This window comes from Mauremys mutica, chromosome 7, assembly GCF_020497125.1.
Source record: "Mauremys mutica isolate MM-2020 ecotype Southern chromosome 7, ASM2049712v1, whole genome shotgun sequence".
In the NCBI taxonomy this organism is placed as follows: Eukaryota; Metazoa; Chordata; order Testudines; family Geoemydidae; genus Mauremys; species Mauremys mutica.
Genome location: NC_059078.1, coordinates 25,414,452 through 26,528,820, shown reverse-complemented (window position 1 = coordinate 26,528,820; position 1,114,369 = coordinate 25,414,452). Strand labels below are relative to the sequence as shown.

Below are 1,114,369 nucleotides of genomic sequence, written 5' to 3'. Positions count from 1 at the left end.
CCAGGTCGACACCAAAAAGTTAGGTCTATCCAGCTATATCTCTCAAGGTGTGAAAAAGCCACACTCCTGAGCGATGTAGTTAAGCTGACCTAACCCTAGTGTAGACCGTACTAGGTCAGTGAAAGAATTCTTCCGTCAAACTAGCTCCTCTGGGGAAGGTGGATTAACTACAGTGATGAGAGAACCCTTCCTGTCACAAATATTAAATTTACTAGGAAGATAAACAATACAAAGGTGACTGTATTGACTGTGCTATTCCTTAACATATTTAATTAAAGACTCAATTTTTTTGCTTTAAATGACGGTGACTCAGAATTTCTGGTCTGTCACATGAGAGTACCGCAGAATTCAGGGCCCTTGATACGGAGGTTAAATCCAGTTTGCTTATAAGCCTTGGTTATCTGTTACTGAATTCTTTATCAAAGGGATATAAGGAGTTGACAGCTAGCATGGCTCTTTAAGATCAAACTCAAAAGCTGGATCTTTCCTTCCAGATGTGGTCTTGAACTGCACTTACGTATGCTAAAAGCAGCCATTTAAGAAGAGTTACACTTGACAATTTTGAGTCAGATTGAACCTTAGCACCAGGAGTTCAAGTGGCTAATGTGGGGTTTGTTTGACTATGTTTGGATTTAGTTTGCGGCTTTAAAATAATGGATATATCACTTAAATGAGAAAAGGAAGGTCAGGTTTCAGTGAACAGCAAGAAATGTTCTGAATTCAGCTATTTTAACCTCTTGTAGAGAGAGTTAACTGGTTAATAGAAAATAACTATTGGAATAGTTGAAGTAATGAAGACTGTTTTTGGCAAATATGCAGATGGCTCTTCTCTTTAGTGGTATATTGGCAATGGTCAGATTAGGTTTTACTGGAAAATTTAAAAAAAACACGTTATTTTTCATTTGCACAGTATGTCACAAGAAAAAATGGTAAAATAAAGTGATTTTACTATTTATAAGCAGACAGCTGGAGTTCTGGATCTTCTAACACTACCTCTGAGACATGAATGTGATCACTACTACAGTTGGGATAGGACCCCAAGTTCCTGTCAATATTTTATCATCGGTTGTAGTTAATGAAGCTGTTTTAGATGCATCTGTCTCCATGTCTGCAGATGTGAGTGAAATAAAAAACAAAAAACCCTGCTTACACTGTTTCCAAGCATCAACCTAGACAGAGGCACAATTAATTTGTAATTTTATTATCTATACCAGACTTTAAAAAGCAGTACACAAAGACTACTGATAACGACCCTAATGGAGACTTGTGAGTTCCCGTGGTAGGATCTTTGTGGTTTTCATAAAGATGTTTTATGTTAAATGATTCCTCTTCCTTTTGTTCTGGAATCTTTAAAAGTCCGAATCCAGAATTTTACAAGAACACCCAGGAAATCTACCCTCTGGCAAAGTGTTAAGAAAGAATATTCTGAGTTAAGCATAAAACCTGAAGCTAATGTAATACATTTAACTGTACATGAATATAGATACCTTAAGGCCTATTCAGTTAATATCTTCTAGGTCCATTAGTAGTGCTACAGCTAGAGATCTCTTTACCAAGATAAAAATTCTGTGAGATACAGAAAGGTCAAGAATCATTAGTTTCCACTGATAAAACCTTTTCTGGCAAGAAAAACCTCAGGAACTTATAAAAGTGTTTGTTTTATAGGAACTTAGAAAGCCATTGCTCAAGTCCATTTTTTAACCATTAAATCCTTCTGACATACGGCAATCATTATGTCTTTGCATCTGTCTATCTTGAAAGATTTTTTTTTTTTTTTTACAAAAGGAAAGTATTTAGGAGGCTTACATTTCACATATTTAGCAATAATCATTTAAGGACTACTTAACAGTAAAGAATGATCTTAAACAGCCTCACCAAGCATGTAAATGAGCTACAATTTCTAATGCACCAAAGACTGTCTCATAGTTTCAGCTCTGCATTTGGGACCTCTAGGCGATACTGTTTCAGATTAGGACAAAGCATGAATTGCTTAACTGTGTTTCACTTGAGAGAGGAAGGTTTTATCCTTCATGGCAGAAAAGTTGGAAATTTGTCCTGCCCATTCCTCTCCAAATATAGCAATCCTCTCTTTGTTAGGATCTGACAGATTTAAGATTAGTATAGACAGGATACCCTAAGGAAAGATTAAAGTGCTGTATGAGGAAAAGGAAAAGCACCCTCTCTCCAACTGACTTTAAATGTTATACGCAGGAAGTGGACTACTTTGTAACACAGCAGGATTGGAAAGGGAGGAACATGGCCTCTTGAAAGGGAAGAATGACACCACATTTTTCTTTTCCTTCTGTGGTAACAGTCAGTAGAAGTATCTGTGTCATATTCTTGGAACTATCCCCTCACCAGAGGTCTTTGATGTCAACCTCCCTGGAAAAACTCCTATGCCCATGCAGAGGAAATTAAAAGGCATACAATCCCATTTTTCTAGGTGATAGAAAGAGTGAGAGAAAAACATATTTTTGTCTGAATATCATTTTCATGATTTCTGTATAAAAACAACTTTCAAGATCAGGGATACAAATAAATATTACATATGCAGTATGATAGACTCACCTAGATGAAAAGAGAACTGGGAACACAGTTTAATTTACAACAAGGAACACATCTTGTGAGAGGAATCCATTACTGTCCTAGAATGGGTTCATTAGTATAGACATACATGCAACCAGCTGGGGAGTTGGGCAGGAGGGGAGTTGATAAAAAGGTACATTAAAAAAGAATAAGAAGGAAAGAAAGGAAAAAGTGACATGAGACTAACAAAAATGAGTAAACTGGCTGAATTAGGGTTGTTGCCTGTCCACCAGAGGAGCCCAACTGACAGAATTCCTCGGTGTTATCCTCTGCGGAAACAGAGGTACAGAGAAGTTAAGATGTCAGTCCTCTGAAGTACTGAGTACCCTCAACTCCCATTCAAATCAGAGGGAGTTGAGGGCATTCAAGACTTTGCAGAGTAGATCTCTAAATAAATTGCCCAAAGCTGCTAAATGGGTCCGTGGCAGAAATTACAACGCAATTACCTAGTCACCCCATCAGTTGTGCACAGGCAAATCACAATGAAGTTAATGAAAGTTGTGTACACAACTGATGTGATGATCTGGCCATGTGAATTGTTACCTCCAAGTCCTCTGCTCTGCCTACTGAGCTATTCTGCCATGCTGTATGGCAAACTGACGATGACAAACTGTGCATAAGATGTATATAAGACAAAGATGGGAATAGGATCTCCTGTCTGTCACAAATACAAGCCAGATCCATTTCCCATAGACGTCAAGGGGAATCTTTTCATGAATTCAGTGTGCTTCAGTTTGGGCTGTATAAGATGAAGTCTGTGTCCTTTATCTAGGATAATAGTTATTTTTGAAAAAAGAATGAGGAGTACTTGTGGCACCTTAGAGACTAACACATTTATTTGAGCATAAGTTTTCGTGGACTAATGCCCACTTCATCAGATGCGTGCAGTGGAAAATACAGTAGGAAGCGTTCTTACAACTACAATATCCACCTGCTGAAGTGAAGAAACAGATTGACAGAGCCAGAAGATACTCAGAAGTCACCTACCACAGGACAGACCCAACAAAGTAAAGAATGCCACTAGCCGTCACCTTCAGCCCCCCAACTAAAACCTCTCCAGCGCATCATCAAGGATCTACAGCCTATCCTGAAGGATGATCCCTCACTCTCTCAGATCTTGGGAGACAGACCAGTCCTTGCTTACAGACAGCCCCCCCAACCTGAAGCAAATACTCACCAGCAACCACACAACAAAAACACCATCCAGGAACCTATCCTTGAAACAAAGCCCATTGCCAACTCTGTCCACATATCTATTCAAGGGACACCATCATAGTGTGGCTGAGGCAATTAGGTCCTATCAGATGCTCATTCACCTGCACATCTACCAATGTGATATATGCCATCATGTGCCAGCAATGCCCCTTTGCCATGTACATTGGCCAAACCGGACAGTCTCTATGCGAAAGAATAAATAGACACAAATCAGAAATCAAGAATTGTAACATTCAAAAACCATTCGGAGAACACTTCAACCTCCCTGGTCACTCAATTACAGACCTAAAAGTTGCAATTATTCAACAAAAAACTTCAAAAACAGACTCCAACGAGAAACTGCAGAACTGGAATTAATTTGCAAATTGGACACCATTAAATTAGGCTTGAATAAAGACTGGGAGTGGATGAGTCATTACAGAAATTAAAAACTATTTCCCCATCCTAATTTTCCTCCTACTGTTACTCACACCTTCTTGTCAACTGTTTGAAATGGGCCATCCTGATTATCACTACAAAAGCTTTTTTTCTCTTGCTGATAATAGCCCACCTTAACCGATTAATCTCATTAGAGTTGGTATGGCAACCCCCATTTTTTCATGTTCTCTGAATGTGTGTGTGTGTGTGTGTAACACAATATCTTCCTATTGTATTTTCCACTGCATGCATCCGATGAAGTGGGCTTTAGCCCACGAAAGCTTATGCTCAAATAAATGTATTAGTCTCTAAGGTGCCACAAGTACTCCTGTTCTTTTTGCTGATATAGACTAACACCGCTGCCACTCTGAAACCAGTTATTTTTTAGATCAACTTTATGATAAAAGGCTGGTTGGAGTCCTGAAGTTTTAACATGTTGCATATGGGCCATGCGCACCAGACCCTGCAGTTTTTTGCCATGACTCCTGAAAAGTGACATCTTGAAAGTTACCTTGTAAGCCTTGAAGTACTAGCTGAAAAATTTGCTTCATAGACAAAGGGAACTTTAAAATGCATTACAAGCCTCAGTCGCAATATATTGTCCAATCTTCTTGGCATGTTTATCTCTGAGACGGGGAAACATGATAATTTCTATTGCCTACATTTTATTCTGTTAGAAATTTGCATCTCACACAAAAGACTAAATGGGTGCTCCTTGATGAGTCAATTCCTTTGAAATACCAAGAGACCAGTTCTTATCTTTTCTTTAAAATTATTTTTTGAAAGATTTAAGTATCTTCATGGGTATAACCCGCTTCTGTTTCTGATAGTATACAGACATTGAGGAAAATACACGCACAACACTAAAGAGGAGAAAGAGAGCAAGAAAATGGATGAAAAGATGACATATTCTTTTGTTCTGTTGCTCAGAGACTTCCATGGCCTACATCTGTTTCTCCTCCACAGTTTTATCGTGATGACTCTTTTCTGATATAGCTTATAGGACTCCATATCATTTTAAATTCCTCCATTTTGCTTTCTAGCTCTTTTTCCATAAATTTTCAAAAATTAACTAGCATCAAGGTCTAAGATAATAATGGCCTCAGTGAATCTTTTCATTGTCTTAACATTAGCTACCATTAGACCTAAAAAGATCAGTTTCACAGGTCTAGGGGTGTAATTTTTAATTCAGAAAAATTGAATTTTAGGGTTTTAGGGTTTGTCATTTAGTCATTCTGTTCGTGATAAGTGGAATGTCATCCTTCAACGTCCTTACTTTCTGGTTGTGTTTACAGCCTCTTGACCCTAGTCTAGATATATGCACTTTGGTTTAATAATTTATGAATATTATGGGCCATGTATATTACAAACTGGCCTCTCCAGTGGCAATATAACTCTTCCACAATCTCCTGGTCCAATCTTCAACTGAGAATGTAAATCCTAATCTCCTTTCCATCCCATGTGAATTTTAAATATAGGGCAGTTTTCCATACCCTTTAGGACAGGTTTTCCCACACTTTGTTACATCTGTCCTTCCTAAATAAATAGGCCTCCTCTAAAATGTTTAAAGAATGGTTTGGTGGGAGAGCGGGGGAGAGGAGTTAGCCGATGTAAGGGGAGACATTTTTTCAGTTATGTTTATTTTTAACTTAGATTTTCAAAGGAGTTGGGGCACCCAAAATACCATTGACATACAAAATAATTTGGGCCCCTAACACTCTTAGGCTCCTTTGGAAATTCCAGCCTTTATTCCCATGTATTTTAATTATATATTCTAATTATTGTACTGTTTGATATTGCAATTGACTGTGTCCCACTCGAAGTACCGTGGCAAGAACAGTATAAACAGTTTACTTTCCATGGTGCAGTTTAGAATTATGGTTTTAAATCCACTGAGAGGGATAGCTTCATGCTTTATCTTATCCTTGGGGTTCAGAACCGAAAAAGACCATCTACTAAGTAACTGTATTTAGTCTCTAGTAGGGCCTGGTTTTGTAAAGATTTGAACAAAACAGAAGCGTTCTTTTTTTCTCCTGTTTCCTCTGGCTTTGGTGTAGCCTGCCTTGAAAAGGATCAATGTCTCATAATTTGAGAAACTATAACATTTAGGAGGAAGGTATGAGCCTGATCGTGCATTCCATTGAAATTAGCAGGAGTATTTGGTGGCCACAGAATGCAGGGATGGGCCCTTAGTATTTTCAAGGTTGTGTGTAGTTTAGAGCTATGTTTTACTTAGAAACATCTCTTGAAAATCTGCTGCTTTTTAAAATTTGAATACATTGAGCCAATCTCCTCCATGTGCTAACTCCATGGACTTCAGTGATTTTAGCCTATTAGCTATAACAATAGTGCTAGGAATATTATTTATGCATCCCTGAATGCTGCTTATTTTTTTTCTTTCTTGCAACTACGCAAATCTAATAAAATTACCATTAGCACAAAGGTCTGAGAATCTGATTCTTCTTCTTTTTTTTTATCCAGTTGTCCCAAGATAATATTTGACCTTTTACCTTTACTAAGGAATTTCCCCATATGTCTGCTCCAAAAAATGTCCTTGGATGTTCCTCTGTGGACTTCATTCTGTGTTTTGTAGGAGTGAATTATGATTGGATTAGAAAGGCGTAAATCTTTCTGAGTTTTCAGGAGATGAGGTCCTGGATTTCCACTGTTAGCAATACGTCATTCTATCTTCACCCATACTCTAGGTTCTCTATCCTCATTCCATGTGGAACTGGTTTGTGCTTGGTGGAACACCATTTGCTTTAACTCTGAGTTCTTAAATTGTAACAATCAAAGTGAAGTGAAAGGGTGAAAATATCAGCAAAAGGTTTTGAACACAACTGTTGAAGCCTTTCAAACCAACCAACTGCAATGCTGACTAAACAAAGCTTGGGAAATCTTTCAGTATAGATCTCACCTATCAAGTGAGTTCTACTTGGTATGAGGGAATAAAGAGAAACATCAATAACTACAACTGAGTAAATAATTCACAGCAAATCACAAGATTAATTTCACGTTTTTCATTTTGCAAATTGTGACCAGCTTACAATGTTCTTGCTTGTATTTGTTATTCAATAAGTATTAGTTTTCACTCTTAGTTTAGTTGTGTTTACAGATGGCAGTTCTTCAAGAATCACTTAAAAATCAGTTACCATAAATATTCCTGACAGTAAATGTGTTCAGTATAATATCTGGGGGGAGGAGGAGGATGTAGAGAAGAATACAAAAAGGACCATCTAATAAATTAATTTAAAAATTCAGATGAATATTCGCTAAACATTTTTAATATTCAACCAGCTCTAAACAAGACCAAACTTGTATGTAGCTCTGTCACCAGTTACAAAAAAGTTAACTGTTTGAGTCTGTCTTCCAGTATAATCTACTTTTCTATATAGTGCCCTTTATGCAGTCATCAATATAAAAATCCCCCTAAAGCAACAAAACCAAAAATCATTTGAACTAGGATAGCCACAAGACAAAAACATCTAAAACCTTGCTTTAAAAATAGATGTATCATCTGTCAATTGGAGCAAACAAGGAAGAGATTTCTCTATGCCCAGGATCACAGCACTTAAAGGATCATATCAGCATGCATACAAAGAGAATGTGCTATTTCATTAACTTCAATAAAAATGAAAGAAACATCAACATCAGTGATGAAGTTACTCAGATCATTTTACTTCCTAAAATAACTAGCTTGTCATACCTCCTTGGCTTATATAAAAAGCTCTTGGTCCTAAACAAGCTCGGTTTGGTCAGTTATGAGATGAAGACCTCAATGAAAATATAGATGCTTCAAGAAACATTGCAGTTGAATGAGTAGATGGAACACTCCTCTTTGAGTCTCTATTACAAATAGAGAAATAATGTCCCCACTATGATCCCTGGAGATGTTATCATTTGGATAAGTAGTAATATTGAGTTCTTGATCACATGTGGTCATTGGGTGATGACACTTGTCACAAGCATAAGGGCCATTGTCAGCTTTGGTGTCTTGAAGCTAAATTCCAGCCCAGAAAGTTAGTTGCTGCTGGCATACCTAGATTTCCCATGTAATTTCAAGCAGATAATTTTTTCTTCACTCCCTGTCCTTTGCTGAGTACTCCCAGAGAGTTGTGTGGGATGATTGCTCCTTCTTCTCCCTAAAAACTCTGCTGTGTAGAATGCCACAGAGATTACCTTTGGTCTCCCATCCTGTTCAACATGTAGACAGGACTGCTAGGAAGGCTTGTCTACAGGGGAAAATCACCAGAATAGCCATAATTGTATAATTATATCATCTTAGCTATGCAAGTATAATTCCCGTGAGGACACTCTTATCCCAGAATGAGAGTGCCTTTTTCTGCTTTAGGCCATTGCTACACTATAGTGGCACTGCTGCAGTACCATAGTGTAAATGCTTTCTACATTGACAGAAGGCGGTTTTCCATCAATGTAGGTAATCCACCTCACCGAGTGGCGGTAGCTAGGTTGACAGAAAAATTCTTCCATGGTCCTAGCTGTGTCTACACTGGGGAGTTGTCAGCTTAAATACAATGCCCGGGAGTGTGAATTTTTCAACTCCTTGAGCAACTAGGTCAATTAAATTTTAAATGTAAACCTGGATTTAGTTTATACTGCTTTCAAAGTGACATAGGTTAAACCAGAAAAAAAACACTCATAAGTGTGTCCACATGGCGAGTTATACTGACACTTACAAAGCTATGCTAGTAAATTTCCCCACATAGACAGCCCTTAGTTTGGAGGTATGGACTGCAGGGTTTTCAGTATGCTGGTGTCATGCACCTCTAAATCACCATTTATCACCCAGTGCTGTTTCATGTCTAGCCCAGAGTCTGGGGGAGTTTAAAGTATGGATGAGAGCTTGCTGGCAGAAACTCAATCTAGTTATGACTAAAACAGTAGTAGTAGGTTGAGGGAAGCACCAAAAGATATGGCAAGGCTGATCTCTCTATCTTTGACTGAGAGTGTTTGCTCCCCATTTGTTACTTGTGTGCACAATCTGGGGTTTGTGTTGTATTGGATCCCCAAATGCTTGTGGATGTTTCTATATCATCCTGGAATCCTTTTACATCATCTGTGCCTGGAGACACGCTTTCTTTCAGATGCAGATCATGACCCTTTGTTACTTTGAGGCGAGACTGCTGCATTACACTCATCATTGGGTTACACCTTAAATCAGTCCAGAAGTTTAAAGTGGTGCAAGATGCTGCAGCCTGTTTAGTAAGTAACCCCAGTGTTCTATGGTCTGTGCGTATTGGTTTTGAGATGTTGGTTTTGACCTGTATAGCCCTAAAACAATTTCGGGCCTTCCAATTTTAGAGACTGTCTCTTCTGCACCATAATGTCACAGTTACACTCAAAAGGGTGCTCAAGGTGGATCCCCCTTTATTGAAAAGAAAGGAGGTTCAAGCTCCTCCATCCATGGTCCAAAATAGCCTTGATATGCTGATCTTCAGGATATGTTGCTAGGCGCATCTGGTTCCAGGCCTGCTGCAGATAATGGGGTTTGATGGGGGTTAGAGTTTCATGTGGGTTGGGAGTTTTGTGCTTGAAGTTCTGAAAAGTGTTTAGTTTGTTACCAGGAACTTGCTGTTTACATTTGCATTTTTGTTTGTTTGTAATTGGTGCTGTTGGATAGGTGCCCATTTTAGATGACTAGATGAGCTCTCAAAGTCCCTTCCAGTCCTATGATCCTATGATTATTGTAGACATTTATATAAATAGATAAACTGTTGTATACTGTAGGAGGCAGTGGCATAATTTTATTACAGAAGCAATTGTATTCCCCAGTTGTATATGAAATAGTCTAATAAAGTGTATACAGAGACTGCAATGCACTTGTGGGTCTGGCTGTTATGAGTAAAGGTTGTTATACTTTTTGAATTTTGAAAAAGTGTTTCATTATTACAACCAATCAATATTCAGGAATAAGTATTGTATGTGGAAAAGATGCTAGATGACATGTATATTTGTAAATCTCCACCTCTGCCTTTCTAATGTTAGTCTTCGGCACCTTAACAGTAGCGAAAAGAATAGTAACACCAACAAAACAAAGAGATGATTAATGGAGCTTTGCAATTCCCAGAAAAAACAACTGAAAGTAATGAACCTTAAAATCGTTAAACACCTTCGAAAGAGAAAGTTTTGTCATCAAATCTCAGCTGGCAGATTCAATAATTAATGAATTGAATGAATCAGATTAGCACAGTAATTAATAACGCTTGCTGACATTATATGGAGCTGATAAATCTAGGCTAGATCTTTAGCTGCTCTCCTTCAACTCAAAGAAGTGACAAACAGAGATCAGTCTTGTTGAATACAGAGATGGATGCTACTGTTTTAAATTCTCCCCCTTTTCTCTCCCTCTTTCTCTGTTTCTAACCTGAAAACCTCTATGACTTCTAGTTGATGACCACTTTTGAGCATAATTTCATTTATTTCACTACTGTTGCAACTATGCATAACCACACTGTTTTCATTAAGGTGGAAGCAATGCTGCTAATTAAGGCATTTATTCTAAAGCACCATTGTCAGTTACTTCAAATTTTGTCGCACTTTTATCTTTCTTTATGGGTATCTATGGCCTAATCCCTGCAGTCCTTACATCGGCAAAACTCCCATTGAAGATAACAGGAATTTTGCCTGAGTAAGGTCATAGCACATTCACTGCTATAGTTTGTAAAGTGTTTCAGGTTCCTTTGGGAAGAGAGGCGCTATATAAATTTCAATTATTATATTTAGAGCAGTTTAAAATATGCCTGCTCAAGCTTTTGACACGTCATTGAGACAGAACTTGTTGAACCAAAATTGAGGCATATGTGAAAGCAATAGCAAGTCGCTTTAATTAAGCTATCCCCAGGCTCTTGAGCCTGGAGAGCTTTTAGAGGACATGTGGATTGCCATGCGTTTTTTTCCCAAGCTCTTGCAGCTCTAGTAATAGGGCTTGAAGTGAAAGCAAAATACAGAAGCTTAGTTAATTTATGCCCACTTCCTTAGCTCTGTTTAGTACATTAACTGATTCCTGAATTTATTTGGTGATTCTGATGACTCGCCAATGGACTGTAATACACTGGATAGCTGAACTTTTTATTCCCTGTTTAATTCTGAAAAACAGTTACAGTACATCACGGAGAAGCTATTGTAGCCTTTTTTAAATGTCAGGGCTTATTCAATGTGTTGGCATTTTTTCAATTATCTTTGGGCCTTTCTTTTAAAATCTAGTTATTTGTGCATGTTGTAAATTTAAAAAATGACAACATGAAGTTTAATGGAAGTGGAGTGCTTAGAACACAAATAATATTGCATGACAGTTAACAGCATGGTAGAGGTGGTAGTTAGAGGTGGTCAAAATTGTCGTGCAGAAAGTTTTAACACAACTTTAGTTTAACCCATATGCAGCCCAGTGTCTCCCACAATTCTGCTGTGCCTGTGGCTGTTTTCCTCTCTGCAGCTTCCAGAGATTGTTCAGAGCTTGCAGCACTGCTCCTGTTGGCCATGCCCCTTCTCCCTCCATCCCTCCACGGCAGCATACAGTGGTGGCTTACTTCGCTCCCATCCATTTTGTGTTGGCCATTTTTCAGGTAGTTTGAGCATTTTGTTTTGCTTCAAGCATCCTGGTCTCCTCCTGGACCAGGGTGTGAGCATACTGTGGTAATAGCCACCCAGAACCGCTACTGCAGCACCTCCCCTCTGGACTCTTCTGCCCCTTCTCAGGCATGGCAGAGCAACTGCACCAGCACAGGGCAAAATCCAAAAGGTGCTCTACACATGAGGCAGCTTTCTCAGGCTCGGCAGAAGATGAATTATGATCAACCTGCTCCCAAACAGTTCATCCTAAATCTGCTAGGGCAGGAGGACGTTGAGTCAGATGGGTGTATTGGGTCTCCTACCCACCCAAAGAGCTACAACTCCACCAAAGAGAGACCTGACTAGGAGAGAGAGAACAGAACAAACAGAGGCTGGAAGGACAAGGAGGACTTCATCCAGCCTGCTCAAGGGGTAAGTCCTGGAGTAAAACTGCAAAGATAAGATACTAGTCCTCCCGCAAGTCTTGAACTGGGTCCTAGATTCCATGGGGAAAGATGTCAGGATCAAAAATGGCCCCCGCTTCCCTCCCAATCCAGATCAGAGCACTCCAGTAATGAGAACCCATCCCTGCACCATGGGTGAGTGGGACTCCAGTGAGGAAGACTCAGAGCGAGAACTCTGTAGAGTTCTTTAGGCTTTGCGTAAAGCAAGCCACAAGAGATGCTTTCTCAGTAGCCTTGCCCACAAAGTGTGCCAAAAAGTTAAAAAAGCCCAGAAAGAACAAAAAGGAAAAATGCAAAAAGAAAATCCAGAAGGCACTTGTGCTCTGACTCAGCCTCCTCCTCCTCCTCTGCTGAGGAAGGACAGCTCTGGGGCTCAGGCTGAGCAGGACTCTGGGAAAATGTACCAAAACAATTTCCCCCTTAGAAGTTTGAGGTCATGTGCAAAAAGGTTGTGTCCATGACTCAGATCTAACCTGAGCAGGCTCCTGAGGACAAGCTTCAGCATAAATATCTCCCCTCAAAATCCTGTCTGGAGGCTGTGATTCCCCTTCAATCCTCCTTTGAGGACTTGATTAGAGAGAAGTGGAAAATCCCACATATTAATAGACATGACCTTGGATTTTATCTAGTGCAAGAGTGAAAAAAATTCACTACTGAGGTTCCACATGTGGATGCTGCAGTAGCATCTTTAGCTGGATATTGTCATTCTGTCTGAATAGAATCATAGAATCATAGAATCTCAGGGTTGGAAGGGACCTCAGGAGGTCATCTAGTCCAACCCCCTGCTCAAAGCAGGACCAAACCCAACTAAATCATCCCAGCCAGGGCTTTGTCAAGCCTGACCTTAAAAACCTCTAAGGAAGGAGATTCCACTACCTCCCTAGGTAACCCATTCCAGTTCTTCACCACCCTACTAGTGAAAAAGTTTTTCCTAATATCCAGCCTAAACCTCCCCCTCTGCAACTTGAGACCATTACTCCTTGTTCTGTCATCTTCTACCACTGAGAACAGTCTAGATCCATCCTCTTTGGAACCCCCTTTCAGGTAGTTGAAAGCAGCTATCAAATCCCCCCTCATTCTTCTCTTCTGCAGACTATGATTCTATGATTCTATGATTCCACATCCCCATCTGCCCATTCCACTTCAAACGCCTGAGATTTCCTTATGGCACAGAGCACTACCAATGGCAAACCCTCCCATTCAGTCTCTCTTTGGCCCGAGGTGTCTTTGCGAAGAAGCTGGTGGTGGTCATAGCCAGGATCAGGTTACAGGGGATTCACCTATATCTCTTTCTAGATGAGGTTCTAAGCAGAGCTCCAACTCAGCCTGTGACACTCAATGACACAATGCAAACTCTGGACCTCCTGGAAGCCTCTGGCTTTGTGATAAATAATCAAGAAAAGTTCCGTAGAAGCAGCAAAGAATCCTGTGGCACCTTATAGACTAACAGACGTTTTGCAGCATGAGCTTTCGTGGGTGAATACCACTTCTTCGGATGCAAGTAGTGGAAATTTCCAAGGGCAGGTATATATAAGCAAGCAAGAAGCAAGCTAGAGATAACGAGGTTAGATCAGTCAGGGAGGATGAGGCCCTGTTCTAGCAGTTGAGGTGTGAAAACCAAGCCATCACAGAACCAGTTTCTCCTCCCTTGGTTTTCACACCTCAACTGCTAGAACAGGGCCTCATCCTCCCTGATTGATCTAACCTTGTTATCTCTAGCTTGCTTCTTGCTTGCTTATATATACCTGCCCCTGGAAATTTCCACTACTTGCATCCGAAGAAGTGAGTATTCACCCACGAAAGCTCATGCTGCAAAACGTCTGTTAGTCTATAAGGTGCCACAGGATTCTTTGCTGCTTCTACAGAACCAGACTAACACGGCTACCCCTCTGATATAAGAAAAGTTCCTTAATCTCATCTACAAGGCTACCCCACCTGGGAGTGGACATAGATACCTTGGTGGTGGTGAAGATTTACCTATCACTCAACAGGCTCCAGAAGATCCAGGATCTCATCTCCATCTTGTGCAAATGCACCAAATCAACCATAGCTCAGCGCCTTTAGCTATTTGGCCTCCTGGTGTCATACATAGGAGTCACCCCATGGGCAAAATCCCACATCAGGGGTCTCCAGGCTTTCCTTCTCAAAGTACGGGATCACAGAAAACATGAAAGATCAGGTGATGATCCCGAGTCAGGTACTTGTTTCTCTAGCATGGTGGAGAGTCCCTGGGAATGTCCACAATGGCCTTCCCATATACCTTCCAGACTCTCAGTTTTCACAGCTGAACAGTCAGTTGGGGAACACACCTGGGATCCAGAAGAGTGTGGGGTACCTGGAGCCTCAAGGAGAGGAAACACATCATCAGTTTCCTGGTACCGTCAAGCTGGATTTCGGGGGATCACAGAGCTATCTACAGGGCAATCATGGCCTGGTCTAGTTGGGCAATACAACCACAGTTGCATACATACACAAACAAGGAGGAACAAGGGTCATAGCTCTACATGTAGAAGCAATGGAGTTAATGAAATGGGTAGAAATGACCCTCCCTTTCCTAAAGATACACATAAAATAGGAGCTGACTCAGAAAGTAGACTGGTTTAGAAGATGCACTGTTAACAACCTGGAATGGTGTCTGAACCAGGAAGTCTTCAACCTGATCCCAAAGACGTAAAGTATCCTGTCACTCAATCTGTTTGCAAGGTGCAAAAATACCAAATGGGTGAAATAGTTCACCAGAGAAGTGGATTTCAAGTCTGTGAGAACAGATGTCCTATTGTACAGGTGGCTGCAAGGTCTGCTATGTGTTCCCACCTTTCCCTCTCATGGGGAAAGTAATCCAAAAGATAAAATGGAACAAGCAAAGGTGATTGTGATTACTCCATACTGGTCAAGGAGCTGAAACTGGAATCACCATTACAGCTGCCACACAGACCAGACATTCTTTCCCAAGGCCCTTTTCTCTATGTGTTTGACAGCCTGGTTATTGAAAGAGGAGTAGTAAGAGCACTATGCCTCTCATTTGAAGTGACCAGGAGAGTCTTTACAATAAAAGCCTATCCCTCCATCTGGACCAAGTTCAGCCTTTAGTGCCCGGAACACAATTCTAGTTCAAGAGATCATGGAAGTCTAGTTATCCTGGACTTCCTTCAAGAAGGTGTGGATAAGGGTCTTCAGCCCAGCACATAACACATGATGTATCTGCCATTAGTAGTGTTCTATTTGCAGGATGCTTGGGCTCTTTGGCACAAAATCCCCAAGTAGCCAATTTCTCAGAGCAGTCAGACTGGCAGCCAGACCAGTCTTCCCTAAAATGGGACCTACTACTGGTGCTGAAGACCCTAACCACTCATCTGACTTCTATGTCTGCATTTTATCTCTCTATCAAAACCTGTTTTCTGGTCACCATCATGTTTACTATGCAAATTTTAAAGCTTGCAGCCTTCTCTATGCAGGAACCTTACTGTGTGTTCTGTGATGATAAGGTGGTACTAAGAATTCTGGAGTAGTTTCTCGCCAAGGTGAATTCTCCTTTTATACTTTCCAGGAGATTTTCCTTCCTTCCTTTCTCCTCATAACCCCAGCACCCATCTAGAAGCTATAGAACTCAACCCTCACCAGGGGAAAAAATGGTTTTCTGACCAGCTCTACTGGTAATAAGAGATTGGTGTGTTTGAGCAAAGTGATGTAATTCACATATACCACAGAATTAAAAACAGAAAAATACAAAAGAATGACAGGTTGTCCCAGCAAATTTACTGAGCCAGATGCCTGTTATTTCATTAATTCAAAATAATCAGCTACCAGCATAAAGCCATCCCTTAGCACGGCAGGATCCTCATTAGCTTCCAAAAGTCAGTGTGGTTCAGGCCCTAATCCAACACACACTAAAGAACATGGTTAACTTTAAAAGTAAGTAGTCCTATTAATGTCAGTGAAACTACTAATATGCTAAAAGTTAAGCATTATATAAACTCATTGTTAGATCAGGGCCTAGCTTCCCAAGGGATTTTGTTCCCTATAAGCACAGTGCTTTACAAAGCAAGTTTTACAGGAATTATGTACACAGTGTGTTCTAGAGCTGTGCTCAGTGATGAATATCTTATTTGTTATGAAATGTGTGTTCATTTTGGGTTTTTTGTTCCAAAACGTGGATTTGAATTCAAATAAACATGAGTATGAGCCAAGTGAGAGACCCTCCTCCTACATTAAATCTATTAAAAGCCTGATCATCCTCAATTAAAAAATAAACAAAAGGGCATGACATAATAACTGGCCTGAGCCAGTAACAAGCATTTACTTATGTAGTTTTATTTATTTTTTCACGTGTGTAACTGAACACTATCTAGGCAGACCCACAATAAATTACATTAATACATCAGCTTTAAACATCTGCTCACCCCATGTTAGCCAGTGTAAGCAAACTAAGTCCCCCATCAAATGAAGAAGCCCTAGGACTTCTCCCTTAAATAATCCTCTCACCAAGTGTCTGGGGAAATGCATGAGCCATGCAGAAAACTTGGCCTCTGTTGGATCAAGTAGAGGATCAAATTCCAGAGTTGAGGACTGTCTGTTAAAAGCATGCTGTCTCCTCCCACAAGACAAACGTGTTATAGGGTCTGCTGCATCATATATCCCAGCTGATTTCAAATGACAGGTTAAAACAAAAAGGCACACCAGCAGCCTCAATGCACACAGGACCTAAACTATGAAGATAAAATGCCAACACCTGATGAACTGCACCTGTAAGTGAATCTGCAATAAAAGCTATGGCAGCATCATTGCAGTTTGGGTAAAAACCTCCTGTGCTTGAATTATGGCATCCACTATAGAGGCTGAGAATGGTTGCTCAGTTTTCATTTTTATTTTTTATGCAGGATCTGGAGGCTATAGTTAGAACACTGTGTAGTTGATTAATAATATACAAAAAGGGGGGCGTAAATGCTATTTGCTATAGCAGAGTGTCTCAACCTTTCTGATACCAGGGACTGGCTTGTTGCCTTCCTCAACTGTGTCAGGGAGATCGCAGGGTCTGGCGACAGTTCACGGACTGGTCATTGAGAAACACTGTGCTAGAGGACTAGAACTAATGAAAGAATACACCTTTGTGTCACAGGAATGAGACAGACATCAATGTAAAATAGTAAAAGCCTAGAGGCAGCAGCAATGAAGACATTTTGTTCAATGAAGAAATACACAAAGGGAGAAGTTCATCATCGTTCCCAGGCCCTATACAACACTTAAACTCTGTGTTAAGGGCCAAATTCTGGTCAAATATGAATCAATGGCAAAGAAACCATTAAAAAGGATTATGTGATAAATGTTTAGATGGTTCATAAGGCCACCATGGGCCCTTGGCAACTGAGTGAATTTCAACCAAAATGACTATTAAAATGGAGGACCTGGAAGAAAAAGAAGGAAGAACGGATAAAGCTAGAGGGCTGGATGAGGCATTAAAGTGTGTTAAACCGTAAACCATAAAAACCTAACATGACCCAGATTGCTCTTTGCTACACAGGATTATATCATGACAGTATGGTAGATTGTCATGAGCAGCTGAAAACTTTAGATAGAAAATTCTAGCCCATCTTGGATGAGGGCGAGGATATAATGCCAGCCCTCCCTTGTCTTCATAGGGGGATATTTGGTCATACCATGGGGAATAGATATCTTTTGGAGTCCTGGGGAAGGGCGGTCTCAGCTGTGCTGGAGCTTTCCCACTCCCACTCCTGGGTGGAGAAAGGGCAGGGGAGAAGGGAGAAGTTGCTCCCTCTCTTCTTGCTGCCATTGGCTAGGCTGAGGTGGGAACGGAGAGCGGAGTGGTGTTGCTGGGTATAAAGCACATGCAGCACCCATCCTGCTGCTGTTGCTACCCTGTTCTGTAATCTTCTATAATCCCCAAAAAGAGGGAGCGCTAAAATTGAGGAAGGTAACAAAAAGAAATGTAAATGTTAAATAAGGTGTTGCGATGGACTACCTGCCATTGTTAATAATTTGTGAGAACAGAGCAAACACCTCATTGGAAGCACCAGGGTTGTGTGCTTTCTAAAGTATAATGTGTAAAGACACTTATTGTAGCAATTGCTGCATAGTAATGACTGATTTAAACCGTGAAAACAGACAGGCTTTTTTTCTGGATGCGTTGTAATGGATAAATCTCAAGTGATTAATGAGTTACTGGTGAACATGTATAGACCCAACTGATTACTCTGTATGGCTTTCATTCACTGACTGAACACAGCAATTCAATTGGAAAAGCCTCAGAATGTAGACCTTTGAAAAGCTTAAACACACAAAAATGTTACACTTTTTTGTGCCTGCAGTAAACATACATTAAAGCAAGACATCCACCACATGTTTAAACCACATACAGATGGAGATACACACGCATATACCGTGAGAAATAAAAGAAAGTGAAAATAGTGTTCTGAAGCTATTCATTGCTATTCTGTTGCATCTTTTTAAAAGGATTGTGCTAGAAAGAGAGAGTGAGAGAAAGAGAGCGCTCACTCAATATTAACAAAAACAATGTAAGCAAATCAGATTTTCAGACATCACTCTGGTCACAGAAAACACAAATATTCTACAAAAATTAATGGGAGACCTAGACCATGAAAGCCAAGAAATAGGGTCTGAAAATAAGCTTGATTAAGAAGATAATGCTCAAGAAATACAAAGGAAGACTGATTAGCATAGATGGGAACAAGCAGAAGAATAAATCTAACATAGACAGCTGCTCAGATCAGATTGGAGCATATTTAAAAGATGAAAGACAACATGAGGAGCAATTTCTCATTTAGACTGCGGAGGAAGGCCTCCAACTGATGTATTCCTTCTAAGTGGCTTCTGGCCAAGACACAAAGCTCCATCCACAAGAAAATGTGGTAGTTGGTTTGCTTTTATCCTGAGAATCTTTAGAAACACTATGACAGGAATTCCATTAGGAGAAAGGAACTCAAACAGATGAATAAAACAAACTACATCAACAATTATGTTTAAAGGCAGAAAGGCTAAGTAAAATTTAAAAGGATAGATATGAGACTATGACAGGTAGTTCATGTATATGTCAGGTACGTATCTACTCTACCTCTCTGTGATTTTGGAGGGAAAGGCTTTATGTTGATTTTTAAGGGCAAACTCCTCAACTGGTATACACTGGCGTAGCACATTGAAGTCAGCTATACCAATTCACTATTATTGATATTAAATATTTATATTACGGTAGTGCCCAAAGGTTCCTGGTGCAATTGGGGCCCCATTGTACGGAGCACAGTACAAACACAGGAAAGAGAGAAATTCGCCCTGAAAGGCACACAGTCCAAAGACACAATAAACAATCAAACGAATATAGTGAAGAATTCTTACAGCTTTGTTAGTTACACGTATTGCAGGATTTGTTTTTGTTTTTTTAATTGGGTGAAGAGGCACTAGGAAGGAAGGGAGTAAAAAGAACGTGAAGGGGGATAATGGCAGCTTGCACCTGTGACTTACAGAAGATGAGGACTGGCCCCCTTTTTTTTGGTCCCCAGAAGAGTATCTGAAAAGGTGTTAGAAGACCTCATTTGGTGAACTCTCAAATGTGACTCCGATAAGCACTGGTTTCTGGTTACCCCGATTCCTGGACTGAAATTAAAATACAATGGCCTCAGCAAGTCTAAGAGCATTAGGGTGACCAGACAGCAAGTGTGAAAAATTGGGATGGGAGTGGGGAGTAATAGGAGCCTATATAAGAAAAAGACCCCAAAATCTAGACTGTCTCTAAAAAATCAGGACATTTGGTCACCCTAAAGAGCACTCAGTGGCTGGGTATTTTGTGTCAGGCACAGGCAGTCATGGGCTGATGCTATTTTTGTGCTGACTCCTCTCTAATCACGCAACACATTTTAAAATAAAAAATAATAATAGACTACATTGCCAGGAGAGAAAAATCAACAGAGTATCCAAGGGAATATGAAAAGAAATGAAAATTCAAAATATATCTGGAAGAGAAATATAACGGATCAAAAAAAAATCCAACCCCCAAATAAAACTTTTTGATATAGGTGAGTTCTAAAACCTTGGCAACATCTTTGCCCGTCTCCTTGTTTTGCTTTATGTTCATTTTGTATGTCCAAAATTAGAAAATACAAGGAAGTCTGTTCTCTTGACACGTTTAGCTAAGTTTCCAGGCCTAGTCAGATCTGAACATAATATCAGCTCAAACAGTTGGATACTCTTAGGAATTTTAGAATGGAGAAAGTTTTCCATTCAAGAATAAGACAACTTTCTGGAGATCACACATACTAGTTTCCATTAAAAAAACAGCATTTACCCGAAGTCCCCATGTTGCTGTATCTGCAATATTAAATAACTCCTGTATCTAAAATATTTCTGTGAAGTAGCTGTTCATTAATATTGACTTTTTATTGGGACCACTGTACAGGGTCTTGATTTAGCTCGCATGGAAGAAACTAGCTAATCCCTCCCCCCACCCCCATTAAGTTCAACAGTGCAGGATCCAAACTTAAAAAGCATAACATTTTTATTTAAAGACATAGGAAAAAAATGTTGTGCAGTCCCTCATAAGCAATAAAGATCCCAATCCAAAACGTGTTAACACCAGTGAAAAGACTCCTATTGAACTTTGGATGAGACCCAAAATTGTGACAAATAAACATAATCTACTTATTGCCCTCTCTTTCCTCAAATATAAACTCTGTTGTTTTTTTGTTTTGCTATTTTTTAATATCTAAAAATGCACTGGGGAAAATGTAGAACAAAAGTAATTTTTATTTTAATAGTACCTTAGAACTTCTAGAAACGCCAAGCTTCTGACTGGATCATATACTGTATTATCCAACAGTGCCGTATAAAGATCCCCATTACCTCTTGTGATGAGTGGGTTACTGTAAACAGATAACTGAGAGGTTAGCATTAATGCTTCAAAATGTAACGTGCTTATTACAGTATTATTCTTTTAGTTAGGCATATTGATAGAATTTTCTGAAGTCAAAACTTAATATAAAATATATGTGAGGATATTATCTGCCAGGGTTCTTTCCAAATTAATACAGTATCTATTTTTGAAATGGGGCTTCTTATTATTAATATACATTTCTATTTCAGAAGCATGGTTGGGTTACATTAAAAATACGTAAAAGGGAAAAAATGGTATGGCTTCACGAGCTGTGTAGGAGGTCCATATTAAATCAACATGAAAGCTTTTAAATTTTTTATACATGTTGACATTTTGTAAGCTTTTACAGCTAATAGATCAAATTGTTCTACATGACAAAAATCAGAATCCAAAGCATGTAATGATACTGCAGTTTTCAAATAATGGAGAAATTCTTCTCCAAACTCAGCAGATTTACAAATGCTGGCTGGAGCAGATTACCATAAATGATTATGTCTTTTTTTAGATTCTTTGAATGACCAAAGCTGCCATTGATTTCAGTGAGTGTTTTGGTGCTCAAGGAAAGCCTGCTCCAGTAACGATTTAACTATGCACTTACTTGTGATCATGTGACGACTCATCTTGACTTCTATGGGACTACTGACATGCTGAAAGTTAATTGTGTTCTTCAGAGCTTTGTTGGATCAGAGCTGAAATGCTTGAGTGATTCCCTGCATGTGTAACTTACTGGTACATACTGTATCATAAAGTACTATACCACAAGTCATTCTATGCATTTGAAAAGCATATGATTTTCAATCTCAGATAACCAGGTCTTCTTTTAAGTTCTGTGGCATGTCAGTGAAAGGCTTGAAAGCTCTTTGGTGTGTGTTTGTGTAGCACCTTGGTCTTTTACTTCTGCTCCTAGGTGGTATGGTAACACAAATAATAATAATAATAGATTTTAAAATGTATTAGACCTGAATCTTTATGTAGAACTACCCTTTTAAGCAAGCTTCAAGAGACTGCTTGCAGTAATTGCAAGAAAATGTTACATTTACATATTATATTGTAAATTAAATAGTAATACTTTGGTACCACAAACAATGCATTCTAATTCTATGGTTTGTTCTCATAACTTGCACTTACTTTTAAAAAACCACTTTAGGAGTAAATTCATACTCCATAACAATCCAAACAAATTGGGAAAGAGTTCCATAGATTAGCTGAGTAAACCAATCTATTCAATTTCCTAATTGTTAATAATATATGTATTGTAGAAATCATCAATCTTTTTTGTTTCAAACTACTTATTATAATTTCTAATGTATAGATATCTTGTCCAGTTAAAATATTTTCAACTTGGCTTTGAATATTTATTGAAATCCAACCTATTGTAAAATACAGGCTAAAATATCCTAGCAAAAGTCTAACAGAAATATACAATCAAATAATTAAAAGCAAAGTCCAGTTAAAAGTCCAATAAAATAATTTACTGAAACTGCACAGTAACAATATAGAGTGTTTTCCTGAAATTCAGCAAAGGCTTCTCCTATGATAAGTCACTGAAAACTGAAAAAGTTTTAAAGATGCTTATTTAAAAATAATAATATTCTGTCATATTGACTCATTTTAGGTCCATATAGTAATGGGCAAACATCACAAAGTTCAGAGGCCTGGTATGGATTCTAATCTAAATGTTATTTGCTGATTTATGAACATATTCATATCAAATCTTGAATCCATTTGAACAGGCTGTAATGGCTGTTGCTTTCATGAACCTCAGACTATGATCATGAAGTTCACAAACATATGCTTCCAGGAGGTCTCATAGTGAATGAATTCAGGGGCAGCATCACTATTGTGAAGGTTCAGGATTAGCTAATCTCTATTAGTAGCTAGGGCGCCTGTAGCAACTGTGTAGTTTGAACTATGGCCCATACATGCTAACACAGTGTTGCTAAGGAACTCATAATAGGTCCTAGCACAGTGTTACTAGGGAACCCTTCATAAAGTCTAGCACAGTGTAGCTATGGTTACAGAACATCTCTGCTCTCCACCCAGGTCTTTACCTAAATAGCTGCAGCAGGGAATGAGAATGCTTCTGTGCCCCCGTTTTCCAACTGAGTTTCTATTTGTGCTCTGCTTTCTCCCATCCCCACCTCCTTTATGAATTGAGGGGGAGAAATCCAGACCACGCAGCCTGGTAAAAAGCCTTTTAGAAGGAAAAATGGCTGCCTGGTATCTCCGAAAGTTTGAGGAGGGGGCCACCCAATATAAGCATAGAGCAAGGGGTAGGGCATGGAGCATCCCTGAAGATTTCAAAGGTAAGGCAGAGCAAAGAGCCCCGCTGCTTAAAGTTAAGCATATGCTTAAGTGCTTTGTTGAATAAGTGCATAATTTATATAAAGAGAGAGATGTATAGTATTCTAAATGTTTATTTTCCTTGTGTTCTCTTCCAGGTTCAAATTTATTTTAGATTATAAAGAATCTAATGAATGGAGCTATGCTCTCACTCTATCTAAACAGATTTTTTAAAATCTGACAAGTATAGGGGAAAATATTCAACACTATGGGATTATCATCCTGGTCTACGTAATATTCTGATGCCAAGAATGCATTAATATCTTGTTATGCAAAATTACCCTAAGGCACTACCTGGGCCCTAATAAAATAATAACAGTGAAGTCAAAAAGAAATAGAGTATATAAAATAGCAACTGCATATGATACCAACTATGTAACAGCCAAAAATAATAATTTTTGGCATGCTGTCCTCAAACTATGTACTCTTAGTGCTGCTTAGAAATAGGCCGTTTTCTATGTACACTTTGAAATATTTCTATTTAAGAACTATTAGGAAAATATTTTGGAAATACAGTGTTTGAGCATGTGGAATAAGTTACCTCCCACAATTATGTGAACTACTGTATTGCAGAACTATATTAGCTTCCCGGTAGCTAATGAACCATGTCATTAATTACAGACATTAAAAATAAAAATTACTCCAAGGCAAGCCAAATATTGACAATAAATAAAAGGGTCAAGAACGACAAAGTAGCCATTTGATTCTAAACCAATTGTGCTTAATTTTTACCCTCATTCTTCTCAAATTTAATTTGAAGCAGATTAACTTGATTTTATATGTCAAATCTGACAGCTATATATGTGACCCCAATGAAAATTCTCTCAAAGGCTACGTCGCTCAAAGACTTCCAACAAAAGTGTGAAGTACTTTAAAGGAGTGTTTATTACACTCCTGGCTTGCTCTCACTCTGTGATCTTATTGGATATAGTTAAGGAATTAAGTTTTGAAATGTTTCCCTTTGACTCATTGAGAAAATGACCTTAAATTATAAATGAAGCATTTTTAAATTGGTGAATAGTAGCCACAGTTGCCCAATATGTGAAGAGGCTCACCACCCCAAAAGAACTGAGTCTGTCTGAAATACAGTAATTTGCCAGAGCTCTAGGACCTGCAAAGGAACCATGGCTGCTACATAAACCTTGAAGATGGTGGAGTGTCTAATCCCTGCAGAAGGGAAAAATACCTGTTAGTCCAGTCCATCCCTCCTTGCTCTCTTTGTCAAGGCTAGAACTGAGAGAGGAGGGATAGCTCAGTGGTTTGAAAATTGGCTTTCTTAAACCCAGGGTTGAGAGTTCAATCCTTGAGAGGGCCATTTAGGGATCTAGGGCAAAAATCTGTCTGGGGCTTAGTCCTGCTTTGAGCAGGGGGTTGGACTAGATGAATTCCTGAGGTCCATTCCAAGCCTGATAATTTCTTTTTTAAAAAAAGACACAACTATCCCTGTAGTTATTGTGTAAGAACTGCCATCGTGTCCCCCTGACTTCAATGGGTGTTGTAAGCAGTGTACTCAGCATTTTGCACGATTAAGCCCCTATTATCCTGTTAAGCTCTGGCATATCACACGCCCAGATCCCAGAACATCAGAGAATGCTGAAGAAGTCCATCATTGTTAAGTTTGATTAGATTTGTTGGGATGGATGGTATCCAAGAAATGCCAGTAAGTGCATTAGACAAAGACTAAATGGATTCTGAATGAAGTCTTACTTTCCCCCAACATTAATGGCTGCTGCTGTTGAAGAGCCACAGCATCTGTTATTTCCACAGGAAAGTAAGCCTGTCCACTTCCTTTTGTAATGTTTCTCACAGGGGTGAAGGTAACTTAAAGGACTTACCGGTAGGTCAGAGTCCTGAGCAGGGGCATGGCCTCAACCAGAAGAGGTGGGGCATTTCAACATTTAAAGGCTCTGGGGCTCCAGCTCTGGCTGGGAGCCCCAGGGCCTTTAAATCACCCTGGAGCTACCAGCTGCAGAGGCTGCTGGGAACTCAGGAGAGAATTAAAGGGCCCGAGGCGGCAGGGCTCAGGTAGTGATTTAAAGGGCCTGGTGCTCCTGTCACTGCAGGGAGCCCTGGGCCCTTTAAATCGCCACCAGAGCCCAGCTGCCAGAGTCCCGAGGCTCTGGCAGCAATTTAAAGGGTCCGGGGTTCCCCGCAGGGGCCGGAGCTCCAGGCTTTTTAAATCCCAGCCCAAGCCCGGCTGCTGGAGCTCTGGCGGTGATTTAAAGGGCCCGGGGTTCCCCATAGTGGCCAGAGCCCCAGGCCCTTTAAATCACTGCCGTAGAAGCCGGTCTGGTCCGGCACTGGACTGTACCAGCTTACTTTCACCTCTGGTTTCACAGCATAAACATGAGAAGTTAGGTAAAAACAAAATACGGTTGCTGGAAGGTTGCAACATAACACTGTTATTTCCTAAAATTCAGAATGATAACACACAAGAAGCCAGAGACAGAGAGAGAATGGAAGCTGCTCCATAAAAGTAAAATTCACCCTACCTTACTCTAGCTCAGGGGTTCTCAAACTTCCTTACTCTAGCTCAGGGGTTCTCAAACTTTTGTACTGGTGACCCCTTTCACATAGCAAGCCTCTGAGTGCAAGCCCCACCCCATATAAATTAAAAGCACTTTTTAATATATTTAACACCATTATAAATGCTGGAGGCAAAGCAGGGGTTGGGGTGGAGAGTGACAGCTCGTGACCCCCCCATGTAATAACCTCACGACCCCCTGAGGGGTCCCGACCCCGAGTTTGCTCTAGCTGGCTGCCTGCTGACTATCTGCTGCTAGGCCTAGGTTACACGCTTCCCTACAGAACTCCCGGCAAGCAGGACCAGGAAAAAACCTTGAGCATTTAAAGTGACAGCTTACAATTTCAGTACACCACACTTCCTCAGTACAGGTGTAATGATGCTCCAGACTTCTCACTCAGTATGTTTTGGCCCTGTGTCACAGGAGGACAAGTGAGAATAATGGTCTTCATTTGAATATAAAATTACTTTTTTTCTTCTAGACAATTGAGGAAAATTCTCCCCTACCAAGCTTGCTGTGGATCTGGGTAGCTAAGAAATGGATGAACATGCTGTACTCCATGCTGAGTGTGCCACTGTTCATTCACTCGTCAGCTCTATTATTTGACTGTTTATACAGAAAGTGGGTTCAATAGAAAAGTCCACATCATTGATAAGAGGCATATGTTTTTTTCTTACTCCGCCCATGGTATAGCCCTTTTCATGCTATTGGGCTTTTTACTGAAGAACAGGCTATATGACACATTCTGTGTACGTTTCAGATGAGAACAGGTTACTTGATTCTTGTTTAAGGTAGCTGGCAGATTGCTTATTTCAACAGAGAGAGACTTTGCATTGACATCAACATGCTCTGGATCAGGCCCTTTGGAATAGATAAGGAACTGGTTAAAGGGGAGACTACAACGAGTCGTACTGAAGGGTGAACTGTCAGGCTGGAAGGAGGTTACTAGTGGAGTTCCTCAGGGATCAGTTTTGGGACCAATCTTATTTAACCTTTTTATTACTGACCTTGGCACAAAAAGCGGGAATGTGCTAATAAAGTTTGTGGATGACACAAAGCTGGGAGGTATTGCTAACACAGAGAAGGACCGGGATATCATACAGGAAGATCTGGATGACCTTGTAAACTGGAGTAATAGTAATAGATGAAATTCAATAGTGAAAAGTGCAAGGTCATGCATTTAGGGATTAATAATAAGAATTTTAGTTATAAATTGGGGACACATCAGTTGGAAGTAACAGAGGAGGAGAAGGACCTCGGAGTATTGGTTGATCCCAGGATGACTATGAGCCGCCAATGTGATATGGCCGTTAAAAAAGCTAATGCGGTTTTAGGATGCATCAGGCGAGGTATTTCCAGCAAAGATAAGGAGGTGTTAGTACCATTATATAAGGCACTGGTGAGACCTCTTCTGGAATACTGTGTGCAGTTTTGGTCTCCCATGTTTAAGAAGGATGAATTCAAACTGGAACAGGTTCAGAGACGGGCTACTAGGATGATCTGAGGAATGGAAAACCTGTCTTATGAAAGGAGACTCAAAGAGCTTGGCTTGTTTAGCCTAACCAAAAGAAGGTTGAGGGGGGATATGCTTGCTCTTTATAAATATATCAGAGGTATTAATATTAGGGAGGGAGAGGAATTATTTAAGCTTAGTACCAATGTGGACACAAGAACAAATGGGTATAAACTGGACATTAGGAAGTTTAGACTTGAAGTTAGACGAAGGTTTCTAACCATTAGAGGAGTGAAGTTCTGGAACAGCCTTCCAAGGGGAGTAGTGGGGGCAAAAGACATATCTGGCTTTAAGACTAAGCTTGATAAGTTTATGGAAGGGATGGTATGATGGGATAGCCTAATTTTGGCAATTAATTTTGGCAATTGATCTTTGATTATCAGCAGGTAAGTATGCCCACTGGTCTGTGATGGGATGTTAGATGGGATGGGATCTGAGTTACTACAGAGAATTCTTTCCTGGGTGCTGGCTGGTGAGTCTTGCCCACATGCTCAGGGTTTAACTGATTGCCATATTTGGGGTCGGGAAGGAATTTTCCTCTGGGGCAGATTGGCAGAGGCCCTGGAGGTTTTTCGCCTTCCTCTGCAGCATGGGGCATGGGTCACTTGTTGGAGGATTCTCTGCAGCTTGAGGTCTTCAAACCACAATTTGAAGACTTCAATAACTCAGACATAGGTTAGGGGATTGTTATAGAAGTGGATGGGTAAGATTCTGTGGCCTGCTTTGTGCAGGAGGTCAGACTAGATGATCATAATGGTCCCTTCTGACCTTAAAGTCTATGAGTCTATGAGTTACATTAGGCACTCAGGTTTGAAAATACTGACCTTTATGTTTATTTGTTTTTAAGTAATTATTTTTAAACAGTAGAATGGTGTGAACAAAATCTCACTACTGGTAACATTTGTGTTAAAAATATTGTTTGTGAAATATTTGGCATGTTTTTTTTTGTTTTGATTTGTTTCCAATTTACGTCAATTGAAGATCAAGCCCGAGAAATTTAAGAGATTTAGCTTCTCTTGACTCATCATGATGGATTGTCTTAATCATATGTTACATCACCTATGATTATTTAATAATTTATATATATAGTACAATTTGGCACTCCATCTTCCCTCTTTTTTTCCTTTGGAAACCACATTGCTACCTCTCCAAAAGCCAGACATAAAGTTAGACAGATATGCTGAACATATGGATACCAAGCAAGTAGTTTCCCCAATGAAAATAACCACATAAAAGCTCCTCAAACTTCCTCCTCTACAAATGTAACTTTTTAGTGGTTGGGATGATGGAGATAATAGAAGCTGATAAGCATCCAATCTAAATTTATTGCAGGGGATAAAAGCAGCCAAAATGATAAAATATTGCTGCTATCAAGAAAATGTCCTGGCCAGGGATCCAAATTATTTTCATTTAGTTTCTATTATATTCATGTCCATTTTATCGAAGTAAAAAGAAAAAGAAGAGGACTCAGTGAAAGGCAATTGCTTAAGTTGGCTTTGCTGGAATGTGAGAAAGTTGCTAAAATCCATATAAGAATCTACAACTGCTTTCAAAATATGTCATGGAGAAGAGGAGGCTGTGTTTAATTAAATATCACCCACAAATAAAAGTATGTGTAGTTTGAAAAAATTACAAATCTTTCATTCATTAATCTTGGGATTGATTACATGGTAACTTTAAAGTGACAACTTTTACACCTTTACTAAGCATTAGTGGTGAAATCCTGGCTCCACTGAAATCAATGGCAAAATACCCTTTGACTTTATTTGAGCCAGGATTTCACCATAGATCTCTGTCTTCTCTCCTTCTTACTTGATAACTGTACTGTGAAATAACTGGCCATTTTTTTCTGCATAAATCCAGATCAGAATTCCAATTTTCTACTCATATCTCAAGATTATTGTTCTATTTTCTGACACATTTAGTTTGGTTTTATTGTTGGGTTTTGGGGTTGGTTTTTTTCCAAGAGTTTGAAATTATTATCCATACCATGCCATGTTCTAGAGCCATATTGTCCATCCAATTCTGTTGATGGAGAGGATAAAAATCCAATAGATCTGGAAGGTTATCAGGGCCAGTAACTGAAAGGGAGAAGTGCAGCCTCTTTCACATGACCTAAAGAAAAACCCTTCTTTGGGCTCCACAGGTATCACATTCCATTGTTTTGGGAGGTGTGGGCTGGGAAAGAATGTGGGTGGGTCAATGGTGGTGTTCCCACCACCAACCACATGATATTTCAGTTGATATATTAATGGTTATACTTTGAGGATTGATCCCATGTTATTGAATTTGTACTGGCACCTGATCCTACAAGCTACTAACTGCCTTAATGCTTTGATTCACCAAAACATTTAAGCACATGCTCAATTTTTAAGGAAGTTCTTAAGTCCATGTTGACTTCTATGGGATTTAAGCATGTGTTTAAAGTTAAGCATCTGCTTTCCTGAATAGGGAGAGACTTAATATGTACTAAAATGCTTTGCTGAATTGAGGCCTAAATTCCCATTGAACTCAGTCCTGTGAGGTGAGATGTTCATTGGACTTTTTAACCCAGAGGTACATTTGGGGAACTCGTTACCTCAAAACAGGCCCTCTGCACAGTGCAGGATAAGATTGCTAATGTGTGGGGGAGAGGGATTTATGGTGCAAGTTAAGAGGCTCATAATACTCTCCTGATAGAAGATGAATATGGGAATGTATGCCTCTGAACATAAATGTTAATCTAGAAAAGTGCATGAGATTAATGAAAACTCAAATGAAGAGAAGGAAAATGTAGAACAGAAAATAATAGCTATATATTAAACTCTCACTTTGCATCATTTAATTCAAATGTATCTGCCAGTTGTATCATGTCAACTGCATAAATTAAAGATCATCCAGTGTTACACCCTCCAACCCATCTCATATTCTTAATGTCCAATATAAGAACATGATGAAAAGCAATGGTGATTGCATGCCCCCCTTCTCTTACACCAAACTTGAACCAGTTGCTTAATTTCCCACCAATTCATACATCATTGAACGAGTCTTTATACATAGCTTTTATAATCGCAATTATCTTATCACAATGCTTCCCTTAAAAACAAATCAAATGCCTTTGGAAGTCAATGAAAACACCAAACAGCTTTCATTGCCTTTCTTGCTTTTTTCCATCAGCTGTCGGAGGGTGAATATCTGATCAATGCAGCTTCAGCCTGTTCTAAAGCCACACTATTTCTCGACGACTACTTCCTCTAAAACCAGCCTTTATTTTTTAACAATTACTTTCATCAAGATTTTTTTCCTGGTACTGACAGTAATGTTTACCTCTACAGTTATTCAGATCAGTAGGATCTCCTTTTTTCAAGATGTGGTGCAACTATTGCAATTAGCCAGTCATCTGGTACCTTCTCTTCCTCTCAGACCTTCTTGTATATTTTTTCCCAGTGCTTTGATAACATTTGTCCCACCATCTTTTTGCAGCTTAGCTGTTATATTGGCTATTCCTGCAGCTTTCCCATTTTTTAACTGCTTCACTGCATTTTTCATTTCTTCTTCTGGTGGTGGTACAGTGCTGATATCCATTCTGCCTTGCAAAACTGCCCTATTTATTTAGCATGTCTAGAATACTTGCATCCGGATGAACCAAAGGGTCCAGCAGTACAGCACTTTGTCAAAATGCTCCTTCCAGCACCTCTTTGGCATTTGTTGTAAGTTCACTTGCATTGTTGACTTGATAGTGTTTCCATACAACTTACCTTTTTGTATATTGTTTTAGTATTTTGTTTTCTTGATGCCACCTCTAGTTGTTGAGCCTCCTCTTTTCAAAACTTTTGCTTGTCCAATCTTTGTGATTTCTTTGCTGTTTTGCACAGTGCGTTTACTACTTCAGTTTTCACAGCATTCTTAACTTGTTTACACTTTTCCTGTAATGTTCTTGTTTTGTTGCAGGTTCAGATTTTCCTTCTTTGCTTACATCTTCCAATAACTCCTCCCCCGCACTGTGTTTTGTATCACTTCCTTGAATATTTTACATCCAATCTGTAAGTGAGATTTCTTCATAATCGCAAATTAATGGCCTGAAATGCCCGATAAGTCCCACTTTGTAAGCCTCCTTCACAAAGCTATCCTTTAGTTTATCAAAATGGAAATTTGGTTTTTATTGCACCCATCTTTTATTTGGACTTTAACTTAATATTAATCTTCCCAATTAGTAATTCATGATCACTGCCACAGCTGGCACTTTTAATAATGCATATCCAACAGTGACTCTCATTGATGATAATGTGGCCAGTCTGGTTTTTGGTTTGACCATCTGGTGAATTCCACATAATTTTGAGTCTCATCTTCCGATCTGAGTGGGAAAAATAAGTTTTTACAAGTTCTGTTATCACAGCAGAGCCAACACAACTATGGGAGGATGAGGTAGATTATTCTCTGGCATATTTATTAATTAAATTCTGATCCCAGAAGCTTTTTTTTTAACTGGTAATGACAAAAGACCTATAAAAGCCACAGTTTGACTTTCAGATAAAGAGGGAGTTTGCACAGATAGCAGTTAGGATAAATATTGTATAACTTGTTGACTGATCATATTTGTTCTGGAAGATATTGAGAGAGAATAAACAGAACCCCACATTGCCATTTTTAGAGAGTCACTTTTCAGAGAACAGTATTACCACACTTTATTTGAGATTACATCAATAATCTATTTGTGATACTTCCATGAAATTCAAGATGGTGGGAACTAGCAAAACCCACCAAACATTGCCAGAAGGATTGTATATTGCTTCTTTACTGTTTCAATATGCCAGTTGTTTTTGCAGCTATGTGCAAACCCAGATCTGCCATGTGACTTCATGATGGGAGCTAAAGATGTGTGTCAAATGACAAAACCATGATACTCGCTAAGACTAAGGATTTAAGTAACAAGCAATGGTTGAGGAAATTAGGGTTGTTCTCACTAGGAAAGAGGAGACTTTGTGGTGATCTAATTGATGTTTTTCAGCATATGAAAAGGACTGATAAAATTGATCTAGACAAACTTTTCCCACTGGCAAAAACACAAAAACAAAATGACATAATGCACGGACTAGGAAATTAGGAGCAGATAGGAATTTAACACAAAACTACTGTATTCCACCCAAAGGGAAATACACATATTGAAAAGATTACAAGGAAGGACCAGGCGAGCCGGCAAAATCAATGTGTTCAAGAGATAGTTAAAGAAACTGCAGAGAGAGATGATTGAAGGGCATGGGGAGAAAACAGTACCCTGAAAATGAGGGAAAAGGCAAAGTGTTACTTTGGTTTTCATGCACCTACAATTTCTTAGGCTTTTGAAAAAACATAGACTGAGAAACACGGAAGCAGAAAATTGAGTACTGAGATATTCCAATTGGTTGGTTGAACTCTGAGATACCACCACTGAAATACATTTGTAACTATTTTCAGATGACAGGATTTCTTCCAGCTTCCTCTGAAATTCAAATATAAAACCATTAAGGTGATGCAAATCCTTTTAAAAGCAGTCTGGTTACAATTTCTGGCCCCATTTAAGTCAAAAGCAAAACTTTGGAGACACTAAGGGTATGTCTACACTGCAATTACAAATCCAATTACAATTACAAACGGTGAGTTGGGACCCAAAAGTGGGTCACAAGCCCATTTTAATGGGTCGCCAGGGCTGGTTTAGATTTTCTGGGGCCCAGAGCCAGAGCCAAAGCCAAAGCCTGAACCCCACCACCCAGGGCCCAAGCCCCACCGTCCAGATCCAAAGCTCCAAGGGCATCAGCCCCAGATGACAAGGCTCAGGTTACAGTTTTGGCCGTCCCACCCGCAACGGTGTGGCTCTGTTGGGATTGGTCCCCCCTCCTGGGGTCATGTAGTAATATTTGTCGTCAGAAGGAGTTTGCGGTGCTATGAAGTTTGAGAACCCCTGACCTAAGTTATACCTGTTGACTTCAGTTGTCTTTGGCTCACGTCAAAGACTCTCCTGTCTCCTTATTCAGGATATATATGTATGACCCAATCAGCGGTATCATTAGGCAAGAATGTCTTTCAGCAATTTGGCTTTTACTTGCATGAGAAAATACTGTCCCATAATAGAGACATTTGACTTGAGATCAAGGATGAGAAGTATTGCATTTTGTTTGTCCCCCAAACTCTTTCTTCAGGAAAATGAAGTATTTGCTTACACCCCTAATTTTCCCTTTAGAGATGGACCAAATTGTCAGTCACTACACCTATCTTTTGGTAGACATTTAAACTGTTGGGACTACAGTTTTCGCATCATTGCCAGAAAGGCTGCTTTCAGAAGGTAAAAGCTGGGAATAAGGTCTTGCTGTGTCATCTGAACACTGCTGTCTCTCTTTATTTTTTAGGAAGCAACCAACTGGGAATGGAAGCAAAATTAATATTATTGGCCTCTGAATTTAAATTGTGATTGTGATAAAGGATCTATTTTTCCATTTTACTTTTTTTCTAGCATTTTTTTTAAACTAAACTTGTTATAAACTAGGGGCTAGATTTAGAAAAGTCATTTAGATGCCTACAGATGCAGAGAGGCACCTATTAGGATTTACAAAAGCAGCTAAATCCCATTGACTCCAATGACACTTGTTTAAAGTTATGTGCACGCTTAAGTGTTTTGCTGGATCAGAACTTGGGGCCGAGATCCACAAAGGCACTTAGGGGCCTAATGCCCAGACTTAGGTACCTAAGTCCTGTTTGTAGGCACCACTGTGACCCGCAAAACTGCAGCTTGGCTGCCACCTACATTTATAGATTCCTAAACTCGCTTGGCACCTAAGCTTTTGCAGTAAAAAACTGCACTGGACTATAGCATCATTCTCACTCTTTCTCTGGCCCAATCAATATTTAATTATTCAATTATTTAATGTAAGTGGAATACCTTCAATAGGAGTGATTGAAGGAGAATATTCTGTAGTCCAGTGGTTAGGACATTCCTGTTCTAAACTCTTTTCTTCTCATCAAGCAACTTAAATATGGGGTTTAAGATTACAGGGTTTTGGCCCTCTCACTCTTTCCCATGTCTTTGCCTCTCATTCACCTTAACTGTCACAGAATGAGAAACACACACACATTTTTATAAACCAAAATACTGTCTTTTGAAAAAAGACTTCTCTGTGGATGACTTAAAACCTTATATAGATGTTAGTGGGCTTAAAACTGTCCTCTGATAGGTAATGTACTGAACGCTAACATAAGGATAATTGACCTTTGGAACAGATTACCCATGGATGTGGCATATTCTCCATCACTTTACATCAAAGTTGGATATCTTTCTAAAAGATATGCTCTAATTCCATCCCAAGATGTTGGGCTAGTTGCAGGAACCACTGAATGAAATCTGTGGCCTATGTTATGCAAGAGGACAGACTAAATTACCATAATGGTCCCTTCTGGTCTTAAAATTTATGAAGTTATACTATTTTTTGGCAGTGGAAAAAGATACCCTGGACAATATGAATAAAATATGGAGGCTGATGCAGCTTTTCCTTTACAGAAACAACAAAAAATGTATTTGGAATATTCAAGCTGATCAAGAAAAAAACTATCTGTGCCTCTTGAAAAGCATATTTTGCATCTATTGTTCCAATACAAACCCACCACACAAGTAGAAGTGTCAGCCTGTGGGCTGTTGGCTATAGGCTGTTGAGTACTGTGAATATTTCCAACATGTTCCAACTCATTTAAGGCTCAGGAGGCACTGTTATGGCACAGCAGACAATTAAAGTGGGCTATCAGATTTATAACAAGTGTAAAGAAAGTTTAGCAATTAATTATTTTCCCCTTATTCAATATCATGGTGATTTTTGTTAGGAGTATGATCAGCTGTTGTTTGTTTATGGTATATTGCATTATGGTCTAGAGTTTAGTTTACCATATTCACATTAGCTTTAGGACTTTTTTCTGCAACTGCTACAAAAGAGTATCATCCTATTTTCACTATAACCAGTAGGACTTTTGCCATTGCCTATAATGGGAGCAGGATTGAACCCTTGGCTTTCATTTCCTTCTCTTTGTATATTTTTTGATCAAAAGATGTTTTTGTTATCTAATCTGAAGTGCACTTCCCCATCCATTAGCTGAGGTATTTTAAAGATCTGAGGTTTTAGTTTTTGGGTTTTTTTAATCTCACCATGTTGTTCCTCATTATTTACTGCTCTTTGAGATTGAGTATTATTTGAAAGCTTGGAAATCTTGCTTTCAGTACCAACATCCAAGTAGTTTCTATAAATAAAAAAGCTGGAGTCACTTAAAATAGTTTCAAAGACTCCCCCACATGATGTTAAATTCAATGGTCTGTAGTTTTCTGGTATTAATCTATGATTTTATTTTAAATAGTAGTATTATGTTGCCACATTTTTTAGTGTTCTGGATCACTCCCGAGATGCATAAGGTTATACAAATAAATGATAAATCTTGAGAATGCTAAAGTTTCTCTAATTTCTGCTTACTTTCATTAGCTCTTTGGAATATATTGTCTTGTTTTCAGACCTTATCAACTTTAAAAACCTTTAACCCTTAAATAGCTAATATCACTGTTTCCTGAATATATCTTAATTCTTAAGAAAGGGCAGATTGTTCACAACTATACATTGTTCCAAGGAGTATAGATAGGAATAACTCTTCGAGGTAGGGGTTGCATCTAAACAGAACAAATTATAATAGCAATCTGCTCTTGGCAGGGAAATTAGCATGTAGTCAGACTCGATAAACTGATAGCAACAAACACATGTTGGGTGGCAGTTTGATATCACACTCAGTCCTGAATGGAGCAGCCAAGGTGAATACTGAATTCATGTAATATAAGATAATACAGATATTGCAGGACTGCTTATGCATCAACTTCCTTTCCTTGAATGACAGACTTGGCTGTCTTTTTTCCATCATAGTGGTTTCCTTGGATTAACAGAAATATTCTGAACTCTACAAAGAAAACCAAACCCTTTTCTGGGAACTGAATTTTTCGACATCCCATTTCTGCTCATCAGGGCACTTCCATTCCATCTGATGATGAACAATATATGCCACCCAAGAGTACAGGTACTTAGGAATAGATGACATTATTGTCTGAAGCAATGACATCCTTGCTATAAATATTGCCTTTATAGATACAGTGCCCATTGGTCCCTAATCCCATATACCCTTACTCACCCAAAGAGTCCTTTCTCATGTGAGAAATCCCATCAAAGCCAGTGCTACAGCTCATGTGAATAAGGACTAGTTTCATGAGTGTTTGCAGAACTGAGTCTTTGGTAAGATACAATAACATTGTAGTCCCTTGGTGTTTGGTGTACCTCCAGACACTGTACAATGAGGTTTTGAGGGATACCCACAAGCAGCTAGGCAGATTTTCCAGATGAAAGTTGAGTCTAAATATGTGATTCCTCTCAATCCACAATTTTCAATCTACCCTTTGAAATAATTATACTTTCCTCTAAACTGTTGTCATACCGAGACACACATCTCAGAACCAGCAATGATATTTCCATTAGACACAGAACCAGCTCAGATGCCAGAACAGAATCTGAAACAGCTCCTTCTCATTCCTGCTTGTTCATTACTCTGCATAAAAGGCATGAGCTCTTAGTATCCCCAGAATCATTTACTTTGCTGCATGCATTCCACAATCCTAGTCACTATCAGGTGAAAATGAAATTTTTCTTTTTTTTTCCCTTTATTTTCTTCTTTGTCTGAATATTTCCCATTCTGACGTCTCCGGCTCTTGTTTTACAATTACTCATCTGGCTATAGTCCATCTTTAGATCTCTCTTCTTTGTTAGTCTTCTGCCTCTATCCTTTTTTCTTTGGACAATTCTAGATCCATCCATCATATTCTTACCCTCTTTTTAATGAAGGTAATGCAGCAATTCATTTTCTAATCAATCTGGTATCAATTGTTTTGATCCCAGTAAATTTTTAGTTAAAATGCATATTTTAGTAGAGCTTGGTGAACAATGCACGAAAATATTCTTGAATAGCCATTGGAATAAAATCCAATTCATTTGAGTATTTGCAACCCTTTCATTTACTTTCTGCAAGCATTCAGACAAGTGAATTTTTGTATGCAGTCATATTTATGGAAAGAGTAAAAGTTGTGAGTATGTACTTGCACGACTATTTATGTTAGACGTCTTTATGTGGCCATCCTGGAAACCCATTGTGGGTTTGGGATAGTCCATCAGGGATAAGAATAATAGCTTGTGACTTAGGTGACCAATTAGAGCATTTCAAATAGTGAATTTGAAGTATATGTCATGACAAATTGTTTTTCAGCAATCCCTAGGCTGAAATACGTTCACAGTACAACACTGGTGAATAATTTCAAATAATGGGCACATTTCTAAAATCTTAGTATGATCACAGACAATTGGCTAACAAAAAGGGACTAACTTCATCACGTAAATTGTTTGCTGAGTGTAATTTGCCACATTCTATTTTTAATGTTCTGCAAATTTCTGATACTGTATATAATTCATTTGTACAGAAGGAATTTGCATTCACTTATCTTCCACTTTTCTTTATGTCTGTCTCCAAGGAAGGATCATCTGTTTGTATTGTTGGTTTAGTACTTTTCTTGTCATGCTTCTATTCTCCCACTGAGAATGTCTCTCTCCTAGTAAAGACCATCAAATAAGCAGAACACTTAACAAAACATGTAGTTGAGCAAATCAGATGCCTATGTAGGAATTTTGTTAAACTTAAATTTATACAAGAATGTATGAGAAAGTAAATATATGTATAGCAGAGTGTTCTCCCTTCTCTGGCCAACCCCATATTATACAACTTAAGAAATATTGTTCTTAATATGGTAATTAAAAAGAAATGCTATTTTTGAATAATGTTAAAGTTAAGCCATCAAACCACAGAAGCCAGGGCATTCAAATTTAAGCTTAACAACTCACATAGCTCATACCACTATGACTTCTTTTTTTCACAGTAGCAAGAGTTATGGGTGGTGTGTAAGGAGCTCTGTGGCTTTTGTTGGTTTGTGTAGTAATTTTAACATAACTGTAATTTTTAATACCCTTTTACTTGGAGGATTCATCATCATATTTTTATTTGAAATTTGACAGTATTGACTGAAATCCAAATATTGTAACAAAACAAAGGATCTGGTACTGCTATGTAACAATGTAATATGCCAATATATCTTTTATTCGTTAACTTTATATGGGACTTGTACAAACACTCACTCAAAGAGGATATATATATATATACACATATATATATACAGTCGAACCCATTTATCTCGACCTCGGTTAACTTGCCAATCCTATTAAGTCGACGTTTTAGAAGTGGAACCGCCAAACTCCCTCTTTGTCTTATCGGTTTCTCATCGGTTATGTCGATTCTTTAATCTCGCCGAACCCTAATATCTCGAGCACAGAAGAGCGCCGAATTTGCCACTAACCGAGGTCGAGATAAATGGGTTCGACTGTAACTCCGGCGGCGGCCCTGCCCGGCTCCTGCCGCATCCCTCCCCGGCCACGCGACTCCTGCCCTGGCCCCGGCTCCCCAGCCGCCCGGCTCCCCACGTCCCTGACCCACCGTGTCCCCAGCCGCCCGCTCCCCGGCTCCCCAGCCGCGCTGTTCCCCAGACGCCCGGCTCCCCGCGTCCCTGGCCGCCCGGCTCCCCACGTCCCCGGCCGCCCGCTCCCCGGCTCCCCAGCCCCGCGTCCCCAGCCCCGCGGTTCCCCGCGTACCCGCCCGCCCGGCCCCGCTTCCCCGGTCCCCGCTTCGCCGCCCGCCCGTCCGCCCGGCCCCGCTTCGCCGGTCCCCGCTTCCCCGGTCCCCGCCCGCCCGGCCCCGCTTCCCCGGTCCCCGCCCGGCCCCGCTTCCCCGGTCCCCGCCCGCCCGCCCGGCCCCGCATACCCGGTCCCCGCTTCGCCTGCCACCCGCCCGGCCCCGCTTACCCGGTCCCGCTTCGCCTGCCGTCCGGCCCGCTTACCGGGTCCCGCTTCTTTGGCTGCCCGGCTCCGGGTCCCCATCCACGGCCGCCCGGCCCCGCTTCCCCGTCCCGCTTCGCCGGATCCAGCCACGTGCAGGCACCGCGGTAAGGGGGCAGGGAGGGGGTGTTGGAGAGAGGGCAGGGGAGTTCAGGGGTGGGGGGGTGGATAGGGGTTTATCTCGATCATCGGTTATCTCGACGCTTTTTGGCAAACCCCTAGGCCGGCGACATAACAGGGTTCAACTGTATATATATAATCTGCTTTGCCCAATCCTCTTTATGGAGCCTAAATAAAGTCTACTTGGAATCTCAGCCCTTATGCTTGGGGGAATGAACAGGCTCTTATCAAGTTGTTCTCCCACCAGAAGCATCTTTCTGGGAAGGAGATTGGGGTTGGCAGAGGGTAGGCAGAGCCATCATTCATAAGGTCAATCAATTCGTTTTGAATTACTTTGCTACAGTAATGGTCCACAGCTTCTTTATGAACTACTCCAGTAGGTGCTCATGCATGACATCATCGTATTTCTCAAAGAGCTATACCACACTGAGGAAATTACCATTATGTTGCGTGAACAACTTATCTGATAAGCCCCGGAAAGCCAAATTATTCTTTGTAAGGAAGAAGGTTATTGAGATCAGATGGTCGAGCACGTTCCTCCGATGCTGGGTTTCTACATTAATAATGCACTGGTTTTCTGCGTCTGTGCATTTATTCAGATCGAGCCTGGACTCCATCTCCATCCATTTGGAGTAGGCCCTAAAATGGCCGGATGGCTTTTCATGTTGCTTCAGAGCATCAGCTAAGTTGTGCCAGTAATTGTATCCAGAAAGTGCAAATAATGATTTGGCATTCTTGTCAAATATTTTGCAACAAAACCAGAACATTTTGTCACTTGATTTCAAGTAAACTAGCTAATGCCAATTCAGTTTCTCACCATTCTCAAGCACTCTTTAGCAGTGTGACTTTGAGAAGTGTCGCTTCTGATCATTTACTGGAAACGTCATATCCTCGATTTTGCCCAGCCCGTTCTAAAATGTACAGTCAATATCAGCAGAGTTTAGGATTGCTGGCCATAAAGCAGGATTTGATGTGTCAATTTGTGATGTGCAGTTTTTCTCACTGATGTTTCTGTCCTGAAAAGCTGATTCTTCTTTATTGTTTCTCCGTTTTTCATGTAAACCAGATTTTTCTGTATAATTACTCTCCTTTTTCATGTGACCCACATTTTTCTTGATCAACACTCTCCTTTATGCCACCAGGAAAATTGAATGATTCTCCATCACTTTCCTCACATTTCCATTCCTCATCTTCAGGTAATTCAGCTAGTTCCTTAATAATAGGACTTCAATAATTTACGCTTCACTCCTCAATGTCTTCTGTTCTGGGATGATCGCTTCTGCCTAAAGTCTGGTCTAGGTTGTTCTGTTTCAGATTTTTCCATCAAATTTGCCCCTTTCTGCAAACTAGATTGCAATTGAGCTTTTCATTTTCTATACTGAGCCCCTGAAGTTTTCTTCAGGGGCATCTTTTATTTTTTATGGGGGAAAACAGACACTATTTGGAGAGCAAAACTATATGTTCTGCAGTCTTAGAAAGTCATCAAACATTACGTGTTAAGCACGGCAAAAGAAGTAACAGTATTTATTTTATATTGTTGCATAGGTAGGGGTTCAATAGATATCTCTGGCATCTCATTAAATATGTCCTTTACTAGTTGCTACTTACACTCTTCAAGTCTTAAAACACAAGTACACTTATATAATTACACAGTAAAACATGGTACACAATATCACAGCTGGGGCTCTCACTTCACTTCATTCCTATATCTCACTGACTGACTAGTGATGCCCCACCCTTTATATACTCATGAGGGCAAGGCTAACAACATTCTAGAAGGTTCAAGGAAAATGTAGTGCTCAGAAAGTGTGTAAGGTTCTACAAGATTTTACAAAGGTCCAGAACATTCTAGGAGATTAGTGAAAAATGAATATACATATGGAATACCTGAAACATTTTACTTCAGATCAGTGGCACCGCTATGGGCACCCGCATGGCCCCACAATATGCCAATATTTTTATGGCTGACCTGGAACAATGCTTCCTCAGCTCCCGTCCACTCACGCCCCTTCTCTACCTACGCTACATTGATGACATCTTCATCATCTGGACCCATGGGAAGGAGACTCTGGAAAAATTCCACCACGATTTCAACAGCTTCCACCCCACCATCAACCTCAGCCTGGACCAATCTACACGGGAGGTCCACTTCCTAGACACTACGGTGCAAATAATTGATGGTCACATTAACACCACCCTATACCAAAAACCTACCGACCGCTATGCCTACCTTCATGCCTCCAGCTTCCATCCCGGGCACACCACAAGATCCATTGTCTACAGCCAATCACTGAGGTACAACCGCATCTGCTCTAACCCCACAGACAGAGACCAACACCTACAAAATCTCCACCAAGCATTCTCAAAACTACAGTTCCCGCACGAGGAAATAAGGAGACAGATCAACAGAGCCAGACGTGTACCCAGAAGCCTCCTACTGCAAGACAAACCCAAGAAAGAAACCAACAGGACTCCACTGGCCATCACATACAGTCCCCAGCTAAAACCCCTCCAGCGCATCATCAGGGATCTACAACCCATCTTGGAGAATGATCCCACACTTTCACAGGCCTTGGGTGGCAGGCCAGTCCTCGCCCACAGACAACCTGCCAACCTGAAGCATATTCTCACCAGTAACTGCACCTTGCACCATAGTAACTCTAGCTCAGGAACCAATCCATGCAACAAACCTCGATGCCAACTCTGCCCACATATCTACACCAGCGACACCATCACATGGACCTAACCAGATCAGCCACACCATCACCGGTTCATTCACCTGCACGTCCACCAATGTAATATATGCCATCATATGCCAGCAATGCCCCTCTGCTATGTACATCGGCCAAACTGGACAGTCTCTAAGGAAAAGGATAAATGGACACAAATCAGATATTAGGAATGGCAATATACAAAAACCTGTAGGAGAACACTTCAACCTCCCTGGCCACACAATAGCAGATCTTAAGGTGGCCGTCCTGCAGCAAAAAAACTTCAGGACCAGACTTCAAAGAGAAACTGCTGAGCTCCAGTTCATCTGCAAATTTGACACCATCAGCTCAGGATTAAACAAAGACTGTGAATGGCTTGCCAACTACAGAACCAGTTTCTCCTCTCTTGGTTTTCACTCAACTGCTAGAACAGGGCCTCATCCTCCCTGATTGAACTAACCTCGTTATCTCTAGCTTGCTTCTTGCTTGCATATATAAACCTGCCCCTGGAAATTTCCACCACTTGCATCTGAAGAAGTGGGTATTCACCCACGAAAGCTCATGCTGCAAAACGTCTGTTAGTCTATAAGGTGCCACAGGATTCTTTGCTGCTTTTACAGATCCAGACTAACACGGCTATCCCTCTGATATTTTACTTCAGGCATTCTATTTTCCCCTTTGTTGCTAACAACAAAAACAGCACTCTGAGCCTGGTGACCCCCCAGTCCCAGCACTCCAGTCAGTCGCCTGGGTCACCTGCCCCTAAATCTGGCCCAGAGCAGAAGCTACAGTACACAGACTGTGTGGAGCAGTTGCAAAGATATCCTTTTGTGGACTACAATTCCCAGGAGCCCTCCAGACTACCTTTTGTGGAAGAGTCTCCATTTCATCCTGAGACACATCATTTGTTCTCCATTCCCGATACTAAGATTTGCTGGGTGGCTGGCAACAACATTCTTCTAAATCAACACTGGAAGGAGAGCAGCTTAATCACCTGACAGCAGCTAAGAGAAAGGCTATAATTCTCTAATTTGGAACTAGGTGCCAAAGATTTTCTCAAGCTGTGTAACTAATTCTTAGTTCTACAGGAGGTTAGAGGAGCTGCTGGAAGTTCCAGAAGAACCAAGAGAAGAAAGAGAAATGGCGTGTTTGATTCTGTGTATTCTTCCTCTCAGTCCATTTTAAACTGTCCACTAAGGCACTAGATTTAAAAAAATATATAAATTTTTAAGTGTCGCAGAACATGCTGGGCCCTTTAAGAATGGGTGGTGCTAACCCAGCCATTACTGAAGCTCAGCTCTGTTAAGAGATGGAATGCTGGGAGAGGTAGTCTGGAGGGCTCCTGGGAATTGTAGTCCCAAGGATCAGATGACTTGTACCACCCAAGCATTATAAGAAGCTCTTGAGCTATCCAACAGTTTATACTGGTAGCATTACAAAATTAGGGCCCAGTCTTGCAATTTGGCACACCTGGGCAAATATCCATTGACTTTGAGGGGGCTCTGTGTGGGCATAAGAGTCCACCTGCATGGAGTCCATTTTCTTAGCTTCTAATGTTCTTAAATTGTGGATCAAAACAAGAAATTGAGTTATTATGATAGCAAATTACAGTAGAATATGATAGGAAAATTCATGTTGGAAATTATACCATTGACATATTAGGTACATAAAAAATACAATGAATGCCAGTTTGACAGTGAAAGTCATTCTGTTCCTAGCCTTATCTTTGAATATGTGCATGTACAGTACTTTGTAATCATTAGTTTACTCAAACATGTATGAAAGAAAAAGTTTATCCTAGAAAACAATGTACAGAGGCGGCTCCAGGCACCGGGGGCGGCAAGCCACGGGGGGCGGCGTGCTAGTCACTGTGAGGGAGGCAGTGAGGCAGCCTTCAGCAGCGTTTCTGTGGGAGGTCCTCTGGTCCCGCAGCTTCGGCGTACCCGCCACTGAATTACTTCCGAAGCCGCGGCAGATCACCTGCAGAACTGCCACCGAATCCGCGTGACTAGCGGACCTCCCGCAGAAACGCCGCCGAAGGCTGCCTGACTGCTGTGCTTGGGGCGGCAAAAAACATAGAGCCGCCCTTGACAATATAGGCCCAATTATGCCCTCACTTACATCAGTTTTACATTGGCATAACTCCATTAATTTCAATGGAGTGTAAATAAGAGCCAAATTAAGCCCTCTGACTTACAATGGTGATACTGCAATGTTTTGAAGCTATATACTACCGTAAGTTTCTTTTTTGGGTTTACATGACTTTAGGAAAATAAAGCATTATGTAGGTTGCAATGTCCTGGAGATGGTATATTTTCTCTTGGTATCATAATGGTCATGGGTCATTTGAAGCCCCAAGTTGTGTACCAAAGAATACGTGAGGAAATCACAAGACACAGTTTCACCACTGGTGAGATAATCTCTAGGGAGACTGGATAATTGTAGAGGTACAGTGCTGTTCACTCTCTGTCTGACTTCACATTAAGTCTGATTTGCTTGCTTTGGCTTTCTTGACTGTTAAATTTATACTGGCAGTGTCACTTTGACTTAGTGAGACATCTGTTTCCTGAATCTGCTCCTTGCTGTCCTACTTCGAGAGTGATATTGCATTGTTTCTTCTTCCTATGTGTTTGCATATAGCGTTGTGCCAAGGTAAGTTAGAATCTTTCCATTGTTCACTATTTTATTATTAAGGTAGCAAATAGTTATGCAGCCAGCATCTGTTTCAAGTTGAGTGTTTTGCCTGAGTAAGGGCAGCAAGTTTTTTCTATTTTTTTTAATTGCTATCAGATGCATGTTATCTTTGAAATGGGTCACCCAGATCTCAACCCTACCTTTACTTCCCCATCGAAAGTCCACTGACATTAGACACTTTAGTCTTCTATTGCCATAGAGAAATCTCATATTTTAACTCTCTGTAGCACTTCTGTAGTTTTATATGTTCTCTGGTGTCCACTTTTCTAGTTTTATATGTCCTCCAGTGTCCAGGATGTCTTCCAGTGTCCAGAATTTGTTTTAGTTTAGCTATTTGTCATTTTTAGCAGGACTGGCACATTTTATCCCCTCTGCTTCCTCTGTCTCATATTTTCATTGCTTAGGTTTAAGGAGTCAGGTCATCCATTACACAGAAATAACCTGAGGGAGGGGTTTGTCTCCACAGGGCCCAGGATGATAATGATTCAGAGGCTGATGAGCCCCATCCCTTCCCAATAGAAATGAGATACATCCACAGATCTGTGGGTCAAGATGCCTCAGAGGGTATAGGGGATTGAATTACATTGAGTAATTTCTGCCACAAGTAGTACTTGTCATTGTTTAATGTTATTGTTAGCTAAAAAAAAAAGGTACTTTAAATGCATTACAATACTTGCAAATTATAACTGGTAATCCCAGATGATAATATTTTGGCAGGAGTAGCAGCTTCTCCCCTATGCCTTTGGAAACATATTTTTGTTGAACGACTTTCCTAAAACTTAAATGAACTTTTAAAAACATTAAGTGGTCTTTCCATATCCAAAATGGAAAATTATATATTTTCACTCTGTGTTACTTTTATATCAGATTGGCAGGAAACAACAAAATTAAAAAGAAAAGAAACAGAATTTTCATGAGAGAGTACAATAGGTGTCTTCCTATGTAACATGCTACATCAACTCTGCCTTACAAAATATTAAGTGACCCTGATGACAAGTAAGCCTCAGAAATGGGAAGGTGCAGTTCACAGATAATAAAGTCACAACAGTTGCATATGCCACAATGTGTTTGGTTTCAGTTTTGGTCCAAGGTTTAAACAGTTTGTATTTTGTTCCTGTTGGTTGGTTCATGTGGCATAAATACTCATATTGCAGCTAGTACATACATGTTAGAAGCAGCTCCCAGGGCTGAAGATCTTGAAAACATTGAAAGGCAAAAGGTACAAGTATATAATCTGTTTAATTTGTGGATCAAATTATTAATCCAGTATTTGATTTCATAACAAACCTGCAAACACAATGCCCAGTTTTTGGGATATAGCATTTGTACAACTGTTTCTGTGCATCCATAGCTCTGCAATTGAACTTGCAAATTACAGAAAATAAGAATTGATTAAATCTAAATGTTCTGCAAGTAGCACAGGACTAATATGCTTGGTGACTCCAATAACATTATTTGAATTTTATTTAATCTTTTTTCTCAATGCAGTATACAACAGTGGTCTTCTAGATGATATTTTCTCTTGATATATCTTATTAGGGAATGGATAATGTTTATATTGTGCCTTAGGGTTTTAAGGTGTAAATTTTAGTAGTTTCACCCATAATCTTATATATACTGTGGGATAGAAAGGAGTGTTTTAAGTTGTTCAGCACTAAGTAATTTTCTCCAAAATTACTAAAATTTTATAAACTAGAGAAATAAGAAATGGTAGTGGCCAAATCCTAATAATTGTCTCTTAATGCCAAATCTGGGATGTGGCTCCCACTATTTTAGTAGTAGCTCTTTCGTTTCATGAACATGCAATCTGCTTAATGAATATGCAGCAGAGTTGTAAATTGTTTTTGACATTGTGAGGAAAATTCTCAGACATCTTTAAAAATAGAATTTTAACTCTTTCTTCTATTCAGCTCATTTTCTGAAATATCCCATTAGTTCCATTATCAGCTGTTGAGATTCTGTTTCAAATGAGTCAAAGAACATGTATTTCCTATATAAACATCTTTCCACTCTTAAAATAGACTTTTTTAAACTTAAAAGACTCTTAAAGAGAGAGACTTTTGATTTAAATGGCCATCAAAGAAGGTATTGTCTTTTCTTTTTACCAATACTTGGAGAGGTTCTTCTTGATTTCCTAAGTTTGGTAAGGAATTGCGTAAGCATTGTCAGATAACTAATTAATTTCCCAAATAATAAAACTATTTTATACTGATAGCATCTTACCTTAGTAAACTTTTATAGCATCAAATGATCCTGCTATATTTGTACATAAAACATTTTACTATTACACAACAGTGGTATCAGGAAGTTTTTATATGAAGACTTGCATTTAAATTCAAAATATTTGCAAATATAGATCTTGAAAGAAGCATATACCACCTTAAACATTTGAGAAACAACAAAGGTTTTCACCTTTAAGTGGAAATACTAGTTGGAAATCTTCTGTAAAACATTTTCCAACCATAAATGTTCTCCTTAGAGTTTAAAGAATGAAGACTTTAGATTGTTTCCAAAAGAAATAAATAAGGATATTTCTAGAGTTCTTTGTGTGTGTTTAAAAACAGTGTTTTTCTTTTTGTGAAGAGGAGGGGTAACTTAAACTAGGGCCCACTTTTATGACTTTGTAGAACTGATAGAACAACCCTAAGCATCACCTCTTTTTGATCCTGGATAGAGCGCACCCTTACACAACCAGGTCTCTTTATCAAACATAAATATCCCAACAAGTGTGTTGCTTGTGATAAAGATCATACCTATACTAGAACTTGTCACAGCTTTGAATTTGTATTTCATGGGAAATATTAACATTTCAAAATTTGTTTTTATTCCAAATTGGAATTAAAACAAATATTTTCAAATTTTCCAACAAAATAAAAGTTGCAAAAACCAATCATTTTGAAACTTTTCAGTTTGGAAAAAATAAAAAATTTCATTTAGAAATTTATTTTATTTTCTGATTTTTTTTAATTATTTTAACATTATTTTTGTGAAGTTGGTAGTTGTACTACTTACAATGACATGCCATTATGCACTACTATGAGTGACATATCTAATAATAGTCCAAATAGTCTATTTTTAAATTGATTTTATTTTTTACAATCATTAAAGGCAGCTTCTACTTTGCACAGATTGAAACATATTATTTTCTAGATCAAAGTGTCTCTTGCTTGTCTGGTAAGGAAATAGTTTGACACTTTTGGTATGTCCACACCGTGAGGAAAAACTCATGGCACCGAGTCTCAGGCTTGCAGGGTTCAGGCTGCAGAGCTAAAAATAGCAATTGGGGCTTTGGCTCCAGCTTGAGCTCGAATGTCTGCACTGCAATTTTATAGCCCTCAGTCTCAGCCCCATAAGCACAAATCAACTGACCCGGGCCAGGTGCTGCCATACCACAGGCCTTTTATTCATAGAATCACAGAAGATTAGGTTGGAAGATACCTCAGGAGGTCATCTAGTCCAATCCTTGCTCAAAGCAGGGCCAACTAAATCATCCCAGCCAGGGTTTTGTCAGGCCAGGCCTTAAAAACCTCTGAGGATGGAGATTCCACCACCTCCCCCTAATATCCAACCTCGACCTCCCCCACTGCAACTTGAGACCATTGCTCCTTGTTCTGTCATCTGCCACCACTGAGAACAGCCTAACCCCATCTTCTTTGGAACCACCATTTGGGTTGTTGAAATCTGTATTCAAATCCCCCCTCGCTCTTCTCTTCTGCAAACTAAATAAGCCCACTTCCCTCAGCCTCTCCTCATATGTCATGTGCCCCAGACCCGTAATATTTTTTGTTGCCCTCCACTGAACTCTCTCCAATTTGTCCACATCCTTTCTGTAGTGGGGGGCCCAAAAATGGATGCAGTACTTGCAGTACTCCAGATGTGGCCTCACCAGTGCAGTGTAAATATACCCTTTCGCACTTTTAATAACAAAATAAGAGAAGCAGTCAATGTAGTAGTTACAGGAGCAGCTGTTCATAGTACTCTTGCATTAGCCTGGAATAATTTTTCTAAGATATTTTGTCAGAAGCTACTTGACTTGATTTAAAGAATTTTAAGCTTATTTTTGCCTTTTCATTAAAATATTTAGTAATATAAAAAGACTTCCCCACATGACAGTAGCCACTGATGTCATGTGACAGGGGTATTAATCTTTTTTTAACCATGTCAGCTTACTGTGGCCAGAAGACATAGTCTAGTGTCTTACTAAACTTCTGTGTGTCACAGTTTTATTACACATCACAATTTCAGTCTTCTGAAGAACTCAGTAAGAAAAGGGTATATAACCCAGTACGGAGACACGTTGTTACATAGCTAGGAGCTGTGTAGAGCTGACTACCAGATGTTTTATCAAAGCAGCATCCCTCTTCATCCTACGTGTATTATTGCTACTCTGTAAAATTTTGACGTCAAAGAAAGAGACTCGAGGTTCCATTGCATACTCTGTAAAGGTGATTTCTGGGCATTGCTTGTACAATAATTCAGTAGTTTCCTGTATATAATTTTGCTGACTACAAGAAGGCTGTCTCCTACCCATAGTACCATCTGAACAAAGCTGGCTTTGTTTTGAGTTGCTGATTGCTCATAAATATTTCAACAGCTATAATGAAAATATTAGTTCCAATAGGCTATAATGTTGCCTGTTGTTTACAAATGCTATATTCCCTTCCCAATGTGTTTGTGCATATTTCCCATCAGCAGTAATAATGGGGGTTACACTGGCAGTTTTAATCTCTGCAATATGAGGTGGTATCACATCATTTGATGAAGCCCCAAGATGCCGTTTCATCTGCACAATAACACTGCTATGCCATTAGTTTATAAATGTACAGAGATATACTCATTGCTTTTAGTAATCCAAACAGAAACCCTAAACCAGATTAACGTGACTCTCCTGTAAATGTGGGGTTCCTATAACGTTTAAGCTGTGGGCAGGTTATTGCCTTCGGCGCACTCAGATCTGATGGAGAGAGGGTGGCACATAGGGGCCTTATTGCAGCTGCAGCCACCCTTACCATGGAACAATCATGCACAGGTGGAAACTAGATGACCTCAGGAGCCTTTTCATTGGTAGCTGATTTTATCCTGTCAAATACAAATATCCCCTGTTTAAATGCACAGCAAATAACTTTGGGGTTTAGTTGAATTTCCTGATCCAAGTGGGACTCCACCATTGATTTTAAAGGGTCTGGAGATTTTGTGACCTTTAGTTGAACTTTTGTTCATTTTATGGTTAGGGACGATTTACTTGCAGACTAATCTGTTAACCTCAGACTTATCTGTTTTAGATGCAAATCTGTTTGGATTTTTTCAAGCACTTGACTATACACACCATGACATGAATGTTTTCCCTATTTTAGTATGATAATCAATTTTGCCCATGACAATAATGGCATTTCCCTGGTCTGCTTTATAATTTGAATGATTTTGGATTTTGTGGTAAATATAATTAAAACTCTAGAACATTTAGTTCTAACAACCTTTTGTGGAGCCACGGGTATGTATTTGGTAAATATAGCCACGCTATTGCTGCTATAGTCTTTTCTTTACACAGGAATAAGATTGTTTCATAACAAAATTGCCCATTTTAACTTGTGCCTATTGTTTCATAAAACACCTCTTTTGAAGAAGATCCGTTAGTCACTTATTATTCTTAATATTATGATAACTCACCTCCATTTTATGATTGCCACTGTCACAGGTCAGCCTATGGAACTTGTTTTAGGTGTGTCTCTTTGCAATTAATAAAGAGTATTGACTTGCAGTAGTAAAGTTTTGTTTTGTTTAAAATGCTGAAGCAACACGTCATGTTTTAAATTGCACAGGTTTTTTTTAAAAATATGCTAATATAGTGCTCATTCTCAAAGTTTAAAAGAGCATTTTGAAGTGTAATAAAGTCTTACAGGTCTTAAGATACATTACTAACTTTAAAACCACTAACTGTCCCTGAGAGCAATGAGTTTAACATTGCAAAATGTGTGGAAAGTTGACAAAATCTTTTGATATCTTATAGCAGAATATTTCAGCTAATAGTTCTTTATTTGAAAGTACCTTTTCATACCAATGGTTGCAAGTGCATTGCTCCATCTCTGCAAGTCTGATATCCATGAAAAGACAACCAAGATCTGTTTCTTATTGTGCATTAAAGAGGATTCTCTGGGAATTGTTGAATAACTCCACAGTATGCTCTAAATCAGTTTTATGGATGACAAGGGAGATGTCATCTCTGTTGCATCTGTACATAGTATCATCTTCTTGAATGACTTTGGTATACTGCAATCTACCTCTTTTTTTCAGATAGGAAGCACAGCTTTAAAAAGCCCTGTAAATTGGCAAACACCAGGATTTTCAATCCTGAGTTTGGGAATCAATGTAATGAGTCTGATTAAAGAAAAGAAGAACCTTCTTCTTCTTCAGAAGAGTAACAAGGTTCTGTTTTTTAATGCCGAATATGCTTTATTATTTAAACTCTTCAGGTCTCATTCTCAGAGTGAATAATATTCAAAGCTGCTACACATTGGTTTGTCCTCCAGTAAAGGTCAGAACAGCTGTCCAGGCAGTGGAGACAAACTTTTATTATATTTTGGTGTTTAGATTTACTTCATTCAGTGTTTATCTCTTTTGTACTTGTAACTAGAAATCGGCAAACCCTTTCAGATCAAGATCCAAACTCCCTCTCACTCTGAGAGAGGCCAACATGAGAGTCTCAGTTGGCTATAGTCTGCAAAACAAAAACAATAAAAATCAGAGCTAATAATGCAGTCTTTACACCGGTGGATTATGTAAGGACTAAAGAAGTTGGCCTTTCGACTTGGCAGCTGATGCCCTTACCTTGAGATTGAGTATCTAATGGTCCATCCCTACACATGTAGTCAGTTGCAGGATTGGAGCCACAGTTGTTATCCATGGGATGCACCAGACAAGAAAATTAGTCACAAGCCCAGTATTCACAAGCCATGGTTTAGGACAACCAGGTATGCCTTTGCAGAGTGTTATGCGGCAAACCTGTGACGGTTCTTTGGTTGATCAGGTGATTCTGCCTCTATCTGAGAAAAGATATTGGAAGTCCACGATGAATACTTTGTCTATTTGTGCTTGAGGCACTGTGTAAAACACATTACTACAGCCTTTTGTGCAGCTAGTACAGGAGGCCTAGCTGAGAAAGGAGGAGGTCATTGCTCCATAGAACAGAGTACAATAACTTTCAGCCTTTACTGGTTTACTGTAAACATTCTCCTTCTTTAAAAAAATAAGTCGAGCAGTCAAGCAGAGAAATAAAGGGAGAAAGAGAGGAAAAAAAAGAAGAGTCTTATATATATATATTGCTGTTACAGCTGGATATCATCACGGACAACCAGAGATCAGATCAGCTGCGTAACATTTTGACACGCATTTTTAAATACAGAAGGGACAATCATGTGACAAGCAATGGCAAGAAGTGATTGACCGTGACTGAAGAAACTTCTTTCACCAGTTCATTAAGTAATGGCAGTCAACTGTCACTGCTATATCATTAACCAGTAGCATTCAGTCAATCCAACTTTTTTTAAAATCTGAAAATGTTTGGAATAGTTATTAAGAGGATACTGCAGTGGAGCCCCTCCCTCAGATTCCTGATCTAAACCCAAAGAGACTGTCTCTGGTATATCCCATTTACACAAGAACAGAGTGTCCCTTCTGACAATAAAGTCACTACATGATGCCTGGGGGTGGGGGTTGGAGCCCAAGTCCCGCCATCCTGGGTGGAGGGGAAAGGAGGCCATAGCCAAAGCTCTGCTGCCCCTGGTGTGGGGAGAAGGGCCTGCAGCCTGAGCCCCACTGCCCCAGGTGAGGGTGGAGCTCGGGCTTCAGCTTCAGCCCTGGGTCCCAGCAAGTCTAATGCTGGTCCTGGCGACCCCATTAAAATGGGGTTGCGACCCAGTTTGAGAACTGCTGCACTAGAGATCGTTTTGGCCTAATGTTACCCCAACAGTAAGATTTAATAGTCATCTTTTTACCACAACAGTCCTACCACCAAACACGACATCGCATTTATCCTTGGTTGAATTTGTTCCCTGATATAACAGAAACAATGACAGTGAAATTCAGGTCAAAAGGATGATCCTATGTTTATGCAACAGACTGGGACTCAAATGATCTGCGTTCATTTCCCAGCTCTGCTGCAGACTTCCTATATGGCCTGGGGCAAGTTACTTAATCTCTCCGTGTATCAGTTCCTTATCTGTAAACTCCATCCTGTCGTGCAGGAGGATTTCCTCCTCTGTAGAGTTAATAGCATTGAATATCACTGAGTTCCTGTACAAAGGCATTTTCTTGTGGGAGGGGAGCTGGAATTGCAAGTGTCTAAGAAGACTGGCATATCAATTTGACAAAAGGGTTGTGTTTGTGGAGCTTTCATCTAAGTCCTTTCGTTCCACTCCTTTATATGTCTTTTCTATAGCATTGTCAGAGTAACAACCTCAATGTGGCAGGGAAAATTTCTTCTTGTGTTGTCTACCTGATATCTGCCTGCCAAATCTCATTACAGAAGGTGTCATCATATGGGAAATGTCTGATCCCATATGAGGAATCAGTATGTGTGTCTCATTCTCTTTGTTTGGCAGGATACAGAGAGTGTAAGGTTTTCTACTTAGAACTGGTCTATGCCATACTGAGAGACTAGAGAAATGACCGAGGAGTCTTCTCCAAAAAACAGGGCTACAATTAGCTACCAGTTTGTAGAACCGTGGAGGTTAGAGATGAGAGAGAATTACTTTTAAAGTCTATGTAATAGTCTGAGCAATAATAAAGCAGAAACAAAATGGCCAACAAGTTGGACTCAAGATCATATTGAAGATGACAGGTCAACACAAAAAAATTTCATTCCAAATTCTCCCCTCTGCATAAATCAGTAAAGCCCTCCATAGCATCAGCATCTTCAGTTTCGGCAGCAGCACTATGGAAACCCTTTCAGATTTATCTGCCTGGTTGCCTACTTTGTGACTTCTTTCCACACAGTGCAGCCATGCAAAGAAGTTAAAATGTAACAACCTTCCAACCACTTGATCCAAACTGGGATAAGCTAACAGCAGTGGCCCCAGTCGGGACTTGTTACATTGGTATCACTGAAGATTTGTAATGATTATATCCAGATCCATATTTCTCCAAAATCCAGTGTGTTCACATCTGGGATGTTGGGTCAGTTCATTATAGATGTAATTGATCATCCATGAAGTACAGAACTGAATCTGACCTTCCCTGAAGATTGAGATGTTCAGATGCAAGGTTTTGATCTGAGCTCATCTCTAATTGCTGCTGCATCTGACAAGTAATTAGCAAAAAATAATTGTAGAGTCCCACTGAAATGAGCAAAATTGATTAGTGGGGTAAGAGGATGCTCTTTTCCTGCAGCTGTTTCCACTGTTTGCTATGTGCCTGGTTCCTCAACCTCCCTCAGAAAGAAAATGTAACTTGCACAAGCTAAAAGACTATTAGTATTAGTTAACTAAAAAGAAGACAGAATGATCAAGTTATCAGTTTTACTCTACGTGCAAACTTTTTTCCCCTACAATTTTAGTTCTGATGATATATGAGTCAGATCAGAGTTACTCTGTGGTTTAAGATGTCATCAAAAATACTTGATGCATTTGGTGACAGCCAGTTCTTAGTTGCCTATCATATATGTCTGTATAAACAGCACATCTCTATACTTACATATACACAGATACACTGGTATATGGTATTAATATATTTTATGTTTGTATAAACACACTCCTAACACTGTGCTTCTCCCAACCAGCTCTCTATAAATCTCGACCTCCAGAGATACCTTATAATGACTTAAACATTATACCAAAAGAGGGATTCCAAGGGGACATGATCAGGATATAATAATGGGCTGATGTCAAAAAGAATTTATGATTATTATTCATATGACTCAACCATATGCTCCAGCTACTGCTGTAATCTTGCTAGTCTTGGTCTGACATCTGTAGTGATAATGAGTAAAATTGCATTACACCACACACACAAAAAAAATCAAGACACTTAAAAAATAACTAGAGGGCTGCCAGGAGAAACATTGACCTCCTCTATGAGGTCAAGAGATGGTTTTAAAAAATGCTGGATGCTCCTGACAAAGTTGAAGCAATCTGTGGGTCTGGCAACCAGCTGTTCTAATGTTATTAGGGAAGAAATGGCATATAATAGAGTTGCTAAACCATATGTATTTATCACCACAGTTAAATATCAAGCATGATCATATCACATTGATTCAAAAAAAAATCAAAGCTACCTGTTTTGTTTAGTAAGTTAGGAAAAGTAGTATATATATTGAATAATGCAGAGTAAGATTGTGAGCTGGGGTAAACTCTGTGAATGTGTCTGAAATAATTCAAGATGCTTCTTAGTTGTTGATATTGTGTATTGCATAGTCAAAAAACACTTACTCATAAGCTTTTAATTATCTAATGTTATATGTAAGCACAGAAGTTTCCAAGAAGCCAGAGAGAAAAGCAGCAGTTTCACCATTTTATTTCTCAGCAGTTCTGAAACTGCTCTCTCTGTTTGTTCATGAGTAGCGTTCAGCTCTTCTGCATAGTTCTGGCTACATAGTAGACATAGATGCAAGTTAGAACATAGGTTGCAATAACATATCAACATTTAGGGTTTACAGGCACCTCTAGCCAATAAAAACATAAGACACATGACTCCTGCAAATCAGATGTGCATATATTGAGAATTAATTAACCTGTAGTTATTGGACTAAAAATAGTTTGGAACAAGACTCATCTCTAACAGTATGGACTTCCCTGTTTTGTTTTCTTCTTTTTAACTCCACTAAGATTCCATTATCAATTACAGCACAAGAAACAGAGTTATAAGAGAGGAAGAGAACTTTTTGAATGCTTGCTAAGGAAGAGAAGGGAGTTGAGGGAACTTGATTGATAGCAGGTTTCCTAATCTTTTAGTGGTGTTTAGTGGAAGGGCAATGGAGAGAAAGCAAAGTGAGGTGGATGTATAACAGGGATAAAGACACAGTCACAAACTACCAGAGTTGCTACAAAATCAAAGCCAAACATAGCAGTGAAGGACAAATATTTTGGGCAGTGTCAGTCAGTCAACTAATGTGTGTATCAGCATATCAGTGAGGAAATCCCCCTAAGCTCCATGGGAGGTTTTGCTTTGATCCTAACCGCACCTGCCAGTCTGCTGACACTTTCAGCTGTAGGATTTACAGTCAGAAGACAGGAGACAGCGGTTCACCTGGGATTGTAACATGTCACTCTAAAGGCAAATATCTACTGCATTAATTCAAAAAGCAGGCTGGGCAACTGGCAGCAGGTGGGTGGTCATGAGGTGGTGAGCAAGAAGCAAGGGGGCAGAACAGAGGAGCGAATCAGACTTGTGTTGAGTGGGAAGTGAAGCTGTTCTGCCTGCCAGATGGAACTGTACATAAAATTGCTCTGAAGTACCCACTTCACCAATTATTAGTAGCAGTAAAAGTTTTCCAGCCCTCTCTCTCTGTAACCACCCCAGTGAAGAATTTGGTATTAATTTTGTATGTTCTCAGCTTTACTCACACTAAATTCAAACTCTTCTTGCCCTCTACAGTCCTTTAGCCAGCAGAAATGCTCAACATCTGCAGCAAAGCCTGCACTTTTGGTGGTTTGCACAATCCCGAGCCATGGTAGAGTCTGAGATGTTGTTTTAAGCACCTGGCATCCTCCATCTATTTTCTTTATTTTAATTATTTCTAGTCTATAGGGTGAGCTAATCAAATAGGCTCCTGTCTGATGTCAGGGTATTTTCTTTGCTTTAATCTATTCTCATTTCTATATAATTCTTTTTTTTCCTCTGGAGCTATCAAAGTATTTTATTTAACAAGCCCATCAACTAAAACAAAGTCTGCATTCTTGAATGCTAAGTCACACATAAACTTTAAAGATGCTGTTTGTTCAACGTTGACAGAAGCAGTCGTCTGTCCTAATTTACCTTCTTCGTATGTTTTTATTAGTGCTGTGAGAGCATGCAAAAACCCACTGGGGAGACAAGCTCACTAGATTGGGTTGTGTTTTTTCAAAAGCTCTGTCATCAGTCCAAGCTCAGAAGACTGAGATACTGTCTCTTGTACTGGGAAGGTAATGCAAATTGTTTCTTGTGACACTTCTGGTACCTGGACAGCTATCCCTGAGGCACCCCATACACATATAGCTGAAGCAACATGGGCAAGGTGGTCTTTAGGAATGGCCTTTGGGAAGTTTTGTCCTTCCCTCAACTCAGCTTTTCCTGCTTACTCATAGCAAGAAGATTAAGGGGGTTTGAACCCAGGGAAACTTAGGCTCTGATATCCTTTATTTTAGCACATGTAGGCATACAGACAGAGAACCGAGAACCATGAGCTGCAGCAGTACGTGCTTCTTCCCCATTCCTCACCGATGTGGGTCAACTCTGGCCTGCAGAAATCACTTCGAAAACAGAGATGTTAGTTAAGTCTCAATGATCATTCAGTCCTTGCTTCTCTGCTGAGACAGCCAAGTAGTTTGCCAAACTAGTACCAACTATAGAGTCACTATTGGGTGCACCATGCCCGGGAGGCTTCATGCAGTCTTGCTATCACAGGCCCCTGGCTCACATTAGATCAGTCTCAGTGCTTGTATTGGTAGAAAACAGCCCTCAATTGCTGGAGTGCATTACATTCCAGCCCTGCCCACAGGTGCCAGGAGGGGCTGATGTGGGGCTGGATATGCCAGACCCTTCTGACATGGAAGCGGGATACTGAGCTACTGCTTTAAGGCAGCCCTTACATTTCCTTTTTGCCACTAGTGGGTTTAGGATCTGGACTTAAATGACTAATACATATTCCAAAGCATTTAGATTGATATTGTTTTAAAAGCAAAAACATAAAACAGCCCCTACCCATAATGAGTTCAGGTAAGTATTTGGAAATGTAGAACTCGCTGTTAAAATCATGTAACCTGAACATGTGGCTTCCCATAAATCTGTAGACTGTAACACATTCTGTGCATTTTTGTTTTCTTCTTTTTTTAACCACACTGAATGCTGGCGGCTGAGTCTGTCCTGAGACTGAGCCCCAGCATAGCTCCAAGACTGAACGCATTCTCGCACATGATGTTCTAATCACTGATACTTTGTGATCTATTTCACTTACTGCTGCCTTGTTCTGTGTGTCTGTTCTCTATTTAGAAAGTTAGCCATGGAAAGGAGTTTGATTATTTTGCAGGATGTCATTTGCTCACGCCTTCCACATACTGTTTTCTCGCTTTTACCTGAAAGAGAAAATATCAAACATTGCAGACTCCCAGATGGACTGTCTGGAATTTAGCCTTTAAAAAAAAAAGCTCCGTCCTAGCAGCAGACCAGATTCCAGCAGCAATTTCTTGAAATGTGAGCACAAGGATATGGAGAAAACATTTTGGGGTGAGTGTGCATGGGGTGGGCTGGAAAAGAGAGCAAGGGGTTGTTTTGTTTTTATTTGCTTATATCTGTTGTCGTTTTCACTATAACAGTGATCATGGCAGCAATTGCCAATCGCATCAAGCAGACACTTTCTACTACAGTTTTGTTAAGGTCTTAAATGTGTGCTTAAACTTTTTAAACAACACTTAACATAGTGCTAGGTATTTGAGAGGACAACCAGAAAGACAAAGTCCATGAACTGAGCAGCTTACACTCTTGTTTTAGATGTGACATGTCAGCTGGGGTTAAGAAGGAGAGCAGGGGATGAGTGAGAAAGGACAAGGCATACATCAATAATACTCAGCTGAGACATGAGCACTTCTATACTTCAAAGTTTGTATTTGTATTTAATTAATAATAATAATGACTGCTGTACTTGTTGTGGCTATCCTGGAAACAGCGCATCTACTGGAGGAATTTGAATGAAGAGCGTTTCAGAGCTTTGCGGAACAGAATTAGGAAGGAATTCATATATAATGGGCAGCATGGTCGGAGGCACAGAGACAGTTGTAGGATATTTGGGTTGGCATTTGTTGTACAGCGAGCTGGAGTAACAACAGCTGCTGGAATCAGTGGAGAGTGAGTTCTGCTGGGTGACAGGAGTAGGACTTTTTGTAACCTTGATCCATGTCGTGTGATGGTGGCCAGGAAATAAAACAACACTCTCTTTCCAGCACGCCTATGAGTCACACAACAGCATTGGTACAATTATTAGTCTAGATCAACACCGCAGTATGCTGAATTATGTTGGCTCTTGAAGATAAAGACATGGCATTTAAACTCAGTGTGGTGAAGAATGGATGGCAGTGCAGAGATTCAAAGAGGGTGTGTAGGGTTGCCAACTTTCTAATCACACAAAACCGAACACCCCTGCCTCGCCCCTTCTCCGAGACCCTGCCTCTGCCCTGCCCCTTCTCTGAGGCACCGCCCCCCACTCGCTCCATTCCCTCTCTCTCCATTGCTCGCTCTCCCCCACCCTCACTCACTTTCACTGGGTTGAGGCAGGAGGTTGGAGAGTGTTTGTGTGGGGGCTCTGGGGTGAGGCCAGGTCTGAGGAGTTTGGGGTACAGGAGAAGGCTCCAGGCTGGGGCAGGGGTTGGGGTGCAGGGGGGGGTCCCTTTTCAACCGGGCATTCCAGCCAAAAACTGGATGCCTGGCAACCCTAAGGGCATGCCATGGATCAAGTAATTGATGAGGAAGATTATTTTATTAGCTGCATTTTGGCTAGTGCAGTTTATACTCACACTTAAGGAAAGTGAGTCAAATTCTCTTCTCCCTTACACTGGAACATGGTTTACAATAGGGCTATCCTAGGTTAATGGAGAGGAAAACTTGGCCTAACTAATCCAGCTATTTTTAAAAGATACTATTGTATACTTTGCCATTCAGAGAAAAATATCTAATGAATAATTTAGTCCAGACTGTCTCAGGAGGAAAAAAGAGATGCAACGGCATAGACAACATATTCTTATTCTGTACCCATTTGTCATCTTTCTTGGTATCAATACTCTTAGCTGACTGTGGAATTGGAAATGGGTCTTAATCAATGTACAAATAAATACTTAGTGCAAATGCTGGGCTGGCTATTAGTAAACAATTTCCTCTTTGTTTCTTCACTTTAGACAGCTTTGGCCAAATTCAGGGAGATACTGAACACCTTCTGCTCTCACTGAACTGGAAATGAAGACACTGACATTTGTTCTGGGTATAGTCTCTTGAAAATATCACATGGAACTATCCATGTGTTTGCTGTGAGGTGTAGCTAGGTGGGTTCTTGTCACAGATGACTGACAAAAGGAAGGTGGAGGAGGAGGGAGAGCATAATGACTTCCTTCCACCTCCAGTTCAATCACTGTGCATAACTGTAAATATGACCATTCAAAATGTCCTGGAACCAAATCCTCAGCTAGTGTAAACCAGCATAGCTCTATTGAAATCAATGGGGCTACATTGATTAACACTAGCAGAGGAGCTAGCTCCTTGACTTTTGCCAAAGCCTGTTTGAAAGAACATGTTATGATGTGCTGTATAAAAAGTTTTATCCTCCTGATGTTAGCCATTTGCAAACTACTTTGTTCATGCAGGTACCTGTGTAGAAATGCTTTAGTTTTGCCAAAGGTGATGAAAAAGTCCCATCTAAATATAAATAACTAAATAAACCCACTCACTGTGAAGAGGATCAGTTGGCAGATTGTAGCCTGTATCTGCTCATGACAGCACTGCTAATACTATAAAAATCTATAACCCAGTCATGTGGTATCTAAAACCAAACCAAAAGAAATTTCCTTCCCAATAGTCACAGCGTGAGAATAATCACTGCCACCTTTGTATCACAGGGATTTCAGATCTTTCAACAGACTTTTCTATCATCCTTGCAGTAGTGGTTTGTGTAACGAACTAGGTCCCATAAGTGAAAACATAAGTAGAGTAAGTGACCTTCGTACATACTGGTATAAAATAACAAATCAAGCATTGCATCAACCCAATAGCCGTGTGTGCACAGAGGGAGGCAGGCAAAATAAATTAAACCAATGTTGATATCTGCTATATTCCCCAGTATCTCAGAATCCCTGAAATGCTGTGTGCCTTTTTTAAAATTATTATTATGATGATTTCAATTGCTCTTTTCCAGATCTACAATAAAACAAACCAAAAAACCTAGGATCTGTGATTTTGAGCAATTTAGCTATAATTTGACTTAAATGCTGCCACAAATCCACTAATTAATTGGATTGGCATGTAAAGTAGAGATTTCTTATTTTCAATAATATTTTTCAAACTGTGGCGTCCCCCCCCCTTCCCAAGTATGCTCCTTGATATGGTCCTTCTGTCATTTTGGCATTGATATACACCGCCATCTTAAAAATTAGAACAGATCAAGGGGTTATACAAAGAAGTACTTGAATTATAGTTTAGGCTCTATTTATTAGGAATATTTTTCAATGAAACACACTGATGAAATAATATTCATGCAACCCAGTAATACATGTATATTCACTATAGAAGAAAATCAGAACTGGAAAGGGGTGGTTGCTGGTATTAGCACAGTCATATGCAATGTCAAGATTTGGAGTCAGACTCTGCTCATTGTTGTAACAGTGTAAACATGGAGTAATGACACTTACTTTGGTAGAGTTGCTCCTTATTTACTCCTATGGAACTGAAAATGCAGTTTCTCCATGTAAGTTCCAATAAAATGTGCATAGCCGTACCTGGCTTTAACTGCTAGTGGTTCTAGTCAACTGCAATAAGAAACTTACATGTGATTCTGAAAGTAAATTTGGCCCATTTAGATTGTTTTACCTTGAAAGCTATTTCATTGTTCAATACATTGGCATATTTTGTTAGAATATCTTTTAAATGTTATTCCCATAAGAATGGGACTGAACACACTGAATTCGATGGAGTTACACTGGGGAAGAAATTTGGCCCAGTGAACTTAGAACATAGTATATATGTAATTTGTATATGTTATTTACAATACTTTACAGTATTAGGATGATTATCTTCAGATCTTACACCTTTACCTGAGTTAAAAATTGAGTGCTAGATTATTGAGAGTTAAAAATGTCTAGTGGGTGGAGGTCCTGATGTACACACAAAATGTGTGTGCAATTTGTGTTTTCAGCAACCTCAGTCACATGTGAAAATGGGTATATAGATGTCTGCATATCCAATTACATGCAGAAGCACAGTGGCACAAGCATTTTTGGTCTCTGTATCTAGCTATATTACAGTGTTATACTTCCTTCCATCATTGCTGGTGACTAAAGTTAGAAAAAACACTCCAATTACTGCCTACACATGACACAAGTTTAAATTGGAGAGAGAGATCTGGGATTGGTCAGACAATTCAAAGGATTACAGTGTTTATTTTATTTGTGATTTCAAACATACCTACCCTATTATCATATCTAAAGAAATATTTTAATAGGTGCCTTTTTCCTAGAAGGATATGTAGCCCAAATATAAGAAAATACTGCTTTGTATTTTTTGTATTGAAGACTATCTACAGCCAGTCATTTACAAAATTTTGCATTGAGATAGATCTTGGTGTGAACTGGAGTACACGTGTTTCCACTTTATTAACCTTTGAGTTTATTTTTTATTAATATATCTTCGTTATTCTCAACATGTTTCTGTTGTTTTCCAGGAAAAATAAGAGTGCCCTCTGGTGGTCAATCTAACACCTGTACATTCTCATATTTTTTACCACATGAAAAGTGGGTAACCTATGTGTTAATAGGTTTCCCTTACAGTTCCAATTTGATGAGCAAAAATACTCGTATGGTTTTATCTTTATTTTGTAGAATCACATGTCCCTCTCAGCATCAGGTGGATCGTTATATTTTCATCACAGGCACTTTTATTCAAAATTATTTTTGTTATTGTCATTAATGAAAAATGTTCAAACGGGTCCATGTGAGTAGTGCTTATCCTTGTGAGAAGACACAGTGGGCCTGATTCTTATTTATACAAAAGTCCTTTCACACTGGCAGAAAATTACATTTAATCCATTTTAGGGCCCCTTTATACTTGTCGAGCAGTATAGTGAGTGTATTACTAGCATTATTGTACTTACACTACTTATTAGTAAACAGTAGTACAATAGCAAACTATAATCAGACCTATTGACTTCAGTAGTAGTATTCAGTGAGTAAGGACTACACATGTGAGGGACAGTTACAGGACTGGGACCCATAACATAACAAGGAATTAAACTTCTTGTGCCATGAGCTTCTCATCAGGGTAGGTTACATATATAAGGGTTCAGTATCAGACTTGTGTGCACTCACATTGCATATTACTGGGATAGCTGTTTTTGCCACTATAGCTAAGATTACAGTAGAGTTTCCATCCTAACCCCTGATTATTCTCTCTCACACACACATTTCCAAAACATACAGTTTGGGGAATAAGATTTTTACATGAGGCCTCTACCACAAGGCAATTTTTTAAAATGTTCAGCAAAATCAATGTAGCCAATTTTGAGTTATGAGAGGATGAAAATAAGGTTATTCCTATTGTTGAAAAAACTTCTGACCACCATTTATTTCAGCAAACAACAAACAAAACCAGACTGACTCCCACAATTCTAGAGTCTCTCCACAAATCTCTTCTTCTCTAATCATGCTGAGCTTCTCAATTCTTCCCTTTCAGCCTGCAATTTTTTTTTCTCACCAATTGCTAGAAGCTGGGAATGGGCGACAGAGGATGGATCACTTGATGATTACCTGTTCTGTTGACTCCCTCTGGGGCACCTGGCATTGGCCACTGTCGGAAGATAAGATACTGGCTAGATGGACCTTTGGTCTGACCCAGTATGGCCATTCTTATGTTAATTCTCATCAGATTTCTCAGGGCTCTCTTTCTTTCTCCTATCCTGTAATTTTTCTCCTCCCACAACATTTCCTCATTGTTTCTCTCTCTGCATCCCCCACACTCATCTCCACCCAGATTATCTCTTCTCTCATTCCCCAAATCCCCTCTGTGCCCCTCACTCTCCCCAAGTATATCTTCTTTCTGCCAAAGCATTATTTTTTCTCTCTCAATCTTAAATAATAATAATAATAATAATAATTAATAAATAGTCCCCTTTGTATCATTTCTTCCTCAAAATCCCTTTACCACTCAGAAATTCCTGCCTTTTCCCATCTTTCCCCAAACCTTTCCACTGTTCCTGCTCCTCTTCAGAGAGAGAGGAACGACTAGCAGGTGCCCATTCTTCCTGCCTTCTCCCCAGAGAGAAGAGCCAGCACATGCAATGTCATCAGATTGGCAGAGACTAGAAGACCACAGTGGTGAAATTCACTCTTTTGCAGAGGACTAGGGTAAGGCCCCCATGTTGAGAGTCTAAGGGGTGTTTAATCTCAGGCAAAGAGATAGATTAGCCAGGCAATGGAACACTAATTGGGGACCCTGTGGCCTGCTGCTTAAAACCCAGCTGCCTGGTTTCCATTACTAGTCAAGAGGGAGGAGTGTTTGACAACCTAGGGGACAGACGCCTGAGGAGAGCACTGCTTGGAAACCCCTGCACTGATTTTCATTCTCTTTAGTTTGTGTACTGTTCTAGTTAGACAAAGAGCACAAACCTCCTGAGCCCAGTTCAGTGGAGCTAGCCAGAGTGTAGGCTGGAGTATGATCTGGCCCCACTACGGTATGATGCCATTTCACTTTATATTAATTATGCTTTTCTGTACATCAGTTCAGCAGGAAACAGTGGCATCTGATGTTTTAAACTAATCTTGTTGCATTACCCTTTTCAATACAACACTTTGCATTGTTTGTTAGTTTGGTTAATCTTTATTGTCGACTACCAAGAAGTTACAAGTGCCACATCTTTTCAAGAAACAAACACAACAGACAACAATCATTATACAAAAAAACTGAAGCAAACCACATTTTCTGTTAAGATTCATAATAGCATGGAGTTAAAAAAGAGAAAATAGGTGCTTTGGAGCATAACATTATAAAATGCTAATGTCAGTGACACAGTGGTGGACTGAGTAAATATAGAAAGGATTTATTATAAAGTTCTTTAGTGTTGTTGGCACTAACAGCAAATTGCTGGGCAACATCATATCACCAAAATCCAGGAAACAGCACAAACATTGAGCCACGGTATTTTCAATGACAATAATGAGAGAAGCTTTGGTATTGGTTGGCATCACCACAAAAGGCATATGTTGGCATGTTCAAGAATGTAAATGATAGATCTGCTGCTTGAAGTTTATAATTATTTAATCAAACCCAGACTGCAGAACCTGGAGGGATAGTGTGTAGCCTTAAAAGAGAGAGAGAGAGAGAGAGAGAGAGAGAGAAAGGAAAAGAAAATAAATCCATATTTTGCAAATGATGGCATATATCAGTCCCCGGTGTGTGCCTAGCCACACACTTGTGATTGCTACAGTTTTTGTGGGTGATCTTTACTGCCTGCTACATCATAGTATGTGTAAGAGTTCCTGCAGAAAACAAATTACCGACAATCTCTTTTATGTGCTGATGGAAGTCAGATCAGCTATTTCCATTTCCTTTCAAAGAAGAAAATAAATGTACAGATCAGGTCAGGAAACCACTCATCTGATGAACTATTTCTACACTACATGCACATGCACACATGCTCACAAATGATTTTCATCTCACATTTCATATTTGGCTGATTATTACGGAATGTTTTAGAACTCATTTTCTTTTCACATGCTAAAAATATGATAATGAACATGCCGTTTTCAGAAATAAATCTCTCAACACTCTATGTTCTGGCTTGTAACAGACTGAGTAGCAGAAGTCGGGTATGTTTGCAGCCTGGGCTTTGCTCACCGACTCAACTTTCAATTTAGTCCAAGCCTGATGGAATAAGAAAAAAGTCTTTCAAAAGCAGTAATTGTGTGTTTCTGAGGGTGGGGGTGAGGGGGAAGAACAAATTACTAAATTAAATTAGCATTACATTTCATTCCTAGCCCCTAGGAGATTCAGAGATTTACAGAAGGTACTTTCTTAAATTCTTATGTTAATTTAAATGTTAAAATTCTGCATAAAAGCCCAGAGAAACCATGAATAGTTAGGTGATGTCATAATAAAAATTTATACTGAAGGAGGAAATGCTCTAGGTTGAGATACTAGCACATGGTTATAACATTTAAAAATGAGAGAAATGCATTATTTTAATATATTTTAGAGGATTTAATGTTATTAATCCTTTTGTTGTGACTTATGTCTTGTGACTTAAGAAATATTTGCATAATACTTTTTTCTGTAGTAGCCCTGGTCTGTTTTTTTTCTCTCTCTCATAAATACTTGCTGTAGGGTATTCCTGGACATACAGGTGAAATCAGTGGAAATTTTGCTATTGACTGTATTGGGGCCAAAAATTCATCAAGAACTTCTAAACAAGGTGAGTGACATAATATCTTTTATTGGACCAACTTCTGATGGTGAAAGAGACAAGTTTTTGCAGGACACAGACTTGAGGAAGAACTCTCTGTCGCTTGTCTCTTTCACCAACAGAAGTTGGTCCAATAAAAGATCTCTCTCTAATATCCTGTGACCAACATGGCTATAACAAACCAGCAAATTAGGAGTGCTGAGCTTTATTCTGCTTGTGACCCCAACAGGACAGACTTCTCTAGTGACTGCCTCTCATCCCAGTATCCTTTGTATTTCTATCTGAGAATACTAGCTATTTTTTCAGCCCCAAAGACTGCATAATATCATGAGAAATCCATGATACATGGGTACTCCTCTGCACCCACATAAAGCCACATTGACATCTATGGCAATGAATAGCAAGACTAGGGCCTAATTTTATTTAATTGTCTTTAGTTCATTAAGCTATGGCACAGTGAATAAAATAAAATCATGCAATGTGGCAGCGACATTCAGGGTACATACATGGGATAATTTCATATTTTAAAAAACCCAAAGAATAATTTAGACAATTGTGCAGTTCATGAACTTCAGGTTTCTAATATATTTTGAATTATAATATTTCACATTGCAAACTACAGCAGTCAAAATGGGACAAAATATTTTTGGACCTTAAGATATATACCTTACTGTATATGCAAGATTAAACATAGTTATTTAAATAGAACTATTTCTGTTTAATAATTCAAGACTGGAAAATTACAAGAAAATATCTGTTATATTTGATTTTCTTTAAATGATATGGAAAAAAAACCATAAAACATGGACAGTATTATAAAAGGTCAAACAAATCTATAAATGTGCAGAATTATTGTATGTATGTTTAGAAGTTGGACTAATTTATATTTATTCAACAAGTGCATTAACATTTGAGATATACATGCTACACACAAGTTTGTGAAATAATATGCAATATATTTAGGCTTGGCAAAATAAGATTTTTATTTTTTATAATTTTGAAGGATAATATCAATGTTTACTTTTAGCACTTTTTAATTTTTATTGATTTCCGTTTTCATAGTTGAGGGAAATTATAGGGGGCAGTCAGACAATAATAAATGATAGACTTTGAGATTAAAAAAACTAAAGCTTTATGACCATTAAAATACAAATTGTCAACATCAGATGTCAAAATATACAATGTAAATATTCTTAAATCAAACTCTAGTAAGTTCTCAAGCAGCATTTTTCTGACTTTATCCAGCCAAATTTTGATTATTATCAATAGAAATATTTTTTGGTTTGTGTGAGTATGGTGAAATCAGTGTTTACTGAAATTTACCAAGAAAAATCTAATCCTTTCAAGTCTAAATATATTCAGTAGAACTAATTACTAAAGCAATTTATATTTGGAAGGCTATCTTTACAAGCAGAGGGATAGAATATTTTTACAAATGAGAGTTTAGATCTCAAAGATAATTTCATATATATAATCTGTGTATGGAAACAAGAAAAATATTGGCGGAATAAATGCAACTGATGAGCTGCATTATAAAAAATAGGTTGATTGCAAAATAAAGAGCACAATGCTAAAGTTACAGGTATTTTTAAACACCTTTAAAATAATTGTGAAGCTAAAAGTTGAGCACATTTTATAATTTCTACTGAAAGGCATTCTGCTTTTGTGTAAATCCAGATAATGTGCATACAATAATGAAAGCTAATGCTGACCTTTTCCTCTAAACTCTATTTTCTTGTTTCTTTTCCTGACATGCAACATGAACTTTACACTTGAATTTCCTGGCTTTTGTCAGTTTTTCAGCACTCAAACCTCTTACATGATTTACATTTTTTTTCATTTAATGTTTTTTCTTAATCAGAATAACAATCTTTTTTTTACTTCTACTTTTAAAATGTAATGTAATGTTAACGTTTTATATAAGATTCATGAATAAAGAAAGATGTGCGTTTGTTTTACAAGTTTGAAGCAAGTTTCTTTCTTTCTTTCTTTCTTTCTTTCTTTCTTTCTTTCTTTCTTTCTTATATATAATGAATTAAAAACAGTCCCATTTGGTAAAGGCTAACTCATTGACTCATAAGTAATGATCAGAGTTGGGAAGGGAAGATCCATAAATTCTAATTTTAGTCAAATGAGATACATAACCATTGTTAATTTTTTTTCTGCCAGTGTTGCATGTAGTCTCATTTCCTGTTAGAGTGTTTCTTATAGTCTCCAGTGAATTCATTAGCTGCTTGCCTTTCTTAAGGACCTAATTTTCACCTGAGGCTAACCCATTATCCTAGTACTGTATATTGATCACACACACAAATTATAGGTCTGTAGGAGATCTTCCACTGATTTCAATGTGCACTGAATCAGGGCCTGAACTGGTGTATGTCAGCTTAGCTCGTGAAGCTACACTGATTTACACCAGCTGAGTCTTTTGAGAGCTGGCTCATTGTCAAAGCATGTAAATATTGCAATGCTAGGTATATTTCAAATATATATTGAAAACTGTAATAGATTCGTTCACAACAATTAAATAAGGGCCAAATTCTGCCCTCAGATATGGAGTGTAAACTCCAGTTGATTTTCCTGGGAGTCATACATGATTATTAGAGGATAGAATATAACTAATAATAAAAATATATTTGAAGGGATGCCCCAAGGTTGTCAAACCAATATTTTTCCACCCTAAATATTTTTTCTCCATATCCCTTAAATTCTATTAATTTTCTTTCCTCCCTTAACTGTCAAATAAAGGTCCCAATCCTTCGGCCCCTCCTGAAATCTTACCTGCATGCTGCAATACATTTTAAACTACAATTGCACACCCAGTGTAACCTTATAAAAACAAATTCACGGTTTCCACAATGAGAGGCACCCAGATAGCAGAAATCTTCTGTCAGTCCAGTATTGCCTGATCACAAGTACTTGGAAAAGAAACCCAGCAAGAGAAAAGGTGACATAGGTAGTGGATGTGATTATGCATGTGCATTTATGCCTGAGTTCCAAAATACATTTGTTATGTCAACTACGTATATACTGACCAGCAACTATGTCCAGTTTTGTGCTTTGCATGGTGTGTGGGTGTGGGTGTGAATATCATACTATCAAATCGGTTTACACACATACTTCTTACCTGACTTGTCTCACAAAAATTAATATATTGGAATTGCTACCTAGGAATCAGAAAGGCCACACATTTTCCTCCTGTTTTACCAAGGCAGCCGAATGCATTTGCAGCCTGCATTTTGGAAATGAGGAAAATTTAAGTTACATGCACAGATACTGCATATGCCTAAATTATCTGTGGATGGGGAGTCCTATTTGTAGCCATGTATTCTTGGTCTTATTCAGCACCTGGAAAGTTTTCATTCATTAGATGCTGCATAATCTGCCATTTCATCACATTCTCAGGTAAGTCAAAGAAGTAAAGAGCTAGCTGCCATACAACAGCTAATAGTTTCCACTTTGGACTAGGGTGACCAGACAGCAAATGTGAAAAATCGGGACAGAGGATGGGGGGTAATAGGAGCCTATACAAGAAAAAGACTCCAAAATCGGGACTGTCCCTATAAAATCGGGACATCTGGTCACCCTACTTTGGACAGTGTACAGGCTGTAATTGCTGAAGGTGAATCTGTTGCTTCATTTTGTGTTGCTACAACTGCAGTTAGCTCCTCTGTATATCTGTCTTCTACTTCTCACTTAGGAAACCTAAATTCATTCCTTGAAGAGTTATAATTGGCTGAGGAGTTCATGCACGAGGACCGAAAAAAATTGCCAATACATTTGTGCTACTGGATTCCATTTGTATCTATGAATATAGAATTCTGTATGTAATTAGTGAAGATGAATATGTACATGTATATCATATATCTTTGTATCTAATTTACATAATACACCTTTCCCAGGTTGCAGTTACGTTAAACAGTTAAAAACACATATATCTCTTTCACCCAATGTCAGCAATGCTATAGAATGCCCCCTTTCTTTCCCACAGCCCTCCCACAGAAACCTAAACCCATCACACACTGGGACTGATCCACTAACTACTGAAGTTAATTGGAATCCTTTCTGTTGACTTCATTAGGCACTGGCCTGGGCCCATACAACTAAATCACACCAAAAATAACCAAGGCAGTATTAAAAAGACAATATGAGTGCCAGTCAGAAGTCGAAAAAAGACAGCTTGGTGGAAATTTAAATGTTTGGTGGAAATGTGTTGATTTCAATTAAAACTTTTAATGGGAAATTTAAAAAAATAATTTTGATAAGGTAAAAATATTTCATTTTCAGTTTATCATTTTGAATCGCTTCATTTTGACTTCTATTAAATATTGATTTTGATGTAGTATATTTAAAGAGGAAATATTTAAGCTGAAGGATTGAATAAGGAAATGCACATTTCAACCACTCTGTGCCTCAGTTTCCCCAACTGTAAAATGGGGAGTAAGGACACTGACCTCCTTTGAAAGTGCTTTGAGACCTACTGACAAACTATGCACAAACAAACATCTATGACCAGCTCCTCAGCTGAACTGTGCCAGTAGCAAAAAGTTGCCCTCGAGCTGGCTTAGCTGGCTACTTGCGGATTCTCCTTGCCTAGGGAAATTTTAGATGGTATAGATCCTATACCACTTGTTCCATACACGCCCCAGCACAGTTACTGAGCTCAGGAAAAGGGGCTTTGTCAATAAATCCCTAAAAAGCTGCTGGAACAGCCCTTGGTTGCTGCTGGCAGCTAGCATAGTTTAGAGAAGCAGTGCCAGGAGACATGGGTGGGGCGCAGAAGGCAATTTTGCACTGCCTCTCTGAACTTGGCCATACCTCAAGGTCTGGGCCCTCATTTAGTTTTTAGTCTCTGATCTTTGCTTCCACTGAAGTCTATGGCAAAACTCCCTTTGACTTCAGTGATGCAGTATCAAGTCTATATAGAAGAACTAAGTAGTAGTAGAAGTTGATGGAGTGCTGCATGAGTATAAGGGCCTGTCCATGTGATTTTCTTTACATGAAGGGGGCTTAAGTTATGTAACCATATGAACTGTTCTTCATTGCCCTTGTCATCCCTTATAATGTTTGTTAGATCGTGTTTCATAGCAGATTGTAAGCTCTTTGGGGATTGTAAGCCATGTCTCCCTATGTGTCTGGGTAGCACCTTGTACAATGGGTCTGCTGCCCTGACTTGGTCCCTTTGCAGCTAACGGGCTGCAAATATCAATAATAGCTCCATATCAACCTTGGCACTGCTCTGTATTAGACAAGTGGACTGTTACGCTAACATGGAAAATTTATCCCAGGCAGAATATTGTTCAGGCTTATAAAATGCTAAATTGATATAGGAATAATACACTGTATAGACTACATGACATACACTAATCCTTCCGTATTAAATTAATTTAATACTCAATTAAGCTAATATGATACTGTGCTAATACAGTGGAGTGACTGCCTTCTGATATGCATATGAATTACTGTTAGTATCCAGTTAGACCAATGGAATGCCCTGGCAGATACTACATTGAATGAGCCTGGTTTTGCTGAACATTTGTCATTTATATCTATTATCCTATCCTGGGTTCTCGCAGCAAATACTGTATTTTCGTTATATTCTGCAAAGTAAAGTCTTCATACTATCGTCTTTAGTTAGGTGAATGAAATGTGCCTTCACATTTTCAGATTTGAAACTAAGCGCACATTATATTTGTGTTCACATGATTCAGCTCCTCCAACAGGTATAGCCACACTCTGCTCAGTCAGCGGGCAGTCTATATGGCTGAGTTTGCATCCTATGCCCAGTCCAGATGTTCTCCCCAGATAATATCCCAGGGTGTACAGCATAGTAAATAAGATCAGGATCGTGGTCTAGGATTTGAATCAAAACAGTTCTTCAATCTCCACAATTAGAGAGGTGCCTTTGATGATAAAAGCACATGCATCTTGAAGCACAAAGACACTAATTGTCATAAGCGTATCCTTATGATTCTCTCCCTTACATGTGTTACACTTTTGAATGCTTCAAAATGCACAAGTATCAGAGGGGTAGCCATCTTAGTCTGGATCTGTAAAAGCAGCAAAGCGTCCTGTGGCATCTTATAGACTAACAGACGTATTGGAGCATGAGCTTTTGTGGGTGAATACCCACTTCATTGGATAAAACCTTCCTATACAATATGAGAATCTGAAGATTATTGAATGATCTAAATGACACACTTAGAAAATACTGGAGATTGTGGAGATATTGGAGAGTCTGTTGTCCCAGACGAAAGTGCTGCTCATTATCATGCAAGAGGACAGGGTTTGGGAACCTCCAGATGAATCTTCTCATTGTAGTGTACAACCCTGAAAGAAACACGTTGCCTCTGAGCACTGTGGGTGGGAGGTAGAGCGGTCTGGCAAAATTGCCATGAAAATTGATAAGCTCCTGTTCAAATTCTACTCTCACACTGTTTACCTGGATGATGGAAAAGCTAATGAAATTTTACTCACTGGTCAAATAAATAATTCTGTCTATGAATTAGTGGGCAAGGTGGCTTTTACTGAGATGTTGAAAATTGCATTGTGGGTAGTCATAAAAGGATTAATCCTGCAATATCTGCATTCATGTGAGAAAGGAAGGCAGGATTGCGCCCTAACGTTGTGCCCTGTCAGGTTTCTGTTCTTTCCATTCATGGTGTGGTTGCTGAAAGAAAAGGGTCAAAAGGTGACCCTGAATAATGTGGACACTATAGCTTTGCTCTCATGTTAGAGACGAGGCAGGCCACTGTGTAGTTCCATTCTTTATTCAGCCTTCTGGGCAGAGTGAGTCCCTGCAGTTCTCCATGGCTCTTTAGATCTTAGGCTAACTAATAACTCCTGTGATGTGCAGTGTCCCCACATGGGGTTTCTCCCAGGCTACACTGTTGCACATATGCTCACATACATTCCCTATGCCCGCACCGAGGGTCCACGTATGCTGTGCTGAACATGGGTATAACACTGTGTACACATGATACCCATATATACACTGCCACAGTTATGTGACATTAGCACTACCATTTCGGTGGTGGTATCCCAGGGTTCTGTGCATCACAGGGAGATGCTCTAGGAACAGCGTTGCTATATGTCATTGGCACTCTCCCCGCCTTCACACATTTTCTGATGGCAGTTCCTTTTCATGTCCCTCCCACCAAACTGGATGGTTGACATGGAGCAATGGGATGATGATGTGGTTCTGCTGCGGCTGCTTATTGGGGGACAGTGGAGCAGGTGATTTGTGAGATGCTAGCAGAATTTGGGCAGAATTTTCTGACACATCAAAGATGGCTGAATGACAGTTCATTCAGTTACCATGGTACAGATAGAGTGAATGCTGGTATTGCCACGGTATGCCTGTGGGTGGACCATTGCTTCTGGTGCAGGAGAACAAGCACAGTTTGGTGGGATCACATCATTTTGGAAACCTGAATGACCAGCAGTGGCTTCAGAACTTTTGAATGCGGAAACAAACCTTCATGGAGCTGTGGGTGGAGTTTGCACCAAACCACAGCACCTGAACTTAATTCGGGGAAGCCATACTGGTGCAGAAGCATGTGGTTACTGCTCGGTGGCAGCTGGCAACCCCAGACAGCTATAGGTCCATTGCAAACCTCTTTGTGGTTGGAAAGTCCACCACTGGAATTGTGCAGGTTTGTGAGGCAATTAACATTGTGATCTACCCATGGGTTGTTGACATAAGAAAAGTTCCAGAAATAATAGCTGGATTTCAGAGGATGGGGTTTCCAAAGTGTCCAGAAGCCATTGATGGCACTCATATTCCAGTACTTTGCCCACTAAAAGGAGCGAGTAGGCGAACTGAAAAGGTCACTTTTCACTTGTTCTGCAATGCTTAGTGGGCCACAGAGGCAGATTTAAATGTTGGAAACACTGGAAAGGTTCATGATGACAGGGCAAAAAGTGCAAAAAGGGACTTTATTCCCCAGAAACTATATGGTTCTGGATGGTGTGTCTGTGCCAACTGTTATTTTGGGGGATACCTCATACCCTTTCCTAACTTGGTCCATGAAAACATACCTGAACATTAATGACCTTGGGAAAAGGGAAAGTTCAGTTACAAACTCAGCAGCTGCACGATGGTTGTGGAATGCAAACTGGGTAGGCTGAAATCTTGTTGGATGCCAGTGAGACCAACACTATTCATATAATCATCATTTGCGGCACACTTCAAAACGTTTGTGAGAGTAAAGGGGAGTCCTTCTGTCCCGAGTGGGAACAGGACAAGTCTGCAAACTCTGTAGAGGCAGCCAGATCACATGTACACTGTCCCAGCCCAACAGGCAAGGAGAATGAAGGATGCCATATGTGCACACATCTTGGCACAACAGGGAGGCAGAAGATGACATCTTGAAATGCAAATGAGGGAACATTGACACATACTTGTGGGGCTATGGAGCTTTATGAAGACTCCCTCCCTCCCCCCTGCCCCCAGCCAAAGGTCATTAGATGTTTGTTCCTGTGACAATTTAGACAAAACAGACAATTATAATATGGCACCTCCACTGGTTTAATACCTCTGGGTTGGCTCTGTGCTTTGGGGGGCGCGGCCGAGCTATAATGTGGTTGGAACTGGTCAAGGTTTGGGAAGGGGAAGGAGAGGCTGTTTAATCATTGGGCAGTGGCAGATGCTGTCTTTGCCTGTACTGTTACTTGAAATGTGTGTCGTATTTCTGCATGTCAACCAAACCATAAAGACATTTCTCTACCCATTTTCTATGTTGTGGGTTCTGCTGCATTTAGAACAGCAGTGATTTCTGTTAGCACGTATCACTAACTGCACTTTACCCATCCCACCAGTATGTCCTTGGGACTGCAGATTTTTTTAACCTGGGAGGGCAGGGCTTGTGGCTGTGGGACAGACGGAAAAGTAGTAGCATCATGATGGCGCCAGACAGTTACACCATACCGATTCTGGTGCTGTGAATTGTGGGGCCCAATCCTGAATCTGAAAACACCTTATATTCATTATATGTAGAAAGGAGGGTTCACACATAAGTCAAAGGAAGTCTAATATTTATTAGCAGTATTATATGGAACATGCAATTGAAATATGTTTAAAAACAAATGTAGATCCACAATGCATGAGACTGAATCTGTGAACAACAGCCCAATGTAAATGTCTCTGCACCCATCACCTTGTCCTCCCCTGACAAAGAGCAAATGATGGGGGAAAATTGTTCATGGGGACAAATGGGAGAGTCTTGTATGGGGGTTTGGCGTTTGGGGAGCAGGCACTTGGTAGGCTTCAGGTACTTCTGCAGACTCATCATTCCCCTCCTGGATGCTCAGGGGAGTCTCCCTGCAAGGAGTTTCAGATGCTGGTGTAGGGTATGGTCCTGCAGACTCTTCCAGGTCACTTGGGGTGGTTGGGTCCTCCACCTTAGCAGCACCCTGGGCAGCAGCTGGAGGGAGAGGTGGCAGTTCATGGAGAGGTGCAGCGGCCACAGCAGCAGGCAGACCCCAGAATTGTTCAGCTACCAGTTCTATCAGCCTCTCCATTCGGGAATGCTCCTGTTCCCTATGGTGTGCCTCCTGCTTCATGAACCACTTCAGCAGTGTCTCTTTCTGCTGAAGAGTCCTATGCTCCCATGCCCTTAGGAATTAAAACTGTTCCTGGTTTCTCCTGTCCATGCCAATGAGCAGTTTCTCCACAGCCCTCCTCTGTCTGCTGTCTCTGGGGTATTTCTCCTGGCGAATAGTTTCCATCTCAAGAGTCAAATGTCCAGCCCATTGAAAGAGAAGGGTAGCATTAATTTTTCCCTGTTGAAGAAGCTGATAAATCCCCCCACATAACATGATTTTGCCGTAGAAGGCCACAATTTTGATACTTTTCATCATTCCAGGAATGCAACTGCTAGACTATCCTTGGTTCAGACAACTGTTGTGGCCCATGAGGAAGGAGCAGAAGCTAATAATGGTAAGAAAAATGTACTAATGTTTTTAAAAATGTAAAATGTTCATAGCGTCTAGGGCTAGGATGCAGTGGCAGTTTCTTCCAGGGGCTATGTTACCATATTGCAATGTCTTCTTTAAAGCCTTGTCAACTTTTGGAGAACATAGCAGTTTTCAAAAAAACAGAATGGAAAGAAGAAGTGACTTTCCAGTCATGTGGAGGAGATCCAGGAATCTATGCCAGAGAGAGGTTTCTGCTAATGGTTACCCCTCTACATATTGTTGAATGTTGGGGTTTGGTCAGCTATGAAGGTGGACCAAGCTGGAGTTTCTGCTACACCAGAAATGTATTAAAATGTGCTTACAGGCATGGGAGGCAATTCGACTGGAAATTGACTGTATTCTCAGCTAGCATATGGAGTGTGCAAAGGGAGATGGAAGCTACGTAATCTGTTTGTAAGGGGATGGTAAGATTGGGGGGGGGCGTGAAGCACTGAAACAAGGGACAAAAGACAGCTGAAGTTAACTATAAGTTTTCCACAACTGTCCCATCCCAAACCAGGACCTTTCTAAACCTGCACTCTCCCTTCCTCTGGTCCATGCAGCCCTGGGACCATCACAGCCTACATGCTGATTGAGAAATGCACAGACACCAGGGCACAGTGATTGTTCCTTAATAATGTTTTATAGCTTCTGCCAAATGCATCATAGTAGTTCATCAGAAATCAATAAAATTGTTGATTTATAGCCATATCTTGCTTGGGGACCATTTAAAGGATTGAAGCTGAGCGGGAGCTGGGCTTAAAATCAGGAATGCAGCATCCGAGCAAGAGAGGACATTGGCAGGGAGGGTGGGGGTCCATTGTAACTTACCAGCCTTGGGTTTTGGTTCCTGACACAACTCTCAGTCCTCCTTAGGTTTGGCAGGGGGGCTCTGCTGGGGAGGAGTGCAGAATCACATACTTTTTGTCCTCCAGTAATGCCGAAGCATCTCATGCTGTCCCTGTTGTCACTGCGCTCTGGCCCTCATTGGCATCCTGTTGGACAATGAGCTCAGCGGGGTTGAGTGGCTTGTGAACCACTTCAGGCTCTGCACTGGGAACCCTTAACATCATCCTGCTATTTAGACTTACACAAATTTGATGAGAGCTAGTGTGAGTATGTGTACAGGAGCAGGGGAATCGTACCAGTAGCTCATAGTGTAGATATAGCCTGAGGGGCCTGATACAAAAAGGGTGTGTGTGTGAGAGAGAAACTATGTTAATTACAGCAACCCTCACTGAAAAGAGACAAATGAGTTAGCCTACTCTTCAGTTTCTTATTATTATTCAGGTAATACCAGAAGTTGTTTTTCTGTAACAATAAGATTTGACAGTTGTTTTTCAACTTTTGCTCATTGTGCAATAGCAGTGCACACAGTGCTGAATTTCCATTAGCACTTGTTACTGTTTTCACAGAAAAATGATGGATGGTGCCATTATTGGTACAGCTTTATGAAAGAAAAATGAAGCCTGTGCTTTTTAATTTTTGTAGTTACGGCAATTACCCCAATTACTTTCAAATTATAGTTTGCACAGGCCCTACACCACATTTGAACAACCGAGAACAATCATTCTTCAACTTTCTCTGATATCTGCATGCACAGCATCCAAACTCTGTGCCTTTTACTGCCCCTCCCATGAGTTTGTGGAAAGGTCCTCTGAGTTTAAGAATATAAAGTACTTACAGAAACAGTACAGGGTCATTTTCACAAGACTTAACTATTGTACATGCAGAAGGGCCTTACACCTTAATTTATATCACACAGGCAAGTTTGGATCAAGCCCTATAATAATAATGGCACATTCCTTGCCATCTAAATTCTATAGATAGATAAATAATCTATAATTTGCATGACTGTACATCTCTGTATAGCACTGCTCTAATTTGGCTATATGTATTTCTAATATTTGTACCAGGGAGTCTGTAGCTAGCAGAGCTGAAGGAAGCGAATCAAGGTCAGGTGGTCTGTTGCCCCTCAGTTAGAACAGTGAAGTACATAACTTCCATACTCCTAAGTATGTACCACACAGAGGTTCATAATTTTGTGTAAAATCCTGCTCCATTGTAATAGAGAAGCCCACAAGTATAAATCCCCTCTGTTTCTCTTAGTGGACCCTCACCCTTAACATCCAGGATAATTCAATGCACCTAATTAGACATGTAAAAAAACAGATGATATGTATTGAAATGGATATTCAAAGATTTAGGATTGCTACTAGCAGTACCTCTCACGTTTACAACGGCAGTAGTCATATCATTTTTTTATTACTATGTCATATAACTTTACATCCTTCATGCTTGCTTCTGATCTGTTGTGAGACCAGCAAAATGTACTGTTGTGATTTAGCCTGATACAAAGTTTTACTCACAGTATATTATATGAAACACAATCATTCTTACCAACACATTTATTTTCTGAGGAAAAGAGATTCCCCTATCTTGTTTCTTGTAACCAACCAGTTAGCCTCATCCTTACAACCCCCCCTTTTCATATCTTCCTGTTGACAGCATGATTTATTTTTTCTGGTAAAGTAGCAGCATGCTGATCAAAGGTTTATAGAGCCTTGCCTCTCCCTGAATCCACAAACAAAGGAGCAACAAAGACGAGATCTAAAAGTTTGCAAACCATTATCAAAGCAACAGAACTGGCAAACATCAAACGATCCTAAACAAGTAAAGAGATGAGAGCATCTGTGCTGTGATCCATATACACAAAATCCGTTGGGCTGTGGAATGAGTTGTGCAGTATGAGGTACAATGCAGTATGATTCAGACCTTATTTTGTAAAAATTTTAAGGAAGCAATCTAAATATTTTGCATCAAATCCCAAAAAATATTACATCTGTAATAGAGCTGAGCCTGTCTTAAACACCAGACTGAACACCCTCAGATTCTGAGGAAATCCTGAGCTGCATCAAATCATTGCTTAAGCCTGTATCTAGTAATACACAGTCTTTTTCCTTGAAGGCAAACTGCAAAATTTGTCTGGTTTCTGGTTTTGTTTTGTTTGTTGTTGTTGTTGCAAATCTGTGATGAAATCCTGGCCCTGTTGAAATCAGTGGGAGTTTTGCCATTGACTTCACTCAGGCCAGGGTTTCACTCCTGGTACACTAAGGCTTGCAATGGTTCTGGAAATGTTTGGAATTCAGGTGGAAACAATGAAAATCAATGACATTGTTCTGAGCCAGGCAAAAGATGACCACTATAGGATGAGTTTTGTTTTGAGTTTTTGGGAACTACAAATGTCACAAACACCTTAATGCAGCCAAGTTGTGCAATAGGCTGTGAGATGCGATGAAAAATGCATAGATTTTTAAGGCCAGAAGTGACCATTAGTTCATCTGGTCTATCCTGTATAACACATAGGTCATAGAACTCTACCCAGTTACCCATATACTGAGTCCAATAACTTGTGTCGGTTTATCTTCTAAAAAGGCAGCCAGCCTTGATTTGATGACATCGAGAGATGGTGAATCCTCCACTTCTCTTGGTAATTTGTTCTAATGGTTAATCACCCTTGCTGCTAAAAATATGTGCCTTATTTCTACTTTGAATTTGTCTGGCTTTAACTTCCAGCCATTACTTCTGGTGATGCCTTTCTCTGCTAAGTTAAAGAGCCCTTTAATACCTGGTATTTTCTCCCCACGAGGATAATTGTGCACTGTCATCAATTACTGTTTTTGCTAAGTCTCTTACTATAAGGCATTTTTCTCCAGCCCTCAACTAATTTTTATGGCTCTTTTCTGCACCCTCTCCAATTTTTCAATGTTCTTTTAAAAAATGTGGACAGCAGAACTGTCCAGTGGTGGAGGCACAAAAGGAAGGGCCCCAGTGCAGGTTTTTATTGTGGGCCCCCTCCCTTAAATTTAAATGTGTGTAACACTTATTTATACACATCAAACATGCCCATTCAACTGTTCTGTCACACACAGGATAGAAACTCCAAAATCTAGCCCCTTCTCTGAACTTCACATTCAGCCCTGCTCCCCCTCTGTGTCCCTGGGAAGGAGTTGCCACTGCAGCCTGGAGTGCACAGATCGCAATACCACTGAAATTTGGCCCAGCTGCCCTTCCATCTGGCACTACAGAGGGAGAAGCTGGGTCAAATTTCAGTGGTGTTGCAACCCTATGTATCAAATGCCTGAACACCACTTTGGCCTGGATTTCAGGTGCTGGGGGGATGCTATGTACTATTCTGGCAACAGTACTTTCTTGCCCTCTAAATTGTGTGTACCCCTGTGCAGATGCACCAGCTATTCCTCCACCCGTGGAATTGTACACAGTATTTTAGTATCAGTGTCACCAATGCCATATACAGAAGTAAAGTCACCTCCCTACTTCTACGCGCTACTTTTTGGTTGATATATCCAAGGAGTGCAATGGCCCTTTTAGCCGCAGCATCACATTGGGAGAACGTGTTGAGTTAATTGTCCACTATGACCCCTAAATCCTTTTCAGAATCACTGATTTTTCAGGATACAGTTCCCCCATTCTGTAGCTATGGGCTTCCTCTTGTTGCGTTTTTTTCTTTTTTAGACGTATGTCCTTTTGTTTGACTGTATTAAAATTTCATTTGAATGGGCCCAGCCCACCAAGCAATCCAGATCACTCTGTATGATGGCCCTGTCCTCATCACTCCACCAATCTTTGTCATCCACAAATTTTATCAGTGGTGATTTTGCATTTACTTCATGGATAAAAATACTGAATCGCATCAGGCCTCCACCAGTCCCTGCGGAATCCTACTAGAAACCTCCCCATTCAGTGATGATTCCGCACGGACGGCTAGTTTTGAGATCTGTCAGGCTGCTCCCTTCCCCACTGTCTCCCATGGACACTCCTTCCAAGACACAGGCTGCTTCTGCCTGCAGGCTTTCCCGAAAGGAACGCTGTGGTTCTTCACCCCACTTGAAACCGGATCACCAGGCTACAACCGTGGGCATAGTTGGGGATGCGCGCGTGGGGGGGGGGGCGCTGCCTTCCCAAACAGAGGCGAGATATGGGGGGGGGTTACGCGGGGTCATATGCGACTCGCCCTCGCCTGATTTCTGGGCGCACCGAGCTGCCCTGCTGCAGGCCTTGCTCGGCTCAGTCCACCTGGGGGGTGGAAGGGGGGGGGGTCTTTGCTTCCCACGCTGCACCCACTCCCCCGCCCAGCACATTTCGACTTGCGGGGAGTGGAGGGGGCGGGACGGAGCAGCTGTTCTCCTGCGCCCTGGGGCGCTGCCTCAGCAGCTGGACGCCGCCTCCTGGGTCTTAGTGCCCACTGGGTTCCTGCACAACGGTGCGTGCCTGCAAGGGGCGGGTGGGGCGGGGGGGAAGGAGAAAGGGATGGGGGCAGGAGACAGTGGGGAGGGGACGAGGAAGAAGAGAAGGGGATCTGGGAATGGGCGGGGGAAGCAGGAGCCCGGCATGTGTCATTCCCTCGGCGGCAGCAGCCGCAGCCCCAGCAGGGAGGCAGCAGCACCAGAGCAGTGATATCGCTGCAGCAGCTGATGCCGCAGTGCCCCCGCCCCCACAGCAGCTGCTGGGGTTCTCCTGTAGCCCAGGTATCACTCCAGACAGGGGGAGAGAGCCAGTGAGCCAAGGAACTGGCTTCAGTGTCTGTGCACATGTGTGCGTGCATGTGCCCGTCCCCCCCGCCCGCCCTCCGTATTGCGGTCAAACTACGCCTATGGCTACAACACACCCTATTCCCATTGTCCTGCCATGGCTGCAGCGCCCGGTGCCTTATACCCCCTGGCAGTTGTGCATGAGCGCACTCCTCAGGTGACAAGTTTTGCTACTTTCACCTCTGTCCATGTGGAGCCCTGCAGCTCTACCACACTCTGACTGACCCTATGTGGCAACCTCCCTCTCTCACACCGTATTACCACAAGCGGCCCAAATGTAACTGAGACCTGCAGGCCATTCTACTCTCGGTGCCTGTGACCGTTAATTGATTAAAGTGACTCAGAACAGCTCCTTCCAAACAGACATATCCTTCATTCCCCCAAAAGTATACCACAGTTCGGGGGAAAGGTTAAATCACAAAGAGGCCTGCATGCCTGGGGCTTGCTGCTGCTCATAGTCTCTCTCAAAGCTGCAGAGCCCCTGCCTTAGTTCCACGGCCCTGCCACAGGCTCTGCTCATATCAGTGTCTCTCCTCAAGAAGCTGCTGTCCATTTACTCTTCTTTCCCTCTAGGCCTGGCTTTTTACAGCTTAGTGTTCTTTTGAGTTTAGTCCCTGGCCTTGGAAATATAGGCCTCCTGGCACCAGGCAGGTAGGGAGTTCCCGACTAGCTTACCAATTGTTTCTCTTAAGGACCCTTGGTATTGTCCCTGGCGATATCTTACCTCGATCATTATTTCATTTCCTGCTTGCTCTTTCCTAACAGTCTTCTTTGATGTATCTCCATGCAGTCAGCCAGAATAATATCAAGTAAGTAAACTGAGGCACGTTTAATCATACGAAATAGTTCTCCACATGACATAACAAGGATAGGGCAAATCTTTTTAATCAGAATGTTGTGTAGTACTAAGTCAGACTTATATGTATTTTACATCTATGCACTTACCTTTATCAACCAAACTTGAAATCACAGGAGAAAATGAAATCAGGTTTGTTTGACAAGATGTATTTTTCAGAAATCCATGTTGACTGGCATCAATTATATTCTCATCCTTTAATTCTTTATTAATTGAATCCTATATCAGTTTTTCCATTATTTTGCTTGGTATTGATGTCAGGCTAACTGACCTACAGTTACCTAGAGCCTCCAGCTCGTCTGTTTTGAATAATGGCACAATATTAGGATATTTCCAGCTTTCTGGAATTTCCCCAGTATTCCAAGATTTATTAAAAATAACATCAGGAGGCCAGAGATCTCCTCAGCCAACTCTTTTAGGATTCCTGGGTACAAGTTATTCAGGCCCACTGATTTAAAAATGTTTAGCCCTAGTAGATGCTGTTTAACGTCCTCCTTAGTCACTAATGGATTGGAATATAGTTAATCATCCACATATGATATTTGTACATCTTCCTGCTTCTTTCCAAATATAGAACACAAGTATTTATTGACACTTCTGCCTTTTCTGCATTATTATTAAGAATTTTACCATATCCATCTAGTAACAGAGCTATACCATTGTTAGAGAGTTGTTTGTTCCTGATATTTGTAAAAAAAAAATAAAAAATCCAAAACCTTCTTATTGTAATTGTGCTAGTCATGGCTTTTCCCCTTATTTCTTTTGCTTTCTTTATCACTCTTCCATTCTTCATAACTTCTATTTTATATCAATTGCTGTCTGATTCCCCTTTCTTTCATTTCATGCACCAATATCCTAAAGAAATGTCTGTGCTCAAAAAGAAAACTCATTGCAAATACCATTCAAATTTAAACACATGAACAAATGTTGCAATTTACACTGAATCCATTCCACTTTAGAGGTCTTTTGACATACTGAATCACTTAATCTGTGCTCCAACAATTTATTCTTTCACCAGATGCCCTAATGCAATTTCTTCCATATATTACTTTTTGCTAGTCTCTGTTTTTCTGTTTAATTAATAGTGTGGGATTTTTAGTGAATCCTTTAAACTCATTTTAAATGCATCAAAATTCTTCTTCTTTCAATGTTCAAGAAAGTGTAGTTATGCCATTATGATCAGTACATATTGTCATAGCACATTGCAGATTAATAACATCTTCTTGACACACTGAAGCCTTCTTTCCCATTTGACTGGTCACTTAGTGAGCAGCAAGCTAGTGTGGTGCAGATTTATACCCAGCTCACCATACACTTAGCGTCTCCATGGGGTCAAAGCCTTAATCTAGAATAACTCCACTGATTTCAATACAATTTCACCAGTGTAAATAAGATCAGACTCTTGATCTCTTGTCTTTTTCTTTCTCCCATTATTTCATTTATCTTTAATCCTACATTTTGTTTTAGCCTATGTCCTTTTCTTTTCATCTGTCACTTCCCTTATCATATTCTAGTCTATTTCAATTTATCCTCTGTTCCTCTCCTCCTCCCCCATCCAATACAAATATGTAGACTTGTTTAAAATGAGGTAAACTGGTATTTCTCCTGGATTACACAGGAATACACCTGTGGGGAGCACAGCACTGCTTGTTTTGTTAATTCCAAAACAATATTAATGGTATAGATTAATGGAGAGAAAGGGACAATTATAACTGATCCTAAATTTAGAATTATGGGCCTGGATCCAAAGCCCACTGAAGACAATGAACGTCTTTCCATTGACTTCAGTGGGCTCGGGATCGGGCCCAAGATTACTTTGTAATTAACACTGCTTTATTTTGGAGCTATACTAAGAACCAGGGAAAACTGCCTTGAAAACTAAGCCCACCTTTATTTTGAAAAGGAAAGCTTGACAACTTTTGCCAGGCTCTGGAGCTTAATTAAAGTAGTGGAAAATTTCAAAGTGACAAGTAACTAAAGGCCTATTTTTATTCCTTTTCTTTTTTTCAGTTCTTGTGAGCGGAAGAGCAAATGCATGTGGATCAGGTGGAATGAAAGAAAAAGACTTTCTTACATGTTCTCAGAGCTTGTTCATTCATCCAGACACCCACCCAAACTGCCTTCAAAAAACAGAAAAATGACTCCTCTTGACCCCCTTTTATATTCTCCTATAGATTTTTCTCATGAATTAAGCTGTGTGGGATATCTCCAAGTTCCCATCTGTTTGCACTGGGATCACAGAGCTCTCACTTGTGATTTTAAAAATATGTTTTGTGCTGAACATTTCTGAAAATGAAAATACACTTTCCCCCCCAACTTTCATTGATACTGATCCTAATACCAATCTAGCTAGTGATCTCTCTACACCATAACTAAATTAATTAGTAGCTCATTGCATGTAGTACTTTGGATATCTATAAAGGACAATGCATACAAAATATGATTTTAAGCAAGTCTCTTTAAGAATTTTTGTCTCTGATCTGCAGTGCAGATTTCAGGCCAAAGCCATCTGTCATTTGCCACTGTCAGAAGACAGGACACTGGGCTAGATGGACCTTTGTTCTGACTCAATATGACTGTTTTTATGTTCTTATGTAATCCTGTTCCTATGAAAATCAATGAGAGCAAGATTGGGCTCCTCAATTGCAGATTTTATACTTATTCCATAGGTTGAACTCCCATGGCTATCAGTGGAAGTGCTGGACAGAGAACAAATGCAGAATATGCTATGGATCTGCAGTAGAGCTCAGATAAGATGCTTTTAAAAGCCCATGATGCTTATATGTCTGCATGTATACATATTCAAGCCTACCTGGAATCTTAGGTATGTACTTGAGCTGCTAGCTTCTGGTCCTACTTGAGCTGCCATAGCTTCAGTGTTATTGTTATTCAAACTAGCTAGATCAAAGCTAGCTCAGATATGTCTACATGTGGTTCAGTCACACCTCTGATTGAAGCGTAGACATTTCCAGAGAGGCATATGATATATATATTATATATATTAGCCTGTGATGGGTTGCTCTACTCACAGCTGGATGGCACAGCCTCCTGGCCATTCTGGAGGGTAGCTAGGTCAGGCCAATGCTCTCTTTATCTGCAGCCCCACTCTCGCTCCAGAAGCTGCTGCAGCCTCTTCATGACTCAGCCCTCCGGGGTGGAGGTTAGGTGGGATGGGGAATCTTTTCTCCCAAACAGGCTCAAACAGTCTTCCTATGCACTGCCCCACTGGTGCCACTTCCCCAGTAGCCGGTGAGCTTCTTTTAATAAATGCTTTCAGCCCTCAGCCTAACAGGTTAATTGGCCCAGTCTGGCCTCCATTAACTCTTTCTGGGTGAATGTGGGGTGGACACCTCATCACATAGCAATATTTTGTAAAGTTTGCAAAGGGAACATGCACTACACCTCCCTGCACCAACTAAGTCAACTATCCAGGGACAGAATTCCTCCCTTTCACGCTCCCCACCCTCTAAGAAGTCTTCTATGGGGAGTTATCACATCTATACAGCCCCTGACTACTCCGTCCCACTCAGTGCTGTACTCAGAGTTCACTGGTATAAGGTGGAGTATAGTTGCTTTATGCCACTACAACTTGGTTTCATGTTAGACGTTCTGCTAACAGGACATTTTGCTCATGCTGGAGTAAATCTGAATCAATATGTTTATGACTATGCAAAGTGTTTCTGAATATGCAGAGTGTTATTGGAATTTCGTGTTGAATATTTACCGTACAATACGTAAAACTGACCTACATGCTACAAAATGACTGGATGGCAATAGTATTCGCATATGTTCAGGTTTCTTTCCTAGGACTGATTGGAAAAATCCAAGCTCTTCATTGTTTAGACTCTCTATCTAACTGTTTTTAGATAACAAGTACAAAACCACTGTCTAATCCAAGTAGGAAAACAACAGAGCAAATTGAGAATGCTATTGTTCTCTTTTTGCAGTTTATAATGTACTGTACGATGCAGGTTTCTAACAGTCCCTTAGGGTAAGTCACAAACAAAAATTATCACATCATCAACTTAATTGCCTCTTCCCAGAATCCCTAGTGTGTCTGTTTAAAGTTTTATTTAACAATGGACTGTATCAAAGGAATATCACCCTTAAATGATTAAATCCATTCCAAATCCAGTGGAAAAGAAGAGTGGGCTGAGGTTTTTCAGGCAGCAGCCAGACCTTGGAAAGTTTAATTGTGGAGAGTCATAGCTAAAGCTGCATTTTTGTCTCATCAGTCATGGGTGGCATGGAGTCCATGATTTTCTTGTTTTTCAACTATATAGCCGTGATTTTTGGCATGTGGGGACTTTTTCCTGACGGGTGGATGGACGCTGTGGTAACTGTTCAGTTGATTTCACCAGGAATCTCGAGTACTGCCAAGTTAAACCCCAGACTGCATGGCTGGTTTATAAAGAGCTCCAGGAGCTCGGCAACAACAATACAGTGATGCAAAGGACCCAACCGGCGAACTCTGGGGATCACGAGGTTTCTTCCTCCCTCAAGGTAACATTCTGTAAGAATGGAGTTTGGTTGGGGTCATAGTAAGGAGAAAAAAATAATGGAACTATTTTCATGCACCACTTTCCATACCCACTCCTATTTGGGCACTTCTCCCTCTGCCTTTTCATGATGTCTTCCGCTGCTCTCTCCTGGAGATTGCTGTCCCACTCCATTTGAGGCTCATCGGTGCTTTCTTTTGCTGTCCGTTGGAGGCTGCTTGCCTCTTTTTCCTGTTTTCTGTGGAAGTAGCATCATCTCATTCCCTGTCATCTCCTTCCCTGGCATGAATGAAATTTGGGTTAGGTGGCAGAAAGAAGGTGGCATGCTGGACCTTCAGTTTTGCAGATTAGGGAACCAATTGATTGACTATGCAGAAGACCCCAAGTATGTGTCAACCAGACCTGGAAATTCTCACTGAAATCAATGAGAGCTACATACATGTATCTGAGAGCAGAACTCAGCTTTTAAGAATTAAAAATCTTGTTTTCAAACGTCATTCAGTTGAGAGAAGAGAAAAGCAGAGCATATGTTTATAAGCAAAATAATTTTTAAAGAGTGGGCCAGATTGTCAGCTTTTTGTCCAGCTATTTTGCCATTCTCAAGCAACAAGAAACAGCCCTTTAACTCCCCTAATAGCTTTGGGGTCTCCTGGCATAGGGCATTCCCCGTGGTACATAACCATAGCTTTGCCACTTGCTTTCCCTAGGTTAGGAGGATGTGGCTGGAGTGTGCAGTGTTCCAGAAATCTCCTGTCAGCAGAACAGTCCGTAGGGACTAAAAAGTGCCGAAAATCCTACAATTAGCATGATGCAAGAGTGAGTGATTAAACCGAGCTGTGTATATTAAGATCACACAGCAAGCTGTAGATCTCTGGATCTCTCCAGAAGGATTCTCAACTTGAAATAGCTGGAAGTGTCTTTGTGGTGTTCAAGTTTTCTGTATTTAGTGAACATTAAGGTTCTGATAGCTCAGCAGGAAATTATCAGTTTTTCAAGTTTCCAGATTTCTAGATTCCCCTCTACCTGTCTCAGATTCAAGACATCAAAGACTTGACTGCACTGGTGTATACCTTAAATTACCCAGTACAAAAATACAGTTATGTTAGATATGTCTTATTGATTCTACCTGAACAAAACAGTGGAGCAAATCACTGTTATCTATCCTATTATCAACAGCAGAGCTCAGGAGCAAATCTGCTTAAAAATGTGGCTATTTTGCACAATTGAGCACCTTTTCCGTAGGACAGGTGAACTCCTCCAGATAAAACAAAAACCAGTGACCTGAAACACCATTCACAACTTGGAATGAACTCTAATAGCAGGGTTTTGAAGTTCTTTTTTTTCCATGCTTTTTTATTTTCATGGCAGTCTCTTCTTTCTCGGTTCTCAGAGAAACCATACTTGCAATGTTTCTGACTTGGTGGTAGCAGAATGTATCTTTACACATCATATTCCTGAATCCCGCCACATTTCTAGCTCAGTTTTTCCACTTCTGAGAGTTTAGGTGTGAAATCTAGGGTTACCTGGACTGATCCTCTGAAAAAATTGAAATTTTTAACACCTGGGCATATGTGCCCTAGCTTTATCTCAGCAGATGAGAAGGGTTAGAACTTGTGGGGTAGGTTTTTGTAGCAGAAAAATGAGTTGATGCAGACTAAAGCTATTCTTTACTAGCCTTTTTTTATATATAATATGCATATAGTTCCTACCAATGCTGTAGCTGAAAGAGCAAAAATAGAAGCACAGCACAAGATTTCAAAAACTCAGCAAAGCAGCTCCGGTCAAAATGTTAGTCAGGCTATTTGCACACATAAGCTGTTCCCAAAAGCTAAGCAAAACTTGTGTGCCTTAATTCCACTCCAAACAGATTCAAATCCCTTGGTAACAAAATGTGTTTGGGGCTGTCCCTCAAAGAAAAGAAAAGAAAAAAAAGAAAAGAAAACCCACAGCCCACTGTATCCAGCTCCAGATAGGTACCAACATGTCTAGGGATTGTCTGGATTAGTACATTAAACTATTTTAAGATAACATACTTGCAGGAAGTTCAGCTTTTGAAATGTGATTCCTTCTTTAAAAGTCTTAAGCATTGATGGGTAAATTAAGCCAAGGAATAAGCAGGTGAAAATCCTGTTGCCTTCAATGAGGTTTGCACCGATTTATGCCACAAATTAAATCCAACCCATGTGATAACCCCCATGGAAACCTTTCAGGAAGTCTCCCTTCAGGTATTCATTCCAATAAAGATATTGATTGAATATCTTTATCGCTTTTCAAGTAAAGTTAGCGTGAATTTTCAGTTTGCAAATATTTTGAGGCAAAAATATTCATGAAATCAAACTATTCTTACCCCTTTTTTGACCCAAGTAGTTAGCTAACTTTCAGGGTTGTGTGGGTTGTTTCAGTTAGGAGGAGACATTAGTGATAGAGTCAAGTATTTCTTTGCTGCAATCCTGTTTGTTACAGAGAATATACATAACGTCCCGTTTCCCTGAACACAAGAAGACTCAAGCAACAAGAGACACTTCCTTTGCTCACAGTTCCAAGTCCCTTTCAAGCCAGCACGTAGCCCAAGAACTCTCTGTCTCTCTCACCTTTTTCTCAGGGTGTCCCTGCCAATGCTCTGTGACTGTGTCTGGTTCTTCCTTGCTGCCCTCTCTCTCTCTCCGCTTCATTGGTCGTCTGCTGCTTCTTTCATAGACAAACACACCTCCAACCAAACAATAGCCAGTGAAACCTCTCTGCCCACATGTGCCTGTGTTTTTAGGTGGAGGCTCCTATTGTTTCAGCCACTTACATCTATAAAAAGCTTAATTGTTTCTTACTGGGATCCCAAAAGGAGGGTCACTGCTACACTCACCAGTTTCAACAAGGTTTAATTCAATCCATAACACACAGTAATTTTGTGTACACGCAAACAGCCAAAGTAAAACAGGGCCCAAAATTCACTGACTTTCACAAAATCTGGCTTTTTTAAAAAAACAAAAGAAAAGGTGCAGGCATTTTGTGTGACTTTTATGTCCATCAGGAAGGACTATTCCTATTTTTAGCAGAGCACTGTGCCAACAGATGGTTGGACATGAGGAACTTATTCTTGGATCATGATGGAGGAAAACAGCCCCTCTTTCCTCCAAGTATTAACTAATAAGACACATATATGTATAATAATAATCAGAAATCTGACATTTATACAACATCTTTCATTCTGGAGAATCTTAAAATATTGTACAAACTACACATACGTTTTGGGATTTTAAAAGCAACATGAGGAAAGTTAGCCTCATATCTTCCACATTTGAAAACTTCGATTTAAATTCACAAGTAGTTTACAATAAACGCGTAACACCACTGAGCTGAGGGCAAATGGCACAGCCTATAGCTTAAAAGTGAGATGAGGCAATTTTTTGCCTGGAAGACCATAGTAACACGCTTAATCTTATGAAATATGCCATTGGGTTTTCAGTCCCCTTGGAGACAGACTTGACCTTGGTTTTTTAAGGTCCTATCTATGGCATCTTTGTTCATTCCCATTTGGCCGCAGCATAACATTACCACTATATGGGGTAAAATATACCTCCAGTACTGTCCCGTGAAGTTGGCACATCACTTTCAAGCACTGATGCTTCCAAAAAATGCCCCTCTGTTCCACAGCAGTGTCATGCCGTGAAGCCAAAGGGATTGGGACTCAAACAAATAAGTGTTGTAATCACTGAAATAAATGTGTATTATTTAGTAACCTTAATTAAAATCCTGGCAGATTCTGGAGCCCATACTTCTTGCTTTGTGTTGCTAATCATAAAGCCTGCTTTTTATGTGGTGTCACATTATCAATGCATTCTCTGCTGACTGACTTTTCCTTTATTTCCAGGCGTTAGTTCATGACTACCTATTTTCTCACTCTTCAGAAATGTCTATAGTTTGTCATGCTTCAGCTTTATGACTCTTGGCATGAGCCCCTAGAGGCAAATGGGCAACTGCTGCTCTCATGCTACCATGAACGTGCCTGATTCTTCTCCCAGTCACAAAATTCTGAGATTAGCCACTGACAGTTAAATTCATGCATAGTTGGTATGTGAAACAATCCAATCCTGGTCACAAATTCCTGGCATTTTTATATTATGTTTTCATCCTTATTTTGAAATTGTGAAATAGGTTTGTTACCATGAGTTAGAGTATTTCTTCAAGTACTAAAAGAAAAAAAATTAAAAACCGAAATTGTTTCCTTGTACTGTTTGTGCCTCTGTATCCACTTTTCTTGTCTTAGTCTTAGATTGTAAGCTTTTGGGGTAAAAAACCATGTTTTTGTTCTGTATTTGTAGAGTGCCTAGCACAATAGGGTCCTGGCCCATGACTGGGGATCTTAGGTATTACCACAATACAAGTAAATATATAATTATAGTAATAAAAATAATGATAATGCAGAAGCAGCAAACAATCCTTTGGCACCTTATAGACTAACAGACGTTTTGCAGCATGAGCTTTCGTGGGTGAATACCCACTTCTTCGGATGCAAGTAGTGGAAATTTCCAGGGGTAGGTTTATATAGGCAAGCAAGAAGCAAACTAGAGATAACGAGGTTAGTTCAATCAGGGAGGATGAGGCCCTGTTCTAGCAGTTGAGTGAAAACCAAGGGAGGAGAAACTGGTTCTGTAGTTGGCAAGCCATTCACAGTCTTTGTTTAATCCTGAGCTGATGGTGTCAAATTTGCAGATGAACTGGAGCTCAGCAGTTTCTCTTTGAAGTCTGGTCCTGAAGTTTTTTTGCTGCAGGATGGCCACCTTCAGATCTGCTATTGTGTGGCCAGGGAGGTTGAAGTGTTCTCCTACAGGTTTTTGTATATTACCATTCCTAATATCTGATTTGTGTCCATTCATCCTTTTCCTTAGAGACTGTCCAGTTTGGCCGATGTACATAGCAGAGGGGCATTGCTGGCATATGATGGCATATATTACACTGGTGGACGTGCAGGTGAATGAACCGGTGATGGTGTGGCTGATCTGGTTAGGTCCTGTGATGGTGTCGCTGGTGTAAATATGTGGGCAGAGTTGGCATCGAGGTTTGTTGCATGGATTGGTTCCTGAGCTAGAGTTACTATGGTGCGGTGTGCAGTTACTGGTGAGAATATGCTTCAGGTTGGCAGGTTGTCTGTGGGCGAGGACTGGCCTGCCACCCAAGGCCTGTGAAAGTGTGGGATCATTCTCCAAGATGGGTTGTAGATCCCTGATGATGCGCTGGAGGGGTTTTAGCTGGGGACTGTATGTGATGGCCAGTGGAGTCCTGTTGGTTTCTTTCTTGGGTTTGTCTTGCAGTAGGAGGCTTCTGGGTACACGTCTGGCTCTGTTGATCTGTTTCCTTATTTCCTCGTGCGGGTACTTAGTTTTGAGAATGCTTGGTGGAGATTTTGTAGGTGTTGGTCTCTGTCTGTGGGGTTAGAGCAGATGCGGTTGTACCTCAGTGCTTGGCTGTAGACAATGGATCTTGTGGTGTGCCCGGAATGGAAGCTGGAGGCATGAAGGTAGGCATAGCGGTCAGTAGGTTTTCGGTATAGGGTGGTGTTAATGTGACCATCAATTATTTGCACCGTAGTGTCTAGGAAGTGGACCTCCCGTGTAGATTGGTCCAGGCTGAGGATGATGGTGGGGTGGAAGCTGTTGAAATCGTGGTGGAATTTTTCCAGTCTCTTTCCCATGGGTCCAGATGATGAAGATGTCATCAATGTAGCGTAGGTAGAGAAGGGGCGTGAGTGGACGGGAGCTGAGGAAGCGTTGTTCCAGGTCAGCCATAAAAATATTGGCATATTGTGGGGCCATGCGGGTGCCCATAGCGGTGCCACTGATCTGGAGCTATATATTGTCATCAAATTTGAAATAGTTGTGTGTGAGGATAAAGGCACAGAGCTCAGCAACCAGTTGTGCTGTGGCATCATCAGGGATACTGTTCCTGACAGCTTGTATTCCATCAGCGTGTGGGATGTTTGTGTAGAGAGCCTCTACATCCATGGTGGCCAGGATGGTGTTTTCTGGAAGGTCACCAATGCATTGTAGTTTCCTCAGGAAATCAGTGGTGTCACGGAGATAGCTGGGAGTGCTGGTGGCATAGGGTCTGAGTAGAGAGTCCACATATCCAGACAGTCCTTCAGTGAGAGTTCCAATGCCCGAGATGATGGGGCGTCCAGGATTTCCAGGTTTGTGGATTTTGGTCAGTAGATAGAATAGCCCTGGTCGGGGCTCTAAGGGTATGTTGATTTGTTCCGGTGTTAGTGTAGGGAGTGTCCTGAGTAGATGGTGCAGTTTCTTAGGCCTGGTCTACACTAGGACTTTAATTCGAATTTATCAGCGTTAATTCGAACTAACCGCTCAACCGTCCACACCAGGAAGCCATTTAATTCGAACTAGAGGGCTCTTTAGTTCGAATTTGGTACTCCACCCCGGCAGGTGGAGTAACGCTAAATTCGACATGGCTAGCTCGAATTAGGCTAGGTGTGGATGCTAATCGAACTTAGCAGCTCCGGGAGCTATCCCACAGTGCACCACTCTGTTGACGCTCTGGACAGCAGTCCGAGCTTGGATTCTCTGGCCAGCCACACAGGAAATGACCCGCGAAAATTTGAATTCATTTTCCTGTCTGGGCGGTTTGAATCTGACGTTCTGGTTGCACATCGGGGCGAGCTCCGCAGCACCTGCAACGATGCAGAGCTCTCCAGCAGAGGAGTCCGGGCAATCCCAGAATAGAAAGAGGTCCCCAGCATGGAGTGACCGGGAAGTCCAGGATCTGATCGCTGTGTGGGGCGAGGAGTCTGTGCTCTCGGAGCTGCGCTCCAACAAGCGGAACGCGAAGACCTTCGAGAAGGTCTCTAAAGCCATGAAAGAGAAAGGATACAGCCGGGATGCGATGCAGTGCCGCGTGAAAGTGAAGGACCTAAGACAAGGGTATCAAAAAGTCAGAGCGGCAAACGGACGCTCCGGAGCCCAGCCCCAGACATGCCGCTTCTACGAGGCACTGCATGCCATTCTAGGTGGGTCTGCCACCAGTGCCCCACCAGTGACGGTGGACTCCGAGGACGGAATAGTGTACCGGGACAGTTCCTCCTGCCTGTTCGCCGATGGGGAAGATGAGGAAGGGTCTTTTGAGGACGGCGCAGGCGACATCGAACCCACTCCCGCTTTCCCTGACAGCCAGGATCTCTTCATCACCCTCACAGAGATCCCCTACCAACCGTCCCCGCCCGTTAACCCGGACTCGGAATCAGGGGAAGGATCAGGCGGTAAGTGCTACAAACAGGGAAACATTTATTTTTTTAAGAAACAGGGATATATATAAAAAATAGAAATACTATATAAAAAATAGAAAAAATAGAAATACTATACAAAAATTATACTATACTATACTATACAAAAATTTTTAAATATGAAACTATACAAACAGCAGGTCTACACATATAGGAGCTATACAAACAGCAGGTCTACACATACAGGAATGGAGCAATAGTCCTCTGGGGACAGTTCAAAAAAGCTCTCAGAGAGCAGCTGGAAAAGCCTCAGCAGGAGGTTCCTTGGTAGAGGTGCCTTGTTGGGTGCTCCGTTGAAGCACACTCTTCCGCGCCAGGCCATCCTCAGGTAAAGGGGGACCATCGCCTCGACGAGCATGGCAGCGTATGGTCCTGGTCTGTGCAGGGCTTCTGTTAGCATCCGCTCTCTCTCAGTCCGCCTGACACGCCTCAGGGTGATGTCGTTGTGGAAGTGCTGCATCTAATTAGTGGAATTAGTGTACTGTTACTATTGTGAATGGTAGACTTTTACTTTGCATAAGAATGACCCTCGCTTAACAGAGTTTTACTTTGCATAAGAATGACCCTCGCTTAACAGCCACGTGTTGGAGGCCACAGAGGAAAAGCATACAGTGATCTTTCCCGTGCACTGGCGGGAGGGGCCGCAAAACGGTCATCTTTTCTGCTTTGCACATTGCCTCCAGCAGGAGAGCACAGCTAAGCACTAACTGATAAGCACTCTGTACTGTAAGGCTTACCAGGACTTTGTGCAAGAGGGATGCAGCTGTCTTTCCTCGCTTGTGCGCTATCCAGTGCAATGGCGCCGCCAATGAGAGCGTATTCCGAAATCTCGGACTAGTTCTGAGATCTCATGAGACTTGGTTCCCTCTTTGGTCTTCTTAACTGAAACTGACTAGACTGTGTTTACTGTTGGCAAACATGTATTTGTTCAAGGAAATCACCTACTTTTTCGCATCACACAGCTTCGGCTCCTTCCCGGACTGCCCCGGCATCCCCCTCGCAGAGGCTGGCTCAGATTAGACGCCGAAAGAAAAAGACTAGGGACGACATGTTCCAGGAACTGATGGCCAGCTCCAGAGCGGAGGCGGCAGAGCAGAGACAGTGGAGGGAGAGCCTGTGTCAACGGGAGGATAGGTGGCGGCAGGAAGACCAGCAGGCGACTCAAACGCTGCTTGGTCTAATGAGGGAGCAAACGGACACGCTCCGGCGCCTTGTAGATGTTCTGCAAGACCGCAGGCAGGAGGAGAGAGCCCCCCTGCAGTGCATCTGCAACCGCCCTCCAACGCCAGGAAGTCCTGTCCCCCCCTCACCCAAAGTTACAAGAAGGAGGGGCGGTAGGGGCCGTGAGAACTGTCCCTGCACCGCAGCACACCGATAATGTTCGAGACAACTCTCGCGCTGTAAATTTGTACAAGCTCTTTCCTTACAGCATCAACCAGTCCCAACTCCAAGTTCAAACCCCCCACTGTGTACTACATTACTAAAAGCGGTTTGGTGTTACTGACTGTTTCCGTCACGTTTCTGGTGTCAGAAGACTTTCTGTTGTTGTGTGTGTCGGGGGGGGGGGGAATTGTAATTTCAGTGCATAGCCCACAGTGCCATGCTACAGACTTGGCTGCAGGGTCAACTGCAGGGCACACACAGACTGCAGTCACTAGGCACCAGGGACAGTCTGTGTGGTGTATGCTGCCCCGGGTCTTTCCTTGATGTGTATGCTTGTGCAGGGTCCTGGTGCCTGCCGTCCCCGAATGTAAAGGCAGGCTTCCCTTCACATGCACTTGGACCGTAGTCATGATCCTCCCCGGTGCCCTGAGCCCCAAAAAGAGACCTCATCCAGGGGCAGATACTCACCCTTCCCCCACACCCCTCACCCCTTCCAACGCCCAAACCCACAGCCGTCATGTTAACCCCTATCCAAAGACGGCACCCCTCGCCCCTTCCTGCAAACCCACCCATCAGTGCACACCTTACCCAGCACAGAATGCTTCCATGTTTCAACCAGGAAACAGAAATGCAAAGTCAACGAAAGATTTATTATTAATTACTAAAACATGTCCTTAGTTTTAAAACGTCCTTCGGAAGTGGGGGAAACTTGGTTTATGATCAGGCTCTCTTAAAATCAAGTTACCCTGCTCTGCGAGGAAACTCGCTTTCAAAGCCTCCCTGATGCATATCGCTTCCCGCTGGGATATTCTCTCAGCACGGGTGTCTGGCTGATCGTAAACAGCAGCCAGGCGATTTGCCTCAACCTCCCAAGCGGCCAAAAAGGTCTCGCCCTTGCTCTCACAGAGATTGTGGAGCACACAGCAAGCAGCAATAACTACGGGGATATTCTTTTCGCTGATGTCCGAGCGAGTGAGTAAGCTCCGCCATCTCCCCTTGAGACGTCCGAAAGCACACTCCACCACCATTCTGCACTTGCTCAGCCGGTAGTTGAAGAGTTCCTTCTCTCTGTCCAGGGCGCCTGTATAGGGCTTCATGAGCCAGGGCATTAGCGGGTAGGCTGGGTCCCCGAGGATCACTGTAGGCATCTGCACATCCCCAACCGTTATTTTGTGGTCCGGGAAGAAAGTTCCTGCCTGGAGGCGTCTAAAGAGACCAGAGCTCCTGAACACACGCGCGTCATGAACCTTGCCCGCCCACCCGACGTTGATGTTGGTAAAACGTCCCCTATGGTCCACCAGTCCTTGCAGCACCATGGAAAAGTAGCCCTTTCGGTTAATGTACTCGCTGGCCTGGTGGGCTGGTGCCAGGATAGGGATGTGAGTCCCATCTATAGCCCCACCGCAGTTTGGGAATCCCATCGCGGCGAAGCCATCTATGATGACCTGAACGTTTCCCAGGTTCACTACCTTTGAGAGTAGTTGCTCAACGATTGCGTGGGCTACTTGAATCACAGCAACCCCCACGGTAGATTTGCCCACGCCAAAGTGGTTCGCTACTGACCGGTAGCTGTCTGGCGTGGCAAGTTTCCAGAGGGCTATGGCCACTCGCTTCTGCACAGTCAGGGCTGCTCGCATCCGGGTGTCCTGGCGCTTCAGGGCAGGGGACAGCAAGTCACAGAGTTCAAGGAAAGTACGCTTACGCATCCTGAAGTTTCGCAGCCACTGTGATTCGTCCCAGACCTGCAGCACTATGCGGTCCCACCACTCCGTGCTTGTTTCCCGGGCCCAGAATCGCCGTTCCACACCATGAACTTGACCCATTGCCACCATGATCTCCACGGCGCGGCGTACCCTGCTTTGTGAGAGGCCTGCGCCACTCTCCTCACCGCGCTGCCGGAGCCTCCTCGCCCGATTTCTCAGCAGCTGTCTGTTGCAGAGGTGGACGATAAGGTGCGAGGAGTTGACAACGGCCATAAGTGCAGCGATGATCGCAGCGGGCTCCATGCTCGCAGTGCTGTGGCGTCCGCGCTGTAACTGACCAGAGAAGGGCGCGATCAGATTTCCCGCCGGCGCTTTCAGTGAGGGAGGGCTGTTGTGAGTGACGGTTGAATGATGACAGTTACCCAAAACCACCCTCGACACATTTTTTCACCCAGCAGGCATTGCGAGCTCTACCCAGCATTCCAATGGGCAGCGGGGACTGCAGGAACTGTGGGATAGCTTCCCACAGTGCACCGCTTCCAAAGTCGATGCTGGCCCCGTGAATGTGGACTCAGAAGTTCGAATTTGTGTATTTAGTATGGATACACAAATTCGACTTCATAAGGTCGAATCCACAAATTCGACTTAAGTAGATTCGAAATAGTCCTGTAGTGTAGACAAGGCCTCAGTGTATTCCTCAGTGGGATCTGAGGGAAGTGGCCTGTAGAATTTGGTGTTGGAGAGTTGTCTGGCGGCCTCCTTTTTGTAGTCAGACCTGTTCATGATGACAACAGCACGTCCTTTATCAGCCTCTTTGATTATAATGTCAGGATGGTTTCTGAGGCTGTGGATGGCATTGCGTTCTGCACGACTTAGGTTATGAGGCAAGCGATGTTGTTTTTCCACAATTTCTGCCTCTGCACGTCGGCGGAAGCATTCAATGTATAGGTCCAGACTGTCATTTCGACCCTCAGGAGGAGTCCATGTGGAGTTCTTCTTTTTGTGCTGTTGGTGGGAGGGTAACTGTGTATCAGTGCGCTGTTCAGTGTTGTCCTGAAAGTATTCTTTGAGTCGGAGACGGCGAAAGTAGGCTTCCAGATCGCCGCAGAACTGTATCATGTTGGTGGGGGTGGCAGGGCAGAAAGAGAGTCCCCGAGATAGGACAGACTGTTCTTCTGGGCTGAGTGTGTGGTTGGATAGATTGATGATATTGCTGGGTGGGTTAGGGGTACCACGGTTGTGGCCCCATGTAGCAGGTAGGAGTTTAGACAGCTTACAGTCCTTTTTCCTTTGTAGAGAGGTGAAGTGAGTAATGTAGATCTCCTGTCTTATTTTAGTGAAGTCCGTTTGTATGGAAGTTTGGTTATTGATGAGGGTCTCCAGGTTGGAGAGCTCTTTTTTGATGTTTTCCTGTTTGCTGTATAGGATGCTGATCAGGTGGTTCCTCAGTTTCTTTGATAGAGTAAGGCATAATCTCTCACTGTGGTCTGTGTAGTATGTAGATAGCAGTGGATTTTTTACCTTTAGTCCATTAGGTATGATGTCCATCCGTTTACATTTGGAAAGGAAGATGATATCTGTCTGTATTTGTGCAAGTTTCTTCATGAGGTTGATGGATTTCCACTCCATACAGCTAAATGCAGTGCCTTGCATGGTGTCAAGTATCAGAGGGGTAGCCGTGTTAGTCTGGTTCTGTAGAAGCAGCAAAGAATCCTGTGGCACCTTATAGACTAACAGACGTTTTGCAGCATGAGCTTTCGTGGGTGAATACCCACTTCTTTGGATGCAAGTAGTGGAAATTTCCAGGGGCAGGTTTATATAGGCAAGCAAGAAGCAAACTAGAGATAACGAGGTTAGTTCAATCAGGGAGGATGAGGCCCTGTTCGAGCAGTTGAGTGAAAACCAAGGGAGGAGAAACTGGTTCTGTAGTTGGCAAGCCATTCACAGTCTTTGTTTAATCCTGAGCTGATGGTGTCAAATTTGCAGATGAACTGGAGCTCAGCAGTTTCTCTTTGCAAGACAAACCCAAGAAAGAAACCAACAGGACTCCACTGGCCATCACATACAGTCCCCAGCTAAAACCCCTCCAGCGCATCATCAGGGATCTACAACCCATCCTGGACAATGACCCCACACTTTCACAGGCCTTGGGTGGCAGGCCAGTCCTCGCCCACAGACAACCTGCCAACCTGAAGCATATTCTCACCAGTAACTGCACACCGCACCATAGTAACTCTAGCTCAGGAACCAATCCATGCAACAAACCTCGATGCCAACTCTGCCCACATATCTACACCAGCGACACCATCACAGGACCTAACCAGATCAGCCACACCATCACCGGTTCATTCACCTGCACGTCCACCAATGTAATATATGCCATCATATGCCAGCAATGCCCCTCTGCTATGTACATCGGCCAAACTGGACAGTCTCTAAGGAAAAGGATAAATGGACACAAATCAGATATTAGGAATGGCAATATACAAAAACCTGTAGGAGAACACTTCAACCTCCCTGGCCACACAATAGCAGATCTGAAGGTGGCCATCCTGCAGCAAAAAAGCTTCAGGACCAGACTTCAAAGAGAAACTGCTGAGCTCCAGTTCATCTGCAAATTTGACACCATCAGCTCAGGATTAAACAAAGACTGTGAATGGCTTGCCAACTACAGAACCAGTTTCTCCTCCCTTGGTTTTCACTCAACTGCTCGAACAGGGCCTCATCCTCTCTGATTGAACTAACCTCGTTATCTCTAGCTTGCTTCTTGCTTGCATATATAAACCTGCCCCTGGAAATTTCCACTACTTGCATCCGAAGAAGTGGGTATTCACCCACGAAAGCTCATGCTGCAAAACGTCTGTTAGTCTATAAGGTGCCACAGGATTCTTTGCTGCTTCTACAGAACCAGACTAACACGGCTACCCCTCTGATAAATGATAATGCAGTAATTTGAGCTGATCTACCCTAAAGAAACACAAATCAGTGAAAAAATAATGATGGTGATAGTTTTACAATATATACTAGTTTTTCTTTTAATGAATTCAGTGCTTGCGAGAGGTAGATCGTCAGACTCAGATACTACAGTCCACTTATGCATAACAAAAGTTCAACATGAGCAGCAGTACTGCAGGCTTTCTTACAATATCTCACCAATCTGTTTCAACCCAGCTATGAAGGGAGGAAACGAGAAGGTAGCTTATTCTGGCCCATTCCATCCTTGGATTTCAGTTTTGATGGCAATACTTAGTCACCAGGAACCCTCACTGAGACACCAAGCCATTTCAAATCGTAAGCTACTGAAGAACTGTCATAAGGTAATGACTTTCCCTCACTAACAACTCTCCTGGCTTCAGTCCGATGAACTAGAATGAAAGGCTCTGAGATTTATCAGCACCAAGCTCTTGAGCCATTTGTGGGAGCAGCTGTTGTTATGTAAGGATGTGGGGGAGGTGGCAGAGACCAAAGGCCATCTTCCATCTGGAACGGCAGGGCTTTGAATTCTAGGGCGGGAGATAGGATGGTGGCAGGTAGCAGCTTACAGCAGGATCTCTTTTCTGGGTTATATAGTGCCTGAATTAAAATAACTGTTAAATAAAAGCTCTCTGTGCCTTAATAAGAACACTGCCACATCATTTAGTACCCTGCTCCACAATATGTCTCAGATTTATTGCCATAAAAGCACAGGGCAAACCTAGATCCTGTGTGAGCCATATCAAGACCCTGTCCGATACACATAGTGACCCTGGGTCTCCTGTCTGACTCCCAGCCTCCTGTGGTTCTCTCCTGACTCCATATCAGCATGGCTCCAGTAAAACCATGTGACAATGCTTCCACCAATCTCTGGAATCCCCCTTTAAAGGAGGCTGTGCAGGCAGAGGTGATGCATGAAAAAGTTACGGTTGCCTCAGGTTCTACTTACTTCTCCAAGGCTTGAAAAGGAGTGGGATGTTGTGCATCCCCCTTCGCCCTGCCCCGGCCCTCCTTCTATTCCTGTCCTGTACAGTCCCCACTCCCTCCATTTTACACTTTGAATTTATTGACTGTTTTCTAGATAACTTTATAACTTTAAACCTGCACTAAAAGGGCTTTTTTATTCATTTAATTTTCTTAGGATTTAAAAAAAGAAAAAGAAGAGAAAAGGAACTAATATATATATTTAATATGACACATATGTCAATGATATCTTAAGGGCCACAAATTAAGAGTTTCATATTACTTCATATGAAGCACTTTTCATATGACCTTACCACTACAGTCATACCATGTAATTAGAGGGAATGGGGCTGTGCTAAATGACCTTGGAAGTTACAGGTATGGGGCACTTCAGAGTTTAATACTTTGTTTATTATTTCCCATAATTATGTCACTGAATTACTGAGATTGCTGTGTGTTGTATAAACATTATTTAACATTCAGATTACTTAAAAAGTCTAAATGAAGCTTTGAAACAAATTCAGATTGATTCCTAGGGAATTGCTGAATAAGAGAACCAAACCTAGAAAATAAAACCTGAAAAGTTGTTCAGCAAATTGTTTACCTTAGTTTGTAACTTTGCAGGAAATGGATTCTAAGAAAACCCTGTTTCAACCCTACAACCAGAAAAGTATTTCAGGGACTGCCAGGGAGGACCCCTTCTGTCACTTCAGGTCAATGGCACCTGCCTATGTTTCCAGGTAGGTTATCACAGGCCAGTTTCATTCGTCTCTCTCAGACATGGACAGTGGTTGGAAGCTCCAGGATCAGTGATAATAAAGGAGGGTTGGGCAGAAGTAACCTCAGTTCTACTCCACCTGGAAATTTCACCCTCACAGCCATCAATCATAAAAGAGTTGATTACATTTACCACCTTAGAGAGATTGACATGCCTGCCACAAGCTTTTGTGAGGATGTCAGATTTATAGATTTAGTGTCTCCTGAGGGATTCCATTTACATTGTTCAGGTACCCCACAGTATGTTGTGTGGGTTTGGTGCAGCAGAGCACAATCCATGTTTTAACCTTTACCCATTTAATAAATAGGATCATAGCTTTTAGGCTGAGGATGAAGTGCCCTGGTAGTAAAGGTTAAAACAGTCTCCTCACTGATTGTGGAGGCAAGAAGTGGGTGATTGGCAGCCATCGTTTTCCCAAGGTTGGGAATTAAGGTATATAATATTGTTAATAAATCGTAAACACACTATCTGGAGTAGACATGGGATGTGTCAGCAGATATAGGCAGCCTATATGTGTGGAGTTTTGTGATCCAAGAACAGTAGCTAGTCATAAACAAGCCTTGTTACAAGCTACAGTATCCTTAGTTTATAGGTTAGAGGACAGCTTAGGGACATCATGCCCCCGCTAAGTGGTGAATGTGTTCTGAAAGGACTGAAGCCAGCGATGGGAAAAGGACTGTCCTTGCCTCTCTCCTTTCATCAGCTGCCAGCTCACTTAGCCTGTGGGTCTAGTTTGTTTTTGTTTGTATAGTAATCAAACTGTGGCCTCTTTAATCATCAGAACATAACTATTCTTTTCTTGTTCACATGTGGCTATGACACGCAGCTCCATCACAATTCCCTTCTACTGCATGTAACATGACCGTAACATAGCCTCGTAAAACATGCTCCACCAGCAGCTTGATAGCCTCAGTTCAAACTCCCATGTTGTATATACTCAAACCACCACATTTCTCAGTACAATTTGCCACTAGAGAGTAGCTCTCTAAAATGCAAAGCTTTAGGCTAGAGAGGCAATTGATTCTTGATTCTTATTTACTTATTGGGTATGAACATAATTAGACTTTCATCACAAAATATTATCATTAGCTGGTGCGAGTTTTGTTTGACAGGCCTGATAATCAATCATCAGATTTCACCACTTGTTTTGTGGCGTTGTATTTCATCACTTGGTACAGTATGTAACATTATAAAGCATAAGTTTGTTAACTGAGTATTTATTTGAATGAGTTTCACTATAAATAAAGGTTCTCTATATACTTTTTTTAAATAAAAAAGTTTATTTTTACACCAACTATTTGCTTTCCTGTGCTAAATCTGTGTCAAGGAGAAATCCAGGACTGAAGGAGCATGAAAACCGATTTGTTTCTCACCTAGAATGGGTGATCCTACCAGGTCAGGTAGGAGGCTTTTGGTGGGGTACTGGTTCAACAGAACTTGTATTTTTTTCCAGCACTGTAAGTCACTTATCCTTTGAGAAAGAAAAAGAAGGCTGGTATAGATTAGGAATGGTAATGTAAAGCTTCTACCCACTGCATAAAATTCTTTCAAATTAATACAAGCATTAAATTGTCAATGCTTTTTCCATACACTGCAGATATTAAACAGGACATGCCCGCTAGGGTTGGTATAAAGTTTTGTCAACATTTTTGGCATACAAGGTCTCAGCCTCGGGTCAATATTTTCTTACCAAATTTTGTTGTTTCAATTGCCTTTTTTACACTCAGATATAGTAACTCAAACATTTTTAAAAAAATGAAATTTGGCAGACCATTAGTCCATAATGTGGTCTAATGCCTTTGGGTATTTTTTTGAATGTAAATCACCAAGATATTTAAGTTTTGAGGTTTAAAAACTGCACATACTTTATCAACTTCTTTAAAAAATATTTAGTATGCATATTTACTGCACATGTATCTTATAGAGAGTGAAGATTAAACTGCAGATTACTTGCTAAAATATGCAAACTTTTATCCATGAATAAACAGTCTCATGCACTCCTATTGAATGTTTTTTATTGTTACAAAAGTTGTATTAAAATTACAATAAAAGCAAAGGAAAGTAAGACATGAAAAAGCAATGTTTAAGTAACCGTGATGGCTTAAGTTGGCCACACAAAATAAAGAAGTTCATTTATTCTCCTGGGATCTGATCCAAAGGCACCAAGGTCAGTGAGAGTTTTTTCATTGATTTCAATGTGCTTTGGATCAGGCCACTGCTCCATTGCTAACTTACCCTATTGTGCTGATCTATTGCACCATGTATACACAGCATAGTAGCACAATCATCTCAGTCACCTGCAGAATGTATTTTATACTTTGGGGCAAGTTACAGGTAGCACAGAAGCTTTAATTCTGAATTTCTTTGCTTCTGTAAGTTTGAGTCAAACAGTTTCATATTTGTGTTTAATAGTCTATATTCTTCATTTATTAAATAATAGCGGCTTCTACTGAAGTACACAATTAAACCCCTGTACAGTATTTAAGGGAAATATTACAGACTTTAACAAACATACTTAATACAATGTACATAGGCTAGGGAAATCTAACAGATATTACCTCATTTGACAGTAATTTTTAACAATTAGCTTAGAAAAGTATTTTGTAATTTTTGTTAGACTTACACAAACTACACTTTTCTTGTAATCAATTAAAAGTGGCAGTGTAACGTACAGCACTCATTAGGAAGTGATTCCTGAAGTTCATGTACAATTTGTTCCTTATAGTGATTTGTGGGAGCTTATAGACTCTTACTGAGATGCTGGCAACATCCACCAAACATCTCAGACACATTGTCTTTCTGAACCTGAACTTTTTTAAAGGTGGTTAAACATGTTGTCTGCTTTAGTTTCCTGTCTATCTTCATCATAACCCAGCACCTGTTTCCAATAAATTATACACAGTGCTGTATCAGCAACACCTTGGCAACAGCTGCCACCCCTAAAAGCAGAATGCCCTTGAGGACAATACACCTGTGAACACATACAGTGTTTATTTAGCTGAAAGCCAAAACTTTAAGTTACATAAAGCAATTATCTAAAGCCTAATGTATGCCATTATTAACACAAAATAACCTTGTTCTTAAAAACCAATAAAAATCTATTTAAAGGATTTTTCCAAATCCCAGTGAAACATGTACTAGTACTGCTGATCTGCTATTAGCCTCGGACTTAAAAGTCTAATGGTGGGAGGTTGTGTGTGTAGAGTTACAAAGTAATATTCATGGCATAGATTTGGATTTCATTTTACAGAGCAAGATGGGAGACACAGCCAAGTATTTCTGGAGACATTGTTGAACGCTCATTATTTTAGTTCTGTATCAAAAAGTAGCATTTTGTTGTTGAAGAATATAAGTATCATGTTAAAATAGAGTTTGATGTTTCCATTTGCATTAGGCAGTAAAAGCTATTATAGCAAGAAAAAGCTTTCATTGCTAATACAACTAATCTTTCACCTCTAACAGCATTATCCTTTGATGTAACAGAGAACCTCCTCTTAACAGCAGTAAGTGGTGTTTGGCTGCTTGTAGCAGATCACAGGATAATGCAACTGAAAAGCACTGTAATTAAAATAAAACAAAAGTATGAAATAAGCTCTCAAGATATGGTAGAACAAGGAGAAACATGAGGAACGCCGTAATTTATTTTAAATAAACTATAATACTATATACTTTCAGCCAAATATGCCTGGTTTTTATAATACTTTGTACTTAATGTCTCCAAAGTTAACATTAAATATCAAAAGTTATATATGTTCTGTATTAAAATGCTGTAAAACACTAACATTATTTTGCTCACAGTTTACAATGCTTTAATCCCTGGCTGATGCTTCCTGATGCCATTTACCGGATGAGCCCATATGCTCTTAGGTGACAATGTGTTTTAACACTTCTGTTTGGCCAGAACCAAAAGTTGGAAGGACCTGCTAATGAGCATTGCTGCTTCAAAATTTCGGAAGTATGACTCTTATCTACCCTCATCATATAGAGCAAAAAACAAGTGGAAAATATACATACAATATCAATGCCAATGTATAATTATTCTCATATTTTAATTTTAGAACTAGATTCAGTGGGCTTTGTTATACTTTATGAATTGGAGTATAAAATTCGGAGAGAATCACATTAGTGTGGTCTCACAATGCATGCCTTGTCTTTCAAGAACGAGTCCCAGTGTCACTAATAAATGTAATATTTTATTTAATATTTTATCAGCTAGTTGTAACTTTATTATCCACTACATTTTTTTCAGTTGACACTTTTTAAACTGCACACCAAATGATGCTAATGATTGATTCAGTTGCTGAAACTCCAAATGTCTGTACTTGTCAGACTGATTGTTCATGGTAATAACATGGAAATCTACATTTTTGCCAGCTTCCCTTAAGTAGAATGATTAGGAAAATGTATTTTATTCTTTTAATGAGCCTAAGATTATGATAATTTGATGTTCTCCATATACAGACAGGCTTCCTTCTTTGATTTCAGTCCTTGATTAGGAACCTCTCATATGATTGCATGAAAATGCTAAAAGCACCTATCTAAGAGTCCACACATGAAGGAAATTCAGCTTTGGCTGCAGAATAAAAACTATTTATTTCCCCCTGGATTGTTCAGCTTTTTTTAAAGGTCAACAAATTGAGAAACATACTTTCCTAATGGGAATGCTTTGTATGGGAAATAAATCACAAGCACAAGTTTGTGTAGATATGGTTTCTAGTTTTTAGATAAACAGGGTTCAGACTGCTGAAAATTTCTCAAAAGCATTAAAAAATATATTGGTTTCCCTGAATATTTCCCATTGTTAATCACAGAATGCCAAGTTGAGATTCTGAGTGATTAATGAAATGGGACCTACATTTATGGTTGTTCGATATTTACTGTGATAATTAGTTCATTTATTAATTTCTTTCCTGTTTATTTTCCCATGTAATATTAAACCAGGATGTTATGTTGTCAAATATGAAATCTGCAAAAGAAAAATTGTTGCTATACTGGCAACTCTCGCTTTCTGAATTCTACAATCAGAAAGAAATTCTGGAGTATCAGTATGACATGCACTGAAATCAGGTTAGTGCTGGAACAAATAATGAGACATATGTACCAAAATAAGGGGGCATGCCTCTCTGCTTCTAAGGGTCTGACCCTATACGCCTTATGCAGGCTAAACTCCCATTGACTTCAGTGCAGAATCCACAAGAGTTTTGCCTGCCTTGGGACTGCAGACTGGAAGTAGCAAAGAATCCTGTGGCACCTTATAGACTAACAGACGTTTTGCAGCATGAGCTTTCGTGGGTGAATACTCACTTCTTCGGATGCATCCGAAGAAGTGGGTATTCACCCACGAAAGCTCATGCTGCAAAAGTCTGTTAGTCTATAAGGTGCCACAGGATTCTTTGCTGCTTCTACAGAACCAGACTAACACGGCTACCCCTCTGATACTTGACAGACTGGAAGTGGAATCAGACTTGCATATAAGAGAGTGCAAACTAAAAGTGATGACTCAAAGAGAACCAGAAGGACAAACTATGCAGGAGCATGTTAACTTTGCAGCAGACTCCAGGCTACAATACAGTTTCCTGTCTATGGATTAGATCCCATTGCTGAGACACCTGAAGCTTAATATATGCACCAGGCAAATACAGACCTTGCTCCAAGCCTCCAGTCACATTACATCCACAGGAACAAATTTCACAAGATACCCACTGTGTTGCATCAGCAAACCACGTACAAGAAAATACAGCTTCAAAATGTGATTTGAAAGAACAACAATAAAAACAAACCAAAACCTGTATTTCAGACTAATTACAAACTATGATAAATAATTGTCTCTGTGTATCAGTCTTTCTTCTGCAAGGTCATTTCACCTCAGCCAAAATAAGGTGAGGAAAGATCCATTAGTAAGAAGGTTTCCTTTATTTAATCAATCCTTTTTTATGTGATTCTTTTTTATCATAATGTACAGAATAAAATGCTGAGGGTTTCTTTCTTTCTTTCTTTCTTTCTTTCTTTCTTTCTTTCTTTCTTTCTTTCTTTCAACTGTCCCAATTGGTAAAGGCTAACTCATTGACTCATCAGTAATGATCAGAGATGGGAAGGGAAGATCCATAAATTCAATAATAAAGGGAAGTAACATGAAAGCTCATGGTATGTAAGACTAATCTTGTTTTTGTAGGATTTGGTTTAAACACATTTTAAACTGACATTTCATTGTTTAAAAATGAACACCTGCACATTACTAGTTGTGGTAAGGAAGTTTATTAGCAAAGGAATGTCTGAATGCTTACTGGAAATCCCATATAAATGCAGTAATGTTTTCTGTTAAGATCCCCTTGTGGTACGAAACACTATCACACTGTCCAGCTCTTGAGACAAAAGAGGTAGATGATGTAACGACAGGCAGAAAAGATGCAGGTAAAGAGATTCACAGAGCTGCATCTGTAAATATTGTTTTAAAACAGGAAAAAATGAATGACTCTTAGCCATTTTGGCTGTGATTTTGTCACCCTACTAACCTAGAATGGTACCTTACTTCAGCCTAGTGAAATCAGTGGGACCCCTTTCAGAATAAAGTACTTCTCAACATGAGTAAAGGTGGCAGAATCAGGGCCTTTATGACAATCTGACAATCTCACATTTATGAAGCCAAATTCTCTTCTCTGACCCCAGTGCAGTCCCATTTAAATTGTGATATATAGATAATACAGTGATTGGTACCATCTAGATATACAGACACATGGACAATGATGTAACGGAGAAGTAAAGTATCAGAGAGGTAGCCGTGTTAGTCTGGATCTCACTGGAGAAGTAAGTTTCCCCATACTATTTTATTTGGAATGTGGACTGTTAGCCCTCTTTTTCTAATGGACTATAAAAATGTGCTCCAAAATTTGTAATAGGCATCTTTAAGAATGGATAATCTGTCATTATTTAAGACAAATAAAAATAGGAGACTATAGCCCTGCTATCTATGAAAAGATCAGTTTTGCTAAGTAACTCTTGCCATGTATTGGGTGATGAACATGCTCTTCCTCTTGCTGTAATATTTATCACTAGAACTTTATTTTGGCCATAGGGTGTCACTTCTTCCTTCTACTACAATCTCTGGCCTAAATCATTATTCAAGATTGAATGGCTATAGTCAATAATTCCATTATTTACTCTTAAAGAACTACAGCATATGACTTAATCAATACAAACAATATGCACTTTGCCTGAATAACTACCATGTTTCTCCTAATGAAGATTTTTACTATTTGATTGGCTGAGATTGAATACATTTCCATGTACTGAAGTGTGACTTTGTGATTTTCATTAAAATCTCATTTATTTTTTAATTAGTAGAAGGGGGTCAGTCCTTCATCTCTCAAATTATCTACCAAGTATGTACATAATTTTTAATATATGTTTTAATATGTATTTCCTGAGTTGGCACATAGCTCCAATAAGCAAATCTAAAATTTGAATTACTTCCAGGGTTCACCCAAGACACTTTGAAGATGAACTGTTTCTTTCATGTATGATTCTTTCTCTCAGTTTTGTATGGATTTAGATAGAAATCAGAAAGATTATCCTGCAGTCACTGAACATACTGAGATTCCATGGTACCTTACAAAAAGAGACCTAATGCTAATATACTACATGTACATTGCTGTGTATTCTGATAATAATCTTTTCTTATACACACATAATAAATGAGAGATTATAATCACACCTTGGGCAGGCTACAGCAATGTACTACATGGTCTTCCAACTCCTTGTGGGAGTAACTACAATATTACTCATTCTAAAAATACCAGGTGTTTTATTTGTTACTTTCATTTGAATATTCATCTTTAAAGAAGACAGGATTTCACATTAATTCTAGATATGTACAGCCAGCATATGACTATTCATCTGAAATTGTGGTAACTCTCAACAAGCCTCTATCTGCAGGGTATTTCCGTTGTTCAAATGCTTTGAAGGAGATGTTCATCAGTATGCCAAGTCAAAGGTACAGAGTCAAACTTGTGAAATCTCTAGATTCCATTAAATTTCAATTAATCAATCAGTTCTTTGATCAAATAAAATGAAAACCAACCTAAATTAAACCTTCACCAAAAAAAATTTTAAGGTTCAAAAAAGTTCAATTACATTTATTTTATGTTTATCTCCTTGCTCTACACTCAGGTTCAGTTAAGAACTATCACAAGAAGCTTTTTTGTGGTTTGACCAGAATAGGAATTACCCAAAATTTCATAAGTGCTATTCAGGTCTTATGAGATTTTCAAGTAACTGTAGAATGAAGAATTTTGAATAAACTTTATTAAGCCATCCACAATTAGGGTTGCTTATCTGAACCAAACCAAAGCTTTGAGGTAAAGTCTTCCCTAATAAGTATCCCTGTTACTAAATCTAGAATAATTTTCATTTCCAGGAGATGTTTATCAAAGTATGTGCAGATCTGGTCAGATTAGCTGCTGACTTCCAGTCTCACAAACTCCAGAGCTTCCCTAGGTTCAAAGGCATGGGATGCATCGTGGAGTACCTTCTTGCTGGGGTTGGAATGCACAGGAGAAGGAAGAGATTGTGGACATAGGGAGCAGATAGGATGTGGAAAAGAGGAAAGGAAATAATTTTTGATGTGCCCATCATGGTAGCATCCAGTCACCATATACAGAAGTTCAAAACATTAGTTGAATCCAAAAGGGGCTCATTCCGTATCTCCTAAGTAGTTTTGACATTTTGGTTTTCACAAAGAAAGATACTTCTAGACTTTCTGAAACTTTTGATATAGGGAAAAGCAAAGAAACACACCTTGGATTGTACTCTGAAGGTTCTAAAACTTGGCTGATCCTGATTTCCATTGGGAAGGATTTCTACATCAAAGGGCATGCAATTGAGAATACCCAGCTCCACAAAATTTTCAGTGTGGCCTCCACCAGCTGCTGCTGCCCTCCTGGTCACTGCTGTTACAGCAGCTTATTAAGTGAGACACAATATCTAATATAGCTATTTTCTAGCTAAGACTTGGAACTTGTGTTGAAAGTAAACAGTTCCTGCTGAATTGTTCTACCCCTACAACTTTTTCCCCGCCACCTGGTACTCTTCTCCCTCTGGGTATACCACTCAGTTGTCTGATCCTCCTCACTCTGTCATTCCTAGACATTCATCTCCAAATGGCAGGTCTGGTACCCATTGTCAGATCCTGGCTCCTCTCATTCCAGAAGCTTCAATCTCATGTCCCTGAAGGTAATTCTCTCCCTGGGGAGGCAGCCAGGTCTTCAGCATCTTCTGCACAATGAAAGGGGTGGATGCCTGTGGAAATGAGGTGCTGGAAATGAGGAGGAAGAGTCAGCAGCAAGTATTTGTCAACTCTATGGACCACCAGTCCCCATTTTGAGGACTACGGCCTGGAGACACTTTGGCCAATGTCAAGACTATAAGAGACAGTATCAGGAGGTAATAAGCTTTACCACAAAGGAGCTATGGTAACAGTTCAAAAACCAAAAGTTGTACAGGAGCCTTGAGATGTATTAGCCAAGTCAAATGCTGATAACGTGGCTGGTCAGCTGTGGTGGTACAATTGTTACCTCTCACATGGTGCTAACGCAAAAATAACACAAAATGTATCTGCATGAGAAGAATCCTGTTTGTATGGTGAATAGGTGAAGATCAAAGTGCAGAAAATCTATCACCTGGCTCTCATCCACATTCAGGATGTTAATATAAGTAAAATAACACTAGGAGCTTTGACTATCATGAACAAAAACCTAAAGATTACCTACCAATTTATAGTGTGTGTGTGGAGACTGAAGAGGCTGTCAGCTATCCTCACTGTTGCCTATGATGTAATTGTTTTCAGTGGTCAGAAAAATACGAAACAGAACCATTAAATTTTAAAATCAGGCTTGATGTCTCCAACATAGCCTAATACATGATATTGCCCTTTACTGGAACTGTGTACACACTGAAAGAGAATGATGGAACAAAGGAGTGGGCTTTATGCCATTGCATTAGATAAAAGGGACATTGGTGGATATTTGCCATGGAAACACTTGACTTTTAAGCACTTGATCTAATGTCTGTGAACTCATGGGAATGGAACTAGGGAACTCAAGAAACCTCAAGTAAGTCATTCCTATTATATATACAATGTAATCTGAAACAGAATCTGTCAATGAACAGTTGCTAACGGTGTTGGAGGAAGAAGCAAAGATTTTCAGAGATCCACACTAGGATAGATGTGTCCCTTTTTCTTCAATATCTGCTCTTTGATATCAACAAGATGGATAGTCTGGAGTTTGCAATTACTTCAAATAAACCAACAGCCAAATTGTGCGCTGTTGTTAGTAGTAAGAAAACTTTACTTCCTGCATCTTCAGGATAACACAGGAAACATTTTAGAAATAACCAGATACCAAGTTCTTGCATCAGATGAGTTTTTAGCTAAGTTCATCATTGCATGATGATCAAGCCATGCCGTATATAATTATGGACCAGATGGTCAACTCATTTAATATGATTTTTTAAACTAAAAATGTGAGAAGTCTCATTTAGTTTCTTCCACATTAGCATACTACCATTCTCTTGCAAAAATTGTCATCTAAACCAATCAATGTGCCTCTACAGAGGAAACTCTGTTTCAAATCCTTCCTTAGCCTAGAGCAGCTAACTTTGTTTTTATCAGTCATCTGCAGAGACCTCACATTAAACAATTTATGCATTTTTAGCTAGATTCCTAAAGGGGATTTTTTCCAGTACTTAATAGAAACCACCACACCATTTGAATCATCACGCGCAACTAACATATTGGCTTTAACAAGCCCAAGACAGAACAAGTGTGAGTCAGCCATCTAGAGTTATTATTCTCATTGAGAGACACTAGAGAGGAATTCAGAGTTATTATACAATTAGCCAACATATATAAATGCATGATTTATGAAATACCTGAGTTACTGTATATATTAGTATAGTGAAGGGACAGAAAATTTAAAGTAATCTCTGAATGCATTTCTTTAGAAGGTAGTATTCCAGATACCAGTGTAATAGCAGCCAACAGTGCTCTTCCCATGCTACAAAGAGTTAGTTGGTGCAAGTCTTCTTCTCTTCTCTTCCTGGCACCTGGAACAACTTTTCTGTATCTCCCTGCCTAACTGACCTGCTGCCTTGCTTCAAATCTTATCTAAAACCATATTTTCTTCCTTGCCTATGCCTCTGCCTCTTAATTTCCATTATTTTCTATAGCAAGTTAAAGAACATTAAAGTTGCAAATAAGCTTCTATTATTGCCAGATTTTTCCCCCTGATACTCCACTAAAATTGAGACACAGTTAGAACAGCTTCTCCAAAATCATCTCTCCAGAGATCCCCTTTCTCTGTCATTCCCAGCTACAGATATCCGAAGCAGGAGAGGAAGATCTCTTTCTATCTGAGCTATGAACTTCAGAAGGTGAGAAGCTGGAAGGAGGAAACTGCTCTCCAAAAGCTCAAGAACATAGAGAAAAATAGAGGAGAAGGTTCTAATCCCACTCTCCCAGTATGAGCTAGCCTAAACACCGTCTGTCCCAAATCCCCTCTATCAACCCCAGCCTGATCCACTGAAATCTTCCCATATGCAAAAACTACATGCATCAAAATCTTAGCACTTTAAGTATTGTTTATCTCTGAAAAGTGACTTCATCTGGATTCCATATCCTCTGTCAAGTGTTATGATTTTATTTTATATAAACCATTTGCTTCCAATATGCTTTCTTACAATCAGCTGAATCTCTGTTCTTTGATAATAAACTTAAACTTGTTTTCACTATAAATATATCTAAGCGCTGTGTGATAACCAGAGTAGTGATCCTGAGTTGAATCCAGTAAGCTGGCCTTTGCGAATCTGAGCATTCTGGGGGTGTTTAGTGGAGGGGCACTCCACAGAGATGCTCAGAGGACTTGGGGGTTAGTGTGTGCCTATTGCTAACTTATACAGAGAGTGCAAGGCGTGAAGAGGCCTGAAAGATAGTGCTTGTGTTGCCAGAGGCTGGTGGATTCAGGGAACTGATCCACAGCAGGCACAAACAAGACTTCCTCATAGTAAGGTCAGGTGGTAGCAAGATGCCTCACAACTCTGAGTGCTCCTGGGAACCATCACAGAGATGCTAATGAGAGAGGTATGTCCTAAGCCTAAGCCTTGTCCCTGTCACAGAATTTGGCACTAAGTCCAGGCTGCAGGGAGGTACCTACCTCTGCTTGTGATCCACAACCGGGAATGCCCACTTCTGGAATCAAGCAGCTTAGATACCTAACTTATTTCTGATGGAAATAAGGGAGGCAGGTTAACTCCACACACAATGGCTGTGGGTGGGGGGGAGCCTTTGTTATAACCTTCAGCGCACTAATTAGGGAGAGCGTGATTCAATTACTCCCCTCCGTCTGGTCAGAGGGGATCTGAACAGGGTTCCACACCACTGAGGTGAGTGTACTAACTACTGGAGTGTGGGTGTCTCAATCTCTTGAAGTTGTTTCATGTTAATTAAATTGTTCCTGGGCCAGTGAAAGACTCTATAGCCCAGTGGTCAAGGCACTCAGCTGAGAGGTGGGAAACCTCTATTTAAATCCCTTTCTCTCATCAGGCAGAGGGAGAAAATAAACTGGAGTCTCTCCCATCCCACGTAAATAATCTAACCACTGCATTATAAGGGAGGTTTCCATCTCTTGGCCATTTTGTGAGGAGCTAGGTGGCCTCTGAGCCCAGCTACCTGATCCAGCCCCACAACCAAGATAGGGGCTCCTCTCTGTCTAGCTTCCCCCAGGGGATTGCACCAGGGCTTAGGCATGAGGTAGGTGTCTGGACACCTAGAGAGAGGCAGTAGTGTGAATGATCAAAGGCAGAAACTTTTACTGCAAAAACTTAGGTACTGAATGAGTTTAGGTGCCTACAGCATTAGGCAGCAGCCAAGTGTGAGTTTTGTGGATTACAGTGGTGCCTAAAACTGTGACACATGCTACATCTACACTGAGCTAGTGGTCTGATTCCCAGCTTCCATACACATACTCACACTAGCTTGATGAGAGACAGCGTGAATATGAGTAGTAATGTGGCTGTGATACCATGGGCAGCAGTGGCAAAGTATGTACCCAAGGGGTTCAGGTGAGTTGTACTTGGCATGGCTAAGCCATTCTTCCGCTGCTGCTCTGCATGCTCTGGCAGCTACACTAACTACAATTTATGCTAGCATGAGCATGCACATGTGAGCTGGGAATCTCAACCCCCTAGCTCATAGTGTAAATGTAACCTGAGGTGCCTAACTCTGGCTTTTAGGCACCAAAGTCCCTTTGTTGTTCTGGGTCTAAATGTAAAGCTGAGGCAGGTTCTTTCCATCTGATGCATCAACACCAATAACAGAGGCTCTGAAGGCCAAATGAGGTCCTCAGGAACATTTGTGCACTACTACTCCCACTGTCTTCAGACTATGCCAACTGTGCATAATCTATGAGATTTCACACATGTAATTGAAGGCATGGTGGAGGCTGACAGTAGGAGGACTACTCAAATGCACTGAATTGTCACTCTATGTATGGGGAGAGCACTGACCGTAAGGGAAAGGAAAAAAAAAATCATGACCGTCTAAATTATGGGATTATTCACACGCTTAATGTTGGGCTTGAGTACCTGGCTAAACTGGGAATTGGGACCTGTATGATACCTTTGTATAGTGTATGTGGATTGCAGTCTGCATACATTGCTGCGTTCAAAAACTCACAGATGTGTGCACAATTTGGCATGAGCAATCAGGCTCTCATGCGTCATTTACCTGTTTTGAATGCAAAAGGGTCTCTGTCTCGGCTTCCAGGCTGTGGTGGCAGCTGTGATAATACAAGAAGTGGTAGCAGCAGCAAAAGGGGGAAGCCTGTTGGACACTGCAGGAGAGCCAAGTTCCCTTTGTGTCTGTGGTGTTGTTCTCTGCCCTCCCATAGCTTGCCTGGAGCACTGCTGATGGAGAATCCCTGGACGACTCCTCTGCTGAAGCTTCTCCTACTCCTGAACTTGTGTCCTTTGCTCCTGGGGCATGCCACAGGCTGCAGTGACTGTACAACTCTCTACCATTGCTCCAGCTGCCCCATGTAGACATGCTGGCACACTCTAAAAGTTTCCTCGAGCGAGGTAACATAGTCCTCTTTGAAAGGGGACTCTCTGTCAATGCAAACTAGATACCTTTTAGAGTGTGCCAGCACTGTTTACGTGGAACATTTAGAGTGTAACACATTTAGAGCGCTCTCCAGTCCGTGACTGGTGCAGTGAATCCACTGCCATAACCACAGCGCACACCTGAGTCAGACCTTGTAAATCATTACTGGGCATGTGCTACATAGGTGATGGAGAAAAGGTTTGGTGTGTTCACATCAGACTTGTGAGTGACATACACACATCAGTTAATATCCCCCCCCCCCGACACACACACACGCACACACAGCTCAAGGCACAGGTGAAACCTGTATCCCTTTCATTGTGATTTCTTTTTTTGCTCTCCATGTCTTGTGTTTCTCTTTTGTTTCCTTTCTATTATTTTCCCCCACTTTTCACTCCTGAACTGATTTAAATGTGGGTTTTCTTTTAAAAACACACATACAAATACAAACGTACACCCCCACGCAACCTTGCCCTCCCACTAGGTTTTTCTAAGCTCTCACAGCTCTAGTAAAAATACTATATATGTGGGTATTGCAAACCAACATTATTTTTGCTGTAAAAACACCATGTGCATGTTCTTACACATGAGTCCCCTGTACAAGATCTTTCACACATACAAAAGCAGCTGACATTTCATCACTTTCATGCAGAGAAAAATAAAAGAATAGTGGAAAAGAGCTGTTTCATGGTCCACCAACCCAGCTATCTACTTCTCTGGTTACACTTGCTGCTTCCACCAACATCAGTGCTGCTGCTGCTGCTGTTATTACTTGCAAAACTTGTTGTGTTATATATCGTCTGCTTCAATGGATGTTACTGCAGAGTTTTTAATTATTCCTTACAGCAGTGTGCCTTGTCAGCTGTCACAAACTCCTTGCAAAATAAGAAGAAACCCAGTTTCCCAGACCATTTTCCTGCTGAATAAAGTGCAAATACAAACCTAATGCGTTACTTGCAAGTATGTGAAAACATTTAAGCAGTGTTCTGAAATAGAACAGAGCCTATGTTCAAAAGCCCTTGGATGAAACAGGCAACACATGAAGTGCAACATGACTCGGGGGCACCTATCAGCAGAAGTGAAATAGAAGATGAGAAAGCAGTACAAGAAGCTGAGCAACTAAAAAAAATGTAACCTGCAGTAACTGGAGATTTGTGTTATAGTCCTTATAGCACACATAGCGACTCTATATAATATACATCCCATATAGTACAAGTGCTCAGTGTCTCTTCAGTCTAGCAAGGATAAATTCCTCTTTGGCCAGCCATTAATGGAAAAAAGGAAAATTAAGTAGCAGGGAGACGAATGAGAGTAGGAGGGCTTTGTATAGGATTAGGGGTAATCTGTCCATTTAAAATTTATGAATTCTGTTTGATATTGGGGAGTCTCTACATGTATCAGTGTCAGACTACAACCTCCGTTTTGATTGGAAGGCTGGTCTTTCACTTCCTGCTCTTTTTTTTACTTCCATATCTTGGACTAACATTCCAAAGTGGTGGCACAGAACTAACAATGGAGGGTTACTAGACTTTGATGCTCAACCATTTAAACATAGCACCCTTGCACAAAGAAATGGCTACCACCCAGGGCAAATCAGGTTTGCAAGTCTAACTTCTAGGGGGGGTGGTAATTAAGCAATGGATCACACGGTTGTGATCTATGATCACCTGATGAGGCTGATCAGGTGGTCACCTGACAAAGGCATTTGGAGGTTACAAAAGCAGAGTCTCTCAGCAGCCATTTTAGAGGGATGGGTGGCATGAATTGCAGCAGTGAGTGAATGGCAGCTCTGTGATTTGAAGGAGAGGACAGGGAAGAGAAGGATCCTGGATTCCTGAAAGGACTCTGACCTATGACCAAAGAATGCTCAGGTGTGGTAAAAAAACGGAGGTAGGGGAAAGTGTATAGGTGTTTTATTGTTTGTTTAGATCTGTATATTTTTCATGCTAGCTGAAGTAAAGATTAATTGGGTTTTGGAACCCTTCAAAGCCCATGTATCTGTTTGCCTTCATCCATCATGTGTCAATGAAGAGGTGAACTGAAAACCCACTGTGCCCACAAGGTTGGAGCTCTGGGAAAGTGTGTGCTTAAGCTACTGTGGAATCTGGGATGTCAGTGCTGGTCCATGATGTCTTGGGTAGTTGGACCATCTGATCCCATTTCCATGAAGGGATAACAGACAGAGTCTGTGCTGGCGAGGGGGAGAGGGAAGAGTGCTGCAGCATGCTCTGTCCAAAAGAAACTTAAAAGCACATGAGCCCAGTGTGTGAGGTCCAAACAGAGCAACCTGGTAAGTGTCCAACCAGGGGGAACTTTAGCAGGGCTGTGTGTCACCATATATGCATACACGTGTATATATTAAGTAATTTTACTGCCAGTGCAATGTAATCTGATGCAAAATGTTTAATATATTAAAAGTTACATTAGGAAAAGAGCAGCTCAGTAATAGATAGAGGTGTTGGGTGTGCGAAAAAGTCCGATTAGATTAACTATTTAAATGGTCAAATTAAACAAGACCGAATTAGTTAATTTTCACACCCTTAAATCCTATCTAGCCCAGGGAAGTTTTCCAACCCTCCCCTCCCCATTGCTAACAGCAGTTTTGCTTTCCCCACTCTTAACAGCACTGGCAATCTATTATGATTGTAGGACTAGCTGCCCTTTTGGCACCTTTCTGGTCTCTCTGGTTGCACTCCATTACAGGGCAGCTTGCCCCCTTAAGGGCTGGGGTGGAGTGGGAGGTGGAGAGTGAGCAGCCAGCCCTGTTCTGGAGAGGAGCCTGGCAGACAGGTGCTGGGAATCATCTGACACAGCTAGACAGCATCAGGTTTTTGAGGTGGCTGATTCCCACCTAGGTGGTATACATGAAGGCATCTGGGACCAGGAGAGGGCTGGGAGTACGCGCTTCTGTGGCTGCAGCAGAAGACTGTGAGTAGGCCTTGTGGCTCCTCCTGGAGTGGGGAAGGTCCTAACTATTGATTGGCTGGAGGCTAAAGGTCCCCATAATCTAGGCTGAGAACAGGACCATTACTTTGTTACTGTTCCAGATTTCCTTGTCTCTTGTTGAAGAATAAACCAGGTCCTGAGGTAAGAGCTACAAACTGAGCTAAGCATGGTCAATTGTTTTTTCTGGGGCCTTGTCTACACTTACCGGGGGATCGACGCGTGGCAATTGGTGCATTGGCGGTCGATTTAGTGGGTCTAGTGAAGACCCGTTAAATCAACCACAGATCGCTCTCCCGTCGACTCTTGTACTCTACCTGAACGAGAAGCACAAGAGGAGTCGATGGGAGAGCATCTCCTGTCGACATAGTGTAGTGTGGACTCCACGGTAAGTAGCTCCAAGTACGTCGACTTCAGCTACGTTATTCATGTAGCTGAAGTTGCGTAACTTAGATCGATCTCCCCCTGTAGTGTAGACAAGGCCTGAGGCTACTGATTGGTTCCACCAGCCTATACATTTCCTTGGGTGTTTGGCCTTGTGCCCTTACCAATACTAAAGTGGAGTTTTGAAGTTCTTTCCCACATGTTGTGAACATTCTCCATCTACAATACTTTCAACAGTAGAGCAATTTTAAGAGATGAATTTATTTTCTGTAAGAAAACAATGTTTCAGTTGGATTAAGTTTCAGGAACTAGTAAGAAACATCTGGGGCCAGAGTCTGGAGGGTGTTGCGCTGCTTTGCACTCACCTCCAAGGTAAATCTGGTCCAGGGAAGACCATTCCAGTGCAAGAGTGACCCTATGGAAATAGGGTTTCCAAGCATCTGTTTTTTACCAGAATGCCTAGTCGAAAAGGGATCCCAGTCTGGTTGGCGATGCAGTGAGACTAAGGCAAGCTCCCGGCCTGCCCTGGTTCCACACGGCTCCTGGAAGTGACCGGCACATCTCTGCAGCTCCTAGGTGCAGGGGCGGTCACAGGGACTCTGCACGCTACCCCTGCCCTGAGTGCTGGCTCTGCAGCTTCCACTGCCCAGGAATTGCAGCCAGTGGGAACTGTGGGGTGGTACCTGTGGGCACGGGCATCACACAGAGCCCCCTAGCCCCTCCACCTAGGAGCCGAACATGCTAGCCGCTTCTGGGAGCCACCTGAGGTAAGTGCGGACCGAGTGGAGCCCGAACACTTCACACCCTCCCACACCCCAACCCTCTGCCCCATCCATGATCCCCCTCCTGCACACCAAACCCCTTGGCCCCTGCCCAGAGCCCCCTCCTGAAACTCATCTCTGACCCCACCCCAGAGCCCACACCCCCAGCCAGAGCCCTCACCCCTTCCTGCACCCCAACTCCCTCCCCAAGCCTGGTGAAAGTGAGTGAGGGTGGGGGAAAGTGAGCGACAGAGGGAGGGGGGATGGAATGAGCAGGAGACAGAGCCTCAGGGAAGGGGCGGGGCAGGAGCGAGGCATGGGTGTGCGATTAGAAAGTTGGCTACCCTATATGGAAATACAGAACAACATGGGTTGTTAAGCCGTCCCTGTTGCCAGCATAGTAGGGGAAGTGTTGCTGGAGGAAAGGAGGTGTGCCTGGAATATCCTTTGCTGCACTGATCCCTGGTGGCATTTTTGGCCCCTGTGGCCATAAGTTAGAGCAGCCCTCGGGCTTTAAGGCACTGTTTCCCATGCACATCTGACCTGTGCTCTGTACTCTTTGACCAAACCCAAGAGCTTAGCCCAGGGGTGGCCAACCTGTGGCTCTGGAGCCACAGGCGGCTCTTCAGAAGTTAATATGCGTCTCCTTGTATAGGCACCGACTCCGGGGCCAGAGCTACAGGCACCAACTTTCCAATGTGCCGAAGGGTGCTCAACCCCTGGCTCTGTCACAGGCCCTGCCCCCTCCCCTAAGCCTGCAGTGCCCTTGCTCCTCCCCCCCCCAGATCCTCCTGCATGCCACAAAACAGCTGATCAGGAGGTGTGGGGAGGGAGGGGAAGGGGGTGATCCGCGAGGCTGCTGGTGGGCAGGAGGCGCTGGGAGCAGGGGTGGGAGAGCTCATGGGGGGCTGCTGACGTATTACTGTGGCTCTTTGGCAATGTATATTGGTAAATTCTGGCTCCTTCTCAGGCTCTGGCCACCCCTGGCTTAGCCCATGGGCTTAATCTGTGCTGTGGCTGTACTCTAGATAATTTACACGTTATCTATTTCCTGCTGTTGACCTATTTTAATAACTGAGAGCCAAACTCTGAGCTTGGAAGCCTGTAGTAAATCTGAAGAAATATTTTCTGTTCAATGCAGTTTTTCAGGATTTATACTAGTGAAAATGAGATTAGAGTTCGGTCTTGTGTGTGCTGAAACAATGTTCATTACTATCTCTGAGACATGCAGTATATGTTCTTCCTATTCCAATAGCTAGTGCCTAACAGCGTGGTCCCTATCTTTATTGATATCTGTGCATTTATAGATTTAGCCCTGAAGAACTCTATTTATGAGTAGTACAGGCCCGAGTGCTCAAAGCTGGCTATTTAAACTGTATGAAATTACATATTTGTGCATGCTCACATCTATTCACACATGCAAAAGCAGGATTTGGACACACAGTTTAGCTGACTCTTCTGAAAAAGTCATGTTGAAGCTGTAGCATCTAAAAGATTTGGATCTGCACCATGTGCCAGTTGACTGAAGTATTAACACTGTAAATTGCAAAAAGGTGTTCAGAAATGCTGAGTTCCTATCATCATCAGTAATGTATTATTTGTGCTACATTTCTGTCTTATGCTGTAGTGTCTGGCTGTTACTATGGAACTGACCATAAAAGGGTATGATCAGGGCCGCCCAGAGGGGGGACAAGAGGGGCAATTTGCCCCGGGCCCCACAGGGGCCCCCACGAGAGTTTTTCGGGGCCCCTGGAGCGGGGTCCTTCACTCGCTCCGGGGGGCCCGGAAAACTCTTGCGGGGCCGGGCCCAGGAGCTTCTTCCGCTCCTGGTCTTCGCCGGCGGGGGGTCCTTCTGCTCCGGGGCAGAAGGACCCCCCACTGGCGAATTACCGCCGAAACGGGACCCGCCGCCGAAGTTCAGCTCGGTCTTCGGCGGTAATTCGGTGGCAGGGGGCCCTTCCGTTCTGGGACCCACCGCCGAAGTGCCCCGAAGACCCGCGGCGGGGGCCCCCCGCCGCCGAATTACCGCCGAAGACCGAGCTGAACTTCGGCGGCAGGTCCCGCTTCGGCGGTAATTCGGCGGCGGGGGGGGGCCCCCGCCGCGGGTCTTCGGGGCACTTTAGCGGCGGGTCCCGGAACGGAAGGGCCCCCCGCTGCCGAAGACCCCAGGCTCCCAGAATCCTCTGGGCGGCCCTGGGTATGATTTCCTAATGTCATTATATAACTCCAAATACTATTTGTATTTTTCCTTCATAAACACAGTATTCAGTATACCTCTGTGCAGGTAACCTGTCTGGCATCATACATTCTGAATAATAGGTTTAATTTACAGGAATAATTCAATGGTAATACAGCCCCGTAGGAAAAAAGTTCTTTCCTATTGAGATAAAGCAGCAGCTCCATTAGCTCAAGCCAAGAGTGACTTCTTTTTTTTTTTTTTTTACTGTTACCCACAATTGCTTTGACCAAGATTTTTCTGAACATCTATGCATCTGAAAAAGACTAAAATATCTGAAGAGAACTATTAACATGCATGCTTTAGCTTAACATCTTTTTCATGTTTGGCTCTGGGGGGAGGGGAGGGATTACCATATTTTGATATAAACATCTGTTTTATGTTTTTCTAACTGTGATCTTAGTATGAACATTAACCCCTGAATTTTCAGTGTGTTGCGCAGGGTTTTAGCCATTTATGAAGTCAGGTTTGTCAAAGAGAGGTCCAGCACTGCTACAGAAGCAGTCAGCTCAGCCTTCTGGAAACATCTAGTCCACACTAGACCAGCTCAAAGGCTTAGGGCTGGTCAATACTGAAAAGGTACATTGGCATAGCTATGTCTCTCAGGGATGTGGAAAATCCACACCCAGTGAAGACATCACTAGGTTGATGAATGAATTCTTCTGTCGACCTAGCTATTGCCTCTCAGTGAGGTGGGTTACCTACAGCAATGGGAGAACCCCTCCCACTGCTGTAATAAGTATCTATACTGAAGCTCTCCGTTGCCTAGCTGCAGCGTGACAGTAGTGTTTTAAGTCACTACCATGCAACTGTCATCTCCTCTCCTTTGCTTAGGCATTGCAGTACCGGTAACCTGATACCTATTGTCTCATTATTGTGCATCCTGATGGTAGTCATGGTGTTTGAATCCCATCTGTTCTTTCTAGAAATGTGTTTAGTTACTAATAATCTTGTTTAGCAATGTTAAAAACACTGCAGAGTACAGGCATGAACTTACTCTCCTCAGTGAGGCCAAATTCCTATTGACTTCAATGACCATTTCGTCTCATTAAAGAACTTCAAGATCTGCCCTAATATTTTTCAGCTTCCATGATGAAAGCAATTTTGTGTCCTATTAAGGGACAGTATATGAGCTATAGGCAATGACAGGTGGAAAATCTCCATAAGTTGGGAAATTCACTTCAGTTCAGACAAGCACCCAAAATGTCAGATACTTTTCTGAAGTATCCATACTCTCTGAGCCAACAGAACTGGACTTTCTAGTACTTTCTGCTTCCGGCTGGGACAGGAATGACACCTCAGGTGAGAATTTGGCACTTCTCTTTCACAGTTTAAGGGGAAAGACAAAAGCACCATTTTTTTTTACAAATTAATAAAGAAGTGATCTGAAATGTTTTGAACTGCCAAATTGTTTGATTCATGGATTACATGAAATTCTGAGTCAAATACTATTTATCTATTGAGAAATATGTGATTTTTTGGGTAATTGGTGTGCCCTCCAACTTTTGGATATGGTGAGTATTTTGATATTCCTAAATCTATCCTTTACATGAGGGGAAACCGTTGCTTCCCTCACCACTGTGATAAACATTTGCATTGAGAAGCACTTAAAAAATTCCAGCCGTCCAGCTGTTCTGTCCCCCACAAAAGATGCTTAAATTCCATGGATGATGAGTAGCTGGCCTTTCATTACCTGTGCATAGTTGACAAATGCAGCATGTATTCCATTGTATTTCTGAGGCTGTCAGTGACATCCAGTGGCCAACTAGATTAAACCTAGATATAAGCCATATGCTTTATTTCCATCCCATTGGTGCTTATTTTAATCAATTAAACTTATAGCGTTAATTGCGCGATTGGGTTTTTTAGTCTAATCCCTTACTCAGGATTTCAATGAAAATTTTACCGTAGTAAGGATTGCCGGTTTTGGCTGTCTCACTATTGCCTCTCCTTTAAAATGTTCAGAGTCAAAACATTCCACAGGAGGCAGAATTATGCCATTTCTGTTCTATCATTTTTTTATTACAAGAGCATGGCAAAATTGAAAATATGCCCTTTTGCCTCTTTTGCTGTGAAGCTTTAACTAGAGTTGTCAGCCTGAGTTCAAATAGACATGAATATATTGCACAGTCTAAAAAAAATCTCAACATTATCCTATTTCTTGGTGTTTTATTCAGACAATTTTATTTGTATTGAATGAATAATTTTGAAAATAGTTAATTTGTTTACAGACTGCTAACATATAAACATCTAACAGAAAAAGCAAGTAGAACATATAAGCGTTTGCTATAAATGGCAATTTTGGTGAAAGAATAAACGAGAATGGGTGGAACATCCTGCCTTTGTACCAGCTGATAAGCATGACACATACATGACCATGGAATCATTATGACATCATGGACCATCTTCTTGTTTTGTGGGTGAACAGTGCCTACTACAAAGGGATCCTATCTTTGATTGGGACCTCCAAGTGCTACCACAATACGGATAAATATAATAATAATTCTATTTTGTGGTATGTCTTGTCTTATGACTTCTCATAATCTTAGCTGATAGATGGTGCAGGTGTCATGAAAATTTACTAAGGATTATATCCCTAGTTTTCAAAAATCAAACAACACACACTTCCATCTAAGGAATAAATACAGTACACTTAAAAAAAGGGCAATTCATGCCAGCCGCTACTATAGTCATATTTGTGATTTATTTTTTCCCATTATCCTTTTTCCATAGCTGGCACAAACTAAAGAAAAACTTACATAGGGCTGCACTTGAAAAATAGTTGTGGTCCTCAGAAATGAGAACAAAAAATAATAAACTCCAGAACTTGAATTTAGAATAACGTGTTTCATCAACAGGATATATACCATAAGCATGAAATAGCAACAAATGTAGATTAAATGTCTGTTCTTTGTTAGGCAAACAGATAATGAATTACAGTATTTTAATGATAATAGCATATAAGGTCACATTCTGCTATCAGTTATATCAGTGTAAAAACTGGAACAACTCCAGTTAAGTTAATAAAGTTATTCCATATTTACATTAATGTAACTGAGAGCAGAAACTGACTCAGTTTGTATGTACCATACTTTGTTTCTTTAAATACATAAATAGTATGAGGTTTTTATTGCTTAGAAGCATCCCTTTGTTTGAGAGGCCAAAACCAAAATCCTGGTTTCATGATCTTACATATTTTGAGTTCACTAACTACCCCTTAAACTCCAAGATAATGCACGTTTACTAAATATTCTTGATTCTTGCCAAGGACAGGCTGGCTCACAGAGATGCTAGACTACAAGAGCAAGCCACAGCAGATATGCCATCTCCTCACTGCTGAGAGACACCCTTCATCATCTCTTAGTGCAAATAGATACACATGTTCAGCCCCACCAGCTCCTTAGTAGCCAGGCAGTCATCTTAAATGGTGGTCCTATGTGCCGATGGGTGCAAGGGAGTGGTGCTGGGATTCAGAGACTGCTTTTTTTTCCCCCTGAGCTCTTATCTTAGTGGTCCTGGGTAGCACTGGTGCATTCTGAGTGGAAGGTGTCTTTGAATGTCATAATTCAAATTCAAACCTTGATATTTTGCATCTTTTCAATGTAAGAATAGCCATTTCCCCAAATTTCACAGCAAAAAAATGTGAAAGTTGCAAAATTATTCTCAATGAAAGTGAGAAAACAGTGTGTGCAACATTTCTCTAGTAAGTCCCCTTACAAGACAGCTATCCATTTAGGTACTGATGACCATACATGCTAGGTATTATTGACAATTAGCAAAAAAAAAAAAAAAAGTATTCCAATGGATGGAATACTACCATTTTGCTATGTTGTGCTGTTTCCTGTTTATTATTTATAGGTATTTTTATGGCACTCATCACTGTAGTTTGACTGTCTCTTTTCTATGGTACAGACAACTAAAGTCCAGTGTTGAAAACACCGAGAAATAAAGATAACAGCATAGTTACCTTATTATAGTGCAAGTATTCCTAGGACACTTACAAGAGAATTGGCCTAAGTGAGCCAAACATCACATTTTAATTGGATCTTTGAACCTTCAAGGTCTTAAAATCACCATGGGGTCCATTTTCAAAACATCGTTTGGGGCTTCAGACATATGACTCCCATTGCTTTTAATGACTGTCATAGCTAAAATCCCACCCAAAGCTTTGACAATATATGCCAGTGATTTTGAGTGTGAGCTTCTATTTCAAGGAGTCCATGGGAAGAAGTACCAGATGACATGTCATAAATTAAGAAGCACAGTTACTGGCAGATAAAAGATCTGTTCTTTGTAAATAAAGGATCTACAAGAGGGAACCAAGATTTTGAAATATGCACAATTTGAGTTTGCATCATGGAAGCAGAAAAGCCAGATGCAGCACAAGCTCTGAGTCACGGTTTGTCTATGTATAGAGTTAATCCAGATTAAGAGTTTCTCTATAGAATTATTCAGGAATAGCTGTTGTGCTTTAAATTCATACCTTACGTTAATCAGAATTAACTTTCAAGTACAGGCAAGCCCTCAGGTGTTGAAAGCGTAGTATTCTAAGCTGCACTGCGGGATTTTCACTGTGCTGTAGCAGATCTACAGGAGATGTTACTGGAGGGCAAACTAGTGTGCCGAAGATTCACGCCTTAGCTTGCTGCTCAGTAACTTGCTGTGTAGACAAGCCCTCAAGCTGCCACCTGCCCATCCACAGCGGAAGAGCACTGAGAGAGAATTCTCCCACATGGAGAATGGGACAAACATTTAAAATATGGCTCCTTCCTTTTACCTCCAAAATCCCTAGGAGACTTCTGCCTCAGGCTCCCCATTTTACCCTGAAGCCAATCAAGGAGTGAAGAGATCTATTTTCAGATCCTTAGAGTGAGTGGGGTGGGGTTCGAGACCTAGGATTTTGGGGCCAAAGATTTCATCTCATCCCTAGCAATGCTACCACTGAAACATGGTATTCCTGGGGCTGACTGCCATTTCCACAGCTGTAACAGAATTCTTGGGAGAGTTATCAATCCTTGGGGGCTCATTTGGATATACCATTTTATAAACTGGTCTCCCACTAGATATGTAGAAGTACTTGGGTTTTTTGTACCCCAGAAGTAGCTAAACCTTAAGCTCTCTAGCTCACAGACTCGGGACGCAGCAGCCTGTCACCACTGAGTCTTCCTAAACCTTGGTCTGGATTAAAGCCACTTTAGAATGTATTGTTGACTACACTGTAGCCCCACAAAACGAGATCCAGCTCAGTTTAGATAACCTTCCTTATGTAGAAAGGTGATGACTGGAATCCAAATGTATTGCACACCGAGAGGTGTAAAAGTTAAAATACCCCTTATATACCTGAACCTGTGGATTGCAAACTAGTGATGTACTTTTGGCATGTTGTCTGTCCTGCAACATTTGGCATAGGTATTTTGAATGTCATTTACATTGCCAAAGCTCAGACGGAAAAGAATATACAAAGTGAGAATGTTTTGATCTTTAAAAGAGGCCCAACACATGTTTATAATCCCCTAGATAGTTTACCAGTTTTACTAATGTTGAACTTTCCTCATCAGTCCTAAGGGATTTATTTTAGCCTACGTGTTGCCCTAATTTTCATCCTGTATGATACCATAGATTTCAGTGCAGTGGGCCATCATTGCTGTGTTTGGCCCATTTGCTTTTTAGATATAGATAATGGCTTGCTTGTATGCAGTATTATGGCTCTCTAAGTAAAAATACCAAAATACATAACATGCATGAGAACCTAGTGAAATTAATATTTTAGAGGCACAGAACTTTTCAAAATTATATTTATCTACTCATATGGTGTGCACCTGCAATAAGTGGCTAGTACATTTGGCTGCAGCATGAGACTATAAAGATATAGTTTCACTTGTGTTTTTCACATGTGAGTTTCTTTGATTTTATCCTCCCAAACACACACTTTAAACAATTGCAGCATAGGCATAGAAATGCTCCACCAAGTTATATGTAAACTCTTATTTTCAAATGCGCAAATATGCGTGCAGGAACAAAACCACAATGACAGGTTGTGCCCCTACATAGAAAAGATGGTGTATTGGAGAAAACCCCTAGACCCTGTGCATTGGGGGCAGGGTTTCTCCCCATCTCTTCCCTGCAGATGAGACCAGAATCCAACTCACAAATTCTGCTCAGACCCTAGATCCTTACAGATCTCAGGGATCTGCTTGGAACAGAGTTATCTCTGCAGAGGCCTGTGCCCCTGCACCAGCTCGTGTCCTTGTGAAGCTCTATGACTACCCTAGAGACCCCCTTTAAAGGTGTTTCTTAACATCAAAGGAATTCCATAATAAAGTTAATTATCCTCGTTAGTCTGATGGGGACAGGGATACATAATCTGCACACCCACCAAATCCTTCCCTAATCCATCAAATCCCAACACCCTTTCTACCCAGAGATTCCACAGCACACAGATGTCCTCTGTGGGGTTCAGAAGAAGAGGGAACACACTCCTAGAGGTGGCTATGCCATTCCATTTCAAAAGGGTGGTGGTGATCTATGTTCAAAGCATCCAGTCTGTGAGCAGATCCTTAGGAAATGACCTTGCCCACATTTAGCAGGCAACATATTATGTTATTAACTATACTTTGCTTTTATATAGAATATTTTCTCTGAAGAGTTCAGATAAATTGTCTTACAACCATCTTCCCCTGCCCCCAGTGAAGTAGGTACTATCATCACCATTGTTTCTGATGGGTAGGTGGAAGCATATGTATGTGTTAAGTGCCTTGCTCAAAGCAAGACAGTGGCTAAGAGTGAATTGATCAGAGGAATCCTGGCTCCCCAGCCCATGCACTAGAAAATACTTCCTTTCGGAGGAAGTTAGGGCTCTGACAACATTAGAAACCACTAAATATTTGTTTTTATTGTTCATGTTATCCTCTTTAGCCCTCAGTTGATTTAGGCGAATGTATAATCATTCCCTAACTTTTATTCTAATTGGTATAGTCAAGGGAAAGGTCAGAGAGAGAGCAGGATGGCTTCTTCAGATTTAAAATTATATAGTGCTTGGGTTATCCACAAATACAAAGTTTGTTTTTAAAAGTCATATGGTACATATAGCACTAACCCAGATTTAGGTGAATAAATTTAAGAATACAGTTTAGATATTAGCATCCAAGTGTTTGGGTACATCACTCATGAAAAGTTATACAGAGTTGGTTGTGGAAAGCAAATATAGCAATGAGTGAAGATTGTCCCTCAGTAATTGAGAATTAGGGTAGGTTGTCCATTTAGAAAATACAATCCATAAGGAAAGTATTTCAGTTACTTTCCTGACTGCACTTTTCACTGACACTCCAGCTCATCCCTCCTGGTATTGCCAATGTGTGGTGATGTATTCTATGTAGATGTTCCTCGACCACATGATGGCATCCGACACTATGAGAGTAGCGTTGACCGAGTCCTCATTCCTGCAACACTCGTTATTGGGGTCCTATGTGCCCAAGGCTCTGATGATCAGTGCGTGTGTCTGGACCTGGTAACCCCTAGCTCTCAAGGTGCCTGCCAGGGGGCATATTTCTCTACCTTTCGTGCTCGGGCATTGTGGAAGGCTGGGGGTCCTGTTCTCGAAAGGCACTGTGATGTCCACCATGACAATCTTCTTCTGGTCCTCGTTGGTGATGACAATGTCCGGTCGCAGTTGGTTGTCCGTTCCGGGGATGGTGGACTTCAGGGCAGGCGGTGGGATGGCTCTGACCAGTGATCGTGTATGGCATTATGTCACAGCTGTCAGGCTGTAAATCAGTCCAATTCTGTTATGGTGTTTCAACATAGTAACAAGCAACCTTATTAGGTGGGCAATTTATATTAAGTATAGGATCACAAACAAGAAAATAGTAATTATGCTATACTAATATGAACAGGATGAATTGTCTAGGGTCTTAAGGCTCCTAGTGTGCCCATAGCTCACTCAGGTGATCCTCCACAGAAGAGTATTGGTCCAATCACTGCTGCTTTCTGCAGTCACAAGGAAAAACCTGAATTTTGTTCAGCTTTAAACTCTCCTTTTGAGGTTTATAGTCAATAATTTTCTTAACTTACAGAATAATCTCCAAAGAGTATTTAAAAGACTTTCCTTGTCTTAAATATTTTCCTTCAATTCCCCTTTCTAATGCCTCACTTGCCTCTCGCAGCTGCTTATTCTTGGTGTCAGATCATTGGGCATCCTTCAGTACAAAGCTCAGTGATCGCAAATGCATAGTACAGTCAGCGTTCTATTAATAATACTAATAATCCCCGTGGACAGCACCAGGCAATCTTTCAGTAAGCACACTTGCCTCTTCTGACAATCCATCTCTTGCTCTAACATCTTATTTCTGCTTGTCCCTGAAAGGTCCATGTCTCCAGTAGCTTCTGATCTCACAGACCAGATTTTCTATTGTCCTTCTCTTGTCTGTGTCTGTCATCTCCCTAATAACATAGTGGAAAGGTAACTGTAAACTAGGCCACAGCAAGAAGAACTAAGTACTTAAGGAATAAGCAGAGTGATTACAATTGCCTCAAATTATTCTGAAACTGCAAATTTGTCTCATCTATACTATGGATACCTGGAAGTAAAAACAAAGATAGCTCACAAAAAATACTCTCTAATGGTGCTGCATCATTATTGTTATTATTTTGTATTATGAAAGTGTCTAGAGACAGGGCACCATTCATATATATAAAACGAGGGCTATGAATCTATGGCTATTCATCATTTCTAGATTTTCTTTGGACATTGTACTTTAACCAAAATTACCTACACAGATCAGATTGCTAGAATACCTTGTTCAGTTAGGGTACTACTCCCATTAAAATCTGTGTTTAAAATTTCCATTGACTTCAGCGGTGGGAGGCCAAGTCTTTAAAGAGGTCCAGAAGCTCAAAGGAGGGACAACAGAACAGAGTTGATATAAGAAATAAAGCAGCAGGCTGGTCTCATTTCTGTAGTTCACATGACCACCCCTTCCACACTTTGCTCCATTTCAGACCTTCATTGTGCTTCTACAGAACTTTTCCTGAACTCTGTCAGCCAAGTCTATCTATCCTAGGTATTTCTATGGCCCTGACAGTATTTGAGCAGCTCAAAAATCTTTATTGTATTTATCCTCACACCACCTGTGTGAGAAGTGCTATTATCCCTATTTAACAGATGGGGAACTGAGGCACAGAGATCCTAAATGACTTTCTCAGGGTTACATGAGAAGTCTGTGGCAGAGTTGGGAATTGAATACTTGTGGAAAAAGCAACTTTTAAGCATGACTCTTTGATTTTTTGCCCAAAGCAAATTTTGAATTATATAGTTTTTTGTAATATTTGTAATTTGAAATTGATGCTGTGCTGATTAGTTACATAAGTCATCCAATCAGGGACCAGAAACAATGCCATGTCTCCTATGTAACTAACAAAGAGTTTGGAAGTTTGACTATTGAATAGTTGCAATCAATTGATTTGTGAACTATTCAAATGGCAAAAACCATTTGGAAGAAGTTAGCAAATACTTATGAACAAATACACTGGCAGACTTCAAGATCTTTACAGAAAAAGTAATTATTCAGGGTAGATTATTAGCTCAGCTTTATTTTCAGACTGAGGCCATGTTCCTGCAAAGAGAGTCCTTGCACCCATGCTGTCCCCTTTGCAGGATCAATACCATGATAATATTTTGATATAGTACTACTACACAGTAGAAATAGATATATTTCTTGGTTTTGCTATAATCTTACTATAATTATCTGGAATAGCTCTACTAGAGAAGATGGCTAACAATGTTTTAGTTTTAGAAAAATCTTATGGACTTTTTGAGAAATATAAATGATTACAAAATAAATATATTTGTTGTTGTTTTCTCATTACAGCTATCATTGTCATCTTTAGATGAGGTCTGTTGTACTTTTGACTTCTCCTAAATTGTGTTTTCTTGTATATCACTTCTAGCTGATTTTTTCAATAAGTTGTCCAGTGGCTGCCTGCCAACCTGAAAATCCCTGTAAATGTGAAGCTAGCCTCAGCGGGTCTTTTTGGAAGCACGAACGCTTTTGGTTTCAGTAACAGACAAGGCAGAGTCCAAAAAGCATTTCGTGATATTTATTTATACAGCATGAATGAGCAAAACATTCCATATAGTGATGATGGGGCCCTAACTCTCAAATTGCAGCTTAGAAAATTCAGGGTTTTTTTCCACAATGAAGCCTGATTCTTGCAGGGTTGAAGAGAAGGAACTGAGATTTGTTGAAATGTTAAAAGTTACAGCTGAAGGGTCAAATTTTACCTGAGTTACACTAGTACAAATCTGGAATGATGCCATTGATTGTACACATAAAATCACTCCACTGAATTCAACATAAATGACAGTAGAATTTGGATCTATGCGACTTGATTCTGTTTCTTTTTAAACTCTGCGGGACCTGCCAAGCTTAGGCCCTGATACTACACACTCTTTACGCAGGTAGGGCTCAGTTCTGCAACTTCCTGAGCACTCAAGCTCCAGTGTAGCACAGTACAAGCCCACACTTAATTTTAAGCGGGTGAGCAATCCCATTGACTTAATTGGACCTGATCACAGTTGAGGCTGACATTTGACTTCAATGGGTTACTCAGATGCTTAATGTTAAGCCCATGCCCAAGTGCTTTCCTGGATCCAGGCCAGAGTGCTCACTAGGATTAAGATCATAGAATGTGATCAACAGGAGTTTTGCTATTGACTCAAGCAGGATCAGAAGTAGGCTCATGAGCAATCCTTCAATGGGATAACTTGCATGAGAAAGGGTTACTTGTGTGAGGAAGGGTTTCTGGATCAGACCACGGGCCGTAATTTTCTTGCCTTTCCATGAAATGAAGCAACTGCATAAAAGGCACTTGAACAGTAAACCTTTACATCGCACAGTAGAAGCTAGAAAAGCTGTAGTAGATCTAGTCTCTCTCTCTCTCTCTCTGCCGATTCAAGAAAAACAATGGTCACCGCCACCACCCTTTGCAGAGAAACCACAGTGGATTCCTAGTGAATTTCTTTAACTAATTCAGCTATAGTACAATTGGAACAGTAACCAACAGACTACAAGCAATGAATTACAGTTCATCTAAATTACATCTTAAAATACTAATATAATCAAATGTAGAATTCAGAAATTCTAAAAAAAATCCTGAAATCAAAAGAATGATTTTTATCCGACAAGACACAGCACCTGCATGATACTCACAATTAAGAAAGGCTGTTTGGAATTATGCAGCTATAAAATTGGACGGCCTTTAGGGTATAAACAGGACTGCTACTTTCAAACAGAAGTGGGGGGGGAGAGGTCTCCCAAGTAGCCATTCATTTGCAGTGCAAAACTGTAAAATACAGGGGTAATTTGTATTGTGCTTAGATCAACTACAGACAAATTAAAGGGAAGAATAAATAATAGTAATTATATGATGATGTGTGTCAATTAAAACAGGAAAGGCTTAGGTATGTATTTTAGAACTACCAAATTGCTTTTAGAGATTTGTGTTAGGAAACAGAAGACTCTTGGATTGAAATATAGTAATGGGAATTTATTTGGTTACTTATTACATGTCTAAAGTGCTCATCACTGTAGTATTCTTTGTTATATTACATAAAGGAAAAAAATTCCCCAAAGATTTGCTCGTTTAAAAAATACAATGGACTAGATCTTTGGCTAGTACAGATTGGCATAGCTTCATTGAAATCAATTAAAAGTTGGTCCAAAATTTTTATTTCTGAACAAAATATGAGAATTTTTAAAAACAGGCATTGTGCAGTAGTAAATATGTTTGATTTGTGTTGCAATAGTGCCTAGAGCTTCCTAGCACAGATTGTGCAAAGAACTGCACAAATACACAGGCACTCCTGTCCCAAAGATTATAAATAGTTGACAAATAGAAAACAAAAGGCAGGAAGGGAAATCAGAGGCACTAAGAAGTGAAGAGACAGATTTTTAAAGGTATTTAGGTGTCTAACTCACATTGATTTCCCATTGAAATCATTGGGAGTTAGGCACTTAAATACCTGGGCTGAAATGATCTGTGGTTACCCAGGTCAATGGCAGAGCCAGGAATGGAGCCCAGGTCTCCCAAATCCCATACAGTGCCCTATGCACTGAGGCACAATGTCTTTAACATTAAGTAAATATACCATATTAGTCTGTTCAAAAAGAATAACATCAACTGGAAGGTTCAGGCATCAGCTACAGGAGTCTCACAAATAGCTCTTTGTGCATGCAGAATTATTTTTTCTTTCAGGTAATGTATTAATACATGTTGAACAGGAAATGCTATAACGCACTATGCAAAAGCAAGAGTCTTTCAAATAAATTAGTTTTGTCTGTATAATAGAAATCTGGATAACAAAGCAATCAGAGGTAAGGTTCAATAATGATTAGCAAGGGAGAAAAATGACAATAACAGATGTAACTGCAACATGATTTTCTGTTACTTTCTTTTTTGCTATAACATTCATTTGTTTGGTAGGAGATCGGAAGCCTATGAAACTAGGAGAAATAGGGTTAAGCTCTGCTGATTGGAGAGGTAAGTGCACTAATGCTTATCATGCTATGAGTTATGTAGACTGAAATGAGCTAATAAAAGCATTTGTCAGTAACTCAGGCCCTGAAGAACAATGAAGTCAGCAAACAGAGGATACCAATCAAAGTAACTCCACAATTAAATGATTCAAATTTGCTGCAGTGTACACCCAGGGGTGATTCCCAAGGTGAGAACTTTAAACTAACCAATCAAGAGAGCTTGCAGAAGGTCACTTAACTGAAATATCTCCCAGAGACAGGAGGAGAGCTGTCAAGCTTTTGGGTCATCATCAAAATCAGAATTTAAAACATTAGAAACCCAGGCACTATGAATTGTGTGCACTGCATTTATTACAACACTATGCATGGTACACATAGCTCCTAGTGAAATGCCAGTTACGCTCTGAATGAAACTACTGGACCTAACTTCCTGGGCCAAAGTTAATGGGAACTGCAATGATGAACAAACCAAACAAATGTATAAGGATTGTTGGGAATTCAATAGGCGCATGATAGCACATGATGTTAGAACTCCACATGCTCTTCAAGTTAAAGTGTGGCTGCAGGGATTGAATGACAAGGAAAAGCTAAACTAAGTCAAAACTTTTAGTCATGAGAAAATAAGTTATGGATGGAAAGTTGTGTCCAAATGTGGATTGAGATTTATTTTATAAACTTAAGGGTAAAAAAGAGACAGTAGGTATTAAAAATGAAGTGTATCAGTATATAGATGAAAAGTAGTTTTGTCAAATATATACAGATGGGTCCAAAAAGGAGAGAGAGAGAGGGGAAAAAAAGGAAGAGTAGGGACAGCATATTGTATACCAAAATTGGGAATTAATTCAGCTAAACGAATATCTTATGATGTAGCTGTCATGACAGCTGAACTAGTAACAGTAATGCTAGCATTAAACTGGATCTGGGATGTACACCCAGCAGCAGCAGCCGTCATTTTTTTATTTAATCTCAGGCCTCATGGCAATAAAAAAAGGGTATCTCAGTATGTAGAAGTGATTTAATCGAAGAAATTATATTTCTAATAAAAGAGTAAGTACACTTGGGGATAGATATAGCATTAGCTTAGATCCCAGTGCATATTAAGACAACAGGGAACAACATGGCAGACAAAGCAATTAAAAATGATGTAAGAAATGAGTTGACCTAGAAATACCCTTGAGTAAACAGAAATTTTTAAGCTTAGTACAGAAAAATGTAAAAGAGGAATGGCAAAAAATTTGTATTAGGGATTTAATCTAGGGCACATAGTTCATGGCCTGGATCAGACTAATGACGTGCTTTTGTTCTAACTGGTCATTGTGACTTAAACAAAAATCTTTTTTGAATAAATAGACGCAAAGATATACTATATGCACTCTGTAAGGTGGAAAAAACAATTGATTGACTTTTATGGGTATGTAAGGGCTGTGATAAAGAACAGGAGAAGCTTTCTGAGGAATTCAAATGTATTCAAGTAAAAAGAAATACATCATGTTATTTAGTAAAAACATCAGGGAATGGAGTATTATTAAAAAGGTAACATTACCTGAAAGAAACAGGGCAGAGCGAGAGGATATAAACTACTAAGAATCAAGGAATTATAGCTGGTGGCATCTATTCAGTCAAGACTGCTTCCCCATAAAAAAGGAAGAAGGAAGGAATAGCTAAAGTAGATAGCCTGCATTGTTTGACCTATTTCCTCTTCTTCTCCCAGTTTCCAGATACTCTAGAGAGAAAGAGAGAGGTGCTGATATTAACTCCAGAATGGACTGTAAGTTTTAATAAGAATCTCTTTACCTGAGCTTTGTAACTACTTTTTCTACCTGCATTACTAAAAATTAGTTTTCAGGGATGTTTTTTTCTTTTGTATAATCCTTTCTGACTGGAGTGTTTCAAAAGAATTCCCACTCCCTCCACTTGAAGGCCTGTTAACAAATCATGTTCATATGTTAGTACTTGTTAACTGAGACAATAAGGAAAGAGTTGAATCACAGTCCCACTGCTTTAAAGGTTTTAAGCTTAAAAGAAGACAGTCTTAAATCAGAAAGGTACAGCCTTGGAAGTCCATTAAAGGCTGGAAGTCCAGTAAAGACGTTTTCCTCTATCATGTAAGTGTTCATTGAATGGAGATGAGATTGAACCGTCTGAGAGAGAAGTCTGTTGGTGTGATTCTATACAGGAACTAAGATAGCCCAAATTACCATTGTATTGGAGCACCTCATAAACACCTACTGAATTTTGCCTCATAACTCTCCAGTGAGATAAGGATTTATTATCCCTACTTCACACATGGAAAAGGAGAAACACGGGGAGATTTCATACCTTAAGGTCCAGATCCTGAAAGATATTTAATCAATGGGAGATAGGTGCCTAAATACCTTTTGAGGATTTGGGCCTAAGTCACATAGGAACTCCCTGGCAGAGCCACAAGTTAGGTCTATATTTCATTAGTCCTTGTTCGTCCTTTAACCAAGACAATCCTACCTCCCCTAATTTTAGAGCAGGTTGATTCTCTATGGTTTTGCACCTTGTGTAGTCAGTTACACCTGTGCATAGTGATTGCAAAATGGTGGTTAAATGCTACCAAATGACAATTCTTCATTTACATTGGTGATAGTTCTACCCACTGTGCAAAGACATAAATGACTACACAGACCCTGTGATTCTAATAAAACAGATATTAATTGTGGTTTCTTGGCATGCTGGTAATAAAGGCAATTTAGAGAACTAATTATTACAGCCTTTTTATTGGATATATAAAATTTAATAGCAATACAGCTGCAATGGAAAGCAAAGCATGATTTTAATTACCTTGCTAATTTTCTGGTGGCATGGGAAATAATGATTAGGCCCATATAATTATTCATTTTACACATCAAACTTTGTTAATAACAAAGTTAATAAAGCACTTTAAAGATGAAATGTACATTATAAATGTTAAGTATTAATTTGGAACAGAAAGCCATTAAAAGTGAGAGATAGATGATTCTGAGCCTTAGGTTGCAAAAGTAATATCCAGATCCACAGACACTGCCTTGGACTGAATCCTAAATCAAGACCTGGACATACAAAATGCAGGAATTAACCCCCATCCTGATCTGGTGGAAATAAAAACTAGAGTTGTTTAGACAATTGGTGGATTTGTGAATATTTTTGCCAAAACTATGGCCCTTCTTTAATTGAAAAACTTCGAAATTCATAATCTTTTAAGTTTAAAAAACTGATAATTTTGTGAAAAAATTGTCCATTTTTCACTGAAAATTCTTGAATTTGACTGTTTTCAACCAGCTCTAATACAAACACTTCCTGCTGAAAGGCAAGAAGAAACCATCACAGTGGTCTATTCCTGAAAACTCTTGCACCATGCCAAATTCCTGAACTTTACTAACTGAAAACTCTACTCAACCAAGAAGCTGGGGAGTGGCAGAATTACATAGCCACTGCAAGCCCTCCAGGATTCTGCTGTAGTCACTGAAGCACTCATTACCACCTCCACAGATTGCTTTTGTTCTCACATAACTGGAGTCAGAAGAGGCAGGAAATATAACTTCATACATATAGACTCAGATATAAAGAATTTCTACAAACCTATGCCATTGTCAAAAAGGAAGCAGAGTTCTTACAAGGCACATTCCCTCTGAGCCAGATAGTGGTGCTAGCAGTGTTAGCTAAGCTTTTCTGTTCTGATGCATGTAGCCAAATTATGGCTGTCTCCTGTACAGATGGGATGAATGGGAAATTGGTCTTCCATAGCACCCCACTGTAATGGCACTTAGCTATTCCTTTTAGGTTTTCTATCTAAGAACTGACCTACCCCTCCCTCCCCCCACTCCCAATCTATGAGAGAGCTGACAGGATCATAGCACAAGGTGCTGTGGCGGCAGGCAAGATTGAAAAAGATACAGTATCCGCTCATTTAGGGGAGATGGTCCTATTTGGCCATTAGAAATATTTAACATTCCATTAGAAGAACACTTCACACTAACAAGGTTTTTATTTAAAAAAAGGAAAACCCAGTCTGGTTTCGTTCATCATTCCCTCAACTATTGACTGCCACCTTTCATCTGAGAATGTCTATTATAACTGATCTTGGCTTATTTAGTAGGAAAGCAGTATGATATACAATTCTTCATGAAACAAATTCTTCCCTATGTTCATGGACAAACCTCACTGAATTTGGGGCAGAATCTCACCATATATATATATATTGTTCTGGATTGTAATAGTTAATAGGTGCTATTTCTGAATAGCAAAGCTCTATTTTTGAAGGGAAAAATAGTATGCTTCTATTTTTGGCAAGAAAGTCACTCTGAACCCTGGGGGTAGATTGAGTGTGTAAAAAGAACAAGCCATTATGAACTGAATAATTAAGAAAGAAAACTCTTCTCCTGTTTGCAAATAGAAAAGGTTCATTTGTGTATTCTATGTAAAGCTCACAATAAAGTCTTTTGTGTCATAAGCATAGAAAGAATCTTTTATACAGGCAGGAGATTAGGATGATCAGCAGGAATCCCTGCCACCAGAGATTCAAATCTGAATGGGCAAGTTCATGGGAAGTTGGGATTTTAGAGGGATTGTTCTGATGATGCCAGAACACAACAGTAACACGCCTTCCATGGGACCATCCAAAAGCCAAACCCCACTGGTGTCTCCCAGTGAATATATTCTGCGGGAGGAGGGTGCAGGGAATTAGTTATACTTTCTCATAACACTCCTCAGCAGAAAACAGCCATAAGGGTGCTGTTGGATGCCCTGAGCTCTAGGAGGATTCAAGTGTTTCTGGAAGTGACCAGCACTCCAGAGTGGATTTATCTGGGTGGGGTGGGACTAAGGTGCAAGCCCCCATACGCAGACTCACCTCTTCGCACCTGCTAGTTCTTAGAGAGGTCAGTGCCGGTAGTAGAACTTGAAAAGGGGTTTAGAAAAGGCCACTGATAAGCATTGATAACATCCCCCAACCCCCCACAATGCCATTTTCCTGTTCTGCTGCTGGGGCTTTAATCACATGCCTAATGTACATGAAAGTTGAATTTCTTGATCAAAACTTCCACATAAGGCACACAAAAGCCTACAGCTGCTGCCATGCTGAGGCTGCAATCAGAGTCACATAGGGAAGAAATGTGTGTGTGCAGGCCCACCAACAGCAATTCTGGGTGCCAGGGCAGAACAGTCGATGGGCCCCCTAGAAAGGGGTGTGGTCCGCTTGACATTTATGTGGTGCTGCTGGTGCCCAGCGAGCTGCTGCCGGTGGCGCTGCTGGGCGCGCTCTTCCGTCATGGCCAGGGCTTCCACATGTCTGCCCGGCTGCCTTTGCTGCCGATGGTACCACCCTGTGCACTAGAATGTGAATACAATGTAAATTGGCAGCATCAATTTAACTTGGCTCATCTCCCTCTTCCTATCTGCAACAGGGAGATACTAATACTTAATCATTTCCCATTCGAGGCAGCTCAGTAATCTTTAATATTTGTACACGGTTTGCAAATGTAAGGTGCTATATAAATGCTAAGCAGTGGCTGGCAGTGGATTCACTGGCTGGCTGCGCAGTAAGCAGGAAGAGGCTGCCATGCTCTGGCTGTTCGCAACCCTTGATCCCATGAGTGGTTTGCAAAGCCATGAGGTTTGGGGTTTTGAAGCAGCAGTATAACATTACTGGCCTTTGCTCTAATCTGCGGGGGGGGTTGTTCCAGAGCTGCCTGCAAGGCCTGGGACTGGGGGACCGGGCAGTGCAATGCGGTCTTCCCTTGGCTTGGGGGACGAACCCCGCGTGAACTCCCCATCCCCAGTTGATTGCCTGGATTCACAGCAATTCACAAGCAGATAAACCCGAGCAACCCAGTTCTCATTTCAAAGCGCCTCTTCAAAGGGGCAGCCAGCTCCTCACTGCTCCCCAGGGAAGTGGAGATTGACACAGTCTCAACACCTCTGAGAACTGCCTGAAATATTTTGTCTGACGCTATTGAAATGCAGGGGGGAGGATGTTAATGCAAACAGGGCCTGGCCAGGCATAAGGAGAGACCCCTCTGCGAGATCAGCCCCGTGCACTGTCGTGGCTCTGCAGGGCGGCACTAGGTGCAGGCACTGCTCCTGGCTCTGTTCTCGCTGACTCAGGATAGCTACAGGGCACGTGCCTAGGAGTCCCGCGGCCTGCCCAGGAAATTTAAAAAGGTCCAGGGATCCCGGCCGCCACCAATTCTGTGGCAGTGGCGGCCGGGATCCCAGGCCCTTTTAAATTGCCTGGGCCCCATGGCAATTGCTCCCTTTGCCCTCACACCGCCCCTGTATGTGTATGATGTAGGGTCTTATTGTGTTTTTTTCTTTTTAATGTACATGTGGCTCTGTGTTTCTATTAGCGAAAGAAAGGTCAAAGAAGTACACTTCAAAAATTTTGTCTTTTATAGGCCATTCCATTTTCTTCTCCTTTGCCAATATGCTGGCTTATTATTTAGCCTAGAACTGGCCAAAGTGAAACTCAAGGCCATTCTCAGCTTCATTACAAAGTTGCAGCTTAGAGAGGTACCAACATGCAGTGCTCTGCTCTGTTTGATAGAGAGTATGCCATACTCATTGTCATAGCACCTAAACGCCTTCCACTAGCAAATTAAGCAATGTGACTAACATCTGTCATGTTTGTTCTCTCATCCTCTCCCCAGAGTGTTTTGTTTGATTAGGGGGAGTGTGTGTGTGTGTGTGTTTGTGTACACGTGGCTACAGGTTTGCGTGTGTGTTTGTGTGCCACGCAGCTACCGGTTTGTGTTAGAGAAGACAAGGTCAAAGAAATGCGCCTTGCTTGGAGCAGAAGTTGGTGAGGCTTGTAATGGTGATTAATTTCAGTGGAAGTTTCTTGAGCTGGCCCCTGAGAAAGCTCTGTCTTCTGGACTGATGAGCTTTACCCTTGTGGTAGAAAGTTCCATTGTGCCAGCAGAGCAAAGTTGTTGACCATGGTCTTCATCCCTGAGCTTTAAGGGATCTTTTAGATAGCCTGGGCCCAGCCATTTGAGAGCCCTGATGATAAGGACTGAGACCTGGAACCTGATTTGATATTCTATGGGAAGCCAGTGTAGGGAGCAGAGGACAGCTGTGATGTGCTTGTGGTAGCCCATGTTGCTGAGGAGACCTGCAACCACATTCTGTACTAATTGGCATTCCATCTTGAATCCAGGGCCTGATTAATGCAAGGGCTTTAGGGGCTGCAGCCCAGGGCCCCGGCTAAGCAGGGCCCCAGCGCAGCAGGGCTCAGGCAGGCTGCCTGCATGCTGTGGCCCCACACTGATACTGGAAGTGGCCGGCTGCTGGTACGTCTCTGCGGACCCTGGTGTAGGGCCTCCACACACTGCCCCCTGCACCATCCCTGCAGCTCCCATCAGCCAGTTCCCATCCAATGGGAGCTGTGGGGGTGGCGCATGCAGGTGTGGAAAGCGCACGGAGACACGCTGTCCCCCTCGTCCCAGGGACATGCCAGCAGCCACCTGCTTCCGTGGCGCCACAGCATGCACACCGTGCCTGAGTCCTGTTGCACCGCCGACTGGGAGCTACCTGTGGTAAATGCCTCCCGGAGCCTGTACCTCACACCCCCTCCTGCACCCTAACCCCCTGCCCCAGGTCAGAATACCCTCCTGCACCCAAACTCCCTCCCAGACCCAACACCAGAGCCCCCTCCTGCACCCAAACTCCCTCCCAGAAAGAAACTAATATACCAGCTGTTCTAAGGTAAGAAGTAGGCTATTTTGAATTAACTTAACTATATTCTACATGTTTTAAAACTGAAATGTAACCACAGAACGCCTTTATGTTAATTCAAAGGCAAGTTTAGTATAGCATTAATAGCCTCGATGCCATAAGCATCATCATTTTGTTTTAAATTAGGAAAAAGACTTGTATACAGCGGCCGCACAAAATCTAATAGCCCCAGGCCCGCAGGAAAATTAATCTGGCCCTGCTTGAACCTAGTGGAAGATCACATTATATGTCTGGGACTGGTAGGCCAAGATTTTAAAAAATGACTAGAGATGGGCCTCAGCATTTGAGTGCCCTGTTTGAGAAGCCTTAAAAGGAGCCTGATTTAGGTGGCTGCAGTCTGTTCCACTTCTTAGCAAAGTGTGAGCACCCCTGTTTTCATTCACTGTGTAACCTTACGTAAAATGATCTAGAGGTGAAAGACTTTTTACTTTTTTAAGTTTTAAACCACACAGCTCTTCTGCCAAAAATATTTTTAAGACCATATGAGCTGACTTTCAAATAGATTCTGATCTTTGTTTGGAAACCATCTGGCTGAAGAAAAATAGCCAACTGTTTCATCTCTCTTTCCCCCCAAAATATGTTTTGAGATCAACATCCCTTTTTGAAAAATGTGATGGAGGACTTAAAAATTCAATGTGTGTATGCTATAAATAACAGTGTGCACACTATCATCTTGTAGCAGTAAACTACTGTACTTTTCCCCCTACAGATGGTGCTGTAATTATAACTTAGCTCTCTGACTCTAACTCAAGGTGTGGTAAAGATATATTAAGTTTGTACACATGCTAGTCCACACTTTTTCACAATTTCAAATTTAACCATCTTTTTTGTTTTGTTTAATGGTCATGTTGAAAATCTCCTTTTGCAACAGTTTGTTTTTTTGCATAAACACCTGGATTCAGAGTTTCCTAAAGGAGTCATCTGAAAATAGGTGCTTTCTGCCAAGATGTCACGAAGATTTATGTGTTTATATTTGTGGATTAAATGGAAGACAGGTGGGAGAACATTCAAGCATGAGGAGGAATGATAGAAAACTTATATGTAAAAAAGGTTAGTTGTTATGATGATTACTACTGGTTTAGCTAAAACGGACACAGGTCTTGTAAAAAGGAAGGTGTACCATGCTTGAAAAGCAATACTTCAACAGTCAAATAATTATCTAGAAGACCATGTTTCCTTTACAACAAAATAGAGGCATTCTGGAATTGAAAACACATACTGTATTGCATTTAGCCACAGCTCTAAATGCAACTTGCACGCCTTGTGACACATCTGAACAGATGGTTTAAAGAAGAGTGGACTACCAACGTTTCGAATCTCAGTGGGTATGATACAAACAGAGTAGTACTCCAGTTTGGCTTAGTTATATTGGATGAAATAATTTCCCTCAACCCACACTCTGCTTGGTATATAGAGGAAACGACTCCCACATATCTCCGTAGTCTCCACTTCTGTGGGGATGAGAGAGGGGCTCCACTGCTCCTGCAACACCTCTCTCCCATCCTAGGAAGGGTGGTCCATGAGTCTGGGATCCATACTGGGGTTGTGGGCCACAGAGCTCAAGCCAAAAGGTAATGCAGTCTAGGCTATACTTTTAGTTATATGTTTATTTTGTACATATAGCCCACAAAGGTTGTGGAAGCAGCCACAGCCAGGACTACCCCTGGGAGTGAGCTGGGAACCAGAGCTGGATGACCTAGCCTCTCATGATTCCTTTGTGATCAGGAAGAAGTTGTCACTGCCCTTTCTTCCCCTCCAAAATTAGGGTTCCTTGCCGAGATTTCCTTTTGTGGAACTTTCCGCAAGGGGAGATGTAATAGCTCATGAACATAGGAATTATAGTAGTGATTTTAAAATCATGATTTTCATCAATGAGAGAGGAGAATCAGACCCAATGAGTCTACTTTTTTATGGAGTCAATTATACAGTACATATGTTACTGCTCATTTTTAATGTGACTCCTATTTTAAACACCAACCAATCTAAAATATATCATCACTTGATGGGCTGCTCCCTTATGGCCTGAAGGAACAAGTGCTGTAGTCATCTGCCTACCTATATTGGAATTAAGTGGAGGCTGGGTGGATTTTGCATTAAAAATACTACTATGTACATTCTCTTACCAAAGAAACACTCAAACTGAATTTCATGCCGAAGAAAACTGCAATATAACTCAGTAGTCAGCCAGGGCAGCTGTATTATTACTCTGTAAAACACGACCAAATCCACCATCCTCTTCAGTTAAGATATTTTATAAATCAAGCTGGCTACTATATTCCTTTTAGATTAAAATTAAAGTTCAAGTTGTTCAAATCTATGTACCAAAGGTTTTCTGTGTACTATTGTTACTTTTAAAATGGTGGTACAATTAACATTAAAATATTCCCAGCTTTTAAATCACTACAGATGATTCCACCAGCACAAATGAAATCTGAAGCATATTGACAACTTCTGTTTCTTTTCCTCTGTAGGAAATTACTGTAGTTTTAGGCATGCTAGTGTTCCACAGAAGTGTACTGTTATGGAAAAAATAACTGCTAAATTGACTAACTATGTAGCTGGGAATGGTAATAAGAGTTAAAGGAAATCTACAGAGAAAGTACTCTGTAATTCCCAAACTTTTTCTGTAAGTTTGTTTAGTAGAAAGACTAGAGAAAAAAACACTTTTTAAAATTGGCTTTGCAAGGTGTTAATGATTTGATTAGATAAATGTTTGCTTCCAAAGGTCAGATGCCAGAAGAAATTTTAACATGGCTAAGAAGTGATACAAAATTCTTCCATCCAAGAAAAACATGTTGTTCTCCACACAAATGAAACTATCGAGTATTGTAGCCTAATGTTACTTTGGTGTATTATTGTATTTCATTTTCTAGACTTCAGGACAGCTCTGTATCATTGTGCTATATTAATCTCTATACATAAATTTATTTTTAAAATGCTTAGAAGGAAATTGCCAAACTATGTTTCATAATTTGAATTTTTTAACTCAGTATTGTTTGTAATAATTCCATGTAAGTTTGAAGCTGAAATCTGTTTCCTCCCTGAATTTATTTTGCTTGCACTGCACATGCATATTGGTTTATTAGTGTAGGGCATTCTCATGAATTCAGAGCTGCTGGAATAGATTTTCTTACCAGCACTGAATTAAATTAGTAACACTGCCTAACAACTGCAGGATCAGGCCCTAAATACAAAAATCAATATACCTTTTGCAAACAAGTGGGACCGAAAAGCAGATTGAAATTTAGCATCTACCAGCCTTAGCAACATCCCTTTGAATTGTAGCTCTATGCAACTTAAGAAACAGCATTTAGCTGAGTTGAGTAGACACTTGCCAAGGTCAATTTGACAGTCTAAAGACAAATGTTTCCCATTATTTGAGTTATTTTATATATAGGGCTTGATTCTTTCACCCTTGATTATGCTGAATAGTATTTTGTATTTAATAGTACTATGGACTTCTGTGTGGAGCAAAGTACTACTCAACTACATAAAGGTTTGGCCCATTGTTATTTTTTGAGATTTTTGGAAGATATTAATGGATTTTTTAAAAATTATTTTGATTAATTTTACCCAGACGGATACTATTGATACCTCTAAAACTTGATTATCCTATAAATTATACAGTATATTTCTTGTCAAGGGGCTACCAGTTTAACACAACCTGTGAAAATGTTTAAATTAAGTTAGACTAACATGTTATAGATGCATTGTTTGTAAAGGGTTTGTAAGCTAGTCACATTCAAAGCATTCCTCCTTCTCAGCAGGATATTATATTCTATAATCTGTTTACACATTGGGGTCAAATTCTGCCCTCCATTTGCATCTGCACAATTCCACTGAAATAAATGGGAAAGGCAGATGAAAAGGCAGGCAAAATTTAACCCTACATCCTTTTTACTTTTTTCCCACAGATGAGAAAACTTCACATAGCGTTGTTGTTCTCTGGAAAAACTATTAATTAAAGATCAAATGAATCACTAACACAACTTCATTGATTTAACAATTGCGTTACACCAGGGATGAAGCTAACCCCACTGCATTTTGTTGGTCTCCTTTTATAAGCCACATTATGTCACTCAGTTTGCATGCAAAAGTATCACTACTATTATTTAATTACTTTGTTTTTGTAACACAAACTACCAGATTCAGTTGCGTGTAACCAGCAAATTTGGCCGAATCAACGTTGTGCACTCCAATCCAAATATTTTTTACTTTGTTTCGGCACACATAATTGCATGTGATTTATAGTTGTGTACGGAATTTTATGATAAAACCTCATTAATCACAAATTCATCAATGCAGCAAAAATATAGCTAGGCAAACATGGTGTAACATTACAAACATAAGACATGTTTTAGGATGGAAAGAGGCCAGGATCCCCATCTTCATCTATCCTTTAACGTTTCATAAATGACTAAGTCATCATATCAGTGGTTTTCACATGGAAATATAAACACCACTGGAATTCCATACACTATAAATGACTATGACTCTAGTACATAGAATTACCAAGAGTACTGTGACTCCTGAGTGCTGTATTCAATATCAATTCAAGACAGAAAACCAACCCAGGCAGTTGTGTTAGCATGGTCTAATGGATAGGGCATTAGATTGGGATTCAGGAGACTTCAGTTCTGCACTCCTGACCTGCTGTATAACTTAACAGGCAAGTCACTTCTTGTTGCCTTTGTTTCCCCTTTTCTGTTTTGAAGTCTTTCAAGGTCTTAGGGGCAAGGACTGTCTCCTGTCCTAGTACATGTGTACAGTGTCTAGCACAATGGGGCTCTGATCATAATTGGGGCCTCTATGACCGACTGTAACAGAAATTAAAATAAATAATATAAGATGTGAGCCAAATTCTGTCTCCTTCACATGATTTTAAATCTGAGGTCAGTGGGTTTATTCTAGATTTTTAAATCTAATGGGGCATCTCAGGCTATTGATTTTAAGCCAAATTCTATTACAAATTGATGGCACAATGGGCTCAAAGAACCACGTCCATATTATTGTTTTTAATGGCTTGTGGTTAAGAATCAGACAAGCTATTTTGAAGGACCAAATTATATCCTGTGTGCACATTGTATGCTGAGAATAGTTTGCTGGTTTGACAAGTGATAAAAGACTGAAAAATCACGCAGTACACGTCCAAATCCTTACCCTGGCACACCTCACATTGGCTTCAACAGGGATTTTGTGTAAAGACTGACGGATTTGGCCCATTTTGAACAAGCTCGTGGTTAACATCAACCCAGGCCAGTCTGTCTAACATAGATACTTACGTGTTTCCCATCCCCACAGCATTATAGCACTGTAGACATACTTGCACTAGCCCTCATCAAGCTAGCATGCTAAAACGAGAGCAGAACCACAGCTGTGTGAGCGGTGGGATGGGCTAGCTGCCCTAAATACATGCCGAGAGCCTCCGATGGGTATGTACTCAGGGCTGCTAGCCCCTCCCACAGTTACCATCATCCTCCCTTCTTTCCAGTGCTTTGTTACATGCACTTCTTATGTCTTGTCTTTAATATTTCAAATCTGCTTTGGGCAAGGAGTGACTCTTACTATGTGTTGGTAAATAGCCTAGCACAATAGGGTCCCAATCCTGATTGTGGCCTCGGGCACCATTATAATACAAATAAAAAAAATTGGACTTCTGCAGTCATTTAATTAGAATTACCTCAAGCTTTGGAACAAATTTGGGAACAGACACATTTTTGATGGGATCTGGATACCACATTTCCATGTCCAAACCCTTTTGCCCTTTCTTTTTGAGGGTATATTGCTTCTGCAGCCATGCTATACCCTAATTAAGCATTTTTTAAAAGAAACTCATGAAGGTTTCTCTAGTACTCTGCTCTATTTGTATCAGGTGTTAATATTGATCTATACAGCAGATTACAGAATTTAAACCTGAGAATATGGCTGGGGTACGGGCTACACAGTATGTTAGCCTTCTATACTTAAAATGGACTCTTGATATGGGTGTTCACTGTAAGAAATTGGAATCTGCCTTCTTATGCAACTTGTAGAGCTGCTTGAGTCAGATCTTGTAAACTTCATCCCTCCTTCCAGTTTAACAAATAAACCTTGTGGTTGTGGAACTGGATATTGATCCAGTTTCCATCTGGAGTTTTGTGGTGACTACAGTCCTCACAAATCCTCATTCTACCATCAGATTTAGGAACAACACACAATCAGGGTAACTCATTCTCTAACTCAACAGGTGAAGTTATTTCTTGCTTCTATAGTTCTTCTGGGTGTCTTTTTTTGGATTCCTGCACAGTGTAAGGCACATGATCAACCTTAAATAATTTTGGCTTGGTATTTTTAATCAGGTATAATTTTTCTTGTATGTCTTATACTAAACCTATGCAGGAATCAAAAACTGATTCATATTTTCCATTTCACCACTGGTTCTTTCATGTGGTATAAAGTACACCAAACCAGCTTTGTCATTTTTAACCCAGTTTCTACCAATTAGTGAAGCAACCTTTCCTTCTTTAACAAATAATTAAACTTTAAACAAACACATTAGTACTTTGTATTGACTCAGAACATCCCAGTAACCATATTTCCATTTGACTATATTTTTGCATCATTTTTTACAGGTACAATATGCTTCCATTCCTCTGAATTTAACATTAGCAAATTTGTTAGTATTTTAATTTAAAGGTAACGAATGCTGGACCAGATGCTCGACTACTGTGAGTTGATATTGCCAATTTATATTTGTTGAGGATCTAGCTCACTGTTTCAATTTCTATCCTCATATTTACATCATTTACATTGGCCTAATAAGGAACATTTGAGTCCTTTTAGTCATGCGCCACAAACATCTGAGTATGATCACAAGTCATCTAATAATAGGCAGGTACGTTTTTGTGACAGGTTGCTCCCAATTTACATAGCTGGTAAGTATTTTCAGGCTGACAGGTGACAATTATTTCCTTTCATTGAATTTCTCTCTCTGCTATTGTGCATAAGAACAGGCTTTTCATTCAGCTTATTGACAGAACATTGCTCTGAATGATGTGATGTTACCAAGTAAGAGAAACTCAACTTCTTCCAGCTTCCTGGGTCTAGTGACTCCTCAGACTAGAAGAAAACAGGACTTGGGGTTCCCTTCCTTTACATGCTGTGTAGGCAGAGGTAATCTTATTGAACTGGCAGGTTGTGCTCACTGTAGCATCCAGGTGGTGACTCCTTGTCTGGTTTGCTGGAGGAAAAGGGGTTCTCACCCCCCTTTAAAGGGAGCACTCCCCCTTACAATAGGTAGTAGAGGAAGAAGGAGAGAAGTTTGCAGGAATGGAGCAGGGAAGGAGATACGAGCAGGAAGCAGCTGGAACACGTCAGGGGAAGGCACTGCCCTTTGACCTGACTGGAAAAGTATGTGTGGGTATTTATGGCCTGTGCAGTCCCAGAAAAGCCCTCTTTTACGAGGAGTGGGTGGCAGCACCCACTCACCCACTCTCCAAAAGGGCTAGGTTTCCTCATGACCCGTGGTGGGCATTATGCTAGTCATCCTTTTCTATGGGGGCTGTGAAGAAGGTTTTTTTATCTTACAGATTGGCTGAAGTGTTTTGGTTTTTTTTTCTTTCCCCACTGCAGGTCTAAGGGTCCAGTGAGGTAGAGTAGGGGGGTTAGGTTATAATGTTGAAACTTAGTATGTAAAACTTGTGGCAGATGTCCAGGGCAGGTACTCAGTATGGATAAAATAGATTGGAAAAGGATTTTAATGAAAACATCCCTTAAAGATGTGGAAGAAGGGGGGGAGGGGCTCCTGTGTCTCATACCGTGGGGAGTGACCTTCTCTTTTTTCTAGCTCCCTTTTAATGGAGCTGAGGAAGGGAGGTTCAGGGCTTCTACATCTAGTACAATGGGGAGCCCATCCTCCTCCTTTTATAGCCCCCTTTCACTTGTCACTAGAAGAGGAGGGCAGGGGGGCTGGGGATTGTGTGGAAATGATGACCTGCACTATACAATTTATTGCTGAGAACCCCCAGATATTTTAGGCTACTAAAGTTGTGGCCTAATTAAACCACATTCATTGCCACCTGTCTATTTTTTCAGTGTGGCTGGACAAGTTCCTGTTTGTAGACACAAACATCAGTGCAATATCCACTGCTCCTTCCAGGTTGGGTTCTTCACTCAGTCACATCTCTTTATAACTGGATGTCTGACTCCAAACACAAAGTGGTGCCTGAGGGCTTTTCACAGATGTTTCATGGCTGGGAAATATCCAGCTCTTCCGTTTCTTCAGTGAAACTTATATCTCTTAGGTAGGAAGCTTTTATGGGGAACATAGTGCTGAGCACTTCAATCAAGTTCTCAAAGTCTGTCTCAAGTGGTTCTTGATGAAAACAAAACTTTCAGGGCTGAAACTGTTTCTCTTTCAAACATAATTAGATTAAAATATGGATCTTTTCCTCAGTGCCTGTGGCATTAAAAAACTGCATTTTAGTACAACCTGCATCTAGGAATTTATGATCAAGTGATGATCATTGACATCCCTGCTTTTTGAGAGCATCTTCTTTGCTCACAAAAACATCCACACTCTCTGATCAGCTTATATATTAATTTTTGACAACTTTCAGAGCCTTTGGCATTTATATCACAATGATGAAAGTTCATAATGAGTTGAGAGAGACTAAACCTCTGCTTTCTCCCACTTCCACTGGCTTTCGGCTCTTAACAGTGGGATGTCTATTCCTCACTAATATCAGAACAAGCTTTCAATGTGAAAGGTTCCTTTCCTAATTCCTTCAGACTTTCTGTGAGCAAGGATGAAACTGGCTTTTGAAATATATAAGGATGTTATAGTTGATTCTTCTCAGGGGTCTGTCATATGATATTAGCAGTTATCTAGTCATATTAGTGTCAAAATGTGCTGGCAATACATTTAACTTTACTAGTACCATATGAGTGTCTATTCATGTTAACGTACAACCTGTGACTCAAATGGCTGAAAATGAGCAGGGTATAAGGGAAAAAAACTGCTAATGATTTTAGATTTTCATTGTTGCAGTTATGTTAGTAAAGGAATAATATCCTTCACCACATAACAACTTGTATGCACGCTATGTGGTGATGTGGTCATATGTGTGTTTTTAAAACATGCCTGCACCTCCTTTGTGTCCCCATTCTTTTATAATTCAGGTATTCTTGTCCCCCTCCCCAAATCCCCCTAGATCCATTCAAATCCCTCTCTCCATCTGATTTGTGGGCCAAGTTTTCATTGCAGCTCAGAAGTAAAACATGTCTGCTTACTCTACCTAATAACATTACATTTTTCATTTGTACTCACTTAAGCCTATTTTATTAATAGAGCCATATATGTTTAGTCATTGTAGGGGATTACTAGTAGATATTCCAATAAATAATTGTTCATTTTAAGGCTAAAGCAAGCAGAAATTTGCTTCCAAAGCTTTTTCATCAGGTATCAACTTACTGTTGATACCTTTTAATTACATAAGGCTTTCTTCTAGAGATTTATCCTTAAATCTCTTGATAATCCCAGCAAAATGTTGATGTCAAATAATGGACCACTCCCTCTACAACACAATAATATACCCCTGTCAAGGAAACTATCTAAATTATTCCAATCCCTTTTTGTTTGGGTTACATGCCTTTCTCCAAAGATGGAAAAGGCAAAATTCAACTAAAGCACTTTGCTCTGCAATTTCATCTTATAAATATCTTATTCGGACTCACAGCTGAACATGTTTTCTTACAAGGGGATAAATTTACCTACAAAAGCTCAAAATGGGGCACTTACAAAAAGATTTGAGATCTGTAGTCATTTAAAATTAATCAAAATATAATGTACATAAAGGGTTTTTTTAATGTAATTTTGGTCATAGGCAATTATCAATATTCTAGAGCTGCTCTGTGAAATTAAAAAGAAAAGAAAAGAAACTTGGGTGTGAACATTCAGTTGATCTGGGCATTAGGCAAAGTGCCATCCATTAAAGACCCACGGAGGTTTTGGCCACATTTTTCTGATTGAATACTATTCTCATAGTCAGTCAGAATGCAGTACAAGTTGCCAGAAACCATTCATCAGACCCTTGCAGAAAAGCCTGTCAGCTAAGGCTGTAGGCCTAGAGCCAGGCTGTCAAGTTTTGGGCTCGCAGCCAGTCTGTCATGGTCTGAGGCTGGTAGCCAAGCAGTAACTTTGATGTTTAAGGGGTTAGCCAACTGGTATGTGAGGGTGGCCTATCAGCTCAGAACTAATATACCACACTCAAAGGTCATGAGTTCTGAAACTAATCTGGCTGTTATAGTATCTCTAATAAAAACGGAGGTAGACATTTTATATTGTAAAAAATGTTCAAATTATTTCAGTATTTGTTTTGATTAAAATTTCCATTACACATGCTTTTCATTATGCAACTCAATTAGTATATAAAAGATTTTCTGTTTTAAAATGTTCAAATGAGCATAATTGTTCAACTTAGAAAGATTACAATGCTTTTATTTAATTAACACTGCAATAAATACTTCATTCTGTAATGAACCCCATCCTTTTAGGCCATTAACCATTCAATAAATGTACAGTATGGAAGGTTCTTTATGGGAAAGAAGATAAATAAAGCTATTTAAATCAATGTGCAACAGCTATGATGGTAAGCAGCAAATTATAGCTTTTTGCTTCTCATCCACTAGAGTTGTACCTCAATTACAAACATATGGGACTGCAATAAACACTAAACATTTCAATTGCAGTTTTGAACATAAGCTACACCATGCTCTTTCGAATTCTGCAAAACAGAAATGCACTCTGAAGTGATGGCATCTTACAAACAAAAGAAGAAATTAACAAACACCTATATATAGAGAGAGCAAGCGCTTCTTTGGTTATACAAACTGTTGTCCGAATTTTCAGATTTAGAGCTAGATCTTTTATTTTTAACTGGGGGGGGGGCGGAGGGGGAGGAAAGACTAATAAAACTCTATACTATTAAATAATTTACCACAGTAATAGGGCCGGAAAAAAAATCCCTTCACAATACTGAAGCATAGAGCATCCACATCAGAACAATCTACTGCATGTAGTACTGAAATGATACTTTGAACCTGCTACTGTAAATGGACCCCTATATAACATTAGGAATACTGCACATACTAATTCTCTTCAGTCCCTCTGCTCAAATTACATTAGCTATTGGTATGCTCTCCTCTTGAGCAATGTAATGCATGCCTTTAAGTATGTAAGTCAGAGGTAAAAATTGAACTATGCAAGATTTTAAATACTGCTGAGATTCAAATGTAAAGCAAAATCATGTAGTCCTGGCAGTTCAGTGGGAGATTTGACTGAATAAAGAGGGAAGGCCCTAACAGACAAGGTGTTAAATGCCTTCTAATTCCATCCAAGTCAATAGAACCTGAGGGCTCTCAGCACTTTGTAGGAGATTCTCAGCATTTTAAATTATCCAGCCTTGGCTAGACTCCAGGATTTGATCCTAAATTTGTAAGGCATAAAGGCATTAGTAAGATTTTAAGAGTCATTTAAGGGAAATTCCACTCTGTTGTATTTCGTGTCATTGCACTGTCATATACAACAACGTAAAATGTGGGGACAAAACTATTGGAGCTTAAAAATGGAGGCTCAGCCAAAAACCTCACTGACCTGAAGCTTGCCAAAAATGGCAGCATAACCACTAACGAAATCTAATTTGTGGACTTCACAGAAAGAAGGCCTCTTTGTCAAATTGTGATATCGTTTAAGAATATGGATACATCCAAGTTTTTGGGAGACAAAAGATTTTATTGTTTGATTAGCCAAACCATCCTTTTTGCTAATCCAGGTTCAACAATCTGGAGCCTTACATTAAAAAAAAAAAGACCCCATTACTGTTCTTTTAAAACACATTTTAAGTTTTTGAAAACTACTGGTTAGCAATCTTCTATGGCTCCCACTGAAGTCCCTTACTATGCTGCACTCTTGAATTATTAGAAAGTTAAATTAAGCCACACAAACATGTATTATATATTTAGATAGTCCTTGTTATCCGGAATCACCTAACAGACCTCTTGAGAAATGTTACACAACACTGTATTTCTCCACTAGTATTTGTTTCCAACCTGAAAAGAAGCTATTTACCTTATATGGAAATAAAATAAAATATTTCGTTGAATTTTATACCATCTTGTATAATTTGAAAACTGCTAAGTAAAGAAAAATCAATAATTAAATGTTAGAAAAGCTAAGACTACAGTTTAAAAACAGAAAGTACTGCAGCAACTTCTTTCATTGTAAAATGGTTTTAAGACCTTTTAACTACAGCTGAAAACAAGTAAACATTTAAAATTAATTTTCTCAGGAAGTTTAGCCACTTGTTTTTGTATATTTTGTGGAAAGGGGAAAAAAACTGTATTCCTGTTATGCAAAAATAAATTGTATAGTTTGCAGAGATTTTATTAAAAGAGTAACTTTTTAAATCCAACAGTGAGATTTCACACAAGGATACTCTTCTTCTTCTTCTTCTTCTTCTTCTTCTTCTTCGATGCTTTAAATAATGATATGCCTGTTTTTAAACTCCATTGGTTTACAATGAAAAAGGAGCAGAATACTTTGACATATTATAGTCTTGCAAATAGAAGTGTTAAAATCAGGTAAAAGCTCAGTATGTTACTTCTGGTCTGTTGCCTCACATAATTTTATTAGCTCATAGCACTTAAAACATAATGGATTAGACTGTAGTATCACACTCTTTTGATAGCCCCTGTATATCAATGAAGCTTGTCTCACAGTAAGATGCTTAGGTCTGGGCAACTAACCTAAGTCCCACTTTTTTGGCTCCACAAAACTCCTGCTGAGGAGCCTAAACTCTCTCTGGCCCAATGATTATTTAAGTATTTACCCACAGTGGAACAGTCTTTTAGAGATAACGGGCGAGAGAGCACATGCCTGACTCTGTAGTCCAGTGGTTAGCATGCTGACCTGGGATACGCAGGATCCAGTCCCCCTGCTCCAATCACTGTTTCATTATTTATCCAATGGCTGTTGTTCAAGCCACCGAAGACAGGTAAAAACAACGAGGCGTACTTGTGGCACATTAGAGACTAACAAATTTATCTGGGCATAAGCTTTCGTGGGCTAACACCCACTTCATCAGATGCATGGAGTGGAAAATACAGTAGGAAGATATATATACACACAGTACATGAAAAGATGGGTGTTGCCTTACCAAGTTGGGGGTCAGTTCTAATGCGACAATTCAGTTAAAGTGGATTGAATTGTCTCGTTAGAACTGACCCCTCACTTGGTAAGGCAACTGTCATCTTTTCATGTGCTGTGTATATATATCTTCCTACTGTATTTTCCACTCCATGCATCTGATGAAGTGGGTTTTATCCCATGAAAGCTTATTCCCAAATAAATTTGTTAGTCTCTAATGTGCCACAAGTACGCCTTGTTGTTTTTACCTGTCTTCGGTGGCTTGAACAACAGTCATTGGATAAATAATAAAACAGTGATTGGAGCAGGGGGACTGGATCCTGCGTATCCCAGGTCAGCACGCTAACCACTGGACTACAGAGTCAGGCATGTGCTCTCTCGCCCGTTATCTCTAAAAGACTGTTCCACTGTGGGTAAATACTTAAATAATCATTGGGCCAGAGAGAGTTTAGGCTCCTCAGCAGGAGTTTTGTGGAGCCAAAAAAGTGGGACTTAGGTTAGTTGCCCAGACCTAAGCATCTTACTGTGAGACAAGCTTCATTGATATACAGGGGACTATCAAAAGAGTGTGATACTACAGTCTAATCCATTATGTTTTAAGTGCTATGAGCTAATAAAATTATGTGAGGCAACAGACCAGAAGTAACATACTGAGCTTTTACCTGATTTTAACACTTCTATTGGCAAGACTATAATATGCCAAAGTATTCTGCTCCTTTTTCATTGTAAACCAATGGAGTTTAAAAACAGGCATATCATTATTTAAAGCATCGAAGAAGAAGAAGAAGAAGAAGAAGAAGAAGAAGAAGAAGAAGAAGGCATGTCTATACTACCCACCGGATCGGCAAGCAGTGATCGATCCAGCAGGGGTTGATTTATCGTGTAGTCTAGATGTGATAAATTGACCCCCGAGTACTCTCCCATCGATTCCTGTACTCCACCGCTGCGAGAGGTGCAGGCAGAGTCGACGGGGGAGCGGCAGCAGTCAACTCACTCCAGTGAAAACAGCACGGTAAGTAGATCTAAGTATGTCGACTTCAGCTATGTTATTCACATAGCTGAAGTTACGTAACTTAGATCGATTCCCCCCTGCCCCCAAGTGTAGACCAGGCCTTAGTCTCTAAGGTGCCACAAGTACGCCTCATTGTTTTTGCTGATACAGACTAACACGGCTACCACTCTGAAAACTGTCACCATGACGACAGGTAGTGAAACATTCTTCTGCTTGCATGTGTGGGATCTTCTTGGTGCTCTCCCCCTCCTTCTTGTCACCGTCACTGTTGCTGTCCGGTTCTGCTGTTTCTCATACCAATGCAATTATCTCACGATCACCAAAAAGAGGGGGTCCGTTCTCATATTTATCTGTTTAGATGTTCTTCTTGTTCTTCTGTGGTGATATCCAAAAACTTTGGCTCTTCAGAAAAATATTTGTTGATTCATTTCCATTTGATCATTGTTTTCTGAATTATCTCATTCAGTGTCATCAATACGTGGCTAAAGTGCATTCCACCAGCATCTCAAAGACTCAGAGCCAGTCTCACTCCAGGACTCGGCAACGCAGGTAGACAGCATCTTTTGATTGTTAACTGTTTACGAAAAATCTGTGTAAGAATCAAATTGCATTGATCACAGTAATAATCACCGGAAGAGGTTTCGCTTGTATTGATGTTTCATGTTTTCCAGAACACCTCGGCCCTTTGGCTGAGTGAGGTTTATGCTGGATGCTTCTGTCTTCTGTCAATAGATTTTAATGGCAGGGTGAGATGAAGCATTATCCATCAGTAGCATAGCTCAGACAGGAGAAGATTTTGACATAGTCTTTCACAAGTGGAACAAAGTGTTTCAAAAACCATTTGCAGAAAATGTCTCTATCCCTCCAAGCATGGCGCTGGCTGTAATAATGGATGGGTGGAGTTGACACAGTGATTGCAAAGCAGCAACGTTTTGCACTTTTGTAAATGAGCACCAATGGGAGACAGAAATCCCCACTTGCATTAGCAGTAGCCATCCATGTGACCCGATCTTCACTGGACTTGAAATTCTTTACCTGTTTTTCTGAACTGTCTGCCAGAGTCTTGTTTGGAAACGTGCCCGTACAGGCCTGTCTCGTCGTAGTTAAACATTTGGTACTGGGTAAGTTCGTGCTGTTCAATAAATGAAAGTGTTTTTAAATTCACCAGTGGCATTCGAGTCATCTGTCAGAGACTCTCCTTGCATCACCAAGTGCCATAGTGTACACTGACTTTTGAACTGACAGAGCCACCCTGTGCTTGCTTTTAAATGGTTCTTACCTTTGTCTGGTTACATTCCTCAGTAGAGTAACTTTGCCTTTTCTGTAACCCTCACACCCTTTATAGGAGTGTCTTTTGATCTCTGTTGTGCAAACCAAAGATGCACTGCCTTATCAAAATCAGCACCTTTGCATACAATACACCTGCTTTTACTGCTCTGCTGTCTTTGGCTTCTTTTGCAAATTGCTTTATTTTTTCCTGGCTTTTCCAAATATCAGTGAAGGTCGATTTCCAGGTACCATATTCTACTGCTATGTTGCTGAGGCTAAAACCATTGTTGAGGGTTTTTTTACATATTTCTAGCTTTGTGTCAATTGAAAGTGTGACACATTTGCCCTTCCCACTGCTTGCCATTTTGCTTAATCAGACAGTATTGGCTTTTTTTTTTTTTTTTGGTCTCTATTGCTGCTGCTGCCTGATTGTGTATTTTCAGTTCCAAATGAGGTGTACAGTTGACCGGTCAGTTCTTAACTCTGGTGTTCATATCTCCAGGGATCTACTGTACTACTAAAGAGGAAGTTGAGCTAGTAGCAGCCAATTTAAATAAGACTTTTTCCCGATGAGTGGGTGGAGGTTTTCTTGCCAGGTTTCTCATCTGGCCAAGATAATTCATTAAGGGCCAGATTCTGCTACCCTTAGTACAAATAAGGTACTACTGAACATAAGGGCATCAAAATCTGACAATATGGGGCATGAAATACCTATCTTTTCTCTATCTGAATAAAGAGTGTGGCATATAATTTGCCTGGTTTATTGGAAAAAGTTAGGATGGTCTTTGAGTATTATATTTGACCAGGCCAGAGTGCCTGCACCCAGTTTAGCTGAATGAACAGACAGTGGAAGATAAGAGCATGTCACCCTGCCTCCACATGAAGTGTTAATGAAGTGACAGCTAGACGAGAAATAGTTTACTTTTTATTATTTAATTATCTTGAATGTAATATCAAATGGAGAGAGGGAAACAAGATAACGGTCACAACATATCTAGAGTAGAAAAAATGTAAAGAAAGAACCAATTCTTATCCTAGATCAGAATCTGGCCCCAACTCTTAATCATTATAATCTACTACTAAGTGTGCAGCTAAGTAGCTCCCAATCTCTGGGGGACAGCTGTGTCGTATCACCAAACTATATGTACCTCTTCATGACCACTACTTCCCAGTGCAGTTGTGCAGTGAAGGTTTGGCTGATTCTAACCCCACTTCTGCAGCTGCAGCTGCCACTCCTGGTATAGTTAACATGAAGAAATAGGAGTAAAGCTAGAATGGGATAATTTAATAACTGAGAAATAATGAGCACAAATTGAGTTGGACACCAAATTGCTCAAGATTGAGCTATTTGAACAACAACAATGAAACAGAAGCTAAATTGTATAGACAAAAGTGGAAATGAAACAACAAAAACTGGGACTCAGGACTAATGTCAGAGGCTGCCATGAGCATGACTATGAAAAAAAAGTAACAGAAAGAGTGAAGGAGAAAATGATTACTTTGATTTAATCTTTCAATAAATCCTTTAAAGATAAAAAAAATTAGGCCAAATTATGCAGCCTTTCTGCTAGCACTGGTGAAAAAATTTCTATCAAAAGTGTTTTTCAACAGATTTTTTTTTGACAAAATGATTCTTTTCCTGAAAAGTGTTTGCTTTTCATTGAAAAAGAAATCTAAAAACTGGAAAGTCCTCTCTCTCTGGCTGAAAACCAACAACATTTGCTTTGGCAGTACACCACCATAGTGCCTTGTAGTGGTAGTTCAGCCTCATCTCCCCCTTCTCTTCTATGGGTCAGGGTCACGTTCAGACTACAGTTCCCATGATGCTTCAGTGCTAGGGGACCCATGATGCCCCACAGCTTCTCAACAAGAAGGGAGATTGTGCTCATAGGCTAGTATGGCCAGAGAACACAGCTCATAGTGGAGAATGGGATCATGAGATACCTGAATTACAACTCCCAGGAAGCACTGCAGTGACATTTCTGAAATATTTTTTTCAGGTTTTTAAACCCCCCAAACATTTTGGTTTTCATATTTAGATTTTTTTTCCCCAACAAGTAGATTTTTTCTTATTTTTTTCCCATTTTTGCTGGATTTCTCTGCATATAAAAAAATTCCAGCCAGTTCTACTCACCGCATATGGAACTCCCACTGGAATTCATGTTTTATTTCCCTGAGAATGCTGTGGTTGCAGAATCAGGCCCCTTACATGGAACAGAAGCCAGATTAACTGATAAGTATTGGAATGTTTCATAAGAGTAACATTGGACTTGCCAACAGGTGTGCCTGAAGAATGAGAAAATGTTTGGATTCAAAAAGTATCCACACACTTTCCAACAAACCTCTTCACCGTCTTGCATTTCATAACTCTGTTTGTCTTTATTCCACACAAGCCTGTATAATCTTTAGGGCTTCTGGTTTTAGGGGTTGATTAATTTCATTTTTGAGGATTTTGAGTTTCATGTAGATGTCCAATAATCAGGGTTTTGTATATATTTTAATGAGCAATGTATACATTAAGTAAGCTCTTTGTAATGTTCCCTAGTGCACTTTAACATAGTACTGTTTCAAACAGTTCAAACTATATTAAAATGCACTGGGGAACTCTTAGCACACGTCAGTAGGGTTTACAGGGCCCAATTAATGCTCAGCACATTGGTGCACTTTAAAAATCACACACACACCATACTCCACATTACTGCTCTGTGTAGACATGTCCTTGGATATAAGTAACCATTTACAGTGTTTATGAGATAAACACCGATTTCATACAGTGGGGTTTTGGTTTTTTGTATCCCAGTATTTTATTGGTGTTTCTCAGTTAAAACTGAAAACCAGAAGCCCTATTAATCTTGTATATCAGAAACACTAAATTATGAAATTGAGGTTACAGAAAATGTTACTTTTGATAAAGAATCCCACATCACTAAGCTTCCTGAAAGGTTATCTGGTCTGTGTCATTCAATTTGGCATTTGCTCCATGTTGTAGCCCATATTTAGACCTCAATTTGTTCATATGTAGCTTTATAGGTGTGGCTAAAGATAGCAGGATTTGTGTGTGTGTGTGTGTAAAAAGAACCAGAAACTCAAACTGACCGTACAATGGGTGTAGCAACAAATAATGTATTTATTTTCATGGATTCAAAATGCCAGTGTAATTTATGAGCAGTTGAGTGAAATGGAGCCATAAGTGAGTTCAAATAGGTGGTCATCCCAACTGAGTAAAAATAAGCAACCTTCCCCCAAATTTAACCACTGGAGATGTCTGTCATGTTGAACTGTATATGTTAACTGTGCCGAAAGGGATGGAGCTACTTAATGTTCTTCAAGGTTTCTAAGGTTTGGAGGCACTGGTAAGCAATAGTGATGCAGGAATTTGGGTTGCTGGCTGTCTTGTACTGATCTGGGAGTTGTATTCTCTCTGCAGCACATGACAATAACATGTTGGGATGCCACAAGTATGTGGGTACCACTTGTGTAACCTTCAGCCTTTGTGGGAAAATAAAAGCTTTTGTTATTTGGGTTTGACTCATGACCAGATGGTATAAATAAATGTATACAATGCCAGCGTTGCTCAGCTGAGCTGATTGATTCTGTCTTACCGTCAGAGGTAGAAAGTGCTTAAATAACTGATTCGGCATGTAGAAAATATTTCTCCTTTCCTGTTGCAATGGTTTTATTTACAAGCAATGCCATTCTGTCGTCCAGCTTCTCAGTTTGAGGTATGCCTGAAGTATGCAAATATTTTTCAACTTCATAGTGGAGTTCATATGGTAGTTCATCTCCAGACCTGCCACGCACTTTTAATTCCTAGTAATGCTCAACACACAGTTGTCACTGTTTTTGCCCATACTCTTCTTTTACTAGCTACAGTTCATGCAATATGAAATTATGAACCACGTCTACATTAAATCAATGGTGCAACTCCAGGCTGGCCTTATTAAGACAGAATTTTTGCACAAAATTCCTTAAGCTCTTTGGGACAGGAACCCTCTTTTGTGATGTGCGTGGGCTTACAATGCCATGTGCTATGAACCTTGATCTCTGACTGGGGCTTCTAGGTGCTAACACAGTACAAACAAGAAGCCAAAACATACAGGATCTGTTCCAAATTTCTTGTCTCCTCTTTTTCTATCCTGTGGAATCCAGGGTTGTGGGTGCAGCAGTCAGGACTTCCATGTGTAGAGACACTGCTGCCTCACTAGCCTTGTCTGTTGGTGCATTAAATCCCCCATGATTGATCATAGTTCCATCTAGTGTCTGAGCTCTGTTAAAGCTGTGCAACAGTTCTGAAATTTTGTTTTACAGAATTTCAGCTGAAAATTTATGTAAGTCATTTCATACATCATCATCATACCCCCCTACCCTCAAGTTTTGCTCAATGTGAATTTTTGCCAGAATGGCTATTTGTGCTTTGAAACCACATGGGAAAAGTGGTCTACATGGTTTGGATGCAAAAATTAACACATTTGCAGTTTTTTCAAATGCATTATCTTAGCAATATTTTGTACAGACTTATAATCATTTTGTCCGTCCAAGCTGAGAACTATTTTAACTTCTTTTCTCCATCTGAGATGCATTCTGTCACTTTGGGTGCTATGAGTCCTCATAATCTTTAAAGGGATTCCAAGTCTATCTATAAACCATCTGCAGCGCTTATCAGTTATACTCCTGCAAAGAATGCCTCACTTTTCTTAACATGCCACCTCAAGGCCTCTAGCGAATCTTTTTTTGTCTTGTGGTCTTTATGAATGTGAGGGATGCTCCAGGCTCTACAAAGCTATTACTACAAAAAAAGAAAACTCTGGGACAAATTCTACTGAAACCAATGGTGTTACTCTGTATTTACACTATTGTAATTCAGAGCAAAATTTGGCCCCTTGACTTTATAACAAATGCACTGAACTCCCAGGTTCAAAGCTAACCTTGTCTCTTTTTTGTTTTCTCCTATGAGACCTTTTTAAGCTTTTCTCCCCAATCTTTACATGGGTTATGTGTATTCTTAAAAAACTCCCCCCCCACACACACACGTTTTAAGAATACAAAATGCATTTTAAGTAAAAAGTATTCATCCACTGTAAGTAAAGAGGAACAGATATAAAAGGAAGGGATAAAAGTAGTCACTGAAGTGGTACTGAGCCCATGTCCTACTCTATATGCTCTGTAACTAAAGCTTAATGTTCAGACTAGACTAGCGGATCTCAATTGCACGTATGCTTTGGATAATGGTTGTGTTGGAAAGCACTTATAAAATTAAAAACTATACCTGGTTATTGGGCTATTTAACTATGTTAGCTCAGTGTTATGCATTTGCCTCTGCCATAATCCCCCAGGGCTCTCTGTGCTCTCTGCTCCTGCCTGCACCATACATAACAATTGTGATTAGTACAGTGAAGACTTGACTTGACTACCTCCTGTTCCATTTTCCATGTTCTAACTCACCATTCAGCTTGGGAGGCTTCGATCATAGTCTTCCAGATCATACAAAACTAATTTGGAGCAGGCCAAGCTCTATTGTGCTTTACAGGCATGCCCATTTGAATGAGAGTCTAGCAGGTCAACGAAGTTGGAAGATTAAAAGTTTGTCAGAAAGGTAAGGATGGAGGGAAGTTGTGATAATGAGTAAGGCAGTTGCCAGTGATAGGCTCTTGGTCTGCAGTCAGATATTATTTAAAATATTTCAGCTTTCTGATCTAGTTTTTCCACACGCAAATTGCAGATTCTCCAATAGCAGAGCCATAAACTTAATTATAAGCACTGGCTGGTGCAGCCAAGGATTTAGTCTGTAAAGTAGACTGAAAGGTCTGCATCAAAACACACCATCACTTTTTTAACAATACTTTTGAAAATTAGATTTTTGGCCCTGCTTAAGTCCCCTTTACACTGCTCGAGCAACCCAGAGTGTGCCCAATGTGCCTTAATCAGGTAGCCAAGGATTCCCCCAGCTCACCACCACCACCCTTTTGACGCACAGGGCATTCCTGGGTGGGGAAGAGGCATGCTGGAGGCAGGAGGCAACAGACCCAGAGCATACTGCATTCCATCAATCCTGGGCAAGTTAAGAGTAACACTGTTGCTGGTCTCAGTTGTGTTTTGGGATAGTTTGACCTCCTATCTGCCTCCAGGATCAAGGGAGGAGTAAAAGTGGCTTAAAGCCACCTTTTCTTCCTCTCCCTCAGCTGCACTAAGCATGAGTTTGGTGCAGCTGAGGCCAGCCCAATGAATTTTCAGCACACAGTGATTTAGCAGAGGAATTTCTACCATTGTGGTACAGTGACAGAAGTCCCACTATTCAATGACCCTCAGAATTACTTTTCCTTCAGCTTGATGTCATATAAAACATCTAATGTAGGAAAAACTAGCTGATGCAAGTCTTGCTTAAAGTTTTGCTCTACACTCTCTGACGTCCTTCTCAGTGTCTGCTTGTTCAGTTACTGCAACTTTCAATTTCTAAACCTATCACACTGTAAATAATCACAGAGTCATAGAACTGTAAGAGACATCAATAGGTAGTCCAGTTCCATGCATTCATGGCAGGACTAGATTATAATTAGACCATTCCTGACAGGTGTTTGTCTAACCTGTTCTTAAAAACCTCCAACGACAGAGATTCTACAACCTTCCTAGGCAATTTGTTCCAGTGCTTAACGACCCTGACAGTTAGGAAGCTTTTCTTAATGTCCAACCTAACCGCCTTTGCTACAATTTAAGCTAATTGCTTCTTGTCCTACCCTCAGAGGTTAATGAGAACAATTTTCACCCTCTTCCATGTAACCACCTTTTATGCACTTATGCATAAGACTGTTATCATGTCTCCCCTCAGTCTTCTCTTCTCCAAATTAAAGAAACCTCACTTTTTCAACATTCAAGGCAATGTTGTCCAGACCTTTAATATTTTTTGTTGCTCTCCTCTGGACTTTCTCCAGTTTGTCTATATCTTTCCTGAAATGTGGTCCCCAGAACTGGACACAATTCTCCTGCTGAGGCCTTATCAGCATGGAGTAGAGGGGAAGAATTACTTCTTGTGTCTTGCTTATAACACTCCTGCTAATACAGCCCAGAATGAGGTTTGCTTTTCTTGCAACAGTATTACATTGTTGACTTATATTTGGCTTGTTATCCACTGACTCCGGATGTGATCCCTTTCTTCAGTACTCCTTCCTATTTCTGATAGTAATTTCCCATTTTGTATGGGGCAACTGATTGTTCCTTCCTAAGTGGAATACTTTGCATTTGTCCTTACTGAATTCAATCCTATTTACATCAGACTATTTCTCCAGTTTGTCTAAATCATTTTGAATTTTAATCCTATCCTCCAAAGGCTGGGAACAAGGGGTTTGGAGGATGGGAGGGGGATCAGAGTTGGAGCCCAGGAGGGGGGGCTCAGGGATGCAGGCTCCAGCCGGTGCTTATCTCAAGCAGTTCCCAGAAGCAGTGGCATGTCCTTCTCCGGCTCCTACATGGAGGTGCGGCCAAGAGGCTCTGCATGCAGCCCCATCTGCAGGCACCACTCTTGCAGCTCCCATTGGCTGGTGCTTGGGGCAGAGGCAGCATGCAGAGCGGAGCTCCCTGGCAGTCCCTACATTTAGGAGTCGGAGTGGGACCATGCTGCTGCTTCAGGGAGCCATGTGGAGTGGCCCCCGACCCTGCTCCCCACCTGGAGCGCCGGAGCGGGGCCATGCCATTGCTTTCAGGAGTTGCATGGAGCGTCCCCTAATCCTGCTCCCTGGCTGGAGCAGAACAAGCCCCAGACCCCGCTTCCCAGTGGGAGCTCAAGGGCCGGATTAAAACAGCTGGTGGGCCACATCTAGCCCACAGGCCATAGTTTGCCTACCCCTGGTCTAATGGTTTCATGACAATGCTATGTCTATTATACATTCTGTCAAAACTACTTTAAAATTATATGCACAAAATAATAGTTTAAAAGTCTGTAGCCTTAACTATGGTAATTTTATCAACATTTCCAATCAGAAATATTAGCATGAGTGTGAAGAGCTTTTGTGACTGGTATTGACTTCATTGTGAATTGCAGGTTCTTAGCACCTCTCAGGATCAACCCTGTGTATCTTGTATTGTATTTAGCACCTCCAGGCTGTACAAACACACATGATGGCTTCTGCCTCATATCTAAAGAATTGTAGTTTGTGTAGCACTCAGATGATACAGCAAGAAGCACCAAAGTAATTCCTTGTATGTACAACAGGTTCTGCTCTGGGTTCATTGCTTATTGCAGCAGCTTATTGCCTGTGCAAATATTCAACTTCTGCTTCCTCAGAGAAACTTGCTTGTTGAATCTCATTTATATGTAATGAGTTTATATCCCAGAAATGGATTTGGCATATTTCACTGTCAACTCACTTGCATATGTTTTCATCTTCTTGAGCACTTCATATAGCTTATATAACTAAATGTAGTAGTCTTATTCTCTCTGAACTTACTGTGCATTTTGCTTCTTTAAAAAGTCTGATTAGTGTGGCAAGCACATAGGTTTAGGTATGACTGTTAATACTTTTCCTTATTATTTTTACTAAGCTTCCAATTACATTCAAGGAACAACATGCAGTTCTTCCTACAGCTAATATAACACTGGTACATTGGAAAGCTAGCTAAACAATGGCTGCGGTGTTAAAGGCACTGCCTTTTGTTTCAAAGGTTGAGAGTTTTATTCTCATTCAAATTGCTATTAACTTTTTTCATAGATTAACGTTTACCACTTTTCTAAAGGATAAAGATTTCTCACTAAGATATTTCACGTGTTAAAAAAGTCAGGGTTTAAACCAGTCACTCATGGAAAGGGACAGATCCTTAGGGGGTGTAAATTGGTATAGATACACTTCAATTTCTAGATCAATGGAACTACATTGATTTACACCACTTGAGGATCTGTTTCAAAATATCTCTAAAACAGCCACTTTGTTTGTATGGCTGACTGGTTTTATTTAGTCTTTTCTGCTCAGATGAGAAATGTTTTGGACTAGATTATGTGATTAATCCAGTGGAAATTTACTCTTGTAACTCATGACTTGTTTTTCAGCAGTTTGATTTAGATTAAGGGAGTGGAGAGATTATGTTTACTGATGGAGGAGGAAAAAAACTAACAGCAGTCATAAACTCCACACTTTGACATTGCTGATGCACAGGAATGCCTGCATACCATCCTGTCAGCATTGCACCATGTTTTCATACTTCTCATCTCTCACAGTTTACCTGAGAGATTCAAGATTCCTCCAATTCCCAATGTGCCTAACTCTTGTAATCTGAGGCAAAAATCAACCAGTCCTTATTAATTTCAATGGACAGTTTTAGCCTCCCCAATTTGTAGCTTTAGGATGCAAAAGATCATTTTTCACTGTTTGGAGCTGAGGAACGTACTCTTCGTAACTAGATATTATCATCTAATTAGAAAGATGTGTTTCTGGCTTAAAATCTATGACATGCAAGAAACAGATCAGCCTTCCTTTCTCATGTTCCCCAAACCAGATTCCTGTATGCTCCTGTGGCTCCCTCCTCTTTACAGGAAGACAGCAAGGGAAGGGGTGGTACGGCATTTAAAAGAATTTAGTGCATTTACAGTAATTCCTCACTTACCGTTGTAGTTATGTTCCTGAAAAATGCGACGTTAAGCAAAATGATGTTAAGCGAACCAATTTCCCCATAAGAATTAATGTAAATGTGGGGGTTAGGTTCCAGGGAATTTTTTTTCACCAGACAAAAGACTATATATATATATACACACACACATACATACACACACACACTATAAGTTTTAAACAAACAATTTAATACTGGTACACCGTGATGATGATTGTGAAGCTTGGTTGAGGTGGAGGAGTCAGAGGGTGGGATATTTCCCAGGGAATGCCTTACTGCTAAATGAACTAGCAATTGACTGAGCCCTCAAGGGTTAACTCTCACAACAGTCTACAAGGCAGCAGGAAAGGAGGGAGAGCAGACAGAGACACACACCCTGTGTGAGAGAGAAAAAATGCACATTTCCTCTTTAAGTAGCTGACCTCAGGCTTAAGGACACTGCCTTGTTAATTAAATCAGCTTGCTGAGACCTGAGACCCACAGCTAGAAGCTCCCTCCCTCCCCCCCTCCCTCCATGCGTCCCCCAGCTCTATGGAAGATGGGGTAAGTGGGGTGCAGGAGCAGGGGAGGAGGGGGAGACACCCTGACATTAGCCCCCATCTTCTCCCCTCCCCCCGTATAGCAAGCAGGAGTCTCTGGGAGCAGCTCCAAGGCAGAGGGCAGGAGCAGCACATGGCAGCAGGGGGAGGGACAGCTGCTGCACAGGGGACTTAGGGGAGTGGGGAGCTGATAGGGGGGCTGCTGGTCCACCCTGGTTCCTACCACCCACCTGCTAGCTGCAACGGGCTGCTCATCCTGCAAGCAGTGGACAAAATAGGCGACTGCCAAAGGACGTTAGAAGGGAGCATTTCACAACTTTAAACGAGCCTGTTCCCTAATTGATCAGCAACTTAACATCGAAACAACACTAACCGGGATGACTTTAAGTGAGGCGTTCCTGTATTAGGGTATCAGCCTTGACCACTTGGTGTTCTCCTTTCCTCTCTAGGTCATACATACTGCCAAGTTGGGGAGGCAGTCTGCTTTTGATTCACACCCAGACCAAGATCAGCAGCCTCCCCTTCTCCCTGCAAACTAGCCCCTGTTGTCCTCTCTTTGGCTCCCGTATGTGTCCACTCTATCTGTGGCCGTTTGCTTCAAGGGCATACAGAGTTCTCAATCCTGCCCAGCTCATAATGTGAACAGACATCTAATAATCCTACCTCCAAGCTAAATAATCCTACCTCCTAGATAAATCAATGAACAATTTTCCTAAATAAATCATAATTACAGCCCTCTCTCATGTCATATCAGAAAGTAACTCAACATTTTTTAATCAATTATGCCTGTGCTTACTTATTACAAATACATTGCATAAGCCACTTCTTTTTCATTGTAGCCGACAACTACAGTGCCGTAATATTGATACTGCAAATCATTAAGAAATATTTTGAGGACCTCTGCCTTATAGTGTGGACCACCTCATATCTCATTGCATAGTATCCCTAGCACAGCAATTGCTAACAAGGGAAAGTGTGTGATGCAGTTTTAGCTGTCTTTTAATGAGATGTAGCAGGTGGAAATAAGGAGAAGAGAGGTAGCCGCTCACCACAGACCACCAGTGTTCCACAGACCGCAGTCCAAGAACTGCTGTCATGAGGGATTAGCTCTACAATGTTGAATTAGGTTCCCAGCATTCAATACTCCTGGCTCCACACATTCAAAAATCATGAGTCAGACTCCCAAAATCATATGATTGGTTTAAAAATAATGAGATTTAAAAGTAATCCTTTTTTTTTTCAATTGCCTGCTGGTTATGAGCCTTTAGGGTTCACATTCTAAAGCTTTTCTCTGCAACCATGAGGGCTAGAAACTTACAGTTAAAAAAAAAAAAAAAGCAGACATCTCCAGTAATCACATGCCTATGGAACTGAGGCTTTTAGAAAATACCACATATTGCAAGAGGTGAGATTAAATTGTGATAGTGGGGAATGCTGCTAACAGCCAAGGACCTCATCCGGTAGAAAGGGAACTTGCACAGCTGCTGACAGCACAAATGCTAGTGGCCTCCCTGGCTATGCAGGCTAGTGTGCAGGAGACTGTGTCAGCACCCTGACAAGGTGGTGAGGTGAATGAGGTATGCCATCTGATACTTGCTGGGGAGCAATTTTAAAGGGCTCCCACAGGCAAAGATGCCTCCCTGACCAAGGGTGTTGGGGCCCATCAGCAAAGTAAGAGAGATTCCATCAGGCTGAAGGACTCCCACCAAAAATTTGTATGGAAAAGATAGAGCCCTCTGCCAATACCTGCCTCTCTTGAGAGATTTTGGGTGAGAGACACCTGACAACATGGTTTTATATACAGAGTGGCTTGTCCTGAATAGGAAATGTGGTCCTTTACAGGGTGAGCTGCCATATACCTATCTCATAGACCTGAAAGGTCATTGAGTCCAGCCCCCTGCCTTCACTAGCAGCCCAGGTACTGTTTTTGCCCCAGATTCCCTAAGTGGTCCCCTCAAGGATTGAGCTCACAACCCTGGATTTAGTAGGCCAATGTGCAAACCATTGAGCTATCCCTCTCCTCATACTTCTTTAGCTGAGTGCCCTCATTAGGTCAAGCGGTAAAGCAAACAGCGATGATGTTTATCTCATTTACAACCATGAAGTCCTGTACTTCCACAGACCCTCCTAGGTCATACAAGTCTTTATCTCTCTCCTACTCATGGAGTGATGCCAGGGAGTTATTACAATTTGACTGAATGGCACATCTCCAAAAGGGGAAGAAGGATTGGCTCAGTATAAGGAGTAGCGGAGCATGGGGCAGAAAAAGGAGCATTTACTAATCTTGAGCTCCTCTACAATTCTCTTGCACCCAGGATTATTTAGTGCTTTCTCTACAGTAATGTGACCAGAAGCCGTACTAGGCTGGTCAACTGGGAAGCCAGAACCAGAACCTTTCACAGCTTGTTTGGCTCAGAAAACTGCAGCTTCACTGTGCTGGATGGAAACTGTAGATATTAAATATTTTTGTAATAAGACCAAATTTCTAACATCTAATTTAGTTCTCTAGTACTTTAAGTTGAAGTCACATGCTGTTTTCCAGGCAGCATTTAATGAAGACTGATTTGGTAAAGAAACTATTTATTTGCTTAAAAGTTTTACATCCCCTAGCTCCCTAAAGGATCAAATGGAATTGAATGTTAGGTTTATAATTAATGTGGGGTTTTGTTTTGTTTAAATTTTTGACATAAAAGAACATTTCCATAAATCATGTCTATGATTGAAAAAATATGGTCAGAACAGATTCTACTGCTTCATTTTGCATCTGTTTCACACATATAAATGTATCAGGTTTATGTAAATCATACTGATAACAATGAAAAATAAGGGAAGAAAATGATAAAAAATAGCCTATGTTGTATCAGTAACACAACTTTTATAATAATACTCCATGAGACCAATCTCGTTACTTTTCTTGCCAGGTTTAGTTACTTTTTAATAACTTATCTTTAACAGAATTAAGTTCTTATTCCAACTCTGGAAAAAAACTGGCAAAAGCAATGTGTTTTTAGATTTTTGTAATGACAGTTTCAAAGGTAATGACCCCAAATGGTCTCATCCCAAAGCTTAATTCTATATCCACTTGCCAAATGAGGTCAGATTAATAGCTTTGATTTCATGGGCCAGATTCTCAACTGGCATAAACTGGTATAGCTCTATTGATGTCAGTGCAGCTACATCAATTTACACCAGCTCAAGAACTGGCCCAGGTTTCTACCAAATAGCAGCAGCAAAGGAAATAGGGTTGCCAACACAACCACTTATCACATGCAATGTCCTGCTCTTTATATTATTCCAGCAAAATAACATGGCTTCTGAATAAATAATTCTGCCAACAATCTGTTACTAATAAAAAAGAAAACTAATAAATTTCTGTCTGATATTTGTAATTAAAATATACTTTTTGACTCTACTTGACTTCTTTTACCACAGGACAGCAATTTGGCATGAGCTATTGAAGGGAAGAAGAATACACAGCAAAAATAAATTAAGCATTTAGCCTATCAACATTTTGGTGGGAAAATCATATGTAGTAAATTATTCAAACTGTGGTAATGATGTTTGTTACTTTCGTTTTTTTCTTAGTCGTTTGGTTTTTTGTAAAAAAATACAAAGGATGGCCATTCCTTTTTAAAGAAAAACTTGTAAACAATTTTTTAAAATTTTTTCTCATGACCTAGTTTCATTTATTCTGGAATCTAGCATGTTTACTTAGGAGTTAAATATTTACCTGTTGTTCCCTGTGTCTAGAAACATTACTCAGTTCTTATTTGATACTACATATTGTAGCAGCAGGATGGGTACCCTGGACATTTTTTGTGTGTGAAACCTGTTTATGGCTTAACTTCACTGTGTGTCATGCAAACAGTGCTTTTATTTTTATGAGATTTCATTTACATATTAATGATAGAAAATAACATTCTAAGTTAATGAGGTAGCAAATAAAACTATAACTTCCAAACTTATCAAAGTTGTATCATGCCTCTAAGCATTTAAGTTTAAGGGAGGCACTGACTACTCTTACCTACAGCTTCTTACAGCCTCCTCTTACTAGTTATTTTCTTCTGCTACACGGCTCGGCTTGACCTCCTCATTGTGCCAATTATATCAGCTTAAACCCACTTCCTGATGTGACAGCCCTTTGGACACTTTCTTGCAAACTCTAGCAGGTACAGGGCTTATTACCATATACAGTCCAATTGAATAGAGTCAGAACACCAAGCACTCCACCCGTGAGTTATGTGTGTACAGGGTTGTATCCTTCCACATCACACTGCAGCTGTCCTGTAGTGGCCAACCCAGTTCACTGGTGGAGAAGTATTGGACAGCAGATTCTGCTCCCTCTTCCAAGCTGAGAATGGTGAAAAGCAGAGTTAGGGTGATAAACGTTTTTAAACCTATTGTTCTGTTATCATTTGGGTATTTTTGTTTCTTGATCATTCATTTATGTATTGCTCTATCTTTGACTGGCATTTGTCAAAGTTTACACAAATAGTCCTGATCCCTGCCTCAAAGAATTTGCAACCTAAAGGCCACATTGAGGCTAGCCATTTTGTGGGTAAACTCGAAGGTGTTCCCACTTGCCCTGTACAGTCCATGTAAGAATCAACCAAAATTGCAGTCCCTGAATTCAGCGATGCATATGGACTGTTCCCTCTCTGGCTCTCTGAGGCTGCGATCCACCCCAAAGCAGGCTTGGCTAGGGTAGGGCCATGGCTCCCCCCCTACATACCCCCGGTGCTACGCCAGAAAATGAGACCGGCCCAGAAGATGTATGCTATGCCACCCTCCCCTTGTGTGCCAGGGAGCTTGCTGAGCCTCTCCTCCCACAGCAGTGATATAGCTCTGCCCCACTCCTTACCCTGGGCACTGTGCAGTCTGCACAATCCAGTCCCAAGTCCAACACACACAACATAAAACCAGGCAAAGGAAAGGGTTTTTAAAAAAAAAACAATAAAAATGACACAGTATAAACTCGAGGGCAGAGCTGACAATTAACTAGACTTGTGACATCTGGCCTAACGATGCAACATGCAGATTTCATGTGCACGGAGACCAGGCATATGACCGGAGAGTCCCAGGTGCAGCATCCTTACTCCAATCTCTCATAGCTTCACAAAGCAATGCTGCTTTCTTGCTTTTGGTTTTGCAAGGAAAAATTGCCACCAGCTAATGGGTGGATTTGAAGTGACAGAGGAAGTAACTTGGCAGCTTTGAATAAGGAATCAAGCAGCAGACCACATTTCGGTGTCACTTATTACAAAATGTTGACCACTGGCTGGAGAAATGAGTTTAGATGTACTGCTCACATGGCCCGCTCTTGAACACTTTACCAATGTGTATACAACATTTCCTTGACTGAATAAAGGTTGAAGGATTGGGCCATAGCCTACATAGTGAACTTTAAAATGAAATATTTCTGCTGTTGCTTTTATATTCCAACCTCATGCATTAGCCAGCCTACATCATTGCCAAATTAAGGCTCTGGCTTAAAAATGCCAAGCAAAAAAATCTTCTTCCACTCCGCTATCTCAAAATGTTCATGATATATTACTCACAAACTAAAAATTATACTTTTGCCAAAAATGCTTTATTAGGGAGAGGCCTGCTTAGACTGCTTACTTTCCAAATGTTTCTGCAAATTACAAATTCTCCTTAACTGTGAAAGCATGCCCAACACACCCTCCTAATACCTGTATTGTGTCATGGCACCATGCAAGACTGGAATCTGATATGAAAGGATTCATTGTGCTGCCAAAAGCCCAGCCATAGGACTGCGTGGTCCATACCAGTACATGGGGGCAAAAGAACTACCAGTAGTTCCTTAGGCAAAACATAGACAGGCAATGCCCTCAAGTGCCTCCTGGATTCTCAAACTTGGAGTGACTTCTGCGTTATTGTTTGGTCAGTGGAGGCATGCATCACTGTACATCTTACCCCCATTAACAAATGTATTCTCAGAACAGCCCTGGAAAGTGTAATTAGCCCCTGCCGATAGATGAGGACACTAAGGCATAAAGAGATTAAATGTCTTGCATAAGGTCACACAGGAAGTCAGGCGCCAAGGCAGAAAGAGACCGCAGCTATCCTGATGCCCAGTCTAACACTCTAATCACAAGCACATACTTCCTCTTTTCTCGCTGAAAATGACCAACAGGGAAACTAGTGCAACAGTTCTGGGAACTAAAGATGGGCCCATCCCAAAGTTTCATTCTGGAGGTTTTGATGCCAAATTTGGCGCTGTCAGGAAGCCAGGATTTTGGTTTGGCCCGTTATGGAAATGGTCAGCCATGACAGCTCAGATCCAGAGTGAAAACTTGCCCTGCCTGGGTGGGTTTCTGGTTTGAGTACAATGCCTCTGAAAACCTGCTGAATGAGAAAGGCCAGCTATAACATTGTTCAAGCCAGAGTAATCATTAACAACTAAAACAACAGCAACTGCTTTGCATTTCTATAGCACCTTTGAACAGGTGATGTCAAAACACTTTCAAAACCTAAAAGACTTTAGACTAACACAACTCCTATAAACTAGGTAAGTATTAACCCATTTCACATTGTACTTTTAAAAGTACATGGCAAGAACAGAGGCGGGCAAGCAGGAGGCAACCACTGAACTGGGACACGTTATTGACATAACTTTTCCCCCAAGGCAAACTAGAAAATCCCTGAGGATTACAGGTAAACTCAGATGTGTGACCAAACAGATTTTTGGGCACATGTGCAATGGAAAAAAAATGCACTGGCTGTAAACACAATTTGGCTGGCATTGCCTAAGCAAGGGTTAGTTCAGCCCTGGCTTCAAAGAAACCTTAAAAGGGGGACTGAGGGGCTCGGTCAAGTGTTTACAACTTTGTATCCTCTAAGGAGAAGGGTTTTTGTTTGCTTTTTTAAGGGCAATGAGGACAATGGCAGAAATCACTGAACCCCACAGATACTATGACATTCCAGGAAGGAAATCCTTATCATGGCCGTTCTACACAAGGAAATTTACTAGCATAACAATAGTGGTATAATTCTACTGCTACCGTTACACCAGTATAACTCCTCATGTGGCTACTCTCTTCCAGACTGAGTGTCTTTTTTTGCTTTGAAAACAGATTAATATAAACAAAACACCACCACCACCAAAAGGTACTCTGCTACGACATTAAGAATATCCACGAGGGGCATTATGCCGATGTAACTATAGCAGTATAAATATACCAGTATAATTGTTCTGGTACAGTTCCATATGTAGCCAAGCCCCCAGTAGCATGCATTTAGAGGAGACTATCTGGAAGTCTCTCTTTTGCTACCATTGCTTTCCTACTACCTGCTTCCCACTAGCATCACAATGCCTTCTGAGGCCAGGTCTCCACTTAAAACTCTTGCTAGTAGAGTAATGCTGGTTAGCAGTGTGATCTTTTTATACCATCAAAAGCTCCAGTGTACATGCATTTGTACCACCAACAAACTAGCAATTGCTCCCTTTTAGAATTTCCCATAAAATGACTGTCCATAGCTCTGCCTATAATACCATACGACATCAGTATAAAAAAAAATCATTCAAAATGTTGCAGAGAATCAACATTCCATGCCAGCATTATTACTTGTCTTTGCTGGGTTCTTTTCTTTTTTAAAATTAGAGGGTCCTAACAAAAAAAGAAGGCTCTGTGCATCAGAAAAATGCTGAAAATGTGCCTTTTGCTAAAATTGGCAAATTAAAACATGTTATTTCTTTAGCTGGGGCTCAAAGCAGCTGTTCGGCTTAGCTTCCACCAGGGTGTCGCAATAGGGATAAGGAAGGCGGCCATCCAGCAATGTAGTTTCTTGTATATAAAGTTAGGATTTTTTTTCTTTCTTTTGCACAAAAATCTTGGTCCACATCATAAAAATAATATGTTAAGTAGCTAGTCATCTAGGGACTAAGAAATGGCAGCATTGAAGCTAATCAAAATAAAGTCACTTTGGAAGATATTTTTGAGGCAATCTGTTCTGGCCATTAACAGTACTTGAATCCCTTTTATCATATTTAAGCAATTTACATTGCTCCACTATAAGTATAAATGATGTCCCTCAACCGTTTTCAATGCAACTCAGTCTTTCTCCATTTCAGGTTTGTGAGGTGTGTGTGTGTGTGTTATTTTATTTTTACTCATAAAAATCACTTGTATCCTCCTCAGGCTTATTAATGACACTTCTGAGGAAAGTGATGTGCTTGACATTTCCTGCACACCACAGGAGTCTTCAGTCACTTTGCAACTGATTGTACAACATTAAAGGTAAGATTACAATTTACTAAGCACTAAGGTACAGACCCGCTAATTCTTGCCAAAGCCTGTCAGTTAGTTGTTCACTTCCCAAATGGTTAAGTGATTTCCCTTTGGAACTGATCGGTACTGTAAGTACTCTTCTGTTAAAAATACAGACTGGCTCTGCCATTAACATTTTGCTGCTTTACCTGCTAGTGATAAAAGGATGAAATTACCCAGTTCCCCTGTTGGCTGCTCTAGCAAAAGGGGTTTCTATACCACTTCTGTGGGAAGGAGGGACATTAGATAGACTATGCCATAAGCTTATTAGGTAATTTGGCATTCTCATTCACCCTTTTTTCATCATCATCCTTTACCAATGACCACATACCAGTGTACTTTTTTTTTTAATTCCAGAAAAAATGATTTCAGTGTCTGTCTAAAAAGTTTTAGAAAAACCATTCTAATGTATTTTTTACATTGTACAATCATGCTCCCCACGGGCAAGAATCTGACACCTTTAATTACACTTGCATAGTGTCTTACTCCAGAAGTAGGTCCATTCCAATCAATAGGATTACACACAGAGTAAGGTACAATGTGAGTAAGGGGTCAGCATTTGCCGCTAAATGATTTGGCGTAATTATTTTACCATACATTGCATTATTTGTCATTATTGTCTCTTCCAGAGTGTTGTCTAATATGTCTGAGACAAAGTCATTGATTCATGTTCCCTCTTGCCAACCTCCTGGCCACGTCTCCTAGAAAGACCTTGGTCTAAATTGCACATGAGCTCTGGAAATGCGGGGGGGAAAAGGCTTCTGGGGCTTCTTGTACACAGTCATTAAAAGGAGAATCTTCTTTATTATACATTATATAATTCATTTTTCACAGGTTAGTAGATTTAGGCGGGTTTGTGTTACCCTTAAAGAAAGTGCTGACAAGCTACCAGAAGTGTAACCAGCTAGGTTGCACAAGAGGAAAACAGGGAAAGCAGTGCCAATGACTGTTTGTTAGAAGACTGCTGATATCTCTTAAAATAACAAGTTCCTGGTGCAGTTTAAACCAGTTTATCTCCTCAGTCAATCTTTATTTATCTAAGAATGCAAGGAATATTACAAATGAGACAACCAGTTTGGGTTATTCACCTTCACCCTCATCTCTTGCACTTTTATAAATGTATTAATTTACTCATTTCAAATTGTTAGAGCCACTACAGGTATGGCGACATTGCAGTAAAAGACCTTCAGCAAGCCCATGTCAGCTGATGTGGGCTTGCAGGGCTGTAAAACTGCAACACAGATATCGGGGGTCAGGCTGCCTCAGCTCTGGGACCCTGCAAGGGGGAATGGTCCCAGAGCCCACACTCCAGCCTGAGCCCGGACAAATACACTGCAGTTTTACAATCCTGCAGCTGAAGCCCCTGCATGGCCAAGTCAACTGACATGGGCCAGCCACAGGTGTTTTACTGCAGTGTAGATATACCCTAAATATCCTCACTCAGGACCTTTTCCTCTGAGGTGCTGAGTCACTGGGAGAAGAAGGTAATCAGCACCCTACCAAAGGCACTCAGCATCCTGCGGGATCAGGCCAAAACTCAAATACTTTGTTGTCAGTATTAGTATCCTGGCAATGCCTAAGAGTTGCAGTCATGGACCAGGACCCTGTTGTGCTAGGTACTGTACAAACCCGAAACAAAAAGATGATCCTTGCCCCAGGACCTGGGCGTATGAAACAGAGGGTACAATTTGCCCGTTCATGTGTTTATTTATTACAGATGTATTGGATTTTATCACTTGAAGCAGCTTACATTTCTTGACCTGCAAAGTATATAGCCAAAAAGCTCAAATGTTGATATTGAATCCTACGTCAGGGTAGCCTCATAGGTAAGCTCTGTAAGAAATAAATGAACCTTTCAGACAGTCCTAAAATAGTGGAACTCTATCCAAATCTACTGTATGTGGAAAACAAATGAAATGTTTTCTAGGTCCCAGGGTTAGTACTCAGTAGAATTTGTAGGATTCAGGCAAACAAGGGAAAAAATAGAAACCCAAAGCCTTAAAATTATAGCAGCGTTATACCTGAATTACCTAATGTAATGATATGTATGTTTTACTCTGTTTCTCAATTCAACATGTTATTAATACAAGATAAAGGCATATCCATTCTTCAACTCTATTTCTACTTCCTTTTAAAACTGTGCAGGCTTTATGTGTTCCTGCATGCAAAATTACCCACGCACAGTGCCTATAATGAGCATGAGAAGAAAGATCATACACACATTTTTTTAAAATTCTCATTACTTTTAAGCCAATCTCTTGATGTTTTTTGGTGAAGGGAGGAGGAAGAGGCAGGGAAAATTCACAGTTTTGGAATTCTTAGAGCTGTAATATTGATATTATATGAGCAGCATATGAACAATGTTTAATCCAATCTAACCCTAAAAAACAGCAGTAGTTGTTTTATGCCCCCTGAATCCAGCCATATCAATATTAGTGTAATTAAAAAGGAAGCGGTCAACTTTCAGACTGAAAATGTTCTTCTGCTGTCTGCGTCTGGGGCCTAAATTGGAATTTTCTCACCATATGGATTCCTCATTTAAAAAAATAAAAAACCTAAAGCATTGTAACAAATCTTACAGATTTTATTGGAATAAGTAACAGAGCTCCCCCTAATGGTTTTCTGTAGTTACAGCAGCACACAAGATAGTTATACACTGTCCCTCTGACTTTTTGTTAATAAAGTTACATCAAGACTGTCTCTATCTGGGTGCACACAAGTGCCTCTGTGCATATAGCTGCACACACACACACCTCACAAAAGCTACAACCCAAGAAACCCTAGAAGTTGACCTCATAGCCTTTTGGGAAAAATCCTATAGAATTTAGTGAGGCAGTAACCAATGATGAGGCATAAAAGAATAAATAAATCTAAAAACCTAGATAATTTAAAAGTTACTTCTTTACTTTCCATAGGACCCTTTACTTTTTGAACCACCCTATAAAACTCTATTCAAGTGATACAATTCTGTATTAAATTCGGCAGAATGATTTTTTAAAAAGGGTAAACAAAATTTATTCTTCTTTATTAAAATCTACAGGACTTTTCCAAAAGAAGAATGAAGGACTTGGTGCAGCCCATCTTGAATAGCTAAAGGATTTGGCAGCAAAAAAAAAAGTTTTTATAAGTGAAATAAACAAACAATAAAAGAAAGAGACCACATTAGCCTCTTGACAGGGTTTTATATGACTTTTTCCCTGCTTGTGGGTACTGCTTAGTTATTCCCTGTAGAAAGAGGGATTGGGACTGGTTGCATGATGCATTTTAAGGTTTTAAAGTATAAATTCCAGGGTCAAGCTGGTTTGGGCTTGCTTAATTGTTTTCTCAACCTCGTATCTTACCAAGGGAGAGGCTGCTGCTCTCCTGGGGATATTTCTAGCACTGCCATTGTTGATAAGTGTGATGAAGTGAATACAGGATGCACGGAGAGATGACAAAGAAAAAGTAAAACAATGTTAAAGACTTGGCGATGTAGAACAATAGTTCACTTGCCTCTCCTCTAGAAATTGGCCAAAGACAGAACCGTTTCACAGAACCTCTCCCTGCCCCACCCCTGATCTGTGGGAGTTCAGATGAAATGGGACCCAGATCCAAACCACTCCTGGTTTTGGTTTGGAAAAACAAAACTATGATCAAGTAGTTTTTTACAAAACCAAAACCATCCCAATTTTGCCCACCACAGCTCTTGATTCCATAGATCTATGTTCAAATAGGCTTAGGTCACAAATGAAAGTGTGTTTAGTGGTCTCATCCTGGTCCACATTTGTACACATCACAAAACCACCCTAGAGCCTGGTACATTTTAGCAAAACTGACAGCCTCTCATCTCAGTGGAAGTGCAGTAATGAAATGGAAGGGGTACTACCAGTCAAAGTTGAGGTACATTGACTCTGTGAAAAAGTCAGTGCTGTTAGTCCATCTCTAATATAAGTACAAAATTTACTCATATGTTTTAAAATTGAACAGGAATACTCATACATAATGCTGAAAGAAGAATGAAGCAAGGAACATCTTTCCAGCAAAAATTAAAAAGGAAAAAAATCATCAAGGCAAATCTTAACTTTGCACTGTGGTATTTATGTGTATTTTTGTATGTTATAAAAAATATGAGCACACAGCATGTTGGTTTAAGGGGGAAAAAAAGAAAAAAAGAACCAGAACTACTGAGAAAAGTAAAACACACCCTTGGCGAAGTATCCTAGTCTTTCTCCCCAGAGAGAGAAAGCATTCTATGGTAGTCAGACAAAGAGGAAAGAGAGGATTCATTATTATTGTTGTTGCTGAATTATATTCTGCATATAAAATATGAGGACAGGCAGAGGTCATTGATTTGAACTGTCTGATGCACTTAATTACTAGCACACCCGGTAAATAATTCAGTCTAGCTCTCTCTGCAGTACCTGACCATAAAAGAGTTTGCCAGTTATCTGGTCTTTATTAAGAACGTAATATATATATATATATATATGAAGGAGCTGGATTAAGACCAGATTTTTTACCATGCCAACTATCTATCTATGTATACACATACACTATTTTTTACTATATATATAGTTGGCATGGTAAAAAAAATCTGGTCTTAATCCAGGTCTTTCTTTCTAAGTATCATCTTAGTCACACAGCTCAAAAAAAACAGTTAATATGGGTTCCATTCCTTAGCTCTTGCTCTGCAGGTGTACGGGTTGAATCTCTTTTAGGTCACTGTATGTTGCAGTAGTGGGTGGCACTAACATTGGCTTATTTGATCCTAAGTAACCATCTTATTTTAGCAAGAAAAGCTGCCCATTTGTGGTTTTCAAATTATGGAATGAGCTTAATTAAACTGTAAAGCATTAAACAACAGTAGGCAAGATGATATCCCTGTGGGCAAGGAGAATAAATCAAGTGCTTTGCAGAAAATAAACAAACTGGTGGTAAAAATAAATCAACAGTTTCCAGTCCCACCCATTGCATTGCCAGTTGAGATAACAAGGTGAGTTTGCCTTTATAAAGCAAATCTTTCGCAAGGAAAAGAAAAAGAAGAACAAAAAAATTCCAAGAGGAAGTGAACGCATATAAATGTCTTCTGAAAAAAGAACTCTTACTCAAGTCTACAGAAGAAACGGGTAGCCCTACCCATGCTAAAAGTTACACACAAGGAACAGTCAAAATGCTTTCTGGAGATGAACATAAGGAAGCTAAACTATGAATGGCTATAACTTGCCACTGTAACTTTCCAAAGTTGAGGGAATTTTGAAATGTTACAGAGGGGCAAAGTTATAGTATTTCCTCCCACCCCTCCCCCCAATTTATTATGCTACAAATTTTACAGAGTTGGAGCAGTTTTGCGAAGTTTCAGAATAGAAAATGGGAAAAGGAAAAGAAAGAGGCGAAAGCAAAGAACAAAACCAAACCAAATACTATGCATGCTGTTGCAAAACAGTAAAAATAGGGTGGGGGAACGGGAGGGGCACACACAACTACAATGTTTTTAAAAATATTCCTTTTTCAAACATTGAATAAAAAATTTCACTTTGAATTGAAACAAATATTTCCTGTATAAAATGAAGGACTATACTTAAAATCATTCTGATACAAGAGACAAAGCATAAAAAGTGAAAGCCCTTGCTCTTTAGGCAAAACTTGGAACAACCAAGAAATGTGTTTCAGGAGAGCTCAGAGAACAACCAGGAATGTGAAGACTAAGACAATCAAAGATTAGATAGGCCATGACTATGTAACACCTTGCAAACAAGGAGTGCAATTTCAAAACCAGTATGGTATTTGACTGGCAGCCAATGCAACTTTTTCAAAATAAATTAAATGTGCTCCTGTCGTCTCCTTTTCATAAGAAACCTGGCAGCCACATTCTGTTCTAGCTGGAGTTTATGTAAAGTCCCTGTTTCCCTGAACATAGAGGAAATCCAGTCTCTGCTATAAGTATTTTCACTGTTCTTCTTCTGAAGTATTCTTGCATCCTCAAATACCACCGTGTGATTTTTTTTATCAGTCTACTGTAATGAAGAAGATTTAATGGGAAGAGCCAGTTAAATCAAACTGATGAAATATTAGAAACTAATTTATTTATCATTACATGCCTGTATGAATATGAGATACATTTTGCATTTGGCATTAGTATTGTTGAAAAATATTTATTATATTTATTTTAAAATATTTTATTTGTGGCCACTTCTGCTTTAGGAAAGGAATTTTAATGTGCTTTTACTATAAGAAAAAAAAATCATTTTCATGTGAGTGACTGAACTAGTAGCAAGTCAAGGAGAACCAGGAAGGTATCATAACATTAGGAAAAATTCAGTCTTTAAAAAGGGGGAAAATAGCAATCTTTGCAATTATGGCACATTAATTCTAACTTTAGTCCCTAGTAAATAATGGAACAACTATCAAGAGAGAAAAATCTAGGTAACTAGCGGATAATGGAACATGCACTAAACAATAGGGGCCAGATCTTGAGCTGGTGTAAATCAGCATCACTCCACAGCAATGCTGATTTACACCATCTGAGGATCTGGTCTGATATTTATCAAAAACAAATTATACCAGGTTAATCTGATTATTATAAAAGCAATTTACAAACTCAGGACCAAATTCTTATTCTTAGTTACTTGGATGTAACTCAGGAGAGTTTCCACTGCAGTTCATGGAGTTACTCCAGATTTATATCAATGTAAATGAGCAGAGAATCTTGCTCTAGTCGATGGAAAGAATGCAGTTGATGGAATGTGTTGAGACATCAGAAACATATTGTACAGTGTCGCGCAGTCTCACTTGAAAAAGTAATTCAGATTGGTGTGTGCATTTATACGTGGATGGGAAACTGACTGAGGACCATGACATAAGAGCAGTCTCCACAGGGTTGGGAAAAGGAATCCAGTGGAGTGCCAGACGGATCGGTGTTGGCCTCAGTTTTATTTGAGATCTGTATTAGTCATCTTGAAAAGGGGGGAAAACAGCATACAAATTAAATGTGCAGATTATATTAATTTAGGAGGCATTGCAAACCCAAGTAAGGACAAAGAATACAAAAGGACTTGAAGAGGTTAAAAACATGGATAGGAAATAAGAAATGGGATGCAATATAAAAAATGGTTGCTTATAGATCAGGAATATGTGTATACTATATATAGTATATTATACACCTAACTTGGCAGTCTTGTAGTAGACCATACAACTGTCTCCCAAGGTAAGTGAAAGACCTGATGCTTACTTCATTTAAACTAGACTAGACAGAACCCTCTAGAAAATGTTGAAGGGGACAGCCCTGCTTACATAATTGGTCTTTTCCATCTCTAATTTATATAGGCCATATTTTGCCATTGGTTTTTAAGCAGAGTTCGCCTTTAATTTCACGTAATTCTACTTAAAAATTGATGGCATGATAAGGCTGAATTATTCTAGCTTATTTAAGTTGTAAAATATCTTATGCTATGTATTGAGTTTTACATTTTACATGTCATTGTCTTTATTATGTGCCTTCCATACAAATAATTGCTCTTTATCATTCAGATCACTATGTCTAAAGATAGCTGTAAGTTAATTAGAAATTGTTCAGTGGTTAGGCAGTGCAGGCTTTGATCACTACTTGCTTTTAGAGTTTGTACCTGTGCCCATCCTGCATTCCCAAGATGTTTTCATTTACTGTCAGGGAAGCAGACAGAATTAGATCATGTCACAGGAGAGACGTGCTGAAAGCATGAGTAAAAGCAATGATTAAAAAAAACTGTTACAGTTTATCCCAGAAGTTAAAAACTCAAAGTATTTTGTCAAGATAATAGTGAAATAGGTATGACCTTTCCAAAATGCTCATGACTAAAACTGCAATGTGGTAGCCAAATATCCAGCACTTATTGCTTATCTTCATAGCTCCTTGTTAGTTCACTTTGCTGGAATATCGTAGCTATCATGTTGGGGAAACCCGACTCACCCACAGTATTACTTCTTCTTCAGCTAAGGATGATGTCTGCCAAGGGGGTTCGCTGGTGGGTTTTTAAGTGGCTGAGGAGCCCAATTTGTGCCCTGCAGATTTTCCCACAGAAGTGACAAATGTAATCTTGGAGGAGACACAGTCGTCGGCTGGAATGTTGTGCCCTTTCTTTCCTCCTTTGTTGCTTCTCTGTCTCATGAGTACTTCTGTTCTCCTCAGAATGAGCTGTGGCTTGGTGTATGGGTAGTGCCACTGTGTTCTGTTCTGCGCCAAGTCCTCCCAGTTTGTTGGGTTGAGGCCTCCCTTTTTAAGGTGTACTTTCAGAATGTCTTTGAAGCACAGAATGTCTTCTGCTGCCATTTGAGAGGCCTTCTTCCCTGACTTAACTGAGAGAAGAATACTTGCTCCAGGAGGCACGTGTCAGGCATATGTACACAGTGGCCAGCCCAGTGGAGTTGGTGATTCATGACCTCCGCTTCTATACTGCTGCTGTTGACTGCAGAGATAATGCTGATGTTAGTGTGTCGGTCTTCCCAGGTGATACGTGGTCAGATGACACAGTATAGCTCCCCTATTCTTTAGTATTTTAGATCTTCCTTCCAAAGCCTTGTCATGCCTTAAAGATGAAAGGCAGATTCAAAGTCAAACTAGTGCTGGGCTCTAGTTTTGATCCAGAAACCATGAGAAGGTTCTTGCCATGTGCAGGTGTGGACAAGGAGACTGTTTATGTATTATGGATTAAGCTCTTGTAGATACTACTGTATTCAGTATCACAGCCCTGGTCTAGCTTCCCTGGACCTTCACCAGGCTGCTAAGTTTGGATCCCACACTGATCACTTTAAAACTTTCCTGAGTCTGAGCAGGGTGCAGGCATTGCCTCTGGCTCGGGGTTTCTAGGCATACTCTCAGTTGCAGAGTCTCTTTCTAACATCCCCTTCTGAGGGCTGACCCCCACCCCCAAGGTCCAGCTACCTAGGCCCTATGACTATTGATGGCTCCCCAGACTCCCCAGTTGCTTAAGCACAGGCTTTCCCAGAGCTCCAACTTTATGGACACTCTGGTTTACAACCTACTTCTTCAGGGACATGTGATAATTGAAGTAAACAGACACAGGCTTTGCAGAGGACTTCTAAAACAATTACTCTTTACTTTAGATAGTACATGAGATTTACAAATCTAGGTGTAACTTTAGTGCCCTCGTAGCCAAGATGGAGTCGGCTCTGCAGGCAGCTCTGGCCAAGAGACAGCGTGTGCAGGAATGCAGCAGGAAAAATCCCTTCCACTCCAGGGGCACCTGTTCCAACCCCCCCCCCCCCCCGAGAGTGAACACACCCACCCACAGGAAAACTACAATGGATATAAGAAAGGGAAATATTTATTTACAGAGGGATGAGAGGAGAAAAACAACAAGGGGAAATACAGGGGGAGTGGTAAAACAGGGTTGCGTTCAAACCAAAACCCCATAGGCCCAGTGGTAGCACAGTCTGAAAGGGCAGGCACCGAGCAATGTGTCTGCACACAGAGTTCAGGAGTCCTGAGCAAAGTTCCAGTCCAGTGGTGAGTCTTGGGTGCTCCTGGTCATCTTCGGCGCCAGTGAACTTCCCCCAAGAAACCCCTCCGGTGCCCTCTTCTGCCGCTCTCTGCAAAGCCACACAGAGCGACCACCTCCCCACTTAACTATCTAGCAGCCTCCCTCCTTATTTCCGATGCAGAGTCACAAGCCCCAGTACTCACAGCCCCATGCAGCTCTGGGCAGCTGTGATACTGGGTCCAGCTCCGGCCTGTCCTTCTCGGGCGATTCCTCCCTGGCACAGTGCTGCTCCTGGCTCCTGTCCTGGGGTGTCCCCGATCGGCGCCCTGTCCTTCCCAGGCTTCAGGCAGGTTCTCTGTGTCTTCACTTTTGTGAGGGCCTGTGGGCTGCAGCCCTTCTTTCTCTCTGGAGTTCAAGAGCCACAACCTGGAGTTTCCCTCCTTTCTCTCACTGCTTCCCCTCCCCTCTTAGGAAAAAGATTTAAATGGGCCATGCTCTCTAAACCCCAAAGGGGTTACATAGGTAAAACAACAAACTGCCTATATATATCATTCCCTGCCCCGGTTTACTCACCACTGTTAAGTGTTTCTGAGATTTGGTCAGTGCCCTCTAGGATTTTCAGGATCCCCCTACTGCCACTCAGGGTGTCTCTTCCAACTGATGGAGCCTCTCTCTGACATCAGCAATCAGTTTCCTTCAGCTTTGGCTGGTTCCACTAAGAGTCCCCTCTCCTGCCAAAAGCCTGCCCCTTTGTTCCTCTCCTGCTCCAAGTTTACTTTGAGTTTTTAAATGCTAGTACTAACACTTGTGTTCTTCATTCCACTTTGGGGATGTTCCACTGCTCCAATACCCCTCTCCCTGCAGACCACCTTCAGTAACCAGTGTCTTCCAGCTTCTTAGCCTGCCCATAGTCCTGGCAGAGTAGAGTCATTAGAATGCTAACAACTTCTTTTGTTTGTTCTGTCGTTTTTTCTAGACGGTGTATTATACATGAGAGAGTCTTTGACAGCCCATGTCTACTTTACTACACATTGAGGGCTGAAGTTATACTTAGGGTTCATAAAATCAATCAAAATTCAAAAGATGAACGTAGGCAGAGTCCCAAAATTGTCACACAGGTATATGATGTGGGCTAGTAGACTGTTTATGTAGTACTGTCTTAAGCTCTTGGGGATATTCCTGTGTTCAATATCAAAGTAACTGAGGAAGATACCAGGACTATCTCAATATCCTGATGCATTTTATACTTAATTGGGTGGCTATCTTGCCACCAAGACTGCTAAATAAAAGTATCTCCAAAAAAAAAGTATCTCAAAAGACTCAACCGTCTCAGTATATGGAGCCCACCTCTGATTCCTTCACTATACGTCTAAGTGTCTTTGACCTCAAGCAGAAGATATTGATCCTATTTAATTCTGCAGAACATCTATTTCAAAGAATTTTCCTCATAAGTTCTGCACTACAAAGGGCAGCCTTGCTGACTGCACAGCACTTATAAATACCTGTCTCTCTCCAGTGACGACTAGCTACTTCAACAGAACCATGTTAAGGTGGGCACTTGGAAATGGAAACCCAAGTAACTACTAGGGGCTCAGGTAAAGTTGAAAATAAAATGCTCCCCAGCAATGGTGATCAAATTTTGTTGCACCCAGAGCTTTTCTGGCAACATGCCGAGGACCACACCCAGTGGTTGAAGTAGGCCTGGTGTACAGCTCTGCCTACTACTGAAAATGAGTAGTTAGTGTTTCTTCCTCATGTGCCCTCAGGAAGTACAGAATTTGTGATGGGTGTTACAATGCAAACATCATGAAAAAACTTACATTTTATGCTCCATATCCTTTTGAGATTTATTTAGACCTCTTTGTGAAGCTAATTAGCAGGACTTTCCTGATGTCATCTTCACCTCTCCAAATTCCCTGCAGCCTTTTGGGAGTGAGTGAACTGTCCACCATTTTGGCTACTGTGGGGAAGGGACATTTTCTCCTTCATACTGTAAAGGAGGAAATACGGAAACTAGGAGAACATGCAGAGTGTCAATCAACACTGAATTTGTGTGGTGAACAATGGTGCTTTTAGCCCATTAGATGTTCTGATTGCACACAATATGCACTGATATTAGGCCACCGCTGCTCCTCAGTATGGTTTACCTGAAGGGAATGTATAGGTGTAACTTCCAACAGGTTTTGCGTTTGTTTTATAGATACATCAAAGATCTGTTGTAGTTCATTGTCTCTGAAGATGGTAGCTAGTGGTTCTGCGTATTTCACTCACTGTGTATCGTGTACTCCCCTAGAGTGGCAGTTTCACATAAAAGGGTAATAGTCAACTGCAAATGCTAGTTGCTGCTTTAAGTCAAGCGGTCAAGGGTAATGCTTTTAGTGATGAAGATCCTAGGTTCAGTTCTTGCTGCCAGCCCATAGTGGAGAGATTGTTAAGTTTGCAGACACAGTTCTGTGATCTCATTTCTGTGTTGCTCTTTTGGAATTTTCTTGTGATTGCTAGAGCTGGCACTTGAGAAAAGGGTAAGTAAGCCTTCTGTTTCCATCCATGTCTAAAAATAAACTTCCAGCACCACCCAAGCAGTACAGCAGACTACACTGGGAACTGCATCCACTATTGTAAGTCCTTGTGTGGGAGACTGGTATATTAGATTTGAAACAAGTCATGTTGCAGAGCAGGATTTGATACATGAAAGACTAGACTTCTCACAGACTGTCTCTGCTATTGAAAATAAAGTAGAGTCTTTTTCTAAGAGATTAGTAGGTGCTGAAAACAGGTTTGCTGGTCTGCAAACTAGCTGTGCAGGATATGTTGGCATGTTTAATACATTGCTCAAGGAAAATAACGTGTTACAATACAAGATGGACAAAGTAGATATAAAGCCAGAAATTGGAAATCTAAGAAGAGCTGGTGCGCCTGAGAAAACTGAAACTGGGAAACTTGATGGGTTTTTTTGCACAATGGCTTAAGGATTTGCAGTGCTGCTAGGAGGAGGATTGGGCACCAATTACTTTGATCTCTGCCAGAACACTACCGTGGAAAAAGGCTACAGGACTCTTCACTCCTGTGGCACAATAGAATGTCCTACAATAAGGGTAAAACTCATCTGTGCAGGAGACAGTTTTCTCAGGGACCAGACGAAGCCTGTGGAATGAATTCCCCTCAAGAACTAAGGGCTACCACAAACCACATTCCTCTCCTAGGCAAGGTGCATTTTTTTTACCTTGACTTCTCTAATAAATATATCTCAAATCATTCTGCCAGATGTTGGCAGCAAAAAGGCCCAAGTTCATTTTCCTAGAGGTTCCTTCTGAAAACGTAAACAACGCTGTCTCAATGCCCCAACCAGAAACTTGGGGAAACTAAATTATCTCCCTTGGGCATCCTATATAGGCAATACTGCCCCACTCACAAGCACTGACTCCATGGGTTTAAAATAAAGGGAGCTTTGTGGGAGGGGGGACATAGAATAAATTTGGGAAAGCCAGCAACTAATACATCAGCAATATCAGGTAAGACGCCCACCCTCCAGAGTGTCCTGGCACCCAGCACAAAGCAGAACCCTCTCACCTGTCTCTAGTCTTCCCAGGCTGTTTTACCCAAACATGACAGACTGAAGTGATGGTCACACGCACATTCAGGCAGTTCACTGGCCTGTTAGTTTCCCAACAGGTTTAGTAAAGTTTCATCACCCCCCAAACTTCAAACTTAGCTGAACTTTTACCAAAATGCCTAGAGCTGTCACATACCAGAAAAGCAGACAGGGCCTGGCCCCTTCAGCCATTTCCCAGTGCTCACCAACAGACGCTGGCAGAGCGTTCCCTCTCTGTGGAATTTCTGTCCAACTGGAGTTCTCAAGCTGCTCTGAGCTGCTTTTGACCCTGTTCACCTACAGGTGTCAATAGCGAGCTCCCTACTCTTTAGGGCTTCAGGCCATAGGGTTTACATAGATATTATATACATAAATTACCAAAAGAAAACATTCCACTGCACACATTTTTCCCCCAGGGACAGTATGAGAAAGCAAACAGAATGTGACAGACATTAGTCATGTCACTTAATGCACCACTGAAAGGCACTCTGATATTACCGTGGTAAGTGTGGCATAAAGAACTTATACAGACTAGAACAGAAAAATGCAGCCAGCTTCACCCTGACAACTCTGCACATCCCTATTTATCCACTCTTATATCTTACCTCCAATTGCTTTGCCAATGATACCACCTGTTTGTGCCCTTCAGCTCAAATTTATTGTTGCTTTCTTCCATGCTGTTCTACACAACTGGAACACCCTCCCTGAATCAGACCATAAAGCCATTAACACTGTTTGCTTCCCAATCCTTCCTTAAGACCCTCTTCTGTCATAGCACCTATGAGACATTACCAGCTCATAACAACTAGGCTGATGGCCAGTAGGGATTGCCAAAATCTATTTCCTGGCTGAGCAAAGCATGGTCTTATGTGTGACTCGATGGCATTTCTCTGTTTGTCTGTAATGAAATATCTTTTGGATGCCACATCTGATCAATTCCAAGGAATATTCCAGCATCAATGGACAGTGATTTTGTTGTGAACATAGCACAATGAGTATCTGAGCTTGACTGGCACTACTGTCATATAAATAGGCAATACCTGCAGGTTGTTGAATCCAGAAACACAACTTTGGCACATGCCTTAACTACTCTGCATTAACTCTGCAAATTCAGCTGTTCTAGAAGATTTTGAGTTGCATGCAAAGGCAACAGATTCCTTTAGCCTGCCTGGTTCTGCCAGTCTTTCACTTCTGCACGCTATCATAGGGGAAGATAAACAATTTCCTACATGACAAAGTAAAAAATCATACAAGCTGTTTGGTCCAGAACCAGTCAAAGCTAGTCTGTTTCATTTTCTCTCCTGATGATGATATTATAGTGTAGGTATAAGATGTACAAGATAAGGACTAAGGAACCATTTTGCAAGCACCTATGCATATGAGTCACGTTTCCTTTGTGCGTAGTCCCAGTCCGATGGGACTGCACGCATGTATAGTTATCATGCATATCAGTGAGGGCAGGCTGGGGCCTAAGATGGGTGGATCTCATAGAGTCAGAAGTTTTGTGCACTTTGTGAATTATTTTCCAGAGTTCACAAGACAAATACTCTGACCTTGCAAGCCTTTTGCCTGCCATTCAAACACATGTTTTTTTGTTTAAGGATGATTAATATATTTTTAATGTTTTTTCTATCTTAAGGGAAGCCTGTGGTATATATTAGAGGCAGTAGAAACATCACCCCACGCCACCTCACCCAAGCTGAGCTGGAGCAAGTGGGCGGCCTGTATATGATTATTATTAATTGTTTTTTTTTTCCTTAGAACTTTGCTCTCTCTCCCCACTGTTTTCCTACAGTGTCTCTTTGTATTTGTCTCTCTGTCCTCTTTTGGCTTTATTTTTCACCTTTTGCTTTCACTGGAATATTTTCTCACACCTCCTCTTTGCTCCTCTTATTCCCCACAGTAAGTTCTAAGTAGAATTCGAACCAAATGACCTTTGAGTATGAGTCAAAGTTTCAAAATCATGATGTTCAAGTAAGTCTGAACCTGGCCAACAAGGCCCTAAACCTGAAAACACTAAAACACATGCTTAACTTTGCTCCCATGAGTAGTACCATTGAAATCAATAGGACTATACACAGCAGTAAAGTTAAGCATATGCATAAGTGTTTGCAGGATTAGGGCCTTGGTTTCTCCTCTCCCTAGTAGAGACACTTCTCAAAATGACAGACTGAACAAAAGGGGATGGCTGCAAGTGGACGTGGTCTGGAAAAAACAGAGGAAATGTCTACCAGCAAAAAATCCAATATGAAAAAAATATGTTTATCTGAATGCATAGTACTCAGTAAACATGCTTAGGCTAGTGAAGGTATTGGGTATAGTAGGAATGGCCAAATTATCATGAGGTTGAGGTCAGAGATCAAAGCCAAAAAAACCTCCTCTTCCATTGACACATGGTACAACCTTTAACTTCTAGTAAAAGAATCAAATAAATAGTATTCCAGGAGGAGTTGACATTCATACCATCACCATTTCCAAATTATAGCTAAGACATAGGAATAATTAACTGTATTTTACTTTACATTCTCTGCATTTGCTGCTCTGAAATGCACTAATACAGAAAGAGAGCCTCCAAGCACTGAGCCCCTGTTTAATGCTCATCTGACAGTGTAGAGCTTTTGTTTTCAATAAAAGTTTATTTTAGTAAATGTTCTGCTAGTCAAAAAGGAGGGGCCAAGTTTCAAGGCCGGATCATATAAAAAGAAGCACACTACCCCAACTGGGTAGAGGAAAGGCAGATTACCCCCTACCAGCACATTTTAGAGCAGCTCAGTGGGGGAAGGAGTCAAAGGAAGGATGTATTGAATTTCCAGATGGGAAGGTAAAGGGAAAAAATACATGTAATCAGAAGAATACATTCTAAATGAATCCAAATTTTAATACGGAGATATGTGTAAAGTAGTCTATAGAGAAAAAGAGATTCTGTATTATCCTTGTAAATATATACAGTAGTATAGAAATATGATTGAGGTAAGCACTCTGTATTACTTATTTCCATATATAAAATTTCTCTTTTATGCATCTGTATTACCTATTTCTATATCGCTATTATATGTTTTGAAAAGGATACAAGCACAAATATACAGAATATGAAACATATTGCCACATCTGAATTATATGCAAATTAATACATAGAAACATTTTTCTTCTGTTTGATATTAAAAACCTCTTCAGAAACAAAAATGGATGCTTGGGTCACATTTGATAAACATTCCAATTTATATTAATATCCAAGTGCCTTTGATGGCTCTGTTTAAAATATTGTTGCGTATATGTTACTTTTTAAAAATGCATTCAGGCATAAATAGTTCACAATAAAATGCAAATGAAATCTAACAGAATGAGAGGTAAAAGAATCAAGTCATGTTGACTGACACATAAAATGTAGGCTTTGTTAAAGTTATACTCATTACCTTAGCAAATATTTTACAGGAAGTGTAGTAAATCCACCACAGATGTGATAAAAATTAAAACCTCTTTTAAAGTAAGACTATCTATTTAAAATAACCAAAAAGCATGTGCAACATGGCACCATAATCTCTCTAATAGCTGATGAAACAATAGTTAACATTAAACTAAAGTGTTTTGTTAAGATTATTCAAATAAAATCTTTGTTAATCTAGAGGAAACATACAAAATCAACATTTTCTCTTCCTGTCTAAGGTATATAATAAAATTTAATTACCCGGTAGTTTTTTTTTAAATGGAGGTCCATTCACCATAGCGCCATGTCATCTACCACATTAACACACAAAACCACTTGCAGTAGAAGATATGAGAGCATGTAAGGTCTGGATTTCCCTTAGACATCAGCTTGAATTTAGAACAAAGTTCTTAATATTCAAAGTATCTGCACAAGAATTAAGATCACATTGGGTGGAATCCTGGCCCACTGAAGTCAATGGCAAAACTCCTATTGACCTCAGTAAGGGCAGGCTTTCACCCATTGTATTTTTTAAGCCTGGATTCTCTTTGCATGTAATACGATGAAATACTGATATTAGGAATACACATCGGTCATTCTGTTATGTGGCATATAACTCCTATGTACAGTATCAGAGGGGTAGCCGTGTTAGTCTAGATCTGTAAAAGCGGCAAAGAGTTCTGTGGCACTTTATAGACTAACAGACGTATTGGAGCATGAGCTTTCGTGGGTGAACTTTGTCGGATGCATGTAGTGGAAATTTCCAGAGGCAGATATATATATATATGCAGGCAAGAATCAGGCTAGAGATAATGAGGTTAGTTCAATCAGGGAGGATGAGGCCCTCTTCTAGCAGTTGAGGTGTGAACACCAAGGGAGGAGAAACTGCTTTTGTAGTTGGCTAGCCATTCACAGTCTTTGTTTAATCCTTTGCTGATGGTGTCAAATGTGCAGATGAACTGAAGCTCAGCAGTGTCTCTTCAAAGTCTGGTCCTGAAGTTTTTTTGCTGCAGGATGGCTACCTTTCAATCTGCTATTGTGTGTCCAGGAAGACTGAAGTGTACTCCTACAGGTTTTTGTATATTGCCTTTCCTAATATCTGATTTGTGTCCATTTATCCTTTTACGTAGGGACTGTCCAGTTTGGCCAATGTACATAACAGAGAGGCACTGCTGGCACATGATGGTGTATATTACGTTGGTGGACGTGCAGGTGAATGAACTGGTGATGGTGTGCTTGATCTGGTTAGGTCCTGTGATGGTGTCACTGATGTAGATGTGGGCAGAGTTGGCATCAAGATTTGTTGCATGGATTGGTTCCTGAGTTAGAGTTACTAAGGTGCGGTGTGTAGTTGCTGGTGAGAATATGCTTCAGGTTGGTGGGTTGTCTGTGAGCGATGACTGGCCTACCTCCCAAGGCCTGTGAAAGTGAGGGATCATTGTCCAGGATGAGTTGTAGATCACTGATGATAAGTTGGAAAGGTTTTAGCTGGGGACTGTAGGTGATGGCCAGTGGAGTTCTGTTGGTTTCTTTCTTGGGCTTGTTTTGCAGTAGGAGGCTTCTGGGTACACGTCTGGCTCTGTTGAAACTGCACCATCTACTCAGGACACTCCCTACACTAACACAGGAACAAATCAACATACCTTTAGAGCCCCGACCAGGGTTATTCTAACTACTACCCAAGATCCACAAACCCGGAAATCCTGGATGCCCCATCATCTCTGCCATTGGCACTGTCACTGAAGGACTGTCGGATATGTGGACTCTCTATTCAGACCTACACCACCAGCACTTCCAGGTATCTCCGTGAGCTCATGCTCCAATACATTTGTTAGTCTATAAGGTGCCACAGAACTCTTTGCCACTCCTATGTACAGATAAATATACACCCCACAACTGGCTGGCAAGTTTATAATAGCTATATGCATGTTAAATCAGTACTTACAGAATTTAGCTTGACAGTGTGTGATACAATCTGGTATATTTAAATGAGGGTTTAAAAATATGAATGAAAACTAAAACAACAAGGAGTCCAGTGGCACCTTAAAGACTAACCGATTTATTTGGGCATAAGCTTTCATGGTAAAAAACCTCACTTCTTTTACCCACGAAAGCATATGCCCAAATAAATCCGTTAGTCTTTAAGGTGCCACCGGACTCCTTGTTGTTTTTGTGGATACAGACTAACACGGCTACCCCCCGATGAATGAAAACTAAGGTGTTAGCATAATGATGTATTTTATATCAAACTATTCCAATGAGTCAGTTGGAAATATTCTACACATCTTTTCGCAATTATAATATACTATTTTACCATGCTATCAAATACTCTAGCCAGTGCTTTTAAGACAGCAAATGAAAAAAAATGTTTAGACTAGTGACAAACATCAAAAAGCACATGAAGAACTCAATTGACCAACAGAATCTCTTGTCCATGTCTTTTTGAGAACTAGTTACAACCTGCATATTACACACTAGTCATAAATGTGGCAAACACAGAGTATAGGAAAATAGGAGGCAATGGTAAGGCTTATGGGAAATATAGCCTTAGGCTCTTATCCAGCAGACATTTACACATGTATTTAACTGTACTACCATGAGTAGTCCCATTTAAATCACTGTGTCTACTCACAGCAATAAGTGTTTGCAGAATTGAGGCCTTTATGTGGTCATAGGCACTCCCTTCATATTGGAATGCTATCCCTTGTCTTCCCTATCCTCATCTGTGTGAGCGCTAAGAGTAGGGTTATCAGATAGCAACTGTGAAAAAACGGGACAGGGGGTAATAAGTGCCTAATAAGAAAAAGTCCAAAAAAACAGGTCTGTCCCTTTAAATACAGGACATCTGTTCTCCCTAGCTAAGAATAACAGGAAAGGCTTCCTCAGGAACAAGGCCAATCAGTAGATGGGACTGAGCAAATTGGCCTCTGCAACTGCCATATATGAGATATTAGCTCAGATCTTTTGTTTGAAGTTTTGACTTTTTTTAAAAAAAAGCTCTCATTCTCGCTCAACAAAAATTATGAAAATATTCAGAAAAGAACCAATGCATGTGAGTTACACAACATATCTATATAGAATATTAAGTATACTAACACATAACAATATACGTATATGTGTTAGTATAAAAATTTGATTGGCAAAAACTAATGTTGCTATTCATGAGTAATCTTGGCGTGCCAAATTTATGCCAAGAAAACTTATTTACTACCACACACCAGCATGTTTTTATCTCAGATACTATAAAATGTTCATGTGTACGTGTTTTAATAAATAATTGCAGTAAGTACATAAACATTACGACCTAAGAAAATTTCCCTGAGGATAGAATACAGAATTTGGTTTATTACATTTGTTTCCCATACATTTTATACCTGTTCCTATAACTGAATTACATTATGTCTGAAAGCACTGTATTTAAATGAGAACCTTAACTTCTGAGACAAATTCTGAACCTATTTACACCACTAATTCCAATAGTTTTGCACAGATGCAACCAAGAGAAAATTTGTCCCCAAGTAATTCAGAAAAACACTGGATCAAATTTTACCTTCATGTAAATATGCAGTTCCCATTGAAGTTAATTGTAGGTAAAGTTTCTAAGGATAAAATTTGACAAATAAAAAGAGCTGGAAACCTATTTGGAATCCATTTTGAGAACTGAAGGGTTTTAAATAAAGCTATATATTGAGAAATGAGTTCCAGCCAAAGACATTTCTCTTCCTGAGAAGCAGAAGATGCACGGGGTGGTCATGTTCAGCCCTAAACACAACAAGCATTAGAATTTGTATGTCAGGTATTTATCCAAACCTCAACAGCATCTCAGCTTCATCCTCAGCCCAGCATAGAAGAATGCTCTGTTTATGTAGGGCTGCCATAGCTTCTCCTCTCCAATCCCCCATCACTTGCCAGGACCTAATATACAAGGCATTCCAAAAGGAAAGGGGGCATAGCTGGAGCATCTCTATGCCTCAATAATTCCAGGCTGCTGGAATGGCCCCTCAGGTCAATGGGTGTAATTTAGAGCAGCCATAAGGCTGCTCTGGGTTATGCTGGATGTCCAGCCAGGCCAAAGCTGGCCCCAGGATCAGGCAAACACAAAGGTGGCTTGGAGCCGTCTTTGCCCCATTCCAACAGCATCAAACATATCTTGGCTGGTCTGCTCCTTAGAATTTAGCCTCATGATTGTAAATGCTGCCATGAGTCATACAACCTACATCTGCTAGTAAAACTGATATGATTCTTTTTACATATACTCTTCAGGATTGCACTAAATTTCTTATAGTCCAAAAAAACCACATCAGTTATAAAAATGAATTTAATCTACACTATAAAAAACATCAAAACACTCAGGTCAACACACAAATTTGCCATACAGAGCACTCTGAGGACTCCTAACTAGCATGATAGATAGAAATGTCTATAAAATGTGGACAGCTGGTAATAATATCACAGCATCAATGTCAAGGTCTCTGATTATTGTGCATTAAACTCCCCGCATTTCAATTTAAAAATGCTTAAACAAACCAGCATAAACTGAGAACAAACAGCATTTCAGCTATTTACCTATTCACCCTTGGGTAAGAAAAACAATTAAAAGTACTTATAAAAATAAGGTTTTAATGTTTGTTCATATAAAAAATACAGAGTACCGCTATTTATTAAAAAGTCCTTTTATTTTAAGATTATATTTTAGAATGTGTCTTTATAATCTGCCTTCATACGTCTCTATAAAATATTTCTTTATAAACTAAGTTATAGGCAGAAGTGGCGGGCCTGTTTTTCAGAGGCACTGAGAAAGCACAGCTCCCATTAACTTCAGCTGAATGGCTCAGCACCTCTGAAAATCAGGCCCTGGCAAAATAGAAAAGACAAGTGTGCAAGATGATGGTGGTTATATGCCAGACTATGGCCTAAGATACACACGTACAACTCCTGTTGTCTTTGTTGGCCTGATTTTCAGACATGCTGGGCTCTCTCAGCTCCCTTGACTATAGTTGGCCTCATGGGTGCTCAGTATTTCTGGCAGTCAGGGCCCAGGTGTGACTATCCAAAGGCAGAATGTTGCCCTAATTTTGTACCTGATTTGAGACTGAATGTCTAAACCGCTTTTTGTAAAAACAATGGCTCACACAAAGCTAAACACTGAGTCAAGGGAATTATAGCCTTCCTCTTGCCTTGCCAGGTGCAAGCCAACTACCATTTCGGCAGAAAAATGAACATCATTCACAGAATTCTCAGGGTTTATCTCAAGCCCGGGATGATAGCTACCAAAATATAAATAGGCAAAGTAACCATCAGCTGCTTCTATATTAGGCGCTTCAAAAAGCAGCATTTCAGTGCAAAAGCATTCATCCATTTAATCGAGGGTGTGTTTTTAACATAAAAGTAGTAGACCAGCTCCTGAGCTGTATTAGAGAGGCTTTGTGCTGCTCCCCGAATGCAAAACAGCCTTAAAGCTGGTTTAATTAGCCACAGGAGAAGAGCCATCCAATGCAGGGGTATCCTTGGATTCCAAAGCACTACAATAGCAGCTCCTATGCCATCTGGCAGCTGGTGGAGGGGTGTAGCCACAGAAAAGGGAGCATGGCCCTGCCCATTCTACCCCTGATCCCTGAGACTCATAGCCCCTTGGGGCCACTGGCACGTGATGCAGGTTTGACCAGTTTGTTCTAACCCATGTCGGGAGGCTGGCCCAATTCAGCGCAGGCCTTGGACTGAGGCTTGCAAAAGGCATCTTTGTAACCTTCTCTTCAGCTCTCTTGAGCGCTCCTGGACTGCAGCTGAGGATCTGGTGCAGGATGCCTGCAAAAATTACGACCTGTAGGTGATCCTTGGCTCCACTATTAGTAAATTTAAGACTGTTGAACCAATAAGATGAGCTGTCAGCATACTCCTCTAGCTCATGTATGTGTCTGTTAATGGGTCCTTCATCTTTTACATACAACATGCTTTGTAGCATTCGGGGATTTTACACCAAACAAAAGCTCATTTGGCAGCCAATAATCTCAATAATTTCTATAGTGAAAATTAACAAGATATGACTTTCTGTTTCCAACCGATGGCCCTATCAATCAAGACTTACAGTTTTAGAAATATAGGAACTGCCTTACTGGATTATTCCAATGGTCTATCTCTGGTAGTATCCTATCTCTGGTAGTAGCCTGTAGCAGATGCCTCAGAGGATGGTACAATAAATGCTGCAACTGGCAGTTATGGAATAACCTGCCTATAGAGAAAGATTCTGCTGAATCCCCCATCAGTAAGAGGTTGACTTATGCCCACAAGCATCAGTGTTTTACAGCTCTTCCAAACTTTTGATTTTATTTATGCTTAATATTGTAACCCCAGATATAATTTTGTATGATCTGTACAGTGTCTGAATACATTGTACTCAAGGTCCCAACCAGTTCTTCACAGCTAGGTGTTGGGAAGTATGTATATGAAATCAAAGATTCCATAGGTGAGTGTCAATAAAGGGATGCCCAGGCAGTAGTCTAAATCACTTCTGCTAATTTAGGAATTGGAGAGAGGGGGAAAGTCAGCCAAACCTGATTTCAAACTGATGATTGACGTATCTGAGTGGGCCATTAGAGTAAAAAAAACACCCTGACTTTCTGATTAAGTTGGGAGCTGTTTCCCGGAATAGCAACGGACACAATTATACACAAGGCTGAGTATATGAGCTGAACTAATTACAAAAAGACAATTTTAGAAAAGTAGCACAGAAAGCCTATATGATGAGCCAGTCTTTGAGCAGTGAGCCAACCCCACGTACATAGTATCCTCAGGGCCAGTATGAGATGCAGTTAATTGTTGAAATTTGATGGAACTTCTTTAACATATGATGCTCCATCCCAGCTGCTCCCAACGCCTAGAGTTTTGTTTGTTTTTAAACACTGCTACAGAACAGTGGGATGGAAAGGGCTGATACTGTGAAAAACATTGGCCTTTGAAGTCTTGCTTCAAACAAAAGGTATGCAGCCATCTGCTAAAATAAAGTGACCATTGTTTAAAACAGCAGGCCTGATTCTACATAGCCTTGCACTTGTGTAGTTAGACACATCTTGCCAAGTCGGTGTAAAACTATTGCCCAATCAGCACTATCCACTCACTTGCTCACACTGGGGTTAGCGTGTAACTATTCTGCACAAGTGTAAGTGATGACATAAGGAACAAGGAAGTGGAGAATCAGGCCCGATATTTTTTCCTAGACATGGTCACTGAGGCCCCTGACCTTTTTTCGTTCTTATTTTTGTTTCTAATTTTTAATTGGATGGCCTACTCCTATCTCACCCATCTACAGACACGTCAAGACCAATTTCCTCTCGGGGAAGGGGGGGGACATTTTGCTCAGACCAGTTTTCTGCCTGTCTGTTAAAGAACTTGCTGGAATCCTGACAATCCCAAATCATGCAATTAGCTTGAAGCTAGGAAAGTCTCCTCTCAGTGAAGCTGTCCCAGTTACCACAGGAATATAGACAAAAAAAATCGCAGACAGCTCAAAGATCAAATCCTTTCTAATAATGTAGTTTTAGAAGGGAGATATAACCAACAGCCACAACATGGCATGTGATTTGAATATCATCTGACCAGAAACATGTGATGCGAGATAATATTCAGAAAGACTCAACACTTTCAGACATCTCTGGCTTGGAAAACAAACATAAACCTCCCTACCCCTGCAATGCTATAAAAATGCTTCAGCGTGTGTTGGGATGTATTCCTATCTTTTCCCATGCTCAGGACGAAGGCTAAATAATCCTCAAATTCCTCATACCAGAGCAAGAGGTTCAATACAGTTTTAAAAAATATTTTATGACATCTTAAAATATCCCCTTTTATCATTTCTTCTCCCTCTATAGCATTTGTAGCTTATGAGCTGATTTTAAAAAACCCTTGGGTGCCACTTTCGGAGTCAAGAGGATGCATATGGTGTGCACATTTCCCACTGAGTGATGACTTCCATGAGAAGTAATACGTGTGGGTGGCAAGTATTATATTTGAATGCAAAAGTCAAATAAGAGCATGAATTTGCATCAGAAAGAAACTAATTTGATGGGACAAATTTATTCACTGCCTTCAAGAGAAGAGCTTGGTATTGTCCCAAGGCTGCACAAAATGGCAACATAGCAAATCTTTCTCCAACAAAATCTGCATGGAACTTTGTCATAGGACTTTGTCATGATCCAGTGTATTGTTCCATGGCAAACATGGAATTGGTTGTATTTTGCCACGTGAACTAAGAACAGACATATTCTCATGCTCAGTTCTAATTAATTCAAAATTAGGGCTCATGCACATCTTTCTCCATCAGCAGAAACACATTTAGATACAGGTGGTGTAAGTACCTACCCAGGTTAAGTTTTATGAGGCCTCTGCTTGCACATTCGGTTTCTTCCCTATAACTGTTTTACCATCACCCATGCCAGAATCCAAACATTCTATTGTTAAATTACCTCACTTATTTCAGTTCTCATTTTTAAATATGATATACCCCTTTTAAAATTGAATGAAAGTTAAATTGAACAAAAGCATTTTCTTTTCAGCACATAATTGGTATAGTGATGTTATGGCTTTAATTACCTATAGCAGTGGTGTTGAGTTACATTTTCTGGAAGGCCAGATAAGGCAGTGTGAAAATCTTGGGAAGCCAAAGGGCTCTTCAGGTGTTTGTTCTCGCATGAGCCTCTGAGACCGAAAACACCCTATAATCACATCCTACGTATTGAAATAATCTTTGTGCACAATATGCCTTGTGAGATATAATTTAAAAATGAGTAACATGCTATCATTAATATTCTTGTGTAATGTATGTACAACATGTATATTAAGAATTCTGAACATAAACTGCAATTAGGACTACAATGTGTTTAACCAGGCGAGTTGGAGAGGGGCCAAACCTGTTTCTCAAAGACAAAGGACAAACTGATGGGTCTAGCCAGGTGTCATCAAGGTTGATCGGCAATCACCTGTCATGTGGCCATTCTTTAACAAAGAAGCAGGGGCAGGAACAATCAATCAATTTTTATTTTAGGAAACACCATCATGAAACCTCTTTCACCATGAGACTCCATGGTTCTGGCCTCACAGTAGGAATGAACTTTATCAAGGGGTAACCCTGAGGAAAATGAATTTCAAAGGGTGACTGGACTATAAAACACCCCAAAGCCAGCTCTCTCTCGTCTAAGAAGACAAAAGAACAAGCCCTTTGACTTTGTGGGGAGCTCCAGACCTGAGAGCCCTGGGTCAGGTCCAGACCTGAGAGCCCTGAGAGCCCTGTTGCTGAGACCGTGTGGTAAGGATTTTACCATGTTAAGTTTTCCCTATCAGAAAGCGTGTTATCTTTATTTCTCTTGTAACCATTTTTGACTTTAATACCTTATATTTGCATTCACTTAAAACCTCTCTCTTTGTTGTTAAATAAACTTGTTTTATTTTTAATCTGAACCAATTCAGTGCAGGGTTTAAACTAAAATTGTTCTGTAGCTCCAGTTAAAGTAGCAAACTGTTGAATATTGACCCTTTACGGGGCAATGGACCTTTAATATCTGAACTGTTCAGAAGAGGGCTGGACAATGCACAACACATGTTCTGGGAAAATTTGGGACTGGGGGTATGTGTTGAGAGTGACCTTGCAAATAGTTAACAAGGTAAGTGGAAGCCAGAGTTTGACTGTAGTGTTGCTGACGGGCTTCTGGGGTCAGAGTTGCTGGACAAGGACTGCAATTATACACAGACACTCAGGGTGTGACCTGCATGCTGTTAGACTGTTTGTGAGAATCCCTAGTTGAAACTACAACAGCAAAGCACTATGAGGCACCCCAGGTGATAACACAGCCCATCACTGGGATGGATTGCACCCCAGAATGTGAGAGCCTGCCCTGGGACAGAGGTCGCTAGCTTTCAAGAGTGGTGTGCCAGATTGCATTTGTTAATCTCAAATGACAAGGTTAAGCATGCTGATAGAAACTAGTCCAATGAAATTGTGCAAACACATAATTATACAAATACACTGTAATGCTGTTAAAACACAATGCTATCAAGTCTATAAAAACTACACTATGAACTTAAAATTTGAAGTTACACACACAAGAAATGAATGGACATCTACTTTTCCTTTCTTATGGCCTGATATTTTGACATTCACTTGCACTGCCCAGCCTCCTCCATCAGATCTGCCTCTAACCCCTACCCATCTGCCCAGTTCCCCAGTTCTACTAGTCCTCTCACCTACCCCACCCACTCAGCTCCCAGCCCACCATCTGCTGTGGTGGGCTCCTCTCTGCTCCTTCTGGGGTTCTTTACCCCTCGCCTCCTTCCCAGGCTGGGTGTTAGAGGGAGGGAAGGGGGAGGAGCCATCCCTGCTCACAGGAGGGATGGGAAGAAAGAGGTAGTGAAGCCACCCTGAGATATAAGCCACCCTGCAAGACTAGACTAGGCTCCTGAAGTCAAAGGGAGAGAGAGCCCTGCTGCTTCCTGAGCAGTTCTGATTGGCTGTTGCTTCACATGAGGCATGAACAAAGAGCTGATGGCCCTCCTGGCTGTCTCTGGCCAAGTAGCTGAAGAATAATGCTGTACATTATGTCTGTTTTAGGGGGGGCTCAGAACCAAGACCCTAGGCTGTAGCTTCTAAAGCCTCTGCATTAATCCAGCCCCAGGACTCCTGATGATTCTGGGATGCCATGTTAGACAGCAGGCTCTTGAAGCTGGCCAGCCATCATTCATTAGTGCATTATATTACCATGCTGGGGTGCACAGAGCAGGCACTTACCCCAGCTTGTTTTAATTTTATTTTCGGTTTTTTTGGCCTAGGCCATGAGTACCCCTGATCATCAGCACTAGAGAAGCAGTTACATTATTTTGTAATATAGTGAGGACCATCAGTGTTCTCAACAGTGCACAGTACACTGATGAAACCTCTCCCTTTCTTTAAGGAGTTTAGGGCCCAATCATGGAGAAAAATGGACTGGGTTGGGGCGATCATGTTATAACATGGTAATTTCCCAAATATATTATAACATGGTTTGCTCCTGTCTGTGTACACCATGTTACTGAATAGTGTTACAGTCCTGTTCTTTAAAGTAAATGTCGACAGGCCCTTCACTGGACTGACAGCACCGTAAACAGTATAAGAAGTGACCACCGGAAAGTGGGAGGTCCAGTCTCAAACTGGAACAGATCTTTTTATAAAATGTTAATTTAGTTAGTGACTTAATAATGAAAACTTCCATGAAAGAAGTGTGTTTTAAGAAAGGATTTGAACACAGAGAAGGTGGTTGCCTGTTGCACAGGGGGTGACATGGTCGCATGCCCAAAAACAGAAGTGAGAGAAGGATACAAAGTTAAGTAGTCTTGGGTGGCAAGAAAAGAGCAAGAAGTTGTGTAGAAAAAAATGACACGTGCAGAGTGGAAACTACACACTGCACTATCCAGGGATCAAATCCCACTAGTATCTCATGCGATTAAGAAAATCATTTTTCCCCATCAGATCTAAGACATATAACATAGGGGGAAAATGGTTTTTCACTTGGCCTATTATCAAAGTATTCTCGGAAGTCAAGGAACTCCATACACCCCCGCACTAAACTGAGAATTTTGAGTAGAGGAAAAAATTACATTTTCTCCTAATTGGCTATTTCTACAGATTAAAATTAGAGTAGGTGGGAGGAGGTTTATATAGATGCCAGATCTTCCCATTCCATCTTACACTGGAATTGAGCCAGGACACTACCCTTATGAAAAATACCATGGGATCTTTTAGTGGTCTCATCCAAAAGATGGCACCTCATGAAGGTGAGCTCTGTGCTGAAGTATTCATTGAGTATTGACTCAGAGAAATCACCTACCTACTCGATCACACCTGAACGTTCTCTGGTAGTCTTCCAAGCAAGTACTGAATAGGCCCAACCCCACTTAGCTTATAAGAACTGATAGATTCTGACTCAGTGGGGGATGGTTGCAGACTTGAAAGACACACTGCTTAAAAGGCTGTCTCATGTTTCAGTTGACCATGTGTTTTCTCTTAGTAGCCTGAGAGTTCAAATACTCTGTATAACAAAAGTCAGATTGAAAAGGTATTGTGCATAAAATAATTCTTATCCAGGTTGGAACAAACTTTTTTCCTTTTTCAAAACAGTATAAAAATTGGTTGTGTGGTATTAATTCTAATTTGTTCCTATAATGGAGCTACTTTGTATTAAAATGTTGGCACTATTATGTACTGTTAATGCAATAAAGCTTGTAAAACATGTAGTCTTGGTTTAAAAAAAATATGATCTGCAACAGCACTTATCTTATAATGAACAATACCATTAAACTTTGGAAATAAGTTTTTTGAATCATCAAGCAAAATTTGAAAATATAAGATATTAAAAAGGAAACATCACTGAAAAGGTGGCTCCCACTTAAAATTAAATCCGAGCAAATCAGCAATTTGTACAATACATTCTAACTATAATACATTGCTATAGTAAACTGATGTGAAATGAAAGTCAACATGACCGTGAGTGAACATTAATAATTTCCCAGTGCCAAATGTTCAAAAATCATGAGTTGGGCCCCCAAAAATAACGAGATAGGGCTTAAAATAATAAGATAAAAATGGGAGGTTCTTTTTATTTGCCTCTCTTAAAGCACTTAAGGTTCATGTGTTCAAGCTTTTCTCCATAGTCATGAGGGCTAGAAACTTACTTTCATTTTAAATGAAAGCTGAGCTTCTCAGCCAGTAATCTGACTCCAGGAGCTCGTGATCTAAGAACAACAAATATCAGGAGGCTCACTATAAAACACTGAAGCTAGCATATTGGAGCATATTAATCTGTGTTGTAACTATTGATTTAAGCAGAGGGACAAAGTGAGTAAGATAATATATGTTATTTGACCAACTTCTGTTGATGAAAAGGACAAGCTTTCGAGCTTGGGTCTTCAACACAGCAACAACAAAATGCAAACAACAAAGGCAATTTCAATGGAGTTATTTAATGGACGAAAGTCATCTGTAGTGTATGTCAACTTCTTTTTTAATTTACTATTTTAGTAGTGTTAAGAGCTGCTCAGACAGAAAGTCATTAGCAGTGCAACAACAACTTTATTGAACCAACATATTTATGAACAATACTTATATACCAGTTGATGAAAAGCTTTCCATATACTAACTTTTTACATATACATATATATATATAGAAATACTTCTTTTAATACAGAATTCTAGATGTAACTATTTATGCCAGGTCTGAATTTAGCCCATAAACTTGTTTTCCAATCCTTATGCTATTTATATTTAACTGTCTTCTGAGAAAGAACACGCTATTTCTATGCCTGATCTTGCATTCTTTACATATACCTCATTCCTGTTGAAGTCAGTGCTATTATCTCTGTTTAAGAACTGCAGGATCAGGCTCATAACAACAACAGACAACTAAAAATAGCACCAGTACCAAACTCAAGAGAAAGGTCCATCTCTTAGTAAACAAATGTGTGAGCCAGCCCATCAGAGCCATCCCAAATCGCATAGCTCCATTGACTTTGCTACACCAATTTCAAGTCACTGAGTATATGACCCACAAGGCTCAATATAAATACTATCAGTAGAGACACATCATGTATTTGAGCCAGCAGCAGTCATAAAAAAAATCACCTCTTGCCATAATGTCTTCACTGCAGAGTTGACTTAGTTTCTTTCTTGGGTGTTACTGCTAAACGTCCTCCCATCCACACACAAAACCCTCTCACCCAAGTTTCATGATGCTTCACATCCAGGCTAGCTAACCCAGATGGGGTAGAAGCTAGAGCTCAGATGCCACTTTCACTTGAGCTGGTAACCTGCCCACTTTGTAGTGAGGACATAGGGTAAACCAGTTCAGTGCTGGTAGTCCTCCAGTGGCTAAATGTTCTCCCATAATCATGGGGGAGGGACATAAAGCAGCAGCTTACTGCAATACAAAGAACTATGGGATATGCCCTTAGAAGTCCTACCAAGACACAGTTAACATTGCAGTGAGGACATACCTTTAGAATAGTATACTCCTTGGGGGTGCCTGATACAAGAGACAAAGTGTGGACTATTCCTGACTGCATTTTTCTCTCTCCTACAGTAAATTTCCTTTCATGTAAGTAATAAAAGTGGCCATGAGATTGATTTCCCCTTATTAAAGTAGAAAGGTCTTTCTACTATATGTATGATGAACTTGGTATCTAAGTATAACATTATGTATACCTTCCAAACCACAAGGAATAGGCTTTAGAGGTCACCAGATTATCAAGTTTTTCTCCCTTTTAGGAACTCTGCCGGACTCATGTTTTAATTCTGATTTCTAAATTTCTTTAGAAAATTATGTATTCAGAGTTGCTATAATTAAACAAACATAGGTATTTTGTAATACCTTAAATTAAGTAAAATGAATACCTTAAGTCTCATAACCAACCACTGTATGTTTCATTGCTAACTATATAAACATTAAATTGATTACAGTGGCCTTGTGTCTATTGGCATAGAGCCAGGGTACTGGGAATCAGGACTCATTCTAATCTTGTTTCTGTCACTGACTCATTGTATGCGGATGGGCAAGACATTTAGGGTGAATCCTGGCCCCATTGAAGTCTGATTGATTTCAATATGGCCAGGTAATCTTTCTGCACATTTTATCCATCTATAAAATATGCATGATGATAATGATCTACCTACTAATTGCTTTGTGAAGCCTATTCAATGTTTGCAAAGTAGGTTGAGCTCCTCAGATAAATAACATTATAGAACTGCAAAATATAATCAAGATCTACAGTAGTTGCATAATCTAAATCTCACAACTTTTCATAACATGGGCAAAACTCTTCTGTTAGCAGCATTTCTATCCACCACTCTTATACCCTGATCCTGCAAACATTTACATACGTGCTTAACTTAACAAATATGAATAGTCTCATTAAACTCACGAGGCTACTTATGTGGTTAAGTGTGTGTAGGATTGGGGCCTAAATTATTACTGTTTGAAAATCTATAGAGAAGATGCCAGCAACGTCCCTCAGTCTCCTTTAATACTTTTTTATTAGCATCGCAGAACTCAGAGCAAAATATTTTATATTAGAAAATTGTGCTCCTAAACAAGACAGTAGCATCAAGATATCTAAGGCATTAAATAGCCCAAATCTGAAATATTTGTACCAGAGCATTCAAGACATAACCAAATGGTACAAGGGAAACCTCTATAAGACATAAAACCAATTCAACGTATTCCATTATTTTGCTAATTCACAAGTATCTCCAGTAGGACACTGTGACATCCCTACACTTCAGCGAAAAGCCAAAGGAGTTAGCTAATACATGCAGTCAATGGTCTATTAGCAGCGTTGCTTCCCAAGTCCTGCTGTGAGTGAAGAGGGTATCAAGGCAACAATAATGATAAAGTAAAATCATAAGCAATCACTGAAAATGACATATTGCTTTCTTCTTGCAGATCTATCCAATGTTATGTTTAGCATTGGGACAGTTTAGAATTCTCATAAGACCAAAAAAACCACACACAAACAACATTTGAACAGTGGTTATATTGCACTTGAGTAACCCAATAATCATGCTTCAAGGGAGAAAAATGATTTCCTGTCAGAACTGCAGACTGAAACTGCCAAGCCAGTCTCTCCAAAACTGCAAGCGTATTGCCATTCACCCATTAACATTGTGATGAAGAGAGAATCACAACTCACTAAGCCAGCACATAAGCCATGGCCAGGACATCACTAAAAGAGGGCGGGAAAGCAAACGGGACTAGTAGGGGAGGTGGATTGAATTCTGGTAAGCACTTGGGTTTCAAAAACTGAATTTATAGAAGGCTGTGGTGTAGATGGAAATATAACTACACTGTGGTTTACACTTTAACATTTCTTGTACAACACTGGCAGTGTTTCGTGTTATTCATCGGGCCATTTATTAACAACTTACCAGATATCGCTCTCCAACGTCACCAGTTCTGATGCTGTATGTTAGTGGAAATATCATGTGTAATGGTATGTCTGCATTAGAAGGTCATCTGTCTACTAATGGGCATGTGTTTGGGGGAAAAAGATCAGGCAGCAAGTGCATGAATCTCCTGTGGCTAACTGCACCCCCCCCCCTCCACAACCTCCCTCCCCAATTACAGTCTGTTAACTTTATTAAAGTCTGCCCCCTTTTAAAGATCACTACCTTTTAAAATTAAATAAAATCAAAGGTAAGTTTGCTTGACAGGTGAAATTTTTCCAAGCTCACTGAAATGGATTTCCCCATCTGTAGCAGGGACCATGCTCCCCGACATGGGGGAGTTATACGACTTTGCCTTTTTAGAAGACCAACAATAGGAGGAGACAAAAAATAAAACCCACACAATTGCATTTCCTGCTTGTGCTGACTTTAACCTTCTTGGTCTATTCTCATCCCCTTGTGTTATAGTTCCACTTGTTGAGCCTGAGGCAAGATCACTACCCAGAAATGGGTGACTGGTTCACAACATTATCGCATGCATATCTGAGATTCCCAAAATGGAATAACAGCAATAAATGTGTCCATTCTTTTCACATTCGAGGTCATAGCAGGATACAGCATCATCATTAATATCTTATCCAATGTATTATTTCAACGCCCCCAGTGAGAAATGGGCTGCAAATACACCTATCTATCTCTACAAGCAACATGTACTATGTAATGAAAACCAAATCTAAAGTAGATTGAATTATTTCATATGGTCCTAGAAGCCCAAAATTTATCAAGAAATAAGACCCACAGTAGGAGCTGAAGCTAATTGTGAATTCTGACACAACTTCCCTAACAATGATTAATGACCAAGGGGGGGGAAATGTGGCTACGTGAGTAAACCGACACTAAGACATAAAGCTATTTTAAATATTTTCCTTTCTAATTAAATGTTTCATTCTACTGTGTAAAACTCAATATAAAAATGGACCGGATCTATTGTCTATCATGAAAACAGCAGGCAAGGAAATTAGTTAAAAGCAGTTAATTTGAATGCCACAAGTAAAGAAACAGCAGTTTCTTCCCTTTCTAAGCCAGACATAGAAATAAAGGGCTTCACTCTCTTCTCACACCAGTGTAACTTGTGACTAACACACTGAAGCCAAGGGAGATACACTGAGTGTAAACAAGAGGCAGAATTAGAGCTCCCAGTTTTGCACCTGGAATTCACTGTGGGTGAAAGTAACGCTGGGCCAGCACCTGACATATGCATCACATAAGTCTGATTAATGAGCACTGCACGAGTGCTCTAGAAAAGAGAAATCTGTATAGATGAAGATAGTTAATAAGTAAGGTTACAATTATGTCACGGAGATCACAGAAGACATTTTCTGCCCTGGGACTGGTGCTCCCAGCCAGCGCAAACCCTCCCCCTGGCCCCGCAACGCCCTCCCCTGCAGCTCCCAGCCCCCACCAGCTGCGGCAGGGGGCTGGCAGACCCTGCAGCTGTCCAGCTGCTGCAGGGGACTCCCTGCAACTGTCCTGCCATGGCGGACGGACTCCCCACAGCAGCCCAGCTATGGCCAGCAGCTGGGGGACCCTGCAGCTTGCAGCTACGTTAGGGTCGAGGAGACCCCGCAACAGCCCAGCCTCAAGGGCAGGGGGACTCCGGAGCTCCTACACATCCCAGTGATGGGGGACCTGGGAGCCCCAGCAGCAGTAGGTGCTGAACCCGCCTACCCATTTTGTCAGGGATATTTTTGGTAAAAGTCAGGGACAGGTCACAGGCTTCCGTGAATTTTTGTTTGTTTCCTGTGACCAGAGCCACTGAGAGCGGGTTTGGACCCGGTGAAAAAAAAATTTTCGGGCCCCCCAGCAAGGGCGGACCGGCTAAACAGGGCCAACGAAGCCAGGGACTGGCTGGGCCAACGAAGCCCTTCTGACTGGGCCCCGATAATTTGTACCGGCTTCCCCACCCCTCATCGGCCCTGCCTGTGACCTGTCCCTGACTTTTACTATAAATATCCATGACAAAAATTAGCCTTATTAATAAGTAATGTGCCAGTAGATGGCACAGAAAAATATTTAGCATTGTTCATAGGTTTTCTAGACCACATTAAAGTGGTTCTTGTGCACTCCACATGGCTTCCAGCATGCAGCTCTTTAAATCATTGGTACATAGCCCCTGGCCTGCAGCCCAGAGATGCATTGCACAATCCAGGTGCAAAAAATTGGGTTAATTGTTAACACTTAGCCATCTAGCTATCTACTTCCCAGGTGTAAATAAGAGAGTTCATTTCCAAATGTTCATTTCTACCCAGAGGTGCAAAATTAGAAGCTGGTTTTATCAACGAGGTCTCATGCTGTTTATTACTTCTCAAAGTGGGACGATGTTTGATATTCAAATTACATTCCCAGTTCATGAACTGTGGAAAGCTATTGGGTGGTGAACATATGACAACACTGCAGGAAAGGGAGCCCCCAAATCGATGGTGGAAAGGCAACTATTCCATTGGCCGGAGAGGGTGGGAACTCCAATCTCTGCCCCACCCAACAGGGACCTCATTCTGGTTCCTCTTTATCCCTCCCTCCTTCCCCAGGAACTGAGAGTATCCCTCTTACCACACAGCGCATGAGCTGGTGCTGCCAGTAGAGTGCTTGGTTAACTCCCCTGCACACTGATATACGGGAGCAGATTCCCCATGCATGACAACTCCATTTGTCTCAGACACCTGTCCAGTTTGACAGGCAGCCAGGCCAAATTTCAGTGGTGTTGCAACCCCATGCACCAGGTTGCAATGCTACTCATTGAAATTTGGCCCAGCCAACCCTCCATATGTATGGAGAGATGGCTGGGTCACACTTCAGAGGTGGTGTGACAATGCAGTTGTACTGGCTATACAGATTTAGTACAGGACCACTTTGAGCAAGTGCAAAAACTTTTTGGGGGCGGGGGGATGGGGACGTTATTGGCACCACTACTCCAAATATGTCCATGATTGGTAACTTTTATTGGGCATTATAGCCAGATACCTCTTTGCAGTGGAGTGGTCACAGATAGTTGTCATCTGATGGAAATCCTTGCAGAAGTAGACATTTTAATACATATTGTGCAATTGTTTGGGAGAAGTAAATTTCACTCCCCCACAGTGCAGGTATTCTGTGATGGCCAGACTTGGAAAGTGCTGTGGACCCATAATTTCTATTGACACCAGTGGACGTTGAAGCGGGTTAGCCCTAAGCAGAATATATTCAGCAGCACCTTGTAGAATTAAGGCCTACAGGGGAATTCTTTAAACAAAGAAATATTCATCAAACTTGATGCAGAACAGTTAGGTTGGTTCTGGCCCATCAGCATAATGAGGAATCTCTCCTGAAAACTTTTCTAGCTACCTAGAGCATGTATAAAAGGCTCCCCTTAGTACCATGTTGTCAGATAATACAAATATCATGCTTTCCTCAGGGAATTGATGAAGACTATGCCAAAACTAATAGTCTTCAATGATGTTTAAAATAGCAGAGTATGCCCTCATAACAGCCCATGTCAAACAAAAGGAACGAGTAAAACAAATAAGCTTTTACCAAAGCCCTCTTACTACTGAACACAAATACAGTGTATAAAGTGATAAACACCATCAGCACGCTTTAGCCAGAACCCAGTGCAATGTTATAACCTCAGAAATCCTTCCTCCTCCACATACCTTCCACCGAAGGATTTTACGTTGAGTCATTCTCCCATCAGGCCATGCATGAACAGAGCCCTGCATGAACAGAGCCCTGCATGAACAGAGCCAGAAGTGGGCCTCAACTAGTCTAGTTGAGGCCCACTTCTGTAGTATCTTCTTGCTGGAAAGGTAATTCTGTCAATCCCTGACTTCTATAACGACCACACAGCACTTTCAAGCGGTGGGAGGAGGGGTATTTGGCTGGCTGGCCAAATGAAGGGAATAGTGCTTTATGGCTTGGATGGGGAAAGAAAACTGCTGCAAAAGGGTCAGCATGGTCACTGACTCATCCCCTGGGAATGCAGGGTTTAAAAGGGGCAGCTCTGCACCTGAAGCCTCCCTTTTACATGGAGCAGGCTGAGGCTCCCTTACCACCATATTGGCTTGGGTCCAGTTGGGTTTTTTCACCTTCCCCACAGCGGGTTTCAGGAAGGGCTCTGTTCATGCATGGCATGACGGTCAGTAGGCCGTATGTCGCAACTCATTATGTGAGTGTATGGAGGATGTCCACTTCAGGTACTTCATAGGAAAGGTATACAGTGACCATATAAATGACTTGGAAAAGGACTTAAAAAGAGGTGTTTGTTAAAGGAACGAATGGGGGGGGCAGTTGGATTGGTACAGCAGGGAGCCAACTCCCCGTTCTTATCATCCACATTAACCCTCCTATGAATGGGATGGATGGTAAAGTTCTGGCAATGGATTTGCTGGAGAGCTGATAAAAGCCCCCTGGGTAATTACAGAATAAACCTGGGGTTACCTGCACTGTACACTTTTATCTGCCAAGTAGTCCTGGACATCTAATAATAAAGTTGTGGCCTGATTAAACCCATGTCAAATGTCTCCTGTCCCTCTTTCGCTATAGCCAGACAAACCTTCACAACAGGGAAACTAGGGCTAGGGGTAGAGAGAGGGCGCCCATCACAGAGATGAAAATTTAAAAAGCTAAATAAAAATGATCATTCTGAAGCTTTTCACAAGGAAATCTCACCTTACTGTAGGGCAACAAAAACCCACTAGTTCTCCCTCCACTCTGGTTACCGGCAGGGATGGGGCGGGGAGGCACTTATAATATTTTAAAACATTTGCAGAGTTTGAGAAAAACGGTTTCTGTTTAACTGTAGCTGGTTTAGAACTGCCTTAGGCCTGGAGAAACACATTTTTGGACTGCTCTTAAAGAACAGCTTGAGTTTTGAAGTTTGGGTGTGGTTTTTCTTTCTTTTCCCCCCCCCCCTAAGATTAAATGTTAAATTAATAAACATCAATAATGACAAATCTGCATGAAGTCTGCACACATTTTTAACAACTTATTAGCTAAAAACTTATTAGCATTGACAAAATGTATAATTTTGTTTCTTATTCTAACATTGTGCTAGATTCTGCATTTCAAATCCTGTGAATTATTTTGCATGTTGTTTTTGTGGTAATGAAGCATGCTTGAGCAACATTACATACTTTCAGCTGTCCCCTGAAACTTCATAAAAATAAGATTGATGTGTGATAAGGTTATTGCAGGGTTATCTAATGAATCTTTACAAATGTCAGCCTCATATATTAGTATCAGAACAATATATTCACCTTTACTTTCCTCATTACATATTTGGAAGCAATAATATGTCTTGTTCTGCTTGTAGCTGATTGATTAAGTAGTTTTCAGTAAAAATGTAACAACAGTGAATGATCATTAGCTGTTGATAAAAAAAATTATAGTGCCTTGGAGCATCCTCTGAATTTTTGCCCATTCTTTCCAACTGAGGAGTTTTAACATTTTAGTAATCCACAGTTGCTATCGGTGGGTTGGACCTGATTCATCTTGCATTAGCTGGCTGAAATGAAATTACTATTGGTTTACACCAGATTAAATAGGCCCATTGTTCCAGCAGCTACAAAAGTTTAACATGATCCATCCTAATTGTACCGGAATATTCCTACAGTAAAATGGTATCTGAGGTAGGATTTTTGATGATTTTATCCTTGTATAATCCTATTTTGGAATCACTCACTCAAATTTGGCCCAGCTGTTCCCTCCATGACAGAGGCCAAGTCAAACCAGAGCAGTGCTGTGACCCCAAGGGTCAAGTTACAATGCTTAGAGTGAGGAGCTGAATCCCGCTAGCCCCTTTGGACTGGAGCCACTGTTATGGGTCAGTGCAGGGTGGGCTCGGTCTGCAACTTCTCCACTCTCTCCCCCTGCACAGCCCCCAACCCCAGGGGAGCAGGACCCACCCCAATTTAGCCACTGCAAATGTTGGGAGGTAGAAACTAGCAGCATCAATGTGCCAAATCCTGAAGATCTCATTCAGTTCCTACAGAAGCAAAACTCCTATTGAAATCCATTCAAGTTCTTCTGCCTACATAAGGATTAAGTAGGAAATGAGGGCCACATTCTGCTCTCACTTTATCATTGGCTTCAGTGGAGTTACTTTGGATTTAGCCTCATGTAACAGAGAATTCGATCTTGGCTCTAGACTGCATGATTTGACCCAGAAGTAGAATAATTTGCATAGGAGGAGAGGAGCATGCAAAGGTGACACTGCTGGATCAAAACATGAGTCTACCAAAGCACGGATCATGCTCACTAACTCCTAGGCCCCACTATGCCATTCCAAAGCTCCTGTCTCACAAGGAGCCCCCCCAAAATGGCCTGGTTACAGGAGCCAAAGAAGGAGTGAAAACTTTCACTTGACACTCTTCATGCCATACGCAGCGTTACTGGCTGCTACCCAGGCCAGAATTTTGCATGGAGTTTTTGTTGTAGATGGTCATTGAGACGGCCTCTTACATGTACCAGAGAGCTCAGGGCAAAGACTAAGACACCTTTTGTGATGCAAATCAAGATTAATAAAGAAAGAATTATCTTCACCCCATTTTTAGGTGTCAACATAGCATCATGAAGGCTGAGGTTTGTAGGAATTCATAAGTGACCATCTTTCTGCAAAATGCATATAACCATCCAGGAACCACTCAAAGCCTATCATCATTAGCATTTGTCTAGTCTTATGTATATAAATCAGGCAGCTCTGCAGATTATTAGGAATATATTGTCTTTGACAGAAGTAACCAGTTGTCTGTTTGAGAGCTACAGGAACACTAATTCTTAAGAAAAGTATATTTGTCTGCCACATCTTGCATTGTTTATCTTTTTTATAGTGGCTTTTATCAGGCCTGTTTTTTGGTTATGGTTATACTTCCAGTTCATTAACTTTTCAGACTTGATTTACTTTCAGACACTTTACCCATCAGTGTACGGTGTAAGAATATGAAAAGTAGTAATGGGGGAATTATTTTTTCCCTCTAAAAAGCAGAACTGCAGAACTATATGTCTTCTCTGTTTTCCATGAATTTATAGGCAATTTTGACTGAGACAGTTCCTTGCTTGGCATACTAAGTCACTATATTTGTGTAACATAATTTGGACTCTACTTACCCCCTGTCTTTATTCACTAGTTCTTATCTTCTCAAATCAGGGTCATCTCTCACTTGCTCAGTTTTATAGCCTGTAGCTTGGACAGTAAATTACTGTACTACTGAACTCTCGCTCCTTAGTCCCGAGTAGTGGTCAATTCAAATTTGCTCAAGCATTACTCTTTACTTTTGCAAGGCTGCCAATTTGCAAAGTAAAGAAACATTGGAGGATTCCTAAAAAATGTTTGCTTACCAAGCAGGATCTCTGCTGAGATCAGTAGTTATTGAAAGCAAACCCCACCTTACTTGGGAAAAGAAACTGTGAGAATGTGCCATTCTCTTTAGGAATAAGAAAGGAAAAACTTACCAGGAGGTCGGACTGTTTACCAGCTGGAAGAGAAGGAGACACAGGAAATGGCAACCAGTAGCAAAATAGTCACTTTTGAGGAGCAGCTGCTTGGCTCTGCCAACTTTAAAGGGATAGTCCACAAGAGTGTGCTGGGGGGAAAGGTTCTATAGGAGGGCAACTCTGCACAGAGGAGAATCATTAGGGACCAGGGAGACAAGAAGACAGGCTACTTTTGCACTGTGCATACCACAACTATATCACAGGAACAGTCGCCAGTCATCCACACTATTCCTCTCTCATGAAAAGACTGTGAAAAGTTACTCTAAATAAAAGAAGCCCTTTTGGAATGGGATGCATCTTGTCTGAAATGGTTGAGCTGTGCTATAAACTTTATGCTTCAGTTTGCATATTTTCAAGTCCTTGAAAGTGGATCTGGAATGAATCAGCAATGGGTCAAACTGGTTCAGAAAATGTTTGAGTAACTCTGTTTACAGGAGCCTTCAGGGGTTCTCGATCAGCTGAATATTTTGACTACTGCCGTTCAATCACTACTCAAGAAAGCAGAACTGCTGGGAAAGGCAACACATCATAGAGCAACATTGATTGTAAATGATCCAGCGCTCATTACCTCAGGTCCCAAGTTTTGGCAACAGCATTACCAGAAGCAACTTCACATCATCACACCACCCCACTTAGTCAAGCCCTAGCCAACATCACTCAAAACCAAAGTTAAGAGTTTTTAGAAGGGACACATTGCCTAGATAACCTAACCTATTTTTTTCTCAATACTGAAGAATCTGAACTTGCATGTGACAAATTACTATTTTAAAAGAGAGAGGCAGCATATAATCTTGCCCAACTTCCCCCTATGATAGGCAGGATCAGACATAACTAAGTAGGTCGTTTATGGTGAGGGAGAAATGTCACTATGAAAATACAACCATTCTGTATCATTGCTTCTCGGCTGCAGCCAAAGACTTTTTATAATTTAGTTACCTGTATGTGGTTTTTCTCACACACACACACTCTCTCTCTCTCTCTTTAGAGCAATATGGAAACCCTCCTGCTCCCAACACAGTTAGGATCATGCAGCACTACTGAAGTCAACAGCATGGGTCTCACTGAGCACAAAGTTTGGCTCAACAGCTATACAAACTATCAGCGTAGTATCAACAAATGCATACAACCCTCATGTAACAGAAATGTGGATTACGCGAAATAAATTAGTATTACAAGTTGAAGTCACAATTTTTTTAAACTACATCTACCAAGTCACATGCTACCCTCGAGTATGGTACTATATGGTTCTTCACTATATTTTCATTTATTAGATTTTTTCTTTTTTGTTTTTAAATGCTATTTTAATAGAATTAAAAGGAAGAGATTACAGAATGCTGGGACCGACCGCAGAGCTGGCTCAACAAAGTAAGTCAAAGTTTGCAGCTTTCAAAGGAGTTCATACATAAGTCATATGTCACTGCTGATACATAAGCCTTCCACTTTTTTCCCTGTGCCCAGAGATTGTTCGAATTTGCACACACAATATTTTGTTTTAATACAAATAGTACATGACAATGAACAAAAACAGATTTAATTTTGTAGCTGGATCCAGTTGTCATTGATTTGTTTTACTAAATCACAATCTAGAAGTCTTTTATTATTAAATATTAATAAAGTTTCCAGTCTAGTTTTAAATTCAGAGTGAAATTAATTTGGACTGTTGATAGAAGTGTTGAGAAAAAGAAAGATTGTATTAAATGGTGAAATGTTAGGATCATGTCTCTAAATTTGTTCAGAACTTTGGTTTTAATGCCAGCCTGTGTAACTTTTCCTATAGAAACAGCTTTGGGGTTTTTTGGTGTGTGTGTGTGTGTGTGTGTTTTCTCTTTAAAAAATAGACTATTTTTGTTTGTTTCACTGTTTCAGGCAAAACTGATCATTGAGAAATAATATGACCCACCCCCAATAAAAAGTTTTGTTTTATAGCGCACTTTGGCAATATTTTAGGCACTCTCTCTTAAGGAGTCTGTTCCAAAGTCCATTGAAGTCACTGGAAAGACTCTACACGCTTTGTACCAAACCCTTGTGTTACATGTGCATGACATCATAGAACTGAAAGCTTCTCTATGGAGATGGAACCCTTTTTGATTTCCATTTCCAAACACTGCCTGCCTCTGTTCCAGTTCACTTCTCTGAGTTTTCTCCCTGTTCCTGGTACACTTCTTGATAAAACCAATGGCTTGAATAACGTTTGGCAAAAGCAGATTGAAGATTGGTATTGGCAACATCACAACAATAAGAAAAAAGGTGTGCAAAGGTTTCTAAAACTATAGGGGTCCATCTAAAAGATAATAGCACTTTAAAGAATTGAAACTTAAAGCAATCTCCCTTGTGTCAGAGGCCATAACTATTTTGAACATGGCTGTTCGGTGCTGCCAATCAATTTTTTTTTTGTTAATTTTCCTGCTATTGGGAAGAGTTTGAACATAATCCAGTCCAAAAAATGCTGACTTTTCTAAATAGGGCCTGTGTTTTTGCAATAAAGAACACTGGTCAATATACAACTAAAGAAAAACTGAACCAGATGTGAGTAATAGGACCACAGAACTTTGCATTTGCCCAGAATCGCTATTTTAAAACACACAGATGTTGGTCTACTGTTTTTGTGGGATAATACATTCTTGGCAGCCAAGAAGGGGTTTCAGTATGTTAGAAGGTTATCCTGGAACAAAAAAAAGAAAAAAGAAAAAAAAAAGGAGGTGCTAATTTATCAAGCTCTCCGCTGTGTCAAAGATTTCAGAGGCACATTCAGGAAATCACTTCAGAGGATGCTGCTCTCAGGACAGCTTTGCTTTTTACTTTTGTTTTCCTTTGCTAGTTTACTTTCTTGCTTGTAAAATGTCATTCTGCTCTTTTAAAAAAAAGGACACTTGTTATGTTTATACATACTCCAAATTTCAGGACAAGAAGTCTGGGCAGAACTGTTGATTTTTAATTGAAACTATAGAAAATCGTCTTTTTAAATTAAAAATGTAGTCAGACAAAAAAAAATCCAGCTACAAGTCCCTAGGTCCTACAAACTCTTATTCTTGCATAAAGCCTTGATTCACACCAGCAGCTCAGTTGAAGCCAGTAGGGCTTCTCAGGTAAGAGCTATTCACAGGATTAAAAGGTTTACAGGATCAGGCCCCCATGACTCCAAAACTGCTCAAAACAAAACAAACCGCTAAAACACTGAAAGCTACATGCATAATTGTTCAATAATTCAATTCTTTTGGCCACTTGTCAGCTGGGCTCCTAACCATCTACAGAATATTTTGTGGTGCACACAGTCATAAGGGTTTTTTTTCCCAAAAAAGTTGTTACATCGGTAAGCGTTCTTAATATAGAAATAAAATTTCAAGCTGTACTTTGTGTGTTTGGCATAGGGTCGCTTCCTTGTTTTACCACGTAGTAAATTTTTAAAAAGTCAACCTTTTCATTGTTTTAACAAATCCTCCTCTGAAAGATCATTAAAACCACTTCCCAACATACAAAGTTTTATTTTTATAGTCTATCTTCCATTATGGCATAAAGCCTTTCAAAAAAAATTTTTAAACCAGTGAAATATACAAATCACGCAAGACAGAAATATGTACATTAAATGTACAGAACAAACAGAGGAAATGACATAGAAGATTTACATAATATCTGAATGACAAGTAAAATATTTTACATTAAATAGTATTTTAAAAGCTAGGATCGTTAGACTCAGCTCTGCTCACAGACAGGAGTCACTAAAAAAAAGGAACAAGATGCGATTCAGCAAATAAAAAATGACTATGGTTTTTGTATAATAAAAACCAAAAGTGACATATTCAATGAAGTAGTGCCTTTCTTAATTTTAAGATACTTGGTTTGCAAACATCTGGAAGAGAGGGGTAAATATGTTCTTAATAAATTAAGAGCAATAAAGCATCATTTAAAGAGCTGATAAATGATCAAGATGAACTTAATGCAACAGCTTATAGGCTTGTGAGAAGTTAAGGCTTTAGTATGACTAAGCTAAAGTGGAGGATTTTACTTGTTTGGTATTGAATGCCAATTTGTTTAATTTATGGGATGGGAATGATTTGGGGTGAGGTTTCTGAACCAATGACAAATGCTAACTGTGTTCTTGTAAATACGCTATATTGGGGGAAACACAAGAAGTTGCTGTAGTAGGTACTGATTTCCATCTCAAAAAATTAAAAAAACCCTTAAGACAAACGAAGGGCCAAATACAGTTTGTGCTAGGGAATTTTAAGGTTTCTGTTTCAATGATAATCAATAATGCCCTTGCAGGAAAGTGGAAGAGAGAAGCAGTCTCCAACCAAGTGTGAATTCAAGTGCATGGTATCTGTTCTACCTGTAGCTCAAGAAGCCCCCTTAGGTTAAGAAGAGGCTTAACTTCTTTGTGATTAAAGTATTCTTAAAACCTTTGTGTTATGACACCAAGAATGCTAGAATCAATATCAAAAAATCCTAAAAGTGATTTGTAAAAGGAAATGGGGGAATAATATGCTCCTAACTGATGAACTGCCTCTGTAACTTTAGCAGTTTTATAAAAATCACTGGCTGTATTGAAATATATATGTACAAAAAGCTCTGAAATATCAGACACCAGCAGACCACAGTTTTCCCGTATATATGTAACTGCTCAAGTACAGTCTGAACAGTTTTAGTGTATACCTGCAATATATTATCTAAAGCACGTGTTCTGAAGACATCAGATGATAAATTTGGCATCGCTGCAATATTTCATTGAACTAAAATAGCCACTTAACATCATTAAGACATGAAACTATTGTCTCCTCAAGTCAAAGCTTTCCCAAAATCCACAATAAATCAACCATCTCAAGAATGATTGATGGTTAATTATTGATTTCCTTGGATAAGAGGGGTTATTTACTAAGCTGTGTTTTGAAAGTTGGCCAGCTATCACACCACTTTGTTTTTTAAAAGGCACTTCAAATTAGGGGAATTCTGTTTCCTAAAGGGCTTTCCACAGAGTAGGACAGTGAAACAGCTGCAGTGGTGCAATTTCTATTGGGTCAGACCAGAGCACACTGTTCGGTGAGATTCAAAGGTCACTTGCTCCTGATATTCTTTATCAGTAAGGCATTGCTTGCTAAGATGGAATACTCACACTTCATACACAATTAGATGAAGAGCTGATAGGTCACATCCTGCTTTGATGTACACCTTTAGTGTTAATCAAGGCAGATTTTTTTCTTGGTCTTGCTAGCTACTGGCCCAAGACTTTAGGTCCTAAATACCATAGCTGAACCCTTTAGAAGTCTTATGCGCTCGTACCCTTTAATTATCTCACCTTTAAATTAGCACCTTGCAGTCATGTGATTGACATCATAGTAGCTTTGTGCTGAGCCCTCCTGGGGATATACCAGCCCTCCTTTTATGAACCCCTGGATGTATTGATCAGCTTTGTATGCACCTATCAGACTACTTTTGGTCACTGAAGCTAAAATCATGCACAGGTTTGTGGGTTAGTGTGTTCATAAGGATCATTCTCAGATCCCAAGCACCTAAGAATTCTTTGCTGGCTGCACATGTACTATGACTCATGGGACTAAGTTAGGCTATGTTGGATTTCCCTTCAAACTACGCTATTTTTTTAAAAAGTCTCTTTTTTTGGGTAAAATAAATATTTTCTTGGGTTCTCCCCCATTATTGCCAAAAATATAAACCACACACAGTCCTAGGATGGGTGCAGAAAAGGTTCCAGTCACTTCTTTTTGTAACCTTTATAAAAAAAAAGAAAAAAAATCATTGGACTCTATAAATAAAGTGGAGATTGTCCTGGGGGTAGCACCCTTGCTGGCAGGTAGGAGAAGCACCTCCCACCTCATCACCCCCTATTTGCACACGAACTGGTCCACGATCTCTGTGCACTTCTTGCATTTCACATAGCAGCACCAATGGAACTTGCAGTGGCAGCGCTCTGTCTGCACTGTCTTGAACTGGTCATAGCCCCGGCCACAGCACATGAGTTCGCAGCCATCCATGCCCTCTGAGGTCTTATTGCAGAGGCGGCCCTGGGTGCCCAGGGAGCCGGTGCTCTCATTGCGCACGCAATAGTCGGGGCTAGGGTCAATGTAGACCAGGTCATGGATGGTGGGCGTGTTGAAGCGGCTGTTCACTTGCACCAGCTTGCCCCGGCTGTTGAGTTTCATGGCAGCAGCGCTATCGTATTTCTCCTTCAGGGCATCGCCCACTTTGCGGAAATCGGCCAGCTGCAGCCAACAGGTCTTCAGGCTGCAGGAGCCAGACACCCCATGGCACTTACAGGCCACATCAGCCAAGTTATACACAGTCTAAGGGAGAGAAAAGAGGAGGAGGGAAAACAAAAGTGTCAATGTGGTTGTTACATAGCTTGAGCGCACCCCTCCCTTAACATCCCCATCACCCCTACACACACGGGAAGAGAGCCCCTGACTCACCCCTACTTTCCTCCCCCACCCACACCAAAGAGAGTGAGCTCTCAACCTCCCTCTCACACACCATGCACACCCCCTAAGTGTGCACACAAGTCCTCAGTAGAATCATTCATGATGCATTCAATTTTAGGAATTTGCCTATTACAGGAGAAAGGATTTTACTGTTTCATTGAGAAATTTCAACCAGCCCTTTATTTTATTTTTACTCTCTCAACTGATCTCAGTTTGAGGCTTGTACTAGAGAAAGAGTTAAGCTTTCTTCTATTACAGGCTATGCGGCAGCTGATTGTCTGCTCTTGGCTCAGCAGTACCCTCCCATCCAAAATACTGCTGTATAAGAGAGACTGCATCCAGAAGAAACCCCCAAACACCTTTGGGTGGGGGATTGACCTACGCAGCAATATCCGTTTTATAAAGCTTTGGCAGCAAGATCTCAGTCATTTACGCTTTATAAATAGAAATAAGAGTCAAGTGTTGACACTGCCCCAAAAATCCTGGGGTCTGACACATTAGGTGGATACTGTATGCAACTTCCACCCAACATTTAAAAAGAATCTCGATGCTGCCAAATGGCACTGCAAAGAGGAGGCTGGGAAGGGGGAAAAAAACTGCCGAACTATCTGTAGACAACTGTGAAAGTTATTTTTCTTCTTTCTAGTAGTAAACTGACCTGTCTGTTGCTTTCAGATACCCTCCTCTCACATTTAAATAATATTAATATTCAATTATCTTTCATCCAGCCTCACCTTCAAACACAAGAGTAAAGTCTCCAGCAGACTATTTCTGGCACCACAGGCTCTAGGAAAATAATGACTTTGGCTCTTTGAGTTCATAGTATTGTTAAAAAAAAGTTTACACTTATTCATTTAAGGCATTTTCAAGATAAAAAAGGCCATAAAAAAACATGTTTCACCACAGAGGAGGGTGTTTTCTAATCATAAGCTTTTCACATCCTCAAAAGGGGTGAGGGAAATTATGTTAACCCTGCAAGAATATTCAGCTCTGGGGAGTTTGGTGCTTCTCTTCTCCCTCCAAAGCAAACTGGATTGGTTGGAAATATAAACCAATAAAACTCTATTCTGCAGAAAACTCACAGTGAACTGTAGGGTTGTAACTAACAGAACATGGAAGAAGACAAGATATGCTGCTCTCCCACTGATCTTATGGGGTAGGGAATGGAAAACCCAATGGCAGTAGTGTTGTCACTCAGGAATACTCCTATACACACACCCTCTCTCCCCCTCCCCATACTTAAACCCAACTTCACATGCTTTCCCCCTTGCATTTGAAGAAGGCCAAATATTAAAGGTTTTGATTTTTGAGCTCCCCAGCAGATTTCATTGAGGACTAATAAGAAAGTCAAAGGAAATATTTCCTTGAAAAACCAACACGTGCACGAGCTAAGGACCTTCAGAGAAAGTTATCCGTGCCACCGTTCTTTATCTCTCTCTCATTAATTAGGTGTGTCCCTTCCCAGGCAGGCTGCTTTGGGGAAGGGGAAGGAGCCACTCAGCCACTTACTCGTCTTCCAGCCTCGTTGTTATGCAGGTTCATCAAAATCCTAGCACTCTCGTAAGAGCCTTTCTGGTAAATTCTCTCACGCTCCCGAGCGTCCACAAACTCCTTGGCGAAGCGGTAGCCATATTCGATGTTATCCCCACAGCCACCCCACAGCCAGTCCCGGGGTAAATCTTTGGGCCTGGCTGCCCTGCTGCAGCCACAGGAGGAGAGCTCCCCCTCTCGGCAGGCGCGACTCATTGCATTAACCACCCCGGCAGCGCTGACTGCGTAAGTAAAGGCAGTCTCCCTACTGCCTGCAAGGAAAGAGAAAGCAAGTGTTAAAGGCAAGTCTGCACATGTTCCATGACATTCAGTACAGGGCATGGGGAACTGCTATATATGAAGTTCATGGGGTTTTGAAGTGTGCTTTAGCCTAAGAGGTCTCCATGGAAACATTTTTATTCCTCACCCTCCCCCGCAAAAGCAAACAAATCAATGACAGAAAGTGGAGGTTCAGTTATGAAGAGCAGGTGCTGGATTCTCCTCTCACACTGGTTTTCACCAGGGAACACTGTGGTGCAACAATGAGAGGAGAATCAGGCCCTAGGAGTATGTTTAAGCAATGGGTTACAACAATAAATGTGTCCAGGGGTTAGAGAGCCTGGCTGCTTCCCATCTTCTCTTTTTAAAGATGTTAAATACAACTTTTGGAAGTCTGTTCCTTAAATTACTACTTCTTGAACATGATTTATCTACTTCACTCATTTATTCCAATTTATTTAAAGTTACAGCATTTCACAAAGCCCGCTGGTGTCAAAGAAAGAGCACACCAGAATGATACTTGTCAATACTCTACCCTGCCCTGGCCGGCTACTTTGAAGAGGGTTATTTAAAAATAAAGATATAATACCCCACTGCCCACTAGTATCTAATAACCCAACCAATAGGAAGATTTCATACAGCAAAAGAAGCCACTGCCAATCATTTCTATAAGTTGCAGGGAAGAGCGAGCCTGGGCCAGGAGTGTATTAAATGTTTTAGCCAAGGACTGATTCCCTTACATTCAAGTTTTTCCAACTTCCATTTTAAGATAAATAAGTTTCTTTCAAGGTGATGACAGAAAAAGCTCTTTGTTCCTATGTGCTTGTCCATAGGATATCCTCACTGGAAGATACATTCATTAACAGCTTCCTCAACAAGACATCACCCTGATCCATTTTTACCTAGAACCCAGCTACATCCACCTCCTTTCTCGGGAATGGCAAGAGTTCTATTTTACAACAAATGTCTTTCATGAAAACAAGGCTAACATTATAGACCCTTCTGGAAGTTTGCATTTCTTCTTATCAGGAGGTAGGGCCAAAACCGCTACTTTTCAACATACCGGGCTCAGCAAAGTCCTTCTCCAGGAAAGACTACCAAAATGACTGTTGGATCAGGCTGAAACAGAATTTGACGTTGAAAATCAAAGAGAGCTAGCTATTAGTTTAACTGTTAGTTTTCCTTAGAGGGAGGGATAGCTCAGTGGTTTGAGCATTAGCCTTGCTAAACCCAGGGTTGTGAGTTCAATCCTTGAGGGAGCCACTTAGGAATCTGGGGCAAAAATCAGTACTTGGTCCTGCAACTGAAGGCAGGGGGCTGGACTCCATGACCTTTCCAGTTCTAGGAGATAAATAATAATTGGAGATATACCTATTTATTTCTATTCTTTAGTCCAAAAATAGAGTTGGTCTAGGTAAACCTCAATTTTCCAAGCTTGCAGGAGGAACATTTTTGTAAAAATCAGGGTTTTGTCAGATACGATTTTTGGATAACAGTTCTTTGAGGCAGGGACTGTTTGTACAGGGCCTGCCACCAAAGGCTCACTTCTGATTTAGGCCTGTTGGCACCACCGTATATTATGAACAGTACTCACAATTAATCTGTATTTAACATAGATCTAACACTATGTTCAGAGCAGCTATGTTAATGTAACAACTGCTGCCTTTTCAAATAATTTATGTTCTTTAAATGAAAAGAATCAGAGGTCATATACTGGGGAAGACCATTTCTAAAAACAGTAGAATCAGAACCACCCTTCCCCTCAGTGCTAGGGTCCATTCCAGCAGATACTCACTCATGAGACTACTTGCAAGAGTTATGGGTTACTCCTGAGTATAAAGGTTCACAAGAGTAGTCTAAGGGGTCATAATAATGTTGGTGTTATATGTTTATTTTGAATTTACCATAAATTAACTGGAGTAACTGCTTGAACAGATTTTAAAGCTAAATTCTGGATTGTACTGTAATGAATGTTTTGGATTTATTCTGCAGTCCTTATTCAAGTTAATGGGATGTTCGCCTAGGTAAGGAATGCAGAATTTTTTCTTTTGTCTATGATCTTTTTTTGAAAAATGTATGGTTAGCTCAGGTTTACACATATTAATTATCTTGTGTACTCCATAAAGTTTTAAAACTCAGGTTTTTTAGCTAAGGTCTTGGTGCATTTTTAAGGAATCCTTAAGGAAGAAAGGATGTGACGGAAGGGTGTGAAAAGGGGAACATGAGTGAGAGAAAACTGTCCCTAAAAGAGCAAGTTGCATATATTCAACTCCATTTTGTAGTTAAAGCAAAATTTGGCTAATCCACTGAAACTGATCTCAGGGCAGGCAGTTTGAGATTGCACAACCACTATTAACCCAACACATCACCCTATGTCTCATTAACTTTGGCAACATTATAGGAGTCACATTTCCACATGGATAAATTGCTCTGGAATAGTTTTTCCAGAATATTTAGGCACAAACATGCTTTCCTCCAGCAACCAACATGTCTGTCTTTTTCCACACTTCTTCAACATCCATCTCTATTGTGGCCATTGCAAGAAAACACACCATCTAAACATGTTTGAGTTCCTCTATGTCCTTCATATGTAACATAAAAATAGGACATTGTTCTATTTACATATTACTGGTTAGAGAAGTGCCACAGAAAATATATATGTAAAGAAACAAAATCTATCTAAATCTGGGCATAAGATACAGGACAAACAGAATGTTTTGTATTTCAAGAGCATTCAAAACTATCAGCAGACGTGATTAGACTGGACCTCTCTCCCATGCAGTTGTTGAGAAGATCCATTTAGTTTGTTTTATGTTAATATTCCTTTCTTATGTTTTAAATGCAGTCCAAATATGCCTTAGTTCTAGGCCTACTAATAAACTAAAGGACAGCACAATATATTGCATATGGCAGGATTTTAATAGTCTAATTAAGAAATGATCAACTGAGAGGAAGCTATGGTAACAGTATAAAAGCCCTGTAAATTTAATGTTCAGTAAACTATATATTCAGTTTCTATACTCAATGCTTGGTTTATTGGTACAGCTTTAGATAACTTTGCCTGACAAATCCTGGAAGAAAAAAATATAAATGGACATAGTGTAATAAATACCACAGATAAACTATCAAGTCAGTGCTTTTCTAAGAAGATTCCTCAATGCAGAATTACTTATGTTTTAGTCATTAGCATAAATGACAAAATCCTACAAAACTATGCAGACTCAGGATCCAGTTATGATCATCTCACACTGAGGAGAATAAGGAGCAACTCTACTGACAATCAAATTATTATACCAATGGAACACTGGTTTAAGTATAATCAGACTCAGACTGCAGACTTTTTTCTCCTATTCAAGAGGAACAACAGCCTGCCATGTACGTCACATCAAAATGTAAAATAATACAACTATAAAACAACAACACTTATCTTGTTCTTAATACACTTTTTAGGATCTTTAAGTGTTGGATATACCCTCTTGTATCTGCAGTTACTAAAAGTGGCTTAATTACATGATACATTGCTACATAGATATTAATTAATACAGTCATATAGTAGTGAAGAGGGAAAAGTTTTTCAACTTGTAATAAACCCCTGGGACCAGATGTGTGACACTCTTGAAGGTGTGAACCTTTCATACTGGAAACACGAGCAATACAGATATGGGCCCGATCCTGCCATCTTAATTCACCACCACTGAATCAGCTGAACGTAATTGAGTAATAACAGTTGAAGTTTGGGGCCAGAAATTTCAACATTTTTTTTTTTACTGGTTTTAGTTGTAACCTCAAGAAGATTAAAACTGAAAAGTCTCGAGGTTGTTACATTTGTTTTTCATGCTTATCTTGCTTTGTGGATCTTGCTCAGCTTGAACAATGAGAAGTGAGTTTAGTTTTTAGGTTCTCAATGCTGGAGTTGCAAAAAAAGACCGGGGAATATCTATTTGTTTAGAAGACACTGTTCCTCGGATATTTTTAAACTCTGGCACTTTTCTATTCATTTCAGGTTTTATAAAAGCTTTATTTTTACAAAAAGTTAAGTTTAGGGCCAAACGTAATTGACAGTATTCCTTCAAGCTATGTGAGGGCTAAGCAATTTACAAATAAAGTTGTTTTAATGTAATTTAAACCATTATTTTTGAAACAGGATAGGAAAGCATTGGAAAAGGATTTAAATTTAGATCTCAAATTAAAAAGCTACCGTGCACAAGCTATGAGCTACAGCAATGCTGAGATTAAGTGCCAGTACAAATGCTGTATAAAACACAGAAGACGATAGAAAGTAGATTCCTCTGGCTAAGGATTCAGTAGATAGAGAAGACTGGAAAATTCAGAGGAACGTTCCATCTTTGGGCTTGATCCTGTACCATTGAAGTCAATGAGAATTTTGCAATAAACTTCAATGGGAACAGGATTGGGCCCCTAAATTATAAAGAATTATTTGTACTATGTGGGTTGCGTGGAACAACTGAATTTTGAAGATGGATTTAACAGGAAAGAGGTTGGGACCCCAGCTCACTGGGATAGGAAGATTCCTTCGCAACATCCTTTCCTAACAGCTATGTTATTATATGCAACATAAACTACAAGTGCACTTTGTCCTGATAAAACTGATTTTGTATGGATTATAGAGCGGTTTTCTGTTATAAAACCAACTTTCTTTAAACCATAGAAGGATTTTGCCACACCTGGCAGTAAATGAGAAGGCATTGTTTATAAACACTATGGAGAATGTCAGTTAACTGCTACATAAAATTAATTTATTAGACAGCCTGAGCAATTTTGGAACACAGATATTTTTGCCACACACTACTACTTTTTAGTTAGTTTTAAACATACCATTATTTTATTTCAGATTTTTACCTTAAAGTTAATGAGTATTTTAGTGCCACTTTTTCTTTACTACTGCATTCTTATATTCAGATTTTTTTTGCCGTCACCTTTTTGAGGGGTGGGAACAAGCGGAAAATCAACTCTGACTAAAAATAGGGTTTTTTTGTCAGCTATAATTACAAAGATTAAGAACTTGGCAACAGTGTCTAATACAGAACATTAAGTAAATATCACACACCTTCTTAGGCAACAGTTTGATCAGAAAGTTTTTGCTTCCTACCTATCTGCATGACTCTGCCAAAAACAGAGTTGTTGTCCACAGTGCTGCAATTCCATCTTCTGTGTCTGAACTGATACTGGCATTCCTTAATGCCTGTCTTTGCCCCCTCTCCAATATACTGCATGTGGTCCTGATACAAGTGGCAGAGTTTCTTCTGTCCTTGGGAAAGTCCTGCTAGTTGACTACATAGTGGCTGTGCTCCTATTATATATACCTCTGACATCTGAACAGGGTTCATAGGATTCATATGATTCATACCTAAAGACCTGCATAAAGAAAGAATTAGATTAACATTGGGAGGACAAATACAATATTAGAGTATAAAACTACCCACTCCTGTTCTTGTGACCAAGAGGAAAACTTTTGAACAACAGTGAAGATCAACCAACTCTTGTTTAAAGGCTGCACAGAAGACAGCTGGCCACATGTACAGAATGATGGCAGCAGCCTTTAATGACGGTCTTTGCCAACACTTCAATGTACCTGAGTGCCAGGATTCAAATTTCATCCCATCCCTACAAATTTCTGTGGGCATGGTAAAGTTACAAGAAGTCCCAAGCAACTGCCTGGTCGTAGAAGTGCATAAAATAATAACCAAACCACACGATTTAGAATTTTCAACCTCAACTTTCAGTCTACACAATTATTAGAAAATAAGGAAATGCTTAAGTACCAACAGCTTGATGCTGTTACAGACAACTACTAGTTCCTTCTAACTGATAGAAAAGATACAGAGGCACGTACAGACACTAAACAAAATTAATCATGTTTTCCCAATTCTTAAAAGGAGGTCCATATGTGCTTTCACATGATTAAAACAGGGCTGCTAGTCAGAAAGTGTTCAACTGAGTAGAGGTTTTGCTTTAAAAAAAAAATCTCCAAATAGAAACATTAAAAAAATCCAGATATTAACTAGAGTTTCCCCCCCCCCCAGCAGTTACAAGAAATAAACTCAGCTCCTGGGTCTATTTAGAAAGTTGTTTAAATAATAAATAAATAAATAAATAATCTCTGTGTTGAATTTTTTGTACATGGTATTCAGTGCTTTCCCTTACATTTGTTATTTCAGACCCTGAAGAATGAGATTTTAAGTGACCCATTTAGAAATTTAATTTTGCTACTTTAACGGTGGTGAAAATAAATTTCCTTTGGATTTACAGTTATCCCAGAAATTGAGTATTCCTAAAAATCTCCTATTCATACAGCACTTTCCCTAGGAAGAGATAAGATATATATACACATAAAAAACAAACAAAAATTCAAGATATTCTTTTAAATAAAGTCAGTATATTTTAAGATGCTTACCACCAAGAGCTGGCTTCTATTACAACTTGGGCAAAAGAGGAGAAAATGGCCAGAACCACTATGAGATACTTGGAAGCCATTGCACTGCCAACTGTCCCCAAAGCACCTCCTTGGACTAATATTCCAATGGATTTCTGGAGGAGAAATAAAAGGAACAGATTGTTTATTGTTTCTCAGATCATTTTCAAGCATACAAGTTTAAACAAGAGAGGTATCCTGGGTCCCTTTTAAGTTGACTCTTGACTGACTGCCCTTCTCTCAAGTGAGTTTTTGGTGGCAAAATGCAGGCAGTTTCTAGTCCAAATTAGTCCACCCACGCAACCTGACAAGGAAATTTTATTCACTGCGATTCTGCTTGTAGGGCTGCCCAGCGACTACAGACATGTCTCTGTGCCGTTGAATCAAAGCTCGGTGCCAAACCCAATCTCTTAGAAAAATCCCTTATTCTCCGTCGCACACTTTAACAGCAGCAAAAAACTTACTCCACCTTCATTCTTCTAGGAGCAGTCTACAGGGTGCCCGGACAGGGGAGAAGCAGCAAGTGGAGCAGTCACATCAAGGGCAAAGTGAAGATGATGCATCAAGTTGTGGGGGTGTTTTGGGAATGGGGAGGGCAGGGAGATTCAGCTGTTACATTAACTCCAAACTAACAATGGATGTTCCCCGGTCCCCAACCCCCCCTCCCCACACACACACACATAAATGACACCTTTATGGGCCATTCTGGGAGCTGCTTCCAGATGAGAACCATCGAGGCAGAGCTCGTCCGAGAAAGTATGTGCAAAGCTCATTCCGTTGTCAGGCGACGCGCGTTTCTCCTTCCCAGCTCAAAATGCCTCTCTAACCCGAAGGGAGGATTCCGATTCTCCTCATTTGGGAGACAGATATTTGGGCCCTCCAGGGATCCCCAATTTGATTGCGGCCGGAGCGCTCTGAAAGCCACCAAGGCAGCACGGGATAAGATGCCGGTGGGGGGGGGGGCTCTCCGGCTTGATTTCACCATCGGGGGGAACAGGATCGCGTTGCGCCGTCACTGCAAGTAGGACGCCTGGGAGCTGGAGGTCGGGTAGGGTTTGTCTCTTCTGCCAGGAGACGCAGCGCCCGTGGGTCGGGATTGTGTCGCCGGCTTCCCCGCGCACGGGGACTGACCACACGGTGCTGGGAGTCGAATCAAAACAGCCCCCTGCGGGAAGAGCCGGCAGCTCCGTCCCCGGGACAGAGGGAGCGCGGAGCTGGGACGCGGGTTTGCCCGGCAGCGGCCCGGGGACGGAGCGCTCTCAGAGCCAGTGACCGGGCGCCCCGCAAGCCCAGCTCCGGCCGGCTCTCAGGAAAGGAGCCAGCGAGCCACTGCGGGGGGAGAGGCCGCTAACGAGGCCCAGGGGAGCCCCCGTCCGTCAGCGCCGACACTAAGCGCCCGAGCTCCCGGGGGAGTTGGGCGCTGAGCTCCGCGGCCAGCGGAGCCTGGGAACGGTTTGGTTCAGGGACGGGTGGGTTAGCTGGGGGAGAGGCTGGGACTGCCCGGCGCGGAGCACCTGCAGTGCCAGGGGGCTGGCGGGGGCACACAGCCCGGGAAGGAGCCTTCCCGGCTCCCGGGGCACCCGCCGAAGCCCTTCTCCCCGGGGTGCAGCGGAGTGGCGCGCCAGAGGCTCCCTCGGGGCGCGGGTTGCAGGACACTGCGCGCACTTGGAGCCCGTCCTGTTCCCGGCCCAGGCGAGGAGAAGAAAGCGGGCCGCTTTCCGGAGCTACGCGCACTCCGATTTCCGATTGGAATCGCCGGCAGAGGCCCTGCTCCGGATGGGTATTATTAGCCCGGGGTCTAATTGCTATTAAACACTCCCAGCTGCCTAATGGGGGGGGGAGTTAAGGTTTTCAGACGGAGCTGAAGTGGAAATGAAGGGGCGAGCGCGAGCCTCATGCCCACAGATTAAGAGATTTTCTTTGTTACGGGAAAACCTTCAACGATTCCCAACAGTATGAAGGGAAGGAGAATCCGGATTGTCAGGCGCAGTCACGCACGGAGTTCGCTAGGGATCAGAATCCCCTCGACTGCTGCTTGCTCAGCATGACGGGGGAAAGCGAGGACTCCCCTGATGGCTTTAAACACTTTGTGCCGAAGGGTTTCCATTGGATTTATCCAGTTTTTCCTACCTCGCCTGAATAGGCTGAAATAATCCTGAGTTACAAAAGGGCATTGCTCTGAAATCCATAAATCCAGCCCTGTGTTTTTGTTTTGTGTTTAAATAAACTCCCCTTCCATGAGCGCAGCCAACTCTCTGCCTTTACAAGGTTTCAGGGGAGAGCGGCCAATGCGCGCAGCAGAAAAGCCAATGGTAAACGGAAATGTACAAGCAGAAAGTGGAGTGAGTTATTACATCCCAAGGTCTCTGCCCGCGCATAAAATATCGATGCCAATTAATAAGTTAAACACTTCCAGTAAATAGGTTACTCGATCGGGCTTTAGTTCATAACGCAGGACTTGTAAGGAGAGTAATTTAATTTTTTTTAAAAGGCAGTTCAACACTTGGGGGCTCCCTATTCATTCTCAAAACGTTAGTAGTGAATTAAAGGTGCTCTTAATTCTTCCTGAATTTTTTTTTGTTGGGGGGTGGGGCGGCGTTTGGAGAGAGAGAACAACTGTCATAGCAACACACAGGAAATTGATAACATGAAAGCTGCCCGGACACACACAGCATTCAAGGGCACAGAAAACTGGGATTAGCGTGCAGCCGCCTGCGTGTGATGAGCTTTGTTACAGCTACACTCTCCCTGTCACTTGGGGTGCAGGGCTGTAGCACTAGGGACTTTAGATCCGCTTACTCTCTCTTACTAGGTGTAGATGGTTCCCTCCTCCACCCACTTCGCGTTTCACACCAGGCAAATCACTTAGTGTGCTGAATACTGTACTAAGGTTTTAAAAATATGACAAAGAAAATATGTAAATTTAGAACTCGGATTGGCCCTCTCCTAAATTACAAGAATTAAATCTGGGGAAATTAATGTGTGTATAAGTGACAGTTTGCGGAGGGCGCCGTAATGATTAAATTCAAATGTACTTTTTAGCAGCAGCTTAGAAAATCGTAAAGAGATTTATGCACCATAAACTAACTTCGCAAGTTTGGCAGTAGCCTCAGACACCCGAAATAGGGGTTTGGACGAATTTGGATATTTCGGTGCCCAGAAAGGGATTCAAACTGAAACCTAATTCACTGATCGGCTCCTACTGACAGCAACTAATTAGACATTGCTCCAACTCAGTTACTAGTCACTTGTCTTCGCAAGCATCTGTAGCGCAGATGTGAAACGAGCGGGTGTGTATGTCATTTCGGGGTAGAAATGAACTTTGTGGGGACAATGCGGGCGGTTATAAGAGGATTCAGCCCGTGGGCAGCAGGTCACCCAGGCAACCGAAGTTGATTTCGGTTCCTAGGCGTCCTGCCAGTGACACCCTCCCGAGCGTTTCTGCAGTGGGGAGATTAAGCGTCACAACTGCAAATCACTGACAAGCCAACTGGTTCATGGAGTCAAGACCCCAGGCTCTCCATAGCCAGCAAAAGCAGCCAGTCCTCCAGCGTATAACAGCCCAGCCTCGCAGAGGGGAGCGCGCACCTCCAGGAGCACCACTGTGAGCAGAGCCAGGCCTTAGAGGGGCGCTCAGAAAGGAGTTACAATCAAAATCCCGCAGAGCCAGAAAAATCCCAAGGAGTAAACAGCTGGGGCAAGGTCAAGAAGGGAGTAGCAGCTCCCCCCTCCTGTAACAGTTCTCACTCCGAAGTGTCTCACGCACGAGAGCCCTAGTGCAACCAGCGCTGGCCCGTAGGTGTGGTTTTAAGGCATAAAAGAAAGGGAAGGTGTAAAAGGAAGGTTAGGACGCTGGAAACATTTTCTTCTGGCTCAAAACCCTCCGGCCTGTACTCCGACTGCACGGCTGGGGAGTCTTTGCATGGGGGTTATTACACTTCACACACAGCCCGGAACGTTGTCGGAAGAGGAGTCAGGCGGGTTTCGTTAAGTGGAGTGGAACGAAGCGGGCCTCGCCTGGACCGGGCGGCACCCGTTCGGGGAGTCATTCAGCCCTTCTCCCGACAGGGGGCAGCCTCAGCCGCCAGAACCCCCGCCAGGACTGACGCCTGGTTCGGCGAGGGGCTCCATCGCTAACCCTTTTTTTTTTTTTTTTTTTAATTTTAACCATTTATTGGGACTCCAGTCTGAGAAGTCAGCCCGAGAAAGAGAGGAGACACCTGCGGTCGGTGAAGTTACGGTCAGTCTCCGCTGCTGCAGCCACTTCAGTATCACGCAGCTAACAAATTGCCATCAGTAAACTCCTGGAGGTACCAGCTATCGGCCCCAAAGTCTTACACACCAGCTGAACTTCGTAAGGCGCTTTTTTGGGGCGGGTGGCGGGAGGGAGAGAAGGGGGGTAGGCTCTTCGGTAAGATGAAAATGGACTCTTACAGATTCAGCACAGCCCTGGAATCGCCTGTGATCCTGTTTTTACACAGGGTGTCTGGAAAGCCTGTTCAAGCATCTGGTTTTATGGTAGCTTTTATGTGAGCACTGCCTTTGGTAAGTAGGCACCCAGAGAGCCATTCGGCGCTGGTGGGTTGTAAAATGCAGAAACGATTGCTGTATACTGATTTGCTCTGTGGTTTCAAAGCAAACGATTTACAAAAGCGATGCCACCCCTTTTCCCTCCAGTGGTTTTCAATAAAAAGGGGTCCGCGTATTGCAAGATTGTAGGGTTCAAGTGTACAGAAAAAGCCACTTACTCTGTCTCAGACACCAATGTATACAGTTAATTCATGGAGAAAAGGGAGAGGGTTTTTTCCTAGATTTTTTTAAAGTACACTCCCGTACTTTACATTGACAGAGTTGAATGAACTTAGAAAAGATTCGTTTCTCCGAGAAACTGAACTTTCCGTGACCCTCCGAGTGTAACTAATTTAGCATGCAATTGACAATTAAAAACAAACAAACTAACAGACTTTCCAACATGGAGTCCCTTAGAGCATCAAAGGGGCACCGAAAAACCTCGTTTCTCCTTTGCAGAGCCCAGCAGCAGAATCCTTTACAGATGCCAAGTGACAATCTCCAACATTTAGAATAAAATTAAAAGGGGGAAGGGGAAAAAAAAGCCAGGTTCTAAACTGGCCTTAAGCCAGAGTTCCTTAAAGGTGCAGGCCTCCATTACTGCCTGCTCACTCCTCCATGGCTATTCTCCCCAGAAATGAAGTCCGGAAAGATGTCTTAAAAACTTCGGCTACTAGAGGCTGCGAAAAAGATGCACAGCGTTGGAGAGCTGAATTAAAACAAGCGTCTTAAAGCCTCTTCACTTACTTTAAAAGAAACTGGTTCACGATAGGCGGAGGGGGGGGGCAATTTGGCCGTAAGAAGTGGAGTATTTCAGCCCCCCCATCTCCAGCAGGAGTAGATGAGTGAAAAAGCTTAGAGTTTGGGAAGAGGGGGGAGACAGAGGGTCGCCAAGGCTGTTTGTGCGGGGGGAGGGGGGGAACCCCACACATCTCACTACCGAAATACTTGTAAATTCGCCACCCCCCGGACTCACACAAGCGAGCTCAGCGTCTTAACAAGCAGCCCCTCATCCCAGCCTAGGACTCACCTCCATTGCAGGGGGAATCGCCGAGAGCGAGCAGCCAAGTAATCCAAGGGGGGGAAAGGGCGAGGAGGCGACGAGAGTAAATCCGGGCTCGCAGGAGCTATGCGGTATCCTCCAGAGCAGCGAGCGGCGGCGGCGGCTGCCAGGGGCCAGGAAGGGAGCGAGCCCGGCGAGGGGGAGCGCTGGGGCCCGGCGAGCTGACCCCAGGCAGACGCAGACCTCTGTCCGGCGCGGGCGCTCCCAGCGCGGAGCAGGGCACCCGGGCAGGCTCCTTTCCAAGGTCCATCAGCGATCGCGGTAATTAGGGCTTTCCAGCGAAACACGCGCGCGCGCGGCGCCCCGTGGGCGTGATCGTGCGGGAACACTTGGGAAACCAATACAATCTTCGGGAGCGGCTGCCGCGAAAGCGCCCTGGGCTACGATCCTTTGCACCAGCCCAGCCCAGGTGGTGCCGCCGCCGCCGCCGCCGGAGCGGGGCTCGCCGCTCCCTCCCCAGCAGCCCCGCGAGGAGCTCGCTTCCTAGCGCGCTCTCGGCCCCCGCCGAAGCTCCGTGCGGGAGAGGGGCGTGAATGGACGCGCAGGAATCCCCCCCGCTCCCCTAGAGGCTGGGTGTCCGGGGCTGCCGAGCCATCCGCGGGCTGCGTCCCTCCATTTTAAACCGGGGGGAAGCCGGACTTGACTCTTCGGCGCAACTGGGGAGGGGGCTGCGCGTCTTAGAGGGGGCGGCTTCTCCTGCAGCCCAGACGGGGACTCGGGCAGGAGGCGCTGCGGGAAGGAGGCGGGGGGAAGGTCCCGGGCTCAGGGGCTGTAACTCTCCCAATCCATTGCCGGGCAAAGCCCCTCAGCGCCGGGCACCAGTTACACACAGGCGGGACCCGGAGCGGCGGCCAAGCGTTTCCTTCCTGCGCCTCTCGGCTGGGTCCCCGCGCGCCGCAGCCAGCCAGCCAGCCCGCTCCCCCCGGTCCCCTCCCCGAGGTCGCTATCGCTCGCGGCTCTCCTCGTCGCCCTGCCGCTGAACAGTGCACGGAAAAGTTATGCGGCCGAAAAACTTTAGGAGGTGCGCATGCGCCTTGCGCCGACCTATGGCAAACCAGGCTGGGTTTTAAAGCTGTACCACAGACAGGAGCCCAACGCAAACCTCTGCACTCCAGAGATGCTCCACAGGACCGTCCCCACCCACCGCCCTTCAAACTAGTCAGTTGCATCCTTCGTAGGAAGGAGCCGCATTCCTATAGATTACTTGCTGCCTGCTTTAGCTAGCGCCTCATTCATCAATGCTGCAAGCTACGCGGAAACGCCAATTGGACCAGCTTCCCCTAGGCTGGCTCGGAGAGGACCAGTCCTGTGATTAAAACCTGTCTCCATGCCCACCCCGTAAAAGGAAACCCACCATCCGTGAGACGTGATTATACGCGATAGTATAGACACAAATACGCGAACCATACCCTGGGTAGTGCAACTTTATATATAATTCACCATGTGTACGTTATCTCCATACATGAATACAGACACTATGTATCATACGAGAAAGCTTTGCGCGTGCGTACAAATATATATAATTCGTTTTTGTTGATGAATTTCTCATGTCACAAGTGATTCCTTGCACGCCCAAGGTTGTAGATGTGCTTCCACGTACGCTTGACAAATGCTGGGTTCCTAAGCAGGCTTGATTATGTGATTTCCCCTCTTCTTCAGTGTTTATTTCCGCTGTAAATTTGGCAGGTTGTTGTCAAAACAGTTTAAGTTAAATCACGCAGGACCTAATGAAAGCCAAAGTCGAGGACGGTTTCCTGAAACCTTTGTACTTCACAATGGTTTCTCCACTCCAATCCTCAGCCAAAGGTTTTATTGAGTGTCTCGCATCTCACATGCAAGTGAGGAAGTAGCAGCATTCCCTGAGCCATTTCATAATTCCGTATTATTTCCCTTTTATTCCTCTATAACTGCAGGTCCACTGGGGTGGGGTAGGGTGGGGTGGGGGCGAGGGGGAGTCCCATTATCAAAGCAGCGCTGGGAAATCCAAACAGTGCTGAGAAAGCAGCCTCAATATCAATAAATGCATTCACGCTTTCAAAGTCATTCCAGTGCAAATAAAATTCCTTCGGGAGTCCAACGGGGAAACAACACATCTCAGTTGGTCTGATTCCACTACTGCAGTACACACTCTTCCAGGGCCAGGCAGTCTCTCTCTCTCTCTCTCACACACACACACACAAATACCCCCCCATAAGTGTGTATGCACATATATACAGAGGTAAGTACAACTTTCCTTTGTGCGCACGCACACAGGTAAGTACAACTGCAGAGTTGAACAGCCTAATCAATGCAAACCACTCTCAATAAGACCAGAAAGTAGTGACTCTTCTGGGGGTAACTGTTTGTGCCAGGTCACAGTGTAAACGTCGCTTTTTTTTATTATTCCTTTCCTTCTCAGTTATTAACATTTCTGTAAACAACCCTTCCGTTTGTCCAGTCATTTCAAAACCTTTATGGCTCGTGTTGAGTTGTTTCTGTTGACAGCAGACATTCTATAGGATCAAAGTCGTTTGTAAAGCCCGTTTCTTTCATACTTACTTTGGAAGATAGTGGCAAGGGAGTAGGGAAGATTTGTTTTGTAAACTTGCTGAATCTCCCTGTCCAACTTTCAGAACCCAAATACGAGATTGCAAGTACTATGGGGCTGCAATTAAAATTTCAGGATGCGGTGAGACACATGTGTAATGTACATAAGAAGTGTACCAAAGCTCATTCTGAGAGATGAGAGGCCTTATTTGCACTTGCCCCTGATTGAATGATCAAACGGACACTGTGTAAAACAGGACTGTAAAAAAGCACAGATCCTTTATTCTGATAGATTTGGGTTTAAGGGACAATAAAGTACTTCAGATTACTGCTAACCACCTTGAATCTTATCTAAGCACCTGAAGCAGAGAGCGGTCTGTTATCAACACAATTTATTGTTCTTCTTGTTAGCTGTTCCTGTTATTTGGCAAACCTCGCCCTGGTTTTAGGCAGATCTTCAAAACCTTCAGTGGATGTGTAATCAGGTATTTGCAAGGATAGTCCGTGCTAATCAATATCTAACAGAAAAGTGAGGAGTTCAAAGAATGTATCTGTTCTCATCAGGCACAAGAGAACGGTCACTCCTCGCTTTTATCAACAGCAAAGGACTAAACCTCCACAAATGAAGTAAAAGAGCCCAGTCCCCAACTGGGGATATGCGCCTAAGTGGGCACAGTACACAATGTGTTTGGCCCCCGGCTTCCGACGCAATGAAATAGCAGCTTAAAAAAATAATTAAACTTTTGCTGAGGCATTTTGATCTCTCTTTCAAACACAAACACACACACCACTACAGGCATAGTACCTGTGTAACATGTTAATACGTTGATTTTATACTAGTGAGTGAAAATACTTCATATATATTCTGTGGTAAATAAATCACGCCTCACAACTTGAGATTTGGTTCCTTCACCAAAAACTGTGATATGGAATTTGTCTATTACATGGATCACCAAACTTCCAATTCCAGGCGGGGGAGAACATAAGGGGGTTTGGTTCGTTCCTTTTAGGAAGACCGACCTTAGGTTTATGCCTAGTAAATAATATTTTATTGCCTTTGGTTTACTGTGGCATTTCTATTATCCCCTCCAGGAGTCTGCAAACTGCTTGGGTTAAAGGTCATTTCTCAAATCACTAGAATTAGTGAAGAATAGCAGAAAACTGTAAAAGGGGGAGGGGATGCGCAGTCAAACAAGCAGGATCGCCCGAAATAAACTCATAAAGAGCCCCGAGCCCTCCCGTTTGCATTGCAGAGTGATGTTTATCATCGTGTAATTGAATAATGTTACCGGACAGAGGAAAACGCCTAGCGCAGGACGATCAACAGAGAAAGACAAGCACGCGGCCGTATTAGCAGCCGTTTGGCAATAATCAAAGCAAACACTGAATCAGTTTCGTTGCTGGGATTCTTGGGGGGGGGGAGAGGCCAAAATCATATTTCTGAGCAGGGAATTTATAAATCTCAGGCAAGTTTTCAAGCCATGGGGCACAGGAGTGGAAATAAGAGGCAGCAAGCCAACCATCCTGCAAGTCTTTAAGAATTTTAATTTCTTCTCGCTATTTAAAACAGCTGAGGAAGGCAAAGGGGCGGGAGAGAGAAGTATCAACAACATTATAGCCTCTCATGCTTCCCAAGCTTTTGTTTTCCAGTTTTAATGGCAACAGAGATCTTAAGTTACTAGAGCCTTCATTCCTGTATGTGTCTTCCTACTAACGATTAAAGTGTTTTCATCAGAAAAAAATGCTAATTATAATTTATATTAAGAGAAAGACTATGGCTAAATATCCCAGATAGGCGAGCCCGGACACAACAGTTACTGACTGCTTTTCTTCGGTGCTCTAGTTCTTTTTAGTGCTGCTATAGAGCCTGTAATATGATTAAATATTTTTAACATGGAAAACGCATTATATCTTATCTTACAGCTACACTTACATACTTAACTGCGCAGTGTAATTCATGTTAGCAGAATACTGGATACATTTGTGTGTTCATTTCAACATGAAACTCCATATGATTTATATTCTGACACCTTGGCCAGTGGCCATACACCAAAAGCAAGATCCATTCAGAGGTTGATAGAGATCTCTCTCCTTCATCTACAAACTGTTTGGGGGGGAACAGGCAGGTGTTTTCTAGAAGAGAAGGCAAGATTTTCTAAATTGTGCACACTTGAATATATATTATTAATGCATATTGAATATTATTTTAACTTGTGTGTATGTGTAATCACACAGGCCTCATCCTGCAAATACTTGCATATGCGCTTAACTTTTACTGTCCTGCATAGTTCCAGGAGTATATGTGTTTGCAGGATCAGGGCTATAACTGGCTGTAGGAATGGCCATGTGATAAAAAAGCATTTATCATATTACTTTGATCTCTTCACCTGCATTCTCAGGGAGGCAGTGTAGCCTAGTAGATAGGTCACTGAATTGCAATTCAGGAGTGGGCTGGGTTCTAATCCCAGTTTGGCCACTGACCTTGGGCAAGTCAATTTCCCACTCTCTGCCTCAGTTTCCCCATCTGCAAAATGGGGGTAATGATACTGCCCTTCTTTGAAAAGTGCTATGAAAGGTGTGATAAAATAGCTTCACCTGCACTCTGCTCACTAATTCATCTGCCCCAGGAACTGCTACTAACATTTCAAACTCCTAAGCACTTTCAAATAGCTGCAATTAAAAAAAAAGCAAACAAACAAAACTTGTCCAATAATATTTCCTTCCCATACCCCTATATGTGGAATTTCTCTCCTCTACCAATCATCCATCTCTACCCCACCCCCTAATAAAACTGCAAACTTGCCCTGAGGTAGAGAGGTTAGACTATGTTGCCAACTCTCATGATTTTATCTCAAGTTTTGCAATAATTGGAGTTTGTCCTAAAGTCCCAGCTGCATAAAAGTTCAGCTTTCATTTTTAAAAAAGTAACTTTCTAGTCCTCACAATTACAGACTGAACTTTGAAAAGGAAAAGCAAATGCATCCTAAAACTTCAGAAACTAGAAGGCAAAGGAAGAGAATCCAACAGATAAGACAATGTAATATATTTTAAGTCAATCTCCTGATTTTTAAGCCAATCTCATGATTTCTTTTTTGGTCAGGAAGGAGGCTTGATTCATGATTTTTGAACATCTAGGGTTGGCAATACTGGATACAGAAGGGGAAATATTGAGTCTTGGTGTAGAGAGACGTTTATATCTTATTTATATTTATTATTGTAATAAGGTCACACAACTACTCAGTTTTGGTATGTGCACATATTAATGGACCTGTTAAATGTATAACAATTTAAAAAAAAATTGTGTGTGTGTTGAATTATCTCATTTCTTGAATTGGGTCCCTCTGAGCTGTATAGACAGAATGCACAGGACCTGGTCCTCAGGGGTGGAGATGAACAGTTGAACTGCAATGAGTGCTGGTCAGTGAAAAGGTGTGCAGAAGTGGCTTAAAGCTCAATTTTTATTCCACAGGGGAAAGACACAACCCAGAATAGGGAAGGGATAAGAAAGAATATTTAGATAACTTAGATGTTTTCCAGTCTGCAGGGTCTGATGAAATTCATTCTAGAATACTTAAGGAACTAGCTGAAGCAATCTTGGAATCATTAGTAATTATCTTCGGGAATTCTTGGAGGATGAGTGAGGTCACAGGCAACTGGAAAAGGGAAAACGTAATATCTATCTTTAAAAAGAGGTACAAGGTGACCTGGGGAATTATACTCAGACCAGTCAGCCTAACTTCAATACCAGGAAAGATACTGGAACACATTATTAAGCAATCAGTTGGAAAGCACTTGGAGGATAATAGGGTTATCAGAAATAACCAGTATGGATTTGCCAAGAACAAATCATGCCAAACCAACCTAATTTCCTTCTTTGACAGGGTTACTGGCCTAGTGGATGAGGGGAAGCAGTAGACGTGATATATCTTGATTTTAGTAATGCTTTTGATACAATCCCACATGACAGTCTCATAAGCGAACTAGGGAAATGTGGTCTAGATAGAATTACTATAAACGGGGGGAGATGCATAACTGGCTGAAAGACCACACCCAAATAATAATTATCAATGGTTTGCTGTCAAACTGGGTCCCACAGGGGTCAGTCTTGGGTCCAGTACTACTAAATATTTTTATTAATGATTTGGATAATGGAGTAGAGAGTATGCATATAAAATATGCAGATGACACCAAGCTACAAGGGATCGCAAGCAGTTGGGGAACAGGATTAGAATTCAAAACAACCTTGACAAATAGGAGAATTGGTCTGAATTCAACAAGATGAAATTCGGTGATGACAAATACAAAGCACAGTACTATCCTTAGAAAGAAAAAATCAAATGCACAAATACAAAATGGGGAATAACTGTCTAGGTGGTAGTACTGCTGAAAAGAATCTGGAGGTTATAATGGATCACAAATGGAATATGAGCCAACAATGTGATGCGTTTATGAAAAAGCCTACTGTGTCATAGGTAAGAATTGGGAGATAACTGTCCCACTCTACTCTGCACTGGTGTGGCCTCAGCTGGAGTATTGTGTCCAGTTCTGGATACCACACTGTAGGAAAGATGAGGACAAACTGGAGAGAGGCCAGAGGAGAGCAACAAAAATGGTAAAAGGTTTAGAAACACTAACCTATGAGAAAGACTAAAGAACTGGTCATGTTTAGTCTTGAGAAAAGAACAACTGAGAGGGGACTCTGGTAAGTGTCTTCCATTATGCTAAGAACTGTTATAGAGAGGATGGTGATTAATTGTTCTTTATTTCTCCTGAAGGTAAGGCAAGAAGGAATGGGCTTAATTTGCAGCAAGTGAGATTTAGGTTCAATATTAGGAAAAAGTTTTTTTACTATAAGAATAGTTAAGCTCTGGAACAGGTTTCCAAGGGAGGTTGTGGAATCCCTGTCATTGGCGGTTTTTAAGAACAGATTAGACAAATACCATTCAGGATGGATAGGAATATTTGGGCCTGCCTCAGTGCAGGGGGTAGACTAGATGATCTCTTGAAGTCCCTTCCAACAGTGTATTTCTCTGATTCTCTGACTCTGTTGCAGGTGTCTGTAGGGTTGCTCTCCCTATGCTTCATCAGAGCAGCCTGAAGGTTTCTCTAACTTGTGCTAGGGGACAAAAATGCATCTGAGGATTGGCAGGGTGCGATGCCCATACCCTCTTTACTCCATCAGTGCTTTCTTTTCACGATTATAGCATCAGAAATGAGAGGGGCAGAGTGGGAGCCCCTGTGCTACTTGTATACCATTGGAGGATCAACCTTACATTGGGGATGGGGGGGAATCTCTCTGGTCTGGGTAAAGAGGCATTAAGGCCAAATTACACTGTCTGTGCTTTATAAACTGGCTGCCCCAACTTAGAGATTCTGACCCATAGTTTGGAAGTGTGATATTAGATTGCAAGCTCTTTGGAGAAGGGACTATCATTTTGTTCTGTGTTTGTATCCACTAAGCACAATGGGGTCCTGGTTATTGGCTGTGCAATACATATGCAATACAATAATTATAATAATAGTTGTAGTAGTAGTAGTATGAAAAATATTTTTGCTTCCAGGGCTGCTCTGTGATAAGATCTGCTTCTCAGTGCTGTTTAGATACAACAGGAGGTTACCGCTAATCTATGAAAAATATTTATCATATGGTATTTCACATCATGCTATCTGATTGGCTGGCCAAAGGGTGCAGCAGAAGCCCATTGGCTTCCACACACCAGAGAGGAGGGCATATAAGCCCTTTCCTCCTAGCTGTGCACACAAACTATATCAAACTAGTAAAGGAAGCAAATTCTGACTGCACTACAGATATAACTTTATTTGATACCCCCCTTCGTGTCCCAGTTAAGAAAGGTGTTAAACTCTTCTCAGCCTGCCTTGAAATGGTACTGAGGTGGATGAATTGGAAGGGTGGACTCAACATCAATGGAGAGCAGTGAAACCATCTCAGATTCATGGATGATATTGTGTTGATCGTCGAAAATACTATCGAACTACAGAAAATGCTGTGAGAACTCAACACAAAAAGCAGCCAAGTCAGACTGAAAATTAACCGCTCCAAAATGAAATTTATGTGGTCTGATACATTGCCAAATGCCCAAATAACAGTCAAGGGAGAATAAATAGAAGAAGTCAAGCAATATGTCTGTTTGGGCCAAGAAACTAACACGCACCATGGTCAGGAAGGTGAACTCTCGCGAATAAAGAAAGCAGGTTGGTGCACATTCAATTCTATCAAGGATGTCCTCCAAAGAAAACATCAACAAGGCAACATGCGTCAGCCTCTTCAACTCAACAGTACTGCCAGCAATGTTGTACTGGAGCAAAACATGGGCACTGACAAAGACAGAGGAGCAGCAACTGTCTGTCACGGAGAGAGCAATGGAAAGAAGAATTCTGGGAATTTCAATCTGCAACCGAGTCCCCAATAAGTGATCAGACAGTAGAGTGGAGTGCAGGACGTCATTGTTGAGAGCAGGCCTGGTAAAATGCGATGGGCTGGGCATATAGTGAGGCTCACTGACAATCGATGGACTGCAGCTGTCCCTGAGTGGTACCCACAGGAACTGAAATGACCACTCGGCCGACCTCAAAGAGATGGGAAGATTTTATCGTGAAAAGACATGGCCGCACATGGAGAAGGAAGGCCAGAATATGAGAGGAATGGAAGATGTGTTGTGGATCGGCACACTCTATAGGAGGGCTGAAGGACCAATCGATCAAGGTGTCCAACTTACACCTGGAGGAGTTTAGTTAACAAAGTTGCAGTCTAGTTAAAGCACATGCCTTCCATGTTGTGTGTCTTCTTGCATGTCTGGGACAATTCCAAGTCATTGTGAGCACCATTGTCAGATTGAAAATTTATCTTGATACTTCCAGATGGGGCTTGGTAACAAACTGTGAGGGCTATTGAGGTAAGACAACTGTCCAGTCAGCCACCCTGGTGTTTACTAGATATCAAAGTCCAGTTCCTGTGTGCAGGAGGGAGGAAAACCATCACACTGGGTTCTGGTGTGTAGCTATTGTAATCTCAGATCCATTAAGGTTAGACCTCCATTCTCCACTATACTCCAAAGCAATCCAGCTCATTCGTGAAGTAGCTTCTTTTTGTAGCAGCGACAGGCACTCACCTCTACCCAATGTGTGCCTTCAGATTATTGTTGTAACCACCCAAGCACAGACCACTGGTATAGATGATCTTTACAACCTTTCTTCCAGCTGAGCATTCTTCTGTAGCAACGCTTAGTTCAAAATCTAGTAGCCACAGTGTAGTCACTGTCAGCAAAACAGCCCAGCAAAGTAACAGCTACAATCACAGACACTCACCTGTCTGATAATAATTGCTCTGTTGTAGTTAATTATAACTGTCTTTATTGTGGGTTGCCAACTTAGCAACACTCATTAACTTAACCAGCTCTCCCTCTAGCTAGTTTTTGTCATCCTCACACAGCACTTCCTTTCTGAACTCCAAGGGGTCATATGGTAGCATGTTCAGATTACATTATGATTGCCAATAATACCTATGGAGTGAAATCTTAGCCTTGATAGAGTCAGTAGTGTCGCAATCCGATTCATAGTTATGGCTATGTATGGCCACTTGTCGGTCCACGGCCATCTTGAACCTGTTCAAAGGACAAGACAGCCTCCATGTTGGACCAAGTTCTTGTTAAAGGGCAGAGATGCTATCCTGCCCAGCAACACTGGTTGTGTATGCTTTTCTTTTTTTTTACTGGGTCATCTAAGGGTCAGGCTGGTGCCGTGTGCAGAGACCTGATCTTGCCCAGCAACTTGTAGTGTCGTGTGCAACATTTTGGTGCTGTGTGCATTTTTCCCGCTCTTTTTGGGCCCGGTCGTCTGGAGGTCAGGCTGGTTCTGCCCAGCAACTCCAGAGTACTGTATACAGAGACCTGATTCTGCCCAGATACTCCAGTGTGCCGTGTGCAAATCCTTCCGACGTGGGGTGGCAACAGCTCAAATCCTGAAGGGAGGAGGGACCAGGGAGCCAATCAGATGCTGACACGAGGGAGTGAGACCTTTCAATAAAACTAGGTTTCCCCCCAGAAAATCTTGTCTTGACCATTTTCTTTTTGGTGGAGTATCCGCGTGTTAGCCGAAGGACCTGATCAACCTTTTGGCCAGGGTCTCCTCCCGGTAATAGCTAGCTCGTGTTCGTGTGGAGTATCCGCGTGGCAGCTGAAGGACCGGATCAACCTTTCAGCCAGGGTCTCCTCCCGGTATTGCTAGCTCGTGTCGTGTCGTTTTGGATCCACTTCCGTCAGCTCGTCATGCTCCTGGTGTCTGTTCTGCTGGTCAGCTGCGCCTGGAGTGCGGTATTTGCTTTTTAATATCTGACAGTTAGCTTATTTAGCCTCTTATTTGTTCCTTTCCTTAACTTGGTACCAAATATCTACTCAGAATATCAGGATTGTATTAGTGAGCTCAGAATTGCACAATTGCTTAGCTAGCTCGTATAATTGTTCTATTTGTTATTGAATTGTTAATTGCAAACTGCTTTATGTGTTTGAATCACTGCTCTGTCTGTGTCCAGTGTGTGTGTGTTTAACTGGGGAGCTGCCTCTACTTAGAGGGTGGCTGACCAAGGGGGTCCAGTCCCCGCGGTCTGAGTGAGTGGAATCTGCCCAGCTGCAGCCGCACCACACTCTGGATTTATCCTCTGTGTGAAAGCAAGGGTGGCTGAGGCAGTGGCCCGTGGGTCTCTTTTCTGTGTTTGCACCGGGCACCGCCCTGACGAACCCGATTCCTATCTGTGTGATTGGTGTGTCTGCCTATTTGGTGTGGTGTGGTGAGCAGTATAAAGTGTATTATTACTGTGTTTTGGGGTGTGTTTGTACTTTTGATACCATCCCAGCCAAAGTTGCCTATTCCCCCAGCCCAAGTTGTAAAAATCCCTAAATAAACGCAGCCACTTGGCTTTTCAGTGTTACCCTGGTCCTGCCTGTCTTTTCCTCACGCAATACCAAGCTTGAACGAACCCCCAGCTAATTCAGACATGGCGTCACGAACAGGATTGCGTGAGGAAAACCGTTCCCTGTCATCTATACAGTCCACTTCCCTGTCATCTATACAGTCCACCTCCCTGTCAGCTATGCAGTCCACTCGCCCGTGCCCAGCGTGTCTCGGGACGGGGGAGGTCGGGTTTGGAATTGATCCAGCGCGTTTATGGGAAGGGGCTCAGACAATTTTGAAAGCAGCTGGGGGCACCTGCCTATCACCTGTCACTCCCCCAAGACTCCCAGCAGGGGGCCCTGCGCATGAGCTGGTAGTCCAGCTCCTGCAGGAGTTAGAGGAGGGAAAGAAGCGTAGAAGGATCCTTCCTAATAGGTACAAATCTAAAATTGTCGCTGGTACCTATCATAGGATTCTAGGGCTGGCTCTGGACCAGTTGACCGGTGTCATGAACACTCTGGCGTCCGTTACCCAGGAACTAAATGATATCCGCAAAGCCCCTGGTACGCCTCAATCCCCACCTGGGCCCCCACCTTCCCCCTCTCTGCTAGGTCCTGACATCCCCGAGCCTTTCCCTTCCTTAGCTTCTGTAGCCCCCAGCGTGTGTATGGCTCCTAGTCCTGCTGGGGCTATACCGAGGCAGCCCACTTGCGCTAAAGCGGACGCCACGGGGGCACAGGGGGCCCTGGGAGACTCAGAAGGGTTGGGGGTGCAGACGGCCTTGGGAAGCGCGAGGGCACAAAATGTAATATATGAGGGGTGCACTCGCAGTGAAGCAGAAATGGACATGCTTATTGATGCTACAGCGCGGAGGTCAAATGAATCTGTGTTCGCCTGGCTAGGACGGCTTGTCCTGGAGTATGGCCAGGAGCTGGTTAGTCAGGAGGAGGCAACCCTCATGTCACGCAGTGCTGCCTGGATATGGAGCACAGGCCGTGGGATACCTCTAAGAGCTCCGGTCTGGCCTATCTCCTTGCCAGCAGCTGCGTACCTGCAAATAGACCACAGCGCCGCAGTATTCCAGTTGCCCCCCAGTGGGATTTCTACCCCATGCGATTTGCTTTACACCATCGCAGGGGCATCCCTTATTTGGTGGGACCCTAAGCAGGCCCCCCTGGGTTTAACATTAGCACAGAAGCAGCTGCGGCCGTGCCAAGCTTACTGTTATGTTGCTAACCCAGCTGCTATCCCCGTACAGGAACAGGGGGTGAATATGGCACTAAATCACAGCCCCCTGGGAGACATTAACACGCTGCTGTGGATGCGGGGTTTCCAGGGGCAGCCAGTCACTTTTTTGTTTCAGGCCATGAATCGCCTAATGTGGCCTGGGCCCCAACCACCTGCGGTGGTTGTGGACACTGTACCCCACGGGGGCAAAGCCCGGGCTCCTAAGCGTTGTTATGCAGAGCGAGAAAGCTCCGGTTTGTACATCAATAGTGGGGAGCCTAACACAAACATTGTGGGCAGGGTAAGCTCTATATCACAGGGGAACCTGGCTGTAGCTTTGGGGTGGAATAAATATATTGATCCAGAGCCGCCTCCACTTTGAGAGCCAGCTGTTTTTTTCCCCCTTCTTTCTTTCTTCCTCCGGACGTGAGTGTGGGTATCCTTTGTCAGCGGTGTGACCTGTTTCATACTGAGCTTTTCCCAAGCTCCGCTTCAGCCCAGCTAGCTGAAGTTCTGAAACTAAACTTCCTTGGTTTGTTACTTATTGTCCTTCTCACTGGTCTGATAGCAGTTTATTGTATATTATCCTTGATTGATGCCTTCGTGCCTTTGAGGTTGAGACCTGTGATAGGCCTGAGGTATCTGTTGCCGCTCCTCCTGGTCCTCAGGATCCTTTCCTGACTTGGATGCATGAGGAGTGGGGGCATTTGCCTGGAAAGGCCCTTTACCGGGTTCTTAAGGTACGCGGGCACGGGAAACCGGAATTGACCCGTCAGCACTGCGTTAATGTCTTGCGCGCCTGCCAGCAGTGCCAGGCAACCCGTCTTACGTCCCGACCCTTTGTTTTCCACGGAGCTCTACAGCCCCAACTTTTCAGACCCGGACACCACTGGCTTAGCCAGAAATCATAACAGGACCTGCCCTAGGGCTCGTCCTATTCTCTCCCTTTTTCACTCCAGGTTTATTCACAGCGGCGCCATCCCCATCTGAACCCTCTGGTCAACCAAACTGTGGCTTACACTCATCAGACACTTCTGGCCACCAATTCGAGTGAGGTACCCTCCATGTCTCCAGACCGTCCTGGCTGGAACAACATCTCTGCCGTCACCCAGCAGCTGTCGTCCCTGGCTGTCCGTATCCGTGAGGACCGTGAATCCTGGGACTGGTGGCAAACTACCTTGTCAGGCTGGGGACTTGGACAATGGGCACAATCCTTAAAATATTGGTTAATTGCAGCAGCAGTAGTTATTGTTATTTTCTGCTTAAGTCACGTCAGCTGACGACCAGTCAGACTCTGAGCTTTCTGTTTGAATTCGGTTTTCCCTTATGTTCCCTAGGTTCGTTCCCTCCTAGGTGTAAGCTGACCCTCCCGTGATGGACCGCCAATCGGCCACGGGGGCATGTCGCAATCCGATTCATAGTTATGGCTATGTATGGCCACTTGTCGGTCCACGGCCATCTTGAACCTGTTCAAAGGACAAGACAGCCTCCATGTTGGACCAAGTTCTTGTTAAAGGGCAGAGATGCTATCCTGCCCAGCAACACTGGTTGTGTATGCTTTTCTTTTTTTTTACTGGGTCATCTAAGGGTCAGGCTGGTGCCGTGTGCAGAGACCTGATCTTGCCCAGCAACTTGTAGTGTCGTGTGCAACATTTTGGTGCTGTGTGCATTTTTCCCGCTCTTTTTGGGCCCGGTCGTCTGGAGGTCAGGCTGGTTCTGCCCAGCAACTCCAGAGTACTGTATACAGAGACCTGATTCTGCCCAGATACTCCAGTGTGCCGTGTGCAAATCCTTCCGACGTGGGGTGGCAACAGCTCAAATCCTGAAGGGAGGAGGGACCAGGGAGCCAATCAGATGCTGACACGAGGGAGTGAGACCTTTCAATAAAACTAGGTTTCCCCCCAGAAAATCTTGTCTTGACCATTTTCTTTTTGGTGGAGTATCCGCGTGTTAGCCGAAGGACCTGATCAACCTTTTGGCCAGGGTCTCCTCCCGGTAATAGCTAGCTCGTGTTCGTGTGGAGTATCCGCGTGGCAGCTGAAGGACCGGATCAACCTTTCAGCCAGGGTCTCCTCCCGGTATTGCTAGCTCGTGTCGTGTCGTTTTGGATCCACTTCCGTCAGCTCGTCATGCTCCTGGTGTCTGTTCTGCTGGTCAGCTGCGCCTGGAGTGCGGTATTTGCTTTTTAATATCTGACAGTTAGCTTATTTAGCCTCTTATTTGTTCCTTTCCTTAACTTGGTACCAAATATCTACTCAGAATATCAGGATTGTATTAGTGAGCTCAGAATTGCACAATTGCTTAGCTAGCTCGTATAATTGTTCTATTTGTTATTGAATTGTTAATTGCAAACTGCTTTATGTGTTTGAATCACTGCTCTGTCTGTGTCCAGTGTGTGTGTGTTTAACTGGGGAGCTGCCTCTACTTAGAGGGTGGCTGACCAAGGGGGTCCAGTCCCCGCGGTCTGAGTGAGTGGAATCTGCCCAGCTGCAGCCGCACCACACTCTGGATTTATCCTCTGTGTGAAAGCAAGGGTGGCTGAGGCAGTGGCCCGTGGGTCTCTTTTCTGTGTTTGCACCGGGCACCGCCCTGACGAACCCGATTCCTATCTGTGTGATTGGTGTGTCTGCCTATTTGGTGTGGTGTGGTGAGCAGTATAAAGTGTATTATTACTGTGTTTTGGGGTGTGTTTGTACTTTTGATACCATCCCAGCCAAAGTTGCCTATTCCCCCAGCCCAAGTTGTAAAAATCCCTAAATAAACGCAGCCACTTGGCTTTTCAGTGTTACCCTGGTCCTGCCTGTCTTTTCCTCACGCAATACCAAGCTTGAACGAACCCCCAGCTAATTCAGACAAGTAGCAAAACTCTCCTTGACTTAAATAGGGCCAGGGTTTCACCCATAATGAACATCAGTTTTTTCTGATGGGCTATATTTATAAATGAATTAAGATACTGCTGAATGCCAGCACCTAATGTGATATCTAGTTTTGAAGCCAACTGTTGCTTTCTTGAGTTGACCTGAGGAGGACAAAGAGAGATAGGAGGAAAATAGGGAAAGGTGAATAACAAAGGTTGGGTTATCTATTATCTCACAATCCTGCTACTCTACAAAAACTTCACAATCCCATCTGTAAATAGTAAGATGTTCACAGGGCAGCAGAAGAGGAAGAAGGGGAGAAAGAGGAGGAATAATAAAGAGAGGGAGAACAGAAGAGTAGGTGGAGAAGGAGTTCTGTCTCCATCAACCTGTCTATTTTTCCCATGTACAGAGAGTCTATACAATAGTGTGATGCAAAGGTTTCACTGACACAAGTTTGGGATGGTTGTGTTACTCATAAGCGGTCAAGGCATGAGTGAGTTCTCCAGGCAATCCCAAAGGAATGCCGGTAGAGCCTTTATCCCATACTACACAGTCAAGTCGAAAGGAAATTACCACCAAGAGTTAAAATACTTTATTTGCCTATTCTTTTTATCCTTCCTCTTGCTTAGACAGGTGCCTTGACTACTGTAAGTCCCACTGTACAGGTCACAATGGATGAAAAAAAGATTAGAATACATTACAAAATCTCTACAAATTACTTAACATAGCTTTTCTTTACATAAAATTGTAACCAACTTAATGTCTGATACTTCAGTACCTTCCACTGCTGTGAGTGCCACTGGACAGCTGGGACTCTCCCCTTTGAAATACTAGACCTTAAACTTGTCTTTGATGCAGGACTGAATATTGTCAGTCTTGCAACTGATACCAGAGTATTTTGGGGGGAGGGGAGAAATTCCACATTTAAAATATAATTTGAACATTGACTTGTGTATTATTTTGTCATGGCCTTGTGAGTGTGTAATCATTGTTGGAACTCCGCGGGGGATGGGGAGAATGACGTTGACTTCACAGATTAGGGTGCACAGAGCTGAATATGGCCCATGAGCTCTGTAAATGATCATATATTTTGGCTTTTGGATAAGAAATCACCTATCCATAAATGAATCATCTAAAAGATGCTGTCCAATCTAAGATTGCTTAAGCTTTACTCAGTTGAATTAATGAAGCATGTAATAATCTATCATTTTCACATATTGTACTACTTTTAAAAATCTATTTACATTTAAAATTCTTTGTTGCATTTGTCTGGATGGGATTTTTAAAACCAATCCAAAGTGAAATCAGATTTTTCAAAATATTTGTTTAAAAAAAATCAAACTTCCTATAAATATGGTATTCATTTTAACTAGATCTCCTGTATTTAATCATAAATGTTAACATTGTCTTTGTTATGTAATTGCACCATTGCACTATGAATCTGAACTGGAAAAAAGCAAATGTTCCTTGCATCTTAATTCTTGTGGTGCAAATAGGATATGCATAATATCAAATCTCTCTTTTCAACCATCATCTTTTTTGTAATATATGCGTTACGTAAGAGGCTTTCAAATGCTTTGGTTATGCAGAGAGGAAGAAAGTTACCAAAACATAAAGATCAGATTTTTAAAATGGAGAGACGTCCTAGTCTACACACGGTTGAACTGCATAAAAGCACTTGGCTAGCATACATCAAGACATCATGCATGATTGGTTTCATCTGTTTTACCCAAATTGAATAATTATTTACCTTATATTTCAGGCAACATCTTTGCCTTTAAATAAACTATGTTCTTATCAGAATAGGATAAAATGTCAAGATCTGATAGGTTATTATAAAAATGCCTTTTTAGTACAGTATATTTAGGCTTGGCAGAATTTGATTTTTTTAAATCATTTTGACACATCATAGATGCTTATTTTAAGCATTTTTTTATTTTTATAGCTTAACATTTTCACAGTTGCACAAAATTATGGGGTGGTCAGACAATTATTTAATGACAATAGAAGCTGAGATTCAAAAAGTTAATGTTTCATAATTAAGGCTGCTTGTCTGTCATGGAGGTCATGGAAAGTCTCGGATTCCGTGACTTTCCGTGACCACCGTGACTTCTGTAGCTGGAGCGGCTGGCTCAGGGGCTGCCTGAGCTGGGCAGCCCCTGGGCCAGCAACAGCAGCAGTTTGACAGTTTGGGTGTGGGAGGGGGCTCAGGGCTGGGGCCTGCGGTTCAGGGCGGTGCTAACCAGGGCGGGAGGGGGAAGAGCTCCCTGGCTCCCACTGGCATGTCCCTGCAGCTCCTAGGCAGAGGGGCCCACAAGTGCTTCCCCTGCAGATCCCATTAGGGTGACCAGATGTCCTGATTTTATAGGGACAGTCCCAATACTCAGGGTTTTTTCTTATATAGGTGCCTGTTACCCGCCCGCCCCCATCCCGATTTTTCACACTTGCTATCTGGTTGCCCTTGATCCCATTGGCTGCGGTTCCTGGCCAATGGGAGCTGCAGAACCAGTGCTTGTGGCAGGCGCAGCACGCAGAGCCCCCCTGGCCGCCCCTCCCCCTAGGAGCTTCAGGGACATGCCGGTCGGAGCTAGGTAGGGAGCCTGCCAGCTCCACCAACCCTCCCCCTCCAGCACCAGTGGGGGTCCTGGGCTGCGCATCGCCACCTCCTCCCCCCACTGCCAGCGGGAGTTCCAAGCCACGCACTGCCACCTGCCTCCCCCAGCACCAGTCCCAGGCCACCCCTGCCCAGCACCCATGGCCCTTGCGGCCAAATTTTATTTAGGGGTAGATAATAAAAGTCATGGACTGGTCACAGGCCATCATTAAAACATAAATCATCAACATCACATATAGAATAAACAAAGTTAATATCCTTAAATTGAACTCTAATAAGTTTTCAAACAGCGTTTTTCTAACTTTGCCTATCTGTAAATTTCAGTTATCACTGGAAATATTTTTTCATCAGTTTGTATGTGTGTACAGTGAAATCAATGTTTATCAACATTTACTGATCAAAATTTAATCCTTCTAGGCCCAGGAATACTTTTACACAATTTCTCCTTAGTAATATGAGTTTAATAAATATGCAAGGCCAAATGTGTCACAATTAGTATTTTTAAAAAGTAGAGAGCTGAGGGGGAAAAGTAATCTTCATACCTAAATGATTAGAAAATGGAGCCCTTTGAAGAATTGGTACTTCAGAATCACCTCTTTTCAAATTCCATGATACACTTGGTAGCTGGAACCCTAATAATGAGGACCTAATGATTCTGTCAGGAACAATGAACAGGGTTCCATATTAGAGCCCAGTCCTTCAAGGTACTGAGCATCCCCAATTCCCATTGCATTCAGTGGAAGTAGTGTGTTCACTAACCACTTCACAGGGTAGGGCTTCGAGATCTGTTTTGAAAGGTATGTTTAATTACAAAATCAGTCTTAATTTAGGTACCTCCTGGAGCCCACTGTCATATGCTGCAATAGACAGCTCCTCTGAGGAGCAATACAGAGGAGCCTAAAGGAGCAAAAGATCTTCATGGTTCTTCTGGAGAAAGCTTGTAAAGAACAGATATGGCATTTTCAAGTGAGGGAATTTTAAGTGAGAATTGGAAAATGGATGGAAAGTTATGAAAGGATGAAAAATGTCATTCCTTTATGCCCAAGTGGCTACAGTGTAAACCATCATGCTGACTGGTACCATGGCTTCTGTAATGCAATAGATTTTAAACTGGATCCTTCTATGTGGGGCACATGGTCTGAACAAATGGAGACAAGGATTATCATGAAAGTTATCAGTATCATCATGGGCACTCTTGTAATCCTACACAAGTTACAGTGAGGTTTTAGGCTACAATCCTGCAAACCGGTATATATGTGAGTAATTTTACCCATACAAGTAGTCCAATTGGGCCCTCAGTATGTAGTCAAAAATATGCTTTTTAAGGGCCAAATTCTCAGACCTATACTCATTTGAGAAGCACCTTAATTTTATAAATAGGGCCATTGCTTTCAGTAGGATTACCCATGGAGTTAAGATGCCACTCTCAGCAACTTAGAATCTGTCCCTAAAATTAATATAATTTATCTGAAGGGCACAGACCAGAATAACACCTCTTACAACCAATTGAACTGTAAACTAAATAAATTTTAGCATACTAAACTGTTTCAGAATAGGATAACATATATGTTAGAACTAGTTAAAATTTTTCAACAGAACAGTTTTCTGTCAGAAAATGTTTTCAAATCAACATGTTTCATGGGAACATGTTGATTTGACCAAATTTTTGACAGAAATTTCAGAACAATTTGAAATCAAAATAGAGTATCAACTTTCTTGTTTGTGTTGACTTTCTTATTTTGTTCTGGTTGTTTTGTTTTGACTTTTATTTTTTTATCTTTCTCCGATATTACAATACTATAATATTTAATATTTTAAATTATATTATAATGTTTTGACATTATCAACACAATATTTAATAAGGTTGCTTTGATGTTTCTGACTTGAAATATTTCAAAATTTCTGCTTTTCCTATGAGTTTGTGATTGGAAAAAAAATCTGAAATATTGGACTTTTCTATAGGACAGAAATTCCATTTTCAGACCAGCTCTTTAAGTATATTTTAGTTCCAGATGGAGGAAAGACAATAAAGAATCTCAATTAACTCCACCAGGAATCAGTGTTACCTATCTTTGAAGAATGATCAAGAATTCCTGTTCAATATTCAAGACCTTAGAAGAAACTTCCACTGAAGCCCTGTTTGTCACTTTGTTTTTCTAAGCAAGAACACATTTTTTATCATCGTGAGAGCTGGTCAGGTCTTTTCCTGTATTTTTCAAGCCCCAATGTTTTATTAACCAAACTCCTTGCTTTAGACTTGAGCTCATGTTCTCTGAGGAAGTACAAGTGGTAATTATGCAAGTCTTTCCTTCCCTGTCATAGGCAACATTCTCCGGGGAGATTTACAACCTTCACCTTTCAGATATGGGGACTAGTTGTTTAACTAGAGTAAGAATAATTCTGACATTGTAAATACTATCAGAATTGGAACAGCTCCTCCAGGAACTAGTCATTTGGAAGGACCTGGGACTTTATTCTTGTATTGTGGGGTTTTTTTGCTTTGTTTGTTTTTTGTATAACACATTGGTTCTACAGTGATTCCTGAGACAGGAATTAATTGGATGTTGTTTAGTTTCAGAAGCCAGACACTTTATATGTGATTTGTTTGATGTAACTGCATTAGTAAGAATCAAACTAACTTTCAGTCAGACCTAAGAAATACTATACAATAACCCTGCACTAATTCTTATAATTTGGAGAGATTTTAATAGGAGATTATATTCTTTCACAGCAATGGAGTACTGATCTCCAAAAATGCAGTCAGCAAACCTATAAACAGACATTCTGTAAGTTAACTTCCATATGAAGCCCTAATGTGGTGGTTTCATTTTCTAGCCAAAGAGTTCAACATTTGGGATACTCAGTCTGTCTCAATTCCATATGGGCCAAATTCTGACTAATTGCCCCCACCCCCATTCCTCTAAACATATATGAGCCAAAGGCACTAGCAGGGCCTGAAGACAAAGGGAGTCTTTCTATTGACAACAGTGTGCTCTGGATTAGGCCCCTAATGCATACGATTGACCACAGTCCTGTACACAACTCCTGGCTTCACATATTCTATTTGAGCCAAGAGTAGGCCTAAAATATGGGAGTAGGATGTGGGGGTGTGCACGGAGGCTATGCAAAAGGCTGGGTTCAGACAGGTATTGTTTATACAGGTATAATACTTCTAATAACCAGGTGCCTCTGTGCCATGCATCAACTTTGTCACTTTTCAGTGGGGTCATAATAAGGACCTTTTTTCATACCAGATACAGATTTGTTCAGTGCTTTTATGGCCTATGGTTATGCTCGCACCTAGACAGAATTTGGCCACCTGTGTTAAAAATACACAAATTCCCCTTATAAAAAATGTAATTAAATGTAAACTCCATAAATAAACTGCATATGGGGAGCCAAATATTCAGACGTCAGCACCTAAGTTAGAGCTAGTGATTCCTCCTTCATGTGCTTGCAACATCAATTTGGTGTCTGAAACGGAAAAACACCTAAGTACCCATAGCAAGTATTTCAATGGACAAGTGCAGAATTAAACTCAGAGTATTTTTCTACAATCTCAATCTTTTACTGTGTGTATGTGTGTGTGTGTGTGTATGTGCACATGTGGATTAAACCATATAAGTAGCATCATTTATAAAAAATAGAGTTATTAAAAAAGACAAACTTGCAAACATATGTCCCCTGTAAAATAGGTGATGACAGTATGATGTGCAATATTTTTATTGCCATATATTTGGCAAGACTTGGATAACTATATTTAGCCAAAATATATATAAATAAAAATTTGCTAGTACTCCACACTACCACATATTCTATATATATGTATATATATATATATATATACACACACTATATCATATGTATATTTCCTCTCATCATATATAGAGCAGTCAAACCCTTACCTGAATTCTGGTTAATCACAGATCAGCAGTAATGTCCCTCAGGTTGTACAGCCTTTTTAAAACTGGACAGGTAATCGTGAACTGTCATCTAGCATCACTTCATTGTTTTCTGGGGCCATCTAGTTTCTCTTCACTGCCTTCCACAGCCCTCTTAGCTGGCTGGTCCATCTGGAGTTTGCTGGCTGCTCTTCACTGAGCTCTGGGATGGACGACCCAGAGCAGTTTACAGCTGCCAGAACATCTGGAGTCCACTGGCTTCTCTTGGTTAGGGACCCAGAGCACACAGTCTTTTTACAGCTGTGCAGCTGGCTTCCCCCTTCATCTGAAACTGTGTTTATCCAAACTCAGACTTTGCCAGAGACCTTTGGATACATGGGTTATACTGTGCATGTATGTATGCTCTTCTATATTGCAAAACCAAGTGTACATTTCAATCATTATATACACTGACTTTATGCTGCATTTATAGATGTCACTAACTCTCCCTCATATGAGTAACAATCTTGTGCTGCAGTAGCTAATGTAGGCCAAAGAGGAAAGGCAGAGAGAGTATAAAAACAAACAAAAACAACAAGTCCTGATTCTACAATTGGATCCACATGGGTGGACATCTGTCTCTGTGGAGCTTCATTGTAACATCAGGGCCTATTTGGAATAAACAAAATACATGGTGGGGTGGCAGGCTACATCTAGTGGAGGGAGGGGTTTGCCCATTGTTTGAGAAGCCCTGCAAAACACACTCATTGCTCTGCTGCATGTGTAAAATGAGGTCACTCCAAGCTCCTCACAGTAAAATGCAGACAATACCCTAGATCATCAAACATCCTTTCTTATCTCTGGTCCGCGTTCTGCCCTGAGATGCGTGCAGGGCCCCCGCTAATTTCCATGGGAGCTGCACATGTGCTTTAGAGGGCAGAACCGGCTTTATTTACAGAGTGTGGGAAAGCAGCAGTATATCCCATGGATCAGCAATTAAAAGTTTTACTTTTTGGAGTAGAGAGGTGACCCCAAAATCTGAAAGTAACGGAAACAAATTCATGTAATTACAAAGCCTCATGTTTCATACTTCCTAACAGGTCTTAATGCCAGCCAGGATGCACTTGACATAGATTACCAGGTTTCTTTCAGGGCCACATCCTGCTCTCAGCGCATAGCACAAGCAACCAGCTATGAACTGGAATTTCTACAGTCGATCAATTGGCTTCTCCCAGGCTACAGGGTAGCATTGAGCCCCTCTGTACTATTACTCATCCTCAGAGCTGCAGCACTTTTCCGTCTTTGAGCCACTGGGCAGAAACACAGATCTGTCACCTCCTTCTGCACAGACAAGCCATAAATCACCTGATTTTGCTGTGTCCAAGATGGGAAAGAGGAAGGACCTGCCCCTAAAAGCGAGTAGTGATCTACTATGAAAGCAGAATTAAGAATGAACATTGATATGTTGCTGGCTGAATTCTAATGCACCATATGCGTTGTCCGAATAAAGAGCCAAGCAATCATGAATGATTACAGTTGGTTCAGAAAGAAGATGTTATGAGCAATCAATACTCAGTTTATAGTGTTCCAACTCCAGGCCAGATAGGCATAAGTAAAATATATAATAAATGTGCATTTAGATGTAGTTAATAGTGCAACTTAATATCCCATGTAAGTACAGTATTATATAGCCTTATATTGCTCTTACCATGAGGAATAATTTATAGGTAAAGAAACAGAGCTTAAAACTAAGAGACTGTGTTTTTAAATAACCTACCTGAAATGCATACTTACTTACCTTTTATTCTCCTGCTATGTGTGCACTGAGTTGGTCCAGGGAGTTCTATGAGGTAAGAAATTCCTGTGCAACAAAAGTTCCTTTTCTAAAAAAATGAACATAATGGAAAAGGCGAACAACTTACCAGGCAGCTGAAAAAGGAGCTGACTGTGTAGAGAATTTCACACCTAATGGCTTTTGGTTAGTAAAGAATATAAACAAAATGTAATTTTCTATGCAATTATAAAGGGTCACACAAAATATTATGTTTCAGAAAACCATGCAAAGAGTATATTGCTCACTACATCCTTAATTCTGAAAATACTTCCTAGCATGAGTAACTTTACTTCCCTTACATAAGTAAAGTTACTCTGGTGCGTAAGTATTTGTGGGATTGGGGCCTAAGAGACAGTTTCCTTTTTGAAACAGTTTGTGTAACAGTAACAAGAGGAAGATAAATTACTTTGAATGGTAGCAATTAGAGAAAAGAGGAGTGTGATGAATTTACCATGTGGAAAACATCTTATATTTGTTTATAGTCATTAAACTTAGCTTTAATGACACTACACTGATTTCAGAAAGAAACAGTTTATTTGATGAATAGAAACAAGCTGATCAACAGTAAGTACTTCCCATACACATGATAATAATGTTATGTTCTCTAAATACCTTGATACTTCACACTTTTACTAGACATTAAATTACAATGACTGTCTAATACATGCCCACTGGTAATTTCTAAGGATTCCTTAGTTTCATATCAATGTCCTTAACCACATATCAATATCACAATCCAGAACATGCCACTCACTTGAGGAAATTATTACATGAAGCACTATCAAATGAGGGGTTAAGGTAAATAGAGAATACTGACCCATTGTTGCAGAACATCACATTCAAACATCACTCTACACAAAAAAAACAAAAAACAACCCTCCCCCCACACACATTGCGGATATAGTTTGTGTCAACACATCTGAGGTCTTTTCATAAACACTGTTGAAAAAGGAAATTTAAACCCACTTTCAAATGAAAGTCAATGTGCAGTTACGTGCATACTAGATACACAAAATTCATTAAATACAAAATTCATACTGTACATTTAAATGAAAGAAAGAATGTGCAGTACAAGCCTGATTCCACACTAAAATAATAATAATTTATCTTAAATGTTAGCCAAAAGTTGGTTTAATTTCTTACATTTAGAAGGGGGGGAGGAACTACCAAACATTGCTGAAATAAAATATTTTCCCAACATCACAGTGTTTATTGTAAACCCCGAGAGTCTATTTCAGTATATGAAAAGATTTTTCTCCAAACATCATAGCTATCACATGAAATGAAAAAAACGAAATGTTAGACAATTTTTTTTCTTTAGGGGCTAACTCATAGCCCTGATAAAAGTTTAGATTAATACTCTTACAATATGAATGGAGCAAAAAGTGCTCCTAAAATAATGTCTGTGACAAAATTGGCACATACATATAAATATCTAACTATACAGTTTTGTTTTTATGACCCTATTTTCACCTAGTTTATTTCCTACTTCAAGTATTCAGTTGCAGAGTTAAGGTAAAGACCTGATTGTAAGAGACACAGACAGTTGTCCCTTACTATGACAACAAGTTCACCACAAGAAACAAGTTCTGTTGTCTGAGTTTGCAAGTGCAACATTTGTCATATGTGCTAAATAAACTCCCAAGAGCTTTGCTGTTTTGAAAACAAAGATCTAAAATTCCATTGATAGTTAAAGGACAAACTTTTTAAACATGAATGAATTTGGATCACGTATGCTATTCTAATTCTATACATTTTATTCTATTTACTGAGATGAAACATCAAGAAGGACTCCTGCTTGACTTAGTTGCTCTTTATTTGCACCAAAAATGATGGTACAATAAAATACTGTTTTCTACACAGCAATCATTTTAAAGGGGTTAATATAGGTATGGCTCACATAGGATGTTACTTTAGGGATAATTGCACCAATGATTTCAAAAAATAATATTTTTCTAAATTCAGTGCAAGACTTTCGGAATAACCACTTTAGAATACTTTTTTTTTTACAGCAGCAAAGAAAAACCACTAAGAATTAAGGCCACCCATGCTTAAATTCATTGTTTGTCCTTTAATAATGCAAATATTCAATTGCCACTCACGTCAGTATAGAAGTACTTCTTCCACTGACAAAAAGAGAGATGCATCAGTAAAACAGCTGAACATTTGCACATGTTTGCCAGACTGGCTGAAAATGGTTATGAAGTTGTAAGGATCCTCTCTCTGAGGAAGTGGTAGAGATTTAACTCTCATTTGTGTCTCATCACTACATTAGAATGACTTCAGATTTTTTCTTTTTTCCTGGCATGTGCTTTAAATTATTCATCTTTATTTGAAATTCGTTGTTGACACAGACAGCTTTTATTTTCTCCTCATTCATTAATATTTTCTTGTTTAACATCGAAAATTCATTGGGATCCATGATGGAGGCTGTTTGTTCACTACAGAAAACAACGACAAAATGGTCCATCATTTATAGGAGGCCTAATGCATATACTGTATTCACAGCATTCTTATCTTGATATATTTATGAGTCCCAGCTTTTATTAATACATACCTGTATGCATTTGGATGATAAAAGGTTGATCCACTCCTGTATACGTGTGCATGTATACACATATGTACATATACATACCTCAAGCTTTTACCATCCACTAATATATAAATTTGGTATGTAAATTATTGATGATCAATTTAGATGTCCCATGCATTGTCAGAGACACACACCATATTTTCATAAGGCTAATCCTTGCCAACAGCAAGTAGTACCAAAAATTGATTTCATTTCCAACCTGGCCCAGAGCTTAATACTCGTTACGCTATCAAAATATGATTATTTGAGTAACAGTAGATATAAGAAAACAGAGGAGGGTAAAGGCTTAGTTTTTACTTTTCTGAAAAGCCCACTTCTAACTGGGGGTAAGATTAATGCAGACTCCATTATATAAGTGTACTAATACCTCTTTGACAATCTAGTCCACTTTAGAAGTGTTACTGTAGAATACGCTAGGCAGAATCAGCAGATGAAGATACTGCACCTAATAGAACCTGAATTACACATTAAAAATCAATACCAATTTATCAAAATTGGTTAAAAGAATCCATTTAACTGAACTTCATTAAATAATAATATTCTGAACACAAGACCCATTAAAGGTGGAAATGAAGTTCTTGTAATTTCTGATTGAGTCCCCTTCATTATTTTCCAGAGTATCTGACTTCATAATGACTACAAGAAATAATGGAGTAGACACCAATTTATGCAGCATTTCATCTGGTAACAACCTCAGCATTCATCTTCTGTTTCTATGATCTGCTCCAGGATGTCATGGTTATGTTTGGAGATCCACTGCAATAGATTATCAGCTTAATTCTGCAGTGCTGCATTTTTCCCTCCTCTTTCTCCAGCTCCTCTGACAACTGTAACAACACAATAAACCATTCCAATTATTAAAATGCTTGACAGGTACAAATAGTGCCAGTTCTTACCCAATCAAAGCTCTCATGGAAGTAAGAAGAAATGTTGCCTATGTAGGGAAAGAGTCAGAACTTAAAGATTTCCAGATTTGAACCTATCTATTATATTTATAGAGTGCCAATCATCCTAGTACCTAGGCCCATGTTTATTTCTTCTACAGTTTACTTGTACAGCAAGATCTAAAAGAATGAGGCTGCTTTTAAATTCCAAAGATGTTAGATACCACTAGATATTGTGATTTTTTTCCATGTTAAACATATTTGCGTGTCTTACGCAAATAGACAGGATCTTAGGAGTGGAAATGCTGCAGTTGCTGACAAACCTTAAGGTCTTTATTTTGAAAGAAGGCATGCTCCTTTCATTTGTCTGCAAGTAGAAAAGCAATTACTATCTGAAATAAGAGCCTGGTGCTGCTGCCCCCTCCCAAGAGGTGCTGAGGGCTCTTAATTTCCAATGAATTCCATGGCAGATGAGAGTATTCAGTACCTCTCAGGACCTTCCAGGATTGAAAGTACTGAAAACAACAAAACATTTTACCAGTATATTTTAAGATAAGTCCATTTCAATTTTCTAGAAAGTAGATTGAGGTATTTTAGAAATGCAAATCTCAGATTTATAAAAGGTTAAAATACAAATGTTCACGATGACTATTTTTGTCTGTAGCCACTTACCCACAAGCATTGTACTTACTAGTATGAGTAGTGTTATTGAAGTCAATGGGATTTCTCAAAATAGTAAGCACTATGGGCCAGAGTCACAACCCTAGGAAGTTAGTAGAAAGACTCCCACTGCCTTCAATGGGCTTTGGACCAGGCACAAAATCTGGTAGTAAGTATACGCAGGGTCAGACCCAACTCACTATAATGGCAACAGAACTCAAGTAACAATAAAATGCCTAACAGCCTTGAATACAATGCAGTCAAACAGTCTTATTCAGTACATGTATATGTCAGATGGGGGGTGGGGGGAATTAAACACTTCCCTTGCAGTACATGTGCACATTAGTTTATTGAGTTTGTGAATAAAAAAGGACAAATGCATTTACCTGCTAGGATTCTCAGTTGTTGGTCCCACATTCATGTAACTGACAAGTTTCCAAAATGTTTGTTTAAAAATGGCATAAAATATATTATTGCATTAAACAAATCATCTTTCCTGCTCTTGGTACTGTTAAAAGACTATGATGAAGTTGTTTTGTAAATAGAATTATTTTGGCTAAAATGGCTTCTTATTTTTAAAAGTTAACACTTTCTCAGTGTGGTTATTCTGAAAGTGCAGCTCCACACTGTTTAAGTGCTGTGGACAAACAAACATGCAAAGAATTTGAAATCTGTATTTACAGGTACACGTCTGTGTGGTGGCTGCATATATTTATAGTCAGATGAACTATCAATCTTCCTACAAGAACTCGTTGCAATTCTTTTGGTTAAAACACTTAGGACCTGATCCAAAATCCATCTAAGTCAGAGGAAAGATTCCCACTGACTTAAATGGGCTTTGGATCAGGCCATTGAATAGGACAAAAATGACTTCTGCAGAGCTGGAAAGCAAGGGAGTTCCTAAAGTAGATCATGTTACTAGTTCTGGCACATAAAATCTTTGCAAACTTTTTATGAAAACTGTAAGTCAGAGCACGTGTTACATTTTGTGAACTGTGCATAGTTCCCATTCTTTTGGGTACTGAGGATTTTTTAATCATCCAAAGAGATATATAGATACAGGAAAAACCCCATGGAAATTAACGAGAAGTTAACATTCCTGCAAGTATTAGAACAAAAAATGTCTACTCCATTTTTTTAACAGGTTGGGAAATGAATAAAACAATCACAGTGATTGTTTTATCACAATCTTCTATGTAGCTTGATATTTTACAAGCTAAAGCACCTTTGTAATTAACACTCGTTTATGCTGTTAAAAGTAAAGAACTCAGATCAAACAATGCTAGTCTGAGGAAGAGCAATAACATGCAAAATACAATCTCTCTGAAGTCCATTTTCCTACTTTTCTTTTAGGGTTTGATGTACAATAAGAGAACTCCTGGATAAAACTCCACCCACTTAATCAACCAATCCATTCTTCAGGAAATTATATTATTGGAAGTACATGAAAAACCTGTTCACCACAAGTGGGAAATGCACAATATTTTTCAAATAAATCAAATATATATATATATATATATAAAAGGATATTGCTGTCAAACACCTACAAGGCCTGAGTAAATATAATATATATTTCTGTTTCTTCAGTGCAGTACACAGCATTAGTCACTGAAAAAAATACAAACCCAAGATTTGGCTAGATATATTGGACCCGATATTCAGAATTGCTGATCACCCACAACTCCAAGTGATGTCAATGGAAGCTACAGGTGCTCAGCACCTCTGAATGTCAATTAGATATCACTGAATGAAAATTTCACAGGGATCTGAAGATATAAAAAGTGTGATTGCTCATAATGTATTTTCAGATTATTTTTCTTTTGGATAAAGACACCGGCCTGATTACTAGTTTCTGCCTCCAGTCCTTTCCTTTCAGTGGTTATTTGCAGAAACAAGCTGGGGGAGAGAGAGGGTAAACACAAAGGGGTTAAAGGGGAAACTGTTTAATAACGGTAGTAAAATGCAGGCTATTTTTGACATCTGGGTTAATGTCCATTATGTTCCATATGCTTTCCAAATGTTTGCAACAAGCACCCACATACAAAAACAGATACTCATTCACCTAGCCTTAAATTGCCCTCTTCTAACCTATTACACATTGTACCAGCATAAAAGGCCAACAACTGATATGGTCATTAGTGAGAGAGAGAGAGAAAATAGCCAGTTACTGTTAGGAAATTGGTATCTCACCAAATGTTGGTACTACAAAGCTATCATTAATGAAAATCCAGTAGGGCCATTTCTGCTCCTTAACAATCTATTAGAAGACATCTGCATTATGACTTAACATCTTTAAAAGTGTTGTCAGAACGAATTCCTTGTATTCCTAGTGAAGATTTATTTATTATTATGATCAAAGTACTAACAAATTATGTTAAATAATTTCATTTGCTTGGTCTAAGCAACTAGCCAAAACAGTAATAATTAAAAAATAGGATTAGAGACCATTGATACTAGCAGTTTTAAAACTGTGCTATGGAATGCCACATTATAATCTGAATGCAATTGCAATCCAAATGCATTCTTAAGTATTTGTGGTCAACCCTAACTATGAAATATTGAAATGGGTAATGAAAAGTGGCATGGAATTCTATTCCTGATTCTGCCACTGACTCACCGTCTGACCTTGGGGCTTTCTATGCTTTCTATGCCTTAAACCCCTTAAATCGGAAGGTAAATAACACAGAACTACCTCACAAGGAGTTGTAAGGCTTAATATCTGAAATGTGCTTCGAGATTCTTGGATGGGTGTTAAATATTATTATTTTTCAGTCTCCGTATTTCATTAAAACTATACACCATAAAAAAAGATTACTTTCATATACTGAATTACAAGTAAAAAGGGAGCATGTGGTTTGTTCAGATACTTGTAACTGTCAGTATTAGCATGTATTATAAAATAGGTGATTGCCAAAAGTCTTCAGTGACAAGTACCATGTAGGCATAACAGAAAGATTGCAGTTGGATTCAGCTGCTGGATTCAGCTAAGAATCTGTTCATGACTTCAGTGCAATCCTGCAGCTTAGATCAATGAGAATCTTGTGGACTGTTTTTCCCCTTCCTCTTAAGTGCAGATGCAAACATGCTCAAAATTTAGAAACTTGAAATTCAACACTAGGGACAACACTGAGTGCTTTTTTTATGAAAATCTAATAGAAATGTGTTCCACTATAATTTTTATTATATTAATACATTATTGAACACAATAGGCAACCTACAATTTGAACTCTTCTGTCACTGCAACCTGAGGACTTGTATTGTTCCTGTAACTTTTTGACTGCCAAATTCTTGGGAGGGGACAGATCCACATAGAAGATTTTGAATGAATAAAGATCTGCCTGTTTCGAAATGAGTATAGCATTCTGTCAAATACTGCTATATGGATTTAAAAGTCTCTAGCAAAGAGGGCCAAACCCAGAGAAATAATTAAAATATAAATTTTTATCCAACCTGAAATAGAAAACTTGCAATACTGAGATGCCAAAGACACCTAAGACACTTGCTGAGTTAAGTGAAAAGGTAAAATCTAGTTTGAATTTATAGCATTCCTTCAGTGTCCCTCTAGGAGTTTGGCTTTATGCCAGTGTTCCTTGTTAAAAATTTGTTAAACGTGTTTGGCATTAATGCAAACACAAAGTACTCATTTGTTACAAATTCTATTGGAATGCATTCATTTAAGGCAATGAAGTAGTTACCAGAAAAGAAAAAATGTTCATTAAGTACATTTTAAAAATACAATGATGTATGCAGTGCATAACTATGGCGCCCCAGTGGCTATATAAATATCTGACAGAATAACCACAAGTTGTGTTTGGTTTGAAATTGGACTCTTAAACACAACCGATAGAACAAAAACAGGTTTTGTTTGTTGTCAAAACTGATGTTAGTTTTTCTTGTTTAGAACTAGTTACAATAACCAAAGTTTTGGCATACAATTTCTTACATCTCAAATCAATAAAACATACAGGTTAAAATAATGCAGAAGGAAGTCTCTCGCATCAAATTGTAAATTGAGCACTGCATATTCTATCCAGAAAACACTGAATCCAGAAAACAAAACACTCTGCTTTCAGGAGAGCAAATTTTAGTCATTCTTAAAAATTCCACTGAGAGGAAATTACACCTGTTAGTTTTGCAATTGTCTGACAACATTTGGGTACATGTAGGCAAAAAGTTACTACTTAATCATAGTACAGCAAGAATAAAATAAACATCCCAAACCCTGTTTAAACAATTTAAATCTTAATAACTTATCCTCTTCTTCATGGTAACATGAAATATTCCTGAATAATGATAATTTCGTAGAAGAGACCATTTTGAAGTTTGTTTCCTAGGCGTTAGAGACTATCATTAAATTGTTAAAACAGAATAATTCTTCCTCTTACTATACATTGCTTTACAGATTATTCACAGTAAATCTTAAAATAGTAAAAATATGAGATTAAACTATCCTTTTTTGAAGATTCCAAATAAAAGTAGATAGAGTGAAGTAAGACAATGCAGGTATAATTATTTAGTGATTCGCAATAATAATCTATAAAACAAATACTTTTAAAGAAAGGACTTTATTCATTTTCTGGAAGGGTAATTCAGAAATGATCACATTTTGTTATTTATGTTTTAAATTCTTTACACAATAAAGTTAATCTGCACAAAAAGATCTAGAGCTGGTTGACTTCCTGCATGGATCTGATGAATTTTGCAGATTTCTATAATGCCAGAATTGTCAAACTACCCTAATAGCTTTCTTTGACAGGGTTGTAGATGGAGGGAAGTGGTAGGTGTGGTATATCTTGACTTTAGTAAGGCTTTTGATACTGACCTTCTCACAAACAAATTAGGGACATACAACCTAGATGGAGCTACTATAAAGTGGTTGCATAACTGGTTGGAAAACAGTTTTGAGAAAATAGTTATCAGTGGTTAACAGTCAAGCTTGAAGGGCATATCTAGTGAGGTCCTGCAGGGACCAGTTGTGCTCAATATCTTCATCAATGATTTAGATAATGGCATAGAGAGTACACTTAGAAAGTTTGTGGACAATACCAAGCTGGGTGGGGTTGCAAGTGCTTTGGTAGATAGGATTAAAATTCAAAATGATCTGCACAAACTGGAGAAATGGTCTGAGGTAAATAGGATGAAATTCAATAAGGACAAATGCAAAGTGCTCCACTTCGGAAGGAACAATCAGTTCCACACATACAAAATGGGAAATGACTGCCTAGGAAGGAGTACTGCAGAAAGGGATCTGGGCGTCATAGTGGATCACAAGCTAAATATGAGTCAAATATGTTTAGTTTGGAGAAGAGAAGACTAAGGGGAGACATAACTGTTTTCAAGTACATAAAAGGTTGTTACAAGGAGGATGGAGAAACATTGTTCTCTTTAACCTCTGAGGGTAGGACAAGAAGCAATAGTCTTAAATTGCAGCAAGGGTGGTTTAGGTTGGACATTAAGAAAAACTTCCTGTCAAGGTAGTTAAGCACTGGAATAAATTGCCTAGGGAGGTTGCAGAATCTCCATCATTGGAAATTTTTAAGAGAAGGTTAGACAAACACCTGTCATGGATGGTCTAGATAATACTTAGTCTTGCTTTGATGCCGGGGACTGGACTAGAATTTCTCTCGAGGTCCCTGCCAATTTTATAATTCTATTCTATAAATTGCTAACCTGAGTTACGAATAACAGCAGATACCATAGGAATGAATAAAATCAAATTGTTCCAAATGATCTGGGCAATGACAGTCCTTGAAAACTACTGTACCATTATATGATAGAACTAGATGAAGATTGTGAGCCTTGAGACTATTTAGACAAGGATGCTTTCTCTACTAGGAATGTTTATAAATCAGAGTTAGGACATCAATGTTACTTGAAAAAAATTTTTAATAGATACTTTTTTATAAAAAATAAGTCTAGTGCAAAAACAATGCTAATCTGAACTATGCCAAAATTTAAAACATATTCTTCAGTGTGCAATTTCTACACTGAAATAAAAAGGAGATCAGAGGAGCTCCATTAAGAATCACTTCAAAATATTGTTCTCACAGGGCCTGAATCAAAGTCTACTAAAGTCAGTGGACAAACTGCCTTTGATGTCAATGGGCTTTGGATCAGGCTCAGAGAGGGCAGAAAGGAGCAGTCACTAGGGCACAAAGCTGTTTGTCAGGATGCTAATGTCTCCTCCAAGGTGCAGAGTTTGAAACAGGACATTTGCTAATATTTTAAATGAGCAGAAATACTGAATCATGAAGTGGCTCAAACGACAAGAGTTCCCAACATGATCCTAAAAACTGGCATTAGTAGAGATCACCTAATGAAATTGGAAGGAGCCTTTTTCATCCTTGCTGATGTGGAATGCTATTTATTCTCCTGCTAGGGACTAATTAGGGGCCTTGTCTGAAGATCAAGGTTTTGCAGTCTCTGCTTCTTAATAACATGGTTTGCCTATCCGCCACCTGGGACAAGGCAAGGTACTCTCTTTTACTCCAAACAGCAGGCACTGCCTTAGGCCTGTGCAGGCAGGAAACTGTTTCGGCACTTTCAGTAATTTAACCACTTCCCTATTGGCCTTCTATAACCATACTCAAAGTCCCGAATAAGCAGTGACCCATCCACCAGGAGTGCACCTATTTAATATAAATTACTATGTGATTGGATATCAGATAGTAAGGGAAAACTTATTATTATGATAATAAATGATATCAGAACTGTATGATCTGTTTATTTATAGATGAAGCGGAGGACACAAATCAACAAACCATTTGTTTTGTTTCAGAGTTAGAGACAATTCAAACTTTCAGTGGCTGACAAATGATGTGGTTAAATAAAAGCTGTGTCAAGCCCCCAATCTAATAAGTCATCTTATTAGGAAGTTGTGATGCCCTGCTTGCCCTGGCTTGTCTGCTTTACTGAAAGATCTCCTGCTGGGACCTTTGTGGCATTACACGAGGTAGAGAGGCTGCTGCAATATATGAGCCTTGATTCTGAGCAGCCAAAACAGCAGGAGAACTAAGCTGCAAAGAATTAAACATGTAACAACTCTACAGCACAGACAGTGATTGAGGTTGGCCCTTTTGCTGTTGACACATTCTGGCCCCTGTAGGTTGTGGTCACTAAGCCCATTAGAATTGCAGTGTGGCAACAGCTAGTTCAGCAAGTTCAATGTGTTTCTGTTTTATTTCTAAATGCAGGGCGCAAGCTCGCAGTGATAGCAGAACGAAGTAAGGCAACAGAACCATGCTATAAACACAGTCATCATTGTCAGGGATGTGAAACTTGTTTTCAAAAACTGTTTATTTTTGGCAGATGGAGCTTGGATGGATTTTTGCATTTTGTTAACTGTATTTTAATTTCAACTTACTGCATGCTTTAAAAAAAAAAAAGCCCCGAGTGATGTTGTTTCCTTTTAAAAGAGAAAATTGTCACTAGTTAGAGTGATCTCTTTGTTACTAGGAATTCATGGAAAAAATGAAAACAGATGGCATGAACCCACTAAAATCTCATTTGGGGTCAATCCCATTCATTGGCACTCACTATAATTAAATCCACGCTCCTCAGAAGTTTGGTAAAAAGATATGCAAAATACCTCTCATTCAGAAAAAAACCCAGAGAATGTGAAATGAGCTCTAAATGCTGAACGCACTTAAACAAATGAGAGATCTATATGATCAAGACAGATTTAGGGCAAGATTTAAAAGGAAAAAAAATCCTAGGCAAGTAATTTAAGTTAGGCGGTATGTATAACACACACATTTTAAAATGATGATTCCTCCCTCCACAGGATTAGGCTTTTCTGTGCACTCTGGGAATGGTGAAAGGTTGCCAGTTAGGGAGACCATGTGTTCCTGAATACTGGGAGGGTTCTCAAAAATGAGTCTTCGATCCCAGTTTTTCTAAACTCCTTCAGGCTTGTCACCTGAAGGAGCCATTGGCCAGTGCAGATGGTGCAAATGACAGCTGGCTGAGTGCATGTGTCCCTCAAAGACTTCCTTGCCCTCCAAACCTGTTGTAAATTGCCAGCCTGCTTTCGCCCCCACTGCAAGGCCTCTTGGAGACTGTCGACCCCCACTGCATGAGTCCTTGAGCCAAACACTCCCCATATTTAGACTTAAATCCACAGGGCAGCGGGGAAGGAGGAGAAGGGAGCTTCTTGGCTGAGCAGGAGTAGGCAATTTCTCTTGGTCTATGCATATTTCCCTGACACCCTCATCCCATCCCAGGACAGGTGAGGTGACAGGCCTTTCACTTTAAAATATGGTCACTTAACTGCCAATACATCATTTCGCTGCTGGTGAATATGCAACCCCATGCCAGCTACCTTTTCCAGACAGACACAAAGCTGCTGGCAAGACCAAATCACATTATTTGTCAGCCACCAGTGAAGGAGGAATAGCTTTCCCTCCCATCCCCCATTTTGTGTTCTTGGTAGTTGGCCTGATCTGAGTTAGGCAGTAGCTATGGAAATCCATTGGTTGATTGGCTCTGGAATCTCCAGTTTTGTGGGATTTATCTTTTCTGTCATGCCTAGATTTGCTGATAGTGAGTTTGGGATTAGAAGGGAATACTTCCATGTATATTGGCCTGGCACTGAGAAGTTTGTTTTAATTTTCCCCTGCAAGAGTTAGCTGATAGTTAACCGTGAAAACTGTTTGGAGTTGCATTTAGCTAACTCAGGTTACTGTTTCATTGTGCCTTGCTCCTGGAAGCATATAGGTCACTACATTTTTGTTGTGCTGGAGTGCCTTGTGCTAGTGGTTGGAGGTTCAATGCAAAAGGATCACAGGCACAGAGCAGGGATACAAGGGAGTTAGTTTTGTGGCTGGATCAAGTGTGTGGATAGGTGTTAAGATGGAACACAGATTTGAAGTACTTTATGCGTGGGCCCATTTCCTTCCCCTGAGGAAAAGGCTGGATTCTTGGCTTGAGAGGACATGTCTTCTTGGAAATGCTGGGCACAGAGTGGTGTTCTTGGAGCTGATGGCTCCCGTGAATTGGCAGAGAATTGCTGGGATTATCATTTTTGGTCCGGTAGCCATTTTGTTATTTAATTTAATACAAGTACATCTAGCCTGAGATGACATGCACATGCTTTTTCCAATCACATGGGGGGCGGGGAAGTAAAGTTTGTTTATTTTTAAATATTTGTGTAAGCTAACGAGTTTGACAGCCTTGTTCCTTGGACATGCATATTTATACTGACAGTTATGCCTCTAGTCACACAATGGGCTGGTCTATACAGCACCAGCTAAGCACACTAGAGAGGAGTTCTAACATGTTGCATGTCAACTACCCAATGCAGACCCTGCTGGCATGCTCTGAAAGGTAACTAGTTCACATTAAGATACAGGGCTACGTTAATGCAAAATAGATACCTTTTAAAACACACCAGCAAGGTCTGTATAGAGCAATTAGAGTGCATCACATTAGTGCACTTTACAAATCACACCCCTCTGGCACAGTATGCCACACAGTGTAGACAAGACCTTGTTGGGTTTTTTTGTGATTTAAACAAATTATTAGCACACTGTTTTACTAGTGCATTCCATTAGCTAATAGTCATGCACTGCTTAAATGGAAGTTATTAGAATCTGAAACCATCACCTGATTGTTGTAGTGTGTTGCAATTAGGGTTGTCAAGTGATTTAAAAAAAATCACGATTAATCGCATGATAAAAAACAATTAATTGTGATTAATCGCACTGTTAAACAATAATAGAATACCATTTAAATATTTTTAGATGTTTTCTACATTTTCAAATATACTGATTTCAATTACAACACAGAATACAAAGTGTACAGTGCTCACTTAATATTTATTTTTGATTACAAGTATTTGCACTGTAAAAAAAAACCAAAAGAAATAGTATTTTTCAATTCACCTAATAACAGTACTGTAGTGCAATCTCTATCATGAAAGTTGAACTTACAAATGTAGAATTATGTACAAAAAAACTTGCATTAAAAAATAAAACAATGTAAAATTTTACAGCCTGCAAGTCCACTCAGTCCTACTGCTTCTTCAACCAATTGCTCAGACGAATAAGTTTGTTTACATTTGCAGGAGCTAATCCTACCTGCTTCTTGTTTACAATGTCACCTGAAAGTGAGAACAGGCGTTCTCATGGCACTGTTGTAGATGGCATCGCAAGATATTTACGTGCCAGATGCTCTAAAGATTCATATGTCCCTTCATGCTTCAGCCACCATTCCAGAAGACATGCTCCCATGCTGATGCCAGGTTCTTCTCGATAACAATCCAAAGCAGTGAGGACCGACGCATGTTCATTTTCATTATCTGAGTCAGATGCCACCAGTAGAAGGTTGATTTTCTTTTTTGGTGGTTAGGTTCTGTAGTTTCCACACTGGAGTGTTGCTCTTTTAAGACTTCTGAAAGCAAGTTCCACACCTCTCCCCTCTCAGATTTTGGAAGACACTTCAGATTCTTAAACCTTGGGTCGAGTGCTGTAGCTATCTTTAGAAATCTCACAGTGGTACCTTCTTTGCGTCTTGTGAAATCTCCAGAGAAAGTGCTCTTAAAATGAACATGTGCTGGGTCATCATCCGAGACTGCTATAACAGGAAATATATGGCAGAATGCGGGTGAAACAGAGCAGGGGACATACAATTTTCTTCCAAGGCATTCAGTCAGAAATTTAATTAATGCTTATTTTTTAATGAGCGTCATCAGCATGGAAGCATGTCCTCTGGAATGGTGGTTGAAGCATGAAGAAGCATGTGAATGATTACCATCTCTGGCATGAAAATACTTTGCAATGCTGGCTACAAATGTGCCATGTGAATGCCTGTTCTCACTTTCAGATGACATTGTAAATAAGAAGAGGGCAGCATTATCTCCCTTAAATGTAAACAAACCTGTTTGTCTTAGCGATTGGCTGACCAAGAAGTAGGACTGAGTGGACTTGTAGGCTCTAAAGTTTTACATTGTTTTGTTTTTGAGGGCAGTCATGTAACAAAAAAAAATCTACATTTGTAAGTTGCACTTTCACCACAAAGATTGCACTACAGTCCTTGTATGAGGTGAATTGAAAAATACTATTTCTTTTGTTTATCATTTTTACAGTGCAAATATTTGTAAGCAAAAATAATATACACTTTGATTTCAATTACAACACAGAATACAATATACATGAAAATGTAGAAAAACATCCAAAATATTTAATTAATTTACATTGGTATTCTATTGTTTAACAGTGCTATTAAAACTGCGATTAATTGCGATTAATTTTTTTATTTGCGATTAATTTTTTTGAGTTAATTAACATAAGAACGGCCGTACTGGGTCAGATCAAAGGTCCATCTAGCCCAGTATCTGTCTACCGACAGTGGCCAATGCCAGGTGCCCCAGAGGGAGTGAACCTAACAGGCAATGATCAAGTGATCTCTCTCCTGCCATCCATCTCCATCCTCTGACGAACAGAGGCTAGGGACACAATTCTTACCCATCCTGGCTAATAGCCATTTATGGACTTAGCCACCATGAATTTATCCAGTTCCCTTTTAAACATTGTTATAGTCCTAGCCTTCACAACCTCCTCAGGTAAGGAGTTCCACAAGTTGACCGTGCGCTGTGTGAAGAAAAACTTCCTTTTATTTGTTTTAAACCTGCTGCCTATTAATTTCATTTGGTGACCCCTAGTTCTTGTATTATGGGAATAAGTAAATAACTTTTCCTTATTCACTTTCTCCACACCACTCATGATTTTATATACCTCTATCATATCCCCCCTTAGTCTCCTCTTTTCCAAGCTGAAGAGTCCTAGCCTCTTTAATTTTTCCTCGTATGGGACCCTCTCCAAACCCCCAATCATTTTATTTGCCCTTTCTGAACCTTTTCTAGTGCCAGTATATCTTTTTTGAAGTGAGGAGACCACATCTGTACACAGATTGCATGCACTAACTGTGATTAATCGACAGCCCTAGTTTCAATATATGCTTATTTTATTGCAGGATAAATAATTCTAATTATGAAGCAAATGAAGACGCCTTCGGAGTAATTTAGAGATGTATTACATACGGTAAGCCTGTTCTTGCATTTAACAAAATATAGTTTCACCTTCTTCTCCTTCAGACAATTCTTAAATAATATATTTTTTCACATGGTTCATCACAGGAACCTGTTTATATATGCCTAAAGCTTCTTAGTTAAAGTTATATCTTATTTTAATTTCTAGAGGAAAGATGCAATTCTTTGAAATGCTAACATAATTCATCTTTTTGAAGCTGGACCAGCTAGCTGTACTCGCTCTTAGAACTGATAGAACATTACCATGCCGCCTGAACATGACCTTGTAGGCATAGCTACTTCTTATTTTTCAAATACCGATCCAAACAGCATGCAACAATTTGAAATCTAACCCATCTTAACCCATGTGGGCCAATTATGCTCCACTCTTAGGGTCTGCCCATGCAGTTTTCAGTTCAGGATCAGGAAGACTTAAGGCCCAATTCAGGTGAACACTTATGAACACGCTTTAATGTTTTGACTTCAACAGGATTTAAACATGCACTTAAACAAAAAAATATGCTTACGTGCCCTTTCTGAATAGTGACGCTTTCCTGAATTGGGGCCGTAGAGACTATCATTCTATGATGGGGCACTTACAGAGCATGTGTAAAGCTACACCATGGAGTTACTGACAAGTCTTTACAATAAGCACTGATGCAATAAGGAAGGAAAAAATGAAAGAGAGAACCAATTTTTTTAACGAGACCTTAGGCCACGATCCTGCAAAGATTTACATGTGTTCTTAACTTAAAGCATGTGAATAGTCCTACTGAGGTTTACAGGACTATTCATTTACCGTGAATACTTAACGGTAAGCATCTGTGTAAGAGTATACAGGCTCAGGGCCTTAGACTACAAGTTCTCAAAGGCAGGTAACAAAGTTTGCTATGTGACTGCAAAGCACCATGTAAATTTACAGCACTATATCCATGAATTTCAATGTTTAAATAGTAATACAGTATAACAAAGGGCACTATTAAAAAGCAAACCAGTTCTACTTGGCATGTTACTGCACATTTGGTATATTACAAATGAAACTAATCTAAGAACTGCACTTACTTTGTGGTTTTGACCTTACAAATAACAAAAAATAACCAGAACAACCCATCACACAATTGCACTGATTAGTATTTTTATCCCACAACCCCTTCTCTCCCCTCTTACTCATTTTCTTTTTCCCCCGTTGTTCCCCCATTCCATCTGTGGCTGGAGCCTGGAGCTAACCACCCCGATTTTCCCTTTTGTTTCAGTTGTGCTCCTTTCCAAGCACCTTTCTTTTCTCCCCCCTACCCCTTAGTAGTGCTTTCACTGCTGTATCCGTCTTGGTTGCCAGCCTATGAAGAGCTCATTTTCTGAGTGGTGGCATTGTGACATAACTGGCAACTCGGAATTACCATCACCATCTACTTTACTTGCATACTACAGGCCTATTGATTGGAATGAGGAGAATCCCCATGGCAGTGGGTCAAAGGCATCTTTGAGGTCAGCAGAGTGTCAGTTTAAATAAAAGAGTAAGAAGAGAGAGACCTTTATTATGCATCCACAGGGCACTAAATTTTAAATGGCGAATCTTCAGTGGAAGTTAATTCCTGAAGACACACTTGTGAAATGATAATAGAGATAATACAGCCCACACTTTGATATTTCTTCTGCTAGCTTCATAGGGACTCCCAGGAAAGTCAATGGGACTTGCGCTCCTATTTCCCTTGGCTGCTTTTGAATCCCTTTCCCACAGAGACTAATTCTGACACAGGTTACATGAAAGGTTGGTTGACTCAACCAAAGTTCAATACCTTGTGCATGCTGGTCCCTTTGATTGGAAGAAGGGGCAACAAGATTTTAACATACTAGAATGTTTATCAGCCTTCTTCCCTTTCTCTGAATTGAGCCAGAAACTTAAATGCTGAGGACTAGTGTAGGTAAAAAGCCCTAACCTCTACCAGCACCCAGCTCTGACCTTCCAAGACTGTTTTTTTTTAGTACCTAGATGACTGGCTTGTTCCCCCAGCTCTCATATGCAGCAGCCTATCTTCTACACCAGGGAATAGCATAACTGAAAGAAAAGGGAGCAGGAATCAGAGAAATAGCTGGAGCATGCAATTAATTTCTGAGGTTATGAGGCGAGGTTATGTGGTCTAGAACATAAGGTGTGTGGAAGAAGGCTGCACTGCAGATGTGGATGGAAAGACATTTTTGGTGCAGATGCTTATCTGTTCCAAACCAAACAAACTCCAATCTTGCTGAGGTTCCCCAAAGCTATTTGTGATTTTGGAACCAGTAATCATTTGTACTTTACACCCCTAGCCACAGCTTATCCATTGCTTAATAGGCAGAAGCATTTGACTGAATCAGGAATAGTTTCTTAGCAGCAGCTCAACAACCAAAGATAGTGTAGGTAAGTAGCTGTATTTTCAACCCACAGAATCACAAAAATGAGAGATGGGAAAGAGGTAGCAATAGTCCAGCCCTCTCACTGCCTCTGCAGGATTGTTTCCCACAAAATGCTTTCTAATGGTTTGTACAGTTTTATTTTAAATACCTCACAGGATGGATCTTACAGTGTTGCAAAGTGACACTATAATCAACATAAATTGTTTAATAGGGTCCATAGAAAATGTAACCAGTTAAAACAGTTTAATTATTTTCCAGGTTAGAAAACCATTTAGGACCTGATCTCTCCCAGGACTGGAAGAGAGGAGAGGAGCAGCATCTCACAACCCAATTGAAACCTCCCTCCCATCCTCCTGGGAAGCCACTCAAGACCGAATTTCCCCTTCTGGCTTCTTGGGGATCTGCCATAGCCAGAGACCAGAGCTGATTATGTGTCTATAGGAAAACTTCTCCAATTAGATCCTTATTTAAATTATTTAACAAGATAAGGAAATGGAATTATTCACAAAGGAACATTTTTATGAAAATGATTTTAAATATATTGAAATGAAACAATAATTCTAACTAATATTAAGGCAGTTTGTGCATCATGATTTAGAATATTCAGCTATGCACCAGTGTCTGTGTTTGTGGAATGCAATTTCTAATGATGGTTGACACAATCTACATTTGTTGATATTATGACCATATCAGCCTATGTTGGGATTTTGTAAATATACTGAATAAAACAGTGCACTTTTTCCAACTTTATTCCATCCTGCTATGAGCACTTCCTGTTGGCAGAAGATAAACTGCTTTGCTTACTTTCAATGGACTTGCTTGGTGCTCCTGCTGTTAGATAAACTTTCAAGGATATTTTTGTGACAGGTACAAACCTAGACAGGAAAGCTTGTGAAGAAATCCTAAATTAATTATATGTCAACATTCAAGCCTTGAGAAGGAGCAATTGTCATAAATTTTTTTAAGGTTAGAATCCAATTTTAGTTGAAAATGTAAAAAAGTTCACTGACTCGCTTGTAAGTCAGTGCCAATAAAATGATATATTTTACATTCTTTAATGGCCTGTTTTAGCTAAACATAGGGGAAAAGAAGCTATGATTTTATTCTCTTGAAAATTGAATTGTTAAATCATGTAAAATGATTACAGCTATGAGCCAATACCAAACAGTGTTGAATTTATAAATTGAAATTCAGCATTCCCTAATCCTCTCTGTTTTATTTGTTTTTCAAGAAGGTATATAAGGGATAAAAAAAAATTGTGCTAAAAAAATATCTTCACCACTTGTAATGCAGTCATCCCATGCTCATGCCAACAAAACCTTTATCCTATACCACACAGCATATATTCTATCCAACCACACACTGAGCCCGGCGGAAGAGTCTGTCCTATGTCGGGGACTCTTGCTGCCCCACCATCCCCACAAACATGATACAGTTCTATGGTGATCTGGAAGCCTACTTTCATCATCTCCAACTCAAGGAATATTTTCAACACACCACTGAAGAGTGCACTGACCCCAGGGGCAGCTCCAGGCCCCAGCACGCCAAGCGCATGCTTGGGGCGGCATGCCACGGGGGGCGCTTTGCCAGTCGCCGGGAGGGTGGCAGGCGGCTCCGGTGGACCTCCCGCAGGCGTCCCTGCGGAGGGTCCGCTGGTCCCGCGGCTCTGGTGGAGAATCCGCAGAGCGCCCCCCGCGTGCCGCCATGCTTGGGGCAGCGAAATGGCTAGAGCCACCCCTGACTGACCCACAGGAACCCTCCTACCAACACTACAAGAAGAAGAATTCTGCGTGGACAACTCCTGACAGTCGAAATGACAGACTGGACTTCTACATAGAGTGCTTCCGCAGATGTGCACAGGCTGAAATTGTGAACAAACAGCATCACTTGCCCCATAACCTCAGCCATACAGAACGCAACGCCACCCATAGCCTCAGTAAAAACTCTGACATTATAATCAAAGGGGCTGACAAAGGAGGTGCTGTAGTCATAATGAACAGGTTGGATTATGAACAGGATGCTGCCAGGCAACTCTCCAGCACCACATTCTACAGGCCACTATCCTCTGATCCCACTGAGGAGTACCAAAAGAAACTACACCATCTGCTCAAGAAACTCCCTACTATAGCACAGGAACAAATCTACACGGACACACCCCCAGAGCCCCAACCAGGCGTATTCTATCTGCTACCCAAGATCCATAAACCCTAGATGCCCCCTCATCTCAGGCATTGGCACTTTTTACAGCAGGATTATCTGGCTATTTGGACTCTCTCCTCAGACCCTACACTACCAGCACTCCTAGCTATCTTCAAGACATCACCGACTTCCTGAGGAAACTACAATACATTGGTGATCTTCCTGAAAACACCATCCTGGCCACCATGGATGTAGAAGCTCTTTACACCAATATTCCACATGAGGATGGACTACAAGCTGTCAAGAACAGTATCCCTGATGAGGCCATGGCACACCTGGTGGCTGAGCTTTGTGACTATGTCCTCACCCACAAACATTTCAGATTTGGGCACAACTTATACCTTCAAATCAGTGGCACTGCTATGGGTACCCGCATGGACCCACAGTATGCCAACATTTTTATGGATGACTTAGAACAACGCTTCCTCAGCTCTCATCCTCTAGTGCCCTCCTCTGCTTGTGCTACACTGGTGACATCTTCATCATATGGACCCACGGGAAGGAGGTCCTTGAAGAATTCCACTTGGATTTCAACAATTTCCATCCTACCATCAACCTCAGCCTGGATCAGTCCACACAAGAGATCCACTTCCTGGACACTACAGTGCAAATAAGTGACGGTCACATAAACACCACCCTATACCAGAAACCTTCTGATGCTATACTTACCCACATGCCTCCAGCTTCCATCCAGGACACATCACATGATTGTCTACAGCCAAGCCCTAAGATACAACAGAATTTGCTGCAATCCGTCAGACAGATACAAACACCTACAAGATCTTTATCAAGCATTCTTAAAACTACAATATCCACCTGGGGAAGTCAGGAAACAGATTGAAAGGGCAAGAGGGGTACTCAGAAGTCACCTACTACAGGACAGGCCCAACAAGCAAAATAACAGAACACCACTGGCGATCACGTACAGCCCCCAGCTAAAACCTCTCCAGCACATCATCAAGAATCTACAACCTGTCCTGGAAAACGATCCCTCACTCTCACAGACCTTGGGAGGCAGGCCAGTCCTCGCTTACAAACAGCCCCCCAACCTGAAGCAAATATTCACCAGCAAGTACACATCACACCACAGAAACATTAACTCAGGAACCAATCCCTGTAACAAACCTTGTTGCCTACTCTGTCCCCATATTTATTCTAACACCACCATCAGCCACACCATCAGGGACTCATTCAGCTGTACATCTACTAATGTTATATATGCCATTATGTGTCAGAAATGCCCCTCTGCCATGTACATTGGCCAAACCGGACAGTCTCTATGTAAAAAAATAAATGGACACAAATCGGACATCAGGAATGGTAACATACAAAAGCCAGTAGGCGAGCATTTCAATCTCCCTGGGCATTCTATAACAGATTTAAAAGCAGCCATACTTGAACAAAAAAACCTCAGAAACAGACTTCAAAGAGAAACTGCGGAACTAAAATTCATTTGCAAATTTAACACCGTTAATTTGGGCTTGAATAGGGACTGGGAGCGGCTGGGTCATTACGAAAGCAACTTTGCCTCTCCTGGAATTGACACCTCCTCATCAATTATTGGGAGTGGACTACATCTGCCCTGATTGAATTGGCCCTGCCAACACTAGTTCTCCACTTGTGAGGTAACTCCCTTCTCTTCCTGTGTCAGTATAATAATGCCTGAATCTGTAATTCTCACTCCATGCATCTGAAGAAGTGGGTTTTTTTACCCACAAAAGCTTATACCCAAATAAATCTGTTAGTCTTTAAGGTGCCACCGGACTCCTTGTTGTTATATATTCCCTTTGTCTATATATATATATATACACACACACAGAATATAATTGGTTTTATGCATGCTATTAATATTTGAGCACGAGAGGGGTTAGGAGAGAAAAGAGCGAGTGTGTGGAAACAATATTGGTCCACTGAGAGTTGCTTATGTTTAGAAATATTTGCTGTAGTTTTAGTGCTGCTACAGGTTTCTTGAGAACTTTTCAGTTTACGCTTTTCAGCCAGTGACGTTGACATGTCTTGGAGAAAATTCTGAACACTGAAAACAAGAACGAATATGTCGTTAGAATGCTCTATGGACACTACTAGGAAAAGCTATAAGGATGGTGGAGCTACACTCTACTCTACCTGTTCCCCTCCATCTTCGGGGGGAGAGATAGCTCAGTGGTTTCAACATTGGCCTGCTAAACTCAGGGTTCTGAGTTCAATCCTTGAGGGGGTCATTTAGGGGTCTGGGTCAAAAATCTGTCAGGGAATTGGTCCTGCTTTGAGCAGGGGGTTGGACTAGATGACCTCCTGAGGTCTCTTCCTATCCTAATCTTCTATGATTCCATCTCTAAATTCCTTTTAAAGGAATGTGGCACAGTACTATAACTCTAGCTATGCCATTACCCGGCAGAGTTTCCTCACTGCAGCACAGACCACAGTTCCAGTCTTCATTCTGTGCCTCAGCTAGAAGTGGTATTGTCATCCATGCTAAAATGAGAACAGCTGAAAAAGCTGACCATGGTATGTCAAGGAAGGTACTAGTACAATGTCCTTGTGCTTCATCCTGGTAGGGGTACACTTCAAACCAGTCTAGGGAGGAAAGACTCTAGGTTAATTGTAGCCTTAGCAGCAGGAGTGATTGGAATCGGGGAGGAGAAGAGAAGGGAAAGGATATTGGGCCACATTTTGGATGCAGCTGTGGGCAGTATATAGGAGCCTGCTATGGCCCCCAATTCTGGGGGCAATTCTATGATGACCCTGGCATAGATTAGACTAGCCAAATGGCTGCTCTAAATCTGGAACACTGGAAATGGACCTCAGGGAGAGAGATAGTCAGGTGGGTATATAGCTGTAGTAAAGTGTGCACTGGCCACAACCATTCCCTACTTTTATGCAGGGGACTGTAGTGAAGGTGGCTAGCTACACTGGCTCTGTACCTACCTGACATTCCTCATGTAGAAAAATACCAAGCAGGGAGATCTAGCTGTTCTGATGGTGCAAAGGGAATGGAGAAGTTCAGAGGATGCAGCCCATAGCACTGAGCATGAGTAAGAGTGACAAAAAGGTAGCCTGGGCTGTAGAGTAGAGCAGAGGGTATGAAAGAGTCCTATTACTAACTTGGTGTAAGAACCTGACTCCACCCATTTTTCTCAGTATAACCATTTGTAAAACATGGATAATACCTACCTGGCTTTGCAAAGTGCTTTGACTGCTCTATAGATCTCAACCAAAGCTCACTGATGTCAAAGAAAGTCTTTCCAATGATTTCAGTAGGCTTTAGGCCAAGCGCTATACATGTAAAGCATTATTGTTATAGTCCCAAAATGCCAACACTCAACACACACATGCAAACTGTTTTCACCAAATTCTGGCTATCAACGTACATATGTATACACCAGAAATCCTGCAGGCAGCAGCATGAGCACATTGCAGTTAGCTGGCCACCCTGACTGCTTCTTCTGAAAAGCTGTGGATAAATCACTCCACATGTCCTCCATGGGGAAGAGGAATAAGTGATATGGATATCTGGCCACCTGGATATTTTATATGAAAAAATGCTTACATTATTTGTCCTTATAAAAAGCCAGCCATGCAAATTATTCCTACTCTTCTCCGAAAAAAACAACAACCCAATCAAACAAAATCCATAGATCCCAAGGGACTGGGCATAGGGGCTAGTCTCAAGAAAAATAGAGTGTATATTCATGCCAGTTTTGTGGTGTATACATGTGTCTATGTGTTGATATGGTGTTGGATGGGGGTTGTGTTGCTTTCTCCACAAGCCATTCTCACAAAAAAATTGATTCTATAAGGTGGAAACCTCATGAGACCACACAATCTTGCAAGATTTTAATCATTTTAGGCCAAAATCTGTTCTCAGGACTTTCTGGCTGCATCCGCATCAGAAACAGAAAGTAGGCCCCTTATACATTTGGATCTGACATGAAACCAGAACTAAAGAGCTGTAGATTTGAATTCGAATCCCTTGACATTTGAAGGGGATTGGTTCTGAAGTTTTTGCTTTGGTCCATCTTTAACACGTCTACATTTGTATGTAAATAATGTCTGGATTATCTGTCAAACTAGTCCTAATTCTGTATATTTGATATGTGTAAAAATTAAAAATAAGCTGTATCATATTTTGCTGTAGTTGGATACTGACCATTTTACCTGTACAAGGAGACATATTAGCAGCATATTCTTCACAGTTAAACATCCCACATGGCTGATTGTTACATTTGGACATTAGCAATTTATTTATCAGAATAACTGTGGATAATAGAATGGCTTGAAGTAGTTTCATTTCCTCCAAAATGATAATAAATTGGTAGCGTGAGTGCTGACTTGCTGCAATGCAATTTCATTACTTCAGAGGTTAACGGAGCAACTTCTTTCTGTTGATCTTCCTGTCACCATAGGCTACAAAAGACTGTCTGACAGAGTCCAGTTTTCAGGAGAGGTGTAAGTATAACAGAGATTATCAACATTAAAAGGAAAACTGTCCTCCTCCATTACATTCTGCAGAGCTAGCATGCAGACCAGTGAAAATGATAAAAGGATTGCAAAACTCAACAATATGATTTGACTTCCGCTAAAATAAAATTAGAACCTTACAAGGGTTATGATGCAACATTACTGAAAAAATGGCTTCCTGGCTTACAAATAAACAATGAAGAGATAAAACAAAATGGGAATACTTTAATTGTGAGGTAAAACATCAGTGGCTACAGATCTTGAGCTACTTTTTACAGTGGGTCAATAGAACCCCCTTTTACTGTATTTCTTTCAAGTAATCATCAATGATTTTTGTCAAGCTATGTCGACTCCACATTCTTTTGAATGCTGAATTTATGTTTTTTGTAGGAGATGAAGATTGACAGGGAAAAGGTGGCATCTGAGAATCAGAGGATTAAATTTATTGCTGGTTAAGTGAGTAACTTGCTTAATATGCCTCTCCTTGTTGTGTGTTGCTGTGCTGAAATGCCTTTAAGCCTTGGTAATTCTGTACAATTCAGGATTCCTGTTGATCACTAACAACACTTGGAAAGAAAGTATAACCCATGCTATTTGTGAGCAGACAGAATTGCCAAAACAAGCAGAATGCTTCACACATCTTGTAAAAAAAGAATTGGGAGTAACTTCCAGGGAAAAGGAAAAGTATTCCTCCTACACAAAGCACATTAACATGCTTGCACAAAGTATTCAGTCTATCTAGGATGTTAGTTTACTTGGTGTAGATATGTTAAAACTGCCATTCTGTAGGGAGGAAATTAATTTTGCTGTTAGGGCCCAATTTTTCTCTGAAATATGTTTACATGGTTATATGTACCAAAATGTGAGTTTAATTTGTGTTTGCAGTTACCATAAATACATGCACAAATCAAGTAATTGTACCTGCAAATGACCAAATATGTTTCTGATCATTTGTGCACACAATTACCCAATTTGCACATGCAATTACTGTAATGTCATGTACAAACAAGGCAAAGAATTGCACATACGTTTTTGTGCATGAAGTTGGCCATTCATAGGTTAGAAAATTGGGACCTAAATGTCTTGAAATTGGGCCACTCTGGATAGAGCCATATTTGCAGCTGACAAGGACAATGAGGCTTTGAGGTTTTTGAGGCTTTGAGTTTAATTCACCACTAAAATTCATAGCTTTTCTTTTTAAATTTGTATCCTTTCAAAAAACTTCAAAAATGTGTCTGGGTTCCTATAGAATTTTACAACTTTTCTTTTATTTCCTTTGCTTTTTATAAAACCCTGCAAATAAATGTTCTTATTTGTTATGTAGAATTACATTGTTCGACTGTATAAACATTTTCTTTTGATCTCTGATGCATTAATATATTTTCAAGTAGTAAAACAATGAAGCTGAACTGCCCCCACTAATTTTTTTAAAAGACTATGACATTTCAAAGTCATTAATCCCTTAAGCAATAGGGTTCGGTGAACAGAATATGAAACAGAATTGGCCTCAACTTCAGGCTCTTTCATTACTCCCTTTTCCTTCCTGCAATAGGCCTTCTGATCCAGCACTTGACCTGAAAAAGACACTCCTTTCACTCTGTTTGATTTCAGGCAGTCCAATCACTTTCCCCTCCTCCTAATTTTGCTATGGAGTTCACTAGGTCTGACAGAGTATCTCCTGGGCACAAGCATGAGTCCTCTATTCAGATCGTATTTTGTGGATGCCATATTTAGAAGCGAGTGTTCCTGAGTGGGGAAAACCTCAACCTGAGTAAAAGTGCAGATCCTACCAACATAGTGCCAGGGCCTCTGGACTTTCCAGTGAAAGGGACCATCAAAAGTAAGAGGGGAGGAAGGAACTGTTGGAGATGATGGAGAGGGGGGAAGACAGAGAGCCTTTGCTGAAGAGGTGATGGAATGGAACAGGAGCCTACTGAGAGTCCAGAAAGGAGCAGGGCTCTGGGGAACATAGCAACCAAAACTCAATGCCCTTACACACTTGTGATCTAGTAGTTTGAACATGAGACAGGGAATCTGGGTTACTGGCTCATTCTATGATGTTGATCAAGTCACTTAACCTCTCGGTGCCTCAGTTTCCCCACCTGTAAAATGGGGATAACAATACGTACCAAACATGGCAAAGTGCTTTCAGATTTATGGAAGAAAGTGTGATGTAAGTGCAAAGTATTATTTTGTCTTATTGTATGTGGTAGTAATTTTAATGCTTTAATATACAAAATATATGCAATGTGATTAAGTTATGATTGATTTCAGAACTATGGCCTAAAGTTTTAAACGTGAGTAGTGATTTTGAGTGCTTAACTTGAGACACATGAAAGGGTCCTGATTTTCACAGAGTAGGTGTTCAGCGCTTGTCAAGACTCAGGCTCCTTTAAGGTATCTTAGGTTGGGCATCCAAAAGTCAGTAGTCAGTTTTGAAAATTTAGGCCCATAATTTTGAACTTCTTGACTGTTGTACATTTAAATAACTACTATCATTTTGCCTTAATATCTTTTTTTGTGCTGAATTTCCCTTAATAAATAAGAACAAAAATTAATAGGAAAATAAATGTGTATTTGAATGCTCATCTGCAATAGCGATCATGTGTTTTCTTGACGCTTGGGATGAGCACTCCAAGGATCACTGAATTCCAGACAGCTTGAAAAATTTTAAATTTCAAGTATTGGAGTTCAGCGGGAAGAATGCTTGATCTGTTTGGCCCTTTTCAATGTCATGTCTACAGGCAGTTGGGGGAGATTTAGTAAATTAATATGGGGAGGGAATCATTTCTCAGTGTAGGTGATGTTCTCTATGCAAATAATTGGTGTTTATACTGGGCACACAGTGAAATCAGTAAAGTACAGTCTTGAGTCCATCAGCATTATGTTAATTCACACAGTATTTCTTAAATTTCCCCCTCACCTTCTTTGTTTTAAACCAAGAAAACATACATCCATGCATGAAAGTCTACACACTGGACAAACCTGGAATAATCAGTTCAAATAATTGATAAATTATCTGAGTGAGGATGGGGAAGCACAGAATAGTGTCTGAGTTTACTTTTGTATTGTGAAAAAACACAACTTTTCCACCCACACAGATAATTCAATACTTTTAAAAAAATCAACTTTCCACGCATGAGAAATTTCAGTGCCAAGAATACATTTTTGAGATATTATAAACACCATAAAGTGGAGGCTGATGACAAGAATGACTGTTTAACCACGGGAAAATTTCTGTCTCCCAAACTTAAACAATTGCAGAATGAATACAATGTATGTTCATCAAAGCAACATTATCGTGAATCTCTATTCTGACCAGTAATGGCCACAGCCTTCTTAGTAAGACAATTTTTCCTTGAAGAAGGGATAATCAACTCCAAGGGCAGGTGGGTGAGAGATATAGTAATGGTTGTGAGGTAAAAAGATGTCTGAGCACAAAGACCATGCCTCCTGGCACCAGAATGCCTTTCTATGGCTCCTGTAACAAAACACCTATGGAGTGCCTTGTCCATAGGTTATAAAGGGGAGCCAGAATTGAGGTGGAAAACTTCCATCCCACATTTTCCCCATGAGTGTTTTGGCATGCACCCATGGACAATCGGACTGCCAAAATCTGACTATTTAGTAAAGTATTGCTACTACAATGCCAGAGCACTTTTCAGATGCATAATATTTATATAATCTAGTTAAGACTTGTATTATCATGAATACCATTAATAGATTCATTTATATTAGAATGCTTTGTTTCACAAAATAGAGAGGAATTTTTTTTGCATTGTAGAGGTTATTCAATAATTAATTCTAACACAGTGTGTTTGATTATAGGTGGTCAGATAGGCAATGGTTATAGTAAGTGAATATGAACAATGGGGAATCCCAAGATAGCAGAGTAGGTCTTTCACTCCCTGGTCTGGTCCTATGCTCTCAGTCTGATATCAGGCACCTGATTTGTTTAATTTTTTTGGTATATATTTATTTATAGGTGCTCATCACTGTATAATCTTATCACAGCTACAAACATTGAAAAATTGAGTCAACAGATCTCACCCACTGAGTTCAGTTGAGTGACTCAAGCAATCTGATTATGATAAACAATGATTGAGCACAGATAGTTGCTTTTTAAATGCAACTCTTAGTGCTAACACAACAAATGTTTTTCACAAATGTATTTGTACCAGATAAAGTGGAAAAAAGTGAAGGATTAAAATCCATAAACATTCACAGTAGAGAAGAAATACTTTGGAGTTTATTTCTTAATTGATTTTGGTCTTTACATACCTATCACTTTTTTATTTAAAAACTCATTAAATTTGATTAAGCTGACTTCTTAGCTCTAAAATTGGGACAGAAAAAAACAAGAATACCTGTAAAAATCTGTATTTTGGATGAAGTATCAAGTATTGGAAAGGGTTTTTAGTGTTGAATAGCTGATATTAATAAGAACACACTAAAGTTTATGTCTATACTTTTTTCATGTTTGTTTTCATTTGCTTGGTAGAAGCAATTAACAGGATGAAGTATTACTGTCATGAATGACAGAATAGACTCTCCAGTGTAGTCAACACAAAGATTATCCATCAGAAATAAAACAAAACAAAAAGCCTGCAAACATACTGTAATCTCTCTTTTTCTTGAGATAAACTTTTATATTGACTATAATGCTAGCAAAACAGAATTTTTCATTTCACCTTTTTCCCCCTATTGAAAAGTGACACTCTCTTTATCTAACCTTTTCAAAAACCACCATTGAAAATTGTATTTTCTGATTCAAACAAAACACTGTTTTTCTTTCTCCCTCATATGGCTAATAATAAAGACTTGAGGTAAATCTCCCTACAGCTGCTTTCAGTTCACTTTAAGTCAATGAAACCTATATAATCCTGAAATACAGTCAATTGTTTCTTTTCCACTAGGCCTGAAGGGCTGCAAGCTCAGAAGGGGAAGAATGACTGTTTTGCTTTTAAGCACCTATTAATATTTAGCCCCTCCAGTGCTTCTTTTTCCCCCCCTTTGAAGCCTTTCCCCCACTAAATTAATGTTTAACAATTAAGTCAAGCTGAAGGAGATTTTAAGAGATCTAGACAATTACTGATTGGGTAGAAGAACAGGCCTTTAATTTAAATGGGAAACATCTCTGAAATGAAGGTATGAGACCCCACAACTAATTACATAATTTTCTGCATCTGAAAAAACATAAGCTGAGAGAATGCAAATAGAGCCACACATGTAATATTAGGAAGAAAAGCTGGAACTATAACATCTACCTATTATCTTTAAAAATAGAGCAACTTGTAGAAAAACAAGCTTTGTGCTACTAGATCTACAGAGAGAAAATACAACTTTGCAAAGAACGAGAAAATCCAAGTGATGGTGTCTCTTTTTTCAGTCAAATATTACTGATACACCTGGAATGGTCTCAATAAACTTTCTATACAAACATTACAAGCAGGCCTCAGAGCTCTTTTGAAACAGTATATTCTTAGTATACATAATATGCTTTGGCATACTTGCAGGATACAAGTGTTCTAAGTTTATACTTTCTTCTAAAGTAATGAGCACTTTAACACAAGAAAATATGGTGCTGAATAACAGGATAATGGTGGCGTTTTTGTCTTATGTAACTAGAGATTGTCTTGAACCAACCCTCACCCCCAAACTTCGAAGCTGTTTTAGTGGATACCTCATCTGTCAGAGTGCCAGGTCAAACCATTGTCTACACCAGTCTCCTTTGACTTGGATGGCTCCTTTGATGCTGAGCCACTGTCAGATCCATGCTCCTTATTGTTTCTTTGGATCTGACTGGAACCTTGTTAAACACTCAGATCTACAGTACTACTACTTCTGCTTCCTAATCAAGGGAAACTCTATCTGTTTCAAGCTGATCGAATCAGTGGAGCAACACAAACAACCTGGGTTTCTTAACATGTCTCAGATCCAGCTCTGTCTTGAATCCAAGACTGAGTGATCATTTGAGTTGTTGGAACACTTGGCATCAGACCATAGAGCAATTCAATGAAGTCAATGACTTTGTCACAGTCTAACCAGACCCAGATGTGGAATCAGCTGAGGGAACTCAGAGCATCTTCTAAGAAGAAGCGTCTCAAAAAGCACTCCTGAAATCAAAGACAAGGGGTGAAAACTGCAGAAATGGAACACGCTTCTGGAGATGGCTCTTTGCACAAGCACTTAGGGCCCAATTTTGAAAGCTATTTAGGCACCTTAAGCAGCAGATAGGCACCTAATGAAATTTATAAAGGCATCTTAGTAGGTTAGGTGCCTAACTCCCATTGTACATTTTCTAAGAAAATAAAAGGAACCTCAGAGGGTTTAGAGGGTCTGTTCTGTTGGGATAATCATCCCAACAGTTTGGATGCTTCCCCAAACCTTATCTTTTCCTCTTGATGTTTCAAAAACTCTCACAGCAACTCTCAAAGGGTGTAAGATTTCTGGTACTTCCTGCCATTGGACAAGCCAGAAATTCCAAGACCCGTGGTATTTTGGCATTCATATTTCTGTCTGGAATAAGACAATGCAGAGGTAAATGAAAATAATAATAGTAATGATAAATAAAAATTTTAAAAGGACCATTAATAGACCTAAAAGGTCTGGTTTGAATTTTGAGTGTGGTTTCTTTTAATTCAAATAGGTTTAACACATTCCTAAATCAAATCAAAACATCTGAGCAAAAACATTAGCATTCAGTTCTATGAGTCATTGAGTCTTTTTGACACACTAAACATCTAAGCCCACAATCTGTTATATAACCTCAACATAAGTAAAAATTACTACATTTAAAAAAAAAGATGACAAACAGATTATTATATAGGAGATATGCAGCCAACTAAAAATTGTCTGGCACTTCCAGGAATTAAGTCCCTTATTCTGATACCAACACCACTGACATAAGAAGGTCATGTTCTTTCCATGGTTTCAACAATTTTTTCATCAAGTCTATCAATTTATCTGCACTTTCTCTGCATTATTCACAAAGTAAATTCAACCAGAACATTAAAGAGTGAGGATAAATGTCTCTATACAGAAATGTAACTGATTTTATGTGTACGTACATATGCATGGGATTGTATCCCTCCCCAGATTCCTTTTGTTTAACCCCCGAAGGGATGCATGGGTAATGACCCCATGTTTGTTTAATTTATCCAATAATCTGTACAAACAGTGGAGCTGGGCAGCAAATATATTTTGTGTATGAAACCTGGATACTTTATAGTAAAAGTTTATATATTTTCAAGAAGGTATTAGATAACTTTTAGGAAATATATTAACAAGTTAGTGTATCAAAGTGCAATTCATCCTTGTGCAGAGGGCTAACACTGGACTTATTCATCAATTAAGTTCCACTTAAGCCTTGCTTTGAATATCATCTCTAACTTGGTAACCAATAAATAGCAAACAAAGATATATACCCAGTGACAACAGTCAGCATTAAAAGTAAATGTGGGAAGCCTGCAAAGTGTAAAAGGTACTTATGTTGTTAGGCACAGGCAGTGAAACAAATTCAAAAGTAGCACTGTGTGTCAAGCAGAATTCTGTGAAGAAGAATTTGAGAAACAGAAAAGGGGAAACTGAACTGTTATTTAAATTTCTGGATTTGGATTCTTTCCATAATCTGACAATGAGAAATAATAGAAAATTCATGCCATCTGTGACAGGGAAAGAGGAGGGTGATACTCAGTTCTCAGATATCATTTGCTAACGGGCAAAGGGAGGTTTAAAACTATCACCATTCGTAATGGTGATGATGAGTGAAAAGTGACATAGGGAACTTACTGACTGTTTTTAATCACCCTTGGGTAGCTGTAGACACACAGTAAAATGGAAAACAGGACATTATAAACAGAGCAAGCATGAGTGCCTTCTGTGACAAGGAGAATTGTTACAGGCTCCTTTATTCAGACAGGTTGGCTTAAGTATTCAATCTATCATCTTCCACAATTGGTTAAGGGCTTTGCCCAGTTTTAGAGATATCTAAACTTGTCCAAATTGGTTTGGTCCATCTCAGGTTCAATATAAAAGGAAGAGAGACTTACAGGCTAGTTAGTTTAAAAAAAAATCTAAAAGACTTTTTTACAAAAAAGTGTTTCAAAATTTTTTACCAAAAGATAACAAAGTTGGTTTCAAAAACTTCTGATATATTTAAAAACATGTTTAAACAAACTGGGATACTTGGCAGGGAAGTACTTTTGCAGAAAAGGCATCAGTTACACTGGGTTAGGCAGTAGGTTGGGTTTGATTTTCTTGAGTGTTGAACTTCATGGACTTTTCTGGCTGTGTCAGAACTGAGTTTTGCATGTCTTTCTGCAAAACACTCAGCAAACAGCATTGCACAACACTGTGCTTTGGTCTGTTTTTCAGTGATGCTTTGTACCTGCAGCTCCCACTAAAGTCAACTACACACAACTAATGGAAAGGTACTTGAGCACCTCTGTCAATCGGAGGTATTGGTGCTCAGCACCTTTGAAAATCCATCTACTTATTCTCTGAATACAGCAGGCAGCATTTTAAATTCCAGACATCACTCACAAGTTACTGTGGTGTTTCCAGTAATTTGGTCATAAACCTAAAACAATGTAAACACAAATATCATTATTTCTGTTGTTTTTGGATAGTCGAGTTTGGAAACAAGGCAAGGACTTTATTTTATTGCAGCATGCAAGTTGTAATACTGACAGTAAAGTAAATAACCCTTTACAACAGGCAAAGAACAATTTTAACTCTGTTTTGGGCATATTTTATTTAGTTATTACATTAGAAGAGTGGGTGCATGCACATATTTATTTAACTTTGGACTTCGAGCATACAAGGCAAATACATTGGGTTTAAAACCAGTTCCTCTCTGTGAACTACATAAGGGTCTCTACTTCTGAAAGCAGCCTAACAATATTTGTATTTTCTAAATATATTCATTCAATGGCATTTTATTCTACTGCATTACAAGAAGTTACCTCAACATACAGAACACAACTCATATACAGGAACTTCAATGCCTAAGTCACTTCAAGTCCTTACTCATCTTCCTTTATCTATACATGTGTTCCATGTTTGGCTAAAATCACTTGTCAGTCTCAGAAATGTAAAATACAATGAAAAAAACTCTCCAGAGAGAAAGCTAACTTCCCACAAGGCTTACTGTCACGGAGGACTAAAGTATTCAGAGGGGAGAGTTTACATTTTCTGTGGTACTCAAAAATGAACAGGTGTTCACAAGACCTGAGCTTTAGCACATTTTTACCCTTCCTTCTCTCCCCAAACAGAGCCGAATATCAGCACTTCTGATACAATGAAGTGTTTTGTATCTGTGTGTGCATGCATGCGCGCGACCAACCTGAATAAAAACGAAACAAAGACAGAAAGAATAAATTAGAATCTTGAAAGGAAACTGAATTGTAAAGAAATAAGAGACTAGATAATTCTACATTCTGATAGGACTTGTTCTGAAGTGCTCACTGCATACATGCTGCGTTCCTTGGCTCATAACTTGCAGCAGTATTACAGAGTTTTTCCTTCCCCCGAGCATCTGATTAATAGCATGGATGAGATATGTCTCTGCGCATGGTGAGATCTACAAAGTTTGTACAGAGAGAATACATAACCCTTTGTTATCACAGGTTATTTGCATGAGTTAGAGGGGAAACAAGAAGTGCATCCACAAGTCAGTTACACTAACCCTTTAAAAACAGTCTCAACTCAAAAGGCAAAGTTATGCTGAGTAGTCCACACATTCAATATGCCATAACAAATGTACGTCACTTCTTGAAGTCAGTAACATGACTTCAGCAATGGAGATTACATTTCTACTGGTTTCAAAGGTTTGTTTTTTGTTCTGTTGTGGGGCCATTTGTTTTTATGCCTTATTGTTTCTGCACGGGTGCTTTGAAATGTTGCCACTCCTTCCATGGCCATTTCCATTTTACTTCACTCAAGAACAATATAATGAAAACCATTTTAAAGTCTTTTCCCTTACAAAATATATCATTATAATTGAGCTCATGCTGAAATAATTTAAGATTGCTCAATGTGAACCTAGAATGGAAATTTCGTAACCCTGAGAAATATTGCCCCCTCTCCCCCTTTCAGTCATAAGAATATTGCAACCATCAACTTAAAGATGTCATAGGCAAATGGAGGGAAACATCTGCAAGGTCTTTCTGTCATCAGATCACCCCTTCTGTGCTTACATCACTTGAAAGTGGGTACGATCCATGCTCTGGCCCCATCTCAAGAACCCCGAGGGAAGGAGAAAGGACTAAAAACTAGAAATGAAGATGAAAGTGGTAATAGTTGGAAGAGAATTGGATAATAGGAAGGGAAACATGGAGATAAAAATTAAAAGCTGAAGACAAAAAGAGAAGTGGAGAAAGACCAAAACAAGACAGAACATGTTGGGGAAAATAAAGAGAGAAGGTTTTAAGGGAAGGAAAAGCAGATTTAAAATTGGCTTCTTTTAATAATTTCAGGGGTTAATACTAGCATAGAGGAAAATTGCACCACAAGACTTGTGCATGATGGAGCTGGTGTGTGTGCTTGTGTGTCACAGCCATATCCAGACCTGCAAAGACCTAAAGTGAGGAGGGGGCAGGTAGTGACATGAGAGATACCCATCAACCCCACCAAACTCCATGGGAAATCTGCCAAAAAGTTAATGCAGCTCAGCATTTAATTAAACTATGAGCAACTTGCCATGGCACTGTGCCAATCTTTCCTTCCTCCCCACATGTAAGGAGCTGTGAGGAAGAGAAAATGGGGTACCAAGAGCTAGTGCAGAGGCACAGGGCCTCCCCTCAGATGGCTTGGTGCTGCTAGAGGATCCCCTGAGGCCCACATAGGACTTGCTGCCCATTCCACAAAGGAAAACCACATTGCCCCCTTCTCACCCTCCACTACTGAGAAAATAATGTGTGGAAATCCACACATTTGCATTTAGAAAATAATGTGTGGAACCCTGTGGAGTTTTCCTCCTCTCCCTTCTTGAGGTATGTCCATGGGAGTGGGCAATCTAGCGCTCAGATGTAGACTTTTTAAAAAAAGTCTGTGAAGTTAACCTAACAGTATCCCCCTAAGGAAAGGGTTTTTTCATTGTTCTTTTAAAAGCGTATTTATGAAATCATTCCTTATCAATGGAACACATTTTCTTTCTTTGCTTGACAGTAGGTACACATATCAGTGTAAAACAATAGCTTGATTACTTGAGCATTTACATAGTTTTAATGAATAGTTACAAAAATGCTCCTGCAATTCCACACACAAATATTTAACCCCAGGGCTGCAGTAATTTATGGACCTTCCATTTATGGAAAGTATTCTATTTTTTTTTCATAACCATATGTTGCTTTTGCATTGCACTTGGCCTATTCCTTTTATTGCCAACTCCATATCCTCTCACACTCTTACCCTATTTTCTGGAGCTGTAAACTACTGTTACACATAATGGAAAGGAGTCTAGTTAGACTGTTTACGAGCCAGGTAAACAAAGTATAAGGAATCATGGAAAAGTTCACTTTCTGTGGAAAAGTTGATTACATAATTTTTTGTTTTTCTATAAATACTGAGTGGAAAGGACCCCAAACTTAAAACTAGGATCCTTAATTTTGGTTCAGTGTGATGTCAAGCACATTTGCCCCTAATTAAAAGTCAAAATCCTACCCTTTCAAAGATATGTCAATAACTACTGTAAATGTTAACGAGAGGAAAAAATTGAAATTCTCATTTAATTCAAACCATACTAGAAATGTGTTTGTAGTGTCTAAACGGGTATAGATACTATATCAACCATAACCAGAGCATATTAGAATTTTAATTAAAAATTATTATTCATTTATAAACAAAGTACTGGATGTTTCCTTATGAAGTCCAAATTAAGTAATATATTCCAGTGCTAAAAATCCCATGACTGCAACATTAAATAGGGACTGGGGAGGAAAGGAAGACATCCAAAAGTAACATCAATCCAATTAATAAATATTTTTCCAAATACCAGAAATGGCTATAAAAACATAATTTAGATGTGGAAGAAAAGCTTTGGGGCTGAATTAGGTAACAGAGACAACGAACATTTTAAAGTAAAAAAACCAAAAGACTCAAGGACTTCTGTTGAGCTTTAATATTCACATCCCCTTCCCCAAAGAGAGCTTCACAACACACAGAGGATGTGAAACTGATAACAAAGAAAAGATGCCAAGAATGTACAAAATAGGAGGAATTTCTGCATTCCTGCTCTGAAGATGGAAATCCTCCCTCTGAAACAATTAATCTTGGCGGAGGGATAAGTGAAGTGGGGTGCCCAAGACAAACCTGTCAGACAAAGATATATTTGTTTGCTTTCTATTGATCTTAAAGTCAAAGTACAATACACAGCAGTGCTAATAGGGATGTTTCCAAAAAGATCTTCACTGCTCAGTGGGATATGGTGGGAGAGGAATATTTTGTTCTCAAGGGAGGATGGATCTGTTACAAATTGTTTTTATCATCATCAGTTTTGTAGCACCCGAGGCCCCAGTCTCAGTTGCAGCCCCATTGTGCTAGTCCCTGTATAAATTTATAGTCAGAGGCAGTCCTGGCCATGAAGAATTTACAGTCTAAACAGACAAGATTAAGGATGAGAAGAGAAACAAAGACAGAGGGTTGAAGTGATTTGCTCAAGGTCATACAGTAGATCATTAGCAGAGCTGTTTACAGAACCTAGGACTCCTGACTCAGTCCAGTGTTCTAGTCACTAGACTACACTGCCTGACCTATGCTAATCTCTCACATTCAGGAAAGAACATAGTTCCCAAAATTAACATAACAGTCATTTTAGGCTATCCTGCTGGTTCTAAGAAAGATAGAAGGTGACATGAAGATCCTTTTTTTACATTTTTCATTCCAGTTTGCACTGAACAGCTGCTTTTGAAGACAAGTTACTATGTAATAAATAAATTATCTGCAGTAACATAATACTAGAAAATGTACTTTAAGGAATAATTCTGCAGTGGCAGGGAGACGGATTTGATGAACTGATAGGTCTTTTCTATTTCTAATGTCTATGATTCCCTAAATGGACAACAGCTGTATTTGAAAGTTAACCCCTGAGTAAGAGTCAGTCAAAGAGTATAAGCTTGGCACTTAGAAGAAATGGCCAGACAAACAAAGCTTTACTATAAAGAATTATAAGAAAGTGTATTCTGATCATAAAAAGTCAGGAGATAATATTGGAGGATCTCTACTTATCCATTCTGCCTTTTCTGCCAGGGCATCATTTCCTAGAGGCACAGAGGGCAGTTCTCCCTACTGCAACTTTTCATAGGTCTATATCAGGGGTTCTCAAACTGGGGGTCAGGACCCCTCAGGGGGTCGCAAGGTTGTTACATGGGGGGTCATGAGCTGTCAGCCTCCATCCCAAACCCTGCTTTGCCTCCAGCATTTATAATGGTGTTAAATATATAAAATAGTGTTTTTAATTTATAAGGGAGGGGTTACACTCAGAGGCTTGCTGTGTGAAAGGGGTCACCAGTAAAAAAGTTTGAGAGCCACAGGTCTATATGCTCCATTATGCCTTCCACTTCCCAACTTTGCAGGATATAATATAATCACATATAATGTTCTATATGCTGACACAACTTTGTCCTCCCCCTAATTTTATGTAACGATGCCCCCACTTTTCAGGTGTCAATACAAGAATTCCATGATGAGGAATTTCTATAGATTAACTCAATGACTGGTCATTGATGGAAATGACTGGTTCAACCAATTCATTTATGACACTTAGCTTAATCAATCATACATTATATTATATCCCTTAGATAATTTTTCTTAGCAATGTTAACAATAGTTTTAAAAAAATGATGGGTGTAACATTAAAATATTCTTCATTTATTTAAAAGTTTCAGACTGTTAATGTATAGACTATTGAAAAAACTCACAGAATGGTTAGGACATTAAAGTATAGAGGGAACATTCTAGTATAGTTGGCTGTTACATGTTCCTTTGGGTCTTTGGTAACAAGAATGGAAAATGGCACAACCCTAATCTTTTTCTTGACTAAACTTGATCAATTCTTGTTAAAATCTTAAGCAGTATAATCTTATGAATCCTTTGGGCTTTCTGTGTTTGGGCAGTGCTAATTAAACTGTATTATCTTATGCAATGAAACCTGATGCAATCTGACATCATGCATGTACCATTCTGCTGCAAAACGGTGACAAACAAAGCACTGATTTTGTTGTTCTGAAAGGGTGAAAATCCTGGACTGACTGATTTCAGTGGGAGAGGAGGGTGCTCAGCATCTTGAAGGATCAGAACTTATTAAAGGGATAATAATAAGCTGTTATCCAATACTTAGTAGTTATATGGTGTACTAAAACACATGATGCAGCAAACACTCCTAACTTGAACTTGTCCTCATATTCCTAAAGCAACCTAAAACAATGTTATTTATTTACAAAATTGCTTTGAAGACAGAAGATATCTGTTGCAGTTCAATACCGGTAGTTTCTGGTAAAGAACTATAGACTAGATTGTGTATTGTATGGTTATGTATTTCACACTACAAAGGGAAACGTAAATTAAGCAAAGCATCAAAGTAAGGAGGAAAACAACTGCAGAAAACAAATGAACAACAAATTTCAATTTCCATTTTTTCCCCCTGTTGCACTCAAATCTATTCAACCTTATGCTGCAAATGGGGTGCATTTTATAATCTAAGCAGGATTGGGTTGGGATCTCCAAGGAAGATCTAAATGCTGCAAGGAAAGGTTATAGTGATTCAGTAGGTGTCACTCCTCCTTCTAAGCCAGTGTGAGAGGTTGAGTCTGTGTTGGCATCTTAGTAGGGGGGCTTATGTGGCTGGAGATACTGCCTTTCTAAAGTCCAGCTCCTGACCACTTATGGTCATTACAGATCCTATGGAACCATTTGTAATAGGAGTGTCTTAGCCAAATTTCAAATTGACCAATTAAATATGCCTACTTAAATCATAAACACCACCCCCGCCGTTTCCTGTTTCAACTGGATGTAGTATTCTTTTCTTTCTCTTACACAGAACCGCTGTCCACAGTTAGGGAGCTGTTCCCTGATTAACAGATGCCATGATTGACCTCAAAGATGGCTGCATTTCAATGGTTGGGGAAAATGATCCCTATGTATAGTTCAACTATTAGCTTAAGTTCCCTTGGAATCCTTTGGGATGAATAATAAGGTATTACTACTAAATTACATCTGTATAGTTTGTTTTAGATTATTTAGTATTTTCCTCAGTTGTGTGTTTCACAATAAGCTACCATATCAACAGAAACACCTTTGGTAATTATCAATTCAGAACAATTTCAGAAAGCAAACTTTAATCCTCTAATTGTTTCTTTCTGACACTCTACTAATCTCTGCATTAAACAGGCTTTTCACCAGTTCTGGTTCACATGTCATTGCAACTTAAAGGGTTAAGCTATGCAAGATCACACAGGAGAAATCTCCACAGAACAGCAAATGTGGAGTGGAACTTTCAGTATGTAACACATTCTCACTCATGGATCAACATCTGACATTTACTTTATAAACAGTCAGTGACTAAACTGCAAGAAACAAATGTCAATACGTAGCCAAACCTAGCAACAGCCTGCAATGTGTACGCACTTGAGAAATCTGCCATCCTCAGTAAGAAACTGGGCCAAAAATCTAAATCTTGAACAGAGTGGAGTGCAGCATGTTGTGTTTTCTACAGATTTTAGCCCTGAAGTACAGAAATCCTGGAAAATTATCCCCTTCCAAAAAAAGATTAATATAAAATGCAAAACATCTAAGCACATGAGCTTGAGCTTCTTGGAATACAGTGCTATAAGTGTAACAAGCTTTCAGTTTAATTGCTCTGCTGTTTGTCCCGTAGAACTGTGCCTCTCAACTTTATATGGTTACAAATAGGATTCATTTTGTTCTAGTCTTTTGTATTCTCTTACTGCTATAAACAGACTTGTTCATTCATGATGTGCAAACCTCAAATGGTTTTGCCCCATAAAGTTTGGGCAAGTAACTAAAGGTTACTTGACACCTTTGAGGTAATCTTTCTCTTTTCCCATTTCCCCATATTATATCTTTCTCTCAACTCTAACCAGAACCTTTTCCCTCCATCCTCTAAAATCCAAGATGATCCATCTTCCTCTCTGTCACCATTTCCCCCTTCCAGATATGGGGCAGTGGTTAGCATCAGGTGGTATCTCGTGTTTTCTGTCCTCCACTCTGCAAACTTCTGGGTCCAACTCCACTAAGTCTCTGATTATCAACCAGTCCTTTAACTTTTCTGATATATAGGACTATGTGAAAGGTTCCCATTGAACTAAGGAAACACCTGAACTCAGGTGGATTTGAGTTCTGTTTCTTCTGTCATCCTCAGCCCAGGTTTAGGAAAGGGTCTCAAACCTGGGTGGTTACGGTTTATACAGAACATCTTTTGTCTGCCCGACAGTTACATAATTCCAATTAAATACTGCTGCTGAAAAATGAGAGAATGAATTTATATCACATTAATTTGGATTAGTGCTTACTGATACAGCTCTGGACTCTGCACTGTAAGGTCAGTGTTAATGTTCTGTCTTCAGATATTTATATCTTCTGCTTTATGTACAGGCAAGATGGGATCATTTGTCCACTTCTCTCTGAGGAAACTTCTCATTTGAAAATTTTCACTGACCAAGGCCCTGATTCTACAAGTGACAGACCTCTGTGCCCATGCCCAGCCCATTTGACAGGAACAGGGCTCTGTGTAGGTTCAAGAGTACTCTCAAGCAGAGTAACTTGCAAGATCAAGGCTCAAGGTGATTCTTTGCTTGAGTGGAGCTGTCAACTCAGTACAGGCCCTCAATTTAGGTTTTGTTGTTTAAAAAAATTACAAAAGCTAATAGGAACGGGAATGTTTTGACTTCTTTACAAGTAATTTAAATGAATAACTTTGTTTTGTATTGAAAGTCGCCTACAGTGTTGTGAACCCAAATGCAACAGCACAGTGTATGCAAACAAGGAAGTGAAACTAACTATAAACAAAAGTGAAACTGACCAATCTTGTTTCATTCTTTCATCTGAGTGAAATGAAAAAGTAGTCTAAGAGCATAAAAGTTACAAAACTAAATACTAGTTTTACATTTCCTTCATTATTTAAGAGGATGAGACTTTTCCTTACAGATTCAGTGCCAAACTCCTTTATTGCACCTTTACCTACACACATTGCTCAGGTAACTGTCTAATGCAGGTCAAACGCAGTTTTGGAAGCATCGTTGCTGTGATTAAATAAACTTTTTAAAGTTCTTTCTAGCTATATCTTCCTTACAGATGCAGCCTTCTCCCCAAAAGGGATCATTAAGTATTGTTTGCCTTCTAAGATATGTGTACCTATCTTAGTACCTGCATTGTAATTTATTTAAAGTAAAACATGAGGGTGATATAATAGCAAATGAATGTTGGCAAAATGTCAGATGACAGGCATAAAATTTTATGAACATGCACATTCCAATGTAATGTGGACATAAACCATCCACTGTAGTCCATTTTGGCAGAAATATTACAAAAATATAAGTTTGGCATATATTATAATTCATTTAAGGATGCTTAAAAACACATCCATCAACCTCCCAGGGAAGGTCAAAGAAACACATGAATACACCAAATTAAACAGTAACTGATGGAAAAGACAGCCTGAAACTCAGCCTTAGAAACTGGATTGAACAGATGTTTGAAGTCTGTTTTATTGGTTTCTTAATGCTGGTTGGGGCTAGATGTTAAATACAGAGCTAGAACCTGAGCTGGCGTAAATCAGTACAGCTACATTGACTTCAGTGGACCTACCTGATTTACTCCAACTGACAATTGGGCCTATAATATAAAAAAAGAATTAAAATCTTTTAGAATGAAGGTAAAATGTAAGGCGTTCACATTTTTTGCCTGTACATATTTTGGGCCAAATTTTTAGTCATCCGGAAGTCGGTTTCCAAGTGTTCATGCACAAACCTAATGGTGCAATTTACACATACAAATGACTGTGTGTGCAAAGAAAATGCAATTAGTTGCAGGCACAAAACTGTAAAGACAGGCTGGAAATCTGGCCCTCTAAATCTTCCACATGTCACCACTTAACAGAATAGCATCTGAGATGGCTATTCTGATTACCAGCCAAATCCTTCACCATTCACCAATCTGTAGCAGCAAGCAGGGAGAATTGGGGATGGAGGCTGTGAATCTGCAACTATGAAAATCTAGAAGCCAAAAAACACCAACACATCAAAAGCCTGTTGAAGTAAATTGGATTTTTTCCATTGACTTCAGTAGACTTTGGAAACAGGCCCAGCGTATGCAGTGATCATAGCCATTGGATTTAGTAGGGACCATGAGGCAGCTATGCTGATTGTGTGTGACCTGCCACCAGATTGGGTTGCAGTCTGTCACTTCCAAACCTCTGTGTGGGTCCCATGAATAAAGATTGTTTGTACATTGCTCAACCATGACTGGAAAAAAAAGTTTCTTTGTAAATCCATTTAAGCCTACTATGGATATATAGCCAACATTTGGTAGTAACTCACTTCATAGCAATATGAGTGTGAGTGAATTACAGTGTTGAAAACTTGGTTAAATCATTTGTCACTCCTAAGTTTTGCAAATAAAATATGTGTTTATACATATGAAATCGAGTAATTTAAACACTGACTCCTTGGGAATTAGAAGCTTTCAGGATGGATGCAAATAATTATATATCTATATCTATCTATCTATCTATCTATATATATATATATTTAAATAACCAATTCAGATTCATTAAGAAAAAAAATGATAACATCTGCCTCTTTGGGCCTAATCCTGTGATGTACAGTCAGGGGCGGCTCCAGGAACCAGCACGCCAAGCGCGTGCTTGGGGCGGCAAGCCACAGGGGGCGCTCTGCCGGTTTCCGCGAGGGCGGCAGGCAGGCTGCCTTCGGCGGCTTGCCTGCGGAGGGTCCACTGGTCCCGCGGCTTCGGCGGACCTCCCGCAGGCGTGCCGCTGAATCCCTGGGACCGGGGACCTCCCGCAGGCATGCCGCCAAAGGCAGCCTGCCTGCCGTGCTTGGGGCGGCCAAATACCTAGAACCGCCCCTGGGTACAGTATACCCTTAACTTCTAGTGAGCTAATTCAGCCCCTGGCAAGAGGGGGTCAGCACCTTGCAGAATTGGTCCCTTTAGATCTTTGTCCACTGTTCCATTATTATTAGATTTATTTAAAAATAAAAGGGGCATCTATCCAAGGCTCTAGGGACCCCACCATAAATTATTAAACTATATTAGATCTCCTATAGATTACCAAACGCCCCTCACCAGAAAACAGCTGATTTCCCTCAAAAGCCCACCTCCCGTGCAGCCTGTGTCTTGCAGATGGATAGACTTAGGCTATTTCAGACCAGTGGTGAATATCTCTTCCAGAGCTGAGCCTCATTAGCAATAGGTGATGAAGCAAGTAGGCAGAACCCTCTATCCCAATATAACGCTGTCCTCGGCAACAAAAAAATCTTACTGTGTTATAGGTGAAACCACGTTATATTGAACTTGCTTTGATCCGCCGGAGTGCGGAGCTCCCCCAGCCCGTCCCCCCGGAGCACTGCGTTATATCTGAATTCGGGTTATATCAGGTCGCATTATATCGGGGTAGAGGTGTAGTTTGAAAGAGAGCTTTATTGAGCATGCACAGAGGCCAGTGTTATATGCGGAGAGGCCTGCATTTGCCTGCTGACAGTGGGGCCCCGGCTTGCATTCCTGACCCACTCATGTCTTACCAAACCAGGGCCCTTCTGAAAACTGATCCTATTTCTCCAGTTCCACTCATACTACACGCACTAACAAATATTATTTCTTTTGGTATCACCCAGTGATACCAATTATGACTGGGGATCCACTGTGCTGGGCACTGTACTATCAGAGATAAAGAGGCAATCCCAACCATGGAGAGTTTATAGGCCAAAAGACACTAATCGGATGAAAGGTTTGGATGGACACATAGCATACAAGAAAATGAATATGGTGATGAACTGGCACAGTTTTCTTGGGTATGTAGCTTTTTTCATTGGATTTTATAAAAGGGCATAGAGGTAGGATGAAAGGGAATGCCAGAAATGAGGGCGTTAATAAGAATAGGGGAATAGAAATGGGTAGGAAGGGGAAGAGGGACACAGTCACATCTAAGTCACCTGCTATTTTTGTCATTCCTCAATCCTTAATTATTTTGATCTTTAGTGATACTACAGACATTTGGCTGGTGTCTATTTCCTGAGACATAAACACAGGCAACCTGAGAAGCCATTACTGCTCAATAAACAGACATACTGTATCTGAAGAACAAACTGACCAGAATGAGCTTCCCAACCTGTCTGATTAAACAAATAAAGGAGAAAGACAGACCTGGTAAAACTAAAGGATTTAAAAACCCTCCATGATTACCATTATCTGAGCAGGATCTAAAGAGCATATCTGAACACACTCTGCTAATGTGATAAAACTAAGTGGTCAAAGAAGATATTCACAGAACAAGAAGGGACCCTATGCTAAGGAATAGGAAGCTTCAAGGAAGAAGAAACTTTAATGAGGGCATGATAAAGCCCAGACATGTGGAAATATTTCTCTTTGAGGATATTCTTTATACCCATTACCCTTCAAAGATACCATATTAACTTTTTTGGCATAAGATGACAATTAAATTAGATTAATAGTTTCCAATGTTTTTGCATCTGATGTGCTCAAAAATGTTCTTTTGCTAACATTTTTAGGCCATCACCCTCATCTTTTACTTTGGCAATTTCTATAAACACTGACTTCAATTAAGTCAAGAATTTAAAAACATTTCAGCCTATTCATCTTTTTTATGACATGACAAATAATGAACTGGCTTTCATTATTGTTTCTTGTTTTCCAAAGCTATTGCATAGGGAGAAAAATTGCCAATAATTTTCAACGTCTCTCTTACATCTTCCAAATTGGCTTATTTTCCCATTTTTATTACAAACTTTTTCCTCTTAAGGATTAACAATGTCTTGAACTATCCAACCCTGTCCAATTTCATGCTAAAAAATTTCCTTTGTCTTGATGTGCTTCTGGTATTGGCACAGTATAGAAAAACAGTACAGTAATTCCCTGATTAAACTAAACACTGGGACACAAAGAGGGAACCTTTTCTAAGTAGCAGGTACAAGAGGAAGCGGCACATACATCTGAGTATTTGCCAATGGGATTTATATCTCTAACTTCCCCACACCCTTTTTAGAAACAATTAACCCTGCATCTCAAAGACAATGTTTCAAACCTAGTCCTGGCAAACTGTAATAACAGCAATGGTCCACTTTCTTTTTTGTTATAAAAATCCCTTTTCTCTGAATACCTGCAGGAAGCTTATCCATTCTATATGAGTTTCGTGAGGTTCCTGCGCTCCTCATTCTTTGGCCATATTTTTCAAACTGTCTTTATATCATGGACATATACCACACTTCCTTGCTTCCTGAGACCCTTGGAAAGTTACCCTGAGCCCTTTCTTTTCTTCCCATGACCATAGTGATTTCTTCTCTTTTTCTGCATCCCTCCAGTAGGTCCTTCACTCCCTTCCTGCATCTATCCAAAGGTCCTGGCTCCTTCCCATGTTCCCCATAAGTCCCTTTTCTTCACGAAGCCCTATCTTTGAAGATCCTTCTGCAGGGCTTTTCTGGCCTCTGTTATTGGATTCCCATTTCTCAAGTTCTGGGACTATACTTGTCCCAGATAAGTGACAACAGTGAAATGAACTAAGCAGAACAGGAACAACTGGGGCACATGCTATCTTCAAAGCATTGTGAGGAAGTCCATGGGAGTTGTGGCCAGTTGGGAGCTTATGGAGAGGAAGTTAGCCAGGGTTTACTGGAAAATAGCAGAAGAGAAGGAAGAAAATTGCTGATAGAATTGGAGAGCCATTGGGAGGGAAATGTGCAAGGGAGCAAGGACTACTCTTTTGGAGATGGGTCAAGAAAATGTTTCCTAAACTAGTTCATCCATCCTTTATTTCCATACAGTTTAGCTAAACAAGTCCTTAGACATGCATTGGAATGCATATTGCACTCTGCATCTTATCGGGACCTTGAGATAACAACCTTAGACAAGTGACACTAAATTGCTGTAATTTTTATAAATCAGGTTTGTAGTAAATTTAGATTGGCAATGCCTTTGACTTTTACATTTTCAAACAGGTGCAAAGCTCATCTCTTTAAGTTTTTATTTTTCAAAAAGAATATAAATCCCAATAAATAAAAAATTAACACATACATTAAGAGGATGCCAATGCGGCAAAATGGGTGTTACATGCATCAATGCCTTTCTGGATTTGTCCCTCAGTGTGTGTGTCCCAATTCCTTTTGGATCATGGATCACAAAGTCAAGTCTGGTTCTTATCTATTCATATTTTTCCCCTTTCACTACTTAATGCAGTATTTTAGGTTTTTTCTTTATTAGATCAACTCTATTACAATATACTATTTAATATGATACTCATTTTCATTAAAATGAAATCTTAGCATCCTCAGAGTTTCATGCCCATGTTTCATTCTGTTTTACACTTTAATTGATCAACATTCTGGGAGCTTTTGTACTAATGAAGACCAACAGGATCTAGGTGATGACAGACTATACATTCCCTACGTTGCCTAATGCTATAGGGAACATTTCCAGGTGTGTTCAGGACTTTGTCAGTATTTTTTTGTATGAAATAATAGCTAATGAGCATTAAAACCCCCTCAAATCATAAAAAGAAAGGAGATATTCTATGCCTGCTACTAATGAAAATAAATACAATTTTGTACCTCTAAGTCAGGAATATAACTATGTTTTTTTTTAATTAGGAAAACAAGATGGATGTGAGAGGAAACTATGTAATTGTTGTACTCTTAGACAGAGTCATAAATCTGACCTGACTTAAGTGCTTTGCTCAAAATTAGTATATGAGGCAGGAAACATTTACCGTAGTTCTCCTAGTCTTCCTCTTTTTTCACAGCACAGTTTTCACACCAACGAACCAGCTAGCATTCATACTATATCTTTATCCCCAGTCAAAATAGGTTGGTCTTGCACCAGACACACCTGGTATTTCGACATGGTTCATCTTCCTACCTATTAAATGAGCTGCTTCTTTCTGCAGGCAGCCAAGCAATGGCACGCACTATAAATGCTGGTGAAGGAAATATGAATGGAGACAGTATTTGTACAGCAAGGTGTTTTAGCTTGCTGACTATAATTATGGAACATTCCAGTCAGCATATGGAACAAAGCAGTCAGCAACTAGCATACAGCCTTTTATGGTGAGAGACAGGTCTACCAGCAGTGACAGCAGTGAAAGATGACGACACAGCATGCCTTTTATAACACAGTTAATTCACTACAGATTACAAAACACATCAGCTGCAAGAGAGAAATGCTGCATATATTACAATCAACTCTTGCATAAAATATAGTCAAGTAATTTTAAAATGGGTACTTTGATAAAAGACACGGTAGACATTCCAACCAACCAACACTTCATAATGCTGTTAATTATGAAGAAAAGTCTGAAAAAAGTTTTTGGGTGAAAAATATATCAATTTTAATTTATGGCAAATACATTTTAGAGGTCTCTTCATCAATGTGTTTTTTCCTTTTTTCTTCCTTTCCTGAATGCTGTGTATTTCTGGCTTCCTAGGATACTACTTTAGAACCCAGTGGTGTGCTTGTTCAGGATTAAAAATCCTCTTAAATGAAGTGTCCAAAATTTGTCCAAATGTAGGCTGAATCTAATCAGCATTAGGTCACTGATGACCTTATCTTTAACACAGAAGTTTCACCTGTGGAAACCACAGGAGTTCCAAACGTGTTTCTGGGACCTGTAGTCTCCAGAAGCCACAACTGTGTGAGCCACATTCAGTTCAGAGGTTCACTTTAATTGTTTTCCATAAGTGTGTGACTTGGCATTTTAGTCCTAACTTCTTTGGTGCCAAACACGAAGGTTTTCAAAATATGTAGGAGCTGATCAGTTGGACTGAATGAAGAACAATGTCCTCCCAGATATTATTGTATAAAACACTGTGTAAGAGTGTGACTCGGCAGGTAGCACACCCACTTCTGGCTGGGTGCAGTGTACCAGGCTCTCCTCCTTTTGCTGACAGCTACTCCAGCCCTATGGTGTTGTGCTTCTTCTTGCGACTTGGCCCTCTGGTTGGGTCACATACAGTCCCAGCCATTCTGGTAGAAACTGATAGTCTATTGACCTAACATTGGGCCTTTGGTCTGTCTCTAGATTCACAAGTCCTTACCCCTTATATCAGGGGGTTTCAATAGTCCAAACCCTTTGTGCCCAGAGGTTTTCACCCCACCTTCCTATGGGAGAATTGAGGCCCTTCCTATTCTCTGGGTTCCAGCCCAGGGTCCCTTTAATAAGCAGTCAAGGCCTGGCTATGTCGACCCTTTGCTGCCTTACTGGACCACTTCCTACCTCAACCTGACTGATGTCTTTCCCACAGACTCTTCCTAGGCTCACTGTGTAGCAGCATCACTCTTTCTAAACCTAATCTCCAGGCTCATTGCAGAGCTTCTTAGCACTTTTGGTCATCCAGCTGATTCCACTCCTGGAGAGATTTCCCAACTTCCCTGGCAAAACAGCCTCTGTAGGAATCTTCCTGCTCCATGCAGGCCTCTGCCAGCATGGAGAACTCTGGGAAAATACCCCTCCCCCAGTTATCCTTTACAACTACCTTACACACTCTGTTGCAGGCCTACCTTCCTTCAGGGAGGCTCTGTCTGCCAGCAGTCCAACTCAATTCTCTAGCTCCAGCCAGGCTTCTCTCACTGAGTGATAGCTAGCTTCTGCTCTCCTTCCAGTCAGGCCTCACCTGAGCCAACTTCAGTCCTTTTAACTCCACTCAGCAGACAATTACTGCAGGTGTAGCAAAGTGGGGCTGATTGAGCTCACAGATCCTTCAAGCTCAGAGTTGGATTTTTACTGCTAAAAGACGATCTTTCAAAATTATATTTTATTCTGACAATGATTAAGAACATAATAAATCAGGTTAAATCTCCTCTGAAGTGGAAAATCCTTACTTTGCTGCATTCAGGCAAGGTTTTCACCAGCTCTTTGGAAATGCCTAGTCCTGCAAGATTTCTGTAGGATTGCACATAAGCCCCACAATCTGCCTGCACAGTTCTTCTTGAAGGACTGGGGTCTAAATGGCTGAAAACAAGGCTTTATCTGTGTTAGGTAAAAGATGTTGATCCCAGAAATGAAGCACTGAGGATGTTTTTAAAAAAAAGTACACAGGGATCGGTTTTCAGGAAGGCAGCCTGTTTTTTGCAGGGGTAATTTGTGATAGCAGTTGAATTGCAGGTACCATTTTCAATACTTACAATCCTACCTGACTGTGGGTGCAAATAAAAACATGTACCTGTCCATTCTCTACACCTCAAAATGAGAAAAGGAAAATATAGCCATTAGAATGACTGTATGTTTTCAGTTCTGGTAGTGCTGGGATGACTCTATTATGGATAGAGACCTTTCGTTTGTCATAAGGTAACCTTTGCAGAATTCACAGAATCATAGAGAAACTTTATAAGTTTTTCATTCAGATCCCATTAGTTCTCTGTGTGTGTTTCTTTTCAATGTGTGCAAAATCCCACAAATCTAACAAAAATGCCAAATTTCCTTTAGGGGAAAGCAGAATTTTCCTCCATTACCATATTTCCTATTCTAGTAATATGTAAGTAAGAGAATGAGTGTGAAAATGTCAGATGTACAGATCATCTGTGACCCAGACTTGGGACCATGCTACATGAAGATTGTCTGGAAGTACAGTTTTTCATGTCCTGGTAGTTGTCAATAAAATATATATGTCCTATCTCAATTTACACAATATAGACACTCTCTTCTGCCAGTTCTTTTCCCTATCCATCTGCTGAGTTTAGACTTCATATGAAGAAGAATAAGGACTACCTGTCAAAATAAAATGCTATAATAATGAAATATACAGCACATGCTGTGGGAAAGTACTCAGTTTACTTACATATGCTGCAGCTGGTGAGTGCTATTGAAAAATGTTTAACTCCATCACCCAGAAAAATAAGTATGTTTACAGAATATTTTAAACAGAATACATCTTCATCTTTTCACATGCTCAGTGTTCGGTTTTTGATTTAATATTAATGCTCTTCGCTGCAAAATAACAGCTCCTATGCTGAAAAGGTTAATTCCTATGTTTCTTGACAGTCCAGTGCAATATATTCTTACACGGTGAAGAAATCAAAATGTCTTTTAAATCTTGCTTCAAGTACCCACACATTCCATGTTAAGCTGCTATGCTTAATTTAATATCTGTATGGCAGTGGTAAGAGTTTTAAACAATAGACTGTATAGCCTAAGGGACATAGGAACAGAATTCAGAAGGTGATATAATAGGTTTGAAAGATGATTGTACATTTGAGATGAGGCAGAAAAACCAAAAGCAAGGAACACTTTACCACAATTGCCAGAAAATAATGCAGTCACTATGTGAGCACACCCTGAGGCACTCCTCTGTCAGAAAGGGAGAGAAGTCCACAGTACTGTCATGCTCCAAAGGCTACAAATGTTCCCAATGTAGCTGGGTATTCAAAGCTTTCTGACATAAAAGCTCAACAGCTGTGGTTCACTGGAAGTCTGGGGGCAATAATTCTGTATTTTAATGACATAAATGACAATAGTTTTTCAACAAGAGAAAGAACAGGAGAGGGAGAGAGAGAGAATGGAAAATAAAATTAGTCTTATTTCATTTCCTTTCTAAATTACTTCTTGGAATCAAGTGCAAAATATCATTCCAAATTCCCTCAAGTGCTTGAAATCATTGTTCAAATGAAAGGCGTTAATTACCTGCAGCAGTGGTGTTCATCAAAATTCAGTTCCAGATTTCATTTAGCCTGTCATCCTGTTCTCCTCATAGCCATTCTTGGTCTTTTCTTTGAGGTGGTGAGAAGAGTCTGTATTTGTTATTACAAGATTCAATCCCAAACTCTCCCACTAAAGATCCCCCCCAAAACTAAACAACCCACCCAAACCTCTCCTTAGATGCTTACATTTGTAATTTTTTGAATACACAGTGGTACTATATCTATACTTGTATCATCAGTAAGATGCAAAACAAGTACTGTACATAGAATAATCTGCAATACTATGAAATGATGAAACAAAACATATTGGGGAAAAATAATAAATGTCCTAGATCATGATAAACAGAGCATTTAGGATGAGCTAAACTATATTCTACTCAAGGCTGATTTCAACAGCTTGGAGACACCAGTCACACAACATTTACTGGACTCAAATGTAAAGCATTTTAAAAAATACTGATAATCTTACTTTGCACGTTGTGTGTAAAATTCTGACTATTTCATGATCTGCTTTTGATTTGTGATGGGGGAACCTCGTAAGATTCAGTCCAGATAAGATGCTCAATAGATTGGTCTTCAGCTCCATTGGGTCTCCATAATCTGTCTTTAGTCTCCACAGTATGCCCTTCCTTCCACTGATGATGTATGGCAGCTTCATCATCCTTCCCTCCTTCAATGATTTCCTAACAGCCCAGTTCCCAGACCTCCTCTTCTCTATCATCTCCATGGGCTAATCTTCAGGTCCTCAGTCAGTTTTTACTCTTTCCATACTCAGGCAAACTCACAATAAAGTTAACAGGTATTTGCCTAATAAGGAATGAGTAAAAACTGAGGAAACAGTCTTAAAAAACGTATGCCTATAATTGTCTTTACACACGAGTAGTCCCATTGACTTCAAAAGGATGACACACATGCATAAAGTTAAGCATGAGTGTAACTAATTGCAGGCTCATGACCTGGATGAGGACCTCTAGATCTGCCTCCAGCCCTGAGTAGCGTGTGCTGATAAGTCTTACTTTAATATTAATCAATGGGGTAAGGCACATAATTCTGTATGTTAAAAGGTTTAAAATACACATGTATTTTATTTAAATAATGTTGAATTTCTGGGCATTCTCCCCAAATTCCTTTAGTTTCCTTAACAATTAGAGTCAGCTTTGGCATATTTTTGTAACAATGCAGTGAAAGATTAAACAACAAACCATATGTATATGAAATATATATAAATGAAGCATTCAGTGAAAGAGAAAAATAAAGGCAGGCACAAATGAGACAGTGGGTTTTATTCTCACTAAGGCTCAATTTTAAGGTAGAAAACTAGCAACTTTATTAAATAAATTCATCCTGTCTTGATTTCTACACAGAACTGAAACAAAAGGTGTACAGCATGCCTCAGAGCACACAAATTCCCACTCTGGGGCCACCCTATCACTGATGTACAGTACTTCTGAGGCATTTGAGGAAAAAGATAGGAAAGTAGCACATGGAAGACAACCACAGGTAGATAGATCCTGTAGGAGTATGGAAGTGTTGCCCTGTGTGAGGGGACTCAGATAGAGATCATTTTTATAAAGAGTAAGATTGTTTAAACCCAAACTGACAATATCTCTCTCATCCTTTAAGAGAAAAGGGACAAGATTCTCATTTCTGCCTGCCTAGTTACTTTGCTATTGTTTGCAAGCTCCAGAATATGGTGACTGGAAACCACCACTTTTATATGTAAAGATACAGAGGGGCGATTAGCTATCTAAGCCACACAAAATCAGGAGGTATTGCTAAGGTACAAAGAACATAGCCATAGTTTCCTGTTTATCTTGTTTGCCAGAGGTTTACCTTTATATAAAGGTTGTGTGATCCCTTCACCTGTGGTATGCTACAAGCATTTTAACACCTCAAGCATTCATGGAAGCCATTCCAAAGCAAGATTCAGAAGTACTTGAAAATGGAATGCTTTGCTTTCTACAATTTTAATGGTATTTTTTCTTAGCATATTTGTGGCTTCTTTGGCCTTTTTGGGTTGGTGTGATCACAATCGGCATGTAAATTCCCATGAGCAACGGGCTTCTTAAGAAAGCACTGATACTTAGGACACCCTGCATGGGTGCACAAGGGGGACATAGGGTTCAAAGAACTTTCACCATCATCCCCTTGTTCCTCTGTGCAAGAGTCAGTTACAGTGGTGTTCCTGTTACCTTTGAACACAAGAACTTGGTGAGTCTAACACTGTAGGTGATGCTAAAAACACCTTCAAAGGAGTGCAAAGGATTGCCTCTCATAGAGCTGAGATACTGTGCAGTGAGCAAGTGGCAGCATGTGCTGCACCCAGTTAAGGACATAGCAATGGCCAATGGTCTCTGCACAGTGTTGTGCCCACTTCAAGTAAAAGGCCTTCAATGACTTTGTGCCTCAGAATTCTTGTCCACTGGAGGATGTGGGTTAAAAGCCACATTAGAACCATTGGAGCAGGTACCAGGCCATTCTTCCATATGGGTAAATGTTTTTAGAAATGAGAGATACCACTATATTTGCACTACCTCGTCTCTAAATCAACTTTTAAAATAAGCAAGTAATAAAAAATTCCATTGTCACCTAAAGTTGTTTTCAATCATTTTGAATTAGAGAAGGCATTATAGGCAGAGCCAAAGACTGACTTTAGAAAGTTAAAGTGCAATCTGAGAGATACCCCAGACAGAATCCAACACTCATTGCAGCTAAACAGATCAGTAGATTTTAGAAACCTTTTCCGTAACCTTCCACATATACAATAAATAGTGTCCAACAATTTAGATCAAACTTTCAATAGACTTTCTAGGCCGTGGTCACAGTAGTTTGAGTGAGTTATTATAGACTGATCATGTACTAAAAGGAATTCTACCTCTTAAAATGCCAACAGTTCAAAAAACTGAAATCCAGAATAAAAGGATGGTAAAAACCAAAAATGTTAAAATGAAGCCTGCCTCTCACCCATCTGATTTATAAACCAATTAAGAAAAGCAGTTGATGTGGTTCATGATCCAGTTATCAATACTTAACACAATAATGTTTTTATGTACATAATTACAGTAAGTTTACTAAAATTGTTGTTACCATACAGTTTCAAGTTACCTTAACAATAGGAAGTCAAGTATTCTGTCTGACAACAGGTGGCCAGACATTAGTGAAGACTGAACTTACTGATAAAGTCCGTCCTCATGTTTGTGGACTGTTCTAATAAATGAGCCAAGGAAACCTCCACGAGATTAGCAAGTAGGAACTAAAATAATCTTGTCTCATATTGAATTTTCTCTTTCCGTATCTTATATTTCCCCTCATCTTTTGAGAGCTGATCCAACTCTCATTTCCAACTGTGATTCCCAACTGGTGGTCAAAACTGGAAGCAGACTTCTGAAATTAGCGAAGCCCCCTTTCAGGAAACTGGACTTGCTGTATGTGCATCTAACACATTAGACTTGACCTGGAGCCTTGTGTTCTGCAGGCAGCAATTCTTTTAGGTCAGCTGCCCTAGAGGGAAGCTCTCTCAGGTTGATTCACAAAGAGTTAATTAAGCTTGTCTCTTTGTACATACTGCATAAACAATTCCTCCCCCCCCACCGCCGCAAAAGATGCTTACTGGTATTATGTCTCCCCACTCCCATCATTCTCAGTTGTCTAGGGACCAGAACACATTCACACACACACTTCCCATTCTGGGGCGGGCACCATATCAGTTATGTACGCTGCTCTGGAGGCACGGGGAAAAAGACAGGAAAGGAGCACATAGAAAACAATTACAGGTGTATTGTATTATACACAATATACTATATCAGCTGTAAACTGTGTATATGTAATATATATACAAATTATATATATAAAATACCTGACTTGGTCTCACCTTGAGACCCATTTACACTGTGAACTGATAATGCAAAACATTCCATTTAAATTAAAGGTGCACAATGCACCTGAAACAAAGAAATAAACAAAACAAAAACTTCCACTCCTATGTAAGCAATTGCATTAGGAATCAAATGACTTTTCCAAGAGTGATTTTGTAACAGAATCTGTTATATCCTTGGGGCAGCCGGTGTAGGAAGAAATCACTTGAGGCCAGAGAGCAGACAGCTAACCAAAACCTCCATTTTATTTACAGAAACAGAGAGCTCACTCAGCCGGTTGAAACCGGCTGAGCTATCCCTTAATAGTCTAACTCAGTTGCCATAGTAACAAAACCCATGACAACCAAATACACAACATATTCCTCCCCCCCTAATAAGAACATCCCCTAAATAAAACACACACTAAACTAGAGAAGGAGGGTAGACTGCCTCCATTCCCGGCTAAACCCTGGGGATTATTTTGCCCCATAACCGTGGGTTCGCCCTAACTAAAGATCCAGCCGATGAGGAGGCCTTCTGTCTCTAGGTGGATTATGGCGAACTTCTGGTGTTGTTGCACCTGAAAGTACTAGGGGCTCAGGGTCCGCAGCACGAATAGGTGAGGAGGTGGTATCAGCTCGTGCTGGGCAAAGGGGTATCTCAGCTGCCGGCAGTAATGGAGGAGAACAGTCAGGAACAGGTGACTCATGATTCGGTGTCTCACCAGGAGGGGTGAAGTCAGACCCCTCAACTGCAGATGGGTCCTGAAGACTGGCATGAGCTGGCAACAGCTGATCTACATGTCGCCGCCAGGTGAGATTCTCTGCAGTCCGGACTGTATAGGAAACAGGTCCTGTTTGAGTGATGACTGTGGCCGGGACCCATTTAGCTCTGGAAGTATAATTCCGAGCCAAAACTGGCTGCCCTGGGCTAAAGGTTCGGTCTTTTGCTCTGGGTGCCCGTCTGATTACTTGATATTGCTGCTGATGTTGCACAGTTTGTCTGGGTTCAGAAGGTTTCAGCAGATCAAAGCAAGTGCGCAGCTGTCTTCCCATCATTAGAAAGGCTGGGGAAGCCTGGGTCGTAGCATGAGGTGTGTTTCTATAGGAAAGTAAGAAGGTATCCAGACGCTTTTGAATGGAGTGTTGTCCCTTTGCTGATTTCAAAGCGTTTTTCATTGTCTGCACAAATCTTTCAGCTAATCCGTTGGTGGACGGATGATATGGTGCTGACGTGATGTGGTGTATCCCATTTGCCTTCATAAAATTTTGAAACTCCTGAGAGGCGAACTGCGGTCCGTTGTCGCTCACAAGTTGTTCTGGCAGACCAAAACGACTAAAGAGTCCTCGTAGTTTTTGGATAGTACTCTCTGCAGTAGTGGACTGCATTATAGAGACTTCTGGCCATTTAGAATGGGCATCTACTGCCACCAAGAACATGCTTCCTTCAAGGGGGCCAGCAAAGTCAACGTGAATACGTTGCCACGGGTTTTCAGGCCAGTCCCATGGGTGTAGGGGTGCCCACTGGGGTGCATTTCTTACACTCTGACATGACATACAAGCTTTTGCCTTCTCTTCAATAGCACTGTCCAATCTAGGCCACCAAAAATAGCTTCGTGCAATTTCCTTCATGCGCACTATTCCACAGTGACCGGAATGTAGCTGTTCTAACATCTGTGATCTCAGGGGTGGTGGAATAATGACACGCCTCCCCCACAACAAACAACCAGATTGGACCGATAACTCCGTCCGCCTGGACATGTAGGGAACAAGGTCGGGTGAGACCGGAGAGGTTTGTCGAGATTTTCCATGCATCACCAGGTCCATAACGTGGGACAATACTGGGTCAACGCGAGTTGCCTTCTTTATCTGAGTAGCAGTGATGGGTGTATTCTCTACCTGTTCAAAGTAGAAGATTTCCTTTTGGGCACTATCTTGATGTTTGACCGGTAAAGGCAACCTTGAGAGGCCATCTGCATTGCCGTGCAGAGTGGATTTCCGATATTTGATTTCATATGTGTGTGCAGAAAGTATCAATGCCCAACGTTGCATACGACTAGCAGCTAATGGGGGAATGCCTGTGTAGGGTCCAAAAATTGATGTCAGAGGTCGATGGTCTGTAAGAAGAGTAAACTTTCGCCCAAACAGGTACTGATGAAACTTCCTAATTCCAAAAACAATTCCTAATGCCTCACGTTCGATTTGGGCATAGTTAGTTTCTGCTTTGCTTAGAGTGCGTGAAGCAAAAGCAATAGGTCTTTCTTCTCCCGAAGGCATAATGTGTGACACGACCGCTCCCACTCCATAAGGGGAAGCATCGCAGGCCAATTGCAGTGGTAAGGATGGATCAAAGTGCATTAGAACTTCAGAATTTAGCAATGCATCCTTAGCTTTGTTAAACGCAACATCACAGGCTTCAGTCCACTTCCAGGCCTTGTTCTGCCCAAGGAGCTCATGAAGTGGTTTTAGCAGTGTGGCTAACTGTGAGATGAACTTTCCATAATAGTTCAGTAGTCCTAGAAATGAGCGTAGCTGGCTTACATTTCGAGGTGGGGGAGCCTCCACAATAGCTTTAACTTTTGCAGGGGCCTTATGAAGACCTGCAGAATCGATGATGTGTCCCAAATATTCAACAGAGGGCTTGAAGAATTCACACTTGTCTTTGCGAACTCGTAGACCATACTCTTCCAGTCTTTGTAGGGTAGCCTCTAAATTCTTTAAGTGATCCTCTTCATTTCTTCCAGTGACCAGGATATCATCCAGATAGCACTGAACTCCTGACAAGCCACACAAGATCTGGTCCATAGCCCTCTGGAACAGGGCGGGAGCCGATGTGATTCCGAAGGGTAGGCGACAGTATCGATAAAGCCCCTTATGAGTCACAATAGTCAACAGCTCTTGGGACTTTTCATCGACGTGCATCTGTAAATATGCTTGACTCAGATCAATCTTACTGAACTTTTGTCCCCCAGCCAGGCCTGCGAAGAGGTCATCGATGTGGGGAAGCGGGTATTGCTCTGCACACAACACTGGGTTGACAGTGACTTTAAAATCACCGCAAATCCGGAGAGAGCCATCTTTCTTCACTATTGGAATGACAGGAGTGGCCCATGAGCTATGGGTAACTGGTATTAGGACTCCATTGGTGACCAGGCGCTCCAGGTCTGCTTCAACTTTTGGCCTGATGGCATATGGCACAGTTCGGGCTTTCAGATATTTTGGTGGACTGCCAGGTTTAATGTTCAATGTCACAGTGATTCCCTTCATACTTCCCAAATCATCTCCAAAAACAGCAGCATGTTTCCTTAGTATAGGGGTTAGACTGGTTTCTTCTTTAGTCATCCGGTGCACTTCTGCCCAGTTCAGCTGAATCTTCCCAAGCCAAGACCTACCCATTAAGGCTGGGTAGTCACCTCTCACCACAAACAGTGGCAATTTAGCCGCCTGTCCATTGAGCTCCACCTTAACATCAATAGTGCCCAACATGGGCACAGCTTCACCTGTATACGTCTTCAGAACAGTTTTTGTTGCCTTAAGCGGAAGATGCTGTAGCTTTTCCTTATACACAGTCTCAGGAACCAGCGAGACAGCTGCACTGGTGTCTAGTTCCATGCGTATAGGTTTGCCCTCCAATAAGGGGGTTACCCAGTATTCATGTGAGCCCGCTGCCAAAGACAAAACATGCAGTGGCACTTCCTCTTGTGAGGAGGTGTCACCTTGATCATCCTGGGTCTGCTCTAGGGTATGCAAGGTTCCTCTTTTTGTCGGCCAGACCACAGGCCTCTTTTTCTTTTGTTTACAGGCATACTCAATGTGTCCCTTTTTGCCACAGTGTCGACACACCAGGTCCTTACACCAGCATTCTGATGCCTGGTGACCCGGCTTACCACAGCGGTAACATTCTTGACTCTGCACCGTTTTGTGGGTCAGTTCTTGTGACACTTTTTGCACCCTAGGGGATGCACCGATGTATTGTGCCTCCCTTGTAGCCAGTTCCATGGAGACAGCAATATCAACAGCCTTCTGTAATGTAAGCTGAGCCTCTGTCAGTAGGCGCTTCCGTATAGCTTCACTGCAGAGGCCACACACTAACCTGTCACGCAGGGCATCATTTAACATCTCTTTAAATTCACAGTGTTCTGCTAGCTTTTTTAAAATGGCTACAAATTGTACAACTGTTTCATCTTCCTTTTGGTCTCTTTTGTGGAACCTATATCTTTCAACAATTACCAGTGGTTTTGGGGAGAAATGAGACCCCAGGATTTCCACAATGTCACTGTAAGATTTAGTCTCAGGCTTAACAGGGTGTAGTAAGCTGCGTAGCAGAGAGTAGGTTTTAGCCCCTACAACAGTTAAGAATATTGGCACCTTCTTCGCTTCTGTAATGTCATTTGCAATACCAAAAAGCTCAAAACGCTCAGTATACACATGCCACTGCTCTGTATTCTCATCAAAAGGCTCCAGGGGCCTGGTCAGAGTAGCCATGATTTTTAGTTTCACTTTCACAGTCAGTGCAAACAAGCAGCTTTTTTTCTTTGTTTGGTCTTTACCTTGACTTCTACTTCCTTCTGTTACTGGAGCAGCACCAGGATCCCATCCTCGTCGCCAGTGTTATATCCTTGGGGCAGCCGGTGTAGGAAGAAATCACTTGAGGCCAGAGAGCAGACAGCTAACCAAAACCTCCATTTTATTTACAGAAACAGAGAGCTCACTCAGCCGGTTGAAACCGGCTGAGCTATCTCTTAATAGTCTAACTCAGTTGCCATAGTAACAAAACCCATGACAACCAAATACACAACAGAATCAATATATAGAATCAATGCCATGGATTCACATGCTTGCTCTAAAATTCTAATGAAGGCATCTGTTCATCACAGATATGCACCAGCATGCATACATCAGCCTGATAGTGGCACCTGATAGTTTCTATGCAGCTGTTTGTGTTATTAACTAGATATCCCATGGTAGTGCTAAGTTAAAATCTTTCAATGGTATGTTGTTTAGCTAAACTACTGACTGTTCATTGGCTTGGATTTACAGTAGTATTATAAACATATTGCTACTATTGACATTTTGCACTTATAGAAGGTCATTAGTCACTGAGCTTTGATACTTATATACTGCAGTTTTACCCACAAACAAACAATGTAACACATGTACCAGTTAATTCCCTCTGTGATATAATTTAGATATATTGTTACTTGCTGGTTTTGCAGCATATACAATATTCATTATTATTGCTAATTGGTTTATGATGAGCTGAAAATAGTTTTTGCCAATTTCAGGGAATGAAATGAGACAAAAGCAAGGAAGGATTTGGATGGCTATGATTGACTTTGTTTCAGAAATTCAATAATTCACTTCTTTAGTACAGAATTTAAACTGCATTGTGGCAGTTCACATGCTGTTTTCTGTACTACATAATGTTTGGTGAATTTTTTAACTAGTATATTTCTAAATCTTGGTCCCCTTGAATGGATTTAATCTACATGAATGGATTTAATATCTAAGAGTAAATCTAAATTATTTTGACAGCCTCTGAAAAATGTAATTAAATTATCTCTGGTCAAATAGAAACATTATTATCCTCTGAATTACTTCTGAATCTGAGAATTCAGAATTCACACTTCCTGCAAATAAATTAAATTTAGACACAAATCCAGCAAGAATATGGCACAAATGTTTTGTATCATAGACAACTATACATCTTCATTAATACTTATTCTTCTGAAAGTAAGTTTTTTCATAGTTGATATGGTCTGTGGCAAATTGCCGGCACTATTATGATGGGTCCCACGCTTTCTCCTCTGGTGGGGGGTTCAGAGTGCCGTTTCTCACCCCTGAACTGGGGTATCAACTGTCTCACTAGTATCCCAGAAAAGGGGAGTGGAGAGAGAAGGACCCGGGCCCGCCCTCTACTCCAGGTCCCAGCCCAGAGGCCCTAGGGATAGCAGTGAACCACTTGAACTAGCGATTTCTTCCCCTGGGGTACTTCCCTCTCTGGCCCTTCAGCTTATGGGGCATCCTGCCCTCTCTCCACTTGGGCCAAGTTTCTCCCAACCTCTTGTGTCTGTAGAGTCCCTCTGCTCTGCACAAGCCGGGTTTCCCTTTACCTAGGGTCTTGGTCTTCTGGCCCGCCACAGCACTTCTCCAAACTGCTCTCCTCCAAACTGTTCTTCTCTCCGACACCAAACCATTCTGCTTCAACTCCTTCAAACTGCTCTCCTCTAAACTGCTCTCTGCTCCAAACCAAACCACTCTGCTTCAACTCCTCCAACTGTCTGATTGAAGCAGGGGGCGGTTATCAGGTGACTGGCTTCAGGTGCTCTAATTAATCTGTAGCAGCTTCTCTTCCCTCTACAGGGAATAAGGCTCTCATCATCCTGGGGCTTACAAATCTCCCATCTATCACTCTCCTGCTGCCTTCTGGCCATGCTATATCACAGGTCCAATTGATTGATTGTAGAAGTTACTGTAGAGCCTTTTAAAATTTCATTCATTCTGTTTTTAAGAAAAGATATGCAGTCCCTAGATCTCTGTTATAGGCATATCAACACCATCAGATGTAATGGAAGACACCAAAGCCATGCAGCAAAAAAAGTGGTGAATATTCTTATCATTGATCATTTTTTATTTACCTTTAAATGATGCAAGTCAGCAGACTAAGGGTCTGGTTAACAAAATACTTTGTGTGCTTTTTGTATTATTAATTTATTATTATTATAATTATTATTGTTGAAATTATATAGGAAAGATTGAGTTGTTGAAATAATAAGAGCACCCATCAACCCACACTGAGGGAAAATATTTAGTCACCCTTGCTGCTCTTACTTGCTTACCAACAGGATAGTCTTTCCCAAGATTATTAAACACAGTAATAATAATAACACAGATACTGACTCCATAGGACTGTTGAAGCACATAACTCAGCTGCTCACATGCACCGAGATAGTATCATTTGTATAAATACCGTATTTTCCGGCGTATAAGACGACTGGGCGTATAAGACGACCCCCTAATTTTCCACTTAAAACATAGGTTTTGGCCTATACTCGCCGTATAAGACTACCCCCCCTTCCGAGGCTGAAGGACCCACCACCGAAGACCCGGTAGAGAACCGTCCAGTGAGTACACCCCCCACCCACGTCCTGCCCCCCCTCAGAAACCACAACCCATAACCCCCCCTGCCCTGCTCCTTGTCCCCTGACCACTCCTTCCCAAGACCCCCAACCCTAACTCCCCCCCAGGACCCCACCCCCTGCCAAACTTGCCCCGCTCCCTGTCCCCTGACTGCCCCGACTCCATCCACCACCATCCCAACAGACCCCAGGAACTCCCACGCGGCGCCTACCCAACCCCCCCTTCCCCATCCCCTGTCTGCCCCCCCAGAACCTCTGCCCGATCCAACCCCTCCTCCCCCGCCCCAGTCCCAGCCCTGGCCCTGGCCTCTTACCCCTGCCGGGGGCCAGGGCGGGCCCGGCCGACGCCGGAGCCGGAGCCGCAGCCGCAGGGCCCGGCTCCCCAGGCCCGGCCGACACCGGAGCCGGAGCCGCAGCCGCGGGGCCGGCTCCCCGGGCCGACACCGGGACCGGCGCCGCAGCCGCGGGGCCGGCTCCCCGGGCCGACACCGGGACCGGCTCCGCAGCCGCGGGGCCCGGCTCTCCGGGCCGACACCGGAGCCAGAGCCGCAGCCGCGGGGCCCGGCTCCCCGGGCCCGGCCGACACCGGAGCTGCAGCCGCAGCCGCGGGGCCCGGCTCCCCGGGCCTGGCCGACACCGGGACCGGTGCCGCAGCCGCAGGGCCGGCTCCCCGGGCCGACACCGGGACCGGCGCCGCAGCCGCGGGGCCCGACTCCCCGGGCCCAGCCGACGCTGCAGCCGCAGCCGCGGGGCCCGGCTCCCCGGGCCGACACCGGGACCGGCGCCACAGGTAAGCCGTCCCGCCCCCTCCCCCACACGCCCGGCTTACCTGCCCACTCCTTTTTTCAGGCTTCCCGCGAACATTTGATTCGCGGGAAGCCGGGGAAGGGGAGGAGAAGGAGGGCGGAGCGTTCACGGGAGCGGTGTCATCTATTAAGCCTGCTCGGATTGGCTGAGTCAGAGAGGCAGGCTATTACAACCTTTGCCAATCCGAGCAGGCTTTGTATGCATTAATGGCATACACCAGAGAGACGCCTCCCAGGATTGGCTCAGCCGAAACCTGTTTATACCCAGCGTATAAGACGACCCCCGATTTTTGGGGGTTGTTTTTTAGTTTCAAAAGTCGTCTTATACGCCGGAAAATACAGTACCTTATAGCACTTTTCAGTTACTACACTCAAATCAAATAATGTTCAGCAATTTAAAGCTTGATTTCAAACTCAGGCCACAGTATGCCAAATAATTTTAAAGACATGCAATCTTTCTTAAATGTGTGCAGAGAAGATCCCACATACTGGGGAATGATGAAAATTTACTTATGAAGGAGTAGTAAATCTCTCGGTACAAGACTAAGGTCAGCAGACATTTTGGCAGCCAAGTTTTGAAAAAAGTAAAAATCACAATTTTTTTTAAAGGTAAGAGAAGTGGCACAGAGACCAAGAAAAAGAGAATTATACTACTCCTAACAAGAGATGAAAAGGAACATGCATATTAATCTGGATAGCCTTTACAAGGGCACATATACGGAGACAATGGCAAAGATCTAGATCATAGTTAGTGAGACTGCAATAAAAAGGGAACAGTTGCCACACTGTGGTATCTCAAATATTAAATCTGAGAGACCAGCATTATTTCCTATTCTAAGCATACTATGGCAGTAACTTATCACAATACAGTGTGATAAGTGTTGTTAAATACTGATTTTCTAATAGAGACCACTATTTGTTACTATTTTATTGTTTGTATTATAGTAGTGCCCACAGGCCTCATTCAGGAATGGACTTATTGATTAGGCACCACTATATAAAAACATTTCTTGTGTTGCACTAATTACAATAGCTTAGTAAGTAAAGCTCTTCAGGGCAGGGACCGTCTTTTTGTTATGTACAGTATTTGTATTGTATCAAGCACAATTGGACCCCGATCCATGACAGTGGCTCCTAGGAACTACTGCAATATAAATAATGAATGAATGAAAAAGAAAATATCATTCTACTCTGCTACAACAAGAGCAACTGGCATAGTTAATTTATTAAACATTATGGGTTGGAGTCACTCCTAGGGGAGGGCTGATGCAGGGCCGCCCAGAGGATTCAGGGGGCCTGGGGCAAAGCAATTTTGGGGGCCCCTTATATAAAAAAAGTTGCAATACTGTAGAATACTATATTCTCATGGGGGCCCCTTTGGGGCCCGGGGCAAATTGCCCCATTTGCCTCCCCCCTCTGGGCGGCCCTGGGCTGGTGGAATTACCACTGCTATAAGGATTACATTGAGTTTGGCAAACTCTGTTTGCATCTGGGCTTTACAGGTGTCTCAATGGAGGAAGCTAAAGATCTGTGCATCACCAGGCTGCCTGGGTTTCTCCCTAGCCAGCACTTGTTTTGAGTTGCACTGGCTCCCTACAGTTGCTCCAGTAAAGAAGACATCTGGCAGATTTACAGCTACTGGTGGCCTTAGATCTTGGTTTACACCAATAGAAGACAGCACGTACCAGGTTGGGGTGACTCTAGCTCATGTGTAATGTTCAATCTGCTGGCACATTCTTTTAAAAAACATATTCTAACACAAGACCATCTGAGATTTCATATTTGCAGTCAAAGTCCATTATAGCAACCAGAAATGTAAGTTACTCATGAAAATGTTTTAATACATATAGCATTTACTATTTTTTTCTTCCTTCTCTCTCCTATTTAAGAAATTCATTAAACAGTAAAGAGAAAGGCACAGAGATAGTATCTATTTACTGAACATCTGACGTGTGTGCACGGATTGTGGGATGAGGTAGCTATCTTTTTTGCCATTTTCTCATCTTTGTGGAGTGTACCAAATTAGGGGCTGCTACTTGAGGATACTGGTATTAAATTGACCAGTCATCCAGTGAGTGGAATTTTTCCTATAAAAATCATATTACCTCAGTCACATGTGGTTTGCCTCGCAGCTCTGTTCAGCTTACTACAAGTGAGATTGCTATACATCCCTGCACAAAAGCTTCACACTAGACTAGCTGGGTATTGTAATACAGTCAAATGTAAAGAAGAAAGGCTGGTCTTGTGGCTAAATCATAGGAACAGCACTCAAATCCTGGGTCTATTTCCAGATTGGGCATTTTGTCAGTGTCCGCAGTCTGATTTTGAGGGGTGGAGGATATGTTGTAATTCAGCCTCCATTTTGAGTGTAATCTTTCACTCTATATGCTTGTTATGTTGGCATCATCCCCCTTGTTTTTTTTTTTACGGGGAGAGGAAGGTAGATGGGCTGATTCCTAGGTGTCTGATCTTGAATGAAATCAACAATTAAATAGCCTTACGGTGGCAGGATAATGGGTGTTACCAACCCTCTGCCCAGCGGAGCACCCAAAGGGTTGGAAAACGGAAATACTTTAGGGCAAGGATAGAAGGAGAAAAGGTGTCAGACTGCTTTTAAAAAGACACACTTACTGTCAAGGGGGGTGGTATCGTCACACTATTACCAGAATGAGAAGACTGGGCAGGAGGAGCCTGGACCAAGACCCAAAAGACTCTCACAAGTGGTGAGGGAAATGGAGGGAGGGATTTGTGTACAGGTGTTTGTTGTTTTCCATAGATCTGTAACACTCTTCTGTTTTCTCCTGGCAAAGTCTGCATTTGTTTAACAAGCTTTTCTGCAAAGCCTGAATGTTCCTTGCTGTAAATGTCATGTGGTTCCTGAAGGGTTAAACTGTAAATCAGAGTGCCCATTGCGGGGCACCTCTGGGGACAACATGCATAAGCTACTGGGGAGACTTGCAGGGTTCAGAACTGGTCTTGAGGCCTAGCACAGCCGGACCATGGAGTCCCATATCCCAGAGAAGGGGTACCAGACAGGGAGTCTGCACCCCAGGAATCTGTCTGAGAGGCTGCACTTAGAGACAGTGTCTGGATGCTGCCCAGACCCAGGGAGTTTGGAAGCTTGTGGAATCCAAAGGCTGGGTACAACACAGCAGCCTGATGATGGTCCACAAGGGGGAACTCAGCCAGGACTATAACACAGTTCTACCACAGACTCCCTTTCAACTTTGGGCAAAACACAGACAAATATTCAAAAGGGGCCACTGATTTAGTGTGCCAACTCGAGACACATATGGTTGGATTTTCAGAGGTGCTAAGCATTGACCCCAAATGGAGTTTAAGGATTTCATCTTCACGCAGGAAGTATAGGCTGTGATGGGATTTTTGTTTCCATTTCCTGGTTGTACAAGAACCATGAAAAATAAACCTGTAACCACAGAGAGGTTTCTTTCTACCCTCTAAATCTGGCTCTTCTGCGAAGTTTCTCTCCAGCTGCCCTATACCCTGGTCCTGCCACACTTGCCCTTGTGCCAGCATATTAAACTTTCATATTAACCAGCCATGTTTATTTGTAAAACATTCTTTGCAATATACTTAATGAAAACAATTAAACCAGGGCCAAAACCAGAGACCCTTGCTAAGTTTTTAAATAGTCTTACTCATGAAAGCCCCCCCTAATTTCAACAAGAGCCTTTAAAAATAAACAGGGCCTTATTCTTTTTTCTTATACAGAAAAATTTAAGATTGAGATGTAGGCACAGGCCCAAGTACAGTTTTGGTGTAAGTGGGAACAATTCCCATTAACTTCAATGGCAACTACATCTGCTTATATCAAGACTGAATTTGTTCTACAGGGTCTGCAGCATTTTCTTATATTTTTTAATTAAGATTATACTGTTGATAGTTCTGGTTATATCTGAAATGTACAACCTTTTGATTATATTTTAATATTAGGTTATATTATCTTTTTCTCTTTCTCTTCTATTATCTTTTGCTCCTCCATTATTCCATGCAGTACATATTTGGACTATTAGAACTGTGAATATGAATACTTCAAATAAGTTCACATAGTACTTTTTTATTTACAGACAAAGAGCTAACAGGAGAAGGGGTTTAAAGTGTTCTCTTGGTAAAGTATCTAAAAGGACATTTATCCAAATATCTAGATATCTGTTTAATGTAGACAGAAAGAAAGAGGTCAAAAAGGGACAGATTTTAGTTGCTTATCTAGAACAGGATGCATTTAAACTAAATAGTTGTTTAATAGCATCTCTCCAATATAGGATCTCTTACTTAGGCCTTGGCTTATTTTACACTGAAGAGGAATTCTGTCCCACATCAAAGACCTCTGTTAAAGAAAAAAAATAAATTCCTTTAAAAAAAAAACTTTGGCTGAACAAATAATTTTCAATTTAGGAGCAGGTGACAGTAAGATATCTCCCAAGGGCAGAGTATTTAGACTTTACATAGAACTAAACAACTCTGTTATGATGAAAGCCGGACATTCCTCAGCACTGGGATCTAATGAAAACGTCAACATTTTATGCAGTTTTGAAGCTGACAATTTAACAGTTTTACATGATCCTTTGAACATTTATCATCAATTTCTTAAATTTAGACAAGGGGAATAGTTACATAAAGCAAACAATTTTTGCATATACTAAAAAAACTGCACAAGTTCTTTAAGAAAGCAAATGTGTATTTAATTATTATGTATCTCTTTTGCAATAAACTGTCAGTATTATGGATTCCCATACACAGGAAATCAAACGTTAAAAAAGAAGAATAAATGATTCCCGTGCTAGGCACTATATGCTTTCTCTCTTTCTCTGGAACATATGTTGATAACTGCCACCAATCCTAAAGTCTATTGTGTACATGATTGATGTCTATGCAGACAAGGGAACCAAGGTCAGGATAACCAGTATAAATTATGGTGGCCCAATCTTTCAAAAACTTCTTAGTCACTCTGAGTAGGAGGGGAAGAGGTGGAGGTGGTAAGATTCAGCCCCAACCTGCAAGTGCAGAATTTCAGTTTTGGAAACAATGGATTTGAGGTGATGGCGACACATCAGTGAGGAAAGGTCTGTAAACACTTTGAGATAAGACAGATGAGAATGGGGAGAATGTGGAGGTACATTTGGGAATCATTTGTATAAAGTTTATAGTTGAAAATATGGGAGTGGCTTTGGTCACCAGCAACAATACAGAGGGAGAAGAAGAAAAGACTGAGGATACAGCATTAAGATTAATGGTGAAATAGGGCCAAAGAGGAGGATCAAGAGTCACTAGAGAATACAGTGAAGGAAATACTGTGAGACTGGATGAGAACCAAGAGAGAAAAGGAGCTGCAGAACCTAACAGAAGAAAGGAAGCGGACACAGGCAAATAAAAAAAAAAGAGGATAAAGTGTCACTTTAGATTACCTAGCCAGGGGTCATTACTAAGTAGAACTGTGCAAATAATGGAAAATTACTAACTGAATACATTATTCAAAAATGTTGAATTTGTCAAAAAATTATCCAATTAATATTATTTACCTGACTCTTATTAGTAACCTGGGGCAGGATGGCTTTGGTGGAATGTAGAATAGAAGCCAGATTGGAGGGAATTAAGATCAGAGTTGATGTTGGTAGAGAGCACACTTGAGGATTTTTTAGGTAAAGAGGGACCCAAAGAGTCAAGGGGGTTGAGGGAAGGTTTTTTGAAGATGGAAGATACAATGCAAACAGACTATGGGCTTGTAACACATGAAACAAAGGAAGCCTTCATACTTCAGCACTGTGCTTTAAATATTGTACAGGTATACAATGGCATGGCACTTAGTTAAAACAGATGGAAAAATTACTTCAAGAGAGTTTTAGAAATATATGCTAATTCACCAAGTGATATTCCTGCTGCTCCTCATGCATTTTGTTTTTAATACTCCTTTGACTGAGAACATTAATTTAATGTATGAATCATTGTATACAAGAAGCCAGCTTTCCACAAGCCTGTTTGCAAAACATTATTTCCAGAAGTGTAGCTTGCTGTCATTAAGCATATTTAAATGTTTGTGCCTAGATCATGAATTCATGAATGTGTAATTCATTTCCCTTTTCTAAGCATTCATTATTTTAGAGTTCTGCTTCTGTGAGAAAAAACAGATCTGTATAGAGATTTACCAGTATACCATTTAATTAGTATACAAAAAAACTAAAACTGCTGGAAATGCACAATGGTGGTTCAAGCTTGCCTGAATGTCAGCATGATGACCACACCTGGTACCTAGAAAGCCTATATCTAATGGGTAGTGAAATATAGATTACAGAAATGGATTCCTTATAGCAAAAGTAGAATGACAATACATATGTGAGATATAATTCCTTTACACTAAGTGCCTTATTTACTGTTTATTTCCCATCAAATAAATTTATTAGAGACTCTTTATGGAGTAACTGAGAAAGTATTTACATGCACCAGTCAACTGTGGAACAATTCTATCAGGTGAAGTATCTTTTCATGTGTACCCTGAACCATTTATTCATTGTTAGCTTTTTTTTTGCAGGTTACTCAATTTAAAAAAAATATTTAAAAATATCACACATTTTAAATGTATTTATCTGCAATTAACATTTAGTTTACTTCTCCCTGTTCCCCTCCCCAAATAGCTGAATGCTACATAATTAATACTTCTGAACCAAGAATAAAGCAAATTATTGTTTTCTGGTAACTAAAGGAGTAAGATACAACTAAAAAGAAATAAAAGTAATGTTTCATTAGCACACACAAGAGTTAAGATGTATACATGCTGAAATTATGTTTTAGCTTCATATAAAAATCATAATTGGAGCTCAAAGTAAAAAATTTAGCTAAGTACATTAATAAGTTCTCACAGCACCTTCAAGCCACCGTGGGTTAAGTAGGAATGCACTCAGTACCTAACTGAGTTGAGTTGTTAATTCACTGCAATTTGAGGCCAGTTTCCAGTGCATTTAAAAGGATAAAATAAAGGGTTCCCAGAGTTAAAAGGCCTGCAGTTTGGTGATGGGCCTCAGGTTCATGGGATATGGTGAGGCCTTCGTGGGCCAGGGTCAAATCTTGTGGCCATTACAAGTCAAGGTCCCAACATTTCTGCAACCTCTGTCCCCCTCACAGGAGGGAGGGTGCTTGGACTTATAGAGAGTTGAGTCCAGTGGGGAAGGCTGAGGAGAACATACCCCGAGTTATGGGTTACATGGTAAGGAGCCCTGTAATCCCTGCACTGAAACCAATTAAATGCCTGGCACAGGAGAGTATGGGTGATGGGTAAGTAGTGCCCCTCCCCTGTTCTAAAGTTTAAAAAAAGTTACAGCCTGCCGCTTAATTCCATGCATGTGTCTGTCCTCAATTTGCTGCTGTGTCTGCATCAAATGGCTACGGCTAGGAATGTCAAACTTTGTTTTGCAGATCTCATTGAAAAAGTCTGCTTGAAGAAAACTTTGAAGAAAATCAGTTCAGCAGCTTTAAAGTTGAGTGTTACAAACGAAGATTTTGTGCATAACTTTTCTTGTATTTTTCTAGCTCTTTTAAAATATATGTATTAAGGATTCACTACTGCATTACCAAAGCCAGCAGAGGCTGAAAGCATATCTACAGACCAAGGAACTTATAAGAGCTCTAGGCCAAAAAGCTCGGTGTATTAAGGAATTTAAAGGATTAATTAAGGATTGGTCTATCTGCTGGGGCCAGGAACTGGGGAGCTGTATAGGCTCTGCAGAAGAGAGAGCTATTGGGTTATGGAGCCTTTAGTGTAGATATTTTACTAAAGTGTTTTAAACAGGTTGATTTACATAATGGATTTTAGCATAGAGATAGTTCCAAAGTTTAGATGTAAACTGAATAGCTCAGTTTCAAACAACTTTCAAACACTACAAACTGATTGCACTGGATCAAGGTATACACAAATTCTGTGAGCAAAGCATTTCTTTTTTTCATATTTCTTTTTCAAAAACGAGAAAGTTTAAAACCAAACCAAACAGATTAATCCAATGTTAAGGTTCAGAAATCAAGTCCTCAAAAGTCAGCAAAATTCCCAGCATGCTTAAAATTAATCTGATAGCAGTAACTTGACCATGCTATCAGTATGTCACATTTTGCAGTTTTATTTTCCTTGTTAAGTGAAAACCCAAATTAATATTGTCTGTTACTAATGTATACCATAAAATAAGTAGGATGTGCTCTGTGTCTAAATTAAGGTTGTCAAAGCAATCTTAGCTTTCAGAAATTCCCAATTTTTGAGACTTAAACTTCACATGCCATTAGCATAAGTTCATTATTTTTGGTGATGTATGTTTTTATTTATATTGTACAACACATACATGTGGCTTTATGCATTTAGGCTATGGTCTTGAACTACTAAAGTCAGTGGGAGTTTTGCCATTGACTTCCATGAGCATACAATCAAACATTTAAGGAGCTGAAAGTAACCACTGAACCTTGTTGAAGATATGCTGTTATTCTCTCATCCTCTGAAAAGGGTGGCTATCTCTAGCTGTGCATGTTTCCCCCCCTTTATGTTGCAGAACCCCACAAAGGGGCAGGTATGTCCAAATTCAGTAGAATTAATGGAGTAGCCCATTAATTCCTATATTACCATGTGAAACAGAAATAGCTGAAAGAAAAATTTAGAGTGTAAGTTATAATTAACTTTGCTAAAGCAGCATGCATTTTCAGTCGCCTCAGGTATTCAGTCAATAGATATAACTGTCATCAAAATAAAGGGTGGACACTGTAATGTAATGTAAATTACTTTTAATGTAAATTATTTGGTTTTGTAAAGTTAAATGGAGGAGATTCACATTAATTAATTAATTGTGTAATGCATAGTAATGTTGTTTCTATACATTACATTTTTATTTTGTTTCTTATATTGTATGATTTTGCCTTGTAAACAGTGGCCATATGTGCTATATTTATAATTGTCGTTGTTTTAAAAGACTCTTTTATAATTAAATTTATTCTATGTTTGATCATATTTAAAAGGCATATTACACACAAGAGGATCAAGATATTACAGGGGCTGATCTAACCACATTAAGTGGGTACGCAGAGAATCGTTTTAACCAGACTCCAAAACGTAACAAAAACCTTGTCTCATTCCAAGGCAAGCCTGGATGGACTGTACCACTGATTATAAACTAGATTGTCCCTCAGAATTTCATATCATATGTATCTTACAGATATGCTTTGAATAGACAAAGTATTGTGGCATCTGGGAGAGGGTGACAGCAACAAATGTCCATGTGACAAAATCATGCAAACTTTCATTCATAATTTTGTAATGCATAAAGGTCAGGTATATACCACCATTGGGCTATACATATAAATTTATATAAGTACAATTTTAATCAAAATTTTACAATATGCAACGTTTGGTATATTTTTTTGCAACTACCCATCACAGAACTATCTTTCACGTTATGCATGGGTTTTTTTTAGCACAGTCATAAACGTATGTCCAATTCATGCTATTACCAGTTAGGAATAAAACCATTGTGCTTTCAAGTAAGAAAATTACTAGGGAGTCTGTTCTGTATTTGTAAGCAAAAATGAGGCACCTTGAATGAAGAAGGAGAATTAAACTAGCCCCAGATATGGCTGAACACTGGCCATGTGTTTCTGAAGCGGGTATCCGCAAAGCCCTCCCCACAGATTCTTTATAGCCGATCTGTAGACATATAAATGTGAAAATCAAGACATAATCTGGTCAAGAATTTGCTGCTATACAGCACATGGAAATCCATCCATTTTTTTAGCTTAAGTATTTTTTTTTCTAAAGGGCAGCATTTGGCCTTTGAATAAAATATTTTAAAAGACACTCCCAGCCCCGAATTTATACTGAAAGCTTATTCTATGTTTGAGATCCTGTATTTACTTAGTTCAAATATTTATGGGTGCGATGTATATACAGTATTGAACAAAACAGAAACCAGATTCATTCCTTAATGAGTGAGAAGGAATAGAGTTTGTATGGGGTGGCTAAATATACCATAGTGTTAAAAAATTGCCAGTTGTTCTTTAAACCAGCAACTCCAAGAAATTTTAAGTTTTCCCAGTTACTGAACAGAATAACAAAAACAAAAGAAAGTGGTATTAGTTTTTCTTCCATATTATCCAATTTTTAAGACAAAGTTTAGAATGTTCAAAAATGTGTCTGAATTTATTCAGCTGTTCTCATAGTTTCATATTTCATGAGTGACTGCTACACTGTATACGTTCCTATATGAGTGGGTTAAAGCTATCTGACAGGCTGGTTAAAGTTATTAGTCCAGCATTTGAATGCTTGTTCAAATCCTCAATCATCATTTATTGACAAGCTCCATTTTTTTTTAACAAAAGAGTGGCTGGTATTTTAAAGGCCAATACATGAACAGATTGCTTTTCCTCTAGACATGTACATAAACTAAAAATGGTGTTAAGTCATTAAAAGACCGGTATTCAGGGGAAGCGCCTTTCAACTCTAGTCACAGGTATAAATACAGCTCAGGTTGATCATGACCAAAAATCATTATCATCTTACAGATGTTTGTTAGCCTATCCAAAAGTTATGGTGGATTCAATCTGACATCAAAAGTGAGTGGTGCCATCAATCTGGCACCCTCACTGGTCATCTCTGTAGAATGACTAAGTACTGAAAGGGCACAGAGATAAGCCTGACTACAGTAGCTTCATACATCACTTCAATCATCAGTGCCACATATTCAACTTAATTCTTTTGTAGAAGATTCTCATCTTCAGGTATATAAAGAACAGGTTAGAAAATAATATGGAAAATATTACAATATCATTAAATAAATTGATGATATACCTCAAGTGGAATATTGAGTTCAGTTCTGGTTACCCCACCTAAAAAAGATACAGCAGAAACAGAAGAAGTCCAGAGAGAGTCAACAAAAATGATCGGAAGCATGGAAAGACTTCCATACGAAGAGACTGTTTAGTTTACAGGAGATATGAATAAGAATGTCCTGGAAAACGTATATAAAATGATGAATGTTATAAATTGTGGGTTCTTAACCTAGGGCTTCTGACCTCCAAGAACAGTTGCAAACAGGTTCCAGAGGGTTGTGAATATCCTCCTTTCCTTTATAGCTAAATTAAAGGGAATAGGGCAATGTGGGGGTCCTGAAATCTTTTTCTGTTATAACAAGGGGTCAAGGCAGGAAAATTTGAGAACCACTGGTATAGAATGCTGTTATTTAATCTCTCTTTATAGAAGAACAAGAGCATATCCAATGAAATTGAAAGGCAACACATTTTGAACTGGTAAAAGGAAATGCATGTAAACATCAGACTCCATATTAACATTCTTTCACAGTGCTATAACTGCAAGCCTGCCTATCATTTCAACAACACAGCCTCCCATTGGCTACTCACTCTGGTTGCTCATTCATCACATCATAGAATCATAGAAGAATCATAGGAGATTAGGGTTGGAAGAGACCTCAGGAGGTCATCTAGTCCAACCCCCTGCTCAAAGCAGGACCAACCCCACTAAATCATCCCAGCCAGGGCTTTGTCAAGCTGGGCCTTAAAAACCTCTAAGGATGGAGATTCCACCACCTCCCTAGGTAACCCATTCCAGTGCTTCACCACCCTCCTAGTAAAATAGTTTTTTCCTAATATCCAACCTAGACCTCCCCTACTGCAACTTGAAACCATTGCTCCTTGTTCTGTCATCTCCCATCACTGAGAACAGCCGAGCTCCATCCTCATTGGAACCCCCTTCAGGTAGTTGAAGGCTGCTATCAAATCCCCCCCTCTCGTCTCTTCTGCAGACTAAATAAGTGCAGTTCCCTCAGCCTGTCCTCACAAGTAATGTGCTCCAGCCCCATAATCATTTTAGTTGATTACTGTATCTCCCTTCCTCTATGGTTTCCCAAAGTCATGCATATCCAACCACCAGTCTTTCTAGAACATTGTAATAAGCATGACCATTCATAGGTAAAAATACAACCATAATACACTCACCCTAAAAGACTTCCATTGGCCTCCAAATAATCCCCCATCCATTAAGAAATTGCTCTCATCTTCAAGAATTTTCATTGCTATGGTCCTACCAATTTCTCGCTAAACTCCCAATTACTCTGTCAGCTCAATCATCCTTTCAGACCCCCCAATCTCTATCTTCCTGTTTGAAGTCAATTCTTTTCTACCACTGCACTAGCTGTCACAAACAGTGTATTCACTATCTAGCTATTTATATCATATTCATAACCTTGGTACCTCTCTCTATTTCATGGACATAATTGTTTTTGAAATGCAGCTCAAAACCTACCTCTTCTTTGCAGTGTTCAACAATCATCCTGCTAGTTAGTTCCATGTACTGGCACGTGTTTCCATCAATTCATTATTCTTCCTATGTACTGCCCCCACCTACGCAAACTAATTATAGTACTGATTTATAACACCTGTTGTTGTATCTGCTGTGCATTATGAAATACATTGTTTATGAAAGATATGTAGCAATATTGCTCTGTAGGTATTGTAAAAAGATGGTCCTTCCAATGAAGATTTAAGGCAGAGTGACAGAACTGTGTGGGGAACCATGCACTGCTGCCAAATGTACTGTATCTATCTTGTGGACAAATAAAGGACCTCAGTCTCAACAGTGATTAAATTATCATCTATCCCAAGTATTATCTACTTTTGCACAGATTCTGCCACCCCTGCTCATACTGAGTGCTTCCTTACTCTGTGAGTAACCTGGCTACAATCAATAGGGATACTTGTGGAGTAAGGTACAAATTAACGTAAGCATCAGTGGAAGAAACTGACCCTTTTTAAAAAAGGGCTCTTTCTGTATATTTAATTTTCTATTTCTGTTTTGTATTTTACCAGTTTATGTGACATTTAAAGTGCCAGTTCACAATATAGCAATTTCAGATACCAAATTAAGTTGTATATCTACTGGATGCAAAGTAACAAAAATCTTGCACATCACTTGTTTTCTTGAAGTACTTGGAGCAGACATACAAAAATAACAAAAGGACTGCCAAGCAAATCTACAGTTCTAGTCTTATACCAGCTACAGCCCTCCAGAGACTTTAAAAGTATTTCTCAGCTGTCATTATGAAAACTAACATTTTAGTGCACCCCCAAAAAATAAAATAAAAATCTGGCCTGATATTGCAGACCGTTACTCACATGAGTGCACACACGTAAGTCAGTAAGCTACTTCCATAAGTCAGGACTACATGTGTGATTAAGCATCTGCAGGTCTGGGCTCAACTGTAGCATACATAATGAAAACATATTATCTAATCAGAAATATTGATAAAAATTCAAATTAATTTGATAATGCTAGTGGTCTAGTCAAGTGTTCTAGGTTCTAGGTTCATACTTAATGCTTACTAATCTATGAAGTTGTATAAAAAACATTAACATTTAAATAGATTGAACTGCCTTCAGAGCTGAGCACCCAGCCAGCAGCCACCACTCTCTAGCTGCCCGGCTCTGAAGGCAGTGCTGTTGCCAGCAGCAGCGCCTAAGAGTGACAATACCACTACCTGCCTACAATAGCCTTGTGACCCCCTTTTGTGTCAGGACCCTGGTTTGAGAAACGCTGGTCTCTCCCATGAAATCTGTGGGCAAAAGTACACAAAAAACCAGATTTCACAGGGGAGACCAGATTTCACAGTCCGTGAATTTGGTAGGGCCCTAGTAATAACCATGATTAATAACAACAGTAAATGAATGAGAATTATCTAAAATCTCATACACCTTTTATTTATTTTTTACTACTAAATTGGAAATGGAGAACATTAATAAAATAGAAATAGGCCAGAAACCTTAAGGCTTCATCTAGGGTAATTTTATCTTATATCTGAACAATACAAGAACATACAATAAAGGGGTACTCTCAGGTTAAAAATAATATTAAAAAACAAACAAATTTATTTACCTGTGTTACTAATGTTCCCTTGGATTGTTATATTTGAAATAATTTTTAAATCTAACCTTTCAAGATTTATATTTGTTTAGTCTTTGCATTTCATTTAACAAACATAATAAAAATTGACTCAACACTTTCAGTATCTGGTTCTCGGTTACAAGTATTTTTACTTTCAGGTTCTCATTCACTAGCACACCATTGCAATTTGTGGGTTGCAAATCCTGAAGGAAAATGTTTAAATCCAAACAAAAAACTGTTTACAGTGAAATTTCCACTCTAACAATTTCATGAAAACATTCTGATTTTGCTAAACCTTCTTGGTACAATATCTACACTCTAGGCCTAAACCTATATATCAGTGTCACTTTCAATAATATCTCATGAATGGAAATGTACTACAAAAACTGTTATATCAAGATAGTTCAGTTACACAACAGATCTAAAATGGCTTCAGCATATTTACTCTATCACACCATATGTGAGGCTGTGGTCTCTACAACAAAACCTTTACACACTGAAGTCATTATCTCTATGAAGTCTGCAACTGGCATTTAAAACTTATTGATGGCCTGGGTATTGGTGGCTCAGTAGGCAGCCCTCTTGCCTGAGGCCCACAAGGTCACAGGTTCACATTCTGCTTAGGAAAAAAAACTGGACATATTCCAGAATTGCATGTGGGCTGTGCTAGACTCCTGGAGGGGCAGTCCTTAGGATAGTAAGTGAAACCCTGTCTGTTTTGTGCATATCAAGGTTCTCGTGGTAATGGAGGAGGAAGAATGGGTAAGAAATGTAAGTTTAATATGCCTGGAGCAAATGGGTGTACTTGTTGAAGATCCTGCATTCAACCATGTAAGCACAGGATGGTAGAAGAATAACATAACCTCCACATTTTTGGACATCTTAACAAATCATTTCTGACTTTGTATTAGGCATGTTTGCAAGAGACCTGTTCAAAGACATCACTAAACATGATCATCATTAACTGATTTCTTTATACTTTCTGGACTGACCTGAGTTTCAGTTTCACATTTTGGGTCTGTGAAAAATGTATGCATAATTTTGGTAAGTGGGAAGTTTAATCAAGAAATTTTTAAGATGGTAAAAACTTGTCACATGCTGCAATCTGTCTGATGACATTACAATATGCATCAAGGAAAAATCTTCATCAAATATTTAAATTAGTACTGGCAACTGATTTAGAAAACAATATAAGATTCAACCTGCTCTGGTGTTAATCTTTGATGTGTGGTTATCCCAGATGTCTCTCTCCTCCTCCTCCTCTTTATAGACAGGTAAAGATGGAACTCTTGAAGGAACTGGGGATCACACTCTAGGCAAAGGTTGGACAGGTGATCAATGTACAGCGTGAGATTTGCCATGGCTATGTGCCTCCAACAGTGACTGGATCATCTAGTTTAAAAAGACAACATATTCAAAATTGTAATATTTTATTTAAAACGTGCATAAGGGAAAAACAAGTATGGGGGAGAAATAGTGTATTTGAACAACCAGAAATATATCTGGATGACCAAACTTGTCATATTGTAATTAGCCCATTTCATTCAGTTGTTCTTGTCATCTTTAGTTTCCTGCTTCCATCTCTTCAATGACATCTGATGCAACTCTACAAAAGTGGCATGCATCACCAGTACCATGAAAAATCAGGGCCTGATTCATTGAGTTAAATGGGCTTTGCATCAGGCATTTAGTAAATAAAATGAGATTTCACTCAGCAATGCCCCAGAAGGCAACTCTAAATCCAGTCTCATAAGAGTGAAAACATTGCTTCTGTTGGCTGGCTACTCTAACTCTGGTATAGTAAATAACTGCCTTTTTTTTTTAAACATGGAAAACCCAAATAACCATTAATAACCTGGATCCTTAGGTTTAGCTTTGGCCTATGTACATTTTCTAGATGGAAAAACAGACTATGATGTATTTAAGCAACAGTTCTTGCACAATTAAAAGGGATCATGAATGACCAGCATCACAAAATCTTTAGGGTATCACCAAATTCCTGCGTAAGTGATAAGATTCACAAAAAACAAAACGAAACAAAAAAACCCTTAGTACTTATATTTTAGAAAAAAAAGAACTTAATATAATCCTGCTGCAAATCAGCAAATGTTCTAAGGTAAAACAAATTCATTTTGTCTCTAATATATAACAAGAAGCTGTTTCATAGAGGAGTGAAGGATATCCTCTTAACCTGTGATAACAAATTTGTTTGTTTTTTTCTCTTCTTAGTAAGAAAGCAATTAGATTTTCCCAATAAAAATATCCTTGTGCATATATAAACACTACTGGTAATCACGTAATTACCTTATCCAATCAAATTAAATTGCTGTCAGTTGAGTTCCCACTCCTGATTAACTTTAGTATACTTTAAATCTAAATGAAGTCTTTGGTAAAGTGCACTTAGCCATTTACAAAGGTGTCTCTATGATTCTACAAGGCATAACAGCAATATATTATTTGCCATAATCATCCAATGTTCAAGGTCAAGGATAGCTCATACTGAAACCCTTTTAGAAAACCTTAAAGAAACACAGAATTAAACTATGTTGCTTATTTTTGTGTTCTTTGCCATAACTTCTAAATGTAATAGTAACCTTTGACCCCCACACATTAAACACCGTAATTATGTAATTAAAACTAATTATGTAATTTATCTTGCATATTTGTCTCTTACAGGAGGCAGGTCAATTACTTCACTCATTGACCTTAGAAGATTTCACAATTTGAAGCATAACAACAAGGGTTTAAATTAATTTTAAAGTACAAGTGGAAAAGAACAGCAGATCTGCAAAACTTATAAAATAAATATTATGGAAGAAGCATTTACAAATCTTATTCTTTATATTTTGTAAAATAAATCTCTTGATGATTATTCCATTCCTTTACGTATCTTCTATAATTAGAAATATTAACATATTATTTATGGACAAATCTTACATACAGTACCTGTCAACTGTAATTGCCTGGGGCCAAACTATGTAAGTTTTTTTCTCCATATTTCCCTTCCTTCTAATCTGTCCCAATTTCCTCTCTTCTCATACTCTCTTCTCTCCCTACCATTTACCTTTAGTCTGCTCTGCATTTCTTTCTCTTCTCTCTTTTCCACATATACTCTCATGCCTGTTTTCTTTCCCTTTTTGTCTCCTTTCTTCTAACTTCTGTATCCCATCACCATCAGCAAAACCTGTTAGTACTTTAAATAGTCTCTCAGTTCAGTAGCTGTTGGTACTATTGGTCTGTTCTCATCCCCATTCCAATGCTGAGTCGGCATTTCAGGAGATGGTGTTTCACATCAGCTAATGACCACCCTGCACCTTTAAGAGGTGAGGGGTGGGATTTGGCAGGCTAGCTGAATGAAGGGAACTGTGCTTTATGGCTTGGGGGGGAGGAGATAAAAACTGCTGCAAAAGGGTCAGTGTGGTTGCTGACTCATCCCCTGGGAATGAGGGGCTTAAAAGGGGAAGCCCTGTACCTTAACCCTCCCTTTTGCATGGAGCAGGCTGAGGCGGCACCCACGCTCCCTCCCGTTTAGGTGGTAAAATACCAGGTTTGATCTAGACCTGATGTGGGCATCATGCCAGCCGCTGCTCTGTTGAGGGGGGCTGGGAAGGAATTTTTCCCTTGCTACCATATTGGCCTAGGTGGAGTTGGGGGTTTTTTTTGCCTTCCCCATAGCAGGTTCAGATGGGCTCTGTTCATGCATGGCATGATGGGCGGTAGGCAATATGTCACAACTCATTATTTGAGTGTAGGGCAGATGTCCAGTGCAGGTACTTCATAGGAAAGGCAACCAGTGACCGGATAAATGGCTTGGAAAAGGACTTAAAAGAGGTGTTTGGTAAAGGAGCGAATAGGGGGTGGTTAGGGACTCCTATGGCAGGGAGTCAACCCCCACTATTAGCGCCCACCTTAACTCTCCTATGAGGGTTGGGGGTGGATGGTAAGGTCCCAGCAATGGATTTGCTGGAGGTACCTGGATGGAAAAAGAGGGGGAGCCGGTGGAAGATCCTCAGTATGGTAAGGTCCCAGCAATGGATTTGCTGGAGGGATCTGGATGGAAAAACAGGGGGAGCTGGTAAAAGCCCCCCAGGTAATTATGGAGTAAACACTGGGGTTACCTGCACTGTACACTTTTATCTGCCAGGTAGTCCCAGACATCTAATAATAAAGTTGCTGCTTGATTAAACCCATGTCAAATGTCTCCTGTCCCTCTTTTGGTATAGCCAGACAATGGTTGGAGTGGCTTCTGCCAGTAGTGAGTCAGCAACAGGAAGGAGTAGTGGATTAGAGGCAATCACAGTGAAAGCAAGAAAACATGGTACAGTTTTAAAGTGGCCCTTGCAAATGTACCATATTTGGTACAACCGAAATACATACTACTAAATTATTCAGTGTGTGTCATTTCTTTAATACTATTTTTAACCTTTTTTTGAGAAGTACACACAGGTACAGTTAAACACGCAGCACTATAAGTTTTTTTAAAAATTACATTTAAGGCATATACAGAACCTCTTGATGAGGAAATTCCCATTTTTGTGGTATGGTAAAATGATGATGATGATCATCATTATAAATCAACCATTTTTAACTTTTCAGTAAACTAATTCCTATGTAATTTTGGTCAAAACTGTCTCTCAACAGAGAAAGGCCAACTGACAAAGTGAGTAGGCATGTATGCCTGTGTGCTCTAGCTCATTAAGGGCCAGACTGTGATTCCCTCACCATGGAATAGTACCTTACACCACCAGTGGTCTCTCTGAATTCAATAGAGTTAATTGTAGAGCAAAGCACTATACAATCTGTCCCTAAGTTTGCTCTGTCTACATTTTGCTATGTATGGGGATCAATTTATACTTTTACAGAAACATTAGTGGCAGATTCAAGGTAGCTGTAAGTCTTTGCCATATGCCAAAAAGTAAAGCAAAGATGGCTAAAACTGATTTCCTTATAGAAACATCTTTGGGCATGCATCAGCTATATCAGACACACCATCTTCCTTTGTATTCTCACCTTAGAAGAGGCTGACCACAGTGAAAGAACTAATGAAGGCTACATACAGACAGGTTGGACGGATATCAGTTAACCTTTGACATAATAGGAACCAGGATCAGTGAACTCAGAATAGAGAGTTATAATAGGAAAAAACAACTTAAGCAGATGGCAAACCTGACTGCAGCAGAAAATCATGCACTGTAGCTGATTTATATAATATTAAAGTAGAATAAAACTTCTGGACAACAGACCAAAGGAGAATGCATTTTTATATATATCTATATATCTACAGATACATAGATAGCTATATATATATATAGAGAGAGATATAGATAGTCTACCCAGGGGAGTTGAGGAGATTCAACTGATTTGAAAAAGAACATTAAAACTCTGATATCAATATACGTTGTCCCAGCTTAGAGAACCTCACATGGAAGAAAAAGAATTTGCATGAGTCCAAATATGGTTCTATTGCAAAATACTGGATTAGAGGAATTGGGACAGAATCCTACAAATAGCCAAATAACAGCAGGAGATCAGCTTCTAAAACAGCAGGATTCAGTTCTTTCCAGATGTGAGTGACATAATACAGGCAAAACAAGGGCACTTTTAGCTGATAGATGTATGCTTTGGAAAAAGAAACTGATGTAGAACTTAGGGGTGATTTCTCTAAAGCCAATATACATTTTGCAAGATTATGTTTTATATGGATAACATGGCATTGCATTTTTAAGATAGGAACAAAGAAGAAGAATCTCAATGTGGTATACATATGACTATATTCTGAAACTGCTGCATCAGAGGGATAAAGCCAAACACATTTGTGATACCTTGGCTGCTGCAGAAGCATGTCATCAGTCTTTTGCTGGACAATTCCCTATATATTAATTTGAATATATATGCAAATATTAGCCCAAAATGACTGAGTTATCTGGAATGAATCAGTAACAGAGTGTCTATATAACTTTTACTGATTATTCATGGATTTTGTGCTATAGTATTCATGGCAATGAACACTTACAGTGTCTGCAGGGAACAGTTTTGTGTTTGCAGAAAGATGAACTGGATAATCTTACAGCTCTTAGATACCACAATAAAAGGTGTTATATGAAAAAAGAAGATCAATAGACAGATCTTTTCTATTTCCAACTTCTCTATGATTCTATGAAATGTTACTTTTCTTATAAACTCCTATTTTTACTCACTCAGAACATTCTCAGAATGTTCCATTTGGGGGCTGAGATTCCTCATGCTTTGTCTCATGCCAAATGTAATATTTTTGGGACAAGCTTGAAGAAAATCCATTTAGATGTTTTTGAGCTTAGGTAAGTGAGAAAATCCTGCTTACAAATTTCAAATGGCTACCCCCACTCACAAATAACTCAAAAGTGGCTATATTAAAGTATTTTACAACTTGAAATAAATGTCTCTAGTTCTCAAGTAATAGGTATTTAAGTAAGTTTGGAAAAATTATCATTCCCTCCATAGGCAGAAGGATCCCAGGGATCCCAGCACAGGCCACAGCCACTTCTGCATCATCATCCACCCCTTCTCTGGTTGTCTGGAACACTGCAGGATGCAAGATTTCAAGAATAAATAAATAAATTTGTTAATCGCTAAGGTGCCACAAGTACTCATGTTCTTTTTGCAAGATGAGAAGGTTGGTGGAAAAGCTACAGAGATAGCATCACCTGTGGTTCTGTTTAATCCTTGTTAGCATTAATCTACCCAATTTTCTTCTCCACAGTTTGGAAACCATGGTAAATGGATCCAACATGAGCCATGCTAAAAGGGGGCAGGAGCCACGCAGAGAAGAACCAAATCCCAGTGCAAAGGCATAGGTTATCTATGTAAATTGCAGGTTTAGAGGGTTGGAACTCTGGGCAGAGCCAGGAATAACAGTCAAGTGCTTAGTCTCTTGCTCCCTCCACTAGTCAATATGGCTTTCCTGTCAACTACAGTATTGAGTAGTTGCATAAATAAGTAGCCATCTTGTTTTCATCATTACAGGGAGTGTGACTACTTAAGTATGTGAATGTATTATACATTTATAGCATGTATGGTTCAAAGCAATTCTGTAAAAGCTGATTAGGACATTATACTCTGCTAAAAATTGGATGTTCTGTGAATGTTTGCTTTTTGGCCTTTTCCCAACCCTTTTCCCTACCAAGTGATGGAGGACAGCTGGAATGGACTAACATTCTAGAGGCAAGAGATTTTTTCCCCTTTTTCCCTTTTGAAGGTATTACTTGCACGTTATTACATTTACATAAAGAATTCTAATTTTTCCCATATATAGTATTGTGCTACAGTATGTGAATGCTCTATAGCCACCCCCTCCCTCAAAATGCAAAACTGAATTATGCTCACTGTCATTCAGTGTTTTTCTAAACAAAGAGCTGATGCAAATCCATTTGTGTTTGGTCTGCTTTATGCTGACAGCAATTAATTCTGCATGTAGCCTAAAACATAAAGACATAAAAGAATCACACATGCTTTTAATCTGCAAGTAAGTTATCCAATTATTTTAGGTAAACTTTATGATCACAGCCATTCTTACCAACTTTCATATGATAGGTTATTTTCTTCTTAATGGCTTAAGACTCATATACTTAGCTATGAGGAATCTACTCTGAGTGCTGCTCATGTTTTAGTTCCTGATGTTGAAATAATATATTGAATGTGCACACTTTGTTTATACATATTAGTAAAAAGATACTAAAAGCATGCTGAGAAATAATGTTCCATGCCTTAGGACTAAAATAAGTTCTCCTTCTAAATAGAGCTTGTGTAAATCATGGACAAAGTTGACAAATTTCATGGATTAGTCATGGTGAAAATATCAGATTTCATGGTTTAAAACAGTTTAATAGGAAAGTCATATTAGAACTCCTGATTAACAAAACTTCTACATATTTCTGAAGAATAAAATGTCTGTTAACTTTTTTATACTCGTGCAATGTCAGTTTAGTATAAGTCGTTCTCATCTATCAAATGCATTCTAAGGCTCTGAAATCTACACTCAGTTACATTATGCATGATACAGTAGAACCAAAATTTCTACAACTCAAATTATAAGAAACGTTACATTAATGTTATTATGGTCCATTCCTCTACTCAATCAGCTTTCGTTGCCATTTAATGAGAAAATACTTAGTCATACAGAAAAGACATTTCCCTCAGCATCAACACAATTACAGTAGGAAACACAAACTTACAATTAAAATAGTTGATCTTGCAAGGTAATAGGTTATATCTAGTGTATTTCATTAAAGAAAGAGCTAAGGGGGAAAAAAATCTCCTCCAGAAGTGCCACTTTAACAGAACATCTTGGTACTATGCTAAAGAAATAAAATTCATATAAGTGAAGCATCACTTGGAGTAAAGAAAATCAATCATTTTTTTAATGTAAAACTTTTAAGTCCTTCCTGATGATGTAATTTAAAATTAGGCCTTATTTAAAAGAGACGTTACATGAGAGCATGTGATTCAAACAAATTTGTTGACTGTATCATTATTTGGCCTGAAGCCTGCATCTCCTCTTTCTGGTTAGCCATATAGACCACTTGTCATGTTTGCATATAAAGACAGCCAATTTGTCAGACATTTGTTTTAATTCTCTTTCTTTGTCTTCTTAACAATAACCTCCATATACATCATGATCATCAATATCATATATCTGACTGGAGAATGGAAATTCATTTGTGTCTACGTCTTATTTCCTTTGCATGCAATCCTCTAGGGTCTTATAGGATGTACTTAATAAGAACCACATTATTCTGCTAGAGGAAGTCCTTGAGCAGACTCTGAGAAGCAGTATGGCAAATTACTTTCAGAACATGGAAGGTCAGGTTGGAAATAAAAGCTGCAGTTATCTGTAGTACTTTTTGCAGTTGACTTTCTAATAGAAAGTAAGAAAGGGGGGTTAAACTTCCAAGAAAGGATTTGTTGTCTCTTTGTGAAGGCTATGCTTATTTACTCCTAATACAATAATGCCTTAAACGTTCACTGTAATAAATTCAAACTACATTTTTCAGTTAAACTGCATGTTTTGAACACACAAAATAGAACTATTTTTTTCCAAACATGTTTAAACACCTTTGTTACCACAAACCTAGGAGATCCAGGCTACGTCTACCCTTGGACCTACAGGTGTAATTCTCAGCTCACATAGACATGCTTGCACTCACTCTCATCGAGCTAGCATGCTGAAAATATTGATGTGGTCATAGTAGCATGGGCAGCGGCAACAAAGGCTAGCTACTCCAAGGACAAACCTCCTTGAACCCCATGGGTATGTACTTGAGGCAGCTGCTGCTCACTGCTGTCCATGCTACTGTGGCTACACTATGATTTTTAGCATGCTAGCTCAATGAAAGGTAGCACGAATATATCTATGTGAGCTGGGAATCACACCCCTAGCCCCAGTATCACATACATTAAAAGCATGTTAAAAGAAAAATATTTAGATTGCAATGTCAAGCACTTGAAATTTATGCAATGCCGGGTTTAAGCTTGCCCGTGCAACCTCAATTCTGCTCCCTTGGGTATATGCATTATGATAGTCCTTAACTACATGATAACATGCTATTATCTACACAGAATCCATGCCTCATTCGATGCACAGACTGGACAGTGCTAAGGAAATAGGGCATCTGTTCGATCTATCTATAAAATATTTCTTATTAACCTATCCTTTTAATGTGTGTTCCTATACTTTATCTGCACACCATCCAAATCCAGACTTTATTTATTATGAATTGCTTCACAGACTTTTCAGTGCTGCTTATCATCACAATATCTGAGCACCTCATGACCGTAAATGAACTGACCTGAATATTTCCCCTGTAACATGGAGAATATGTTTATCCTCATTTCACAGTTGGAAAATAAAGACACAGGGCCAATAAGACCAAAATATGCAAAAGTGTCCACAAATTTTGGGTTCCTCAGTGACTGGCCCCCAACTTGAGATATCTCTAGCTTGATTTTTCAGAGTACGCCACATTTTTATAGCATTTCATATGTTCAAAGCAGTATAGACAGAATGACTGATTTATCCTGAAAACGTCGTGGTGAGAAAGGTGTGTAAATATTATCTTAATTTTATAGGTGGGGAAACTTAGATAAAATGGCAAAGTGATTTGCCCAAGGTCACACAATGAATCATTAGGAGAGAGAGGATGAGAATTCAAGACTTTCTGACTTGCAACACTGTGCTCATTCGTCCAAGCCACACTATCTTACTGTCAGAATGGTTAAACAACCACATTTTCCGTTGACTTGATGTTCAGTCATCAGAGTTCAGGACTTCTGAAAATCAGGCTCAGGTGTTTGAAGTTGGGCACCGAGAAAATAAGGGTCGCACAATGCAAACATTTTGGCTTAAGTGACTTGCTAATTGTCACATGAGAAATCCAGGGCAGAGACATGGATAGAACAAATTCTCAAGTTTGGCATTCCCCTGCCTTAAACTCAAGACCATCCTCTCTCTCCTCTATCTTATTCACTATGCAATCCTGACTCATTCCCTTAGCACCATTCATGCTGTGAACTGAAACACAAAAGGGCCCAGTGGAAAAAAATAGTAAGAGATCACGTAATTGAAGACTATCACATTGCATATGTACAGGGTGAAAGAATAAAGGTTGCACAAGCAAGCTTAAATCAGGCATTTCTTAACTTTCACGTGCTTGATTTGCTCCCTAAATATTTATTTACATTTTCTGGCATGTAGTTTGCAAAGTATTTTTTTTAAAAGGCAAAAAATAATTCTATTATTTGCAACTATAACAGTGCCCTATCATGTATCAACAGCAGGGTATGAGACCTTAACATGCAGTGTTGCAGCACAGATATCTACCACTTTAGATAAAGTCCCATTAATACTGTGCTTATGGCGCTCACTTCCAATTGTAGCACTGCTAACTGAAAGAAGAGACTACTAGTTTGAAACTGGGTAACAATATTGTTTTTGTTTACTTTGCTTATTGATAAGATAAACTAAACATTAAGCCTTACTTATTCTCTATGTGTAAACTTGGGAATCTGTCCTGAGAGGCTAATCTAACAAAAGCGGGGGATAAGACCTCTGAGTTCCCTAAACCCAAAGACTCTCCCACTGACTCACTATGGTCTGCACCAAAGGCTACTGAAGCCAATGTGAGTCTTTCCATTGACTTAAGTGGACATTGGTTTAGGCCTATATGACCTCAGGCAAGTTACTTAAATAGATGGTTGTTTAAAAAGAATTGGCCTATTTCTGTCCTCCCTTGCATCTGTTTTTCACTGATGATAGTCCATTGACCTCAGTGGAGTTCCTCCTTGTTTACATTAGTGTCAGTGAGATCAGAATTAGCTTCAAAGTTTTAATCAAATGCATTTGTTCACATAAGTAACTAATATATATTTAGTGGCCCAATTATGCTTCCATTGAAGAAAATGGGAGTTCTGTTATATACCTCATTGAGAGCATGAGATTATTAAACCTGAAACAGTTTTAAAACTCCAATTTATTTCTCACTATTTCTACTAGTACTTCTTCTCACTACTTATTTCTCTCTCTTTTCTTGGTTTATGAGTAACAATGGAGCTAGTTTCACTTTTAGGTTTTCAAGAACTGGGGCTGTAAATACATCAAAGGGAATGTTTATTTGTTTAAAAACAAATGTTAATGTTGAAATTAAAAATAAACCTGGAAATATCTCCATTTGCTTTCTTATAAACAAAAATCAATACAAAATCTAAATTTTGGGACAAATTTTGAGTTCAGGGTGTCTTTTTCAAACTCTCTGCTTCAGTGTTGTAATATGGATATAACAATGCCTACCTCACTGGGATATTGAAAGGTTCAAGTAACCTATGTTTTAACGTACTCTGAGATCCTCAGATGAAAACTACAGCAATGTAAAGTATGATCATTGTTACTATGAAGAAAATGTCTAGTTCTGCCCACTACGCTCACTGCCTTAAGTAACACAGTGGGTACCCTGTTATTAGTAAAGGAATAAACTTTTCATCAAACACTCTTTATAAAAATATTTCCCTGGAAATGTAACACAGCATGTAGCAAGACTACTACAATTTTCCATCAACTATGAGTATATGGAGCACAGGTACTGTATTTAAATTATTTTACTCGAGATTTTTGGCAACAGTTTCTCTTAAGGAAACTTAAATTAACCTGAAATTTAGAGTCTGTTATCCCCAGGCTAGCTTTGCTGGAATTTTTAATATGGCACTGTCTATTCAACAGTTGTGTGTAAAATGCCAATAAACTGGCCAGAAAAGAGCTGAAGGGCTAATTGCCTTTTAACTCCACTGTGATGATAAAGTCACGTAGAAAGAAAGGAAAAACTCCCACTGCTTTAACAAGTTTATCTGACTGCCACTTTAACATTCTCTGTCTGCATGCACTTTAGTGCATTCACCAATAAAAGGATAAAAGCATTCAGAATCCTATACCCTCAATAACTAAGAAACCCCAGATTCAAAACGTATGCTCTGTTGGAACCAGCCCATTAGCTCAACTAACTTTTTGTATGGTATTTGACTTCAGCTATACAGTATCTGCTACAGAGTAGCCACTAAGCTAATTTTTCAGAAAAATTCCAGTTTTCCTTTTGCTTTATAAATATTATAAATTTGTACAAAATGTAAGAAAAGAGTAGCATAAAAAAACATTTCAGCCTATTACCTACAAACCAAGGAAGAAATCTTGGCTCCACTCAAATCAATGGCAAAATTCCCATTGACATTAATGACGCCAGGATTTTACCCCAAAAGAACAGAATTTGTGCAAACTATAATTTAAGAAAATATAGTAACCTTAATGATAAAAGTTGAATGAAGACTTATGTGAAAGTAAATTTTTTCAATCATTTCATTCAGAACCATATTTTTACACCATTTTTCTCCATTGCCACAGCTCTGTTTAAAAGTTCAGTTTTTCTATGAACTATCTTTTTTTTACCTGATTTTTCCTATATGCTATAGTATCTTTTACCTTAATTATCATTGTAGATAAATGAGGGATATAGGCATGTAAATGGAGAAGAGTAAAATCAAAATGATACATGAAATAAAAAATCAAAATTAAATTTGTAAATCTGCAAAGAAGACCATATTCTAGTGTTTTATTTTGTTTTTTAAATAAAGCATATTCTCCATTCCCATATAAGTAGCAACATTTCTTCTTTTCCTAAATGAATATACAAATGACATGGATCTTAAATGACACTACACAAAATATTTAAAAAAAAGAGAGGTGATGGATCACTCAAATTCTACTAGTTCTTTATTTTATTTTCACCAGGGAAGGACTATATCCAGCTCTTCTATTAAATTGACCTGTTCCACTTAATAAAATAAAAGCAGCACTAAAGGCATTGTGATGGTCAGCTGCAACACTGAGTGTTGTTTTTCTATTAGAATCAATTCCATGTATTTCTTATTTTAACCTGGAAAGAGTACGAAGTCTAAAATTCAAAGGGATTTCTGTAGAAAAGAATATGGTTAACACCAACAGTTCTTCAAGTACTAAACAAAACAAATGCTATATCATATTACAGTGAAATTTAAAAGCAGAAGTTCAAACTAAAAATAATGTGTCCTTCATAACAGACTTCATGTGCATCAGAGCCTGTCCATTCATGTGCTTATTTCCATACATTTCTGCATTAGCGTGCTCCATAATTTCATAATTTGTTCCAGATTTTGTTATTTCTTCCACATTTGAAGACACATTGTTCCACATTTGGGTGATGAAAGGTTGAACTGGATGGAAGTAAAGTGAAAAGTAAGATAAAATGAAAACAAAAATGAAGTTTTGTTTTCAAATTACAAAGTAGTAACAAATCTAAAGAAAATATAATATTCAATGATTCCCTGACTGGCCTTATGGAAGGATAAAGACATATATGGTCACAATGCAAAATGAACTACTGTGCTAGCAGCCCTCCAACTTTTAAATGACCATAGCTAAGGGAAGTGATGAACTTGATCTAACAACATATTAGATTTAGCCTGGTCTTTCACTGCAGTATAGGGGTACTCTTGAAGGTTAGATCTTTGTTACTAGATTACAAAACAGGGTGAACTAAATGATCAAGGTAATCTAGGATAAAGTTCTTCTCCATAGTTCGAAGACATTGGCCTTTCCCCAGGTTCAATTGCAAGTTTCTTTGAAGACTTGCCCTCAAGTTCATTAAATAAATTTTACTGACTTGAACAGATTTCAACATTAAAAAGATAATGTGAGCACTTCACCACCAGAAAAAAATGACAATCTGACTTTGAAGTTTTGTCATGCAACATTAGATTATTTTTCTTTCTTCCACTCAAAGACTATTTTATTCAAATGTACCTTCGTGTTTAAAATAAATCATTAGGTGATTACTCATTTGGTTAATTCTTTCTGAGGAATCAGAACTACTGATTTTTCTATTTATTTTATTTCTAATTTGACAATGTTTAAAGATGGCAGTAGCACATAATAAATTATTTATTGTTCCTGCAGCACTGTAGCTGTCCATGAGGCTTTGCAAAGAAATACAGAACGACAAAGAAGGTCCCTGCCCCCAACAATTTGTGATTTGACTAGATTTGCACCAGGATTTATATTAAGGGTACATATTTGTCTCCTTAACAGTGGCCCAAAAATCTGCAATAGCTGTAATTTCAGGTAGGAAGTTCTGTTTAAAGTCAATCCAACTTCCATTGACTTATTATCTGGATATATCTCATTTAATCATTTCTCTGCCATTGCACTGGTGCACCTTCTATTCTCTGCCTGTGACACACAACAGTCTAGTCTTCTATGGGTGTCATTTCCATTCCTGGGTTTAGTGTGGGGGTGCTGGTGATATACGGGAGGTCAGACTAGATGATCCAGTGGTCCCTTCTGGCTTAATGAGGGTTATATCTAGCCCTTCAAACATAACTTTGATTTTCATGTTGGCCTCAGTGCTGAACTCCTTAACCAGTCAAGATTCCCATTGTCTATATAGGATATTCAGGATGAAGATTATTATTTGTACTGCAAATAAGAGGATACACAGAGAGAGAGATTCATAAAGTGTCACACTTTCCAAAGTTTTTGAGGAAATGTTTGCAAAACATTCACAAAACAATGTTTTAAAAAGATTTCACTTTTCCTAAACCAACATCAAACATATTAGTGCCAGTCTATGGAATAAACATTCACACACCCCTAATCTTCTAGCTATACAATCTGCAATTTAAAATGTTTTATTCCTTGCATCAGGACATGCGTATTCTACTTAGGGATTTTGGAAGCTTAAATTTTTACAATGCAAATAATGCAAAAGCTGTTTGCAAATTACAGGAGTTGTGAATTTGCAACAGGGTGACTCTTTGTTATTCTGGAACTCCGCCTCCAGTTCCTAACCAAAATCATGAAATTTAATTCTTAAATTTCATTCAGTTTTGCACATGTTATAAAGCACAAATTTGCTAACCAGTTCCCATCAAATAAAACCCCTACATGGAATCTGACAACTATCACTTTGTAAACAGCGCTGATGCATGGTATTTTGCTTTCTCAGGCCGTAAATTCTATATATTTATACCTGAACTGTTGTCATTTAGGTCAATTAAGATACTTTATTGGCTCAAAATAACTAGCTACAGGACATGTCAAATATTTTGACAGCACTTTATTACCCTTTAAACGATTTTATCTCATAAGGGCACAAGAAACTTCTGGACAGGAAAAGGCCATTTGTACCAACAAGCTTGTCCCCTTTAAGTTTATTTGAACCCCACATCCCTGTCACTGTATCCTTCGATGCTCTCTCTCTTCATAAAAATGTCTAGCTGTCTTTTAAACCAATTTATTCTATTTACTTTGATTGCTTTTCTGCTTCAATGACCTTATAACAGCTAGAAGTCAATGTTTAAAAATTTAGTTCTTATAATAAAAAAGAAATCTATAAATTGCTTGACCTCTAAGTGTATAGATAAAGCTCATTTAAGGAAGTTGTGTTTTATCAAAAGAATGAAATTGATCAAAAATTCTAATTCTAATTATAAGTGAAATAACAGAAGAAAGGCTGCTATAAAACTATTTGTTTAAAATATAGCATTGAAATTTAAATTGCAGATTTAATCTTTTCACCAAATCTGTCATCATATATTCAACCTCACATACCAATCACAATTACAATTTGCTGATTACAAAGGCATCAGGAAACTGATCCCCCTTCCTGTCACCCAGATTTAATATATTTCACTATGATTAAAGGCCAACTGTCAGTAAAACACAGATTTTTTTTCCTTTAAGTATACAATACTAATTTGTACCAGTATCCCACATAGTCTCCTGAACATGTTTATTACATACAAAAATTAACATTATTTTAAAATGCCAGAATTAAGGTTGCCTTTGTAACCTTAATGTAGCCCCCTTGTATGTATGTATGGTACTGTCTTCAATTACATGAACAAACTATTTCCCACAGGACCCATGCTTCATTCAGTGCACAAAATGGATAAAGTTCTATTCAATATTGTTTTTATCATAGTTGTTCAGTTGTGGCTTCATGCTTTATTTACTATCCAATATTCAAACTCTGCTCTGAAGACAAAATTATTAATTTCCTCCTGGGTTTTCCTATGGTGCTCATCACTACTGTATGTGAATGCTATACAAATATTAATGCATTTATTTTCACAACACCCCTGTGAGATAAGGGAGGTATTTCCCCCATTTTACAGTTGGGGAACTGAGGCACTGAAAGATTAAGCTCAAAAGTATTTACTAATTTGGGGTGCTCAATTTGAAACAGCCAGAACTGATTTTTCAGGAACTTTAGCATTATATAGCATTTCATATATTCAAGCCCAGCTCCCATTAACTTCAGTTGTAATTGTGAGTGCTTAGCACCTCTGCAAATCAAGCCCTAGAGTCTCAAGTTAGGAACCCAGAAATCGAGACTCGCACAATGTGTGAACACTTACTGTATGAAAAGTTTGGTTTAAGTGACTTGACTAACATCACAAAGGAAAAAGAGGTTATTTACAGTACTGTACAGTAACTGATGTTCTTTGAGATGTGTAGTCCATATACATATTCCAGTTGGTGAGTGCATGTCAAGCCCTACCCTCATCTCATGCGAGGGCATAAAGGGCAGAGCCACCCTGCCATAATCATTTCCTTCACCTCCAACAAGAGCCCAGGGCATCAGGACTCTGAAGTAGTGAAGATGGGGAGTGGGTCACAGAATATGTATATGGACTACACATCTCAGTTACTGTACAGTAACCTCTTCTTCTTCAGTACTAGTCTGTATACATACTCCACAGTTGGTGACTCCCTCCTTGGGGCCGAGTATGAGGAGTCTCTGTAATTATGGTCTGTAACATAGATCTTTCAAATCTTGTATCGTCCCTGGTCACTTGCACTAATGTGTAGTGCTTCGTGAATGTGTGTACAGACAACTAGGTTGGTGCTCAGCAAATATCCCAGATTGACAGGTTTGCCAGAGGGGCCACAGAGGTGGATTATGTCCTGATGGAGTCGGATCATATTCTGCTAGGTGGCTACCAGCCCTCTAACTGGTAGCATGTCCTGATGCACTGGGCAATCCAGTTCAATGTCCTGTGTGTAGATATAGCCTGTCCATTGATTCTCTCCATGAAAGCCTGAAAGATTTCTGGAAGGGTTTTGTCCTGTCCTGGTAGAACTATATAGCTCTGTGCACATCCAGCATCTGGAGCCTTTACTTCACTCTCCCACAGTAAGAAAAGAAGAAAAGAGGTAGATGGATGGCCTCATTGATGTGGAATTTTGACACCACCTGAAGAAGTAATCTGGGTTGAGATCCAATGGATATTTGGTGCTTGTGGATGACTATGTATGATGGCTCTACCATCAGAGCCTGTAGCTCCCCAACTCTTCGGCCAGATATGATTGCCCAGATAAAATCCTCTTTCATGGATAGATAGGGTCGTGACCATGTAGCTATAGGTTTAAAGGGAGCAGTCACCAGTTTTGAGAGGACCAGGCTAGGTCCCATATTAGGGCCAGATCCCTGACAAGCATGTATAGACTCAATATACCCTTCAGGAACCTCTTTGCCACAAGCTGGGAGAAGACTTGGGTTTGGTCAATCAATGGGTGAATCACTGAAATGGCTACCTGATGGACTCTCAGTGAGAGTCTGAAATGCTTCAGATGCAAAGGTACTGAAAGGGACATCCTGTGTTGTTTTTCCCACCTTGTGAACCTTGTCTATTTAGAGATGCAGTAGACCTAGTGGAGTCTTTCCTGTTACTAACATGAATCTGACAGATGTCTCATGAATAAGCCCTCTCTGCTGGTGTCGGCCAGTGAGCATCCATGCTGCCAAGTGGAGGGAGCTCAGGCTCAGGTGCAAGGCTGAGCCTGTTCTGAACTAGAATGTTGGAGAGCAAGGATAGATTGATTGGCGGTGCTAAAGAGAGATCATGGGACTCTCTGAACCATGTTTACCTTGGCTCTGCTGGGGACAATGAGGATTATTTTGGCTTTCTCCTGCCTGATTTTCTGTAGCACCAAAGCAGGGGAATGGGAGGGAACACACAGAATAGCCCATCTGTCCACAGAAGGAGAAATGCTTTTGAAAGAGCCCAGACTGTGACCTTCTCCTACAAACAGAAGTGGTGAGACTTCTTGTTCTCCACTGTCGCAAAAAAGTCAATGTACGGAATCCCTCATCATTAGAAGATGTCCTGGAGGACCTGCTGGTGCATCAACCGCTCATGATTGCTGACTACTCAGGCTGTCTTCCTTCACCTTGTCCACCCACAGGAGGCGGAACACTAATAGAATAATGTTGTGTCGTATGGTAAATTCCCATAGGCAGACGGCCTCCTGACACAAGGACTACACCCTACCTGTTTAGGTAGCAGACTGCTGCCATATTGTCTGACATTGCCATGATTGTCCAGCCATAAATGTCTGAGGTGTAAGGCTCCCTCTGTCAGTAACCACAAATCCTGCACCATGAGATCCCTCTATGTTAGCCCCTTATCCATGAACTGGAGCAGTATGGAACCTCCTTGTGAAGTGGGGTTGTATGGAACCCCCTTGTGAATGTTGCAGGGTCCTTTAATCAATCTAGTGACTGGAGAACTACTGGAGGGAGATGCACCACCTTGTCTAGGTGGTATTTTGTCAAGTGATAGACTGAAGTCACCAGAAGCAGAGTCTTGCATGTGAGGTAACAAACACATGTACATGCTGCCATAAGACCCAGAAGCTTGACCCAGAAGCATAAGACCCAGAAGCCCATAATGGGCAGGAACTAAATTGTGACATGAGGTGGAATCTGTTGAGTGGTAGCTAGGCAGTCGCCACTTCTGTGTCGAGTACAGCCTCAATCAATTCTATCTTCCTCACAGGCATTAATGTGGATTTCTTCTTGTTCAGCAGCAGGGCCAGTGGAAAGTGGCTAGGGACCTGAGATTCTGAGGCATCCCATACCAGCCATTCATCCAAGTATGGGAATACCTGGGTGCCTGTCCTTCTGAGGTAGGCCACCACCACCGCAAGGCACTTTAAAATAAGTGGAGCACCAAGGAGAGCCCAAAGAGGAAAACCTGATACTAGTAGTGATTAGTAGTGATTGTTGTCTAATACAAACCTCAGGAAGCAATTGTGCACTGAGTGTATGATGATGTGAAAGTATTCCTCCTATAATGTGAGGGCTGTATGCCAGTCTTTCTGGCCCAGGGAGGGGATGATGGATGCAAGGAAGACGATCTTGAACTTGAGCTTGTTGACACAGATGATCAGGCCTCTGAAATCTAGTACTGGCTAAAAGCCCCTGTCTTCTTGGGGATAATATGGGACATGGGACCTCAAAGGAAACCCCATTCCTCTTTGCTGAGGGAAAACATCCTCGATAGTGCCCAGAGCATAAAGGAACTGAATTTCTTGTCAAAGCACACACTCATGGGAAGAGTCCTTGAACAGGGATGGGGAGGGAGGTTGGTTGCAGGGGTAGAGAGAGGAACTGGATGGTGTAGACTCTCTGGACCATCATCAATACCTCACACTCTGAGATGATGCTCAACCAGGCTTGTTGGAAGTGACCTAGACAGTTGTCGAAAAGAGGGGAAAGAAAGGACTGTAGAATGAATGGTATGTTGTCCGCAAGCACAGAGTCAAATCTGCTACCTGACTGGTGCTGAAGCAGAGTGGTGTGACTCAGAGGTAGACGTCCTCCCCATGAGCTTTTTTCTTGAGGATCTCTGCCTGTGGCCTGAGGATTCAGGCGGCCTGCACTGGAAGAACAGTTGCAGCTGCCGTGATAAGATGCTTCATCTTCTTGTCTTTGGAAGTCAACTTCTGGTGACCCTGATTTGTTTTCTCATTGGCCAACATCACAATGAGGGACCCTGGTACTGGATGTAAACAAAATAGTTCATATCCAGTAGCCAGGAACTGGCACTGTCTCTATTTGTCCATTTTTACATATGTGCCAAAGATGCCATTGTCTGTCAAAGGCTTTTGTGGGCTCCAACAGCTCTTGTTGATTGGGATTGCTGTGTTCTGGTACTCACAAGTGTAGGGTACGGAGGAGTTAGTATTGTGCATCCCACACCACATCAGTAAGTATCCTCAAGACCACAATTACCTACCTCCTGAGGTCTTTGAACATGTTATAGCCTTGTGGGGTGTAAACTGACTGATCCAGTGCCAAGTTATTGTCCAGAGACGAGGAGGTTGTGGCTGGTAACATCTGGTCTGCCCCGGGCCTGTTGCACTGGACCTAAACACTCCTGCTTCTGATCCCGAGGATGCAGCAAGGATGGGTCCAGTGTCTGGTGTGCAGGCGACAGTCTGTGCCTTAAGTATGCTGGGATGCCATTTCCAGTCTCCTTTCCAACAGGCTCCTTGACCCAATCTACTCCTCTCCCACAGATCTGACCCTTGTCCTCCCTGCATTCAGATCAGGCACCTTCCTGCTCCATCTTGCCTGGACCAAGCCGGGGTGTCACTGAAAGCACAGGAGAGATAGTGTTCCTGCTCTCAGTTCCTGTGCCTGGATCTGGTATGGCCTGCAGCAGCCCAGAGCTGTCATTACAGAGAAAGTCCTGCTCAGTCCTGGGCTGGACCATGCTCAGGGTGGAAGGACTCTGGAGGGAATGTAGCTGATAAAAATCTAAGTCTCTACTGAGCATATATGAACCGTAATTTTTCACAAGTTTATAATTTAGCCGAATTTAGCAGATTTTCACAGGAATGCCAAAAGAAATCTCTCTGATACTACCCTGTTGCCAAATTTTAAACTCCTGCGCTAAAGGATAGAGGTGCTAACTATTTTTCAAAGAAAAGCTCTCCAGAATATTTTATATTGGGCAAGACAATGTATTTTTCCTTAACCTTGTTCTTGGAAATGGCTACACTGTTTTGGCTGAAATTTTCCAAAGTCAATCAGGCTGAGGCAGATACCTGGCAAGAAAAGCTTCAGACAAAGTGATTTAAAGAAAAGTGGGAAAGATATAAGTAACCAAAATGGGGTCTTATAATGGAAAGTGTCAGACAACTTTAATAATAGGCAGTTTTACCACAGCTGGCTATAATATTCATAATAATTAGATAAGTTCATGGAGCATATGTCCATCAATGGTTATTAGCCAAGATGGTCAGGGATGCAAACCCATGCTCTGGATGTCTCTCAATCTCCAACTGGCAGAAGCTGGTACTGGATGACAGGGGGATGAATCACTTTAAATTCCATTGTTCCATTTCCTCTGAAACATCTGGTACTGACCACTGTCAGAAGACAGAATGCTAGGCCAGATGAACCCTAGAGCTGACCCAGTTTATGGCTGTTCTTATGTAAAATACACACAGACACACACTTTATAGTAACATTCTCAAGTACCTTCAGTTGTTTCCCCTTTAATGTTAAAATCAGGAAGGGAAGTCCATATTGCTGTATTTAAAAAGTAAAAAATGAACATGTGACAGCTGAAAATCTTCTACTTGGAAAAATGTGATGTAACAATATTATACAAACTGTAATAATCCAATGTCAAAATGTCATTAACTTTTCCGATAGTCAAAATCTACAAATTCCAATTATTCTATCTGAGAAATCAATAATAACATCCAAACAACAAAACTGGTGCAACTAAAAATATCAGGGAGAACATTTAAGACACCTAGACTTGGCCAAATAATACATAAATTGAGTCACAATTATTTTGGGCATTAAACCAGAGATACTTCATGTCACTATTATCTGCAGACTCATATTATTAGCTGTTTGTGAGTAATCACTTGGTCAACAGCCATATATGAAACTATTGGCAAATCTCAATAGTTTAACAGATTTTACATGCATTAATATTGGTCTGAAAAATCATTTTAAGTGTTTCAATCATCCAATCACAGAGAAGAAACAATAACATGACACTTAGGTTACCAAATAGCAAACAGTCCAAGTCAATAGTTCAAAAGCAACAGAGGGTTTGGAATTAGTTCATATACATTATTAGGTCAAATTTATAACAAATAATTTGTAAATGGAGGATCAGTTTGCCAATGATTCATGAACAAAAAAGGGCTCCTGATTTCACTGCTCCTTTCTAGTTTCTCTCTCTCACAAACACCATGGCAAGGCCTGCTGCTGGCAGGGCAGATTAACTTTTTGTGGGCCCAGTGCCAAACATATTTGTGGCCCCCCCCTGGGGAATAATTGTAAAAGGGGCTGGGGGTAAAATCACAGTGGGATAGGAGCTAGGGTTGGTCTCTGGAGCAAGGAGGGATCAGGGGTAAACTGCAAGCGCATCAGGGCTGGGGAGGGGGTAAACAGGATCCCCCCTGCCCACACAGAGCGGGTACCTACCTGGTTCTAGCCCATTCTCTTTGTCTCTCTCTGCACTGAGCTGCCTCTCCTCCCACAGCAGCAGGACAGGTTCTCTTCCAGCCCTCTGGGGTGGGTGTTGGGAGTGGGAGGAGCAGAGGCGAATGTGGTTACTCCTATAACCGGACTTTTAGTTTCCAGTCAGCACTGCTAACCGGACACTCAGGTCCTGTTTTCTACTGGAGTTTCCAGTCTAAACCCGGATACTTGGCAACAGGGCTGCCAGAAAAGCCTGAGGGGGGGAGGGGCAAGCAATCATTTTTAAAAAGTGAGAGGGCTAAGCCTTAAGCAGGGGTGGGAGGGGGGAAGCAAGTGGTGGGTGGGCTAGGGAGTGGAGAGGAGCTAGTGGGCAGGGCCATGACTGCTGTACTGCCCAGGTAGGTTGGAGACTGTGGTGACGTGACAGCCAGTGGTGGATTTATAGTGGGGCCCCCCCGGCCCTATGCTCAGCTTCATTTTGGGGCCCCTCCTTGGGACCCAGCCAAGAAAAAGAACATTCTCTCATCTCCCCCCACCACTGGTTTTCATTCTTTTATTCTTCATCCTCCTCCTATAAGTAATAGCAAATAAATGAAAATAAAGTGAGGTAGCTTGATTGTTCTTATTTTTCCACAGACCACTTGAAAATCGCGGAGGGTCTCAACAGAACACTTGATGATCTTTCCAAATATTGTAAAAAAATGTTGGTGTGCGGGGTCTGGCTAGATGAAGGAGCGGGCTCAGGGCTGGGGCAGGAGGTTGGGGTGTGAAGCGCTTACCTGAGGCAGTTCCTGTTTGGTGTGAGGGGTGCAGGTGGGAATGGGGTGGTGGTGCAGGAGCTCCCTTTGGTGCTCTAGATGCGGGTGGGGATGTGGGGGGATTCAGGAGTCAGGGCATGGGGTGGTGGGGCTGGATATGTGTGGGGGGGTGCAGGAGTCAGGGCAGGGGGCTGGGGAGGTGTGAGGGGGTGCAGGGCTCAGGACAGAGGCCTGGGGAGGTGTGAAGGGGTGCAGGGGTCAGAGGTCAGGGCAGGGGACTGGGGATGTGTGAGGGTGGTCCAGGCTAGGTGTGTGTGAGGGGGTGCAGGAGTCAGGACAAGGTATGTGTGTGGGGAGTGAAGGGGTCAGGGCAGGGGGCTGAAGGTGTGTGAGGGGGTGCAGGGGTCAGGGCAGGTAGAGAGCTGGGGGTATGGGCTGGGGTCATGGGAGTGCTCATGCAGGGGGCTGTAGGGAGTATGCCCGATTCCAGCCCCTTTCCCAAGGCCCCGCCCTCACCTCTTCTCCTCCTCCTTTCCGAAGCAGCGAGCACGCTGAGGCTCTGCTCTTCCCCCTCCCTCCTGCTGGCAAACAGCTGATCGGTGGCAGGGAGAGGGAGAGGGGGAGGGGAAGGAACATAGCACCCTCCAGGGAAGAGGCAGGGGAGGAGCTTGGCTGCCAGCAGAGCCTGTCCTGCTATAGCAGGAGCCCCAGGAGCCAGCAGCATCAAGCTTCTGCCCCCATGGAGGGGGGGGGAGGAGGGGCAGAGAAGAGCGGGCCAGGGCCCCTTTGGGCCACGGGCCAGGCGCCATGGTAAATCCAGTACTGGCTGCTGGATCCTTATAAGCTTTCCAGTAGTCCCAGCTTCCTGCTGCACCACCAAACTTTGGCACCCCAGAACAATCCTTGAAACCTGTTGATCCTTACTTGCTATTCCACCTCTGAAAACGCTCACATTACAATCCCAGTTAAACAGCTTCCTTTAGATGGTCTCATGGTGAAGGCATCAGAGTGGAACTCATAAGGTCTGAATCCTATTCCTTGATCTGCCACATGACTTCCCACATGATCTGCGTAGGTTACTTAATCTCTTTTTACCTTAGTTCCCCAAAATGAGAATAAAACTTCCCTGCCTCAAAGGGGTGTAGCGAAGATAAAATTCATTAATTTTTGAGGCACTCAAATACCACTTAAATGAGAACCATACAAAAGCTTATAAATAAAAAGATAATGGTGCCTGAGCAACCCCCTAGTATGGCAGTGAAGATATCTTAACTTTTAGGACTTGATCTAATACCTATTAAAGTTGATAGCAGATTTTCAATTGACTTCAGAGGGTACCATCTCAGATCCTTATTCCTGACTGGATGAATTCTGATTTTCATAGATGTGATATTACAACCATGAATACCGTTGGTGGAGTCTAACTATTCACCAGAGTGATATAACATTCAAAAATATGTTATTATATTTATTTTTATATGGGCTACCATATATTTAATACTGCAATCCATGTACTTGGAGGGCACTGAAAGCATTTCCTTTTATTTTTTTTCCCTTTTGGGTAAGGTATTAGCTCTACTAGATCTGTTTCTCATTCTAAGTATAAAAAATACCTGCTTATACCAATAACACCATACGTAACTGTAAAAGTTAAAAGGAAACCTTTTAGGGGTGCCCACTCTACTACCTATATATAAATGTATTGACATTTTAAGCACATAAAAGTGAGAAACTGATAGTTAGTTAGATAGTTAGTGCCGAGGACAGTGCTGAAAGTGCATTTTGGCTCCTTCTAAGTCACACTCCACCACGAGTGTTTATTTGTATACAAACTCTACAGAAGTGAGCAATGGGTGTATTTGCGCATTGGACAATGTAGCTCCTCCTCCAGTAGATGGTGTCTGTAGCAACCAAATGAAATCATGATTCCATTGAAGTCAATGGCCGCCCACCATTGTTTAGTTTAATAAATGGGAGTGCTTATTGTGATGGGACCCCCCCCCCCCAAAAAAAAACCCAAAATCTATTACAAGGGGAATTCTTGAGTTAGGATCACACTAATTTGGCATAAAAGTTATCCAGCACTATCTGATGACAAAGAAAATGCTGATTTCTTACAAACTGCCTCCATGCTGAGCTCAGCTATCAAGATGCTTAAACTTTAACCTAAAACTCATTTATAAGAATGCAAACACACTTCATCTTCCTCAGGCTCTCAGGAATGATGTTTTTGCTAATTTAAAGCTACTGTATTTTCCTTCCTAGGGAACCTTATTAAAACGCAGCCTCATTAAATTAATACCTCATATACAATTCAAAATGGCTGGCTCCCAAGAATGATGCTATATGCAGGATAGATTTATTAGCTTATTGCATTTCCTTTTATCTTCAGCCAATCCACTTCCACAACAGAAACCAATTTTTTTCCAATAAAATTAGAGTGCAGAAAAATGTTGATTAACTCTGTGGTTGAAGTGAAATTACTAAATCAACAAATGACAAGCCCTTTGTATTTTATTTCAAAAGGAAAAAAAAGATGACATTTTGAACCAGTGATTTACCTGCCCATTTAAGCCCTGTCAGCAACATAAAGGCTCAGACTGAAGTTAAATCCAGGATACATTAACCCATTAAGCAGCTACTGTATTGATTCAGCAGTCTGAAAGGTGCACCTTTATTTCTATAAGGAGTTACTTTTAAAGAACGTCCCTATTGTTTAGTCCTATTTAGAGTTGTAACGAACTTTCCTTTTGTCTCTTATTGGAGTTTGTAGACCCATATGCATATGAAAGCACTTTAATTATTGAAGAGTTGAGTCATCTCATGTTTGGTTGGTTTTCTTGTACAATATAAACACATGCAGAAATGCATAATATTAAATGTATTCATGTCTGAAAATGAAAGGCAATGAAGTATAAGCCAGAGTGAAATTCTTTATAGGCATTAATTCCACCCCTCTTTCCCTCACCATGCATTCTTGCCCCTTCTAAAATAGTCCTTGATGTTTAGCAGCCTGAAATCATATGTCTGTCTTTTAAGCTGCTAGGTATGTGGAAACAAAGTTTTTAGGAGACCCATAAAATCAAACAAGATCAGATTAAATTATCTGCTGCTGATCTGCACAGATACACTACAACTAGTCACTAAGCCAGTCAGTTTAGGTTCTGAAAGAAATCAAGGGTAGTGAACCATGATATGCAACTTCATTGAGAGTTAGTTAAGCACATTATCTGACAGAATAAGTAGTTCAGACCTTCATAGTCGTCAACCTGGAAAATAAAAAGACTGATAATTACATCTTTGGCACTAGCAGAGACCAAAAGCAGTATTACAGTATGATTAATCTTATTACATCCTCTGATTTCCTTTTGATTAAGAATGCATGCAGTTAATTTTAATTTTGGGTAAAGAAATTATTGTGCAGGGAACTGTTTAAGAAAACCACCTCATCTCACAGCCTAATTAATTTTATGGCATAAAGGCTGCAACTTTGATCACTCTCTCCAGCTCCTGGCCCTTCCAGAGACCTGGATCACTCTAGCGGACACTGCCTCTGCAGTCACCCTCTCTTTCTCTCTCACTCCCCATCCCGAATCAGGTTGAAGCCAGGGTATTGGGCTTCACCTCTTCTATTTCTACCACTTCCAAATCCTCCTTCCTTTTTCCATTTCTCTTTTGTACACACTGCAGCAGACTTTTCTCCCTCTGTGTTGCTGTCCTCTTCATCCCCCTTCTCTCTGACTGGCTCCCGTGTCTCTCTCTTTCTCTAATAGACTCATAGATTTTAAAGGCAAAAAGAACCATTGTGACAATCTAATCCAATGCTTCTAAACCTTTTCAAGCTGGTGACCTCTTATTCTAAATTAAAATGTGTTACAATCCCACTACATTTACTATAAAAGTAAGAGTAAAAATGTACCGAATGAGAACAATGATAAGCTTATATAATTTATTTGCATGTGTATTTTGAGAGCGTGACAGAGAATACTTGACTTGGAAGGATAAGATTGGGAAGGGAGTGGGGAGCACTCTTTGCTTTAGATTATAACAACATTTTCAGTGCCTCATAAGCCACCTGATTGCTTTGCATGACTCCCCTCGGAGTCAGGACCCACTAGATGAGAAACACTGATGTACTCTGATCTCCTGCATAATACACGGGCCATAGAATTTTCCTATGAGGGTCCTGCATCAAGCTCATCAGTTCTGATTTAGCTAGAGCATATCTTTCAGAAAGGGTCCATCTTGATTTAAAGACTTCAAGTGAAGGAGAATCCACCACATCCCTAGGCTAGTTATTCTAATAGTTAATTACCTATACTATTTAAAGTCTGCAACTTATTTCTACTATGAATTTGTCTAGCTTCAGCCACTGGATCTTGTTAAAATCCATTCCATCACAATCTCCCACACTGTCCTCGATGCCTTCAACTTCCCATTTGATTCCATAAGTTGTTTTATTCCATGCTCACATCTCCTCATTTGAGCTACTCTCTCACTCACCAAAACATGTACTAATTTGATCTTATCTTCACCAAGCACAGCTCTCTCTCTGATCTCTCCATCACTGAGTTCCCCCTACTTAGCCACCACCTGCCCATCAATCCTCTCCCCTGCCCGGCCAAGACATCAATGTCTTCTCTTCTATCCCAGTTCTCTCCTTTCTGCTCCATTTTTCTTTTCTTACATTGATATTGTTGCTGATTCTCTCCATTCTACACTCTTCTTCACCTCTCTCCCATTGCAGGATCTACCCAGCCAACCTCAGCTCATCCCCAGCTCCACTTCCAATGCCAACATGATAGCGGATGCGTTGTCCCAGAGAGGGGGCCCTGAACTTCCCCAGGTCACTGGTCAGAGTGACCCTGCTCAGTTCAGTCTTGAAGAGGGGAGAGATGTGACGCAGTAGGGAGCAGTGGACTGGTTCTGGTAGAAGTCCTGTGAACATGCTGATTTCCTCCAGCACAAATTTGTTTTCTTCTCCTCAATTCTACCATCTGCCTAGCAAAGCAACTCTGCTTTCCCACCTTGATTAACTCCAGCATCCACAATCCCAACTGCCTATTTGCTACCTTTGACTCCCTCCACAAACCATTCCCTCTTTCTAACCTCTCTGTACAAGATCTTGCTGACTTTTTCATACTCTCTTAACTGATATCTGACAAATGCAGATGTTAGAAATTAGATATGGAGAAGGCCTGTTTGACTGATAATTCTATTTATATGCAAATGAAGGATATAGGTCCTACATAGGGTATGAGATATTAAACTGATACAACAGGATAACAACCAAAAGACAGAGGATGATGACTTGGTAAGTGTATCTATCTAGGAATTTCTAGAGTTTGGTTTGGTCCCACCAATAATTATAATTGTTTCTTTGCTTCATAATTAATTTTGACTATTTACTTAATTTAGCTAGGATTAAATATAAAAGAAACTCATAAACCTCAACAATTCTGTTCTATTATGACAACTGACAGACTAAATGCAGCTTTTGGTAGCCATTTTAAATATAAGACATCAACTGAATACAAAGAGTCATTCATCAACAAGCAACAGCTACTGTATTTTAAACAGCTAATATGAAGTAGACAAGAATAAAACAAGCCTCAAGGATTCAAAACAACTCTAAAGTTAGAAATAATGTGGGAGTAATATGTATGAGTGATGTGATGAAACACTAGAAATTAAAATTTATTAAAACTTTGTCTTATGGAGACAGACTGCCAGTTATAGCATAATACTCACAATATACTGAAAAGCCCTGCTGTATAATAAAAATACACAGAAGCCAAATCAAATGGCCCATTGGTTTCGAGCATGTACTGGTCAAATATTGCACATGGTTTCAAATTATGGCAGTAGAGCAAATAGGGAAGTGTTTTAAAGCTAAATATGTGAGACCTTTGAGTGAGAAACTTCAGCCTGAGTTTTGTAAGCCTCTAATAAAGGTCTACATGTCAGAATACCCAACATGCAGCCTGGATTGTAATTTCTCTGCTTCCATATAGGTTCGATTTAACTCCCAGCATTGGGAAAATAGCCCCTTTTGGCTCCAATACTTGTGTAATAAAACTCGTGTATTGTTGATCCAATAAATGTTAATCATGTCCCACGTAGGTTCAAAAACGTAAATGAGAATGTCTTCCAAACATTGCGTGTGATTGGAATAAATTCCTTCCAAACCAATGGGACAAGGTAGGTGAGGTAATATCTTTTATTGGGCCAACTTCTGTTGGTAAGAGAAACAAGCTTGTTCCCAGACCTGAAGAAGACCTCTGTGTAAGCTCAAAAGCTTGCCTCGCTCACCAACAGAAGTCGGTCAATAACAGATATTACCTAACCCACTTTGTCTTTCTAATATTCTGGGACCAACACTGCTACAACAACTTTCCAAATCAATTATTCTTTTAATTCTTATCCCCTTTGTGGACATCAGAAAAACCACCAAGTTTGAACTACTATGGCTAGAACAGCAAACAAGAACACCCGACTGATACAGTATGGAATTAGTACGGTATCATGCCACATGTCCAGAACAGAAGTCGATGGGGATGCAGATCAGTATAAATAACAATATTTATGCTTTTCAATTATCTCTCAATACACTTGTAACTCAATGTAATACACATTGTGTGTATTCATTCTTTTCATTTTCTCTTTATATCTTGCTTCTTGTTGTTTTTTAATGTTTTTACTTGTTTTTTAATTAAAATAAATAACCCTTCTCACTCCCAAATTTTGGGAGCATTTTCTATAGCTGCTGCTATCATGTGGTTTGTGGTAGATCACACTAAAGGTGATGAAAATGACACAGTCCACAGTGACAAGCCCAATAATACAAACTGTGTGTTAACAACATAGTACAGATATGTAGGGTGTAGAGGGAATGATCAATGCTCATAAAGCAAAAACAAAGAACATTAAACAGTAGTTATCAGCTGACTATGTTCTGCCTTTCATTCTCAGTAGTACTTTGCTGTCTCCAGATTCTGCATTTTGCAACTAACCTGGTCACAGCTTCTTCTGAGTCAAAACACAAAGTCTGTTTTGCCTTTTGAAGTGACTGATTATATTTGTTACTTTAACGTTTATGTAATATATGATCAGTAGTTCCTTTTACTACACAAAAAGACATTCCTCCCTAAAAAAACAAGCAACCTCATAGCTAACGAGCCCCAAAATTTAAGCACACGAAGATGTTGTTGCCCAGCACACAAACAGTAAACTGGCATACAGCAGACAATGATAATTTGTCTTTCAGATGAGACATTAAAGCAAAGTACCTTCTGTCTCTAGTGAGAAGTCAAAGTATAAGTTTAATATTTAATGGAACTTTTTGATAACAGTAGGAAATTATCTTGGTATAGTAATCAACAATCCCTTTCTCAGTAAAATAAGACTGAATGAGTCCAAGTGTTTTTATATAACATTTAGAGCTGGCTACAGCGGAAGATCTTCGGTTTGTTAGAAATTTTAATATTTCAAAAATTGATTTCATTCTAATTCAGAATGAAACCAAATTTTTCGACATTTCTTGCTAAGCAGAACTCCTGAAAAGAATTGTTTAGTAAAACGGACACATGGTGTTTCTAAAATGAAATATGCTCCCCGGGACCACCAGCTGCTGACTGAAACTGACTTCTTGCTACTCATCACAGTCAGCAGCTGCTAGGTCTCCCAAGGTTGGTGGACTCTGGAGGAGTCCACTGCTAGGGCTGTCCCGGAGTCATGGACACTGGAATCCTGGGCTCCCTCTCTACCAGGGCACCAGGCAAGCTTTAATTGAACTTGGTTCACTTTTCCAAGACACTGATGAACCAGTATTTTTGATAAAACTCTATTTTCTCAAAAAATTTCCAGCAAGCTCTACTAGTGTTGCTAACCCCGTACCAACTACACATCAGGTTATTCCCAAATTATGGGGCAAATATCCTTTGTCCCACATTGATCTTATGAAGAATGACCAAATGTTCCTAATTTATGGAAAGCTACTATTTTTGTCCTCTGGATATGCACACAACTCCTGATCTGTAAAGTGATTTGAGAAACCTTGAATATAAAGATCTCTATATGAAATCACATCCTATGCTGTATTTATTATTATTTATTTCAATTACAGTAGCACTTAAATTCTCCAAATAAAAAACCAGGTCACATTGTGCTGTACAAACAAGTAAAGAAGACATTCCCTGTCCCAGAATACTCACAGACGAGGATAATGACAAAATTTCTACAAATAGAAGAAACAGACAAAAGGCATGGAGAGGGGAATAACAGTGACATAACAGTAAAATGAGCCTGTTTTTCATAGAAACCGATTGTCTGAGCTTAGCCATTGTCACATTGCAGTGGTTTTAGTAATCATGCAGGATGGATTTAAGGAGGAATTTAACAATATGCTTTATTACATACGACCACACCATTAACATCAAGATGGCCCAGTGCTTGGATGAGATCAGTTCATGGATGAAAAATAGGTGGTTCAAGCTGAACTGAACAAGATAGATATGACACTGGTGGGCAGAGGAAAGCACTGTGAAGCATTCACAACCATAGTGCAGTTTCCTATGGTTGAAGATCAGGGGTGAAAGTAACATAAAAGTCTTACCAGTACGGTGGCCCAGCTCCAGGCCCCTGGAAGGGGCGGGGCCTCGGGCACAAGGGGTGAGGCTGGGAATCAGCCTCCCACAGCCAGCCCTTCAGCATTGCCTGGCCCACGCCACCTGGGGCTCTGGCAGTGATTTAAAGGACCCAGGGCTCTGGCCACTGCCGCAGTAGCGGTAGCCAGGAGCCCCAGGCCCTTTTAAATCACCAGCCTCTGGGGCAGCTGACCCTTTTGCCTCCCCCCCTGGTGACCCTGGGGGTGGGGCAAAAGGGGCAGCGATGTTAAAGCACTGCCACGGCAGCGCTTTAATGTCAGCTTTGTACGGGCCCGTACCAGTGGCCACTTCTTACCAGTACACAATACCTGCCCCTACCAGCCCACTTTCACCTCTGTTGAAGATACACACCCACAATTAGTCAATTCAGTCCATAATTTAGCTGTACTCTTGGATTCCTTGGTAACGATAAGCTCTCACATAGCAGTGTCCAATAGTAATGCTTTCTATCATTTCTGGTTAGCAGGAGACTCCATCCCATCCTGGAGAATTATACTCATTTTTTCGTCTTTTGTCATCTCTTAGCTGGGCTACAATATATCTGCACCTGAAACCTTATATACTTAAGAAATTCCAACTAGTACAAAACACTTCAGCATCTCTTCTCAGCAACATAACAATGCGACAAGCACATCAAACCCGTCCTCTGCTCTCTTCACTGGCTTCCCAGAGAATTTCAAATCAAATTGAAGGTCTCAATCCTTCTCCTCAAAGTGGCTTGGGCCAGGACCACTTCTAAAGCTCTGGGATGAAGACTGTGGTAGACAACTACTTTATTCTAACAAAATGGACATCATAACAGAATTTTCAGAATTCTTCTTGATCTATTGTTCAATTTGCAAACTAAGCAGCTGACCTCTCAGTGATCTACTGAACACTATATATCCATCTCCTCCATCCTCTACTAAAATGACCCACCACCATTCCTTCTATAATAACTTCATAGATTCATAGATTGTAGGGCTGGAAGGGACCTTGAGAGGCCATTGAGTCCAGTCCCCTGCCCTCATGGCAGGACCAAATACTGTCTAGACCATCCCTGATAGACATTTATCTAACCTACTCTTAAATATCTCCAGAGATGGAGATTCCGCAACCTCCCTAGGCAGTTTATTCCAGTGTTTAACCACCCTGACAGTTAGGAACTTTTTCCTAATGTCCAACCTAAACCTCCCTTGCTCTAATTTAAGCCCATTGCTTCTCGTTCTATCCTTGGAGGCTAAGATGAACACATTTTCTCCCTCCTCCTTATGACACCCTTTTAGATACCTGAAAACTGCTATCATGTCCCCTCTCAGTCTTCTCTTTTCCAAACTAAACAAACCCAATTCTTTCAGCCTTCCTTCATAGATCATGTTCTCTAGACCTTTAATCATTCTTGTTGCTCTTCTCTGGACCCTCTCCAATTTCTCCACATCTTTCTTGAAATGCGGTGCCCAGAACTAGACACAATATTCCAGTTGAGGCCTAACCAGCGCAGAGTAGAGTAGAAGAATAACTTCTCGTGTCTTGCTCACCACACACCTGTTAATGCATCCCAGAATCATGTTTGCTTTTTTTGCAACAGCATCATGCTGTTGACTCATTTTTAGCTTGCGGTCCACTATAACCCGTAGATCCCTTTCTGCCATACTCCTTCCTAGACAGCCTCTTCCCATTCTGTATGTGTGAAACTGATTGTTCCTTCCTAAGTGGAGCACTTTGATTTGTCTTTATTAACCTTCATCCTGTTTACCTCAGACCATTTCTCCAATTTGTCCAGCTCATTTTGAATTATGACCCTGTCCTCCAAAGCAGTTGCAATCCCTCCCAGTTTGGTATCATCTGCAAACTTAATAAGTGTACTTTCTATGCCAATATCTAAGTCGTTGATGAAGTGCTCCAGGTTATTTCCATCTCAATGCCTGATGTCACCAAAGTATGTGTTTGCATAGCAAAATGTACATGTATTTTAAAAACAAAACAACAATAACCCTCCTCACAAAATCCCACCAAAATAAGATACTACCCTGCACATACTTCTCCTTTTGGGAGGGAATGAGCGAACAAACTCATGACAGCTTTTAGTCATTTGCTTAATTCACTACTGGAAGATGCTCAGATACTAAAGTGATGAGCACAGCATAAGAATCTGAATAGAACAGAACAGAATCAGGGTAAGGTGATGGTTTTACAGATTTTGATTGGAAGTTTCCCCATGTCTAAGGGACAGCCTGAGAGAAAGTGCAAAGTTGTTTGAGAAGAAGTGGACTACCTGGCAGTAAAGATTGGAGTTGTTGATGGAGCAAAGGCAGGAGTTGACACTCTGATAAAATAGTAGTTACTAGAGTACGGGCTATTAGGAAGGGCAGAGCTAGATGATGAAGGGTCTAAAGGATAAATTTCTTATTAAAAATTAAAATAAGAATCCTAAAACTCTCCAGTTTATTGCATAAGCTTTCTTGAACAGCCAAAATGCCTTTCTTAATACTAACTGATTTTCATCCTGATACCAGAGACCCTTCATCTTTCCTCCTACTCACACTCCACAGATCACAAGCTGATTCTTCCACAGGTAAAGCAAGTAAGAAAAGAAGGAATCCTTGGAAAAAGTAAGTCTGATTGCATTTTTGAACCCACTAAATTACTAAAAGACCTGCTTTTCCTAAAAATTCTATTATTTCCTGTATAGGAATCTAATTATTTGAACGGTATTGATAAAAGTTACAGTCTGCTTTAGACTGACTTTGCTAGGAGCTCGGTGCCAAAATTATTTATGCAACATCTATAACCTGTAGCTGCAGCCCATGTCCACACTAACTTTTGTAAAGGGCTTTGAGATCTTCCTATGGAAATTGCTATACAAATTTAAAGTATTATTATATTATAGAACTCAGCAGCACACAATATTCCTCATTTATCTGAGTGGAAGACTCATTACATGCCAAGAGTCTCTTTGTGTTACACTTCCATATTAAGGATGAGGTAGGCCACTGACACTACCATGGAACGATGTGTACTACATCTGGGCAGCACTCTGAACTCTCCGCTTTATACAAAAAGGATTTTTTTCCCGAATTTCTTCACTTACTTAAATTTTTATATTAAGCCAGACACACTTGCTCCTATCAACAACTATTTAGAAAGTGACTGAGTGACCACATAACAAACATTTAAAAGTATAACAGTTGAAATTGCCCGGCACTCAGTTATAACTGTGCAGCTTGTTTTTGGCACCTCTTTTAAATGCAAAACTTTCTCTCACATAGATGAAATTATGAGTTTTACACACCTGCATGCCAGTATGTGGGAGGGATTTAGGATTTACATGTGGAAATCAACTGTGGAGGAGCAGAAACGTCACTTTTATGATATACAAAAGCTGGTGGTGTGGTCAAAAGATGGAATGTAGCCAGATGCTCATTACAGCAGTGCCATTTACACTGGTACAGTTAAGGTAGAGTCAGTGTTTCCACTGTAAACTCCTATTTGCAAGAGCTTATAACTTGTCTGTAAAAATTCACTCCAGGCAAAACCTTAACACACAAGGTCTGAGGATCACAGTACATTATATATATATATTATTATTGGTGTATATTCAGGTTACTTAGTAGTGCTAAACAAGTTTCCTATTCTTGTTTTGGATATTCTCTGCACTCCTTTCACTCAGAAAGACTAACTTTTAAGTAAGTAAAATAATGGAATTTTCCATTCTAAGTATAATTTTCCATAGTGGATAGCAGTTTTATTTTTTATTTTATTATTTTTTAAAATACCCTAATTTATTAACCAGTTTTCAAATGTTATTATTAAAATATTATTTCAAAAGATAATATGTAACAGATACATTATAGCCATTTAACACAAGAGTAAATACAGCTCTACATAATGGATCATCTTAGTTGAAAAAGACTCATTATTACTTTTCAGCATATTAAAAATTACCAGCAATATAAAAGACAGGCTTCAGTTAACAAAATGCCCAGTCCTCTATTCCTGAAATCAGTAAAAAAACTTCAATAGGAGCAGGATCAGACCCAAGTTTTCCAAATGAATGGGTATGCAGTATTATAATTAATTAATCATTTATTAATTCTCCTGCTTGTGTGCACACTTCAGGTCTCTTGTCTGGTCTCTTGTCAATGTTGCTCCTTACTCTATATTAAGGCTGAGGTCAGTGAGGTCAGAAGCTGTGTTATCCTTCCAGCATGTAAGAGGTTGTCCATGAGGTCTTCTCCATCCAGCCTTTGTTGGATCAGCTGGTGGGCTGGTATGGTCTCTGGTATACAGAACAGATGGCCAAGCCACCTGAGCCAGTGTTGAGTCACTTGGGAGGACATTGGAGGCTGGTTGGTCTGACACCTGACATCCTCATTCATAATGTGATAAAACCACCATATGCCTTTAACATATCATTGCTGTTTCATGTTGAAAGTGTCCAGCTGGTGCATTTTTGTTTCTGTGGTGAGATACATGATGTTGATGCCAAAGAGACTTCCAAAATGCATGCATAACACCCATAACCTTGCTGATTTCATGTTTCATGCCAGCAAGTCAACCTCTTTCCTTGATGACAACGGAGCCAAGACACTCAAATGAGCTGATAAATTCAATTTTTTGTCCATCAGTTATGATGGTTAGGGGTAGAAACCCATCAGCCACTTTCATGAGTTTGTCTTCTTCCAGCTGACTTGTAGACCAAGCTTCCTTGCTTCCTCCATAAATATATACAGAGCATTGATTAGATATATTTCACAAGGATGCGTATATAGCCATGTTCGAAATATGTTGTGCAGAAGTCATGAAGCACCACTGCCAGTATGTGGCTAGTGATGGCTTCCATTATTCTGTCAATAATAGTATTGAACAGATCAGGGGCAGCCACACATTCTTGAGGGACTCGACTGTTGAACATAATCCAATTGGAGTTCCTACTACTTAAGCAAACACAGTTCTCACTTTGGTGGTGCATTTCTATGAGAAGGTGGAGGAGCTTGCCAGTCACTCCAACAGCTTGCAGTCAGCGCCAGAGGGAGCGATGATTAACAGAGTGAAAGGCAGCTTTTAAATCAGTAAAGGCTATAGACACTTCATCTTTACTGTGCTGAACTCTTGGGCTTTCTCAATAATTTGCCTAAGGCATAAACCCAGTTTGCTGTAGATGGTGTTGATTCATTATGGCAGGCTTAACATGCTTAAGAAGAACCAGCGTGAACTATTTGCTTGGAATGGAAAGCAAAGTGATGCTCTGGTGACTGGAACACATCAGAGCATCACCTTTTCCTTTCCAAAATGGGAGAATAATCCCATGGTGCCAATCATCAAATAGTTTCTCATGAATCCATACTTTGGTGATGTTATGGGTCAGCCACTCCAAGATGGAATCCCTGCCATGCTTGTTCAGTTGAGGAGCTATACCACAGATGCCAGCAGCATGACCATTCTTGAGATTACAGACTGTGCTTTGAATGTTTTTGACATTAACATCCTCTATATTACACAAAGGGGCAGCCACTGGACTCATCCACTTGGAGCTGTGGATCTGCAATACTGGTGGGGTGGTTAAGAAGTCCCTGAAAGTGTTCTTTCCATCGACTTACACATTCTGCCTTGGTGTTCAGTATGTTAATGTGTCCATCTTTGCCAAGTGAGGATTTGTTCTGTGGACTGGCTTTTAGGGTGCACATTTCTTTATAGACAGCACCATAGTCATTTCTGGCCAGTGCAGCTTCCATCAATTGAGACTTTGTTGCCCAACACTTCTCACAGTACTGCTTTAAAGCTGTGTTACACCAGGCATTAAAGTGTTGGTATCCTTGGTTGTTCCTGTTTAAGGAAGTCACATATCATTTTTCTATGGCATCCAGGATCTGTTGACTGATCAATTGATGCTTAGGGTTGGGAGCGCCTTATAACAGAAGACTGGAAACAGTTCTGCAAAATGTGGATTTGTTTATGTTCAGGCCTTGCATCTGCAAGGGCTAGAGTGTCAAATCATTTTCGGAGGTCAGCCTGATATTCCATTTTGACAGAGTCAGTTTCTGTAAAGCTAAACGTGGCTTGGTTTCAGTTGCCTTCAACTTCAATTTCACCATGACTATGAGCAACCTCTGGTTGATATTGCCAACTCCGGTACCCCTGAACACTTGATGTGATGTACACAGCTTCTCCACTTACTGGATATGAGAATATGATCTAGTGCAGGGGTGGCCAACCTGAGCCTGAGAAGGAGCCAGAATTTACCAATGTACACTGCCAAAGAGCCACAGTAATATGCCAGCAGCCTCCCATCAGCTCCCACACACCCCCAGCTCCCAGCGCCTCCCACCCACTGGCATCCCCACCGATCAGCACCTCCCCACACCTTCTGATCAGCTGTTTCGTGGCATGCAGGAGGCTCTTTGGAGGGAGGGGGGAGGAGCAAGGGCATGGCAGGCTCAGGGGAGGGAGCGAGAAGGGGTGGAGTGGGGGAAGGGCCTGTGGCAGAACCAGGGGTTGAGCAGTGAGCACCCCCCGGCACATTGGAAAGTTGGCGACTGTAGCTCCACCACCGGAGTTGGTGCCTATACAAGGAGCCGCATATTAATTTCTGAAGAGCCGCATGTGGCTCTGGAGCGACAGGTTGTCCACCCCTGATCTAGTTTGCTTTGTGGATTCATCCATCATTCAAATACCAAGTCTACATGTGTACATCCTTCCTCTGAAAAATCAGTGTCAGAAACATGGAGTGTGGCTGTAGCACAAAGCTTGAACATTTGCTCACTGTTATTCTTCATGGTCACATCCACAACAATGCTCTATACTTTCCAGTGAGTGGATACTCTGCTGATGACGTCATACATGGCTATATTATACTTAATTACTATCATTACTTAATATTCATTGAGAGTGGGCTCAGTGCTGGACAAACCAAAGAAGACATAGTCCCTGCCCCTTGGAGTTTACAATCAAAAGACAACTGACACATAAAACACCAGGCAGTGGGTGTAGCACACAGTAGTGCACTGACATGTTTGTTCTCTTGTAACTAAAGTAGAACTATCACTAGCTATCACTTTCAAGAAGCTGAAGTTATATTTAGTACCTATATTGCTTAAGGGGTTTAAGGCACATGGTCTTTGGACTTCCCAATACATGTACTCCCATGCATAAGAGTACCCTAGGTAATTGCATGCCTAGTTATGCATTAGTGCTCTTGACTGGTGAGGAGAGATATATTTAAAATATTTTTTTTAAGTGTAGGTGAAGTCTACACACCTTTGTGGTGGTGGTGGTGGTTGTGAAACAGGAAGGTAAATGTAAAGAAATGTCTTGTCTTTTTAAGGGCCAAACATAAATATAACGGACGTCTCTCATTCAACTCAAAGAAAGGCTCTGAAGTGAGGCTTCAGCCAAGTTCTGGAGACAGGGAAACTGGCATGATTCTCCTTTGATCTTCCTAGAGATTTTTCTTATTGGTTGGTTTGTTGTGGTCTCACAGTAAGCTGAGTGTCTTTTTTTAAAAATAAGTTAGTTGAGTGCAGTAATGATTGCTTTGTAAAAGAAACAGAAAAAAACTTCCAATGGGACTGGTACATTATATATTGAGTGTGAAGAGAGACACTCAGATCCTGCATGGCACCCTAAAACCTTGCTGCATTGTTCCACTTTGGAGACCCTAGAACAAGGTCCTGCCAAGCCAGACACCAGCCTGTGTTTTTGGGGGTTAACTGCCAATTCAGGTTCAGTGTCAGCTTAGAGAGGACTGAGCCTATCAGCTACTTAAAGATACTATGGGTTGACCAGAACTAAAAGCAGGGTATTCTGAGGAAACATAACAGTCACTCTCTTTGTAGATTTGTTTTGGAGTTTATTGGCTGTAAAACTGCATGGAAGGTATTTTGCCATAAACTTTCATCTAACTTTGTGTTATTTCAGTTTATGCTTAGATACAACTCTCAAGAGAGGATGATGGGGAAGTGCAACACCTTAGCAGGAACTCCTGGATGCACTGTAATTAGATAGGAACAATGGGCCAAAAGCTCATATTTTCCCCCCAGGCATTTGAAAATGGGGGGGAATTATAATTGTCAGATAGTGTGAAAAGAAAGGATTTTATGGTGAGTTATCTTAAGCATGTTACGCTAAAGTAGTCTAGCGAACTAACATTCCTATAAACTGAAATCAGTAAATAGTGTAATTAATTGACTTCAGTTGACTTACACTAGTGATAAAATTTAACCCAATGCCTGCAGGAGTACTGGGGTTGAGGAGGGGCATTGGAGAATGTGAGGCAAAAGCAGTGATTTTTAACATCACTAAGGTGATGTAACAGACTCCCTTCAATCTACTTACTACTATGTAATGGAACTTAAGTAGTGTTACTTGCAAACAAAGAGTTGGAAGGAAGTGCAAGTTAAAATAACCCCACACTTCTTATTTTAACAAACATTTCTGTTATTTTTTCTTGCTACATTGCGCTCTTCTATGCCTCAACATATAAACCAATTTACTCTATTAAAGACACCCTTGAACTCTGTTAAACTCAGTAGACAAAATTCAGAGGTTACGTGTAATTTACATGTTGGTAACTAGCTGTAAGTCAAAGGGAGGCTAGAGGAAGGAAATTCAAGTTAAACCTCACTGGATTCCGTCCAGATTAACTATTCACCTCTGAATTGAGTTTTGGACCACCAGCCCCCATGTAGGTGCTTGCAACTATTACACAGTTTATCTTTATCTTGCAACTATTACATAGTTCTCAAATAATTTGAAGAGTGAAGCATAGATAGTGAACAAAGAAAGAACTGAAATTAATAAATGACATGAGTATGATGAGACAGTCTTTTTTTCAAATATCTCTGGTGTAATAGCTTAGAATTTCAAAACACTTCCAAGTTGGATGCAACCCTGATAAGATGCTTTTCCACCTTTCAGTGTAATAGAATGTTGGATGTCAGGTCAGTGGATGTAGTTCTGCAGACAGCACAGAGACATTTATGTTTTCATTCACATCTCTAAAAGTCTCTGTATAGTTGTCCATAAAACTCTATTAAAACATACCTCAGGTGGTATATTCTAATCTATTTATTGCAAAGCCTAAAGATCTCTGAGGCTGGAATTGCATCACTTCTGAGAGATTAAATAAGGACTTTAATGGGTTACCTTTGCATATTTTAAGGTCTATGGCAAGATTGCTTTAGTTAAAGGTGAGCGGCCATTTATATTACCATAACTCTTTGTGCGCGTGTTCTAGTGAGGGCTGGTTGGGAACATTTTTGACAAAACAATTTTTTTTGTCAAAAATGTTGAAAGGTTTTTGTAGGTCAAGGATTGCATTTCTGGTCAAAATGAGAGAGAAAGCCCACCCCAGAATAGCCAATAATCTTACAGTTAGGACACTCACCTAGGAGACGAGGTTAAAGTCTCTGGTCAGCGTTATCAGACAAAGGAGGAACTTGAACCTGGATATCTCGTGTTCCAGGTAAGTGCCCTAACTACCAAACACAAGCAATTGACTATTCTGGGCTGAAGGTTTCTCTTATTTTTGGTCAAATGTTTGCAGCTTTATCCTGAGGTGGAACAGGAAACATTTTTTGGGACGGGAAATCAATTTTCCATCCAACTTTAGTTCTAAACCAGTTATTCTGATTTGAATAAGACTGAAACTGGACATAGCCCAAATGAAAGTTTTAAATAAACCCTAACGCCATAAATAAATCTATATCCACTGTCTTAGAAACAGCATGATAAAAAATGGTGGAATGTGGGAGGTAGGAATTCTATTTATCAATCATCTTCCCTAAGTAAAAAAGGCACTTTAAAAACTAAAATATCTAAAGGATCTGAAGTAATGTAAATTATAAGATACTAATGAATTATATTTTTACTTTACAAAAATCTCAGGAACACTAATGCAATGACAATACATAATATGTTATGCATTGAAGGAAAATATGTTCCATTTCTAGAGGACCAAATTCTGTCTGGTACTAGAAAAAAGAAAACAATGTAACAGAAAATAAAGACGTGATAGAAGTGATTTTCCTCCATTTTGGCTTCCACTGACAGGGCCCACTGAAGGTCTTCCACAGGTACACTGTCAGGGAAGATATATATGGGCATGAAAAAATAGTTTGCGCTTTTTTAAGCATATTCTCCCTGATGTGGTTGTGGTCTAACTTAACCCCATCCCACACTGATTGCTCCTGATCCTGACAGGAATCTTCTCCATAGTTCGGGGAAGGTGCATATGCAGGTATTGGATTGAGGCCAATCAAAATACAAGCACACATGCAAAGCTGTCAGGAGACTCCCTTCAGACAATCTGCCCTTCCTGCTGGCGGCTACTGACTTAATGCAGAGACTACTTTCCCCTTGCCATCGAATGAGGTCTTTTACTTCCAGTTGACCCTTCCTACTGCAATTCACTCCTTGCATTTCACCTACTTATGCCGTTCTTTTACAGTTGTCTCTGCTGCCCTTATCCTCTCAGCCTGGCCCTGTATCCAAAGTTTTGGTCTTTATTTAATTTGTTAACGATACATACAATTTTAATTTAATCATACACATGGTGTGGGGATGCAGCATTACACAGGGGAGTGCCCTAATCAAGTGGCTCCAGAAGGGCTCTGTATGGACTCAAACTGGCCTGACTCCTGTGAGACTCCAGGGGTAAACTTCGGTGTGGTGTAATATGGTATAGAAGCCTTAAGTCTATGTTTTGTTACCAGTAACAATTTAATTTAATTTTAAATGTTGCCATTTGTGTTTATTTAGCAGCTGAATGGAATAGCAGCTACTTTTTGCAGATCATCCATTACAGCAAAATTAAAGATACATATAAAAATTACATAAAATCAACAAAAAAGAAAAATATGCAAAACCTATTTTGGGTATTTCTTAATATTTATAGTCAAGCATATTTTTAATAGAATAAAATTAAAATAATCATACCATGAGAAACAAAATTCACCTACGCAGGTTTAACAACTTTGAACACACTTTTACTTGAACACATATTTCATTAATTGTGCAATCTTTAAAACTGAATGACACACTGAAGTGTTTCTCAAGTTGCTGTCCCAGAAGAAGTGTTGCCCCAGTTGATGGTAGGTGACTGTCATGGTAAAGTATAGGTTTTTTCTTTTTTATTAAGCACCAGAGGAAATAGGCTTTAAACTTGTGTCACCTCTTCACACATAAATTACAACTGCCCCAAGGCTGTTACAGCTTCCACAGGTTGTTGGGGTTTTTTGTTGTTGTTGTTGTTGTTTTTGTAAGTTTACAGTTCTTTTTTCTTGTTTTTAGTATTGCCTATGTTAGAACTAATTATAGCTCCATCAACTGGCTACACCCATTCTGGAGCTCAGCTCTTATTCAGAGAGCTGTGCACATTTATGCCTATATAAATTTGAAAGAGGGAGAAGTCAAGGAAATTTCAGACACATATTTCTGATGTAATAAAAATAGTTTATATTTAAAAATAAATTAATTGCAATTAATTTATTTTTATTTAATTAAATAAAAAATATTTATTCATAGACAAAGAACACAACCATTGGCTGTGAATATTTAGTAACTAAACCAATTATCTGATAAACCCCATATAAAAAAATCATCTTAACCACTAGAAACAGCATGTATATCTCCCCTACTTGGTGCATGGTGGGGTACACTGCAGGGAGGGGGAAATAAGGAAATCTTATGTTTTCTTGAAAAAGGCTATTGCAGATATCCTTGGTGATAGCCAGGAAATATCATGGGGAAATGAATGGGTACGTTGTCACAGAAGTTCAACCTCTGGTTAGAAATTATTTTGTGAGTGAAACAGTATGGAAATGGCATCTGAAATCTATCAAAAGAGAACATGCTTTATGATTTATGGTCTGCGATAATGGAAAAATTATCTTCCCATTGTGCTGAATCAGTAAAGATGTCACTGGGTGAATCTGTTTGAACTGTAAAAGAACTGCCTAAGTAGGTGAAATGCAAAGAACTTAGGTCAGAGCACTAAACTGGACCACAGGAAAAAGGAAAACTATATTGGTTGAATGAAGCAGAATTAAAAACCCAGTATCATCTGGTTCTGTTTAAAATAATATCTTGATGAAGGGCCACAAACCATGAATATTAAAAATGTTAGTTTGCATACTTTAGACCAGTGGTTCTCAAACCGTGGGTGGGGACCCCTACATGAGTCACAGCCCTGTTTTAATGGGGTCACCAGGGGTGGCATTAGACTTGCGGGGGTGGAAGCTGAAGCCTGAGTCTCACTGCCCAGGGCTGAAGCCAAGGCTTAAGGGCCGCAGCCCTGGGTGGTGGGGCTCAGATTAGAGCCCCCCACACCTGGGGCTGAAGCTCTTGGGCTTTAGCTTTGTCCCCCTGCCAGAGGTGGTGGGGTGTGGGCTTTGGCGGGGCTCAGGCACGCTCTGGGTCTGGTCCCACCTCTTGGGGTCATGTAGTAATTTTTGTTGTCAGAGGGAGGTCACAGAGCAATGAAGTTTGAGAACCCCTGCTCTAGACTTTCCATATATAGAGAGTGTTCTGCCTATTTTGCTCTTTTTAAATATTGCTGCTCTCTTCTGAGATGTACATTTTAGTGAATCACATTACATGAGTATAAAAATGACAGTGAATATGAGTTTACTAGAAGGCTATGACATCTAATGAAGGTTAAACTAGACAATTAATAGAATGTTTATTTGATTTCTATTTCTCTCTCTAGAAAGCTGGGTTAATGGATGGCTCAAGGGATTAGTAGTACAAATTAAAACCTGTCATCTCTAAGTAACTGGTTCAAATCCACCCCCAATTGGTAATGACTGAAAGTTGTTGCTGTCTGTTTGGTGGCCTATGTGAAAAGATTACTTCATCTCAACTGAGTCCTATTGGACAGTTGAAAAATACTATGACATTTGGAAGGAATTGCTCTATTTGCAATCTAAACAGAGAGGCCCAGGACTGAATGGGCTTGGAAAATGAATTACTTTCTCACCACTAGAGATGTCCCTTCCAGTTTGAGGTGACAGTAGATTAATAAGGTAGCAGGGGAAGGTTTTCCCTGCTTCCCAAATTCTGGTAGAATAGATGAGATAAGCCTCCATACCTGTCAATTCTTTCATCAGCACTAAATTAATTTTAAAATACAAACTATCTATAAACATAATGTGTATAATTATAGGCAGAGAGATAACCATTGTTAAGGTTGCACAAAAGTGTTTTCATTCTGAAGGGTCATTTTCAAATGAGTAGAACAATGTCAAAGTTTTGCCATTTGTGATGAAGTTTGGCACATTCGTTCTCAACTGAGCTGTTATTTTTTCTGGAAAACTTGAATAAAATAATTCAGCTGTTTTGAACAGCTCTAGTGCCCCAATGGAAAGTGGCAGAAACTTGAAATTTGGCAGGAACATACAGTGGGCTTTTCAAAAGTGAAAAAGTGACTTAGAATCACAAGTCTTATTGACTTTTGATGGAACTTATTTGTACTCTTAAATCACTAAGAGACTTCTGAAAATCCCTAGGTTGCAGAATATCTTTCAATAGCCTTTCAATAGAAAATCTGTTTTTATTTGGCTGAGTTAAAGAGGCGTAAAACACTTACTTTTCTTTGATAAACGATCTGCCAACACTGCATATGTGTTTATATGTTCTAATAAACTGGATTACAATTTCAACTGAATATATAATTTTTAACAAGTCTATTGGATTTGCATATGTGGGAATAATAAAGTGTACAGGATGGAGTAGGGTGGAGTAAGGTATCGTTTGAAAACTAACAACTCACTGGTGAATAATATCATGATAAAATGTGTGTAGCAACATTATATGGAAAGTTATAGTCATAAGCTGAAATCAGATCTGGGTAAGCCAGTTTCTCAGAAAAAGGGCAAGGGGTTGCCTCTAGCCAGGTGTCCTCAAAGCTGATGGGCAATCACCTATCATTCTTTGGCAGGGAAGGAGGCAGGAACAAACAGATCTGCATCTTAGCAAACAACAGCATGGAATCTCTTTCACCACAAGACTCCATGGCTCCAACCTCACAGCAGGAATGAATTTTATCTAGGGGTCACCTTCAGGAAAATTAATTTCAAAGGAGAATTGGACTGTAAAGTTAGGGGCAAAAACACCCCAAGGTATCTCTTCCTATCCATCTCCTTCTTTCATCTAAGAAGACAAAAGAAACAGCCTTTGGGAGCAGATCATGGCCTGAGAATTTGGGCAGCAATGTTACTGGGAACATGTAGTAAGGGATTTCACCTTGAACCAAGTCTACTTTGTTAAGCTTTAGTCCTAGGAAGCCTTTTATCTTTATTTCTCTTGTAACCATTTCTGAATTGAATGCCTTATACTTCTACTCACTTAAAACCTCTCTCTCTTTGTAGTTAAATAATCTTGTTTTATTCTTTAACCAAAACTAATCCAGTGTTGTGTTTAAACTGAATTGTGTGGATAGCTCCATTTAAAGTAGCAAACTGTTGTATACTGATCCCCTTAGAGAGGCAACAGACCTAAAATATCTGTACTGTTCAATAGAGGGCTGGACGGTGCAGGACACAAGCTTCTTGGTGGAAAATTCAAGACTGGGAGTGTGTTGGGGTCACCTTGCAAATAGTAACCCAGGCTGCTGGAAGCTAGAGTATGGCTGGCGTTTGCTGAGAGGCTGCTGGGGTCAGAGTTGCTGAACTAAGGCTGTGGCTATACACAGACACAGGTGTGACCTGCATGCTGGCAGGCTGTTTGTGAATGGCCCAGGTGGAAGCTACAGCAGCAAAGCATTGTGAAGCATCCCAGGTTGCAGGGCAAGGGTTACACAGCCTCTCACTGGTCTGGATTTCCCAGAATGTCCTAACATTCCTTTCTTTCTTCTTCTAGGACTTGTGTGTATTCCCATCAGTGGGAGATGAGTGAAAAGTGCCCCTCCTCCCGACAACATTTGGATGGTGTGCAAGGAGTTCTTAGAAAAATATGGACTGTAAAACTGCTCTCCCAAATTGGACAGCAGAGATCAAAGCTAAGTTCCAAAACAGTGCTTGGTGAAGATACGCACTGAACACCCTGGCTTCTTTCCCCATAGGCTACAGATAGCTTGTTTGACTTTCTCAAAGGTTCTGCTTTCTCTAGATTAAAATAACAGGGTTCTTTTAAAGTCTAAAGTATGTAGACATACTTCCCCAGGGTGTGAATGAGGTGAGGGAACAGCACAGGGAAGGAAATGCTCTGAGAAAGTGCAAGTCAGATACTATTTGGGTAATGAAGCTATGGTGGGGTCTCATGACTTCATATTTGTAGGTCAGTGTGTACAATTAATTGGATATCAGAAATTGCAGCTTAATCACTCTTCTTGCCAAGGTAATGGCAATGTAGAAGGCTTCAAGGAAAGGTGTTCTAGGGATGTCTCTCAAAGGGGATTGAGGCTAGTTAAGGCTAAGTTATAACTGAGCTTTACTCCAAGGAAGGGGGGAGCAGAGAAGGTATTAACAAACGCTTTTAAGAATCTGACAAATGCGGAGTGTGAGAAAACTGTTCTTATTTTAACTTGCTGATGATATGCTGATATGCTGATTTATCTGCTAGGTGGACTTTCGGGAAAGACAGATTTCTTGGGATTTTAGGTGGAGCAGATAGTTTAGAGTTGCAGGTATCTCAACTTGTATGAGACCAACTGCTTGCTCAAAGGCCAGGAAGAGAATTTTTATTTTTAGCATAACATTTAAGTCTAGAAGATTTCCAGGACTGAAAGAATATAGTTTTCACCCTCTCTGAACATGACCTGTCTGTGGTGGTCCACAAACAATTATCCACCCATTCTGCCAGTTGAAATGTCTCTGAATAAGGATGGGGTACTAGTCTGGTTCCTCAATAAGAGGTCATAAGACAATGGCATAGAGAGAGATGGTTCCCTGAACAGACTAAAAGTTCTATGTACCAGTGTTGTCTTGGCCATACTGGGGCTACAAGAATGCCATTTCCTTTGTCTCTTTTGATCTTTCACAGTATTCTTGGACTAAAAGGAACAGGAAGAAAGGCATATAGAAGATCTTTGCTCCAATCAGAAAGCCATCTGTAAGAGATGTCTATTTGTTCTCATGCAGAATAGTGGACATTTGATGTTCTCCTGAGATGCAACTAGGTCAAAATTTGGATGTCCCAGTTTCCTGAATAGCTGAGTAAATATTGCTACCTTTAGGGACAATTCACTTTGGTCCTGAGTCCTTCTGCTGAGGTTCACATGCAAATGAAAAGCTATTTGAGATATCTAGTGCTTTATGCGCCATTTCCACAGCTTTCTTGCCTGTGTGCAATGGATCCCAGGACACTGTTCTTCCTCATTTGTTTATGTAGTACATGGCTGGGGCATTGTCTGTCAGAACTTGTACTATTTGATATTGCAAATACAGAAGAAAAGACTTGAGGGCCCAAGTGTACTGCTCTGAGCTCTAGCATGTTAATGTGGTGCAGGATTTCCCATCTGTTCCAATGACCCTGCACTCTGAGGTTTTAATAACGAATATCCAAGCATAGATTGGAGGCATATAAAGAGATTAAGTTGGTGGGAACAGGAGGAGTGAAAGAGACTCTCTGAAGAACATTTTCCCTGGACTCCAATCTGCTTAGTTGCTGCAATGCCAGTTATCTACTTTTGGGGCATAGTTTTGAGCTACCTAATGCTGTATAGATCTCATGTTGCAGGCAGGCATGAGGGGAGATGATGCTGAGGATGCCATCAAGGCCCATGAATCTCAGAAAGTAGTGAGTGGTGTGCTCTGGAAATGCTCTTAACTAGCATTTAAGCATGCCTAGAGCAAAAATTAATATATTCAAAAAATCTTAACCTGTCCTCCAAATATTAGTACTTTGAGCATGTGATTAATAGAGTTGGTAAAAAATGTTGATTAATTTTTTTTTTCATTGAAAAATATAGATTCTGGTTGACTAAAATACTTTGTGAATTTGTTTTGAATTAATTGAATTGTTTTGGATGAAACTCTCCCTCCCCACCCCAACCCCCCAAAATCAGAAAAAATGTGCTTGTTTCCTTTTAAGGTATTCTAAATTAAACAGTTTGATTTTTTGATTTTACATGTCCAACAGGCATGAGTAGAATCCACGTAGATAGAACCCAGGGATAAAGATCAGTATTTTTAGAAAGGGATGAGATTTTCCTCAAAAGTGGGAGAATTAATACAATATGGTGCAGAGATTAAAAACCACAACCAAACGTTATACCTAAGAGAACTGGGTTTTGAAATGTTTCCACATTTTTTTGAAATGCAAGTCTGGAACTCTTGGGTCATCTACTCTTAGCATTTGAGTGACAGGCTAAAGCACAAATTTATTTAAAAGTTTTTTCTTCTTTCAAATACTTCAAATTATCTTCTTTTTCTCCCTAGCAATTATAGGAGTTCCATAAGAAAGACAGGTCCAAGTAGTGGAGATCCCATATGGACACCAAACAATTTTTGCTTTGGTCAAAAAGCCACTTCCTGTCAAAAAAAAGTTTGGATAAAAAACTGCAACCAGTTCTAAGCTTAATCTAGGCTACCATACATTTGAACAAGTGGTCTAAAATGAAAGGCTCCTGATTACCAATCCCCTTGATAAAGAGTTTCTATAGACTAGGAATTACCAGTTAAAATTCAATATCAACATATGAGTTCAACACAATCATAAAAGCATAAGACTATAGATGATATATGGTATGATGCTACCAGTTTACATGTTATTTTTACTTTTAATCATATTTATTAAAGAGATTGGGATAGATATATGTATTAAAAATACACAATCTTTCTTTAGAAGGTTTCCTCCACAATTATTTGTACTTGTTGGTTTTAAATAAAATTTGTTATGTAAATTCCAGAAGTATTTGTACCTTTTATGTCATCACTCCAGCCTGTGCCATGTTCACATCACAAGTTTTACCTTGCGTGAATGTCTAGACTTAAAATGAAGCAGAAAGTTTAAACAACACTTGAGATCATAAGCTTTGCTTTATATTAAGTTTAGATTCAAATCCAAAGAAATGGATACCTTAATGGAGTTATGTTAACTGTGGTGAGTTTGTCAGCACTTATCAACCCTCACAGAATATTGTGCATTAGTCAGGTTTAGCATGGAAAGCAGTGGTTCCCTTGTCCTCCAAAGAACATGATTTTACAACTGATCTGAGTTGCTGCTTGGAATTAAGGTCATTAAGTGCTACAGACATGAGGATGGCTTATATACATCTGTGTATTCTATATGTAATAACATAACCATAAGTAATTTATTTTCTTTGGATATTACATTTTATGTACACATGCATTCTTCAAGTACATTATTCACAAGATTGTCTTAAAGCTACTTGCTATATATGCATATATATATTAGCTTGTTCCATTTATTAGGACCAGCTTGTTCTCTTTCTGCAGTACTGTCTGAACCATAGCTATTAAATATTGTCAGTCTTTTCAGTAACATAATCTCAACTGAAATTCACATGCAAGATGTAATCTCAACAAGCCATTTGGAATCATTTCTAAAAAATGTAAAAGCCAGCATTCTTCTAAAGGAATGAACCAGTACGATAAAAATGTCTAAGGTGGAAGTCTAATCTGTTCATATGAGAACCTGTCAGTATACCATTCACTTACACTGTAAGATTAACCCATCTTCATAAATCGTCATTATAAGGAAGAGTGAGTGATCCATTCGGTTAAGGTACTTCTCTCAAATTTCCAGTTAAAACCTTTGTTTCACATTTATAGTATGTTTACATGGAAAAAAGCATGCCTTGAGCAAAAATTAATATATTCAAAAAATCTAATTTTGCTCACAAATCCCAAATAATTTTATTCCTAAAAATAAAGGCACCCTCCACCCAAATTCTCCCTCTAGCTTAAGTATATAAACATTGACTATTAAAATGTTTCAAAGCAGCTCTCAGTTGTAGTTCTTTTTAACATGTATTCATTTTTAAATTAAACCTTCAAAGATATATTTAAAATGCCAATTAAATCAATTGTATACATTTTAATGTAGATAATGTGCCTAATTTATAATGATGAGAGAAATACAGAAAATGCATTCTATTTCTGAGTCAAGGTTTAAATAATGAGGAATCCAGATATCAACTTAATAAATTACTTTAAATGCAAGCAAATCTAAGATGCCACAGGAAACAGGATTTTACATAAAACAATCAAAAGACCAATGATGTCTTTAATCACTAAGGCCTGGTCTACACTAAGAAGGGGGTTCGAATTAGGGTACGCAAATTCAGCTACGTGAATAGCGTAGCTGAATTCGAAGTACCCTAATTCGAACAACTCACCCGTCCACACGCGGCGGGGTCGAACTCCGCGGCTCCCCCGTCGACTCCGCCAACTCCTTCTGCCGAGGTGGAGTACCGGAGTCGACCGCGGCGCTTCCGGAGTTCGAACTATCGCGTCTAGATCAGACGCGATAGTTCGAACTCCAAAAAGTCGAACTCTCCGCGTCGAACCGGCAGGTAAGTGTAGACGTACCCTCAAAAACAAACCTTTCCAAGATAAATATGTATGGCATCTAGTGACAGAAAACATTATTTGGTGATGTCTCTGTAATGGAAAAACTTATATTTTACTTTAGAAAATAATTTCTATTGACATTTTTCTCATTACAATTCTGCCTGGGTAAAAACTACAGATCTGTCTCATCTTACGCGGGGGTTCTGTTCCGTGGTTAGCGCGTAAAGTGAAAACCACGTATAGTCAAAATTACATTGAGTTGAATGGCGGGCAGAATCGCCCGCACTACAGAAACAGTATTTTAATTGTTATTTTTATCTTTTTTGTTTTGTTTTTGCCAACCCCTTAAAGCTGAAATCGCACATGTTAAATGCACGTAAGATGCGACAGACCTGTATACACACTTCAAAAACTACTCCTCCAGAAAGCAAACACCTCTACCACAGTCTCCACATTTATTCAGTAACAAGGGGTTGCAATGTTAGATTTAAAAACAGTCAGTGGTAGAAGAGGAAACAGCTAGATTAGGAAACAAAAGATGAGTAGGAAGCAAACTCTGACAAGCCTACCAATTACATGGCAAACCATCTCAATAGAGAATTGAGAATATAACGACGACTTACATTTTTATAATGCCTTTCATCCAGATGGCTTATAAACTATATATACTGGAATCATTTCACACAGCACAGCCACCTTTGCGATGAAAAACAGCTATTAAACTATTAAAAAACGCAAAGCAACACAAGAGCACGCTTTAGAATGGAAATTGAAGAATACGAGTCTCCAACTAAAAATGCAAGAGAAATTTTTAAGGGACGGATGTTATCACAAAAATTGATTAGCACTTCCTTACCTCATTAAAGATTAATGAGATGCTCAGGTATCATGGTAATGGAGGGCCATATATGAACCTAAGCTAGATAGATGTCTACAATATACTGTCCCCTAACCTCACGCTGGGGCACTGGTTCAGCCATCACTCAGGAGAAGTGTGCTACCATGGCATACCAACCTGCAATTTATTTGGTGAAGTCTCATCCAAATTGTGACTAGGCCAGACTTTGTTTGGCTTGTGCAATCTCACAAGAACACAGCCCAAATTAATGACATAATAAAAACTGATAACATAAAATATCAGCTCACAAACATAGATACTGGTGTAATTTTGATGACAGAGTTAATGGTTAATATTGATACTGACATTTGTTTGCCTTTAATTTCTATGTATTCCTATCTGGAACTAGCATTTACATTTACAATTTCATAAAATCAATTACAATAACAAGCTAGTAAATATTGTGCTATGGGATGTGAGAAAGTTGTATTGTTATTATAATTATCATTATTTACTAGGGCTGTCAAGTGATTAAAAAAATCAATCATGCGATTAAAAAAAATTAATCACAATTAACCACGCTGTTAATAATAGAATACCATTTTTAAAAATATTTTTGGATGTTTTCTACATTTTAAAATATATTGATTTCAATTACCACACAGAATACAAAGAGTACAGTGCTCACTTTATATTTATTTTCATTACAAATATTTGCACCTAATACAAGTACTCTAGTGCAATTTGTTTATCATGAAAGTTGAACTTACAAATGTAGTTTTATGAACAAAAAAAGTGCTTTAAAAAAAAACAGTGTAAAACTTTAGCTTCTACAAGTCTACCCAGTCCTATTTCTTGTTCAGCGAATCGCTCAGACAAACAAGTTTGGTTACAATTTGCTGGAGATAATGCTGCCCTCTTCTTGTTTACAATGTCACATGAAAGTGAGAACAGGAGTTTGCATGGCACTGTTGTAGCTGGTGTCGCAAGATATTTACGTGCCAGATGCACTAAAGAGTCATATGTCCCTTCATGCTTCAACCACCATTCCAGAGGACATGAGTCCATGCTGATGATGGATTCTGCTGATAACGATCCAAAGCAGAGCGAACCGATGCATGTTCATCATCATCATCTGAGTCAGATGCCAGCAGAAGGTTGATTTTCTTTTTTGGTGGTTTGGGTTCTGTAGTTTCTGCATCTGAGTGTTGCTCTTTTAAACCTTTGAAAGTGTAACAAGCCTTATGGATGGGGAGAAGCAGTAGATGTGGTATATCCTGACTTTAGTAAAGCTTTTTATACATGACCTTCTCATAAACAAACTAGGGAAATGCAACCTAGATGGAGCCACTATAAGGTGGGTGCATAACTGGCTGGAAAACAGTTCCCAGAGAGTAGTTATCAATGGTATAATGGCATTCAGAGGACACTTATAAAGTTTGCAGACAATACAAAGCTGGGGGTGCAGGGGTTGCAAGTGCTTTGGAGGATAGGATTATAATTCAAAATGATTAGCACAAACTGGAGAAATGGTCTGAAGTAAATAGGATGAAATTCAATAAGAAACAAATTCAAAGTACTCCACTTAGGAAGGAACAATCAGTTGCACACATAATAAATGGGAAATGACTCCCTAGGAAGTAGTACTGCAGAAAAGGATCTGAGGGTCACAGTGGATCACAAGCTACATATGAGTCAACAGTGTAACATTGTTGCAAAAAAAAGCAAACATCTTTCTGGGATGTATTAGTTGAAGTGTTGTAAGCAAGACACGAGAAGTAATTCTTCCGCTCTACTCCGTGCTGATTAGGCCTCAACTGGAGTATTGTGTCCAGTTCTGGGCACCACATTTCAGGAAAGATGGACAAATTGGAGAAAGTCCAGAGAAAAGCAACAAAAATGATTCAAGGTCTAGAAAACATGACGTATGAGGGAAGATGGAAAAAATTGGATTTGTTTAGTCTGGAAAAGAGAAGACTGAGAGGGGACATGATAACAGCTTTCAAGTACATAAAAGGTTGTTACAAGGAGGAGGGAGAAAAATTGTTCTTCTTAACCTCTGAGGATAGGACAAGAAGCAATGGTCTTAAATTAGAGCAAGGGAGGTTTAGGTTGGACATTAGGAAAAACTTCCTAACTGTTAGGGTGGTTAAGCACTGGAATAAATTGCCTAGGGAAGTTGTAGAATCTCCATCATTGGAGATTTTTAAGAGGAGGTTAGACAAATACATGTCAGGAATGGTCTAGATCAGTGGTTCTCAAAGCCGGTCTGCCGCTTGTTCAGAGAAAGCCCCTGGCGGGCCAGGCCGGTTTGTATATCTGCCGCATCCTCAGGTTCAGCCGATCGCGGCTCCCACTGGCCGCGGTTTGCCGCTCCAGGCCAATGGGGCTGCAGGAAGTGGTGTGGGCCGAGGGATGTGTTGGCCGCCCTTCCCACAGCCCCCATTGGCCTGGATTGGCAAACCGGGGCCACTGGGAGCTATGATCAGCCAAACCTGCGGACGCGGCAGGTAAACAAACCAGCCCAGCCCACCAGGGGCTTTCCCTGAACAAGCAGCCTACTGGCTTTGAGAACCACCGGTCTAGATAATATTTAGTCCTGCCATGAGTGCAGGGGACTGGACTAGATAAGCTCTCGAAGTTCCTTCCGGTCCTACGATTCTATGCTCCACACCTCATCCCTTTCAGATTTTAGACTGCACTTCAACTTAAATCTTTGGTCGAGTGCCGTAGTTATTTTTAGAAATCTCACATTGGTACCTCCTTTGTGTTTTGTCAAATCTGCTGTGAAAGTGTTCTTAAAACTAACATGTGCTGGGTCATCATCTGAGACTGCTATAATGTGAAATATATGGCAGAATGTGGCTAAAACAGATCAGGAGACATAATTCTCCCCCAAGAAGTTCAATCACAAATTTAATTAACATATTATTTTTTTAACGAGCATAATCAGCATGGAAGTATGTTCTCTGGAATGGTGGCCAAAGCATGAAGGGACATACGAGTGTTTAGCATATCTAGCACATCTAGCACCTTGCAACGCCGGCTACAAAAGCCTGTTGTCACTTTCAGGTGACATTGTAAATAAGAAGCAGGCAGTAGTATCTCCCGTAAATGTAAACAAACTTGTTTGTCTTAGCGAATTGGCTGAACAAGAAGTAGGACTGAATGGATTTGTAGGCTCTAAAGTTTTACATTGTTTTGTTTTTGAGTGCAGTTATGTAACAAAAAAATCTACATTTTTAAGTTATACTTTCATGATAAAGAGATTGCATTATGGTACTTGTATGAGGTGAATTGAAAGATACTATTTCGTTTGTTTATCATTTTTACAGACAAATATTTGTAATAAAAATAATAATATAAAGTGAGCACTGTACACTTTGTATTCTGTCTTGTAATTTAAATCAAGATATTTGAAAATGTAGAAAAACATCCAAAATATTTAATAAATTTCAATTGCTATTCTATTGTTTAACAGTGCGATGAATCCCAATTAATTTTTTAATGCAATTAATTTTTTTGAGTTAATTGCATGAGTTAACTGTGATTAATCGACAGCCCTATTATTTACTTTATACTAGTGTCTAGAAGCAAGTTCAGGGTCCCATTATACTAGGCCAGGTGCAAACACATATAATAAGAGACATTCCTTACCCCCCAAAAATTTATTAAATAGTCAATGGAACATCTATTTATATTCCATTAAGGCTGACCCTAATAGGATTGTCCATGACCTATACATACATATAAACACGGAGCCAGGTGATCAATGCAGAGTCCACCTGGGAAGTGAGTGGGTGTGTAATACCTAAAAAAGTGCTACTTATGCCTAAGAATAGGGACCAGCTCACAGAACCTGCATATGCCTGCAGCTATACAGGTTTATTTTGGTCAGATCAGGCCCTGGGAATATCATATACACCAGCATATGCTATTTCTAACCTTTAGAATCAACAGTATACCACCACAGTATATCTCAAAGGATTCCTGTTAATAGCTTATGCACAATATATAAGGCTACTTGTATTTTGACTCCTATGTGCTTTTAAGTCCCTCTACACACTGTGCACTCTGTTAAACCATCAGAAATCCTTGACTCAGAATCAACTTTTCATAGCAAATTTAAAAATAATGTTACAACAAAAGGATTGCCTTTCAAAGGACAAATGCCATCCCACAAGAATATGTTTGAAGGAAACATAAATAAACTTAAAATGTGATGGTTTTAATTCTTATATTGGAAATTACTATTTTCATATTTAAAACTACAATTTGCACACCTCTGCACTTGAGGTGGGGGATCAAACATTTGTCATTTGCTGTATTTTAACATGAAATATGAACTTCTTGTATACTGTCTTGTGAATGGATTTATAAATCTGTGGGAATATTATAGATGCCAGGGGTTTAAGGTTAGAACAGTGACAATAACACAAAGGAAACAGCAGATTGATGGAATACTTTCTGAGAATAAAATAAATGTATTAACAGTCTTTAAGCAGAGAGAGAGAGAGAGAGAGAGAGAGAGAGAGAGAGAGTGTGCATGCTGAGAAGGCAGTGGTGGAATCCGTATTAGAGTTATAAATGGGTTTCAGAATTGAGTCTGTCTAAACATAGTGATTTGGATTTTGAAACTCAGCTTGAATCTTGCAAGCTGTTCTCATGAAATTTAGGGTATATTTTCGCTGCCGCTGGGAGCGACCCTCCCAGACCGGGTAGACAGACTCATGCTAATGGGGCTTCATTTAGTGTGCTAAAAATAACAAGAAGGATGTTGCAACTTGGGCGGCAGCTTGGCTCTTAAGCCCACCCCACTCCTTGGTTTTGAGCTTGGATGGCTAGCCTGATCTGTATCAGAGCTGCAAGATCCACACTGCTGTTTTTAGCATGCTAGCTGGAGCACTGCTAGCACAAGTCTGTCTACCCAGGCTGGGAGGGTATAGACATACCCCAAATTACAAGGACTTTGCAAGACAAATTTACTTACAAGAATTCCATGCTCAAATCTCATTAGGACAGTTATTGTTATGAAATTTAAACTGAATCCAAAACCAGGAATGGAAAACTGCCTCATTTTAGGTTTTAATCTGACATGAAATCAGTAGGGATGGGCCTGAATCTGGGAAATCACTCACAACTCAAAGGGTTTTGACTTGGAGTTCTACTTTTGGCTCCACTCCAGTACTATTAATCAAAATATGAAAATATGCACTTCTGCAATCAGAGACAGATACTGACAATTGAGAGTGCTCTTTTATTTTTCTGCACCAAAACGGTGGCCTATAACGTACAAATAAAATATAAAGGTTGTTCCCTCCAGGAGATGTGTTATACAACTGACCATCATTAGACTTTTTTTTTACATTGCATCAAATTTAAGATACTGAACTTAGTATTTCCCTTTTTAATGTTTTTATTATTATTATAATTTAATTCAATTAAAAGGTTGGTCAGGAATGACCTATCACTTCAGAAGAATTCCCTGAAGAGTCAGGCTAGAACAATTTTTCTGTTTTTTTTAAAGAAACCTATAAAAACAAGCACTTGCTCCCCTGACCCCCCCAAATAAATAAATACATTAATAAACAGATGTTATTAAAATATTTTTATGTTTGTGGCTGGTTGCCAAAGCTTCAATTGGCCTCCTTGAGAGGCTGATAAAGCTGTTTTAAGCACTACCACTTGGTTTGGAAAAAAAATGAATGAAAACCAGGGAAGTTAAAAATGTCTTGGTTTACATTCACTAATATATATATATACAAGAGGGCAGAGAGTGATAATGGATATAGTAAGTACAGCTGAGCCAATATTCTGCAAAGAAGAAAAGCAACAAAAGACATTTGAAAATATCTTTCTTTGGAAAGCTTATTCTTTTCTATTAGGGACTGGCTAACTGGTTAGACCTGAAACTCAGCCCTCTTTCAGACCTGAAATCAAGCCTTGTTAAAGCTTTACAGAATTTTAAGTAAAGATATTAATAATTTGCCTACATCCTGGACATTTATTCTAATCTTCCTTTTCTGGGATGACTCCAAAGGCCAATTATTCCCTGCTCTTAACACTCTGACAAGATCCTTACTACCTCCTAATGGCACCCCACCAGGAGGATTCTAGTTTGCTCCATCTTTTCCTCCATCCCCAAAGGTGCTTGTAATGTAGACATACCCTCAGTCTCTCACAGCTTAATTTTCTATTCTACTCACCAAACCCTGAAACATCCAATACTATTCCATGATCTGAAGGGCTGAGTGTATTGAATTTATATTGCTTCCCAACTGTGGGCTTGTTACAGTAATGTGAAATTCCAATAATAAATCATGCCTGCAGAAGCCTGTGTGTTTCAGTATCTCCCTCTGGTGAAATCTTTATTTCCAGGTATCCAAATAGCCCATGACTCCAAACACTTAACAGAAATCCTAAGATGTGTGGGTGCTATCTATGGTGGGAGTCTACTATTTGACAAGGTAATGAATCAAAAGAGCTACTTGAATTGCTCAACAAGCCAGAGAAACTTTATATGTCTCCCACCATCTTTCAAAAATATCTAGTAATCAGCTTAAAGTTCTTCTCCACTGCTTGTTATTGTGGTTCACAATTTGGGAATGGTGGTTGTTCCCCAGTTGTTGCCAGATGATCTTTTTACTCTACTGACCAGGAAATGTTTTTTTCACCATACATTCCAAATCCTACCCCACGGAGGTCAATGGAAGTTTTGTCACAGATTCCAACAGGAGCAGGATCAAGCCCCACATGAGACAGAGATGCAGAGCAGTCCTCCATGAGGGTCCCTTGCTTCTGGAATTCACTTTCCCCTTGGTCCAAAATTGCCTGAATTTGTTAACTCTATTTAACAGGACCTTGGGAGAGAGCTGAGTGTAGAGTGGAATGGGGTTGCCATGCTTTGTGTATTGACTAAAGTGTTAACTTTTCTTATTGTATTGGTCTGCATGTGTGTTATTTTTACTGATTGCAAGCTTAATTGCTGGTAGGGTGCCAAGACTTCATGTATATACATTTGTATATTTTTTAAATTAAAGAACAAATAAGGGAAGACACATTCAAAGACACAAATGACAGGCACATAATCCTCATACATTGCCTCTGAATGAGAATTTTGATTCAGTGCCATTGAAAATCTCCTCCTAAATAAAACAATGTATATCCATTTGGAAAAAAGCCCCAGGGGAGGAAAAAAACATTCAAGCCCTTGTTGCCCAAAATTATGACCAATGCACTGAGTGAATAATAGCATGAGAACTGTAGTACACCATGTTATCTAACCAGACTAGGTTACACAGTGCCCACATCCCAGTCTATGTAACAGCTTGCCTGTGTTGCCGCCACCACCACATTTATAGATCTGATTTTCCCTAGTGTAAACAAGGCCTGTGTTTAGCCATCCATTAACTTTTCATCAAATTGTTCTGCTTCTTCCACCTCACATTGATTTTCTAAGAGCGTATCATAGTGTTCCTTAATCTAAACTGTCATAACCCTTTTACACATTCCTTCCTGCATTGTTCTAGCCTATCATGTGCACCAATGAATCATTTGGCATTTAGCTTTTTTTCCCCCTAAAACCATTCACAAATCAATGTTACCAATTAAAGAATTTTCCATACTATTATGTACTATTAATATTATCAGTTTGGACAATTCCGTCCCATTGAGGTGAAATAAAATCTGCAGCATTTAAATGTTAATTCTACCCTAAAGTTAAATTGAAATAATTTGGAGCAATGTGAATATCTCAGAGCATGGGATTACCCAGAAGGTATTCTGGCTCCCCCACCTACATAAAAATATCCCAAACCTCCTCCAAATAGTGTTTTTTCAGGAAAGAGTCCCAGAATTGGAGAGTAGTGTAGTGTACTGAAATCTTAGTAGTACTATATCACCTTCTGGAAGAGGTAAAGTACTTTAGGTAATAATGCCAAAAGAAATGTCCACTCCAGTTTGAGGGGATTCAGAAGGAAGGTGGGTGTATTCAGTGGTAACCTAAAATACACATTTTTCAAGATCCTCTGCTGATTATATGCAAGTCACTTGGCCATTTTGTGTCTCAGTTTCCCCATCAGTAAATTGGGGATAATTATATTTCAGTATCTCACAAAGATGTGAGAATCAAAATGCTTGTTCTCTGCTTTGAAGCTGTAAAGTGCTATATGTACTATGGTAGTCGGAATAATAATAAATGTAGCCTTAAGGTTAAAATTGTATAATCTCCCATTTGCTTTTATTTGTTTGAATTTAAAAGGCTGGTTTTCACAGTGTGCTTATGCTACACTGTACAGCATCCCAAGGACTTTGATGGGAGGAAGTGAATGATGTATAAATAAAATTATTTTTTAAAAAATCCACAGTTACTGGTTTTCCTCAATGTATATAGTTTTATGACTGAATTTTACTTTTTTGTTGAATCCTTAAGCTGTGAAAAGGACCCAGAATACACCAGAGAATCTGGCCCTGTATTTCCAAAACTGCTGCAAAATAAGACCCCACTTCTGCAGAGACTTACGCACATGCTTAACTTTATGTACTGTGAGGAGTTGTCCAGTGACGTTAACAGGACTGCTCACAGACCGTGAACCAAAGCCCACTGAAAATAACTGGAGTCTTTTTACAAGGGCTTTGGATTAGGCCCACAGTGCATAAAGTTAAGCACATGCATATATCTTTGCAAGATCAGGGCCTGTGAATTTGAACGGAAGTTTAGACATTTTTTTAAATAACATATCAAGAGGAAATACACATTGTTCCAACTATTTGCCCTGGTAATAATTTACTGTCAACTTCCAAATGTGTAATATTTAACAACCTTAAGTGCTGCTAAATATACCTGGTACATAGGGCAACACACATGTCGGGTGCTGCTAAACGTATAGCATTTGGACGCAATGGAGTTTCAAGGGACCACAGAAGCTACAGTGAAATCCAGCAATAAAGGAGTTAATGAAGATGCATAAGCCAAATGATCTGAATTTCAGAACATGTTTATTTGATTCTACTGGACATTCAGAACAGCAAAGTAATACAAATATAATTTAAGGGCCAAAGATAAATAAATATGTTAAATTCCTTTGTTAGTGTGACACATCTCATACGATACCAGTGAGTTAAAAGATGGGAGACTAGAATGTCCTTCACCAGGCTTATTTGCTAATATATCATTGTGACAGGATCCCAGCATGCAACCTAGTACTGTGGGACCGCTGTGCCTCCTTAACCCTCCAACCTGGGCTGTCTCTCACAATGCTTTACTAATGACAAGCAGCAAGCCCCTCCAGGTGCTGTTATCACTCAGCACAACCACATGTGGAGCACCACACCTGCTAGATTGCATGAATGCTCCCCGAGCCACTCATGAATCACACACAGAAAGACACCAGCCAAATCCACCCCAGCTCCCAGTCTTGTACCTCAGGAATATACCTTCTTGCTCTGCTCAAGATGAGCAGTGCAAATTTATTAATAGGTTCACCACTTTGTCAATGGAAAGTGGATATCCACCAGCCTTTGCAAACCTGAGCAGATTCACCAGACACTTCAGGATGACTCACTGGTAAAGATAAACAGTTAAATAAGTTTATTGACTACAAAAGACAGATTTCAAGTGATTATAAGTGACAGACAAAAAATCAGAGTTAGTTAAAATATAAGCACACAGTCTAAACTCTCAACCCTATTAGAATAGGCAACATGATTAAGCAGTTTTTCTCACCCCACTGGATATCGCAGTCCTTAATATACAGGTTTGTTCCTTACACCTGGGACAGTCTCCTCTGTTGGAGTCTTTAGTCTTCTGAGTGTCTTTGTTGTTTGCAGCATAGGTGGGGGAAGGAGAAAGGCCAAGCATGGGGCCCCATGTTCTATTTTATACCCTTAGTCCATTTGCTTGGAGAACACAAGTCCAAGCATGTCTGGTGGGCATTGCTGAGTCCCCAGGCAAGATTGAGCGATTCCCTTGGTGAGGCCTTATGAAGGTGAGTCATTGAAATGTAACTCCCTTGCTGGACAATGGCTGTTGATGGCTGTTTGATACCCGCCCGGGGGTTGGTTACTTTCCTTGCTGTTGTCTCTGGGAAGCTAATATCTGGCCCATTCCCCAACTTACAGCATGTTTTATGGACAACCATACAAAACAATCTCATAACTTCATATGCACTAATGATATACATATTTAGATAGAACAGTGATTTTCACCAGATCAAAACCTTGCCCCTGATATTTTGCATGGCATGCTTTATATGCAAAATCACAATTATATACAAATGAGGAATATGGGGGTTACAGAGTACTCTCCCAAGGTATAGAATGTCACAGTCATATCAGGCCAAGTTTATTCCTGCTTTAATTCTACTGACTTCAACAGAGTTTCAGCAGAGGTAAAACTGGTGCACCATTTTATATAATATATTCATAGTTGTATGTTACCAACACTCAAACAAGACCAGAAGAAACTGAAAGTGACCATTTCTTTAGACCTACTTAGCTTCTGGCAACCTGCACTGTTTGCCAAAGCATTTGGGTTCATTTCCTAAATAGATTATTTCTCACCATTAAAAAAATTCCTTATAAGTTCTCATGTTGATAATTCTCACTAGTATTTTGTGTCAATAAGGGCCCACATTTTATTCTGTGAAATGCAGAAAGAGCCTTGCTATGGGTAATTGTTAATTATAACCGCCACAAAGTATAAAATGGCCTGTGAAAGAAGGCCTATTTGGCAGCAGCTGTGAAAGCTGAACCAAGCTATTTGGGGATTAATCTGCTGCTGAATGTAGTCTTACAAGTGCAGCTTTGGAAAAGAAGATAAAAGAAACGAATGCTGTTCAGCCACAAATCACTTCAGATAAAAAAAAGTCTCATAAGCCATCAAAAAGGCAAATCATAATCATAAGGGCTGACAAGGAGAAATCTTACAGAACTACTATCAAAGGTCAGCCAATGTCTTCCTGTTCTATGCTTTTTAGTTTACAGTGTTATACACGTATTTTTGACCCGAGAAGAACAGAAACAAAACCAAAATATCTTTAGGCAGATTTAAATATATCTTGCAAGATTATAATTCAAATCACGCATAAAGCTCAATTTCAGCATTCCTTAACTGCTAGTAATATTACAAAGGCAAGCAAATTGGGAGGTAAAGCTGCTTTGGAAGTGATGCTTATCTGATTCCAACACATCTTTCTTCATGTTTCAATCAGAGAACAGCTGCTATCATCCTACTGAGAAATTAATGACAGCACAAAACATAACAAGCCTTAAAAACTACTGATACAGGAGCCCTATTATTGTGGGAATAACTCATCTGCAGTTAAACTGCCCTTATAGAAAATAATTTGTAGCTAAGGTGAAAGGATTTATTTTAGCTGCAACATTCTTTCAAAAATATCACTACTCCCTTTTAAGCAATGACTTAACCTCTACAGTGCCTGAGGATATACAGCATCTATTGTGAGAAAGATAATTTAGTTATAGCCCTGAGATTGTACACTCCATGTCCAAAGTGGTCATTAGTCCTTGTGCCCTGCCCCTGAGTAGGCATCAATGCTGGGATGCCATCCCAAATGGGTATTTGCTATGGGCAGGAGTTTCACAAGCTTGGTTTAAATCAGTTTGATCACAGTCATTGGGGGAGTGGGAGGGACAATCATTATGTGCTCCTGTGCTTGGAGAGCAGCTTGTGGATGGTTCCTAGTTCTGCCATAGAAGAGGTAGCTCAGAGGTGGTAGGGACCCCCAGCATTAAGCAACACCAGGTAACCAATGATTGAGGCAGCAGCTGTGGGCTGGGATAAGTCTCCCCCCTGCAGGTGGTGTGCCCACATAACCATCCCTTCTGGAGGGCAGCAGAAGCATTTGTTCCACGGTTGGAGTGAGCCAGGCTCCAGTGGCATTTCCCGTCCCTTTCCGCCTTGGAACAGCAGCAGAAACTAGCAGCAGGGCAATGACAGCCATCAGAGTAGCACTATTCTTCTTATCTCTGAGATCATTGCAGGTGCCATGGGGGTTATGTTAGGGTAGTGGAGATTGATAGGTCAATACAGGTTTACTGTTCCTACACACACACACTTGCACCCACAAATGGGATGAATACAACCAGGGTACCACCAGCCTTTCAGCAACACCCAAGTGACAATGGTGAGTGAAACCAATGTGTTTGGATGAAAGAGCCTTCCTTTTTCACACTGGCTACCTTGGTAGCCTTTGGGAATAATGGCAACCAGTTTGTGTCAGCAGCTTCTGCTCCATCCCTGGCATCCAGTGCCTTTCTCTTTGCTTCATCAGTAGCCATTGGTTTGGGATTTCCAGGCTGCCCCCACTTGGCACAAAGGCAGCACTAACCAACATCCTGGAAGGTGTGAGGGCTGCCACCCTCTCTTCACCAAGAGGTAACAAGCTATCTGGTTCTACTGGCTCAGAAGCAGAGTTGACTCAGGTTTTGCCCTCAGATGTCCCTGACATCTCTGTTCCTACAATGATAGGTATGCCTAGATGATTTGGCACTTTGGGTGCCAACAGGCCTTCAAGACTTACATGAAAGAGAACTACAAGGACTGATAGCTGTCAGGTAACTGTTGGTTAATCTGAATTGTTATTAATTATCATTATTATTTAGTATTTCTATTGTTGTAACAACCAGAAACCCTAATCAACATCAGTCAGGGACCACAGGTCTTGAGTGCTCCTCCATAGGGCTCTTAGAAGCTAACGAGTTCCAATCTGCCACCCAGTGACCTGCTAACAGTTGCCACAATAGAAGCTGAATCCTGACAGAGGACTCCAATCCTGGAATCTGACTGGTGGAATGCTGGGAGTCCTGATTGATTCACAGCTTCTATATAAACCAAGGACAGGAACAGAAGTTGTCCATGCTATTGGGTTCTCCCTGCTTAGGGCTGCTTCCCCTGCAATATCTGCGCCTACTGCAGGTCTCTTGGTAACCTGATTTGCCTGTCTCCTGACACATGGCTTGCCCTCTGGCCTGCCTCGGACTCTGACCTCCTGGTCTCTGGCCCAGCCTGACTCCTGCTCTGACCATTAAGAAGGGATCTGAAGGCAGAGGGTTCCTGAAATTTTTGTATGGAGCGTGCTGCATGTAGGAGCTGGTATGGGATAAAGCAAGGAGGTACTTGCAGGAGAAGTGGACTAATGGACTATAAAGGCTGACAACAGTATTGGAGCAAAAGCAGCAGTCAACAGTACGTTGAGGTTTTATATAAGTAAATAATATAATACAGTTTCAGGCAGAGGCCTTAAACAAAACAAGGTGCCATGAATTTTAATGGCACCACTTGCAGGTTGCTCCAGCAATGCATTGTATTTCACATGCAACAACGAGAAGTTATTTTAAAACTATCTAACTGTTGTGCTGTCTGGACTGTTATGTGGACAGTGCACAGCATTAGAGTTTTTCATTTGTTTTTGGATTAGATTACAGTAGACTTCTCCAACAGGAATACTAAATATTCTTGAGATATTCTTCATTATAGCTCAGGTGAAAATCATGTTCCAAAGGGACAGCAACAAGGACAAGGAATCAAGTGGTAAGGGTTAGTGTACTAGCCTGTAGAGAAATCATCCACAAGGGAAATGCCCCAATAACACTATAGTTTAAATATGAGTATTATCAGTGGTTCTTAACCAGGGGTACACATACTCCTGGGGTACGCATGCCCCTGGGAGTACGCACATGTCTTCCAGGGGGTACATCAACTCATCTAGCTATTTGCCTAGTTTTACAACAGGCTACATAAAAAACACTAGCAAAATCAGAACAAACTAAAATTTCATACAGACAATGACTTGTTTACATGGCTCTATATACTATACACTGAAAAGTAAGTACAATATTTATATTCCAATTGATTTATAACTATATGGGAAAAATGAGAAAGGACGCCATTTTTCAGTAATAGTGTGCTGTGACACTTTTGTATTTTTATGTCTGATTTTGTAAGCAAGTAGCTTGTAAGTGAGGTAAAACTTGGGGGTACACAAAATAAATCAGACTCCTGAAAGGGGTACAGTTGTCTTGAAAGTTTTGAGAACCACTGATCTAATCTACAGGTGTGGAGCAGGGAGTCCAAGAGAACAGTGTGAAATTTTTGCAAACAAAATTTATGTTTTAATTGCTCTAACAGGATACTGGCATTATAGCAATAACCTCCATATAAAGATACATAAATAAATTTTAAAACAACCCTTATATATATTTAGCACTTACATATAACTTTAAATCTTCAAAAATCCATCTGAACATTAATTAATCAGTATTACCAAAGGACAGCCTTTCTCACTTTGAGCTGTATAGGTGACTTCCTCTAAAAGGTAGGAAAAACCTTTGTGGAACCACTTTTTGAAATTAACATCATGCCTGTCACTTCCAGGGTACACACAGTGTTGTTGGAGCTGTGTCAGTTCCAGGATATTAGAGAGACAAGGAGGGTGCGGTAATAACTTTTATTGCACTAACTTCTGTTGGTGAGAAAAACAAGCTTTTGAGTTACATAGCGCTCTTCTTCGGGTTTGGGAAAGGAACTCCCAGGGTCACAGAGGTCCCCAGGTGGAACAGATTGTTTAGTGTAAGTAGTTAGCACATATTGTAGGGGACCATTCAAGGTAGAGTGGAATGTTAACAACTCTGCAGGCATAGGACAAAAAGGGTAGAGTCACTAACTTTTAAAATCTCAAAAGACTAAAACAACAAACCACAAGCACCAACATATTGAAATTCTAATGGAAATGAGATCTTTTACTGTTTTGACCTTGCAATTACAGTTGTTGTGCTGCCTTAATAAACAAAACAGCAGATTAGTAATGTGCTACAATCCCACAGTTCCCTCGTTAACATAAGAAATTCCCATGTAGAAAAGTGTGTAAAGGATACTTTAGATCTGGATGTGCTCTCTTTGCCAGTTGCTAACCACTCTGGTAAGTAAAACTTCCTGCCAATATGAGCAACTAGATCCTTTGGGAAGGAAAACTGGCATGTTCCACCTCATCATGCTGGCTCTAGTTAAAGAGACATTCACTAATTCACACAGAGATTCCAGCATGCATATGTACAGCTCAAACACTAAACTAGACAGAGCAGACTGCAGGTGAACAGCAGACTATGTCATTCTTTCTAAGCATCTCTCATATATCTCATTCCCCCTTTTCATGCAGAATCCTAGAGGACCACATTTTCAGACACAATGGGCTAAGCTGCACTTACAAACAAATATATGCACTGTTTTATTGTCCCCACCAAAAAATACTCACAAAACAGATAACTACATATGCAAATTACCCGAACGGGCAAATGCCAAGTGGATATGCATGAATTTTCTGTGGCTTCAGTTAAGGTGCCAATGTGGGAAATAACTGGCTCTGACAAATAAGGGTGAATATATGAATATAAACCTTTGGTCCATTTAGTCCATTCACTTGACTGTTGGCAAAAAATCAAATGGGCAGATCAAAGGAATTTAGACTTTCATGACTGTGCTAGAATGATCAACCACTACTTAAAGGCCTTATTCACTAAACACAGATACACATTACTTATTCTCTCCGTCCAAATCATCGATATATTTATGTTTGTACAGTGTGTAAAATTTTCATACATTCAGGAGATTTCATAATGACAAAATCCTTAACCCAAACAGCACAACTGATTTATTCTGCTTTTAAGTCTTGCAGTGTGATGGCAAAGGTTAAAAGGAATGGACTAGATGTAGCAAATACAGCAAGGGGCAATTGGTGTGATTTACTTGCAGTGGATACCGATACACTGACTAGGTAACAGATCCCACAGACTAGGAAAATCATACCTGACAGTCCCTATATTTTTTACTGCACTCTTTTAAATAAGATATTTACGTGACAGATGCGCTAAAGATTCATATGTTCCTTCTTCTTCAACCACCATTTCAGAGGACATGCGTCCATGCTGATGATGGATTCTGCTCAATAACAGTCCAAAGCAGTGCGGACGGATGCATGTTCATTTTCATTATCTGAGTCAGATGCCACTAGCAGAAGGTTAATTTTCTTTTTCGATGGTTTGGGTTCTGTAGTTTCCATATCAGAGTGTTGCTCTTTTAAGACTTCTGAAAGCATGCTCCACACCTCGTCTCTCTCAGATTTTGGAAGGCACTTCAGATTCTTAAACCTTGGGTCAAGTGCGGTAGCTATCTTTAGAAATCTCACATTGGTACCTTCTTTGTGTTTTGTCAAATCTGCTGTGAAAGTGTTCTTAAAATTAACAACATGTGGTGGGTCATCATCCGAGACTGGTATAATATGAATACCTGGCAGAATGTGGTAAAACAGAGCAGGAAACATACTATACTCCCCCAAGGAGTTCAGTCAAAATTTAATTAACTCATTATTTTTTAAATGAGCATCATCAGCATGGAAGCATGTCCTCTGGAATGGTAGCCAAAGCATGAAGGGACATACAAATGTTTAGCATATCTAGCACGTAAATACCTTGCAATGCCAGCTACAAAAGTGCCATGCGAATGCCTGTTCTCACTTTCAGGTCACATTGCAAATAAGAAGTGGGCAACATTATCTCTCGTAAATGTAAACAAACTTGTTTGTCTTAGTGATTGGTTCAATAAGATGTAGGACTGAGTGGACTTGCAGGCTCTAAAGTTTTACATTGTTTTATTTTTGAGTAGTTATGTAACAAAAAAAATCTACATTTGTAACTTTCACGATAAAGATATTGTATTATGGTACTTGTATGAGGTGAATTAAAATACTTTCTCTTTTATCATTCTTACAGTTCAAATATTTGTAATAAATATAATAATATAAAGTGAGAACTGTACACTTTGTATTCTGTGTTGTAATTTAAATCAAGATATTTTGGAATGTAGAAAAACATCCAAAAATAGTTAATAAATTTCAATTGGTATTCTATTGTTTAACAGTGAGATCAAAATTGCAATTAATTTTTTGAGTTAATCACGTGAGTTAACTGTGATTAATTTACAGCCCTAGTTTCAACTTTTAAGACTTCTGAGTAACAGGCCTTAAGGGTCTCTATTAAGAATGGGGAAACAGTAAGGTCCTGATTTTGGATCTGTTAAGTTTGTTTTTGGGCAGTCCTCTCGCACAAATCAGGCTTAAATCAGGCCCTCTCACATATTACCACAGCACTATTAAATTCTCTGGTGACGTAGTGGTGTTCTGGCCTGACACTGGAGCAGTGCAAAGGGTTTGTATTGGAAGGCATGGTCTATCCTAGAAAAATGAAAACTTCCTTTGGCTGAAATGAAGAAATTGTAGCTATCCAAGAGGTATATTTTTTCTTCAGATACCTAAGCAGCTGACTAATAATAGGGTTGAATTCTGGAGTTGGTGGAATTTCATTAGATGTAATGAATGTAAATACATTTAAGAAGTCATAGCAATTTCAGACAAACCACGATTTTCAAACCCATGTGCATGATTGACTTGTACTTGATGCAATACCCCAATTAGTATGTGCAAATTGGGATTTGTGTACACAAAAGGTGTACAGAAGGGTTTGAAAATCTGAGCCTTGGCATGTTATATCATATTGCATGCTAGTCTTATATTCTGAAATGTATTAGTTCTCCTATTTGTGAAAAGCCCTTGATCACTGACTGTGAAAGTGAGTAGATGTTCATATCATTACGTTATTTAAAGTATGTACATGCCCTGCAGATTAATATGTACTAAATTCTCCCATTGTTTTCAAATGGTTGCCTTGCTTAGCTGTCCGAAACAATAGAAGACTACCTCTGCCAGCAACTCTGCTGAAGTGAGGACAAATGTTCAAGATTGCCTTCAGCAGTTGCCTTGGAAATTGGCACTGGGGAACCTAAATTCTTTCTCTGCCACCCAGCAGAGGTCTCTTCACCCATTCCTGATTTCCCTGTGCTCAATTTAAGGGGAACAAAATTTTACTGTGCATAATACACTATGTGCTTCTTAATACAATCTCTCCTTCAAATAATACAGCCAAACAATAGTAGGAGTTCTGATGATTTTTGGGGGGAGGGGAGTGGTATAACAAAAGATTCCTGTTTAATTATCATTTGAAAGTTTAGACCTCAAAAACAGCTTAAGGACAAAGTTCTGGTAGGGACGGAGTGGATGGCAATGACCCCATAAATAGTCAGGCAATCTACTCTCCCTGCCTCTTAGGGCTAAATTAACCCTTTACACATTTCTAGATTATTGTGTGCATACAAATAAACCAGCAATAACTACATGCTGGAAAACACAGTACACTCCGTTTTAAAGATTACTGATGGATGCAACTACTTCTAGAATTCAAAGCTTACTTCTTGTTAAAGCTGTAGTTACTCCAACCTGATGTCAAGATAAGTCATGAGGCAAATGGTACAGTCATAGTTTGAATGATTGTTTCAAAACATTTGTCAATAAGATCTACTTAAAATAGATGCTAATACTGCAATTTTACAAACGGGAATCACTGGCAATCCCATGTTGGACAAGTCTAATGAAAAATGTTGGCAGTCTAAATGTGCTCATTGATCCTGCTTGATCTAGACATTTTTGACAAGAAATATGTAATTTCTCATCCAATGTAAGTTCAATTTGTTTTGGAGGAGAACAACTCTGACCAAATGCTCTTCCTTTTACTCAAGGCTATTTGAGAACTAGCTTAAAAAATGGGATAGAAAGAAAATCACATATTTACTGTGCATAAGCCACTGCTTTATCCCCTGTGGCAAATAATAGTATCTGAAATAATTAAATATACTTACAGTACTGGAGTCTTAAAATCCCACCTATCCGTTAGATAGTAAGTGTCTGTTTTACAAGAATTCAGTGTTATTCAATAGAATTCATCCTGCAAAGCAGAAAATCCCTTAGAGGACATGAGGAATTATAAGGTTTAAAAGACTGTAACTGAAGAGTTAAACTGTTGTATTACTCAACACCTGTGTAATTTCTGTATCAGTAGTCTGTAATTTAGTCTGAGATCACTCCTCCCAAAGGGCCTGATTGTACATCCCTTTCTCACACTGATAAGTACTTGCTTACTTGAGTAGTTCACTGAAGTCAGTATGATTACTCATGCGAATAAATGCTCACTAACATGAATAAGAGTGGTGCACTCTAACCCAAAGCACAGAGAGAAGAAAGAAGGCCTGACATGCTTGAATAGGTGGGGATTGAGGATAATATTCCTGGACACCAGGAGTGGGATTTTCAAGAGTGCTGAAAGGGCACAGGCGCACAAGTTGGAAGCTTTGAAGCTTGTCTAGATGGGAAAACTGACCAGCACAGCTACAGTGGAATAATTATTCCACTATAGCTACACTGATCAATTTCCCCATGAAGACCAGCCCTTAGATGAGTGCAAATAAAACTTAATGGGCCAACTACGGCTATGCCTTCACTGCAGAAATGGTGGAATTTTTATGGCAGGATAACGATTAGCTATCCTGCTGTATAATCCTAGTGGAGACAAGGCACCTGTAATTTTTAACCACAAAGGAGCTCATTGAGGTCAACACTGCGCCCATGGTTGACCTGGCCTAGTTTACCTTCTGGTAAAACTACAGTGCCTTGTCTCCACTCAATTAGAATTGGAAAAGATATACTGGAATTGGACGAGAAGGGCAACAAAAATTATTAAGGATATGGAACAGCTTCCATATGAGGAGAGATTAAAAAGACAGGGATTTTTTCAGCTTGGAAAAGAGACTACTAAGGCGGGATATGATAAAGGTCCATAAAATCGTGAATGGTGTGGAGAAAGTGAATAAAGAAGCGTTATTTACTCCTTCACCTAACACAAGAACAAGGGGTCACCCAACAAAATTAATAGGCAGCAGGTTTAAAACAAAGAAAAGGAAGTACTTTTTCACACAACACACAGTCAACCTATGACCATCATAGCCAGGGGGTGTTATGAAGGCCCAAACTATAAGAATTAGATTAGTTCATGGGGAATAGGTCCATCAACAACTATTAGCCAAGATGGTCTGGGATGCAACCTCATGCTCAGGGTGTCCCTAGCCTCAGACTGCCAGAAGCTGGGAGTGTACAATAGGGGACGGATCACTCACTGACTGCCTGTTCTGTTCATTCCCTCTGAAGCACCTGGCATTGGCCACTGTCAGAAAACAGGATACTGGGCTAGATGGACCATTGGTCTGACCCAGTATGGCCATTCTAATGTTCTTACATTTATGTTCTTATGCAATAGCTAACCCACAGTAAAAACACTTTGGGGCGGGGGGTGAAGACAAAGCCAGTATCCTGATCTTTAAGGCTGAAACAAAGATCCTAAAGGGATTCCCACACCTATAGCCTGAAGCATGTGTTATAAAATGTGGCTTGGTCTAGCTAAACCCAAGGGAGGGAAGGGAAAAAATACTAATTTTAGCTCCACACCTCTTTCTCCCTCCCAGCTCAATACCTGCTCTTTGGGGATGCTTATTGCCACTGAGGCTCACATGCATTCCTTTGCCAGTCATCTGCAGACCGACTTAGTCTTGTTAGCATTGCATCTGGTTGGTGGGTTGCCTAGGGAATAGTTTGTAGTTTGTAGGTCCTTCACACCATCGCAATAATTAATTTTTTTTCTTTTAACTGGCAGTGGCAGCGGCCCAAAACAAATGGTGGAGCAGCAGGTAGCAATCTCCCCGTTCCCTTGCTCCCGGTTGAGAAAGAGGAAGATAATAAGATAGCTATTGCAGACATTTTTCTGGGAGCTCCTGACAAGTGTGAGGGGCAGCATGGGAGAAAGCACAAAGATCCTTGTTTGAGAATTTAACAACTGGGCAATGGAAGCTGGCATGCTGGGTCAGTTGGAGGCAGTAGATGACATTTCATTAGCGAATGAGAGATGATCAATCGGGGCAGAGGGATAGACTGTTAAGGGCCTTTAAAGTGAAGACAAGCAATGGAGGGACACATGCGAAGACCGAGGTGTAATGGGTGAACGCAATCTGCTAGGAAAATGATCTTTGCAGCAGCATTCTGAACAAATATGAGCAGGGCAAGATTACAATTTTCCAAGGCTAGAGAGAAAGATGCAGTAATCAAGATGCAGAATGTTGAGAACATGGATGAGAATTTTAGCTGTGTGGATGGGTAGGAAAGACTGTATTGTACACTTGCGGTGGTGTAGTTATGCATCATAGTGAAAAGCAAGCTGCATCCACACTCACTGAAGTGTGTGACTACATGGGACAGTGAAAGGCTCTGGCACGGGGGAGGCAACTTGGAAAGGCTCCAGCAGTGGGAGCTGTCAGGGCCTTTCTCCACTGCCTCCCACTGCTCCAGCTTTTCCACACTCCCAGAGGCTTTCAATGGGGTGGGGGAAAGGCTCCAGCAGCAGGGAGGTAGCAGGACACTACACTGCTAAAAATAGCAGTGTGGATGAGGGAGGCACTTGGGCAAGACAAGAGTCTATATGCCCTAGGGTTCATGTGTGTAGGGCACTGTACTCGCCTAAGCAGTGCCTCATCATCTACACAGATATTGATACCTGTGCTATCTGGGTGTGCATTGTCTGTACTCTACAAGCCACCATAACCATAGACCTATACTTAGAGATCATATGCAGAAAGAATTGGAAAGATTTAGCCATAGCCTGGATGTGAGGACCTAGAGAGAGGTCCAAGTCAAAGATAATGCCATGGGACAGAGTGACAGGCAGCATGGTGACGTCATTCACAGTGATTGAGAAAGGAGGTAGTATGGAGGGTTTGGGGAGTGAAGATCAAGAACTCTCTTTTACCCATGTTGAACATGAGCTGATGGCTAAACATCCATAAGGAAGTGTCAAGTGAGATGGGTTGAGATTTTAATTTGGACAGGAGGAGACAGGTCTTGAGTAGAGGTAGATCTGTGAGTTGTCAGCATAGAGATGGTAGCTGAATGTGTGTCTGGGGATGAGATTACTCAGAGATAAATTATAGAGGGAGAAGAGAAAGGGATCAAGGACAGAACCTTGTGGAACTCCCCCAGAAAGTTGAAGTGAGGATGAGGAGGGTTTTCTAAAGGACACACTGATGGTGCGATTAAAGAATTAGGAGAAGAACCATACTTCTCCCTCTCTCAATGCTTGAATGTTCTCTCCTAGTCCCAACCTCTCATCCTAGAGTCAAGCCATACCATTTATCCCATCAGCATCACCACACACAACCATTTCATGCACCGATTGACTCCATTCCCTAGTTTGTTCATACCTACCCAAACCAAATCCTTTCCCTCTGGTGCCAAAACTCCCCACGTCTCTTCACCTCCTTCCATCTCTACCTCACCCACTTGGAAATACTGATACACACACCAGCCCAAGAACCCTTGCTATTTTTGTCTAGCTTCTCCACAGCTCAGAACCAAGCCAGTCAGCTCAGACCTCTCTCCTACTTGGCACTTTCAGGCTTGGAGTATCCCCTCCCACCCAGCTTTCCAGGCTCAGAAAACCAATCCCTCAGTTCAAAACTATTCCCATTCCTTACCAACATGCATCATCACTAGGTTTGTGACCATGATGGTAAAGAGAACCAAGAGGCATTCAACCCAGCTAGAAGCATTGAATCATTAGAAGATATGCAGCAAGTCAGATAATGAGGAACCTGTGTCTAGAGGAATGGAATGAAAAGCTATAGGGAATACAATTTATGGACTGCCTTGTGGTATGAAGCAAGTCACTACCAAAAGAGGTTTTTCAACTACCCTAAGATGGCAAGCAAATATCATCACAGTAACTTCATATTAAGATAAGTGAACAGAGAAGTTGGCAAGGGACACAAGGACAAAGGACAGTTTGCTATCTCCCTGAAGTAAAAATACAAGACGTAATTGCAAAATTCGATGGGATTATGAAGTCATCTGGCAATTCTCCATTGGTGATGATACACACTGGAACCAATTAAAAGGCATCATGTGGAATTACACAGTTTTTCCTTTACTTAACTATCAAGACCCAATTTGAATGGTCGGTGTTTGGCCTACAATTGCTGGAGACATCACAACCATCACTCCCTGATGCCATCAACTGTAGCAGGAGAAACCCAGAACTCAAGAATAGATGGTTCAATGAAAGATGGATTAATTGCCATTTTATTAATTATTGTTATTAATAGTAGTATTTATTTATTTGCAGTGCGACAGAGCTAGAGACCCCAATCATAGATCAGGAATCCATTACACTGGGGCCTAGACAAATACGTAACAAAGAGACAGTCCCTGCCTTAAGGACCATCTAAATATAAGACACAGAAAACAGGTGGATACAACAGACAGACAGGGGAAACACAAGGAAATAATGAGACAGAACTAGTCAGTATTTAAAGCACAGTTGCCATTTCTTAAGTCTTCACATATGTTTTGTTCTTAAAGTGGGATCTTAACACAATTTAAAATTGTTCTTTAAAAAGCTTTTCAGTTCACAGTAACAATGGAATATCTAACCCTAAGTAAGTCTCCTGGTTATCACTTTGTTATAAACACACAAGAGTGAATTCTCCTTTTTTCCTTTCCCCACACCCCATTATATTACTGGGAAAGTCAAGTTCTGCTGGAATGATTTGGATCAAGAGAGGCTCCAGGGTACAAACTATGACACAGTTACAGCTGGTCAAATAGTATTCATTAAATAATTTGACAGATTTCACATAATTTTTTTAATTTTAAATATTTTGTTATTAGATTAATATGTTTCCATTAGCCACCCATCTCTAGCTGAAACAAAGTAAACAATTACTAAAATTTCATGGACCATTGAGTGGATCAACAACCCACCACATAGTAGTCCATTTGTTTTGGTTACCCAGACAAACCATAAAGAACAGACAAAATGTAACTTAACATACTATTGATTTCAAAATGTACATTTAATATTCTGTGTACTCAGCAGTACATGTTTTCATGTATCAGCTGTAGGAAGGCACCTGCCAATCAAATGGCTTTTCCATGTGACATTTCTCATGAGTTTCATGTTTGTGGTTTAAAGCTAACTTTTATGTTTGAATCCAGTATTTCAAAGCAGCATCTGGGCAAAATATGCCTTTAATAGAGTCCAGTGATTTATTTGTTTATTGCTTGCGACACTGTATTTGGCAGCTGAGACATATATAACAACTCCATGCAAAACAGCTGCAATCAAACACATGCAGTAAAGAGGGCTTTATATACCTTAAAACCCTTATTTTTATAAGGAAAAAAGCAATCAATCATATGCATTGTAACTGAATGATACATCCAAGTTTAAAAGGCAATTTCCAGAGGACATTTACATTTGTGAATCCCTTTGCTTGTTCTTTTTATTATTAATTATTATTATTATTATTATGCTCTAGATGATAGGTGCAGAGCATGACAAATGCATCTAATTTCAGTGGGCTTGATGTCAGTTTGCCTGTTTTTAAAAAAAATGCACTTGATTGTGCATTAGGTGAGAGGTCAGTGACACTGAACACTGGCAGGTGTAATAACAACTATAGGCTCTTTGTATAGGAAATGCAAACAAGAATTTACCCCGAAGACAATCATGACAGTGCCTGCCTGCTTATGGTACCAAATGATTGACAGTTGTGACACCACGTCAAGGGCAAGAGTCAGGACACTTGGTGGTGCTTCACAAAACCATATAATAAAAGAGGCTTTAACAGTGTCTCAGTGGAACTGATCCTTGCAGTTGATACCATAAAGCAACACAAACAATACATTGGATAGGAAAGCAGCTTTCCTATTAGCACAAAAACAACCTAAACTACACAGAATAAACCATTCTGACTGCATCTCAACACATGTTTTGTTAAGGTTCCCCCCCTTCTTCTTATCTGTCATTACATAAAGCACCTTTATTGAAGCTACCTGATCATTAATCACTGAGACACCTGCCAAGATAATTTTAAATTGTTTGGAAATCTTTAAGCCCATTTGTGGAGAAAATGTAGACAATGCAAAAACTTGCTTAAAGTACTCTTATTTCACCATATTTTCACAAACTTTGCATTAATTTCTCAAATATTTCCCTCCCCCAAATTTAGTGGTTTCATATTACAACTCTTATTTTTCTTATAGAAAGTGACTGACAAACAATATTTGTTTTTCTTAAGATTGCAATGGGCTAAGTTTGCAATATAATATCAAATGAAAGACGTACTGCAGAGAGATTGTGCTGCATGTTTGCTAATCTACATGCAAAAGATTAACTACGAAGGAAGTCTCCATTCAAATTTTAAAGCTTTGTGTGTGTATGTGTGTGCGCGCGCGTGCAGCATCGATATTCTATTCCTGGGCACATACATTTGCGTTCCTTTTTAGCCAAGATTTCTTTACTTTGTATGATTTTAGATTTTGACAATGCAGCTTTGTTATATAGGTACCTAAATAAAAGAGGCCTGATTTTCAGAGTAAGAGGCAAATGCTCAGTGCCACTGAAAATCAGGCCACTTTTATTTAGACATATAAATATGGATTTAGGTACTTAGGCCTTGTCTACACTACAAGACTATTTCGAATCTACTTAAGTCGAATTTGTGGATTCGACCTTATGAAGTCGAATTTGTGTATCCACAGTAAATACACTAATTCGAATTTCTGAGTCCACAGTAACGGGGCTGGCGTCGACTTTGGAAGCGGTGCACTGTGGGAAGCTATCCCACAGTTCCCGCAGTCCCCGCTGCCCATTGGAATGCTGGGTAGAGCTCCCAATGCCTCCTGGGGGAAAAATGTGTCGAGGGTGCTTTTGGGTAACTGTTGTCATTGAACCGTCAATCACGCCCTCCCTCCCTGAAAGCTCCGGCGGGAAATCTGTTCGCGCCCTTCTCTTGTCGGTTACAGCGCGTACGCCATAGCACTGCGAGCATGGAGCCCGCTGCGATCATCGCTGCACTTATGGCCGTTGTCAACTCCTCGCACCTTATCATCCACCTCTTCCACAGTCAGCTGCTGAGAAATCGTGCGAGGAGGCTCCGGCAGCGCGGTGAGGACAGGAATTCACAGAGTGGCGCAGACCTCTCACAAAGCAGGGTACGCCGCGCCGTGGAGATCATGGTGGCAATGGGTCAAGTTCATGGTGTGGAACGGCGATTCTGGGCCCGGGAAACAAGCACGGACTGGTGGGACCGCATAGTGCTGCAGGTCTGGGATGAATCACAGTGGCTGCGAAACTTCAGGATGCGTAAGGGCACTTTCCTTGAACTCTGTGACTTGCTGTCCCCTGCCCTGAAGCGCCAGGACACCCGGATGCGAGCAGCCCTGAGTGTGCAGAAGCGAGTGGCCATAGCCCTCTGGAAACTTGCAACGCCAGACAGCTACCGGTCAGTAGTGAACCACTTTGGCGTGGGCAAATCTACCGTGGGGGTTGCTGTGATTGAAGTAGCCCACGCAATCGTTGAGCAACTTCTCTCAAAGGTAGTGACTCTCGGAAACGTCCAGGACATCATAGATGGCTTCGCCGCGATGGGATTCCCAAACTGCGGTGGGGCTATAGATGGAACTCACATCCCTATCCTGGCACCAGCCCACCAGGCCAGCGAGTACATTAACCAAAAGGGCTACTTTTCAATGGTGCTGCAAGCACTGGTAGACCATAGGGGACGTTTTACCAACATCTTCGTTGGGTGGGCGGGCAAGGTTCATGACGCGCGTGTGTTCAGGAACTCTGGTCTGTTTAAACGCCTCCAGGCAGGTACTTTCTTCCCGGACCACAAAATAACGGTTGGGGATGTGCAGATACCTACAGTGATCCTCGGGGACCCAGCCTACCCGCTAATGCCCTGGCTCATGAAGCCCTATACAGGCGCCTTGGACAGAGAGAAGGAACTCTTCAACTACCGGCTGAGCAAGTGCAGAATGGTGGTGGAGTGTGCTTTCGGACGTCTCAAGGGGAGATGGCGGAGCTTACTGACTCGCTCGGACATCAGCGAAAAGAATATCCCTGTAGTTATTGCTGCTTGCTGTGTGCTACACAATCTCTGTGAGAGCAAGGGCGAGACCTTTTTGTCCGGATGGGAGGTTGAGGCAAATCGCCTGGCTGTAGTTTACGCTCAGCCAGACACCCGTGCCGAGAGAATATCCCAGCGGGAAGCGCTGTGTATCCGGGAGGCTTTGAAAGCAAGTTTCCTCGGAGAGCAGGGTAACCTATGACTCTCCACTTGCTTTCAAGAGAAACTGACCCTGGGCCTATGTCTGTATGTGTCGATTTCGATCTGCGGTTACATACCCCGTTCTCCAAGTTTCCCCCACTTCCAAAGCACGTTTTAAAGCAAATTAATTGTAACACTCATTATTAATAAATCTTTGTTTTACTTTGCATTTCTGTTCAGGTGTTGAAACATGGACGCATACTGTGCTGGGCACGGTGTGCACTGATGTACAGACCGCTTGTTCCATAGAGGAATGACATCCTCCTGCTCCTACATAGGTCTCTGGGGTGGGGGACGGTTGCAAGTGGTTGTGCATGAAGGGGAGGGTTTGCAGGAAGGGGTGGGTTTGCAGGAAGGGGCGAGTGGTGCCTTCTTTGGATAGGGGTTTTGATGACGGCAGTGGGCTGCGGGTTTGGGCGTAGGAAGGGGTGAGGGGTGTGGGAGAAGGGTGAGTATCTGTCCGTGGATGAGGGCTCTTGTTGGGGCTCAGGGCAGCGGAGAGGCTCGTTGCTACGGTGGAAGTGCATGGTAAGGGCAGCGTGCCTTAACATTAAGGGGGTGGCAGGCGCTAGGACCCTGGACAAGCATACACATCACAGAATGACACGGGGCAGCATACACCACACAGAGTGACCCTGGTGCCTACTGACTGCAGTGTATGTGTGCCCTGCAGTTGATCATGGCCCCAAGTCTGTATCCTGGTAATGTAGGCTATACCGTGCAATTATAAATCCCCTCCCCCCCCCATACACAAAAAAATCCTCTGACACGAAAGACGTGACCGAAACAATGAATAACAGCAAACAGCTTTTAATAATCTAATACAGACTGGGGGGATGAAACTTGGATTTGGGACTGGGTGAGCCTGTAAGGGAAGCACTTCTACAAATTTATAGCATGAGAGGTGTGTGGTACATTACCGCTATGCAGTGGTGCAGTGACAGTTCTCACGGCCCCTACCGTCTTGTACTTTTGGGTGAGGGGGGGGCAGGACTTTTTGGCGGGGGAGGGCGGTTGCAGATACACTGCAGGGGGGCTCTGTCCTCCTGCCTGCGGTACTGCAGAACATCAACAAGGCGCCGGAGCGTGTCCGTTTGCTCCCTCATTAGCCCAAGCAGCGTTTGAGTCGCCTGCTGGTCTTCCTGCCGCCACCTGTCCTCCCGTTCGATGTGTGTGCGATGCTGTTGACATAGGGTCTCCCTCCACTGTCTCTGCTCTGCCGCCTCGGCTCTGGAGCAAGCCATCAGTTCCGTGAACATCTCATCCCTAGTCTTTTTCTTTCGCCGCCTAATCTGTGCCAGCCTCTGCGAGGGGGATGCCGGGGCAGTCCGGGAAAGAGCCGAAGCTGTGTGATGGGAAAAGTAACTGATTTCCTTGAACAGATACATGTTTGCGAACAGTGAACACAGTCTAGTCAGTTTCTCTGAACAAGACCATACAGGGCAACAAGTCTCACGAGATCTCAGGACAAGTTCGAGATTTCGGAATATGCTCTCATTGGCTGCGGCATTGCACAGGAGAGCGGACAAGTGGGGAGAGACAGCTGAATCCGTCTAGCAGACAGTCCTGGTAAGCCTTACAGTACATTCTGCTTATCAGTTAATGGATAGCTGTGCCCTCCCGCTAAAGGCAATCTGGAAATCATATACTCTGACCCTTTTCCAGCCACTCCCGCCAGTGCACGGGAAAGATCAATGTATGCTTTTCCTATGTGGCCTACAACACGTGGCTGTTAAGCGAGGGTCATTGTTATGCAAAGTAAAAGTCAACCATTCACAACAGTAACAATACACTAATTGCCCTAATTAGATGCAGCATTTCATGAACGAGATCACCCTGATGCAGGTCCCTCAGAGTCACAAAGAGCGGATGCTAAGGGAAGCCCTGCAGAGACCAGGACCATATGCGGCCATGCTTGTGGAGGCGATGATTCCCATCTACATAAGGATGTCCTGGCGCGGAAGAGTGTGCTTCCACGGAGCACCCAACAAGGCACCTCTCCCCAGGAACCTCCTGAGGAGGCTTTTCGAGGACCTAAATGAGACCTTTCTTGAATTGTCCCTGGAGGATTATTGTTCAATCCCTATATGTGTCGACCTACTTTTCATATAGTTTTTCATTGAAAATTTTATATATAGTATTTCTATTTTTTTATACCTGTTTTATAAAAAAGAAATGTTTACATGTTTATAGCACTTACCGCCTGATCCTTCCCCTGATTCAGAGTCCGGGTTAACGGCCGGGGAGGGTTGGTAGGGGATCTCTGTGAGGGTGATGAAGAGATCCTGGCTGTCAGGGAAAGCGGTAATGTGTTGGCTGTCGCCTGCGCAGTCCTCCACAGACCCTTCCTCATCTTCCACATTGGCAAACATCGAGGAGGAACTGTCCAGGTTCACTATGCCATCCACTGAGTCCACGGTCACTGGTGGGGCAGTGGTGGCAGACCCACCTAGAATGGCATGCAGTGCCTCGTAGAATCGGCATGTCTGGGGCAGGGCTCCGGAGCATCCGTTTGCCGCTCTGACTTTTTGGTAGCCTTGTCTCAGGTCCTTGATTTTCACACGGCACTGCATTGCATCCCGGCTGTATCCTTTCTCTATCATTGCTTTGGAGACCTTCTCGAAGGTCTTTGCATTCTGCTTGCTGGAGCGCAGCTCCGACAGCCCAGACTCCTCGCCCCACACACCGATCAGATCCAGGACTTCCCGGTCTGTCCATGCTGGGGACCTCTTTCTATTCTTGGATTGGCCGGACTCCTCTGCTGGAGAGTTCTGCATCGTTGCAGGTGCTGCGGAGCTCGCCCCGATGTCCAGCCAGGACGTCAGATTCAAAGTGCCCAGACAGGAAAATGAATTCAAATTTTCCCGGGTCATTTCCTGTGTGGCTGGTCAGAGAATCCAAGCTCCGACTGCTGTCCAGAGCGTCAACAGAGTGGTGCACTGTGGGATAGCTCCCGGAGCTACTAAGTTCGATTTGCATCCACACCTAGCCTAATTCGAGCTAGCCATGTCGAATTTAGCGTTACTCCACCTGTCGGGGTGGAGTACCAAATTCGAACTAAAGAGCCCTCTAGTTCGAATTAAATGGCTTCCTGGTGTGGACGGTTGAGCGGTTAGTTCGAATTAACGCTGCTAAATTCGAATTAAAGTCCTAGTGTAGACCAGGCCTTAGCTATAGGCACCCACATTTAAAAATGTTGGCTTTTTATCTTTTGCAGTTTATAAAGCTTCTGCAGTGTATACAAATAGTTTGCAAAGCACTTTAATGACTTTTGGTATAAGTATGATATTAATATAAATATGATATAAGATATTATTCATTAGTTCATCTTCTCTTGCAGTCGTATGTACTTAATATATTTCAGTGTGCTATACAATGAAATAAATTGATTTAATATCATGTCCCCTGAGATATAATGCTACAACTGCTTCGGTAACTCAAAAAATTCTTTACTTTACTTACTGAAATTCTCCCCTGAAATTAAATATTCCAAATAGCAGTGTGTGACTGATTCGAAAATGAAAGTCTGAGATGGCATGATTATGTTTTGCACCTGGTTGAAAAGTGTTAGAGATATTTAGCATTTATTAAGATTATGGTCTACAGAGATTGCAAATGATAAGATTTCTATCATGATCCCACTATCAAAACAATGAGAGGTGTGTTGAATTTCTGAAATCATATTCTGAAATGTACTGGAACGACAGAAGTAAGGACAATATTGCTCAAGACAGATCTTTTTTAGAGTCGGGGTGTGAAATCTTGTCCCCAGTGAAGTCAATGGCAAGACTCCCATTGACTTCAATAGAACCAGTATTTCACCCATACTGTTTCAAAAAGGGGAAAAGTGGAAGGAAAAATACTCATAAAAAAGGGTGCTAAGTGACAAATTATTAAGGTGGTAAATTTGCCTTTGAAATTTCCAAATACAGTAGAGCAAACATAGGCCTTTGGACACACTGCAGCCCTAAACTGAAAGGTGATAGTGAGAATTGTTTAAAGTATATTAGTCACTATAGAATTTTGCTTTTTATTTTCATTTTTGCTGAAATAGTTATTTCATGAATTTGTGTGTTTTCAATGTGAATCCTGCCCTGTTTGTGCAACTTGGCCAAAACTACATAGTTTATAATTAAAGGCAAACCCCTTTGTAGAATGTAACTAATTTTTTATGTTATGATTATTTCATACATTATGCGAGAAGTCAGCTATGGATAAAGACAATGTAACAAAAAATACATATAGCTACATTGTCACTTGAAGACCTATTGACTTAAGGTTTAGCTGTATTTGATGATTTATAAAAATTGTTAGTTCCTTTTGGCAGTGACAGTGTTTTGCTCTTCCCCATCAACAAGCACACATTTGGCACTTAATAAATAAAATATCCGTGGTGATTCCATGGGAAAACACAAAGCAGTACTTTATTTCCTGGAGAAACAAGGCAGAACGCCCTTTGTCATTAACTTTGAAGAAAAAACAATCTGTGGTTTACAAACCTTCCAGTTGGTTAAGTCTGTTTCTGAATTGCCGTTGAATATAAAATTGAGGCCCACCACACCCTGTCTTATTGTTTTTACCATGCTTTTATGTTCCCAGAATTTTATCACCCGGATGAGTATTGAGTTTTTTGTCCAAATGCAGAAAGTATACATGACTGGAAAATATGCAGCATCTATTTGTGCAAATGGCTCATTTGCTGAAAGCAAAAATACAGCTTCAAGAATTAGTCAGGTGCTGGAGCCAACTGCTTGGTTTTCCTTCCTTTACAAACTTGCACATTCTCAGATAACTCAGTAGACAAACTATATAGTGGCAAACTTACTTTCCTGACAATCATTTTAGATCACATAATCTCATTTACAAACTTGAACTTGCAAAGAGTTTTAAAAATATTCCTGACACCAGTTTACCTAATGTTTGCTTTGGGGGCGCTAAGCAGATATTTAGTTTTGTCCAATCAATGCCACTTAGAAGAGAATGTACTTATGTGTTAATCACCTGCTGGGTGGTGGTGGGAATCTATCCTTTGATCAAAGGAAGAAATACTGGTTTTACTTTACATCCTGTCTCTCTCACTCTCAACTGGCCCATAGCTGGAGGGATCCATTTCAGGACTTTTCTTTATTCCTAGTATTTTGTTACTTATTGCATACCACCACCAAAGACATCAGGACTAAAACCAAACACTCTTTGTGGTGCACCCGCATGACAGACTTCAAAATGGAAACAATATTTAAGTTAAACCTGCAAGATCAAGTTTGCTGAAATCTTGCAACACAGGCAGCTTTTGAAAACTTCAACATCAGATCAAAGTTTAACTGACAGACTGAAGTAGCTATGAGGGAAATGGGTATTTTTAAAACCTATGAATCTCTAAGTAAAATGGAGTGTAGAAGTAAAAACGTAGTACGGCATAGTGATTATTTTGCCTTGGTGCTTACAGCTGTTAAATTTTAATACAGATTTCAGCTTTTTGTTTGAGTAGTATCTTTTTGTATAGGAAAGAGTGGGCTCTCTCTTACCTTGTGTTAAAATGTATATTTGGAAGCTACAGCTCATCAATAAAGGAAAGGGAGGGGCTTTTCTTCCAACTTAATTATTCTGGGACACCATTGTTAGCTAAAACACCCGCAAACTCTTTTTTCTAATAAGTAAAACTGTGTCTGCTGAGGATTTACATACGACTTTAGGAGGAGGATTACTATTAGTGTTCAAGCCCTCTTTCTTGCCCTTTACCAAAAGTCAAGGTATTCCAAAACATTACAATCACCGAACAAACAGGCTTCATCTCATCTGAAATCTTTTTCTTTTAATCACACTGAAGATGAGCCCTTCCTTCTCTTCAAATTAGTTGCAATCTGATCAGCTGACAAATTCAGTTCTAAGAAAACCCATTACCATTGGAAGATTATTTAGTTTGTGCTTAAAATAAATTGAAAAACTAAATTTCTTAAATATTTTTCTAACACACACACACACACACACATTTAATGGATTATCAGTTGTATAGCAAACAGTTGGGCAACTTCCCAATGGTAGGACTGCTAACCAGAAGTTGGTCCAATAAAATATATTACATCACCCATGTTGTGCCTCTAATATCGTGGGACCAACACAGCTACAACAACACTGCAAACAACCAATAGCAGACTGTCATGCTGTTCAGTTTTTCCATTCTCTTTCCTTTGAACTAATATTGCTGCGCTTGCCAGAAAGGAGGACAATAGGATATCCATTATATTATAAGGCTTCTTCCAATGACTCTAGAAACATCTTAAACAAATCTCCAAACAACAAACCTAACAACAGAATATGATAAACTGCAACCCCCAAGAAAGGTGGAAGAGAAACTGGGTCTGAACTGCTAATGAAATTAGGGAGGAAATAGTAAACAAACATTTAAAATATTCTAATGCTGAAAAAGGCCAATATATTGCTGGGAAATGATAATTTCTGCCCCAGTATCCCACAGACTGAGTTTATGGGTGCTGAAGGAACACATCTTACCTCCTAGACAATTTGGTCTGTCTAAAGAGAAGCAAAATAAAACTAAAGAAGGTGGAATGATGTCTAGATGAGGAATGAAGAGTGGTGTTGTCCAGCTACAGCGAAAGGAGGGCAGGAGACACTGGATATGGTTTAATCAGGCTGCAACTTTATTATTAGATGTCTGGGACTACTCGGCAGCTAAAAGTGTACAGCGCAGGTAAGTCCATGGTCATTTCAATAGCTACCTGGGGCTTATGCCAGCCCCCTCTTTTTTCCATCCTGCTCCCCAGCTAACCCATGCTGGGACTTTACCACCACACCCATATTAGGGTTACGGTGGGGGTATAAAGGAAGGGGGTACAAAGGTTGGCTCCCTGTTGTGCCAATCACAGGAGCTATGAATGCCTTCCTCCCTCTGCCACATTCTGTTCCTTTAAGTCCTTTCCAAGCCATTTATCTGGTCACTGTATCCCTTCCCTATGGTGTACCTGCACTGGACATCTGCCCCACACTTACATAATGAGTTGCGACATTATCCCCTAACTTATTTCCCTACGCACCATAACAAAGCCCCCTCAACCTGCTGTGGGTGAGGTGAAATCACCTTGGCCAATCTTGTGGTGAGGGAAAAATTCCTACCCAGCCCTCCAAGAAAGGAGCGGCTAGTACAATGCCCACAGCGGGTCCTGACCAAACCTAGTATTTTGCCACTTCCCAATTGTCTTGGTTCTGACACTCAGAGAAGAAAATGGGAACACAAATACAATTTGTATGTGGGTACTTGACTGTTAGACTCCAAAAAAAAAATCTTCAGAAATAAGTGGCTGTACCAATAGCTATGGAGGAAGCTCTGCACATACTATGAAGTGAGAGTATTTTAATGATGTGGTAAATAAGAGCTATCGTTTCTCTTTGGGAAAAGATGCAATAGAACAGAGGAAAGGGTGATATCTATTAAGAGGCATGCTATTCCTGTGGTGGACAACCAGAGGGCCACATGGGGACCAACCAAGATATTTTTGTGAGTTATCAATTTCTGAAGACTTTCTGCAGAATTTAAGCTTCCCTTGCAAAAAGATCGCCAAAGGTGAAGCAATGCATTGCTGTCATATTGAGTGTGCAGACTCAAGAGTCCAAAATATTAGCTGTAAGAGAGCTTCAATCTGTCACAATTTATACAAATGTTATGTTAACTCTGAAGTCTAATGACAATACTACTGGTATTTACAACGTCAAATATTTTACTGACGACCATTTTAGCAGAAATATTCAGTTAATGTTCTTTTCAAGTATGACTGAGTCTCAGAAAAATTAGATGCAGATCAGACCTTTCAGGCATATAGATCAGGTTATACCTGACTTCAATCTCTCTTTGGAGGAGGAATACTGGCTAGAAAGGGCATGGGGAAAAGAAAGGAGAACTCCAATGTACCTAAGACAGGTTGAGTAGGTCCAGAGCACAACTAATCTAGCACATTTGCATGTCTGAAACCACTTCTTGACCATCAATGATTGACCAAATATTATCTTCAAGTACCTACAATTATTAAACTTTGAAATGGGGACTTCATTTGCAGGTGAGGGAGGGCCTAACGACTTTGCTGGCAACTGGCAGTACAGGAGAGGCCTCTGAGTGAGGCTGAAGTAGAGCACAAAGGATAGGGAGTCTCAGTTTTCTGTGTTATGGGAGAGTGAATTAATGGGAATAACAGGCTAGCTTGGGTAACCAGCAAACTGTCTGAGGGAGGGTTAGCAAAAATTGGTGTTTCTGCAACAAGACCCATCTCCATCAACACAATATTGAAGTGGGAGACTGCAGAAGGAATTCTTCTAAAGTTGTTGGCATCGCAGCAGAGAGAGTACTTCATCAATAGTGTGAACAAAGTGGGACATAGTATCATCGATGATTTTGACGAAAGATTAATTCGGTACATTATAAAATCTGCATGGGAAAGATATAGGCTTCAGTGATGTCATGACTGTAGTGCTCACTATGTTGAACCTGACAAGATCACATGGCCTAAATTGGTCTATCCATCTATCCTACATTTCAACATTGTGCTCATCACTACAATATTGTATGTAAATCATCATCAATGTAAAGTTATCCTTGAAGAAATCAGTGATGAATAAGATGATCTGCTGCACAAGACTATGGAGGAGAAGGAAGGGTTTTTTTTTAAAGAGATAAAGGCATTTTAACTGGCAGGGAGTAGTTGAATTTATTTATTTATTCCAATTTATAAAACTCTCTCTATACTTGCTTGCAAATTATAAATGGTCCTGGGATATTCCATTTCTCATAGAATTACTTACAGCAAATTGAATAATTTGTCAAATTTCAACTTTATTCCGGTCACAAATTGTCCATAAATAGTTTGCAATTTACACAAATGTATCAGTTATTCAAAATTTACTGAATAATTTTTGGACTGTGTGTAGAATGTAGATTTTGAGCACTTTATTGTGTTTTTTTAAGTATTTGAAATTCAAGAATGTTACTTTTGATGGAGATGTAGATCACATGGTTTGGTTTCTGTTCCCTGATTGGATTAATATAACTCTTAGACTCAAGCTTCCAGTATAAATATTTATGCTTCAAGTTCCAAATTCACTCACTGTATATATTCACTAACAGTTGCTTAAAATTAACTCTTTCCAGGAATGTTAATGCTACTGAACATGTTCACTAGTAGATCTGTGGAAAGAAATCACAAAAAGTGCAGAAATGCAACCACAACAAATATGTATTTGAACAAATATCCACTTTTTTTTTTAAGATATTTGATCTGCTTTAGAGATGATATCACATCTAAATGATTTGATTTTCTCAATTCAAGATAAAATCAATTATTTTCTGATATTGTTTGTAAGCTTCCCAAAAAAGGGTTTTTCATAGACAGGTTAAATATAATGCCCTTTTCCACTTTCTGATCTAACAACAATTTATAAAAAATATTACTAATTTGCATTACATAGCATATACAGGTCTCAAACAGGGATCAGGGCCCATTGTGCTAGGCATTGTGATTGCTGTTTCTATGCTGAATGGATTGAGAACCTTCAAGGTTTATTTCATCAAACAAATTTTCAGGTTGTTTGCAGACACATTTTCATCTACAGCCGAAGAAGCTGAGGCCAAAGTTCAGACAGAATTTACTGACTTACATTGTTATGATACAAGTTTCAAGAAAGAAACTTATTGAATTTATATAATAAAAATTCCACACCTAGATACTAGGGTGACTGCTGTAATATAAATACCAAAGATAAGATAAGGATTAGATAACATAAATGCCTGCCTAATGACAGCCAGAGTAAGGTTATAGACCTGCTATTTGTGCAAATCTCTTTGGAAATACTTATATTTGTGAACAGATCTTTTTTGTACTATGAACAAATCAAAAGACTGCAATTGCCTAACAGATGCCGGGTGAAATCCTGACCCCACTGAAGTCAATGGCAAAACTCCAATTTTACTGTCTGACCTTAATACTGTAATATATTTTGCCACATCAGAGCTAAAACCAAATATCAAGAAACTGGTTTCTTTCCAGTCTTCCTATTGATTCTCTTTCTTCTGGTGATCACATAGCATATAGTTTGTGTCTGTGGGAAGTATTGTAAAGTGCTGCATTCACTTACAGCACAATACAAATATATATTTTTTAAATGTGCATTTAGCTAATTGAATAGCTATGTACATTTAATGAAAATTAGCTCTGCCTTGTCCACTCCAGAGTAGAATTGACATAAAAATACTAGTGATGACATTCTACAGACAAAGATGAAAATAACTTCACACTTACTTTGAAAGTTGCACATTAAAACTATAGATATTTCTAATAAAAATAGAAGTACTATCACAAAACAGAGAAAGAGTTCTCCTAAGTCTCTACCCAGCTTGCAAAGGAAAGTTCCAGGAAGGATTTTCCTTTTGTTCAGTAAAAACAAGTTCCAGGAAAATAGTCGAACAAGAAGCACACCTAAAAGTCACAAATCCAAAAGGCCCTTGGGCTCCAGACTATGTAGCAACATCTGTCTAGCTAATTAAACATAGAGCTAGCATTCATACACTCAAGCTCCTTCTTTTTTTCCACTGCTTTTGCCTGGTATGGACACTAATTTCAAAGTGAACACGTTTTTCTAAAGCACCGCCTCAACAGAATATTCAAACGCGAAACCATTTATTTACAAACCATTTGATATACTGAAATAAAAAGTGAACAATGGCTTTTAGTTACTTTCCTCCAACATATCCTTATTTGCATAATCTTTGTGATACCTCAAAGTGCTCCTAGGAAAGAACTTTTAAAAAGGAGATTTAAATGAACATGAACATCTCTGTACATGCAGTCACATCAGATACAATGCTATGTATTGTATTTAATTTGAAAAACAGCCCTCTTCCTTCTCTTCCCTTGTAGGAGGCATCAGAGACACTGAATAGCTACCAGGTACCAGTAAACAAACATTAAAACTATGTTGCCTTAATCTTGTTAATAGCTTAGAAGCCGTAAAATTACACCCATACTGCAAACAATTCCTACTTTGAAGAATGATTCCATTATATAACTCTAAGGTCTCTCTAGAGAAGATATTCCCTTACCAAGATTTTAAAAATGAGTACCTGAAGTTGGGTCCTAAATCTATATTTAGAAGCTTAACTTTAGATTTCTGTTTTTGAAAGTGTTGGCCTTAGCTTGAATTTGACACTACCTAATAGTGAAATTCATCCCTGTGCATGATTTAAATCCTGTTTAGCCTTAGGGATGACTAAAATGGCACATGGGCCTTCTACTTGCCTTAATCCCAGGAGTGAATTTCACCCTGTTCTCGAGATAAAAAATTTGTACAAAATATCCCTACACACCACCATGTTTGAGTCATGTCACAGCTGCCAAAGAATAAAATCTACAGTACTGGCTGCCAATCTGTTTTGTGTCTATTTGGATTATAGACACACATGGATGAGTAGGTGGCAAAGTCCCAACTATCTTCCCATGTCTGCTGCACTTTACTGGTAAACAACAGAAAAGGAAAAGTGAGCAGTTATATTATGCCTGCATACCTCAGGTGTGTCATGAGTCATGCTCTTTGAAAGCCAGGTGGTTTCAGTCACCCATAATAGACTGCTATATAGCCTAAATTCTTAAAACATGTTATTGCCTTTATAGTTTTAAAAAAAATAGTAAAGATCTTGTTTCTAACAAGCCTCAACCAGTACAGTTGCACGTACTGTCAAATTTCTTGGCCAATCAGATTTTCTCATATAGCCAGTCTGTTTCTTAATGAGTGATGAGTGCTCTGTGACCCTACAATACATTCCTATCCAGTCAGTCTTTTGTTCCCCCATCTCTCTCTCTCTCTCTCTTTTTCATGGGTTATCAGCACCAAAGCAGTAAAGTTAAAAATTACATTAGAGGATCATATTCTACCACTTTTACTTGTGCAGAGAAGTACCTTACTAAGGAAGTAGGCCTGTTGATTTCAATGAGACTACTTGTGTGGTAAGGTACAAATCAACATGAATAAGGCTGGTACAATCTGATCTAAAGAAGGTAAATAATGAACATAAGGCAAAATTGGAATCTAGAACACAAACCCTCTCAAATGTCAGGGGCTTCTGGATTCAAACTCTGAGATCAGGATCTATTCCTACAGCTGTTATTGCAGTTAGATCCACAAACAGAATGGGCCTATTTGCCCATTTAGATGTATCCAAAATCTCAGCACAATCTCAGAAGACCTAACTCTCATGCAGTTTCAAACAAAAGCCATAGCCTAAACCTAAAGTCAATTCAGGCCTTGAAAACCAGAATGATAGCTGCTATGTAAAGCCCATAGATAGATACATCTAGATTCAAATACTGACTCCTCAATCCATCTTTTAAAAAAACTGCTCCTAATTCCCTGCCACACACAACTACGAGTTTGGCTTAAATTAATAACCATTCATGCTAACATTTTGCTTAGTTATGCAAGGTACTGAGGAGGTACCCAAAAGAGGTGTTCAGCACCCCACAAAATCAGGCCCATTATTGGCCAATTACATGAAATTATTCACAAATCAGTATTTTATCCACTTCTAAATCTCACTATACTTTCTGCAACAAAAAACTGAACAATAAGTGAACTCTGAACTAGATCTTCAGAGATTCTTCAGAGCATCACTTACTGTAGATTTGTGCCAAAAGCAAACAACATATGGCAAGAGGGAAACACCCTTTTTTAATCACAAAGGTTTTACATAGCAAGGATTTATACTGAAGTTTTTCTCAAACATGCAATTACGTCAGAGTTGAAGGTGAATGAAAGAAGAAAAGCAGCAGTTAATTCCACCACATTCTGACTCAAGACATTCCCAGAGGCGTTCCAACACTGCTATTGCAGCTACCTCTGTATCAAAATAAGGAAATAAAATAGCACTAACAGAAAAATATAACATTTAAGTTTGCAATTCTAATCCCTATTCTGTGAATAGAGAGAAAATCAGCAGCGTAATCTGCAACTTTGTTTAAAAATGGTTTTGTGCACAGAATAGCAAAGAATTTTGAAAGCTAGAAGAGTTCAAAAGACATGAACAGAAAATATTTTATAAAGCAATGAGCATTAGAAAAAGTTTGACTGCAAATGAGTTAGCCGATTATAAAAATCCTCCATCCTTTGGTTATTCATTCAATATACTAAGATGGATCAGTGAAAACAGAAAGTTATTACTTTTAACACTGAAGGCTGCAATTTCATTCCTTGAAGTAAAAAAGTACTACGTAAAAAAGAAAATTGTGTCTATTGACAGTTCCAGTAGAGGGAAATGCACCACCAGAGCTCATGTGGAGGAAAGGTAGTCTATGGAAAAATTCGTCTTGTGGTTACGGAACTGAACGTGGACTCTGAAGATGGGGGTTCAATTTCTATCTTCGGTACAAAGGTGCCCATGAGCTCCTGGGTAAATCACTTAACCTCTCTGTGCCTCAATTTCCAATTTGTAAAATCAGAGCTATTAATACTTCTTACCAAACAGGGATGTAGTGAAGATAAGTTAATTCATTTTTGTGAAGTGCTCAGACATTACAGTGATAGAGGCCAGAGAGAAAGATATCTGCAAGGGAGAGCAAACCATGGACACGAATGGAAGAATCTGGAGGAAAGTCTACAAGGAGAACCATACAGCTTTCCTCCTTACCACTTGGGAAAATTCACAGGATTTGGCCCATTCAGAAGCACACGTATCTTTCCCAACTCTGACAGTGCAATTATCTCAGATTTTTTTGAAGTGGTGAATGCCTATTAACTGGAATTGCAGTCTTAGAAGGAGATGCCTTGCTTTGCCTTGCCATCTGTTTATGGAACATCCTATTTTCACACTTGCTCAAAAATGAGTGTTCACCAATACTGTTTTTAAATTTGCCCACAAAAAAATCCAGGAGCAGTTTTTGCCTACAAAACATTTAAAGAATTTACTGAAACCACTTTTATATTACAGAATTATATAAAAGCAGAAGTTTATGTATTTTGGATATCTGCTAACTTAAAAAAAGGGTTTCTTAAATATAATTATTTGGCTTTTCGATCCAAGGTGTGTCCCCAGTTTTAGACTTGTCCTTTCAGCTGAAAAGAAATGAATATTTCCATTGAGCTACATATTGAGGAAGATTCCATGAGAAGAAAATGTTGCCAGTGCCTCAGCTTCCAAGAATATAGACTCAGCTGCAACCTTCAGTTATAAGCAGCTGATACTGTGGCCCTACTAAAAAGATGGAGAATTAAAACTGGAAACATTTTGAACAACTTTAAGCATTGAAATTTTGGAACATATTCTCTTGAGGTTTATTTCTCAGAGCTGTTGATTTTTTTTAACCTTTAATTTGAATTAAGAGTCCAACTGAAATAAGAATACATATACAGCTTACATACCCTTTATAGGGACACCACATTCAAAAAGTGTTGGCATTGGCTTGTTCTAAGAACTGCAATTTTCAGTTCATGAAGTTCTAACACTTAATGCTCCAAATGGTACATGTGCAAAAACAACAAATAAGGGTTTATATTCAGAGAGAAGCGATGGATTCACAGTTCAACTGAAATGAGTCTATTATTAGTGTCGAGCAAAATTTTTTGTCTGAAATTTTTTCAGCAAAATATGTGGAAACACCAAAACATTTTGTGAATTCATGTCAGTTTTGCTGAATTGTTTAGTTTGGAAAAAAAAAAACCTACACAAATTTTGGAAAGGTAAAAACATTTCATTTTGATATTTTTGAAATCAGGCATTTTGATTTTTTTGAATCAAAATTACTTAGAATCATGCTTCTAAATTTCCTTTAATTTTATTTTTAAAAATCCCAAACCTTTCAAAATGGTCAAAATTAAAAACAAACCATTTAGTTTCAGGTCAAATGAAACACTTAGTTCAACCTGATTTATTTATTTATTTATTTTAGTTTTTTGGTTTGACAAAAATTCTGGGAGGCAGAAAAGAGACTTTTTTTGGGTTGACCCAAAATTAATCCCCCTCCAGCCCTAATTTTTCAAAATTGTCAGCTAACAGAAAAATCCATTATTTGCCCAGCTCTATTATAGTGCAGCAGGTCTCTTCTGTGCCTCCCTTTTGTTACAGCTTTTGATTTGCAGCAACATTTTGTTAAATTCTTTAAAAAAGGATGCAGTAAATTTTGGGGTCCTGATTCTCCAGCTGCAGAATCTGAGTAATTCCCATTGACTAAAATGGGAGTTATGCATATACATTAGCCCTTCTATGAAAACTAAGCTAAACTAAGAATGGAGGGGTTGATGGCCACAATTGTCCGGCTATACTGAAAGAAGGACAGGAGACATTTGACATGGGTTTAATCAGGCCACAACTTTATTATTAGATGTCTGGGACTACCCAGCAGATAAGTGTACAGTGCAGGTAACCCTTATGTTTATTCCATAATTACCCGGGGGGCTTTTACTAGCTCCCCCTCTTTTTCCATCAAAGTCCCTCCAGCAAATCCATTGCCAGGACCTTACCATCCATCCCCACCTCATAGGAGGGTTACGGTGGGCTATAAAATGGGGGGGTTGGCTCCCTGCTGAACCAATCATAGGAGTCCCCAACTGACCCCCATTCGTTCCTTTAATGAACATCTCTTTTTAAGTCCTTTTCCAAGTCATTTATCCAGTCACTGTATACCCTTTCCTATGAAGTACCTGCAGTGCACATTGGCCCTACACTTAAATAATGAGTTGTGACATATGGCCCACCGCCCATCATGCCATGCATGAACAGAGCCCTTCCGGAAACCCGCTGTGGGGAAGGCAAAAAAAACCCAACTGGACTAAAGCCAATATGGTGGAAAGGAAAAAATTCCTTCCCAGCCCCCCTAAAAAAGGGACGACTAGCATAATGCTCACAGCAGGTGTTGAGCAAACCTGGTTTTACCACCTAAAAGGGAGAGAGGGTGGGCCCTGCCTCAGCCTTGGTCTGTGTAAAAAGGAAGGCTCCCAGCACCACGCTGCTCCTTGTCAAATCCTGCATTCCCAGGGGATAAGTCAGTGACCACTCTGCCCCTTTTGCAGCAGTTTTCATCTCCGCCCCTCTGCCTCACCCCTCCCCGCAGCCATAAAGCACTGTTCCCTATACTCGGCCAGACTAGCCAAAAAAAAAAAAAACTGCTTAAAGCTGCAGGGCGGTCATTCTCCCAGTTAAATAAAGTTGGGGGAAGGCAGTGAGAGTTCCCTTTTAAAAATATTGTCCTTTCAAGCTGTTGATCCATGGACTAAACAGATTACCGTTCCCATATTTGATTTTCATTTACAACTATTCACTTACTGATACCTTGCCATTATACAGGTACATATTCATAATTTTTCATTTTGATTTGAGCATGGATCCTGCTGTAAAGGGGACCTGATCCTCAGCTAGTGTAAATCTGCATAGTTCAGCTGGAGTCAATGGAATTACACTGATTTATACCAGCTGAGGATATGGCCCAGGATCTCTGCCAAAACATATTAATGTCCACATCTGTATTTTTTTATGAATCAGATCCTAAAAATTGCATATGTTTCCAATTTTAAAAGATGTATTCTACTCTAGTGCTTTTAGAAAATAAAAATGTTCTTGTATTGCATGAGACCAATTCTGCCCACAGTTATGCTGGTGTAAATCTGGAATAAATCCATTGAGTCTGATGGAGTGACTCATATTTACACTTACATAATTTAGAGCAAATTTGGTCCCATGGCTTTATTAGTACGAAAATTCAATGATTAAATCATTAATCATTTAACGCAAATTGCCATTCTTCTGACAAAGTCAAATTTAATTCTGACTCCAACATGCATACACTGTACTTGTAGCGCCTATTATGCCACATAAGCGACCTTTTAATTTTAGTAGGAAAAGAAATGTCTCTCATTTAACAAACATCCCTCTCAACTCAAAGGCTGTTTGTTTATTCTCTATTACAGCTATAAGAATTAAATTATGTCTTTAGGCTCCCGAGAAAAGAGTTTTCAACAGCAATATATACTTTGTATGTAAGTTTCTGAAATCAAAATTAATGTGACTCTAAAAGATCATTATTAAGATGTTGTTCATGCACAAAAATATGTAGTAGAATAGAGTTGTTACAACCATAACTTACAGTTTGAAATGTATAACTAAGTAGTATTGTGAAAAAACAACAACCCTCATGAACTACCAGAACTAAGGTGAAAGATTTTTTCTAGAAATCTACATACTTGTGGTCCAAGTGTTTTCAAGTTAAACTGTTGCATGCTAACTTCAATTTTCCTCTGACATACTAATATCCCTCTCATTCATTCCTGCTTGTCTCTTGTTTCTCTCTTATGTTCACAATTAGCTTTTGATATAAGTTTGAAGCTAAAAAAAATGTCCTACAGGGAACATAAACTGAATTAAATTATACTGAATCTGAGGTTTAACATTACTTCAGCTGACTGAAAAAAATGGTTTCTATGTATCATACTCTTTGCTTTGGAAAGGGGGAGTCTGTTTAAGATATGTCTTGTCCCATATATTGATGAGTCTCCTGGGAGCTCTTAAATTCTGGAGGCTGAAACCATCTGTTCACTCTAATACTGGGTACAGTGTAAACTTCCCCTCACTCTCAGTTATCATCAGCTTCATTGACCACTGACATAGTCATGTCTTCCCTAAGGGTTTATCACCACTGGAACTACTTCTGAGCAACATTTTTAAAACTGTAGTAAAATTCTTCACAGCAATTCTAAAAGATTAGATTTTTTTTACAATTAGACAAGTAACTAATTCTGAATCTAAATAAATGTGAAGGGATAACTAATATTTTCTGCTAACCCCAGTTCATTTTACTTATCTTTAGATCTACTTTATCTATATAATGAGATGCTATGGACCTGACTCATTGGACCACTCTGCTCCAGAGTGCATAAAGATACAGCTGAAACCACCCATATCTTCTCATTTAGTTCTATATTACCACTATCCAGGGGAGGTGGCCTCGGTTATGCGCAGTTGGTGGACAGTCCCTTGGGAATCATTGTTACCTAGCCTAGGTTAGGATAGCTCCCAGGTTGCTCTCAAGTACACTGAGAAAGAGCTCAGTAGAGAATATTGGAGTGGAACAATGCTGCAACAGAGAATCTTTGCCTTATAACTTCAGAAGCCCGGACAGAAATATTAATTATTGCCATGAATGGTATTCCCATTATAGCACTCAGCCACTTAAAAATGCACCAATGAACCACCTTAGCAGACATCAAGACATCATCCTCGCTTCGAGGGATTGCCAAAGAAGACCCATTATAATATTGCTTTGTAACAAAAACATATTTATTATTTCTATTTTTAATAGCAATAAGACATTCCACAGTGTTCATTTTTACTTGGATTATTACTCTTCTTAATTATTAAATTCACTTAGCCTTAGGCCTTATCCATCACACCAAGAGCCAAGACATGCTCTTATTGCCCAATGCTTTTGCCTAGTGTGATTCAAAATTTGAAAAGCTAAATCTTGGACAGTAGTCATTCCAGTTTATCGCTATAACATCTTAAATGAATTCTGACAAGAATATTACTTTAAAATCTTGCAATAAAGCCCAACAATCGTGCTAAATGCCAATCTCTTTTTATGCAAAATAAATTTATACAAGTTACTGGCTTTAAAAATACTATGCTTCCTGAATGGTACACTCAAGCTGATCAGTAGTCTTGTAACATATAGTTTCTTTCAGAAACTTATCACTATCCAGGTATAACATCCAATATCCACAACTTCAATATCACGATTAATACAAAATCTATATCTAAATAGAAATTGAAGAGAAGCCTCTTCTCATAAACTAGATCATCAGGGGCCTGATTCATCTACCTTACAGAATACAGGCTGCAGGCCACTTGGCAAAATGTTCCCTGCAGTCAAGCCACTGTCAACTCCTGTTCTGCTAGTATATCAAGATCTAGCTAGCATAACCTACACAGTGAGTGGAGCTAGTCAGGGAGACAGTGGGACCAAGCTAAGCTATCTAGGGCAACACCTGCTAGTAGAGCTCCTGTGGAGAACCCGTGAGAATTTAAAACAGTCTTCTCCCATTCTAATCCCTGAGGGAGGAAGATGGTAATGCCTCCTATACTACCTGATGTGAACACCTCTGCATGCAGAATGGGGTCAAACTGCATACTCTTGTGATCATATGGGTGAATCAAGCTCTTAGCTTTCTTCTTTCCTATGGCCATAGTGCATTATTATAATGTTTATTTATTTTTGTTATGTTTGAACTCAGTTTGTGGATTAAATAAAACACGTACATCCTTACAAAATGAACATCAGATGCCTTATTATTACTCACATTTACTTTCAAAAGCCTATTATCAAATGAATGTCCAATAAGTTATTTTTCCCTTAGGAAGTGGTCTATGTCATGAGGTTTTCACTTTATGATAACCTATCCCGAAGGTCCCACACTAAAACCATTATTCTTCTGCATCAGGAGGCCTGAATGGGATTAACTTTGAAATCACTTTGTATGTGAAACAGTCTCCCACCAGGGGTATGATTTGCTACCTTTGCAGCACTCCTAGCCTATGCTGACTTGGAAAGAAAGATCAAATATGATATTTATCAGTGCTCTGGAATATAACAATATGATATAAATTACACTGGCAACCGAACAAAAAAATCCAAGACTAAAACTTTGTTAAAACTGGAAATACATGTGAGCCTGAAAAGTAAACAAAAATCTGCTTTACATATTCAGGACAGAAGAAAATAATCTGACAAACAGTTGAGAACTGTGCTACTTGTAAATCACACAAGAAACTTATTGAAATAACATGCAACTTTAGCTGAACAGCACTTGCTAATTACTCACAGAACAACATGAAAACATCAAAAACCCAGACCTCTACTAAATTTTCATGTGAAACAGAACTAAAGTTTTGTTTTTTGTTTTTTTTTAAAGAACCCTTATTAGCAGAAGAGAGGAAACTGGGGCCAGAAGTAGTTAGAATATGTATGGTAGGTGCTGTTGCATTGTTACTATACTGTGTGTGTGTGTGTGCGCACGCGTGTGTACACATTATACACACGTATATTATATAAACACATGATGTAACATTTTAACTTGAATCAGAAAAAAAATGATTTTAATTATATTTTGATAAACAAGTTTGGTTTTGTTCAGATGCTGACTGGTACCACACTCTTCAGAATAATCATTTTATTTTACTACCCTTGGGTGTTAAATTTCGCTATGTGACGTGGAGTTTTAACATTTTCTTTTTTTAAAAAACACAAACCATTAAATAGGAATATCACTAATTCAATATCACCTTACAGTCATTAAGTACAACGAATACATACTTTCAATTAACAAGAAATTACTCTCATGAGGAAAATGTTTATTCTGGAGATGAGAGTCTCATCAAGTCAAGTCACTAAATCTTATACATCCATTTATAAAATTACAATTCATTCATGTATTTTTCCATTTTTTTGATGACAGATACCAGAACATTCAGAAAAATAATGTAGGCAACTTCAACAAGGGCTTGATCCTGCAAATCGTTACTCATGTGAGTAGTCCTTGCACCCATAAACTCTCCCACTGAAGTTAACAGAACTGTTCCAGTGAGTAAAGCGTCACTTACATTACAAATGTTTTGTACAGTTAAACCCCGGGGCCTGATTTTCATGTACATTAATGCCGCTTTATACTGCCAGAGTGGTGCAAAGTGCCCTTAGTTTAAATGAGAATCAAGCCCTGTGTCATAATCATAGGGCCACTGCCCTATTTTGTTAAATATAACTTACAAGGCAAGAACCTACAAGTGGCTACGCACTGAACACATAATTGACAAGTAATGACAATATAATACTCATAGTTGAAAATAATTAGCATAATAAGCTATATTTTTCTATTCTTAAACTTCCTGGACACAACCTAGGATGTCGCTTGTCATTTTATTTGAGTCAGAATGGAACTGTTGTATTAGAAGATTGCAACTTTCCTTACCAAGCATGTATTTCTCAATTTAAATTTTCACAAAAATATAATGTTTCATTTATTAGCATCACTTTTTCATGCACTTGAACATATCAGATTCCTATGGGATGCAATATCTAAACTGTGCCAAGTATTTTAAACAATGGATATTCATTTTTAATCTGAAAAAAAATTCTGAGTTCTTATATTGGCTTTCCCAGCTGACGTAACATGGCAGGTTAACTCCAGTTTAAAGTTTACTGCTAGAGGATGTCATTCTTATCTACTAGTGACAGGAATCCATTATTCACAGGAAATCCACAAGAGTGGATGCAAATTACTTGGAAAAGAGCACTTTGGACCTAAAAAATTAAACTGCTAGAAATTGAAAAAAACAAAAACTTATATTGGGCGAATCATCATGATTCCAAAAAATTGCACATTATTCTAATCCCCTATGGCACATAAGAGAACATCACATTGTTACATAGGCAAATTTCAAGACACACATCTCTGAATACAGTTGAAAATTAAAACATTAGACTGCAACTTGAAATAGATATAAAAGACGGTTTCTCACCCCTCAGAATAAAACTGGAACTTTCGTTTATAGGAATGGCTATGCCCATATACCCTCCTCATCATCCTGCGTGCCAGATATTAGGAGATGCACAGAGAAGATGTTAGCATTGGAATGAAAGAAGAAAAGGTTAGTTACCTTGGTGCATGTTAAGGTACAGTGATCTTGGCTATTAAAAGCATGAGTTACAAAGAAAATTTTGTGCACTTTTAAGCAGCAAAAGCAACTCAACAATAGTTTTCTGTATATCAGAGAATCTGCATCTATAGCAACCAGAATAAGAACAATGAAGTAAAACATTCTTCCCACCCAGTTAAAACTTTGTGTCAAAAGTGGATTATAAGATTAACTATTAAAAGATTATATATTTTTTTAAAAGCTGATTGTTTGCACGCGATGTGAATCCACGCTCACTGCAGAAACAGTTTAAACCTTGTAAGTAAGCAAAGAAGTAATTACTATAATCAAACAGATTCACATTCTGTAAGGTTAAATGATACAATAAAAACTGCTGAGGAATCAAAAATTTCTTTTCAGTGAAGTATACTTTTCTAACATATAATCAATCAAATATATTATTTAACCAAGCCTTAAATACCGTATATTTCTAGAATACTATAAGCCAGTTTCTTTGCTCTTTTACAGGTTATTATGGTAGGGTTTTTTGCTTGTCTCAGTAACAGTTGCTCATGGAATTTTCATAAACTCAAATTTAAAAAAAAATCATTATTTGGGATTCTGCTCTAACAAAAAAGGGTGTTCTGTCCATTTATTATAGGCTTGAGGTAAAAAGGTGCACCAGAAGAATGAAATGTTCCTCCCCTGAGTATGTTTATTTGCAGATTACAGTTTTTAGTATGTTCCTTAATCTCTCTACTCAGAGATACATATATATGAACACAGGCTACACTTGTCTCTGTGGACTTTCATCCTGAATGCAGGAGTTAGATATGTATGAATATTGGGAGGAAGATAAAACAAAAAATAATATATAATTTTACCTGGCCTTTTTTCTTACATGATACTCAGATACCTAGATAGACAGACAAATATATACCACGTACATGTAATATGTGTTTCATTTAATTTAACATTTCAGAACAAATAAAATCTTATAAGTTCTTATATTTTAAATCCACCCATTCATATTTTTAAAAAAAAGTGAAAATTTTCAATTTTATAACATTTAAAGCTAGCTGGTGTAATGTAAATTGCTGGCACTTAATTCAATCAAAAAATAAATGAAATGAGTGGCAATTAATTATGATTGAAACAGACAGGAATTTTAGCATGAAAATATACACTGCCAATATCACTACTGTTCCTAGTCCATTCTAGGAATTAAAAAAAGAGCTCCCAGATGTCAACTGTTATTAAAAACCAGATGTTAAGAAAGATGTCTTCCATGTTGCTGAATTAAGTAAAGAAATCTGACAGTCAAATATAAACTTAGCTATCATTTAACACAGAAGAAATGTGGGCAAATTCCTTTAAAGTTAACTTGGAATATTTCTTAGTTTTAAGGTTTGCACAGCTATAATAGGCAGTAAAGAAAGTGTAATGTCTGAATATTATTATTCTCAATGAAGGGCCAAATCTTGCACAACTCCCATTTGGCTTGATTCTCCTAGGTGACAAGATATGAATAGCTCCCACTGAATTCTATAGGAGTTACTCTTACTCAGGCCATTGACTTTAACTGAATAACTTATAAGTCTTCAGGAGTTTTGCTAGATTAAGGGCTGAGGAAAGACTACATGATTTCACTCACATAGAGTAGTTTGATCCTATTTCATTCACCCAGGAAACACACGTTATGTTAATCTTTGTTGGTATATTAAAAAAATAACTACAGAAATCAACAAAAATAGGGAACTCCATGTTTACAAAGAACTTTCCCTAACCACATGCAGCTGTTCTACTGTCTAGTCCAGGGGTGGGCAACGCAGGCTACACGTGGCCCGTCAGGGTAATCCGCTGGCGGGCCGTGAAACAGTTTGTTTACATTAACCATCCGCAGGCATGGTCACCCACCACTCCCAGTGGCTGCGGTTTGCCGTTCCCAGCCACTGGGAGCGGCGGGCGGCCAGGCCTGCAGACGGTAAATGTAAACAGACTGTGTCGCGGCCTGCCTTCAGATTACCTGACGGGCTGCGTGTGGCCCGCAGTTTGCCCACCACTGGTCTAGTCCATTGTTAATTTTTCAATAGGCAAATATTAATTTCTTCTTTAACTACTACATCTCTCAAAATTAAGAATTATAGCCCAAATTCTGTTCTGAGAATGCTGATGGACTTCAAAGGGAAATGTACCCATGTAACTGAGAACAAAAATTGGGACTTTCAATAAAGAAAAGAAAAGAAAAGAAAAGAAAAGAAAAGAAAAGAAAAGAAAAGAAAAGAAAAGGGATACAAACATGGAAAATGTTCACTTCATAACATGGAATTAAACTCCCATATTCTGCTCTCCCTATATGTGTGTCTCTCTTTTTGAAGTAGAGAAAGCAAAATTTGGAGAATGACCTCACCCAGAGCCAGCGCTAGACATAAGCAGACTAAGCAATTGATTAGGGCCCTGAGCAGCTCCAGGGGCCCCCTATTAATTATTAGTATTGGGGGGGATATTCCTGTGGGGCCCCCAAATGAGCTAATCCTGAAACACACCTCATCACACATTAAGCTGTGGGGGGCATTTTCTGGTTTGTTGGAAAATGTGTGCCCCTTTAAGGGCTAGAGAAATAAGGAGTGACTTTTTGCTGAAGCTGCAGACCAGGTCAGTGTGGGGATGCTGGGCCATCCCTGCAGGTTCATTCTGGAGCAGGAAAAGCCCTCTTTTACCTCAACCAGGCAGAGCAGCACCCACCCTCCCACCTCTGGGTTTTGCCAGAAGTTGCTGTGGGCATTGTGCTAGTTTCTCCTTTCTTGGGAGCCTGGGAAGGAACTTTTCTCTCACTGCCACATTGGCCAAGACAAAGTGTGTGTGTGTGTGGGGGGGTTGCCTTCCCCACAGCAGGCTCATCTTAGATCGGGTGAACACGGAATGGAAGTTAGGCTATGATGTTGCAACTTATTATGTAAATATGAGGCAGATGTCCAGTGCAGGTACTCCATAGGGAAGGGCTACAGTGATGAGATAAAATGGACTGGTAAAGGATCTAAAGGAAGTATTCTTTAAAGAAGAGGAAATGGGGGAAGGGGAGTTTCAGAACTCCTATGACTGGTATGGCAGGGAGCCAACTCCCCATATATATAGCCCCCCCCCTTAAGCCACATTCAAGGGGAGAGATGGTGAGGTTGCAGCAGGGCCAAATTAATCTTTTGTGGGCCCAAGCACCTTGACCATGGCCATGACCCCTGCTCTCCCCTAAGGCCCCACCTCCATTCAGCCTCTTTCCCCCGAGGCCCCACTCACGCTCCACCCTGAGGCCCCACTTCTGCTTGGCCTTTCTCCGTCCCCCAAGGCCTTGCCCGCCACTCACACAGGGGTCAGGGGATGGAGAGGAGTGAGCAGCAGGCGGGGCCTCAAAGGGAAGAGGCCAAATGGAGGTGGGGCCTCAGGGCAGAGCACAGGCAGACAATGACGGAGTTTGTGGTTTTATGAGACACCATAGTTGAACTATTTCTTCATATGAAAATTCCTTTCTCAGTGCTAAGGTAGCGTTGCAAAACTAAAACTACTGTACTGAGCTATTGTACAAAGGTATCATATATATTACACTTGCTCATTATGCATATTCCTTTCAACAGTATTGCATACACATCAATAGGAGAATAGGTCCACGGTGTAAACTATGTAAGAAATACCTGCGGGTTAAGAAACTCCACAAGATTCCACCTGTGTATTTTCCACTGCATAATATGATTGGTAAAATACATTTTTAATGTGGTTATAGAATGATTTCTATGGGCCAAATTTTACTCTTGGATTTATTCACATGACTACCACTGACTGCAATACAGAACTATTTGTACATGGTCTTATGTTAATAAAACCATATGTAGTTAGATTGAAACAGAAGTTTATTGTTACTGTATTCATTTGCCTTTTATGATTGTTTTCAAAATTATGCTATTCAACTTTTCTATTGAATTCACCATTATGTTTGTATCTTCCCCTTTTTGAATATTTTGGTTCTTTTCACAAGCTTTGTCTATCTGTTCAGTTTTAATATTAAAAAATATGGATGCCACATAACTCAGATTATCAACTGATTATCATGATCCTTTTAAAGAGTAAATTTATCCAAATCGTTTGGGGGATTTCAATCTGGGGGACATTTGACGAAGGTCTCATGCTGCCACTAGTAAAGAAGTGACTTCAGAACTATTAAAAATCTTTTCCTTTTGTAGATACTTGTAGGGCATGATCATGTTTTTTAATCTAACAGAAAAAGGCATAACAAGATCCAATGGCTGGAAGTTGAAGCTAGACAAATTCACACTAAACATAAGGCACCTTTTTTTTAAAACAGTGAAGAAAATTAAACAGCGGAACAATTTACCGTACCTAAGAATGTGGTGGATTCTCCATCATTTGCAGTCTTTAGATCAGGATTGAATATTTTTCTAAAAGAGTGGCATAAACTGAAACACAAATTATGGTCTTAATGCACCTGGGTGAGGTTCACTGCTCTGTGTTATACTGGAGATCAGACCAGTTGATCACAATGGCCCCTTCTGGATTTCAAATCTATGAATCTATCAATATTAATAAAATTCCTCTTTCATCTTTTTCTTTTTCTTGCATCTATTTTGTTGTGAGAACTCCTGTAACATGATCTTATTTTGTACATGTATTAATCAGCTTGGGAAAGTTAATTTAGTTAACACTATAATCTATTATGATGCACAAATGAGTCAAAAACTTTAGCTGGATTTTTATTTTTCTACCATTAAAAACATCAGACAAGTCTCAATTTACCTTATCTAAAAATCTACAATGACATTATTGTGACTTGATGTACAGCTTCTCTAGGAAATAAATTGAATACTACATCTCTACTTCCTACCCCACGCCCAGATAATGTACCGAAGACCACCAGTATTTAATGATCAAAGACATATGCCTACCATAATTGGGGCTCAATGTCCCCAATATCAACATCTCTGAAAAAACTATCTTCATTTATACATTATATTAACTTTTGTGTTAATACTCACAATATTAAATTATGGCTTCTATGGATAATTGTGATTGACTGACCTAAAAACATTTGGTGCGAGAGTGTGGTTCATACAACAGCTGAAAATATTTGTCCATTATCTGTCTCAGTGGAGCCTCCTCCCTATGGTTCCAATATCCTGATGGTTTAAGATCTAAAATTTTTGCCTTTGCTATTGTGCACTCTTTTTATCAGTTTCCTAGGATTACACTAAAGTGACAATCTCATTGTTAAAATAATTGTAAATCTTGGCCCTGGTAAATTTAACACAACTACACAGAGGATAGGGCTCATTGAGGGATATTAAAAGGAACTATTCACCATTGTCCACACAAATTATATACAAGATGTAATTTTTCACATCCCTGTAATACCTAATCACAACAGTTTGTGTTAAAAATGTGAGGACTGATTCTGTATTATATTACACCTTCTGTAATCATTTATGCTTGTGCAAAGTGGTGTAAAATGGTACCAAATCAAAACAGTAGCACTTTACACTCACCTTGTAATTCCTTTGCTTAGATATAAATGATTACCCAAAAGTTCAAGATATTGAAGAATCAGGATGACAGTGTTCATTGGTTTTGAAAGAAAAATATTCTACCATGAACTAGAGTTTGATAACTCAGTGAAGACAGATAAGTCAGTCCAAAAATGAGTCTATGATTCTTTGAAGCACACTGAGGTATATTGCCAGTCAACACATTCTTGATGTATTATGGTGCAAATTGAAATTTTAAAATGCCCCAACAGTCATTACTATCAGAGACTTGCACCAGAAAAAGCGTTAGTTTCTCTTGTCAGTGTGTACCATAGAGAGTCATTAATCTATGGATCTTTCAAACAATAAACCATAATCAAACAATTTTTGACTAATGTATGTGTATACATTAGCTGCTTTTCAAACCTTGATATTTCAGTTGGTTTATACATTTGAAAATGCTGAAAAGATACCAGCTTGCATTACAGATTAATGGCATCCAAAACATTAAATCAAAAGCAAGTTTTCAATTATACACATGCGAAAAAAGCATCTGAAATCCAACATATATCTTTATTTTTGAAGTGTTATTTACTAAAAATGGCTAATGATTGCATGCCAAGTACTTTTTGATAATCTATGTATAAATCTTTTAACTTGGCTTTATCACAACACTGCTGGCCGTTGAGATCAGTCTAATGCTGTTATGATGGCCTAATGATTCTGATCTAGTACCTACTGAAATTAATGGCAAATGACTCCAGTGTTGCCTGGTTAGGCCCTTAACTTGTTACGCTTGATGAGCGTGTACAAAATATATCTGTTATAATACTGAAGTGTATCTAAAAATAGATTTCACAACCATATTTCTCAGCTTCCAGATCTTTAAGGTCTATCTATCAACAGTAAAACTGTGGCAGCTGAATCTTAGATGAATGGAACTCTACTAAAGAAGGGATTAGAAAAGGGGTATCATGTTAGTCATGGCTAAAATAATATGTATGTGAATTTTGTAACACACCAGGTGACTGAAAATTATGAGCCCAAATGACTGTTGCTGTGCACATTGGGTACTCCTATACACAAGGGAGTGCAAATTGAATGTAATTTTTTTTTAAAGGCTCTCGTTATGATATGGTAGCATTTTTCACTCGCGTTGGTATAAACAGCTACAAAAAAGCGCAGAGCAAGAGTAAATCAGGCCTTAGGTGTCTGATTCAAAAGAGAGCCAAGAAATCCCTTCATGAAGCTATAATATTGCAAACAAGGTATTTTTTCATTAACAATGTTCTAGTATCTTTATAAAATTATTTATCTAAAATAAAATAATTCTAAAATAGTACCTGGGATAAAATCTCTTTCTAGATAAATGCTTTCACAACACATATAACAGAAGAACCCAGATGAGTTAAGCTTTTCTGACTTTCTTACTACAACAGAAAACCCTACCTGCAAAGGCTCATCACAGCTCCCTTTCATGTTGCATGCATGCAAAGCATTAATGTTGTAATGTGAAGTAAGTGAATGTGGTGATAACCTGCTCATCTCTTGAACTAGCTTTCTAAAGACTGATTTACAATCATATCTCCTTATTGTGTGTGGCTAGTGATGGTTCATTAAACATGTAACTACAAGCCCTGAGACATTGCAAACAACGATACTTACATATATTAATTCCCTCAGAGCTATTTCTATTTCCTTTGATGTACACATTTACTTGCTTTGTAATAAAAGGTCTTTAAATTACACCTTTTAAACTCAGGAAATCTTAAATATTTATAACAGCTCTGAGAATGTTTTATCTGTTAGTCACTTATAAGAAACTTGTAAGGTCAAATATATCTTAGGGCCCAATCCCACAAGCCTTCCGTACATAGAACGGCAGTTGATTTAAGTGAGAGTTCTGTGCATGAATGACATGCAGGACTGAGCCTGTAACTGGAAAATGGGAAGAGACTGGCTGTGAAGATTCATTTGCATCTCTGGTGAATAGAGCTTTGTGAGCTTCATATTATAGGGATCTTTTTTATACTCAGAAAGTTGAATACATCTTAAAAATTCCTTTAGCTTTACCTATGGGACTCTCAGATATATTTCAAATCTGTCCATGACAAAAGTGGTCACAATTAATAATGAGTCAGCGAGTTATAAGGAGGACCTTAAAATAAGTCCCATAATTTACCTATTTGTATATACTTAAGATGTACCCAAATACAATAAGTACAATGTGACCACTGACTTTATCACTCCCTTACTAACAATAATATGAATAAGATGTTTCACCATGTACTTATGTATTTTAAAGCTTTGTCACTAGATGAAGCCAAAATCCAAAGCTTCCTAAAAGAAGTGGTCCATGAAATCAGATTTGCATTGCAAAAATGTATAAACTCCTTTATAATGAAAGCCTATGACATGCTATCTCATGTAAATAACCAACATTAAAAGCATCAGATATGCAATTTTTGTTATCAAGTTACTGTAAATTACAGAATGGAATTTTTTTTTTGCCTCTTTCAGCTGCTTTAGGCTGTGATGGTGGCAGTTAATTTTTCTACTAAGCAATGTAAGATAAATGTAAACCTCTCTATGTAAGTACTGTATATCCTAATACACACACTCCTGGGAAGTGATGGGGAGAAGTTTCTACAGCTAAACATGATCTCAAGAAATTCTTCCATATGTGGAAAAGACTCCGCAAAGCTGACATATAAATATAGATATATATAAATATACACGCAGGACAGTATGTATACATTTATATCACATTCATTAAAACTCAAAACATAAAATAAATTTTTTTCTCTAAGCAAAGGATGGGTATAACGTTTCAATATACAGAGTCTATCTTCTGGAGGTAACATAGACAGTAAAACCTAACCTCTGCACTCCAACTTAGCTGCCAGAAAAAGTGCAACTTTAAGATGATTAAAAGGCATGTGAAAATTCATATTGCTGTAATAATTATAAATATAAGGCTAGGGATAACAACAGTAATAAATATTTCCCATTTACATAGGATTTTACTTGATTGAAGAGCTTACTAGACATCAATTAACACTGTGATATGAATATAAATGCAGCATTGTCAAATTAGAATAAACAAGGGATGAATCTGAGCTACAAAACAGAGATCCAGATCAGAAAGTTCATGGCTTTTTGGACGTAGGGTTTTCACCTAGGCTATTACAATATATAAAAGATCTACTGTGAAACTTCAGTATGAAACCAAATCCAAACTTCCTCAAAGTCTAAAGTATCGGTTCAGTCCCCGTTTTGGAATAAAGTAGATATTAGTGGCTATGTAAATATTAAAGGCAAGAATAGTCCTCTGCAGGTTCTCTGATCTGCAGTATGAAGTCATCATTAAGGCCTTGAGTCAGGAAGGCACGTAAGCACATGTTTAATTTTAAGCACATGACTAGTCTCATTGACTTCAATTTGTTAGTCTTTAAGGTGCCACAAGTACTCCTGTTCTTTTTGCGGATACAGACTAACATGGCTGCTACTCTGAAACCTGACTTCAGTTAGTTACTCAGTCAATGCCTAAGTCTTGACTTTTGACTTTATAAAGAAAATGAGAAATACAGTGGCTGCCACCAAAAGGTCAGCATTAGCTAACAGCTGCCACACAGTGATATACCAGTTTTCCTCCATGCCTGGAACAAAAAATAACCATGACAACTGTGTACTACATGATGCTGACCATGATAAAAGTTTTTATTGTATTTATCTTAATTAGGGTAAAATATCTTTTTAAAATCATAATAATTTTAAAATAAAATATTTGTAAAATAGACAGGATTGACTGTTTCATCTGAGCGATATTCTATTTTCCTCGCTACTATGACCACATGAACTGGAAGTTATTCACAGCATAATCGCCCTAAAGTGCATGTGCCCAGCAACATGTGAAAGTAAGGGGAAATACTATAAAACCTGAAATTACTTTCACCATCACTTTGCACTTCACTCTAGCACCTTTCATCTTTGCATCTCAAAGTGCATTACGGCATTAATTAATTAACACCAGCAATGTGTGGTATTAATTAATTTATTATTACTATTATTATTATACAGAATCCATGTTAAAGTTGTATCAGTGGTTTAGGTGTACTGTAGTTTAATGTTTTCCCAAAGTCAAACAATGAGTCAGTGTCTGGAGCGCATTGACACTGGCTTCCAAGGCTATGCACTAAACTGCTATACCACAGTAGCTCCTTCTTATATTAGAAGCTGAGTTGGTGCTTTCCTTATCAGCCCAATTTCTATTGTTTTTGTGATGTGTAAAAAATTTAGTTTTACATACTGATGAGTTTAGAAAGCAAGTTTTGGTTCTGATTGTGGCAAACTCTTGATCATGTTTTTCTTTTCCAGTCACAAACCAAAACCAGACCTAATTTAATTTGGGTTTTTGATTCACAACTTCTATTTTATACTTTTCAAATTACCATACTCACTTGATACATTAATAAGCTAAAACAATGACTAAAACAAGACTCTTGGCTAATCCCCTGTTCTTCCATAAATTTGTCATATTGAACCTGTTTTTTTACATCTCCGTCCATATACTTAGAAGCAGGGTAAAAGTTAGGTAAGAGAAAAGCACCTCTCACCATATTTGGTGGTTTGTTTTCTTTTTAAAGCCCCAGCTCCTAGAATCCTGTGATTATGTGAGAATCTCAGATTTCCTTTTAATAAGGTACATTTGTAATCCTCGTGGCTGCAGAGAAAATCATGAAAACATGACCAATGTGTACCCTAAAGGCCCTAAAACCAGAAGGCAAAGAAAAAACACCCAAAATATTACTTTTTAAAATCTCATGATTTTGTGTGGGTCAGAATAATAATTTTTTAATGCTTGGTATTAGCAACACTAACTAAGATCAGATTTCTTAGGTTTTGTTCCTGGCTCTGGGAGCAGACTGTCAGTAGAGAGAGAATATCACATTCCTTCTGAAAGGCAATGTGACAGAGTGGATGAAAATTGGGTCTGTAATGATGGAAACCTGTGTTCTATTCCCAGTTTAGCCTGAAGTGAGCTGGTACAGTCCCTATTACCTTAACTGTAAAATGGATGAATGACAGTTGCCTCCCTCTAAGGCAGGGATGTGATGCCTTAGTTAATAAGGGTTGTGAAGCAGACAGAAATATTATCAGCACTGAATGGAAGATCTAGAACTAGAACTCAGTCTGCTGGTCTGAAGCACCTTCCTCTAGACTACAAAGTGTTGGGAGGAGGAGAGTCTCTCAAGAAAAAGCTTCCTGGAGGTCTGTAATGCACTCTACATGGGGCTACCTATGTTACAGCCACTTGGAAACCGAAGCTAGCTCTGAATGCTTATTAAGGAGAATTTCACTTTGGGAGCAGATTACGTCAATGCTCCAGGATCTGCACTGACTGCCAATAAGTTTCCAGGTGGAATTTGAGTAAGTTGCCAACTCTCAAGCACAAGCTGAAGGGAAAGAATCAACGAATCTAAATACAAAGTTGCAGATTTAATTTGTTTGTTAACAGCCAATTCTGGATGAAAGATCTGAAAATTACAAATGCTGTACTGAGGTGTATTTATTTTACTTTATTGAACTTACTCAATACCAATAAATATGAGAGATTTTTGTGTCTGACACATACACTCACACAGGGGAGTATGGGAGAGTAAGAATATCCCTATTCCCTATGCAGCTTTCTTAGGGCTTCTCTATACATTGATCCAGACATATGAGGCTAAGCTGGAGCCGTGTACCTTTACTCCTTTCTCTCCCAAACAGATAGGCAGAAGGCGAGGGGAAGAGGGGCAGGGAGTAGGTAGAGACTTAGCTATTCTCCCTTAACACATCAGTCAGTGGATTTGATCAGGCTGAAGAGGAGGAGTATGCTATACCCACTAAAGAAGTCGTCTCCTTTGCCAGGAGTCACAATTCCTACACGGGGTTACTTCTGGGGCAGCACACCCACATGCTGCTCCTTACTCAGGGTGAGCTGAAAAGTCTCAATCTTGCCCTGACATAGCATCTATAATGTAAATATAATATGTAAAGTATAGCCTTAGCAAACAGCATCATGTGAAAAATGTGAGCGTGTTTATTCGTCTCCAAGGTGTGTGTATATGTTATCTACATATAGATTGATAACACACCCTCTCTCTTTATAGTAAGTATATGCACACACAGACATATATAAAGGGTGGAGAGGGCCTTACTCTCCCAAATATATGCCGAGGGGTGGAAAATCTTACTCTCTCATGCAAGCGCGAGCACACACTTTTTCATATATGCCACAAATAATATCAAAGTTTTCCAGAAAGATATGTCTATACAGTTAAACCCTGTTATCTCGACGGCCTAGGGGTTTGCCAAAAGCCATCGAGATAACCAATGATCGAGATAAACCCCTATCCACCCCCCCACCCCCTCCCTGCCCCCTTACCGCGCTGCCTGCACGTGGCTGGATCCGGCAAAGCGGAGCCGGGCGGACGGGCGGACGGGCAAGCAGAGCCGGCGGGCGGGCGGCAGGCGAAGCCGGGACCAGGTATGTGGGGCGGGGACGGGCAGGGACCAGGTATGCGGGCCGGGCGGGGGGGCGGGGACAGGCAGGGACCGGGTATGCGGGGGCGGGGAAGCGGGGACCGGCGGGCGGGGAAGCGGAGCCGGCGGCGGCGGGCGGCAGGAGAAGCCGGGACCAGGTATGTGGGGCGGGGACAGGCGGGGACGGGCAGGGACCAGGTATGCGGGCCGGGCGGGCGGGCGGGGACAGGCAGGGACCGGGTATGCGGGGCGGGGAAGCGGGGACCGGCGGGCGGGGAAGCGGAGCCGGCGGGCGGGCGGCAGGAGAAGCCGGGACCAGGTATGTGGGGCGGGGACGGGCGGGGACGGGCAGGGACCAGGTATGCGGGCCGGGCGGGCGGGCGGGGACAGGCAGGGACCGGGTATGCGGGGGCGGGGAAGCGGGGACCGGCGGGCGGGGAAGCGGAGCCGGCGGGCGGGCGGCAGGAGAAGCCGGGACCAGGTATGTGGGGCGGGGACGGGCGGGGACGGACAGGGACCAGGTATGCGGGCCGGGCGGGCGGGCGGGGACAGGCAGGGACCGGGTATGCGGGGGCGGGGAAGCGGGGACCGGCGGGCGGGGAAGCGGAGCCGGCGGGCGGGCGGCAGGAGAAGCCGGGACCAGGTATGTGGGGCGGGGACGGGCGGGGACGGGCAGGGACCAGGTATGCGGGCCGGGCGGGCGGGCGGGGACAGGCAGGGACCGGGTATGCGGGGGCGGGGAAGCGGGGACCGGCGGGCGGGGAAGCGGAGCCGGCGGGCGGGCGGCAGGAGAAGCCGGGACCAGGTATGTGGGGCGGGGACGGGTGGGGACGGGCAGGGACCGGGTATGCGGGGCCGGGCGGGCGGGCGGCGAAGCGAAGCCGGGCGGAGGGGCGGGCGGCAAAGCGGGGAGCCGGGCGGGCAGGCGGCAGGCAAAGCGGGGACCAGGTATGCGGGGACGGGCTGGCAGGGACGGGCAGGGACCGGGTATGCGGGGCCGGGCGGGCGGGGACGGGCAGGGACCGGGTATGCGGGGGTGGGCGGGTGGCTGGGGACGCGGGGAGCGGGCGGCTGGGGAACCGCGCGGCTGGAGAGCCAGGGAGCGGGTGGCTGGGGACGCGGGGAGCCGGGCTCGAGATATTAGGGTTGGGCAAATCGACATAACAGATGAGAAGCCCATAAGATAAAGAGGGAGTTTGGCGGTTCCACTTCTAAAACCTCGAGTTAATAGGATTGGCAAGTTAACCGAGGTCGACATAAATGGGTTCGACTGTATATATAAATACATGTATAAAACTAGCAACATTCAAAATCATCACTATCAACTCAATACAACGCAGACAAACATATTTTTCAAAGTTAATGCTGTGTGTATTTCAAATATCTTTTTTTCTGTCTAGAAGTTAGGCCTTATCTTTTGGAATTTCTGCTTAGTCTTCAAAATTGATAGACAACCTTGAAAGGGTAACTAGCAGTCCCCGTTAAGTGGCATATGTGATACAGTGTGCACCATCTTTTTCTTCTCATAAAATTAAAAGTATCCCCTGACCATTTACATGTTTATTTTTCCAGTTTATTCTGTGGTTTCACACCACTACCAGCATGTTGGATCATGGTCACCAAAAACCACACATCCCGAATTTTGTATGCAATATACTGTAGTGAATAGGAAATAAAGGTTTGCATAATAAAACCACATGACAATCAAACTGTAATAACAAAGAGTACTGTATGGAATGGCAAACAATAACAGATCACAGACAGAGAAAAATGATTCATAATTGAAAAATGTAAGCCTGGGCTATGATTAGTTCTCTCACATTCACAGCTAGCATGCTGTTCTGTTGGAGATTCTTTTGACAATGATTAGCTTATGGATCTATTCATTTGCTTGATGCATAATTAACCAACTGACGTGGTTTAACTGATGTACCATCAGTTTGCTATCTTGCTGGTTTGTTGATATATTCACCCTCCATTTTATTGTCACCTCCTGTTCTTCTGCTCCTTGACTGCATAATCTTCTCTCATTAGAGTCCTACCATTCTCATCACACCTCTTTTCTGACTCACTCATCCCCCTTACTTCCTGTCATCTCTATCACACATCCCTTCTTCACTTCCCTTTTACTGCTCCAAGTTCACCCACTCTACCCTCATCCCTCTGTCCCCTGCTCACACACAACTGCAAGTCCATATCTCACTTCTGCATCCTCTGTCAATTCCTCTCCTTGCCTCTGACATAATCTGCCCAGACACCAGATTCTCAAATCCCACAATCATCCCTGACACCATCTCTATTCCAGTGGCTGCCCCTTCAAACCTTATACCCATCTGCATCTTCATTACCTTCCTATGCTCCTTCTCTTGCTCACTGTGGAATACGTCTCACCCAAAGAGAGACGACTGCTATGCACAACCTCCTCATCTTGCCTTCCTTCTCTCTCTTCCTATCCACAGAAACCAGAATTTCTATTTCTATGCCATAGCTCTGCCTCAGTAGCTGCTCTTTTTTGGCTTCTTCTTCTTGTACCTTTCACTCCAAATATCAGATAGTGGCATCAGGCTACTACTCTCCTGTTCCCGCTGTTTACAACTCCTCCCATTCTCACTCATTCTCTCCCTCTGCATGCAGCTGTCATCACCTACTCTCCATCCACCTGCTTTGATTTTGACCTTGGCTTTCCGTCTTCTTCATCTAACATCCCTCAACTTTCACCTTGGGTGATTTCACCTTCCACATTGATGCTTGAGCCAATGAATTTTACTCTTACTGTTACTTCCTCTTGACATAGAACTCTGGATCAACTCTCCCATTCACTCAAATTGCCACTTCCTCAATCTTCTCTTCACCAAACACGGCTTATTTTTCTCACCTCTCACTGTCCAAGTTCTCTCTGACCAACTCTTGATTTCCTTCAACATCGCCTACCTGCCACCTATTTCTCCTTCTCAGTCCTTCTCCAGCCTCCACTACACCAACGTAATGACTTTTTTTACTGCTCATATGCCTTCTTCTCTGTTCCTTCTTCCCTCTTCTCTAATGACTCAGCTGTAAACCCTCTTCAGTCTCTCATTCTCTTTGGGTTCATTCCTCTCACAAACATGGTCTGCTCTATCCTCAAACACCTCAGCCCCACCTGGCTCTCCAATAAAGCCCAATTTCCCTTCATATCCAAACTCAATCAATGTGTCATCTACCATCACTGACCTAAGTTCCATTTGGATACCCCTCCACTCTGGCTTTCACTCTCTGAACTGAAACCTCTCACATTAAGGCTCCAAGTACTTTTTTCTCAGCCAAATCTTAAGGCTTCTACTCCATCTTCATCCTCGTGGACCTCTCTGCTTTCTTTACATTGCTGATCAATGTACTTCATGATATCTTATTCTCTTCCCAGGGCTTTCATTCTTCCAGTCTCTGCTAGTTCTCCTATCTCTCTCTGGCTGTTTCTTCAGCATCTCTCATCTCCATGGGAGGACCGTAGGGTTCCATCCTTGCCTTCTCCTCGTCTTCTTTTACATCCTTTCTTTGTGCAAACCCTTCTGCTCATATGGCTTCAATTACTGTCTTCATGCATGCCTCACAAATCTACCTTTCTACATCTGACCAGAATCCCTCAGTCCAATACTGCATCTCAGCCTCTCTCCTCCTATATGTTTCACCACTGACTTAAGCTTAACATGGTCCAAACTGAACTCCTTACCTTTCCTCTCACCTCTTCTCCTTCATTTTCTGTCACTATTGACAATACTACCATCCACACTGGCTGAAAATACTCAATTTCTTAACATTTGTATATTTCATGGTTGTTTTTACAAACCACACAATTTTTCATACAATTATTTAATTTGCCTGCCAAAATAAATGAACTACGAAATGTTATTGGAATAGATTTTGCATTCTCATACACCAGTGTAAATCAGGCGTAGAATCAGGCTCTCTTCCTCCTCCTGCTATAGACCCTGTGCCCTCCTCCTATGAATTTTCTTCTGTGCTCTCCTGTCTAGCTGTTCCCAGACCCTTCCTCCTGTTGCTGATGACTTCATCATGCTCTTCAACTCCTACTCGCTTCTTCCTAGTCTGAACATACTATTGCTTTGCCTCCCTCCTCCTTTGAGCAGCACCTGTGTCCTTCTTTCATACCAGCTGAGCCATTACACACATTGAATCTATTTCCCCATGTTAAGTATCCTCACACCTTCTTGTCAAACTGTCTGAAATGGGCTGTCTTGATTATCACTACAAAAGTTTTTTTCTCTTAATTAATTAGCCTCTTAGAGTTGGGTAGGGCAACTCCCACCTTTTCATGTTCTCTGTATGTGTGTGTGTGTGTATATATATATATATATATATATATATATGGAACATATAGTAAGGAGATATATATATATACCTTACTATATGTTCCATTCTATGCATCCGATGAAGTGGGCTGTGGCTCACAAAAGCTTATGCTCAAATAAATTTGTTAGTCTCTAAGGTGCCACATGAACTCCTGTTCTTTTTTCTAGTAAGTATGTCATTGCTTTGGTGTTCTGCAGAAGGGAATCAACAAAAGAGTTCAGGCTCTTATCAGACTCCCCAAAATGTAGCATTTAAATAACATTTTGGTAGGGACATGTTAATTCTTTAGCACCAGTGTGTCTGTAGAAAAATCTTACAAATCTATGTCTCCAATTTTAAATATTTATTTTTAAAGACCCCATTTTTTTTTACTGAATATAAAGTGTGTGAGACTTCTTTACAATGCAGCTTTTGACCTGCAGTCATATTGTGCAACCTACAAAATTGCAGCACTACCAGTGTGGGCTGTGCTCTTATCAAGTCTTACTGTGACTAAGCACAGCCCTGAGCAAAGGTTGGTGTCCTGTGTAAGCTGCCACCAACAGAGATGTAACCGGGTGGCACTGCGAGTCACAATTCCTCCCTCCCCTGCTTCCTTCTTGCTCCCTTGGAGGTAGCAATATTTATTTACTGCTTGGTAAATGGTTTGGAAAACTAGTCCCTGAGTATGTCACATAATCACTTAGCAGCAACTGCGTGGTGCAGGAGTAGTGAAATAACCATCCTATGAACAGACAAGAGGGCAGTATCATATGTGAAGATATTGCATCAAAAATATCCTAATCAATTCAGCCTACTTCTATGTATAGGCTCATCAGGGGAAGACAGAGGGCCATCAAGTGTCTAAAATATAATAGAACAAAGTGTTGTATTATTCTTTTCCAACATACTGAATATTTCACAAACCATCTCATCTAAAAACTGACACCCAGAAGCACAATAAGAGATGCTGCTGAGTTTTGCGTGTTGGTCCTCTGGCTCTCATCAATCCCACCCCACTGAGGTAGTTTCTTCTAATTAGTGGTGAGGAAAGGAGAAAAGGGGGGAGGAAGAGAACCAGAGGTAAAAGAAAATAAGAAGGAAAAGATTTTGCAGATAGCAAAAAAGAAAAACAATTATTTCAACAACACAATATAAAGGGAAAGAAATAAAAATTGTAATCCTTATAGTTTCACACAGTTAGGGTAAAATAAAATTTGGTAATAATACTGTAATATAAAAACAGGGGCTAAAATAGACAAGCTATTTTAAACCCAAGTATTCTGCAAACTGTTTAGCACTTTTCAATAAATTTCTCAGAAGTTCACTTCAAAGCCCCAAATCCTGCAAAGACTTTAGCATGTACATAACTTTATGCACATGCATAGTCCTATTAATTCCAGTGGAACTATTCGTATACAGAAAGTGATACATTAGCTTGAGTCCTTGCAGGATCAAGGCCTTAGCATTTCAGAAAACAAAAAGCCCTCAGTTTCTGTTTGAAAACACATCCATCTTAAACACAACAGAATCATAAAGTTTAATGTCATGGTATCCACTTTATGCAGATTGCTACAATCCAAGAGTACGGAGGCTGAACATTTGACACTTACCAATTATTTGCCTATTTACAGCAACATTAATTGCAGAAGCAGCATAAAAAAAACCTCCTAAAGACAAATTTTTGGGGTGACAATAAAATCACATTATATTATGTATTAAAATTATAGGCAAGGTGAGGTACATTGCCCTAGAAATTGTGCTAATATAAAATTAAAATGGAATCACATTTGAGTAATTTTGATTTACATTATTTTTTCACATTTTGTAAAATATTAACATTTTAATATTATTTTAAAATAAAAATATGCAAGTTTTGTTTATAATGAACAAGTTCTGATATTTGTAGAAGCGATTAGTGATTTAGGTGGTGGCTCAGTTTTGGTGACACACACTAATGGGTCCCAATTGTCAGAGGATAGTTACTCTGAAACAAAGGTCTCTTGAAGATGTTTCAAGTTGGGCACTCAAAGATTGAGGCCCTCCGGAATCACTAGTCATTTTTGAAAATCACTCTAAAGTATATCCCAAAACATTTACATTTTGTTTACTAAAGACAACCAAAACTGAGTTAATGCAATATTTGCCAATGAATGGTTTAAATTCAAAGATATTTTCATGGCCAGTTTAGGAACAACTGAACACAAGCTTATAATGGAAATGCTGACCAAGTCTTTGAATAGCAGTTATTCCAAAAAGCAAGTACCTAATAATGAAGTTACAGTAATTAAACAGCTCTTCAGTAACTTTCTATTTAAACAGTTGAATCGGGACTCTGCTTAAAAGCTTAAAGCAAAAGAAAAAGGAAGAGAGAGAAGAAAAATATTATAAGACAAACAGAAAGAGAAAGGAAAACGTTTAGATTCCCTGAGTGATGGAAATAAATACCAAAGCTATTAGTTTCAGTTCAAAAAGTGTATCACTTATATTGTTTATTATTTCTTTGGAAGATTTATTTTATCTTGAAATTTCAGAATGGTAAAAGGGTAAGTGTGAAGGTAAGAAAGGAGGTGACTGACCTGATCTGGAGAGGGTCGGTGATTTGAGTGCTGGGTCCTCCCAGGAGACCGGTGATGGTGGTGGTGGTGGTGGTGGTGGAAGTGGTGATGGTCATCATCATAGTTGTCTGCCATCAGTTTCATTCTGTTCTGTGTCTGAACAGGGAAAGGGAGAAAATTCCATTGATTGCCTGGTCTGTTCATTCCCTCTGAAGCACTTGGCATTGGCCATTTCAGAAGACAGGATACTCGGCTAGATGGACCTTTGGTCTAACCCAGTATGGCCACTCTTATGTTGTTAAGTGCTGGAACATATCGGTCAAATACAGTCACAGCAGGATCTACAGTATGGAACCTACAGTTCTCCTTTCATTCCAAAATCTAAAAATGTTATCATAAGTCAAATTCTAAGCGCTCAAGCCAAAGGTCTGCCAGCAGAAGACAAATGCAGGACTGGGGCCTAATTAAGGAAGGAAAGAAAGAAAATACAGTGGGACAGTCTTTGTTTCTACTGATACCTCTCCAACCCCACTAAAGTCACTGAGCCAAATATGGTGCCAATTAATGCCCCATGCAATCACACTGATTTCTACACAAATGGGATCACAGAGTGCAGAATTTGGCCCAGTAAATTCACTGGGTTTTAGGAGTGTAACAGAGAGCAAAATTTAGCCCAATACTTTTGTGTTTACTATTGTAAAATATGAGTTCCTGGCTATTTCTTTTTCAATGTGTTAAGTTTTACTGAATAATTGCAAGATCAGATTAAAAGGAATATAAGTTTTCATGCATACTAGCAATTACATTAGCATTCACAGTAACAATGATGAGCGGTTATGGTGAAAGCCTATTTTCGCCTATTTTCAGGGTTTAATTGTGAAGTTGTTTCTTTTACCAGGATCAGGCTGTTAAAACAATCAGGCATAAGAATCTGAAGATTGTATAATACACATACAGGCACAGCATGTTAATCAGTGAGAATAAGTTTTAACCAGATTCAGGTTATGAAAACAACTGAAAAGATTTGACATTTCAGTTATTGACTTCTAGAGATAATAAAATATAGTCGCCGCCAGGTAATAATAAATAAGACACTGCCTATGATCGCTATTACATTTTTTTCATATCATGTGACACTCAGAGCTCAACAATCCAGACTTTGCTGGGTCACACTAAAATATTTGTATTATGTAATTTCCCAATCATGCAAACACTTACAACTGGACAGAATACATACTACTGTCAGTAGTCATTATTTAAAATAATTTCAGCCATGCTTGATACGTTGTAATCAAGAAAAAACAACAAGGAGTCCTTGTGGCACCTTAGAGACGAACAAATTTATTTGGGCATAAGCTTTTGTGGGCTAGAACCAAAAGATTATCTACCTGCACCTGACAAACCCATGAACAAATTTCAGTCATTTTCGAAGTCCTTACCCAGAGTTTGTTGGAGCAATTAGATGAGGGTGCAATTAATATAATTTAGATGTCAGAATAGTATGATAGGAATCTGCACCCATGTAGTTTTAGTATTAAACAATCCAATACAAACTTGAGTTGAAATACTGTTTGGAACCCTGACAGCAGGACTGTCTGGCTATGTAGACCCCCTCCTCAGGCCCTACACTACCAGCACTCCTAGCTATCTTTGGGACACCACTGACTTCCTGAGGAAACTACAATCCATTGGTAATCTTCCTGAAAACACCATCCTAGCCATTATGGATGTAGAAGCTCTCTACACCAACATTCCAAACAAAGATGGACTACAAGCCATCAGGAACAGTATCTCCGATAAGGTCACGGCAAACCTAGTGGCAGAACTTTGTGACTTTGTCCTCACCCATAACTATTTTCACATTTGGGGACAACGTATACCTTTAAATCAGTGGCACTGCTATGGGTACCCGCATGGTCCCACAGTATGCCAACATTTTTATGGCTGACTTAGAACAACATTTCCTCAGCTCTCGTCCCCTAACGCCCCTGCTCTACTTGTGCTACACTGATGACATCTTCATCATCTGGACCCATGGAAAAGAAGCCCTTGAGGAGTTCCACCATGATTTCAACAATTTCCACCCCACCATCAACCTCAGCCTGGACCAATCCACAGAAGAGATCCAGTTCCTGGACACTACAGTGCTAATAAGCGATGGTCACATAAACACCACGCTATACAGGAAACTTACTGACCACTATACTTACCCACATGCCTCCAGCTTTCATCCAGACCACACCACACGATCCATTGTCTACAGCCAAGCTCTATGACACAATCGCATTTGCTCCAATCCCTCAGACAGAGACAAACACCTACAAGATCTCTATCAAGTGTTCTTACAACTACAATATCCACCTTCTGAAGTGAAGAAACAGATTGACAGAGCCAGAAGAGTACCCAGAAGTCACCTACTACAGGACAGACCCGACAAAGAAAATAACAGAACGCCACTAGACGTTACCTTCAGCCCCCAACTAAAACCTCTCCAGCGCATCATCAAGGATTTACAACCTATCCTGAAGGATGATCCATCACTCTCACAGATCTTGGGAGACAGACGAGTCCTTGCTTACAGACCTGAAGCAAATAGTCACCAGCAACCACAGACCACACAACAAAAACACTAACCCAGGAACCATCCTTGCAACAAAGCCCATTGCCAACTCTGTCCACATATCTATTCAGGGGACACCATCATAGAACCTAATCACATGAGCCACACTATCAGAGGCTCGTTCACCTGCACATCTACCAATGTGATACATGCCATCATGTGCCAGCAATGTCCTTCTGCCATGTACATTGGCCAAACCGGACAGTCTCTACATAAAAGAATAAATGGACACAAATCAGATGTCAAGAATTATAACATTCAAAAACCAGTCGGAGAACACTTCAATCTCCCTGGTCATTCGATTACAGACCTAAAAGTCACAATATTACAACAAAAGAACTTTAAAAACAGACTCCAACGAGAGACTGCTGAATTGGAATTAATTTGCAAAATGGACACCATTAAATTAGGCTTGAATAAAGATTGGGAGTGGATGGGTCATTACACAGAATAAAATTATTTTCCCATGTTTATTTCCCCCCCACACACTGTTCCTCACAACTTCTTGTCAACTGCTGCAAATGGACCATTTTGATTACCACTACAAAAAGTTTTTTTCTCTCCTGCTGGTAATAAATCACCTTAACTGATCACTCTCATTAGAGTATGTATGGTAACACCCATTGTTTCATGTTTTCTGTGTGTGTGTATATATATATCTTCCTACTGTATTGCATCTGATGAAGTGAGCAGTAGCCCACAAAAGCTTATGCTCAAATAAATTTGTTAGTCTCTAAGGTGCCACAAGTACTCCTCTTCTTTTTATTTGGAAACATTTCATTCTTAAATATGAAAATTAATGCTTGCCATTAAATTCACCAAATTTTGCAATGTTTTTAAGCTAGAAAAGCAAGAGGTTTGTAAAATAAATAACTATTTTGCTGTAGAAAGGCACAGTATGGGGGACATTGTGAATTATAGAGATCATTGAAAAAAGAGATGTCATATTTGCACTTACTATAAAAACATATACTACAGCAGAGCTCCCCAGTAGGATTGTGTCCACTGGGTTGTGATGAGGGGGAGAGGAGATAGGTGCCCCCTGTAGATGAACTCTGTTACCTCAAGTGAAATACCACAAAACACCCACAGGCAGTGCAGGAGCAGCCAGAGGTAAGATGCATAAAACCTATTGGAAAACACTTGGCAAATATTTAGCCACTATCAATATTTTTATAGTATTTCAGGAGCAATAAAATGTTAAAAAAGGGATCATCTCAGTGTTTCACATAATTAATTCCTCCAAAGGCCAGATGGAAGAGTAATTGGAACAATGCCCCATCCTTGTAATCAAATACATTGCCACATGCTAAGTCCCTGACAAACCCATATTTTCCATTTTGTTTCAAAAGAATTGATCTTCCATTTCCTTTTAAAACAATGGAAGAATGAACAGCAAAAATGACTGAATACCAGAGCTGGTTGAGAAACAAAGTTTCAATTTTGTGGGAAACGATGTGATTTCTAAATTGGTTTTGTACTGAATAGAACAAATGTCAAATGCAGAAATTCCCCATAAGATTTTTTTTGTGCAAAATTTTGTTTTGGGACAATCAAAACATTTTGTTTCAATTTTGACTTTTTAAATGTTAATATTTTATTTTGTACTAATTTTTATTTTATTTTCTATTTTAAATTCATTTTATAAATATAAAAATGTATAACATAAAAACATAAAATAAAAATAATCAAAAACCCACAAAATAAAATTTTCAACATGAAATGTTCACAGAATGTTTTGACTTCAACAAATCAGTATTTTTAGATCAAAAATATTCCACTGGAAAATGTTTGATCAGCTCTACTGAAAATCAGTATGAGTAATGCAGAGGGAGCAGGTGAGATGGAGGAAGAGTGAGGTGGCCTGTTGTTTAGGAGAAAATATGAAGTAACAGAGGGTGGCAAAAGGGAGCAACAGTTGAACATGCACCCACTGGCTTCACAAGCGCAGCCACTCGAGTCTACAAAGAACAGAGCACTTATGAAGGTAGAAAATTTGGAAGCTACTACCAGCAAACTTATCTCAAAGAAAAATCTATGGAGTGGCCCAGGGGTACCCAAAATTTAGACAGGTTTTGTGGTGAAGCTTCTGTGAATCTGTCAGAGATGGGAGTACAATTAATTTTCTGTCTTTTCCCCCTGCCCTTTGTGCACTAAAGTAAATACCTACAAATTGAAATTGAACAAAATACTAATTAAAAACATATCCTTGATATCTGTTGCATCTTTAAGTTAATTACTGCAATAAATGAACCTACATCCAGACTCTTGTTTCAAGGGGAAGAGGTATAGGAAAGGAAACCTCTAAATAGGACAATGGTCTAAGATCTGTAGAGGGTCTTCATTTACAACTGCTCTTACATTTGGATTAGACTTCCTGCTAAATAATGGAAATGGGTTCCAGTCTTTTATCTTTGGGCCTTCTCTGTATCTGAAGCAATGGCAGCATGAGTTGCACAGGTGTCATACTGATATTAGATGGTGCTCCATGCCTGATACTCACCCAAGTCCCCTTGTAAGGTATGTGAAAGCTGCAGAGAGGATGTTATATCCTGTTATTCTACACTGACAAAAGCTTGTCTCTCTCACCAACAGACATTAGTCTAATATAATATATTACCTCAACCATCTTGTTTCTCTAATATCCTGGGCTGCAACAACACTGCATACTTTGAAAAAAGACATTTAATAACCGAGTTACAACTTACTACTATGATGTATATTTGGAATAGGAAATAATGTTGCTATCTCCAGTAGTGCAGTGTGGAAACTAGGAGTCAAAGGTTGTTGGGTTTTTTTAATGTCAGTCAACAAGGATAACAATGTAGGCACAAGACAACAGGTAGAGAAAGGAGAGTCAACAGCTGACATTTTAAACCGAGACAAGCAGCTCTAGATTATACCTGTGCTACAAGTGTTAGATGGTTCCCGCTAAAAAGCGTACACAATGGACATGTAAAACAAATTCATATAGCAGAGACATATTGAGCAGGCTTTATCGGATGATGAAGCTGAAAGTTCAGCCCTGCTCAGACAGGTGGGTGAGATACATTTGTGACAGAACTTTTCCATCCTAGAACTATCTCCATCATTGGTGTCATAAAATATTTTCATACCTGCTTATTCCATACTGGCACCTGATTCTTTTTAGACCTTTATTTTGCCTATCAACATTCTACTTGCAGTGTACCTCAAAACATTCAATGTGAGTTGACACCTCTCAATCATTATCCTGTGCTAAGAAAGGATTTGCAGTAGTGTACCCTCATTTTCTACTTAACAACATTAATAGAACATTCCTAATACATGGAAGGAAAATATTATATGTATTTTCATTAAATGTCCGGAATCATTTAATAACATGGAATGGCTGCAGGTATCTTAAATCTGTGTGTTTACTAGAAACAGAATATAGAAAGAGTTTGTGCTGACCTGTAGCTGTGAGCTCATTTGTTTATGTTCTAAACTTAATAAGAAGAGGGGAAGAGACCCTGTGTCAGTATCTTTCTCATCAGCATAGCACTGAATGTTTTCTGTACAATTAGGGCCATTCTTCTTCCTCCACACTGGATAAGGGGAGAGAAGCATATGACTGTGGGTACTTATGCAGGAGTTCCTTCTAATTTTACCAGAGGATCAACTCTCTCTGAATTATTGGTAGATTGTTTGCATTTATATTCAAGAAGGAAGGCCTTTTTCACAAGGGTGAAAAAGTTGGAGAACAAACTGACAAATAATAACCCAGTTACTGTAAACACTGTAATATCTTTCCCCTTTGGGGAAGCTCCTAAGATTTTATTAGTTTATTTTCTTATCAATGAACAGCCTTAAATTTCCTACCTTTCAACTGTATCCCATAAAAGAATGCAAAAGCTAAACAAGATGATATATGCAATCCTAAAAGTGTCTCCTGTAATGAGGTGCTGGGGATTAGAAGTGTCCTGGGATAAGAACTGTAAATGAATGATGTAATCTTTCTAATTTGGTGCTGAAATATAAATAAACCACTTCTAATGTTTCTTTTTTGTGAATGCCGTATTGCAATAAAAATATGTACAAAGCAACTGTGAATGCTAAAGGAAGCTTCCTTTAATTTGTCTACACTGGGTGCAAAGTAGTAAGAAGTGTGAAACAGAGATGAAAAAAAATCATGTTTTGATCAGACACCCTAAACCTTTTTAAAAAAAATCTTGCTTTTAACTGGCCTCTTAAAAATGGCACCAAATTCTGGTAAAATATGTTTTGGTTGGTTAGTCCTCTGCAGTAATAAGTTAAAATGAACATTTTAAGATTAAATTTTTTTCACTTGAGCTACCATTAAAAAATACAGTGCTTCTGTACTAAACTCTATTTTCCTTAGGATATTTCTTACAATTTAAGAATGAGATTTTTTGTGATCTTTAAAACATTTTATAAATACAAGTCCTTTTTGGAAAAAAGTAAACACAGTGAGGAAATATAGTAGAGGGATATAACAATCTTTTCCAGCCATTTCTAAAAAGCACAATACTCTGTACCCCTTGCATCTGACGAAGTGAGTATTCACCCATGAAAGCTTATGCTCCAATACATCTGTTAGTCTATAAAGTGCCACAGGACTCTTTGTTGCTTAATACTCTGTATTTTACTGCTGGCTGTTTCACTTGCAAACTCTTTTAATGTTTGGTAAGCTTTGAAATGTCAGGTATATTTTTATTCCAGGAAGAAATTAATTAACCAGATTGCAATTTATGCAGATACCTCAGGGCTTCATACTTACACATGCAAAAAATACTATTGGATTTTTATTGACCATATGTGTTTAGAGCCTAGGTTTAGCTGAAAGACAGCACCTCCAACAGCACAGTGTCCCAAGACAACATGATGGAACATTGGTTAAGTACTGACTTAGAGGGAAGAGTGCCACCTACTGACTTGGCAGTACCATCACTTCCTGCAGCATCTTAAATTTACTTGAAGATTTCCCATCCAAGCGCTTGCTAAATGTTTTCTATTTAGCTTGTGACACTACAGTACATCAGAACCTGCAGTTTTAATTTAAAATATTGGAGTATCTTAATCTTAGAACATGTATAGTTCAGTACAATCTATGTGGGTGTTTAAAATGTGTCAACTTCAAGTCTGCACCACTTGTGGCTTTGTAACTATTATTTCATAGCTATTAAAGGACAGTTTTTGAATATGTAATATTTACATTTTCCTCTCAAACTGTTTTAAATAGAGCAGGATAGGGTCTTAAAACACAATTACAACTGCCAATTATTCCAGTAGCCAAAAGCTAGTATGTTTTGTGTCTAATATATCTTTACATATTTGCTCTATATATTTTGTAAATGATGCCACAGTATCAAATATTGTCCTATCTTCATTTTACTAACTCCCACTTATTCTGTAATTCCACAAATAAAAAACTAGTCCAACACATGCAGTCTTTAAGTAAAGACTGGATATCTTTTTAGAAGATATACAATAGCTCAAACAGAAGTTTAATTGCAGATATACAATAGCTCAAACGGGTTTAATGCAAAAATTACTAGGTGAGGTTCTTTGGCGTGTGCTATTCCATAGTTCAGACTAGATGAGGATACTGGTCCCTTCTGACCATTAAATCTATGACAACTCCAATGCAAAATCCTGGATATCTAGGTATCATTTTAGTAATGTATGTTATTTACTTCAAATTCTAAAACAAAAAAGGATTGATCTAAATTTCTAAATGCATAGCTTCACTTAAAATTATATGTGATATTATGGCAACAAAGAAAGGAACACAATAAGCCTTGCTTCTTAGACATAGTTAATAATAATAAAATAACAAATAAGCCAATATACCATTCCACCTCGGGCCTTATCCCACCCTACCCGTTATAATCACACCCTCTCCAGAAGACTAAGAAAATAGATGAGCCTTACAATTTGCCCTGAAGATCAATATATTTGCATTGTTTTCAATCAAGAATGAGGGAATAAATTCCAAAGGTTGAGAGGCAAGAATGCAGACTGTCCTTTTGGCTCCTACCTCTCTTTTATACTGAAGTAGCTTCAGTTTCAACATCTCCACTTACCACCCCTGTGGCAGTATGGCACAGGGAAAGAGAGAATCTTTCAAGTAGCCAGAACCCATGCCAATTAGGGCTTTACAGATGAAAAACACCACCATATATCCTATCTGGAAACCCAATGGTGTCTTTGGCTCCTAGTAAGACTCTCACAAAGTGGGCAGCAGCATCCAATGCTAGTTTCAGCTTCTCAGTAGACTTGCACCCCAGAATAAGGTGCTATAGAAGTGCAAAACATAATTATTGTTACATTTTTATTGCATAGTGTATTGCTGATCCTATACTATCCACATCAAATCATTTACTTATATTAATTCTAGTTTCTTATGTTAAAAGTGTTACCTACTGATATTACTCACACTAGCTTTATACAATTGAATATTTTCTTATGATATTGTTTAGAGTATTTATATTTATAATGAAAATAGATGAAAAGCCTGATCATACAAAATGCAATATATTAATTAAATGTATCTCCTATAAAGATAACTAGTTTTAGCCTGAACAATATAAACTTGCCAAAACTGTTTACTCTTAAGAAGTTAATAATTTATTGAGTAAATACAGTGGTGGGTGCATCCCTTCTGTGATATGGTTATGTAATAAATGAATGAAAGAGAAATTAAAAGCAGCTAACATCAAGATACATAAGTATAATAATCTTTAAGGCTTGAAGCAATTATCTTTGATCATTCAACATTGCTGAGTTTCCAAAGTCACACATAGTGGGGGTAACTGAAATTTCACCCATTTACTAAAGAATTTATGATTAGCCTCTAAAGGAAAACTGACAGATATTTCATGTCCTCCTAAGATTCAGTGGCATTTAAGCAAGGATCTACTGAAACGAAATGAAAGTCCTTGATTGACTGGTAATAGGCTCAATAGCTTAACAGCAATCTGTAGCTGTAAAACTGTAATATTAAAACTGTCTTAAAAAAAATATTTTAGCAAAGTAGCAATAGGGAACTATGCTTTGATCAGTCATCTGGATCAAGTTAACAATAAAACTCTCACAAATGTGGTTTAAATGAAGAAAAAAATAGTAAGATTTGTTGCTAAGGGATATATAGAGATAATATAGTTCAATAGCTATTACTTACCTTTGGATTTTCTCCCCCATCTCTCCTCACCAAATGGAATTTGAAATATTTTCAGAATATTCCCCTACTATAGCTTATTTCTTTTATGTAAGGTGGTGAGGAGATAGATATAAAGTCTACTGCTACGCTGCAGGCAATGCGAGCTGACGATTAAAACAAGGAGTTGGAAATCTGGACACATGCATTCTAGTTCCGATGGACTTGTGTGACTTTGGGCAAGTTACAAAATCTTTGTTCTGTGGATGCTAATACAGACAGGGATCCTGATATTTACTCACTTTCCTAAAGTACTTTGAGAACTTCACATGACAAGTGCTATAAAAGTGCAAAGTATTATTCTTATTGATTTATTATTAGTAATTTAGTCCTTTTTATTTAAGAAATTAATTTTGGAAAACAAGTGACATCCCTTTTAGCTTTGAAATCCCCTATATAAGAACTGAAATAAGATACTTTACAGTACATAGCTCAAATAAAGAATCAAAATATTTCCAGAATTTGTATAGATCAATGAGACCAGTTCAGATCTAGTGTATGTAAATGCAACACCAATTGCTTTTTCAGTACTACTTGCACTGAGAACTCGAGGACTAAATTTGGTGGGATAACCATTAAAAAGTTTTCCTAAACAAGTCAACTAAATCCAACACTTGTCATCTCCAAATAAAATCAAGTATTTTGTCTTAGAACAGCATTTTTACACATACATTGTAAACTGCTATCAACTGCAGACAAGTGAAGAATCTCAAATGCTTCTTGTTTGTGCGAGACGCAGAAAACCTTAACTGCCTATTGGAAGACACTGCTGTAACTGATTTGTAGCCTGACAAAGTTACATTTAATTAAATACTGGACAATACAAATATAAATTTCCATTACTCCTGAATTAAAACTATGAAAATACTTTGTGATATAGTTATGACTTTTTTAATGAACATTATGGTGACTTCTAAAGATTAGTGAAGTGACAATAGCAGGCATTTAAGATGGTTTCTGCAGAGCCTGAGCTTCCAAACATTTGGCAAAACAGAAGTCCAAATTCTTATTTTTAGTTTACTTTTTGGCAAGTTTCTACTTATTTGTTTCACTTTGCTGCTTCCTCACCATTTAGTCTTGTGAGTTTCTGGAATCAAAATTGGTAACTTCAAACTTCAGTTGACAGGCCCTGCAAACATGTTCAACCTAACTGCCATTTATCTTCAGATCCTGAACCATTTAATTTTGAATATATTATCACTGATTAGAGAGCTCCGTCTCCCCAGATAAGTGCTCTGTCACTGAGACAATCAAATACTAGGTTTAATTTACCAGCTAGATATGACACTTAAGCATGAGTTAAGCTGAGTCTTGTGGCTTTGGTAATTTTTTTGTTTAACCTTCCAATTGTAGTTATGGATTCTTTGAATGTGGATTCATTGGTTATGAATGCACCTTGGCTAAAGCAACACAAATATCCTTGAAAAGCTATGAAAATTCTTTTGAGACATCTTTCAATTCTAAACTGTTGATTTTTTTCCTGTTTATAACAACATACTCCTTGGATCAACAGATGACTCAGAATAAAACCTTAATCCCTAAAATGCCATCAGCAGTACGCCTTCAGAAAATAACTCAGCCAAAGGGACTTTCTTGAACTGAACGTGGCAATTCCTCCCTTGTCAAGAGAAAGGATTGCCTAATGGTATGGGCTATGAATATTATGATATCCATGGAATCAGGCAACTGAATTCCACTAAGAAAATTTTTAACAGGAGCCAAAAATGAACATTAGCCCCAAAACACCAGGATTGAGATTTGCAAGGCTAGGAGATTTGGAAATAAAAAAAGCCGATGAAAATTAATGAGTGATACGTGTCAAAATCTTCTTGTTAGCTTTAAAAATCTCGACGTAGATCTATAAAAGGCATCATGAAATTCAAAAGGACGAAGAACTGACATTTAGGGGAGATAACCTATATAGTACCTTTGCTGGCATGGTAAACATCTTTACAATTCCCTCATACTTTTATCTACTTATTACAGAATTGCTAGTAATTAAAGCAGGGATCCAATCTCTTTTCTATATATGAACAATAAAGTGTGTCCTCCCCAAAGTTACAGCACCTACTCTTTGAGTATAAACTGAATTTTCTGAGAATTTTACAAGCAAATCTAGTAACCGTTTATAACTTAAACAATTTTTAAAAAGGGCCTTTATGAAATGTAGCATCTGTCAGTCTTTCCTTTCTCCCGAATGACAGAGACCCTTCAAATCTCCATATAATGAACATTAATTCCAATCTTATGTATTAGCTTAATTACAACTAATATCTTTAAATATTGTTTTATTTAAATATTTATTTAAATATTTAAAGTTGGCTAACTTATTAATGTTTATAGTTAATTATTGTTCTATTTAACTGTTATGCTTATACAGGCTACAGACCTCAGGTCATCTCACATAACTCTTAAGTGGTGCCATTGTAACAGAAGTAATTCAACCAATCACCATCCTTCATCTTTCAGAGTAGCAGCCGTGTTAGTCTGTATCCGCAAAAAGAACAGGAGTACTTGTGGCACCTTAAAGACTAACAAATTTATTGTAGCATGAGCTTTCGTGAGCTATAGCTCACTTCTTCGGATGCATAGAATGGAACACACAGAGAGGAGATATTTATACATACAGAGAACATGAAAAGGTGGAAGTATGCATAACAACAGGAAAAGTCTAATCAATTGAGATGAGCTCTTATCAGCAGGAGGAAAAAAAACTTTTTGAAGTGATAATTAAGATGGCCAATAGAAGGTGTGAGGAGAACTTAACATAGGGAAAAAGATTCAATTAGTGTAATGACCCAACCATTCCCAGTCTTTGTTTAGGCCAGAGTTAATTGTATCTAATTTGCATATTAATTCGAGTTCAGCAGTTTCTCTTTGGAGTCTGTTTTTGAAGTTTTTTTGTTGCAAAATTGCCACCTTCAAGTCTGTCACTGAGTGGTTAGAGAGGCTGAAGTGTTCTCCCACTGGTTTTTGAATGTTATGATTCCTGATGTCAGATTTGTGTCCATTTATTCTTTTGCGTAGAGACTGTCCGGTTTGGCCAATGTACATGGCAGAGGGGCATTGCTGGCACATGATGGCATATATCACATTGGTAGATGTGCAGGTGTACGAGCCCCTGATGGCGTGTCTGATGTGATTAGGTCCTATGATGGTGTCACTTGAATGGATATGTGGACAGAGCTGGCATCGGGCTTTGTTGCAAGGATAGGTTCCTGGGTTAGTGTTTATGTTGTATGGTGTGCGGTTGCTGGTGAGTATTTGCTTCAGGTTGGGAGGCTGTCTGTAAGCGAGGACTGGCCTGTCTCCCAAGATCTGTGAGAGTGAGGGATCATCTTTAAGGATAGGTTGTACATCTTTGATGATGCGCTGGAGAGGTTTTAGTTGGGGGCTGTAGGTGATGGCTAGTGGCGTTCTGTTATTTTCTTTTTTAGGCCTGTCCTGTAGTAGGTGACTTTTCGGTACTCTTCTGGCTCTGTCAATCTGTTTTTTCACTTCAGCAGGTGGGTATTGTAGTTTTAAGAATGCTTGATAGAGATCTTGTAGGTGTTTATCTCTGTCTGAGGGATTGGAGCAAATACGGTTGTATCTTAGAGCTTGGCTGTAGACAATGGATCGTGTGGTGTGTCCGGGATGGAAGCTGGAGGCATGTAAGTAAGTATAGCGGTCAGTGGGTTTCCGGTATAGGGTAGTATATATGTGACCATCGCTTATTAGTACAGTAGTGTCTAGGAAATGGACCGCTTGTGTGGATTGGTCTAGGCTGAGGTTGATGGTGGGATGGAAATTGTTAAAATCATGGTGGAATTCCTCGAGGGCTTCTTTTCCATGAGTCCAGATGATGAAGATGTCATCAATGTAGCGCAAGTAGAGTAGGGGCGTTAGGGAACGAGAGCTAAGGAAGCGTTGTTCTAAGTCAGCCATAAAGATGTTGGCATACTGAGGGGCCATGCGGGTACCCATAGCAGTGCCACTGACTTGAAGATATATATTGTCCCCAAAAGTGAAATAGTTGTGGGTGAGGACAAAGTCACAAAGTTCAGCCACCAGGTTAGCCGTGATATTATCGGGGATACTGTTCCTGATGGCTTGTAGTCCATCTTTGTGTGGAATGTTGGTGTAGAGGGCTTCCACATCCATAGTGGCTAGAATGGTGTTTTCTGGAAGATCACCGATGGATTGTAGTTTCCTCAGGAAGTCAGTGGTGTCTCGAAGATAGCTGGGAGTGCTGGTAGCATAGGGCCTGAGGAGAGAGTCCACATAGCCAGACAATCCTGCTGTTAAGGTGCCAATGCTTGAGATGATGGGGCGTCCAGGATTTCCAGGTTTATGGATCTTGGGTAGCAAATAGAATACACCGGGTCGGGGTTCTAGGCATGTGTCTGTACAGATCTGTTCCTGTGCTTTCTCAGGGAGTTTTTTGAGCAGATGGTGTAGTTTCTTCTGGTAATCATCAGTGGGTGGGATCAGAGGGTAATGGCTTGTAGAATGTGGAGTTAGAGAGCTGCCTAGCAGCCTCTTGTTCATATTCCGACCTATTCATGATGACGACAGCACCTCCTTTGTCAGCCTGTTTGATTATGATGTCAGAGTTGAAAATCAGTTTTATTTAGTCTGGGATCACAAATGCTAAAATGCCTTAATCGTGATCTTATGGTTATTGGATGGCATCACTACAGGGCAGAGTTAAGTTTGTCTGGGTGACTTAACTGTGTATTTCCACACTTTAACATGTCTGGATTTTTTTTTAAATGCCTCTGAATTTCCTGGGTTTGTAATTAATAGTTTGGGATAATTATAACATCTCTGTAATGTTTTCTTACCTTTAAGTCACTGATATGTACCCTCAACCTTAACTTCATTTTAACATAGTTTTTAAATCTTGGAATATAGCATAAAGCACTGCAGGTATAAAAATTTAAGAGGTTTTTTTGTTTTCAGAGTTCTAACTCCAGACTGAATAATAAGGGTGCTGTTTCTCTTACTCATACAATAGATGATTTCTGATGAGAAGTGTGCTAGTCAAGATAGATGCAGAGGCATGTCATTTTATTGAAGACGGCTTTGGCTATCCTTCTACATCCAATTCCTGTGTTGTGACTTGAGAAACAATTAACTTTGACTGCAGTTGGCAAAGTATTCTGAGCGTGGATATCAGAATTAGAAATGTTCTTTTACGAAGGTAAAGTGTAGGAATCCATGGTGCTTTTGGTCTATGGGAACAGACAAATTCTGTGTTCTTTTCCTTCCATCTATATCCCAGTCTATATTAAACAGAGCCTGCATGATATCTAGAGGGTCCACTAACATGGACAATTGGTAGAAAACTTAGTAGAGTGTAAGGTGACCAGATATCCCAATTTTATAGGGACAGTCCCGATATTTGGAACTTTTTCTTATATAGGCACCTATCACCCCACACCCCCATCCCGATTTTTCACACTTGCTATCTGGTCAGCCTAGTAGAGTCCAATCATTGGCGGATGTGTGCTTGAGCAGAAATTTCTGGCATCAAGGTCCAAAGTGCCTGACAATAGGAGTAAGGAGTAATTGTGAGGAATACTTTAGTTCTCTTAAAGGCCAACCTTCATCGAACGTCTCACACAGCTGCAAATGAGACCCAAATTAGATACCTGATTAACTGTGTAGTAATATTTTAGGAGAGAAAAATGTTGGCAGATTCTGTACCAGAAATGGAAGTACAATTTATCGTGCAAGAAAAATTATAGGAAATATAAGCAAAATGAGCCCACAATAATTAGCTGTTTTAAAAGTGATGGAACAGTTTGCAGATTTTTTTTTAAGTTAATTGCTAATTTGAAAGTTAAACCAAGGTATGTCACAGGGTAGAGCTCAAAGAGTAAGTATGTGATGCAGAAAGGATCCTAAGGGAAGTACATGGCATGAGCCAAGAGAGGCCTGGATGGCATAAATAAACCTTTGAGCAAAGCAGTCTGTCTGCCTAACCACCTGAAAGCAGGTTAGGCACAATCTTACCATTCAAGATCGCTAGAAATGATGAATGGAAAGTAGGTGGGATTGGTTTCCTCCCTCCCTCTGCCCCTGAGTGGACTCTGTCAGAGACTTTGATTTGATCATTTAAATAGCTGAACAGTGGCAGACAAGCTTTGCATAAAATACTATTTAACTGATATTAACAGCTGTGACACCTGTCGCCATGCAATATTCCAAAATGTGACTGACTTATCCTGAGACAAGACAGAGTGCCTAATAAATCTCTCTCTTTTAAATGCTGAAGGGTAATAGTCCTGTCACAAACACCAACTGGGATATTAGAAACTTGGCAGACTGAGACAGACTGCGATTCCAAGTGCCAGGCAAATACTTATCTGAAGTACTGAGGCCAAATTTCAACTTTCATGACACTTGTGATTGAATAAAGTTATTCTGATCTGAACATAGGTCCATTTGATTTTTCTGTTGTGGTTCACTACATTTGAAGCTTGCGTCTTCTAAACCTTTTCAAGTTCTGTGAATTAACAGCATGACTCAAAGCACAGGAAATATCTTGTAATAATACAGCATAGTCAGTAATGTATAGGTTAAAGTCATGCTAAAAGTATTTGTCTGAGTCCCGCTACTAAACTTGGTAATTACAAAGAGGTATGTAAGAACACAGACACAAAGAAGTAGGTTAAAAAGCATAATTAAAGCTCTGGAATAGAAGCTGCCTGCGGACATTTCAGGCCAGGTCCTACTAAAAGCAGACAAGCAATATAAGATGGTAGGTCTCTTTTTGATATTTTACAATGACAGGAAATAACTCATTAAAAGGATAATTCCCCACAATAATTATTTAAAAACAGACATGAATCGGAAGCTACAGTAGCAAACCAAGACCTTTAATGCAGCAACTATATGGCTAACAGTACCAATTGTCTTTCCATGTCTTGTAAAATCTGTATGATTCACTTGATTTTTGCTGTTTCATTTTTGGGTTCAGCTCTCCTACTTGCACCATGTAAAGTATACAACTCAAGTGGAAAGTACTGGATTTTTTCCTTAGTAGGCAAGAAACAATTGAGAAAGGAAATATCAATTTCAACCCATTGTTGGCTTGTTAGAATAGAGATGGGTAGCAGAGAGAGAGCAAAGAGACATCACAACACTGTGCTTGGCTTTTTTTGTTAAGGCACTCTATCTATTACCAATTCTTGTTTTCAGATGTGATAGTTTGGTCCAATATCACAGGAACATTTTAAAACTAAATGTATAATAGGGGTAGCTAAATTTGAGACCCATTAATTTACAAAGTACTTGGAATTACTAGTAATTAGTTCTGCGTATAAGATCAAATAGACACTACCTAAAGTACAGCCTGCCTTCATTGAGCTTTATCATAGTTGAAAACTTAATAATAGACCTGAATGAATTTCTCCATTTATGCTTCACAAATGCCTTGTGGAGAAAAAATATATTTTAATGGAGATTCATGATTTTTGTTAATATAATGCAAATGTTTTCCATTTTCAGGGCAAAAATGGTAACACTTGGGACTTGTAACATCCTTTCCCAATCCTTCCAGCCAAACCAAAAGCTACATCTCCCCAGTTTCAGTAGACTGCCTAAACAGCAGCCTTTTGGCTAGCCCAGAGAACCATATGTTAAACCTCAATTTATTTTGAAATACCTTCTTGAACAAAGTTAATTGCGGCTTCTGTGGCTTTACAGGAGTTATAGCACAAGTTTAAACTGAGAAGATCACCAATGAAAGAGAGTATCACTAGACATCTCTATGGCTCATCAAAAATTTAGGACTTTCAATAAGGACAATGCTGAGAAGTAGGTGGTGATCCGTTTTAAAGGAGGACTGCCTAGAAACAGTGTGTGTTGGCTTGCATACCAGGTCCACGATTCCTACAAGGCCCACCCATCACAGTTTATATGACAGGCAAGAAAAAAAAATTTAAAAAAAGCTTTTCTTCATCTCAGTGGAACATTTGGTAAAAAGGCTCAGTTATGACTCCTGAGCCTGCGTGGAACAGAAGAGGGAAAGAGGTACAAAACCCAAGCAGGTGCATCTGGAGCTATTATGCCTTTTAAAACATAAAACTTCCAACGGTGCTGGGGAGACTGTGAGGAGGGCTAGTCCTTGCTACATCCATTGAGTAGGTGTAGCAAATATTCTCTCAACACAGCCCTGTTCCTAAAAACCTCTTCTGGAGTAACTAGCATTACCAGGAAACATGATCTAACCATAACTGGTATTCTAGGATTGGTTTACATGATGGACTAATATATTACAAAGATTTGCACATCATTTAAAACAAGCCCACCATAATAAAACAAAGTAAAATATAGTGCACACTAGAATCTGAATAACATTAGTGACAAGTAAACTTCAGGACTGAGAAAAATAAAAAATATTAGAAAGTAAGTTTGTGGGAGTACTCATGTGCTTAAAGGCTTAAAAACTGCTGAATTAAGGCCATTATTATGAAAGATAGTAACAAACACAAGTGGAAGGGAGAATAAAGGTTATAGCAATAACATCAAGTAGTTGCTTCACTTAGTAATACACATCTTGACATTTTTGTAATATAAGATACTGTTACTATGACAGAAAGACTAGAGACGGTAGAGTAAATAATGCAAATACTGATTTCCACATTCAGTTCTTGTTTTCCAGCACAGTGAACAGATATGCCTGCAGCTGGGGAGGCTGGTTGCAAATATGGACTTTGATCCTTAACTTTCAACATTGTATCCTGGCATTACAAAGGTCTTAGATGTGTATATAATTATGAACAAGAATACCAGTTCACTTGGAAACCCCTCCTGTCCCAACAGAATGGAGTCAGCAGCAAAATATCCACTGACTTTGGTGAGAGTAGAATTGGACAATATAACTCCCAGTGAAGTTGTTAGTTGGTTAAATCCACACACCATACACTGCTCTGAACATTCGCCCCAGGATATTGCTAAATGTCTTTGATTTTGTTAGCTTGTGTCATAACTAATGTTATTTAAACTTTTTTGTGAGAAAAATACTGAAAAGAGTCAGTTTCTTTCAGGAAATATGTTTAGTTGAGGCGAGGAAAAGTTGGCCATCGTTCACAAAAATTTCAACCACTTTAAAATAAGAATTACATCACTTTCAAAAGAAATGAAAGATTATAGCCTATATATGCATTTCCTTACAAGCCCCTGATGAAAAATGATGGAGAATAGGGTCCAGCAGTCTGCCAAGTCCTCCTCTAATAAAGATCTGGGATGATGATAATAATAGTAGTAATACTTTTCATTTCTAAAACATCTTCCACCTGAGGAACTTAAAGAACTTTACACACATTAATTTAATTTAATTTATCAACAGCTCTGTGACATAATTAAATCTTGCTGTCTCCATTTGACTGATGAGGAAACTGAGGCAAAAAAGTCATTAAGGGCCAGATTTTAAAGTGAGTACACAAAAGTGCATTCTGCTTGAAAGTAATAAAGACAAGATTTCAGCTGGTGATCTCTGCAGAGGATGTAAGAAAGGAACACAAGATATTTTGTCCCCTCATTCCCTAAAAATTAGGAAAATTAAATCCAATAAAGTAGCATTAATGTACCATCAAAGTTGCAAAATGCAGAACCCAGTAGTCTGAAATTCCAAAAGATTATGTTTTGAGCTGCAACACTAACTTGGTCACATCACACATATGTAGCAATTTCTATTCCTGTTTTCCTTGTTAAATATAAACATACTATTACTATTTATATTTCTAATACATATAATAAAATATACAGGATGTATGCAATATAGCTGAATGAATGTTGTAAGAAAACCCCTAATTTATGGAATTTCCTGACTTGAGCTCTTGATTTCACCCCCTTAATGTCACATTAACACTATTTTTTATGTATTTAAGCTGTATAATGCAATATATTTCTTTCATTTTCATTTTTCTCTGGTGTTGCTGTAAGCACTATTTGCAAATATACCAGCTCTAGCTCATAGTAAGAAATACTTCCACGGATTGCTTGAAAGAGAAAACATTGCTAGCTGTTAACGTTGTTGCGATATTACAAGTTCCTTGATTGGTTCTCACATTGTTCCATCAGCAATATGTTCATGTGCTGAAATATGAAGCAATGAACTAATAGGTTAGAGAACACTGCCAAACACCAGTTTTGCCTCTGGCCAGAATATCCCGTACACCTGCAGTCTCAAAAATGTTGGAAAAGTTTCTAATTTCTTGTTTGGAGAAGAAGAATAAAATGCTCTCAAGGAGTTGGAAAACCTCTCAATTTGGCCAATTCCACTTACGTTTTTGGCTGAACATCCCAAAAGTGTAAAGAGACAACTGGGAAATTTACTCACAGTATCTGAGTTCAGGATAAATCAGGAACATTGAATATCTTCTGTTCTTAAAAAAAAAATCCCTTGAGATTTTTTTAATAATGGGTTTTAGGTTAATTATTTCACGAAGGATTGCATCATTGTACAAATGTCACTAACAATAACTATCTCTGAATACTCAGAAGGAATCCTTGCTAGGATGATTAAACATATTATACTATCAGTCAACCACAGCCCTAGTGGTGGGTTAATACGTTATTTCTGAAAGCTCTTTTAAACCTCACACAAACATTGAGGCCTATCAAGCGTTCAGCATTAGTATACACATGTAAAACAATCTGAACACTCCTAATTGTTCAGTTGCTGGTGTTTCACTGTGCCTCACTTTGATTTAAACTCCTACATAACAAATATTTGGTTTCAGCTCTATAATAACTATCTATAATTCTTTGCACTTAAATGGTGGCATCTGTCAGCCAAAGATCTCAAAGTGCACCACATGGGTGAACATTATTATCGCTATTTCTGCAGATGGGTAAATTGTGACACAGAGAAGTTAAGTAACCTATCTACAGTTATCAAAAGAACACAATACAGAGAGACCTGTTATAGACCTGTTATAGATGCCTAGACATTCACTGGTCTTTTAAATGGAATATCTCAGCAGGATTCTGTGTGCGTATTACACATTTTATGACAAGTTCAGGCATAAAATAATATCTTGATACCCAATATGTGTCTCCATTAATGTAAGTCCAGAGATTTACAATGTGTTGTAATATTCTCATTTGTTTATGCAAACACTTACTTTATTTCAAGTATTTAGGGTGTTGGTTGTTCTTCTTGAGTGGAAGGAGACATGACAAGCTATTGCTTCACTCAGAAGGAATATGCCTATGTGGGTTGGGGGTGTGGCCAGCCCCCATTCCATTCACTGCCTAGCACAGGAAATGCTACATTTTTGTACAGGTCTAGCAACTCCTGCTGCTGAGCCAGTATGCTTGGAAGCATTAAGTCTGCACTACCACTGGACTACTTTGACTAGTCAGAGAGACAGCCCACTACATGGCTCTAAGAGCCATAATTTAGCCCAAATAGCATAAATATTCTATACCTTGTTTTATTTACTTTTAGTTTAGCCTGCACTTATGATTTGATTTGTCAACTGCCAGACATTTTCATAGCAAATTAGTAAATTTGTCAATTAAAAAAATATTATTCAACTGATAGAGATATTTAAAAAGACAACATACATCTTTCTTTTAAAATGTAGCCTTTATTTTATCATTTGATTTTAAAGCATGGTTATCACCTAACAAGTGAGTGTGGAAAAATAGATTTTGCAAGTTCAGTGTCTATTGGCTTTCAACAGTTTCCAAAGCAAATTTACTCAATTTACAAACAATAATAGGTTTTTCTAATTGCAAAATAAAACTGGAATCTGAAAGTCAAACTGAGTTCTTTCTGACAGCAGGTATAATTCAGAAAGTGTACAGGGATCCATTTTAGCAAGGTTGCTTTATTTATTTGTTTATTTAATGTAACTGTGCTAGAATTTTAATGGGTTTTAATCTCTTCCTCCTAGCCAGGATGATAATAAATAATAATAATAATCCCACAACCTTAAATAAAACATTTTAAAATTAAATATTAGAACACACATTAAAGAGGATGTTATGCATATAAGGCCCACCTATTTCACATACATAATTAGTGTGACAGTACATGTATGGGGAGGAGGTGAGCAGCCCTCAGTAGTGAAAGAACAGGTTAAGGACTATTTAGAAAAGCTGGACATCCACATGTCCATGGGGCCGGATGCGCTGCATTCGAGGGTTCTGAGGGAGTTGGCTTTTGTGATTGCAGAGCCATTGGCCATTATCTTGGAAAACTCATGGCAATTGGAGGAGGTCCCAGATGATTGGAAATGGTCAAAAATAGTGCCCATCTTTAAAAAAGGGAAGGAGAAGCTGGGGAACTACAGACCGGTCAGCCTCAACTCAGTCCCTGGAAAAATCATAAAGCAGGTCTTCAAGGAATCAATTTTGAAGCACTTGAAGGAGGGGAACAGTCAGCATGGATTTACCAAGGGAAAGTCATGCCTGACCAAACTGATTGCCTTCTAGGATGAGTAACTGGCTCTGTGGATATGGGGAAAACGGTGGCTGTGAAATATCTTGAAGTTAGCAAAGTTTTTGATATGGTCCCCCTTAGTATTCTTGCCAGCAAGTTAATGAAGTATGGTCTGGATGAATGGACTATAGTGGATAGAAAGCTGGCTAGATTGTCGGGCTCAACGGGTACTGATCAATGGCTCGATGTTTAGTTGGCAGCCGGTATCAAGCGGAGTGCCCCTGGGATCGGTTCAACATCTTCATTAATGATCTGGATGATGGGATGGATTGAACCCTCAGCAAGTTCGCAGATAACATTAAGCTGGAGGGAAAAGTAGATACGCTGGAGAGTAGGGATAGGGTCCAGAGTGACCTAGACAAATTGGAGGATTGGGCCAAAAGAAATCTGATGGGGTTCAACAAGGACAAGTGCAGAGTCCTGCACTTAGGATGGAAGAATCCCATGCACTGATACAGGCTGGGGACTGACTGACTAAGCAGCAGTTCTGCATAAAAGGACCTGGTGATTATAGTGGACGAGAAGCTGGATATGAGTTAACACTGTGCCCTTTTTGCCAAGAAAAAAGGCTGCATTAGTAGGAGCATTGCCAGCAGATCGAGGGAAGTGATTATTCCCCTCTATTCGGCACTGGTGAGGCCACATCTGGACTACTGTGTCCAGTTTTGGACCCCTCACTACAGAAAGGATATGGACAAATTGGAGAGAGTCCAGCGGAGGGCAACAAAAATGATTATGAGGTTGGGACACATGACTTATGAGGAGAGGCTAAGGAACTGGGCTTATTTAGTCTGCAGAAGAGAATGAGAGGGGATTTGATAGCAGCCTTCAACTACCTGAAGGGGGGTTCCAAAGAGGATGGAGCTAGGCTGTTCTCAGTAGTGGGAGATGACAGAACAAGGAGCAATGGTCTCAGGTTGCAGCGAGGGAGGTCTGGGTTGGATATTAGGAAAAACTATTTCACCAGGAGGGTGGTGAAGGACTGGAATGGGTTACATAGGGAGGTGGTGGAATCTCTATCCATAGAGGTTTTTATGGCCCGGCTTGACAAAGCCCTGGCTGGGATGATCTAGTTGAGGTTGGTTCTTCTTTGAGAAGAGGGTTGGACTAGATGACCTTCTGAGTCTCTTCTAACCCTAATCTTCTATGATTCTTCTATGATTCTACATGCAAATAGTGAAGTTATACATGCAAATTACCATAATCAATCTGCTTGCACAATTATCTGTTGTTTTTTTCTTGGTTTTGTTTTTTAATTATGTTCACAAATAGTATGTAAAATTTTGAAAGCATTTTTTGTGTGCAACTATATGTCTTTAAAAAAAACTGGACCTAATTAGCAGTTATATAGAAATTTACTTTTCTAAAGTATTGCAAACAGACAAATACTTGCACTGAAGACAACGTATGGATGAAACTTCAATAAAAGAAAAGGGTGCAGCTGGCTAACCTGTCATACATGGGAAGTAGATGTTTTTCTCCAATTTTTTTTTACTAAAAATTGACTTTGTTATAACACAATTCACATTGAAAATAAAAGCCATTAAATAACATTAAGGTTATGACACAGACTGACAAAAGGAAGGAAATTCATCGTTAAGGTGGAAGCATAACATATGGCCTTGTAGGCACAATGGGGCTGATTAAGAAAGCTGTTCAGGTGCTGCCCTGTTATGCCTAGCTATTGAAAAACATATGGTACTTTTCTTCATCACATGGGAACTTCTGTGCTTTCATCAGTTTGTGGTACACCCTTAAGTTCTTTTGAAACTATCTTGTGGAAGTGTTGTGGAGAGCCAATCTGCTTCCATCTGAAGTACAAAATACACCATGATGCTTTAGGACTCTATCAGAGCAATTAGAGCAGTTTATCACAGGGTAAGCCTGTGGTAAATCCAGACACATTTGCATTTAGGCAATTCAATCTCAGTGTAAATCTGTGATGCATTACAGCACTGTGATAGAATCTGTATTTTGGCGTTAATCCAATCACAATAAAACTCTATGAGAAAGCTCAATACATTGGGTTACTCCACTGAGTTTAATAGAGTTGACCTCTTGAACTGTTAAAACACAATAATAAAAATCTACTACATACAGTCCCGTATCTCTTTAAATATGAAGCAGATCTTGGATGCCTATATGAATACACACTCTGGGAGTCACCGGATCCTGCTGTATAGTGTTTTCGGCAGCAGTAGGTGAATTTGCAAATGGTTATATGTTCCTGCCAGATAAGCACCTAGACATTTTAAATAAATGTTAGGAGACCCTAAACATTTTGAGGTCTCCCCAACAAAGTTCTATGACCCTTCCCTCATACCTTACCTCCACAGGCCTAACCCAGATCAGAACATATTGGGGAAACTCCTTGGCCCTCTCTCCTGCTGGCAGAGGTATTAGGAGGGAGGCTTCAGCATTTTCTCCTTATCAGAGAATCTAGGGATCTCATTCCCATTAACAGGAGTGTCCCCTGTCCCCCCACCAAAAACCTGAGATTTCAGGAGGATATTCCAGGGCTCCTCATACCAATTATTAAGATTCCTTGGAAAGGCAGGGGGAATTACAGTCCTTCTTCCTATCACCCTCTATGGTTTTCCCCTCTCCCAAGGCAGATTTCTTTGGTGGAAGTTTAGGATCTTTGTGACCCATCAAAATCAGAAATTTCCTAAACGAGACACTTCAACTTCGCATCTCCATTAAAAGCCACAGGAGTTTCCAGAGAGACGTTACTGTGGCCGTCACTACCAGTAGCATCAGGACTTTCTGAGACACTGCAATCATTCTTCAGTGACAGTATAGCAGACTGTCATGCTAGGTTTCACATCTCCCAGTGCACAATGTTATTCACTTTGGGGCTTCACACTTGAGTTTCTCTGGTGTGTTATGCATTCTGGGATGCCACCGGAGAAGACAACAGCAGGGCCAGGGAATGTTTATGAGACAGAAAGAAAGAGACCCCCCCCAGCCTTAGAATATGGCAATGAAAGCAAAAAACTAATGAAACAGGTCTGATATATAATGGTGCATCTTGAACTTTGGATAAAATTTCAGGACAGTTTTTATTTAGGCTGAGCTGATTTGCCTATATTTGATACTTTCAAAATAACAGCTGATTCAAACAGTATTTTCTTAACTCAGCCATAAAAAGGCCAAATACATTTCTATAGTTTTAAAAGATAAACCACCTCCTGACAGAGAACCAACATATCTAATTTCAAACACCAAATTATTTGCTTGCTAAAGTTACTAATCTTTGAAAACAGAGATGTAAATGGAAGTGCTAACGCAACCTAACCCGACTGTAATATCATTTTGGAATCATTACAAATCAGCTATTCTGTTTTAAACAGGAGATTGGTAATTATCCCCCGGTACCTGATTCATACCACATGTCTGTATCTAGAAGTGATATATGAGGGCTTCTGCTTTTATTACATGACTATTGTTTTCTCTTTTGGAGCAGTAATATTAAAATATGTCTAACAGGAAGGTAAAATGAGAGAAAAAGAAAGAGTAAAAAACTAGTGTTCATTAGACCAAAACCTGAAGAGCAGCACAAAGGTTCCCATTGGAAGGTATAAAAAAGAAGGGAAAAAAGAAACATTACTACTTATACTGGCACACAGTAGAAAGTACCAGTGTGGCATGAGTGTTATGAAGAAATCGCCTGCAAAAGAACTGATATAACCAGAACATTATAGATTATGCAGCAATCCAAGTGGAGATAAATCTGTTTCATGCATATTCTTTGCTAACCAAGCTATGGCTGAATTCTTGTACAGGAAATGAACACAGTATCATAAAAGGCAGAAGCTGAAAACTCCCTGTGAGCAAAGACAGTCTAGGCACTGGAACCCTTAAATTATTCATTTCTAACCTCATTTGCTATCACCTACTGATGTCTCTTTGTGATACAAAAGAAGTCTACTATGTGATCTGCTAAAGAGATTCTCAGTTACACCTCTTCAGTCTATTGATAGTGGGTTCCCATGCAAACCTGTCCCCTCATTAACGCTGCAGCCTCACTCATGAGGAGGCTTTCTCTGAGCCAGTATGGTGGGAAAAAAGTTGGCCACTTCAAGGATTTACCTCCTCTCTGCGCCTCATGGGCACCCAGACTTCTTGTGGGCTTGAGAAGGTGTGCTCCTAGGCTGACTGGCTAAACAGAGGAGTATAGCGTAAGCCTATTTGCTCCTATGCACCCAGTGGGAGGCCTTACAGGCCTGTCCCCCTGCCTGAGATGCCATCCTGTGCCTTGGAGGAAACATCTCCTTCACTTGGGAATAGAATAGGATTGGGTTTTGTAGCCTTGCTATTTGGCATCATCTAGTCACCTTTCTGCACTGGAAAGGAGTATTTCCTTCACTGCCAGATTGGTCTGGGCAGGATGTTTTGGTTTTATTTTTTGTTTGGTTGGGGGTTGTTTTGTTTTGTTTTGCCATCCTCTCTCCTCTCAGCCACCCAGGGACCTGGTGGATAGGTTGGGTTGTAAAATTAATGTTGTCACAACTTGGCAGATGCCCATCATAGTTAATTGTTCAATAGGGTCTGGTTCCCCTGATAAATCAGAATTGGAAGCAGATTACGCATCTCCTAAAAAGGGTGGGGAACAGGGTCAGGGTTTCTAATGTCTGATACAGCAAGGAGACAATCTCTTCTCCCTATACCCTTAACTCTTGCATGAGGAGAGGGTAGTAGTGACCTGCAATGAGGACTGATATCAGCCCTCCCCCAGATTGCACAGATTACAGAAGGAAGGATGACCTACACAGAGGATTCCCAGATGTTTTACTTAATAAAGTTGCAGCCTGGTTAAACCATATTCACCGTGTTTTGTCTTTCTTCTTGAGATGTCCAGGACAATAAAACGAGGGTGGGATCAATTTAATGTGTATAAAAGCTATAAATAGTGAAGTAGCATGTAGCATTTGGTTTCTAATCTAAACTATCCAAAATAATCAGAGGGGTAGCTGTGTTAGTCTGGATCTGTAAATGCGGCAACGAGTTCTGTGGCACCTTAAAGACTAACAAACGTAGTGGAGCATGAGCTTTTGTGGGTGAATGCATCCGAAGAAGTGGGTATTCACCCACAAAAGCTCATGCTCCAATACGTTTGTTAGTTTATAAGGTGCCACAGAACTCTTTGCTGCTTATCCAAAATAATGCTTCTCTAGCTACTCTCTTCTCCTTCTTATTGCTTCTATCTGTTTCTACACTGTGGCTGAAGGAAATTATGGGTGTTTTGCAAACTTTCACAGAAATCAGTTGAAGAGATACACCCCAATATGTGTATAGGTATCTAGAGTGTATTTCAAAAATATCGTTGACGGACACTGTAAAGGTAAGGTGCTCTATTCTTTCACTCCTCAGTCAGGAAAGATGAAAGAGAAGGAAAGAAGGGACTTATCTGAAGTGGTCACAAGAAATATCTGCTATCATCTAACAAAAAGAAAGAGAAAAGAAAGAAAATAAAAATAACCTATCATTGTTTGAATCCATGCTGCTTGGCTGCAGCATGGAAAATCCTGGGATCAATAAGTAAAAAGAATGAAAAAGTACAAATGTTGATGTATCTACTGGGTATATAGTATTGGCTGAAATGTCTCCTAAATAGCTGACTGACCTGAGACATATGTGCATCATGGCTGGAACCCAGGTACTTGGCAGCAATGTCTGTGATGAAGTCAGCATCACAAATGGATGATATGTTCATGCTCAGGGGCTGTTTCCTATTTCTATAGACCTGTGGGAAAAAGCTATAATGATTAGGTGCATGAGGTCAGAGCTATAGGGAACTTAGCTAAGAAGCAAGGGTTTTCCTTAATTTTCTGTTGCTGAGTGAATGAAAACCTATAGTATGCAATGTATGGTTCAGAATAAAGAATCATAACATTGTCTAACTACAGTATTAACATGGCATGCTCACCTGTGAAATGACCCACTGAGTGATTACTTTGAGAGGCTGAAGGGACTAGCATGACTTTGCCTTGTGATATTTTCCTGCTTCTCAGGTAACAATCACAAAACTCAATGATGACACTACCAAACAAAGGAAAACACCAAATACAACACTATCTACCAGTCACGGTCTGAAAACAGCCTTCTCATCTCTTTGCTCAGCATTACTAAAGGAGAGAAGGTGTTTGACAACATGCTCATATGACACACGACATAGATAGTTACTATTTAGGTTATCTGAACATCCTTCCCTCGCTTGCTTGCTATTGAGCCTACGGTACCTACAAGTGCTATGACGAAATCAGAGAGTAGTCAGTGTACAATGTGTGTTCACATTATTGAAATTAACCAGTGGAGATGTCCATAGATACTGTACGCTGCTTACTATGGTAATTTTCCTCATTTGTAAGGTAGAAAATAAAATGACATTTACAGAGTTTTTCATGTAGCAAAATTTATTTCTAGAGCCTGTAACTAAGCACTCATCTGCTACAGTGTATTTATAATAACAAAGATAAAAGTATTTTTATTAATTTGGGGGTTTGTTTTAATCACAATTATGATTTCCAGATAACCTCTCAGAAAACATGGAACCTTCTGAACAAATAACTACTTACTACAAATGTACACATATCTAAACAGGTTCGAAGCGGTGCATCTGCTCTTTGATGTCTTTTGTGATGACGAAAGTGGCAGCTTTTATGGAAGAGGGAAAACGGAAAGTGTGTTGGCTGCATATAACATGAGCCAAGCAAACATGCATCTAAATACTAGACAGCCATCAATTAAGTAATAGTACAGCAACATTTACACTGTTCTTACCCTACCTTGCATAGCTGCTGGTACAAGGTAGGCTTGGCTTGAAGACTTTCAATATGAGGTTAGAATAAAACAGTGAAAATGAAAATACCACCAAGCCGCAGCCCCCAATAGAAGAGTAAAATGAATGTTCTCCCACCTGCTGTTTTAACTGATGCACTAATCTGTCTTTCTCTCGTTTAAGAGCCATTACTTCCTCTTGAGTCTTCTTCTTCTTTGAAGCAGACAGTTCAAGCAAGGCAATGTTTGCATCTTTTTCACTGATTGCAGCAAGCAGTGCTTCCTGCCTGATAAAATAAAATACAAAAATACTATTGTTTCAAATAAATCAGAAAACACTTAGGAATATTTCTTGTAAGTAATATTTGAAAAATCATTTACACTTTGAATAGTCATCCAGTTGCAAATTGTGGCAGGTGTCATAAAATCATGAAAAGACTACGTGCCAACAAATTAATAGAACGGCCTCTCACTTGATCCAAATATTTCACGACATTTAGCTGAATACACGTATTACATTATATAATGCAATTTTTAGCAATGTTTCTTTGAATTCTGTCATGTTAGAAACAGTCTTGGACATGTTTCAGAGTAGCAGCCGTGTTAGTCTGTATCCGCAAAAAAAAAACTAACAAATTTATTTTAGCATGAGCTTTCGTGAGCTAAAGCTCACTTCTTCGGATGCATAGAATGGAACACACAGACAGGAGATATTTATACATACAGAGAACATGAAAAGGTGGAAGTATGCATACCAACAGGCAGAGTCTAATCAATTGAGATGAGCTATCGTTTTAAAACAGACTTTGCTTAATCCAAGTAAGCTTGTCACTAAAAAATTCATATTAGAAATACCTAACAAGAAAGACTTAAATGCTACAAATTAAATATATTTTTCAATCAGTTCTTTATCTCTGCCTCCTGGAGATTTAACCATACAAATGACAGGTCTCTGGAACTTCCTCTCATTTACTCAACATTTTCCTATTATTTATAAGCACCACACAGGATCTGTTTTTAAATTATCAGTGAGTACCATAATACAAGAGTAATTTTCTGGCAAAAGGTGAAAATGATGAAACATGGACTTCACGGTTACTCCCTCTCTTTCTCTCTCTCTCTCTCCTCTTTCCTCTTAATTCATGCTTGGGAGCCATTTGCATGTGCCAACCATGGCATTAATTAAAATAATCCTGCAGTGGAGATGCAGGGAGTCATGAAGGGATGTGGAAGGGTCTTACTCCCCCTTACATTCCTAAGCATCCTTGAAGTAAAGACCGCAATCTTTCCCTTAGTTTCTTAAATAATAAGAAGAATGTATTAGATTTGTGCAATGAGAGAAACAAAATATTCCAGTTCAGAAAAAACACATACTACATAAAAGCTTTTAGAATAGAATGTTATGGCCTATGCCTTCCTCCAGAAATACGTAAGCTCATGAGAAAAAATAAACATGGATAAATGAGTCATAAATTAACCCTAAGCTCCACCTGTTAATAGCTGTAAGAATATGGCTCATGAACTTCATACAAGGTAAGGTAAGAGGCTGGAAATTTTATAGCCTCCAAGCTTACCAGCAAAAATGTCAAGGAAGCTATATCACTTTTATTTCAAAGTTTCTAATGTATTAATGTAAATATTTAGAGGACAATATTTCTGATGGAGCCAAAGAAAAACAACCCATATATTCTGCTCTCAAAGTTATGAGATATGGATTAATTTTAGATAAACAATTTCATTTTATACATAGACTTAAAATTCTCATTTATTATTCTGCCTGTTCATTATAACCAAAGTTTCTTTGTTTTTAATTCTATTTTTTTATAAATGGTGCATAGAAGGATGCCATATTCTCCAACAGTCTTTGTTTAAGTACAAAGTGACATTAGAAAAGCTAGTTTTAAAATTACTATTTTTTTATCACAAAGATGTTATGCAAAAGCATTGTGTATCCAGATTTTTCAATAAGTTTTTAATGGACTTATAATAATAATAATTATTTTAATGTGCTATTTGTACTTAAATAATGTAATTATTTTAATATGCTTAGTTCCCTTAGATGATCCCAGACTTTAAGTGCATTGGAATAGAAAAAAACTGATTTGCAGTAGCTCATCTTCCCATCCTGTCCTAAATAGAGAATATACACAAAAAGTCCAAATTTTCCTTCTTCTTGGTGGTTGGTTTTATTGGTAACTCAAACAACATGAAAAAAAAACCCCACTCTTCAGCCTCAGGTTTCTCCCTGTAAGACTTTCTTATTTCAGCTCCTACTTTCCTCAGAATGACAGCAGGACTCCCTCAAGTAACTTTGCTGGAGATAACAAGAGCCATCCAACAGCAAGAGCCAGCAATAAGTATTCTGCATCTTTAAAGGCACAGAAAAATATATTCTATTATTGTATCAGAGGGGTAGCCGTGTTAGTCTGGATCTGTAAAAGCAGCGAAGAGTCCTGTGGCACCTTGTCCTGCTTCTATTATTGTAGAATATATTCCCCTTCTAAAGTTAAATTGGACAAAATATGTGATTATATGAAATCAGCTAAGCTTAATGATTTGATTGTTCAGTTGATAACAGACATTTTTATTACCATATATAAAAAACGGTTACTCACCCTTTTTGTAACTGTTGTTCTTTGAGATGTGTTGCTCATATCTATTCCAGTTAGGTCTGTGCGCACGCCATGTGCATGGCTGTTGGAACTTTTCCCTAGCAGCTACTCATCAGGCCGGCTGTGGAGCCCCCTGGTTTGGCACTGGTATGGCACTCTATATATGATCCTGCTGGCCTGACCCTCTTCAGTTCCTTCTTGCTGGCTACTCTGACAGAGGGGAAGGTGGTAGGGGGGAATGGAATAGTTATGAGCAACACATCTCGAAGAACAACAGTTACAAAAAGGGTGTATAACTGCTTTTTCTTCTTCGAGTGCTTGCTCATATCAATTCCAGTTAGGTGACTTCCAAGCCGTACCTTGGAGGTGGGGTCAGAGTCAAGGTATTGCAGATTGAAGAACCACTCTGCCAAAGGCCGCATCGTTCTGAGATTGGTGGACGATGGCGTAGTGCACCATAAAGGTGTACACTGAAGACCACGAGGCAGTCCTGCAGATCTCCTGAAGAGGTACGTGGGCCAAGAAGGCTGTCAACAAGGTTTGCACCCTCGTGGAGTGAGACGTAATGGCATGTGGAGGAACCTTTGCCAAGTCATAACAAGCGTGAATACATGCTGTGATCCAGGATGAGATCAGCAGAAGGTCGAACACTTCCTGTTGGCCTGTGTGGCGAACAGGTCGATTCAGGGAAATCCCCAACTGTGGAAGATTGAGTGGATGATGTCCAGATGAATCGACCACTCGTGCATAAGGAACTGTCTGCTCAGGCTGTCCATCAGCACGTTCTGAATGCTCGGCAAGTATGAAGCTTGGAGAAGGATGGAGTGGGCTAGACAAAATTCCCACAGTAGGAGGGCTTCCTGACAGAGAGGAGACCATCAGGCTCTGGCTTGCCTGTTTATACAAAACATAGCCGGGGTATTGTCCATGAGCACCGCTACACAGTGACCCTGAAAGCGGGGCAGAAACACTTGGCACGCAAGGTGGACTGCCATGAGCTCTTTGATGTTGATATGAAGAGTCAATTCCTCTACTTGTCATAAGCTCTGAGTTGTCAGGCTTGCAAGATGCACTCCCCAACCCAGTGCAGATGCGTCTATTACCAGAGTCAAGGTGGGCTGGGGAAGGTGGAAAGGGACCCTGGTGCTCACCATGCAGGGGTCGAACCACCATCATAGGAAATTGAGGGTAGGCCTTGGAACGGTCAGCACCATGTCCAGACTGTCATGGTCCGGGTGATACACGGACGCGAGCCATGCTTGCAGAGGCCTGAGTTGCAATCTGGCATGCTGCACCACATAGGTGCAGGATGCAATGTGGCCCAGCAGCCTGAGGCACTGCCTCACCATGGTGATAGGAAACCTGCAAAGGCTGCTGATTATCTGTGAGAGGGCAAGATGCCACGCCTCTGGGAGGAATGCTCTCGCTTGATTGGCATTGAGAACTGCCCCGAAGAACTCTATTCTTGGAGTCGGAGCGAGGATGGATTTGCTGATGTTGAGAATGATGCCTAAGTGTTCGAACGTGTCTTTGACCATTTGCACCTGCGATTCTACCTGCTAACGAGAGTACCTTAGAGGTACAGTCATCCAGGTAAGGGTAGACATGCACATGTTGGCCGTGAAGGAAGACTGCCACGACTGCCGTGCTTTTGGTGAAGACACAGGGAGCCGTGTATAGACCGAATGGGAGAGCTGTGAATTGATAATGTACCTTACCACAAAGCAGAGGAACTGTCTGTGAGATGGGGTGATAGATATGTGAAAATAGGAATCCTTCATATCGAGGGTGGCGTACCAGACTCCCGGATCCAGAGAAGGGATGACTGTGCTCAAAGAGACTATGCGGAACTTCAGGCTGACAATGAACTTGTTGAGTTCCCTCAGGTCCAGAATTGGCCTTAGGCCTCCCTTTGCTTTGGGGATGAGGAAGTAACGGGAGTAGAAACCCTTGCCTTTGAGCTCCTGGGGCACCTCTTCCACTGCTCCTAGAGCGAGGAGGGTTTGAACCTCCTAGATGAGAAATTGCTTGAGAGAGGGGTCCCTGAAGAGGGACGGGCAAGGGGGATGCGAGGGTGGGAAGGAGCAGAAGTGGATAAAATATTCTGCCTCTACTGTGCGGAGCACCCACCGGTCCGATGTAATAAGGGACCATGCACAGTAGAAGCAGGATAGACGGTTCAGGAAGGGAGGATAACTGTCCAGGTTGTGGACTGGTAATCCGTCCTTGTGTGCACCTTCAAAAGTGGCGCTTAGGGCCCGGAGGCTGGCTTGGACTGACCCTGGCCCTGCCCAGGAGGCGGCGCGATGGCCTATGCCGACTATAACCACTCCTCCTGCTGGAGAAGTCCTGTCTGAGCCTAGCGGGGAAAGACCGCTGCCGGATGGCCTATGGTTTGAAAGACTTCCTTTGGGTCACTGGGATATGTATGCCGAGGGACTTAATGGTGTTACGGGAGTCCTTCAGGCTATGAAGTCTAGAGTTTGTCTGCTCAGAAAACAGGCTCCGTCCGTAGAACGGGAGGTCCTGAATTGTTTGCTGAACTTCCAGGGGGAGACCTGAGGACTGGAGCCAGGCATTGCGTCTCATCGCAATACCCGATGCCAGGTTATGCACTGCAGAGTTCGCAGCATCCAAAGAACCCTGGAGGGAAGTCTGGGCTACGATTCTTCCCTCCTCAGCGATGGCCCCCAGTTCAGCCCTTGACTCAGACGGGAGAAGCTCTTTGAACTTTTGAACTGCAGACCACGAGTTATAACTGTACCGGCTCAGGATCTCAAGCTGGTTAGCGATCCGGAGAGAAAGGTCCCCTGTCGATTCTCCCAAACAAATCAAGGTGTTTAGCATCTCTTCATTTGGGCACGGGCTCCAGCTGACTCTGCCTCTTTTTTGTTACTCCCTCCACAACAAAGGAACATGGAGGCGAGTGAGTGAAAAGATATTCATACCCTTTAGTAGGGACAAAGTACTTCCGTTCGGCTCCTTTGGCTGTAGGGAGAATTGAGGAAGGCATTTGCCAAATAGTTTTAGCATTAGACTGGATAGTCTTTAGCATGGGTAAGGCCACCCTAGACAGACCTTCTGGTGCCAGGATGTCCACCACATGGTCCTCGCCCTCTGCCACCTCCTCCACCTGGAGTTTCATATTTAGGGCCACCCTTCGAAGGAGTTCCTGCAAGGCCCTGTAGTCCATGGGTGGTGGACCGGATGTGGAGGTACCCACCACTGCCTCGTCAGGAGGGGACGAGGAAGACGCCACTGGCAGGACTGGTTCCGTGGCGGCCTCCAGATCCTCTGGGATGAGTTCCTCCTGAGCGCCGGGTGTAGCTTCTAATGGGAGTGGGGTTGGATCCGAGTTTTGTGACGGATCCTGGGGCAGGCAGCTGATGGTTGCCTCAGGGAGGCGAGACCCTAAACGGGATGGTGGGGGAGGCACCTTGGGCCTGATGGTACACCCACAGGGCCCAGAATTGCCAGTGAGGTTGCCAGTGGGGCACTGAAACGTCCTGTCTAAGACTTCCCAGCCTGGATCTGGGCACTTCCAATGCCCCTGATGCTCTGCCTGACCTGAAGAGGCTGACCTCGAGTGGGAAAGCCAAGGGGGGGCAGTGTGGGACTTCTCCACAGAGGCCTCCTCCTTCTCAAATGGACGGGATGAGTGCCGTGGGGAATAATGAGGGCAGGATGGTGACCAGCGGTATTGCTATGGGGAACGGTGGTGAGGTGCGGAGCGGTGCCGGGAGGTCCACTGGTGCTGCGAGGTGGGGGTCCGCCTTGGTGGAGAGTGGTGCCATGATGTAGAACGGTACCGCAATCGAGGCCCTTGCAAAAACAGGGGCTGTTGTCCAGAACAAGATCTGGAATGGTGCCATGAACAGGACCGGTGCCGTCCTGGGGAGCGGTGCCGAGATGAGGTGTGGTGCCATGATGTGGTGCAGTATCGCTGCATAGAGCAGTGCTGGTCGGTTGAGCAACGACTGGGAAGTGCAGTCCAAGGTAGATGCGAGCAATGCCATTAGGTCACAGATTGGGATCTGGACCTCGAGCGGGACCATGACCTATCAGCTGACGACCACCTTGAGTGGGAACGGCTCAGAGGGTTGGGGCTGCGAGACCAGTGCTGCGAGTCATACCGGTGCTGTGAGTCAGACCGGTGCGGGGCATATGTATGGTGCCGGGACTCAGAGCGGCACTGGGACTCAGAGTGGTGTCGAGACTCCGAGCGACGTGGAGATCCTGGTCGGGGGGCAGATGGCCCGAACACAGCCAGTTTACCTCTTAAAGGTGTCATGTCTCGAGGTAGTGGAGGCCTCTAGACTGGAGACTTGGGCGCTGTCATTTCGATAAGCCCCCTAGTGGCCTCAAAAGTGTCCAATGTGCAGGGTAGCGTGACTTCCTCCACCTTCAGCCGCAGGGAGTCCAGGAGCGTGGGGCTTCCTGGAAAGACGTGGAGGTTGAGCCTGACCGGAGAGTCTGTCGGCCGTAGGCCCATGCTCTGCAGCATGCCCTGCTGAGGCTGTGGTTTCTGAATCAGGCTGTTGTGGAGGCTTGTCCTTGGCCTGCTTCTTATGGGCAGCTGGTGAATGGGAGCAGTGCTGAGAGGAATGCTTCTGAGCCCCGGTAGACTGCCGACCCCTGGGAGGGCATACCGAGTCTTTTTTCAGTGCCGCGGATGGCACCATCAGAGGAGCGCTCCGCACCGAGGAGCTCAGGGCTGGGTCTTGCTGCAGACAGAGGGCAGACTCCACGAGGAGTTGTTTTAAACGAATGTCCCTCTCCTTTCTAGTGTGAGGCTTGAAGGCTTTGCAGATCTTGCACTTATCTGCTTGATGGGCTTCTCCCAGACACCGGAGATAGGAGTCGTGGGGGTCGCCCGTGGGCATAGGCTTGGTGCAGAAGCTACAGGGTTTGAAGCCCTGGGATGGCATGCCCCAAGCCCCGTGGGGCACTTGTTGAAGGGGAAAAAAACCCAACCACTAAAGACTACAATTAACAACTAGAGGAGAACAATTAACTAACAATGGGTAACTATATAGAAAGATAAGCAGAAGAGCAAGGGATTAGTGGCGCACTTGCAAGCAAGAGACCACTGTTCCAACAACCGTCACTGACGGTAAGAAGGAACTGAAGGGGGGTCGGGCCAGCAGGGTCATATATAGAGCGCCATACCGGTGCCAATCCAGGGGACTCCACAGCCAGCCCGACGGGTAGCTGCTAGGGAAAACTTTCTGACAGCCGTGCACGCGGCATGCGCACATACCTAACTGGAATTGATATGAGCAATCACTCAAAGAAGAACTAAAATTACAAACAAAAATTGGTCATACGTTTCCATAATGTCCAATGGTTTATGTTAACTAAAAGAATATTTCTGAAATGGTCAGGTTTTTTTGTTAGCTTCCATTGAGCAACCAATTTTTGTCAGTATCTTGAACAGTCCTTTAAGACAGCTTTGCTGTATTAGCCTTGCTTTCAGGATATCTAGAATAAAAATTTGCATTGTTTACTACATTAATGCTAATGGGCTCAAACCCTATTGTTTTATTATTTGTTGCTATTACAGTAGATACATCAGATGAAGATCAAGGTATAAACTGAATTGTACTAAAACAAAAAAGAAATAATTTATCATTTCGGCTTGATGCCGAAAGATGAATTCTGCAATCACATATTTAGTTCAAATGGTTCCATGTTAGAATTACAAATCTACTAATAATTGAGTTCCCATACCTAGAACTTCTAATAGGAAGCACAATATATAATCACTGTTGGGATGTACAATTGACGAAGTTGACAGAATGGTCAGAATAGAAACCTAACAAACTCAGGCTCACTATGGACTAGGTGGTAATATCTCAGATTTCCCAGTGGTTCTTAAATCTGGTTAAATTAGAAGTTAAGATATGTAGATACAGTTACATATTCTCTAGTAGGCTTCACTTTAAATATTTGCCAGCCGGTGGGTTTCACATTTTCAGTTGCTGCATTGTCATATTTTACTAAGTGTAATGCAGAGTTTACCCAGCTGTAAAAGAAGAGGACTCTCTCAAAGAATCATGTGGAGAATGAAAATGTTAGGTCAACATCAAGGGATAATTTTTTTGTCAACTGCTAAGGAAACCAAATAAGCTGCTGTAGTGAATCTTTATATTTCCTCCAGAATTTAACTGGCAGTGAGGCCCCAAATCTGAATAGGGAGCAAGGGCAGTCACAGGTCTTGGTAAATTTGGTAACATTCAGACAACTGACAACTGACAGTTTACTCATATTTTTCTTTATTTTTTCACCTGCTAAAAATGCCTTATGTACTTTCGACCATAGAAGTGTGAGGGGTTTTTAACACTATACATCCCCACTTTTAACAAGCAAATGGATATACACACACACACACACAAAGGAAAAGAAAAGAAAAAAAAAAAAGAAAAGAAAAGAAAAGAAAAAATCTTCTGAATATCAAGGGAGCAATCCAACAAACATTGCCAAGTCTGCACTCTGGGTCCTCCAACCAGGGCCGGCTCCAGACCCCAGCGCGCCAAGCGCGTGCTTGGGGCGGCATGCCGCGGGGGGCGCTCTGCCTGTCGCCGGGAGGGCGGCAGGCAGCTCCGGTGGACCTCCCGCAGGCATGCCTGCGGATGCTCCACAGGAGCTGCGGGACCAGCGGACCCTCCGCAGGCATGTCTGCAGGAGGTCCACCGGAGCCGCGGGACCGGCGACCGCCAGAGCGCCCCCCGCAGCGTGCCGCCGTGCTTGGGGCGGCGAAATCGCTAGAGCCGCCCCTGCCTCCTACTCAGTTGACGCCCAGACATGCAGACCTACAGCAGTGATTCATAACCCGTGGGTTCTGTCTACGCCCACCCACCCCCACACACACAAGGGTATGAAAGGCAATCTAAGGAGGTTGCAAGGCATTGACAATTTTTTTACAATCTAAAAAACCCCAAAATCTTGATTCCCCAATTTCCCTTGCTCTCAATGTCAACTATTTTCTGTCAACCTCTCAAAACATGCACAAAAAAGTATAGAGTTAACACTGTTATCCTTGATACATTTTTACATTAAACATTAGAGAATTGTGAACGTTTTTGACTTTGAATAAGAGGTCACCAACCTGAAAAGGCTGAAAGAGCATAAACTCTGCTGATGCCTTTTCACTGGGACTAAGAGACATAGATCATGCATGATTTGAATAGTGACACAGTAACGATCCCAAGGTATACAATCCAATTGCATTTGACCAGGAGTTTTGGCTAACCAAAGATTAGTTAATCTGATTGGACTATATATTCTACCAAAGATAACATTTGATTACTCTCTCGACTACTTAAATCAACAAGCAAGCAGTAGTTCAAAACAATATGCATTATCGTGACATATATCACTACAATCATTGAGGTTAAAAAAAAAACAAGAGCCAGACTATGACAGACCTTTATACAGGCATATATAGGGACACTAGAAACTTTCCCCATCTTTGTGTGGCCCATGCTGTGCGGTCCTAATGCCACTGCAGTCCCTGCACTCAGACTCCATTAAATTCCAGGAAGAAACATCTTTAAAAAATAGGATATTGGCTGTTTTACTAATTTATTTTAAGTGAAGTGAACTGAGTGTTCATGGGAGAGGCCAGATGGACAGCCTTGGAGCCTAAAGTTCTCTGTTGTTTCATAGAACATGTGAAGCTCCGACAGCAGCTGTGAAAAATTCACCACACTACCTTGCCAAAGAGCTGAAATCTCCTCTGAAGGGAACTCTGAGACTGAGAGGGCAGTTCAGCCTATTAAACCTGGCCTCTCTGCGAAAAAGTGTCAATAAGGATGGTAACTACTGTCACTGTAGCTGTGGGATTTTAAAGCCATGAAACAAGGAATTAAGCTGCAATTTATTTCATATTCACTATCAAAACAGCCATTAGACGGTAATGACTTCCTCATTAACAACATGGACTAAATTTGATTCAGTGACCTAAAAAGATGGGAAGCTCCATATATAAATCTCCCAAGTCAGAGATGTACCGTACTAGAAATTAAAGCCTACAGTGTACGCCCTCTGAACATATAACTTGAAAATTAGGGCTTGAATGGCACTGAGTACAACATACAGTCTGATACACTCTCCTACTCACAAAGTTAAAAGCATCAGCATCATTTATCATTCTTAATTACATCCCAAATCAGCAAAAGTAGTAAATATCATAATATAGTTCTATAGAGATGTTATCACTTATTGCAGCTAAAATGTCTCCTTAGTGTTTAAATAAACAATAGTAATAAAAATACATTTTAAAATAATTTATTAGAGCAGTGCATTTAAAAACATTCTCCAGCATTAATATTTACAGAGAGCAATCCTTTTTGCTAATAGTAGCTTGTCCCCGTGCCCCCAAACTAATCTATTACATAAATATTGGAGTAATATTTCTAACATCAAGAAAAGTTTATCCAGCCTTACATGGTCAAATTAGAAAAATCTCTAAATTAACAAAATAGTCCTTAAATACATCAGCATTTTCTTCCAATTTTAATAATAATTCCTTCTTATTAGTATTGCACTTTGAATCCCTTTTATCCATGTAAGGAATTCATTCTTGCCATTCCTCCAAAAAACAAAACAAAAAACAAAATAACCAAAATGCAGATGATTACTAGAGAAAAATACTGCTGAAGATGCAGCTAAAATATCAAAATCTGGTTGTGCATTACAGTTACATGATGGCGGTGAGAAGGGAGGGCAGTGACATCCTGAGACTTCACACTCCCTTTGACGGGTGACTGCAAAGTCCTATGGAGTCTTGCAGCTGATCAGCTCCCAAGCCAGCCAACTGGATAAAAAGACAGTGACTGCAACAGTGTCTTCATTATTGCACTTGCCTGACAGATTCACTCAGACTATCTGACAATGAGAATTTTAGGACACTGGGGAGAGTCGTTTGTTGATTTGGGAAGTTTTGTGGAGGTTTGTCTACTTTAACTTATTTTTGTTTTCTATATTACAGTTTAGGGCCTAATTGTGCAACCTTTGTTCATGCTGAATAGTAATTATTCAAGCAAGTAGTCGCACTGAAGTCAGTGTCTTCCAACACTATTTATTTGAGTAAATACTACTCAGTGTAAGGGTTGCAGAATCAGGCCCCTAGAAGGAGGAGATAGTTTATGTGTTTAAAACTAATTTCCTATCTGTGCATCTACAGTCATTTTTTGTCACGTATTCATGAGCTATTTGAAACATTTTGGACCCCATTCAAGAACAAGGTAAGTCTTGAGGATATGCAAGTTTTTATGCAAATTATGGTCAGAGTAATTAGAGAAGGAAATGACTTCTTAGAGCATAAAGTTCATTCCTCAGAAATGGCAGTATGCAGTGCTCCACCCAGAGACATGTATCAGTTATTAAAATTATAATACAGTGGATTTTACACAAAAGGCACAGTACTTTAAAAAGTTGTACAACCTGCCTTTTTTGTGTAACTGATCAAAAAAAATTCTTAGCAATGGATGAACTGACTTAGATACTAAATTCAAGCTGAATCTTTACTGAAAGCCTAAACTAAAACTTTTGAGGGTCAAGAAGTTTACTTTTAATTTTTGGGCACCTCTGTGCTCTGGTTCCATCCTGGATCAGAAATGGAAGTACCCGAATACTATGAGCATTGCAAAGCTTGTTTTATTTCCAGCATGGTTGGCAGCAGATTCTGAAATCTCATGTATCAGTCTTGTTTCCACTCCTACTTTACAGATCAAAAAAATTTCATATATATTCGGACACTGCATGTTTGAACCTGCAAAGTTTCTGAGATGTGTTGACTCCCTACTGAAATTCAACAAAATATATACAGTATCTAACCACTACTCTCTACTCAGTTTGAATATAGGTTACTATTGATTGAAAGATAATATATAACGTGAATAATTCATCTTGACAGTTATCTAATATGCACAGAAGAATAGGATTGCTAACTCTCATGTCTGAAATCTGCTTAAGTAAAAGTTTGTGTAGCATTTGGCAATACATTCACTTCAGTCATATACTTCTGTATATAGTCACAAACTACATTCAGAAGACATGTATTTTGGGCTATGGAGAGAAATCATAAGCAGTACATGATTACTTAAATGTTACTTAAAGGTTTAACATCAACAATGAAGCACAGTATTTGTTAACCTTATTAATATCGATAATATCTTACATTAATATATCAGCTTACTTTCCAAATCATCCCAAAGCGGTTTACAAACATTGGCCAAATTCAGAACTAGCATATGATGTGCTACTGGTTTGTAGGAATGCAACTGATTTCTGATGTTCTCAAAGTACTGTTGCATCCCAAGGGTGCAACTTGTGGGAATGTGTGTGTGATGACATTCTTCCATTTCAGTAAAATTATCAAAACATTAACACCCAATGCTAATTAGTACACTACAATTTTAAGAACATCTTCGGACAGAAGATATTGTTTGGATGAGGGACAGTTGGCTTAATCTCAACCTGTACAGAAACAATGTTGTGCTTCAGTATCAACAGTAGCATACAGAGGGTTTGTTGATAGTCCACTTGGACCCACAGTTTTGGTTAATACAGAGTATTTACGCTCTCACGTGCCCTTTTTAGGTGACAGACCCTCAATAAATTATCTTAATAGCTAAATCAGGCAATGATTTTGGTGTTACCTTATGAAAACACCTGACTATGCCCAGTTTATTTAGGTCCAGATTCGGATACTCTTACTAAGGTCTGACATTACTCTGCAAGTGGTCCCACTGATTTCATTGGTACTCCTTGTTGAGTAAGTTACTACTCAATGTGAGTGAGGGTGGCAGAATCTAGCCCTTAATTTGATGTCTCCGGGAGCATGTTCATGCACCGTTTCTAGAACTAATAAGCAAGGATCCAGTTCAGCAACATATTTAATCAGAACTACTTGTGTGCTTAACGTTGTGCATGTGCTTAAGTATTTTGCTCACAGGGACAATAAACTACTCAATAGCTCCATTACTCAAAGGGCTAAAACCTGTAGTCCTTATTCACGCAAAACTCCCACTGAAGTCACTGGGAGTAGCTTTAAAGAATATTAACCATTTTTATTTACACAAAAATATTGGCTATGGGACTTCAGAAAGTATAAGATATGCACAGCTGCACATATTTAAGTGTGAGCATAGAATTCGCAAAACACAACCCCTAGATGATCGTTAAGCAACAATACAGGCATATACTATACGTTTGTGAAACAGGCTGTCTTGGTCTGGAAAAAAATTACTTAATATAAAAAGGAAGCCCAAGCATGCTAGAAAGGAAGATAAGATAATGCAAAGAGAAATAAATCCATGAAATAGTCTGCTGAATGCCAAACTGGAAAAGTATACTGTACATAGTATTTTATCAAACTGCAGCCTAAACAAATGTCAAAAGGAATAATTTCTTTAACAAATATGGGCAACAACTGAGAAAAAAGGGTTGTTCACTAACATATATTTAGTCAAGATTAACAATGGATAAAAGAATGTACTAAGAACAGATTTAATAACCCTAAGCTGTCATTCAGCTTGTAGGAGGTATTCAAGATACAGCTAATAAAACACAAAAAAATGGTTTTAACCACCCAGAAAAAAATTCTCAGTAGACTAAAACACTAAAGGATGACCACTAAGATAAATGCTCTCTTTTGAGTGCTGCCTTGCAGTTAACCTTCATAAAGAGTCTCACAGAAACCTACAACCGTAATACATTGCATTGCCACTTTTCACAGTCAATTTAAAAGGGAACTTCGTAAACACTTCTATTTTACTCCCCAACTGTGTTAGTCTATCAATAATTTTCTCAGCTCTAATAACAGAACCCATGACAATTTTTACGGGTGGTTGCTGGAGACAGTACAATTGCCACATAAAATAAAATGCCAACCTTAAGATTTATAGAAACAAGATTTTCTAACAAGAACCTTTACAGTCTTGATTACTTGAGCCATTCTGCATAAAATACAAAAATGCAATTTAAAATGTAGCCATTAAAATAATTCAAGTCAGAAATGTTTGAACTAATGATATACACAGAGTACACAGCCCACTTCTCATGTGCTAATCATACCAAGAAAGAAAAAAAAAACAGCTCAATCAACTTTTCCCCTTTAATTATTGTTTTCTTTCCCTCATGACCCTGAGTATTCAACCTTAAGTTCAGTAGGAGGTGGCTTGAGATAGACGGTGATGAGAGATCCTGTTTGAAACAGCTTCTCTCTGTCACCCTAAAAAAAACCCACGGTATGTTAAAACATGCTGTTAATCCATTATGGATGCACATGCATCTTTAGAAAATAAACAATGGAACATTATCTGTATTTTTAAATAGAAAATATGTTGATTGCCTGAATCAATTTAAAATCTGTACATTCTACAACAGAGCCACTGGTTTAAATCTGCATTCAGTTATGGAGGTGTGAATCCAAAGTCTCTATTGACTTCAATGGGATTACTCTGGAATTACTTTTCTGGAGCTAAAAGCAGAATATGCAGATTACATATTATCATATAATCTGTGAGGGCTCCATTTATACACTATTCCATTTATAAGCTAAACTATTTTAAAACTGTTTTCAAACAACAACTCTCTTTAGTGTAAGCTATTTTCAGAAAAGATAAACAATAATATGAAATAGCAATGCCGGGGAAACTGACTATCTCTGTGCCAAGCCATAAGCGCATCAAGGGCTCTAAACAGCACAGAGTCATTGGGGAGCAAAGACAGCAATGTCAAGAAGGTTCTTGAAACACTAATGGCTTGGCATCAAGGCACTGGGTTCCTCTGGCTCCAGCATATCCATATGCCCCCAGTCCCACCAATCTAATCACTCTCCTCCACATCACCCTCCTTCCTTCACAGGTGGGGGACTTCTGCACCCTCGGCACCACCCTGTTCATACCCTCTCGCCCACCATGGGATGTTGAGGGGAGGCTGAGTGCCCATGTAGAGAGGACACAAGGATAAGAAGGGGAGTGGAGTGAACTTGAGGTTGTGAGCAGGATGGCAGGGTTGTGCAGAGGAGCACAAAGAAGTTGCACTTGATGTGGAAGTTCAGAGTGCAAGAAATGGAGGAGAGAGATTCATCAAAATGCAGTTCTCTTTCCATCCTTCCCTTGCCTCCTGCATTTCTCTCAGAGCAATCTTTTCCTCCCTCGTTTCCCACTATGTCCCCGCTCCCCATTTAATATCTATGTTTTTTACATTGGCAGCACTGAATAATTCTTTTTTTCCCAGCAGCCTAATATATGCAAATGAAACTTTTGCCTATAAAAAAATCATTAAGAAAATTTTTTTAGGTGCAATTTCAAAGGCACAAATGGGAGCAGGGTACCCAGTGAACTCCCACTGACTTTCCGTTAGGGCTAGGCATACAATTCCCATGTGTGCCTTTGAAAACCACCCTCTTAGTCCCTGTCATAATGCATTTTTTACTTATTAACTTGAATTTTGTTTCATTAATGACAGATAAGGAAAACAGATCCCTTGGAGAGGAGATATATCTGTCCATGAAACTAGTTACATCACAGTCTCACAGACCATGTCTTTCCAATAACTGCCATATTATCATTTGGCACAAACTGATAGGAATGCCCACACGACTAGGCAATACCCATGTTCAGGCTGTGTAAGGAATATCTTAATGATGACCTTTGGTAAATCAGGGTCAGGTACTAAATATACCCAATGCCAAAGCTATTTCAATGCATAATTAAAAACAATAGAACACATGCATCTGTGAAAAAATTATGTTAAGATATTATCATTATTTCTGGTTATTAGGATTCTTAATTACAATTTGTTGTTATTTGCCCATTTTGCCCCAGTGCTCTGCAAACCAACACAAGCTTGCTTGTCTAAAATACCTCTGCCTGTAGTAAGATGTACAACCATACAACACAGAGGATTAAGAATGTTTAGGAATAATAAGACCCATGACATCTGAATACAGGGGTTTGTGTTACAGTGGGACACAGCACTGCACAAAGACTATCTAAGCTAAACAGGAAAACAAAACCATAGGTAATCTGTCACTGTCAAACTACTCATCTTTCAACATTGCTTCTGGTGTTTATAATGGACAAAGATAAAAGTAGTTTGCAGGATGAATGGTTTGATCCCAAGAGTATAATTTTCAGCCAATTTTTTAAACTACCAAAATGATAGTGTGCTTTTGAAAAAAAACTTACTATTGTTTTGTTTGCTTTACTGAAATTTTATAGCACTAGAAATATCTATTTTATAAAGATTTATCTCATAAGTTAGAAAACAACTTTTTGTTTAATTTTTTATTTAATTTTATTTTTATAGTTGACCAAATATTCCAAATTGCCAATGTTTAGTACAACCCAAAAGATAATTACTCTCATTAGTGGGTGGTGCCTACATCGAATTTTTCATAGCATTTTGATAATGGATCTATGAATATGAGTTTGAGCAAACAAATAATTAACAACACACTTGATGACTTCTTGGGGTTTCTGTGCATAGAAAATTTAAATAGAAGTATGGTGAACATTTTTGATGCAGTTACATGAGGGCTTCCTCCCTAATTTCCATACAGTTAAAGCAACAGCATTTTCAAGAGTAGGAATTTCAAAACTAGTAAGCTTCAAAGACTGGCAGGCTGAACTTTTAAGAGGCCCATCAACAGAATAATTAGCTCCATTCTGAAAGAATAAATAGAAACCCATATTTATTTGCGATAAAACATGTGCTTCAAACTTTATGACACCTAGTAAGCAATGGGCAGAGAGAGGACTCTGTTTGAATAGATACGTTTACCAGAATGCACTTTTCCTGGGGGTACATGACTAATATCATGGCTGGGGTGATTGAATCCCTTCCTCCTATGCAAGAGGAGGATTTAATCTATGCAAGGGAAATGGAACTGGGCAAGGTCATAAAGAACTCGGTCTGTACAGGGAACATGGGCTGCCCTTGAAAGGGATAAAGGGTGGGCTGGGAAACCCAGGTGGAAACCCCTTTCCCCAAGTACCAGGGGTCACTTGGAAGCAAACCCTGCCAGGGCAGAACAACAAGCATTAAGGATTGGGGGGAGGCCAAAAACCAATTGAAATGATGAATGCTGTTGTAGAAGAAGTTATTTCAGCATCAATTCAAGAGTTACAGGGCGCTACAGGACAAGCAGAGTCAGACCAGTGGGATGAGCTACCTCTAAGACCCAAGAGGCAGAACACAAGAATGGCAAGAGACACAATCACTGATGGCAGGGGTGGAACAACACCAAGGAGTGGTTGAGGGGCAGGGCATTTCAGGAGAGAGAAGTGTAATGGACACGGTTTGGGAGAGCACAGTGCCACAGCCCAGGGAGAGCCTTGCAGCAGTTCAGGCACAGGATAGTTGATACGCGGCTCTCTCAGATGTCAACAGCTTTTCACAACAGTTACAGATTAACTTACAATTGTTTCAGAGGCTGGGAGCTTACCTCACAGGGGAGTCCTGGTCACCATGCATGGGTTCAGCTTTGGGATAAAGGAATAACTGGACGCTGCAGTCCCCAGACAATGGGATCATTAATACAAGAGAGAAAAATGGAAGACAAAAATTCAGGGATAGGATTGCCCTTCAAGGGGTACCTAGAGAGCCTCGGGACTTTAAGGGATGCATGGAGATTAGTTAGGAATATGGTAATACAGAAGCATTGGACCCAACGGGAGTTTACCTTCTCTCCAATATTAAAGATAAGATATTGGGAGGTGAATACATAGACATTTATCACTGCTTGACAAGGAAGCTATGAAAGACAATAAGATGGGATAGGACAAGCAAACCATTCATAGAATCATAGGGTTAGAAAGGACAACAAGGGTAATCTAATATGGCCCCTTGCCAAGATGCAGGATTTGTTGTGTCTAAAACACTCAAGACAGATGGCTATCCAGCCTCCTTTTGAAAACCTCCAGCAAGGGAGCTTTCATGACCTCCATACTGTTTTTATAGTTAAGAAGTTTTTCCTGGGATTTAATCTAAATCTGCCAATGTCAAAAAACCAAGGCTAGCTAGAATCTGAGAAAATTGGGAAGCAGCTTTTTTGATCTACACATGTGTTATTTTGGAGCAATACCCTGAAAGAAGCCCAGCATTATTCAAATATATGGACATTATATGGCAGGCATTTAATACATTTGAGGGCATGGATTGGTTTAATTGTGATGAGCAGTTTAGACTGAGGTCTGCAACTCAGGCTGGAATTCAACGGGGCATCCCGCATCACATGTTCTGCTTGGGGTGGATGACACCATGGGGGCAAGGTGTTCATACTGACAGCAGCCTATCTGTTACTCAGCAAGCCCAACAGAGAGCCCATGCTCTGAATGACATTTGCTGGACTTTTAACAAGAGCAGGTGTTTGCTTTGGGGCCCATGCATCCCACAACCGCTACAGCTTTTGGGGAAGGCCGAAATGTGGTAGAACACTGGGGTAAATCAACTCCCCCTCCCGCTTGCTCTGGAGTTCAGGGGCAGCTGGGGTATTGGCAAAAGCTTCTAAGTCCAATTAAGCTCAGAGTGTTGTGGTTATTCCTTTGGGATTACTCCCAGCAAGACAGATGGGTTGCATTTATGGGAAGGGTTTACAACAGGTTTTAGGATTCCCTATATGGGGGTAAGAAATCATGTAATGTCCACAAATCTGAGGTCCATAGAAGGGTTGGAGCACATTGTAAAGAAAAAGATTGCACAGGAAATAAATGCTAACAGAGTTGCAGGGCCATTCAATCATTTACTTATGAAGAACATCTGAGTTTCTCCCTCTAGTCTTGGTTCCTGAGAAGGCAGCTGGTGCTAGATCCACCACTTGTCCTACCCACACGATAGTTCAGTTGATGATGCAACAGACCCTGAATTATGTTCAGAACATTATTCTTCCTTCAGTGAGCCTGTTTGCGTGGTTAAGACCTGTGGCCTGGGGGCGCTGCTGACAAAATGTGACATCAGGTTGGCTTTTCTGTTATTGCCTGTGCATTCTTCTGATTTTAACCTTCAGGATTTCTGTTTCAAGGGTCAGCTTGTCTGTCTCTGGCTCAGCAAAAATTCAGGACTATGCTGGAATGCGCAGTGGCATGGGCGTCTGGTTTATACCATGAAGTACGCTATTTGGATACTTCTTGTTTGCAGACAGGGCAGATTCTGAGGAGTGTTCTAGATTACTGGCCACGTTGCAAGGCCTGCCTGGTATGCTGGAGGTACTTCTGTGGAAAAAAGAGAAGAGCACTCTTCAAAGCCAACCTACCTGGGGATTGAGTGAGATATACAGGCTGCTATCTCCAGATCCCCCCTGAATAAACTGGGGGAACTTCTGAGATTGACCATCAAGAATAGAGCAGCAAAGAAGGTTACACTGTGGGAGTTGCAATCTATTATTGGGCATCTACATTTTGAATACCAAGGGGTGGCATTTTGCATCAAACTGTCATCTGCCACACAGAAATAGCAACGTACCACCATTTTATAAAGCCTAATAAAGAGATAAAGGAGGATTTAGGAGTTTGGGGACAGTTTCTGAATCAATTTAATGGAGCATCTTTTTGGAGGGAGGAATGGATGATAGAAGCAGATTTAACGGTTCATTCAGCTGCATTGGGAAGAGTAGGTTTTGGAGTATTTTACCAAGGCAGGTGGTGTGCCCAGAAATGGCCCTGAGATGGTACAGTAAAGAATATCACATTCCTAGAATTCCTTCCAATTTTGGCAGCAGTAACTATTTGGAAAATGGATTTCTCAAACAAAAGTGTGTTTTTGAAATGACAGCATGTCAGTGGTACATGTTATGAACCACCAGTCCTCCAGCTCACTCAGGATTATGAAGTTGGTAACAACATTTGTATTACAGTGTTTAAATCTTAACATGTTTCTCTGCCAAGCATATGCCAGGACATATGAATTGCTGAGGCCACACTTGAAGCCCTCTGGCAGGGGCTCCAACTCATTGCCAAATATGCTGCAGAATGGACTGGTAAAGATTGGATTTCAAGGAAAGCATCCCTGAGTCAGGGGGTGTTGGGGCTCTTACGTCTTGTACAGCAGGAAGCTGATCCGCTCCTTTTTTCTGATCTCCTTTAATGGAGCTGAGGAATGGGGGTTGGTGCTCCATCTGGAACAGCAGGACAGCAACCCCCTGATTTATTCATCTCCTTTCACCTTATATGAAGGGAGGGTGGTGAGGTCCAGGTAGCAGGATAGCTGGGACCTGGTTGGGGATTAAATGGAAATGTTCAAGGAAAGGACAAAGACCTGCACTGTACAATTTGTTGCCTGGCACTCCCAGATATTTTAAGTGGATAACATTGCCGCCAAATGAAATCATATCCATTGCCTCCTGTCTTTCTTCTGGTGTGGCCAGACAACATGACTGCGAACTTATTAAGTACAGTGTCTCTCAGAAATTACGTAACACCAATGCTCCATAATTTCTACTGTCTAACAATACATGCCCAAATGGAGTTCTAGTTGTTGGTTTTCATCTACAAAACCCCTCATGATTTGGGACCAGTTTGCCTGACATGTTGCCACTCTCTGTGCCACAATACAACAGGTGAGACCAATAAAGTCACTCATACAAGAGTTTCTAGATTTAAGATACACAGGGCTGCTGGCAGAGTTTTCTCTGAGAGTCCTTAACTTTGGAATGTGCTCCCCGGTATGGTCTGTCGGACTCTGAATTTACTAACCTCCAGGGCATGCTGCAAAGTCCATCTTTTTTCTTGACTGTTTGGGTTGGTGAGAGATATGGTGGCTTTGATCTGTTGTAGTCACTATTATAATCAAGTGGTGGTTTATTGTTTAACATTGATGTGTGTGTAAATTCTGTAAGAAAGTGAATAATCTTAACTTTATTTTAAAACTATAATCAATTTTACCAATAATTGCAACAATTTATTGCAATTTACTAATTTTTGTTTTTAAAAATACAATGATCTAGTCAAATTTATTTATTTGATAGGGGACTGCCATGTTAGAGGATGAACTTTCTTTCACCTACCACAGCATTTTGTCTCTGAGGATTTTCTTACATGTAAAAAAAATATATCTTTCCTCATTAACAAACCACAGCAAACTTGTTATCATATTAATATTCAAAGACGCTTGTCATATGCCATTTATTTAATTTTATTTTTACTTTTTGCAATTAAGTATACTCTGAGTATGAATAAAGGGTAACCAAATATGTCAATCTTTATTTGCCTTCTATGGAATACCAGTAATTTTAATTTTGTGACACACCTAGAGAAGTACAGGGTTAGACTGTAAACCCTGTACTTCCACTGGTGTGCAGTTACTAAAATAAGCACTATAAAATCTAAATAAACAAAGAGACTCCTGCTCATTTTTCAGCAGTAAATGAACACCTTAACTTCCTGAGGCCAACTGTCCTGTCTAGATCAACCAACCTACTCCAGCCCTAACTATAGCATACAAAACGAATGCTTTCAAAATGCAACACATCAAGAGGGAGAGTAATGTTGGGAGGTGAAGAGAACATGGAATTGCTCCAAGTATTTCAGAAGGAAAAAGAGAGATCAGACAACAGTACACAAATATTTCCCTAATTAGTATCTTAAAAGACTAGTCATGAAAAAAGAGGTAGGATACCAGAGTCATGTTGACTAATTATGACTTCCTTGTTAAGGGAGTTACTGCAGGCATTGCCAGAAGCATGCATATCATCATATGATTCAAATTTGTATAGGACAGCTTACTCATTGATCTTCTTTGGTGGGTAAATGGTTTCAAATTTGTTTTAGGCTAAAGAACCAATTAAAAAAGACAGATGTACAATTTTAGGGAAGAGGACATGCACTGATCAAGAACTGGAAGACAGATTATACTGGCTTTCTCAAACATAGACAAAACAGACACAGCAAATATCACTGAACTGTAGCAAAGAGAAGACATTTTGCCCGGTAAGATCTATGTCTGCATGGTAGTCAAGAGTCATTTGTTTGGGCCACACAATAGGAACCCAATAGTGAGACATTTATTTCAGGCACTTCCAAAGATAAGTGTTGTAAAGGCAAGCTTTAAATAGGACATGCCAAAAAAACAAACAAACAAAAAAAGGTGCTGAAGTAGGAAATAATAATTCAAAACATAAAACATCTACGAAAAGTAAAAATAATTGTCAGTCATCAAATGGAACAAAGGAGCTGATGTGACCGTGAAAGAGAAAAGATTTAGAACAAATTTCTGCTGTCTGTCGCAACAGTGCAACTCCAATTAAAGTTAATGGAATTCCATTGGTGTACATGAAAATAAAATTTCCTAATTTCTAAGTGACATCATCTTTCAGAAATACAGCATATAAAAGACTCATGTCACAGCTGTAGTAGACTATGAGACTGTCTGGAGCACAACATTTATAAAACATATTTCTATGTGAAAAAATTAAGTGCTTGTTGGACAGTTGGCAGATGGACAGTATGGAAACTCAGCAAAGAGTCCTGTGCACCTTATAGACTAACAGGAGTTTTGGAGCATGAGCTTTCGTGGGTGAATACCCAATTCGTTGAATGCATGCATCCTGTTAGTCTATAAGGTGCCACAGGACTCTTTGCTGCTTTTACAGATCCAGACTAACACGGCTACCCCTCTGATATTTGAAAGTATGGAAACTGAAGTTCTCCACTGATCCACAGAACTGCAGACAGTGTTCTAAGCAACTGCTTGCAAATGCACTTCAATATGAGAGGGCTTTTCTAGGAGTAAGGAAGCAGTTCAGTCTCCGGTAACTATTTGTTCCTGGGCTTCTACATGAGACTGCCAACAGGGAATGTGCATTACACTAGCAGTATTGATGACTGTTTCTATGATATGGGCACCTGACCTCACAAATCAGACTGGAACTACCAAATTCATTTCACATACAGCCAGCCACTAAAAAGTTGGTTGATGGTAATGACTTGGAGGTAAAATGCCTTATACACTACTACCAATACCCTGAGTGTGATAACCACGCAGCCAGGCTTCTCCTCCGTCATCTCAAAGCACAATGTTTTAAATATCAAGGTTCTTGCCTATTTACATCTTGCTCTTTCTTAGATGTCAGCTAAGAGGCATTAACTTGCAGACACTTATGTCTGTAATCATTCAATCACATTTTAGGGAACCAAAGCATGCAAGATTCATCCATATGGCACACAGCTGGGTTTACCCCAACAGTAAGACACATGTGTGCTGGCAATGGATGTAATGCTATATTGTAATAACCTTCAAAGAGATGGTGAGGTGTAGGGCTATGTTTGGCAGCTAATATCTGTATGTGTTTTCAGATTTTTTTGCCCCAGTTTAGAATGTAAATATCCACCATCAAGGCCCTTCCTCTTTCTCCTGCTGTATAACAACATGAGGTAACCTCTGGAAGCTTGGAAATGTTAATCTCCTGGCCTGCACCTGAAAAAAGCTACAGGGCCTGAGAGCCTTGTGCCTCACTTATTGTAAATCATCAACTGGGATTAGGCAGACGATATTTCTATTTGAATTACAATATGAATTTGTCCAATAAATACTTGTATGAATGAACCTGACAAACAAACAACAGCATTTCTTTTTACAATTCCCTAATAATAGACCATGGATAAATTTATAACACTTTCACACCAAGATCTGAAAAATGCCAAATGGAAGTTATTTTGCAAAATTTGGATGCATATATCTTACAAAAAATGATGTAAGTAGTGTGCCTTTTGTTGAGGAACATAGCAACAAGGAGACATTTGTGGACTCATTTTTGGAGGTGTTGAATACTAGAGCCCCAGCAGCACCCAAGAAAGTCAGTAGGATTTGTGGGTGCTTAGTACCTCTGAAAATCAAGCCACTTAAACCTCATGCATATCTCAGATTATATTATGGCACTAGATAATTCACAAGCAAATCATATTTTTTTTAATGACAGAAACCAAATCAGAGGAAGATGCTAATAAATAGCCCTGAATCTTAACTGAAGGTTGATGCTGCTTTTTTTTTTTTGCCAAATCCATGATACACAGTAGCACAGTTGACTATAAAAACATTAATTGCTGGAACAAACATTATAAGAGCAGTTGGTGAAAGTAGCAGAGTTGAAAAGATTAATAAAGAATTATAGGATGGAAAAATAAATAAATCCAGAACTTAAGAACATTAAACAAAGCAGCAAATCATTTCAACTTTAAATGCTCTGATTCAAAGCTGCAAGTCAAAAGAGTGATAAACCAATTAAAAAAAGTTTTTTTTTTCAAACTGTAACCATGTTAGAATAAAGGAAGACAGTGCTGCTGATGAGGTAAAAACACTAATCTGTGCAATATATTCACACTATAGAGATGACCAAGTTTGCATTGTAACAAGCAAAAAAGTGGTAGCTCTACTAGAGGTGAATGAATCATAACCTATAAATTACATAAAGTTGCAGAAGCATATTCAATAACCATAAATTACTTTCAGAGAGCCTAAAATTCAGATCAAAGTAATAAATTTAAGGAAAAAATGCTGCCTGTGGTATATAATGGCCAAGCAAATGAAATAAAAGGAGAGTGTAGAGTGAACATGACCACAAAAGGAAAAAGCACACTTCGCTGTTTGTTGTAGTACCAAACAGAAGACATTTTCAATTAGATGAATGGGCCTGTATATGTTTGAATTTATTAAAATAACGTACAAAACTACAGGTCATGATGACCTTAAACAAACTATAGACTCCAAAACATAGAAGAGAGAAAAGGTTTCTAAGAATCATTTCAAATACTACTTGAATCAACAACACATCTGGAAAGAATTGTGACAGAAACAGTAAGAATTAGCTGCTATGGAAAACGCTCTCAAACTTAAAGTATGGGTGGCCTAGTGGGTCACACAAGTGATGCTTTCCATTCTGGGATGAACTCCCACTAAAAAGGAGGAATACTACTTAAAGCAAATAGCATCATAATTACTATTTCTATGTGAAATGAAATCCTTGAGAGACTTTAGAGACATCTGTTTACTTGCCACACATGAAAAAACACATTGAACAGGTGATAGGAAATAGCCGTTTATGTCTTAAATATCAGTACTACTGTTCAAAGGATCCAGTGCTGATAGAAACAGTACCTGCATATCCATGGGAAAAGGTAGGCTCTAGCTTTTCTCATTGTCATGTAAAGGACTATATATTAATTATTGTAGATGGCTGTCCTGTCAAGAATATCAAGTGTTGCAATTATTAAATCCACACATCTACAATCCAAATCCAAATGTAAATGCAATTCATATTCTCTAGGCATATAATCCTTGTAACAATGGTCGACTGTATTCTGGTAATGAATTTAAAACATTTGCCTCAACCTCTGAGTCAGGTTGCAAACAAGTCTACTCTTTCCCCAAGTAAGATGGCCATGCAGAAACTGGGGAAAGGGATATTGAAAAAAGAATCAGAAGGGAACACTAATAGATATTTGTATTTTTTCTGGATTATGAGATGGACCCTAGCTCAGTGCTTTGCAAACTGGGGGTGCACAAGAGGTCATCGGGGGGGAAGAAACTTCGGCCTTTCACTTTTAAAAAGCAAACATACAAATAAAAGCACAGACTGACTTATTTTCAATAATTTGGTTAATTTCATAACTACAATAGGCTTACTATGCCTTTAAAATAATTTTAATTCTCATTAATTTTAATTCATTTAATGATTAATCACTGATATTAAAATACATAAACCGGCAACATATATAATAATAGCTGAGAGCCCAGGACCTCTTAAATGAGTCATATGCTCTAACACTAAACCAAATGAATGAATAGTCTCATCTCTGTGTTTTCCCTCCACCTTCTGGAGTGAAAAACAGTTTCAGATTACAAGTAATACAAAAAAATGTTTCAGATTCAGTTTATTACATAAAAGAACTTCAGTCTAGCAATCAAAGACATGGTTACTTACTGTAACTGTGGTTCTTCGAGATGTGACGCAGATGTGTATTCCACTTAGGTGACTCACAAGCAATACCCCGTCCAGGGATGGGGGCTCAGAGTCTACTGAAATTTCAGCTCTTCTCTTCATTCAGCCATACAGCAGTTGTGTTGTAAGGTGCAGAGAGCTGAGCACAAGATGGAAGGTGAGGCCATGGAAGGTGAGCAGGTTGGGATGGAGAAGAAGCATATGGGAGGCTGAACTGACAGAGCCAGAAGGTCTGAGAACTAGCACTGTCTCGGTCACACCAGACCAATGAGAATGAGCTTGGCGTGAGCTGCCTTGAGCTTCAGGATTACCTGAGGAATTATCAGAACAGGGGGAAAGGCATTTGGAAGAGTCAACTGCCAGCTGCAGTGGAAGGCATCACAGAGGGAGCCCGGGTTGAGCCCTTCCACTCCCCTGAGAGCAGAATAGGCAACACTTTCTGTTTTCTCTCATCACAAACAGATTGATCATAAGGATGCCCCACGTTGTGAAGATGACCCAGAGGACACTCAGCATCAGGGACCACTCATGGCTCGGAAAGAAAACCCTGCTGAGATGGCCGTGAGACAATTCTGCATCACCAGCAAGTAGACTGCTACGGGAGCAATGTCTTTTTTGATGGAGAATTGTCACAGGTTGATCGCCTCTAGGCAGAGTAACCTGGAATGTGCTCCCCCTTGTTTGTTCACATAGTACATCACAATGATATTGTCGGTGAGTATGTAAACCACCAAGTGTCTGATATGGTCCCAGAAGACACGACATGCATTGTAGATGGCCTGAAGTTCCAGCATGTTGAGATGGAGTGAGGGTTCCTGTTCTGACCACAGGCCCTACACTCAGTGAGCCCAGATGTACCCTCTCAACCCAGAAGGGAAGTGTCGGTAACCACTGACTTGGTTAGAAAGGACTGAGTGAAGGGGATTTCCTGGCAAACATTGCATGGTGATGCCCAACAGCGGAAGGAGTATAGGACTAGTGGAGGAAGGTCTATCCAGAGAACATAGAGCAAGGCAGTAGACCTGAAGCGGGCTAAGGTGCAATCTGCCAAACTGGACCACCTGCGTACAAGTGGACATGTATCCCAACAGGCTAAGACGCATCTGAACTGTCATGAAGGGCTTGCAGACTGAGGCAGAGCTGTTGAATTCCCTGAAAGTGGTTGGTCAGCAGAAGTGCTCTTGACTTTGTGGAATCTAACAGGGCACCAATTAACTTGATTTTTTGCATGGGAGCCAAGGTTGACTTTCTGATGGTTGAGCAAATGCAATGTGGAGTTGATGGAGAAAGAACCTCCTCTCTGGAACTGCCCCTCAATAACCAATCATCAAGGTCCAGGAAAATATGGATTTCTTTCCTCCTGACATATGGCATAACCACAGCCATGCATTTGGTGCCAACTTGTGGGGCAGAAGAGAGGCCAAATGGGAGAATTGCATCCTGAAATTGGCATCCTCCTACCACACAATGAAGACATTTTCTGGCTTGGCAGAACTGCATGGAAATAGGTTTCCTGAATGTCCAGAACAGTGATCCAGTCATTCTGAGACAGCTCTGGGAGGATACCAATAAAGTGACCATGCAAAACTTCATGTATTTGATTGATTTGTTGAGCCCATGAAGGTCGAGAATGAATCTCATCCCTCCCTTGGGTACTGGTATCAGAAATTATCAGGGAGCAGAAGTCATGGCCCCACGTTCCAGTGGAACTTCCTCCACTGCTCCCAACATCAGCAGAGAGCTGACCTGACCTGCTTCATGAGCAGTGTCTTGTGAGAGGAGTCCCTGAAGAGGGACCATGAGGAGCAGGTAAGGAGAGGAACTGGATGGCGTAACCCAATCTGACTAGGACCCAACTGTTGGAGGTGATCAAGCTCCAAGAATGGTAAAAACAGGCCACGCTGTCTCCAAAGGGAAAGGTGAATGAAGAGGGCAGCGCAATGACTGGAACAGTGCTCCGGAGCATGGTGTCAATGTGCGTGCTTAGCGGGCACTGGAGGAGGGCGTGAGGACTGATCAAACCCCAAGCACAACTGCTTCCTCTTCTGAGATCTAGCCCTCTTTCTGGATAAGTTCCAATGCTTCAGGGGGAAAGGCTGTGCAAAGGAGTGCTGTGAGCAACATTCTTGCGTGTACACTCCCATGGACCGCAAGGTAGCCCTTGAATCCTTAGTGTCAAAGTGTCATCAGTCTTTTCCAAGAACAAGATCCACCCATCAAAGGGCAAGTCCTCAGTAGCTTGCTGGACAACCAAAGCAATCCCAGAGTTTTACAGCCAGGAAGCCCTCCTCATAGTAACCGCAGGGGCCATAACTTTGGCCAAAGTGTCTGCAACATCAAGGGCAGACAGCAGGGATCTTCTGTGATAAATGCCCGAAACTCCTCACGCAAGGCCTCAGGCAACTGGTTCAAGAAAAATCATATTTGGACAGCAAAGCTTGTTGATGTGTGATCCTCATCTGTAGGGACGATGAGATATAGATCCAGAAGGTCCAACTGCTTGGAGTCTCTGTCCTTGGGGGTGGACATGAACTTATCCTGCAGGGCCCTATCAATCACTGCCGTTACAACCAGGGAATTCAGGACTGGATGGGAATATAACCCTTCAAATCCATGCACAGGAATGAAGAAGCACTTCTCCATGTGCTTAGCCACCAGTAGTACCAAGGCCAATATACTGCAGAGGGCTCTCGATGGCTCAAGGAGTGCATTATTAATTGGGAGGACCACTCTCCCAAGAACAAAGGGCTATAAAATGTCCACCAGCCGTGGGTGTTCTCCTGGAGAAATTCTATCAGGATGCCAATGGAAGTGACTATGTGGCATAAAAAGTCCTGGTACACCTTAAAGTCCTTTGGTATGGAAGGGGAGGATGAACCAGGCAATATGGCATGGTCTGGAGATGAGGACAAGGCTCTTGGTTGAGCCAAAGCCAGCTCTTACTTCCAGGATGACATAGCCAGACAGGAGGACCCTGCTCGCTCAGCAGGGAGGAAAACAGATGATGCCTGGGCTTGCGGCTGATCCACCACTGATTTGGTGGGTGATCTTGCCTTTGAACGAGAGATGACAAGCGGAATCTCCATAAGCGAGGAGCGTCCCACTGAGTCCAAGGAGGCCACTAATATGGGTAGGGCATCGGTGGCCAGTAGGGGCCGAGTCACGGGTCCTCCATTCTGGCCGTGGGTTGCATGCCAACCCTGGGAGCCATGCTAGTCCATTGGCGACCCTCAGAGCTCATCGGGTGATGCAGAGCAGGAGGATGACTACATTAACTTGGAAGCAGAAGAGCCTCAGGATCTTGGAGACATGGTCAGAGTGACTCCCAAAGGAGCCAATAGGCAGTCTGATTCACCCATCGCCCAGAACAAAGCAGGAACTGGTGCCCCCAATAAGGCAGTACCATTGGTACTCAACATGTCAGTGCTGCAGGCAGGGCTAGTTCTGGCTCAAAGAGATGTAATGGAGCACCCGAGTGCATCAATGTTGAGGGTAGTGAAAGTCCCCATGGAAGTATCTGTAGCACTGACTGTCGTGGGGCCATCAAGGGTCTCAGTACCGAGATCCCACATAATGATTCCGGTATAGGTTCCATCTGAACCACTGGAAGGGGAGGATCTGGGTGTGGTACTGAGGGGCTTGACCATTCAGTGGCAGGCTCCATTGGAGGGGTTGTCAAAAGTGCAAAGTCCCAGAAAGTCCAGGACCAGTGATGAGGACAGAACCAAAAGGCTGAGCAGGTCCACTGCAAGCTGGTACATTGACACCATGGATACAATTGGTGCTGGCATCGCCCTTGTTGGTACTGGACTCAACAGATGCCTGGAGACAAGAAGTGGAGTCAACGGTATGGGTTTCTGACCTCCCTCCCTCCTCAGTTCCAGGGAAGGGGCAGAGGTACCTGCTACATCCCACATGCCAAAGCAGGCCCTGTGGAAGTCCACGCTTTTCCTGGGGGAGGCAGAGGAGCCACCCTGAGACCTGAAGTGGTCTCAGTCTTATGAGACTTTTTCCTCTGCACCAACAACGGAGAACAGGTCCTGTTTCTCTTCGGAGAGGTGCCTGCCTCAGAACGGGAGGCAGCAGTGCTGTCCAAGCCCAAGGGTGATCTTCAGCCCATGGAAGAACTTGGTACTAGATTAGGCCGCATAGCCAGCTTAAGCAGGTGCTACTTGAGGCAACAATCCCATGCCACCTGAGTCCTCTGCTTGAATGATCTACAAACTGAACAACGCTATTTAAGCTGCCCTGAGAGTAGTTTGACTACACTCCCACTGAGAACAATGCGAAGCGGCAGCCATTTTGAAAGAAGGCATTTTGCTAATGGCAACCCCACAGCTAAAGTATAGAAATGGACAGTTAAGGCATCCAAACATTCCAAATTCAACCCTGTAGTGGCATCATAAGAAAAACAATTATTTTTTTCTTTAGGAACTATTTTTATCTAATCTTGGATTGTATACACCAGGGGTTGGCAACTTTTCAGAAGTGGCGTGCCAAGTCTTCATTTATTCACTCTAATTTAAGGTTTCACGTGCCAGTAATATATTTTAAAGTTTTTAGAAGGTCTCTTTCTATAAGTCTATAATATATAACTAAATTATTGTTGTATGCAAAGCAAATAAGGTTTTTAAAATGTTTAAGAAGCTTCATTTAAAATTAAATTAAAATGCAGAGCCCCCCAGACCAGTAGCCAGGACCTGAAAATCAGCTTGCGTGCCACAGGTTGCCTACCCCAGGTATACACTATTATGCACTAATAACAACTCTATAGTTATTGTATAGTGTCACTAGTAGGTGGAATAAAGGGTGTTTGGATGTCTTAACTGAGCATTTTCATATTTTAACATGTCTGGATTTATTTTAAATTTTTACACTAATTATGAATTTTCTGGGTTTGTAACCCTTGTTTTTGGGATGATTACAGCCCTGTAATATTTATACTCTTAAATTATTGATGTGTGCTTGACCTTAATGCTAGTTTAACATAATTTTCATCTGGGAATAAAGAGACTCAGAGACTGAGATAGAAAATAGTATACTGCTGAGTAGAGCAATGGTGGTTGATAAAAATGCATTCAGTACAGGGATAACATCAGCAGATCATAGTACCATCTAAATATTGTGGGACGAAATACTCTTAAAGACCCAGGAGCCCTAGTTAGGAGTTTTCAGTAAGTTGGGAGGTTTTTTTCCATGTTTCTCTCTGCACATGGAAGTTGTGGGCAGAGCCTGAGGGCCACACCATAAAAAGATATGACAGATAAGGCTCTAGAAAGACACTGGGTTGTGTACAGAAATCTGTATATGGAAACGGAAGCAGACACAGGTAGGAAGGTGATGGGGAAGAAAATGGCATTTCAAATGGGGAATGGAGAAGGACTTAGCATCTGCTGAATTGGGGAACAGTGAACGTTTGGACCCACTGCTCTTGCTAATAAACAGAGATATGGACACAGAAAATGGAGAAAAAGTACCAACTACAAACAAAGTTCATTCCTTTCCAGGACTTACTGCTAGCCTACAAATTGGCCCTCAAGTCCTCTCTGGTGCTTGAGCGCAAGTTCTTCAAAATATAACTGTAACTGTGTGACAGAATGCTGTTGACCTATTCTGTTACCGCCTTGGAACCTTTCAGTGAAATACTGATTCTTGCTCATTCACTGTAATTGGGCAGCATACAAGAGTGATGGCATGGTTCGGTGGGCATATGAAACAGCCATATTTAAGCTTACATTTTTGTTGAGGTTTACATTTTTAAATATGATCACTCACTTTGTTGTCCCGTCTAATTTGGAGAGAAGCCACACAGTAAAAGTGAATGGCCAGATCAATGGAAAAGTAAAAGAGGTAGTTCCACGTTAATGAACATTTGTGGAAGTCACTCAGATAAACACAAATATCTCCAATTGTTTGGGCTAAATGGAATGTACTTGATTCTTATGCAAGGTGATATATTCAGTTCACATTTATAGAGTATTACTGAAGCTTCCATGAAGTCAGAGGAGATTAAGCTTCAGAAGATCATGGAAGATTGAGTATCAGTGCTTCCTCCCATAGGAAAGCTGTAGTTGATAAACAGAAGCCTTTAGTGACTGGGAAAGGTACACTCAGGTTTGTTGACAGCTTACCTTGTTTTCTAAGAGGGGGTTGTCTGCTATGCCTGTATTTTAAAGGAGAAAAGTCTACCTTGCAATTACTGCAATGTCTAATAAATGCACATTTTATGGTGAAAGAAGATAAACTGCTAATTAATGTTTGTGCAGGACTTTTGATATGTAAATCTGACATGTAATAGTTATGGCGAGATCCACTGTTATAGCAAAGGAGTCCTTAGTGCATCTAGTGGGATGGGAAGGGGAAACTGCTTTTACATCCCTTTCATTCTGGCCCAACCAGCTGATGATCTAGTACAGGGATATGCAACCTATGGCACGCGTGCTGAAGGTGGCACGTGAGCTGATTTTCAGTGGCACTCACACTGCCTGGGTCCTGGCCACCGGTCATTTTAATTTAATTTTAAATGAAGCTTCTTAAACATTTTAAAAACCTTATTTACGTTACATACAACAATAGTTTAGTTATATATTATAGACTTATAGAAAGAGACCTTCTAAAAACGTTAAAATGTATTACCGGCATGCAAAACCTTAAATTAGAGTGAATAAATGAAGACTTGGCACACCACTTCTGAAAGGCTGCCGACCCCTGATCTAGTACAACCCCTTGAATAAATTAGAGCAGCTACAGGGCTGTTGTAATTTGTACTAGCTGCAATGTCCACCAGCCATTATGGTAGCTGAAAATCAGCTATACCTCCCCATGAAAGAGGGGTGGCATAAGAATCACTACAGTGGGTCTCTGTCCACAAAGAATTCCTCTGTGCCGCAAGCAGCTCTAATGTATCAAAGGATTGAGGCCTATGTATTTATTAATTACTGTGATTGTATTGGGTGAGGCTTAGTTTTGCAAGTGAAACTTAATGCCACAGACTAAAATTGGCAGAGTAGAAAAATGAGATTAAATTTACCATCTCCAGACACTACAATTCTAGCATCCTCCCTGATGGTGATCTGGACAAATATTTTTTTTCTGCATGAAAATAAAAAGTATTGAATTACAAATAAATTGTCATTGTACATATGTTAATACCCTATTCCCGACTTTACTCTGTTTGTGTTCACTTACAAGGAACAAAAATTATGTCTGTCTCTCTCAAAAGCACAACTATCTTGCAGAAAGATTCCAAAGAGGTTCACCATTCCTTCACTGATTTTCTACAAATCTCTTTAGAAGGTTATATTCCATTTATTTACATGGCTATTAAGATCAAGCCTATCCGTAGCTGGATGAACTGTTTCAATCACACTAAATCTGAGCTTGTTTGTAGATTTGAACTTTTTTTGTGTGTGCTACCTTATATGCTAAAGAATTTGACATGAATCCTACAGTTCCTTCCAGAAACTAAACCCCTTTAGCTTCCTGGTAAAAGAAAGCTGAACTGTATGGTAAAGATTGTCCACACCACTGCAATATGGGAAGGGGACACTCCACATGCAGATATCCTCTTTCAACATGGCTCAGTTGCCTCTGTGGCACAATCATCTCTGAGTCTGGAGGATTCAGACTGGGCCAGCCATTTCTGGCCCCACTCTGGCTGTGAAGAACTTGGGCAAAAAAAAAATAACATAGCCCAATATGGGGCTGTATTTGCATGGAGCATGGGGGGTGGCTTTGAAGGCTACTGTGGCAAGTGGGAGTAGAATGGACACCAGAGGCCAGGGCTGGGGTGCTGATCAAAGTAGATCCTACAAGTGAAAAATCAGGGAATAACATCAGGTGGGGATGATCAAGAAGATTACCTCCTTCCAGAGCCCCTCTATAGGGCTTTTTCTGCAGGATGGGATGGGATGATCTGATCACAGCTGCAATAGTATGATAATAGTCATAACTTCTATACTATAGTCACAGGAAACAAGTGCAGTTTATACTAAAAGAGATAAGCTACAATTATTGCTAATATGAACTGCTAATAAAGTGTGTTTACATATACAGTGAAACGAGAATGTTTTCAGTCCAGCTGATATTACCTTTACCTTATAAATACTACTACTAAGTAGTATTATACTGCCCAGTATATATTGATTAATTAAAAATGGTAAAGATTAAGAGAAGCAACTTTCAAAATTGGTCCCTTTTCTTGACGTGTAAGTCAGGTCTAATTTTCCTCCAGAGGCTTTGTTATTAATCTTTCTTTACTTTTTTAAATTACTTTGTATATTTCTTGGCCTATGTTAAATAAAATCAGGATTTTTATTCATCAGTGATTATTGATTATCCAAATACTCAGAACAACACAGAAAAATAGAATCTATTAAACAATTGGGGTGGGTTCTATAACCATTATTGTAAGAGCACTAATTATATCCCAAACCAAGAACTATGGCAGACCACAAATTAACAGTGCTTTACTAACTAGAAATAATGTGACTGCCAAATGCAGTAGTTAAGATATTATTGCTTCTGTAAACTCTAAACTTAAGTATAAAGTAGACATGTAATCTTCAACTCCCCAAACACTCCAATTTGGCCACTAAAGATGCTGTTTTACATTTCCAAACATTTTCCCCTGTCACTACTTTTTATACTTCAGTTCTCAGGTTGTAAGTATTTGTTACTTGCAAAGCAACTCCTTTTGAACACAGAATCATGGGAGGCATTTGTTACTAACTGCTAATGCAGCCTGCCAAACAACAACTCCCTGCTGGTGACATGACCACCTAGTGACCTCTAAAAATGTTTTAACAATGTGAAAAATATCTCCCTCTTGTAGGAAACAGCAATTTTTTAAATTAAACGTACATTGAATGTTCGCTTACATACAGATAAATGGTATTCAGAGTCACCTTCTCTGTTTCCAATTTCATCTTTTGAAACCCAGCCCAAACCTAAATAAATAAACATTGATACTAAGAGGAAACTAAGAGCTCAAGAGCCTGGTGATTTCACAAACAGCTTTTTTCCATTTTCTAAAATCTAAACTTCAAGCCAGACATAGAACAGGTAATGAAAAGAAACAAGTTTGGCAGCCGCTATATGGGTCGAAGCTGAAAGTATGTCAGGCAAAAGTAAGTGGCTATAATTTGGCAGACTTAACGTCTTTAAAAGTTTGCAGCTTGCTAGGAAGATTTTTTTTTGTTAGCATATAAAATTTACAAATTGAAACACTATCACTGTGTTGAAAAGGCACCACGACACAATGTCATCATTATCAATCCATTAAACATAATTTTATCATTATGTGCCCTTTAAGTACTAGCACAGCACAATGAACAAATCAATTATATCTGTATTTGTGATGGTGAACATCCTATGTGAAAATAGTTTTTTTTGTTTTAATATTGTTAGAGAATTTTGTTTGTCATTTTATGTTACCAGGCCATTAGCAGCCTTCAAGTCCAATGTAATATCGGCTAACTACAACAGATTTGATATAGACCTAATTTTCTTATGCAAACTGGACCCAGAAGAAACAACCATGACATTTATGTGAAAGTGTTACTTGTTTTTGTAAAATGTAGGAATTATTGTAATAATTCCTTTCTGGGCTATAATTAGTTATTTTTGAGATAGTATTCATAAAAGGCCTAAATTTGCAATACTCATTCCATCAATATTTCATTATTTCACTGGCTACTAATGGTCAAAAGGATTTAATCCGTGGTCTTAATGTTGACATACAAAGCTTTTAATAAGATAGGTCCTAAGTACCTTGAACAATTGCCTCTCATCCTATTTCCCTGCCCATTAGATACTGTTACTTAGGTGGGCTTAGATCTAGTTCCTAGCTGTAATCAGAAGAATTTTAGACCAAGGCTTTCTCAGTTCTAGGCCTCTCTCACTGAGGATGTCCAGCATAGTCCCTCACAGATACTAAGGTACATATATCCAGGCATTTCATGGCATGGAGCAGACAGACAGAGTCTCTAGGCTGATTACACATTTGAGAATACAACTGATGAAATAAGAAAAATATTAACATGGTTCCCATGTGTTAACAACTGTTTTACACTCATATAGCTCCACTGACTTTAGTTAAGTTACTCCTGATTTACACTAATATAAGTGAGAGGAGATTCTCACTTGCACACAGATCAGATTCTCACCCATAATCTATGCATTTAGAACATCTTCATCTGATGTGAATTCCATTGAAACGAATGTATCTACACCAGTCAACACCAGCTAAAGATCTGGCCCAAGGAGACTTGCAATGGACCCAACTACCATACGTTTAGAGGTGAAATTAGTTACCTCTGGTTGCAATTCCTTTTCTTTATGTAATCCAAAACAAACGTCAAAGTAAAAATTAGGCAATATGCTTTATTACTCTCTCAGATATTTACTATTACATCATAGTTCTTTTCTATATCATAGTTAAAAATGCCAGGTTTTCAGTATGTCTAAAAACTAGAACTAGCAAATACACCTCTACCCCGATATAACACGACCCGATATAACACGAATTCTGATATAATGCGGTAAAGCAGCGCTCGGGGGGCGGGGGCTGCGCACTCTGGTGGATCAAAGCAAGTTCGATATAATGCAGTTTCACCTATAACGCAGTAAGATTTTTTGGCTCCCGAGGACAGCATTATATTGGGGTAGAGGTGTATAACATATAACAATATTATGGATTTTGGGCTCTGCTATTAGGTTTTACTCACTACTCAAAGATTTTTCTTACTTTCTTTTTTTTTCTTTTCTGTTCACAACAGCAGGAGACATGCCAGCTGGAATATTTTAACTCCCTTTCATTAAAAAAAAAGAGGTTAAGGTCAAAATAAGTATGATAAACATGGTAGTTTCTATTCTGAATACTCAAGGATGAAAGACTAAACAGAAAAGAATTTCTAAACCTCACTAACTGTAAAATCAAGTTTTTCTGTGCAACACAATTAGAAGTAAAACTTACTTGGGAAAACAACAAAGTATTTACAATAAAATTCTTGTCTTTTAAATGCCTAGTTAATTTAGCAGCTGTACATTCCTTAAATTTATTATATGTTTTCAATTATCTCAATGATTGACACTTTCAAGTTTTATGGTAGATTATGAAGAGCAATGCACTTAAGAAGAGATGAAGTATATTTTCCCTCTGTAACAAAAAGAATTCAATTTGTGTTTTGGTTAAATGAGCTCTTCTTTGTCTAAAAATTCCTCAGTGCTAGGTCTTGGATTTTCTTGCCTGTAGGTTTAAAATATAGTAAATCCCATCACTTTGATTTTTTACAATAAACTACTTTGTTACAAGAACAATAAAATATGTTTCCAATAATTTGCCTAAAGGAAAAACAGTCTAAAGGTTATGCTAGTGGGAACAATAGATTAACTTGCAAAGAACTATAGTCTGTTTCTTCTAAAAGGAAAGTAAATTTATAACACAACAAATGTTTACTCCCAAGTGGTTAAAATAACTGGAACGCTGAGGTCTAAAACTAGTAACAAGTAGAGCTGTACAAAACATTTGTAATGAGACCTGAAACTTGGCAAAGTTACTCAGAGGGAAGGAGAGATAGGGTAGGAAGCTGGGAAGGTAGACCTGTTCTCTCTGAAATCCACAGCAAAAATCTTCTCAGTGGAGGAAAGCAGGCAGCAACCCCCAATTCTGTAGCAAAGGGTTCTGGGCAGGTCCTACTGTAATGTGCTGCTCTTGCACTGCCACGTCAGTCTACAACTGGCAGCCATTCCAGATGGTACCCTACAATATCTAGGAATAATAGTACCCTGTAGTAAGGCCTCTCAAGGCCTAGAGTTCTGTTATGTGGAATCTAGAGTGACCTGGTGGAACATATTAGGTCCCGTTGGTACAAACCAGGGAGGCTGCTTTCTCCTCCGCTGATCTTTCCTGGAGATTTTGGTGAACGGAGAATAGTCCTAATTATGCTATATACATCCATTCCTTCCTAAAGACTGAAAATGTTGGAGTGGGCCAGTCAGTTGTGCATAATTAGCTAGGGAGAGTCAAAAGGACCAATTAGCCTCAACCCCAAGGATATCAGAATTAAATATCAGTTTACCCCAGCAAATTAATGCTGAACCCTGTGCAAATAAACTATTGAGATCGCTAGTAATTACCTTTCAACAGAATGCATATACAGTACAGCATCCGTATGTATGATGGCAGAAAGTGCCCCAGATATATATCTCATTGGAGGAGGAGAAACTTCCTAGTAAGTAAAAGAAGTAAAAGCAGCTGGAAATGGAGCAGAGTGTTGACAGCTAACAGCCAAATTCTGTCTTGATTTAAGTACTGTGCAATCTCACTGGGATCAATGGAGTTGCATGGAGAGTAAATCCGGGCAGAATTTAACCTTACATGCCCTTCTTGGACCAATTATTGTGATGCTAGATTACTGCATTTAACTCAATATGAGGATACTTTTAATAGCTAGTGCAAAGAGAGAAGTTCGAGCTGATGCAGAGGGTAGCAATCCATTTGGTAAGCAGTATATTTTAGCGAAATAACTTGATACCATGACCTGCACCGACTGACTGCCAGTTTCTGAGTGAAATTTAAAGTTTTGGTTTTGATCTACAAAATCCTACACGGCTTGGCACCTACTTGAATGACTCTCTCCTGTATGTGCCTTTGTGGTGGTCAACAGAGGCACTCAATATTGGAGCCACTTGATTTTAATAGAGAGGGCTAGTGCTCTAGCTTTTTCCATGAGGGCCACTCAGCTGTGGAACAAGCTTCTTCTCTTGGTCTGACACAGCCAAGGATTATTGACTTTCAGGGCATGCTATAAGGACCATCTTTTTGCTTGGATATTTGAAAAGCATAGGTCATAGAACGTCAGGGTTGGAACGGACCTCAGGAGGTCATCTAGTCCAACCCCCTGCTCAAAGCAGGAGCAAACCCCAGACAGATTTTTGTCCCAGATCCCTAAATGGCCCCCTCAAGAATTGAACTCACAACCCTAGGTTTAGTAGGCCAATGTTCAAACCACTGAGCTATCCCTCCCCCCAGAAACAGTGACTATCTCTTCACTGTGTTAGTGATGAGGTATTTGTGAGTCTTTGCTATTGATTTGTTAATGGTGTCCAAAATAATAGATGGGTGTTATGTGTTATTATCAATCTCATAAAATAAAATAATCATCCTTTAATTTAATTTAATCTTTCACATGATGCCCAGATACCATGGTGAAGGGCACTGTCTATTAATCATCAACATTTTTATCAGTACTGTACATGATACAAAAGAGGAAACAGACGCCAGCCTAAGTTGTTTGCAGTCCTTGTTTTCAATGGGGCTATTTTAAAATTACAGCAAGGTTTTTACTGAGAGCAGAATCTTGCCTTAAATATAAAGACAGATGTTGGGACCACTGGAAATAAAATTCTGTAGAAAAACTTTCCAGATAAATACCCTCTCCACAACAGTAATAAATAAGATTTAGAGATTTATAATTGAATCTTCTTGAACGATCGATGTAAAAGACATTGCTTCTATGACCATTTAAAGAACACTTTCACTACTCATTATACACTGTCTTTTTTGTGCACTTGGCAACACATTTTTACTTTAGCAGAGAAACAGTTAAAATGTACTGAATCAGAGAATAAGAAAAAGAAGTCATAAAATCCAGTTGTTATTCAATATATTATTGCAGTATTTTTACATACACCCTGGAGGAAATGATAGAAGAAACAGGCTGCACAGTTAATACATGGTTCAGCTATGAGACTACTGTATTCAAACAGTAGATAAAGTCTTGGAGATCTCCCATAGGATATCCCTATTAAATACTCATCTGTGATTAAATCTAGTTAACCACAGGGTGTCAACACCGGTCCACACAGAAACAGCTCATTGAACATGTATTTGCCAATTTAAAAACAATTCTGAAATAAAACAATCTAGAAATAACAGTTTGAATAATTTGACACATACAATAAACATATGGAATAACTTACTATGGAAGGGGATTGAGGCAAAAGAGAAAAACTGAGTTCAAGAGAAATTTCTACTTTCTTCTGGAGAAGGAAGCGAAAGAGGGACACTGAATCAAATCCTGTTCAATTAACACTGAAGCCAGTAGGATGGGGAATGTGACTAAGGCAAACAGAATTTAGGCAATAGTGAAAAAGCAGGAGGTTAAGATTAGGATGAACCGAAAAAAGATGGCCAAGTATGTTGTTCTGCATGACATTTTCCTGTTCCCAAAATTTCTTTCTCAAAAGACAATCTCATTTCCATTTACTCTTCCAAAATTGATCAGACTTTAGAAAATCTTTGTATAATCAGATAGCAAAATAATAGCGTAGGATACATTATGTAAAATCCACTAGAAACAAACCCTGTCCTACCAATATTGTCAATGCTAAACCACAGTTTTTTCTCTTTCCGACACATTACCAGATTTTAAAAAAATCAATCTGATTAAATGAATTAAACCAGCAGGCCTGATCCACAGCCAATTGAAATCAATAGAAAAAGTCTGAGGGTATGTCTACACTGCACACTAAGCCAGGGCTCTGACTCGGGTTTGAGCCCAAGCCCCCTTTCTGTCCACACACAAATCAGTCTGACTTGGGTCAGCAAGCACTCAGAGTGTGGGTCAGAGCCCGCATCCTGCTAAGACGCAGGTTTACAAGGCAGTGTGAATACTCAAGCATGGGCTTGGAAACACCAAGTCCTAAAGACATATCCTCACTGATTTTAACAGATTTTGGATAAGGTGCAGTATTTTCAAATCTTTGTACAAATCATAGGCCAATGAGGGCTGTGGGAAGTGGCACAGGCCGAGGGATGTGCTGGCTGCCCTTCCTGCAGCCCCCATTGGCCTGGAGCAGCAAACGGTGGCCAGTGGGAGCCGCGGTCAGCCGAACCTGCGGACACAGCAGGTAAACAAACCGGCCCGGCCCGCCAGGGGCTTTCCCTGAACAAGCAGCGGACTGGCTTTGAGAACCACTGGTCTAGATAATACTTAGTCCTGCCATGAGTGCAAGGGACTGGACTAGATGACCTCTCGAGGTCCCTTTCAGTCCTATGATGCTATGATCATTATCCTCAATTCACAGATGGGAAAACTGAGGCCCACATACCATTCTAAAAGGCAGCTTGGGCTATCGACAGCTCCTACATACCACACACCACTCATGCCATTGTGTGCACCCTGAAGTGGTAATTGGCTACATTTCTCAGCACTCACTTGTGACCTATGGAAGAATTCTGACTGGCCACTGAAATCATGCACACCACTGTTCATGCAGAGTTTGTGATGGGGGAGGGCTCCAGGGCAGAAACAGGGTCAGACTTTAATGTCTGTACAGATCTCATAAAAATATAAAGTGCTATGTACTTGCTAATTATCCTTATTAAAGAAGAGCAGTGGCATTCTTATTAAACTAAAATATTTTCAGAATTCTACAACTAGTGGATGGAAGGACGCTAAAGGCACAGGACTATGACTTAGGGCTTTTCTGTGCTAGCCTATCATGTCCTATGTCATTGTTTGGACGCTACCACACACTAAAGGTTCTGTAGTGAGCTGTGCACTTTGACCCACTATAAGTCTTCATACAGACAAGCCCTAAGAAAACTTAGGCTCACATTTTAAAAACATTTATGCGAGTAGTCCCTTTGACTTGCTGTGCCACCTTCTGCACACCACAGCCCTTCTATATCTCGGTCAACTCAACTATAAAATAACACTTAGCTACCTTATGGTGTAGCTAAATAAAACTAATTTTATTAATATCTGCAAAACATTTTGATAGCCTCAGATGGATGGCACTATAAACATGCAAATTATCTTTATTACTATAAGAAAGAAAAGTTAATTTAAAATGTAATACTATATAATTAATGTTGTGTCTTTTTAACAGAATTAAAATGCTCCAATAATTGCAGTGCCATATTTTGCACTAATAAAACATATTCTGCAATAGTCTGCTAAGTAGGAAAATAAGTGAGACCAAAGTGTACTGTACATTTTCTAACTGCTGAGAAAGTTGCATATACTGGCCTATCCAGCATTACTCTACTTTTTTTTTGTTTTTAACAGCATACATCTCTCCATCAAAACCTGATGAGTGTGTGTTGTGAGCATTAAGATACATGCCAGCTGCTGATATTTTGTGTTGGTCATTTTTCACTATCGTGACCTATGGACTTTGAGCACAGCTGCCAAAACCTGCAAAGCTATTTTGCTTTGGCAAACTCTGTACATTTTTTAAAGTATTTCCTTATTCAAAATTTCTGAAAGCAAGTTGTGTCATTATGTAATAAATTTTGGATATTTCAATTAATTCAGACTTTTCTCAAAGGAGGATCCTCCTCCCTCCCGCAAAGAAATACAAGCTTCTCACATGCAATGACAGCAGCTTCCTGAAAAACGCCTGGTTTCGCTCTACCCCAGTACTTTGTAACTATCAGTGAAATGAGGATCTTCATCTATGCTACTATTAATCAAATGTAATCATTTTTAAAGTGAATGAATTAATTTTATCTTCATAAGTCAAGAACAATTAATTTTATCTTCATAAGTCAAGAACAATTAGCAGTACTAATATTAAGGTGCTGTAAATATGCACAGGTCATAACACATGTGCACATGTGACTCTTGCATGCTGGGGAGTCCAAGTGTGTAAAAAGAGCTCTGCAACCACCAAAAACTCACTTTGGTGTAAGGGACTATTTTCCAAGACAAGGGAATCAACCTAGGATTACTTCCCTTGACTGATTCAAGGATGGATCCTGTAAAGTGCTGAGTAGTCTGGCCTCAGTCCAGTAAAGCACTTAAGCACATGCTTGGTTGTAAGCACATAATAGCCCTATTGAAGCCAGTGGAACTGCTCATGTACTTACAGCTAAGCATGTGTTTAAATGTGTCGCTGGATGGGGCCACAATGCTCAGCATCTTGCAGGATCCAGCCTTAAATCCTCATCCATCTGTGATTGTAGGGGCTGGTACAGAGTAGTGTATTAGTTCTGCAACAGTTCACCTTGACGTTCCCAGAATTTATTTAATCTGTAGTTAAAGATAGCCATCAATCTTTTCAGCATTCAAATATTTTCAAGCTATCAAAAAAGCTGTCAAAAACCAATCACTGCAGAGGACAGATTTCTGTTTGGATTCTATCCGTGTTTTAGGAAACATCTGTCAATCTGCTCTTTTAAAAATTATTTAAATGTTTCGTTTTCAGAGAAAAACAAAATTATCAAACAATGTTACATTAGAATGATCTCCTAAAAGGAATATAAGGATAGGGACAAGTGAGTCCAACACAAGAAAAAGAGGATAGAAAGGAAGCGGAGGTAGGCTATGTTTATGGAGAAATACAAAATATCTTTTGTAGTCCACAGTTATCAATTTCACAAGTTCAAGAACCTTTTATTATTTTGTATTGGGCCGCTGTTGGCACATGCTACTGCTCCACATCATTTTCTCAGATTAACAACCTCTAAAAGATTGTCTATGACACCTTTGGTGTTAGCTCTTCAAGGGAGTCTGGACTCACTACATTAGCAACTTAATATCTTTAGGATACAGTGCCTTTAAAGAAAACAAAAATACTTGCTATTTTGAGCTGGTACACATGGTGATCCTCTGGTCTCTCCTATTACACATCTCACATAAGAGAGGACATGATATACGGGTACTTCTGTATCCCCCATGACAGCTGCTCATTTCTTTGTTATCTATCTCTTTTGGTTCGTGGTGGCTTCACTAGATAAAATAGTCACAACCAATTTTTCAAAAATGGCCACTGATCTTGAGTGCATCACATCAGGTTAGTGTTTTAACCTAAACACATCAGAGGTAATGAGCACCCAGAGTTGCCACTGATAGTGTAGTTGTGGGTGCTCAGCACTTCTGAAAATCAGGCTCATGTGTCTAAAGTTGAGCACTCAAAAACGGAAGTATTCAATCAATGGCCACAGTCAAGGATTAAGCCACCATTTTATATCAATGACGTCATACGATTCCTCACCTGAACTTCCTTTTGAAGCTTCTAATTACCAATGTAAACTGTAATTCTAGTAACTTCTCTAGGTTACAACTCATGATATCTCATTTTGATATAGTCATTTAATTTAATGAGCCTTTATACAGTATAAACCATTATTTCTTGACTGGACTAATCCAGTTCATTACATGAGGGTGTCATCTTGTTATTTTCTTCAGGCAGCTGTAGTTTGTGCAAAGCTTTCATGCCAGAATCCTTTATCCGGTTCTAGACCTCAGAGATCATTACTTCTCTGCTGAGAGAATTTACAGAGAAGCAGTGAATCAATTTTAAGATTCTTTTGCTAACAGACAGTGCTCTGCATGACCTTGCACTTTGCTCTATCATGTTTACATTCCCTACTACAGTATGTCTCTAATCCCCAAAGTGTCCCCAAGGGAATTTAGCTGTTTCTTAAGTTAGAAGAGACTGCTGAACTTTGCAAAATACATCCAGTGCAAACAGAAGGCACTTGAGCTGTCCATGAATCCCTCTTCCTATCATCTTACTTTTCCATTAAGTATTAATGAGGAGGCTTTTGTCTTCATATTAGAAAGATCGTCTAGAGCTCTGGTGTTCCCACTCACCTTTTACTTTCCTCCTAGAGTGATTTGTATTATCCTAATGCTTAATATTTACAAATATTTACACATCATCCATTACCCTGATACCCAGAAATAATTTGCATGGGTTAAATGGGGTAATATTTTCAATTCAGAGGAACAAAATCCAATGCTTTCCTGCAGCCCAGAGCTTTTAAAACAGAGAAAAGAAAAAGATCTGGCCAGCTGGCTATGTACTCAGGATTCCACTAACTATATTTAAGGGCAAACTGCTGTGGAGATATCTTCTCTCACTAAATTTCAGCTAGTCTGTCTGTTAACCATTTTAAAAGTATGTAGTGTGGAGGGAGGTAAATAGCAATGTTATAGCTCTTCTCTTTAAAAAGATCCAGTATTATAGCTACTAAAAGCTTATGTATGCCTGTGTGTGCTTACTGCACATATAAAAACAGAGAAAGACAACAAAATCGTTGAACTGTAAAAACAAACAAACAAACAAAAACTTTGGCCTTTTCTCAGCAGGAAGAGAGAAGGAAGGGGGAAGAGAGAAAAATGCCCATTTTCCATTGTAAAAAACTGATAATTTTTGAACAGCCAGAACAGGTGGCAGTTGAAAGCTGACATGAAAAGAACCCTCAATGAAGAACAGTGAACAGCTCTGTGTGTGAATAGTAACTTAACTGTACAATGAAATGTGTATTCAAATAAACTGCTGCAAATTGGAAGGGAGGATTGAAGGGATCCAGTGGTCTTTGTACAGTGTTCATGGACTAAGACAAAGGGTTCTGAGGAAGTCCTTGCCTGAACCTCTGTAGAGAGGGATTGAGGAAGGTATTCTCTGGACTTAGTAAGATGCAAAGGGATGGAGAAACAACACCTGTATAATGCTTTACTGATAGTATCATATTTCCACCTTGTTAGAACCTCTACTGGGGGGGCGTTGGATTAAAAATAACAAATGGAAGAGATCATTCCAGTCAATTTTAAAAAACCCTAAAAATCTAGTTATGTACTGTGCTCAGCTAGTAGTTGATGTTTTATCATCAAACTTTGGTTTTGGTGGAATGATAACAATTTGCAGAGGTTGAAGACCTTAAACATGTCACTGTGTAGTCAGTGGTTGCTGTGTACAAATTAAAATTCAAAACATCCTTCTTAAGAGAATGTACAAAGCCTGTGGCTCTTCATCTCTTAAGTGCTGTGGACATATTAACATGAAGTTTGGACATTTTGTTGTCATTGTGAAGTTCTCGTAACAATGGGGAATCTTGATTGGCTTGTGAGGAACTTGTTTTCCTTAAAAGAAATACCTGTACAAATTATCCATATCAAATATATTGTATACCAAGTCTGACAAAACAAAGTAAATTTATTTATTATTAATAAGTGTCAATGGGCATAAACTCTTAAGACGTGAGCGGGCCCTTCTGTTTGCCATAGAGATGCCTGAACCACTCTGCTTTGTGGTTCTTTCACCCTTCCCACTCACAAAATGCCTTTTTTCCATATACAATATACTAAAGATATGATTTTATAATTTTACAAATAGTAGAATTGTATATAACCTAACATGATTGGAATCTCAGTGAAAACAGTTCAAATGTCATTTTAAACACTGTCTGCTTGTGCTGTAACCCAAAACAGAATACATTGTGCAGCTCTGCTGCATGAGAATCAGATAAGAAACAGACTAATAACTGAAGTAGGCATCGTAAATAAAATTGAAAGTGAGCAGGCTATTTTAATTGTCCAAACAAGAGAAATGCCAAATATAAACAAAAAACATAAATGGCAGTTTCAACATAAATATGCATTTCATTTAAATACGATTTTATCTTGATAGCGTCTTAGAACATATGGGACTGCACTTAAGAAAATATACCATTACTACAGTTTAGAAAGCTAAAACACACATTCACCTGGATAGGGTAGAGCTTGTTGTACTGAAGTGAGATTATAACAGTATTAGAATGATTCAGGAAAAAATTAATACACCTTTCCATAGAAGGGAGTTCATAGAAAATTCTTATCAATTTATGAGATAAGTTCCATAACTGGAAATGCTTACAGAGTGAAAACAGGGGTTCAAAGTTCATTCTCTAGATGAAAAAATGAACTGTGACATGTATTTGGACCAAATCCTGAAAGTATAAAAAGTAATGTTTTTACTTGTTAGGTTAGGAATGGTTTACATTTTCAAAAATATTGATTTATTTCACTCTCCTTAGGCACTTTTTTCCACTGATTAAGAAAAAATAGTAATATTTATTTTTTTCGGAAGGCTCAATATCTAAAGTTATACCGTAAGGTCATCATTTTATCAAACAAAGTTTCTCAAGGGGAACGTTATTTTCACTGCAGTTAGTCAGGCTTTCCTTTTCAGTCATCAATATATAGTCATTAACAAAGGATATATTGCCCAGCAGTGTAGTAAGGAACAATCATGTTACATAGAGTCTGGAATATCACCCTCAGCTTGATCCTGAACTAACTTCATAGAAAGATAAATGATATTTCCATTGCAAAGTCTCCACAAACTGTTCAGTGTTTTAACAGCTTGCACTACAGACCTGTCTTTTTCTGTAGTCTTTCAGAAGCTGCATTACACAATATATTACAAATTAATAATATTACAGGAAAAATTAATTCTGTAAACCAGTAGCTATGTATTTGCATTTTTAAGACAAGATTATAATTGATCCTACATAAGTGAACAGGGGTACGGAGAAGGCACAAGACTGACAATGTAGCCATCTCCAATCAGGTTGGGGTCTGGGTATGCAGTCTCAATGCTAACCAAGCAGCTTCTCAAAACAGGGCTCAAAGATCCCATAGCCCTGTTGGCTCCTTCACATCAGCCAGCAAAGCTGAGCCAACACAGGAAAGATCATGTGCCCCCATTGCAAAAAGTGGCACAGCTTCTGCTCCAGCTTGCACTCCCCAAAGCCCCCCGGGAGGAATTCTGGCTGAGTTTGTCATTGCCACACCACTCATCTAAAAAGCAGCCAGTGTTTTAAAGATTTCAGAGTGGTAGCCGTGTTGGTCTGTATCAGCAAAAAGAATGAGGAGTCCTTGTGGCACTTTAGAGACTAACAAATTCATTTGGGCATAAGCTTTCGTGGAGAAAAAAAAAAGCTTATGCCCAAATAAATTTGTTAGTCTCTAAGATGCCACAAGGATTCCTCATTCATTTTGGTTTAAAGATGTAATCTGGCCAATAACAAGCATGTGGACTTAAGGAAGAAAAATCAACCACAGAATATTTTCCAAATATTTGCTTACTGGCTGTGGAAAAACGTTATTTAGTACACACATTACAGAAACCCCCCAAAATTAAGTTATCTACAACTGTTTTCAGTAACTCAATGCCACGATAAGGCATCTAGTAGTAGTGATGTAGCAGGTATTTTGTTAAGGTTACCTACCTACTCGAATATCACTACAATAAATATTGCATTGCAGATAGGGTGACCAGATAGCAAGCATGAAAAATCAGGACAAGGGATAGGGGGTAATAGATGCCTATATAAGATAAAGTCCCAAATATTGCAATATATAAAATCGGGACATCTGGTCACCCTAGTTGCAGAAGACAACATCCTGAAGATGTCCAATTCACTTGGAAATTTGCATTAACTTCTGGTAGGGTTTTTAGAATTGCTCAGTATTCACTTAGGCACCATAGTAAGGGTCAGATTGTCCAGTTATACTGAAAGAAGGACAGGAGACACTTGGTATGGATTTAATCAGGCTGCAACTTTATCATTACAATCCAGCAGTTAAAAGTGTACAGTGCAGGTAAATCCTGTTTGTTTTGTAATTACCCGGGTGGGGGGCTTCTACCAGCTCCCCCTCTTTTTCCATCTAGGTCCCTCCAGCAAATCCATTGCTGGGACCTTGCCATCCATCTCCCCTTGTAGGAGGGTTAAGGTGGGCTATAAGAAAGGGGGGTTGACTCCCTGCCATTCCAGCCATAGGAGCCCCAAATCCCACACCGTTCCATTCCTTTAACCAGCACCTCCTGTTTAAGTCCTTTACCAGGCCATTTATCTGGTCATTGGATGCCTTCCCTGTGGAGTACCTGCACTGTGCATCCGCCACAAGGAGGCACCAGCAATTAGCTTGGCTGCCTCTCCCCACACCTACTTGGGGTCCCAGACATCTTTCAATGGACTTTTGTGTAGCAGCCCAAAAACATGTTACCCCTCAAGTTTGATCAGTGAACTCCCCTCCCCGCTCCAATGAACATGGTTGTCCTTTGAACTACGCAAGGATCATCAAGGACTCCCACAGCTGGGTTGACAATGCCATGTCCTGCAACACCCATCTCTACCTGATGGGCTATACAGGTTACCAGCCTCCCAGACCCTCGTATGCCAGAGCTCCATAGCACCAGTGGCATCTACTTAAGTTAGTCGCTAACTCCTGGTGCAGGCCCCAAGACTGCAAACAAGACAGGGCATGCACTATGCCATCCTCCAACTGCGGACCCATGCTTGGAAGGAAAAGAGATGTTAAGGCTCAAACACTGTGACACAAATTCACTCACTAACATCATAACTCTGCGTAAGGTGGAAGTTTGGCCTGCCATGTTGTCATACAGGAAACACATACTTTTATTGCGAGGGAGCTGTAATATGCCTGCCTTCGTGTTCACTCGATACCCAGGTATGCTAATGTAGTGGAAGGGCCCTCTGTCTCGTCTTCTGCATGGGGTACTCCCAAATGTTTTGCCAGGCCACCTGGTTCATTGTTGTGTGAACGGAGCTGCCTTGTGGGTATGAAAGGTGATGTATTACTCAATATTCACTTGGAGTGCTGTTGGGGACCGAACCTGGGGTGGGAGGGAGATCCTTAGGTTCCCTATAGGCAATTGATTTTTTTTTTACTTTACGTGGGTGCTACTCCCCAAAAAGGGGATCCGAAATCCCAAAGTTAACCCCCCCAAAAAAATTTGCCACATGTGCTTTATTAGGGTAATATCATAGGAAACCCTGAACACCTTAAGCCTAACTGGCAATGGTGCCCGTGCCCATTGGACTGCCCCCAGCTTGCCTCCCTACCCTGCCTGTGTTCTGCACCGCATGACCTGTTTCAGCCGAGCCAAACCTGTAGTTGGCACTCCACCCACCCCCAATCCTGTTTTCCCCTTGTGATCATCCCCTTTGGCAAGAATGGGCCAAATGGGTCCCAAAGCATATCTCGCACACATGCTTGAATCTACAGGGGCTGCGAAAACAACCATTGTTATTAAATGCCCAGCAAATATTATTATGTGACTCATGTCCCTCCTGAGCTTGCAGTGGAAGGAACAGGCCACTGTCCATGTGAACTCCTGGTCCCCACGGAGTCATCCACTCTAACCACAGTGTGTGATGAGGTATGTACCACTGGATCTCAGTTTGTGTTGCTACCCTTAATCGAAACTGCTCATCATAATTAAACCAAGACATGCCCCCAAACATATTGTATGCCCACCTGATTATAGCCATATACTTAAACAAGGCTGGGCTTTTCTCTGGGTAAGCCTGTGTTATAACACCTGCATAGATAAGGAAGGCAGTCTTACAATTTTCCCAACTGGAAGGCAACTGTGGCTGCTTGGGCAACTCCTTATTCTGTGTGATCTGTCCCTGCTTACGCTCTGTGAACACCCCCCTGTGCAAGAGGGATAATATGTCCACGTATTCCCCTCTCAGGATTTTATCTTTAGTTGTACTGAGCAGGTGAATTCCGTCGGGTCACCCACCCCAGCATAATCATACTGGGGACTGACTGATAGGGCCTCCTCGGTGCCTTGTTCCCGCAAAGCCCCCCCAGGAAGCTCAATTCTATTCCAGAAGGTTATCTGTCTTAACAACTGGTGAGTTGACATGTGCCCAGGGGTTTCAACCACACCACTGCACCCCAACCTGTGGGGGGGGGGGGTCTGCTCACCTACCCGTTTCCCGAGTCCCAAACTCCATGCTGGGCCTCCCCTGGAACCCAGGCCAGACCCATCACCCACAGATGCCTGAAGTTGTCGCAGCAACTGCAGACTAGCTTGCAGCAGCTGCCCAACACCATTAGTGTCCCCAGCAGGGGCACATCCTCCAGATGCATCTGATATGATTTCTGGGACTCCCATTCCTGGCCCTTGCCTATTTGTACTCCGCAAGGCTCACCACCTGAAAACGCACTGATGAATTACCCAGTTCAATGTATCCTTGATATGTATATAGTTCATAAGTTCATTATTTTTACATAAAAAGAGAGCAGAAGCATATCTGTTTTCTTCAAGTTACTGATATTAATGCATACAAAATAGCTTACATCATGTGAATGAAAAAATATATCAGAAACACTTGCAAACTAATATATAGGGCTTGAGCCTAAACAGTGCCGGTGTAGAGTAGGTTTACATATAATTGTGTGTTAAAAATAGAGTAAAACAAGATGTCAGGGGGACCTAATATTGCATTAATGAGAACACTGCTGCAAGGCCATCAAGTTACTTGGCTTGTAGCATAAGGGCTACAGCTAAATACCCTGCTATAGCCTATGAATTACCCATAAACCCATATTTCCCCAAACATTATCTGTTCATGCTCAACCCCTTTATCATCTTGCACTTGAAAGTAAGGGAGTAGGTGCGCAAAGGGTTTAAGAATCTGCTTGATGCAGAGGACCATACACAAGGCCAGATTTTCCAGTGTTCAGCGCTCACAAATAGGGCCACATTTTGAGAACAGCTCAACTCTAATTTACAGTATTGATTATAAGTGGCCAGATTTTCAAATGCGCTGAACACCGAACATGCACAGAAACTGATGAGCTTTTTTGAAAATCTGGTTCTTAGTACATAACTTCATTTGTACTTATGGGGAGCCTTTGTTAGCACATGAGCTGGAGGGCAACAACCTTGTACTCCTTGGTGTGCACCCCACAAGGATTGCAGGATCAAGACCCTCATTGTACATGACTACAAGTTTAGACTTAAGGAATTCCAAACACTTTCTATTCAACCAGAAGTTTTGTTTGGTTGGTTTTGATTTTTGCTTTAATTTTCATACGTTATTTGACAAGATTGCAGAGATTTCTCTTTCATTAAACTTAAGGTCAAATGAAATTGTCTGTTTATGTGAATCTGCAAGCAACTAATGATGCAACTAAAGAGACTAATATGGCTCCACCAGAAGCTTTTTAATTACCTGAAAATGAAAAAGGAATTCTACAAAAAGTGGAATTGCTAACGAGAAGTAGAAAAGAATAGTGCAAGCATGTGGGGACAAAATCAGAAAAGCTAAGGAACAAAATGAAATACACCTAGCAAGGGATATAAAAAGGAATAAGTAGAAGTTCTTTAAATACATTAGATGCAAAAGAAAGGCAAAGGAAAGTGTGAGTCCTCTACTTAGCAGGGAAGGAGAGCTAATAACTGATGGCATCAAGAAGGCTGAGCTGTTTAATTCCTTTTTTGCTGCAGTCTTCACTAAAAAAGTTAATGGTGACCAGATACCCAAATGAATTAATATGAACAACAAGCGGAAAGCAAGCCAAAATAGGAAAAAACAACAGTTAAAGAATATATAGATACATTAGCTGTATTCAAGTCAGTAGGGCCTGGTGAAATTCATCTTAGGGTACTTAAAAACCAGAAAAAGTAATCTTGTTATAGCAGATCACAAACTGAATAAGAGTCAATGTGATGCAGCTGCAAAAAAGGCTCATATCATTCTGGGGTGTACTAAGAGGAGTGTTGTATCTAAGATATGGGAGGTAACTGTCACACTCTACTTGGAGCTGGTAAGGCTTCAGCTGCAGTACTGTGTCCAATTCTGGGTGCCACACTTTAGGAAAGATGAGGACAAATTGGAGAGTATCCAGAGGCAAGCAACAAAAATTATAAAAGGTTTAGAAAACCTGATCTGTGAGGAAGGCTTTAAAAACCGAGCATGTTGAGACAAGAAGACTAAGGGGGAACTCTTCAATTATGTTAAGGACAGTTATAAGGAGGACTGTGATCAGTTGGTCTCCATGTCCTCTGGAGGTAGGCCAAGAAATAATGGGCTTAATCTGCAGCACAGGAGATTTAGGCTAGCTATTAGGAAAAACTTTCTAACTAAAAGGGTAATAAAGCTCTGGAACGGGCTTCCAAGGAAGTTGTAGAATCCCCATCATTGGAGGTTTTTAAGCACAAATTGGACAGACACCTGTCAGGGACGGTCTAGGTTTACTAAATCCTGCCACAGCACAGGGGGCTGTCCTTGATGACTTCTTGAGATCACTTCCATCTCTACATTTCTATGATGCTATGTGCTTCAAAAGTGCATTGAGATGAGATGAAAACATAAAAGCATTAGTTTGCACTTGATTTTAGTTTTGCTATGAGCCAAAAAGAAAAAGGAAGCCAAATATGGAAAAACTGAAAACAAGGATACAAACTGGAAGCCAAAGAGAATTTACAGAAACATTGGAGCAAATTAGCTTCAGTCCTTCATTACTGAATAACAAAGATCAAGCTACTCAAAGATTTTTGCAACGGAAAGCCTGCTAATTGTTTTAGCAGATGATCAATACATAGGATCATATGATATGAGTTCTTTCTCAAGCCTGTGCTTTGTTGTCTTGTTGAATTTGGTCCCTCTGAAAACGAGAGACTAATTAAACCAGCTGGAGCCTAGAATGGTGCAGCAAGCTATTCTACAAAGCTCCATTGATGAGGCTTATTCTGTATGGCCACATCCATACTGACCAACTCCTGAGTTCTTTACAAAAAGAGATTACTACCGTAATTGTGTCACCTTGTTTCACATGAAGAGACTATTCACTCTGTGCAATAACTGGTTCTTTGAGATGTGTGTCCCTATGTGTGCTCCACTCTAGGTGCACTTGAAATCCATGCACCTCAGATTGGAGACTTTAGGTCGCCATTTCCATTCAGTCCATGCATGCGCCCTCTGCAGCCTCATGCCCTGCACCATGGCTATAAAGAGCTGCTTACCTCTATTGTATAGAATACCAAAGCAGAGGGTAGGAGGGCAGATAGCAAAGCTGTTGAGAATAAAGAAGTGAGTAATCTTCTCTTCAAGTAACGTCTCTATGGGTGCTCCACTCCAGGTGACTACCAAGCAGTACTTCCATGGAGGGGTGGTCTTCAGAGTCAAGTCAAAGACTGAAGACAGTACAATAGAGTCAAACATGGCTTTACAAACTGAGGCAAGAGTGACCGCATAGTGTTCAGAAAATGTATGTACAGAGGTCCAAGTCGTGGATCTACATATTTCTGGAACGTTCTTAAGAAAGGCTATTGAGGTAGAGAGTCTTTTCTTGGAAACTGGAGATCCCACAGTTCTGTCCGCAATGGAGAGAAACAATCTGGGAGATGTTCTCAAGGCCTTAGTCCTGTCTAGGTAAAAGGCTAATGCCCTCCTGACACTGTGTATATGTAATGCCGCATCTCCTTTATCCTGGTGTGATTTAGGGAAGAAAACTGGTTAGATGGGTAGATTGGTTTATTTGGAAGTCTGAAGATATCTTTTGTAAGAAATTGGGATGCTGTCGTAATGTGACTTTATCGTTAAAAAAAGACTGTGAAGAGGGTATGCCATCAAAGCCCCTAATTTTCCAACTTTTTGAGCAAACGTAATGGCTACTCGAAAGACTGTTTTCCTAGATAAGTGTAGAAGGAAGCAGATAGCCATAGTTCAAAGAGGGGGCCTCGTAAGGCAACTGAGCACCAAGTTGAGGTCATAACGGCCAAGTGCACCCTAACAGAGTTTAGAGACAATCCTATCATTTTTAGCTCTAACTATGTAATCCAGTATAACTGATAATGAAGAGGATGTAGGTGATAGATGTCTTAGGTAACAACAGTGACTGAACCTTATCCACTTTTGCACGTAGGTGTCATGAGTGGATTGTTTCCTACTATGTAATAGCACTCTCTTTACATCCTCTAACCCTGTTAACCATCTATCAGCAATACTTTGAGACTAAGAACCTCGAAATTGAGGTGAACGATTTGACTGGCATCCTTAGAGAGAAGGTAGGAGATGGTCTGGAGAGAGATCAGTTGACAAACAACAAGGTGGATGTGGTAAGGGAACAATGTTTGTCTTGGGCCACATCAGAACTACTAGAATAAACCTGTCTGTATCTTTTTGTATCTTGAACAGCACCTTGGATATTAAGGGAGTTGGAGGAATGCATACAGCAGGCCTAAACTCCAACAAAGATTAAAGGAATCCTCCAAGGAGTGGTGACCTAGCTACTTCTTGAGCAGGGAGCACTTCTTGCTCTTGGCTATGGTGAACAGGTCTATCTGCAGGACACCCCAATACTGAAATATCCAGTGGTGTGTAATGGGATCTATCTCCCATTTGTGATCTTGAAAGAAGCACCTGCTGTGATGTTTTGTATACCCAGAAGGTAAGCTGCTGAGATATTGATCTGGTTTTGTATGCACCAGTTCCAGAGCCTCACTGCTTCAGTGCAGATGGAAGGTGATCTCACTCTCCCTTGACAGTTGATATAGAATATGCATGACATGATTCTCATTACAATCTTCACATATTTGCCCCTAATCAGGGGAAGGAAATGGAGACAGGCATTTCTGACTGCTCTGCGTTCTACTGCAGAGTGGACTCGAGAGGAGACCCCTTGTCTTGAACAGTGTGAGTATCTAGGTGGAGATGTGTCTGTTATAATTGACATTGTTGAGGGCTGATCAAAGGGGAACCCTTCACAAACATTGTGAGTGTCCTTCCAGAAGTCGAGGGAGTTTTTTATGACCGAAGTCACTGAAACTAATTTGTTCAAACTGTGTTTGCTTGGCAAATAAACAGTTTTGAGCTACCCTTGGAGGCAGCACATGTGAAGTCTTGAATGCTTTATTACAAAAGTGCCAGCCACCATATGTACCAACAGCTGGAGACCATTTCTGGCTCATGTCTGGGGGCTGATCTGAACTATACTGAGTAAATTGGTGAGGGTTATGAACCTATGTGAAGGAAAGTATGCTTTGACCATTATTGCACTGAGGTAAGCGCCTATGAACTCCAAACTTTGCACTGGGGTTAAGGTGGATTTTTGAATGTTTAATTGTAGTCCCAGTCTGAGAAATAGGTTGCTGTCCCTTTTAGTGTCCACTGAAGCTTTGTTGTGGGAGCATACCTTGAGAGGCAATCATTGAGTGATGGGAATTCCTAGTCTGCCAAGATGAGCAGTCATCACTGAAAGAACTATATAGCCATGGGTGTAGGGCACAAGGCTGCAGGGCATGCATACACAGGCCGAACAGACATTGCTACCAAAAATCTGTGATCTGATACGCATGGGGTGCAAGCGCACTTAGATGAGCATCCATAGGGACATTACTAGAGTGGAGCACCATTAGGGACACTACTCAAAGAAAAAGTAGGAGTTTTATAATCTATACCACCACCACCAAATTCATAAGGCTTGTGATCTACAATAATCACCACTTGAACCCAGATCTCTGAATATAAAAGCCATTAACATAAAGGGTCAATTTGTACTCTAGTCTCAGTTTGAATAATGGATGTCAATCAGCAGTAAGCTTAGCAAAAACATTTCTTTTGGAGTGAGGACAATAATTGCAAGTCAGCAGGAAAAGTAATGGATATATTTTCTTGTCAGTTTTGTGGACTGCCAAGAATTAAACTTTTAAATACAATAAAAGAATAATATGATTCAATTTCTTATGTACAGTTTTATGCAATTTAGTAACATCCCAAGACCAGTGAAGGAAAGATACAAGATAAAAGAAAAGTATGTCCCATTTTTTGTCTTACAATTACTATTATTACTGCTTATAGTGCTGCACTTTCTCTCAAGACCCTCACCCACGATTGTGTATCTTATGTATCCACGCACATGGAAGACATAAAATACATGTCAAACAAAACAAAGCAAGTTATTAAGAAGAAATAGACCCTAAATCTCAGTGGAAGTCAACAGATAAACATACTATAGCTCTCTTAGACCCTAAGTACACAATGCATAATTCAGAGATGAACTAAGTTTATAACTTATTGCAATATTTCTTACTCATAGAGACGTCTGGTATATTGAAACTTGTAGTTACTAATTTAGCAAAACTACAGAATCTTCTCTTCTTTCTTCTACTGTAAAAAAGCGGGGGTTTGGGGGGGATGCCAGTACAATGGGGTTTCTGCCATGATTGACAGGGCTGGGAAGAAATATCTTTGGTCTGAATTTGTGTCTAAAATCAAACACAGAAAATGATCACTAAATTGCTTATACACAATGCTCTCATTGCCACATACACAGAGTGCTGTATATATTTACAATTTTTTTTTAAATTCTGAGTCTACCACCATCAAAAGTCTAGACAATGCCAAATAAATTCTGCTAGCCAATATTATGGGAATGAGTTAAAGTGGTAATGTGAAATACCATATGAATATCAATAAGAGTTTGTATATAGAGGCATTTATCATGGTCACCATTAAAATCTTGGCAATTACCTTAGATAATGGTATTCTAACTACAGTTTAGGGAAGTATAGAAAATACTGCAGATATTAAACAAGCATTAACTAAGGCATGGTAGGCAAATCTTTAGAGGATGACCACTCTACTGCAGGGAGGCACAGTGGAACACATTTTGTCCTGTCTGCATCCCACACAGCTCCGAAAGGTGCAAAAACCAAATATTTCAGCATGTTAAAGTAGATTCTGATCCACACACTGCCCTAATTAAATCTATGCAGAACCAGAGACTTTTGACTTCAGTGGATGTCACAGGTTTCTAACTGACAACAAATTCTGGTCCCTAAAATAAAGAGGCAACATATTACAGATCCATATAGAGTATGTATATGTGTACTGAGTCTATTTAGTAACAGATTGAGATGGATGGTTTATAAACTAACGATCTATAGAACGGATACAATTTTTGGGCCAAAGCATGGCTTTCCACAAGCCCCATGTATAGGGCAGTATGCAGTAGTGCTGACTGGCATGCTGCAGGAAGGTGGCAATCTAGCAGCCTCCCAGTCCCCACCCCTCTCTGCCCATTCCCTAGGCCACTCAAGGAAGGGGACAAGAAATGTATGAGTTAACAGATGCCACTCTCCCTTCCACGCTGTTACAGTATAATGATGCCCTCTTACTATTGTATGCCCAATCTTGCCTTTTAAGTAGATCTGTGTAAGACTTTAATATTTGACAATAATTCCCCCCCCAAGTTTTTTTCATATCTCAGGGAACCATAAAAATATTCCTTCAGTAAATATCTTATTTATGGTAGAGGGGGCCTCACCTCAGTTCCTGGAAAAAATCATGGAGCAGGTCCTCAAGGAATCAATTCTGAAGCACTTAGAGGAGAGGAAAGTGATCAGGAACAGTCAGCATGGATTCACCAAGGGCAAGTCATGCCTGACTAACCTAATTGCCTTCTATGAGGAGATAACTGGTTCTGTGGATGAGGGGAAAGCAGTGGATGTGTTATTCCTTGACTTTAGCAAAGCTTTTGATACGGTCTCCCACAGTATTCTTGCCAGCAAGTTAAAGAAGTATGGTCTGGATGAATGGACTATAAGGTGGATAGAAAGCTGGCTAGATCGTCGGGCTCAACGGGTAGTGATCAACGGCTCCATGTCTAGTTGACAGCCGGTTTCAAGCGGAGTGCCCCAAGGGTCGGTTTTGTTCAATATCTTCATTAATGATCTGGAGGATGGCGTGGACTGCACTCTTGCAGATGACACTAAACTGGGAAGAGTGGTAGATACGCTGGAGAGTAGGGATAGGATACAGAGGAACCTAACAAATTAGAGGATTGGGCCAAAAGAAACCTGATGAGGTTCAACAAGGACAAGTGCAGAGTCCTGCACTTAGGACGGAAGAATCCCGTTCACTCTTACAGACTAGGGACTGAATGGGATTCTTCCCATTCTGCAGAAAAGGACCTAGGGGTGACAATGGACGAGAAGCTGGATATGAGTCAACAGTGTACCCTTGTTGCCAAGAAGGGTAATGGCATTTTGGGCTGTATAAGTAGGGGAATTGCCAGCAGATCAAGGGACATAATCATTCCCCTCTATTAGACATTGGTGAGGCCTCATCTGGAGTACTGTGTCCAGTTTTGGGCCCCACACTACAAGAAGTATGTGGAAAAATTGGAAAGAGTCCAGCGGAGGGCAACAAAAATGATTAGGGGGCTGGAGCACATGACTTATGAGGAGAGGCTGAGGGAACTGGGATTGTTTAGTCTGCAGAAGAGAAGAATGAGGGGGGATTTGATAGCTGCTTTCAACTCCTGAAATGGGGTTCCAAAGAGGATGGATCTAGACTGTTCTCAGTGGTACCTTATGACAGAACAAGGAGTAATGGTCTCAAGTTGCAGTGGGGGAGGTTTAGGTTGGATATTAGGAAAAACTTTTTCACTAGGAGGGTGCTGAAGCACTGCAATGGGTTATCTAGGGAGGTGGTGGAATCTCCTTCCTTAGAGGTTTTTAAGGTCAGGCTTGACAAAGCCCTGGCTGGGATGATTTAGTTGGTGGTGGTCCTGCTTTGAGCAGGGGGTTGGACTAGATGACCTCCTGAGGTCCCTTCCAACCCTGATAGTCTATGATTCTATAGCCAAAAGGGCCTAATATTTTTAAATTATTCGGCCAGAATTTTTTCCATGCCTGGTGTCTGTTGCAAGTTGATGTTTGTTTTTTTTTAATTTCAGCAAAAGTGGTTCAGCCATTTCTGAACACAAGGTTAGGGGAAAATGCATTGTTTTACAAGTGTTATAAAAATGTGTGTAACCATTCAATTGAGAAGCTCTAGTGCTTACATACTTTGGAGCAGGTTTGGCAGGGTGGTCAGCTTGAGGTTAGAGAGGTGCCTTGTGCTTCCCCATGAAAATTCACCCATATTTGGCCCAAGTTATAAGCCTCTGAAAATCACTGTTTGCACATACTCAAGAGGCCTGTCAGAATAGATGGCTAAATTCTTGAAAGGTTCTGTCTGCTCTGAGCATACCAAAGCCCAGGCTGCAGGGGCTGAAGAAAACTTCTTTTGTGATTGCGGGGGCCTGCTGTTTGCATTGGGCACCAGAACTGACATCAGGGTAATGGTGTGTCCTGTGAGCTCAGTGCAGAGAGTGAGAAGAGGTGGCAGGGGCGTGCTGGGAATAGATGGGTACATGCTGGAAATAATAAGAGTAGGGGAGACTGGGATAGAAGAGGGCAAGTTTGTTGGGATAGGAGTGGAGAGGTATGTACTCACTAGTCCAAACTCCCCTGCAGAACTGGGAATAGAAGCCAGGGTTCTTGAGGCTCAACATTTCTCTGCTGTCTAGCAAAAAGTGGTAAGACCCATCTTATCTCCTCTACTAATTGGTCCACAGAGAGCATAATGTCTAATATTGCTACCAGTTACCCTATTAACTAGGGCTGTCAAGCAATTAAAAAAATTAATCGTGATTAATCGTGCCATTAAACAATAATAGAATACCATTTATTTAAATATTTTGGAAGTTTTCTACATTTTAAATTATATTGATTTGAATTACAACAGAGAATACAAAGTGTACAGCACTCACTTTATATTTATGATTACAATTACTTGCACTGTAAAAAACCAAAAGAAATAGTATTTTTCAATTCGCCTAATACAAGTATTGTAGTGCAATCCCTTTATCATGAAAGTTGAACTTACAAATGTAGAATTATGTACAAAAAACTGCATTAAAAAATAAAACAATGTAAAATTTTAGAGCCTGCAAATCCACTCAGTCCTATTTCTTATTCAGCCAATTGCCAAGACAAACAAGTTTGTTTACATTTGCAGGAGATAATGCTGTCCACTTCCTATTTACAATGTCACCCACAAGTGAGAACAGGTGTTTTCTTTTTTAGTGGTTCGGGTTCTGTAGTTTATGCATCGGAATGCTGCTCCTTTAAGACTTCTGACAGCATGTCCCTCTCAGATTTTGGAAGGCACTTCAGATTCTTAAACCTTGGGTCGGTTAGAAATCTCACATTGGTACCTTCTTTACGTTTTGTGAAATCTACAGTAAAAGTGTTCTTAAAATGAACATGTGCTGGGTCATCATCTGAGACTGTTACAACATGAAATATATGGCAGAATGCGGGTAAAACACAGAGCAGGAGACATACAATTCTCCCCTAAGGAGTTCAGTCACAAATTTAATTAATGCATTATTTTTTTAATGAGCGTCATCAGCATGGAAGAATGTCCTCTGGAACAGTGGCCCAAGCATGAAGGGATATATGATCGTTGAGCATATCTGAAATGTAAATACCTTACAGTGCCAGCTACAAAAGTGCCATGCAAATGTCTGTTCTCACTTTCTGGTGCCATTGTAAATAAGAAGAGGGCAGCATTATCTCCTATAAATGTAAACAAACTTGTTTGTCTTAGCAATTGGCTGAACAAGAAGTAGGACTGAGTGGCCTTGTAGGCTCTAAAGTTTTACATCGTTTTGTTTTTGAGTGCAGTTATGTAACAAATAAAAAAAATCTACCTTTGTAAGTTGCACTTTCACAATAAAGAGACGGCACTACAGTACTTCTATGAGGTGAATTGAAAAATACTATTTCTTTTGTTTATCATTTTTACAGTGCGAATATTTGTAATAAAAATAATATACACTTTGATTTCAAATACAACACAGAATACAATGTATATGAAAATGTAGAAGAACATCCAAAATGTTTAATACATTTCAATTGGTATTCTATTGTTTAACAGTGCAATTAAAACTGTGATTAATAGCGATTAATTTTTTTAATTGTGATTAATTTTTTTGAGTTAATTGCCTGAGTTAACTGCAATTAATTGACAGCCCTACTATTAAGTCAAATTAGAGATCTGTACTGTAGAATGGAAGGATCCAATCCTGCTGATGATCCTTGTCAAGGTTAATAGGGTTCCATACGATGTGATTTCTGTTTATTTCTATTTGCTTTTTTAAGAACTTAAGATATTGCATACAAAAACTATGTTAAAGGAATGTTAATGTTGTAAAGTCAAGCAATCAAAAGTTAGAAAATGACAGAATTAAGGTTGCCTGGGCTGACACAAATAGAAATATAACAAATGCATATGTGATTTATAAAATAAATATTTTAAATATACAGATTTACTGGATGGCAGGATGCTTAAGATAATTGTCCTGGATAGAACTATACTATATGATATACTTCAGAATTAGCCCTAAGGCTCCATTATTTCAGAAAGTGCCCTTCTTGTCTTGGTTAGTTCTGGAAACTCTTAAAATCATATTGTAGTGCTGGTCTTGGCACTTATCCAAGGACAGGAAATACCATCATTCTTTATTCCGAACTTCTACCTCTAGGAACCAATACAGAACTTTGGAAAGTCACAGGCCAAATGCCAACATTTAAAAGGATATCTGTGCTCTAATGTTTAGAGATTTTTTTTATTCATTTCTAAAGATTCAGAATAGTAACAAGGACCTCCATCTCAATTCTTTATCGGTCAGATAAAGTTTACTGGCAGTATGTTAAGTGCCTGAGGTGAAACTATCCCAGTGAGTCCTTATCTAACTGATAAAAGGCCGCTTCATCAGTCCATATTGCTTATTATAAACCAGACGAGGTGTTGATTGGTGCAATAAAGGTCATTATCTCACAGATAAAGTTTTGCCACTAAAAACAGAAGCTTGTTTTAAAATAATTGTGTTCAGAACAAACAAATGTAGAAAGTGCTGCTGCTCTTTAGTAGCAGAGTATATTTTAATAGTACTACACATTGGTATAGCCATAGAGCTCTCATTGAAATCAATATCTGTCTCCATTTTTCACAGAACTTTTCAAGAATTTCCTCTTCCTCACTGCTTGCTTTCTTCATTTTTCTAACAGCACTAAAGATCTTCATTTTAACTTTTTTTTCCATTTTTCTTAATAGCTATTACCTATTATTTGTCCTGACTTATTCCATCAACAAAACAGGAAGCTGATGGCATTCCAAATTATTTCTTGAATGTTTTGCAAATTTTCCTTACTATTTTTCCAGTCTGCATTCTAGAACATCAGCAGGTACACTACAGCATATCAGCATTACAAAACTGCTGCTAAAGCAAAATATTTTTTTTAGTCTAAGGGTATATGTGATGAGGCACACATCTCTCATGAGTGCCTCCTGTCAGCGGGGTGTGGTGCTGCAGTTTTTTTTCTCCTGGCTCCTCCTGTAGGTTGTCGTCCTTGTTAGGCAGGTCTTCAGTGGCTTAGCCATCCAGCCCAGTCACACAGTCCAAAATGGACAAACCTCTTCCAGAGTAACTAAAGTCCAGTTGAAAGTCTATACAAATATCCAAACAAATTACTCTTTTCTTCCTTTTGGCTTATTCATCAACCTGCTTTCTGGGCTTAGTTCCTCAGCCCCTTCTTTAAGCTAACTAAATCCTTCCCTGCCTGTTATAGAGCACTGACTCCACGACTGCTTTCCCTGGAGTCCTTCTCGTTGTCCATTACTTGCTGAAGTTCCCTGTTCTTTGCCCCTACACCTAGGTTCTGCAAAGTTCTTCTTTGATCCTTTATCTGAGCACTGTCTCAGGCATAGGCACCAACTCCATGGGTCCTCCGGGGCTGGAGCACCCACAGGGAAAATTAGCAGGTGCTCCGCACCCACTGGCAGCCAAGCTCCCACCTCCGCACCTCCTTCTCACCCCACCAAGCACACTGCATCCTCACTCCTCCCCCTCCCTCCCAGTGCTTCCTGCCCCCTCTCCCCACCTAATAGCTGTTTGGTGGCACTTAGGACTTTCCAGGAGGGAGCGGGAGGAACGGGGTTGCGACACGCTCAGGGGAGAGGTGGAGAAGAGGCAGGGCAGGGGCAGGGGAAAGGTAGTGGAATGGGGGTGGAAAGGGGCGGGGCTGGGCTGAGAAAAGGTGGGGTAGGGCAGGGACTTTGGGGAAGGGGTGGAATGGGGATGGGGTGAGGGCGATGCAGAGGCGAGCAGGGGCAGGGCAAGGGGCGGGCGGGGGGGTTGAGCACTCACTGGGCAGAGGGGAAGTCGATGCCTATGGCCCCAGGGCTTCCTTCCTGGAGACTCTTTCTTCACAGGTTCTCACTACCCCAACTCTCCAGCGAGATCACCTCTCAAGTTTAGTCCCCTTCCGGGATTGCAAACAGTTCAACAAACTCTGTCATCACCATCACTAGGATCTTCAGCCATGCCTCTGGGCCCTTTAAACTCCAGCTCTTTGCTTAGCTTTTAAAATAGCCACATCCCCCTTTCTCCAGGGCTTAGACCACTCCAGCCCTGGCTAGTGGGGGAGACCCAGGCCTGCCTACTACTCTGGGTCCCAACCCAGAGACCCTATACACAGCAGCCATGTACCTCTGCCTCCAATTTGCTGCGGCTATTCCCTGGGCTACATTTTCCTATGTAGCCCCTTTCCTTTCACCCATTACCTTAGGGTTGTCAGAACCTGTCATTGCCAGAGCCAGTAAACCAGCCCATCAAGCTCCACTGGCCAGAGCGGAGCACCCTGTGATGTTGCACCCCATAATGCTTTATAGAAATATACTTATGAGTGTAAATATGACATAATTAGAATATGTTTTATGCTAGATATGCCACATAACATATCTTTGCAAAGGTTATGTTCTACTGCATGTATTCATCCTATTTGTATGCATGCATCATTTTTATATCTGAAGTTATGAGCATTGGCTCTATGCTTGTATTTAAAGTGTTTGCTGTAGGAAGCACCTAAGGCAGATTTGGTCAACATAGTGTGAAGGGGTTATTCAAGTAAATGGGAGTACTTGGCTAACAATGGACCTTGATAGACGCCAATCCACAATTGAGCTTTCCTGGGAATGTTCGGGCTAACATATAGACAATGGCATCAGCCTGTAAAGAACTGAGTCATGCATGGACATGTGACTTGCCCATGTGACTCCAAAACATCATCTTGTAGTCGTGATTCAACAGAGGGGGAGAGAAGGGGTTTCCACCCACAAGAGAGACTATATAAGGCCCTGGGAAACCTCTCCATTTTGTCTTCAGCTGGCTCAAGAGGTAGACTCTCCACCCCAAAGGATGCCTAAAAGAAACTGGAATAAAGGACAGTAACTACAGGGGTGTGAGTGAATGCTGGACCCAGATTAGGAGAAAGTCTAGTCTCTAACAGAAGCTTATTGGAACATATCTGAGGGTGAGATTTACCTGAATTTAATTTCTTACTGTATTAGCCTTAGACTTGCCTGTTTTTGTTATATTTTGCTTGGTAATTTACTTTGTTCTGTCTGTTATTACTTGGAACCACTTAGATCTTACTTTTTATATTTAATAAAGTCACTTTTTACTTATTAATTAACTCAGAGCAAGCAATTAATTCCTGGGGGAACAAACTGCTGTGCATATCTCTATAAGTGTTATAGAAGACAAACAATTATGAGTTTACTCTGTATAAGCTTTAAGCTCCCATTGAGAACTGGGTATCTGGGTGTTGGAGACAGGAGTACTTCTTAAGCTGTTTTCAGTTAAGCCTGCAGCTTTCAGGGGATGTGGTTGGATCTGAGTTTGCAGCAGGCAAGTGTGTCTGGCTCAAACAAGGCAAGGTACTGAAGTCCCAAACTGCCAAGGAAAATGGGCTCAGAGACAGTCCCAGCACATCAGGTGGCAGTTCCCAAGGGGGTTTCTGTGACCCAACCCATCACACTCCCTTCTTTGCCCCTCTGGTCCCAGCCAGGAACTGACCTGCTTCAGCCATTCAGCCCCCTTTATCTGAGCCTCTCTTGGCAGGCCTGGAGGACCCATCTCAGCTGCTCCTTCCTGGAGGTGCGTGTGGTAGGACCATGTGGCTTCCAGCAGGAGCCCTCAAAGGGCCTGATATGCCCCAACACAGTATATTTACACTGAAAACATTACAGGAACACTGATGCAGCACTGCAGCAGTGCCACTGTAATGCAGACACTTATTACAGCAACAGAAGGGGTTCCTTCCATTGCTGTAGTAAATCCATCTCTCTGAGATGTGGTAGCGAAGTTGATGGAACTATTCTTCTGTCAACATAGTGGTGTTGACAGGGCTTAGCTCAGCTTAATTTTTCACAGCACCAAGTTATGCAACTAACTTTGTAGTGTAGACACTGGATTTATGTTAGATAGAATGGTTACATTTTGTTTTAATGTCATATAATTTTAAAGATTTGAAATTCTGTAATTATACTAGCATCTGATAAACCATCTTTAAGGATTTCACTGAGGTTGTGCTATCATTTTAAAAATTCCATTCTTTATAGTAATATTTCAGATACAAGGGTTAAAAAGAGGGATATTATAGATAGAAAGACAGAACTGAAAACATTAAATGATTCAAGAGCAGTACGAGTGCTAGTTTTCCTTTCCTTTGTTTAATCTCCAAGAGATTTCTTAATATAAAAAATCTATATCTAAACAAGGCTGGATACGTTTGACAGCCTCCAACACAAACCCTAAAAAGCCAGGATATTACAAATTATGGGACACCTCTTAACTGCACTCTAATGCCCACACAGTGCATTTCCACTGGCAGTGACAGGAACTTCCTTCTGACGCCAACTTATGAGGAAACACACCACAGACAAACACATTAATCTCGCTCACAATACAATGTAAAACCTTAATTACAACCTCATGCCTCCTTCACAAACACAGAGCACAACACATACTACGTACGCATGTCAACTCTGAATATTTGCTAATGTTGCTTGCTGAGCATGTAATCAAGGTTTTGCATTGTGCCATGAGGGATATTAATGTTGCATACAATGTGTTTCTGTATCAGTTGTGACTATTTAGTCTGAAAATCTCCAGAAATTTCAATCCTTGCCTCGCAGATTTTGTTCTGTAAGTTCGGACAAATACACAGTTTCCTCATACAAAGAGGTCAAAGTCTCTGCCATAAGTGAAAAACTGAACTCAGTCTTAATCTGGAGATGCCACCACACCTGTATAATAAATACAGTTTAATGAAGGAGTTAATCATTTTATAATGTGCTGTAGTATGCTGATCAGACTCAACTCTCTAACAATTTTATCAGAACCGAGACATTGTGTTTCTTTGTTTTCCCAGTGCCTGGCTTCAGTAGAGGCCTGATTGAAAACTGGCTGAGGCTCAAACCAGACAAAACTTATCCTGATAAGATAAAATGCTGTTTGAAAGGGGGAAGCAACTAGAGTATTGAAGGGGGTTGTGACAGCTCCATCAACTGGTGGAATACATTCAAATTTTTATTAAAAGGATCAGAAACATCAGAGTCCTTTTGGATTGCTGCCTGCTCCTGAATCCCAAGTGGCTTATGCTGTAGTACTTATTTTCATGTGGTTAGCTATGAAAGTTTGGCCTTCCCTCTTTTTACCTCCATCTTGCATTACAGCAATGCCCATTACTTCGCATTAACCATGAGACCACTAAGAAGCTTCACTTAGTGCAGCTCAGTGCCTAAAACTCTGGCATAAAGAATGAGAATGTTGATCTCTGAACTACAACTCTCATTGAGAAACACAGTCTATTCCAAACATATTTAGTAATGTTACAAAGGATTTCAAAGAAAATCTGCAGATCACAATACAGGCGAAAATAATTTTTCATTACTTAGTAGTAATATCACTTTTATAGTGCCTTATAGATTTTACCACCAATCTTTTAAATGAAAAATAATTGCAAATATACAGCTTCAAACAAACTGAAAACATACAATGTGCCAATTTCTTTGTTTCTCTAAAATGTCATAAAAAGGTAAACACTGAAAAAAATGCCTTATCTGCTGAGGTATGCCAGAAAAAACACGGATCATCAAATACTTCCAAAGAATGAACTTGTTCTCAAAGTCATTTTAAAAGAATTACATTCCAGCTCCAAGAACACAATTCCAAGAACATCTTTTAAAAAATTCACAATTGAAGACCCAATTCTATGAGGAGCTCAGAACTATAACTCTCAATAAAGTCAATGAGAGTTTAGTATGCTCAACATCTCTCAGGAAATGCTCAGTATCTGGCAGGATCAGACCCTAAAAGATGGGACTGTGCTATTAGGTTCTGGTCATTTTTACAAGGTTTTAGTAAAAACAAAGATCAAAAGAAATGTTTGTATCTGGTGTTCTGTTGATTTATATCAGTTTAACTGCCAATATTTCTTAATTCACAGTGAAACTGCACAGGCCACTGTTCATAAATATTTATGCAAAATGTTAGACAACTGAATTTAAGTAGTGTGTCAAGCTATAAACAAATTCACAGAATATTTGTTCCTTCACAGAGCAGATGTCAACGTACCCAGCTTCTTTATTCATGCAGCCAATCTAGAGGCATCTCTCTTCCATTTTCTTGTAGTAGCTTAGTATTCAGCTGAATGGTGATTATTTAGACTACTAAATCTGTTGGAATTTAGACCCACTATTTGTATTGTTATAGGATAGATCTGCAATCTATTCTTGAAGATGAAAATTACATGTAATGAGTAATTTCCTGAGTGTAAGATTGCTTTATAGAGCTATTTATTCATTATAAGAAGTTATTTTTAGTGATTATCTTAAGTGAAATGTAATTCTAAAAGTAACAGGAACTATACATATGCTACAGTAGTTTATTTACTTATATATTATGTAAGCATCATGCATTAGGTAATTCTTATATCTTATTACCATTCATCTCTTTTAAGTGTCACATGAAATAGCTGATCTTCTGCCTGTAGCTTATACAAAGTTGAAAGGTTAGTACTTCCACCTTAAGAAAAATGTCACTAATAGATCCTGTGGATGTGTAAATGGTATTAAAAAAGGTCAGCGAGACCAAAGTCTGGTTCTCATGAGGTCTCACAGCTACAAGGTGTTTGGCTTTGTTGTTGGTGCTAGTTAAGACATGTCTGGGTTATTTGATCACACAGATTAATACAAAGAATATATCGGAACTGTGAAGGAAAACATACACAACAGGAAGCTTAAATGCAGCCACATGGCCCATCTGATTCTTTCAACCTCCTAATAGATGATGGGTTGAAATAACTGCCTTTACTTGTATGCTAATTAAATAGTCCTAGCAGTGTATAAAATGGCTATAATAAAATTGAGTTTAACCATAACCTCCAGCTGTGTTCCACTATGACTCACATTCCAGGGCATCTTACCATATAATATGTAACAATTTTGTTAGCTGAGGTGTAATAAAACCCCAAATATATTCACAGCTTAAAAAAGAAAAATTATTTCATTAACAAAAATAATGGCATTCATAGCTAATTATACAAAACACTAAGTTATCTATTAATATGCAGTACCAGGTACCTTCCCTACCTATGATAATTCAAGTATCAGAGGGATAGCCGTGTTAGTCTGGTTCTTTAGAAGCAGCAAAGAATCCTGTGGCACCTTATAGACTAACAGACGTTTTGCAGCATGAGCTTTCGTGGGTGAATACTGCTTGCATCCGAAGAAGTGGGTATTCACCCACGAAAGCTCATGCTGCAAAACGTCTGTTAGTCTATAAGGTGCCACAGGATTCTTTGCTGCTTCTATGATAATTCAGACTATTTAGCAAGAACAAATGATTTCCTTTATGTTGATTAATTCAAATACATTCACCCACACTGTTGTCACAATTATCACATTTTCTTAACAATTGCTCTACAACAGTAGCTAAGATATCACAATTATTTTCTAGTGTTAATATAGAGAAATACTGTGAAATCACTGTCATGATATGGTAAGAGCTGACTTCTTAATGGCAACTGCTATATGTAACACAGAGAGAGAGAGAGAGAGCCCTTCTATTTGTTCCTGCTTTATTATTTGCTTTGCCATTTATTTTAAACTTAGAGCTCTCCTTTCCATAGGCTGCCAAGTTCAGCAGAATTTTCTAGTAACTACTGCAGCTGGAGAAACTCCAGGAGGCATGATCTTTGCAGTTGCAGTGATTCTTCCCAGGGTGACTGAAAGATATTGTATGTCTCTGATGTCTCTCAAAGACAGTTGTACCTATAGATGTGTATTTATTTCTCCTGGACAGGAATAGCCATCCAACATTTCCACCACATGACTTTCATGAGAAGACATGATGGATGTCCCTCTCAAGAGCCCATCCTTCCATAATGAACTAACAGGATTGCAATGAACATATTCCCCAGATGTCACTATCAATTATCTATTTGACATGCATGGGAATTGTGCTAGGTGACACTACAATCTTTGAATAACATGGAAGTATGCCATTTAATTTTGTGGTCTTTTAAGATGGTATTTATTTCTGTTTATTGCTTAGGGTTGTATTTATCTGTCTTTGGTAGAGAATTTGAATTAATTACAATTTACAAGGCAAATGGTGCCAAAAATTGTGATGCAGAGGGCTTTGCATTGGTCCTTCACACCAAGTGAGTTTTACTCCATATGTATATTTGCAAGATCATTTTTCTTCTTCACATAGAACATATTAGGGTTTCATGGGCACTAAATACTGCAGTTTTTAAAAGGCACTGATTATAAAGTGGCAGGGTGAAATCCTGGCCCTGTTGAGATCAATGGGAGTTTGCCAGATTTTCAAAGGTGCTCAGTATCTAAGTTCCCTCTAGGTTGTGCAGCCGCGCAGCTGTCTATTAAGCACCGTGCAGGTGCTCAGGGCTGTGGCGAGGAGAGATGCCTCTCCCCCAGCCCTGGACCTGCTGCAGTGGGGATAGGTACCCCTTCCCCAGCCCCAACCCAGTCCCAGACCTTCCACTGCCAGGGGGGAGAGGCGTCCCGCTGACCCTAGCCCAGCCCAGCCCAGCCCTGGACCTGTTGCAGCCAAGGAGAGAGGTACCCCACCGGCCCCAGCCCGGCTCAGCCCAGCCCTGGACCTGCCACGGCTGAGGGGAGAGGTGCCCCACCCGCGGCCCCTACTCGGCCCCCACCCAGCCCAGACCTGCCGTGGCCGGGGGAGAAGCATCCCTTCCCCGGCCCCAATCCAGCCCCGACCCAGATCTGCCATGGCCAGGGGAGAGGTACCTATCCCCCCGCAGCCCAGGTGCTGCTACAGGGAGAGAGAGCTGGGGGGAAGTCCTCTCTCTCTGCTGTAGCCCTAGAGCAGCCTGCACCCCAAATCCTCATGCCCGGCCCCACCCCATAGCCTGCACCGCCAGCCGGAGCATGAGGATTTGGGGTGCAGGCTGCTCCAGGAAGTTCCTGAGGACTGAACATTGGGGAAGTTCCAGAGGACTGAACGGAAGTGAATGTTGTGCCAATATTTAGAATGTGTATATGCCTTGACCCAGGTAGTCCTAGGCCAGGTGAAACAATGGAATGGCTGAGACAGGGCTCAATCAATAAAGAATTAAAGAAGGACAATAATTAACGCCTATCAATATGGTTTATGGAAATTAGGTCTTGTCAAACTAACTTAATATTATTTTTATGAGATTAAAGTTTGGTTGATAAAGGTTGATAGTATTGATATAATATACTTAGACTTCCGTAAGGCATTTTACTTGGTACCAAACAACATCCTGATTAATAATCTAAAATGATATAAAATCTACATGGCACACATTAAAATGAATTCAAAACTAGTTAAACAGAGAATCACCATTGAATGGCTGGGGTCTCACAGGGATCAGTTCTTGGCCCTATGCTATAGGGATAAAGAGTGATCTGGAACTCCTGGTAAACTGGGCACAGGCAAACAATACATGTTTCAATATGCCAAATGTAAGGTTATATCTAAGAACAAAGGCCATACACACATAATAGGAGGCTCTATCCTGGGACGCAGTAACTCTGAAAAAGACTTGGAGGTCATGGTGGATTATCAGCTGAATATGAGCTCCCAGAGTGATGCTGTGGTCAAGAGGGCTAATTCAATCCTTGGATGTATAAACCAGGGAATATTGAATAGGAATAGAGAGGTTTTAGTACTTCTGTTTTTGGTGCTGGTGTGTCTGCTACTAGAATACTGTGTCCGGTTCTGGTGTCTCACTTAAAAAAGGATGTTGAAAAATTAGAGGGAGTTCAGAGAAGAGCCATGAGAAAGATTAAAGAACGGAACCACTCCCCCACCACGATCATATAGTGAAAGACTTATAGAGCTCAATCTATAAGATTATCTATAACTACTCAAATGGGGAACAGAAATTGATAATAGAGGTCTCTCCAATCTAGCAGACAAAAGTACCATGAAAGCCAATGGCTGGAAGTTGAAGCTAGATAGATTTAGACTAGACAGAAGGCATAGATTTTTAACCACAAGGATCATTAACCATTGAAACAATTTACCAAAGGTTGCATTTTTTAGTTAAAATTGGATGCTGTTCTAAAAGATATGCTCTAGTTCAAGCACAGCCATTGAACTTAATGCAGGAACTAATACAGACGTTCTATGGGCTGCGTTACACAGAAGGTGAGACTAGACAATCCTGTCTGGACTTAAAATCTATGAATTATTAAATTATAAGAGTAACATGATGCATTCTGCTCCTTTACCCCCCTGAGCAAAGACAAAGGACAGGCCACAATCTGGTTCTTTGTGATTCAATTTACCTATTTTCAGTTTCTAACAATGCAACATTATACAACATTTAAAATCACACACAAAAAATCACTTAGTGGGAATTGGTCATTCATTCATTTATAAAAGTAAATTAATGTCTCTTTTCCAGATGATTTTGGAGGGGGAGGGAGAGAACTGTCTCGTATCACTACCGTAAAAAACAACTTAAGTGATGTCCTAGTCAGGGTTTATGCCTTCTCCAGCTGCATATTTCATACCATAATTTTTGAAGGCAAAGGATAAGGATTAGGTATATATATATATTTTTTTTCCATAAATGTTCTATAGGAAATAAACCACCAGCTATAATGTGGTGTTTGTATTAAGTAACACAAATAAATTTACTGCAGAGATTAACACTTGGGAATGTCATAAATGCCTGTTATCACTGACAAAATCCTCTTTGGACAGGCTAAAAGTAGTACATGCTTGGTCTCAGATTATAGGTATCTCTGCATACAGCAACTGCTTGTATGAGACTGATAAACTTTAACATTTCACTTATGTGTTCTTTGATGCAGAACTATATTTGTTAGGAGCAATAATATTCTTCTGAAAAATAATATATTAAGTGCCATATAAATAACATTTTTTCATGTTATTTGGCAGATTTGAGTCATATTAATACTGCAATTTCCAAAGCTGCATAAGACATTTGGATGCCCAACCTTGCAGCCATTGTTCGCTATACCGTTCACCAGCATTTCAAACAAGTAAGATGCAAACTACTAATGTTCACTTTTGGAGGGAAAAAAGTTTTACTAGATTGTTTATCATTTCCTTGATGCTTGAAGTTGCTGCTATTACATTTTGTATTTAGTAACATCTGAACCGAAATTACAAGTTCTGTTTTGTACAAAAATCTGTAAAAGTTTTCTTGGGTATTGATTGCTGTACTGTACGCACTGATCTGAATTTTTGCACTGGATAGGCTCTCAGATGCAACACTGTCTTCTTCCTCTTTATTCTGATCGTCTAATAAATTTTCATTTTGGATTGTAGATCACAGAAATGTCTTTTCTTCCTAGTCTTTTTTGAGCCCCTCATCAACAGGCAACTCATTTTCACCTGTTTAATAATCTGTATCGTGCATACTATTCGATAGCCAGTTAGTTCATCAAAAGGCTGCATTTAATATTTCCCAGAGTCACCTGAGAGAGTAGCAGTAGAGATTAGGATATTGTGTATTATCAAATTAATAATAATAAATGATGATAATGCAGAGTTTTTAACCATCCTGATGTTCACCATATTTCAACCTGCAGCAGTTATGCTTTCAAGTGTATCCTGGTTATCAGTTAAACATGTTATTAAATGGTAATGACAGAAGTTCTTAAACATTTTGAACTAGAAGTTCAATTTCATTCAATGGAACTATATTGCTTCATACCAGGTGAGAATTCTGGCCCTTTGTTTAACACAAAATCAATTTCGTTGCAGATAAGAGGGCAAATTTGGCTCTCAATTACATCTTTATGAACCTTGAAAAACTCCACTAGTTGCAGTGAAAGTGTTTTAGATTTACACCAGTATAATAGAGCAGAGTTTGGCTCTGGATGCAAAGTTTACTTTTTTTATTTTCAGATTTCAAATATTAATTTTAACTTGAGTAAGGGCACTGTCTATAAACTGTAAAATGACACATTTGCTGCTTCTCAGATGTCAGCAGCCTCAATACACAATTTTTTCAGGTCTTAAACCATATGTTAATAGCTTATAAAAAGTGTGTATTGACTGTTTTGCTATCTCTACTACCATATTTTGTAATAATTGTTCAATAACAGCAATGTTCTTCTGTCTTACAGCTTTAAATTACCCATTCATGGTTTCACTGATGGCCTTTTTTTAATTTAAGCACCTGAACCATGAAAACTTTTCTCTCTCTCTCTCCTGTTTCTGGGAATTTCCTGGCTCTCTATTTGACCACAGGAACCACTTCTGCTATTTTCCTACTGTTTTTAATAGTCTAAATGTCCATGGATTTCTTTTGTCTCCCAACTCAACAATTTCCATTTGGCATTCTTTTCTTCTCCTTTGTCAGCTCTCTTCTCTGCCCTCTTTGCCTACATCTACATACATTGGCACTCTTTCACTGATATGGAAACCATCTTACCACATTCTGATTTAGCTTCCCATCTGAAAGCATTAGCAGGTGGGCAACACAGGGTGGATCAACCAGTGACTAGAAAAATATTTCATCAGTAGTCACTTTTCATAAATGCACTATATATGTGGGGGGAGGGAGACATTAAATCTGGCAAATTCAAGGAATCTCAGAGTCACTAAAATAGGTTACTTTAGAGCTTGCTGCAAGCAGGTTTTCACCATATTTAAAAATGGTTTATCTACAAAAAGGAAGCTGATGGCATATAATAATCATTTATAGGTGCAGTCAGATACAAAGGAGAAAGAAAAAGATGAAAATGCCTAACATCAATAACTGCAAGAATAAGACAGTCAGGTAGGCCTTTTTTCAGGCTAAGGATAATGTCATTAATTATACACTTTTAACCATTGTTGTGCCCTCCCAAAGACCACAGCATTCTTTAGAAGCATTATATCTTTTACCTCTGAAAGAGAATTTTTTTATCTCCTTTGAGATCCAGAAAACCAAGGCATAGATTGATTAAATTATTTGCTCAGAAAGTCTGTGGCAAAGCTCGGAAGAGAACCAACATCTCCTGATTTGATACTATGGTCCTTTTTCCTCCTTATTAGAAGCCCATATGTCTAAATAATTCATCAACAAAGCAGACTAAAGGCTAGAATGTGGGGGATTCAGCATGACGGGGCAGAAATATTAAAAAATCATGGCAAAAATGGGTAAAGTACAAGCCCCCATGGCATCTCTAAAAAAAATGAATTAACTGGACAAGTGAGTAAATGGCCATGTACAATGGCAGGAGTCAATGAAAGAAAAGATACAGGAACATAAGAAAAAACCCACAGTGGAACAAGAGATTCTTGTGAAAACAGTAGTCAAAACAAGTTGATGAAGACTGGACCATGAGGTCCGGTCACACAATTTTAGAATTAATGATCTGTCTGTAAATAAAGATTTGCCTAACTCAGCAAAATTTGCAGACAGATATTTGGCTATTGTGGTTTAACTGAACAAAAAAAAATTACCTAAATTTTGCTGAGAAGTGTTACACAATCCCTCCCAGAACTTCCAGCATGGTGCATGCTGATGGCAGGAAGGCAACTGCTTCTGTATTTCCCCAAACGAAATGCTTTTGTTGTCTGTATTCATTGTAAACCATATCATTTTGTAAATTGTCTTCCCTCTAAAATGAAAGTTAACTGCTCCTTTAATATTTTCCAAAAAAAGGAAGTTTTAAAACAATAGTGAGCACATACTTATGTATATGATGTGACTGTCCTATAGCATGGAACCTTAAATGAAGAGGATAAAATTACTTTTCCTTTCTGTTTCTCTTGAAATAGTCATTTCTGGATAATGGAACAAATTTACAATATCATAGATTGCTTGCAAATTAATGACTCTGATCAACGCTGCCAGACACAAGTTTGTCTTTTTCTGGAAACCAACGATCAGTATCACAGTAATTGCAGACATTACAAAGATTTTGCAATGTATAAGTCTACTTGAAGCACTGGATTTCAGCCATACTGATATTGTGAAAGCATCAAATTAAACTTCAGCAAGAACTAAAAATGGAATTCTATGAGGCCAAGTCTGACCATCATCTGCCCTGTTGAACTTTTGACCTTTATGGTGCCCCTTTTTATACTTTGTATTTAGTATCCAAATTGAGATGCTTTGATTCCTGGAAAGGGCACAATGTTTAATCAAGTTCTTATTTTAGTGTATTGTAGCAGTGTACATTGTACACAGTCAATAGCGTGTATAGTGGGAATAGTCACACACAATCTTAAGGATAATCATGCTAAGGATACAAGTGCTGCCATAAAAATGTCATTCCTCTTACTCACTACAAAATATAAACAAAATGTTGGAGATTAGAAAATTACTGTTACTCAGATATTTTGCGAATAATGGTTTTTCTCAGACAAAAACTAAGCTGAAACATTCCTGGTTTTCTTTATTAGTATCCTCAAATACAGAATCAGGGTTCTCTCTTATGTAACACGAGGACTTAGAACAGACAAATAGTCTGCTGTCCTTATTCTGCAATATTTACGAATAAGCACCCTTCCTTCCCTTCCAAAAATCTTTTATGTCTGAAATTCTGTACACCACCATCTAATTGTCAGTGGCTCAAAATGAGACCATTTCTCTATCAGCACAACTATGGGATAAATTCATACAAATTGGTTCACATTTAGCAAAAACCTCTTGACAGCTAGCAGCTGCAGTAACTGGCAGCCAAGTTCTTCTATCTCAAAAGTGCAGCCAAATATATATACATTAAACATTTAAAAGACAGACATTTTCAGCACTGAATTGTAAATTATATTATAGGTACATTCAGGTAGCTTTGCTGGTATGTGGAAATCAATGTATTATACTTCATCATACCAATGATATCCACATGCTGTATTATGCCACACAAATGTCTATCTATGTTTGTGCACATTTAAGTGCCTACATATTCATAAAAAGATAAATAAATTTAGTGACTAGGAGGCTAAATAAGTGGATTAAAGAGATATAAATATGTTAAGGGATTCAGTGAGGCTATTATAGCATTTTGTCTTTGTGCACTGAGATTCATAATACAGAAGTGTAGTGTCTGAAGTGTGAATTAACTTTAACAATCATGAAAATATGGAAACGTTTTAAAAAGCTGCCTTTGTAAATGGAGAGCACATGTAGGGTACTTTTATCACCATAGTATCTCAGTTCTATAGTCTTCTTAGTACAATGGTGTGCTGTCAAGAAGTTGGAATTCATATCGGGGCAGTGGTAAAAAGAAATATGCATAGAAAATTATAACATAGCCAAAGAGGATTCCCATTATTGAAGTAAACTTTCAGGAAATCAATAGAGAAATTCTGGCCTATAATGACTTACTACAATAGTACAAATATATTCAAGCCTCAGGGCTTCAAAGCTATATTTCATTAGCCATGGTATAGAAGAAAATAAAACAAGGAATATTTAAGTCTCAAACATCCAGTCAAGTAACTAGCTTATTGAGTTACTCTTTTCATTTCACCCAGGGTCCCATACACGCAGGGTAAACAAACATCACTCTCTCGTGTACAGTTTACTGCCAATCACCTCAACTAGTGGCTTAAGCAGAGCTATCTGCAACACATTCCAAGGCAAACATCATCATCGTCAAAACTAACATATAGCATAGAGGGCTATGTAAAACATTATATTAAACTAATACAAAGTAAATAAAGCCACAATTATGATACACAAACAATCACATGTAACATTCCCCATGGATATTTGACCAAAAGAAAGTAAATGAAAGCACTAGAAATGTGTATTACCAAAGATATAGAAAATATTTTAGAAGTTTTTTTAAAATAGGACTATTACCCAATCCATATTGCTTCCCCACACATATGCACCCTATTACAGCTATTTTGATCAGCCTGCTGAGTGAGACCTTTGCTCAGCAAGGAGTATTTTGAATTGTTGATAAATGCTTCTCTCTTCTCAAGGGTGGATTGTTGCAGTTCTTTACTTGCAGGAGTTCCTGACCTTGCTATCTCTAAATGCTGCAGCTCACACCATCACAGACACTCCATTGTTTTAATACATCACTCCTATTTAAAAACCTTAAACTGCCTTTCCAGAAAAGTTCATATCTTTAAAATTCTGCTATTTACATGCAAGAAATGTAATATTTTGGTCCAGCATACTTGACAGATTTTAAAATTTTTATTTAAAGAATTTTCTATTGCACTCACTGAACTTTCAGAACTTCTCGCTAACATTAGTGAGTTTATCTGACAATCTCCCTAAGGTAGGGAAGTATTATTGTGCCTATGTATGAGGGCATGCAGATCCAGAGACATTAGGGTCTATGTTTTCAAAAATATCCCCTCCTATTGAGAGCTTCGGTTTTTGGGTACCCAGCACCTGTTAAAAATTTTGTCCTAGGAGCCTCCAGTGGAACCCCTAACATTACTGGGCACTTTTGAAAATTTGAGCCAAAGTTGGCTTACCCAAGCTCACACAGGAAATCTGTGGAAAACTAGGGAATAGAGCTCCTATCTCTTGATTTCTATTCCAATGCCTTAAATACTAGGCCGTCCTTTTTTTGCACTCAGTTAGGTCAGAATCATCTGGTTACTTAGGACTAGATGCTATACTCAATTATGCATATGCAAACTATCATTGACTTTAATAGTATCTAAAGAAAGATTTTTGACAGTAGCCCTAGTTATAACCTTTAGATGCTGGATGTTCGAGTACTCTACACCCCATGGCTACAGACTGCTTCCCAAAGCACCTAAAATGTCCTGTCTGTCCTGGCATTTAACATTTATCATATATTTGATGCTGTACTCAATCATTTCTATAAAACAAGAATTTCTATCAAGTATTGTATCATGAAACACCTTATAATTTTTATAAAAAATGCTGTATAAGCACATCCATAATATGGATACCGTATAACAATAGCTAACTATATATTATGAATCAAATCTATTGAATAAATACATAATATACTGTAGTGATGTATACAATGCAGTACATACAATTTTGAATCAAATGGGCTGATTTCATTGGTGTTAATTTAGATTTACACTAGTGTAACAGTATAGAATTGGCCCCAGTATACATATCATATACTCCCCACTAAATCACGTATAGCGCATCTACTGATTGGCATTACATTTTAGCTAATTTTTATTTTATTTTAATTTTTTTTGGTCATTTATACTTTGTTTTCTATATTGACTTTGAGTATTTTTTTCTTTTGCTTTATATATCAGTCCCTGGCTTGAAATAAATGCAAATAAACATTGTTCAGTGCCAGAATTGCCACAGGCAAATACTTTTCTTTCAATGGTCCTGGGAAGTGGTTTGTTAAGCTATTGTTCCCAATTAAAAACTCATGTGTTTGTTCAATACAATATGGGTCGCTGCTCTGAGTGAAAGATTCCCTTGACATGGCAAAACCTCTAATTGTAGCAAGTTTATGCCAAGTATTTTTTAATAAGATGCAGCCCCAGGTTTGATTAGCAGCCACTGGATTCCATGTACAATCAGATAATGATGGTTTTGCTCTTCTCTGCTGAGCAAACATCCTCAGCTTTTAACCAAGTATATATATATTATAAAACCTCTATATAAATAACTATGTGCCGCATAACCGTCTTAAATCCATGGTTCATCTCAACTTATCTGACCTTTGACTGTTTAATCTTAGGAGAACCTGTGTAATACCAACTAAAAATAAATGGAATAAAATATTTATTTTGGCAGATATCATACAGATACAGTAGAGGGACATGTGGTGCATGGAAATTTTCTGCCGCACATGTAGAGTGTACAGAAAAGGCCCTGGAATACATTTTTGTTTTCCCACTTGTGGGATAGCATCTATTGGATAATGATGATATTAGGACTGCAAAGACACGTGTCATTTTGGAACACAGTTCCAATACTCTTCCAGCTATGCCTGAGGGAAGGTGTTGAAGATTGGGTGTTTATTCTATTTAGGAGGGCATCTCAGCTGATGTTTGGACTTTTATAAAATGTTAATATATAATTTTCTGGATACATTTACATGGATGTTCATAATTAATAAATATGAAACCTAGACATTTTAATCTCCATACAAGGTATGTTATTACAACTGTTCTTAAGAGTAATTCGATGTTTTTATCATGGAAATAAATACAGTACATATTATCCCTTAACAACTATTCAGAATATCTCAACATAATCTCTCATAGAAGGTGTTAAGTAACTGTCCTTCCTCCACACAGTGTTGTAGAAACAGATTTTTTATACTCTATGTTTAGCTTGTTTTGGTCAGGCTTTATGTTCTATTGAAAAGCATGGAATGAAATACAAAAGCATGAGGTTAAAAGGAATGGAAATTAAATTTGTTATGAAAGTTCATCTTTATACTGTAGGGGAAATGTAAAATGAACCTGAAATAACTAAATATCAAGATTAAACTGAGGACTGTTGGGGAGAAATACTAGTCTATTTCCAGATACTTATCTTTCATAAACAGCAGGAGCAGGTGTTCTCCAGTATTGCCAAAAACATATTTCCCCCTCAGGAAGTATCAAAGGCGTAATGGTTTATTTTCATATAAGCCACTGTTGTTCTTTCAGTGAACAACGTTTGTGCATTTTTGCTTCAAAAAGTATGTCAAAGTGCTAGTCATTATAGAAATTCATCATAAACCTATATAAACAGCAAATACTATCAGATTCACTTTGATTTGCTTGCTACTGAAAGTAAAGCAACTCTTCATTTAACTACATCTTCAGGGACACAAGATGCAGGCAGCACTGGTGCTCACGTTTCTGTCAAATTTCCTTTCATGAAAATCTGAAAATGGTATGTAAAAGGTAATTGAGGGCACCTCAGTCATGCTCTTTGGAACAAAGCTGGGTAGCTTTCTTATTCCAAGCACTTTTATACTGTAATATTTTGAGAAGAGGAGGAGAAAAAAGTTAGTATACTTACAGACTATAAAATTAGACTTAGAGGAACAGTTTCTGCCTTTTATAATAATGAACACAAAACAACAGAAAACTCTTCACAGTTTTCAGTACTGATGACTTAGAGCATTTGCCATTTAATTTTTCTAATGAAAGTTGATACGGTGCAGCATTCTATAATGAAGCTACCTGCACAATTTTCTAGACATTTGAAAAGAATAGTAGCCTGTTATAAGCTGCAGTGTGAATTTTTACCAGAAAGGCAAGCAGTGACAGAAAGCACTGCAACTCAGGCACAGTCCTACTATCCTTACTCCAAACAAAAATATGTTTGGATTGTGCTGCTTTCTACCTAGCTATGTATGTTATACCTCTTTATGTCAGTCATGAAAATTCACATTACACCTAGCAAACAAACACCAGTAGACTTCTTAATCACATAGGAAACAACATATCAATGATTAGGGTAAAATAGGCATATATAAAATAGATAAAGTAAACAGATAAAAAGCAAACAACAAATGTACCTGTATTAAATTACCACCAACAAACAGAGCAAAATAAAATTTCTAGGATAGCCATATTATTATGAATAGAGCTCTTAAATCCATTATTTGAGGTTACATTCACTGTTACAAAAGCAACAAATTCCTAGAAAACAACTGAAACCTAAATTAAATAAAAATTTGGAGTATATCTGCATATACTCCACACTATATGCTCTCCACATACACAAGTCTATTAGGGACCCTTACGGTATTTGCAGGCAAAAATTTTAACAGCTACAAAGTGGCGACAAAGACACACATGTAAGGTATATTTTATAGGTCTCTTTGCGATACTTCCTGCTAAGGACCCATCCTCATACTAATTTTGCAGAGTCCTTTTGAGAAATTGAACTTTTCTCACTTTCAAAATAGGTGGAATCCCTTGCAATTTTTTTCCTATTGGAAGGCAGAAATTCTCCCAGTTTTCTCATGTCATCACACTAGCCTGGACCCCTATATGTACAGGACCTCCCTTTGTAACTCTGCTTGCTGGACTAAAATAGCTCTGTCTAATATTCTTCTTTTCCTCTGAGTGCTTTTAACCTTTTAATATGCTGTAAATAAGAAACTTTAGTATGTGTGAAATAATGCACAATTTGTTTGACTTGGTAAGTTGTACCGCAAATTAAGTTTACCTTTGCCAAACATCTTTTGAGCACACAGGTTCAGATATCTGCCTGCTTCTAAAGCAATTGGCAATTTGAGACAGAAGAAAATTAGCATGTGTAGGTTATTTTGCCAAATAGCACCTTTTCCCCCCTCCATAGAAAGGTATGACTTATGGCAATGCCCTGTGGAGCTTTTTCCACAAATAAAATCACAGGAATTCCAGGTGACCATGAGCTGCTCAGAGTAAAAGTGGCAGGTTGGGAGAACTAATATTTGAGAATGGTAGCAGAGAGAGAATCTGGGGGCTTAAGGTTTTGTGGCAGCTGGAGGAAAGGTGAGCAATAGGGGGCATGATAGGTTCAACTGGTGGTATGGCAGGTTGTGGAGTAAGAGGGCTGGCAGATGGGGGCAGCGGAGAGGTATATTTTTCAAATTCTTAATCATCAAATTTGTGCAGACCTCTGTATCACCATGAGCCAGTGTACTCTGAGGAATTCACCCCCAGGGAAGAGTGTTTCCACCACTGCTTTCCCTAAGGGACTATCTTTTGGGGAGAGGTGGTGGAGGGTGCAAGGTAATATTCTGGATCAGCTCATCTTCTGGCCCCTGCAGTCACATTCCTCCTAGGCCGGTTCTCTGCATTTTTGACGCAGTACTGGCTGCCAGCTAAACTTTCTGCCTGAGAAAGGAAATGGGCCTTGCACTGTGCCCTGAACATAAAGAAACTCTGGCTTTGTCAGACCAGGGGGGAATGAATTCCATAGTCAATGGACCTCCGCTGAGAATGTCCTGCCACCAGATGTTTAAATCAAGGGATTGTTAGTGCTCCAGCTGATCTCAATTGCTGTGGTGGTACAGGAGACGCTTTTGGCTCTATTGTTTGATTTGGGCTGTTGGCTCTGTAGGTTGGGGCTGTCATTTTAATAACGGACAGCATTATACTTCCCAGTAGGAGCCCCAGTCTTATGATCCAAAGTAGGATGGGAGAATTAAGCTCCTGTTTAATATTTTGTTGTTATATCACATCTCACAAATCACACTGTTTTATTCTAGAATCCATGGAATGATCTTGTGCATAAGATTTGTTTGGAGAAGACAGGATTTCTAGTTTGGCAGGTACTTGCTTGGGATTCAGCAACATTTGGGAACTGCTTCAAGTTCTGACACACATCATGAATTGTCCAAGCATCCAAGTGAATTTTGTAAGGTTACACTTCAGTCTGGCACATTCACCAATGAAACAAAACAAGGAGTCCATATGTAACTTTCAAACACAGTGTACAAAATACATAGGTGCTGAAACTAAGGGTCCTGTGAGTGTGGCAGCACCCCCTGGCTTGAAATGGTTTCTCTTATATACAGGGTTTACAGTTTGGTTCAGTGGCTCTCAGCAGCCTTAGTATATACAAATTGTTCCAGAGCCCCTGACAAAATATATGAGCTCTGCCAAAGATATGATGTACTATAAAAAGTAAGAGAGGGACAGAGAGATTTTGTGTGGTCTAGTGACAATGGCCTGGGCTTTCAGGGTCTGCAGCTCCTGGACAGCCCTTCCATGCAGACTGCTCCAGGATCAGGGATCCCAGGACTTCTAGGCTCCCAGCTCTGCCATAGGGATCCTGGAAGCCCTGAGAACCCTGGCTACCAAACTCTGAGGCCCCTAGCTTAGCTGTGGTTCTCTGGGCTTCTAGGCTCTCTGCTGCCTGTCAGTCCTCACAGGGAGCCAGGAGACTAGAAGCCCTAGAAGCCTCAGGGTTTGAGCTCCCAAGGCTCAGTTTTGTTTCAATATTTTCTAAACAAACTCTTTTGATTATTTCTAAACAATTTTTCTTAGGATTTTCTTTTTAGTATATATGTCAAATGTCAATGGAATAAAATGAATGACTGTACTGTTTACAACACTTAGCAAACACTATTCAGGAATTAAATGAAAGTACAACCTGTCCAAGAGGGCTTAAACCATAAAAGACATAGGAAACTAGTTTAATTTGTCAAGATGGCAGCCATTAACTGTGAAAGGTTATGCAAATACAGCAGATGGATGATAAAGTGCAGGCCACCTCTACTGTGTCAAACATAAATAAACTCTATATGAAACTGACAGGTAACAAATTTGTTGTGTAGGAAAGGCAGGTGAGGAAATGCTTCAGTTCCACAACAGCCTGCTTTATCCCCTAGTTGGAATTGTTTTTGAGTAAAGGAACATGTACCATCATAATTTGTAAAATTGCTCCTCTTTCCTTTTCCTAAATAACTAAATTGTACATATCATACTACCTAGGGTTTTCAGAAAACAAAATTCTAAATCTCTTGAAATACTGTATCTTGTGTAAAATGGTGGAATATGTGAATTGATAATTATAGATCTCTAAGAAGCAGTTAAAGATAATTTAGGTATAAATTTAGATCTAGGAATGCTAATGGATAATATTCTTGACATGAAAAACCTTTGATTTTAAGACTACATGATGTTGTTGACTTTATGGGAACATTCAAACATTCATTTTCTAAAAATATATATTTTCTGAATCTTTAAGATGACATCAGCAGAGGGCAAAGGTATCGTTCAAGTTTTCAACCACCCCTCCTCCACTCCCAGCCCTTTCCTATATAAGTATTTAAGTCCTATAATAAACAATTCTGAACCAGACAAACATACAAAACACAATGGGGCACGGATGAGCTTCAGAGCCCGAGCTGCAACTTCAAAGCACTATCTATACAGCTATTCTTAGAATGCTAGCATAAGCCCACTAGCCCAAGTCTGTCAACCTGGGCTCTGATCCAGCAAAGCATTTAGGCATATGATTTGTCCAATTGAAATCAATGGGATTACTCATGCTTAAAATTAAGCACATGCTTACATTCTTTGCTGAATCAAGGCCAGACTGCTAAGGACCTTGCAGGATTGAGTCCTTTATTTTCCTCCTACCTTGAGGAACAATGTTTTGGTATCTTTCTAGCCTTCCTTCTTCACCTATCTGTCAGTGTCCACCCTGGGGTCCTCAATCCCCTGTTCTTCTCTCCAAACTCTCTACTGGCAACTTCAACAACTCCCATGGTTTCAACTATTAACACATCTGAAAGACTACTAATCTACCTCTCAACCACTGAACTCTTCTCTTTCTGGATTCTCCTCTTCAAGTTTCTCTCTGACTTCTCTTGTTGGATATCCCACCACCACCTGAAACATAACCTTTCTAATAATAAACATTTTATCTTTCTTTCTGATCCCTCTACTCTTCCTTTCTAGTCTCTTAATACTGAAAACTCCCACTATCCTTCCCACTATGAGATTTACAACTTTGCTGTAATCTTCAGTTCTCCAGTCCCAGTCTCCCACTAGGTGCTGTAGCTGTAATACCACCAAAACCCACCTTTTGGCCATGATCCCAATTGCTACAAAACTCTGTCCATCCCTTGGTCACTTCTTTCTTTAGTTAGGAACTCTCCTTTCTAGCCTTCCTTTTTCTCACATCTCTCAACTGCAATCTACCTAATGTGCCACAATACTAAATCATTTCCTTTCGGTCAGTCTGAACACATAACCTACCTCCTTTAATCCCTTCGTTTGCTTCCTGTTTTTAATCCTTAATACCTATTTACAAGGTCTTTCACAATCTTGTGCAAGAACTCTTTGGCAAAGAACTTGAACTTTGTAAGCAGTCTATTCAAGTAGAAAAGCTGGGTTCCAGAACCCAACAGCAAAAACAGGGAAAGTTATCACATTATCCTATTTGCAAAATACTGTATAGAATTCTCATAACCTATTAATGCTGGTCTTCTTTATAGGCTACAGACTGGCCAAAAATGCCAGCGGCATGGGGCAATCCTTATACTTCATGAAAGCACTTCCCATACTTATCAATATGTTTTTTCACAATTAAAATGGTTAAAAATATCTTTTTGTCACGTTTATCCAGAATAGGCTCTCCCTTTGCTCATTCGTTTCACACAGATTTAGCTGGGTAGAGAGGTTTTCCTTACCATCTTTGTCTCTGAGAACTTTCTTATATTATTTCCTACAGAAGTGTCGGACAGGAGAATGAGCAAATGGCTCATTTTAATAGTAAGTGACTATTCACATAGCTGATTTTCAAATACCCCAGTGAACTCAGGAGCACAAATCTACATTGTGTTTTCAAGGTTGAAAGAGCCAGAGTAGCTGACCAAGGTAGATCCCACTGCTACGGAATGAAGGAGTGGGTAAGGCAGTTGCCCCCAACAGAGATGAAAAGGGGAATTTGGGTGGAATTAAGACCATCAGACCACCTCCCTAAAGAAGTAACGGCTGTCTAGACAAACATTAAAAACATTATATGGAGATAGGGTGACCAGACAGTAAGTGTGAAAAATCGAGACGGGGGGGGGGGGTAATAGGAGCCTATATAAGAAAAAGACCCCAAAATCGGGATGGTCTCTGTAAAATCGGGACATCTGGTCATCCTATATGGAGACAGCAAACTTCCTCAACCCATCACTACAAGAAGACCTACTACAGCAGCAAATGTGAGCAGGCTTGAGGAAGAATCCTCCCCCTCAACCCTGCCCCCACCCATCTAGTTTCCTCTGGGAGTGATATGAGGAAATCTTATCTGAATATTTTTACGTCTTAAAATATATGCAATCTTGTCAGTCTTATACAGGTAAGTGAAAGTTTGGGGGCATGGGGTCAAGGAAAGGAGTTTCTATTTGTTTGAACATGTTTTCCCCTTCCTGCTAAGTTCTTTTTTTTTTTATATATGAAGCTTGAAAAAGATATGGAGCCACAGGAAATGTGTCTCCGAAATTTCTCTAATGAACAGGCAGATCTTAAGACTCTTGCTGCTATTGAGCTCATTTATATTTTTTATGAGCTCATGCACTTGTGGGAAGAAAAGAGACAGACTCTCTATTGGCAGATTAACCAGCCCTTTAGGGGTGTCTGCTGTTAATTTTGATTATTCATCTGCACATCTGTCTCTGCCCAGCTGTGACATGAACATAGATCTTTGCAGCTAACTCCATTTAATCAGAAGCTTTTCTCCACTGAAATCTGTCAGCTTGTTTTGACCGCCTAACAGATCTGAATCTAGCATTACAATCTAGTACAAAGTCAGATCTAGCACTTCCAAGAGCTTGGATAAAGAGAGATCTCTGGTATTTAGCTATCTGGGCTTGGTAGCTGTTGACCGTGGCTGCCACAATCATGACCTCTGATAGTTTCCTTTAGAAAACACACTTTGGTGGTTTTTAACACCAACCCAGAGACTGATAGAGCTGCAATTCTTTGGGACAACTCACAATGCCAAAATCTGTGATTGGAATAAATACTAAATCCTCTCTCTCCTCAGAATGTTTCACAGACAAATTCCACTTATCTTCTTATGTAAGAGTTGTGCCACTTTTCAGAAAATAGATTTTATTGTGCCTTCAACTAGAAAATTATCTTTTATTCTATGTTCTGTCAGTCCTGGGTCATCTGAATTCCAAAGAAACAAGATTCTTGAGATATTTAAAAATGTATATGGTACAGTATTGTGCATTTCACTGAAGCGCTGTGGATCCTGTCCTACTACTGAATCAACTCATATTAGGTTAATACTGCAGATTTCTCTTGCATTTCACAGAACTGGCAACTAGGAAATGGAATCCGTTGTTGCTTTCTTCCCCTCAGTATTCATAGCCCCTATAAACTCATGCCTATGAAAATAAAAATTATCTGTACTCCATATACTATCCACTGCACACATGTATGGGAACCCTGTACGACTACCTGTGCTTCATCTGATTTAGTACCATGTGACGCAGCAGAATCAAGCTTTCATCATATCAAATATGTTCTGTTGCTTTTAAATATACTTTTGGATTAACTTCTACATTAATAGGCCCTAGGATAGACTGAGGATAGCTATTCTTCTCAGCTGAGGAACTTACTGTGAAACGTTCACTAGTGGAAGACACTGGAGGACTATCAGCACTGGAGTGATTTAGCCTGCATCTTCACTGCAAAATGGGTGAGTCACCAGCCTGAATGAAAGCAGAACCCAAGATGTAACCCAGAACTCCACCTGTGCCAGCTAGCCTGGTTTGAAATTATCACTTAACTTGAGTAAGAGGTTTTTGTATGGATGGGAATGTGGGTAAATGGCAACACCCAAAAGAAAGCATGGGCTAACTCTGCAGTGAAGACATATCTTCAGTGTCTAGGCACTGACAAAGTACAGGGATAATGTTTCTAATTTAAGTGGGCTCCAGGATCACCTCCCTATGGGAAGGTCCCGTATTATGCATTTGTCCCTGGACTGGCTTGGAATAATTCTTAGAATCAGATTTCTGGTGTGAATGCTTACTTATGTGTTCAAAATTCTCTAATATTTACTGAAAAATTGCTGTTTCCGTAAGCAATTATGCCAGTAAATTCCCTTGCTAAAATATTTTCAGAAAGCAAACAGAAAAGAAGCACAAATGGAGCTGAAACAAATTGAATATTAATGGAAATGTTTCTGAAGTATTCACTGACTCTAGGGATCATGTATTTCAGAGAAGTGCATATTACTCAGAACCTTTTTCTTGAGTAGGTATGTTTTTCTACAGTGTATTTACTTTATTCAGTTGCCATTAGTATGGACTGATGGGATCTAAGTACTAATTCCCCAGAGAGGGAAAGACAAAAGACCTATTTGCTGATTGCTATTTGTAGCAGCATGCTAGTTAAATATTCAGGAGGACTGCCTTGGCTTCTGTGTTTTAGCAGGAATTTTCTGATGGAGAAGTTAGGTCAAGACTGCATAGCACTACTATCTGATCAGATGTTGTATTTGAACTGAGAGCTAGAATTACTGTAGATGTCCCAGAGAGCACTGTTTTGTTATCACAAGATTTCTTTTAAGCATAGTCTAATTTTGTTACAAAGAGACAAGAGCCATTAAAACAGAGAGATAGGAGCTGAAGTTTATCTAAAGAATCTCTGAAGCAGGAGCCAAGCCAGAGGATCCTTCTGGCCAGAACAAAGAAGCTCATATTTGTTGCCAGTTGTACTGAGTACTGGGAAACATCCATCAGGCTGTAATTGTCATATGCATTTACACATAGAAAAAACTCAGATTCCTTAGGAAGGTGAGACCAAATTATATGATATCCACTCCATAGATATCCAAGATGAATATACGGTAACCTCCAAGCTCTGGACCCTTTGAAATATCAGAACATTCTTTATGAAAATTATAAGACACCGATCTAGCTGAATAGATAAAGATTTCATGTATGATACTACAAAATGTTGCAGTCTAAGAGAGAGACTTCCTTGATTTCTTTAGACACAATTTTTTATAATATAGGTATTTTTTAAAGAGTTACTTCAGTAACTCAGAAAGCAGCTATTATCTCTGCTTTAAAATAAAAGGCAAATGCTTTTTTTCTGGATGTCTTGAGAAAAACAGGTAGACCATTTTCATCTAATGTGTCAATTGTTTAAATGTTGTTTTGGGAGTTAAAAACTGCCATTTCTGGGATCCCTTGCAGGAGGATTTAGGAGGCTCATTACATCCTCCTGGCGGCTCACCCTCTGTCCTTCTATCCCACACCAACAGGAGTGATGGGCACAAGATTAGGAGATGTTATCCTTACTGCCCTGCTGTACAGCTTCAGGGTGAATACACCTGTATTCCCCCTCTGCCATCCACTTTTAGGCTTCTGGCTCCCAGCCATCACCTCTCTTGGGGAGAGACTTGCATCTCTCTCCATCCTGACCAGGAAATCTTCAAAGGCTGCACAGTTCCTTGCCTGTGCTGTGATATTCCCTGCAAGCCAGAATGCCTAAACAGGCCATTTACACTTTGCTTCCTCTCCAGAGGCTGTGAACAGAGTAATTGTCAGCAGTTACAAGCTGCTACTAAGCTCTTTTTAAGCAAACACATTTATTCTTAAGGCAAAACCATTAAGACATATTAAAGAGAATAAAAGAACCTACACGCCTGCTAAAAAGCTTACCAGAGGTCACCCCAACTCCAACTCTGGGCATAGGCGCCAACTTCTCCTGGCACTGGTGGGTGCTCGACCGCCCCCCATCCTTGCCCCGACTCCACCCCTGCCCTGCCCCCATTCCAACCCCTTTCCCAAAATCCCCGCCCCAACTCTGCCCTCTCTCTGCCCCTATTGGACTCCTTCCCCAAATCCCCACCCCGGCCCCGCCTCTTCCCCGCCTCCTCCCCTGAGCATGCCATGTTCCCGCTCCTCCCCCATCCTTCCCACAGCTTGTAACACCGCGAAACAGCTGTTTCATGGCAGCAAGCGCTGGGAGGAGAAGTGGGGACACAGCGCGCTCAGGAGGCAGAGGTAAGCTGGGGCAGGGCGAGAAGCTTGGCTGCTGGTGGGTGCTCAGCACCCACCAATTTTTCCCTCTGGGTGCTCCAGCCGCAGAGCACCCATGGGGTCAGCACTTCTGACTCTGGGCTCTAGAAGGTGTCAGTCCTTCAAAACCCACAAATGGGTTTTCCCTCTGGTTTCAAGTTCACGAATGTCTCAGATTCAAAACCAGAACCCAGTGTGGGCAGATCAGCCTGTTTTTATTAATACGACTTGGATCTTTGATCTCCAACCTCCAGGAACAGGTAATCAGCAGACAATCAACTTCTCAGGGCGCAGCTTCAAAAGGCTGGGTTTTTGCATAACCAGAGGGGGCGGGAGGAATTTGCATTCACCTCTCCCTAGGTATTTCCCATGAAACCTCCTTCACACTTATTGTCCTAGAAGTCTATTCTTTCTGGCACAATTTCAATATATTCCCTTGAATTCACAGGCCTCATATCACATCTCCATGGTAGCAGGTTACAAATAATCCTGGCCCACAATAATAAATAAACCTTGCATTTAATATAATAAGGTTTTTCAAGGATATTGCAGGAAATTGCCATATCTGTCACAACTGCTATCTAACAAGGTCTCAGTGACTCATTAAGGAGTAGCAGCAACTATTCAGGAATAATTCATTTTCCTAGAACAAGGCTCATGCTGACATTCTCAGAGGAGACTGAAAGAGATCCAGGATCTGTTTGCCACTGGGAACCAAAGAAAGCTTGATTAAACCATGAATTAACCCTGGAGGCAAGAAACTGATCAATCAGAGGCACCTTTTTCCACGTGCAGGGAAACATTGCTTTCTTACTCAAGATATTCTTCTGTCTAGTCAGCATAAACTCCAGGGATGAACCAGATGAATAAGCATAATTGTGAGTTAATTTCCCTTTGAAGGGGCACTTGAAATTCCTATCTCCTGTGGAGATTGCAGGCTTATGGGTTAGTGAAATTTCTTTCCACACTTCCACCAAACTATCTATTATCTATCTCTTAACATTCAATAACTCCCCAGACAGAAAATGTGCTCACTGCTAATGAATGTGATGACTCTTTGTCTGGGCAGCAGGAAAAGAGGCGGGGTTTCTACTGCATTTGGGTCATGAGGGAGGGGAAAGGGACATGCAGAGCCCAGTGGGGGGAAAGAGGAAATGGCCAAACCAGATAGTTGTGCTCACTCACCATGTGCATGAGGGTATTTATACTGTACCCCTGCATTCCGGAACTCACTCTCTCTCTCTGTCACTGATCATCACTGTCTACCGTCCCACCCATGGGATCAGAGTAGAACTGAGATTTATAATCTGATTTGGGCTTGCGGTAGTTGCGTTTTTTTTCTTTGGGACTGGAGAGGAATTTTACCGTCACAATCAGGGGAAGGATGAGGTTTATTTCCACTTTCCCTACAGCAGGTCAGGGATCCAGCCAGTGAGGTAGGTAAGGACGTTAGGTTAAGATGTCACAACTTAGTAGGTGGCAGGCCTTGCAGTACAGGTCTCATTACAGAGGGGATATAGTTAAGAACATAAGAACAGCCATACTGAGTCAGATCAAAGGTCCATCAAGCCCAGTATCCTGTCCTCTGACAGTGGCCAATGGCAGGTGCCCCAAAGGGAATGAACAGACAGGTTATCATCAAGTGATCCATGCCCTGTCACCCAATCCCAGCTTCTGGCAAACAGAAGCTAGGGACACCATTCCTACTCATCCTAGCTAATAGCCATCGATGGACTTATCTTCCATGAATCTATCTAGCTTCCTTTTTAACCCTGTTAAAGTACTGGCCTTCAAAATACTCTCTGGCAAGGAGTTCCAGAGGTTGACAGCGCGTTGCATGAAAAAATACTTTCTTGTGTTTGTTTTAAACCTGCTACCTATTAATTTCATTTGGTGGCCCCTTGTTCTTGTATTATGAGAAGGAGTAAATAACACTTCCTTATGTACTTTCTCTGTACTACTCATGATTTTATAGACCTCTATCATATCCCCCCTTAGACACCTCTTTTCCAAGCTGTAAAGTCCCAGTCTTATTAATCTCTCCTCATACGGAAGCTGTTCTATACCCCTAATCATTTTTGTTTCCCTTTTCTGAACCTTTTCCAATTCCGATATATCTTTTTTGAGATGAGGCAACCACATCTGCACGCAGTATTCAAGGTGTGGGTATACCATGGATTTATATAGAGGCAATATGATAATTTCTGTCTTCTTATCTATCCTTTTCTTGATAATTCCCAACATTAGGTTCACTTTTTTGACTGCCGTTGCATACTGAGTGGATGATTTCAGAGAACTATCCACAATGACTTAAAGATCGCTTTCTTGAGTGGTAACCGCTAATTTAGACCCCATCATTGTATATGTATAGGTAGGATTATGTTTTCCAATGTGCATTACTTTGCATTTATCAACATTACATTTCATCTGCCATTTTGTTGCCCAGTCACCCAGTTTTGTGAGATCCTTTTGTAGCTCTTCGCAGTCTGCCTGGGACTTGACTATCTTGAGTAGTTTTGTAAAAGCAGCAAAGAATCCTGTGGCACCTTATAGACTAACAGACGTTTTGCAGCATGAGCTTTCGTGGGTGAATACCCACTTCGTCGGATTCTTTGCTGTTTTTACAGAACCAGACTAACACGGCTACCTCTCTGATACTTGAGTAGTTTTGTATCATCTACAAATTTTGCCACTTCACTGTTTACCTATTTTTCCAGATCGTTTATGAATATGTTAAATACGACTGGGCCCAGTACAGATCCCTGGGGGACACCACTATTTGCCTCTCTCCATTCTGAAAACTGACCATTTATTCCTATCCTTTGTTTCCTATCTTTTAACCAGTTACCAATTCATGAGAGAACCTTCCCTCTTATCCCATGACTGCTTACTTTGGTTAAGAGCCTTTGGTGAGGGACCTTGTCAAAGGCTTTCTGAAAATCTAAATACACTATATCCACTGGATCTCTTTTGTCCGCATGCTTGTTGACCCCTTCAAAGAATTCTAGTAGATTGGTGAGGCATGATTTCCCTTTACAAAAACCATGTTGACTATTTCCCAGCAAATTATGTTCATCTATGTGTCTGATAATTTGGTTCTTTACAATAGTTTCAGCCATGAGGCTTACTGGCCTGTAAATGCCAGGGTAACCTCTGGAGCCCTTTTTAAAAATTGGTGTCACATTAGCTATCCTCCAGTATTTGGTACAGAAGCCGATTTAAATGATAGGTTACAAATGACAGTTAGTAGTCTTGCAATTTCACATTTGAGTTCCTTCAGAACTCTTGGGTGAATACCATCAGGTCCTGGAGACTACATTTTTCACACATGCACAACACTTTTTAAAAATTAGAACAATCCTAATAGTTTTCATTTAAAACAATTCTATCTCAGAAATCAAGAACGACTATGTGAAAATGTTGTAATTTAAACCTCATCATAAAAGAGAATCATATTCTTCGGTTAGAGGGTTACTTAATAACACTAACATAACTGAACACTTCCAAACTAAACAACAAGAAACCTAATAATTAAGTTAGTCACAATAATAATATCTTAATTTCTAAGTTCTCTTATAATGTCTCATTTGCTTCTATTCAAAACAGAAGAAGTCAATATTGTTGCATTTTAAAATGTGATTTTAAATTTGCTATGCTCTAAAGGGACAAAAATCTATTAACTTTAAAATATGAGCTGCTATTAAAATGTTATGTAAAAACACCTTTGATGTTAAAGTACTAATTAGAATTTTTTGTCCAAATGCTAGCTGTCCGTTCCCATTAATTTGGACAAAACGTACTGTAACAAAATAGTAAAACCACTATATCACTACCACAATTATATTATTTTTGGTATCTACAATGAAGTACAGAAAGAATACTGCTGTGTGCTGAACAAGAAAAAAAAGGGGGGGAGGGGAGAGGAGGGAACCTGGGAGAAATAGCATAATTAGTATATTTAAGTTAGCATTCTCTTAATTCATTTTATTTGCAAGCAAAGTTGGAACCATGGTGTGTCACTAGTGTTCAAGCAGAAGTATCCATGGAAATGAATGCTAAGTTCTGCTTAAAAATCAGCAGCATGGTCTATCTTTTGATAAAACAATTTCTGACCAAAACTCAAATCAGTATAATATGAACTAGGACAAACAAATCTACACAACATGTAAAATAATCACACGATTAAGTTGGTTTAACAAATGCTATTTCCTTGTTTAGAATTATAGATCTTATTTCAATATACTGGATGCTTTCAGATTTTCTTGGTATATTTTAACTAAAGTTCACAGATTGTTTTATCTCAGCACATGCTCTATTTGCCTTTTTGTTTTTGACTTGCCACAGCACCATTATATGACAGTCAATGACAATCAATATTTATTTTGCTCTTGCAAACCTCTATGCTTCATCCCAAACTTCAGTTTACCTTGGGTTGTTTACCAGGGATGCCCACAGCAACATTTACTGGTTATGATGAACAGTGTTCGTATTTCCCCAAAGCAATCCCGAAATGCTGAACATTTTCCATCAGACTCCTGAGCAACTCAAAATAGTAAGGTTCCTCAAATCCCCCTCTTCAGATTTTCCCTTCCCCAAGGGAGCAATCACTGAGAAAAGCAACTATAGTTCTATTAAGGTATAGAAACTTGCTGATCCCCAGGGATGTGCTTCTCTAGCAGTGAGAATCAGCTTGCATTACTTCATAGCAGTAGGCTCTGCATGCTTAGTTCTTTAGTGTATAAAGTCACTTCATCAGTTCAATTCTTTGTTTCCTCTTTTTTTTACCTCCAAAGTAACTCTAAACTACTTTAAACACCTTCATTACAGAAATGATTCAACCAGCACTGCTGCAAACTGTGGAAATGTAAAAGCTGTTAAAAATGTATTAAATGTTGTCCATGCCACAAGGGTACTAGTGTAAAATGACCTTAAGTTTAAAGGCTCCCTATGAAGGCAGAACAGTAATCTGCTCTGCTTCTCCTAATGAATAACAAATGGGCCTTCACAATTCATTTACTTCAGTACAAGCTGCCATTACAAGTCGTTTTGTTTTTTTAAAACTTTGCAGTAATGTATCATCTTGCCTGACTATATGTCATTTTTAAAAGGTCACCAAAGGTATGTAACTCCACTTCTTTCTTTTTTTTCTAAGATATGACAAACTTTGACAAAGTGCTGACCAGCCTGTTCTGATATACTGTATCATACATCTTGAACTCATACAAAAATACTTCCTGTTTTGTAAAGGAAGTTGGGAAAATACTATATTCTTCAACATGACTTTGTGTTATCAAATGAATAACTAAAATATGACAAATGAAGAACTAAAATTAAGACTTTTAGTTTTCTATGTATTTATTGTTATTTGTTGTACCCTAAAATTTAATTTCAAACTGCATGTTCAAAAGTCAATTAAAAGACCACTCCTATTTATCATTATTTCACAGGTATTTGGAAACACATATTCCGTTGCTATGGACAATTAGCCTTTTATCCAATTTTACTTGATAGTTTAACTCTCCCACCCTAAGGTTTTAATTATCCCCTCCACCCACGTGCTTAGCCCTTAATTCATGCAGCTGGAAATCTGCCTCAGTGATGTTATAACCTTGTTAATGTAACAAAAGAGGAGTTTACTTAAAACTGTACTGACTATGGACTTAAGCCAAATTTACTTGAAAGAGGAAAGAGACTGTCAAAAATCCTATAGTAAACACAGAAAAGCAGTTCTTTCATAACCTTCACCTTAATTCATATAGACAAGCAATTTACATGTAAGTGGATTCATATGGCCTGCAAGGGGCCTCTTCTCTTGAGCTGGACTATTCTTTGTACCCTGCCCCCACCTTAAAAAAAATGAAACAGCTCACTTTACTGAAATGACAGAGGATGTGCAATCTTTTTAATCACAATAAAACATAATTAAGATAAACATTTATAAAGCTAGTCAGCATCAATAAAAACAGCATGAATTTCACAAAGGCATTTTCAACTTCAGCTGGTTCTTTGTCAAATACATATTTTAAATTCAATAGAGGTTTTTATGTTAAGAGTGTAAACTTGCACTTCTAATGAGGTAATAGTTACATTAGCCTTAAGTGGAAGTTGCTTATCAAATATTGATATCCCCCATTCATTTAGTTGCCAAATTACAGTAGGGATTTCCTAACTTCATCTGTTAATTAGATTCATTGTAGGAGATATCCTAACAAAAGCTTACGTTAGACCAAACAAAACATTATTATATGGAAGTGTTGAAGGGAAATCTTGCTAAGAGAGCAAAAAATATAAACCATATTTCTTAATAGAACTGTGAAAATACTATAGGCATTTTTCAATCTGATTGGATCCCTAGTTTTTTATTTTTTGAGGGGAGAAGGGATTGGGTGGGGGAAACTGATTTCCCACAAAAACATAAAATAATTAGTCTTTTTGTTTCAGCAGTTTTGCATACTGAAAGTTTAAATATTTTTGTATAGGTAAAATGTCTTTCTTTAAGCTCACAAATGTTAGAGTATTTTCTGCTCTGTTAAGAGGGTATTAGTTTGCTGGTCGTCAAATGACAATCTACTACATTGCATAGGCTTCTATTTTTTGGAAGCTATTGTAATCCATGTCTACTTTTATGCTACTGAATCACACAGCATTTCTACCACCAACTCTGTTCTAAACTCTACAGACATGCACATAGCTCATTTGCAGACAGACCACACAGAAGACTAAAAGAGAAGATTGCAGACTACCTGCTTCTTGGGTTATCCATAAAAGACCAGAATCAGGCTATTCAATTACTAAAAATATTTGTAATTGAAAAATACTTTATAAAACATGGTAATACTCCAAAATGTTAGATAATCAAAAAAATTACATCAACTGGAGCTATTTTTAGTATGTGCTGGGAGGTTTTTGAGACCTCCACTCAGGGCTCAGAGCATTATTAATTATTATTATTATTGATCTGTATTATGGTAACACATAGGAGTCTTGCTTTGAGCAGGGGGTTGGACTAGATGACCACCTGAGGTCCCTTCTAACCCTGATATTCTGTGATTCTAAGTCATGGAGCAGAACCCCACTTGCTAGCAAGCAGCAGGAGGGACTAGCTGCCCCAGCACATACTTATAGTTTCAGACAGGATCGTACTTGGGGAAGCTAGCTCTTCCTAATTACAGGTCTATTTTTAGCACTCTACCTCAATCAGAACTAGCACAGGTATGTCTCCTCAAGATAGAATTTACACATTCCAGCTCTAGTGTAGATATACGCAGACATAACTACTACCAGAGTATTCAACGGTACTCATGGATTATCAAGAGGGACTGCTGTAGATTGATGTGGTAACATTCCTCTACCTATGGTTGAATGCCTTTTCTCTGAAGCATTCCCAGTCTGGTAGCTGTGAAAAACTAAGTTTATGGACCACTTACACTGATGTAAATTCAGAGTAACTTCACTGAAAACCATGGAATTATTCTGGATCTATACCTATGTAATACAGTATAATTTGGCCCCATAGCTCAAATCAGGTCCCACTTTAGTTTTGTACTGTCAGAAGACTCCCAAGCAAGCTAAGGTCCTTACTCTGTGAACACTTAAGCACATGTATAATTTTATTAAAAAATCAGGGATTAAATTATACACACACACACACACACCCCTTTGTAAAAACATTGCATCAACAGACATGCATTTTAGAAAAAAAAACAAGAAAAAATGTCTGTCAAATGGGAATATATTGATAAACAAGACTTTTTTTCATTTAACCTTAAATGTTTCAACTCTTTACTATATACTGTGAATGTGAATTCTTTCAGGAAAATATAAAATGGTAAGAGAAAAATACCTTATATGAAATGATTTTTAAATTAAAGTGCAATAATAAAACAATAGTAAAATATTACTTTTGTATAGGAACATAATGTCAACACTCCAGCGAGGTAGGAAATATTATTACTTCAGTTTTACAGTTGGGAAATTGAGACACACAACTTAAGGCCTAAATTTTCAGAGGCACCCTCTAATTGTAAGTACTGCAATTTCTGGTTAGTCAAACTGAAACAGACAGGACTTAAATTTTAGTGATGATGAGTACCAACAACCCTAATTGGATCCAGTAAGAGGAAGGATGCTGAGCCCCATGAAAAATCATGCCTCAAGGTGACAACCCCAAAGTAGTGGACATATGTGAAAACGTAGGGCTGAGTGACTTGCCATATGTCCCACTGGATGTCTGTGGTAAGGCCAGGAATAGAAGCAAAGTCTCCTGACCCCCAATCTTGCATTTGTTACATACACAGCTTGGTGGCAGAGACACAAGGGAGCAAGGTTTAGAAGTGTCTTTTCTTCTTAGGCCAGTGGAAGTCAGTCAGGCAAGGCAGGACCAGACTTACAGTTGGATCCACAGATGTAGGAGAGATTTATGTTCTCTCAAACTGCCCAGGTGCTAGTGAGCACCTTGTAAGGTGTGTTTCTCCAAAGTGTTCAAGGCAACAGAGTTAAACTGAATAAAATCTAATGCCTGGCCTGTTGCTAGTCTGGAGAAGCACAATTAAGCCTGCAATGACACAGATAAATTATTTATGAAACAGACAGTGAGTTGGGTATTGCAAGTATCAAGACTAGCTTTGGTTCTATGATCCGCAAGGAGGGAGTGGGGGTGAAATATTTTAGTGTTTACATAACACAGCACCTACCTATACTATCTCTTAGGGGCTTACATGTATTTCCTACCCATTAGAGCTGCCTGTGGGGCGTTGAAGAACAAGGGGATAACAGATGATAAACTTCATGATTGCCTCCACTTGACTAATCCACAAAGATTAGTCACCTGTCCTCTTGACTGGAAGATGAGCACTGTATAGTTAGTCACTGAAAGAAAATGAATTTAATTAAAAGGAGCATACTCTAGGAGTTCAGGGATAATAAGAATAAGCCCTAGAAATTAGAAGGACATGGGTATTAGGTTGATCTTCAGGAGCTTGTGTGGACTGGTTTTGATCAGGGTCAAGTGCAACAAGGATAAATGTATGCATGTTTTAAAAGAACAGTAGTAAATATTAAGATGCAGCATAATAAAATTGAGTATCAATTAAGAAATAAGAATCATGCTAACTTTATAAAATGCTAGAATATTCACCAGCAACAGTCCAAAATATACACCTCTACCTCGATATAACGCGACCTGATATAACACGAATTCGGATATAACGCGGTAAAGCAGTACTCCGGGGGGGCGGCGCACTCCGGTGGATCAAAGCAAGTTCGATATAACATGGTTTCACCTATAACGCGGTAAGATTTCTTGGCTCCCGCAGACAGCGTTATATCGAGGTAGAGGTGTACAGCAGCTTTCAACAGTGATTCTGCATGGTTCTGGACCATTACTAATATATTATTAATAAGGGGAAAGCACATCTATATAGAATAGAACATGGTGATATTAAAAATTTGCTCCAAACTTGACTGTCACTTTGTAAAATGGTGAGTGTCAAGGTTAGTAATGGCTCATTATGGGTAGCATTTAAATAGGTCCCTTTAAGTCCCCTTTCTCCTTCCTAGCCTTTCTGATTGGGAGATTTCTTGCCCCTCTCCCTAAAAGAGGGAAAGGTCCTTTGCCTTTGTATTTCTATGTCACCTGGCTTCTCTTCTCTTCTAAACAGGATCATATGCCATGTCCATCACAGTGGCACCTGAGCATCATCCAATAGTGCATTAAGTGATGTGAGTAGCAATGTTACATGCAATCCTTTCCTTTTTTCTCGCTCTCTTCTTCTACACAGGGAGAAAATTGTGTGTATATTCATTTTATTACTGCGTGAAAGATTGAGGAAGTGCACTCTACAGTTGAAACAGTAGTGCTGAGATTTGTGGCTGTTCTTGAATTAGTCTGTTCCAGTCATGGGATGGCCCCAAAGAAATGCTGGCAGTCAAGGGTTGTTGTTTTTTTCTTGCTTTCCCATCTCCACAATTAAAGGAGGATTCTGTGGATGCCTCCTTCTCCCCCAAGACAGCCATCCAGAGCACTATTAGGTTGCCCCTTGCTGCTGTCTGGAGGGAGCCCTATAGGTCCTCTTCTCAGATATCTTAGCAAGAAGTGGGGCTGATTCCTGGTTTGGGGTCCCTAAACAAATATTAGAGGTGGCTGATCAACTAAGGTCCTTAAAGCAGCCAGAGATGACCAATGGAGTATTCTCCCTCTGCAGAGAAACTTTCCACTGGCATAATCCTCCAGTGGTAGAAGTGGCTATGCCACCTCTTATGACAGCTGTTCATAAATTAGGACTGAGCCCGTGCTATCCCTCCTAATTTGTGCTAGGCCCAGGCAGCTCTGGATCAGGATGCTATAAGTGGGATAAAGTGGAAAACCAGGGCCTTACCAAAGTAGCATAAATACCATTTAAAGATTAAGCGCCATTAAGGTCAAGGTGATGCAGTTGGGGTTTTTTTATGGACTTTTAATACTTTAGAGACCTAAATTCAACACAAATCATAAACTAATAGGATTTGGATGACTTCATCCTAGTTCCTACTACAAATGGCCATCACACAACTCACCATAATTTGGCAGCTGCTGCTCAGATGGGGTGTTTATCAGTTAAAAATGGTGTGCCTTAGCACAGTTGTGTGGGAGTAGTTTTCGTAATGACTACATATGCAACTTAAAGTTCACACCTCACACCACTATTTTGTATTACAAACAAGTATTTTGCTTTTTCTTAAAAAAAAAAAAAAGCTGATGATCCGTTAGCAGTTTAAATTAATTCATATTGAGAAATATACAGCAATTCTAGGTGTGCTACTTTCCGCACTTGCACTGTTTCCATGTTATTTTCTGATATGCTAAGTAAAGGAAATGCAAGTATTCAGGCAGATAAAAATAGATGATTGACAGATCTCCTCTGACTTGTCAAGAATATTATTAAAATCTTTCCCTAGCATGCACACTATTTTTGACATTGTGTAACATCATGTTATATGCTACATTTATTTGAAAGTAATGTCTTATATAAAATTTTACAATATATAGTATAATATATATTTCTAATGGTTTTTTTTAAATTCTGTTTACACAATACTAATTCATAAGCAGTCAATTTAGTTTATATGACTGTAGCTTTTTTGGTTCTCTAACTTCAAAAATTCAAGTTTTCACTTAGTCCAAAACCATACTGCTGGCGAGGCCATCATCTTTTAATTCCTCTTATTAAATTGTCGTGTTCTACATCTCAAATATGCAAGATATTTGTTGGAAGAAGAGAAAAACTGACCCACTCTATTCTGAAAGCCTAAAATACAGACACATCTGCTAGAATCATAACCAGTTTGTTGGCTGAGGTTAGCAATATGGGAGCTTGCAGTTGATCAGTGCTGCCATAGGTGACACTGAGGCCACCTATGAGAATTATACTAAGAGGGTTTCAGCAGACTAGGGTGTAATTCTGTCAGTTTACCAAAAAAAAACCCACCTAAAAACAGAAGCTTAGCTTTTCTTTCAGTTTCCCACGCCCTCATTGCTGTCTTTGGAACCACTTGTATCAGAAATGGATGCCATCACATTCTCTAACTGGCTACAGTTCAGTCCAAATTTCATCATTTTGCTCCTTCCTATTTCCTCAGTTAATAAAATTATAAGAAAGCATATTTTAGATTATCTTAAAAACTAAGGCACAGTTTGGCTGATACCAGTCCTGGAGGAGTACAGCTTTCTTCCTGTGGAATTATTTTTTTGATAACATGCTTGTATTTTTATTATTTTAAAACTAAGGTTATCCAATGGAAACTTTAAAAAAGTTATTACAGTCTTCAATATAAAATATTTTAATTTTCATTTACAAAGTAAAACTAAGCCAAACTCCAAAATCACTTAACTTTAGTTTAAATTAAAACGTTTCCAAAGAAAATTAAGTAGTACTTCTAAACCTCAGTATCCCTTGAGATAATCCAGATCCAAATTTTCATGATTTAGATCTGTAAATCCATCTTATTTTTATAAGGACAACTTTTTAACAATACATACCAATTCATAATTAGTGTATAATACAAATTATTTTGTATACTGTTATTCATACTAAAGGATTATGGAACATTGAGCATGCAGATAGCCTGCACTAAAGAAGCACTTTAATTTGGCTTAGAATAGATATTTTGCCAAATTCTAGGCAAAATTTTGATATTTGGTCTTGGCTGAATCATTTTTCAAATACCTAGTCAAAGCTCAATAATTAGAAGGCAGCACTAGTCCCCCACCTACTGTACTGGCTGGATAAAAACTTTGCCTATTTCTCCTTCCTTCTTCCTTATGGGTATTTCAAATATCAGCCCAAATACTCAGGGAAAACAGGAGTGATTTTTAGGCAACTCTAGTCCTTTCCAATTCTGCACCGCCACCCACAGTACTAGTGTCATTCCTTTCCTGGAGTCAGCTAATGTGACACCCTCTCCATTGCCTTCCTGCCTCTATATCCCTAAGCACCATTCCTTCTCACTGTTGTTCCTCTTCAACAGCTTCCCCCAGTACCTACCCCCTGCACCCACTCAGGAGTGAATTTGTGAACCTTGGAATACTGGAAATCTGAGGTGTGCCAGTGTCACAGGCTAATCTGACAAATTAAAACCCACTCAAATAATGCCAGTTTCCAAATTCAACAGAAAAGCTCCTGGGTTTGCATGTCACTCCTGGGAGACTATAAGAAATAGAACAGAGACAATGGAAGAAACATAGGGTGAAAAGGGGATTAAAGAACAAGCACAGTGATAAACCCAAACAGGATGAAAATGCATAAAACAGGCTTCTCTTTGTGTATAACATTGTTTTTAAAACTTGATTATTCTTGAAAATATAATGGTTTAAAATTACAAGAGAAGGGTTTGCAGACTTCAATACCTTGTAAACTCAAAAAGGAGTTTATGCAGTTCTAAAAACCTAAAACTTTGTGAGTTTCGCCAGACCCTGGGGAGAGCACTTGTCTCAATCCTCACTCTTGCAATCTGTACTTTAAAATTATCATTTTGCTACTTGTATCATCATGCAGACTCTCTTATTCCCTGTAGGTCAATAGCACAAGCAAAAGGGCATTTGGAGTTATGGTCTTTAACCTCTCCAGCGTGCATTAGTTGACTTCATGTAACAGGTTCTTGAAAAGAGATTTGAAAAATCATCAGGTTATTAACTAGGTGCAGTCAGCCTGTTCCAGCCCATGATGGTAGTGTGGGAGAGAGCTTTACTGCCCACTGTGGAGAGAAAATAAATATTTTAGGAGCACAGAAAACCTGATGAAAAAATAAAGGTCAAAGAGACAAAGGGAATGTCTTTGGAAGACCTGGAAGAGTAGGAGGGAGATTTTATACTGGAATCTGTACCAAAAAAGCCCTGTGAAGATTTCTGAGAATCGGGGTGATTTGTTCCCATTTCAGAATAAACATAAGACAAGCTGCCACGTGATGGAAAAATTGTAGTTTCTACTGTTTGGACACAGCAACAAAGAGTCCTGTGGCACCTTATAGACTAACAGACGTTTTGGAGCATGAGCTTTCGTGGGTGAATACTCACTTCGTCGGTTGCTTTTATAGATCCAGACTAACACGGCTACCCCTCTGATGTTTGGACACAGTGAAGCTATGAAGAAGGGAATTACATGGCAGGGTTTTTTTTGTTTTGTTTTGTTTTACACTTTTACTGACAAGGAAACAGAGAAGGAACAAATTGGCAATATTCCATACATAAAAACTAGAGAGGCGATCAGAGGAATGTGGAAAAATAAAGATGGGGGTAATAAAAGTGAAAGCATCAGCTGTATCCCCTTCCCTACGAGATTCTGCAGAAGACCCCGCACTCGTCTGTTTCAGTGTGCAATGTTGGGGTGGTATGTGCAGGGGTGAGCTGCAGACGGTTCGCAATGGTTCGCGCGAACCGTTTGCTAAAATTAGACGCCGGACAGAGAATCGGATGCTAAAGTTCTCTGTCCGGCGTCTAATTTTAGCAAACGGTTCGCACGAACCGTTGCGAATTCTGCCTCCACCTCCTGCCATGAAGCTCCTCCTTGCTTCTCCTCCCCCACGGCTTCCCGCGAATCAGCTGTTCGCGCGGGAAGCCTGGGAGGGCTGAGAAGCAAGAAGGCTTCCCCGGCCCAGGAAGACAACGCTGAGGTAGGAAACTGGGGGCGGGGGGGCGTGTGCCCCGGCCGGTCCCTGGCTGCGGCCCGTCCCCGCCTCCCCGGCTGCAACCCTGCCCGGCCCCCCGGACCCCCCCCGTCCCCGGGTCCCCGCCCGACCCTCCCTGGCCGCATTCCCGGCCGCGACCCTGCCCGGCCCCGGGTCCCCGCCCGACCCTCACCGGCTGCGGCACGGCCCCGCGTCCCCCCCCCCGTCCCCGGCCGCGACCCTCCCCGGCCCCGCGTCCCCGACTCCCCCCGAACCCCTCCCCGGGTCCCCGCCCGACCCTCCCTGGCCGCGTCCCCCCCACCCCCCCGCGTTCCCAGCCCCGCGTTCCCGGCCGCGACCCTGCCCGGCCACCCGGCCCCCCCGTCCCCGGGTCCCCGCCCGACCCTCCCTGGCCGCGTCCCCCCCCCGCGTTCCCGGCCGCGACCCTGCCCGGCCCTCACCGGCTGCGGCACGGCCCCGCGTCCCCGACCCCCCCCCCGAACCCCTCCTCGGCCGCCCGGCTCCGGCCGCACCCCCCCCCGGCCCTGCCGTGCCCCCACCTACCGGGATGCTCGGCTCTGGACACGGCCCCCCACCTCCAGCCCGGCCTGGCCCCCTGGCTCCAGCCGCCCCTGCTGTTTTGCCAGGGGGCCGGGCTCCGGCAGCGCGGGTCTGGGCGTGGCGGCGACCCCGGCTGCCCGGCTCCAGCTCTGGCCGCAGCCCTCCCTGGCTCCACCCGGCCAGCCACCTGGCTCCGGCCGCCGGGCTCCCTCCGCATCCTCCGGCTCCGGCCGCGCGACTCCTGTCCTGGCCCAGCCACATCCAGGCAGCGCGGTAAGGGGGCAGGGAGGGGGTGTTGGAGAGAGGGTAGGGGAGTTTGGGGGTGGGGGGGTTAGGGGGCAGGGAACAGGGGGATTGAATGGGGGCAAGGGTCCCGGGGAGCAGTCAGGAAATAGCAGGGTTGGATGAGGTGGTGGGGGCACTCAGGGACAGAGAGAAGGGGTAGTTGTATGGGGTAGGGGTTTTGGGGGGCCATTGAGAATGAGAGGAGGGGTTGGGTGGGGCGGCAAGGGGCAGTCAGGGGACAGGGAAGGGGAGGATGGGTCAGGGGTCTCGGAGTGTGTGTGTCAAGGAACATGAGGGGTTGGATGGGGCACGACCCCCCCCCCCGAGGGGGGGGGAAGGAGGGAACCCGTTGTTAAAATTTTGGAGGGAGGAGGGAACCGGTTGTTAAAAATTTGGCAGCTCATCACTGGGTATGTGGCTGGGCACAGTCAGAGCTGGGGGTTTGTCACTTCATGCAGCAGCATCACCCCAAAACCCGTAACAGTTCTTTGTGGAATTTCCAACAGAAATCATCACTTAAGCATGAAACCTCTTCGTTTTCAAGATCCACATCTCCTACTCCCCAAAACTGACTGAGGTAGGGTATAAGAAGGTCTGGAGACATGGCAACATGATCTATAACAATAGTATGCTGCGTGGAGGTAGGAACTCAGAAAATAACATACAGGGGCAGCCCTTCCATACACATTCCCTTCCTGCCTTGCAGATGCCTTGAAAATACACCCGGATCACTGGTCTGTCTCACAATTGGAGGGCCATGCCAATGGTGGAATAGAAAACCCTCTGGCTGGAAGGGATGCTATCTCAGGAACCTTGCAAGTTACAACTTGCTGTTTCCAAGTAACATACCCTGTGCAAGGAAGATGATGATGTAAAACAAGGTAAGTTTAATCTAGTTACAACTACAGCCCTGTAACACAGCATCTTACAATGTAAAACTGATGAGCAATACAGCACAGAAAAAAAATCTCTTTTCTGCACCTGTTTGAAGGGGATCTTTCCCCTAGAATCCAAGCTTGTATATTTCATATTTAGAGAGCTGACATTTGGCCACTCCCCCAATTATGAATTGTCCGGATTCAGCAGCTGTTACCATTCTTTTTCTAATTGGCTGGGTATGACTGGTTGAATTCCATGTAGATCAAAAGGATTAGAATGCATCCTTTGTAATTTCACACTGTATGCAGTTGAACCATTGTCATTCGGTTTATTGTGTGAAGGCCATATCATTAGTGAAAATAGCACTACAACCATTCCCTGGTGAAAAGGAAAACTGTGTTTTTGGTCTGTACACTCCAAGCACTTCCTAAGTGCAAGGGCTGCTGCAAAGGGAACATGAGACATGACAGCGGCTCCTTCAACCTTCTATGCCCTGGAAATACTCAGGCAAAGACTGGGCACTGTATTGCCCCTTTTTTCATATTCTGAAGATTGCCTGAATTAGTCTAATGACATTCCAATGCCAAGTTCCATCATGTTATGAAAACAAATTATAACTATAACCTACAGAACAAATTATAGGAGGAGATGGTATACTTTCTTCCTTGTGGGAATGAATAACCAAATGTCACAGATTTTCTCAAATAAAGCCATGGAGAACCCATAGTATTTTACCCTAAAAGCACTATTATTGGGCTCTCATCTAAACAGACGTGGTGATAGGCATGTGTCTTTAAATGAGTGAAGCAGTTTGCCAAGTAAATAGTTCACTCACATTATTCTCACAGAGAGAAGCATTTTATTGCCCTGTGCCCTTTAGAGTTTTTCTTTTTTAAACATCTCTTCATCTTGGTCAAGCAAACTTCTGTTCCAGAGAACAAAGCCTTCATTTGGATTCCTCTAATCTTTATGGTGTTTGCAAGGTGGTGTCAAAAAAGTTAGTCAAGGCATGCTGAGCTACAGGTCTGTGGGGCAAAAAGCTGTCACAGGAGACTTTCCACCCACCTTAGAAGGAGACCACATTACCATTCTAACTACTTCCTATGGAAGTCACAGTTGTATCAACATCCTGCTGTTTTGTTTGTATTTAATTTGGGATATGACTCTCTATACTCTCAGCATGAATCCTACAATTAAATGGAAACAGTCCACAGGTTACAAAAAACAGCCTACTAGTCCACTTTTCAAAAGGTATATTTTTAAAGACAATCAATTTGTTGCCTATTTACTGATTGTTATAGTATATACAATCATAGCTCAAACAGAATAATGTAAAATGTTAAATTAGTTTATGAAAACACTTTTTCTCCACAACTATACATTAGCAAAGTATCTAATGCATATTCAAATCAACAGCTGATGACTGCTTAAATAATTCATAGGGAAACTTTTAAAACTATCTTTCCCAATATATAGGTTGACATTTATAGTTCTTTGTGTTAGGACTGAGCAAACTATTTAGAGAAAATTGTTAATATTCATCCTATTTTCAGAAGAGTAGACTAGAAAAATCTGATCCTGGTATTTTTGTGTAGATTTGGATCATACATCCAGTCCTATTTATTCTACAATTATCCTCAGGCACTGCTTGTTAGAACAACTCTCTTGAAACTAATTCAGTGATATGTCAATATTTTTACAGGAACATCCACAGAGATGCAGGTAAGGGACTGTATTATCCACTTATTTGTTTTCCTCCTTGAACAAGCACAGTGTTGCAAACTATAACAAATGAAGGAAGCAGCATCACTTCACAAACACACTTAGGCCTGGTCTACACTGCGGGGTTAGGTCGAATTTAGCCACATTAGGTCAATTTTAAAATGAATGCGTCCACACAACCAACCCCGTTCTGTCGACTTAAAGGGCTCTTAAAATCGACTTCTGTACTCCTCCCAGGTGAGGGGAGTAGCGCTAAAATCGACCTTGCTGGGTCGAATTTGGGGTAGTGCAGATGCAAATCGATGGTACTGGCCTCCAGGAGCTATCCCAGAGTGCTCCAATGTGCCCACTCTGGACAGCACTTTGAACTCTGATGCACTAGCCAGGTACACGGGAAAAGCTCTGGGAACTTTTTGAATTTAATTTCCTATTTGGTCAGCGTGGCAAACTCAGCAGCACAGGTGACCATGCAGTCCCCCCAGAATTGTAGCGCATAGAATGTTTCTTCGCTCCCCCTATCATCTCTGTCCCTGAGGTTATCGCAGATTAGAAGGTGAAAAAAACGCACTCGCGATGACATGTTTTCCGAGCTCATGCAGTCCTCCCGACCTGATAGGGCACAGCTTAATGCATGGAGGCATTCAGTGGCAGAGGCCAGGAAAGAATTAAGTGAGCATGAAGAGCGGAGATAGGTCGCGATGCTGAGGCTAATGCGGGAGCAAATGGACATGATGAAGTGTCTACTGGAGCTGCAGGAAAGCCAGCAAGAGCACAGATCCCAACTGCATCCACTGTATAACTGCCTACCCTCCTCCCCATGTTCCAAAGCCTCCTCACCCAGATGCCCAAGAACTCAGGGAGGAGGCTCTGGGCACCCAGCCACTCCACTCCATGACAGAAGGCTGTAATTCAAACAGTTTGATTTTCAGTGTGGCTACAATTAGCCATGTGGCCGTGTCCTTCCCTCCTCCCCCACCTCCCCTGGGCTACTTTGTCCTTTATCTCATTTTTAAAAAATTAATAAAGAAAGAATGCATGGTTTCAAAACAATAGTTACTTTATTTTGAAGGGGGGAGGGTGGTTGGCTTACAGGGAATTAAAATCAACAAAGGAGGCTGGTTTGCATCAAGTTGAAACACACACAACTGTCAAACCATAGCCTGGCCAATCATGAAACTGGTTTTCAAAACCTCTCTGATCCTCAGCGCACCTTGCTGTGCTCTTTTAATCGTCCTGGTGTCTGGCTGCTCAAAATTGGATGCCAGGCGATTTGCCTCAACCTCGCACCCTGCCATAAACGTCTCCCCCTTACTCTCACGGATATTATGGAGCACACAGCAAGCAGCAATAACAATGGGAATGTTGGTTGCGCTGAGGTCTGACCTAGTCAGCAAACAGCACCAGCGAGCTTTTAAAGTGCATGATGGTGAGCTGAGTGGGCTCCATGCTTGCCGTGGTATGGCGTCTGCATGGGTAACCCAGGGGAAAAAAGGCACAAAACGATTGATGGATGTTGCTTTCACGGAGGGAGGGGCAACTGATGACATGTACCCAAAACTACCTGTGACAATGTTTTTGCCCCCTCTGGCATTGGGAGCTTAACCCAGAATTCCAATGGGCGGCGGAGACTGAGGGAACCGTGGGATAGCTACTCACTGTGCATCGTTCCATAAGTCGATGCTAGCCACAGTAGTGAGGACGCACTCCACCGACTTAATGCACTTAGTGGGGACATACACAATCGACTGTATAAAATCAATTTCTAAAAATCGACTGCTATAAAATCAATTTAATTTCATAGTGTAGACATACCCTTACATTAACAAGACATCATTCGCTTAAATTTTGTCAGTTTTAAAAAGTAAGGTAAAAGTACTTTCAGGGACTAAACCTACCCCTACGTCACCCTGCTAATCTTTTCTATTTTGTTCAAGTGCTTTTCTCTCCCCTATTGCTGCATGAAAGACCCACACAAACAACAGGGGAAACTAAATAACTTGATGACTACACATAATGACTTAACCAGCAAAGATAAGGAAGGACAGATAACTTCACAGTACTGAGAGTCCTTCCCCAATACAAATCCCACAAAGAGGTCCCTATGAGTATATGCTGCCTCCTTCCCTCCTATATCTTTGCCATCAACAAGGCCCTAGAAACACTTCCTTCCCCCACCAAATTACCCAAATGAAACTGTCTCCCTCAGCTCCACCTGGATCCATCCAAGGCCTCCCCCACCAAAAAACAAAAACAACAAAAACCCTTTCCCTTTGAAGGGCAGGCAGGGAGAGAGCTGAGCAACTTCAGAGATCAGCCGCCTTCCTGAGACTGGCCTCTAGTGGCAATTGCAGCTGCCTCTTCCTTGCTTTGCAGATCAGCTCAGTCATTGACGGGTGGGAGAAAAGTGTTCAGCTCTGCTGCAATATACAGCAGCCTCAGATTTTCTTTCTCCCGCCGCTCTGCTTCTTTATTTTCTCTTCTGCCCCCCCCTTCCTTTCTTTTCAGGTGAGGCTGAAAGTTTGGTGGGAAATAAAACATGGGAGTGTTCCCCTTGTAAAATTGCAAACATGACATACACAGGTGCTGCCAAAAGCACAAAGAAAACATACTGAAAAACAGAGACAAGTAATGTTTTATTTTCTATTCTCTTTCAGTTATAATAACCACAAGTGTTCCTATGACAATGGAAGTGATTTTTAAGTTGATGGTATAAACCACTCATTGGAGAATCTTATGAAAAAAGGAACAGATATTGTGGATAGCACATCACAGTGTTCTGCTTGTGCTATTCAATGGGGGGAAGGATCATTTGATTAGGGACCCCAAAGTATCTTCCCTTTATGAACAAGCCGTCTACTTGGTACAATCTGGCCCATTCTAAGAGACGAAATAGTTCTTCAAAAATATTTTTTCCTGAGTATCAGGATTAAGTCATCTCTGGCTGGACTGCTTTAGCAGTACCTATAGCGTACCTACCTCTACACTGCAGCTGGGAGCTGCTTCTCAGTGCAGACAGACAGACATGCAGGAGCTCTGCTCAACCTAGCATGCTAAAAATAGTAGTGCAGTCAGGATAGAAGAGGTGGCATCTTGGGTGAATTGCCTGGGTAATCTCACCCAGACTCCCTAGGTACATATGCAGCTAACCCAACCCATCGCCTCTGCCATCCTGGTTAAACTGCTATTTTTAGCACCATAGCTCAAATAGAGCTAGTGTGTGTCTGTCTACCTGCGCTGGGAAGCACACTCCCAGCTGCAGTGTAGACATACCCATTGTGATGGTATGCACTATCAGAGGCAAGGAAATTACCCAAATTTCCTTTCAAATTGCTGGCAGGAATTTTGTCCCAGGTTTACTAAGAGTCCCCTCCAATACATCACTGGACTGACCAGATGCTTAAAGGAAAAATTCAATGCATAATATTAATGTCCCAAAAAATATGGATGCACTGATCTTCAAGTCAAAACAGTGACGTTCAGTTTCTGTATAATGTGTGGAACTGAACCTGTGAACACTTATTACCAAGTGTAGTGCTTACCACCCTCATCTTCATTGACTTGATTAGAACCACGGAGGAGTCAGTTTTTGAGATCCTAATTTTAATCACAGCATTCTGCAAGAAGTCAATTCATGGATTTGTTTTTAAAGCAAAAATATCAGTCAGTTTAGCTGATAAGGAATTTTGTTAATGTTTAATGGTTGCAGCTTGGAATTTTTATATATAGAATTAAAAAATGGAACTAACAGAAAGTGTGCCAATTATCACTCTGCCATCTTACTTTCCCCCGCTCTTCATCTGTCCTTGTCTTTATAGACTGTGAGCTCTTCAGGGCAAGAATAGTATCTTCCTCAGTGTAAGATAATACTGACACTGTTAGGAAGATAATAGTGACCCTATCCAAACACTGAAACCCACTCCACATGAGGAAATAAATAAAGAATTAAAGGAAGGTAATATAATTAATGCCAATCAACAAGAGTTTATGGAAAATAGAGTCTGCCAAACTAACTTGATTTTTTTCTGATGTAATTACAAGTTTGGCTGATAAAGGTAATAGAGTGGATGTAATATCTTTAGATTTCTGCAAGGCATGTGACTAGGATGACCAGATGTCCCGATTTTATAGAGAGACTGCTGATTTTTGGGTCTTTTTCTTATATAGGCTCCTATTACCCCCCATACCATCCCAATTTTTCACATTTGCTCTCTGGTCACCCTACATGTGACTTGGTACCACATGAATATTTGTTTAAAAGACTAGGAAGATATAAAATTACCATGCCACACGTTAAATGGATAAATTCAAATGTATACATCTCGGAATAAAGAATATAGACCATAGTTACATGATGAGGGACTCTATCCTGGGAATCTGTGACTTTGAAAAAGATTTTGGGATCATGGTGGATAATTAAACGTGAGCTCCCTATGAGACGCTGCGGCCAAAATAGATAATGTGATTCTTGAATGCACAAACAGGGGGATCTTGAATAGGAGTAGAGAAATTATTTTATTTCTATATTTGGCACCGATGAGACTTCTACTGGAACAGTGTGTTCAGTTTTGGAGTACACAATTCAAGAAGGATGTTAATAAATTAGAGAGGGTTCAGAAAAGAGCACGACAATGATTAAAAGATTAGAAATGCCTTATAGTGATAGACTTGAGATGCTCAATCTATTTAGTTAACACAGAGAAGGTTGAGATGTTTTGATTACAGCCTATAAATACCTACCTGGGGAATAAATATTTAATAATGGGGTCTTCAATCTAGGAGATAAAGGTATAATGTGATCCAATGACTGGAAGTTGAAGTTAGACAAATTCAGAATGGAAATAAGGTGTAAATTTCTAGCAGTGAGAGTAATTAACCATTGGAACAACACACTAACGGTCATGGTGGATTCTCCATCACTGATAATTTTTAAATCAATATTGGATGTTTTTCTGAAAAAATTGTTCTAGGAATTATTCTGTTGAAGTTCTACAGCCTGTGTCTACAGGAGGTCAGACTCGATGATCAGAGTGATCCCTTCTGGCCTTGAAATCTATGAAGATGAAGGAAACTTTTCAAGGTAAGCACTGAGTTTCCACAAGATTTTTAGTTTTCCACTCATTAAGTATAAGGAAAGGATTCAGCCCTAGTATATATTTTTAAATAGCAGAGTCTAATTTCAAGAGACAGTAAATAATTTCTGAAATCTATATTAAATTATTGACATTATGCAATACAGAAACTTTTGAAAAAATAGTATATTTTACATAATAATTAGCTCAGTGATTTTATTATGCTTAGAAGGCACTGGTTATAAACCATGCAGAAAGCATTAGGACCAAATAGGCAAAATAATGGATTTGAACATATGGTATATTCTGATGTTAACATGTATGTTTTACTCCCATTAATGCCAGTATGAATTATTTGTGCACATTGAGGAAAAAAAATGCACCATAACAAAAATATTTTCTCCAGAAATTATATAACTATTTATTGTCAATAACATGCAACTCTTGCACCAAACTTTAATATTGTGGAATTCTTAAAAAAAATCTCATCTTTTCACATATTAACATCAAGCGAAGAATATAAGGAGATGTTTATCTCATTCCATTGAACTTCCTCTTCTTTGAAGGGTACTTATCTAATGAGTGGAGCTCTCTCTCAGAGTCCAGATCAAAAAGCCCAATTAGATAATGCACTAGATCAGGGGTCAGCAACCTTTCAGAAGTGCTGTGCCGAGTCTTCATTTATTTACTCTAATTTAAGGTTTCGCGTGCCAGTAATATATTTTAACGTTTTTAGAAGATCTCTTTCTATAAGTCTATAATATATAACTAAACTATTGTATGTAAAGTAAATAAGGTTTTTACATTTTTTTAAGAAACTTCATTTAAAATTAAATTAAAATGCAGAACCTCCCAGACCGGGGGTTAGGATGCAGGCAGTGTGAGTGCCACTGAAAATCAGCTCACGCGCCGCCTTTGGCACATGTGCCATAGGTTGCCTACCCCTGCACTAGATTAAGTTGCTACCTGGTTTTATTCTAAACTTCTTTAAATAACTTAGTGTATATGGAGACTTGTAATGACAACTGAAAAATTTGTCTAAAACTGACAAATGATTATACCCAGTGAACGAAGATGGATCTTGGCAATGTCAACCAGATGGGTTTAGAATTGAGAGCTATGTTTGGAACTTTAACATAATATAAGCATAGGAAATCATCATGAAAGTTCTTAAGTACACAATTCATGCCTGTAAGCCAGCAGTCACAAATTGTATCTACTCAGCATTAAATAATAAAATGGTAAATATCAGTTATAGAGCTATGGTCTGGTCTGCTAATTAAATTAATACATTATCAGAGAAAAAGCAGATGAATAAACACCATGCTAGAACGGTCAATATTCTGTCATCAGCCATATGGATCTAATTTGATTCATGATTTGGTTATTAGAATATAATGTATATTAATAAAAATAATTAAATGCCTGCAGTTTTGAAATGCTCTTTCATTATGTTCCTCTTTCTGTAAGCAAGTATATAAAATCAAACTCCTTTGACCCATGTTTGTGAATTATTCTTATTGGACTATTTAGTAAGTATATTATACAACGTACTGCAGATTTTATTAAATCAAAATATTTTCCTTTATATTTATATATATAAAGGTGTAAATTCACATTATAAATTATACATCTTATATGTTCTGAAACAATATTTAGCAGTAATATAGCTCTTTTATCCACAGAATTCAAAGCGTGATTTTTTACATGTATATATTTTTTATGTTTTCTAAATTTTTATTAAGGCAAAGTTACAATAACATTTTTTAAAAAGTAGCTCTAATGCAATAATAAGACTGTGGTAACAAGCACTTAAAAAATAACAACATTAAGAAGTTGAAGTGCAGGTCTCCACTAAAAAGTGCCTTTGGAAAAATGTCACTGTGAAGTTCCTCATTAATGTGTGCCTCATTGCTTTCCATGTCATATCAGCTCTATTTACTATCTCCTGGTTCTGCAAAATCATCCTGGATTCTGACAGTCATGATAAATTCTTTCCATATCATACATCATCACAAGAGATAGAGGTTATGCTGACCAAGACACAGATACACCCGCACAGACCTACTGTATTAAAATTATATCATAAGATAATCCCATTCAAATTTAAGGATTTTCCCAAACATTAACTCAGCCTTATATCACATCTCACATAGTGGTATTTTATGGTATACTGCAAAACAATAATAAATTAACATCTGTTTTATTTACCAAGGAAAGCAGGTCCAATCCTATTCCTCCCTATATCATTAGCAAAATTCACATTGATTGCAATAGGACTGGATCCCTGTGATAAGCTCCAGGGAGGTCCCACATGTCTAGAGAGAAGAGACTTCACAAAAGGTTCAGGTTTAAACTCCAAACCTCTCTCTGGAGTCTTTAAAAATAGATGGAGTTACAACTGCTTAAAACTGGAGTAATAAAGTAGTGAATCAAGTGGCCAAACTGCAAGAGAAGATGACAGTTAGGAAACCCTCTGCTGCCTATGAATAGAGCCCTACCAAATTCATGGTCCATTTTGGTCAATTTCACAGTCATAGGATTTTAAAAATTGTAAATTTCATAATTTCAGCTATTTAAATCTGAAATTTCACAGTGTCGTAACTAGGGGTCCTGACCCAAAAAGGATTTTTGAGGTGGTCACAAGGTTACTGTGGTGGGAGGGGGGTATTGCTACCCTGACTTCTGCGCAGGTGCTGGCGGCAGTTCTGTCTTCAGAGCTGGGCAGCTGAAGAGTGATGGCTGCTGGCCACGAGCCCAGTTCTCAAGGCAGAGCCACTGACAGCAACAGCACAGAAGTCCGGATGGCATGGTATGGTATTGCCATCCTTACCTCTGCACTGCTGCCTGGAGAGCGAGGCCCTCAGTCAGCAGCCACCACTCTCTGGCTGCCCAGCTCTGAAAGCAGCAGCGCAGAAGTAAGGGTGGCATGGTATCATAGATCCACCCTTAATTCTGCGCTGCTGATCTCTGGGCACTGCTTTCAGAACTGGGTGCCTGACCACCAGCTGCTGCCCTCTGGCCACTCAGCTCTGAAGGCAGTGGAGAAGTAAGGGCGGCAATACTGCGACCCCCCTAAAATAACCTTGTGACCCCCTTGCAACTCCCTTTTGGGTCAGGACCCCCAATCTGAGAAACGCTGGTCTCCCCCGTGAAATCACTATAGTATAAGGTAAAAGCACACAAAAGACCAGATTTCATGGTCCATGATGCGTTTTTCATGGCCATGTATTTGGTAGGGCCCTACCTGTGAGGTATCCTTAATTTATGTATAATAAAACACCTAAACCAAGAAAACTTTTTTTTTAATGTGGAGGATTTATTTTTGAAGAAATCCTGGTTCATATTTTAGAGATAAACATTGATTTAAAAAAATGTATGTACAAAATTGCTTTTCTTAAAGACAGAAGCACCAGTTAAGGGTCAAACAAAGATACATACATGCATTCACAAGTCTAGAAAAATTATAAACCAAGAAATTAAAAGGCAACAATGTAAAAAATAAATAAGGTGGCTGTTAAAAGTAATTATCAAAACCTAAAGAACAAACGGCACTGACAACTATGCAAATGAAGAAAAAGTAAAAACAGTATCTTATCCATCACAAATACCTACTTCCTTAATTAGGAAATTTGTGCTACAAGATATTGTCATCACAGCATTAGTGACTCTGACAGCCACTAATTTGTCTACTCCTATATCCCATTCTAGTCTTTGACACCTTTCTATCTCTGGGCTAGGACAACTGAGTCTTCTACCCACTATTAGGCCCTTTATCCATAAAGCTAGGTAACCCATTTCTGTCCAAAGTGAATTCAAGCTCTACATAGCCTTTACAAGCTAGGAATCTCAATCAAAAGATGCACTCCAAACATGTGCCTCCAATACCCATGAGAGTCTGTACAGCAACCCAAATATCCCACAGCAATAGCCAGAACTTCCCTTACAACAATTGATATTTGTGGTCAGCCATACCAAAAATGCATCCTTTCCATTAAGGCAGGATCTTATCACTTAATGCAATCGACTAGAGCAAACAAAATTATACAGTCAAGACAGATGAACATTTGAAATTGTATTGGCACTAAGCCTCTGATTCAATTGCAGCTGAATCAGCAGCTAACAACTATCTATAGGAAAGAAAGCTATAATAAAACAGCAAAGTAAATAAAAACTGCTTATAACTGCATTTGGTTCCTTATTTGTTCACTAAACAATAGTATCATCAATAATGAACCATGCACATTTCCACTTTTTAATACAGACCAGAGGTGAAAACTCCCATTGACTTCACTGGGGCTATGATTGCACCCAGATATTTATAATCAACCTACATATTATTTGATATCCCTTTTTCAGTTTGACATATGCAGAATTATACCATATGTATACATGTGTATGCGCTGTATGGTGTATTTAGAGCAACAATCTTAAATAATTTCTTTATCAAATGGACTTACCTTTTTTTATAACTATATGGACATCTGCCCTGTACAGCAAGAAAACTAAGGAAAGCTGAAAGTTAGAAATGGCCTGTTTATTTTACTTTTAATTTTACAATATATTTCATGTTCTTTGAATTTCCTGTGCATAATGATCACTACATAATTACCAGACTGGTCAAGTCACAACAAGGTCATTCTTCTCTAGCAAGCCACCAATTCAAAGAGAGTATCACAGCCTTAATGCATTATAATTACACATATTTTCCTTTATTGTGGGAAGGAAGTTAAATTTAAATTATAGGCCTCTGCGACCTTTTTAGTTTCTTAAGCTTAAAATAGAGATAGTGTTATATGCTGATATTTTTGTGTCAATTCAACTTAGTAAGCTTTACAACATCTATATAAAATTGACCTTCCCTTTCCCTCTCATTTGACACTCTAACAGGAAATCCAACATGGAGCTTTTTTCAGGATTCTTACTGAAAGATGTGACCGCATCCTAGTTTTAGCATAATTCAGTGGACAAATTTGCTTTGTGCCACAGGTGAACCCTTTTCACATCAGAATAAGGCAGAACATTATGGAAATTTAAAACTCTGATAATGAATGGAGACAGACTCATATTAAAATATTTCAGAAGCTCTCAACTTAAGTTAAACTGTGCTGATACTGTATTAGCATCTAACACTACAAGGCAAATGGAAGTTATAACAAAACACTTTTTCAAGAATTCTACCTGTGTGTGTTGCTGACTTCCCGATAAATACTACCTTCATAATCATACATTTCTTAAGAGATCCTGAGTTTCAGACGGTTTAAATATGAATATAGTACATATAGAGCAGGAAAAAAATTGAAATTGCAATGCATCTAGTATCAAGAGGAGTAAATGTACTTACTTCATTTCTAATATTTCTTCAAGCTGTTTTCTCCGCTCTATTCTGAGGTTAGCCAGATGTGCTTCTTTCTCAGCCAGAGACTGCTGTGTTGAGGCAAGACGGGCTTTGGTAGCATCCAATTCTTGTCTGGTCTTTTCCAGTGCATTCATCAGTTCTTCTAACTAAAAAGCATAGATTGTTTAAGTTCCATATTCTTCATAGCAAATAATATTTTATAAACACAGAAAAATCATAGTAGGGCTGAATATAAGTGGAAGCATCGTTCAAATCCATTCCTACTTTTTATTGGTTAAAAAAAACAGTTCTTAAACATCAGGAAATGATCGAGTTTCCAAGAATCCATCTAGTCACCAATAACATTTATACAAACCACTGAACTAACGTACATTACCAAAAGACCTTCAACCTGTGCCACTGCCATAAATACTTCCTACACCATTTAGTCTATGGAATTCATTATGGACCTGTGGTAGTAACTCTATAGTTCAGGCTCTAACAGCACTTCCATTATAAACTGATCTTGACACCACACACAACTTTCACCAAAAACAGCTCCTTTCAGATTTACATTTTATATGACAACTGGGGAGAACCTCTGATGAGTGTATGGAGCATGTGGAATAGGGGAAGAGCTAAGGTTCTTACATTTGAACATCTATTTTTTAATTAATGGAATATATTCTCAACCTCATCTCCGTCTTAGCAATTTTTGAGGAGATTTCCCAATAAATATGAAATGCATTCATTGGGAATTGCTTACTGCAGGGATTAAAAAAACCCACCCTACTTTAAAAAATAGCAATTTAGAAAAAAGTGTAGGCTGTGTTATAAAAGTGACACAATATTATTTAAAGAATAAAACTCAACCTCTGCAGAAAGGAAAATATATATTACACTTGCCTGGCAGCAGCGGGACTGTTTTGTGGGTGGATCATTACATTTACAGAACTGTTATGTCTATATGACATGGTCACTGCTAAAAAGTACATTAACTCCAGCATGGCTTCCCCTTACCCTTGGCATAGAAACTCAGCAAAGTTAATGAATGAGATAAGACTGGAGACGGCAGGTCAATCAGCCTTGATGTCATCCACAGGTCCCAATTTTGCACGTGTGTGAACAGAGAATCAGGCTTCCAGTATATACAGGCTAAGTGCAATGGTCCTAACTTGGGGTTTTCTCTTTGAATATTTTGTCAAAGTAAAACCACTTTGTATTTGTTATATGCACCTCCTACAAACACATGAGGAATAAAATACTTGAAAAGTAAGATTGGTCACTACAGTTATTTTGTTGCTCTTTTCTTTCTTTTTGCCTACTTGTAATCTGCTAAAAATATAGTAGCCACTGTAGTAATCACCACATCACTAACTACAGACTGTGGTATACTTTGGGGTATAATGTGAAGTTTTATACTTTTTAAAGAGTTTTATGTGAACAATAGGTGGTAGATTTCCCCAAGACCCTATGATTATATTTTTAGAGAAATTGTGACACACTTCCTGTTTTGTTTTCTTACCCACCCACTCCCCTTGCCAAAAAATTAAAATTATATACATTAACCAACAGCAGAGGAAAATATTAGATGCATTACATCAGACTAGCCAGAAAGTGATAGGGGAGGGAGCCAACTGGAATATACCCAATCTGACTGCCTTTTTTTTTTCTTCTGTGCTACCATGTTGTTGATACTATGGAAGTCAAGCAAAAATGTTTGCTTTTGCTGGTGTACAGAAGAAGTCTGACAGAATTCAGCTATGGTCATATAATCAGCCTGTCTACAGAGAAAATAAGATGTTTTCCCCAAGTTCATTTTTAATTACTGCTTGTCTCTATGTTGTTATCTAAATCCTACTACCATGCAATCAGTGCATATGAATCACATACTTTTTTTTTCAAGTTGAGCAAATATTGTGTTGCTTGTCTCCCACATAACAGCTTTGTGAAGCAGAATGAACACTATTAGATGAATCAAACAATAGTAATCAGACTCAAACATTATTTGAAAACTTATATAGTACTTAACCCCTTTACTGTACTGTATTGTACAGCCATTCTCCACTGACATTCCATTGAGGTTGATGGGATATTAGAATGTGCCCGGTACATTCAACTAGGACATACCTAGAATTGTCCGGTTATACCGAAAGGACACTTGATATGGATTTAATCAGGCTGCAACTTTATTATTAGATGCCTGGGACTACCTGGCAGATAAAAGTGTACAGTACAGGCAACTCCATGTTCCTTCAATCCACACTGCTACCCTTCCTCTGGCAAGACCGGACAATGTCCCTCCTGCTTAAGGTGCAGTGCGGTCATTAGCAACAACAATAAATTTGTTAATACCTTTCAATATCTTTCCACCCTGCACCTCAAAAAGTAAAACTGGTGAAATACAGGTATAAATGAAACAACAAAGAGAAATTACATGAATCCTGCGACTAGTTCTCTGTAGGCGCAGAGTTACACTGATGCAGAGCCACTTGCATGGTGAGGACTTCACATTTCTTCAAAAATAACTATTACTGCCTTTCCACAGTGACTATTTCCTAGAAAAGTTACACTTGGGAAAATACATATTGAAAAAGAGAGAAGATCTGCACTGTGACCTACAGAAAAAAAGAAGTGAAAAAAAGGAAAACTAAGGATGAACACAAAGCAAGAGAGAAAGGGGGGGTTACTTGCAATAATTTATATTTTTGATCATATAATGTCAATATGTTACCATAAAAATACAAATAGGGTTTAATTTTCTACATATTCATATACAAAGGCACATACCTTGTCCCACAAGAAGTCCAACTGTATATAAAACTTAACTTTATATTTTCTTGTTTTAATAGGATTATTCCAAAATCTCATCCTTAAATTTCTCCAAGCCTTGAATGCAGTTTTAGCTACTCAATTCACATTCATAATAAGTGCCATGTAAGTAAGTCCCCAATCTATTACTTAAAGTCAGTTGCATCTGTTAATAGTAACATCTATAAAGATCCAGCCCTACAAACTGATTCAAATGCATGGACCCTTATTTCACAACAGTGACATCTATGTCAATGGCGCTCTGGAGGTGTGGACCTGTATGAAGTACAAGACCCTAAACTGGAATAACAGCATCACATCTAAAGTTTTAAAATTTACTTTTTCCTTCTCCTGAAGCATTAGCCAGATTTGTCCTATTGTGTATTGATAGACACCACAGCTCACATCAAGTTTCCCATCAATCAAAGCATTTGAGAATATTTTTAAAGCATGTAAAGCAATCATTATCTTCCACCTATTAATGTGCTGACATTTTTATTTATTTACTTTTTACTTTATTTTAGAGAATAAAAAAGTCAAGTATATTTATAAAAATATCTACACATAGAAGTGATGAGATTTTAAAGGTAGAGAGAAATTTTTTTAAAAGGTGAATAAAAAAAACTGCATGTGTAGACTCAAAAGCTATACATGCATTTACATTTTAACACAATATTTGTAAATCAGTTCCTCCTTCACTTTTCTGCCAAAACTTAAGTTAAGTGTTCTGTTTCCCTACCTACTTATCTCACAAATACCTAAAGCAGCACCAGGATTTGATTGGCAGGCAGGCTGGTATCAGAGATATGTAGGACTGGAAGGGACCTCCAGAGGTCTTCTAGTCCAGACCTCCAGAGGTCTTCTAGCCCTGCACTCAAGGCAGAACTAAGTATTATCTAAACCATCCCTGGCAGGTGTTTGTCTAACCTGCTCTTAAAAATCTCCAATGACGTAGATTCCACAACCTTCCTAGGCAATTTATTTCAGTGCTTAACTACCCTGATAGTTAGGAATTTTCTTCCTAGTGTTCAACCTAAATCTCCCTTGCTGCAATTTAATCCCATTGTTTCTTGTCCTATCCTCATAGGCTAAGGAGAATAATTTTTCTCCCTCCTGCTTGTAACAGCCATTTATGTATTTGAAAATTGTTATCAGGTCAGGTCACTACCCCTACATATACATTAAATATACACACTCACATTATATTATAATGTACAGTATCAGACAACATTAACTATAGGCAATGTTGCCAGCTACACCTGTAGAAAGGGAGAAAGATCAACCATAAGCCCCTACATACCCTATTCACATCCCTGACGGGTTAAAATGATAAAAGATTATGATACGGGAGAGAACTAATCTATCACCTTTTAACCCTAGTATTAGGGCTGCGCAAAACCCCCGGCATTTGGTTTTAAGCTGAATATCAGCTTTCTGAATTTTGCCAAATATCTCTTTCTTTTGCTGTTCCAATCCCCGCTGAGAGGAAGAAAGGGAGCATTGGGGATTTTTTTTTCTTCCTTCTCCCCAGAAGGTAGAAAAGTGACAACAGATTGCTGTACTCTAGTCCCCATGGAGGAGCAGTGAAACCAGCACTAATACTATCCTGTCCCTCACAGGAGTTCTTCAGTTTCTCTACTGTCCATGGAAGGTAGCTGAGGGATCAGTTCATCGTTGGTTAAATAGTGGCTTTATGCGTTTTTCACACACTTCTACAAAGTATAAGAGAAAGTTTGCACCGAAGGACATATTCAACAACTTCCTAACTTTATTAATCCAGCCTTTAGAGTGGATCCACTTTCCTTCCATAGTGAAGTGTCTATTCTCATAGACTTTAAGGTCAGAAGGGACTATTATGATCATCTAGTCTGACCTCCTGCACAATGCAGGCCACAGAATCTCTCCCACCCACTCCTGTAACAAACTCCTAACCTATGTCTGAGTTATTGAAGTCCTCAAATTGTGGTTTGAAGACCTCAGGCTGCAGAGAATCCTCCAACAAGTGACCCGTGCCCCATGCTGCAGAGGAAGGTGAAAAACTTCCAGGGCCTCTGCCAATCTGCCCTGGAGGAAAATTCCTTCCCGAACCCAAATATGGCGATCAGTTAAACCCTGAGCATGTGGGCAAGACTCACCAGTCAGCACCCAGGAAAGAATTCTCTGTAGTAACTCAGATCCCACCCCATCTAACATCCCATCATAGACCACTGGGCATACTTACCTGCTGATAATCAAAGATCAATTGCCAAATTAATTGCCAAAATTAGGCTATCCCATCATACTATCCCCTCCATAAACTTATCAAGCTTAATCTTGAAGCCAGATATGTCTTTTGCCCCCACTACTCCCCTTGGAAGACTGTTCCAGAACTTCACTCCTCTAATGGTTAGAAACCTTCGTCTAATTTCAAGTCTAAACTTCCTAGTGCCCAGTTTATATCCATTTGTTCTTGTGTCCACATTGGTACTAAGCTTAAATAATTCCTCTCCTTCCCTAATATTTATCCCTCTGATATATTTATAAAGAGCAATCGTATCCCCCCTCAACCTTCTTTTGGTTAGGCTAAACAAGCCAAGCTCTTTGAGCCTCCTTTCATAAGACAGGTTTTCCATTCTTTGGATCATCCCAGTAGCCCTTCTCTGTACCTGTTCCAGTCCAGTCAGTCCATCCATGTACAGTGATAGGATATTCTATATACAAAAATCACAAGAAGAATTTCTCTCAAAGTCACTAATGCTCATCAGTAATCTAATCCAAAATTCAAGCAGTATTGTAAAGTATTTTAATTATCTGCTGATGGCAAGTAATGATAATCTTATTCTTCTAATTACTCTTATTATGGGGTTTTTCTACTTTTATCTCTGTTCTACCTCACATCTCTTAATAATTACTGCCTTACAGTGACACCTATTGGAAAAGGTTGAACTAGTAACATCCAGAAGTTCCCTCATAGCTGTTGGCTAGATGTTGTAATTACTAAGTAAAGGTTTATTTAATCTCAACCATTGGAAGAATTTATTTTGGGGATCTCATAGAATTTTGGGCTCAGTCTTTTAAGATGAAAACCTGAACATCCCAAATCCATTACTAGCACCTTTTTTAAATTTCACCAGTTTCCTTAGTATAATAATATAATAAATGAGCTATTAAAAACAGTACATTTTTTCAACCCAGAAAGCTTAACCAAATGTCAGCATTTTGAGGATCACACTTTGACTAAATATGTTTATTCTCAATGTCTGAACTGAAGTTCATCATTTCTGGATGGCAAGCCAAGCTACTGTGCACGTAACTCTTATTCTTAGTTTTCAATATGTTTTAAACAATCCTCTCTCCCTCCAAGTCCAATTAACACAGTTTCACACCGAGATACGAAAAGAAAGAGAAGTGAATGTGCAAAAAATATACATCTGAGTAACCAGATTCTGTTAAACTAAACAGGGTTAGAGTTCAAATGAATGACAGTTTGTTAAAAATGCCCTTGGGCATTCTTAATTCCAGATTGGATTCGGCTCAACGCAACTCATGCTAACATAATACAGCTCCAGTGAGTGGGAAAAAGGAGGGAGGACAAGGGGAATCACATGTTTTTACAGTTCAAGTAGGACATATTTCTGTGAGATGACGAAGAACTGGCAATCTTCCAACAATCAGGACTAATATTATTAGTAATATTATCTTAAAAGGTTTGGCACTTCATTTTAACAACAATAGTGATAAATACATGAGTTTTGGATTTCCCTTACTGATTTTTTTTCACATACCAGTATGCACAGCGATCATACTAATTTAAAATGTAATATTTTGTTAGCATATTTAGACCATTTATGAATTTTACATACTAAAATACATGTTGCGATATTGCACTACTGCTCATGTACAATTATCTAAATACAAAAATTGTATGTACTGCTCATGTAAAATTATCTAAATACAATAATATTAGAACTAGCGAGAAGAGGTTATCAAGAAAGCTACAAAAAATAACAGATCTTCTATTGTATTTGTTCAACTGAGAATCAACTGGTTTAGAAGTTGTTTCAGGTTTCTTGGAAAGTTATTTTTCTTCACATCAACTGGGAGCAGTTCTCATTCTTTTGAATTCAAACTATACGCTGTGTAGACGTCAATAATCTGCAGTTCTGTGAATATGGAATTGATAGGAGCTAGACAGCCCCTTCCAGTGTAAAAACATGGGACTGGCCAAGGGGAAAGATTCCATAAGGTTCTTGTCATGTAACAACTACCAAATTGTTTTATCTTTGAGTTGGGAAGGCAAAGTTTGTCCCCCTGCAGAGCCAGGCCCACACCAAATCACACACCTGGGGGAACAGTGGGAGGCCAGGGCTTTTCACACACAGAGGCCTCTCATAGTGCAGCCCTGATGGGAACTCCCCCTGACCACAGCTGTCCCCACAGTCTCACTTAAATGGGGGGGTTCATTTTGGGTCATTCGATAATGGTATAACCAATGTAAGGGACTAGGAAATTACACCCAAGAAATATCAACCAGCACAGTATTGTACACATTTTTAGTAAACATATACTGTATAATTTAAATCTACTTTAATGTAAATTAGCAACAGCATTTAAAATGTCACCCCAATTTGGTTGGTTATCTTTTCAATAAGAAGGCAGTAATAATTGTCAAAGAGATGTCATACTGCTGACAGCAAGTGCTGAAAAGAAGGTCCATTATTTCAACCTTATAATTATTGCTTCATCGTGAGTAAAGTAGGCTTTTTAAAAAAGTGTTTTACTGCTTATGACATGTACTAGACTGACATCTCAAGCAGCTGAAGCCTATTTAACAACAAAAGAGAAGCAAGACAGGTACCAGCACATGTTTCCCCACATAACCCTGCCAGGACCATTACTAAGGATGAGAGGTAATTCAGTCTCCCTGATATTCATGTATTGGTCTCTCAGCTGAGTTTATCAACAAAGATGCCAGCTACTGCCAGTTGGGCCTTTATGATGGGGATGCCTGTCATCCCTATGTAAAAGTCCTGTAGAATTTAATTTAAAAGTATGACTTTCTTTTAGGTATTTTAACAATTTGAAAGAAAATGATAGCCCTCCTAAAGAATCACATAGCATGATTAACAAAACAGACATGATATAATTCTCCATTAAACTTTATAATAACTAATTTCCATAGAACCTTATTCATTTAATATGCATTAAATTTGAGAGACTTGCCCATAAAGGTTCTGGAAACTGGACTGAGCCCAGTTCTGGAAAATGGACTGAGTTCATTTCATGTAGGCAACAGATCATTCATCAGATGAGAGTTTTATTTTTAACCCCATTAGTGAATTAAAAAAACAGAAACACAATACTGTGCTTCTTGGATACATTATCCACTGTTACACTGAATGTGATGATTTTGCCTAGAAATGATACCGATTTTCAGTGATGTATTGTGTCCAAATATCCAAACTTAATGAATAGTTTTGGAAATAGTGGAGTGAATTGGTTAAAAAAAATCACTCCAAACAGGCTCATTATTTAGGAGAAAATATTGGGTACAATGTATCATCTAAATGGAACTTAAAGCTTGTATCCATCTATTCTCCCCCAGAATTAAATACTGTACAGTGTTCTTTAGCTCCCTCCGACAGCTCTCTGTCTCCCAAAACACATTCTGCATAGGTGCACAAATCACTCCCACCCAAATCACACAACTCAGAGGTTTCCCCAACTGCTGTCTCAGGGCTGGAGTATTCTACACAGACCCTGCCTCCCATCTTGTGAGAGACATCTGGTCTATGGACCCATATAGTGGCAGATCCACCAGTTCAAACATCTCACCACTCTCAAGTCTCAACTGTGCAGAAGGGTGCAATGAGCCATTGTGGAGCTGGACTTTGTGATGCGAACTCCCAAAATTTTGCTCTTCCTGCAAAATTGAAATGCAGGGGAAGATTGACAGAATCCTCTGCATGCATAGTGGATTTGCTCCTAAACAGAAATTACTACAACAGCAGTGGATTACAGCTATGAAATTTGGTAGCCTAGACGAGGGCCTGATTCTGATCTCTCTGGCACCAGTAAAAACAAACAGGAAGAACAGTATTGAATTCAGTAAAGTTACATTAGAATAAAACTTAATTTTAACATAGTTTTAAATATCAGAATCAAGCCCCAAGTATTTCTTTATGGTTACAGCCTACCAGTTGAAGGCTGCTCACACTGATGTTACTGATTTCTTTAGGCTGGAGGAATATAAGCAATTTTTCTGTCAAACACTTTTAATAATTTGGAGAATAATCTTTTTGTTGCTGCTGAAGAATACATGGCAAATTAAGATGTATTCTCATTATGCACTTCTGAGTTCAGATTCCTTTTGTTACTTTAAACGTGAAACTGTTAAAAGCCCAGCATAAATAAGTATAACAGAAACATACTTTTATCGGTTTGCAGTCATTCTGATTATACACTGTATTTTTAAAAACATAATTAGCTACAGCATCAGAATATTCTAGATAGAAAAGAAACCTGATCTGAAAATATCATCATGTAATGTTAAAGACTGAGATAAAACCTGCCCTCGTTGTACCCATGCAACTCTATTCCCTGCTGAGGTTGCTGAGGTGTAACTGAGGACAGGGTTTTGCCAGGAATGCCTGCACTTTTACATTTAAGAGGTATATTTACCTCCTGAGGCAATATGTTTAATGGCTAGAGAACAGGATTAGAAGTCAAGAGATCTGTATTGTATTTCCAACCCTGCCATTAAGGGCTTGCTACAAGGGAAAATTTAATTGAATAACTATAACACTGCAATTATAACACTATAGTTATAACAAGATAATTTCTCATCTGGATACTCTAGTGATTGGACATCTAACATAGTGAATGCCAGTGAAAATGAAATAGGAACAGAGGCTAAAATGGGGGGGGAGTTAAAAATTATTTAGACAAGTCAGATGTCTTCATGTCACCAGGGCCTGATGAAATACATTCTAGAATACTCAAGGAGCTGACTGAGAAGATATCTGTGCCATTAGCGATTCACTTTGAAAAGCCATGGAAGACAGGAGAGATTCCAGAAGACTGGAAAAGGGAAAATATAGTGCCAATATATAAAAAAGGAAACTGAGGACAACCCAGGGAATTACAGACCAATCATCTTAATTTGAGTACCCGGAAAGATAACAGAGCAAATAATTAACCAATCAATTTGCAACCACCTAGAAGATAGTAAGGTGATAAGTAAACAGTCAGCATGAATTCATCAAGAACAAATCATGTCAATCCAACCTAATAGATTTCTTTGACAGGGTAACAAGCCTTGTGAATGGGGGGAAGCAGTAGATGTGGTATATCTTGACTTTAGTAAGGCTTTTGATACTATCTTGAATGACCTCATACATAAGAACTAGGGAAATACAACCTAGATGGATCTACTAAAAGGTGGGTGCATAACTGATTGGAAAACCATTCCAGAGAATAGTTATCAGTGGTTCACAGTCAAGCTGGAAGGGCATATCAAGTGGGGAGCCACAGAGATGAGTTCTGGGTTTGGTTCTGTTCAATATCTTCACTGATAATTTAGAAAATGGCATAGAAACTACACTTATAAAGTTTGTGGATTATACCAATTTGGGAGGGGTTGGCAAGTGCTTTGGAGGATAGGATTAAAATTCAAAATGATCTAGACAAAGTGGAGAAATGGTCTGCAGTAAATTAGATAAAATTCAATAAGGACAAATGCAAAGTACTCCACTTAGGAAGGAACAATCAGCTGCACACATACAAAATGGGAAATGATTGCCTAAGAAGGAGTACTGCAGAAAAGGATCTGACGGTCATAGCGGATCATAACCTAAATATGAGTAAATAGTGTAACACTGTTGCAAAAAAAGGAAACAACATTCTGCAATTTATTAGCAGAAATGTTGTAAGCAAGGCATAAGAAGTAATTCTTCCACTCTACTTTTAGCTGTTTAGACCTCAATGGGAGTAATGTGTCCAATTCTGGGTGCCACATTTCAGGAAAGATGTGGACAAATTGCAGAAAGTCCAGAGAAGAGCAACAAAAATTATTAAAGATCTAGAAAACATGACCTTTGAGGGAAGATGGAAAAATGGGTTTGTTTAGTCTGGAGAGGAGAAAAGAAGACTGAGGGAGGACATGATAACAATTTTCAAGTACATTAGAGGTTGTTAACAGGAGGAGAGAGAAAAATTGTTTTCCTTAACCTATGAGGATAAGAGGAAGAGGATGAGGATAAGAAGCAATGGGCTTAAATTGCAGCAATGATGGTTTAGGTGAACATTAGGAAAAACTTCCTAACCATCAGGGTAGTTGTGCACTGGAATAAATTACCTAGGGACGTTGTGGAATCTCCATCATTGGAGACTTTAAGAGCAGATTAGACAAACAGCTGCCAAGGGTGGTCTAGGTAATATTTTGTCCTGCCATGAGTGCAGAGGATTGGACTAGATGACCTCTCGAGGACCCTTCCAGTCCTACATCTCTATAATTCTATGATTCCTATACACGAGTGTCTTTTTCTTTTTAAGGGTTATATCACTTTGAAAATGATATAAGCCAACGCACTCTTATTCTGGAATAAAAGTCTTCACATGGGGACAATTGTACCACCATAGTTACGTTCATAATTTTCACGATGTCAACAAGTCCTAACTTACTGGAGGCCCAACCCAACACCCAATAAAGTCAATATGATCTGTCCACTCACTGTAATGGATGCAGATCAGCACCTTTTACAGGCTGTGGGCATCTCAAGTTGATCACCAAAAATCAGTGGACACTTTGGAAAACTTTGATCTTAACATCGTTATGCCTCAATTTTAAATTTGCAAAATAGGTATTAACACTGTCCTTGCTCACATTTTTAAAGTGCATTAATATTCTCTAATGCTGCTATAGGCCCTATTGCCCCAATTTAAAGATTGCTTAAATGCTGTCCTAGTAAGGATGCTTTCCTGAATTGGGGCTCATGTATTTGCAACATATTATATTTACATAAAAGCATTTGCCTATAATGTCACTTCTCCTTTTTAAAAAAGTATGTTATATGAATTGTTTGAATTAATTTGAAAAGTAATTATTTCCTTAATCAATCTTACTGCATTTTCTCTCATTTGAACATGTTCACGATAGCTGTAATGAGGTAGGAAAAAGATAATGGACCATATCCTGCTCTAAGTTACACTAGTTTGACATCATGTAACTCCAATTATACAAGCAGTATTAAATCTGATTTACACTGGTATAAGTGAGAGCAGAATTAGACCTGATATATGTATGTTCACAAATCATACAGTCTGGCCTAATATTTCCAAAATTATTTAAAATATATATTATGGTAATTATATCTGCTATCAAATTTATGTATATTTCAATAGATACAGTATCCTGTAGGGTAACTGAATGTATCTAGATGAGAACTCTTTTAGACTGAAAACAATTAGGCTGTGTGATTTTTGTGCTGAGTCTCTTTGATAAACCGTGCAAGTAGAGCAGAGCAACTCTTTAGCTGGTGTTAAAGTACAGCGCTGTCAGTCTGGCCTCTCTGGTTAATGTCAATAGCACTGCATATAAAAGGTGACTAAAGTGTGTACAAATGTTGATCTTTGGAGAAGGCATGCCTAGAATCATACACACATCTACTATTTCATCCACCAGGTCAACTTCAGGGAGAGGGGGCAAATTAAGAGTTTTCTTACCAAAAATTGATTCTTAGCACACTTGTTAGGTTATTCTACACAAAGCTACTTCCCCTGCTGCATTTAATCCATAATTTTAATATATTATTAAACTTAGAAATGCTTCTCTCATAGAATAGTTTCAAAAGCAGCAAGGAATGTATGTATAATGTGTTATTGCAAACGTGTAGTTTACGTAAATAAAGTAGTTTTGTTCTTGCATTACGTGTTTAAACTTTGTGCAATGTGAATACTTTGATGTCATGAATGTACCTGAATAGCTTGACATGGGAAATTTTAAAGTAATGTAGTGTGACCCAAGAACCCCTTAATGCCAGCTGCTAACAGGGTTACAGGAATGTCCTGATTCTGGTATGTACATTCTGGCTCACCAAATAATACCATGTGAGGTCATAAATTAAAGCTGAAGTCACATTGGTCATTAATACTGTTGTGAGATGTAAGTATGGATACTACGTACAGAGTTAAGTATATATATTGAAAATATGTTCTGAGAGTCTGTATCAAGGTATGAGTCACTAGAAGAAGTGAAGAAACAGGTCTTCTGTCAGACAAGAGATGTTATTCACCTCTCTGTCAGATGTAAATTAAGTACAGATGCCCCCCGACTTATGCAATCGTTTTGTTCCGGAAAGCCTTGCGTAACTCCAATTTTGTGCAAGTCGGAAACGTTTACCCGTACGTTATGCAAATATTTCCGCAACTTGAAAATCCTATTTCTGGCTTATGGAACTTTTTCTGTAAGTGCAAATTTGCGTAAGTCGGGTCTTGTGTAACCCGGGGACCGTCTGTACTGTAAGGTAACACTATGGATGTCCATTTACATACAAAGTTATCGCAGAGTTGTGAAGTCAATAGGCATGAGCACAAAGGGATAATAAGCTGCAGGTGATTAATACTGTCTCTAGGTACAGACAATGAATTTGGGGGAGTAAGTAGAAGGCAGAGACAATATCCCTTTATCTTGCACCTACAGAGTAAACAAGCAGCGTGTTTATTCATGAAAACATTACATTCACTACATTCATGAAAATAGGATCTCAGCCAACCATGGTCGAAATGCAGCTGAGGACTTTGAGGTTGGGAGGGGGATAAAACTAATTTAGACAGAAGATTAACCTATTAGTTATACTCGCTATCATTTGAATCTTTGGTAATAAACTTATCCTTGTTTGCACTATAAATATATCTAAATATAAATATATCTAAAGCAAGGTGCTAATCCTGAGCTGATTCATACAGGCTGGTGTGTATACTGTTCCTTTGGGGACAGCAGACCCAGATACAGGTCTGGACACTAAAGCAGAACTCTTCAGAGGAACTTGGAGATTGGGGTGAACCTATTGTTAACCTGCAAGGCAAAGTAAGGGATGGCATATCCCAGAGGAGAGTGGTTGAATGGCTAACAGGCTGGTGGAGTCAGGTAGTTGACATCCCACTAAGCACAAACAAGTTTCCCTCTCACTGGTGGCAAGGGGTAACAAAGTGACCTAGTCCTGGGTACCCTGAGGATCATCGTACATAAGATTTACTTTGTAGTGTTCTTACAAATTAAAGATATTATTATGGCAGCAAGAGATTAAAACAATCCATGCAATTGGTAATACAGTATAGCTTCTACCGAAAGGAAGTTTCATACCCCATTTAATAATGTGGCTTTTAAAGTAAAGTTCATCTGAATACTGAATACTCAGAGAAGTCTAGGTCTGCACTCTTTTTTAACGCAAATAATCTCTCTTCCTCAGTTTACTTTATTCTATAGCATTTTTGTGATATACATATTCATGTATTAGTTTGTAACTATGGCAGTTCTACAAAAATTCCAATAAGTCACAAACATAATGCATGCTAAAAAAGCCCACATTATTACTGTACATAATGCACATCTCCATAACAAATCATTTCAAATGTATTTATGCTTTTGTTATAGGTCAAAGAGTAAAGTTCTTATTTGGATATATCATTTGTAAACAGCCTTTATTAAAAAAATAATTATTTGCTGCTATGCAAAGCAATTCATATTCTAAGTAGTGTTTTATGGAATTCCATTTACAGTCATATGTAAAGTACAGCAGAACACATGGGAGAGAACTACAAACTGTTCCCCAAACTTATTGTACGATACATGGCAACACACAGAGGGTGAAAATCATCCAGTGTAGAGGACTCATGCATCTTTTATACAGTACTGAAGGCTTGTGTATGCAGCTCTGCAGTTTCGACTACAGGGGAATTGCATGCACTAGCAAGCTGTACTACAGATATGAACTAAAAGTTACCTATTTTGTGTTAACATAATCCTGTTTGAAAGATTACTACGTTAATATGAACTAGGTATCTTTTAGTTCGCTCTAGCATCCACATGGGGCAGTTAGAGCACAGCATGCTAGTAAGCACAATTCACACCCACATAGTCCAAACTATGGGGCTGTGTAGACATAGCCTCAGACTCTTAAAAGATAGGTTTACATGTTTCCTTCTTTCTCTGATATTTTTCTTGCCAATCAGATCATGCCAAATAGTGAAAGGTCCTGTAGAGGACACTTTGATTTTTTTTAATTATAATTATTTTTAAAACAGGACTGTGCAGCAGCTCAGGGTGGGCCACCTCTGGCAGAGACCATCCAGCAAGAGTCAACACTAGAGCTAGGCAAGAAATGGTTTTCTAATCCAGCAAACATTTTTGAGATTTCACACATTTTTCCTGTTCTGCATCAGGAGAGAACTGAGGCCTTTTGGTGGTTTTTTTCCACAAAAACAAAGAGACCACCCCAGAATAGCCAATAACCTGGGGGTTAGAGCACTCACCTAAAAGGTGAAAGACCCAGGTTAAAGTCCTTGCTCTACCTGATTCAGAACAGAGACTTGAACTTAGGTCTCTCACATTCTAACTGAGTGCCCTAACCACCTGGCTAGTGTGGGGTGATGTCCCTCAAGTTCTCCTGGTGGAGCTATTCGACTCTGTATAAATAATTAAATAGGCATTGAGGCAGAAAGACTGTATAGACTGGTCATTGGAGCACTCACCTGGCATGTAGTGAGACCCTCACTCTAATACCTACCCTAGACCTGAGAAATCCTTCCAGTCAGAAGTTTTGTCAAACCTGTCCCTAACCCACAAAAAAATCTGTTTCAGTGAATCGTCATTTTCTGACAAAAAAAAAAAGTTTTTTTTAAATTTCCTGACCAGCTCTAGTCAAGACTGAGGAACTTGAGAGCCTTGCCAGTTTAAGTCAGAATAACAAAACATCTGCCAATAAACCTCTATCACCAGGACACAAGATCCTGAGGAGTGAAGACCATGGAAGAGCACATGACTCAGCAAAATTATCACCCCCAGAATGTGACTTCAGGAATTCCACCATGAAGGTAACTTGCATTCAATATGCAAAATTCTATGACTGCTGAGTAAAAATCTAGTTCACATATGAGCTCCCACTTAGTAAAATTATCCCCATATCTATGTATGCAGTAATAACCCTGCTGGATGAAATGGTCAGGCTACATCCCTTCAATAAGATGGAAAACAATTCCCTGAAGGAGAAAGAAATGGTGCTGAGGGAGCAGCATATCTAGAAGTGGGACTGAACTCAGCAGTAGTCAGGATAGGAAAAGGTAGTCTCAGGGATCAGGAAATACTCTATGTGCAACAGTGAAGCAGATCTGAGTGAATGCATAGCCTATTCTCCCTGGAACCAAGGCAGCAGGCAGTTAGCAAGGACTGAGAGGGAAGTATGAGACATTGCTATGTTCCTGCATAAAGGAGACCCACAGACATAGTAACTAAGGCCACGTCTATACTTACCCGCCGGGTCGACGCGGCGAGTTCGACTTCTCGGAGTTCGAACTATCGCGTCTGATCTAGACGCGATAGTTCGAACTCCGGAAGCGCCGCGGTCGACTCCGGTACTCCACCGCGGCAGGAGGAGTTGCCGGAGTCGACCTTGGAGCCGCGGAGTTCGCTTCCGCGGCGTCTGGACGGTAAGTCATTCGAACTAGGGTAGTTCGAATTCAGCTACGTTATTCACGTAGCTGAATTCGCGTACCATAGTTCGAACCAGGGGCTGTGTGTAGACCAGGGCTCAGAGGGGAGCATTTTGGCAGAGAGACTGAGAACCTTGCACAGCCAAGGAACGTGCAGCTTTGCACAGATAGAAAGCATGTGTATAATTGCACATAGAGCATGCAACATTACAGAGCAACATTGCAGTGAAGAAGAGAGAGAGGGTGTGCAGAATTACACATACAGAACATGCAGAATCCAATGAACAATGTGCAAAACTGCTGTCCCTCTTAGGTGTATCAGAGCCTCAATTTCCTTTCCTTCTGCACCCCTTCTTCTGTACATACCACACAGCTGGTATTCCAAATTAAGATCTCCTCTCTGGGGTCTGATTTATGGATCATTTCAACCAAACATTCTGTGTCACCCTTGCTTCTTGGCTCCCCCAGCTGCTTTCTGGCCCATTCTCAGGGCTTCATGGTCACCCCTAATATAAGGATTTGGACCTTCTCCAGGACCTTCTGCTAATCTTTTTGCTGGAATCCTGCCCCATTTCCTCACAGGATGTCATCTGACTCCCTAAACTACATTACTCTTCACAGTGATGTGGTCCCTTCAGCCAGGTGCTTCACCTGTCCCCCCTGGGAGAATCACACAACCAACAAATCCATCTGTTAAAGGAATGAGGGCCATAATAAGCATGCTGGAATGGCATGCACATGCACAATAGAACCCACAACCTGTTATGTTTTATAAAGTGGTGTAACAGAGAATTGCAGTCAAGCAGTATCATTCCATAGGGGGAGGGACTAAAAATATAGAAAATACATCATTCTTCATTAAATTCTGTAAGTTTTTATAGAATATACATAGAACACTACAACATTTCTGTAGAATCCTTTTGGCTTCATTCTTATTTCATTCTATAGGACTCTCTCATAAGGGGTTATGATTAGCTTTTAGCTCTTAATGGAACAATATTGAAAAACAAGCACCATTTATATAGTGCTTTTCATCCTGAGGTTTCCGTACTGTATTTCAGATTTTGTATATAGAAATCACTCACCCACAACTGAAATGTAAAGTGTAAAAATGTAATAAGAAATGCCAAAAAGGAGTTTGAAGAACAGCTAACCAAAAACTCAAAAGGTAATAACAAAATGTTTTTTAAGTACATCAGAAGCAGGAAGCCTGCTAAACAACCAGTAGGAGCCCTGGACGATCGAGATACAAAAGGAGCACTTGAAGACAATAAAGTCATTGTGAAGAAACTAAATGAATTCTTTGCTTCAGTCTTCACGGCTGAGGATGTTAGGGTGATTCCAAAACTTGAACCGTCCTTTGTAGGTGACAAATCTGAGGAATTGTCACAGATTGAAGTGTCACTAGAGGAGGTTTTGGAATTAATTGTAAACTTAACAGTAACAAGTCACCAGGACCAGATGGTATTCACCCAAGAGTTCTGAAAGAACTCAAATGTGAAATTGTGGAACTATCAACTATGGTTTGTAACCTGTCCTTTAAATCGGCTTCTGTACCCAATGACTGGAAGATAGCTAATTTAACACCAATATTTATAAAGGGCTCTAGAGGTGATCCTGGCAATTACAGACCGGTAAGTCTAACATCAGCACCAGGCAAATTAGTTGAAACAACAGTAAAGAATAAAATTGTCAGACACAGAGAAGAACATAACTTGTTGGGCAAAAGTCAACATGATTTCTCTAAAAGGAAACCATGTCTTACTAATCTATTAGAGTTCTTTGAAGGGGTCAACAAACATGTGGACAAGGGGGATCCAGTGGACATAGTGTACTTAGATTTCCAGAAAGCCTTTGACAAGATCCCTCACCAAAGGCTCTTACGTAAATTAAGTTGTCATGGGATAAGAGGGAAGATCCTTTCATGGACTGAGAACTGGTTAAAAGACAGGCAACAAAGGGTAAGAATAAATGGTAAATTCTCAGAATGGAGAGGGGTAACTAGTGGTGTTCCCCAAGGGTCAGTCCTAGGACCAATCCTATTCAACTTATTCATAAATGATCTGGAGAAAGGGGTAAACAGTGAGGTGGCAAAGTTTGCAGATGATACTAAACTGCTCAAGATAGTTAAGACTAGAGCAGACTGTGAAGAACTTCAAAAAGATCTCAAAAAATTAAGTGATTGGACAAAAAATGGCAAATGAAATTTAATGTGGATAAATGTAAAGTAACGTACATAGGAAAAAATAACCCCAACTATACATACAATATGACGGGGGCTAATTTAGCTACAACTAATCAGGAAAGAGATCTTGAAGTCATCATGGATAGTTCTCTGAAGACATCCATGCAGTGTGCAGTGGCAGTCAAAAAAGCAAACAGGATGTTAGGAATCATTAAGAAAGGGATAGAGAATAAGACAGAGAATATTTTATTGCCCTTATATAAATCCATGGTATGCCCACATCTTGAATACTGCATACAGATGTGGTCTCCTCATCTTAACAAAGATATACTGGCATTAGAAAAAGTTCAGAAAAGGGCAACTAAAATGATTAGGGGTTTGGAACGGGTCCCATATGAAGAGAGATTAAAGAGGCTAGGACTTTTCAGCTTGGAAAAGAGGTGACTAAGGGGCGATATGATAAATGTATATAAAATCATGAGTGGTGTGGAGAAAGTGAATAAGAAAAAGTTATTTATTTGTTCCCATAATATAAGAACTAGGGGCCACCAAATGAAATTAATAGGCAGCAGTTTTAAAACAAATAAAAGGACATACTTCTTCACACAGCGCACAGTCAACTTGTGGATCTCCTTGCCTGAGGAGGTTGTGAAGGCTAGGACTATAACAGGGTTTAAAAGAGAACTAGATAAATTCATGGAGGTTAAGTCCATTAATGGCTATTTGCCAGGATGGGTAAGGAATGGTGTCCCTAGCCTCCATTTGTCAGAGGGTGGAGATGGATGGCAGAAGAGAGATCACTTGATCATTACCTGTTAGGTTCACTCCCTCTGGGGCACCTGGCATTGGCCACTGTCATTAGACAGGATACTGGGCTGGATGGACCTTTAGTCTGACCCAGTATGGCCACTCTTATGTTCATACGTTCTTAAATGGAACCTCTTTGGGTTGAACATGGTAAATATCTTCTCTAGCAATATTAAACAAGTTTTTATATGGGTAAGTGAAAAACAATTTATACTATTGGAACTTAAAGGGAAATCAAAATATTAAGTCCCAGTCTGGACAAACTGAAATAAAATCCAGATGCTCCATGAAATTCATGGAGACTTCATTAGGACAATCATTTTCACATGGAAGGCATTCAGATACCATGGTGAGGGTGGCAGTCTGAAACCCTAAGATAGGCAGATTCACAACAGAAAATTTTAGATGCACAGAATACATTCAGCAAGGCAGAATTTTGTTAGGACACTGGCAATACCATTGCATATTGCTCAAAAAAATCATGGAATCTTTAATCACCATGAATCAGCAGGATTGAAGTTTTACTACTCACTTGAGTTTTTCTTTTCTTTCCTTAAAAGGGGCACTGAAGCAGAAGGGCGTAAATAGGAAAAGTTCAAATCTACAAGATGAGATTATTTGGTCTGTTTCAAACAAAATATATAGACGTTTATTCGAACATGAGCAATTTAAAAGGACATCCGAATCTCACATAAGGATGCTTAAATTGGCACTGAAGTTTTTAAATACCCTTTTATGTAATTAAATTCCAACTAGATCTCTCAATAGTGGGTTTTGGACCTATTGTGCAAACAGTCCCAGAAGCAGCCTGAAAACAGCAGGCCAAATTGCTATCCAAGCTTCCTCATCAGGCTTAGATGTATTTTTTTCCAATTGTTTATAAATATTATTTTTATCTCCCTTCCCCCAAAACCAAGAATTGATAGCAACCCTCAAAGATGACTATGTCCACGACAAGTTTCAGGTTTTGAAAGTATAATATCATATAAAGGGAAAAGTCTATTTTCCATCACTCTCCCCCATTATTCAAGCATAGCTGAAAAGATTTCATTCAAATCACACACCAAAAAAAGAGAGTTAGCCTTTTGGAAGAAAAAAAGCATGGAAAATTTCATTTCAAAGGGTCAATGCTTTAAAAAAGTAGAAGCATGTGAAAATAGAGGGTCATATTATCAGTAATTGACTTGCAACCTTCAAGCCATTGCTCCAGAAACAGAATGTCTCTGATGAACAGAGCACCAGCAATCTAGAAAATTCTTCACACCTTGGGAGCTCCTACACAAGTTGGAGGTGCAGACCCAAGAGTGAGACTCTATTACAATTTTCTTTTTGGAGGAACATTAATTGACCACAACAGAAAGTTCATGCACAAATATACATACTGGCCACCTTGTACATTAATGCTTCCTTTCCTTTGTACTGTCATACAGGGTCCTTGCACTAACACCATACAGCCCAGTTCAGAAAACTCTATGCACAACCTGGGACTGGACCTCGGGTGGAGCTAGTCAGTGAAAGAGACTGGACAGAACTCTTGGTGTCCTGGTTCCCAGGCCAGTGGCCTGTTCCATAAGCTAAGAGATGTTCTGGAATAAAGTCTCTATAGGAGCCTATACCTTTTGCCAGCTCCTATATCTTCTAGCACTCCAACTTCACTCCCTTTTCTCTTGAAACAGCTGAACAACCAATTTTCCTGATTAAAAAAAATTGACCCTGGACTTAGATTAAATATCAATAAAGTTATAATAAACTGAAAAATGACTATTACAATGGAAATGTTTATGCAACTTCAAAAATAGGCAACACTATTAGAAAACCCATATAATCTCATATGAACACAACCCTGGATATCTTTATTATTATTATTATTATGAAAACTACATGAAGTAATGGCTAACTAATTATTTTAAAGTATTAGCTCTCTCTACTTTACAGGAAATATAGACAGAACATTTCCTAATGATAAAGCCTACAAAATTCTTAGGCAGTGTCTACAATAAATAAAACACATATGTATTAACTGAACAATTTTAAAAACAAAAAAGATTTTCCCATCCATCTCAAGGCAGTTGGTTCCTAAAAATGATTCTGCTAATGCTTAAATTATAAGTACTGTATCAGATGGGCTGTTTGGCCTGCAAATTAGCTCCAGTACATACTACATGCTACTTTAAATGAATTTTGTTGAGCAGCTGATATGCATTAGAAGCAAAATCTGCAAAGCTATATTAACATGTTTTAAGGGATCTGACCTGCAAATGTTCAGTGGAGAACTGTAAAAACATATACTTTCATCCACAGAATGTCAATGAAAATAGAAACTATTAATCCTGGACCACAAGCTGAATGTACTTTCCCACCATTTGATGGCTTAGTTAGAAGAATGCCAAGGGTTGCTGAAATTAGGGATAGTGTGTTAACAACATGTAAATAAGGTGCAATGACCAGCAGGTTTTATACATATTAAAATATTTTTTCTTCATATATTTCCAGTAATGAGCACCATTTATATAAAATCCTTGGGTCTGAGGCTAGTCTAAATATAATATTCTTGTAGGGGAAATAACATTTGCTTCATTTAGACCTCAGGCACTGCTGATGGCAGAACAAGACTGGAATGTGCAGATAATTATCTCTGAGGCTAGTCAACTGCTATAAGTCCTTCATAATATCATCTTTAAGATCAAGCCAAGACATTCCAGTCTGAACCAAGGTTTATTTATTAAAGGATTTAGCACTTTTAGATCCCAAATTGCCTGGAAGACCACCAATTTCTATTTCCAAATATCCAATTTCTCCAGTTTCTTGGTACATGCATAAGACACCTTCAAAATCACTTCATGCATACACCTACCCCCCACCCCTAAATTCCTTTCCCTCAGTGAGGAGAATTCCATTGAAAACTCCTCCACAAAGTAAAATCTCCACAGAGACTTGTGGGAGATTTGACTGGCTCATAAAGTCTCAACCATTTAAACACTAACTGGGGGAAAAAATCACAGGAAACAAACACAAAACATAGCTGGATGGTAGTAATTTAGAGAGACATGAACCATAGGGACTGCTTGCTTCCTTTACTGGTTCATGATAGGTACAATTCACCCAAATACAGAAAGCCTCTGCAAGGTCCTTTGGACCACTTAAACCACAGATGAAGGGGCAAATCCTATCTACTCTTCCAGGAGTATGGAAGATCCCACATTCAGTGGAACTAACCAGTGCAGTAACACCGCAGAAAGTGACAGGATTAGTAAAGGCTGTATAGGAGCTGCAGAATTCCTAGTGGGACATCCAAGTTTAGCATGCAGAGCTGGGCTGTAAGTGTCAAAATACACAACATTTATACACATTAATAGGATAGAGAAGTATGGACATTTATTTCTTGGTTTGATCTCTTGCTGTTTGTCCAGATGTATCTTTGTCTTGTACTGGATATAACTTGTTAGTGATTTGGTGTTCGTTGTATTTGTTAACATGTGGACCAGTGGACTTCTAACATGATGATCAGGTAGTAGGGATACTGTGATATCTACTGATTATTTGTTGTGCTTTATATATTAAAATGTTACACTGGGCCAGAATTGTGGATACTGAGGTATCTTATTTATCTTTGAACGTTTAACTCTTTTTCAAAAAATCTTGATTAAAAAGTAGAAAGAAATACAATTGTAACCCATAATTAGAGCACCATACTGCTCCGACTGCAATAAGTTGACATTGTGTAGCGATTATCATTTTGGAGTTGGTACTACTATTTTTTAAAGTTCACTGTACAATAACAAAGGCAATGGCTTACCATATACCATCTGTTCTGTAAATGAAAGTGATAGTGGAATATTAAAGAAGCTTTATGTACAGGCACAGAAGATAAATACATGTCTTCCTACACATAATAGAGCTGGTTAACAGAAAAACTAAACATTCACACTATGAACCTAGTTATCCAAACTTCCTTACTGTATCTAATGAACTGGTAACCTGTCTTCCTGTCTGACAATGACTCTTAATAATACAAACTCCCAATTATCCAGACAAATTTAGACAATCTGTTTGAATAACCAGCATCCTACTGTGCTGCATTAAAAATATGTATAGTGTGACCCAAGGTATATCTTAACATTAGTGTAACATTATGTGATACTCCACCCTCAGGGAGGAATGAGATAAGCCACTTCAAAAGAGTAATTCTTGTTGGTATAAACCCACAGTGATACATGTCAATTATTAATTATCAGAGGGGTAGCCGTGTTAGTCTGGTTCTGTAAAAGGAGCAAAGAATCCTGTGGCACCTTATAGACTAACAGATGTTTTGCAGCATGAGCTTTCGTGGGTGAATACCCACTTCGTCGGATGCAAGCTTAATTAATTATTAATTAGTTTATTATTTGGAATGGTTATAATGGTGCAAAAGTATTTCACGGAAGTATATGATCTTAAATTACTCCTGACTACAGGAAAAATAAAATAAAAAGAGCAATATCTACTTCTCCAGGATACCTGTCTTCTTTATCTGAGTTGTCACATTCATTTCTCTCCTTTACTTTAGTTAGTAGACAAGCTGCCAACAAGAGGCCCAGGCAGATATAAGATTTCCCAGTGTGAATCCTGGTAAGTTTTCCTGCATATAGGAAAGACAATTCAGCCCTTTATTCCACAAAGGTTTTTGGACAGCAACAAAATCTGTTAACCTAGGTCAGGAAAGAAAAGCAGTTTACACTCTTTGAACTCATGGGACACATTCTGCTATCTTTCATCTTTTTTGACTTTGGCAGGATTGAACCAGTGAAACTGAAAGCAGAATTTGGCTTGCTATCGTTAATTTTCCAATCTGCATGTAAAATTCACTTGCCAAACAAAAATAATGATCATGCTAATATTTCTTAACACAGACCTGACTAAAAATATCACAGGTGGGCCCATGCAAACGATAACAACTCGAATTTGAAAATTGTGAGGAAACAAAGCAAAGAGAGGAATACTGGTGTTCTTATCACAGAGAACTAAACATGCCTCTCCAGGAGAAAGATATTAAAAGCATTCAGTTTCTTAGTCATGTCTGGTTTTAGGCGTATAAATTATATGCACAAACACTCAATGCTGGCATAACCAGAATCACAGATATTGTGCAACCAAGAGTGGGGGTGGAGGAAATGTGGATATGTGATACACTAGGCAGATATATAAAACTAGAAAATTGATTTGAAACACTCAGTTTTGCACCTTTTTACAAAAGCAAAACCAAAAACAAATGATGTTGATGCAAGAATTAAAATTAGCAGGAATCTGCCATTAGGTCTTCTATAGTTTACTCTATTTTTCTCCTCCAGACGTTGTCAGTGGGAGGTTTTATAGGATGATGATATACTGAGAAACTTATGACAAGCATGTCTAAACAATGTAAAACGTATTTTTCACAACACGGGAAACTCTGATAACTTTAAAGCCATGGAGCCAAGAGTAGTTTGATTAATAATTATAACAGAATTTTAACCTGAAAAACCTGTTTAAGGTATTTAAGTATTCTTGACTTTTTTCCAGAAAATACTTTTACTGCAGAAAGTAACTTTTATAAAACAGAGTAGAATGAACTATTAAAAAGTGATTGGTCATAAAAATATTGAAAAGAAATTGTTTTATAGCTTGATGAAAGAATAATAGACAAATACCATAAATAGCATCAATTAGTAGCTTTTCTATCATGTTCAGTACAAGGACTGAGAGGGCATGGAGCTTGCTCTACCCTCTCACTCATAGAGGTTGTCCCTTCTAAGTCACACTTAATGTACATTGGTGGTGAAATATGTGAGTGTATTTCTAAGGCTGCTGCTGCTCATGCTAAATCTATTGTATAGAATCATAGAATATCAGGGTTGGAAGGGACCTCAGGAGGTCATCTAGTCCAACCCCCTGCTCAAAGCAGGACCAATCCCCATCAAAGCAGGACCAATCCCCAATAGATGGAGATCTCATCAGTCTTCAATTCTATCAATCCAGAATCTTTTTACTTTACAAACACCATATTTACTTGAGAAATAAAAAATCTCGAAAAGCCCATTTTAACTTAAAATAATCTAGCACATGCTTTAAAAAATAAAAGACCAACACAACAGAGCAGAACAGAGCTGCACAAAAAAAGTACTGTAAGTGTAAAAAGTTGGGCTTTTTTATAGTTTATTGAAAACACAAAATAAGTCTAAGAATTTTCAGCCTCTCATAATTCAAATCCTGGCCCAATGAGCCCCTTCACCCTGGAGCTGGCCAGAGCTGTACAAAGTAGGAGGATTTTGTAGACTCAAAGGCCTAAACAAATCCTGAGATTCCTCTATTTTGGTGTGAAATACTTCTGAGGCTAATCAACTCTTCCACAAGCCCAGGGCAGAGTTTAAGTTTTAGCCACTACCTAAGCACTGGAAGATAATTCACTTGTAGAGGTGAGGAGGTTCCTCCCTGCCAGACGTACCAGACAGACTGACAGACCAAGACATGGATTTCCCAGCAGAGATATGTAATTGAGCTGTCAGCATGTAGCAAAATCCAAGAAACTGGCCTTCCTGGTGGGACAGGACATGGTTTCCCCTCGTAGCAACCTTACACTGGCTGCCTAGCTACTATTTTTCTTTCTTTAAATTTGGAGACCCATCCATGTCTTTGGATTCCTATGCAGTAGTACCCTCACCAGGAGAAGAGTGACCAGGGTATGTGTTCAGAAGGCCACAGTGAGCAGAAACCACTCCCAGACAGCTGCCTGGATTACAATCATACAGCCATGTTGACCACTCTGCCTCATGATACTCAACTGTCCTGGTTTTGCAGCAGGCTAACATACTGAGCATGCTGCTTTTAAAATAAGGTCAGGATTTGGCCCTAGATGAGTAAATTAAGTATATTTTTAAGCTACTGTTTTCAGATACAGCACTGAGAGCATAACACAAATTCCTAATGCATCATTCATATTTTAATCTGTAAATTCTCTGAAGTCATTTTTCTGTTGTTACTGAAGTACTACCTTAAATACATATTGACTAATCTATGGTTTCATACATCAAGTGGACTATTTTTCACATACAGACTTAAATCTGGCTTTAAAAATTGTAGGATGAATTGTAAAAACAGTTTAAAGTTATGATTGGCTGATAAAGTGAAACTGTACTCCAGTTCACTTGGATTACTGTACAGCTGCAAGATATAAATTCTGTGTGAGAAACAGTACATTTTTTAATGCTCTTTGAATTATCATGTTTTTGTTAAATGAAGGACAACTGGTTTCATATGCAGGTAAAGAAATACTGGCATAAGGAGTGTTATTTGATTTTAACTGAGTCATGTTGCCAGAATGCATGAAACAGCTGCTTAAGTTGAGTATCTGCCTGAGGCTACAACTAAATTTCCTTCATCCCCATACCACCTGTCTGCTCTAAAGTTACTGGATGTTAGTAGGTATCAAAGCCCAGTGGGGTCTGTAACTACCATAATGATGAAGTGCATTCCACACTACCCTAAACAACACCTTGACACTTCCGATAGACATGTATTTTACAGTATGGGATAAGGCATTATCTCCCCCCCTCCCTTTTTTTTTTTTTTTTGCTTGTTTGCTTGTTTTTAAAGAAATTTCACAAATAAAGAATATCACAGACATACAAAATGGCAACGGCTTAATTGGAGGTGGGTGACACTGAACTTTATTTATTTCACTCTCTTTGATACATCTATTCCATTTCATCTATATGCTTTTATTATATTTAGCGACACAAAATATGCAACAAATTGTCCAGACAAAACCACCCAGACTAGAAAAAATACTTGCCCCAAATAATTTCAGTAACAATAAACTTCTACTTCCAATAATGCCAAACTTCTCAACTCACTCCCATGAGAAAAGGTGAGATTTGCACTATGTCACAATGATTAACAAATTCAGACTTTTTCAAACCAGAAGGGGGAAAAGGTTCATAGGTTTAACACACATTAAATGGATTAGAAGCTAGCTAACTGCTAGGCCTCAAAATGTAATTATAAACAGGGAATCTTCCTCAAGCAGATGTGTTTCTAGTGAGGTCCCAGTGGGATCTGTTCTTGGCCTTATGCTATTTAATATTTTTATTAATGATCTAGAAGGAAAAAACAGATCACTGATCAAGTTTGCAGACGACACAAAAATTAGAGAAGCGGTAAATAATGAAGAAGATAATCATTAAAACAGAGTTATTTGGATTACTTAGTAAACTGGGCACAAGCAAATAATATTCATTGTAAAGGATACCACCTAGAAACAAAGAAAGTAGACTATAATTACAGGTTAGGAGACGATCCTGGGAAGCAGTGAGTCTGAAAAAAGATGTTGGGCTCATGGTACATAATCAACTGAACAGAAGAACTAATGCAATCCTGAGATGCATAAACAGGGGAATCTCATGTAGGAGTAGAGAAGTTATTTTACCTTTATATTTGGCATTGGTGTGACCGCTGCTCGAATACTGTGTTCTGTTAATGGTGAGAGTAATTAACCACTGGAACAATTTACCAAGGGCCATGGTGGATATTCCATCCTGGCTGGACAGGTTTAAATCAAGGGTGTACGTTTTTCTAAAAGATTTGTTCTAGGAATTATTTTGGGGAAGTTCTATGGCCTGTGTTATACAAGAGGTCAGATTCAATTACCGTATTGTCCCGAGTATAGGCCGCACTTTTTTCCCCTAATTTAAGTCTTTAAATTAGGGGTGCGGCCTATAATCAGGAACTTGAGGGAAAAAAAAACTTCAAATCCCAGCCGCGGCCGGGACTCAGAGGGCTCGGGGCTGCCCGCCGCGGCGGGGAGCCCAGAGCCCTTCAAATCCCAGCCGCGGCGGGGACTCAAAGGGCTCTGGGCTGCCCGCCGCGGCGGGGAGCCCAGAGCCTTTTAAATCCCAGCCGCGGCGGGGACTCAGAGGGCTCGGGGCTGCCCGCCGCGGCGGGGAGCCCAGAGCCTTTCAAATCCAAGCCGCGGCGGGGACTCAGTGGGCTCTGGGCTGCCCGCCGCGGCGGGGAGCCCAGAGCCTTTTAAATCCCAGCCGCGGCGGGGACTCAGAGGGCTCTGGGCTGCCCGCCACGGCGGGGAGCCCAGAGCCCTTCAAATCCCAGCCCCAGCGGGGAATCAGAGGGCTCCGGGCTGCCCGCCGTGGCGGGGAGCCCAGAGCCCTTCAAATCCCAGCCGCGGCGGGGACTCAGAGGGCTCTGGGCTGCCCGCCGCGGCGGGGAGCCCAGAGCCCTTCAAATCCCGGCCGCGGCTGGGATTTGAAGTTTTTTTTTCCCTCAAGTTCCTGATTATAGGCCGCACCCCTAATTTAAAGACTTAAATTAGGGGAAAAAAGTGCGGCCTATACTCGGGACAATACGGTAATTGAATCTGACCTCTTGTATAACACAGGCCATAGAACTTCCCCAAAATAATTCCTAGAACAAATCTTTTAGAAAAACGTACACCCTTGATTTAAACCTGTCCAGCCAGGATGGAATATCCACCATGGCCCTTGGTAAATTGTTCCAGTGGTTAATTACTCTCACCATTAACAGAACACAGTATTCGAGCAGCGGTCACACCAATGCCAAATATAAAGGTAAAATAACTTCTCTACTCCTACATGAGATTCCCCTGTTTATGCATCTCAGGATTGCATTAGTTCTTCTGTTCAGTTGATTATGTACCATGAGCCACGGCGGGGAGCCCAGAGCCTTTTAAATCCCAGAGCGGCAAAGCAGGGGAAAAAAAACAGTGCGGCTAGAGCAGGGGGATGGGGGGGGGCACGAAAAACTGCGCGGCTGAAACTGCAAAGTGGGGGGAGAAACAACAACAAAAAAACTTGGTGCAGCGGGAGCAGTAAGGCGGTGGCGGGGAATAAAAACGGTGCAGCTGAAGCGGGAAAGCAGGTGTAAAAAAAAAAACCGGTAAAGCGGGGGGAGAAAAGAAAAAAAACCATGGCTGGAGCGGCAAAGGAGGAGAAGAGGGGGAAAACAGCACGGCTGGCAAAGCAGGGGAAAAAACAAAACAAAAAACCCTACAGGGCGGCCAGACCCAGGGTGCAGGGGGACTCCCTGTGCTACAGAGTGGACGCCTGGTCTAGTTGGGGGGAGGGAGAGGGAGGCGGCCAGGGGGAGCAGGGGGGGGAGAGAGAGAAGGGGGGCGGCCAGCACTTCAGCGGGGAGCTCACCCCACGGCCCCAATTGCCGTGCTGTCTTCCGGGAGGGCTCCGCGCTGCGCCGGTCGTCAGGGAGGGAAGGACACGGGCTGCCCTGTGGAATTTGCTGCAGGGCGCTCCCCTCCTCCGCACCCTATAGGGCAGCCAGAGCAGCAAACAAAACCAAAAAAAAAAGCAGTCGTTCTACTAATGTGTATATTTTCTTTGTTAAAAAAGTTAAAAATTTATTTTTTTAAAAATAGCACCAAACTTTAAGGGTGCGGCTTATAATCAGGAGCGGCCTATACTCGGAACAATACGGTATCACAATGGCCCTCTCTGGCCTCAGAATCTAGGAATCATTCCTCATGGAAAATGCTCTGTCACCAACTCACTCTTTTTATAGCAGGAGACTAATCGCCTAAGCACCCTCACCAAGTTCAGCTACAATATATAGTCTCTCTCACATCCTAGATCACAAACCACTTAGAGCTACAGAGCTCAATACCAACACCCAAAACTCTACTCAGATGCCACTGTAGTTTATGCAGTCTGGTATAGTGTGCTCTGTGTGTAAAACATTACATAATATGCAGGCAGGCATATTCTGGACTAACTTCAAATTCAGAATGTTAGCCACATATAGCATCATTTAGAACTGATTAATGAAGCCTAGAATCAGGTGACAAAGTCTTGGGCAACTGTGACAAGGTCCACATCTGGGAAGAAGATCATAATCATTTTGTCACATACTGATGAAATCACACCTGGCCAGAACTGCTACAGTACATGTTCAGCAAAGAGTTTATAAGAGTAGAAGCAAAAGTTTACATGTCATTCCTCTGCTTCTACCCTTCTGCATACAGTAAGAAAAAGTACATTACATCCAATGGTTTATTACAGCAACTGAAAAAAGTGTAGCAAAGATGCTAGGCTGCTGCATGAAAATAAAATAAGTACTTAGGAAAGAACAAAATATACCATACATTGGAAAGGCTCACAATGGTTATGGAGAGCAAAATGCTTAACACTGAAAAATGAGATGCCCCAACCTGACAGAAACTGGAAGCTTGTGAACTGTCCACTAAACTCAAAGAGAAGGTCACGTATTTCTTCCTCCCACGCTTTGGGAATCCTTCACTGTTCAATAGCCAGCTTTGCAAACATCTCAAGTTGTTTATAGGAATGTACTTTAGTTGCTTAAGTACAGCTGTATGTATGGATAGATAAGAGGAACAGACAGAAAGACTTAGCCTCCTGATGCAGTAAGGCAGCAGTTCTCAACCAGGGGTCTGGGGCCCCCCGGGGGGCCGTGAGCAGGTTCCAAGGGGGTCGCCAAGCAGGGCTGGCATTAGACTCACTGGGGCCCAGGGCAGAAAGCTGAAGCCCCACCTCACAGGGCTGAAGTCCAGGGCCCCGAGCCTGCCACCCAGGGCTGAAGCTGAAGACTGAGCAACTTAGCTTTGTGAGGCCATCTGCGCCGTGGGACCCTGGGAAATTGCTTTGCTTGCTACCCGCTAACACCAGCCCTGGCTTTTATATGCAGAAAAACAATTGTTGTGGCACAGGTGGGCTGTGGAATTTTTATTGCATGTTGAGGAGGCCTCAGAAAGAAAAAGGTTAAGAACCCCTACAGTAAGGCACCCCATAGTACAGTCTTGTGTAAATCACAGTATGCAGCACTGCTACACAGCATTCTTGCCATGACAAAACTGCATGTTAAAATGCACACACATTGTGTCATTACCTATATAGTAACTGTGGATAATTAAAGAAATGGTAAGTGTCATATATTGGATAGCCACATTAACACTGCAGCAAACCCACAGGTCTCAAAATACCACATTACAATCCACATGGCCCATGAAACCTGACACACTGTAGCTGCCCTTTTGGATTATTTCCTGAGACAACGATAGTCCCAATGGGTTGGATTAGGGGCCTTGATTTCTGAAGCTTATTCTGGGCTTTTACAATGCTCACTGACTTACACACTGAAGTTGTTTACATGTTCAGGATGTGCTGTTGTAGAATGGTGGAAAAGTCAAAGAAATCCCTATGACTCAGTGGAATTATTCTTCAGGTACAGCAGTTTATGACTTTTGTTTAGATTTAAAAGTAAAAACATCTCTATAGAATAGATTTCCTTCACAGCCTCTTGCAGGGATCCAAACATAATATTTCTAGCTTCCCGCCCCCCCCAGTTCCAGAGATTGCAAAACCTTCCCTTATGTATTTCTTTAGCATTGAAGTAACTATAGAATTGGTTGATGGCTGGTATGCCAAAGTATATAATTCAAGATCTTAGTCCTAGTCTATAAAGCCCTTTCAAACCAAGGACCTAAATAAATGATCAACCACGCCTGGCACTATGTCCCTGCCCAGCAGTTAGAGTAGCCCAGGCCTCGTCTGTACAGTAATTGCTAGTCTGTAACTGTGCTCCGAGATTGCCCACAAACAATTCTAAAAATCAGGGCCCAAATGTTAAAAATGAATCCCCTCATTCCTGTGTTAAAACATTTTTCAACTACTGTGTGACACTACAATTTCTGAGACACTAAGGTACCAGAAATTCTTGTGCTGTGTATTTTACCACATTACCACCCAGTAGCAGGGCCGCCCAGAGGATTCCGGGGCCCTGGGGGTCTTCAGCGGTGGGGGCCCCCCGCTTCGGCGGTAATTCGGCGGCGGGGGTCCTTCCACTCCGAGCCCCGCCGCTGAAGTGCCCCCAAGACCCGCGGCGGGGGCTCCCCACCGTCAAATTACCGCCAAAGACCCGGCTGCACTTCAGCAGCGGGTCCCGCTTCGGCGGTAATTCAACGGCGGGGGTCCTTCTGCCCCGGAGTGGAAGGACCCCCCACCGCCAAAGACCCGGAGCAGAAGAAGCTCCGGGAGCCCGGGCCCCGCGAGAGTTTTCCGGGGCTCCCGGAGCGAGTGAAGGACCCCGCTCCAGGGGCCCCGAAAAACTTTTGTGGGGGCCCTGCAGGGACTGGGGCAAATTGCCCCACTTGCCCCCCTCTCTGGGCGGCCCTGCCCAGTAGTCTCTTTCATTACCAGTCCTGATTCTTCTTAGCAGCTCTTGCTTTTGTCTGACAATTACACTGTTTTTCCCCATTGTCACTTAACTTTGTGGCATATTAACAAGACAAACCTTTCACCCCCATGTGCAGCTTCACAAGACCTTAACTGTAGGGTCTGTACTCTACTGCTCCTTCCAGGGGAGGATGCTGGAAAGGAGACAGGGTAAGTGATCCATGCCCACCTATTCAGCAGCCTGAATGGACACAATAGGGAGAACAATTCGCTCTGTCCTATTGATGAAGGAGACTGTGCAGTCTCCATGCAAATGGAGAAGCCTGGGAGATTGTGCCTGGGTGAGCTCTCTGGTGTTCTTCTGTGGGGCACCATGACGCCCCCACCCTCCCTACCATCATGAAGTGCTGTGGCACAGATATCACAATTTAGCCCTTTGCCTTGACACCCTAGGATATATTTTTAGGTAAAAGATATACAAACAGCACTTCTGACACCACTGAAATGCAGTCACTTCCGGGGTGAATGCAAAGCACTAACATTACCTACTAATACCGCACAGCTGTTTAGGCTAGGAAGCAAAAACTTACACAGTATCAAATTAAAACTAAAGAGGGAATTTAGGAAGGTAGTATGGACAATAACTGCTGGAGTTTTATTAGACAAGTACACCAAGATTAGCATTCCTGCCCTTCAGTAAAGTGGCAAGGGATCCTAAATGACGACATGTGGTCTTCATGCCACATCTCAAAGATGGCCCCCTCAGCAACTCAGTGCCCACTAAAAAAAATTCTGGGACCCTGGCTGAATACTGACTCGGAGGGAGATGATCAGTGACTCAAAATCAACACTACCTCCTTCAGCTCACCTAGATATCGTGTGCAGATCTATAATGAAAGTACTGACCCAACCTGACCTTGCTTAGTTTATGAGATGTAACAGGGAAACAGCACAGGGAAATGAAACCAATAGAAGAAAAGAGCTGGGGGCATATAAATAACAATTCTGCTGGAAATGTTAAAAAAGTTACTTGCATGCTCTGCTGCTTTCACAGTGCCAAACACAGTCCATATCAACACATAATGAAAATAATAATAATTTTTTAACAAAACATATACTGAGTCCAAGAGGAAGAACTGTCTGCAGTCTCACACCAATTGACTTCCAACAAAAAATACTGCACCTCATATTTGCTAAATGTTCTTCATTCTAGCTCAGTCTTGTTCTTAAGAGTCTGAAGTTTAAACTAAGATTTTTAAAAATAACGGGTAGTAACCAAAAGCAAGTAGAACAATTAAAATAACATTTCAGGGGTATCAATCCTGATATAAAACTGTAAAAAGTAATGTAAGATACAGCTAATATTCTGTCTTTACTCAATACCTTTATGTTTGTGGAACTGAATGTGACAGCATTCACAGGTTGCATTCCTTATTTAGAATACTCTATTGTTCAACACTAAAACAATGGTCCAAAGTATTGAAGTAGCATGCTTGTAGTGTTTTGTACTACTATTGTAGGATACTGGAGTGGTTCTTTTATGCAAGGGGAAAGGTATATGCTGAAAAACTAAGGCACAAAAGGGAGCGTTAAGAGCAAATAATAGTGAACATAGTTCCTTTTTTCAGTTTCAACTGCAGCTTTAGCATTACTGAAACATCCATGTTTTTCACACTCAGATTGGACACAAAGGTATTTAAGTTCTGGCACTTAGAAACAAGTGGTCCGATTTTCAAAGGTGCTGAGTACTTACAGCTCCCATTGGCTTCAGAAGGATTCAGCACATCTGAAATTACTTTTCATGGAAATAGGCTTCTTTTTGCATATTGACATGCATCTGTTGTTCCTAAAGTCACTTTTCATACTGTGTGGATTTCCTCCTTGCTGTAAATCTATATTAAATCCTTTCTTCATGTTTTGCTAGACAAACTACCCTTGAGAGTTGTCCTCATTCTAAATTCTTTCATTGTCAGCCATAAAATAATTCAGTACTTCAAAGTAAGCATAGGGGAGGCAGCAGGAGGCAGTCATTGCTACAAGAGACATAAGATTTTCAAATAAAACACCTGTAAGGTTGGGAGGGATGGCACAGTCAATCAGAAGAACTGGAGACAAGCGCCTTCTAAGTAGGTTTGCCAGGTATCCGGTTTTCAACTGGAATGCCTGGTCGAAAAGGGTCCCTGGTGGCTCCGGTCAGCACTGCCGACCAGGCCGTTAAAAGTCCGGTCTGCGGCACAGCAGGTGTCCAGGGCTAAGGCAGACTCCCTGCCAGCTCTAGCTCCATGTGGCTTCCAGAAGTGGCCACCAGGTCCCTGCAGCCCCTAGACGCATGGGTGGCCAGGGAGGCTCTGGTGTAGATCTGGCCTGAGAAACCTGTAGCTGATGAGAGATGAGTATGGGAGTCATAAGAAGTAATGTGCTACCCCATGACCCCACCTAATCTGGCCCTCCTGTGAGCTTTAGTAGGCTTCATTCCCTGCAACTGTTAGGTTCCTCCGTAGGGCCCACAATGTAATACGCTTGTCAGCTCTGTCTAGCGAACCAAACCAGGCCCTTCATGACCCTTTGATTGCCACTGCTCCATAAGAAGTCCATTGGTGATATTCTGGCCCCAGTTAAGTTGGTTGCAAAACTCCCATTGACTTTAATGGGGTAATGATGTCACTCAAAAGTAGAGTAAGTACTTTAGGATTTAGTCTTTTATTTGCAAATACACCTCTACCTCGATATAACGCAACCTGATATAACACGAATTCGGATATAACGCGGTAAAGCAGCGCTCCGGGGGGGCGGGGCTGCATGCTCCGGCGGATCAAAGCAAGTTCGATATAATGCAGTTTTACCTATAATGCGGTAAGATTTTTTGGCTCCCGAGGACAGCGTTATATCATGGTAGAGGTGTACATGAGGAAAGTGATACTACTCAATATATTAATTCCAAACAAACACTTTATAGTTCATCTAAAGATACTATGAAATTCCCCTTTACAATGGCACTATTAAAAGAACATTTTAATGAAAAGGTACTCAAAATAAAGTTGGGAAATTGTCAGTGAAGACTGTCTGGAAAATTACTTTTGTTACTGGGCATGCAACAATTCCCATGCTGGGGTCCTACTTTATTAAATCCAAATTAAACTTGAAATAAAGTCTGTCCCTTTGGATTTAGGGGTTACACAGCCCTCAGGCCTGTGTTTCTCTGGGAGCGCCTCTCAATTAGGAAAACTCTTCACTCTATGAGTACCTCCCTGCCACTGAACCCCGATGGACTTTTATCACGCTCATGTGTTCTTTATTCAAACATAAGATAGGCATGTTCCACTTAAATTAGCTTGTCACAGGTGGCCCTGGACTCCCTTAAAGGGGCCATCAACCCTGTGACACCTTTCCACTTAACTTCTAGTTGATATATACATTCAAATACTACAAAATTAACTTTTCAAAATGAATCTTAAATTCAGTCCATCTGTGCTGCAATATTTGGCTAAGATTGCATGTTAAATTTTCACCACTCTAATTCAAAAATTGCTTGGCTGATCTGCTTCAGACCTTAAACAGTCTGACAGCATGAGCCTAACCAGGAGAATTTTTAGGCCAAAAGGAGGCTTAATGTATAATTACTTTTGCAACCTTAAAAATGGAGCCACGAACTTAGCTCTATAATACAGACAGTAGTAAGTTTTTTCACTTGAGCATGTGATTCTAAAAAAAAATAAAACGGGGGGGAGGGGGCAGGGGGAGCTTGATGCAGTAAGAGAACTTCCCAAATCCTGTAAGGTATGTGTACTATTTCCCAGATATAAAACAGTTGATGTGCATATCTGGATTGTGGATTTGAAAGGCACTTTCAGGTCAGGAGCACCAACACATTCTGTCCCTCAGTTCCAGGAGTTCTAAATAACAAGTAGCTTGTATCCTTAACTATACAGCCACGACTATGTCTCAATAGAAAATACATTACCAGAATTTGAGAGACACTTATTAACAAGTGTTAGAAGTTCAAGCTAGCAGTCTATTTCTACTTAGATGTCCCAGTTACATCATTTCATATTCTAAAGCTATACCAGGAGGGTCATGTTTAAGCTTGCGAGAGATACCAGAACAAAAAATATTTCAAAAGACAGGCACATCTTATGGCTTCTGTCTGAAATTCAGAAATACAGGTAGATATTTGATGTTTAAAAATGTGCTATGCAATTGAAATAATTAAGGTAAAAGTAAATACAGACAAAACACATGAGCTTTTACTTTTGTTGCCCCGTTACCCATGCAAAAAATGATTTCACTGAGTATATACATTCCTAAATCCTAACAATTAGAAACACAGATCTCAGGCATGGAAAAAAAATGAAAAGAAACAAAGAAACAGGGAAACTATTATCATAATTAGAGCTGTGTAAAACTTGGATGTTATGGTTTGCAGGGGTTCATTCAAACCTTTTCTTTGGCTTTGGCTCCCATCCCAAATATTGCTTTGACTTTGGGGCTCAATGGAAGCCAAAAGCTCTAAATGAAACTTGGCCAAAGTCAACATATTTTTACAGGTTTGGGGTCAAAACCGTGCAAACCCACCAAGTTCCTCCTACAACTATAAATCAGCTCAGGTTTGCCAAAAAGTTTGTAAGCTGTTTGGCATACCAAGCTTGAGCTTCATTATCATAGTTTGATAAAATGTTACTCAAATCCATCCTCTATTTCTGTGTGCAGTCTCCTCCCTTTCTCCAAAACTAGTAAGGCCCAGTGCTGTAAAGTGCTGAGCATCCTCACCTTCCACTGAGTTCAGGGTCACTGAAGGCATTCAGTACCTTGCATGAGGCACTCCATATCTTGTAGTACTGGGATTATAATGAATAGTTAGGCATTTGGGAGTGCAACACAGAAACACGCATTTCACTTTTATTCCTGGTAATAATGATTAAAGTTACATAAATAGCTGTAGCAGATTATCAGAGAGACAAACTGTATCTGGAGGCGCCTTCAACCAACATGTTTGCAATGTGGCAATATAGTTTGAAATATCCACACACATTTGTAAGCAACACTTGAAAAAGCAAATTCACACTTTCACTCAAAAGGCATATACTGGGGGGGGGGCACAAAGAGAAAAAAAGAAAAGAAAAAATATAGGTCCTTATGTAATTTTTCAGCCTTGTATGAATGTTCATCAACAGGTACTTCCACCCTACCCCAAAAAAGCACCCCAAACCTGATGATTAAAGGATTAGAAAACATGCCTTATAGTGATGGACTTACAGGGCTCAATCTATTTAGTTTAACACAGAGAAAGTTAAGGGGGTAACTTGCTTACAATCTGTAAGTATGTACATGGGGAACCAACATTTAATGATGAGCTCTTCGATCTAACAGAAAAAGATATAAAACAATCTAATGGCTGAAAGTTGAAGCTGGACAAATTTAGACTGGAAATAAGATGTACATTTTAAACAGTGAGAGTGTTCAAGCATTGAAACAATTTACCATGGGTTATGGTGACTCTCCATCACTGAATTTTTAAATCAAGATTGGATGTTTTCATAAAATATATGCTTTAGCAATAATTTTGGGGAAGTTCTATTGTCTGTGTAATACAGGAGATCAGATTTGATGATCATGGTGGTTCCTTCTGGCCTTGGAATCTGGACCTATGAAAATGAGTCAACAATGCAACGCAGTTGTGAAAAAGGCTAACATCATTCTGGGGTATATTAATAGGATGGCATAGGTTTAACAGAGGATTTCATTGTCCCACTTTACTTAGCACTGGTGAGGCCTCAGCTGCAGTACTGTGACCAATTCTGGGTGCCACACTTCAGGGAATATGTAGAAAAATTGGAGAAAGTCCAATGATAAAAGGTTTAGAAAACCTGATCTATGAGAAAAGGTTAAAAAAACTGGCCATGTTTAGCCTTGAGAAAAGGCAATTGAAGGGGATCTAGTAACAGTCTTCAAATACGTTAAGGGAAGTTACAAAGAGGACCACAATCAATTATTCTTTGTGTCGACTGAAGGTAGGACAAGTAGTAATAGGCTTCATCTGCAGCAGGGAGATTTAGGTTAGCTATTAGGAAAAGCTTTCTAACTGTAAGGCTTCCAAAGCAGGTCTTAAATGCCCATCACTGGAGGTTTTTAAGAACAACTTGGACAAAAAACAGCCAGGAATGGTCTAGGTTTACCTGGTCCTCCCTTTGTGGAGGGGTCTGACCTTGATGTCTTCTCAAGGACCCTTCCAGCCCTACATTTGTATGACTCTAGGATTCTTCAGCTTCTCTATTTGTTCATACTTCAAATAATGAAACAGAAGGAGGGCATTCATTCCAGAGCAGGGTTTCTCAAACAGGGGTCGCCACCTGTTTAGGGAAAGCCCCTGGCGGGCCGGGCCAGTGTGTTTACCTGCTCCGTCCACAGGTCCAGCCGATCGCGGCTCCCACTGGTCGTGGATCACTGCTCCAGGCCAATGGGAGCTGCTGGAAGCGGAGGCCAGTAAGTCCCTCGGCCCGCGCCACTTCCAGCAGCTCCCATTGGCCCAGATCAGTGATCCGCAGCTAGTGGGAGCCGCGATCAGCTGGACCTGAAGACGGGGTAAACACACCGGCCCGGCCCGCCAGGGGCTTTCCCTACACAAGCGGTGACCCCTGTTTGAGAAACCGTGTTCCAGAGAAAATAACAAATCAACAATCCTTTCAAACCCTCAATTGTTTTTGTATTGAAAATACACATACATGATTCATACAAGAGGTAAATATACGCTGTGAGAAATTCACGTTAATACCTAAAAGTGCACATATTCAGAATATAGGCACTAGACTGACTAAATTTCTTTCAAGTCCTCATACTCAAACTGCTGGTGATTTTCTTTTACCTGTAAATGGTCACCCAATCGTAACCATCTCAACTTACAGTAAAAATAATAAAATGTATTGTGGCATTCTAATAATTGGAAAGAGACATTCAATCCTAATCCTTTTTAATATTGGTTCATTTAAAATGTATTTCACATTTACTAAGTTTTCCTTAAAAACACAAATGCTATTGTTACATTGTGCCTGTTATTCAAACGAAAGATTTGGCACAGTTGTTTTATTACTTAAAAACTAGTTTGGGGAATAATAAACGTAACAGAAGCCATCATCATAGAAGACATACAAAAAAACCCAGACCATTCAGAACATGGCTAGAAGAGATGGATAGGTTTTTGCTTGTAACAACAATATATTTGGGTTAGAAGACAGATGTTCACAGTGCACATGTGGTTTACCTGTGAAGGGAAATTTTATATATGTGCACAAAACCACAGGCTAGTTATAGTTTTAAAGCTGTAATAAGAGCAAGAAAAAAATGCCTGTAAGATGAGTAAATGTGTAAACCCATCACTAAACCAGGTTAAGAGAAGAGCATTTCATTTAAAATTGGGACCTTTATGATTAGGTTCAGGTATTCAGCAAACATTTAAGAATATTGTTCAACTGTGAGCATTTTAGAAACTGCGGTTTGCTAATTTCTCATAAGGTTCCTTTCACAACGAAGAAGTGCAACCAAAACAAAAACAAATCTGCTGTAATGATACAGGGAAGCTGTGTGCTTCATTTTCAACAAGTATAATTGACTTTGACAGCACACCAGTAATTTAATGCACTAAAATCAACACTATATACCTCAACCATCTGGGCACAGAGAGGGCAAACCTGCACCTATATACGAATGTTGACAATGGAAGCATTTTCAAAAATCTAAGAAACCTCATTAAAAAGAGGCACCAATTATGTCAATATCTTCTCCAAATCAACCTTCTGCATTCAAAATCTAGAACAAGCATACATTTAAAGGCAGGCAGTTATACATCCAATATTCAGACCATTTCAATGAAAAAACTGATTGGCCTAAACTTACTAGAAAATATAGAGAAAATAATTCTATGTTTCAAAGAATATAAGTGTTTTTGTCCATTTTAAGCACTTTCTGTTTGTTTAACTTCTTGTGTGACTTTATTCTAAGGCACAATTACAAAAGTAAAGCAGGGCAGCTCACACCTCCTCCTTGGTCTTCAGGCTTCTTCCCATGTTTACTTGCCACTGCTCATTGGCATACTCTTCATTGGGAGAGGACACCTCTCTCTATGCCCCATTGCACCAAGAATGGGGTGTGGGAAGGGGGTCTGAGAAGGGAGTCGCTGAGACTCCAGAAACGCCTTTCCCTTAAGTTCCCCTCCTTGGAGACAGAGGAATTCCAGTCCCTTTGGGGCGGTCTGATGCCTCCTACAAACAGTAGTTTACTTAAAATTTATTCAAAATGTATTCAGAAGAGAAAAGGGTTGTAAAACAAAGCATCTAAAACCTGCAGACCCCAGTACTGTAGGCTCCCCTTAGCTTAATTTTAGAAAAAAAGAAAAGAAAATTGTACATTTCTGGAAATCAAGTCCCTTTGGTAATCATCCTTGGATCGGTTTGACAATCTCTCCCTATCCCTCGCTCCAACCTACTCATCAAGTCCTATGCATTAAAGTTCATTATCTTATAACAGTGAAGTTACACCCATATTGCCACAAGGGAGTGTTTGATCAAGAATACTATCTGGAAGTAATACAAAATCTTTGTCCCCCCACACAACGAATATTGGCCCCTCATCACCTCTGGGATGTTACTCCACCAGTCCAGTATTTCACAGGCTACTTCTCAATAGGCAGGGAGCCAGCTATAAATTTGCATCTCCATTGTTCTTGGCTATGGGAGGAGAGACCAATCATGCACTCATGCTGGATTAATGCAGTTTCTATCTTATCTAGTTACAGAGGTAACAGATTTTCTCTTGTATGTAAATATAAGTTATTGGCAAACTTTAGGCCTTCTGTCACAATACTGTTGCCCCCCGCCCTTGCCGAGCGGAAGCAAATTCATGGCTTGGTACGTCAGTTACTTACCTGGAACAGAAATCAGTGATATAGTCATATATTTTCTTAGTGTAATTTGTTCATTTACAAAATGTACACAAGTCCGATTTCCATGATCAGCAATGGTAACAAACTGCACACAAGAAACTCCCTTTTTTTGCAAATCAGGTATTTTTTTCCAATATCATGGCCCTGACAGTGCTAATTAAGAACTGTTCTGCATTGGGAAGGTGCAGATCTGCCCTTTTCCAGGGAAAGCCCTGGGAAGCAGTCTGCCTCAGACAGAAAGAAAACTTCCCAGAGTTCTCGGTTGCACAAAAGCTGTGTGCCTGCTACTACATGTTCTTCTGTTGTGTTGGTGTACAGAAGGGGCTTAGTGCTGGCCCTGCCTTCACTCTGTTCCTTCTCACCCTCTGTGGGGTGCCTTTGCCCTGGGAATTGGACAAGCCCCTATGCTCATTAGAGTGCTGGGACTGTAATTCTCCTGGTCCTTATTGCTCATGGGAAGAGAAAAAGGTGGATCTTTATGCCCTCCTCCACCCAGCATATTGCAGAAGGGTCAGTCACAAACTGTCCCTGTATGATCAATACTATGGTAATAATAAAACCATCACTAAACATTTAGAGCTAAATTCTGTCAGGGGGACCCCACAGACCAATCTCCTATTTCTCTGTTGATATCTATGCAGACTCAAGTACAGCAGCAGAAACCAACTTGGAAACCTTCCCCGTCTGCAACTTGGCTGTTATTGTAGTATATCGATCAGACTTTTGGAAGGTATACAGTGACCAGAAAAATGACTTAGAAAAGGACTTTAAAAGTAGGTACTGGTTAAAGGAACAGAATGGGGGGTGGGAAAGGTTGGGGCTCCTATGAATGATACTGCAGGGAGCCAACCCCCCTTTCTCATAGCCCACCTACGAGGGAGGGTGGATGCTAAGGTCCCAGCAATGGGTTGGCAGGGGACCTGAATTGAAAAAGAGGGGGAGCTGGCGGAAGCCCGTGGGTAATTACTGAATGAACATCGGGTTACTTGCACTGTATACTTTTATCTGTCGGGTAATCCCAGACATCTAATTATAAAGTTCCAGCCTGATTAAAACCATATCAAGTGTCTCCCATCCTTCTTTGAGTATAGCCAGACAATACATATACCTGCTTCTTATCTTTCATTTGCCACCAAGATTATGAAAAATTCGGGCAAGTTTTCATAGAATCATAGAACTGGAAGGGACCTCGAGAGGTCATCTAGTCCAGTCCCCTGCACTCAAGGCAGGACTAAGTATTATCTAGACTATCCCCAACAGGTGTTTGTCCAACTTGCTCTTAAAAATCCCCAATGATGGAGATTCCACAACCTCCCTAGGCAATTTATTCCAATGCTTAACCACTCTGATGTCCAAACTAAACCACTCTTGCTGCAATATAAACCCATTGCTTCTTGTCCTTTCCTCAGAGGTTAAGAACAATTTTTCTCCCTCCTCCTTGTAACAACCTTTTATGTACTTGAAAACTGTTACCATGTCCACCCTCAGTCTTCTCTTCTCCAGACTAAACAAACCCATTTTTTTTAAATCTTCCCACATAGGTCATGTTTTCTAGATCTTTAATCATTTTGGTTGCTCTTCTCTGGACTTTCTGCAATTTGTCCACATCTTTCCTGAAATGTAGCACCCAGAACTGGACACAATACTCCAGTTGAGGTCTAATCAACATGGAGTAGAGCAGGATAATTACTTCTCGTGTCTTGCTTACAATACTCCTGCTAATACATCCCAGGATGATGTTTGCTTTTTTTGCAACAGCATTACACTGTTGACTCATATTTAGCTTGTGACCCACTATGACCCCCAAATTCCTTTTCCGCAGTATTCCTTTCTAGACAACCATTTCCCATGTTGTATGTGTGCAACTGATTGTTCCTTCCTCAGTGGAGTGCTTTGCATTTGTCCTTATTGAATTTTATCTTATTTACTTCAGACCATTTTACCAGTTTGTCTAGATCATTTTAAATTTTAATCTTATCCTCCAAAGCACTTACAACCCCTCCCAGCTTGGTATCATCCACAAACTTTATAAGTGTACTCTCTATGCCATTATCTAAATCACTGATGATTATATTGAACAGAACCAGATCCAGAACCGATCCCTGCGGGACCCCACTCGTTATGCCCTTCCAGCATGACTGTGAACCACTGACAACTACTCTCTGGGAATGATATGCCAACCAGTATGACACCACTATATGGTTAAAAACAAGCGTAAAATACCCCTTTCACTAAGTTGCTGCTATTCTGCAGTATTATTAAATAAATCTTAGCTAAACCAAGGAACAAATGTAATCTTTAAAATATTTCCAGTTAGTGCAGGCATGTCCCTAGAATACCCTCACAGATACAGAGAAGAAAAACTAAAAAAATTATTTCTTAGAATGAAGTACAATAAAATCTTTGACTAACCTTCAAAGAAAAATGGAGACAAATTCATTCACAGTTTTAAACAGGACCATTTTGAGTAATTCAAAGTGTAAAATCCTATGCAAATCTATATCAGAGGAACATGAATGGAAAAATTCCAAGTGAAAAGTTTTGTTTCTTTTATTTGAAAAGTTAATAAGGATTTCAACTTGTGATGACATTTAATCTAACCAAGGATACACTGAAATCTTTACATATTAATTAAGTAAACCTGTACCCCATCCAATGGGAATTCACAGCTAAAAATAATTATAATAAAAGCAGGCTACTGTATATCAGTTCTTTGCCCCCCATGTACATATAAAATAGTAATTTTACAACTGCAAGTTGCTTTTCAGTTATTACAATTCATTTTATTTCTCTGGGACTGGCTTTTGAGTTCTGATGTTTAATTTAACACCAAAATATTTTTTTATTAAATTCACTGGAACTTGATAAGGGATCCCAAGTGGGCCCTTTCCTCTGTATGTTGGATTCCGACAAATGCCATTTAATATGTGAATCCATTCAGCAACACTTTATATGGTTTAAGATTTTTTAAAAGTTAACACTGCTACAAACCGCAGCCTCCCCATACCTTCACACCTTCCCACTTTTTCAGAAATCAATGAACAGTGCAAACAATTGGGATAGAGTGCAGATAGTGTGAATCTGTGCTACTGATAATCTACTCAAAGAATGTCCATTTCAGTGGCTATACATGGTCTAGCCACTAGAAGGAGACAAATAGCCACACTGAGTTAGCATATGCTACACATATATGTACAAAAGGAAATTATGACATTAGGTATTTCACCCTCATATGGCCTGTTTTACTCAAAGTTTTTTCAAAGCCTTCTATTTTCTTCAGACGACCTATCAATCTAGTCACTTCTTATTTTCAGAAAGTAGAAAAACATTGTGATCTGAATGAAAGTGAAGTATTTTTCCATGAAATTCTTGCAGTATATAGCTAATTAGTTATATTTATAGCACCTGAAAAATTATGTCAGCAAATCTAAGAAAACAGGTTTGCTTGCAAAAAAAAGTTCAGCATAAGCATCATTTCTGATAAACCACTTAAATAGGATAATCTACATCATGAAGCCGTCTTTACATTACACAATAAAACTTCCCAAATTCATGTTAAATTAAGGACAACTGCATAAATAGGTTCAGACATTTTATTGCAGTTTTGTTTGCAGAATTTCAGTCTAAATTATTGTCTTTGTCATTGATTATAATTTATATAATCTAAGGTGTTTCAATATGTAACAGTACGATTCTGGACAAGCTATAAGTCAAAATTAACATTAAAAAGCTAGCTATGTGTGTTTTGCTATATTGGACTGTGATGTGCTGAAATACTAACATCTATTATAATGAGGTTATTGATGTAGAGTTGACATATGACTTGATTTGCAGATGCCCTACTGACTAACCTTTTGCAACTATATCTCACTGTAAACCTGTGGTAATTATTGCTGGTAGGGAGAGTTGATTTAACTGAACTATTTCTTTTGATACACGCTGAATGTGATTGCCCCCTGGAGATTATAGGAGTCCCACATGTGTGAGTTATTACATAAATACTCAGAGGGGGAAAAAAGGTGTATCACATTAAATTTTCCCTGTTTCTTATTGTTTCAGGGTTTTTTTTTCCAAGAACTATTTTTCTTAAAGTGCCCATTCATATACATATAACATACATCTTTCAAAACATTTATCAAAGCACATGTTCTATAAACTGTATCCTTATTAGAAAGTCATTAGAAATGTTGTTTAATGAAACACGCAAATATTTTCAAATAATTTTTCATAGATTTTAAAGTAACTGTAATTGGAATATATGAGTAAAACCTCGTTTATGATATCAGGATATCTTACTGTATTGCTTAATGGATTTAAGCCCTAAAAGTCAGGAATCCAGGTGTTACTTTGGGCAATCCCACCTAAAATCATAGTACATAAGAACATAAGAACGGCCATACTGGGTCAGACCAAAGGTCCACCTAGCTCAGTATCCTGTCCTCTGACACTGGCCAATATATTGGGTTTGCTTGCCAAACAAATAAATAAATATGAAAAATCATTATTTCTGATGCACTGCTAAAATAGGGAAATCTACGTTCAAACTTTTAGATGAAAGATGCTCCAGAAGTGCATATTATTACCATTGTTGTTATAATGAAGTATTAGTAATGTTCTATAGTTCTCCTGGCTTAAATCACAAATCCTGAAGGAGATTAACATGTTTTTAAGAATTATATTCAAGTTATTGAATATGTATATGTAAATAACTGTTGGTTAAGGAAAAAAAGACATGAAATGAAAAAACAATTGTAGTTATAAGATTTTACATATTTTTGTAAATGGTCAGTTAAAAAATACACTGTACAGAACATTGTCATTTCTGTCAGTCTATCAATTACTACAAAGAAAGAAGGATTTTAAGAGACTGCAAGTCCACTAGAAACTGATCTTCAAATACGATTTTCATAGATTGTCTATAGGGACACTTTATAACAAAAGTAGTTTTGGCTTCTGGGAATTACACTGTGCAATGAAAACAAATGTCAAAGCAAATCACAAAAGAAGAAAAACACTTCTGGTACTGATCCTCAGACCTACCAATCAACCTTTCTGCCCTCTGTAGACTCTCAAATAGTTTAGAACTTTTCTTCATCTGAAACCTTTTAGAAAAATTCTCTTCAGTATAATCTTAAAACATTGGCTGAAGTTCAACACACATTTCAGCAACACATATGGAATTTATCCAGAACTTATAGAACCTCCACTGGCCAAGAAAAAAAAATGCCTATGTGTTCATTCACGTTAACAATCTGAATTAATATTCAAATGTACGTATGGTATCTGTCTCTTTAAATGTATTTATTTTGATTATTCTGATTTTGTAAGTATGCTATTTTTTAAACTTATTGCAATAAATCATCAGAAGCAGATTCAACTTTTCTATGATTCCCATAATAAATCACAGTACAAAGTATACAACATCAAAATAAAAACAATACATTGTAGTTGAGGCAATTTCCTCAATTTAAAGAACAAATAAATATATATTATAAATATGTGCATATTATAGGTATGCTCTCAAAAGTGCAACTGCTTCCTCCTCCCCCCAAATATTTGAAGGAAAAACTCCTCAGTGAACTGTGTGAAATTCATAATAAACTCTACCTTTTGCTGAGGCCTGGACATTTTTGAGGTTGAAGTTATTAGCTACACTTCCTATCCTGGCAAAATTCAACTATAAATAGAGAAGCAGAGAAATGGCAAAGGAAGTGCCCAGGAACAAATAATTGATGTGCACAATTGTGTAATCTACCATGCTAGGCTCTTTCCTTTCATACCTCTTGTTATATAAAGGGTAAAAATATTCAATACATATATGCTCCTTATTTTTTTTAAACTGATCACACTTCAGCTTAACCAGTGGAAAAGAAGAAACTTTACAATCCCTAAGGAACCTATAATTTGAAAACGGAAGCATACAAGAACATACTTCAGTTTTCAGGCAATAAATTGAAAAGAATTTTGCAGATGTATTACAGAAAACTGGCATAAAATATTGGCTTTTACATTTCTTCATATGTTAGTTCATTAACTCAATAGACAGTATATGGAGAAAGCCAAAAATTACAAAGATTGCCCATTTGGACTTGAAATTGGCTTGTTTATCCAAAAAGAATTTGCCAAGACCTGAAAAAATGTATCCAATTTAAGTAATGAAAAATTTGTGTGAAAAACAGAAAAGAAGCTTGTGCTGAAAATACTCCTGTGTAGGATATGCTACTAAATTAGAGCTCTAAAGCACCAAGTGTAGTAATGAGCCTCGGGATCTATAATCTTGTCTTAAACTGCAGCTTTCACCACAGATATGTTCATGTAGCACAGGTACTTGGTTCAGAGTAGGAAAACTGTCATTCATTTTAATAATAATAAATTAACTTATTACCCACTTTTTTCCAAAACAGTTTTTCAGAAGCTTTGAAGGAGACCTCTTTTCTAACTCTAACGCTGATATATTTGAAACCTGACATACTCTCCAATTCTGCCTTCAGATCTTTACCACGGCTGTCTAATTTTTTAATTAATTCATGAGTGAAGAAAGGAAACAACCTTTTTATATGTATTGTGATCCACCTGAATTCTGCCATCTTCCAAAATGTGAGTAGCTTTTTAACCTGTCAGCAACTGTGTTAGAAGCTCTCCAGACAAGAGGCCAGATTGTCCATGGCTTTTATGCTGAGGGGAAGGCACAAACAGCCTTTCTCCCACCACTTACACAACATGCACAAAGTCCAAGGTCTAGTGCACTTGTGTCCCCCCGGGGTATGCATCACTTAAAATTCAGCGGGGAAGGGAGAGAAGAATGTGGGCTAAATCTCTTCTCAATCTCTTCCCCTTCACCACCCCATCTAGCCGGCTGTAAAGAAGGACTGAAACAACCAAAGTGTATAACACTATGCATTTCCCCCCTGCAGAATGAGGGAAGATCAGGGAGGAATTGTATCCTAAAAGGCAAAATCCTAACCTCAGCTCCCTCTTCCCCCACAATGAAAGCCAATAATTAAAACTATATTTACACAAAATAACCAGAATTATTAAACCTTTAAGATGCTACAACATCTTTCTGAGATGGATACAGACCCAATTTCAGATAAATGCATAAGTTAAAAACTTTGTTGTTTGCAGTGTCATTGTAGCCATGTTGGTCCCAGGATATTTGAGATACAAGGTGGGTGAGGTAATATCTTTTATTGAACCTGCTTCTGTTTGTGGAAGAGACAAGCTTTCAAGCCTCCACGGAGTTCTTTGTTAGGTCTGGAGAAGGTAATCAGAGTGCAAGGTGGTACGGATTGTTAAGCATAAGGAGTTCACACATGCTGCATGAAGTGAGCAATTAAGAATTAGCAGGGAGTAGGGTATGTTACAAATTGTTGTCATAAGCCATAAAACCAGTGTCTCTGTTAAGTCCATGGTTTTTAGTTTCCAGTAGAGGGGTGAATTATGCTAACCCTTAATTGCAGAGTTTATTCTAAGTCGTCTCCTACAGCATGTGTGAACCTCTTATTCATAACAACCTATCCCACCTTGTTTTAACTGTGACACTCTGGTTATCTTCTCCAGACCCGAGGAAAAGCTCTGTGAAGCTAAAACGCTTGTCCCTTCCTCCAGCAGAGTTGGTCCAATAAAAGATTGCCTCACCTAGCTTGTCTCTAAGTTAAAACTAACTTTGAATACAATAACTTATGATTTTGAGAGTCCTGAAAATGGGAGCAGTATGTGTTTCAATACTAATCACTACAAAGCTGTAACTTTATGGATGGGATTTCATCCTGCCTTGTTTGAAAATTCAGAAATGCATACTGATATCTGTGTACTACAGTCACACTGCTTCTTTTATCTCTGAATAGATTACACAGTTGTATTCATTTTTGTTTGTGATACGTCATCTCATCTTCATATCTTCTCTTTTTATAAAAATTTTAATATCTCTGTTTTTGACATGTCAGAAAGAAAATTCCTTCTAGAACATACCATAATAAATGTACATCAGGTATACCACTTGGTTAGGTTTTGGTTATATTTTAATTTAAGAAGACTAGAGAGATGAGATGTGACAATACATTCTGTCTTCAATGTATCTTATATTTCTACTGTTGTTCGGGTGGTAGAAATTATACCAATGTGTCAACAAACTGGTAAATAAATACAGAATTCAAAACTTAAGGATTGTTGGGGTCCTAGAGGAAACGGAATTGTAGAGCACTAAACAGTTTTGTGCTGAATTAAATCACTTGGGACCTAATTTAACTGAATGGGTGTCTACAGGCTTTCACATGGCGAGAATCATACTTTTACAAACCTAGAACCAGTTTGCTTGCCTGAAAATAGCTGCAGAACAATTCACTTAAAGGAACAGTAAAGTGGATAAACTGAAATCCCAGATTATGATATTCCAGGATAACCTGGACTGTATACCACTTTGCTCTTAAAGAAAAGGAAATATTTTGCTGCAAAGAAAAATCTCTCTTCATGATATGGTCCTCTGCTCTCTTCTACTCAACCTGCTTTCAGGAGAATTATTATGAACTTACTTGTTTAAATTTACAGAAGAGGCAAAAAAAATTCAAAAGATAAATCTGAGGGAAAATGACAGAAACAGATTTTGAAGTTGAGCAGATCAGAACAAAATAGGCAATTAACATTTTTTACTTCTCTCTTCCTGCTGGCCCAAAAATCTACCTTGGGAGATGTATGTGTGTTGCTGTTTAGATAAATACACACACACAATTGAGTTATTGAGCTCAGCATGAATATAGTACGTCATGTTTTTGTTCAAATTTTCTAGTGGGAATTCTACATTTATAAGATGTATAATCAGGCCCAAGTAGAATTGTTTCCTATGAAAGCTATTCTGATGATTTACTTTGTATTTGATAAGAACAATTTGTGTAGTATTATGTGTAAATTTCCATTGTTAAATACTGCGGTTGGAGCACATGAGATACTCTTCAAATAACATTATAATCACTGTACAGTTTGTGAAGTCCACTGGATAAGTTAGAGTACTTTTCAAAGTATTTAGTTTCAGACTAAAGTATTTGGTTTACAGACACACTGCTGTGATTTGAGATTGTTGGTGGCACACGCTTCTAAGGGAGTGCGTAGGCCATGCTGCAGTGAGGTAATGGCTAATATCCAGTCCCTTCATTAGCAGTGTTCAAGCAATTATGGAACTGGCTGAAGTAAGACATGACCTTAGATTTTCTTTATGTCTGAGATACCTTTATATTGTTTTAGTGTATAAGTTTTTGTAAGCACATGTGGTGATTGGAGTATTTTATTCTATATTCTTAACCAGTTTTCTCCACTCCCCCAATTCCTGCCATTTACTTCTTCCTCTTTAGAGGGTGGAGAGAGGGAAAGACTGACATCTACAAAATCATTCATCCACTTATTGCAAAATAGTGCTATTTACTTGAACTGCAAGCTATCAATAAGAGGAAATTTGGGGATCACACAGAGTGGGAGATAACATTTTGCTAACTTCCACTATGTAAATCACATCAAGACATGCTAAGTCTACTTTTGGCAAGCAAAGGTATTTTCCCATTTTAAAAAAATCTATCAACATATTTTTACAAAAATAAGTAATTAGTATATCAAAAGAGGAGATGGTCTGTAAGCATTCTTAACTGGAGGTTGCCTTACAAACTTAATTTTATTCTTATTGAGAGGATTGGAAACTCAATATTTATTAACAAACAAATTAATTTGCTGAAAGTAACAAGTCATAACACATGTTGGCGAGTTATTTTGATATCTAGACAATATAGCATGAAAGCTTGTCCTGTAATAAAAGAAAAAGGAGAACTACAGAAAGATAAATAGTTGAGGTTTTTTCAAACTTTTTACAGATAGGTATATACAGCTTGGAATCCACACAGAAAACATAGATTTGAGAAGTTTTGTGGAAAGCTGCAAAAACCTAAAACTGAACCAAAGATTTTTGAGGGCCAGGGAGAAGCCTGAAATATTCAAATTAAACAAGCCTTTGGACTGCAAATTAAAAAAAAATCATAAACAGATATAATGACCTCAGATATCTATTCATGTTTCGATAACATTTTGTCTTCAAAATGTAAACAAATCTTTGGCTTTATAGTAAGAGGAGTAAAAATCTTTCTTCTTTGAATGCTTAATTTCACAACTGAAAAGACTGTGTATTGATAGCCACCTGTTGATCCCATATCCACAATAAACTGCATAATTTAGTCTAAAATAAAGTTTAAAATGTAGCAGGAATTACTGTTTTTTTAAAGAGAAAGAGAGAGTACTTACCAACAGTAGTAGCTGCAGTCCTTCACACAGATTATATCCACTTTCCAGTTTTCCTAGGGGCCTATTTACTTTTGGCATTGATGTCATTACCCTCCAAAAAGCAATGGCCATGATCCCTCATGCAACCAAATGTTCAATAAAAAGAAATATACAGAGCTACACCCCCAACTCCAGCACAATTCTTTTTCCATTTATCAATATTATAATACCACTGGTAGAGGAAGGAATGTGTACAACTTCCTTTACCAGTCAGAAAACCAGCATCCCTGTTATCCTGTAGACCAAAACAAGTATATTTCTTGTTCCAACTTGCCGTAAAGAGAAGTATTTAAGAAGTCCCTCATCCATGAAAGACTGGAGTCACCACAAAGTGTTTGAGAGACCATGCATGTTGATCACTATAATTTCTGCTCAAGTCATCTGCTTGGAAGACAGATGAAGAACCAGGGAAGAAAGGGGATGCCTGATACACCAGTCTCAAAGTCACACAGCTTCTTGACAAAATGGACAAGGGCAGCTCCTCCCTCTCTTACTATTTCTGTAATATGTGTCAGAGTCTACCTGGTGTGTCTCAGGATTCGCACAGATCTGCCCTTGATTTGTGGAAGGAAAGCTCTGAAAACCATATAAGTAACCTTAATTTCCAAGACATTATTCTGAAGTCAGGCCTCCTCATATTTCTGAAGGCCCCTAAGTTTTATAGCAATCCAAATATGACCCTAAAGTTATGCCTGAAGCATCAATCACAGTTTAAGCTGACAGCTAAGGGAGACTGAAGTGAATTCTCTCAACAGACATCCTCGGGCACTGTCCACCACAATAGGGGTCTAGAATCTTCTGAGACATGATCACTAAAGTCTGGAGATTGTCAAGCCAAAGAAGATAACCAGCTTTGAAGGTGCCTCATCCTGAGCCAAGTGAAAAGTATTGTATGTGCACAGGATGCCATGAGACCTATAAGTTTCAGGAAGAAACTGATGTTGTTGTGAGGCTGAGGTTTCACAGAAATTACTGACTTCTGAATTTCTTGAAACCTGTCACATAGCAAGTAAGCAGTTAAAGACTTAGGGACAGAACCTCTGTCCCTGCTCCAGCTGTATAAACTAGATGGACACCCAGCTAACTGATTTCCTTGGGTTTCCCCTAGGGCAGTGGCTCTCAACCTTTCCAGACTACTGTACCCCTTTCAGGAGTCTGATTTGTCTTGCGTAACCCCAAGTTATACCTCACTTAAAAACTACTTGCTTACAAAACCAGATATAAAAATACAAAAGTTTCACAAGAAACTATTACTGAAAAATTGCTTTCTTTCTAATTTTTACCATATAATTATAAAATAAATCAATTGGAATATGAGCAGTATAAACAAGTCATTGTCTGTATGAAATTTTAGTTTGTATTGACTTCACTAGTGGTTTTTATGCAGCCTGTTGTAAAACTGGGCAAATATCAAGATGAGCTGATGTACGCCCTGGAAGACCTCTGCAGACCTCCAGGGGTACATGTGCCCCCGCTTGAGAACCACTGCCCTAGGGAAATCTCCAAGTACCTTGAGCCAGCTCTATGGTCTCCCGCACCAACTCCTTCCCAGCTCCCAGTGTAGGAGCCCTGTCTGGGGAGAAAGGGGATCTGGCCAGAGCTACACTGTGCTCCAGCACAGGATATGTCCTGAACTGACATATTAGACCCTTGGAGCCACAGCCAACTTGCTATGGCCTCACATATTATCAAGAATCTATTATACTTGGTCAAAGAAATTTAGGTCACTCTTTACATTAAGGTTTCATTTATAAATGGTTTATAAAAGATTAATAAATTATTAACAGATGTTATAAGCATATAACAGACATGAGTAATATGTGTTATAAGCACATCCAGTAGAAGGTGTTACAGATGGATATAAGCCACATGAATAAAGCAACATATTGAGCTATTGGACTCTATAGTAATGTATAAGAATTGATTTGCCATGTATTAAAACATCCATAAATAATTTATTAACCATTTATATACTATTTATAAATGGAACCTTAATATAAAGATTGACTATGTTTTCCATTTTATCTGGTTGTTAGTTGGGACAACACTAAAATCACATCTATAAATTCACTATCAAGGATTTAAGCAGAAGCCACACAGGTTGAAATTCTATCTACTGATATAAAGCATTATCATATCTTCCAATTGATAAATATCCATATTCCAGCAGTGGGCTAATTCCTCATTGGGAGAGAAAATGAGTGGGCACAAGTTACCTCATTATAATCTAATTAATTTACAATATGTATCATTTAGAACAGAGATATTAGAAAGCAAAAGCCGAACACAGTAGAAATTCAGTATGCTCAGAAATGTAGTCAAAAGCTCAGAGACCTGCAGAAAGCAGCTGTACTGCATCCCTCCAGCCAGATTCTTTGTAAGTAAATTTGCAGGAGTATTTATATTATGCCAAATAAATTAAATTATTTAATATGACCAGGTGCTAAAGTTTTAAGTCAAAATCACCATCAGTCAGATGCCTCAGATGTCAATCAAAATCACCTCTGAGCTACTGCCAGCACTCTGGGTCAGTCTAGTCTTTTCTATAAACATAGTCATTTGTATTTCCAAAAGATGCCCATTTCACATTTCAAAGATTTCTTTTACATCTGACATTGGTTTCTATGAGCTCTCTATTCCTCACTTACCGGCTTTTGAACACTTGTCCTTTAATCCAACCTGCTTTGCACCCCTAATCAATGGAATGAGAGCCAGTCTAATTCACTGAGGAAGCGGACAGCAGAGGGAGAATACATCCAGTCCAGTGAAAGCACAACAGACATCAACAGGGAGTGGACAGAAAGAAGTCAGAGTAAGGAGTGAGGAAAAGTTATCCAGATGGCCAGTCATCAGCAATGGGAACTAGTAAAACCAGGATAAAACTTGGATTTCATTGAAACAGAACACAACACTAGCACTGACCCTGATCACCTTACTTATGGGTTAGATTGTGCCACAGTAAGGAGCAGTGTTGAGCTGCCTCTTCCAAGAGAAAGCACTGATAAGCATTCTACAGCAGAGTCTGTCCCGGAGCTTCAGGCACACAGAGGCTGTGGGCCAGCTTCTAAGGCCTTTGTGGTGGTTCAGGATATCAGTAAGCCCTGTGCAATCAGCTAGATCTGCTGGCTAGTGCTTTGTGGTGGGAAGGGGTAAAGCTGTGGCCCCACTTCCTAGAGAAGGAACAGTCCAGCACTCCTCCTGAAAGCAGGGACTGCAACTGCCCAAAGGGAGATGGAAGCTCATTGTACCCTGACCCTTCACATGTGCACTTAGGGCCATGCAGAGTCTAACTCTACATCATGGATACTACTCTGATCAAGATGCCCTATAATCTCAATTCCCAAGGTATAAATAAAGATTTGGTATCACTGACTTTTACTCACATTACATTATATCTTGCAAAGTGTTGAGCATCTCCTTCAAGATGCTCAGAACCTTCAACTTTCAATGAAGTCAGAAGGCACCTAGTGGTTCAGAAATCAATCTACCAACGAGGTAACTTTCAAGGACCAGTGCCAAAGCCAGATCTAAGAGAGATTAACCTCTTTTTTTGTTTTGTTGGATCTTTTCATGCCTCTTTAACCTGTGGGTCACTGTCCCATGTGAATAAGGCCCTCATGTTAGAGAAAGTTAAAGCACTTTCCATTTAGGAAGAAGTCATTCAGTTTTTCTGAACAATTGTATCAGACTTCCCCTCTTTTTACCTACAATATGCCAGATATACTATTACTGGGTATATTGCTATTTACAGAAACAAGCATCCAAAGATTGTAAACACACCCAGGACAGAAACAACACATCTTTTAATTTCCTGATATAGATAACCACAGCTTGTGCATTCCTTCTCAAAGTAAGTTTGTTCTATTATACAGGAATTAACACATTATAGTTGACATTTATTTCTGCTTCATGTAGACGTCTAAAATATAGATTTTAAATGAAAAATTAATTTAATGAATATAAAGAATATTAATATTAAAATAATTGTTCTTAATTATTTAACATTTACATAATTAATTACTGGCAAATGTTTGATAGCAACTGAGATGCAGAAGAGGGATATATCCGAGGCAGAATTTATTCTTTGAAAATTCAGCCAAGGTATCACTCTGGTACTATTTGATTGGCACATTATAATTATATATAAGAAGATAAAATGAGAGAGACATGAAAGCTCCACATGGTATTCTCTGAGGGTACCACATCAAAGACTCAGAAAGAGAGTTCTGAAACTATCTTTTAGTGGATGTTTCCACCACAACAGCCTTCTGAATTATCAATGTCAAAAATAAAGCGCTCTCAGGCTGTTAAATCAGATTTTGTTTACTGGGATAAATTAACTTCTAAAAACTAATTCAGTGTTCTAAATGGTAATTCTGCACTATAGAAATCTAATTTTATCCTTATAAATTACATGGTCCATGGTAAGCCTACATAAACATCAACATTTCTTTTGTTAAAAACCCAGATAGTATAGTACAGTGCAGTGCAGTATACAACACTGCAATTTATAAAATATCCAAGAACCTGGCTGATATATAATATAATATAATATAATATAATATAATATAATATAATATAATATAATATAATATAATATATCTGCTTCTTACATACCTAGCAGCTGTAGAACCAACACTGGGTAGCAAATAGTGGTGTTAAATTCTCCATATTGCACACAGACACACTGGAAACACAAATACAGTACAAAGCACATGCAGGCCAAATTTCATCTATTACAAACCATTCAGCGGGCCATTATACCACCGGATCAAGCAAACAAGCACCTGGCATACTGTAACTTAAACTTTACCTATATATACTGATTCCAGGTACCCCCAGGTGGTTCACAGAATTTTGTAATATTAGATACTTTTGATCAGAGGTTATTTTTAGTCAATTGTCAGAGAAAGCTAAATAATAACTGAATGCGGGTATCAAAATTATGTGTTAGTCTCTGCTACAATATAACTTCTTCTGTACACATTGTACCATTGAATTGTATCAGCTGATTATCTTGCAGAATCTTTATCTCTGAATTTTGATGACCCATTAACTGTACAAACTCTTCTGAAACCAACTTGTCTTTAAAAATTAGGAGCTGTTGGTTCATGAAGGGTCTGCTTTTTCCTTGTAATACTTGTTTTTTAAATCTTTGAAAGTTTATATGTATATGTAAGAATAATATAATGCTTACCTTCTAGAATTATTTTACAGAGAAAAACACATAAAACAAAAAATACGTTCACATTCCTTTCATTTTGAGATAAGTCAGGAAATGGAAATGGAATATCCTTCTTTCATTTACACTAAGGGAAAATGGTGTTACACTGAAGAGAAGACCAATACGTTCCATTCAGCATTCCTCCAAATTACTTATACATAAGTCAGGTCACATAGGTATAATTGGGTGCAGAATTTGGTTCAAAGTGTGCAAGTGAAATGAATGGAAGAGAGAAATGTATGGCTATATTATACAGATTTAAAATTCTCAATTCAAATCAAGAAGTCAGCATTTCATATCATTAATATTGAATGTATTTAGCAAATTCTCATTCAGAGTCTTCTTATTCTGCATTACATGGAAGATCCCCTTCTAGCACATATTGGACCTAATCTTGTGAGGTTATGAATGCGTCCTCTGATGGGAGTTGAGTGATCACTTTGTTCAGGTTCAGACACATTATGCATCTTTGAAACAACACACAAATTGGAAAATACTTTTACTGGCAGTTTTAAAGTGTAATTAATAAACCAGCATACAATTATGAATTAATATATCAGCTCACCTGCAAGTGCTGAGAGTTGTCTGTCATATTGTCTTCTCGCCTACGAACTTCTTCCAGCAACTGAGCATTCTTCTTTTTTTCCATTTGTTGATTGTGCTTCAGATTGGCCACTTTCTTGTTTTGATCTTTCATATGTCTAAGAATTGTATGCATATGCCCGTTAATGCTGATGGCTACAATCATGTATCTCTTGCTACAATTTAAACTTGTGAATATGATTATCACCATATGGTAGGTTTAAAACATAACATTTTATCCTGTTTTTAAAATGATACATCAAAACGGTCTAGATGAAAAGCAATTTCCAATGATAAAACAAATATTCTGGCCCATAGATTATTTTCATCTTTGAAACCTTCTCACAATACATATTCCAAACACTCTTTATGCTTAAAAAAAGACGTATAATCTCACGATATTGCTGTCACGCAACATAGTAGAGATAATTTTTTCAGAGTCTGTTGTATGTTTAGCTGAATGTGTTTGTTATGAAGCTGCCTGCTTCAAAAAGAATAGTTTCTGACAATGGGCCTGATACTGCAGTCTTCACACAGGCATTGGCTTCACAGACAGTTTTACCTGAATAAGGATTACAGGATTGGGCCTTGCAGTAATATTTAATTATTAATATACAGGGAAATAATAGGTAAAGAATACTGAATGTTCCAGCTGTGCTGTTTGCTGAAGTATGCGGCACATTCATATTTTTACAGTTCATTTAGGGGTGGCTTTTTGGGGGAAAAGATGTAAACCAGAGGAGCCTTATGTTTTTAAATAACATAATTCTGATTTCTACAAAGGAATTAAGTAAATAAATCAATTCCTGGCTAGCATTCATGAAATTAGAAATATTTTTTTCAGAATTAAACATTTTATTTTGTTAAGACTGAGCTCAACTTAAGCTAAAAATTATAATACATTGTTTCAAAGTTGACTCATATTTCACTATGAATCCTATTTATTAAAATATTACGAATTCTCCTGCTTCTTGTAGTTAGAATATTTCTCTGGATGAATGGGGTAAAACACCTTTTTTGCCATTTATCCTACATCATCAGCAACTGTCATGTCAAGCTCTAACAAAATTCTTAGAGCAGCATTTTCTACCTGCTTGGGTTACTAGATATTATTTTCTTTGACTTTCTTTTGATTCTGAGGAATTTGCTTCTTTTTATCTACATAATAATAAAGTCATGTGCAAATTCCTAATCAGATCTACAGGCTAATCCTTTTTTGCCAAATGAAGGGGATATTTTCCAGTGCCTATAAGGAAATTCCCCAGTTGCTTCTGAAGTGGACACTTTAAGAAAAGATCTAGTTACAATGTACATTTGCTGCACAGATATTAGGATGCTGCAACAATTGGGCCATGTTTTATAATTTTAATTGTTTTTTCTACTGACACGGCCACCTACTTCCCACGATGGCTCCTGCCATTTATTATTTACACTACAAACTTTCATGTGAATCTCAAGGAAAATACATTAGATAAGAATGGCATAGAACATATTTGTAAGTACAGCATCATTATACAGCAGATAGTCTATTATTATTAATGGAAAAATCACCAGTAACTATGTAAGAGTAAGAATTTATAAAAGCAGTTAAATTAAAAACTAACAGTAGTTGAAAATAGCCTACTGTATTTCTACCAGGAAAAGCCTTAAAAAGTTTCAGGGAACAATGCTGTCTGATCAGAGATATAGAACTCTGCTTACTGCAAGTACTATAAAATTAAACGAATTTTCCCCAGATCTCAGTCCAGCCACAGAGACTGAAGAAGGGCTTTGCTATTCTGAAAAGAAATTTGGTAGACAAAAGAGCTGAAACCTCTATTTTTCCACCGAAAACAAAACTAAAAAGGGCCTGATTCTTTGTTGTTTTCAGCACCTTACTTAGTCATTTGCAACAGTGAAAAATGAGCGTAAAAGGCTAACATCATGATTTGATAGCATTTTACTTTTACTTTGCACTGGCGTAAAGGACTACACAAGCTGCAGGGCAATGGAAAATCAGGCCCAAGATCACTTTTGTTGGACAATCTCATATATTCTGAGATCAAGCAGTAGCAACCAGATTACATGACTATCTCTTAAATACTGTTGAAGGCAAGGGCACTGATGTCCAAGAAACTAACAATGACTGAAACAGGACTCAGAGCATATTTATTTCTTTCCTTTTTGACATGTTCCATTTCTCCCTTCCAGTACTGGGGAAGACCCCCTGCTAAATCCGTAGCAATGCAATATTCTTTCACACAATGTAATTTCTATATATTACCAGAGTGCTTTATATTACATCAATTAGAAGTTAAGATGGCAGAGTAAGAAACTGGAACATTATCCTTCACAGATCATTACTCAGGGTTTCTCCCTCTCTATATAATGATGGATGCCAACATATAATAGTTTGTTCCTTGGTGACTGGTTTTGCTTAGAGTGCAGAGTGGAAAGACTTGTATCCAGTGCCGATAAAAGCCGAAAGGGACAGCTTCTGAAGATAATAGAGACTTGGGTTTTACTGGTAGACCTTGTGTCTGTGGAAAGAGAGAGCCTGAAGTCTTCACAGACTCCTTTTGTACCCTCCTTCTACCCCTTTGCAGGAGGGAGGGTGAGAGGATTCAGAAGTGAGCTGAATTCTAGAGGTAGGCTGAGAATGGTCTATCCTAAGTTATAGGTCATATGTTGGGAGTCCTGTAACCCCTGCACTGAAATCACTTCAATGCCTGGTACATGAGAGCTGTGGGACATACAGCACACATCCCCATGTTAAGTTAATAAAGTTACAGCCTGCCACTTAAATCCATCCCTGTGTCTGCCTTCATTCTGTCCTGATCCTGCGAGAGATGGAGGGAAGATGGGAAGTTAGGTGGCAGTATTACATCATCACATGCTCTTTCTCAGATTATACAATAGAACATACAAATGTTTCTAGAATTTTAAACAATGTAGCACCTTCAGTTATTGACTACTACATAGTATATGGCAGTAAGAGAACTGCTGAACTTCATACAAATGTAAGTATGCAAAGCTGATATGCAGAGCTCTGCCTCATTCACTGTGTGAAAGAGGCACTTTACAAAGGCTGTAGAAAAATAGTAAGAAAGTTAGAATGTATTATTTAAGAAAGTTTTTGATCATGTGAGTATTATTATTTGTATTGCAGTAGTGCCTACATCCCCCAATCAGGGACTAGGGCTCAATTGAGCTAGACACCATACAAACAAATCAAAGACAAGCCATGCTCTGGACAGCTCATGTATAGGGTTATGATAAGAGGCAACATATAACCAGACAAGTGGATGGTGGATGTTTAGCAGTAAAGGTCAGTATATTTGCATAGCATTAGTACTGTAATCGCAGAGCTCACAGTAGAGATTGCATCCTAATATGCATACACAAAATAGAGTTATGTTTGCAAGTGGAAACCCCACTGACATTCCTTGACTACTGGGTACTTAAAATGCACAACTAACCGTTTCTTGAGAAAGGTTTTGAGAGACTCTGCTAGATTGTGGGTATTTTGTATATTTGTTCAATTATTTTTTAAAGAAAAAAGAAATATAATTTTAAACTATATTGCTAGAAGTCTCCGGAATGCTCTCTCTTGTGCACTCCCATCCCTATTCAACAAAGTGCTTAAGCAGGTTTGCAACTTTAAGCACATTAGTAATCCCAATGACATTAATCGGACTAATCACACTCTTTGCTGGATTGAGACCTCATTGGACATGTCTACACTGCAGTTAAAATCCATTGCTGGCCCGTGCCACCTGACTCAGGCTCATAGGGCTCAGGCTAAGGGGGTGTTTAACTGTGATGTAGACGTTCAGGCTTGGGCTGGAGCTTGGGCCCTAGGACCCCAGAAAGTAGGAGGTTCCCAGAGCTCGGGCTGCAGCCTGAGCCCGAATGTCTCTACCACAATTAAACAGCCCCTTAGCCTGAGCCCGGCAAGCCTGAGACAGTTGGCATGGGCCAGCTGCGTGTTTTTAATTGCAGTGTAGACTTACCCAGTGAGGACTAGCTTCTGTATAATCCTTTCTCACTGAGGGCCAGATTCTGCCACTCTACTTTCACTCAGTGGTGTTACATTAGCGGGACTGCTCACAAAGTGAGGTCACCCTCAGTGGGCAAGATTGACACAACCCTTACTCTGCTGTGCAGATAAGGAATAGGGAATAAGGCCTCCTCCTACCTCCCACTCATAACTTCTGAGACTGTGATTCCAGCTGCAGTGGAGAGAGAGAGAGAGAGAGTGAACAAGAGCTATTTGCCTGACACTCCTTGCTGTGAACAAGTGGGTGAGGAAGGGGTGGAGAAGTAAGACCCTTTCCCTCTCCTCTGCTCTCTCCCCACCCTCCACTAGCCAGCCAGAGTAGTTAGCTGGGACACAATAGGGGAAGAAGCTGCTCTACAAAAAGAGCTAAAATAACTTCTCTGCAGAAGAAGGAGAGAGCAGGGGAGGATTGTGACTCTGATTCGCAATTAATTCTCTAGTCTTCTTCTGGGGTACTTGACTATGCATCACCCTTCAGTGAGGTTAGACCGTAAGGTTACAATCTAGCTTACAATTTGGCTGAGCATGCACCCAATTTAATGAGACAAAGACTCATTTCCTGCCCCAGTAAGTGCATTTCAAATAAAGCTGCAATCCTACAGAAAGATCTGGTGCACAGGCCTTAGAATCTTTCAATTTAAAATGCAGATGTGCATGTACCAAAATATCACACACAGATATGCACATGTAAATTTGCTTACTAACAAGTGGATAATCGGCCTTTTAGAATACAGTATTTTCATATGTTTTGTGACCATTTTTGACAAACTGAAATTCCCCTAAAGCTAAACACATGGGTTGGTATTTGAACTTTCAGTGATTTAAGTCCTTCTATATAATTATTTCCAACGCAATCGCTTTTATCAAAGGGTTTTCATGATAATATCTAGGAAGCAAAATAATAAAAACAAGAGAACTTTTATTTTTAGAGACTGACCCAGAAAGAAAGAACTCTGTGTTTGTGTTGTTAGTTTTCTTTATCTTTTTAGTGTATGGAGCAATGATCTGTGACGACCCTGCTTTCACCAACGCTTACAGGAGAACAAAGCTTTTTTTTTTTTTTGCGCAAACTATTGCTGTTGTTGATGAAACTGTCTGTGGAGATGCATTAATATATTTTATGACCATTCAGTCAGCTTTGCAATGTTTCCAGCCCCCCTTAATGTCTCTCTCTTTCTCAGTTGGAAGAGTAACTTATTGCATTAAATGGAAACGGAAGCTATCATGACCTAAATGCTGCTCAATTTAGGCTGGCTATTGGGAAGCTCAATACCCTTCACTTTTATAGGATAGCCAACAAAATTGCTATCCAGGGTATCAGAGAACTTGATACAGATGAAGTAATGGTACAGGAATGTTAGGTTTTCACCAAGGGAGCTTCAGAATGGAAGCTGAGAGCTTAACAGCTTCAAACTTAACAACAGTGATATTTACCAAAATGGGGAACAGAACTCTGAAATAAAACAAGGCACTCAGTGAACTAAAAGCAACAAGTGTGCTGTGCAATTTCCCTATTCATTTCCTTTTCTGAAACCCTCAGCTCCAATGTGACCACTTTTTTAGCAAACTGGTAAATTTGATGTAGCTTGCTTCAGTACTATGACATGTATGTTTTCTCTATTTGTTTTATTTCTTATCTGAAATGTGTTAAGAATTAACTATGAATTTAGCTCATCTTCCTGTAATTTTCAAAACATATTTAAGAAATCAAAGATATATGCATACAGAAAACAGTTCAAGACTAAGACAGGATGGTATCCATTAATGAAAAATAAATAAAGATAAAACAGAACTATAAGAATAAAAACAGAAGACAAATTAAAAAAAAAGACAAAGATAAAGCCAAAAATGAATACATTTGGAAAGACAGATGCACTGTACAGTAGTACTAAATTTGTGCTATATTGTTGGAATTAGATGATTAACAGAGACTCATGGATAAGGTAACCTGACTCGAGGCCCATTTACTACCGGTGTCTTTTATACTCAATTTCTAAGACCAGAAAATAGAATTTGCAAGAAAAGCGTATGCTTGCCAACATTCCATGTTGTTGTATATATTAAAAAGCACAACCCTCTTCGCAGCAATTTATTTTCTCAGCTCAGTTAAGCAACACAATCAAAAATTTTCCTGCTTAAATCACCCTTTGGTTAATTCAATCATGTTTTGAGTTACACAAAACAGTAACTGGAGTATGACAAACTGAACTCCCCCAGGCTGAGACAAATAATCAGGAGCTGAGATTTTGGGGCACTGGAGAGTTGGAGGCTTTTGTTTGTATCTTCATTAAAGACTTAGAGGATATTCAAGAGCGAGGGAATCTTATCTCATACCCAGATGAGGAACACTCCTCTCTGACATGGTATAAACCAGGGGTTCTCAAACTGGGGGTTGGGCCACATCATGGGGTCACAAGGTTATTACATGGGGGGTCGTGAGCTGTCAGCCTCCACCCTAAACCCTGCTTTGCCTCCAGCATTTATAGTGGTGTTAAATATATAAAAGAGTGTTTTTAATTTATAAAGGTGGGGGTCGCACTCAGAGGCTTGCTATCTGAAAGGGGTCACCAGTGCAAAAGTTTGAGAACCACTGGTATAAACCCAGCTCCATAGATGCTGGAACTCGGGGTGCTGGCTTGAAGTGGTTTAAAGTGTTTAAAGTTTGGTTCAATGGCTATCAGCACCCACATATACAAATTATTCGAGCACCCCTGACCAGCTCCCAGATGCATTATTATAGACACTCTCTACTTTAGATATGTCCTTGCAAGTTGACAGGAGTAAAGGTTCTGAACAGAGAATTACTTTCTTCCCAGCCGCAAGAGGCCACCAATATCATGCCACAACAGCCTCCTGCTGGAGATGCAGCATCATCTTTAAGTCAATTCAATTTGATTTGGGAGTGAGGAGCAAGAAATACACCAGATGATGGTGAGAACCACTACCACTGAGTCATCAGGTCCACTACAACAGATTTAGGAATTTAGTTTAAACACGGTCTTTTATCACACTGTAACTTGTAAGGAAATGTTAATGCTAGGAAATACACAACAGTAGGTGTCAACAAATAATTAGTAACAGTTAGTGCTAAGAAATAGCCGAGATATTTCCATCCGGTTATACTGCCAGATTATTGGGGGGAGAGGGGAGGAATAAAAACCTTGTGTATCAGTTTGAAGCTGATTCTTAGATATAAACAACAAAATGGGTTTAAACACACAGTTCTCTATTATTTACTAAAAAAACCCTTCAGCAGCTGGGTGAAATCCTTTCTATTTTTATAATCATATGTCAATCCATATGTTAGAGGTATTGTGCAAATCCAAATGAAAATCAGCCCACTTCATATAGGGTAGATCAGAGGTGGGCAAACTACAGCCTGCGGGCCACATCCAGCCTGCGGGACCATCCTGCTCGGCCCTTGAGCTCCTGGCCAGGGAGGCTAGCCCCCAGCCCCTCCCCTGCTGTTCCCCCTCCTCCACAGCCACGCCGCCACATGGGCAGCGCTTTGGCCGACAGAGTGGCATGCTCCTGCTGGGTGGCGCAGTTGCCAGACATGCTGCTCTGAGCAGCATGGTAAGGTACCCAGGGCTGGGGGGTTGGATAAAGGGTGGGAGGTTCTGGGGGGGGAGTCAGGGGACAGGGGGGATTGGATAAGGGGCAGGGAGCAGGGGGCAGTTGGATGGGGAGGAAGTTTGAGGGGGGCAGTCAGGGGACAGGGAACAGGGGGGGTTGGATAAGCTTGGTAGTCCCAGGGGGCATGTCAGGGGGCAGAGGTGTGGATAGGGGTCGGGGCAGTCAGGGGACTGGGAGCAGGGGGAATAGATAGGAGGTGAGGTCCCGGGAGACGGTTAGAGGCAGAGGGTCCCGGGAGGGGGCGGTTAGGGGACAAGGAGCAGGGGGGGTTAGATGGGCTGGGGGTTCTGAGGGGGAGAGTCAGGGGACAGGAAATGGGAGGGGGCAGATAGAGGATGGAGCCAGGCTCCTTGCGGAGGCACAGCCTTCCCTACCTGGCCCTCCATACAGTTTTGCACCCCCAATGTGGCCCTTGGGCCAAAACATTTGCCCATCCCTGGGGCAGATCTTAAGTATATTACCATTTCTGCATGGAAAAAGGGCACATACACTGTGAAATATCTCTTTCTGGCCTAACAGTTTGATGTGGTGTTCAACTGAATTTAAGCAGTGTATTATTCAATTTAGTATGATTGGATGTTATGGTGCATCCTTCCAATGAAAAATGGTTTTCAAACATAGTGCAGAGTAAATGATAAACTAATTTACATTTGGCCCCTATAAAGGGTTTTGTATTTTCTGACTGAACTACCTGCTTCTTGTCATCACCCTTCCCCTCCAGTACTTCCTATGCCAGCTTCTTTCCTGTAGTGTGCAACACAGAATGGCAAATGACGATAAACTCTAATCCTGTTTCAAAGAGGACTAGATTTAAGCACATTAACAAACTATTAATGAATGTCAGGAGGCAGCAGATGGAGCATGGCAGGCTCATGCAGGGTAGATTCACACTTCAGCTTGCCATGAACTAAATGTTTGCATAGACAAACCCTCAGTCCCCATTTATGGAGGAGGTCAGCACATCTGGCCTGTGTGGATGTGGTGCCATATCTGAGGAGTGTGGATGTGATTCAAAGTGTAAGGGCTTGGCTACACTTACAAGTTGCAGCGCTGGTGGAGGCTTTCCAGCGCTGCAACAACACCCCGTCCACACTTGCAGGGCACAACCAGCGCTGCAACTCCCTGGTTGCAGCGCTGGCTGAAAACCCATCCCGGCAGGGGTATAAGGAGTGCAGCGCTGGTGATCCAGCGCTGCCCAGCAGGTGTGGACACTCACCAGCGCTTTACCTGTCCTCCAGGGAATAAGTAGTTATCCCAGAATTCCTGTTCAGCCACTCTGCACATCAGTTTGCACTCTACTGCTCTTGCCTCAGGTGACCCGCCCTGTAAATGCCCCGGGAAATTTAAAAATCTCCTTCCTGTTTGCTGCAGCCAGGTGTGGAGTGCAATCAGTTTTAATCAGTTACAGGTGACCATGCCTCCACGCGGCAAACGAACCCCAGCATGGAGCACTGGTGAATTGCAGGACCTCATCAGTGTTTGGGGTGAGGCATCTGTTCAGGCACAGCTGCGCTCCGGCCGTAGGAATTACGATATCTTTGAGCAGATATCAAGGGCCATGCTGGATCGGGGCCATGATCGGGACGCAGTACAATGCAGGGTGAAAATTAAAGAGCTGCGGAGTGCCTATTACAAAGCCCGAGAGGGGAATCGACGATCCGGAGCTGCTCCCACGACCTGCCGTTTTTACAGGGAGATGGATGAGATACTTGGGGGTGACCCCACTGCCAATCCTAGGATAACGATGGACACTTCTGAGCAGGCTGGGGGACAGGAGGAGGAGGCGGAGGAGGCGGCGGAGGCGGAGGCGTGGGGGGGGGAGGAAACCGCGAGTGAAGCTCCTGGCATGGGGGAAGAAACCGCAGATTCCCTGGAGGCATGCAGCCAGGAGCTCTTCTCAAGCCAGGAGGAAAGCACCCAATCGCAGCAGCCAGCAGTTGCAGAAGGACAAGCAGAGGAGCGTGTTACCGGTAAGCGGCTTTTATTTTCTGGGTGAAATGTTTCTGGAGAGGAGGGGGGGTTATGGATGCATGCATGCCAGCCTCTAGATGTGGAATAGCCCGTTGATGTGGTCTATCACGTCGCGGTAATCTGCCTCAGTTATCTCAGCAAAAGCTTCATCCAGAGCGTGGGCAATATGCCTGCGCAGGTTTATAGGCAGAGCCACTGTGTCCCTTGTCCCAGTGACGGTGACGCGTCCGCGCCACTCTTCTGCCAGTGGTGGGGGGACCATTTCTGAACACAGGCAAGCCGCATAGGGTCCCGGGCGGAATCCACATTGCTCTAAAAGAGCCCCCCGCTGTTCCCTAGTGACTCGCAGTAGGGAAACATCTTCCAGGATTAAGTCCTGTGAAAAATGTTGGGAGACTCTTTAGTGAAGAGATAGGGAGATAAGATCACCCCTGCATCTGCATCTTCATTTAACTCAACCCCTCTAGCACTCCAGATTACCCGAAGCAACCAGCTCCCCTCTTACACCCAAGCCCCACTTCTCCCCATATAAGCACTGCTCACTCACCATGTCGTGGCTTCTGTAGTGTTATGCGTGTGGGTAAAAGAATGCTTAAATAAGAACTCACTCCCTCAGTGTAACAATTCATGTCTGGAGATAGTGGATACAATGCTGCCCGTGTTAAATGTTGTCATTTCTGTTTCTACAGTGACCTTGACTACTGGACTGCCCAGATGTTCAACATCACAGAGGCTTCAAAATTTGAGAAAAAATCCCCGAAAGAGCAAAGAAGACATGCTGAAAACTGTTCTTAATCAGTCTGCTCGAGAGAGTAAGGACTTGAAGGATTGGCGAGAGAAAGAAAGCAGGACACGCAAGAGAAATGCAGTGGCCAAGAGGAAAACCACGGAGCGGCTGCTAAGCATCCTGGAGCGCCAAGCGGAGTCTATAGAGTCACTCGTTGCCATGCAAGCAGAGCACTACCGTGCTACTCCCCCACCCGCCCCGTCCTTTGTGCCTTGTGCCCCAATGTCAGCTCAAACCACCTTTCCCCAGCATCCAGGTTCTTACCACCACCAGCTGCCTCCAACACCTGTATGTTCCCCAACCAGCCCTGATACCTACCACCACCCTTACCCTCTGCATTCAACCCCCATCACCATGCAGTATATGAACCCTGAAGTGCAGGATTCATTAAACAGCAATCCAGACAGGGCATATGCAAACTTGTGACTGTACAGTTCACCAACCCACACCCCTGCCCTCTTGTGTTCATGAAATGTTGTGTGTCTGTCTGTCTGTCAAGGAAGTTTTTTTCTTTTCAATAAAACAATTCTTGGCTTTGAAAACAGTCTTTATTATAGCAGATAGTGAAAGATACCTTAGCCCAGTAAAGAAAGAGGCACTACAAATCATATTATTATTATGGATAATAGAATAACAGTGTAAGCAGTGCAATTCACTCCCATGCAAGGCAGCAAACATTATTGTTGGCTTTCAGCCTCAAATTCTTCCCTCAAGGCATCCCTAATCCTTGTAGCCCTGTGCTGGGCCTCTCTATTAGCCCTGCTCTCTGGCTGTGCATATTCAGCCTCCAGGACTTGAACCTCGGTGGTCCATGCCTCACTGAATGTTTCACCCTTCCCTTCACAAATATTATGGAGGGTACAGCAAGCGCATATAACCGCGGGGATGCTGCTTTCCCCCAAGTCTAGCTTCCCATACAAGCAACGCCAGCGGGCTTTTAAACGCCCAAAAGCACACTCCACAGTCATTCTGCACCGGCTCAGCCTGTAGTTGAACCGGTCCTTGCTCCTGTCAAGCTTCCCTGTATAGGGTTTCATGAGCCAAGGCAGTAACGGGTACGCGGGGTCTCCAAGGATCACAGTGGGCATTTCGACATCCCCTACTGTGATCTTCCTGTCTGGGAAAAAAGTCCCTGCCTGCATCTTCCTGAACAGGCCACTGTTCCGAAAGATGCGTGCATCATGCACCTTTCCAGGCCAGCCTGTGTAAATGTCAATGAAACGCCCGCGGTGATCCACAAGCGCCTGGAGAACCATAGAGAAATACCCCTTCCGATTAACGTACTCTGATGCCAGGTGGGGGGGGGCCAGAATAGGAATATGCGTCCCATCTATCGCCCCTCCACAGTTAGGGAAACCCATGTGTGCAAAGCCATCCACAATGTCCTGCACGCTCCCCAGAGTCACGGTCTTTCTTAGCAGGATGCGATTAATTGCCTTGCAAACTTGCATCAAAACGATTCCCACGGTCGACTTTCCCACACCAAACTGGTTCCCGACCGACCGGTAGCTGTCTGGAGTTGCCAGCTTCCAGATTGCAATAGCCACTCGCTTTTCCACCGTCAGGGCAGCTCTCAATCTTGTGTCCTTGCGCCGCAGAGTGGGGGCGAGCTCAGCACACAGTCCCATGAAAGTGGCTTTTCTCATACGAAAGTTCTGCAGCCACTGCTCGTCATCCCAGACTTCCATGACGATGTGATCCCACCACTCAGTGCTTGTTTCCCGAGCCCAAAAGCGGCGTTCAACGGTGCTGAGCATTTCCGTAAATGCCGCAAGCACTTTAGTGTCACACGCGGCAGGCAAATCCATATTGATATCATCGTCGGAATCCTCACTGTCACTTTGGAGCTGAAGGAATAGCTGGACTGCCAAACGTGTTGTGCTGGTGACACTCATCAGCAGAGTCCTCAGCAGATCGGGCTCCATTTGCCACAGAAATCGCGATTCACACAGAGAGTAACAGAAAGACACTCACAATGGCGCCAAACGCTGCTGGAAAGAGTGAATGCTGGGATGTGAAGCGATGCACCACGGGGCGCTGGCAAACAGGAAGCGGAATGACCCGCACACTTCCTTCCCCTTCCCACAATACTCAGCGCCAAAACGGCGCCAAAACGGGACGAGGTGCTCTGTGGGATAGCTGCCCACAATGCACCTCTCAATACAGCGCTGGAAAGTGCTGCAAGTGTGGCCACACTGCAGCGCTGGTAGCTGTCAGTGTGGCCACACTCCAGCGCTGGCCCTTCCACAGCTGCATGACCAGCGCTGTAACTCCCAGCGCTGCAACTTGTAAGTGTAGCCAAGCCCTAAGTGAAAAGCCATTTGGTTCTTTGGTTGGGTCCTTGTTGTGGTGTTTGTTGTGGACGTTAGCGTCCTTTCACCTTGCTCACCACTTACCTTTGGCAGGAGCCCAAGTCTCTGAGCTCTTGCATTGCAAGCCAAAAGGATCTTTTGGATTATATTATTTAGTATATTATTTCATGTACTGGAAGATCCTCATTCCCTCGAATACAATGGCACTCCCGAAGGATTCTCACATCATAACAAATTTGGGATAGACAGATGTGTGCCACAGGTGTGGTGTTGATTTTACTTTGCACATAATGATCTGAATGACTGTGTTATGTTGAGAATTAACAAGTGATGTATGTGTTCAGATGGGGGAGCAGTATTCTATAGTAGAGCAGTCAGGGGCCAGTGAAGAGGTCTCTGAAAGTTTTTCATGCCAGTATCCCTGCCAGTTTCTGGATGAGATTTATGTGCATCTTTATTCTGTCATGGATTATTTTCAGGTTCTGGTGGCATGTGAAGCTTCAGTCTAATGTCACACACCAAGACTCACTACAAAAGTCCCTGTGCAGTCCCCCTCTAGGCTTTCAATTTTTTAGATGAAATGCTGACACATTAGTTTTCATAGGGTGTGGTTTTAACTGCCAATAAATGAAATATTCTTCCATGGTTTTAAGGGCCTTGGTTAGAATTTGTTCTGTTGTAGGTAAATCCATTGCCTGTGTAGTCAGAGCAACATTACTAGCATAGACAGATTTCCATTATGATGTTTGGGGAAGGTCACTGGTGTATATAGTAAACAGGATTGGTGCTAGGACTGATCCCTGTGTGTCAAAGTCACTTGGAGTTTAGCATATTACTTATATACAGCCCACTATCTATAAATTAGGAAGATTGAGACAAAGTGGTCATAAGTTTCTTATTCAAACCTATTTCAATTCATTGTAATCAAGAATAGTTTGCTTATAATCTGCTGCAGTGTGTAATAATTCTGACTTTCTCACTGATCGCTAAGTTTTAGGTAAAGACATTACAACAAAACCAACTTAACTTCCATAGGGTTTCACTTAAAAAAACCCCCAAAAAAACAGCAAACTCCCCCCCTCCCCCCCAAAAAACCCTTTGCCTTCCTTTTACATTTAGAATTGGCACCAAAACATCCCTTAGAATTACAGCTCTTGCACACTACACTGATACACCTGTCAGAAGCAGAAGAGGGAAGGGTTCATTACAGGGGTAGGCAACCTATGGCACGAGTGCCAAAGACAGCACACAAGCTGATGCTCACACTGCCCGGGTCCTGGCCACCAGTCCGGGGGGCTCTGCATTTTAATTTAATTTTAAATGAAGCTTCTTAAACATTTTAAAAAACTTATTTACTTTACATACAACAATAGTTTAGTTATATATTAGAGACCTATAGAAAGAGACCTTCTAAAAATGTTAAAATGTATTACTGGCACGTGAAACCTTAAATTAGAGTGAATAAATGAAGACTCAGAACACCACTTCTGAAAGGTTGCCAACCCCTGGTTCATTACATCAGGGTCCTGGTCAATTAGAATAAACTGCAAAAAAGTTTAGACATTACAGAAACTTTCTATTTCAGCTAATGCATACCACAGTTAAGTTTTCAGGACATGATTTCTTAAATGCAATAGATTGCTGTATTTTCCAGATCAAACTTTACAATTTTCCTGGAGCAGCATACTCAAGAACCCCCTATCTGTAGTTTAATGTTTCATTATATTATACTTCCTATAATTCTTTCAAACCATTTCACCATTGAAATTTATGTAAATTGTGGAGACATAATTTGTAGCTGTCCTGGAGGATGCAGCACATTATGCAGTCGTCCCCCCCCCCAAAAAGAACGAAAGAAAAAGAACAACCTTAACTAAGTATTTTTCCCCATTAATACATGCATAACAGATAGGAATATTTGTTCCTTTCCATTTTTCACATTTTGAAATTGTACTCTGCAATGAAATGAATAAAACAGATGATCTGTTATGTGGGTGGCAGGAGAAAGTAATCAATGAAGCATAAGAAATAGACAAATTCTCTGGAAAGAGTTCAAATAAAATAATATTGTTTAAAATAAACGTTTTAAAAGCCTGAAATGTACTTTTTATGGGTATAGGAAGTTGAGTGGATCTTATTGTCATCCGATCTTTCATCTTACATGTTGAAACTGCAGAGAAGAAAGGACAAAGGCATGTGGGACTTTACAGGTGAGAACAATGTGACCTCACAGGTTTCATGCAACCAATTCTGCCATCCAGTAAAGAAATACGTTACATCCAAATAACAACCATACTACAACCAATATGAGATAAAGGTATAAAACAAACTGTTGAGCATCATTTCAGTGTAGGAGGACTTCAAACAAGTATAAAGGAGGAAAGATGAAAAAACTGACACATTTGTCCAAATATTAGTTATTAATTTCTGAGACGGTGGGGCTTTTTTATACTAAACTTTTTTCAATTATATCCCCTCATTGGTATTTTAGGGCTAGACTGAACCTTTGCTCTGACCCCTTAAAATAGGGCAGAATATAGCTATGCTGCTCCAAGAGGAACTCCCAGGAGCCTCAGAGTCTCAAAATCTCTTCTCTGTTGCCTCTTGCTCATGGAAGGAAAGGGAGAAGGAGAATAATTTTCTGCAACTTTTTACAAGGCATATCATGTTCCCCACCCACACTCCAGCTGCTCTCTGCTGGCCAGTGCATAGGAGCAGGAAATGGAGCCTTGGCTCTGCCTGCTTTCCTCTTCACTCCTTCCATTCACCTGTTCAAGAAGGGTACATGCCAGGCACACAGCTCCTACTTTACCCTGCCCCGTGCTTGGGCCCAAGATCTGGGGGAGCCTAATGAGGAGTGTAGGAGGGGGTCTTACTCCTGATTACTTCCCTGTGCAACCACATTAGGGCTAATCACAATCTGGACTTTAAACAGAAAACTTTAGTAGGGAATGGCACTCAGACACTACCATGATGGAGACCACATTAGCACCTAGATCAACAGAAAGAAAACAGAAACACCATATCGCTTTATGTTAAAATGGGTATTATTTTTAACTATGTTAGAAAAACAAGAAAAACGTTTAAAAGAATATTACAAAAGCTGACATCCTATCCAAGCAGCAGGACATTTCACTCCTTTACTCCAGCATTTTAAAATTCCATTCAGCAGATAGATATAGCTAGGTCTCTTTCAGACTTCATCTTACAATAGTGTATAGCTATAGTTACCTCTCAAACGACTTGCCTTCTGACATTTACAGAAAATCAACCCACTGCTAAGTTCCTAATTTTAATTAGATGCCTGGGTACCTTGGCCAAAAACTAAGCAATGTCAGCCAAAACTAGGCAATGTGAGCCAAAAATAAAAAATGTTTCATGCTCATAATAGCCTTTATCTGATACCACAAAATAAATTTTTTTGTTTTTAAAAAAAAAACTTCCAAAAATGCAAACATGCAAAATATTGCTACAAGAGGAAGAGCAGGATTTGTAATATTCCCCTAAAGAATACTTCATTTCAACAACTTTCATCACATTAAATATTATTACAGTGGGACTACCAGTCAGAGCCAATTAAAAAACTTCACCATTGCACCAGAAACTCTTACACTTCACTGCCAATTTCATAGCAAAAACATGCAATACTCCATGTCTGGAATAATATACAATAGGAAATAGGATTAACAAAGCGCTGTTTTATGTCCCTAGCACAGGAACAAAATATAAAAATACAAAATGAAACAGTCTTACCAAAAACATGATAGACCATGTTTTTAGTACAAAAGAAGTTAAATTTTAATTGTATAAGTGTAACAATTTAGTCTAAACAACTAAGCATTCTTAAAGTATTCATGGCCCCAAACTAGATGTGATGAAAAATCCTATTACTCTACACATTAATTTAGAAAGAAATCAAACAGCTAGAATAAAATTCTGTGGAAGATGTACTTTAGGAAGACTCTTGCTGAGGTAGCTACTTAAAAATATTTTTCTGAAGAAATATTTCTTGAAAAATAGAGTATGACAGTTTATTATATCTACTGAGTTCAACTAATCAGCCTCATAGAAGATGCTGTAAAGATTTAAGACTGATCCTGCAAAAGCTATATATGTCAATAACTTAATGCATGTGAGTAATCCGATGGAGCTCAAATACTTCTGTGGGATTCCACATGGACATATCTGCCTATCCAGATCTGACCTTATACCTTAAAAATAAAAAATATATACAGAAAACAGGAAATTTCTTCCTTTAATGTAGGTGTTGTTTTTTAAAAAAATCCATTTTGATCTTTGAATTGAATCAAACCTTTACAATAATGTATCTTATTTTAAAAAATATTTTAACTAGTTAAACAAAAATACATTTGCTCCATAAAATTCTTAGGATTTAGGGTCCAGTCCTGCTCCCACTGAAGTCAATGGACAAATGAGAAAACTCCCATTGACTTCAAGACGAACAAAATCAGGTCCATATTTTGGAGTCTTACTGAAACATAAAAATCTGTTACTATGAATATACAGACCTGAAGAACAAATATGTTGTTTTGTAATCATAGAATCATAGAATATTATGGTTGGAAGAGACCTCAGGAGGTCATCTAGTCCAACCCCCTGCTCAAAGCAGGACCACCACCAACTAAATCATCTCAGCCAGGGCTTTGTCAAGCCAGGCCTTAAAAACCTCTAAGGATAGAAATTCCACCACTTCCCTAGGTAACCCATTCCAGTGCTTCACCACTGGAAATAGTGTTTCCTAATATCCAACCTAGACCTCCCCCACTGCAACTTGAGACCATTGCTCCTTGTTCTGTCATCTCCCACAACTGAGAACAACCTAGCTCCATCCTCTTTGGAACCCCCCTTCAGGTAGTTGAAGACTGCTATCAAATCCCCCCTTACTCTTCCCTTCTGCAGACTGAATAAGCCCAATTCCCTCAGCCTCTCTTCATAAGTCTTGTGCCTCAGCCCCCTAATAATTTTCGTTGCCCTCTGCTGGACTCTCTCCAATTTGTCCACATTCCTTCTGTAGTGGGGGGACCAAAATTGGACACAATATTCCAGTGCTGAATAGAGGGGAATAATCACTTCCCTAGATTTGCTGGCAATGCTCCTACTAATACAGCCCAATATGCCGCTGGCCTTCTTGGCAATGAGGGCACAGTGTTAACTCATATCCAGCTTCTCATCCACTGTAATCCCCAGGTCCTTTTCTGCAGAACTGCTGCTTAGCCAGTCAGTCCCCAGCCTGTAGCAGTGCATGGGATTCTTCCGCCCTAAGTGAAGGACTCTGCACTTGTCCTTGTTGAACCTCATCAGATTTCTTTTGGCCCAATTCTCCAATTTGTCTAGGTCACTCTGGACCCTATCCCTACCTGTAGCAGGGTGGACCCTGCTCCTGCTGTGAAGGGGTTAAAAACAGCCCTGGGAAGGGGCTGAGGCTTGAGAAGACAGCCTTTCGGCTGGGCTGATTGGGGGAAGTGGCTGCAGCTGGGGCCACGCCCCAAACTGAGCCAAGGGCCTTATAAGAAGGCCAGAGAAGCCAGAAGCCCAGACAGTCTCTCTCTGCCTTCAGAGGGGGATGGGCCTGCCTGCTTAGGAGCTGAGATAAGTACCTAGGGTGAAGCAGGGCTGGGGAAAGGCTGAGGAGCTGAGGAGCTCTAGCCAGGGAAGCCCCAGGCTGTGGCCTAGCACAAGGCCAACGGGTACTGGGGGTTGCAGAGGGCAGCCCAGGGGTAGGCCAAAGCAGCAGGTCCAAACCCAACCCTGCCAATGATGAATAGGCTGATACTGCAGTCTGCCCCAGGGTGTGGGGCTAGACAATGACTGACAGTAGCCACATACTGAGGCAAGGTAGGGATAGAGGGTGGGGGTTCCCTGAGACAAAAGGGGAAGCCCAGAGCGAAAAGGGGTTACTGCCAGGGGGCAGCACCCCGGAGAAAAGGGGCACCGGGTCCAGGGAGGGACACGGGGGCCTGAGACAGGTGGATCACCGGCCTGCAGAGGACGCTCCAGCGCTGGAATAGAGCTAATTCCCGAGTCACCAGCAGGAGGCACAGCAGGGGTGAGTCGAACCCGTTACACTACCCTTCAGCATATCTACTTCTCCCCACATCTTAGTGTCATCTGCGAACTTGCTGAGGGTGCAATTCATCCCATCATCCAGATCATTAATAAAGATATTGAATAAAACCAGTCCCAGGACTGACCCCTGGGGCACTCTGCTTGATACTGGATGCCAACTAGACATCGAGCCATTGATCACTACCCATTGAGCCCAATGATCTAGCCAGTTTTCTATCCACCTTATAGTCCATTCATCCAATCCATACTTCTTTAACCTGCTGGCAAGAATACTGTGGGAGACCGTATCAAAAGCTTTGCTAAAGTCAAGATATATCACATTCACTGCTTTCCCCATATCCACAGAGCCAGTTATCTCATTACAGAAGGCAATCAGGTTGGTCAGGCATGACCTTCCCTTGGTGAATCCATGTTGACTGTTCCTGATCACCTTCCTCTCCTCCAAGTGCTTCAAAATGGATTCCTTGAGGACCTGCTCCATGATTTTACCCGGGACTGAAGTGAGGCTGCCTGTAGTTCCCCGGGTTCTCTTTCATCCCTTTTTAAAATATGGGCACTATATTTGCCTTTTTCCAGTTGTCCGGGACTTCCCCTGATCACCACGAATTTTCAAAGATAATGGCCAATGACCATTATCACATCAGCCAACTCCCTCAGCACCCTTGGATGCATTAGATCTGGACCCATGAACTTGTGCATGTCTAGCTTTTCTAAATAGTCCTTAATCTGTTCTTTCACAACTGAGAGCTGCTCACCTCCTCCCCATTCTGTGTTGCCCAGTGCAGCAGTCTGGGAGCTGACCTTGTCTGTGAAAACCGAGGCAAAAAAAGCATTGAGTACTTCAGCTTTTTCCACATCATCTGTCACTAGGTTGCCTCCCCATTCAGTCAGGGTCCCACACTTTCCCTGACTTTCTTCTTGTTGCTAACATACCTGTAGAAACCCTTCTTGTTACCCTTCACATCCCTTGCTAGCTGCAACTCCAATTGTGCCTTGGCGTTCCTGATTACACGCATGCGTGCTCTAGCAATATTTTTATACTCCTGTCATCACAAATCTATGTCTAGATTGTTAAGCCATCTAACTGCTGTTTCATCCAGGGTAGCAAAGGATTGCAGTCAGCCCTCCGACCTTCTCGTCGTGCACTCTTCCACCACGTTTGACTGTCTGCATTGCTGGCCCCCGCCCCCACAGTTACACTGCCAAGAATGAGCTAAGGCAAATTTTTGCATTGTGGCAGCCACTCTTGCCATTCCAGTTAGCAGCCTGTTAAGCGTAATCTAGGACGTGCATCCCAAGTTGCAAACAGGTGGATGAAGGCTAGGGCTTCTGAAATTTGTCAGCATGCCTGTCTCTCTACCCCAGAGTTGCTGCCACTCTGCAAGAACAGAGCTGTCAAACCTGATATGCCACTGTTCATCTGAGATTGGCACTAACTGGGCTGGCAGCTCTGGACATGAGTTCATGAACAGCTGCCATAAAAGAATGTGACCAAATCAGTCACAGCAAGTCACCAGGGACTGGAGGTGTATGTGTTTTCTTCTGGACACAGAAAGTGTGCCTTGCTTATTTGTAAATGTTGGAGGCACTGTCAGCCTTGCATATGTAGCTGGTGGTTTTCTTCTGTCATAGCCCTCCTTGCAGTTTTAAGGGTAATGGCATCTTCTTGAAGTTTTGAGGGAGCTATGATTTTAATGTGTGGCTACAGCAACCACTAATGACATAGGTTGTTCTGACTGTGTTCAGCACTGAATCAATTAGATGCGTATGCCAGCTGCTGCCTCATATTGTGCTGGAATGAAAACCAGCACCAGCACTGAGGTTCATTAAACAGTTGCCTCTGCTCCCCAAAAGGTTCCCACTAGCTTCTGGATCAACACAGCATGGGAGGTGATCTTTTTATATCAGTGCTCTAGATGGAACTGGTATGTTAGACTGCAGCAATTTGATTCCCAAATAAGTGACAATTGGCTGGGAAAAGAGTGGAGGATCCTCAACACAGACTGTAAGGGCTTGATTGGCCAGGCGATTGTTCACATGGAATGTTGTGGTCACCATCTTAGACTCAATTTAAGTGTCCACTGATGAAGGTAAGTGTGACACTTCAGTGTCTTGTAGATTGTTACTCACATCAGTGAGACAGATGTCATCCACATATACATACATACTCATCAGCATTAGTTGTTGGTACTTCGTAAGTATATATGTTGAAAAGGAGAGGCGCTAGAATGGATCCTTGTGGGAGTCTGTTACAGAGATGTCTAAGCCAGCTGAATTTCTACAATGAACCAACTTTCTAGCCCTTTTTGAAGGGATGTCTTGGATGCTAGGTGAATTACTTGATCTTCAGTACACTGTCCTTGTCTGAAGCCAGCCTGAACTAAGGGCAGTTATGGTTCAATAACCTCATTGATGCACATGAGAATCAGTCTCATAAGCGTAAGCATCCATGTGACACAAATGAGAGATGGATCAGTAGCTCACGGGATCTCCCAGGACTTTTCCTAATTTTGGAATGGCTACAACCTTTTCCCTGCACCAGATTTTTGGGATGCAACTGTCCTGGTAAGGGACCAGGGAGTAGCCAGTTTGGCCTAATGGTCACAGCTGGACTAGAGTCCCCACATCAGGAACAGTAGTTGATGAGAAGGGATCAGAGGAATCATTAGAGTCAATAAGCAAGAGTCAGGGCCAAAGTCAGGCCAAGACTGCAGACTGGAGATCAGAGGTAGTACCAAGCTAAAGTCAGGAGGCAAGAGTTAGGGTCAGGGTCAGGTTAGGATCAGAGAACAGGAGACAAGGTGAGGTCTGAGAGTCACAGCAGGCCAGAAGTCTGTGTTGTTGCCCAGATAGCTTCATGGGGCACCCTCCAGGGTTAAAAAAGATGGTTGGCCAATCAGAGGGCCACAGGGTACTGTCACTCTGGGTCCTTTGGACAGCACTTCCTGTGGCGCTATTCTCTACAGTACTCCCTGGCTGGGGCTCTGCATGGGCTCCTGGTAGCACTATGGGGACATCATCCATGCCAGACTCTGCAGACCCAGATTCCAGTCCCCTGACAGAAACATCGTTTGAGTAACGGCAGCAGCCTAGTGAAGTCGGAACTCCATATGGATATAATCCAGGCCTGGAGCCTTTCCTCTTTTCATAAACTTTATGCCTTGGTGAAGTGTTGAGAGGGTTATTGAATGCATTCATGGCTCAAACATGCAAGGAAATTATTTATTCACTTAAAATCCATAGATGGATTGGTCTATGGAAATAGGTATCATCATGATAAGAAAACCCACACTCATTTTAGACTGAAATCTTTGAAATAATAAAGAAAACACAGTTGAAATAAGCAGCCTTATTTTCTTCAAGAAAACTCTAGTGCTCAAATTGCTAAATTAATCAAGAATACCTAGATTATAAATTATTCAGATTTAGATTAAAATAGGTTATTAAAGACAGATATTTTAATAGGCAAAAGTATCTAGCTGTGCTGTCATTTGAATTTTATATACTTTCAGGATTTAAAAAAAAACCTACACATTTGCAATCCAGAAAAAGGATTATGGTCTTCAACCTGAAGAATGCCTAATGTCCAAAACATCCTTGAGTACTTTAATCTGTTCCTTATGCCTAACTCTTCTTGCTTTACTTTCGTTGTCTAACCCATTTGACATGATGACCAAAAATGAGAGAGAATATTTTAAATGCAAAAACAAGATGAATCATTAGAACCATGGAGAATTAATTACTTTGACACAGCCAACATTTCCAATACAGTTGGACTTGAAAAAAAACTTGGTGTCCTCAGGGAAGTTCTGGTCTGGATAAGACCTCTGTTTAAAATGTTAGATGCATCTCTAATTTTAAACAGACAAATAAGATTACTTATGGGAATGACAGTTCAAACATTTCAATCAACTTTGTACTTCTATTTGGCAAATGTTTCTATTAGTAAAATGAAAAAATAAAAATACCAGCTCAAACAGCTGTAAGGGCCATCTCCAACCCACTGACTTTAATTCATCTGGATCAGGCCCTAACACAAGTCCCAAAATAAAATGGGCAAGAGCAAGAGAATGCTGTAAAAACAATGAGAAAAATTAGACTGTCCGGGAATACTTTCCTAAATATGGTACCTGCCTTACTCACTATGTATGTTGGTTATAATGGGTCACATTTTAGCCCATGCTAAGATAATAATAATGGTGTTGCCCACACCTCCAGCAAAAGGATGTGCACACAGCATGTGGTACTAAACCAATGTTAATATTCACCGATAGTCTACCCTAAAGAAAACACCTCCCCATTTCCACCCCATGCAACATATACCATGAAATGTAGATTAAATTGTGCAAGGAGCTGTGCCTATGGGCTATGGCTTGATTAAATCAGCCACACACACAAAACACGCAGACAACATGACCTTTTTGTCACACCCTGTTACTCCTGTCTTGAATTTCTGTCACGAGGTTTTCTCTAACTTTTCTAGAGAAACAAAAGGTGTGTGTGGGGGGAGGGGGTCTATGGGCAGATTAGACACATAGACATACCTCCTCCAGCAGGCTTTGGAGTGATTTGTGGAGTAGTTCTGTCACTTCCACCCCTTAGTGTAAGAAGTGCTATTGTGCCTGGCCCTTGTGCATGATAGGGGAAGGAGAGAACAAGGGCTCCTTGTGTTCTCCTCTGCCACCTGCACACCCATACTATACTCAGGCATAATCTGGCACAAAGTGATGATCATAAGCACACAGTGTACAATTTTAGATAACAGAGCTCTTACTATTTTATCTCAGGAATGTTTTGTAGTACAAACTGCACCTGGGCTGTAACCAACTGCAAATCCAGCTCAAAACTGGCACCGTTGCAGTAATTTTCATGGGAGGTCCTCACGTGGCAAATATGTTAGAAGGAAGCAATGCAGAGTGCAATTACCAGCTTCTGATTGCTCTTATATTTGCTATAAGTTAATAATCACAGAGGCAGCAGCTAAGCACCAAAACAAAAGGAAACAAGAGTGCTTTTCACTGGAGCAAAATCAGGAGGTTGAAAAGCAAAAAGTCAATGATGGAGATAGCATCAGTCCTGGAACAGCTATGATTCAATCCCCAAAGCCAAACAGGAATTGTCCCCCAAACATACAGCATTCTACACACTCTAGAGGGCTTTTCAGAAAAGGTGAACAAATTCACCTCTGCCAGCATCTTTGGTGGGCACCTATCAGTACTGATCAACAATTCACACAATCCATGTGCCAGTTCACTATGGTCTCAATCTAATCCATTTTAAAAACAAGCAAAGCACAGGATGGAGCCTAAGAAAGCCCAAAAGCTAAATTTAGAAGGTTTATCATTTCTACATCCTTAAACCCCACAGAGTTGGGGTTTCTGCCTTTAGTTTGTTTATCAGATCTAGTTTTATATGACGTATGCTATGAATATTTGTTACTCTTTAAGCAACAAGACCAAACCCTATAATTAGCTCTCTGCATAGCCTCTTTTATTCTATTTTATAGCACTATATGCCCTGAGCATTTAAATAGCTAAATCATTGCTTTTAAGAGGAAGTGACTCATGTAGATGCACCAGTAACTAAAATATGAAAACAGATTTTTATTAACTGTCAGCTTATATTTCAAAGGTATCTCACAATTTTAAAAAATGACCTTTTTCCATTCCTTTTGAATTGAGGAATCTTTAATTTAATGTAAATTATTAATGTAATGTAGATAGCAAATGTAAATAAGCAGCACAGATAGAGAGATACATCATCATAAAAATATGAGGGTAATGGAAGCCCCACAGTATAAGTATATCAAATTGACCATCTGTTGTTGAATGGAGCCTTCTTGCACAAAGCATCCTTCCTTGCAAAGGGCTCTCTTGACTGAATAGGGCTAAATGCAAAGGGTCCTTACTTGGTTTTCATTAAGCAAATTCCCAGTGAAATCAGTGGGAGTTCTGTCTGATGAAAAATGAGTAAAAACTGAGTAAATACCATAGAATTTGGTCCATTGTGACTGAGTTTAACGTGTTTTAATTTCTGTGATCCCAAAGACCACACTTAGCCTAAGCTTTAGATACAGTGGGGCACAAAGGAGAAAAAAGTTTAGCAAAACAGTGTAAAATCTGTGCTTCCTAATCCAATTCTTGGTGGTGCTCAAGGGTTTTCATTTCCTTTGCTTGGGGTTGCTGACCAGAAAAAATGTAGAAGTTTGATGCTCCCTTCAGAAGTCAGATAAAGGTAAGCAAGGAGTAGTTCAGGGCCTACTGTGGAGAGGGGTCATGGGGGAAGGATGCCCTCTAAGTTAACCATAGCCCAACCCACTATCTTTCTATAGCAGAGATCTTTCTCTATTCATCTCTAAGAGCCTTAGAGGAGGGTATCACAGGGACAAATTTCTGCCTCCATTTTAGAGCCCAGGGGGAGGGAGAAGAAATTTGGTCAGAGGTAATTCTTTTTTCCCCCTTCTCCTAGAGACTCAAATTCTATCTATTGGCTATAAGCTAAGTGAGCATTACACCTAGTTACTCTCTGCTGCTTTGAGAAGATGACTACAGGATGAGGCGAAGTAACTGAACAGCATAAAATGTGGCTGAAAATACCTGGTTCAACAAATATGGCTAAAATTTTAGTTATCTGCACATGATCTAATTCACCCATCACTAGCTCTCAAAGACAGAGTAGAACACAAGTATGTTACAGTACTCAATGTTGCCAACTCTCAAGATTAACGTATCTCATTATTTGGTGTTCTACTTAAATGTCCAGCTCCTCCTGTCTCATTTACATGAGAAATTCAATTTTCAATTAAAACATAACTTTGTCATGATTGCAAACAAAAGCTTGAAAATGTAACCCAAGTGTATCCTATATGCGCAAAGAAAAAGAACCCTAAATTTATTATTTTTTAAATTTCACCATTTTAAAATCTCGTGAATATTTGAAGCCTGACTTATGAATGTGTGGGGTTACTGAGTGCTTCAGTAAGGGAGTATCACTTTGTCACAACAAGCAGCTACAAGAAAATATTACTGCATTGTGCAAACCAATGTCTTGGCATTATGAGTCGGTACAGCCGAATGTTGTCACAGAATCTGTATCTCCCACCTTGAAAATAAACATCTGTGCTTAGGTATTTATTTAGCAGATGTATAATCTGGGAATTTTTCCAGAGTCATTGTTTAAACAAAAATGGTACTTGATACAGTACTAGCTGCACTAAGTGGAATCCTTTAGTCTGCAGCACTTCCACCTAAAGCACTGGAGACACACTGTGTTTGCATGCTGGAGAGAGAGGTGCATGGAGGAAAGCAGAGAACTGAGACTCACTAGCTTCCCATTGCTACCTTTTTCATAATGTCATTTGTAGCTCAGACTAGTTTCATCTCCACATACGTCGTGGATTGTGACCACTGAAAGCTCAGTACAATAAAAGCAGCAAAGAGTCTTGTGGCACCTTATAGACTAACAGACATTTGGGAGCATGAGCTTTCGTGGGTGAATACCCACTTCGACGGATGCATGTAGTGAAAATTTCCAGGGGCAGGTATATATAAGCAAGCAAGAAGCAGGCTAGAGATAACGAGGTTAGTTCAATCAGGGAGGATGAGGCCCTCTTCTAGCAGCTGAGGTGTGAAAATCAAGAGAGGAGAAACTGGTTTTGTAGTTGGCAAGCCATTCACAGTCTTTGTTTAATCCTGAGCTGATGGTGTCAAATTTGCAGATGAACTGAAGCTCAGCAGTTTCTCTTTGAAGTCTGGTCCTGAAGTTTTTTTGCTGCAGGATGGCCACCTTAAGATCTGCTATTGTGTGGCCAGGGAGGTTGAAGTGTTCCCCTACAGGTTTTTGTATATTGCCATTCCTAATATCTGATTTACCGTATTGTCCCGAGTATAGGCCGCACTTTTCCCCCCTAATTTAAGTCTTTAAACTAGGGGTGCGGCCTATAATCGGGATCTTGCAAAAAAACAAAAACAAACAATAAAAATACTTGAAATCCCAGCTGCGGCGGGGAATCAGAGGGCTCTGGGCTGCCCGCTGCGGCAGGGAGCCCAGAGCCCTTTAAATCCCAGCCGCGGCGGGGACTCAGAGGGCTCTGGGCTGCCAGCAGCCGCGGGGAGCCCAGAGCCTCTTAAATCCCAGCCGCGGCTGGGAATCAGAGCACTCCGGGCTGCCTGCCGCGGCAGGGAGCCCAGAGCGCTTTAAATCCCAGCCGCGGCGGGGAATCAGAGGGCTCTGGGCTGCCCGCTGCGGCGGGGAGCCCAGAGCCCTTTAAATCCCAGCCGCGGCCAGGAGTCAGAGGGCTCTGGGCTGCCCCAGCCGTGTCCCCGCCTCCCCCGCCGCCCGGCTCCGGCCCCGCGTACCCGCCTCCGCCGGCCCTGGCCTCGCGCCGCCCGGCTCCAGCCCCGGCCACGTCCCTGCCGCCCGGCTCCGGCTCCGGCCCCGGCCACGTCCCCGCCCCGCCCCGGCCCCAGGCCCGCGTACCTGCCTCCGACGGCCACGTCCCCGCCTCCCCTGCCGCCCGGCTCCACCCCGTGTACCCGGCTCCGCCGGCCCCGGCCTCAGGGCCGCCCAGAGGGGGGGGGGGCAAAGGGGGCAATTTGCCCCCGGGCTCAGAAGGGGCCCCCACGAGAGTTTTTGGGGGTCCCCGGAGCGGTGTCCTTCACTCGCTCCCGGGGGCCCGGAAAACTCTTGCTGGGCCGGGCGCAGGAGCTTCTTCTGCTCCTGGTCTTCACCTGCGGGGGGGGGGCGGGTCCTCCCACTCCGGGGCGGAAGAACCCTCCACTGGTGAGTTACCGCCCAAGTGGGACCCGCTGCCGAAGTGCAGCCAGGTCTTCGGCAATAATTCGGCGGCGGGGGGCCCTTCCGTTCCAGGACCCGCCGGCGAAGTGCCCCGAAGACCCGCGGCGGGGCCTCCCGCCGCCGAATTACCGCCGAAGACCGGGCTGCACTTCAGCGGCGGGTCCCGCGTCGGCGGTAATTTGGCGGCGGGGGCACCCCACGGCGGGTCTTCGGGACACTTTGGCGGCAGGTCCCAGAATGGAAGGCCCCCCCCCCCCCCGGCCGAAGACCCCGGGCCCCCGGAATTCTCTGGGCGGCCCTGCCTGGCCTCGCGTCGCCCGGCGCCGGCCCCGGCCGCGCGTCCCCCACCGCCCGGAGCCGGCCCCGGCCGCGCGTCCCCCACCGCCCGGCGCCGTATCGCCCGTCCCCGTCCCCGCGTACCCCGCCGCCCGGCTCTGCTCCCGGCCCCGGCCCTGCATCCCTTCCCGGCCACCCTACTCTGGCCGGCCAGCTACCTGGCTCTGGCCGTCCGGCTCCCGCCACATCCTCCAGCTCCGGGCTCTGGCCGCGTGACTCCTGCCCCGGCCCAGCATCCCAGGGCTCCTGGCTCCAGCCGCGGCCGGACTGTAGTGCCGCCAGCCACATCCAGGCAGCGCAGTAAGGGGGCAGGGAGGGGGTGTTGGAGAGAGGGCAGGGGGATTCGGGGCGGGGGGTGGATAGGGGTTGGGGGGGTCAGAGGGCAGGGAACAGGGGGATTGAATAGGGGCAAGGGTCCTGGTGGGGCAGTTAGAAAGGATCAGGGGATGGATGGGGCGGTGGGAGGCAGTCAGGGGCAAGGGTTCCAGGGGCTGTCAGGGGACAGAGAGAATGGGGTGGTTGGATGGGGCAGGGGTCCCTGGGGTGGGGAGAGGTGTCAAGGAACGCGGGGGGTTGGATGGGGCAGGAGTTCGGGGGGGGGCATGATTCCTAACCCTAAGAACATTTGCTAATGTTGTTGTGCAGGGGAGAGGGTGAGAACTGTTCCCATCAGTCTCCTTGTTGTCCATTCCTTTTCCCTTCTTTATTTACAGTATAACTACAAAATAGTTTTCAATATTTCTGAGTATATAACATATGCCGTCAAAAGCAGGACTACCAAAAGTGTTAAAAGTGTTAAAAATACTGGTACATGTCTTCCTATTCATTAAATAAAATACTGTTTTACTGTTCTACTAATGTGTATATTTTCTTTAAGTTAAAAAAAGTTAAAAATTTATTTTTTTTAAAATAGCAACAAACTTTAAGGGTGTGGCTTATAATCAGGAGCGGCCTATACTCGGAACAATATGGTATGTCCATTTATCCTTTTCCGTAGAGACTGTCCAGTTTGGCCGATGTACATAGCAGAGGGGCATTGCTGGCATATGATGGTATATATTACATTGGTGAACATGCAGGTGAATGAGCCGGTGATGGTGTAGCTGATCTGGTTAGGTCCTGTGATGGTGTCGCTGGTGTAGATATGTGGGCAGAGTTGGCATCGAGGTTTGTTGTATGGATTGGTTCCTGAGTTAGAGTTACTATGGTACAATACAGTTTCTTATCTCATCCCACTCTTATTGAATAACACTTTAGATGGTTTCAATTACAATGAAAATGAATCAAATCTAAATCAGAGGGTTTGTCTGTCACAGATCCATTAGACCATCAGGTGTGTGCACTAGGGAACAGGGCTGTAAAGAAGTAGTTTGCTTGTTCAGTCGTTATTTTCAACAGCACCTTTAGCCGCAATCACAACAGAAATTAAAAATAAAGTTTGTTTTCCGGAGGCCCAATACCTGGAAAATAAGCCACAGTTACAATTGTGGACCCCAGTTAAATAGACCTTCCTCTGTTCTTAACTTAGGTTAACTAACTGAGGTTAAAATAGAAGGCAACTCATGTTTTAATTTGGGTTAGCAGCTCAAGGTTTTAACTCAAGCACCTAAACTGAGTTAAAATCTGAGTTGCCTTAACTTCACTGCTATTTTAACCTGAGTTAGCTAATTTAAGTTAACACCACACCTTTTTTTGCAGTGAAAATATACCCTCAGAAGAAAACCTACAGAAGGGCCAAACCTTGTGTATCACAGTGGGCCATTGAGAGTAACTTTCTCCACTACTTCAATCGACAATCTATAATTAGAGTATTTTCTTCTATTCTAGTTAGTGCGTCCTTTGTATCATCATCCCTCTTTGATCGCCACACTATTTTCTATGCTGCTTCTTTCCTTTACACAAAAAGAATGATTTGGTGACTTAGTGAACAAATGAAATAAATGTACATCTCCCAAATGAGAGACCATCTGACTGCTCCCCAAACGTAAATCTCTGATGCATGGGGAAGTCATTGTGCCTCAGCCAGGTGCAGTATACCCTGGAAAGGAAGAGCAGAATGGCTGCTTCACTTTTCACAGGGTGCAGGATATACTTCGCAGAATCCATGACTCTGCCCACTTTGGGGAGATTAGTGCCAATAGTGACACAAGGGAAGCAAAAAGGCTGTTTCTGTGCTGGAAAGTACGGAATGGAAAGGGAGAACAGTTTCTTGTGGCCCTGCTTCCATAGCATATCAGTGGAGAGCCAAGTGCATTAAAAACCAAAACATATACTTTTGTACTCAAAGGATTAGAGAACTCTCACCCCACCCAATTTATGCTGCCCTCCCACACTCAATTTTGTCCCCTAAAATTTGCATGTCAAAATAATAAATTACTAGGAGATTATAAATTCTCTTTTCTTGTTCAGGGATCAATTTCTAATTATCTCCTAGTAATTTGTTATTTTGGCCTTTGCATGTAGTTTTGCATATTATGGGAGGCAAAGTAAAATGTGGGTAAGGTCAAATGGGTGGGATAATGGTGAGCAATGAAGGATTATATTGCAGAGAGGAACAGACTGGATCTTTTAACTGTTCATCTACAGTTATTCTGTTTGTTGATTTTTGTTAAAGATTCAGAATTTTTGTAAAGAAAGTGTAATAGTGACTTTTATATGTCAATTGGACTCCACTCAAACATACTTTTGACTTTAATTCTTTTTTTACCAAAATGTTTTGATTGTGAATATTTATATATATAAACAGATAAGAGTGAAGCATCCTTCATCAAATCTTTAAATATTTTTACAAGGCAGTCTTATTTAGTAACACACTATAACAGAAAAAGATGACAACACTCTGTCAATTACCCAATAAATATTACAACTATGTGTCTCACCAAGACTAAGCAGTCTTTCTGAAAAGGACAGTATATCAAGGATTCTCTCAGTGCTCATTAGTATAACTATCTCATTTTCTCCAAGGAAATTATCTTTGAACAACATATCACACTGCCCTTGGAACCATCAAACTGACATTTGACAAAACTGCAGAAGGCTACTAAGTTAAATTTAAAATCCCCTTAGACCTTGCCTTGCTCATCTCATTGAGCTTTAACCTCCCATGGAAACGATTAAGCAGACCAACAGCTAAGGCTGGTGGGAAAATTTCTTGCATTTCTCAGTATATTAAAATCTGTTGGAACACATACCATCCTACTGTTTGTCTATATACAGAAATGGAGGAGGGGGTTGCAATGTACAGTAACCTAAATGAGAAATATTAAGTTGGTTCATGAAAAGTTCAAAAGTGTTGTTTCTTGTATTTAGGGCTATATTTTATTTAACAGATTGAAAGTATGTAATTATTTCTATAATATATTGTATTCTCTAGTCTGCCATCAGTATAGAAGAACATTATGTTATCATTTAGACAACACATTCTCTAACAACCATAAAGCAAAACAAATAATTAAAAAACACACTTAGCAATACATTGATTAATATAACTGAATAATTAAATACAGCCATTTCCTAAGTCAAGCTCTGACACTAATGATTATACAAGCCTGGAAACCTTAATGCAATCACTGGAATCCGTCAATAAACCCACATTGTACTCTAGTAGCCTTAACCAAGACTCGAGGGACAAAATTTGGCAGAGTTAGGACAACAGTTTTCTTTAATGAGGTCAACTACTCTTTTAGGTCAATATAACAAAACAGGAATCACGCCCACAACCACAGGACAGATATTTCCACACACCAGTCATTAAATACCACAAAATAAAATACATGGCAATAATATTGCACGATATTCTTTCTTTAACTTTTATATTGCAGATGACCTTTTCAATATATGTTGAATATTTGCTGACACAAATGCTATAACACCAACATTAAAATATTAAATTAATCAAAGGTTATCCCAAAGTAAGCATCTCAAATTCATTTCTGGATGGAATAAAAAAGAAAACGACCGTTTTACAAGTGTAGCAGTAATAAGCAACCAATGATTTCCAAATAAATTGTGTCTTAATGATTATTTGAATCCTTGCATTTAATTACTATTCAGCCTAGCTTCTCTAGAAGCTGTCTATATTATGCATACAATAAAGAAGAAACTAAATCAGTGTTCATCCAGTTTACTGATGTTATTGACTGCAAACAGAATAGGATAATGATGAGATTCAAATTTCACAAAAAGGAAACTACATATATAAAGAAATGCAATCAGCTTTAGTTGGAAAGTGATTTATAAAAGCTAAGCTTAAACACTGAAAAAATGATATATGTGAAGTTTTAAGTAACGAGTATCTTCTCCAAAGATTTCAAAATTGCCAATATTTATCCAGACTACCAAGGTAGAAGACTAACTTAGAGGCTGATGTGAGAAAGATAGAGATTTGTGACAAGCTCATCCTTGTAGGGCTAGGAATGTGCTGAACACTTTTCTGTATGAGGTTACAACTTGGGGTCTAAGTGGCCAGCAGCCTAGCTAATATTTGTCCTCCATAAAATTGAATCCACAGATTCCCCCCTCTTGGATGCTAATCTGCAACAGCAACCCTCCTTGGAAGTGGGCTGAGTGCTCAGTTGTGGAGCTAAGATATAGCATCTCTCCCAGCCTCAATATACAAAGAATAATTTGGGGGTAAAGAGTGTGAATTCGCATAAATGTAGGCTTTCTGAAATTTTCAGATATAGACATGTTACAAAGGCAGACTGAAGATTCTGCCATAGCTCTATCTGAATGTGACATCAGGCCTTCCGATACCTGGAACCTGGACTGAAATGAAAAACCTGTATATCCCAAAATTATCTACCTGAGAAACCTCTGCATTGAGATGGACTCATCAGTCTGGATGATTTGTGGAGGGGTGGGAGGGAAGTTCTATCTAGATATTGTCTGAAAGCCTGTCTTAGTGAATGGAACAAAGCTGCCCAAATAAGTCATGTGGTATGGGGAAGAAAACCAGTAGACAAATGGACTAGTTTATGTGGAAGTCAAGAGACCACTTTTAGCAAAAACCTTGTATGTGCTTGAAGCACCACTTTTTCCTTCAGAAAAAATATGAATAAGAGATGAGTTTAAGACCAAGAATGTAGTTTATACAACTGCCAGGGGACCATACAAAAAATTAAAAAAACACATCCCAGGACAACGATTAGTACAATGAAGGCTTGGAAAAAAGGTTTAAAGGAAGGGATAATCAATCACCTAGGGACCAAAAGCCCACAAAGCCATTGGATCCTTCAACTTGAAGTAGGCTTTTAAGAAGCCCTTCTTCATTCATTTCCAATGGCAAGAACCATTCCACAGGAATTAAAAGGAAAATATAGCTGCCAGGTGTATTTCAGAGACGATAAGTGTGAGCTAAATTTCATTAGCCAAACCGTGTATTGCAAACTGGAGGATATTGAAATAACTCAAGACAACAATAGTTTACTGGAAGCCCAAATAGAAAACTTTTTTCCAAATTAAAACATAAGTGTTATGCTTGGAAGATTTATGAATTTCCTAGAACACTTCATGGGAAGCAGCAAAGTTTCTACAGCTAAGAGCCCAGAATCTACACTGCTAAGTACAGAAGAGCAAGACCTAGGTGTGGTACCACTCTCTCCCCCTTTCAACTAGAAGTGGTTGAAAATTTTCTGAAAATGATGATTTGACTAAATAAAATGTTTAGAAGAAATGTACCAAGTTTGTCAAAATTGACAATGAAAAATTATCAAAACGTTTCACTCTGAAAAGGTAAAAGTGCTTCATTTCGATAAGTGTTTTGTTTTATCATTTCAACTTTATATTAAGTTTAAAAATTGAAAGAAAACACTTTGACCTTATCGGAATGAAACATTTTTAAAAGGTAATTTTGATATTTCCCAAATTAATTGTTTTTGGAATTTCATTTCACAGGAAATTTTGAAAATATGATTTTTGTTCCAATTCTAGACAAAGGGAAATTTCAAAATGTCAGCTCCTGGAACAGAAATTCTGAGTTTCAACCAGGTCTACTTTCAATAGCAAGCATAAAATTATAGAATAAAATATGAGAGGCAATTTAGTTGTATGTAAATGTGATATGAATACTGTACAGTAAGGTAATTGCAGAGCTACCTGAATTTACAAAGGATTTGATTTCAAAGCACCTCTAACTGAACTTTTGAGAAAGAAGCTATAGAATTCCTTTGAGAGGGTTATAAAAAACATCTGCAGTACAATCATCATGAACTCATCTGTCTTAAATAGGCATCAGAAAGCAGGCTAAATCATCTGGAAAAGTACAGTAAAAATTCTTTCTGCATCTAAGCACCGTGACATATAAAGCCAGTTCCCAGCTAAGTATTTTCTTCGACTTCAGCTATGATAAGTAAAGGAAAATAAATTTTAAAAAAATCAAATTTTCTATTATGTGCTGTTAATAATAAGGATCAAGCACATAATGCTTATTTCTATAGTCCCTGTTTTTTTGATTCATTGGCTGATACAAATAAGTATTATTTTCTTGGAGTACAGGAATGGGTGGTAAAAAATGTCTATTACTTATTTTCTTATTACTGTTGACTAGAGTTGGTTGGGAATTTTTTGATAAGAGTTTTTTTGTTGGAAAAATGTCCATTTGGTGAAATAAACTTTCCTCAGGAAAGGGTCTCATAGTTGTACCAGTTGCTCACATCGTTTGAACCAGTATATGACACTGTGTGTAAATGATTAATTCCTTAACAATAAAAACAAATTTAAAAAAGAAAAAGATCTTCACACAAAACAACATGTGGATTCAATATGTGGCTAAACCACTTTTTCTTAGAAAACTTTTTCAAAACATTGTGATTTTTTAAAATAAAATGGCTTAAGCTACAATGTTAACATAGCTGCTCTACTACTGCCAGAACTTTTGTTGTATGGGAAATGTATAACATTGGTTTAGCCCCATCATTTTACATCGTGCTTTAGAAAATGATGATTGAGCTTGAAACACAACTGGTAATCTTCCAATACTTTCTGACAACAAAATTATCATATGAAAAAACAAACTCTGAATGTATAATGAAAACAATGAAAAATAAATTGCAAGAGAAAAACCACTTAAGAAATGTATTATATCAATGAGAAGATCAAGCTTAGCTGAACAGCGAGTGATGTAAGAGAAGAGAGCAGAAGGTACTGACCTGGAAGTCAAGCTTGTTGGAGCAGGGATGAAAGCAGCAGTTTGGAGAACAAACAGAAAGGAAGGGAGATAGCAAAAGAGAATAAAGGGAGGATAAAGATTAGTTTTTTCCAACAAATAGTGAGCTGTTATATCAACAGTCTTTATTTTAAAAAAGCAGTAAAATAAAACTTCTGTGTAGTATTTCTTTGATGAATAAGGACCAAACAAAAACTTAAAAGCAAAAAAGTCACCTAGCCATTTATGGACTATAGAAAACTATATATGTTTATCAACTCACAGTGCACATATACAAATTGTAGTTAATAAAATAGGTGGCAATTGTTAAGGCATTTGTTTGGCAGCCTGCAGTAATCGTCATGAAACCATTATTTGAACCAGTGGGGATGACCCACACAGGGCCGGCTCCAGACCCCAGCGCGCCAAGCGCGCGCTTGGGGCAGCGTCCCGCGGGAGGGCGGCAGGCGGCTCCAGTGGACCTCCCGCAGACGTGCCTGCGGAGGGTCCGCTGGTCCTGCAGTTCCGGTGGAGCATCCGCAGGCATGCCTGTGGGAGGTCCACCGGAGCTGCGGGACCAGCGGACCCTCCGCAGGCACGTCTGCAGGAGGTCCACTGGAGCCGCGGGACCGGCGATCGCCAGAGCGCCCCCCCGCAGCGTGCCGCCCTACTTGGGGCGGCGCAAATCCTAGAGCTGCCCCTGGACCCACATTCGGTATGTCATCTTCATCCGTGACAACAAAAAACCTAAACAAGTTGGCTACAGGTTCAAAGATTTTCATTTTAGAGGTTCAAAGTATTGCACCTAACAATGATCAAAGATATTGCTTCCGTGTGTCCCCCCAGGAAATAAAGTCCCTTTCAAAGCTGAGAGCAATTTTTTTCACTCCTGAAAATGAGGTTAATACTTCATCATTGAAAATATCCAGATGCTTGATAACTTATTTGTAAAAAAATAGCTAACGTGCCTTTTCAATTAGCCAACACAAAAAAAAATCCCTATCTTATGCCAAACTAGAATAATTCCTAGAGTTGTCACAGCTGCACATTGTTGCATTTATTTATGAAAGATAATTTAAAAAAACCAGAAAAATAGCTTTTGACAGCTATTCAGCATGCTGGTTCCTTGTATTTCACATACTGAATTATGTCAGTGCTGCACGGTTTGAATGCTGGCAATTTTTATAGAGTAGCCATCACTTTTCTTTCCATCTCAATTCACTACAAAAATGCCCAGTGAAATAAAGGATATTTGAAATTGAATATTCATAACTGTGCCTCTCTAAGATGGTATGTGCAAAAACACAGTTGCAGGTGTGAAGTGGATAATTACATGCACAAAAGAACTGTAAATTGTGGGCTTGGATAGATTGTGCCCTTTAATCAAAGCCTGGAGTGAGAGGCATGCTGCACTATACCATTCCAGGTGATCACAGGGGCATTCTGCTCCAAAGACGCAGAATTGCTCCCTGGAAGAACCCAATTGTGCTATGGAGAGTACAGTATGATCCTAGCTCTGCTGGGTGATGTGGAGGGGGTAGACTGCTTGTCTATCTTCCCAGTGCAGGAGGAACTAATGCCACTCCCAAAAGTGTATTCAGGAGTTTCCTTCAGGGCACAATTTTATTCTTCAAATACAAAACTCACAAACACACACATACAAAGCTATTCCCCTGAATAAAGCAAGCTGGAGGGGCCCGGAAGCCTTTTCCCTTGAACCTCTCCTCCCTACTCTAGGACAAGCCACAGGAGCTAACTTTCCTGCAACACTCCTCAACTGACCCCTTCTCAGTTGGGGCTGATATAGGAACAGACCTGATTGGCCACAGGCCCTTAAAGAGGGTGGATCGATGGCTTTTGGGTGACTTGCTCCCAGAAAGACCGGCAGCGCAGCACAGAGGCCATAATTCTGTACTTGTATTAAGAGGACCCTATCTTCCCTACTGCATAGCCACCTAAGGACCAGCCCCAGTCTAGCTCACCACAAAGGATTTCTGATGCAAATGCTGCCAGACTCTTGCAATAGTACTGCACATATTTACTATACAGTTAAAGTCCCACAAAGAGAATATAATCAAATTGCAGCTAAGAAAATGCTTCAGTAGTGTCTTTGCCTCAAAATAATATCTGTCTGAAATCTTTGTAATTCCTAAGGGCTCTGCTAAGTGGCTGGATTCAATTTAACAAACTGATTAACTAGTCTACATTTTCCTCCCTGGCGTAACTCCAGGTTTTAGGGATCTGCATCACGATTTACTCTCTCATCCCCCCTCCATCAACCTGATGACACTTCACTCTTTATCCAACATCAAGCTGGAATGACTCAAGTATATACCTGCAGATTGCCAGATGGGTTAGTCAGGGGCTATAGCTTATAGAAGCAACACACATAACTGGACAAAACTGTAGCTTAGACCTGTTTTATCTGTTAAAAATCAACATGTGCCTGATCTGTTTCTGCTTCCCTCAGGGGTGGTCCTCCAAACCTCTGTTGGAGCTTAAAGATCCACCATTTCCTAAACTGGTTTCTTCTGCATAGTAATTGAGCTGATTCGGGGCATACATTGCATAGGCTGCTTAAAGTGATTCATGGAAAGGGCTGTCCAAGCAGAAGCCCTCTCCAAAAAGAAATTTGTTATTAATCTAGTCCATTTCCTTTGTGGACTTTTCTTCAAATACCCTCCTCCATGGGATGGAATTTATCATCCTATGAAGCGTGCAGGGCTCTTTAAACAAATAGAGTCCAGACATTTGCAGGAAACTGTTTATAATTCCCAAAATCCTGAGTTACAAATGAGCAGGGACAGCCTCCCTATGCTGCTTTTTAGCTACACATACTGTAGTGTGAAGACAAACATGAAGAGGCATGCTTTAAGTAGCAACTATACAATTCCCTGAACTGGAAGTTCCCTCATTTATTAAGCTCCATGATGCAACACACACTAGTACTGATTGGTGTGTGTAGAGGACCAGGAATTCTATAACTACTGCACATCTTCCTTTCTTTATAATAAATTGAAACTTAAATCATAAATCAGTGTCTATACATACAATTCAAAAGAAACTTCCAATTCCTCAAAACTATTTACACTATGTCCCTTTGCCAACCCCATTTACATAGTCCAGAGCAATATTCAAAAGATCAAGCCTTTGAGGGGGGTCTGATCAATCTTCCAGACTATAGTCTCCCTTTTGCTGAATTTGTGTGTGCAGTTCTCTGGGGGAAGGAGGGCTCAATTCGTGACAGAGTACCCGCAGGTCCCAGATCCGTTCCTTGTTGTGTTAGGAAATATTTAAGATTAACCAGATTCTTCCAGAGAAGTCCTTTTGGAGTCTCCACTAGGTAGCCTCTGGGAGTGTCTGCCTGGTTCAGAACTGTTCCAATTTTCTGGGAACTTTTAAGCCAACCGTTGCTCCCTGGTCTCAGTTCAGGTAATGCTTTTGTTCTGTGCCAATCACTGAAGTTTTGTTGCTGCTTAATTTTAATTTCAGAATCCCATTTTCAAAATTCCTTCAGGTTGGGCTATTTAGATTTAAGCATATTAGTACCATAGCTATAACCATCCTTAGTTGTCTTCGCAGCAAACGTTTTGCTGGGAATAGACCAGACACAAGTGATGTTGACTGCTGGACCATAAATGCTTTATACTGGTCTATTGTTTTTATATAGGTCTTTTTAAAATCTGCACTGCTCTCTCCACCTCACCATTACTCTGGAGGAAATGTGGACTACTAGTAAAATATTAAAAATCAAAGTCCTGTGTGCATGGTAGGCACATTTCAGAGATAAATTGACACGCATTATTTGATATGGAGACTTTAGGAACTCCGTGTTTTTCAAATATTCACTTCAGTCTCTGGCTATCCTGTGCTGAGGAAGTCTAAGTAAGTAAAGCCAAGTCAATATACCTGGAAAAGTAATCAACTACAATAATGTGTGTCTTTCCAGAGAAGCAAATATGTTGCTACCCACTGTCAAGCTCTGTCAGGTAGTTTTGTAGAGACTAATTGCTCTGGAGATTGCCCCCGCCCCTTGTTTCATACCCCACAGCACTCTACTAAAGTCTGAATTTGCCATTGAGACTGGGTCACCGCCCAGTCTGTTGTGTTCATGCTCTGCACTTGTTTATTCCTTGGTCTTCTGTATGGATTTTGGAGAGAATCTCTTTCTGTAGTACTGTAGGGATAAAATTGTTCCATCCTTTCAGAAGCAGGCCATCAGCCCCAACGAGGTCCGTACATTCCTGCCAATACAACAGTAGGTCTGTTGGAAGTTGACTCTGAGCCCACCCTCTTTGGCAGAATTCAGTATATTTCTGGCAAGTCTTATCCTTTAGTTGTTCATCTCTAATTAGCTGAAGTCAGCTGACAAATGCTGGATTTGTTGCCAGAACAAAGTCAATGTAGACTTTGACGTCTTTCTCTAAAGTCTTGTCCTTTTCATTTGGTGGCTGCTTAATTGGGGTTCTAGATAGACTGTCTACTGTTATGAGAGCTTTCCCTAGCACATGATCAATGTTTAAAGAAAATTGCATCAGCTGTAGTTGAAATTTTTGAATCTTAGGTAGAAGATCATCCAGTGGTTTTGAATCCACTAAGGGGTTATGTCCGTTCACAGACCCAAGTGTCTGCTAGAGCTTCCTTTTTCACTTGAGCATACCACTGTTCAGTTTCTGAGAGGCTCCTTGATATAAATGCAACAAGTCTCTGGTCTCCTTCTGGCTGCTTTTGTTTGAGTTCTGCTCCTAAACCATATGACGATGCATCCACTGCTACTGTTGATGGGTAGTTTAGAGTATTGTGCCAAAACAGTACTTTTTATTTATTTTATTAAATGCATTTTGTTATGTGTTCACCCAGATCTGTAAATTGTGACCATTATGGAAATCTCTTAAGAGTTTTGTTACATGAATAAATTTGGTAAGAATTTCCCAAAATGGTTTGTCATGCCCAGAAACCTTTTTACACCAGAAATGTTTTGTGGTTTGGGTAAGGCAATTAATGCTTTCAGTTTGTCTGAATCTGGCTGAATTCCCTGTTTGCTAATTATGTGTCCTATAAATGTAATCTGCTCCTTTCCAGATTCACATTTCTTATTCAGAGTGAATCTAGCTTCTTGAAAGCATCTCAAAACTGTGTGTAGTCACTCATCATGTTCATTTTTATCTCTGCCATATACCAACACCTCATCTGCATGGAAGAGGATGCCAGGAAAACCTGACAATCTGAGAGATTCTCTTTTTGAAATGTGCCAAATGGAAGACGAATGAAACAGTACCTTCCAAACCAGGTGATGAATGTAGTTAATGGTACAGATTTTTTAGCCAGGGGGATCTGCCAGAAGCCTGTCATAGTATCTAACTTTGAGAAGACTTTGGCCTCTGATAACACAGCTAATGCCTTATCAGCTGCAGGAAGTATGTGTCTTTCTCTGTGCACCCTTTTATAAGGTTGTGTAAAGTCCACACAAATGCAGAATTTGCCATTGAGCTTCAGTACTACACCCATTCTCGCACACCAGTCAGTGAGTTCTTCTATCTGGGAAATAACCCCACTCTCTTTAATTCTTCTTTGACTTTTCCTCTAAAAGGTATAAGGATGCAATATGAGGCTGAGAGAGCCAAGGGAGTTGGTGATGGCACTGATTTTATTTTGTACTTTCTTGACAACATTCCTAGCCCTGATAAGATGTGTGGATACATGTCCTGTATAGTTTGCTTTCTGCCATTAATGCATTCCAGTTTCAGTAATAAATGTAGTCCTTGTATGCTGGAAACTCTAGTAGGGGAGTTGTTAGTCCTGGTATGACACATATTGCTTGTTAAACAACTTTCAGTTGTTTCCCAATTTCCCAAGGAACTTCCCACAAACATCCAACTATTGTTACTAGCCCCATGTAGAATCTTATTTGATCTTTGCTGATTTTCATCTGGGATTGATTATAAACTTTTTGGAACTACAGTGACTGCTGCTCCACTAACAATTTTAAATTTAAGTTTTTGATTGCTTAGATTCATGCTTATGTACAAAGATATTGCCTGTTCTAGTGAGGATATAGTCCTTAGAAATATAGGCTCACCGTCATCTGATAACAATCCCTGTTGGATAGTTTCCACTATTATTGATGACCTGCACGCTATTGCCAAATATCCCATTTTGTGGCATCTCTTATATTCTGCCTCTTTAGCTGCACATTGTTGCAAGCTGTAGCTTGGTGTCTTGCCAGATCTTCCACAACTTTTCCAACCATCCTTTCTTTTAAGGTTTAAACAAATGGAAACCAGACATGTGCAGAGAACTCTGTTTACAATTCCCAAATACCAAGTCATCCGTGAGCAGGCACAGCCTCCCTATGCTGCTTTTCACCCACACACACTAGAGCATGAGGACACACACAAAAAGTCATGCTTTAAGGAGCAGTAACTAAAGAACTTCCGGACCAGGAAGTTCCCATGTTTAGTAAGCTCCACGCTGCAACACATCCTGATCTTATTTGGTTACTGTGGAGGGCCAGGAACTCTATAACCACTTCACCCACCCATAATTTAGCCCCTGGTGCACATGTGGGTAACAGGATATCTGCACTTCTCAGGTTCTGGAAGCACAAGATCTCAGTTCTCATTCCTTTAACAAACCACTCAAGATGTGAACTCATAGAAAGTTAAATAACATAAGATTGCTCTGGGAAAAGCATATTACAGGCTATTAAGAGTATACATTGTTATTGTTAGTTATACTGATAGTTGTACAAGATCTTTTACACTTGACTTTATTGAAAATGAGTATTATACCGATACAGCAGAAAAAACATGACCAATGCAATAAGTTACCAAAGAGTGCTAGAAAACTTTTAGGTTTATCAGATTGTAACAATAACCAATTTGAAAAATCAAAGTATTTTATTGTATATAAAGAGTAATTAACATACAGACCAACCTACAGTATACATGATGTACTGTATACAGTATAGGCATTTGTTAGAAGTAAATGATTAAACTGTCAGAAACGCAGTGATATCTGAAGTAGAAACATAAAGTTCAAGCCAAAGAGAATTACCATATGCATAAAAGCTCCTTCAGTTTTGTTAATAATTCCTGCCTGTCTGCTATTCAGCACGTACATTTCTTTGGGACTATCCTAAATCAGATATCTCTTCTTTCAAACATTTGACGTTCTCTAATATACTAGTCAAAAGTGATTTCTCTGTGTTAAGTTTTATTTCAATCTATAAAATACAAACTTATTTCAACATTTTTTTAATTTCAGATAAAAGGATTTAATTATAAACACTCCTCCATAACTCTGAAATGGAGATGTGTTATATTGGTAAAAACACTATAACTAATAATATTATGAAGTATGTGTATTATAATTCGAGCAAACAAAATTAGATACTGGGCAACTTAAAAAGACTACCTTGCAATGCAAGGAAGATGTTAGAATAGGAATACACATGGTGCTCAGCAGATTATGTTCAAAATGAATGCCTGGACAGAGCACTCACTTTCCTAAGAAATCCCGCACAAGCCTCTGTATCTGGAGCATGTGCTGTCACTATCACTGGACAGAAGACAATTTTCCCTTTGGAAGCTGCATAGGAGAGTTGGGAACAAAGTGGAGGAAGCAAGTTTGCAGAGCTGTAACTCATCTTTTTACCCCAACAAGGAATGGGTGGAGAGTAGGTAAAACCTTGGCTCTGCCTTCCCTCAGATAACCAGCCAACAGAGCTGAGCCATCACACGGGGGAAAGTATGCAGCACCTTGTAAAGAACTGCAGTAGTTTACTTCTTGCTGGAATTATAAGGGTCTCAAACTTTGGGTCATATTAAAGGAGGCTCATTTGCTAAAAAAGGCTTAAGCATCAACACTCTGAAAATCAGGCCTCTTCACTGTGTCTCTGTACCTAGAACAGATTACTTTCCCTGGTGTGCTGGCCACCCATTCCCCACCCCTTAATACCCATACATATACAGGAAGGTGAATATACTTATGTCTCCTTATTCTCCCATGCTGCAGTCTAAAACAAAGGATAATTTAGCCCTTACATTCTAAATAGATGAACCAACACAAAATTTCTAAATCAACATTTGTGTTTTATTTTGGAATAGTTAATCTGCTTCTTCATGGAATACTTTCTTATGTACATTGAATCTCTAGGGCTCAATCCTGAGAAGTGCTGAGTATTCTAGCTCGGATGCATGATACATGTGCTTAAGTTTAATCATGTGAGTAGTCTCATTGAAATTAACTGGATTCCACACAGGGGCCAGGGGCCATTCTAGCAAATCTCAATGCAAGTTGGGGGCTAAAATTTATAACATTTTATAGCCACCATCTGGTCATATTCAGCTATTCAAATATACTGTACACGTTTCTCAGAAATAGGTCACCAATTTTGTGACACTCAATATACATGTGATTCATTTCTTTGTGTGAAATTGAAGGAAAACGTAAAATATCCACTACTCATTAGAATCCTGGCCATTTGCTCTATAATCAATTGTCAGTAAATGACTGAAACTGCTTTATGTTCAGACTAAGGTTCACATAAATCAAATAAAAATATCATGCAGGAAATCACATTCATATGCATGAAGAAAACCATACGATCTATTCTTATATTTATGTCTCTGTATTTGATTATATCCTTTGTATTAACTATGCTGGAAGTAAACTATTAAACATATTATTTACAGTGTGGGAATTTAAATCTTTATTTTACCAAATTTCCCAAAACAAGAAAGTTTAAAAGAAAAATCGGGGCCCAATTCTACAAGGTGCTCAGCACCAGTAACTTCTACTAACTTGTGCAGATGTCAGTGCTTCTTAGCACATTAAGGCCCACAGTTACTATAATTCCTGTTCCGGGCAACGAGAATTTTCTATATCTATATAAAAAAATTTCCAGTAACTTGTGGGCATTGTGTACATCAGGTAGATGTATTTATTACGCATTTATCTACAAAATTCATCTATCATCCATCCCACATCTCCTGGGCACATGCACATTACTCATACAATTATAATATTGTAATAATAGTAAATATATTAATTTATGGTAAAATAATATGTTGAACAGAATATCATTTTCGTGATTTTATTCTTAAGCATTTTATTCTACACCATCCACAAGTAATTATTGCTAACCAGATCTTTGACAAGTGCCTGCAAAAAGTAAATAAAGTAAATATTTAGCAACAGTTAAATTGTAAAAAGCTGATAAATAACCACATTAACTTTTGGAAGTTCACCGGAAGTTTCAAACCATGTAAGAAGGATGTTTTACCTCTAATCCACACAAGCCTCCTTCCGTAAAAAACAGATCTTGGCTTTCTCCCTCCAATAACAATTGAAATTACTAGTAGGTCTATTTTGTAGCAGGATCTTTCTTCTGTGGCAGTGCGCCACTTTGTCCAGTAGTAGCTGATAGATGGGCAGGATCTAGCAACAGTTACAGTGGGACCCACTGATCTTGCTTTTGATTTATGTGGCCCCTTGAGACTCTCCTCTCACAACACAACCCCTGAAATACACACTTTTGAAACACCCGAACACACAAGATTGCTTCCTTCCTTCCTTCCCATAAGAATGGCTACGCTGGGATAGGAATGGAGAAATCTCTTACATTCAAGAACTTCACATATATAGTACAACCTGGGGCACAATCTTCAGAAGAAGCTTTACAGTACTTTTCAATTTGAAAGGAACAAGATTAGTGGTTCCAACCCCCTCTCTCTAGGGAAAGGCTGAACAACTTCCCCACATGTAAGAAGAAAGGGGAAGAGCCACCTTCAAAGGATACTTGCCAACAGAAGTGCGAGGTACCCCAGAAAAATACCCAAAGCTAGAGTTAAGGAACAGATTAAGAAGATTTACCGCATCTTTCCAGAATTTCTCAGATGTATACTGTACATGCTGTTCCAGGCAAGGACAAATGTCTGGAATGGTTCTTATTTGGGTTCACTAATACTAATACAGTATCAGTAAAAAAGCATAATTGCTCCCATAATGCAATATCTCACCCAGGTTCTGCAGACAGGGATATTACTATGTAAACTGGGTAGAAGTTTCCCTATATATACTCTTTGATATGTAGAATACCAAGCCTTTTCTAGCCAAAAGGAGGAAATTCCAAATCTGCTTCAAAGCCAGCACATAAACTTGTTTCTTAGGTACAACTCGTGAAGTAATGTGAATTGACTTTTTTGTTATTTTAGGTCCTTCCACAATGGAGATCTCTTAATAAAAAGGCCATTCAATATAAAGCAAATAATACAAAAAAATACCTTTCTAGCTCAGCAATTTTCTTATCTTTGTCATTCTTCTCATTCTCAACTTCCTTGAGGATTTCTAGAAGTCTGTCAACCTCAGCTTGAGCTTTGCCACATTCTTCTCTGTAGTAAGATGCCTCTTTGTCAAGCTGTTTCATTCTGTCTGCAAATTCTGGGTTCAGCCGAGCTTCTTCTTCAGCTTCATGAGCCTTCGGTGTTAAATTAAAAAACAACAACAATCATTTAGATAGTTTGGTGGTGCTATTTCAGCAGCCTCAGAGTTCAAATCTGCATGAAAAAAAGGATTATGGGTATTTTTGTCAGTTGGAAACATATTCCCATAGAGGCACAGAAAAGAAAAATGAAAATCTGTCTGCATTCTACCTATAATCATCAGTGGTTTATATTCCCAAAAGTGCATCATGAAGAAAAAATATTTTCCCCAATTTAGCATTTTTCATACATGAACGTAACCATGAAAATCTTAACTTTTGTTTCACTATAAAAGTTTCTTACTACAGTCAAACAAACAGGCATTTAAAAAAAATGCCACATTCGGTACCCTAGTCCACAGATTAAACCACTAGATATCTATTAAAATCTCATTGGATACTAACAATTTAAAGGAAGGAATCAGAGCTGTTTTTAAAGGTAAAACTAGAAGAATGCTTTCAGCTGACAGTTTTAACCCAAAGCCTTTTTTTCTACTGTTAATACTTAACCTGAAACATCAGAGGAACAAGCCCATTGGTGAACACGGCACAAATAAATATACCTGGCAAACACATGCATGGGTGGGTGGCAATTTCACAGACAAGAAAGAACACAATGAAAACAACAACAACAGGGCGGAGTCCTGTCCTACTCCCACCAAAACTAATGGGAAAGTCCCATTAACTTCAATGGGAGCAGGATTGGGCATAAAGGGCTTTAAACTCTTGGCTGAAATAATCAGAGACAGATGGAAACAACAATGCACTGCAATGCTTAGCCTACCCCTTGTTTCTCATTATTCCTAATTGGCATCTTCAAAGAGCAGGCAGGGAAAAAACAAGTAGTTTAACTGCAGTGCACATTAAACATAAAAAATTCAGAGAACATTTTTTAAAAATGTACAAATATTTTACAAAAATTAATTAGAACAGTAGGTCTTCCTGCTATCTTACTAAACAGAGAAGATGTTGATTTAGTTTTAATTTCAGGGAATAAACAAGGCAAGCAAGCAATGAAACAACTGCTGGTCAAAATGAAACATGCATGTTTTGAAAAAAAAAATCAGTACCACGAACTACTACGGTTAGAAGGTTGACATTCTTTGCAATGATTTAGTAGAAATTTTTCTATATATATATATTTTTTTTAAAGTCTTGTGTTTAAAGGAGGAAAAATAATTACATTACTGAAGAACAAAAATATTTTGTTTCTGCGTGTAACATAATTTAAGCATGAGGATAATAAGGAAAATAATGTTGCTTTCAAATTCTATTTTTCTACTTTGGGATTTCTATTCTCGCAGGAGATCTAATTGTGAAAAGAACATGGAAGTGACATAAGAAGCTCACTATATTTGTTTTTCTTGTTACTCCAATCCTCCCCTCTAGACAATATTACATTCTTAGGCTACAGGCTTCAAGCAGATGCTGGGATCTCCCTACACTGAGCTCATTGCAGGGACTGGTACTTAAGAGTATTTCAACTATATTGTTCTGGTGGCACATTTACTAACAAATTATTTTTTATCTTTTAGAAATCCAAAAAGTTGATAAATATCACATTGGGGGTGGGGGGTGGGGAGGGAATTAGCTATAGTCAATTTTTTTTTTTTGCCAGCATTATATTTTTTAAGTGCAATAACGGCTCAAAATCCAGTTGTGCAAGAGATTGAGGTCCTTCTTTAAGGCGCTAAGCACTCTCAATTCCCACTGACTTCAACAGGAAATGAGAGTGTACAGCACTTTGCACAATTGGGCCATACATGTTCCTCTCCCACTGAAAATAGAGCAGGAGCTGGCAAGTATTCCTATATTTCTGTAGAGACCAAAAATCCACAGGAAAAATCAGGTTCTCTCTTTTAAGATCCCAGGTAATCTATGGGGAGAGCCATCCCTTCACATCACTCCTCAGATTTCCTCACTCCTCACTTAAGTCCTGAAATAGACTCACCCACTCTGTCCCTATTTCTCATTTGCCTCTTATATTCTATCCCATCACCATTAGCACATATCTGACTATCCACATGCCCACTGCAGTGCAGAGACACTCAACGATTCAATGGGAGAGCTGGGAAGAGAACCCAAATTCCCTGAAGCCCAGTCACACACTATATCCACTTGACCACACCACTTTACAGAAATAGTCTTTTTAATCATTATGGATGCTTTAATTAACAGTAGTTTGCATGTTAACTTTACATTAGAATTGTACATGTTTGATGCTCCTTTTTATTATTGTAACCATGAAGAGCGTTACACACATGTACTAGATATTGAAGACAAAACAGTAATGTTTTCAAATTTTTAGTGTTAAAATTAGTTGTGTAAAATGAAATCATTTGGAGGTCTTTTCATGTTAACAATAATAATTCCTGGCAGCTCCAGGAAGCACAAGGGAAGTAAATGGCACCAGGAGACTCCCTAGTTCCCTTTGCACTCTTGTTCCGTAGCCAGGCACAACAGAAGCCCTATTACTCCAAAGCCCTATTCCTAACATGCCCGGTACTCAAGACACTTCGAAAGGGAAAGGGTGAAAGCAGAGCCAGGGTTCCACACAGCAGAGGCACCAGAGCTAGCTGGGTATGCATGCAGGAATATGCTGCACTCACAAAACGGTGTAGTTGAAGGGTATATTCCGCTACATACCAGCAAATTCCATGAGGAATTCCGCCTTCCAGAGGCACAATTCCTCCTGGATAGGTTCCCCTTGGAGCAATGCATTTCAACACCTCTCCAAGCATAAGACAGTGCCTATAAAACTCGAGTATGCCCAGAACTGATAAATTACCTACCCCACCCTACCAAGGCTCTAGAGATGCTTCACAGAGATGCATAATGTAAAATAATGTAAAAGCATATTGCAAATACCAGGATAAAAACATTCTAATCTAAAAATATTAGGAAATTAAATATGGAGTCCAGTATTTGAAACAATTATTAGGTTGTCCCTACTTGCATGGGATTACCCATTCAGTAGATTGGGACTAATTGGGAGAATAAGGATTGTTTTGCAGAAGGGATGCAGGATCAAACCCATGCACATTACTAAATGGAAGGAAAAAAGGAAAGGTTCCACATATATGGAGGGCTGATGGAACAATATCATAAAACATCTTTGAAACAGAAAAGTTTTCTGGTGTTATTCAAAATTTGCCAAGGACAGACTAATTGGCTGTAAATATAGAGTGAGGCTATGTCTACACTACAGCCTATGTCAGCAAAATTTATGTCACTCAGGAGTGTGAATATTCCACCCCCGCGAGCGACTAAATTACACCGACATAAGCACTCATGTGCACAGTGCTATGTCGATGGAAGACCTTCTCCCACCAACATAGCTTAATGCACTTGCGGAGGTGAGGGTTTTTTTATTCCAACGGGAGAACTCTCTCCTGTCGGCATAGAGCATCTTCACCGGATGTGCTTCAACGGCACAGCTGTACCAGTACAGCTGCACTGCTGCAGTGTAGTACGTATAGACATGGATTAAGTTCACAACTAAGTTATTCAATTCTCTCACATTAGGGGCAAATAGAGAGAGAAAGTGGGTGAGGTAATATCTTCTATTGGACCAACTTCTGTTGGTGAGAGAGACAAGCTTTCAAGCCATGCAGAGCTCTTCTTCAGGTCTGAGAAAGACACTCTCAATTTCACAGTTAAATGTGCTAACTCAGGGGTGGCCAAACTGTGGCTCGTGAGCCACATGTGGCTCTTTTACCATTAAAGTGCGGCTCAGGGAGCCCCCCCCCACACCCATTCTTCACCTACCAGACTGGGTGGGGGGATGCTCAGGACCTTTGCCTTGCATCAGGGTGGTGTGGAAGGGGCTTCTGCCCAGCAGGAAGGGAGTTTTGGGGTTTCAGCCCTGCAGGGCGCAACTGCCAGGGCTCAGGGCTTCAGCAGGAGCAGCCCTGAAGCCCCAACCTCTGGCTCTTGAACTTCTGAAGATTGCCGTATGTGGCTCGGAGGGCCAGAAAGTTTGGCCACCCTTGTGCTAACTACTTATGCTAATAAATCTGTTCCATCTGAACAGTTCTTTACAAGACAAAATTTTCTTATTAATATACACCACTTACATATTCAATATAAATGCCAATAGCGTGTTTGTAAATTCTTTTAGGGGCTTGATACTATTTTTAATTTGCATAGTACTGTAACCATCTAACAACAGTTTCTCAGTAATAAAAGTTAAATATAAATACACACTTTTTTTCCAATTATTAATTGGGATGTTGCCTTTTAAAGAAAATATACTACTTGCATACAATTACTGAATTGATACTATGCTGTATTTCAGTATTGGAAAAGACATTATTATTTTTTGCAATCCCCAAAAATCCAAATATTTGAACTTCTCTGATTCTAAAAAGCATTTCATATTATCAACCCTGTTTTTTATTTTGCATGCCACAAGTAGAGGCAAAATAATTTTTTCTATATAAATACCAAATTGTCTACAGAAATATTAAGTCTGATAAAGACATATAAAATTAATGAATATATTATAAATTATGCCCACAATCCTGCATTAATTTTTCTGTATCAGATGCATGCATTGGAATAGTATACCTTAATTTAAATTAGCCAAAAGATCAAATTAGTGCTTGACCAAAAATAATAATTAAATGAAATAGCAGAAATGTACATGCAAGAAAATACTTTCTAAGATCCTTCACATTTTTTCTGGTTCAATAATAAATTAAATAATCTGTTCTCCTCTTAAACTTTAAAATCTCTTTAAATTTAAGTTATTTTTAAACTAATTCCTGGGACTGAGCTAAGCAAGTTAGAGCTGATCTTTGCTTTGGTTTTTGATCTTCCATTGCTTCTGCTCAGTATTTGCAGAATCAGGTCCTCAATATTCAGAAGCAGCTTGAAGGACTAGAAACAATCAAATAAATTGTAATGCCTTATTACAGAAAAATAACAATAATGTAACTTGTTTCTAACCATTATTTATTAGCACAGGGCATGACTGCATAATTTAAATGGTGTTCACATCTACACACAAAAGAAAACAAGGTCCAAATTCTGTTAATATTATTCAGACAAGTAGTCCCTCTAAATTCATTTTGAATATTCTCATGAACAAGGTGAGCGGGGTTTGGGTCCCTATTATATTTTTCCACTTTGCTACCAAAAAGCCTACAAGTGTAAAACAGATTCATCTGTTTGTTCTGTGCATTTTTAGGAATGGATAGGAGTGAGTGCCCCAGAGTTGATAGTACTCTATGGACTAACAAAGATTTATCATTCTACTGAAAAAAGAACAGGCAGTATGAGGGAACAAAGGCTTAAAAATTGTTTTGTTTTACTTAAAAATTGATTGTTAAATGCCAGAAAGGTTTAAAATGAAGATTGGAGTTCAACAGGACTGAATTTTGCCATCCACCTTATATTTATTGCATATTTGGAAACACAAATTTGGCTCAATTTCTGTTAATGGGAATCATGTGGTCTAAAGAACAAGTCGTTAGATCAGTCTGAAAAAAATATTATTCTCACATTGTCAAAAATAAACACAGAGGGAAAAATAACTAAAGAAAATATGCACTGAGGATAAGATGTAACTATCTGCTACATGAATTTAATATAAAAGATTTTCCATTCAGTGGTTTTGAACCACTGAGAGATAGTACTTGTAAAAAAGAAGTATGCAAAAAGTAAAAATTGATAAGATTTGGGATACTATATGCAAAAAGGTTAATGGTCAACAAATAGCAATCACTGTAGCAGTGTGATTAAAACTGAAATAATAAAGGGCGTGATCTACATAGAGCAAGAGAAAAGGTAACCAAGGAGTCAGAAATAAACAAAAGGTGTGCACTATAAGAGTGCAGATGATATGCATGAAAGTATGTCGTCTACCTATGAAACCATCATGTCGATGACCCAAACTAATATAAGGAGTGCAAAGTGCACAAGAATGCAAACTATCTGATCACCACAGTATGTTGGATGAGAAAGTGGGTATATAATTAGGTTTTATGTTCTCTATGAACAAATCATGACTGAGTTCCAAATGTAATTACGTGATTTTCAAGAAGTAAATATGGTAGATTCTATGGGATCTATTCTCCCATTAATACACATGAAATTTCCACTACATCAGAGGAAATATTCAGCATCAACAACCGACCCTACGAATGAAATCCTGGCCCACTGAAGTTAATGATAAAACTCCCATTGACTTCAGTGGGACCAGTGTCATCCCAAGTGAATAATACCATATTTTTAGAACCCTATAAAATCAAGTTCTCTCACACCTTCTGATTGGAATTACACGGTAATTATATTTAGAATTACTATGTAATCTGTAGGTCATAAATTGCTATGTTATCACAATCCAGTTACATCATTATTTCTGCCCTGTGATGCTCACAGCATATTTTTAGTGTTAGTTTGTACCAGCCAGAAAATCTTCTACGCATAAGAATGTGTTTTTGTTCTTCCTCAAATTTAAAAATGCATACAATAGAAACAAAAGGAAATTGCTTAAGAAACTATATTAAAGAAGGCATCAAAGAATAATCCCAAATGAACAAAAGTATTATTACATTTTCTTGTTTAAACTATAGGACAACATTGCCATTTGTTTTCATCATTCTATATTTTCAGCCTTTTCTTGGTCAAAATATGTTTTTTAAATGTGTAAATACTGAACATGCACATTCGTTTACTGAAAAACTGATCTTTTGCCTTCTGAACTAATGTGATCATACTGCAACTTTAAAAAATATGCTGAACAAACATTTACTAGGTATTATTACTGATATTATCAGGTGAGATACATCACCATATATTCTTTTGAATTTGAAGGATCCAGTAAAGTATTCCATGAGCATAGCATTAAAATAAAATAAAACAAAACAAAAAACTATCTTTTGCATGCTTTTAAAAAAATATAATAGAGAAGTTGAGGACCTGAAGGCAATGACCTTTGAACTTCAGAGGATGTTATATTAATCCAATTCCCAGTTAATACATAGCATATTTTTAAAAAATGGCCTTGAAGTCCACAAAGCTCATTTATTTTGACACAACTAAAACAGGTGATCATCAAAAAATTTTTTTGCAAAGCTCTATAGAGGAAGAACACAACACAGTGTCAGGTCAATGGATCCTCATGCTTTCATATGTTACAGCGGGCACTTTCAGAAAGGACTTACTGGATTGTACATCTGATTGAACAACTGTTCAGCTTGCTACATTGCAAAGTTGGGAAGGAGTGAAGCATAGACAGGAAAAGAAGGAAAGATCCAGGAAAACAGCATTAGCTCAACAAATCCAGTGCATTTGCACAGAAGAACTTGTCATAAAAAAGTAGAAATTTAAGTTTCTAAACATTCCTCGGTGAAAGCGAGAGGCACTGGGGAAACATAAATGTTGACTTTGGCTTCTAAAAAAGAATAGCTGGAGTAAAAAATTTAAGGTTTGTGTTACTTTCCCTCTCTCAAGTTAAATAACCCATGAAATAAAGAAAGGTGTCCACTTTTGATGATACATTAAGTGCTAGTCTCAAGCAATGAATCACTAGAAGCGCTTTTAGCCAAGGCTGCAATTTATCACAAAAGTTTCAAAGACAGTAATAATAAAAGATTAATTAAACTTTATCATTAAATGTATGGTTTTTCTTTTGTATTAACACAAGCCTGAATTTTTGATTCAATACGACTTTTGAACAGTACAGCTTGGCAAACAGTAGTTTAGCAACAGCAAGTATGTCAGTAAGCATGGAAATATAAAATCCATGATAAACAACAAAAGGAGGAAATTCTAAAGTGGATAATAAGATTCAGGAAAGCAACATAAAAAATAATTCACTACCTATGAGGTAATTCCTGCTGTTCCATCATAATTAGCAAAGGAAAATAAGTAAAAAAAAATGCCTGTAGAGTTTTGGCACAGAAGTGTTGGGAGCTCTCCACTAATTTTGTTCCCATCAATTCCAAATCATAATCCTTGTAACAAAAGGCTTAACAAGCATGCTCATGGTTTTAAACAATTTTGGTGTACAGTAAAATACAGTATGAACACAGGAGCAATTATTCTTTTTGAATGCTCTCCTATCTATTGGTTTTTAAACCCATATGCTATTTCAATTAATAATGGGGCTGCTGTTCACTTTGTTGTAATCAAATAATTCAGGAGTCTGCCTATGGATTTTTGTTTTACTTTTGAATATATTCTTTCCGAGTCTGCATATTTTCTCCCCCAGAAATGCAGGTATTGCACAGTGTCAAGTATATAATACTGAGAAATAGTTATAGTCAACCCTGGGAAAAATGTCTTGGAGAAACAAACATATATATATGTGTGTATATATATCAAAAAAGGAGGAATTTAAAAAATAATTGAAAAAGGAGAGGAACAAAATTCCAAGGCAAAACTGTTCTTCATCACAAGTTTGGTTAGGCCTTGTATCCCATAAACACTTCTTCTGGGCATAGTGCTTAGGACTATGACTTCTCAGAACTATTCACTGTTGCAAATATGTGCTGGATTAAATCGATATTTAGGAATAAAAATGGATACAACTAAAGAATCATAGTTAATGCTGAGCAAGTTAACTAACAGTATCAACACTCTGATTTATTTATTTTTTAAGAATGATAAATAATATGCAAGTTGTTCATATTTTTTAAAAAGAATGGATACATATTTAGAATTACTTTTCAAATTATGTCCAATGAAGTGCCACATCTCTCACCTCTGCAGTGTTGAGTGTTCATTGATACAATGAGCATCCATATGGGACATGCAGATTTGTATATTGTGTATAAGAATGAAGAAATGTATATGCTCCTTCCTATCTCCATTCAACAAAATTCTAAAATCCTCCCAAAACTGATTTCTGTTTCAGTTAGTTTGTTAAGGGATAAAACCAGTGACTGAGGTAGATTTCAATTTCTGGAGAGCAAGTTACTTTTATCACAGGATATTTTTAGGTTTAGCTGAAATTAAAGCTTTTACTAAAGTAAATGCAAATTAAAAATTACTGTTTGCAGTCCATTGTCATTAACAGCCAGTGTTTCTATTCTCCTAAACACATCCAACAATGATGATCTGCATGTTATTGTGGAAATACCAAGCCTCCTACAAATCTTGGGCCACTTCCCATTGGGAATTCATGTTGTATTTATGGTATAATCAAACTATTATGTTTTCAACTTTCATTTGGTAACCATTTGTATTTTATTCATAAGGAATATACTTCCTTTTTATTTACAGACTTTTATAACTGCTTATTTTTCCATTACTAAATGATATGTTGATATATACATTCATAGATGTTCACTTAGAATTTCAAGCAGATTTCCATTTTTTTAAGATGGCAGGTGCTTTAGCATTCTAAAGAACTATTTATTACAAAAAATCTCCCAAAAATAAGGCCACTGGGGAAAATATTTTGAACATGTGAATTCATTTGAACGAATACCATTAAAAGCAACAAAATTAAATGTAAAAGTTAACCATAGAGGTAATAATATTTAAATTATAATTATCTTACCGTGCTCATCACCTTATCTGAACTATAATGCAAATAAAGATTCTTCACACCTTCAGTAAATAATATTTATATTTCTTTTAATAAAATAAAAGTCCCCTATGCCTACAGGCTTTATTTAGGTATTTTAAGTCTGGTGCAAATTGCATTGATAATTTCTTGTAAATATTTGATAGGTTAAGATTTTGTTAAAAGCTCTTTGTATGCAAGTTTATTTGAAACAATGCCCTCCTCTCATCCAAATAAGAAAGGCCATAATGGGTTAGACCAAATGTCCATCTAGCTCAGTATCCTGTCCTCCAACAGTGGCCAATCCCAGGTGTTTCAGAGGAATGAACAGAACAGGTAATCATCAAATTATCCATCCCATTACCCATTCCCAGCTTCCGGCAGACATAGAGTAGGGACACCATCCCTGCCCATTCTAGCTAATAGCCATTGATGGACCTATCCTCCAGAAATTTATCTAGTTCTTTTTTGAACCCTGTTATAGTCTTGGCCTTAACAACATCCTTTGGCAAAGAATTCCACAGGCAGACTGTGCATTGTGTGAAGAAATACTTCATTTTGTTTGTTTTAAACTTCCTTTCAATTAATTTCATTTGGTGACCGCTATACGTTCACCCCAACAATTGTATACATAGTGTGTTTTATACATGTAAAATGTATATTAGATCATAATATTTTGAGTGTGCTCTTCTAAAGTATACATTACAGCACATATACCTACCCTAGAAGTACGTAATAAAATCAAAATGATAGGTAAAAATATACCGGTAATTCAAACTCTGAAACCCTTGCTCACCCTTATTCCACAGGGAGTCCAACTGAAATCAATGAGGCTAACTATTCAACATAATCTGGACCTAAAAATGTCAATATTCAAGCTAAATTAATTAACCTCTTCTAGAGCACATAAGCATATAAATCCATGTCCAAAGTATTTTGGGGGTTTAAAGTTTTATCTACACTTCTGACTGGCTTATTTAACACTTGCAGAAGGAAAATATGATGCTTAAATCCACTGAGTATATCATGACTTTGGTGTTTAAACAATGAGTGCAGACACTACCAAATGACAAAGCAAAAAGTCAAAGAAACACATGAAAAAAAAATGTGTCAACAAAATTTGGAGATCAATTAGTATTGTAATGATGTAATCTACTTAAAATTATTGGGTAAGTATTATACTTCTAACACATTTTTCTTTAAATGTTTGCTTCTGCTTCTTGGTGGATATAAATAAATGCCAACTGTGATATATTCAATACTATTTTCTTTAACTACCTCAAATATTAAATAAATAATAAATAAATAAATAAAATTAAGGAGAATTTCAGTATAAAACCTAGACATTTTTCACTAGAAAGAGTAATTTAGATTTGTACATATAGAAACGGCTGATTTCTATAACTCCTCCCCCCCCCCCAGTATTTTCACCAGTTTTTCCAAATACCCCTTAGACAGGAAACTTAAGACAATTTTTCAGGCTCACAGACAGCTTTTATACATGCTTCTAAAGAAAAAGTCAACATTGTTTGATGCTAGGATCAGCAGACAGCAGAAGAGTGCCAGATTTTAAAATGGACCTCTTGCTTCATTGCCAGTTATATACTAGAGAAGTGAAGCGTTTAGTCCATTTCACAATAAGAATTTTCTTAGAAGGCACTTACCTTTTTCAGCTGTGCTTCCAACTTACTACATTCTTCTTTCTTTTGTTCTATGGCTATTTCTAAAGACTTTAATTTGGAGTCTCTTTTCAGCCCTGTTGATGCCAATGATGATGCATGTTCTTTGAGGTCAATTAAATTAGACTGAAAAATTATCCAAAAAAAGAAGAAAGAGATGGTGTTAGCAATTGCATTGATCCTAGCCGCTAAGATTGTAAATTATCGTATCAGCTATATTTTCAGTCAAAAACTTTGTTTACATAGGACATGTGTGCAGACATGGGGATGGGTATTTACAGCATAATAAAATATTATTAGGTAATTTTTAGAAGGTTAACAAAAAGTTGAATATCTATGAAAAGATTATGTGTTCCTGAATATACCATTTTCCCTCTGGAAAGATAGAGGGTAATTTCCTTGGGGAAATGGATGATTCATCTGTATTTTAAATGAAATCCTTGAGAATTAGAAAATAGTCGATTCTATATTTTACACTGATCAGTGTTCTCCTTTATATTTAGTTTACTATCAGATTTTACTTTTGCCAGTTACCCTATGACAGAAGGGTGGAGGTAGCTGCACACATCAGTATTCTACATATTCATCTGTACTTAAAATACTATTATCAACTTCTATTGTTAATTTTGTCTATTTTACTTATAATAGCCTATAGAAGATTTAAAATAAATTAGAATCATAGAGGTTAAGCCCCAGAAGGGACCACTGGATCATCTATTTGGTCCTCCTATATATCACAGGCAACTAACACCTGTCCAGCACCCACACAGTAAACTCAAACACTGAAATTAGACTAGTATTACACAGGGCCGCCCAGAGGATTCAGGGGGCCTGGGGCAAAGCGGGGGAGCTGCGGCGCTTGTACTCACCCAGTGGCGGTCCGGGTCTTCGGCGGCAGGGGTCCTTTCAGTCGCTCCGCGTCTTCAGCAGCACTGAAGGGCCCCCTCCCGCTGCCGAAATGCCAGTCGAAGACCCGGACCACGGCCGGGCCAGGGCTCGCGGGGCCCCGGCGGGGCCCAGGTTAAATTGCTCCACTTGACCCCCCCTCCCCCGGGCGGCCCTGGTATTACAGCTTTCAGGAGACTGGCACAGAATCAGAGGGACTGTAATTCACCAAGATCTGAGACCCCCGCCCTCCCCTAATAGCAGGGAATTGATTAAGTAAGATAAATACAGATCATCCTGCAAGTGAGCCACAACCCATGGAATTCTCACCATCATTTCTTTTAGCCCCTGCAAAAATGGCAGCAGGCTTTTATTAAAAATATCCTCCTCATCATCATGCTGGTGATAGATTAAAAAAAACAACACCACCAAAGACAGACTTGATGAATAGAGAAAATATTTTCCATTAATTCATCACAACTTTAATTACTTATAAATTCTCACCCAATATCTTTACTTTAAAGGGTACTCAGACCCTACAGTAGAAGTATGCAAGAGAAGAAAAAACAAGAAGAAGTATCTTGCAGCATAGGATTTAATCTTATCACATAGTTCATAAGTATCTAATGAAGTGAGCACAGAGCAGTGGTATGCAATGGCACAACAAAACTTTAGTAAAGAATCAACCAGACCAGGGAGTCACCAAGTAAAACCCCTTATCAATAATCAGTCTGATTGAATCAAATACTTGTGGATCTTACTCTCAGAAGGGCTTGCTCCTGCTAAGCCCATTAGTTCAAATAAAAACTGAAAATAAGACCAGCAATGGAATACTAAAGCCTTGTCAGACATATGGAAAGGAAAGGAAAGGAATATACACAAAGAAGAAATAAAGGAAAGAAATATTTTATGGAAAGTAATCAAGACTTTGAGAGTGAGGAATGCTCAAAAATATACTGCTTTAGGAGTTAGTTTCTATAAATAGTTGAAAACCAATAGCTTAAACCAGGTTTCTCAAACTTCATTGCCGCGTGACCCTCATCTGACAACAAAAATTACTACACAACCCCAGGAAGGGGGACCGAAGCCTGAGCCCCGCTGCCTCAGGCGGGTGGGCCAAAGCCAAAGCCCCACTGTCCTGGAGCAGGCCCAAAACTGAAGCTTGAGGGCTTCAGCCCTGGGTGGGACGGCTGTCACCTGAGCCCCACCACCCAGGCCTGAAGCCCTTGAGCTTCAGCTTCAGCTCTGAGCAGTGGGACTCTGACTTTGGCTTCAGCCCCAGGCCCCAGCAAGTCTAACACCAGCCCTGGCGACCCCATTAAAACAGGGTCATGACCCACTTTGGGGTCCCGACCCACAGTTTGAGAACTGCTGGCTTAAGCAACTGGACAGTGTCTCTAATTAACTTGTTTATATCAGTGAAACTTGTTAGGAAGATCAGAACAATAAAGATTTTTAATTTTACTGCAAAGGCTGACCTCCTTCTCTGTTAGTTCAGCTTGTAAAGCATTAACTTTCTCCTTCAAGTCTTTGTTTTCCTTTTTAAAGGATTCTATTTCTTCCAGTCTTTCTCGGTCATCCCGTTCCCTCTGCTCCTTCAAGCGCTCTATTATTCTCTCCTAACAATAAGAAAGAGTAATAAAAATGTAAAGCTTGGTACAGCAATTCAGAAAAAAAAAGCCCTCTGTGAAAAAAAAGTTGCACTGTGAAAATTGATCTTTGGAAGCACATATATCACCTTAATTTTCGAGATAAGGGAAATAAGAGGACACTCCATCCACACTTACTGAAGACAATAGAAATACTTCCACTGGCTTCAGTGGGCATTGGATCAGCCCTAAATGCTGAATTATGGTACCATCCCAGACAAAGTCCAACAAAATGTGATATTAATGTAAAATACATAGACGTTTAAAAATATTTAGAGAACACTACATATTTGGACAATGCACCTCCTTTGTTGTTAATCCATAAATTATGAATGAATGTTCAAAATGACAAAGCCACGTTTTCTACTGTACTCAGTTTTAATTTTCTTATTACAGTCTAGCTTCCCAGCAAGCTCTATGAGGTTACAATAGAGTCTTCATGAAAGTTCTAAAGTTTAGTTAACAATTGTTTGATAATTTAGAATGCAAGCAACAATCTGCCAGTTATTGGTAATGCTATATTCACAGGTATGACATTTTGAGGCACCCAAGAAAAATATTGAACAAGACAGAGAAAAAGGTACCTTCATTTTGACTGCAAAACCCAAAAGAAGAACATTTTCTATCCTAATAGCAATGATTACACACATGCTTAAAATTGATCATATTCTTTAATGGTGTGCTGAATTTGGAGCTAAGCAGGAGAAGGAAAATGATAGTTTTTCTTCGTGGCTTTGAAGGGATTACCTCTAGAATGTTTATTCAGTCCTGGGCTCATCAACAGAAACACTGACAAATTAGAATGTAGTCACTGCAGACGAACATGATTCGTGGGCTAAAGAATTGATTTAAAAAATATGTAAAACACAAGTATATAGTGTATAGTTTAGCGAAGCAATGACTAAATTGGGGAACATTGCTGTCTACAAGTATTTGAAATGTTTAAACAAATAAATAGGAGAAAATATTTAGTGTGAAATAAAATTAAATTAAGAATAGGATAATTTAAGCAGAATGTCAGGAAAAACCTTTTGACAGAGAAATTTATTAGACTATGGAATAAGTCTCCCAAGGAATGTGATGGAAGCCATATCACTCGGGAAAGTTAAACCTGGACTAGACAAAACATTTCATACTACAGCACTGGCAGGAAAATGGATGAGATGGCATAATCCATCTTTTCCCCCTCTGATTCCTTTGGTGTGCCATTTTAGTGCTGTTGATTGTTTCTTTTTAAGTTTTTTTTATACTTATGCATGAAATCTATATTATAAAAGCAGCACCAACTCTTAAAATACTGCTGCATACCAACATATGATCATTGTTAGTGGAAGTCTAATATTGTCAGAATAACATACATTCTCTTTCTCTCATGTTAATTTGTTCTATGCTTAGCTTGCTATACTGCAATACATGTAATGTTTCATTTTTGCTAGCTTTAATGTGATTTATTCTCAGCTGAATTTTTTATTACACCTCAAAATGTCAATGAAATATTGAAACAAAGACAGCACCACCTCAGTGGCTTCTCATCAGGTTATATTATTTGTAAACAGCTTAGCTACCTGAAAGCGGGGGTGGGGGGAAGCATTCATTCATTCATTCACAGAACTTATACTGAAATTTATTATTAAGAATATTTAGTTATTTAACTGTCCTCTCTAGACATTCAGTATAATCCTTCTCAGAGGCTTAGAGGCCCTTCAAAACTGTTCCCTTCCCCCACCCCCATCCCCCCAGGTACAACAGAAATCTGTAAAAGGCATAACCTCAACCTTTAAGACACAAAGGATGAGAATCAAGTGCAGAGTGTGAGCCTAAGAAGTCCGGCTCCCACCCCTGCAGCAGCCCTTCCTTCTTCCTCTCCCTCTTCCTCTTTATTCTCCTTCCTCCAATGAAGACATTCCCCTTCCTTAGCCCAGTATCACGATTTATCACTTTCCTGCAGTTTAAAGGGCACATTATATGTATTTACTGGATTTTTTAAATAATATTAAATTAATGGGGTCTTTTGAATGAAATAAATATTTTCATTATTTTAACTGTGTGAAGAATATTGTTGTGATTAAGGGGAAGGTTTGGAAGTCAGGAGGAGATGGCTCTCCAGAAGATCCCTCATGCTCATGAGCCCACCTGGAAGTGGAACTTGCAGATCTCAAATGTGGGAAGAAAAATTTATCCATTCACCTAGATCAGAAGACACCCTGACTCTCAATTGTATCCCTTTCCCAAATCAAACTGACTAAAAAGCTTTTCAGACATGAATGTCCAAGGGGAAGAGACAATCTTCATGCTGCAGTGGACCTAGATGGAGCTGGAGGTTAGGTAAACCTGTAATGTTAAACAGGAGAAAGGAAGGCAGATGATGGAGACCAGGAAAAAGATTTATTTTTTCTTTTTAAAAAAAACTCAGGAAATTAAACTGAAAAATCTAAATTAATAGGATGTCCAGTGCAGGTACTCTATAGGAAATGTATACAGTAACCTGATAAATCGCTTGGTAAAGTACTTTAAAAGGAAGGTTTGTTAAAGGAACATAACCAAGGGCAGGGGAAGGTTTCAGGGCTCCTATGACTGGTACAGCAGGGAGCCAATCCCCCTTTCTTATAGCCCACATTCAGGGGCGGCTCTATGATTTTTGCTGCCCCAAGCATGGCAGTCAGGGAGCCTTCGGCGGTGTATCTGTGGGAGGTCCGCTGGTCACGCGGATTCGGCGCGGCTCTGCGGGTGATCTGCCAGTCCTGCACCTTTGGCATACCTGCCGCCGAATTGCTGCTGAATCCGCAGGACCGGCGGACCTCCCGCAGAAACACCACTGAAAGCTGCCTGACTGTCGCCCTCACTGCGACCGGCAGGCCGCCCCCCACGGCTTCTGCCCCAGGCACACGCTTCCTGTGTTGGTGCCTGGAGTCGCCTCTGCCCACATTAACCCTCATTTGAGGGGAGGATGGTAAGATCCAAGCAATGGGTTGCCTGGAGGACCTGGATGGAAAAAGTGGGGGACTGGCGAAAGCCTCTCAGGTAGACACTTTCATCAGCCGGGTAAGTCCCAGACATCTAATAATAAAGTTGCAGCCTGATTAAACCATATCATTTGTCTCCTGTCCTTCTTTCGGTATAGCCAGACAATGCTAAATGTGTGCCTTACAGTATGTACGTGAGCATAGCTGCATGACAGCGAGAATCATAGCTTTTGCATTTCCTAACTTTTGTGCATTATTACCACTGTATTTACCCACTTTTAGCATTAATTTGTATAACAATATTGCAATTGAAAAGATAAGGATGTTATCAGCTGTTAGCGTCAGGTATCAAAATTGGATGTTTTATAATGGATAAACTGAGAACTCAGTCATGTCTCCTGCTGGATCTGTACATGAGATGTAAATGTAAAATATGTGCTGTGTTTCAGTAGTGATCATTATAGACCTGTTTTATTAGTACTGTAAATATTTGTGCTTCTCCAATAAGTTTAACTGTTTCCTCCTGTTATACAATATGGTACATCAGGCTATAGCACTTTCTATTTCATCAATCCTTCAAAGCAAAAACATACATTATATTGAATGCTCTGTAATTTAACTGTATGTATTAGCACAAAACTAATGTTTAATAAGGTTGTGAGTTTTTTAACAGTCAAGTGAAAGCTTTTTTAACTATATAGTAAGGCTTCACTTGAGGGACTTTTAGTACATACATTTAGGAACTTTTTGACATAGGAAAATAATCAGCACTAAGTTTGATGTTCTTGTAATAAGAACATTGATATAGAACAGATATTTGCTACTGTGCTTCTGAAGAGCAATTTTTTAAAGAGCCTGAAATTCAGAGTCCTGCTCTCATTTTACATCCTGCATTTATTTGACAGAGAATATCACCTTTATTCCCCTGGATAAGCATACATCTATATTATAGAGTTAACACTACTATGAGAACCTTTGGCTGAAGACAATGTTGAACAATTACATAGTTCTCTTTCTAACATAAACAGGCTACATAGTGATGACATTCCTGTATGTACTTAGATGTGTTCCATCTTGCATACAGCAAAAACAAATTGCCAAAGGACAAGTAGCAAAACCCTTTCCAAGACATTATAATTTTTACAGTGGTAGGCTGCCCAGCTCTGTAATCCTGGCTTCATACAGTCAATAACAAAACTCCCACTGACTTCAGTGGGGTCAGGATTTCATCCAGAGTCTCACAATTTCCTTTAGCCATTTCAATATGACTTTGCTTAGGCAGAGAGGCTCACCCATGTGGATGAAGCTGCAGGAGCATGGCCTTAAATAGAAACATCATCACTTTTTTATTTAAGCAGTATGACAGAACTGTTCTAAGTTTACTTTTTAATGTGCCACATATTGTGAGCTACACAAGACATGGATGATGTATGTTATTAAGAGCCCAAACTCACTCCTAATAATAAATAAATTCCCAGACTGTTATGGGGAATCATAGATTCTATAATATTTAAACTGTAAATTCAAAGATTATCCTCCTGTATTGAATGTAGATTAAGAAATGTACATTGCTGTATGCATAATTACTTTAGGGTGTTTCTGTTTTGTTTTTCATACCAATGCCACCTTGAAGATTTAGTTACTTAAAGTAATATTCCCTATATAATAAACTATATTAAATGTATACATAATAGTCACTCTGGCATTTTTTAATGGTTAAATAGTATAAAATTATTCTCAGTCAATCACAAAAGAAGGCTAATTTAACTGTCAGCTGCAGGGGGCTAGATGTCAAAAACGTGTTAAAAGGGCCTAATATACCATGTTTTATTTGATTAACAGCTAACTTGAAGAAATCCCAACAATGTGTTCTTGTTTTAGTCTTATTTGCACTGGCAAGCTTTCCTTGTGCACTAATCTAGTACCTCACAGGTCTAATCTACTTGCACTTTATCACAGAAGCAGGAACTGAATTGTAGCAGCATGCTGCTTTATTATCAGACATACTCAATTGCTTATCTACTGTGTGGGGCTACAGCAGTTGTATGGCAAGACCAACTTCATAAATATCTGCTTCATGAAAGCAACCTCTTGAGCTGCTGGGCCAGTCCTAAAGCTAAGATATTTGAAAAGTTTAACGTTAACATCAAGCAAGTCAATAGTGTTTTTACCTATTCTTATTTTTTAAAAATTATCTGGGCAGGAATAAAATTATTTTTGGCTTAATATGAAGTGCACCTTTAGTCTCTTTTAAAGAGCTTTCATTTCCAGTTTAGAGAATGATTAAAAAATGCCCACAAACTGTAAATATATCAATTAATTATTCCTGCACAGTCCTAATTACCTTCTTAGAATTTTGCACATTATTGCAAGTTATTTGACACCACAAACCGAATCAATCCCAATTATATTCAACACCAGAAAAGCTATAAATATTTGGTATTTTCGATAAAGGACTGTTGTCCTAAAAAGCACATTTTAAAGACTGATGCAATATAGTAGTACTTGAAAACCATAGTCTAATGATTATATAGCTCATGATGAAGATTGTGTTTCCCATATGCAAAACTTGGCATTGTTCACAACAGTTTTACTTTTGTGTGTATGCATCCCATCAAATTTAATTCCACTAGTCTTTAAGAGGCAGAATACTCCAGCAAAAAGGATCTATAAAGAGTTTCTATCTATCTTGGTTTATCAAGATTATCATTTGGAAACGTACTAAAGACTGAAAGATGAATATTAGGATCCTGGAAATATTTTCTACATTAAATGAATACATGCTACAGGTATACTGTAAAATTGTTTGTTCTATGGTAGGTACATAATGATTTTAGGATTCCATCAGTCTCTGTTTTTCATTTAGTTGGACACAGAGACAAAGTCACCCTGCCATTAAACATAAAAGAAAAGCCAAAATGGAATACTCATACTCTTGCAAATTCTACTTCTAGGATTTTTGGTAAAATACTAGTGGCGATGTTTTCTAATTCAAAATCTAATTATTTATGTGCAATTCTCAATGCACTACAATTGGTGCAAATACATTATAATTTTTTCAAACAATAAGCACACAAAGTTTGCATAGCTGCCCTTTGCATGTACAAATCTAATGCAAGTGATAGCGTGCCTAGAATCATACACACAAAACTAAAAGCCAGTTTTAGACCCATTTTATGGTAAAACACTTTAAAGGAGGAAAAACAGTTAAAGCATCTGATTGTGGGGCATCAACTGGGATTTTTTTGTTGTTATTTGGTTTGCTAATTTTTATGTTTTAATATTCTCTGGATAAAAGCCTTCTGTGGGGTGTTTTCAAATCAAGTGTGTACCTTTTTCTAAAAGATATGATCTAGTTCAACTACACCTATTGACCTTAAATCATATGACCTGTGTTATGCAGGATGTCAGACAAGATGACCACAATGGTCCCTTCTGGCCTTAAAATCTATGAATCTCTGAATAAAGCCTTGTCCACACTAACAAAAGTAAACTGACTTTGAATTCAGTTCAACAACATGCTTAAGAATTTTGCTGACTGAATTTTCAAAGCATTCAGTATTAATACTCTGAGAACTGTTTTAGCACATATAATAGGAGTGAATTAGTGAGCTAAACTTCAGGTCTAATTTTCAAAAGTGTGTGAATTAGAAACATACGTCTCAATAGGACTTACCTTTAAAAATCAGGCCCTAAGTGAATAGGCTATTTAGGTGCCCAAACTTGAAGAGAGACTCCTAGTGGGATTTTCAAAAGTGCCTAGATACTTAATTCCCATTTATTTCAATGGGAGTTTTTAACTGTGTTAAGTAGACCTAGGTTAAAGCACATTCAGTGAAGTAGTACTATTTTATATAGTATAGACAGGGCTCAAAAAGTCTACCTGCAATTTAACTTGTGGAGATCAAGTGCGGACTCCTGCTCATTAAGACCATTGTTTGCATAGCTGTGAGAATTTATAGAAACCTTTAGCACTACATTACAGTAGATCAGGGATTAAATTTCTGATGGGAAAATCATAACTTTTCCTTGTGTGTATAATTTTTCTTTTAATGTGTGGGTTGATCTTACCTGTGTTAGTCATAAATGTTTAAGAGGGAGCCTTTTGGGGGGGCAGGGAAGACGGGGGGAGGTTTACAAATACTTTTTTAAAATTAACCTACAAATAATCACTTTAGGGAAGTGAAAAAATCACTGTTATAGTGATTGTCTAAATGGCAGAACTGTTCAGCTGATGTCTTCTGTTGAGAAGTGTAAGGACTGTTCTGAACAGCAAGAGGCATCATGATCATGAACTTCCTTCCGTAGCATTGGATAGTGCAGCGAGGGATGTCTCACATAGTTGCAGAAACAACAGGAAACCAAAAAATGATATAAGTCCTTTATTAGATGGTGTGGTGATTTGGGGGAGTTGTCTGTACAATTTATTAATTCTGTGTGAAATTATGAATTCCCTGTATGTCTACCAGACTGCAAAGTCCATTTGGAATGTAGGGGCTAGTTGTCTTCTCTGTTGTCTCTTAGTCTCCATGTTGGACTGAAATTCCAAGGCTTAGTGACACAGTGCTGACAAGAAAGCATTGATAACTCAGGGTGGTCCCCTATTCAAATACCAACACCCAAGACTATATGCTGGTTCCCACTCAAAAGAACTGGCTTGTCAGGAGAGAGGTTGCCTGGCAATGAAGCCACATGGTAGGAGTTTGGGATCACCTTTCTGAGGCTGATCTGGGAGTCATCTAACAGAGGCGCTGAAACATTATAAAATGGGCAGAAGCTGATCTATTCAGGGTCTTCACCATCTTCAGCTACTCAAAAAGAGAGAAATTGCTGTAGGAGCCTGATGATGCATGAGTCAAAAGGAGGAGCACTGCATTCAGCAGGTTTGATGTTTTTATATGATCTTTACTCTCTGTGCTTAATCTCTTAGTGAAGAGCAATGGTGGTTTAGGGTCTTGTGCAAAGTGTCTGTGTGCTACGCATTGTACCTATCATATGACCCACTGAAGAGGCTGTTGTTCATCCTTCGAGTTGAAGATGACCATGACATCACTGATTGGTTTGGTTTCTGTGAACATGTGAAGTTGATCAGGCCAATTTGAGCTTTGAATTGTCTGTGGCACACTGAACAAGAGATGCCACTGTGGCTTACTTCATTAATGGCGCACATGCTACTGTTGCAAGATTTACACTGCTGGCACTTCTGCTCTGCCTCAGCAATTCTCCTCTATTCATAGACTGTAGCTCAAATATGGATGAGGCTTCACCAGGTAGATTTATCATGAGCAAGATCTTCCCAAAAACTCTCAGTCAATGTTGAAATGCCCCAAGGATAGCTTGAGGGCGACCTTGAAACATTTCTTCTGGCCTACCTAAGAGCAATTTCCCTCCTTTAGCTTGCCATAAAAGATCTTCTTTGGCAGTCACTTATCTGACATTCTGGTGACATGACATGCTCATCTTATCTGTATTTTCATCAGAGTATGGATGCTTGGAATGGCTGCCTATATGAGAACTTCAGTATCTGGAACCTTGTCTTGCCATCTTAACCTCATTAGTTTCCTTAGACAGTCCATGTGAAAGTGATTCAGCTTCATCACATGATGTCTGTACACCATCCAGGTTTCATAAGCATACATCAGAGTTGGCAACACAATGGCTTTGTAGACCTTCAGCTTTGTTGATTAATGCCTCTATGCTTCCACACATTAGTCTGCCAAAGACCACATTTGCTTTGGCAGTCTGGCATTGGTTTAATCAATGATGTGAACTGCATATGAAAGTGTACTGCCGAGGTAGGTGAACTTGTCCACTGCATATAGGGTTTGGCCATTCACTGTGACAGTAGGCTCTACATGAGGTTTTCCTGGTGCAGGCTGGTATATCACTTCTGTCTTCTTGATGTCAATTGTGAGATCAAAGTGTCACAAGCTGAAGAGAAACAGTCCATACTTCGCTGCATGTCAGACTCAGATTTGAAATTCAGAGAACAGTCATTAGCAAACAGAAGATTGCAAACAGTCACTTCCTGTATCTTCATCTTCACCCGCAGTCTCCTCAAATTGAAGAGCTTGCCAGCAGTCCAGTATATGATACCAATCCTAGTGTCACAGTCACAAAAGGCATCTGTAAGCATGGCAGAGAACATCATACTGAAGAGGGTTGGGGCCAGTACACAGCTCTGCTTGACTCCATTGATGACTGGGAATGGTTCAGATGACTCATCGTCGTCCACAACACGAGCGAGCATGCCATCATGGAATTGCCGAACCACTGTGATGAATTACTCCAGGTAACTGAATTCTCCTATGATCTTCCAAAGGCCTTCCTAACTGTATGAAATGCTTTTGTCAGGTCAATGAAAGTCATATACAGGTTGCAGTCCTTTCCTTGGACCATTGCCTTGTTGTGATGGAGAGTCTTGTGTGTCCCAATGACCCTCAGAACTATGCCGGCTGGAGGCTTGTGCTCCTGGTAGGGCCACTCTTTGTGAACTGAAGAGGTAAACTGTAAGGCTCACACTTTTGGGTGGAGTTCTGGGAGAGAAGGAGTTTAAGGTATCGGGAGAATTTGAGGGATCAACACTAGTTCTAGAGGCTGGGCAGTGGATTGTAGCGTTGTGGCTCTCAGGAGGGGGTGCCAGATAGATCTGAACCCCAAGAGTTTGCCCAGGGGCTCTAAGACAGCAGCAATGCCTGGACTCCACTCAGACTCTGTGGTCTTAAAACACCCAGGGATTCAGCAGCTGGATCCTCTTACAACAGTCTGGCAAGTGGCACACTAAACTGGAACTGTGATAGCTGGCGATCATAAAATTATCAATAATGATGCAGAAAAAGCAGAAATGTTCAACAAACACTTATGTTCTGTATTTAAAAGAAGCTGGGTGATGTATTCATATCACTAAGTGATGATCGAATACTTTCTATTCCAACAGCAACTAAGGAAGATAACCAGAATCTACTAAAATTAAAAACAAAAACAAAAAACCAACTGGCCTGGATAATTTGCAAGCAACAGTTTTAAAAGCTGTGCAAGGAGCTTCTTGGAGCATTTATGTTTATTTTTAATAAATCTTGGAAAAGTGGGAAAGGTCCAAAGAACTGAAATAAAGCCAATATTGTGGCAATACTTTAAAAGGGTAAACAAAATGACATAGATAATTATAGGCCAGTTAGCTTGACATCAGTTCCAGACAAAATAACATAATGGCTGATATGAGACTTAAAGAATAAAAGGTGAATGATCTAATTAATGCCAATCAATGTGTCTCCCAGGAAAACAGGTTTTATTGGATTAACTCACAATCATTTTCTGTCAAGACTGTAAGTTTGGTAGATAAAGGGAACTGTTGATGTAATACTTTTAGAATTCGGTCAAGCACTTGACTTAGTACTTCCTGACATTCTGATTAAAAGTTAGCACTATGCAAAAATCCATACGGCACACATCAGATAGATTAAAAACTGGCTAACTGATTATAAAGACTGTAGATGTCACCAAGATTTGTGGTCAGGTAAATAGGATAAGGCAAAGTCACTATGTAGAGAGCCATCAGGATCACTTGGAAAGCTGGGCACAATTAAACATTTATTTCAATACATCCAAGGACAACTGGAGTTAGGTGGCTAGGTGCTTTTGAAAATCCCACTAGACACCTATCTGTATCTTTAAGCCATATTGACAGGATTAGGGCAGCCTGTACACTGGAAAAGCAAGGACTCTGAAAAAGTTACAACATATAATGAATTGAACATGAGCTCCCACTGTGATACTGTGGCAAAAGGGGCTAGCACCAATGACTTGCAGTATCCAAATCAAACAGACCACAGTACTGTTTTCACCCCAAAGCAATTCTTCTTTTTTTTGTGTGTGTACAATTCCCCAGAACCAAGCATCCTGTTATTTGCACTGTTAACACCACATTAACCTTATCTCCCTGATCTGGTCTTGCAGTGATATTTTTGTTCTGGTGTCTGGTATACCAGTAATTCACTTTCCATCCAGTACAAAAAGATTTTCAATCAAAGACAGTTATCTCCTAACATGAGAGAGAAACGTTATTGGTGCTGTAGCATTCCACACGTATGATGATTCTGATGAACTTCTCTAATTTGAACTGAGTGTTGCAGTCTTCCAACCAGACAGTCTACAAAAATAACAGATAAAACTGAAAGACAAAGGACAAAGCCCATAATCAAAGCCTTTTAAAACTTCTGATATACTAGATTTTAGAACTTTGTATTATTCATGTTGGACCAGATCTTCAGCTGGTGTAAAATGGCATACTGATTTACATCAGCTGAGAATCTGGTCCATTTTAGATGGGAGATGGAAACTTCTATAGAAATACAAAAGTTTTTGAAAAATCACTTAAGCCTTCTGATTCCCAGTTCCCTATTTAACTCACTTCACCACATTGCCTCCCAGGCAAGTCACTTTATGAGCATTAGTGTTAAAATTTCTAAAATGGTTTAATGATATTTAAGATAAGAAAAATCCAAAAATAGACATGAGGAAAATTTATATGCAGCCATATATCATTAGCTAAATATTATTAATCATTTTACAGATGACAAAACAAGGGAGAAAGGATAAATAACTGATCTGGACTACTGAATTAGATGTGAATATTGAAGCTGGGGCCCCTGGTACTGACGCTAATTTACTGTGTGATTTTGGCAAGTCACAAAACATCTGACAGACTCGATTTCCCCTTCTGTAAAATAGGGGTGATATTTACTAATTCCATATTTACAGGATGAGAGCAGCCTGTACCCTGGAAAAGCAGTGCTGTAGAATAACATTAAACCCACCATGCTGCATTTATACCTGCAGCGGTCTCCCTTAAACACATGCCAATTTATTCAGATGATTAAATAATACTACCTCATTATATGATGAAAATTCTCATTAGACACTAGAACATGATTTAACTTTGCACACAGGCCCAAACATATTTTCTTACAATAGATAACACTAATTCCACCTCCAAGTCACAGGGTTTTAATTGCATCTGTAGACTCCAGAAAACCTTCATAACAGAGGGCGGCATTTCGTAGTATTCAGACTAGTGTCTAAGAGCAGGTCCCACTTGCCACTGGGAAGGCTCTATACTCATTCAAGTTTATTTAAACATTTACCAGTTGTTCCACATAAAATAAAGCATGTGCTGAACTTTAAGCACAAGAATAGTCCCACTGAGTTCAAGTATGTGAGTTCAATAGCACTACTCATGTATTTAAAGTTCATGGGTGAAATTCTGGTCCCACTGAAGTCAATGGGAATTTTTAGGTATTTAAGTATTGTCCAGCCAAGCGAGAAGAGGGACAGAAACAATGGACATAGTTTAATTAAGCTACAACTTTATTCTCAAATGTCAGAGAGTACTCAGCAGATAAAATTGTACAGTGCAGGTAATTCCATAACCATTTATATTACCCAGAGCACTGCTGTCAGTCCTCTCCCTTCCTACCCTGGTCCCCAGCCCATCAGCTGCTGGGATCTCACCACCCATCCCCTCAAATGAGGGCTAATAGGGGCTATAAAGAAAGGGGGGTTGACTCCCTGTCATAGCAGTTGTAGGAGCCCTGAACCCCTCATTTTCACTCCTATAAAAATACCTCCTTTAAATACTTTCCAGATCTATTTTATCTAATCATGCATCTATTCCCTACAGAGTACCTGGGCTGGATATCTGCCCCAAGCTTACATAATGAGCTGCAACATCATAGCCTAACCTCTGTTATGTTTTTTGCCCCCAATAAGCCCCAAACTCCTGTGGGGAAGGTGAAAACCCCACCTAGCCTTGGTCAATCTGGTGGTGAGGGAAAAATTCCTTTCCAGACCCCAACCCCAGCCCACCCCCACCCTACCAGACAGGAGCAACTAGCTTAATGCCCACAGCGGATCATGACGAAACCTGGGAGGCTTCTCAGACTGGTCCAGGTGAAAACAAAACCAAGTTATTTACTGCACAGACTTGGGTACCAATAGTCCCTTACCCTCTTCTGGTCACCTGACCAGCCCCACACTGACCTGGCATGGTGCTGCCTGCACCTCAGCTCTGTACCAGGTAACTTTCTTGGCTCTCTAATCCTTGAAGGTGGAACACACCTTCTCCAACAAACCCACCACTTAATGTGGGATGAAGTCATTTGCAGGTTAAAGGCATAAAACTCCAAATAAAAATACAGAGGAGATTATTTTGGGGGTTAATTCTGTAATTTTACATAAACTTCCTTTCATTTCTTTCTTTGGTGCTAGACCACTTTTTAAAAGCATCTTTTTTTCTGGACACACTTCACCCCCTCATTGAAAGAGCACCATATAACACTGTTACGTGCTAAACATTACCTTCTCTGACAGAGCTTCTTCTAATGTTGCTAGAGCTGTGTCCGTGTTACTGGAATCCGTCTGCAATGATTTCACTCTGTCTTTTAAATTGCTTAGCTGTTTATCTTTGTCCCTAAGTTGCTCCTGTAGATTTTCAATCTAGAAATAAAAATAGATCACAATATTAATCAATATTTTCTTATCATTCAAGCAGGGAGTTGAGCCATAATAATCTGCATTACTAAAACAGCTACATGTACATGTACTGTGCTGTATCCCTCAGGTTACTGCAGATCTTCTATACCACACATGATGAGCAACAGAGCAACCTCTTCTTTTACTCAATTCTTTCAATATTCATGGCTACATATTAGAAAGTTTTGGGGCAGAAGGGGTGGATTTGGAGGGTGTTGTGGAAGAAGAAAGGAAGCCTCAAAACCTATGGATAAGCATCTTAACTTCTGAATATTTATTTGAACCAAACTCTTGGAGGTGCACCCAGCATTCGTTAGCCTTTTGAAGGTGCAACCACCAGCACTGAACATGTAAACTGCAGCTGCACAGGAGTAGCTCTAATTTATATGTCTAGATTTTTTTTAATGATACATATTTTGACATGATTCTCTCATTCTCTAGCCAACTACAAAAGCAGTTTCTCCTCCCTTAGTGTTCACACCTCAACTGCTAGAAGAGGGCTTCATCCTCCCTGATTGAACTAACCTTGTTATCTCTAGCCTGATTCTTGCTTGCATATTTATACCTGCCTCTGGAAATTTCTACTACATGCATCTGACGAAGTGGGTATTCACCCACGAAAGCTCACGCTCCAACACGTTTGTTAGTCTATAAGGTGCCACAGGACTCTTTGCTGCTTTTACAGATCCAGACTAACACGCTACCCCTCTGATATTTCTCATTCTTCTGAGTGCTCCATTGTATAACCTGAATATGGCTCAAAAGGCATAATTTGCAGACAACTAGTGGGGCTTGGTTCATCTTAAATATTTTGTGGAATGCACAATCTGGGCAGCCAGTCTCCACCAACACTTTTGCTCTTAGCCACAGTTTTGCTGGAAAGAATGTATGAACATTGAGTAGTAAAAGTTGGTCCTTAACTTTTAAAGGCAAATACATAGTAACAAGACAGGAATGGTCAACTATGATATAAAATAGGGAAAATCTGTTATGGTATCAGTTTATAATATATTCAGAATATCTCTATTTTCACACAATTAGAACCAAACATATTCTCCTTGTGCACTGAAAGCTCCTACTGACTTCAATGTGAATCATGCTCACACAAAGATTTCGGGACTGTGGCTGAAAAAATGTGCCAAATCTGTTGAGCAAAGTCTGTACCATAAAATATTTTTGTGGGTAACTGATTTAAAGTAACTGCATGTAAAGCAGGCTCTTAATAGGAAGAACCTGTGATATGGATCAAGTTGAACAAGTATGAAACAGCATATTTGGCAAATAAACCATGTACTGGCAGCAAACCAGGCACTTTTATCCATTATCTATAGCCTGAGAACAAACAAGCTAAACTGCAGATTATAACTCTTGTACATGATTGGTAGCCTGGATCTTCTCCTGAGGACTACATTAGTTACCATTGACTATATGTTTTTATTTCTCTTACTTCATATCATGCACTCTTATCTAAAAAACACCAGCATATGCAAAATATTCCTTTTTACAACCTTAAAATGTCAAGGAGGAAAAATAATACAACTTAAAAATAAATACATTTAAAATATTTCTTTTGCATTACATACTGGTAAGGAACTTTTTTTTAAAGGAATCATGTATAAATTATGCCTCAAAGGAAAACAAAAACTACAAAGAACATGCTAGAATACACACAGGATATCATCAAACAATTACAACCCATACTTGATGAGGACCACATCATGGAAGATATCTTTCCTGAACCCTCTCCCCCTTCTGGCCTTCAAACAACCCCCCCCCCCCATTCTTGGCAAGCTCATCAGCAAAAGCAAGCTTCCCACAGGGATAGGACACAGCAACTCAAAGTGGCACCAGGCCCTACCAGACCAACAGGCGCAAAACATGCAGATATACTTCCCCTGCTACAATGATCAATACCCCCCAAAACACACCTTTTAAGATGCATAGGTCCAACACATGCCTATCACAACATGTGGTGTATCTCATCCAGTGCATCAAATGCCCCTACAACTGCCATGTGGGTGAAACCAGACAAGCATTACACTCTCAGATTAACTCACACAGAAAAATGATAAAAGACCAAAAAGCACCCTATCATTTACAGGCAAACACTTTTCACAAAGTGATCACTCCATATCTGACCTCTCAGTCCTCATCCTCAAAGGAAACATGCACAACACCTTCAAAAGACAAGCCTGGGAACTTAAAGCCTGGACACTAAAAAACAAGGACTTAACAGAGACACTGGTTTTATGGTCCATTACAACAACTTGTACACACCCTGCTGCCTACTAACCCTCCATTGTCCTATGACTGCAGAGATGCCCACTTCATATTAAGTGATCTCCTACAACACATGTGAACCCATTATGCTTAACAATTTGTTCCACCTTATTAGCTTGGCCACTCTAGCTTTCCTTCTCCAAACCTGAAGAGAAGCTCCGTGAAGCTTGAAAGTTTGTCCCCTTCCACCAACAGAAGACAGTCCAGTAAAAGATATTACCTCACCCACCTTCTCTCTCATATTCTGTGACCAAGAGTGACCAAGAGTGGCTCATAGCCTGGCTGCAACAACACTGCAAACAACGTAACATTTCTTAAAAGTAAGAAGGCAAACATGAGCAAAATTTAAAAACATACAAGAGGGAAGACAGACCAAATCAGAGCTGATAATATGGCTATAGCTATAACATATATAAAGCCATATTTATGTAAGCTTACAACTTTTCAATATTCTCAATCCAAAAGAAAACAGCAGTCTAGAAAATCAGTGCCACTTCCATCACTTGAGCTTTCCCCTACACTCCTTATGTTGTTCCTCCCTCATTATGATACTTCATTTTGATTTATCTTATTGAATGCTTTAGGGGTGTTAGAAGAGGAATCCAGGGTTCTATTCCCACCTCTGCAAATGACCATCTCTAAGACTTAGCAAATTGCTTAACCTGTCTACTTCGGTATGTAAAATGGGGTATAAAAAGAGTATAACCTTATCTTTCTGAAGTTTTCCAAGTGATATGAAACCTTCAAAAAAAGTGTGATAGTAATGCCGCCCCAAATGGTCAGAAAATGTCATCACAGAGTAAGACAACTTTCATTAATCGTTCTTGAAGCTGACTTTCTTCTATTACATGGAGTTTGGTTAAATTTAAAAAAATGTTGATGTATTACCTAAGGTGCTCAATTCCAATGGACAGACAATGTACAGTAAGAACCTATTCCATATGAATACCTATACACACACAAATGCAGAACTATCACAGCAGTTTTACTTTTCTGGCTGTTGTCCACTTCTTATCTTCAGACATGGATTAGAATAAGGAGAATGATATACCCACATATGTCAAAAATAGATTAATGGAGCTACCATACACAATGTTCCCATTTGTGCAACTGATCCTGCAATAACAGAGCCTTTGGTCAGGTTGCTCTACTGTCATTTTATTTCTGTTGACAGTAGTCCCTCAAGTACATATCCAAAGGTGAAAATAAACACATTTTACAGCAAAAATCACGTAACAAATTAAGAATATGTTACACCTGGCCATTATTCAGCTAAGCAGCAGCCCTTGGATAGCATCAGGTATTATATTCACTAGAGAGCTTAATAAAGAAACAGTCAAGGATGTTATCCTCTTCGTCTCCCAGATGAAGCACAGAACTATTTGGCTGGTGGAGGGTTAAACACACAGTAGTGTTAAAGGCTCAACAACTACATTTTTATACTCACAGATACTGTAGCTTGGGCTTACAAGATATATGAAGTAAGACCCACTGGTTGAATCACTTTGATTTTCCACTACTTAAAAATAAACATTGTAGCTACTATGCTCACTTTCACACAAAAGTGTCTCCAGGAATTTTATCACATATATTTTTAGGCAGTTTTATAAAACACTTATTCTTCCTTAATATATTATAGATATGACTGGCCAAGCAACTGCCACAGACTTCCTGTCACTGACTTACTACTGTACATATATAAAACCTGAAGTTTGTAGATTATTTTATGGCTGTGAAAATCTTTACAACTAGAGCCTTATATGGTAGAAGACAACTGCATAATGCTGAATAAATAGACAAATTTAGCATTGTGGTTGGTTTATAAGAGTCCTCTTGAATATTGATGCAGAACAAAAATAGACCACTCTTTTCAATTGTGTTTTGTTCCTGCCTTTTATGGCTGATGTAGGTTATATAAAACCCCATAATATATTAATGCATAATAATAGTAAAGGAAGAAAAATAATAGGAAAGCTACATTGGGAGGTTGTCAATTTATAATAGAAAAAATCAATCATAGAAAGCTGGTGTGACGTTTTATAAAACAAATTCTGAGATGCTTAATTAAACATTGGTTTGAAGCACTGATGTATTGATTAAATTATCTTTATCCTGTCATTTTTAATAGGAAGCAGTTTTTTAAACTTCCCATATGCCATTTACATAGGTCCTGGCAACCTGGCCAAAAAAAACGCTGAATATGATTGAAACTGCAATCCTAATGGTTCAGTGGGGCCTTTATTGAGGAAATGCTCTTCTCAAATCATTGCACATCAACCTCATGGGTGATCAACATGTTCCACATTAATCACAAAGGTTTAGTGTACAAATTAATCCAGCTGCTCTAACATTATCTCTCATTAGTTTAACATTAATCTGGAAAAATTGAATAAATAATGTGTTCAAAATCTAATTCCAGTGAAAGCAATTAAATGGATCAGTGCTCCAGTCTTTATATGAAAAATATTACCTCTTCAGAGCTTGACATGTAACTTCATACAGGCAAAAACTCCCATTCATTTCACTAAGTCTTCCTACTTAAGGTCTTCAGATTAAAGCTCCAATTCAGGAAAGCATCCCTAGTCAGGGCAGCAGTTAAGAACATGTTGAAAATTAAGCAAGCGCTTAATTGCTGTTTTGAATCAGGGCCTGAATCTTTACTTTGATAGGCTCCAGCAGAGCACACATTAGACCAGATCCTGCATGTGCTGAAATCAATAGAAAATTTGCCATTGTATTGCATTATTATATGAAGTCTTTGCACATGCAAAGCAACTTTCATCCAAAAGAGCTCAAAGACTTCAGTGGAAGCAGGATCAGACCCACTACTACTGTTATAGCTGAACTAGATTATTTAGAGTATACTAGAGTATTTATTACAAACCTAAAGCCAAATTCTCTGCTCATTTAACCCCACTGAATTCAGCTGAGTTATGCCAGCAGAAATTTGGCCCCCTAATGAGCAAAAATTTATAACCACCACAAAAAAGGGATGCACATTGGCATAAAAAAAATCTGAGATAAACTGTTTACCTTAAAATGTGTGAATTCAATTGAAGATATTTTGACAATTTATAATTAGCAATTAGGGTTTGCGTGTAATACACACACACACACACACACACAGAGTGCGAGTATATGTGCACATTCTAGTGGTAATTTCTTTATTAAAATGTGTTGCAATCTGAAGAGTGATTAGGTCAATATGTCAGATAGTAGTATGCCAATACTGTATCCTAATTTAAACTTTTTACAGTACGATGATGTGAGTACATGACATTATTACTATGGGTAAAAAATCCCTACTTGCTCTGTGACACAGTAAAATACTAGCTTTAGAGAAGGCACACCAAGTATACTCCATACATTTTCATCATTGCTATCAGTGGAATTGATGACACTATTTTCATTTTGACATTTAAATATATAAATATGCATCAAAGCAATTGGACAAATTCTGTCCTGCATGACATTCCACGTCTGGAATTTGGCTCTGTATAAAGAGTTAAAGCTCAAGAGACACTACATGCTCCATCTCTCTGAGTATTACTGGATATCTATCTTCCTCGAGGAAACAAAGAGGGTGGGGGTGGACAAGGAGCTGGGAAGATATTATGTAAATTAGCTCATTACTGTAAATTATCTCTATTTCATACATAGTAATATTTTTGTTCATGTGTATATTTTTGTTCAGACATAGAAATGGAAGATAAAAGTTCCTAACTCATTAACACCTATTTTATGGCATTGTAACAGTCACATCCAAAATTATATTAAGTGGCACTTAGAAACTTGCACACAATGTTTCTTTACTTTCATCCAAGTATTAATGATTCTAACAACTACTTCATGACCCCCTGTGGAATATTTAAGCCATTGCATGTTTCAGCTTCATCAAAATATATTTTTTAATGTAGGGGGAAAATACCAGGAGAGCGTTTCCAAAAACATGTAATCAATATTCAAAGTTGGATCTGCTCTTTTATTATCAGCTTGACCTACCCATTGTAGGCACCCCAAATTAAAGTACTTATTTCCTATGTGCAGTGCTTATCTGAATTCCAAAGTATTTATATGATTTCCTTCCCCTTCTAACTAATTTTAAAATATGATCCAAGCCTTAACCAAGAAAACATGTTCTAAAATATTACAGCATTTAACAAAATTCTCCCCTCAGAGGTAAAGAGAACAGGCAGCAAATTAAAAACATCCCCACTGAATTACAACTGTTTTAATGTAGATCATTCAATTCATGGCCCACAGATAAAGCGATACACAAATGGTCTCCTACTTACACAGGTACTGGTGAAAATCTGGAGTAGCTCCATGAAGTTATTTAGATTATACTGGTGGAAAGTGAAAGGAAAAACAGTCTTTTCTTTTCTAAGAGCGGTTGGACAGGAGTTTAATGGTAGCATAGACAAGATCTCACGGTTAGCTAAACTTGGACAGAACTCTCAATTGGGTTAGCAAATACAATGGGAGTTCGTATTCTTAAACACTAAAATCTTGTAACACATCAAATTAACTAGCTCTTCATGGGCTTTTTAAACCGAGAATTATATAGGTCATGACAGATTATTGCTGTCTCTCTAACATACATGTATATATATTAATTTTATTTCTCACATGCATGCCTCTGGCAAGGTAGGATATGCAACCATCAAGTTGTCAACATGCAATCCCCTTCTACCTTTGCTGCAGTGACATTGCGCTATTATCTTTACAAAAATAAATTCATCTCATCTTTCGGTATTTTAATAAATGTGTATATTCTGATCATTTAAATTTGACACTATTTATACATTTTTAAAAGCATTACACACTCTGATAATAGTCTGGTCTATTAGGCATCCTGTCAATAAACTCCAAGTGCTAATTCTGTCACTTTTTGGCGACTGTGTCAGGAATGCTTCTTGAGTACTCAACAGATTAAATTAAATCTCACCTGCTGACATTCTTGGTAATTCTACAGAAAGCTACATTCTCAAAAAAATTATTTTCATTATCCAAGTTAAAGCTAAGATACCGTACTCAAAATAGTGCCTTTAACGATCTATAATAAGGTGTAACAGAATTTTTCAGAGAAATTTTTCTGTGGCCTTTTTATGAAACCTTAAACATTTGCTAATACAATTAATTTAGCTCAACATATTTTCTACTCTGCTTTGGATTTATATGGGTTTAAAATGACTTAAACGACAAATATTTTGTAATACTGGCTCCTTGAATCCTAAAACTAATTTTGTTTGACCCCTCTTAGTTTCTTTAGACCTAATTCATTTTCTGAAATTTGTATCACATTACAGAAGGAATCATCATATTCCAGTAAAGTGAATCATAAAAGATAAGATTAGTTCCATTTATATCTAAAAGGAAAACCCAGGAAAAACAGAAACTCGTGATTATAATTTTTTTCATTCTTTATTTAGTAAAAAAAACGTATGTATTTTAAGAAACCAAATTCCAAACAATATTTTGCAAATTATTAAAACATTCTAATGAGAAAGATTTAATAGAAAAAACATTTATGCAATGGAAAAGATATCCCTATGAACAGACAGAATTTCAAGCTCCCCTTCTCCCTCAGCAGATATGTTTTTTTCTTCAGAAAGTGTTTTCGGGGATGGATTTTAAGTCAAAGAATTTTGAACCCTAGCATCCATTCTCACATGTTAACCCCCTATCAGAGACACAAACATAATGAAGGGTGCAAACATGAACTACTCAACTGAAAAAGACAATATTAAGGGTAGCTCAAATGCAAATACCACACATTGCTATTTACACACAATTTATTTTTTATTGGTTAGTATGACTCATGGTAAACGTTCTGACCCACACTGCAAATGGTCCATTTCAGACACATCTCAACACACTCCAGAATCTAGTATCACTAAAGAAATAACTCTCATAGTGACCTAATACAATAAAAGAATTAAAAATAGAGTTATACCAATGTCTGTGCACTTTACTACATTTTTAAAATGCTGTGATAAAATACATTCTTAGTTAAAATCAGTTAGAACAAAACCAGTTTTTTTTAAAAGATGCAGATTAAACTTTTTTGCCTACTGTAACATATTGGGGAAAAAATACCGCTACATGATAGACAGATAGCACAGGGAATGGTTTTTCGAAAGAAGCATTGATTTGTAGCCAGAAACATTTCACAGAGTGAAGTGCAGTCATCAGGTGTCGGCAGTTGGAAAGTAACTTTTAATATTACTTTAACAGATTTTACGGTAACTACTTAAGGTCCTGATCCAGTAAGAATAATATACAATCTGCCTCCACAGCCCTACGTCAGCTTCCATGGCATGGAAGCTGCACTCTTATTTTATTTAATCAGGGTTTTGATTAACAAAATGTTTTCACTGTGCACTTCTTTTGCTTCGATAGTTTGACATTTCAGAACAGTGAAATGATCAAGTCAGAGGATAGTCCTTGTAAGTGCTTGCAGATTCAGCACATGAACAGCAAACTTCTGTTCTTCTTTGGGGAAAAAAATTATACAACCCACAATTATATAAATTTTAAAAAAATCAAAATATAAGGTTATAAGGCATTTAGATATAAAAATTACAATAAATACAAATTAAAAAATATGTTAAAATATACAGCATTTCTTGGGAAAATGCAAGATTTTGTTTATGAAGTAGAGTTAAAGGAGGATGTTTTACTGCTTCCAATTATATATATTATGGTAATTTATTTGTTAATACTATTCTCTTGTCTTTATCAGGGTAGTGAGTAAATGGTCTATAAATCTTTTCAAAGTATGTTAGATTTTCTTCATTTTTGTATGTCGTTTCAATACTTATCATAGTTCTGAATCATTCATCTACAGAGGAAAGATTCTAGTCTTTGAAATGCCTGCAAAGTATCCACTTTACTACCAAGAGAGAAAGTTTTTTCCCATTTCTACATACTTCTGGAGTGCTTTCTATAGAGCTGACATCCCCTAGCAAAAATAGCACAAGGGACAAGAAGATATTTTCACCTTGTATTTCCTCTAATATTTTGCATTGCAGGCTCTCTCTCCAAAATATCAGGGTATTAGGACATTCCCAAATCACATGACAGTATCATTTCTAAAATGCCAACATATGTGTGAATTACTAAAACTAAATCAGTTCAGTTTATTGGTGTTCACTGTAACTTATTAAAATACTTTGGCCTTGATCATCCCATCAAACCCATGGAGGCAAGAGGTATCCACATAAAGGACTGGCCACTCTGCACTGTTTCACTATCTCCAACTTCCTTTGGTGCTACAGTTTCTTCAGGTTGAGTCCTACAGCAATAGTTAGCCAGGAGCCCAGAACTAGTTAATGCTGCTTCAAGCAACACCCCCCAACCTCATGACAAGAGCAGCAGAGGAACAAACTATGTGTTTCTGCAGTGTTTAAGCACTACAACATTTTAGAGTTGGAACAGCAGCATTTGTGACATGACACACTTTTTAATTAAGTGAAAACATATCAATCTGGCTTTCCTTCTGTGATGTGACTTTGCTTACTCTTGTCTACAACAGTACTTTAAAATAATTTAGAATAAAGCTGGATTCAAATTTTTTATGTGAACTGGGTTAACCATAAGAACGGCCATACTGTATCAGACCTTCAAACCACAATTTGAGGACTTCAATAACTCAGACATAGGTTAGGGGCTTGTTACAGGAGTGGGTGGGTGAGATTCTGTGGCCTGCATTGTGCAGGAGGTCAGACTAGATGATCATAATGGTCCCTTCTGACCTTAAAGTCTATGAGTCCTGTCTTCTGACTGTGGCCAATGCCAGGTGCTTCAGAGGGAATGAACAGAACAGGTAATCATCAAGTGATCCATCCACTGTCGCCCATTCCAGCTTTGGGCAAACAGAGGCTAGAGACTCCATCCCTTCCAGTCCTGGCTAATAGCCATGGATGGACCTATCCTCCATGAATTTATCTAGTTCTTTTTTTAACCCTATTATATAAAATGTATGCAATACAGTAATGCTACCAAGTTACTTATTTAGGACATAGCCTTCCCTTGATAAATGTGTGCAACTCATATTAACTTTAATAAGAGTTAGAATGCACACAGAGCTCAAGAGACTATACCCCCATGTATGTACATTAACCCTTGTACTATGTACTTACATTTTGAGTTAAGTTGCATACTTTCATAACTGCACTGAGTGTACAGTAAAGTATACTTTTTAAAAGTAAAATTCTTATTTATCAGTTATTTTAAGCCAAATTTTTAAGAGGAATTCTTCAAGCCAAGACACAATTAAGAAACACCACACTCAGTCTTCTCTGTTGGGCTTAAATATATATTTATTTAACTCTCCACGAACACATTCACAACAGTGAAGTGTGAACTGATCAAGTACAATCTAAAATAAAACATAAAAAAAAATTAAAAGTCACCCTGACATAGAGGTATGCTTGAATGCTATGCTTGTTGTTTACAAAATACTCTCCTTCCCCACATCACTATATGTTATATAGGGAAACAACTCTACATCAGCGAAAAAGAGAATAATTCACACTCTACCAATAAGCTACCAACTGTACATCCCATAAATGAACCTCAGGTCTCCCTAAAAGCTCCCCCAATTCATCTGATACCAAATCAACTATAAGTATATACACAAAAACCTGATCCAAGACTTAATGAAGTTAATGGGGCATCTCGCAAGAGGGGTCGGGGAGAGAAAGCTAGCACAGGAGCGCTCCTTTGCTTGTAGAAGTATGGTTCCATTTTGAGTTATTGCCAACGGGATGGCTCTGAACTTATCAGCAACCTCTAGGTAAGTAACTTGCATATTTTTTCTTCTGAACTTAAAGATTTATGGTGAGATTCTTCAAAGTTGCTAAGAGGATCTGGACACCTAGTTGCTCTGGTGGAATAATAAATCCTAGCCTTCTGCAGCAAATATTGGTTGTTCCTGAATATACTCAAACCTCACGTTTTAAATTCTAGAAACAGCAACACGATATTTCTGAAAGACTATTTAATTTAGAAGTATGTTGTAATCAGAACTTCTTGCCACCAGATTAAGATTGTCAGCACTTCTGTTATACACATCTATTTTCATTGATCTATGAGAGGGAAACGCTGGCAGGGCACTGAGAGCAGTCCTGGATTTTCAAGTTGCTCCCCATTATGTTTGCCAGAGCCCAGATTTGCAAAACCCATTTGAATGTTAAGGTTGTTGAAGAGGGTATGAGCTAAGGTAGATATATTTATGGGTAGACCTCTGTTTATGTTTATACTGTGATTTCTAAGTTATGGGATAGGAGCCTGGACCACTGGGTGGGCACCTGTACTTATATTTCTTAAAAAAACCCTGAATAAATAAAGAAATAAAATAAATGGAATAATTTGGCTGTAAAAATTAGTTCCAGGATGAATCTTGTCATATACTACTGTTTTCTACAATTAAAAAAACTGGCTACTTCTAAGTGACTGGAGTGTCAAAAAATAAAGTCTGGACAGAGATTTCAAACACATTTTAGTAATCTGGCAACTCAAAATTAGTTTTGTTTTCTGAATTTAAATGCGCCATCCCTTAGTCCCAAACACTGCTTTGATATTTTAGAGAAAAGATATAAAAAGACCAACATAGAGAAACATATATTTTAGGAAAAATATGATGCTGCTGGCTTTTACCAAGTTTATAAGTGTAATATTAGCTCAATAAAACCACTATAACATTTAACTTAAAAAAATAGTCTCAGAGAACTAGATAATACAGGAATGCATTCCACCTTCAGATTTGTGGCGGGGGAGGGAGGAAAGATATAAAGATAAACTTTGGGGAAAATTCTCTCTCACACACTCCATTGGTATAACAAGATAAAGAGAAATAGGACTTCTTTCTTGTCTGGGATTTCCAATGCCTGGAGTCCATTTTCTATGAGAACATTACAAAGAGACTTTCAGCTCCTGAATCACACTCAACTGTCACTAAAGCCTATCAAGGCTCATTGGCCGAAACTGCAGAACTCAAACTTTCTGCTGAATAGACCTAATAGTTATCTCTATTAAACTTGATTTTTCCATGGATAACTTAACAATTTGTTTAAGTTTGTCTGCTCTGTAGTAGGAAACAGCTAATTTAGGAATTCAGAAACATTCTGATGCCCATGTTATATTTTGGCTAGAAAAAGACAGCTATTAAATTCTGTGGTAACACGGATTTACTGTATCTTTAACTTTGTTATTTCACAGTCCATTCAATTTTAACTAACCAGCCACAGAATAGCTCTAAAGCTACTACCAAAGAACACAAAGGATATGCTCAATGGAAGGAACTTGATTCAACAAATAAAACCAGTGATTTTGACCTGAATAATCTGGAAAGGCCAGAGACCGAGTAAATAATATATCATAGAAGAAATTAAAACGGTTGTTACTATTAATCTGTTCAATAAATAAGTTTTAGTAAACTAGACTTAGGAAGAGTAGTCCAGTGGTTAAATACACAGGACTAGGAATCAAGGGATCTGGGTTCTATTCAGACATTAGCAACAGACTTCATGTGTGATTAAGCATCAAATGCTCTTTGTGCCTCATTTTACCAATCTGTAAAATAGAGATAATATCCATCAATACTAGTAAAAAGCTTAAACTACTCAAAAGAAAAAACTCTTCAGAAATGTAAAGTATTATTCTATTATAAGAAAACAGAAATACAGTTTGGTTGGAAATTAACTGGGGGAATATTCCCCTCGGTTTCAAAATATGTAGAGAAAAGAATTAATAGCTCTACATATAGTCACTAAAAGATAAAAAAAGTATACAGCCATGCTGGGAACATGCACTTTTACACATACAATAGCATCTGTAATAGGGGGGGTCTCTAACATACAAAAATGTACAGAAAGTTTTTTCTGATTACTTTGTAATAAAAATACCTCCAATTTGTTAATAACTCCTGTATACTTAGACACTGTGATAGTATCATGCCTAAGGCCTGGTCTACACTGGGGAGGGTTGAACTAAGGTACGCAAGTTCAGCTACGCGAATAGCGTAGCTGAACTCGAACTACCTTAGTTCGAACTACTCACCCGTCCAGACGCCGCGGGATCGAAGTCTGTGGCTCCCCCGTCGACTCCGCCACCGCCGTTCGCGGTGGTGGAGTTCCGGAGTCGACGGGAGCGCGTTCGGAGTTCGATATATTGCGTCTAGATGAGACGCGATATATCGAACTCCGAGAAGTCGAACGCTACCCGCCGACCCGGGTGGGTAGTATAGACGTAGCCTAAAGGTATGATTTGGTCACGGAGGTCTTGGATTCCATGACTTTAACACATCTCCATTACTTCCTTGGCTTCAGCTTCAGCCCCACCCCATGGCAGGGCTCAGATTTCGGCTTCAGCCCTGCCATGACTGTATCATGATTTTGTACATTTTCACCATGACTGCTCCATGAATTTTGCCTAATTTTACCATAACAAAACCATGTCCATAATCACGCCCTATCAATGAATGAGTGAAAGGAGTAATGAGAAATTATCTGTACTAGTAGAACTGATAAAAAATGGGAGGGGGGACATTTTTACTATTTTTCCCGCTACAAAAATATTCTCTCTCTCCCCCCCTCTCGATATATATAGATGGATATATATCTATATCTATATAGATATATATTATTTATTTATTTATTCAGTCTGTTTTCCATGAATAAATTCCGGTGGAAATTTTCTAACTAGCTCTAAATACTATGAGAGGATTCCATCTTTCCCCCATAGTATATAGGATGCAAATTTACCTGTTCAGGATACTGAGGCAGCCACATGGCCTTCAGAGGGAAGGGACTGGCTGCTGAGTTACCACAGAGTAACTAGGAAAAAGAGGAGGAGAAAGCCAAAATGAGCCTTGGGGAGGGAGATGCCCTCGAGCGTGCTGACACTTCTACAGAACTATAAAAGCTGGTTAGTGAGCTGACTAAGCCAAGAGAACAGAAGGCTGTCAAAGGAAAAGGAGCTCCTAGACTGAGGGCCTGGCTTCTACTGCCAGACTCCAGTTGACAGCAAACTGGACCCTAATGCTAAAATTAACCTCTAACAAGAAGTGGGCCAAAATAAACCTGGGCTGATAATATCCACTTGTGTATCAGGAAATATTCATTTTGTGTCCCTTTCTCCTTAGGGCATCAGTAAACTCTAAACAAAACAACTTTGCTCTTGAACTCTTAAGGAAGACTCACACTCCACACATCCAAAATGTATTAGGTGCTTTCTAAACACAACGGAAGACCCGCTCAAGGATCTTGTCCTTTTTAAAACCCTGTTACAGTCTTAGCCCTCACAGCATCCTCTGGCAAGGAGTTCCACAGGTTGACTGCACATTGTGTGAAAAAATACTTCCTTTTGTTTTTTTAAAATCTGCTGCCTATTAATTCCATTTGGTGACCCCTCGTTCTTGTGTTATGAGAAGAAGTAAATAACACTTCATTATTTACTTTCTCCACAGCAGTCATGATTTTATAGATGTCTATCATATCCCCCCTTAGCAGTCTCTCTTCCAAGCTGAAAAGTCACAGTCTTATTAATCGCTCCTCATATGGAAGCCGTTCCATACCTCTAATAATTTTTGTTGCCATTTTCTGAACCTTTTCCAATTCCAATATATCTTTTTTGAGATGGGGCGACCACATCTGCACACAGTATTCAAGGAAGTCAACGTATGTGTGCATGTGGACAGTGAGTATTTATAAACTCTCTCATTTGTATATAAATTAGCATAACAACTTGAAAAACTAAATAGCAATCTGCTCTGGAAACAGGTTCTATATTTTGGTTCCTAAAGTGTCACAAGGAAGGAAACTAAGAAGCACATTATTGGAAACTAGGGTTGCCAACATTCTAGTCACACAAAACCGAACACTCTTGCCCTGTCTCTGCCCCACCCCTCCTCTGAGTCTCCACCCCTGCCCCACCCCTTCTCCAAGGCCCTGCCCCTGCTCATTCCATCCCCCTTCCCTCTGTCGCTCGCGCTCCCCCATCCTCACTCACTTGCTCGTTTTCACCAGGCTGGCTCTGGGGGCTGGGGTGTGGGTGGGGGTGGGGGCTCCAGCTAGGGATGCTGGCTCCATTGTGGGGCCAGGGATGAGGGATTTGGGGTGTAGGAGGGGCTCCAGGCTGTGGCTGATGGGTTCAGAGTGTGGGAGGGGGCTCTGGGATGGGGCAGGGTATGTGTGTGGTGGGTGAGAGTTCTGGCTAGGGGTGCGAGCTCTGGTGTGGGGCTGGGGATGAGGGATTTGGGGTGTGAGAGGGGGCACCGGGCTAGGGCCGAGGGGTTCGGAGGGCAGGAGGAGGATCAGAGCTGGGGCAGAATGTTGGGGCGTGGGAGGGGTGAGGGGTGCAGACTCCAGGCGGCGCTTACCTCAGGTGACTCCTGGAAGCAGCGGCATGTCCCCTCTCTGGCTTCTATGCGGAGGCGTGGCCAGGAGGCTCTGTGCACTGCCCCATTTGCAGACACCACCCCAAAGTTCCATTGGCCGTGGTTCCTGGCCAATGGGAGCTGCGGAGACGGCACTTGGGGTGGGGCCTCAACCAGACCCTCTGGCTTCCCTTACACCTAGGAGCCAGAGGAGTGACATGCAGATGCTTCTGGGAGCTGTGCGGAGCCACGGCAGCCAGGGAGCCTGCCTCAACCCCGCTGTGCCACCGACTGGACTTTTAATGGCCCGGTCAGTGACCGGAGCCATCAGGGTCCCTTTTTGACCAGGCATTCTGGTCGAAAACCAAGACACCTGGCAACCCTACTGGAAAAAACAGTTTAAAATGTTTAAAGAGACCGATATTAAAGTGAAAGAGCCAACTCTTGCCATGTGGCTTCAGGTGCATTAGGAAGAATTGACAGATTGGGCAGCATATTTTCCCCCTCCCTACCAAAGAAATTAATGGCAATGACATGGCAGAATAACTCCTAGTACTCTCCTGAGCATCAGATGGAGAATCTGATTTATGCAGTTACCAATGCTTTATGGTCCTATGAGCTCATGGTCATAGAATCATTGATGTTAGAATTTAAAAGGGCCTATTTGGTTTATAGTCTATCTCCCTGCCAGTGTAGGACTGATCCCTATTGTATATTTACTCATATTTTGTCCAGTCTAGTTTTAAAAATCCCAGGCAACGGAACTTCCTTTGCTCCCATTTGGATACTGTCCCACAACCTAACATATAACCGTCAGTCTAATTTAATGCTATTCATCTTGGCCTCCCTTATGAAGTGGTAAATAATTCTTCTTCCTCCATGGCATTAACACCCCTCAAAGACTTAAAAGGGGCATATACTCTCCTAGTTTTCATTGAGCCAGAAACCGTATCTTTCTCAAAAGTAAATCCCATCGGTCCTCTAATTATTTTTATTCTCTGAACTCCCTCCCATTTGTCTTATCTTTCTAGCAATGAGATGTCCAAAATTCAATCTAATTCTACAGACGCAGTCACACCAGAGTCACCTAGAGAGGGATTATTACCCCTCCACTCTGTAACATGATGCTTCTGCATCTGCAATTCAAAATTGCATCTGCACTTTTTGGAGCCATATAAAGTTGCAAACTCTTGCTTAATTTGCTGTCTATTATCACTCCTATGGCCCTCTCAGCATTAGTACTTTCCAGGTTTCCCCTTCACAGTAAGAGTCAGCTGTGTTAAGATGCAATTTTCTTATTTGAAGCTGCCCATATTTCTAATCTCTATAGTTTCCTTTGTATTATTTCAGCTGATGTCTGCAATTACACCACAATGTAGTATTTTACCTGTGAATTTCATTAACATGCTATTTATTCATTTTGTTCACTATATTAATGAAATTATGAAAATGCTAAAGAAAACCACACCTACTATATATTGATGCTGCACTCCACTCTAGATAGGTCTCCCCTACACTCACGATGTTATACTTGACCATTTATCCTTTATATATATATATATAAGAGTGAAGAATAAGAGAAGGAATAAAAATAAAGGAAGCATCAGATCATCTTAGACATGTATATTGTCACATAGCTTGAAAACTGACTGCAGGCATTATATATATGCCTGCAGTCAGTTTTCAAGCTATGTGACAATATACATGTCTAAGATGATCTGATGCTTCCTTTATTTTTATTCCTTCTCTTATTCTTCACTCTTTGTATCCTTATCCAAAGAACTTCACTTCATAATGCAGGTATTATAAATATTTGACATATAAAGCTACTGCTCTACTAATTCTTCCCTTTCCAACTCTCCTATTTAGAGATTATGTACATCTATATTGACATTCCAATTATAAGAATTGTCAAGCCCGAGTCCCCACTCTGTCACTCTGAGTGCAGAATGTGGGGGCCCGCAAGGATTCTAATAATTAATACTGGCCACTCCAGGTTCTATTAAACTCCCAAGGTAACTGTTTCTCTCTGACCATGGATGGGTAGATGCTGCTACCACCTGAATGCAAACAATCCCTTTGAAACCAGAAAGGCATCCGTGAGAATTCCTTCCTGTGGGGTACCCTCAAGCCCTTTCCACACCCGCCCCCTCCCGGGAACTGCTGAGAAAGAAAAACAAAGAAAATCAGCTGCCACCACCAGCTAATTAAACAACATATGCACAAACCTCTTAGGACACCAAAAATCCAATCCTGTTCTTTAAAAAGGTAAATTTTATTAAAAACGAATAGAAAGAAAATACATCTGGAACTTGGGCTATTGCTAGATTTAAAAAACCCACTTACAAAATTTAAACATCAAGAATAACCTTCTTGAGGTCCAGCTTAAAGGTTACAAGCAAAACAAAAAGCATTTGGGGTTAGCACAGAGGAGTCCACAAGCCAAGAAATAAACAGAAATAAACCTAATCGCATCTTTCTAAACATTCCTGATCTACTTACACATTTGGGAGTTCCAAATAAGTAGTTCTAGGTATGATTTATGATCATACCTGGCTTAAAGCTTCTCATAGCATAACTGCTCCCTGTTTCCCTCTTTCCCGGAGAACACAAAGGGGAAGGTTTTTTTCCCCATTTTAAAAAGTTCTAGCCTTCTCATTGGCTCTTTTGGTCAGGTGCCCATTCCCTTTCCTTTACCTGGGGACATTTTTAACCCTTTACAGGTAAAGCAAGGAGAGAACAGCCACCAAGAGGTACTTTATAAGTAACTGGCTGGCTGGGTGTCTATAAAAGGGAGCTACCCCCACGCTTCATTTATCACAAGAATCAATACCAGACTTAGTCTAAACATCATACTTTAGTAATATTGCTATTTTTTCTTGATTTTCCATACTCCTTGCATTTTCATGGAGGCACTTAAGTACAGGGGTCGGCAACCTTTCAGAAGTGGCGAGTCTTCATTTATTCACTTTAATTTAAGCTTTCACATGCCAGTAATAAATTTTAACATTTTTAGAAGGTCTCTTCTATAATTGTATAATATATAACTATAAACTATTGTTGTATGTAAAGTAAATAAGGTTTTTAAAATGTTTAAGATGCTTCATTTAAAACTAAATTAAAATGCAGAGCTCCCTGGACCAGTGGCCAGGACTCAAGCAGTGTGAGTGCCACTGAAAATCAGCTTGAGTGCCCCCTTTGGCACACGTACCATAGGTTGCCTACCCCTGCTTTAGTACATCAACCGTTTTCTCATTCTTCATATTTTGCTTCAAAACTTCGCCTAAATTTCCTCTTTACTTTAACTATACATTTTGCTTTCTACTGGTGGCACACTTTACCATTATTTAAGGTACAAGACTATTTGTGTTAATCAAAAGCTCCCCTTTGCTCCCTTTCTTATATAGTTTAAAACACATTTAACAAACCCTGCCAGTTTTGAATTTTGGAATTCAATGCATCTTCTATTTAAGTACAGACCATACTATAGCCCCGATCTGATTCTAATGGAAAGAAGATACAGGAATTAAGGAGGAAAAAGGGAAATTTACATTTAAACATTAGGCTGTGCCACAAACCCACTTAAGTAAGAGAATACACAGTTATAGTAGAAACGTAACAAGTTTCTGATGTATATGTTCTAGGGTTTATTGTGACTAAGTTGGCCACAAATTAAATTTTGACTTCAACTGTACTTTTACTTGTATATGCGGGTTTGTAGCACAACTTTACATTATTTATGCAGTCTTCCATGAAAATGATAGTTGGAGTAATGGCATTTAAAAATACACATTGATAATTACCTCTGGAAAATATGTAAATTCGTATCCTATTGTTATCCTACATGACGGAATATAGAGAACATTCAATACTTGCTCTCATTATTTACAGGATCAGTTAAATAGAGAACTCGTAAGTCATAAAATGTTCATACAGTATTGTATAAATCTCTGACTTCACACTTGAAAGGGAAAATGGCTGTGAGCCAAATTCTTCAAAGTTTATCTGTGATCTGAAATGTATATTTGTCCCCACAGTCCAAGAAACACCTCCAGAAACTTCCAAGTCCTCTAAATTCTAGTTGTTCTATACTATTCTTGATAATAGACCAGTATTTCCAATAAAACTAACAGATGAAAGAATTCAATTTTGTTTACTGATCCACAGGCCTACTACTTGGATTTGGCAGAGGGAGGATTTTGAACAGAATGATCTATGGTAGACATTTTTTTTAAATTTAAAGTAAGAGAATTATATTTATAGGTCCAGATCCTTAGTAAATAAGCAAAGCTTCACAAATTCAGTGGAGCTATGCTGCTTTACACTATCTGAGAATCCATCCCCCAAAAATATATACAGAAGCTTGTTACAGCTAATCTGATTTTACCTGGAAAAAGTTTTATAGAAGTTTTTTCAAAACCCTTATTAGAAAATATACATTCAAAAAAATCACAAGCATTTTAAGTAATCATATACTATTAATGAAAAGAAATACTTCATTGTCTGAGATACCTTTCAGTTTGCACTGATGAGAGAGAGCATCTATTTTTATATTGGAACAACAAGATTTTGTTTACCTAAAAGAAAAGTGTAGTAGGAGGCATCTACAACATTGGTCTTCTATTTTTAAAGATACCCTTTTTTAAGTCATTCAAAATTAACATATGGTCAGTGTATGTAGCTGAAATTAAGAGTTGAAGTGTTCCAAATGTTCTTCATTGGAGACGTAAGGATTCTCATTGCTATGAAGGTAATTTAATATTTGCAATATAGCGGTACAAAAGACAATGCACATATTGAGTTGCACCATTACTTACTTCAAGCCAGACACAGACTTTCTATGTGTGTAAACTATCAAAGCACCACTAAACTTAAACAGAAATTTTAAACGCAGCAACTTGGGCCTCTTTAATCAACATCTGTTTAACAGTTTGTACCTTTCAATAGCAGCAAAGGTAACATGGCAATGCCTTAATACTATAAATGTCTGAACAGAAAGTAGAAATAATCTGAAATAGTGCTGTGTTCAGGATAGTTGTTTTCAGTGTGAAGAGACATCCACACTTTGTCTTTTGCTACATTCATTTTGTTCTGTCTCTTCCTGTGACATAGCAAATTTGTATTTAAAACTTGTATTATCTACAATGAGAATAAAAAACATCTTAGTGTAGTATCTGAATTTTCCTTTTTTCAACAATTTGTTTATAAAAGGTTCTGCGGTGTCATTAACATGTCTGAGATTTATTATCCTAAACAGCCAAGCATGTATTTACCCAGTTTTCTTAAATCCTATTTATTGTGGAAATTAAGAGATGAAAAGAATTATTAGACCAGCCTTTCTGGCAAATGAAGAATGGTTCCTTACAGTTTAATGAAGTTTGGAGGTGCTTTTAGATCTCATCCGGTGCTGAAAACTTAGTTGACATTAAGTGGCCAAAATCTTCATTTCTCATCTACATCTGGTAAAGTATTTGCAATACTTCTCAGGACTGGATCTCATTGTAATTTTCTACATTTCTGAGACTTCTAGGTTGGATAATTTTAATGGATGGGAGGGGGGCTAACTTTGAAGGTTAGAAGATTCAGCTAGAGTGAGATGCAACTGCTTGCCTTGTGATATTAGATATAGGAAGCACGTTATACCAGTTCTCTGGTTCCTTACCGACTTCTGGGTGTAATTCAAGTACTTCCTTTGATATACAAAGCCAAACATGGCTACCTATGAAATTACATTTTTCATAGCACACAAGTTAACATACTATAGATTTAAACTTCAGGAAACTGATGGCAAGGAGTTTTCAGCTGCGGGACCTCTGAGTTCGGATAATGATGATGTATTTATTAAAAATACATTACCTTCCTTATTTAACTTTCCTAAGACTGGAATTATGATACAACAATGTCTTCTCAGGCTTTTTCTGAGGATTGAGTGGATGTATGTAATATTGTCTGGGGAGTTGGGGAAGGACAACTTTATTTTGTCTTTAAAATGAATCTGTTATGTTAAATGTTGCTTAGGCAACCTAAGTTTTTATAAGTGAGGACATTTAATACATTAACAATTTTCATTTGTTTTGTGGTGAGTCTTTATAATGGCACAGAGCAGACTGGAGTTGCAGCAAATAGTTTTGCTTCTCCAAAGCTGCTCCTTCAACCTTGTTTCAGATTGTAGGGGGAGAAGCTAGAAAAAAAACAAACAAGATTTTTGTTCTTTTTGTGGATGGGAGGAAGGCTGTTTTGTTTTGATGAGTTTATATTTTCATGTTTACTTTAGTCTTAAAAGGGACAAGATAAAGATAAAAGTTGTATGTAATTTGATGTTCACTAGTATTTTTCTTGACCTCTATAAATGTCTTTTAAAGTTTTTATCCAAAATTCTTGGTGTCTTTTATTTGTCCTGTGAAGTTTCCAGGAAAAATGTCTTACAAAGAGCTCACTATGTAATAAAGAATTCTTATAAAAATATTTATAATGTTTCAGTAAAAAAAAAATATATTTTACATGCCACTGCAAGTCATAAATGTAAGTCTGTGCTCCAGGATTCATTCTATGAGGTGCTTTACAACCAAGGGTCTGATGTACTTGAATTTGCAAATAAGTATCTACCATCATGCTCCATAAGATGACAGATACCAGTAATTGCCTAGACTTTTAAAGTTACTAGCAGATGTCTAGTTTAATGCTTATCGACTTACTGCAGTAAGCTCATTACCTAACAGACAAAACAAATACAATAAAAATTAAATGTACACAAATATTAATTTCCATTGCACTATCCAAGACAAGCACTAGTTTTGGTTTTACCATCAATAGAGAGGTATCATAGTATTTATAGATAGTATGTTAAATCTTACCAAAAACAGGAAAGATCTCTCTTGCTTTTCATTCTAGTTTCTGCAATGTTTTTTAGAAAAACATTTAGGACTACATTTTGCCTGGTCCTTACATGGCTGCACAGCCCATGTAAGAGCCAAGAAGATTGCAGCTACTACACCAGAGAACACAAGGCCTGCTCTGTCTCTACCCCACTAAGAGTGCATGGTGCCTCAGAGGTAGGGTGACCATATGTCCCGTTTTGGGTGGGACAATCCCCCTTTTCAGCTCTGTTCTGGCTGTCCTTACTTTTTCACTAAAACTGGGCATTTGTCTTGATTTGTGCAGGCAGCGCTACCTTCAGAGCTGTCCCCCAGGGCAGCCGCACCCTCTCTTCAGCTGCAAGGCAGAGCAGAGAGCAGAAGCTGCTGCCGGGGTGTGGGGTTCAGTTCTGAAGGCAGTGCTGCTCACCAGCAGCATGATGGGAGAAATTTGCTGCTGGCAGGCAGCGCTGCTTTCAAATCTGTCCTCCCAGGGCAGCAGCCCCCACTCCCTGACTGGACACTACAGGTAGTTCTTATGTCTGGGTCAAGCTGAGACAACTGTCCATTGCTTGAATCACAGCATAGTGAAGAGTTTACTTAAAGGATTGTGCCTCAGAGATGTATAATCTCTTCCCAGGTAGCCTGGTATTCTGGTAAAAGGAGTGTATTACACACATCAGAATGGTGCACTCCTCCCTGAGTTCAGTGTCTGCAGTGACTGGTCTTTGAGCAGGATGCACGAAGAGTAGGGTGACAGAGTGGAGAGCTGCAGCTGCTGTCAGGGGAGTCAGCTCTGAAGGCAGCGATGCCTGCTAGCAACAGCAGAGAAATCTGCTGCTGGCAGGTAGTGCTGCTTTCAGAGCTGACCCTCTGGGCAGCAGCCCCACTTGCTGGCTGCAAGGCAGAGCATAGAAGTAAGGGTGACATGGTATTGCCACCCTTACTTTTATGCTGCCTCAGAGTGTGAGCCTTCCTTACTGTGAGGCTTGATATAGAATGCTTTGAGCACCTTGACCAGGAGGCTGCATAGAAGCACTAAATTAATTTTCCTAACAGCTCAGTGCAAGGTCAGCAATGAGAGGGTAGGAACCCCATTCATTGATGGGCACAAAACATGGCTAAATGGATTGTCAGCATCAGTAGGGTTGAAGGATGCCGCATGCAGGTCATCCAACGGGGGGTCAGTGACGGTGCTCTAATTTGTAAATGCTGATTTTTGTTGGTTAGCTGAGTTGCAGCTGCAGGCTCAAAGCAGTGTGATAGTCTCCTCACAGCTCCAGTGTTTGCCTAGCTTGGGAGCCTGAATGATGAGACAGTTTGAAATAGGAAGGGTTTTTAATTGCACATTTTGTGATAGCTAAGAGTCCCCCTGAGCCAAACAGGCTGCCTGCCGTAGAGGCAGAGTGCTATGCTCAGATGCTGGACTGAGCCAGTGTTCAGAGAATGGCTTGTGAAGAAACACTTGCAAATCAATTCTACCCTGGTGTTTCAGTAGCAGATTTACCAGGCCATAGAGATCTCTGGTATAAACCCTTCAACTTGGAGATCAACTTGGCCCATAGCAAGGAATTGGTTCAGCAAAACAGGGGCTGTCCAAAGCAGGGTCCCAGCCAGAGGTAGGCTGACATCATGTATCCAAAAAAATCCTTACAAGGAGCATAGACAGTTCATTCACACACATGTTCTCCTTTGTCAAGGGCTGGTTGTGTTAGAAGTAAGGGTGGCAATACCACCATAGTACCCTTACTTCTGTGCTGCTGCTGGTGGGGGCGCTGTCTTCAGAGCTAGGTACCCCAGCAAGCAGCTGATGCTCTCCATTACCCAGCTGTGAAGGCAGTGCTGCCACCATGATGTTGCCTGGTGATGCTTTTGTTCTTTTTGTGTGGGGAGGGAAGTCGGGGAGGAGGGCTTGTGCATACCTGTGTCCTTAGAAGAATCAGGAGTTTGTGTGTGGTCATTTTTTGCTATAAAAATGGTCTAGGAAACATCTGTGTAATTCTAATGAAGACCTCCAAAAGCAGTCCAAGTTTAAAAAAAAAAGACACTTCAACATTGAACAGCAGCAAAGTTGTATGCAAGACACATGGAGCACATTTCTCCATTGCCCATGGCGGTCAAAATGACATTACCCAGCACCTTAAAAGCAAGAAACACAGAGATGCTAATAAAAGTAAGTGTTTAACACCAAGTGTTTCAGGATTTTTTCTGAGGCAAGATACAGAAGTTGAAAAAAGCACTGGAGACTTGCCTTTGAGTGCACCAAAAAGTTTGAGTGGACACTGCTGAGGAACATGCCGCTGTGGGAGCAAATGCAAGACAGCCTCGCTGCAAGCCACACCAGAATTCCCACCTTAAATATGTTGGATGAGAATCATCTCTTTGACAAGTAATCTAGTGCAAAATCAATTGTCTCCAGTTGTCTTTGAGACTGAAATCAGCAGAGAACGCCCATCACCGAAAAGTGGCAGAAGATTTTTCAAGAGCTGGACCGTAGTGGAGTACAATACAAAGATATAGCCAAGGCTTTGGAATTTGTGCTATGTCTGCCTGTTACTACAGTGCACGTTGAACGTGTCTTTTCAATTATGAATGATGTATGGTCTCCTGAAAACAATCACACCTGAATGTCTCCACCATGAAGTCTCTCTTGTGTGAGTGAGTAAACTTTTTTCTAGACTGTATTGCGTTCTACGACAAGTTGCTGAAAGACAAGCAAACCCTCACAAAAATAGCATCATCAGAGAAATACAACTGGTATCAAGCAGCTTCACACCCCGAAGAACAACAAGACAAGGAACAATGCCAGTAACTACAGAGTTTTAGGTAAAATATACGAAACCAAGAAATATATGAACATAGATATAAAATATATGAAACTGCCTTATCTTTTTTGTGTAATGTAAGTAAGCTCCCCTGAGCACTGACCATCTCTTACCCGATGTCTCATTTTCTGGTTAGGGAAATATGGTCACCCTATTTGGAGGACAAGGAGGAAGTAAAGACGAAAAATCTAGGCCAGCACAGATGAGGCAAATAAGCTGCACCCACAAAAGGATGTGGTAGCAGGAATGCAGCCTTTGCACACCCAGGAATTTTTAGGCAGAATGTGTTTTCCTGGGGTAGGGCAGTTCCATATTTCCCCACACGCCTCATCTCAGGGAAGAAGAACAATCTAGCCCAGAGGTGGGCAAACTATGGTCCGTGGGCCACATCCAGCCTGCGGGACCGTTTTGTCCGGCCCCTGAGCTCCTGGCCCGGGAGGCTAGCCCCCGGCCCCTCCCCTGCTGTTCCCCCTCCCCCACAGCCTCAGCTCACTGCACCGTGGGTGCAATGCTCTGGGCAGCGAGCTCCTGGGGTAGCGCAGCTGCAGAGCCCGGCCTGACCCGGTGCTCTGTGCTGCGTGGCTGGCTCCAGCCAGGTGGCTTGGCTGTAGTGCCACCAGCCACCGGTGCTCCAGGCAGCACAGTAAGGGAGCAGGGAGCGGGGGAGGGATGTTGGATAGAGGGCAGGGGAGTTCGGGGGGTGGTCAAGGGCCAGGGGTGTGGATAGGGGTCGGGATGGTCAGAGGGCAGGGAACAGGGGGGTTGAAGGGGGTGGGGGTTTTGGGGGCGGTCAGGGAGAAGGGGTGGATTGGCAGAGATTGCTGCCAGCTCTGCAGCCTGCCAGGTGTGTGAGATGCAACGAGGAAGGCGGAGAAGCCCTATTCCTGCCGAGTGCTTTGTGGCCTTGCGCTCAGGGAAGAGGTTCTGATTATCCCATGCCCTTAAGGAGGGAGAGGTTTCTTGGGTGCATACACCACATCCCACTACACACGCATAAGGGCAGGGACAATCTGGCTCAAAAGTTTTTAGTCAGGGAATTAAACTTGTGCTTCTAAAACTTTTGTTAGGGCTGTGATGTTAAGGCAAAATATTACTAATTTATGAATTTCAGAAGACAGGCTGAAAGTAACCTTTTTTATTCTGTTTTAATGGAAAATAGTAAGAACAGTACAAGTGCAGTGATAACAGTGAGGAACACAAGTTGCCATACCAGAGCGATTACCCTTCGTAAACCCAACCAAGCTTTATTGGTAATTTGTTATCTTGATCAGAGCGGTATCTCATGACCCCATGGAGGGGACTGAATCCCTCTGTGATAGTTTACTGGCCTGATCTCTTATATAACTAATTTGATAAATTCCTGCTTTCTATTATCTTACCACGCAGTCCAGGTTTTAAGCTTTGCAGCTCTCAAAGTTTGTTCAACTGTTTACCATCATATCCACCCACTGACATGCAAAAATCCCAAACTCTCAAAAGTCATGGATTGTTTTAAACAAACATTAAAATCATGTTATTTATTGCTCCCCTGACAGCCATGACAAAAATCCAGACTTAACTATGGATGAATATTTTAGGATAGCTCACAGCAGGTATTTCACTGCAGGTTAAAATATATCTTTACATACTCTCAATCCTCTTTATCAACAAGCAGCTGCTTTTAAGACTAATATTTTAAAAATTCATGTGGCACTTTAGCAATTTCTCACTCTGAGTCAGGAACAGTAATAGGCAAATAGGCAGCTGCGCCCAGATGCTCTCTTATTCTGATCAGCAGTATGATCAATCCTGCATGGTGCTGCGTAGATAGTAATAACAAGACTTTAAGGCAGATTCATATGATCCCCACGTTCCCTCCAAGACTAGAAACAGATTTGTGCCTTCAATTCATGACATTTCTTATGCAATAAAAACAGTGGGGCTGATCTTCCTCTCACTTACCCAAGGTCTTACACTGTCATAACTGACTTTAGTGGAATCACTCCAGATTTATAGCTAAGTGAGAAGAAAGTCGGGCTTAGCATCTCTTTCACATTTCAAGATCAGACAATGTTATGCCATTTTCCTCTTGCCTGTCCAAGTAACTCTTCACCCCCATGCACTTTATTTCACTTTGATCTTAGCACTGTATCTGGTTAGATGTTAAAATTAAATTCAGGTGTATGAGAAGGAAGTGAATTAGCTTCAGATTCTATTCTGAAGTTGGGTTATAGCTACGCTTATTCAAACATACCACCATTGAGTCTACCTCCAAGAAGTACATATTACTTGGCAACAAGAAAATTATCAAAGCAATTGACCAAACTGGCAGAGTTAGCTCTGACTGCATCTGGTAACCATAATATGAAGGGGGAAGCATAAGGATAACAAAGAATTCTCATTTATCATTACCGTTAAACTTAACTACAGTACGAAGTCTTCAAGTCTTTGAACTTCATGCTTTCATTACACCAATAATAGCTTCACTCAAAGATGAAGGTGATGCTTTTCCAAGAGTGATAAAAGGTCAAAAGCGTTAACTCAGTGGAAACTCTAGTGATAGTATACACAGTAACATGGACAGCAATGACCAGAAAAGCCTGACTGCTACCATCAAGGAATTCCAGAAATGCAAAAGTTACGGTGTTTTGGTTCTGTGCCAACGAGAGAACACAAATGTAAAACTATATGTAAAATAAATTCTAAATAAACAAGTCTATTTTTCATATTTATTAGCAAATTTCCAAACTAGATTAAGATATTTCAGCACAAGGCACTCTTATCCCGGAATAAGTGTGTTCACACAGTGAGTTAATCAGGAATAGCTATTCTGGAATAATTCCCTGTCTAGTATGAGGGTACGTCTACACTACGGGATTATTCCGAATTTACATAAACCGGTTTAACAAAACAGATTGTATAAAATCGAGTGTGCGCGGCCACACTAAACACATTAAATCGGTGGTGTGCGTCCACGGTCCGAGGCTAGCGTCGATTTCTGGAGCATTGCACTGTGGGTAGCTATTCCGTAGCTATCCCATAGTTCCCGCAGCCTCCCCCGCCCCTTGGAATTTCCGGGTTGAGATCCCAGTGCCTGATGCGGCAAAAATCATTGTCGCGGGTGGTTCTGGGTAAATGTCGTCAGTCACTCCTTCCGCTGGGAAAGCAACGGCAGACAAGCATTTCGTGCCTTTTTTCCCTGGATTGCCCTGGCAGATGCCATAGCATGGCAATCATGGAGCCTGTTTTGCCTTTTGTGACTGTCACCGTATGTGTACTAGATGCCGCTCACAGAGGCGATTCAGCAGCGCTACACAGCAGCATGCTTTTGCTTTTGCATGATAGCAGAGATGGTTACCAGCCATATTGTACCATCTACCATGCCATAAATTGGTAATAAGATGATCGTGGCTACCAGTCCTTTTGCACTGCACCATCTGTTGCTGTCATAAGTGCCCCTGGCTGCTCTTAGCCAGGGGCGCAAAAGCCAAAATTGGGAATGACTCCCTGAGTCAATCCCTCCTTTTTGGTATCTAAAAATAGAATCAGTCCTGCCTAGAATATGGGCAAGTGTACTAGAGAACCACTGTATCATAGAACCAGAGAGCACAGCTGCTCTGTGTCAGATCCTGCAGAAATTATGAGCTGTATGCTATTCACAGGGGGTGCTCCTGCAACAACCCCACCTGTTGATTCCGTTCTTCCCTCAGCCTTCCTGGGCTACAGTAGCATTGTCCCCCCACTTGTGTGATGAAGTAATAAAGAATGCAGGAATAAGACACAGTGACTTGTTAGTGAGATATGAGTGGAAGGCAGCCTCCAGCTGCTATGATAGTCCAGACAGGACAGTAAGGAGTGTGTAGGAGAGGAGCCCAGCATCCCTCTGCTAGTCCAGGGGCAATTGAATCTTTTCTTTACACATGAAGGGTGGGGGCTGATGGAGCTCAGCCCCCTGTTGCTATGATGACGATGGTTATCAGCCATACTGTACCATCTACCAGGAAAAATTAGGGCCAGGCGCCCTTGATCGACCTAACAGATGCTAGTCAGCATGGTTACCAGTCCTTTTGCACTGCCCCATGTGCCAATAGGCTGATGATGAGGACGGATACCAGCCATATTGTACCATCAGCCATCCATAGCGTGGGGGGAGCAAGGATGTTGGTGTTGAGTGCTGCACCATCGCATCTATCTGCAGCATTCAGTAAAGATAGGGTGACATGTAAAAGAGTCAAGAGAGGATTGTTTTCCCTTTCACTTCTGGGGGGTGGGGGGGGGTGCGTAAATTGCCTAGCTATGCCCTGACCCACCGCGGACACTGTTTTTGACCCTAGAAGCATTTGGAGCTCAGCCAAGAATGCAAATGCTTTTCAGAGACTGCAGGAACTGTGGGATAGCTTGAGTCCTCCAGTCCATGAGCGTCCATTTGATTCTTTGGCTTTCCGTTACGCTTGTCATGCAGCAGTGCGCTGAGTCCCTGCTATGGCATCTGTCTGGAGATTTTTTAAAAATGATTTTGAATTTCGTCTTCTGTAACGGAGCGCTGATAGAACAGATTTGCCTGCCCTTACAGCGATCACGTCCGCATCGTCCATGCGGGAGCTCTTTCTTTATTTTGATTTTTAACTGCATCACCACACGTGCTGATCGGAGCTCCACGCTGGGCAAACAGGAAATATTCAAAAGTTCGCGGGGCTTTTCCTGTCTACCTGGCCACTGCATCCGAGTTCAGATTGCTGTCCAGAGCGGTCAGTGGTGCACTGTGGGATACCGCCCGGAGGCCAATACCGTCGATCTGCGGCCACACTAACCCCAATCCGATATGGTAATACCGATATTAGCGCTACTCCTCTCGTTAGGGAGGAGTACAGAAACCGGTTTAAAGAGCCCTTTATACCGATATAAAGGGCCTCTTAGTGTGGACGGGTGTGGCGTTAAATCGGTTTTACGCTCCTAAAACCGGTTTAAACGCCTAGTGTAGACCAGGCTTGAGAGTGCACATGGTGAACATGAGTGCCTGCACACTGATCACTTAGATGCCAATTAGTTTTCCCAGAGAAAGCTGATTGAAGTAATTAGATAACCAGGTTATGGGGGGGGAGCTGGGCAGAGGGCTGCATGTGATAGAGCCAATTAACCCATCAACCCAAATCTGGTGATGAGGCACAGGAAGGAAGTGCAGGGATGGGGAAGAGAGGGGAACAGGGCTAGCTGAGCCCAGTCACACAGAGTTCTCAGGGAAGGGAGACTTTTTTCCCTCTGGTCCTAATGAGAGGGCCAAAAGCACACAGGATATCATAAAGAGACTGTTACATGGGAACAGTGGTGGTTTTGGTGGAGGAAACTCAAAATAAACACCACTGTGAATGCACTACTAGTAGAGTTTGCACAATTTCTGTAGGACAAGACGAGAGGAGCAGAGCTGCATCCTGTTACAGTAGACAAGCCCTAAGAAGAAAAAATTCTGAACCACTCCCAGAAAAGCGGTTAATGGAAATATATGGAAAAAGGGTTCCAAAGAGCAGCTCTCCCAGTAACCATAATTGTAGCCTCTTTGATATCAGTAGATGAAAATTCTAATGCAAGTTTTCAGAATGTGAATATATCTCACTAGAGAAAAGGGAAAATGATTGCTGGTAAATCTATCCTTGTAATTTTTAACAAAAAATTTTTTTTGTAAAGGGATAAAGAAAAGCATGACTGGAGCCATCCTGTATTTTATTGTTTCTAATTGTTTCTAATTTCTACAAAGATCAGATGTCTTCATGCTAAGTTCAGAAAGCTATAGGCAATGAGACATAGGACATCTCTTAATAACAAGTTTATATAAACATTCGATAAGTCAATATATTTGTGAACTACAAATTTCAACTTCATATTTTATATTTTGAGAAAGCAATGTTTCCATCTAACTTCTACAGACTGTATGCATAGGGAGGAGTCCCCTGTTTGCTTAGGTTTTCTGCAACCTTTACTCACAAAAAAGGTACAGAATACAGCAAAAACAAGTGAAGGCCTCATCTACTCTGAGCAAATGACTAACTGCTAATTGCACTGCTGAAGGCTGTTCAAGTAAAAAAATAGGTAGAGTCTTCAAAGAAAGTATACCTTGTTCAAAAGCATGAACTATTTACAGTATTACATATAATATATCATTTGAGATTGCCATAAAGGCTGTCCAGGGGATGTTTTAACTTGAGATCTAGATAGTCACCTGAAAACCTACATAAATGCTTCTGAATGTTTAATGTTCATTAAATATGGGTACTTGCCATAGCAAATCCATTACAGAATTCATCCTTTTACAAACTTACATACACACAAAGTACCGCATACTTTAAAATGTACACTCACTTTATTTTCTTTGTGCACAACATATAGCATTTGTTGACCAATTTACATTTATCATATGGCTGTGACAACAAAAATATTAGTAGTAGTAGTAGTAATTAGTAATAATACACAAAGATGCTTTGGGATGAAATTGCCTGCTTTCATTCTTATAAAATAAGTCTAATTTGCATTAATTAGTACATCTAGAAGAAAATGCATTTTGTTTACATTTAATTACATTAAATTAATTACATTACATTGTTTACATTAATTACATTATATTGTTTACATTAATTACATTAATTACATTACGTTAATTACATTTACTTCTGATCTGAAGCACAGTCAGTCTGTCAATGCTATAAATCAACAGCACATAGGTGCAGATTCACCCCAGCCATTTTCCATTTTGCCAGGGAAGATATTGTTATAATTAGGGATCTTTGGGGCTTTTCATTATAAATGCTGTTTTTCAGACACTTACAACAATCTTTTTTGGACTATAGAATGAAATCCTGACCTCACTGAAATCACAGGTAAAACTTCCATTGATTTCAGTGAGTCCAGGATTTAACCGACAGTGTTCAGAACACAGGCTTAGCACATGAGGAAATGACAGAAGTTAGATGTTCTGGATGATCTTTCTGCCAATGCAAAAATTATTCTCTCAAGTACATTTTGCACTGCTCCCTCCTGTTTTATTTTTAAATTCCCAAGCATTAGGACTTGTACCACATCCTATGGGAGACTATTCCATAGCCTAATATGTTTTCGTGTGATTCAATCAATTTTTGTTTTCTTAATCGCATTCCATTATTCTTAGTTATCCCTCCATGTGCCACACTAAATAATTCCTCTCCATTCCTTTGCATCATCCAAATATGTACTCTTTTCTGTCATTACTTAGCCATATTACATATAGCGTAGTTCTCACACTGTCTCCAGAAGAAATTTCCTCCAGTCTATTGAAAATAAAACACCACTATTTCCCTTTGCTTAGCTTAGTAGTCAGTTCACATGTTGTGAATCACTTCTCAGTGTGAATAAATGTAGTATCTTATTTAAAGATCATTATTTATTACTTACTTAATAAAGATAATTGTTAATTACTATTGACATTTCAGAGCTCAGCAGCAGCTATCTTGCCAGCAAGTGACATTGGTAGCATGAGACCCTTATGTACGGGTCTCATTAATTGCACATTACAAATGTCATACAGATCATTAAAGGTACTTCAGTATATTCTATCTAAACAATTCTGAACTTTTAAACAGTCACATTTTTGTATGAACTATGTTTGAAAATAACTTTGTCACAGCTTGCTACCATAAGCTTACAATGGGCACAACTTGTTTACTTATCCTGTTAAAAATTCCCTACCAAATCAAACCTCCCTGTGCTCCCTTCACATTTGCCCTCCACCCACAAAAATGTGAACCTTGCTCATATTTTAATATTTTATTATACTTTATATTACTTTTATTTATCCTACACCGGTTTATCTCCGTTCTATATAGATTTTCCCCAACTACTTGTCTACCTACCGTCATTATTGCAGTAGTACTGCAGTATTGCAGTAGTACCTAACAGCCCCATCCTGGAGCAGGGCCCCATTGTGGTAGGCACTGTACAAACATATTACATACAGTAGCTCCTCTCCCAAAGAGCTTTCATTCTTCACACACCCACCCACCCACACATACACACCTTCAGAATGACCTCAGATAACATGTCCCTCCCCACCCCACCCCGGGATGTGTTCTCCACACAGGGCTGGAAGGGGTAGGTAGGCCTCTGCAGGTGTGAGGCGCAAGAAAACAAAGTCCATCAATCACTACTGAAGCATAATCTCTGATGGTGTCCACGGCTGTAAACTACCAAGTGCCTAACTTCTTACTTGGTTACTGTCACCCCCTTCTGACTCCTTCCACGCCTGTTAGTCTCCAAAGCTCCAAAGCCCATAACAAAGCTCATGGAATCTACAAATGATGACATCATTGGAGTTCCTGAGATGTAAAGGAGCCATTACTTGGTGCTACTAAGGGTGGGTATGTGCTGACTGCTGAGACACCATGTACTTACAAAGTCCTAGATCTGTTTGTGAGATGAGGAAGACCTATGCCAGCCCTCACCCTCTGGTGCTGCTGGCTCAGCCTTTATTAAGTCTCTCTTTCCTAAGGATGTTGGGATCTTCTTCAAGACCTGTTTACTCTGGGAAATTTTGTGGAGGGTCTCATATGCTTAAGGTGAATGAGGTGCTGCTGATGGGCTCCTGTTACTTGAGTATGGTAATTATAGGTGTTTTTCTAGATGAACAATCTAGAGCAGCGGTTCCCAATCTTTTCTGTTCTGGAATACTTTTCCATCAGGACCCCCATTCATCTAGCCAAGACACCCCTCACATTTACCAGTATAGGAAGGATGGGGTGGTCACAGTCCCTTGACACTTGTTTGAAACCCTCAGGATGAGATCCCATGTCATAATCTGCCCTAAGAGAAGCATTCTGAGCAAGTTTATCTGGTCAGTGCAATATTTAACAAGGACAGAGGCTTATTTAGCCAGGAAACTCTTTATCTTCTCTGAGCTCAAACAAGTTATGAAAACTCTGACATGTGAAAGCCAGTGAACTTCAGTTTTGGAAGAGTTACCTATATAAGGTGCCCATTTGCTCACAAAAAATAGTGAAGAGGGCATTTCTGGGTTTATCTTTATGAAGTTCACAATCTCATTAGATACCCTTTTTAATAGTTCCAGTGGCATCTTCTTTGATGCCTATGCTCTGTGGTGAACTGAACATGGCTCAAGGTGCAATGGATTCTAGTCACATGGGCCAGATTTTTCAAAATATTTTTAAAAGTATGAATATGTAGTTAGGTGCCTGATGGGATTTTCAAAAGCTCCTAAGCAGCAAACTCCCAATAGAACCATCATTTCAAATACCAACATAGTGATGTCAATCATAACATAACTATCATGAGACACAGGGCACAACAACGTTTCCCCAATTATAAGGGGCTCATTAGCTTACGCTATTTGAAGTGATACCAACTCTGATACTCAGAGAACTTTCATCTTTTCAGGACTTCTACTTAATAAAACACCCTTCTGATTTTGTGAACTCATCAGCTCTCACTTGAGGAATTTAGTAGATTTCTTTTGCCAAGATGGATGCTTGCTCTCTGCTCACTGCTCCATGGCTCACTGCTCCATCCTTCTCATGCTAGAATCCTTCACCAGCTACTGAGAACTGACAGCAATCTGGTATGTGATTTGGTCTAGGTGTGCTGTAGAGAGAACTCAAGGCTGTAACCAGCAAATCCACAGAGGAGGGGCAAATGGTAAGAAATTTTGAATGGTCATGAGCGTCCTATTGCCATGCTCCTTAGACCAGTATAGGGAGAATTGGCTGTAATCCAATTAACTTCCTCTTGAAGGGAAAACTAGAGAGCAAGCGGCAGCACAGGCAGGTCCAAGTAGAGCAGGGAGACAAAGCAAAGTATTGGGTGCTTAGCCACAGCAAAATGGCAAATTCCACTACAAAAATGGTAGATTCAGCATCACAGCGGAAAAAATCCATGACTGTAGAATCACAAAGTCCACAGAGTCTTGAGTGAGATAAACACTTTGAACTATTGTTTATGCCTGGCTGTAGATACAGGCCAGTATAACTGCATTAGTTTATGCTCAGTTTGTTTTTTAGGTTTTCTCCATAACCGTAAGGGCTAGAACTAAGATTTTGTTTAAAGCGGAGAGTTGAGGGGGGAAGACAGTGGTCATAACCACACTGAAATCTTTTCATGAGCCCCAACAGATTAAGAACAGCCTTGATTTAGATGGACTGATTGGGTCTGTGCTAGAGCTGGTCGGGGATTGCTGACAAAATATTTTGTCAGAAAATACAAATTCGTTTAAACCAATTTTTTTCCCCCAAGAACATATCAGTTTTGACTAACCGTTTGTCAGAAAGGTTTCTCAGGACCGGAATAGAATTGCTAATGATAGACAGCAAGAAATAGCACTCCCAAATGCAAAAAGCCCAGTTCTTAGGGCACTCACCCAGAATGTGGGAGATCCAAGTTAAAGTCTCTGCTCTGAGTCAGTCTCTCTCTAACCGAATGAACGTTTAAATTAGTCATACAAAATGGAACAGCTCCAACTGAGGAGACTGACCCAGTGGTTATAGCACTCACTTTGGATGTGGGAGACATGGGAACTTGAACCTAAGCCTCCCACATCCCAGGTGAGTGCCCTAGTCACTGGACCAGTAGCTATTCTGTGGCAGGTAGTTCTCTCTCATTTTTCATGACAAACTTTGCAAGGTCTTGGTTTCATCCCAGTGGAAAATAAGAAAAATTTTTGAAGTCTCAAAAAATTTTACAGACCAGGAAAATCATTTCCTCCCTAGTTCTAATCTTTGCTTTCTTGTTTTCTTTTATTTACTCAGCCAGCCTGAATTTGTTTCACAAGCATTATTTAAATGCTCTAAAGTTGAGCTCCATTACAAAACCAACAGAGATTGCTCTGACATCAATTCTACGATGATATGTTCTTGGATTAATATTGATAGTCTAAAATAGAGTCTTTTTTCATTGGTGTATCTCCTTTTTATCCTGGAGTGTCCAAGGAAACATTATCTTGTGTTGCACAGCTTCACCCATCAGCAGATGGTGACAACATTTTGAGGCATTCAGTACTTTGAAGACAGTATTCTTATCTGGGGCATCTACTTCTACAGGTGCTATTTCTTCATATAATACATAAGCCAACAGTCACCTTAGCAGCTTTGATGTCATCATTAAAAAAATTACCATTACTTGCAAGGTAAACAACATATACAATCTGCTGTCAGAGCCCGGGTCTGTTTTAAGAAACAATTACGTAGTGCAGCATCTGTTGTCTCATTCTAGCACTAATGTGGAAGACTATGATTTGGTTATTTCCAAACTCAATTCACGTTGCACCTTATTTAAGAGCTCTCTGACAGCATCTGCCACAGTTTGTAGTAACATCCAGTGCTCTACCACCAATGCTAAGGTCCATATTTTTGAAAAGGTATTTAGACATTGTTGCGCTCAGTGTTGCAATTGTTAACTGAACCCAACTCTCATTTTCAAAAGGGATTTAGGGCATTTAGGAGTCTAACCCCATCAACTGGATTTAGGTTCCCAAGTGCCTAAATCCCTTTAAAAATGAGAGTAGGCTCCTAAATCAGCTAGGTGTGGCAATACTGAGCATAGCAATGCCTGAACACCTGTAAAAATCTGGGCATGGGTATTTTCAGTACATTTCCTCTGTTCCCTAACAATTGTAACAGCTGCCATTAAATATTCTAAAGCCTGTAATGGGATTTTGAGACCACACACCAAATTTATAAATCTATAAAATCTGATGCAAACTATATTAGAGATGTGCTTAGGCTTTACATGCCAAGCCTGGTCCAAAGGAACAGACATTCTTCCTGTTTCGAGACATGGATGTTCTGAATTCAGAATGTGCAGCTGTTTTGTGCTTCTCAGTCAAAATCCCTTGCCTATGTAAATTGATAATATTAATATAGTTTCAAACTTTTTAAATTCAAGATTAAGACATATTTGTTTGTTTCATTATGGCCTTAATCAGACAAGATGTAAATTTATTGTTTTTAGAAGACACTAAACAGCAGGGCCTGCAACATACTGTATAGTACATTATAATTTAATCTCAGAAGCACAATACCACCAAGTGTGCAGCATCCAGCTGCTATGCATGCACATTCTAATTATTAAATTATAGTTAAGACTTTAGAGTTTGTAGGAAATATCATAATTATCTGGTAGTTTAGGGCCTTAAGTCACGTAGCACTTCATCAATCATGAAACTTAAACTAGTAGAGATGGAAATGATAACAATTTTACATGAAAAGTTTGTGTGTTGTAGGGGAAAGCAAATAGTCTCTTAACCCACTTGTATTATCTCATTTTAATCCCCTACAAAAAACCTCCCTAAAAGAACTTCCACAAGCTTCTGCCCTAGGAAAATCTAACAGTGACTCCTCTACTTTCTTCTCTTTCTACAAAGCTCCTGTTTTCAACACCAAAGAGTCATATATCAGGGTGGTATGTAACTGGCTTTCAAACACCTATGAATTCCAAGGACTAAATGTATCAGGATTAGCCACCGTATGCAGGAGGAAATTGGGAACACGGAAAGACATAAAAGACTTGTCATCCACTTCAGCACTTTCTGCCTTCGGTAACACTGCATATCCCTTGGCCTTTCAATCTACACTGTGGCTGCAGTCATAGAACATGTAAATATTGGTACGAAATTCACAAAGATTTCTGAGGTCTGCCCCTCTGCATGCTAAACTGACAGATATGAGGTGTAAGACTAGCTTTGCCAGGCTAAACATGGTTATTAAAGCAGCATACCCAGTTTTACTGGCACTAAAATGAAATGCTGGTGCCAAAATTTCTAAAAGAAAGAAATATTAAGTAACACTGCACCTCTGACATTGACATAAGTTTATTATTATTTCGTGCCAATGCACCTTGATCCAAACCATCCAAGTGCATGCTGTTCCAATCCTGGGCCTCCACTAAGACTGACAATTATACTGAATAGTGTAGTGGTTTTCCAGTTTGGTCAAAACTACACACTCTCTCTCATGTGCATATGGCATCTGCAGAGCAGCATTCTATGGATGCAGTTGTAGGTCCGTAAGCCATTTCGAGGCCTCCTCTGTGAAATTATTTGGATATCATTCACAACTACACTGAAATTACTGAGTAAAAGGAAAGTGCATTAATCACTAAGTATCTAGCCCTCTCCTTTTCTCTACTATATTTTGGCTACATGTGCTTAGATGCCTACCTGTAGAACTCACCACATCAATTCTGTAAGGATTTTTTAGTTGTTTGAATTTTCATATGCATCAGAAAGACTCATGGCTATCAAAATAGTCCCAATGCTTTTCTGTCTTTTCCATCTTTATTAGTAAGTACTCAATAGAATCATTTTTATGCCTCTACACTAGCAATATAAAACAACAAGTTAGGGCCAGATTCTGACTCTCTACCTTATGTTGAGTAGGGCCTTATTCAGAGCAGTCCTACTGAAAAAATAAGACTACTCACAGAGCCAGGTGTTATTCCACATGGGGAAAAACCATCAAAATCTGGCAACACATAGAAGAAAATGAAGCCTTCCTAATTAGGCTTGTAATACCTTCAGAAGAGGCTAATGACTAGTGTGAACGTTTTTAAAATTGCAGTTCCATCATATTCAATGTTTTCAAGAGAATAACTTGGCAACCATGCATTTATCTGCATCCAAGCAGTGGTGCTGAAACACTTATTATAGTGTGGGTACTGAAAGCCATTGAACAAAACTGTAAACCCTGTATATGATGGAAACCGCTTCAAGCCAGGGGGTGCTGCCACATCCTCAGCTCCCCTAGTTCCAGCACCTCAAATGTTAAGCACCAAAATGTCTGGCTACCAACAGCTGGAGTATGGTAACTCCCTTCTCTCCACAGGGAGAGAAATATCCCAGGGACCAAAAAGGAAAGTGGAGCAGTGACTGGACACCAGTGGAGCATGAGAGAAGGATGGCAGGGATGTATATACTAGGGGAGAAAAGGAGAAAGGAACTGAGCAGCAAAGCACAAATACAATAGGGAGGCTAGATTTTAAAAAAAGGAACAGGGAGAAGACAAAATGAATGTCCAGGGAGACTGAAGTGTTCTCCTACTGGCTTTTGTATGTTACCATTCCTGATGTCCGATTTGTGTCCATTTATTCTTTATTCAGACTCTACGTAAAAGAATAAATGGACACAAATCAAACATCAGGAATAACAACATACAAAAGCCAGTAGGAGAACACTTCAGTCTCCCTGGACATTCTATAACAGATTTAAAAGTAGCCATATTTGAAAAAAAAACTTCAAAAACAGACTTCAAAGAGAAACTGTAGAACTAAAATTCATATGCAAATTTAACATCATTAATTTGGGCTTAAATAGGGACTGGCAGTGGCTGGCTCATTACAAAAGCAACTTTCCCTCTCCTGGCATTGACACCTCCTCATCTATTATTGGGAGAGGACTACATCCACCCTGACTGAATTGGCCCTGTCAACACTGCTTCTCCACTTGTGAGGTAACTCCCTTCTCTTCATGTGTCAGTATAATAATGCCTGCATCTGTAACTTTCACTCCATGCATCTGAAGAAGTCGGTTTTTACCCACGAAAGCTTATGCCCAAATAAATCGGTTAGTCTTCAAGGTGTCACCGGACTCCTTGTTGTTTCTGTGGATACAGACTAACACAGCTACCCCCTGATACTTGACACACTACATCTCTAGTGGATAAAGGATAAAATAATTTACTGGGTCCTGGAAAAGGGCTGAGACATCCCTTTGGATCACACAGGATAAAAAAGGGGGTGGCTTTTGGGTTTTTATTTAAGGAAGACATTCTGAATAATCAGTCTAAATACAGGTGCGCTCATAAAAAGATTAACTTTTTAGCTTTGTGTAGAAAAGTCTGTCTTTTTTATGGAAACCTACAGAATTTCTACTTTGGGATTGTACATCAGACATAAGGAAAATAAACAGAAAACATTTCCTTTGTAGTATTATGATGTGAATTTATTTAAACAATTGGGGAGAAAGGGTGATAATGTTTCAGTTTAAACTTTCTTCAGATAAATCATCTGTGAATGAATGTAACCCTAAACATGTTCGTACACTATTGAAAGCCTCATACTAAGTCGTAAATGTGACCCAAAGGTAATGCTAAAAGAATTTTCCATGCATTATATCCCTACCATACAAATAAAATTATGATATTTACACAATAATTATATCTGGGCATGCCAGGGTAAATCAGCACCTAGACATTATGGCAATGGGCTCATTACAAATACCCCATATAGTCTAAATCTACACATACATTTAACTCTATGATCCCAAAGAATGATTTAGTGCCAAATCCTCATGCATGTAATCCCACTGATCATTTCTTCTGTAAGTAAAACAAGAATTTGGCCCTTAGCATACAACATGAACATCAGACATATCCTGATGCAGTACATTATTCAAGTAAAATAAAGTCAGGCACTAATTCCAACATTAGAGGACCAATTTGGTACATTTTGCAATTAGTTCTTACCAGAATTTATTTCTTGCACTGTATACCATGCACATTCCAGGGGACGCACTTACTAGATCGTAATAAGAGTTTACTCTGGGATTCAGTTGGGAATGGTAGTGCAACTCTAGAATTGTTATTTTCAATAAAAAGTCAGATATTTTGAAAGGCTACAGGTCTATTTATATATGTATGGATATAAAAGAACAGACACTGAATTTTAGTTAATTTTATATGAAAGTGTACAACTTTGGGATCAAATGGAATGAAGATCTTTTTGGCAGAATTATTAGATAACCCAGGGTTTTATACAGAATGTATGATAGGGAGAGAATTTACTATACCTCTTTCATACACCAATGGAATAATCTTAAACCATAAAAACAAAAATAATGCAATATAGTGTATATTCAAAAGCTTACAGTCACTACATATTAGAATCATAGAAAAGTTAGGCTGGAGGGAAACTCAAGAGGTCATCTAATCCAGCTCCATGAGCTAATATACTTAGACCATCCCTAACAGAGGGCAGGGAGCCAAATTCTGGTCTTTAACTCAGTCCCTTACTTCCTGGGCCTACAGGGACAATGTTCTCAATTCCTGAGAATGCATCTTGCATTGCTCAAGCATCCACATCTAGCCAACCTCTGATAGACCCACATGCAGCCCACATGAACCCTTCAATGCTGAAGATGGAGGAATCCTGGCTAAGAATATATTTGGTTTGCTTTTAATTTTGTTCTTATATTGTATCATTGAGACATACTATACATACATATATCACAAAACATGGAGCGGGGACCTGTTGATAGGCTACAAATTGAAAGTGAATTTATTTTTATTTTTAAAAATATACATTAAAACATACTTGATTCCAGATACTAGTGGACCTTGTGTTTTCTTCTCTTTCTTCTTTCATTTTACATAGAGAGAGACTGTACATAGAACAGATGCAGTGTAATGCTAGTAGCTTTCCAAAAAGGTTTCTTTCCCTAGAGTGGACAGTATTAAGGTAAGGCCAACTTCCCAAATAAAGTAAAATGAGTTAGCTGAATCTGTGGAAAATTTGCTATTTGTTTTTAAAAAAAAATGGGGGGGCAATAAATTGTTTCCTGATGGCATTTGTTCCCCTTTTTGGGGAGTGTCTTTGGTTTCTTGGATTTTTGCACACACAAAGCACAAGACATAAGAGCTCAAAGAATTTAGGTTCTCTAATTCGTTTTTTGGGGTTTTTTTCAAATCTTTAAAATGTGTAATATAAAAAGTGAAAGAGTTTGAGCCACATTCTGTCACCCTTTCATTGAATAGTACCTTATTCCTTAAGCAGTCCCATTCATTTCAGTAACACTACTCAATGTGAGTAAGGCTAACAGAATCTGGCTTTTTTGAAAGTCAAAGAATTTTATCTGAATTTATTAAAGGGTTTTTTTCCTTAACTTCACGAATTTTGTACACACTACATCATATGGTGTTCTCTATACTGAATGTAATAATTGCAGATGGTGGGCCCAATCTCAAAACCTTCACTTATGTAAATAATCCATACAGAAATAGTCCCACTGAAGTCAATAGGACAAAAGGAACTATGAGTAAGGATGCAGTCTTAGCCCCTGCGTTTTATATTACATTAAAGGCAGTATACTGTAATAAATGAATACATGCTCTTGCTGGGTTATCTCAAATTTTACAACATATTCTTTTGTTAGAAGTCTTACCTTTTTCTGAAGGACATTGATTTTTCTTTCCTTTACTTCTAACATGTCTTTCATATCTCGAATCTCTCCAGCCAAGGTTCCCTTCTCTTCTGTGAGGTCTTGCAGTTGTTTTGTTTTTTTATTAAGAAAAGTTTCTTTTTCTTCCAGTCGTAATCTCAAGGCATCAACCTGTAGTCAATAAATGAAACACAAAGACTGTAAGGAAAGAATTGTAGTAAAGAATAGTTAAGGTTACATAAGCTTTTCCATTTTAACCCTCTATATTCTGTTGCATCTGAAACCTTTACTTTTTGGACTAAGATTTTCTCCGCCCAAAGTTGATTTTTTTTTTTTAGAGAATGAAATAAATATACTCTCTCATTCAAACATTATCCTTTAGAGTTGTGGTGTTGTTTTGTTTGTTTAACAACTCTAAAACAGTAAAGGTTGGAATTTGACATTACAACAGCCTTCATTAAGTTGAGGTGTTTATGAATGATCTAGGAAAGTTCACTTTGATTTGATAAACATATAGTCCATTGAAAATAGTACTCTGAACATGCAGTGCATTTTACTTTGAGATTTCTTGCTGAAGTCATGAAGTACCCAGCTAGGGAGGGTATCCTCAGTAGTTTATCTGCAGAGTGAAATAGTGAAGGTGCCACTGAACAAAGGGAAGGTTTCAACAGGAGCCTTTACCTTCTTCAAGGTCTGTTATCGTCTAAGGCTCTCAATAAATGAAGTACAAGATTACTTCCTGTATTCACTGCAAATCTTGTAAGATAAAAATTGAACATCTCTGAAGGAGAAAGGTCCTTTCCTCTAGTCCTTGTGAGGTGTAGCTAACCAAGTTGTTCTAGATTATGGATTTTCTTTTGTATTTCTTTGTAAAAAAAACAAACTATGAAATTCCATCAAAATTATTAATAAAGTGTTAAATTTAAACCAGTAAGCAGCCCAAGAGTCAGGAAAATATATATTTATCTTTAACTGTGTCAATTTCTACTTTTTTAATACAACCATGCAACTTTGCTGTTCTTTTAACAGTTGGTGGACTGTATTAGTAAGATAAAAATACATATTGAAACAGTTGTCAAAATATGGTCAGCAGAGCACTTGTTGGTGATCTGGAAATAATTGGTAGGTCATGTGATACTGGTTCCTACTTGTGTGTACAGCTGTTTCTACAGGCAGCTAGATTTTTCATAGCAGTTAGTAGTCTGGATATCTGTAAAAGCATTGGAAAGAAAGCCCACCTGTCTACATCAAAAAGAAGAGAGGAAAAATGAAGCCATCTTCAGGGACTACAAGCACAAATTGGATTGAAGCTGACAGGCATTATTTAGAATCAACAGGAAAGAAATGTTCATTGGAGAAGGGAGCAAAGTAACCAGGCAGCATAACCAAGGTAAGCATGGGAGGGGATGACCAGGTGGCTAGGCACCACGTCCCAGGAAGTAGAGAACCAGGCATTGGGCAGTATATACACTGTACACTAGGTCCAAGCAGCCAGGAAGTACATACAACTGTAAAGAAGAAAGAGGACCAATGTGGCAGACAAGACAATGCCAGGGGAAGAGAGGGGACAGAAAAGATAGAAAGAGGGATGACTGAAGAGCAAAAAGACAGTGTGACTTTTTCAAAAGGACTAAATAATTATTGCACTACACAGTTAAAAATATGTTAATGCTTTTCTTGTGTGACATTTCTATGTAAACAACTGCTATGAGTAGTTTCCACAGGGATAATGCATACTTTCAAGTGGAATAGGAGTTGGGCTACTCCATTGTGAACTGGAGGGGAAGAGGTCCACAGGATGCTCTTTGTATGAGCGCACAGTCTGCACTAAGATGTAATATGCAAACTTGACATTGTTGATGGTATGGATAGTAACTATCAGGCTTTACTGTGTTTGAAATTTCCTTATTGGGCTATGATTTATGATAATCAAAGATATTTGATGTAAGAGAGTTCGTCACAACTTCTTTAAAATAATAATAATTGCCCAGTTTCAGCAAAATACTTAGGCATGTGCTTAATACTTGTGAGAAATTCCATCCCAACCAAGCAAATGAATCAGGGCCACAATAATTCTTAATTATGATAGATAGATAGATAGATAGATAGATAGATAGATAGATAGATAGATAGATAGATAGATAGACTGCAGATTATCATGATATGGAAGGGAAGGGGAAGTGAAGTCAGAGATTGAACAGTAAAAACACAACTGCAAAATGTAATAATATAGGATTTAAACAAGCTGCATTGTACATGGAACAAAAGAATAGGAACAATATGAAAATTAAATGATCCAACACTGGAATTATTTAAGATTGAAAAGATCCAAGCTTGGAATGATTGTAGAGTATAAGAATCCAAAATACACTGTGTAAACTGTGCTGAGCTTGACGTACAGTAACATTCATATACAAGTTCTTTCCATTTCTGCAGAAATGGAAAGAGCAAAAGCAATATCTCTCTACTGAAAAATGCAGTAAAATATAGTGCTTAGGTAGCATAGACAGTGTGGTAAATAAAGCAAACTGGAAAGAGAAATAACAGAAAATAAACTGAATTGGCAAGTATACCCATTAAATACATCTCATTTTTTCTCTACCCTAAGCATTGCCGTTATGGAAAGGGCAACTTATTGGACTGAAGCAAAAGCCAAAAGGGAGGCAGGGGGGTAATAAGCCCAGGTGTTTAACTTTTTTCCTTTATCAATCATATTGTTAAAATGAAACACAAAAAAAACAATTAAATCCTCATCAAAGCCCCAACTCAGCAAAGCACTTTAATACTCACTTAACTGTAACCATTATTACTTAAATGGGAGTTACAATTCATGTTTGGTTCCTTGAATTATCACCTAAGACACATCTCCCTCTATAAACATACTGCTGCACTGAAATGCAACAAGCTATGCTGCAGTGAGACGAAACCAAGCAGTACAGATTTGGGGGGGGGGGGATTTTTGGCCAGGAGAATGGAGTAAAGGCATTATGAATTTATGACAAATTATTTTCTTCCCTACTCTGTTATTTTCAGATCAAAATAGCTAAAACATTAAACATTAGGTTTTTTGTAATCTTCTTGTGATTAAGTTTAATTTTTAAAAAATAATACACGTTGTATTCGATCATGAAATAAACAGCTCCCAGGAAAATCTATAGCCGCAAAATATTAAGATAGACTAGCTGTACTTAAAATTTGATCCTCTAACATAAATCCATTCAAAAGTTCCTCTTCAGAAATTCTTCCTTTTTAAATGCCATTGGAGATCAATAAAACCAAACCACTGTTAGAGCTAAGCTTTATGGATTCAATTCTACATTCCTTGCACACCCCAAACTCCCATCAAAGTCAAGCGTGGGTTACAGAAATAAAAACAATTTACTCTTAACTGAACTATTTCTGTTTGTTTTTCCAGAAGACTGGCTACTAGGCCCAAATTTTTAGCTGGGGCCCTCCTGGAAAGGAGATGCCAAAAATGGTATTACATGCCTACTGTCAGGGTCTGCTCTTTCTCCTCTGGAGAGGGGGGACAGTCTCTGTCTACAGTCTGGAAAGCATGCAGAGGCAAGTTTGAGGTGGAGAAAGCCTGCAGGTAGTCCACCAATACATTGACATTATCACTACTTGGAAGTTAGAGAATTCAGATTAAAACACCATGATACAAAGAATAAAGCCAATGGCACACGCAATACTCCTTGAATGAAGGTAGAATTTTTCTGACCCTTTTTTCTCTCTGGCTGATCCCTGAAATCACCCAGTGTCTATGTTAAATGGATCTCACCAGGCTAAGTTAAGCAGTAAGTTCCACTCAAAAAAGGCATTATTATATGTGTATAGTACACGGCAGTGTAGTCCTAGAACACTTTTCCCTCCAACAGGGAGTTTGCAGGAACTCAAACAAGTGAGAAATTTTAGATTTCCAAATCCAAAATTTCAAATATAAAATCTGTAACACCAGAAAGTGATGGATTTGGAGTTAAATCAACATTTTACTGAAATATGAGAAATTTAATTCACAATAAAAAAGCTAGCATTAAGTAACAATGAAAAATGTTATTTTGGCATTTTTAGGCAGTGCAATAAGCCTAGTCAGAAAGGGTCATGTATATTATTCAATCAACCTTTTCTTCTAGTGGTTAAACTGCACATTGTTAGAGTACAAAATAATCTGCAAAGAAATCTGATTTATTTTGATTTATATTGTGAGTTTTGTAATGCTAAATTTGTTCTGAACAAAAGTCTTTGCAAAGCCATTTTTAAAATTCAGTTTGGGACCAATTTAGATGATCTATTGAATCTCAGGATGCGTGTTCTTCCTGCTCTTAAAATGGCTCATTGCTTTTCTATACACTGGGAAAAAGATTTACACTATAGTTTATTGGATTTTTTCTCTTTTCTTTTTATGAAAATTTTGAATAAGAACAACATAATAATAATAGGTCTTACAGTCCACAAGCGTAAAATGCAAGCCTCAAAGTGACTTTTAGAACAAAACAAAAACCAGGAGACCTGCTATGTTGCCCTGAGCAAATCTATTGTGCCTTTAAGGCACTAGTCTGCAATTGAGTGGATGGGAGGCATCACCGCAGCAGGAGCTCTAAAAATGTTGTTCCTCAGAAAGGCATTATAAGGCTGATTCTCAGAAGTGCTGAACATCAGCAGTTTCACACGTAAAGTCAACAGGAGCCAATGCTGCTCAGCACCTCTGAAAATCAGAATTGGTACCTCTCAGAGTTCCTACTTGTGCAGGGGAAGTATGGCTGCGTCAAGGAGTGCAGCACACACTTCCCTCTGCAGACAGCCTGCTCTCTTGGCTAGATTTACAGGGGGTAAGCCCATGGCCTCCTTCCTCCCATTTCTCTTTTGGTGGTTAACTGCTAGGCCAGTCCAACAAATCCCTACATTTAGATTAGCACATGTACTATGACACTGCAAATTGCCCTTCCACATGTGATATAGTACAGGGGTAGGCCACCTATGGCACGTGTGCCGATTTTCTGTGGCACTCACACTGCCTGAGTCCTGGCCACCGGTCCGGGAGGCTCTGCATTTAAATTTAATTTTAAATGAAGCTTCTTAAACATTTTAAAAACCTTATTTACTTTACATACAATAGTTTAGTTACATATTATAGAAAGAGACCGTCTAAAAACATTAAAATGTATTACTGGCACGAAAAACCTTAAATTAGAGTGAATAAATAAAGACTCAGCACACCACTTCTGAAAGGTTGCTGACCTCTGATATAGTAAGTAACACTTTATGGCTTTCTACACTACTAAGGTAGAACCCAAACCTCAGAAAGTATTATTTTTGTTGTTAAACACTAATGGCTAAATTCTTGCTCCACGCTCAAGTCCATCAGAATATTTGCATCTTATCACAGTGATGTTATCACTTAGCACTAAGGTTGCCAACACTGTATTTAAAAAACAAGGGACTGTTTTCTTAGCACCCCATCCCACTCCTCCTCCCAATATTACTAATTATCATTAATAAATAATAAAAGAATAATAATACATTCACCAGCAGTATTCCTTGCTTTTTTTTGTAGCACTCAGTAACTCCCGATCTTGTTGTACAGAGATAAAAAATCACGGGACGTCCCTTGTAATAAGGGACTATTGGCAACCCTACTTAGCACATAGAGGGACAGAGCCACGGTTCTGTCCATTCTTCCCCTTGTTCTGTCCCCTCCTGTGCCAGCTCTGCAGAGTCTGCTCCACTTCTGTGCTTCCACTCATTACATGGGTAGTTGGTGCAGTAGCCTTAAGGGGTGCCACAGCTGATAAACTAAGAAACAGGCCCCCATCAAAAATTTGTGTGTGCTCATCCCCTTGGAAACACACAGACCTGAGTAGTATATGAACAGCAGGTGTTTTTCATGCTCTTTTAAAAAATTCTGCCCCATATTTTGCATGAAATTTAACTATAAAATAAACCTAAATGCCACCATATTTGCCAGTCATATTTTTATACATTGGAACGTTACAAAACAGAACTTATCAAGTACAAACTTAAATTGTGGACTTGAATGCACATCCACTTCTCAAAAGAAAAGGCAGGAACACAATACACCCATTTAAAAGAAGAATTTTTCTCTACTGCATAATCGCAGATACTTGAATCCTGTGCAATTGAATATTATACTTTTACTATATGGAACCATGTGAAAATGTAGAATGGATACATTTATTACTACCCATGCAGTTTTCAGATGCTGAATTCTTGACTGGTTGGTGAACTGGTTAACCATCTCCCGGATGGATCATCACCGGAAAATAGGTTCATAAAATGTTTTAAAGTGAAGATTTCCTCTTAACAAAAAAATTGTGCACTATGCCTGCTAAAATGACCCCATTCTGCACAGCAGTTCCCTAATCCATGTTACCCATGACATGATCCTTATGACAGGTAAATGCCAGAGATTTGTATCACAATGTATCATATACTCTTTTATAATAAATGGCTCCAGTCCTGTAACTTCCTGCATGTGAGTGGATTCCTACCCTATATAGACACTCCCCACCTCACTGCCTTCCCTACGACTCTACAGGAGCACAGCAATCTGCCTCACACAAGAAGATGCAGGATCAGGATCTGTTGTAAACACTTGCATTTTATCTTTTTTTTAAAAATCTACATTCAATACTCATATTTGCATTAAACTTTTAACTTATTTACAAGAAGTTAAAAGTTCTTCCTACTGAGATATTTTGATATGCTTTATAGGATTCATCAGCACTCCCTTAATTGTCATAGCATATCTAGGTATTTCTAGAAGTGTATCACAACAGATTCCTCCTAATTTAAGTGACACAGGCTGACTCACCTCTTTTACTGTAAGCCAGCGTCCCTGAAGTATGAAAATCAGAAGCACTCATTTTACTTTTCTAGTGCTAAGTTTAAATTCTGTAGTTGCAGACCTCGCTGAACTTTTAATTTAGCAATTCTTTTTTAATCTTAAAGAGTTGTTTATTCATTAGAGAGGTAATTTGATTTAGTATCCTCCTTTTAATACTTAAGCAGTAAATACTTAAGGAATATTGGCAAAAGGGGGAGAGATTTATGGCAGTTAACTAAGTTTTCGCCTAGGGAGGGCAGCCTGAGATATAGGCTAGAACACAGTTTGTAAACACATGACCATACTGTCTCCTGCATATATATGGAAAAGGAAATTCCACAAAGTTCTCTTCATGGAATCCCACCAGATGAACGGGTACCCAAAAGTCACCTACTACAGGACAGGCCCAACAAGGAAAATGACAGAACACCACTGGCGACCACGTACAGCCCCCAGCTAAAACCTCTCCAGTGCATCAACAACAATCTGGAACTATCCTGGAAAACAATCCCCCACTCTCACAGGCCTTGGGAGGCCGGCCAACCCTTGCTTACAAACAGCCCCCCAACCTGAAGCAAATACTCACCAGCAACTACACACCACACCACAGAAACATTAACCCAGGAACCAATCCCTGTAACAAACCCCGTTGCCTTCTCCATCCCCATATCTACTCTAGTTACGCCATCATAGGACCCAACCACACCAGCCACACCATCAGAGGCTCATTCATCTGCACATCTACTAATGTGATATATGCCATCATGTGTCAGCAATGCCTCTCTGCCATGTACATTGGCCAAACCGGACAATCTCTACGTAAAAGGATAAATGGACACAAAAAAAAAACATCAGGAATGGTAACATACAAAAGTGTGGAGGAGAACATTTCAGTCTCCCTGGACACTCAATAACAGATTTAAAAGTAGCCATTCTTTAACAAAAAAAACTTCAAAAACAGACTTCAAAGAGAAACTGCAGAGTTACAATTCATTTGCAATCTTAACACCATCAATTTGGGCTTGAATAGGGACTGAGTGTGGCTGGTTCACTACAAAAAGCAATTTTCCCTCTCTTGGTATTGACACCTCCTCCTCAATTGCTGGGAGTGGACCACTTCCACCCTGACTGAATTGGCCTTCTACATTGGCTCTCACTCCCTTCTCTTCATGTCCCAATATATATTTATGCCTGTAACTATAATTTCCACTCCATGCATCTGAAGAAGTGGGTTTTTTACCCACAAAAGCTTATGCTCAAATAAATCTGTTAGTCTTTAAGGTGCCACCAGAATCCTCATTGTTTTTCCACCAAATGAATTCCATCCTGTTGGGCAAGGGAGGGGAAATCCCCTTTCAGTGTAATAGGCAGGATGTATTCACTTTTCCAGTGATTCCCTGCTTGTTTCTCAGGAGGACGATGATTGGACACTGCATGAATCACTCCCATTCTGCCACTGCAGACTCTAGACAGACCCCTTCTCTAGTGAAGGTCCCCAACTTGGCAGCAGACTCTTCATGCTGCAGGAGGCTGACCCTCCCTTCATTCTCCTCTCCTCTAGGCCAAAATTTGCTTGGTTATCATGCCCTCCCCATGGAAGTAATGTTGGGTGGCCAAATAATATTAGAAAATGGCTTAGATGGAAGAGAGTTTAAATCGAGTATAAAACTCATTCCTTCAGTCAGTTTGAAACACAGTGTAGATTGGACTTACATCATCTGCAGCACGGAATTCTGATCATATGTGGATTAACAATGCAGCCAACTGTATAAAAGAAGCTGGTTTATTAATATTTACATTTTTGGCTACTCCTAGCACTAAAATTAGGTGGTTTCAAGTGACTTGTCCAAAGTTCAGAATTTAATGTTCAGTTCAGTTCCAGCAAATTTCAGAAAACACATGGGAATTGTAACTCATGTGTTAATACTTAAAGTTTTTGTTAATAAAACTTCCAACACTAACCTTACCTCATTGAACTTACCTCACTGATTTTTATGCTCACTATAAAACTATAGCTGTCATAATATTTTCTGAATTACTGCAAAAGGAAGTAAGTCATTCCAAAATCAATGTTATTTTGCAACATAATGATAGTTGTAAATTCAAAATACTTAAAACCAATTTACAAAACTATCAATCTTGGTAACTTAACTTTTGAAAATCCTGTCTTCAATAACCTTCCGATTTTATTTTTAAACAAATAGAAATTAAATTCAACACACCACAATGCTCTTCCATAAAGTTGTGTTAATACACTCAACTGCTTCATACCAAAATAGCATATAATTTACTAATAATGTAAAAGGTACCAATGGATATCCACTACATTTATATATAACAAGTAGTAAGAAAAAATGGCATCAGTTCTGCTTTTTAAGATTGTTTTACTATAAATAGTTGAGGTCAATGATTATAAATAGTTGGAATACCAATCTTTTACTGAAAATTGTTATTAGGTTGCTAATTTAGTCACTACAGCAACAGCAAAATGCATCTAAACGAAGGACTTGGAAATAGATAAAATCTCTATACTATAAAGGCAATGGGCATGTGTGCTGGTTCTGGGGGTAAGCTGTATCTTTGACTTCTCATTCTCTTCAGGAGCACCTCTTTCAAATGACAGGCCTACACTTCCTCAGAATTGAATATCATGATCCTGCTTTGAGACTGGATTACTATACTACAGCACCCCCCTATTTACCAGCTGTGTTTTCCTCAGCAGATCCAACTGTGTTTGGTCCCTGCTATAGAGCTCTCGCTGGGAGCTGAGATCAGTTGATAAATGCAGTGACACAAGACAGCTTGTTCAAGCCAAAGTATTACTTGTTTATCTAGAGTAACATGACCAACAGAGTAAAGTGTTAAACAACAAGAGCTTAAACGCATATGGTCTTACCTAAGCTTCATATTTCTCTCAAGCAGTTTGATAGGCCCAACTTAGTCTTGATACAGCCTGCTTCTTTGCAGACCCTCAAGGGTCTCCCAGTCTCCTCAAAAGTTCAGCTTTTAACCACTTTCAAATTCTTTATTTCACAATTCCCACCTGAATACCCGTGAGGACACACGCTGGGACCTTCTTCCCTTTGGGAAGCCAGATTCTAGATTCCATATTAGTGGAGGTAAACTTCAAAGGAATTCACATTTACATTTTCTGAGTACCAGTAATTGGGGAACTCCCACTCCTGAATACTCACCAGGCTGCTGTACCAGACCCAAACCTTGGGTCCCACATGCTCTTGGCTTGCTGAGTCTGGGCAGAGTTTAAGCCTTGTCTCTCTGGCTCTTGGCCTCTAGGCATAGGTTTCAGGTGCAGACCTCATGTCTGACACCTCTCTTGGCAGCGGGGACCTCACTGTCCAATAACTTAGGCCCTGAAATTAGTGGCAGCTCTCCCAAGCCTCTCCAGTAGCTGCTGCATGCTCCCAGTATTCCACCAAACTTGCGGACTCTCTGGTTTACTATTTTCCTCTTTGGGGGTTACATGACAGCGTAAGCAAGCAATACGCACACTGCAAAGGAATTTCTAAACACACACACATTTTACTCTCAGAGAAAGCACCAGAGATATACGGATCTATAGAAAAATAAACACTTGTACATAAGACCCTGCCTCAGCTTCCTCACCCCCCATGTCCTTTCCATTTTAGCCAGTGTTTTCCAGGAAGTTCAGGATTCTTCTGTGCCCCATCTCCTCCAGCCCAGTCTTGTCTTCTGGTTTCTCTCTGCTTGAACACACAGAGAAGCCCTCCTGTTTATAAGCACAGTTTTGGTCATGAGTCCCAGTATGGGACCTCATGTCCCAGCCATGCTGCACTCACATCCACAACCCCCTTTGTCTCATAGGGGGTAGTGGGGCAGAGTCATTAGCAAATACATAGCCTTTCCAGGGAGTCTCCATTGTCCTGCTGGGGCATGTTTATTCAATTGTCCAAATATACTCACACGAAGTCCACTGTATGTACATATCCAGGGATCTGCACAAGGATACAAGTATGTGCATGAGAGTTTGCTTGCATGAAAGTCAGGTGCACACACTTTGGAAAATATGGTTCAACCCTCTGTGCTTCAGTTTACTCATCTTTAAAACAGAAATATTACTTATCTTGTGTGAGGCTTAATTCATTAATTTTTGTGAAGACTAATAGGCATTCTTCAACATGTGTCTAAGTAAATATGAAACTGACACACTGATGTGGGGGAGACATTATCTGAGTGCAACATACAAAACTATCAAGTTAAATATATTTCTCTCTCTGAGAACAGCACAAGTTACTCCAAAGAGAAATGCTTGAGTCAGAAATGCTACTTGATTCTCCACAGAATTAATTTGAACAAGGAACAGAATAACTATAGAAAAGTATGTCTTCAGTATATATACAATTGCATATTAACAAGAGAAATGGGAAACAGCAATTAAATGCCAAGAAACTATTTTCATATAATGTAATGTTAATTAATTAATTTTGCAAAAGTTCATTTAAATACTTATCTTTTAAAAGAATATTAATTAATAGCTGTTAATCGGTACCCTTTAGAACCGTATCTTCAGTCAATATTTCTCTGATTGACAGTATGTAATTTTACATTGCAAACTAGACAATGATTGTAAATGTGGTGTGCAGTCAGATACTTTCTCTAAAAGGTGTAATATAAGGAGCTGTTTTGTCTATATTTGACAGGATATTTATAGTGACATTTACAAGATGGAGAAAAAATTATAATAAAAATTAATGGGCCAAATTAGAGCTGCCACAAGGAACCCCTTGCCCTCCTTCCCAAGAGTCAGGCTTAATGAGATGGCCTGCACTTTGTGCACAAGAGTGGGGAGAGGATGCTGCAGAAGCCACTGATGAGAGTGTACCTTTCTGGGTGCTTTAAAGCATTGTTCTAATTCTCATATGGTGTAAATCCATTGACTTCAATAGAGTTATGCCAACAATTTGGCCCATTCTCTCTCTTCCTGGATTATGCAAGCATAATGCATCCAGACACCACTCCCTCACTCACATGGACAATCACCACTCAAGTACATCAATAGCTCTGTGACATCCACCTTACCATAATTTGGTCCAAAACACCCACATTAAACATGATTGACAAAGCTCCCCACAATGCAACTACAGTGCCTTGCTGCTTGGATGTGCTCCACCTTCTCCAAAAGAACTCAAACAGCAAGTCCCTTATTTCTTTCTCCTGCTTTTCAGTCACACTCTTTATGACCATGCAGCTCATTGGTCATACATTTTCCCAGGGCCGCCCAGAGGATTCAGGGGGCCTGGGGTCTTCGGCGGCGGGGGGCCCCCACTTCGGCGGTAATTCGGCAGCGGTGGGGTCCTTCCGCTCCGGGACCCATCGCCAAAGTGCCCAAAAGACCCGTGGCGGGCACCCCCGCTGCCGAATTACCACAGAAGACCCGGCACTTTGGCGGTGGGTCCCGCTTTGGCGGTAATTCGGCTGCGGGGGGGGGGTCCTTCCGCTCCAGAGCAGAAGGACCCTCCGCCGCCGAAGACCCGGAGCGGAAGAAGCTCCGGGGGCCCGGGCCCTGCGAGAGTTTTCCGAGGCCCCCAGAGCGAGTGAAGGACCCTGCTCCAGAGGCCCAGAAAAACTCTCGTGGGGGCCTGAGGCAAATTGCCCCACTTGCCCGCCCCCCTCTGGGCGGCCCTGCATTTTCCTATGGTGCAAAGTTATAAACATCATGGTACACAATTATTTTCTTAACTCCTTTTCCCTTCACATCTCACAGTCCACGGTGCAGAGTAAATATGATGACTACTCAATAGGCAATAGATAAATGAACAATCATTACTAATGCACTGTAGCGGGGTGGACACCCGCTCCTGCCCTGAGGGGCTTAAAACAGCCCTAGGAAAGGGCTGTGGCAGGAGAAAGCAGCCACTGGGCTGATTGGGGGAAGCAGGCAGAGCTGTGGCTACACCCCAAACAGAGTTCAGCTGCCCCCTATAAAAGACTTGAGCCAGGAGTATAGGCACACAGTCTCTCTCCAGGCTGGGAGAGAGCAGGGCCTGTCTGCTGGGAAACTCAGGGTACATAGAGTAAGGCAGGGTGGGGGAAAGGCCAGGGGGGCTGGGGAGCTCCAGGCTGGCAACTCCCCAGGCTGCAGGGCGTGGTCCAAGGCCCCATAGAGGTAGTGGGTTGCAGAGAAAGGCAGCAGGCCCAAACCCCCCTTGCCAGGGATGAGTGGCATACACTGCAGTCTGCCCCAGGGAATGGGGGCTAGTTGGTGACTGGCAGTAGCCTTACACTGAGGCGAGGTGGGGATTCCCTGGGGAGGGGAGACCCTGAGACTGAGGGGTGTACTGCTAGAGGGCAGCACCCCAGATAATGGGGCACTGGGTCCGGGAGGGACACGGGGACCAAGCAGCAGTGGGACACGGGCCTGTAAAGAGCGCTCCAAGGCTGGCAGCGCTAATTCCCAGAGACGACCAGCAGGAGGTGCCGCAGGGGTGAGTCCTGCATCACTACATGCACGAAAAGCAAAGAGAGTATCTGGGATATTTTACCCAACCTATAAGAACAAAAAACAAAAAAAAGATACAAGGCAAGAAATCTTTGTTGGAGTACAAAACAACTCCCCATTTCCACCCCCTACCACTCTGATTGAACCATGCAAGCATAGCAGAACTTTGCAAACCTCAGCTCAGAGACTCTCTGTTCCGTCTTTTACCTTTATTCCCACTGAAGACAACTTCATGGACTGTTGTGGCCTTGTATAATAAAGTGGCCCATAGTTATACCAAAATGCCCTACTTTGGGAAAAAGCCTGATGACTCATGCTGTCTCAACCCAGTGTATATATGCTGCAGTCTAAACAGAGGCTCTGGCATAATCCCCATCTACACATGTAGGATAATGTCAAAATGTAGTCCCTCAGGTTAGACGTCCAACTTTCACAGTGTGGCACTTGCTGGTTTTGAGGCCATCCGTAACTTGTAAATATATTTATCATTCCACACAGCCTATTATATGTATCTGTTAACAGAAAGGGTTGTTTATTCTTCTGTAATCCAGGGTCCCATGCAGCAGGAAGCAATTTAATATAATAGTCATTCCCCGGATTCTTGCAAAGTCCCCCAAAACATATTTATATTATTACTGCCTCTTGGGATGAGGAAGTGACAGACACCACAGCTGATCTCAGAATTTTTGGATGTGCCCACCAAACTAATTATTGGTGGTGCCCCCTCCTGCCCTGATCCCCAAATCTACTCCGCGATTATCACAATTCTATGCAGATGGCCAGTTTAACTATTTCAGAGAGGATTAGCTAGATGATAATTTAACTGTGTCATGTTGCATCAGATGTATGTGTAATTTACCACCAGATGTCAGGTAGAGCTCATCCTGACTCTGCTTACACTTAGGTTGTGAGCTCCTCAGAGCAGGGACCATTCTTCCTTGAATGTATGGAAACTAACTACCGGTACTTTGTTATAGGTGCTACTATGGAAAAATAGTATTTTTATTATTTCAGAGCGGAACTTCTCAGTGATTCATCCTTGACTCTGGAATTTACTTCTCCCCTTCTACTAACAAAGCTCATTTTGAAGACTGTCAAGGTATGTTGCGCCATAAAAGCCTTGGGAGAACAGATGCATCCTGCATGAGGTGGAAGTTGAGAGGGGTTAAGTTGTAGGGGAAGCTGATGGCTGAGAGAGTCATTTCTTGTCATTATGCCATTTCATAAATGTTCTTGGTGTTTTTTTAAAAGTACATGTGCTAAGAGAGTGTTGAATAGTGCATTTTAAAAGATGTAAATCAATAACTACTAGAAGGTGAAACAATTAATCTTCTCTCTCTTTGACATTACTGAATAATTAGGGTAGCACAACAGTTTTCTGTTATATATTCCTGATGTTAGGGAATTTTAGAAAATTGTACGCCTTTGCCTTTTTGGGTCACACAGATTTTGCCCAAGGCATTATTCCTACTAAAACTAGGCTTCTGTAAGATTTGCTGGCTGAGTATAGAGTTTAAATTTAATTTTCTCTCATCACCTTCCTACAAAGTAATTGCATGTGTGGAACTAGCTGTGAGGGGTGCAGTCAGATCCTTTTCTGACTCGTTTAATTTCCGCTGTGCCAAAGTAACTCTCTCCCCCTGCTGCGTCAACTAGTGTCCCTTTCTATGTAAAAATACACCACTTCCGTTGCAGATACTTACGCACGCATTCATGAAAGTAAACGCAATCACTGAAACATTGGTGGTAAGTGAACACAAAAGGAGTATAAGCACAGATTAAATGAATTCATTTTTAAATGCAAGTGAATGCTACTGATAAGTTTGCCTCGATCACCAAGCTGTAATTGAATGAGTTCATTCTCTTAACAACACTATTGCTAGCTATGCTGAGTTATTCAGAAAAGGGGAAAATATGAGCTTCTAATTGCTCTTTAAACAGTAAAGCTTGGATAACATCCTCTTGAAAAGCATGAGAGTACCCAGTAATCTCTCATAATGGGTCTCAGAAGACTGTGCCTCAAACACAGGCTAGATGCTTTAGATGTCAGTCAAGGGAGTCAGATGCTTCCTGAAAATGTTCTGTTGTACTTCTCCAGATTGATTTAAGGGATTCCCAGAAAGGATGATTCCTGCAGATCAGAGAAGAGCCAAAACCTCTGCTACTTTAACAATTTTAGGAGGCTAACATATTTTGAAGTCAGAGGCTTTGTTGAGAATTAACTAGAGTGAGTGGTTCTCACAGCCCCTAAATATACAGCTCTAAATCCAACTAGGGATTACAACACTATCTTTTCTGCCGAACCTTGGCAATGTGCCCTTTCATTCTGTGAAGAAAAAAGGATTCCAGGTCTCTCTCTTTTGCCTTTGAGTGTTACAAAGGGCATGTCTACACTGCAATGTAAGCCCAGGGTTAGTAGCACTCAAGTTATCAGATCCTGGGTTTGTTAAACTAGGATGTGAGCATCTGCACTCATTTGTAACCCCGGGTTAGAAATTGTTGGACACAGGCTCCCAACACAGCACTCCAGTATCTACACTACATTATGCAGGCCCAAGTCCAAACACCCATATTGTAGACTTCCTAATGCCCTCCCGAAATGCGGTCACTCTAGCCCCTTGTTCATGGTGCAGTGGAAAAATTTGCCTATCCACCAAATTTGACTGTCCAATGGAGTAAAAGTTAGCCAATGGGGGGAGAGATAGCTCAGTGGTTTGAGCATTAGCCTGCTAAACCCAGGGTTGTGAGTTCAATCCTTGAGAGGGCCACTGGATTTGGGGAAAATCAGTACTTGGTCCTGCTAGTGAAGGCAGGGGGCTGGACTCAATGACCTTCCAAGGTCCCTTCCAGTTCTAGGAGATGGGATATCTCCATTATTAAATAACAATGGAATTGTGGAGTACTTTTGGTAGACTCCCAGAGAACGAGTCCAGTGGGATTGCATCTGCATTGCAAAGCAACAGGGCTTGAATCCTAGGTCCTGGCTTGACTCAGGCTCAGACCCTCCACTACATCTGGGACTCTGGGTTCGAGCTCTGGATTAGCACAATTTGTGCATAGACAGAAAGGGGTTAGGCTTGAGCCTGAGCTCAAACCTTGGGCTTACCCTGCAGTGTAGACATACTCAAAGAGATCCCGAAAACAATGGGCAGTCCTTTCTGGAGCATCAGATGGATCTTGTGACACTGAACCCTGTTTCTGCTCCAGAGGCTGCATAACAAAAAAAATCTTCACACCCATGAACCTCAGAATTGATAGAACAGAGATGGATATAGTACCCTTACATTTAAAGAGAGCCTTTGATCCCATCATCAGTTCTTGGCCTTTCAGATTCTCAGCAGCTTGATTCTTGTAAACCTGGCCTTAGGAAGCTTAATTAGTCCTTAGGTATGGACAGAGAGCCCAAAAGAACCTTAACTGTTCCTACCCAGAACCAATGGAACTGACAATTCTGGAACCAAGTAAACTGGCATCTACAATTTCTGACAATAAGAGTCTAAGAAAAGATCCATCTGTGTCTTTTTGCCTACAGGGGGAGGGTCTGATAGACGGAGCATCAGAAAGGGAAAACCTCCTCCCAAGCAAACAGGGCATCAAGTGTGTGCATCTGAAAATGACCAAATAAGAAGCACAACATGAAAACATGATCTTATAGAAGAGATCCAACAATCTGACCAGGAGCTTATAAAATATCGCCCCCTGTGCAGGGTTGTGAGGGCCTCCATACTGAGATGTTGCTCACATCACCACTAAGCTGGGCACAGAATCAGTAAGGCAAGTAGTTCAGCAAAGATTATGGTGTCAGAAATGGACGCCACTGATCTGGGCAGGTCAGAGGCCTCAGTGATACAGAGCTGCTAGACAAGTGACAACAGTAAAGGTGTCAGACCCTCAGAGCACAGATCTAGTACATTCTTGATAACTGTGCTTGGCAGTTCTTGATCTGGACTGCTGAATCTGGATTCAGTCTTTGACACTGGATACAGAGACATACTTATCAGCCACAGTACATAGTTGTGTGTACTTTTTAAGCTCTGGATCTGTGCTCTGATGTGGATCAGAGCTTTGCAGCTCCCAGATCCATGCCTAGCTGCCAGATCTGGGTTTTGCAAATCCAGATCTGTTGGAAATTGAATCTAACTGTGAGATAGCCTCTTTAGGCACACATCTACATCTCCTAGGTTAACCTGTACAGACCCAGAGACCTTGACAGTCAGATACCTCCCTTTGTGCAGGGGTGTGAGAAGCAGCCCAACCTCCTCCAGCAGGACAATCTTCAAAGCTGACACTAGATATTATTCAAGTGCCAACTTAGCAGACTGGGCCTCAAGAGTTTCTCCCCATCAACAGTAGACTGCCCAGCCCTCTCTTGCAAATCCAGACAAAGCCCAGGCTGGACAGGCATCTCCTCTCACCTTTTAAAAAGAAAAACCCAGATAACTATGAACTTAATTTGCCTCAAACGGACAGAAAAAGAGAAAAGAAAAAAATGCAAGTAAAGTATTGAGTACGCTATGTGCTATCTGAGCTTGCTGAACATTTGCTGATTAGAAAGGAACTAAGGGGTGACTGGCTCCACGCCCTCTTTCACACCCACAGAATCCTCCAGGATGCAGAGAAGGTGGGAGGAGCAAGGGGCCCCAATGAACACTACTTTCCAGAAGGTTGTGGAAGCATGTGGCAGAAGTGCCTGGATTCTACAAGAAAAACTGCAAATACCATAATTTCAGCTAGAAATTTTGGCATCAAAGAGGAAACTCACTGCCGACATCACTGATTTCTTCCAGATTGATGGAAACAAAAAGGATTACAGTTCTTTTTACAAGTCCATGATAGTACTGATGTTATAAATCATCTAAATGGAAATTTCTAACCCAGGCGCTGATAATGATTCATATGGGTAGTGTGACAACCTGAGTTTTGAATATTAACTTGAATATTAACTCTCACTTCTCTCCAGGGGAATAAAGAGGTGCTTAACACATGCAGCTCACACAAAATCTACTTCTTTATAGGAGGAGCAACAAGACAAGATTTTGCTTGCAGAGGAAGTAAAACTTACTATGTCAGTTTGCGAAGAAAACTTTAGAGTCCCAAATGATTGTAAGGGAGAAATTTAATGCTCAAATCAAAGGATGCCAAAGAAGCCTCTTTCTCCCAGCTTACTAGGAAAGGGGGACATGAATTGGATGAGGCCCCTTACCATGGAGTCATTGAGGTGTGCCAGAGTGTCTGAAAGACCTCAGCCAAGTATTCCTTATGCACAGATCTCTCTTCTATTTCAAAACACTATATTACTGAATGTGTCCATATTCTTCCACAAAAAAAGCAGAAGGATAACCATACCTAAGGAGGACTCTCTGATGCTGTAAAAGTTCAGTGCTCTGATTCTGCAACCATAGGGTATAACAGTATGACAGGAAAGTTCCTTTCTAACTGACCTTTGTTGTAGTTTAACAAATTGATGAAAAACCCTACTGACGCCGGATTGTAAGCCTAAGAAGGGCCTTGTTAAGAAGCATAATTAACTGAGTTCAGAGTGATGTGTAGAGATGAGGTAAAGCAAGAACAGAGGACCATGCATGTGTTTATCTTCCTAGTGTTGGCCTCATCCAGATCATCAACAGTCATGCCTGGTTGACTTTCCAATATTATCAGAGAGGAATGTCTGAAATTTCAAAACCCTGTAGCATAGTTATGTGTTAGTCAAGAGTAAGGAGTCTGCCAAATAAAGGGCCAGATCACAGCCATCCTGAGCACCTGTGCAAGGGAGTAGAGGTGGTATGAAGTGCCTCGACTCCACGACATCATACCAGGCACCCTGGATAATGGACATTGTGACAGAGTCATGTCACAGTTTAGTTCTTCCCCAGAGCAGTGCGGAGGTCAGGAGAGAGGGACTGTGACTCAAAGTCACAATCTCCTTCCCACACTGCTCCAGGGGGAATGCAACAATGGTTACATCATCTAGTCTGACCTCCCATACAACAATGGTATTTCACAGTTGCCCAATTACTTGTGTTTGGCTCAAGCATCTTCCAGAAATACATCAGTCTTGACTTGAAGACTTCAAGAGATGGAGAATCCACCACTTCCCTTGGTAATTTGTTCCAATTCATTCCTACTGTTATAAATATGTGACATTTCTAATTTGATTTTTTTTGGCTTTAACTCATAGCCATTGCTTCTTGTTATGCCTTTCTCCACTAGACTGAAGATCCCTTTAGTACCTGGTATTTTCTCCCCATGAAGGTACTTCTATACTATAATCAAATCACCTCTAATCTTCTTTTTGATAAACTAAACAGACTGAACTCATCCAGTTTATTACTATAAGGCATTTTCTCTAGTCCGTGAATCTTATTTTATAGCTCTTTTCTGTGGCCTTTCCTTTTTAAAATGTGGACTCCAGAACTGGACACAGTTTTCCAGTATCATTCTCACCAAAGCCACATACAGAGGAAAAAGTCATCTCCCTACTCCTACTTCCTATCCCCATTTGTTTAACAATGATCCCTAAATCCTTTCAGAGTGATTGTTTCCTAGGATACAGTCATGCCCCCTTCCCCCCCAATCTGTAGGGATGACTAATATTTGGTGTTAAAACTACTTAGGAGACTTTACTCCAACATTAATTTGTTCATCCACCTTTACGAACTCAAGTATTACAAATGGAAAAATGGGAACACTTACATGAAAGTCTCCAAGAATTTTTTTTCTAATTATTTCATTACATTTTTCTTTGTATTATTCCAGCCCACTTTGTTTTCTTTGGTTTCTTTGTGAGGAAAAACTTTGACACACACTATATCAAAATAAAGTAGCATAAATGTGTCTGCCTGCATAATTTCAGCCTTTGTTTGGTGCCCAAGCCTAAACAAATTGCTGTTTTGTCTCCAGATCTTATGGAAAATAAGTTTTAATGAGGATATTCTTATCCTCCAAGTCTAATTAGATCTTCCTAATGAAAAAAAGTCTTATCCTACTGAGTCTCCTCAGGCAGGTACTTTCCTGTTATTCTGGGCATCCTTGTTTGGGCACTCCCCTTTCAGGTCTGGGCAGTTCATTGAGGGCTTAGTTAAGGTTTGTGGCCCTAAAATTTTGCTTGATCAATGAACCCAGGTCATCAGAATTTAAGTACAGGGTACATGCAGGGCAACTGAGGATGGAATCATCTACAACATCAGATGTAAAGCGGCTGTGGAACCACTCTGTGGCTTTTACTACAAGCAAGAGGTTTGCAATGCCACTGCTACACTAACCTATATTGAAATGGATCCTCTAGCCTCATCCTCAACCAGTCTCCCGCTCAATGCATGCGGCAAGCAGTAAGCTGATCTACATGGCTTTCAGGGAGTGCACACCTCAGCCATTGCACTGCCCCCAAATCAACAGTCCCACCCCACCCTTTCTTCTGTAGAAAAGGAGTTTCGGCTAACAGGGGGAACGCTGCACCTGCAAAGGAAGGGGCAGAATTTGTCCCTAAGAGCAGTAAAGTATATTCATTAGATGAGCCAAGACCTCCATTTTTCTCAGAGGTAGACACCCGTGACATTTACTGAAAGAAGAAGCTGAAAAAACTAAAGCAAGAACAAAGCATCAAAAAAAACTGTACATATTAGAAAACAATCATCCAAATTCAATTTTATAGTTGGGTAAATGAAGCAGTGGAGGAAACATCTGCCTTACTTTTTCCACTGTAGCAGTGAAAAAAGACCACTTTAAATGTCAATATTGTAAACCCATAACTGTTGGCTAATTGGTTTTCTGTATCATGCCTTCCTAGTTCATTGACAGCAATGGTACTGCATTATAACATGTTCATGTAGCACAAATGTAGAAGCCTAAAATGCAGTCATGACATGTAAGCAATGAACACTAAAGCCTTTTTGAAGCTTTAAAACAGTGTTAGTATTTGCTAATTAAAGGCCTAGCCTACATTCCTCACTTAGGTTAACACTCCCAATAAAGGGGTACTATCTCTTGATTAAATTATCCCCTGAAGTCAATGGAAGTTCCAGTTTGAGCAAGGCATACCCCATCAGGCCTAATAAGTGAGGTGTGTAATGCATCAGAAAGTCTTCCGTTAATTTACCATGAGATTTAAATAATTAAAGCTACTGAAAGTGAATTGTTCATCTTGTCTTCTCACAATTCAAGTGTTCTGAAATCAGATTGTTAAATAAGTAATCACTTTTCCCCGTCTTACTTGCACAGGAATAAAACTTCCTCAAAAACTGTTTTGGCTATAATCAGACTAGTTTTTAAAATACATAAATAGATTAGAAGACTGAACACAAATTATAGCCATCAAAATTTAGGTCAAACCTAAATGTAGAAATATGTCCTTGAATAATAAGAAAAACATAAGTGTTAAAAAGACAACAACTGTACAATGTTGAATTGAACATGGTCAAAACCAAGCGCAAGGACAAAAACATGCATTTCCAAAAGAATTTTGTAGTAACTTCTCTTATTTACATTTTTGTCTGGTACAAAACTGTTTCTTCTTATAGCTATATTAAGTTCCTCCTGCAGCCTAGAGGTGTATCCAAATATGTAATCTTTTAACTGTTGGCACACATTAGAATACAGATTATTTGTTACAGAAGTCTCTGGAAGCTAAAAGCCAAAACCTTAGAAGTTTAAACGTGTGTGTGTGTGTGCATTCAAATACAGTATATAATTTATAAGAGTCCAGGAAAAAAGCTTTCATGACTATCAGACTTCAAGAATAAAAAGCCACTGAGATTGCACTATTTGTGCCCTTTTCTTAATTAAAATACAGAGGATACTGTCAAGACAAAAACAATGGGCTAAATCCTCAGAGTGGAGGTGCACCAAAGCTGTGTGTGGCACACTTTGCAGTAGTGGGGGAGATAAAGGTGGTTTTCTGTCCCCTGATCCCAGGAGTAGCCAAGCAGAGTAGCTTCAGGGATTCTTTATGTTGTGCAGGCTTGTTGTGTCGTCATTGCATTAGCTGACTGGAACAGAGTGCACTTGAGACATACCCATCACATGTGTTACACAAATAGGCAACAAAGGGGTGGTGTAAAGCAAATAGGCATATAAAACTAGGTATTATGCCAGCTACTGTTTCCACACACCAGGGGAATCTCAGTGGCCCGGATAGGAAAGCTTTAAGTGCTACCAACAAAAAGAGGGAACTTTCTGTAAATTGGGATCTGCTCAATATTTCTGAAATAATATGAAAATTCCTAGTCTGCGGTTCCATATATTCCTGGGATTATATTTTAAAAATCTAGACGCCAACTGTCACATCTGAGAAGACCCAGCTAATCAGCACCTCACCTCAGGGATGAGGGAGAGCCCAGAACTATCTACACATCATCTCCATCTTTTAGAGCACATGGAACTAAAACTAGTCAGTACAAGATTTGATTTTCCTTGTGAAAAAATTTACAGATTTTTTTTTTAATTTTTAGTAAAGAGTTTTTATCGATGAAAACCCAAAAATATTTAATTAAAATACTCTCTCATGAAAAAAAAATTGTTTTATTGAAAAAGCCATTTTTAACAGAAAAAAATTCAGTGACCAAATTTCAACCAGCTTTAATGGAATTAATTCTGTAGGAGCCAGATGGGGCTTTTTTTGATGTGGCTGAGGAGAGGCTGTATTTGCTGCCTGTAGAATTCTCCTGTTTCTATATGTAAGATCTAGCAGAAAATCATGCTGTGGTGGTGCTCACTCACCCTTAGAATGCCCCCTTGCATCTGTGTGGGATGTTGCCACTACATTTGACTTCGGTGCCTCATGCTTGCTGCCTGCCTCTGATTGTAGATCTTCTCTGGCTCAGCATTCAAGCCAAGTCACAAAGTTTGAATCCCTTCCAGGGTATCACAAACAAGTCCAAATGAATCTGAAGAATTCCTATATCCCCTTCGGCTACTTAACTCCTTCCTTGCACTTGCACAAACCTGATCTCTGGAGCCTGCACTATTCCCATTATTGCTGTCTTTTACCAGAACCTTGGGCCTGTCTCAACCAGAAAGACCTATCTTAAAGTCTCTCCCTCAACTGAGCTCCACCCGCTGTTGCCAGAAGCCAATTAACTATTCACCTCCCCACCTTTATCCCCCCCACTACCACAAATTTTGCCATGCACAGCTTTGGTGCTCCTCCACTCTTGCACCTCCACTCTGAGGAGTTAGCCCATTGTTTTTGTTTTGACAGTATCCTCTATATTTTAATTAAGAAAAAGGCACAAATAGTGCACTTCCCCATGTGCATTCGCTAGCTTTGCAGGTGATGAGGTTGGGTTAAAGCCCATCGCACATGCCTAATTTACTGCTTGAAGCAACTTGAATTTTGGTTTTGGTCTTGCATCACTCCAAGAAAAGAGGGAGTGATGAGGTAGTTGCCTAATAGTAGCTTGGGGACCACAGCAACAATACGGAAGACAGCCCTGGTTGAGGGTTTGTGGTTTCCCTGTTTTACACATTGCCTGTTCCCAACTGGCTGTTCTTCACACCAAAATGTATTTTGGGGAACATGCAATATCATCTGGGGAGCAGCTACAATGGTGCTCTTGCATCTGGCTCATCAGAGAGCATATGGGGAGTTTTGTCCTACTAGCACAATCAGAGCACTATGGTGAGAATAGGCAAAGTTTTAGAAACACTCAAATTATGGGCCTAAACTATTTGACAATGTCCCTTTAATTCAACAGCAGAAAAAATTACTACCTCTGATACGGATGGTGGTATCCATCTGTCCAAAAGAGAGCTGAGCCAGAAAAAGAAAAGATACTACTGCTAGGGCTTATTGTCAAGTTCTCATACAAGGAAACAGCTGCTTGTTGAGGAATAAGTAATTACAGAAGACCTGACCCACATGACCTAAGACTGAAAAACTATTGCTGTAATACAAAACTCCTATTCAACATGAAGTCTCATCTTATGCAAAACCAACTTAACACAGAACATAAAATAGTCACTTCTATCATAGTTACTTGCCTTTAACATGAAGCTTTGACAAGTCATGGAAACTAGCCGCAGTGGGCTAGTCTATTGTGTCACCTCACTCATGCTAGAAGGCTCTGAATGGTTTAATCAAAGGTTGTTTGCCCAGTGGCAGTTGCCAGAGGTTAATTAAGGCCACAGATGTACACGATTTCCTCAATGACTTTGTCTTTGAGAGCCTTATCCAAAAAGTTAAACAAGTACCTAGTAGTAGTAATAGCATTCTATTTGCACCCCGCTCTGTGGATCACTCGTGGTCCCCAAGAATCATAGAGTTCACTTGCTTGGCCCTCTTCATATGTGCCTCTGTGCAATTAGGAAGTTGGCAACCCTAGCTACAAGCTCAACAGGTTGACTATGCATTGAGCAGAGACTCAGGGGTCAATTTAATGTGTGTGTGTGAGGGGTGCATTTACTTCTGCTGCTAGTTTGTGTGAAGGATTCGAGCCATGTGCAAACTATTCTGGACTTGGAAGGTTGTCCTTAAATTGGGAGCCTTCATGCCTGACTGGTTATTACCTTCCCACAGCAGGGCTCAGCAGGTGAAGCATACTGTGATCACAGAAGGATCAAGAGTTGGGATCTAAAAGAACTATGTGGCTGTGCATTTCACTGTATTCTTCTGATAAGTTCACCCCATGCACTAAAATTGTAATTTGTTGACCTTCCAGCTACTACATTACCTGTATCTCCTTTGCAGCTTGATGGCAAGAAGTTCAACTGTTTAATATTAAATTTGATAGACATTAATCTAATGTGTATGGTGGATGTTTTCCAACAGAATTTACAGTAAAAAACAGAAATCTATATAGCACACAACTCCAAGGAAAGGACAGAAAAATCTAACAAGATATACTCCGTAATATGAAGATATGGTGAATACTGTACTCTTTGCAAAGTGTAGGTAATTATTGCTTTTGCAGAAAAAAAATGATGTTGACAACTTCCTATCTAGCTGAACCATATGAAATATCCGGTAACTACAGCAGTAATCTCAAAGGAAGTGCTATCTGAGCTGAGGGGCAGGAGGAACTGACTAGTAACTACATCTCTCTGATGACTGAAGAATCAAATACCCTGAATTGTGTTGGATAATGAAATCTCAATGAATAAGCTTACACAGATAAAATAACCATAGATTCAGGCACAGCTCCCCCATTCAGCTTACAGAAGTTATAACACAGAAAAAAGTGAGCAGGCCTTAACAAGAATTCTCAGACAGAATATTAACGTATATTAACGTATGCATATTAACGTATATTAATGTATGCATATTGCCCCAAATACAGTAGGAAGGAGGAGGGGTATTGAAAGAATATGACATGATCGCACCAGGGGTAGGAGCCACAGAACTCTATGTGGCTCCCTGAGATGCAATACACCACAACACCCAAAGAAGTCGTGATTGATTGCTCCTGTTTGCCCCTTATAGTTTGAAGGCCTCTGTTGGAAGGAACAATATAATAAGTGTTAACAATTTCTATTATTGCTGGGCAAAGAGAGATAAATATGTGGTGAAAAATAATTAGATAAAATATTCAATGTTATGTGCAGAGTATTATTTTGCAATCCAATTACTGTTAGCATTATTATGATTAGTGTGAAATGCTGAACATTACCCCTAAAACAGTGAAATGCACCCTTGCCCAGATGGCCTATACAACTCCGCACCATTTGAAGCACAGAGTTGCCAACTTTGGTTGGCCGTATTCCTGGAGGTTTCATCACATGACATTAATCTTTAATTAAAGATTAATCTTTAACTCCTGGAGACTCCAGGACAATCCTGGAGGCTTGGCAACCCTAAGCCTACATTAAGACTTAAAAATAAGGCCAAGGGCATGGTATGAGTCCCAGAAATCTAGGGTAAGTTTCACTTGAAGGGTAAAATTCTAGCCAACATCAGTGGGGCCAGGATTTCACCCCTAATGCCCAAATCCTCAGCTACCATAAATTGCCAACTGTGTATTTAGGTGAGAAAACAGGAAAAGGGTGTACAAATAGGAAATTAAGAGATAAAACCTCTGCTATGTGTATTTGTATTTCCTGTTTTGGGGTTTGGGTTTTTTTGTTTGTTTTTGTTTGTTTGATGAAGTAGCTTCTGGTTAGTATAAAATACATAAATAGATCACCATGTAAAGCATCTTGTTAGTATCTATCAAAATGTAATATTTCAGAAAGAGGATCAGTGCAGAGTGTACTTCATGAAAATCAGCCTCTTCACTAATTATTATATAACAATATAATTATGGCAATGTGTGTGTCTTACAGATTGAAAGGGGGAAGTATGGTATATTTCTTCCTGGTAAATTATGGTAACACTGCTATCTTGCTTAAATTTGACACTGCAGGTGAAAGATAGTAACATTTTATAATGACCTGCTGCAAATGTGTATTTTATGATAATTTCCAGGGCCTACAAAATATTAATGGAAAAACAAAGGTCCTAGCACCTCCTGACAAAGTGCCCTGCATGATCTGGTCTATAGATTATAGTTTAATCTGCAAAGCAGTTCCAATGATTCACCAATCACTGGTGACTTTCACATACTCATGCATTTCTGCAAAAATCCCCTTTTGATCTGAAATTTTTCATTCTATCTATGTTCTAATTTTATTACCCATCACCATAGCTGAGTGCCTTTTCCTGGTTCATGGTCTGCCCAAAGGTGACTTTTGGAGGAAAGTTCGAACAAAATCTCAAGAACCATTTTTGAGCTCTGTGAAGGTAAAAATAAAATATTTTTCCACTTTATGGAGAAAAGAACCTGACACTTTTTTCACACAAATAACTCCAAAATGTCTGAATTCTGAAATGTGGCATGGAAATGGTCCTCAGTGAATACAGCCTCACTGATTAAATAATGAGTAAACTATGATAAGCTGAGTATACATTAATGCATGCATGCCATAGAAAAATTAGTTAAATCTGTGTTAGAGAAAAACATATACATGTATACATCCTTTCATAAGTGTGATGTTAAAATGGATTAAGCACTTATATAGCCCTGAATACTTAAGACCGTCAAATGTTATGTCATCTTAGGTGTTTATGCCACTACAATGCTGCTTTAATTGTTAATGGTATCTTAAGGGTTAACTCATCTTTAAAACTATGCCACTGCAAGATTTTAAAGTAATTTAAATACTTAGACCAGCCTAAATATTTAAGGCAGTTTAAAAGCTTACCTCTTTCAACATTTAGGTTATGTCTACAACACTGCACTTCTGCCTGTAAAACTTTAGTCCATCGGGGTGCAAAAAAAACCCACCCCCCGACCAACAAAAGTTTTACCAACAAAAAGCACCAATGTAGACAGTGCTTTGTTGGAGGGAGACACTCTCCCGTCGACAAAGCTACCGCCCCTTGTTGAGGGTGAGTTATTTCCTGCCAATAAAAAGCAGCCACACCATGCCGCTGTAAGGTACGTGGTATAGACATAGCCTTACTCTGGTTCAATTGTTTATACAATTTCAAAGTATCTCTCCCCTTCCCTCTCATTTTGCGTACAGATGTGGTCTCATCTCAAAAAAGATATACTGGCACTAGAAAAGGTTCAGAAAAGGGCAACTAAAATGATTAGGGGTTTGGAGAGGGTCCCATATGAGGAAAGATTAAAGAGGCTAGGACTCTTCAGCTTGGAAAAGAGGAGACTAAGGGGGGATATGATAGAGGTATATAAAGTCATGAGTAGTGTGGAGAAAGTGAATAAGGAAAAGTTATTTACTTATTCCCATAATACAAGAACTAGAGGTCACCAAATGAAATTAATAAGCAGCAGGTTTAAAACAAATAAAAGGAAGTTTTTCTTCACGCAGCGCACAGTCAACTTGTGGAACTCCTTACCTGAGGAGGTTGTGAAGGCTAGGACTATAACAGCGTTTAAAAGGGAACTGGATAAATTCATAGTGGTTAAGTCCATATATGGCTATTAGCCAGGATGGGTAAGGAATGGTGTTCCTAGCCTCTGTTTGTCAGAGGATGGAGATGGATGGCAGGAGAGAGATCACTTGATCGTTGCCTGTTAGGTTCACTCCCTCTGGGGCACCTGGTATTGGCCACTGTCGGTAGACAGGATACTGGGCTAGATGGACCTTTGGTCTGACCCGGTACGGGCGTTCTTATTTTCTTATTTTTCCTTTTCTATTAAAAACCTGGAAATAAAATAAAATAAAGAACACCTGTGCTAATACTACATTAAGACCCCAATCCTGCAAATACTTATACACGCGCTTAACTTTACAAACATGAATATTCCTGTTGAAGTCAGATTACTAACGAGTGTAATCACGATCTGGGCCTAAGGTTGTATAGTTAAAGCTACCAAAAGTCAGGAATTGAAAGTTCCTACACCAATGTTAGCTTATCATTAACTACTAAATGTTGTAACAACACCATTTTTCACATTTAATTTTTAATTGCAACAGAAATAATATTTTTATGATTTAGAATGAAGCATTGTGTAGTGATCTCGTATTCCAACAGTTGGAGGCCTGACTTCTGCATCTTCTTTATTGTCAGATGATGGTGCTGCTGCTTCTGGAGATCCTAAATTAATTTCCAGTGAATGCTGCTTTGAGAAGACCAGCATTATAAAAAGATGCAATGTCTAATTCAGCTGATTCTATTTTTATGCATCTTGAAGTGTAGTGGTTCTCTGAAAAGTAGCTAAATAAAAATGGCTCCTTCTTACTAAAGTGATCTGCTCCTATTGTGAATTCAAAACATATTCTTAATTTAGTGACAAATGAGTTTTTAATACTTCTTTTAAACTCTTGCTAGGCAATGCAACTATGGGAGAGGCAGCTAGATTCTATTCTGGTTCTTACATTATCAACAGAATTGTGAACTCTTAGAGTCACTATTTTGTTCACTTATAAGAGACTCAAGTGCTCCCTGCATTTCTATTTTTTATTTAACCAGGATATCCCCAAAAGACTTATCTTTCCATGACTTTAGCTCCTGAAACTAAAAACAGGTTCCTTAAGCTATCTACTTGTGATATTAAATCTTTTTGAACTAGTGCAAAAGTTGTTTCCTAGGCACTGTGGATGCCTTTAAAAGAAAACAAACACTATAGTGTGGTATGGACTTTTCCACTGCATTTCCTATATTTGGAATATATAGTATAGCAAAGTATTTGTACTGCTTTACAATAACTGTTCACTTTTTAAAGGTGCCACCTGTGCATGTACATTTATTGCTTAATTGTTCTTAATATTCTTTAGTTGGAATTTATGTATTTTGATTACTGTTTATATTACTGCTAAAATGATAAGGGAGTAAATTTTTTACCACAAAATTAGATGTGATGTGAAAGCAGATTTACCAGAGAGGTGGAAACAAAACCTTAGTAACAAAACTCATTCTCCAACCTCTGACAGTTGACAATAACATGGGAGCCTTATAAATCTGCCATTTAAGAATATTCTAAAATAAAAACATATCATTCCTCATCTGTTTTTTTTCCTTGAAACATTCGGAAAGTAATCTTTTTTCCAGACATAGATTATTCTGCACAAGTGAAATTCTGCTCCTTTTTCTAATTTCTTCAAAAGATTGTGAAAATACAGATACATTTCACAGGACAGGAAAATGCCAGCATACAGAAGCAGTTTAATATAAAGTCTACCAAAGATTAACTGCAGAGGGCCCTGCACTATGCAAATTTAATTACATTTATTGGCACATATGTAATAGTATCACAATATCATCTCAGACAAACAGAAAAGCTGCTTTCTGACCTTAATGAGGTTAAAGATGACATGTTGAAGAGCTGCTAACATTTCTGTCTGTAGCTGTCCTAGGCAGTCTCCAATGGCTTTCACTAACCAAGAATGGAATGGGGCCAACTCATATGTAGTGGCACACATTTCGTACATTTCAGTTAAATGGAAAAGCACAAGAGATCATTTAAGCATAAATAGTATCCTTCCAAGAGTAAAAATACAGTCAAAATAATGTCTATAGCCAGGACAAAGACTGTGGTTGGTAACATTTAAAGTGGAACTTAGAAACTTGGAAATTTGAAGAGGAAGTAGTTAAAGACAAAAACCAACAGTTACCAAATCTATGTAGTTGACTATGAAAAGTTGTGCTGTAAAAATAGTTTTGAGGGAATCCAGATTTATCAATCCCTATGATTTCCATCTCAAATGTGCTCCATTCACATTTTTTAAAATGTTTTTTTTCTCCTGCCAGTCCGGAAAGTTTAAACTAGGATCTGAAAGTCAAGCTTGGTTCTTCTCTTCAAGTATATATGCCCTCATTGGCTCCTATGCAGTCCCTTTACCTTCAGTAAGTTTGCACAGGTGTAACTAATTGCTCCTGTAATATAAAGTTAAAACTCTATTATTGATGCACAAAAAGAAATATATCTAGCTCACACACTCCTAGCTCTGGCAGCAAAGAGTCCTGTGGCACCTTATAGACTAACAGACTTATTGGAGCATGAGCTTTCGTGCGTGAATACCCACTTCATCGGATGGTATTCACCCACGAAAGCTCATGCTCCAATACGTCTGTTAGTCTATAAGGTGCCACAGGACTCTTTGCTGCTTTTACAGATCCAGACTAACACGGCTACCCCTCTGATACTTGACTCCTAGCTCTATTAGTTCTGTTGGACTCACAGGAGTAAGACCGATAGAACTTATTTTTAGACACTAACTTCAGAATACACATGATTTTGAATACACACAAGGAAGAAACTGGAGGAGTAAGAAAGGTGTCATTTTTAGTCACTCACCAAAAAGCTGTACCAGTTTACTAGGAAGCACTACCTTCTGGGGATGATAAAAGAGTAGAGGCCAACTCCATTATGAAGCACTTACTCGTAAATTTGGTTAAGGAAATTGAATATCCATATGTATCGGATCTTCTATTTTTAACTATCTTAAGTCAAAATGGCTGTCTAAAGATTTAAACTGGGACCATCATCCTAGAAACAAAATCGGTTACTAACTATCCATAACTGTTCGAGATGTATTGCTCAATACAGGTGCGTATTAGCCCCAAGCACCACCGCCGGAAGTTTTTTCCCTCAGTGGTATCCATCAGGTTGGCTCTGGTGTCCAGTAGCATTGCACACTCATGGTACTAGTAGAAACAGTCCCATCAACCTGCTATCTCCTCAGTTCCTCCTTACTGACTAACTCCAAAAGAGAGATGAGGATGGGGTGGAATGGACATGAACACCACATTGCAAAGAACAACAATTATGGAAAATTAATAACCATTTTTTCTTCTTCAAGTGCTTGCTCATGTCCATTCAAATGTAGGTGACTCCCAAGCAGTTATGCAGGTGGAGGATTTGGAGTTTAGTGGCATGCTAAGTTGTAATGCTTGGCCAAATCCAGCATCGTCTCAAGCCGTTGGATAATGGTGTAGTGAGATGCAAAAGTGTGAACTGAAGACCACATCGCTGCTCTCCAAATGTCCTGGACAGGAATTTGTGCCATTTCTGTTGAAGATGCCTGGGCCCTTGTGGAAGGTGCCATCAGGGCACGAGGTCAGGTCATAGCATGTACAGATACAGGAGGTGATCCATAATGAAATTCTCTGGGCTGAGACTGGAAGACCTTTCATCCTGTCTGCAATGGCTATGAATAGCTGAGTGAATTTCCAAAATATTTAGTTATTTCTACTTAAAAGGCTAGTGTGCATATAACATCCAGCAAGTGGAGCCTCTGTTCCTCAGTTGGCATGTGATTTCTGGTAGAAGATCGATAGGAAGATATCCTGGTTACTATGGAATTGTACTTTGGAAGGAAGGCCGAGTGCAAATGCAATTGGACCTTGTCCTTGAAGAATATCATATGAGATGGTTCTGAAGCGAGGGCCCAGATCTCTGAGACTCTTCTGGCTGAAGTAATGGTCACCAGGAAGACTACCTTCCATGACAGATGGCGAAACAAGCATGTTGCCAGAGGTTTGAAAGGAGGTCCTGTCCGTCTTGCCAATACCAAGTTGAGGTCCCAGGGAGGGATTGGTTGCCATACCTGAGTGTACAGTCTCTCAAGTCCCTTAAGAAACTGACTGCAGATAGAGTTTGAGAAAACAGAATGACCGTTCAACCAGGAGTGGAAGGCTGAGATTGTGGCCAGAGGGACCTTAATAGATAATACAGTTAGCCCTTGCTGTTTCAGATGGACTAAGTAGTCTAAAATGAATTACAATGTTGACTGTGTAGCTGAAATGCCTTTTTGTATAGACCAGATCAAGAACCTTTTCCACTTTGCCAGGTAGGTGGCTCTGGTGGATGGTTTCCTGCTCCCTTAAAGCACTTCATGAACAGGCGCCGAGCAGGGTAGCTCCACAGGGTTCAGTCATAGAGCTTCCAGGCCATGAAATGAAGGGACTCCAAGTGCAGATGACGAAGGCAGCCATGGTCCTGAAACATCAGGTCTGGAAACAGAGGTAGACAGACTGGTGTTTCCACTGAGAGGTTTAGGAGCGTGGTGAACCAGTGCTGATGTGGCCAGGCCAAGGCATCAGGATGACTTGTGCCTTGTCCCTTCTGATCAAGGCCTTGCATATGAGAGGGATGGGAGGATATGCATAGAAAAGATGACCTGTCCAAGAGAGGAGGAAGGCATTTGCAAGTGACCCCAGGCTGCAACCCAGGAAGGAGCAGAACTGGAAACACTTCCTGTTTTGCTTTGTCATGAACAGATCTATCTGGGGTGTCCCCCACTTCTGGAAGATGATTTTCACAATGTCTGAATGGACAGACCACTCGTGGTGGTTGAAGAAGGATCTGCTGAGGCGATCCGCTAGCTCATTCTGTGATCCCAGCAGATAGAAGGCCTCAATGTGGATCGAATGGGCTATGCAGAATTTCTACAAGCAGCGTGCTTCTTGGCACAGATGAGAGGAGCACGCTCCAACCGCTTGTTGATATAAAACATCGCTGTTGTGTTGTCTAAGGACTGACATGCACTTGCCCACTACATGGGGTTAGAAAACCACCAGGCAAACCACCCTAAACTCTCTGACATTGATGTGTAGTGAGAGCTTTTCCGGAGACCAGAGGCCCTGAGTTCTGAGGGACCCCAAGTGAGCATTCCAGCCCATCTCTAAAGCATCCATGACAAGAGATGCTGAAGGTTGGGGTCCTGAAAATGGGACCCCTTCACACACTGTCCATGGGTTTAGCCACCAATTCAGCGAGGTGATCACCAATGCAGGGGACTGTGATGGCTGTCCAGATGGTGTTGGCTTGGTGAGTATATGGATGCCATCCATGCCTGGAGAGGTCTGAGCTGAAGTTTCACATGCTGTACCACGTAGGTCAGGGTGAGCACACATCTACATTGGAATGGGCATGAGCAAGCACTCAAAGAAGAACTAAGGATACACTAATCCAAAGAATAATAAAAGGTTTTGATCTTGATGTGGGAATCTTGGATCAAAACCACATTTCACAGAGCACAATTTGAGATAACAGCATATCAAAGAATAGCTGAATTCTGGTTATTTGACATAAAAACAAGAATAATTTTAACATGATTTCTGTAGCAATTCTTGACAAAGCATGTGTTTCTGTGTGCGCACACGCACATACCCTTCTGTGCACAGGCATATCTTTCCTCTGAATTAGCTAATATTGAGCATCTAAGGAATGCATAGGACCACTTGCCTGGAATTATAGCCATATACTACTATGCCACTGATGAAAAACAGGTCCTTGTATAAAATGACACAAATTTGAGTTTGCATGTGGTACAGCCCCCAAAACATGATACTTAAGAAATCCAGAAAGGAGAGCAATACACACACAAACTCACTGTATAGAACATAACCATCAAACAACAATAGCAGCCTTACTCAGGTCAGTTTTCAAAGTTGGGTTGCAATCAACAATACTGGTCTAAAAATCTCTCCTCTGATTTTGACAGAAATTTTGTTTTACATGACTTCTGGATTTTTCTTTCAACCATGTCACTGTTCAGCCAAGTGAAACTAATTGCACATTACATTAAAAATTCTGGAGTCTTTCTTTTAGTATTTAACAACAGATGCTTGATTATGCCACTACAACAAATATCTCTGAACTGTTTAACTTAGTAACAGTTAAAAGCTAAAATACCCAAATCCTAAATATGCAATTCATAAAGCAGAATATTTTCCTTAATTAATTTTCTCAAAGTTTACAATATCTATACTAATGCTCTGTAACTAGATATGTTCTGAATCCATTCTAAGAGAATCTGTGTAGAATAAACATTTGAAGTATCTTAAAACTAACCAAAAACATCTTTCTACTGTGCTGCAAGGCAAATTTTTTTTAGATGTTTTGCATTTTTATGCTAAATAGTGCAGCTGCAATTGATAAAAAGCAATCAAGCTAATTTAAGTCAATCATGTCCAGGAGGTTCTCATCACTTGTATAAAAATGCTCTCACACTCATTTTTAAAGCTTTACCACAGCGAATAGAGTTTTCTTGTTTTCAGTTTCCTATGATACAAACAGCACCTTATGTATCTAAGAAAAGGACAGTTGTAGATTTTCTGATAGTAGTTTACAATATAAATCAAATGTCTCAGTCCTATTCAGGTAAGAAATTAGGTAGACAATAACAATAACTCATACTATGATTATCATTAAGCTATGAATAATGGTACACCTTAAATGTTTTGTGAGGCATCAAGTCAAAGACAGAGTAACCTTTTAGCACTTGAGATGTACCATTATTATCCCATAAAGCACAATCTGGAATGTATTATTGGGGTCATAAAATGTGTTTTGAATTTGTATTTTCTTGAATGATCAGTTTGCCACATCACAGCTCCTCATCCTGGATTCCCTCTCATCTGCTACATTTAAACTTTAAATGATTATTTGTTTTAATTTTAAACATTTTAATTGTATTTTAAAACCAAATAATCCAGTTTTTAAAACCGTGGAGGAATTCCTTCTTTAGACATGGGGGGGGTCAGTGCAGCAGCTAGAGAAGCCTGCAGAGATTGGAGGAGAACAGCATTGGGGTGGGGGGTAAAGAATCTGCCAGACTTGTGTCCCCCTTACTTTATAGCTCAGAGTCTGAAGCCAGAAAGAGTAGCCAGTAGCAAGCAACTTTTAAACCACGCGTCTGGTTTCTTCTCATGTTCTCTTTGAGCAACTGCCCATCCAGATTGCTTGTCCTCTGCTACAACAGGAAAGTTACAAAAACATCACCTACCAGGCAGATTCTTCTGATTAGCATGGAGAGGAGGCAAAGAGTTACTAATATGCCTGCCACTCATCCTAGTCTGACCAGGGCCACATTCTGAAAAACACTCTGGGAAACTGCTGATCTAGCCAATGATCCAGGACTGTGAGGCAAACTACTATCAAGCAGACTGGGCCCTCAATCTCAGCTAGGCCCCTGGCTCCAAGTTTCAGCTTCTTACAATTGCTTCTAGAGGTGTGTTCAACTCAGCAAGGGGGAAAATGTGGGCCAGATGCATGTGGTGGAGAGAGGTACCCAGCAGACAGTAGGGCAGAGGGCCAATGAGCTGCACTCTTGGTGTTTTTCTGACCACATAATATCAAGGGGGAGAGAGGGAAAGATATTAATCATTGAAATAATTTTCCTGCTTGCTCTTGGTCCAAGATTGAAAAAGATCTGTTTGAATTAAACAGGAATGGTTCCCTCTTTATTAATAGATTACTACACAGTTTTTATAAAAGTAAAAGTAACACATTGTAAATTGCAGTCTGTTCACCATGGGATTTGAGTTTAATTAACAGATAATGGCTCACTATTAATGAGTAATCTCATTTGTCAAGGGGTTCATTCTGTCCCCTGACCTACATCTTAGCCATTACTGTTTGTGTATTGTATTAATAGGCAGGATTCATTTGGCCTGTTATTGTTTGCTGATGTGTTTTATTTGTATCTGACTTTAAAAAAGGAAGAAGAGGAGGTGGGCAACCTATGGCACGCACGCCAAAGGCAGCACACGAGCTGATTTTCGGTGGCACTCACGCTGCCCAGGTCCTGGCCACCGGTCTGGAGGGCTCTGCATTTTAATTTAATTTTAAATTATAAGCTTCTTAAACATTTTAAAAACCTTATTTACTTTACATACAACAATAGTTTAGTTATATATTATAAACTTGCAGAAGGAGATCTTCTAAAAATGTTAAAATGTATGACTGGCACGCGAAACCTTAAATTAGAGTAAATAAATGAAGACTCTGCACACCACTTCTGAAAGGTTGCCGATCCCTGAGGTAAGTAATAGTATCACTGGATTAAGAGGATACTCACCTGGACATGTGATCCTTTGCAACTGTGATCCACATCATGTTACTGTGCTCAGGAAATAAAAAAGTATCACACCTTTACTACAAAGTGGGAATGAGGACATTAAAATAAAGATCATCATGAAAACAGCTACTAAACACTAAAATCAAGAGAAGCTAAAGGCTAGATTTATTTGAGAGGCTACGTTGGCATAAATGAATATGTCCTGGTATATGGCCTTAGTGGCAGAAAGTCCACAAAGGAAACATGTAGGGGACAAGAACATGCCAAAAAACAGGTGGCACTTTCTAGAAGGAGCTATTCAGCTGGGGGGCAACATTAAGCTAGAGGATCCCTCAGCAGCCTCTGCTTTTGATGTTTCTATGTAGCCTATGCAAGAACATAATGCTGCCCTCCCCTGGCATATTCTGCAAAGTAAGGCAAAGATAGAATCACTGTCTGCCTGCTTCAAGAGTGAATCTCCCCTCATATTGGCCAGGATGACACTGGAAGCATTATTAGCACATTCCTCCACTACAAGGAATGAACATCGCCCTATATAAAGTGAAATGGATACCAATGTATAGTAAATACAGAAAGGACAACGAACAAAGAAGATGGCGTGATGAATGACATCCTTGTCAGGTTCTATTTGATTACATTTGATCCATGCTGTGATAACAGGTACAGGACAACAACATTTTGTTTACTTTACATAGAGCAGAAGTGGGCAAAAATGCACCACTTGTGAAAGAAGGTGGGTCTAGTGGTTATGCTGCAGTCTGAAAAATCAGGTCAGGTTCTGGTCCCAGTTCCACTGCAGACTTCCTGTGTGACTCTTTTAGGCAAGTCACAAACACTTTGTGCTTCAGTTTTCTCAGTTTTAAAATTGAAATGATAATACAGCACAAGGATAGCATGAGGTTAAAATTAACCAATCAGAGATCCTCTGGTCAAAGGTGCCGAAATAGTATTTGTTAATTATTATTATAATAAACAAAAAACTCTGGAGATAGTAAACTTTGATGCATGCCATCCTTACAGCTCAGCATTTGCTATACTAAATTTTCATTTTTGCTGCAGATATTTACCCGAACCTTTCTCACACAATTTTAGTTCACCCTGGCCACACCTAAAACACTACTTAGTCTCATAAATTAGGAGAGGAGGAAAAAGGGGAGATTTCAGTTATGGAAAAGCTGTCATTTAAAAATTTGTGATAAACACAATATTCTTGGGTATTTTAACCAATCTGTGAATGCCCTTCTCTTCTCCCTGGAAGAGTCTGAACCACATGGCCATCCTCTCATTATTTGTGAGAGGACCTGCGTTACCATTTGTAACAGAAGAGGCACTTAGAATACCACTTTGGGCCATTACCAAGTGTGATGGGGCATGCTCATTTCTCATGAGCACCTCCTATTGGCTCTTGGCCTCATGAGGTGGGTCTTCAGTGGCTCAGCCCTCCAGCCAAGTCTCATACAGTCGAATGCATGGATCCCCTTCCAGGGTAACACAGTCCAACAAATGGTTGGGCCTCTCCAGGGTCTTCAGCCCCGTATCTAAGCCTGTTTAAATTATAGCCCCTTTCTCAGGCTTTTAGTACTGAATCTTATTCCCTTCTTAGGGCTTAGGCCACTTCCTCAGACCCACCCCAGGAACCCTACAAGTAGTAGCCACTTGCTGCTTTAACACTTCTTGTTGCATCCCCTGGGCTACTTCCCACTCTATCCCATCACCTTCTTGGATTCCCTGTCTGTTCCCAACAAGGTGTCTCCTAGGCCTCCTTGCCTGGAGAGTTTCTCCATCTGTCCTGATTTCTCAAGCTCTTCCCTCAGGCCTCTTGGCTTGGACAGCTTGTAACAGTCTCTGCCTCCTTTTTAATCAGGGTTCTCTCTCCCAGGCTTTTGTGCCTGGAAAGCTCTCCAGTCTTATCCATGCTTGAGCAGGGTTTCTCCCCAGTCTCTTTACTTGTGAAATTTAATAGCCTTTTCCTCCTTCTTCAACTTTCTGGTCCCAGTAGGGTGACCACATGTCCCGATAAAATCGGGACTGTCCCATGTCCTGATCAATGTTTGGTCGCAATTTGTCCCAATATTTCGCACTCCTGTTTTGGTTTTTTTTGTTCTGCTGGCGGGACTCCGCTTTTCCCCCACCCCTCCACCCCCTGCTGGTGGGATTCCTTTTTTTTTTCCGCCCCGCCCCCCCCCCCCCCCCCCCCCCCCCGCTGCTGAGACTCCGGGCTTTTTTTTTTTTCTTCTGTGCCAGCAGCACTCCCCACCCCGCCCCATGTGTCCCAATATTTTCTTCATCCCATCCGGTCACCCTAGGTCCCAGCCAGCAACTGAACTGCTCAGGCCCTACAGCTCCTTTTAACTGAGCCTGCTGAGCTCTGATTGGCTGCTTCCCTCCAGCCTTTCTGCTCTTTTCCTGGGATAAGGCGTGGTAAGACCACAAGGCCTCCAGCAGGGGGACTCAAAGGGCCTGGTACATCTAAGTCATAGGTCACCAACCCAAGTGAGACCATCAACAGTTGATGTGGGCCTTAGCAGATCAGTGCACTGTGCCTTGGCATGAGTCACAGGCATTGCAGGTTTGGGCAGCGGCATACGTTACCAATGTATATGAATCTGCATCAAGTCTGGCAAGGATTTCCTGCCTGATTTAAGGTTAGTTTATTTGGTTCAGTTGGTTATTTAATAAAAGCTGAGGCCAGCTTGACCACACATCTGTCTTTATTTGCGGCCTGGCACTTGGCAACATAACCTTAGCTATGCTTACAGTTATGATTAGGAAAACTGCTGTGAATTGTTTCCCTCCAGTTGCAAGCATAAACTAACAAGCAGTATTAAATACATACTATTTTATTTACCACAGCTTTATAAAATTTTCAAAACATCCTAATAAGATATAAAAGTAAAAGTGAACTCTCAATATTTTTGCCAATTCCTGGCAACTTCGCAATAACATGCATGCATTCAAGGATCAAACCATGCCTTCAGTTTATATATAGTTTCACAGAAGTTGATCTTATTTTGAGCCAGCTTATTCAGTTCTGATTTATTTGATAAATTGAAAAATTAGATTAAAACTGGTTTGTAGCTCTCCTGTAATAGATTTGACATTAGAAACATGGGATGGACTCGCAGTAACTTTTTACTACATATCAGTGTCCATATATACTGGAGAGTGAAGTTTTCTCAATAATCCACCATTCTGGACCCAAGTAGCCTGGAGGAGAATGGTGCCTGATTTGAATACAGAAGGCACAAGAGCCTGATCTGCGATGTGGGCAGGAGGAACAGACTGGAAGCGGTAGTTATGGGGAAGGAAACTGGGACTAGCTGGGGAAGGAGATTGGACTGAGAATCAGTGGCTTGAGGCCCCCCTACACACACACACTTTTTTGATGCTGGGGGTGGTGGTGGCTGGGAACAGAGCTTCTTTTGGAACTGCTACCTCATCTAGCAGCCCAGGCTCCTGCTGTTGCCTCATACAGTCCCCAGGTCTCTCCTCCACTCCCCCACAAACAGCCATTGCCCACTCATTGGCCAAGCTGCCTGTCTGTCTCTCTCACTTTCACACACTCTCTCTCTCTCTCACACACACACACACACACAGGGGGCCTGTGTCCATGGGGGAGTGGAGCAGAGGCAGCAGCTTGCGGGTGGGGGTGGTGCAACCTAGAAGCTGGGGAGAGCCAGAAGAAGCTGCTGGGAGCATGGACTTTCCTCACCGGCTACCCAGTAGCTTATAGGGAGAAACGTTCAGAGCAAGGCCAAAAGGGAAGGACAGGAGCACCTGACTCAGAGCCAGGCCCCAGGGCCTAACAGAGACTTTCCATCCTGACTGTCACTTCACCCCCAGCCTAACACCCTCCAAATTTCACTGCACCCTCAGCACTTTATCCCCAGAGAGAGACAATCCCAGAGTGACCCCAATCTCCACTGAATCTCACTGCACTTCCAGACCCTTATCCCCAGAGAGATCTCCAACCCAAGTGAATCTCACCGCAGCCCTCACCCCTTGAGAACCCCTCAAATCCCAGAGAACCTAAACCCAAGATCCCAAACCACACTGAATGTTGCTGAACCCCAGTCCCCAGAGACACCCCCAATTCTGCTGAACATCACTGTGCACCCCATACACTAGCCTGAGAGAGAGACCCATGACCACACTGAATCTTTCTTACCCCCAGGCCCTAATCTCCCGAGAGACCTCCAACCCCACTGAATCTGACTGCATCACCATCCCCAGTGAGAGCCTGCAAATTCCAGAGAACCTCCACCCCAATCCCAGTGACTCTTTGCACTGCCAGACCAATAGCGATCAACTCCACTGAATCTCACAGCACCCGCAGCCCCCTATTCCTAGAGAGACCTCCCAAATCAGAGACCTCCAATCCTACTGAATCTCACTGCACCCCACATCCCCAGAGAGAACCCCTACTCCAATGAATCTCACTACATCATAACCCCTGCATCATCAGAGACCTCTAACCCCACTGAATACCACTGCACCCAGATGCCTAACCACCAAACTCCCTGGCTGTATTGTAATAATTTGTATGAAACCTGCTGCCTTATTTAAAAACAAGTATAAATAGCTTCATGAGCTAAACAGTGAATGTTTATGTAATATATAAAATAATGTGAATTGTCTGTATCAAGTGCATAAGAATTTACTGTGGCTGGGATTATGATAGACCCCACACACACACTTTTTTCAGACCGCTTAAAGCACTGGCTTGGGAAAAAAGGAGGTGAGAGAAGCCTGGATACATATTAGAGGAGGAGCTGGTTTGTAGGGAGAGAACTGGAACTGGCTGGGCAAGCAGACTTGGACAAGGAGATGAGGGGTTGAGGCAGGATATAACACAGATTGAATGAGGAGCCTGAAGAGGGAAATTGGAACTGGGAGACAATGGGGACAGGGAATGTAGGCAGAGGACAGAGACAAATCAGATGAGGAGCTGGGACTGAGGAACTAGATTTGACTGAGCAAGGAGACTGGGGATAAGGAGCTGTAGGCTGATGGGTGATGGAACCAGTAATGGCTGAGCTGAGACTGGAATTTGGGGGGAAAACTGGGAATCCAGGAATGAGAGTAGGACTTGCTGGGGAAGGAGACTGGGACTGACTTGGTGAAGAGAACAGTACTGGAACGAGGAACCAGTGTGGGGAATAGAGAAGATGTGGACAGAGAAGGAGGGGAATAGGCAGAAGTGTATGTGCCCAGTACAGCATACTCCTTGCCAGAACCTGGAATGTAGATTCTTGAATCTCAGCGGTCAGAAAATATCTGTGAATCCCCTTCCCAAAGTGTCCATTCTCAACATACATAGAGAATGATAATCCAGCTACTACTGCTGCTATCAATTACTCCATTAGCTCAAGTGGCAAAGATCTGTGCAGTAGCAAAGTTCCAACTCCGATGATGAACCACGCGGGTGTCAATATGATGAAATTTGTTTTTTCAGTTAGCTTTTGGAAAATCTAGGAAATTACACAAACTACATTACTAGAATATTAAAGTTGCAAAATTAAGAACTCAAAAGTTAGGGCATTTTGTGCTTTTTAGACTAAAGAAGCCATAATCTGAAAATCTGCCTCTACAAATTCTGAAGTATTCAGCATCCAAAACTGTGCTAGATTTGCTACTGGGTGGACAGCACTTTTGCAAATCTGGCCTCTTCACTATCAGACCCTGTTTATAACTTTATCAAATTTTAACTATTCAGGCTTAGAATTTCCTTGCCAGGTGTCTACTACAAGCTGAGTGTTTTTGGAAAGTTTCAGCAAAAATTTAGCTAGGCTAAACCTGATTGGTGCTGCAATCTCATGCACCGGATCACAATGCCACTGTAGCAGAGTGGTCAGCCCGCCCCAGCTCTGAAGGGGTTAAAACAGCCCTGGGAAAGGGCTGCCCCCGGGGAGCCAATAGGGTAGGTTGATTGGGAAGGCAGCCACAGCTCGGGTCACACCCAATTAGGAGACAGCTGGCCCTATAAAAGGACTGTGAGCCAGGCACTGGAGAGTCTCTCTAGCAGTGGAGAGAGAAGGACCTAGCTGCCTGGGGGCCGGGTACCAGAGGTAGAGCAGTGCTGGGGAAAGGCAAGAGGAGCTGGGGAACTCCAGCCAGGCAACTCCCCAGGCTGCAGGTCTTGTGCAAGGTCTAAAGAAGGTACTGGGGCTGCAGAGGCTGCAGCCTGGGGATAAGCAAAGGCAGCAGGTTCTAACCCCCTTGCCGATGATGAGTGGTCATGACACACTGAGGTTTGCCCCAGTGAGTGGGAGCTAGATGATGACTAGCAGTAGCCACTGAGGCAAGGTGGGTGAGAGGGTTGGGGGTTCCCCTGGGTGGGGAGACCCAGAGCATGGTGGGCTACTGCTGGGGCAGCACCCCAAGGTAAAGGACACCAGGGTCTGGGACAGACGCGGGGGACAGCGGCAGTTGAAACACCGGCCAGTAGGAGGCACTCTGAGTCTTGGAGAGCTAATTCCCAAGACAACCAGCAGGAGGTGCCATGCCAGTGAGTCTCGCTTCGCTAAAGCCACTCACTTGGATTTGTCCAGCGCAAAACCTGGAGCAGAGCGCCAGGGCCAGATCCCTGTACAGAAGCTGCCAGTGAGGGATGAATGAGGGGTGGGCTTGCTCTCCCAACCATTACCCTCAGGGCCTCTCTGGTGCACCGGGCTAGAATTAGGGTTGTAGTGCTGAGTTGGAGAGTGCTGCTGTGAGTGGCTGGTGCCCCCTTGGCGAGGAGGAGGACATAGGCCTGTGATTTTCCCCCATTCCCACACAAATTTGGACCTTGGGTGGGTCGCAGAAAAAGATTAAATGCAGACTGTGGGTCACCTTACTAAAAAGTTTTGGAAACCGCTGTACTAGGGGACAAAAGCAGAAGGAGATAAGCTTCAGAGAGCCTGGGGCATAAGGCTCTCTGTCCAATAGAGAATGCTCCCCTCCAGAACCTGTAACAGAACCCCCAGGATCTGAGTGTCCCAACATTACACAGCTGTTAAACCCATTGGCAAAGTGTGTTTCTCATCCTCCACTAGTGGCTGGTCCACACAGAAGTTAACAGCATACTATTCTTATCACTTATTCCATTTGCTAAAATAGGAGAAATGTGTGTTGTAAACCTAAAGGTTCCAACAGTACTGATGGCCAATGTCAGGATCAATATGGTTCCACATGATGGAATTTCTGTTTTTTCAGTTAGCTTTTTTTTAAAGCTAGGAAATTATATATTTTAAGAAATATGTTGAAAGAAGATTAAGGTTGTAAACTCAAACCCTAAAAAAGTCAGGAAATGCCAATTATTTTAAACATGAAATACTCTCAGAATTCAAAATGCCTTTTTAACCCACTATGACAACATAATTTTAATAGATTATGTGTCAAGAAGGGACCATTGTGGTAATGTAATATCACCTCCTGAATAACAGGCCATAAGACTTTAACAAATGAATTCCTGCTTGAACTAGAGCATATCTTGTAGAAAAACATCTAACCTTGACTTTTAATTTTTCAGTGATGGAGAATTCACTGCAACCCTTAGGTAAATTATCCCAATGGTTATCCTCACCATTAAAAATGTGTACCTTATTTGTAATGTGAATTTGTCTAGCCTCAAAATACAGCCATTGAATCTTGTTATATCTGTATCTGCAAGGTTCAAGAGTCCTCTATCATTTTTCTGTTCCTTACGCAAGTACTTGTAGATTAAGGAGTAACTTGATCACAATCTTCTCTTTGTTAAGATAAATATATTGAGCTCCTTCAGTCCTTCACTATATGCAAGGGTATAGTGCTGCTGGAACTGACTGGAGCATCATTATGGCACCTGAAAGACAAGATGGAGCAACATTCTGGCTCTTCAGAATTGCCCCCTCTTCCTGCCCCTCTCCCACTGGCTCCCTGCAAGGCTTGTGCTTTTCCCCAAAGCATCCAGTGATCAGCTGCCCTGGGAAATGTTGTGGCTGTGAGATGTCCAAGGAGTGGGTAGAATGGAGTATGTAGGGCAGGTGTGAAGAGAAGCCAGGGGCAGGTGTGGAGGGTCAGGTCTCTGGCTCTATAAAATTTAGCACTACATCACTGACTATAAGGCATGTTTTCCAGTCCTCTTATGATTCTTGTGGCTCTTCTCTGACCTCTTTACAATTTAACATCCTTCTTGAACTGTGAACCCCAGTGCCAAATGAAGAGGTAATATAACCTCTCTACTGCTACTCAATATTTCCCTGTTTATAAACCCAAGGGACACATTAGCCTTTTAAGCCACAGCACTGCACTAGGAGCTTATATTCAGCTGATTATCCACTATGATGCAATAGTCTTTTTCAGAGTCACTGCTTCCCAGGATAGAGTCACCCATCCTGTAAGTATGACCTACATTCTTTGTTCTCTAGATCTATGACTTTACATTTGGCTGTACGAGAACACGTATTGTAATAAAAAGTTACTTATTAATTTTTCATATTTTGTTCTGCTGCTACCACAAAAACAAATGTAGCCAGAAAAAACGAACTTGTCCTTATAAAGCTCTTTCATGGATCTATATTGACATTGCTGATTCCAGTTCATTAACAAGGAAATGAAGCAGAGATCCACGTCAGCTGAAATCTTTCTTTTTTTAAAATCATATCCTATCATGCTTTTTGCATTTTTACTCTTTTGAGATGCTTTTAAATTCACATTCTTTAAATTTTAGGGGAATCTAAAGTGTTCTCTTTCCCAAGAAAGAAAAAAACAAAATATCCTTGTCCTTTTTACTCTCATGGACTTCGTATCAACTTCCAGATCCAAAATTAAAATAGAGTCTTGAAAATATACAGGCCAATGTATTCAATTCTTAGTTCATTAATCTTTATCTAAGGAGGGCCCAATTCAGCGAGGTCTTTTAACGCATCTAACATGAGACTATTCATGCATAAAAGTTGGCACATGCCTAAGTAGCTTGCTCAAGTGGGACTTTACTCCCCTACTCACCAAGCCCATACTCCTCCAGTCTTGGCTTTCTCTACCATCCTGCTCTGTAACTCTAGAGTTCAGGATTCCTTTTTCACTAGTTCTGCTCTGACTGACTAGAACACTTGGTCTTCCTTCCTTCAACAAGCCTGTAGCTTTAGATCACTGAACACAGCTTCCCTTCCCCTTCTCCCATTACTGCATTCATTATTCTCTCATCAAATATCCAAGCTTCAAGAACACTTAACTTGCATCTTTACAACTATTGACTTTATTCTCTTTTTTAAATACTTTACCTTTTGTAGTTTGTATTACATAACATTTAATAATGAAAAGAGGCACATATTGTAAACCTAAATATGTCCATGATTATTTTTTAATGTTTAGGTGCTACATATTTCCCCAAACAAAAAGATACAGTTCTGTCTTGAAGAATACACCATGTCAATTCGACATGACAAGTTCAGTCCCTCAGTAAACAAAAGGAATGGATAAGGTAACCAAAAAAAATCACATTGAAAACAAGGATAACAAAGATAAAATCAAATATCAGTGAAGACATGGAGGATTTCATTCCAAAGGTCTTGAAGATTCCATTAACTCTTCCCTCCCTTCTTGTCTCCCCTACCTCACGTCTCATAAGTACAATGATTAAGTGGGTGTTTGGGAAGTTTTTTAATTAGGTGAGGGAAATGGTCTGGCGAACAGGTATGGCTAGGTGTTTCACAGAGGAAGAGGGATTCAAAGCCTTTTCTTTTTTTTAAAATCTTAATTTCCACATGACTGACAGGAACCCTGGCAATTATGCAAATTTATATTAAATAATGCTGCATAGCAAGTACCATTTATTTAGCAATTACATTTAAAAAAAAACAAATATACAGAAATAGAAATAATTTGACTGACAGCAAATATAATATGCAATTCAAAATGAGAGAATACCAGTATACAAAGACTGTGTACATGACATTGTATAAGAAACGTTCCTTTCAACTGATTTGTTTCAAGGACTATGATTTAAATTATATTACAATAAATTAAAGATCACAGAAAAAGAAGGAAAAAGGACTCACATACTGGGGAGGAAGCAATATCCAAGATGGTTAACAGACACAACATTGATTCGGCTGAATAAACAGTTTCCTAGTATCTCAACTGCTTCTATGACTAACAGTATAAATAGACCATTTATCCAAGGAGATTAAATAATTCTGAAACTATCATAATACATTATTTTTCTTCTAGAAAATCAAATCCAGCAAACTCAGAAGTTTTGTATTTTGCATTTTTAATTTAAAGGTATTCATTCAATTCAGAAATTTCTCATTCATTCTGTCTCTTAAAAATGCTGTTTTAACAAAGCTATTTTTTAATCTAGGTGTTATTATACACAGTAGTAGTTTAGTTCAGTTTCTTCTCAAGTATAAGACCACAACTTTCATGGCTCACTGTGCATCACAATTGTAATTCCTCCCTGCAGCAACTGAAACCTAAGAAAATTGTTGCCACATGTCAATGCCAGCCAATCCACACAGGCTTTTATTTACTAAAGCCTTCAGGCTACACAACTCAGCTACCATTGCTTACCATGGTAAAACTGTGAAGTAGCAAATCTACTTCAGAAAGACAGCCTTTGCTCCACATGTATTATTCCTTGCCTGAATAGATGAAAGAGCACTGTTGTGTCTGGGTTTTTATATTACTCAGCTTACACAGATAGAAAAGTATTTATTGTTTTAAACTGCAAAAAATGTCCACAATAAAATTAGGCTCCCATTAAGTTGACAATACAATGCAAAATAAAAAAAAAGCCTTTTATATTTCTGGTTAACACATACCAACTGAAAATATGGAAAATAATGATAGAATCAAATTATTTAGGAGAAAAATAATCTCTGTGTGTTCTATTAGGAAATAATAATATATATAGTAAAACAGAACTAACTTATAAAGAGAGGTTATGGAAGTTATGTAAGGCTAAATTATGTGGGACTAAGGGTACGTCTACAGTATGAAATTAATTCAAACTTATTCTATTCGAAATTTCGGAAGCGATTTTATATATTCGGTGTTGTGTGTCCCCACTAAAGCACGTGAATTCAGCAGAGTGCATCCAGAGTACTGAGGCTAGGATCGAATGTCGGAGCGGTGCACTGTGGGAAGCTATCCCACAGTTCCCACCACCCATTGGAATTCTGGGTTAAGCTCCCAGTGCATGATGGGGCAAAAACATTCTCGCGCGTGTTTCTGGGTGTGTGCCGTCACTCGCTCCTCCCTCCGTGAAAGTTACAGCAGATGCCATGCTGCCAGCAGACAGTGCAGTATGGTGCACCACCTGTCTCCTGGTACTATGAATCCACCTCTCACATCCTCTCGTCTTTCTATCTATTCTTTTATCTAACCATTTCCCGCTTTTTTCTGGCTACCGTGAACCAAGCAGCACAGCTTCCACCACAAACTCTGCTCTCCCACTCTTGCATCGCTAGCTAAATTTTTCCATGTTGTCTATCCTGGGCTCGCATGCAAGCTGCAGAAGGCAACAACTTCCCACCATTATTTGGCCATCGTGAACTGAGCCAAACAGCTTCCGCCGCTTTTTCCATATTGTCGGTCCTGGGCTCCTGTGGAAGCTACAGATGGCAACAATTCCCAGCCGTTTTTCGGCCATCGTGAACAGAGCCGCACAGCTTCCACTGCAATCCTGCTCTCCCGCTCTTGCAGTTCTAGCAGGCTTCCCAACTCCATGAAAGCTACAGAAGACAACCATTTACCACCTTTTATCAGCCATCTTGAACCGAACAGGTCTCCTACATTTCATGCCTTTTTTCCAGGATTACCCATGCAGGCGCCATAGTGCAGCAATCATGGAGCCCGCTCAGATCTCCGCTGCAGTTTTGACCATTGTAAATACCTCGTGCATTATCCAGCAGTATGTGCAGTATCTGCAAAACTGGGCGAGGAAGCGACGACAGTGCGATTACTATCCTGATGAGGACATGGACACAGATGTTCCTAGAAGCACGGCATGTGGCAATTGGGAAATCATGGTGGCACTGGGCCAGATTCATGCCGTGGAACGCCAATTCTGGGCCCAGGAAACAAGCACAGACTGGTGGAACCGCATAATGTTGCAGGTCTGGGATGATTCCCAGCGGCTGCAAAACTTTTGTATGTGTAGGGTCACTTTCACGGAACTTTGTGATTTGCTGTCCCCTGCCCTTAAGCACAAAGACACCAAAATGAGAGCAGCCCTCACAGTTGGGAAGCGTGTGGCCATAGCATTGTGGAAGCTTGCAACGCCTGGAGCGGGGGCATTGGGTTAGGGAGGTGGAGGAGGAGGGAAGGACAAGTCCAGAAACCAAATCAAAAGTTTGCATATGCCAGCTTCCCGGTGCTTGGGCGATCCTCTGGGGTTGAGTGTGTGGGTCCCCGTAGCCTCCCTCCTCGTGTTCTTGGGCGTCTGAGTGAGGAAGCTATGGAACTTGGGGAGGAGGGAGGGTGGTTATACAGGGGCTGCAGCGGCAGTCTGCGGTCTTGCTGCCTTTCCCGCATTAGATCCACCATACAGCGGACCATGTCAGTTTGCTCCCCCATGATCTTGACCATAGTGTCCTACCTGCTCTCATCGCGCGCGTCCCTCTTCTCTTTGTGTTCCTATAATGCTTCCACATATTCAGGTGGGCCTTATCAGTGTGGGAGGACTGCATGAGCTCGGCGAACATGTCATCCCGAGTTCGTTTTTTCCGCCTTCTAATCTGGACAGCCAGCCTCTGGGACAGAGTAGATAGGGGCCGCATTGAAACATTTGCACTTGCAGGAGGACAAAAAGGGAAGGTAGTATTTTAAAAGATACGTTTCAGAGAACAAAGGGGACACTTTGGTGTGAGTAAGCCATCACACACGGCCGGGAAACAGAATTCAGCTTGCAGGCAGCCTAGGGGCACATGGGGTTCTGCATCTTCCACATTCATTTCAATGCTTTCAAACTGCTGGGCCCCCTTTCCCATAGCAAGCAATGCCTAGTGGGTTTGCCACATAAAAGGAGGAACTGCAGGCTCTCTGGGATGTGTGGCAAATTCAGGCCAAGTAGCTACCTGGAGAGGGGTAACAATTAGCCCGGAAGGCTTAGCCAGCAAAATAAGGTTCAGCTGGGGCAGGGGTTAGGAAGAAACTAATCAGGTTCAGCTGGCCCCAGTTGCGAGAGACCTTTTTAAACCCTCCCTGACAAGGAAGCTGGGGGGGGGGGGGGGAAGGAGGATGAGAGAAGCAGGGCAGCTGCCAGCAAGGAGGGACAGCTGAACTCTGAGACTCGCTGCAGGACGGAGGGCATCCTCCCCAGGGGGCTGGCTGAGAAGGAATCAGCCCGGCCTTGTGAGATTGAGAAGGGTTTTTTTTTTCCCTTGTGCCCTAGCCTGTGCCTCTGAGGCTGGGAAGGACTGAGCTAACAAGCAGAGGGACAGGTGTTTTGCCACACGTGGTGTCAGGAGTGGGATCGCCTAGTGGGTGAGGCTCCATGGCAAGCCGTAACTGGGCAGGGTGAAGACCACAAAAAAAAAAAAAATTTTTTTTTCTAAAATGGAGGATGTGCTGAAGGCACTGATACAGGCCACTGCGGCCCAACAAGAGGCTACCAGAGTGCAGGTGGCTGCCCAGCGGGAGTCCGTACGGGCACAACAGGAGACCAACCAGCTGTTGATGAGCCAGGCAGCCCAAGATCGAGCAAACCTGACCGAGGTAGTGAATCAGTTGAAGGCCCTGACCACAATGACGCAGGGGGCCCAGGGGACCCGACCGCTACGGGCAAGCAACTACTTGCAGAAGATGATACCAGAGGACGATGTAGAGGCATATCTCCTTGCGTTCGAGAGGACGGCCCGGCGGGAGGCCTGGCCACAGGACCAGTGGGCCGGTCTGCTGGCTCCATTTCTATGCGGGGAGGCCCAGAAAGCCTACTTTGACATGCCCGCGGAAGCAGCCATGGATTACTCTCGGCTGAAGGCGGAGATCCTGGCGAGGGCAGGCCTGACGCCTGCCATAAGGGCCCAGCGCTTCCACGAGTGGAAGTACCGGGAGGACAAACCCCCGAGGTCCCAGCTATTCGATCTGATACACCTTGCTCGGAAGTGGCTCCGCCCCGAGGCCCATGGGCCGGAGAAGGTATTAGAACTCCTGGTATTGGACAGATACATGAGAGGGTTGCCGCCGGACATACGGGGGTGGGTCTGCCAAAACGACCCCTCCTCTTATGATGATCTGGTTGCTCTCGTGGAGAGACACTTGGCAGCCCAAGAACTATCTCAGACCCCCGGGGGAGGGAGGCGCCAATATCGGAGGCCAGCCTCTACACCGAGGCCCCCGTTCGCCCTAGCCCCGGGCCGGAAAATGGAGGGGAGGCAGGAGGTGAAGGAACCACCGGCAGTCCCGGAAAGACTGGAGGACTGGGGAAGAAGGGCTCCGGGAATGCGTCCCAGCAGCCCGAAAAATAGGGGGCTGCCCAAGGGGGGGTACCGATGTTATGCCTGTGGTGAACTAGGGCACATTGCTGCCCAATGCCCTAACCTTGGGGAGCCTATGCAGTGCGAACTAGGGGAAATAGGGGGACCGTGCGGGCTAATCAGTCTGGTCGGGGACACGATGGTCCCTCATAGATACACTCGGCCCGTTAAGCTGAACGGGATAGGGACCACAGCATTAATAGACTCAGGCAGTGCGATTACGCTGGTCTCTGGGAAGCTGGTCAGGCCGGGCCAACTATCCCAGGCCAAGCGCTCGGGAATATCCTGTGTACATGGGGATGTCGGCTACTACCCGACCGTCCCTGTACGCATTGAGGTGCTCGGAAGCCCCACCGAGGTGACGGTAGGAGTCGTTCCGAAACTCCCTTACCCTGTCCTTATCGGACGAGACTTCCCGGGATTTGATGGCCTACTCCCCGGGAAAGAGGAGGAAGGGTGGGAGAACCCTGGGGCCCCAGAGGCGGCCCAGATGGGGGACCCTCTCCCCGCTTTCCACGAGTTTGGCCAGGACGTGTTCTCCCCACCGGGGAAGCCCAGGAAACCTCGGAGGGAACGGAGGGCCGACAAAAGGAGGGGGACGAGGATCCTGACCCGGTACCTGACGCCTACATTGGCGGGGGAAAGAAGGGGCGCAGCTGACAGCGGGGCCAGGCCAGCCAACTCCAGCCCATTTGTTGGGCCGGGTTCCCCGAAGGCTATCTCTGAGGGGGAGGGGGAGGAGGACCCCCCCGAAATGGGGCCCATAGGGGCCGCACGTGGGACTTTTGGTCAGGATCAGGCCAATGATCCTCTATACCACAACATTTTTAAAGAAGTAGTCGAGGTGAATGGGGTCCCGGTGGAGGGAAGAGCTAAGGGACCAGGACCGTATTACATGATTAAAAAGGATTTGCTGTATAGAGTAGTCCGGGTCCAAGAGCGAGTCATCGAACAACTCTTGGTCCCCCGGAAGCATCAAAGGGCGGTAATGGACCTGGCCCACAGTCATCTGTTCGGGGCCCATCTAGGGATGGATAAGACCCTCGACCGGGTTCTACAGAGGTTTTTTTGGCCTGGCATTTATGCAGCCGTCCGGCAGTATTGTTCCTCCTGTCTGGAGTGCCAACTACATGGGCCCCGACCATACTTACGGGCCCCTCTGGTCCCTCTACCAATTATTGAGATCCCGTTCGAGCGTATAGCTATGGACATAGTGGGGCCGTTAGAAAAGTCAGCCCGGGGCCATCGGTACATCCTAGTAGTATTGGATTATGCCACCCGATACCCCGAGGCCATCCCCCTGCGGAATACCATGTCCAAGTCCATAGCCAAAGAATTAGTCCAGATATTCTCCAGAGTAGGGATACCTAGGGAGATCCTGACAGACCAAGGGACCCCCTTTGTTTCCAAGCTGATGAAGGACTTGTGTGACCTGCTCCACATACGGACCCTCCGAACGTCGGTCTACCACCCCCAGACCGATGGCCTCGTTGAACGCTTTAACAAGACGTTGAAAAACATGTTGCGGAAGGTGATCAGCTGCGATGGAAAAGACTGGGACACCCTGCTACCATACGTGCTGTTTGCCGTCCGGGAAGTTCCTCAGGCCTCCACGGGATTCTCCCCCTTCGAGCTGTTATATGGTCGGCACCCCAGGGGCATACTGGACCTGGCTAAAGAAGACTGGGAAGAGCAGCCAAACCCGGGGAGAAACATTGTGGAACATGTGCTACAAATGAGAGACCGAATCGCCAGGGTCACCCCCCTAGTACGCGAACACATGGAGAAGGCCCAAGGGGCACAACGGACCTACTACAACCGTCAAGCAAAGGCCCGGAAGTTCCAGGTGGGGGACCGGGTGATGGTGCTCCTACCCACGGCAGAGAGCAAGCTCCTGGCCAGATGGCAGGGACCCTATGAGGTAATTGAGGCAGTAGGGGAAGTTAACTACAAGGTTCGGCAGCCAGGTCGCCGGAAGCTGGAGCAGATCTATCACATAAACCTGCTGAAACCCTGGCAGGATAGAGAAACCCTGGTAACGGTGTTGGGGGCGCCACCCCCTAAAGACGATCAGCCCAACCAGGTGGGAATATCCCTGGAGCTGACCCCAGAACAACGATCCGAGGCGGTCAGCCTGGTCAAACGCAACCAAGACGTGTTCTCGGAGAAGCCCGGTAGAACTACGGAAGTTCACCATCACATCTTCACAGAGCCCGGGGTGAAGGTGCACGTCAAGCCATACCGGATCCCGGAGGCCAAAAGAGAGGAAATTCGGAAAGAGGTCAGGAAGATGCTGGCCCTAGGGGTTATTGAGGAGTCTCATAGCCAGTGGTCCAGTCCCGTGGTTCTGGTGCCAAAGCCAGACGGCAGTATGAGGTTCTGCAACGACTTCCGCAAGCTGAACGAGGTATCCCGATTTGACGCCTACCCCTTACCCAGGATCGACGAACTGATCGACAGATTGGGAAAGGCCCGGTTCATGTCTACCCTGGACCTTACCAAGGGCTATTGGCAGATCCCCCTGGCGAAGACCGACAAGGAGAAGACGGCCTTTGCAACCCCGGAAGGACTATATCAATACACCGTTCTTCCCTTTGGATTACATGGGGCCCCCGCTACCTTCCAGCGGCTAATGGATAAGCTGTTACGGACCCATAGGGAGTACGCTGCTGCCTATCTTGATGATGTCATCATATATAGCCCCGACTGGGAGATGCATCTCGGAAAGGTAGAGGCAGTCCTAGATACCCTGAGAAAGGCCGGACTGACCGCGAATCCCTCCAAGTGTTCGATTGGGTTAGCTGAAGCCAAATACCTGGGGTATGTAGTGGGGAGGGGCGTGGGGAGGCCCCAACTCAACAAGCTAGACGCCATACTGAAGTGGCCCCGGCCACTGCGGAAAAAGCAGGTCCGAGCATTCCTGGGACTCGTGGGGTACTATAGGCGGTTCATTCCCCACTTTGCCACCAGGGCATGCCCCTTAACGGACCTGACCAGGGCTCGGGGCCCGGACATAGTGAAATGGTCTGCTGCGGCCGAAGCCGCTTTTGTGGATCTACGAACGGCCCTCTGCACAGACCCTGTCCTAGTAGCCCCAGACTGGGGGCAGGAGTTCGTCCTACAGACGGACGCCTCGGAAGTAGGCCTGGGGGCGGTGCTTTCCCAAATGGTCGGAGATGACGAACACCCCGTCCTCTACCTCAGTAGAAAGCTCCTGCCTAGAGAACGGAAGTACGCCATCGTGGAGAAGGAATGTCTGGCGGTAAAATGGGCCGTAGAAAGCCTCCGCTATTATTTACTGGGACGGAGATTTGCCCTAGTCACGGACCATGCCCCGTTGCAATGGATGCACCAGAACAAGGACAAGAACGCGCGAGTGACGAGATGGTTCCTGTCGCTTCAGCCCTTCCACTTCACGGTTCGGCACCGGTCCGGGACTCAACATGGCAATGCGGATGGCCTGTCAAGGGTACATTGTTTTCCGACCCAAGTGGCCCAACCCCGTAGTGTTGAGCGGGGGGGGGGGGGGGGGGGGGGGGGGGGATATGTGGCAAATTCAGGCCAAGTAGCTACCTGGAGAGGGGTAACAATTAGCCCGGAAGGCTTAGCCAGCAAAATAAAGTTCAGCTGGGGCAGGGGTTAGGAAGAAACTAATCAGGTTCAGCTGGCCCCAGTTGCGCGAGACCTTTTTAAACCCTCCCTGACAAGGAAGCTGGGGGGGGGGGGGAAGGAGGATGAGAGAAGCAGGGCAGCTGCCAGCAAGGAGGGACAGCTGAACTCTGAGACTCGCTGCAGGACGGAGGGCATCCTCCCCAGGGGGCTGGCTGAGAAGGAATCAGCCCGGCCTTGTGAGATTGAGAAGGGTTTTTTTTTCCCTTGTGCCCTAGCCTGTGCCTCTGAGGCTGGGAAGGACTGAGCTAACAAGCAGAGGGACAGGTGTTTTGCCACAGATGATTGCTTCACGCAACACCCTCTACCCCCCGCGTGGCTCCGATGAGGCTCTGAGCAGGGATGAGCCCTTTAAACTAAACGCGAACAGCCCAGCACAGCTGGGTTTCCCCTCCCTGCCCCCCACTGCGTGGCTCCAATCAGGCTCTCACTCACCAGAAGTGCCTTCTCCAGGGTCATGGTCCAGGAGCCTGCCTTGGGAGTGGGGGGAGGCTATTGGCTCCAGCATTAAGAATAGTTCCTGGCTAAACGGATTCCCCACTTGCCACCTGTGCACTGTCCTCCTCCTCCTCATCCTCCAATGACTCTTCCTCATCGCTCCGTGCAACTCCCCCCTTGCAGGTGTCCACGGACAGTGGTGGGGTAGTGGTGGTGTCACCCCCCATAATTGCATGCAGCTCACAGTAGAAGCAGAATGTATGGGGCTGTGACCCAGAGCACCCATTCACCTTCCTGGCTTTTTGGTATGCTTGCCTGAGCGCCTTTATTTTTGTACAACACTGCTCTGTGTCCCTGGAATAGCCTCTTTCTGTCATGGCCCTGGAGACTTTAGCGTACTGTAGCAGGGTGAAACCCTGCTCCTGCTGTGAGGGGTTTAAAAGTGGCCTGGCAGGGCTTGAGAGCAGCTGCTCTCAAGGCTGGGCTGAGTGAGAAAGTGGCTGCAGGTGAAGCCACACCCCAATCAGGCCACAGCTGGCCCTATAAAAGGCCAGGGAAGCCAGAAGGCAGACAGTCTCTCTCTGCCTTCAGAGAGAGAAGGGCCTGGTTGCAGGGAGCTAGAAACTGGATACCTGAGTGAAGCAGGGCTGGGGAAAGGCTGAGGAGCTGGGGAGCTCCAGCCTGGAAAGCCCCAGGCTGCGGCCTAGCAGTGGGCCAACAGGTACTGGGGGTTGCAGAGGGCAGCCCAGGGGTAGGCCAAGGCAGCAGGTCCAAACCCCTTTGCCTGTGATGAGTAGGCTGATACTGCAGTCTGCCCCAGAGTGTGGGGCTAGACAATGACTGGCAGTAGCCAATACTGAGGCAAGGTGGGGCTAGAGGGTGGGGATTCCCTTAGAGGGGAAACCCTGAGAGAAAGGGGTTACTGCCAGGGGGCAGCACCCCCATGTAAAAGGGCACCGGGTCCAGGGAGGAACATGGGGGCCAGAGGACAGGCGGATCACCGGCCTGCAGAGGGCGCACCAGCGCTGGAAAAGAGCTAATTCCCAGAGTCACCAGCGGGAGGCGCCGCAGGGGTGAGTCCAACCCGTCTACACGTACGTATTTGTGTTCCTTTTTTTGGAACGTAGTTCTGCCATAACAGACTCGTCTCCCCAACATGTGATGAGATCCAGTACCTCCCGTTCAGACCATGCTGGAGCTCGTCTGTGAATCTGGGACTGCGTGATCTCCTGTGATGGTGGACAATGCATGGTCGCCTGTGACGGTGGACTGTGCTGATGGTCACCTGTGCTGATGGTGACCAAACAGGAAATGAAATTCAAAAATTCCCAGGGCTTTTCCTGCCCATCTGGCTAGTGCATCGGAGTTGAGAGTGTTGTCCAGAGCAGTCATAAGGGAGCATTCTGGGATAGCTCCCGAGGCCAATAACGTCGAATTGCATCCACAATACCTTTAACCCGGGATTGTGATCTCGATTTAAGCGCTACTCCACTTGCTGAGGTGGAGTACAGAAATCAGATTAAAGAGCCCTTTAAATTGAAAAAAACGGTTTGGTTGTGTGGACGGAATTTTTTTTTTTAAATTAACTCGGCTAATTCCGAAACAACAGACTAGTGTATACCAGGCCTAAGAGGGCAAGTCCTGTGCCGAAATAGAGCTGCAGCATGTGCTGGCCATTGACAGCCTTTCCTTATTAGGAGGGCTGCTGTTGATCAATCTCAGTGCCCCAAGAGGTACTAGGACTGGTCAGTCAAGTGGCAGGGTACTGCCCATAAAAGGGTAGTGCCAGGCAGCAGCAGCCTTCCCCTCTGTTTCACCACCACTGCAGCAAGTTACCCATTTGTCTACCTGCCATTTAGGAAGATTATTGCATGGAGAAGCATCCAATTCAGTTGTTGCTTTATGTCTATGGAGTTGTGTTACTGCACCATGGATAATAACTAGAGTTTGAAGCTCATCAGAAAAATGAAATTTACTAGGATTAGACACACACTTTTCATTTATGATCTAAGCTCTAGCTGTACTTTGGACTCTGAAGGTAGAGAATGCTATTATTTTCAATTATTACATAATCTGCCTTCTTAATATATATTTCACCCAATTTTGTCTGTTAGCATGGCTCTCATTGCTAATATCAGAACCATATATTAAGGTCTTTTGATAATAACCTTTTCTTTATTAATTCTCACTTAAAACATGGTATTACATTAACATTAACTCTTACTAATTTCATCTAAACACTGCCTTTTTATTGTAATAAGCAAGATGAGATTTAGGACACTTCCCAAATACACATTTTACTAATTCAGCAACATCTATATAACTAGATTAAAGAAGAAGAGGTTTATTCATATGAAAAAAATAAAGCATTCTACCTACAGGAGTAAAAGCAGCAAAGAGTCCTGTGGCACCTTATAGACTAACAGATGTATTGGAGCAGATCCAGACTAACACGGCTACCCCTCTGCTACCTACAGGAGTGACACTGTAAATGGAATCTTCTGACTGATACTCACTGATGGATGAAATTCATCCCCTATGCAGAGGTCCAGCAATAGGCCAAGACACCATGTCCATTCTAAGTTAAAGTATTACTATTGATGGAACACTGAAGGGAAAAAGGTCACCTGGTTGGAATAATCATAAGTTTAATTATATCAGCAAGCTGCTTACTTTCAATGGCTATTTTTATAATAATAATGAATGTTCATCTCAGCTTTTTTTAAAACTGTCAAGACCTGAAAAGGGAAACCAAACTGCATATTATTATTTATATGTTGGTCCAATTCATGCTCCATATATAATTATCTACTTTGTCACACTTTATTTTCAGATTATATAAACTGTAACATGCATTTTAAACATGGACTGCCTATAAAATGTGGCTTGACAAATTATTTGTACATTACATTTCCTGTTAAAATAAAATAGAGTAAGATGATGTTGGATAAAGATAAAAATCTACAATTGTTTCCTTCAAAAGAGCTAATTTTCCAGCCACTATAGTATGCTTGAAACCGCTGCACAATTGTATCACATGACAACTCAGCTATAAAATTTAATGTTATTGTCATCAATACCAGACCAACATGGTCTGCCTAGGGATCTGCTCAAAGCAATGCAGGCTTGTTTCCTAACTGGTTTAAAGAGATAGGATGCATCCTTTTGTTAAAACAATTCTTTCTGAACAGCTATAACTGTTCCATGATTTTTATTTATTTATTTTTAAGATTAACGGTGGTTTTCAGTATTACAGTCACTGGCATTTATAATTCTTTCTGTTCACTAGATAACAGAAGTACTAGATCATAGATACAATGTCCAATGTGGATATCCAGTGAGCTAATGCACTACTATTTGAGGGCCCATCCTGTATGCCCACACAGAGAAGGTGCTCCCTTATTGCCCTACACCAACTATAGCATAGGTAGCAGCATGGAAAGAGCAGATTATACAGGGCTCTAAATATTCCCAGAGCATGTGAATAGAGAGTGGGTAGAACACTGCCTCTGGCTCCTCAATTTGCTAGCCAGTGCTGCTGTATTGCAGACACATGTTGCACCAGATATACAGTCAATACACATTATACCCCCAAAGTTCAAGGAAACAGGAAGACAATTTGTGATTCTTCAGGTCAAATTCTGCTTCTTGGTCTGGTCCTGGGACAGTACAGCTACACACACCCCCATAAATAAGATTGTAGCACAGCCACAATTGACTAGGCTTTAGATTTCAAAATGTATTTCAAGTACAGTGTGTTATGATATAGAACCAAACACACTTATTAAGTTCTCTCACTCACAAACACGGATTTTTAATAAAACAATTGAGTTGTTAATACACAGTCAATAAACATGATTTGTTGATATATATGATTCACTGGAACTGAATTAAAATAGTTTCATAAAAGTAAAAATTATTTAACCGTAATTTTCATAAAATCATAGGGCAATCTCTTCTACTGTTAACATTCCAGAAAACATTCCAAATAAAAATCCAAAGGAATTTAACTTTCTTAATACAAATGCCCTCAAGAAGAGAAAAAAAAATCAGACTTCAACATACACTCATTTTTTACAGATTATTGTGGATGGGGGTAAAATTTGAGAGTTATGAACTTGAACCTAATGAACATTCAAACACAACTCAGAATGATTTTAAACCTCTCAATGGTAACTGCCCTGTTTCTCATCCTACTCACATCCCTTAATGTTTTCTGAATAGTTCTGTGACTGTAATTGTTTAAACTGGAGAGGTAACACACTATCATTACAAACAAGTGCCCTGGGAACTTTAACCACCACCAGTTTTGGGACTTTGTTTTTTAAGTTTTATCCAGAAGACTACTGCTAAAACTTGGAGATTAGTATGGATTTAGTGGGAAAGGGAAGAATGTCACCTACTGAATCACCAATGTTACACCCAGCATCCCCCAAATTTTTCCATGGAGTTCTCCAACCCAAGAACTGACCCAAACCAATTCTCTTGCACTTGTGATAACTAATTGGAACGCACCAGGTAATCCGAATAGAACTGTATCCATCTGGCATCTTTCAAAACCACTAAATTCACTTTAGAAAGGTATATCTGAGGAAAATGAATGAAAATGTATCATCTGAGACATATATTTAGGCCACAGTGCAGGCAAAACTAGAATACTATTAAAACTTAAAGCTTATCAGGCGTGCTTTCTTTACACTTAATGAAATCACAATTAGAATGTGACAAAAGTGACTTCTAAACAAAAAAACACTTCTAAATGTAAGCCTGCAACATAGAAACTGATCATTTTCTTTGTATCTTTAATGAGACAAACCTGAGTATGTGGGGAAACTCTACAAGAAGTTTTAATTGCAAAACAGCCGCAAGGAGCAGTACCTGAGATTCATTTACAGACCAAAGGACCAAGCAGCAAAATATCTCAGGAACAGAAGCACAGGAGAATTCTGTCTTAGAGATCTCAAAACATTACCCTAGTTAGTTAGAAAATATAGTGAGATGAGGCTTCATATGGGTGAGGATTAGGAGACAAGACATCTGACACAAAGACCCAACACCTGGACAATCTTTTGGGAAGGGTCTCTTCCTTAACCTGACTACTTGGCTAGAAAAAAATGAGCAAGCTGAGACCCACCGGCAAAACCTGGAGATCCTTTTCCACATCCTGCTGACCTCATAAGGTGCAAAGAGAATGAGACAAGAGGTCTATATGAGTCCTTTCCACCTTCCCTGCTGATCTGATAGGGTGAACGAAGGCTAAAGGAAGGAGGGCTCCACTTTATTCCCTCCTGTTAACGTCAGTAGAATCCCAAGTGGGAGAACATCTTTGCCCTGGTCTCAGCATATGTACACCTTACAAAGCCTGATGGGGTTAGAAAAGGACTTTTATACACTTTACAGGATGTGTAGGAAAGAACTTCGTTCTGAGGCACCTCTAATATGCCTTAGCAAATATTTCCAAATAGGACCAGGAAGAGATGGAGTTAAGTTCCCACCTCAACTATTCACTGGCTTGCAGAGCAGTAGCCATGAACCATAGGGAGTAAGCTTAGCCATATATACACAAAATGTCTTCCAGTACTCTTCCTGAAGCAGTACATCTCTGCATAACCAGGATTATGAGCTGTGCCTTAAATACAGCTGTGTGAGAAATGGTTTTCCCATCCTGCAAAATCTTCAAAGATTTCAAAAATTTTCCACAGTTTTACATCAGGGCAAGACTGAGACCTTTTGAATTCTTTTTGTGAAAAACTAAAGCAAGAGAGAAACCTTAGGAAACCCAAGAGCCCAGTGGTTAGGTCACTCACCTGAGATAAGGGACACCCAGGTTCAAGTCCCTGCTCTGCCTGATTTAGAGCAGATCATGATCATCTAGTCTGACTTCCTGCACCTTGCAGGCCACAGAACCTTATCCATGCGCTCCTATAATAAACCCCTAATTTCTGGCTGAGTTACTGAAGTCCTCAAATCATGACTTAAAGACTTCAAGTTACAGAGAATCCACCATTTACGCTAGTTTAAATCTTCAAGTGACCCATGGCTCATGCTGCTGAGGAAGGTGAAAAACCCCCAGGGACTCTGCGAGTCTGACCCAGGAGAAAATTCCTTCCTCTTTTCTCCCCAAAAAATCTCTTATTTTAGTACATATCCAGACTGTCTCACTTCATAAATTTCTTAACTGCAAAAGTAATATCTGCTGCTTACTCACTGAGGTGATACATTAAATTTATATATATTCCTGCCTGCTGAAGTTAAGACAGTACTTGCAAAATCAATGGGCTCTGTGTTAACGGTCACTATATCTTTCCGAACACATTTAGTAAGCTTGTATTTTTCCCATCTTAGCATGGCCATAGACAGTTATATGAATCTGGTTCATAAGCAAGGTATAGGCCTTATAAAAGTCTGGTTCATAGATGAACAACCTTAACCATTAGGTCATCACCAGAAATACAATAATGAAGACTGTGTAAATCCGGGATAAAGTAAAAAATATTAATTCACTATAAGACCATGAGAACCTCCTGCCACCTTTTATTTTTTACACACTGGTTAGGAGGCAGATGATCTGGGTTTTACTCCTAGGGTTGCCAGGTGTCCATTCTAAATCTGGTCAGTACTGTGGCCCAGACACTAAAAGTCCAGTTACCTGCAGTAACTGTCCTCCACCACAGGGGGGCAGAAAGAGCAGCAGCTGCTGCACGTGCCTGGAGCCACTCTAACAAGAAAATGCCTGTGTGACACTAGTGCAACACATAAACTCTGTCTTAGCTTGCCTAGCATGAGTATTGTGAGGCTTAGTTCAGTCAAGCTTGTTAACTGTTTTAACATGCACATATGGAGGGTACTCTATTGAGTATTAATATAGGGCTGTCAAGCGATTAAAAAAATTAATCGCGATTAACCACACGATTAAAAAGATTAATTGCACTGTTAAACAATAATAGAATACAATTTATTTAAATATTTTTGATGTTTTCTACATTTTCAAATATATTGATTTAAATTACAACACAGAATACAGTCTAGAGTGTTCACTTTATATTTATTTTTATTACAAATATTTACACTGTAAAAAACAAATAAATAGTATATTTCAATTCACCTAATACAAGTACCTTAGTGCAATCTCTTTATAATGAAAGCTGAACTTACAAATGTAGAATTATGTACAAAAAATAACTGTATTCAAAAATAAAACAATGTAAAACTTTAGACCCTGCAAGTCCACTCAGTCCTACTTCATCCAATCGATCAGACAAACAAGTCTGGTTACAATTTGCAGGAGATAATGCTGCCCACGTCTTCTTTACAATGTCACCTGAAAATGAGAACAGTGTTCTCATGGCACTGTTGTAGCCGGCATCACAAGATATTTATGTGCCAGATGCGCTAAAGATTCAGATGTCCCTTCATGCTTCAACCACCATTCCAGAATATATGCATTCATGTTGATGACGGGTTCTGCTCGATAACGATCCAAAGCAGAGCGGACTGACACATGTTCATTTTCATCATCTGAGTCAGATGCCACCAGAAGAAGGTTGATTTTCTTTTTTGGTGGTTTGGGTTCTGTAGTTTCTGCATGGGAGTGTTGCTCTTTTAATACATCTGTTAGTCTATAAGGTGCCACAGGACTCTTTGTCGCTTTTTACAGATCCAAACTAACATGGCTACCCCTCTGATACTCACTCTTTTAAGACATCTGAAAGATTCTCCAAACCTCGTTCCTCTCAGATTTTGGAAGACACTTCAGATTCTTAAACCTTGGGTCGAGTGCTGTATTTATCCTTAGAAATCTCACATTGGTACCTTCTTTGCATTTTGTCAAATCTGCTGTGAAAGTGTTCTTAAAATGAACATGTGCTGGGTCATCATCCAAAACTGCTATAACATGAAATATACGGCAGAATGCGTGCAAAACAGAACAGGAAACACACAATTCTCCCCCAAGAAGTTCAGTCACAAATTTAATTAACACATTTTTTTTTAACGCGCATCATCAGCATGGAAGCATGTCCTCTGGAATGGTGGTCGAAGCATGAAGGGGCATATGAATGTTTAGCATATCTGACACATAAATACATTGCAACACCAGCTACAAAAGTGCCATGCAAATGCCTGTTCTCACTTTCAGGTGACATTATAAATAAGAAGCAGCCAGCAGTATCTCCTGTAAATGTAAACAAACTTGTTTGTCTTAGCAATTGTCTGAACAAGAAGTAGGACTGAGTGGACTTGTAGGCTCTAAAGTTTTGCACTGTTTTGTTTTTTAGTGCAGTTATGTAACAAAAAAAATCTACATTTGTAAGTTACACTTTCACAATAAAGAGATTGCACTACAGTACTTGTATGAAGTGAACTGAAAAATACTAATTCTTTTATTATTTTACAGTGCAAATGTTTGTAATAAAAATAATATAAAGTGAGCACTGTACACTTTGTATTCTGTGTTGTAATAGAAATCAATATATTTGAAAATGTAGAAAAACATCCAAAAATATTTAATAAATTTCAATTGGTATTCTATTGTTTAACAATGCAATTAATTGTGATTAATTTCTTAATCAGTTAATTTTTTTTAGTTAATTGTGTGAGCAAACTGTAATTAACAACTCTAATTAATACTAATGCAGAATTATCTATATAGTGGTATCAGTAATTATTATTGATTCTCTAGAAGGGTAGTTCTACACCACCTACCTTTCACACTACTATAGCTATGAACAACTTTATACAATTCTAAATGTGCAATGTAATAAAAAAGACTGATGAAAAATTAAGAATACCTTTGTATAAAATTGACAACAGAAATTATATCCATATGTGAGCATTAAAATGGCATGTTATGTGCCAAAATGAGTTGAGAATCTGATGAAAAATTGTTGATTATTATGATGCACCTAATACACCTAGTCGTCTAGAAATTCACTGGGTACTAGTTAACAGATAAAAAAAAGTCTGTTTTTACAGTACAAAATTAAATATGACTGGTTTTAGCACATCTGGGACGCAATATAATTCAAACAGAATGCAACAGCCCTGCGAGTAAAGTCAAATATATATCCACAATAAAGCATGGGAAACGATGAAGCATTCAGAATATTTCAAAGGAACTGAAAATGGAATTTCTGTAATATTACCTAATGTATAAACATTAGTTAAGGGTATAAAACCAATGTACATAGTATAAATGAATAAATATTTTAACATAAGTTATTTAAATATTCTGTTAGAAAGGTGGAATAGTATTTTTAAATATATACACTATAATTGTATGCATCCCAGAGAAACACAGACATTACAGATTCAACTAAAAAGTATTCCCCATTCTAAATTGCCAGGTATATCAAAATTATTTGGTAAGCAAATTTCAAGGAATTTCATTTACAATCTTCTTGATGTACATTGCATATATTTGTTTTGAATTGGAACTCATTTTCTTTTTATGGCTTTTACTGTATGATGAAAGGTATATCACTGCATTAAGACTAAAACTCTTATTAACCCATTACATATAAAGAGGCTCTCATTTCTATCTGATCTCCCAGGGAAAAATAAGTCACTTTAATGTGTTCAACCCTGCGGCCAAAAATCTCTTGCACATGAACAATTACAGCTAATTTAAACCCAAATTGCTTCCTGTAAGAGGTGGATATCATTAAGCAACTTTCCCCATTTCCTTTCACAAAGAAATCTTAAAGAGAGAAAAGAACTAAAGAAAATTCCTTGTGATGCCGTATGATAAAACCATTAGGCCCACACTACTTACTTCAAAGTAGTAAGCTTTTCTATGGGGCATATAAAGTAGCTTGCTGTGCTTCAAAGCCTCATCAATTTATTAGGTCATTTAATTATTAAAGTGTGACAAAAACTGTTCAAAATGTCAATAAATTTCTTTGTGCAAGACTAGATCATTGTGTTTCAGGTTAGTTATAATAAATTATTAATTAATTAAAATTAGCATATTATATAAAAATATACACATATATATACATATATAATGTATACATATATATGAAAAAAACAATTTCTGGTGATTAAGTCATTGACAAGTTCAAGTCCACTCTGCATGGATTTAGCCAGCCCCTACAGCAGTCAGGGAAAATGATTAAAAAGTGCAAGATCTCCACAAATACACAACAAACTTAAAGCCTTGCTTCATTCATAAACTGATTGAGTCTTGTCTTCTGGCACAGAGATTAATTAGATCCAGATAGCACTGTGAAGTGATGATATTCAGCAGGAATTATATAGCATCCATTCTTCAGTAGTCCACAAAATCTACTGCCATATGGATCCTTTTCCCATTTAAAGTTAACAGTATCTCACCCTATTGAATCAAAATCTCATTACCGCTTATATACATGGCCAATAATAAAAGTCAGGTATATTGTCTGCCCTGAAGAACTCACACCATGCCATTCCACAGGGCCGCCCAGAGGATTCAGGGGGCCTGGGGTCTTCGGTGGCAGGGGGCCCCCGCTTCGGCGACAATTCAGCGGCAGGGGGTCCTTCTGCTCCGGGACCCACCGCCAAAGTGCCCCGAAGACCCGCGGCAGGGGCCCCCCGCTGCCGAATTACCACCGAAGCAGGACCCAGCACTTTGGTGGCGGGTCCCGCTTCAGTGGTAATTCGGCAGCAGGGGGTCTTTCCTCCCCGGGAAGGAAGGACCCCCCGCCGCCGAAGACCCAGAGCGGAAGAAGCGGGGGCCCGGGCCCCGCAAGAGTTTTCTGGGGCTCCCAAAGTGAGTGAAGGACCCCACTCCAGGGGCCCCGAAAAACTCTCCTGGGGTCCCCTGCAAGGCCCGGGGCAAATTGCCCCACTTGCCCCCCCTGGGCGGCCCTGCCATTCCACCTATCCAATCATTCTAATATTCATCTTTCCTTTGGTTTTCCTGAGGGGCTAACAATAAATGGACGTGTAACAATTGGTTCACATCCTTTGCACATCAGACAATTACAGCTAATTTTAACTCAAACTGCTTCCTGCAAAATGTTCAAGCTTGAGCCCGTTGTCATGTAACAAATGAGACCGAAGGGACTGTAAGCATGGGGAAAAGAAACTTCTTCTCTGTCGTAATGCCTGATGCCAGCAACGCATCACAAAGTAGCACTGAAGTTTCAGAGGAAAGTGTCAGCCCTTTTTTGCCACAGTCCACATGATAAAAATAAATGCTGAACTTCCCTTAATGTGAATGGCTCATGAAGAATTAGGTAATCAGTGGAGAACTAACTCAAATACATCACCATCAGTATAGCAGGGAAATTAGGGGGGGGATCTGCTCAGCATCTTAGATGTCTATACACAAACACAAGGAGTATGGTGAATAAACAGGAAGAACTGGAGTATTTGTCCATAAGCTAATTTATGAATTAACTGGCATCACAGAGATGTGGTGGGCTAAGTCTTATGACAGGAATATTGGTTTAGAGGAGTATAATTTGTTCAGGAAGGACAGGCAGTATTAAAAAAGGAGATGTTGCATTATCCATCAAGAAGACTACACTTGTTCTGAGATCCAGAGGAGGTGAGAGGCAGACCAGTTGAAAGTCTCTGGGTCAAGATAAAAGGGGTAAAATGATAGGGTAGACTACCAGAGACCTCCAAATCAGGAAGAGGAGGTAGATGAGGCATATCTACAACAAACAGAAATATTCAAAACTCAAGACTGGATAGTAATGAGGCACTTTAATTACCCAAGTAGCTGCTGGAACAGTAATATGGCAAAACACAAAATTTCCAATAAGTTCTTGGAATGTATTAGGAACAACTTTTTGTTTCAGAAAGCGGAAAAATTAATTAGGGGAACTGCCATTTTAGACATGATTCTGACCACCATGGAGGAATATGCAATTTGGGTGAAAGTGATCATGAAATAATAGATTTCAGGATTCCAAGGAAACGAAGCCATGTGAGCAGCAGAATAAGAACAATGGACTTCAAAAAACAGACTTTAACAAACTCAGAGAACTGGTAGTTAATGTCCCATTGGAAGAAAAATCTAAGAAAAAAAGGAGTTCAGGAGCGCTGGCAGTTGCTCAAGGAGATAATATTAAAAAGGCACACTGCAAACTATGCAATGTGAAAGAAATATAGGAAGAACAGTAAGAAGCCAATACAGTTCCATCAGGAGCTCTTTTATGACCTGAAAATCAAAAAGAAATTCTACAGAAAGTGGAAACATGGACAAATTGCTAAGGAGGAGTATAGAAGAACAGCATAAGCATGTACGGACAAAATCAGAAAGGATAAGGCTCAATCTGAGTTATAAAAAGTTTTATGACGACAAGATACTCAATACAATTAATATTAACAACAAGGGGGAAGAAAAACAAGCCAAAACAGGGAAAGGTCAGGTTAGAGAATATTTAGGCAAGTTAGATGTATTGAAGTCAGCAAGGCCTGATGAAATTCTTCCTAGGGTATTTAAGGAACTAGCTGAAGCAATCTTGGAACTGTTAGCAATTATCTTTGAGAACTCATGGAGGATGGGCGAGGTCCCAGAGGACTGGAGAAGGGCAAATATAATACATATCTGTTAAAGGGGGAAACAAAGGATGCTGGGAATTACAGACCAGTCAGCCTAACTTTGCTATCTGGAAGGATACTGGAACAAATCATTAAACAATCAATTTGTATGCACCTAGAAGATAATAGGATTATAAGGAATAGCCAGCATGGATTTGTCAAGAACAAATCATGTCAAACCAACATAATTTCCTTCTTTGGCAGAGATACTGGCCTAGTGGATAGAGGGAAGCAGTATATAGGATATATCTTGCTTTTAATAAGGCTTTTGTGATAGTCCCACATGACATTGTCAGAAGCAAACTAGGGAAATGCAGTCTAGTTTCATTTAATATAAGGTGGGTGCACAACTAGTTGAAAGACCATACTCAAAGAGTAGTTATCAATGGCCAGTGTCAAAATGGGAGGGCGTATCTAGTATTGCAGGTGTCATTCTTGGTGTTATACTATTCAGTATTTTCATTAATGACTTGGATAATGGAGTGGAGAGTATACCTATAAAATCTGCAGATTACACCAAACTGTGAGGGATTACAAGCACCTTGGAGGACAGGATTAAAATGCAAAAGAATCCTGACAAATTGGTGAATTGGTCTGAAATCAACAAGATGAATTTCAATAAAGACAAGAGCACAGTACTTCACTTGGGAAAGAAAAATCAAATGAATACCCACAAAATGAATGATAGTACTGCTGAAAAGGATCTGGGGTTTATAGTGGATCACAAAGTGAATATGAGTCAATGTGATACAGTTGCAAAAAAAAAAGGCTAATATTCTGGGATGTATTAACATGAGTATTGTAGGAAAGACATTGGAGGCAACTGTCCCACTCTACACAGTACTGGTGAGGCCTCAGCTAGATTATTGTGTCCAGTTCTGGGCATCACACTTTAGGAAAGATGTGCTCAAATTGGAGAGAATTCAGAGGAGAGTAGTAAAAATGATAGAAGGATTAGAAACCTGACATATGAGGAAACATTAAAAAATGGGCAGATCAGATAACAGTCTTCATATATGTTAAGGACATGTAATAAAGAAGACAGTGATAAAACGGTTAACTACCTGTAACTGTTGTTCTTCGAGATGAATTGATATTTGAGAAATATGTGTTCTGTGGGGGGGCGGGGGGAGTGCCCCATGCAGTGGAGCCAGATAACTTTGCCTAGCAGTATCTGTAGAGGTAGTGCTGATGCCCTGCAAGCATAGCCCCTCCTCTGGTCATATAAAGGTGGCTCCACCCTGACCCTCTCAGCTCCTTCACATCAAATGTTGTAAGTGCAGACTCCGATGAAGAGTAGATGGGGGGTGGCAGAAGTAAGTAACTGTTTTTTCTTCTTTGAGTAAATGCAGCTGCATATTCTATGTGGGTGACTTGCAAGCAGTACTCACAGAACATGGGGCTCGGAGACTATTTAAAGAAGGATTACAAGAACTGCTTTCCCAAAGTTTGCATCTGATCTGGATGCAGTCTTAATGGCACAGTGGTTTGTAGAGATATGCACAGAGGACCATGTGTTCACCCTGCAAATGTCCAATATAGGAATGCCATTTAGAAATGCCGCTAATGTCACCTGAGCTCTGTGAAATGAGCTTGTACCCCTTGAGGAGATGTAGCCTGGACTATGCTGTCATGATACAGGAAGTTATCCACCTGGAGGCATACTCAGGCTGTGGTTGAGGGCTGGATCTTCAGCTCTAGGCATAAGTGACAGATTGCCTGGAATCGGTTGGTCAGCAAAAATGCTCTCGAATTTGTAGAGTCTATCAGGCCCCAATGAGCTTGATTGTTAGAGTTACAACCAAAGTTGACCTCCCACTGTTTAAAAGGAGACATAGATGACTGAGTAGGCATAGTGCGAACTAGACATGACACATGACACCCTCTCTTGACTTGCCTCTCAGTAACCAATCATCCAGATATCCGAAGATATGAATTCCCCTCTTCCTGAGGTATGCTGTTACTGTTACCATCCATTTCATAAAGACCTCAGGGGTGGAAGACAGGCCAAAGAGCTAGTGTTGGTCCACCACAACAAACCAAAGAAACCTCCTATAGTTTGAGAGAATTGCTACATGAAAATAAGCATCCTGAAGGTACAGGGCAGCAAACCAGTCATTGTGGTTTAAGGCAGGAAGTATTGTTACCAGGTGACCCCATCTGGTATCTCATATATCAGATGTATTTGTTAAGATCACAGAGGCTGAAGATAGGTCTCCCAAGGGTTTGGGAACCAGGAAATACTGAGAATATAATCCCTGTGCCCAGTGTTTCAGGAGGACCTCCTCCTCTACAGCCCCAAAGGCCAGTAGAGACTGAACCTGCTAAAAGAGCAGTGTCTTGTGAAAGGGGTCCCTGAAAAGCAACGTGGGAAGGGGGGATAGAGAGGAACTGTATGGCATAATCCTCTTGGACAGTGCTTAGGACCCAATTGTCTGTTGTAATAGAGTCTCAAACACTGTAAAAGCACGTCAGCCAGTCCCCAAACCAGGGGAATGGGGAAGGAGGACGTACTCCTGGATCATTGTCCTGAACACATGAGTCAGAGCAGGCAGTTGCTAGACGTTGTGGGGATGGTGAGTGGGAAGCGGAGGTGTAGCTGGCTACACCCAAAACCAGAAGACTGCCTCAATCTTCTTTGGGATCTGTGGCTCTTTCTGAAGTAGTGGTAGGCAGAAGGATGTTTTTTCTCTTATTCTATCATCATTTTATATTTATGTTTCCTTCTATTTTATTTGACCGATGAGGGCAGATTTGCAATTTCAAATTTTTATTTGTACCTTATTAACATGTAAGAGGATGAATCCTGGGACATGCAGTTCAATAGACACCTAGAATCTCAGAATATATATTTTATAAAGAGAGGTAAATGTCAGCTAACTTTTCCCCATGAAGATGATGAATTAAAGTGAACTTTTGCCCCTGGAAAATTCCTTTACCTAGGATTAAACCTTGAACTATCATGCAAGAAACCAATTCATTTAAATTAGTATACTTTTCTGAATGTAAAGAGTTAATTTTACTTTTATAAATGCAGTGTCTAACTGTTCGTGTTCTTTTAAAATGCACACCAATTCAAAAATTACAAATAAAACAGTTAAAATATAAATTTCATTCTTATTTTGTGTTTCATTCCTTCACAGTAAAAAACAGCCATGGAAAAGGAACTAGTGGAGAAGGCCATTTTAACACTGAAATGGTTTATTTAATCACATTTGAAAACCATTTCAACTGCATAAACCATATTTAAATATCTATATTTTCAAGCTCTGTACTTTAGACATTACACATAAAAAAACCCTAATATACTGGGCTATATTAAGGATTAACAATCTATTCACATTTGAAAATGAAAGCTAATTTGGTAAGAAAAAAAGACTTCACGCCAATAACCTACACCCCCACCTATATTTATGCACCCTTCAAAACTTATAAACAGCCTCTCTCTTTACAATTTAAATGTACAATAGAAGGACACAAAAATGAGCATTAGGTCTGAGGAAACAGGTTTGAGGTCCCAAACTATCTCAAGACAATTTGAAATTAGGAGTGAAAATATTAAGAAGAAATGAGAACTGCCATATATATATATATATATATATTCCACTAAAGACAAGGGAAATCTCAGCTACAGCTACACACCCTTGATGTTACGGATTCCATACATGGGTCCAATCTTGCAATACTAACACATGCAAGACCGCTATTGAAGTCAGTAGGGTCTTTTCAAAAACTGCAGGATCAGTGCTAAAATACTGTAATAATAAGGAAAATATGCCAAATATATTAGCACATGGCAGGGTTTAAGCTGTTACACTATTTTTAACAAATTGAAAAAAAGACCAGGATATATCTTCTGCAAAGATTTGTAACTAATACATCATTTGAACCCTGACACACTCTGTTAACTAAACATTTATATTGTATTGTATGATGAGAAAATAGCTTACCTCTGTCTGAAGTATGGCAGCTCTCTGTTCTTTGGCAGTAAGCGACTCTTTAAGCACTTCAATGTGTTGCTTGCAATCCGAATTCTGATTGCTAAGGGTTTCAAGCTTAGTTTGTAAGGCGAGAAGTTCTGATTCTTTCTTTGAAAGTTCCTGTTTCAATTGGTCAATCTGTAAAATTAAAAAAAATTGTTTTACATCATTAATCTCCAATTTATACTCTCATGAGTTTGGAGAGATGAGAATAAGCCTCATGTGATGCAACCCAGATACCTTCTGGAGAGTCAGGAGAAGCATTAAGGTGCTGACGCTGAGATGCTCGGCACCCACAATTTCTATTAAGTTCATGTTTGCAGTGTTGTTATAGTCATGCTGGTCCCACGATATAAGAGACAAGAAGTGAGTGAGGCAATGTCTTTTATTGGACCAACCTTTGTGGTGAAAGTGACATGCTTATGAGCTCCACCTGAGAAAGGTAATCAGAGCATCACAATGAATTGAGCAATTAATATCTTTGCAGTTAGAGGACAAAGGAGGGTAAGTGAGTTATAGATTGTTGTAATGAGACATAAATCCAGTGCCTCCACTCAGTCCATGATTTTTGATGTCTAGCAGTTTTGAATTTAAGCTCCCAGGATCAACTTTTGAAGGTGTTGTGCAGGTCTCCTTTGAGGATGAGGTCAGATATGGAGTGATCGTTTTGTGAAAAGTGTTCACTCACAGTTGATAGGATGATTTTGACTTTTATGATTTTTCTGTCTGAGTTCATTTGAGAGTGGAGTGATTTTCTTATTTTACCCACATAGTAGTTGTTGGTGCATTTGATGCACTGGAGGAGGTACACCATATGTTATAATGGGCATGTTAATTGTCCATTTCATTTTGAATGGTTTCTATACAAAGGAAAAATAAAGATTTCATGCATGTGTAGATTGAATGCAACACCATACTCCCTCCAAGACCACAGCTATCATTACCATTGGCTGGAGTGAGCCCAGGTTATGAGCATGGCAGTAAGAACTAGTGGTAGATGAGGAACAAGAATTTAACCGAGGGGTGGGGAACAGAGTGATGGAACTCTAACCATCTTCCACTTGCTACACAGTTAATGCCCTTCACCCTCCATTTTCCTTCCCTGACAGCTCATGTGGAGCTCTCCAGTAACAGGAAAGCCAAAGGAAAAAGTCATAATTAAGAAAAGGCTGGGGGGCAGGGAGGAGGAGAGAATTGGAGGGAAAAATTCCAAATAGTGAGTCTATTAGACTGTAAAAGTTGTGGAAACCCCATCCCTTTGGACAGGGGTTCTCAACCTGATGCTCATGAACAGGTGGATCACAGCTACCCTGCCCTTCTCATATTGCTAAATGGGAGAAGTGTCCTGGGATGGAAAAGACTGAGTATTTCGAACATTTAAAACTGGTCAAAGCACTGGAGAATATATTATAAAGAACAATCCTAAATATTAGATGACATAACAGGTATTCTTCTTCTCAAGCTTCTATGTGACAACAGTGGACAAGCAAATTAGCTACTCAAATGATCCATTGTGAGATACTTAATATTAGCTATTTAAATTTCCAAATGACTTCAGCCCACGTGGGGCGGAATGGGCAGTAACTTTTCAGAGATATTATTTCAGGCTATCCCTCTGCTAACTGTGGCAGACACTTGGTTTTCATTTAAACGTTTTTCCTCACAACCAAAAGGGACAGACATTTTTATTTTAAATCAAAGTTTAAATGCTATGAAGGTGACCAAAGAAGAGCTGGGATTGCCCTATCCATTCTGTCCTTTCAATTTAAACCCAAAGACCACTTGGGATGAGGTTAAATCTAGAGTTAAAGGGAGTGGTAGCCCAGAAAAAAAAAAGTTTGTCATATTTAGCCATATCCTCAAAATCAAAACACAGTACTATGTCACAGCCGTAATTCTGAATTACATATTTAGGGTTATTCTCTTTTTCTCTCCACAAGTTTCAAAATATTTTGTGTCCACTAGGTTGGAGAATTTGGCTGGTCACCCTTTGTCTCTTGCACAAAATCCTAATCTGCACAGGAAGCTAAAGCAATAGCCTTTATAGTCTTAATTTATCAAAAGAAAGAAAAGGGAGTGTAGAAACAAACAAAAAACAGATGTTGGAAAAAGTAAAAAGAAACATACAACATGTATCGCAAAACTACTCAAGAAAAAATGTTCAGCTTGGAAATAAATCTTCTTCTTTCCTCCCCATCATTTATTTACTTTGCCAGCACATGTAAGCAAGGGCCGAAACTAAAACAAAAAAGGTACACAAAATATAGACTGGGAAAGTCTGAGTACATAATATAAAGGAGGAACCCTAGATCTGAGGCCAATCTAATTATATTACATGTTTTATACTAGACCCTGGTGGACATCACACACACCTAATCTCTATTGGAAGCTTTTCACAGTTACTCTGAGAAATCAACAAGCAAGGAAAATGGCAACATTTTCATCACAGATATGCTCCCCATTGCTCTGAAATGATCTGTTCATTAGCATGCAGTTCCGGTTTGAAGTTCTGCACACTGAAGGAGGTCAAGAAAATGTGTTACAGTTCCCAAACACAAAAGAACAGATCCAAGTTAGGATAACTGTGTCTTTGGCAAACTCTTCAATAAAAAAAAAAAGCGAAATGAAAATGAAAAAGAATGCAAGAACTGGGACCTCTCCCTTAAAAAGAAATATCCAGGACAGAACAAGACCTCACAACTTTTATCTGATACACTCAATTGTTAAAAGGTTCTTGTATAGTATGGTTCTCTGTAAAAAGTTAAGCACTTCGTTAAACAAGTCTTTGTCCTTGCTGAAGTGCACATATCAAGGTGAATGTAAGAAGAATGTTGACATAATCCAGTGAGGACCCATGCCTCTCTATTGGAGTGAAAGTAAAACAATGACCACAACTTCCATGTGAGTTAGAAATAAAGACTACAATGAAGATTAACCCGGATGTCTGGATATAGATTCTAGATCCAAGGCCAGAAGGGACCCATTGTGATCATCTAGTCTAACCTCCTCTATAACACATCACAAGCCACAGAACTTCCCCAAAATAATTTCTAGAGCATATTTTTAGAAAACCAGCCAATCTTGATTTAAAATGGCCAGTGATGGAGAATCCACCATGACCCTTGGCAAACTGTTCCAGTGGTTAATTACCCTCACTGTTAATGATATACACCATTATTTCCAGTCTGAATTTGTCTAGCTTCAACTTCCAGCTATTGGATAGTATTTTACTCTTCTCTGCTAGATTGAAGATACCATATATGGTATCCCAGGACCACTAATTGTCTCTATTCCTGACTCTCTCATTCTCTGGAGAAGTTTGGAGGTGTGTGTTTATTATTAGTGTATTAGAATTTACAAAGAAAATACCTTGATGCTGTACAAATGCAATCTTTACTAATGGTCTACATGCAGCTGATACACCTTCCTTTCTAGATTTAAATTAAGAAGAGATGTAAACTAAATACATATTCTTTTAATATAACAGTATAAAGAGAATTCTAGCGCCTAACCATGAAAAGAGCCTTTTTCTATTGTTTGGCATCAATCAGGACTTATATTTATCAAAACTTCTTATCAGCAATCTCAGGTTCGACAGATCAGGTATAATAAGATCTGCTTGCTGACAGCCATATAAATACTTTTTCCACCTTGAAAGGTTCTCTGATGAATGGCAGAACTAGTATCTTTTGCTGCAAATCTCAGTTGTAAGAGGAAGGACAGGGCTGGTGAAAGAAGTTGTACAGTGTTTCATCAGAATGTGACATACTTATCAAAGTACTGATCTGAAGGTTGTGATGAAACAATGGTATGTATAACAGTCTTCTTCTCATTCATCTGCTCTTTAGAGAAAAGAACTATATTGAATCTCTTCCTCTCAAAAACACTGGAACTTCCCCTTTATATACAAGATTTTGGACATTATTTATACCTTAAAAGCTTCAATATCTTTTCTGAGATATTGTAGTAATTATACTGTAAGTCACAGAGAACTGCATACTTGTAGGTTAACCACATTTGAAAGCGTACTGTAATCTCACTAATGGTAACCCCACTTATGAGTTTTAAAAGATTGTATTGAACATAAAAAGTGTTAAAAAAAAACCCTTTATATTTAAAGTAAGCTGCCAAAAGGGCCATAAGCTTTCATTTATCCAGTGGGAAGAATCTAAGACAATAGCTAAAACATGGCAGGTGTCACGGGATACTGAAGGTACAGGAGACCCCACACTTTCTAAAATTAAGGTAATGTACCTTTTCTGAGATGGCAAATCTAATACCGTTAATATCATACAATAATTTTTCTCATTGTCTCCATTTTATGCTCAGGATAACTAAGACTCAGAGAGTAAAATGATTTGCCTAGAAGCCAATGGGAACTGCGGAGGCAGTGCTCAGGGAGGGGCGGGGGCAGTGTGCAGAGCCGCCTGCCGCTCCTCTGCCTAGGAGCAGCCAGGACAGGTAGCCGCTTGCAGGAAATCACCCAAGGTAAGCACCCCCTGGATCTGGCAATCCGCACCCCCTCCCAGGCCCCCTCCTGCACCCAAACTCCCTCCCAGAGCCCACACCCCATCCCGCACCCCAAACCCTAGCCCCACACCTAAACTCCCTCCCTCTTTGTTAACCAGCATTTTTCACTTACCGGCACCCCTCATCCCCCCCAACATGCTAGATAAAACAGCTTTTCCTATATCTTGACTTCAGTAAGACTTCTGACACTGTCTCATGAATTTCTCATAAACAAACTAGAGAAATATAGCCTAGATCAGGGGTAGGCAACCTATGGCACGCAAGCTGATTTTCAGTGGCACTCACACTTCCTGGGTCCTGGCCACCAGTCCAGGGGGGCTCTGCATTTTAATTTTAAATGAAGCTTCTTAAACACTTTAAAAACCATATTTACTTTACATACAACAATAGTTTAGTTATATATTATAGACTTAGAGAAAGAGAACATCTAAAAACGTTAAAATGTATTACTGGCACGCAAAACCTTAAATCAGAGTGAATAAATGAAGACTCGGCACACCACTTCTGAAAGGTTGCTGACATCTGGCCTAGATGAACCTACCATAAGGTGAGTATACAACTGGTTGAAAAAGCAAACAAAAAGCAATTATCAATGATTCACAATCAAGCTGGAAGGGCCTATTGAATGGGGTCCCACAGGGATATGTCCTGGGTCTGATTCTATTCAATATCTTCATAAATTATTTGGATAATGGCATAGAGAGCACACTTATAAAGTTTGTGGACAATACCATGCTGGGAGGGGTTGCAAGTGCTTTGGAGGACAAGATTAGAATTCAAAATGATCTTGACAAACTGAAGAAGTGGTCTGAAATAAATAGGATTAAATATAAGGACAAATGCAAAGTACTATACACAGGATGGAATAATCAATTGCACAAATACAAAATGGGAAATAACTGCCTAGGAAGGAGCATTTCAGAAAAGGATCTGGGGATCATAGTGGATCACAGACTAAATGAAAGTCAACAATTTATATACGTTGCAAAAAAAACAACAACCCATAATTCTGGGTATATATTAGCAGGAATATTGTAGTAAGCATGCCATGAGAATTAATTCTTCCACTCTAATCAGCACTAATAAGGCCTCAACTTGAATACTGGGTCCAGTTCTGAGCACTATGCTTTGGGAGAGATGTGGGCAAATTGGAGAAAGTCCAGAAGAGAGCAACAAAAATTATTAAAGATCTAGAAAATATGACTTATAAGGAAAGACTGAAAAAAACTGGGTTGGTTTAAGCTGGAGAAAAGAAGTCTGAGAAGGGAGATAAGTCTTTAAATACATAAAAGGTTGTTATAAAGAGGAGGGTGATAAATAGTTCTCCTTAATCAGTGAGGACAGGACAAGAAGTAATGGACTTAAGTTGCAGCAAGGGAGATTTAGGTTAGACATTAGGAAAAACTTCCTAACTGTCAAGGCAGTTAAGAACCGAAACAAATTACCTAGGGAGGTTATGGATCTCCATCCCTGGAGGTTTTAAGAACAGGTTAAATAAATACCTTTCAGGAATGTCTATATACTAGTTAGGCCTGCCGCAGTGCAGGGGACTGGACTAGATAACCTATCAAGGTCGTTTCCAGTCCAAGATTTCTACGATTCTCCACCAAGCCATTTGGGCTCCACAGAAGCAGATAGCATCACCCCCTCAAGAAGCTTTTTCAAAATCCCTGGCTACAAATTTTAGCACACAAGGGGCTTTTCCAATTTTCACTTCAAAAATTATCAGCTCCACAAAATTTCACATAAAAATAGATGTTGGATGCAGAGGAATGAATGCAAAAAAAAAAAAATCAAGGAAAAAAATGTAGTTTCACAATCAAAATTGCTACAGTGATTTTGACCAGCTTTACTCTGTTTATTATAACCAGTCTCAACTTCATTATAGACAGCTGGCTGTCCTTCCTCTCCCGCATTTCCCTCCCCACTCACTGCTCCTTCTCATCTTAAAGGAACGTATAGGTAAAATGCCGCCTTTTCCCACTTCCCAAGATTCATCTATGTGAATGTTTCATTTCCCCCTCCTCTATCACTGCTGTCCTAGTATTGTAGAAGGTATCTCCATATCAGTACATTGTTACTTTATAAACAAACAAGAATATAATCAGGAACACAAATTTTGGAATAAATTCATCATAGTTTGTATTTTTTTTTAAACTATTTTAAAAAAAATAAATTGGTTGAGCAAAGAGAATCAGAAAAAGTAATCCCAAAGTACAAAAAATAAAATGTTGGGACTGCTCTTTAATTACATGGCAGCTAAACAAATGTAAATTAAGTGTGGTAAAAATGTGCGGCTAGGATCACAAGTTAGATGCCAAGTTTAAGTCTGATTATTTTAAAATAACTGAGTGGCAGTATTGTTTAGTGAGTCTGGGAGTTAGGTCCCGGGGTTCTATTCCAAACTTTGCTACTAACTGGTGTGTGACCTTAGCCAATTCACTTAGTCTCTCTCTCTCTCTCCCCCTATCTGTAAATTGAGGATAATAATATGCATCAACCTTTGTAGAATGTTTTGAGATTCTTAAGTTAAAGACACTGTGTAAGTGCAAACTATCAGAATTATAAAATTAAATTTTTTAAACTATTAGAATTTTAAAATACTGTACATGTAACACACATTTACAATGGAAACAACAACTCAGCATAATTTATGGCATAGTAGTACTAACCATAATACCATTATCAAGGTAATGAGAAAATTAACAATTAAAATGGTATGAAAATACTGTAGGTCAGAATGGAAACCAATAAAGTCATAAAGCAGCCTGGTAGTGAAAGCAGGAGTTATAAAGCTGAAAAAAGAGAAAATGAAGAAACCATATACAAGATATGGAGGGAAAAAAAAGAAACATAAGAAAGTGTAAAACATGAGAAATGTAGTAAATTAATTAATGCTTTTGCTGCTGAAGTGTAATGGATTAGCCTCCTCTCTACTTCTCCTGAATCAATACTTCAAGTGCCTTTTTTTTTTAAATTCAAAAAAGGTTCCTGCAGCAACTCCTTTCAGTGCCAAGTACCGCAGAGCTACCATCAGCAAATTCACAGAGGACTGCTTAAACTGAAGAGTCCAATTAAAGCTTCTGTTCACATTATTTTAATACCATTAAACTATTTTATTAGTAGACTGTACCTTATTTTTCATGAACTTTGAGTGACTCTTGTAAACTTCTATTTGTTTGATCTCTTCTTCTCGGTCCTCTATATTCAGAACTCCGTTTGTCTTTAACATCTGTATTTCATCTTCGAGATCCCTTATATTGCGTTCAAGTGAAGCTATTTTTGTGTCCTGGATTAAAATTTTAAAAAATAAAGAGAGAGAGAATCTGTAATTATATGAAACCTGGATGTTAAAAATGCAGTATTTGTAGCAACGTGGTACAATAATAATACACTAGCACAAGAAACTGGAACAAATTCTGCTTTCATTTATACTAATGCAAGGGTGATGGAACAATTTGTATAGTGGGGGTGCTGAGAGCCATTGAACCAAACTGTCAACTCTGTATATAATGGAAATCACTTCAAACCAGGGGGTGTAGCAGCACCCTCAGCATCCCTAGTTCCAGCAATTATGATGTGTACTGATGTAAATCCCAGGTAATTCCACTGACACTGGCTTAAGGGAAAACAGGATTTGGACCTCTGCTCTCAAACAAAAGACAGCACGATGCTTGATTTTATTTTAGCATCAATTAAGAATGAGCATTTTGATGCTCATGCACAATCTGGGCAAAATCCTGCCCTACATCCTAGAAGTCACACAAAAGAAGGACAATAGATGGGGACAGCAGGGCCAGACATATATGGAAATAACTTATATGCCTTGCCAACTACTTAGGGCTATCAGGAGCTGGCTGGCCTCTCAATCTAGTGGTATCTTGAAAACAAGGTTACAATCCAGTCCTGCTGTTTTGAGAAATAAGAGGAGTTTCCTTATGGCCATTTCCTCCACTGGTATACCCACATATAGCCAAGGGCAGGATATATACTTTCATCCTACAATCTCAAAGAGCTTTGCAAACAGTATGTAACCAAGTTAATTTGCAACAACAGAAATGCCACCTCATATACCACGGATCATATGCCACCTCATATACTGGTTATCAGCTTGTGCCAGCACAGCACTGAAAAAATCCAATGATTCAGCTCTCATTTTCATTTGTTGCCTGTAAACTAAAAAAATCTATCCACTTGGGGATGGATAGCGATCATCAGGATTTGTAGTACCTTCTCACACAACTTTCACTTTGAAAGAATATAGCAAAATGACTCAGTACGCAATCTGTTTTCAAACATCTATTAGGGAACAAATTCTCCATGGCTCAAGCGCAGAGAAATTAAGTCCAAGAATACAAAGGAGCCAAGACATATTAGAAACTGGGATAAAATCCTTGCCTTACCGAAGTCAATGGCAGAAGGCCTATTGACTATAATGGAGTCAGGATTTTACCCCTTCTCTCCCACAAAAAATAAAAGCTCAACCAAGACAAACTAAATTTGAATCTCTGTAGTAAAATAAAACTTTGTTTCTGTTTTCAGTTGACTGTACTGCCTGTCTTTAGCCATAAACTGAAGTTCTGAGATATTAAAAAAGATTATTCCTACACTACCTACAGACTGTCCTGAAGTAGTCAGCACCAAAACTTTTGCATGATAGTAAAGCCTATTTTCAGGATACCACCAGGCCAAATTTGCAATTTCAGAGGTTGGATAGCCTGGATACAGCTCTGATAAGCATCTGAACTTTTGATTACTAACCCAAAATGAAACTTTGAACCTTTCAAATTTCCCCAACTATTGTTACATATCCAAGAGGAACCAAAGCTATGTAGGGATATACATTAATTTCTTTTTCTGCAAGACATTGTGTTGAGTTGTAGTATTGTTAACCTTTATTCCTGTAACCAATAATGATTTGCAGAACCAAGGAATTAATGGAATGCATTTATTTCCTTTATTAGTAATAAAGAATTGTGAAATGGTTGGATGGGAGAGATTCGGTCTCTAGAATAATATCTTCTTCGGCTTGCTATGTGATAATTAACCATAATTTGGGTACTTTACTTCAGAGTGTTGATAGATTGGTGGAAAAGTAGTAAGAGAATGAGAATTACTAGACTAAATTCTTCTATGAGATGCCTATTTTTTCAGTTCCCACTCCCAGGCCTAATCCCTTATTACCAAGCATTTACTTCAAAATGCTGAGGTCTAGATTGTACCTAGGCCTCCATGGATGCACAAAAGAGAGGAAAACCCACAAAAGAGCCACCTTATACTTCTACAGGAACAGATAAAACATTTGTTTTTGAGAAAAGACCAGTAGACCCTCGCAGCAACAGTCGAATTAGAAACCTCAGAGGAGGTGGAGATGTGCAAGTTTAAAGTACCACCCCAAACCTATTCCCCCACTGCACCAGCCAAAGGAGCGAAGCCAGCACAGGGGAAGCACCTAGTGGAACCTATTAAAAAGTATAGTAGAGACCACTGTTATATTCACTCTTTGTACTCCCATAGGCATGCACGCACATGCACACACACACACACACACATACACATACATATACACACACCCTCCACTGGAAGATTTTCCTAGTACACAGAAGCCTGTTCTCACAGCTTCTGGCAAAAAGAGGCTAGAGACACTTCAGAGCATGTTTTTGCACCCCTGACCATCCTGGCTAGTAGCCATTGATGGACCTATCCTCCATGAACTAATCTAGTTCTTTTTTGAACCCTGTTATAGTGTTGGCCAGGTTAACTTGCATTGTGTGAAAAAATACTTCCTTTTATTTGTTTTAAACCTGCTGTCTAATAATGTCATTTGGTGACCCCTACTTCTTGTGTTATGAGAAGGAATAAATAACAATTCCTTATTTACTTTCTCCACGTTTCATAATTTATAGACCTGTATCATATCCCCCCTTAGTGGTATCTTTCCCAAGCTGATAACTCCCAGTCTTTTTAATCTCTCATCGCGTGGAAACTATTCCATCCCCCTAATCATTTTTGTTGCACTTTGTACCCTTTCCAAGGCTAAAATTCCCTTTTTGAGATGGGGTGATCAGACCTGCACACAGTATTCAAGGTGTGGGTGTACATAGATTTATATAGTGGCATTATGATATTGTCTGTCTTGTTGTCTATCCCTTAATGATTCCTAATATTATGTTAGCTTTTTTTACTGCCCTTGCACATTGAGCAGATGTTTTGAGAGAACTATCCATGTCTCCAAAATCTCTTTAAGTGGTAACAGCTAATTTAGATCCTATCATTTTGTATGTATAGTTGGGATTTTGTTTTCAACACTGAATTTCATCTGCCATTTTGTTGTCCAGTCACCCAGTTCAGTGAGATTCCTTTGTAACTCTTCATAATCAGCTTTGCATTTACCTATCTTGAGTAATTTTGTACCATTTGCTAACTTTTCCACCTCATGGTTAACCCTTTTTTCCAGATCATTTATGAATATGTTGAACAACTCAGGTCCCAACACAGATCCTTGGGGGACACGGCTGTTCCCCTCTCTCCATTCTGAAAACTTCCCATTTATTCCCACTCTTTCTTTCCTGTGTTTTCACCAGTTATCCCTCATCCCATGACTGCTTAGTTTACTTAAGAATGGACAGAAATCAGGGAGGAAGACTGCTGTGTATGTGGAAATGGTCAACACCTTAGGTATGATGCCTCTGAACGTTCAGAGTACAATGTTATTATGGAAACTTTAAAAGGGAGCTCTACATCAGACTATGGATAGCTCCCCAGCCCTTTTAGCTGATGTAATAGTTATGAGGAAATTGCAGTCTATGTATAAACAAATGCAAGAACGTACAACCAAGGAACTTAAAAGAAGGACCACGGTGTCCTCTTAGCAGTACATTTAGCTAAACAAGAGACTGCCTTGTGAAATATTACCTTTAATGGATAGACCCCAACTATCAACTATCAGCCTCCACTTCCATTTTGGAAGAGAAGATTATTTCCTCCTTGATCACCTGCCTCATAATCCCCACAGAAACCTTTTCATTCAGGCTTTGCTGCTCTGACACACAGTGTTTTAGGATGCTAATCTTCAGTGGTTTGAGCATTGGCCTGCTAAACCCAGGGTTGTGAGTTCAATCCTTGAGGGGGCCACTTAGGGATCTGGGGCAAACAATTGGTCCTGCTAGTGAAGGCAGGGGGCTGGACTCGATGACCTTTCAAGGTCCCTTCCAGTTCTAAGAGATTGATATATCTCCAATTATTACCTTAAGAATAACAAGGTAACAATAAGAATATTTTCTATTTTTAATACTATGACTTTAAGATTGAATATCTGGTTCTCCCTCCCATGGAAGGAATATTTCTACATTCTACTTGTAGATTATAACAGCTTTTGCCCCCTTTGGTGATGACTCTCACACTCACAAATGGTTATGTAACAGAATTAATTATAAAAACAACTGTGGGGACGTTCCCATCTTAGTATTGAAGGTAGTGGGTGGTTTGGGTTTTCTTTGCGCCTTTTCTTCCTTCTGTTTAAAATAAGATGTTTTGTTAAAGACCAAAGTCACACAAAATGTTACATCCTGGAAAATTTGTGATTTTATCTAATTAATTCCCTTTGCCCCTGTAAGACTTCCCTTTGCCCCTGTAAGTCTTCTGACAACCCTATTCTGTCTAAAACACAAGAACAGCAAGTCATCTACAGTGCGAAACAAAGGATTCAAGAACATGTTAATGATTTAACACAAACAATTTATAAAATTACTAACCAGAGTAACACCATGCATCGTGCTTCCTGAAATACTGTGTACATTTATTAAATAGTTATATTAAGTCACAGAATCAAAAACACAGCACACTAAACAATTAAAAGGGTCACTTTGATAGATATTTTTAAGAAATTTCAGTATACAACAAAAGAATTGTTTTAAAATCAAAAGCAAAGCAGCGCTGGTTCTGCTACACAGAGAGAGCAGGCAGTTGCCTAGGGCCTCATAAAAATGTCCGGTAAATATTTGCTTGTCTTACTACAGTCTCATAGGGATGCCTATCCCAGTGGAATCCCTACACCCACCCATGCAGCAGTGAGTGTACAATGTGGTTCAAAATCAGACAAAGGAGGCCAGGGGAAAAGAAAGGTGGCTTGTTGGTCACAGGCAGATTCTGCGTGCTACTAGAACTGTAACAACAGGCACAAACAAACTACACTGGGAAAAAGTTGGGTAACTTATTTCCATGACAATGGAACAGCAGATTGCAGTAGCAGAGATATTTTGGGGTATAGAACTAGGCAAATATTTCCCTATACATTATGAAGTCTTACCTAACATACTGAATTTTTAAAACATTTTTTCCACTGTATTTTTATGCAAATATAACCACCTGTCTTTTTTAAGTGCAATGCTGCAGCAAGATAGGGAATATGATTCCTAGATGCATAAATCAGGGAAATATTGAGTAGAAGTAGGGAGGTGATATACTGGCAAATGAAGTTCCATGTCAATAAATTCCAAGTAATGCACTTTAGAGAGAAATTTTACACTATTCATACATCTTACATGATTCCATATTAACTGTAGCAATTCAGGAAAAGAACCTGTTCATCACTGTAAACTGCTCAATGTGCACCCACAATCAAAAAAGCAAACAAGATGTTAGGATGCATAAGGAATTGGACAGAGAATAATACTGAAAACATAACATTATTCCACATCTTTCACTTATATTGCTGTTTCCAGTTTCCTGGCTCCCCATCAGTCTGCCAGGTGCATGATGCAAAGGAGCCAGGCATGCAAGCTAGTAGGAAACCAAGCGGGTTTTGAAGCCAACCTAGCAGGCAGCGTTCAAGCAGAATCGTGCCTGGTTTTCATCAGAACAGTTTGATTTTGACAAATTGACCGTTTCCAATAGAAAACCGTTCCATCTAAAAATTTCCAACCAGCTGTAAAGAAAAAAAATATTTTTAAGTGGCATTTGTTTGTAACAGGATTTTCAGATTTGTATTTAATCATGTAGTTAAAATGCCATCTAAACTACCTACTGTATATACTAGTTCATAAGCCAAATTTTTTTTAGTAAAAAAGGGAAGCACCGGAGAAGGGGGTCGGCTTATGAATGGGTAATAGAGAGGGAGAGGTGGGACACAGACCCTTCCCCCAACAGAGGGAGCAAGGAGAGGCAGCACAGCCAGAGAGGAAGAGGCAGGCCCAGAGTCTCTCCGCTTCAGGCCATGCTGCTCTCCCCCCAGCCTCTGAAGCAGCTGCAGCTCCGGGGCTGGCAGGCTGCAGCCGTGCCGGTTGGCCCCGCGCCCCAGAGCAGGCTGTGGCCACGCCTCCGGAGAACACTGCGGCCATGCCACCCGGCCCAACCCACTGGAACATGCTGTGGCCACGCCGCCCAGTCTGACCCACCGGAGCAGGCAGCGGCCGCGCTTCCCAGCCTGCCAGAGCAGCTCCAGCCAGGTCAGAGACATCCTCCCGTGGCCCTTCCCAGATAAGGTGGGATGGGATGGGGAGAGTGTGGAGGTCCCGGGCTAGGGGTGGGGTCATGTGGGGTGTGGTCACAGGGGTTACACTCCTGACTCCCAGCTTCTCCCCCCCAAAAAATTTCCCCACCAGTTGCTGTCCCGGCCCATCAGGATAAGCAGCTGGCGCGCCGGGACACTTTGTTTACTTAGGTTTACCTCCGTGCCTGCGGATGCTCAAGGTAAACAAGCCATCTCAGCCCACCAGTGGCTTATCCTGATGACCCAGAAGCCAAAGTTTGCTGACCCCTGAATTATAGGGTCAGCTTATGAACGGGTTATAAAATGTTTCCATTTTTACTTATCCATCTTGGGGGGAAGGGGTCATCTTATAAATGAACTGTATGATCGAGTATATACGGTAATTTATTAGGTGAAACTCTCTAATCTGACGTGCTTCCATGGACAGAATCATAGCTTATCACTATGGTATCTAAATCTTGACAAGGAGATGAGCATTATTCATATTCATAATGAGAAGACCTTGAAGAATTAAGATACTGAAAGCAACAAACAGAAAAATCTCTTTGCTATTACATTACCCACTCAGAGAAAACTCATCTATTATTAGGCATTTATTGTGCCTTCTGCAAAAGCATTTTTCTGAAAGGTTTTTGTGATGAAGGAGAGAGAAGTGTGTGGTGGAGTGTAAGACCAAGAGAAAAGGAGGTGCCTGTTTATAGAATTCTTGTTTTGGCGAAATCATCCAAAAAGGGGGGAGGGGCGCAAAAGGGACAAGAGTGAATAAACAAACAAACAAACTACTGTAGTACCTATAACATAGAAAATTCCATAAAGAAGCAAACCAGCTTGCTCCAGCCAACCCCATATCCTATTTCTAGTACCTTCTTTTCCCAGTTACTCCAGAGTATGACAAAATCCAAAAAAACCTTTAAATGTGTTTTACTAATGCTGCAATTTTTCATGAGTGGGGTGGGGGGGTTACAGCTCCCTACTTTTACTGTAATTGATCGGTTTACGCCCTGTGGCATAAAATTTAAGTAGCTATTTATGTAGCTGTTCACATAAGCCCGGAGTGCTGAAATCAAACATTTCTTTTTAGTCTCTAATCGAACAGTGTGTTGTGGCTAATGTTGTGGGAAAATTTCACATTACTGATTTCTTTCATTCAGAATCAGAACATAAACCTCAGAAATTTTCTGCGGAACACAATTTTTTGAAAAATTCCTGTTTGGAAGAACTGAAATGCCATTTTTCAAGAATTTCCGTTATGGCAAGCTGGCTTACCAGCTGGGCAGCCAGGCAGCCTAAGGCTCCCATCAGGCAAGCTCTAGGGGGAGCAGAGCAGGCTGGGAAGCCTACTAGGCAGGTAGATGGGGAATCAGGATAGCTGGGCTGCTAGGGAACTGGGAAGACTGGCAGAAATCCATTCTGTCAGAAAAACTTCAACTAGTGTTAGCTGTGGCTAAATTTACAGACACTTGGTCTGACAATCTAACAGCCTGAAAGAAGAGAAGATGCAGCAGCACTTAATTTGTGCAAGGGCTTGCCAGAGCTGAGCCCCAGCACCTCTAGGTGTGGCAGTTCATAGCCCCGGCACATCTGGGCTTGTTGCATCAGTAATGAATGTAAAAATATTGCTTGAGCCCCAGCACCCCTTTCATTACAAATTAAACAGATGCAGTATCTCCTTCAAGCCTCAAGCTCTGTGGTTTATCTACACCAGCAGCATTCCAGATCTGGGATTGTTGGAATGCTGCTGGTATAGATAAATCACAGAGCTTGGGGCTTGAATCACAAAGACAGAAGGTTTGGCTACAGTAAGATTAAGGAAGAAGTATAATATTACTAGGACTAATAACTCCTCTGAGTTCTCCAAAAATATGGCATCAGTGATTGAAGTTAGGCCCTCCAAACCCTGTTAACAGACACAGGACTATATAGCAGGACTTTCTATACTGGATCAGACTATTAATCGGAATTAGTATACTACTTCCAACAGTTGCCAATACCTAATGCTTCAGAAGAAGGGGCATCTCTCCTCCCACATTAATGACCCTACCTAACAGTGCAATCCTATATTTGGCCTGGGAGAAGAATTGGATTCCTTCATTACTGGTCCCGGCAGTGTTAAGTTTTTGCCTTGAAGCATAAATTAAAGAGCATTCATTAATACAGGATTGTCCTGATTGTGCTGAGGAAAGTTGAAGTAGTAAGAAGCTGACTCTGCAGATTAGTTTCCAGTGATAATGATTCATATATCCCAGAACATTATGACAAAACTGCTGGTAGCATATTGCCTGACACACACACACTGTAATATATAGAGCTGGACAAATAATCTGCAAGAAATAATTTATTCAAGGCATTTTGCCTCTTTCTGTTCATGAAATGTCAGCAAGCAAATCACTATTCCCAAATGTATTTGTTACTTAAAAGTATTCATCAAATTATTTCCTTGAATAACTCTGTGAAGTGTTCACAAGAAGCCCAATATCAGTATTCGATATTTGAAATTTCAAATTAAATCTGTCTTGATCAGTTTTAATTGAACACACACATCACATAGTATGTTTCTATTCCCTCAATTGAGAAATAGAGCCTTTAGTTTCATGGTTTTTTTATGTCAATACTTGAGCATTTGATCATTGCTTTTTTTCTGAAAATATGTATTTTCTAAGGCGATAGTGTCACCTTAAGGTTAGGCCCAAAATTTAAGTTCTATAAAAGAAGGATATTACCAAACCTATTATGAATAGACATGGTTTCATTATTAATTTCACAGAAAAGAGGTTTTGGGGATAAACATTCACTGATTATAAGCCCAGCATGACAGCTATTGAAAGAGAGCCAAAAAGAAACAATCCTTAGGAAAAAAGTGAAATACAAATAATGATAATTAAATAGACAGTGTCTGTATCGATATTAAACGTAAAGTGTAGAAAATATTCAGGTTCACCTTTAAAACAAGAGAAAGGGAAGACTCGTGCAATTGGAACAAGAAGAGTATTTTGCACTACACACACAAGCAGTTTTCTAGTAACATACCTGAAATATCAAAGCTGGATCAATATATAAAGATGGTTGTTTCTGCAAGTAAGGTAAAATCACAAATATTTTCATTCACTTAAAAACTAGCCATTTTAAATACTTTTTGCTCTTGTCTCTGTGCTATTCAGACTTCAGCATGATTGTCACTAGTTTACAATGAAGGTGAGCGTTATGCCAAATTGGTAGGCAGATTCTGCCTAATTTATTCACACAGGTAGTCTCGCTAATTTAAGCGGGACTTTGCATGAACAAGATTTGGCCCTGGTGTTGCTAAGTACACAGTATTAGTTCTTAATACAAACAATGAATGCAATCATGACAAATATATTCAACCTCCTTTGCTTTTAATGTTTTAGGTTATTTTAACCAATAGTAACCAATCTTACATGCTTATATGCCAAAGAGCATATAAAATTATTACAACACATATTCCAAACTCAGAGTGTAAGTGGGTGCAATTCCGTTGAAGGCAATGGATTTCAACACATCTGCCTCACTCACTATGTGTCCCTGCCTCATTTATGTACATCATTCAACTGGTACATTGAATGAGGTAGGGAAAATAATAGTATAATCATGTAATGAAAGTCTATCATAATGCATATGCACATGGAGACAGAGTTAAGGCTGCATTACACATTTCTGAACTTTTTAGTTTTTAGTGTGGTACTATTATATATTCTCAACTTAGGTTTTTAGTATGGAATATATATGATATAACAAAGTATACTGCAGTAAATAACCTAGCATTAACAGATCTTCTAACATTTAGAAAAACAAAAATATACTACTACTACTCATGGCTTTGTCAATTAAATAAAACTCGTTTCTGGTTTGCATACATAATTGTTGGTAAGACTTCACAGTAAAACAGTTTTCATGTCATGTCTTTCTGCAAAAATGGAAGATTTGAGATGGGTGATAGCTAGAGAAACTGTGCACACCAAAACATGGTTTCTTAAGCAAGAGTATAACAACTGCTTCTTTAAGAGAATCTGACACCTTGCCCTTGTTAAAAAAGGCACTGACATTCCATTCCAACAAGGCCCTCAACACCTCATTGGTGCTTTTCACAAGAAAGAGGAAACATGGATCTAACATCACAGTTTTGTCCTGTACATCCTCAGTTCCTCCCACATGCACCACATAATAAAAGGCAAACATAGAAGATGCTGGATTTGTTCCCCAAAAACAGATTTAGCCACCATGGATACAGAGAACTCTGTCCAAATATGAGTAATTATATATTACAAGTAATCTGACAACTCCTTGCAGAAAGAAACACACATGTCATCAGATGCAAAATGATCCAGTTTAACTAGATTAACCACCAGGAATAGTTCCACTGCAGAAAGCTACAAAGGAAGTGAAGAATATTTTCTTCAACTCCTGCACAGCCACAATATAAGATCCCAGAAACTCTAGCTTTCTTCCCTTCCACTTCATTACTCATGTACCATCTACATTAGAAGTGCAAGGACAAAGCCGAGGAAGAGGATATGACGGATCATGTCTATCACCGGTTATGGAAACAGATGATTGTAATATCTTAGCAAACAATCAATAAAGTCATGTATTGTCAAATCCAATCTGCATTTAATGCAGGACATACACAAAACAACTATGCCACTTTTTCAACCCTCTCAAATCACTACTGAACTACATAGCTAGCTGGACGATCTGGACTAATAACAGGCCTGTCGTATCATCCAATAACTGATGCCTATTATATTATTAACCAATGACCTTTCATTCAACAGAATAATCAGAGTAGGTTTACCATTCACCCACATCACAGACTCCTGTGAAGATGCCCTTAGCAAGGCAGGTGACACCAATATTACATGCTTTTGGCTTACATCTCATTCAGATAAACTATAACCTGTATTAATTCAGTTATTCACTTAACATTTTGCTAGCATTTCAAAACACCTCAGGTTTTCAGACTATTTTTCAATGACCTTCCTCCTAAAACAAGCCTTTTATGCCTGGGCATTATTTTAAGGAGGGAGAAGAAAAAGGCAGACTGTCCCACTGCAAATTTCAGCCTGAAAAAACTAACCAAAAAACCCTAACGCCATTTGTCTCCACTAACTTTCAGCCAGCTAGTGCAGAGTGAGGGGAAACAGCTAAGGGGAGTCTGAAGCTGCTGCTTTAGGTACCAATGCTCAGGAAATCTGCCGTGCTTTCCATTTCTGGGTGAGGATCAGCTAGCTGTTTATTTGATTTGCTCAGCTAACAGGAGGCAGCTACAGACACTGCAGTGAAGTCTCCCACCAATAGCTGTTGCTGCGCTCCTTGTTGGGCAGGCAGGAGGCTACCGTTAGGATTCCTCTTAAGAGGTGAACTCTCTCCTAGCTGTCTAGCTTCCAGCTTGGAGTAGCTGAGGTCAGCAGAATGAGAAGGCTGTTAGCCTGCTGAAGAGGAGTCCAAGCTACTGGCTTTCTGCCTGCCCACCAACTTCTGCTTTTTCTCCTCTGTGCCTGAGGGGACAGATAAGGGGATGGAGGAACAAAGGTGGAGAAAGGACAGAGGAACCTTGAGGAAAAGGGGGGCTGAGAAATAACAGGACAGATGGGAACCCCAACCAGCATTGCCAACTCTCTGAATTGCAGTATTTGTTTTCCTTAGTGAACCAACTCATGGAATCAGGAGACAACATGAGGATCTCAGCTTCCATTTAAAAAAAAATAACATTCTTGCCTTCCTGGTTGCAAATTACAGCCTGAAAATGTAAAGCAAAGCACCCTAAGGCTCAACAACCAGAAGGCAAATAAAAATAACTCAAAATGTATTACTTAATAAACCTCTTGATTTGAACCCTGACTCATGATCTTTGAACATTTGGGGTTGGCAGTACTAGAACCCTGGAAACAATAGCCTATGGAGTCAGGGAATACTGACCTCCATCATGTGACAGGAACATCTTGTACTCCGTCCCATGTAGTGTGATTGATGCCAGGAAATAAAGAGCATGTCTATGTGCCACCCTTATTACAGACCGGAAACTTGGGGAGAAGAGACCCTTTAACACTAAGGAGTAAATCTGGATAAAGAATTTGGGAGAACAATAAAATCTTGAAGGAATGAGGGATAGGGTGGGACAGAGAGCTGCAGTTTCCTGGCTCTAGGAGATCACTCTATCCTCTTACCCATCTTGGCAGAACTGAGCTTTTGTGGAGAGGGAGGGGCAAGGGAGGTGATAGGTTCAGAGGAAACTGAGGAGGAGCTAGGCACTTTGGAGAAGAAGGAAGAGAGTGGAAATTAGGAGGGGGGGCTGTGTTTGAGGAAGCAGGCAGGGAAAATTAGGGGTCTGGAGAAGTCTGGAAATTTGGAAGGAAAAAGTGAGTAAGAAATTTTGAGACAGAGGTGGGTTGGTATCTGAAAAGATAGGGCTAGGAAAAGAGAACATGGCAGTTTTAGCAAGCAGTTCTGGGTAGGGGGAAAGGAGAGATGAGGAAGGAAGAGAATTCGGGTGCAGAAGAGCAGAGACATGGGGAGTGTAGGGATCTGATGAAAAGAGGACAGATTAAAAGGCTCTGGGGAAAGGTAAAAGTGTCAGGTGAGGGAATTACAGACTCAGCAATGACCAGTGAGAGTGCTCATTATAAAGATCTTGCAGGTAAAAAGCATTGCTCTCAATCCTTTTTCAATGGAAACAATATATTTCCTAACATCCTGAGGAGCCAAAAGACAGGACTTTCTGACTTCAATGGCAGAAAAATCGTCAGAATAGCTGTGACTCTGGGTACTCCCTCCTACCAAATGGAGAATGGGTTTGCGCATTTGCAGAAGAATCAAAATTTATTTTGCAGCTTAACCTTTAGGGCTCTCTTTTTGTTGTTACTATCCTCACAGGTGCAACACATCAGCTTGACTTTTTTTAATTGATCTTATTCAACATTAAGTGTTCAAAATGATCATCCCAACAAAACACAGTCTCCTACTTTCTAATATGCTGTAGTTGATAAATTACTGCAAAAATTCTGGACAATGTTCTCATATCAGCTAATACATGGATTCCCAGGCTGGAATCAACAGCAAGTTCTGCATAAAATATATAGCAGTATATGGGACACTGCCATGGGTATAACTTTTTTTCATTAGACATATAGGATAATCCAAGCTAATAATTATCCATTAAAAAGGCAACTCCTGTATTTACTTCAGCATTCAGACATGCTGTAGTCACGCACTTAGAAGTCAGTGGCAAAACTAAGGCCCTTAATTTGCACTTCTTTTAAGACATAAGTGAAAGGCCATCATTATTGTATTCAGGATGGTTTGCAAACTCTCATAATTTTATCATGAGTCTAATAATATTTGGGTTATTTCTTAAAGACCCAACTTGTGCATTTACATAGTTTTGGGAAAATCTCAGCTTTGATTAAAATATTCTAGCCCGTAAGGTTGTGGAGAAATGTTACAAATTGTTACCCCTAAAGTGTCAAAACCCAGAAGGCAAATAAAAAGATCTCAACATAACTCAGGTTTAAAATTATGAGATTTTAAAAAATCTAAGGGTCGTTTTTGAATGCCTGAATTGTAATTTTTGAATGTGTGATGTTGGCAATGCTATATATCAAACAAAGCAATCAAGCTTTGTCACAGCACTCTTCCCCCTTAGACAAATTTCTGAGCTGTCTCCAGTGTGAAAATGGTTTTAAGAGACAAGTAGGCAATATGGGCAAGTGATCTTCGACAGAAAAATGATCTTTAAAAGGTTCGTATGAGAGGCAGATTTCAATTATTTGGTCAGAGACAGGATATTATTTTTTCCTTTATGCCTTTTCATTCTCTTTGGGCTTAGCACACCTGGAACTATGTACTGAATATTCATATTCCTTAATATTCAGCAATAGAATACTTGGTTTTACTATGCCTCAAGCAAAAAAAAAACCCAAAACCTCTTTGTTGTCCCCATTGTACCTGAGTTTCTTTGTGCTTCCAGCAGGTTGCAAGGAGCCCAGCAATTTACAGACTGAGAAAAAGTGGCTTAGACACAATAATTAAATATAATAATCAAAAGAACAGTGAATTTTACAGAAACAGATAATGGCATAAATAACCAGAAGCCCTGTTAAAAAAAGCGGATATAAAAATATACCTTTAATTAATATTCATTTATCCACTCAGCTTTGACAGCAGTTAGTACAGTCAAATTTGGCAAATCACACACATAGTTTTGGGAAAGAAAGAATAGCTTTGTAATGCAAGAATTTCACATCCAAAAAATGAGTAATATGCAGCTCAGTGCTGAAGAGTCATTTATCTTTTAAGGTGGATGATAAGGTTGTTTTCAGGTTTTTGTCATTTATAATATTGTAACATATGGCAAGTGTGCAGCATAAAAACACAGGGCTTATTCAGACTTCCTTTACACCAGATTTACACCACTGTAACTTCATAGACCTTAATGGAGCTAGTCCAGATTTACATCAACATCCAACCAAAAGCAAGCCATTAGCATGTATTCTTATTATCTGTGACAAAAGCTGATGTGTCTGTGTCTTCTGCACTAATTCTTTATTAATAAATATATGAGCCAATCCTACTAACTCTTGCTCATGTGAGTAGCATCATCAAAGGACTATACACAGAAGTAAGGGTTTGCAGGATCAGTCCTCTGGAGTTTTCTAATTAATAAAGCTAACAAAGTCTTCCTGAAATATACCACAAGCTGTTCTAACAACTAAAATACTAAAATGCATTGATTGTCCAACTTTTTTCTGTATGTTATTTAATTGACATGCTCTAGAATGTAGCCAAATTATCCTTGCAAAACTTCACTGAGCAGAACTTGTCTGCTTTTTGAAGGGGACTACTAAGAACAGTGATATGAGTGTGAGGAAGAGAACCACTAAAATAGAGGTTAGTAAAAGAAAAAATGTTTACTATGCTTTAGTAGAATATGAAATTCTACTCTATGATTACAGGAAAAGGGCCACTACTTTCTGTATGATCTAGTTTCTACGATCAGCAAAACCAGTTTATCAGTTTGCTCACTGCAAATCAGTCATCTTTCTAATATGGGGATGATTTATTGAGAAAACAGGTGGAAAGGGGGAAATTATTTAATTTATCAATAATGGGTTTGGAATAAGATGAATTATTTGTTCTTTCTGGAGACACAGAATATTTTTATACCTTTCCAGGAATGCTAGTCTCACGTTTGTGAAATTGCAGGCCTTAGCTTTTGACCAAAAAGAGGTATTAGTCAAAATGCAAAAAATGTATGTGCAGTTACTATGAATAAGATGTTTACAAGAGCAAATGGTAGCTACGTTTATTTTGGGGAAGTTCTATGGCCTGAGTTATACAGGAGGCCAGACTAACTGATCACAATGATCCCGTCTAGCCTTGGAATAAAGGAATCTAAAGAAACTTTTACAGATCTATGAAATTTAGAAATTGTTGTGGGGTGGGGGAGAATACTGATTATTCCCTTGCTTTACACAAAAATACATTGGATAATAAAAGCTACAGCTCATTTCTTGTTTTTATATTAACTGGTATTAACTGAGTTCAAACTAAAAGATTGCATATTGGCAAGCATGCAAAGTCCATACCTTCATCTCTATAACTGTCTGAAGAGCTTTTGTCTTTGCTGGTTCAGGCTGAAGTTGGGTTCTTCTGTGTAGTTCCTGTGGAGGGACACGATAAAAATAAGCTTGGCGACTCATCTTTCCATTATTTTGTCTCTCATATAAATATAGCACAGTCCACAGCAAATTAAAAGTCTGATGTTCAGAACTGCACAAGCCCAAATGCTACAGGTGCATCTTTCTTATGATCCCTCTAGTATCACTGCAGTCTCTATCTTATATTACAGTCAACGCTGTCGGCACATGCGCTATTTCTGAAACCTCTATCAATAATTAACGTCAACAGTGACAAAGCCAGCAAGTAATTTCTTAGTCCAAATACAACACTGCTGCTTTTGCCCAGACATCAAATCATAATTCATTCAATTATAGTACACTGTGTTGCTAATTCAAAAACTAAGAAAAATAAATGTCATTTTAAATCTTTTACTGAAGTTCTCTGCTTAGACTTTTTCTACCAATATTTGAAGCACGCAATTTAAAACCATTAAATTCAAATTTGACATTTTAAGAATAGTAATTATATAATGGTTGATGCAGCACCATCTACAGTAGCTTTTGCATTCCAGTTTTCATGTATCACAGTATGATTTTTTCATAGTTTAATCTACAGGTAATAAAAATATAGGGGTTACAATTGCTACACAAAGATGTACAATAAACAAAAGCAAACATCAGCCACTCTTCAAAGCTGAAGACTGGGGATAGACATTGACAACATTGAGAATTGTGTACAAACCATTAATTGAAAAATATTTTAATATCTATTCAAAGTACTGCTTCTGATGCCGATGTTAATGTTTCTCAGATACTGTAGGTGACTGTAAATTCCATGGTATTCCATATGTGGTTATTTTAAAGTCTCTGTCCACGTCTCCTTCACACGCATGTGCACAGTTAGAACAAAACGGGTTTCAGATGAGGTACTCTAGGGTTCTCATAGGATCTGCTGGAATTCAGAATTATCTGTGTAAAGGCTATTGTTTTCTGGCCCTCTCAGCCCCACTGACCTACATGAAAAGTACAATGCCATAGGACATTGCCACCAAACCTTCCCACAACAAGTTTCGGAGCTATGAAGGGGGAGGTGACTAAAATAATGCAGATGGGTTCAGAATTAGCTTACTTGATGATTCCTTGCAGGATTAGTGGGAACTATACTACAGACAGTCGCTGTCTCCTGCAAGTCCTAACTTGTCCATTCCCAACCTTATTCCCATCCATAAAGCTCAATTCCTGCAGAGATACATCTTCAAGGATGAAGGGCAAATGATGCTGTGGATGTGTCATCTTCCCTCCTGCTCCCTTCCTTCATCCAGATCAAACAATTTATCATCTCATTGGGTCTCCATTCTTTATGGTGAGACTTCAAGGGGCCAAATTTTGGATTTTAATTAGGTAATCCTGTATTCATGTTTCTTCTTTATAAGCCCAAATAAAGATGCCTAAGATACCCTCAAACTATATCTCTAAGCAATTGCTTTTGACGTTGTAAACTAGTACCTTTAAAACCAAACACTAGAAATAGAGGGAACGCATTCCTTAGGGTATGTCTACACTACAAAATTAGGTCGATTTTATAGAAGTCGATTTTTAGAAATTGATTTTATACAGTCAATTGTGTATGTCCCCACTAAGCACATTAAGTCAGCGGAATGCCTCCTCACTACCGTGACTAGCATCAACTCACGGAGTGGTGCACTGTGGGAAGCTATCCCACAGTTCCCGCAGTCTCCACTGCCCATTGGAATTATGGGTTAAGCTCCCAATGCCTGATGGGGCAAAAACATTGTCGCAGGTGGTTTTGGGTATATGTCGTAACTCTCCCCTGCCTCCCTCCCTCTGTGAAAGCAACTGCAGACAATCATTTCGCAACTTTTTGCCTGGATTACCCATGCAGACGCCATAGCATGGCAAGTATGGAGCCCACTCAGCTCACCACTGCTGTTGCGAGCACTGTAAACACCTCGCACATTATACTGCAGTATGTGGCAGAACCTGGTTAAGAGACAGCAGCACGAGGACGATTGTAAGGAGGACATGCACACAGACATTCCTGAAAGCACGGGCTGTGGCAACTGGGACATTATGGTGGCAGTGGGGCTGGTTGATACAGTGGAATACCGATTCTGGGCCCGGCAAACAAGCACAGACTGGTGGGACTGCATAGTGCTGCAGGTATGGGATGATTCCCAGTGGCTGTGAAACTTTTGCATGCGTAAGGCCACTTTCCTGGAACTCTGTGAGTTGCTTTCCCCACAGGAATATCAAGATGAGAGCTGCCTTGACTGTTGAGAAGCGAGTGGCAATAGCCCTGTGGAACCTTGAAATGCCTGACTGCTACCGGTCAGTCGGGAATCAATTTGGAGTGTGCAAATCTACTGTGGGGACAGCTGTTATTCAAGCAGACAAAGCAATCACTGATATTCTGCTATCAAGGGTAGTGACTCTGGGAAATGTGCAGGTCATAGGGGATGGTTCCCTAACTCTTGTGGGTCGATAGACGGAACACATATCCCTATATTGGCACCGGAGCACCTTGCCAACCAGTACATAAACTGCAAGGGGTACTTCTCAATGGTGCTGCAAGCGCTGGTGAATCACAAGGGATGTTTTACCGATATCAACATGGGATGGCTGGGAAATGTGCATGACGCTCACATCTTTAGGAACTCCAGACAGTTTGAGCAGCTGCAAGAAGGGATTTACTTCCCAGACCAGAAAATTACTGTTTGGGATGTTGAAATGCCAATAGTTATCCTTGGAGACCCAGACTACCCCTTGCTCCCATGGCTCATGAAGCCGTACCCAGGCAGTCTGCACAGTAGCAAGCAGCAGTTCAACTATAGGCTGAGCAAGTGCAGAATGGTGGTAGACTGTGCCTTTGGAAGTTTAAAAGCTCGCTGGCGCTGTTTGCTGACTAGAATAAACCTTCTGTTGCTTGGGCCATCCTCTGGAGTGGAGTGGCTGGGTGCCCAGAGCCTCCCCGCACACACCCACACGTTCTTGGGCATCTCAGTGAGGAGGATATGGAACTTGGGGAGGAGGGTAGGCAGTTGTACAGTAGATGCAGCGGTGGTCTGTGCTCTTGTTGGCTTTCCTCCAGCTCCACCAGACGCCTGAGCATGTCCGTTTGCTCCCACATTAGCCTCAGCATTGCATCCTGCCTCTTCTCATTGCGGTCACTTAATGCTTTCCTGGACTCTGCCACTGAATGCCTCCATGCATTCAGCTATGCCCTATCAGTGCGGGAGGACTGCATGAGCTCGGAAAACACATCATTGCGAATGCGTTTTTTTCGCCTTCTAATCTGCGACGGGATAAAAAGGGAGAGTAAAATTTAAGATGATACATTTCTGAGAACAAAAGGGAGACTCTTTCACAGTGAATCAAACAATTCACAGCAGACAGCACATGTGCTTTAGGTACAAGGTCGCATTTTGCCTTTTATATTGAGCGTCTGCCGGTATGGTGACACATCACACACGGCTAGACAACAGAATTCAGTTTCCAGGCAGCCATGGTAAGCCAAAGGCTATGCAGGTTTGGCTTCTAATGCCTTGATAACATGTGGGAATGTTTTCAAACTGCAGCACCCTCCTTTCCCATAGCAAGCAATGCCGGTTGGGTTTGCCATTTAAAAGGAGGGGCTGTGGTTTTTGGGTGGATGTGCAGCACAAACCTCCTCCCACCCCTCCGCGTGGCTATTTTGGATGATCCCTTCACTCCTCGCCCCCACCACATGGCTATTATAGACTTTAAGGTCAGAAAGGACCATTATGATCATCTAGTCTGACCTTCTGCACAATGCAGGCTCTCTCAGGGATGATCCCTTTTAGCCAAGCGCAAACAGCCCAGCATGAACGGGGTCCTTTTACTGTTCCCTTACAAAAATTCTCCTACTTCAACCAGGTTACCATCAATATCATCACTCTCCTGAGGTTAACACAGAAAGATATAGACCAAATGTTGCTTGAATGCGACCAAAACCCAGGACCATTCACTGCTATGCTTTGTGCTGCAATACTTCCAGAATACTTGCTACTTGCTTGGTGTGGTAAAGTGTCCTACCATGGAGGACAGAATAAGGCAGCCCTCCCCAGAAACCTTCTGCAAAGGCTTTCAGAGTATCTCTAGGAGAGCTTCATGGAGATGTACCTGGAGGATTCCCGCTCCGTCCCCAGACACGTTAACAGACTTTTCCAGTAGCTGTACTGCCCGCGAATGCATCCCAAGTCTTCAGGGCAAACCAAACATTAAACACTATTGCTTTTAAACCTTGTACTGTAGTTACAAATGTGCACTCACCAGAGGTGCCTTCTCCGCCTTCAGGGTCGGGGATCCCACCTTGGGAGGGTATTGACTTCACGGTTATGTATGGGGCTCTGACCCAGAGAGCCCATTTGCCTCCTTTGTCTTTTGGTAGGCTTGCCTGAGCTCCTTGACTTTCATGCAGCACTGCTGTGTGTCCCTGTTGTAGCCTCTGTCCATCATGCCCTGTGCGATTTTGGCATATATATTAGCATTTCTTCTTTTTGATCGGAGTTCTGCCTGCACAGATTCTTCTCCCCATACAGCAATCAGATCCAGTGTCTCCCGTTCACTCCATGCTGGAGCTCGTTTGCAATTCTGGGGGGACTGCATGGTCACCTGTGCTGCTGAGCTCGCCACGCTGACCAAACAGGAAATGAAATTCAAAAGTTCCCGGGGCTTTTCCTGTGTACCTAGCTAGTGCATTGGAGTTGAAAGTGCTGTCCAGAGTGGTCACATTGGAGCACTCTGGGATAGCTCCCGGAGGCCAATAATGTCAATTTGCGTCCACGCTACCCCAAAATCAACCCAGCAAGGTCGATTTTAGCACTACTCCCCTTGCCGGGGAGGAGTACAGAAATCGATTTTAAGATCCCTTTAGGTCGCTGGAATGAGGTTGCTTGTGTAGACACATTTATTATAAAATCAACCTTACGTGGCTAAATTTGACCTAACCCTGTAGTGTAGACCAGGGCTTTGAATGCCTTAAACATAGCCTACTCCTTGGAGAGCTAATGAAGTACATTTTCAGGGACGAAAAGCTTCTCTGTAACTGTCAATGGGATTTCAAATGACTTGGAGACTGTTTCATAACCTGGACAGTATAAGATCAACATCCATGTCTTTAATAAAATTTGGCACCAAATGCTGCTCTCAGTTATATCATGGCAACTTCATTTTGTGCTGTCTTCCATATTGCTCCTTATGAATGGGCAAAGCTCCCTCTCAAAACCCATAAAGCCATCTCCTTGTCATCATTCAGTTTCCTCCTCAAAACTCATCTCTTTCCATAATGCATATAGCAAAGACAACCTGATAAGGGCTAAGCAGATGGAGAGCTGTGATTATTACTACTAACCAGCTAAGTATTGGGCACATCCCACTGTCTCAGACAAACAGGAAGAAATAAATGATGCAACTGATGTGTTTTAATTAGGTCACAACTTTATTCACTTAACCTATCTGGCAGTAAATAATACAGTGCAGGTCATCACTCTTTCTTTAATCCTTTTTACCTATTTAGGAGGGCTGCCAACAGCAATCCCCCTTCCCAACCTAGTCCCACCTCACTGCTTGACCCCACTGCCCTCCCCTCATATCGGGGGGGTGGGGTATCTGGGATAAAAATGAGGTTCTCTCTCCATTGTACCAGACATTAGGAGCCCCAACACCCTCTTTTCCAGCTTCCTTAGGGCTTAAATCCACTTCCAACTCCTGTTTATCAGTGAACTATATATCCTCTCTAATGAGTACCTGCACCGGACACCTGCCACATCTGCTACCTACTAAGCTGTGACATCTTAAACTCCTTACCTACCTCATCAGTTCCTGACCTGCTATGGGAAAGATGAAAAAAAAAACACCCTGCCCCAGCTAATCTGACAGAGATGGAAAAATTCCTTCCCAGCCCACACCCCCACAAAAAAAGAAAAGATAAAAAGCAACTAGCACAATTCCAATGACAGATCATTAAAAAAAAGTCTTACTTTCACCCCATGAGTGAGCTGGTGGGTGCTGCTGATTGTGACTAATGAGAAAGTTCTTCCTGAATATACAAATACCTTCCCTTTCTCCCACCTGGTCCAGCCACTTACTGTTCCCCCTTTGGCTCCACTCAGGTAAATCCCTTTCCCCTCCCTGTAATCCAAATGCAGTAGGATCCCTATCCCTTTTTTGCTGCTGCTGCCCAGACAATGACCAACAGCATTCAATTGCAACGAGCATATTAGATTTATCTCATCTTCCCCATCCCACTCCGGCACATATGTTAGTCTCATCCAACTGTTACACACCCTTTTCTTTTAGAGTACATCTGCACTGCAATTAAAGACCTACAGCATAGCCGCAACTGGCCCAGGTCATCTGAATTAGGCTTGTGGGCTATAAAATTGAAGTGTAGACATTTGGGATCAGACTGGCACCTGGGCTCAGACTCCAGACTCAGTGCCACAGGGTTTTTTATTATACTGTAGACCTACCCTTACAGGTTAAGCTTTTGTGATCAGGGGCTGTCATTTGTTATATCTTTACGCACAATGGAATCCAACCTGGTTGCAATTTTAGTTGCTACCACAATATAACTGTTAAATAAAAATAACTAGTTTGGCTCATGATATTAAATCAATTACTACAGTATTTTCAAACATCTCTAAAAAACACATCTGGAAGAATTCAGGATTTAATATTTTAAATATCTATACAAACAACTAAAAAAAGGGAAGCCAATTAGTTATGAGTTTTCCATGTAAGTGAGCAAAGATTCTTTAAACAACAGTAACTAAATGATTGCATACAAAGGAAGATGCCAATAATTAATACAATAAAAGCTCTTCTTACACAAAAGAAAAAAAATTATTTTGCAAAAAGGACCTTTTCCAGCAAAAGGTTTACGAGAAATGTACTCTTCCTCAGCTTCCTGGCTAATTGTATTTCCTAACTCTGCTATGCCTGTATGTGATGTTATATCTCTACAAGACAATAACTCAGCAATCTACACGTATATAGCATGTGAATGAATAAATCAATACAATTTTCCAAAAATCTTAATTTTTACAGTCAAAGAATCATTTTATACTTAAAGCATTCAGGAAAAGTAGTATGTGGCAGGACTGAATTTCATGAGATTTATCCAGAAGCATTCATCTTTGACAGTCCATACATCTTTGGCTAAAGGGAAGGAAATGATGGCTGTTTCCATAGATAATACATGCAGTTTTATTCATGCTTATGATCAATTTGTGTGACCTTTGGAACAGTTTAGTATTAAAGTTACAGTTAGGACACTGGTATGCTGAGAACTGCCTATCACACTGACTAATATTGTCTCATTGTTTCCTTTAAATCTCCCTCTCTGTATCCATCGGTTGTCTCTTGTTGTATACTTTGTGACAGGAACAGTCTTTTTGTTGTTGCGTATGTAATGTGCCTAGTACAATTGGGTCCTAGTCACTGACTAGGATTTCTAAGTGCCAGGGTCAATACAAATAATAAATATTAATGAAATAATACATACTTCTTGATAATCACATAGGAGTTGGATTTAGTCTGACTGGGTTGTCTTATTCCACCACTTCTCCCAAGCCCCATGGCTTCCATAGAAGGAAGGCATGATGGAAGTCCAAACATACCATTCAAAAATTCTTACTTCTGGCCTGCAGAATCCCACTGACCAATGTCATACAATGCATCATGCTGCAATGCCAGCACTACCAGAAATTGCACTGGCCATAAGGGCTCTGGATAGCATGTAGTGCCACAAACATTTGGGTGTTTTAAATTTGTTTATTAAAAGATATACAGTATTGTGTTTTTTAGAAGTTTAAAACTGCCAATTTTGGGCCCACTATGGTGCACGGCACCAGTGAATTTCTAGTACCTGCCCTAAAAATATTTTTTTAAATGTGCATTTAGAATAAAGCAATTAGTGAATGCTCCTTTACCCTTTCTGTTCTGAGCATTTAGCACATAGCAAATTTTTCAAAAGAAAGAAAAAAAAACCTTTACAAGTCACCTTCACTGATGAAATCTCTCAATCACTAACTGATTGTTTCAGCAGACAGTTGAAAATGAAAAATTAATTAAATGTCAACCTCACAGTGGATTTAAACACTAAGTGAATGTCCTAGATTTGTCATCTTCTTCTTCTGTGGAAATTCTGGGGGGAAAAAAGCTGGCCAATCAACTCCCTATCTGATCAACAAAAATTACAGCTAATTTTAAGACTTGACACTGTTCCCAAAGGGCATATAAAGTGAGTTGGAGTATGAACAGAATTCCATACATTACCCAGGGAAACAAATCAGAGTTTCACCCCTTTAGCCAAAGATGAATAGACTGCCAACGATGAGTATTCCTAGATGTCTATCATAGCATAAAGCCTTGCCTCATAATACTTTTCCTGTTAGCTTTATGAATCAATCTGATGCAGGCTGACTTAAAAGCTTTTATTCTCTAGCCCTGCTGGTAAAATGCAGCAGACTTTGGGATTCTGGAGAAGATCAGAAAATGACTCCCCGTTTATTATTTTGTGTGGGTTTTCTTCCAATAAGGTTCAAACATTTGGGGATATCACAAGGCTCAGTTCTTGAATTTATGTTGTTCTGTGTACAATTTTTTCTACAGGGAAATTGATTCAGAGACATGTTGATATCACTTTATGTGCATAATATATTGTTTTTCTAACTGAGATCATCTAAGGTGCTTTATAATTTGATTAAACAGTTACCTAAGTGACATTCTGAATATGCAGTTACTATAATACAAGGAAACCACATTTTTCCACATTATGTCTTTTTTTGAATTGATGCTGTTTTTGTCTTTTGAAATTGCTTTTAATAAAAGGACCAGGGAGCCTTCTAGAACTTTTTTAAATAAGGTAGTTTTTGATCCTGAAATTTTTGCCTGAAGCTCCTCTTGCTTACATTACAAAATCTTTAAACCACCCCCTGTAACTAGCAAGGCTTCTACAAATAACCTTGGGGGCATGTTCAGTTATTAATTTATGCTTTCATTATACCCCATCTGAAGTCTGGTTTGTATGTTCAATTTAATTCAGTCTGCAGACTGAAAAACGATTCTCTCAAGAGCTACACAGAATACTGCATACTAGTACAGAGATACCATGATTGTGCCTTGTCATTATGGTGATAAGCACACCAAAAATAGATCTTTTCTTTGGCATCCATGGAGGTTTTAGATTTACTATAACTTCTTAGGGTATATGAGGCCTAATCCAGAACTAACTGGTTGCCCACTTCTTCCTCCACATGTATTTTTGGGGTGTTGGATTTGAATACTGGAATGAAACCCAAACCCAAAGTACTAGTTTCTTGGTTACCTTATTCCTTACAGTGGTGTCTCCCACACTAGAAATGTCCTTTGTACAAGGCATAGGAGAATTTGTAAGATCTGCTGTACAGTACTTACATGGTCTCCATTACTGTAGTGTTGGAGCACCTCACAATTTATCATCCCGACCCATCAGAGATAGGAAAGCGCTATTATTATTTTTCGGATAGGGAAGTGAGACACAGAAATTAAGATACCCGCCAAAGGCAACACAACAAGTTTATGACTAGTCTTGTGAGGATTCGATCTTTATCAGTTAAATGTCAGTAAATATTGATTTCACATTGTGACGGGGCAGGACAGCCCCGCACTGGTACAGCAGGGGTTAACCCTGCTTTGCTAGCAGAGGAAGCCACGCCCAGGAAGCTCTGCTGGGCGTGCTCCAACTGGCAGACCGGTATAAAAGCCTGCAGGTCTGCTCAGTCGGGGCTGACCACCGGGGGAGAAGGACGCAGACCGTCAGCTCCTGCAGAAGGAGAGCCAGTGCGCCTGGACCGGGGCGTCAGCCGAGCAGAGGCCGTACCGGAGACCCTGGGGGGGGGGGCGCCTGCCGGGAGGGACCTACGGGGGAACCGCTCCCACAACGCCGACGTCCGGCTAGACAGGGTAGGAAGTGACCCAGGGGACGGTCGAGACTGACAGCCTTAAAGCTGCAGTACCGCTCGGCGTGTTGCGGGCGGATCCCCGCCGAGCGGGGGAAGGGGTGTCTATGGACTCTGGCCGCTAGGCCGTGCTACCCCGCTCCGAAGGGGTGTCTATGGACCCTGGCCGCTAGGCCGTGCTACCCCGCCCCGAAGAGGGGGGTCGTTGGACTCCGGCCGCTAGGCCGTGCTACCCCGCTCCGAAGAGGGGGTTGTTGGACTCCGGCCGCTAGGCCGTGCTACCCCGCTCCGAAGAGGGGGTTGTTGGACTCCGGCCGCTAGGCCGTGCTACCCCGCTCCGGAGAGGGGGGTTGTTGGACTCCAGCCGCTAGGCCGTGCTACCCCGCTCCGAGGATGGAGGTTGTTGGACTCCGGCCGCTAGGCCGTGCTACCCCGCTCCGAGAGGGGGTGTTTATGTGACCTCTGGCCAGTAGACCGTAATACGCCGGTTACCAGGGGCAGGCCGAAGAACAAGGGAGTGGCGGGCGGTAGGCTCCAGCTCGCCCCCGCCACCAGGGGGTGCTGGGGTACCAGACCCGTCACACACATACACACAAAAACAGATGAAAAATATTTACATCAATAATAATGGAAATTTACAGATCGGCAAAGTAAGTAAAATGCTGCTTGAGAACTTTAGAGTTAAGATATTTACTTTGATGTGATGTTGACAATTTGCTTAACAATTATAAAGCTTTGACCTTTTGAATCTCAAAATCAACTGTCTTTATTGTCTGCTCCCCACTATTTTCTGACATACCTTATAATTTCCCACACTAGTAAAAAAAATGAAAAAATGCTTAAATATAAACATCTATATTATTCCTCAAATTAAAAATCAAATTCTGCAAAGCCTATTTACGGCAGAGTGGGGGCAGGCTAACACCCTCACCACTGGACCATCCTTCCTCTCTATCTATCCCTATGACAAAGGTACATCTGTGGCTGTGGGTAAAGCAATGGGTGATTCCTTGAAAGCCAACCAGTTTCAATCCTTGATCACACTGATGTCCCAGGAGGCTGAAGGCTCAGGCAGCAGCAACTCAGAGGCCCACACTTTTCTCTTCTGATCCAATGATAAGCTAAAAGAGTATGTGATCCAGCCCCAGGCTGCCTCTCTCTCCAAGCAGCACATAACCTTCTGCAGAGTAGGAAACATGCAGGAGGAGTCACAAGACAAGAGCAAAAAAAAAATGTAAAATATAGAAAAAATAGAGATTGTTAAGAAGGAGCCGAGGCAGATAACCAGAGGAAAATTAAAATGGACAGATGAAAGATGGCAATGACTAGGCTAAATTAGACACAGGAGAGGGCCTCACAGTAAACATAGTTTCTGATATTCCCAGGTAAAACAGGCAAATCTGCAAGTCACAGCAAGTTGAGGCATAAGAACAACTAGTTCTTTCCAACACCTCCACAAAGCAGATGGTTTCCACTCTTCTGGTGAACAAGAGCATTGTACTGCCCCTACACGATCAGCCTGTCTGAACTTTAAAATTTGAGATCAGCAGTATTTTAACATTCTGATCAATTATTTCATTTAAATAAAAGCATAGGCACTTAACTAAATTGTCAACTTAACTGTCGTGTCCTCCAGCCAAAAACACCATTACAAAGATAGATCAAATTCCATTAAACCAGAATCCTAAAAAAATTCTGTAACATAAGAAAGTTACATTATTCTTAATTTATCAGCATACTCTCCCCCTCTCATCTCTCCTCCTTTTCCCTCCACCAAAAAACAAAATAAAATACAGTCATGAAACACTTGAGCTAGCATCTCAGTAAAAAAATTACGATCAAACACATTTTATCTTTCTGACACAACTATGAATTGACAACACTGACATGGTTCCATGCCAGGCTACAGCAGCTAGGAAATAAAACAGCATTTGTTAGGTGGGATTCCACATTATCTTGCCACTAACCTTCTGCTAGAGGCCCTCCATCACATGGAGGAAATAGCTGAAGAGCATTTGGTGTGTCAATTGTATATTAATTCAGTTATTTAGTGTAATAAGACTTCGGATGACTGGTATTGGAATTGGGAGCATAGCAATTACACAAACTCGCATTCTACAATGTTCATTAGGGGTATTCCAGGACAGGGGTTTAGGTCAGAGGGCAACATCCATTTTAGCATATTTTCCACCCTTCTCTCCTCCATATGCACCTTTATGCTTCTTCCATTTGTACTCTGTGTGCCCATTTTCAATTTGGACAGAAGATGGGCGAAAAATAATTTCGCCTTTGTCCCTCAAATGGGGGCAAAATGGTGCTGGAAAAACAAAGAGGGAACTGAACATGAATCAGAGCTCAAATTATCATATGTGCCTTATCCGACACATATGGTGTCCAGACCTTTTAAGCTTGTTGAAAAATATGCTAGCATTGTTAACATTTTTAATTGGTTTTACAGATAATATGCACTAAACTTTAAGGGTACTGTATATCTTTTTGCATCATTCACTGTTGCAAACTACACACATCAAAAGAAGATTTTTAGTAGAATTGGCATTGCAGATAGCCTGCACCGAGCCACAGGAAAATGCTGGCTACAGCAGTATGGAGGCCAGAAATCTGTACATTTCTGATAAACTGTGACTATTAGCAATGGTTTTTTTCTTTTCTTTTTTTCTAAAAAGGAATTTTATCTTAGTTTCACAATATTGCAGGTTTATAGTTTAGAATTTGCCAATATCAATGTTTGCATTTAATTTTTGTCATTGTTTTCCTATCATTGTGCTGGCATAAAATCCGGTGTACCTTGTGTTTCCTTGTTTGTATTCACTTTGGGTCAATTAAGTATATACCCTAGAATCATTTGATTTTCTTGTTTCTTATACTCTTTTTTTTTTTCTAACCAAGGGCACGTGTTACCTATATTTGTTTAAAACATCATTAGTTCAGGCTATATAGGATTTATCCAGCATTTGCTCCTTCAGAAAATGATGCCAAACTCCCAAAAAGGGGCCATCAGAGAAGCTAGTGAACTATTTACACTTTAACTACAGTGCTGGATGATGTGGAGAATTGACTGATTTGTGAAGAAAAAGTTCTGTGGTGACAATAATTGGACACTTCTAGAAACATGGGACCTTTCAGCCTCTGTCATGACCACAACTAGGGTACATCAAGTTTCACCCATTCTCCCCTTTGACAGGAAAACTGAAGCCACTATTCCTCTAACATTATCCCCCTCCCCATGAATCACATCCCTTAGTTTTAGACCGCTGACCTATTCTATTATTTTCCTATCCAGATAGCATAATATAGGGATTTTATAGTATAAGAGTTTGGGATGGGGTTTTGGGGGGGAGGAGGAATCACACTGAATCTTGGGTGTTTCAGTTGGAGAAGGATCCAATAAAATATCTTTGCACAGACTCGGTCCTAGAGTTGTTTGAACTAGATTTGTTCATAAGTATGAAGTGCTAGGTAGTTGGATATGGCTTATCCATTTGTATTTTGAAAGTCGATGTCTCTCCTGTTAAGGATTTGCTTTTCAGCCATTCTTTTTGCTTGGTTTTCAGTTATGTCAACCAGATGGGCTAAACAGAATGCTTAGAAATATTTCTCTATATTTATTATCTTCAACTTAATATACAGCCAGTACCGTGTTTTATTTCATTTCTACTTATTAGGTTAAATGATTAAAAATAATTTTCCAAGTGTTATCACAGTAGAGCATCTGAGGCATTGCAGAATTTTCCCTATTCTTAGAATACTAAGTAATACAGTATCTCATATACTTTGATTTGGTAAACATTGACTTTTTAAGGAGGATCACTGTATGTGATTATAATTTTTTAAGATTAGTCATGTTTGTCAGTAACATGCTCTTTAGACAAAAAGTTGATGCATTTATAGGGAACAAGACTTGGGACAGTATATCCTGTGGAAGTTTCAAACCAAATAAACACTGCTGAATGCTACATCCTAAGAATAAATATTCCTGTTTTAAGCCTAATTAAATACTATGCTATAACAAAGGAAGAGAAAGTAAGGACTCCGCAAATATTTCAAAATGCATATACCAAAATCCTGAAGCTGAGATAGTAGCTGCTTGACAAATGTTTTGTATTCTCTCAATTCCAGAGGGAGGTGCAGACTGCAATGTTTTGCCCATTTAATGTGGCCAATGTCAGCAGGAAATTCCAGTCAGCAAAGAGAGGGCCTATAGCCTGATGTCACTTAATATTTTTTACTACACTCTGATACCTACAATGTGGCTGTATTAGTTTCTATTCAACAATAATGTAAATAGAAATCTTGAATTAAGAATTAAAAGAAAGTACTGGACTGCAGTGTACATTTGATCGATGCTAGGCAATTAAACTGCTTCCCCTTATATTTTGCAAAGTGTGCAATAAGGCATATGTACTTAGTATCTTGTTGTTCCTCCATTTCTTTCTGGAGAAATAAAAGGTACACTTCTTTTTTCCTGACTTGCAATTTTGGGATCTCATATTTTGCTTGGACATCAATTGGATGACAAGAGTCTATTGCCAGATATCCATGGACATTTTATAAAAGGTATTTCAAACAAATTTACCTTTAATGAGACTTTAATAAGTTAAGTTTGTTTCTTCAGAGTTCTATTGCTTAGATGAGTCCAGCTCTTCCGAACATAATAACCCCCCTCCACCACCACCACCACATACAAGATAAAGCAAATTTTATAGCATATGGTTGCCATTTTTGGAATGTGAACAAAATATACAGACAAGAAGATGTTAACCAAACACAAATGTGTCTTATTAAAGGAACAAATACAGGTTATGAATAAATTATGTTAGTACTTGTATGGAAAGTTTATATGTTAATAGTGATAAAATAAAAAATAAAAACGTTGAATGGTTATCCTTCCTGAAACTGACATAGAACTTACTTTAAAAAAATAGTCTTCTCCACTAAATTGTATCTCCAGTTGAATGATAATGGCTCGTGTTCTCTTTTAGCTAAACTGCTCAGAAGGATGCCAACTGATTGCAGAAGCACCTCAGCCAAAATTAACTATCTGCTGTATTGCAGTCTGTTGCAATGACAGATCTTTTGTAGGGACATTTGATGACTCATATGAAGCCTTAATTGAATAGCAAGAATCACGTTGATGAACAGAGGGAAATTATTAATAGTATGACTTCCAGGAGGGAACAGTATCAAATGGAATTCACAGCAGTGATAGTGTTTGATATTTTACTCTCGCTAAATACTTATATTGCCCCCATCACTGTAGTATCACAGGGCCTGGTTTAAGTATACTAGAGAATGACAAATTAGAATAAGGCATAAATGAAACTATGATCAGGCATTCCAGTACTACAAAAATAAATTTAAAATTAAATCCGATGTACATCAATCATGCATAATGACAGACATAAATTGTTGGGTCACTTGAAGAGATTTGGAAGAGCGAACCACAATGGAGCAAGATGAAATTTAGTACAAATAAATTTGAAATCTGACATCAGGGATCAGCAATTTTTGGCATACGGCCCGCCACGGTAAACACCCTGGCAGGCTGGGCCTGTTTGTTTAACTGCTGCATCTGCAGGTTCAGCCGATCGCAGCTCCCACTGGCCACGGTTTGCTGCTCCAGGCCAATGGGGGCTGTGGGAAGCGGCGGCCAGCACATTCCTTGGCCCGCGCCACTTCCCGCAGCCCCCATTGGCCTGGAGCGGCAAACCACGGCCAGAGAGAGCTGCGATCGGCCAAACCTGCGGACGCAGCAGGTAAACAAACCAGCCCGGACCGCCAGGGTGCTTACCCTGGCGGGCCACGTGCCAAAGGTTGCCGATCCTTGTTCTTCATAGTATTTTGAGATGAAAAACAGACACACATTTGGGGACAGCTACTGTACTTTATTTAGAAAGTAATAAATTCACTGGAAACCTAAACTCATAGGTGAACAAAATACAAAACAAATTTGCAACACATGTATGTGGTGAAGAAACCCACTGTTGTACTAAAATGTATATACACAGCCATTGTGTCAACACAATTCCAGTTCCAGAAGGATCATTCAAAGAATAGACAAAATACAAAGGAAAAGAATAATGATTAGATACAAGATTGATGAATAAGTCACACAGAGGGAATTGAGGAAGCTAAATGTACATAGTTTAGTACAGAAGACTTAAGATCAGTCTATCGACATCCATCAGGTAATACTACATATTATAGAAATGCATAAATAATTCAGATAATAATTATAGAAGTTGATTAAGAGCACAAAGATCTAAAGCTATAGTAAAGAATGAAAAATTAACACTACATCCTCAAAATTTTAACTGTAAGAAAACAGGACAGATGAAAACGCAATCAAAGATTGGGGGTTAAGACACCATCATTATAAGTGATTTTTTTAAAGGAAAAAAGGTTAGGGAATTAGATGGTAAATAATTAAATAGTCTTTGTGGACCATAATCTATGATTATTCAAACAACTTATTATTCATCTACATATCTACATAAGTTTTTGTTTTGATCTTGATAATGGATGAAGATGAATTGTGGTTTGTGCAGAATAGCTTAGAACATGGACTAAGCTTTGTCGTATTTTCAAGTACTCTGTGATCCAATGTGTGTTATCTCTCAATACTCTTTTATTTTAAAATACTTTCCATGACTTAGAGCCTATGAATACATAGATACTTACAGTTTATGGAACAGAATGTTGAATTACCTTAGCCACGTTGATTATTAAAGTATGTTTTCATTCTTCGGCACCAAGAAATCTGTTTTTATCAAGAACATGAAAATATTGGGTACTTTTAGGGAAAGACTAAAAACTTGTTTGAACTACTGTAGCATTTTAAGCTAATTTATGGAGTTGGCTATGGCTGGTTTTCTAATGTAAAACACCTGGAAACGTTCGAGGGGGAAAAGAGCTCTGTTTAGTTGTTATGATATGGGATTTCATTCAAATGCTAAAGACAATTGTCATCTGTAATGAAGAGATGTTTTGTGTCTTCAAATCAAAACAGCAAACTGAAACAGCAAATAAATGGCATCAGCTATTCTAGAGAAAAAAATGATACAGAAGTATTTGACATTATTGGAAACACTGGTTTTGCTCTTAAATCTTTTTATTTAGAATGTGTTTGGCAAAAAGAAAAGTTAATAGTCTTTAGATTGCTATTTCAAGAAAGACAAAGCAGAAGCCCCTTTGTCCTGATGAAATCTAACCTTCTGCTGGAAAATATTTCTGCCCATTAACAGCTTATCAAGGACCATCAAGAACAGGATCACCCAATGTCTGTCTCCTTATTTACTTAATTAAGCTGTCACAATGTGCTTGAGAGATACTGGATAGCATTACCAATTTCACCCTTAAAATAGCTCTGAATATTTTAAAAGTTGAAACAGACAAGACTGCTCTGACTAGTTTTGTAGTTACTGAACTTCAACTTGACCACTGAAGAGGATTCTTAAAGATATGAACAAAATACTTCAAGCATGAGGTCTTTCAGCTTTGTGATACAAACGACAGAGTGGTTTTCAGCAAGTGCACACCAATCATCTAAACCACAGTAGAATGATTTCATTAATATTTTAGCATCATTCCTTTTATTTTCCAAGAACTATTTATACACAAGGTGTGGACTGAGTAGGTTGTATATTTAATACAAATGATTAATTGTATTCTATTTTATTACAAGCCAGGCATTCTTTGGGAAATGTTAGTCAAACAGCCAGGACACGCTTATTAAAGGTCTAAAATATAGTGGCCCATGTTCCTGAGCAGCAGCAGATGAGTGCTCAGGAAAGGAAGCTGGGGAGGGAAATGCAGTGAAGGTTTATGTTAGGCTTCTCTTACTCTCCACTGATCAGGGGGACATACTGCTGGTGGGCTGAAAGTGTAAATTAGAGCGGCTCTTAATTGTGACAGCTGTTAATGGCCCCAAGGGTCCATTCCAACAGCGAGGGATCAGTGGGGCATCGGGATGCCCAAGCCACCCTTCCCTTTCTCCCAGCTAAACATTGTGTAGAAGTGAAAATGATATAATTATATCAATTATAGACTACTTTTTATCTCTTTGATGTTACAAGAAACCTTGACCAAAAAAAGACAAATTTCTACCTCTACACCTTCTTTGTGGCTGATACCAATTGAGACATCAGTGCCTTCCTCTGTTCTGCTAGTAGTGCCTGTCTTGATTGTCCATTTACCAAATTTTTTTGATTATCATCTTTCTGTTTGCTCACAAGAATCTCCCTGTAAACTCCCACAGAGCCACCATGTTGTTCTTAAAATTCCCCCTCCCCCTGAAACTCTCTTCTGCTATCTATGTTGGATACTTATATAGCCCCTAAAACCATAGTCTCTGAGTGCCTCCCAATGTTTTTAATGCATTTATCTTGGAGGTACAATAACCCCCATTTTACAGATAGGAATCTGAGGCACAGAGGCCCAAATCCACCAAGAGACTTAGGGGTTACAACACCTAACTTTTAGGTGCCTAGCCACCCAGTAGAATCCACAAACCCTGGATCAGGCACGTAGGCTCCATATGCAATGCATAGGGAGAGAGGGGTACCTAAAAATGGGATCCATAAAAGCCAGCATACTAGATCAGGAACCACTTATGCTAGCCAATAGCAGTTAAGGGACAGAAGGCTAAGCCCTACCCCTCTCAGGCAGTTAAGTACTTAATTCTAGGCTGGAAGGAAATGCCTATCTCCACATGGGATCCAGAGCCATGAACCCTCTCCTGGAGTCAGGTGACAAAGTCATTTCTTACAAGAAAGACAATAGCACGTGCCTAACTCCACACAAAAAAGTAGGAGGTGGCAGCAGTGATGGCAGCTTTCTTTGCAACTTTTAGTCCAGTGGTGAGGACACTCACCCAGGATGTGGGAGACCACAGTTTGAGTCCCTTATATGATGAGATGGGATTAGAAGAGGATCTCCCAGGTGAGCACACGAACCACTGGACTATAAAGTAACACTCTCCCAATGGCCTAATGCATATTTAATTATTTATACACAGTGAACACCTTCAAGAAGAAAAACTGAGACATGCATCTCAGAATATCCCATAGTCCAGTGGGTAGGGTACTCACCTGAGAGGTGAGAAACCCACATTCAAATGCCTTCTCCTCATTAGGCTGAGGCAGGAATTGAATTGGGGTCTCCCACACCCTGGGTAAGGGCCACCACAGTGTACACGCCTAGAGGCAGAAACTTAGGTGCCTCAAGGATTTTAACAGCGGAAATCTAGGTGCTGAGGGACTGAGCATTAGGCAACATCTTAGCAGAGGTTTTAAGGATCTCAATGGCACCTAAATTTTGGACTTCAGTGCCTAAAGTGGGAGTGAGGTGCCTAGGTCCTTTTGTGGATCTGGGCTAGAGAGAGACTCAGTGGCTTGCCTATGGTCACACAGTGTCTGTGGAGGAGAAGGGAATTAAACCCAAGTCTCCCAAGAACCCTTACTACTGGACCATCTTTCCTCCACTGTGATGCCTACAAAAACTTGACATTAGTTAAGCATCTGGTGTTCTATGACCACTGCGTATCATGCTGTTCATAATCATATCAGTTATCTTTTCCTGCCCCATCTGTTTTTTTTCTGGTATCCACCTATTTTTTCTCCTTATACTTAGGCTATGTCTACCCTATTAGCTAGGAGTGTGATTCCCCTGCTTGTGTGCATGCACTCATTGAGTTAGCACATATATAAATAGAAGCGTAGCCATGGTAGCATGGGTAGCAGCAGAGACAGCATGGTTAAGCTGTGCTGAGTACAAAACCATCTGAAACCTATGGGTATGTAGTCGGCACGGGTCAGCCATGGTGCTACTTGTGCTACCACAGCTACACAAATATTCATCCTGGCACTAGCTCTCATTGAGCTAGCACAAGCATTTATATATGAGGAGGGGAAGTTACACCCATAGCACAGAAGTAATCTTAGATTGTAAAATCTCTCAGCTCAGAACATCTGTTTGATAATTGCCTGCACAGTGCATAGCGCAATGAGGTCTTGATGCCTGACTGAGGGTTCTACCATCATCACCACAATGTAACCCTTCTGCCAGGTGGAGTTGGCAGCAACAATTCAATATCTAGGGACTTCCTCTTAACAAAACAAAACAGAACAGAACTGGCTCGAGCCTCCACCCAGTAAGCTGGGAAAACTTGCCACCACGACTGGATGCCTCTAAGAGGCAATACTTCTGCTCTCACAAGCACTGAGACTGTGTGTAACAAAAGAGAAATTTTATTAAAAGGGAAAGGGAACCTAGCATTAATTTTGGAAAACACCACAACCACATTCAAAAGCATGTGACCATAAGCAAACCCAACCTCACAGTGCATCGGGCATTAGACTGATTTGTAACCCAAAACCAGCCAAAACTTTATCTACTGCACCTATGTAATATTTAGATCCATTCCACCCCTCTGCTTTACTTCCAAGTAGTTGAAAATAAGTGTAAGCGAGTTAGGCCAAATCAACACACAGGAACCTATATTAGCTGAAGACAATCCTTATATATACTGAATTTATTTTAATGATACAAACTAACCAAAGAATATTAACATGTATGATGTATTAATTTTATTAGGGATATAATTTTGATTTAGATGTGTAACTGAAAATGATTTTAAGAGACAACATTTAATCCTTGTATAGATTGTACGTCAGTAAAAAGGTTACTTTCGGATAAAAAGCACTATTTACCTGTCAGGTCGTGACAAAATATCTACTATGGGAGAAAAAACTATCATACCAGAGATACCTAGGATCTCTAACCTCTTTACTTGGGATGTCATAACCTCCCCAGATATCACGGCTGAGGTACAACTCTCTCTCTTTCAAGGGTTTGTTTTTCAAAAGATTTCAATACCAAACATGCACTTCACTCCTTTCTAAGTATCTTTTCCCTGGAATAGCATTAATGTATTATAAAAGTACATTTTAAACCCATAATATTCTAAAATAGTTTTGAAATTGCAGAAAAGAACTACAAAATCAACCAGTTCCTCAGGTTTAACCCTACCTGAATCACATTAACCAACCCACACATACTATTTAATATTCAACTGAATATTTTATCCTACGATTAAGTCTATCAATGTTTTATTTAGAGTGAAGTTCATACATCAGCTCACTAAAAGAAAAAATGTGTTTTAAAATTAAAAGAAACAAATCCACTTAGCAGTTGCTATCTGTCTCCATTGCCTGGGAAACAGAACAGGATGTTGCTGTGGTAACCTGAATTCAGCTGACCAGCAATTTTCCTCTATGAGTCTTCTGCTTCCATTGTTACCAGCCCATGAAACAGAGTATCTGACTATAGAGGATTGTCCTCGTGATACATAAATGGCACTATGTCCTCATCCATATTACAGTTTTGACAATGGTAAGACATATTTGAGATAAGCTCTTGAAATCATTTTCATGATGTTTCCAATCAACATTTTTGTTTAAAATATTTTTCCTTATCCATGAAGCACATTAGTATACCAAGTATGTGGTTGTAAGTGCAGCCTAGACATTATTATACCATATATTGTTATTCACCACACATGGTGACTACTTAAAATCAGCAATGGTGTCTAAATGCCTAAATTTTCTCTATTGTAAATGAAGATGAATTGAAATCAATGAGGTCACACCTGTGTAAAGCCTCTGAAAGACCAGAATCAGACCATAGAGACTGCCAACACTTGTGGCTCGAGAATTCTTATCACAATGTAGTTATTGTTGTACTGGTGGTTTAATTATGTCGATGGGAGAGCTCTCTCCCGTCTGCACAGAGTGGCTACACAAGCGATCTTACAGCAAGCGGCACAGCCGCATTGGTATAGCTGTGCCGCTGTGAGGTCGTTAGTGTAAACATGGCCTAAGCCCACTGTAAAATTGTTAAAATCAGTTTAGAAATTATTTCAGGAGCACAATTTACATAAGTAAATTAACTGTATTGCTTCTATTAGAAAACTTTATGCATCTTAAAATGTAACTTCCAAGTATTCAAAATATTTGGCAACAAAGTACAGAAGATTTACAGCAATATGATTTGTGAAATGTGTGATTAACTTTATCAGATCCAGACAATGTAGAATAAACTGTTGGTTCTGCAGGCAGATTTTTCAATAACTTTTACAGTACATCATCTTAAATAGGATACAATTTCAATGATTCTGGACATCAAATATCAAATCATAAAGATGTCAAGATGACTGAAACTAGCAGGGACACCATTTACAGCAAAGAATTGCAAGCCAGTAACTTCTTACAGCAACTTAGTGACATAATATTTAATGTAGAACTTTTTTTTAAAAAAGTGGAGTCAGTGATATACAATCAGAGAGTCTGATAAACTTAGATTTTGACCCCTTGTTATAGATTAAATATAACTACAAAGTAATGGTAAGGTTGAAATTACAACTTTGCAGAAGTCAAGTCAGTCAAAGTTAAGGCATCTGTAGCAATGCTAATGCAGCTCCCTCAGCCCCCTTCCCATCCTATGCCAGCCCTTCCATGCTATTGTTTGGGGAATGAGGTCACAGACAGCCATATATCCATGCCAAGGCACTTTCATATCACAGAGATGAGCACAGTAAATGCATGGATATATCAATGTGACAATTTGGGGAATCTGTATTTGCCATTTTCTAACTCTTTTTGCTATTGAAGACTCTATGTCAGATCACAAACTTCTTTTGAATGTGAGAATTGTTACCTTCTCTATTATCCTTTTACCTCCATGTTGGACCAAAATTCCAAGGGATGGTAACATAAGGGCATGGAGCCTACAAACCTATCTTAGAGATAGTTGTTTAGGGCTGTTAACTAATGACTAGAACTGGCCCCTGACACAACAGTAAGATAGCTGAAGGTGGTGGGAAGCCAGGTTGCTCTAACTTCTCTGCAGGAGATTGGAATTTGAAGAGTGGACTTTCGTCAGCAGCTGTACAAAGAAACCAGGTTTTAGTGGTAGGTCTTATAAACTTAAGGGACTCACAAAGTAAGAGAAAGAGGAAGCTGTGGACAGGAGGGGGAACAGAGCGGCTTTTATAGTAGATGGATCCTGTTTAACAGCAGGACCAGCCCAGGTTAAAGAAAGCAAAGAGACAGACACTCCATGTTTCAGAGAAGAAGCCATGAGTTGCAGGGAGAGCACCCTGGACAATCCAGAGGACTCTGAACTAAGCCCAGGAATGCTCCAGAGTGGTGAGGAAACTGATCCAGGGAAATTAGTATAGGTGTATTTATTATTTTTGTCTAGATCTGTAAATCTTCTGTGCTATGTAAATAAGGAGTAAATTGTGCTTATAACCCTTTTTAAAACCTATCTGTGAGTCTGTCTGTCTCATCTATCAAGTATCCTGGGAGAGGGAAACTGTGGACTTCAGCTACTAAGAAGTAGGGGGCCAGCGCTGATTCTAGAGCATCTGGACCATGCAGTCCCACTTGTGTGAAGGGGTTACAGAGTCCTGGTGCCCATGGAATGTGCCGGAGAGGCCAAGGAGAAAGACAGTGCAGCAGCCTTCTCAGATCCACGGAAGCGTCAAGCACACAGCTCCAGCAGATTGAGAACCAACACAGCAGCCTCGTGCGTGTCCAGCAGAGGGAGCTTTACCTGGACTGTGTATTACAGTCATATACAAAATTAAAGCCATTTTCCACCCCAACTACCTCCCTGAGGTCAGAGTTCAGTTCCTCTTCAAGGTGCCCCTCAAAAACTGTCCCTAACAGCTCTGAAATCAAATTCATACTAATGTCACAAAGTTTTACAGAAATAGAAAACAAAATAAAAGCCAAAATAATGTATGTTGCCAAATACTAAGGTTGACACTAAGCTTCATTTAAAGACAATATTGAAATTTTACCTGTGTCTTGATGAAAACAAAAGGTGTCTTCCTCTCTCAGATTTCTCTTTCTGCCTGTCTGTTCAGTCTTGGCATATTCAAGAGCACAGATGGGTTTTGGTATATGGGTTTTGGCAGTTCAATCTCATGTTTCAATTTGTATCATACATTAGATCACCCTTCCAACTCAGATAAAGATGATAATCTCCCTTTCCAGGTAATACACATCAGTAAATCAAGATTGCTTTGGGAATGACAAATTATGACACAACATTGGTTAGCTTATCTCCATATATGTGAATATCACTCAGTAGTCTTGCCACATTGCCTTGCCCCCTCTAAGATTTGCATACTTGGGTCCCAATGCTGCAAACACATATGGAAGGAACTCATGGGTCCCAGAGTCCAGGCTCCTGTCTGAGCCCAGATGTTTACACTGCAATTTTATAGCCCTGCTGTCTGAACCCCCACAAGCCCAAGTCAGCTGACACAGGCCAGCCACAGGTGTTTTACTGTAGCATGGGCATATCCTAAGTGATTATATTCTGTCCAGTCATTTGTGTGCAGGTAATTTTTGCTAGTTACATGTAGATAGGAGATTCACATAATCTGTGCACTGATGGGATAATGTACTCTTCCACCTCTGAAATATAGGTAGCAATCACAATACGTGATCAACAATGTTTCTAGAAGGTCCAATCACAAGCAGCTTTTCAAGCCTATGTCTCTTACTGACTCCTGTGGTACATGCTACAAACATTAATTTTAAAAATGTCTTTAAAGGACTTTTTGCTATCAACCAGACGCATTTAATATCTACAGTGCAAAAAAGATGTAAACACATACAACACATGCCACCATAAGTGAACTGCAAACACCATTCCAGATCTTATTTCTTCCTTCTCATTACAAGACAAAGACTCCGTTTTTCTACAACAGTGAAACTACCTGTGGGCTGATAAGTCTGACTTACAAAAGCAGATCTTGGCACACGAAACTACATGTTACCATGGAGACTGGCATTTGTGGCGTTTGATTTAATAAGAGCCATTATCTGTGGAAAACACAATCTGCCGAAGACTTCCTAGCTGTAACAAGAAAAAAAAATCTCAAAAAAATGGCAGGTCAGTTTTTGAAGCACTTAATAAATTAGCAGCACTCAAAAATTCTATGTAGTCAATAAAACCTTCGCATAACGACAGGATTTCTAAAGAAGTATAGGGTTTATTCATTTTTTCCAATGTGGTATAGAAATCAGAAGAGGGGATTGGGAATCACAGTTCCTAAGTTTTTTCCCCTGCTCTGCCACTGTGACTTGTTGTGACTTTGGCCTCAAGCTCATTATGTAACTTGTCTCTGCCTTGATTTACGCATCTGTATCATATAGATATCCATACATACCACTCTCAAGTATTAATAAATTATATCTGATAGATTCCACAGTTTGGAAAGTGCTTTCCAAAAGGCACAATCCCTGCTCTGAAGAGTTTACAATCTAAAAATATTGCAGCATTTAGTTATCTGTAAAGCTTTTTGAAATCATTAAATGAAATACCGGTACTAATATTACTAGTGTGGAATTCACTCTACATTGGCACTGAACTGCTTGATGCCAAGCCTCAGGGCCGGCGCTTCCATTAGGCGACCCTATGCACTCGCCTAGGGCGCCAGGATTCGGGGGGCGGCATTTTGTGCGCTCCCCACGGGGCGCACGGGAGCTTCCGGTTCCGCTCCCATCACGCCACCGAAGAAGGACCTTCTGCCGACGTGCCGCAGAAAACAGCAGCAGGCAATTGAGCAGCTCAATGACTGTCGCTGTCGCCTGCGGCATTTCAGCGGAGGGTCCTTCTTTGGCGGCGCGATGGGAGTGGAACCGGAGGCTCCTGTGTGCCCCACGGGGAGCACACAAAATGCCGCTCTCCGAATTCTGCCTAGGGCGCCAGAAACCCTGGCGCCGCTCCTGCCAAGCCTCCAGAGATTAATTAGCCCACTGTCTCCAACAAGTTGAACTATCCCCGTTAATTCTTATGCCTAGTTATGAGAAAATAGATGTGACATTATTAACTACTTCAATGCCTATCATCTTTGCCAAAACATTTATCTGCTTTGAAATTATGAAAAGACCTAGAGTAGGGTAACACCCATTTTCCCACATTTACCCACACATTCAGTTTGAACCCCATGTACATCAACATATAACTGGTATCATATTCTGATCCATCCTTTACCTTCAGGGGTATTCAAACTTTTCAAAGCTCTTTCACCCATCTTTAATTATCAGTTTTTCTTAATACTTCATCTCATTGTTTTTAGATTTCCCTAAACATTTGTTGAAGTCTGACGCTTTTCTCTTTAGCACTTCACAATTCACAATGGGTATTCTATTTTTTTCTTGTAACTAGCACATTGTACATAAAAAGACTTATCAATCTGATTTAGTCAATTTTCTTAGTCTCTGTAGCCCAGTACGTACTGTCCTTTGTCTAATGACTGCCTGGAATGTTTTATTCTGCACATATTTCACATCTGCTACTCAGCTTTTTTTTGGACAAGATCAGTCATAATCATCTTCAGCACAGTGGTATACTTTGTGCAACTTACAGCATCTGCCTTGGAGCCAGTTGACCTATGATCCTCATATTTGCACCTAAATTCAGCTCATGAGTCTGTATCCTATCTCCTTCACTGGTCTCTAAAATACACACCACCAACTCTTACAGGCCAGATCCTCAATCTGTGTAAACACAGAAGTTTACACAAGCTAAGAGTATAATCCTTTATTTTTTTCCCTCGAAATTGATTACTACTGTATATTTGAAAGGCCTCAGATTTTATGTACTGTATGACATCATTATTGACAAAAAACAGCCACTTGTTTAGTAGCACTTATAAAAAAAAATAAGTAGTTGTGTTGCCCTTGGCTCTGAAATAGCAGTTAACTAATAACATTTATTCCCAGTGGTGTGCTGACACCAATTAGTAAAGCTAATGCACAAAGATGTTTTGGCACAAGGCTCCATATAAGATTAAACTAAACACACATGAGCTCCACATGTTAAATTCAGTTCAATTTAAAACATTAGAGTAAGGGAGGGAAAATCAATATTTCTCCAATAGAAAAAACCCAAACAGTGGAGAAAAATAAATTTAAAACTTTATTCTAAATACTAGGCTTTGTACTGTAACTTTAGGGTACTCCCATTTAAAAAAAATATCAATAAGAGTTCTAAGTATCACTTTATTGCAAAAATCAAGCTCCAATATTATTAGGAAGGTAGAATATTACAAAGTCTTTAAAGAAAGAACCAAACGTTAGATGCAATAAAAAGTTACCTGGTGGAAGCTTTCCAACTCTCTAACCCTGCTAACATAATATTGCAACAATTTGCCTCTTATTCTACTCATTCCATTGCTTCTTGGTTAAATGCTTTCTAGTTATTTATAGCTCTCTATAGACTCCATAGAATCCAACAGATTTTCTGGGCCCACATACTTTACTACATGACCTCCATTCTTAAAGAGCTAGTCTTTTACCTGGACTTGCAAACTGACCAATATTGCATGAACATCTACAATTCTTGGTTTCCTTTGAACCAAAACTCTCTTTAGAAATAGGTACATAATCCAACATCTCAGTGTGTTGAAAACTCCCTTCAAAATACATTTCATATAGCCTATTAGTTTACATCACAATATGCTATTATTCAGGAGGTTGCATTTCAGTGGTAGGTGAAGTGATCTCTGTAGATCTAAGGCCTGATTCTCATCATACTTCCATCAATGTAAAACAGGAGTAACTATTAATTAGTGGAATTACATTGATGTAAAACCAACATAAACAAGATCAAAATTAAGTCTATGGTCTCTCAAGGACCTTGGAATAGAAAACTATACACAAATTTATATCTGTATGTTTTAGCTTTACCATATGTCACTACGAGATAATAAAAAAGGACATATGTAGAAAAATTGTATTAAAAAAAATTGTATTGCCAGTAATGTTTGCTACCAGAAGCTAGCTCTAGCTTATGCACATCTCCTACACAGTGTAGCTCCTCCACATTATTAATTACAATCTGACTTTTTGAAGGGAAATTATTGCAGAGGGCATTTGTGATATTTACATCAATATACAAGAGCTTTTTACACTTGCAGTAAAAATGTATATTTAAAGAACACCGTGTGGGTCAAATACATTTATTTTAACAAACTTTTTGTAATTTTGGATGTTACTATATACTTTAAATCAGTTTACAATGTAAGGAAGTATTTATAGAAGGAAGACAAAGTGTAATTTAATTCTTGTGTAGCCAGCCTCTACAGAGTCTTCCATCTTCCTGTGTTTTCTGGGAGGAAACTGGCAAGTAAAACTGGGTGACATCATCATATACAAGATCTAGAGGAGAGAAAAAAAAGATACTATATTACTTTAATACTTTTACCTTTCATACTCACAATCCCATTATCTAATTATGATCTGTATTATTTATCTGTATGATCAATACTCTGCCTCATACATATATGCCCATACAGCATTCTTACAATACAGCTAGTGCACAATCCTCACGTCAAATGTAAAAGAAATAAAAGTCAAGGAATTGCACCCTTACCTGCCTCAGTTTATAATCTTTCAGGTCCAGTTGGGGGAAGGAGGAGGAGAGGAGGGAAATCATTAAGTCCTTCTTCTTACTCTTCTCTTATAGCAATGTAATTCCTAGAAAATGATACAGTATCTGCAAGAGAAACAAAACTTAAATTGATCACATCTTTTGCCAAGCCCCTCTCTCCTCCCCTCCCCTCCCACCCCACCAATAAAGATGATGAATGCAGAGGAACTGAAAAATAATGTTAAAGTAAATTCAGAAGAAAAGAGAAAAACGGAAAAATGAGTTCAGTGATGACAAATGTAAACAATGTGAATATAGCTGCAAAATAAATTCACTCACTATAAACTTACCACAAAAGGGCTCCTCCTAATGACTTCTGAGTGGTTCACTGGGAGAAGTGGACCTCTGCTTATGCACCTCCTTTGTTTTTCTTCTGCTGCACCCTTCTGCTCTCCATATCTGCAGCTGATGTATGCACATGGAATGACCCCATTTACAAGAGTAAATGCCTAATTGTGGTTTTGGCTGTTAAATGATCATCTGCAGTTTTGCAGAAAGAAACTGTCAGGCCATTAGGAATCTTTGCTAAGAAAGCAGTGCAGTATCAGGCTCAAAGTTTCACTTTCCTATTGTCCATTCCTATTGTTACATATGCTAGTAAGTGCAAACAAAACCCTCTATCTAAACATCTCCAAACTTTAAACTTAAGCAAGCCCATGTTACAAAGTCTCTTGAAACTGTTTGGGGGTTACAAGATCAATTATTGGGAATTATTTCAGGTTACACAGCTGGCCTAGTGTTGAAATTATTTGTTAAACCATTGTCAAACTATTGAGTTAAGGCTGTAAGTATGTATACGAAATTTAAGGTTAAAAAATACAGGGATGTCATAATTGTGCCCAAAATAAGCAATACAAACCCAGGATATTCAGAGTTAACCTTAAGTTTAACATGTCAGGTTTTAGTTTTAAGATATGGAAACACAGAGTTTGAAAATCTACCCAACCATAGCTCTGCCATGTAGTGGGAAGGGGGGGTGAAAGGGTTAAAAATATATCAAACGTATACTCTGAATGTATCAGTTTACTCTGATCTGGGTCTACAACATGGTGCAGTTATTGCATGATGTTGTTACAGGGCAAAAAGTTACAGTTGTTTAAACTGTGCATTTCCATACCTTAATATGTTACGTTTAAACTTAAAAGCAATGTAAACTTTGACCTTCATGGTTTTATAGGGATTGTTTTGGGAATAATTACCACAATCATACTTTTTTTTACTCTAAATTACTCATATGTACTCTCAATCTTAGGCCATCTTTAATTTAGTTTTTGTTTGAGAATTACTTATTCTGATAGTTTCCTACATGAGCTGTGCAGAAAAAAAAAATCACTCAACACATCTTCCTCAGCATGTCCATACACTGAGGCCAACATTTTCATACCTGGGCAGCTAATATTAAGAACTTATATCCACATTTGGTTGTTTATAGTTAATTGCCTAAATAAGGATAAAATCAGTCTAATTTTCAGCTGTCAGTAGGAGCTGTGGAGGCCTAGTACTGTACCTCTTTTAAAAAAAAAAATCAGCCTACTTCTTTAGGTGACTAACAGATTAAAATTTTAAAATGTGAGTGGTTAAAGATGTTACCTAAATATAAGGGATTTAAAAAAAAAGAATAGCAACTCATACTGCAGGACACATGACAACCACTAATCATCTCGGGTTAGGCAAAGACAATAGGTACATTAGTCTGCAATTGTCCGACTATTACAAAAGATTCCACACGTGTTTTTGAGTGCAGTTATGTAACAAAACAAAACAAAATCTACATTTGTAAGTTGCGCTTTCACAATAAAGAGATTGCACTATGGTACTTGTATGAGGTGAACCGAAAAATACTATTTCTTTTGTTTATCATTTTTATAGTGCAAATATTTGTAATAAAAATAATATAAAGTGAGCACTGTACACTTTGAATCGCGATTAACTTTTTTGAGTTAATCATGCGAGTTAACTGCAATTAATCAACAGCCCTAGTATTTTGGTTGCTGATTTACAGTGCACATAATAGCAAAAGTATCAAAATGTAAAATTATTTATTAGGATGGGACAGCCAATTCAAAAGGGCAAGATCTTTTAAAAGTGGAGAAAGGAGACTCTAGATTATACCAGGAAGCATTTAGAGATTTTCTTTTAATCTAAAATTCTCAACATAGAGTTGTCCAACACAGTACCATAATTTTACACTAGTCTCAGTCTTTAGGTAGCAATTATACAGGCTGTATGGAAACAGAAGGGAATGCAATAGGAGAATATAAATTGTAAAATAAATTAAAATTTTGGCTTGATAATGTTATGAAGTGAGAATGGCCAATCACATTTACACCTGCTGGGTGACCTTGGGCAAGTCATTTCCCTTCTCTGGGCCTCAATCTCTCCCATTTTAACACAAAGACAACAGAATTTACCCACCCATGTAAAACATATGAAATGTTTTACAGGTGAAAAGCACTATAAGGGCCAGGTATTATGATGAAAGGCAAATTTTCAAGTGTGGAGACGTGTGCATTGGCTGAGTTCATAAAAATGCTTCTGTACCTAAACAATTCATATTGCACATGCACGTGGATAACTGTGTCCAACTAAGAGTTAGCAAGAACAAACAGTGGATTTGCATGCTTTAAAAATGTGGGTTTAAATACATCTTTTGATGTCTAGATTTTCTATTTAGATAGACTGCTAGCCCCTTGGCTCGCCACACCTCTTTCAGTACTTCAGGCTTGAGCTCAAAGAAATCAAGAATTTGATCCTGTGAGATTGCCAATACCCAGAACTCCAACTGAGTTTGCTCAATTGGAGCAAGAGCAAGGCCCAAGTTGATGTCAATGTCAGGAACAAGAACATAAATCTCTTATCTCTCAAGTGTTATCTAAAGACTAAACACGTCTTGAACACTCGAAGTTATGGCATCTTAAATTTCCCAAAATATTGGTGAGAAAATAGCATCGTAATGACACTAATACAATTCACAAGAGTTTCCCTTAGTCAAAAAAAAAAACCACTGCAATATTGTTAATGCCAGAAAACATTTAACAGAAAACATTCTGAGCTCTGCTCAAGTTACAATGAATGTGTGTTATTTTTTAGCCTTTGCATTACCATAACACTGCGTTATCTCATCTAATTTAATTTTTCCAAAACCTGTGGAAAATGAACTTTTTGCATGCCCTGGATGTTTGTTTATTGACTAAGAAGTGTACAGGAACTAAACTATCTATTACAGTAATGGAGGATACTAAAGAACAATGCTACAGTCTAATGGTCTACAGAAAGATTTCTGTAGTACCAGCCTGCGGTTATTGTTTTCGTCCCAACACATGTCTAAAACATATTATAAGACAATAATATTTATTGTTCTTGATTTATATAGGTTTTTCTCTTCTCCCAAAAAGAACATTAAAAATAGCAGATGTTCACTAAAAATAACAGCACTATTTGATTAAATTGGGTATATTTTATTGTGGAAAACTAGTCAGGCAACATCCATTATTGTTCATGATTGTTTCCACAGAACACTCTTATAAGAATTCTTCACATATGATACTTAAAGGTCCTGACCCCCACGTCCTGACTCAGGCAAAATTCCCACTCATGCACTGCCTAAATGTATCCCAGCATATTAAAATTAAACAAATATTAATTTTAACCAGGGGAAAAGAGTCAAAAGTCCAAGGACATTTTCACCAAGCATTATCTATTCCCCATCATACCAGATGGCCCTTAGATGATACAGAGCAGTTTGTCTCCTTTCTTGGCCTCAGTAGTGGTAGTGATGAGGGAGAAGCATGTGGGCTCTAGAAAATCCCACAGGCTCAATAGACTAAGCAGAGGAGGAGATGATCATCAGGACTATAGTTTCATACAAAGGTCCCCATTCAACATATCCCTAACCCCACTGAAGTCAACTAAACTACTCTCCTACTTAAAATTAGGGATGTGCTTAAGTTCCTTGCTGAATGCAGGCCAGAATGAACTGTTTTGCAACTTCTCCCGGGAGTACTGTTTTTGGTCTTGCAGAGCAGGCCACTTTTTCCCTGGATAGGTGGGCAGCAAGCATCCACAGCCTTTTGATTATTTCTAGCTGCCTCCAACCCTAAGTTAAACTGAAGTAAAATGCAGATCGTGGCTATTGCATATTTTTTAATCTCATATTTGAGAAGTTTAAGTCAAAACTGTATTTTTCTTAAACTCTTGTATTAATCAACAATATTCAGATACAATTAATTCTGTAATTTTCCTTCAACAAAATAATTGTATACAGTATATTATAGTTTTTTCAGCCCCCAAGGATAAAGACAAAAACCTGAATTTCATTACACTTAACAATGCACAACTATATCATCCTGATAAACTTGAAGATTTTTTTCCTATACATTTAACATATACTTGGCATCTAGGAAGTGTGGTGCAAGCATCATAGCATTCAGAAATCAGCAGACACACTCCTCAGATGTACAGCATGGCATGATAATTAATTCTGGATTACTTCTAGGGAGGTCTGAACTTTAAAAGGCTAGAATTTATTTTTTGTGTCCATTTACCAGACTAGATGTTTTACTCCCCGCACGCACACACATTTTTCTTCTGCAATCTATCCCTAGGACACTATGGAGCTGAACTAACCTTTTGGATGACTCAGATCACAGAATTAACGCCTGGAGAGGAATTTGCATGCATACAGAGGAACCATGAAATGGAATCACTAACTCCTTCCTCACCCCCATCGCATGTTTCACTATTCAAATCTTGTGCCTTTAATTCAGTTCAAATCAATCAAATTGAAATCCGTGGAACTTCTCCATTGTAAAAATGTTTTTCTCAAGTCTATAATGTATAAACAACAAGGGATTTACTTTGCTAAAAAAAAAAAAAAAAGGATGGATCTCAAATAATCCAACACCATTTCCCACAATTCCTTTCCCTGGTTAAAAAATTTAAACGTTTCAGACCAAAGTGAAATATGACTTTTTTACTATAAAATATACAACTGTGCATTGTTTTTCTGTGTTCATTACTTTGAAGGAGAAATTGAATACTATAGGGCAGAACAATATATAAATATCCCTTTCTTGGGTTGAATTGATTTAATCTGGTGTGTAGCAAATACCAGTAAAACAAAATAAAAGGCATCAGATCTGTGATCCTCCCATTTTAGTGAATGAAGTAGCTGTTCAATTTTCTCTCTCAAAGTGACAGGTTTCAGAGGGGTAGCCGTGTTAGTCTGTATCAGCAAAAACAACGAGGAGTCCTTGTTAATCTCTCAAAGTGGTGACCTATGCTTTATTTACTGCACTAAACAAAGCACAGGCCACACACTGAAAGAGAAATTTAGTATTTAGCATAGAGGTGGATGGATGGATGGATGGGCAGGCACTTCTGCAAGTTTTGGCCTTAATGCTCTGTGTCTCAATTCCCCATCTGTAAAATGGGGATAATACCACCTCCCTACTTCTGAGGAGTCTTGTGAAGATAAATTCATTAATATTTGTGGTGACTAGTGCCATAGAAAAAGCTCATCAGGAATTTAATTATAGGTTTTTTCTATGGCACTTGTCACCATGCTGATGTCTGACAAATATGAATTAATTTGCCTTCACAGCACCTCTATGGAGCAGGGAAGTATTATCCCCATTTTAGAGATGGGAAATTGAGGTACAGAGACATTAATTTCAAAATCTGCAGAAGCGTCGACTAATTTTAGATACCTTTGAGATTGGATGCCCAACTTGGGACACCCAGAACCTGACTTTCACAAGTGCTGAGCATCTTCAACTCACATTAACTTCAGTTGCACTTTGAGTACTCTGTATTTCTAAAGATCATGCCCTAAGTAAATTGAGCACCCAAATAATGAGGAACAGACAGATAGTGGACACCTGTGAAAAGTTTGTCAGATATGACATTAGATAGGTAATGTGTGGCAGTACTACCAACTGAACCCAGTTCTTCTGGGTCACAGTCAGCTGCCTTAACCCACCACACTACTTGTCTTTCTTCCTACATGCTTTCTTATTCACTACATACTTTCCAACTACAGCAAATGAGGCTAGGGTACAACAAACAGCCTCATTCACTACACAATACTGATTCAATAACCGAGCACTGTCTATCTTGTTCACTAAATGAGGTCCAGATCTGGTGGAAAAAAATAGCATATAATCATGTAACTAAAGACCATATCTTAGCACACATACACAACAGGGCCAAAGTAAGGTTACAATGGCAACATTAATTCTGCCCTTTCCTTAATCTGAGTGCTTGATTTTGCAACCTCAGTAAAATTATATTAACAAATGCACGGCATGTTTATATTTAAACTGTTTCTTTAAAAGTTGCATACAATATGACTGAGTGGCGGGGAAAGAGGGGGGAGCATTTGGCAAAAGTAGAGTAGGTACTCATTCATCAATAATGTTTTGTAGACAAGAAAGGGCAAACCATTAAAAACTTCACAAGACTTTCCTAAAACGCTACCTCAGTATTTTCAGGCCAGCTCTTCTTAAATGCATTAGCATACTTTATCCTTCCCAGTCATTGTTAAACTGTGTTTCACACACATACCTTTCAGCACCCTCCACAAACTAGGCATTTAAATAAGCAGAACAGTGACTTTTTGCCTCTTAGGGAAAATGGTCATAGTTCCATGGTAATCATCAGGTCAGACATATCATTTGCAATTTTCATATGCCACTGTATTCATCCAGAAGGTGGAATTCCTTAGTTAGCTTCAGATATCGTTCCCTTAGCCACATTTCCATCCTTTGCATTCAGGGCTGGCTGCAGACCCCAGCGCGCCAAGCGCGTGCTTGGGGCGGCATGCCGTGGGGGGCGCTCTGCCTGTCACCGGGAGGGCGGTAGACGGCTCCGGTGGACCTTCCGCAGGCGTGCCTGCGGAGGGTCCGCTGGTCCCGCGGCTCCGGTGGACCTCCCGCAGACGTGCCTGCGGAGGGTCCACTGGTCCCGCGGCTCCGGTGGACCTCCCGCAGGCGTGCCTGCGGATGCTCCACCAGAGCCGTGGAACCAGAGGACCCTCCGCAGGCACGTCTCCAGGAGGTCCACCGGAGCCACGGGACCGGCAACCGCCAGAGCGCCCCCCGCAGAGTGCCGTCGTGCTTGGGGCGGCGAAATTGCTAGAACCGCCCCTGTTTGCATTGCAAAAGCAATAGCAGAAATGGATGATCTACCAAGAAGAGTCTATGGCCTCATCTACACTAAAGGGAAAAGTTGATCTAAGCTCTGCAATTTCAGTTAAATGAATAGCGCAACTCAAATCGACGTAGCTTAGATCTACTTACTGCGGGGTCCAAACTACGTGACATTGACAGGAGACACTCTCCCGTCTACTCTTACGCTTCTTGATCAGGTGGAGTATAGGAGTTGACAGGAGAGTGATCAGCAGTCGATTTAGCGGGTCTTCACTAGACCTGTTAAATTGACCACCAATGATCCTCTGGTAAGTGTAGACAAGCCCATAGTCTTATACTGTTACTCAATTTTATACTGTTCTTCAGTTCACAGGCACTGACTTTTGTTTTTGCCAGCGGGTTCTTCTCTCTGCCCCCTCCCCCCATGTGTGTGACAAGTGGGGCCTTGGGGCAAAGAGGCTGAGCAGGGATGGGATCTCAGGGCAGAGTGGCGGTCCAGGCATTGGGGCCCACAGAAGATTCATCCAGCCCTGTGGGTGCTGGGCACTGCTTTTTTTTTTTTTTGGTGAGTGGTTGCCCAGAGCATCCACGGAGTCTGCACCTATGCTTAGTTCTTTTCTACTTCATACCACATAAATATACCTGACAGACTTCCTTAAGTTAAAAAGTCAGTAAGCATTGCTACTGTTAAAATTTTTCAGTAAGAAGCATCAACTTCTCAGTGTTTTAAGACTGCCAAGATGAAGTAATCAAAAAAACAGCTTAACTAATCTTCTGTATGCTATTAAAGCAATATGAGGACCCTTACCACAGTGTTTGGTGGGAGTGGGAGACAGACAACATATTACTTCCCCCTGTCACCTGCAAAGACTGGACAGTGATGACAGAACATTGACTTCCTTTTCCTTTTTCTTTCATTACTATTCCCTCCCCCAAGGTCAATAGTTATCCTGTTCTCTTCTAGGGATCAAAAACCACAGTGAGCTTTGTCCTTTGCTGCTCTGTTTCCATCTTCATTATCTTGATGTTTTCCAGGTAGGTGTGAATTTGCCTCTGTGGATGATGAGAGTTCACATTCCTGTGTCCTACTGATATTTATTACTACAGAAATATGCAAAATATCTCCTACCTTCTACTTTAATTTGTCACTGCTAATATTCACTTGCAATTTCCATTATCAGTTAAGCAACCTCATTAAAGATTTTTATTTTTCTGGCACCACTGTGTATAAATCCAATCCTGGGGATACTATGCATTTGATCTGGCTCAGAATATATTGAGAATTTTAAAAGTATACATTTCCTTTTCCTGGCAAAGTTTTGACAGGTCATTCATTGGAAAATGGTTGGAAAAATCTTTTCTTACAAATACCATCCACATCTGCAAGACGTTCCATTAAAGAATGTGCAGAGCTCCATCTGAGAATACTGGTTGGTGCATGAAAGCGATTCTTGCTACAAAATGTCAGCTTTTTATTTAGGGCTGAGGATACAGTAATGCAGAATTTTGCCCTGTACCTTGAAGAGTGAAAGGAATGATTCATGCACCTACATTTCCAAATATGTTGGAAGATGCAAACTTAGCAAGGCTAGTAAGGACAATCTGTTTTTATTCTTTTTGAATCACAAATATGTACTGCATATGGAAAGCATTCCAATATATTTAAAACAAAAATCTTTTCTGTCACTCATCCAATTTTTACTTCGTCATTAGAGAAAAGTTACTTGTACATTTGTATATACATATGGGAATACACTTTTTTGCCCAGGTGAGGCAATTATAGTTTGCACAGCATTAACAGTGGGGATCTTTACGGAAAGAGTAAGTGGCATTTTGAACTTGCTGTGCTTAAACAGAATATGTTTCGTTGGACACTTGTCTAAATTATCTTAGGAAAGAACTCTTGGCTGAATTAGAGTTCTACTTTATTATACTGAATTTCACATAATATTCATGACATGCAAAAGAATATGTCATTAAGAAAAATGATAGCTCAGAACATTTTTACAGACTGACAAAGAATACCAGAAATTCTATGTTAACTAAAATGCTGCATATCATATGAATTATTTAAGTTTTTAAACTATTAGTTGGTAATTGATGGTAGCTACCATCTCACATACAAATCTCTTCTGAGACACTGTATACATTGCATTGTGTGAATGAAATCTGACTATTTAAAAATCAAATCTCCAAGCACAGAAACAATGCATATTGTTTACTGATAATAACTTTCACTTTTAACTTGTACAAAGGTGTGTTTTGTGACCTTAGTGTGTTTTCTAGTTTCTCAATTTTTTTACACTGGTTAACTAAAAAGAGATGGATGTATTTTATACGTGCACTAATTGCACACCAAATGTGATATTAGGAACATTGCAGTTCTGGAGTATTAAGTATAATAAGGAAAAACAAAGTACTACAGAATCATTATATTGGTTTGAAGCCTATCCACAATTAAATCAGTAAACACACATATTGCAGTAAAACCTAAAAAGTTACACAAAGTAGCACTCTATGGCTAAAGTGTTTTCCATGTTCACATTTAATTGATCTATATAGACAGAAAGGGAGCGGAATATAAAACATTTTTAGACTTAGATCATGCTATTACTTTGAGAAAGGTAGAAATAACTTTACAGGTCAAACAAAGGCCAAAAGCTAACAATACATAAGAATTTGGGCTAAGTTTTCTTTTATCAACACTTCTGAACCTAAGGTAGTAAAATGAAGATATCCAGACACCTGTGCCCATTTCAGTATATCAAGTGAGCAAAAATCTATAGTTAATGGATGTGTTGGCTGCAATGACCAAACTACCAGACATCCTACTGCACTACTGAGTGACATTTCTGAAGTTTCAATCAAGATTCTGCCTTTATGAATGAAATCTACGAAGTGAGCCAAAAACATCAAGGTCTCCATTAAAACCAGTCCTCCACATCTTGAGAAGTTTATTTAACAGAACATTAACTGACACTCATAAGTAGCTAATCTGTGTCAAGATTTAAGGCATTAGTAAAAATGTTTCCAATCCTTAACTAAAAGTTGCCAAGACCTCTATTCTGCTAAACTTTTGTTGACTTTAAATTTGACAATAAAATCTATAGTTCTAAATAAAATTGTGGAGTGTCAACAAATTATGAATATTAGGCAAAGTAACATGCATGTTCACACATAGCATACAGTATGTTAGGGGTCTGGTCCTGTAGCTAGCAAACCAGCAGAACTCCTATAGAATTTGATGGGTAGTGTCTGTTTTAATCTAAATCTATGATGCAGAGAGAAAGATCAATATATAGGAATATCATGTGACAATGGGAAGGGAAACATTTATTCTCATGAGTTAAAAGTAATGTCATCATAATTCAAAATAACACCAGAAGTATGTCACTCGTGATCTCCCACGTTAAGTGTAAATGACGCTTATTATACCACCTACCATCTTGTATTCTATTTGTACCTTATCATACTGCAGGTGTCATTTCATATTGTATTTCATTGTTTTTATGCACTTCAGATGTATCACAAATTGTCTGTAACTGATCTTGCTTTGATCTGCCTGCAAAGTAAGTGTACTAAGAAACATGAATTTATTTTATTAATTGTCAATGTGGCAAAAACAGTCACCTGGCAGCAGTAGAAATAAGGACCTTTATTTCCAAAAGCATAAATTGTCCTACCTGAACTAAAGAAGAATGCCTATGGGTTAACACCACAGATAGTCAAGTAAAAATCCTATTCAAGTCAGGCTGCATAGCAGTAGAGTCTATCTCCTGCCATTACAATTGCACTTACAGGAAGATTACCTCTACCCTTCAGATTCATTATTTTAATTTTTGTATTGCCAAAGGGAATGGCATAGTGAGGTATACAATTGGTTTGAAAAACCTGCACTCCTCAGGTCACACTATCCTTTCTCTTTCCACACATTTAACTATATAGGACAGTTGATCCAATCCCTTTTCTGTTGCAGCCTCTGCTTGGTGAATTTGTGCACTGCTTCCCCCATGCCAGGCACATACTGATACATTTGCCACCATCTATCCTTTTTCCTGTTCGTTTCTCTCTTGCTTCTCTGCTCTTTCTTTCTAGTCCTTTCTATTTTGTGTGTCTTGCTCTTTTTCCCCCTTCTTTCTAACTTTTTTTCCTTTTCTCCCCACACTTGTTCCCTTATCCTCTCTAATCCCCTTCCCCATTAGACTACAGACTGAGAGGGAGAGGAGAGGGTGTTCATTGATATCATATTTGAGTGACGGAGGAGCAGGGAAGTTTGGGCAGTTAGTTGTGGCATGAGACAGTAGCCCTGGGTGTGAGCTGATCCCCACAGCTATAATACTGAAATCCATACTAGGAGCAGGAAGGAAAGCTGGGATGCTTTCAAGGAGCCATCTGCAGATTTGGCAGCATGGTTACAGAATGAGAGAGAGGTAGGGAGGGTGGAAAGGGATTCAGGCCCCTACAACTTTCTCCACCCTTGATAATCCCTCCTCACGCCAGGTCTCTATCCTAACCAAGACTGGGAAACACTGGGGTAGGAGAATTTCAGACAAAATTTTAAAAAAATCCCACAACCTGTTGTTTTACTTTTCACTGTTACCACTGTTGTACAGCTTGCTCTGCACCAACTGGTTGCTGCCTGCATCCCTAGAGATGGAAGCATTTCAGTGATGAGTTAAGCAATTCCCAGTGTATTTATGCCCACTTCTATTCCCGTTGCAATCAGTGGTAGAGCTTCTATTGACTTCAATAGAGCCATGACAAGTTACAGCAGTTAAAGATCCGTCCAAAGCGTAGTAGCTTTAACAAATTATTAAACGTCTTTCTTCCCTCCTGCATATTAATTGATTGATTGATTGCAAGATTCTACTACCCCCCTCACTCCCCTGCCAAAAAAGAAGGATTTAATATAGGAAAAAATAATTCTAGATTTATTTCAGAACTGATATGGTACTGCTATGGTATGACAAAACAGTCATCACCAGTGACTCAACCAATAAACCTAATTACTTTAGCTTATATGCATTCTGCAGTTCTATTTGATGTCATAATTCATGGTGATTACATCAGAAAACCAGGAGGTCACAGCTGTGAAATGTGGTTTTGATCATGTAAAATAAGAAATATCTAATCAATCAATCCATGTATTTTATAGTATTGCTTATACATTATCACTATAACTGTATTATCTCACCTAATTTGATTGTTCAATTTTCTTGAAAATGAATTCTGTGTCCCCTGAAAGTTTGTATCCATATTTCCATGGCGTATATAGAACAAGGAAAATTCAGAGTTAAATGTGAAACTCAGTCTTTCATTTACAGTGCTGGCCCTGATCATTCTCTCATTCAGTAAAACCTGTGGGATGCAGCTCCTGGAGAAGAAATTTCTCCCTGATCATTTCACTTATAGGGTGGGGGTTGCCTACCTATCCCATGGAACAGATCGCAGAAGCAGCCCACAAGCCTGATGGATTCCTGGGAATCTGCACAGCCCTAGGAATGCTGCACTCATCCAAGCATAGGCCCTATTTGTCTGCACAATTTTTTTCCCCTAGCAGCAAAGCTCCATTGGATCCACAATACAGGGACTACACCTGACCACAACAGCTCTGGAAACAGCAAAGGAGGACTCATTACAAGAAATTAAACATTCCCAGGCTCTATTATTGCTTCCACATAAGCTCTACAGGGCCAATGTGCATCCCCCTAGCCCACCTGCTTATTCCTCTCCCTGGCCTGACTAGTCTCTGTCCAGTCCTCTATGTGGTACATGGGCCCTCATATTCATGAGTGGTGTGGAGGAAGTGGGGGAAGACCCTCCTTCCACACAAGAAGGGACAGATCCATGCATGGAGGAACCTCTCTATATATATGAATTCATTTTATAATAGAAATGCAGATAGGCCCTTAACCATAGTGATGGTAGCAGGTATAAGTGCATGTGCATATACACACACACAAATAAACAGTACATTTAAAATATTAACATACAAAACAGGGTTCTCAAGTATCAGGGAGTAGCCATGTTAGTCTGTATCCACAAAAACAATAAGGAGTCCGGTGGCACCTTAAAGACTAACAGATTTATTTGGGCATAAGCTTTCATGGGTAAAAAACCTCACTTCTTCAGAGACTCCTTGTTAAAACAGGGTTCTGTTACTTAACTCATTTATTCAGAACAGTTTTGTGTTATTTATTTCATGAGTTTTAGACAAGATTTTTTTAAGCACATTATAGAACCCCATAGGAGCTTCCTGTATTAAAGACAAAGTAAAGTATTATTAATGCTAAGTATAGGAAAGCACTGTCTTTAGAAATACCAGCCAAACATATTTGAATATGTAGAAATCAGACCAAAAAACACCTCAAAACTTGATGTTGCAAGCTAGAGAGTAACATGGGCAGTTTAGTTTTCATCTGTTTCATTTGCATGCAACTTTTTTGCAACCTTGTAACAATATGACCTGTTCTGACTCTGCATCACAAAATCCTGTACCCAAATTCCATGACATTACTGTTATTTGGCATGCTTTGTTTTCTGACAATGCGATTGATTTTTAAGCTTAAAGCAGTGATACCCAGACTGAGGCTCAGGAGCCACAAGTGGCTCTTTAACGTGTCTCCTGTAGCTCTTTGCAACACATGATATTAAAACTCTGTGTGATTTAATTATTAACCAGTCTAAGTTAATAACCAACCAGGATGCTTTTATTGTGTTATTAACCAATTGTAGTTGATAAATAATAATATTTGGTCAGTCATTTTGCTGAGATTAAATTAGAAAAGATATCAATATAGATTAGATGTTGAGTTAATGCTGCTTTAAGTGTCTCTTGAGGTGAAGGAGGCATATTAACATGCAATACAGATGTTTCCTGGTTCCCTCATCTGACATTCTTCCCACCACCTCAAATTCCCAGGGTCCAAGCCAACTTATAGGCACATAGAGCCACTTCTGTCTGCTTGGAGTCAAGCAGGAGTATGCCACATACCCATGTAACCAACTAGTTAGAAAAGTCCCAAAACATTTTTAAGTCCTTTGCTCCTACCTGCACTGTACAGCAAAGAGGAATATTTAGTATTTAACCCCCCTAGCCATTGAATGTCATTCAGAAGCTGCAACAGTTCCTCAACATAACTGCTCGTTTGAAAGGGAAGAATTATTAATGCCCACTATCCATGTTCTGCACTGGTTTCAGCACTGAAGTTGTTTAATTCAAGGTTTCTTTACGATATATAAAGTCTTAAGTGTCTGCCTCTCTCCTATATTGCTCCAAAGCAGTGGAGTTTGCCAAAGCTCTCTGCTCTCCATCACAAGTTTAATTCTAAATCAGGCTGCTGGCAAAGCCTTTTTAGAGTCCAGGAACACTTTCTATACAGTTCCTTCCCCAAGGATATCTATCAGAGTCCCACTTAGGAGCCACAAAAGCGTCAATGTTGGGCAGAAGGTAAGTTCTATAGATGCAATACCTAATTGGATGGTTACATCCTAGGATCAACTTGCACTCCCCTCTTTTTTCAGCTCTTCTCTTTTCAATATTTTGCCCTCCAGGTTTGTTTGATAAAATAGCTGGTTTTTTTCTGGCCCACTAGATCCAGTTTTGGTTTAATCACTGTTTGCATTTTGTTCTGCATCTCAGTTAGATGGATATGGGCAGTACAGAAAATATTAAAATGACTACATGTACATCACTCATTGAGTTACAAATACACATCCACATTACTCACTTTTGAAATGCAGTTATTTATAGGGTACAACACTATGACTGTTTAACAATCCAGAGCAATGCTAATCAGTTTAGTCTGTGAAGAATACTGAAAATATCACATCCAACTAAAACTGCAGAAAAGTACCTAAGTGAAATTATCATCCATTCCAAAAAAAAGATATATTTTTTCTTTACACTCAGAACATTAAAACTTTAAAAGGTAGAAGCTTGGTTAATTTGTTAGGACTGAACTTGTAGTAAAGAAAGCTTCACTATTCTCTGTGTCATCTTTGCGTCAGTTCTTACTTGCAATTGTTCCACACTGCATTTAGTTTAAATGCTCTTATAAAGGCCCAATAAGTGTCCCTGATATCAGTTTAAAATAAAAGTTTCCATCTTCTCTTTATTTCACTAGAACATAATAAAAGAAGTGATTAAAATAAAAAATTGAGAGGGATTGTTTGTGAATGAAATGCGTGCCCAGGAATAAATCACAAGCTTCATTCAAGAGTGCCATCTAGTGACAAAAAATATTTTAGTTGCACACACTATATTATTTACACAGACAGAACAAGTTATATGGTGAATTATTTACACTTGGTCAAATTGCCCCTCCTGCCTCTGTGGATGGAGGGGTTGACCGGGGTGCAGCTGGGGATCTTTGGGGTTACCAACCAGAAAGCAGATTTATTTTTGGTAGTTATGGGGCATTTCCCCAATAACCTGGCCATGCTGCTTCATTTAGTAGCTAGCCCAGTAGCCACAATCTGGGGCTTGTACAGGAAAGATATTTTGTAAAGGCTGAGGAATATAAATTTGGATATCTATAGCTCCAATCCTGTGTGCATATGTATATACATATATATTTGAGCCTGATGATTGTGTGCACATAAATTTATCTCTCTATAGGACTCAGATAGACATTCTTAGAGAGGGACACAAGTGATTTGATATGAAGATTTTGTTTGGGGGTTGCTGTTTTTTCCAACTTGTACACGGATTACTTGTAAAGTAATAAATGACGTCCATTTTTGGCCTAGCAGAATAAATTGCTAGGCTAACTTCTCTCAGTTACACCAGTAAAACTATATTATGGCGATGGGTTTGCGGTGTAAATAAAAGAGTAGTGTGGATCTTAAACTGATGACTACAGTCCCAGTACTAAACACTTAAGCACTGTATAACTTTACTCACATCAAATTACATAAGTAAAATTGTGCATGTGCATAACTCTAGGCAGGATCAGGCTTAAAGGTCATATCCTGTTCCCACTGAAGTTCATGGCAAAACTCCTGTAGATGTCAACTGAGGTACGGGAAAGTCTTAAAATAAGATCATTTTCCACAAGTTATACAAGTGTCGGGAACTCTTCGGGTGATTTTTTTTTTTAAACAGAAGTTGTAATTTTTTTTTAAAGTACAATATTTAGCTAGGCCATATTAAACCTCAATCCTACAAAGATTTACACAGATCCCTAACTTTAGGGACAGACATCTCATTGAATACTCACAGACTCTAAAATTAGGCAGTTGAGTGAGTCTTTATAGGATCAGGGCCTCTGTGACTAAATGACTGCAAAATATACATTATATATAAAGTTAGGGAGTTATTTGGTGGCAGGTTAAAAAGCTCAACTCGTATTCTTTCATTTTACTAATCAAAGTGGTAAAACTCTTAAATCCAATTAAACATGCCTTGCTCCTGGACTATTGCCTAGTTTTTCTTTGTTCTGTTAAAATGTCACTCCTCCACAGTTTCTCAGAGGATATATGAAAAAAGTATACCACATCAAGTTTTTTCTTAACTTCAGTTTTTACAGGTGAGTTATAGTGTGAAACCCTGAAGAATGGGACACAACCTTCCCTTTGACATTATGAATACAACAGAATAATACAAGACTCCCACATTTACTGAAACTCCATTTGGTTTGAAATTCCTCTAATATATATATATGCTCACATAAAATAACATCCTCTATTTTGTCCATTTAGCATAGTAATTAGACTAACAGCACATCAAAACCACACAGTATAGTCTATTAACTTAAAAAAATTCTTGAACCATATTTTAAAAATCACATGTTCACATCAAAAGCATTATGTCTTTTCTTTCCTGTTTCATGGGGGCTCTTCAATACATTACCCATTAGCAAGATGTTTTGCCAGAAGACCAGCTAAGAACCAACAACTACCATACTTCAAAGGACGTCATATTTGAACAACAGTTTGAGCCATTCTGTAGCTATGCTTTTATATATATATATATATATATATAAAGCATACACACAAAAAGTTAGCAGCATAATCAACTTGGTTTCCAAACAGCTGTTTCTGATCAAAAGTTATCATGCAGAACAGGTGTTAACCCTCATTCTTTTCCTGACATTTGCAATTAAGCAATTTCACACAAAGAGGAGAAAGTTGATCACAGGATGATCTTAAATCAAGCATTGAAACAATCTTGTGTATTACTAATAATCACAAGGGTTTATGTGATAAATGCCAGCACAAATTAATCTCACTATTCTTGAATGCCTTCACTGGCATCTAATCAATAAGATGTTATTACTTGTTCAATGCACAGAAACCATTACTGTAGTCAGGAAATCTTTTGGAAGCCTACCTGAATAGGAAAGGGTAAATATAAATCCAAACAAACTTACCATCACTTTTTAAGAACAGATTCATATGAGTTCATCTTCTGTCTTCCTCCTTAACAAAAATAGCTTGTGTTGATTTAGCAAACTTCATATTAGTGACAATCTCCTGTCTGGGAAAATATTCTTCTAGAGTAAGGTATTTATATAAAAGGTATTTGTAGTAATAATTTAAAATTCATGAGGCATTCTGCATCTCAACTTAACTTAGCTTCCTTCATTTGGATAAGATATGATATGCATGCAAACCAAAGAGTCTAAGTTTCCTTACTGCTCCTAATAGTTTTTGTTAAAGTCTAATGAGGATTTGCTTGAAGTTTAAGAAAAAAATTGAAAGCACCTTGAAAAAAGAGAGAGGCAGCAGTTCATAAATTAGTCAGCTGTTCCCTGTGTCAGTAGGATCATATCCATTTCCATAAGTAAAACTATATAAAAAGGGATTGCACATTTTTGCCATTATCAGAAAAAGTAGCCATGTGATTTAATTTTTAAAATTTGGTTACAAAAGTAAAATTTAAGGTCCACATGTTCATCCCCGTACATGTATGTCCACAAACACATGAGGTACCTGAGTTAGTACCTCAGGTACTGTGGGAGAAGGAACACATAATGCTATCAACAGCAGTCAGAGGTAATAGAAAGGGCATGTTGCAAATGGTAGGTTATGAAGGAGAGGAAAAAAGTGTGTTCAGAAGCATGGTCCCTTTAATGAGGTGTACATTTTCTTCTGCAGGGCTATCCCCTTTCAGGAAGCTTTTGAAAGCAATGCTTGCTTGAAGTGAGTTAGGAAAGCGATCACTTGCATAGCAGAGCAATGATAGTATAAAGATTCAGTTAAGTGGAAAAACAAAAGTAGCCAGAATCTGTTTGCAATTATCAAGTCCAGAAGCAGCAAAATGGGTAAGCAGTCTTTTCAATTTTAATTATTTATACTACTACTTTTCTTCTACTAGATTACAACAGTTTGGACTATGTACAGAATCTACTGACCTCTTAAATGTGTAGTACAGAATATGTACTATATGTGGCAAATTTAAAAACTTAAAGTAAAATTTTCTGTCTGTGTTCTGTTGGTTAGACTATAGCTTCTTTGCACCCTACACTCAACTAGGACTACACTTGAAAGACTAGGGCTCCCAGTTGCATAGTTGAATATCTTTTATTCTGCAGCTAAACTAGACAGTGTAGGAAAGAAAGAAAAAAAAACCCTCACCACACTAAACTAGGAGCTCAGCAGGACACAGAGAAAGAAATGAATGAATGGACATTAATAAGTCATGGCACATTTATCATATACTTGAATCCAGTTTACTGTGATGACATGTACTATATCTGAATGGAAACTTACAGAAACTATAAAGAAGTGCACTTAGGATGTAATTTATTTGGAATTTTATATAACTAATGTTAATTTTCTTTAGCAATTTTATTTTGCATAGCAGTGCAAACCCAAAGGCCTGATTTTTTCTTAAGCAGAAGAAAAGTCTTTTATAAATGTGGCTGTTATGCTTTCATACACTTGCACAATGTTGATCTTCTAGGATATGCACACGCTGTATGCATATGTATCTGAAATCTTAATATTTACCCTAAAATGTATTACACCAATAACTTCACTAAGCTCTCAACACAAGACTGAGAAGCAGAACCAGACTCTACTCTTAGCTCCTCTCTGGAGCACTGAGGAGGTAAAGATATGGAAAAGTAGAAGCCATGTGGGGGTATTTTGAGGTATCCTGCCTATCCAAGGCAGACACAAGCAGAATGCCTAAGAGAAGATGCAGCATAGAACTCCTTACAATTTCTGCAGTGAGTGCTTCCCCCGCTGTCTAGAGCCAGTTCTCCATCTCTCTCATTTATGGCCATGCTAGGCATGCTAACAGGCTTGTCTTAGAGTATAAACCGTATAGGGCAGGGACTGTCTTTTTGTTACGTTTCTGCAGGGGAGTCTAGCAGGGGACCCTGGTCCATGGCTAGAGCACCTAAGTGCAAGAGTGAGATAAATAACCACCACCCTGTGCTCAGGAAATAGTATTAACAGTATTCTACCAAGGTCCTGCACTGGGCATCGGAAGAAGAGTGTCCCTACTCCCTTTGCTGTGCAATGTATTTTTGTAAAACAAGCCAGAATTTAGCCCCTAATAATTAACAGATACAAAAGTTTTAAATTTATAAGATTATATCTAATCAGAGCAGACCTTTTAAAATAAAATAATATTGTTTTGCACATATAGAGTTCCTTTCAATGAGGGACCCTAAATTGCTTCACACAGGGAAGTAGGTATCACCTAGGCTAGATATTACCCAAGGCCAAACAGTGACACTGCCAGACAGGAGTAAAACCCCAGCTAGGATGACACAATGTACTGAGAGAGCTTTTATTATTATTTTATTGGGGTGGGCTCTTTTAAAGGATCCAGTGTCGTCTGAGCAAAAATGGGATTTATAAAAGATAGGAATTAGCACAGTATTCAAATAAATAGAAATAAACCAGCTTGTGTTAAATTCTTTTGGTCAGCCAACTATATGTCTATCTTTTGAATAAAGGTTTTCCAGAAATGAGTTTCAGTTGAAATAGTCTTCATTTTTTAAATACATTTTTTACCTTAAAATAATTTTAGATGTTACTATTCTGTCCATCATAGCGTGACCAGAGTGCAAGTGTGAAAAATCGGGACAAGGGTTGGGGGTAATAGGAGCCTATATAAGAAAAAGCTCCAAATATCAGGACTGTCCCTATAAAATTGGGACATCTGGTCACCCTAGTCCATCAGTTCATACCATGTATGAGCTATACCTTGCATGTGTATGACCTGAGGATTTTCTTGTTAAATACATTCTGTTGGGATGTCAGAGCCCATAGGACTAAATAAAAAAATTTCTGGGATACTAACCTCTCTGTGACTGATGGATACTATAATATTTAGGCTTGGAAAGATTATATATTTGTCAATAAAAGTTATTTTCATCGTACACTTATAAACAAAAAAAATTCCTTCAATAATAAAATTTACAGATAGACAAAGAAAAAGTGATGCTAGAGAACTTATTAGAATTTGATTTCAATATGTTTACTTAGTATATTTTGACATGTGATGTTGACAATTTGTGTATTAAACAGTTATAAAGCTTTAACTTTTTGGATCTCAACATCTGTCATTAAATAACTGTCTGATACCCACTGTGTGATTCTTCCCCCATAGCTTCCTACAACTGTGAAATTTTAAATTGATAAAAATATAATTTAAAAGGTTAAAAGCCATTAATCTGTGCAACTATGAAAATTTCAATCAATAAAAATAGGAAAAAATAATTAAAAATAAACATTGATATTATCCATCAATCATTAAAAAAAATCAAATTCTGCCAAGCCTAATGATAGTCATTAAAAGCTCTCTCTGAAAGGAAATGACTATTGAATGTAAAATACTGTGTAAAGTTACAAAGTTAGATATTTAAAGGAAATGAGACCACTAGTGTTGTTTCTTCAGTTGTACAGCCAAAAGAATCTATTATACAGTAGTGGGGGGGGGGATATTTTATTTTAAATTTGGAAGTTTACATTGGTTCAGATTCTAAACTGGCTATGAGAAAATCAGCAAGAGACGGTTCAGCCTTGAAGGAGTCTCCATTATTTTAAAACTTCCTGTTCTTCATGTGCATGAGCTGACTCTTATCAACGTCAATGGTAAAGGTGCCATGGATTTCAGTGGCAGCAGGATTAGGTCAAATATATCTTTCCAGGGCCGCCCGGGGCGGAGGGCCCTGCAGGGGCCCCCACAAGAGTTTTTCGGGGCCCCTGGAGCGAGGTCCTTCACTTGCTTCGGGGGCCCCAGAAAACTCTCACGGGAGCCGGGCCCCCAGAGCTACTTCCGCTCTGGGTCTTTGGCAGCAATTCAGCGGCGGGGGGGCCCTTCCGCCCCAGGACTCGCTGCCAAAGTGCCAGGTCCACCGCCGAAGACCCCAGGCCCCCTGAATCCTTTTGCTCCTTCTCTATCCAAAACTGCTTGCTTGAACCATAATATAGGTGCATGGGAATCAATCACCTCTGTTCACCATGAACTTCACTGGCTGCAAGTAAGTCTATCAGACACTTCAAAGTCTTACTGCTATGTAGAGCCTATATATTTAGGGCCAAGGGACCTGCAAGACCATCTTTTGTCTCCTAATACCTCCTATTGTACCTCTCTCAGTAGTATGGTCTTGTCAATGGAACTCTTTACCTGTGGGCATCCCTTGGACTCCCAGGGTGCTTCTAAAATTAGCAGGTCCTTCCTGTTTGAAGTCATTTTATCTATTCTTCAGTACATGTGAAGAAGTGGGTCCTGAGGGTTCCCTAGCCAGTCCTCTGGCCACAGACAATTTTTAATTAGATGAATTATTCTATTTACTACATTTCCACCAGGAGCTTTACTGGACATGGATGTTCAAATTTACAAAAAATACTACAGAAAAAGTTAATACAACAAATCAGCTTCTGAATGCTGCTTTTTGCCACTTTTGAATAGTGTACAATTCCAGATAGTCACACCCATGCACACTGTATCTATAATCTAAGTGTTCCCCTCCAGTGACTGAAACCTTCTATTGCATGTGAACACAGTAGAGATTTTTCAGTGGCCATAACATAGGTACAAATGAAAAAAAAAAGTAAGCCAAGTAGTGGCACAACTCTTCAATGAGGACTATGCCCAGGACAAGTTTCCACCATTTTGATCTACAGTAACAATGTGCAAATGAGAAGTGTAGTCAAAAAAACACAATAAGGTTTTTTCATCCTAACTAAATTCAAAACTTCTACAATGTTTTTGCTTAAATTAAAATGTCAATAATTTATCTTCTGACAGAAACCAAATATTTCAGCCCAGAAAGTATTTGTTCAGAATGTTTTAAAACCTGCTGAATTTGTGACAGACTGATTCTGCTGTCATTAGAGTTAATGAGTGTTGTGCCACTGATTTCTGTAGAAATAGATCAGGGTCCCAAAACTTTTTTTGACAACAAACAAGTAAAATAAGGGCCTAAATCTGCAACAAGATTACCATTACAATAATTACAATTTTGCCTAATTAATGTTATTGTTGTATTCTAAATGGCAATGTTCACCTTTTACAGCAGTTTTCATCCTTGTATCTAAAAAATGTGCATATAAATAAATGAAAGGCAGCTTTTTCTAAACGTAGAAACCAATGCCTCCTTCCATTTTTCTCTTCTTCCCTTTGTCCTTTGCACATATTAAGAACATAAGAAAGGCCGTACCGGGTCAGACCAAAGGTCCATCTAGCCCAGTATCTGTCTACCGACAGTGGCCAATGCCAGGTGACCCAGAGGGAGTGAACCTAATAGGCAATGATCAAGTGTTCTCTCTCCTGCCATCCATCTCCATCCTCTGACGAACAGAGGCTAGGGACACCATTCTTACCCATCCTGGCTAATAGCCATTTATCCAGTCCCCTTTTAAACATTGTTATAGTCCTAGCCTTCACAACCTCCTCAGGTAAGGAGTTCCACAAGTTGACTGTGCGCTGCGTGAAGAAGAACTTCCTTTTATTTGTTTTAAACCTGCTGCCTATTAATTTCATTTGGTGACCCCCTAGTTCTTGTATTATGGGAATAAGTAAATAACTTTCCCTTATCCATTTTCTCAACATCACTCATGGTTTTATATACCTCTATCATATCCACCCTTAGTCTTCTCTTTTCCAAGCTGAAGAGTCCTAGCCTCTTTAATCTTTCCTCGTATGGGACCCTCTCTAAACCCCTAATCATTTTAGTTGGCCTTTTCTGAACCTTTTCTAGTGCTAGAATATCTTTTTTGAGGTGAGGAGACCACATCTGTACACAGTATTCGAGATGTGGGCGTACCATGGATTTATATAAGGGCAATAATATATTCTCAGTCTTATTCTCTATCCCCTTTTTAATGATTCCGAACATCCTGTTTGCTTTTTTGACCGCCTCTGCACACTGCATGGACATCTTCAGAGAACTATCCACGATGACTCCAAGATCTTTTTCCTGACTCGTTGTAGCTAAATTAGCCCCCATCATGTTGTATGTATAGTTGGGGTTATTTTTTCCAATGTGCATTACTTTACATTTATCCACATTAAATTTCATTTGCCATTTTGTTGCCCAATCACTTAGTTTTGTGAGATCTTTTTGAAGTTCTTCACAATCTGCTTTGGTCTTAACTAACTTGAGCAGTTTAGTATCATCTGCAAACTTTGCCACCTCACTGTTTACCCCTTTCTCCAGATCATTTATGAATAAATTGAATAGGATTGGTCCTAGGACTGACCCTTGGGGAACACCACTAGTTACCCCTCTCCATTCTGAGAATTTACCTTTAATTCCTACCCTTTGTTCCCTGTCCTTTAACCAGTTCTCAGTCCATGAAAGGACCTTCCCTTTTATCCCATGACAGCTTAATTTACATAAGAGCCTTTGGTGAGGGACCTTGTCAAAGGCTTTCTGGAAATCTAAATACACTATGTCCACCAGATCCCCCTTGTCCACATGTTTGTTGACCCCTTCAAAGAACTCTAATAGACACGATTTCCCTTTACAGAAACCATGTTGACTATTGCTCAACAGTTTATGTTTTTCTATGTGTCTGACAATTTTATTCTTAACTATTGTTTCGACTAATTTGCCCGGTACCGACGTTAGACTTACTGGTCTGTAATTGCCGGGATCACCTCTAGAACCCTTTTTAAATATTGGCGTTACATTAGCTAACTTCCAGTCATTGGGTACCGATGCCGATTTAAAGGACAGGTTACAAACCTTAGTTAATAGTTCCGCAACTTCACATTTGAGTTCTTTCAGAACTCTTGGGTGAATGCCATCTGTTCCCGGAGACTTGTTAATGTTGAGTTTATCAATTAATTCCAAAACCTCCTCTAGTGACACTTCAATCTGTGACAGTTCCTCAGATTTGTCACCTACAAAAGCCAGCTCAGGTTTGGGAATCTCCCAAAGAACTATCTTGGCTAGGCAGACAGTGAGTGTCAGCACACTGCTATGTGCTGGAAGCCTAAATGGGGGCTTTGTCCCTCAACATTGCTCAAGACTCCATCTCCATGGCCTGGATAAAGGCTGCAGTATTCACACATGTATAAGAAAGCACCTGATACTTGCTAATTAGTCATTCTGTCTCTTTCTTGTCAGCAGTCTCAGTCTAATTAGCATGTGTCCTGCACTAGCAACAGCAGTTTCAGTCTGGGGTTCAGAAAATGCATAAAGGAAATATCAGCCCTAACAATGACAAAATGGACTTTGCTAATACTCTCCTACTTTGGTTGGGCCTACAAGGCAAAAGAGCTTTAGAAAAATAAGTCTGTTACAAATGAAATTGTACTTTACTGATCTATTCCTTTTACAAAACTTGCATTTCTGTTTAGCTCTAAAATAACGTCCTGTTCTGCTTGGTTCATGTCTATAGCTAAAAACTGTCAATTTGGGGCCACTGCTGCAATAAATATGGTAGTATTTCTTCAACATTTGTACAGTAGAGGAACATCATAAAAAATTTAAAAAAATTAACAACTTTGATATAAATGAATGTATAGAATTATTTTTTAGGCAGGTTCTCTTTCTGGATATTGAAGGATTATACATCTGGAATAAAAGATGTTCATTTAGGTTTGTGATCTAACTGACTATCAAATTTCAAGTATCTTATGCTCTCTGGTTGAAGGTCAGTTGGGTTAAATTACTGCAAATTCTTGTATTCAGACATTGTTGTTATTCTGACGCCTGCTAAGTATGATTGTAGTATTTTTAACTTTCTTTTTATTGGGTTTTATATAGGAAGACAGGTTTAGCCATATTAGACCAGGCCATTAACCAGTCTAGTCTGGTATCTAGCCTCTGGCCAATAGCTCATGCCTTAGAGGAAACTCAAAAAGTTTCCTAATGCAGTGGCTCTCAGTCTTTCCAGACTACTGTACCTCTTTCAGGAGTCTGATTGGTGTTGCCTACCCCAAGTTTCACCTCATTTAAAAACTGCTTGCTTACAAAATCAGACACAAAACTAAAAAAAAGTGACAGCACACTATTACTGAAAAATTGCATACGGTCTCATTTTTACCATATAATTAAAAAATAAATCAATTGGAATATAAATATTGTACTTACATTTCAGTGTATAGTATATACAGCGGTATAAACAAGTCATTGTGTGTGTGAAAGTTTAGTTTGTACTGACTTTGCTAGTGCTTTTTATGTAGCCTGTTGTAAAACTAGGCAAATATCTAGATGAGTAGGATGTATCCCTTGGAAGACATCTGCATACCCCGGGGGTACACGAACCCCTGGTTGAGAACCACTGACCTAATGTATTTAGCCAATTGTGCAATGATTTTGGGGCAGGAGGAGAGAGAGAGAGAGAGAAAATGAGGATGGAACATATTGTCTAAAGCAAAAGAGGTTTTCAAACTGGCAGGGGGGGCACAGAATGTATTTGGGGGGAGCATGAGAAGCTTCAGAGGAAAAAACAAACTTACTGCACACATTCAGAGCTGGGTGACCGGAGAGCAGCAGCTGCTGGCCGGGTGCCCAGAGGAGGAAGGCATAAACTACTACAGATACAAAGAAGGGGGCATGATCAAATAAGTTTGTAAAACACTGGTCTGAAGTGTGAGATTTTATTAGTTTAAAGTTGTTAGCAGTCACGAAATTGTCCAGTCCAGTCCTCTTTCTGAACCACCTGTAATAATGAATTCCAGGAGTAAAATATACTCAGGCATATCTGATCCAAATTTGCCATTTTTTAAATTTAATCACATAATATATGGCACTAATATTATGGAACAAGGTAAAAGTTGCAACTGAACAATTTTCATTACACTCTTCATTCTGAATACCTCAGTCGCTTTTCTTTTCCAGTCTAAATAATCCTAGTTTGTGGAATCTATCTTCTTATGCAAGACCTAGTGTATGTCTAGCCATCTTTACTGCTCTTTTCTAAGTCTTTTTATTCTCAGCAATATCCTTCTGATTGTTAGATGACCAAAGTAATATACAGTATTTCCTAGAAGGACAGACAACCCTTCAATATAATGTCAAAATATCTTCTGTATTATCTTCTATGGTGTCTTTGGACCCAACCATTCTACTCCTATTTTTAACATTGCAGGTCCACTTACATTCTGGACTGAGAAGAATAGTAGTCCAGTGGGAAAAGAAGGATGGTCCAGTGGTTATAGCGCACTTGCCTGGGTCTTGGGAGACCTGCGTTCAATTCCTTGCTCTTTTATAAACTTCCTGTATGACTTTGGGCAGGTTGCTTAGTGTCTCTGTTCCCCCTTAATAAAAGATTGTAAGGTGCTCAGATGCTGCAGTGATGGGTACCACATAAGTACCTTACACTTTTTCCATATTGAGTTTCCCAAGTTTCCCAGCTATTGTGCTAAGACCAAAGATATAAACAGGGTACCTCTCGTGTTTATGAAAAATAAGCAATCGTTCACTAAAATTATCAGTGAGGTTTTCAATCCATAACAATGCTTTCTCCCCTTTTCCAGGCTTATTTATTTTCCTTAAAGATTCTCTAATAGCATTACCATCATCATCTATGTTAACTTTTTAAAAAGCTCCAGCAGTTTAGAAATAATGATTTTCTGTTACAGGATCAAGTAAACATTACTTTTGTCAGGTACTTTCCAAGTGTTGTATTATGTACTGTAATTAGACATTCTCTCAGTGAATCCAGTTTCCTTGCAACCTTGAGAAAGCAGAATTACCAAAAAAAAAAAAAAAAAAAGCACAAGCAACTAGCAGAAGAATTATTATAAGAAGTCTTAATTGTTAACTGATTGGAACAGGATCACTAGATTAAAATGTTTAGGAAAAAAACATTCTGAAAGTAGCAAAATACCACAAAAGGAAATTTTCAAAGGCATCATTTCTAAGTATAAAATGAAAAAAAAATATTTTACATAAATACTGTAAGCCACTGCATTTCAAAACTGAAGAATATGCTAGCTCAAATTAAGATTTTATTACCAACAGGTAAAAATTTTGCATTCCATAAACTATTGTTTAAGACACAAATTGGGGAATTTATGGTGGCTACAAGTTTATTTCTAAATTATACTGGGACTTAGTAAAAGACTGAAACAGATCAGAATTTTATAAAGGAACTTAGAGAAGGGGTTTTAGGAATTCAGGGTACACCTGAAGAACTGCTCTGAGGTCTATCTAGATTCCCTCAAAGTATTAATTGATTGCTCCCAGAAAGACCTGTCCCCTTACTAAAACTCAGTGGGGGTGTTTTGGTTGGCTAGCTCCTAGTACCAAAAGAAAGGGGAAGGGTCGATGGGAAATCAAGACCCTGAGACTGACAGCCCCCAGGAACAATGGGGAAAGGCCAGTGTGCCACGTCAGCCTGATTGACAGGTCGGCCAGGCTAATCAGAGAGTCAGGAGGCAGGGGGGTCCCGTCCTCCATGTGAGCCGGAATTTACTGGGTCAGGCTGAGTGGGGCCAAGCTAAGGAGAAAGCAGGGGCCCAAGCTGAGCTGGGGAACAGAGCTGTGCCAGATCCAGAGGGGCCAGAAAAGCAGCCCAGGAAGCAGGTCAGTGCTGGGAGCAGAGTCACAGAAGCAGCCCAGAGAGCAGACCTATCCTGGGAGGAGAGCTGCAACAAGGAGAGCCAGAGGGGCCAGAGAAGCAGCCCAGGGAGCTGGAGGCAGAGCAGCAGCAGTACTGAAGCAGAGTGGGGCTGGAGCAGTCCGGAGCCGACTGCGGTGAGCAGCTGGGGAAAGTGAGGGGGACCCTGGGCAGTGGGCCCAGCGCAGGGAGACACCCCCAGCCAAGAGGCCTTGCAGGCCAGACTTGGAGGGGGATTGTAACTCTGATGGGGCGGGGACGATGCTGGGAAGAAAGGTCCTGCCACCTAGAGCCTGAAGGCTTGTGGCCACCGCCAGAGCAAGTGTCTGACCCACAGCATCCCTGCAGCACAGCCAGGGCCTGAGAAGAAGGCCTGGGACTTGTGAGGAACAGACTGTGAACTGCCCTGACATTCCAGAGATGCTGGTTGTGATGTCCCCGTGCCACAGAGTGGGGCTATGTGTTTTCCTTCAACCTTTCCCATTTTTTCCTTATTTTTTAAAATTGATTGTTGTATAAGAAATTGTATTTGCTTTGAACTGTATGTAATGATCAGTGGGTCAGGGAAGCATCCAGTGCAGATAGAGCACCCCGGAGTGACCACAACAAGGTTGGGAGTCGAGCCCCCCAGGAATCCTGGGCCCAGCCATGTTGGGGTCATGATGACTCTGCCACACAGGAGAGTGGAAGGGGAGTCCTCTAGGTCAGGCAGGGCTCTGGGTAAAGGAAGTGGTAGCGAGGACTCAGATCCTTTCACTAGCCCACTTCACTGGGGTAGTGTATAAGCCAGGAAAGTTCCCCACAATAGCAGGACCATTCCTCCGCTTACATATAGATATTCCCTTTTACAAGTATAATTCAGTTCATCTAGCAAACAGCTGGAAAAGGTGGGAAAAGTTGGGGTTACCATTCATCATGCATGTGCAGGATACTTGGAAATAGGTATTTGCAATGATTAAAAAATTACTGGACAGGTTTTTTATATGAATCTGAAGATAGTATTTCTAGACCTCACATCCTGAAGACAGTTATTTTGAACAAAATAGATTATTGGTTATTGTAAAAGGGTAGCTGTCTCCTTAAATGAAATTGGGCTTAGCTCTCTTGTTCCAGTCTAGACGTGCCATAGTTTGATGTAACGAGGAGGGCTGGGCTGCCCCGGAGGCTTTAAATGAGTGTTCAGAAGTCTGAGTGGGGAATTCAGAACACAGATTCACATACCCTGAGTGAGTAGCTAAATGGAAAGTTTTGAACCTAGAGTTCAGAAAGGAAGAAAGAGTCCTGAGAGTAAGGAGAGCTCAGAAAAATAGTGGTAAGCTGAGAACTCAAGGGAGGGGATGCCCCTGAAGGAGAGGGAAGTCAGAGTTCCCTGGTGGAGCAGTGGAGCCAGATCAGGCTGGTGAAAGCAGAAGGCAGGAAGTGGGTCACCTACAAACTTCCCCAGACCAGCAAGCCATGGCCAGAGAGGGCTCAAGACTGAGAGCAGCAGAGTATATGCCTGCTGGCTCTGGACAGCTGGAGAATGATGGAAGGGCTGAGCCCACTGATGTCTCCAGGCAAGAGCTGAAACTCTACCTGGGGAGGAAACAGAGTGGTGAAACACTCCAGTTACAACGGGTGGGGTGAGGTGTGGTGAGACACCAGAACCATATTTGGTGTTGGACTGTTGGGACAAATGTATTGTTTGGACTGTGCTCCAGGGGATTCTGGTTTATGGCAGTGGGATTTTTGGTATTAAATTAACTGTGCAAAAAGGGTTAACTCTGAAGACCGTACTAAGTTTGAGGAATCAAGAGGGAAATTGAGACCACGCATTTACAGTGACCCAGATGCTCCATGCCACAAGATTAATGGCCTTATACTGGAAGAACCAATGAAGTGATGAACAGATACCTACAAAAAGCACCTATCATGAAGTGCATACATGGAAGAAAAGGCTGGAAATTGGACAGTGAATGAGACAACTGAAAGACATAACAGTCCTGGAAAAGTGACTAAACTTCAAAGAAAACATGGATTATAAAATGATCTGGACACCATTCCAGGACAACCAGAATCTTAAAAACCAAGCAATGATTGACCTTATCAGACTCATCTGTAGACTGGGAGAAGTCTGCTATTTCATTGACTTTTAAGGTTTCCAAATTTAAATGCAGACTGATGTTATTGTTACCAGCACCCCATTCAGGTAAGGGCTTGTGCTAACATGCTTATGACTATACAAAATTGTTTTCACCTATACTAAAATAAAAAGCCCAACAATAAAGTTAAAAATAGAACAATAGCCAGAAGGAAGGAAAAGGGATTCATGTGTCAGTCTTTTTTGTTATCAGATTCAGCTGTGATGCACTGTGTGAAAATGAACCAGTTACACCAAAACTGACTAATTTTGATATCTGTTCCCAACTATCATATATTGTCTCTCCCCCTCCCTCACTCCCATCTTGATATTAACTAAAGTTATGCCAGGAAGGGTAATGAAGAAATACTTTGTTAGTGAAAGCAGCTCTATGGCCCTCCTTTCTGGCTTTGGTTACCAGTCTCAAACCTGTGAATATGAATATTTAACCACTGTATTTAAATTCCTTCATTTGTCCTACTGCCGTAAGGACTGCTTTCTCCATCCCATTGATCACAATTATGTTACGTTTGCCCTGTTCTTGTGAGTGAGGATCCTGTAATGTGTAAATGGGACTGTCTGCCTCATGTATATTTATTAACTTTAAAAGTAGTTTTTCAAAAAAAGGCTGTTTAATTCAGAACCTTCTTTCCACTGGGTACATTCACAGTATATGTTTGGCCACCTAAATTGCCTGCATGTCCTGATCCAGTAAGCACTCAGAGGCCATCTAACTCCACATAAAACAGCCAAGGAGGGGAAGGGAAGAAGGAGGACCACTTCCCTCATAACCTTTAGCCCACTGCTTTGGATACTCAACCAGGATGTGAGAGCCCCTGGTTCAAGTCACCCCAGTCAGGTGAGTGCCCTCACCCTAGGGTATGGAATATTCTAATGAGGATCTCCCTCGATTTCTCCTACGAATGTTGTTTCACATTAAATAATTCAGTGTTTAATCTGGCCAGAGAAAGAGTGACTCTATAGCCCAATGGTTAGAGCATTCACCTCAGAAGTGGCAGATTCCCGTACAAAATCCCCTCTGCTTGATGAGAAGGTGACTTGAAATGGAGGGTGAGTACCTTAAGCACTAGGCTAAAAATTATAAAGGAATTCACCATCAACATGCCCCTCCCCTGGGCCCTGCCCACTGCACATGGAATTAAGCAGCCTCTGATCGGGCCCAACATACAATTTAAGCAGGTGAATATCTATCTTCCCCTGGGGCTTGTGAATCACATGCTGTCAGGATCAGTGGGACTTGAACTAAGGTCTGCAGAGCTACCAGCCAACCAACATCCTCTGGTGGCAACTGTAACCTGGCCACTCTCTGCAACCTACAATTCCCACAGGTTGAACGCCATAGAAAGGTCCTCCTTGAGTGATCTGATTGACAACAGTCTTAGCGATCCTTGATTGGCTCCCTGACCAGCTCTCTGATGCTGTATAAGCCCATAGGACATACCAACAAGTGTCCAGGCAATAATGCAGATCCCTAGCTAGCTGCCACGATTGTCCTGCTTCTGAACTCCCAGTACTGATCTTGGCTCTGATGTGGATTCCGACACCTGATTGACCCCTTGGAACCTCAACACGGACCCAATACCTAGTACTGACCCTGGGTCTGATTCCTGACTCGATTCTCAGATTGACTCTTGACCTTGAATCTGGCTTTAACCCCTGGCTTCAGTTCTGGGATCCCAAACTCCTGCCATTAGTCCTGCCCACCTTCACCCAGATGAAAGCAGAGATAGGCACCTCCCTGTAACCCAGACTTAGGCAAAGAACTTTGAGGTCAGAGGTGGGAAATTAGCATACATGTCTCTCATCAGCACCTCCCCATTGGCTAGCTTAGGCAGTTCCCTGCCTAGCATGCTGGCTTTATCAAACACATTGTAAGGCGCCTATCTCTCCCCACTGATTGCATAAGAGCCTCGGTGTCTAACTCAGACTTTGTGGATCACCATGTTGTTCCTGTGATATTGTGACCCTGAGCATCACAACACTTCAGTCCTTTTTGTGGATCCTTTTTGTGGAAAATATGGTGGAAACAAAAGGAATGTCAGGACTTCTCTGTTTAGTTGTTAGTCTCCTCAGATGCTTATGTCAAACCTGCAACCCTCAAAAAGTGTGTGAATTGGACATGCAGCCCTGCCACGATACTATTTATATACTTGGGTCTGATGTTACAGTTTTACAATTCGAGATAGTTCCTAGAAAATTACCTTCTGAAAATTGCACCTTCCAGGAATGCTGTCAAGATGCTTTTATCACCTCCATGTATTGGAAGGTATAAAAACTAACATCCATAAATTCTGGATTCCTGCAATACCTTTGTTACCTCCACTTATGATTATTTCTTCACATCTGAAATACTGCAAACTACTTCTTCACTTGTTTGTCAGAAGTAACCACTGCAGTTTTAAACTGACAGATTGAAACTCACACATTTTCTAAACTTGTTGTAAAATCTTCATTGAGAGTGGTTCTGTCTTTTAAAGAAACTGAATCTTTAGTCTGTAACCTTCCTAATTCTTCACATGCACTGTACAATGTGTTGTAACTGAGCACCCTCACAAGAATAATATGGTGCATAATGAAAATATGGCTGACTAGGTGACAGTAAGAGTAGTTACTGTCCTCCAGGGCATAATCATGTTTCTATTTTTTCATATCTGGAGCAGCTACTACAATTGCAAAGTTCTCTTCCAAACCTAAGAGGTCACCTTAAAATGTACATATTACTATTTACATTTTGATATAAAATAATTGCCTTAATGAGGATCTTTTGTATAAGGATGTATTTATAACCAACATATTAAGAATCATATATAAAAAAAGGTTTAGGGAGGCCAAATTTACATTTTTGATTTAACTTTTTTAAAATAGAAGGCATTCTTCTAGTAACTGATTAGATTAGTATTTTGAGCCTGGTCAGTAGAAATAAAAGGGAAAGAGGCACTAATGAGCCTAATAAAGAGGTTTAGTCTAGAGTGGCTGTTAATCTATATAACTAACTTTGGGAGGAGAAACGTTTGGTGTTGATAAAGTATTTCCTTAGTAAATTACTACTGGCTCCAATGCAAGGCATTTATAGTAAACATTGAAAGTCTGCAAGGCATCTGTTCTATTCACAATGGAAGAAGGAACTTTGTTCCATTAATAACTTTTAAAACATGCAATAACTAATTCGTGCTGGCAATTCAAGTCCTATCATCAACCTTCATTATTTGACCAACTGAGTTCAAAGATAGAAGCAGAATTTTTTTAAGAAATACTGAAAGTTTGAAGTACACAAATTATAATAAAAAAGTTTCTACAAAGTATAAAAAACTGTAGCTATAAACTACATATTATATCATTATTTTAAGAGTACATACAAGATAAGGGTTAAATTGCATGTATGAAACTAAATATGATGTCAGATTCAGTTTTAGTGAAATTATACATTATATAGGATATGCTGTGTGTTATATATAATAATACGTACTGGAATTTTAACGTTTGACTTTACTAGAAATTTAGTGGGACTTTGCCTAAGGCAAGTTTTTAATAGCAATAATAAAAAATACTTAATGGTACTTAGGGTAAATCATGTGTGGTCATCATGTTTAAAAAAAGTAATACCAAACATCTGTGCTAGATTTCCACATGATAAAACCACCATATTACCTAAAGTTCTCCCAAACTTGTGGAGAAAAATGTTTATTTAAAAACCTAGAAAAGATACATGATAACCAATTTACAAAATATAAGACAGGCCTCTCACATTTTGTGATAGGAATGTATGTTTAGTGATCTTCATAATATTTAATTCTGAATGCCAACCAAACCATAATAAGACTTCATATGACTTCAAACACATTTTAAACTTTTAAAATGCTTAATTTAAAAGGGACACTGCAATGACTAACAAGATCTTTTTTCTTATGTGTGTATATTTGCAAGGACCATGTAATTCATTATACTGTATGTGATTTTCTTCTTCAGGCAAATGCTTCAGTGCTCTCACCTCTTAAAAATATCAGTACAATCCACCTAACACTGAAAAACCCTAACAAAATGAACATGTGTGTACAATTAGGGCAAACAGTTACAGACAAGGGTTCAGTTTTAAGCTGTTGAAATATGATCATGAGTAAAGAAGTTCTAAAAATCACAGAAAATAACTCTGTGTCCTTTCAAAAAGCTACTCTTTAAAACTGGATTCAAAATTCAATATAATGCTTTGGGTTATTTATGTAAATCTTTTTTGTTCAAAGAACGACACTAGACTGTGAAATAGCATCTCATTCAATGTATGTTATAGAATAGATGCAGACACCCCAGGAGTATATAAATCCATTTTTTCCTTTCTCAGAAAGAAATATATTAAATATATTTAAGTTTCTTAAAAGATGGAATATAAATGAAACCCCTCTTTAAAAAAAATCATATTAGACATATACAACTATTAAAAAATAAGCTAACTACATCAACATTTTTCCATTTCTGTGATAGGATAGCAGGATTTCAAGTTCAATCTAGCTAGCTTTTTTCACCTTCTACAAACCTCAATAGGCCTCACTCCACTTTTATTTACCTCTCTATAAATCTTCCATTCCTACAGGTAAGTCTTCCTAACATGATCCAGAATAACCCTCTCCATTTAGCCTTGAGTCCTGTTACTTGTGATCTAAAAGTTGCAGTTTTCATGTATTCCAACATTGAGGCTTTTCTGATCTCATTCCAGGGAATGCATCACTGGAGTAAACATGATATTACTGCAGGGTTACCTCTTCACTGCTTTACTAGTTAGTGCAACTGTAACAGCAAACACAATAGAGAGGGTCCAGGATTGTGAAGCACCAAGTGTTAAATATCTCACAAGACTGATTCCAATCAATTAATAATAGGAAAAGAAGAAAAGAAGAATTTTTACTTGTCAGTGTTATTCCTGCTTGTTGGACGTACTGTTTGTATGTCTCTCTCCCACATTCTCATCTCCACAAAGGTCATTGAAATGGAAGGAAGGGAGTGCATAGGACATATACTTTCACAATACCAATGACAGGAGGAGCAGGAGCACACAAACAGGAGGCTTCTATCATTACTTTAATTGCTGCTTAATCTCTGAGCCTGTCCTTTCTAAAGGAAGAATTTGACCTTTTAGCTGTACTCAGGGATAAAGACCTATCACTAGTCCCCTCAGATTGCCTCTACTAATGATGGTGTCAGCAAAATGCAAGAGCACTAAAATGGCTAAAAGCAACTTCTCATAAGAGGAACACTTCTTGCCTTCTCTTTGTTATGCTTTTCAATTGAAAATAAAATTGCTCATCTTCAGTAGAAAACAAAAACAGGAGACTTAAAGGACATGGGCGAAAAAGTGAGAGAAAGATTCAAACCTTGGCACCAAGAATTCAGTGAAGCTTATCATTTGCATTTATAAAGACTCTTAAATAGGTTCTCAATGCACTTGAATAATAGAAGATTCACAACAGACTTAGAAAGTAGGGAAATATTGTCATTTTACAGATGGTGAAACGCCTTCCTAACATGGCCCACGATGACTTTCTCCACTTGGCCTTGACTCCTGTTACTGGTGATCTAAAAGCTGCAGTTTTCATGTGTAAGGGAAAACTGAGTAGGCCCAAACTTTGACCAAGATAACTTTGATTAAAATAACTGTGTACGAGGGACACGAGGAGAGAGAGAATGAAAAATGCCAGTCTTGCAAAATGTAACTGTAATCGCTAGAAGTCTTATCCGCAAAAGTACAACCTGATAACAAGCAGGAAAGCGTGTTGCTTTTGTATTCCTAATAAGGAGCTGTTTTTCTGTTTAAAAGGATATTACGAATGAAAAGTGTGTTTGACTAAATGTGGTTTTAAGCTATATAAGCTTCTGTGTCCCTTTGTTAGACAGACCAGCTAGGCTGGCTGTGTCTCCCTGCATACTTGTAATAAAGTGGGTCTCAGGCTGTTCTGATCCAAACATAACGTGTGGTTAATTTTCCACCACTATTCTTGGTGCCATGACTCGGATCCACAGCACATCACTCGACCACGGACCGTTCCCCACTGAACCCAGGGCCCATCTGAAAGGTAGGAGACCTTTTAATTCTCCTTTTTGGGTTTTCGGTGGAGGACTGTCCTTAGACTCTGGGGTTGGGTGAGTTGCATGCTGGATCCAGATGTTTTGCTGCCAGACAAACCTGACACCCTTCTGGTTCTGGTTGCCCCGGGAAGAGCCATATGTGGGGTGGGTTCGAGTCCCATCTGGATCACCACATATATGGCTGGGTAGGACTCTGGTTGTGTGTGCCACAGTGTGAGTGTGGAGTGTGAGTAAGGGTCACAGGAAGACGCCCAGAGCCCTCTGCGAAGTCCACAAGCTCGTGACCAGAGATGTCTCTAATGCAAGCCCTGTGACTACAACTAGTAGGGCCAAAAAGAGGGCCCTGACCAAGGTAGACTCCTCTGCATTGCTTCACCAGCAAGGGGTCTGCCTGGGTCCAGGATTGTGTTACCCTATCCTTTACCGTCTTTGGACGATCTGTTTCCGCACCCTCTTTCCTCCCCCCATCTCTGGTCCCAGCCTGAAGGCAGGTTTCAGAGTAGCAGCCGTGTTAGTCTGTATCCGCAAAAAAACCAGGAGTACTTGTGGCACCTTAAAGACTAACAAATTTATTTTAGCATGAGCTTTCGTGAGCTAAAGCTCACTTCTTCGGATGCATAGAATGGAACACACAGACAGGAGATATTTATACATACAGAGAACATGAAAAGGTGGAAGTATGCATACCAACAGGCAGAGTCTAATCAATTGAGATGAGCTATCGTTAGCAGGAGGAAAAAAAACTTTTTGAAGTGATAATTAAGATGGCCCATAGAAGGTGTGAGGAGAACTTAACATAGGGAAATAGATTCAATTGGTGTAATGACCCAACCATTCCCAGTCTTTGTTTAGACCACAGTTAATAGTATCTAGTTTGCATATTAATTCAAGTTCAGCAGTCTCTCTTTGGAGTCTGTTTTTGAAGTTTTTTTGTTGCAAAATTGCCACCTTCAAGTCTGTCACTGAGTGGTTAGCAAGGTTGAAGTGTTCTCCCACTGGTTTTTGAATGTTATGATTCCTGATGTCAGATTTGTGTCCATTTATTCTTTTGCGTAGAGACTGTCCGGTTTGGCCAATGTACATGGCAGAGGGGCATTGCTGGCACATGATGGCATATATCACGTTGGTAGATGTGCAGGTGTACGAGCCCCTGATGGTGTGTCTGATGTGATTAGGTCCTGTGATGGTGTCACTTGAATGGATATGTGGACAGAGCTGGCATCGGGCTTTATTGCAAGGATAGGTTCCTGGGTTAGTGTTTATGTTGTATGGTGTGCGGTTGCTGAAGCAAATACTCACCAGCAACCGCACACCATACAACATAAACACTAACCCAGGAACCTATCCTTGCAATAAAGCCCGATGCCAGCTCTGTCCACATATCCATTCAAGTGACACCATCACAGGACCTAATCACATCAGACACACCATCAGGGGCTCGTACACCTGCACATCTACCAACGTGATATATGCCATCATGTGCCAGCAATGCCCCTCTGCCATGTACATTGGCCAAACCGGACAGTCTCTACGCAAAAGAATAAATGGACACAAATCTGACATCAGGAATCATAACATTCAAAAACCAGTGGGAGAACACTTCAACCTTGCTAACCACTCAGTGACAGACTTGAAGGTGGCAATTTTGCAACAAAAAAACTTCAAAAACAGACTCCAAAGAGAGACTGCTGAACTTGAATTAATATGCAAACTAGATACTATTAACTGTGGTCTAAACAAAGACTGGGAATGGTTGGGTCATTACACCAATTGAATCTATTTCCCTATGTTAAGTTCTCCTCACACCTTCTATGGGCCATCTTAATTATCACTTCAAAAAGTTTTTTTTCCTCCTGCTAACGATAGCTCATCTCAATTGATTAGACTCTGCCTGTTGGTATGCATACTTCCACCTTTTCATGTTCTCTGTATGTATAAATATCTCCTGTCTGTGTGTTCCATTCTATGCATCCGAAGAAGTGAGCTTTAGCTCACGAAAGCTCATGCTAAAATAAATTTGTTAGTCTTTAAGGTGCCACAAGCCTGAAGGCAGTTCTTGAGCCACTGACTGGTCTGATGATCACCTCGCCTGAAGCAACAGAGTAAGCAGCGCTGTTCTCTCTGAGAATGCTCAGCCGATGCTCTTTGCTGAAGGGGGCTGTAGGAAAGTCATGGACATCCTAAACAAACCTTCCCTGTGTGAAAGGCCCAAGGGTGAGTGGCCAGGCCCTGGGGGTCGGAGGAGGAAACCTGGATACGTACTGGGGGACAAAGATTCCAAGGTGATTCCCACTTCACCAGATGCTGGGAAAAATGGGGGTCGGTGGATCAAAAGGGATCACCGTTCTGCCAAAAGGCACACCCGGTTTCTATATGTAGAGGAATTATAGTCTTCTCACTTGCAAGTTTCTGTAGAAATGGAATTGGTATACCAGAGATGATCCAAAATTACAGTTTCCCCCAGAGAGAAGTTTCAACCTTGACAAGATTGTGCACCTCAAGGCAAGTCAGGCAAGGTCAGTTTGATCCATATTTTAATTGGTATGAAGAAACAGAAAAACGGCGCCATGAATCTCAAAGGAGAAGTCTCATGGATTCTCAGAAGAAACTTAAAACACAATTAAAGGAGACAAAAGAGAAATTGGGTTTTCCAAGCCCTGCTGGCCAGCAAATATCTCTCTACCCTTCAAGGCCTTTTTCAGATACCCCCTCAGCTCCATCTGAAGATCCTATAAACTTGTATTTAAACTGTAGTAGGGGTGGGCAATATTCCTAATCTCCACCCCATCTCTTCACTTCTGACCATTTCTATCAGTCCTCTGTCTGACCATCATGCTTTCCTCCTCAGTCCTTGTTCGCCAGTTAACTTTTTGGGAAGAGACTTGCTGTGTAAATTAAATTGTACAATCTATTGTACCCCAGACGGTGTGTATTTGGGCGTGCCTGGTCCCAGTCCCAATAAGGTCCTGGCAATGTTACAGGCAGACGCTCCAAAGAGGGAGACCGACCCCAGCCCTTCCTCGTTGCAACAGGAACTGCTGGCTAAGGTTCCCCCCCCTCCCTTCTTGTGGGCTGATCATGCCAACCAGGTTGGGTACATTGGGTCCGCCCAACCAGGTAAAGTTCGCCTGAACCCCAGCAAGACCCCTGCCCAAGGTGCTGCAGTACCCTCTATCAAAACAGGCCGAGAAAGGATTTTAACCTGTAATCACCTCCTTAATTCAGCAAGGAGTCATTATTCCTACGGTCAGTGAGTGTAACTTCCCCATTTAACCATGCTGTTAATGCTGCTGAGTGGACAGAGTGCCCTCCCCGGAGAGTGAGAGACCTTTCTTTAGCTTATGAGCTGCTAGCAGGCAGGCAGGCAGGCAGGGCGCCCCCCCCGGCATATGTGATTGGAAGATGGGTGGAGGGGCAGTCTAAGAGTTCCCCCCTCACCACGGGAGGACGCCCCTGCGTATTATATGTGCGTTCTGTCCAGGTGGCAAGCCTCACGGGGAATGATTCGGGTGACCCTTGTGAGTGATATTGTTAAGAAAAGGGACCAGGACGGATGGGAGTTGGTCGAAAAGCCCACCCTCCTTGCTAAATTGGTAGTGAAACAATGCCTGTGCCCATGGAAAGGAATAATGCAGCGAGGAAAAAAGGATCAGGCCCAGACAAGCAAGCAACAACAGTTAAAGGACGTTGAAAGAAACAGAGTGAAAGTTAACTCTGTAGTTACTGGAGGGAATTAAGCAGTGAAACTTTTTACAAATGTTAAAAGAAGGTGTTATGAAAAGAAAAATTCTTGGTTTCTTTGCAACCATTCCTTTGGTTTCTTTGGGAAAAGGGCCCATTTCTCCAGAGGAATGTCTGTAAATAATCCAGGAAAGAGGTTATTTAAGTGGAATCATTTAACTATGAACAAGTTAGTCAAATTTGCTAAAAAATACTCCTGATGTGTACAATCTTTGTTTTATAAGTTTGAAATGAATTGGTGTTGTTTTGAGGTTGTAAAACTGAGAAATACTTTTGCCAGACAAAAGAAACTAGTGTTGTTTAATTTTGGTATTTAGCATTTAATCCTTAAGGTGACTTAATGCTTTACAAGATTTAAATTGTTTTAAATAAAGACCAAAGTTGTGGCTGCAGCAGGGCAGTCAAAGCAAGGAGCAGGGGAAAAGATTTTAAATCTGTTTTGGTAACAAATAGCAGATAAAAGCTGTAGTCAGTGCCCTACACTAAGCCTTAAGGTGGCTCTGTGTAATCAACAGTCACTTTGCCAAAGGGGAGCCAAAATGGGTTGTTTTTTCCCTTTTCAAATCAATGTGTGTTTGAAAGCAGGAGTTAAAAGTTAGAAGTTAATTGTGTCCTTTTGAGACAGAGTCTCTAAGCAGCTGATAACTCTGAATCCAAAAGCAAGCCGAGAATGTCTGTGTTAATGCAGATCACCTAAATGATAAAGATAGAAGCCATTGAAACCTGACCTACCTATGAAAAAAATACAGGAAAATATGGGAAGTAATTCCTCAGTTTTGCCTGCAATCAACAAGGGTATTTGTTAAAAAAAAAAAAAAAAAAGAAAGAAAGAATATTTTAAGCAATAATCTGCCAACCCCAAGGGGGTAAAAAAATATGCTTTTTTTTTTTTTTTGAAAAACAAATAGGAAAAGCTAATACCAACCAAAAAGCTGAAAAATGTTCCTGAAGTGTTGCTGAATACACTTTGCATCCTGATCGCCTTTGGTGCGTCCCGGGCGGCCGCCTGGTTGCGCCCAAGGTGCTCTGGCGCTGCTTTGCTCAGGTGCAACATGGAGTGGAGTGCATGGGCAAAGGGCGAATGATTGCTGTAATTAGATGAGACTAGTTTGTACCAGATTTTTTCTCCTGTGGCCCAGCAATACTGCCAACAGTGTGTAATCTGTGAGCAACATAATATTGGTGAAGCTGTCAAGGTTAGGCAGGCAGCACCCCCCCCCCCTTCCCGGGGACCTTTTGTGAATATTCAGATTGATTTTATTTAAATGTCTAAATGTTGTAATTATAAGTGTGTTAGTTTTAGTTAATGTATTTTCCAACTGGGTTAAGGCCTTTCCCTGTAAAAAGGCAGATGCCAAGACTGTTGTAAAACTTTTGACTTAAGGATTTTGTACCACGATTTGGCAAACCTGTGAGTAGGAACAGTGATTGTGGGCCTAATTTTACTGGACAAATTATAACAAGTTATGTGCAGCTTTACAGATCCAACACAACCTCCACTGCCCCCACCACCCGCAGTCTGCCGGGACAATGAAATGTCAAAATGGGATTTTTGAAAATAAACTGGCCAAGATCTGTGCTGAGAGAAATTTAAAGTGGCCAAACACCCTCCCATTAGTATTAATGACTATGAGGGCCACTCTCAATTAAAAGACTGGACTCAGCCCTCATGAGATTCTAATAGGGCACCTGATACAACTACCGGCTGCGCCACTGACCCTGGCTCAGATGGACAGTCATTTAATAAATAACACAATGCTTAATTATTGCCAGGCACTAATGAAATGTGTTAGGTCTTTTATACACAGGTAAAAAAAGCACACTCAAGGATCCTGAGCAACCCTGCCATTCTCTGGAACCAGGAGACTGGGTCTACATAAGGTCCAACAGTGAAAGACTGTCCTGGCCCCACTCTGGAAACGACCATACCAAGTCCTATTAACTACCAACACTGCTGTGAAGTGCCAAGAACTGACTGCCTGGACCCACGCTTCACACTACAAAAAGGCACCTCCACTGCGGTATGATTCTCCGACTGATGATCGGCTGTCTCTCCTTCTGGTGCTGCTGTTCCTTCTGGACAGCAGGAGAAAAGGACAAGATGAAGTGCTAGTAACCGCTCTCTTGTCCACTAACTACTATGCATTTGGACTTTGCTAGAAGAACCAAACCATTACAGGGAGATGTGCTAGTAACCTCTCCCTTGCATAATGGCTAAACCACGGCTGTCCCAAGAAAGAAGAAGGAACACTTGCTCCGCTGAAACCACCAAAGTCCAGGAATTCCTGACTACAAAAGACATTAAAAATTGGCCCTGGTGAAAAAGGCAAAGTATTGTTAATTGGCAGAGAGGGACTTGTGGGGACCATTCTTGGGAATGTGGAGTTAAATGGTGTGGTGGGTTTTTTTTTCCAGGGGCTGGGCTCTATGATTACCGACAAGTACCATCAGAATGCACTGCCCTCCCTAACTGGCGTCCAAAAAAAAATGTTTTAGGATATCAATGAACTCTAATCAATGCTACTCTAGGAACTGTCACACTGCCTTTATCCAGCTTTCAGGTTACCTCTATATACCCAAACTGCTCAAAGGAAGCCGCTATTAGGCTAGCACAGCAGAGGGCCTGGGCTTCCACTAGGAAAAAGAAAGACTTGGCCAAACACTTATGGGATGGTGCCAACAGTGCAGCTGCCATTTGGAACATTTACAAAGGACAACAACATGAAAAAAAAAATTGGACAATTGGAAAAGGCCACGGATCTTATTACTGGAGCACAGTTAACCCAAGTGGAAGCTGGGGTTGGTAAGCTGCGTATTATTTCTGCCCTTAGTTCAATAACCCAGTAATTGCTGACAACGCTGGTGCTAAATATCACTGAGACTGGGAAGGCATTGCAGTGGGATCTGACATGTTCAGAAATTTGAAATTTTCTGAATGACTAGCTAATGGCCATTTGGAGTGATCCTGAACATCAGGCCTGGCCTGCTGCCTTTACAGATACTTCAGGAGTATCATCTAATCTGTGGCCATGAAGATATACTTGGAGATTTTCTGGGTGTAGGTGCAGACGTTCACAGTGCTCCTTCCAAGCATATGGACCAATTGTTGGGATGTGGGCTCCCACATATCAAATCCTGCCGGGTCCGTGGGGAGGATGCATGTGGAACTGGATAACCGAGACATTTGGGAAATAAAAATACCTGGTATGCCTAATCGATTTATAGTCAGTGCTCCTGGAAAACACCCAACATTTGGATAGGGATAGGGAGTCAATGGACACTCTGGCCGTTAAAACCCTCACAGCTCCAGTGTGTACAGAAACTGAAGCCAGGAGAAGTTGTCACCGTTCATGACAACATCTGCTGGGAAGGTATGGGACAAGAAACAACCCTAGCAGGACACTTGCTTTTCCAAGCAAATAATTGCTGTGTGTATGTTCAGGCCACCATTCTGCAAAATATACATTTCAATCTCACCACTGCTGCTGGTAGTAATACTATTTATTGGCCTGTGGACAAAAATTTGGAAATAGCTCTTAAGTTTCAGATACCTTTTAATTGGACTGTCTTAGTACCTAATCGATTCCAAAATTTGCTTTCACTCCTGACGAAGGTCCAGAAAATCTCTGAATTACAAAAGCAAATTCATATACTTCAAAATATATACCAAATTTAAAAAATGCTTATATGGCTTATAAAGTATCTACTTTATGTAGTAAAAATAATGTATTGTGTTTTGTAATTAAAGCTATTCAGCAACCCCACCATGTTATTTTAATGGGAATGTTGATACTTTAATTGTTATTGTTTAGCCGAGGCTTATGTTGTTGTTGTAAAGGATGTAATAATAATAGTACCTTCCATGTTCATACTGATCATGCATTGTTATCTTCAACCAGAACCCCAAAGGCTGAGCCATTTGATTTGGAATTAAAAATGCAAAATTTAATAAAAATAAAAGGTTTAAGATTAATAGTTGTGCTAAAAGCACAAAAGGGGGGATTGTAAGGGAAAACTGAGTAGGCCCAAACATTGAACTAAGATAATTTTGATTAAAATAACTGTGTACAAGGGGCACGAGGAGAGAGAGAGAATGAAAAATGCCAGTCTTGCAAAATGTAACTGTAATCGCTAGAAGCCTTAACCACAAAAGTACAACCTGATAATAAACAGGAAAGCTTGTTGCTTTTGTATTCCTAATAAGGAGCTGTTTTTTTCTGTTTAAAAGGATATCACAAATGAAAAGTGTGTTTGACTAAATGTGGTTTTAAGCTATATAAGCTTCTGTGTTCCTTTGTTAGACACACCAGCTAAGCTGGCTGTGTCTCCCTGCATACTTGTAATAACGTGGGCCTCAGGCTGTTCTGATCCAAACATAACGTGTGGTTAATTTTCCACCACACATGTATTCCATTAATATTAAGTGACTTACCCAGACTCAAACCAGGTCAGTGGTAGAGCCAAAACTAGAACCCATCTCTCAGGACTCTAGGTCTTATACAGATAGCCACAATAAAATATTCTTGGTTCTGCTGCCTGACACTCAGAGCAACTATGTGCCTAACAATCCAGAAAAGGGTTTTATATTGTTCCTGGACATGCAAAAAGTAATTTTGAATGAGGGAAGGATTTTGTTTCACCATTCTATTCATTATTTTTTTTAATCAAAGGCTCATTTTTTAAGAAGAGCTTGTGATAACTTTGACTTCTTCACAAAAGAATATGAATATACTGCAACAATACTCAGAGGGGTAGCCATGTTAGTCTGGATCTATAAAAAGCAACAAAGAGTCCTGTGGGACCTTATAGACTAACAGATGTATTGGAGCATAAGCTTTCGTGGGTGAATATCCACTTCGTCAGACACATGTAATGGAAATTTCCAGAGGCTGGTATAAGTATGCAGGCAAGAATCAGTCTAGAGCTAACGAGGTTAGTTCAATCAGGGAGGATGAGGCCCTCTTCTAGCAGTTGAGGTGTGAACACCAAGGGAGGAGAAACTGCGTTTTTAGTTGGCTAGCCATTCACAGTCTTTGTTTAATCCTGAGCTGATGGTGTCAAATTTGCAAATGAACTGAAGCTTAGCAGTTTCTCTTTGAAGTCTGGTCCTGAAGTTTTTTTGTTGTAGGATGGCTACCTTAAAATCTGCTATTGTGTGGCCAGGAAGGTTGAAGTGTTCTCCTACAGGTTTTTGTATATTGCCATTCCTAATATCTGACTTGTGTCCATTTATCCTTTTACATAGGGACTGTCCTGTTTGGCCAATGTACATAGCAGAGGGGGCATTGCTGGCACATGATGGCATATATAACATTGGTGGATGTTCAGGTGAACGAACCGGTGATGTTGTGGGTGATCTGGTTAGGTCCTGTGATGGTGTCGCTGGTGTAGATATGTGGGCAGAGTTGGCATCGAGGTTTATTGCATGGATTGGTTCCTGAGTTAGAGTTGTTATGGTGCGTTGTGTGGTTGCTGGTGAGAATATGCTTAAGGCTGGCAGGTTGTCTGTGGGCGAGGACTGGCCTGCCTCCCAAGGCCTGTGAAAGTGAGGGATCATTGTCCAGGATGGGTTGTAGATCACTGATGATGTGTTGGAGAGGTTTAAGCTGAGGACTGTAGGAGATGGCCAGTGGAGTCCTGTTGGTTTGTTTCTTGGGCTTGTCTTGTAGTAGGAGGCTTCTGGGTACACATCTGGCTCTTTTGACTTGTTTCCTTATTTCCTCGTGCGGGTATTGTAGTTTTGAGAATGCGAGGTGTTGGTCTCTGTCTGAGCGGTTGGAGCAAATGTGGTTGTACCTCAGCGCGTGGCTGTAGACAATGGATTGTGTGGTGTGTCCGGGATGGAAGCTGGGTTTTCGGTATAGGGTGGTGTTAACGTGACCGTCACTTATTTGTACCGTGGTGTCTAAGAAGTGGACCTCCTGTGTAGATTGGTCCAGGCTGAGGCTGATGGTGGGGTGGAAGGTGTTGAAATCGTGGTGGAATTCTTCCAGAGTCTCCTTCCCATGGGTCCAGATGATGAAGATGTCATCAATGTAGCGTAGGTAGAGAAGGGGCATGAGAAGTGGACGATAGCTGAGGAAGCGTTGTTCCAGGTCAGCCATAAAACTGTTGGCATATTGTGGGGCCATGCGGGTGCCCATAGTGGTGCCACTGGTCTGGAGGCATATATTGGTCAGCCTGGGCCTGACAGGAAAAAAGATTTGTGGGGAGAGCCTACTGAGAAGAGAAACCTGAGGACCTGTTTGATGTAAAGGAAAGAGAATTGGTAGAAGTTTGGGGTGGGTGAGGTTTATTCCATCAGTTTCCCTCAACAACATGTTAATTTAGTCCTCTAGCTAAATCAAAATTCCACCCATTCCAAGATAATGACAGACAAAATCATAAGTCTCAAATCAAGGCCAAACCTTCTCTGCTCTTTACCTAGTTCACAGGTTTCTCACTGGGGAAGATGCATTCAGCTTGCCCCAGAGGCATGGAGTAGAGTTTATATGTGAAAATGAGTTTCTGGCCTCCCTTACTCAGAAGTTCCAGCCTTGGGCCCCAAAAAAGTAAGAAGATGCCTACTCCAGGCCTCAAGCCCACACTTCTTCTGCACCCAAGACCACTGTCTTTACCTTCTTCCAAGACTATCTCCAATTCTGGGTTCCCGATACAAAATCCCAATGGCAGCAAAAGTTCCAAAAACCAGTAAGTCCAAAAAGGATTTTCCTCAGAGTAACAAAGTGCCTCTTCCAGATTCTTACCCATATATATAGCTTCAGGTCCTTTCAATACAATGACCAAGAGAGCTCCTGCTTCTTCCAAATCTCTTAGCCTTGTGTGGGAAGCAAATTATCTATCTATTCTGCTACTTATAGTCCTACTGTGCCTTGCTATAGAGACCTACAATTTAATAAATTCCAAAAATCTCAGCTTTCAGCATTCTTTTGGTCTGAACTGAGATCAAGTCAGAGCTACACCTGAACTTTATTTTAAGAGGCAGCACACAGATTATAAAAAGGGAGAATTATCTGGTTGAGTTAGGAGAAGAGAATTTCAAAAGGTTCAAGAAAGTATGTATATTTTTAGGATTTTACAGAGACAACCTGTTTTTACCCTTTATTTTACTGGCACTCAGTGAACCTTAAAATATAAGCAGGCTAGATTCGGTTAAGATCTCAAAGGTTTGGGTGTAACTGATTTGTAACTGATGAGAATTAATTTTCAGTTCTCTTTTTTTCTTCTGATACACCCCATTGTTGGTTCTTAATATACAAACAATTTTCAGTTGGGTGTTTTAAGTCCCCAAAATTTAATTAGGCCTATTTAAATTTTGGGGACTTAAAATACCCAACTGAAAATTGTTTGTATATTAAGAACCAACAATGGAGTGTATCAGAAGAAAAAAGAGAACTGAAAATTAATTCTCATCAGTTACAAATGAAATGTTGAGGCTGGATAAGGTCTTGGATTTCACTTATTTTGTCCAAGTTTTTCCCACACCCAAATTAAGTAAGTTGGTCACCTTGACTTAATGATATTTTTCAACATTAACATTTTAGTGGCAATTACAGTGTCAAGATATGAAAGGGATTCAAAATGGAAAACTGCATAAAACAGATATTGTATTTACCAGTATCATTGTAAGACATCGACTGAATGATTTTTACATTTCTGGGTCCAAAGTCCTCCTTCAGCTGTCTACAGAGTTGGACAGGAGAGATCTGTATCAGCAGTCAATGTCTAAAACTGTAATGAGTATTATTTTTTTATCTTCTTTTTAAAGAAGATACCAGTTTTAATTATTGTTATGCTGGAGTCTGGATAGCTCTCAGAGAGTGGTTTTTTTGATTAATGGGTAGTTTCATGATAGCCATCCATTCTGCCTCAATGAGGGAGCAGTTAATGCCTTTCATTTAGCTATAGCTGAGGAGTTGAGCCATGTGGTCTGAATGCAAACACAGAGTTCTGTGTATTGCTTGTTGGAGCTATGTGTGTCTACAAGATAGAAAACAGTCAGAGGCATCAGAAAGGAAGCAGAGAGGACCAAAAAAGCCAAGGAGACAGCAAAAGCAGCACTTGTAATGTGAGCCTGAGAGAAAGCCAAGAGATAGTATTTTGGGTGCAGTGTTGGCTGAAAAGAGACTTGGAATTGTGATAAAGGATATTGCCTCTTGTTGTCTGATTATTAACTACTGTGTCCAGGGAAACAGGACTTGTTTACATTCCTTGAAAATAAAACAGGATTGCATCAAAAGAAATACCTGATTCCCATCATAAATTTCTTCTCCTAACAGAAACTACCCACCAGATACCAAATACTACTTATCTACTGGAGCTAAAAAGGGATGACATTATTATCATTTTTACAGATTGTGATACAGCATGGTGAGAGGGCAGCAGGAGAGTGTTAGCAGGAAGCCTTATTCCCTGCAAGGGGTGGAAGGTTTGCTATAGATTAACTAGAGCACCTGAAGCCAATTAGAGCACCTGAAGCCAATTAGAGTACCAGCAGTGAGTCACATGATATAAACCCCTGCTTCAGGTCAGACAGTGTGGGTTGTTGGAGCAGGAAGGTTTGGTTGGAGCAGAGAGTGGTTTGAAGGAGTTGAAGCAGAGAACAGTTTTGAAGAGAGACAAAAGGAAAGTTTGGAAGAGTGCTGCGGTGGGCTGAGAAGTCCAAAAACCCTAGGTAAGGGGCACCTGGCTTGTGTAGAAGGAAGGCAAGAAGCCCCTCCACATGCTGAAGGGCAGGAGAGGGAAGTAACCCAGGGGAAGGAACCACCAGTACAAGTGGTTCACCACTAACCTCAGGGCCCCTGGGTTGGGACCTGGAGAAGAGGGCGGGCCCAGGTCCCTCCCTCTCCACTCCACTCCTCAAGGACACTAGTGGGGTAATTAAAAATACCAGTTCAGAGGCAAGCAATGGCCCCCTGAACCTTCCCCAAAGAAGAGAAAGTGTGAGACCCAGCATAACAGTACCGGCAATTTGCCACAAGATGTAAAAGAAATATCACAGATGCAGTTAAGGGAAACAGGGGGCACATTTCTGAGGCAGAATTGCACCTCTATCATCAACATGTAACAGCAGCTGCTGGAGTGTTTAAGGCACACCAGAATAGTCATCATGATTAAAACAAACATTGAATATCATATTGTATTTATGTCACGTATAGTTAAAGGAAAGCTAAAGGAAGGGTGTTGACATCATATGAAATTGAGATTCTCTTTAAACACGCCATTCTTCTGTCACATGGAGACTAGTGCAGAAACTAGCAGTGAAAAGATTAAATAGTACCAGAAAGCACATGATTGCAAGTCTGACTTCAACCTGTTGCTGTGGAGAGGCTCACTCGTCTTTAATTTGGCCCAGGTGCAACAACAAGCAGTCAAACAGCAAAAGTAAATATTAATTTAAAAAAAAAACAAAAAACTTTTAATGGTTAGATTGATGCTGTATACAAGATGGCCTCCAAAAGAAAATACCATTCCTAGAGACAAAACATCTACAGATCAACCTGTAAAAGACAGTCATTATTATATTTTAGTTGAAGTCCCCAAACAACAAATACTTTTTAGAGAGATTAAAATGTAAACATATCATAAATTATACATACAGTAACTTCTCACTTAACGTTGTAGTTATGTTCCTGAAAAATACGACTAAGTGAAACGATGTTAAGCGAATCCAATTTTCCCATAAGAATTAATGTAAATGAGGTGGTTACGTTCCAGGGAAATTTTTTTCACCAGACAAAAGACGACAGACAGGCAGACAGACAGACACACACAAATAGAGTATAAATTTTAAACAAACAATTTAATACTTGTACACAGTGATGATGATTGTGAAGATTGGTTGAGGTGGAGGAGTCAGAAGGTGGGATATTTCTCTTACTGCTAAATGATGAACTAGAATTGGCTGAGTCCTCAAGAGTTAACTCTCTGACTCCAGAAGCCAGCAGAAATGGAGGAACATATGCACATTTCCCCTTTAAGTACATTGCCTTGTTAATCAGATCAGTTTGCTGAGACTCCAGCTGCTGCAAGCTCCCTCCGTCTTGAGCCTGATGTGTGTCGTTCCCCCCACCCCGCTCTATGGAAGATGGGGTAAGTGGGGCACAGGAGCAGGGGGGAGGGGGACACAGACATTAGCCCCCCTCTTCCTTCCCTCCCCCCTGCACAGCAAGCAGGAGTCTCAGGGAGCAGCTCAAAGGCAGAGGGCAGGAGCAGCACATGGCAGTGGGGGGAGGGACAGCTGCAATGGCTAGCCTGCTGGGCAGCTGCTGCACAGGAAACTTAGGGGTGCGCGGAGCTGATAGGGGGAGCTGATAGGCGGGCTGCTGGTTCACCCTGGTTCCAAGCCCCTACCAGCTAGCTGCAACAGGCTGCTCTTCCTGCAAGCAGTAGACAAAGCAGGTGGCTGCCAAAAGACGTTAGAAGGGAGCATTACACAACTTTAAGCGAGGATGTTCCCTAATTGATCAGCAACGTAACAATGTTAACTGGAACAACTTTAAGTGAGGAGTTACTGTACACTGGTTTCATAACATATCAGTTTAAAAAATATTCCAAAATATTTTCCATAAAAACTCCAAAGTTCTTCCACACAAAACAGTACTGGAAGACTATACTAAATGGACAAAAACCTCACATGCACTCTCCCATCAATGACTTCAGAGTAGAATTAGATCAATTCCCTTTGCTAATAAATATTTTTTTTAAAATGGAAAAAAGATACTACCTTATTTCAATCAAAGCAACAAACACCATCTTCCATCACAAAGCAGTGTATCAAACTTGAAAGTAAAACACATTCCATTCCTATATAGCTTTACTCACAGACCTAAACAACACTGATATTACGCTCCACGATACAAACAGTGCCAATGAAAACTGAATAAATAATTTAACCCTAAAATAAACAGCACAGGTCATTCTGACAAGAGCAGGTAAAAACCAGGAAGCTAGATTAATAGCCTAGAGAGTACAACACAGACGCTTCACTCTAGCAGACTACGAGCCAAATTCAGTGCTGATGCAAGCAGGTGCAATTCCTTTAATATCCCATTGACTTCAGACCCTAATGGATAACTAATGGATAACTTTTCTTTTTAGTGGGAGTTTTGCCTGAGAAAGGTTTTCAGGGTACAGGCTTTATGACCCACAATGCCTAGAGAACAAAACTTTACTCTTCCTCCCTGAAAAGGCAGAGTATTGCAAAGAAAGAAATAAAAATGGGCTAGAAAAAAAAGAACAAGTGTTGTGAGATTGCCAGTACTTCTGGGCTTCAGATGGGTCAAATACCACCAGAATAGGGATGTCCTTAATATTTCACCTAAGACTAGTAACTTCGGAGTCATACAAAGATTTACAAATTAACAAACTTTTTTGAACTGCAGAATTGAGTTCAGCTTGGTTTCAGGGCTGGTGAAAACTAGAGTCATTTCTTTTTACAGACAAACTGAGGGCTTGGCTACACTTGAGAGTTGCAGCGCTGGGAGTTACAGCTGTGTTCGTACAGCTGTGTAGGGACAGCGCTGAGGAAAGCTGCTAGGCTGTCGAAGTTAGAAAGAAAAAAGAAAATGTAAGGAATGCTTTAAAAATATTTCTTCCTGCTGTTCTCTCCCAGTACTGAAGAAACTGTAAAAATAAACAATTACTCCATGACAAGGACAATAAGTACTTCTGATCAGAAACTATGTGTACCCCTTAATGAATTTAGATGAGTTGTTCCAACCTTTCTGGATAAATGTACCATTTTGCCACTCTAAGACATTTGCTGTACCAGCCAGTTCCCACCACCTCACATTCAACATGCAATGCTATGATCTGCCACAGATCTTTGGCTGATTCAACCCCCAGTCTTACATCAGAAGCAGAAACCTGCATGTGTTAATGCCAAGCACAAGACAAAGAGAAAAAAAATAAGCTTGCACCATTTTACTCCATTTTTGTCAACTCTTCCTAATTTAATTTTCAATATCAGTAGCTATTCATTCTCTCCTCAATAGCTGCATAAGTTTGACTTTTCAAAGGAAATGTATCTTGGTGGTTAAAGGGACACTATCAAAGTGGGAAAACCCAAAAATGTGATCTAATTTATTTTCTTATACCTGTTTCCAGAGTCCATGTAATTCCTTATGTTTATGTGTTTGTGGATTGGAAGAATTTGAAATTAAATGTTTCAATCTTTTTTGAGTTAAGAAAAGTCAAAGAGAAAATAGATTCCAGTTTCAAGTTTCAAAGTAGTATAAAATATATTTTCAAAATTAGGAAAATGTACTTTTATCTGAAAAGATTTAAGAGGAAGGTGCTTTTCTTACCTCTCTAAGATGTATGTTTTCCTTCTCCTTCTGGTCTAAAATCACTTCTAAATGATTAACCTGAGATTCAGCCTCGGCCATCCTTCGAGCTCTTTCGTTGTCATCTTCCATTCCTTTGGATGGCAAACCTTTACTTTGCAACATTTCTAGAAGCTTTTTTATTGATTCATCTCTGGCATTTAGTGTTTGCTTTTGTGTTTCAATTCTCAACTCCATTTCTTCTAGAGTTTTTCTCAAGAGAAAGAGCTCTTTAGCCTGTCTATCATGTTCTGCCTGAAGTCTTCGAAAATTCTCCTCTGTAAGCTCAATAGTAAAATGCTCAGTTCCTCGGTTTCCACTTTCTTGTTGAAGAAGATGATTAAGGTCTCTCTGAGTTCGAAGCTCATCTTGAAGTGCCTGGATGGTCAGTTGCAAATGCTATAATACAAAAAAAAATAAGTTAAATTAAGGATCTAAATGTAGTTTTTCTTCTGTTAAACTATTGGTAGGTAAAGGTACAAAAGTTAATAGACTCAGTGATGATTCTACCAAGTGGCCTATAAAAATGTCAAATGCATCTGTGACAAAATACTTGTAATGAAGGTTTTCAACTGCTACTGGAAAAATATAAAACATGGATGGAAACACAAACACAAAATAGTGTCAGTTACAGGTAAAATTAATGCTTAATAAACCTAGGCAGTGAAGAGAAAGTGAACTGTTGCAAAAATCTCAAAGCGACACAACCACTAGTACACTTTGTGCCTATAAAGCTTGAAGACACAGTATTCCTTGTTTTCTAAGTTGTTTCATACACTAGAAGTAATTCTGCCTTCCACTTTTTTTCAATGGTACTGTTCATGCTATAATGCAAATCATAGTCATCACCATAAATAAAAATTAATAGCTTTATTCGCAAAAATAAATAAATAAATGAACAACTTTAGTAAACAGGATTACTGCATCTCAAACAAACAAAAATAGAACAAATGATAAACAATACTGAATTTTGCAAAACAAATTGACTGCAAAAAGAGGACAAACCTTTGTTCTCCTGGCATCCAAAAACTGAACAGCATGGTAAATGAAAAAATGAAGCAAAATCAACATAAAGAAAGGTCAAATGCAAGCAAAGAATATTCAACAGAAAGAACTGAATTCAACATAAAGTACCTGCAGGCAGGGACACTTTCAACAGAAAAAAATCATTTTATTGTGTTATACACAGTATAGCACTGACAACTTTATAAGAATTTAAACATATCACTCTAAAGCTATGACATACTCTAGCCAGTGGATATATTACAAATGGATTTATTAGTGTTCTAAAAGTTGTAATTCCATCACTGAATAAAGACGACTTGTTTCCTTCTAGATTACCATATATTTCTACACTGCAGATTGTCCTTAAGTATTTTGTACCTCCCATACTCTGCCTGAATCAAGTAGTTTTCTATTCACTGATAGCCAAACCTTGCAGGCAGAGTCAGTAGGAGATTTGCCTAAATGAAGACTAGATTTGGCCACAAGTAATTGTCCCAAATTATTATAGTGTATGGTATAACTTCAGATTATATTGTTATTTGCAGTTTTCACAGCAGTTAATAATTCCCCTATATTCATGAAATTGTCTAAACAATGTACTAACCTTCATAAGCATATAAACTTTTAGATAGTCATATGGTCCAAAACAAAAGCTTTTCAATCTCAGCAAACATATCAGTGAGATTCTGATAATTTGGAAACATGGAACCATATATTTTAATCCTAATGCACTTTCTGAAGCTCCTTAACTTCTCATATAAAATCACTGATAAGTAGGGCTGTCGATTAATCGCAGTTAACTCACATGATAAACTCGAAAAAAAATAATCGTGATTAATTGCAGTTTTAATCGCACTGTTAAACAACAGAATACCAATTGAAATTTATTAAATATTGTGGATGTTTTTCAGCATTTTCAATTATATTGATTTCAATTACAACACAGAATACAAAGTGCACAGTGCTCGCTTTATATTATTTTTATTACAAATATTTGCACTGTAAATGATAAAAGAAATAGTATTTTTCAATTCACCTCATATAAGCACTGTAGTGCAATCTCTGGGCTGGTCTACACTACGGGGGAAAATCGTTCTAAGGTACCCAACTTCAGCTACGTGAATAACGTAGCTGAAGTCGAAGTCTCTTATATCAAATTACCTACCGTCCTCACGGCGCGGGATCGATGTCCGCAGCTCCCCATGTCGACTCCGCTACCGCCATTCGGGTTGGTGGAGTTCCGGAGTCGACAGGAGCGCGTTCGGGGATCGATATATCGCGTCTAGATGAGACGCGATATATCGATCCCCGAGAAATCGATTACTACCTGCCGGTACAGCAGGTAGTGAAGACGTACCCTCTTTATCATGAAAGCACAACTTACAAATGTAGATTTTTTTGTTACATAACTGCACTCAAAACCAAAACAATGTAAAACTTTACAGCCTACAAGTCCACTCAGTCTTACTTCTTGGTCAGCCAAGCAATAAGACAAACAAATTTGTTTACATTTACAGGAGAAAATGACAGCCACTTCTTATTTAGTATGTCACCTGAAAGTGAAAGCAGCAAAGAGTCCTGTGGCACCTTATAGACTAACAGATGTATTGGAGCATGAGCTTTTGTGGGTGAATACCCACTTTGTCGGATGCATGTAGTGGAAATTTCCAGAGGCAGGTATAAATATGCAAGCAAGAATCAGGCTAGAGATAAGGAGGTTAGTTCAATCAGAGAGGATGAGGCCTTCTTCTAGCAGTTGAGGGGGTAGGGGAGCTGTGGAGGTAGGGGAGGTGGACTCCAGCTGCAGGCTCTGGTGTGGGGCCGGGAATGAGGGATTTGGGGCACAGGAGAGTGCTCTGGGCTGGGACCAAGGGCTTCAGAGGGGATCAGAGCTAGAGCAGAGGGTTGGGGTGCGAGAGGGGGTCAGGGATGCTGGCTCTGGGTGGCACTTAGCTCATGCAGCTCCTGGAAGCAGTGGCATGCCCCCTTCCCCCCGGCTCCTACACAGAGGTGAGGCCAGGCACCTCTGCGCGCTGTCCTGTCTGCAGGCACTACCCCCAGAGTTCCCATTGGCCATGGTTCCCGGCCAATGGGAGCTGCAGAACTGGCGCTTGGGGTGAGGGGCAGAGTGCAGAGCCCTCCCAGCTGCCCCTACATGTAGGAGCCGGAGAGGGGGCATGCCACTGCTTCTGGGAGCTACGCGGAGCCACAGCAGGCAAGAAGCCTGCCTGAGCCCTGCTGCGCTGCCACCCAGAATTTTAATGGCCCAATCAGCAGTGCTGACCGGAGCTGCCAGGTTCCGTTTTCAACTGGGAGTTCCAGTCAAAAACCAGACACCTGGCAACCCTCTCACATGGCACTTTTGTTGCCGGCATTGCAAGGTATTTACATGCCAGATATGCTAAACATTTGTTTGCCTCATCACACTTTGGCCACCATTACAGAGGACATGCTTCCATGCTGATGATGCTCATTTAAAAAAAATATTGCATTAATTTAATTTATGACTGAATTCCTTGGGGGAGAATTGTATGCCTCCTGCTCTGTCTTACACTCATTCTGCCATATATGTCATGTTTAGCAGTCTCAGATGATGATCCAGCAAATGTTGTTCCTTTTAAGAACACTTTCACTGCAGATTTGACAAAAAACAAAGAAGGTACCAATGTGAGATTTCTAAAAATAGCTACAGCACTAGACCCAAGGTTTAAGAATCAGAAGTGCCTTCTAAAATCTGAGAGGGATGAAGTGTGGCACACGATTTCAGAAGTTTTAAAAGAACTACACTATGATGCGGAAATTCAGAACCCAAACCACCAAAAAAGAAAATCAACCTTCTGCTGTTGGCATCTGATTCAGATGATGAAAATGAACATGCGTTGATCCACACTGCTTTGGATGGCTATCGAGCAGAACCTGTCATCAGCATGGACACATGTCCTTTGGAATGGTGGTTGAAGTATGAAGGGACATATGAATCTTTAGCACATCTGGCATGTAAATATCTTATGACGCCAGCTATAACAATGCCATGCAAATGCCTTTTCTCACTTGTCATGGTGGTCTCACTGAAGGGGAAACCCTGCTTTGTCCCTGCAGCCCTGATGGATGCATGAGAAAGATATCACAAATCAGGTCCAGCTAAAGCCTAACACAGCTCATTAAATTTTCTTATTGTACATAAAAGTGACAGGAGTTTTTATCATTTTGTTTGGGCAGGCTGCACCTGTAGGGTGAAGCCCCCAACTCTGAAAATGCCTGACCTAGAATGTAGGATTTTTGTGTGTTTCTACATCAGGGGTCTCAAACTCAAATGACCCCGAGGGCCGCATGAGGACTAGTGCATTGGCCCGAGGGCCGCATCACTGACACGCCCCCTTGCTGCCCCTGGCCCCACCCCAATCCACCCCTTCCATGAGGCCCCGCCCCTGCCCTGTCTCTTCTCCACCTCCTCCCCTAAGCGCGGGGCTCCCCGCTCCTCCCCCCTCCCTCCTGGAAAGTGCTAAGCGCCACCAACAGCTGTTTGGTGGCTTGGCGGCGGGGCACTTAGGCGGCGGGTCCCGGAACAGAAGGGGCCCCCCACCGCCGAAGACCGGGCTGCGCTTCGGCGGCGGCGGGTCCCTCTTTTCCCCACCCCGGCCGGTCCCGCTTCCCACCCCGGCCCCGGCCGGTCCCGCTTCCCTCCCCCACCCCCCGGCCCGGCGGGTCTCGCTTCCCTTCCCGCCCCCCCGGCCCGGCCCCGGCGGGTCCTGCTTCCCTTCCCCCCCCCCGGCCCGGCCCGGCGGGTCCTGCTTCCCTTCCCCCCCCCGGCCCGGCGGGTCTCGCTTCCCTTCCCCCCCCCCCACGGCCCGGCCCCGGCGGGTCCCGCTTCCCTTCCCCACCCCCCGGCCCGGCCCGGCCCGGCCCGGCAGGTCCCGCTTCCCTTCCCCCCCCCCCGGCCCGGCCCCGGCGGGTCCCGCTTCCCTCCCCCACCCCCCGGCCCGGCCCGGCGGGTCTCGCTTCCCTTCCCCCCCCCCCACGGCCCGGCCCCGGCGGGTCCCGCTTCCCACCCAGGCCCCGGCCCGGCCCCGGCGGCTCCCGCTTCCCACCCAGGCCCCGGCCCGGCCCCGGCGGCTCCCGCTTTCCCCCCCCTTACCCGAGCTCGTCTCCGGCGAGGGCTGAGCTTCGTCCCGCTCAGAGCCGCGTGGTGAGGGGGCGGGGCTGGGAGCTCCACGCCGAGCGCAGCGCTCAGCCCAGAGCTCCCAGCCCCGCCCCCTCCCCACGCGGCTCGGATCGGGGCGGGGCTCAGGCGCTCGGACGGAGACGCGCTCGGGTAAGGGGGGTAAGGGGGGGGGAAGGCTCCAGGAGAGGGGCGGAGGCGGGAGCCTCCGCTTTTCTCTTGGGGGCCCCTGCGGAGCCCGGGGCCCGGGGCAAATTGCCCCCTTTGCCCCCCCCTCTGGGCGGCCCTGGGGAGCTCCGTGAGCCGCAGGGAAGAGCTCCGCGGGCCGCATGTTTGAGACCCCTGTTCTACATTCACACGCACACACACACACACACAACCCTCTAAAAAACACCATCTGCAGCTAATATTTTGATGATATGGGACACCTCAAAGGCCATCTTGCACTATCATATTATCTCTTTGCAGTGTGAAAGGAAATGGAATAAAGTTGCCCTATATATAATGCCCTGTGTTTTAGGGCACAGAAATATAAAATTTGCCAGTTGGTATCAAACCATTGGTCCATCAAGTCCAGTATCCCGCCTCCAGCAGTGATACGTCAAAGGAAGGTGAAAAAATCCTATTACACAGCTGACCAAGTGCACAATGCTGCACATAGTGGAAAAATTATCTTCTGACCCCTTAGGTGACCAGCTTGCATCCTGAACCATGGGATTTGGTTTCTTTCTTACTTTAGGGGACATAATAACAAATCTTATTATTGTTAAGAAAATTATTCAGTCCTTTTATAAATCCAGCCACAGTTAAACTGTATTACTTCCTAATGCACTGAACCCAGTCTCACTATACACTGTCTAGAGAAGTGATAGTTCCTTTTCCAAAACTTTACTATAATCTCTTGCTGTCAGATTGGTTTTGGCCCCTTTCCATATGCTATATTGTTCGTAATAGATATCTAGGGTATTGTAGCCAATCCCTAAAGCATGGGAGAATATCAATTTGGAGCATTCTTTGCATATAAAATCCATTGATACAAGTCTGAAATATCCCTCCAGGTTTCTTATGTGGAATTTCTCCAGCATGATCTACTTCTTTCATGGTCAGTGAACTAATTTTAGTACTTTTGAATTCATCCTGCTCCTAAACGTGATCTTTTTTCTGAACAGATCTGGTTGAATATTCTATTCAATGAATAATTGCTGTTATTTGTCAAATAATATTATTAGGTTTTCAAACAGCTCTGGTTTGGAGCATCTCCTGTGATGTAATATGCTCCTTCAATTCCCATTTTATCAATAGGAACTCTGGGCATGCAGCATCATGCAAGAAGTCATCAGCATATCACAGGACCTTGTAGAATCCTCTTAGTAAAATCTTTTTTATCCATATTCTCTCAGAATTGGTTAATCAATATTTTCCCTCTTACTGGTAGAATCAGTCCAATACTCATGGACTAAATCCTGTGGTCCTTACTCAGGCAATATAAATGATTCTGAAACCAGCCAGTTGCAGTAAGAGGAATGTTTGCTGAGAACGACTACTTTCGGATGTTATAAAATACACTGGGAGAAAAGGACATTTATAAAATTGAAATATCAAACAAAATGTCAACAGCAAGTACACATACATGCACCAAAATATAAACAAATGGCCAGCAGCCACGCAGTTCCTCAGATCCCAGAATAGCTTTGCACAAAGAATGTGTATCATTAAAACGATCATCATCATCACCACCAACATATTATAACAAAATACTGGTGCCATAGGTGCCTTCAGACTGCAACAAGGTGTGGTTTCTAGGGGTATGTTTTTAAACAAGTAGTCTTCCTTCTTTCTTGTACCTTTGGAAAAATACAGCATGATTTCGAAGGTAAACATTTCTAGGATACGCATTTTTTTCAAGAACCAAAATTCTCCAACCTTAACTCACTGAATAGTACTTTACTCTCCTGAGGACTATTTGAAGAGTAAGGTGCTTCCACTGTGAGTAAGGATGGGAGAATGTGGCCCTAACTGACTAAGGTTAGTAAATTATATAAACAGGTAGAAACAAAAAAATTATAAAGAACAGAGTCCAAGAGTCAGAATTAGATTAATATAGGCACACTAATTAAATTTTTCAAATTTTGCTGTCTAACATTAAGTATCTAACTAAAAGTAGCTTGAGTTTTAGAAGTGCTGAGCACCTGCAGTCTAATGTTAGGTATCCATGTTTTAAATTTTTTCCTTCAGCTATTAAAGTAACAACATCCAGGGCAGGGACCATATTTTTATTCTCCGTTTATACAGTGCCTACCAAGTGGGGTCCTGGTCTACTAGGACCCCTACCAGGCACTGCAGTAATACAAATAAATAATACCACCACCGATATATGGTGGTTGGATGGGTGGAAGGGAAACAAAAAACAAAATAAAACTTACTCCTTTTTTTTTTTAAATCTACAAAGATGCCTCTCTCATTTTACTTCTTTGCCATGCTTAACCTTATCTGTTCTCCTTCAGAACAGAAGTGCTTAGCACTGCTTTAGGGACGCTTTCTAGGATATTTGTCTCTCTTAACTAAACCTTAATCCTGACATGATTTTCTCACAACCTTAAAGTCAACATAATCAATCCCATTTGGATTCAGATTCCAAATGCCTGTTGTCTACAAAAAGATGCTCAGAATCTGAATCTTGCAGTTACTCCCGGCAACCTTCTGAAGTCAGAGAGCAGGATCCCCAGGAGTTATTTTATCACAGCAGTCAACGTTTGACCAGAATATTAAGGACATTCCAAAGCACTCAAGCTTCTTCAAAGAACAAGGAAAAACCACATGACAAAAAGCATTGTTAATGAACAGTTTAGGATGAAAATTACAATTAAACCCTTCCCATCCCTTTCTGGCCTTCAAGAAAGCAAGTTTCCAATCTGCTCCCCAACTCTGTATCTGAGGAAGAGAATCAATCTGCAGTTCCACTGAGGTGCTGGAGGAGACTACTGGAAACCCCTAGCGAAAAGTCTCTCCTGCTTCTAATGGGGTTCACCTCCCTATCTGGGTCCTGCTAAAGCAGTCCTGCAAAAGATTACTGAAACCTGGATATTGTAAATATACTTCTGAAATAAAAAATGTTTGCTTTTACAATGTGCCAAGTATTTTCAATATTATTTCTGCAGAAGAGATACCTACACACATTCCTAAATTTCAAATTATACAAGCTGAACATTGTGCTGTACTAGCAATATACTCAGTACAGTTTTCTTAGAGCTGATTGGAAATTTCTGAACATTGCTTTTCAAAAGGAATACTCAAAAATTTTCAGGTTTTTATTTTCCCATTTTCTAACCAGCTCTAGTTTTTATGAACAAAGTGCAAACACTTCCAGGGATGTGCAGCTTAGTTTAAGTTTAATTTGCCAAATAGCACTGACCCCCTCCTTAGCTATACTTATGATTAATATTCTAGATATGGTTTATTTCATGCCTGGATACCACAGTGGTTGGTTGATAGATGGATTAGGCTGATTAAATAAAGCATTTTTGTTTAGATTTTACAACCTCTCATTCCAGCTCTGGGGCTTATCAAAAGCTAAACAGGTAAAATTTTATGGGATCCCTTGCTGAACTATTCACAACAACATTTTCCCCATATGTGGAACAAGGCATGATACAAGGAGCAGAGTTAAGGTTGCTTTGGACCAGTGCTTAATTTGCGCCAGGGCTCACCTCTAGACTTGACAGTTCATAGCCTCAGCACCGCTGGGCTTGCTGCATCAATTATGAAAAAATTGCTTGAGCCCTGGCACCACATTCATTACAAATTAAGCATTGCTTTGGACATTCTAACAGGGAATTTCATGATTTCTGTTTGTTGCTTGTCAGCTTGAAGTAGTTCTACTCCTACTGACTTCACTGGAATTACTCCTGCAGTTTTCGCCTTAACGAACCAAGAAAAGTCCCATTCAAATAACAAAAATCTTTATTTTTACTTTTATATTGCCTTGTCCAATCCCCTTCAAACCTCTCAAAAATTTCTTCTGTGGGCTGAGGTAGTCCAGGGCAAATGGAGCTTTTCTGTTAAATTGAGAGGAGAGGATAAAATAGGGTTTTAATGGAAAACTTCCTCCACCTGAAGAAACTGCTGTTGAACAACTCAGTTAAATCAAAGAGCACCAATTAAAAAGAATAATAGGGAAAACAAGAAAATTATTATTCAGAGCGGGGGGGTCCATCTTAACCTTTTATGTACTTCATAACCAGCTGAAGCACTTTTGCTGGATATGTGATAAAAAAATGACATTTAGAGATCAATGAAATCTTTCAAAAATACATATTTACTCTTTAAAATGTGGGCAGTCTTCAAAAGACCGAATTTATATTTTTTCAGCAATTTGTTAGTCTATTAACATAATTCATTTTAACTTTAATGTATATTCAGATATATCTTAATATGAATCTGTTATATTATATTTGTCAATCGACATTATGTTTGGCCCTGTATATAAAACAGATTTTAAAATAGCCTTTGCTTCAGAGAGCTTAAAATCTAGAGAGTACACACAAAGACAAGACAAACTGGGAAGTTCAGATGAAAGAGTCAATTACATAATTTTTAAAAAATTGAAATGGACTCTGAATGGACTAAGATTCAGAGGCAGATCCCCTTTTAGGATCAAGACCACAAAATGGCAGTACAACATATTTAGTATTAAGTAAAGAAAAAAATCAAGCAATACCTTCCAATGTACATAGTAGGGTTGTCTTTTTTGTTTGTTTGTTTGTTTGTTTCCAACAGCCATTATAATAAGTTGGCTGTTTAATAAATAATAATAGTAATAGCTACTTATTTTACACACCACCATACTGCCTGAAGATTCCCCAAATGTTCTGAAAACCATATATAGGAAACACATTAGCCATGCTGCCACTGTACAGTCATCTACAGGGGTTGAAACATGACAAGTGCTGAACAGTGCACACTATATAATGGTTTAGGACAGGTCAGGAAAGATACCTTATCCAATGTAATTTTAGTTAATCACATTGGAATTTAGCCAGAACATTCATGTTTAACACCCCTGTTATTGTGAAAAGTGCATCTATGGCTCAATAATTCTAAGGCCTGGTCTACACTAGGAGTTTATGTCGAATTTAGCAGCGTTAATTCGATTTAACCGTGCAACCGTCCACACCAGGAAGCTAACTAGTTCGACCTAGAGGGCTCTTTAGTTCGAATTCGGTACTCCACCCCGACGAGGGGAGTAGCGCTAAATTCGACATGGCTATGTCGAGTTAACCTATGTGTGGACGGAAATCGACCTTAGTAGCTCCGGGAGCTATCCCACAGTGCACCACTGTGTTGACGCTCTGGACAGCAGTCCGAGCTCAGATGTTCTGATCAGCCATACAGGAAAAGCCCCGGGAAAATTTGAATTCCTTTTCCTGTCTGGCCATTTTGAATCTCAGTTCCTGGTTGGACATTGGGGCGAGCTCAGCAGCACCGGCAGCGATGCAGAGCTCTCCAGCAGAGGGGTCCATGCAATCTCAGAGTAGAAAGAGGGCCCCAGCATGGACTGACCGGGAAGTCTTGGATCTGATCGCTGTGTGGGGCGATGAGTCTGTGCTTTCGGAGCTGCGCTCCAAAAAACGGAATGCAAAGACCTACGAGAAGGTCTCCAAAGCCATGGCACTCAGAGGATACAGCCGGGATGCAACACAGTGCCGCGTGAAAATCAAGGACCTGAGACAAGACTACCAAAAAATCAAAGCGGCAAACAGACGCTCCGGAGCCCAGCCCCAGACATGCCGCTTCTACGAGGCACTGCATGCCATTCTCGGTGGGTCTGCCACCACTGCCCCACCAGTGACCGTGGACTCTGAGGATGGGATAGTGTCGACGGGCAGTTTCTCGGCGATGTTCGCGGATGGGGAAGATGAGGAAGGGTTTGTGGAGGACGAGGCAGGCGACAGCGCTTACAATACTGCTTTCCCCGACAGCCAGGATCTCTTCATCAGCCTCACAGAGATCCCCTACCAACCCTCCCCGGCCGTTAACCCAGACTCAGAATCAGGGGAAGGATCAGTCGGTAAGTGCTATAAACATGTAAACATTTATTTTTTTTAAAACAGGAATAAAATCTATATGAAAAGAAGGTCAATACATATAGGGATCAAACAGAAATCCTCTTGGGACACTTCCACGAAGCTCTCGTAGAGGTACTCGAAAAGCCTCCGCAGGAGGTTCCTGGGGAGAGGTGCCTTATTGGGTGCTCCGTGGAAGCACACTCTTCCACGCCAGGCCATCCTGAGGTACAGCGGGAGCATTGCCTCAACCAGCATGGCAGCATAGGGCCCTGGTCTGTGCAGGGATTCACGCAGCATGCGCTCTCTGTCTCTCCTAGTGACCCGCCTCAGGGTGATCTCGCTCGGCGACTGCTGCATCTAATTAGGGGAATTACTGTAATGTTACTATTGTGAATGCTTGACTTTTCCTTTGCATAACAATGACCGTCGTTTAACAGCCACGTGTTGGAGGCTGCAGAGGGAAAGCATACAGGGATCTTTCCCGGGGACAGCCGCGAGGGGCTGGAACAGGGTCAGACTTTATGCTTTCCAGATTGCCTGCAGCAGGAGGGCACTGCTATCCATTAACTGTTAAGCAGCCTAAAGTTTACGGCTTACCAGGCCTGGCTGCTACACGGATTCTGCTGTCCTGCCCCGCTTGTCTGATCTCCAGTGCAAGACCCCAGGCAATGAAAGCAAATGCCGAAAATTCGAACTTGTCCTGAGAGCGCATGAGATAGGTGCCCTGTATGGTCTTGTTCACAGAAACTGAGTAAACTGTGTTCAGTGTTCGCAAACATGTATCTTTGCAAGGAAATCACTTCCTTTTTCCCATCACACAGCTGCGGCTCTTTCCCGAACTGCCCCTCACATCCCCCTCACAGAGGCTGGCGCAGATTAGGCGGCGAAAGAAAAAGACTCGGGACGAGATGTTCGCTGAACTGATGGCCTGCTCCAGAGCCGAGGCGGCCCAGCAGAACCAGTGGAGGGAGACCCTCTCTCACAGCGAACGGGAGGACAGGTGGCAGCAGGAAGACCAGCAGGCGACTCAAACACTGCTTGGACTAATGAGGGAGCAAACGGACACGCTCCGGCGCCTTGTGGATGTTCTGCAGGACCGCAGGCAGGAGCAGAGAGCCCCGCTGAACTGTATCTGCAACCGCCCTCCCCCGCCACAAAGTCCTGTCCCCCCTCACCCAAAATCACAAGAAGGAGAGGCGCTAGGCGCCGTGAAAACTGTCACTCCACCCCAGCAGAGCGCTCATGTACCAAACAGCTCTCATTCCCTAAAGTATGAGAATTGCTTCCCTTCCTGGCTCACCCAATCCAAAATCCCAGTTTCATCCCCCAACTGTGTAGTTGAGTATTAAAAATAGTTTGCTGTTCATTACTGTTTCCGTCATGTTTCTTTGCAGAAGACTTTGTGTGAAGGGGAGATAGGGGTTTGTTAATTGCATAGGACAGCCACCATTACCAGGGTACAGACATGGGGGCAGGATCAACAGCAGGTCACACACAGAGTGCAGTCACTAGGCACCTGGGTCACTCTGGGAGGTGTCTGCTGCCCCAGGTCAGTCTGGGAGGTGTATGCTGCCCCAGGGTCCGAGCGCCTGGCATCCACAAATGGCAAGGCAGGCTGCCCTTACCATGCCCTTCCACCCTAGCCATGAGCCTCTCCGATGCCCTGAGCCCCAGCCAGAGCCATCATCCCCCTACACCTACTCACCCTTCCCACACACCCCTCACCCCTTCCTGCAAACCCACCCCTTCCTGCACACCCTCCTGTAACCGTCCTCCCCCCAGAGACCGCTGTAGGAGCAGGAGCCTGTCAGTCCTTGAGTGTAGAAGCGGTCTGTACATCACTGCACACCGTACCCACCACAGTCTGCGTCCCTGTTTGAACCCTTTAACGCGAATTCGTTAGTAAAGAAAACTTTGTTAATTAAAAATGTTCCAATAACTTTATTTTTAAACGTCTGTTGGAAGGGGGGAAACATGGTGAACGGGGTATGTAACCGCTGAAAAAAGTCAATAGTAACTGAAACAGGGGCAGGTTCAGCTTCTCTGTAAAGAGACTGGACAGTCATAGGTTACCCTGCTCTCTGAGGAACCTAGCTTTCAAAGCCTCCCGGATGCACAGCGCTTCCCGCTGGGCTCTTCTAATCGCACGGCTGTCTGGCTGAGCGTAATCAGCAGCCAGGCGATTTGCCTCAACCTCCCATCCCGCCATAAAGGTCTCCCCCTTGCTCTCACAGAGATTGTGGAGCACACAGCAAGCTGCAATAACAATGGGGATATTGGTTTCGCTGAGATCCGAGTGAGTCAGTAAGCTCCTCCATCTCCCCTTGAGACGCCCGAAAGCACACTCCACCACCATTCTGCACTTGCTCAGCCGGTAGTTGAAGAGCTCCTTGTCACTGTCCAGGGCGCCTGTATAAGGCTTCATGAGCCAGGGCATTAGCGGGTAGGCTGGGTCCCCGAGGATCACTGTAGGCATCTCCACATCCCCAACAGTTATTTTGTGGTCTGGGAAGAAACTACCTTCCTGCAGGCGTCTAAACAGACAAGAGTTCCTGAAAACACGCGCGTCATGAACCTTGCCCGGCCACCCGACGTAGATGTTGGTAAAACGTCCCCTATGGTCCACCAGTGCTTGCAGCACCATTGAAAAGTAGCCCTTTCGGTTAATATACTGGCTGGCCTGGTGGGCCGGTCCCAGGATAGGGATGTGAGTGCCATCTATAGCCCCACCACAGTTTGGGAATCCCATCGCGGCGAAGCCATCTATGACGACCTGGACGTTTCCCAGGGTCACTACCTTTGAGAGCAGTAGGTCAACGATTGCGTGGGCTACTTGCATCACAGCAACCCCCACGGTAGATTTGCCCACGCCAAAGTGGTTCGCTACTGACCGGTAACTGTCTGGCGTTGCAAGTTTCCAGAGGGCTATGGCCACTCGCTTCTGCACACTCAGGGCTGCTCGCATCCGGGTGTCCTGGCGCTTCAGGGCAGGGGACAGCAAGTCACACAGTTCAAGGAAAGTGCCCTTACGCATCCTGAAGTTTTGCAGCCACTGTGATTCATCCCAGACCTGCAGCACTATGCGGTCCCACCAGTCCGTGCTTGTTTCCCGGGCCCAGAATCGCCGTCCCATAGCATGAACGTGACCCATTGCCACCATGATCTCCGCAGCGCGGGATCCCGTGCTTTGTGAGAGGTCTATGCCACTCTCACACTTCATGTCCTCACCGCGCTGCCGGAGCCTTCTCGCCCGATTTCTCAGCAGCTGACTGTGGAAGAGGTGGACGATAAGGTGCGAGGAGTTGACAACGGGCATAAGTGCAGCGATGATCGCAGTGGGCTCCATGCTCGCAGTGCTGTGGCGTCTGCGCTGTCACTGACCAGAAAAGTGCGCTAACAGATTTCCCGCCGGCGCTTTCAGGGAGGGAGGGCGGGAGTGACGGTTGAATGACGACAGTTACCCAAAACCACCCTCAACACATTTTTCCCCCAGCAGGCATTGGGGGCTCTACCCAGCATTCCAATGGGAAGCGGGGACTGCGGGAACTGTGGGATAGCTGCCCAGAATGCACCGCTTCCAATGTCGACGCTTGCCCCGTTAGTGTGGACTCACAAAGTCGAATTAGTGTCCTTAGTGTGGATACACAAATTCGACTTCATAAGGTCGAATCCACAAATTCGACCTAAGTTAAATCGAACTGTTCTTGTAGTGTAGACATACCCTAAGTGATCAGCACCTCTGCTTTATGTCTCATCTAAAAGACAAAACTGGCCAGTTTTTCTACCAGCAAGATCAAACAAATGTTGTCTTAATATTTTTAATTGGATAAGGTCTACCTCTTATCTCATGTTAACCAAAGCCATTATTAAAAATTATTTCCATCATTTTCTGTAAGTAGGTTCTGTTCTAGTGTTACCAGTCTAACATTTCCAACTAAGAAAAAAAGGCATTATATTTCTGGGGATCTTTTTGCTCTTTTCTGGTGTTAGCTGTTAATCAGGTTTCATCTTCATGCCTTAGAACAAGTCTGTGGGCATGTAATCACTCTCAAAAAGGCACTCCCTTGCCTTGGCCTATTGCTTAAATACACGTTTGTTTTAAGTCAAACACTTGGGAGTTTTCAAGACATGGACATGTAATATTAAATACTTTGGAGTACCAACTACAACTCCTTCCATTAAACCATCCTCTGAAGTCAAATTGTCATCATCTTATTACAAATCACTTGACAGACATGATGCAAGTCTCAAAAAATAACTTTTTTGCTAGCATAAATAGGCTGACTCCATGTTAAACCACAGACAGACAGAAAGATTGCCTACTGCATTACTATTCCTTTAAGAAAATATGATGTACAACAGATTTACAATGAACAACAATCTAGTGTGCTATTGCATTAAGGTCATATATTAGAAGTGCTAATGGGAAAAGGCAGATTAAACTCAGGGGTGGAATTAGCATCTCAGAAATCTCAAATGGGAGGAGGTAAATACTGGCTCTATGTGAGCAAATGGTCACAGAATTTTCAAGGACTGTTTATAATTCAAATATTTCTGACAATCCCTTTTAACAACCAAAAAATTAAAATTTCTTATAAAGTGAGCTGAAATTTTCAAAAAGTTGTTGCCACTTTTTAAAAAAATAACAATAAACTGGCTAAAGCCATTACCCACCTAAAGGGATAAAAATATGATTTCACATGTAGAAATAAATGGACTGTAACTTTCCCAGGAAGCTTATAATTACAGCAGATGGTATCATATGATCCTCAGCCTCCTAAAAACGAATTATGCTAGGGATTTCTGATCTAGTTCGCACTGCGGTCAATACTGAGATTCCCAATGACTTCAATAGCCTGAAAGCTGTTTTACAGTTAATTTCAGTAATGTCTTATAACATGAGGGCAATAAATTACATTCTCTAAACTATTATATTCCATAGTTTTATTTACACCATTAAAAGCAGTACATATTTTAGTATAATATTGCTATAATATTATAATTATAATGTGGGTCCAGGAACAGAATAGGCCCACTGGTCCTCCTGCATGTCATAAGAGGTGACTAAAAGGGGGCTGCCTGGAGAGGGATGGGCTCTGCCAGGTTAGAAATTTGCCAAAGATACACCATATGATGAGCAAGTCAACCATATCCATACCGGACTGGTCGCAGCCTGGGTTAATAATGACCATGCCATCCGGGCGGACGCGACAAGTATACTACCGGTGCAACCCCAACAAAGAGAATCCGTGGAAGAGATATTATCATAGCCACATGGAACGTAAGGACATTGAGACAAATAGGGAGGTTGAAAGAACTCACATACAAAATGGAGCAATACACCTGGCACCTCCTAGGAATCTCTAAGGTTAGATAGAAGAACTTTGGAGAGGCCACTCTATTACAGTGGAGAGGACAAACATGTCAATAGCATAGAATTTCTTGTGCATAAAGATATCAAGAATTCAGTATTAGGATGCCGCCCAACATCCAGCAGGGTTATTTCCATACGTCTAAAGGCAGTACTGTTTAATATCACAGTGGTACAAGTCTACGCCCCTACAACAGACTATGAAGATGAGCAAATTGAAGATTTTTACAATCAGTTCCAAGACATCATCAATAAGGTACACAAGAAAGATATCCTGATTGTACAGTGAGATTGGAATGCTAAAGTGGGTACTGATGCACAGGCAGATTGGCGAGATTATTGTGGCCCATTCTGTAATGCGGTAACCAATGAGAGAGGATTGAGACTTTTGGAGTTTGCCAGCTATAATAATCTGGTTCTTGACAAACATTAGGAGCACATAAAGCATCTAGACAATTAATGTGGCACACACCTAATGGTCTACATCACAGCCAGATTGACTACATCATGCGCAAAACTGATTTCGTTCTGGGATTAACAGAGCTAAAACAAGGAGCACCTCCGGTGCTGATATTGGAAGTGATCACGACCTTGTGATGCTAAATTTTTGGCTTCAGCTAAGGAAAACCATCAGGCCAACATTCACCACAATCAAGTTTGATTTAGAAAGACTCAGAGATCAAAACATTGCAGAGTCATTCCAAGCAATGATCGGCAGAAAATTTGCCCCGCTGCTTGCTCTAGAGGAAGACAGAGAAACAGTGACCAACGATTTCAACACTGTAATGAATGAGGCTGCAATGGACATCCTGGGGAAACATCGTAAGAAGACAATACCATGAGTCACAAATTAAATACTACAAATGTGTGACATTACAAGAGAATTTAAGAGAGACAAGAACAGCACTGAGGGAGCTGATAAATACTGAGCAATTGGCAGAAATATCAAGAAAGGAATGAAGGTGGCCAAGGAGATACAGATTGAAAAACAATGCTCTAAAATTGAAGAGTGTATCAATAATAAAAATAGCAAATGAGCCTTCCAGGTTGCAAAAGATCTGATGAATGAAAGATGGACCAAAGCTAACTTAATTCAAGACAAAGAAGGGAACAGTCTTACAGAAGAAAGGGACATCATCAATAGGTGGGCAAATTACAGCTCTGATCTATACAACTACCAGACAAATAGAGATCCTAGTGTCCTAGACAGCCCAGATTCAACACAGGAGGATGACTTTCCAATACCGCGTGAAGAAGTGGAGAAGCTGTGAAATCACTTAAGAACAGAAAGGCTACAAGTATTGAAAACATCCCAGCTGAACTGATTAAATTCAGAATAGAAATAGTAATAGATGTACTCACCAAGATCTGCAGCAAGATCTGGCCCTCCACATGGACACAGTCACTAATCATCACTCTGCCAAAGAAAGGCAACCTGCAATTGTGTCAAAATTACCAGACTATCCCAGCAAAGTGATGTTGAAAGTCATATTGAACAGATTGAAGCCACAAGCGGAGAATATCATTGCTGAAGAACAGGCTGGCTTTCATGCTGGAAGAAGTACCACAGAACCGATTTTCAACCTTCATGTTGGATATCAGGATATCGACCAAGTCTTCGTTGACTTCAAGAAGGCATTTGAGTATGACACAAAGCTCTCTGGGCAACCATGAAGAAGTACAATGTTGGTCGTAATCTTATTCTTACCATTAAACAACTGTATGCCAATGCCAGCAGTGCAGTTCTCGTCAATGGCATAATAGGAGAGTGGTTTCGCACCACTACTGGAGTCCAGCAAGGCTGCCTTCTTTCACCCACACTGTTCAACATCTACTTGAAGCGCATAATGACTTATGCCCTAGAAGATCACATATGCACAATCAGCATTGGGGGGCAAACAATCTCAAATCTTTGGTTCGCTGATGACATTGATGGTCTGGCAGGCAGCGAAGATGAACTTGCCAACCTTGTGAAACAATTGGATGAAACCTCCACAAAATACAGCATGGAAATCAGTGCAGAGAAAACCAAGCGAATGACAAAAACACAATGGGATCAGCTCACATATTACTGTCAGTGGACAAGAGCTGGAGACAGTGAAACAGTTCAAGTATTTGGGACAATCATCACTGATGAAGGATCAAAGATAGAAATTCTGGAAAGAACTGCGCAAACAACAGCGGCAGTGGCAAAGCTAAAGTCAATTTGGAGGGATAAGAGCATCTCCCTGGAATCCAAACTGAAACTGCTGCATGCATCAGACATCTCCATTTTTCTGTATGCACACGAGACATGGACCCTTATGACAGAACTTGAACAGAAAATACAGGTAGTAGAGATATTTCCATAAAATCCTGGGGATCTCCTACTTCGACCACTAATGAAGAGGTCCACAACTTCATCACCCAGTGTGGTGGGTCATATGAAGACCTCCTGATGACCTTGAAGAAGCGCAAGCTGAAGTGATATGGCCATGTAACAGATCATCTGGCCTATCCAAGATCACCCTCCAAAGGACAGTACAGAGGAAGAGAAGAAGAGCTAGACAGAAGAGGAGAATGGACAGGAATGGACTTCTCAGAGGCTCAAGCACTGACACACAATCATCAGGGGTGGAGACAACTGATTGATTGCTCATCAATGATCGTGCCCCAATGACCAATGCGGTTATGGGAGTGATGATGACCATGACAAGTTATCTATATTGACTGCTGAAAATGTTCTTTTTGATAGTGTCCACTGTACCTTTATTAATATACAATAAAAGCCATTAAAGTCAACATTTTCTAAACCTTATCACAGAGTTCCTGTATTTATCTCCTTTTCTAAGTACAGCATAGGCTGAAATTTGGTAACTGCTGGGAAATTCTACATAATAATGATTGTACTGTACTTATTATTCAAAAACAATTAGCAATGAACAGACGGAATCCACCAGACATCATAAATGATAGTATATGAAGGGTATATGGTCTTATTCTTCCCTGATGTTATTCCTGCCAAACACGCTAGCCAGGGAGAACTGGTGGAAATTAAAAATTCCTTCACTGATGATGAGACAGACTTTTGCCCATTCTTCTCAGCCTTCAAACCTGCCAATATGTGGCACCTGAAACGTGACAAATTTCCAAAATGTGAGAATTTTTTTTGTTCTATTTTTCACCATAACTATAAAATCCACTTTTAAATATGCCTTTTCTCCATGGGAACTAAGTAAGCCAACTGTTTGAAAAGAAAACAGGAAAATCAGAAAATTTATAATATGCAACCATAAAGACCCCCTGCCATAGGCCAGCAGCAGGATGAACCCAGGACTATCAGATCCCCAACACAGATTGGTACTCATTGAGCTAAGAGTACTGTTCTCCACGTGGCCAGTCATTAGAAGGAAAGTACATACTTTGCACAATCATTTGCTAGACATCTGAAGAAATTTGAGGATCAAAAATCCTAGATTCTATCCTTGGGTTTGGGGGGATTGTTCTCCAGTGGTTAGAGCAGTGTTTATAGACAGAAGAGAAAAAAAAAGCAGTGAGATTCATGAATAAGACCTGTGTCTGTCATAGTAGAGACCAGAGTTCTATTCACAGTTCTGTTAGAAGTGACCATGTGCAATTTTTCAGTTAACCTATTTGTAAAATCTAAGGAATTATACTTGTCTTACTCCTAGGGTAAAGTATATGAGGTCATGCTCAATAATACGTGAAGAGAAGTATAGATACAAGTTAATGGAAGAGGGGAATTTTAGGACTCATAGCCTCCTGGCTACCAGCCTAATGTATTGTTGCCACCAGTCCGGGCTTTACCCGGATAATCCAGTTTTTGGTTTCTGTGGTCGGGTGTCATTTAGGATTGCCAGGTGCCCGGGACCTGGCAACTCTAAATGGCACCTGAACCACAAGTCCGGTTACTGCAGGTCAGGGGGGGAGGCACTGGTTCATTAACCCGAGCCAGCCCCTGCTCAGCCAGAGCCGCCTCCTACCTGCCAGCAGGCTCCTTGAGACAATCCAGCAAGCAACAGGGGGAAGGGCCTCAAGGGGAACAGAAAGAGAAGGGGCAGGGCCTCCAGCCAGGGTCCAGTTACCAGCAATTAGAAAGGTGGCAATCCTAGCCTAAGGCAACCACCTCTAAATAGGGCTGCCAACCCTCCAGGATTGTCCTTGAGTCTGCAGGAGTTACAGATTAATCTTTAATTAAAGATTATGTCCTGTGAGGTAACCTCCAGGAATATGTCCAACCAGAATTGGCAACCCTACCTCTAAGCCAAAGGGGGTTTTGGAAGTCTCTCTCCTCTGCACTTGAAATATCATCCAGTTTGGTGGTGGCTGCAGACAGGGAGGCTAATTCACTCTAAATGTGGAATGTGCTTGAGAAGTCTGCTTCTCATAAAATTGAAGATTACGCATGTGAAAAAGAATTATTTTTCAGTCACTGACTCAGCAAACCACTTACTAAAAGAGATTAATGACAGCAATCAAGGTCAGATTTCAAACACTGAAGAACATGAGGATACATAATTTTCAATCCTCTCTTATTTGACTGGCTTTCTTACTTAAGAAGATTTGGGGACTCTCTGATAGGATGTTTGTTAAGATCCTAGAAAAAACTTAAAAGTAGAAACTTTTTCTTGAATAGCATTCTATGAACTGGGCTTCGTTCCATTGCCTTGTAGAGACTTTGTCCAAGGAGAAAGATTTAGTTTCTTCCACCGTAGACAGAACAAGGAGCAAAAACTCCACAGTCAAAAAAAGTCAGCGATTACTGCCCTACCAAGGGAAAAAACCTAGCATAGAGGAGAATATAGCCCTTAAAAACTGAAGCCAATAGTAAACTGAATTCTATATTTTGCCTTTATTCATACTGCTTCAATAAGGAGAATGTTTCAAAGAGGAATCAGCATCTGAATATAAGTTCAAACATATACAGATTGTTGCCATTGTCCAAATATACTAATACAAGGTGAAAAATTAATAAATCATATTACCGTATTGTCCCGAGTATAGGCCACACTTTTTTCCCCTAATTTAAGTCTTTAAATTAGGGGTGCGGCCTATAATCAGGAACTTGAAAAAAAAAACAATAAAAATACTTCAAATCCCAGCCGCGGCCGGGAATCAGAGCGCTCTGGGCTGCCCGCCACGGCGGGGAGCCCAGAGCACTTTCAATCCCAGCCGCGGCCGGGAATCAGAGCGCTCTGGGCTGCCCGCCGCGGCGGGGAGCCCAGAGCGCTTTAAATCCCAGCCGCGGCCGGGAATCAGAGGGCTCTGGGCTGCCCGCCACGGCGGGGAGCCCAGAGCGCTTTAAATCCCAGCCGCGGCGGGGAATCAGAGGGCTCTGGGCTCCCCGCCGCGGCGGGGAGCCCAGAGCGCTTTAAATCCCAGCCGCGGCGGGGACTCAGAGGGCTCTGGGCTGCCCCAGCTGTGTCCCCGCCTCCCCCGCCACCCGGCCCCGGCCCCGCGTACCCGCCTCCGCCGGCCCTGGCCTCACGCCGCCCGGCTCCAGCCCCGGCCACGTCCCCGCCGCCCGGCTCCGGCCCCAGGCCCGCGTACCTGCCTCCGCCGGCCACGTCCCCGCCTCCTCTGCCGCCCGGCTCCACCCCGGCCGTGTCCCCACCTCCCCCGCCGCCCGGCTCCAGCCCCGTGTACCCGCCTCCGCCGGCCCCAGCCTCAGGGCCGCCCAGAGGGGGGGGCAAAGGGGGCAATTTGCCCCCAGGCCCAGCAGGGGCCGGGCGCAGGAGCTTCTTCTGCTCCTGGTCTTCGCCTGCGGGGGGGGGGTCCTTCCGCTCCGGGGCGGAAGGACCCCCCACTGACGAGTTACTGCCCAAGCGGGACCCGCTGCCGAAGTACAGCCTGGTCTTCGGCGGTAATTCGGCGGCGGGGGGCCCTTCCGTTCCAGAACCCGCCGCCGAAGTGCCCCGAAGACCCGCGGCGGGGCCCCCCTCCGCCGAATTACCGCCGAAGACCGGGCTGCACTTTAGCGGCGGGTCCCGCTTCGGCGGTAATTCGGCGGCAGGGGCGCCCCGCGGCGGGTCTTCGGGACACTTCAGCGGCAGGTCCCAGAATGGAAGGGGCCCACCCCCCGCCGAAGACCCCGGGCCCCCGGAATTCTCTGGCCGGCCCTGCCTGGCCTCGCGTCGCCCGGCGCTGGCCCCAGCCGCGCGTCCCCTGCCGCCGGCCCCGGCGCCGCATCCCCCGCCGCCCGGCGCCGCGTCGCCCGTCCCCGCGTCCCCCACCGCCCGGCCCTGGCCCCGCATCCCTTCCCGGCCGCCCTACTCTGGCTGGCCAGCTACCTGGCTCTGGCCGTCCGGCTCCCGCCACATCCTCCAGCTCTGGGCTCCGGCCGCGTGACTCCTGCCCCGGCCCAGCATCCCGGGGCTCCTGGCTCCAGCCGCGGCCGGACTGTAGTGCCGCCAGCCACATCCAGGCAGCGCAGTAAGGGGGCAGGGAGGGGGTGTTGGAGAGAGGGCAGGGGAGTTCGGGGTGGGGGGTGGATAGGGGTTGGGGGGGTCAGAGGGCAGGGAACAGGGGGATTGAATAGGGGCAAAGGTCCTGGTGGGGCAGTTAGAAAGGATCAGGGGATGGATGGGGCAGTGGGAGGCAGTCAGGGGCAAGGGTTCCAGGGGCTGTCAGGGGACAGAGAGAAGGGGTGGTTGGATGGGGCAGGGGTCCCTGGGGTGGGGGGAGGTGTCAAGGAACGTGGGGGGTTGGATGGGGCAGGAGTTCGGGGGGGGGGCCATGATTCCTAACCCTAAGAACATTTGCTAATGTTGTTGATTGTTGTGCAGGGGAGAGGGTGAGAACTGTTCCCATCAGTCTCCTTGTTGTCCATTCCTTTTCCCTTCTTTATTTACAGTATAACTACAAAATAGTTTTCAATATTTCTGAGTATATAACATATGCCGTCAAAAGCAGGACTACCAAAAATGTTAAAAGTGTTAAAAATACTGGTACATGTCTTCCTATTCATTAAATAAAATACTGTTTTACTGTTCTACTAATGTGTATATTTTCTTTAAGTTAAAAAAAGTTAAAAATTTAATTTTTTTAAAATAGCACCAAACTTTAAGGGTGCGGCTTATAATCAGGAGCGGCCTATACTCGGAACAATATGGTATAATAAAGGTATTGTAGAATAGACTGGATAAACTAAATTCTGGGAAGAAATGCAGGTTGATTTGAAAAACTGTACCAGACATTTCAATAAAACTGAAATCATTGACTATCACTAGCATCTAGGCACCAAATGCAAAACATTATATATCTCCAAGAAATGATGATGGTCTGTTCTTGGCCTTCATTATTCCATGAAAGCTCTGCAGAAATGTGAGGTTTGTATTTTGCTTTGAAGTCATTCTGACATCTTGCTTTAATGAGCTCCACAGTAAAGGGGCCTCTACAGAGAGCTCTGTGCCTGATGCCCCTGAGATTTTGACTCTGGACTGGATCAGCCTCAGTATTCCCACTGAGGCAACAGACCATTCAGAATCATGAAGATGAAGACAAGGACCTTGAAGTGCATCCACAATCACAAGAGGAACCAGTAAAGGGACTGATGTGATGTGCTTTTGACAGCTTTTCATGTATTAAAAGGCTGGCTACTGCAAGCAGTGGTTTCTAGTCAGCCTTCAACTTCACATTCAGTAGACAGAGTTGAAATTATCTAAACTGGAGATGACAAGACTATGGACCGCAGGGACTAAGTCCTCAGCCAAGAGAAATATGCATGCATTTCCTCAAGGACAAGGAGAGTCAATTCAGTCTGTATAGACTAAAGTGGCAAAATAAAGAAATAAGCCTAAGTGACATTTACAATTCAAGAAGTTAGCTCACTCATTGATGTCTTCTTGTAAGTGCACCAAGGCAGGAGATACCATTAAATTACATTGTGAATGGTACTCAGGCACCAAAACTATATAAAAATGTAATGAAAGACCTTTTATATACCTAATGAGAAGGATTTGTTGCTTTCTCAGGGCTTGTCTTCATTGCAGCCGTTAGCTCAATTTAGTAGACTCAGGATACTGCACTTGAGGTAGCCTAATTTGAGTGACTGACAACAGCCATATTTTAAGAGTGATTTGATTAGCAGCACAAGTGATTGAATTAGCTGCTGAGTTGCTGTAACTTGAGCTGTTGCATTTCTACTTGAATTGCTAGCTCAAGCATCAGCATCACTCAAACTTGAACCTTCACCGTCCACACTCACCAGGGTACATCTACACTGAAGCTGGAAGATACGATTTCCAGCACAGTAAACAGACTCGCGCCAACTTGACTTGAGTGCTAAAAATAGTGTAGATGTTGTGGCACTGGCAGCAGGTTTGGATAGCCACAGGAGTCCAAGGCCACCCAATCCATTGAGTCCAAGCTCAGGCAGTGACACCTCTGAAGAACTTTAAAACCAGGTACAAAATCTCAACATTGCACTGCTAATCTAAAGGCTCTCTAAATGACTAGCAAAAGCATCCAAGAAATCACTATGAAGGAGATTTTCAAAGGCATAGTGGGCAGTCAGGTGTCTAACTCACACTTTCCATGAAGTTGGGCACCTAACTCTTTGTGCTTTTGAAAACTTCCCTCTGTATCTTTCTGTTACTGGTTATTAGACAGCACATGAATTGATGTTACTGAAGAAGACAACATCACAATTTTAAAAACGGCATCTGGTAATCCAGAAATAAAACAAGTGACAGTGCAAGCTCCAATACCAGCACATTCCTGATATATTTTATCAGACAAAATAACAAAGGAGAATATTCTCCAGGCTCAATCTCTTATTCGTCTCTGCTAAAACTAGCAATAGTTGTGAGAGCTAAATAATACATAATCAGTTTCTATTCAAATCGTTTGAAAAGAAGTTCTATCACTCTGTGCTCTGTTAGAGATGGGAAATTTTAAAAAAAGACAGTGGTTTTAGCAGTTCCAATCACAACAGCCTTCAGTCAAAGCCAACAGAGAAAAATGTGATGTATCAAAACCTGGAATGACCATCTGGAGATGATGTCGCATCCCAAGTTACAGCACAAAAGAGAAATTATTAGAGAGACTCTCTTTGACTTGTCAAATCCACAAAGTATACCAAAACATATTTCTGGAGGCCGGAATGCTCAGATTTCACAGTACACTTTATTAAACTTATATTTTCCCCTCTCAGATTCACCTAGTATCTACTTTGAGGCTTGAATGCCTCCTGTACCCTGAATAAGAAAATAAGAAAGCTGCAATTGTGACACTTCCCCACAAGATGGCACCAAATATATATCCTACAAATAAGGATCAAAGGGAAAGGAGCAGTGAAAAAATTATGGTCAGATTCCTAAGCAACAGAACCCTTTATAATGTTTGATATAAAATTTTACTAAAATAACCTTTTTCTTTTATGTATGAGGTATTAAATACTGTAGAACCCCAAAGTTATAGTCTAAACCAGGTTCTTCCTTCCTAAAGTCAATGGCTACTTTCCCCATTACTGAAAGGACTTTAATAGTATACGAACCATTTCTAAAATCTAAAACATTTATTCTCCAATTTATTCATAAATGATCATAAAATATTTTAGATATTAAGAGAAGCCACACAACCCTGATTATTCAACACTGCCAGATGAAAATCAATAGTCTTGCATAGTTTTATCTATTTGTTAAAATTAGAGATGGGACTAACCCAAAATCCAAGAGGAATATACCTTAAATTTCGGGAAACTTCAAATGAAAAGTCAAGTTTCACAGCTGGCCCCATCTTTAAAGTAAGATGAAGCAATATCAATGGGTACCTAAACTTTGAGATGGCTCAAATATAGATTAGAATTTTGTGGGTCTGGACCATCTCTTGTTTTTAAATGAATTCAGATAAAGACATGAACCATAATTCAAATGAAGGGCTAACATTATCACTAATCAAAAACATATATATTGTCTTTTCTCCAAACTAAGCATAATGTTACCACACAAAAACTTTTTACAAAATTTACAAAATCATTATTAAAGTACCAAACTGGTAGCATTGGAGGTTAAAGTTTACCCACAAATCAAGTGAAGCAGCTTAACAAGCTTACTTCTCTGTCTCAACAATGACTGGAAGTACCACCGTGAGGGGTTTGAAGATAGTGTGCCAAGCTGCTCAAACTAATACATGCCAGTTAATGCTGAATATGATCATATTTTATGTGCTCTGAATATTTGTCCATTAAGAACTGGATTGAGACACCAACTCATTTTACACAGACTACCAAAGAGATGCTGGCAAATGTAGGTCATTACCACATTGGTATGGATTTGAACCAGTAACCTATACGTGCTCTATCTTGTTACCACTTCCCAGAGCTTCTCTAATGTTTAGCAAATGTGTGCAACAAAGACTGACAAAAATCTGTTTGCTTTTCTGACATTACTCCTTTTTTTAAGGAATTCAGAAAAAAAAGTTTTTTCTCCCCTTTTAATATTTTATATATACTGCTATGTCAGTCTTTCAGGCACTCCAGAAAATACTTTGCATAGTAGTTTTCAGTTAGTTGATTTATATATACAGATAAACATTTTGTTATTAAAAAACGCTGTGCATTATGACATTTATTTGAAAGACACACCTCAGAGAGAGAAGCAAAAAGAATCTAGAGCGCTCACTACTTTAACAATCTATTGGTAGTCCTCCCATTTTACTGTCAATCAGGTAGTCAGGGAGAACTGCAAGCTGTTCCACCTTAGCTATTTCTACAAAACTGGATCCAATGATTTTTAAAAGCAGCTTCAGCAATGACAGAACACAAATGTTTCAGAACAATGCAGGCAGCTGGCACAAAGATGAAGGGCATTTACAGCACATCATCATATACCTACAACATACAACAGCCATTATTCCTAAACGCACTCTCAGAACCACCAAATAACTGGTTTAGGTACAACTGAATGTTTATATCACCCGATAGGAAGTACTTGCATAATTCTTATTGCTATTAAGGGGAGATCTGCATCATGCTAAAAATACCTTTCTGAATTTTTTTTTTTAAAAACAATGTGGACATTTTGCATTTGACCATGGGACAAGACTTGCCCAGCTAAACAAAGTGAGGGGACATACATCATCCCACACATGGCCCCACAGAGATTAGGCAGAAAAAATAATGCAGAGTTGTCTGTGATACCTTCCCATGGGATAGGAAATATGTCCTAGCAGACAGGGCACTGGGCTGTGATTCAGGAGACCTGGCTTCAATTTCAAGTTCACTTGCAGATCTCTTGCATCACTTTGGCAAGTATAATCTGTGCCACAATTTCATCTCTAAAATAATTCGGAATATTAGTTCTCTACCTCACAGGGATGTGGTGAAAGGAAAATCCATTAATAACTCTGACGTGCACAGACAGTATGGTGATGAGGGCCAGATAAGTAACTAGCTAGAAATATAGATTCTGAGGCAGCATGGTTCCATTGTAAGGACTGCCTGGCCTCTTCCAAAGCTTTAAACAACCCTCTTTAGAGGGTCAACAGAAGATGTTGAGCAGTGGGTAAAGCCTGCAGTCTCTAACTCAAACAGCCAGATTTAATAGTATTGTTCATGCATGTTCTAATACAGATTGACACACATCTTTGATGAAGATTAACAACAAATTAATACAGTACATCCTTATCTACCACATGGTTGATAAATCACCATAAATGTTTCACTAATCACTGTTTAGCACACAGTGCTGCACAATAACTGTCTAATTAAATCTCAATTATAGGAGTATAGTACTTGTGAATATGAATTTTAAGCACTGACAAATTGTGTTAAACATGGCTGTAAAACCTGTTCTGTATTTTTCCCCCAACAAAAATATATCAAAATAGAGATGTAAGAAAAACTCACAATAACAAGAAAACTCACCGTTAAGGACTAAATCTCCAATATTAAACCACGGCAGGAGGTTCTTAATGTCGTATTGTTGTGTTTTATTGCACTGGAGGGTGGTGGTTGTTTTTTTAAATAATGAAAATGTTCCTGCTTTTGAGAGTTTTTAATCGGATCCATGGCAGTCTTATTACAATATGAAAATACTAGTTCGCCCATATGCATATTATGAAATGCTGGGTGCCTTCTGGGAGCTGCTGAGTGCCTCTTGCAATGAAGTAAGTGGATATTGAGGGTGCTCAGGTGCTCCCAGCATGAGGTCCATTCTGGCTGATTGCACTCCCCAGTGCTTAATATTAAATCGTTGGTATCATATTCCCTCTTTTTCTGTCAGTACACAATCTAAGGTATTGTCTATTTTCCCTGTTTTAAAAATCTGTTTGAGACAAGTAAACATGCAACACAGGCATTTTATTTATAAAATGTTCATAAAACACGTTTTATTTTTTAAAATGTGTGATAGTTTACTAATTGGACACAACATAGAAAAATGTCTGTGATTAAGGGTACACATGCATTCCTAGCTATAAATGGTTTCACAAACCACTTCAGCTTCAAGTGCTTTGCTCTCAAAAGAAGTTTATATTGCTTGGGAAGAGATGCTGGTCTGGCATACCATACCCGTGGGACTAGCAGGGCAGCAGCTGTGCAAAGCAGAACTGTTTAAATAGGAGTTTTAGCCTGAGATCCACAGCAATAGATAAGGAATATCCACAGACCTCAAGCTATAGATGTGATCCCTGCTTTGCCTCCACATCCCTCCAAGCCCCACTTTCATTAAAAGCAGTCAAGAAAATTCTGCAACTGGGTCCTCTGCAAATCTCCCTCCCCACTAGTCCATGGTCACACTCCCCCTCTTCAGTTTGTGACAGCTCTATATGGAAATTTAACGCTACTCTGGGCAGCAGCAATTTAATGCCTTGACTACTCTGCTTACACTGCCCAAAAAGAACCATATTCAGTGCCGCTCCAACTCTTTCCCATATATTATAGCCATAGATACAGCTATGCAATGGCAGGCAACGTACTGCATACTTGCCTTTCCCATACACATGTCCTCCCTTTGCTCCCAACTCTCCTGTGTTATTAGAGCTCACCCTCTTCCCCTCGACACTGTGCAAGTGGAGAAGAACTTATGGCCCTTGGTACTCATGTTACCTTCCAGACACTGTGGATGTTATCAACGAATGTTTGTCTCAACAACATATGGACTTTACGATTAAAGTCATCATATTATAATTGTAGGCTTATTTCTGAAGCTGGCTGAAACTTGGAATTTTTGGTTCACAGAAGATTTTGCTATTTCATAATTTCCTGTGAATTGGAAACTGCCCTAAAAATTGTTTTGGGAACACAATCTCATGGTGTTTCCAAAACAAAATATGCTCCTGGGACCAGCAGCAACTAACTGAAATTGACATGATTCTTGTCAGTTTTACCACACTATTCGCTAAGCTCCCAGGATTTTCCAGAGTCCGAGGCTCCCAGATAGCCTATGGGCAGTCCTGATGGTAGACTCCAGGGCTTCCAGACTCCTGGGCCAGCTGGTTACCATGGCTAACCACTTCGGAGGGCCCCCGCAAGTCAGTTTCCAGGAGCCTGGCTACACAGCAGGGAGCATGGAAGCCCTGATTCAAGATGGTGTTCTGAGGGCTTCCAGACTCTCTGCTGCAGGTCCAAGGAGGAGCCAAGTCCCAGCTTGAGCTGGGGGTCCCAGGGTTTTTACACCCCAGCTCCACAGCACAGAGCCTGGAGACTCTGGCATGGCAGGGCTGTCCCAGAGCCCAGGCTCTCCAGCAGCCTGCCAGAGAACAAGGCAGGATTCCATCAGAACTCTGCATGTGAGTCAATGAAAATTTGTTGAACACAATAGGTTTCCACAAAACATTTTGGGTTCGAGGAAACAGCATTTTCCACCCCCAAAAAATATTGTATCAGAAAAATCAGTTCAGTTTGTCGTCATAATCTATATTACAATGTACAAATCATTTTTCCCAGTGGGAGAACAAAATAAACAAATCATATAACAAAAATGATGTCAGTCAAGAGTCAATATCCCTTCACATTCTGATGTCTTCATTGCACTGGAAATCACTTTGCAGTGGTTTGAAAGACAAGACGAAAGCAAGGCTGAACACCATACTGCAACTTATGCACTATGCCTACAGTAATTCTTCAATGTTCAATTATATGAATGTTTCGATTTTATGAACTCCTCATCCTCCAGTTAGATTATTAAGAGGCTCTACTGTACCTCAAGTTATTCTGAAGTCAGAAATGTATCATTCTGACTCCACAGCAGAATCTCAGGGAAGGTGTGAAGGAGAACCCTTTGCTTAAACAGAAATGGCTTACATGATTAGCAAACATGAGAAGATTTATTAATATGAAAAGTAAATGGATTTTTGTTTAAAGATTAAACAGATTCTGTGTCTGCTCTGGCTGCTTTGTGCTGCCCCATCAATGAAAACCAGTTGGAAACCTAGCTTAAATAGCTGGATTGCTTGGATGGCATAGGACTGGACAATCTGCTCCTCTGCCATGCCACCTTCTACATAGTGGTGTAGGGGGCACTGCTGGAGAAAAAGGAGTATAGCCAGATATATCAGTTTGATTCCCCAGCTGCTATAATGTTCCCTTTGAGTCCATTACCCAGTCAGTGCAATGCAGAACAGTCTTGAGCTATCTTCACACCACACGAGACCCTAAAATATGAACTCTCATCAGCTCCTCTCCTGTAATCTTTTGAAGGCGTAATTCAGACGGTAGGTTCCTTGGGGAAGGAACCTATCTCCCTCTATCCTTGCACAGTGCTAAATACTCTGAATATACACAATAGTCAGAATATTGAGGTCATCTGGGCTAGTGCCAAAAATTGTAACTATCCCCCAAGTATTTAAGGCCCTGGTCCTGCTGCCACTGAAGTCAAAGCCCTTAATTCTCCACTGCACTTGATTCTCATGACAGCTGCACTCAAATAGAGCAGAGGGGGCCAGTCACACAGAGCTTGTTGTAGTTTCCTTATTTAGGGCCACCTGGCCCCAGCGTAATTTAGAGAAGGAGGGGTCACTCCTGGTGCTGCTGGTCATAGAAGAGCTCAGTTCCGCCCACTTCACATCATAGACCATCTCACCCTGGATAGGCATTCTCCTTCCACTTACATTGGGGTTAGTAGAGGTGTCTATGCCACCCTCTTGCAGCTGTACACCAGTGGAAATACCCCATAAACTGAGAGAATTCTACACTAGGAATCTCTGACCAGTTTAAAGCAACTTTGTCTTGCTTTGGGGACCAGAGAGTATGGCCCAAAGCAGATCTGCGCCTAAATGAGAACTAGTGTCAATCTGTGTGAATCAAAAGAATTAAGTCTGCATCCCCAGAAGGACTATATTTTGGTTTAGGGATACTACCAGAAGACTATATTTCTGAAGAAACATGTGCAGCCTTTTTTTCTTCACATAAGAACAAAAACAAAAACAAGAGAAGAATGAAATTGGCAATGATTTCTACATATAGAAGATTCTATAGGTTGACATGCCTATAATCGTAGGCCAAATCTCCTTAGATTAGTCCAAGAGGGAAAGTTTGTATAAATTCTGCTTTAAAAGTGTCTTAAACAACATGAGAGTTGGTTAATTAAGCAATAATATTCTATTCAGTGCATTTTATTGTACTTTAATAGCACAGTAAGACCAATATTCAGCTTAACATTGTCCCTTAGTGCCTCAGAGCAGAGGTTCCTAAACTGGCATTTGCGGACCTATGGTAATCTGTGGAGTACTTGCCAGTGGAGAGCTGGCTGTTCACATGGTACAGGGTCTATTTCTTTTTTCCAACTTCTCTGAAGGTGGCAGTCTAGCTGCCTCTGTTAGAAGCTGCTGTTAAAGAGCAGAAGAGAAAATATGCTTTTTTTTAGTAAAGCAGCTAGCATGAATGGACCTGCTAGTCACTAGTGGGAGAGATGTTCGGGACACAAGAGAATGGGGCAGCCAGAGAAAACAGGGGAGAAGGGTCCAGGCAGCTGGAAAAGCAAACAGAACCGATGGGAGGAGAAATGAAACACAGAGCAAAAAAAGGCAGTGTGACTAAATTTTTTCAAATAAGACAAAATACTTCTTGATTAAAAACAGGTACAAATACATTAAATACTTTGTATCACAGACCATCTGCCTTCCCTTTTGTGATCACATAACGTCTAGCATTTAGGGATTAATAACAAGAATTTTAGTTATAAATTGGGGACGCATCAGTTGAAAGTAACAGAGGAGGAGAAGGACCTCGGAGTATTGGTTGATCACAGGATGACTATGAGCCGCCAATGTGATATGGCCGTTAAAAAAGCTAATGCGGTTTTAGGATGCATCAGGCGAGGAATTTCCAGCAAAGATAAGGAGGTGTTAGTACCGTTATATAAGGCACTGGTGAGACCTCATCTGGAATACTGTGTGCAGTTCTGGTCTCCCATGTTTAAGAAGGATGAATTCAAACTGGAACAGGTTCAGAGATGGGCTACTAGGATGATCCGAGGAGTGGAAAACCTGTCTTATGAAAGGAGACTCAAAGAGCTTGGCTTATTTAGCCTAACCAAAAGAAGGTTGAGGGGGGATATGATTGCTCTTTATAAATATATCAGAGGGATTAATATTAGGGAGGGAGAGGAATTATTTAAGCTTAGTAACAATGTGGACACAAGAACAAATGGATATAAACGGGACACTAGGAAGTTTAGACTTGAAATTAGACGAAGGTTTCTAACCATTAGAGGAGTGAAGTTCTGGAACAGCCTACCAAGGGGACTAGTGGGGGCAAAAGACATATCTGGCTTTAAGACTAAGCTTGATAAATTTATGGAGGGGATGGTATGATGGGATAGCCTAATTTTGGCAATTAATTTGGCAATTGATCTTTGATTATCAGCAGGTAAGTATGCCCAGTGGTCTGTGATGGGATGGGATCTGAGGTACTACAGAGAATTCTTTCCTGGGTGCTGGCTGGTGAGTCTTGCCCACATGCTCAGGGTTTAACTGATCGCCATATTTGGGGTCAGGAAGGAATTTTCCTCCAGGACAGATTGGCAGAGGCCCTGGAGGTTTTTCGCCTTCCTCTGCAGCATGGGGCACGGGTCACTTTCTGGAGGATTCTCTGCAGCTTCAGGTCTTCAAACCGCAATTTGGGGACTTCGATAACTCAGGCATAGGCTAGGGGTTTGTTATAGAAGTGGATGGGTGGGATTTTGTGGCTTGCATTGTGCAGGAGGTCAGACTAGATTATCATAATGGTCCCGTCTAACCTTAAAGTCTATGAGTCTATGTAGAAATTACAGCAATTGTTCACATGGAGAAGTAATAGCAATCTCTCAGTGCCATATCATAAATAAGTACTTCAACAAACAAAAAACCCACTAGCACTCTACTTTTCTTCCTTGCCCTGCTTCCAACTGCTTCTTAGTAGTGTGCTGTATTTACCTTATTTGGGCCAAAGAACACTGTTCAATAACTACAATTTTATTCGATATGGCCACAGAATTTCAAATACAGAAGACCCTTATCTGCCATATAACGTCTCCAGTAGACCAAAGTACTACAGTGCTAAAGACAGTTTCTGGAACTAACTCTGTAGTTCTATTCATAACTCAGTGAAATACTAAACCATTCATTGCCCTCTCTCCCCCCTTCAACATCATTATCCCAACACAATATAAAAAATAGCTCCCTGTAGGACAGGGGTGGGCAAACTATGGCCCGGGGGCCACATCTTGCCCTCTAGACATTTTAATCTGGTCCTTGAGCTCCCACTGGGGAGAGGGGTCCAGGGCTGGCCCTGCTCCGGCGTTCCAGCCAGGGAGCACAGTCGGAGTCTTGCCCCGCTCCGCGCGGCTCCTGAAAGCAGCAGCATGTCCCCCCTCTGGCTCCTATGTGTAGGGGCAGCCAGGGGGCTCCACATGCTGCCCCGCCCCAAGCACTGCCCCTCCACAGGTCCCATTGGCCGGGAACCACGGCCAATGGGAGCTGCAGGGCCGGTGCCTGCGAACGGGACAGCACACAGAGCTGCCTGGCCGCACCTCCACGTAGGAACCAGAGGAAGGACATGCCTCTGCTTCTGGGAGCTGCTTGAGGTAAACGCCACCTGGAGCCTGCACCCCTGACCCCCTCCCGCACCCCATCCCCTGCCCCAGCCCTGATCCCCCTCCCACCCTCTGAACCCCTCAGTCCCAGCCCAAAGCACGCTCCTGCAACCCCAACCCTCATCCCCAGCCCCACCCCAGAGCCCACACCCCACTCTCAATTTCATGAGCATTCATGGCCCGCCATACAATTTCCATACCCAGATGTGGCCCTTGGGCCAAAAAGTTTGTCCATTCCTGCTATAGGGCCTCTCTCCTTCACCAACCATCATCTTATCTCCAGTCACATTTCATAATGCTCTTCATGAACATTTTCTTTCTCGGCCTTCTAGTTTCATTCTTCAAAGTAGATCTTTCTTCCCTACTGATATCACCATCTTAAGCAGCTTTCTTGACCATGACACCTTGCTGATTTTCTACTCTCTCTAAAAATCAAATCCTATTCTGCAAGCTTCCCAGCTTCCATTTTCAGTGCATGACAGAGATTTTTCACCAATTATAAAAAAAGTTTAAAACTGGAACACGTCTAGTGATTTTTTTTAGGTCAAGAAATAGTCTCACAGAAGATGAGTGCACTAAAAAAAAAAAAGAACGTCTGCCATCTTTACTGCCAACTTCTGATTCAACATGACACACGCATATTTCTCAAAGAAGGTGATTTTTTTCCAGTATCTTGATGGTATAAAATAGTTTACCAAAAATCATTAAACAAGTGTCACTAACACAGAGTGAAAGAACAAGAAAAGCTATGATAGTGTCTATATTTATTCAGCTTTTCCCTTCACTCCAAACTGTTCCATCACTTTATTCCAATGAACAGGTCAAATTCTCAGTATGGCAATAATTTGTTTTGACTGTAAAATAAAAACAGATATTTCAGGTGCTCCAGAAGAAGTTCTTTGGACACCAGAACACTATATGAAAAGCAGTAATTGTCCCAGTAAAACCTGGACATGTGTTTTTTTTTAATCATACTCCTCTTCACCCCCCCACCCTATGACATTTATAGATGGTATGTGTATTCTATATTGTACCATATATAGATTACTTGCATTTCTATGCATGGGGCCAGACTTTGGCTCAGTGGCCCTATCCCCTTGTGGCCTCCCGCAGACAGTGTCTGAGGAACCCAGCCCTTACCCCCTGCTTCCAGAGCAAGTGCCAGCAGCAGCATCAAGCAAGTAAACACATTTCTTGCAAAAGCAGTATTGTTCTATGTTCATATTCGGGCTGGCAGCAGCTCCACGCACAGCCCTTTCCTCCCTCCCAAATTATTCCTACCAGGAACACAAACAAACAATGTATGTGGGAGATACAAAGGGACCTATGCTAGAGTGGACAGAGGTGAGTACAAGCGTAAGGAGGTTCACAATGTCTCTTTAGCCCTTTCCTCTAAAATACATATGAAGATCCTACAGAGAGGCTTTTATACAATCAGGATTAGTGTAAACAATTTCTATCCAGATATGCCCTACACCTGCTGGAATTTAGCCTATAAACTGTGATCTGGTTTAAAGTATCTTGCGATACTTTACTATGTGCAGTGCCATACAAAAATAATCAATGACTAACAATCATACATTTCCCTACACCATGCCGAAGCATAAATAGTGGACATCCACTCCTCCTAGAAGAGCACCTAATAGGAATACAGGTTTGTATAATAAAATATTTAAGTATATGGAAAGAAAAAAGTTATCCCAATAAAAGAATAAATCCATCAAATGATTTTTGGGTTTTTTTAGTTTGTTTAGAAAACCAATTACATTTTAGATAACAGCAGGTGGCTGAACCACGTGCCTTTTAAAGGCAAAACTCTCAGTCACACACTCACAAAGGGCCCTAACTGCAGCAAAAGCACCATGTTTTGTTGCTCAGCAGGAGCTGGCTGCACAGAGGGACCACACCCCACTGCATGTTTTGGAGCACTGCTCTGCAGCAGATCTCGCCACAGCAAGGTGGAAGAAGTTTCAGGGGCAGGGCAGAAGAAAGAACAGTCAATTGGTCTACAGCTACATGAGTCCGCTGGTCAAAACTTTCACAGAAGAGGAGTACAGGGGCTACAGATGCTACTACAGACCTGGAAGTGCAGGAAAATAATCCCCCTGATCCCCATTTATTTGCACTTTGTGCACAACTCAGAGACTTGGTACTGTTAGAAGAATAAAACTTCCATGTAACAAGATGTATCACAAAACCTCCACTGCAATACTCTCTAAAACCTATGTCTGACATTTGTTATACCAGTATTCCTCTTTTCATAAGGCAGGGGAAATTGCAGCAGCATTAGACAATGTGTTTATCTTTCCTAGCAGCTAGTCTGCTGGTTGGTCTCTGCGCTATTTTTACTGAAAGAAGAGTGCTGGGAAAAAAAAGGCTAAAAATGTATCTACACCCCATATTCTCTCTAATTGGCCTATGCCATTCTTCAGGCTTCCCAACACCTTTGTTTCTTCTTTCCTCCAATACTGCAGGAGGCGCTATAAAGCAGAGTCTGGGAAGGATTCATTCCAAGAATGAATGCAAGATACCCTGAGCTCCTTGGAGGATAAAACTGAGGGCTTACCTGCCAAGTGAAAAGTCTTCAGCCAGCTGGCTGATTTGTTTTTAACTATTATAGGAGAGAAATAAAGGAGAAAATTCAGTCAGACATTTCAAAAAATGAAGACAAATTAGACATTTAATGAATTTTGTTCTCTCTTTGCTGGTGGGTCAGTCAGAGACATGGTGTGCACATGTGTTTTCTATGGATGGACTGAGTATTATATTCTGTGGAATCTTATCTTTTTCCTCATGACATCTATACAGCAACATTAGTTATACTCTCTGGAACACTAGCTGGTAATTTCTCTTTTCAGTTCTTATTGCTTTAACCTTAAGGTTTCCATTTAGACAGTTTTATTAAGAATACTCCAGAATTGTAAGCATGGACTAGTTTTATTTATATTTATTGTATAATTTCACAGATGTGTTCTTCCTGACCAATGCCATTTAAAACAGACATTTAAAAAGAAATTGTGCTGAAAGTTACCATGGTGAAATGAGTTTCAAAAACTGCATAGTTACCACTAAATAAGGTGTGTTTGAGACAATAGCTTTTCTGTATAATAAAAACTACAGAGTGCACAGAGTGCAAGGATGCCGTATAATTATTAATGTAAAGCCGTGTAATTTTTTCCAGCTAAGCATGACCCTGAATCATCTAGTCACTATCCAATTATTTTGCAGTAAACATACTGTGAATATGCAGAACGGTTCAGAATTTTCATGCTGTTTGCTAGCAATAAAGATAGTACTTCAGCCTCTTACTCTTCATTGGGAAACAGAAAAACTCTAAAGTTTGCATGAAAAAGAAAAATATACATATATAATATACACACACACACACACCCCATAACAGACAAATTGTTGACATGTAACAAAAGTTACTGAAGAAAGGGAAGTGTTCTTTAAAATAACTTTAAAAGCTCCTTTGACAATCTTTCTCCCATTAAACAGGGTTTTATTCTTCGAATCAGCCTCAGAATTTGAGTTGAGAACTCAACAACTCCACCTTCAATAATAACCATAACTTGTTAATACCATTGTAATCCCATTGAAAGCATTAGTAATTACACAGTAACCTAAGTTAAGATTGTTCTCATTAATCATGCAATTAACTTGTGTTACCAATGCATATCTTGGTCTCTATTATTTGGTGGTGTAGACACAGTAACTAGTGCTATACAGGTTTTTGCTTATCTCTACAAGGCTGTGGAATATTCTATGAGAACTACTAAATACTTTCTACGAGTCAAATGTGACCAGCAGGGATTTGGAGCAATCAAATTTTTGAATTGCTCCGCTCCGGCTCTGGGCAAAATCCTACTGGTCCGTGCTCCAGCTCCGGGCTCCGCTCCAAAGCCCTGGTGACCAGGGGACAAGGAAATCATTGTATTCTGCTTCTTGCGTCTTCCAAGCCCACAGAGAACACATTGCAGTGTCTCTTCACAGCTCTGTGGAGTATTAGAGGGGGTGCAGAGATGATCCCACTGGTGGTGGTGTATGAGGGGAGGAGAGGGGGAGGGAAGATAAGTGCTCTGGACAAGGTGATATCCCAACAAACTAGCATATTCTAAAATCCCCATGGAAGTTAATGCTTTTCTGTATTACACTCACAGTTTCTAACAATCGTGCTCCTCTCCCCCATAAAGGTAGGAGCATGCAACCACAAGTAAGGAACTGGCAGAACATCCAATAAACCAACTGTGATATCAAGGCACAGAGGGGACAGCGCATAACAGGAGAACTGTATTTGGATGTCATATGTTCTACAGATTTCGGTCCAGTATTCTTTATGGATTCAGGGTTCCAAGAGACTCCAAGGCTATGCTCACTCAAGAACATGATGCCATTAGCCCTTTCCCCTGAGAAAGGATGGGTAGATAAATATATTCCAAAGAAGGGGTCCGTGGGGCTCTTAGTTATTTAAAGCACATCCCTTGCAGCTACTGATGTAACAAACTGTGAGAAATGGTGTTTGCTTCGGTGTGCCTCTGAATAAAGAATCTATAGAACAAGGTAATGTGACTTTTGGAGAAACAGAAGCTCTTAGAATTTTGGTATAGCCTCTTCTGTGATTGGTGGGATGGATTTCAGTTTTATAATACAATATGCAACCATCCACGAAGTCTCCCAAAAGTAGCATTTTTTTAAAAAGAGATAAATCTGAGTATTGACTGGAATGTATCTATTGCCTTGGATTTTAAGTGCTTTCCAACATAACTGGTGACCACTTGAAGGAAACTTTGTCGCAGAAGGTCAAATTGATCCCAACCAATAGGATGTATCCAAAATGTGATGTCCCTGAATAAAATGCATAGATTATTAAACCCAAATGCATGTCCTTTAAAATATTCCAAAAAGTTTATGCTTGTCACAGTTTGAATACTGAGTAGCCATTTGACTTTATCAAAAGGCAATTCTTGTTTAGGGACTGCAAGCCTTTGGTGTTCAAGGAAGTATTGTCAAAAGAGTTAACACAATCAGTCAAAGAGTATCTGTTATAAATTTGTTGATGGCTAATTTAGTTTTGTTGTCAATGTGGCACTAAACAGAGCTGTCATCCCAGCACCTTTTCATTTCTTTTGGAGACAGAATCCCTGGCTGAGGCAATGAGAATGAATGAGAGAATGTCTGGAGCAGAGACTGATAGATATGCTCACAAGATATCATGCATTGATGACCTTATGTTATTTATTACTTACTATGATTGCTCTGTTCTTAAAATGTATTAATATCATTGACAGATTTCAAACAGAGTCCATATAAGTGATTCATTTTTGTAAGTAACAGATTCAGGGATGGGTGTAATTGAAGGATCAAATATTGCTCAAAGACATCTCAGAAGTGTATTCATCCAATACTCAGAGGTAAATAATTAGCATCAGTGCATGTCATGTGTAGCTAGAGAAAAAACTATAGATTATATTTCCTTCTCTAGGCAAATGGAATTTAACTCTACCCAAAGAACAATCTACTCTACTAAGCGACCTCTCTTTTTACAAACACCTTATTAAAAAACTTGTATAACCCACCAACTACAAAACAACACACCTTTCACCTCAATAGAATTGGAGTCAGTACTAACCATAATTGATTTGCCCTAGATCCTGTATTGGGACAGTTAGTTTAGAGTCCTGGACCCAATGAGGAACCCCATTGACTTAATTTGGTCTTTACAGGAGTTCAGGGGATGTCACAGTAGAGCGAAACACAAGAAGGCCTAAATTTAGTGACTATATTACATTTTGGTTGACAAAAACAACCAAATGACATACGTTCCCTTCAGTTTTGCCTATCAGTTTGTTTAGGCAGGCCAAAATATTGCTCTAAATTTTAAAGCTGTATCCTTTAGTTTGAAAACAACTTATTTGATCATTACAATACTGAAATGGGAAGTAACAAATATATTTCTGTACCATCTTTTTAAACAGAGTAGCAGATAATCAGATTCAACCTATACCTGAAATACTGCAAGGTCCTGGAAGCTGTTGCAGTGGGTGAACTGTTTCTTAAAAGACACACTGAAGAAGTTTTTTACTTTTTTAAATTAAGGAAAGGTAGCCACTTGGGACAGCTAATCAAAGTAACACCCAACAGTGTTTAATCATAGTAGGTCCTGTGTTTCTTCCCTCCTTTCCTCATGAAACTGTTGATTCAGAAATATTTAATAAACTTTTCTCAAATAATGACTGAAGTGCCTCCTAAGGAAGAGGAGATGCCAGACTGGAATAGCTAATATGAATGGGAAAACTAGAAACAAGTGGAGATGGCAATTTTCTAACAAATATAATATGACAAAGGTGAGTGTCATGCTGGGATATTGCCACACCTCAGATGACTGCAACACTCTGCCTTGAGACTTGTGATTAACTGTATAGTCATCCATAAATTTTATGAGAATCTGTGCAAAGTCCAACATACTGGACTTCAATAACCCTTAGCATGAGGGAAAGAATGTGACAGCTGGAAAGGGTGAGGGGCTCTTTTCACAAGAAATGTGAACGTTTGGGCAATTTGCAAAAGATTAGTGCATTTATTGCATGCAGAGGAGGAGGGCAAAGGCTCCAGAGTTGCATTTTCTCAGAGAGCGTGGTACTCAAGTTTAGATGTATCTTGGAGCTCTCAGCTCCAGAAAATTTTAAAATTAAGTAAATAGAAAGGTCTACTCCTGCAAACACAGGCTACTGAAAGCAGCATCATTACTGTGCGCAGACTAGCTAAAGTCCACACCTCAAAATCAATGCAGTGAATCACAGCAGTAAAACAGTACCCTGCTAATAAATGTTTTCAGGACTGGAACCAAAACATTCCCATTATGAGGCAAAACCATTCAACACGGCTACATTAATTCTATTCTCAGAATTTCACTAGACTTTCTTATTACTATTTTTAGACACCTGACAGACACTATCAGGTTACAATACTGTATTCCTGTCTCCCCATCATTGCTAATTGCCAAGATATCTGTGTACAAACATAAGCTCTCTCCTTCTTAATCTGCCTTCTCTCGTCTTAATTTTTACAATCAAGTTTGTGACATTACAGTTTACTGGTGATGACAGAAATCCAGATCATAATGTAACCAACATAATGGGATACATGAACAAACTGATTAAATGCCCAATTATGTGGGACTCTGAGCTCCTCATAGCGTACAGCCCTAAAATATAAAGGAGGAGGGAGAATTCTACATAGCTTGGTAATGAGGAAACACGGAAAAGAAATACTTTTTTCTGCCTCACTATTAAAAGATGGTTTGGGTTTATTACACACACACACACACACGCCTGAGGTACACGCCATTAGCACTCTAGGCTATTCAAAGATAGGAGCCTAACTTTAGGATCCTAAAACCATACCTAGAAGCTGACTGCTTCTCAAAAGTTCTCAGCACCCAACAACTCTCCTTGATCTCAATAAGAGCTGTTTTGTGCTGAGCACTTATGAAAATTTGGCAGGTGTTCAGATTTAAGGGCCTAAATTTAGATTCCCATTTTTTAAAAATCTTGGACTTTGTGTATGTCAGTTCTAACACCAATCTTTAGGTAAGATACATTGGAAACAATGAATGATAAGGGTATCCACTGCATGCAAGAACTGTCCATCAGCTTATCTGAAAGTCACTGCACAAATTCTGTGGAATATTCAGAGGCAGCATAGGCTGACCTGTATTCATGTAATGCTTATTTTTTTTAAAAAAAAGTATGAATTATTTGAAGGTTTATATTAAAGGTTGAAAGGATAAATTTTTGCAAAACACTACACCTACATTTGAATGTAAAAAGGATACTGAGCTATGCAACTGGCCTCTGGAATCCACTCAAATGAAGTCAGTAGAATTTCTCATATTGTGTGGTATGCTCTTGTTTTGCAAAACTAGAGCAAACATTTTTACTAATAATTCAGAAAAAGGATAAAGAAACCCCTTTCTACCTTTTATGGGAGATTCATTTTCTCCTAAACAATTTTATCAAAATGAAATAAAGGGGACAAGTTAAAAAGATAATAAATGACAACAATTGTGATTGCAGTCCCACACATAACAATTTTGATGAAACAATAGATACGAAATAATGATATTCACTAGTAGGGGGATTCAGCATCCTCAACTCCCACTGAATTCAGCCTAATAAATTGTAGTGGCTTAATATTGACTAAACATTTTCAATAAGTCTTTGAAGCAGCCACGAGACAAGAAAAGGAGTTATTAACAAGATGAGCAAACAGGTTTATATATATTTTAAAAATGTACAGACTTGTAGTTTTACAAAGCCAGAGCATTCTTTCTGAATAACGTCTAATCTAAGAACTATTTTTTTCAATGTATGCAATGTTTTACCTCCATCTTGTTTGTTACCATTCCTGTATGGATGACAGGAGAGATTCCACTTGTGGATCAGGAAGTTTTGCATCTACAAGATGGTGAGAGCATAGACATGGATAAAATGTCATGGCAGAAAGACATGGGAAGTTACCAAACAGGAACATTTTAGGGGGAAAGGGCAAAGTAATTTTACAAATATATAAAATAAATTTCTAAGCCAGCTGTTCTCAGAATGGGGCCCGCAGATTGCCCGTGGTCTATGAAGCCCTTGCCACTACAGTGACCTCCCAGCCCTAATTTGGTAGGACAGTCCCAAAATATACATTTCAAGTCCCGGTCCCAGGCTGAATGACTCCAGGACAGCATTTGACTCCAGGATAGCTCCACACCTGCCCAAGGTTCAGGGGCGGTGCTAGACTCTTCCCAGTGGAGGGGGGGGAGCTGAGGTGACTCTTATCCCCCCTCACCGCAAGGCCTCTCCCCCTGCTCTTCCTCTTCCCACCAAGGCCCTGCCCATGGCCAGCCCAGAAGCCAGAGCTGGGCAGCAGCAAGAGCTGCCCAGGGAGCCCGGACCACTGTAGGGAGCCTCGGACCCTCCACCTGCCCTGCTCGGTGCGCACAGGCCAGGGGCTGCTCTTGGCACCCTAGCACCCTGCTCAGAGCAGATGGAGAGTCCGGGGCTCCCCACAGCAGCCCAGTCTCCCTGGGTGGCTCTTATCTCAGCCCACCTCCAGCTTCCAGCCTGGCCATGGGGCACAAGCCTCAGGAGGTAGAGGAGAAGGAGGGACAGGCTCCTGCATGTGTCCTGTTTTCACATTTTGAAAAAGTGGTCACACTATTTGCCAGTAGTCTGCAAAGTGTTGGTAGACCACATGATACTGACTCTCCTCTTCCTTATCTCCAGCTTACCCTACAGGGATCCAGGCTCTTAAACATATTAAAGATAGTTTGAATGAATGAATGAATGAATGTTTCCTATGATTAGGCTTCCTTAAAAGCCATTGATGTAGCTGCCATAGGTGTGTTGTGAGATTATGAATGACATGGGAGGTATTCTGCCTGAATGCAAACAAATATCAGAGGGGTAGCCATGTTAGTCTGTATTCACAAAAACAATGAGGAGTCCGTTGGCAGCCTAAAGACTAACAGATTTATTTGGGCATAAGCTTTCGTGGGTAAAAAACCCACTTCAGATGCATGGAGTGAAAATTACAGATACAGGCATAAATATGTATTGGCACATAAAGAGAAGGGAGTTACTTTACAAGTGGAGAACCAATGTAGAAGGACAATTCAGTCAGGGTGGATGTGGTCCATTCCCAATAATTTATGAGGAGGTGTCAATAACCAAGAGAAGGAAAATTGCTTTTGTAGTGAGCCAGCCACTCCCAGTCCTATTCAAGCCCAAATTGATGGTGTTAAATTTGCAAGTGAATTGTAGCTCTGCAGTTTCTCTTTGAAGTCTGTTTTTGAAGATTTTTTGTTGAAGAATGGCTACTTTTAAATCTGTTATTGAATGTCCAGGAAGATTGAAGTGTTCTCGTACTGGCTTTTGTATGTTACCATTCCTGATGTCTGATTTGTGTCCATTTATCCTTTTATGTAGAGAACGTTCAGTTTGGCCAATGTACATGGCAGAGGGTCATTGCTCACACACAATGGCATACATCACATTAGTAGATATGCAGGTGAATGAGCCCTTGATGGTGTGGCTGGGTCCTATGATAGTGTTGCTAGAGTAGATATGGGGACAGAGAAGGCAACAGGGTTTGTTACAGGAATTGGTTTCTGGGTTAGTGTTTCTGTGGTGTGCTGTGTAATTGCTGGTGAGTATTTGTTTCCGGTTTGGGGGCTGTCTGTAAGCAAGGATTGGCCTACCTTCCAAGGCCTGTGAAAGTGGGGGATCATTTTCCAGGATAGGTTGTAGATCGTTGAGGATGCACTTGAGAGGTTTTAGCTGGGGGCTGTACATGATGGCCAGTGGTGTTCTGTTATTTTTTTTGTTGGGCCTGTCCTAGAATAGGTGACTTTTGGGTACCCGTCCCGCTCTGTCAATCTGTTTCCTCACTTCCTCAGGTGGGTATTGTAGTTTTAAGAATGCTTGATAGAGAACTTCTAAGTGTTTGTCTCTGTCTGTGGGACTGGAGCAAATGCGGTTGTATCTTAGGGCTTAGCTGTAGACAATGGATTGTGTGATGCGTCCTGGATGGAAGCTGGAGGCATATAGGTAAGTATAGTGATCAGTAGGTTTCTAGTATAGGGTGGTGTTTATGTGACCATCACTTATTTGCACTGTAGTGTCCAAGAAGTGGATCTCTTGTGTGGACTGGTCCAGGAATAATGATCCAGTCAACAGTAATAGAGATGGTCATAAAATACTCTCTGTTAAAATGTGGTCCACTTTATGCATGAATCTGAGAACCAATGTTCTAAACTTCAGATCAGAATTACTCCAAAATGTAACATCAGCCAGGCTGATCTCACTGTTTCCATATTGGATAGTCTGATCATTTGTCATTATATTTGATCAAGAGATGCTCCTCACTACTCTTTTGTGAATCAAGTATTTTGCAATCTTTACCTACTGCTTTAAATTTGCTCTGGCTGTATCTGTAACCTCACCTACTTGTTGTAAATGATGTAGGATTTTTGACTTTTTTATTTACTGTGTATAATAAATTCTATTCCATGATAGATTGGAATAATGATTTTTACTGAAACAGAAACTCAACTGCATCCTTAATTATGGAATGAATACTGACTGTCCATATTGCTCTTCGGGATCTACCTTCACACATTCCATAGAGTGCGGAAGTTATTCTGACTTAATGTTGCTGAGGTTATCATTAACACTTTGTGCTAGAGTGAAAGTTTGATGAAGCTGGGGGTATGTATTGCTCTTCAATATCTGTTGGAGGTGAAAGAAAAAGCCTTATGGAATGCCAGAGTGTGTTATAGTATTGTCATCAACCTGCAAGGAATGCAGGAGTTCTTCCACTTAGGCCTGGTCTACACAGGGGGCATCGATCTAAGATACGCAACTTCAGCTACGAGAATAGCGTAGCTGAAGTCAACATATCTTAGATCGACTTAGATTGACTTACTTCGCATCCTCGCAGCGTGGGATCGACAGTCGCCGCTCCCTCGTCAACTCCGCTTCCGCCTCTCACCCTGGTGGAGTTCCAGAGTTGATGGGGAGCGCGTTCAGGGATCAATGTATCACGTCTAGACGAGACACGATACATCAATCTCTGATAGATCGATCACTACCTGTCATCCAGCGGGTAGTCTAGACATACCCTTAGTTATCTCTATGCTTTTCAGGCTTTAAATTGGTGGGGTGTGTCTTGAGGCATCCTTGACTGTCACTGAACTAAACTTCTGTGCATGGACTGGGTGTTTTGTGGTTTGTTTCTTTTAAAAACAGCAAGCATTAAACTTGCAATACAGAAAAATCTCCATATAGTTAATTCATACCAAAAATATATCATCAAAATTGTGGCTTAGTGGGATTCAAAAAAGAAAAATGCATGGTTCAGTTATTCCACATTGTACCGGTGCTTATTGGGCCTTTAGGATTCTGTCTGAAATAAACCTGCACCCTATCATGATTGCAGTTGGATTTTTTTCATAAGAAATATAAATGCAGTATTTCCTTTATGTCAAGACTAAACAATATTAGAAACATTATACAATTAAAAAACTAAGTTTATTAGCCAATAACTCACTGGTGAATATTTTCATAACCAAATTCATAAATAATATCTAAAACCTTGAAACACATTCATACAAATATATCACCTGAAAAAATAATATCCTCTCTACAATTACAATTGATTTTGCTTAAAAACACAAAACCAAAACCAACAAGAAGTTTAAGAATAATTTTAATGAAAGCTTTCAGTGCGTCAAGACACTCAGCATGCAGTCAGCTAAAGAATCATATGGCCCTGTAGATTCATTCTGTGTGTCATGTCCTCCCTTTGATGATAGTCAAAAAGTTAATGCTGACAGTTAATCCCAGGGATTCATTTTTAGAGAGGACAACTTCAGTGGTGAAATTATTCCTTTCTGATATAGTTTCCAGATAAAAGGCTAAATATCCAACAGAACTTGCTCTGTAAGGGACAAGAGGGAATCAGGTGACATGCCAACAATCCTACCGTAAGTCAACTGTACTTGTTTACACCAAACCCATTCAAATATTAAGTTTTCAGATTCTGGCAGTGGCTGTCCAGAAGAACACTGCTAGTTACTTATTTAAGCTGCCTGTTTGAGTATGGTTCAGAAGGATGAAGACAGCTCCTTAGTAATTCCTACTTCCCAATATCATAGCATCAGCAGGTTAGTAGTCCTCCCTTCCTCCCAGGCAGCACTATAAGGCTAAATGATGACTCATCAATGAAATAGAAAACCTTTCTTGTCATTACAGACTGTGAAAAACAGGTTTAGATGAAAAGCCTAGCAGTGTTTGCAATTGCACCTCCAATCTTATAATATTACTGTACTATCAATTTTCTTCTAGAGATATTTTAATGTGCTTATCACCATAGTACCTAGGCACCACAGTTGATAAATAAAATTAACATTGCCAACTGCTTTTGACCAAGTAAAAATTCAACCTGCTTAGAGCAATACTTCATCCCATAATGACCTTATTTTTATACATCAAGGTACAAATAGTCAAAGCCTCAAATTTTAGTCAAGTCAATGCAGAAGCTTTGTCTATCCTTTGCTGTAAATACTCTTAACAGACAAACACTTGTCATTCTTCTGCTCACATCACATGAAAAATAACATCCAATCCTATGTCCAGGAAGTTTCAGGACACCTAGAGTGAAGAAACTGACTAAGTACATTCACTGACAGTTCTAGACTCTTATAAACAGTAAGAAAAGGCATTAGTCAATGGCTACCTGAGAAAGAACATCTAGTACTGCTGAAAGTTTAAGGAGGTGAGTATGATCATGAGACTGCTACCATCACCATCTGCTGTCTATACAGACTATTGTGCATGTCCATACCAGTACAGCTTTTTGAACCACTGGGTCTTTTAAACATAAATATAGCTTATTTTTTTAAAAAAAACCTTCTGATTTAATTTGGAAGACAATGAACTCATTTGACAGTGAATTCATTTTGTCTCATTTCAAGCACACAAACATCACGAGTTCAAAAGTCTATTCAATTCACGTTTTGCTTAACAGGGAATCAGAGATGGTACAGAAAGAAATTCTAGCTACAATAGACTAGGTACAGAACATATACAGTATAAGGCACTACTTTTGCCAACCTAGATGTTTTGGGAGGTTCTTCTATCCTTATTAAAGAGCACAAGAATCCTAATAAATAGAAAAACACTGTTAAACCGAACTGGGTTTAACATGACTTTAAATTACAGGAAAAAAGGTTGCAGGGTAGATTCTGTCCCTGTAACAGAGTCTACTCAACACTGGGTGCCCACTCATGGCCAGGAATAGCATTGCTGCTCTCCCCTGGGGCTAGCAACCAGGGGCGGCTCCAGGCACCAGCACGCCAAGCGCGTGCCTGGGGCAAGGGGCGCTCTGCCAGTCGCCGCGAGGGCGGCAGGCAGGTTGCCTTTGGCGGCATGCTGCGGGGGGTCCGCTAGTCCGGCGGCTTCGGCGGACCTCCCGCAGGCATGCTGCTGAATCCGCGGGACCAGGGACCTCCCGCAGGCAAGCCGCCGAGGGCAGCCTGCCTGCCGTGCTTGGGGCGGCAAAATACCTAAAGCCGCCCCTGATAGCAACCACTACCGATGATCACTCTGGCACCCTGGTTGTTTCTCTGCCAGTAATCCATCCAGTGACTCAGCCCTCCATAGTCTTTAGTTAACCCCTTCCAGGGTCACAGCTGTCCCAACTGAAAATCCCAAAAAGATCTTTAACACAAAAGAAATCCTTCTGCCTTCTCTGGGCCCTTCTGCAATCAGTCCTTGTTTTAGCCTGCTGCCTTCTTGCTGGGCTCAACAGCCATTGTGGAGAGTTTGTACACCTACTCCTTGGGGTTGCTAGGTGAACCCACTCCCACCCTCTACTCTGAATACCTCTGGGCTTCCTGTACCAACCCTGGTGTGGAAAGGGTGTGCCAGAGTACACTACACTCTGGCTATTCACACAGGTGCAAAAGATGACAAAGCTACCTTTGCATATCACCATCGAGGGCTGTGCATCACAGAAGGCACAGCACAGCCTCTGGCCCTATGAACTCAAATTAATTTTTCAAACCCCAAATATCCTAAAAATCAGTCTACACAGTTAAAGTCTCAGACACAACAAGATTTGCTTATTCTTAATACAGAATGATATTTCTTCTTGAAGCACCTATCTTGAATAATCTTGTTTAAACACTGTATCACTCAGATTATGTTCTTTTGTTAGCAATGTTGCCTTGGTCAATGTTTGCAGAACAGAAATATACCATAAAACAACTCAACCACTACCCACACTTGCCTACTGGTAAATTCTGGGGATTACAGTGGTATCAATTCTATAATCACCTTGCTATCCTAAATTCATCGATAATATTGAAAAGAATAGCTTCTCAGAAGTGATCCTTCCATCCTAAGTGCTATTCACTTAGTGGTCAAGCTAACTGCAAGACTGATCCCACTGTAATCTGCAGTATGTATTAAGTGGGCAGGTGTATGTGCTGGATGAGTTATTTTGTTCACACTTTGATACACAGAAGGAATAATGTAACTATTGGAAAGCAGTACTATGTGTGATGTAAAACTGAAGACAATAAGGAATATTACTTCAGTGACATTGCATATGACTGCAAGTTTATAATCTGATAGTTCAATATCCAAGTACCTCTAATCACAGAAGACCAAATCCTATAGCCCTTACTAAGGACTAAATAATCCTTTTCATGGGTGAAGTGTGTTTCCCTGGAATTATCATATCAAGAGGTGAACAGGTGGACAAGGAATGGTATAGATTGCCTCCTTGCAGAATGGGCAACCCTGCAGGAAGTATGGTCCTCCAACCCTGTGGATGTTCCAAGATCCATGGGAAGATTCTGTGTATTTTGGCACATCTGCAAGAGTCTTGGAAATTTGTGCCGATAACCAGAGTGCCTCCATTATTTTCCCTACAGCAAAATGGCTCTCTTAGGAGCCATGCTCCCATAAATTCCCAAACAGCTGCCCCAAATGCATTCTCTGGGGTCAAAGAGTTCACTGAGCACAGTGGAAATCCATATATAATAATGCTGTTTCTGACAGCTCGACCACCTATGGCCTTATGCAACAGAGTGAAAAAATCATGGAGATTATGTGAAGGGGCTTTTGTAGAATCACTGAGGTGTGGAGGAAGTTCAACCCCCTCTATAAAAATCTGTTCATTTTTGCAGTTTTTTAAATTTTTCTATGTGGAAAAAGAGAGGGCTATCTGACCCTCAATCTTTTACTCAAGGGAAATACCCATTGACTTCAATTAGCATTTGACTAAGTAACAACCACAGGTTATGGCCACAATAACAAATCCCATTTTTTATATTACAATAATCCATATCTGAGATGTAGATGTATGAGTACAATTATTAAAGTATAAATAACAAAATGTTAGTACTCAAAAAAATCTAAATCAACTTGCTAGATTTGCAATTAAATTCAGTCAGAGCAAAGTTATATAAATATAATTGTTCTCTATTAGTCTAAAAGTCATGAAAGATTTTTTTAAGACGTACTTATGTTTAGAGGAATGAGTCTCTACTAATCTTTCAATTTGTTCCTGAACCCTTCCAAAAATAAAAAAATGAATCTGAAACAGAAGTTAATTATTGCCATCTATATGCAAAAATTGTGGGTGATCTGCCTTGTTAAACAACTCAAAATTATTTTAACAGATAATTGAATATCAAACAGGATTAATTTACACCTACAATCCCACTGAATCCAGCAGAAACTAGGACATCTGCGGGAGGGAAAAAAAGGCAAAAAAAGCCTGATTCTTCTCTCACTTGCTAAATAGGGAGTATCTCTATTAAAGTCAACTGAGTTGTGCCAGTGAAAAAAGAGTGTAAGTCAGAAGGGAATCAGGCCTTTATGCATCAAATCCTTTTCAAATATAAACTGTCAATACCCAAGGCTCCAAATAGCTAAACCAAGAGAGTCTTAAACAAACACATCACATAGCTGATTATTCTTTGCATGCTTTGAAAACTGTGTGAGAGCTTTATATGATTTTGATGGGGTAAAAAAGTTTCATGCAACCCTCAACTGTACTTTTAAAGGCAAATTTCATATTCAGCCTGTCTTTTTTTTTTTTAAAGTAGTGTACTATAGTATGCATGGACTGCTAAAATATACTTCTTTATTTAGTTGCAAAGTAAGAAGATTTTTTTTTAATTAATTACATTCTATAACTTGGATAATTCCTTCTAGAAAAATAAATGCAAATTATTGTACAGGTAAAATTCTTTTTCTTTCTCTCAGATCCCACTCCCCAAGTAAATGTACACTGTGTCAAGCACTACATGGAGGACTTAGGGGGAAAGATTCCACCTCCCAGCAGGTGGCAGCTACCTAGTCCTTGCATGGCCATTACTCCAACTCCTTAGGCAACCATCCCCGTGTACTCTGTTGTTCATGGTCACTGGACCACACAATCACACCCAGAAGCATGCCCTTCATGCTTGCTCCACAATCCCTACAAACTCCTTCCCCCACCCCACCCCCAAAAAAGCTAATCACTATTAATTTACTAAAAACAAATTTAAAAAAAATAAACAGTTTCTGGTCTCAACAAACTTTTCCACTCCTTTACTCCCAATAGCGAGTTTTGTAAACAGGGAAGCAGCCAGTGATGTAGCTGGAGGGGAGATTTGACACCCACAGAAAAATAGATTATTATTTATTTAAACAAACGCTGATAATTTATTCAAAACTATACGAAGAAAGATGCTGCCACCACCCAAAGAGCTAACAATCTACCTAGACAAACAGTGCACACACATACATACTGGGAGATCCATAGGAAGTGCTAACCTGGAGCATCATTTTTATTCTTAAAGCAGAGGCATAGTTTTATTTCAGTAATGAGATGCTGAGCACATCATAGTGGCATCAGCATTCATGGACCTTGCAAAAGTAGCAAATTTTATGGATATATTTGAAAGATGAGAAGGTGGGTATCATCAGACATTCTGGGATGGAGAAAGCATTCCATGTGTACAGGTAGCACGGAAGATGCCATCAAGACAAGAGCTGTGTTAATGAAACAAAGGAAGTTTCTTTGGCAGATAAATGAAGGCATGAGATGAGAGTGGTATGGAAGGACAGAAGAGACTACAACTCTACCCCTGCCTACAATGAAGAGCACTGAAAGGGAACAGGAGAAGCTAGAACTATATTGAAAACAAGAGGAAATAATCCAGTGGAGAGATACAGAGAAGAGAATAATATGGTCTGAGGGGCAGGGAAGAAAGAACATTCCACCTAGAAAGCAGCAGGAGAGCTAAAACTGAGGGAAGCCAGATGGAAATGGGGGAGGTCAGTGAGGATAAGGGTATAGTAGTTAGGTAGAAGATAACCAGTGTTGTAACCATAATAGCAGAAAGGAGAAGTCTGATTTTCTTCACATGCAGTAAGGATTACACTGGGTAACAGGGAGAGCAGGAGGAGGAAACAAAAAGACTTTTTGTGAACCTCATTAACAATTAAGTTGATGGTATTGTAAACATATCAGGAATGCTACAATAAATGCCTGTCATAACTATAAAGGGAAGGGTAACAACCCTCCTGTGTACAATACTATAAAATCCCTCCTGGCCAGAGACACCAAAATCCTTTTACCTGTAAAGGGTTAAGAAGCTCAGGTAACCTGGCTGACACCTGACCCAAAGGACCAATAATGGGGACAAGATATTTTCAAATCTTGGGGAGGGGGAGGTTTGACGCTTTTGTTTGTGCTCTTTGTTTTGGTGGGTGTTCGCTCTTGGGACTAAGAGGGACCGGACATCAATCCATGCTCTCCAAATCTTTCTGAACAAATCTCTCATATTTCAAACTTGTAAGTAATAGCCAGGCAAGGTGTATTAGTTTATCTTTGTTTTTCTCAACTTGTGAATGTTCCTTTTGCTAGAGGGAAGTTTATCCCTGTTTTGCTGTAACTTTGAAACTAAGGCTAGAGCGGGTTCCTCTGGGCTCTTTGAATCTGTTTACCCTGTAAAGTTATTTTTCATCCTGATTTTACAGAGATGATTTTTACCTTTTCTTTTTAATAAAATCCTTCTTTTAAGAACCTGACTGATTTTTCCACCAAAGACCCGGGGGGTTGGGTCTTTGATCACTTTGTAACCAATTGGTTAGGATATTATTCTCAAGCCTCCCCAGGAAAGGAGGTGTAAGGGCTTGGGAGGGATATTTTTGGGGAAGAAGAACTCCAAGTGGTCCTTTCCCTGTTTCTTGTTAAATCACTTGGGGTACGTTTATATTTACCGCGCGGGTCGACGTGGCGAGTTCGACTTCTCGGAGTTCGAACTATCGCGTCTGATCTAGACGCGATAGTTCGAACTCCGGAAGCGCCGCGGTCGACTCCGGTACTCCACCGCGGCAGGAGGAGTTGGCGGAGTCGACCTTGGAGCCGCGGAGTTCGCTTCCGCGGCATCTGGACGGGTAAGTCATTCGAACTAGGGTAGTTCGAATTCAGCTACGTTATTCACGTAGCTGAATTCGCGTACCCTAGTTCGACCCCGGGGCTGTGTGTAGACCAGGGCTTAGTGGTGGCAGCATACCAGCTTTTAACCTAAGCTGGTAGAAATAAGCTTAGGGGGCTTTCATACGGGTCCCCACATCTGTACCCTAGAGCTCAGAGTGGGGAAGGAACTCTGAAAATGCCAAAAAAAATTACATTTGCCAAAATAAATCCCTCTTCCAAGTTTTCCAAGAAAAACTGAACACTTCTCAGGGCAGCAACTGTCTCTTATGATGTGTTTGATATCACTTGATACAATCCTGATGGGGCATCGGGGCCCTACTACAGTAGTTTTCAATGTGCCAGCTCCTCCAACCCTTACTCATTCCATATTCAGGCAAAAAACTTCAATTGACATCAAAGGGCATTTTGCCAGAATAAAGAGGACTGAGGACAGCTAGAGTTGGCGCACTGAAAATTTTGAAATGGAAGCAGACAACTTTCCATTTTAGATTTTGACACAGACGCAGATGATTAAAGGAGCACTTAACTCTATGGCTCCTGCAACTCACAGTATCTAAACAGGTTCCACTCAGGCCTATATATTATTAAACATATTTTACAACATACTGTAAATTTCAACCATAAATTAATAATAAGCTCCGATCTCTAACTTCTCGGAGAGATTGGAACCTTACTGTTTTGTCTCTCTTCTCACTATATATTCATTAACATAATTACATTTTTCTTATTCAGGAGAGAACAGTATCCTTATTACGATAGATAATAGGAAACACCTATTGAGACAATACAATATTTAGCTGGCAAAGCAGAAGATTTTTTTTTCAAAATAGAAATATCCCTTTAACTGACATCCATTTGAAAGGATTCTATTGTGCTATCACACACTATACTTTGTTATGATGGAATCTCAAGATATATTTTTCAGCAGGTTTCTTCTAGCATCTAGTATCTATTTTCTGAATTGTACTGTGGATAACCAGTAAGCTGTTTAGACATCCTGAACTGACTTGTTAAATCAATTATCTATCCATGAGAATATAGAAATATCAATATGCGTGAACTTTCCCTTATGCAGAAGTCCAATATAATTTAATAGAAAATTAAATGTTTTATAGATATTTTAATCATCCTAAAATGATTTAATATAAAATATTCTGCTACAGAAATATACAGAATGGTTCAAAATACCTATAGAAAAATATTGGTTATTAAAGCCTTTTAGAGAGTTATACAAAGAACACCATTACATTTCCATATAGCTTCTATAGAATTTCCCATAAGGGTGCAGTCTTTACTAACAACTGAATTCTTAGATAATTCTTAGTTACAGTTTTTCCCACAGTGTACAACCAGTTGGCATTCCTTCCCCCAGGTTATTACACACACCAAGAGACTGTTAAAGGTAAGTGCATTCAAGTTGTGTGACACTTTCTTAAGTGTCACATGATTATAGTTGTATGACACTTTCTTAAAACTGGTGTATTATTTTAGGAGGGGATTTCCAAAAGCGCCTAAAGGATTTTGCAGAACAAGTCCCATTGGAATCAATATGACGCTTCCTCCAAATCCATTGGGCATTTTTCAAAATCTTCCCCTTAAAGCATTGAAACACTGAGTAGAAAAATTTATATTATTTACGCACAGTGATATTTTATGTAACTCAGAAGAACATATTCTCTGTACTCCATGTTATTCCTTGCTATTATAACTACTCTTTTCTTTATTGGAGTACAATAAGCAGTCACATAAAATATATGGTAATTGCCTGACTTAACTCACTTTTCCATCTGAAAAAGTTTTCAGGTTGTTTTATTTTTTTAATAAAAGTAATCCCACCCACCAAACACAAAGCAACAGGGTAAGCATTTTTTTTTTTACTCCTAACACATGCATATTCATGCTACTATTCCTCCAATGCATAATAAAGATGATGCACAAGAAATCAGGATTAAGTTAATTCATCAATTAGGTACGTGCTTGCCAATATACCATGCTGCAGATCATCCCATCTGCTCTCTGTGACAAAATATCTTCAAGGGGGTCAGAAGAGCAGACGTACCAACACCCTGGTATCTTCCCCTCTATCTCCTTTGGACCATAGAAAGGTCCCTTTACAGGTGCTTGACAGTCTTCTTTCACTAAATTTTTGTGAACAAGGCTGAACATGGGACACCATCCCCAGTTCATCCCCCAGAAAGAGCGGCATTAACGCCAGTGGAGCTTCCTCTGTGACTGCTAAGTACTAATAGAGAGACAAGATGGGTGAGGTAATATCTTTTTACTGGACCAACTTCTGTTGGTGAGAGAGAGAGAAAGATGTATTAATACAGTAAGACTCAGCCAATGGAAATTAGGGTTTAAGATTATAGTGTGGGTTTCTTCCCTGACTAGAATTATAATAATTATCCAATTTACTTTACATCAGGAATACATATTGCTTTAATTGTTTGGGTAAATAAACAACCAAACTTTCAGGCTTTCCAAAGTAAAAATGTTGCTTTAAAAATACACATGATTAGATGCCTCATAAACTGATGATGCTAAAAGGGTGGGAGCATAAGATCAAAAGACATTAGTAATACCATAAAAGCAGCAAAGAGTCCTGTGGCACCTTATAGACTAACAGACGTATTGGAGCATGAGCTTTCGTGGGCGAATACCCACTTCGTCACATGCATCCGACGAAGTGGGTATTCATCCACGAAAGCTCATACTCCAATACGTCTGTTAGGCCTGGTCTACACTAGGGTGGGGGGTTGAACTAAGGTACGCGACTTCAGCTACGCGAATAGCATAGCTGAAGTCGAACTACCTTAGTTCGAACTTCTTACCTGTCCAGACGCCGCGGGATCAAAGTCCGCGACTCCCCCGTCGACTCCGCCACCGCCGTTCGCGGTGGTGGAGTTCTGGAGTCGATGGGAGCGCGTTCGGAGTTCGAACTATCGCGTCTAGATTAGACGCGATAGTTCGAACTCCGAGAAGTCGAACGCTACCCGTCGACCCGGCGGTAAGTATGGACGTACCCTTAGTCTATAAGGTGCCACAGGACTCTTTGCTGCTTTTACAGATCCAGACTAACACAGCTACCCCTCTGAGATTAGTAATACCATGTGATAAAGCTCAAGTGGCAGAATCCTAAACTTTCCAGTAAATAAAAGATCTTTTGCAGAGGTTACATACAAAATATTAACTTTCACAAATCTTCAGGAAAAAGAGTCTAAGATACTTTACAACAAACTGTTTAGTACAAATTAATAAGTACATTGAACTTCAAGGTTCAGGATACCACACAGTATACTTTCATAGAAATGTACACAGTTACACATATATCACATACAGGAAAATAATATTCCATCCTATCTTTTTGTCAAAATCTATTAATTTCTGTCAGTTTCTCTCCCTGTGCAAATATTTTTCTCTTCTTTCAAAGAAAAAGGATTACAACATTACAGGATTCTGGTTGTACAGAGCAAGACACCCTTTTGTCACATTGCCAGCCAGACTCAAATGTGGAGGGCAACTAGGGTGACTAGATCACAACACTAAAATATCAGGACACACTGGGGTGCCGTCAGCCCCGTCCACAGTCCACCCCCACTCCTCCCAGGCTCCGCCCCCACTCTGCCCCAGGTCCTACCCTCTCCTCACTCTTCCCTCCCCCACCGCACCCTTCCTCATCCCCTGGCCCCCTGCTGGCTTGCTGTGTTTCTCCTCAGTCCCCCACCAACCGCTCACCTCCTCACCCCCCGCCCATCCACCTGCTACTCGCCTCTTCACCCTCCCCGCCCACCACTCCCCCCTACGGCACCAACTTCCCCTCTGCCAAGTGGGTGCTTGCCCATGCCCTGCCTCTTCCTGTCCAAGCATCTGCCCTTGCTCCACTCCCTTCCCCCAAGTCCCCGCTCCTGCTTTGCCTTTTCTCCACCTCCTCCCCTGAGTGCGCCACATCCCCGCTCCTCCCCCCTCCCTCCTGGAAAGCACTAAGTGCCGCCAAACAGCTGTTAGGTGGTGGGAAGCGCGAGGGGGGGAGGAGCGGGGACGTGGCTCTATGGGGGGAGCGGGAGAGGAGGTGAGGAGGGGGGAGCTTGGCTCCAACCCTGGAGCACCCACGGAGTCGGTGCCTCCCTCCCGCTCACCTCCTTACTTGCATATCAGGACAAATGGCGTCCTGATTGTACATTGATCGGGATGCGGGACAAAGGGTTAAATATCAGGACAACCCCAATTTTATCGGGACATCTGGTCACCCTAAGGGCAACAGTATTCCTCAGCCTTAGCCAATCTTCAATTTAAGTGTTACCCTCCCTTTTCTTTTCTTCTTGGGGGGGGGATGGTGAGGAGGGGATGAGATGGAATGTTACAGAATATTGAAAGTACTACAATTAAACAAACATATATATCCATATATTTAATACTTTGAAATTTGTCTCAAATTATTATGTGACAAGTCTGGCACTGCAATGAAAACATGACACTATTTCTGATAAAAGCAAATAGATTTAATTAGGCAAATATTAATGGAACAAAAGGAATGTTTATGTTTATGGAAATTAGAAAGAACTGCTGTTCTATATGACCACCTAGTATTTTTGGTATTTCAGCCAACAAAAACTTGCAGGGATAGTGGAATTTACATCTTCACGCACACACACCCCTGTCAGATCTACTCTAAAAGTAAATCTATGAGTGTGAATGTACTTGATTACATAAAGTATTACTTTAGTAGACCACTAGAAGTCTATCAAGTATATAAAAAAAGATTCACAATGTACAGTACCTTGAAAACAAAAGCTAAGAAAAGAAGTTAAATTGATACTTGATACAGAATCTCCAGAGGCAATTTTAATTGTAAGACTTGCTAGCTTGATATGCAAGGCACATAAAGAAAAAAACTACTCTAGAGATTAATTTCTGTGCATATTCATAACCCTTTTTCTGTTGTAGTCTTTAACCACTATTTTATGGATCACTATGTTCTCACACAGGCTGCAACAATTAAACTATAAAGTTACAACACACTTTATGCTAGTGCTGATTAATGCTAGCCTCAGGTATGTAGCGAGGTGTTGCCATATGTGTTTTGAGCACACCTGAAGTATGCATTAATCAGAACAATTACGCATAGTCTGAAGTCTTGCTGTGATTAGAAATGGGACTTCATGACCAACTTTCCTCTTGTTTGTCTGTGCACATCCCATTGACTTCCACTGTTAAAGTATTGGAGGCCAGAATTTGGGGCTAACTTTGTTTAGATATATCCTGGATTTTAGAACCAACACTTTGCCCTCTAGGCTATAGCTCCTCTCAACTAAGTCAGAATATCAGAAAAAGAGAGTGAATAATAAAATAAATAAATAAATAGATGCCTTGCACCATCTTTTCATCTGTAGAACTCAAAGTACTTTGCAAATGTAGGGAAGCATTATCATCACTGTTTTACATTTGCTCTAAGTACACAGATTTGTATGAGACACACTGTAGACTACACTGTGCAATACCCACCTGGGGAAGTGAAGAAACAGATTGACAGAGCCAGAAGGGTACCCAGAAGTCACCTACTACAGGACAGGTCCAACAAAGAAAGTAACAGAACGCTACTAGCCATCACCTACAGCCCCCAACTAAAACCTCCCCAGCGCATCATCAAGGATCTACAACCTATCCTGAAGGACGATCCCTCACTCTCACAGCGCTCCTCCCAGGTCTAAATCCCTGAGCCCTGGTGCTCCCACGAGCAGAAGCCCTGAGCCACCTGCCCAGAGCCCAGGAGCGCCGAGGCTCAGAACCCCTAACCCCCCCCCACCACCACCCCTGCGGCTGCAGCCCCAACCCTCTCATGGCTGAAGCCCATAATGTCTTGTCCCAAGTTACAAACAACCTCCATTCCTGACGTGCCCGTAACTCTGAGGTTCTACTGTATGAGATTAGAGAAAACAAACATTAACATGAAGAACTGGCCCAACAGGAGATGCTATAATGAGTGTCCAAGACATTTCTGTGTGGCAGATATTACTATTCCACAATGTAGGGTCTCAGGATTGCCATGGAGCCACCAAATCTCTAAAGGAAGCAAACCACACAATAGATAACTACATATTACACACATTTTATTGGCGTATTCCACTAATTATACACAGCTCTGTCTATAATCAATTATACTACAGATGATGTGAAAGGGATGGGAAGACAGATCCAACTGGTTAAAGCAGGGGTTCCCAAACTGTGGAACCCCCCAGGGTATGCAACACATCTTTAGGGCATACACAGGAGAAATTGTTTAATCATAGGATTTTATTTGTTAATTATTTTATTTATTGCCTTTTCATAATAGGCTACTCCAGTGGCCCCATTGCGGTGCCCGCGGGCGCCGCGGTGCCCGCCAGGACATTTATGTGGTCCCGCCGACTAACAAGGGAGCGCCCCGCCGACAAGGAGCGCGGCTGCTGGACAAGCAGCCACCGAAATGCCGCTGAGAAGCGGCAAAGTCAAGAAGCATCACCGCCGAAATGCCGCTGCTTCTCGGTGGCATTTCAGCAGCAACACTTCTTGATGACGCTGCTTCTCGGCGGCATTTTGGCAGCGACGCTTCTTGGTGTTGCCACTTCTCAGAGGCATTTTGGCGGCTGCTTGTGCGGCGGCCGCACTCCTTGGCGGCATTTCGGCTGCTGGTCATCCAGCGCTCGCCACACTGAAAGGTTAGGGATCACTGGGCTACTCAGACAAAACTTCAAAACTCTGTCCTCACCTTCAATCACTATACAGCATGGGTTCATTTGCCCAGCAATTGTCCAGTCTAACTACGCTCAGAACTTAATCAGGGTTGTTGGGTTTTTTTCGGTTGTGTAGTCACATTATAACTATATCTGTACATACCAGTGAAATATGGATAGATAGCTAAAGACAGGTAGTGTTAATAAGAAGACACAAAATATCAGTGATGATAAGGTTAGAGGTATGTGGTCAGCTGGTAGATCTACAAGAGGATAAACAATAAGAAAAGTTTGGGAACCTCTGGGCTAAAACAAAAGACTATGGTTATTTTAGACCTTTCATGTCTTGTTTAATTACCACCATAAAAGGAGTTTCTATTGTTAAGATAGAAAACACACAAAAACACAGGGTGGGCAAGCAAGTGATAAAAGCCTCTTATCTGATAGCAATAACAAAATCCAAGTAAAATGCTCCCTTTTTATCAGCATTTCAAGGTTTCAGACAGAAGCCCTGTCCACACCACTATTTTTAAAACTGCTAACAGTTAAAAAGCGAGGAGCATGATCTGTAAGCCTCATTATACTATTTTAGAACAATGTTTTGACAGCATTAAACGTCTGTGTTAGATCCCTGCTGAAACAGAAGAGAGGTTCAAGTTATTCTTGAACACTATTCTGTCCACCGTAATTCATGGCTGGATCATGCAAAGTGCTGGATCAAGGCCAAAGTGCTCAACAAAGTATCAAAGGGCCTACTCACACAGAGCACCGTTTAAGTGTTCACTGGATGTAGGCCAGAGTACTCAGCACCTTGTAGGATCAAGGCTTTGCTGTAGCTGTGACCTTGTTCCTGGTGACCTGACATGGACACTCAAACCACTTAATAATATGTTTACAGTGCAACCAATTTCAAAATAGTTTAGTTTTGTTCTCATGTGAATATGGATAGAGATATGCTAGGGGTTGGGTGAAACCTTGTTGAATCTTGGTGGTATAAGAGCCACCCTTCATGCAGGATAAATGTAAAAAGCACTTAAGCTCATTTATGGAATAGATAGCTGAAACAATAGGAGCCACCACCCAAAACACTGGCCCCCATGCAAGGGTGGCAAGGAATCTGAGCTATGTGGGAGGAGGGGTTAGACTGGGAGCTCAATGCAAATACAGGGGAACCGAAGAGAGCAGAAATATCACCAAAGTACACACAGAAGGCAGAAAGGAAGCCCCAGAGCCAGCTAGAGAGACACTTGTAGCATGACCCTGAGAAAAAGCCAAGACAGGGAGCTTTTGTTGGCAAAAAAGGAGACTTGGAACTGAGAGCAAAGAAAATTTCTCCCGTTTGGGGAAACAAGACTTTGTGTATATTCTTTGTAAATAAAACAGGATCACATCACATCAATTTCTCCTAACAGAAACAACCCGCAATATCCCAAATATTGGCTAACCAGATAGGTCAAAAGGGGAAACAAAGTGTAGTTTTAAATTATGTGTCTTACAAATGTGAATTGCTTAGTGGTTTACATGTCATGTTTTGACACTGCTTGCCAAATATACTACGTACAATTCTTAGGCCAATTTATGTGGTGCTATGGAGTACATGCAGATACATCAGTTGGATATGCACCAGGCCAACTTAGATTTAGAATTACCAGATCCAGTAAACAAGTGATGGGAGGGGAACTTGACCTTTTCCATAAGTGGGCATTATGAAGCTGCTTGGGGATGGTAGGGGAACTTATGCAAAAGTAAGTACTGTGCAACAACCTCAGGAGAGGAGAAGGACAGAGGGTCTTTCTTCCTTCAGGTTCATGTTAGCTTCCACAGCTGTGGAGCCCAAGTAAGTCACCAGAGTCCTGAGGGCTCTGTACTGTATACATGGTCAGGATTTGGCTCACTGTACGCAACAAAATAGCTTCTAAAATAGTCACTGTAATATAGCACAATAGGATATTCCACACTGAAGCTTGGGGTAGAAGTTGCATACTGTAACATATTGCTATCTAAGAGACTGATCCAGCACTTAAGGTACTGGAAAGATTTCCCCTGACTTCATTGGGAGTTGGATCAGGACCTAAGCCTTCACTTCATGTTTTATTTTATTCATAAATTTAATTTATTTAGTTTACACAAATCCACTGAAATCCCCATGTACTGTATAACCCAGATGTAGTTAAGGTGATAGCCATGTGTCTTGTCCTACAGTCATACAGGATAACCTTCCCACATATACCCCATAATTATACTTTGTAATTTACCGTAAATTATTTATAGTCGCTTACCATAGCTCTTGCAGTTTGTTTTTAAAAGGTTGAAAAAGTTAGCTTGAGTGTTTTCTCTGCAATTTTACCTGAAGAGGGCTTTAACTCTTACCAATATGAAATGCATAGGACCAAATTCTACTCTCCTTATACTTGTGGAAAGCGGCAGTAATTCTATTGAACGTGGCAGATTTTTTTTTTAATACACACATACCCATGATGCTCTTGCAGGCTGAATTTCAAAAGCAGAACATTTAACGCTTCAAAACATGGTCTCTTGTCCTTAAACACAGGATCCTTTATTAGCTCAGTCAGTATTAATATACAGCACACACTTGTAACATAGAGGAGAGATTCAGGGTTCGGTAAGAAAACAGAGTTCCAAAACCAAAATGTTCGCCTACCCCATAGCCCAGCAACTCCAGCCAACAAGACTACAGGCAGGGAGTGACTAAAAATCACCACCTACAGGAAGTACAGTGGAAGGTTGTCCAAAAAGTTCAACTGTGCACTCCCTTTTGTGTTTGTGAAGTGTGTTACATACACAAGTTTATACTGTATACTGCACTGTAGCTTTAGATACCAGCTGACAGAATTTGGAGGCATAAGCAACAAAAATGTTAGCATAAAAAAAAATCTTTAAAATAGGGACTTTGTTAAGCCAAAACAGTAAGCTAAAAGCTGAATTTTAAACAGTAGGCTATCACAGGCAATTAAATGTATTTTCTGAAATATTTCTTTTAATATTTACTAACTGCAGTAATTAATATGCAGCTGACTGTCTGAAAGGCAACCTAAAATAGGACTGAATATTTTAACAATGCTAAATCATCTCTTTTCACAACTCCTTTTACTGTTCTATCAAAAGGTAAATCAGCTAATGCTCACCAAAATAAAATGAACTACCAAAGAGAACACTGTTATGAATTAATGTGCAGTTACAAAGCAGTCTCTATTTTCATCACAGTCCATCATTTAAGTATATGCTATTTTTCATAACCTCTTGTTAATTACCCATCAATCATGTGTGTTCTGTGAAATACAGAACTAACTAGCACTAGCACTTTTGTTCTTAGAAATCTTAAGAACATAAGAATGGCCATTCTGGGTCAAACCAAAGGTCCATCTAGTCTATTTTCCTTTCTTCCGACAGTGGCCAATGCTAGTTGCACCAGAGGGAATGAACAGAACAGGTAATCATCAAATGATCCATCCCCTGTCGCCCATTCCCAGCTTCTGGCAAACAGGCTAGGGACACCATTCCTGTCCATCCTGGCAAATAGCCATTGATGGACCTATCCCCCAGGAACTTATCTAGTTCTTTTTTGAGCACTGTTATAGTCTTGGCCTTCACAACACCCTCTGTCTAGGAGTTCCACAGGCTGATCATGTGTTGTGTGAAAAAATACTTCCTTTTGTTTGTTTTAAACCTGCTGCCTATTATTTTCATTTGGTGACCCCCTAGTTCTTGTGTTATGAGGAGTAAGTAACACTTCCTTATTTACTTTCTCCACATCAGTTATGATTTTATGGATGTCTATCCCTCCTTAGTCGTCTCTTTTCCAAGCTGAAAAGTCCCAGTCTTACTAATCACTCCCCGTATGAAAGACATTCCATACCCTTAATCATTTTTGTTGCCCTTTCTGAACCTTTTCCAATGCCAATATATCTTTTTTGACATGGGGCGACCACATCTGCACACAGTATTAAAGAGGTGGGCGTACCATAGATTTATATAGAGGCAATATGATATTTTCTGTCTTATTATCTATCCCTTTCTTAATGATTCCCTACATTCTGTTTGCTTTTTTGACTGCTGCTGCACATTGAGTGGATGTTTTCAGAGAACTATCCACAATGATTCTCTTTTTTTGAGTGGTAACAGCTAATTTAGACCCCATCATTTTATATGTATAGTTGGTACTACTTTCTCCAATGTGCATTACTTTGCATTTATCGACATTGAATTTCATCTGCCATTTTGTTGCCCAGTCACCCAATTTTGTGAGATCCTTTTGTAGCTCTTCGCAGTCTGCTTGGGACTTAACTATCTTGAGTAGTTTTGTATCATCTGCAAATTTTGCCAGGCACTGGTACTGGCACTGACAACAGAAGCATTATCAGTTCTGGCTGACCTGATGTTAGAGGAAGCTGCAACATCTCCAGCACCAACCTTGGCTTCGATGACATTACACTCAGCACCAGTACACATCTCAGACCTCTTGGTACTGATGTCACCTCAAAGATCAGCACTTGAGAAAGTGTACTCCTCTTCTTGCTCACTGGAACCCACCTTCTCTACACCTTCCACTAGGGAACCTTTCAAATGTCAGGAGAGGCTCTCGTCAAACCAATGACACTCACTTCAGTGTTCCAACTCGCCCACTTCATGCACGGCAATAGCCTAACCAACCTTATCCCTACAATGCTCCACCATGGTCCTTTGACATACTGGAGACTTCCATCTAGGTTCTGGTCTACCTCCAACCAGTCAAGAAGATTCGGCAGTCACACTCTATTTCATCAATTGCCAAACCACTGACTGTGGACAGGAAGGAGCAAGAACAGTTTGCAGATGAAGAACAGGCAGGTCTTGAGCTACTTGACCAATGTCCTTCATCTTCTTCCAGAGATCTGTCATTACCCTTCTTGACTCCAAATCGGCAAAAGGATTTCTTCCTAAGGACAGATTTCACTCTATCCAGGTGATTTATCACCAGCATCAAAATGAATCCATCAATCACGATAAGAACCTGCTTCAAACTTCTAGGCCACATGTCAGTGTACACATGTGTGACACTGCTAGTAGCCAGGCTTCACTTATGTCCTTTACAAAGCTGGCTATGATCCAGGTATAACCCCATCGGACATCAAATACACATGCATGTTGTGGTCCAAGCTCACATTCTGTTTTCATTGAAGAATGTTCAAAAGGGAGTACCCTTCTCCACACCACTTCCTACAAAGACACTGATCACTGAGGCATCAGAAACAGGGTGGAGTATACACCTTGAACCATTTTCAGATAAAAATAACTTTGCTTCCAAAAGAACACAACTCTACAGTTGAGCATACCATCCCCACGGAACCCACCTGTGAGCCCCTCTGAATGCAGTTTACACCACCTTACTTCAAGACTTCTTTTTTTGGTCTCCATTACATCAACCTAAAGGGTCAGCAAATTCTGCAACAAAAGTAACTGCGTAAAGATCCCCAACACTGTCAGGTGTAGGCAGCAAGTGTCTTCTGTCTCTTCAGGTCTGAGCCAGGTGTTGAGACACCATTGCTTGGACCTGCTGTATGAGTGGGCTTAGTGCTCTATACCTTGGAGGAGAGTGAAGGTTTAAGCTTCACCTTAGGGAGAAAAGAGGGGGATCGGCATCAGGAATCATGTTTAGTCCAGTTTTCTGATCTCTCTTTTCTTGATGAGGAGGCAGAATCAGTCTTTGGTGATTTTCACTAGTATTGGTTCCTTGTCCAATGGTGCTGCAGATCCTTGGCCAGTACTGACCTTAGGTGTTGTGTGCCACCTAACAGGGACACTGGCTAAGTGGGACTTAGAAGTGACTAGTCTCATCTTGAAGGTCAATGCCCATTCTTCAGGGTCTGAAGTTCCTCTCATCAATTGCTTGGGAAGGTACAACTTCAAATGAGTGCTGCTGAGAATTTTCTTGTTCTTTTTTGAAGTTCAAGGACTTTGGAGATGCCACTACAGGTTAAGATAGTGCTAAGTGCCAAGGATAAAATTAAAATTTAATTTCAATTTTAAAAAAATCAAAGAAAAAATAGGAATTTCACTGATAAAGTTATCCTTGTCTAATTAGTCAATTGGGGCTGTCCTATTAGTTAAACCCGATTGCGCTCTATGTTATCTGCTGGCAATGTTGGTTTTTCAGGTTGTTTTCAGGTGCAACACAATTTACAGTAGGGATATCTAGTTTACATTACAGTTCTGAACCACAGTGCGTATCATAGCACAAACTACAGTGGGTGCATAATAATGTGTAAGAAGCACAGAGACTGCGCTGTTCTTTTCAGTTGTTAGCTATCTAGCGAATGGTCTTCAGCTGAAAACCCCACCCGAAATGGCAACAGTAAGTGAGGAGCCAATTACCAAAAAAGTGCAGATACAGGACAGAATATGAAAACACTTACACCTGGATTCAGAAATTCTATAAGTGTGATTCAAAAACCTTTTGTAAAGCATGCAGGAAGGAATTTAGCATTTGCCATTGAGTCCGATGTTAAGCAGCATGCTGATTCAAATAATCATGAACAAAACACCAGGACTCACAAGAGCAATATCTTGGTCTCAAATTTTTTCAGCAGGCCAAATGAAGCCTTCAAAAACAAGGTTATCACTGCTGAGCTAACAAGTTTACAACACAGTAGTCCATCAACACTCCTATTGCTCATGTGACTGTGAACTTAAACTGGTGCCAACCTTATATCCAGATTAAACGATTGCAAAGCACATCAGCTGTGGCTGAACTAAAGCAGAGGCATTGATCAAAAATGTGCTGTCGCCGCTCTTGACAGGATGACCTCAGCAAGCCAGACGGTCCCTATTTCTCAGTTGCCAGAGATGCATCTAACAATGTAAAAACTTACTCCTTATCACTGAGATACTGAACACCCGAACATGGGGTCCAAGCTAAACTGTTAGACTTCTATGAGCAAAGCAAAGAGACTGCAGAGGCAATAAACACCACATTACTTGAAAAACTTGCAACACACAAACTAGACCTGAACAAAGTGTCTTCCTACTGCGCTGATAATGCAAACATGAATTATGGAAAGCGACAATCAGTGTACCAGAATTTAAACAAACAAAACAAAAATATCTTGCCTGCAAACTGTCTTGCCCATGTTGTGCACAATGCCATGAATCATGCTAGCAATACCCTGCAAGTTGACATTGAGACTCTGGTGATTAAGATGTTCAATCATTTCAGCAGTTCTGCTAAGAGAGTAGCAGCACTGAAGGATATGTTTGACTTTGTGGATATGGAGTATGCCACTTTACTGTGCCACATTCTGACATACTGATCGAGTTTTTCCCAGCTGTAAACAGGCTTGAACATATGTGGCAGGCTCTTAAGTGCTACTTTGTTTCTCCGGGCAGTGTCGAATATCCAAAATCTCTATGGATGCTGTTCTCCAGCATGGAAAACAGTGAACAAGGTGAGGGGCCTAACAAAGTTGAGGTTCATCTGTTTTTCCTCCAGAATGTCCTGAAATTTTTCAGTGATACTGTGCTCTGTTTGGAAAATGAAAGTGTGACAGCATGTGAAGTGTATGCCATAATGAATAATCTGAAAATTAAACTTCAGCAACGGAAGAATGACAAATTCTTCGGCTCCAAAGTTGAAAATGCATTAACTGAGATACTGCCTGTCACTGCTGAATGTCTCCAAAAAGACTTCATGAAATTTTACGATGTGTCAGTCCTATATCTGGAGAAATTGTTTCGTTTTTTGACAACTGGCTACTTGTTCAATACCCAGTGCTTAAACATCAAAGTTAATAGGGAATTCGAATACAGGGATCTGTCTGCAGTCGTGACCGCTGTAAACCTACAAAAAACTGGATCTTGATCAGCTCTATGATGAACACATCAACTCCAAGTTGGAGCCTGGCAAACACTCAGTTGTGGAACTCTGGTCTCAAGTGCTGAGAAACAAGGACAGAAGCACTGAATTTCTGAACATGACAAAGCTGGTGTCATACATGCTCAGCATACCAGTAAGCATTACATAGACGGAACATGTATTTTCAATTATGAAAAGTGCATGGAATGACATCCGGAATCCAAGCAGCACAGACTTGGTGTGGTGTGAAACCCTTGTCAAAACGAATTTCCAGATGAATTGCAAGGACTTCTACAGCTTTGTGATTGCCCAGAAGCAAGTCATGACTATGGTAAAGTCATCCAAGAAGTACTAGACTTCTGGCATGTCTGAGAGGTATGCAAATTGTGAAGTTGATTTATTGACTGAATAAAAAACCCTGCCCTTTACCCCTGTTGTTTGTTTAGTGTACAAAAAAAATCTTATGTTTAAATATGGATTACAACTAAGTCTACGATTTAGTCAGGGAGGGCACCGCAGTCACTGATTCCGGACCTCCCTGACTTAGTTTGCTTCAGCTGTCAGAGGCTGAAGCCAGGGCCGAAAGCAGGACTGTGGGCTCCCCTCCATGACTGCAGCTGGGGCTGGAGCCAGGGCTAGAACCAGGACCCTTCGTTCCCCTACCCTGCAACTGGGGCAGCAACCGGGATCCTGCGTTCCTGTCCCACGGCTTGTGGTAGGAATTGGAACTGGGATCATGTGCCCCTCCCTCATGGCTTGCAGCAGGGGCCACAGCTGGGGCCATGCACACCCCCCTTGCAACTTCTTAAGGCTATGTGTCCTCCACCCCCATGGCTCTGGTCGGGGCTGTGCACCTGGGGCTGCTCTGCCCCCAATGTGTCCTGATATTTTACTCTTTCTTTGGAAACAGCAGGTCTGGTAATTCTGTGACTGTCCAGTGAATAAGAGGCTTGACATCGCAAGGAGACTCTCAGAGGACTTGGAGGTTGGAGAATGCACATCGCAAACCTGCACGAGGGACAGCAGATGCTACGTGGGCTGAGAAAGGAGTGCTTCCTTTGCCTCTGGCTGGGAGATTCAGGGAGCTGACCCTTGGCAACTTCATGCTAAGGCTTCTTCATGCTAAGGGCAGAAGGTTGGGAGGTGTCTCCCAACTCTGAAGTTTCACACTGGTACAGAGGTGTGTACAGCTACGTTGCATGATTTAATTAATTGCTATCTCCAATTGATGATTGGTCAATCAAATGAGTCAGATTACTTTATATTGCTGCATGCTGAGCTACTAAAAAAGGACAGAACCACCCAGATGTGTGAAGAGCCACTACAGAAAGACTGTTCTAAACATCAAAAGGGACATTTCTGTAAACAGCTAAGAGTGCTGATGTAAAGAGGATGGCATTATGCAAAGTTGGTCAATTGATCATACAGCAAAGGGACTTGCAGAAACAGATTGTTGACCAGAGTTAAGCCAGAAGTTGTTGGGTCATATGTTGAACATGTCTTACACAAACTGGTCTCGCACAAGATGTTTTGCATAAGGATATTGGAATTTTCCCAACAAAGTTGCAAGCAGCCTAAAGGAGAAGACTGTTTCCTCACTGCATGATGGAAAGGGACACAACTCACCTCCTGGTTTGATATTTCAAAAGTCACTTTCTGATTGGCCCACATCAGTGTTGCTAAAAAGAGAAACCAGGACATGCTACCCAGCAGAAAATATATTAAATGCCCTGTGTTGTTCAACACACTGTTCCCTGAAGCCTAAATATTGGCAAAGAGGCCGAGAGGGACAGCAGGAGCACTCCTTGCGTGGTTCAATTAAGCACCCAATTAGTTGTCTTTTAAAGTCCTATCTAAGGAGACTGTTGTGAAATCCAGAAAGAGAATAAGAGTACAGCTGTCATAACATCTTGAGTGGATTGCCTGAATGAGCTCCCCATCTATCTTGAGAAACCAGTCATTGCAACTGTGAAGCTGAGCTAGAAAACCCACCTTTATGCCAGTTCCAACTATCCGGTCAAATGACTTTTAAAGATGCATTGTTTACTCAAGTGACAACTTGGTTATGTCAAGCTAAATGCTTCTCAGAAGTATGCACATGAGTTAATGAACAACTAACATGTATAATGTGGACTTGTGTTTTAACAAGTTTAGTCTGAGCCCTTGTTTACACTATGGGGTTAGGTAGAATTTAGCTGCGTTAGGTCAATTTTAAAATGAATGCATTTACACAACTAACCCTGTTCCATCGACCTAAAGGGCTCTTAAAATTGATTTCCGTACTCCTCCCCGGTGAGGGGAGTAGCACTAAAATCGACCTTGCTGGGTCGAATTTGGGGTAGTGCAGGCACAATTTGACGGTATTGGCCTCTGGGAGCTATCCCAGAGTGCTCCAATGTGACCGCTCTGGACAACACTTTGAACTCCAATGCACTAGCCAGGTACACAGGAAAAGCCCCAGGAAATTTTGAATTTCATTTCCTGTTTGGTCAGCGTGGTGAGCTCAGCAGCACAGGTGACCATGCAGTCCCCCCAGAATCGCAAACAAGCTCCAACATAGACCGAAAGGGAGACACTGGATCTGATTGTTGTATAGGGAGAAGAATCTGTGCAGGCCGAACTCTGATCAAAAAGAAGAAATACTAATATAAAATCGCAAAGGGCATGATGGACAGAGGCTACAACAGGGACACACAGCAGTGCTGCATGAAAGTTAAGGAGCTCAGGCAAGCCTACCAAAAGACAAAGGAGGCAAACGGTCACTCCGGCTCAGAGCCACATACATGCCGCTTCTATGATCAGCATTCTAAGGGGGGACCCTACCACTGCCCCACCACTGTCCGTGGACACCTGCAAGGGGGGGAGTCTCACGCAACACAGAGGAGGATTTTGTGGATGAAGAAGAGGAGGAGGAGGAGAATGCGCAGCAGGCAAGCGGTGAATCCACTCTCCTTGGCAGCCAGGAACTTTTCATCCCCTTGGAGCCAATACCCTCCCAAGGCGGGATCCCCGACCCTGAAGGCAGAGAAGGCACCTCTGGTGAGTGCACATTTATAACTACAGTGCAGAGTTAAAAGCAATAATGTTTAATGTTTGATTTGCCCTGAAGATTTGGGATGCATTCGCAGCCAGTACAGCTACTGGAAAAGTCTGTTAACGTGTCTGGGGATGGAGCAGGAATCCTCCAGGGACATCTCCATGAAGCTCTCCTGGAAGTACTCTGAAAGCCTCTACAGACAGTTTCTGGGGAGGGCTGCCTTATTTCATCCTCCACGGTAGGACACTTTACCACACCAAGCCAGTAGCAAGTAGTCTGGAATCATTGCAGCACAAAGCATGGCAGCAAATGATCCTGGGTTTTGGTCACATTCAAGCAACATTCGGTCTATATCTTTCTGTGTTAGCCTCAGGAGAGTGATATCATTCATGGTCACCTGGTTGAAACAGGGGAATTTTTGTAATGGAACAGTAAAAGGACCCCGTTCATGCTGGGCTATTTGCGCTTGGCTAAAAGGGATCATCCCAGAGAATAGCCATGCGGTGGGGGGAGGGGTGAAGGGATCATCCCAGAGAATAGCCACGCGGTGGGGTGGGGTGAGGTGTGTGCTGCACATCCACCCAAAAACTGCAGCCCCTCCTTTTAAATGTGAAACTCAACCGGCATTGCTTGCTATGGGAAAGGAGGGCACTGCAGCTTGAAACCATTCCCACGTTTTGAAGGTGTAAGAAGCCAACCCTGCGTACCCTTTGGCTTACAATGGCTGCCTGGAAACCGAATTCTGTTGTCCAGCCATGTGTGATTTGTCACCATATCAGCAGGTGCTCAATATAAAAGGCAAAATGTGACCTTGTACCTAAAGCACATGTGCTGTCTGCTGTGAATTGCTTGATTCACTGTGAAAGAGTCTCCCTTTTGTTCTCAGAAATGTATCATCTTAAATTTTACTCTCACTTTTTATCCCCCGGCAGGTGCAAATGTTTCTATGCTCCCTCTATTATTTCCATCCCTGAGGTTATCACAGATTAGAAGACAAAAAAAACACACTCACGATGACATGTTTTCTGAGCTCATGCAGTCCTCGCACACTGATAGGGCACAGCTGAATGCATGGAGGCATTCAGTGGCAGAGTCCAGGAAAGCATTAAATGAGGGTGATAAGCAGAGGCAGGAGGCAATGCTGAGGCTAATGGGCGAGCAAATGGACATGATGAAGCATCTGCTGGAGCTGCAGGAAAGCCAACAAGAGCACAGACACCCGCTGCATCCATTGTGTAACTGCCTGCCCTCCTCCCAAAGTTCCATATCCTCCTCACCCAGACGCCCAAGAACGCAGGGGCAGGGGCTCTGGGCACTCAGCCACTCCACTCCAGAGGATGGCCCAAGCAACAGTTTTGACTTGTAGTGTGGCTACAATAAGCAATGTGGCCTTGTCCTTCCCTTCGCCCCCACCACACCCCACCTGGGCTACCTTGTCAGTTATCTGTTAATTATTATTATAATTAATTAATAAGAAAGAATGCATGGTTTCAAAACAATAGTTACTTTATTTCCTTTGCCAGCTGTGATCAAAGGGGGGAGGGTGGTTGGCTCACAGGGAATTAAAATCAACAAAGGAGGCGTATTTGCATTAAGGAGAAACACACACAACTCTCACATGGTAGCCTGGCCAGTCATGAAACTGGTTTTCAAAGCCTCTCTGATGTGCAGCGTGCCTAGCTGTGCTCTTCTAATCGCCCTGGTGTCTGGCTGCTCAAAATCGTCCGCCAGGCAATTTGCCTCAACCTCCCACCCCGCCATAAACATCTCCCCCTTACTCTCACAGATATTATGGAACACACCGCAAGCAGCAATAGCAATGGGAATAATGGTTGCACTGAGGTCTAACCTAGTGAGCAAACAGCACCAGCAATCTTTTAAACGTCCAAAGGCACATTCTACCACCATTCTGCACTTGCTCAGCCTATAGTTGAACTACTCCTTACTAGTGTCCAAGCTGCCTGTATACGGCTTCATGAGCCATGGGAGCAAGGTGTAGGCTGGGTCCCCAAGGACAACTATTGGCATTTCAACATCCCCAATGGTAATTTTCTGGTCTGGAAAGTAAGTCCCTTCTTGCAGCTGCTCGAACAGACCGGAGTTCCTAAAGATGTGAGCGTCATGCACCTTTCCCAGCCATCCCACGCTGATGTCAGTGCAATGTCCCTTGTGATCCACCAGTGCTTGCAGCACCAATGAGAAGTACCCACCTTGTGGTTTATGTACTGGTTGGCAAGGTGCTCCAGTGCCAAGATAGGAATATATGTTCCGTCTATTGCCCCACCACAGTTAGGGAACCCCATTGCAGCAAAGCCATTCAGTATGACCTGCACATTTCCCAGAGTCACTGCCCTCGATAGCAGAACATCAGTGATTGCCTTGGCTACTTAGATCACCGCAGTCCCCACAGTAGATCTGCCCACTCCAAATTGATTCCCGACTGACCGGTAGCAGTTCAGGCGTTGCAAGCTTCCACAGGGCTATTGCCACTCGCTTCTCAACCGTCAGGGCAGCTCTAATCTTGGTATTCCTGTGGTTCAGTGCGGGGGAAAGCAACTCACCAAGTTCAAGGAAAGTGGCTTTATGCATGCAAAAGTTTCTCAGCCACTGGGAATCGTCCCATACCTACAACACTATGTGGTCCCACCAGTCTGTGCTTGTTTGCCGGGCCCAGAATTGTACAGAACTGTATCAACCAGCCCCACTGCCGCCATGATGTCCCAAATGCCACAGCCCGTGCTTTCAGGAATGTCTGTATCCATATCCTCCTCACAATCGTCCTCGTGCTGGCATCTCTTAGCCAGATTCTGCTCATACTGCAGGATAATGCACGAGGTGTTTACAATACTCACAACAGCAGCGGTGAGCTGAGCGGGCTCCATGCTTGCCATGCCATGGCGTCTGCACGGGTAACCCAGGAAAAAAGGCAAGAAACGATTGTCTGCCATTGCTTTCACAGAGGGCAGGGAGACTGACGACGTACCCAAAACCACTGACTTAAGAGGGGCAGTGGCGGGGGGCTGAGAGCAAGGGCTCTCAACTCCGCATGCAGCTCCCCGCTGGGAGCCCAGCAGACAACTGGACTCCGGACATGGAGCTCCCCACCAGGCACAGTCATGCTCCTGGTGGGGAGCCAAGAGCCTGGGGGCAGCCAGGCTCTTGGCAGGGAGATCCACCTGCAGTGTCTGGTCAGCTGTCCCGTTATTGGTGGGGACCAATTGGCGGGGAGCAGGGAGCTGAGAAACCTGGTGCAGTTGCCCTGCTCCCAGCAGGGAGCAAGAAGCAAGGCTGTAGACCTAACTAGGTTGACATACGCTGCCAACCTAGCGCTATAGTGTAGACCAGACCTCAGTTACTTAGGCCTTTGCAGTGATGAGCAGAGCAATGCCTACATATCTTTAAAAATCTGAGCCCCTAGAACTGAAAGACTCCATATCACACTACCAATCCCGTGTCATCCAGTTCCCCACAACTGAAACTAAACTAAAATTGAATTAACAACATATATTAGAAGACCTTACATAAATCCATCACTGTCTTAACTGCGCTGCAACTAATGATGTTTAATCAGATATGAATATACCCCACTGAATGGATATCGCTCAGTTTGAAATATGGATTGCAGAAAAGAAGATTAGGCAACATATCAGTAATTGCAAAGAAAGAAAACAAGGCATTTCAGCAACAACAGATAAGTAAAGTGATCTGGAGAATTGCTCCAGACGTAAGAATTATCAAGCTGAATAGAAATTTTGTAAGAGCAAGGCTAAGGTCTCAATTCAACAAAGTACATAAAATCATCGTGTGCTTAAAGCAAGTGAGTAGTCATAGTGAAGTCACATGCTTAAGTGTCTTGTTGATTCAGGGCCTTGATACTAAGGATTTTTTTTTTAAATCTCAGTGATAGAAATAGCCCATAGATCTTTATGTCTGAAACCTGAGCAAAGCCTACCAGTACATCTAGAGTGTTTATTTTGTTCCTTATCAGAGGGGTAGCCATGTTAGTCTGGATCTGTAAAAGCAGCAAAGAGTCCTGTGGCACCTTATAGACTAACAGACGTTTTGGAGCATGAGCTTTCGTGGGTGAATACCCACATGCATCCGACAAAGTGGGTATTCACCCACGAAAGCTCATGCTCCAAAACGTCTGTTAGTCTATAAGGTGCCACGGGACTCTTTGCTGCTATTTTGTTCCTTGTGGTATTTACAACAAACTGATCTATTATAAGACAATTTGGACAGTGGAATAAGGAAAACTGCAGGAATGTGTTCAATTACTTACATTTGCTTGCTATTCTGAGGGATACTGGGAGAGTTGAGGTGTTTATCTAGCCTTATTACACTATTATGCATTCTGCTCAAAGGCCCTGCTGGTTCTCATTAACGCCCATCTTTTCCTTATTCCACTTCTTTTACTTGAATTCACTGCAGTATAAAAAAGTTTTTCAGTGTAATTTCTTGGAATGCAAGACAGCTACATAGCCTTTAGAAAATGTTTGGGCTTTATTAAAAAGCTTCATCCACATATAGTGTTTCCAAAGGAAATCCTCTCCTTCTCTGAAAGAACAAACAGAATTAAGAAGTCAGTGGGAGGCTCAAGCCTTTTCATAATTTCCTTACATGGTAGGGGAACTGTGATATTTATTTGTGAAAAAAAAAAAGATTTTCTTCCAACTGCTGGTATGAAAATCTAACAGATGAGCAACATAGCAACATGGCTTAATGAAGAGACAAAGTGTTTCTATAAAATGACCAGTTCGCTAATTTATACACCCTTAACTGTGATGATCTCTCCTTAATAAATGTTACCGTTGAGTTAGAAAGTGATAATACAAAACTTCTCAGGAGCATGTGGGAGTGTAACTAGAACGTAATGTTCAGTACCATGCTAAACAGACCTTCTAAAAACCTGTTTTGTGTCGACAGAGTGAGTCCTGTCGTTGATCCCAATAGGGGAGCCTCACAAAGCATCAATCACAGGGTGACATGGGGTTGAGGATAGCCTGTCAGGGAGTCAAATCTAGAGCATCCCTGTCATCTACCTTTAAACCCAGCTGGTGAGGATCTGAGCCTAGAACAATTGCTGGGTCTATACTTCAGCTCCTCCTCCAAAAGCTAAGCCCCCCACCCCCCTCCTTTCCTTTTTATTTTAATTTTATTTTTTGCAGGGGAGGGAGAAGTGGCATGTGCACAACCGAACTAAATCCCTGGGCTAACAAGAGAATATTCAAGACAAAAACACGTAATCCATGACGACAAAATCCTTACCTCACTCAAACAACTTGAAGAAGGCTGCACCACAGAGATACAACAATGGGTGAGCTTCCAAAAGTCAGACTAAGTCACACGGACCAGTGATGACTAGAGGATACTCAGGTGTATGAGAGGGATCACTGAATAAAGGAAATAATGGAACGTGGCTTTCTGACCTGAGCTCCTGCCACTCAGAGCCACATGGTAAAGGGGCAGGGCTGCGAGCTACGGCGGGCTGAGTGGCAGCAGCTCAGGTCCCGCCGTAGCCACGCCGCTGCAGCGCTGTCCAGAGCCGCTTCAGGATGCAGCATGCTGAGGCTCTGGGAAAGGGGGGAGGCGCCATGGTAAGGGGGCTGGGGGGGTTGGATAAGGGGCAGGACATCCTGGGGGGCAGTCAGGGGACAGGGAGCGGGGAGGAAGGGGAGTTGGATGGGGCAGAGGTTCTGGGGGGGGGCAGTCAGGAGACAGGGAATGGGGGGTTGGATCGCGGGAGTTCCAGGAGTCTGTCAGGAGGCGGGGGGTGGATAGGGGCTTTCTGAAAGTCACTTCAATAACAAAAAATAGTTATGGTGAAAACTGCAGACCAATTTCAGCCCTGATATAGCTCCAATAAGCTGAATGTCACCCAATATCTTTTATATGGATAAGCTAAGCTAAAATTCTATATTGAAATTATACATCTGAAGAGAAGGATAATTTTCCTGTGTGAGATATTTTTAAAAAATCAAATGGAAAAATAAAGGGAGAAATAGTGAAAAGAGAAAGAAAGGGCTGACAATTGAATAGGGGAGAACAAAACAAGAAGGAAAAGAAAGTCATCAGAACACAGAGAAGAGAGCCAAAAGAGGGTACAACTTGCAGTAACGGAGTCTGCACTGTCAGAAATCTAGAATTTTTAATCTGACAGGAAGAAAAGCTCCCTTTAGGTTAAGAGTAATTTAAGTCTTCCCAAACAGATCATCAATTTCAAGGTTTCCATAAAAAAAATTGGTAGTTGATAGAATGATTGACCCTTCAGAGATTCAAAAATACATTTATCATACCCTGCATTTGAGAGCCCATATTATCTGTTAATAGTGAGAGAGGAAACGGATGTGGAAAAGATACAAAGATACACAAAAAAGTGCTCTGGGATCACATCCAAGGACATCAGGAAGCCTGTTACAGTCATCATCTGATCCATCATGGGGGAACAAAGTGTATCTGTTGGCTTATGTATAAGGAGACAATCATAGGCGTGCCCAGGCACACCCTAATGTAGGGGTGGGCAAGCTCATCCTGCCCGGCCCACCTGAGCTCCCGGCCAGGAAGGCTCCCCCCTCCGCCCCCGCCTTCCCCCATCCCCCGGCGCCTCAGAGCGGCCCTGGACAGCACTGCAGCAGTGTAGCTCGGGCAGGACCTGAGCTCCAGCCGCTCAGAGCCGTGTGGTAAGGGGGCAGGGCTGCGAGCTCCAGCGGGCCGAAGCCACGCCACTGCAGCGCTGTCCAGGGCTGCTCTTGGACATGGCGCGCTGAGGCTCTGGGAGAGGAGGGAGGCGGCATGGTAAGGGGGCCAGGAGTTGGATAAGGGGCAGAAGGTCCTGGGGGGCAGTCAGGGGACAGGGAGCCGGAGGGGGTTGGATGGGGCAGAGGTTTTGGGGGGGGGCAGTCAGGGGATGGGGAACAGGGAGTTGGATCATGGGAGTTCCAGGGGTTTGTCAGGAGGTGGGGGATGGATAGGGGTCAGGGCAGTCAGGGGACAGGGAGCAGGGGGGATTCGTGGGGGGTGCAGTCCCAGGGTGGTGGTTGGAGTGGGTCTTGGTAGGCGGTCAGGGGACAAGGAGCAGGATGGGTTGGAGATTCTGAGGGGGGCAGTTGGGGGGCAGGAAGTGGGTGGGGGTCAGATAGGGGCAGGGCCAGGCTGTTTGGGGAGGCACAGCTTTCCCTATCTCGCCTTTCATACAATTTTGGAACCTCGATGTGGCCCTCGGGCCAAAAAGTTTGCCTACACCTGCCCTAATGTCTCCAAAAAAAAAAAAGTGGCTTTGAGTTTTAGTTTAATCGCATGATATGCTCTATATAGAAAGCTCACGTTCACTCGCAGCATGCATCCCCACTACTGCAGCGCTGCATTACCATCGGTCCTCTGCTCCCCTCCGACTACTATTCTAGAAAATTCTTTGACCTGTATAAGCAGCCGCATCAGGTGTGCCCAGCGCAGCATCTGCAGTGTTTGTAATCTTTATTGTATGTACTCTACTGAAATAGCATAACAAGCCCGTGGCTTTATGTTTTAATTCAATCGTATGATACCCCCTTTTAATTTTAAAATATGGATCATTTGTTGTTAAGATAAGAAAAGGAGCAGACAAGCTGTTCATGTGAAAGAGCCTTTTCGAAACTAGCACATGTAAAAAACAAACTAAGAAGTACAATGTCCCAACAGCGCCTTGACTCACTCATGATTTTGTACATTGAACGAGAATTGGCTTCATCAGTTAATTACAATGATGTGATTGAGGAATTTAAGTCCATAACACCTGATGAGGGACGTCTCATTCTCTAAGACAGGAAAATGAAGAAACCTTGATCTGTTTTGGTCAATTTGGGTTAGCTCATTATCTGGTTAAAGATAAAGATCATGAAAATTGACTGTATCTTTGTATACGCTTGGTTATCACTACAGCAAAAATTTGGTATTTTTTGTCTCATTTTTAAGTAAAGTTTAATTGTTAATTTAAAAAAAAATAAGTTTAGTTAAGTTTTAGTTTCTTTAGTTTGTTTGATGAATAAAAATGTCTTTTATGATTGAGTATTCAATAACTGTTCGCCTTTAAAAAAAATTCCCTGGGTGCACACCTTAATGAAATGTGCTGTGCATGCCTATGGAGACAATGATGCCCACTTTCTCTGGTACAATCCATGCACTTTCTTATAGCACTGGTTCTCAAACTAGGGCTGCCGTTGTTCAGGGAAAGCCCCTGCGGACCAGGCCTGTTTATTTACCTGCCGCATCCACAGGTTCGGCGGATTGAAGCTTCCAGTGGCCACGGTTCACCGCTCCAGGCCAATGGGGGCTGCGGGAAGCAGCGGCCAGTATGTCCCTCGGCCTCTGCCATGCTAGAGAAGTGCAGGAGGACCACTGTATGAGCAATAGTGCTGGAGGCAGAAGCCCTTTGCAAAGCATGAACCCACTACTAGAGAACTTGGAGATACAGGAGCAGGCGGAATGCAATGAGCAGGAAGACTTGATGCATTCCTTAGAACAGTGGTTCTTAACCTTTCAAGACTACTGTACCTCTTTCAGGTGACTGATTAATCTTGTGTACCCCAAGTTTCACCTCACTTAAAAACTCAGACTTGGGCTTCAACTTTCTGCCGTAGGCCCCAGCTAGTCTAACACTTGCTTTGGCAACTGCCGATATAGCATATATATAGCATATATATATATATATATATATATATAGCAGTATAAGCAAGTCATTGTATGAAATTTTGTACTGACTTCACAAGTGCTTTTTTATGTAGCTTGTTGTAAAACTAGGCAAATATCTAGGTGAGTTCATGTATCCCTTGGAAGACCTCTGCGTGCCCCCAGGGGTACACGTACCCCTGGCTGGGAATCACTGCCTTAGAAGGAGTAGCCAGCCAATGCCCCTATTGAATCCCAATTTAATGTGAGTTTTCCTCAGTAAGGTTTTCAGAATAAGGGAGTACGTTATACCACAGTCAAGATAGTTGATCAATTTTAAATAATGATGTATGCAGGTTCTTCACTTGTTGTTTTTGTTATTTTAAATAATACCCTCTAGTCACAGAATAATAAAAAATGTGTCCCAACACCTCCATTGTGTTTATTTGTGGCTAAATAATAATAGTTGAGATATGGTTGATACCTGTATTAGGACTGAGCTGAAAGGCACTCATATTCCATTCTGCCCTGACCCCACCTTGCCTTTGGAATTTACAATCCTTGAATCTCCTGCAGGGAGTTCAGCATACATTTGTATCTAAAAAGTGACACTAAAAATGATTTGATCATCCTAAAACAAGAATCCACTCATTCATATCAAGTTAACTTCATGATTTAGGATGCATTTAGATAAAGCAACTACTTTCATATTAAACAATATTAGCATTGCATTACATCAAAATCATCAGAGTGGGCTGTTTGCTAGATAAAACAAGAGATATCTTCAGCTCTATTACCAAAGGGCAATGTTATCCCCAAGGCCTGTATGGTTTTTATTATGAATGGGTAAGCAGCTAATTTAAAAAAGGAAGTGGGGGCGTTAAATTCTTGGTTGCAGTTTTATCCAAATACAGTTTTCTTTTAAGTATGTTTATGTATTTACTCTTTACCTTTTATAATTAAAAAAATCATTTTTCTACTACTTCACTGATGAGAATTTTCTGAATTTAAAAAAATTAAGAAAAATGCCAAAAACAACCCAACCCTAAAATTGATATAATAATGGTATTCTGTGGCACTATAAAATGATCGGGAGTATATAAGGCATACATAGAACATAGACATTGTGGTTAGGCAGAGACATTCATTTTCAAAGTGGAATACTATTATCCTGTCACTCCACTCTACTCCAGTGATTATCTTTTTGACCAAATTATTTTTTAAAACAATAAGAAATAAAACACAACGTTGGTTAATTCTCCAAAACAGAAACTTTTGATACTGCACTGCACCAGTGTATCACATTTTCATTGTAACATAAGAATCTGCATCCTGACTGATGCACAGAAAATACATATTCTGCCTTTATCCTATAAGCAATGCATTCATGACATTACAGTTTATTAAAAGTTTATTATACATCTGCGAATGAGCTAGTTTCTGATTAAGTGGAGTTTGTTTCCAAACTCTGAATAAACATACATCTGCATGCTATTCATACTTCCCAAAATCGCAATCCACTTTTCTAATGTTCCCTAACCTAACTCTAAATTTCAGGAGACCAGATTCTATAATCCAAGAACAGCTTGGTTCAGCACAGAAGGCACAGCCCAGGAGAAATGGAAAGGCAGCTTTATTTTTCCCTAATCCTGAGCTGCTCTGGAGGCTGGCATGGCCCTGAGTACTGTTCTACTTTACAGGAGCAGCTCATAGGTAGCCAAGTAAAGCTTCGCACCCCAGAGTAGCCAAAGCACATTGTGGTCTGCCCACAGCTCCTGCATTCTCATAACCTGACGTGTGCACAGGAGGGCAATGTCAGTCTCCTTACTTAAGCCCTACACCTTCCCCCAGCACTGGAGTTCTCCAGGGGGCTCTTTCAGGCTTCTTTTTGGCTGCCTTATGCCAGTGGAACATGCAATGGGGCCACAACAGGGTCTAGAATATGGCCCCAAAACAGTATCTGTTATCCCTTTATATCTAGCTTCAAATCCAATTTAAAGCTGCTCTCTTGGTTTTCCAAAGCCTACACCTACTTCTGACTTTGTAAACCTGTCACACTCCTGACTTCTCACTTCATCCCTCCAATCTATCACCTCCTTCACAAATCTCCACAGCTGGGGGCTGCTTTTTTAAAAAGAATGTTGTAGATTAACCATTTATGTTTGATTATCTTTTACCTTAGAAATATAAGGCCTGCACTTTCGTCTCTTTTCTGAAGCACTTTACCATTTCCTCTGAAGGGTCAGGTCTACAGCAGAAACTTTTTCCACTACAGTATTGTTGTTAGGAGTGAGATTTTTTTATGACATTTCTATACCAGCAGAAGCCTTAGTGCAGACACGGCTTAGGTCTGCATAAAAGTGCTTTTCCAGGTATAGTTTATTTTGCTTGGGGAACCGGTATAAGCTATACAAGCAAAGCACTTTTTTGACAGTATATGCTATGTCTGCACTAGGAGGGTTTGTCAGTATAGCAATACCGGCAAACCTTTTCTAGTACATCTGGTTAAGGACTTTAATAGGGATGTCATGTAAGGCTGTAATTTAAATTGCAGCTCTCCATTCCATCTCCCAAATGAGGGAGAGGGAATACTAGTTCTTAGATCATCTAAACGGGAGGGAGGGAAACAGTTTACATTATAGCCTCATGTTACAGTATTATTCAGATCCTCCAAAGAAGATCCTTGTGAAGATCCTCCAGCAAAGAGAGAGGGAAGTGAAGACCTGATATTCCAAATGCAAAAAGTAGGGAAATACTTTTTAAAATGTTTGTGAGGACACACTTCCACATCAAAAAGGAACAGTAAAGAACACAGCAAAAATATTTGCTTTTCTTAAAAAAAAAAAAAAAAGATAGCTGGATTAGATAGAATAAAAAACTGTCCTCTACACTTAAGACCACAACTAATCCTTTTTGTTAATTGGGTAACTCCTCCCTTCTGTCCAATTAAACTCTCTGAAACCTGACAACAGTTGCTAGTAAGAAATACTAGAATTACCTAACAGTTTAAAATAATGGCCATTATTTAGGGGCCTGATTTTCAGATGTGGTGAGTATCTTCAGCTAAAGCTGTGAGTTCTCAGCACCTTTGAAAATCAGCACTACTGTGCAGTTTTCCAGCAGATGTTTCCCTTGAATTATTTAAATAGCAATTTTTCTGAGGTCCAAGGAGTAGGGCATTTGTAGTAGTGAACTTTGTGTCAGAGTAAATGCAATTAAACCGGGAAATTTCACCAGAAGAAACATTAGAAACTTCACACACTACATTTGGAAGTTTTGCCACAGAAAATCTCTAGGGCTCACTGTTCATGTCAAGTAGGGTTAATGTGCCTATAAAAGTATCCAACAGACAACATATCAGTAGCACTAGCAGATGACAAAACGAACAGTAAGAAAGTGACTGCCAAAAAGGGTTCCATTCACAATGAATAACCTGACAAATATTAGGCTCATTTTCCGCTCAGAGACTGTCCATGGGCAGATCATGATCTTTTACTTATTGTGAAATTTTTTCTGATGCTCTGTGAATCGTTTACAGGGTGTTAGATATTCAGTATTCCACTTATTCATGGATGGGTAACAATATTGATTTAGAAGCATGGAAAAAAAACTTCCATATTAGGAGACACTGAAATGACTGGGACTGTTCAGGAAAAAAGGAATAAGACCAAGGAGTAATTCAGGTATACAAAATAATGAATGATATAGAAGGGGTAAAATGAGCTCTGGCATAATAAAAGAACAAGAGGACAATAAATGAAACTGACATGCAACAATTTTAAAAGAGGAAATACTTTTAACACAATGAAAAATTAACCTGTGGAATGCAGTGCCAGAAGTTATCACTGAGATAAAGAGCACAGTAGGATTTATAAAAAGGATTAGACATTTATAGGGATAATAAGAACATCCACAGATAAGCTAAAAACATTTTAGAAGGGATATAAACACACTTCAGGGCATATGCAAGCCACTAAGCAATAAGAGGTAAGAAGGAACTTCCCCTTTCATAACCATCTACAATGAGGTTTCTTGCACCTTCTTGGTAAAAGTCTGATGCTGCCCATTGTCACAAACAGGATACTGGGCCAGATGGACCACTGGTTTGTACCAGTATGGTCATTCCTATGTTCTTAGGGTAACCAGATGTCCCAATTTTATAGGGACAATCCCGATATTTGGGGCTTTGTCTTATATAGGCTCCTATTACCCCCCAGTCCCGATTTTTCACACTTGCTGTCTGGTCACCCTATATATTCTTAACATTTGATATGTGTTAATTAGTTGAGATTAGCCAGGAGTCACAAGGTACTGTTTTTGTTCATTACTTGGATGATCATAACTCTTATAACCAAATAGAGAGCTGGGAGTGGAGGGAATCACTGTGATTTTGAATCCCTTGGGATGTAGCACTTCAGAGAAAGTGAACAGATACTGTCCTAATCTTGTTTATAGAAATATTTTAAAAGCTTTTCTTTTCTGGGCCACACAGAGGCATCATTTCTAACAAATAAAACAAAATAGGCTACTGTCAGATTTATTGGTTGGGTGCAGAGTTTTAATTTAATTTTTTTTTATCGCATTGTCTGGCTGTTTGAATTGTTTCTATGCCAGGAGAGTCTGATGAGGAATTCTGGGAAGCTTGTCCCCCTTCTGTGTTAAAACGTTTCCCATTCTGTATAAAATATACCCAATGTATTATATTTATCAGTATGTAGGTTTTTGTCATGATCACAGTTTGTGTTAAATTTTAAAACACACACACACACAAAATGCAAAGGCTGTGTTCAGATATTCATTCACCTCCTTTCTTTGTTTGCTTAAAATACATTTTATGTTAATATTCCTGAAGTAAATTTGAAATTAGTTTGCTGCAAACATAACCTTATTCATTCAAATGTTTGTGAAAAGTAAACACAAAAGAAGTGAGCATGGCCACAGCAAGTAGATTTTTCTCATTCAAGCAATTCACAGAACATTTTTGTACCCACCGCTACTACCAAACATACTCACCTGTTGTTGCTGAAAATGCACCCATCTTCCCCATTGATATAATCTTCATTGGAGAGAGAGATTCTGACAACATAAAATGATCTAATGCTGAAAGAGGGCTAATTTGCCAACTTTCCTCTTCTGTTCCATGATCTACTTTCTCCATATCAGATTTTCTTGCTGAAATATTTTTGCTGACATAGAGGAATGATCTTTGTTCACTTTCCTAGGGAGCTTTGCTGACGGTATAGCATGCTTTTCTTTTTCTTCATGAACAGCTACAGCCTTTTCAAATATTTTCCCAAATAATCTCACTCTACAAAATTTTGCTGGATTTTAGCAGCTGCTTATCATGGCCATCTATTGTCCCTGGGTATAGTCACGTGTATTTTTACTCTGCATTTTCATACATAACCTTAGCAGATAATTTTAGTGCATCCTTTCAAGCACCTAACATAAAAGATGGGGCTAGATGCTGCATTTTACTCAATACAGATCTAAACAATTTATCTTCTGCAGGCTTTTTCAAATTTATTGCACCAAGCTACTACAGCCCTTTTAAAAATGATGTGGCAGATATAGCAGGTCTGCCAAATTGCATGTGAAGCAACAAAATTCTCTCTCAAAGATTATATTTTTTTATTCCTCTGGACCTTAAGGGAAATCTCCTTCTGATTGGATGACTATACTTTTGACCAAAGATACAACAGCAGCAGCCACTTTAGGAATCTGGACTTAACGTAATATACCTTTCTGAAGTTTATACAAATTCACTGCTTGTCTATTTGGATTACATTTACTAGGGTATTCTTCTTTCCTATTCTCTAATTACCTTAGCTAATGCAGAATTCATGGGAATAATAGAAATCTATCTTAGACCCAGAAGGGAAATAATTCACTGCTTGTTTTAGTTGGTCTTCTCATCATAATTTCAAAAAAAATCACCTTTTTCTAAGGGAAAAAGTTAATCTGCAGCATACTGTTAGAAGTCCAAACTAAACAATTATTCCTGTTAGCACTCAAAATAGTGTTAGTAGAATCTCATAACATAGTTATTTTAGTTACTTTTCTATTGTTGATCTTCTTTCTTTTTTTAGAGCTCTAAATAATATTACTCCAGCTTTTCCTGAATGTATACCAACATTATAGCTTACCGCATTGCACTTCTTTTTAAAAAAACATAAAAACTAATCACCCATGCTTTCAATATCTTAGCAATTGGTGTACAGTGGAGTCGCATCTTACATGGGGGTTAGGTTCTAAAGTCAGGCGAAAATCGCGTATAGTCAAAATTACCCTTGAAAATCCCTTAAATCGCCCATAAAGTACAGTATACTGTAAAGGGTTGTATATATAGATTGTATATATACACAACCCTGTACAGTAATATGTATAATGTGTACAGTAATGTACAGTATATAATAAAGAGTACATATGCAAAATATAATTTTACAGTACTGTATTTTTAATTACAGGGGGTAATTTCAGGGGATAATTACAGGGGGTCGTCAGGGCTTGATGTCGATCCAGGAGATGGAGGTGACAGAGAGCTTGGGTGACAGAGAGAGAGTCATAGACAAAGTGGTTGGCTCTGGTTCAGCTTGAGAAGTTGATTGCTTAGGCTCATCTGCTACTGGTTGTTTTTCCTTGAAAAACATGGTGATTGGCAACTGTCGCTGTTGTCTCTTGAGCTGCTCAAACATTTCTTGATATGGTCACAAATTGTCCGTAATAGTACGTGTGATTTTGAGGCTTCGTTCCATAGAGGGATCGTATTCAGAAATTAAATCATTCAAGTGTTTCGCTGCTTGGAACACTTCAGCAAATCTATGACGATTCCAACTTGCTGGCTCTTCCTGTTCGTTGTCATCATCTTAGTCTTCTGTCTTTTATCAGTTCCTTTAACTTTTCGTTAGTCAATGTTTCTCTATGGCTCTCAATTAATTCTTCAATTTCTTCCTCAAGGATGTCGACGAAGCCATCACCACCCACTTGCCTGACCACCTGAACAATGCATTTCACTTCTTTGTCAATGGTCGGGAAACCCTTAAAATCATTCACACACTCTTTCTATAGGTTTCGCCAACATGCATTGACTGTTTCAGGCTTGATTGCATCCATTGCCTGTTTAATATAAGTGATGCAATCGGCAACGTTGAAGGACTTCCAGCACTCCATCACATTGAGTTTGGAATCAGCATCCATAGCGCTACGAATCCGTGAGAACGTAAGCCTCGTGTACGTGGCCTTGAAACAGCGAATCACGCCTTGGTCGAGAGGTTGGAGGATGGAGAGAAAGACGACTTCAACGTCGTTATGTGCAAACCGGAGTGGCCAGGAGCATTGTCTATGATCAGCAACACTTTAAAGTCAAGTCCTTTCTCTTCGAGGTACCGCTCAACCTCCAGAATGAAACACTTGTGGAACCAATCCAGAAATAATGCTGCCATCACCCAAGCCTTTTTATTTGATTGCCAGAACACAGGCAGGAGATTTTTGTTCTTGCCTTTTAGGGCACAGGGATTTGCAGCCCAGCTTTATTAAATGCCCAGCCGCATTGCCACAAAACAACACAGTCACACGGACTTTAGCTGCTTTGAAGCCAGGGGCTTGTCTTTCTGATTTCGAAATGTAAGTGCGGTTGGGCATTTTTTTCCAGAAGAGCCCAGTCTCGTCAGCATTAAACACTTGTTCTGGAAGATATCCCTTTTCTTCTATGATTTTCTTTAATTGTTTGGGGTAGACTTTTGCTGCCTCTTCATTGGCAGATGCAGCTTCACCAGTAGTCTGCGCATTTTTGAGGTTGAAGCAGTTCCTAAAACTGTTAAGCCAACCTTGGCTGGCTTTGAATTCCTTCTCATCAGAAGGCTGTCCCTCTTCAGCAGGAGGTTTGAACAGCACGTAGAGGCTAAGAGCCTTTTCTTGCAATGTGTTGTCATTGATAGGCACACGTTTACGATTCATGTCTTCCAGCCATAAGTTTAATGCCTTTTCAGTCTTCACTAAAGTCTTATCACGCACCTGGCTCGTCATCTTAGCAGTTATTGGAGTACTTGATGCCACAGCTTGACGAATTTCTCTCTCTCGAATCTGGTTGGTACGGATGCTAGATTCATTGCAGCCATACTTACACACCATGTTGAAGACCGACATACCGTCTCTCAATAAGTCCAACACAGGCAGTTTTTCCTCCAGCGTTGGAACAGATCGCTGTTTCTTCGGTTGAGCACCAGATGAAGTAGTTGGCTTGCATTTAGGTGCCATGTTGTACAAAAAATACGTATCTGTAAATACTAGAATCACACTCAGCGCAGCGAGATGCTCACACTATGAGAGGCACGCGGGAACTGAGACCGACTGAGGGAACAGCAGATTCACATCTCCCATCTCACACTCATTCCGGGGCATATGCTCATTGGGTGGAATCGCCCGCACTATTTACAGGTATCTTGTTGTTTTTCTTTTTTTGCCGAGCGCATATAGTTGAATTCGCCTAAGTTAAATGCACGTCTGATGCGACTCGCCTATATAGCTAATAATTAATGTAATAGGCAGCAAACTTAAGTAACTTGGATTGATATCATCAGCGTCAGGTTTCTCATATTCATTTCTCACAGAAGTGTAAAAATTCTTTCTGACTGAGCAGGAACCAGTTTGGCTCCAACCCAACTGTATGAGTGCTTCTGCATGAGTTGCAAAGAATGTAGTGCAGGAACCTTCTGACCTGTTAGTGGAATTTTGGAATGGAAACAAGGTTCCTTTCCTTCAATACCCTGGTTTTTTGCCTGGCAAGAATTATTTTTAAGTTGCTGAAATAAACTCTGCATGTAATTCTCTCTAGCAGTGAAATGAGAGTAAACATTATTTCAAATGGTGATACAATTCAGTGCTCCAACACATATCATGCTCCTCTCCTAACTCCTTGGAGAGCCACATTAAATTATTGTGTTTGTGTATCTTGGGCTGTCTACACACTAGGAAAAATAGGTGTGTAGTCATGTTATTTTAGAGCCCAAATTTACTGCCTTAAGATATTTGAAATCTTCAAGAATTTTGAAATGAAAGAAAAAGATTCATAGTCATAGATTCCAAGGCCAAAAGGGACCATTGTGATCATCTAGTCTGACCTCCTGTATAACACAGGCCATAGAACTTCCCCAAAATAATCTTGATTTTAAAATGGTCAGTGATGGAGAATCCATCATCACCTTGGTAAATTGTTACAATGGTTAATTATTCTCAGAGTTAAACATTTCATTTCCTGTCTGAATTTGCCTACCTTCAGCTTTCAGCCATATGACTGTTATACTTTTCTCTGCTAAATATTTGTTCCCCATGTAGATGCTTATAAGCTGTAATCAAGTTACCCCGACTCTTCTCTTTGTCAAGCTAACTAGATTGTGCTCCTTAAGTCTATAACTATACGACATGTTTTCTAACCTTTTAATCATTCTTGTAGCTCTTCTCTGAACCCTCTCCAATTTCTTCTTGAATTGTGGGCACCAGAACCAGACACAATATTCCTGCAGCGATCGCATCAATGCCAAATATAGAGGTAAAATAACCTCTCTACATCTACTCGAGATTCCCATTTATGCATCCTAGGATCACATTAGATCTCTGGGGCACAGCCTCACAGTGGGAGCTCATGTTCAGCCGATTATCTACCATGATCTCACAAAGGTCATGGAACAAAGAATGTAGGCCATACTTACAGCATAGAGTCCCCCATCCTGTAAGTATGGCCTACATTCTTTGTTCCTAGATATATACATTTACTCTTAGCAGTTTTTAAATGCAGAGTGTTCGTCTGCTTCAGTTTATAAAGCTATGCAGATCACTCTGAATCAGTAACCTGTCCTCTTCATCATTTACCCTCACCCAATTTGTGTGTCATCTGTAAACTTTATCAGTGTTTATTTTATGTTGTTTTCTTCCAAGTCATCTATAAAAATGAGTAGGGCCAAGAACTGATCCTGCAGGACCCCACTGGAAATATACTCAAGTGATGATGGCTCCCCATTTACAATCAATCACATTTTGAGACCTACCAATCAGCCAGTCTTTAATGCACTTAATGTGTGCCATGTTAATTTTATATCGTTCTATTTTTTTTAAAGTGTCCTGTGGTACCAAGTCCAACACCTTTCAGAAATCTAAGCATATTATGTCAACACTATTATCTTTCTCTACCAAACTTGTAATCTCGTCAAAAAAGATTTAAAAAAAAAAAAGACCCCCAATATAACAGCGCTATTGACCTACAGAATAAAATCCTGCGATGAATTATTTTGTATATTGTCTTGCAAGAATGTTAGTATACACTTTCAACCAATTTTATCAGGCACTGAATCTTGATTGTGATGTGCATATTTGACTATAGAATATTTCAGATGGTCTGAACGTTGTACTCTGAAATCAAGTATCTGTGGCTACTAAAAAAGGCTAGATTTAAAAACAAACAAACAAACAAACAAACCAACCACACTTTTATCCAGTTCTCTTTCCCAGACACACAATTCCATGTCACACTCACACCTATGATACACTTATGGAACTTTTAATGACTACATATGCTTAGAACAATCGATGTGGGCACTAGTTTGAAAACTCACCTTATCCTAACTACTGCAGAGCAAAGAGATCTACCCATCATAGATATGCTTTGAAAGTGCATCTTCAAGGAGCATCCTATTCTGTTATACAGTAGAGGATCTGGGGGTAAGTATTAGGGGAAAAGACCCAGGGGGGCATAAGAGGGCAGAGATACTGGGAAGAAGGCAGGGGAAGGGACATAGGCCCAGATTCTGTTCTTAATTATACTGCTGTAAATAAGGAACTCCAGAGAGACCAGAATAAAGGGTTTGTGTGATTTCTCTCTCGATAACCAGTGTGGGGATCAGAAGCACAGTTTGTGATGGGTTGGGGAGATTAACTTCAGTGTTATCCACCAGTCTTGGGAGTATCTGCTCTCCCTTTTGCATTTCCTTGGCATTTCCAGTGAGGGCTTCCTTAGGCACACTGGGTCACAGATACTACCTCCCGTCATGGGTCATAATAGACATGCTTCCAAGAGAGGTTATAAAAACCAGGTTGCTGCAACCTGCAGGAGTTGGAAGATTAAATAAATGTGACTCAAATACTATCCATTTCCAAAAAAAATTTTTAAAAATTGACAAACGAAAAGTAAACACAAAGTGGCCCAACCTTACAATAAGTTGAGAGAGTAATTCTAGCTGAATGACCAACAGGTAAAGCCCATACATCTTCAGGTATAAAATCTTAATGGGACTATAGAGATGAAGTTGATGCACATGATGGAATTCTATACAAACATCATGGAATAACACTAAACAGCAGGAGGTCACAAATGCTAACCATAATCTACAGTGCCCATCCAAGTATTGAGAAATGCAACAACAGCACTTGAGATAATCTATTTTGGGTGAAGCATGAGTGCAGTTATTGAAGATAAAATTGTCGAGAGTGAAACCAGCAATAAATACAGGGACAGAATTCAAAAGAACCACTGAAACCACATATGATTAAGGGCAATCTTGGTCCAAAGTTGGCACAGCTTTATTTGATTTAAATATTTCTCTTAATAGTGCACTACTAAAATATTTTTGAAATTGAGATGCTGAACAATACATCAAGTAGCAACATAACGACACATTGTAAATCAGTTTGTCCTGGGATGCACACTGAATTAGTAACAAATAATTGCCTACAATTCACTCGTGGCTCATTTCAGGAATTTTGATACATCAGATCAAGCAGACCACATCAAGCCCTTACCATCTACAGTCAAACACGTTAGCAGAAAAATCACTACAAACAGTGAACAAGGAAAACAAAGGGAATATCAGAGGAGAGACCAAATTTGGGTCAGAGCTCCTGAGAGGGAACATGGAGAATAAGCTGGAGCAGGAAACAGAAGTGGAGTAGGGAAACTAGAATATCTGAAGGAGAGACAAGAAAGAATGGGTGTGTTAATGGGGAGGAAAGAGGGCTGGAGGAACAGAACATCTAGAAGAGAGAGAGAGAGACCATGCATGCTAAAAGGGAAATGTGAGACAAGGAAACATGTAGAGAAATGGACTGCTCAAAAGGGGAGACACAAGTTGAGGAATATACAGAGATCTTGGAGGGAAATAAGAACTATTGCACTGTATAATGGTATGATCTTCATGCCATGTGTCCTTTTTCATGGAAACCAGAGGAAATATACACACTTATAAACAGTCATAAGTGTACATTACTGGTTGCAAGTGTCAGTCAAGGTGTTGCTGTGTAGCCTTGAAGGGAGGACAGAGGGACTTCCATAAATCCTAGTGAGTCCATGGATGTGCAAGGTTATCTTCAACTCCATGTTTCCTCTCCTCCTTACAGCCTTTGGACCAAAATGACCCTTCTAGATGCATCTTACAAAATATACTGCTAAGGAAGTTTTTGAATGGCAGATTTCAAGATACTCTCTTCAGCTGATTCTGTAATTTTTTCCAAGGCCATTGTAACAAGTACATGAAAAGGAGAGGATACTTGCATAGCTACAGCTGATGCATCAAAATGTCTTCAGGGAGATTTTATTTTCCCATACTTGAATCTTTTGAGGAAAATTTCTCCTTCTGATGAGGTGGTAGCATGCTTGCTTAGGAATGACACCCCTTTGTCTACTTAAGTGATACTTTGTATAGTGAAAGATCCTTTTAAGCGTTTGTAAAATGTAATGGTCTGCCTGTTTAACCTGCAACCTTTATTGCTGAAGTGCTCCTATACCCATTCCAGCTTCGTAAAAGGGAATAACAGACTACTTTCTGGAACTGGCTTTGGAAATATACCCGTTTAAGCTTTATGGGACTAGCTCTGCCTGCTCACTTTGCAGTTCTAAAGTCTTAATAATAAATTCAAAGTGGTCAGGTGGAAAAAGTCTACAGTGGGTATTCTTGTCTAATTGTTCAGAGTCTCATTCTGACAGCTTTCCCTCTTCAGGGGATAAGCTGCCTGACCGAGATGAAGACTGCCTGCCTTTGCTTTCTTAGATACATTTTTATACTCCAACTGTGGTTTCTTTACCTCTCCTGCTCTTATTGGCTCAGGAGAACTTGAGGGCAAAACATGCTTCTCTAAAGTAAAGAAAGTATTACTTTGCCTACTTTTAGTTATAAAGTAATACATTCCATCTATATTGAAATCCTCTAGAGCCTTGCACAGACTAACGCTTACGATGGATATCTTTGGTGTCACAAATGGGGGAACTACCTTCTAAAACAGAACAAACAAAATACAGGCTGAAAATTATGATTGCAGAATGCCAGGTACTGGTCTCTCTCTCTGAACTGAGCCAGGAATCTCTGGTAAAACCTATGTTGGCACACACCAATATGTCATATGCTCAGAAATAAAGCACATTATTATAAGTGATGTGTACTCTTCACTCTAAATTTTGCAGCAAGAACCTTACATTTCTGAAACAAAGCAATGCTATTTCAGTGAGACAATGCCATTTCTGAAGCAAGATCTGTAACAGTTTCAGGATAACTGCGTCTGTATTCCCCCACCGTGGTCCCTCATAAGCACCCACTGAACGTTTCTGGCTCCTAGCCATCACCTCTCTTGGGCAGAGACCCATCTCTCTTCATCCTGACCAAGAATTGCAAGGCTGTACAGCTCCCTGCCTTACACTGTGGTATCGCCAGCAAACCAATCTGCCACAGACCTGCTCCTGTGCTTTGCTTTCTCTCTCTCAGAGCTGCAGAGTTTTGTCAGCAATACGTTACCACACTGCTCTTTCCTTTATTCTTAAGGTAAAAGCATGACAGTGAAAACATGAAGAAAACAAAAAACAGGTTGAAAAAACACACTAGCCATATCAGAATTCACACACACCATTCTTATGAGGCCCTAGCAGGCCAAAGACTTTCCAAACCTTCTCCAAGGGTTGGGGGCCCCATTGGACAGGAGGTCCTGTCCATGTGCTGGATCAGAAAGAAGGCCCTGTGTGAGTTCAATATGACTTTTATTCCAAAAGCTCTTTCTTTGTCTCCTAGTCTCTGTAAAACCTATTTTGAACCAGTATATGCAAACCACTCCCAGGGGTAGTACCTCCTAGAGTTCTTAGTCTCAATGACTGCCTTAATTATCCCCTGCCATTTTCAGTTCCTGTAGAAGCTATGGTGACCCTCCTCTAGGGAGCAGAACACAATCATACATAAATCATTCATAGATTTAATACAGTGTGGTCCCCAAAGATAGGAACAGCTAGATTCAGAAACAGGTTATTTATTGGATTAAACATGAAAACCAATACAGTTAGTACAATATTCTTCATATTGTTTATTTTGATACTAAATTCAATACAGAGCTCTATTTTGGAATGTTTTGACTTTTTAAACAGACAAATTTTCAATCTTCCACAGAATTTTGTGCTGACAACAGTTAAGTGCATTGTAGGAGTTGTGTGCAGGAACCTAGAGCTCTTGGCAGCTGGTGAAAGGGTAATTTGAGTTTTTTGGCATCCATCCAGCAAGGGATGGGAAGCAGTTTAGGTCTCTGGTGCTTGAAGAGCAGTGGAGATTTTTGGCTTTAGGGAGCCTTGAAAAAATGTGGAGGAAATGCACGAACTCTTAGTCTCCTACTCCAGTAAGTTATGTCCCAAAGCAGTGAAGTGTGTTTGTAAACCTAAGCATGTGAATAGCACAACTGATTTCAACAGAACTATTCACATGCTTAAATTTACATCAGTGATTAGACACTTTGCTGGATCAGAGCCTCACAGCAACCAGCTCACTCACTATTCTTCCTCCTGCTACCCTCACATGCACCCAGTATCTCACCACTGCATCTAGCAGCAATAGATAAAAACGTTAGCTAGATGTTTCTCTAGTGAAATAGTTAATAATCTTGACACTAAATTGTCATGATTAGATTTTGACATGAACATCACACTAAGCTGAATGGGGACTTTTCACCCCTCTGGAAGTCATGGTTTCAAGCTGTCATCTACAGATTCAAGGAGACAACTCTGTGTCCATTTACACTTGGCTCATATGAAGAAGCTTTGGGTTTTTCACAACTATAAAAGCCATTGAAAATGCAATTTTTCAATGGAAACTTGGATTCTGCAGTAAGAGGTGGATTCTGTAGCCAATTACACTGTTACAGAATCATGGAAAACATGGGTCTCTGGAAGAAGCAGATGATGATTTAGAATTTACTGTACCTCTATAGCTGAATCTCACTGTGTTATGCTTCCACCTCCAGTTTACGCTGACCTTTGTTTTTCCTCTATAGAAATGTGAGGTGGAGACCCCACATTCTCACTCCATTATAAAGAGGCCTGGAACAGAGATCACATTACAAGACCTTGCTGCTCTCTGACCCTTTAATTAAAAAATATTTACATTTATTTGCCTCACGATTTTGCTGTTGGCAAAGAAGCATTTGTTCCCTTCATTTCAAGGTTGGAAGAGCCTTGATTTTACATATGTTTTTCAGTGTTGTCTACCATCTCAAAATGCTGGAAGTCAGAGAAATAACTGCATTGTGGGAGATGCCTTGGGAAATTTGAAAAGTAAATAAACTTCCAGCCCCATGAGCCAAATATTCTAGTACTAAAAAATCAAACATTTATTGCCTGTAGCATCAGGAAATAAGTTATTACTACATAACATATATCAAGAACACTTCTGAATGTTACCACAGCTGACCCAACTGACACAGACCTAATAAGTTAAAGTGTCAGGTCAGAGCTCATGACAAACAGCTCTCCTGAGGTCCCTCTGGCACCTGGGCAGTTCACAATCCTATAGCCAGGAATACTGGATGTTTTGTATAGAGAAAGTGACTGACAAAGGGCCTGATTCTGAGAGGTGCTAAGGACCCAGAACTACTTGTGTTGCAGGCACTTCACACCTCTCACGGTTAGCCACCATCTTAAAGTTCTCTTTTTCTGATACAGCATTACAAATATCTGAATGTGTCTTTGAATACAATCTGAAACATTTCCTATGAGTTTAGAAATAAAGCAAGAAAGGAGGAAAGTCAGGAGGTGGCAGACAAGTTTATCCATGTATGTATGTGTGTGTGTATATGTATATATATATATATATATATGTATATATAAATAAATAAAATGTTCTGCAGGATACCTAAAAGGGTTTTGCATATCAGAGATAGCCTACAGGGAGGAATTCTCTGCTGTAGACTAATTGAGAATGACACTGTCAACTATCTGACAGAGAAATTAGGGGCAACACTGAGAAAATTAAGATGAAAGGACCTAAGTGAGGGGCAATGTCTGAACAAGTAAAGACTAAACAGTGTAACAGGAAAGAAATGAATCCCATCTCTCACTGTCCTGATTTGCCACCCCACCCGCCACCTCAGATGATGAAAATATAGTCATTCTCTGAAAATTAGTCCTTCAAACTCACCCTAGGGCCCCTGGGTTAAAGGTGAGAAGGAAAATATTTTATAGAAACTAATAGATAAAGAGAAAATGGAAGATTTCCTCAAGGATTCATCATGATCACAGAGGATTCCCCAGGGGGAAAGAACAAAAAAGAAAATAAAAATTTACCCGGGACATAAATTATGTTTGATGCAGGGGCGGCTCTAGGCATTTTGACACCCCAAGCACGGCAGGCAGGCTGCATTCGGCAGCTTGCCTGCAGAGGGTCCGCTGGTCCCGCGGCTTCGGTGGACCTCCCTCAGGCTTGCGCCGAAGCCGCGGGACCAGTGGACCCTCTGCAGGCATGCTTGCGGGAGGTCCGCCAAAGCTGTGGGACCAGCGGACCCTCCACAGGCAAGCCGCTGAAGGCAGCCTGCCTGCCGCCCTTGCAGCGACCGGCAGAGTGCCCCCAGTGGCTTGCCACCCCAAGCACGTGCTTGGCGTGCTGGTGCCTGGAGCCGCCCCTGGTTTGATGTACAATCTACAATACTTGTGAAGAAATGTACTAATTTATGAAGAACAATCTTAATCTTCTCACCTGACTTGACTTACACATTCGAAAACTTTTTTTTTTAAACAAAGGATTTCAGTTAGACGGATAACTAGTTATTTGTGCACTGCATCCAATATTTTTCATTCCAGTAGAACCCACACACAGTTCCCAATTTTCTCTTCACAATGTTCCTCTTACATCACTCTGGCAGTGTAGAACCGCTCCCTGTGGAACACTGCTGCCCTCCAACCTCTTGCTCAGAGGATGGACAAGGGATGGGAGAGGGCATATCCACAGCACATTGTACTGAGTCTGTTCAGGGCCACAGGAGTGGCCCATAAATAGCTGTGGGAAGCTGCAGAAGAGGCTCCTTCAAATTGTACTGGGAGCCCAGAATCCAGGAAGTACAAAGATGATAAAGCCAGCTGTCCCGTTCGTCCGTCCCCCACACTGCCTGGTGGGACTGCACCTCCTGAGCTGTGCATGATTGCATCTAGGAGGCTCAGCTCAGAATCGGGGCCTCTTTATACAAAAATTATTTCACCGCCCACAGAAACGTATGAGGCAGCAACTACCGAACAGCACGTAGCACTAATTCAAAACAAATCAGGACAGGAAATGAATATCGTACCCAAATGAAATGGCAAAGGAAATATAGTTATAGTGAACAAAATGTAATTACCTAATTTGGAACTTGTCTAGATACTGATATCTAGCAGAGGAAAGAAAGCCACCTGTTGAATCACCAACACTTCTTGTAGCACTCTCAGATCTACTGTCCAAATATTAACCAAGCATACCTGTATTTAATCTGAAAGCTGATGAGCTCACAGCCCTTTGGCATATGGCAGCAGGTAAAGTTCTACTGGTCTGTTCAGCTATACAGCATCCATCTTTCCTCAGAAGTTGACTTGTCTTGGTTTTAGTTCCTTCTGATGTATAAAAAAGGCTTGAAACATTCTGTGGAAAAAAACTGACCTGTTTTTTACATCAGAAATTCAGCTCCTGCCTAGACTAGAAGACTATGATTATTGCAGAATACAATGACATCACCAAAAGAGTTGTTCAGCTGTGAAAGTAATATTTTTTGTCAGCATTATTAAAAAACTCTTTTAAAAGTTGTTTTTGCTAACACCTATTTAACTTCAATGTTTAATTAGCACTTTGAAGAAAGGAAGTCTGTTTTCAATTCAACACCAGCTCCTCTTCAACTACGGGTACGTCTACACTACAGCAACACAGCTACTTCACCACAACTGTAGCACAGATGCTTCCCACATCAACAGAAGGTTCCCCCTCCCCCCACTGATATAGGCAATCCACCTTTCCAAAGGTGATAGCTAGGTCAATGGAAGAATTCTTCCATCAACCTTGTTGCACGCACAGTGGGGATTAGGTCAACCTACCTATGTCATACAGGGTGTGATTTTAAAAATGAAAAATTAAAACAGCCCTGAGCAACGTAGGTAGGTAGATCTAATTTATTGGTGTAGACCAGGCTTAAGATGTGAGAACATATTATATATAGCCTCTAAAAACCCGACCACATCCCAGAGCAAAACCAAGATCAACACGGACATTCCTGATACACCTCTACCCCAATATAACAAGACCCGATATAACACGAATTCGGATATAATGCGGTAAAGCAGTACTCCGGGGGGGTGGGACTGCGCACTCCGGCAGATCAAAGCAAGTTCGATATAACACGGTTTCACCTAACGCGGTAAGATTTTTTGGCTCCCGAGGACAGCGTTATATGAAGGTAGAGGTGTATTTTAAGGTAAACCATTAACAGAAAAACCCACACATCTTTCATACCTCCTTTATAGCTCATAAAAATGCAAGAAAGCACCTTGCCTTTATCAGGTCATTTTTGACACACCTGGTTGTTGCACAGCTGGAAGAGATTAGCTAGTTTCTGATAAATAATAATACAGATGTGAATATTGTGTAATATTTATATCATAATAGCTCCCATACCCCCCCCTCGCCCAGTAAAGATCAATTAAGAACAACACAAAGATATTTGAAGACCTTTTCCATCCAGCACATCCCCATTTGATAGAGTCTCCATGTTTGTGGTCCTATTTATGACAAAATACTGATGGCCAGTCTTTCATTCCGCATGTGTTTTTAGATTACATCATTTTTGTTCTTAAATTAATATTTAATGCACTCCACATACTTACTCAGGTTACAAGCACTTTAGGTTATAGTTATAATCACAATAAAACTTCTCCTAAGAAAGTTTAATATAAATTACTTAAGAATGCCTAAATACATATGTATAAAAAGACAACTATGAAAAGAGACCAGATTGACAGTCAAAAGGTTCCAACTATATCTGGCACAACCACATTGTCATTGAATAGTCTGACAGTCTTATTAATAGGCCTGTATTTTTTCATCATTTTTCCACATCTTAAACAGATAAAGCAGAAGATAAACTGGAAATGTGTCTCATGTACCTAAAATGTCATCAATTTCAATGAAAGTGAAGAATTTACTGAAAATACCATCCAAAATAAAGTTAAAACCAGCAAGTAAACATGCAGCTGTTAACAGAGAAGAGATTTTTAAAAGAAAAGTTAAAGAAAATAGAACACCAAAATACTGAGAAACAGAAAATAGGGAGTATGAGCATGCTGAACTACAAGCTTAAAATAGACTTTAATAATGTCTCAAACACTGAGTTATGAAACGGAGGTGAAAACAATTTAAATGGCTTACTTTACCTTGGTGAAAGAAATGTTCAATACAAATATTTCAGGTAACATGTTTTCTTGGGATTTTGTAACTCATTTGTAAAAGTGATAACACACCTCATGAAGACCAGTAAAACAAGCATAGAGTACTTGCACTTCTCAGGTTATTCAGATCATCATTGTGCATGTAGCCTTGTACTTTATGATGAGTATGTACAACAACTTCACAAATTTTGATATTGTTTATGTATATGTGTGAATATATTGATATACAATACTATATCAATACAATAGCTATATTGATATACAATACTGTATAGCAGATAAAAAGCAAATTAGGGCCCAGCCCTACAATGAGATCCAATTAGGCCCATGCAGAGCCACTTCACCCGCATGAAGCTCATTGCAGCACTGGGGGCCTTAGTTTGAAAGTAGACATTATACAGGTAACGGGTAACTCAGGGATTAGATCATACAGCCAAACAAAATGATAAACATAAAGAAGTATAGCTTGGGTGATGTGTAATGTCATCAAAGCTGCAAGATGAGTAAAGCCTGTAATTCGTGTTAATATATTTGCTTGATCATGCAAGATTTTACTGTAAATAAATGTGAATTAATTAATATTAGGAAGCAAAATTACCTTCCTGCATGTTTGTTAAATTTATTTTTATTGACTGTTCTGGACACTTGTCTTGAAATCATATGTTAACATTTGAGGAGCCAGTTGCAATTCAAGTTATTTTACTACTTTGCATATGCTGATCCTATTGGTTAAATCTTCTTACTTTTAATCAACTTTATCCTTGTAATTGCAGTATCCACAATTCATTAGTATTTCTGTAGATGTGCACAACCTATTTTAAGAAACATTTTTACATACAAACCTATCAAACTTTCAGAGGATTTGCTATTATCCTTCTTATCATTTGTCTTTTTCTCATTAATCAGAAGCAAATTCTTATCATAACAGAGAAGAAAATTCAACATAAAAGATCAGATAATTTATAATACGTTTTCAAAGAGCAAATAATAACCACCTTCGCAGGAAGTTCACTTTATGAAAAATCAATGGACCAAATTAACCCTTGGTGTAACTCCAGTGAAATCAACAACAGAAATTAATTTGACCCATTATGTCCAATAGTGTATTATTTGTTTTGATAATCAACTATTAAATAATGACATTTACACGCAGTTTTTTTTTCTTCAATTATGTTATAATTGTTGTTTATGGACAGAGTGTGATATATATAAACTATTGCAACACACAAAAGTAGAATTATATATGGTTCTTCGTGTTGGAATCATCAGTTCAAATGGATGGTGATAGTTTTCTCTCCTTTTTTGACAGGCAGCAGTGCAGGGAGCAAATAGCATTGAAGGATTTTTGGTGCACTCTCTGCTCTCAGCCTCCTGATCCCCACACAAAGCTTCTATAATATCCCTTCTGAATAATAAACTAAAATTAAGAAGATTGGTATTCTTACTAATCAGGAAAAATGTATACACAGAGTATCTGGTTGGGACATTACGGACTGGTGATTCTAAGATGCAGAAACATCATGTACAGATTAAAAATCTTAGACAACTTGCTGCCCCTTTATCACCAATGCACGTTCTGGGCAATCCCAATCAGGGCCGGCTCCAGGTTTTTTGCTGCCCCAAGCAAAAAAATTTTTGGCTGCCCTCCACCCCAGCCCTGGGCTCTCACCCCCCCACACACAGACCCCCCTACCACCCCAGCCCTGGGCTCTCACCCCCCCACACACAGACCCCCCTACCACCCCAGCCCTGGGCTCTCACCCCCCCCACACACAGACCCCCCTACCACCCCAGCCCTGGGCCCGCCTCCACCAGTGCTGACTCCACCCGCTCCCCCCTGGCCTCCAACCGGTCCGGCGCTGGCAGAGTCGGGGTAAGCAGCGGGGGCGGGGCTCCCAGGCCATGCCTCACCCCAGGGTCCCTCCAGCCAGGGCTCCAGCCTCCAGGACTGGCCGGGATCCAGGAGGCCAGAGCCAGGGGACTGCCCCAGCAGGGGGCTGAGGAGCCGGGGCAGGGTAACCACAGAGGGAGCGGAGCCCCGGAGAGCGGGACGTGGGCCCCGCACGGCAGCACCCCACCCTCTATGGCCCCGCTGCTGCTGCTGCTGCTTTTGGCCACCCTGACGCAGTGCCTGGGCAGCTCAGGCCACTTCACCCAGCCCCATCTGCGGCACCTGCAGGGGGTTCCTTGTGCCCTGCAAGGCGGCCCCCAGCCCAAGTGTCCCCCACTCAGAGCCTGCCCGGCCCAGCCACAAGGTGCGGGCGCTGCTCCCCCACGACGCAAACCGCAGTGGCCCCAGGGCGCCCCCCACGCATGACGCGCTGCTGCTACCAGGGCCAATTCTAAGCTTTTGCCACCAGAAGCAAAAAAAAAAAAAAAAAAGGCCAGAATGCTGCCCCTGAAAATGTGCCGCCCCAAGCATGTGCTTGGTTTGCTGGTGCCTAGAGCCAGCCCTGATCCCAATGACCCTGATTAAAAACAAAACAAAAAAAAACTTTACAGAAGCACAGAAGAGATAGGGAGACAAAACAATAACTCTGCCCTGTGGACATGAAACCCAAAGGGCGTAGCTGCAGAGGGAAAAGTATTTTTAAAAGGGATGCAAGACTGATCAGGTTGCTGTCCTTACAGACCTCCACTACATAGGATCCTTGTCTCTCCCCCCGCACCCTTCTCTCTCTCTCTCTAACAAAAGAGGGCCCTAATTTACAAATGAGGGAATCACCCTTTCAGCTTTGTAAGCCTCAGAGATAATAGCAATGAATTGGTTCAGCTACAGAAAATCCCAGCACCCGCTTTTGGGGCCCAGAAAAAAGGGGAATAGTCTCTCAATGCATGTAAGTTCTTTGACTATGGTAATTGAAATTTTAAGGTCCTACTTTAAATATCCAAGCAACATCAAAGATATCCTTTCTTGCAAAGATCCAGACCCAAAAAAAACAGAAAGGAAGATCTCCTGATAAAAATGGAAGGAACTCAAAACTAATTATTAATTTACTTACACTACCACTTGAAGAAATTGCCTCTAGAGAATACCTTAATGTAATAATAGAGGCAGAGTTTGCAGTCACTTAAGAACCAGACTTAGACTATACAGGGAATAGTATCTCTGGACCGAAGGCACTAAAATGACACTGCCCTAAGAAAACCCACCACAATACAGTGTGATTGTATAAGTTCTAACAGTAAAAATGCTGACTGAGCTCAAAGGTGTGAAATTGTATAGAACAAGAGACCAGACCCTCAAACAACCAATAAACCTGTAAACAAATTCCAAACTATGAGGTAAACAGCAATTTCTTTATTGTGGTCTGCCACAGGAATCCACTCATTCACCATGGGTGGTGCCTCCTCATGACTGTTCTGGGGATTAGCTCTCTTCCAGGTCCCACACCTCCCGCTGCAGTCTCTCCCACTGGCCTCTCTCTCATTCTGCAGCCCCTCTCTCACTCTAGGAGCTGCAGCTTCCTCTTTGTAACTCAGTCCTCTGGCCAAGTCACTAAGTGGTTTCCCCTTCTGGAGCAGAGTCTCACTGGACCCGCTGTCCAGGCGATGCCATTTAGTCCGTGACTGGTAGGGGAACTCAGGCTCACCCATTACTCCAAGTTCCAGTCTGGGGACCCTACAACAGACAGCCAAAGTCTGTTGAGTCCCCAACCCTGCTGGCTTTTCCCCAGGGCTGCTTCCTACTTCACTTCCCACTGGCTTTCTTCTGCACCCTTCTCTCTTCTGGGTATGTCCTTCCCTCAGAGCCAGGCACCCCGGGGTCCTGCTCTTTCCATTAGTGCCATCCTTCCCTCTCTAATGCACAGTGGCTGCAGACTTCCTCACTGAAACCCTCTCTAGTGCCAGCTTCCAGGCTTTATGCTAGTCCAGCCTCAGCTCAGCTCCATCTTCCAGTCAGGTCTTGCTTCTCCAGCCTAAATCCCTCATGTGTGGCCTATCTCACTAATTGGCTGCTTTCTCAGCTTTCTTAACCCTTTTGGGGATGGTGAACACCCCTCACATGGTCCTATGAAACTGAAGGGAGAAGATTATAAATAGCACATGGAACACCTAGATTGTAAAAGAGTATCAGACACTATATTGGATAGCCCCAATCTCTCCAAATTTAAACTTTCACACGCAAAATCATTATGGGAAGACCTGCCATGTCAGAATGCAGAAAGGAACCCTTTGGCATGCAAAACAGAAGGAGATGGTCAGCAGCTGATAGCTGCAGCAGATCTGTAAACCGAGCCCATCCAAAGAGTTTTGTGCTGGATCTTGTTGTGACCAGTTCATTGCTAGACAACCCCACTTTTGAATTCTAAGGTTGAATGCAGAAGGTAGGGGTGCAGGGTCCATTGCTTTCGATGAGGGCAAGAACTAAGGGTTATGCGTAAATAAGCACTGCTTTGATTTAAAGAGCACTGAAAAAACTGAAGTGCCAGTTTACTAACCTGAGCTACACACTGTTTATGTAGAGTTCTCTTTTGGACTATGTTAAGTTTGCTTGAGTCCTGTGACTCCAGATGAGCTCCCCATCCTTTGAGATGGAGACTGACATTCAGGGTTAGGATTAAACCAATCCAGCTCATTGAAAAGTACTACCTCCATTAAGTTTGTTTCCTGGAGAAGATTGGTAATGGAAAAAGGATACTTTTGCTTTTAGATAAAGAAAAGATTAGGAGTGACTGAAAATCATTACCATATTAAGGCTGTTGGTTGTCTCAGTCCATATCACAATAAACATCACCAAAACTCGCATGCTCAAGGACATTCTTAAACTAGACCAAGGACTGAATAGGTACAGAGAGTGAAGCACTGATGAGAGTAGTGATACTTAGCATTTATACATAGGGGCGGCTCTAGGCATTTTGCCGCCCCAAGCACGGCAGGCAGGCTGCCTTCGGCGGCTTGCCTGAGGAGGGTCCGCTGGTCCCACGGCTTCGGCAGACGTGGGAGGTCTGCCGAAGCTGCGGGACCAGCGGACCCTCCGCATGCAAGCCACCGAAGCCAGCCTGCCTGCCGCCCTCGCGGTGCTGGCAGAGCGCTCCCCCCGCAGCTTGGCGTGCTGGGGCCTGGAGCCGCTCCTGTTTATACAGCACTTGGAATCTGCAAATTCTGTACAAACATATGTCAGCTAATCCACTCTCACTTAATAGAAGTGGTCCCCCTCCAGAGTAAAACTGAGGTACCTAGGTAGAACCTACAGTATATATACAAGAGACATTTATAAATTCATTTCAGTTTTAGCGATATTATGGGTTCTAGAATTTGAAGAATACAGAATATAACAGCAACTAGAATGAAATTTTCAAGTGCATTCACTATAAACAGAGGTCTTCAGCCTCCATGGCTGTCAGTTTAGTACTGAACAGCACAAGAACTACATTCATGCACTACTGGCTTGCTGTCTAGACCAGAAAATTGAGATATAATTTTATTGTGAGTCAAAAGAAACATTTGATTCAACCCAAAATAAAAAAAATTTGGACTTGAATTTTATTAAAAAAAAATATTAAGAAAAGTTAAAGTAAAATTTTGAAACAGAGTCATTTAGAAAATGTCAAAACAAGGAGTTTTTCTGTTTTGGGAATTTTGTTTGTTTTTTTTCCTCCCAGAGTGAAACAATTCAGCAAATTCAACACAAATGTGTGACATGTTTCAGTTGACCCAAATCTGCATTTTGTAGTAGTCTGGCTTATAGGAGACAATGGGGGCATCAAGCTCTCAAACCACAACTCCCATGAGGCAATGTGCCAAAATGGGAGCGTGCAGTTTAATGTTGAACTGACTGGAAATGAAGCATTTAGGATCATTTCAACAAACCAGACCAAAACGTTTTGACTCTGGGAATGTTGAAACGTTTAATTTTGAACAAAAATGTTGAAACAATTGATCAAAACAGAAATGTGACACTTCTGAATTGAAAATCTTTTTGAATTTCTGTTCCATGAAAAATATCGAAACTTTTCATTCTGATTTAGAATGAAAACAAAAATGTTGAAATGTCAGAATTTTCCACAGTATGAAAATTCTGAATTTTGCTCAATACTTGATTTTTCTGAACTGAAGGAAATCTTGAGATATATCTTGAAAGATCCTTTTTTAGCTCAGGACTCCAGAAAGTCTTGAGACATATCTTGAAAGATGAAGTCTGAAAAGCTGACGTGCTTTCACCCAGTCACACATGGTAGACTACTTAAATATTTGTGGAGATAGAAATAATATATACTGAAACATCTAAATGCACTGGGAAGTTCAGAGAGGCACACTACTAGTAGTGCTTTTGCAGAGGGAATGCAATACTGTGATTAGAAACCTGTGAAAAAGAAGGCATCTAAAACCCTGATTGTTGCTGCTTGCCTGTCAATGGAGGAGCACAGATTGGAGATCTCTAAGCAGGAAGAACATATTATGTATTATATTTTTTCATAAGATAATCAATACATGTTTTTAAAAAGGGGCAGCTTTAAATATACAAGACCATCAGTGAAAGTGTGTGTAGGAAACTTGAGCAAAATAGGAACTTACAATCTCACCTTTGCCATTGATCTATATAGCTTCTTAGAAACAGTACAGAATAGCTACTTTTCTGATGATAGTATTGTATATTTAATCATAAATAATCTGAATCATTAATGACTATATCTTCAATCATTTTATAACAGAGACTGGAAACATTAGTAATTACACTTCCGATATAACTAAACATTTTCAAATTGTTCATTTCCTAAGGTTAGGTCTGTTTAAGGAAAGTAGCTGACAGAGCACAATTCCAATTTACTTCATCTTTGGTACAATACAGAATATTATAAAATTTAATCGATGGGATTTAATATCATGTCTCCCTTTAGCTTTCATGGAAACTAGGCCGCTAAATCCCTATTCACCTCATACAAAAAGTGTCCCCACATACTTATGCTTACTTTTCCAGCTATGTGTAGAAGTGGTGCAATTCCCTCTTCAGTAAAGGCTGCAGACTATATTCAGACTGCTGTTGAAAAAAATACTACAGAATGTCTCACAAATAAGAAAACAGGTAGTGGCAAACAATCAATCATTCTCCTCAGCACTAATGTAAAGGAATGCTGCATCAAGGAAATTATAAGCTACATCCAGCTTCTTATTAGTATGCTTTCCTACTGCTTAGCAGACAGAGGCAGATACAGCAAGACACAGAATTCCTGTTGATGATGCCAAACTAGCTCCAATACAGGTCACAGTATCATAAGCAAAATATTAAGTGCTTAGTTGTAAATTAGTAGAAATAAACTTTCAGGATTACTTACCTGGTTTTCTTCATGAGAAACTCTCATCTGCTCTTTAAGAACTGACATTCTGGCAGCTTCTTCTTTCCTCAAGACTCTTTCCTTTTTTAGCTCAGGACTCCAGAAAGTCTTGATGCTATTCATGGAAGATCCCAGCTTACTGTCCTTGATATCCAGTTCTTTTCTCAGAAGATCATTCTCTCTTTGTAGTTCCTTGAGCTGAACCTGTAGATCTAGCATGGTACTATCCCTTACCTGTCTCAGCATAGAGGGAACTTGATGATGATGATGATGTGAAGATGTGGTCAGACCTCCATGCTGATCAGTATAAGAAAGGACATCTGTGTGAGAAAGTCCAGCTGAAGCAATATTTGGACTACTCCCCATAGCTGTGACTCGACCACCATACACAGCTCGATTTGTAGCCCTTCCAAGAGTCATTGTGCCCTTTGGGAAAGTAGTAGATGCTACACCTTCATGGTCACTAAGATACATCGGTCCAGATGTTGCATAGGCTGCATTAAGGGACTGTATGTTCTCCATTGATAGTGTCTTACCTGTTCCTCCACCTCCCCCGCTGCTTGTTCTCCTGTGGCCCAGACGAGGAGATCTTGGCAAACGAGGAGACCTGGAAGGACTGCCTTCCAAATTACTGATTGTTCTTGCACTTCCATACATTTTTCTACTACTGTGAGGTACTATTTAATAAGAAATTAGTAACACTGATGTTGGATATTAAACCTATAATTCCAGATAATAATGCTGGCAAACAGTTTCACTGTATTCTTCAAGTAAGCAAAAACTGATGAAGATCTGGAAAAAAAAATAACTGAAGTTGAATAAAGTAACAAATACAGTATATAGTAATGTTACAATGATGAAAGTGGATCAGAAAACACAGCATACATCAACTGGTCTTGGAATAATTATTTTAAAAGTAAGACTAATACTGTATTTTACATTTAGGATTATGACCTGTGAATTTCCATATTTAATGGAATTTCAAACGGAGAATCAATTGATTATTTTTTTCTTTCCAGAAACTATTTTTGGCATTTTGACTTAGTAACACTGTGGACCAAATACATCCTTAATGTAACTTCAGTCATTTAAGTCAATTAATTTACATCAATTATCACAATGAAATTACACCAGGGACGAAACTGTCTGGTGTCTACCCAAAAACAAATTGAAACCAGAGGTCAAGAATATATTTTCAAAACACAACATATCTGTTTTCCTTTAATAACATTAGCTGAATAAATACCACAATGGTGGGGATGTGATGGAGGCCAAGAAAGGGGAGGTTAAATTTCATAGAATATCAGGGTTGGAAGGGACCTCAGGAGGTCATCTAATCCAACCCCCTGCTCAAAGCAGGACCAATCCTCAACTAATTTTTTTGCCCCAGATCCCTAAATGCCACCCTCAAGGATTGAACTCACAACCATGGGTTTAGCAGGCTAATGCTCAAACCAAAACACAGTACTTCTGATAGCCACTTTAGCAGTAGAAACTGATATTGTTAAGCTAAATTTTAAGGTTTACAGTAAGACAGTTAATTTCAGAGAATAACTGTCTTCAGAACAATTAGAAATTATTAGGAAGATGACTGGTACTATAAATCACAGGCTTGTTGGTATTAGTTGTTTGCCTACTTCAAGGAAAAATGTATATTATAAACAGTTAATTCTTTCCTCAAGTAAAGGAGGGACTGTCAAATCTCCTTTTCTGCATTTGGGGTCATAATGGTATTTCTGTAGCAAGCTTACTTTTGTAATTGATTTAAATAATCAGAACAGTTAAAGTTACTGAGAATTTCATAACCAGTAAAAATAAAAATAATAATAAAGAATCTGATAATACCAGGAACATTTGATCCACATTTATCACCCATAACTATGAGCCTTCACTGATTTTTTTAAACAACAAACAAGCATTCCAAGCAATCTGTGAAATTAAGTAACTTGGCTGCAATAACTAAACCAGATCTAAAATAATTTCTTAAAGAGATGATTAGTTCATAGTAGCAGCAGCAAGTCTAAGTCACTTAAATCCAGCAATTTTTAAGCATTTCCCCAGGACATTACCACTACATACAGGTACGCTATTCCAATTCTATAATGTCCATTCTACATTTGTGTTGATGGGTTTTTTGGTTTTGGGTTTTTTTTGGTGGGGGGGAAAGAGAGGGAGGAAATGTAAATATTCTTAAACCACGAACAACAGCAAGTATATTAAGTCGTTGCCACTGTGTTTGAACCATTTTAGAAAAAGCAATTATGGACATTAGTGCAAACAAAGACAAAAACAAGTCCCCACTATAATAGAGAAATGTACCGTTGCAAACCATTCTAATCTCCAAGATTTGTAAACCATCCATGACCTCATACAAGTGTATTCTAACTGGTTTACATGGATTCTAAAAACTGTTGGAAGTAGACTAGGTTTTCAATAGGTCTAAGAATCAGTATAGTGTAAACCACGTCAGTCTGAGCTGTTTCATTGCAAGCATGGATTTGGACGTGTTAAAATGTTTCTTCTTGGTCCCCTCAGTACTATTCTGCAGTGCATCAGTGCCCTTTCAAAATATTCCAGAATCCACTTTTTATGTGAGTTGGCCCAGGAATTATAGGAGTAGTACCTGGAGGGTATTGCAATGGAAATGGTTTAAAATAATGATTGTGGATATGGGGCAAAAATGCAAGGTTCTGATGTCCTTCAATGTGGCTAAAATGGACACACCAAACTCTTTGTGCTGAAACTGTTTCTATTCAGGCAGTCCAATTTCAAATAGTTCCCTTCTCTAGTGCAAATACAGCCCTAGGCAAACTGGATCAACCAGTGCTAACAAAACATTGTTTTGTATTAATCAGCTCAACGACAGTCAGTTTGCTGTTGGTTTGTATTTGCCCCAGCAGGTGAGAGGCAGTTCTGTTGTCCCAAAATACAGTTGTTTCTTCCATGTAGACATAAGCCTCAATTTTGCAGGATGCCACACAGGCACATCCATTCTGAGAAGTACTGGAATTTTGACTATTTAAGCAGAAATAGTGGATGTGAAATTAGACTCTAGCAACGCTCTCCTGCTGAAGTATACAAGTAAATTCCAATGAAGTCAATGGGAACTACTCAGCCTGTAGAGTAATGCTGAAACATTTAAATCATATAGGCCAAAGCCTTGCCCAAGGAATTGAGCCCTGAAGCCGTCTGGAGTCTTACTGGACTCTACTGCAATGGAGGCAAATTCAAATCCTAGAAGAGCCAGTTGCAGTTTCCCTATCTAAGTTCTTACGACAGTGCCTATTATCCTAGTATTTGGGTGCCCAAACATACCCCTAGTAAAGAGACAAAATCTATGTCTCACCAGCTCCAGCTGCCACATGGTATATAGCAATTGATTCACTAGGGTACACAATATTTCTGACATCTCAGCTCCAAAACAGTCAGGGAGTGAAGTTAAGGTCACTGAAGCAGAGAACACACAACACCTCATGACTGTTAGGATCAAATGGTCCCGACCCCTTCTCATAATTCCCCAATCACCCTCTCACCAATAGGTATAGAGTGAGGATCCATATATAGCACCTCAAAGATCACACAGCTAATTTGTATGTGTTTCCCACCACCAAGAGCAACTCCTTTCCACACTGATAAACAGTTGGCACGGTGATAAGCAAGGAGATGCAGTGGTAATGGACTACCCAAATCCTTTGTATTGTTTAAACTGAGCTCACTTAAATGCTTCAGATGTGGGAGGCTGAGGCATTGGTGAGGTTATGTCTCAGAGAAACATAGGACTCACCTACAGTATATCAGGACCATGTCTGGTATTCTAATGCCACCATTTCTACCACAATTTGGTATGGGTATTATTTACATTGGCTCCTTTAATTTATTTATTAAGTTACTTAGCCCTCCTTTTTTAGCTGTAGTCTGTTCAATACTTCCCTCTCCAGAATGTGTGAAATCTGTAAGATTAATGACTGTAAGAGAGCAATAATTTGGGTCTTGTTCAACACTGATTTTTGTCATAAATCCCTATTGCTGAGCTTGTAGAAAGAGGCCTAGCTTTTCCCCAGACTTCTCCTTTACTGTGTGCTTTTGTTATATGTTCACATTTCTGTTTTAATAATGTAACCTAGATGTGAAAGTTCTGAAAACAAGAAAAAAAAAGTGAGGAAACAGCAACTGAAAAATTACTTAAGAAACCTCTGCTGTTCATGTGTATTTTAATTTGCAATCCATTGCACATCTTTTTTTGAATTATACAGATCTGCATGCAAAATGTAGCCAGTGCGAAATACAGCATACAAAAGTGTTTCCTTATGTGGGAGTAAATCAATTAATTGTGGGCTAATCCTGTCCCTTTCTGTATGGCTGTGAAAGAGTGCCAGATGCAGTAGAAGCAGTTTAGAATTGCTGCAAGGAGGAGATGAGAAAGGTTTTGAGGGCACCTACACAGAGGGTCCCCCTTCCTGAGATCCATACAAGCTGCTGCATCCCCCAGGTATCAGAATTCAGGGGCCAGCATGGAGCCCAGGAGCAGCAGGGCACACTTCCCTCAGGGCCACAGTAGCAGCCACCCGTCACCACTTATAGAATGTACTGGCACTAAACCCAGTTACTGAGCTTGGGCTGAAGAGGAGGCACATGGAGAGGAGTTAGACCCTGGAAATTAAATGCCATTTACAATGTTTCTCTTGAATAAACACTATCAGCACAAAATGTAATTCATTTAGAAGCAAACATTGCTGCCCCCATCCCTCAAGCATGGAGTGTCCTAAACCAGAGCAAAACCAGGATGGTTCCAGGGCATGGAGTCTGGAGAGTAAATCAAAGAGAGATCATGCCAATGATAAGCATCTCCTGCATATCACCCTAGAAGGGGCTTTAGGAACAAAGTCAGGGGATCCACAACCACATGCATCCACCAGCCACTGAAGCTACAGAGGTTGCAGTAGCAGGCGTCGAGCAGCTCCAATACAGCTATGTGGACTGGCTTGGGAGGACTGCATTCTTCCCCAACCCCACCCAAACTTTTCTGTGGCCCCTCTTCCTCCCAAGCTCATTTACTCAGGCCTGGGACAGAGTATAGGATTTGGTCCATATTAGATATGGATCAGGGTCATATTTTCTTTAAACAGTTACTTTCCATTTTTTAAAAATCCAATCATTTCAATATAGTGGCACTAGAAATATTTAAAACTGCACATATATTGTCTCAACAATTTCTTTTAATAGCTTTTAAATGTGTATTTTATATTAATTTCTAAAGCTACCTGTTATTATTTTAATATCAAATACTGTTTAATGTATAAAAGGATTTGGGGCCTCTTAAGCACACATGCTCAGAAAGAAAATTATTGGGTATTTTATTCTAGGGTCTCCCCTGAAGATCTTAGAAATAAGGAATAGTCTATTTTAGGAAGAAAGTACTTCTTGATGGCTGTTCTAAATTAGGTTTCATTTATTTTCAAGATTTCTGCCTCATTGCATCACCTGTACTCTGCTAACAAAAATATCATGGACTCACATGATCTATATAAGTCTCGCACACTGGATTTTATTTGAATTTTACTGTCTTTATTTAGCCTAAAAACTCAAGCTTTTAATTCTAGTACTGCCTTACTACTATATTTCCAAGTTCACTAATATTCTTGTGGTACGCATTATACAGTTTTCTTGCAAGAATATAATCTTCACTAAGCTCTGAGATTTGTTTTATATTCATTATTATATTTTCATCCTGTTTACATATTTCTACACAGAACCATTAATTTTGTTAAGATACTGTTTGGATTTTGCTAGTGCTAAATCACTTCCACTGAATTAAAAGCTTGTGAGAAATTTTCTACATTGTACCTGTCTATATTTTTATCTCCTAATGAATCACAAGTGCACTGCATGCATAGATGAGCTCTATTTATAACATACCCCTCATTGTAGCATCTGAGCACCTGTAAATTAGACAATCGGTTTACATGTAAAATGTTGATGATTGTGTTATATTCCATAGATTCCCTGTTCTGTGACTTTTAGACCTTAAAGAAACAAAAACAAAACAAAAACGCATGAAGCTTGGTACAGATCCCCAGTACATAGGGTTGCCAAGCATCCGGTTTTCGACCGGAACGTCTGATGAAAAAGGGACCCTGGCGGCTCCGATCGGCACTGCCAACCGGGCTGTTAAAAGTCAGGTTGGCGGTGCAGCAGGGGCCCAGGGCTAAGGCAGGTTCCCTACCTGCCATGGCTCCCAGAAGCAGCTGTCAGGTCCCTGCAGCCCCTAGGTGCAAGGAGGCTCCCATTGGCTGGGAACCGTGACCAAAGGGAGCTGCAGGGACGGTGCCTGCGGGCACGAGAGCAGCGTGCAGTGCCTCCCTGGCCACCAGGGGCAGCTCCAGACCCCAGCATGCCAAGTGCGTGCTTGGGGCGGCATGCCGCGGGGGCCGCTCTGCCGGTCCCGGGAGGGCGGCAGGCGGCTCCGGTGGACCTCCCGCAGGCGTGCCAGCGGAGGGTCCACTGGCCCCGCGGCTCCGGTGGAGCATCCGCAGGCACGCCTGCAGGAGGTCCACCGGAGCCGCGGGACCAGCGGACCCTCCGCAGGCACGTCCGCGGGACCGACGACTGACAGTGCGCCCCCTGCGGCGTGCCGCCGTGCTTGGGGCGGCGAAATGGCTAGAGCCGCCCCTGCTGGCCACCCATGCAACTAGGGGCCATAGGGACCTGGCGGTCACTTCCTGGAAGCTGCAGTAAGTGCTGCCCGGACCACAAGTCCTGAACCCCCTCCCATACCCCAACCCCCTGCCCCATCCCAGAGTCCCCTCCTGCATCCAAACTCACTCCCTGAGCTCACACCCTGCAACAGCCCCACACCCAAACTCCCTGCCCCAGCCCTGAGCCACCTCCTGTACCCCAAATCCCTCATCCCCGGCCCCACCCCAGAGCCTGTACCCCCCAGCCGGAGTGCGCGCGCACGCACACACACACACACACACACACACAGAGCCTGGTGAAAGTGAGTGAGAGTGCAGGCAGGGCCGCCTAGAGGATTCCGGGGGCCTGAGGTCTTCGGCAGTGGAGAACCCCTGCTTCGGCGGTAATTTGGCCGTGGGAGGGGTCCTTCCGCTCCGGGACCCTCCACCGAAGTGCCCCGAAGACCCGCGGCGGGGACCCCCCGCCGCCGAATTACGGCAGAAGCGGGACCCCCCGCTGGTGAAGACTGGGAGCGGAAGCAGCTCTGGGGGCCTGGGCCCTGCGAGAGTTTTCCGGGAGTGAAGGACCCTGCTCCAGGGGCCCCGAAAAACTCTCGTGGGGGCCCCTGTGGGGCCTGGGGCAAATTGCCTCACTTGCCCCCCCCCCCCCCCCCCCGGGCGGCCCTGGGTGGGGGACAACGAACAACGGAGGGAGGGGAATGGAGCGAGAGGGGACAGGGCCTCAGAGAAAGGGCATTCAGTTTTGTGTGATTAGAACGCTGGCAACCCTACCAGTACATCTATTTCCACAGTAGACACAACAATTTCACTGAACTACCATCAAATCATTGTATACTAAAAATCCAAGAGAAATGTATCAATATCTGAATGAATGTCTAACTCGTGCAGGCAACAAAATGTAACAGGTTACATGACAAGAGCAATAATTATGTCACAGAAGTCACCATATGGACAAAAACAAACCATCATTAGGAACTCAACAGATAGAGACAATTTTCACCTGTATCACATCAGTAGTTTAATCTCTAGCTCTGAGCAAAAACAACAACACCACATCTCCTAGAAACTTTTTGAAAAATGGCAATTTTTTCAGGTTTATATCTCTGCAATTCCTAGCTCAAATGACCCTAAATTTAGGTCACTAACCCTATCCTGCACTCTTATAAGGCACATCAAATTTCAAAGGGCATCCTACTAAACATGTCAGTTTTAGAGAACTTAGAAAGGTCAATCTTTAAACAGAAGTTGTGACGCAACCTTAACTATAGTGGTATTGCTGCACCACTATAACCCTGGCAACTCCACTTGGGAACCTCAAACACCATTTACAGTCTCTTTCTCCTCCTTGGTCCAGCATCTTCTAGCTGTCACCACCAAACTCTGGAAACAAGCTACTCCTGAAATAGCGAAACACCTGAAGACTTACCAATGTTCTCATTACCGAGAGCTCCAACATCTGTAACTTCATTGAAAGCTTACTAAAAACCACAAAATAATATGTATTGCCAAGTAAGTATAGACATTATCAACCTGATTTTTAATATGCTCAGAAAGCCTTCCAAACTGTCTGGACATAGTTCAGTACTTCTAAAGTTCCCTGGGGGTAAAAGGAAAACAAAAATAAATATAAAAAGGACTGGGAGATGAGAGAAAGAAAGAAGACACAGTGTCTTTATACTCTCCCTTATAACGTACCTTTCCAACATTTTTAAACATCTCAGTTGACAAAAGGTTTCTGGAAAAGATGCATGCCTATTTCACAAATAAAAGTGTCTTGGCACCCTTTATGAATTCTTTAAAATATACCCTCACCATAGAATGGTAAGCAGGACTTATCCAAGTTTTGAGGGATGCATGCTTTTATAACCAGCGGCCCAGAACTGGAGGTATTTATATTTTATTGTTATCTTTATCTGGGATTTTTCTTGTTTGAATTGTGGCTCAACACATCACCAAGCAAAGCAGGATATAATTTTCTTTGAATATTCTTTTTTTTACATTTATTACTGCATTAAAAACAAAAAGTGAGGAAAAATTGGAAAATGGAGAAGTGAAATACATTGTATAGAAGGGTGTATTAATTAGCTAATCTGAGTTCTACAGCACTTTTGTCATTTTACTATATCTATACTAAAAAGATAATGAACAAAAAGCCTGTTCATATATGCACTAGACATTGTGTTTATCAAAATTAAAATGTCCTTTCTTGGTTTACTGCATGGAGGTATGAGCAATGATCAAATGAAGGGGGGGGTTGTAAACCAGTCACAACCACACAATATGATTCTTTATATTTTAAAATATCTGTTAAGAGTTTGAAAAACTAAATTTAAAAAACTGGAGGGATAAAAATACACATTGGTATGTTCAGATTTTTTAAATGTTGCTAACATACACCATTACAATATACCAAATGGCAACATTCAAATTTAGATTATTTTTAAATCACGCTCTGAAACTGGATTGCTGGTATTATAGTCTTTTTACTAATATTGTAAATTTCAGCTAACATATAATTTCAGAAATTTTCAGAATACTCACTGCTGTAGTGTGTTACAACAAAATGTATATATCTGTGTATGAGAATTTAACTGATTACTCTACCACCCGATCGTGCACGTTGCTGAGCACCCTCAACTCCCACTGATGTTAATGGAAGTTGAGGGCATTCATCACCTCACAGGAGGTTCTTTTTCCCAGATTGCATTCTAGTTAATGAAAATGGAATGGCGAATGAAGGAGAGAAAAGGAATGGTTGTAGAATATGCATCTTAAAATGTATAAGATTGTAAAATAAAGCTGTCAGGCATTCTGCTGCTGTCAGGCACATTGACAGCAATTAGTACTTATTGTGTGTTCACAAAATTCCAACAATGAAAACCGTTTGCCCCAAAAGCAATATTAAGCATGTTGGATAGCAGGCATGCTGAATGAATGAGCAATTATATTATTACCAAATGTAGGTGAGTAGAAACTCAGTACTGCCTTAGTAATTTTTTTTCGGAGGTTTAGGTTTTTTGCTAACTCTAATATTCAAAATAAAAGAGGAAAAAAAGCAGTATTCTTTTTTAAAATGTCCCGGCTCTGCACTGTGTTTAAACCATCACTTTTTTTTTTACTGCAATGTTTTGAACAACTAACTTTTAAGAATAACTTTAAAGCTACCCCCAGTTTTCAGCCTTTACGTTAGATAGTACTTAAACAGTGTAAAGAAATAATCTTTTAAATCTAATCTGAATTTCTCTCATTAACAGTATACCAAACATATCATCTTCTGCCTGAGTCAGGATAACCTGAACTGGCCTTGGGGGAGGAGGGTTATTTTGGTACATCAAAAGGCCTGAAAGGGGATGTGTTTTGTTTTAAAAAAAAACATTTTATAGCTTTTCTGAGAATCTGTCTACACTTAAAAATGCTACAATGGCACAGCTGTGCCATAGCGCTTCAACATAGGCACTACCTACACCGACTCTGCCATTAATGTAAGTAATCCACCTCCCTGAGGTGGATTCTTCCATTAACATAGGTAATCCAGCTCCATGAGAAGTGGTAGCTAGGTAGATGGAAGAATTTTTCTGTCATCCTAGCACTAGCTATGTGGGGACGTAGGTCAGTTTAATTACGCCATCAGGAACGTGAAATATCCACACCCCTGAGCAACATAGTTATGATGACCTAATTTTCTAGTGTAGACCAGGCCTGAGGAATAGCAGAATTATCAAATCTGATCTCCCTTAATTTTTGCTGTAGAACATATTGCATATCTTTATAAACGCCACCACCCGCATCAAAGGGTGGGGGAATTGATGGCGCCAGCAGTAAAAAAGAGACAGTCCCCAGTACTAAGGGAGGGAGACACCTGCCAAAGGACCATAGGTAACTCCTCCCAGTGGAATTTCTGGCACCCATTGGCTAGTTGGGGGAGAGGGGTGCTGATTGGCCAGCATTCCCCAACTAGGTCAAGTGGAACCTCTTTCAGCTCCGTTCCAGCAGCACAGTACAGCATACCTACCAATACTTGGCAATCAAAAATAAGCACACTTTATACAGCAAACTGTCTTCCAAAGAAGGTTGGATGTCTCCGTGCATATTTATTTTGATTGATTGTTCCTTAATTGAAAAAGCCAAGGATGTTTAATAATAAAATCCTTTATCGAAAACGTTGGTAATTGAATTTAACTAAGCAAACTAACAAAAAGCAAAGTTCTAAGAGTTAGGTTACAAGTCCTTTCCCCTCTCAGTTGCTCAATTCTCCCACTTCTGGGCTCTTGTCATGTCATCATTTCACTAATTCTTCAGTCACTAGGGACTTAAAAATACAAGTCCTGTCTGCTTTTAATGTAAAAAAAATAAATAAATTAAAAAAATCCGAAATTCACCAAAACAAACACACACAACTTTAAAACTTTCATAGATTTTACAGCCAGAAGGGACCATTGTGATCATCCTGTCTTATCTCCTGTATGGCACAGGCCACAGAACTTCACCAAAATAATTCCTACAGCATATCTTTTAGAAAACGATCCAATCTAGTTTTAAAATTTGTTAGTGATGGAGAATATATCACGACACTTGGTAAAGTATTCCAATGATTAATTACTCTCACCATTAAAAAATATATATATGTGCCTTAATTCCAGTCTGAATTTGTCTAGCTTCAACTTCTACCCATTGGATTGTGTTATACCTTTCTCTGCTAGACCGAAGAGCCCATTATTAAATATATGTTCCCCACGTCAGTGTTCAGACTGTAATCAAGTCACCACTCAGCCTTCTCTTTGTTAAACTAAATAGTTTTAGCTCCTTGAGTATATCACTATAAGGCATGTTTTCTAATCCTTTAATCATTCTTGGTGTAGAAATTCATTTCAAGTGTAGCTCTTTGGGCCTTCTTGGCCCATGCAGGTCCTCTAGGCAGGCAGCAAATGGCTCTAGAGCAGTGATGGGCAACCTGTGGCCTGTGCCGCTTCCTGCAGCTCCCATTGGCCGGGAACAGCGAACCACAGCCACTGGGAGCTACAGGCAGCCATGCCTGCGGACGGTCAATGTAAACAAACTGTCTCGCGGCCCACCAGTGGATTACCCTGACAGGCCGCATGCGGACTGTGGGCCACATATTGCCCACCACTGCCCAAGAGATTAAAGAAGATTTTGTTATGTTTACCAAATGCTCCTGCAAATTCTAGGAGGTGCTTTTAAATAATTCTATTTCCACCTAGAAGGAACATCTCACTTCTCTGACCCTTTCTACACAGAAGTTAGTTCTTCCTAACGCACATTTTCTATATAGTAGTATTGTCTCTAAGGGAGTTCACAAGGTTGGCAAGTGCTGTACTATTTTAACTTTGACATTTCATTGATAAAATGCTCCTTTTTTCAGCTGAAAACTAAAACAGAAAAAAAACCTGTTACCACAGCAATCATAAAGACACTGTTTTTACTATAAAATCTGATTTTTTCCTCATCACATTCAACTTCCAGATTTAAGATGACATATAACAAAATAGCCATTATTGTAACCCTCCCAATTTTCAAGTTGATGTAGTTCACATTACAGACTGAATTTAAGCCTAGTTGTTTTTTAAAAAAATCTTAAATTCTTGGTTTACCCAATTAATTAACCTATACAGAATCAAAGCAGCCTTTCAGACACACCTTCCCCCACACATAAAAACATTAGGGAAAATATTCATTACAACTTTTGTTTGTAAAAGCAGCTTGAAGCAACCATTAACATGATGGAACAGATCCTCATTTATGTTAGGGGCAGTTTTGTGCTGGTCCACCAGCAAGAAGCTCCCTTGAAGGTACCTTATCCAGCAGCTGGAAGATTGGGACTACAGCCAGCACAAGTTAAGACTGCTACCAGGCAGATTTAAATTGTGCCAGAGGGTTGCAAATTTGTAGGGGTGGGATTCAGCCCAAAATAAAAGGAGAGCAAAGGTGGCCACTTTTTGACACACATCCCTCCTAAGGTACTCCCTCCACCACCCAAACTTGTCAGCATATAAAATGGACAGTGGTTATAATGTATGATAGTTACAGAGTCAGACCTTCAGCTGGTTTAAATGAATGTTGCTCACTGAAGCCAATGCAAGTATGCAAATGTATGCCATCAGAAGTTTTGATCCATAGTCTTCATTTAGAATGACGGGTCCAGTTTACAGTGTTTGGATGAGACTTTGAACTACCCCGAAGATGAGAGATTGTGATCTAGAGGGGGTTTTTAAACTTGCTTAAAAAAATATGTAATTATGGGAGAGCTGTAGTTACATCCTAGTTAGGGTTGGGTTCAACTTTGCATTTAAGCCAGGATTCATCCTCTTTGTACTGTATGAAAAATACAATTAATCTTCCCCAAATTTATAGCACAGTCTCTGAGTAAAGACTGAACACACAGATTCTTTTAAGTAAATCTGTTAATTTATGAGTGCTAATCAATTAAAAAAGGGTCTTTAAAAAATTAATATTTTACGTCATGATTTTTGGGTCTTTCAAGCTTAAAAACTACAAGCTAAACAGTTTGACATTTGTACACAGTGATATTTAGGATCTCTTTCTGGGGACAGAATTGTTTTAATTAATATTGGGAAAACAATTTATCATAACATGAAAAATATGCACAATGGGTAGCATATAATCTGGGGATTTTTTTGTTAACTTCTATTTAACTTCAGTTATTAATTAAAATTTTAGAATAAAGGATGTCTTGGTTAAAGATTCATCAACATTTCCTCTTTCAATTAAGGTGTCAGAGCTTGCAAAAAATATGATTGGAGAAGGTCCACCAGAAAACTTAAGAAAGATCAATCTTCCAATTCCTGGTATTTCTAGTATAAATGCATTTAAAAAAAAAACTTTTCTAACAATCTTTCTGGAAGATTTAATATGTCTGGAAGGGGTTCCAGACATATTAAAGAAAAGCAACCGTTTCCATAAATGGTATGTAACTCCAAATACAATACATAATATAAATCAATGATTCATCATATTAGGCCAGACTTTCAGCAGGAAGGAAAGTGTCTGTTAGAATGCTAGCGGAATGGCCCAAAATGAGAAATATTTTAAAAAAATATTAGAAAACAAAAATGGATAAGACAAACTGGAAGTATTATGCTTATATTACAGTTTAAATATTCACACTACTTTGCCCCAGTTGGAGACTATAATTTGCATTTGAGTGTCCAACTGCATTTTAAGCAGTCAGGTACGATTCATACATGCAGCATGGTACAACTAATTCGGCATCTCACCAAAACAGAGAGAATGTGTGTTAAGTGCATAAAGAGCTGCGAGTCTTGGCAAACAAATTAAGACTCTGGTTCCTGCAATTGGATTTGTTAGTTAAGACCCCTTCATTATTAGATCCAATTGCAAGATTAAGGTTTAAATCTTATTTATAAATAAAGGCTATTATATTAAGGCTTGGTTTTTATATATGCCTATTTTCTCATAGGGAATATATTTGTGTATATTATTTCATTCAGGCCCTTTAGATAAAGGAAGCCCATCAGTAGAAGAAATTAAGTTTTTTATAATCTTGAACATTTTAGGAGGAATTCCTTTAATCACTCATATTTGTTTCTATACTATGTTGTAAGAATATGGATTGGGAAAAAGACCCATATAAAATTTAGGGAGTAAAAGATTATGGATAAAGCAGCTATTATATTTTAGACTTTGCAGAAATTTGTGATGTAGGTAAGGCCATATTTTATTTTTAAAAGGGGAACAGACAAGAGAGCCATTTATATTGTTTCATGCAACAGGCTCATTTAACACAATATCAACTCATTATGGAGGATCACTCTCTGTATTTGTTTTCCCTTTGATATCCAATAAGTGACGCATGATTTTCATAAAACACTATTATAATTCATCAGCTCTACAAACTACAAAATGAACTCATACAGATAACTGGTTCAATCAAAAAGTGATAAACATGTCATGATATGAAAATAATTTATTTCCTTATAAATTAAAATAAGATATGATTGGAAAAGTCATACTTGGACTGCATGATAGAGGTGACAGTAATCAAAAATAAATTTTATTATTTGCATAATGTAGGAGCTACTGGTAGAATAGTAACCAGAAGGCATGTAAAACATGCCTATAATACTTCAAATATCTATGATTATGTCTGTGTATATATAGACATAATGATTATAAATTAAATAACGTTTTGAAGCACAAAGTGTCAATACACTAAGCATACAGTGTGACCTATTTATTATAGGAAGGGAGTTTAAAGATAGGCTATTTATTTTCATATAAAGAATTCACAGATAGGAGTTGAAAGTAATGATAAAACTGCCTCAAGATTCTCTAAAATAAACTATATACATCTACAAACAGACAAAGTACTCGAATCTATAACTAGTTGAGAAAATTTGTGTACAATTCTATATCCGATTACTAACACTGTTATTAAACAAATAAAACTTCATCCTTTCATCTCATAGGTTCCTAAAGTGCCTTTAAAAATTATGCAAAGACTTACACACACACCCCAAACATCCCAGACCTTTATGCATAGGAGTAGTTTCCACTGAATTCTTTAGGACTTACTCCTATTAGTAAAATTATACACACAACTATTTGCAGGATAAAACCATATATCAATTTTTCCTTTTAGTAATAAGAACATTATTTTAGTTTAGGAAAACAATAGAATAGCATCTTGTTCAAAGAATACTTTCAAGATAAAACTGAACACCACACTGATGCACAGATGCTCTCCCACCAACAGCACAACAAGAACTCCACATGGACTCCTCCTGAGGGTCAAAATGACAGTCTGGACCTATACATAGAATGCTTCCACCGACGCACACAGGCAGAAATTGTGGAAAAACAACATTGCTTGCCTCATAACCTAAGTCGTGCAGAACGCAATGCCATCCACAGCCTCAGAAACAACCCTAACAGTATAATCAAAGAGGCTGATAAAGGAGGTGCTGTTATCATCGTGAGCAGGTCTGACTACCAAAAGGAGGCTGCCAGACAACTCTCCAATACCAAATTCTAGAGGCCACTTTCCTCAGATCCCACTGAGGAATACACTAAGAAACTGCACCATCTACTCAGGACACTCTCTACACTAACACAGGAACATATCAACATACCCTTAGAGCCCCAACCGGGGTTATTCTATCTACTACCCAAGATCCACAAACCTGGAAATCCTGGATGCCCCATCATCTCTGGAATTGGCATTCTCACTGAAGGACTGTCCGGATATGTGGACTCCCTACTCAGACCCTATGCCACCAGCACTCCCAGCTATCTCTGTGACACCACTGATTTCCTGAGAAAACTACAATGCATTGGTGATCTTCCAGAAAACACCATCCTAGTCACCATGGATGTGGAGGCTCTCAACACAAACATCCTACACACAGATGGAATACAAGCTGTCAGGAACAGTATCCCTGATGATGCCACAGCACAACTGGTTGCTGAGCTCTGTGACTTTATCCTCACACACAATTATTTCAAATTTGATGACAATATATACCTCCAGACCCATGGCAAAGCTATGGGCACCCGCCTGGCCCCACAATATGCCAACATTTTTATGGCTGACCTGGAACAACGCTTCCTCAGCTCTCATCCATTCATGCCCCTTCTCTACCTACACTACATTGATGACAGCTTCATCATCTGGACCCATGGAAAGGAGACTCTGGAAGAATTCAACCACAATTTCAACAGCTTCCACCCCACCATCAACTTCAGCCTGGACCAATCTACAAGAGAGGTCCACTTCCTAGACACCACAGTACAAATAAGTGATGGTCACATTAACACCACCCTATACCAAAAATCCACCAACCGCTATGCCTACCTTCATGTCTCCAGCTTCCATCCCGGACACACCACACGATCCATCGTCTACAGCCAAGTGCTAAGGTACAACCACATTTGCTCCAACCCCTCAGACAGAGACCAACACCTACAAGATCTTCACCAAGCATTCTCAAAACTACGATACCCACATGAGGAAATAAGGAAACAAATCAAGAGAGCTAGAAGTGTACCCAGAAACCTCCTGCTGCAAGACAAGCCCAAGAAAGAAACCGACAGAACTCCACTGGCCATCATCTACAGTCCTCAGCTAAAACCTCTCCAACGCATCATCAGTGATCTACAACCCATCCTGGACAACGATCCCTCGCTTTCACAGGACTTGGGGGGCAGGCCAGTCCTCGCCCACAGACAACCTGCCAACCTTAAGCATATTCTCACCAGCAACCACACACTGTACCATAACAACTCTTACTCAGGAACCAATCCATGAAACAAATCTCAGTGCCAACTCTGCCCACATATCTACACCAGCGACATCATCACAGGACCTAACCAGATCAGCCACAACATCACCGATTCATTCACCTGCACATCCACCAACGTAATATACGCCATCATGTGCCACCAATGCCCCTCTGCTATGTACATCGGCCAGACTGGACAGTCCCCGCGTAAAAGGATAAATGGACACAAGTCAGATATTAGGAATGGCAATATACAAAAACCTGTAGGAGAACACTTCAATCTCCCTGGACACACAATAGCAGATTTAAATGTAGCCATCCTGCAGCAAAAAAACTTCAGGACCAGACTTCAAAGAGAAACTGCTATGCTTCAGTTCATTTGCAAATTTGACCATCAGTTTAGGATTAAACAAAGACCGTAAATGACTAGCCAGCAACAAAAACAGTTTCTCCTCCCCTGGTGTTCACACCTCAATGGCTAGAAGAGGGCCTCATCCTCCCTGACTGAACTTACCTCGTTATCTCTAGACTGATTCTTGCCTGCATATTTATGCCTGCCTCTGAAAATTTCCACTACATGCATCTGACGAAGTGGGTATTCACCCACAAAAGCTTATGCTCCAATACGTCTGTTAGTCTATAAGGTGCCACAGGACTCTTTGTTGCTTTTTACAGATCCAGACTAACACGGCTACCCCTCTGATACTTGACATCTTGTTTTAGTGTCAGATGTTCACACTGTGTTTATAATAATGTTTCACTTTCCCTTTTAAACTGGAGAAATTCTATGCAAAAAAGCTTGTTTTAACATTTACGTTCTGGATTATTTAAAAATCTACCAAAGACCATAAAGAAATCCATTCTGTAATCTACATTTTTTTAATTCCGCAGCTGTACTTATTTTTACAGTCATAAAATATAAAGCAAAATTATGTGGATGAGCCATTTGAGCCAGTAAGGATATGTATGCCTGTGTATGTACTACGACTTGCCCCATAACATTTTAGGCTGTTCTCATCAAAATTCATAAGGAACTCAATCCTGTGAGACGTGAAGCATCCTTCAGTTCCATTGTCTTCAGCATGAGATGAGGGTGCACATCACTTCTCAGGATTGTGCCCAAAATGAACTGGGCTGGACCTCATCCAGGCTTATATTGTAGCCCTCCAAGGAACATGCAGGTGCTGTAGGAAATGGTTTTAGTGATTCCCTCTGAGTGAGTACAGAACCAGTTCCCTAGAATACTGCTAGAAAGCACTCTTCTACTGGAGTTGCCATTTTTCTGAGAAGACAGAACTGAATTCCCAACAACTGGGGTTATTAAATATTTCATAGTACTTTTCTGCTGTGCTACACCCTCCTTTCCTGCCTTAGTACAAAAGTTGAGCCTAACCTGTTCAAGCATTATCCATGCCAATTCATAAGAAATTGTGAGCCATCATTGTAGACATCAAATATGAACATCTAACATCTGTTTTCAGTGTTATTCTACTTAGCAAAAAGAGTTGTCTGAGCAGATTTACCATTTAAAAAAAAATGTCTGTATAAAAGCCACAGTACAGCATACCTGCCAATATGTGGCAATCAAAAGTAAATATGCCTTTCACAGCAAACTGTTTCTTCCAAAGAAGGAGGCCAAAAGAAGCATTTAGGAGCACCTGTATCTTCCTGTAGTAGCAGCAGAAAAAGAAGCAAGACTGAATGCAGTTATGCTTTACCATGTTCTACTATTTTGATAATCTTGTCTCAGTATTCCAAGAATGATGTGACAAGGAAGCTGTATTTCAAAAAAATAATGTTTCTTTTTGGAAGAGGGAAGATGGGAGAAAATTGTAAAGACATAGTTCATGAGGTCACAGAAAAATTTAGACCCTAGGTCATCTTTTTTTAGAAAACAGAAGATTCATACAATGTATAACATACACACAATGAAATACTACATTGGTCATGTATCTCTTGGCAAATTAATTTTTAAATTAATTTTATTGCCTGTGAAAGGTGCTGGGTTGACAGCATTGAAGACTAAAGGAGCAGCAGCAATGCAATCTCCCTCAAAATTTGACATGAAGGGACCATTTCCAGGAATGAGATAGTACAATCTCCAGGTCAATTCAGTTAATGGCCTCTGGGAATCAAAAGGATCTTATTGGTTCCATTTGTGAGGTTGGACTTTGTAAACTTCATTTGCAACTGGACCGAGACCATCAATGTATCACTGAGCAGTCATCCTATTTTACTAACCTTACATCAGCTGCACTGGATCTGAACTAGTTACCTGGAGGTAAATCTGTATCCTACTAACAATATCCTTATTGCATGAGTGGCAGCACTGTACTTCTACTTCTCTCACTTCCTCTGAAACAAGTCTGTTTCCCTTGCACTCACACTGATAACCAGACTGGCAGCTGACAACCTGTCCTACCAGTTCCCCTTTTCCAGCAACACCTATCCCAACTGCACACAGTTATCTGAATGACAACACCACTAGCAGTTTTCACAGATAAAGCTACCATTTATCTTACTCTCTTCTCAGATCTTTTGCCTTCCTTTATCTTTTCATGCTTATATCCTAAATTTTTAGATTTTTTTAATTTAATTACTTTAAACTCTAAAGCACAATCTTTCCAGTCATTTTACTTGATAAAATACTTATTCTCCATTTCTCCAAACACCAGCCACTAGGTTCTATTGCAGCATTGGGCCAGGAGTAGTCAGAGCAGTACCATAAAATGTGTTATCCTGGCATGCAAACAGCTTAAAATGGTTAAATATGCAAATAGACATATTACAAATGGAATGGCACTTGGAAAAAAAATGGTAATTTGGTCATTAAAGAAAGAAGGCAGGCTGGCCAGAGAGTAGTTGTTCCAAATTCTCACTCAAAATAAGTGCTATACTGTAAAAGCAGGTTTCTTGGAGAATGGTCTGTGTTAGCCCAGAAAATTCATCTGCTCCTTATTTCCAGAACATGACTTCAGAAGTGAGGAATTTCTCTAGGCAACTGAAGGGCAAATCCACCTAGGCATTCAAGGATAGCTTGCAACCCTATGGTGGAACCAAGCTCTTTTCCTCAGATGTACCCTATCCACTGCCATAAAAAAAAAGGAGGGGGGAAGGGAGAGGTGGAATATGCTCCTTCTGGAGACAAAGGCAGGTTATATGCTACTAAAGACTGCTGCCTGGACCCTAAGACAATCAATATTTCTCCACCATCCAGACTCCCCTGGAAAGAGACTGGATATTTTTAGACTAAAAATGACAGGAAACTAAAGCCATTTTCACCAGCACCAGCTCCAAAAGATCTCTCATGTGTGGTAGTATGCTGCCATGCAAGTGTATTAGCATAGTGATTCTCTGCTACAAAAAACACTATCACTGCAGGAAAACCTTTTCAAGAGCAACATCAACAGACATAGATGAATGAGGTTCTATAGACATATTGAATGCATGATAGGAGATGGTTCCAGAGAGGAAGACAGCAACCTCTCTCCAAATTCTGGACACCATGGCTGACAAGGCCTAACTTGCACTATCAGAAGCACCATGATCCTTGCTGGACCAGTTTCTTCATGGAAAAAGAAAAGCACCAATTATTACTTTAAGAAGTGGGGATTAGAAATCATAGGCAAATAAACCAAGTAAATTGCTAGACTTCCCTGAAAAGAGCAAAAACTGTTACACTAATTTTAAATATCTTCTGAAGCTCTTACCTCTGCCCTTAACACTGGAATTTATCAAAAAGATAAAAAGCACCAGTTGTCTGGTGTAAATAATAACACAGCACGGAAGTTGAAGCTCAGGAACCAATAGTTAGTAGAATGAAGATGCATGCCCAAATTTTTTCTGTACAAAGGCACATTTGATATCTAAGTTTATAGCCTTGCCTAGACCCGAAATATAGCCTATAACCATTCTGAGGGAGAACAGAAAAAAAAAACCAACCAGTTTACTTCACACCTTAGATATTGACAGCGATAGCCTAGCATAAATCCAATCCACTTTACTTCAAAAGGATCATTTTTTAAAGAGTCATTAACATACACTCAAACAAAAAGGGAACCTAATTAAAGGCAAAAATGCTCTGGAACAATTTTAATTGATTTTTCTGCTGATCTATATTTTCTATTTCTTCTTTTTAGTATTGCCCAGAAGAATCACCATTGCTAGTACAAACTAGAGAGGGACAAAAAGGGGGGAGATGGTTTTGCTTGCAATTTTGTAAAGTCTCAGTCACTGGGTTTTAATTTTGCAAGCCTGAAGCCAAAGCTACTCTGTACCCATGGTTTTTGATGCCGTTTCTAAGAATGTGATGTATTTTACATTTCCCAAGTTTTCCCTGCTGAATTGTGATTCTCAAAATGAAGCTACCTACTTTTCCATTTAAGTAACACTTGTCTTGCTTCAAGGACTATGAAGAAAATAAAAGTAAAAAAATTATGAAAATACAGCATTAACATTGCAAACTAAAAATCAAAGCATCTGGTAAGCCACCCTCAACATTGCCAAATACACATAAAAGCATCCAAAAGACTATCATCTATATTAAAAAAATACATTGAGGATACACACTAAAGAACCCTGAAGACTGGAAAAGATATACATAAGAGCACACAGTACATCAGCCTCAACACTGCAAAAATTCATGCAAGAATGTTACAAAGTTGCACCTGGTATTTTTAAAGTGAATAAAAATTACTGACTCGGCCCCTCACAGTCTATTTTAGATCAAAACCACAACATGTTAGGATGGATAGAAGTACTATAAATACTGGGAGAGAAGTTGTCTCTGAAGAAGACACACACAGGCCTTAGTGGACTTAGATCTCTGTTTCCTTTTCACCTAGGGGGAATGCTCCTCTGAAATGCTTCCAGCTCCACACACAGGGCCATTTAGACAGGCAGAATTGTAGGATTTAAATAAGTGGATAAGATGGTGGAGTTGGGAGGAAGGATTTAGGTTTATTAGGAATTGAGGAACCTTATGGAAAAGAAGGAACCTATACAGGAAAGATGGGCTCCACCTAAACCAAAACAGAACCAGACTGGTGGCATGTACAATAAAAAAGGTTGTAGAGGAGTTTTTAAATTAAGGACTGAGGGAAAGCCAACAAGTGTACAGAAGCACACAGTTCAGACAGAAACATCCCATAAGGAAGGATTTATTGAAGGAGATACTCTATATCCTAATAAAGAAGAAAGAATAGAAGCTGAAGAAGTACAGGTGGGAACAGAAGATAAACAATCAAACAAAAAACAATCCCATCCAAATACATCACATGAAAGCAGACAACTAAATATAGACAGATTTGATAAGTGTTGTCTTCAAATGCTAGAAGTCTAATTCTAAGATGGGTGAACTTGAGTGCCTGGTATTAAATGAAGATAGTGATATAACAGGCATCACAGAAACTTGATGGAATGATAGTAATCAATGGTGGTATATCAGGTAACAAAATATATAGGAATAACAGAGTAGGTTGCACATGTATGGGAGTAGCACTATCTGTGAAAAAGCATATAGAGTCAAATATAGCAAAAATCTTATATGAAAAATCAAACACTACAATAGAATCTCTATGGACAGAAATTCCATGCTTGAAAAATAAGAGTATAGCAGAAGGAACATACTCCAATCATCTGATTGGGATGGTGACAGTGATTGTGAAATGCTCAGGGAGATTAGAGATGTTACAAAAACAGAAAACCCAATAAATAAAGAGGGATTTCAACTATTCCCATATTGACTGGGTCACCTCAGGATGGGATTCAGAGATAAAATTTCTAGCCACCACTGCTTCTTGGAGTAGCTAGTCCTAGAACGCACAAGGGGAGAGGCAATTCTTGATTTAGTCCTAAGTGCAGAACAGTATTTGGCCCAAGAGCAGAACTGCTCAATAATAGCAATCATAATGTAATTACATTTTATATTCTTTAAGGAGGAGCGGAAATACCAAAGAAATCCACCACAGAAGCATTTAACTTCAAGAAGGGGAACTACACAAAAATGAGGAAGCTATTTAAACAGAAATTAAAAGAACAGTCACAACAGTGAAATGCCTGCAAGCTGCATAGTAACTACAGTAAAACCTGCCTTAGGGACCACCTCTGAAGAGAGACCACCTGACATGAGTGACTGCTTGCAGAGGCCTTGGAACACCACCGCTCTCTGGTGTTCAAACCTTTGAAGAGAGACCATCTCTTACAAGCCACCACTTTTGCTAACTCCCATGGGTGGTCGCTCTTGGCTTTTACTGTATTTGAAAACAAATAGAGGTTCAAACTAAATATATACTCCCCATCCAAAAAAGAAAAAAGAAAACAGTGAGGGGACTAAAAAATGTCACCATGACTAAACCACAGAGTGGTCAGAAGCAAAAAAGCATCCTTTAAAAATTGGAAGTCCAATCCTACTGAGGAAGTCTGACAGGAGTATAAGCTCTGGCAAGCCAAATGTAAAAATATAATTAGGCAGGCCAAACAATAATTTGAAGAACAACTAGTAAAAGACACAAAGATCAACAGCAAAAAAAATGTTAAGTACACAAAAGCAGAAAGCCTGCCAAACAATCAGTGGGGGCGACTGGATAATCAAGGTGCTAAAGAAGCACTCAAAAAAGACAGAGCTGTTGCAGAGAAGTTTAATTTTTTTGCATTGGTCTTCACTGCAGAGGATGGGAGGGAAATTTTCACATCTAAGCCATTCTTTTTAGGTGACAAATCTGAGGAACTGTCCCAGATTGAGGTGTCTATAGATGAGGTTGTGGAACAAATTGATAAATTAAACAGTAATAAGTCGCTGGACCAGTTGGATTTCACCCAAGAATTCTGTAGGAACTCAAATATGAAACTGCAGAACTACTAGTTGTGGTATGTAACCTATCAGTTAAATCAGCCTCTGTACCAGGTGACTGGAGGATAGATAATGCAATGCCGATTTTTTTAAAAGGCTCCAGAGGCGATCCTGGCAATTACAGCCTAACATCAGTATCAGGCAAGTTGGTTGCACCTATAGTAATGAACAGAATGATCAGACATAGATAAACACAGTATGTTGAGGGAAGAGTCAACTTTGCTTTTGGTGAGGCATGATTTCCCTTTTAAATCTATTAGAATTCTTTGAGGGAGTCAACAAGTATGTGGACAAGGGTAATCCAGTCAATATAGTTTACTTAGTCTTTCCAAAAGCCTTTGACAAGGTCCCTCACTAAAGGCTTTTAAGCAAACCAGGCAATCATAGAATAAAAGGAAAGGTCCTCTCGTGGATTAGTAACTGGTTAAAAGACAGGAAACGAAGGGTAGGAATAAATGGTCAGTTTTCAGAATGGAGACAGGTAAATAGCACGGTTCCCCAAAGATCTGTACTGGGACCCGTGCTGTTCAACATATTCATAAATGATCAAGAAAAGGGTCAATTATATAAAATAATTCAAGACAGTTAAGTCCAAAGCTGGCTGTGAAGAGTTACAAGACGATCTCACTAAACTGGGTGACTGGGTAACAAAACAGCAACATTGAATTTCATCTGCTAAGTGCAAAGTAATACACACTGGAAAACATAATCCCAACTATATAGACAAAATGATGGGGTCTAAATTTGCTCAAGAAAGAGATGTTGGAGTCATTGTGGATAGTTCTCTGAACTTGTCTGCTCAACGTGCAGCAGCAGTCAAAAAAGCCAACCATTAGAAAAAGGGACAGATAATAAGCCAGTAAATATCACAATGCCACCATATAAATCCATGGTACACTCACACCTTGCATACTGCATGCAGTTCTGGTCATCCCATCTCAAAAAAGGTATTAGAATTAGAAAAGGTACAGAAAAAGGGAAAAAGTTAATAGGGGCATGGAACAGTTTCCGTATGAGGAGAGATTAAAAAGGCTGGGACTGCTCATCTTAGAAAAGAGACGAATAAGGTGGGGATAGGATAGATGTCTATCAAATCATGAACGGTATGGAGAAAGTGAATAAGGAATTATTATTTACCTCTTCACATAACACAAGAACCAGGGGGTCATTGTCACCCAACGAAATTAGTAGGCAGCAGGTTTAAAACAAACATAAGAAACAGCAAAGAGTCCTCTCATCATCCGAAGAAGTGGGTATTCACCCACGAAAGCTCATGCTGCAAAACGTCTGTTAGTCTATAAGGTGCCACAGGACTCTTTGCTGCTTCTACAGAACCAGACTAACACGGCTACCCCTCTGATACTAAACATAAGAAAGTACTTCACACAACTTCTGGAACTCGTTGCCAAGGGATGTTGTGAAGGCCAAGAGTATAACTGGGTTCAAAAAAGAATTAGATAAGTTCATATTAGCCAAGATGGTCAGGGCAACCCGGTGCCCTGGGTATCAACAAGCCTCTGATTGCCAGAAACTGGGACTCGACAACGGGGCTCAATAATTGTCCTGTTCTGTTAATTCCCTCTGAAGCATCTGGCACTGGCCACTATCAGAAGACAAGATACTGGACTAGATGGACCATTGATCTTACCCCGTGTGGCCATTCCTACATTATGGGGGCAGTGGAATAGTTTAGGTGGGCAGAACCTTTTCTCCCACATAGGGCAGTTAGAACTACTGAGGGAGGGTCTCCAAACACACAAATATTGGGGGTGTCCCTCTAAACCCTTCTACTTCCATAGGGCAGTGAGAAGACCTGGAGAGAGTCAATTTCCTATACCAGCATAGGGAGTCAGGGAATTGGGCCTCCATATCAATATCCTAGCAGCAAGGACTTGCTCCCAGCACCAACTGGGCAGCCTCTGGAGCTCAAATGAGTCTCTTCCCACCCCCTGACCATAAAACAGTGAAAGGATCTGGGGAGACTGTCTGTCTCACTGCTACCAAGTAAGGCAATAATAGGGCCTGGAGAGACACTTTCTCCCCTCCATGTATAGGGAAGTAAGGGAACCGGGAAAGTCTCTCCTCTCCGCCAGGAGGCACTTCAGGGGACCCAGAACATATGTTTTTCCTCACCCATCCCTGGGAAGTGAGGAGAGGTGGAGTAAGTCCTTCCCTCGCTACCACAGTAGCAGAGGAGCCTGGGAAGGAGTTTTACCCCTCTGTCACAGAGCAGGGAGAAGTGTCTCACTAACATACCCCATTGAAGAGGGGAGTCTCTTTTCCTCTTCCCAGGGAGACGACAGTGAGGAAGAAATGGGGTGCACTCACTCTCTCCTCTCCTTCTCGGGGGGCAGCTAAAGGAGATAGCAAACCACCTCTCCCGTTCATGGGGCGGTGTCTCTCCTCCTTCCCCCAGCGAGCAGAGAAGGGAACCGAACTGAGTCCATTTCCTCCCTAACTGTCCGGGAACCTGGGTGAGAGTCTCACCCCCGTGAGCCAGCGGGCGGTGCTGTGGGGCGGAGGGACACTCGCCCCTGGAGCGGTGAGAGGCAGGTGGGAGCTTCTTGCCTACACAGAAGCAGGAGGAAATTTCCCACTCCACTTGTGCAGCGTGATGAGCTGCAGCCTTCTCACTCCTGGAGCAGGCACCTCCCCGGCCTCTGGGGGTGGGGGGTCCGTTCACACACGTGCCATGCAAGGGGAAGGGGGGGAAGCTGCAAGAGTCTTGGGGGCTGGTGGTCTTCACACCCCAGCAGGCGAGGGGAGCCTGGGGGCGCAGAGACACGCCTCACGGTGCACTAAGTGTGGGGAGGGAGCCTAGGGTTACGGGGGGTGTCTCTCCCTGAGCGCGGGGGGAGCGGCTGGGGAAGGCACTAGAGGAGTTGTCTGTGTCCCTGTGATGGCAGGGCGGGGGAGTTGGCGCGTAGCACGTCCTCCCCTCCCGCGGGGCGGCGCGGAAAGGGGGCCGAGCCAGGTGCTGAGTCTCTCTTTCTACCCCCCAGCGCCCTAGGGAAAGGAAGGAGCAGCGCAGAAGCCACTGAGGGGGAGAACGCTGCCCGCCCGTGAGGGGAAAGGGGGCTACAGAAGGCTTCCTCCCCCCTTCGGTGGAGCTGTGGGGAAGGGGCACTGAAGGCGGCGGGAACCGGGCCCGCAACTGATTGGGAAAATAACAAATGGTTAAGTGAAGCCCTTGATTTAAAAAGCCAGAGCAGGAAACTATCCCTGACAAATGGGATTTGCCCTCCTCTTGGCTGCACGCATTGGCCGTGCTCATTGCAACGAGCCAGTTTCTGCCAGTGCAAGTGGCCTGTTGGATTGTCCATCAAAAGGGAAATATCAATTCGCCGCTAAGGGAGTAGATTCCCTTCCATCCATCACAAGGCTTAGCAGGTAGCCGCCTAGAAATCAATCACACGCTAATACAAGAGACACCACCCTTCTCCCATCACATTATTACTCCAGCTCTTTAAGAAAAAAATTGTTTGTATGATAAATATATTCCTGGGTTTATCATCTGCATCATAATCTTGGGCCACCTAAAATGATCCTTAAACCCACACAGCATTGTAAACGTGCAACCCAACTAAGTATTCATTCATTATATAACTGCAAAATAATATCCTGTTAGTCTTACCCTTGATTTCCTTTTCCCAGCCACAAAAAGAAAAACTAAATCAGGATTTTTTTCTGACACCATTTGCCTTTAAAAAACCCCCAACAAGCTTTACAAATTATGTGGGCTACAAAGCTAGGAATTTTAAATTCTCATCAATTTCATGCTAGACTTTAATACAGTAATAATGATAATATTTGTAAATTGTTCACAAACATGACAATTATATGGCTGATTTTAGGAGAAATTGCAAGAAAGGTATGTAGACGATTCTGTAGGGAGAGGCACTCATTGCTACTAGAATAAGATGTGCACTTGGTCACATTTATTGCAATGTATTAAAGGGCTGGGGGGAAACCCTTTTTTGCCATTTCTTTCTTCATTTTCAGCCACTAAATAATTTTAGACAGCAATATATAACAATTTTGTTAATCAAAATTAATACACAAAAATCTATTATGGCCATATTCTTGCTTAAGCTTCTCACCTTTCAAATCATTGCATCTGTCTTTCCTCCTCACATGGATTTTACAACATCAAGTCTAGCTGACAGCTGATTACACTGAGGAAAGAGGCAGCGTGGAGAGCTGGAACAGGCGAACATTTAAGAGGCAAGGGAGAGAGGGAGTCTGCTGCAGTCAGGAGAGGTTTGTGTATTTCTATCCCTCGTCTTTCTGTCCCTCAGCGAGTCTCCCTCAGTAAACTGCGAGCCTGGCTCTCTGGCTTGCTAGTCCCTGACTCAACATTCCCAGCATTCCCGAGGAGCTGGGTTTTCATTAGGGCTGAGCAACCTGCCACAAGGGGCAGCAGTAAACTTCCTAATAACAGAGCAAAAAGAGCTCTAGCAGCACAACCACAGGCACTGCAAGCCCATGGATTCCCACCCAAGTATTTGTCTCTGTCCACTCATTGCAGACCCACTATCCCTATTTAATATATGTGGGTCTGAAAGGAAGAAGGGCTGATGGTTTTAAAACAGCCCAAAATTAAATAGTCTGCATGCAGAGCCAGTTGTGATTAAACTATTCTCTTGCCTCTATTCAAAAGGCCAACATTTTCAAAGCCACATGCCTACATTAGGTGTATATATATATAGGCCGAATTAAGGCTATGGTGGGGGGGGGGGAAGAGAACAAATAGGAAATTAATTATTGCAACTCTCAAATTAAAAGTTCAAGTATACAGAGTCTAATTTATTTCACAAGAAATGTATTATGTTGCAAGTATCAGAGGGGTAGCCGTGTTAGTCTGGATCTGTAAAAGCAGCAAAGAGTCTTGTGGAACCTTATAGACTAACAGAACTTTTGGAGAATGAGCTTTCGTGGGTGAATACCCACTTCGTCGGATGCATGTTGCAAAATGCATTAAGAAACTGACTACTTTTATTTATTAATTTATTTTGTATAGAAGTGAACCAGGAAAATCTCCCTTAAAAAACAAACAAAACAAACATTCTGTTTCCTAGCTCTAATCACTGACTTTTCATGTTGGGGAATGTACTTTTTCCTTTCTGCTTCTTCCCCCCTTTTCTCACTATCTTATTTTTTTCTGGTCAGAATTATCATTTGTATCATTGTATTATGACAGATTTACCTCAGACTACAGCTTCAAGACTTCTCCTCCACTCCAGGAATTTCACAAATAAATTACTGTCCGCCTCTTTTTAACCGTGTTGTTGTAGGGTAATGTCTTCATGGAGTACTTCAAATCTGTATTGTACTTTATTCCTGGCTCACCCATATATATATATATATATATAGACACTGTTGAACAGCCTTGCTTCGGACAGATTTTGTGGCATTTCTATAATAAAATATTATGCCCAATGAAGCTGATTTCAGCCAGTCTGACTGATTTAATCCTTTCAGTGGTATGGCATTTGCATTATCTAAAGCCAGCTGAAATCATTTTCTGTCATGAATATTCATTCAGAGATGTTACTATTCAAGACAATACTGGAATCCAAACAAACAGGACAGGGTGCATAATAAAAGTGTGTCTTCCTTTAGAAAATATGCCCCTCCTTATGCGTCTATGTCTTTTAGGTAAAAATCCCCTTTCCCCCTCTCCCCCCCGAGCTCAGGACATAATGCTTGCTGTCTTTATTCTAGTTATCACAATCTGATAGAGTCCAAATTTTACTATTTAAAGGCTGCATATCTACATGAACAGATCTTTGCTGTAAGTAGTTACCAAAAGTATGACTTGGTATAGAATAATGAATGTTCACATGGTCAAAAAAAGCAACTGGGAAGTGATTCTCCTTTCTAGATTTGAGGATCTATCAAGCCTGTTATCTATGAGGATATACTGACACCGGAAAATATGATTCACCTTCATGAGTGGCATTTTATAGTAACTTTGCCTTATTTTCAAAAGTTAAATCTTATCCTGTCTACACTAGGGAAATTTCACAAACAATTTTCACTATTGTTGACACCAATTTTGCTCCACCATATTAACAGTGGGAGTTTTATTGTAGATGTGTCACCAACTGCTGACAGTATTTTAAGCACTGTGGCTATGCTATAGCCCTGTGCCAGTGTAGGAAAAAAGCAGCTTCTGCTCTCTGATCAACGGGGTTGCAAGAGGCCAATTTGGCAACCACGAATTAGACAGTCATCTAACCCAGCTCTGAGCAGAACTAATCGTAGCCAACAACCACCCATCTGCACTAGGGCTCCCAATGTTGCTAACACCAAAGGGCAAAATTTCCATAGTATATATAGGGCTATTTGGTAGAGAACTTCTGGAGACCCCCCATCCCCCTATACTGTCAACTACAGGGGGAGGGAGGGAGAGAAATTGTTAGGGGGGGAAATGTAGAATTCAAGCAAAGAGAGCTGCTAGGATTCTGCAGATACCCTGCATGGGTTGTTAGTAGAGACAACATGGGCCCGAACCAAAACAATAGATCCAAACCTTCCCAATCATTCAGTTAATTCTGACATGAATCTGAGCTTCTTAAATCAGGCCCATTTCTAGTTATTACTCTTTGGTGTTGAGGTGTTAATATTAAGTACGAAGGGGAGAAAGCCTGACCAGATGAGGGATCAGCAACTACTTTTTCATATGGAGAAGTTCCTGCTATATGACCAATGAACAAGACTGTTTAGACAGCTCTTTGAGGGAAGCAGCTTTTTATGTTCTGTTGTTTAAACATAGCATAGCCCCTTTACAACCTGAGCAGCTAGTCAAAGTTCAGTGCCCTAGGAATATTTTATTAGAAGCAGAAATTGATGGAGTCTGGTATTTTCTTTGATGCAATGTTGTTTATATACAAGGAACATACAAATTCCTATTTCTCTGAACATAGGAAGAACCAAAACAAGAGGAGGAGTTTCTTAGCTTACAGCCCCAACCCTCTTTAGTCAACAGACCCAAAAGCTCTCGCTCTAGTTTTTCCAGGGTCACACTGTGCTCACTGGCTACTGCTTGGCTATCTTGCTCTTTTGCCTCTCCTCTTCAAACTTTTAGGGGAGTTCACAACACACCATGACATTTTAATTAAAGGGTGCAGTCTCACACACTCTCAAAGAGGTTTAAACTCAAACATAACAATGTTTCATCCAACTCACATAAATATATTTATTAACATATCCACATATAATGTAATATGCAATGTCATATTTTTATTTTACATAAGTTTGATTTTAATATATTTTATACATTTTAGGTAAGCTCTGGCATATTTTCTGGTTGGTTTATAAATGACTTTTTCCTGGAGCCCTTTCTGTGTTGAAAATGTAGCAATACTTTATAGCTACAATTCTTCATTTACCTACCATGTATCAGAGGTTTTCAAATGGTGGGGCACACCCCAATAGGGGGGCATGGATGAATGTAACATCAGGCAGCTTGTGCCAGCCCCACCTCCACCCTGACTCACCTCAGCAGGCCACTCAGCCTGTAGGTCAGTATCAATATCCACCGTGGCCATGCCGATTTTCACTCCTGACAAACTCTGCACCCAGCACTGGCTCCGCCCCCAGAGACCATCACATACACCTTCCCCCACCCTAAAAACAAGAGAGGGGAGGAGCAGGTGTTGGCCCTGCTCTAGCAATGCAGTATCACTGCAAGGTAGAAGCAGCCCACTGCTGAGGAATTCTTGGCTGTGCCATTAGTAAGTATCTGTGTATTTGAAACTTACAAGTATAGGTAATTTAATTAAAGTTGTGTGGAGGTCTCTGTTAGGTTTATAAATAGGCTATCAAGCATCCTTTTGCATGTCAGTGGTGAGCTGGAGCAGGTTCCCACAGGTTCTCAAGAACTGGTTGCTAAAATTAGACCTCCGCGGAGAACCGGTTGTTAAAGGGCCAGGTGGTGGGCAAAGAACTCTGGTCTGTGGGCCGGACCATCCTGTTGCTCCCAGGATTCCCAGCTGGGGAGGCTGAGGCTCCAACGGCCCTTCTCCCGCTTCCCCCCAGCTGCAGCGTGGCCAGCCGCCGGCACCAGCTGGGCAGCTCAGCTGAGCTCTGGAGTCGTCCTGCTGCCACTTTTTGAATGGCCCAGCAAGGTGTGTGCGGGGGGGGGGGGGCTGCTGCAAGCTCCAGGGCTGGCCAGAGGGGAGGGGAGGGGGCAAGTGGGGCAATTGGCCCAGGCCCTGCAGGGGCCCCTGGCCCCACGAGGATCTCTCCCCCCGCCCCTTAAATCAGAACTTTTTATAGGGAACCGGTTGTTAAGATTTTGGCAGCTCATCACTGTGATGGGCCTGTGATGGGCCTATTGAAATCAATGGCAAAACTCCTGTTGACTTAAATGGGAGCAAGCTTAGGGTCCAAAAATAAAATACACAAAAGGAAAAAAGATAAGAAAATCCAGTTTTATATTTTCCTCCCCCATCTCTGCTGCAATTCTGGTTTTAGGAATATGTACAACCTAAAACATGTAAGGTTTGTTTTATGGTATTTTTCTGTTCAGTTTTTTTTATTTAAAAAATTCAAAACAAACATTATAAAAAGTATAATTTTATTGCTTTTCTTCATCTACAACACTTTCTTTTATTCTCACCAGCTCAGTCTCCTCTGCCCTTATCTATGCCAACAACACTTCAGTAGCAGCTGGCCCCTTTTCATATTTTAGATTATATAAAAATGGTGAAGACAGGAGCTGTTTAGCAGATCTGTTTTTAAATAGGAATTCAAGTGTGAATGGAACAGAGTCACTGCTGCTGCATAATTGAAAGCAGCAACAACAGGTGCATGCTTTAAAAAGAAGAGAAAAAACTGCATTAAAAATTTTATTCCCATGAACCTTGTCCCTGCCACTTTCATCTGTGACTCCCTAGTGGCTGAGCTGCTTTCAGCTTTCACTATCTACTACAGCAGTTAAATCAGGAGCATTAAATAGCAGCCCATTGTACTTTTTAAAATACAAATTAGAAGTTGGAAATGGCTTGGAAAAGTAAAGTAATGCTCCCATTATATAAATGTATAGTGCACAAAAGGTTTTGGTCACTTTATCACAAAGAACAGAGTAAGATTAGAAATAAGGCAGCAAAAGGCATGGAGATGGTTAGCAGGGCTGGCTCTGGCTTTTTTGCTGCCCAAGCAAAAAAAAAAACTAAAATAAAAAACAAACCTGCGAGGCAGGGTGTAAACTTTCAGCTAGCGGGACTCCCTGCGCTGCAGACGTGCCCCAGGCAATGGAGTGCGTGCCCTGGCTAGCAGAGGGGAGGGGGAGTGAGTGGAGGGGAGGGGAGAGAGAGAAGCGGGGTGGCCAGGGCTTCCTTCAGCCAGGGCGCTCACCACTCAGCCCCTCCCGCTGTGCCGCCTGCTGGGAGGGCTCCACGCCGCTCCGGTCAGCGGGGAGGGAAGGACGCGGGTTGCCGGGCTTGCTGCAGACCTGGCACTGGCTGGGACAGACAAAGCGCTCAGCCGGCTCCAAGCAGGGTGCTCCCCTCCTCCCCTCCACCGCTCCCTATGGGGCGGCCAGAGCGGCAAACAAAAAGAAAAAAAAAAAAAAAAAAGGCAGCCATGCCACCCTCGGACTGGACGGAATGCCGCCCCTTAGAATCTGCCGCCCCAAGCACGAGCTTGCTTGGCTGGTGGCTGGTGCCTGGAGCCGGCCCTGATGGTTAGACACACACAGTAGGCTTCCTAAAGAGACAAAAATATAAAAAGCTAGGGGCAGGACTGAGAGTCTGCCTCAAGGTGTATTTTATTTGACAAGGAGCAAAGTAAAAGGATACAAGTACAGAAGTTGGTACTAGTACAGTCTACACTACAGTAGTATAATGAAGGACAACCAGTGCTCCTATTTATTTCTATCCCATAATTTAAAAATAACAAACAAAAATATCAAGGTGACACACTTGATAAGTTCAATTTTAATGATGCTTATAATTAATCTGTGGAACTCACTGTCACAAGGTATTATTGAGGCAAATACCTTCATGAATATTCAAAGGAATACACATTTTTATTGGAAAAATAGAGTCTGCAATTACATTCGTTAGGAAAGAAGTTATGATTCATAGTATCAGCTGATTTCCAGCTATGATAAGGAAGGAATTTTGCCTTCATGGTACAGTACTGCACAATTGGTTAGGTGTGAAGAGGGAAAGAGAAGGAGAATGTATGTGTGTATACCCATCTTTTCATCAGATATAGGCCACTATTGGAGGCAGGATAATGAACTAGATGGACCATTAATGTGGTCTAGTCTGCCAGTGTTTGTTTCTAAAAAAATGTAAATATTGTTTTTTATTGATTAAACAGGAAGAACGTACAGTGAAGTAAAAACAAAAACTATGTAAAATGTGCATACAGATAACAAACTTGGATTAAACTCTTAAAAAGAAAAAATGACCAGAGGAGTTCTCCCCATTGCATAAAGACTACTTTGTGCCATTTATGACAGACCATGCATCCTGTTAATAATGCATTTTATGTACTTTTAATTGTATGAAAGAAACCAAATTAGAGGGAGAGGAAAATTACTATCATATAAGTATGCTCATACTCCTGGAATTAAAAATAGAAGAAGAGCAGCACAACTTTAACTGGACATGTACAGAATAGATTTGTATATCTAACTAAGAAATTATTTACCAAGAGGTGGTGACCATATATTCAATAAGAGCCTGATCCAAAGCCCAGTGAAATCCCTGGGAGTTTTTCCCATTAATTTAAATGGATTTTGAATCATGTTCTAGCGGCCTAATCCTGAAGAGGTGCTGACTGCTGCAATTCTCACTAACATAAATTACAGTTGCACTGGAATGCGACAAGATGCTCAGATGGCTCTGAAGAGTTAGAGATAGGAGGAAGAAAAAAAAAAGAAGCCAGAATAGTGAGACCAGTGTAGCCAATAGTAATCATATGGAATCACATGTGGACTGGAAATGCTATGTGCTGAATTTTGATGAAAATAAGGCTGATTTAAAAGAGTTTAAGTATGAACTGTGGCTGTGGTTTTGCTGGATAAAGGAGCTCTTCTGCTTCCCCTTAATCAAAACAGAGGCCTAGAAATGGCAGTTAACTCTGATTGTTGGAGACTATTTCTTTACCCTATACACAAGAGATATTTCACACTTTGCTATCCTTAGGCGAGAGCTAATCCAACGCTGTCGCCTTGGTTTCCAAAATTATTAGCTTTTTTTTTTTAAACTGCCAGTGTGGCACTTAGGGACCATTTTAGCTCATGTTTAAAGAGCATGAGGAAAAGATGTTGCTCAGGATGTATGTGAAAAGGAGTTATTGTGGAATTCACTGCAAAATGTATTGTAGAATTGTTTAACTTCCTTGTTTTTGTGCTTTTATTTATAACTGCATAATCAAACGGGTTTATTTTGCACCACATCTTACTTAAATTAGAAATAAAACTACTCTAGCATGTGCTCCTGGTTTTACTGTGAACAGCAAAACCATTTCATAGTGAAAATAGTCAGTTTTAGAGCTCTCTTGAGTACCATGTCTCAAAATGGGGTTACTAATTGGCATTCCCATAACATATTCCATAAATCTGAACATCTCCTACTCTAGTTCAAGTTCAGGAGGCCCTCAAGGATATCCAGTATATTTGGTGAGAAATCTTGAATTGGATTGATTTATCACAGAGATCTAATAATTTAATCAATGACACTTTATAAAACTGACTGCATCTCTTTTCATGGGAGTGCTAGGATACCAATATTGACTATGGACAGTATCTCATGCTCAGCGACTGAATGCTGCTGCTAGCCCTGACAGCTTGTGCACTCCCAGACTCTGGGTAAAAGTGGATCCATGCACAGGTATGGAGACTAGAAACATATAGGCTGGCCTGGCTAGCAGCTGTGCTAGGTATCCTGCCCAGTTACTGACCTTACATGGGAGAAAGAGTACTCATGCTAATATCTCAGAGCTTCCACATTTATAGTAATTGGACCTGTTACCTTGCATCTTGGGTAGTCACTGACAACAGTTAAACATAGGTGTTAAGTGTTACTGTTCTAACTTGGTAGCATTTTACATCCATTTTGCACTGGTTTAAGGGACTATAAAAGTCAAGGACAATGGAGAAGCAGGCCAATTTTATCTAAAATATTACTCCAGCCAACTTGTGCTAAATGTTCACTTGTGTTTTTACACCCAATCCATCCCCCTAATATTCCCAATGAATACATTTTCATTAAAACATCACAGGTTCTACATGGTTTTGATACAAAATTATCTGACATTTAGGCTCAGGTTCTATCAAAATATTTAAAAGACATGTCAATCTGAAACAGGGGGCACTCACCTCTTGAGCACCTCCTGCTGCTGCATACAGCACTGTAGTCCTTCTCCCCCTGTAGGTTGTCAACCTCACTTGGTAGGTCTTCAGGGGCTCAGCACTCTGGACAAGTCACACAGTGAAGAACAGATCACTTCCAGGCTAGTAAAGAGTTCAACAAATTGTTTGCTCTCACCAGGGTTTTCTGCCCCATCTCTGGGCCCTTTAATTCCAGCCTTTCACTTGTGCTTCTCAAGAAGCTTTGTCCCCTTCTCAGGCTTAGGCTACTTTGCCAGTGGGGGAACCCAGGACTACCCACTACTCCAGTTTCCAATCCAGGGACCCTATAAACAGCAGCCACATACCGATTCCTTTAGTTAGCGGCTGCATTTCCTGGCCCTCTTCCCACCTGGTCCCTTTACCTCCACCCATTACCTTAGGGTTAAAGTTCCCAGGTCCTCTTCCCCCATCCCAGCTCCAGTAAATACACCCACTCAATCTCCCTTTGGCCACAGAGAAGCACCCTTGCTCACCCCTGTAGCTCCTTTTAGCTGAGCCCGCTGGGCTTTGATTGGCTGTTCCCATCCAGCTTGTCTAGGCAAGCCTGGTGGACCCTTCTTGGTTGCTCCTTTCCTGAGGAGGGGTATAGTAGGACTGCAGAGCCTCCAACAGAGGACCATGAAGGGCCAGATACACCCCATCAAAGAAGCCTAGCAAACTTTTTACTAAACCTTAGCTGAGTTTAGAGTTTGTTAAAAAACTGTTGAGTTTCCCATAGTTTCTGGGTTACACCGCTCTAGTTAGAATGGCATAAAACATTTCTTATCCTTTTTTTAAATTTTGTTATGTTACTTATTCAGATGTACAGTGTGCAATAGAATCTACAAACCCACACAGGTACGCTAGATATTTCAATCTGAGTTAATACATTTTTGTTTTGTTTTGTTTTTTCGTTTTAATAGGCTGGACAGTTTATACTCATTGAATGTTCATATTTTCTGCAATGTTAATACAATATCTCCAAGCTTTTAATTTTGCATATAGCTTAAAGCATTTCCCAGGGGATCTGTTAACTTTTGATTGCATTGTATTCCACTCTTATCAGTTCTGAAAAATAAAAGAGCTACTTAATGCTAAGGGCACATGCCATGCTAAATAAGCAGTCATTCATACTCTGCGCCATCAAAATGTAAACAAAATTAAAATCTAAGTTTAGCAGAATCCATTTATGCTGCTATGGTTAAATATCTATAAATATTTCTCCCATCATCCTCTATTTCCATGAGTTTACAAATATACTATGGAATTTTTTTCTTTGCTTAAAACTTGGCCAACACAATTTAACACAACAAAAATTCATACCTGGTATAAATGGGTGCAACTCCATTCAAGTAAACAGTCCAGATTCTATGGTCCAGCTGAGTTACACTCACCACAGGACATAAGGGTATGGGAGTATTTGGATTTATGCTGCCTTTACTGCTCTCTCCTCCTGAGGCCTGTTATAGGCAGCTCAGGCTACAGTGCAACTTAGAGCCTTAGGGCTGCTCTAACTTATGCCCAGCTGCTGATTTCTTCAACCAGCCATTTTGGCAGATGTAGACTGTGCAATGGTGCTTCAATCATGCTGCTTTTCCTAGCCCTATGCCATGTGTGTGGGGGGGAAAACCCTAAGTAGTCATTTTAAACTGGCTTTCAGCCAGATCATAAGGGTGAACTGAGGCCAGACTATTTAAACAGTCATATAAACTGTGCCTGTCACTCTAATGTTTGAGTACCTTATAAAAATATCACAGCCAGAATTTCCTCCCTCCTTTTCCCAATAGAGTTGCATGCTTTATATCAATGTTGAATTGGGTCCTAAGACCAGAAGACTGATTTGTACCATACGTAGTCATTTATATCTGTGCAAAGTGAGTGCAAAGTGCTACTAATGAACTATTTACTTAAATTGGGTTAAAATGGATAAAGCAAAATACTATATATCAAATATTTGAAATAAATTAGAAAGTCTTTGTTTCTATATGTATCAGTTCCAGTTAATTTCTGAAGCCCTTACAAATGTAAAATTTCCATTGACTTAAGTTAACTGTGTGTAAGTGCTACAAGACCAGGTCCTCAGTGATTATATAGTCAAGTTCTAAGTCATGCAGTTTTACTGTGTGCCATACAGCTGAGAAGTAGTGAATAAATTGTTTTATTCTTCTAACTCCCTTCAAAAAGTTATTTATGTAATCAGCTGACCTTACTGTCTAAAGCAGGGGTAGGCAACCTATGGCACGTGTGCCGAAGGTGGCACACAAGCTGATTTTCAGTGGCACTCACACTGCCTGGGTCCTGGCCACTAGTCTGGGGGGCTCTGCATTTTAATTTAATTTTCAATTAAGCTTCTTAAACATTTTTAAAACCTTATTTATTTACATAAAACAATAGTTTAGTTATATATTATAGACTTATAGAAAGAGACCTTCTAAAACCATTAACATGTATTACTGGCACGTGAAACCTTAAATTAGAGTGAATAAATGAAGACTTGGCACACCACTTCTGAAAGGTTGCCGACCCCTGGTTTAAAGAGAGATTCATATTTCTACCCAGTAAGATGTTTTTAAATATTTTTAAATGAGTTTCCCGACTGTAGATTCCCAGTTAACAATGGTCATATTGGTGCCATGTAGCACAGAGGACCTGCTTCAAAGTCCGTTGAACTGCATTCAATAATAGTAACAGTGGCATTTCTATGACTTAACATTTAGGATGGTAGATGGGATGACAAAATGTTTTCCTATGGGACAAAAAAATGCCACATTCACTCCTTTGCTTTCAGTGGTAATATTTAAAATACTGGAGATTAAGTGATCTGATCCATTTCAAAGTAGTAATTATCAGTTTATTACTGTCTGAATTAATTTAAATGTTAATAATAAATAAATACATTACTAATATCTTCCAGAGAACACAAGGTCTAATGGTTAAAGCATAGAATAAAGACAGGAGATCTAGGTTCTGTTCCCGTCTGTGCCCCAAACTTGTTACATAACCTTGGGCAAGACATTTAAACTCTATACCTAACTTTCCACATATATAAAATGGGATTAACAATTTAAGTTATGAGGTTTAATTCACTAGTTCTTGTACTAGTGTTTGGGAAGGCATTATAGAACAACAAATCTATGGCTACTCTGCCTGAGCTCTCGTATTGTAAAACACAGACCATATCTGATAACCTATAGCTATATCTGTTAAACTAACTAAAGTCCTACTAATGATTGCTGAAATGGAAGAGATGTCTGAGAGGAAAGGATTTGCCGGTTGTGGAAGGACCCATTGCCAAAAAGATCAGACATGTTTTCTTTCCCTCCCTCATTCCATTCATCCTCTTAATTCTCTTACTCCATTTTCCATATCTCCTCCTATATCTTTACCTGTGCATCAGCCATCCAGAACCAAACTCTTAATTGAAAGGTTCCCCCCTTCCCATGCTGTCAGCCTGGGCTGCTTCTGTACCTCGATCTAGGCACCCACTGAGAGTCCCCATCAGTACCTGTGCTGTGGCTTAAGGAAGCCTACTTATAGGATGTGTAGTGGTTGACAAGGCTTCTCCCCTGTCTGAGGTGTGTTTAGGCCTGCTGCTCAAGAATCAGCTCAGTGCTACCAATAAGATGTCTTCTTCACATCCTTCTCCTCCAAGTTCTACCTTCTGACCCACTGCCTTCCCCATTATTTGATCCAGTGGCACCAAGAAATCTTGCTTCTCTCACCTTCTTACTAGCCAGGCACTCCCTTCTCCCACTGAGAACTTGACATCCGGCTTCAACCCCATATTATTTCAGCCAGTGTCGCTAGCAAAACTTCCAACCTCTTGCCATCACCCCAACTCATTTGCCTGGGGGAAAGGAAAAGAGGTAGTGTCAAAAAAATGCACTTATGCCATCCCAGCTCAATACAAATCTGATAATTTCTAGCAGATTCAAATCTAAGCACATGTATTTCTTATGCACAAATGTACCTGGTGTGAGGACATGTGTGTGTGGAGAAGGTAGTTCTCATGAAAGAATTCTTCCAAATTCAGGCACTAATCTTGCTGAGATACCACTTAATAAAGTGCAGTTTTGGACAGTAAAATTATGACGGCAGTTCGTCTTTTTTAATTTTGTGGGCTGCCTCCTCTTTGAATTGTTTTTTCTCAAGGTTCTTGGGGAAAGTAAGGTATAGCCAACATCGCTGACTTCACTTTGCAAGCTACAGACCAACTCTGATTTATATATAAAATATGCTGCTGTAATTTTAGCTCCTTGAAGAGCTCCCTCATAATTTACCTTCCCTTCCACACACACTTATTTTTAGGAAGAAACCCCATTCCCTTCTGACAACAAGGGCAGGAATTTCAGAATAAGAAGAAGGCACGTATACAGTCTGCCACAACAGCAAAGAATAGCTATAACCAGCCATTACCCTGCCCTGCCTCCCTGCCAAGAAGTTTGCCATCTAAAGACGAAGCTGGAGAGAAGCATCCAAGATCTTGTCAATCTGATGGTTAAGGAGCGGCAAAGTGACGCACCAGTGACCCTCAATCTGGCAGATGGGAAGGAAAGCAGGAAAAAAGCATCACTTATTCCCTTTTCAGTACATCAAATGGGATGAAGGAAGTAGGGGAAAAGTATCTAGGTGCACAGTCAGATCAGCCTGCCAAATCAGAAACCGGGAGAAGTACCCAGGAGAACCCTCTAATAAGTCTGCCAGCCAGGGGGAGAAGTAAGGAGAAACACAAACACAAATGTAATAAATCTGCTAACCATTGGAGATGAGGGAAAGGTGAGGAGATGCCTCCCTAGTAAACCTTCATTCCTCTATATTGAAAACATTTTGGGATCCTCAACGATGAAAAGCACTTCATGGTGGGGCAGGGAGTGGAATGGTTTGACATGCTGTTCTGGATTCATTCTGAAATCTTCAGACTAATTGGAAAGCAAGTATGTATCGCAAGAAGCAGACTGGCAAAGCATATGTTACAGCAGTGGTAGCTACTGTGAAGGGGAGAATAAATGCATTATTCACTGAAGTATAGCTCAATTAAAGGTTTTTATAAGCCACAAAAGATCAGGCTACAATATGGAGAATCATTTCCTGAACCCTGGAGCAGACTGTGTTACAGTATCAGTGTTGCAATGAGCACCGTTTGCAATCATTTTTTATATGAATGATAAGATAAGACAGGTAGCAATAATTATAACAGCAATATTTTTAGTAAGCCGTTGTCTACATCTTGTCTAACTGTGTTGATTTTCCAAGATGTTCCATGATTTTCCAATATTCTTTATTTCCATTCTATTTCCTTTTTTTAATACCATGAAAAAGTCGCCATGGAGATGTGTAAAAACCCAATATGAATGTAAATATTTTGCAATGAATTGCTTTGTTTTTGTTTTTGAAAGTCCTTTGCAGGGTTAAAAGCCAAAACAGACTTATTGCCTGAACTTGACAGACATGGGAAAAAATGACTAAAAATAAGAGGGAATTGAAGCTATTTTTATTGTCTACGCTGAGAAAAAGACAAGACGGAAAGAGTATAAATGAGGAAAGCTAAGTATTTGGGATTTTTACAATTCTTTCAATTGTAATAATCTAAGGTGCGATTAGTCCGAGGTAATTTCCCCCCTCACCCCAATAACACAGGCATTTCATGCATTGTAAGTGAAGAATGATACAGCAACAGAAACATTTTAAACTAGAGATTTTCTTAGTGCTTTTTTTTCCTCATACTGCTCATCTCTTTGCATAGAACTGTTTTAATAAGGGGACACACAAATCAATCAGTTTTGCTCAGGAAAGCATGTGTGGTGCATTTGTTTTCTGCTGCCAAAATGTGCTAAAAAACTATTCATTTTATTTATATTATCTATGAACTAAATCCCGCAATCTTTCCTCAGTCTTTGCTTAGGAAAAGAACTCACATTGAAGTCACTGAGTCAAACTGCAGATAGTTTCACTCAGCATAGCTTTACTGAAGTCAATGGTGTTCTGTCAATTTACACCAGCTGGGTATCTGGCCCAATGAGTTTTGCTTGAATAAGGAGTGAAGGTGTGGGCCCTATGCTATTTATATAGCTTTTTAGATGGACAGGGTATTTTTATAGCTGCTAAAATATATTATTAGTAGGGCTGTCAAATGCTTAAAAAAATTTATCGTGATTAATTGCACTTAAAAAAATGAATTGCGATTAATCGTGCTGTTAAATAGAATACCATTAAAATATTTCTGGATGCTTTCTACATTTTCAAATATATTGATTTCAATTACATTACAGAATACAAAGTGTACAGTGCTCACTTTATATTTATATTTGATTATAAATATTTACACTGTAAAAAAATAGTATTTTTCAATTCACCTAATACAAGTACTATAGTGCAATCTCCTTATCACGAAAGTTGAACTTACAAAGGTAGAATTATGTAAAAAAATAAACTGCATTCAAAAATAAACCAATGTAAAACTTTAGGGCCTACAAGTCCACTTCTTGTTCAGCCAGTCGCTCAGACAAACAAGTTTGTTTACATTTGCAGGAGAGAATGCTGCTCACTTCTTGTTTACAATGTCACCTGAAAGTGAGAACAGGCATTTGCGTGGCACTGTTGTAGCTGGCATTGCAAGATATTTACGTGCCAGATGCGCTAAAGATTCATATGTCCCTTCATGCTTCAACCGCCATTCCAGTGGACATGCGTTCATACTGATGACAAGTTCTGCTCAATAACGATCCAAAGCAGTGTGGCCTGCCACTTGTTCATTTTTATCATCTGAGTCAGATGCCACCAGCAGAAGGTTGATTTTCTTTTTTGGTGGTTTGGGTTCTGTAGTTTCTGCCTCGGAGTATTGCTCTTTGAAGACTTCTGAAAGCATGTTCCACACCTTGTCCCTCTCAGATTTTGGAAGATATTTCAGATTCTTAAACCTTGGGTCAAGTGCTGTAGCTATCTTTAGAAATCTCACATTGGTACTTTCTTTGCGTTTTGTCAAATCTGCTGTGAAAGAGGTCTTAAAATGAACAATGTGCTGAGTCATCATCCGAGACAGCTATAACATGAAATATATGGCAGAATGTGGGTAAAACAGAACAGGAAACATACAATTCTCCCCCAAGGAGTTAAGTCACAAATTATTTAACACATTTTTTTTAACGAGTGTCATCAGCATGGAAGCATGTGCTCTGGAATGGTGACCAAAGCATGAAGAGATATATGATTGTTGAGCATATCTAGCATGCAAATACCTTGCAATGCGGGCTACAAAAGTACCATGTGAACGCCTGTTCTTACTTTCAGGTGACATTGTAAATAAGAAGCACACTTGTTTTTTTAGCGATTGGCTGAACAAGAAGTAGGACTGAGTGGACGTGTTGGCTCTAAAGGTTTACATTGTTTTGTTTTTGAGTGCAGTTATGTAACAAAAATCTACATTTGTAAATTGCACTTTCACGATAAAGAGATTCCACTACCGTACTTGTTTGAGGTGAATTGAAAAAAACTATTTTTGTTTATCATTTTATAGTACAAATATTTGTAATAAAAATAATATAAAGTAAGCACTGTTCACTTTGTATTCTGTGTTGTAATTGAAATCAATATATTTGAAAATGTAGAAAACATCCAAAAATATTTAATTTCAATTGGTATTCTATTGTTTAACAGTGTGATTAAAACTGCGTTGGGCAAAATATTGTAAACATAAATGACAGGATTTACTCCATGGGCAATCCTGTTATGAATGAAAGAGGTTGTATGCATATTGTTTTATTTCAAGTGATAAAGTGAAGCAGTAAGGTTAATGTTTGCAATCAAGCATGTTTATGCTATCAAGTTAGTAAAATACACCTGTGTTGAAAGAAGCAGTAAATAAAAAGAAACAAAACCAAATAGTATGTTTATAAGAACACTTGACCACTGAGTGGAATAATCAGAAATGTAATCTTTGGTTAATAATGCACAGACTTAGCTCAGCCATATATACTAAGGGCCTACCATTGTTGTTAAGCAAAATGAACAGAAATGGAAGATTTATACAGCCCTTCTGGCTTGCTGGAGAACAACAGTTCCAGAAGTGACTGCATTATATAATGGACAGTTTAAAGAACATCACAGAATATAGATGAACTTTGTATAAATGATATGAATTTTAAAATAAACATTTCAGCAGCTAGCAGAGTATTGATGGAGAAACTGCAACTTGAGCAAGCCTAACTGCAAAAGCGGCAAGGGATGCACCACAGAATGAGTCCCAGAAAGCAACTTCCAGAGGTAAGTTGCTGATCAGAGCAAATCAGCTGGTATTCAAGGTTTATCCCAAGAGGGTTGTACCAACTTTTATGGCCTATTTTTTCTTACACAAGCTGGTGTGGCAAGATATGTTGCATAGAGACTAGAAAAAAAATCCAGTTCCAGTTGCAAGAACTCAAAAGTTGATGTCTCTTCTCTTATTGAATGGTGAGGGAGGATGACCTTTTGCCTGGACATTTCAAATCTCTGAAAGAAATGTGAGTCACTAACCGATTGGTTCATGCTACCACTTCCAAGAAGAGAAGCAAAGTTGGACCACAAAGCAGAAATAGGATAAAATGACCTGTCTCCTTCATTATATTTCTTTCTGAAATCCAAAGACACTTGGAAGGTAGAAGACTAAGGTCCTGGGCTGCCCACCTCTGAGTTCTCCTGGTGACATTAAGGACCTATCTTGGATAGGCACCTTTAAGTGTCTTTCTACTTTCCTACAATTCAGGTTGCCCAGGAAATGACTACAATGCACCAGCAAATGATTACAGTCATGTCTGTCCTTTGCTCCACCTGTTTGTTCAAAGCAGGAGCTGATACTGCAATAACTGAGCTAAAAGCTGACAGCTGAGTACAGATCTAGTGATAAGCAACACACAGACTTTCTCTTGGGTGATAACCCACATCAATCAATTGACCACTTCCTGAAGCTGACTACCCAACTGGTAAGAAAATGTGCATGTTTATGTATCTTAAAGATTGTTTGGTTTTTTCTTGTCTTTCTTTTGTAACAGGTTCCAATAAAGATTGCTGTAAACTAGCTTTAAAATTGAAAAAGTTACCATTAACTAATATAACTGTATATGTGAAGACCATAGTTAATAGTTTCACACTGTCTTTCAAGTTCTAGGTGTACATAGACATTAAAAAAACTAAAGTGTTTATAGGGTTTGCAATACTTCTACCGTGTATTTGTAACATTTCTATCCAGGGTCGTTCAATTATAGAATATATTTTTCTGGCTCAAAATAAATCTACGATCTGTGTCAAGCATAATCGGCCTATCCACCACCCCACTCCTTACATATTTCCAAAATGAAGCCAGCATAAGTGGGGCCTTCTGTGTGGTCTGTGTAACATGGTGTTTTCTCCGTAGAATTTCTCTCTATTTGTATTTCACTCTGACCTCTCTCTGCCATGTTTTTCTCCCTTTTTTCCTATGCAGTTTTCCTCCTGCAGCAGTCACTAAGGAGAATATGAGCCCAATTACATGAGAAGAATTTCAAATACACAGCATTTCAGGGGGTTAGAAATTAGGCAAAACCAGTTAGTCTATATCCCTCATAACCCTGGGTTAAATTCTCATGTTAGCACCCAACTTGAAATAGCTGGACTGAACAGTGGGAAAGAGAAATCTTTCTCTCTACTCCCTCCTACACAGCAACTACAAAAACTACTTCACCCTGTTGGCTGAAGCAGCTGTTTACTGTCCTTCTGTGTCCCTGACTCAGAGGCAGCAAAGATCCACACTTTATTATGATGAGTAGAACTGGGTAAGAGGGTCAAGTCTCCAGCAGGATTTAGAGTGGCTTGAGGGTCTCAGGAATGCAAGCTGGGCCCAGGTTGCTTACACATAAATCTCTAAAGCCACAGCTCATAACACTGGCCACTTAGCATACGTAATAAAGATCTCTTTCCCACAACTCTGCCTACTTGCCACATCACTTTTTCCTAACACAACACACAAAGTGGTAGATATTCAGGTCATACCCTACCCCTTTTTCCAGGGCTAACACCTGAGCAATGCCTTGCAGAAAGTCCATTACCACACAGTCTACACAATGCACAGAGGTTGTATAACTTATAACTGGCCCTTCTCAAATCCCGCTCCTACCCCTTTGTGCAGCTGAACTGCACTGGTTCCACTGAAGTGCAATTTTCCATTTTGTTCTCACGTAGGCTGAGATTCTCATTGCCAGGCAGACATTTAGTTTTTCTCCTTGCTGAGATGCTGCAGGTTGTTGTTTGATTTTTTTGGTTTGTTTGTTTCCTGTTTTTTTTTTATTTAACAGACAGACATCATGGAATTGAATGATGCTATTTATCAGTTAGCTCCTGTTGTTACAAAGCTAGCAGAAGTATAAAAGCATAAAAGAAGGCTTTAGAAGAGGAGTAATTTTCTTAATGTTAAGACATGATTCTCTTAAGAAAATCCTTGCAATCAGCATCCAAGTGTGTGCAACAGCAGCATTTTGGAAGGCAAAATTGGCTGCTTCACAGTGTTCAGCATGAAGAAGATTGTTGAGGTACTATAGTTCTCCCACACTGTTATTAGATGACAAATTCTGTCCACTGCTGAAGACCATAGGAAGTGATCTGTCTATGAAGCCTCATCTAGTCCCTTATTGATCAAAATAGGGAAAATCCATGTGTCCACATTTGAAATGTAAGCTCCTGCATATGGTGATTCAAACCCTGCCCACTCACTAATTTCCTTGTATTTTAGAGGTTCAGATCAATTTGCAGGCAACACACCACCTGATGTGTAAAAGGAAATGATACTCGTGTGCAAAGTAGAAAAAAATTAAGGAAAGGAAAGAAACAAATTACAAAGAAGTGTAGAGTAAATACAACAAGAATTAAGTTCTTATTTGTAGGCAACTAGAGAAGAAGAAAACTACTGCAGCTGAGTGACAGTAAGACTTATGAAAGAAGCATTAGCAGAGGGGAAATGTATTGTATTTTAGCCTAGATTCCATTAAAATAAACAAGTTATAATACAGAATCAATAGGGCTAAAGTGCATCTTTGTATTCATAGTGCTGACCGTTGCTTGGCTCGCACTAGTATTGAGTAATCTCTCATTTAATCAATGCTGGGTTTACTAGGACTTCTCTAAATCTTACAAGACTGCATATTTTCAATGATCCCACACTAGAGTTTCTCCCATACAGCTATTTCTAGTTACCACATTAAATGTTGCTTTAGTGCTGTTTATCATTATACAGGCACAAACTGATGACTCAGTAATTTTGTTTTCTGAATCTTGTTCTATTTTTTTTCCTTTTTCACAAAACACATTCATTAAGCCTCTGATTTTTAATGGAAGCTGTCCAACAGTTTAAAATGGTCTAATGGAAATGTTATTTCCATTTTTATATAGTGTTGTATATTACATAATGTAAACTAAGTGAACCACTTAACAAACTTATCTGAATGTATTTTTTTCAGTGGAACTGATTTTATGTGCTGAATGCAGAATGTTAGGGGAAAAAAAACAAGAATCTGTTTCACATACAATCCATATGAATGGTATGTGAATTTAATTTCCTTTTAGATGAATAGCTTGGCTGGAGATTGTTCATTTTGTCATGAGAAAAATGAATACAGATTTTAAAAAAATAAAGATTATACCCTAGAGTTCATTTGACAGTTTTATGACTAATCAAATGAAGCGATAAGTACATTGACACTTCGTTTAGGAAGCAAAAAATGCAATATAACAAAGTAGGTTTTTTAAAATAACAAGCTTTATAACAGCAGTGAACAGGAACAAATTCGTTTATTTCCAAAGAAATACTTATTTTTCTAATGTTACAGTCGCCTCATCCCAGCTGACTATGCTCTTCTCCCATCTGAGAGGGAAGAAGGGTCAGAAAAGTCAACCAGCTATTTCTCCTGAGTTGCTTCCAGCTATAAGCTTCAACCTTGCTGCAGAACAGGAGTTTTATTCTGGACTCTCCTTGCTTAGCCAGCTTTAGTGTTAGACCAGGCAAAACAAGGACAGCCTGTATCATAACTCCTATTTTACACTGGGCTTGCAGCATGTGGCTGTCACTGAGCAAAATATCTTGTTTTTCTTCCATCATGACGATGGAGATGGGAAAGATATACGTTCTGGGAGTTCCCTTTCTTCTGGCCTTCAGCATGGAGACAATTCCCTCCTCTGTTTGTACAGAAAATCTTCCCATGCCTGAGTCAATCCCAGAGTTCTTCTCCTTCCCTTGCATAGAATAGCATTTGAATGGAAGTTGATGATTACAGGATCTTGAGGGAAACCCAGTTGTATAGCACTGTACTGTTAAGCAGATACCACCATTCCTTACACAGGTGGATGAAATGATCACTCTATTGCAGCTCAGGTTCTAAAAGTATTTTGGGGTCCTTCTGGGTGAAAAGTGCTACATAAATATAGCTGCTATATAAATGTTCTTCAGGAAGCCTTTGAGTTCTTCCTGAAGAACAACCCAGACAGAGACTGGACAGAAGGAGTAGTAACAGAGGCCCATCTATCCACCTCTCAGCAATATGGAGGTTCTCTGGGTAAGGCAAATAACTGAAAGACAGCTCATTCTTCTTCAAACAACCAAAGTGGGTCAGGATCTTCACATTTATCCAACATCTATCAGCCAAAGATTATATAAAAAGAGAGAGCCCTAACAGGGTCCAGGGATAGCAACCTAGTAATAATCTGTAACTCTCCACATTCACAGCTGGAAGAGAGTGATAGTTTGCTCACCATGCTGCTGTCCCTGGATCTCACTTGTTCCAGCCCAGCACTGCCTTGATAACTTTTCTATCTATTTCTAGCCTAGTAGGTGTCCTGTACATTTTTCAAGCTCCAGTTTATGCAACATTTTACTATGTAGGAGTTAATTTTCCACTTGGCTTTTTCCTCGTGTTAGTGATTCCACAATTCTAATAAAGGTTTCTAGTTAGCTGACTGTTATGAGTTTTGTGACCAGCTTTACACGGTTCCTAGAAGTGCAGCATGAACCTAGACATTCCATGTGTTGGAGATATCGGACAAATACTTCCAAGCTGGCATGTGCAAGCAAATGGACAGGGCTTATCTTTTAATTAATTTATCTGGCTGGTTGCCCTCTACATGGTAGAGATAAAAACATTATGGTTTCTGGAGTGGCATGCAAGTAGATAAGGTCCATGACATCCCTTAAAGTTGTATTGTGTTCTTTCTCCACCATCTGAAAAAGTGATGCATAACCCAGCAATATCAGATGGTATATTGGAATATTAAGATTAAATAATGATACTTAAATTATTCATTAGACTAGTTTGCCAGATTTTATCAGCACCATTTTTTTCTTTTGAGATATTTTATCTGTAAAGGGAATGTGTGTTAGGAATTGATTGGACAGGTCTCTTGGGCTTTTGAACCTTGCTCTTTGATGTTACTGTGACAACTTATACAACTGCTTTTATTTCCTCATTTATTCATTTTTATTTCCTCTCTGTATTGATTCCTTTGGTACTTGGGACATGTTCATTATTACTGAAACTACCACTTGATATTTAGAGGCCCAACTTGTGCATGAATAAATTCATATGCCAAGTCAGTGATTTGACTTTACTTTTCAGTAAGTGACTTATTTCACAGTTGTTCCCTGATATACCAATATGTAGAATACCAATACCTTCTTGAGATGCAGTAATACAATTTAAAAAATACTTAAAGGTCTATTAAACATGCATAAAAGGGAGATCAGACCATTTATTGCATAGCAGAAGGAATGTCTGGATTTTGTGGAAATATTACTGTTAGGAAAGACCCTGGTTAATCAAGTTTAACTACAGTTCAATGTTCAGTTTGCGCTATTTTAATAAATTAAGTATTTAAATTGTCACTCTTCTAGTAGCAGGCAAATAATTCAAGAAACTTGCCTCATGCTTAAGAGTTCATGCTGATAGTAAGGTTGTTTTGTACCTAAACCTAAAGCCTTTTAGGGTACCCAATCAAAAATATCCATAGCTTTCTATGGTTTCTGGTTAGGTGGCAGATTGATTTTCCTAGAGATGTCTCTTCCCCCCCACCCCTCCTGCACACCAGAGAACAATGGTCTGTGGAAGGACCCTCCACAGCAACGTGCAGGGATGTGGAGAATGGGATAAGGCCCTGGCTAATGTCATGCAATCAGAGTTTAAGGCCAGAACGGACCACCAGATCATGTAGTCTGACCTTCTGTATATCACAGGCCACCAACTTATCCCAGCACCCATACACTAATCCCAACCACCAAAGTTAGACCAAAGTATTACAGCCTACAGGAGGCTAAACTATTGTGTGCATCAAACAAAGAATAGGAGGAACCAAAGTGCACCAAAGCCCCTGCAATGGCAAGGAATTGATTAAGTGAGATATACCCAGATGATTCCAGCAAGGGACCTGTGCCGCATGTTGCAGAGGTAGGCCCAAAAAATAAAAAATAAAGTCACTTCCAATCTGACCTGGGGGAAAATTCCCTCCCAACCCCACATATGGAGGTCAATTAGACTCTGAACATGTGAGCACAAACCAGCCAGCAAAGCAACTGAGAGTGAGTTTGTGACTATGAAAAACCACTAGCTAAAGCCATTTCTTAGGGATGTAGTGGGCTGATAGATCCTATAACAGAGCCTGTTGATGTAGGGGTGTTGCAAGCCCTGCCATTGACTGGAAGGGTAAGAGTCTCTTCAACCTCCCAAAAGTTGTTCAGGAGTGGATAGAAACACATGTAAATTCTCATCTTGCTTTCCAAACTCTAGGGCCTTCTCTTCTAGCCCTGCCCATCAACCATGCTGAGTTCACATAGCTAGCAGAAATTACCTAGAAATGAACTCAAGCTGAGTGTACCATGAGGGGAGACAGGGCACTCCCTCCCTGGTCTAAGGGGCAGGAATGTTTAAAATAAAAATCCTCACCTCAAAGAGAGGGTGTGGAGATACCAAGCTGTGGCTGGAGGACCTCTCCACCCCCCCTCCCACCTCAATGTCATTATACAAAGTTTGACCAAATTAGAGTGGCAGACTCCCACTCTTCTTCCAATAGCTTATCTGTTTTAGTAGGCACAGGGTGGGAAGTAAGTTTTCAGTCCAGTTAGTCTCTCTCTCTCTCT

General features: G+C 40.4%; 2 protein-coding genes and 5 long non-coding RNA genes across 19 annotated transcripts; 5 read left to right on the top strand and 2 right to left on the bottom strand.

Annotated features, from left to right (window-relative positions):
* The first annotated feature begins 84,775 nt into the window (after nt 1-84,775).
* On the top strand, nt 84,776-87,231 carry LOC123373810. The gene is made up of 3 exons (XR_006580863.1): nt 84,776-84,815; nt 85,439-85,593; nt 87,131-87,231. It is a non-coding gene; the product is annotated as an uncharacterized LOC123373810 (long non-coding RNA).
* Nucleotides 87,232-118,261: 31,030 nt separating this feature from the next.
* On the top strand, nt 118,262-180,142 carry LOC123375066. Of its 2 annotated transcripts, XR_006581304.1 has the most exons (7): nt 118,262-118,376; nt 135,310-135,366; nt 137,074-137,130; nt 157,761-157,843; nt 176,856-176,954; nt 178,702-178,810; nt 180,025-180,142. It is a non-coding gene; the product is annotated as an uncharacterized LOC123375066 (long non-coding RNA). The 2 variants fall into 2 exon arrangements; XR_006581305.1 differs by lacking the exon at nt 178,702-178,810.
* A 40,257-nt stretch (nt 180,143-220,399) lies between these two features.
* WNT5A (Wnt family member 5A) lies at nt 220,400-238,231 on the bottom strand. Of its 4 annotated transcripts, none has more exons than XM_045024340.1 (5): nt 237,207-238,231; nt 231,590-231,723; nt 230,285-230,550; nt 224,875-225,167; nt 220,400-223,230 (listed from the first exon to the last, which is right to left on the bottom strand). In XM_045024340.1, exons 1-5 carry the CDS (start codon nt 237,210-237,212, stop codon nt 222,772-222,774), a joined length of 1,158 nt encoding a protein of 385 aa, XP_044880275.1. In that variant the 5' UTR covers nt 237,213-238,231; the 3' UTR covers nt 220,400-222,771. The 4 variants fall into 4 exon arrangements, with proteins under 4 accessions (XP_044880275.1, XP_044880278.1, XP_044880274.1 ...); XM_045024343.1 differs by lacking the exon at nt 237,207-238,231 and adding an exon at nt 236,572-236,852; XM_045024339.1 differs by lacking the exon at nt 237,207-238,231 and adding an exon at nt 232,299-233,353.
* A 23,435-nt stretch (nt 238,232-261,666) lies between these two features.
* ERC2 (ELKS/RAB6-interacting/CAST family member 2) lies at nt 261,667-1,091,060 on the bottom strand. Of its 9 annotated transcripts, none has more exons than XM_045024526.1 (21): nt 1,089,153-1,089,950; nt 1,063,075-1,063,866; nt 956,187-956,603; nt 875,249-875,323; nt 868,677-868,718; nt 859,293-859,448; nt 851,600-851,767; nt 780,008-780,175; nt 737,333-737,470; nt 723,843-723,983; nt 721,465-721,605; nt 710,087-710,280; nt 664,676-664,811; nt 606,968-607,128; nt 488,396-488,543; nt 487,103-487,222; nt 459,235-459,369; nt 440,157-440,222; nt 340,131-340,320; nt 338,163-338,246; nt 261,667-264,509 (listed from the first exon to the last, which is right to left on the bottom strand). In XM_045024526.1, the coding sequence occupies exons 2-18, from the start codon at nt 1,063,729-1,063,731 to the stop codon at nt 440,196-440,198; spliced, it is 3,024 nt and encodes a 1,007-aa protein (XP_044880461.1). In that variant the 5' UTR covers nt 1,063,732-1,063,866; nt 1,089,153-1,089,950; the 3' UTR covers nt 261,667-264,509; nt 338,163-338,246; nt 340,131-340,320; nt 440,157-440,195. The 9 variants fall into 9 exon arrangements, with proteins under 9 accessions (XP_044880461.1, XP_044880460.1, XP_044880459.1 ...); XM_045024525.1 differs by lacking the exon at nt 440,157-440,222 and adding an exon at nt 313,181-313,287; XM_045024524.1 differs by lacking the exons at nt 440,157-440,222; nt 1,089,153-1,089,950 and adding an exon at nt 1,090,997-1,091,060.
* Nucleotides 321,927-324,146, top strand: LOC123374488. The gene is made up of 3 exons (XR_006581123.1): nt 321,927-322,041; nt 323,563-323,653; nt 324,089-324,146. It is a non-coding gene; the product is annotated as an uncharacterized LOC123374488 (long non-coding RNA).
* On the top strand, nt 331,434-341,739 carry LOC123374487. Its single transcript, XR_006581122.1, has 3 exons — nt 331,434-331,481; nt 332,424-332,484; nt 341,605-341,739. It is a non-coding gene; the product is annotated as an uncharacterized LOC123374487 (long non-coding RNA).
* Nucleotides 777,259-809,315, top strand: LOC123374486. Its single transcript, XR_006581121.1, has 5 exons — nt 777,259-777,299; nt 779,221-779,304; nt 794,341-794,425; nt 806,943-807,037; nt 808,832-809,315. It is a non-coding gene; the product is annotated as an uncharacterized LOC123374486 (long non-coding RNA).
* Nucleotides 1,091,061-1,114,369: the final 23,309 nt, after the last annotated feature.

Excerpts from the sequence above, each read along its gene's own strand:
- WNT5A (XM_045024339.1), bottom strand. The coding sequence starts at position 232,340 with ATGGTTCTCATCTGGAAGCAGCTCCCAGAATGGCCCATAAAG. Across the intron at positions 231,724-232,298 it reads TCCCAGAATGGCCCATAAAG|AAATCCATTGGAATATTAGT; the intron begins GTGTCATTTATG and ends TTTCTCCTCCAG. Across the intron at positions 223,231-224,874 it reads ACAACGAGGCTGGAAGACGA|ACTGTGTATAACTTGGCTGA; the intron begins GTAAGTGGCTGA and ends TCTCTCCCTTAG.
- ERC2 (XM_045024524.1), bottom strand. The coding sequence starts at position 1,063,731 with ATGTATGGAAGTGCAAGAACAATCAGTAATTTGGAAGGCAGTCCTTCC. Across the intron at positions 780,176-851,599 it reads CTGCCATACTTCAGACAGAG|GTTGATGCCTTGAGATTACG; the intron begins GTAAGCTATTTT and ends TATTGACTACAG. Across the intron at positions 721,606-723,842 it reads CTGAACTAACAGAGAAGGAG|TCTAATTTAATTGACCTCAA; the intron begins GTCAGCCTTTGC and ends ATAATTTTTCAG.